This window comes from Podarcis cretensis, assembly GCF_951804945.1.
Source record: "Podarcis cretensis genome assembly, chromosome: 15".
In the NCBI taxonomy this organism is placed as follows: Eukaryota; Metazoa; Chordata; class Lepidosauria; order Squamata; family Lacertidae; genus Podarcis; species Podarcis cretensis.
In genome coordinates, this window is record NC_137185.1 from 23,082,471 (window position 1) to 24,235,903 (window position 1,153,433).

The 1,153,433-nt window shown below is 44.7% G+C and overlaps 7 protein-coding genes and 5 long non-coding RNA genes across 24 annotated transcripts; 4 read left to right on the forward strand and 8 right to left on the reverse strand.

The window, feature by feature from the left end:
• Window positions 1-15,336: 15,336 nt before the first annotated feature.
• On the reverse strand, window positions 15,337-488,319 carry GRIK4 (glutamate ionotropic receptor kainate type subunit 4). 4 transcript variants are annotated; one of them, XM_079954665.1, is made up of 20 exons: window positions 488,165-488,319; window positions 318,324-318,455; window positions 204,358-204,522; window positions 190,016-190,113; window positions 181,284-181,449; window positions 163,782-163,960; window positions 145,528-145,581; window positions 126,307-126,468; window positions 111,318-111,470; window positions 108,163-108,267; window positions 89,043-89,150; window positions 87,655-87,858; window positions 61,095-61,208; window positions 48,593-48,702; window positions 41,364-41,537; window positions 39,332-39,497; window positions 35,665-35,890; window positions 31,408-31,536; window positions 25,450-25,568; window positions 15,337-15,862 (listed from the first exon to the last, which is right to left on the reverse strand). In XM_079954665.1, exons 2-20 carry the CDS (start codon window positions 318,403-318,405, stop codon window positions 15,497-15,499), a joined length of 2,880 nt encoding a protein of 959 aa, XP_079810791.1. In that variant the 5' UTR covers window positions 318,406-318,455; window positions 488,165-488,319; the 3' UTR covers window positions 15,337-15,496. The 4 variants fall into 4 exon arrangements, with proteins under 4 accessions (XP_079810791.1, XP_079810792.1, XP_079810793.1 ...); XM_079954666.1 differs by lacking the exon at window positions 488,165-488,319 and adding an exon at window positions 487,038-487,119; XM_079954667.1 differs by lacking the exon at window positions 87,655-87,858.
• On the reverse strand, window positions 61,224-62,834 carry LOC307203806. The gene is made up of 3 exons (XR_013833370.1): window positions 62,512-62,834; window positions 61,675-62,135; window positions 61,224-61,629 (listed from the first exon to the last, which is right to left on the reverse strand). It is a non-coding gene; the product is annotated as an uncharacterized lncRNA (long non-coding RNA).
• Window positions 433,857-880,456, forward strand: LOC307203804. The gene is made up of 3 exons (XR_013833368.1): window positions 433,857-433,871; window positions 876,110-879,932; window positions 880,442-880,456. It is a non-coding gene; the product is annotated as an uncharacterized lncRNA (long non-coding RNA).
• ARHGEF12 (Rho guanine nucleotide exchange factor 12) lies at window positions 506,249-594,992 on the reverse strand. Of its 4 annotated transcripts, XM_079954643.1 has the most exons (42): window positions 567,831-567,845; window positions 561,472-561,495; window positions 560,038-560,126; window positions 558,811-558,936; window positions 557,705-557,761; window positions 551,468-551,566; window positions 549,974-550,023; window positions 549,043-549,100; window positions 547,632-547,810; window positions 546,380-546,457; window positions 545,196-545,315; window positions 544,575-544,709; window positions 541,690-541,761; window positions 539,146-539,238; window positions 537,816-537,926; window positions 537,465-537,563; window positions 536,696-536,738; window positions 536,305-536,410; window positions 535,308-535,445; window positions 535,011-535,043; window positions 533,477-533,588; window positions 532,966-533,068; window positions 532,619-532,828; window positions 532,218-532,350; window positions 531,901-531,936; window positions 531,139-531,293; window positions 530,356-530,502; window positions 529,792-529,877; window positions 528,711-528,836; window positions 527,578-527,692; window positions 526,562-526,662; window positions 526,269-526,346; window positions 524,385-524,460; window positions 523,863-524,030; window positions 522,702-522,789; window positions 517,130-517,219; window positions 516,849-516,925; window positions 516,226-516,456; window positions 514,735-515,196; window positions 513,777-514,087; window positions 512,006-512,078; window positions 506,249-511,242 (listed from the first exon to the last, which is right to left on the reverse strand). In XM_079954643.1, the coding sequence occupies exons 7-42, from the start codon at window positions 550,010-550,012 to the stop codon at window positions 511,232-511,234; spliced, it is 4,293 nt and encodes a 1,430-aa protein (XP_079810769.1). In that variant the 5' UTR covers window positions 550,013-550,023; window positions 551,468-551,566; window positions 557,705-557,761; window positions 558,811-558,936; window positions 560,038-560,126; window positions 561,472-561,495; window positions 567,831-567,845; the 3' UTR covers window positions 506,249-511,231. The 4 variants fall into 4 exon arrangements, with proteins under 4 accessions (XP_079810769.1, XP_079810767.1, XP_079810766.1 ...); XM_079954641.1 differs by lacking the exons at window positions 558,811-558,936; window positions 567,831-567,845 and adding an exon at window positions 593,023-594,992 and having other exon boundaries at window positions 532,619-532,825; XM_079954640.1 differs by lacking the exons at window positions 558,811-558,936; window positions 567,831-567,845 and adding an exon at window positions 593,023-594,990.
• Window positions 539,264-546,453, forward strand: LOC307203802. Its single transcript, XR_013833366.1, has 3 exons — window positions 539,264-540,018; window positions 543,993-544,182; window positions 546,365-546,453. It is a non-coding gene; the product is annotated as an uncharacterized lncRNA (long non-coding RNA).
• TLCD5 (TLC domain containing 5) lies at window positions 610,168-616,939 on the reverse strand. 3 transcript variants are annotated; one of them, XM_079954862.1, is made up of 3 exons: window positions 616,498-616,939; window positions 613,765-613,964; window positions 610,168-612,068 (listed from the first exon to the last, which is right to left on the reverse strand). In XM_079954862.1, exons 2-3 carry the CDS (start codon window positions 613,961-613,963, stop codon window positions 611,530-611,532), a joined length of 738 nt encoding a protein of 245 aa, XP_079810988.1. In that variant the 5' UTR covers window position 613,964; window positions 616,498-616,939; the 3' UTR covers window positions 610,168-611,529. The 3 variants fall into 3 exon arrangements, with proteins under 3 accessions (XP_079810988.1, XP_079810989.1, XP_079810990.1); XM_079954863.1 differs by lacking the exon at window positions 616,498-616,939 and adding an exon at window positions 616,157-616,248; XM_079954864.1 differs by lacking the exon at window positions 616,498-616,939 and adding an exon at window positions 615,683-616,004.
• LOC307203761 (TLC domain-containing protein 5-like) lies at window positions 622,565-636,716 on the reverse strand. The gene is made up of 3 exons (XM_079954865.1): window positions 635,990-636,716; window positions 631,977-632,175; window positions 622,565-626,950 (listed from the first exon to the last, which is right to left on the reverse strand). Exons 2-3 carry the CDS (start codon window positions 632,170-632,172, stop codon window positions 626,412-626,414), a joined length of 735 nt encoding a protein of 244 aa, XP_079810991.1. The 5' UTR covers window positions 632,173-632,175; window positions 635,990-636,716; the 3' UTR covers window positions 622,565-626,411.
• Window positions 643,460-738,149, reverse strand: POU2F3 (POU class 2 homeobox 3). Of its 3 annotated transcripts, XM_079954812.1 has the most exons (13): window positions 737,992-738,149; window positions 726,203-726,271; window positions 697,736-697,770; window positions 672,300-672,404; window positions 671,168-671,270; window positions 663,618-663,700; window positions 659,975-660,157; window positions 658,656-658,797; window positions 656,703-656,839; window positions 655,565-655,726; window positions 651,817-651,883; window positions 649,099-649,231; window positions 643,460-646,755 (listed from the first exon to the last, which is right to left on the reverse strand). In XM_079954812.1, exons 1-13 carry the CDS (start codon window positions 738,017-738,019, stop codon window positions 646,716-646,718), a joined length of 1,287 nt encoding a protein of 428 aa, XP_079810938.1. In that variant the 5' UTR covers window positions 738,020-738,149; the 3' UTR covers window positions 643,460-646,715. The 3 variants fall into 3 exon arrangements, with proteins under 3 accessions (XP_079810938.1, XP_079810939.1, XP_079810940.1); XM_079954813.1 differs by lacking the exon at window positions 726,203-726,271; XM_079954814.1 differs by lacking the exons at window positions 697,736-697,770; window positions 726,203-726,271; window positions 737,992-738,149 and adding an exon at window positions 681,384-681,650.
• On the reverse strand, window positions 744,720-773,124 carry OAF (out at first homolog). The gene is made up of 5 exons (XM_079954847.1): window positions 772,273-773,124; window positions 752,389-752,523; window positions 750,727-750,907; window positions 745,799-748,569; window positions 744,720-745,428 (listed from the first exon to the last, which is right to left on the reverse strand). The coding sequence occupies exons 1-4, from the start codon at window positions 772,522-772,524 to the stop codon at window positions 748,295-748,297; spliced, it is 843 nt and encodes a 280-aa protein (XP_079810973.1). The 5' UTR covers window positions 772,525-773,124; the 3' UTR covers window positions 744,720-745,428; window positions 745,799-748,294.
• LOC307204400 lies at window positions 786,148-797,202 on the forward strand. Its single transcript, XR_013833678.1, has 2 exons — window positions 786,148-786,370; window positions 796,877-797,202. It is a non-coding gene; the product is annotated as an uncharacterized lncRNA (long non-coding RNA).
• Window positions 830,063-878,023, forward strand: TRIM29 (tripartite motif containing 29). Of its 3 annotated transcripts, XM_079954747.1 has the most exons (9): window positions 830,064-831,129; window positions 850,278-850,373; window positions 853,719-853,952; window positions 855,340-855,538; window positions 862,853-862,939; window positions 864,438-864,530; window positions 868,334-868,435; window positions 868,672-868,748; window positions 873,228-878,023. In XM_079954747.1, exons 1-9 carry the CDS (start codon window positions 830,287-830,289, stop codon window positions 873,288-873,290), a joined length of 1,794 nt encoding a protein of 597 aa, XP_079810873.1. In that variant the 5' UTR covers window positions 830,064-830,286; the 3' UTR covers window positions 873,291-878,023. The 3 variants fall into 3 exon arrangements, with proteins under 3 accessions (XP_079810874.1, XP_079810875.1, XP_079810873.1); XM_079954748.1 differs by lacking the exon at window positions 868,334-868,435 and having other exon boundaries at window positions 830,063-831,129; XM_079954749.1 differs by lacking the exons at window positions 868,334-868,435; window positions 868,672-868,748 and having other exon boundaries at window positions 830,063-831,129.
• A 181,423-nt stretch (window positions 880,457-1,061,879) lies between the features above and the next one.
• LOC307204427 lies at window positions 1,061,880-1,066,886 on the reverse strand. Its single transcript, XR_013833689.1, has 3 exons — window positions 1,066,764-1,066,886; window positions 1,065,087-1,065,265; window positions 1,061,880-1,061,977 (listed from the first exon to the last, which is right to left on the reverse strand). It is a non-coding gene; the product is annotated as an uncharacterized lncRNA (long non-coding RNA).
• Between the last annotated feature and the right edge of the window lie 86,547 nt (window positions 1,066,887-1,153,433).

Sequence of the window (1,153,433 nt, forward strand, 5' to 3'; positions counted from 1 at the left end):
GGATTCCTACCACCTTCCGACATGACCAAGCCAGCATAGGTGTTGCTGAGACAGGAGTGTGGGTTTGAGAGAGCTCATTTTTGTTTGAGACTCTGTATGGTCCAGTGACACCCAAAATCTTCCTGACACAGTGTATGTGGAAGGCGTTGAGGCATTGCTCCTGCTGGTTGTAAGTTGCCCACGACTCACTTCATAAAGCAGCATGCTCAACATGCAAGCCTGCTAGACCTTCATCTTGGTATTGGATGCTAGCATCAAGTTCTCTCCCTTTTGAAGAGGCTGTTGTTTCTATTATTACTATTATTACCATTGATTTATTAATTGCAAAACCAACATAAATATAAAATACTAAACTCATTCAAAGAAAAACTCCTTTATACTCTTTTATTTGTAGTTACTTATTTTAGTGATGTATTCCTCCTCCTCCTGCCTCTCATCATAAATCATCATTCCAAGGCAGCTCACAACAACAGAACACGAACAGGAATAACTATACAGTCAAAACATCCTATACTCAAAGGTCCTATTGAGGACTGTGACCTAAAACGCTCTAGTCAGGATGTAACATATAAAAGCACCCCAATTATCTATAAAAGGCCTTGTGATTGTGATTCATGTGTAGTCTTGAATAAACACCCAGTGATTATTCTTGCTGTGAGATCAAGATGATGATTTATTAGCTTTTAAAGCTGGGGTAGCTTTTAAACTGGTACACAATTATATGTCATATGTAATTAATGCATTGTTCAACTGCTTTACTAACAGAACATTCCAGAATACACATAATTTCCTCTCTCACCATGGGGCCCTGTCTACAGAACACTCACCAGACACATTTGCCCTTGTGCCTATTTTATAATGCTGCCTCGTCTTCAGCTTAAGTTTATTCTGATGTACAACCATTTTATCTAGTCTTGCTTACTGAAGGAAGAAGAGCTGCCATGCCTCTCCTCATTCTTCTCCCAGCTAAACATATCATGATTCAGTCTTTCCTTGTAAGACTTGCTTTCCATATCCCTGACCAACTTTGTTACCCTCGACTGAATCTGTTCCAGTTTTTCTAATTCTTTTTTCAAGTGTGGCAGCCAGAACTTGCCATGGTTGGTTGTATCCAGTATTAGCCATGCTCAGAGTTAAAACTAACCGAGGCCCATTTATTTAAAGGGTCTACTCTGAATAAAAGTAAATTGGTTACAAACTAGTACCCTGTAATATGCAAAAATTAGTATAAAGTGGAATCATTTCTTATTGTGACTTGTAAACTGTTGTTCTGTTCATCCAGCTTAAAATTGCAGTAGCCTTTTCCCCAGGTGTGTTGCACTCAGGTACAGTACAACTTGTGATACACAATCCCTAGATCCTTCTCTCCTGTACTGCTGCCAAGCCAGGAATTATCCTAACTAAACCTGTGCTTTTGATTCCCTCCTCCCCTCCAGAATTTTGTGTTTGTCTCTGTTGACTTTCATTTTGTCCTTATCCATACTCACAGTACTTTTGCTCCACGCTTTCTAAGCACAGTTCTGGGTTTCATGCCCTCCAACATTCCTCCGACGAAAATAGGGATGCCCTAAGGAAAAGCGGGGTGTTCCTGGATCAAATCAGAAACTGGGACGGCTTCTGTAAATCTGGGACTGTCCTTGGAAAATAGGGACATTTTGAGGGTCTGGGGTTTTCCAGGTCTATGTCTGAATGTTCATTTTGTTGTTGTTCCTGCATTTTCTCCAGGAAAACCCATGTTTTACTGCTGAATTGGAACCAGCAGCAATCTGCAAAAAACCGATTGCCATTTGCTCCAATTCAGTGGTAAAACACAGGTTTTTCTGGGGAAAGCGCTGGGCCAAAAAATAAATAAAACCGCTCACCCCTGCACAGTGCCTAGAAATGGGGAACAAAGAAATTTGGATGAGCCCTTTGTTTCACCCTAGTTTTCTATTCTCCCAGGGTCATTTTGAATTTTATTCCTGTCTTCTGAGGTGTCAGATCTGCTTGCCAGTTTTATGGCATACACACATTTGAAAAGGATTCCCTTCCCAGTTCACCTGAGTCATTGATCTATGACAAGTCATTTCATGCTTCATATGTTAGGGGGTTTAGAGGAAGCTTCACAGGGTCAGTTGCCTGGCAGGCAGAAACTGCCCAATACTTCACGTGTCTCCTGGTCTATGTGTTTATGCACAGGTGTACAGACAGAGCAGAGGAAAGTAAACAGTGTTTAATCACAAGGCAGCATCAATCCCCCAACAGCAGCACACTCTGAAAGTTTGCCACAGCTGCTGCTTTCTAGTCCCAAACTAAATAGTTTCTTTTTCACTCACTGGCCATATTCAAAACTGCACCTTTCCCCTCCTCGTTTGATCCAAACTGACTTTGAAGAATTTTTCCAAGGTATATGTGCATGACATTTGAAAGTTTCATTTTAGGCAAAAGGCAGGTTTGCAGCCTGAGCCTAAGCATGCTTTCTCAGGAATGAGGTTCACTTTGTTCAGTCAGGCTTTCTCTTAAGTAAATATGAATAGGACTGCATTATTAGTGACCCACTTTTGCCCAGCCTGTGGGCTAAGATGGGCTCGTTGACATGATGAGAAAGTAGTTCTGTAACACGGTCTTGTGTTTTAGATGAAGCTAGGAAGATACACCTTTTAATGAGTCCCTCCTACAATTCATAATTATTTTATGTGACAGCTTATAACTTGATTATTTGTCCACAAAATAAGATGACCCACTTCACACGTAACGCTAAGCCAAACCATGTCTTAATGGGAACAAACAAACCTTGGGTTCCCAGAGTGTAGATTGTAACTGCTGCCACCCCTCTCCCAGTTCTGCTGTTGTCATGCTACCCAGGGCTAAGCCTTGGTTTGGCTTAGCATTATGAACAAATCAGTTCTCATGGTTTGTCATGCTCCAGGAAAACTACAAGTGATAACTAAGGTTTGTTCTTGGTTTATTATTTGTGCTTTGGGGCGACAAAGCCAGAGCAAGGGATCAGATGTAATAATAAGGCAAACAATGGCTTAGCCCTGGGTAGCATGGCAGCAGCAGGACCTGAGAAGGAGCGCAGTGGCCATGATCTTCATGCTGGAAACTCATTTGTTTGCCCATTCTTGATAAGCCATGCTTTGGCTTAGCGTTACATGTGAACCAAGTCAATTTAGAAATGCTCCTGAAATGTAGACATGATTGCCTTGAGTCATAGCTGCCAACTTACAGATTTGAAAATAAGGGACCAGCAGCCTCGAAAATAAGGGATCAGCAGCCCAAATAAGGGATTTTGCTATTGTAAAGAGTTACATACATTGGTAGGATTGACATATGCTGTAAATCCAGCATGAGGTGGTTGCGGTGCTGGGGCTGCCGCTGAAACGCCACCCTTCTGAGTCCCTCCCCATCCCCTTCTCTTCCTCCTCCCTCAGGCCGCCTCCTCAGCTGCCACCACCGCTGCTGCCTCCGGGCTCGCGGGCAGCGTGGGCAAGAGTCTCGCGGGCGGGGAAGGGCCGATGGAACTCCTCGCGCCAGGACGACGGCGCCAGCTCTCTCTCTCTCGCAGTGGAGGACCCCGAGCCGCTGCTTCCCTCCCAAGCCGGGTGAGCATGAAACCCGGGAAATTTAAGGGACATCATCAGTAAGGGACAGCAGCGGGACACGGCGCTGGGATAAGGGAGTTTCCCGCCAAATAAGGGGCGGTTGACAGCTATGCCTTGAGTCCACAGCTGTTCCTGTTGAAATCTTTTCTTGTTTTTCCTCTGTGTCCTTCCAGGTTCTTTGTTTCTTTTTCTCCCATACCTGACCCACCCCTTGCATATAGATTGCTGTGGAATTTGCATGTTCCCTGTGTGCAATTTATCCCTAGCAAATATGGCTTTAGAAAAGCACAACACTCAATCTATGCTCCGTCTCAATCCTTTTTGCAGTTATTGTGATTCATAATCCATGTAATTCTATGGCTTCAGGGCTGATAACAAATTCGAAATTCCCTATTATCAAAAGCTCATATCTGAAATGTAAAATGAAAAAAACAAGAAACATTTGAAATGGTAGGCAGGGGAATGATTGCAGAAAAATAAATATAAGCAACTATGCAAATTGCATCTCCCCCCCCCCAGGGGACGATTCCTCAATTCTTTAAAGAAATCTGGATCTTTTCACAAATCTCTTTTTCAGTTAATTTAAACATTTTTGTCCAATTTCATGATTTAATAATGAAAAATAAAATTGGAGCCTTAATAAGCATCAAGAGAAGAACTCTTTCACTTTGTCTGATAATTAACAGGCAGTAAAAGGTGCAAAATTTCCCCATTAACCATAGTGCCCTGACACAGCTACCCTACTGAATGTTTAGCATCCCAAGGGATGCTCCTGAGAGAATGGTAAAAAATCAGTACTGTACTTGATACACATTTGAAACACCCCACCCCTTGAATTAGGTTTATTCACACTTTTTGCTGCCTGCACATGCCCCAGGTGAATGAACAAGGAAGTGGTATTGCAGTCTTGATATATGCCCACCCACAGCATCACTGGGCAGATGTGGGCACCCTGGCCTCCCCATTGCTGTGATGAACCCACTGTGAGTAGGGGTAATGCAGAATCAATGTGCACTAGTTTGTGAAAAAGCACTTTTCAGGGACATAAAATATGAAGTACCTCCTGAATGTTTGTGGACTAGGCGCTTGGGGGGGGGGGGACCAAGCTCTAAGCTTGCATTGAATGTAGAATATGATGTGTGTATGCAGCCTAAATTTGCCTCATGGGTTTTCAGTTGTAGAAGTTTTCAGAGTGATGGATGGGCTTCTAATCTGTCACCATAGGCACCAACACTGCCCTTCCTCTGTAGAGACCTGCTCCCCAAATCCTTCTCTGCCTGAATGCAACCAAAACTAAACAAGCAGCCGAGGAAAGGGTTTGGTTCTCTGCAAGCTTTCCCCACAGCCTGATGTGTGATAGGCAAGTTCACAAGAGCAGGGGGAAGTCTTGGCTTTTGAATTCTGATCCAAATGATGTGTGGGAGCTGAAAGTACCAAAGTGTGGTACCATAATTTGGGAACATACCATACCACGAGTAACTGACACAATGGTAGAGTGTGAATACTTTTACCTATGTTTCTGGAAGCCACAAATACAGTGGTGTTACATATGCTTCATTCGGGTTACATATGCTTCAGGTTACATACTGTTATGTACTGAAGTTCTCACCCCGGGCCAGCAGGGGGATACTATAGATAGTTATGCAAATAAGGGATCGAAAGTGACGTTCAGTGATTGGATAGTTTCAGAAAATTGTTACAGTTACGTTGTACTGGAGCTCTATATAAGCAGGCTTACTGAACCCTTCAGTTCAGTTCTGTTCTGGCCTGTGAATAAACAAGAGCTGTTTGAAGAATCGCTGTGTCATCTGATATGTTCACCCACAACTTAACACACACGCTTCAGGTTACAGACTCCGCTAACCCAGAAACAGTACCTCAGGTTAAGAAATTTGCTTCAGGATGAGAACAGAAATTGTGCTCTGGCGGTGTGGCAGCAGCATGAGGCCCCATTAGCTAAAGTGGTGCTTCAGGTTAAGAACAGTTTCAGGTTAAGAATGGACCTCTGGAATGAATTAAGTACTTAACCCGAGGTACCACTGTATATGGTTGTGGTAGGGCATACAACCAGTATTACACTGATATTTTGCATCAATTTAAAATACTGTAGTTTGCATCACAGGAGCTTTACTGAACTGGACAACCTATGTTGCCTTCCACAGCTGCTAAACAGAAATGGAATCAAGTTGAGGGCTGCGTGTTTATGTGTGTGGATCACACATGTATATGTGTGTAATTATATACTTTAGTCCTGCAAATTAGAGCAAGAGTTTCTCTTCTGAGCATGCTCATAAATGCAGTGGAATCTAGAACAACAATAGAATTTGAACAGACAAATCAGCCATCTTAAAATTCACCTGGGGATCAGAGAGATCTTTCTCTCTGCATTCATTTGCATTCCCTTTTGGCCTTGAAATAAATTACATCCAACCTTGGCTTGCTCAGAGCTAAGCCTGAAGTGCTAAACTCATCAATGTTACCTTAGAGCACAGATAACTCTTGACAAGAAATGTACTCTTTCCCAAACAAAGCAAAATATAGTCTGAAGTACCCAATAAGATGTTAGTAAAATAAGGCCATATCCCTCCCTAGGTACATTTTTTTTTGTTTAAAAATATATATCTTATTTACATCAGCTAGGCATCTTGTCTACATTGATTTACTGCCATGTATTATGCATCTTTGCAGTTTGAATATTGGGTTGGATTTCTTTGTATAAAAATAGGGAATTAACTTCACTTCAGGGACTGGCAGCTATAGGAAAGATAAGCAGCTAGCAATAAACTTTGCACAATAAATTAAGCACAGCATAGTAATACCTAGAATTTGCATGGGGTTCTTTTGGGTGGGGGAGTATTTAAACTGCATCACATTATGTCTTGAATCCTTACAGGTCCAAGGTCACCTAGTAGGTAGACTGAGTATTTTCATATCCAGGTAGACTGAGTATTTTCATATCCATACTGCAAAGGAGGGGATTTCTACAAGTGCAGCTTCGTCATGCAATGATGGGGAATCTGTGCCTGCAGAAATTCCCTCCTCTAATTATTAAAGTTATAGGCATCCCACAGTCTTTTTCATCTGGCCACCTAGTGCCTTATATTGAACCAGGTTAATGAGTGTTAAGTTGTGGGTAAACATATGACACAGCGATTCTTCAAACAGCTCTTGTTTATTCACAGGCCAGAACTGAACTGAAGGGTTCAGCCAGCCTGCTTATATAGAGCTCCAGTACAATGCAACTGTAACAACTTTCTGTAACTATCCAATCACTGAACGTCACTTTCAATCCCTTATTTGCATATGTGGACCTGAGTGAAAACTACCTACAGTATCCCCTTGCTGGCCCAGGGTGAGAACTTCAGTACATAACACCATCTACCTCAGTATTGTTTACTTGGATTCCAAGACTCAGAGTATCCTTCACTAGGATAGTGCAGGCAGTGAAACTGGTCCCCGAGGAGTCGAAATAATTGCTCAAGTACTGCAAAGGGCTCAAGCCCAGAATAAAAATTGTGGCTTCTTAAAATGTGGTGTTGGCACCTAAAAACTTTAAATACATGTTTTATCTCCAACAGAGCCTATGGCTCTGCTGACACTGAAAAGGCTTGACGGAGGCTTAAGAACTGCATCTATATATAGTTGGTGCTTTCAAATGACTATAATGGTTTGCCCCGGTGAGAACTACACTCCAGAGATACTTCATCCTGTTTCTATGTATAGCATAAATTAAAACCTGCAATTGAAGGCGGCGGCAAAAAACATGAACAGAGAATGAGAAGGAGGGGTAGATGTTGGCTTTAGCAGAGCAGAGGAGCATATTGATTTATTACAGTGATTTATATCCTGCATTTCAGAGAGCCAATGTGGTGCCGTGTTAGATTAGGACCTGGGAAGTCAGGGTTCAATCCGCACTCAGCCATGATGCTTTAGCTGAGATCCCTGCATTTCAGGGGGTTGGACTAGATGGCCATTGGGTCCCTTCCAACTCTTAAGATTCTATGTTTCAATGAAGCTCACTAGGTGACCTTGGGCCAGTCACTGCCTCTCAGCCTAACCTACCTCACAGGATTGTCGTGGAGATTAATTGAGGAAGGGGAGAACCTTCTATTCCGCCTCAAGCTCCTTGGAGAAAAAGGCCAGATATAAGTGCAATAAAATAAACAAAATAAAATATAAATCCTTTCAAGGTAGTTTACACATAGCATTAAATTACATATATTTAAAAACACAGTAAGAAACATAATTGGGATCCTTCCCACGGGGTGATTTGATGGTAGATGACTCTGTGAAGTAAAGGGAGAATTCAGCTGGAGAGCAGGCCCTATACGGTGGTTCAGTGTCGCACAGAATGGGTTGCCTGTGAAATCTGTTCCTCTCCAGGGATTTATCACTGCAGGTCACGTCTCGAAAGGAGTTCCATTCTGTATATTCAATCACTGCGTCTCTCTATCACATTCTAATTGATGGCCTTTTAGGTGCTCTGTAATTGGTTTGCATTTATGCACAGCGATCTGTTACTATAAAAACTCCACTCTACAAATGCTTCAGTTCGTCCTGTCTTGCAAAAGATTTCTCTGTTAAGTTTTTGTAATAGGGAATTTGCATGAGGCCTTTTTGCCACTGCCCCCTCCCCCCTTTATGCCACTGTACTTTTATGCTTTTCTTGGGGGGGAAGGGGGAAGCGACAGTTATTTTTCTCCATGTTTGCCTTGTAATATGCATTCCTCACTGTTAACTTGCAAAGTGTTTTCCAATCAATCTGTCATCATAATCGCCTTTGTGAAGTCACTATTGTCATTTCAATAGGCTTACAGCACCATTTGCTTAAAAATAAATCCTCTTTACAATTATGATCATATCTCTAGCACTCCAGCACTTGTTCAGAGAGGTAGGAAACCAGTCATAGTGATAGCAGCAAGTTCTTTATCATACTTACACTCCTCCTTTTCCTCCGCAGTTCCCCACTGGAGCACTAATCAAGTCCACACCAATTTGCTTCAACCATCACCCGACACTACCTGCTGATCAGCATAAAGGAATGTGCAATACACTGATATAAAGACTACACTCTTTGGTATTGTTGAATATAGTGTTCCAGTGAAGTAAGTATCGTTCATTTCTGCTTTACAGTGTAATGCCAAACCATGGTGTTGTGTTACATGACTGACCAAAACCGCACATTACACTAAGCCAAACCGTAACTTAGAATGAATGTTGTCTCCAAAAGGAGATTTTGGGTGCTTTTATCTCTCTACAGATTAATCACAAGTTGTAAGCAAGGTTTGTTCTTGTATTATAGCTCACGGTTTGTCTGGAGAGACAAACCACAACTTTGGGTTCAGGTGACATGATAAGCTAAACTATGGTTTAATGAACAGCAACCGAAGGGCTAGAGGAGCTAAGCAGCCACAATCTCCTCTCCAGGAGGACCTCACGCTTACACATTTGTGCTAAACCATAGTTTGGCTTAGTGTTACAGGCAAACTGAATCAGGGACTCAGGCTCCTGTAGTCTCCACTCCTCCTCTTGTTATCTTTTGAGTTCTCTGCTTCATTAGTTACAACAAACATTACTTGGTTTGTGGCAGCAAATCGTATTAGAGCTGAACAATTAGAGCTATTAGAGCTGAACCAGCAAACTATGGTTTGCGATTTCCTCTCCATAGCAGGATTTCTAGCCAGTTTCAAACTGTGCTCTACAATTTTGATTGAGAAGGCAACTGCAGGTCCGTGCTTGGTTTATTGGATGTGGCAGCATACTAATGGTTTCATGCAACCCAGGAAGTTAGTAGGTTGCAGAAGTACCTTGCTGGGTGGGGTGGGGTGGGGTGGGGCTGCAACACTAGTTTCCGGGTAGATGGGTTGCTATTGCTTTCTGGGAGGGGGAGGGGTGAAGCAGTGTGAAGTCAGCAGAGTGCAAATGCTCACATAGTGGCTCTGCCTCACCCAGAGAGCCAATTCTGCTAAACGGAGTACTTGAAGACAGGGATACATCTGTAGTGCTGGGACGGAGAACATCTGGACCTCAGATGTTGTCCAATTCCAAATCACATCAGCCCCAGTCAACACAGCCAACAGTCAAGGATGATGGGAGTTGTTGTCCAACAATCTCTGGCAATCCATATCTTCCCCATCTCTGCTGTAGCCCCCAAATATGGTTTTGTATAACCTTCACCTAGCAATTTGCACATGGCTACCCAGTAAGTTGGCGTAAGAAAGGATTTGAACATAGGAGAGTTAATTTCCTGTCTAGCCAATCACCTTGTTGTTAAGGTACTGCTGCAAATCCAATAACGTTTCTTTATGTTCTTTCCAAATTATATCGGTCTGGGTTTAGAATCCAATCCTAATTACATAGAATAAGATCTTTAACTGGCTCTTTATTCAGATCTATTCAGATAAATGAAATGCCTGTCAGTTCTATCAACAGAGAACCTGGCCTGTATTTGCTCTTGAGATCTTAGAAGTGAGTTGGTAGAAAAAGCAAATGAATGTACTGTCAAAAGGTAACCAAACAAGGTAGAGAAGGATGAAAAGAGCCTCTCTGTTCTTTCACTGTGTGAAAAAGGCCATTGTGCTGCTCTTTCTAAAACACCATCAAAGAAAGGGTTAAGTAGTCATTCTTACTAAATGTGCTGACCTAAATAGGAGGATCCGTCCCACCTCCCTTGTTATCATTGTGAGCTTTATCTCTTCATGGAGACTTTGGAACTGCAAAATGATTCTGCGATTGTTAAACAGAACCAGAATTCTCAGTAATTGCATCTGTGGAGTTCTGAGACAGCCCGCGACCCTCAGCAATACATTAATGCATCTAGAAGTCAAGTCCCAGACCGGACCTTTAAGGAAAAATAATATCCCTTTAGAGCTGAGTGCAAATTAACTGGCCTGGAAATCAAAAACTCATAAAACATTCATTATAAAAAGGGTTTCCCCAGTATCTTAGTTATCATATGGGAGTCTCACCTAACCTGCATAAGAGCTAAACTTGGCAAAGCCCCAGGATGAATATTCTAATAAGGAACGCAGGAGAGACTTAAACAGAGAGGAATTAAAAATCCTCACTTTATGTGCCTCTTGGTAATGGACAGCAGGTGTGGTGAAACAATTAAAAGAGATAAAGCAATTATATTTGAATTGATCTAATCGTCTGCTCCCAGTGGGATCTGGAAGAGATCACTTACTAGAATTACCACTTTTCATCAATAGGTAGATATTCTGGGAAAGTGCATTTCAAATGACAAAACCATGAACTTTATTTGCATGTGAGTGGGGTTGGTCAAAGCAAAGAGGCCATGGAAGGACTGCTTCCACTGAACTAAAAATCTGGAGGGGAAAAGAGCAATGTGTGCCTTGTTGTTGTGTGCTCACCTGAAGCAACTTTAATCCATCCACTAATTTATCAGAATCTGTGTGCGTTTTATTGCAAAACTCTGACCCCAAAGCACACAAAACAAAACACACACACACACACACACACACACACTGAACTAAAAGTGTATAACAGAAAAGGAAACCTTACTGATTTGTAAGGAAAGAAGGAAAAACCAGATCTGACTTTTAAATATTGTTTGAATCACCTTTGTACATATTCCTCCAATTCAGTATTTACTACTACAGGTGCTCCAGTCTCGGTAGTTGATTGGAAATGTAAACTTCAATTTACACAATTCTTAGGCACATCACTGGCTGCTAGAGTTCTCTGCCTTTTCCCCGGCCCTTTCCCTGTGCCTTTAACAGCATTCTGACATGCAGAAAATCATCAAGTTAAGTTTTCTTGGCATGGAAATAAAAGGGATGGGAAAAGTTTGACCTGATTATTGTGGGTGTGGGTGTGGGTGGGAGAGGGAAGGGAAGCTGCTGTTAAAGTGGGGGGGGGGGGAAATGGCAATCTTACTGGCTGCTTATTGTCTGACCGTGCTGACGTTATCCCAGAATTCTGATTTGTTTATAATGGAATCAGTTTTCTGAGTGCTCTACCAAGGGCATAAACAGCCCACATGGAAATGGAGTAGACATTCACATACCCATCAATTTCATCAATCAGTTGTTAGATTTAATAAGCACCATGCTCTCTCCAATTTTTAAATCAGTGAGAACATAAGAGGTGGCGGAACTCAACATGAATGTCTCTGTTGTTCTCTTATAATGGCACCTGAGAGGTGCTTGGACTGAGTTTTGGCTGAAAAAAGGCCCTGAACCTGCTGAATTAGACCAAAGGCATATTCAGTCTAGTCCCCTGCTTCTCACAACCAGAGCCTTTGGAAGGCCATAGGCAGGACACACTGTTCCTCAGCAACTTGGGTTCAGAGGCATGGTTCTTCTGAACTTGGAGGCTCCATATAACAGTCGTTACTAGCTCATGATAGCCTTATCCTGCCAAATGGTTATGTGAACTCTTCCATGCCAGGCAGTAACAAACTTAAATTGCTGTCCAGAGAATGGCACGGTCAGTGCCTGTACCCTCAGATCCACCAATATATCCTTTAACTATTTGGCAAGAGAATGGCAGGTGGCCAAGCATATTCTCAGGGTGAAGAATGTCCTACAGGATCAAAGGATGAAGAACCAAAGTAGTATAATTGCCATGGAAAGGAAGGTACAGGTGCTACAGCTAACAAGTGTTAATCCAGTTTTTTAAATAAGCAAACTGGGAGTACAAAAATCAACATCAAGAATGCAATTCAAGTTGGCATGTGCCAACGTGGCCATGTACGTAGGCTTCCTCAATGTGTGATAGGGCTTTGGAGCGGCAGAAGAAATGGTGTGTCTATCGTTGTCTGGCTTGTCTTTGTTCACCCCTGTGAAAGAAAGCTCAGATTCAATTATTCACGAGAACTCTATTTTTCCCTTTGGGTAATCTGTAAATAAATGTTAAAAGACCCATGCTCTTTTGATGAATATTCCCTGTTGCTTGTGCAAACGTGTCAGCCTTTAAATGAAACACAGCCATGCTCAGTAGAATTTCCCTTGTTGCTGTCATGAAGGTGGATGTGACAGCAGTTGGCATTCGTATGGCTGAGCAATGAGCAATGGTGGTGTTTCCCGAACATTTTAGGAGCGCAGTTAGTAGGACCAAAGTGTCCACCTGTCATTCAGCTCTGCCACATAACCCACACACCTCTGAGTTATACCATATTTGCATGGCCTGCCCCATCAAGGCTAAGGCGACTTGACTTATAAGGTTTCATCAACCATTTACAATCACTTAGATGCGGAGATGCTAGCAAGTGGGTTCAACATCAGGGGGCTTGAGTAACTGGTGGACTCTATAGAGCAGGCACCCCCCAAACTCAGCCCTCCAGATGTTTTGGGACTACAGTTCCCATCATCCCTGACCACTGGTCCTGTTAGCTAGGGATGATGGGAGTTGTAGTCCCAAAACATCTGGAGGACCGAATTTGGGGATGCCTGCTATAGAGGAAGCAGCTACTGGGAGCTGTTGCATTCATGCCCTGTTTCCCTGGGGCATCTGATTGTCTACAGCAGAAAGCAGGATGCTTAATTAGGTAGGCCTTTGGTTGTTCTTTTCATCTTCTTAAGAAGAAATTTTAGTTCAGCTTTATGCAGAATGTTTTTTTTAAAAAGTTCAGCTGGTAAGTCACCCTCACACGAAAAGGCTCGATCCATATTTGCACCAAGGGTGTGCTATGGTTCTTAGTATGGTTCTATGATATCCTTCCTCAGCTAGGCATGTGGAGTTCTAGATTGAAATCTTCACTCAGCCATGAAGTTCACTGTGTGTGCTTGGGCAAGCTGCTGTCTCTTTCAGGCTGCTTGACTTCCCACACAGTGTAGATGTGGGGATAGCCTAGAGGTGAAAGAAGCATGTTGTACACTGCCCTGAGTTTCTTGGGAGGAGAGGCATGAAATAAAAGTAATATCAGAATATCAGAACTGGGAAGGTAAAGTGCTTTCAGTTACTAAAGCATAAGTAAAAATAAAAGTTCAGCGCAGATCTCTCTTTTCCCCCATTCTGAGTGTGATGCCAACTGCCTGGGGTTAGAAACGAGCTTTCTCTGTGAGTAGGATAATCATAAGTGTTTGTTTCCTTTCTCTCCCCAAAGGCTTCTCTCAGTGCCCACAGCACTCACTGCTGTCAGGGACTTTAAATTTTACTTGCCATATTAAGGATTAAAAACAGAAAGCTAAGTTTCTCTGTGTTTCACACTTACAATGCCATCAGAGATTATTTCTTTTCTTTTCTTTTTGCTGTATTCAATATACCCCATTCACAGAGTTGATGGCTGTTATTACCTGTTAAAATAAATCCCAAACCAGTTAGAAGAACAACATCAATCCTTTCCTCTACCACTTCTAGAGTCCTTAACACGAGTATCATCCCTGCCCGATCAGTGGCCACAATCCAATACAGAGTTAGGAACGCTTAAACCGACTGAAAGAACTTAAGAACACTTAGTGTTTTATTGTGGCCAATGACAATATAATACTAACTTAACCAGTTGGCAAACTGCTCCAATGTGGATAGAAAGAATGGAATAAAGTGCATTAGCCATAGGCAGCTACATATCCTTCCCCCTTATGAACTGGGACTCCAGCTACCTCTGAATATCAAAGGTATAGAGGAAAAAAAATCCTATATTTATATAGAAGGACATATTTTATTTCAGTACATTCAAAAACAAACTGGGGGAAAAAAAAACCAAGAACAGGTTATTTGACCTGTGTTCATTTGTCATGACTTTGTTTTTCTTCCTTGTATTTTTACAATCAGGAATTGCATAGAATTGTCAATCAGGAAATCGAACTCCTCCCACAGAAAACCTGCAACTGCTCCAAACCGTTGCTAAGGATTTCCTGGCTGTTGGTCCATTCTTCTCATAGGTCTTCAAAAGACACCATGGACATTGCTGGTGTACCTTCACTCAGTGATATTTCATAGCAAAGAAACCCTCTTATAGAGGATGATATCTAGGTCATAAGTGAGTCTATTGAACTTGGGGTGGTGATTTTTCATCTTAAGAAAAGAGCTGATCACGGGCACATGTAATAAATCGTGAGGACCTCTCTCTTAACACAGTGTTAAAACTTGACTTTCAAAAGCTGACAACCTGGGTTAGTTAAATTCTACCACCCCCTGCTGGGGGGAGAATACAGAATTCCACGTCCCCAACCTGCTCTCCTACTGGTTAGCTTTCTCAAAATGTGTACAAAGAAAGACCATTGTGAGGGGTGGGGGGGGGGGGAGTTGTTTAAGCAAGCAAGACAGACACAGGTACCCTGAAATTCTACCTGTTATCAAGGCCTCCAAGTTCAGTGTGTTAGTTGGTTTTTGGTATTTGTAACTCTTTGAATGGACTTTCCTTGTTGGTGGCTGCTCTTATATGGGACTTAACCCTTCCCCTCTTCCGCAACCTCACCTGACCCAGGGAAAGTGGCGTGAGCTCAGTACCTGAACTCAGGAGTGCTGGACCCCTCTAGGTCCTGAAGTTCCAACAATAAAATAAAAAAAATTATCCTCCCCACCACAAATTCCAAAAGAAAAGAGCTGCCACCCCCCCATAAAGAAGTCCTTGTGGCAATAATGTTTTTTTCACCTGGTTTAGGATATTTGTGACTCTCGTTGCCACCAGCTCTGTGTGACCCCCCCCCCTATACCCCATACCTCAAGTTTCTGAGGAGCAGGCTGTTGAGGAAGGGTCCTCTTAGCCTAGCTAGAGGGGCGTTTTCTTAACGTTTCAGAAAGTAGGTAGGTTAGATACTTTCTCATATAAGACAGGTAACAAAAGTTCCCATTGGGCTCAGCCCCCAGCCCAAAGCTTTGATTTGCTCTTGGCAAACTGGGGTGCCTCTTTATTAATTTAAAAATAGTTCAACACTGTGTACAAGTCTCATGTTCTGTAAAATGGAACATTTAGCTTCTTTTGCTGCTGCCGTCTCCCCACTGTTTTACTCAGGCTCACTGCTGTTTGTTGCTTTCTCCCATTCCAAGCTCTCGTCGCTTTGCACGGGGGAATCTGGCCCTGGCCGGACCCGAAGGCCTTGGAACCTCCGGCATTCTGGACACACCCGGATGTGTGTGCAACCCCGAGCGACCAGGACGGCTTCTTGTGCAAGTCTCTGTGCCAGCTGCTCGGGGTCACCGCCACCACAGAGCTTTCCATTGCTTAGCATGGTCGTGGTGCGGGCCCTCCGTTCTTCTTGTATAACAGGGCGAGTCCGTATGATCCCCCCTCGCCTCCGACGGGGGTGGAAACTGTCCTTGCAGAGAATGATGCTACGCAGCTCTGTCACCATTTCCTGGCAGACGGATACCTATCAGAGGCCCAAGAAAAAGAAGAGCAGTTTCAGAAAGATATTGTCCCAAGGTCACTGCCCCCTCTATCTTTCTGGTTTCCTGGGGGCTCTCTCAAATGCTCAGTAACCCTTTCTCAACAGCCTGCCTGTTTATTATGTCAGTAGACAAATGTTTTTCTTTGTTTCCTGGGCAAAACTGCTGGTCCATCTTTGGATCCTAAGATCCTTGCGACCACATCAGAACTGGAGTTAAACCGCTCCACTTCCCAGTGGGGAGGAGTTGCGGTGGACCGCATGGCCACCCACTCCCCACCGGGGGCGGGGGACCTTGTCCCCTGTTGCCTGGGGGATCCCAGTCACGTCAGAGCCCGGCCAGCCAACCAGCTGGGCGGGGGGGCGGGGGGCGGGCATGGCCGTGGCCATTTAAATGGAGGAGCGAGCCAGAGGACTTCCTCTTTGGCTCGCTTCCTCAATCTCCCACCCTCCCTCCCTATTTTGCAGGTTAAGCAATGGCCTTGCTATGGACTTCGGTTGGTCGCCTTGGTTGTCCGAGGGGCCTGGTAGGAATTTTTACACTTGGCAAATTGGCACTGGCCACTTGGTTTTCGCCTACCTCGTAGCAATCGTCACAACTTTGTTAGGGTTGCAGTTAGGCATTGTTTGACCTTGTGTGGGGGAGGGGAGGTGTGGACATCACCTGCCCCTCCATGCTTAAGGGTATTCCGTTAAAGGAACCCAGGGGTGTTGATCTAGTCTGAAGCCTGGCTGGGGGGCTAAGGCCTTGACACGACCCCGACGGGAACACCAGGGGGAGCTTGAGTTGGTTCGCATCGACAGGGCTCCCCCTACCGGTGGCTTACTGTTACTGGGGCTTCCTGCACAAGGGGCAGGAGTCCGATATAGTCAGGTCCAATCAATGCCTAAGCCAATACCGCTCACATTCTGTAATTTCAATAAAGTTGTGGCCAAAATTTGCCCAATAACATAAACCTAATATCTGTGTCCTTGTGTGAGTTATTTCCAATGAAGGGGTGGCTGCGGGGTCTCAACACGCAAATCATCCGCAGTTGAACATCCCTGTTTGGTTTAAGCCTCAATCGGTTTAGTTCTTACTGGGATGATGAATCTGTGTCTGCGCTGCACAACTTTACTCACAGAATGCTCTCCCATGCAAAAAAAGAATAGAAGTCCCTGCATGTAGAAAACTAGATGGAGACAGATTCAAGTCTAGCTTTTGTACTAGCTTTCTCTGTATGGTTTTTTGTTTGTTTGTTTGTTTTAAATGAAGGAACATTCAGTCAAGAGGTGCAGCCCAGATACAGGTTTACTCACATCAGTGAGATGTGAGGACTAGGTCTTGGTTTCTTCATGGGTTCTAGAATTGGAGGTCTTAAACATATCAGCACTTGCCCTGGAACCTTTTGCTGTTCTAAGCTCCCTCCCCTTCATTTAGTAATACATGAGTTTTATGTCTCGTTCACATATTTTCAGCTTAATTTTATTTATTTTCTGTGAGCAGATACCGTATTTTTCGCTCTATAAGACACACCAGACCACAAGACGCACCTAGTTTTTGGAGGAGGAAAACAAGAAAAAAAATATTCTGAATCTCAGAAGCCAGAACAGCAAGAGGGATTGCTGCGCAGTGAAAGCAGCAATTCTTCTTGCTGTTCTGGCTTCTGGGATAGTTCTGCAGTATGTTCTAGTTTCAATTTGTTTTTATCTGAATAGTTTTAAAGTCATTTGGCTCAGCAGTTATTGTTAATTGTTACATACAACCAAGGAGCTTATCTGTTTTACTTTTAGGTGGGCTTAAAAGCCATACATTTTAATTGGAGGGCAGGCACTGAGAGAGCAGCTGTTTTGGCTCAGTATTTTTAACTGATAAGAAATACTTAGAACAGGCATCCCCAACCTGCGGCCCTCCAGATGTTTTGGCCTACAACTCCCATGATCCCTAGCTAACAGGACCAGTGGTCAGGGATGATGGGAATTGTAGTCCAAAACATCTGGAGGGCTGAAGGTTGGGGATGCCTGACTTAGAAGATCATCTTGACTGAAGGATACACTGCAGTTTTAACAGTTTTATCATGATTATTACACAAGCGCAGACCCACAGTGCTTCAGATAAAGCATCTAGAACTCCATTGCCAAACTTAGTCCAGAAATCTATGCTGGACTACTGTATCTCAGCAAGTGAGACAGAAGTCTCTGTGAAATAATTGTGCCAACATGTAATTAATATGTCTTACGTAGACAGCCCTGTCCTCTTCAGTATTTCTCAACCTTGGGTCCCCAGATGGCCCCCAACCAATTCCCATCATTCCTACCTACTGGTCTTGCTAGCTATGGATGATGGGAGTGGTAGTCCCAAAACAGCTGGAGGGACAAGTCTGGGGATGCCTGCCCTACACGCATTATGTTTATCCTGCAGAATGGCAAAATGTCCAGGAAAACTATGTGATCTTCCCTTCAAGCACCTGTAGTCCAAAAACAGTTGGAGACCCAAAGTTGGGAAACACTTCAGGGGGCTGGAAATGCCTTCTCCCAAGTAAGAGCTTTTGCTACATATTCCTCTAATGAAATCTTAGCTAACTGGTCAATTGATCCAGACTTGCTAGGAGCTGATATATATGCTGTAAGGCAACCTCAGCTTCTTCCGTACAACAACATGTCAACTGTGTAATAACAGTCTTGGCATAATAGACTCGGCCACAACAGAGACTGAAACTCCCTCACTGTGGGAACTTTTATGCAACCAATGTCTTCTGTCTAAACAAACAGCAGAAGGAATCTTTAGTAGAATCAGTTCACTGGAAAAGAAAGTTCTGGGTTTGAATGCCAGAATGGGTACCCTGGTTGGGTTAGTGGAGACAAGAATTCTGACAGTAGCCCTGCAAGATACCTACCAGCAAAGAAACTAAAATTAGAGATGGTTTGAAGGTACATCAAGACGGGGATAGGTCTGAGTTTGCTAAGTTCCTATCAGATTCAATAACAAAAAGGTTAAATGACATCTGTCAAGATTAGAACTTGAGCTCAGAAACCTGCTTTTACACTAATATGAATCCTCAAGAGATGGACTTGGGGTAGTTGTTTTCCATTCTTAACTTAACCCCTTCTGACCCCAGGCTACTGATAGTGGATGAGTATGGTGATAACCCACTTGCTACCTTCCAAGGAAATGATCTCGGGCTGTCACCTAATCCAATTTGTTTAAACCCCAATCTGGCATATTTTGATGGATCTGAAGACTTCAGGTCAGCACTCTGCATTTCCTGCAGTAAATCGTTCTACCTGGACACTGAGGTCCAGCGTCGAGGGCATTCTGGCGGTTCCCTCACTGCGAGAAGCCAAGCTACAGGGAACCAGGCAGAGGGCCTTCTTGGTAGTGGCACCCGCCCTGTGGAATGCCCTCCCACCAGATGTCAAAGAGAACAACAACTACCAGACTTAGAAGACATCTGAAGGCAGCCCTGTTTAGGGAAGCTTTTAATGTTTTATGCATTACTGTATTTTAATATTTTGTTGGAAGCCGCCCAGAGTGGCTGGGGAAGCCCAGCCAGATGGGCAGGGTATAAATAACATTGTTGTTGTTGTTGTTGTTGTTTTGTTATTTTAATAAAATACTGGGGAAATGTAGTGAATGAGAGAGTAAGTCCAAATTCCAATGATAATACTTCGAGAAAGAGTTCCTCAGATGTTCTACAGGTAATCATTCATAACTGGCCAGTGAAGAAATCCAGCGGTATAATGAGAACAATCTGAATTGCAAGCAGGAATTCAAGCAAAATGCACGTATTGGAAGAAATACGCCCAGGTTAGAGACCCAACACTCCTACCCTGCTAGCAATCTATTTCCCGGAAATCAAAGGGATTATCCATCAACAAATGCTCAAGATAAGCCTAGGCCTAGGGGTAATTATAGAAAAAGAAATTATTATACCTTCAGCTCTCCTTTAAGATACCATAACTGACTAGAAAACATCCAGAAAGGTCTTAACATTCATTCCTGGAACCTGGTGGGTTGGGATAATAAAAAGGCGGATAAAGATTGAGCAGCGATATTCAAGAGGACGATATAGTAATCATCTGACAAACTTGTGTCAACTTTTTATGAACAAATCTCCAAATCTTGTTGATGTCTTCCAGCAAATTGTCGCAGAACTCAGGCCCTATTTGATAACTTCTACAATTACTAACTACACACAATCAACACACCATGGCTGGTTTGATGGTCAACACAAGGTAGCTAAGAAAGTTCTGGCCAGGCAATTAGAGATTTGCATAAGAAGCCATGAGAGGAACCCATGGAAAATTCTATCTAACGTAGATTGGAATGCAAAAGTCTGCTCAAAAACAAAAAGTTGTATATATGAAAACCCAGTGGCAGGAATTGGGACTAGCAGTAATGGAACAGAGGGAAGATGATTTCTATGAACTAGTGGCCCGGGGTGTAAACAAAGTGATCATCATAGGAAGCCTCAATTCCTAACTCTGATTGGGTTAAATATTTCTCCAATACATTTGGTGGTTATTCTGGGCAATCACTTGTAGCAGCAGTGTATGGATTTCTCAAACCTACCAAAGCATTGTAACGAGATAAAAGCCCTTATTTCCTACCTGAAATCAAATAAAGCTCAAGGAGAAGATACACTTTCATCCAAGCTCTATAAGGAATATATAGAATGGTGGGTGCTTATCCTGGCTGGCTTGTTTACCACAATAAAAAACACGGGACAAATGCCCTCTGAATGAAAAAAATGAGAATTGTTTCCCTGATTTAGAAGAATGGGGTTAGAAATGATCTACAAAACTATTGGCCAATTAGCTTGTTAGACATCTCCTCAAAGCTCTATGCGTGGGATCCTCTTCAAAAATTATCAGATTGGTTGCAAAATAACATTATTCATGAAGAACAAGCAGAATTCAGAGGACACAGTACCATTGATGCTTTACTCTGAACCATATTATAAGGAAATATACTAAGAATATTAAGAACAACCTTATTGATTTTTCTGCTGCATTCGATTCTATTATTTGAAAAAGACTGGGAGAAATTTCAGATTGCCAACATCGACTGCAGACGTCTGCTATTGATTCGAGAACTAAGCAGCAATACAGAAATGAGGGTCATAGTAGGTTTAAATGGTGGTATGACTGATGATTTTTAAAAATCACGAGGAGTGAAGTAAGGTTGCATACTGGCTCCCATACTTTTATATTAATGAGTTGGTGCCATATTTAGCCAACACATAGAATACTTGGTAGTGCAGATAAAAATAAATCACTTCATACTTATTTAGCACCTTTGAAAATTGCATGCTGTTTTCTGCAAAGCTTATACAATAATGGCCGTGTTAACATAATATCTCCTGGCTTTTCCCCAGCTGCTGCCAACTCTCATTTGAAAAGGGAGCTTTTCTGTTATCATAAGCGTTCATTCTTTGTCCACACAGTATATATTGGGCACAGCAGCTCCCTTCCAAAATCCAGCAATATCAATTTTTGCTGCTGAAAGCAAAAAAATAAAATAAAAAAATGCCAAAATGTTTTTATAACAAGTTGGTTTTTTATAATTCCCCAGTGAGCTGAACAACACCATGGGATTTTTACGGTACCTTATTGCTTAAGACATCCTCTGGCTCACCACCACAGAAAAGCCGTTATTTATCACATGTGCAATAGTGTGCCTCTGGCTTTAAACTCTTCCAAAGAAGCACTATAATGGTTTTTTTGTTTTTTTAAAAAGCTCATTTTAAGATGTATGAGATTCTACAGAATACTTTCTGTTCCCTTTGCACACCATAAAGGGAATGTATCTCATCCTCTACAAAACTTAGAACTTGTTTCACTTTTATTGAGTGTCCAAAGTGCCCTGTTCTCACCATCCTCTCATCAAAGAAGGAGTCTCCTTCCTTGGAGGTCTTTAAGCAGAGGCTTGACAACCATATGTCAGGAGTGCTCTGATGGTGTTTCCTGCTTGGCAGGGGGTTGGACTCGATGGCCCTTGTGGTCTCTTCCAACTCTATGATTCTATGATTCTATGATTCTAATGCAACAACTCTGGTAAAGAAATGAGTAGTTTTGTCCCCATATTGCAGATCGTAAGATTCAGGTGATGGAGTGACTAGTTTAATTTGTTCGAAATTTCCTTGAGAGCATTACTTCATTTTCTCCAATCATCCATTCATATACTGGTTGCTTGTATGCTACTGAACCCAAATCAAGGAGTTAACGTTAATCTTCAAAGCCCTAAATAACTTAGAAATGGAATACTTGAAAATAGTGCCTCTTCCCATATCACCCTATCTGGACCCTACCTAAGACCTTCAGGAAAGACCCTTCTGGAGGGACCATCACTCGGTGTGGTGTGTTGTGCATTGGCTCAGGAAATGGCTTCTCTGTTGTGGCCCTTGGGTAATGGAATCCTCTTTCCTCAGTCCGGTGCTATTGCATATGGCTTTTCGTTCATTTGTGTTTTTCCCCCAAAATATAGTTTGGCCCCCTACAAGGTCTGAGGGACAGTGGACCGGCCCCCTGCTGAAAACGTTTGCTGACCCCTGTATGCAGCTATGTTTGTAAACTATCCTGGGATCACATGTGATAAAGGGGGGGGGGGGCTATAGTGAATTATAACCAAAAAAAGGCAACATCACACTGTAACTTCCTTTCTAAATATATTGACTTACGTTTGTTAGCACTATAGAGCTCAGTCAGATAATTTTAGGCAAACGTTTTGGTGCCAAGATGAGTTGCATACGTATTTCCTGAAAGCCCTCCCCCTCCCCAAAACCCCATCATTCCAGGTTGGTTCACTACAATTTACAGCCCCAATTATCTACAGCTTCAACATTCTGTGTTTGTTTGAAAAATTGCCCTTGTGATTAGTAACAATGACATCACCATACAACCAATCATATTTCGCTACGTGCTGATATAAGTATGGGCAGACAAAGCTGTTTTAGGGTAAGGGCATGACTTTTGCAATAGACATTACCCTTGCTCTGAACTAGATTCATTTGCTTGTGTCATCGGCACGTAGCCAAGTATGACTGGCTGTTTGATAAACAAAATAAATGTATTTCACACAAAAACCATTCCCATTCACTCATTCCATTACACAAAATAATCATTGAAAGGGTCCATAAAGGATGTCCAAAAATGGCAGATATAGGTGAGGGGGTAGGGGAGAAAAATGTTTGCCCTAGTTATGGTTCTGCCCTAGTTAACAGGGAAATATCTAGAGCTAAGGGACGCAGGTGGTGCTGTGGGTTAAACCACAGAGCCTAGGAATTGCCGATCAGAAGGTCGGTGGTTCGAATCCCCGCGATGGGGTGAGCTCCCGTTGCTCAGTCCTTGCTCCTGCCAACCTAGCAGTTCGAAAGCAAGTTAAACTGCAAGTAGATAAATAGGTACTGCTCCAGCGGGAAGGTAAACGGCGTTTCCGTACGCTGCTCTGGTTCGCCAGAAGCAGCTTAGTCATGCTGGCCACATGACCCGGAAGCTGTACGCCGGCTCCCTCGGCCAATAAAGCAAGATGAGCTCCACAATTGCAGAGTCGGTCACGACTGGACCTAATGGTCAGGGGTCCCTTTACCTTTACCTATCTAGAGCTAACTTGGCTTGTCAGCTATCCAAAGAAACATATTGTTACCAGTATGTGGACTTAGAAAAAAGTCGTTGCCTGTTAAAGGTAAAGGTAAAGGTAAAGGTACCCCTGCCCGTACAGGCCAGTCGTGTCCGACTCTAGGGTTGTGCGCCCATCTCACTTAAGAGGCTGGGGGCCAGCGCTGTCCGGAGACACTTCCGGGTCATGTGGCCAGCGTGACAAAGCTGCTCTGGCGAGCCAGCGCAGCACACGGAACGCCGTTTACCTTCCCGCTATAAAGCGGTACCTATTTATCTACTTGCAGCTAAGGATGCTTTCGAACTGCTAGGTGGGCAGGAGCTGGGACCGAACGACGGGAGCTCACCCTGCCACGGGGATTCGAACCGCCGACCATGCGATCGGCAAGCCCTAGGCACTGAGGTTTTACCCACAGCACCACCCGCACCCTGTTAGGATGCCACTAATGAGAATGTACACCTCAGTATGTACCTAGGGATTTTTTTTTTTAAAGAAGTGGATTTCTTTGAAGTCCAGTGCTACTCTTAGTCGTGCCAAAATGTAACACAAAACATATGCACGGAACAATATGTACATTTTAGTCAGATCTGGTTTTATATTAAATGGACATGTAGTAAGCAACGTGAGAAGAAACATTAACATAATTCATCATAGTAAAATGAGAAAAAAGTCTCTTGGTGCTGACACAGAGAAGGCACTTAGTCATCTGAATTGGCAGTGTTTAAAAGCAATGTTAATTGTAATGGAATTCAGCTCCAAATTTATTGGAATGATTAATTCTCTATATATTCTGAGGCAATTGTGAATCACGTATTGTCAGTAATTTCTTTTGAAAAGAGGGAGAAAGCAGAGCTGCATTCCTTCCCTGTTTTTGTTTAGTAGTTCTGTTTGTACCCTTTGCCCCCGAGAATCGTAAAATAGTTGGTTATAGCAGTAGCTTCAAAAACATGAAAGAACAACCAGCTTGCAGATGATACCACTTTAATTTAGAGTAGCTATATTTCATGAAATCAAGACAGAACTGAAGGAACATCAGCATATTTGCAGCAAAGTTAAAGTCAGTAAATCAGAATCATTAGAGAGATATTTGATAAGTAACTTAAAATAATATGTCAAGTATTTATCATATAAATAGTTAGTTACTATATGCTAGGGATAAATATATCTTTTGATGGGACAAAAATATTTAGTTTAGTTTAGTTTCTATTGTTCCATGCTCCCAAACCCATGTGTGGGAAACTACAACTCACCACTCCCATGTACTAGGAAATTCACCGTCAATTCTACAACTTCGCTTAAATTTAAAATCTAAAGAACTAAATGGGCCATCATTGGACGATGAGCCACTGGTCTGATCCAGCAGGTTCATCTTAGGTTCTTATGTTTGTAACTTCTTATTCATTGGCAAAAGATTGGGAAATGTGAATACATCAAAATGAATGTGGAATGAGGAGATCAGGAAATAGGTAGCCATCTTGGTTTCTGGCAGTCGTATTCTGTGAACTTCTATTTTCAATTCTATTCCATCAACTATGAGGGCCGCTTCACATGTTACACAGTTTTCTGAACAAAAACTATATTCTCTTGCAGAGTGAAGCCACAGTTAATAATGGAGCTTAGCATATTGGACTGAGAAGGGGGAAGGGGGAAGAGACTGGCGTACAAAATGACCTACACGCAGATTACACGGCTGTTCCTACACAGAAGGGCTTTCCATATTAGAAATGTACCACGATGTCTACCATTCACACTGAAATACCAAAGCCATATTTCTTTATGCCCATATCCAGATTATTCACAGTCTTATTCCAAGCTCCACCACTGCATTCTCATAGGAGACATCACTCACTGAAACAATCAGTCTTATTTAGGATTTTCCTTACATTTGAGAACCCGTCAGATTGTTCGCTTGGTACCCAACACTTGTGAATCACGCTTGATAAAATGTTAGAATGTACACCTGGCGAAGGCTTACCTCAGAGTGTTCAGAGTGTCGGAGGTTCCATAAGAACTCAAGCATTGCCATAAAAATCGCTACGATTAAACCACATATCAGAACCACAAAGATTCCACCTATATTCTCCATTCCTAGTCCTAAAAAACAAAACAAAGAAAAAATAGGAAGAACAACAATATTAATATGCAGGGATTTTTTTCAGCTTGAAATCAGTTCCGGCACCTCTCAGGTGGCCGCCATTGCCATTCTAAGAGAATGAGGGAGATGTTCATGGTGAATACTGGCATCTCTTTTTCTAGAAAAATAGCACTGTTAATATGTTAGGCAAACTTTTAAGGAACTATTTTTATTATTCATTGGGGTGAATGGGCTGATCTAGCCCTTGGCTGATTGGGGGCAAGGCGTTAAGCTCACCGCTCCAACAGAACCTTACTATTCTGGTTTTACTGTCCAAAAACAGTGACTCAGGTGTTGCCGGAGAGCAAGAATCTGTCTTTGCTCAAACCATTACCCTTTTTGTCTGAACGTGAGCTAGAAGAGACCTAGCTGCACAGGGCAAACTGAGCTGTAAGTGTCCTGATGAAGCCTCTCTCTATTGACAGGCTGATTTACAGCAGTGCGAGTGGTGTGGTCCCACCGAGCACTCAACAGAGGCTGCTTTCTCAAAGCCCAGTAAGTGCTTGCCTGGCTTTGGGAAGGAGGCGTGAAGGCTCTGACAGGGTCCTAGAGTCCTACTTCCTCCTAATCCAGAATGCGGCAGCTAGACTGGTGACTGGGAGCGGCCGCTGAGACCACATAACACTGGTCTTGAAAGACCTACATTGGCTCCCAGTACGTTTCCGAGCACAATTCAAAGTGTTGGTGTTGACCTTTAAAGCCCTAAATGGCCTCAGCCCAGTATACCTGAAGGAGCATCTCCACTCCCATCGTTCTGCCCGGACGCTGAGGTCCAGTGCCGAGGACCTTCTGGTGGTTCCCTCAATGCGAGAAGCAAAGCTACAGGGAACCAGGTAGAGGGCCTTCTGGGTAGTGGCACCCGCCCTGTGGAACGCCCTCCTATCAGATGTCAAAGAGATAAACAACTACCTGACATTTAGAAGACTTCTGTTTTTAATGTGTGGCATTTTAATTTTAATTTTTAAATTTAATTTAATTTTAATTTTTAAAGTTTTTAATGTGTGACATTTTAATGTATTTTTAATCTTTATTGGAAGCCACCCAGAGTAGCTGAGGAAGCCCAGCCAGATGGGCGGGGTACAAATAAATTATTATTATTATTATTATTATTATTATTATTATTATTATTATTATACTTCCTCCTCAAAGCCGGGCAAATGCTTACTGGCCTCTTGGAAGGAGGTAGGAGGGCCCTAGGACCCTGCCAGAGCCTCACACCTCCTTCTCAAAGCCTGGCTGGGGGCTCCTGGGAGGGCATCAGATGGCCTTACACGGGGTGGCTTATTATCAAATTCCACCCCTGCTATCGATGTGAACAAGGGAACAATCCTGCCCTCCATTCAGACATGATTAGAGACACCTGTGCCAAGTGAGCATGGTAATACAGTGATGCCTTGGACCTAACCTGAAGCCTCAAACATGTGAAACACACAGTGCGAATACAAGAACGCCTTAGTTGTGAGTATCAAATGGTGCAGTAAGACTGACGAAGAGTTGGAATGCCTCCTGCACCATCACTGTGATTTAATGGTTGTGGAAAGAGAATGTTAGTTATACTCCCTTGCATATAAAGGGTATATCCATTGTGCCCTTGTGCTAGCAGATGGGCGAGTTTGAATATTGTGCAACCGAAGACTCCAATGCAGCAACTGCACTAGTGGAAACTCATTGCAGAAGAGATTTAGTTATTTCTTACTTATTTCATGAAATGTTTACAAAAACCCCTCAAAGCACCTGTTGTGCAACAAAAGTTGCCAGGAACCTGCTTATGCATTCTGCTGGCACAGAACATTTTGCCGGGGGGGGGGGGGGAAGTATACCACTAAATGACTTTAACTTAGTTCTAGATTGGAATCAACCAAGGTTTGTACAAAAACCTTGAAACTACTAAGCCAACACATGAAATCAGGAAATAGAAAGATAGCCATAGAGTGTTGGGGGCCCAGCTTCAGCAAGCTACAGTAGGATGAATTTCTCTTGTGATCCACCCTAAGATCTTTTGATGAAGGGCAGTATATAAATCATAATCATAATAATTATGGATGGACAGGTGGTTAAAAGTAAGTGTTCCTTTAACTCATCTGACAAATAATTTTTCACTACAGGTATACTTGAGTAGTTGATGGAATAGAGATAATATAAGCTATAAGAACAGTCAGATAAATTGTTCTCTACATATACCTTGCGTGGGTCAATGCTTTAGACATTTAACAAAGAGAAGCATGTAAATTAAAGAGTACGAAGATGACAATGGAATTATAACATTTGGTAGAAGTAACATCAGAGCATAGCATGTATTTTGATCTGTGACCATAGTGTACAACTATGGTTATTTTTTAAAAGTAGGATAAAGGTAAAGGTAAAGGTAACCCTGCCCGTACGGGCCAGTCTTGACAGACTCTAGGGTTGCGCGCTCATCTCACTCTAGAGGCCGGGAGCCAGCGCTGTCCGCAGACACTTCCGGGTCACGTGGCCAGCGTGACGAAGCTGCTCTGGCGAACCGGCACCAGAGCAGCACACGGAAACGCTGTTTACCTTCCTGCTATAAAGCGGTACCTATTTATCTACTTGCACTTAAGGGTGCTTTCAAACTGCTAGGTGGACCATGCGATCGGCAAGTCCTTAGGCGCTGAGGTTTTACCCACAGCGCCACCCGTGTCCCCAAAAAGTAGGATAGAGGAGATCTAATTTGAGATTTCCACTTTGTTCTTAGCTGTAAATAATGATGGAGGAGTCCTTTCCAGGGCTGCTTTTATTTGAAACAAGAACACAGAACATTTGAAGGGAAATGAATGTAGAGGAAAAATCAACTTGACATATGCTACAGATTGGATCCGAGACATGGCCCCCAAGTGATCAGGTTTCCTCTGTTTCTTTCTAGTGCTCTGCCTTCTATCTTTTATTGTTACCTTCAACCTTCATGCAGCTCCTTCAAATGCCATCCTTCCCCATATCTGTTGTTCCTCAAGGGAGTGAAAAGAAGGAATTTGAGAGTTTTAAGGCCTACTGTTACTCACTGCAGTCCTTTCAAATTCTACAGGGCCAACCCAATAGATACCATTCTAAGGTAAATTTTGGTATCACTCGGTTTCTTATTTCCCCCCTCTTAAGTTTACTTCTTCATTTTTCCGCATTAGTTTACAGATTATTATTTTTTAAAGAAGAGTCCTCATGAAAATTTAGTGCAAAATTCTCCTAAACTGCCCATTTTTATATGCAGTTCTGCCTAACTGGCACATTTTTGCAATAATGTATTTTGTATGTTATTTTCCCCAGGGCTTTTTCTAGAAAAAGAGGTGCTGGAACTTGCTGAGCTTTTTCAGGGGGAGCACCCAGCTAAAGTTGTTGAGGTTTTTTAAGAGGGAAAACCCCACCACCACACAGCAATGATTGCCATGCATTTTAATAATCTGAAGAAGTCCATTGCAAAATTCAGAGACATATAAGTGACAAAGGATGGCTGTGATTCAGCACACACACTATTTCAGAAAGTGCAGATTAGGTAGGTTCCTCTTTAAATGTGAACAGAATCAAACGTCTCCCCAATCCCTGGATCTAAGCAACACCTCTCTCTCCACCGCTGCTGCTTGTTACTTGGGTCTCAGATGGACTTATCTGTTGATTGAATTGATGACCACGAACCATTTGTTGGCTTGTGCCAAGATTATTGTGTACAACTATTAATCACCTAGGACACTTGTAAAATCTTCCTCTCCCCTCTGGAACAGTAAATCAAAGCTTGAGAATCGATGATTTATTGACTTAATCTCCGCACAGCTTTTAGACATAAAGCCTCACCACCACCCCTTATAAATCATTGACATACTTTGTTTTATTTTTTAAAGTATAGGGTCATTCCTCTCCATTGTTCTCCACCATCCTTTCAGAGGCACCTCTGGGATGTTCCTGCTGCTCAGTAAATCACACCTGTGTAAGCAGATGTGTTTCCAATAGGGCGGTGTAAGAAAGTAAGACGAGTGTTGTTGGACCAGATCAATCTAGCCCAACATTCTGTTCCAACAATGGCTGACCCACAAACAGGGCATGAGCACAACAGAACTCTCATACACAAATGTGCGCATACATGCACACACATTGGTAGAGCATGAGGCTCTTAATCTCAGGGTAGTGGGTCTGAGCCCCATGTTGGACAAAAGATTCCTACATTGCAGAGGGTTGAATTCGATAACTTTCACAATCCCTTCTAATTTTGTGATTCCAAGTGGTAAGAATTTTTGTTCCTGGAAGCAAAAGACTTGACTTCCTGTTCCTCCCACTGTGTACTGTAACAACTGCAAGCATTCGGATTGTACCAGAACAACTTTGATCCATGCCAAAGATCCATGATCTGCAGTACAATCACAGCTAGGCCTGCTCCTAGTCTCCCTTGCTTGCACTACAATCAGCCCACCTGCTGCTTTTTTTTCTGGCTGGGATTTGTCAAAGCCCGCTTTCTTCCTCTGCACTCCTGACTGAGTGACAGGTCTCTCTATCCCGCTTTTCCGCTTCCCTCCATGACAGCAGCAACCATTTCATAATTTATCAGTTTATTTTTGTCCCTTTGAAGCTCAGTTATATGTTTGAGATGTCAAGATAACACAATTAGCGTTCCATCTCCAGATGTCTGACGCTGGCCAGTCAGGCTCTGGGAAGTGCTTCCATAATGCAATCCTGTCTCTGCAAAAATGGTTAGAATGGCTAGAAATGGTTTAGAGTGAGACATGAAAAGCAAAATCATGTCAGCGTTTCAATACGAAATAATATATTCTAATACTTTGACAAAAGAATCAAGGAGATTCTTGTAGATCCCCCTCCTTACATCTTTAAAGATTTCAAACCTTTTCTGGGGGGAGCCGGTGGGGGGGGGGAAATTAGGGAGAAAATACAACCTATTTTAAAACTGTTTCTCAACCCCCCCCCCCATTTTCTCACCTCTGTGTTCAAGATCAGATTGTTCAGGTCATATAGCTTTCAGATGTCTGCTTTTTTCCCTTGCCCTGCATGGATTTGTACCCACAAGAAAATGATTTGGCAGATGATGGGCGTGTATTGCAACAACTGATTGTGTTTCTCCGTCATGCTTGATTTTCCTGCTTTCCCTTTCCTCCCCAGTCTTGCAAGGGTCAAAAAGACCCTTCCTATAGCCAGGAAACCTTTTATTATCCAATGAAAAGAAAACCCGTTCTGCTTGCTGCTGAACAACAACAACAACTAGCAATTGCTTTGGGCTGGCAACAGCTCCCAGTTGGGCGACACTGGCCTAAAGTCATGTATTTTACGGTGATTTGCATAACATTTCCGGAAGGTCTTGCCCTTGAGCTCCAGAGTTTTATTATTACTCTGTCACTTGCCCTCCCACTTCTAACCATTTTTAGCTTTGGACCATTAGCCAACAACCTCTTCTGATGAAGTCCCATTGTTGTTTTTAAAGGACTCAGGATCTGGACAGCATCCCCAGAGTGATCTATTTTCTGATGCCAATGCAGTGGCCATTCATTAGAAACCCGTTTGCCCTCTGCTTGCTTCCAATATTTGTCATTTGGCTCTTTTCCGCTCTCTTTGCCCCGGGCAAAAATACACAGCGTGAGAGGCACAGCAGCAGCCAGTGTTTCGGCTTTCTCCTCTCATTATTAAAGAAAGAGATCTCAAACCAGGAGGACTCTAAAATCCTTGAGCTGGAAAGGTGACACAGCCCTGGAGTCTGCAGTCGCTCTCATCGGTAATAACGACCCCATCCCTGTACATCTTCATTAAGGAACACAGACTGGAGGGAGGAAGAGAGACAGCTGTAAGTTTTACCTTTCGCTCGATGGTCCTCCTCTTTGGGGCACTGGCCTCCCGCCCACCACTTCCGTTTCAAGATTTCCAAGCGGTTGTTCTCCTGCAGCTGGAGAATGGCCAAGTCAAACTCATCGCGGAAAAGAGAACCTGCAAAGCCAAGAAGGCCCTTTTCAAAGGGGAGCAGAGAACGTGCCTGTTTCTTTCGAGTTTCTTTTTCAAATGCATAATTTACTTGCAGAGTTGAAATTTGCAAGGCTATCCCTAAACTTTGCATTGCTTTCAGCCTTAAAAAACACACACCAAGCAAACACTTCAGAAAACCTGGACTGCGGAGAGCCCGTTGCAACTCCACTCGTAGCTTGCAACAGAAGATTGCGTAGCATTAAGAAATACCCATATGGAAGCAGGTCCCAAACTCTGAATGCAATCTCTGAAAACATCATGAACTGAAGAGCAGTGCTTCTGCTCCTGTACGCTCCTGTCTCCTTGAGAATCCTACTTATGTTTGATGATGAAAACTATCAACCACTCATATTCTAGAGAGGGACAGGCATTTACTCATTACATACTGCTGTGTGCTTTGTGTTTCCATTCCCGCTTCCTCCTTAGGAAAGCAGGGAATAGGTAGACATGTACTGTTTTTCCATAATAACCACAAGAAACATGATTTCTTATCTCTTAGAGGCCCAAAGAGAATTCTGCAGTGAGCAAGGACATCACGTCCCCCGACTTAGCACTGTGGATTACTGTATCCAATTCAATTGAAAACTCTCTTTAGGGCTGTTAATTCCCATGTAGGAGTGGGCTCCTGTACATTCACCGACTTGTCAAGGACTAACAACAGGATTTACTAGACATGATTGCAGCAAGACATGTTTTCAGTTTGTTAAAATATAGGTTGCTGCTGAGCAAATATAAAAATGGGAAGATGGGGAGAGATGAAGGGGAATTTAGTGTGGGGAAGAGTGGGCCAAAGGGGGATCGCTGAACCGCACCTCAATTCAAGTTGTACCCCCTCCCTCTGGCAACTTTCCCAGCTGTTTCCCTCCTGGCCTAAGAAGGTGCCTTTTACCAAGTCAGACACATTGTTCCGTTTAGCTTGCTATTTTCTACACTACTGGCAGCAGCTTTCCAGAGCTTCAGAAAAGCCACTTCCGCCCTACAGAGGAGGTGGGGTTGTGGGCTTCACGGCCCCAGCCCCACGTGATTGGGGGGATTCCCGGCTGTGTCACACCCTGGTCAGCCAATCGACTGGCTCTGGGGGCGTGGCCTGCCCTATTTAAGGCAGGAGGTGGCCGGGGATCTCCCTCTTTCCCCGCCTCCCAGCTGTTCCTACTTTTCTCACCCTCCCGCCCTATAAGGTTTCCGTTCCTTGACCTTGCTATGGACCCTGGTTGGTCGCTGTTGAGGGGCCTGGTAGGAATTTTTCCACTTGGCAAATTGGCACCAGCAACTTAGTTTTTGCCTGTCTTGTAGCAAATCGTCACAACTTTCTTGGTATTGGCGGTTAGGCATTGGTATTGCTCTGTAGTTGGAAGAGGGGAGGAAGCGCCATCACCTGCCCCGCATATTGAAGGGTAGTCCAATAAGGGATTCCGGGGGGCATGGCCCTCTCCGAAGCCTAGGGAGGTGAGAGCCTAAGGCATGCCCACAATCGGTGGCCCAGGGGGAGTTCCTAGTTGATGTGCATCAGCAGGACTCCCCCTACTGGTGGTTAACCCTTCCCGGACTTCAAGCGGACAGCTGAAGCCGGATATAGTCGGTTAGGACCCATGCCTAGGTCAATACCGCTCATCACCTGTAACTAATAAAGCTGCGGCCTTAATTAGCCCATTAACCGTAATAATTGTGTCATGTATCTTTATTTCCATGGGGGGGGGGGACTCGCCATGCAATGGGTCATCTTCCCCATCCCTCGTGGGGCATGCTAGAGATTGAATCTGGGACCTTCAGCATGCAAAACTAGCACTTTCCCCAAGGAAGAAAGTCCCACATGGAGAAAAATGGCTGGAGGAAAGGGTTTTTTTTTTGGGGGGGTGGGGGTGGAAGAATCAGGTAAATGGGCCAGTATCCCTTCCTGCCCACTCCTTTCCCCCATGGAATTGCCCTCCTTTAACCCTCCTGCTTTATTTGTTCAGCAGCAATCCACATTCCAACACCTGGATTGTGCAGTTGTCATATCTAGTTAGGTGCTCAGCAGGCCCAGCTTCCTTCACCGCAGAGCTGTGACAGTGCTGAAGTCGTGCGATGCAGCTGTCAGAAAAAAGGATGCTTGGGCTCTTTCGGTGCCGCAGCAAGGTGAAGACAGATCTGCTAACTTCCTTCTTGACACAAAGCTCTTGAAGGAACAAGACTCCCTCCAGAGCAGGAAGTGGAAGTTTGCTCATCTCATGGCAAAAGCATCTCCATACTCCATACTCATTTCAAAGCAGCCATAGTCACCTCTTGGGTTCATCCTCATGCTTTTATCACACAGAGCTTTTCAGTTTTCAATTGCAATTCTGACAAAGCCCTTAAATGAGCCCATATGCGGACATGGGTCACATCCACGCCATTCATTTACAACGCATCCCCACCCACCCTGCAAAGAATCCTGGGAATGGTCATTTGTTAAGGGTGGTAGCTCTGTGAAGGGGCAAGCTACAGTTCCCAGCATTCTTTGGGTTGTTTTTTTTTGGGGGGGGGGGGTAGCAATGTGCTTTCAATGTATGTTGTGAATGTGCCCAATGGCAAGAGAACCTGCTCGTCGTCAGGTGCAGCAAACAATTGATGCAACCCCCACTTCTGTTACTACGCCCCTACCAATTCCATTCAGTTTTTTTCCTCTGCTAAATCAGATTGCTACCACCTCCATTACTGTCCACGGATCAGATAAAAAGAAATCCCAGGATAAAACTGATCTGCTCTGCAGCATGGGAAAATTCTGAATGGGATCAATTTCTGAATACCTGGGAGTGTCAGCTGATCTTCAGCATACCACACACACATGATGCGTAACAGAATACAGTTAGGGTAATTTAACACAGAAGGAGAGGTTAAGTTTAAGGTTCACCAAACTGTTGAATTAACTTTGCTTTGGGGACATGAGTCTTAATGTGCAACGCTGGCAACCAGGGCTGGAGGAGAGATCTGCTATAAAAAGATTTAAAGAGGAGATTTGGCAATTCTGCCCTGTTCAATATTTGACCGCACTGAACTGCCTCTTGCATCAAACATCTACTTATATTTAAGGGTGTTTTTTTTTAAGCCTAACTATATGCAATATTTTTTGCCATATATATGCGCATAATACCTATAAAAGAGCATATTTTATAAGTAGCAATATATACCTATTTTATACAGTTATATGCATATTTTTAGGTACTGGTTACTTTAGGAAACCTGGAGTATGTATTCACGTAATATGCATATTATGTCTTTAATAATTCACATAATAGATACAAGAATTAACCCATCATTTTAGCAGAACTGGTGGTGGTGGGAAACCCCACTCTCTGACTTCTCATAAAGATCAAGGTGTGAGACAGGAATTAGAGACAGTAAAATCTAAAGATAAGCTCGACAAAGATTTTCAGACGATTCCATTCCTACTGGCAACCAATAGGATCCCTCCGGTGTGATTTCTTTGTTCTACTCTGTGCCGTTGCACAAGTTCCATACATTTCATTGAATATGAACTGGGAAATGTTTGGGTAGATTGTGACCCATTAAACTTAAATTGTCGAAGCTCAGTCAGAAAATTAGGAATGGGAAAAGAATCAAGAGCAGCTCTAGCTGTCTTTGAAGCTGTAGGTGGCCTTTGGATGTTGTATTTTTAACTTCTTTAAAGCATGAGTTCCCTCTTTTCATCCCTGCCCTTGCCGCTTGCTATTTGCAATCGTGTTTCTTACTAATCAACTTGGGAAAACATAGAACTGCTGCTTAAAAGGATAACCAAGCAGGTAGCATTATGGAGAGCCCAAAAGGACCTAATGTATCATCTGCAGGTTCCCCAAATGACCTCTAGTGAAGATTTTCCTTCTCCCTCCAGCCTGAATCTAGTCTGAACAAAGTGTAAATAATGTAAGCGGAGTCAATGGAATATTTCTAAACCTTTCATCTAGGTTGCCACCCAGATGAATGCATTCATCAGGCAATGGTCTATTTGAAGCCCAGTGACACACAGGAGGGCTGCAGAAATTATCTGGCTTCCTGTTCTGAAGCTCTTCCAGCCTATTCATACCCTAATCCTCCACAGACAGCCCAAAACAGCTAGAATTTTGCTTCACTGCCTACCGACTGGCATGCCAATCCCGTAGCCCTTGGTGTCCAGAAGGCCCCCGACCTGCGTGAGGTTGCAATTGCGCTGGCGATAATACTCGTTCATGGTGGACTCCAGGAGGAAGGCATAGTTGGAGTTGAGCACGCGTGCGATCCCTTCCTCTGTGCTCTTGACAAAGACACTCGGCTGCTTGGAGTACATGTAATTCCACATCCGCTGGTATGTCTGGTACCGAGAATTCTGAAAAACAAAGAAAGAGAAGCCACGATTCAATGGGAATCCTGCTCCGGGATCAACATATTGGCCTGCAATGTTCAGAACGTCCCATTCATCAAAGGGGGAAGGTGGGTTCCCTCTCCTAAAACTCACTCTCAGCTCCAGCTTGGCCTCAGTTATGTATTTCATGTACATATTCAAAGCAGTGATTGCAAACCAGAAGTTATTAAAACAAGCTAATTGAAAGAGCAACAACACTGCAATTCCTGAGACTGATACTAAAAGGCAGCAACAGAACAATGAAGGCAAGGCTGGTTAAAATTCAAAAATAGAATAAAATAAGGAAAAAATATTGACAGCACACATAAAAGCAGGAAGAAATGAGGCCCCTCTGAATCTTCCTAGTGTAGGAATTCCACAGCTATGAAGCCACTACAAAAAAGGCCCTGCACCTGATATCTACCAAGCATAAGGCCAGTGGAGGTGAGTCTGAGGGCATGGCCTCTGTAGCTGACTGACGTCTCAGGCAGGTTCATATGGGTAAAGGTAGCAAGTTTTCATGTAACCTGGTTCCATATTAAAGGGTAAAGGGACCCCTGATCATTAGGTCCAGATGTGACCAACTCTGGGGTTGCGGCACTCATCTCGCTTTATTGGCCGGTGTACAGCTTCTGGGTCATGTGGCCAGCATGACTAAGCTGCTTCTGGCGAACCAGAGCAGCGCACGGAAATGCCGTTTACCTTCCTGCCGGAGCGGTACCTATTTATTTACTTGCACTTTGACGTGCTTTCCAACTGCTAGGTTGGCAGGAGCAGGGACCGAGCAACGGGAGCTCACCCCATCGCGGGGATTCGAACTGCCGACCTTCTGATCGGCAAGTCCTAGGCTCTGTGGTTTAACTCACAGCGCCACCCTCGTCCTTGGTTCCATATTAGTTAGGGCCTTAATGGCTAATACAGGAACTGCAAAGTTTGGAAATCTAACCTTGGAAATCTAACCTAAATCTTGGAAATCTAACCTTTAAATATGGCCATCAATCAGTTAGAACCTGGGCATGAGGGCAAACAAACATTGCTCAGTTGTTTTCTCAGATGCAAGTGATCAAGCCTTAAGCCTACCTAGAGGCCATAACATCTGATCTGGAGGACCTATTAGTTAACTGCAGGTGTTTGGAGGCTGCTTAGAGTAGCTCATTAGCAAGTGGAGAGCATTCTCCACATGGCTCAGAGCTAATTTGTGGCACTCGAAAAAGGTTTGGAGCCAAACGTCAGCGCCAGATTCCAATCCTGGAACAGATTGCCTCTCTGCAATATCTCAGCCATCGAGCATCTCAGAGAGAGTATCCAACATGGATGCCATATCTTTATTAGGACCCAGCAGAATGTCATGAAATAATGAGAGTTCTTCTTCATGACATTTAGGTTGGTCCTAATTACGTTACTGTGACTTTTGGATATTTTTCTATCAGACCAACAACACTTCCGTGAATGTTGTTGGTTTCCAACCTCTCTACCTGGTTCTCAGTTTCTAAATAATGGAGAACTTGGGATTGAGCACCACACTTGCAGTTTTGTCAAAACAACCCTTTCTGAACCCAAGTTGCAAACATTGTACGGCTTTGGTTCAGCTAAAAACAAAGTGAGAAAAGCTCTCTCTCCACTCTGGCACTTCGACGTTTAATAAATAATTCCTGCTCAGAACTGTGCACCATGGAAGTTCTGCACAGGTATTAACTCATTCATGCCTACCTGCTTCTCCATCGGCAAGGCAGCCTCATCTTTGGAAGGTGGTTCATAACATAGCTGAAAAGAGCTTTGAGCACCCCGTTGCCTTGAGCTTGTCCATGAGAAACCCAGCCTCAGAGGGATCCCCATTCTCTGAGGGATTATCCATACTTCCTCTTGTCCCACTGCTTCTCCCCAGGGAAAACTGCTCTTTAGCGCCCAGTCAGAGCAAAAGACAAGTTGGGTTTTTCTTGGGATTGATGTTTGCTCCGATTTAGCACTTAAGAGTGGGTTTTCCCTGGAACAAACAGAAGTGCGGGCGAGCCCTGAGTCTCTCCAACCAGCTTTTCCATCCCTTTCCACTCATTCTTACTGCATGGCTCTCTGTGGCTCCCGCTGGCTGTCTACACTCTAACAACGCTTTCTTTTTTAATAGCACTTCATATATGCACAGTGTGGTCTACTGTTTGGAATGTTGGGTGAAGAATTGAAGCCAACGTTCAGATCCTTGCTCAGCTGTAGAGGTGACTGTGTGACTTCCATAGAGGAAGAACAGTATAAACATGCCATAAATAATCCCCTCGCTAATTTTATTAAATCTGAGTCATTGGGGAAGATGATTGATACTTGTTCTTTAATATAACAGAACTTACTGACATTTCTATGGGCCCATTGGAAGGTCTTAGACTCACCTGGTAGAAGGACCTACAACTGAAAATAGATGTTTGTAAGTGGAATGCAATATGGATGGGCGCCTAATCCCTTTAAATCAGCCTCAGTTTATATAAGGAAATGTTCCATAAAAATTCTGCACATGGGGCATCATACTCCTGTGCAGCTTTCTCATTTGACATCAAGCACTCTAAAGGGTTGTTGGTGTGGGTGAGGTAGCAGGGGGACATTTTCCCACTTATGGTGAGAAAGCTCTCTGGCAACCAAATTTGGGTCTGATGTTTTTGAAGAAATGTAAGAAATAAACAAATACTCAATTCAAGCCTTCTCATACGTTGCTCTTTTGAACTTGTGAGATGACCAAACAGCAATTTTTCAGTCTAAGGAACTTCTTATATGGACGCTGGCTGCAGCGAAAACTTGTTTGGCTCAGAAATGGACGACGCCACAGGACTTAAACCTCTCCTTGTGGTATAAGAATATGTGGGCTCCTGCTACTGCAGAGAAAACAACTCACAAACGGTGTGTTTCTATGGGTAAGGAAGACCTGGAACATTTGTAGGGTTTTTTTGTGGGATTTAATTACATACATGTCAAATCCAGACATACAAAACTCTCTTCCTCCACCCAATCACAAAATCTGGCTTTCAAGATGTGTTTTGCTGCTTTTATTTTTCTGCATCATTTGCTCTCTATTTAGTTGGGAAATGCAAACTCTTGACTGTTCCTTCGTTTTGTAACTTTGATTATGTCTTTTTGTTTGTCTGTATTTCTATTTTACATTAATAATAAAACTACTATGCAATCTCCTGTAACTCTGCCTTCCCCTGGGAGGACTGTACTTAATGTTTTATTTTCTGAGTGCTTGAGTCAGCTTTTAGTAAGACAGCGCAGGGGTTATAAAGAGCACTGAAGGCTTGTTAAACTGAAGTACCTGTGCATGTGATGCAGATTAGGGTAAAAGATTCTGTAGCAACAACTAGATGGGGATCTGCGGTACCATAGGCATTTAGCTCTGATGGATAAAAGGCTCATGCCTTCCTCACTATCAACACAGCAAAAGCTTACCTGGAAAAAAGTCATGCTGGAACCTCCGTGGATTGTGCCGTACTCTATCGCCGTCTGGTCTGCAAGGTCGTCTACTGATTCTATGGGCACATCCATGCGCTGCACGGTGAGGAAGGCTGCCAGGTTGGCTGTGTAGGAAGAGATGATGATCAAAGTGAAGGCCCACCTGCAGGGACAAGAAAAAGGAGGCAAAAGACAAATGGACATCTCCACACTTTGTCTATATCTGAGAGCTACTTCCCCTTTCTCCTGAGGGGGGAAAAACCCCCTGGGACTCAGCTACATTAGTCAAGAAACAGCATTTTAATGCGTTATAAACATGTATCACCAGTTGGTGCCAGAGAACAAATTTTTTTTTAAAAAAAAATCTAAGCAATTTTCCATAGCGTGTTTCCCCCCCTTTTATTATAATGATTGAATTTCTGACTTATTGAATTTCTGACTTGTTTTTTCCTTGTGTGTAACTTCATCCTTGGTTTTGAAAGATGCTGAACATTCACAGTTCCTACAGAAGGATTCTGTGGAAAGCTCCACAGTGCCATGCTCAAGTAAATCAAAAGAATGTTGGTTTGAAGCAGAAGAAGTCAGATTCTACTCAGTTGTGGAATAATGAGAGATGCACACAACCTGGAATTGATGGAGGCCTCCAAGAGGAAGCAACAAAGCGTCTTGCAGCACCTTCAAGACTGACAACTATTCCACAATAATTTTTTCAGGGCTGGAGCCAACACTTCACAAGCTCCACAAACTTTGGAGTAGAGTTTGAGGATGTACTGGGGGCTGCAGGGGAAAGGAGAGAAGGATGAATTTGCATTGCACAAGTGAAACTAGTTGTCTGGGTAGAAGGGCAGCGCTGGATGCAACCCTCAGTCTTTAAGGTCCCACAAGACTCTCTGCCATTTTCGCTGCAGGAGATTAACATAAACCCTCTATAAATGGTTGCTTCCAAATTTAGTTCTTGGAGGAACCACTCCCTCCTACCCATCTCTCTATCAGTTCTCTTTCTATGGGACAGATGATGTAACAACAAATCAAGGTGGGATTTGCCCTTTTGTGCTTATAATCAGGACTGCAAATATTCTGTATCTAAAAACACAAATGTTACAATAAGGAAATTCATATTCTGAAATCACAATCATGCAGAAAAAAGTTTATTTTTTTATCTAAATATTCTGCAGAGTGAGCTTGCACAGGTGGAGCTGGTGGTTTTGCTCCCTATCTTGCTACCCCCATGTCCATGAAAATTGGATTTGGGGGGCAGAAGTGCATGATTTGTGCTTGCACAGTTGGCTTTTGAGGACCAAACCATTTTTCTGTTTCCAATAATTATGTTTTGGTTTGGTTTTTAATCAAGGAGGCAGATCTTGAATGAAGGCATTTGGAAAATATGGAGACAATGTAGTTGAAAGGAATGGAACGGAAGATGAAAGGGCATGGAGGCAGAGGGTACTATGGTCAGCAGAGTCGAGAGATTGGACATCCTAGCCAAAAAACCAAGCACTGTTCAGAACTGAAAATATCCATCTCTTTCTCAAAACAACTCCCATGTTTCTGAGTCATCGTGCCTAATGCATTTTGAAGATTCAGAGTGCAATCCAGACGACTAGATGGAAAAAACATGTTTCCTACTAGCATAATCAACTTCTGGATCGGTGTAATACACATAGTCTTGTTTATAGTTTTGGAAATGGATGGTGCTACTTGAAAGGCAAAAAGCTTGAAGGATTCTGGAAGAAGGATTGACTTATCCACAGGGAAACCTAATATGCAAGACATCTCCAAATGTACCTGTCACAGAAGATAAGGATTGGTCACTGTAAGAACAGGATACTGGACCGCATGGGCCCTTGGCCTGACCCAACTGCGCTCATCTTATGTTCTTATTCAGAGTCCCATCAGTGCATCATGGCCTGTACATTACCCATCTTCTATTCTACCACAAGTTACAAAAATAGTTTGTGGGAAACCATCCAAGTTGGTGAAGCTACAGCAAACGATTACAGAGCAAAAGATTACCTCTGTGATTTCTTACCAGACTCCACTGACGCAGCGCGTGGACAGAGCCCGAGGAGCGATGGTCGATCCTTGCTGCATGAACCCACCGACAGGGAACCACAGGCTGTTGCCAAGAGAGTACTGATTAACGAGCAGGTTGCATCTCCCTTGGGAGCAGGGGTGGGGGCTGTACCACTCGTAGGGCGTCAATCTACGGCATCGAAACATAAGACATCCAATTACACTGGAGTGCAAACACTGGGAAGGAAGCAATCATCAAAGTCCTAACTTTCCTGGAGGCAGGATTTCTCCGTTATTTTACTGGCAATTGGTACCAGGGGGGTCTTGCAATGCAAGGCAGCTGATGGGGCTTAAGTGCGCTTTATAAGATTACAATCAGCTTGAAACCAAGAAAGGGCACACAACAGACAGCTTATGCATTGCTTGTGCCTTCATCGTAGCTTCATTCACTTCCTCCAGGTTTAGTTGTTCCATGCTCAAAACGGGAATTTACCTACTCCCGATTCCAGTCCCGGTTCCAGGTTTTGGATGACTCTCAGATATGATGCTATCGGTGGGGTCCCTTCTCTGAACACACCCACATCATCTTTCTCACCAGTGTTGCTAGTGCCCATTGGCTTTCATCTGTCTCCAGGCCAAAACATCACCGCCTAACAGAAGTGGAGGATGTGATGTGCAGAGGCTACCATTTGCTAACTCAGAGAGGGCAGGTGAACAGGCACCAACAGCAAGGAGGAGCAGTAGGCTCCAGAGATTGGCAGAAGCACCTCTTCTGAGATGTGCTCAATGCTACAGACCTCTGATGCCAGCCCTGCTCTCCCTAATTCAGTTCTTTGGGATTAGAAGCTGCAACTGGGAGCATCTTCCCTGGACTGGCCTTGCCCACCCAAGCTGGCCACTGGATGCTCCCGGAAAGGGATCTCCTTTCTTAGCAGCAAGGCTTTCCTGGCTCTGGTGCATTCCTGTTTCCTTTGGCTTTGCTTTTTGGTCTGCTTTGGTCTTGGCTCCAACTACTGACCTACTCCATCTTCTGAATCCTGCTTATTCCCACAGCTCTGATTCCCTCTCTCCTCTCTGAGCTTCTGGCTCATGATTCCTCTCAGATGGCTGCCTACAACCCAGCACTGACAGCACCAGACATTAAATTTGGGGAAAGTCCCTTGAAACAGCACACATGTGAACACCTGCTACAATAAGTATCCACTTCTGTTGGTGTGTGTGTGTATGCAGGGTGGCACCCTGCTCACAGGCTGTTTCCCTAACCATGCACATTTTGTGTGTGTGTGTGTGTGTGTGTGTGTGTGTGTGTGTGTGGTGTTGGAGGAGACTCTTGAGAGTCCCATGGACTGCAAGAAGATCAAACCTCTCCATTCTTAAGGAAATCAGCCCTGAGTGCTCACTGGAAGGACAGATTGTGAAGCTGAGGCTCCAATACTTTGGCCACCTCATGAGAAGAGAAGACTCCCTGGAAAAGACCCTGATGTTGGGAAAGATTGAGGGCACAAGAAGAAGGGGACGACAGAGGACGAGGTGGTTGGACAGTGTTCTCGAAGCTACAAACATGAGTCTGACCAAACTGTGTGAGGCAGTGGAAGACAGGAGTGCCTGGCGTGCTCTGGTTCATGGGGTCACGAAGATTGGACACGACTAAACAACTAAACAACAACAAGGTCTGAGAAGACCTCTGTGCATGCAACTGATGGGGCACAGGAATCTACATGTTTGGTGAGCTGAGAAAAGCAGGACAGCTCTAGGTCAGGTGTGTGACCATGCATGCATGTGGCAGAGTGAGGTGTGGGAAAATCTATTGATTTCAGTTTCTCTCAGTCCCCCCCCCCCAGTCTTAAGACGAGTTATTCATATTTCCACAACTTTTTACACTTTACTTAAAAAAAAAATCTCATGAAAATTCATCAGAATTTTTGCAAAGCAATTTCACCTAACAAAATTCCTTTATATGTCATTTTCACTCATGTATGCAATTTTATGCACCCTTTGCCTCAGTTATTTCCTTTTTTTTTAGCATGCACTGCTTGACTGGAGAACTGCATTGCAAAATTCAAAGAACTGCATTGCAAAAATTCAGAGGAGTGTGACTTCTGAAGGCCAGCTGACATAATGCCAGTGATCTGATTCATGCTCATGTTACGTGTTTCATAAGTCTATGTAAATATGTGTGGAGTCAAGCAGGGGTGGGGAGGGGGCTGGATGAGAAATAGGAGCATGATATCTCTTGTGGGAACTGTGCAAAGGGCTCAGTCTGGGGTTTTGTGTTTTTTTTAGTTACCTGGGTCAGAGAGAAAAGGGGCACTTTTACTTAGCTTTTTAAAAGGAAAACTCCTGGCATTTGATTTTTTTAAAAAATGTTTTAATCCAATAGTTGCTTGCAGGGTATAGCAGCTGCAAGACAGAAATGCTCCTCCCTAGCAAACACTTGCAAGATCCCCTCACACTTGCAAAGGAATGTGTGTTCATGGAGGCATCATCTCCATTTAGGTGGATGTGGAAGGCTTTATAAATCAGTTTAGGCCAGCAACATTACAGTGGTGCCTCGGGTTACAGACACTTCAGGTTACAGATGCTTCAGGTTAAAGACTCCGCTAACCCAGAAATAGTGCCTCAGGTTAAGAACTTTGCTTCAGGATGAGAAAAGAAATTGCACAGCAGCGGCGGTAGGCCCCATTAGCTAAAGTGGTACCTCAGATTAAGAACAGTTTCAGGTTAAGAACGGACATCCGGAATGAATTAAATTCTTAACCTGAGGTACCACTGTATTCTGTAATGTCCTTGCTGTTAATAGAAGCAGCTTCTCAAGAAACAAGTGTCAAATTTGCTACTCTTAGGGTGTTTCAAGACTCTTTTTGAGGGGGATTCAATCATGTAACGGTAAATTCTGTTTGCGCACTTGAAGCTGATCTGGAGCTCTTGCACAACAAACCTGCTTCCCTGTCCCCCCCCCCAAAAAAAAAGGTCTGAACTTTTTGGGAAGTGATGGGAAAATGCAATGCAAAGTATGGGATAACATATGTGTTGACACCCTGTACAGTGGTGCCCCGCAAGACGAATGCCTCGCAAGACGAAAAACTCGCTAGATGAAAGAGTTTTCCGTCTTTTGAGGTGCTTCGCAAGACGAATTTCCCTATGGGCTTGCTTCGCAAGACGAAACGTCTTGCGAGTTCTTGCGAGTTTTTCCCTTTCCCCCCCTTTTTCTAAGCCGCTAAGCCGCTAATAGCCGCTAAGCCGCTAAACCGCTAATAGCACTAATCCGCTAAGCTGCTAATAGCCGTGCTTCGCAAGACGAAAAAACCACAAGACGAAGAGACTCGCGGAACGGATTAATTTCATCTTGCGAGGCACCACTGTAATCTAATCTCCCTGCAAACAGATCAGGATGCAAGCTCAGTAAGCCAGTTGTCTGGAAGTGCCCCTTGAGACTTGAGCTTGAAAATAGCTCCAGGACTGGCTAAGATTGTTTAAAAGCATGGGATTTTATGTGGCTTCTTTCCCTCTGCCTGCCCCTCTGCGACTCAAAGAAAATGGCTCTTTATTGCTAGAGGATATTTCATTTGGTGTTGAAAGAGAGGTCCTCTCTTTTATGTGTATGGAGAGAGAGAGAGAGAAAACAACAACAACAGCAACCCATCACCCTGTTTGTGACAAACACACTGACCCAGGTGTCACAGCTTTCAGCTGGAAACACCTGATCTACCTGACATTAGCTGGGTGTTATCTGAAGCCCCTGTCTCCTCTCCAACACAAATCAGTACTGACACCTTTGGAAAAAGCATCAAGAGAAGCCGTATCTCAGTGTAGACAGGGTCTGGCTGTGTTATCAAACAGTTTTAAACGCTGCACGATGCTGAAAACCATTACAAGCTCATGAATTCGACAAGTTCAGCTGCACCAAGGGACCCTCAAGGGACGGCACGCTTCCATTTTCATAACAGTATCGCAGCTTTTGTAGTGTTATTACGGCACCTGCAAACGGCGTTGGAATCTCTGGTGCCTGTTTCAGACACTGAAGGGATGTGGTTAGAATGTTTGAGAACTCTGCTTACTAGACTAGAAAGAGCCACAACAACGCTCAGGCAACAGAAAGTTTTGTTTTATCATCTGCGGCAGATGATAATAGGAGTTGGGGGACGGGGGACGGGGGTCCTCCCCAGGCTTTGCAAATTCAACACCTTATCAGCATGAGCAATGGGCAAGGATGGTGAGAGGCGCTGGGGAGCGTGTGTGTGTCACAGTTTCTGAAACCCTTTTGGGTGTACATCAACATTGAAAGAAAATGGCTGAATGAATTTTTTGGTGCGAAGAGCCTTGAAGGAACTTGTAGCTGTGATCTGCAGATCAGAAGCTTTGAGTTTAATCCACTTAGCATCTTGGTATTAAACAAGTAAGTGTGTGTGTGTGTGTGTGTTTATTTAAATAAGTCCCACTGATTTCAAGTGTGGATGTTATTTCCAGAAGACTGAAATTCTGAGCACACTTATCAAGGAAGTAAGTCCCACTGAACTCATTTTAACTTCACTGCCAAGTAAACATGGATAGGATGAGGCTCTAAGTATGCTTAGCACTGGTATGGTAATCCAGTTTAAATTCTAAAACAAGTGGATTCCCCCCTCAGCCACCAGTCTTAGTTAGTTTGAGGTTAAGGTTGTATTTGCTGTTTTCAGAAGTAAATCCGGAAATCAATATTTAAATGAACAGATGTTTCCTTAAATAGGCAATCATATACCAAGAGCCTGGCTGGCTGGTTCAGGCAAAAGGACCACCTAGTCCAGAATCTCCTTCTCACAGTGGCCAACCAGAGCCTTTTGAGCACAACCACCCTCTTCCCACTTGTGATTCACAGAATTCTGCAAGCCTGGTGCAGAGCACGTCCTATGCATATTTACTTGGGAGTGATTCCCACTGAATCGAGTGAGATTTATGCAATCCCTAATTGATTGAGTTGCTCAGCTGGTTAGAGCGCGGCGCTGATAACGCCAAGGTCACAAGTTCATTCCCCGTATGGGACAGCTGCAAATCCCTGCACAGCAGGGGGGTGGACTAGAATGATCCTCAGGTCATCTACAATTCTATGGTTCTGTGATTCTATGAAATGTTCTTAGTATAGTAGTTCTAATCCAATGGTCACCAATGGGTCTATTGCAGTGTGAACTGGTTGGCTATGAAGGCCTGATCCTGCAATGTGATACATATAGAGGGGTATGACTCATCCTGCCCCTCTTGCAGCTGGGCGCCCCATTGTTTTAGCTGGTGAAATTCTCTTATGCTCCAGGACTGGGCTGTTAAAACCCCTCCACACTCAATTAGTTATATTTACTGTAAAGCTTTCAAATGATTTGCTGAAATTCATGTTTTGCATCTTTTTTCCCACATGTCCCACATGTGACCACCTCTCCCCCCCCCGCCCCCTCCAGGTAAACACAGAGGTTCTTAATCTTTGTTTTGTTGATTCAAGCAAACTCTAGGTAAATAGAGCAATCAGGAGGGAGGCTTGTTTTGTTTGCACAGTATTTTTTTACAGCAGATGTGTAATTTATTTCACTGTGTTGTTGCTGCAAACCAAAATCCAGCCCCCTGTTTCAAAAGGCACATTCTGAAATTTTGGAAATTCCGTAAGTTTACTTACTCTACAACCCCTCCCTCTAAACCCACACCCCAATAAATGTGTGTTCTCCCTTCCATTTCTGCCGGTTTTCACAGCGAGCACTTAAAACATCTAGTTTTAAAAAAACACCTGCCATGGATTTCATATCCAAACAGTGCAATGTGCTATCTGTTTGCACTTTATGGATGTTAATCTCTGAATTTCCCCTCTTGAGGTTTCAAGGCTCCTTCCGTATGGGCAGCACCAAACCAGCCCAAATGCAAACCAATCCTCTGGATCTGTCTTCCGCTGCTGCCTGTCCTATTGCTAGTTCTTCCAGTGTGTGCAACAAGGCACACACAGGACAATGCATTAGACCTGGAAAATGCCCCCAATGTATATTTTGGTATTTCACCCATTGTAAGAGGGGCCCACTAGAACCCCTGTGGTCCACAGATGTCCTTTAATTTACAAAGCAGGAGTGTATATCCAGGGGCTCAACAGTTAAGGCATAACTGTGCTACGGGTGGCACTGTGGGTTAAAACACAGAGCCTAGGACTTGCCGATCAGAAGTTCAATGGTTCAAATCCCTGCGACGGGGTGAGCTCCCATTGCTTGGTCCCTGCTCCTGCCAACCTAGCAGTTTGAAAGCACATCAAAGTGCAAGTAGATAAATAGGTACCGCTCCGGCAGGAAGGTAAACGGTGTTTCCATGCACTGCTCTGGTTCGCCAGAAGCAGCTTAGTCATGCTGGCCACATGACCCAGAAGCTGTACACCGGCCAATAAAGCGAGATGAGCGCCACAACCCCAGAGTCAGCCACGACTGGCCTAATGGTCAGGGGTCCCTTTAGCTTTTTACCTTGGGTTACAGACACTTCAGGTTACAGACTCCGCTAACCCAGAAATATTACCTCTGGTTAAGAAGTGGAAAGGTAAACGGCATCTCCGTGCGCTGCTCTGGTTTGCCAGAAGCAGCTTAGTCATGCTGGCCACATGACCCGGAAGCTGTACGCCGGCTCCCTCGGCCAATAAAGCAAGATGAGTGCCGCAACCCCAGAGTCGGTCACGACTGGACCTAATGGTCAGGGGTCCCTTTACCTTTGCCTTAAGAGGGGCCCAGTAGAACCCCTGTGGTCCACAGATGTCCTTTAATTTACAAAGCAGGAGTGTATATGCAGGGGCTCAACAGTTAAGGCGTAACTGTGCTCAATATGTGTTTGTTTAATAAACATAAGAAGTGCCTTTGCTGGATTCAGATAAAGCCCAGCTGGCTCAGCATTCTTTGCAAAAATCCAGGCAAGCAGGTGATGCTATATCATCCGCCCCAAACCAGCCAGCGAGGCACCAAGTTGAATCACAGCCTCCACTGTTGACAACAGCAACTACCATAGCCCAGGGCAGGATGCTGACTGGCAAGGTGCTGAACCCCTCATTGGCTCTCTCCTCTTCCACCTGTATAATTTTATGAACTTGTGCAGTGCCCTTGCAGCCAATTCCTTTACTAACTACTGCAGAGTTGTCTCTCCCTCCAGCGATTGATAATCAATCGCAAGTTACGAGTTATCCATGCCATTCCCAGAAGCTGACAGTAGGTGGCACTGTGAGGACGGGGAAAAAAGGGAGATATTAAGAAAAGTTAACAGTACCGGGCCACTAAGAAGAGGACGCAGCTCACGGCGAGGTAGGCGAGTAACATGAAGAGCCAGACACCGGGAGAAAATGGATCCAGGAAAGAGAAATAGCCAGGTTTGCGCCCCTAAGGTAGAGGAGAAAGAAGAAAAGGGTTAACAGAGAGGCATATTTCCAAACAAACTTCGGTTCTACAAAGTAATAGAGTAAATGCAGCATGGAGAAGACTTGCAAGTGGTGGTGGGGATAGAGATGGCAGCAGGCAAAGGACATTTTAGGGTCCTTGAAGAAGATGGGGGGGGGAAGGGAAGCAGGGCAGCGGCAGCTCCCTTGCTAACTGCCCAAAAGAAAAGGTATGGGGGCTTTTTCGTCTGGTGAACAAGAGGTGACATCGTAGAGGTGTGTATGATTATGCATGGCTTGGAGAAAGTGGACATAGAGAAGATTTTCTCCCTCGTAACACTAGAACTCATGGGCATCCAATGAAGCTGCCTGTTGGAAGATTCAGGGCAGATGGGAAAAAAGTACAGTGGTACCTCAGGTTAGGGACGCAGGTGGCGCTGTGGGTTAAACCACAGAGCCTAGGACTTGGCGATCAGAAGGTCGGCGGTTCGAATCCCTGTGACGGGGTGAGCTCCCGTTGCTCGGTCCCTGCTCCTGCCAACTTAGCAGTTCAACAGCACGTCAAAGAGCAAGTAGATAAATAGGTACCGCTCTGGCGGGAAGGTAAATGGCATTTCCATGTGCTGCTCTGGTTTCGCCAGAAGCTGCTTAGTCTTGCTGGCCACATGACCTGGAAGCTGTACGCCGGCTCCCTCGGCCAATAAAGTGAGATGAGCACCACAACCCCAGAGTCAGCCACGACTGGACCTAATGGTCAGGGGTCCCTTTACCTTTTTACCTTGGGTTACAGACACTTCAGGTTACAGACTCTGCTAACCCAGAAATATTACCTCGGGTTAAGAACTTTGCTTCAGGATGAGAACAGAAATCGTGTGGCGGCGGTGCGGCGGCAGCGGGAGGCCCCATTAGCTAAAGTGGTGCTTCAGGTTAAGAACAGTTTCAGGTTAAGAACAGACCTCTGGAACGAATTAAGTTCTTAACCTGAGGTACCACTGTATTTCTTCATGCAATGCGTAGCTAAACTATGGAACTCATTTCTGCCGGAGGCAGCGATGGCCACCAACTTAGGAGGCTTCAAAAGAGGACTAGACAAATTCATGGAGGAAAAGGCTATCGATGGCCACTAGCTTTGATGGCTCTGCTCTGCCTCCACAGCTGGGGGCAGCGATCCTTCTGGATACCAGTTGCAGGAAAGCACAGGAGGGGTGAGGGCTCTTGTGCTCGAGTTTCTCACAGGCATCTGGCTGGCCACTGTAAGAACAGGATGCTGGACAAAATGGGCCATTGGCGTGATCCAGCAGGCTCTTCTCGCATCTCTCTCTTTCTCTCTTATACACATTCCAGAGCTTTCTAATAAAGCTGTGGGGAAATCCAGGCTTCATCTGCTCCCTGTTTTGCATCCACTCGTGAACGCAGTCCTCTCCTGTCTTCACTCAGCCTCTTGGTTCTGCATCCCTCCCTATTTGCTTTTCTGCCTTCCTGGTATTCTTCTTTATTGAAGCTGAGCTTCAGATTCTGCTGGCAAACATTGCCAGTTCTTGAAAGAGCAGAGAAAGAGGCAGTTGCCAAGGACAAGGGCTTCCTAGCCTGGGCACCGGCTCTCTCTTCTGCAACCAATAAAATGGCCAGATGGAAGCAAGTGCCAGAGAGGGACAAGGTGTAAAAGCTGGCATCCCTACTGCTCCCAAAATCCCATTCTGCACCTATGCTGCTGTGATGGATAGAGGGAGAAAGATGTTAGAATTCCTGCTCCGTGCTTGCAGTCATGGGATTGTTGTCTATCACATGAAGGTATATGTTTTGACTCCACAGAGTGGGAAGTGACGGAAACAGGATGTTTGTGTTACTGTGTTCCATGAAGTGGGACTACTGTCCTTTGTTTTTTCTCTTTGCTGTTTGATGCTAGGGAGAGAGGGAGCCATGTTGCAGAAGCCCACAAACAGTCACACTGTTTGCTGCAAGCTCAACCATTTTGCATGAGCATCGTATTTGTACAGTGGAAATGCTGGATCTGCAGACAGATGAATGACTCGGGGAGGCAATCCTTCTCTGTCTACGAGTGGAAGAAACCCATCTGTTTCAAGATGAAGGTGCTTGAAAGTTCAGTGCAGGAGTAGTTGGTGTCTGTTCCATGTTTTCCCCTGACCTAAGTTAGCTGGAGGGTGGCTTTTGCCCCAAAGCATAGAGAGCTAATGTCTCCATAGAGCATACTTCCTCTGCTGTGGCCCCAAAGAACTATGGATTTTACATCACCTTAGCCATGCAGATTAGTTGTTATGTCATTCATCGTCTCACAGTATAATGACATCAAGAAGCCTTGAAGCTGACACTAAAGGTATAGAGCCAGTCTTTATTCCTATGACTAATTATTATGTAAATACAGTGGTGCCCCGCAAGACGAATGCCTCGCAAGACGAAAAACCCGCTAGACGAAAGGGTTTTCCGTTTTTCGAGGCGCTTCGCAAGACGAATTTCTCTATGGGCTTGCTTCGCAAGACGAAAAGGTCTTGCGAGTCTTGCAATTTTTTTCGCTCCCCCCCCCTTTTTCTAAGTTGCTAAGTCGCTAATAGCCGCTTAGCCGCTTTGCCGCTAATAGCCGCTAAGCCGCTAATAGCGCTAATCCACTAAGCCGCTAATAGGGTTGCTTCGCAAGACGAAAAAACCGCAAGACGAAGAGACTCGCGGAACGGATTCTTTTCGTCTTGCGAGGCACCACTGTAATTTGAATGTGCCCTGGGGAGGTCACTTTGGTGCTTCTCATTCAGTGACTTGACTTCATCCCCAGAGGTGCACTCTATTGTCTCTTGCAAGAGACAGATGCCAATAAGTTTGAATGCTGCAAAGAGTCACTTTAGGACACAAATAAAGAACTCAGAGTGAGCCAAGGGGAGGGGGAGAGAAACATTTTGACCAAGCATCATACGCCCTTCCCTTCCCCTGTCTCACAATCTTCTCATTGTCGGTGCACCTTTGAACAAACAAATTGCAAAGCAGCTATACCTATCCTGGAATGCCTGCTCCCAGGTCTTGACACTGAAAATCAATCTGAACAGCTTACATTCCTGGTTGTGATGACATGATCTGTGCAGACATCACTTTGTATGTGAAGAAATGTATATAGGGGCAGAAAGACACAGTCATTTGCAAAGATGGAGAAGGGATGAAGGACGTTGCATTAATGGAACCAGGATGCCCTGCCTATGTAACAGCAGATTATTCTCATCCTTCTATTACTTGTACATCAAACAAATTCCCTTCATATAATATATACTATATATGTATAAAACTCGGGGGGGAGCAGATTTTATCTAGCTCACTCCTCTCCTTGCTGTTTCTCACAATAAACTGCTAAAAAGGAAGGAAGGAAGGAAGGAAGGAAGGAAGGAAGGAAGGAAGGAAGGCAGGCCTCTTTTGCATAGAAGCAACCCATCAGGACGGGTGAATCTGTTCAGTTCCTCTGTTTCTCCTTTCCCCAGTCTCAAGTTCAGTTATTCCCATTTCTACATCAGTTTGTGATATAATGCATTTTCACTAATATATGCATTTTTAATGCCCATCTTACTGTATGCATCTCAGTACAAATTATTTAGCTGGAGTACTTCAGAGAAGTACAAATTTCAAAGGATGGCTGTGTTTTGGTTTTTGGACTATTTTTTAAAGTGTGATGTGAATTAGGCAGTTTCACCTTTAAATGTGAATTTCTCTTCCCCTGCTCCCCATCCCTATGGTCCAGCAGCAGTCTAAAACAGTACAGTCCATGCTTGCGATTTGGAACTCATTAGCAGCTCATTCCCAATTTTATCTATTACACCTGCAGATCCCTAGGCTGCAGCGAGGAGTAAAAAAAGGTTTGCCGAACTGAAGAAAGTGTCCATATAAACATGAGCAAAAGGCCTTGGAGAATACACTGTATGGAGGCGCAATGTAATGCGAAGTCTGAGGAGGCTTGCATTTTGCAATTCAGACCGCAATGCTATCTTGCCTTCCATCGCCTCCCAGTTGACAATGCAGCTATATAGGCCAAGTGCCTCAGCCCAAAGTTCAGATGCAACCACTCAACTCCACAATATCCCATTAGCATGAATGAGAAGAGGAGGGAGGCATAGACTGGGTCGGATGCCCCATTAGAGTCCTTGTGTCAGGAATCCATATTTGATTAAATCACAACAAGTGCAATTGAGAAAAATGACAGGCCCATTTAAACTTGCCATACATAGTTACTTGCGAGAAAACAGATGTGTGTGGAATGGGGAACGGGTTCGGAGGCTGGGTTCGGGAGGGTGGCAGGAAAAGAAATGATGGGGAACAGAAAATAAACATGCCATTAGAGTTGGGGGGGGGATGGAGACAGGGAGACTGGGCAGGAAATTTATTTGTGGTTATTTGTTAGGAAATGTCTGATGGCAGCCGCAGATTAACATGACGTTAGCTGCAGTTTTCCTCACTGAAATGCGAAGGGAAGAGGCAAGGAGGAGAGCAGATGGGTCTTTGGCGCTTCCCTCCTTGTGCTGTGCAAGCCAGATCTTTAAAGGACGACTGCTGTGATTAGTTATCATGCCTGCCATTGTTAAATAAATATTTATCGGTTTAATTAGCTAATTGCCACACTGCTCTTATGTGTTGTATTAATGCTAAGCTACAAGATTGTTCTCCAAAACCAGCAGAGGGATTGTGAGGTGGGGGAGCTGGATTTTTGCTGGGGAGGGGGGGGGTTGCTGTTGAAGAAAGGAGAAAAGGGAAAGTATGTACAGTCCCCAGATTTATTTTCTATAGTGCCCCCAGGAGGGACTGGATCACATAGCTCATGGCCCCTTTCAGTAAAGTGGTGGGAAACATTCAGGGTCGTCACCAATCACATCCTACTCAGAGCAGACCCACCAAAATCAACAAACCTAAGTGAATTATCGTAACGATAATCAACACCACGCTTTATTATCCGCAGGGCAGGCTAGAACAATGAAAATACAATGGCATCACAGTTTTAAAAATTTGCAATCACAGATAAAGGTGGGTCCTAAAAATATACATCTCGAATCTTAAAAGCTAGGGTGAATAAGTGTGTCTGCAGCATTTGCAGGAAACTGTATACAGGGAACTCTCCATTTACATGGGAAACTGCTTCAGTGAAATCGCATGTACTGGGAACACCATTGAAAAAGACGGCAAACACTCTCCCAACCATCTTGCTCAAACTCCAACTCTCCATAGGCCTCAAAGGTTAGTGCAAGGGCTCCTAGGACTATACTTGCAAAAGCTCATGGGATTGCTAGATGCTGCTTTCGCATGCTTTTAGGGCTGTTTTTGCCTCTTTCCGTGCCACTTCCAGGTTTGCGGCAATGCGCGAATACATGGTTGTGCCTGCCTTGAATGCAATTAAATAGGGAGTTGCCTGTTTTGAAGGTGCCAGGTACAACTCTGTGAGAAGGGAGTTCCATAACTTAGGGGCTGCCACAGGTACATCATTATCCTGAGTCTCTGAGGGAAGGGCCTCCTCCGCTAATCTTAGCACCCAAGATGGTCTGTAGGGAAGCTGGTGGCTTTTCATTGACATCAGTGGGTCTACTCTTGAGTAGAATTTAGCTGACGACAACCCTCAGAAACACTTCCCAGCACATTTAAAATTTACAGATTGTTCTTCGTTGAAAGAAAATTATATGAAGATGATGTATAGATGGTATATGACACCAATGCAGTTAGGAAAAATGTATAAAACCAGTTCAAATATGTGTTGGAAGTGTAAGGAAAAGGAGGGGACATTTTACCATATGTGGTGGGATTGTAATGAAAGTTTTGGGAAATGATATACAATGAACTGAAGAAAATGTTCCATCTAACATTTGTTAAGAAACCTGAAGCATTTCTGTTAGGGATTGTAGGAAAAGACCTGCCAAGGAAGTTGAAAAATATCTTCATGTATGCAACAATGGCAGCGAGAGTCTTAATAGCACAAGGATGTATGAATGAGGAAACCCCGACTAAAGAACAATGGCAAGAGAAACTGATGGACTATGCAGAACTGGCAAAATTGACACATAAACTACGGGACAAGGATAACTGTGATTTTAAAGATGAATGGGAACCTTTTACAAAGTATTTAAAGCTGCAACAAAGTGAACTGGACTCCTTAGTAGGCTTTGAATAAACACTCACAAACTTTTTATTGATAATAACCAGCCAGATAAATTAAGGATTTATACAATCTTGTAACATGCAGAGAATAGCATTTATAGAGAAACCAGAGATTGGAACTGAGGGAAGTCTGGGGGGAGGGGAGGGTGGGTTGTTTTTTTGGGGGAATGGGGGGATTAAGGATATGTTTTAAGATAATATGTTTTGTTTAAATTCTTAATAAAATATATATATATATATATTTTAAAAAAGAAACACTTCCCAGCACAAGGAAACCTCAAAGCACACAGGCTGTTTTTGGGTTTTGGTTTTAAAAAATCTCACACAGCCCGAAGGGTGCAAGTCATGTCTCTCTGTCTCATGATACAAACCCCCTCCTGGGAAGAAGGAAAATGATACTTTTCTATGCTCTGTATTTCCCCAAAACGGCTAGCACTCTGAACAGAATGTTAGACTTGCCCTGGGGGAGGGACAAGGTTCAAATCCCCGATCAGCCGCAACACCCACTAGATGGCATCGGGCAACTCACCACCTCTCAGGGTTGTTGTGAATTTGGAACAACTTTCCTTTACTTGAGCTCTTTGGACGAAGTGTAAAGATACGAATATGGTGAATCAGAAAGCGTGGGGGAAATGCTGGAACCATTCTGATGCGCTCATGCATTGATCCTTGATTCATAGCAGAGGCAACAGAATTCTAAGTGGGTTTTAATTACTTGTTTGTTCTTGGCAGTCAGAAGGACTCCACTGAGAAAGAGATGCGCAAGCTCTGTTTGTATTGGTGAGGACGGGTGCATCTTTACCAGCCGCAGATATTTCAAGGGCAGAAGCTGTGAATCTGCTATAATTGTTTTAGTGCTTTGTTTATGTTGTTGCTCAGCTGATGGGAAATCAAGTGTGTGTTCTTATTGCCCACGGAACATATGGAGAATGTATTGAAATGCAGAGCAGGTATAAGCAAGTGTTGCATTCAAAACTTTTTCAGTGCAAATATTTTGGACCGGTGGCTCTTGGGAAACACTAATGACTTTGAGTCAGTTTTTGTATAGGTGCAACGAGTACAGCACACAGTCCCTGTGGAGGCAGGCAAACAGAAAACAGCACTGGCTAAGGATAAGTTCTGAAAAGAAACAGAACAAAACTCAGAGAGCGCAATTTTTTTCTTCTGTGCGCTGAAAAGAAAATGGAATGAGAACCCAGAAGGATGGAGAAGGATGCCTGCAAGCAGAAGCTCCAAGGATCTGAAGGATCTGAAGAAGCTGAAACGGATCCTGGGCAGCAGGACCAAGGAAGCCATTTCCCCACAAGACAGCAAATAGCCTGGTGCTCTTACCCAGTGCAAAGCTTCAAGTATCCACATGGATAAACTTGTTCAGTTAAGGGCCAAGCTATAGCATCAGCAGAAGCATGCAGTGTGTGATCTCCTGTTCTGCCCCATGCTGGAACCCTTCTCCCTATTAGGCTGGCGGTGTCTGGGGGTGTGCGCATGCACACACGCGCGCGCACACACACACACACATATAGATCACATGAGCTCATGGATCATATAGCTCAGCTACAACAGCCAAATCCTGCAGATCCATTGAACTATGGCAGGCATCCCCAAACTCGGCCCTCCAGATGTTTTGGGACTACAACTCCCATCATCCCTAGCTAACAGGGCCAGTGGTCAGGGATGATGAGAATTATAGTCCCAAAACAGCTGGAGGGCTGAGTTTGGGGAAGCCTGAACTATGGTTTCCATCCTCGTAAGATCTTACAACAGGTCCCAGATAATTAAACAGTCATATGTGAGCACATAAGAAAAGGACGCTGTGATTACAAAGATCCAGTACGGGTTTCTCTAAAACAAATCATGCCAGTCCAATCATTTCTTTTCTTTCTTTTTTGTTTTTTAATGGAGTTTCAAGCTTGGTTGATCAAGGGAATGCTGCGGATGTAATGTATCTTGATTTCAGTAAGGCTTTTGACAAATTCTTGCAGAGAAGCTGGTAAAATGTGGGCTAGGTGATTTGTAGCTGGTTGACTGACTGAACTCAAAGTGTACTCGCCAATGGTACTTCATCATCCTGGAACAAAGTGACAAGTGGAGTTTGCAGGGTTCTGTCCTGCGTTGTTCAACACCTTTGTAAATAAACTTGGATGAAGAAATAGAGGTGGTGCACTTCAAATCTGCAGGTGACACCAAATGGGGAGGGGTAACTAATACCTCAGAAGATAGAATCAGAATTCAGTATGATATCAACAGATTGGAAATGGAGCCAAAGGAAATGAATTTCAATAAGGACAAATGTAAGGTTCTGCATTTAGGCAGGAAGAACCATCTGCACAAATATAGGATGGGAGACACCTGTCTTACCAGCAGTAGATGTGAAAAGGATCTAGTGGTCTTAGTAGACCACAAGTTTAGCACGAGTCCACAGTGTGATGCAGCAAGAAAACCCAAATCTGTTCTAGGCTGCACCAACAGAAGTATAGTGTCACGATCAAGGGAAGTCATAGTCCCATTCTATTCTGCCTTGGTAAGCTCCCACCTAGAGTACCGTGCCTAGTTTTGGGCACCACAGTTTAAGAAGAATATTGGCAAACCAGAACATGTGCAGAGGAGGGTGATCCTTTCACGGAGGGTGGGGATTGATGAAGCCCCTTCAGCCTCTACAATTCTATGAAGGTAAATGGTACCCATGGTTTGCTGCACAGCTCTGCAGACACTTTCCTGTCGTTCACTTGCTCTCTGATGGTGGTATATTATGGGATAGGGTCCCCCACCTTTTCCCGACGGGGACCATTTCCCATTAGTTGCTGTGCATCAGGAAGACAATGTTGTATGTGTAGTTTCTCCTGCCAAGGGGATGCCAGGAAGTAAGTGAGGCAAAGTAGTGCAGGAATAAGATAGCCTGCCAACCTGATGGCAATTGCTTGGAACTGATAGGTTTGGGAGTCGGTGTAAGGAGCAGGGTTGATTTTGATAGGCGGCCCTGTTTAGGGAAGCTTTTAATGTTTGATGTATTACAGTATTTGAATATTTTTTTTTGGAAGCCGCCCAGAGTGGTTGGGGAAGCCCAGCCAGATGGGCGGGGTATAAATAATAAATTATTATTATTATTATTATTATTATTATTATTATTATTATTGACATCAGCAGAAACCTTTACAACAGGGGGGCTTCCCTAGACAGCAAGTCGCAGGAGACTCCATTTTCACGAGCCTACAAGTCTCAGTCCAACCAGCAGGGTGGAATAACAGGAATAAACCAGAAAGAAACAAAAACTTTAAAAGACCAGCAGAGAATGAGAACCTGCCCTTAAGACCCTGCTTCTGCCTTTCCTTATCTGCCTTTTTAAAGTTCAAAGTAATCTTGCTTTTTTTAAATTGATTTTCCCTTCCCTGAGCCAGGAAATTTCTGGCATCTTTTCTCACCTAGGTGCAGCTAGGGGCAAAGGTAGGATTAGTATCAAAACATTTTGTGTCTGACAAAGGATATTTTGTATGTCTGATATTGTGGAGGGATTTAGGGAGAGGGTTTGGGCGGCTGGCCAGGCCAGGCTAAGGTAGAGCCCTCATCCACAGGGTGCAAGGGCTGCCAACTTATCTGTGGCCTCACTGCTCCACGCTGGCTTCCCTCACCTCTCTCACTCACTTCCCGAACACACAGCATCCCTCACACTTTAGATCCTCAGCTGATGGCTTCTGTCTCCTCTTCACTGCTGATGTATGTGAGGGTAGCTGGCATTACTCAACTCAGGTTCTTCAGCTGGGGAGGGGTCTGCCATGTAGCTGCAGACCACATACACTCCAGGTTGTTTTATTCATATATGAATTTTTGCTCCAATTTTCTAGGCAGATGATTATGATGAGGATTTTAAACACATGAGCCTGCTCACATTAAGGCCTCTAGGTGATTTACAATAAAATGTATTCACTGCTTAATTTTTGCTCCACCTTTCAAGGCAAACAATGATGATGATATAAAATATATGAATCTGTTCACACTAAGGCCTTCAGGCGCCTTGCGATAAAATTGATTAAAACCATCCAGTAGGGACAATATAAACCCTGCACTACACATAACAAAAGCAAACATTTAGAAAACAAACTTAACAGTGAAATACTCTCCTCAAGCCTAACTGTACTCTCCAGAAGACTGAACAATTATGACGTGAAAAGCACTGAGTCATACAGGATGTTGAAGTTGTAAAGAAGTCTGGGAGAAAAGGAAGGTGTTTGAAGATATGTCAATGTGGGTGCCAAGGTGACCTCTTAGGAGTGATGGCAGGCCTTGCAGCATTTTGGGGAAACCCAGCAGCTTGTAATATTCCTCCCACTGCTACCTGCTAGAACTACAGACATGCAAGCTATCATCAGTGACAAAGGCTCTTGCAAAGTGCACAGGTGGGGAACCTGCAGCCTGCCAGATGTGACTGGGTGTCATGGAATGGTTGGATGCAGAGGAAGGGGAATGGTGGGAGGAACCAGCTGGGGAACCACTCAGGGAAGAGGGCTCAGAGCCTGGGGATTGGTGGTGGGATGACAATACGTTGTCAGAGGGAGAAGCCTGAGAGGAGGAGGTGATGGAAGCTGAAGAGGTAACAGGGTTTAGTGAGCTGGGAGAGTCTGTGGCAGACTGAAGTCCAGAAACAGAAGCAGAGGAGGAGGGAGGCCAAGAGGCCAAGATGAGTCAGGTTGGTGAAGAATCCAGAGTGTCTCTCCCTCCTGCTGTAACAAGCTCCCCTACCCCCTGGTCTCCCAGAACCAGAAGAGGCATGAAAAAGGCAGAGAGGAGGTTGGCTTCATGCAGGCACTATCTCTGGTTGCTTGGGAAAATCCACAGAGATCTAAGGGTATTTAGATCAGAGGGCAGAGGGAAGGTGGGGACTTGCAGCCTTGGCAACTGATCCATGGGGGCAAGACCTACCGGAGATAAGCTGTTGTGCTCATTAGGCATGACACTCACTCCACCAAGTCTATGCAGATCATGTTCTTGCTAATAAAGAGAATTAACTTCAACTTAAATGGTGTGATTTACTGCTGGCTCTCTCCTGACCCTGGGCTACCACTCTTGTCATTCTTGACCAGTGGCCATGCTGGCTGGGGCTGATGGGATTTGGAGTCCAGCAACATTTGGAGGGCCACAGTTTCTCCATTTCCCACCTAGTGTTGGACCCAGGGAGACCAAGGTTCAAATCTTCACTTGGCTAATCAGCTGATGTTGGACTGGTCACTCCTTCTCAGCCTAACCTACCACATAGGACTGTTATGAAGATAAAGGAGGGGATGATTATGTAAGCTGTCCTGAGCTCCCTAGGGGATGTGCAGAATCAATATATAACAAAATAAACAATTGGTTAACATTTTATAAAAGCGATTGTTTCACAATTACAGCTATCTACTTTTTGTATTAGTACAAGTATCAAAACCGGTCTATGATTCTATTGTTCACTGTTCTCGTAATGCTAACACTTTGGGATTCCATCCTTACAAAAGTCCACAAAATTACTGTCCAGAACCTACAAAAGACAAGTGAGTTAGCCCTGCTGAACATTTTTCAGGCAAAAACTTAAACGTTCATTTTAAACCAATAATTGGATAGTTTCTGGTAGTGGCCAGGTTGTTGACTGCCAGATTTTGGAAGGGATTGGGAGAGGCAACTCTGATGAAATGGTACCAAAAGCTGTGGCAGATTCCTCTAAATGAAAAAATTGCAAATAAGCTAAAAATGGCAAGGGGGGGGGAAGTCACAGATAACTTTATGGCAAAATGTCAATGTTTAGTTATACATATGGACAAGACAGACAACGGGTGACTTCCTACAGCATATAGAACATTTTGCTTGGTTTGATTTCTGATACTGGGCTATTTTTAATCTATTGCATTGGATAAAATGGCTTGTCTCTGCTTTTTGATGTGTTGCATAACATGGTTATATTCTGTGCTTCACCATAGTTACTAAGTGGGGAGAGGTTTTTGTTGCATATTTTCTGTTGTTGCGTATGTTTAACCTTAAGAAGAAAAGCAATAAAAATAAATTCATAAAAAATTGTTGATGCTTTTAAAATACTGGACCATATTTGACAAAATTTGATGAGTGAGTTGACCAAATTTTGTCCTCCTGGTGAAATGTCCAACTCTAGCTGACTCTGCCATGTTTTGAATTGAAATGACTAAATAGTGAAAAGTTTCCACAAGTCTTTGTTCCCTTCCTTAGCCAGAAAGTGTTTGCATGCAGGTATCTCTCACAGCAGAAACATTTCTAAGAGACGTCTCTTACCATATGAACTCGGTAAAGAATGCTAATCCCCAGAGTCATAAACGGCTTGGAGAAATCAATCACCTTCTCTCGTTCGGCTGTAATCGTCAGGCCAGCCACTGCCAAATCAGCTTTCTAAAAAGAAGAGAACATAGTGAAGATCAATATCTCTTCCCCAAGAGATATGAGGGCAGAAGGCAGCAAAGGAGTATGGAGTTACTGGTCCCCAAAAGACTTCTCATGCAGAGGTCAGACTTAGCAAGAGGCCAATTCCAAATGCCATAGGTGTAGATAGCCTCACAACAACACTGTGAGGTAGGTTCAACTGAGAAACAGTGACTCACTCCAGGTTACCCAAGAGTCCTGAGCTGTGAAGATGCAGACAGTTGAGTCCTGAAGCCCTCCAGGAAGCAGACTCCAAAGATCTCAATAGAAGCTTCACTGGAGAGTGAGAACTCTATCCCTGATTCCAGAGGAGATAGTTTAGCCCCTCTTTGGACTCAGGAAACTCTTCCTCCAAACCATCAGTAGCCACAGAGCAACCTCCTCCTCCAACCTTCCAGGCCCAAAGGCTGCAAGAGGTATCCCAATTCTGGAATACTCACATGCTGTATAATAGAATGGGGCCCCTTTAACTTCCAGGGAGGCTTCCTCCAGAGAGATGGCTCTTGACACACACATTTCTCTGCAGAACTATGTAAATTGCTAGCCAGCTCCAGATGCACATGGGAGCAATGGCTCCCAGCTCCTCTGGCCTGGGTGACACATGTTGCAGAATGAGGTGGCCACGAGATGGAATAGCACTGAGATGGAATAATGGATGGCGTCTTTCATGTCGGTAGGAGAAATCACAAATGTGTAATACTCTGTGTTATAAGGGGAGGAAAAACCCAATGCTCTCTGCAACCTGACAAGTAGCTCAGGAAGGGCTGGAACCTTTCTTCCTGATGTACTGGGTTGTTGTGGTTTGGGCTGGTATTTTGATACTGTCAGGAAGATTGGTACTAGGGCTGTGCACCCGGTGTGGACAAATCCCAGGTCCCATCTCCTTTCCCTCTCAACCTGCTTAAAGGTAAAGGTAAAGGTACCCCTGCCCGTACGGGCCAGTCTTGACAGACTCTGGGGTTGTGCGCCCATCTCACTTAAGAGGCCAGGGGCCAGCGCTGTCCGGAGACACTTCCGGGTCACGTGGCCAGCGTGACATCGCTGCTCTGGCGAGCCAGAGCCGCACACGGAAACGCCGTTTACCTTCCCGCTGATAAGCGGTCCCTATTTATCTACTTGCACCCGGAGGTGCTTTCGAACTGCTAGGTTGGCAGGCGCTGGGACCGAGCAGCGGGAGCGCACCCCGCTGCAGGGATTCGAACTGCCGACCTTTCGATCGGCAAGTCCTAGGCACTGAGGCGTTAACCCACAGCGCCACCTGCGTCCCCTCAACCTGCTTGCTGCCAACTGAATGTTTAATTAGGATTTAAAACATGGATTAAACATGCAGTTGTGGGCAGGGGAAAGGGAGTGCAGGAGATGGTCCAGGCACGAGTCTCTACTATCACCATCTTCTCCCCCACCCTTCTCACTGCCACCCCATGTACTAATTAGGGCTCTCCAAGCCCTAATTTGGGTTTGGGGCCTGGGTCAGGTCTGGCCCAGATTGGGGCCTGAACTGTGTCAGAGGTGCCTTGCACAGCCCTAATTAGTACGTGGGAAAACAATAACAAGGCAACCCTACCTACAGTCTGAAGTGAGTCTCCATCATCTCAGGATTCTGCCAACTCATTCTGCTACATGTGAAGGCCAGATTTAGGTGAGGGCTCATCCAGATTTCCTTTTGCGCTGCACTTTCCAGGCATAGGTCTGTGCTTTTAAGGTCTGTGTCCAAGTGGCTTGTTGTTGTTGTTGTTGTTGTTGTTGTTGTTGTTGTTGTTGTTCCACTGCTTTCCCTAGGAAAGCCCACTGTTTACCACTGAATTGGTTTTCCCAGGAAAAGTGGCAGGGTCAAAAAGAAAAACACTCAAATACGGACCTGGAAAGTGTGGGTCTTTATCTGAAAGCATGGTGCAGAAGAAAGTCTGGACGAACCCTGAGGGCTTATCCACACTTATATTTTGCCCTGCACTTTCTAGGCAGAGGCCCACACTTCACCAGCTTGTATCCATGTGCTTTTGCCGTCCCACCCTGCTATAACACTTTCCCCAAGGAAACATGATCTTTACCAATGGACCAGAGCAAACAACAATTTGGGTTTTCCACATATTGCTCAGACCTGGACCTGGAAGGCTCAGACATGTGCCTAGATATGCAGAGCAAAGGTAAGCTTGAGTGAGCCCAGTGTGTCCTACCTGGTTCTACAAGGAGCTCTCCATGGTCCTGAATCTCTGCTCCTCTGACTACCATTTTGCCAGACTCAGCCAGAATATCCCTAGATGGCTCCAGCCTTTGTAGCTCTGTACTGCGTTCTCCTTGCACTAATGAAGCCCATGACACTGATTGGCTGATGGAGCCGCTGTGAGCTGCTTATCCCCTGAGATTTGTTTCTGACAGTTCTCCCTCACATTTCTATATCAGAATATAATCAAGGCAGTTGTAAAAATATAATCAAAGCTTGGGAGGAGAGTGGGATGACTCCTTTGCATCTGAAGGTCTATGATCCAACAAGAACCGTGGGTTAGTTTTAGTTATCTTTCCCTCCCTGGACTTGACTATGGGCTGTGCAATGCCCTCTGCATCCCAGGATGGATGCTGTCCAGTTACATTGCTGCCCAGGTACAAGAGGCAGGATGTGAAAAAACTACCTAGTGCTGGACATGCAAATACCTTCCCCCAAGGAAACAGATGCCACATGTTCCCAGGACCCTTCAGGAAAGGGCTGTGACTCAGTGGTGGATCAGTGGTGGATTGATCCCAGGTTCAATCCCCAATGGCCTCTCTGGGTAGGGCTGGGGGAACCTCCCGTTGCCTGAAACCCTAGAGAGTGAGATGCTGTCAGTCAGTGCAGGCAGTTCTGAGCTAGACGCACCAATGGTCTGAATTATTCATTTATTTATTGCATTTATTTGTATTCACCCTTCTTCTCCAAGGAGCTCAAGGTGGTGTACATGACTCCCCTCCTCCTCTTTTAATCTGCAAAACCACCTTGTGAGGTAGTTTAGGCTGGGAGACAGCGACTAGCCCAAGGTCATCCAGTGAGCTTCATGGCTGAGTAGGGGTTTGAACCCTGGGCTCCCAGGTCCTAGTCTGATACTCTAACCAATACACCACACTGGGTCCCAGTACATGGCAGCTTTCCATGTTCGTAAACCATGACATACCATTGCTGGGGGCAGTGGTGGTTGGGGATCATCAGAATTGGTATAGACACAAGGCTGGAAGACCAGCAGTAGGGGGGTCCAGAGTCAATGACAGACAGACACAATTAAATCTATTTCTGTCTCCATCCTCCTCCTCACTCTTCTCCTCCTTCTACCCCTTGCTGAGTTCTAGGAGGGAAAACACTGAGAAAGCTGACAGGCAGGGCCAACACCCTGGATTGGATTGAAGTAGGGAGGGAGGGAGGGAGGCAGGGTGGGGCTGACTGAGGGCAGACAGAGGTTGGTAGGGCCATGCCCCATTCACCTTGTTGGGCCTGCCTCCACTGGCTGGAGGGTAATGTGATCATTTCCCATGGGGCCAACACCCTGGATTGGATTGAAGTAGGGAGGGAGGGAGGGAGGCAGGGTGGGGCTGACTGAGGGCAGACAGAGGTTGGTAGGGCCATGCCCCATTCACCTTGTTGGGCCTGCCTCCACTGGCTGGAGGGTAATGTGATCATTTCCCATGGGGCAATAAATAATTTTCAATGGGAAGTTGCTGCAGCTGCTGCCGCCACCATTACCTCCCTCAGCTAAGAAAGACCTTGCAGAAAATGAAGACGTGAGATGCATCTACCCTCAGCTCACCCACAAACGGAGGAGGAGATGTTGCACTCTTTGATGAAAAATAAGAGCTGTCAATGGTGCAATGCAAATTAATATTTTAAAAACTCTTTCCAATTTAATCATCATGTAACCGAGATAAGGATTTTAATTTTAAATATGATTTTTATTACTATCGCTTTCTTGTAATGGGTTGGAATTGCTTAAAAAAGAGAGAGAAAGAATTAAAAATGGGGAGTACCACACTGCCTCCCTCACTTATTGTCAGTATTACTTGCAAGGTATGAGGCAGCTGTGCTGCTTCTGAAAATGGATTGCTGAATACACTACCTTGCACTTCATGCCCCTGGGCTTCATGGGCTCCTTGCTGTAGAGAGACTTGTGAGACATTAAATGGGGAATTTATCACCCAGGATTCATAACCCAAGTTGTAAACATGACATGACAGGTGTGTTGTATGTGCACCTCGCAGTGTTGGGTGCCTGATCCTTTCGCTGCTGCCAGATATCTTTATCTATATATCTATGTACCTATGTATCTATATATATCTATATATCTATATATTTATGCACTATCTATACACCGAGTCAATCTCCTTTCTGATCAGGGCCTGCAAAACCTTTCAAGCCATCACCCGCTTACAAAAGACGACTCTCTGTGAGACGGCTATAAAAAGCAGGTGAAGAGAAAACAAAAGTCTTGGCTTGTGTGAACATCTCCTTTATTGCCCTTCTAGGAGAATAACATAAAATAAAAACCAGATAAAAAGAAGAAGCTGGCGGTACATGAGCATAGCACACGGGTCAAGACAGCAGCAATATTTCAGTCTGGTCATCCAAAGATGACTTGAGCTATTTCTAAAGGTGCAGCTAAAGCGGGGCCAAGTACAGAAGCCCTCCTTTACACACCCTGAGCTTTAAATCTGTAAATGGCTTGGGTCCTAGATACCTGGAGGCCTGGTCTCGTCCCCTAGGAGCCCATTTGTGCACTTTGGGCATCAGGAGAGGCCCTCGTTGTGTTCCCATAGTTGCCTTGCATAGGGACATAAGAAGGGTCCATCTATTCCTGCATCCTGTCCTGGCAATCTGGCCAACCAGATCCCTGTGGGAAGAATGCAAGTGCAGGAGGTAACAGCAATCTCCCCAGTCTTTGGCGTGGTGGGTGGGCACATCAAGAAGGACCTTCTCATTGATGGTGCCAAGCTTGTGCAATTATTTTCCTTGCAGGATCCCATTGCTCAACTACCACCACCTTTACCTGTCTTCAGCTTTTGCAGAGAGACATTCTGCCTATAATTGTTTCTGAAGCACTACCATCATATATATATCATCTATCATCATATATATATATATATATATATATATATATATATATATATATATAGTGTCATGACCATCGTGTGTCCTTTAACACATGCCAATAATCAAATCTCCTGGGCCCCCTTGAAGATGTAGCCAGAGCTATAGAGTCCAGATTCTAGCCAATGCTCACCCTACACTGAGTTGACCCACTGAAATTAATGACTGTAACTTAGGTCCATTAGTTTCCACTGGTCTACTCTGGGTGAAACTGCCCCTTTTGCCAACCAGCTCCTAAACAGGGATCAAAAACTGGTGCAATGCCGTATCTTTGATTCTGCAATAACCAGTGGAAAACTGGAGAAATAGCACCCCCATGGAAGTCCCCCCTTCTCTGCCCCCATTACAAAATCTTGGTTTCGCATTCAGTCTTATGTAGAACTCTGTGTATACTGAAGCAGATTATAATAATTCCAAAAGGCAGCCCTGCCTGTGGCGGCGCAGATTTTAAAAAAGCCCTATTATTTTTAAGCATCAGTTTTGACAACAAAGAAACATGAACATCCACACACGGAGACCTCACACAAAGAAATAACAAGCACCCTTCCATCCTCCATCAAGACCCAGAGCACATAAGCCAAAGCGCCAGGTTTTATTTCTCCTGGTGAGCTATGATTGTTTGACGGGGTCAAAATGTCTGCATAAGTTTTACAATATGTGCAGCTCAGTAAAGTCCCGAAAAATGAGAGGATTTGCAGCATCTGGGCATCTGGCTCAGTGTTCCTTTTAGAAAGTGTGAAATTCATTAAGAAAGCAGCAGAGAGGTCGCATCCAGGACATAAAGGGAGACAGGACAGTTTGCTCCAAATGGTGAAACTTGCTGTTAACAAAACAAAAGTCCTGTCATCAGTATCCTTTAAGTTCAGTGTGGGTGAGATTTCAAGCCCAAGAGAGCTCTGTTTGGTGGGATGCAGGAATGGAGCAGCAGGTTCATCTTGATCAAAGGTGGGTGCCATCTTCGGTTTCCTGGTAAGCTCATAGCAACCCTCACCCTAACCTCACATTGTGTCTATTTATTGGATTTTGTGTGACAGATGGGGCAAAGGAATTCTTTTCAGCAAAACTCCGCACCCAGTGCTTTGATTTAACACCTCAGCCGTATCTGCAGAGCAGGATGTTGTCAAGTGCAGTCTGCACAGCATATTGCATAAAGGTGTTGGAATGAATTAAAAGGCAAAAGGCCCTTGATAGTAACACAAAGCCTTTGAGCCAAAAGACAGCTAGTGTTGGTTTTGCAGGCATACCTGGAGCATCTAGGCAGGGGCGGAGGAAGGGGGGCTGCGGTGGGGGCAATCTGCCTCGGGTGTCACAACTGAGGGGGGGTGACAAAATGCCGGGTGGCACTCACTGCACGGCCTGCAGTGCGCCCGAGCCACGTGTCTCTCCTGGGAGTGACGAGGTGGCTTGGATGCCCGCAGGCTCCATGCCTCCTCCTCAGCTGTAGGGTGGCTGAGTGGGAGGAGGCAAGCAGACTCCTTGGAGGCCCCACAGTGTCTTGCCCCAGCTGGCCCCACCCCCACAGGTGGTTGGCTCATCCCAGGGCACAGGGCACGCACCCCGCCCCAGGTGCCCGATCGGCTTGCTCCACCGCTGCATCTAGGAATCTACATTACTCATCACATATCCTGAGAAAAGGAAACTAAGGCTATGTTCACACCATCTATTTAAAGTAACACGATCCCACTTTAAATGGTCATGGCTTCCCCAAAGAATTCTGGGAACTGTGCTTTGTTAAGGGTGCTGAGAGTCGTTACCCAAGGTAAAGGTAAAGGGAGCCCTATTTATCTACTTGCACTTTGACATGCTTTCGAACTGCTAGGTTGGCAGGAGCAGGGACCGAGCAACAGGAGCTCATCCCATCATGGGGATTCAAACCGCCAACCTTCTGATAGGCAAGTCCTAGGCTCTGTGGTTTAACCCACAGCACCACCCGCGTCCCTTCCAAGAGTCGTTAGGAGACCCCTATTCCTCCTCACAGAGCTACAATTCCCATTTAGCAATCTCTCTTCATGGGAAAACTCTGGGAGTTGTAGCTCTGGGAAAGGAATGAGGGTCTCCTAACAGCTCTTAGCACCCTCAATAAACCACAGTTCCCAGGAATCTTGGGGGGGGGGGGGAGCTGTGACTGTTTAAAATTGTATCATACTGATTTAAATGTATGGTGTGAATGTGGTGGCCCAAGTGTAAGGTGCCCGTGGGGGACTCAAACCAAAGCCCCTAGTAGGCAGGCACCATTGCCTAACTTCAGGCATCACTTGTGCTCTGCTTCTATTGCAAGGCTGGCAGACTGAGCTCTGGGCTTCAAGGGACTATCTAGGCTGGGAGGCCTGTTAGCTGGCACATCAAGTCAGAAGACCCTTGTGCATAAATTCCTGTTTGCCAGGAATCTGCAAAGCCCTGTGTGAGCCTGGTGTGAGGTCTCAGCCTAATATGCTGCCTCCTTGCATTGGTTTCTGCTTTTGATCTTGATTCCAGCTTGGCATTTTCATTATATATTTAGTTGTTTGGGAGATTATGCCCAGTTTTTTAACTGAAAAAAGGCATCTGGGGAAAGATGGTAGCTCAGCTGTAGAGCATCTGCTTTGCATGAAGCTAAATCGCAGGTTGAATCCTTGGCATCTCCAGGTAAGGCTGGGAAAGACCCCTTGCCTAAAACCCTGGAGAGCTGCTGCCAGCCAGTGTAGGCTCTACTGAGCTAGATGGACCAACAGTCTGACTCATTCTAAGGCAGCTTCCTAGGTTCCTTGTGACGGCTTGTAATAACGCACACAGAGAAAGCCAAAATTTACATCAGCTATGACCACATGCCTGCCCTTTGAGTCACCCGTTTGCAGCTCTGGAATGTCACCTCTGCCTGTTCTGGACCCCCAACCCCACCCCCTTCCTCCAATAGGCAGCTGCCCTGGGCGCAATCCTTGCAGAGGTCTCCTGACACATCAGCACAAAGCTTCGGTTATGCCTCCGCATCGTCAGCTCCGAAAGGTCACAAGGGAAGGTAGTTAGAGTTGAAATAGAATTTTTGTGCTTTCTGTGTCCCAACAGATGTGCAACTTCTTACGCGCATACTTCACTAGATCTGTAGTTTCTTGCTACACAAGCAAAGCAGGAGATTTCCATAGCATATTAGAGTAGCATCAGTATCTCTGGATGCTTCCTAGGCAGAAGATTGCTTAAATTTGAACAAAATGCTCCCTGCATCAGAGGGTCCCTTGACAGACCACTGTTTGAAATTAAAAGGATGACCCGACTCGGCTGTCATTAAATGTTGATGCTGTCTCTGCATGCTCAGAAGATGCCGACGTTTCACAGGGCTGTTATTAACTGAGTTCCATGAACTTGGCAATTAAACACACTGGAAGTTTAAATGCGGGGATGGAATCCCTCCCAATGGATGATCCTGCTATGGTGGCTGATGGAGCTCATTCTGACCCTAATGGTGACGTATGGTGTTCCACTCTGCTTTACAGTGGCAGCTGGCAACTTGTTGAGAGGTGACCTGCTAAGCAAGACTCCTGCAACACTTAGCACTGTCCCAGGGCTGGTGTTTTGCTCCTGCCTCTCCAGCTGTTTAGGTATCTCCTGCCAAACAAGGCAAAGAAAGCTAACCTGAAACACCTGCTGGGGTGCGAAAGGTGATTCCACCTGGGTCTAGCACCAGTAACGATAAAGAGAGCTTGCTCTCTTGCACTTTCCTTCCAGAGACTTGGGCAGATTGTCTGTAATATGAGAGAGGAACCTGAGAATTACATTTTGCTAATCTATCTCTTAGAGACGATTGCTGTATGGTTCTGTAATTCGTGACCTGTATCTCAGAAACACAGTTTTAATTTTTCGCACATATCTTACACTCCAGGGAACCTGCATCTTCAAAATAGAAGTATGAACTTGATCCTTCGCTACAGGCAGATAAAAGAAAGGACCTTTTTGTTCTTTTTTTTTTTTACAGAGTGCATTATTCATTATGAAATTCATTGCCACAGGATGTGGTGATGGCTCCTAGCTTAGACGTCTTTAAAGGAAGATTAGGAAAATTCATAGAGCATAGGTCAATCAATGGCTTTGAGCAATATGCAACCTCTATATTCTGAGGTTGAATACCTTGAAGACCAGATTAGTCCTGCATTCAAGGCCTACTTTGGGGCTTTCCCAGAGGTTGGCCACTGTGGGAAGCAGCCTACTGAACCAGCTGTAGCTTTGGCCTAATTCAGGAAAACTCTTCTGATGCTCCTAGTCTTCCAAAAAGAGAGTAGGTTGTAATTCTTAATGCTTCACTTCCTCTTCAGAAACAAAACCCAGTAATTAAGAACTCCAAAATATAAGGAAAAACTTGGATGAGGGTTGTTGTTTTTAGGAGCAGCCTTAATTTAGAAGCCATGGTGAAAGCGTGGCAGAGTCAAAATGGATAACTTATTGTAGGTCTAGGCTTGGCCTGCCCATGAAATGGGGTGAAGCTGCCACCTTGAGCAGTGGAACCCCAAGGTGGCACCACTGCAGGCACCTCACTCACTCTGCTGTCTCCACCACTGGTGGAGATATGGTTCTGGCATCAATGCCAATTTCCGGTAAGATCTCACCAAAGTCTTGTGAGAACTCACATTATCTCATCGGAAGCCAATAACCAGTGCTAATTCTGCTCCAGTGGCAGAGGCAGCATGGTGCAGGGCATGGTGGCTCTTCCTGCTTCAACTCAAGTAGTGAAACAGGATGCATTCCCCCTGTGTAGGACGCCTAGTCTCACTGTCATATGTATTCAGCAGGAATGGTGGGGAGGCTCATCTGCAATGGAACCATGGGGAGGCCCACCTCTTTGACAAACAGGCGAGTAAATGTTGGAATCTACAACTGGTTCCAAAGAGGCGCACCACATTACAGCAGGCTGTAGATCAGTGGTAGAACACATGCTTTTGCATGCTGAAAGTCCCAGGATCAGTCCCTGGCATCTCTTAAGAACTCAAGAAGAGCCCTGTGGACCAGGACACTGGCCCATCTTGTCTAGCATCCTGTTCTCACAGTGGTTAGGCACATGCCTTCAAGAAGCCCAAGAGCTGGGCCTGGAGGGTGACAGCATTTCCCCCACTTGTGATTCCCAGCAAGCAGCGAACATAGTCATCATGGCTGAGAAGTTTCCTGGGTTTGACCTGGTATATTGCACCTTCCTGTGTCCAGCAAACTTAAGAAAGTATTCCATAACTTCTTTAGTTCTCATGTTCACAGCCTGCATCTTCAAGGCACAATTAACAAGAGAGGTGAAGGGCAAACCTGAGAAGATGCTCTGAAAATTTCAGGGTCAAGGCTCTTGACTGCCTGCAGATAAAATACTACGGAAGTGTCAGCCCACACTTAAGAAATAACTTATGCAAATGCTTTCTCGCAATCTCCCCTCTGGATTCCATTTTGGTTCAAAATATGCACACAGAACTGTAAAAACAGAAGCCACTTCATGGGTATCCTAGCTTGCTGAGTTCTGCAGAAAACATTGTAAGTAATTAAAGGCAGCTCTGTTGGAAAAAAAGCAACCCTTTTCGGGTTACCCTGGCAAAGTTTGTTAAACAAGATAAATTGATTATCCTGCTGATTCTCAAGGTCTTTGTTTAATAAACAGCATTTTTCCATAGTCCTTTGCACTTCGCTAGCTTAACAACTGTGTTGCTTTCTCAGCCAAATGCAACTCTTGTTTGCTGCATGCTATAAAGACCTAAACCCAAATCTACAACATAACCATTGATACTAGGTAGGTTCTGTGCTTAGAAGCAGCGTCTGCATCTCCTTAACTCTCAGGTGAGCCTTAATTCTTGTCATTCTGGTCAAAGACATGTTGGGTCATGCTGGAACTTTCAGTTTTGCTGAGGCATTGTTTTTCCACAATCAGCTAAAAATGTATTTAAAAAGGTGTTTCCATAAAACACTTATTATCCAGCAATGCCCTTCACCATGACCAAGATCTTTCTATAATATCTACTAACAAGCTGCATTCCAAAAGGACCCCTGCAATGTTAATTAACGCCTTTCTCCTTCCAGATTTGACCTATTTCATTGCTTTCTCTCTACAATTGCTAGGGATTTAATGATGAATCCCTCAATTAATCAACTTCTGCTCCTCCCAAAATGATGAGAGTTTTCTTTTCTTCTTCCTTTCATAATAAAATTGAAGACTAATCCGATGTTTGTGCTCAACAGGAAGCAATAACATTGACAGAACCTGAAAACATGATTTTTATTTATTTATTTAAGGCACAGTAGCCCTTAAAAGCATCAATAATGCTTTGCTTATCCAACATTCCACACAGATTATTTATTATTAAAAATTGCTGAAAAATAACTCCAAAACAACAGCAGCAACAACAACATGGGGGTAATGTATACACTGGAATGCAAAGTAATTGGAAACAATGTTGTTTTGAGGCTCCATTAAACGTGGCTAACAAAAAATGGCATTTCAAGAGAAACAGCTACTATGGATGAAACAAGTGACCAGTTGATTGGTCTCCATTCCTACTGAAGTTCAGTAACCTGCCAGACCAGCAAAGGTGAATTTCATAGCAGAACAACTCCAGACTTGAATTTCTATTGGAATAAAACTGCATAATAATCCAGCTCCAGTTTCAAAGCAAGCTGCAAGCAATACATCTTATTTTGGTTTTTGATATTTTATATTATTATTCTATTTTTTTTTTAGTTGCTTTAGTCAGTAAAGGTTAATTCAAAGAGATTCTCAGAAGCAAACATTAAAAACAAGAGTATAAATCACCCAAAATGCTCACTGATAATATATATAAAAGAGCAGATCAAACTCAACCTTAACCCCACTGAAAGATAAGCAGAAAATTGAGGTCCAATGGCCTGGGTGGGGGGGAAATAGTTTTTTGTCTGGTATCTAAAAGAGATAGTGATGATGCCAGGCATGTCTCCCTGGGAAGTCACCCCTGAGAAGGCACACAGAGAAGGGCCTCAGATGAATGCAGGGCTCAGGCTGATGAAATGCAATCCCTAAGGTATTGGGGTCCTGAGCCATGAAAGGCTTTTTGGGTAAAAACTCTCCATTTGAATTGGGCTCTAAAACTAATGGGTATCCAGTGCAATCCTAGCCACATTTGGCATTGTATGTTCAGACCGTCTTGCCTGGCTACCAGTCTGGCTACTGTATTGTGCAGCAACTGCAATTTCCGAACTGTCGTCAAAGTTGGCACCACGTGTAATGCATTACAGCAATCTAATATACAGAGGTTACCAGAGCACAGACAACAGAAGTCAGGCTATCCTTGTCCGGATTGCATTCTAGATGCCTTTTACGCACATGATATTATAATTCCCCAAGAGGCCGTGCATCTGCAATGCAATGATTTATCTCATTTTATCATATTGTTGTGAGCCTAGCTGGCTTGATCGCTGCTGAATGAGTGGCCAGGACCCCGACAAAAGAACGCAAATGCCTGCAAATGACAGTGGCTTGCCCCCATGAATAGGCGTCTTTGCCTGAGGTGTTGGGGTCTGAGAGGATACTTGACAGATGCCTGTGAGGGAAACAGAAGGATAAAAGGAGACAGGAAGAGAAGCAGATCTAAAGAGCTGAGAGGAGCTCACTTGAGCTGGAATCTTCTTCATTGGCGATCACTCATAGCCGAGGAAGATTGTCTTCCATAAACACGGTGTCAGGGAACTGCCATCAGCTCAGAGGCGAGAGGTGGAAGGGCAGTTGTGTTACAGGGAGCCTCCGAAGATCTTGCGAAGTAGTTCTTCCTCTGGCGAGGAGGGATGCCACACCTCCACTGGGGAGGGGGTGCAAGGATCAGAAGATGCTAGGGAGAGCCCCAACACTGAGCCTGAGCAAAGCGGAGGAGAGGCGTCCCCCTTTGCCAGTGCCCGTTCTGTGCAGTAGTCTTCGGCGCAGAGAGGGGAGGAGAAAGTTGGGGGTCACACGGCTGTTATGCTGGGTAAGGTATAAGGACCGTCCACTCCCAGATTCTGCTAGCGACTGAGCAGACATGGACTTGCGACGCTCTGCACTGTAAATAGTTTGTACAGATAATAAAGCCTGGAAAAGACAGGTTGGCATCTTGCCTGTTTGCTCCTGAGCAACCACATCAGCACCTGACGCACGGTTTTAACAATGAGTCCGTAAGTGACTGTGGAGGCCAATTCTGGATCCACATGTCCTTCCACAGTGGGGATATAGGTTTCTGGACGGGAGTTGATCATGGTGAGGGTTTGCCAAATGTGTGTTCCTCTTAGCATGTTTCTCCCTTGCGTCCTGAGTTCGAGTGTCTTCAAAGCCCATGACACCTTTGGCAAAGGCTGTTCTCTAATTGGAGTGCTCACAGGCAAGTGTTTCCCAATTGTTGGTGTTTATACTACATATTTTTTAAAAATTGCCTTGAGACAGTCTTTAAACCTCTTTTGTTGACCACTAGCATTACACTTTCCATTTTTAAGTTTGGAATAGAGTAGTTGCTCTGGAAGACGATAAGCAGGCATCCACACAACATGACCAGTCCAACAAAGTTGATGTTGAAGAATCATTGCTTCAACACTGGTGATCTTTGCTTCTTCCAGCACACTGGTATTAGTTCACCTGTCTTCCCAAGTGATGTGTAAAAATTTTCAGAGACACCGTTGATGGAATCTTTCAAGGAGTTGGAGATGGCATTTATAAGTGGTCCATGTTTCACAAGCGTACAGTAAAGTTGGTAGTACAATAGCTTTGTAAACAAGCATTTTGGTTTCCCTGCAAATGTCCTGGTCCTCAAACACTCTGCACTTCAATTGGGAGAAAGCTGCACCCGCAGAGCTCAGTAGTGGTAGAAACATTATCTCCTCTTTCTGTCAGTACCACCCTGGAACTGGATGAAAACCAGGGGAAGAGGAGGGCCCTATTGCCAGAGGTAATACCCATGGTCCAGCTCTCACCATAAAGACCATAAAGAAGGTTGATCGCCAAAGAATTGATGATTTTGAATTATGGTGCTGGAGGAGGTTCTTGAGAGTCCCATGGACCACAAGAAGATCAAACCTATCCATTCTGAAGGAAATCAGCCCTAAGTGCTCACTGGAAGGGCAGATTCTGAAGCTGAGGCTCCAATACTTTGGCCACATCATGAGAAGAGAAGGCCCTGATGCTGGGAAAGTTTGAGGGCACTAAGAGAAGGGGACGATAGAGGACGAGATGGTTGGACAGTGTTCTCGAAGCTATGAACATGAGTTTGACCAAACTGCGGGAGGCAGTGGAAGACAGGAGTGCCTGGCATAATCTGGTCCATGGGGTCACGAAGAGTCGGACACGACAAAATGACTAAACAACAACAACAATACCCATGGGGATTAAGAGCAGTCAACAATCACCCTTGCCAGGAAGATACCTCTTTGAAGACACAGATTCAGTAGACCAATGCAACCTCATCAGACCTACACACCAGCCCTAGGGGAGCATCAATATGGCCCAGCTGCCATAGGGTACCAGGAGGAGATGTGGCCTGGTTGCCATGGTGATGAGGATACAACACTCCTCCTAGTGAAGACTGCCCGCCATGTGAGGGACAGAGATGATGGAGCCAATATGAGGAAAGGTTACAGCATTTGGGTCTTTTCAGTTTAGAGGAAAGAGACAACATGATAGAAGGTGATAAAATGATGCAGGGGGTGGAGGAAGTGGCTAGAGAAATGTTTTCCTCTCTCTCTCATAACACTAGAACTTGGGGACAGCCAACGAAACCAAATTTTGTAAGATTCAGGATGGACAAAATGAACTACTTCTTAATACAGTACGTACTTAAACTATAAAACTTGCCAGCAGAGTGGGAAGAACTTTCCAAAGGTAAGAGCTGTTTGATTTATGATTCTGTGGACAAATCTGTTGATTACAGTTTTCTTCAGTTTTCCCATTTTAAATTCAGTTCTCCGTGTTTCTGAAACAGTTTGTGATCCTTTTAAAAGTCCTTATGGAAACACACCAACCTTTTAGTGTACATTTCTTCTAATGTGCACATTTCTGTATGCAATTTTCCTTAATGCAATGCATTTTTTGCATGTTATTTTCACTCATAGGCACATTTTTATATCCACTATTTGGTCAGAGAACTGTCCTACAAGTTTTCACCAAATATTGGCTTCATTTCAGCTTGTTTGAAGGGGTGCAGATTAGGGAGGTTGACACTGAAATGTGAAAAGGAACCAAATTCCTTCTCCTGTCCCTGTGAAGAAGTTCCTTTCTGGTTATTCTGGGGGTAGACTTTGACAGACATACCCTAGGGATCTGCTGAGGTCACAAGGTGCAGATCAGCTGATGACAAGGCTGCACAACATTCCATTTGCTATACTTTTATCAGCGGGGATGCTCCCCCTTGCAATTTTTCACAGAAGACATTTTTCCACTACAGACACAAACGACAGACCTTTTGAAATCAATATCATTTGCAAAAAGATGTCAATTTTGATGAAAAATGTTTATTATTTTCCAGCAAGGAACATTCCAAAAGGGACATTTTTGCTGCATACAGGGCTTTTTTATTTTGTTTTGTTTTTTTTGGCTAACTGAAATGACATTTTAGGGCAAAAGGTCAATTATTTATAACTTCTGGGTTACTTAATTTGCGAGAGGTAATTTTTCTTTTTAAAAGTTACCTTGTTCCTCCAATTTATCTATGCTAAGCTCCAATAAACAGATCACTTTAGGTTTTAAGCTCCTTGGCGTAGTGACCTTTATTATTATTATTATTATTATTATTATTATTATTATTATGTGAGGGCACTGTATAAAATAAGAACAATAATAAGAAAGAAGCAGTATTTTCTGTGAGTTGCATCCAGCTAGTTCTACTCCAAGTACATCCAGTGAAATTAATGGACCTAATTTAGTCATTCCCATTAACTTCAATGGGTCTACTCTGGGTAGAACGACCACTGGATACAACCCTGTGGAACTAAAGTTTTTCCCAGAGTGTTGGCCTTCCTATTATTGTTTCCTCGAATAGCTGATCCTCATTGGTCCTCTTCATCCAGCCAGTCCCTGGCAACTGGGTGACATGAGTCCAGTCACTCATTCCCTCTCTCACAGTGAGATTAAAGGAGGTACTACTGGTCCTGTTAGCTAGGGATCATGGGAGTTGGAGGCCAAAACATCTGGAGGGCTGCAGGTTGGGGATGCCTGGATTAAAGTGCCACGCCCTCCATGCTTACTGCCCCCAGCTCCTTGGTTGAAGGGTGGGCAAGAATGCAACCGTGATAAATCAACAACTGCACAGATCCATGCACATTTGGTTTCAATGGTGCCAGTTGCCGGCTGGGTGCAGGGGGGAGAAGCTGGATTCAGCTTCATACAGAAGCGCCGAGGGCCCTCTGGCGGTTCCCTCACTGTGAGAAGCCAAGTTACAGGGAACCAGGCAGAGGGCCATTTTGGTAGTGGCACCCGCCGTGTGGAACGCCCTCCCACCAGATGTCAAAGAGAACAACAACTACCAGACTTCTAGAAGACATCTGAAGACAGCCCTGTTTAGGGAAGCTTTTAATGTTTGATGGATTACTGTATTTTAATATTTTATTGGAAGCCGCCCAGAGTGGCTGGGGAAACCCAGCCAGATGGGTAGGGTATAAATAATAAATTATTATCATCATCATCATACTTCCAACAAGTGGTCAGCATTCCTTGAGTTTGACAATGCCTAGTGTCTCTTAGGCGATGCACACAGATTCAGTCCAATGAGAGCCAGGCTAAACTCTCTATCTCTATCTCAAAGGGACCAAAGTGCTATTGCACTCAGGTCCTGCTTGTGGGTTTCCCACAGACATCTAGTTGACCACTGTGAGCACAGGATGCTGGACTAGATGGGCCATTGGCCTGATCCCGCAGGGCTTTTCTGATCAGTCCAAGAGGATTGGGAATACCCCACAGCCTGATCACAATGAAAGCTCAGTAGGTTAGAGCATGCTGCTGATAACACCAAGATTGCAGCTTCGAACCCTATATGGGGCAGCTGCATTGCAGGGGTTGGCCTAGATGACCCTCAGGGTCCCTTCCAACTCTACAATTCTATGATTCTATGAAATCCCCCTCCTCCAAAAACTGCTATCCACTCCAGGAGACCTGTCAGGTACTGGATACAGTCCTGCTCTCCCCTCCACATTGCTCTATCACCAGCTTTACACACATATAGGAAAGGTCCAGCACATGGGGAATTCTGCATATGCCCTTTTCTTTATTAGGACAAGTGTTTCTAAGCTTCTTCTTCATTCCATTAGCTGTGATTCTTGTTTATCTGAATGTCTTTTTAAAAAATGTGTTGACACCTATTTATTGATATCACTTATGGGGTAATTTAATTCCAGTTTATTTTTAGAATTTTAATTTGTCAATTTCACTTGTTTCCAAAAACCTGCTGCAACTAGCATCCGCCGCCAGCTCTATTTTCTGCTCCCTATCAACCAACAGCCATCGCCCTCATCCAGAATTGTCTTTGCAAATGCTTCAAGGCATGACACAGAGGTCACATTTTTTCCTCGGCATCTGAAATATTTGCTGTCCATCAAAGATTAGGGTTTACACTTATAAGGGTGTTGCATTTTATTTTTAATCTTAATTTGACAAAAACTTAATGCCGAAAACAGTAGCACAGCTCTAAACTGATTCTGGGCTGTGTGTCTCACAAACGTGTTTTTCGAAAGCAAAACCACTATCCCTGCCAGTCTCAGACTTACAGTCAGGGGCTGACTATGGAGGCTATTTGAAGATGGCAGTCCTTTTACTGCTGCTTCACATGCATGTCTAGCGAGGTAGGGGTGGGGAAAAGATTTGACTCAGTTTGCATTTAAATGCAAACCTACCTGATTCACACTTCCTGAAGCAATAGGAGAACTGAAACACAGCCATCCTTTGAAATCCACACTCCTCCGAATTTTGCAATGCAGCTCAGCAGCCAAGGTATGTGCATAAAACTTCATACGCTGAGGTGAAGTGTGCACATGAAAATACATATATTAGTGTCAGGGGCTCAGGAGCAGAGGCACAGGGAAGAGAGGAGATGGAGAGCGAAGGGGAAGAATCCGAGGGGAGCGTAGGAGAAGAGGACAGTGGACCGAGGGATTCCATGAGCCTCTCCAGCGAATCGGAAGATTCACAGAAGGGGGCGCCAGTGGCCAGGGGTAGGGGGTTCCCAAGGGGAACGCCCCAGGAGCAAGGGGCCAGCAGGGACTCCCAGAGCAGTAGCTGGAAATCAGGACCAGCTTCCCCACCAGAGCAGAGTGGGGGGGAAGAGTCCCAAGGATCGGGGCCAGTGCATTCCCCACCAGGGAGAGAAGATAAGGCAGGGCTGACCACGCCGCCATCAGAAAGTCGGACAACGGAGGAGAGGTCAGATCCGGCCAGTGTCCCGGAAGAGGGAAGCAGTGACCGAAGTAGTGTAACGGTTAGGAGAAAGGTCACTGGGTTGGCGCGAGAGGCAAGTTCAAATGTACAGGAGCGCGGGACAGCAGAGAATGAGGATTGGGAACCGGGTCCTAAAGCCCGCCGGAGGGAGGGGGAGGAGCTAAGCGACTCAGCGTCGGAAGAGTCCAGAAAGGGCAATGCCCCAGCGGGCAGGAGGACCCAGAGGAGGAGAGAGCAGCGTAAAAGGTGGAGCAGGGCTAGGATCTTAAACTGGTGTCATAGGGGAGGAGACTCAGACGGGACTTCGCCGATCTAGGGTTTAAGACGTAGGGCTGCACGCTGTGACTTTGAAATGGAAACTGAACTTCAATAAAGACTTTTGTACATTACTACAGCCTAGCGTTGGTCCTCTGTGAGCTGGGACCTAGAGGCAGCTCTGACAATTAGTGAAAATAACATGCAAAGCTGCATTACTGCAAGGGAAACTGATTCGCTAAAATGTGTACATTGGGCAAAATTGCATACCAACAAGTATATTAGGAGAAAATTGCGTTAGTACGCAGACAAACTTTTACAAGGACTTCTTTAAAAATTGCAAACTGGTGTGGAAATGTGGAGGATTTAAGACTGGGAAAACGAGAAGCTGAAATGGCAGGTTCACCCATCCCTAGTTGTAGAAAGGACAAAGGAAAACCCTCGTGTTGGAGAGAGAGAAAAGGGAGCCATCCAGAATGAAGTCAAAGCAGGTGAGAATTTTTTTGCTCCCTCTCTCATAACATTAGAAACCCCCCAGGGGTTTATTGCCTTTATATCCCCCCTTCTTTCTCCACAGAGCTCAAGGTGGCGTACACGATTCTCCCCCTCATTTAATCCCTACAACAACCTTGTGAGGTAGTTTAGGCTGAGAGGTAGTGGGAAACAGGAGAGCTTCACTGTGGGAAACAGGACCCTGAACTACCTAGGCCTTTGGTTTGATCCTGCAGGGCGCTGACGTCCAAGAGGCAAGGAGTTTGTTGAGTTAGGAGCCAGGTATTAAAGCAGACATGGGAGCTGCTACAGCTACCACTAAGCATGCCTGCCAAAGGAAGCAGCAATGCAGCAAAGTTGGCCTGATGCAACATTGGCATTGGCATTGACATTGTCTGGGGTGGGTGGGGACAATGAGCTAAGGAAAACCTCTGTAGACCGCAACAAATACCCCAAGCAGAGACAGAGTTTGGAGGCACTTAATGTTTAGCCCGGGGCACTGAAGTGCCTACAGCGATCCCAGATCCCTGCCCTCAACTGCTTAGTTTATAAAAATTCATATGGTTTCTATTTTCTGCTTGATGATGAATTTTAATCACATCAGGACTGCACAGGGGCACGCCGTGCCATACCTGGTTGATTATAATTAGACAAGTGAGCGAGACAGAGAACACATGTCTGGCTTACACAGAAACACACTTGTATCGCTGTCACCTTGTTCTCATTCCCCACGCCCCACCCCTTTCCTTGGCTCCTCTGATCCCCCCCCCCCCGTGCTCCACCATTAACCTAAATGAGGATTTCTCTTTGCAGTGACCCTCCCGGTACGGTTTCCCTGCCCTGCCAATCACAGCAGGGCCCTCTCCTCCAAAAGGACGCATCTCCAGTCTGGTGGCATTTGCCACAACAAGCAATAAATAACAACCAGGCTGCGTCCAAGGGTTGTTTGTAGCAAAGGCAGCAGCTTGCGCTCCAGCTAATTAAGTGACATGGCACTTGACAAAGCTGGTTTCTCGGCCCAGCTCTCTCTTTTCCCCCAAGATGAGTAATGGGCAGCAGGTAAATTGTAGCCGCTTTTTTGAGTCTCCTCCAAAGTGTCCTCCTCCCGGCTCCTCTGGGTGGGAATGGCCAGGGGGCCCAGCCGCTGATGTCTCCTCCCGAGATGACGTGCAAAAGAGACATCTCTGAGCACGGCTGGGAGCTCACTGGCAAAGGCGATAATACAAATGTATCAGAATAAAAGGGTGCGCTGTCACAATGCCCTGGACATGCACTGGCTGGTGAGAGGATGTGTTTCACTTTTGGGGAAAAGACTGAGAGGAGGCGAGCGTAAGGTTAATGGAAATAAAAGTAAAAATAAGCAAGCTCCCATTAAACTGAAACACATTTTTCTCAAGTTAGCCTCATCATCCCTGAAAGCTGAAACCCACAGAGGATTAAGGTTTGGCTAGCCTTTCCTAAAAATATAAGAGGAGCTCTGCTGAATAGCTCCACTTAGGCCACATTTACATGATAAGTTGAAGCACTATGACACCACTTTAAAGTGTCATGGATTCCCTCAAAGGATTCTGGGAGTTTTCATTCCGTTTGGAGATCCCATACTCCCTTCCCAAAATTGCAGTTCTCAGGGTGATTTAATAACCAAACCCTCTTCACAGAGAACTGTAGCATTGTGAGGGGAATATGGGTCTCCTAGCAACTCTCAGCACCCTTATATATCCATCTAAGCCATCATCAAATCATGGAAAAACATAGAAAAATACATACATTAATTATGGGCTGTAGGAAGAATAGTTTCCTCTGGTCTCCCAGAATTCTTTTTTTTTGGGGGGGGGGCATGACTGTTTAAAGCTGCGCCAGAGTTCTTTAAGTTATGCTGTGAATGTGGCCTAAGCCACTCATTCTGACAAAGGTCAACCAGGTCTCTCTGGGAACCGCACAAGCAGGTCATGAAAGTGATAGCCTCACCTGTCACTCCTGGACCCTGGGGTCTCACCCAATCCAAAGTGGATCTATTCTGGCCACAGTGTGATATCATGGTGTTTGCTGCAACACCTTCTTACTTACCCCTTCCTCCATCATGCTACATATCAAGGCAAGATGGGGCAGATGGAAGGACCATAGCACAGCGGTTGCGTGTTGGTTTGTCTGCAGAAGGTCCCAGGTTCAATCCCTGACATCTCTGGGCACAGCCAGGGAAGCCCCCCCCCAAAAAAACCCTGGACAGCTGCTGCCAGTCAGGGTTGAAAATACTGAGCCAGATGGAGCAAGAATCTGGGCTCACTGTGAGGCAACTTCTGGTATTCCTAAGGTGCTCTGGTGAATGCAGGGATCAAAGCTGTGGACAATGCCATAGATACCAGAGGAAGCATCTATTATTTACAGTACACTGCTTTTTTCTGGAGCAGTGCTGGGCAAGTCCACCCATCACTATCCTCTCTGCTCAAATGTGTGCTTATTTGGCTTTGTGCACATTTTAAATACTGCTACAAATGTTGACTGATGGTACAACTTAAGCCAAGGGGAAAGGGCAAGGAACGTATGCCTGAAGTGACAAGAGATTAAGCTATCCCCCAAATAAAACACCTGCAAATTTGATATTGGCAGCTCAGAAGCATTTACACCTCTCTGGAATGTGGGGTTTCCTCTAGGCAACCTTGTGTCTGAGCGGCACCTTGCCTTCATCCCAAGCTAATACTGGGACTCTTGGCTGCGGGGAACAATATTGAGCCTTGCCCTGCTTTGCACCTCGTCATCTCCCTTCTCAGGGTCCTCTGTGCCATTTTTCTAGCCTGGAGGTCCTCAGACTGTGGTCCACAAATGAGCTTGAGTCAGGTGGCCTGCAGCATGTCTGTCGATTTGTGATTGAAGATGGGAGATGGCACATCCGTTGCCCTAGATACTCGCATTGATTTTTAGTTACATCTTTTTTGCTGCAATTATTTTTATTGGCATTAATTTGAGGAATGTTCCCTCCTCCCAAAATGAGGAAAAAACCTGAACCGATGTTTTCTAAGCAAGGATCTCTTTTGCCACATAAGTTTCTTTTGCAGCCCAACCAGAACAAAAGAGAGGAATATTCCCTCCCCCCACTGGACTTTCAAGACTAGCTCAGTGTTCGCCACTTGAAGTCTTTTATTCCATTCTAATTAGCAAGCCATATGATTCACTGCCTCTCTTTTTCATGTCCTTACCCTCATAAAAACCTTATGAAGTGTGTATGTAATTAACCCTGCACTTTGGCAGCCCCACATCAAATTGTTTTTGCCTCAATTTTTGTTCACTTGGAATTTCTCTTTCAGGGAAGAAGAAGAAAATAAGATCACGACATCCATATTTGGGGTTTCATCTCAATGTTGTGACAGTTCGCCAGAAACAGAATTGGATGAGCCAAGCATGAGTTGCTCAACAGAAGGTTCTGTATCACATTCAGTCATTTATCATGTGGCCAAGTGTGAGTGGCACCAGAGATGGGGGAGAAGTGCCCCCCCAAACAAGGAGCAACCCACCCCCACTTGCCCTCCTCCATTGCTGGACTCCTGTCTTTAGCATATACTGCCATTTTTCTTTCAGAGAGTTTAATATGTGGGACACAACTCCCACAGCTAGAAATATACTTTACCCCTTCTGTGAGTCCCCAGAGTTCCCCCCCTCCATCATGGTTCATCAAGACGTTCAGACGAGACCAGAGGAAACTATTCTTCCTACAGCCCATAATTAATGTATGTATTTTTCTATGTTTTTCTATGATCTGATGATGGCTTAGATGTATGTGTGTGTGTGTATATATATATATATATATATATATATATATATATGGTGTGAGAGCCATTGGGAATTCAAATAATTCAGTGGTATATAAATGCCCTAAGTAAATGCATCCTTGGAGGATAAGCATTGGCTATTAACCAGGATAAGTAAATGGAACTTCCTTATACAGAGTCATTATACTTGTGAATATGAGATGCTGAGAGACAGGTAAGAAAACTGCTACCACCAGGTCTGCATGTGAGCTTTGAGAGGCTTCTGACTGGCTGCTTGGCTGACCCTTTAAATCCCCCCCCCCCCGAATAACAAAGTCAACAATTAAACACATGGTGGACCAACGAAGCCACAAGTGGAAGACTATACCCCACAAGTTGTAGGGGGGAATAAATCCAAAAAGGTCCATATCAGAGATTTGAACTTAAAAAGGTAAAGGTAAAGGTACCCCTGCCCGTACGGGCCAGTCTTGACAGACTCTGGGGTTGTGCGCCCATCTCACTTAAGAGGCCAGGGGCCAGCGCTGTCCGGAGACACTTCCGGGTCACGTGGCCAGCGTGACATCGCTGCTCTGGCGAGCCAGAGCCGCACACGGAAACGCCGTTTACCTTCCCGCTGGTAAGCGGTCCCTATTTATCTACTTGCACCCGGAGGTGCTTTCGAACTGCTAGGTTGGCAGGCGCTGGGACCGAGCAGCGGGAGCGCACCCCGCCGCAGGGATTCGAACCGCCGACCTTTCGATCGGCAAGCCCTAGGCGCTGAGGCTTTAACCCACAGTGCCACCTGCTTAGGAATCCCCAAAACACTAAACTCTTGGGCATGGCTTTCTGGTTCCCAGGTGTGAGGTGTCTGATGAATGTTCCTGACATATTCAGCATGGAGAGATACAGTTGTCTATATTTACAATGGATATACAGCATTGGAGTCTAGTGCTATTGCCTGAATGCCAGTCTCTCAGCCTTGGCTATATGCCCCAGCCATCATGTCCAATTCTTAAGAACAATGATAGTCCTCTGAATTGGGACATGAGTGCATTTCATTGACAGTTGAACAGTGTGTATGTAGTATAATGGAACCAAGATTGAGGACTATTCCATAGAGGGCCACATTTTTGAATTCAGAAACTTTGCAACAGGAAGAAAAAACCCCCAATTACATAACAATTTACACTGCATTGAAATGAATCTACAATCCTACCTTGTAATGTTTTCTTTTTGTGGATAATTTCTTCCTCAGTCCTTTGACTGAACTATTTGCAGATCTTCTCTCTAATGCATGAATCTGAGAACTAAAGTCAAACAGGATTGCTTCTATTGTTTGACTTACTTTGAATCAGGCACTGGAATGTACAAGCTATTTTTCAGCGTTTTGCAATTTCCATCCTAGCAGGAGTCAACAGGAGTCCAACAACATCCCCCTGATCTCCCCCTTCCCAAATATTTAACAGTGCCAGTGCCGGAAACAATGTCAGATCCAGCTTAGTAACCTTATTTTCACTTACTGGAAAATTAACTCCCTGTATTTAGATATCTTGTCTCAGTGCCAACACAGATCAATGCTAATCACAGCCCCTCCAACACTGTTTGTTCCCCTGCAACTGTTAGAACCTCTGAGGTGTCATTTGGCCAGGGGTCAATGGTCAGGTGCCATTTAAGCACTAAATGGTCCCTTGATCATCTCTAGCAGTTCTTGTGTTCTTGCCCATTGAACACCAGATCCCCATAGCTGACAAAAACAAATCCAATTCTTGGAGTGATTTTGAGGGTTGCAGGAACGTATCCAAAACAATCACAATGGATCGTTTGACTTTTATCCACTCCTCATTTTTTTAGCTCATACTTCACCTTTTTACATGCCTTCTCCTGATCCTCACAATAACAAACAATGGCTAAATAATTTGTTTCCAGGAAAAGGCAAGGTGAAAGCACTTATCGCTACAAAAAATCCATGGCTACCACTTGTTCAGAGCATTGCCATTTCTTTCTTCCCCCCTTTTGTTTGAAGACATCACACTTTCCTTTATGACAGTTCCCTCTCGCTTCCTTGAAGAATAGCTGCAAACCTGTTTATCTGTATAAAAATCTACACTGACAGCCCAAGGCATCAGCAAACACTCCAGCGTCGCTTGGCAGCAATAGAAAGCTGGCGGGCCAGCTGGTTTCTTTATAGCTTTTCATGAGAAAGGGCTTCTACTGGGTGAGGTTCCCTTTAAGATGTTACACCAACTCAGTACCATCAGAAGATAAAAAGAGCCTGTTTGGATCAGACCAAAAGTCTATCTCAGGAGCAGAGAATCCAAGAGCTGAATGCGGCCCTCCAGGGCTCTCTTTTTTGGCCCCTGGAACACTCCCAGATTATGTCTCTAGCTCTGCAGCATACCCTGAGTGTGTTTGCCTGGTTGGCATGCATTCTTGAACTTTGATCATGCCTCTTGCTTGTATGGACAGAGGATACAAAGGGTGGTGTGAGCATGTTACCTCAATTGACTTAGACTTTCTGATGTTTAATAAAGAAAGGCAGGAGGCAGTACTAGAATAACAAGCACTTCTGTACATTAGGGAGGAAACCAACTTGGTTTCGAATGCTTTTCAACCTACTCTTTCTTACTCAGCTTGGCTGGACCTATTTTGTTCAGAGACCTCACAGAATGTGTATAATTCATTTTGTTCAGCCAAGTATTGGCCTCTCACATCTAAGAGCTGGAGTGTGATGTACACATTAAGGCCACCTTCACACCATATATATTTAAAGCACTCTGATATCATTTAACAGGAACAGCTTCCCCCCAGGAATTCTGAGAGTTGAAGTTTATGAAGGATGCCATTCTGAGATTCCCAGCAACTCGTATTCAGAAGCATGATGCTTCTGTCAATGGATATAGAGCATTGTCCTCCATGAATTGTCCTCCATGAATTTGTCCAATCTTCTTCTAAAGCTATCCAAGTTGGTGGCCATCACTGCCAGTTGAGTTACTCTCTCAGAACTGAAACAATGTCAGTTGCCTCATGCCATGTCTTATGATAATTATTTTTGTTGTTATTATGATACACATCTGTCCTGACTTCCTGTCAGGGAAAATGCCCAAAGCACAAAACAAAACAAAACAAAACAAAACAAAACACACCAATAAAACATATAAAGGATACCATAAAATTAGTAATAAACAGCAAGCATAAACGCAAGTACCCGTTTTTATGTTGCAGATGGGATATTTCACATCTGACTGATTTCCCACCAAAAATATCTCAGTACACAAAGGTAACTAGAATGCCTGGCAAGAGAGGCTCATCTAGAGTCCTTGTTCCTGACACTTTTCAATCTGCAAGGAAGATTTCTTTTGGGGAAAAGCTTTCAACATGAACAATCTCCGCATTCGCAGCCCTGAAGGTCATTCCATGCAATTCTGCTACACATGCAAATAAGCTCTCATTCATTAGTGTTAACCAACTCACCCGAGCAATCAACTCCCCCACCATGCCAGTCCAGCTTCCATTAGCTTCGGGGACGCCGTACACTCCGTCACCAACCAGCTGGATCTTGTAGTTGAAGTGCAGGATCGCGGCCAGTTCTGCCAGCATGTCCATGCAGAAGCCTTCGTATTGGTCGTTCCCTTCCAGCTCTTGGTGGTTTCCCTTGAGCATTAAGTAAGGGTTTTCCTGCATCGAAACTGGGCAGCTGTCATTCCCATCTTAGTCATGGAGTCGCAACAGCACTAGATTTAGCACAAATCGGAAAGCAGGGGCAGGTGATGTGATGGACTCCCCTGGGAATCACCAGGAAGGAAACAGTCTCTGGGAAAAGATTATCCAGACTCTCTCCTCTTCCTTTCAAGCTCATCTGGGATGCAGCAATGGCAAACTAGATCCAAACTGGGAGATTCTGCACCCCCCCCTCCAGTCCCTCATGATTGGTGGACTGAAAACTATTTCATTCTGTTTAAGTGGCATCCATATCAGAAAATGGATTAGTAAGGGAAGCTTTGTCCCACTCCATCCACCAGTTGATTAACTTGGCAAGTATAGGGTGGAAGCCAGATGTGGTCCGTGGGCTGCCAGTTCCCTGAGTACAGTCTACTGGGAAGACAGTAGTCTTCTTCAACCAGGTGCCCTCCAGATGTTTTAGATGAGAACTCTCCTTATCCCTGTCCATCAACCATCCTGGTTGGAACTGATGGGAGCTGGAGCCCAAAACATCTGGAGGGAATCAAGTTGGCATAGCCATCCCTGGAGTCTTTCAACTGGAAAATATTTAGTTAGAGCACAAAGTCTCTCTGAGTCTGGGGCTGAGAAGAATATGGACAAAATATAGACCACAAATGGAGACTTCAAGTAATCCAGGAGATGAAGAATAGCTTAGGAAAACCAGAAAGCATTTGGCCATGGTGGAAGATGAGCAATGCAAGGAGTTATGAAAATGAGCACCTGAAAATATAAGCCTAGGTGACTCAAACTGTACCCATCTTAACCACCACAAGAAGTTTTACATAGGCAGAAGAGGTGACCTACCCTCTCCATAGCCCAACTAGGGCCATAAGCAAACTGCATGTGGAGAGAGGAATTTAAAACTGTGATGCATGCTCTCATTCTAACCCTCTCCCCAGTCAGTTCTGAACTCATCAAATATAGTTTCCATGTGATGTGTACCAATGTGAGTTTAATTGAGATGTCATAAATGATTTCTGGTGCTGCAGTTGGTGGTTTGACCATCTGTTTCTTCAGGGACTCAGCGTGCGACTCTTTTCATGGAATGGATGGGCATGTGGAATGGAAGGTTTGTATCTGGAGGTTGCCCCTGAGATGCCAGAGCAGAAAAGGAGGTCACCAAGACCCTCCACGCTTACCAGGATGGTGGTGACAATGAGTGTGGTGTTGAAGAGGCTCTCTGACACATTGGAAGAGAAGATCTGGTTATCCATGGTAAGGCCTTTGGTAACATGCCAGTGACCGATCTGTAGGAAAGAACAGCAGAGTCATTGACATTGACGGTGGGAAATGCTGCCATGTGGCTGCACTGACTGACAACAACGGGGCCACACCAAAATCATGTCAGAGAGAGAAAAAGAAAGAGAAAGAGAAAGAGAGAGAGAGAGAGAGAGAGAGAGAGAGAGAGAGAGAGAGAAATGAAGTGCCCTTTGGCTTTGGCAACCCAATGAGGATCTGGGGAGGGGGTGAGCTAGTCTTGTCATGGGCCTGCTTCCAAGGGGTCCACAGTAGAGGAAGTGATGCTTAAAAACTCTTTATGAGCAGGATGCTGCATAGTGTCTGGGAGGCAGGCGATTTCAGGGCAAAAGTCCCCACAGACTAGAGGTTGACACTGTTAGTTCCTCCGTTGAGAGCCACTGTAGCAGATTATCTCAACATGAAAACAAATATATATTTATTCCCTCCACTGCTCTGTTGCACCCTAGCGAAATGCTTTGGAGCAAAAGCACATTCTCTATGGTGCTCTTAGCCACTAATGACCCTGATGTCTCATCCTCTATTGTTGCTGCCTCAAGATTAATTAACCCTTTCCAAATGACACCGTTCAAGCTAATCAACCCAACTATCCAACAAGGAGTATAATCTGCCCCATCTAAGCTTCCATGCTATTCTTATTAAAACTAATTTACACTCTCCAGCGGCAATGGAATGGGGCCATAAATCCTCCTTGACACACTGGAAGTCTAGCTCTCCCCTTTGTGCAGCAGAAATATCACAAGATCAAGGAGATATTTGGGGTCCTGAGCTCCCAGCTTTTCCAGTCTGGATGGGAGTCACTCACTTTCAAGATGGATTTTTCTCCTACTGTGAATGCTGATCTTGTCTTCCTGCTGACCCAACTTTTTGGCAGGTCCCTAAGTAAGTACTATAGTCAATCCAGGTAAACTGCTGAAGGGCTGAATTTGCTAGAGCAAGGCAAAATGCAGCTCAGCTCTTCTGCAAGTTTTGGTTGGGAGGTATGATAACTTTATTAAATCTTTGCCCCTGTATATCTCATATCTAAAGTCTTCCAAGAAACTGGAAGCACGTGAAGTGGAGGTTAGAACTTCCATTGCCCACAGGTCTTTTTTTTTTTTTTTTTGACACTTCTTGTGTCTTGGAAACTGACCTCCAATTATCTTGATGCATTTATGCTTCTGACACAATACACACAGATACTGGTAAAATGAGTTGTTTATGTCCCGTCCATGTTTTAGTGGTGCTCAAAAATCCAGGCCTTAATGCTCAGACGTTGGGTAAGTTTGGAGTTTCCAAACCACTGCACAGGTTTTTTGTAAGAGTTGATGGAGAGGACTCTGGAACCTTATTCTACCACCCACCCAGAGAAATGCTGTTAGCACGTCATCTTACAAAGACTGCCAGTTGTGTGTGTGTGTGTGTGTAAGCTTGCTAAGGCCTTCAACCTCAAGACCTGAAGCGGCGTTTTATTTGTCCTTTGGCTACCAGCATCTGACAGTTCCCAAACCAGGTCAAAACAGAGACACCATTACAGTATTTTGGGGGGATATTATCATGTCCTCTTATTATCAGTATCTATGATGTGGGAAAAGCTGAGCCCTTGGCTCAGTTCCAGTGTCATCGCCTAAGAACCTAAGATCCTGCTGAATCAGGCTAATGACCCATCTAGTCCAGTCACACAGTGGCCTACCAGATGTTGGTAGAACATGAGACTCTTAATATCAGCGTCATGGGTTTGAGCCCCATGTTGGCCAGAAGATTCCTGCAGTGCAGGTGGTTGGTCTATGTCAGATGCGGATGGTGGTTGCTCGTGAGTAACCAACCAGGACTCCGACCTGTCTTTTACAGGTTTTATTTGGTGCAAACTATTTACAGTGCATAACCACAAAGTTCATCTCCTTCTTAGTCACTTGCAGAATCTGGGAGTGGCCCCTTCCGCCTTCTCCCCCAAAACAAGAACTTCAGCACCCCAAGCCTCCACCTTCCCTCCTTGCGTTTCACCCCTCTGCGCAAGGTGGGCGACGGAAGTGGTGTGTGTGCCTCCTGGCCAGCCGGGCAAGGTGAGGCACTTGGGCTCTCAGCAGCATTTTCAAGCCCTCTCCTCACTGTCAGAATTCAGTGCCGATCAGAGGTATGTGCCTATCTCTCCAGGCACCGGCTGAATTCTTTTGACCTCCCTCCGGCGACTCCCGGCAGGAAAAACACACGAGGTCCGTTCTGGCGATTTTCCTCAGGCTGTGAGAAAAACACACCAACTGCTCTCCTCCTCCCTGTTCTCCAGCATATCCCCAGGGAGGGGAATCAGACACAGACAGAAATGAATCTACATTGCTTTTATTCCTGTCTTTCACTTCAGTACAGAGAAAACATGTCTGCTCTCTTCAACAAACAGAGAGAAACTTCTAACTCCACCCATGTACATCCTGTACAGGTCATATAACACACACTGAGCTCACATCCTGTGCTCAATAAGGAGAATGGACTGCCCCTTTGTTTCCATGGCAACAGTCACATACATCCTGTCTGGCTTTGCAGCCACAAGCAGCTGGCTGAGCTGCTGGAGCCTTTGCTTGCTGCAGCATTGCTGCTTTAGAATAACATACTCCCCCTAAAGTATCAATGCGTGCTGCGAGCAAAGCGTCATCCAGAGAAGAAAACAAACAGTTGTTATACTTATAACACTCCCCTGTTGTTTCAGTTCCACCCTTGGAACTACCCACCACTGGTTTTACCAATGTACCTCTCTGGTTGTGTGACTTCCAAGGAATGAGTGCTTCTGCATTACCTTGGTTAGCAACTCTCTGTTGTGCCTTTGTCTCTGACTCAGACACAGCTTCAATTTGACCTTGGTCGTTTACAACAGCAACACATGCAATAGCTTGGTTGGCAAACTCTTTTGAATACCTCTTGGGTGGTACACCCTTCGTTGCTCTCTCAGACCTACGTAAGAGGTGCTGCTCTCCCTTGCTTTCTGGTTCAGCCTCTGAACTCTCTGAAGAACCAGTACTAAGCTTAATCAGTGGTTCATCCTCCTCTTCTGAGGGTCTAGTCATTGTGTGAGATTTCTTCTCAATGACTGTGACAACTGAGCTGTCTGAGCTATCGCTGTCATCATCAGTACTACTGAACTCAATAAAATCAACATCATCATCATCAGAATCATCATCATCACCTGTGAGAAATGTGTGAACAATCACTCGCTCCTGTTCAGGAGCACTCTCTAGAAATTTTGTGAGAATCACCTTACCAGATTCAGACAAAATTACTCTGTAGAGACCCTTTTCATAACCCACAAAAATGCCTCTGGCATTCTTTACTCCACCCGGAGCTTCTGTTCTCACATGAGACCCAAAAACCTTGAAATGGGCAACAGAAGGTTTTCTGTGGAACAGTTTCTCAAAAGGAGAACTTCCCAATTCTTTTGAAAACTTTCTCAACCACGTATAACAAAATGACATTAGCGACTCAGCCCAGTACTCATGTGGCAGATGTGAATTAAGCAATTGCGCTTCCATTCCCTTTTGCAATTCTTTGTTCACCCTAACACAGATACATCTGTTCCAAGCTTCTTCGGAAGCTGCAATTTTATGTCTTATCCCTTTCTTCTTCAGGAACCTCTGGAAATCCTGTAAGAGAAAAATTGGCTTCTCATCTGTGCAAAGACAATTTATGTCAGCATCATGCATATTTTTAACCTTGTCACAAAACTCTTTAAACCTTTCTAAGGCTTCTTTCGGTCTCTCCAAAAGATAAATCCAGACAAAACCTGTAAAAGAATCAACACATATTAGATAATACTTTGCATTGCCTCTAGATGGTGCTAAAGGACCAATCACATCAGCATACACCCGCTGAAATGCCTTGTCAACCCTCGAGGTGACCTGCTTGGCGTTCTTCTTGGCTACACCTGCAAAAGAAATCATGTTAGAATCACAAGAATTACATTCCATGTAATCACTTTGATCAAAAGTCAACAAATACAGTCCATCTTTCTCTTCGGCAGAAAGATACAACTCTCCATCTTTGTAGAACTCGCAGTGTTGATCATCATAGGACAGTTTTAGTCCCTTCTTGGCAATCTGCGAAACGCTGAGCAGATTGTACTTCAACTCTGGAACCAAATAAACATTGTTTATAGTCAAGTTCAGACTTTTAAGATACACAGTCCCAATTCCGGTGGCTTCCAGCTCTTGACCGTTGGCTTGTTGTACAACGAAGCTTTGCTTCTTAAACGACGAAAACAAATCCCTGCGATGGGTCATGTGAACCGTCGCTCCCGTGTCTAAAACGAAGGAATTCCCCACTTGTGGTGTGGCTTTTAGGGACATCAAAGCCTTTGCAGGCTTCGCCTGTGACTTGGCATGACTTCTGCCTGACGCCTCAGACTTCGTGGAGCTTCCCTTGGCTCCTCTGTTCTGACGTGGCTTCTTGCAGTACCGCTGAAGATGCCCAGTCTGTCCACAATTGTGGCATCGGACAACGTTCAAAGCTACAGCGTCTCCTCCAGTAGCTACAGCAGTGGGGGTGTCTGAACACCGTTCTTGTCTCCCCCTGTCCTTCACTTCCAGGGCGGCAAGTCTGTCATGTTCGTTCAGAACCACGGCAAAGACCCTGTCCGAAGTCAAATCTTGCGCTGGGAGAGACCCCAGCTGACTGGCAACCGTTTTGTAAGTCCGATTCAGGCTGTTGATCACCATGAAGCAAAACACTTCCTCATCCAGACGGAAATTGCGTTCCACCATCTGCTGACGCAGAAATTTCATTTCCGTCAGGTGCGCTTGAACATCCCCATCAGGCGCAAGCCTCAGGTTTGTCAGCTTTTCAAAATACAACAACGCTGAAGAACCTGCATCTCTCTGATGTGTTCTTCTCAGCGTGTCCCAAACATCTTTCGCGTGCTGTAAATCTTGTACATGAATAAGCTGAGAGTCTGACACGCACAGAATTATAGCAGTTCTGGCCTTCACATCCTGTGACTCCCAAGCACGCGTTGGTGCTGCAGGGATGGGGTTCTCAATCACCCCAAACAGTCTCTGATTCTGCAGCAAGGCCTTCATCTTAATAGACCAAGATGCATAATTGTCACTGGTCAAGAGGGGTGGAGAAGGCAGGCTTCCCTTCTTGACATCCATTTTGAGTCCTAGCATTGACTCTCAAACACAAGCCTCTAAAATCCAATAGCTGGCTTGTTTACACTCTGTGCACCTGGCAGCTATAACACTGGCCGCTTGGAAAGTCCCCTTCCAACAGTTCCTTTGTAAGGGCCTAGTCAAAACACGAGCTGTTTGTGCCTCTTTGGGCATAGCCTGACTTCCAGCCCTTATCTTGAAACTGGCCTGCGTTGCTAAGCAACCACATTCCTTTCCTTGGACGGAAAAACCACAGGAATGTTTGGAATGCAGACTCTTCTCTCTCGGAGCTGTTTTTCCCAAACGTTGCTCCCATGAAGCAGAGAATTAATCCATCTGCATTCACACTCTTAAGCCCGAAAATCTCATACCTGGGCTCCGTAGCTTGGCTTTCAGCTTCTTCTGGTCAGCTTCTAGCTGCAGAGAATCAGCCTCCATCTCAGGCTTCCATGGAGAGGGATGAATACAGTCTCCTTGATGCAGACTCCCATGGATCGTAGCAACCATCCTCTGCTACCAATGTCAGAATTCAGTGCCGATCAGAGGTATGTGCCTATCTCTCCAGGCACCGGCTGAATTCTTTTGACCTCCCTCCGGCGACTCCCGGCAGGAAAAACACACGAGGTCCGTTCCGGCAATTTTCCTCAGGCTGTGAGAAAAACACACCAACTGCTCTCCTCCTCCCTGTTCTCCAGCATATCCCCAGGGAGGGGAATCAGACACAGACAGAAATGAATCTACATTGCTTTTATTCCTGTCTTTCACTTCAGTACAGAGAAAACATGTCTGCTCTCTTCAACAAACAGAGAGAAACTTCTAACTCCACCCATGTACATCCTGTACAGGTCATATAACACACACTGAGCTCACATCCTGTGCTCAATAAGGAGAATGGACTGCCCCTTTGTTTCCATGGCAACAGTCACATACATCCTGTCTGGCTTTGCAGCCACAAGCAGCTGGCTGAGCTGCTGGAGCCTTTGCTTGCTGCAGCATTGCTGCTTTAGAATAACACTCACTTGGCTGGCCCCTTCCCTCTCTGCTCCACTGGAGGTGTGGCTTTCCCCACCGCTGGACAAGGAGCTGCTCCTCAGAATCCTCGGAGGCTCTCTGTATTCCCCTGCCTCCCTCCCCTGTTCCGATGGCAGTCCCCTGACAGTCCAGATGGCCCTTGTGGTTCCTTCCAGTTCTATGATTCTATGTCTGTAGGAAACCCTCAAGCAGGATTTGAGCATAAGAACACCCTCCCCTCCTGTGATTTCCACTAACTGGCTTTTGGAAGGTTTACTGCCTCTGAGTGTAGAGGGAGAGGATAGCCATTATGACTAGTAGCCATCCCTAGCCTTCTCCTCCATGAATTGGCCTTACTCTCTTTTAAAGCCACCCAAATTGGTGGCCACCCCTGCCTGCTGTGGCAGCAAGTTCCACAGTTTAACTCTATGCACCGTGTGAAGAAGGACTTTCTTTTATCACTTTCTCCATGCAAGACATAATTTTATAAATGTCTATCATGTCACCCCGACTTGCTTTTTCTCTAAACTAAAAAGTCCCAAATACCGCAAGCTTTCTTCAGAGCAGAGCTGCTCCGTCCTCTTGATAACTTGTCATTTAGCACTCCTTTGAAAGTATGCTAACTCATCAAAGCCTCATCACCCCCTTGTGGGATGGCGAGGGCTTGCATTCCATGGCAGATGGAAAGGACTTGCCCCTGGGACGCAACTGTTGGAGCAATAAAAGAATAGACCGCAAGTGGTCCTGGCGTCTCTTCAAAACTAGAAACTTGTCCTGCACCAACTGAATACCGGCTTGGATTGGCTGGTGCAAATCTCCTGACACAAATGCTCTTTAGCTGCTTGAAATCCCACTTCAGTTTAATGCAATAATCACTTTAAGTGGAATTTAAACTGGTTTAAGTGAGCATGTAATAGAAGTGTGGTCTGATATAACTAGATTGGTATTGGCTACATGGGAGCAACATTTTCAGATAAAGTCTTAACACCCTCCCCTTTTAATAATAATAATAATAATAATAATAATAATAATAATAATAATACTTGCCTAGGTGTTTAATGAACAGACATGGTGAATGGCTGTAGGTCAGTGGTAGAACATCTACTTTGCATCTCCAGGTAGGGCTGGGAATTTTCCCTGCCTGAAACCCTGGTGAGCTGCTGCCAGACAGTGCTGCCAGTACTGAACTAGATGGACCAATGGTCTGAACTCAGTAGAAGGCAGTGCCCTGTGTTCCTATGTGAGTCTTTAGATGGCTTCTTGTTTTGGGCCTCAAGGGCTTCTTTCTCTGCTGTTTTATCCAGATGTTTTATTGACTGTTCTTTTTAAGCAATTCTTCTAATTGCTGTTATTAATGTGGTTCATTGCAAGACTTCTTGGGCATTTTTAAATATAATGAGGGGCTAATAATGAGCAGCCTGGCCACCCAGCTAAGTGAACATTTGCCCAGGGGGCATCCCAGCTCAGAGCCCATGCTCCTAACCACTATGCTCCACCAACTCTTCTCCTTGATAGTGATCGCCAACGCTCTCCATAGCACATCCTCCATTCCTCCCAGAGCAGCTATTTAGTATCAGATAAACTTTAATTCTGACAACTCTCTAGGTCGGTAATTTCTTCCTTCCCTGCTGGCATGCGGAAACTAATTGGCCACTTTCAGCGCTGCCTCTGACGCAGGAGTGGATGTGACCCTTGCCTGTGTGATGGTGCCAAGGCTAAGTACATCAATGTGTCAAGGTTATTCTGCCCCACACTGTGCTTACACAGACTTGGAGATGACTCTCTTGATGGCATGGTAATGGCACTAATTGGCTCCCACAGTCCTCTGTGCCTGAAGTGGGATACAACAGAGAACAAGAACACACCACATTGGCTCTCTCAGATGGTTGGGATATGGAGCTGGCTGCATATTACGGTCACTACATGAAAAGCTCTCTTCCGCCCCCTACTGAAAAGTTTGGGGCTGCTCCATCAATAGGTAGAGAGAGCTGCAGGGGATAAAAAGCTTACACGCTGTAAAAGAGGAGACATCACTTGACGTTCCAGACTGTTTTCCAACAAATGTTTATCTTGCCTGGCTAATTTTCTGTATACCTAAGGAGAGTTAGCTGTTAAAGGAGCAATGAGGCCCGACAGGTTTTAACAGTAATCAGAATGTGCACCGTGGACGACAAAGGTGTGTTGTTCAGCAGCAATTAACACAATGAGACAAATGTAGGTTAAACCTGGCCACAATTTTGTTGGTTACAGCAGATCAGAGTTTGGTGCTGCATAGGGCAAGGATCCTGCTCTAGGGAAGCTCACTTGCTGGTTGGTATCTCTCCCAGCCTGGCTGCCGGGCAGTCTGGAGGGAGTTGCCAGGCAGTTAGAACCACCATGGCACAGGTTGTTCCTGTGGGTCCTGCCAGAGGCCTGGTTGTGTGGCAGCTGGCTCCCTTCTCTCAAGCTGGAGCTGAGGCCTTAGAACACAGCACTGGAGAAGGAGAGGGGATGTTAATAATTCCCCCCATGCAGTTGTAATTGCTCCCCCTCCCTTAAAGCTACTGCTTACTCCATAAAGCAAAATGAGTACCTGAATGTTTTGCCCTAAAGGGCAAATAGCAGTTTCACAGGATTTGCATCAGGAAAAGTGTGTGTTGTGCATGTAAGGGTTAAACCGTCCTTTCTCCATGTTGCAGAGCTGGCTGGATTTGGACCTGACCTGTAGCTGCCACTAAACTTTTGCAAAGACAGCAGGAGATCCTATCACGGATTTCTAGCTGTCATCTCTATCTTGGCCCTGAGAAGACAGATAAGGAGGCAGGTTTCCAGCTACACCACAAGTCAATGGTGGTAGCTCCTTGCTGCCCTCTATGGGCAGTGAGGAGGTTCAGGCAGGGGAAAGACAGGATTTATGAGGCAAAATCCTGGCAATGTTCCCCAGTGGGGTCTGGGGGAGCTCACTGCATCCCTCTGTGCCATGGAAGCCCGTGTCTGCCAAATTGAAAGGCAGAGAACAGGATCCTGGACTAGATTAGTCTGATCCAGCAGAACTGTTATCTTCTTAGATGCTGACCTTAAGATTGCAATTCATTCATTTCATGAATTTGGAAAATGTGCACGCCCTTTCCATCAAATGTTCTCCTATGTTACTGATGTTGCTCAAGAATTTTAAGAACCAAAAAAATCAGTGCAGTTTCGAAATCAGGGGTTAAAATCCCTGAAGTTTTGACAGGTTCAGCCTGCCATCTTGATTCAAAATGGTGTCCCTTTATATCCAAACACAGATGAAAACATGCTCTTGGGAACCACAATGCCAAATCTGGTTACAATATCTTCAGAAATGTCCAAATGCAGAGTGAGCACAACTTTCCAAAATACATACTAGATTATTATAGTAACAGAATGATGCAATCAATGCCTATCTAATAATGGTACAGTGGTGCCTCGCAAGACGAAATTAATCCGTTCTGCGAGTCTCTTCGTCTTGCGGTTTTTTCGTCTTGCGAAGCACGGCTATTAGCGGCTTAGCGGCTTAGCGCTATTAGCGGTTTAGCGGCTTAGCGGCTATTAGCAGCTTAGAAAAAGGGGGGGGGAAGGGGAAAAACTCACAAGAACTCGCAAGACATTTCGTCTTGCGAAGCAAGCCCATAGGGAAATTCGTCTTGCGAAGCACCTCAAAAGACGGAAAACTCTTTCGTCTAGCGAGTTTTTCGTCTTGCGGGGCACCACTGTAGTTATTATGCACCCTCCACATTCAGAGGTGGTGTGTCACTGCATAGCAGCAGCTGGGGAGCCACAACAGAAGAGGGCTGTTGGCTTCATGCACTGTTCATTGCCTTCCCAGTGGCATCTGGTTAGCCACCATGGGAAGCAAGATTAGGAACCAGATAGACAGTTGGTCTGACCCAGAAGGACTCTCATTGTGTTCTGAAAAGACACCCCAACAGCCCTTGTTCCTATGGCTGCTGGCAGAGCAAAATGCCGCTCCTCTCACTTCTGTAGTCTCAAGGCAACTAGAATTTTGAGCAGAGTTTTTGTCAGGCAGGTAGCTGGGGAAGAAAGCACATAAGCCATCCATAGCCTTTGGTAAGTAGAGCCCTGTAAGGTTCTGATGACAGCTCTTTTCCCCCATCAAAGCTCCCAGCTGCCTCACAGCACAGCCCTCCACACACCATCCTGTCTGATGATTTGATAGCAAGAAGGGCTCCATGTGCCCGCTTCTCCCAGCTAGGGTTGATACCAAGGAGAGATGACATGCTAAGTCCTCCATGCCCTCTAGACACCAAAGCACCATCTTCGATCTTCCGAGCCTGGGAGCAGCGCTGTGAACTGGCAGCCTTGAATATGCATGGATGGGGTGACTCAAAACAGGGCGGCTATTTTGCCTGAAATGAAGGTAAATTTGCTTTGTGCTCATGACACATTTATCATGATGGCTCCTTCTCCTTCCCCAAAGGGGAAAAAAGCAATTGTCATTCACGTCTGGATATCTTTGTCATTGCTAATGGGGCTGGGGGAAGAAAGAAGATGTTTTAGCACAAGAGACAGCAAGGCAACCAGGCAAGTGCCTTATTGTCGGTCCAAAGAGAAGGGATTAGAGTCATGTGCAAAAATACTAATATTTATGTGGCTGCAGAAAGATGGCAGCAAGCCTCAATCCACCTACATATACATTTCCAGCACCAGGGTTCAGAAAAGGAACTTACAAACTTGGCCCTGTTCAATTCCCAGATGCACCTTGCTGCAAACAGAGGGCCTGTCTCATGTGGCTGGACAATTTACTCCTAAATATGCTCAACTAGGTAAAGGTAAAGGTAAAGGTACCCCTGCCCGTACGGGCCAGTCTTGCCAGACTCTGGGGTTGTGCGCCCATCTCACTTAAGAGGCCAGGGGCCAGCGCTGTCCGGAGACACTTCCGGGTCACGTGGCCAGCGTGACATCGCTGCTCTGGCAAGCCAGAGCCGCACACGGAAACGCCGTTTACCTTCCCGCTGGTAAGCGGTCCCTATTTATCTACTTGCACCCGGGGGTGCTTTCGAACTGCTAGGTTGGCAGGCGCTGGGACCGAGCAGCGGGAGCGCACCCCGCCGCAGGGATTCGAACCGCCGACCTTTCGATCGGCAAGCCCTAGGCGCTGAGGCTTTAACCCACAGCGCCACCTGCGTCCCGCAAATATGCTCAACTAGTTTGGACTAAATAAAAATTGTGTTGGGACTTACTATGTTAATATATTAAATATTAAATCACTTAATGGTGTGGGCTCCTTTGGCCAATAGCACAGTGGAGGATGATGAAAAGCCTTAAGCACTGCTAATTTGCTTGCTGGCTGAAATCTGCATCAGCTTCAAGGTTCACTGAATTTTCTATCAAAGCTGATGAGCAGGAAACCCAGGCAACTTAGGGAGAGCCAGAGAGATAACCCGTTGGGGGCAGAACGGGGTCTGCCCACCTCTGGAGAAGGCAGAAGTGGTGTTTTGAACCACAGCAGCCAGCTAATTCGGCTCCTGGGAAGCAGACACCAGTTTCTCTTGTGGCAGGCTGGAATGGGTTTAGCCAAATAGTTCCTAATTACATCTACTTTAAAATAATAACAACATTGAAATGTTTCCCAGGGCTCACTCCAAAGGAGAAAAAGGAGAGATAATCAGCAGTGCTGTGGTCCATAAATTAAGATTGCTGTGAAGTTTTGACTCAAGGGTGGGGAAGAGAGGCTCTTTAACTCCTACAGAATTTACAGGTGCTTTTCTGCATAGTACTGAAGCATCGCAAACACAATTGAAGCCTCCACTGGACATAATTTTTATAGTGGGTTGTCACATCCTCCAGTCCGGCTTTGCCAAAACCCTTCAGCTCACTGTTCCTTACTTTTTAAAACACATTTTAAGTACTGTTTACATCTGAACTTGCTGGTTTGTATTATATGGCTTTTTGACATCCAGTGCACTTTTAAAATGTGTTTGGGGGCATTATTGGGTTGTTTTTGTTTTTATTTTGATTATGTATTTTGTGTTTTCATATTGTGATTTTATATTGTGAACCGCCCTGAGACCTGTGAGTATAGGGTGGTATACAAATAATAAAATAAAATAAAAATAATTAACAGACTGCATGTTTCAGTGCTAGTCTGTTTTGTGTGTGTTGTCTCCAAATACAGAAGAAACAGTAACTTAATTAAAAGTGTAGGTTGGAGCCTTGTCCCTGATATGCAGGTTTTCAATGAGTAGTAGGAGGTTCTTGGTTGGAAACCATTAAACCATTTGACACTCACACCCCCAGCAAATTTTTGGAAAGGTGTTCTGAACCAGATCATAGGGTGTTGGTTTGGACATGGTTCCAATTCTCTAGCTCTGCCACAGGTTCATTTGCTAGTCCATTATGTCTCCCTGAATTGTTTTAATCCTGCGGGAAAAAGGATGTTGGACTAAACTGGTGGTGTTGCCTGGTTGGCACTGATCCGTGACAAGGCCTTTTCAGTGATGACTCCCCAGTTGCAGAATGGCTGTCCCCATCATTATTAACTTTCAGGAGGAATTTTCAAACATCCCTGTTTACCCCGGTGTTTGGTGGCTGAAGATCCATGGATGGTAGTATATTTTAGATTGTAATTGCTTTTACAATGTTTTCATCTGCAACTGCTTTGAAACGTTTTCAATTGTAAATTGTTTTTAGATTTTTAAAAAATCTGTCCTGGAATGTTTTTCTTTCTTTTGTTTTTAAATTTTATTTCAATTTGCTGCCCTGGGCTCCTTGAGGAGGAAGGGTGGAATATAAATTCATTCATTCAATCAATCAATCAATCAATCAATCATTAATACTATTTATAGCTTTGTTCAGTGGGGCCCTTCCTGTGTCCTTAATGTGCACTTAAAGCCAAACCCAACACATGACACAGCAGATGCACACAATTGGCTAGTCATGGCCTGGAGGGAGCACACTATGTGCAGACTTGTCTGCAGCCACCCATATGTTTGTGCAAATAAGCAACTAGGTGACGTTTGCCAAATCCCTCTCAACCCAATAGCACATGCAGCAAAGCTGTCAAGAGACAGCTTCAAGTCACCAGGCAGCAGCTTTCAGCACCATGGATAGCTCTCCCATCTACTCCACATTTACCGTATTTTTCGCTCTATAACACGCACCCGACCATAACACGCACGTATCAATCAATCAATTTTAATTACGGCTATTAGCCCATAAAATATATACAACATAAAAGCACAGAAGCATAAAAAAACCAGTACATCTAACAACAGAAGGGGAACACCACGATGCAAGGGTGGGTCATTGAGAAGTGACAAATAACAGCTTGGGGCCCGGAAAGATCCAAGGGACGGTTCACAGAAAGGACGGTTCACAGAAGGAAAACTGGAGGCGAGATCCGTCATGCACTCTCATCATAACTGTCCGATTAGTTTTTGTTGATGTTGTTGTTTTTTGATGGTTTTTGTGTGTGAATTAACCGCATTCAGGAATGCACGTAGGTTTTAGAGGAGGAAAACAAGAAAAAAAAAATTCTAAACGAAACAGTGGATGTATGATTTTTGTGGTTCATGCTGTGGCCACAGACATGTGATCTGACAGTGAGTTTGGAGCAGCCCAATGCAAAAATCCTGAGGATCCATGCTTTGTAACCACGTTTTTGCACTACTGCGACCCCAGGCAACAGTGGGTGCGTGCTTTTTTGGTGCAAGATGTAGCCATGGACATGCTATGTGATCTGATGGTGAATTTGGGGTGACCCAGTGCAAAAATCCTGAGGATCCATGTGGATCTGTGCTTTGTAACCACGTTTTAAGTGGGGAGGGAAGGAAAAGCACTCAAGGGACAAGGAGCACGCGTGGGGTGTGTGGAGAAGGATGCTGCTAATAATGAAGAAGAGGGGTTTAAGGGGAGAAGCAGCACGTGTGGGGTGGGTGGAGAAGGATGCTGCTAATAATGAAGAAGAGGGGTATAAGGGGAGAAGGCTCCCCTCCTCTCCCACTTTGCTCCTTTAAAGCAAGCAGGCTCTGCTTTTCTCCCTCCTCCCCACTCATCCCCGGCTTTACAAGCTGAAAAACTTTGCTGCTATGTAGCGAGCTGAGTGGGGAGGAGAGAGGGACAGAGAGCCTGCTTGCTTTAAAGGAACCAACTGGACAGGAGCCGCTTACACTCGTGTAAGCGGCTCCTCTCCTCTTCCGCTTTGCTCCTTTAAAGAAGCAGGCTCTCTGTCCCTCTCTCCTCCCCACTCAGCGGCTCTTCTCCTGCTTTGCTGTTTCAAAGCGAGCCACGGAGGAGGGAAGGAAGGGGAACCATGGATCTTCTGCTCACGACTGCAGATCCTCCCCGCCACCCGTAGGCATTCGCTCCATAACACGCACAGATATTTCCCCTTACTTTCTAGGAGGGAAAAAGTGAGTGTTATGGTGCAAAAAATACGGTAGGTTGATGTGCTGAGGATAGCGCTGCCATGTATATTTGTTCACTTTATGTTCTGCTTCATAGTAAAGGTAAAGGTAAAGGGACCCCTGACCATTAGGTCCAGTCGTGGCCGACTCTGGGGTTGCGGCGCTCATCTCGCTTTATTGGCCGAGGGAGCCGGCGTACAGCTTCCGGGTCATGTGGCCAGCATGACTAAGCCGCTTCTGGCGAACCAGAGCAGCACACGGAAAAGCCGTTTACCTTCCCGCCGCAGTGGTACCTATTTATCTACTTGCACTTTGACGTGCTTTTGAACTGCTAGGTTGGCAGGAGAAGGGACCAAGCAATGGGAGCTCACCCCGTCGCGGGGATTCGAACTGCCGACCTTCTGATCGGCAAGTCCTAGGCTCTGTGGTTTAACCCACAGCACCACCCGCGTCCCTCTGCTCCATAGTAAGACTGTCTTAATAGTCATTTACAGATTTACAGACCTTCATGATGTAGATGGGTTTCAAAGAAAGAGTTATTAGTTGAGTCTTTATCATTTCTTTCTTGGACCCATTTATTCTGTTAAGGAAGAAATGATAAAGACTCCAACTAATAACCCTTTCTTTAAAATCCATCTACACCATGAAGGTCAGCAGGGAACATATCATACACACCTTCTTGGGCAAGGAGGTCCACAACTGGAGTACCATCACCATGAAGGCTCTGGGTTTTTAGAGCCACCTGCCATGGTTTGGGGGTGTGGCACATGCAAAATAGATTCCCTTGGATGATCCTAGCATGGCAGAAGGAGACTAAAGTAAGATGAAGGCACTGGGTTTGTGCTGTGTGACTTCTCCGTGTTATTTTAGAAAACCTCAGCCGCAAATGTTGTTCCCTGCCTCAGTACCTCCTTCCTTCTTGCCTCACTATTCTCGCTCCTCTATTATTTATCAGCTAACTGCATTATTTAACTCACAGTAACACATAACTGCATGGCAGAGAGCTCGTGTTTGCTCAGCACTTTGAATATGTAAAGCATTATAAGGTTGTTATTAATAATTTGATAGGCTCTAAAGGCATCCGGGCTACCATTTGAACAGAGAATGACAGGCTGCACTGAGATGCTGCCAAGGAAGGAAAGCCAAACAGATGGGAAGGCAGCCAACAGAAAGTGGCTGAAAGGCATTCTTATGAACCATGCTGCCCCCTTGTTGAAAACCTCCCTTTAGCATTGGTGTGGCTTGGCTACTAAAAAGGATGCTAGTTAATAGACTGTCAAGGCAAAAGGCAACTTTTTCCACTTGGAACACCAACTCACAGCTATAGCAGGAGGAGGCTGTGAATCAGGTTTGTCCAAGATGGGCAGCAAGGAACTATGAAAACAACAGATTTTGACTCTTGAGTTGTCTGACAAAGTTGCAAAGAGATTTCTGAAAGAAAGCACTTTTAAGGCTTCACGGAATTATAGAACTATAGAGTTGGAAGGGGCCACAAGGGTCATCTAGTCCAACCCCCTGCAAAGCAGGAGTCATAGCTAAAGACTCTCTGACATGTGGTCATCCAACCTCTGTTTGAAAAGTGAAGGAGACTCTACCACCTTCCAAGGTAGCCCATTCCACTGTCAAACAGCTCTTAGCATCAGAAAGTTCTTCCTAATGATGTGATATGGAATGTTATCCGTTAACTCTGTTCTATCCTGTTCCTACCCTTCACCTAGAATGCGGGTTCAGTTTTCCAAAACCGACTTGTATGGTATAGAGGTGGTGCTGTGTTTGCAAGCCTCTCCTCATTCTGGGCTTGCCTGGTGATTGACATTAGGAAGTTTCTGGCCTGTAGGTCCACAGGCCCTGTGTCAGGAGCTCATCCTACACTTGAGTAGGACCCTGGCAGAGACACATGCCCGACTGGCATGTTTGCTCCCTCCTGGTAGATCGTTTGGGAGCTTCATAAGCTTTCTTCAGCCTGAACATCACAGTGACCGATGCCAACAGACACTGACACACTTAGGGATCCGCAGAGTCTGCGTAGTTCGCGTGACAGACCTCAGCAACTCAGCATTTTGGCTAATCTACTTTATTTACATATAAACACACACAGAGCACTGCAACATGGCACCCTCTCTCTCTAGCATCAGACAGCAAAGAGAAAAAGAACAAAAGACAATAGTCCCACTTCACAGAACACAGTAACACAAACATCCTGTCTCCATAACTTCCCACTCTATGGAGTCAAAACATATACCGTCATGTGACAGACAACAATCCCATGACTGCAGTCATGGAGCAGGAATTCTAACACCCTGGCCCTCACTTCATGCATGCCAAAAGAGCCTGCTTATCAAGGTGGCAGTTCACAGCAGTTCTGAGAAAGGTCCTCTGTGCCTGTGGCCATGACCCGTGGATGCCGCCCACTCTTTCCACATTGGAGCAGCCACCATGGCTTCTGGGTGGTGTCTTCCTCCAGCCCAGATAAAGACCATGGGCTATTGGTGCTCCTCTGCCTACAAGAGTTGTGCCCACCCTGGAATGGCCCCAGTACTTATTGCCCCCTGTCATGGCCTGTTTAAATCCCAGTTGGCTGTCCTGTGTTTATTGCAACTTTATCATGCCTTGGCCCCACCACCTGAGGCTGCACTGAGTCTGGACCCGAGAACACAGAAGTGAATAAGTTGCAATTTATGGCAAGCTGACAGGTATGGAGATTTCTTAGAGGGGGAATCTTAAGCTGCACAATCCTAGGTTGGGGTGGAAGCGAGTAAAGAGAGTTTTCCCTAGAAGAAGCCACTTTGCCTACATTCTGCTTAAAAGATCACGGAAGCTGCCGACAACTTTGCGCAATGGAGCAAATTCTGTAATTCCCTCCCAAAAGCCACTCTCTGAAAAGCAGCGCTTGTTAAGCTGGAAGGATAAAGAACTTCTTGAAGAAAAGGAAACAAAGATGGATCAGCACTGCAGGCAGTCATATGCTGCTAATTCCACACACACACACATGCACGCACACACACACACTGCTTAAGTTACCACCACCGGGAGCTTTTCCTAGGCTATCAGATTTTACTCCAAGCAAAAGACAAGAGACAGACAGGCAGACGAACTGAGAAAATCTTGCCTTTGCTTTCTGACTCTGAGTTTCCTAAAAATGGCCAAACTTAACCCCGCTGACGAAGGAGACGCCCCTGCTCTAGGAATGTTCCTATGTGCCCATCTGGACAGCACTGCTGTGCTCCCAAAGATTAAGCATTGGAACTGCTACAATTCCAAAAATTACTCTGTGATAGTGGCAAAATCTATCACAGCTCTAAGATAGGATCTTGCTGAGGATTCATGTGATCTGATCTTTATAAAGACTCATCTCATGTTCAGATAAGCAGTAAAGTCTATTGTTCCTCTAGACAATATACGTCTGCATTCGCAGGGCTATTTCTATCATTTTCATGACGTTCCTCTGTTAATTTCCACATTATATTTGAGATGGCACATGATGTTAAAGCCACTATGGTGGAATATAGCACAAGTTTAGGGCTCATCACACTGCTAATTGCAAACATGTTTTTGTTTTTTTCCTGGAAGCATATAACATGGAAATGAGCACTAAGCTTTCATTATATTCCACTACGATCCCAGAAGTTGCTTTTATGTCATGTGAAAGCTCAGATATAATGCAGAACTTAACAGCTAGGGAAGCATCATGAAAGTGGAATAAACTGCCATATGAATGCAGTCATAGTGGCCAAGAGTGTGTGTTGAGAAGTACATAATTCAAAAGTGATGAACTCATTCCATAGCCACTTTTAATAGTCTTTTTACTTTTTAATTTGGTTGTGCATATATCTGCCTAGTCTCCACTCCCCACCAAGACACCCTTTTCCCCCCATGTTTTGTTTTTTTTAACCTCGCACAAAACTTAACAACTTCCACAAACATATCAAGTCCTTTGTTTATCTGTTTATTGCAAATGCATTTTACATTGCAATCCTAAACAAGTTATCTTGGAAATAAACCCCATTAGAATCAATGGGATTTGCTCCTGCATATATTAGTATAGGACTGTGGCCTTAATCTCCCAGTTTTCTCATTGTTTCAAATTGGTCCATAAGTTGCAGTGAAGTAATAATAAAAGGCAACATTGTAAAACAGCACAAACAACCCTATCAAGAGCATTGGGGCAAATTATCATCTGCTCAGGTGCAAATAATTCTTGTTGGAGTAAGTGAGTCTTAAACAGCTCTGCAAAAAGCCAGGTGGATAGTTCCTGGGAGGACATTCCATAGTTGGATGATGCTACAGAAAAGGCCCTCATATCCCCTCCCATCCTTAGAACACCTTGCCAGCAATGGGTTCACAACCATCTCTGTACATATTTAGCTTTCTTTAAGGGACAGGTGCGACTAACCTAAAACAAAAGAGCAGAGAATAATCCCATATTCATGCGCGACATGACAGAAGGAACATTAGGACTTTGAAGGACAAACCAACCTGAAGCAAAGTGCTAATTGGAGTAGACATTTCCTTACCTGTCTGAAGCCATTCCTGGTATACTGCAGGATCTTCAGGGCATAGTTTGATCGTTGACCTTTGCTGTTGAATTCTATGTGGCCGGTGAGACCTTCCAATTCTACCTGTCCAAGAGAGGGTGAGTTGCAGCGCCAAATATGGAAGATTTCTTTTTAGCCCCAAGCACACTGCTCTGGAACATCCACCCTCTCATTTAAAGCCAGAAGGAAAACAAATATGTTTCATCTAACATCTTGGAACTGCAGCCATTCATAAGGCAAGTTTGGGGTTGCATGGTAGAATGCTCTCTCACATTCCTGCACAGGAAAAGCCATTGTGTTAGGGAGAAAGGCTGGGAGCTTTTGGCGAGGACAAGCATCTGATCCCAAGAGGTCTTTCACTCCATCTGAACTGCTAAATTCTCTTTTCTCACCACACCCTTCCTCCTGTGATTAGAGCTGGAAGTTGCACTGCTGAAGGCGGGGAGCTTAATTGTGTCTCATTCCACCGTATTGCTTGGGATTTAGGGCAAAGAAACCCTTACCATGCATTGTTAACACAAATACACAAAGTACTGTCATGTTAAGGGATGGTAAACACAGTAAACCACATGCTGCTAATTGCTGCCTGTGCACTATGACACTGACAACAACCCTTTTCAGTTTTCCCACCTTGGAAAATTAGGTGGCATTTCTGCAGCTTCCACATTCAGGGCCTGTTTCCCCACAGTAGAATGCAAAACTCCAGGGTGAACTTGTGATGGCACAGGGCAAGTGACTTGTCTGTTATCACTGACCGCCCTTAGGTATGTAGACAGATGAAACCATTACTGCCAGTGTAGTGTAGTGGTTAGAGTGTAAGATTGGGACCCAAGAGATCAGGGTTCAAATCCCTACTCACCTATGAAGCTCACAGGGTGTGACCTTCGGCCAGTTACTGCCTCTCAGCCTAGCCTACCTCACAGGGCTGTTGTGGGGATTAAATGAGGAGGAGGAGGAGAACCATGGATGCCACCTTGAACTCTTTGGAGTAAAGGGTGGCATGAAAATGCAACAAACAAACAAATAATAAAATAAAATAAAACTCATCCGAGACCCAGGAAGCTGGCACAGGACCTGCTTTGCCAACAGAAATTGATTTAATAAAAGGTTATCATCACAGAATAAGGCCTATGTAACTGGTACTCTATCAAGCTGAACATATCCTGGTTTTCTTGCTCCCTTTGGGACCTCAGAAAGGAGCCTTTTAAGTGGTGGCTCCCTACTTGTGGAATGCTCTCCTCAGGGAGGCACACTTGACACCATCATTGCTTATCTTTAGGCACCAGGATAAAACATTTCTTTTCCTCCAGCTCTTTGGCTTTTAATCTATGGCCTCCTTCAGTGAGTGGGACGTTAGAGCAATTCAGGATAAAATACATAGTTTGGGTATTGCTCTGGAGAGACTTGAAGTATGTGATGAAAGCTACATACTCCAAACTATCAAGCAGTGGCTTTATGAACACGAAAAACAGCATTAGTCTCCTCACACTGCGAGCTCCTGTTCTCCAGAGGCCCTAGGCATAACTACTTCAGACAGATGTTACACCAATTACTTAAAAGACCTACTACTTCCTTCCCAACAAAGAGCTTTTATGCTCGCAAGACTAAATGCCTTCCCCATCGGCAGTGACCACTGGTAAAGGTAAAGGGAGGGAGCCAGCGTACAGCTTCTGGGTCATGTGGCCAGCATGACTAAGCCGCTTCTGGCAAACCAGAGCAGTGCACGGAAACACTGTTTACCTTCCTGCCAGAGTGGTACCTATTTATCTACTTGCACTTTGAGGTGCTTTTGAACTGCTAGGTTGGCAGGAGCAGAGACCGAGCAAGGGGAGCTCACCCCGTCACGGGGATTCGAACCGCCGACCTTCTGATCGGCAAGTCCTAGGCGCTGTGGTTTAACCCACAGTGCCACCCGCGTCCCGTGACCACAGGTAGATACTCGCACATTCCTTATCAAGCCCGCCTGTGTGCCTGCAATCAGGGAGTACCAGACTCACTGGACCATATTCTCTTGGACTGCCCTTTGCACAGCAGACTCCACAAACAGATGCTGATCAAAATGCCGGACCTGCGACCCACGGCTCCGAGAGAAAGCCAAATGAGGTTCCTCCTAGTGGACAGGGACAAGGGCATTACTGCCTCAATGGCTTCCTGTTTAATCTCCATCCTATCTGAAAGGGTTCTTAATGACTCATCCCTCTAGGGGAATAAACAGGGTGAAGCAGAACAATGGAATGCCTTGTGACCCTCAACAGCCTCACTCCTGTCCCTTTTAAATCTATCTGTTTCACTGACTTGAAATGTCTTAACTTGAAATGCCAATACAGGTATTTGTATTGTATTGTAACTCTGCTTTCAAACATGTGAATAAGTTTCACATGTTTGGAAGTGAGAGCTGGACCATAAAGAAGGCTCATCACTGAAGAATTGATGCTTTTGAATTATGGTGCTGGAGGAGACTCTTGAGAGTCCCATGGGCTGCAAGAAGAACAAACCTATCCATTCTTAAGGAAATCAGCCCCAAGTGCTCACTGGAAGGACAGATCATGAAGCTGAGGCTCCAGTACTTTTGGCCACCTCATGAGAAGACTCCCTGAAAAAGATCCTGATGTTGGGAAAGATGGAGGGCACAAGGAGAAGGGGACGACAGAGGACGAGATGGTTGGACAGTGTTCTCGAAGCTACCAGCATGAGTTTGACCAAACTGCGGGAGGCAGTGGAAGACAGGAGTGCCTGGCGTGCTCTGGTCCATGGGGCCACGAAGAGTCGGACATGACTAAACAACAACAACAACAACAACATTTCACTGACTTGAAATGTCTTAACTTGAAATGCCAATACAGGTATTTGTATTGTATTGTAACTCTGCTTTCAAACATGTGAATAAGTTTCAGAGCTTTCTGTGTTGTTTTTTGCTGGTTTTCGTGCATGTGTTATTTGTTGTACATTGCCTTGAGGTGCTTTTGTAAAAATACTAAACTTTTTTTTAAAAAAACAAACAAAAACAAAAACAACCCCAAACCATCAAATATTTTTAAATCAATATCCCCACCACCATCTTGCTCAGCATTAAACCCCTGGCAACACTTCTCTCCCTCTTCCATCCAAACCATTTATGTTCAATCCTTCCTCACCATTCTCAGATAGTTCATCAAGCTGGTGCCATGTTGCCAGATTTGGGCAGATCCACAGGACAGGGGCTTGACGCCGATCTCCTGGCTCCGGTTCAGCTCCTGAACGGCGCTCACGACAGCGTAGACGGCATCAAACAACAAGGCAGAAGACAGCTGAAGATACCGGGAAGAGAATTGGAATAGGCAAAGGAAGTGTAACCCAGGCCGGAAAATTGCAGAGTGCACAAGGCATCCCATTTATCATGTTTTTAATATATGTCCAGCTCAAATTACTTTATTATTATTTTTTAAATTAAAAACGCCCCTTATTCTAAAAAGCCAAGCAAAAAATAAATATATAAGATTCAAAATCTCATTACTAGCAAAATTGCCCTGGTCACCCAATGTAATGTGTTATTCATAAAGTAGGGTGGAATAGAAAAATAACTAGATCTATCAACCAACCAAAGAGCATTTTAAACTGAGCCAACTGTCTGGGTTTTAGGAAATGTAAATTGATGCAGCAGCACCACACAGGTGCCTTTTTTAACAATTCAGAAGGAGGGAAACAGGGGTGTATTTATTTGGCTATTTTTATTATTTTGCATTATTTATTCTGACTCTGCTACTTTTGGGGAAGGGCAGAGTGCTGAGGTGGGCATCGAATTCCTCCCTCTGGCAGCCGTGAATCCTGTTTCTTTTCTTTTCTTTTCTTTTAAATTAAAAATAAAAAGCCAGAAGCAACAGCAAGAAAATCGACACCATTCCAACCCAATGAAGAAAAAAATGCAGATAATCTGACAGCTAGTTTCCTCTATAGACATACCTAAGTCATTTCTTCAGTGCATTTTATTTGTCTGCTTAGCCACATCAGAGATATCCTGAACTTTAACAAACCATTCGTATTTGCTGGGGCTTTTCTTCCCCCAGCATATTCTTCATTATCCGAGGCCTTGGCCTTGGATTCCTTCCCTGAGTAACGTCCAGCAGGTGCCCTTGAGAAGCAGGGTCTTTTAAGTTGTGGCGCCAATCTTGTGGAATGCCATGGGGAAAGCCACCTGGTTCAAACATGCCAAGTTCTCTAGGGGGATAGTGGGAGGCCATTGTCATGGGATGAGTTGCAGTTTGATACCCATACTGCTGCTGTATTGTTTTTAACTGGGTGATTCTTTATTCCTGCTGCCAAATGCCATTCCTTTGTTGCTGTTATTATCTGTAATTTGATTTTACTGTTCTAAATTGATTTTTCTCTTCCCCTCCAGGCTTTTTAAATTCCATGCTTTTAATTCTTAGAACTATTTTGTCTTCCCTGTGCTGATTTTTTTAGTGCCGTTTACTGATTTGATACTGTCGAATGGGTTTATGCTGCTCTTTGTTAATTTTTGCACTGGCGTTGCTTTTATATATTTGATGGGGTTTTTTTTAGTACTGCTGATGTATTTTAGTGATTTCAATCCATAAACTGCCCAGAGGACACAGCTGATTGGGCAACATAAAAATGCTTAAATAAAACAAAATAGATCTGTTTTGTGAATGAATTTAGCTGTTATTTGGAAAAAAGAAAGAAAACAAGGTAGAACATTTATACAATAAACAATTTACAGTAATAACCGGAGGTTCATTGCCTGCAAGCAAAAGAAAGCAACAACCACATTTTAAGAGCCCCTTAAAAGCTTTCTTTCAAATAATTCAAATGTAAAAGATTTGCATTGGATTTTAGTGCTACACGATCTATTGGGGGGGGGGGGAGAGATGGCTGGTGGAAAAAATGATGGCTTTGCATGCAAAATGTCATATATTCAATTCCTGACATCACCCTTGTCTGAAACCCTGAAGAGATGCTACCAGCCAGTGTAGACGGTACTTGATTAGATGAATAAATCGTCTGGCTCAGGACAAAGCTTTTTTCTGTGTCCCTATGAAGTATGTAACTTCTGGTCAATAATGCTGAACACAAGGATAACTCCACTGTACATCATAAATAAATCTGTCCACTCGTTATGACATTTTCAAAGTCTAAAAATGTACTCAAGATCTTATTTAACCCCGTAGGGGGTAATGTTTTGCAAAGTACACTGATCTGCACTGAGTCACTCTTAAAGAGAAAATAGCCTAATTGACATATGAATCTCTGCCCAAATCTTGTCCCATGAGCCATTTTCCGAGTCTTGGAGAAACTTATAAGAATGCATCTTTATCTGTAAACCAGAGATTATATTATATAGTTGTGACAATTGCCCTTTTCTCTTTGGCTCTTTTTGTCAATAACTCTTCACACTATGTTGATTTCTCAGCCGGCTTATCAAGTCTTAATTCAGAATACTGGACTTGAAATTCTTCAACCCAAGCAGGCATCAAGTGTGATGAATTAACATTCATCTCTTCATGAGTAATATATCTGTTATGCACCACTAAATCCTTAAATCGCAAAACATTATGTAAGACTCCCAAGGGAAAGTCTCCTAAAACATCTTGTAAATTAAATTTAGAGTCCTACAGAAATGCACCCAGGCTCAGTTTATTTCTGAATTTGAGGTGAGCACTACGCACACCAGAGAGCTGTTATTTTCCAAGCCCGGAAATATGAGTTCCAGCCACATCGCCAGTTGGAACAGGCATTCCTATCAATCCCTCGAAAGCCCTTATCTTAGATGGCTAAATATAAGTGCTAAAGGTTGCATGGGCAGAAGTTAATACCACTGTAAGTGTTGAAATCCTGGGAGGACACTATGAGAAGAGGGTGCTGGACTGGAAGGGACACCAGCCTGATTCAGGCTATGAAGCCCTGGGGATTGTCTGCTACCAGTCAGTGTAGACAATATTGAGCTAGATGGACAACTGTTGTATAAAGCAGTCTCTCTATATTCAACAAACTTTTACCCAGAGTAGACCCACTGAAATCAATGAGCACCTTAGGACCATTAATTTCCATGGGCCTACTCCAGGGGTCGGCAAGATTTACCTCGTCTGGGCCAGTTCACTCCAGCGGAAATCACTCTGTGGGCCGGATCGAGTGCCCGTGATTTCCGGTGTCTGTGTCTGTGCATACACGATTTCCGGTGCTGCGGAAGTGAGTCCCTGCACCACACCGGTTTAGTGCAGCGTGTGGGGACTTGCCAAGCAGGCGGCTCGTGGGCCGGTTAAACGACACCCATGTGCCGCTTGTGGCACATGGGCCTTAGGTTGCTGACCCCTGGCCTACTCTGAGTAAAGGTTAGTTGACCAGAGCTCCTCTATTCCTAATCCTGGTCTCGCTAAACTCTCTAGGTCCCTTCCTGCACGCAGGACTTTCATATCTGGCAATACTGCTTTGGCAAAGGAGTACCCAATCGGTGTTGACAGCCCAACTTAGACTCATTTGCTTCTAATCACTTCTATTTATTCCTCTAGACTCAGGTGGTACTTATTTTTTTTCCCCCAACCCCATTCCCATTGGTTTCGTTTCATTTTTCATCAAGTTATTAACTGGTCATTTTCTCTCTCCTCCTCACTGCTATGACTAAGATTTCACCTTTAATTATCATCACTTCCTGCATTTTCTCATTGTTGTCGGTTCCTTATTATTATCAAAGCTCGGTTTCTCCTAACTAACCTCTCTCCTCAGAGCGTCTCTCCTCAATTACCATTGTGGGGGTTCGGTGAGGTGTCTTCACTTCAGAAATCCCTTGCGTCACCTCACCTTCTCTGGCATGTGAGCAAAATTATATCTGAGACTACCTACTGCTTGTGTCATTTCTCTCCTCTAGCTATTCTGCACAAACAACTCTGGATGTAATTAATTCCCAAAATGGAGAGTGCCTTCCTTTGAGCTTCTGCAGGAGGCATGCACCTTCCAGATCCCTCCTGAAGCTCTTAATCTTTGCTATGGGGAAGACTTCTATTGCTTAAGGAATGTTCTTTGGTGCCTTCATATAAGTAAGAAGTACTATGGGTAAGAAGAAATGTACTTTGCACATGCTTAGAGGCACTCTGCACTACAGGTTGCAGGAAGAGGGGAAATATGTAATGGGGAAACTTATTCCAAGGCACAACACTAATTCAGGGTTGTAAATAATGGAGGGCAGGCCCTGCAGGAGCCCTCCCACCCAATCCCAGGAAAACTATCCCTTTCCTCCACTATCAGGTTTCATTTTTTAAAAAGCTTCTCTGCTTTCTACTTACAGAGCTATAAGAAAAACTGTGAAGGCAATATTTTACCCGGCTACTTGGCAAGAAAAAACATGCCCCATCTTCCAGGATGTAGTGTTAATATAGGAAGACACCTTCCAATCCTTTCGCTCCCTATTTTTAAACATAAACACATGAAACCACCTATATTTAGGACTTTTTTTTATTATCTCCCCTCTATCCTTGTATCTCTAGTTTCTCCACTACCCAAATGTCTTGTTAATGGCCTGCACTAACGATGCTCCTTTCTCAAAAGGAGGCCCATAGGCTCATAAGAGATCAGCTTGAAGGTGGACACAATCTCCTCTTGCATCCCAACAGCTGAGTCTTTATACTAATGGGGACCCCTCCAGATGTTACTGAGCTACAACTTTTCTAGCAAGTATGGCCAAAGGCCAAGGATGGTGGGAGTTGTAGTGTAACAACATCTGGAGGGCCAAGGACTCACCACAACTGATTTATACTATTTTCTTTCTCCTAAAAATTAGTGCCAATTCCCCGTGCCCCTAATAATCTATCAGTACAAAAATTGGGGCATACTTTTGGTCCTGGTTTGTCATCACCTTCCTATTCCACTTCTGTGATGTTCCCACCCCAAGGCTCGATTTCTGGAAGCTTTCGAAGCAACACTTGTTGTCAAACATTTTGTAAACTTAGCCTCAGGTGAGCTCCATTGCCATGCTCACAATTATGTCTTGAGGGGAAACGACATACATTTGCTGGTTTGCATGGCATGGTGGGAAGATTTGTGCTTTTGCAAAGTTTGGGGTTTTTCTGAAGGTTGCTAAGGGAAAGGGGTCTCAGAAAACACAAATGTTGTTAAGCCCTTGATCCTTGATCAATGGATGCACACCATTCTTTAGTTTTCTGTTCTCTTGATTTTGAGATTTTTCTGCAAACCCTCCTGGATTTTTAACCTCACGCGAGATCCTCAAGGTTTGGCGGAATAACAGCATTAATGTGAAAGAGTTCAAGATCCAGCTTGCCAGTAATAGGTCAAAAACATCCAATATATTTGGATGTGCTTTCCATTTGTTACCTCCATGTCAGAAATCCAGCTTGTCATCTTTAATTGTCTTTGGTCTGTTTTTCATCTCCTTTTCCCTTCCTCTGCGCAGTTAACGATCTCTTATTAGCTACCACAAATGATGCTTGTAGATCTTAATGAAGCATATGACACTATTGATTGGGATATTCGACTTTGTAAGCCTACAAACATTTGCTTCAATTCCAGGAGTGGTTTCTATGTTTGCCAATGTCTCTTTTTGTTTAATTTTATCAGACAGGATGATCAAGGACAGTTTTCTATGAAGCTGTATAATGGCTGTACACATGCAATCTGGAGAGGGTGGCGCTGAACATTTTTCAATGTGGCTGCATGCCACCGTCTATGGCAGGGTTGGGGAACCTCAAGCCTGGAGGCCAAATGTGGCCCTCTGGGCATCTCTGCCTGGCCCTTAGGACTCTACCCAGCCCATACCCTTCACTGGTACTGCTCTGCACCCTCCTAGAGTGATTTCCCCTGCCTAGATTATGATCTTGAACTGTGGTAATGCCTCTAGCTTGCATGGATGGAGAGGGGGTGGGTCTGGCCACACCCACTTAGGCCACACCCACTAGTATCCTGCTCCTGGAACATTGCCCATGTGAGGATGCAGCACTTGGGCCAACAAATTTCACCCATTCCTGCTCAAACTAATTTCCAAAATTTGGGGGTTCTGCTAGGCAGATGTGCTCTTTCAGATATCAGAAAGGGGAGAGAGGAACAAAAATATCATTGTTCACAGAAGAAAATCTCAAGAAAATTGAAAGGCCCACTCTTGGTGGTCCACTCATACATATTCATAGCGAGCTCAATTCTCCAAGTGAGGAGATTTAACATAGCCCAAATGGAAATTTTGGGGGAAATCCTAAGGTTTACAGGAGCGCAAAGAATGGTCAAAAACCCTAAAGAGAGGAGGGAAGAGAAAGCCCCAAATCATTTAATTTGGACTGGGCATGCTCAGGGTTGGATTGGGGGCCTGGGACAGAAAACCTGGGAACATATGGAATGGGGTATCATGGGAAAGGGCATGGCTGGCTGACTAGAAACATGAACACAATATTCCACACTGCACCAGTTTGTTTCAAGTAGAGATGTGGGAGAAAAGCGATGTTGGTTCTGTTTTCAGGTTGCATTTGTATTTGCACTTGTCAAATCAACATGCGATCTGAAACACAGCTATCCTTCAAAAATTGCACTTCTGCAACGCTTGTGATGCAGTTTTCTCACCAAAACTGTGTGTGCTGAAATCCAAACATTTAGGGAAAGTGTGCATGCAAATGCTTAAGTTGGTGAAAATAATATGCAAAAATACATATTAGGAATATGTGCTTAAAAATCTACATATTACTCAAAACTGCACTAAAATGTGTGTGTGTCTGTGTGTGTGTGTGTGTGTGTGGTATTGTATATTCACAAATGTGGAGAACTGAATTTAAGAATGGAAAAGTAAGAAACTGAGAGAAAATGGATGGATTTGTCCGTCCTTAGTTTCAAATCCCACTTCTTATGAAGATTCAATAGCAAAAATAGCAGTGCCTTTTAAGTGCATTTTTGACAGTCACTTTTTAATCAACTTTATTCCATTGGTATCATTTTTATTCTGCCCTTCCTCCAATAGCTTTATGGGATTCTCACGCAAGGTTCCTCCTCTGCCCATTTGGGGCTTCTGAACTGCTGCCTCAGGGTTTATTCCCATTGCAAACATGGATTTGCTATTTTCTCTGCCACTTCTGTTTTATTGTTGTTTGATCAGAAAAGCAATGAGGGTTGAGGAGCTGAAGGACTGAGTGGTGTCTCCACTGCCAACATGAAACACTGCTGCTGTGTGTTAGCTAGTGCAAAAGGCAGAGTCGGGGCAAGTGGTTCTCTCTCTCTCTCTCTCTCTCTCTCTCTCTCTCTCTCTCTCCATTTTATTCCAGTTCCAAGCTAATGTACATTAGGGAGCCAGGGAATCAGGCCCCTTGGGAGAGACAAAACTGCCCTAGCACCACCATCCCGCCTCACCCCACTTGTGAGAGCCAGTGTGGTGTAGTGGTTAAGAGCAATAGACTTGTAATCTGGTGAACCGGGTTCGCTTCCCCGCTCCTCCACATGCAGCTGCTGGGTGACCTTGGGCTAGTCACACTTCTCTGAAGTCTTTCAGCCTCACTCACCTCACAGAGTGTTTGTTGTGGGGGAGGAAGGGAAAGGAGAATGTTAGCTGCTTTGAGACTCCTTCGGGTAGTGATAAAGCAGGATATCAAATCCAGACTCTTCTCCTCTTCTTCTTGTGGGCCTTTCCACTTTCATGCGGATCTGCACCACAGCACAGTGTCTGCTGTGGTGGAATCCCTGCAAATGGTAGACTACCTCTCTGTTGATGGAGAGGTGACTGCATGCCATCCAACCTTACTCTTAGTCCCTAGCCCTCAATGAGTCGGTGGTGATCGTTTTGCTTCTATTTATCTTGCTGCTTTTCTGGAAAATATTGCTTTTGTTATTCCACTGCAGGTTACTGCAAGGTGCTCCATTATGAGATGACAGGGTATGAAATTTATTTTAATGAATAAACAAACGGATTATTGGTCTTGCATAAATTAAGGTATTCCTGTGAGCCTTGGAGGTTCTCGTTCCTCTTTCTTTCCCTCCTTTTTAATTTTTTTTTTTTTTTAAAAAAAAATCTTCTCCTTCGACTTGATCCCATGGACCCCTTTCCTGAAGTGTATTCTGCCTTAGACCTGATCCAGTCACAGCCTAGTTCAGCACCCGCAATTCATGACTCCCACTCACTCCCATCACCCATTCTACTGCCTTTCTTTAATAATAATAATAATAATAATAATTTTTATTTATACCCCGCCCTCCCCAGCCAAGGCTGGGCTCAGAGTGGCTTACAAGCAATAATAAAAACAAGTTAAATGATTACAACTTAAAAACAAAATTAAAAAATACAACATTAAAATATTGAAACATTAAAATATTAAAATGTAGCCTAATCGCAGAAGGAGAAGGAAAGGAAAAAAGAAAGAGAGGGAGGGAGAGAATCAAATGGGCTCCAAGCCAAAGGCCAGGCAGAACAACTCTGTCTTACAGGCCTTTCGGAAAGAAATCAGATCCTGCAGGGCCCTGGTCTTGTGAGGCAGAGTGTTCCACCAGACCGGAGCCAGAGTTGAAAAGGCCCTGGCTCTGGCTGAAGCCAATCTAACTTCCTTAGGGCCTGGGACCACAAGGCATGTTTCTCTCTGCCTTGATGCTGACCAAAGGTGGACCAGTGGTTTCAGTTTCACGTTCTTCCAAGTTTAAATTTAGTTCTCCAGACTGCCATATAATATGCAATTATTTTTTTAAAAAAGTCCTCATGAAAACTCACCGGCATTTTAGTGCAATTTTCTTCCAATATAGACATGCTTAAATGCCCTTTTGCCTAATATGCATATTATTGCAAAGCAATTTCCCCTAACATAATGCATTTTTTAAATGTTCATTCCAATCATATGTGCATTTTTATGCACTCTACCCTAGTAAAGACGCGGGTGGCGCTATGGGTTAAACCACAGAGCGTAGGGCTTGCCAATCAGAAGGTCGGCAGTTCGAATCCCAGCAACAGGGTGAGCTCCCGTTGCTCGGTCCCTGCTCCTGCCAACCTAGCAGTTCAAAAGCACCTAAAAGTGCAAGTAGATAAATTGGTACCACTCCAGCAGTACCACTCCGTCCCATTGCTCCAGAAGCAGTTTAGTCATGCTGGCCACATGACCCGGAAAGCTGTCTGTGGACAAACGCCGGCTTCCTCGGCCAGTACAGCGAGATGAGCGCCGCGACCCCAGAGTCATCTGCAATTGGACCTAATGGTCAGGGGTCCCTTTACCTTTACCCTAGTAAAGGTAAGGTAAAAGACCCCTGGACAGTTCAGTTGAATTCAGCTATGGGATGCAGCGCTCATCTCCACTTTCAGGTCAAGAGAGCTGGTGTTTGTCCACAGACAGCTTTTCTGGATCATGTGGCCAGCATAACTAAACTGCTTCTGGTGCACAGAAGACCATGGCGAGTGCCAGAGAGCATGGAAACATTGTTTACCTTCCTGCCACAGCAGTACCTATTTATCTACTCACGCTGGTGTGCTTTCAAACTGCTAGGTTGGCAGAAGCTGGGACAGAGCAATGGGAGCTCACCCCGTTGTGCAGATTCGAACCACCCAAGCCCAAGAGGCTCAGTGGGTTAGACCACAGCGCCACCTGTATCCCTCACCTGCCTTATTACATGCCTTTTGTACACATTATTGGGCTGGAGAACTGCACTGTAAAATTCAAGAAGTATGAATTCTAAAGGATGGTTGTGTTTCGTTTCACCTATTATTTCAAGAAGTGAGAGTCAGGCAGGTTAGCCTTTAAATGCAAACTAAATTGACGCTCTCCGCCTTCTCCACCATATACTTTCTTCTCAATCTCAACATGGGGAACGCCCAACAAAATCTTCTTGGTGAAACCTGCCATCTGCAGAAGCCTCCCAGGTTCCTTTCTGGCTCATCGGTTCCCAGCTTGTTCCAACCCTCGCCTGAAAACCATATTTCCTACTTCCGTCTGGGTCTCTTAATTGCCAACTCCCTCTGCCACTATTTATCTGTAGTCTTATTTAATGCAATAAAGCAATTTGTGATTCTGTTCATATGGCAGATGCTGCAGACAATTAAGTAGTATTTCTCCATAAGAAGGCTATTGTGTGGATCCTCAGGGCTTTCCTGCCACCCACTTGGTATGAAATACATTCCCCTCATTTCTTCCCACTCAAAACCTTAGATCAAATCTCCAACCCTTTAGAAAAACCTCATCTTTTTTTCTTTTTGACATTAATAGCCCTTTTGCAAACCTCCGCTCGTTTGCTTATTATCGTATATTGTATCATGGGTGGTGTGTTTTAATTTTTGTCCCTTGTCTGTTGTAAATAGTGCTAATGAATTATAGCAAAATGCAATCTGGGGATTGGGGTGGAGGTAGCTAGTCAGCGGCTTCCTCCTTTGTTCCAGGGCTTAGCCAAAATCATTAGATGAGACCAAGGAACCTCCTTCTGGAAACTGCATAAAAAGTAAAGAAACTGAATAGTGGGGAATATTTCTTCCTCCCCTCTAAGAGCATTGAGCTGCTTTACTCCTGCACACTGGTCACTCATTGACTATGGCAAAGGGTGTGGAACTGCATATACAAACAAGGCATGAGCTATCATGAGACATCACACCAGTCAGAATTTCCATTTCACTTGAGAGCAGAGGCTTTCAATAGTGATGGATTCAGCTGCCATTCCTAGACTAAAGGGAATGTCTGCCCTTTATTAAATGTAAGCTTGTAAGTGTGTAGGGGCAGAGACCCAGCCTCATTTAAAATGCCATGCACAAGAATGGGCCTACACATCTGAATTATTGAATGGGTGAAACAATCTAAAGCCCATTAATCACAATTTGCACATCTCTACAATTAGCACTCTCAAACCATGGATGTGTTGTTTGAAACTTTAAGTAAAATTTCCATCAGAATAAAGCCCAAAGGTGAATGAGGTTGTTCTAACAAACTCTGTGAGCATAAACCCTGCATTTCCTAGGAAACCACACTTGGAGATCTCTCAAACGGAGGTGTATATATAGACACAGATATAGAAACAACAACAACTATATCTTTGCCCCCAAATTTAACACAGTAAAAAGAAGTGCCACAATCCATTGGTACAATCAGGGTTTCTGTCAATGAAATAAACAGTTAATTACAAACATCTGCTTTAGCCTACATTCTAATTACCTAATCTAGCCATCTGCAATTTTAATGATTTCCCCTGATTTCCTTTCTTTGCAGTGTGATTAATTGGAAGTTTTTTTCTTTTTCTTTTTTTCCAGCAAATACCTCCCTGCTCCTTTTGCAAACATGCTCCACTGTCTCCTAGCAAGAAAGCCTTGGGATTTCCGTGGCTTATGTGGAACCTCCTGGCAGGCCCAGCTGTCAGGGATTCGGTGCTCAGAGCTTCCTGGGGAGGTTCAGCTCCCCTGAGGTTGATGGGTAAACATGTAAATCCCTAGGCAGTTGGGACCTTTCCTTGAATTGCGCTTTGCTAAAGTTTATTAACACCAAATGTCATAAGGAAAACAATGAACAATTCCCTGTGTGGATTTAAAAGTCCTTCCACCATGGATAATAAGTGGTTCCCACAAACCAAGACAAATGTTGCTTTTGTGTTGCTAGGAAAATACTGTTCCGGTGCATAAGACACCCTGCGAATCAGCCACTTTATGTTGTGATGTCTCTGGATGACTGCAGCAACAGCTGTCTGAATGCTACCTACAAACACTCATGGAAGGTCTCACACAATGTCAGGAACTGGGCAGAGGAAGAATGGTGAAGACCGTCTCCCCAGCCTGACCCTTCCAGAGAAGAGAGTTCAGAATTACAACGGGGTTTGAGGGAGGTCACAGCTTAGAGGCAGATGAGGGGGAAAGCTGGGAAATAATGGGAGAGGAGGAGGAAGAGGAAGCACCAGTGAGGCATAGTGTCTTTAGAAAGCATTCCAGACACACACACCCTTTCTCAGAACCTGGCGAGCCTTGAAAGTAGGAGAGCAAAGAGCTCAAAGGCAAAGGGCACTTGTCAGCACCTGTAGGGCTGACACATGAGGAAGTGGGAGAGACGGAGGGAGTGGAGATTCACTCAGGACAATGCCATTATCCAAGAGGCTGGGTTCCAAAGCCTCTCTCTGTAATTACTGAATAAAAAGCAGACGGTAAGAGACATTCCTTGTCTTTTTGCTTTCCTGGGCAACCGGCCATGGGAGTTGCTTGAATCCGCCTGACACACCCATTTCCTGGCAGTGCCATGTCTGGCCTCATCTCACAGCAAAGAAGACTTAGTGCAGGGGTCAGCAAACGTTTTCAGCAGGGGGCCGGCCCACTGTCCCTCAGACCTTGTGGGGGGGCTGGACTATATTTGAAGGGAAAAAATGAACGAATTCCTACGCCCCACAAATAATCCAGAGATGCATTTTAAATAAAAGCACACATTCTACTCATGTAAAAACACGCTGATTCTCGGACCGTCCATGGGCCGGATTTAGAAGGCGATTGGGCTGGATCCAGCCCCCAGGCTCTAGTTTGCCTACCCATGACTTAGTGACTCCTGCAACTTTTCTTCAATGCAACTCTGCTGTCAGAAGAGACCAGATACTGCTGGAGGCTGAGGATGCTAATAAGCAGTATTACTGAGAGTGCAGGCAGGGGGCTTTCTTCACATGCCTTAGCTATCGGTTCTGACAGCTGTTGCTACAGTCACCCAGGCTTCAGAACATGGGTTGACAGCTTCCCGGGCTGCTGTGCAAGAAGGACCACTGAGCAGTGGTGCAACGCTTCCTTTAGCAAAGAGAGGGAAAGAAGCGGGAGCAATTTACTGGAGAGAAGTGGCCACCACTCCATGCCATACAGAATATCTCTTCCCGAGAAATCTAAACTAGTTTGAACGTCGTGGTTTATCAGAGGATTGATTTGCAGTGGAACGAGATCTCCCAACAGCACCAAAACAAGAGTTTCTTCAGGATAAATCAAAAGCTGGTTTCGACATGTCACACCAGCCTTTCTCAGCTTCATGCCCTCCAGATGTTTTGGCCAATGGTCAGGGATAATAAATGGGGGCTGTAGCCCAGAAGATCTGGAGGGTGCCAGGTTGCAGAATCCTGTGTTACATTGGCCAAGGCCAGCAACTTGCAACAGGAGAGCGAGTGCGAGACCATGGGAGATGGCATTTAATCCTTTTCCCAACAGGTATTCTTCCCCTGCCCCAAGCTGTCCCCACCCACCACCCCGGGTTTCAGATGTGTATCTGAGGACACTTATGCATCTGGGGGAGAGAAGCAGCTCAGAGGCAATCTGAAGATGGGAACTAGCTTGTGGGAAAGGTTCTTGCACCCCTTTCCCTCCCAACACTTCTTCACTGCGCTAAATGCCTCCCCAAAGCTACTTTGCTCCTAAAAATGGTGTCGGTACCCTGTAATGCACACGTTGCCATGCAACATGGGGTCTCGAGTCTCTTTGAGGGAAAGCTACCAAATGGGAGAGAAGGTCTGAGCATTATTTTCAACGACTTTCACGCAGGTGAATAATGCACAGTAGAATAAGAACTCAAAACAAAAGCAAAATATGAAAGCACCGTAAATGCGGGCCAAGGGAAAGGGAGAAGGGTGAATTCAGTTTTTATTTCTGCCCGCCATTAACATTTTCCTGCTTTATTAGGAAGCATTATCCCTAATGCATCTCAGCTATCACCTGGGGCAGTTAGCAATGGAGGGATCACATCAGGTATAAAGTAAGACTGGGCAATGAATTAGCTGCACAGCATCTCCCTGGGCTGGAGGAAGGGTAGACAGCGAGGGAGGCTGTGTGTGTGTGTGTGTGTGTGTGTGTGAGAGAGAGAGAGAGAGAGAGAGAGAGAGAGCATGTAAGCCTGTAAGCTCACAGCTGAATAAACAGCAGGTTCAAATATAAGCAAGCAGCAATTTGTAGCAAGCTTCAGCATCTGCTAGATGTCAACCACCCCCGGTATTGTAGGGCAGAGGATGGATGATGCAATCGAAACAGAGATCCTAGTTTGCTTCTTTAAGGTCACTTTGACCTTTTACATGAAGAAGGAAGATAGCTGCTACAAGACACCCAATGCTCTGTCTATTTGCATGTGAACATTTGCAGTTCTGCTGCATAGGAGGAAGGACCCTAGTAGTTTCTGTACCCTTTGTGAACATCTCCTAAAAGGAAGAGGATCATTTCTAGACAAATGATGCTGGATTAGATGGGCCACTAGCCTGATCCAGCAGGCTCTTACTGTGTTTGTGGAAATATTGGGAATGGTATTCTAGCAAACATTCTCTCTAGGATGCATTGAAAGGTTTGAATGGATTTAGGAGATCATACTCTGATTATAATTAATACCCATAAGCAGGGAGTTTGAGAGGAGGAGAATGCAACCTTAAATGGTGCACATATTCCTAGTTACAATGACTCATTTGTGAAGAAAATGAATTTTGCACATGCAGAGACATCTTGAGCTGGTTATCACATGTTGCTATAAATAGGGGATAACATATAAACTGGTCTTTACTGAGAACAAGACAGGGTAAAGCAGGCATAGGCAAACTCGACCCTCCAGATGTTTTGGGACCACAACTCCCATCATCCCTGACCACTGGTCCTGTTAGCTAGGGATGATGTTGTAGTCCCAAAACATCTGGAGGGCTGAGTTTGCCTATGCCTGGGGTAAAGGTTTGTTTAAATTTAGATGCCACCTTTCCATTCATCAAAGCCCTTCCTGAGACTCACGTAAACAAAGCAAATGAGTTTTAAACGCCATAGCCCTGTTGGATCAGACCAAATGTCCATCTGGTCCCCCATCTTGTTTGCTAGAGTGGCTGATCTGATGTCCTCATGATGCCTACAACATAGCATGAAGGCATTGAGAAGCCATGAAAGAAGCAGGCAGGTAACACAAAAGAATTCTCCAAAGCTCTCCACAACTGAGAACTCTTAATCACACCAATGGATTGCTATCACAGAAAAGACCTTGCTCCTCATAACCCTTCAACCTGTTTTGAGAATGCCATGGTCTTGTGATACCTTTTTTTATGTTCATCTAGTTTGTTGGAACGCGATCAACAAGGAGCAATGAGCGAGAGATGCATAAGGTTCTAGACCATCAACAAATCACCATTGTGGCCCCCTCTTCATGCTATCTTCATCTTCTCTTCCAACAAGCCCTAATTACACTGTGGGTTGAGGACCAATTGATGTAAATCTGTTTTACTTACTGCTGGCCCAGTAAAAGGAATGTGATCACAGTTTTCCAGCCATGACTGGTTGAGGCTCTCTGCAAACTCTTGGAAGAAAGCATGGGACTGGTTGAAAATGGAAAAGGCCATGATGTTCACTCGATCATCAAGATGGCTCTCTAGCCGCTGGAGCGAAAACTCCTAAAGGAAATCAAAGAACCAAAACAGAGAGAGAGAGCAGAATTAGGAAGTGTGAAAAGAGCAGTATGTTCTTCAGTAGTCCATAAGGGGAAATGAAATGAGGGAATCTAAGGAACTGCAAAGGTTCCAAGGAGTTTGTGCCAAAATGTGACTTAATCAGTTTTTTAAAAAACATAGAATAATAGACTTGCAGAGTTGGAGGGGACAAGGGTCATCTTAGTCCAACCCCCTGTATTTGCAAGAATCCCTGACAGATATTCATCCAACCTCTGTTTAAAAATGCCCAGTGAAAGAGATTCCATCAGTCCATTCCATGGTTAAATAGCTCTTACAGTCAGAAAGTTCTTCCTAAGGTTTTGTCAAAATTTCCTTTCTTGCCATTTGTATCTGTTGGTTCGGGTGCTACCCTCTGGAGCAGCAGAAAAAATACTTGCTTCATGACAACCCTTCAGATATCTGAAGGTGACTATTATATCACATCTCAGTCTTCTCTTCTCCAGACTAAACATATCCAGCTCAATTAATTCGAGACTCTTTAGTGGTATGTTCTCCTGCCATCCCTTTCAGCAGCCCACTTGTGTGCTGGTCTGCCTGTGAAGCAGAGGGAGTCAAAAGTATGGGATGAAGGATTCTAGGCAGAGTGCAAAGGTTACGGCTGCCACTTTCAGTAGGTGTTCCCTGGGTAAAGTTATTGGCTCCCCCACTGCAGGCAAACTCAGGCCATGGCAGTGGAATTGTGGTGGTGACAGTGTGGACAAAACTCCAGCAGGGGTAGCAGAGGCACAACAGCAGGGGCGGGAGGCAGATCTGTCACTCGAGGCAAATTGCTTCATCTTGCCTCACTGATGGGAGGAAATGATGGGCATACATCTCTTATGTGGAAGAGAACTCCAAAACTGTACAGGAAAACTGGGAAGGTCCCTTCCCTTGAGCGCATTCAACTTATACCGTCCAATATTTCTCTGATGCAAATAGGGATGTCCTATTCAATAATTAATAATAATAATAATAATAATAATAATAATAATAATACCCTTCCATCTGACTAGGCTGCCTGAGCCAATTTGGGTGGCTTCCAACATATATACTGAAGTATACCTCAAGGAGAGTCCCCACCCCCATCGTTCTGCCCGGACACTAAGGTCCAGCACCGAGGGCCTTCTGGTGGTTCCCTCACTGCAGGAAGCAAAGTTACAGGGAACCAGGCAGAGGGCCTTCTCAGTAGTGGCACCCGCCCTGTGGAACGCCCTCCCATCAGATGTCAAAGAAATAAACAACTTTCTGACGTTTAGAAGACATCTGAAGGCAGCCCTGTTTAGGGAAGCTTTTAATGACTGATGTTTCAATGTATTTTTAATCTCCTGTTGGAAGCCACCCAGAGTGGCTGGGGAGACCCAGCCAGATGGGTGGGGTATAGGTAATAAATTATATTATTATTATTAATAATAATAATACTATTATATAAAAACATAATAAAACATTAATCATTAAAAAACTTTCCTATACAGGGCTGCCTTCAGATGTCTTCTAAAGGTTGTATAGTTACATATCTCATTGGCTTGGGGATCGCATAACTCCATACCCTCCAACATTTCTTCTATGAAAATAGGGATGTCCTAAGGAAAAGCGGCGGGAAGGTAAACAGCGTTTCCGTGTGCGGCTCTGGCTCGCCAGATGCAGCTTGTCACGCTGGCCACGTGACCCGGAAGTGTCTGCGGACAGTGCTGGCTCCTGGCCTATAGAGTGAGATGAGCGCACAACCCTAGAGTCTGTCAAGACTGGCCCTTACGGGCAGGGGTACCTTTACCTTTAAGGAAAAGCGGGACATTCCAGGATCAAACCAGAAACTGGAACAACTTCTGTAGATTCGGGACTGTCCCTGGAAAATAGGGTCTGTTATCTTGGGGAAGCCGGCCCCTGCTCCCCACAAGTGAGAAGGCACCTGGGGGGACGCAGGTGGCGCTGTGGGTTAAAGCCTCAGCGCCTAGGGCTTGCCGATCGAAAGGTCGGTGGTTCGAATCCCTGCGGCGGGGTGCGCTCCCGCTGCTCGGTCCCAGCGCCTGCCAACCTAGCAGTTCGAAAGCACCTCCGGGTGCAAGTAGATAAATAGGGACCGCTTACCAGCGGGAAGGTAAACGGCGTTTCCGTGTGCGGCTCTGGCTCGCCAGAGCAGCGATGTCACGCTGGCCACGTGACCCGGAAGTGTCTCCGGACAGCGCTGGCCCCTGGCCTCTTAAGTGAGATGGGCGCACAACCCCAGAGTCTGTCAAGACTGGCCCGTACGGGCAGGGGTACCTTTACCTTTACCTTTATCTTGGGGAAGCCGGCCCCTGCTCCCCACAAGTGAGAAGGCATCAGGCCCTTCGTTTAGCTGAGCAATTGCAGCCATAAAGGAAATTCGTACCCTGAGTTCTGGATATGAATTTTGCCCACATAATCAGAAATACAATGCATTATTATTATTATAATATTCTCTCTCTCTCCCCCCCCCCCCCCCCCCCCCCGCTATTCCTGTAACCGTTTTAGCTGATTCCACAGATCTTTGTGGCCTCGGGAAAAGTAGAGTAAAAGTCTGATTTCTCTGGCGCAGGAAGCTCCAGGGAGAACAAGATGAGACATGGGATTAAACCGTGTTTTGGACACAATCACATTATCATTAGGCGACACAAAAATTGCCTGTGCACTATTGATTCATTTGAATGATATTATCCTCCTGTCTCTGTGACAGGTTATCCATTTCCACGGAGTACATTGTCAACCTGTGAAACAAAGGGCAGATGGCTAATGAGAGTTGGAGCCAGAGGAGATTTCGTATGCAAAAGAGTGTGTGGCAACAGTTTTGCTGAAGGAGAAGGAGGCCAGACCAGCCCTTCCAAAGCCTTAGGCCTCGTCTGGCCTGCTGAATTTTCCTTAATGGCCCACCCATCTCCAGCACAGGCTTGCTTACATAAGTAATGAAATGGATGTAAAATGTGGAAAATTCCATCTCCCTGGTTCTTCAGAAATAAAAAAAGTATTCAGAGCGCTGTCTCACTCTCCCCTCCTCCTGGCCTTGCTGCCTATCTGACTATTCTTCATATGCTCTCGATCTGTTGAAGGCCATAGGATCCTGGCTTTGGTAAATATGATTTTTTTTTCAAACTGCTAGGTCACTTGGCTGAAAAAAGGTAGTTGGTGACATGCATTATGTATAAAAGCAATCACAACAAATGTTTGAATATATAAAGAAAAACCCTGTAAAGAAAATTTAAAGGAGAGAGAGTTAAGATCATCAGTATACAGTGGTACCTCGAGTTACATACGCTTCAGGTTACATATGCTTCAGGTTACAGACTCCACTAACCCAGAAATAGTGCTTCAGGTTAAGAACTTTGCTTCAGGGTGAGAACAGAAATCGTGCCCTGGCGGCGCAGCAGCAGCGGGAGGCCCCATTAGCTAAAGTGGTGCTTCAGGTTAAGAACAGATTCAGGTTAAGAACGGACCTCTGGAACGAATTAAGTACTTCACCCAAGGTACCACTGTATATAGTTATGGAGCTGTCTTGAGCCTGTTATATTAATACTCACCATTTGCTTCTATTTTTAATGCTTTGTTTTTAATTTATATTTTCAAGAAAGCGTAATAAACAAACAACAATGTTACAATAGACACTGTTGATTTTAAAATGCAACCTTCAAAATATCCAGCTTTTCTGGAAAAATGGAGTTCAATTCAATATCAGGGATAACTCAAACCCTCAAACACTATCAAGCCTCAGGTGTCTATAACTGAAAGAAAATGCCATCCTTGCAATGCGGAGCCAGAAGGATGAATCTTAACTTTCCCAACCCAAGCTTCAAGCAAGCAGTAAGGATGTGCATTAAATAAAAACCACATTTTGTGTGTGTGTGTGTGTGTGTGTGTGTGTGTGTGTTTTGATATGGCAGTGGCTATTTCCAAAGTGCTAGCCTGGCATTATTAAATAATAGAACAGAACCGCGTTCCCTGGGAGACAGCGTGCCGGCAATATTACAGGCCAAAAGTCTCTCTTCAGTGACTGCTGTTATCTGTCGGGTGCCTGACCTAACACACTCAAATTTTACAGCATCAGGAAAACTCCTCCGAGTGACCTGAACCTTTGACTCGAAGAGAGAGTCTTCCCTAATTAAGGCAGCATGGAGCAACTTGGCAAGACGTGGCTTCGGCAGTTGTGTTTGGAGTGCAGTGCCATCGCCCACAGCATGTTATGACTCAGCAATCGGCGAGAGATGTGTCTGACACTCTTTTAACATATACAAGTGAAGAATTGCAGCTTATTGCTCAGAGCTAAGATGTGGAACATGTACAGCGGCGAAGGGCCTGTTCCTGAACCATGCTGAGTTTTCACTGGTTCCAGCCAGATGTGGTTCACATCTGGGAATTGACTGCGGAACCCTTGGATGAAAAGAGCTAGGCAAATCGAGGCTTATGCAGATTGCCATGTCCCAAACCATGAGCAAATGCACTTTAGTGGAATCTACCTGTATTCCCTCCTGCCAACCTAGCAGTTCGAAAGCACATCAAAGTGCAAGTAGATAAATAAGTACCGCTCCGGCGGGAAGGTAAACGGCGTTTCCGTGCGCTGCTCTGGTTCGCCAGAAGAGGCTTAGCCATGCTGGCCAAATGACCTGGAAGCTGTACGCCAGCTCCCTTGGCCAATAAAGTGAGATTAGCGCTGCAACCCCAGAGTTGGCCACGACTGGACCTAATGGTCGGGGTCCCTTTAGCTTTACCTTTACCTGTATTATCAAATTGGAGGTAGGTGGGTGGGTGGGTGGGCTTTCATTAGCAATTGGCTTCAGAATGCCAGGAAAGGCCAACTTTCCTTTGTTAGCATATGTGCATTAGCAAGAAAGCCCCTTTTTCATTCCTATCAATTCCACTGGCAAAATGACCCACATCACCTCCTGGTTGCAAACTCTCTTCTCCTTTGTGAGATTCTTATCATGGTTTTAATAGCCCAGATCACCTACAAAGCCAAGAGGCACTGAGAGCGAGTGTGCCAAGATTTTACTCATTTTGGGTTTTTTTGTGAGGTCAACTTCCAACTTCTTTCTCTCTCATCTTTACACACACACACACACACACACACACACACACAATTTCTTCTATTAATTATTTCAACAGCCTTATTGGTTTTCTAGATCTGCTGCTGATTAAGAACATTCCAACTGTTCTCTAAATGCAGCTGGTGCTAATATAGGAGAGTCTTATAATCTGATTTGGGGACTGATCAGGAAGTGGAGAAAGAAGATGCAAACAGATGCTGCTTTACACCACCAAGTTAATCTAGTACTCCAAAAGTTTATTTTTTAAAAGAATTGATTCCCATTTATCCTTTTACGAAACAACTACAGTGGTACCTCGGGTTACAGACGCTTCAGGTTACAGACACTTCAGGTTACAGGCTCCACTAACCCAGAAATAGTACCTCAGGTTAAGAACTTTGCTTCAGGATGAGAGCAGAAATCGCGCAGCAGCAGTGGGAGGCCGCATTAGCTAAAGTGGTAGCTCAGGTTAAGAGCAGTTTCAGGTTAAGAATGGACCTCCAGAACGAATTAAGTTCTTAACCCGAGGTACCACTGTAGTTCAGTTCTCCCAAATTATTGCTTAGCCACAGTGATTAAACTGCAGCAGTGCTTCCATATCTGCTAAATCAAGCTTTAGAACACTGCCTCCACAATTTGTTTTCTAACTCTTTCATAGATGTTCATTTGACTTACTTTTTTTTTTTTAATGAAAGCTAAGAGTCCAGGCCTCTTGCTGAGGGAGGGAATGACTATGAAGATGAACTATAAATTATTTGAAGTTCTACCCGCAAATGAACTTCACCTTCCATTCTCCTGGAAATTATGGCAACTACTTTCATTTAACTGAACTAGTTAATTCCAAGCATTGAGTTACTCTGCAATTATAAAGCATCATTTCTTCATCATCTGTTTCAGTATCTTAAAGGAGGAGAGAGTTGAGACATGGAACCCTCCTCTCATATACTTGCAGAGGAAGCCATCCCATTGGGAGTTAAAAGCCTCTATCTGCAAATCCAGTGGCCTTCAGGGTCTGTAAATGTTAAGCTGCTAAGTCAATTTATCATTCTTAAGCTGCCTGGAAAACACTTTCATTTATTCACTAAACTGTACAAGATTACCCTAAGTGTTTTATGGTGTTAAAGAGAAAGAGTGTGTGTGGTATAGTCATAATATATTGACTGTGTCAATAATTGCATAATAAACCACATACAGAAATCAATTTCCCCTTCAAAAAGGATGTCATCTGGCCAATGGGTTACAGTTCAATTTTGAGCTGCTGAAAGATTACTCACTCACAATTAGGTTTCATAAACAGAACAAGTATTTCAAATCCAGTTATTCTCATGATTTGGATAGCTCAGTTTTTGCCAGATGTCACCCCAAACCCTAAAGTTTCAGAAACTACAAGCTCCCAAATTCAAATTTTTATTCCAAACTTATCCCAAGTCAGTAATCCTTGGAAAATCACTGTTATCCTCTCAATGCTGATCTTCTGAACTTAAAGGAATTATGGAAGAACTCTCCTAATCGATTAATAGATTTTAAGGCCACAAAGGATTACTCTAAACAAATATTGACAAACTCCAGCTCAACATGACCCACCTTAAATTTCACAGAATCTCCCCCCCCCCCCCGTTTAAGAAATATGTGGTTGATTTCAAGATAATTACACTCCCATTCCAGCTCCAGATAAAGCCTATTGCTTGGTTCACACAAGCAGGTATACTGCTTGATCTCACATCACTCAGTAGCCTAAGGCTAAACATGAGAACTTGCTCCATTGAATAGCATCATGTTTGACTTCACCTTCGATGATGAGGAAGTTCTCCGTGTTGTGATTAATATGGGTGGCACATTCACAAACAAAAGTCAACCCTTCATTACTCTAACCTTTTACATTCCTTACAAGATCATTTTCTGGCCTCCAAAGAGACGAGTGATATTTTTCCTTCCCCCATGGGAATCCAGACATATTGAGCATCTTTGTCTATAGATTCTAATACTATTAAGATAAAGGGACCCCTGACCATTAGGACCAGTCGTGGCTGACTCTTGGGTTGCGGCGCTCATCTCGCTTTATTGGCTGAGGGAGCCGGCGTACAGCTTCCGGGTCATGTGGCCAGCATGACTAAGCCGCTTCTGGTGAACCAGAGCAGCACATGGAAATGCTGTTTACCTTCCTGCCAGAGTGGTACCTACGTGTATTTATCTACTTGCACTTTGACGTGCTTTCAAACTGCTAGGTGGGCAGGAGCAGGGACTGAGCAATGGGAGCTCACCCCGTTGCAGGGATTCGAACCGCAGACCTTCTGATGGGCAAGTCCTAGGCTCTGTGGTTTAACCCACAGCGCCACCCACGTCCCCTTCTAATACCATTACCTTCACACAATACCATCACCAGTTGATACCTGTGAAGCAGCTAAACAAATCGCCTGGTTCTAAGTGTTACTTACACCCCTTAAAAACAAAGGCACATATTCCTTCCAAAAAGAAAAGAAAAATGTAATCGCTTATTTGCCACACTTCCTGAGACATATTTTGAAATGTCTAAGCCAAGTCTTGGAACAATTTTTTAAAAAGAGAGGAACAAACGTCACAAAAATTCAAGGAGATAATGCACTACAATAGAATGTGTTCATTGCATGCATCTAACATTTTTCTGTTCTCATGGTTTCAGACATCTCAAGGCTTGGTGTGGAAAAATAGATATTCATTTCCTTGAAACCCACAGCAGACTGCCTGTAATTCTCTATCTGCAAATTGTCTCCTTAGTATTATATTATTATCATTATAAATCAAGCAACAACGTGGTTACAATTTATTTTATTCTAATGGATTTCCAGTCAGGGTTTCCCCCCCCAGCTGAACAAATTGTTTTAATTAAAACTTTTAGTTAGATGTATTAACTAACAGCTATAGTGCACTGCCTGCTATTAATGGCCTTAAGGCAACAGTGCTACATGCATTTCCTTGGGGAGAATGTCCCACGGAACTTAAGCTGTTGGAGAGACCATGGGTCAACGGCAGAGCACATGGTTTGCATGACGAAGATCCTGGGTTCAATCCCCAGCATCTCCAGTTGGAAATATGCAGGTGATGAGCAGAATTTTTCTGTGGCCACATTCCCATCATATGTTAAAAGTACTATCATATCACTTTAAACCAGGCACAGGCAAACTTGGCCCTCCAGTTGTTTTGGGACTACAATTCCCATCACCCCTGACCACTGGTACTGTTAGCTAGGGATCATGGGAGTTGTAGTCCCAAAACATCTGGAGGGCCAAGGTTGCTTTAAACAGTCATGGCTTCTGCACAAATAATTCCTGGAGCTGTAGTCTGTTAAGTATGCTGAGAACTGCTAGGAGACCCATATTCCCCTCATGGAGCTACAGTTCCCAGAATTTAACAATTGGTCCCTCATCCCTGGGAATTGTTGATCCAGCCTCACTGCCTCCTGTGGAAGTGAGTTCCACAGTTTCACTCTGCACTGCAAGGAGACATGTTTTATCTGTCTTGAATTTTCCAACATTCATCATCACTGGATATCCTGATATACGAGCTTGAAATAAATGTTTTTTTAAAAAGCACTACTGTTGCATTCCCAAGCCCCAAATTCAAGTGTAGCAACTTGAGACCAGCTGGTAACAGCACATTTAAATCCCAGGCTGTTAGAAAAGACCTTGACACCTGAATCTCAGGACCAAACACAAGAGACTTGGCAACCTTCCACTGTCCCCTTAAACACAACCACCTCCAGATTTCAAACATCTTAAAATCAGCCTTCCCCGATTTGGGACACTCCACTTGTTTCAGATTCCAAATCCATCAACCCCAACCAGCATGGCCAATTGTCAAGGATGATGGGAACTGTAGTCCAAAATTTCCAGAAGGCCTCAGGCTGGGAAAAGTTGATCTAGTGCAAAGCTTGCTGCAGGCTGGTGTTGACAGCCCTGTTATAAAGTCTTGCTAATATACCAATTTAAGTTATCAGTGCCCTTATGGAGGCAGAATCCTGTAGTCAAGTTCCAGCAGGCAACGCAACAAATATTGTGGTGGGACTCAGCCCTACAGCTGCGATCTGCAGTAAGCTTCAAGAACCTGGTCCAAAGACTATGAGAAAATAGACTGGGAGTTCAGGCTACAACACAGGGTTCGTTAGTGAAGCACCTTCTAAGAGAAAAGATCTATAATTGAAAGGAATGGCTATCCAGAGTAACAAGCGGAAATATACTTAAAGGAAACTGTCTGAAGATGGATAGATGATATGTATATTTAAAAGGGAGGATATTAAACTAATAAGAACCGGAGAAAGCAAATGACAGGTGACAAAGAGGTCTAGGAGGCTGAACCACCTGCATGGACAAGATAGTGAAGAGTAGAACTTTTGGAGAGCTAAGTCAGGCAAACTTGGCCCTCCAGATGTTTTCGGACTACACTTCTCACCATTCCTAGCTAACAGGACCAGTGGTCAGAGATGGGAATTGTAGTCCCAAAACATCTGGAGGGCCACGTCTGGCCATGCCTGAGCTAAGTGAACATTGATGCTCATGACAGCCCAAGAAAACCCTATGCAGCTATGCTCATTTCTTCTCAAACCCTTTCTCTCTTAACCCCAACATTTGAGAAACTCATGAGAATTAGGTTGCTGGTGGAGAGAATGTGGCACAGGTTTATCTGTTCGCCCGCGAAGAAGGGAGAAAGCGGTTGGAGTTTATGCATCTCTCCAGGGTCAGTCACACTGTGATGCCACTTTAAAGAGCCACTACTTCCTCCAAAGAATACTGAGATATGTAGTTTGTTAAGGATCAAGGAGGAGCCTATTCTCCCCACAGAGCTACAGTCTACAGAGTGGTTTAGCAATTAATCCCTCTCCCCAGGGAACGTTGATAATTGTAGCTCTGGGAAAGGAATAGGGGTCCCCTAACAACTCTCAGTGTCCTTAATAAACTACAGCTCCCAGAATTCTTTGTGGGAAATCCATGACTGTTTGAAGTGCAAATGCAGGGTGTGAATGTGGCTTAGGACTTTCCAACCATGGGCGTAGCCACCATTTTTGTTGGGGGGCAGGCCTTTTGTTAAGGAGGGGCAGAACCTCAATTTGTTATGTGTTTCTATTTATTTATTATTGAACGAGGGGAGGCAGCTGCCCCCCTGCCCTCCTTGGTTACACCCATGTTTCCAACTCTGCTATGCTGGGGTCTCATCTGGACAATATTTCTCACTTGAACACCATACAACCAGGAAGGAGAAAACAAGAAGGAATAAGAAGGAAGGGCTTTCTGGTTGCCAAGCAGTGCCAAGCAGCACTCAGCAGCATTTTCAGGTTATAAAGATGTCAACTGTGTTTTGTAGTTGCTGGGAAACTCCAAAGTGCCTCCTCCTACTCTCAAGAAGCACCAAGTACCGTATTTTTTGCTCTATAAGACTCACTTTTCCCCTCCTAAAAAGTAAGGGGAAATGTGTGTGCGTCTTATGGAGTGAATGCAGGCTGCGCAGCTATCCCAGAAGCCAGAACAGCAAGAGGGATTGCTGCTTTCACTGCGCAGCGAGTCCTCTTGCTGTTCTGGCTTCTGAGATTCAGAATATTTTTTTTCTTGTTTTCCTCCTCCAAAAACTAGGTGCGTCTTGACCCTGTAAGAGCCCTCACGCCTCCTTCCCAAAGCTGAGCAAGTTTTTGCTGGACTTTAAGAAGGTGCCCTCCTTGGCTGCACACCCGGTGTGACCACACTGCTTGCACTGCCCCAAATCCTCCCCTGATACTGTTCTCACGCTGGCCTACCAGATGCCTGTGGGAAACTTGCAAGTAGGACCCAAGCACAACACCACCATCCCCTCCTGCCTCTGACTGTGGGGACACAGCATAACCATCAAGCTAGCAGCCCTTGCAGGGCAAATCTGATCGTGTCCCCTGCATCAGTGCGCCAATGGACTGCAAAGCCATTGCTCAGCTGTGTCCCAACACTCCGCCAAAGTTTCCTATCTGTTTTCACATGCTGTGTTTCCTCTCTCTGCTGAACTGTCTAATTAGTAGGATTTAAAGCCAGGATGAGTCACTGATCTTGATGGAAGCCAGTCAGCCTCACATCTCTCCAGCCTGACATTCCCCAAATCCACACTGGTGGAGGGAAGAAAACTAATTTCCATCAAGTGCATACAGGAGAAGCGGTGGGAGGCAGGGAAGGGCTTGACAAGGAAAGTTCAGCGCTGACCCTTCATTTTAAATGCAGTTAGCTCACTTACCTCTCCAAAGAGCTGACCTTCAGAAAACTCCCCAGTGCAGGAGGGAATTGACTTCATGCCCTTTTTATGCCTGATGACTTTCTCTATCTCCTATTAGTTTCAGATCCTTGCTTTTAAGCATATATATTTAAAATATACACAGGGTCTCGCTTTCCAACAGTCATCCACTCTATGACACATACACACACTTGATTTAGCTGCTCCTTTTGCTTGCCATCCCATAATGCGAGCCATGCTGCTTTTTATCACCCTTCCCGCCCCCCATCAGGATGTGATTGCAAAAACTCAGAGGGTTCATTAGTGGCTTGATAATCCCTCTAGATTTATTAGTTTAAATGGCCCCTTTCCCATCTTGCTTCCTCATTTAAATATTACTAATTTCCTTAAATTTCTCTTCCATCTGCCTAGGTTTTTAGCCAGCTCCTCTTTCCTTCTTAATTAACTCTGTCAGACACTCCGTCAGGGGTAGGGCGAAATCCCCCCCCCCCGCCAATAAATTAATCAATAAATTAGAGTAAATACCTCAGCAGTCTGCAGGTGGGGCTGTCTGGAACAACCCTCAAAAGGACACCGGAAATTTAATCAGGTTAGAAAGTTTTGTCCAACTAATCTGGAGGCAGACATCAGGAAGGGAGCTCTGCACCCATATGGTATTACCTTGCCTCATGCCAGGAACTCCTGTTGGCACTGTAGAAGCATCATGCACATGCCCTCTCCTGCAACAGAATTAGCTTGCTTTGAGCCACAAACAGCTGCTTGCTTTGCAGAAGGCACTGTACACATAACCACTCCTTGTACTACCAGCCAGGAATGACTGTCTCATCCGTATAAGCATTGTGCATGCATATGATGCTTCTCTTGCCCAGTGATTTGGAAGGACACATTGCCTAGCCAGCAAGAGCTTCCCCAGACCCAGTCTGCTACTAATCAGGTGCCTCTTCCTGAGCATAGCAATAAAGAATGAACTTCAAATGACAGAGTTTCTGAAACCTCCCCATTCAACCCATACTTGTCTCTGCTAACGTTTTTTGTTATCAAGGCAAGAAGGATCCCAGATCCTTTGTATTTAGATACATGCCATGCAAGGAACATTTGGGGCAGAAGTGTGACATCAAAACTAGGACTTGACAGTTGCCCAACCAGAAACCTAGTCTCACCTGGACACATTTATTGCCAGGAGAAACCAATGTCTATGAGAATTCATGGACGTGCAGTGAAGCTGGAGGATGGAAGATTCAGGACAGATAAAAAAAGAGAGGACTTCTTCATGCAGTGCAGAGTCGAACTAAGGAACCTGCTCCCACAAGAGACAGTGATGGTCACCAACTTTAAATGGCTTTAAAATAAAAGAGAACCAGACAAATTCACAGAGGAGAAGACTATCAATGGCTACCAGCCGTGATGGCTATGCCCTACCTCCAAAGTTGGAGACAGCAATGCTTCTGAATGTGTGCTGGGCCTTGGGGTAACCCGGGTAATGTGGTCCAGGTCCGGTCCAGTCCCGAATCCAAGGATTCTGCGAGGAGTCAGTCCGACAGGGCCAAGGCAGGACACGAGGCAGCAATGTCAGGCACAGGATCTCAGGCAGGTTCTGGCAAACAGTAATGTTGCTCCCACAACCTGGGGCGGGGTCCAGCAGCCTTTTATCTCTGACGGGGTAACGGCCAGTCCTGATCCCCCGGTGACTCGCCTCCCTGTCTCGCCTGGAGGCGAGCACTCCTCCTGTGAGTACTCAGGTCTCTACTTGTTTCAGACCTGAGTCTTTGCAGCTCGGGAGATGTCAGTGGGTTACTAGACCCAGAAGCCACCTCGGCCTCTCCTGACCCAACCGGTAGTGGAGTAGCTATAACTGATTGCCCGGCTGAAGGCAACGACGTAATCCCCACATCTAGAGTCAGGGCAGGCTCAGGCCCCTGACTCAGACCCGCCCAGCGGGTGTTTGTTGCAGGGGAACCTGTGCAGACTGGGGCTCTTCAGAATCAGGCCCCAGACTTGGTTCAGATACCGCCTGAGGCAAAGGATCCAGTGTGGACTGAGACTCCTCTGGTTCAGAGTCTGAGCCCGAGTCCCAGGCCGTCACAGAATGCTAGTTGCTGGAAACCACAAGAAGGGAGAGTGCTCTTGTCTCAGGTCTTGTCTGAGGGTTTCCCACAGGAATGCTGGACTAGATGGCCCACTGGCCTGCCTGATCTAGCAGGCTGTTCTTATGTATGTGTGCATTTAGCCCTGTTGGGATTTGGGAGAGTCAATAGGACCACTTTCCCCTAATCTGCAGCTTCAAGCATCTCACCAGAAGGCACCAGATTATAGTGGAACAGGTCTGAATCCAGCTGGTCGTGCCATGCCCAGGAATGCCTAGATGACAAATGTCCCATCTAACCAATGGCTTGGCCCAACTCATTCAAGTCTAGGAGACAGGAAGTGGTTCTGAAAAGCAAGGCATGAATGCAGAGAGATGGGCTCCACTGGAGTGCCCTGGTACCCAAGAGAAGTGGAATCCTCTAAATTGTGAGTGGTTCTTAACCCACCCCTCCTCTCTCTTGGCAGCCTCTCCCCTGTTGGCTTCCAGCATTCCTGCCCATCCCTCCCATTTCACTAAGTTTAGATTACTCTTCCTCGCTGCTTTCTCCCATCTGCTTCTCCCACCCAAATACACAGCATGCTCACTACTCCTCTTGGCGCACATGCACAGTGACATAAATATTCACTGGAATTATAGAAACAGAGCCCCTGCAGTTAATCACCTCATCCATCCCCTTGCCTCCGAGGGAATGGAGATTTCATTATCCCTAAACCAGTCTTTGTAAAAAGGGTGTCTGATTTCATCTGTGTGATCTCAGGAAATAGCCCTTCTCCTCTGTCTGCCCTCACCTTCTTGGTGAGCCTAGGTGGGAAAGGGAAACATGCACAATGTTGACCCAGGGGCTTTTCTCTCTGCCTGCTGCTGCTTTAGGCTCACCATATCACATTTTTAACACAAAGCTGCACTGGGAGGGGGAGGTTTTAGCTACTTGGCTCCTGATTAAGTCTTGCAGAGTTGTCAGCTCAATTGTCTCACCTCCCAAAAGCTTGACTGAAAACAAAAATGCACCCAGAATTGTCTGTGATTTCCACATTGGGAAGTAGACAGTGTGGTGTAGTGGTTAGGGACTAGGATCTGGGAGGCCAAGGTTCAAATCCCCACTCAGCCATGAAGCTCACTGGGTGACTTTGGGCCAGTCACTCACTCTCAGTCTGACCTGCCTCACAGGGTTCCTGTGAGGATATTATGGGGAAGAGGGGAACCAAGTATGCCACCTTGGAGCTCCTTGGAGAAAAGATGGAATATGAATGAAATAAAAGAAAATAAACAAAGTCCCTGCAGGGACACACCTGATCCTCCTCTCTGATTTTAATACAACTGGTTGGTTCAACCCTGCACTGGTAAGCACAGATGAAGTGCAAAGTTTCTCCAAACAAGGTGGTGGCTGCAATGGAGCAAATAGCTGGCGTGATGTGGGGCTGCGGTGGAGAATCCGCCCATATGCAGCTCTACCTCTCTTTTAAATCAGAACCAGTGAAGGCGGTGAAGGTCCTGTGTGAGTGCCTGGAGGCGGTTGGAGGATGGATGGTGGCTAACAGATTGAGGTTGAATCCTGACAAGACAGAAGTACTGTTTTGGGGGGACAGGGGGCGGGCGGGTGTGGGGGACTCCCTGGTCCTGAATGGGGTAACTGTGCCCCTGAAGGACCAGGTGCGCAGCCTGGGAGTCATTTTGGACTCACAGATGTCCATGGAGGCACAGGTTAATTCTGTGTCCAGGGTGGCTGTCTACCAGCTCCACCTGGTACGCAGGCTGAGACCCTACCTGTCTGCAGACTGTCTCGCCAGAGTGGTGCATGCTCTAGTTATCTCCCACTTGGACTACTGCAATGTGCTCTGTACGTGGGGCTACCTTTGAAGGTGACCCAGAAACTACAACTAATCCAGAATGTGGCAGCTAGACTGGTGACTGGGAGTGGCTGCTGGGACCACATAACACCAGTCCTGAGAAATCTGCATTGGCTCCCAGTATGTTTCCAAGCACAATTCAAAGTGTTGGTGCTGACCTTTAAAGCCCTAAACTGCCTCAGTCCTGTATACCTGAAAGAGCGTCTCCACCCCCTTCGTTCAGCCCGGACACTGAGATCCAGTGCCGAGGGTCTTCTGGTGGTTCCCTCATTGCGAGAAGTGAGGTTACAGAGAACCAGACAGAGGGCCTTCTCGGTAGTGGCGCCCACCCTGTGGAACACCCTCCCATCAGATGTGAAGGAAATAAGCAGCTATCTTATCTTTAAAAGATATCTGAAGGCAGCCCTGTTTAGGGAAGTTTTAAATATTTAATGCTGTATTGTTTTTAACACTCGGTTGGAAGCTGCCCAGAGTGGCTGGGGAAAGTCAGCCAGATGGGCGGGGTATAAATAATAATAATAATAATAATAATAATAATAATAATAATAATAAAATGTCACATTGCAATAGGTGGAATGCAATCAGCTTGTCTTTTTCTGGCTCACCCTACTTGCTTGACAAGGCCCCAGGCCCCGTAGTTCCCTTATATAATAAACACACATGGGCACGGCTAATTAAGGCCAATGGGCTAAAATAAGCCACAACTTGATTGATTACAGATGTTTGTGGTTTGGCTTAGGAATTGGGTGGAACAAGACTATATCCCGACTCCTGCCCATCTGCAGGGAGTCGCATTAAGGGCAAACCACCAGTGGGGGAGCCCTATGACATACATCAAATCAAGACACACACACCCGGGGTCCCTGCTGGGTCGTGGCATGGCCCTTGCCCACACCCGGGCTTTGGACAGGATATCCTTATCGAGGAGGGGCGGGCAGAGGCAACAAACTCCCCTCCCATCACAAAGGCTTACCCAGTGCCTAACCGCCACTCAAGCCAAATGGCTCACTGTCAACAACCTCACACCTGCAACCAATCTCTAATGCCCTGCATGATGTCAACCAGCTGAAATGTCATTTCCCCAATTGGAAAGGTGACCGCCATCATTGCGAAACAAGACCTCCTGGTCCAAAGTAATGGCGGGGTGCCGTATCACCCAACCAAATGAGCTCTCGCAGGTTGCAAGCAGGGATCTCACTACCTGGCTGGGGGAGGGGGGGGAGAGAGGAACTTGATTCAGTAATTCACACTTCCCCATACAATAAAGCACGGTGATGTGTGGGAAGACCTGAATACAAATGCCCTATTACTGCATCAATGACATCCACCCCACCTCCCAAAAGCCCATCAGTCTGGGGGGCTCCTGAGTTATAGCCCTCCCTCATGTACATGACTGGTCCCACACTTGATGGCATGGACCTCAACCAGTGCGAGGCAACCCTCCATTTACTCAGGGGGAAAGACAAATGATCTGAGCCCACTGTTAACGAAAGCCACCCCTGATGGATAGGAATGCTTGTTTTATGGCTTTGAAGTATGACAGATAAAACTGCCAAGGAAGGGGTTTTTAAAAAATCATTTATACGGCATAATAGAGCTATTGAGAAACGATCACAAGAAATCCACACAACGGCGTGCAAATGAGAAAGATTTGCCAATGGCAGGAGAAATCTCTCACACAAAAGTTAATTTCAAGAGGAGAAGAAATTTTATTCAGCCTCTTCCCAAGCCCATCCTTGAATTATAGCATTAGAAAGCTGGTATCCATTTTAAAGAACGCCAGAAAGGAAACTGTAGCTACTTCTCCTCATTAACCACCGCCTCCCCTCACAAGATAGATCTGCCCCTTCTTCAGAAAAAAAGAGCCCCCCCCCCAATTTCTAAGCACGCTGAAGCTGTGCCAAAGGAAATTAAAGCTGAAAAAGCAATTTTTAATTGTTATGAGGGAAGGTTCAATGCTGAGGGCTGTATTTTCTGGTATGTTTGCAAGGACACCAGCTTAGGTCCTTTCATCATCACTTTGCAGTAATAGTCCTGGTATTAAAGACCCAGTATGGGCTGGATCCTGTCAATACTTCCTGATAAAGCTGATCTATACATGAACAGCTATACCCACTATTATGTACTGAGTTGAATAGGATCCAAAATGCAGCAGTCTGATTGGTCCTAGAACAATAGGATCCAAAATGCAGCAGTCTGATTGGTCCTAGAACAATGCAGCAGTATGATTGGTCTGCAGGAGCCACCCAATCCAGCTCCAGATGGAAGTGAATCCACAACCTGATTGGCCTACAGGAGAATTCCGGAATTAGCCAATCATGTGCAGCCCATTGTGTAAATAATGTATATAAAGCAGATACTTTGAGGGGACTTTCATTCCTCCTCACCACTATGAGCTGAATAAAGAGCATGAAATCCACTCTCGACTCTGAGTATATTTGACCCACTTTATGACAAATAGCTGCACGGGCCTTACCAGAACAAAACAAACAACCCCACCTGCACACTAGAACCAGAAAACATGGCAGGCTGCTAACAGTGTGGTGTAGTGGTTAGAGTGACACAATAGACTACAGCATGGGAGACCAGGGTTCAAATACCCACTCAGCCACAATGCTCACTGGGTGACTTGGGCCAGTCACTGCCTCTCAGCCTGATGTATTTCACAGGGTTGTTGTGAGATATAAAGGAGGAGGGGGGAGAACCATGTACACTACATTGAGCTCCTTAGAGAAACAGGAAGAATATAAATAAATGGAATAAATAAATAAACTGGGAACACAGTTACCATCAGTACATAGATCTTATATGAAGCATTTAAGTTAATGTAAGACCTCAAGATGTCTAAATAGGCATCTATACAAAACTGAGTCCTATATGTACAAATCTAGCCAGGACAGTGAGATCCTCAGACCAATGCAATAAATATAAGATTAAAATAATAATAATCGGTAGTGGTGCCTGCCCTGTGGAACGCCCTCTGACCAGATGTCAAAGAAATAAACAAACAACTATCTGACTTTTAGAAGACATCTGAAGGCAGCCCTGTTTAGGGGAGCTTTTAATATTTGATGAATTATTGTATTTTAGTATTTTGCTGGAAGCCGCCCAGAGTGGCTGATGGGCGGGGTATAAATAATAAATTATTATTATTATTATTATTATTATTATTATTATTATTATTATTATTATTATTCCGTACCACCTCTTAAAAACAAACATGCCATGAATTGACCTGTTTACTTTCCCAGTCGTTTTGGTTGCAATGTTAAACAATTGCTTGTCCATTTTCCTACACCAGCCAGCCAGGTGTCCCTGGGAAACTCACAAGCAGGCCATCCCTTTTGCTTATCCCCTGTATCTGATATTGAAAGATATACTGTCTCTGAACATGGATGCTCCATTTAGTTGCCAAATTTATTAGCCATCAGGAGACATCTTTCACAAATTTGCCCAAATCCTTTAAAAAAACCAAACTAAAAATGGCCTTGCAGAGTCTCCATAATGCAATGTAAACAAGCTGGAAAAGCGGAGACACATGGGTTTCTTTGGCTTGGCAGAAAAGGCTTATGAAAAACTTGGATAAGTGCGTTGCTTAGGAGATGATGTTGCTCCTAGTCTACATATTTCACAACTTTTCAAGTCCTTCAATACTAATACTAATAAAATGCAAATACAGAAGCACCCTACATCTCCCCTAGATTTCTCTCTCCTCTTCCTCTCATTCATGGCATCTGCGGAAGTGCCAGACACATTGCAGCTTGAACAGGTCAGGTTTTGTCAATAAGACTCTTATGGCGGTGGGGGGAGAAGGGGGGGCAGAGCTGAAGAAATGTCTTACCAGATTAGTGAAGATATACGTGTAATAGGCTGACACCATTCCCAGTTCAGCTGCCTGCAAAGGAGAAGAGATGAGAAATTATGACAGCAGAAAGCCACCCATTTTTTTGCTGCAGGGAGAGAGAATGTTTGCACATCATAGATGCATCCTGATCTGAAGCTTATGAACTCTATTTTGCAATGGGCGTATTCCTTAGTTCAGAGACAACCATGTACAGCTGCAATTGTCATCTTCTATCTCCCATTTTCTTGCTGTAGACTCCATCCTATGTATGTTAACTCCTCAGTCACTCACTCGGTTGTTCAGTGAGATTTGCTCTTTGGGTGTGTGCCTAGGATCTTCGGAAGGTAGCTCAGTGGTACTGCTCATGCTTGGAATGTAGAAGATTTCAGATACAGCCCCCCATAATCTACAGGGAAAAGGTAGCATTGTGAGTTGAGGACCCTCAAACCCGCATAGGATTATAATAATACACACAGACACATTATTTTAGGTTAATGGGCAAAATTAGGCCACAACTTTTATTGGTTACAGCATGTGAGCAGTATTGGCTTAGGCATTGGATGAAACAGCAATACCAGACTCCACCCTACGCAGCTGGGAGTCATATTAGGGTTAACAACCAATGGGAGGAGCTTGTTGATGCAAATACAACTGGAAGCTCCCCCATGATGTCACTGGGGGTTGTGCCTGTTGGAAATATCAAGCCTTTTATCAGAGGAACTGGCAACAATCGTAGGCACCCGGCTTGATTCCCTGATGACCTCCCTGGCTGCATTCCCCAGCAGACGCAGGCAAGGTCTCGATCGGCGATTCTTCTCAAACGTGAGAAGAACACACCCCTCTTTCCTGCCCCCCCCGGGCGGGGGAAAGAGATAGACAGAAACATATTTACATGCCTTTATTTCTGTCTTTGCAGCATTACAAAAACGTGACTGCTCTTGTCAAACTTCAGCAGCCAAGAGGGAAACACTTCCTGGATAGGAATGAACGGAAGAGCTCATATTACACTCTGAGCTAATTCCGGTGCTTCGCACTGTGAATTGACTGCCCCTTTGGTTCCCACGGCAGTCCCAACATTCCCATCATGTTTACCTCTCAAGCTAGCAGTTTGCAGCTGCATTGCATCCATATCGTAACAGTGCCATGGCCCTAGCCACCAGCAGAGCATCGGACAGGATCCATGACCGCCGGATTCCTTTAATGGAATACCCAAAAGAGGAGGGGTAGATGATGGTGCATACCCAATCCTCCAACACAGCACACATATTCCAATGCCTAACCGCCAATACCAGAAAGTTGTGACGGATTGCTACGAGGTAGGCGAAAAAAACAAGAGGCTGGTGCCAATTTGCCAAATGGATAAAAAAAGTCCTACCAGGCCCCTTGGACAACCAAGGCAACCAACCAAAGTCCATAGCAAGGTCAATACACAAAAAGAAGCTGACCTAAGAGGGAGGGAGGGAAGGAGATCCGAAGAAAGCAGGAACAGACTGGGAGCAGAGCGCTGCTGCAGCTGTTTAAACACATTTAGCCCTGCCCACTAGCTGGCCCTATTGGTTGGCTGGGAGGCTTGGTCGCAGCAGCAGAAGCAATCAGGAGCAGGGAGCCGAATACGCCTCCCTGCCCCCACGGGAGGCTGCTCCCGCTCACAACCCCTCCCCTCTGGGAAGAGGAGAGGCCTTATCAGGTCCTTGGAAATTCTGCTTGGAATTTCGGGTAGCTGCAGCCAGCCAGGTGAGAAGGAGTTGGCTACTGGATAGGAGTAATGGCCAGGCAATCAACATTCAGAGGTGAGAGAGAGGCATGTCAATGCTGATTCAAGGTCCAGCCAATTAGGATTCTTCACTTTCAGCTTCTCCTGCAAATAGGAGAAGCACAGTTGCTCCTATGCTTAATTGTGTTTTGAAGTATATGCATTTGTCCCCAAAGGGTGACTGCATGCATAATAAGCTCATCTCCTTATACGCCTTATTACAGGTGAATTTTTCAAACATAGCAAGCAGGAGTATCCCTTATCTTGGTGGTGTGGGGCAGAGTGATGAGATAGAAATGGGCAACCAAAATGAGTAAAGGGTGCTGCCTCTGGGACCTTTTAATTTTGAGAAAATGTGAGTAAGAGGTGACATGATGGAAGTGTTTAAAATTGTGCCTGGCATGCAGAGAGTGCAGGGAGAAAAGCTTTTCTTCCTCTCTCATAAGACTAGAACTCGCGGACATCCAGTGAGGCTGAATGCTGTAAGCAGTGCTTTCCCCTCTAAAATAATGTTTAGGGGTACTCTCATTTTGACTCAAGAAAATCACCGTTTTATAGTTCAAATCAGGAAAAATAAATACAGTAAATGGACAAAAGTACAAAGATTCACAAAGAGTTTAGGGGTATGCGTAACCCTGTGTACCCCTAGGGAGGAAAAGCACTGGCTGTAAGATTCAGGGCTGATACAAGAAAGTATGTCTTCATGCAGCACATAGTTAAAACTATGGAACTCTCTCCCACTAGATGCAGTGATGGCCACCAACTTGGATGCCTTTAAAAGAGAATGGGATTAAAACGGACCCCTCTATCCATCCAGGCAAGCTAGGGGTATTATCAGAATTCGAGGACATATTCCAGCCAGGCAAAAACACTCAAGGAGGGTGTGAAGCAGAGGGAGTGAGGGGTGTGGACTGGGGAGAATTCCAATGGCCAGATGGCCCAGAGGGTCTGGGTTTCTCTGCTCCTGGACAAAATGGACCCACTTTGGTCTGATCATAATCTTAGGCTTTTACTGGAAGCATGAAGAAACAGGAAGTGTGATTTGTTTGTGTTTCCTTCCCATTCCACCTCTTAGTAATATGCAAAGCTGCTGAAGTGAAATCGAAGCACAAATAAATTAGAGTTGCCACCCTGCCCAAATTGAGTGGGGGGGGAGGGGGAGGGAGGCAGTGCTCATTCACATATGCAAATGCATTTAAGTGTAGAACATTTAAAATCGTTGCCTGGGGTAGTGGGAGAACTAAAAAAAGCCATCCAGGTGACAAACAGCTCAAGAGAGACACAGACGCTCCTCAATTACAATCAGTCATTTGCTTCAGAGCAGGTTTCAGTGGCATCTCAGTCTTTGTAGCTGGCAACCCTCCCATTATCCCCGAGGGAAGTGAGCTGCAGAAATATCTGAGGCTGGTATTTGAAAACTCCTATCCAGAAGTTCCAGAAGCCCCTCCTAGTTTTAAAGTCATTTGCCCCCTGTCATTTAGGGATGGGAGGGTTGGGGGAACCTTCCTTATGAAAGAAATAATAACTGATCAAATGCTAACCTGTAAGAAAGAACATAAGAAGAGTCTGCTCGTTGCCGGATTTATGTATAGGCTAAGTAGGCTGAAGCCTAAAGGTAAAAGGTAAAGGTACCCCTGCCCGTACGGGCCAGTCTTGACAGACTCTGGGGTTGTGCGCCCATCTCACTTAAGAGGCCAGGGGCCAGCGCTGTCCGGAGACACTTCCGGGTCACGTGGCCAGCGTGACATCGCGGCTCTGGCGAGCCAGAGCCGCACACAGAAACGCCGTTTACCTTCCCGCTGGTAAGCGGTCCCTATTTATCTACTTGCACCCGGAGGTGCTTTCGAACTGCTAGGTTGGCAGGCGCTGGGACCGAGCAGCGGGAGCACACCCCGCCGCAGGGATTCGAACCGCCGACCTTTCGATTGGCAAGTCCTAGGCGCTGAGGCTTTAACCCACAGCGCCACCTGCGTCCCTAGGGCCTCTAAATCTAGGGGGTCTTGCCAGCCCTCCTGCTCCCCAGTGGGCAGTGTCCCCTCTCCCAAAATTGAAAACCCAAGACTTCATGCAAGGGCAGGGCAACTCAGGCCCGGCAACTATTATACTTAGGACTAGCCAGTGGGGCCCAATTTGAAGCAGTGGGGCGTAACTTGATTTTTTTTTGGCAGGCCCCAGTTCACAGCCAAAGTCTGCAAAATCTTATAGATATAAATAAAATCCATCTAGATTGCCCTGGTGTGGGGGTCCCCTTAGGAGTGGCACGCGGAGCCCAGTTTGGCCCAATTGCTCCAATTGCCTTAAGGTCAGCCCCGATGAGACTGTGCAGGGGTTGGACTGACAAGCCCTGCACCTTCTAGGTCCCTGGTGTCACCATTCAGAGTACAGACTCAAGGACTTGTTATGGAAATAAGGGTGGGGCACTTATTGGAAATCAGTTTTGCCACCTCTTCCCCCCAAACCCCAAGACAATGAGCCTAGCCACCTTTTATTCACAGTCACATACGCACTACACTACAGCATGGTCATAAACCTGTATGTTCAAAAGCTGAAATATACAATATGTAGCAATGGAGATTTACCGTATTTTTCGCTCTATAGGACGCACCTTTTCCCCTCCAAAAATGAAGGGGAAAAATGTGTGCGTCCTATGGAGCGAATGCAGGCTTTCGCTGAAGCCTGGAGAGTGAGAGGGGTCAATGCGCACTGACCCCTCTCGCTCTCCAGGCTTCAGGCAGCTATCCGCAAGCCTTCAGAGCACGGTGGGAGTTCCTGCCGGGCTCTGAAGGCTTGCAGAAAGCAGCCTGAAGCCTGAAGCCTGGGGAGCACAGCGCCAACTCGTGCTGCACTCCCTGGGCTATCCACAAACCTTCGGAGCGCGCCTCCAGCCCCGCAAGCTCCGGGAGTGGCGGCAAGGCTGTGCGCAACCTTGCCCCGCTCCCGGACCTGTTCTGGGGACTGGGGTCGGGGGAAGCTCGGGCTTCCCCCGCCCCAGCCCCATGGCTAAAAATGAAGCCAAGACAGAGCTGTCTTGGCTTCTGCCAAAGCCGCATGCAGAAGCTGGAGAGCTTGCGCAGAGGAAGCCAAGACAGCCAGCGGGATGGATCCCACTAGCTGTCTTGGCTTCTTTGCTCTTTGGAGCTGGGGGGGAATATTTTTTTTCTTTATTCCCCCCCCCTAAAAACTAGGTGCGCCCTATGGTCCGGTGCGCCCTATGGAGCGAAAAATACAGGTATGTTACTGCTTTATGATTGAACACTGTGTTTTATCAACGGACTCTTTATTTTGTGAATAGGGAGCTCTAGAATCTGACAGCTAACCAATTGGGTACTACTGAACAGCGACCCCTACTGCTGAAAGCAGGTAACAAGCAGGGAATGCTTCAGCTCAGCCTTTGCACTCTTGACTGAACACCCCCTGCTGTGCAGATAATGGAGAAAGCTCGTAAATTGTATCCCTTCTGGCATCCTGGCCAATTCTATTACGCTGGTGTAAACCTTGGTGCACCAGAAGCCTAGAATAGCAGCAAATAAAATCCTCTCATATGTCAGCAACTGATAAGACTTGTCAACCAGTTCTTTCAAAGCCTTCCTAAATTATAAAGCTCACAATACAGGCCAAAAGAGAGCAGGTCTGGGAAGGCATACAATGGGCACCACCAGTGAAATGGCCCTGCTCCGTGTAGCTCCTGCCCTGTCATTTGATAGTGTGCCCACTTGCCCTCCTTCTTGACATGGAATGCTCTCTATTGGAGTCTCCAGGTCCAGTACAAAGACCACAAGAAGGGATAGCAGGGACCTTGAAGTTCCCAACAGCTGTTAAGCAAGCAAGCAAGCAAGCACACAGGTCACATTTGTCACAGTCAGGACGCCTATGTCCTGGCCAGGCCTGCACCCAGTCTTGTTTTTGTACAATCTTGTTTGTCCTCAGTAACCAAAATTATATTATCAACCTATACACAGGGGCAGAGGAGGGGGTCAGAGGGGGCAGGCCACCCCGGGTGCCACTCTGGGAGGGACGACAAGATGGCCCCTGCCTCTCCCCAGCTGTAGAGCGGCCAGGCGTCTGTAAAGGATACTGCTTGCGTGGCAGTCTGTATGGTCGCTGTGCAAGCGTATTACTTTTATTCCCAGGCCGTCAGCTTGGGAGCCAACCAGGAACTGCACAACACTAGAAGGATTAGCAAACACTAGGGATGCTTTAGCTATTTGTCTTCCATTTCTGAACCCAAAGAATCTGGTTGTGGTCCAGTAAGTACCTGCACCTAACCCTAGGCTATTACAAGGAAGCTGCATACTTTCACTGGTGACTTGTAACACTGATTGATGACTAGCATGTGTAAATGGCCCTGTGCAGATATAACACCAAAGACAACACTCGCATTTCACATCACCTATCTTTCAAACACACTGTTTTCCTTGGAATTTCTGCAACTGATGAATGACTACATTGAGTTATTATGAGTCCTGTGTGGGAATGAACCATCCCCAGTCTATCAGGGCTTTCATATCACTCTTTGAAACTTCAAACATGATGTTCTTCAGTCAGACTGTCATACAGATAAAGAACCTCTGCTTGATTAATGATACGTTAGTTGATTAATCAATCAATTAAAACTGCATAAATCTGCATTTGAATAAAAGTAATACTTGTAAAGAAAAAATAATTCTTGTTTTTAGACAATACACACACAGTGCTTGATGAACCTCATCAATAGGGCCCAATGAGATGGAGATCTGCTTCCTCAGTTTTATTGAGTCTATTGAAACTTGACTGAATTGTTTTAAAGCTGTCCTTATAGTTTCATATTTTATTGCTCTGTTTCTTATTAATAACATTTTCATTACATTAGAATTTTCTTGTTTTAGAACATTCTATATAATGAATTTGCATATTCTCTCTCTCTGTCTGTCTCTTTCTCCAGCCATCTTGAACTTTTAGGAATGGAACACAGCAAATGTTTAAACAAATACATGTAAAGACTGCAATCCTAAAAAAGTGGTACCTTGGATTGAGTACTTAATTTGTTCCGGAGGTCCGTTCTTAACCTGAAACTGTTCTTAACCTGAAGCACCACTTTAGCTAATGGGGCCTCCTGCTGCCACCGCGCCGCCGGGGCCAGATTCTTATCCTGAAGCAAAGTTCTTAACCTGAAGCACTATTTCTGGGTTAGCGGAGTGTGTAACCTGAAGCGTATGTAACCTGAAGCGTATGTAACCCGAGGTACCACTGTATACTTGTCCGTGATCTATTGAACACAGGAGGACTTCCTTCCATGAAAACATGGACAGGATTCTCATGTAAATATTGTGCCTGCCTTAAAATGGTGTCTGGATGCAGTCCTTGGCTGAATGAGTTTCGACTGACTCCTGAAAAGATGGAGATATTATGAATGGATTTTTTCCCAGGTCTGCAAACTGGGCTGTATATGTGTAAATGTACAGTGGTACCCATTCGACTTCTAAAATGTTCAAAAACCAAGGCATGGCTTCCGATTGGTGCAGGCGCCCCGGAAACAATAGCCAGCAATCACATCGGACGTTTGGCTTCTGAAAAACATAAAAAAACTGGAACACTTACTTCCGGGTTTTCAGCATTTGGGAACTGATATGTTTGTCAACTGGGGACGCAGGTGGCGCTGTGGGTTAAAGCCTCAGCGCCTAGGGCTTGCCGATCGAAAGGTCGGCGGTTCGAATCCCTGCGGCGGGGTGCGCTCCCGCTGCTCGGTCCCAGCGCCTGCCAACCTAGCAGTTCGAAAGCACCTCCGGGTGCAAGTAGATAAATAGGGACCGCTTACCAGTGGGAAGGTAAACGGCGTTTCCGTGTGAGGCTCTGGCTCGCCAGATGCAGCTTGTCACGCTGGCCACGTGACCCGGAAGTGTCTCCGGACAGCGCTGGCCCCTGGCCTCTTGAGTGAGATGGGCGCACAACCCCAGAGTCTGTCAAGACTGGCCCGTACAGGCAGGGGTACCTTTACCTTTTACCTTTATGTTTGTCAACTAAGCCATTTGAGAACCAAGGTTCCACTGTATATGTATATGGGTTCTAGGTGGGGATGAAGGAGCAGGTGCATAGTCTTTTATTCACCTCTGAGGTAGATTAGAATGAGAGATAGCAACTGGTCCAACGGAACCTAATGAAATGTATGGCTGAGCAAGAGTTGAACCTAGATCTCCCAGGCCTGACATTCTCCCAAGCCTGACAATGCTACCTTGAGTGGCAGAGAAAAAAACAAAAAAGTTCTTTCCTAGCATCTCGTTCTGCTCTTCTGCTCCAAACACTGCCTCCTCTCATATTCACTGTGCAAATCTGAGCCTGCTTTTTAGCTTGGGGCAGGCAGGGACATCAGTTCTCTGTGCAACCAGCTTTGAAGTCAGAAGCTTTCCATTCCAAGGGCAGATAATCAAAGAAAGCCGCAAATTATTTTTCCTGGCCTTCTTCACACAAACATACACATACTGGCAGGTGGGAAGCCAGGATGGGGATGTCAGCAGAGAAGCGACCGTGCAACTCTGGACCATATGGGGGGAGGATGTGAACTGAGAATCAGTGGCAGATTCATCATTCAAGGTTGGTAGGGCTGAAAGCAGAATCTAGTCAGAGCTCCGTAAATCAAAGATAGTATTTCAACTGTGCTAGCAAAGAAGCACGGGGAGGCGACCAGGTGGGAACATGGAATGACATCCTGTTGGGAATGGAGATGCATTGCCAACTGAGATAAAAGGCAGGCAGTTTGATTGGCAGAGCTCATTCTTCATGAAAATATGGGACAAGCTAGACTGATGGGAGAGAGAGGGGGAAATGGAGCAGTCCATGGCATGGAAATAAGAAAGCTATGCATGGCCCACTTCCAATATCTCTACACTTTCATTCAGGACCAAAACATCTGAATAGGAAGCATATACCGTATTTTTCGCTCTATTAGATGCGCCAGACCATAGGACGCACATAGTTTTTAGGGAAGGAAAACAAGAAATAAGAAAACAAGAAATATGAAAACAATGCAAAGCATCCTGAGCTAAGAGGGAGAGCTCCTCCATCTTCGCTCAGGAGACTTTGCGGGGCTATCCCTGAAGCCAGGAGAGCAAGTGGGATCGGTGCGGGAAGCCCTCCTGGCTTCAGTGAAAGCAAGCCTACTGGCTTTCCCCCCACATCCCGCAAGAGCCGCACACTCTTTAAAGCTCTTGGGCGATTTTCTGGGAGGTGGGGGAAGGGACAGAGCCGCGCGCTCTGCCGCAAAAGCCAGGGATAGCTGCGCGAAGCCTCCGCAGGGGAGCGGGATGAAGGCACTGCTAAACAAGAAGCCAGGACAGCCAGCAGGATCCCAGTGGCAGCCCTTCTCCCGCCTCAGGGAAAAGCCCCGAAGAGCCGCGCACACACTCCACATGACTCTTTAAAGGGAGCGCTGACCAGAGCCTCCCGCCTGCATTCGCTCCATAAGACACTCACACATTTCCCCTTACTTTTTAGGAGGGGAAAAGTGTGTCTTATAGAGCAAAAAATACAGTACATAAGAACAAAAGAAAAGCTTGCTGCATCAGGACAATAGCCCTTCTAGACCAGCACCCGTTTTCACAGTGGCCAACCAGATGCCTGCAGGAAACCCCCAAGGAGGACTCAAGCACAAGAACCCTCTCCCCTCCTGTGGTCTTCAGCAACTGGAATTCAGAAACATTGATGCCTCCAAACATGCAGGGACAGCCTAGCCATTGTGGCTACTAGCCATTGCTAGCCTTAACCTCCATGAATTTGTCTAATTCTCTTTTAAAGCCATTCAAGTTGGTGGCAGTCACGGCCTCCTGCAGGAGCGAGTTCCACAGATCAACTATGTGCTGTGTGCAGAAGTACTTACTTTTATCACACATGGAGACTTCCGGGTTGGCGCCTCCGGTAATGGCGGAATTCCTCTGATCGGGAGGAATTTGCCCCGTGGGAATCTGGGTCTGGCCACCACGGCGAAGGCGGAGACTCACAAAAAATCACAGGTGGGAGAGGCCTGTGAACATGGGATTCTGCGGGCACCTTTTGCGCCTCCCCTACTCATGGGGAAACCTGGTTTTGGGGGTCTGGAGCGACGTGGGGTGAGCGGCACGGTGCTTCGAATCATCTGCTTCTTCCACGGAGTGAAGCCGCATAGCTGTTGCTGGAGAGCGCTGACTTTTTCCTGTGGACAATTTGAATCTAAAGTAACTACCCGTGAGTAGAGCTGAAGCGGGAGAATTGGATTTCTGAACGTTTAATTTGGTATCGTAACGGGGAGGTTCAATACAGGAAGTCCGCCTTCCCCTTTTGTAAATAGACTGAAGCAATGAGGCTGCAAGCTGAAGTCTTGGAAAGCCTATTGTAAAGGACTAAATTTCCATCGGTAAAGAATATTAAACCCCCCCTTGGAGGCAGGAGAAGAGGGGGGGAGTTGTGAACTGAATAAGCCTGCGGGAGAGAGCGAAGAGAGTTAAAATACCGCCGCTCAGACCCTGGAAACGGGCTGCTAGCAGGACTGACGTTTTTTGGAATGTTCACTGACAGTGATCGTTCGTTGACAGCTAGCTAATAAGAGAAATACATTGTTTCTACTGTCTCCGTCTGCTTTTAAAAAAGGAGTAAAAGTAACTGAAAATTGAAACTAACTTCATTGCTTGAGCTGTGTTTAAAAAAAGGACATTACTGACTAACTTAAATAGAAACTGTTTCCTTCTAGAGGAAGCCATTGAAACTGTTGCAAGAGCTGGGCTGGGGGAATTTCCAGCTGCAAGATAAAAAACTGTGAGACTTTGGGACTGACCTTGAATCGGTTAAGTGTTATGGTTAATGGAAAGGAAAAAACTGAGCAGTCAATTCTTGAAAAAACATTAAGGTTTTGGAGGATTTGGCAGCAATCTAGGAGAGCCTCAACATCAGGCCCCCCTGCTTCTTCTACTACTGTTTTTGTACCAGCATATTCAAAATCAAGAGGAATGTCGATAGAAGAGGTCTTAGTGGTTTCATTAAATAAGATAAGTGATTCACTGGAACAACTTAACAAGAAAGTAAACGTGACAAATGCGAAAGTGGAAGCTGCAACTACTAAAATAGATTTAAATACAGAAAGTATAAATAATTTGGGACAAAAGGTGAATATCAATACAGAAACCATCCAGAAATTGATACAGGAATCTACTTTGACATGGCAGACTGCGGAGGAAGCTAGGGAGAAAGCCGTTGCTGCTGAATGTAATGTAACACAACTGGAGAGAGAGAGAGCCCCAGCCTTGCAGAGGCAACTGGATGACCATAGGTCGACGCTTGCTATGATTGAGCTTAAAGAAAAACAAACGAATTTGAGGATCAGAGCCCTACCTGAGTTGGAGAAGGAAAGTATGATAGATTTCCTCACACAGGAATTTGCTGATTTTTGGGACTTGGACTTGGGTCAAGAAGAGATTAAAACTGTGAGGGCCTTCAGACTTGGAAGAGGAGGGAAAAGGGAGAGGAACAGAGTGGGAGACTGTTGGCACTACCGGAGGAGCCTGGAGGTACAACAGCCAAGAGTGGAAATTTTTAAAGATGCCCCGAAATACCTTTTGGATCTTAGGTCTAACTAAGGAGATTTGGCTGCCTTGCTGAGAAGGAATAAAATCATCTTCAGGTGGGAGTTTCCCCAAGGTCTACTCTTCAGCTTCAAAGGAAGGAAAATAAAAATAAGATCAGTAGAAGACAAAGTAAAGTTTTTGTATAAATATGAAGAAGATCTGCAGAAGGGACTTGGAAAAGAGCTAAGAGCATCAGACAGAAGATCACCAGGTTGATGGACTATATGAAACTGGCGGAAATGACTGGCAGAATCCGAGACCAGGGAGAAGAGTCGGTGGAAGAAGACTGGAAAAAGTTTAAAGACTATTTATAAAAATATTGTAAAATTAATGAATGTTAGAAAAATGTTGGAATGAAGTTATACGGCTTTAGTAGAAATGTTATAAGGAATTAAGTATAAATAGATTATTAGAGTATTAGGGAAAAATAAGGTTAGAATATGTTAAGATAATTATAGGATAGAAAACAGAGGAAGATGGAAAGGAATTGCTGAAACAATCAACAGAAGTGGAATACAAAAAGGGAGGTGTGAGGAGGTCGTTGAAACAAGTAAATGAAATATATGACATTGAAATTGTATGATGTGTGTTAAAGTGTTTTTGTTTTGTTTTGTTTTGTTTAAGGTGTTAGTGCTGTGTAATGTTTTTATATTGTATTGTATTGTTTTTTTTGTTTGTCTTTTTTTCTTTTTTCTTTCTTTTTTTGTAGTGTTTAAAAGTAGTACTTACTTTTATCTGTTCGTTGGATGCCCTTGAATTCTACTAATTTTCAGAGAGGGGGGAAAACTTTTCTCTATCCGCTTCCTCCAAGCCATGAATAATTTTATGAACTTCTATCATGTCGCCTCTTACTCTTCTCTAAACTAAAAAGCCCCAAGCACTGAAACCTTCCCTGAGAGGAGAGTTGCATAAAATATATACTTGAATTCCAGCGTACGTAAGTCAGATACGTGCAGTCAATTACCAGATTTCTTTAAAAGGAAATGGACCGTGTGGTTTTGATCTGCACACTTCGGACCGTACACACACGGGAATTATTTGGAAACGTCAACCCTGTGTGCAAATGCAGAGCCATTGGGTGTTACGGTAGATGTACTGCTTGGTAACTGAAGGGAAGTACAGTCTCACTTCCCATAATGCAATGGGCCAGACTGAGAGAGAAGACCATCTGATCTGGCCAAACATTTGTCAGGGAGAGGAAGCGTGCATGCTTTTGGCCTCAGGTTCAATCCCTGATATCTCCAGTTAAAAGGCCGAGGAAGGAGATGATGAGAGAAAGGCTTTGCCTTATTTTTTATTATTATTAATAATAATAATAATAATAATAATAATAATAATAATAATAATAATAATAATAATAATAATTTATTATTTATACCCTGCCCATCTGGGCGGCTTCCAACAAAACACTAAAATACAATAACCTATTAAACATTAAAAGCTTCTCTAAACAGGGCTGCCTTTAGATGTCTTCTAAAAGTTTGGTAGTTATTTTTCTCTTCGACATCTGGTGGGAGGACGTTTCACAGGGTGGGTGCCACTACCGAGAAGGCCCTCTGCCTGGTTCCCTGTAACTTGGCTTCTCGCAATGAGGGAACTGCCAGAAGGCCCTTGGCACTGGACCTCAGCGTCTGGGCAGAACGATGGAGGTGGAGACCCTCCTTCAGGTATACTGGACCGAGGCCGTTTAGGGATTTAAAGGTCAGCACCAACACTTTGAATTGTGCTTGGAAACGTACTGGGAGCCAGTGTAGGTCTTTCAAGACCGGTGTTATATGATCTCGGCGGCCGCTCCCAGTCACCAGTCACCAGTCTAGCTGCCGCATTCTGGATTAGTTGATACCCTGGAGAGCGGCTGCCAGTCCGAGCAGGCAACACTGGGCAGGTGGGCAAACAGTCTGACCTGATGGAAGCCAGAGCTTCCTACATTCCCAAAGCAATTCCCGCATCCCGGTCTCAATGCGGCAAAGCAATGACGAGTGGAAGCAGGCAGGCAAAGACGCCTGAGAGACACTGGAGAGGAGCCAAGCAGCTTCACCAGGAGACCCGTAGCTCAGGTTGAAAAGCAAGAATACCTTCTGGGCTTCCTAGGCTTTACATAGGAGGAAGCATTCAGTTCCTCCTGGTTGCTTGAGTGTCTCTTTAGCAGGGCTTCCCAGAAGTATCTGCCCGGTGGTTTGAAGGGAGCCACAGTGGGTAAGCAGCTTGCTCAGTTTCCCATTGTGCCTAGTTTGAGACTGGAAGTGCCAGAGACAGAGAACAGGCACATGTGCACAGTTCCACACATGCCCTGTGGCATGTTTAAAAGTGCCCTCAGGGAAAGAAAATACCCCTGTAAAAAATAAGAGGTTGCTTATCTTCTGCTTTCAGGGCATGCCTACCAGCAGCAGCAGCAACCAAGTAAAACTTTTGCTACCATCTTCTTGATTTTCTTTGCTACTGCTCTTGTCTGAAGGGAGAAGGGAGATTTGGGAGCATTCCTAGAGGAGGACCTTGGGCTCACCCAGTGCTGATTTGCAACAGCTGGCCTGATTCCAGACATTTGGGTGGGGAGGTTAAAAATGGAAAAATAGTCGTTTATTTGCTAATTGGTAGGCGGGCATATTTTTGTTTATTTGCCATTTGTTAATGAAATTTGTTATTACTTATGTGGTGGGTGTGTAGTTTTTTGTTTCTTCATAAATGTAATGTTAGATGATATATTGATGTATTGTATGATCCTCCTTTTTTCCCTTTTCTTATGGTATTGTGTATGTGTGTGTAAGAATATATACATAGCTGTAAGTCATTTGAAGACCTTCAGGTGACAAGTGACTAATAAGTTAGTTAGTTAGTTAGTTAGTTAGCTAGCTAGCTAGCTAGTTAGTTAGTTAGTTAGTTAGTTAGATAACACCCCATCTAGCAGGGTTCATCTGGAGCTCTGGTTAAGTGCTGTGCCGGCTCAGTCTAGCCAATGCTTGCTTTTCAATCTGCAAACCCTGGACCTCACAAGTAGCTGTTTTGGGATCATCACCATCTGTCTTTGCCAAGTTTGCCCTCCCTCTGCAAGTGCCGCAAAAATTCTGTGCTTCCTGAGTTGTACTTTTATGCAGGAGATGAAACACAACCCCATATCTCTATCTGTTTATGTTTCTCCTAAGCCATCTCCCTTAAGAATCTCTTGCTTAAGTGAACCACATTAAACTGTACTGAGGATGTATCAGGGTTTCTCCCCCCTTTTCTTATTTTTAAGAAAAGCAACCCTTTCAATCTTTGACATCTTTATGTCGGTCACGGCAGGAGAATACCCCAGAGAAAGGAGGAGGGGAGTCAAAAGAGCCTCCAGTTCTGTAGCTGTGCAACATTACTATGGCAACAGGCTGAAGGGGTAGCCCTCAATACAGAGCGAATTCATTCAAATCCTTTATTGACTCCGCAGAGAAAGAGGGAGGGAGAAAAGAGAAGCCACATCTTGGCTCTAATTTCCCACACAAAATGCAACAGGTTGAGGTTTTTAGCAAAATACGAAAGGTCAAAACCAAAGGGTGTCCTTTGATTCTGATTCACACATGTACACACCAGCTACTTGGCTGATGAGCAATTAAAATAATGCAGTGGTGCACTGATGAGACCCATTAGCTTGCAGAAGATCTCTCTGATCTCTCTCCGAGAACTGGGCAGACTCCGTTAGCAACTTATTTTTGACCTTTGTCTGCGGACAGAAGACAAGCTGATCTGTACCTGCAATGACTAATAATGGGGACAACTTTGCATGAACACAAAATCTGCCACTTTTGATCTGAAAGCCCAGGCAGGCAGCGGGGAGTTTCTAAATACAGATACATTCACAGAGCTGCACTCTTCATCTCTGCTCCCTATGGGGAAAACAACCATTAATCGGCATCAGAGATGCAGTCACACAGGCATGCAGCTTTTCTGGGAGAACTTTCCCCTCAGCAATAAGTAATGATTGCTTATGTTTTTGTACAATTTCTGTGCAATGAGGGCTCCATGAACAGGGGGATAAGTGATAATTTCTTAACAATTAATGCGACAATGACTTAGTGCAGAGTAATTCCAGCAGCCTAGCCAGTTAACCGTGTGCAAAGTTATATTCAAGAGTCTTCACGAGTCTTCTAGACCAGAGATGAGGAACCTGTGGCCCTCCAGTGGACCACAATTGCTATTATCCCTCACTATTGACCATTGTGGCTATGACAGTTTGGAGATGGAGTCCTAAACATTAGGAGGACCACAGGTTTCTCTAACCCTGCTCTAGTCTGATCCAGTACTAGATAATGCACAATGAAATTCACTTCAAAATGGGAAGGAGAGAAACTTAAGGTTTGAATAAAGTGAGACCAGTATTGCATTCCAATAAAGTGAGACCAGTATTGCATTCCAATAAAGTGAGACCAGTATTCTCCAACCGCATTGGCATTGTGCTTTCATCGCACTGAAATGAATGGAACGGAATAACCTAATGACAATGTACTTACAGTGGTACCTCGGGTTACATATGCTCCAGGTTACATACACTTCAGGTTACAGACTCCGCTAACCCAGAAATAGTACCTCGGGTTAAGAACTTTGCTTCAGGATGAGAACAGAAATCGTGCTCTGGCAGCGCGGCAGCAGCAGGAGGCCCCATTAGCTAAAGTGGTGCTTCAGGTTAAGAACAGTTTCAGGTTAAGTACGGACCTCTGGAACTAATTAAGTACTTAATCTGAGGTACCACTGTATTTAATTTGTATAAGTAATTACACATTACGAAATCTTGCCACAGCAGACAGTGAGATGAATAATGTAGTTTGGGGTAGAAGACAAATTGCAGCAGGACAGAAACAGGGCCAAGAGGGCAGATCACAAAGCAATGTCTTCTTGCACAGAAATCGGCACTGAGGCCTAAGTAAAAATGACTCGGGCCTCAAATACCTGAAAGGCTGCCTGCTTCCGTACAGATCATCTTGGGTGCTAAGATCAACGGGGGGTGGGGGGGTGGGGGGTGGGAGGCCTCTTGGTAGTGCCTCTGCCCTCAAATGCTCAGGGTGGTGGCAGTGGCAGACTGGGAGAGGGCCTTCTCTGTGGCAGCCCCTAAGTTGTGGAAATCCCTTCTGACACCTACATTATACAGCTTTCAGTGAATACTGAAGATGCACCTGTTCACCCTGGCTTTTGACACTTGAGATTTATGATTTTAGGACCCACCTTATTTTTGTAATTTTAAGTTCTTCTAAACTGGGGTTTTTAAATACTGTGTTTTAAGATCGCTCATCCGGGCACCTGTAGTGACCCGGCTCGGGGGTGAGGGATTGATACCTCCTCCGTGCCAACCCCGGCCGCATCCCCCCTGCCCAGCCAATCTATGGGCTTCCCTTTTTCACCAGGGGCTTCCCTCTCTCGCCTCCTCTTGGTTTTTGCCTACCTTGTAGCAATCGTCACAACATTGTAAGGCAGGCATTGGGTAAGCCTTTGTATAAGGAAGGGGAGGTTGTAGCCTCTGCCTGCCCCTCCTTGATAAGGGTATGCTGTGAAAGGAATCCAAGGGTGTGGATTCTGTCTGAAGCCTGGGTGTGGGTTAGGGCCATGTCACGACCCCAATGGGCACCCCTCAGTGTGCCCCTTTTTGATGTAAGTCATAGGGCGCCCCCTTCTTGTGGTTTGCCCTTAGTTTGACTCCCTGCAGATGGGTGGGAGTCAAGATATAGCCCAGTTTCGTCCAATGCCTAAGCCAAATCGCTCCCTTCTTTAACCAACAAAGTTGTGGTCTGTTTTAGCCCATAACCCTAAATACTCATGTCGGTGTGTTTATTAATCAATGGGGAACTGCAGGGCACGGGGCCTTGGCACGCAATATTAATATTGTGTCTTAATAGTTGTAACCCACCCTGGGACTTTAAGGTGAAGGGCAGGAAATAAACTGTAATAATAGTAATAATAGTAGTAATAATAATAATAATAATAATAATAATAATAATAATAATGATATACACTCCTGGGCAGAGTGCTCCACTAGGTCCCAACCAACCACATATTATGAAGTTTCTGACTCAAGTCCCAAATTCCCTGGCAGTTCTTTCGAAATATCACGGGACTCTGTACACTGGCAAGTTCCACAGGGGGAAAATTGCTCCCTCTCTTCCGCTCCGGGATACGTGAAATGAATACCACCACGAAGCAATCTCACGCTTTCCTAAACCATACGTTTGTGCTCACCAGCGTGTGTTGATGAGGCTGCAGATCCAAACTGTTGTTTATAAATTGTTAATATTGTTTCCCTTTCTAATGGACTGGCTGGGAGCTCAGCCAAAGATTTAAAGCCAAAGGCTTTCGCAGAGAGAAAGAAAAGAAAAAAATCTTGTGGAAAAGAGAGAAAATGATCAATTTTTAAAGAAAGCTGTTAAAACACATGGGGAAAACAAAACAAAACTATATATATATATATATATATATATATATATATATATATAGGCCACAGACTTAAAACAACAAATCCTGTGCACTGTTTTATACAGACTGCTCTCGAATAACAGGTCCCAGAGACTGAAGTGCATTGGTGTTCGGATGTGGATAGACATCCATGGAAATGTATGTGGGTGTCACAAGCACCATGTAATGTAGAAGTCCTCCGGTTGTTTTAGACTACAACTCCCATTAGCTCTCTGCCAACACAACATCTGGAGGGCTTCATGTTGAGGGAGGCTGATAGAGTGACAGGCCTGTCCTCCATTAATTTGTCTAAACCTTTTTTTTTTTTTTTTTTTGATTATCAAAGCTGGTAGTCATCACCCCACCTCGTGGAAGTGATTTCTGTAATATAATTGCATGTTTTGTCAACCCTGAACCTACTTGCCAGTCCGTTTCATTGAGTAAGCCTGGGATCAACGTGTTAACCTGGTGCTCCCATCCCAACCTCGGCAAGCTCAGCTGACGAATAGTCGCCTGCCTCTTACCTTCTGAAGGATGATGTGGGACATGGAAGCATTGGCGTGTACAATGATGGTGGCCGTCTTGTCGTCCCTGATCTCCTTTAGCAATGGTGTGGGGTCCCGGCTGTCGTCCAGCATCCGGATCGAGAGAGTTTCCTTAGAGATCAGGAACTGACGGAGCAGCTTCTCCAGGTTTAGAAGGCCTGCAGGTGAGAGAAATGGAAAATACCATTTTCTACTGGGCCAAGTTTAAGGTGTTACCAATAATACATAAAGCCCTTAACATCTCAGGACCAGTTTACCTGCGAGATCACCTTTCCCTATATACACCCACTTGCTCAATTTGATTTATGGAACTGGCACTGCTCCTAGTGCCACATAACACTCATTCCGCTGTTATAAGAAACTGATATTTTAGGGTCGCAACACCCAAACATTGGATCTCCATGCCTATTGACATCAGTCTTGAACTTTCACTGCACATTTTTTGTTTTTAGGCAAGCCTACCTAGACATGTAGAATGCTAAGCCGGTTTTTAGCAATGATCTTGATTATTTTTTGAATGCTTTAAATAGTTGTTCTTAACTGATAATTTTTCTGTTGCATTCTTTTTGTAAACTACTGTAAGGCTTTCTATTTTTTATAATCAAATGGTATATACATTTAGCTAAATGAATAAATAAAATGTTCTAATCCTCTCCTGCCACATTTCCAACTTCTAAAACCCCCTCATTTCCCTGCAGATGTTGAAGCATCACTGCACAACTTCATCTGGGCTCATCATTGTCTCACTTGCCATTCTTCCCTGCCTGCAACCTTCCCATCTCTGAGACATTCTTCCATGTCTCAGATGCACTTTGAAGGTGATCTGGAAACTACAACTAATCCAGAATGCAGCAGCTAGACAGGTGACTGGGAGCGGCCACCGAGACTACATAACACCGGTCTGGAAAGACATTGGCTCCCAGTACGTGTCCAAGTAAAATTCAAAGTGTTGGTGCCTGACCTTTTTTTTATTATTTTTTAAAGATTTTTTATTAAGAGTTTTGTTAATACAGTAAAGAAAAAACCAAAAAAAAGACTGAATAAACAGAGAACAAACAAAGCAAAAACAAAAAACAAAAAACCAGACATAAAATTTAACATCTTATAATAACCATCTTCTCTTCATTTTTTGGACTTCTTCACATCTCTCTTTTTTTTTTTTAATAATATTTATTAAATTTTAGTTTAACAATAAAATACATAGATTATAACACAATCTTTTCCAATATCCACATTTCATATTCATCTTTGGACTTCCTCACAACCCTTGTTCCTGCTTTCTAAACTCATATATTTTACCAGCAAATTATTAACTTGGTTTAATTCATATAATATAATTTTCCAATATTAATATCTCAAATTTTGGGATTTAACATACTCTTATTGAAACTAAATCATAAAATGTTACTTATCCAAAATTTATCTTTTCGTCTTCCAATTAAATTTAAATTTCTATTCTTTATACCTAGTTTGTTGAAGCCATGGAAGAATGGCAGATGCAACTGATAGACTATATGGAACTGGCGGAGATGACTGGCAGAATCCGAGACCTGGGAGAAGAACTGGTGGAGGAAGACTGGAAGAAATTTAAGGACTATCTACAAAAATATTGTAAATTGTATGAATGTTAAGAAAGATGTAAGATTAGCAAAAACATGGACTTCTTCACATCTCTCGCTCCTACGTTCCAAATTTATAAAACTTTAGCCAGCAACTTATCACCTTATTTCCATTCTTATTATACACATTTCCAATATTTTGTCCCTAACTTTGAATATTTTTATCTTAAGTCTTAAATACCTAATTTTGACATGATATTTATTCAAAGTTTATTTTTCTCATAAAATTCACTCATTCTCATAATCTTTTCAACTAACTTTATGGTGCCCTGTTATTTTCAAATCTCTCATCCTTCTTAGCACTCATATAGTTTACAGTGTTTTTGTAGATAGTCCTTAAATTTCTTCCAATCCTCTTCCACTGCTTCCTCTCCCAGGTCTCGGATTCTGCCGGTCATTTCTGCTAGCTCCATGTAGTCCATCAGTTGCATCTGCCATTCTTCCAGTGTGGGCAAATCTTGAGTTTTCCAATATTTGGCGGCAAGTATCCTTGCTGCTGTTGTTGCATACATAAATAATGTTCGGTCATTCTTCAACACCCTCTGGCCAACAATGCCCAAAAGGAAGGCCTCTGGTTTTTTAGGGAAGGTATACTTAAATACCTTTTTCAGCTCATTATATATCATTTCCCAGAAGGCCTTAACCCTGGGGCAAGTCCACCAGAGGTGAAAGAACGTTCCTTCAGTTTCCTTACATTTCCAACACTTATTATCTGATAGGTGATATATTTTTGCCAGCTTGACTGGGGTCATGTACCACCTATATATCATTTTCATAATGTTTTCTTTCAAGGCATTACATGCCGTAAACTTCATACCGGTGGTCCATAACTTTTCCCAGTCAGCAAACATGATATTATACCCAATATCCTGTGCCCACTTTATCATAGCTGATTTAACCGTTTCATCCTGTGTATTCCACCTCAGCAGCAAGTTATACATTCTTGAAAGTAATTTAGTCTTAGGTTCTAGCAGTTCTGTTTCCAATTTCGATTTTTCCACCTGGAATCCTAACTTTTTATCCAATTTAAAAGCCTCTTTAATCTGAGCATAATGTAACCAATCTCGCACTTTATCTTTTAGTTTCTCCAAACTCTGCAATCTCCAATTGTCTCCATCTCTTTCTAATATTTCCCAATATTTCGGCCATTCGACTTCCATATTGGGTCTTTTCACAGCCTTAGCTTCCATAGGTGATAACCACCTTGGGGTCTTGTTTTCTAATAAGTCTTTATATTTTGTCCAGACATTAAACACTGCTTTCCTTACAATATGGTTCTTGAAATTCTTGTGAATCTTAACCTTGTCATACCACAAATATGCATGCCATCCAAAAGCATTGTTAAATCCTTCCAAATCTAAAACGTCAGTGTTTTCAAGAAGCAGCCAATCTTTCAGCCAGCAAAAAGCTGCTGATTCATAATACAACCTTAAGTGTTGGTGCCTGACCTTTAAAGCCCTAAATGGCCTCGGTCCAGTATACCTGAATGAGCGTCTCCACCCCCATCGTTCTGCCCGGACACTGAGGTCCAGTGCCGAGGGTCTTCTGGCGGTTCCCTCACTGCGAGAAGTGAGGTTACAGGGAACCAGGCAGAGGGCCTTCTCGGTAGTGGCCTCCGCCCTGTGGAACGCCCTCCTACCAGATGTCAAAGAGAACAACAACTACCAGACTTTTGGAAGACATCTGAAGGCAGCCCTGTTTAGGGAAGCTTTTAATGACTGATGTTTTAATGTATTTTTAATCTCCTGTTGGAAGCCGCCCAGAGTGGCTGGGGAAACCCAGCCAGATGGGCGGGGTATAAATATATTATTATTATTATTATTATTATTATTATTATTAGTAGTAGTAGTAGTAGTAGTAGTAGCTAGTCTCCAATTGGCATTTTCCCTTTACTTTCCTTGTTGGTTGCCCCTGAGTACTTTATGAGTGTATTTTTGGGTTGTTTTTCAGGGGAAGTGGTGTGTCATGCCACTAGGTAGCCATTGTCTGGATAGCTCAGTGGTTAGAACATGGTGCTGATAACGCCAAGGCTACAAGTTCAATTCCCTGTGTGGGACAGCTGCCTATTCCTGCATTGCAGGGGCTGGACTAGAGAAGAAGGAGATTTCAGCAAATTTGGAAACCAACACTTTTCTTTGACTTTTCTGGAAGTTCTGTCAGCTTCTAGCACTTAGCAGCTAGGTTTTCTGTTCTGAAATTAATCCAGTTATGACAAATCATTTCATTTTTATAATGAATAGAGCATTTGACTGTTATAATGCTAGTCTGAGCCACCTGCCTCAACTGTACTAGCACTGCTCTGCTTGTGTAATTTAAGGTACCTTGCCTGACAGAAATATTGCACGTGTATGTGAGGGACTATTATCTACCTGTGTGAATTTGTGTAGTAAAAATAAATACAATAAAACACACTGATTAAAGCAACATTTACGCCCCCAACTCTCAAAATCCATGTAAAACTGTGTGTGCAGTCTTTACGTCCATAACAATCAAAGACTGGCATCTATAATACTGTTCCCCTTGAATCAATTGCTTCTGAAAGCAATGTTTTTCGTTGATTAACTGCCTCACTTTTAAACTATTAAAGTAACAATTGCAATAACTTGCTGCAGGTGACATTTTGAGGATATTTAATGAAGATAATAGTTACTCTCAAATGAATAACCCAGACAAACGAGCTCATGTTTGGACAATCTTCTTGCTGAACCTCCTCCTTCTTCCACCTCCCTCCTACTGTGGTACTTTTCACCAGGCAGAACCGGAATTAAAATCAGATGGAACCTGATTAAGAAATCCAGAATTTTATTCAGTAATAAATGGATTCATGATTCATGCTGTTAATCAATAGATGTAAAGCTTTCAGGCATGAAATAATGTCCTGGAGCTTTGGGAAGGCCCTGCCTTCCCTCAGTTCCTCTCTAACAATAAAAATAACTGGCTCAATTTAATAAAATTTAAAGAGCACACCTGCATCAACCCAGCTGCACGCCTTCATCTGCCCAGCTGCAACAAAACATGTCTCCCCTGTATCGGTCTCTACAACCACAGCAGGTGCTGTAACTCCAACAGTTTGACTTCACCTCTTCCATTATATCCTATTGAGATGGATGGATGCCAACCTCAGAGAACTAAATAGGTGTGTTGGCATAAAAAGGTGTTCAAGGTGTTCTGAAAGTTAGTCCTGAGGCTGCCTGCCTAACCTCTGCTAGAAGGATGTTCCATAGCATGGGACCAGTGACACTAATTGCCCGACTTCTAGTTTGAAGCCAGTGGAGCTTCTGAAATATGGGGGACAACTAGCGCTCCTCTGGATGACTGTGGATGTTTGCAAGTGATAGTATTGATGGCCCAGGACATCTCTCAATTCCAAGGAGCAGGGAAGGAAGCACCATTTTGTGGTTCATCTCAGTTGCCAAAGTGTCTTGGGCCAGCCCTGCCAAGGAGAGGCCAGAGCCTTGGCACCAACACCAGCTTATCTGTGCATTAAACCCCTGCTTATCTGTGCCTTAAACTGGATACATAAGTCTCAAAGGGTATGAAACTTGCATTCTCCATCTCTGCAGAAGTCCAAGAAAGCATGTGCCACATTTTTCTGTGTATAACATGACCCCATGTATAAGTCGACCCCTATTTTTGGGAGCCCTCAACAGTTGTTGAGCTTCTTTTGTAAGTTCACTGAGCTGTTGAGCAGCTTTTCGACAATCCCCCGCTCTGGCTGACGGAACTGGTGCTGTAATACACCGCATACTGGCACTCACCAAATACTCTTCCTAAGCCGGACCATAAAGAAGGCTGATCACCGAAGAATTGATGCTTTTGAATTATGGTGCTGGATGAGACTCTTGAGAGTCCCATGGACTGCAAGAAGATCAAACCTATCCATTCTGAAGGAAATCAGCCCTGAGTGCTCACTGGAAGGACAGATCCTGAAGCTGAGGCTCCAATACTTTGGCCACCTCATGAGAAGAGAAGACTCCCTGGAAAAGACCCTGGTGTTGGGAAAAATTGAGGGCACAAGGAGAAAGGGACGACAGAGGACGAGATGGTTGGACAGTGTTCTTGAAGCTACCAGCATGAGTTTGACCAAACTGCGGGAGGTAGTGGAAGACAGAAGTGCCTGGTGTACTCTGGTCCATGGGGTCACAAAGAGTCGGACATGACTAAACGACTAAGCAAAAGCAAAGCCTGGAAGAGCAGATAAGCAGCCTCCTCTCTGACATTTCACTGCTACCGCTGCAGTACCAGCCCTTGCTTACTTAGCATATTAACCTGTGTATAAGACGACTCTCAATGTATCAGAAAAAATGTTGTCTAATACATGGGGAAATAGGGTAATTCAAACCTAACCAGACAGCAGTCTGTCCATGACCAAAGAGCCTATTCCTCCATTCATAGTTAAGAATGTAAGAACAGCCCATCCAATCTAGCATCATAAGAACCTAGGAAGAGCCTGCAGGATCAGGCCAGCATCCTGCTATCTCAGTGGCCACCCAGATGCCTGTGGGAAACCATCAAGCAGGACCCAAGCTCAAGAGCTCTCTCCACTCCTGTGGCTTTTCACAACTGGTCTTCAGAAGCATTGCTGCCTCTGAGCATGGAGGAAGAGCATTGCTACATTACTGTAAAGCTATAAAAAGCTTGAGGACTGATAAAATTCGTGGTAAATCTATGCTTCTGTTGTAAACCACAGTGGTACCTCAGAAGTCGAACGGAATCCATTCCGGAAGTCCGTTAGACTTCCAAAATGTTAGGAAACCAAGGTTCAGCTTCTGATTGGCTGCAGGAAGCTTCTATCTTCCTAGCTAACATCATCATCCCTAGCTAACAGGACCAGTGGTCAGGGGTGATGGGAGTTGTAGTACCAAAACGTCTGGAGGGCTGAGTTTGCCTATGCCTGCATTAAAGCAATGAGGAACCACTACTAGATGGAAGAAGGTTTTTCCTTCTTCCTTGGGCAACCTATTTGCCTATGCAAATCCCTTCACATTGCCTCTGCCCTCGTTTCTTCTTTTCACCCTTTACTGAGATAGGAATTCATTTGAAGATTAATCCTACAGCAATAGCGAAGGAGCAGAATTTCTTTTACTAAAGGTGGGATTTAGTACTATGCAGGAGGCCTCCTTGTCACTTAGGCATCACTTAAGCTGTCAAAACAGTGCTTATCCCTGTTTCACAATTGTGTAGGTTTAAAGCCACCCACGGCTCACATTTCTCCCCTCTGGCCTTTGCTGGGAAATGATGTTTATTTTAGGGAGGAATCATGCAACCAGTAATCTTTTGTGATTCCTTCTGCTAGAGACATTAAGTATTTGAAGCATTTTACTAACTTGAGCTTAGTGCATGTGTGCACACACACAAGCTCTAAATGACTCCTTTTTGCTCATATTAAAAAAGCACCGCTTGATTTTTAAAAAAAGAAAACATGACTTCCATTGTAAACAGAATGAAATTTACATTCACAAGCAATTGAGGAGTCTTTCTTCTCCATTCTGAAAGGGAGGGAAGTCAATGTTAAAGCTCATTCCCTACCTTCTTTTGGCTATATATATATATATATATAGAGAGAGAGAGAGAGAGAGAGTTTTCCAAGAGATGAGCTTGCTAGATCAATGTAAGCCTTTTTGCAAGTCAGCAGGTGAACACCTCTTTTGCATTAGTGTGTTTAGATAGTAGTGATCTAAGCAGTAAGAAGGAGACCGCACAAAACCTTAGATCCATATGTTCAACGATCAATTCTACATTTGAATTTCTGATTCTAGGGTCTTATTAGAATTCTGCCAACAGCCAAAAAAAGCATGTTTCATTGAAAAACTTTGCTAAACCTGAACTGCTAGATAGCTCGACCATGGATCTCAGAGAATTCCAATGGAAAAGGAACTTGCTGGTGTTTCTTTATTCATCTCCTGCCCAGAATGGAAATCAATCCAGAAAATGGAATTGGTATTTGCTATTGTGTTCAGTCCACAAATAATGCATAATGGTACGCAGTTGTTGGCATCTGTCTGTCTCAGGAGACCATGGGGGGTGTGTGCCTTTGCAGGTGAAGTCCAACCATTGCAGAATTACAGCGACATTATAACATCACAGATCCTTTATATACAAAACCAAGGACAGCTGCCTTAGCCACTAATATTCAATGACTGTGTGGGCAAATGAGGCAAGCATAACATTGCACTGTTATTTTATAGCTGCACTTGGATAGAGTAGGAATAAAATAAGTGTGTGTGTGTGTGTGTGTGTGTGTGTGTGTGTGCACGCATGCGCGTCTGTCTGTCTATCTGTCTGTCTGTCTCTGTGTGTGCATGCAGGGACACAACTAATCAAGAGAGGAGCAATGAAAGCTCAACATAAATTGCAGTTCCATTCAGCCATTGAATTAGGCAGGCAGTGTTTTCCAACCAGTCTCATAAATGCAGGGCTGTAAAATTAAGGAGCAGGATCTAATTTTATTGGAGGGGAATTGAAATTAGACATAAAACTGGAAAACACCAGAGGGAATCGCTGCCTCTTAGGAGGAGAGACCTCCCACCTGCCCCAATAAACATAAATCTTTGCCTCTTTCTCCATTTATTTTACTGTCTTGACCAGCAGAATATGGCCTGGCCTGGTAGCTGCTAATTGCTGTGGGACAGGGGCCAACTTCCAGGGATCTGCCAGCGGAAGAGTAAGGGGGCAAAGCCAAAGAATAGGGGCTGGAGGAAAGCATGCTCCAGGATCTGAAGCCTGGGAAGGATCAGGATACTTGGAAGGAGATCTAGAAGGGGAGGGGGCTGCACCAGGCAGCTGCCTTGTGGGAAACGAAGTGTTAAGCCCTGGATGACTGAAGCACATGCCATTCCTGCCCTTTCACCAAGGACTATTCAAACACCATGTGCCTCATCCCAAGTGCTTTTTATTTCCCAAGTGCTTTTTATTTAAGGTCCCTGTCGCCTAACTCGCTGCATCACCAGAGCTGCCACCAGGCCAAGAGAGAGTGCTTGACCTGATGTCTCCTGTACTGTAGCTCCATCCAGGTGATGACCAAGAAAGGTACTGTGACTCATCAGCACAGCCAATCAAAGCTCCTTCTTCTTTGGTGATCACTCGTAGCCAAGTAAGATTGTCTTCCATAAACACGGTTTTAAAATTGAGTCCGTAAGTGACTGTGGAGGCCAATTCTGGATCCACACGTCCTTCCACAGTGGGGACATAGGTTTCCGGGTGGGAGTTGATCATGGTGAGGGTTTGCCAAACATGACTTCCTCTTGGCATGTTTCTCTTTTTCGGTTTGAGCGTCTTCAAAACCCATGACACCTTTGGTAAAGGCTGTTCTCCAATTGGAGCACTTGCAGGCCAGTGTTTCCCAGTTGTCAGTGTTCATACTACATTTTTAAAAAAGATTTGCCTTGAGAGAGTCTTTGAACCTCTTTTCTTGACCACCAGCATTACACTTCCCATTTTTTAAGTTTGGAATAGAGTAGTTGCTTTGGAAGGTGATCATCAAGCATCCATACAACATGACCAATCCAAGCAGCAGAGGTGTGGTTGGTGATATATAACTATGACTCCAGGCTTTGCTCCTTAGTCTGAGCATCTCATACTTCTTGGAGAGCTGCTGAACAGATTCTCCTCTCCTCTCCCCTTCTCTTCTCTCCCCTTCCCTTCTCTTCTCTTCTCCCTCCCTCCTTCCTCATCTGCCTGCTCTGATCACCAGTCTATCTTGGACCACATTCATCTGGCTCTGCCCCTTTGAATCTCTGCCTTTCTGCTAAAGGACCTGCCCACTTGCCCTTCCTTGCTTCCTTCTAAATCACACCTGGGTGAAGTAACTAGAGCAGAGCTTTCCAAACGTTTCATGTTGGCGACACCTTTTTAAGACATGCATCATTTCACAACACAGTAATTCAGTTTTACTAGCAAACTGGAGGTTAAACTAATCCTCACCTCCTCTCCACCCCACAATAATCCTGGGAACTGTAGTCTATCCTTCACAGGACCCTTTAAAAACCACAGTTCCCACGGTTCTCCTTTTCTTGGGGGAAGGGGGAGAATTCTGCTTTCAGTGTATGGTGTATGTGCAGCCTCAGTTGGTTAGAGCATGGTGCTGGTAACAGCAAGGTTGCAGGTTTGATCCCCATATGGGACAGCTGCATATTCCTGCATTGCAAGGGGTGGGACTAGATGATCCTAATGGTTCCACCCAACTCTACCATTCTATGACTCTTCTACTTCAGCCTAACATACCTCACAATGCTGTTGTACAGATAAAATGGGGTGGAAAGTCATGTATACTGACTTAAAAGCTCCTAGGAGGAAAGGTGGGTTACAAATGCAAGAAAATGAAATGCAAGAAATAAGGACAGAGCATGCTTAGTTAGAGTGGTATCTAGTTCCTAAATCTCTTTATGTTGGGGTGCATCCAGAAAACCCCAGATTATTAATATTTATATGCCTCCCTTCTCACTGGGTAAAACAGCACACATTAAAAACTTCCCTATACAGGGCTGTCTTCAGATGTCTTCTAAAAGCCAGACAGTGGTTTATTTCCTTGACATCTAACGGGAGGGTATTCCACAGGGCGGGTGCTACTATGGAGAAGGCCCTCTGCCTGGTTCCCTGTAACCTCACTTCTCATAGTGAGGGAACTGCCAAATCATGCATGATTTTATAATATTATATTCTGGGCCCTCCTCTCCTAACTCCAACTCCTTCACCCCAGACTACTGTCTTCTCTGACAGCTGTATCCTTCAGGGCTCCTAGTCTGTACAAGGAAAGAGAGGGGCCTGTTCCTATCCAAAGAGATTTCCTTCTGTTCCGCTAACACGAGGCTCTGAAGCACTTGTCGCCAACAGAAGGATGCTCTTTCAAGGGCCTGTTTTACAGGCTGAACATGAGCCGGGTCTTGTAGGAACCTCCCTGAAACTTTGAAGTACATAAACGAGGACCACCAAGGAAGGGAGAGGCAGAATCAGACGTGGGCTGCATTAGAGTCATTCCTCTGCTGCGAACGGCAGTCTGTTTAGTTATCTGATGGGAAAGAAGGCCTCTTGGGCAAAGAATTGGGCTAGGTATCACCCTCTGCTTCCACTCAAACCCCCAAATTACGCACTCAGAAAAAGCTAAATTCTACAACCAGTATACATTATGCAGATTTTCTCATGGGGAAGCGTTATGTAGGGCACTCAAGCTCAGGCCCCAGCCGCTGGTAAATTTATTCATTCATCCCTCTGGTTTCTGAGATTTGAACAGATGCATGGCCCACTTGTTTGTAAGCCTACCTTCACAATCAATATGGGGCAGTGACGTGATGTTTTTTAAAAATGCAAATCAAAGCTTGGATGCTCAGGCAAAATTATCTGTGCTCCCACAACACAGAGGCAGACCTGGGCATAAGGCTTGGAGCAGGGGTGCTAACTTGAATATTGGTGGGGGCCAGGTAAGCCCCACCCCACATAATCAATCACAAATTGTGGCACTTGAATGGCAATGCAAATTAGCTTTTTGGGGGGCAACCCCTTCAAATTTTTATTGGGGGCAGCTGAAGGGACATCGGCCCCTAGGAGTCTGCTCCTATGGCTTGGAGAATGTGCAGTGGTAACACTTTTGGCTATCCCAAGAACCTACAATTGCACAGTGCTGACTTGGAAACTGGCATCCCGAGATTCTTGACTTTCTTTAACAAACCAAGTCATGTTCCTAGCCCATAGGGTTTCCAGAAATGTGCTGGGGGGAAAGCAGGCATCATCCAAATGTCATAGACCAAATGGAGCAAACAGCACGCAGACCTAGTGGTGGGAGGAAAAAATCCTCAAATAAGAGACACGGGGGAATGATTAATGGACTTCAATGTCCATTAATGATTAATGATTAATGATTAATGGAGCAAACAGCACGCAGACCTAGTGGTGGGAGGAAAAAATCCTCAAATAAGAGACACGGGGGAATGATTAATGGACTTCAATGTCTGTACACTAATGCGCAAAGCATGGGTAATAAACAAGATGAGCTTGAGCTCTTGGTACAGCAAACTAAATATGACATAACAGGCATCACTGAAACCTGGTGGGATAAGTCCCACGACTGGAATGTAATAATGGAGGGTTACAATCTATTTCAGAGAAACAGACCAGACAAGAAAGGAGGAGGAGTGGCGTTATATGTCAGAGATGTGTATACCTGTGAAGAGATCCAAGATTTAGAACCTCAAAGCCAAAGTGAGAGCATTTGGGTCAAAATTAAGGGAGAGAAGAATAACAGGGACCTCATTGTGGGAGTTTACTATAGATCCCCAAGCCAAACTGAGGACATAGATGATGCCTTCCTGGAACAGATGGCCAAGCATGCAAAAGGAAGGGAGATAGTAGTAATGGGGGACTTCAATTACCCGGATATTTGCTGGATGTCAAACTCAGCCAAGAGCATAAGGTCAAACAGATTCCTCACTGGCCTTGCAGACAACTTCATTGTCCAGAAAGTGGGAGAAGCAACAAGAGGAACAGCCATTTTAGATCTGGTCCTAACCAATGTTGATGACCTGGTTAGTGGGGTAGAAGTGGAAGGATCATTAGGCGCGAGTGATCATGCTCCTCTGAAGTTTACTATACAGCGGAAAGGAGCAGCCAAGCATACTAGGACTCAATTTCTTGACTTTAAGAAAGCCGACTTCATAAAACTTAGGGAAGTGCTGGGTGAGATCCCATGGACAGTAATACTAAAAGGAAAGGGAGTTCATGATGGCTGGGAGTTTGTTAAGAGGGAGATAGTAAAAGCACAACTTCAGGCAATACCAATGAGACGGAAACACGGAAGGTGCCTAAAGAAGCCAGGGTGGCTATCTAAAGAACTTTTTAACTGAGTTAAGATTAAAAAAGGATGTGTACAAAAAATGGAAAAGGGGGGAAACCACCAAAGAGGAATTCAAACAAATAGCCAGCACGTGTAGACACAAAGTCAGAAAAGCTAAAGCACAGAATGAACTCAGGCTTGCTAGAGAGGTTAAAAGCAACAAAAAAGGCTTTTATGGGTATGTTCGTAGCAAAAGGAAGAACAAAGAAACTGTGGGGTCACTCAGAGGAGAAGATGGTGAAATGCAAACAGGGGACACAGAAAGGGCTGAACTCCTCAATGCCTTCTTTGCCTCAGTCTTCTCCGATAAAGAAAACAATGCCCGACCTGAAGAATTTGGAGCAAATGATTCAGCAGAGGAAACACAGCCCAGAATAACTAAGGAGATAGTACAAGAATACTTGGCTAGTTTAGATGTACTCAAGTCTCCAGGGCCAGATGAACTGCATCCAAGAGTATTAAAAGAACTGGCAGATGTGATCTCAGAACCACTGGCAGTCATCTTTGAGAATTCCTGGAGAACAGGCGAAGTCCCGGCAGACTGGAGGAGGGCAAATGTTGTCCCTATTTTCAAAAAGGGGGAAAGAGAGGACCCAAATAATTACCGCCCAGTCAGTCTGACATCAATACCAGGGAAGATTCTGGAGCAGATCATTAAGCAAACAGTTTGTGAGCACCTAGAAAGGAATACTGTGATCACCAATAGTCAGCATGGATTTCTGAAAAATAAGTCGTGTCAGACTAACCTGATCTCATTTTTTGACAGAATTACAAGCCTGGTAGATGAAGGGAACGCAGTGGATGTAGCCTACCTTGATCTCAGCAAGGCATTTGACAAGGTGCCCCATGATATTCTTGTAAAGAAGCTGGTAAAATGCGGTCTTGACTATGCTACCACTCAGTGGATTTGTAACTGGCTGACTGACCGAACCCAAAGGGTGCTCATCAATGGTTCCTCTTCATCTTGGAGAAGAGTGACTAGTGGGGTGCCACAGGGTTCTGTCTTGGGCCCGGTCTTATTCAACATCTTTATCAACGACTTGGATGATGGACTCAAGGGCATCCTGATCAAATTTGCAGATGACACCAAACTGGGAGGGGTGGCTAACACCCCAGAGGACAGGATCACACTTCAAAATGACCTTGACAGATTAGAGAACTGGGCCAAAACAAACAAGATGAATTTTAATAGGGAGAAATGTAAAGTATTGCACTTGGGGGAAAAAAATGAGAGGCACAAATACAAGATGGGTGACACCTGGCTTGAGAGCAGTACATGTGAAAAGGATCTAGGAGTCTTGGTTGACCACAAACTTGACATGAGCCAACAGTGTGACGCGGCAGCTAAAAAAGCCAATGCAATTCTGGGCTGCATCAATAGGAGTATTGCATCTAGATCAAGGGAAGTAATAGTGCCACTGTATTCTGCTCTGGTCAGACCTCACCTGGAGTACTGTGTCCAGTTCTGGGCACCACAGTTCAAGAAGGACACTGACAAACTGGAACGTGTCCAGAGGAGGGCAACCAAAATGGTCAAAGGCCTGGAAATGATGCCTTATGAAGAACGGCTAAGGGAGCTGGGCATGTTTAGCCTGGAGAAGAGGAGGTTAAGGGGTGATATGATAGCCATGTTCAAATATATAAAAGGATGTCACATAGAGGAGGGAGAAAGGTTGTTTTCTGCTGCTCCAGAGAAGCGGACACGGAGCAATGGTTCCAAACTACAAGAAAAAAGATTCCACCTAAACATTAGGAAGAACTTCCTGACAGTAAGAGCTGTTTGACAGTGGAATTTGCTGCCAAGGAGTGTGGTGGAGTCTCCTTCTTTGGAGGTCTTTAAGCAGAGGCTTGACAACCATATGTCAGGAGTGCTCTGATGGTGTTTCCTGCTTGGCAGGAGGTTGGACTCGATGGCCCTTGTGGTCTCTTCCAACTCTATGATTCTATGATTCTATGATTCTATCTGAATATCTGAAGCTGCATTGTATTATATCAGACCATTCTCCCATCAAGACCATAGCTGTTAACTTTTCCCTTTTCTTGCGAGGAATCCTATTTAGAATAAGGGAATTTCCCTTTTAAAAAAGGGAAACGTTGACAGCTATGATCAAGACCAGCATGATCTACTCTGACTGGCAGTAGCTCCCCTTAATCTCAGGAAGACTCTCCCACCCAGCCCTGTTGGAGATTGAACCCTGCTGGACTGTCTTGTGTGCACAGCATATTTTATGTCGTTGAGCATATCTTCTGTCAATTGACTCCTGGGATTCTCATGGGTCTCATGAGAGATTGCAAAGAAGTTTTAGGACTCTGCACTCCCCTGCACCACCATGGGAAAAAGCGAAGACGGGAAACTTTAAAGCAGGCTTTATATCCCCTAGGATCAGCGAGAAACCATTTTTAAACAGACGTGGGAAATCACGGCTCATTTCTCCCTGTGAGGAGGGAAACAGTGAAGGCAACATCTGAGTCGGAGGCCTGCTCGTGACCCTCCCCTGCCCCATCTCCTCCTGGAATCCCACAGAATCTCAGCCTTGAAGGATTGCCCTTGTTTCCCTGGCTTCAGAGCTAGCCCAACACAGCTTAATTTTTCCACTCTGCCATTAACCCACAAAACTCCCTCCTATTTTTTCCCCTTAAGGTTGACAAGCAGCCATAAATCATCAACTCCATCTTGCCCACATTAGAGAAGGGGGGGGGGAATGGAGTCCGTCCCTGTCTCAGCTGAGTTCTCATTGTATACAGAGGCATCTTCATTCAGTGCTGAATTTCCACTCCTCCTTCAGAGAAAGAAAGATTTGGAAAGAAAAAAAGGAAGCTGATCTGCAGCTCTTTCTCCCTTGTGCCTTAGAAGATGGGGGATCCCCAAGGCTGCCCATGATCCAGGCTTGCAGGGCAACACCACAGTTTTATCCTTAGGGTCATTTCCCTCTTCCACACCACTGCACCCCAGTCAGTTCATCCAATTGCACCTGATTAAAGCAATCGAACCTGACTCAATGGACGGCTGGGTGCCGTGCTATTGTAAAAGCGATTTGGTTCCTGAGCTTTTTTGATCCTGTTAAATGAAGGATCAAATTAACCAGGGACAGAACAGTGGCAGGCATCTGTGTACACCGCTTGCATTCTACACCCTTCCAGTGTGCAGCACCTGTGGGTTAGCACATAAGTGCATGTACACAGAGAATAGATTTATTCACACAGCGATCAACCTGCAGAGTGTGCATAAATTCATTCCATTTTCAATGCCATCTGTGCCTGCAAAAGTTTTGGGGCAATGGCACTACTTCATCTCCTCTCAGTGAATATCCTGCAGCTTCCTGCTGAAATCCTGTATTTTTTTATATACCACACATGTCCTGGTTTATTTTGTCGCACCGTAGCCCCTCCAGACAGCAATAGTGTGGTAGCATTGGGGAAGAATCCCAGAAGCAACTTAAGAACAATAAATTTGCCAGTAATGCACTATTGTTGGGTCAAGAATATGGCCACATTCACACCATACATTTAAAGTTCTATAAGCAGACATGACTTACCCCCCAAGAAATGGGAAGCGTAGTTTGTTAAGGCTGCTGAGAATTGTTAGGAGACCCCTATTTCTCTCCCATAGCTACAATTCCCAGAGCAGTTTAACTAGCAATCCCTCTCTACAGGAAACTATGGGAATTTTAGCCCTGGGAGGAGTATGAGGGAGGCTGTCAACAACCTGTAGCCCCCTAAACGAACTACAGGTCCCATAATGATTTGGGAGGAAGTCATGACTGCTTAAAGTGGTATGATAGGGCTTTAGATATAGTGTGTGAATGTGGCCATATTTTCAGAATGCACTCACTATAATACACTAGTCTAGAGGGGCCCTGAATGTATCAGGCAAACACATGGAGGAAGACATGCACGTACACTATTATTCATTTTCAGAAGGTTGCAGACATTGGGTGGTAAGTGGAAGGGAGTGGGAAGTGAAGCTCTGTTGTTTCACATTTGTTATGGCGTGAAGAGCCCTGTATACTTTGCATAAGAGACAAAATGAAAGGCATGAAATCTGAATTCTGCATCAAAATGTGTGTGCTCTGAAATTACGAGAATCAATTCAGTGAAGGTTTGTTCACAATAAGAATTCCCTCGACTAAAAGCCAGCTTCCATGATATTTAACCAAACAAACCCCTGTGTTGCAAAGAGAAAGTCAGCAATATCCAGGTAACACGATGACCATGTACATACGCAATAGACAATCATTTTATAGAATTCCTTCAAACCATAACAAGTACAATATGAAATCTTTAAAGTCTCTGAAAATCTTTAAATGAAGCGAGGTATCAGACTTTGCACGATGAAAGACAAGCTGTGAGGCTTTGTGTATTCAGCAAATATTATGTCCAACACTGAACAGTGATTCCGGATATTGACTACTGCTTTGTAGAATTCTTCGTCAGCATGGTGGGAAGATATAGAATTGCTTCATAAACTGAAAATAATTTTTTTTCATAAACTGAAAATAAAAATTTTAGACGATGACCTTCATTTTCAGTTTATGAAGCAATTCTATATCTTCCCACCACACTGACGAAGAATTCTACGAAACAGTAGTCAATATCCGGAATCACTGTTCAGTGTTGAGCATTGTATTTGCTGAATACACAAAGCTTCACAGCTTGTCTTTCATCATACAAAGTCTGGTACTTTGGTTCATTTAAAGATTTTCAGAGACTTTGAGACTAAAGATTTCATTTAGCATCCATGACATGGCTTTGCTTCCCTTTTCTCCCACAACCTGCCCTTGCCACAAAAGTGTGTGCCGGCCCTATCTTTAGGTAGAGTGAAGCGGCTTCCTCGGGTCACTGATTCTGGGAGTTACAAAAGAGGAGCAAACAATTAGTTGTTTAATCAATTGCGTTTTTTGCTGCCAGGCATGGGATGAGGGGTTTGTGAGATTTTCTGTCTCTGGTCTCAACCATCGTTGTCTTGACGATTTCTACAAATTGGAACGCCACAGGGTGGATGCTTGGCTCCGTGGGCAGCCTTTCAAAGCAACTTACATTCAGCTTTGGCACAGATGAGGCAGGCAGTGGTGCAGTTAAAGAAATTCAGGATCCCAGCAACAGCCACGCTGATATCAGTGTTGCTGGGATGGAGGTTCAAAGTCGTGAATCTCTGGAACTGGAGCTTGAGGAATTCCTCGGGGGCAACCTTGAAATGGGGAACCTGAAAGGAGGAGAGAAAGGAAAATGTGTATATAAATCATTCGGGAAATACGCACAATGGTGAAGGCTGGTGCATTGGGGTGAATGGGGCCTCATCCTGCCACCTCCCCAGCCGCCTTTTTCTTACACTTAACAGCTAGCTATAACAGCATCAGAAGAGGCTGTTACATTGGACAAAAGCATCCACTGGATTTGCTTTTAAGATACAGAGGTGGTGACAGTGGTGATAAAATGTAGATAAACTGCTCCTTTCTGAAAAACTCCCCTCCAAGTGGTGAATGCATTTTCCAAAAGAAAAATTAAATGGTAATAAAGTGCAAGGGTCCCAAATAATAAGAACATAAAAGATGCTGCCAATGGCTAGTAACCTATTCCCACAGTGGGCAGCCAAATGCCTGTGGGACACCCACAAACAGGACCCAAGAACACTCTCCCCTCCTGTGGCTTCCCGCAACTGGGGTTCAGAAGCATTACTGACCAGTAGCATAGCGTGGTTTGCTGGCACCTGGGGTGGAGGGTGAACGGAGCCTGCCACACCAGCCCAGCTCTCGCCACTGAGGCTCGCAAAGTGACTCGGGGCTGGCAGGGTGGCTTGAGAAGCAAGGGCGGGATCAAAGGGCACATGGTTGTTGCATCCTCCTCATGCTACCCTGCCAGTCCTGGTCTGCATGATTTTCCTGGAGAATCATTCAGATCAGATCCCAGGCTTGCAAAGCGGTGCAGGACTGGCAGGGCAGCGTGAGCAGTGTCCCCCAAAGGCACCTTGGGCCATCACCCCAGCAGTTCACCCTCCCTGCAATGCCCCCTGTTACTTCCTCTGAGCATGGAGGCAGTGTTGCCATCCTGGCTAGTATCCATTGATAGAATTCTCTTCCATGCATTTGTCCAATCCTCTTTTAAAGCAGTCTGAGCTGGTGACCATCAGAGCCTCCTATGAGAGCAAGTGCCATAGTTTAACAATGCACTGTGTGCCCTCAATCTTCCAAGCTTTGCTGTATAACAGGCATAGGCAAACTCGGCCCTCTAGATGTTTTGGGACTACAACTCCCATCATCCCTAGCTAACAGGACCAGTGGTCAGGGATGGTGGGGATTATAGTCTCAAAACATCTGGAGGGCCGAGTTTGCCTTTGCCTGCTGTATAACCATGATTTGGCCACCCAGCTGGCTACCCAGTCCAGGGGGTGGCACTGTCTGTCACGCTCCTCCTCCTCCTTTTTTTTTTTTAAAGTGATTTTTATTTGCGGGTTTGTTTGTTTTTTACATACAGTTCAAAATGAATAAGGAAAAATTAAAAGGGGAAAAAATGAAAACAAAACGACAACCAAACAAGGACACAACAAAAGATACCTAGGGACTTTCCTTCCTCTCCTTCTCTTGTGTCCTTTTTTTTCTCTCTCTTCTGCATATAAATAAGTTACCAAGTTTTATTAATTTTCTCTTACTTCCTCTTATACTGCTGAACTTATTCAGGTCCTGCTAATCTGTTCACTTGTTTATATGGATTTTTAAAATACTCCACAAACATTTTCCAATGCTTTTTATATTCTTGATCGTCTTGTTCTCTTATCTTACTAGTCAGACCTGCTAACTCCGCATATTACAACAACTTAAAGTGCCGTTCCTCTTTGGTTGGTACTACTTCTGTTTCCCATTTTTGTGCAAGAAGTCCATATATATATATATATATAGAGAGAGAGAGAGAGAGAGAGAGAGAGAGAGAGAGAGACTTCTGTTTTTACTATTGCCAGAAGGAAAGCTTCTGGTTTCTTGGGAGATGTTCTCTTAAGTTTTTTTTTGTGGTCCTCCTCCTCCTTCGTCCCAGTGTTTCCCCTTGCAGAACTTAGCCAGGAGAAGGATGGGGACACAACTAGAATTAGTTGGCTCTGCCTGCCATTGGCTCTGGCTCTGCCTACTGTTGTCCACCTTGCCTTCCCAACAGGCCCCAGCCAAAACTGATTTAAATCCCTTCACTTCCCCAGACATAAATTACATGAGTTTTCTCAACCGCCCACCTTTAGATAAGAGGTTGACAAGGCATAATATGTTGGAGTGGTTGATTGAAAAATTGCAGGAGTTCCTCATTGCAGGATTTTCTGTGATTGGTTGCAAAACTTTCAGAACTGCACCCCCGTTATTAGTCTCTAAGAAGGATGAAAGGCAATGCAGCCAGTCATTTGAGTCTGCACTCCTGTTGCATTTGCAGAAACAAATCTGCTACCACAAGACTCGTTCTCCAGAGGGACCAGAGCCATGAGTCCTAATAATAGCTCATTTGCCATTAATAAATCAAAGGAGAGAAAGGGGAGTTTGGCAGCCTCCCAGGGAACCTCACTGACACCAGGCTCTGAGCAAGGGGAACTGAGTGGTTTCTTCAAAGCATTATTTCCTATACTCATCTTGGGGACCTGGTGTCAGGGGACCACCTCAGGTACGGAAGATCCAAGAGGATGAAATGGTTCAGAGCGCTTGTGAGATGCAAGGGGAAAACAGAGAAATGTGCTCGCTTTTTTTTTTGCAAAGCAAATGATTTGGAAGAAGCATAAAACGAGGCAAAGGGAAACATCTGGTTATGCCACATTAGGGGAAATGTCAAGTCCTCTTTGCTTCCATTACCAGGGCTTCCGGAAGCTATTGCCCTGTGCCTGCAATCACACACCTCTTGGGGGAAGGCTGTTAACCAGCTGCGGTGGCTGTTTTATTGGAGGCATAAGCAGTTTGGTTGGTAATAGAAAAGTTAAAGAGCAATAAGCTGCTATCCGCCTCGATTTCACTCCACGGCCCTCAGCCCGGGGTTGATTAAGAGGGAGAAAGGCAGGCTGTGTGCCTCCAGGCAGCTTCTCTTAACTAAAGCAGACGGGGCGCCCACAGGATGAGGAAGGGCTTGTTGATCATTCAGCAGTGCCAGATGGAATCCGAGCCTCGCAGCCAAACACCGTCAACTGGATGAAGGGATCAGTATGGAGGGAAAGACTCGGGATCAAACTCTTGGCTCAGCTGGGAACCTTGGATGACCTTGGGCTGTTCTTTCTGCACATCTCTCTGCTTCAGCTTTGAACCTGTACAGCAACTCTCCTCTCTTCTGCTTTGTTGATATATGAGTGTAGCACATTGCTTTACACTTGGGCCATGCGTTCATCTGGTTCAGTACTGTCTACACAGACTATCAGCAGCTCTCCAGGGTTTCTGGCAGTACCCAGAAATGCCAAAGACTGAACCTGGAGTCTTCTGCATGCAGAACAGATGCTCTGCGGCCGAGCTATAGCCCTTACCCTATGGATACGGAACATTTATTAGGTACCGCTCTAGCTCCAGAAATATTTCTGCAAGGTGTGCAGTCCAGGATATGTGTGTGTTACACAGGCACAGAAAGGGAAAAGAAATTGTAAACAGTGAGGTCAACTGGTCATCAAATGTAAAATGTACAGTCTGCAAAAATTCTGCTGAAGCTTGGGTATAAAAAAAACCAAGCAGAGTGGTCGTTCATAACAACAGTTTTGGGTGAAATCCACACACAACCTAGATTTGCTCTGCTATTTAACACTTATACTTGGATGGGTAAAACCTTGTGGCTATTCAACCGAAACAGGTGCAACCCATCTTCTTGATAGGAAGTTTGTTTTTGTATTTTAAAGTGGGATGAAGCCCCCATGTGAAAATATGTCCATTTCTTGAGATTTTTTTTTTTTCAGAATACACAGCAGAAAAAATTCAGGGCAACAATGCTATTGGGTAGCAGTCAAACCAATAATTTTCAGCTGGGTGCCAGAGGTTTGCTGCCTTCCCACTCCAACTCTCTTCCACTCCTGACTCTTTGAGGCCATTCTGCCTCCATCTCAGGTAGGGGCCTGTCTCAGCTTCAGCACATTGTGACACACTGTCTCCTGCCAGGCACCTCTGGGTCCTAGAACCTGAACCATTCTGCTCATTCCTCTTTGATGCATCCCTGCCCTCTGCCCCGCACTGGGAGAGATTCCCTTGGCACTAGAAGCAGAGGTATTTCCCTGTGAAATACTGCCCTCCACTCATGGAAGAAAGTCTCCAGCCATGCAACCTTGCAGCCGGCACAGGTCAGTACGGCACCATTTTGTGTGGGATCACCAGCACAGAAACATGGTGCCCAAACTCCCCAATCTGAGCTGCACCTGGATATACCCATTTTACTATGACAGAAATACTGTGGGCATGTCCACACTTTTGCATGACCCGCATTTTGATTGTATTGTGTATCAATTAATTCCCATGGGTCAAAGAGCTTTTATTGTTGCTCCGCAGTTGCGCCTTGCAATACTCCAATCTTACCCGCTGAATCGGATCTTACAAGATGCGCGAAAATTTCGAGGAGGGATTTTGCTTCAAGTCAGGGTGTAAGGTCAGATTTTTGCAAGGCATGGTTGTGGAAGAAGGAGAAAAGCTCTCGGGCCTGGGAGAATTAATCGGTACACAAAACAATCAAAATATGTGGTGAGGGAAAGTGTGGATGAGCCCTGAGAATGCTTGAAGAAATGAAAAATGGCCAAGCTCAATGGACTGAGATGAAGGAAATGAGGATGAATATAAAGAGGAGTTCCTAATGGCAGCGCTTTGACACTGAAGAATGCTCTCAATCTGAACTGGGGCAAGCCAGCAAACACACAGTGTGCAACAGAAATAGATACAGGCAGAGAAAGAAGAGAGAAAGCAGTGGTGAGTGAGCAGCAGGGATGACCCCTTCTAGCATTTTGGCAACAACAGGTGGGAGGGCAGCCAAGTGACAATGGGGAATGCAGGTTGTCTGGGCTGAACAGGCTGCCCACAGTGGGTGTTCAGAGCAGCAGAATCATCACACAGGCCTTTGAATGAGAAGCATCTCCATAATTTATCTAAAGTCACCTGCAAAGGATTATTTGGGCTATTTTGCTATATGGTACTGCAGACGTTCTACGTGGAAAGGGGATGGCTTTGTTCTCAGCGAGCCCAATCAAGCCCTGTTGGATTAAAGAATATCTACAGTAATCTGGGGTGCAGTTGAGGGGAGGGAAAAGTTGTCCCAAGCCGCCAGAAGCTCAGCGTCCAGAGAAAGGGAAGTTGGAAGGGCATCATGACACTGTCACATTGTGTCACGTGTCTCCAGTGGCATAGCATGGGGATGGGGGGGAGCATTGCCCCAGGACTAGGAGCGCAATCTGGGGGGTGGGGGCATACCAGGTGCTCCCTACATCGTGCCTTACCTGGCTCCAGCAGTGAAGAGCACCCTCTGCACCCACCCCTGCCCAGTGTGTGAGCACCCACCCAGCAGTGTGGGCAATGAGAGCTGGGCAAACGCGCTCCACCCTGCCTTCCGCCCGGGTGTCAGCAAAACACGCTATGCCCCTGTGTGTCTCTGCTCAGAGACAACAGTGCACCCACTACAGTTGCCAACAAGGGAGTGTAGCTTGCCCTTCTAAGCTTTCATTTCATGGTGTTTCCTCAAAGCAAACTATCCAGAGATGCATATAATTTAACAGGGATTATAAAGTGCCAGGTATGTAGCAGAGCATAATCGTAAGAAATACGCATATAATGTAACAGAGAAGGAATAAAGCACTACAGTTTTTAAGACTTCAGAGATGCTATCACAGATTTCAGCAAAGACACAAAGAAAATCATTAAACATTTAAACCTTAATGTATTTCTAAATTCTTTTAAAGCTCCAAACTACAGGCTGATCTCATAAGTTCTGACCTTCTGAAAGTCCCTTTATTGAACCAAAGATATGGCGGATTCTGCAAATTAGCTGCTGTGCTGTTGGAAATGGATTAGGAAACATGGTTCTGGGTCATCAGACCATTGGAGCTCTTAGCCCAGAAGTGCCAACTAGGGCCAGAAAGTTTTTAGCTCTACTGCCTTAGACCCTTTTTTAACTGAAGGTGTCAGAGACTCAACCAGGAAAGTACACTCCCACTAACCAATGTTCCAGCTCAAAATTTGCTCTGTGGGAAATGATTGGTGCAAAGTTTCAAGAACAGAGGACTAAATAACCTCCAGATATGGTTGACATCTCTTCCCTTGTTTCTTTATAGGCCCATTATAATGACAGATATTTTGCTAGTCTCTAATAAGGGCATCGGAAGGTGATAGGTGCACCTGGGTAAGGATAACATGGAGAATAGGTAGAGGCATTGCCAGCCCACACATGAGGCAAGGTGAGGCGGCTGCCTCAGGTGGCAAGATGCATAGGGGCAGTAGATCCAAATGTATATATTTATCCCCGCCCCCCCTTTTCCTGATGTGGATCTTTCTTCCCTGATGTGTGTGGGTGCCATTTTGTGGTTCACCTCAGGTGCCAACATGTCTTGGGCCGGCCCTGGTGAAAGGAAACCGAGGATGTTTTTGAAAATAGACACTGAAGCAGATATGAATTTTAACAAAGTGACTTGAAAGAAAATACCCCCGTGAGCAGAGATGGGGAAGACTTCAAGCATGTTTTTTGGTCACCCTCATGAAGGTGTGATGCAAGGTTCATGTTACCCCCCCTCCCCCACCCCGCTGCCCACCTATTCCTTTCCAAATACAGCTCAAAGTGTTGTTTTTAATCTATAAAGCCCTGAACAGTTTGGGTCCAGGTCACCCAAAGGATGACTTTTGTTCACATACCCCTGCCTGAGAATCAAGATCTTCCACAAGGCACCCATCTTGCTGTCCTCTCAGGTATTTGTAGGGTTGCCAAACATGACAGCAACTTTTCTGTATTGACCCCTGGGCTTCTGGCACTGCCACCTGCAGGAAATTTGTATGGCTCCCTCGCTGGTTTTTTTTTATTAAAAAAAACAGGCTTTTGAGCTCTCCTAGGTATTTTGGATGCCATGCTGCATTTTATATGGGCTCTTTTTAATTTATTCAGTTCTGATCTTCTTAAGGAAGAAGGGTGAGACAAAAATGATTTTGTTTAATTATTTGTATTTATGGCACTGTACATACCATCCATTTATAAAACACATGGCTTCCCTCAAAGAATCCTGGGAACTGTAACTCTGTGGAGTTAAACTACATTCCCCAAGATTCTCTGTGGGAAATCATGTGCTTTAAATATATGGTCTGGGCACAACCACAATAAAGGACAGTAACTTGCTTTTTAGAAGCACAGAAGCCAGAAAGTGAATTCTGTGGCCATGTTTTGTATTTTTTACATGCCTCTCTGGCATCTACAGGGATGCCGGTGGCACTGTGGGTTAAACCACGGAGCCTAGGACTTGCCGATCAGAAGGTCAGCAGTTCGAATCCTCGCGGCGGGGTGAGCTCCCGTTGTTTGGTCCCTGCTCCTGCCAACCTAGCAGTTCGAAAGCACGTCAAAGTGCAAGTAGATAAATAGGTACCGCTCTGGCAGGAAGGTAAACGGCGTTTCCGTGCACTGCTCTGGTTCGCCAGAAGCGGCTTAGTCATGCTGGCCACATGACCCAGAAGCTGTACGCTAGCTCCCTCGGCCAATAAAGCGAGATGAGCGCTGCAACCCCAGAGTCGGTCACGACTGGACCTAATGGTCAGGGGTCCCTTTACCTTTACCTGGCATCTACACTGCCCTTGCTGGAGGCTAGGCAGAACTGCATCCATTACACAACTTAAAAACTTTGGAGAAAGGCTGGGCTACAGAAAGTTCTCACACCTCCTGACTCATGCAACTTGAAGGCAGCGAATTACTGCAATTTATTTGTGAACGCCTCCTATTGACTTGTTGACTTTCCATCACTCCCAAAGCCTTGTGGCAAGGGACACGTTTCAGAGTCCACTAAATGGCAGAGAGATGCGACTAGGAGTTAAGCGGGTGAATTATGAGAGCTCCGTTCTGTTCCCTGGGAATGGGGATTGGTCAGCACAGGGAGCGTGGGGCTTATCCAACATTAAATCAAGTGCACCGGTTGGAAACCTACCATGAGGATTTTGTATTAGATGTAAGACTCCAAAAAAGAGAGGAATGGAGTACTGAGGATGGAAGGAGGGGGAGGTGTAGTCGCATAAGCGCTAACAGAATTGCCAGGAGGTCAGACATGGATTTATTTCTGCCATGCACTAAAAACCAGCATCTGGGGACCAGCTTTTTGTGAACTTTTCCACCAGTGACAAAAATCCCCCTTCAAGGCCATCTTTGGATGATCACATCAAAAAGGGGGGTGAATATGTGTTAATCTGCAAAGCCAGCTTGGAGTGAAGAATCAGAATGGGTCAGTTCTGCCTGGTACTGTGCAAATTGTCTGGCAGTGGCTTTCCAAGTTCTCAGGCAGAGAGGTCCCCCTCCCTCCCTGGCTATCTGACCCTTCAGAGCAGCGTCCTTCTACCTTGGGTCCCCAGATGGCTTTGCCAAATGTCAGGGATCTTAGAATTCATAGCCTGACAGCACCTAGGGACCCAGGGTTAAAGAACGATGCTTGAGAGAGAGTGCTGTAGATTACTGTAGATAACAAATATTGATCCCGAGAACTCCTGCATGCGAAATAAGTGTGCTATCACTGAGCTGTGACCTGTCCCTTAATCTCCAGTTGCTTGGCTGCATGAAGGCTCTGCAAGCCTCTGTTCATAAGCTGCAATACTGAGAGCAAGATTGACACCACTCACCTCTTTCTCTCCGCAGATATTGCTGATGATGGAGCTGGAAGCAGGACTTGAAGATGGTCCCAGAACACCAACCACCCCTTTTGGAAGGATCTGGCACACTGGGGAAAGTCAGCCAGAGAGAGAGAGAAGAAAGAGTTACTGGTAACCTCAAGTGAACAGAGCAGATCAGGCTGCAGGCCATTGGCCTGAGGACATCTAGTGAGATTCATGGCTGAATAGCAATCTGAACCTGGCTCTCCCTGTTCCAACATCACTATGCCACATGGATGCTTGTTCTGTTGAGCTATTATGAGCACATTCAGGAAAGGTGTTTCTCTACAAGGGAGCATTCACAGATGCAAACGCCTTCCCCATCTGTAGCCCTGTGATAAGTGAAAAGAAAGATAAACTGTGATGGAAAGGACAATGTGAGCAGACTGTAGCAAAATGGGCATTCAGATGCACCTAACATACTTTTCAGCGGTGGCTCCCCACTTGTGGAATGCTGTCCCTAATGAGGCTCACTTGGCACCCTTGTTACATATCTTTAGGCCCCAGGCAAACCCCCTCTTCTTTCATAAGGCCTTTGGCTTTTAGCTATTTATGACTTTTTTGCATGGATGGATGTTCTCTCTCTCTCTCTCTCTCTCACACACACACATTGTCTGTTACACTTTTGTAATGCTGTTTTTAATGTATGTATTTGTTTTTTGCTTAAGCTATGGTGAATCACAAATTTAGTGCTATTCCCCCCCCCCTAACAAACATGTATTTATGTACAGTTTTGACCAATGTGCACAATTTTACAAGCAATTTCCCCCAACAAATGCAGTTTTGTAAACACTGCTTGGTTGGAGCACTGCATTGCAAAATTCAGATAAGTGCCATTTTTTTAAAAGGATAGCTGTGATTTGGTTCACATTTTGTTTTGGAAGGTGTGGATTTGATAGATTCAGCTTTTAAATGAAATTTCTCCTCCATCCCTAGTGGTCAACCTCTTTGCCTGCTGTAACAATTTAATTAAGTGAAACTACCGGGCATCATAGTACTTCTCTACCGATTGCTCATAATTGTCCACATCTCTTCAAGAGGGAACAAAGCCAAATTGAAAACAAAAGTAATGAAGTCAGAATAGTTTATACAGGGACATGGCAGCCTCTGTGTTATTTCAAATCTTTCTGGAAAAAAAAAGTTATTGCATTCTCAGCATACATTATTGAGAAATCCTTGAAGAAAAGACTACGGTTCTGCGTTGTCAAGAGACCTGGACATTATCATAATGGTTACTTTCAGCCTTTTTATTATATTTAAAAAACCATGAATGCATAATATAGTGGCTTGAGGATGGTACAGAGAGCCAAGACTCCAGAGAGTTACTCTCAATTTTCCCTATTAAGATATCCGGCCTTCTCTGCCCTTTCTCATAATAGGGATGATGACATCTCTCTAACAGAAAAATCGTAGATGCTGCTGAGGTTTCAGACCAAATCCCTCCTTTGCAAGGACACAGCTCCTGAGAGTGTGAGGTGGCGACTTCTTGAGAAGTCACCCAAGAGCTCCCACATCCTTTCCCTTCTCATTCCTTTCTCTCTGTGTATTATATCTCTAGAACAAAACTTTTCAAATGGTGACATGGGAAACCCTACGATTTCCAGGGTTTCTGCAGGTATCTTTGCACCCTCTGCAAAAATATCTTGACACAATGTCTGTGTTGTATGCAGGCCATGTTTAAAGATGGTGCCCCTTGTTGACTGCTGCACTTTTAATTCAGGTGCCTCACAGGTATTTGTATCTTAACTAGGAATGTCAGTGGAGTTCTCCAAGCTTTAGATTCAATACAAACTCAAGGGCTTATAAAAACTCGTAGGAAGACATGAGCTTTGCAAGCCCCTTTAGGCTTTCTAGGCACAGGTCGGAGCGTGTGTCATCCCCGCCCCCCCCCCCCAGAAACCCTATTATTCAATGCTAAACTGGAACAAATGGCAATTGATGGAAATGCCAGTTACTTGTGTGTTTGAATGAAGGTATTAAAATTATAATGCATTTCTGTTTTTAAACATGCTGTGACCTCTGTGGAACAAGTGACTAACAAGTCTAATAAATCATCATCACTCCCAAGATTCCTCCAACCAACCCAGCCCCCCAATCTCCCAACCTCTTTTCCAACACTGTACCCAACTTAAGTGGCAACGCATCAAATGCAATATGAAAGGGAACAAGGACAATATGTCCTTTTGTCATTTCTGCTGCCCCATAAGGGCACACTATATGGAAATTAAAAAGTGGGAGAGTCTTGGGGACTCTGGCCAGATGATTTATGAACCTCAGATTGGTTTTAAAAATGTACCAAGCTATTTCTTACGGTCAATCAGAAGTGAGTCAGCCCATCTCTAATCTTACCCAGCCTGAGAATAGGACTCTATACAAAACTCTGGGTAGGGCTCTTAATCCAGACTTGCAACAGGGACTTTTCATAGTCCAGTGGGAGAGGAGAGTATGCAGGCTAGGTTCTCCTTAAGGGGTGTGTGCGCAGCTGGGATTACTGCGCCTGAATATAACACTATGTTGAAACCGCATGTGTTTTGGTGATGCCATCTTTATTGATCAACGGTTAGGGTCTGTGTTTGTGCCTGTACATCTGTGATGGCACCAAAGGTGGCTGACTGCCAACCTCTGCAATCTGGAACAGAGGGTGCTGCCTCACGCTGAATCAGACAATTGGCAGATGGTCTCCAGGGTTTCAGGCAGGGGGTCTCATTCCACTCCTACCTGAAGATGCCGGGGATTAATAGAACAATACCCCATCTCTTCCCCACTCTTTTTCTTTCTTCCATCTCTTCCCCCAACCGTAAGATGTCCGTGACATTAGTGTATCATACTGAACATTAACGAACTGTGAAAAAGACTCTATGAATCAAAAGTAGAGATGAGATATGTACTTTCCTTTGTTTATTTTGTAGCACAAGAAAAACTTCAATAAAAACTAACTTAAAAAAAAGATGCTGAGGATTGAAACTGGGACCTTCTGCATGCAAAACAGATGTTCTACTACTCAACTATGCCTTTTTGTCCACTTCTTATTATTCTGAAGAACACCAGCAAAGTACTTGGTTCAGAGTCTACCTCACTATTATTGAAGAAATGTCAATTGCACTTGGTATAGATCTATGATCCTGTGATTTCTGCCACCAGGAAACAGGAGAAGAGCACCTTGAATTTCTCTCTCCATGGGTCTAACCTGACACGCAGAACCTTATCTTAAACCCATTTACCTCCCTGGCATGTCTATTATGCCCCCTTCCAAACTTATTTGGAAATCTTCCACACTTGCCTTCTTTCTTCTTTACAAAGCAGCTGCCTGGCAATTGTCCCCTGCCTTAACTCACTCTTTATAGATAAGAATATAAGCACTTTGCAGGAAGTACCTTCTATTCAAGAAGCCTTCATTGGTCCCTCACAAAAGCTGAGGCTTTCAATTATGCTTCAGAGTATCAAGCACTAAAAAGAAACCATCTTTGTGTGCATGTGAGGTATGTGTGTGTGAAGGAGTCAAAAGTCTTCAGTGGGTGGGGATGGTGTTGTGGGTTTGTTTGTTGGTTTTTGTCACACGTGTAAAGAGGGAAATTTAGCTGAATGCTTTGTCACCCTTTGTCTTGCAGGTAGCTGAGGAGAAAAGGCCAGGAGAAGGGGCTAAGTTTTTATAACAACAGAGCTCGAACAACCTCCACAGGAAAAAGAAAAGTGATGTGTGTGTGAGAGAGAGAGAACAAACTTAGTATTTCAAGGTGAAAACGTCCAGTGGAATTAGGAGCTGAAGTGAAGTGAAGATGGCAATGGATTGGTCCATGTAGAACAGAAGTTGGGAACCTCTGGCTCACAGGCTAGACTGAGCCCACCAAACCTCTCCATTAGGCCCATGAGACCATTTCCCCCAAAACATGGCCACCTGCCCAAGATTTGATGTGACAGGATTTGCTGCCCATGCAGCTGACCCCTGCAGTAAGCTGGACTGAACTCTTGGTTTGGGTGCATGAGAGGCTTCCCTGTGGAAAACTCTCTCATACACCTGAATCTTGCAGAAAGCTGGATTGAACCAAGTCACTATCTCCTCCACCCCTCTCACATGACACAACTTTGACAGGTTGGAAGGACCACTCACCTGTCGTTAGAATGCCAGGGTACTAATTTCTCTCAAAGGCAGTGAGCAGCAAGTACGCCTCAGAAGTTGTGCTTTTAAACCTCATTGGAGGTTCTTAAGCAGAGGTTGGGTGGTCATCTGTCATGGATGCTTTAGTTGAGATTCCTGCATTGTAGGGGGTTGGACTAGATGGCCCTTGGGATCCCTTCCAGCTCCACAATTCTATTATTTTATGACCAGCCTCCTCATCCTCATAGTCCTCCTAGCCTTGCATGATTACAAAAGATGTCTCCTCAGATACAACCTTTTTGGTCACTTGTGATCTCCTCGTTGGGGGTGTTTACTGAACCTCTTTGATATTAATATTTAAGTAACTGCCTCCTTTTCTACAGACCCTACTGAGTGCCAAGATCAGCAGAAGGGGTCTCTTGGTATTTCCTTCACCCTCAGAGGTTTCAGGTGGTGATGGCCCAGGAGAGGGCCTACTCTGCAACAGCCCCTAAATCATGAAAGTTCTTCCCAACAGAGGTATATCTGCCATCTTCACTAAACAGCTTTCAGCAAATGCTGCAGAGGCACCTCTTTATCTGGCCTTCGGCTCCTAAGATATGTGTCTTCAGAGCCCACCCTATTCCTGTGAAGGTAGCCTGTTTTAACTGTTTTAAATTCTGAATTTCACATTGTTGCAATTTGCCCTGGGATGCGCTGGTGAAGGGCTGGCAATAAATTTGATGATGGTGATGATATGACAAAGAACAGGCTAAGGGTTCTGGGTGCCTGGGCACACTGCTCAACATCGATGGCTCACGAACCATGAAGCAGTTAACAATTCATTTCTCAAATCCCATCCTGCTAAGATCCGAATTCTCTAAAGCAGACAACCAGTGTTTCAAATTAAGCAAAGCAAAACAAAACACAGCTGTCACATGCAGTTAGAAGCTCGTTCAGCCTTCCGCTTGCTAAAGAGAACATTAAATGCCTGTCCACACCAGTATTACAATATCCAGCTGAATTCCTAGATGGAATCAATAGCCCTAGAGAGATCAAACCTCAGAAAAGGATGCTGCAGAGTCAGAAAAGGTTCAGCAAAAGGCAACCCAAATGATCAAGGGGATGGAGTGACTGCAGTCTGAGGACAGGTTTAGAGAAAAGGTGAGTAAGGAGTGACATGATAGAAATCTATACAATTATGCATGGGAGGGAGAAAGTGGATAGAGAAAAGGACGATGTTTTTTCTTCTGGAAACTTCAGGAAGGGAGAGTTGCTGTATGAAGCTGGATTCAGTTTCATACAGAAGCGCTGAGGGCCTTCTGGTGGTTCCCTCACTCCGAGAATCCAAGTTACAGAGAACCAGGCAGAGGGCCTTCTCGGTAGTGGCACCCGCTCTGTGGAATGCCCTTCCAGCAGATGTCAAAGAAAACAACAACTCCCAGACTTTTAGAAGACATCTGAAGGCAGCCCTGTTTAGGGAAGCTTTTAATGTTTGATGCATTACTGTATTTTAATATTTTGTGGAAGCCACCCAGAGTGACTGGGGAAGCCCAGCCAGATGGGCGGGGTATAAATAATAAATTGTTGTTGTTGTTGTTATCATACTTCCAACAAGTGGTCACCATTCCTTGAGTTCGACAATGCCAACCGTCTCTTAGGCGATGCACACAGATTTCGTCCAATGAGAGCCAGGCTAAACTCTCTATCTCTATCTCAAAGTGAGGAGAGTGCTGTTGCACTCATGTCCTGCTTGTGGGTTTCCCACAGACATCTAGTTGACCACTGTGAGAACAGGATGCTAGACTACATGGGCCATTGGCCTCATCCAGCAGGCTCCTCTTATGCTCTTATCTTTTATGCTTGCAATGGAGTTCCAAGGTTTCTAGGATCTCTTTTACATTGCAGCCCCTTGTCCCCCTGGAAAAGTTGACTCTAGTGCAGTGGGAGAGGATCAAAAGAGCAGATGAAAGGGGAAATTCAGAGGTTTTCAATGTGGTTCCATAGACATAGACAGACATTCTGTGGCAAGGGAACAGAGTGAAAGCAGCTTAACTTTTTGGTACCCAGCTGGGTAGAATGATGCCTGCACACTTTATATCTGCACAAGAAAAAGTTAGAGATGAAAGTTAGAGATGTGATGCTGTGTTATCTTTTTTTTTAAAAAAAAAAGGGGGGGGGGAGAAAGAAAGCTGAAAAGTAAGAGGGAAGGTCTGGATACGCATCGGGAAGAAATTTGATTTTACTCCTCCTTTACAGAGAAACCCATGCAATTCATACTTTCTGAAACAATCCATGAACCAAAACAGAACCCTCCTTTGAGAGCCTCACTTTGCCAATTTTGCAACACAGTTTTCCAGTCAAGTAATGTACTCAAATATAACATACACTAGGGTAAACAGTGCATAAAAATGCATTAATTAGTTAAAAATAGCATACAAAGATTCAATACATTGGGGGAAATTGCTTTGAAAAAAATGTGTATATTATGCAAAATTGCACGCAGAAATGTGCCTATTGGGAAAATGATGCTCCCATTCTTGCATGGGGGTGAATCTGCCACATTCCAACACCCCTGAAAGAAGACTCAGAATTGCCCCCCCCCCCCCGGATGAGCTGGAATACGGTCAGGTGGGCCAAGGGGCCAATCAAGACAGGAATGAAGCTAGACTTTATAAGCAGACTCCTCCCCAAACTCATCACTCGTATCTTCAAAGCGACCTCTTAACTTGTTTTTGCTGTATGACCTTTACTAGTTGCTTGCTTGGGGGCTGAGTAGGAATTTTTGGGTGAGCTCCTGTTTGGCCTTGGGACTCTTCTTCTTTTGCCTAATCTGTACTGTTGGGAAGTGGAGTGGGTTTTGATCTGGACAGGAAGGAAAGGACAAGTTAAGAGCTGGCGGGAGGAATACCTCAAAGAGTTTTTGGGTACCAGGCACTCTTTGGTCAGGCTGTTTTGGCATCAGGGGTCTGTAGGGGTACCAGTTAAGGCATGTGCACCAGGGTGATAGCCAAACTGGTGGGGCTACGCTGCACTTGCCAGGTTCACACAACCAAGGTTTTTGTAGCAAGGAGGAAGAAATCCTTTTAACCCTTTGCTGTGGGGGCCACAGGAGCGGGAAGAGCCTTAGGAAACCTCTCCGCCCAGCCCACAGTAATCATGTTTAATTGGTTGCTTAAAGATCCTTTAGATTTCTCTACCACAGATTGTGTTTCCAGAGTCTTCTTAATGGTTGTTCTGGCAAATTCCCTAAGGAATTTTCATGACGGCTTAAAAAAAAATTAATAATCTCAAAATGATGTGGAAATGAACTTAAACCTGGAAAAATGAGAAACAGAGAGAAATGGAAATGGAATTGCTCATGACTAGGTGGGAGGTCTGCTCTGCTGCAGATCTGCCCCAGTATACTTAAACACACTATTCTCCAAACAACTGCATTTTTGCAGATAGCATACAGAACCCAAAGGATGTGATGAGCTCCTCTAGCTGTATCTTTATGGTCCAGGAGGACTGAATATGTTGGTATGAGATTATTCCTGTGGAATTCTACCCCGTTCCCATTTCCCCTGTTTTTTAAACAGGTTTTGCAGTAAGATGAGGAGCCCCTCCTCATTCCGCACCATGCTCAATTAGAGATGACAGCTTCTCTTGCTGACTCATATAATCTTCCCCTGCCCTCTGTTGCTCGTCACACACAGACTAAATGCCTTTTGAGGCCAGTCCAGAGATCACAATTCATCACACCATGGTAACATCTTTGAGCAGAAACTTGTTCTAACCTCCCTTCCTGCTCTAATACGTCCCGCTAAACCTAGACAGAAGACCAGCTTAACCCTCTGAAATATTGTCTTCCCTGTTTTAAATTAAAGCCCCAAATCCTCCCATTCATTTGGCCGGGTGCAAAGCCTCCATGTAGGTCCTTATAATGAATGGAGAGAAATTTACAGAAGTGTCACAATGGAAAAGACTGCAGGAGACGGACTGGTGAAGGGGAGGGAAGCAGGAAGAGCTCCTTTCTAGACCTTCTGAGTAAGCTGGCTTACAATTACATAGGCCACATTGCCTTCTATAAAGAGATTTAGGAAGTCAAAGAAACAAGGAAGGCAGGTTTTACCTGTAATTGCAAAGAGTGCCCCTCTCAATAGCCTTTTTCTTTTCATTTTTTGCACTGCTGGCTCATTCCAATACACAGTAATTTGCTGTGCTTTTTCTTACAAGAATCAGTCAACATTGTTGCCTTTTGTTTGGTACTGAGACACCATGTCAAGCCACACTTGAACCCGATTAAGAAGTCACTGCATTTGTTCTGGTTTAGAAAGAGATTAAAACCCTGAAAAACCCTCTTTAAATATAAAAAATATCTCCCCCACTCCCTCAAAACCAGCTTTTTGAGCAGGAAAATAAAAGATGAAGAACCAGTTCGGTATTGTATATTTATAGCCTAGTCAATTATAACTCAAAATTGGAAATTTGCAAGGTTCCAATCAGTTTTTAGATTTAATTGTGTGTTTTATATATATATAACATTGGCCAATTAGCTGGTCAAATAAGAATTCAGAATTGCAAGCAATAATTTATTAGAACTTTAATAAATGAAGAGAAAGATTTATTCCAATTACAAATACTTTGGGAGTCTTCTAGAAGATTCCAAATTCCTGTCTCTTGGAAAGGCATTATAGAACAGTCATAACATTTGACATTTCTCTGATGAAAATAGGGATCTCAATAATAATAATAATAATAATAATAATAATAATAATAATGTTCTTATTTCTACCCCACCCATCTAACTGGGTTGCCCCAGCCACTCTGGGCAGCTTCCAACATATCTAAAAACATAAAATATATTAAACATGAAAAAACTTCCCTATACAGGCTGCCTTCTGGTGTCTTCTAAAGGTTGCATGGTTACTTATCTCCTTGGCTTGGGAGTTATGTACGGCAACTCATTCTGTGATCAGATCGGAAACCAGGACAGCTTTTGTAAATCCAGGACTGTCCCTGGAAAATGTAGACACTTGGAGGGTCTGGAACAGTGTGCAAAACTATAGAAAGGTCTTTCTTTCTGCCCCCCTCCTGCCCTGGAGTCAATGGTAGTTCTGAACAGCAGGGCAATTGTGACCTGTTTGTGTTGACTTCATGTTTCTTCAGCAACGTCTAAAGCTATACAGCCTATTTAAAAGATGAGAAATCACGCCATCTGGCTTAATTGGCGAAGGAGGGCAGAGTGTTGCAGACACGGGTGCCTAGTCCTCCATGAGCAGTGTGCGGGTGCATCTGTGTCAATTGCAAGGCTAGAGCGCAATGGGCCTTCCTTCTTACTATTGATATCAGGAAACACCATGATCCAACAGAAAAACGTCGCTTGATCGTTCTTGACATCAGAGAACAGCTGGAAATATCTGACCCTATTGTAGGGTTGGGAAAGTTTCAGTCAAGGGCAGCCCAAATGACCAAGGGGGCGGAGTGACTTTCCTGTGAGGAAAGGTCACAGAATCTGCAACTTTTTAGTTTGGAGCATCTTAGATGTGCGTAATAAAAAATATGCATGGCATGGAGAGAGTAAAGAGAGAAAAGTTTTTCTGCGTCTCTCATAAGACCAGAACTCTAGGACTTTCAATGAAGCTGAATGTTAGGAGATTCAGGACTGACTGATACAAGAATTCACTTTTTCATGCAGCACATAGTTCAGCTATGAAACTCTCTCTCACTAGAGGCAGTAATAGCTACCAATTTGGGTGGGTTTAAAAGAGGGTTTGGGAAAATTCATGTGGGAGAAGGCTATCAATGGCTACTAGCCATGATGGCCTATGCGCTGCCTCCATGGTCAGGGACAGTAATGCTCTTGAGTGCAAGTTGCTGGAAACTGCAGGAAGGGAGGGTGCCCTTGTGCCTAGGTAATGTTTGCCGCTTTCCTGACCACTGTGAGGACAAGTGGGCCATTGGCTTGATCCAGCAAATTCTTCTTACGCTGTTAAGCCCACAATCGAATAACTGGCAGTAAATCAAAACAAGCCAAACCCTACGCCAAAGGATAAATGGACATAAATCTGACATCAGGAATCACAAGACAGAGAAGCCAGTAGGAGAACACTTCAATCTCCCAGGACATTCAATACAGGATCTCAAAGCAGCTGTCTTAGTATAAAAGAATTTCAGAAATAGACTTGAAAGAGAAGTTGCTGAATTACAAGTTATTACTAAACTGAAAACTATGGAGAGACCTGGTCTGAATAGAGATAGGGGATTCTTGTCTCATTACACATGCTAAAGCTGTTTTTGGTCATCTGCATACTATCCCTTGCTTTTTCCTGTACGACTAATTGCAGTTATTAACAGTCGTCAGCAGGTTTACCATACCCATTGAGTTAATCACCCATCTCCTGCTACCCTTTTGAGGAAAACCCCACCCCACCCTCCCACTATATATAAGGATCTGGTGACTTCTGTTTCAGTGTATCTGAAGAAGTGTGCATGCACATGAAAGCTCATACCTAGAACAAACTTAGTCTCTAAGGTGATACTGGACTTTTTATTTATTTATTTATTAATACTATTAATACTGTAGTAGTTAGCTGATCTGGAGCTCAACCCTCTACTCTAGCTTCTCATAGAACAGTTCAGAGGAGTTTGTGATATTATCATAATGGTGAGATAAATTTGCACAGTAGGGAAATCTGTGAGATGGAATGGGGCAAAGGGAGAGAGAGAGAGAGAGAGACAGATAGACAGAGAGAGAGAGAGAGGATTTTACTGGTTAAGAACTACATCACAATCATTTTATTGTAGAGCAGATGATGTAATGTTTCTTTTCTTCCTTGTCCCCCCTCCCTTTCTTTTTCGCTGATGGATGCCTTTCTATATTCATGTATTATCTTTGAAGATTTAATAAAGGGGGAAAGAGGAGAGGAGGAAAGAAATGGAATAAGCAAAAAAGACAGGAAGAGATGGAGAAAAGGATGAATGTGTATCTCATAGGACCCTCTTTAAAATGCTAATAGTATAGAATACATAATATCATCATTCTAGATGCATGTAATTGTGGGGATATGAGATTTAGCCAGCTAACAGTGGTACTTAGGAGTAATTCAAAATGCCCGAAACCTGACTATGGTATTAAAGAGATGTTTGAAAGCCTCGCAGCCATAGGTTAAAGTATCTAAATGGCTTCTATTAATATTGTATGCCATAACAAGCAATTGCACAGAGCCAAAGGTGAAAAGGCAGGCAAAACCTGAGCACTAGCAAATCCTTAAATTTATGGAGCCTATTTCTTAGATGACCTAAAAGCTGGAAGGGTGGGGGAGAGGCAAGCAGAGGGTGGTCTGGGAATTTTGCTTTTATCCAATTCCTCATCTTTTGAGTGCTCTTCCGCTTGGTGAGTGGAAATAGTAACACTGCCTCTCCAAAGTCTGGGATGTCACTAAAGGATGTCACTAAAGTACGAAAGGAGCTTTCAGGCACCAGGGACAGACAGGGCAGTCTACCGTAAAAAAAAAGCTTCTGTTTCCAAAGCACTGAATGCCAACTTTGCAGGACTTGAGGACTTCTTGCCTGAAGTTCCACACTCTGAATGTTGAAGTTTTGAATATGAGCTGATTTCAGCATGAATTGATTCCAAAACGTTGAGGGGAATTTGGGTCCCGTAAACCATGGCCTTCCACACTCTGTGCAATGAACTTTGATGGCTCCCTCAATATGTTCTAGTATCCATGAGCTTAAAGGTAAAGGTCCAGTTGCAGACGACTCTGGGGTTGCGGTGCTCATCTCGCTCTATAGGCCGAGGGCGCCAGCATTTGTCCGCAGACAGCTTCTGAGTCATGTGGCCAGCCTGACTAAGCCGCTTCTGGTGAACCAGGGCAGTGCACAGAAACGCTGTTTACCTTCCTGCCGGAGCGGTACCTATTTATCTACTTGCACTTGACATGCTTTTGAACTTCTAGGCTGGCAGGAGCAGGGACCGAACAACGGGAGCTCACCCTGCCACAGGGATTCGAACTACCGACCTTCTGATCAGCAAGCCCTAGGCTCTGTGGTTTAGACCACAGCGCCACCTGAGTCCTTAGAAAGGAACCTCTGAACATAAGGTTACTATTTATAGGGTGAGCTAAGAGACAGGTAGGGAACTTTTTGCAAATACCTTTATCAGCTGCGCAATCATCCACTTTGGGCATTTTTTGGGGTGGGGTGGGGGGGTGGGACAGGTTGCAAAAAAGGAGTAAGTGAAAGTGTTTGGCTAATCATAATATGGGCAGGAAGCATTGCCTTCCCTTTCCATTTCCCTTGGCCTAATGACAGTTCATTCTGCATTCAGATCCTGCTAGCTATGTGGCCCTGGAGCATCAACACAGTTAGGTGGTCCCTGACTGGCTGGGATCTCTTGGAGAAGGAGAAAGAAGGGCAGGAACCGGAGAGGGAAATGTCAAAACAGCAGATAAGAGGGGATGCGACAGCTGTCAATAGCAGTGCAAAAGATACTGTTTGAAGGGGGGGGGGGCAATTTGGTCTGCACAAAAGTTCCCCATGTGCCCTTCAAACAAAGTTGGTGGGCAAACATTCAGAGCAGCTGTATTCACCTAATTGCCATAGCTAATAGCTGATGCTAGAGCCCACTACTGTGGATTTCTGTCATCCTTGTTTTCTGGATTCACAGCAGGCAGTATTTTATATATATTTCACACCTGGCAATGCTAAAAGCTAACTTTAAACAACAACAGAAAGCTGAGATTCATGTGCTTTAAATGTGCTAAAACCAGAGAAATCCTGTAAATGTGATGAGTCTATGTGTGGGAATTCCAAGAAGAGAATCGCCAGGATTATAAGGCATGAGACCCAAGAGGTATTGCAAACATTCGCGCCTTTATAACGAGGCGCAAAGTGGTGTTTACAGCGTGTTAATTGATAAATGCTAGCTAATGTATTTTAATACCCTAACCAATGTTCCTGCTCTGGAAGTGCCCTGTGCAGCAAGCCAGGAGCATGATGGAAATTTTATGGTCTTTACTCACGTGTGCTTCATAAATTGAGAGAGGGGCTCAGCGTCAGGAGCACAGCCATCCTGCTAGGCCATTATCAAACCCCATTACACACTTTAGGTAATTATCACAGGCCAATGTCTTGAGGGCACTGTCACAGCTAAAGAGACATGCAGTGTTACTAATGTGAGTCCTGATCTTTTTGGAGCCTACAATCAAGCACAACGCTTACTATTTGTGAGTAATCCCGTTGGTTCCAATTAGATTGCTTATGGCAATAAGGATGCAGAGGAACGTCTCTTCCTGAATGCAATGCATAGGAGGGACATGAATCATAGAACTGTAGAGTTGGAAGGGACCCCAGGGGTCATCAAGTCCAACCCCAATGTCTCATGGGAACAAGACAAGAAAAGAATTGAGCTGCATTCACACCACACATTCAAAGCACTGTGATACCACTCTAAACAGTCATAGTTTCTGTTATGTACTGAGTTGAATAGGATCCAAAATGCAGCAGTCTGATTGGTCCTAGAACAATAGGATTCAGAATGCAGCAGTCTGACTGGTCCTAGAACAATAGGCTCCAGAATGCAGCAGTCTGATTGGTCCACAGGAGCCACCCAATCCAGCTCCAGGTGGAAGTGAATCCGCAACCTGATTGGCCTACAGGAGAATCCTGGAATCAGCTAATCACGTGGGGCCCATTGTGTAAATAATGTATATAAAGCAAACATTTTGGGGAAAATTCCATTCCTCCTCACCACTATGAGCTGAATAAAGAGCATGAAATCCACTCCCGGCTCCGAGTATATTTCAGTTTCCCTGCAAAGTATTCCAGGAGTTGTAGTTTAAAGGGCTGAAGGTTGTTAGGAGTCTCCTCACAGAGCTACAATTCACAGAGTGCTTAGCAATCTCTCTCCACATGAAACTCTTTTTCCTAGTTCTTTATCCAAGCAGGAACTGAGAACAAGGGTGGTGTGGTGTTCAAATCTGCCATGAAGCTCACTGGATGACCCTGGACCAGTCAATACCTTTTAGTCTAACCTACCTCGCAGGATTGTCATGAGAATAAATGGGAAAGGGGGCGGGGAGAGAACCATGAGTTTGCAACAGAAAACCACAGAAACAGCAGCAAGACATCTGCACAAAGGTAGGATCTCTAGTTCAGAAGCTGGCACTTCTAGTTATTACTATTATTATTGTTATTACTTCTTAAAAATTGAGCACTGCTCACAAAACCCAGGTCAAAGAGACATACATACTGGTCTCGGCTGTTTCATATTCGCTGTCTCTCAGCAGCTCGAAAATGTCCACCTCCACTTTGGCTTTCCCCGCCCGCTCAGGAGCTCGATTTATCCGATTCTTGGCCAGGGTGATAGAGAGCCGTTCGCCTCTGCTACACTCCATCGGGTCGTCCAAAATGGCGGCTGCAAAACAAACAAACAAAGAAACAAACAAACCCATAACAGATGGAAGGTGAGTGGGAAAGGGCATAAAAATGAAGGCTGCAAGCAAGTGGATCAGTAACCACACATTTCAAGATGGCAACATGAGAAGAGGGTTGTTTTTCTTCTTCTTCTTCTGTGGCCTGAATAAGAAGGCTGCTTTCAAGGCGGGTCCTATACAAATCCAATCTGTCCACTCAAATTGTTGCATTGCAGCAAGCTAGAAAGAAATGCTGCCTTTTGCTTGCTTGTAGAAAGGTTTTTGGTTTTGTTGTTTTTGGTTTTGCTTTTTTTAAAAAAAACCAGAAGGCGTTTAACATCAATCTCAATATTCAACGATGTGCCAGGAAGAAGTCTGCAGTACTGTTTGTCAATTCTTGTTAATAAAATATGTTGCTCTTAACTATTCAATTTTACCCAGTGAAGGGGGTCAAGAAGAGCCTTTTTGATTCATAAATTATTCTTTTCTGTGTACGCCCTCAAACCCTCACTTCCTCTGGCACTGATAAGGACTAAGTTGCCCTATGGTGGAATGGAACAAGCAAAGGGGTCTGTAGCTACACCATCTGAGGTTTCTGGGGGCACAACAGCTGAAAAGTGCCTAGGGAAAGGGGGGGTGAGGAAGAGGCAGGAATGGAGGGGGCAATAGCCTGAGAAGATAGCAAAGGGCTAGGAATGAAGCCTTGAACAAGAAGGTTCAGAGGAATGTGAGCAAACAAGAGACATGAAATATAGAATTGCAAGGGATCCTTAGGATCATCCAGTCCAAACCCCTACAATGCAGGAATCACAGCTAAAGAACCCCTGACACATAGCCATCCAACCTCTCTTTAAAAATCTCCAAGGAAGGAGAGTTCACCACCTTCTGAGGCAGTCTGTTCTACTGTCAAACAACTCTTACTCTCAGAAAGTTCTTCCTAATGTTTAGTTGGAATCACCTTTCTTGACAGGTCTTCAGATATGGATATCATATGACCTTTTCTTGCTTCTGTATCATGCTGTTGACTCGTGTTAAACTTGTGGCTTAAGAAGTGGAAGGAAGAATTATTTGGACAAGGGACTACAGTGGTACAGGAACACAGGGAACTGCCTTATTCTGAGTCATACCAGTGGTTCCATCTAGCTTCATCTGGCAGTGGGACTCGAAGATTTCAGAGAGGAGAGATGGCAGGAGATGCTGGGACCTTCTGCATGAAAAGCAAGTGTTCTACCATAGGGCTACAACCATTTCCCAAAGGTATGGAATGGAAGGATAAAGTTCACATCTTATAGGAAGCTGCCTGATACCAAGTAAGACCATCAGTCCATCTGAAGGAGTTTACAAGTGAGCCAGGTCAACCACAGGGCAGGTATGCACATGGGAGGCAGGGAATTAGCTTTTTATTAGCAGAAAATAACAACACAGGTGGCTCCCCTTAATCCAGTTGAGACATTGCTGAAACTGACCAGAAGAAGAATCTTTATTTGCATCAGCCACTAGCCATAGCAATAAAATAAAATATACTGGAGATAGAGGTAAAAGCTTAACTATACAAAATCCATTCTGGAGGTTTACATCAATAAATAATAGAACTTATTTGAATTGTCCCTGCTAAAAAAATTGCAGTTTTTGCTGTCAGCTGATTATCTTGATCTGCTAGAAGAAAGGACACAGTAGCAATGGTTGAATGACCTGGTATGGATAGTAATAGAGGGGTAATAACCTCACCCTTCAAATCTTTATAAAGAGTGCAAGCTAGAAGCACATGAACCACTGACTCAATATAGCCATCTCCACATGGACATTACTGTTTTTCCAGCAGAATTTTTTGAAATCGGCCCTCAACTACAGCTGAAGGCAGGATATTTAATCTTGCGCAAGTGAAAGCGCATCTGTATTTTGGAATTGTTAAATTTTGCAAAGTGGGTTAAATCATTCCATGGACAAAATTTCCTCATCATGGCCAAATTATGCTGACTCTCAATATCATATAGGCACTGTCTAATTAAATTATTTGCTTTACTGAAGCCCAGTGTTAATAACTGTTGTGATGATAAACCAGAAAAGTAAAACTTTTGGTTGACAATTTTAGTCCAAGTGCTCTCATGGCAATCTTGTGATACTAAGAGTAGTAGACCGGTGGGGTTTAAATTTAGCCAAAGCCAATAATTAAATGTCCTACACCAAATCTGTAATTTAACAGAGGGGAGATTAGCCTCCAAGCGCAATGAAGCATTTGGAACACTGGATGGAACAGAAAAAAATTGCCTTAGGAACTTAAGATTGAACAGCTTCTGTAGTTTCAAGGTGAGCGCCTGTCCAAATCTGAGCCCCATATAATAACTGTTCTAGGGGTTTAGCTTTACACACTTCAGGTGCTGATGAGATATGACTGCCACCTTTCATATGGAAAAAGCATGTCAGAATTTTGGCTGTGAGATGCTTTTTCCTTTGCATATTTCTGATGTGCTCCCCATGACCCTGTTGACAGAAAAATAAGGCCGGGTTATTGAAAGACTTTAACTTGTTCAGTCAACCCATTATCCATACACCATCTATGGTCCCTATAGTTCCTTGAAAACACCATGACTTTAGTCTGAAACTGACCACTTGCCCCTCTTGTGTCTACCTCTGGATCCCTCCAAAGGCTGCAAAGAGGGGTTGGGCTCCTCCTCTGGGCCTGTCTGACCCACTGCTCAGCAATGTGCAGGACTCTCCTTGATTGGGGGGGGGCAAGAAACACCAGGATTGGGGCTGTCCTGCTTCTGGGTAGCAAGGACAACCTCTGACTCCTCTCAGCCTGAGTCTCCGTTCACACTGTGACTCTCAGCCTCTAACCCTCTCCTGAAAGACCCTCTTTCCCCTGACCAACACCTTGATTGCTCAAACCCCTTGATTCTAGCACCTCCCAGCTCATCCCTTCTGTAGACTGCTCTTCAGTGTCCCACCACCAGGTTCCAGGATCTCAACCCATTGTCTTCTGTGTTCTCCCTGGGGAACTCTTGGGTGGGCAGCTCCCACCACTCTTCCTCATCCAGCTAGTTCCTGACAGTCCATCTAGTTCAATATCACCGGCACTGACTGGCAGCAGCTCTTGATGGCTTCAGAGAGGAATACACACACAGCCCTACCTGGATATACTAGGGATTGAACCTTGGGCTGTTTGCATGCAAAGCATGCACTCTGTCACTGAGCTATGGTCCTTCCTTGTAAATTTGAAACCATCAGTTAGATACAGGAGGCTTTTCGCACCCCTTCTTCTTCTTCTTCTTCTTCTTTATTACTTATACCCTACCCATCTGGCCAGGATACTCCCCAGCCACTCTGGGCAGCTTGCAACAGCATATTAAAAACACAATAAAGCATCAAACATTAAAAACTTCCTTAAACAGGGCTGCCTTCAGATGTACTGTATTCTAAAAGTCAGATAGGTAATTGTTTATTTCCTTGACATCTGGTGGCAGGGCGTTCCACAGGGCAGGAGCCACTACTGAGAGGGCCCTCTGCCTGGTTCCCTGTAACCTCACTTCTCTCAGTGTGGGAACTGCCAGAAGGCCCTCAGAGCTGGACCTCAGTGTCTGGGCAGAACAATGTCATCCCAATATTAAGCCCACACCAGCATTATACATTTAAAGCAGGATCATGCCATATTAGACAGTCATGGGTTTCCCCCAAAGTATCATGGGAATTGTAGTTTGTTAAGGGTGCAGAGCATTGTTAGGAGGCCCCATTCCCTTCCCAGAGCTACAACTCCCAGATTTTGCTGGGATGTGGGATTGATTGGGAAACCACTCTGAGAATTGTAGCTCTGTAAGGTGGCAGAGGGATTCCCTAACAACGCTCAGCACCCTTAGCCAACGACGCTTCCTGGGATTTTTGGGGAAAACCTGCTTTAAACGTATAGTTGAAGATGGAGCCCAAGTGAAGGAGAAGGTCTACTCTGGGAGAGAAGGGATAAATCAAGCAACCAGCGTGCCTGTCTTTATACCAGACTGTGGAGTTTTTCAATGCGATGCAAAAATAACCTCAGCATAGTTGTCATGAAGCTTCCACTAAGTGACTTTAACAAGAAAAAAATTTGACTGGTTTGAACTTTTCTGCAGAAATGAACAACCAGAGGAGCAGGGTTTTTTTTTTTTTTTTTTTTGGTCCCTTACAGATTTTGACTGAAAGTATCCTTATAGAACAGAGCAGGAAAGTGGGCAGAGTTAAGTGGTTCATGTAGGTGGGTGGGCTCAGTGGTGGTGCTTTGAATTCTTTTATCATTTTTGCAGGAAAGCCTCCGCTGGCCCCTGGTTACAGCACCAAGCTCTGCATAATCGATGTAGCTTAAAAGGTAAAAAAAAAGAACACCCAACCCTAAAGTGCCAGGACTCCACATGAAGGAATAAACACAACAGTGAAAGAGGAGCTGGGGGTATAAAATAGCATCTTTTCCCTTGCAAGTACACACATATCTCCCATTAAATTTAACAGGATTGGCATGGATGAATTGAGAGACGACGAGATAAATTAGACAGATAATGCACGCTCTGTTTCCTGAGCCGCTATTCATGCACATCCATTCTCTGAAACCCGGCACCAACATCACAGAACGCTAGCTCCTGGGCCACCGGCATGCTTGCAAAGCTTTTCAAGGCAGCACAAGAATGCACAGCTATCTACTAATGAGAAGAAGAAAAAAACCCTCAAACCCATTCTAATACATATGCACACAATTCCTGGGCATGCCATGTAATTTTTGAAAAATGCAGAGGAAATTTGCTGTCTCCGCCAGGACTTTTCAAGACTAAATTTCATGCTGCGTGACTTTGCAAAGTGCCCTGGGGAGGGGTTGTTTTGCAGAAGAGAAATTGGGGCGGGGGGAGGCGGGGACAGTGCTTAACCCATTTGTTGTAGCCTCTCCCTCCCCAATGGTATTTTTTAAGCCTGTGCTTGTTTGGGTTAAATTTAGCTCTTGTAACATTAAGGGGTGAATCAAAGGAGTACTGCACACTACCCAAATATTTCCCATTACGCTGTTCATTTCCCCTAAGTTTTCATCATTTGCATGTGTAATGTGTATCACCAAATCCTTGCTCCTCCAAGAATGGTTTTTGCCACCCTTTTGCTTCCCAAAGTAGCGTTTAGAGAGTTGCACCTGGTAACACTAATGGTGGTTAAAAGCAGCTGAGAAAAGGTGGAGGAGTCTCAGGAAAAGTTTGACCAGCGTTCTTTTTGTGGGTATTTTCTGCAACATGCCAATCATAGTACAGTGGTACCTTGGGTTAAGTATTTAATTCGTTCTGGAGGTCTGTTCTTAACCTGAAGCACCACTTTAGCTAATGAGGCCTCCTGCTGCCGCTGCACTGCCAGAGCACGATTTCTGTTCTCATCCTGAAGCAAAGTTCTTAACCCAAGGTACTATTTCTGGGTTAGTGGAGTCTGTAACCTGAAGCATATGTAACCCGAGGTACCACTGTAGTGGATTTATACTGGGTGCATCATTCTGTTTTATTAGTTGTTCTGCAATGCTTTCCTTGTGTTACCACATCTTTGCTGGTTGGAGGGGCAGCCTTGCGCAATACTGCAGCAAAAACAGGACATACATACACACCAGTGGAGTATTTGCGGTATGAAAAGCTGCAGGATTTTAGCAGGAAATGATGGGGCCTGCACCTATTTACCAAGGAAAACAATACAACTACCCCAGAACTTTGGCAGACAGAGAAATGCCATCATGATAAGCACCCTGATGATATTACAAGCACAAACGATCATGACTGCTCAATTAAAAGGATGTCTGGAGGCACCTGAAGTTTCTTAACTGTACTTTGGGAACCTGCAAAACTCCATTTGACCAGAGATGATATGCAGGAACACAGGAATCTGCCTTTTACTGAGTCAGACCATAGATCCATCTAGCTCAGTATTGTCTACACTGACTGGCAGCAGCACTTCAAGGTTTCAGGCAGGGAGCGTCTCCCAGCCCTACCTGGAGATGCTGGGGATTGAACTTGGGTTCTTCTGCATGCAAGGCAGATATTCTGTCACTGAGCTATAGCCCTTCTATAAGAGAGGCAAAAAATGAGTGTGTATACCAGGCTTCCTCAACCTCGGCCCTCCAGATGTTTTGAGACTACAGTTCCCATCATCCCTGAACACTGGTCCTGCTAGCTAGGGATCATGGGAGTTGTAGGCCAAAAACATCTGGAGGGCCGAGTTTGAGGAAGCCTGGTGTATCCCTAGGCAGTCATAAAAAGGTAAAGGTAAAGGACTCTGACAGATGACTGGGGTTGCGGCACTCATCTCACTTTAATGGCTGAGGGAGCCAGCGTTTGTCCACAGTTTTTTCCAGGTCATATGGCCAGCATGACTATGCCGCTTCTGGCGAAACCAGAGCAGCACACGGAAATGTCGTTTACCTTCCCGCTGGAGCGGTACCTATCTATCTACTTGCACTTTGATGTGCTTTCAAACTGCTAGGTTGGCAGGAGCTGGGACTGAGCAACAGGAGCTCACCCCGTTGCGGGGATTCGAGCCGCTGACCTTCTGATCGCCAAGCCCTAGGCTCAGTGGTTTAGACCACAGCGCCACCCGCGTCATAGACTCTACCATAATTGGGTTGTATCCAATGCTAGCTCTACTCGAAGTAGACCCATTGGAGTTAATGAAAACAGTAAATGTTGGTTCTTTAATTTGAACAAGTCTATTCTGAGCAGAACCTAGCTGGATACAAACCACATGATAGCACAGGCTTTGGATGACAGATGCATCTGGCTGAATCCTTGGCATCTCCATTAAAAGAATCTCAGGGTGGGGAGACCCACTTTGCCCAAGAAGAATCTGGAGATCCACTGTCTATAGTGTGGGCAACCCTGAGCCAGGGAGCCTCCTTCAGCATAAAGCAACTTCGTATGTTCATAAGGGCTGTCACAGCCATGTAGAAAAATGGCCAGAGGGCTCTTGATTGGACTAGAGAAGGCAGCCTTTTTGGACAGCTTCTGAAAAGCTGCCATCTGCTTTGGACAGAGTGCCCAGAATCAAAGCGATAGATTGAAGAGGAGAGGCAGGGCCTGCTAAGGTTTCCAGTCAGTCCTCTCCACCCCCCCCCCACCTTCTTAAGGTCTCAAAAAATAATAATTTCTGGCCTCGTTACAATTAATGCCCGGAATGAAGGTTAAGAAAGAAGGCCCTTTAGCTATTAAATCAATTGCTGCATTAACTTCTGGGCATGAAAAACATTTGTATTTCCATTGGCTAAAATAAAATAGGGGGAAAGGCTGTAGCTCAGCTGTAGAACATATGCTTTGCATGCAGAAGGTCTCAGGCAGGGCTGTCTTAAGTATATGTGGCGCTGGGATGCAAAGATCCGCCTGGCGCCCACCCCAGCACAGCCCAGCCCAGGGCAACAAACCAGCCCGAGGCATCGGCGTCTGCAGCTGAGTGAAGCCGGGCACCTCGTGGTGTACCTCATTCACAGTATTGAGGAAAAGAACCACCAGTAATGTTTCCCTGTTCACATAAAAACAATGCTTATACAGTGGTACCTCTGGATGCGAATGGGATCTGTTCCGGAGCCCTGTTCGCATCCTGAAGTGAACTCAACCCACGTCTGCATGTCTGCATATGCACAGGTTGCTATTCGCCGCTTCCGTGCATGCACGTGACATCATTTTGAGCGGCTGTGCATGCGCGAGCGGTGAAACCCAGAAGTAACGTGCTTCATTACTTCCGGGTCGCTGTAGAGCGCAACCCGAAAATGCTTAACCTGAAGCTACTTCAACCCGAGGTATGACTGTATGTCAAGAAGAATTATGGGATATCCTCACTCAGGAAGAGCTCTGCAGCATCAGATTAAGAGCCCATCTAGTCAAGAAGAAGAAGAAGAAGAGTTTGGATTTGATATCCCGCTTTATCACTACCCAAAGGAGTCCCAAAGCGGCTAACATTCTCCTTTCCCTTCCTCCCCCACAACAAACACTCTGTGAGGTGAGTGGGGCTGAGAGACTTCAGAGAAGTGTGACTAACCCAAGGTCACCCAGCAGCTGCATGTGGAGGAGCGGGGAAGCGAACCCAGTTCACCGGATTAGGAGTCTACCACTCTTAACCACTACACCACACTGGCTCTCTAGTCAAGAATTCAGTTCCTACAGTGACCATCCCAGATGTTTATGGAAAGCCCTTGCACAGGACATGAGCACCATAGCCCTCTCTCTGTCATTCCCCCAGTAAGTCATATTCTGGCTGCATACACACCAAACGTTTAAAGCACTTCTGAAGCACCCACCCACCAAAAAAGAACCCTGTTAACTGTAGTCTGCGCATCAGAGTGGCATTTTCAAGCATCCTTCAGTTCCCAGGATTCTTGTAGTGCGTGCGCACTTGAAATGTGCCTTGAAGTATGGTGTGCACACAGTCTCAGAGTCATGCTGCCTCTGGCACTCATGGAATTGTGGAGTTGGAAGGGACCTCAAGAATCATCTAGTTCAATCCTCTGCAATGCAGGAATCTCAACTAAAGCATCCATGACAGATGGCCATCCAACCCCTGCTTAAAAACCTCCAAAGGACCTTTGTTTTCCTCGAATTCCTGGGCAGCGCCTGGAACTTCCCACTTGGAAATACTTAAATCTAGTTCTGCATCACACACCAGATACTCTAGGAAACTCACAACCAGCCACCCCAGCAACTGGCATTCAGATATATACTGCCTACAAACACAGAGGTTTCTAGGTAGCTGTTATAGCTAATAGCCACAGCAGACCTTTCATGAATATGTCACACACATCCTGTTAACATCATCTAAGCCTGTAGCTATCATCACATCTTGTGGCAACAAATATCATAGTTTAACTATGTACCGCAGGGGCAGATATTGTGGTGCACCACATATTATGTTGTTGGAGTACAATTCCCATCATCTCCTACCAGCCCCCATATCCAATGGCTTGGGTTGGTGGGAGTTGTAGTTCAACAACATCTGGATTGTGCACTGTGAATAAATTTGTGCCTATGAATCTCCCAGCAACGTGCTTCATTGGATGAGTAGTGTTACGGAAAATGTGCAATGACAAGTCCTCAGTTACGCACATTAATGACAATGGTTCTACTCTGAGTAAAACATAGCTGAATGCCTCCTGATATACTTTTTGAGTGAGCCAGCAGCATCCATGCAACTAGCAAGTCATAAACTGTGCAGTAATTTAGAGGAATCTGGTGACTATTATCAAACTTCTCTACTCAAAAGTACACAAAACGCTGGACAATAAAGTCAAACAAACAAAACCAGTGATCCAAAAACAAAAGGAAACATATCACAGCAGCGGCAGCAGCAGCAGCAACAACAACAACTTAGTTTGACAACCCCAGGGAAAATTCTCTCTGTCAAACCAGCTGCTTTTAAATTAAGTGACGAAAAGATTGTTATGGTGGTGGTTATTTACTATTTTGACACAGTGCCACCATCAATGCACATTATGCTTTACAAAGAGGACAGCCTAAACTTTGGCATGGGAAAGATAACAGTAGAAATGGAAATGGAAAGGGAAAGGGAAAGGGAAAGGGAAACAGGAAGAAATCAGGAAGCATTAGTTTCAGTGGTGTGTGCTTATGGCTTGTTACTCTATGAAGTCTTGGCCAACTTGGTGTCCTCCTCAGGATGTTGTAGGCTATAATATCTCCCAGTTCCAGACATCTGGAGCGCAGCAGGTTGGCAAAGGCTGCTGTGGGATATGAGGCCTACAATAAGGGGGTCTGTCAAAGCCTTCATGGGATGAAGGATTATGTAATACAGGGTTTCCTGGGCAGGGGACTCCAGATTGCTGGTGCAACTGACAAGATGTCCCTGCTCTGAGCCTCACCTTCAAAAAGAAGCATGCGAGAGATGCGGGCTCTTCAAGTATCACAGGACCCAGGCCATTGTGAGTCAGTGGCTAGAGTGCTGGCCCTGGCCCTGGGAGACCAGGGTTCAAATCCCCACTCAGCCATGGAGCCCACTGGCTGTCACCTTGTGCCTGCCAGTCTCTCTCAGCCAAGCCTACCTCACAAGATTGCTGTGAGGAGAAAAGGGGGGGGAGTGCATATGCTACTTTGATCTCTTTGGAGAAAAGGTGGGATATAAATGTACATTTAGGGATTTAGAGTGATGCATGGACCAACTCACAGATACTTCTGTATTAGATACATTATTCACTACTAAACACAATGATTACAGTGGTACCTTGGTTCACAAATGCCTTGGTACTCAAACAACTTGGAACCCAAACACTGCAAACACGGAAGTAAGTGTTCTGGTTTGCCAACTTTTTTCGGAAGCTGAACTTGCTCCATTTTGGGGGTTACGCTTCCGATTTGAGCGCCATTCTTCCGTTTTGAGTGTTACGCTGAAGTCTGTCTGTTTTTGCTATTTATTTTGCCTTTTTTGTGGCTTTTTTGTTTTGTTTTTGTGACTGTGTGGAACCCAGTTCAGCTACTGATTGATTGATTGATTGATTGATTGTGTGACTGCAGTACATTGTTTATTGCTTTCATTTTATGGATCAATGGTCTCATTAGATAGTAAAATTCATGTTAAATTGCTGTTTTAGGGGTTGTTTTAAAAGGTCTGGAACGGATTAATCCATTTTGCATTACTTTCTAGGGGAAAGTGTGCCTTGGTTTTGGAACGTTTTGGTTTTAGAATGGACTTCTAGAACGGATTAAGTTTGAGAACCAAGGTACCACTGTACTTCAGGTACCTCTGAATGCCAGTGGCTGGGAATCACAAGTGCTCAGGTCCTGACTTGTGAGTTTCCCGTGGGCATTTGGTTGGCCACTGTGAAATCATGAAGCGGAAACAGATGGCCACTACTGGCCTGACCCAGCGGCCAGGCTCTTCTTTATGTTCTGACTATCTCAACTAGCAGACAGGACCACAGCAATGCAGAATTCCTTTGGAGAAACAAACCAGGTAAATTCCAAAGCTCCCCAGCCTGCTTTGACTTTCTCTTTTAATGAGTGTTTAAATCTGACCAGAAGCAGCTAAGGAAGCATATGGAAGGGCTTCACCATGCAGATGCCTTGGCAGGCATCCTCCATGCTGGAGGCAATGCCGTCTTTTTTCCACTCTGTTTGCACACAAGTGCTATCATTAAGTGCAAAGCACGTGCGGTTAATCTTTGGCTCGTTATGAAATTGAGAAAAGGTTGAGCTTTCCTCTAAGGCCATGAATGTAGATCTCTGGATTTTAAGAAGTTAACAAGCATGGAGACTACATTTAATAAGAAAACGAAGGAAGGTGTGTGGGGCAGGGAGGAAGGCCAGGTAGAGTTGGAACCATTTTATGGATGCAAGTTCTGTACAGTTAACAGAAGCAGAAAGCAAGCGGCGAAGCTTCTCCAGGCATAGAGATAAAGCAGTGATAAGAGGCTTGCCTGTTGCTGTTAAAGGCACAGAGTCTCTGTCTGTAAAACAATAAAGGTGGCAATGTAGTGACGATCCAGCACCAGGAATACAGTGGTACCTTGGGTTAAGAACTTAATTCCTTCTGGAGGTCCGTTCTTAAGCTGAAACTGTTCTTAATCTGAGGTACCACTTTAGCTAATGGTGGCCTCCCTCCACCGCCTTGCCGCCACCACGCGGTTTCTGTTCTCATCCTGAAGCAAAGTTCTTAACCCGAGGTACTATTTCTGGGTTAGTGGAGTCTGTAACCTGAAGCGTCTGTAACCTGAGGTACCACTGTATCACATATTTTCCCCAGGCCTGTTCTCATGACTTGAATTGCAGCCAAACACACTAAGTGACACCTCATTAGGGCCCACAAGCATTATGGGATATTAAAATGGCTGCTGTGCCCATCCGTCTAATGGGACTAGATGGGCCTGATCCAGTAGGCTCTTTCTCTGTTTGTTTGCGACTCCTCAGCAGAGAAATTGTTATGAAGGCAAGGTCAGGTAAGCTGAAGGTAAAAGTTTGGAAACTTGGCAAGGCACTCCCGGTCCCACCTAGTAGATAGCAACCACATCTGCATAAAATAACTCCCTCATTACCTATTTTTTAATTATGCAGAAACCCAATTCCCTGAAGATTTATTTTGTAATTTTGTGCCATTAATATTTCTTTTACATATCCACAGGATTATTGTGAGGGTAGTTAGTTTTTACCAAATATTAATCCAGCCAGTGAATCAGAGTGGGTAATGAGATTGAACTGAGCTGTATTTATCATTATCACTGGCAGACTAAAAGGGTAATTTAATGTTTTAAAAGGTTGATTTTGAAAACTTTACGTCTGGGGAATACTTTGCCAAAACTGGCATAATAACAGCATAATTAAGAAGCGAATAAAATCTTTATTTAAATTCACTTTCATCTATTCTTGTCAGTAAAGTATGGAGACAGGCATTAAATAAGTCTTTAATCCTTCCAAATTTGCAGGAAAAACCTTTGAACTGTGTTAGCCACAAAATGGCTCTGTGGGCTCAATTGTCCTATTTTCTTTAAATTCCTTAATTTTCTTGGCTTCCCTGTGATGGGACGTGAGTGGGGGAAATGGTTCCTTTGATTGGAGTTCCTTGCAAGATACATAGGCACCCATGCAATGACAGCACTATTACACTCTGCTGTTATGGGCCTGTGACACTGGTGTCAGGAGGCTGTGATGGGTGACTTTAAAAGAGAATTGAAAAATTCACAGAGGATAAGGTTCTAAGTGGCTGCTAGTCATGATGGCTATGCTTCTGAGGACCAGTTGCTAGAAACCACAGGAGAAGACAGTGCTCTTAAACTTGGGTGCTGCTTTCATGTCTCCCACAGACATCAGATTGGCCATTGTGGGAACAGGATGCTGGACTAGATAGGCCGTTGGCCTGATCCAGCAGGCTCTTCTTGTCTTCTTATTCAGCACATGCTGAATGCTTTGGGAATCCTATTCAAAATTTGAAATCCGACTACCCCCTCAATTACTATCCTGTCTTCTCCCTAAAATCTGATGAGAAGGCTCTTCTCTGTGTCCCAACTGCGACTGAGACTAGATTGGTCAGGACACACAAGAAGGCCATTTCTGTAGCATGGGCCAGCCCTATTAGGGTTGCCATATTTCAAAAAGGAAAAAAACGAGGACACCCCAAAAGATGTTTAGTTATTTTAAGGAAGACTCCAAAAGTCGTTGAGTTTTGTTTTAGACAAACCCCAAAGTTGCTGAGCCAAAAAGCGTGATTTTTCTACTGACTTGCCAAAGATCCAGGACAAAGCGCCACTTTTTGGAAATCCCATCTGGTTGGCAAGGAATTGGGCAGTGGAGGTTGCTCCAGTAGGGCACTGTCCTGGAAACCTCAGCCTGCCTTTAGATAACCCCAGCTGTCTGTCTTATTACTTACAAGTCCAGCGAGTGGCACTTCATAGCAGCTTCCTCCTCCTTACTCTCAGTGTTGCCTCAGGAGGAAGGAGTATGGGAACACAATGATAATTAGTTGCCTCTGCCTATCATTGGCTGTGGTTGTGACTCTCGTTGGCTGTGGCTCCACCTACTGTTAGCCTCCTGCCTTACACCTCACCAGCCTCAGTGGAGACAGGACACCAATGGAACTGGGTGGTAGTGGTGCCATATTGTTTGTTGCCTCTGGCAGCAAAACGTAGACCCATTAAAATTAAAAGGCATGGTTAATTTAGGTCCATTTGAATAGGTCCACTCTGTGTAGAAGATAGTTAGACACAACCCAATGTCTTGTTTAATTTGTTTTATAATTGATTATTATTGGTTCCTTTTGAAATGATGGAAGTTGTCCTGAGTGCTATATATATATATATATACATATACATATATATATATATATATATATATATATATATATATATGTATGTAAACAGCATTCAGGACAACTTCCATCATTGATGACTTTTTGATGACTTTCCATGCTTTTGTATTGAATATATATTCAATACAAGAGCATGGAAAGTCATCAAAGAGATGCATATACAATAGTGGTAAATACAATTCTACATATTAATATTCAACTAACACATAAATTAGGAGAGCCATATTACTTTTTAAAGTGCAAGTTTTGTGCCACTGTTCTTAAACCATGGAAGAGCTCAATATAATTTTCCTTATCCAGATAGCTAAATAAATATAAATTAAAAATGTCAAAGCTAATGGATACAATTTTAGCTGCAAAATGCAAGCTCAGAGTCCACATTATGCCCACCACACAAAGCCCCCACTACATCCATGATAATATTTCTGGATTTCCTTCATTCAGCAGGGAGTTGGACTTGATGGTCCACAAGACCCCTTCAACTTTATGATACTAAGATTAAGGGCGACAGCCTCCAGAGAACAGCCTCTGCTTGCAAGTAATCCCTGACTGGCTCATCAATTTTGCACAACTTCTCACCATGTGACTTGCCCTCATCTCATTGAGAATTTCTATACTCTTCCCAAGGCTGTAGACAGTGCCAATATTAATGGGGCAAGTCATAAGGCAAGATGTACCAGCTTGAAAAGAAAGGAAGCAACCTCCATGTGCAATAGAGTATGTTGACATTTCAAATACAAGCTTTCCTTTAGGGGCATTCTGAGTGTCATGATACATAAGGTGGGAGGGAGGCCCAGGATCATCTCATTTGGCATTGTGTTGGAGTGAAGTCAGAACCCTGGACAGAAACAAGTGTGATGGGTCAAAGAATTCAGCAGAAAGAAGTTCAGGATCACAAGTACCAACCTTGCAGTCCAGAGCAGGATAGACAAGTTGTCTCACTGACAGGAAGTTTCAATTGCAAGACTTTTATATTTTGGGCTGGAGCTGGAGCTTCACTTTCTATAGGCTGCAACACACCAAAGGACCATTGTCCTTTGGTGAAACTCCTTCTAGGTTTGGCAGCAGAAAGCTCTGCAAAACTTTCTTTATGGTCAGAGGAGTCCATAATCCATTCCTCCGTGGCATAGTCAAAGGTACAACTTTTGGGCTCAGGGGGGTCTGTAAAGGATCTGGTGCTGATAGGTCCACTTGGGATGGGCCAGGAAGTGGGTTTGTGTCCTGCTCAGAGCTATCACTACTCAGGGACTGGGAGTCCAAAGACTCAGTTTGGAAGCATAACACTTAGGCACAGCCAACATCTCCAAGCCTCCAGAAAACACCACCCAGCAGTTTCATGTAGATGTTAAACAACGTGGGAGATAGGATCCAGCCCTGCGGAACCCCACATTGAAGGCTCCACGGGGCTGAAAAGCATTCCCCAAGCAACACCCTCTAGAAATGACCATCCTAACTGCCTGTGCCGTGTGCCTCTTACCCGGTCTGATCCCCCTCCCATGCCATACCTCCCCCTACCCAGAACCATTGTAATTGGGCCTCCCCCTGCTCTCCCCCACTCCTCTCCTCCCAGGCACACCCTACAAAATGCCCTTACAACTCAGATAAAAACAGTTAAAACACTAAGAAAACAATTTAAAATGATATAAAAAAATCAATTTATTTTTTATTTTATTTTTTTTATAAAAAAGAAGCCCTCTCTGCTGAGCAGCAGCAGTCCTTTTAAAACCTGCCAGGCCCTGCCCTGGGCCAGGTGGAGAGAGGCAGGAGCAGGGCCCTCAGGCTCTCAGCAGGGTGGTCATTCCCAGTGGAAGGTGTCGCATTTTCATTAAATCCCTTAAGAAATGAACAAACAAACAAACAAAAGCAGTTCTTGTCCTTTATACATAGGCATCGATTTCATGGTCATCTGTTTCATCTGGGGACATTAGAATCAACTAATCTATTTGCAACAGACTATCTGATATCTCCACTGCCTACTATCAAAGGCTACATTGACTTCAAAAGGCAAAATAAACAAATAAACAGAAATCAGAGGGCTTTTCTTCTTCTGAATACCAAACTTGTAACGATTCGGTGTGTGTGTTGCTCTTTTGTATTTTTCTCGAAACTGCAGATAGACTTACTGAAACCAATTTGGAAAACTGTTCCTCATGGGCAAACGGGTGTGTGACAGGTTTATTTAATAGAAACCAAGTTTCCAAAACCATTTAGGAAATCCTACAGGTTTGACAACAGCAAACGAGACCTCTATATTCAATCTCTCAGACGTAATAAAATAGTCGTTTTTCTTATATTTATAACATGAACATGCTGGCAGCACCAATATGATTGCTAAGTTTGTATTGTACATCAATTCATAATTCATGTTCTAAGCACAGTCACACTTTAAGTAGTGAATGGCGATGACTGCATGGTCTCCGAACTGCCGAACTATCATTGGGTTTCTCTGACTTTGCTAGGTCAAACTTAATATAAATGTTTAAACTGCTGTCTACGGATACCTCTTATATATCACTGGGATACATTATTCTGAAGGATAATTTTGGAAGGCTCCCCATTTCTCTCTAAGGCAACACTGAGACCAAGGAGAAGGAGGAGACTGACGGCCAGTGTCACTCTCTTTGAGAGGTTGTAGACAGCAAAGTAAGCAGTTGGGAGGGAGTGCAAACAGAGCTTGGCTGGGCAGGGCCACATTTGTCCTACATGATTGGCCTCAACTGGCTGATAGGGATGAACCATACCTAGCCACAAACAGGGAGCTGACAGTACGGTCGAGTTGAGCAACATGTTGCGTTCACAACTGATGGTTCCAGACAACTCAAGCAAGGGAAGGAATCAAAGACTAAGCTGATGCAGCATTGGTATCAAATCTCTGCTCAAGAAAGAATCTCCTGACCCCCATATATACATCTCCAAAATTCTTCTCCCTTCCCCATTATTCAGTGATAGCTACAATTTGAACATTCAGCCATGAGCCTGTTGGGCTTCTCTTACTACCTCAAGTTGAGCTGCCCAACTGAAATCTAATCAGAATATTTAACACATTTGGAGATAGATAGATCTACAGTAGATAGATAGATAGATAGATAGATAGATAGATAGATGCATGCAATTTGTCTTTTCTTTGGTATTTTGGCTGGGTTAAAGATGTTTGCAAGGTTTGCGTCTTGTTGTTGGGTTTGTTTGTGTGTAAATTTCCCCTCTGCTGGAGACAGTCTCAACCCTTCAGGCTGTCAATTCAGTAAACTGTGAGGAATTTGCAAAGTCCCTCATTATGAGGCTGTCAAGTGGAGCTCCAGTGGAGAGGCAGGAGGGTTTCTGTTTCTGTTTCTGTGATGGACCCTGCTGCCAGTGGATTTAAAAATACCCACTATTACTCTAGAAAGGAAGGGGAGGAGGAAAGTTGCACTGAAGAGAGAGCATGAGAGAGAGAGAGAGAGAGAGAGAGAGAGAGAGAGAGCGCACGCACAGGATTACTTAAATTTTAACCTCTCTCCTGGACAGACAAAGGGGCTTGATAATGTTTAGCTGATCATGCCATTCTGACTCTTACTGCTTTTGGACAGGGCCTGAGAGCTGCATTTAAATTGACTCTCTCTCCTCCCCCCCCCCCCTTTTTAAGAAACCGAGCGAGAATGAATTCAGGTGAAGAAGGAGGGGTGAGGGTAGGAAGAGGAAAGGCAAAATAGCCTGGAGCTCTGCAATTCCACTCCTTAATAATAGGGTCTATTTTTCCTTCTCTTAATCATTGTTTTGTGTGTATCAAGCATATTTTTTAAAAAATATAATAACCAGCTTCTTCAAAATTGCCTCGGAGGGAAGACAATAAGGTATTGGCTCTATTTTAATGTCCAGGGACATTATTGAAGGATGCTGGGCTACAGAGGAGGTTTGTTAATACTCAGAATGTCATTTCCCTGCCAAAAGCTTATCTCTCGGTCCAGGTAAAAATGGTCCTATTTGGTACACCCAAGGAAGTGTGTTGCCAGGTTACTGTCTGCTGCTCCCTCCTTTTGTGATCTCAGGTATAACGGCTCTCTCCTTGCAAGAACTACAGGAGTGCAGCTATCTTTCTCCCAGAAGCTCAAAACACCTGCCATAACCGTGCGACATTCATGGGCCACCAGATCTTGAAGGAGGGGGTGGTTTGATTTTGCACAATAAAAAAAGGGTGAGTTTTTTTAGAGGCAGCCAAGAGGAGAGCAGGAGAGTGGGCTCAGTGAGTCATGCCTTGTCTGACTTGACTGAACAAACAAAGCAAGAGAAGGGAGGAAAGAGGACCTTCATGTTGCAAAGAGAGGAAGACAGTCCGGCTGTCATTCCGAAGCTGGGTGTCTGGAGGATGTTGTCTCTTTTGCCTTTGCTTCACAACTCCTCTTTCAGCTGAGTTCATCATTTGCCATCCGGACTGCAAACCTTGTCACCAGATGGCAGTTAATGCCTTTGTAATGAAAACCCCTGGCTGGGCGGGTGGGTGGCGGCGGAGGCTGACGGGGAGACAGGCAGAGCAGGGAGTGTGATCTCTTCAATCAAAAGTAAAGGCATAGCAGTAGCTGCAGCTAGAAGAGCTTCCAGCTTTTCACCTAGCAACAGCATCCAGAAAGATGCTGGAAAGGAACAAGAGCTGTCTGCATGCACATGCTGCCTTTGACTCCCCAAAGGTGCTAAAAACCACAGGGAAAGAAAAGCATCAGAGTGATCAAAGACTGCAGTGAGGACTTTAGAAGAAGAGGCAAGCAGGGAACATCTTGACCACTGATAATAATGTCACAGTGACCATAGCTCCAGGCTCAGAAATACAAGTCCAAGGGGCTCCTAACTGTTCTTTTCTGAATTCTTCTCTGAACTAGATTTCAACCTGAGTCAGAGAAGAATTCCCATCCCATCCCCTGCGTCGCTCCTTCAAAAGCTCTCACCTGCGCTCTCTCCTAGTCCAGTTGTGGAAAGGATGTGGAAAGTGGTGGCAAGCCATGGCAAGTAACTGGAAGACAGGGAGGTAGGTCTCATCTCCTCACCTGCAAATAGCCCATGGGAAATGTAGTTTCCCCAAGGGTTACTTCAATGTCAGTAGAGGTGGTGGTTATGCATGGGGTGGAAGCAAGAAGGATTGGAGGCTCACAAGGATGGTGGAGGGGAAAGAGAGTGTTCCAGTTCATATTGTCCTAGAAATAAGCTGGGTGATTTCTCTATTATTTGGACTCAGGATAAGCCTAAGGACATAAGAAGAGCCTGCTGGATCAGGCCCATGGACTATCTGGTCCAGTATCCTGTTCTCACAGTGGCCAACCAGATGGCTGTGAGAAACCAGCCAGCATGACCCAAGCACAAGAGATTAGTTCTGAGGAAAATCTGATCTGAACAGGCAAAAGTCACCAATTGCTAACTGGCCCTAGCAGACCACTCATGAACTGTGGGAACCTGGTGGGTTAAGAGTACAGTAAGCTGCCCTCCAAACTCCTCCTTTTGTCAGAGGGCCATGAGTGGCACCTAATGCGAACTCTAGCTACACCATTTAACACCCCATGTGTAATTTTAGAAAACGACTGCTAGCATGACCTTTCCCTGTAATTGTTGTGCGTTCCCTGTAATTGTTATGCATTTGCTTGTTTTGCACAGAAATATAACTTCACTTGATTAGATGAAAACAAACCACCAGAAGCACAGCATTTCTTGTGGCTCTGTTCTGATTTCAACATGTGGTCAGATATTTACAAGAAATCAGTTGTAGTCAAAAGGGCCAGTTCAAATATGGCACATATGTAGCTCAATGACTTGCACTTGAATGTCTGAACTGACTCTCTTAAAGACTGTGTTCTGAGATCGTGGGAGGATGGCATGAGCAGGCTTGTTATAGAGTTAGATATGCCTTTCACCTATTCACATTCATACATCATCCCTGGCTGTTGCAATAAACAGTTAATATACAACATGTCCATTCTGTAAATGACAGAAGTTCTATTCCAAAAATAGCACAAGACGACTGATATTAAAGTCACATTTTCCAGCTGGTGTCTTATCTTCAATGCTAATCAAAAGTTATCTAAACAAATAAAATATGTTTTAAAAAAGGAAAAAAAAAAAAAACCTAACCTGGAGCTTCCCACATGTCTTTTGTTTAGGCCTGCAAGCCCTGTGGCCCACTGAGCTGAAATGCAGGAGACCATTATTAGCCATGTGTGGTGCCCTATCAGGGTCTCAATAAATCACATATGCTTGCTTGGGAGATCCAAAAGCAAGCTTTTAGAGGGTCTCTAGGATCTGCCATACTCTGATTCATAGCTGGTAAGTTGCATATCACTCAGTGGAATCACAAACTGTGAAACTTCTTGTTTGATATGTGTCTGATTGGACTTAAGGTGCATGGTTTATTCTTTTCTTTGCAGTAGCAGCAGATCAGGGTGTTTAAACCCTCTCATTCCACCCTAGGCATGCCTCTTTACAAACCCCCTGTTCCAACCATTGCTGAGTCTGATTTTGGAAGTGAGTGAAAGGGGCAACAGAGAAGGACAGTGGCGCAGGACTGAGCTTTCCCTACCTACCCATTACTGGACCTTCTGCTCATTAAAGCCAAGGACTAGCTGCTTTCTGCCGGATGGTGGCAGATCAGGGTTTCAATGCACATCTATTCTGCTGTCAAATCTAACTTGGCCCCGAGAGAGAGAGGGGGGGGGGAGCCTTCCAGGGCGAAGTCACTTGGCATGTGCATCAGATGAACAAGAGATTTAATTAAACCCAGTAGAAATTTTTAGCACTGGGGGGGAAGGGGTGATAAGTAATAAAATGTACTTGGCCAACCAAAACCAGGAAGGAGGAAATGATATGTAGAAACACGAGGCACTGGGAATTTGGGTGAAAAGATACCTGTCAGGATTTATAGCGGCGATGATGGAGTGGAGAGATGCAAGGCGTTCTGGACTTTGGATTCTGAGATTTGATGGATAGTGAGTGGTGGCTGGGTTTTATGAAACTGTCACCACTGAATAAAGCAAGAGAAGGAAAGAGGCCAGCATTAGCAGAGCACCCTGCACGCATGACACTTAGCAGCTCACTCTGTCTGGATGAGACACAGTAAGCAAGGATGAAGAGGATGCCAAGGCTCTTGCAGGCAGGGGAGCTACAATGTTAGGGTTGGGGAGAAGAACCCTTGCAATTTTTCAAAGCACCCCAATAGAGAACAGTGGAGATAAAGAGGCAGTTTTGAGACAGGGGCCAAAATCAAGGTCCTTTGAGGCCAAACTCCCCCATTCACCTGGGGTTTTGCGGTCCTGGCGACAAGGCAAGGCCTCCCTTCTCACCTTCAGGGTGTGACCAAGGCAGGTTGCCCAATGGCTATAGTTATACAGCTAAGTCAGTTCCTGCCCCATAGTCACCCCCCTCTGCTTAAGTTAAAGTCTAAATAAAAGAGGCCCAGTTAAACCCCAGCTTATGTGCCTGCCTCTTTATTTGCCTATCAGGGCCCAAAACAAGTGCAGATCCATCTGTGGAGCAAAAGTAAGGACTAATCTCTTCACCAGCTAAATCTCTTCTGAGGTCTTAGTTGAGGGGTGGGCAGAAAGTATGGAGGCCAGAATTGTAGGAGAGACTATAAACAAGATTTTTACGTGCGCACACACCTTTGATTTGCAAACAAACGCTTTCATTATTTTCACTTATCAGTTTTGAATTTACTACCTTCTATCACTGGGTGCCTTCTTTCTTCTCTGAGGCGAGCCAAATAAGTCTTCTCAGTGTACTTTTAATAATGTACTCTTTCTCTCATCCACCTTCCTTCCAAAAGTAAACAATCCCAGTCTTGCTTCTTGCGAAGGACTTCACCCCTATCGTAATCATTTAATTAAATCACATAATTGCACTCTTGCTTCTCTATATGCCCTTGAATTTCGCAGCATCATATGATCTGCATCTCTTGTTTCCTTCCTGAAATGGAGAACCTCCTTGTACCAGCTCAATAACAGGCTTTTATTTTATTAAGAAATGAGCTTGCTGCAATTTACTGGTAGATACAGCAATACCTCTGTGGTCCGGATTAACTGGCATGCTAGCTAAACTAAAGTGTAAGGCAGGGGTGGGGAACTTCTAGCCAATGGGCGAAACCTGGCCTGTGAAGCATCTCCATTTGGCCTGCAAGGTCTTTGTCTTTAAACCATGCTCACCTGCATGATGTTAAATGTGGGGTGGGCACCAACGTGGCTATGAAAGAACAATCTGGAGCTTCAAGTGAGCTCCTGACTGTTCCTATGTTGGAGCAAGGTGCCCCCGCCTCTCATCCACTGATGGTGGGATATGTGTTGCTCCAATAGCACCAAGCACTGAAACTGCTGCTAAAATGGAGAGGGGAAAGCTCCAATTTTGCAGTGGTTTACATGCAAACCACTTAGTGACACTAGAGCAGCAAAGCCCCTTGCACTGTAATTCCCAAGCACCCAACAACCAGCTGGCTGCCAGGCACTTGAAAAGTGCTTCGGAAGAGACTTTGACAGATAGGCAGGGAAACCCACCTGTCCATCACTTGAAATAATGCTGTCAGGTGAATGACAGGTGGGTTGCACTGCCCACCTGGTGGAGCCAGGTAAGGATCTAGCCTGTGGGGCCAGAAATGTGCCTCCATTGCTGACACAGAGTAAGATTCCTGATGTAGCTTGAAGGACCTCCTCCTCCCATATGAACCTCGACCTAATTTTGTGATCTCTACTTCTGAGGGAGTTCTTGGGGGTCCTTTCCTTCTGCAAATTGATGGGTGATCACAGGGGAGAGAGGAGCACAGCCTTTAGAAGGCCTCCCTTGAGAGATCTGTGAAGTGCATATATATCCTCATATTCTATCTCATTGCAAGAAGCTCATAGATTGCAATGTCTCATAGAATCATAGAGTTAGAAATGACCCTGAGGATCATTCTAGTCCAATGCTCTGCAGGGCAGGAATATTCAGCTGTCCCTTATGGGGACTGAACCTGCAACCTTGTTGTTGTCAGCACCATGCTCTAACCATCTCTCTCTCTCTCTCTCCCTCTCTCATTTCCTGCTTTTCTCCTCCACTAAGGAATTGCTTAAAGCGGCTTACAAATAAAAAGTGGTATCTGAAGAAGAGTGCATGCACACGAAAGCTCCTACCAATAACAAACTTAGTTGGTCTCTAAGGTGCTACTGGAAGGAATTTTTTTATTTTGTTTCGACTATGGCAGACCAACACGGCTACCTACTTGTAAATAAAAAGCAGACACCCATCTATCAGATTGCCAAGCTTACAACACTGGAAAACGCAGAGAGCTGCACCATCAATCAATACATTAAGCAGCAACAGAAGCTTGTTTAAAAAGTAAAACATTATTATCCTTCAGGCGCCAGGTTTGCATTACTATCCTTCCTGTGCCAGGTTAAGGCTTCTTCATTCACCGAGGCTTTTAGCAGAATTGTTTCTGCTTTGTTTCATGGATTTTATGGACTGCTGTTTTATTAATTCTGTCTCCTGCTTCTTGTTCATTTTATCGATCTTTGTGGCTTTATTGTTTTAATTTTTTTGTAAAAAAAAATTATTGTCACACCACTTTGGAGGTTTTGTATCAAGAAACAATCCATTCATTCTTAATAACATAAAGTCAATAATTAACCAGGAGTTTCCAGGCATGGAAATTATGGCTGTGAGGAAACTTGTTTTGTCTTGGTATGTAGAAGATCCCAAGTCCAATCTCTGGTATCGCCACATAGGGTTCCAGTAGAAGGTTGTTGTTGTGTCCCAAGCATGATGGTGGTGGGCCACACTTTCTGGAAATTGCACCTGAAGGTGGAAAGTTAGTTCTTGCTTCCCTCTACTCACTCATTGGGAAGATCACCCCACCACTCTCCATTAGGTTTGCGAGGAAAACAAATTTTCAAACCTAACTGCTGATAAGAGAGGAAGTGAGAGAGAGTTGTGTTTGCTGTGTGTGTGAATGCATGGGTGTGTGGATGTGGGGGGTGGAGGGTGGAGGGTGTCCATGGAAAATGTGTCCCCAAAGGTTGCAAGCCCTGGTATGCACAAAAGAGAACATATGAAGAGGTGCTGAAATGAAATTTAAAACTGCAAACATCAGGTTTGGCATCTTTACCAAGCCCTGCAGAAAGCACATATTCCTGATCTGGCCTACAGAGAAGTAGGAGCTGTTTCTGTGCCAATTCTACTGGTTTGAAGGATGCTAATGTCTTCGCCTGGCCTCACTGCAGCATCCGTACTGAATTGTACTGGTTGGTAGCCCCTGCTCAAGAGTTCGCCACAGAGCATGTGATGTGTGGAGTGAGGGGCAAAGCATTCAGAGCTGCCAGGTTGAGATTCCAAGGCTGCCAGCACATTGCTAATTGGTTAATTCCATTTATATGGAGCAAAATTTTGGGCACGTTTGCAGGGACTCAGTGGAAAGGGGAAAAAACAACAACAATGGAATCAGGCACATTTTGAACAAGCTTGTTTTCATCGGACCAGATAACTTGTGAATATTCTCCCTTTACCAGGAGGATTAGAGCCGCATGCCTGATTTATTTGTTATGGGAGGCTTAGAGGACATACCAGCCAGGAAGCCAGACAAGGTTGCTGTCTTTCAGCAACAGAAAACTCCTGACTCCATCCAGGTTCAACTAAGTCCCGTGCCACCCTTTCTGGGATGTCAGTGGGTGCCAAGGACTGCATCCACATGAAAGTGGCAGGTAGATGGTGGAAGGGACCCTGGGAGGCAGGAAAGTGAAGATCTCCCAGGATGCAAGACTGGGAGAAGAAAGGGAAGCTCCCAGGTGAAAGCTCTGTCATTTTCTGTGGGTGGCCAGGATTAAGAGCTACACTTGAGAGAAGATTCTGTGTGAAGACTCTTTGTGCCTTTCTGTTTTTGTATTTTAGATACACTGCTGCTGATTTTCTCCCCATTCATTTGTATGCTATTACTGTTACAAGAATCTGTATTTTATTATGCAATTATTTTTAGACTTGTATGTATATAATTGTTTCAGTTTTTAGGATGCATATGTATTAGGTCATGCATTGACCTTTCGGTTGCATGTTAGAATCTGCCTAGTGGTCTTCTGACAACGGGAGGATATACATTTAGTAAATCAGCACCCTCTGATCTATAGCATGAGAATATCCAGACAGTGGTGGATGGAAATACTATATGTTAATTTTTCTATGCTCTGCTTCCCTTAGCTACCAAAACTTTGGAATTTAAGTCTTACAATGTTTTTTGGAGGGTGCATTTAGTGAGTCTTTGGAGGAAGAGAATTCCAGTGCTGATGCAAAATCAATGAGAACGTCACCTTCTGCATATACTTGCAATTCTGACTCAGTGAATTAATTTACAGGAGTGTCCCTGCTCAATCTTAATAACCATGGTTTAAAATGAAAAGTGTGTGTGTAGAACCACAGAGTTGAGATGGGGTCCTTCTAGTAGGAAATCCAGAGCTACCACGCACCCCAACAGATGCCTATCCAACTTCTGGTTGAAGACTCCAGAAGAGCCTACTACTCTTCTAGCTCACATACAAATAGTACATTTGAAGCATGTGACTTCCCCCAAAGCATCCTAGAAAGTCATTTGAGGGTGCTGGGAATTGTAGCTCTGTGAGGGGTACACCGCAGTTCCCAGAATTCTTTGTGGGAAGCCATGCGCGTTAGAGGAGTTTTAAATGCGCAGTGTGGATGTGACCCTAGTCAGCTGATTCCACTGTCAAGCTGCTCTTCCCATCCAGTGGTTTCTCCTAAGGACCAACCAAAGGCTACTCTCCTGAAAATTACGCATATAACTTAAGCATCTATTCCTGCCCTCAGGAACAAGAGTGAACAAGGGCTGTATCCAGCAACATCATACCATTAGCAGGATGTCCACCTGCACAATGGGATTTCTCTCCCTGTGCACCCCCCCCCCAATCTATTATCAGGCTTTCCCCAACTTTTCAGGACAGATCTGGGCATAGCTGTCAACTTTTCCCTTTTCTTGCGAGCAATCCTATTCGGAATAAGGGAATTTCCCTTAAAAAAAGGGACAGCTATGGATCTGTGGGTCTTGGAGTGTGAGAAGAAGGAGAGGAAGTCCAAAGCAGATGACTTTGTTGGCTACACAACCCCAAGTTTTTGCCCTCTTATGTGTGACAGCCCCTTATATTTTGGAAGAACACTTCAGGGTCCTTTCAGGTATAATAGGCGCAAGCCCCTTAGGGCTTACCCTCCCGTCTGCCACCCCCCAGTATCATAGAGCTACGCTTCAAGTTGCTGCCATACTGTCTTTGATTTCTGCAGGAAACAAGAACAAGTGTGTCACGTCGGCCCGCCTTGCTCTTTTAACAAACAAACTGAGGTACAAAGCAGAGAAGAACACAGCTAAAAAGCAAAAAAAAAAAGAGGGCGCTTTTTTTTTCAAGCCCTGAACTGAAATCCTAGTGACACCGAGGATATTAGGAACAGCACAACTCAAAGTGTTAGCAAACAAGATGAAAGGGAAGCTGGGGACACATGATGCTAGAAATGGAAGGATCCCAGAATTAAGTGCAGGCAAGCACAGAGCAGATAACAGCAATTGTAATGCAGAAGAGGGTGGCAGGATTAGATGGGAAGCCAACTCTCTCCCTCTCTTTCTCTCTCTGGGTTAGGTTTTTTTTTTTTTAAAAAAAAAAAAGCACAGCAGCCCCTCCCCTGCAGTCCTACTTGTCTCATAAAGTGGAGGTTGAGTGGAGGTTCTTGTGAGTGAATTACATCCCACGGCATTTATTGTGATGCTTCTTAAAAGAGGATATTGAATTAGTTACATTAATCCATTGGGGAACTGGATCAGGTTTGCGGCGATAAGCTTAATTAAACAAGATCCACAAGGCTGTTCTTTGCGTTGTAAATAATCCCACGTTTACGTTGATTAGCAGAATAAAGTCATGGTTCAGATCATTAAATCCCTCCCCGCCCCCGATAAGACTCCCACCTATCAGAGAGATGATCCCAAACATTCAGCTGCCAGGGCTGATTAAAGCAGAAGGGCAAGAAGTGGAATGATGGTTTCAGGCATTGGAGGGGGGGGCACTGCTACTTCTGAAAGTTCTGCCGGTAGAGAGAGAAGAACCCCCCCCCAAAAAAAAATACACTCAGGAACTCAGAGACGTCCAATGAATCTGAATGCTAGAAAATTCTGGATAAAAGAAACTACCTTTAATAATAATAATAATAATAATAATAATAATAATATTTTTTATTTATACCCCGCCCTCCCCAGCCAAGGCCGGGCTCAGGGCGGCTAACAAGCAATAATAAAAACAAGTTGAATGAATACAACTTAAAAAACAAGATTAAACAAAATACAACAATTAAAATATTGAAACATTAAAATATTAAAATGCAGCCTCATCACAGGAGGAGAAAGGAAAAAGAAACAAGAAAGAGGGGGAGGGAATCAAATTGGCTCCAAGCCAAAGGCCAGGCGGAACAACTTTGTCTTTTGAGGATCAGAGAATTGTAGAGTTGGAATGGATCCTCAGGTCCCTCTTTTCCAACTCCCAGCAATGCAGGAATCTCAGCGAAAGCATCCCCAACAGATGGCCACCCAACCTCTGCTTAAAAACCTCCAATTTTATGCACATTTCGCCAGGGGCCCACACTGCCCCTACAGAGTACTGTGTGTTCTGTGGCCTGGATCTCTGTGAGATGTTTCGTCACACTTGTCTTTCCACAAGCACGTTGGGAAGGGAAATGAAAGTCCCGCAGAAGAGGGAGTTGTGACTTTGGCAAGAAGAAGAAGAAGAAGAAGAAAAAGGAACAGGCCTGCCGATGCCCCTGAAAGGCATCAACACAGTTTCTCATCATCAATTGCTCCTATGATGATTATCGGTTTCACTCTCTCTGCTCAGCCAAGCCTTTTGTGTTCCTTTAACACAATCAGATTAGAAAATGAATAATAAGGTGGGAGGGGGAGAGAGAGAAATGAATTATATTTACTGCCCGCCTGCTGTTTTCTCACCGCATTTGGTATCCTAGAAATTGCCCTTTAACTGGGTAATGATGATTGTGTGGGTCCAGCTATTACCTTGAAACCTCACATTTTGCGATACCCAGTGCTGCTCTCTGATATAAATAACACCTATTACTGCAAAGTGGTCCCCCCTCCCATCTCCTGCTCTCTACTTCCAAAGTGCTCCTGCAGGAGAAGGCAACAAAAATAGGTGCCGTTAATATTGCATTTAAGTCTTGTTGCTGTGTGCTCAAACTTCCACAATTAATCTTCTAACGTGTCTTTAAACATATGTCATTTATTCCGGGCTTCTTGGCTTCCAGCTCCTCTGTAACACTTTCCCTTCCACTCCTGCCTCCTCCCACCCTGTCCTTCTCCCCAAGAATTTTGAATACCTGCATCAGTCCTGTGACAAATCAGTCAGGGTGTGGGGAGGAGGCAGCGAGTCAGAGACAGGATGATACTAATGTTATTTTCCAAGCTGTTTACAAAGTATTTAAAAGAAAGAATGGATGTATATGGAGCCAAATGCTGGAAGATTCAGGAGAGATAAAACAAAGCACATAAACTATGGAACTCACTCCTGCTGGAAACAGGAATAACCACCAACTTGGATAGTTTGAAAATAGGATTGGGCAAATTCCCAGAGGAGAAGGCTATCCATAGCTATTAGCCATAGTGGATAGACTCTGCATCTGTGGTCAGAAGCAGTAATGCTTTTGAATACCAGGTCCTGGAAGTGACAGAAGGGGAGAGGGCTCTTGGGCTTGGGCTCTGCTTGGGGGTTTCCCACAGGCATCTGGCCATAGTTGTCAACTTACAGATTTGAAAATAAGGGACCAGCAGCCTCGAAAATAAGGGATCAGCAGCCAAAATAAGGGATTTTAGTCAACCAGCTCCTGAGCCAAAGGCAGAAAGCCCAGCCAGCAGCCAAACAAAGCCTCAAGTGGTGGTTCCCACAGCACAGCAACCCAGCAAAGGGGATGCAGCATCACCTCTCCGCTGGGAAGCGCTGAGCAAAGGCGAGTCCCCAGGCAACACGCACAAGGCATGCAAGCTCCACCCCCCAGTCATTCTTAGACTCCTTATTGGGTGAGCAACGCAGCCAAGCAACACAGTTGGAGCCTCCCTCCTCCCTGGCCGGCTGGGAGGGAGGGAGAGGAGCTGCTTCCTTTGAAACCCTGGAAATTTAAGGGACATCATCAATAAGGGACAGCAGTGGGACACAGCACTGGGATGAGGGATTTTCCCACCAAATGAGGGACAGTTGACATCTATGCATCTGGCTGGCCATGGCGAGAACAGGATGCTGAACTAAATGGGCCCTTGATCCAGCAAGCACATCTTATGAACTTCTGAGATTCAGGACTCTGGTGTTTTATTGCCATTTGTCTTGTATTTCATTTGCTTTTAACATTTCTGCCTTGGGGGCAGTTTTATAGGAAAGAGCAGCGTTCACCTCCATTTTATCACCATCGCTGAATACTAAAAAGGAAATGTGGTGGTGTCAGGGACCGTGCTGAGGAGGGCTGCACTGAGGAAGAATGGTGGGAGCCACTCCCTCCCCCTGATCCTGAATCTTCCCAGGAGGACAGTATAGATTTGGAACAGTGGCTTGCAGAGGGGCATAGTTCAGAAGGCAGAAGCTGGGAAATACTGGATGGGGAACAGCTAGGAGAAGAAACACTAGAAGAGAGAGGGTTAACAGATTCACAGTCTCTGGACAGCATTAACCCCCTCTTCTCCAAAGACACAGAGAGCTCAAAAAGTGTTAGAACAGAAAGTGCAGATGGTACAAACTCAGATTACAAAACGTAGGAGTGACATAGATTAAGGGGGGGGGGGACTGAGCCTTAATTGGGAGCACCACCATTCTAGGGAGACGTGTTCTTTTTTCTCTCACTGTGATTATTAAAGACTTTTAATAATCCTTTCATTTGATCTTCTTATTTACTGCCACAGGGAAGGAAACTGATTCCCTAAAGCCTGACAGGTAGTCTGGTTCCTGTCAACCAGGTGGCGAAACAGTCCCACTCACAGACAAGAAGGGTGCATCTGAGTATGCAGAGAACCCCCCAGTTAGGCATGAAATGCTTGTTTGTAAATCTGGAACAAGAAAAGGCTCCCTAGCCCTCCCAGTTTGACCGGAACTGAATATATATTTTTGCCTTGAAAGAACCATGTCAATGGCAGCTGAAGCTCACTTTGGGGAGGATGAAATTTGTGGATGAAACTTGTGCTTGAACCCTTGAAGGGGAGGGGGGTTGGGAATCAGGGCAAGGATTCCCAGACTGAAAATCTTCCCCCATTCTAGGATACCATAAGCTTCCAAGAGCTGTAATTTATTTGAAGCTAAAACATTACTGGGGATGGCAGATTTATTTGGATCAAGGAGGAAAAAATACTGCTTTAGGATTTTTCACCTGGGAGAAAGCCCCTCCACATGTCACCCCCCCCCCCCCATGAGAATAGCAGTAAGTAAAAGGGTCTCTCTGGGCAGCCAATAGATGAATCATGTCCCTCCCAGTTCTACACTTTTCATGTCTGAATATTCCGTGTTCTAGCTATAGCAAGCTGGGTCACACAACAGAATTCAAATATTCCTGCTGCTTTAGCAGGTCTCTCACAGATTAAGAATAATTGTCCTAGTTCTAGTTTGCAAAAAGAGATAGAACATAGACAGGCTTTGTGTAAACAGAACATTCTAATATTCAAAGGGTTTCACTGTCATGCAGAGAAGACAAGATAAGATCTGAGCAAACTATGCCTTCAAGGAGAGCATTTCAGCCCCACAGGCATGTACAAATTAGTGTTTTGGGGGTGGAGGACTTGAAGTAGACCAGGACCAAAATGGCGCACAAATGGCACACAAATCTGAATTCCTTAAATTTCATTTTTCACTCGGATTCTGAGTGATGCTCTTACAATGTGTGAGTATATACGTATTTTAAAGCAATAAAGTATTCACTTAAGCACAATACTTCCCATTTCCCTTTTCCTCCTACAAACCCCAAAATTCCCTACAGTCACTCTTAGGCCTGCCCATCCAAATTGCTCCATTTGATGGTGCTGAGACTCAGATCCTGTTTTGCTTAGAGGAGCAGTGTAAATAAGCCCTGGTCCAAGCAGAGTCAAGGGCTGCTATAGCAAGAGCAGCCAATAGACCAATGACCCCATCTTACCCTGTGCCCATTCTGTAGGGGGACATAAAATTCTTGCCCTTTCCCACCACACTCTCTCCTTCTGTTAGGAGGAGACAAATGGGAAAGGAATAGGGATGCTATGAATCCAATATTCATGATCGTCCTATTCTGGAGTTGTAAGCCATGTATACAAAGAGATTTCCAAAACATGAAAACCAGTGGGATCATGCAAGGCACCATACCATTAACTCAGCTGCGCAGAGTGAGAAAGGATGGTTGACAGCCACAATTGGTTGACAGCCTTCAAACCACTATTCAGAACTATATACCATAGCAAACTGAAAGGGGGTCTGAAAGGAAACAGTTGAAGTTCATGCTAGGATGCAAAGCAACCATTTTGAAAACACAACCCCTATGAAAATGACACAGCCAGTTTTGCTGACAAGGGTTCCAAACAAGTATTTCAACAAGGTGAAACAAGAGAGCATATTCCTAGAGAGGAAGACTGAACCATTTGTACTCGGATGACTCAATCACTTCCTATATCTAGCATATTGTAGATTACAGATAGGCAGGTCTCTATGCCCCAAGTGCTGAGGGCTGGCCCAAACCCATGTGACACAGACCTCTCTAGGATGAAAGATTAATGGCTAACCTTCAAGAGCTGCTGATTGCTACAAAGTGTTTACAGAAGTGAATAATAATAATAATAAAAAACATTGCCAAGTGACTATGGTTCCTGCAACATCTGTCACAAAACCTCAGGAAGCAACTAAACATTTTGTCTGTGTCTCTTCCAATCTTGACTTAACTGTGAGCTGACAGAAAGGCAGACCTTTCAGACAAAAAGCTGATCAGACAATAGCCCTTCAGCATTCACCTTGTTGACATCCTGGCACGCTATTGAACATATTGGCTGAAAAGCCATCCTCAAAAACTCTAATTAATGGTTCTTTGGGGAATAGCCAATAATTACTAGGAAAACAATTAGTTACAAGAGGCCTGACATCGCTTTAATAAATCAAACAAATAAAGCAAGACTCTTCATAGACAGATCACATCTGAGCAACCATTTCTGTCAAAGCAGAGACCTTAAAAAAAGAAAAGAAAACCTGACGAAAATATTGAACTATTCATAGAAATGCCAAAACAATTATAATTCTAGATCAATTTGGTCCATTCAGAAGGAGCTGACCTGTTTGACTGAAAATAGCCATGGCTGAAATATCTGGGGACATTTAGATATTTGAGGCTGTAATTAAAAGGAGAGGCGGCAACCATGCTCCATGTTTTTCACAACTGTTTGCAAATAATTGTGAGAAGTGCCAAATAGATAGAGTTGCCAGACCTCCAGGGCTCACCTGAAGTCTCCAGGTTTGCCTGACCCGCTCCAGGTGACAGGTTGGGGGCTTAAAATTCCAGGTGGGCGAATGTGATTTTATTTTATTTTTAAAATTAAGTAGACTATGTGCACACCTTGCAAGTTTCAGCTGGGCAGGAGCTGACTGCAAATAATTGCATAGACTCTCCTCCTCTCCTTCTGCACCTCTCCCAATTAATCTCCATCCCCAGGGCTCAGTGGAGAGAGGGAGCACACAGGAAGAATCATGGGGGTCACCCCAAAACATCACCAGGGGCTTCTCCTGTCTCAGGTTTGGGCCCTGAAATCTCTGGGTCTGGGATGCTCCTGGCAACCCTACAGATTTCATACCCCCCAATGGATCCACTTCAGATCAACTGCTAAGTCATCTGTGGCTTGACCAAAATGGATCTGACCCATCCCTGATGCCTGCGTGGCTGGAGGCAGAGGAATGTGTGCTATTGATAACATACACCAGAAAGGAAGAGGACTGTATAGAGTGAATAATTATTTTGCCTGGAGTTTAGAAAAGAAGCAGCAGAGAGCCAATGCACTGCAGCTAACTAAATTAATGGAATGTCTGGAGCTGATTCATATGTGGATGAATATTCTTCAGTGATTTGCATCTGAATGTGTGAAATGCCAGCCCTGAAAAGCAATTGTGTTGGTGGAAATACAAAAACTCTCTCCAACACCCTTGCATGTCTTCACTTGAGGCCGCAGGCGCAAATTGGTAAACAAGTGTGTATGAGCGCTCCCTTGAATTTTCCGAGGATGGCCTCTTCTGGGTTCCAATTGTCCTTCCCCCATGCAGCACTTATAAAGTAGATGGTCTCGAGAAAGCTGGTGGCTCTTTGCCATCAGGTGTTATTAGATGGATGAATCGGTGATTTACAATCTTCTCCTTTTCTCCTGCTGCTTAGAGTGCTGAATCGATGGCAGCAGAGGCACTTTGGCAAGAAATCAGAACTACTTTGTTCCTCTCTCAGCTTCTGCTGAGCTCCCAACCTATGGATTCCAGATCCAGGAATATAATATTACACCCCCCTTTCTCATTCATTTTGCATCTGTATATATATATATATATATATATATATATATATATATATATATACACCCCAAACCCTGCCAGTTCCATTATTTGGTCTTTGGAACATGTTTCTGCTAAGCTGTTCCACTTTATCAAAATCCAACCTGAGTTTGCAAAATGTTTGGCCATAAGCTTGTTGTCCCTGATTAAATATCTAATGAGGGAACAGAATCACTGAAATCAGTGTGCCAGGTGTCTGTGCCCAACAAATTGATAGTCAGATGAGTCTTGCTCGCTTTCCCAGTCATAGAGCTACCCGGACCCGGACCCTGTGCCTTCAAAGGCCACCCACCCTACAGTTTTAAAATGGTTTTACAATTATTCCCTTTCCCCAGCGAATCCTGGGACATCCTACCCTGTGATAATTCTCAGCTCCTGCACCAAACAGCCATTGACAGAATTACTTTTGTGTGGGGGAGGATATCAAATTCAAACAATTATAAAACCAAAATAGGCTTGAATATATTGCATAGGGGGAGAGAATATTGCCAGGTACAATTTGTTCCATCGTGGTTGCATCAATGGCAGGAAAAGACACTGCTAGTTTTCTTTTCCCTCCTGTGCATCTCTGAAAGTCATGCAGGTGTGGAGAACCTTGGGCCCTCCATTGGTTGCTGAACTACAACTCCCATCATTCTAGGTCACTGGCCATGCTTGCCAGGTCTGATGGAAATTGTAGTTCAGCAACAGCCAAAGATCCAAAGGCATCCCACTCCTGTATTAGTGTCTGGACCTTCCCATCTTACCTAGTTACAACCCACCTAGTTTCTCTTCTCTTCTTCAGCCAGCTAAGGTTTAATCAATATTACCAGAGACTGACTGATTGATTGATTCATTCAGGGTTGTCTTTCTAATTAAAAGCCTTCAGAGTGACTCACAACAAAAGCAACAATCAATGTGGTTCTGCAGCATCCTCCCAAAAACTAATTCCCCATGGTCTGAGCCCATGCCACTTGATTAACATATGAAGTTCTGATGGGGAAAGTACCTGGAATTTGTAATTATTTTCTACTCCAGCTGACCAATTTAACCAGCATGGGAAGGAACACGACTCCACATGATCACAGAAGCAGTCATCTTGAGATGTGATAGGTCCAGCAAAGGAACCCATAGAGGATGTTGCAAAGAATAAAATAAAAAATATGAACAACCCATGAAAAAAGTCATTGACAACCCCTTGGGAAAGACAAGATGAAATGATTTTCCCCTTCAAAATTTTTTGATCTTCAAATATACTCAAGCATTCAGCAAATGTTTGCTATCTGTTTTTGAAATCTGAAGATATTTGATTTCAGTATGTGACACATTAGGAAGCATTTCATAGCAGACATGCAGCAGCGTTACTTATTTGACACTACCTGGTGGTTTGCCATGAAATAGCATTTATTTGTTTTTAATGGGCTTCTTGTCATTGTGATCTTGTAAATTGCTAAGAGAATCCACTGGGCCATTTGTTGGGATGTAAATCTATTAACCAAACAATCTGGTAATTGATATGCAATGGCATTTAGTAGTTGACAGAGTTCAGCAGTTCTTTTTTAGCTTCCATAATTTGATGTCAGCCAAAACAAGGCAGAAATGCCAACAAAGCCTGAAGTATTTAAAATTTGAGATTAAAAAATAACAATTCCTAGTCAAAATGCAAATTCAAACATTGAGGTAGAAACTGAATGTTTGAAATTGGACTGGCAAAACTCTTAAGTTTTGGCAAATTTACAGTATTTGTTGCATCTGAAAGGAAAAAGAGAAATTGAGAACCTGATATTCTCATGTTGCCCTCTTCCTAATGCAGTGCTAGGCTCTGAACCAATCAAGCCACATTCTGTAGTTCACCTAACCTGGCACGGGCTGGAAAAGCTTTAAATCAATTAGTATGGCTATTAAGCGCTAACACTGTAAGGCACCCACAGAGTGGCTCATTTTCTAAATGGAAAATTGCTCAGAAGGTCCAGATGTCCAATGGCAAAACAGCCATCCCTGAACTGCCACTGTCACTGCTCATTCTTTGGAGGTGACCAATATTTATGGGCTTTAGACGGCAGCCAAGACCAACTGGGAAAGGCTGTTTTGCCTCCTGGAAAGGGAAGAAGTACACTTCTGCCATTCACACAATCCCTATTCAGGGGTTTGCTTGTTTTTAAACTGACTCTTCTTGGACTGCATGAAGGGAAAGCAATGGCCAGAACCACAGATCACCTCTGGGGATATTCTTCAGGGGCAGAGCATGTGCTTTGCGTCATAAATGCTGAATCATTTGCATCTTCACATCAGTCCAGGAAAAGCCCCTCTATGGATTCCTGGAGAGCAACTGCCTACTGTGTGCAGACCTGGCTGTTTATCTTGTTTTTTATTTAACAAGATTTGTATATAGAAAAACTCTTTAAGCATTAATATAAAATATTAATAAGAAAATATCAATTAAAAACACACATAGTGAACATAGCAAAAGTATCAAAACGTAGATGAAATCAACAGTTTTTAAAACAAACATCCACTACATATTTCAGCAAGTTGTTTGTTCTCTATGCATTTGGGCACCTATAATGGTATCATAACCAAATTTAGCATAGCGGTTCCCAAGATCAAAGAGCAGGTTTTCGCCCACGTTTGGATATAATCAGATGCCATTGTGAATCAAGATGGCAGATTGAGCCTCTCAAAACTGTGCTGATTTTAATCAAAATTTGCATGATAGTTTTTGAGATCAAGGAGCAGGTTTTTGGCCCATGTTTGGATATGACTGGGCATCACTAATGGTGACCTGAACCTTTCAAAACTGTACTGATTTTAACCACTGATTTCAAAATTGAACTAGTGTTGTTGTTGTTGTTGTTGTTTTGTGTGTGTGTTTTGCTTCTCAGAATTCCTGAGCACTGCTGGAAACAAGATTGCTAGTACATAACAACATTCCATGGCTGGGTAGGCTTGCCTAAAAACAAATTTTTTATAAGTCATTGAAAACAATGCAAGAAAAGTGGCTGCCTGAGATCAAAAGGCAAGGAGTTTCAGACGATAGGTGCTACTACACAAAAAGATCAATTTCTCATAAGATAGACCCATGGTTTCACTTGGTGGCCTACAAAAACAGGCAAGCACAGTTCTTTTGTAAACTTTGACAAGGCCTGAGGGTCCAAACTACATCCAGCAAACCTGTCTTTATCTGTATCTCTCTGCAAAGTTTACCCCAAAACAGATGCCAACAAAAGGTTGCTGGTGCTGGCTGGCACAGATTGCAAGTGAATCTGGTGTTTTGGATGTGTAAGGCAGGCTCTGAGCAGGATTACAGCGCCATTCTTCCATCAAAGCCCAGTTGGCATATTACAGCCTTGCTTCAATGGCTCTGATCAGGAAAAAGGCCTGTAAATCCTCAAGGTTTGCTCATCAGCACATATTAGAGCATTTCTCTGGAGTCAAACTAAACTCCACTGCCTTATTCATTTCAATAATTCTTTGGTTTGGCCTGCAAGGAGAGGACTTATCACAGGCATGTTCAGATCTCCTGGGGTAGGGAGCAGGGAAATCAGATTTGTGTTCTGGAGATGCTGTTGCCCAACCTTTGATTTAAAAACTTGCTGGACTTGGAAGGCAAAACAAAGATGAGAACCCAGGGCAAGTTTGGTGGATTTTGGATAGGGCCTAGCAGAATGTCAAGCTTACTTACATATGCAGTCAAAGTGACATACCGTATTTTTTGCTCTATAAGACTCACTTTTCCCCTCCTAAAAAGTAAGGGGAAATGTGTGTGCATCTTATGGAGCGAATGTGCAGCTATCGAATGTGCAGCTATCGCAGAAGCCAGAACAGCAAGAGGGATTCAGAATATTTTTTTTCTTGTTTTCCTCCTCCAAAAACTAGGTGCGTCTTATAGAGCGAAAAATACGGTACATAAAACCCCATAGAAAATCACACAAATGCAAAATTCAAAAGGTGGCCTATAAATTATTTTATTCTGGGGGGAAATCATTGCATAAAAATAAACAAACCTAGCAACCCCAACCCCCTGTGCTTCAGCCATCACAAAAGGCTGGATGTCATTCTGCCCTGGACATCTCACAAGCTCACAAACGTGGAACCTGAAACGCCATCTTCCCAGTGGGTGCCAGCACTGATGCTCTGATAGATCTCTGCTCCTCCAGCAGTTTTCACGGAAATAGCTTGCTGCTGAGCAGGTGTAATGCTTGTAATTTTATTTCCTGCATGTATTTAATTACAGCCTTGAATATATATTGCTTATTTTAAAAAATGGTGACCTCTACGGTTCAGAATAGCGGCTAGGGCTCTGTCATGGGCACTGGAATGTATCAGTGTGATTTTTCTTTATTAAAAAGGCAGCCCTGCCAAGCAAAGGTGATACTCAACAGTATAAGGAAGTCACATTTGAATGTGTCTGTGGGGAGCACCGTTTTGCGGTTTCCTTTAGGTTCCATAAGGTCATGCCTGAAGCGGCATGCTTTATAATCTTAGAAGAAAAAGGAAGTAAAAAGAGAAGACCCATTGCCTATTTTCAAGGTGAGTCGTCTTCCCTGATTTCACCACCCTCATCTCATCTCAGTGCTACTAGCCACCCAAAGATTCCTTAGCAAAGGAATCAACATGGAAAGGTTGCCTCAAGGAAGGGTGTCTGAGAACTGCCATATGCCCAGATTCTTGGGCATTGTTGATTCCAAACACACAGACCCAAAATCAATGGCTCTGAACATTGTTACACTAGCAATCGACTAACTGAGGCTGCAACATGAATAACAGCCTTTTATTGCCTCATTTTTAAGAAAAGAAAACAAAACAGAAAACAAATAGCATCTGTTCATCATTGTTGGCTTCAACGGTTGTGTCTAGACAGATACGTAAAATATAAAACATATCACATCAGGTTTCATTCAGAATTTCATAGCATGCTATTTCAAGGGCAGATAATACAATTTCAGCCTAGGGTTGGTTTGATAAATGAGCTTTCCAGGAATAAGGTCCACACAAGTTTCTCTTTTTCATTGATCTTCCAATGGAGCACTTTGTCCTAAACAAACCCCTCTTTCTGAGTTACTGTATCCATTTTACATATGAGAAGGGCAGAGGAACACACGCATAGATTCTACAGGACCAGTGATTCAGATCCCAGCCATTGTTATATCCATGCATTCCAAAGTTTATCATTCTGCAACAGTAAATCTTGGGAGAATCAGATTTTTGGGATGAAAGTCATATTACTTAGGGCCTGATCAGCAGGGTGACTTCATGCCTGCTTTCTGAAAAGGTCAAATGCACAATCAAATTCCCCACAGTGAACATATGACATCAGGTGTGGGGCAGATGAGCATGGTGGGCACAATTCTGTATTCAGGATCTGCCAGCTGAGGGGCCATAGGATTTGGCAGAAACCTTGGTATGCCAGAGGCTACTAGCCACAATGGCTATTTTCTGCCTCCACTGTGAGAGGCAGTAACATTTCTGAACACCCTTTGCTGGAAATCACAGGAGGGCTCTTGTGCTTGGGTCCTGCTTGGGCATTTCCCACAGGCATCTGGGCAGCCACTGTGAGAATGAGCACTCACACTTTACATTGTGGGTGCCCTTTGCACATGGTGCTACAGTTCCCAGGGAGCTTACTGCCTCTCAGTGTTAATTTTTGGAGGGTCACGCCCAGCCTCACTAATCAAGTTTCTCACTGGGAAGTGGGGCCAGCCCCATTTGTAAATAGAGGGTGGAGCCAACTAAAGCCAGGCAGTCGGCTCTGGAGATTCACTCTCCCTAGCCTCCCTTTGTTTAATGTTTCTTGTTTGCGGGTTCACTTTTTCTTCCTGTTTATGATCCCTGGGGGCTGGAGCTGTCACCACCTGGTCACACAACAGGATGCTAGACTAGAAGGGTTATTGGTCTGATCCAGCAGATACTCTGGCAGAACGCCCCAGATATTCTGGCAAAGCTAGTTCATTGATGCAAAACTGCTGTCTAAAATGATGACTGGCTAAAGTGGGGTAGGATGTTGGCAACACAGAGGAAAGGAACATTTGTTTCATATCTTATATGTCTCAATTCCATGGCCACAGGACTGGTGTAAGACAGTTCAATTTATTCTATTGGGAAGGCTAAATAAAACAAAAACACCTTCACTCTGGATCATCCTAAACTTAGGGCTGCAAAGTTTAATCAATTCATTTAATTCATTTAAAAGACCCACTTTTGATTGGTAGACATGTACTAATTTATTCGGCAGTAGGTTTGGTTTCCAAAATGGTCAATTATGTTCAATGCAAATAGTTACAGAGTCCCTGGTTGGAGAGCCCCATCTTAGAAGAGGCAAGAGGGAATATCTCCTCTAAGCTGGAAGCTGCTGTGACATGAAGATGCATTTAAAAAGAAGAATTATTAAGAATGGGGGTGTTTTGTTTTTGCTTCAGAACGGCTCTTTTATTCATATACAGATTTAATCCACACAAAGTCCCACTCCAAATCTATATTTTGTAGCCCCCTTTGCCAATCCAGCAATTCTGCTTGCAAGAACTAAGAGATAATAGTATATGGCTGCCATCCATACTGCATACTGCAAACTCTGCTTCCTGGCTCCACTTGCTTCCGGACAGTTGTCGGCTGCTCCTCCATATGTTCGGCATTTCTGCAGATCGGTGGCAGTTTTTTGTTTGCACTGCCACCATTGGATTCCCCCCCGCCAGCCTCGCGGCTTGTATCATGCCCGTTGGAGGCAGTCTCCCTATCTTGCTAAAACTCCCATTGACAACCTGCTCTTCTTTCCCCTGCTCCAGGCAGGGCATCATCAATCCAAATCCACTTGATCAAGTGCTGGGATGAGGAACGGCAAAATCCAAAGTGCTGCATGGAACATCTGCCTCCTGACACAAAGATAATCACCATCATGCTTCAAGGCCCATCCAGAACTTCATCCATAATGAGAATTTTGAGGAGGTGGGTAAGAGAGGGATACTTTCCTTCACTGCAGAGTGAAGGGGTGGCAAGTTGAGGGGAAAAAGCATTGAATCCAATGTAGCGTTAAGTGAAAATTGCTCAGTGGTAGACCTGTTGTGCTGGTGAATTTTTTTTGCACCTGCGAAACATTGTTCCACAACAGAATGCATAAGCAGGTTACTGGAACTTTTTTGCACAATCTGTTGCCCATTGACTGAGTTTCCACTAGTGCAACTGTTGCATTGAATGTCTCTGTTGCACAATATTAAAACTCACCTGTCCGTTGCACATTAGCCCTTGAGCTAGCAGCTGGAGAAAGTTGGCTACAACCCCAAGGTCACAAGTCCACCTATATTTCTCTTTCAAGCTCTCCTTTCCTTCTGTAGCTGTTCAATCAATCATCAGAGTACCTCCCCCATTATTGCTGCAAACTCCACCCACTTATGGTTCTGGCCCTACCTACTGTCAGCATGCAGCCATCAACAGACTACAGTGGATGCTTGGGTAGTGAACGTGATCCATGCGGGATGCACATTCACAACCTGCAGCAGCACGTCTGCATATGTGCGGGTTGCGGGTTGCTGTTTCTGTGCATGCGCAAAGTGTGATTTAGCATGCATGTGCATGCATGACCCCCCAAACCCAGAAGTAACCCGAAAAAATGCCACCTGAAGCGTCTATAACCCAAGGTTACAGTACCTTCAAATGAATGTGACCTTAGACAAAACAAAAGGATTACATACTATCCCTATTATGGTGTGTGCATGGCACCATTTTGAATACAGAAGGGTAGACTCTTTTGTTAACTGATGTCCATTGGCTATGACCCTTAGTATTTATATTGCACCATCAATGCAGACAACAGTCCCTTGCTCCCCAGGAGCCTACAATAAGAAGTTGTCATCAGGATTCCAAGTTTCTGAAGACAGAGCGGATGTGACCTAACACAATGCTGGGTAGAAGACATCACACACAAAAAAACCCACCCAGGATTTCTGCCATGCTTTGAAAGCATCTCTTGATTGGTGCATCTTTTCCAAACCCTATGACAGCTCCTGCAAGCCTTTCAGACACAGCTCCATGCTAGGTTATATAATTTACAATAAGCAAGACAAACAATAATGTACCATTTCACACTCCAGGCACAGCCACCGCTAATGAGCTCCTGTTTACAATGAAACAGGGACATTCTGACAATAATTTTTAATGGGTTGCTTTATTGCCTGATGGGAGTCCTCCCATATGCTGACCCTTCAGAGGGTGAGTGCAGTGGGGGGGGGGAGAAAGAAAGACAGACGGAGAGATGTAAAGGATAGTGCTGCTGGTGTAGCTCCCCCTCCTTCTCTCTTGAACGCTCCATCAGATATATAGATTATTCTCAACAAAACAAAACCTAAACCATTTGAGTGTTTCGTCTCCGCGATCTAATTTCTCTGCCAATTTGCTCAGCTTAAAAATTCTCACCCTGGGTTATTTCCTTTGCTTCTGCTCTCTACGCGAGTCCCATTTCCATAGTCCCCGGGGCAGCACCAATATAGATTACGTGCTACTTTTATTTAACCATTTTTGCTTAGCTTTCCCCTTTTCTTGGCCAAAAAAGAGAGAGAGAAATGTAAATAGTGAGAGAACCCGTTTCTAGAATAAGAATTAGCTATACTGAAGAGGGGTGAGAGCTGTTGAACAGCAAGGATTTTTAGAGTGAACCGTGTATTGTCTGAAGTTTGAGCAGACTAGTCTTTCCCTGGGGTATAATTTAAAGGTGTATTAAAAGGGCCCACTGGGTCAAGCCACCTAGACCCATCTAGACTAGCATCCTGTTTTCACAGTGGCCAACCAGATACTGCTAGGAAGTCCCTAAACTGAATATCAGAACTACAGCCCTCTACCCACCTTCAGTTCCCAGAAAGTAGTATTCAGAGGCATGCTGCTCTCACACGGGAGTTGCTCCACCCCCCTGATCATTTTGCTTGCCCTTTTCTGAACCTTCTCCAGATCCACTGTATCCTTTTTGGGGTGAGGTGACCAGAACTGGACACAATATTCCAAGCACAGTTGCACCATAGATTTATATAACAGCATTATGATATTGCGGTTTTATTTTCAATGTCTTTCCTAATGATCTCTGTCATGGCATTTGCCCTTTCCATTATGACTCCTCCCTTCCCCAAACTGCCTCATGCAGCCACTGTAGTATCTGGATTTTGCCTATGTTCCTCTTCCTTCTTCGTTCATTTTCCCTTTTGTGCCACTTCCATTAGTGTAAACTAGAACTCTGAATCACCTTGCACACATTGGCAGAAAAGACCATCTAAATGAGCAAACAGACTGATCACATAAAAACGGTTGCCCCATCATGGAACTATTTAACGCAGTCCTGTGTTCTATGAATTAATGAAGGCAGAGCAAAACAGAACCTGCCTTTGGTATCTTATACAGCAGCCTAAAAACAGAAACAACCACAAATCCATAAATTAACAATAGGCTAAAACTTTGCCATAGATTGAGTTTTGTCTGAAGAACTAAAGCAAAGTCAGAGTTATCAAAGTCATGAACAAAATGAAGTTTCCTAACATTCTTAAAGAGCAGAGATCCCAGTCGTGCAAATTTGCAAAGGTGACTTAGTTTTTCCCCAACAGATCTATCAGCCTTGTAAATTTTCTGACTTCAGTTGCTAGAGCAAATGAAGCAATATATCATGCCGACTGCTATAGCGAGCAACCAAGAATACCTATATCTCATGGGAAGGAAGGAAAAAGTTATGAATGGCAACCTCTGATCACCTCTGCTGGCACCATAGGTGACAGAAAATGGGTCAGCTTGTCCTAGCCAAGTTCTAATTCTATCATTCTGCCTCATAACCCTCAAATCTCTCACTACAATTTCATATTTCTCCTGCAACTCTTTCAGTTACTTCCCTAAACTGTCATTGTCATAAATCCTACTAAGGGGGGGGGGACATAAAAAGTTGGCAATGTCTCTGTAAAAAAAAAAAAAAAGAATAAATGATAATCCCAGGAAATAACAAGATCCCCTCCCCTGACATTGGGATAAACCTAGATGTGGGTGAGCAGCATTAGGACATCCTAGCAAATGAGGCAATGCCCTAAAGAGTCCTAAAGGAAATGGTAGAGAGAGTTCTAGAGGATCAAGAGGGTGTCCTAGAGTGGCACTTGGATGTCAGACAAATGATGCCATGAGGGATGAGTTGCACTGCTGCTCCAGTAATTAGTACTTTATGCCACAGTTACTCTAGAAAAGGTTTCTATAGGTGGATGACATAAGGTGGTCCCTTTTTAGCTGCAAAAGACCCAGTGGTCACTAGAGTTGGGCAACCAACCATTCTTGAAGGGCAACCAATTAACTGGATACTCCAGAGGTGGACTGACCATACTATGTCCTAGAGTGGTTTGGATGATGTGCAACAGAGGCCAGAAGCAACAAGAGGATTCCTAGAGAGACTTCTATTTCCCCTTAAGCATGGCCATCAAAGTGATTTGACTTCCTATGGGGCCATGCATTAAAGCAGGAATGCGGAACGTGTGACCCTCCAGATCTCATTGGACTTGTACAGTCTCACCGGTCTCAGGAAGCAGTATGACCAATCGTCAGACTCAGTGATGATGGGAGCTGAGTAAACCCACAGCTGGAAGACCACAGGTTCTCCCCATTGCTGGATTAAGAAGACAGCCATGGGATGAAGAATGCAGGAAATCCTGATGAGTAGACTAAAACACAACATCTCAACCAAGGATGTCTTCTATCCCATTTTGGAAAGAGCCTGTCTAATTTCAGATGTAAAATGCTTGGCAGTCAGGAATCAGGTTCCGGTTACGAAGAAACATACAAATCTGCTTTATATTGAGTCAAGCTGTTTGAATTACATGCTCACAACATTCAGTTTGAATAATATGCTCACAATGTTTGGGCCCAGTTAAGAATCTTGCAGCCATATTCTGTCCCAACAGAAGTCTCAAAGGGAGCCTCCTGAAACTGGATGTTACCAAGGCATAGCTCACTGAAGGAGGGTAATCCCTGTCCAGGCATACCAGCCTCAGCTAGGAGAAGGAACTTGGAGCCATAGAAGCAATTTGTGCCTCTAATCACACACACACACACACACACACACACACACACACACACGTCAATGAGCATACCCCTCACCCCGCCCACAAACTATGGATGTGCAGAGCAGCTCCCTGTGATAAGGCTGAACACCACTCGCCTGGGCAGGCAAACCCCTCACTAGCAGTAGTTGTCTCTTGCCTAGAATGAACCTCAGCTTACTGGGTAAGGATTAGAGTCCCATACTACCACAGTGTATTTATTTACTATAATTTATTATCCCACTTTTTCCTCCAGTTAGGTCAAGGTGGCATACATGGTTCTCCCCATCATTTAATCTCCACAATAACCTTGTGAGGTAGGTTGGGCTGAGAGGTGGTGGCTAGCCCAAGGTCACACCCAGTGAACTTCATGGCAGAGTGGGGACTTGAACCCTGGTCTCCCAGGTCCTAGTCCAACACTCTAACCACTATACCATACAAGGCACATGCAGGACCTACAAGCAGGGCTGAAACAGACCGTTGTGATGGTATGGCTTTCACTGGTTGGGTCCAAGCCCCTTCCAAACTCCAGGAAACATTTCCCTCACATTGAGTGCAATGGAAATCTTTCTCATTGATTTGTTTTTATTATTGTTATTTTATTTATTACATTTATTGGATGCTTTTTCTTGCTGCAGGCAACTCAAAGCAGCTTTACAAAAACAAAGCACAAACATCCCCACAAACAAAAAACCTCATCCATTCCATTAAAAGCAAATGGGGGGGGGGCATTAAAAACATCTCCTCTAACAAATGGCAGAGGTGCTGATTAATTTGAATTAATCACCCTCCAGAGCTCAGAAGTCCCCACATGCTTATAACATCATTGGCTCAAATTTATAACTGTAACTTTATATTAAAGTATGTCTCCCCTCTTCGCCCACACACTGCCGCTTTAATCTAAGTTTAGTTTAACTTCCGTTGTACATATGAGGGAATTTCAGTGTTTGTTTAAGTAGTATTTCCCCCTCTATTATTACATTAAGTGGCTCGGCACTTCTTGCTGGAGAAAATTTTATTAAGAAGGGAATTTTAAAAGCCCTGCTGGTCAGCCTTGGTTTGCAGAACAATCGTCATTTGAAGGCTCGTTCCCAAGACCAGATGCTGGATTCCCCCCCCCCCCCCAACAAAACCACACTGCTCTATAATTATTGTGTTTTCATATTTCCTCTCTATTGCCGGGCAGCTGCTCTGCTTTGCTCTATTGAATTTGGAGTTTTTCTGAGTAACCCAGAATGACGTCAGCATGCCTCTTAACCAAGTTTTTCTCCTGTAGCTAATGGATCATTGTCCCTTCCGTTGACCTCTCCTGTCAGTGTCCACTCCAGAGCAAAATGCTGGAATAGAAGATGCTGCACATATTGCCTTTATCTCAAGGTATAGACATTCCAGTTTGAATGTACAAGCAGATTGAAGTTGAAACCCACTACCAGTATCCTGGGTGGGATGGAGGAGAGACTCTGAGTTTGTTCTCTATTGCATGAGAAGTCATCAGAATAACCTGGAGAACCATCTGGACCAGGATAATGCTTGCTGTCATGGTCAAGCAAGATTCTTCCAAGAGTTCAAAAGAAGCCTTTAAAGGCTTTCTCATGTTGCTAGCCCCCAGAGTCTTATATTTAGCAGATGTAGTTCCACAGATTGAAATGAAGGCTTGGGCAGACCTAACAAAGACTTTCAGAAGATTTGGGAGCAAGATATAGGCCACCACCCCCTACTCCAGATTTCATTTGCTCTGTGATGTGAAATGGCCTGGGCAGGGTTGGGGTTGGGGTGGGAATCCCTGTCTGTAGACTGGCACATCGACTGTCTTAAGAGCTATGGTGGAAGTGAACACAAACAAGCAGGGAGATTTTAAAAAACAAACAGCCAGAACAGCCCCCACCCCCATACAAAGAAACAAGGAGAAGGTTAGGCAGTTTGATGTTCTCAACACATTTCAATCATATATATTTTAAAAAACCAACAAGCGGAAATGCTTCATATGATTTACTCCTTCATGAAAACGTCTCAAAAAAGCTACGTGTTGCAGCTGCCTTAAGAAGATTATGGTTACCCAGAGCAAGTGTGATGTGGTAGTAGTTAAAGTGTCAGACTAGGACCTGGGAGACCCAGATTTCCAAGCCCCACTCAGTCATGAAGCTCACCAGATAACCTTGGGCCAGTCACTGCCTCTCAGCTTAACCTACCTCACGGAGGCATTCAGGATAAAAAGGCAACCATGTACTCTAACTTGAGCTCCTTAGAGAAAAGGGGAGATATAATTGTCACAACTAAACAATGGGGGAGGATGGAGGAAAAGGCTATCAATGTCTGACAGCCATGATGGCTATGCTCTGCATCCATGGCTGGAGGCAGTAATGCTTCTGAATACCAGTTGCTGGAAACCACATGATGGGAGAGTGTTGGGTCCAGCTTGGGGTTTTTCCACAGGCATCTGGGCAGTCACTGTGAGAACAGAATGCTGGACTAGGTGGGCCACTGGCTTAATCCAGACCCTCCAAGTGTCCCTATTTTCCAGGGACAGTCCCAGACTTACAGGAGCCATCCTGGTTTCTGATTGGATCTCGGAATGTCCTGCTTTTCCTTAGGACTTTCCTATTTTCATCGGAGAAATGTTGGAAGGTATGGAGTTATGCAACCCCCCGAGCCAAGGAGATAAGATACAACCTTTAGAAGACATCTGAAGGCAGCCCTGTATAAGGAAGTTTTTTATCTTTAATGATATATATATATATATATATATATATATATATATATATATATATGAAAGAGAGAGAGAGAGAGAGGAGGAAGCCCAGAGTGGCTGGGGCAACCCAGTCAGATGGGCAGGGAATAAATAATAGCATTATTATTATTATTATTATTATACACCCCTATTTTCAACAGAGAAATGTGGGAGGGTATGGACTCTTACTATGTTCTTAAACAAACTGCAGCTTACTTGTCATAAAGGACAGTCATTAAAGGATCAGAAACGAGGATTAATATATACTTGAAGCATATTAGGAATTTACCAATCCTCACAGCTGTTTGGCTGAGTTTCTTTGTCTCTATACAGAATGCCCAGTCACTACAGTCAGATGAATTTACCTCACATGTGAGAACTATGTATCTCACTTAGACATAAGGGAGGGTATAAATGTATTGAGTTTCAGCTTCCCTGATAATTTCCAATTTGGTCATCTTAGCAAAACATGGCCCTAAACAATTTCTCTGCTGTGATGGGCAGGTGGAAGAACGCTCCTCACTTGGGCTGGGATATCGGCTAGTTGTCAGCTTGCCGCAGGCACGTCATGCGCCACCCCAAATAATCACACACACACTGTGGCTCATAGCTCCGTAAGCAATTTATCCATTGCCACCTAATCTACTGAGGCTTGTACAGATTTGGTCAAGATCAAAGCGCAAAGTTGTCTGCTTAGATTTCGAAGGGATGGCTCCTGTCTGCTGCAAAGCAGAGCAGGCAGCCAGGCTGAGCGTTAAGCGCCTGAGCAAGTCATGTATATCCAGGAATGCAAGGCAAGGAGGATACTCTAGCCACCAATGTCAGCCGCGGGGAGAGAGAGTGTGTGCACACACCTGTCATTGCGATCTGGGTTGAGTTTCATTTCAGCACTTCAGTGCAGCAACAGATTATATATATATATATATATATATATATATATATATATTGCAGAAACAATTCAGATGGCTATGGATAGTTTCCCTACCAGAGGCAAAGGAAATCCACCATTCCTGTCTCTAACCCAGCTTAATGCAGCAGCTCAAGTTTCCCAGTGTTAACACCAGAATTATGGTACTGGAGGAGACTCTTGAGAGTCCCATGGACTGCAAGAAGATCAAACCTATCCATTCTGAAGGAAATCAGCCCTGAGTGCTCACTGGAAGGACAGATCGTGAAGCTGAGGCTCCAATACTTTGGCCACCTCATGAGAAGAGAAGACTCCCTGGAAAAGACCCTGATGTTGGGAAAGATGGAGGGCACAAGGAGAAGGGGACGACAGAGGACGAGATGGTTGGACAGTGTTCTCAAAGCTACCAGCATGAGTTTGACCAAACTGCGGGAGGCAGTGGAAGACAGGAGTGCCTGGCATGCTCTGGTCCATGGGGTCACGAAGAGTCGGACACGACTAAACGACTAAACAACAACAACAACCCCCAGAATGAACATTTCACCTCTCCCTCCCTCTCTTGTTTATCTGCATCTCAGTTGCAGCTATGAATATTTGATGCTTGAGGAGTCAAGGTTGCCTCTCCAATATGGAGGGCCTTGCTGCAGTATTTATCAGGACATTGGCATCCCTCACACTCAGCTTATGGCTCCAGGGGCCCCAGTAATCTGCCAAAGGCTGAGATCTCCTGACTAAGAAATGCTGGCCTTCCCCAAAGGGTCAAGAGAGTGGCAACCATAAGTGCTGAGGCGGCTGCTTTTGCCACCATAATAGTTTGTGGCCTGCTTTGTATGTGTGGATATCTAACAAAGTTGAACGTTGGAAGAGTCAAGGTGGATCAAACAAAGGACTTCTTCACACAGTGCATTGTTAAACTATGGAACTTGCTCCCACAAGAGGCGGGAATGGCCACCAATTTGGATGGCTTAGACAAATCCATGGGTGATAAAGCTATCAATGGCTACTAGTCACAATGGCTCTGCTCTGCCCCCATTGTCAGAGCCAGTAATGCTTCTGAAAGCCAGTTGCTGGAAACCACAAGAGGGGAGAGTGTTCTTGCGCTTGGGTCCTGGTTGCCGGCTTTGTATAGGGGCATCTGGTAGGCCACTGTGAGGATACTGGAATAGATGGGTCACTGACCTGATCCAGCAGGCTGTTCTTCTGCTCTTATATTATTATGCCAACAGTTGCAATCCACAAGAAGAGAAAGGCCACTGTGGTGTGATGAATGCTTCTACAGTGGTACCTCGGGTTACAGATGCTTCAGGTTACAGATGCTTCAGGTTACAGACTCTGCTAACCCAGAAATAGTACCTCTGATTAAGAACTTTGCTTCAGGATGAGAACAGAAATCACGCAGCGGCAGCAGGAGGCCCCATTAGCTAAAGTGGTACCTCAGGTTAAGAACAGTTTCAGGTTAAGAACGGACCTCCGGAACGAATTAAGTTCTGAACCCAAGGTACCACTGTACAGACCCATGGCAAGTCAACATGAAACCCATGTGGTATGGTGGTTGGCAGTGTAGGCCCAAGGAGGCTTGGGTTCAAATCTCCACTCAGTCATGATGAAGCTCACTGGGTTACCTTGGGCTGGTTTCTGCCTCTCAGACTAACTTATCTCACAGGGTTGTTGTGGCAACAAGGGGAGGAGTAAGAACCATGCATGTTCCTGAGCTCAAAGAACAACAAGGTAGCAATGTAGTTAATAAAGACACACATGAACTATCCAGCCTCTATACTTTTAGGTATTTATGTTGATTGTGAATTGGGCATGGATTGCCTTCTACTGTAGCCCTTAAAGCAGGCATAGCCAAACTTGGCCCTCCAGCTGTTTGGGGACTACAATTCCCATCATCCCTATTAGCCAGGAATGATGGGAGTTGTAGTCCCAAAACAGCTGGAGGGCCAAGTTTGACCATGCCTGCCTTAAAGCTATGTGCATATGCAATTAACCCACAGGAAAAACCAAACAGTGTCTTTATGTCATGAGTATGGGGAAAGTGAAGTATGGGGTACATGCTACAGAATTCAGGTTCATGAGAATTTCAGCCATCATTTTTTAGGAAAGTGAATTCCCAGGCCTCAGGATTGTGAACATATGCTTGATAACGTGGAGTTGCTTAATAATATTTCTTGCGGTCAACAGCAGTTTCTATGTCTTGCCTTGCTCATTGCCTCTACCCCAGGAGAATAAATTATGCAAAATATCAAAAGTTGAATAAATTATGCAAATGTGGCATCTTTATGCAAACCTCCCAGGGAAACTCACCTGAACTCTGAAGCTACCTTTTCTATCATTTCCTCCAAAAAACAACAACAACTTATATCAACCACTTCCTATCAAAATGCATACCATACCTGCTGGAGCACTCGATCTAATGTGTTCCTTATTGGTTCTGTCCTGCTCCTTATTCAGTCTCAGGTGGATTTATCATCAGCAGTTATCCAAAGTGTGGGATAACCAGCCTCATATAACCAACATGTTTAAGTCTAATTAATGCATGAAGGGGTTAATGCCATAGAGTAAGCTGTCTTGCCTGGCTTAGTTAAGTCACCTTCCCCAATCACCTTGGGAGGAAGGAAGTCTATTGTTTCTCTCAGTGAACTCTGGTGTATAAAGAGTTCTGAGCTGGTTGCTCCAAGCTCAGTCTGCATGATTTTTCAACAAAGCAGTTCTTGTGTCCCTGTACCAAATAATCTACTTTAACTACTTTGGAACTAACCTAAATTTTGTTGCCTATGTTTTCTGAATGCTGTATGGAAAAGCACATGAATCTGACCTTTGAAGAGTCAACCATTTTTAACATAGCAAACGTAAGATTTTTTTCTAGGCTAGGGAAGTAGGAAACTTTGGAAGGAGCATAGAAGGGCATATTTTAAAAGCTGAACAGCTTATATTTCCATATGTTACTTTGCTGCATGTATTGTGGTTTTAAATTTCTGCTGGGGTTCTCTCACCAAATACTACTTGTTCCAAACTTGGATCTTGGCAACCAGGAATTCTCTCTTTATACCTGCTTTTTTCTTTCCCAACCAACACAAAGCAACCAACTCTTCTTACCCCAAATTTATTTGCTTGCTTGCTTGCGGCATTTATATCCCACCTTTTCCTCCAAGGAGATAAAAATGGCTTACATGCTTCCCCACACTCCTCATTTAAGCCCCACAACAACCCCATAAGGTAAGTTGGGCTAAGAGGCAGTGGTTGGCCCAAGGACACGCCATAAGCTTCATGGCTGAGTGGGGATTTGAACCCTAGTTTCTCAGGTCCTCGTTTGACACTCTAACCACAACACTACACCGGCTTTCTGAAATTTAACCAGTTCTGGCTATCTGCATCCTTCCATGCTTGTGCATTCCAGCTGTGTCCCTTTTGGATTAATTTAGGTCATTCATGCAGGATAAGGCTAGTAAGGGACACGGGTGGTGCTGTGGGTTAAACCACAGAGCCTAGGACTTGCCGATCAGAAGGTCGGTGGTTCCAATCCCCTCAACGGGGTGAGCTCCTGTTGCTTGGTCCCTGCTCCTGCCAACCTAGCAGTTTGAAAGCACGTCAAAGTGCAAGTAGATAAATAAGTACCAGTCCGGCGGGAAGGTAAACGTCGTTTCCGTGTGCTGCTCTGGTTCGTCAGAAGCAGCTTAGTCATGCTGGCCACATGACCCGGAAGCTGGCTCCCTCGGCCAATAAAGTGAGATGAGCGACGCAACCCCAGAATCAGCCACGACTGGACCTAATGGTCAGGGGTCCCTTTACCTTTACCTAAGGCTAACAATGGCTATTAGCCACGATGCTCTTCCTCTATGGTTTGAGGCAGTGATGCTGCTGAATACCAGTTGTTGGAAACTGAAAGAAGGGAGAGTGCTCTTGTGCTCAGGTGCTACTTCCCACAGACATCTGGTTGGACACTGTGACAGCAGGATGTTTGACTAGGTGAGCCATTGGCCCAAACCAGCAGTGCCCTTCTTATGCTCTTATTTCCTGGTCAGATGGCACTGAGCACCTCATTCCTCAGCGTGCTCTATCACCCATGGTGATCAATCTCTGTTGTGCTCCAGTCGCTTTTGAAGGATTAATAGTGTGGAACTGAACTACACATGGCTACCTGCTGGATACAAGGTTCATCTGATGGGTTGTGTGCCTGGGGCTTACGTATGCTAACAAACGAATTGATTCCACCACTACCCCTTTGAAGTGACTCACTTTAAAGAACCAAGTCTTGGTTTATAGTGAGGTCAGACTCCTTGCCGGCTCTCTTCTATTCTTCTGCAGTGAGATAATTAAGAGCTTGAGTCGAATGGCTTGAGGCTGAGGTTGTCAAATTATATCACTGTGAGCTTCCCTAATTCAAGGGATAAAACAACAACAGCAACAAAAAACCCAACTCAGCTATTCACATTTCACTAAGCACACTCTGATCCACCAACAAAAGGTTAACTTTTAAATGGTTAACTGGAAAGAAAAGAAATTATGAAAAGAAGGCGCAGAAAAGACACAGAGAACATGGAGCATTGTTCTCTTGGGTCTAAAGCAACCATTAAGCAACATCAGAGGAAGCAGATAGACATGCAGGCACCATTAAGGCCACATCTACACCCTACATTCAAACCACTATGATAGCATTTTAAACAGTCATGGCTTCCCCCAAAGAATTCTGGGAGCTGCAGTTTGTTAAGGGTGCTGAGAGTTTTGAAGAAACCTCTATTCCCCTCACAGAGCTACGATCCACAGGTTGAATAATGGCTGGTCAAAACTTTCGAAACAGAAGAAATTGACCAACTACCATACTGTATATTGTTTGAGGGAGAAATTGACTTATTCATATTATAAATAAATAATAATTCATATTATAATTAATGGAACAAATATTGTAACTTCATTGTGTTGTACTGGATATTTGCTTTTTGCTTTAGAAATCTTATATAGTTCAGATTTAACCACTGTTGGGAAATTGAGGTTCAATATTTCCCCAGTACCACCACCAAACAACGAACACAATAATTCAGGAAAAGACCACATTATTTGTCCTGCTTGATTTTGATCCTCAGCTAGGTTCAGTATTTAAATTCCTTCTACTGCATTCAAATCCATGATAATGGCTCTATTTCAACTGAGGTTATTATAGCATTTGTCTTGCAATTTCCATTCTAGATGGTAGAATATTCGTTACTAATTCTAGATCGTCTACCCTCAGCCAGTCCCTTAAACAAAACACACACAAATTCCTATGGCCAATTGCACTGGTTGAAACTACTCCTTTAACACAAAATGTCTCTGTATTAATTGACAGGGCTGGCCCAGATCTTCATGGATGGAGCAGGGGTTGTCATACTGGACATTCTAGTCCACTGCATAACTGGTGGACCACACCACAGTCTTAGAGGGAAGAACCCAAAGATCGCTGTGGGTTGTGACATCTTTTGGGCCTGTGCTCTATAGTTTAACACAGGAGTGGGCAAGAGCTACACCACAGTTCACTATGGGGGCACCATTAGCCATTTTACAGGGCACCACCAACTACCTAGAGGTTGTTAGTGTTATGTATAATGGTTTAATTCGCACAGAAGTGAAAAATGTATATGTGTTAACGAAGATTTAAATCAGTAAATGGCTAAATGTATATTGCTAACACTAGGGCTTTTCCACAAGAGTTTTCTAAAGGACACTGAGCTCTTGCTGAGTTAATGATAAACTAACTGGTTGTTGTTTTCTGGTAGCTAACATGTGAGGGTTGTAACCTCGGATCATGTGAGATTTATTTGGTTGCAATCTGCTTTTTGATAGGAGTTGCCTTTGAGTTGCCTTTCCTCCCAAAACTCAATGGAGTGAAGATGCAAACTGAGTTGCCTCTCTGAACACCACAGGGAGAACAATGCATGTAAATGGCTCTCCTGAAGGAAGAGCAAAAACCTGGAGGCTGGAAAGCAGGAGAGAGAGAGAAAGAAAGAGAGACCTTTGATTATAGGTCTGTTTCAATTACCGTATTTTTCCTTGTATAAGACTAGGTTCCCCCCCCCCTAAAAATAATGTCCAAAATTGGAGGGCGTCTTATACACAGATAGATCTCTCCCCCCCCCCATTTTCTTAAATCGAAGTCCCCAAAATAGTCTCATACATGGGGGCGTCTTATAGATGGAAAAATGCGGTATTTCATATTTTGTAAGAAGCTGAGCCTGTGCTGGACGGCACAAAACATTGTATGGATATTTTTGATGTTTTAGTTCTGTTTTAAAGAAGTTCTGCCAGCAAAGTTTAAATAATTTTTTCCTGGGCAATGTTTCATTTCCAAAGGAGTCAATTCTTATGCTTCCAGTTGCTTCAAACTGTACAATATTTAATAATGGCAACAGTTAGGATTCTTGCAAGGAACGAAAGGTGATCTGGATTTTCGTCTGATCCAGCTAGCAAAGGCACTCCTTATGTCCTCAAGCAGGAATAATAGGATCAGTGAGCACACCTTAATTAAGAGAATCTGAACCTGCACTCTTGCTTTGTATGGTTGACATGCATATTCGTTTCTTAAAAAATAAACTATACAAGACTGAAATCAGCTCACCCCCTGCTTAGCACATATGTTCAGTAGACTGCAAGATGGTTGCATCCTTGCCATTTGTCTCAATCAAGTTTTCATAACCAAAAGACTACTCTCTGCAGACTTGACATATAGGGAAGTTCGGCCTTCACGTGTTCCAGAATGAATCTGCACCATGGTATTAGCAGTTCACAGCTGCAACCAATTCTATTCAGGAGGTCTACAAATATGCCCATGTACTGTGGGTTTTACAAGTCTAATGCTGGAATCCAGGTGGCAAAAGGGGGTTCTCATTTTCCCCAACTTTAGGCTGTGGGATTTGATTGCAAGAGAATTCCCCCCGTTCAAACTGCTAGCTTGCAGCAAACATCAACCAAATGCAATTAACCTTTGGAAGATCTCATTGCTTTCAGCAACCGCAAATGGATTCTGTCCTCCAGAACCTTTCAAAGATTTCCCCAGAGGAGACAGTGGGTATCTTGCAGGGGAAGACAGAGCTGGCCCCACTCCAAGCACCACCAATTTAGAAATAAGGAAAAGACAAGCTGCAAGAGGCAATTTATTTGCTGCCCAGGTGAAAGCCTCCATCAGACCTGTTTGAAGATTTGAGGTCATTTTCCTTAGATGATCTCTGAACGAGAGGATAGGTCACCTCACCAGGGTCTGCATTAGCAGCGTTTGTACACAAATTAGCAGAAATTCTGCAGGAATTGAATTAAACCCTTTCCTCCCCTGCTATGGTCCTGAAGAGAATCAATCCTCAGAAATTACCCCTCTGAAATTTCTTATTTCCACTGGGAGAAAACCTCCCTTTGCCAGTGGAGTTTTCTTCCCAATGCAAATTGCATCTCAAGTGAAGGGATTTTCCTTGGGACTACTGTACAGCATGTTAACCCAGTTACTGAGTCCTGCCCTTTGCGGGGGCCAACCTTGTTTACTTGTCATGCATGTTCACAACCCAGACAATGCATGCTGCCCTGGCAATTCAAGGCAGGTATGATGCCAAGTGCACAATGATGAACCTAATGCAACTGCCAGAAGTTTGGAGTGATTGTTGCAGTTATGGCATTGAACGCTCTGCACTCTGAGCCTCGCTCACTGTTGCTCAAGCCATCAGTTGGTGCATTGATTCAATCTGTCAGGTCAACCAGCAGCGGTTCCCGGTAGACTGAAAACATAAACTTACTTGTCTTTTTTTTCTGTCCCAGAGTACTGTCACGACCTACCTCCAAGCACTGTTTCTATATGCCCACAAAGTTCTTTTTTTTAAAAAAAAGTTAAGAAATGTGAGTGCTCCCATTTGCACACACACAAAAATTCCTGCACTTTTTCTTTTCTCATGTGAAGTACATACCCAAACCTGTAGAGGTGGACCAGAGGTAATATTTCATTAGCATTTGGTCAAGTATAGGCTACAGATGAGTGAGCTCCAGCCTGCATCTTGCTGGATCATCACAGAAATGAGCTGAGCATTTATTCACCCAGTGAGGAAACACCTTGTTTATTGTTGTACTAATCCACATTTTTCCTGATGGGAAGAGCAGTCCCCAAGAAAATCTGAATTAACCCTGGGACTAAAAGCCTGTGGGAATTGACATCTGCTTCCTACCTGCCTGTGGTTTTCAGGGGATTTTTTTTTTAAGGCTATTAAAAGCAACACCCAAACAACACAGGGACATTTTCTCCAGTGGTTTCTTAGAGATATCCTTGAAGAGCTGACTTTGGCCACATTTACACCATATATTTAAAGCACTATGACATCAATTTAAATGGTCACAGCTTCCCACCAAAGAATTTTGAGAGCTATAGTTTCTCGATCATGCTGGGAGTCCTTAGGATGCCCCCTCCTATTCACCTCACAAAGCTACAATTCCCAGTGTTCCCTTTGAAAAGAGATTGATTGCTAAACTGCTCTGGGATTGCAGCTCTGGGAGGGGACTAGGGGACTCTGATTCCGGACTTCTCTCTGCCACCAACTCTCCTACCTCACTAAGCTCCATTATCTTCAGCGTCCAACACTTCCTCTTCTCAGTCTACTCCCTCTTCTCCCTCTGACCACTCACCGTTGTCTCACCACCATTCCCCAGGCTCTGAGCCTTCTTCCCTCGGTGGTTCCCCAACTGGCTCCTCCCACATTCTTCTGTGTCCAACCAGTCCATGACAGGTGCAGGGGGTCCTGTGTCATTTCCACCAATAGCAGGTGGTAATTACTCATCTTACTTGCAAGGTTCGGGGATGCAGGTGGCGCTGTGGTCTAACCCACTGAGCCTCTTGGGCTTGCCGATTAGAAGGTTGGCAGTTCGAATCCCCATGACGGGGTGAGCTCCCTGTTGCTCTGTCCCAGCTCCTGCCAACCTAGTAGTTCAAAAGGATACCAGTGCAAGTAGATAAATAGGTATGGCTGTGGGGGGAAGGTAAACAGCATTTCCATGCTCTCAGGCTTCCATCACAGTGTTCCATTGTGCCAGAAGTGGTTTAGTCATGCTGGCCACATGACTCAGGAACCTGTCTGTGGACAAACGCCGGCTCCCTCGGCCTGAAAGTGAGATGAGTGCAGCACCCCATAGTCGCCTTTAACTAGACTTAACTGTCCAGGGGTCCTTTACTTTTACCTTTTTTTACCTTACTTGCAAGGTTAATAAGAGGTCCACTGGCTCGTAGGGGCAGTTCAGTGGCAGAGCTTATGCTTTGCATGCAGAAGGTCCAATGTTCACTCCCAGGTGGCAGGAGATAGAAAAGACCCTTTGCCTGGGACCCCAGAAAGAGTAATGATCAGTCAGAGTGTAAACATAACTGAGCTAGATGGCCCAGTGGCCCAGGTTGCAAATTATGAAAGGAAATATGAAAATTCATAATTCTAAAAGCTATTCATCATTCACGTTAAAGTTACAGATCTATCAAGGCTTGCCAACACATGTTAAGTCACTATTGGACGCCGAGATCATCAAGGCAAGAAAATGTCAGTCTGAATTGCCCCTGAGGGCTCATTCATGCCAGCTTCTTAGAACTGGGGTGGGGAGCACAGATTATATATAAATATAAATTTATTTTACAGAGCAATCTCTTCCTGGGCACTTTCTTATCTAAAGATGACTGTATTTCCTCGCAACAGTTTCAAATTTGCTATCTCTCTATTTCACCTCCTCTAGAAGGGGAGATTAGTGGGAAGCAAGTGACACCTCAGCTACAGATTAACCATGCCAATTTGGCCAGGCGAGGACAGCTGCATGAAGCTTAAATATATTTAAACACCTTAAAAGAACCGTTTTAATACCTATAGGAAAAAGAAAACACCCAGGTGAAAGATATTACCTCGGAAGCATGACAAGTTATTAAGTAGAGAGAGGGAGATCCAAAGGGGGGGGGGGACTCCCCTCGGTTTATTCCCTTCTCTCTGCACCGTGAAGGATGAGAGGATAAGTGCTGCCAAGAAGGTATTTATTTTATTACATTACTGTATTAGCCAGCTCTTCCTATAGAAGGCTCAAAGCAGCTTAGATGAGGCTTCGTGGCTGCCTGGCTGCCTTTCATATAGGTAGCAACTAGGCTGCATACTTTTAGCAGTGGGTTGGTTTTACTTACTTTTCTTATTTATAAAAAAAATACTTATATACTGCTGTTGCATAAGAAACATCAAAGTAGTTTACAGAAGTTATACAAATGTACAAGCGGCACATTTCTTAAAACCACACAGAAATTAAAATCACAAATCACCAGCTAACTATTGCAGAAATTGACCTTCTCAATTTTCTGAATAGGCATAAAATGTTCTAAAAGTTTAAAAAGATACCTCCTTAGTCTCAGCTGGGAAAGCATTCCACAAGACTTGGCTAGTGACACTGAAGATTTGGTTTCATATTTTTGTAAAAAACATTATTATTATTTTTGGAAATTCAAAAAGTACATAATTACATGTGCACTAAACATGGTGAGACGTAAATAAAAGAGAGAGAAAGGAGAATAGAAACAGGTTTGGTTTCATGTCGGAACACCTTGGGTATACAAACTTGACAAATGCACTGTAGACCTGTGGGCTTTGCATTCACCCCAGTGTGCATGGCAAACCTAAATAGCACCCCATTCCCCAAATGACCACAGACAAAGCAGCATCAGGTGATAAAAGTGTCCTTAACCCAGGACTGCCATATTTGATTTCCCCACAACTCTGAACTTGTGATTCCTGTCCAGACTGACAGCCAATTAAACCAACCAAAGCTACACTACTCCAAACACATGCTCCCATCAGTATGAAATAGGCTCCCTGCCCCAAATTCCCCCAAACAGGTGACTAGCAAAGCCCATATTACATAGCAAGGGACGGAGGGCACTGCAAGAAGCAGACTAAGCTGTCTAGGGAGGAGCTAGCTTATATAGCTTGCTCTCCTCCCTCTGATTGGTTCCAAGAAGGAGCACATGGCCAGACCAACTCCTCCCACGCAGAACAAGCCATCTGCATCTTCTTGGGAGGGGAGTTGGGGTATGGCAAATTTGCCTCCCCCACTGACAGGTGGGAGCAGCAATCTCCATGATGGCCCATTGCTAGCCATCCTCTGACAACGCAGTCCTGAGGTCATGGGAACATATGTTTGAACCAGGCAAATCCAAAGGCCCTGAGACCACTTTCTTAGCTTGTTAAGTTATATTGTTTTCCCATCACTGACACGCATCACCATTAAATCCCCTCACATTGAGGTTATTTCCCTCAATTCATGCATATTTTATGTTTTAATCATATTTAGTATTGCTTTCTCCGGTTCCACTGAAAGCCTCAAATGCAGCTACAACCAAAGATGGAGACAAAACAGAAGAGGCCTATGCTACATCTAAATGGCATCGTCTCCAGCATGTCAGTCAGGACAAAGTCTGGGCAGAAGTGGCTTCCAGAGAACAGGTGTTAATGGTGGCTGTTCTCTTTGGCACTGAAAGGCTGCCCTCTTTGAGCAGGTTATCTAGCCCCATGATCTCTGTGAGGAAGATGGGAAGGTGTAAAGAGGAGATGGGACAATGCTGGGAGTTTTTCTTTAAGCTCTGGAGCCTCAATAGTGGCTTGGGGAAGGAAGTATTGCACTCCCTGGTGCAATTACTTGGTTCTTGCTTTCTGTTTTTTTTCTGTGACAATGAGGAATGTTCTATCAGTTGCCTGACCAGCCAATTACTGTTTAATCAGTAGTGTCCCCAAGTGGCAGAATGACATCCAGTAAGGTGGATCTGCAGAAGACAAATCACTTCCCTTTAATGCTATAAGAAATGTGCTCCCCCTCTGTCTAGAGTCTGGGGGGACTCTATCTTCTGGCTTGCAACTGCACACACCAGTTGCCAGTGTTAATAAGAATTTGCCATCCAGTTAGGCTGCTGGACAAGGTTCACACCTAGCACCAGGCCATGGTTTAATAAACCATACTTTAATAAACCATGGTTTAGCATTATGTGCAAACCTGCCCACCTTATGAATTGAATAGCTGGGGAGAGGAGAACCTCTTTTAAGGTTGTGCTTTCCATCCACAGTTTTCCTAAGCAACTGTATTAATAGTATTTTTTTTAAAAAATCTGCTGCTTCAAAAAGGTGAGCCTTTTTGATCAGTTAAAACTTTCCTAAATTGATTAACTCACAAAATGCTGCAGCTGTAGCAATTATTCGTTCACACATGCCAGGCTACAGCAGATGTTACTTTCAAGGAGGGATGGACACATGTGCTTAATTGGCCCATGCTGTTTGGACAAGATGCCACCAACGCGCCCATTCTTACAGTGAAATAAAGCAGTAAACCTATTAAAGTCTTAATTATAATCCAAAAATGTATGCAGTTTTTGAAAAAGGAGAGAGAGAGAGAGCCCCAACAGGTAAGGCAAATTGGATCTTGGAATCTGCTGTGTTGGGATTTTCTCTGCCACAGAGCAGAATTAGAATGGGATGGCTCAGACCCAATTCTATTATTAATTACAGTGTTAATAATTCAGAAGCACTTGGCCTGGATAGACATAGCAGTTTGTGTGGTCCAGAGAGAGAAAGAGAGAAACAAAGGGGTTGCATCCAGACAACCCCTCGGTGCATCCCCCCCACCATCATTAGGGTTTAATCGTTGACTGTCCCTGTATTAATCTTTGTACACTTGCCATATGAATAAGGGCACCTGCTTCCTGCATTTGGGAGCTTTTAAATAAAAATATATCTTTCTAACTTTTGTTTTGAATGTGCAACATTTTACCCATACTTCCACATAGGAGACTGGAGACATTGCCTGATTCCAAGTCACAAGATTGGCCCATGTACCTTAGAATTGTCTGCACTGATGGACAGCAGGTCTCTAAGGTCATCGGGGGGGGGGAGAGGATGTTTCCTAGCCTTACCCGGAGATGATAGCAATTGCACATGGGAACTTCTGCCTGCAATGTTCGTGTTCTGCTACTGAGCTACGGCCCCTGCCTGAAAATACACAAATATATTGAAGAAAGGGGGGAGGCATCTTGAAATGGGAACATGAAGAAGGTCGGGGCTGAGATTTGGAAGAAGATGGGCATGCAGTAGAAATAAGAATGTAGCGAATTCAGGGGATAGTGGTGAAAGGCTGTGTGCTGAATCAAAGTATTTCCATTTGGGGTGTGTGAAAATGCCCCCCTCCAAAGATTGGATTAATTGGGTGGTTGGAAGGCTCTAAGGGTTTTTAGATGGGCTGGGCTTTCCTTTGAAGATAAGGTAGCCAATTGCTTGCTTCGGCAACACAAATACTAATTTAGGTAGCCAAGGGTTTTTATTTCTTTTAATGGGGAGGGGGTGGTTTCCTTGTAATTTGAGACACAAAGCCCTATGGAAACAACATGATGTAGCATCATTTCTATTGGCATTCATGGGGCGGGGGGGGGAGAGCTGTCCCCATTGCTGACTATACTGTCTAACTAGCAACTTAATATCTCCACACTGCATTTCAACTAGTCTGCCATCACACGGCCTCCAGTGGAGGATTTGTTTAACCTCACGACTCCATAATAGCCACATGTAAGCTGGTACTCAGAATGGCTTCATTTGCCAGGAGCAACAAACCTTACATTTCTTTATTCTTTCAACCAGCAGTCTTACCACACTCTTTATTTCTGCACTTTGCTGCAATACACACACATAACATACACCAAATTCCAACACTCTTAAGGAGTTCAAAGCTAATTGGGGTGACAAGTGGAATTGGATCATGACACTTACTCAAGGGCACAACAGGGTCTGAACAAGGCTGCATTATTTTCTAAGTTGGAAGATAGTCCATTTTAGCCAAATCTGTGTTGACAGCCCAGTTGACTAGAGTGTGGTGCTGATAACACCAAGATTGCAGGCTTGATCTGTCATGCAACAAAGGTCTTTGAGAGCAGAAGCAGTAAAGTGTAGAAATTGTTGAAAAATGCTGAAAAGTGCATACTCATTCAGCTAGCTGACTCATTCTGACTCATCCTCTAGATGACTCATTCCTTGTACAAATATTGTATCTTTTACAGGAAGACACACAGAGCCAGAAAGGATAAATACAAATGAGCTCAGTGCTTCATGCTCCAGCACTGGGTGGTGGAGAGCAGGTGGGAGCGGGGCTGGCGTGCATCCCAGGGGTGTGGCACACCACCCACAGGGGCATGACGCACGTCTTGGGGCCGTGGCACCCAGCATGGGCGGGGCAGCCACAATGGCACCCCACCAGGATTGCGCTGCTGTGGGCGGTGCACTCCCCCCGCACTCCTCTTCCTCTGCCAGTGGCTCAGTGTGCTTCTATAGCCTAGTCTAATCTTCTGTTTTACCTTGCTCTCCTACATTATGCGTATGTTTTGCCTCAGTAAAGTTTTATCCATTTACTGTGAAGACTCTGTTTTGACTTTGCTGCGTGACATGATCCCCATATGGAACACCTGCATGTTCTTGCATTGCAAGGGCTTGGACTAGGTGATCCTCAGGGTCTCTTCCAACTCTACAATTCTATTATTATATCATCTCTTGTGGGGCGGTGGCATCTTGAAGACCAGTTCTGAGCTCTCCTGGCGATGTTCTTCCCATCACTAGCCTTCTCCTGCTGTTCTTCCTGTCTGGATGCAGATACTGCTTTGCCCCATCGTATCCCTCCAAAGTATCCGTATATGTATTTGTTGTTGCCTTTTCCTCAAAAAGCATTCAAAGTGACTTATAATCAAAAGGATCAGAACATGGAGCAGTAAATCGCCATGTAAAAAATCAATATAAATATGCTGTAAAACTAGAAGATAAAAAATTCAGCGTTTACTGAGAAACAAACCAAAGACCCATCTAGAGGAGCAGCTTATTTCCAGCAGTGAGCAATGAAATACCTCTGGAAAGCCCACAAGCAGGGCATGGAAGCAAAAGCTATCTCTTGTTGTTGTCTCCTCCAGGAACTGGTATTCAGAAACATACAGCCTCCTGAACAGCAGAGGCAGAACATAGCCATCATGACTAGTATCCATTGATTCCATTCTCCACCATGAATCTAATCTCCTTTTAAAGCCATCTAAGCTGGTGGTCATTGTACGCTGTGGCAGTGAATCCCATAGTTTATCTATGGGAGTCCTCCTGACTCTTCCAACATTCAGCTTCACTGGGTGACCCTGGCTTCTACTTTTATAAGAGAGAGAGTCAAACCTCTTTGTCCATTTTCTCCACATAAAACATAAGTCTAACCTGCTCCTCCTTTACTTGCAGAGCTTCTTCTTTTGTTTTAATTTATGGTGGGGGGAGAAAACTCAGTCACTTTCCCACAACTGTAGAACTTGCTCGCACATCTTGGAGGGTTTTAACACAGGATATTAAGAAATTCACCTGGAATGTCAAGAGCTATTTCTTCCATACATGACATAGGACGCCATTTTAAACTTATTGGTTGCAAGTCGCTTGAGCAGGGGGCATAGAAGGCTCTTGAAAAGGGAGGAGCTTTTCATCTGTCCACAGATGCTGAATATGGAGGATACCCGAAGGAGGCTCCAAAACAAGAAAGACCCTACACTGCAGCCTCTTCCTTTCTGTGAATGAGGGAACCAGGAGAAAGGTATTTCTAGCCATCTGAGGAGGAGTCAAGACCAAGATAAGAGGTTTTCCATTGGCACCACATGAAAAATGAGTGGCGAGCAAACATGAAAAATGAGAGGGGAGGTAAAAAGGTTGCACTCCTGTAAAAAGCATGGTGATGCTAGGACTACACCTACCCACTGTAGACTTTGTTCCTCCAAAGGTCATTTACAAGGGGTGAGCGCATTCCTACTGCTGCCATACTGCAGCTTCTTACTCTCTTTGCTTCCCTTCCTTTCCATCTGTCTGCCTGTCTAAGCCGGATGTGAAGAGAGGAATGGAGGGGCTGGGTGCGGGAAGCAAGGATAAGGAAAGGGATTTGGGGATGGGGTGTATTTTGATTGCCTTGGAAAGTTCATTGGATAATGCTGGGCTAGTCACTTTCACTCAGCCCCACAGGGAAGTTGTGAGGATAACATGAAGACATCCACCTCACTTCTGCTGAGCAGCTAGAGAGAAAAGTAGGATAGAAATTAAAGGTTGCATCCAGCTATGTTCTATTCAGTGTAGATACCCTGGAATGAATGCGCCTATGGTAACCATGTTGATTAATTTCAATGTGTCTGCTCAATCAATGGGTGCAAAGCCAAATGAATGCATAAAGGTGAGTTGTGGGAAATGTGGCTCTCATTCTTGTCCTGTAATTGGCTCAGAAATGGGTGATGACCTGGGCTGGAAGAATGGCCAGTGGGCACCCTCACTGTACCACATGACTTGAAAAGACCATGCATTTTGTGCATCAGTCCCTTCATTCCAAGCCAATGCATTTAGGGCTGGAGGGAGAGGCTCTGAAAAGGCCCAGCTGTTGGAAAATTGAATTATGGGTTGCCGAGTGGACTTGAATGCAAAAGACAGTACACAGAGGTGGCAGGAACCTTGCAGCCCTCTGGGAGAGATTATTATTTTTTCTCCAGAAGTCAATGTCACTGAGCAAACACACATTCAAGCCCCTCCAATCCGGGGCTTTGTTTGAGTTTTGTTTGCATGGTGCCTGGCAGAGAGAGATTAAGAAATTAGCTTTCTTTGCAGCATTAAACAGTTCTCTCTTTGATAAGGTAAAAGACACCAGCACAAACAATGGAGAAACAACAAAAAACGTTCCCTCCTCTCCCCCGCTTGCTCAGGCTCAAAACAAGCCAAAGATAGAATAGCAGCTTTTCACATCCCCCATACACCTGGGACATCCACAGTTTACCTTCTTGGATGCTTGAAAGCCCTGGTCCACAGCGAGCGATGCCAGGCAGTCATTCTGAATGCCAGGCCGGAGTGTCAAGCAACAATCCCTTCCTCCCCTTTAAAAAAAAGTCTTGTTGCCATAGCTGCTGCTTGCACTGAGACACCCTCTTACCTCTGAGTTGGCAAGTATGGAAGGCAAGCTGTCCACCCCAGCCATGAGACCAGACTGGGCATAAGGACCATTACTAAGCTGGCCTCTTCTTTAGAGTCTGCTGTGCACACCTGCAGCCCCCCAGGTAGTGTTCAGAACAAGATCTTCACAAAAGCAGCTTTGCTATTTATTCAGGACCATTGCTAAAATTAAAGTCAGCTTGCACATATGGAGTGGGGGTAAAGTATTTATTGCACTGTTAGGACTATTTCTCTGTTGTTGTTGTTGTAGCTTTTATATATACACAAACATGCACAGACAATTTATGTCGCAAAGTAAGCCTACCGTTACCTGAGGCTAAACAATTTAGAATATAAGAGCAGCCCTGGTGGATCAGAAAATGGACCTGTTCTGCTGCCCACAGTGGCTCTGGAAGGGGCACAAGGGGTCATTGAAATCAATAGTCCTCCCCAATCACATCCCAGCAACTGGTAATCAGAGATATACTTCCTCTGAATGTGACTGCTGCATGTTGCCAGCATGGCTAATAGCCATTGGAAGACTTGTCCTCTAGGAATGTGTCCAATTGCTTTTCAAACTCAGCTAAGCCAGTGGCCATCATCACATTTTGTAGGGAAACTGGGAGCCTAGGAATTCTATATGGCCCCAGAAGCTTCTCAGCTGTCTATAAAATTTAGCCTCTAATCCTTACCCTCCTCTCATTAGCACTCCTCTGCTATTTTCACCAGCATAAATGAAGGCTGAAAAGGGTGAAGAGCATCAAAGGTGACCTACCAAAATAACATGAACCAAAGCCACTGGTCTCTTGTCCCATGGAGTTTGATGATCAATGCTGACAGCAAGTGATGGAGTTAATCCAAAGGTTGCACATAAAAAGTAGGCTTTGATCTGGGGGAGCTGGGATGCAAATAGCACCAGAGGGGTATCCTGGAAGAAACTTCAGGGAGGAAGGGACATAGCTCAGTGGTAGCACATCAGCCTTGCATACAGAAGGTCCCAGGTTCAATCCCTGGGAAGGACTCCTGCCTGAACCCCTGGAGCACTGCTGCCGGTTAGCATAGACAACACCAAGCTAGAGGACCAATGGCCTGAATCAGTATAAGGCAGTTTCCTATGTTCCTCTGGGTGTGTGAGGGGATGGCAATATTGTATAGTGATTTGAAGAAGGACATGGAGCCCACCCTTCTCTTGGAAATCAACCAAAGAAGTAAGTGTACTATAATTAGAAATTCATTAACTTTTTCCAGTTTTACCACTTAGATTTTGAATCTAAAATTCGAATCTGCATTCTGAACACAACATTTTAAACTCAAAGTCCAAGTTCATAAAAAAAAAAATATCTGGCATTTCTCGACTACTTTGGCAGGCGTGGAACGTGAAATCTCACAAGCAGTCAACACTAAATGCCATTAATGTATCATCTGTCTAATTCTGGCAAATGACAAATGCTGAAACCAAACACTGAAAAGCTGAATACCAAGTATTGACACTGGACATCATCAGAAGATGTCAAGTGCAGATACCAAATGTACGGTAAACATATGAGCAGCCAGCTAATATGTGGAGAATATTCAGCATCAGCATCTGCTGAGGACAATTCTGGGAAGCAAATTCTAACTTTCTGGGCATCCTCCTGCAATCGGAGAGAAGAGGATGTAGCTCAGTGGTTGAGCACATGCTTTGCATGAAAAAGTCCCCAATTCAATCCTTGGTATCTCTAAGTCCTGCCTTTGCTTGCAACCCTGGAGAATTGTTGCAAGTCAGAATAGACCACAGGTTGCCAACATGGCGCCTGCAGGTGCCAGTGAGCCTGCCAGTACTTTCTATGGCACTCATGAAAAGTCTCTGTAAATACCCCCTCCCCAAACCCACAATACACTCAGGACTGTTTGCTGTCCCAGTTCTTGTTTGAACTGAGTCAGCCTCATCACACTGAAAATATTATGCCATGCTGCCAGGTTCCCCTCACAGAACACAACAATAGCTACTCTTACTTGAAAGTAAGGCAGAGATCTTTCTTCAGGCTAATAGTGGCGAAGGCTCAGCAGCAAGCATAGGGCCAGATGTCAAGATTCCAAGGTCCGTGAGCAAGGCAAGAAATGCATAACTAAACAGAAGCCAAGAAGACGTTCCAATAGTTGACATCACCCCTCCTGCCAAGCTTTTAAAAACAAGATGCTGTGAGCTCACAAATGTGACTTTCCCCCCTATGATTCTGCCATGCACATGCATGTGCACTCCTTCTGGGTGAACGTGTCTGAGCCCACCTCCAAAGGTGGTGCCTGAAACTTAGGGACACTGTGCCCTGCCCCACTGCCTCCAGCTCCACTGCTGGTGCCTCCTGTTCAGCTCCATCTACTTGATGCTCAGAGTTCTTCCTCTCACTTGATTAAGCTCTGCACTCTGCCAGAGTGGTGGTGGCAAGAGCCGACAGATCCGCTTCTCCTTCTCTGGCATCTAGAGTCACAAAGGAAGGAGCTTCCTCCTCCATCTCCGAGTGGCCACCTTCTCACCTGCTTCTTCTCCTTTGTCCTGTTACTTCTCTCCCCTCCTGTCTCGGGCTGCCACACCATGCCACATCCCATGTGGGGCCCTGACACACATGCCCTAGCAGCAGCTATTTTGTGTTATGCTACGGTCCCTCAGGGCAGTGATTTTACATTGTGCTTCACACCCCATCGTATGACCAGTGCCAACAACACTTTGTCAAAATTCTAGGTGCGCCCAATAGCCCCCAAAGATTGGCAACCACTAGGATAGATAATACTGGTCTGGGTGAATGAAAGGTCTGACTATGTAAGCTTCTTCAGCCAAATTCCAGTTCCTGCTCTGCAATCTACAACCCCAAATAGGTACGATAAGTTGTTCCCACCCACACTGTCCTTTAACTCTTCATCTCAACGTATCAATGCATCCTGTGCCAACTCATAACCTTTTCATTGTGGCTCAGTACAATTCACCAGTGGCCTTGCTCAATTTGATCGGCCTGTGCCTATGATTGCCTAGGTTATTAATCTAGTCTGCATCCGGCAACAGGAACAAAAAAGAAAGAAAGAAATGTACCAGCAACTGCTTAGCTGGCTGTTCGCCCGAAATGCTCTACGGGCCCTCTCCGCTCCTTTCAACACCGACGCATGAAAACCCTCATGCACACCTCGCTGCACAGAGAGATGGTGTCAGACGACCTGCTCTTGAGGTTAATTGGCCCTCAGCATCTCCAGAGCCACTTTCTTCCTTTAATAGCCAATTTGATCTTGTTAGCTGCATTGTCATTTGCATCCAAAGTCCCAGCAGCAAACTTAAAAGGGGGAATGAATACAGAAAGAGGTCGGTGAAAGCTCCAGCTATGAGCACCTGCTGTTGTTCTTGACAGAGCACATTTCTCCTCAACAATGGTGAGGCAAGACCAAGACCATATCCCAGTGTAGATTAATGGTCAGTTCTTCTTCCTAGGGAACTCTGAGAATGGTAGCTCTGAGAGGGGAACAGGGGACTCCTAATAACTTTCAATACTCTACCAAACTACACTTCCAGGATTCTTTGGGGGAATATGAGAGTTTTAGAAGACCCCCATTCCCCACCCAGAACTACAATTCTCAGAGTTCCCTAGGAAGAGGGATTGATCGTTAAACCACTCTAGGAATATTAGCTCAGCAGGGGGAATAGAAGTCTCCTGACGTGGTTGGTGCTGTGGGTAAAAGCCTCAGTGCCAAGGACTTGCTGATCGAAAGGTCGGTGGTTCAAATCCCCGCGGCGGGGTGAGCTCCCGTTGCTCGGTCCCTGCGCCTGCCAACCTAGCAGTTCGCAAGCACCCCCGGGTGCAAGTAGATAAATAGGGACCGCTTACTGGCGGGAAGGTAAATGGCGTTTCCGTGTGCTGCACTGGCTCGCCAGATGCAGCTTTGTCACGCTGGCCACGTGACCCGGAAGTGTCTCTGGACAGTGCTGGCCCCCGGCCTTTTAAGTGAGATGGGTGCACAACCCTAGAGTCGGAATGACTGGCCCGCACGGGCAGGGGTACCTTTACCTTTTAACAACTCTGGGCACCCTTAACAAAATTCCATTCTGAGTGCTTCCTAATGCACACTTTCTATGCACATAGAATTCTAGGCTCCATCTGCACCACACATATAACACACTATTATGCCACTTAAACAGCTATGGGTTCCCTCAAAGATTTATGGGAACTGCAGTTTGGTAAGGGTGCTGAAAGTTGTTAGGAGACCCCTACCCCCCCCCCAGTGCTGCAATTCCCAAAGTGGTTTAACAGTCAATCCCTTCTCCCATGGACCTCATGGAAATAGGAGGCCTGTCAAGGAAATAGGGGTCCCCTAACAACTTGAAACACCTTTATCAAGCTACAGTTCCTGGGATTCTTTGGGGGAAGCCATGACTGTGTGTAATGTGCCAATTCTGTATAGTGCTGAGGAGGCCTGAGACTATCAGTGCGAGCAACCAAAGGCGATGGAGAGTGAGAACGAAGTAAGCATATAAACAAATGGATTTTCTAATTAAGTACTGAAGCAGTGACTGGAAAGGGATGATGGATTTAGGCAGTGTCAAAAAATATTAGCAAAAGGGGGGAGGGGCAACCCTGCAACTTGCAATCCTGGAGTCTCCATCTCCATGCTACAGCCTTATAGGCTGTTTGAACAAATTTGGTAACAAACCCAACCAACATCCTTGTTAGCCTTTCCCTGCCTTGTGTTATCTCCTCCTGGCATGTCTATGGCTGGAGCTTAGGGCATGCACTCTTGACCTGCAGAAAGGGGATGATGCATGAATCTCTGTCACAAGTGACCTCCGATCTGAGAAGCTGCCATCTTTGGCCTTGCTGTTGAAGCCTTCCTAATGAGAGTGCAGAGCGGATGTCCTGCCCTGGGGAGAGCCAAGTAAAAGTCCCACTTTCAAAGAAGCCTAATGCTGTAAAGAAAATGTTCACCTCCCGGGAACTGCTGTATGCAGAAAACCAACCAACCATCGAACGAAAAGCTAGGCAGAGATTCGCAGGGAGAGAAAGAAACTAGGATCAGGAAAATGGCAACTGTATTTGTTACTCAGAGCAGGAACACCAAAGTAGGCCACACCATGACAGGGGATGTGGGGGGTGACCTGGGGATGCAGACAGATACAGTGGTGTAGCGTGGGGGGTGCAGGGGGTGCCAGCCGCACCGGGTGCAACATTTGGGGGGGAGGGGCGCGCTCGCAGCTCTCTGCCCCTACCTGGCTCACTCACTCTCTCTCACAGTGCTGGCTGTGCGAATCCGATCCGAGCTGCCGGGTCGCAGCCCACTGTGGAGGGGGAGGGTGCCAGGCGTGCGTTGCGGTGCAGAGCGGAGCGGAGAGAGAGCGAGGGAGGGACTATCTGGGGGAGGGACAGTGCAGCTGCCGCCCAGCGCAGCGCTGAGCGCGGGAGAGAACCACATCCGACCAGCCCAGGCAGCAGCAAGAAGAAGCTGGCAGCAGCGGCAGGTTAGGGGTTGGGGGCGCAAATTACTTGCCTTGCCCTGGGTTAGGGGGCGCAAATTACTTGCCTTGCCCTGGGTTAGGGGGCGCAAATTACTTGCCTTGCCCCGGGTGCTGACAACCCATGCTACGCCGCTGGACAGATAGTGTGGAGGGCTTTCGGGATGTGGAAGGGAAAGAAAGAGAATCGGAATCAGCCTGTTGAGTCCTGGTGCTTAAAAAAAGAAAACCAGATGTCTGATAGCACTCTAAAGATACTTTGCCAGCTTCTAGTTTAATTTCCCCATTTTGGGAAAACACAGGTAGAAAAGCACCACACTGAAGGCTCTGATACCATGCCCACATTCACACTCTACATTTAAAGCTCTGTGATACCGCTTCAAACAGTCATGGGAATCCTGGGAGCTGTGGTTTGTTAAAGAAAGTTGTTAGGAGACCCCTAATCCCGCCCCCCAGAGCTACAGTTCTCAGAGTGGTTTAACAATCAATCCATCTCCATAGAGAAAGAAGCCAAGGCAAGTCAAGTTACAGTGGTACCTCAGGTTAAGTACTTAATTTGTTCCAGAGGTCCGTTCTTAACCTGAAACTGTTCTTAACCTGAAGCACCACTTTAGCTAATGGGGCCTCCCGCTGCTGCCGCACCGCCAGAGCACAATTTCTGTTCTTATCCTGAAGCAAAGTTCTTAGCCTGAGGTACTATTTCTGGGTTAGCAGAGTCTGTAACCTGAAGCGTATGTAACCTGAAGCATCTGTAACCCGAGGTACCACTGTATTACAAAATTCATATTTTCTTGCTGGAGAATTTGGGCTTGATATTTTGTTTTGGTTTAGAGGGGGTCTGTTTACTGCAATAGGTATCCTGGCCTATTGCTTATAAGAGTAAAAAAACAACAACTAGCCTCTATTTGTGACAGCTCTTGGTGTGAGAAATTGAGCAACAAAGCGTACTTCTTTTAGCTGAGATTCACATGGGGCACCAGAGGCAAAACCCTGAAGCCATCATCCCTTTAAGATCACAAAAGGCTGCCTTTCCCATGATGCACTCAGGACGCCGCTTTGAACAACACTTTTCTTGACAGGAATGCAGAGTTTCAGCTCAAATGCTGCCCAGCAAGCTGGAGTTTTCACCTTCTCCCGCAGATCCTTCAGAAGCTGAGACATCCTTTGCAGGTTCCTCTGACCTATCTTGACCTCTGGTGGCATTTGAAATCCACCAGTATCACAGTGCAAGGGAGGTTGCTTAAGGCAAAACTATGTCCCTGCCTCCAGAATAGGAGGATGTTGGTTTTACAAGCAGCCCTTACTTTATACAGTATATCCATGGCAAATGTTTGGGACCAAGCGAATATTTCATCAGTGACAGAATGCAGGGAATCTTAGTTTGCTAATGATTGAGGAGTGTTTATTATGGGGGCAAACATTTCTGAAGGGGCAATTTGTGAAGCACTCTGCTCACTCCCAGATTTCTTTAAGGACATTGAATACAGAGGTATGCTGATGGGTGAGATCCACGGGAGGGCAGTAAAAATGATGGAATGAATTAGATTATGCGATTTATCAGCAGAATTTAAGGGATGTGATGCATAGATGTGATGGGGGGCAGTAAACAAAAGCATAGAGGTAAACGATCATCCTCTGTAGGACAAGCAGGAGAGGAATGTCCCCATAAAAGAGGCAAGAGAATTATTTAAAGTGGTTAAGGGTAGTATTAAGACGAGAAATGAACTGAATCTTCGGAAAATGGGTTACCAGGTGAAGTTGGATGTTAGGGGAGCAAAGCGGGACTTTGCCAGAGCATCCTCGTTAGCGAGGGAACTCTTCTGTCTCTAAAAAAGAAAGGGAAAAACATTTGAATTTGAGTGGGAGAAGAGTTAGCTGGGCAGAGTTCTGAAATTCAAAGGGAAAGGGTTAACGGGGCTTGTTGGTATGCCAACAAAAGAAGAAAGTCTCTTCCATCTCCTAAGGAAAAGAACAGAGCCGATTTCATAGGAGCAAGTCTTCGGCTAATGCTACTTCTCCTTCGCTTAGGCTACTTCAGCCTTTCGCGGCCAGCTTTTTTGATTGGCGTGTCTGGAGAAAGCCGCAGGTGCTCACAAACAGATGAGAAGCAGGGGTGGAAAATGACGAGGGGGCCAGGAAAGTGATCGTTTATTAAGGCGGTGAATGGGGTAGCTTAGAGTTCAAGCTCCTGTTCAGTGGAAGAGGGCAAAAGACAGGCAAAATGAGCTCCATCTATGCGTGCTTGTTCTCCAAACTCCACAAGCATTAATGCACACGGAGCTCCTGAGCCTTGGGGGCCAAGGATGTGGCACCTACCCTGAGCTGATATGGTAGAAAATACAGTCTTTCATTTCTTTTCTTTTTAATCCTATGTGCTATGTACCATTCTATGCATTAAAACCAAGGCTTTGTGGACCGATTTAACATTTTTTCTTTGGAGTGTGTATGTGTGTGGGGGGGGAGTGAGATTCCGGACATAACAACTGGGGAGGCTTGAAGACTTTGCATGGCAGGTATCTCTCCCTCCCCCATGGCCCCCAAGTCCCTTGTGGGAACCTGGTTCCTGGCTCACTGGGAGGAACTTTGCAGCCTGGTGTTGCTGGTTGCAGAGTAGCCAGCTTCTGTTTTCTTCAGTGCAGTGCTGAGTGCTTCATGGGCTTTTTGTCCATACTGGGCAGGATGGGGTGGCAGGGGCTGGGAGCAAGGAGCTAATCCGCATCATTGCAGAGCTCCTAGGGGGCGGGGCTCCAGAGGCAGACCAGAGTGAAGACTTCCCAAGTCCAGTCCATCCCTGGCGCATACACTGGCTGTCAAATGACAACTCAGCAACCAGCAGGTGGGCTGCCTGATCACATGCATCCATGCCCACTGCCTATGCCAAACCTGTTTGCACTGTAACGGATAAAGTTGTGGCCTGATTTAATCCAACTCCAGCTTGTGTCTGTCATTACTTCCACACGTCCCCCCCACCCCGCTGGCCTCACTGTACCTGGGTCCACAACTCTGCCTTGTAATGGACACGGAGGGTGTGGTTTGCAAAAACTATGGCAGGGAACTCATGACAAAGAGGGGAATACATGGAGATCTTGGCTCACTAGTTCTGCTCCTTGTCGCCATACACCCAGCGCACAAAGTTCCTCGTCAGAGTCGAGGCATGCAATTCTTGACTGACATCTCTAGGTCCCACTTAGAAGCTGATGTATTGTTTTCCACTGTCATGCCTGACTCCATACTGGGCTGTTTCTTCGGCAACACAATTTGTTTGTCGGAGATCAGAATGCGGCAGTTCACTCCCCTCAGGGATTAATGCTCTGACAAAATCATTAGAAACCTGATGGAGTATTGGAGGCCTCTTGCATCTGATGCATTCCTCAGCTTAATGAATGTCTACCTTCCAGGCAGACTTTCACACCTCTGTCTGGTTTCCAAAGTCCCTTCTGACTGTCCATGCACAGATATATTACCTGTGGGATACCCTCACAGAACAGACACTTTCTTTCCTGAGGTTCAAAAATAAAAGTTATTTCCCTTGTCATTCATGCAACTTAGCATTTTTCACACTTCCTGTGCTGAGGGATCACTTACGCCAGGGCAACATTTGTGTCCTGCAGAAAATGTTGGAGAAAGTTATGAAATCAGTTCAACCTGAGCTTTGGTTGGGTTGGCATCTGTCTCGGTAGACAATGGAAGAGTGCGCCTTCAAGGGTGAAGTTACAGCGCCTGCTGTGGCTGTAAAGACCAATATGGGAGAGACATGTTTTGTTGCAGCTGGGGCAGATGGTTGTGCTGATATGGGTGTACCATGGCATTTCTTCTTTCTGTGCTCTTCCCAGCAGTCATTCTTCCTCTGGCCACTGGTGTGGATAAATGACCTGACTGATTGTCTCCAGGCACTGTGGTCATCTGCAAGGGATTCCCACACAGTGGGGTTGATGTTGCTAGCCTTCATGTTATGTCTGCAGACATCTTTTAATTCAGAGATGGTCTACCAATGGACTTGGTGCCTGAAGCACAGCTCCTTATAGAGCATGCTCTAGGGATCCTGCTATCTTCCATTCTATGGACATGACCAAACCAGCATAGACGTCACTGAGACAGGAATACGAACCCACTGAGAATGTCAGGTTGGGAAAGCAGATTCCTGCATTGCAGATGATTGGACTAGATGACCCTCTTGGTCCATTCCAACTCTACAATTTTATGATTCTATGTGATGTCCAAAATCTTCCTGATGCAGTACATGTGGAAGATGTTGAGGTGTCACTCCTGGCAGTTGTAACTTTGCCCACATTTCTCTACCATAAAACAACATACTCAACATGCATGTCTGGTGGACCTTCATCTTGGTATTGGTCATCAGGATCACATTCTCCCATGCCCTTTTGGAGAGGAGAGCCACTGTCATAGCTGCCTTGCTAATATGCTTGCCCATGAAGAGGTTGCTGGTTACCAGTGCTGATGCATAGAGTGCTGAACACCTGAACACAGAACTGTAAACACATCCTGCACTCACACACACACCCCAACCTGCAGCTGCATGTTGTTTGGGGGAGACTGGCCGTCAAATAGACCGGGTATCTTTTCAGGGGAAGTCATCCATCTCTATTGATCTTCCAAGCTTCCAAGGACCTCCAGGCTTACCCAGTGGAGCTTGTGCATTAGATGTAGTTCTTTTAAAACAATCAGGTACCTGTATATCACCCTTCATACAGTCTTTTCATATGGCAGTAATACTTCTGCATACCAGTTGCTAGAAACCACAGGAGAGGGGAGCGCTCTTGCACTCAGGTTCTGCTTGTGGGATTCCCAGAAGAGGCATCTGGATGACCAGAACAAGATGGGCTACTGGCCTGATCCTGCAGGCTCTTCTTATATATACCACGTCTCATACAATTTCCTGACTTGAACCTCCAGTTTTGATTGTTGTACTAACTGTCCTGCTGTTTTAATGGGCGTGTTTAATTTGCATTTTAATTATGGGTGCTCTAATGTTTGTGATGAATTGTTTTTTCCACCATTTACCATTGCAATTATGGGTAGCTATAGTTTTTTTTGTAATCGGCTTGATACTTGTTATCTTGATGCTGGCTTTTATTTGTTCATAATCCACCTTGGTATTTCTCCTCAGAATGAAAGGCAGTTTATTCTTTCTTTTAACAACAACAACAGTCATAATCATATTCATAATATACCTCCGGGCAGTTTTCAAGAAGAAATTACACTGAAGTACAACTGCGTAACTAGGACACAATGTAAAATGCACAGTTAACAACAAAACACACTTTCCAGATTCACAACTTTCAAAACCAATTCAGGCAGCAGATTGGAAGACTCAGTTACAACATTTAATACATATCTCCCTGTTCTTTCATATCTAAGGAATTAATTTCATCTAAAATGCCTGGAGAATAAAACCAGCGAGTGCCAAACGTTCCAACAGCAACATAGGCACTAGACAAACTTCCCTGTGGAACAAATTCTGTTACTGGGGTTCCACTGGTACAAAAGCCTGGTAGAAGGGGGTTTTTTTAGCTTTCCCTCTTGGTGTGCTTTTATACATATGTAGATATTTTCTTCCCCAGTGCCTGACAGAGACAAGTTATCCTTTCCAAAAAGCAACTTCACTGCCAAGCGATATTATCACCACGAAGGAAATCGCTCTTAATTTTTATAAATTATCTCATCAGCTGCAGCTAATTAGCAGCTGCCAAATGATGGGAAATCATTCAGTTCCCCCCGGTGGGTGGCACGTTGGCTCAGAGCTACGTTATATTCCCACCCAGCTTCCTGAGGTCAAGGATATGGCTGCAGGAATCTAAGGTGGGGTAATGTAGCTGCTGACTCTGCTGAATTTTCCAGTTAAGGGTGTGTGTGCATGTGTCTAATTCAAACCAGAGAGCCACACAAATATCTATGATGCTGAAGCTAATGTACGGGAAAGTATAAACAGGTTCCAGCATGGGTCCCACTTAAAAAGCATCTGAGCAAAAGCAAAGACTCTCAACCTCCTTGGGAAGAAAACCTAAATGACTCTGCAGATCACCAGGTTATTTTGGTATAGGCTGTACTATGAAATAGTTGGTTTTCTTCCCCTGAGCATATACTCATTGAACCCTCAACCCTATTTCCCAATGAATGCACACCTCACAACAAACTTGTGCAGTTTTCATGACAGACTAACATAACAATTGTGCATGCAGGATCAGGTCAGGGTCCATCAAGTTCAGCACTGATCATCCAGATGTTCCTCAAAAACTCATAAGTGAAGCAAGGAGAGCTAGACAACCCCTAATGTTTGTCCCTGGTATCTAGTAACAAGAAGCATTCTCTTTCTGAAGAGGGAAGATGCATTTAGCTGTCACACTTAATAGCTGTTGACAGACCTCTCTTGTCTCTGAATATGTCAGATCCTGTATATAAAAACCCCATCTAAAGCCAATGGTTCCCACATTCCCCTCACCCACAGGACCACTTGAAAATTCCTAAGGGTCTTGGTGGAGCACTTAATTGATTTTTCTGCCTCTTGTAGCAACTGTAATGTGCTGTGTTCTATGCGGCATGATTTTTAATTGTATTCGTGTTGCTTCTTTTATTTCTTCGATATTGTATTCTATTGCATTACAATTCCAATTCTGTAGAATCCCAAATTGCAATACAATAAAACACAAAAGAAGAAATAAAAGAAGCAATGAAAATACAACTTAAAGTCAATGTGACAATTTCATGCAATGGATGTGCCATTTCCCATCTTCAACTACAAACCCCCTGACATGCCACAGACCTCCTGAATAAAGCTTGCAGACCACAGCTTGGGGACCACCAATCTAAGCCAAAGGAACAGTCACCATTTCTTGTGACCTGTTAGCATGCATTTAAAGAAGCAAAACTTTCTTTTGATCTTGAACCTGTTGCCAGTCAGTTCTGTGAAAGGAGTTCTAGTATCATCAAATTACAGATTGATTGATGGATGGATGGATGGATGGACAGATAGACAGATAATTTATCAGCACCAGTCTTTATTTTATAAATCTCTTATCATATTCTATTCTTTTCTGCGTCATCGTTTTTTCTAAACTTCTTTAGCAGTGGAGGCTGGGCAAATGGGGCACTGTCCCACCAACCTCACTCTGCACTCAGCCAGCTCCTGTCTCCCTGCCCTCCTACTTAGAAGCAGTCTAGGTTTGTGGTGCTGCCTGTCAGCTTCCTCCTCCTTAGTTTCAGAGCTACCCTTGGAGAAGACAGCATGAAGGAGAGTGGGGACAAAACTAGGATGAGTTGGCTGGCTTATCATTGGCTCTGGTATCATCTACTGTTGGGCTCCCTGCCTTCTACCCTATCAATGGGCATCATCCTGAAAATTTATTACTTGACAGGGTAGAAGGCAGGGAGCCCAACAGGTCCCAGGGTAGGCTAAAGGTAAAGGTAAAGGTAAAGGTAAAGGTAAAGGGACCCCTGACCATTAGGTCCAGTTGTGGCCGACTCTGGGGCTGCGACACTCATCTCACTTTAGTGGCCGAGGGAGCCGGCGTATAGCTTCCGGGTCATGTGGCCAGCATAACTAAGCCACTTCTGGCAAACCAGAGCAGCGCACGGAAACGCTGTTTACCTTCCCTCCAGAGCCGTACCTATTTATCTACTTGCAGTTTGATGTGCTTTCGAACTGCTAGGTTGGCAGGAACAGGGACCGAGCAACGGGAGCTCACCCTGTCACGGGGATTCGAACCGTCGACCTTCTGATCGGCAAGTCCTAGGCTCTGTTATTTAACCCACAGTGCCACCCGCGTCCCTCTCCCAGGGTAGGCTACAACAATTTAAAACAAACACAAATGAAACTGGTTACAATCCCATGCATAGGGTGGCCATTGAAAACACACATCTCATGTTTCAAAGACCAGGGTAAATACATGCATCTTCAGCGTTCACCAAAAGCTGTATAGGGAAGAAGCCAGACATATCCCTGTCACAGGGAATGCCTTCTCCCAGGCAATCACCACCTCAAACTTCTGAGGGCAGTGGAAGTACCGAGAACTCCCCCACTGCTGATTTAACACCAGGAGAGCCTGTAGGGAAGGAGGCAGCTGCTCAGGTATTGGGGGCTCAAGTCAAAGAATCAAAGAGTTTTAGAGTTGTAAGGGACCCTGTGGATCATCTAGTCCAAGCCCCTGCAATGCAGGAATATGCAGTTGTCCCATATGGGGATCAAACTTGCAACCTTGGCATTATCAGTGCCATGCTCTAACCAATGGAGCTATCCAGGCTGAGGACTTTAAACACCAATGCAAGCACTCTGAGTTGAACCAACAGCCATTGCAGCTCTTTCAGAGAGGGCTTATATGCGTTCTAGGGATGTGAGTGGCGCTGTGGGTTAAACCACAGAGCCTAGGACTTGCCAAACAGAAGGTGGGTGGTTCGAATCCCCGCGACAGGGTGAGCTCCCGTTGTTCGGTCCCTGCTCCTACCAACCTAGCAGTTCAAAAGCATGTCAAAGTACAAGTAGATAAATAGGTACCGCTCCAGCGGGAAGGTAAATGGCATTTCCATGTGCTGCTCTGGTTCGCCAGAAGCGGCTTAGTCATGCTGGCCACATGACCCGGAAGCTGTACGCCGGCACCCTCGGCCAATAAAGCGAGATGAGTGCTGCAACCCCAGAGTCAGCCACGACCGGACCTAATGGTCAGGGGTCCCTTTACCTTTACGTATATGTGTTCTAAAGGCAATCACAGCCAGTAATTCTTTCCCCTACCAAATGGATCCTCTCACGTCTCATTTTCAACCATCTCCCCTTATATTGGTTTAAGGTATAAAAGTCTAACTGATACTTAATTAGACCATTGGTCCACTTAAGTCCAGTAGTGCCTGTGTCAGCTAGCATGGTCTTTCCAAGGTCTTGGGCAAAGGTCTTTCCCATCTCAGCAACCCGAAGATCCTTTGGCAAGAGAGGTCAAAACTTATGAGCTATGGCTTGCCAGTGTGACAGATGTCAAGTCCTCCCTTCACCTGACCTTTAGACCATCTTACATCAATTTCTTCTTCTTCTGGAATGAGCAGACACAATGCAGATTAAGGACCCAGTGCCCCATCACCATTAAACTGAATGGATATACCTTATCTGAAAACTTCATTAAAATCCATTCTAATCAGAAGGTCGCCGTTCCTCCTGCTCGTTCCACCCTCCTTCCATCACCCTCCCTCTTTCCGGCTCTCCTCTCTCAATCTGTTCCTGGGTAGAAGAGTCTATAAAAATCAAATGAGCAAGCAGACCAACAGCTAAATGACACTTAATCAGAAGAGAATGTATGCCCCCAGTGGGAAGTAAACAGCTATTAGGCTGTGGTGGTTGGGGGGGTGGAGAGGGGAGGGAGAGAAAAAGTTCACAGGGAGTGGGGAGAATCAGAAGCTGAAAATGGATGGCTAAATAAATTGATTGTCCCTTCGAGCCAAGCACATCTGCTCAGGTGCCACTTCCCTTGAGTTGCGAGCAAAACATTTATTTGTCACGAAGTGCTGCTGGCACCTGGCAGGAAAAAGTGGAGGTATCGGTGGTAGATGTATATAAATTTTGAGGGGGGGGGGGAATGACGACTCCGTGGAGCAGTGAAAGGGTTTCAGCTCTGAGCTATATTGCTGGCTCTACTTCTTTGTGCTGTGCCCTCTCGGAGGGAAAAGCAAAAGGTGAGTTTGGCCTTTCCACATGTAACAAAATCCAATCTGAAATGTCTGACCTTTAAAAGGCTTGCTTTTTACAGGCTCCGCACAATTACACACGGCGCAGAAGGGGTCTCCGTCACCATACGCTCGCGTCAGAGTGATATGGGATATCAGAGCCCTGAGACTGTAGAGACAGGCTGCACTGGAGCCAGTGTGCTCAGTGAACAACCAGGAAGCGCAATTCCTATAGTCCTGTGCAGCCAGGCATGCTGAGTTGCCACACACACACTGCTGGGACACTGGTGTCCCTTTGGGGATTGCCAGAGTGCTTTTCCTGAAGGCGGTCTGGTGATCGTGGTGGGCAAAAATTGCCCTCTGCGCCTCCTGCCTCCGATTGGTGCACTGGTACTCACCTGGCGGGGCAGGGGATGGCAGTCCCCTCAATATTGTGGGGTTCAGCCCCCTGCTTCAAAATACGGAGGGGGCTGAAGCACCTTCTGCCCCCTATAGCCAGCACCCTTGTGTGCAGCTAAGCAGGTGTGAATCTTGTTGCCTGGATGAAAGGCAGGACAAACTGCTTGGAGTTCTCTAAAGAAAGTAAAGGGTATCATTTCGCTACAACTATCATAATCATTTCCCCTACGTGGGCATGAACTGCTGCAGGCACCCATGATATGTGTGTGTGAGAGAGAGTACTCGCAAGCTTGCAGTCTGTTGCTGCTTCCCTGTGTATACCTGCTATTTACACACAGGTATAAGATCTTCATGTGTTCCAGTCTATACACAGGCTGCAGGTTCATTCCAATATGTAAATACTTTGTCTTAGGAAGGGGACTTGGAATTCCCCCCGCCCCCGTTTTTTGAAAAATTATGCCCATTTTCAATAGATAAATGAATGAATTTTTATTTGCATCAGCCATTGGTCGTAGCAATAAAACAACAGTACAATATACAAAGAATAGAAATAAAAAGTCAATTATATAAAATACATTTTAGGGTTTTGAATCAATAGTCAAGCAGTAGATCTTATTCTGATTGCCCCAGCTAAGAACCTTGCAACCTTTGCTGTTACCTGCTCATAACAGACAAATCCCAGTTATATCTGGGAAATTCAGCACTACCTAAGCTTCAAATTCTAATTCAGCATGCATCTTTGTTCGTATCAACCATGGTTAGCACCAGTGAAAATACAAGGAGAAGACATGAGGTGTTACTGGTGGCGATAAATGTCAAAAGGCTTTCAAAGAGGATTAGACAAAATTCATGGAGGAGAAGGCTATCAGTGGCTAATAGCTGTGCTGGCTACGCTCTGCCTTCATGGCTGGTGGCAATATGCTTCTGAATACCAGTTTGTTGGAAACCACAGAAAGGGAGACTGCTCTTGTTCTCAGGTCCTGCTTGGGGGTTTTCCACAGGCAACTGGTAGGTGTCTGCGAGGGCAGGATGCTGGATTAGTTAGAATCATAGAATTGCAGAGTTGGAAGGGACCCTGAGGATCATCCAGTCCAACTTCCTGCATATGCAGCTGTCCTATATGGGGATCGAACCTGCAACCTTGGTGTTACCAGCACCAGACTCTAACCAACTGAGCTATGCAGCTGATGGGCCATTGGTCAGATCCAGCAGGCTTTTCTTATGTCCCTATGTTAAGATACATGCCACCAACTCTACAGACTACAAAGGAGGGAAAGGCAATGTGAGTGGCCAAGGCATCACTGCTTGTCCCGCTGAGCAAATGAGAGGCGATATATTTATAATTTAATAACGGCTGTATTTATACAAGAGCTGGTAATGACTCCATCCATTCTGTCAGTTCTATGCACTTGGTCGGCCAGCATAGATCTAAGTAGCTTTATTCTCCTGCCTTCAGTTTTTATTGCCCTTTGTAAAGCAAATCACGGTGGCTAAGGAACAAACGTGCCTGCAATATATCTTTGTTCTCACTTTGACTACAGACTCAATATCACTTGACAATGGGGTGAAGAGGAGGTGACTTGTCACAAACCACTCTATAAATATCCCAAATATCAGGAGTGTACCGGTGTCTTTGCAAATGGTTCCAAGGGTTATTTGGACCCACTGGAGTGCATCCGATCTCTAGCAGATGCTGAGAGCATCGCCCATTTGCTTGCTGCTGATATCAGAGGAAGAAATAACTGGAAGGATAGGTCTGCCTGAGTTTGCTTTGCACCAACTGCCCTTTTGCTCAATGAATCTAAAATGTAGTCTCTCATTTTGTCTGCGATTTGAACATCTTGGCCAAAACTAAGCAGTTTTAGGCAGGGAGGTGCACCAATTTATACAGTTCAGCTTAGCCGGAACTAGGGAAATACAAAACCTTTTCATATTTCTTCCACCACAGTCTCCCCTTAATTCCCTTCAGCAATGGCTTTGTTTAAAACAACGAAGGAGAAAGTATGAGATCAGGGATAATTATCAGAAGCAAAAGGGCCCCAATGATCAGAGACCTGTTTTGGATAAATGGATTATTTGCATAGTTAACAGCCATCATTTTGGGTGACTGGGACACCTATCCTAGAGTTTCTTGCATTTTAAACATTTTTAAAGATGTTACTCCCACCATACCTTAGGATTTAACACCTAGAAGAAAGAGTGTGTGGTTAGTTATTAGTGTGTGCAACTAGGCATGGAGAAAGCCAAGATGAAAGCTATAGAAGTTTATATGTTGAACTTGAACCTGTCACTTTCTTTCAGCTTATGGGAGAGGGGGGGTAAGAAGACGACCAAATACACCACCCTAACTTAACTGGAGGAAGGATAGAATACATAAATCAAATAAATATCTAAACCAAGGGTAGAGGTGCTATGGCTCTCCAGATGTTGCTGAACTACAACTCCCATCAGTCCCAGTCAACAGGGCTAACCATCAGGGATGATGGGAGTGTAGTCCAGCAACAGCTGAAAGGTGACATGTTTCCCATTCCTGATACATAAACCATGTTGGATGAGATCAAAATCACCACCCAGATTCAACAACAGTTAAATCATATATGGTCAGGGATGATTCCAGAAGGATGAGGAGGAAGGAAGGGGAGCGGTACAGGACACTTGGGCCAGGGGGGTATGAACAGTTGTGTTGCTAGTTCTGTTGGGATCAGGGGAAACACAGAACTGCCCTGAGCGACACAGGCAGGCAATTTGCATATGTTCAGATGGAAGATATGCAAAGCCATGAACCTCTGCAAGCATTTGCTAAGCACACTTGCAAAGTCTTAGCTGCTTTTGCGGGGAGTGGAGAGAATCCTAGTTGCAAAGACTGGATTCCCCCCCCCCCTCTTGCTAATAACATCAGCTTGCTTTGGGGGGGCAGGGGCAGAGGAAGGGAGTGTGGTGGGGGCAGGCCGCCCTGGGTGTCATCACTAAGGGGGGGTGTGACAAAATGCTGGGCGGCACTCGAGCCACGCATCTTTCCTGGGAGTGACGCGGTGGCTTGGGCGCCTGCAGCCTCCACGCTGCCCCAAACGGTCTGCACACTGCCTCCCCCCCCCCCAGCTGTAGGGTGGTTGAGTGGGAGTAGGCAGGCAGACTCTTCGGAGGCCTCACAGACCATCCTGTCCCAGCTCGCCCGCCTCACAGGCGGCTGGCCCTGCCTGTGGGTGCAGGGCATGCATGCCGCCCCAGGCACCAGATCAGTTTGCTCCGCCGCTGGGGAGGCAATCTTGTTTTTGAGTTGTTTTGTGTTGATTCTGCAAGTCATTGTTGGTTCTGGGAAGACGTCCTACAAGAAACCTCTTGCTCACCAATGCATCAAGCAAAAATGGGTTGTAGAATTCCACTGCCTGTCGCTTTCAATTCACCACAGTGTGGGCTGCATCTGTTTAGCTAACCACAAATGACGGACTGCCAGGTGCCGTAATCGAAAGAAATGCTATAAAGTTGTTCCACACCTGGATTGCCTGTTACGTCTGGATTCAGCAAAGCATAGACAAGAATGTTAGGCGTTCCTGGCACTGTAATAAATTTCTACATTACTTATTACAGACTAACCCAAGCACGGGAAAGTAAATCAGCAACCTCAATGGCTCAGGGCTCAAAAATTCCCCAGGAGAAACAGTTGGGTTTGATATGCCAGCCAGAAGCAACTGAAATTCACAGAAGAAAGATTAGACTGGGGACACAGAAGGTGAGAGAAGGGTGAAGGGTGCCAAATGTCAAGAGCTGCTGGGAGGGCTGTGGAAGAAATTGGATTCAGTTTGCATTCAAAAGCAAACCTACCTAAGCCACAGCTTCCAAAACAATACGCAAACCAAAACACAGTCATTCTTCAAAATTCTCCAAATTTGCAATGCCAAGTAATGTGAAGGAAAATGCACAGACTAGGGTAAAGCAATCACACAAAAATCCATATATTAGTGAAAATATCAGACATGCATTGTATGAGGGAAAACTGCTTTGTGAAAATGTGCTTGTTAGGCAAAATTGAATACAGGGTACACTGGGAATTGTTGTTCCGTATAGGGAATCCTAACAGCTCTCAGTGCACCCTTAACAGTCTACAGTTCGTAGGATACTTTGGAAGAAACCATGGCTGTTACAAGTGCTGTGATGTTGCTTTGAATGCACAGTGCAGATGGGCCACATCTATGGTGCCAATGATTAAATGCTCTCATGGCAAAATTACATTGTTTTAAGACAAACAAACAGCAGTGCCTCTGCAGAGAATCTGCTCTATCCTGACATAAAGAAACCTAGATTTCTGACCATAATTTAACCAAAGGGAAATCAATGAATTGCTGGAATCACAAACTATCGCAGAGCAGAAATGTTCCATTTGGCCCACGCATGGTAATTAGTCAGCTGAAAGTTCTTTCATCAGAAGTGAGCCCTGGAAATTGCACTTGTATTATGTTCTGACATAATTTTCTCCCTTTTATTATCAACAATAAAATGTTGATGACCAAGAAAAGAAAAGGGAATTAGGAATTAAAGACTGGGAGATTTCTTGGGTTATCATTTTTGGTTTCTTATCAGGCAGGTTGACAAGACTCCCATATAATGAGCTTGTAATGCAAATTTTACCTACACATATTACTTGTTTTTCATTGTGAGGCAAGCACCCCCACTCTGATTCTTTTACTCTATTTTGTGATTAATAATGAAGCATTTTTTCAACTTGATGTCCCCTTTTTGCACCTGCATGGTTCACATTTATCAGGTGAGGATGGTGATTAAATTTTATCAGGTGAGGCTCCTGAATAAGACTTTCTTTTTAGATCCCCCCTCTGTCTCATTTTCTGTTGCTTTTAACATGTGTGTTATTTATTTATTGCTGTAAGTTGGCTTTGAATTACTTTTGTAAAGAAAACAACTAAATTAATAATAATAATAATAATAATAATAATAATAATAATAATAATAATTCCTAGCTACTAGAATAATCCTGAAGAGCTGGTAACCTTCACAGAAGTTCGCATGAGTTGAAATCCAGGGTTATACCAGATAAAACCACGCTGGTCCTCCTTCCCTAAGCCACCAACTTAGTCCTATTTCAATCTCTGCAGCAATCACAATTGCACAGCATCACATCTAGACATAAAAGACAAGATGCACGCACATGCAGGGTAGGAAGACAAAACCACACCATCATCTTTCATTGCCTCTTTTGGGGGAGAGAAGAGGAGGGGAAAGACAGCAGTGACAGGCTGCAGATGGTGGTTCACATAAACAAATTTGCGAGGAGATCACAGAGGTGGGAAAAAGCAAGGCGATCCTGTGGCTGCAAAAATTAAGTTTCTCCCAGGTAGCTCCCATCCAGACTTGATGCCAGAAGAAGCTTGCCAAGAAGCGGTAACATCTGCAGCCCACAGCATCCCCTGCCTCTGCAGGTAGCTTGCTGGTGATTATAAATCACTCTAAGCAGCAGGAACAGGAGAAACCAGTTTGCAGAGAAATCAGTCACTTCGTTGTGTGCGGAAAGAACACAGGATCTAGCCCTAGAAAGGGTTATGTGGGTGGTTGGAAGGGAGCAGCAAAAATAAAACGTGTTGCATTAATGGAAAACAAATATCATTATAATAGCTTCTTGGCAGCAGATGGGTTGTTTACAAGAGGGTCTATTTTCACATGTGAAACAGAAACATTTCTACATTTCTTGATTTGTTTTATTTCCAATTTGTGGAACAGATCACGCCAATCCATCAAGTACAGCACCTCATAAGACACAACTAAATATCTCAAACTAGATTTAAAACACAATGAAGCATAGCACAAGAATCAACTTTACACAGTTGGTCCATCAAGACAGAGACTGCATAAACTAACTAGCAATTCATGCTAGCCCATGCATTCAAACAGAAGACGTACCCAGCTCTGCTAGGATCCCAGAAACTGAGCCATTGCATGCAGAGCCTGTGCTTGCTCTATGACTGAGCTATGGGCTAGGGGTGAGAGAGAAATACGATCCAGTTTGCATTTCAAGGCAAACTTACCTAAATTCACACCTATGCAAACTGCAAGGGGGAGCGGAATAGTTCAAAATTCGCACTTCTCCGAATTGCAGTTCTCCAGCCAAGTTAAAAAGCAGCAGCAAACACTGCAGTAAAGTGTGCATAAAAATGCATGCATTGTTGAAAAATAAGGTTTACAAATTCATTACATTAGGAGAAATTGCTTTGCAAAAATGTGCTCATTTGGCAGAATTGTGTATGGGAATATTTATGAGAAATTCACAGTGGGACACTGATGAATTTTCACGAGGACTTTTAAAATAAAACAAAACAAAACTGGAAATGCAAAGAACTGAACTTCATGTTGGAAAAGTGAAAAACTGAGAGAAACAGAAATTGACAGGTCTGTCCATTCTTACCTACAGCCCTTCCCCAAAGTCAAGCATTGGAAGCTACCTTATTAAAGTCAGGCCCTTGGTTCATCTAGCTCAGTGTCATTTACATTAATTTGCAGTGGCTCACCAGAGCTTCAAAGAAGAGCTTTTCCCAGCCCTGTCTTGAGATTCCAAGGACTGAACCTTGGACCCTCTGCACACAGAGCAGGTGCTCTACCATTCTTCCCCAGTAACTTTCTGTACAGAGGAAAAAATCATCATCATCTGTGGGTGCCAGGTTCATTGCATTTTCAAATACGTGCTTTGTGATTGCTGGTTTGTAAAAGATGTTCTCTGAAGATCAGAAGGATCACATAGGAATTTCTGAAAGAATCAGCGAATTTAAGTGAGAAGTGACAAGTGATGAGCAATCAAATAAAATAAGAACGGGCTCTTCTCCAGTTTGTCAATGCTTTCTTTTTTCCCAAGTAACAACCACCAAATGTCACTGGGATGCTAATGAATAAAGGCTGTGGACCATTCCCTGATGTTCACCCCAAACATCTCATGAACAGACTCCTGAACATGGAAGCTCCATTTAACAGCGCCAGAGCTTTCATCTAACAACTACAGCTAAATCTATTCTCGATTCATTTGCAGAATTCATTTCAAAAGCTATGTATTTCAGTTAGCAGCTATCAGCACATCTTATAGAATATATCAGGAGTACGAGACTGTAAGTTTAGACAAATGGTAACTTTAGATGGAAAGCCAGGATCTAAACATACGAAGGTAAGATGAGCCTGCTGGATCAAGCCAATGGCCCACCTGGTTCAGCATCCTCTTTTAGTGGCCGACTAGGTGCCCTTAGGAAGCCGAGGAGAAGGACCTGAGCAAAATGGCACTCTTCCCATCTGCAATTCCCAGCAACTGGTATTGAGAGAAGCACACTGCCTCTGACAGTGGAGATGGAACATAGCTATAGCAGCCATGAATAGCCTTGACCACCATGCTTTTGTCTAATCCTCTTTTAGAGACATCAAAGATGGCGGCCATTACTGCTTCCTGTTGGAGTGAGTGAACCTCTTACTAACACTTGCACCAAGGAGCTCTTCACACATATTTTTAAGTACACACCTAACAATACACTTGTGAAAGCAACAACATGAGTCATATAGGCACCAAGTGATGTGGGTTTTCTAGAATAGTTTTGCTGGACTACAACAGTTTCATGGAGATTTGATATACCATGGTTATTATCTTCTGTTTAGTAAAAACAACCTTGAGAAATATGCCATGTTAAGTTTGCATATTGGGTAAAAAATCAGCATTCCACAACCCAAAGTAATTGAATTGAAACATTTCATTGGGGGTGGGGGTGTGTGGAAATCAATGAAGTGTACTTGGTGTGGTTTAAATATTTCATTCAAACAAATTCAAAGCTTTGCTTGGAAATTATTTTTATTGGAACAAATATTTTCAGATATGACAGCTCAATAGCATATACTTCCCATACATTACTTAAGAATTTAAGGGAGTAAAATGAAATCACTGAAAACTACTAACATATTAATCTTTTTAAACACATGCCCGAAGAGCTGTTTGCATAAGAAATAGCCACCTGAAAAAAAAGTTATTTGCAACTTTGATTTTAGTTCTGGGTAGCATTGTATTGATTCCAGTTCACCTATTTGACTTGTACCACATTCATTTGTTACCAATGAATCTTATGAAACAAATGTGTTTGTAAAAGAGGAAACCTTTCTATGGAGGTAAACGTAAGTAGGAAAAACTTCCTCCCATATCACTGCATTCATAAACAAACCAGTCAGGAAACGGAGTTTAGCTGAAGTTCTTTGTTCAGTTCAAGTGTTATGGGAAACCTGAATTTGCCTCTGTGTGATGTGTGAATGGCTAACACAGTTTTGCTGAAGTCATTAGTTGTTGGACTCCAACTTCTACCATCTCTGACCATGGACAATGCTGGCTGTGGCTGATGGAAGTTGGAGTCTAACAACATCTGGAGGACCATGGGTTCTCTGCCACTGCATTGGTATCAAGTCATATGACTTGCCTTAAAGGACAAAAAAGAGGAAGAGCTCAGGAGGGCAAAATCTGCTGTAGATGAACATCAAATGCACCAGCAAAGATGCTTCATGATACTACTTAGCCAAGTACAGAAATAAATATTTGGGAAGTATTGGGGAGGGCGATAAACCAATGATAGCTGACCCTCCAAGTGTCCCTATTTTGCAGGGACTGTCCTAGATTTGCAGAAGCTGTCTTGGTTTCTGATTTGATCCCAGAAGGCCCCACTTTTCCTTTGTTGTTGTTTAGTCATTTAGTCATGTCCGACTCTTCGTGACCCCATGGACTAGAGCACGCTAGGCACTCCTGTCTTCCACTGCCTCCCGCAGTTTGGTCAAACTCATGCTAGTAGCTTCGAGAACACTATCCAACCACCTCATCCTCTGTCGTCCCCTTCTCCTTGTGCCCTCCATTTCCCCCAACATTAGGCTCTTTTCCAGGGAGTCTTCTCTTCTCATGAGGTGACCAAAGTATTTGAGCCTCAGCTTCAGGATCTGTCCTTCCAGTGAGCACTCAGGGCTGATTTCCGTAAGAATGGATAGGTTTGATCTTCTTGCAGTCCATGGGACTTTCAAGAGTCTCCTCCAGCACCATAATTCAAAAGCATCAATTCTTTGACGATCAGCCTTCTTTATGGTCCAGCTCTCACTTCCATACATCACTACTGGGAAAACCATAGCTTTCACTTTTCCTTAGGACATCCCTATTTTCATCGAAGAAATGTTGGACGGTATGTGATAGAGCATCTGCTTTGAATGCAAAAGGTCCCAAATTCAATCCCTGGTAATTTCGGGGGGGGGGGGCTTGGGAGAGATCCCTGTCTGAAATCCCAGAGAGCTGCTGTGGGCAATACTGAGCTATGTGGACCAAGGGCACAACTCAGTTTAAGGCAGCTTTCTCCTTCACCACTTATTGTAACTGTCTGAAATCCCCAGATGGCAAGAACAGAGTCTGAGAATGCCAACTTGGTTTCAGCCAGACCCCATGCTCACTAAAGTGGCAGGCAATAAGCGAGGAGACCGCTAAATCAATTTGATAAAGCATTGCTCATTACACATTCTCTTTGCAGGATCCACTTCTGCACTCCATGCAATGTCAGCTGGTTTTAAATTTCTTCAGCATTGCATAATTCCACCTGGTGTGACTAAGCTACCAGAAAAGTAATTGGCTTTTTATTGTCTGTCGGTCTGGTTTTTGTGCCAAATATAGAGACATATATATATATACACACACACACACAAACAAACAAACAGAAGGGCTGGTATTTGCCTGCAGAGTCAAAAAGATCGGGTGCTTGTGTCTTGGAGTTGCTTGGCTAGAAAATGGACAGCCCATGTGGCAAGACTGAGAGAGGGGCATAAGAGCTACACTTTTAATCCCATAGAACTGAAAAGCTCAGGGCCAAGAGCTGTGCCCAGTTTTGCTGGGTCTCTGGGTAACGGAGAAACTTCAGCCCCTTAGAAAACCTGGCGCCAGTACCCAGTATATTTAGGCAAATGCTGGGGACCCAACAGGACCCACCACCCTGGCCACAGGCTGCTGTTGCCACCACTGCTCCCAAGTCAGGCTGGATAGCAAACAGCACAACTCTTGCTGCAAACTCCAAAGAAAAAATGTATATATTGGGAATAGGCTTCAGCTCACTGGTAGAGCATCTGCGTTTATTATGAAGGTCTCAGGTACAATTGCTGACATCTCCAGGTAGAGATGGATAGATGCCAGCCTGAAACCTTGGAAAGCTGCTGCCAGCCAGTGCAGACAATTGAGTTGAATGGGCCAATTGGAGGCAAAGGGGCCATGATGCAGTGGTAGGGCATCTGCTTTGCACAAAGAAAGTCCCAGGTTCAATTCCTGGTATCTCCAGCTAGGGCTAGGAAAGATTTCTTGGCTGAAACCCTGGAGCGAAGCTGCCAGTCAGTGCAGAGAGTACTGAACTGGATGGACCAATGATCTGAATCAGTATAAGACAGCTTCTTATGCCCTTAAAATCCAAGAGCTGCACCAGATATTCTCCATATTGATTTTTAGGTAGAAACCAGCGAGTTCGGTGTTGTAGATTATGACCTCTCCACCCACCCCACATAACCCCACTTGTGTGAATTGTGTCAATAAATAGAGTCAACCCAGTTTAATGTCTCTGGTTTCACTGGCTGCTGTTTTGCCACCATTTCCCCGCACTGGCTTCTGTGTCTTGTCAAACTAGCCCCACGGACAATCCCATCCAATCAGAGATGATGCAGTGAATGGGAAGACCTCAGAATGCTATGCAACCAATCAGATTTGGCCATGGTATGACATCACTGAGGACCAGTGAGAGCAATGTTAAGTCAACAAGCAACTATTTTCTCCCCCAAGTTGTGCTGGGGAGGAAAAATAACCAGTAATAATAAAAATAATAAGTAGTCCTTTTTTTGGCATTGCTGAATATGTTCAAAAAAATGGTGTGCCATTTCAGCTCTACTGCAGACAGCCTGGGATTTATGATATCCGAATTGTCCTTGCCTCTGTGGCACTCCATAGACCCAGCCTGGCCTTGCTGATTCCTCCCCAGCATGAGAGAGTTTCAGCTTGTTGTCAACATTCTTGTTTTCCAGCTGTTCTTGTTTCCTTGATGCAGGATTTACATTTTCCCCGGCACAGAACAGTTGTTTTTCTTCATTGCGGCGTACGCACATCCCAAAAGGCAAGCTTTTACAAGGAGAACGGGTCCCAGTTCTGTCACTTAACATGGCACGTTTGAGGCGTTCCATTTGAATCCCCAGAGAAGGGAGTCACCTTGTGCTCTGAACCCAAATAATCCCTTCAAAATTATGTTTTAAATAGGCAAGTTCAGCTAACTACACACACCTGCCTAGGGCTCAGTGAGCAGGTGTCAGGTCAGCAGGAAGTGAATAACCTGACACAAGGCTCCATGCAACTGTCAAAACAAGGGTCCCAGTTGAGCTTCACCGCTGGGCAAATGAGCTCCATGCTTCAAGGGTCTGCAGTTGCTGGTCCTACCATTGGATGGAGCAAGGGAGCAACCTCAGATGGCAGATTTGAAGTAACAGGGGCATATCTTTCTTGCCTGTTCAGGCCACAGGAATCCCAGGCTAATGGATGACTTCCCCAGCTTGAGTTGCCTGCAGTTCTCTTCTCTGATCAGAACCTGGCATGGGGAGCAGGGAAATGGAGCCTGATCCACAGGGCTAAGAGGGGGTTTTTTTTGCTCCGCAGCAGGGCTGGTGTGCAGGCATGATCTGAGTGAAGGATGCTACCAGAAAAGTGCAGTTATAAACTATAGGCAGCCCCAAGGCACTGGTAGCTAATCTACATGATTCCCTTTTAATCGGTTTCATCCTCCAATGAGAATGCACTGCAGCCTTCCAGAAAATAGCTCAGGCACAAATGGGGAAAACTGATGAAAATCGACGATTTAAATCAGGGCTCTCTCACTGGCTGATTGGAAATCATGATTTAAATGGCTGGTTTAAATCACCTTGATTTAAATCCAATCCATCTTGCCTTCTGTACTGTGAAATAGCACATGACTCGTGTATGTGTGTGTGTGATGTCTCTTTTAAAGGGCTTCCTTCAATGCAGCTGTTGCAACTGAAAGCCAGGAGATGTGGGATACAGCCTTGCCTCCCCTTCTGCCTTTCAGAGGACTTTCCACAGCACAGAGACGAACAGGAGCACCTGATCACATCTCCACACCTCGGTCCTCTTCAGAGCACAGTGCAGGGACTGGGTGAAAAACAAGTATCAAAACGGATGCTGTAGAGTTGGAAAAGGTTTGGCAAAAGGCAAACAAAATGATCAAGAATGCGGAGCGATTCGCCTAGAAGGAAAGGCTCAGTGTTTGGGATTCTTTAGCTTAGAGAAAAGGTAAGTAAGAGGCAACATGTAATTTTATATATATATAAAATGATGCATAGCATGGAAAAAGTGAATAGAGAAAAGTTTTTCCTCCCTCTCACAACAGTAGAACTCATGGCTATCCAATGAAGTTGAATGTAGAAAGATCCAGGGCTGGTAAACGAAAGTACCTTCTTCACACAGCGATATATAAAAACATAATAAATTTTTTTTTATTTATGTTGGAAGCTGTCCATAGTGGCTGGGGCAACCCCTTCTTTGGGGTTCTTCCTGCATGCTTTCTCCAGAGTGACCCTAGGAACACATCCTAACTCGCCTTCTCTCACTCTGATCAGCTTCAAACAGTGCAAAGGGCGAGAAGTCTTCTTCTCGGTGGCTAGGATGGCCCATGTAGGACCAGTCTGGATAGTTGGCCTTGGTGAAGATTTGACGTTTTCTCCTCCCAAACAGTTTTTGATCTGGGCTTCCACTGAAATGAGGCTGCAATTTAAGTTGTATTTTAATCCTGTTTTAAGTTGTATGTTAATCAACTGTTTTTATGCCTGATGTTAGCTGCCCTGAGCCCGGTCTTGGGCGGGGTATAAATAAATTATTATTATTAGTAGTATTATTATTAAAAAGCTCCCCTTTCATGCTGACTGGGCAGCTCTAGGCAGTGGCAGAGGAAGCCTCTCTGGCACCCAGGGCGGGGCACTGAGGGGTGGGGCGAACCGCCCGTCAGTGCATGTGAAGCACCCATACGGACTGTGCATGCATGCTGCCTGTACAGACTGCGCATGCACAGCACCTGTACGGACTGGGCTCGAGCAGCAGCCTGTACAGACGATGCACACCAGCCCATATGGACGCCGCGCTCGCACCCTCAGACACTCTACAGCTGGGGGGAGAGGCAGTGGGCCATCTTGGCAACCCCCCCTCCTTCGTACACCCCTGGCTCTAGGATTCTAGAGACAGGGACCTCGCTGCAGAAATAGTAACAGGTCTTCGACACACATACCCCAACCACAGACCACTGCACAACTGTGCATCACCTAAAGTCTTTGGAAGAAGTACCACCTGGGAACCCTACATCTGCTCAATATGTGGGAGTGGTGAGAGCTTGGACACTCCTGGTTTCTTTCAAAGTTGACTGTCTGCAGATTCAAAACGAACGTATCTGCATTTTGCATCATCTGCCTGGCTAACAGCTCAGTAACATAGAACATGTTTATATTATTTTGAAAACACTGCAATGCATGTCCTGTCTTTCATAGAAACATTAGCCAAAGGGAGGTGGTGTTGAATCCTGCCCTGGGGACCTTTCCCTTGATTTACGTATTCATTTAAAAATATTCCTGCACTGCCCCTCTAAAACTCAACGTAGCTTTCAGCAAATCTGAGAAATAAATACAGCAATAAAACAAAAGTAATCATTAATTAGTAAAGGGTCAACAGCTGCAGCCGCACAAGGCCATAAGGCCCACTCAGCAACCCTAGTATTATTTAAAACGTGCATTAAGTACAGGTCAACCTGGTTAAAATTATATTTTAATGCAAATCAGTGGGAGAGGGATGAATATGAACAAATTAGTTGTGCTTATTGAGGCTTCCTTTGAGTGAGCCGCAAGCGCTAAAGGTTCCCTGTATTTCACACTATAAACAGGAGAGAGTGGAAGTGACTATGAACAGGCCAGACTCTTTAAATACCTCATCAGTAAGGACCATGTTGGGTACTTGTTTTTCCTACATCTCAGCTGCCCATCAGATCTGAATTTTGTACATTTTAGAGGGTGGAGTAAAAATGTGACCATGAAGAAGAAGAAGAAGAAGAGTTTGGATTTGATATCCCACTTTACAGACCCGAAGGAGTCTCAAAGCAGCTAACATTCTCCTTTCCCTTCCTCCCCCACAACAAACACTCTATGAGGTGAGTGGGGCTGAGAGACTTCAAAGAAGTGTGACTAGCCCAAGGTCACCCAGCAGCTGCATGTGGAGGAGCGGAGACGTGAACCCGGTTCCCCAGATTACGAGACTACCGCTCTTAACCACTACAGTGGTGCCTCGCAAGATGAAATTAATCCATTCCATGAGGCTCTTCGTATAGCGGTTTTTTCGTCTTGCGAAGCAAGCCCATTGACAGCTTAGCGGATTAGCGCTATTAGCGGTTTAGCGGCTTTTAGCGGATCAGCTGATAAGCGGCTTATCAGCGGATCAGCTGATAAGCGGCTTAGGGCTTAGGAAAAGGGGGGGGGGAGGGAAAAAACCCCGCAGGAACTCGCAAGACATTTTCGTCTTGCGAAGCAAGCCCATAGGGAAATTCATTTTGCGAAGCACCTCCAAAACGGAAAACCCTTTCGTCTAGCGGGTTTTCCGTCTTGCGAGGCGTTCGGCTTGTGGGGCACCACTGTACACCATACTGGCTCTGACACTGACCAATGGGAGCAGGCATCTCCCCCCTCCCTGGGAAGAATGACCTTGGCAATTTATTATTGTTATTGTTTCTTTATTACATGACACCTTCATCTGCCCCAGCTGCAACAAAACTTGTCTCTCCCACATTGGTCTCTACGGCCACCGCAGGAGCTGCAACCATCAAGCAGCTTGGCCTCACTCCCAAAAGTGAACTCCTCCATTGTCTCCCGAAATAGACGGATGCCAACCAACATTTATATACCACCTTTTCCTCCAAGGAGCTCAAGTTGGTGCACACATGATAACGAGAAGCTTAGAGACAAAAGCTGAAGGTTCCCTTCCTCTCTGCTGTGGTAGAGGAAAAGGACTTGGCCTTCTGGAATTGCATATCAATTTTGTATGGTTGCAGAAGGGTGGAATCAAAGTCTACTTCATCCCTTATTCAACTATTGTTTTCTTCTCTTTTGTTAGTAAGAACGTGAAAATGTAACTAATGATTTCCCCACAAAATAGGCATTTGGCTGTGTTTTGGCTCATGTAGGCATGAGACATTGACCAGAGCCATGTTTGTTTGGACAAAAATGGCTACAATACATAACTGGGTGACGGGGTGTTCATAGGCTTGAAAGCTAAACAAGGGACTAGATCAGGAGCCACCATGAGCATTAATCATATCATGTCTATATCAGCATTAATCATGTGATAACCATGTTTCTAGCCCTGTAATTTTGACATGCGAAAGCTTCTGGGCTTCCCATTGGGGCATCTGGTAAAAAGGTAAAGGGACCCCTGACCATTAGGTCCAGTCGTGGATGACTCTGGGGTTATGGCGCTCATCTTGCTTTATTGGCCGAGGGAGCCGGCGTACAGCTTCTGGGTCACGTGGCCAGCATGACTAAGCCACTTCTGGCGAACCAGAACAGCGCACGGAGACGTCGTTTACCTTCCCGCCAGAGCGGTACCTATTTACCTATTTATCTACTTGCACTTTGACGTGCTTTCGAACTGCTAGATTGGCAGGAGCAGGGACTGAGCAACGGGAGCTCACCCCGTCGCAGGGATTTGAACTGCCAACCTACTGATCAGCAAGCCCTAGGCTCTGTGGTTTAGACCACAGTGCCACCCGCGTCCCTTGGGGCATCTGGTAAGCCATTGCAAACAGAAGTCTGGACTCGATGGGCCTATGTTGTGACCGAGTACTGCTTTTCTTATATTCTTGTAAAATTTAATCTGTTTATTTTGTGAATGTCAGGTGTGCTTTTTCAATGTGCCACCTCTCCACATGCCTTAGAAGCTGGGACTGGAATTATGGGTTACGGGGAAAAATATCTATGCAAATCAACAATTTCCATATTTTCTGACTGCAGGGCTTGAGTTTTCAGCTGCAGTTACCAGTGTGCTTCAGAATTGATTATAGTTACAAAGACGACAGCCTGGGGAGCCTGAGCTTTGACATTTGGCATAATCAGACACCCACCAGGGCTCATCTTGTGGTGGGAGCATTGCCTACCTGTTGACTACAGCTCTGTGCACTTCCATTTTATTTAGCTCCATATGTTATGCCGAGATGTGCAGAAGACTACCCAACCAGTCAGTCATTAGAACCATTCTTAGGACATCTCCACCCATTAATATTCCCCTTCCTTGGATAGAGTCCTACCTCTCTTGGGATTGGCCAATGCTTAGCTCAGAGGCAGGCCCAACTCCAGTTCCATTAGCTTACCCACCCATAGTTAACTATCTGGTTGCCTGCCAACCACCAGCGGGGCATTGAGCAAAACCTTATACTTATATTTGCTGGATCCACCATCTTAATTATGTCAGCCTCTTTCTCACACACGTACTGTGCACATTCAGGGATGAGGGGCCAGACCTTTACTCAGCCACATCACTAGGCCTCCTCTTTTAATTCATTAAGAGTTTGTACCTTCATCTTTTCTATTTTCTTTTTGGGGGCCTAACCTTCAGGTTGCTTTTTAATCAGGCTTACAATTGGTATACAGTGTAATTTAAATGTTAAGATTAAGTGATTAATCATAAAGCTATCCTTGCATGGGACACATAGGAAAGGTGGGCCATGGATTTAATCTTTTCGTGATATCTGGAGAGAAATAACTGTTTGTGTTAGTGATGCTCCTGCTAGAAAGGACTCAATGCAACAGTCACAATTTGAGAAAGCAGCCTCCAGTGTTTAGTCCTCCTGGAACTACTTTCCAGTGCCAGGGCACATCTGTCATATCTCTCTCTCTCTCTCTCTCTCTCTCTCTCTCTCTCTGTGTGTGTGTGTGTGTATATCTATCTATCTTTAAGCATGTGCAGAGTGCAAATAAGAACCTCAGTGCTCTAAGACCAATGCAAATTCATTGTGCTTTGATGCCAAACACAGCTGCATTGATCAACCCAAGAAGGTCCTCTTACAGGGCTGGATATTGGACAGTGCTGAAGAAACCATTTAAGAATCTACAGCTGTGCATGGCCCAAGAGTCACACCTCAACATCATCTGTGTAGTACTTCAAGGAGTCCTGACATAGGTGCCAGGGCCCTGGGTGCCTGAGCATCCACAAAAACCCTCTTGAAGGGGCCGGGCACCAACAAATTTTGGTGACAGGGGCATGCCCGCTGCATGGCCCCCATGGCCCTGGGCCCCCACAGTCGCAGGGCCAAGCTGGCACTCCTGGATCCTGATGTGTCATTTTTGGATTGCCCACTGCTCCTTCATAGCTCCTTCTGAAATATCTCCCAATCAAGGGATTGCTTGGGTTGCTTGCACAGTTGGGCCATCCCTGTTTGTGAACTAAATATGTATGCTTGTCCTTCAGGTCTTACTCTGGGCACCTTGTTCATCATAAAATCATAGAAGCCTTGCTTGTTGATCCAACAGTAGGAAGGCTGTAAAGTCTAGAGGTTCAAGAAACAAAGAAGCAAGCAAACAACCTCAGTTTAATATGCCTGAAAATGTTGCAAGATTCAAGGAATCATCTTGCAATTTTAAAGGACAGCTGTATTAGAATGGCCCCATTGAAACTGACCCAGATCCATCCTGTCCCAGAACTTTCAGTCAGGTTATAAGTAACAAGCTATTTCCTATTGTTAGGTCCCATCCATAGGTGAGATCAGAAGGGAGGTGATAAGAAACAGGGTCTTTTGTGGTGGCACCATGACAGTGAAACACTTTCCTGCTAGAGATTTGCCAGGCTCCTTTGCAACCTTTTAATGGATGAGAAAGAGCTTTTTTGAAGAAGAAGAAGAAGAAGAAGAAGAAGAAGAAGAAGAAGAAGAAGAATTTGCAACCTGATGTTTTAGAATGTTTCTGAAGGATCTTTTAGTATGGCTGCCTTTCAGTGTTTTAATTATTGTAGTATTATTGATATGTTATTTTTTTTAAAAAAGTATATGTTATATCAAGGCATTTGGGGCTGTATCCAACATTCCTTGTTCACTAGTGCAAGGGCTCTTGCAATAGCAGATGGATGAGTTTTCATCTTGTGCAACAAAGGACTCTAATGCAACAGCAGCAACTCATTTTGCAACAGATGCCTCAATCTCTTGTGCAGCGCATTTACCAGCAACCTGTTTGTGCATTTTCTTGTGCAGCAACAGGCTACTGGTATAAAACATGTCACTGTTTTTGAGCAAATGGAAGACAACTCTACAGTTCATGAAGAGCACGACTCACTTCCCTCAGCCCCTGCTGTGTGGCCCCCAGACTCATGCCAGCACCTGCCATCCTACCAGAGATACAACTCTGATTTTTCCTAGATTTCAACTTTTTAATACTTTAATACCATGCCATATGCTGCTGTTCAATTTGGCCAGTGAGGAAAGACTCATCCACCACCACCAAGGGCCTGATTTCCATAAATTATGCTGATCGTGTGCAAATGAATTATGTGAATTAATCCTGCCCCTCTGACTCCCAAAGTATGCTGGCCTTGGAGAGGCAGGAGAACCTCCTTGCTGCAGCATTATGGGATAGCTAGTAATTGGTCTATGCACTTGCAAAAACACATCCAGACCATTTCCTGCTGCTGATGCTACACTGCCCAGGAAGAGGCAGACTCTTTCCTCCAGGAATGCTTGCAGCAGATTAAGCCTCAAGTTTATTAAATAAAGCAGTGCTCTAACAAGGGTAATCCACAGATAATTTCACTCATTTAAACCTTATTTCATCTTCACCAAGTAGACTTTCTTTCCATTTAACTGTCTTAATTCTTTTAGCACTTTCTGCTTCCCAAATTGGCTTCGATAGAGGAATTGACATTCAGCCATCATTTCCAGATAAAGTTTCATTTAGCCTTTTGAAACACCCACAGATTCAGGAGGGGGGGGGGAGCACACTCAGAATTCATTAGCAGTGTCCTTGGGATCCCTGCAGCCACAAACGTATTGTCAATCCCTCTGGCTGGAGTGAGGCTGAGCAGCAACTGGCCCACAGGTAGCCTAAATTCACCCTCAAGCAGATCTTGCATGTAGAGACCAACACAAATCCCAATAGGAAATTCCACAACCCTCCTGCTCGAAGCTGGCAGTTGAATGACATCCTGACATCACAGCAGAGGCAAAGGATTACTAGATTTCTGGGGGGTATGACACAGATTTCATCTGCAAGTTACAGAGCTAGTGCACCTTAGGGATGGGGTTACGATTCGGGGAAGAGATGATTGGGGATGCTCCAATGTGCCAGTATTACAGGGATCCAAATTTTAGGCAGGCATTTGCTCCTATCCTTCTGCTTAGCACTTTAATGGGATGGCATGGGTTGCAATTAGCTGCATGTAGGTGAGCTGGCCCCTGGCCTCTTAAGTGAGATGGGCGCACAACCCCAGAGTCTGTCAAGACTGGCCCGTACGGGCAGGGGTACCTTTACCTTTACCTTTTTTAGGTGAGAGCGAACCAAAAGGGCAACAAGGTGGGATGAGCTAGGGGGTCGCTTTGGTGAGTGAGCTGGAAGCTGGGGTGGGGGAGATGCTGCAAGAACTGGGGAGCAGAGACATAGCATCATAGAATTGTAGAGTTGGAAAGGATCCAAATGTCCATCTGCTCCAACCCCTGGCAATGCAGGAACAACAGCTGAAGTATCCCTAAAATGTCTTGCTCTGTTCTGGATGCAAAGCTGTGACTAATGGAGATACAAGAACTTTTGGGGGTGTTCATGCTGTGAGCCCCTCCATCCTATGCTCAGGTTGCATAGATGTGTAAATAAAACCATCTATCCTAAATACTTTGGCCACCTCATGAGAAGAGAAGACTCCCTGGTAAAGACCCTGATGTTGGGAAAGATTGAGGGCACAAGGAAAAGTGGACGACAGAGGGCGAGATGGTTGGACAGTGTTTTCGAAGCTACCAGCATGAGTCTGACCAAACTGTGGGAGGCAGTGGAAGACAGGAGTGCCTGGCGTGCTCTGGTCCATGGGGTCACGAAGAGTCGGACACGACTAAACGACTAAATAACAACAACATCCTAAATACACCTTGTTCTCTGCTGACCTTCCTTTCAAGTAAAACCAAGCACCAGGTTAGTGGCAAACTTCAATCAAAATTCTGCCAGCCCAACATCCCAGCCCTGGAGCCTCTCATCACTTGGAGATGGGGGGCGGGGATGGGACATGACCCAGTATGTTTCTGGGCCTTTGGGCAAGGGCAGTAAAGCAGCCTCTCTAATCCAGGTGAGCCCACATTTGCCTTGCTCAAAGCTGGCTGTGAGCAGGTCGGGTCTTACATCAGTTCTGTTCAGGAGCATTTGAGCAAGAGCGCTCAGTCTTGCAAATGTTCCTCCTCTCAAATGCACGTGACACATTTAAACCAAATTCGATTTTGGGATGGTGGTGGTGTCTGTACATTCGTGATGAGCACACATATGTATCCAGGAGGATATTCATGGTTTTCTGTTTTTAGGAGAATTGGCTTATGGATTTATTATTTCACTTCCCAATGCAGCGGCAGCTCTAACTGGAAACGACAAAAGAGGCAGCAAAGAAAAATGAATGATCTGACATATTTCAAGGTAGGGTCTGCATGGAGTGCCAGCAACTTCCCCCAGCAAGGGAAAACATCTGCCAGAGGAAAAAGTCAATTAAAAGAGTGTCTTGTAATGTAAAGAAAGTGCTTGGCCAAATAGTTCTTAGGCACTGCTGGCAGCATTGCCTAAAGCTCCAACGCTGCTGCAAAACTCTCTTTGCCCCAACACATTAGTTGCCTCTGCATTATTTAAAGAGACTGTTGGCTGGGAAGCATCAGTGAATCCTTTGGGAGAGGAGATGTGACATGAAAATAAAAAGCTGACTTCCCTGTTCTCCTCTTGCCATTGGATTTGGTGGAGGGATCTGGCTGTAGGGCTTCAAGATACATCGAAATAAATCATTTCAGCATGAGGAGTGCTTTGGGGATTGGGAAAAGTCCCAAGAGGACTTTGTGGTCACGTAGAACTGGCTAAGCGAAGCGAGCATCAGAGCTGCACAGGATGAGAGCCAAGGCCCATTGGGTCTAGTATCCTGTTCCTAACAGTGGGCAGCCACGTGTCTACAGGAAAGCCACAAGCAGAGCATGGAAACCACAACTTCATTGCTTGTCCCCAAAATCTGATAACTGGGGATATACTGCAGCTGGTTACGGTGTTGCTATTTCTCCCCCAGGCAAGTTCATCTGTTTGTGCTCATTAACTGGATCTGTGGTTGCTTTCGGCAGTTCTCACAGCAAACGATCATTGATTGACTATTTTTAAAGAGTCCTAGCTGGAATTTAGAACAATAGAATTTAAGAACTGGAAGGTGCCTTTGAAGACATGTAGTCCAACCCCTGGCTCAACTACAGCATCCTTGACCATCCGTATACCACCATTCTGTCCCACTGTCATGTTTTCCCCAACATGAGTGTTGAAGGACATATACTGATGGAGACCATGGGTTAATCTAGCGCAGAACTGTCTACACTGACTGGTAGTGGCTCTCCAAGGTTTCAGGAAGAAAGTCTTTCCCAGTCCTACCTTGAGATGTCATTGGGTATTAAATCTGGGGCCTTCTGCATACAGAGCAGGTCCTCTATGACTGTGATGCAACTTTCCCCCAAAATTATCTCATTGATGGAACAGGAAATGCTCTGTACCAGTACAGAGTAGCCTCACAGTCCTGCTAAAGCAGCTTTTTCAGAACAGTTCCTGCTGCAAATCCCTCTGCCAGTCCACCTTATCTTCCAACCTGTCTAGGAGGTGTCACGGCACAGAGTTTCTGCAGGAGGTGACGCCATTGCCCATTTGTGGGTGGCTGCACTCCGCTTCCATTGCAGCAGGCAATTTCTTAAAGCTCCACAAAAGACAGGATTATCCCTATCGCCGCCTGCATGATTACAATAGTTATTAACCGTTGTAAAAATTATCCCAACACCTTTTAGAAAATCCGGTTTCATCAGCTGAATCAATGACCTTTCAGGGCAGCAAATCTCACAGCGTGACAATAGCAAGAGACAGTGTCGCTGTAATGAAAGCCAAACACAGAGGCAAAAGGCTTAATGGAGAAATCTGCCTTTCTGAAGGCCCATAGTCAACAGTCAATTGGCACAGCAGCTCTGTGCTGACAGAACTTTGCGTTAACTCAGACAGTCGTCCAGTTAAAAAGTTGATCAAATTAGTTTTAAATCAATCCATCACTTACACTGGCATATTAATACATTGAAGAAAGGAACGTGCTTGCAGCTCTCTCGTTGCATAAAGATTAGGAAGGGTTTGGATTGTGAAAGGTGAATCAGTGGGGAGGTGAAGCCTCTGAGGATCCTGGTGGCTTGCTCTTTAAAAAGAGCAGGTACATAGCTTGGGGGACTTCTGTTTCCATCACTGTCATTTGAGGCTCAGGTGGCCTCTATGGCAAGAAGTACTTTCTATCAGCTTTGGCTGGTGGCCCAGCTATGCTCCCTGTCTGGACAGGGACTGCCTAACACCTGCTATCTATACTTTGGCAACCTCTAGTTTAGCTCTTACATGGGGCTGCCTTTGAAGGTGATTGAAAAACTGGAGTTGGTGCAGAATTCAGCAGCCAGGTGCCTCACCCCAGCAAGACGGTCTGAGCACATAACACCAATTCTGACCCAACTACACTGACTACCAATTAGTTTCTGGGCCCAATTCAAAGGGCTGGTTTTGACCTAGAAAGCCTTCTGCAGCTCAGGACCCCAGGGTCAGGAGCTCATCCGACTCTCGAGTAGGACCCTCGCAGAGACACATGCCTGACTAGCATGTTCCCTCCCTTCTGGTTGATCGTTTGGGAGCTTCAAAAGCTTTCTTCTGCCTGAACATCACAGCGACCGATGCCAACAGACATCAGCACACTTAGGGATCCACAGAGTTTGTGCAGCTTGCGTAACAGACCTCAGCAACTCAGCAGTTTGTCTACTCTACATTATTTACATAGAAACACACACGGAGCACTGCAGCATGGCTCCCTCTCTCTCTAGCATCAGACAGCAAAGAGAAAGAACAAAGGACAATAGTCCCACTTCATGGAACACAGTAATACAGACATCCTAGCTCTGTCACTTTCCACTCTGTGGAGTCAAAACATATACCGTCATGTGCTAGACAACAATCCCATGACTGCAATCATGGAGCAGGAATTCTAACACCCAGGACCTCAAGGACCACGTCTCCCCATATGAACCAACCCAGACCTTGTGACCATCTTCTGTGGCCTCTGCATGCCCCCTCCTTGGGAGGTCCAGAGGGTGCCAACATGAGAACGGGCCTTTTCAGTGGTGTCTCCCCACTTGTGGAATGCTCTCCCTAGGGAGGCTCACCGGGCACCATTATTACATGACATTAGGCACCAGGCAAGAAACCTCTCATTTTGTTCAGGCTCTTGATTATCTGTGGCCTCCCTGCGTGGGTGGGATTTTTTAATCCTGCCTTTTAAAAATAGGGTTGTCTTTTAGGTTGTTCATGGAAGGTGCCTAAAGAAGCCAGGGTGGCTATCTAAAGAACTTTTAACTGAGTTAGGATTAAAAAAGGATGTGTACAAAAAATGGAAAAGGGGGGAAACCACCAAAGAGGAATTCAAACAAATAGCCAGCATGTGTAGACACAAAGTCAGAAAAGCTAAAGCACAGAATGAACTCAGGCTTGCTAGAGAGGTTAAAAGCAACAAAAAAGGCTTTTATGGGTATGTTCGTAGCAAAAGGAAGAACAAAGAAACAGTGGGGTCACTCAGAGGAGAAGATGGTGAAATGCAAACAGGGGACACAGAAAGGGCTGAACTCCTCAATGCCTTCTTTGCCTCAGTCTTTTCCGATAAAGAAAACAATGCCCAACCTGAAGAATTTGGAGCAAATGATTCAGCAGAGGAAACACAGCCCAAAATAACTAAGGAGATAGTACAAGAATACTTGGCTAGTTTAGATGTATTCACGTCTCCAGGGCCAGATGAACTGCATCCAAGAGTATTAAAAGAACTGGCAGATGACACCAAACTGGGAGGGGTGGCTAACACCCCAGAGGACAGGATCACACTTCAAAATGACCTTGACAGATTAGAGAACTGGGCCAAAACAAACAAGATGAATTTTAACAGGGAGAAATGTAAAGTATTGCACTTGGGCAAAAAAAATGAGAGGCACAAATACAAGATGGGTGACACTTGGCTTGAGAGCAGTACATGTGAAAAGGATCTAGGAGTTTTGGTTGACCACAAACTTGACATGAGCCAACAGTGTGTGACGCGGCAGCTTAAAAAGCCAATGCAATTCTGGGCTGCATCAATAGGAGTATTGCATCTAGATCAAGGGAAGTAATAGTGCCACTGTATTCTGCTCTGGTCAGACCTCACCTGGAGTACTGTGTCCAGTTCTGGGCACCACAGTTCAAGAAGGACACTGACAAACTGGAACATGTCCAGAGGAGGGCAACCAAAATGGTCAAAGGCCTGGAAACGATGCCTTATGAGGAACGGCTAAGGGAGCTGGGCATGTTTAGCCTGGAGAAGAGGAGGTTAAGGGGTGATATGATAGCCATGTTCAAATATATAAAAGGATGTCACATAGAGGAGGGAGAAAGGTTGTTTTCTGCTGCTCCAGAGAAGCGGACACAGAGCAATGGATCCAAACTACAAGAAAGAAGATCCCACCTAAACATTAGGAAGAACTTCCTGACAGTAAGAGCTGTTCGACAGTGGAATTTGCTGCCAAGGAGTGTGGTGGAGTCTCCTTCTTTGGAGGTCTTTAAGCAGAGGCTTGACAACCATATGTCAGGAGTGCTCTGATGGTGTTTCCTGCTTGGCAGGGGGTTGGACTCGATGGCCCTTGTGGTCTCTTCCAACTCTATGATTCTATGATTCTGAAATGCTGGTTTCAGAGTATGTGTTTGCTTGCTTATATTTTGCAAATCACTTTAAGTTACAGTGGTACCTCGGGTTAAGTAATTAATTCATTCCGGAGGTCCATTCTTAACCTGAAACTGTTCTTAACCTGAAGCACCACTTTAGCTAATGGGGCCTCCCGCTGCCACTGCCGCACAATTTCTGTTCTCATCCTGAAGCAAAGTTCTTAACCCGAGGTACTATTTCTGGGTTAGTAGAGTCTGTAACCTGAAGCGTCTGTAACCTGAAGCGTCTGTAACCTGAAGCGTATGTAACCCGAGGTACCACTGTACTTTGGTAAAAAGGTGTAATGGGAATTGGGTTTGCTTCTGCGTAAGCCTCAAACTGCTCCAGGCTGGGTTATCAGGCTAAAACCTTTCCCTGGCTGGACAGCCCTTACAACGTGGCTGTCTTAATCACTGGCAGAATCCGTCAGTGGGCGTTTTCTGAACTTCTTCCAACATAAAAGTTCTTTGACCCCAAGTCTCCACCTAGCCTCCCTGCGCGGAAGCTTTCTGCGCAGAGTGGGCGTCCCCAGCGGAGATCCGGTGCTCTCCCCGCTGGTCCCGGTGGAAGAGTCTCGGAGCCCTCCCTCCGAAGCCTTCTCTGACTCCTCTTCCTTCCTGGCGTAACACTGATCTCCTTCCCCAGAGGACGTGCTCTCTCTCCCCCTGCTGGTTCCCTCTCCTGCGTCATTGCGGAGCCTTACCTCCACTCTCGGCTCTGATGGCAGTTCCCTGACAAAAGGCAACCAATAAATTTAAGAAATAATGATGGTTATGATGCAGGGGGCTTGACACAGAACAAATCAAAGGCACTGCACTGGGCCAGACACTCTGCCCACCTAGACCAACAATGTCAACTTTGACTGGCAGCAGATCTCCAGGGTCTTAGGCAGAGAGAAAGCCCATCAATTACTACTTAAATCTTTTCAATGTATAATTGGTTAAAAGAAGCTGGGTTGAACCTGGCATTTTTGGGTTGCAAAGCCTATGCCTCATCTCTGAGCTACAGTCCCACTCCCTCCTTTAACCATCCCATAATTCCATAGATGAATGATATATTTGGATGCTCTTTGAACAGGACTAAAATCAGCACCTCTGCTCCATCATTTGCCATTCTCATCTCAGATAGTTGCTCACTGCATACAGAGCAACTTTGAGGATTGATCTGGTATACAGATCAAGATGAGGAAAAGTAGCAGGAGGGCATTTTGGGATGATGGGAAGCTTGAAGAAGGGCTGACATATATTTGTGGGTGCTGTTGCCGAGTTTATTCAGGTGTCACATGGAACATAAGATAAAATATAACTCCCTTGGCATTGCCTCAAAAGAAAATTAAGAGGGGCAAAGAGCTTACAAATGAATGTCACATTTGTGCCTCGCACCTTTCTTTCACACTCCGGTAACATAAATAAAAACAATGAATTTATTCCAGCATGATGGGTTTGACTTGGGTTTGTACGGGGGGAAATGGAAACATTTATAATGTCACAACTGGGCAAATTTGCCAAGACATGCATCAGCAAGGATTTTTATTTACATGAGGAAATGCCTCCCCTCAGCTGTCTCTTCTCATCAATTTGCTCCTTTCAGAATTCAAGCTGACTGCAGTAATATACTGAGGCTGGAGGAGAGCAGTAGCGCAAGTGAAGGCTGGTGTTGCGCAGGGATGGGAGCTGAAAGCTCAGTTCAGGTGTTTAGGGAAGCTAGAGAGCAGAGATGGGAACCAGATGCTGTCAGACTCCAACTCCCATCAGCCCCTGCCAGCAAGGACAAAGGTTGTCAATGATGGAAATTGAAGTCCAGCATCTGGACAGTAGCAGCCAGCCATTTTCTCAATGGTGTGCATTATTCCTGGTCATCAGGAAGGAAAGAGACTAGTTTAGTGGCAAATTCAGCCATAGGAGATTTCCTTTTGCACTCAGGAACCTGCTTGCGGGTTTCCCACAGTCATCTGCTTGGCCACTGTGAGAACAGGGGGCTGGACTAGGCAGGGCTGGGCTACTGGCTTGATCCAGTAGGTTTTTCTTGTGTTCTTATAGTGTGATATGAACAGCCCCTTAAAACCACAACACTGTCCTTGTGCATTCTTTTCTTCCTCAGCATGTTGCCTGCGGGGAGGCGGGTAAGCCAGGGATGGGTGCTCACAGTTGTAAATATCGAGAGTTTTGCAGACTTCTTTTTCCCTTTGTCAACACCCCCCACAACTTCCGCTCATTATATGCTAGGCTCCCTGAGAAAGAGACTGCCCTTTGCAAAGCATGTGTGGGTGAGTTCTCCAAAGCAATTAAGCAATTTATGAACACAAAATCCCACAGAGTTTCAAGGGGACGCTGCGTCGCATAAGTGATTGCTGAAGAATAGTTTACGTGCTGGCAATAATTAAGCCTGTCTCCGTAGTTTTGCTAACTGACAGGCAGAGCAGGCGCCAGACCTTGGATGGATGGAGGGAGGGAGGGAGACACAGGCCACATTCACACCATACATTTAGAGCACTATGGTACCACTTTAAACAGGCATGGCTTCCCCCAAAGAATGATGTGAGCTGCAGTTTGTTAAGGCTGCTGGCAGTTATTAGGTAAAGGGACCCCATACCATTTAGGTCCAGTCGTGGCCGACTCTGGGGTTGCGGTGCTCATCTCGCTTTATTGGCCGAGAGAGCCGGTGTACAGCTTCCGGGTCATGTGGCCAGCATGACTAAGCCACTTCTGGCGAAGCAGAGCAGCACACGGAAATGCTGTTTACCTTCCGGCCGGAGCGGTACCTATTTATCTACTTGCACTTTGATGTGCTTTCAAACTGCTAGGTTGGCAGGAGCAGGGACCGAGCAATGGGAGCTTGCTCCATCGCGGGGATTTGAACCACCAACCTTCTCATTGGCAAGTCCTAGGCTCTGTGGTTTAACCTACAGTGCCACCCGTGTCCCGGCAGTTATTAGGACACCCCTATTTTCCTACCAGAGCTACGGTCCTCAGAGTTCCCTACAGAGGACAGTGAATTGTTAAACCATACTCTGCCCTTCCCCCAGCTGGGACCCTCCCCAAAGTCAGAGACCTCCTGAGGGCCTTCATCATGACCTTGCAGCCCACTGGGCTCCTCCCCAGATTCAAAGTCCTCCAGCTTCCTGAGCTCCTACACTCCTCCTCCTCCCCATTCGACTAATCCTGCCACAACATCTCCACGGGGCTCAAGACACCAGGGTTCCAGGCAGAGTTAGGTCTTTCCCATCACCTACAACTTGAGATGTCAGTGAGTGTTTGAAGCTGGGACCTTCTCTACACAAGGAATTCGCTCAGAAGTAGTCGGAGGCAGCAATGCTTCTGAATACCAATTGTTGTAAAGCAGAGTGGAAGAGTATGCTCTTCTGCTCAGGTTCTGTTTGCAGGCTCCCACGGGCATCTGGTTGGCCACTGTGAGAACAGGATGCTGGACTAGATAGGCCATTGGCCTCATCCAGCTGGCTCTCCTTATTTGCACTATCATATTCCTCAGGGCTGTAAGCCAGTGAAATTAATGAACCTAAGGGAGTTATGCATATTAACTTCAGTAGGCCTACTCTGAGTAGGACTAGTATTCTCTGCAAAGCATGTTCTTCTGCAGATCCACACCTCTCAGGACTGTATGGTGACACTTTTTTTGGGGGGGTACACACCACACACACACACCTTTGCTTTCTGTATGTGAGGAAGAAGTATCCTGCATATGAGGTGTAAATATTCAGGATGATGGAAATATCCACCGAAATAAACAAAACCGTGTTGCCCATCATTAAAGCAGATGGCTTGCTCACTTGCCATAAATTCCACAAGAACATTTATCCACGGGTGGTGACTGGATCTGGTAGAGAAAGGAGGACATGGGAGAGGCCTTGAGGTGGACCAACAAGGAGAGCAATAGCTGGCCTTGCTGTCTAAGTAGCATTTCTAAGACAAAGAGGTAGTTCCCAGAGGGGTGTTCCATTTTGACGCACAAATATCCACAAAGGCATGAAATTGGGCCACAGCAGGGGCTCACAGCCTCAAAAGCCTCGGCCCACCTTTATATCATCTGCAGGGACCATTTTTGAGCCTTTAACCGTTCCTAGAGAGCTCTGCAGCCTTCTCTGTACAGTCAGCTAATCACACCCTAACGTGTCTTATTGACCTACTTCTCCCTCAGTTCCGTCTGTTCACCACTCTTCTCCATTTCCCCCTCTGGCTAGCAGTAATTAGCTCTCCTCCCTCTGGAGCAAGCAGACCCTTGATCCTGCCATACCCAAAATAGGTGTGATCAGTAGCCAAGAGGTGCTCTAATTACTGCTAGCCAGAGGAGGAGAGCTTGTTTGCATGGCCTCCAGGGAAAGGCTGTTTTCCTAAATGGTAGTCATGTTTCTAAATGGAAAGGTTTTCAGGGAAAGGGAGAGGGAGAGAGACAGTTTCATTTTCGTGCCAGAGACACCCCCCCAAAAAAAATGGCCTCAGCATTCTCTAAAGACAAAATAGGTTTTAGTATTGAAACAGCCAAAAGTTCAACAAATCAAGTCTATCTCTAAGCATAAGAAAAAGGCTGCTGTGTAAAGACATGGGAAATGAACTGGCAAAACACAAGGTGTGGCTTTAAACTAAAGTAATCTTATTAAACACAACTTGCAAACCCCTGACCATTAGGTCCAGTCGCAGACGACTCTGGGGTTGTGGTGCTCATCTCACTCTATAGGCCAAGGGAGCTGGCGTTTGTCCGCAGACAGCTTCCAGATAATGTGGCCAGCATGACTAAGCCGCTTCTGGCAAACCAGAGCAGCGAAACACCATTTACCTTCCTGCCAGAGCAGTACCTATTTATCTACTTGCACTTTTTGGTGTGCTTTTGAACTGCTAGGTGGGCAGGAGCTGGAACTGAGCAACAGGAGCTCAACCTGTTGTGGGGATTCAAACTGCCGACCTTCTGATTGGCAAGCCCTAGGCTCTGTGGTTTAGACCACAGTGGTTTTATTTGTCTTTTTTAAATAATATTTATTAGTTTCCATTTCAACACAAAAACAGCAACATATTCTTATCATTACATATATTCTGACCCTTTTGGGTCGACTACTTCCCCCCTTCCCCCTAGTTAGCTTTCAAATTTCCTTACCTATCTTAGCATTTCCCATTCCTCTTATTTACCTTATTTTACCGGTAATTAATTCAAAATACTATATAATTGTAAACAAGTAACTATCTCTATCTGCAAAGAACTTTAACTCAGTCCTGTTAGTGTTATCAAATTTTTACAATGTTCTTTCAAATATGATATAAATTTACTCCAGTCTCTTTCGAACAGTTGGTCTCGCTGGTTTTGGATCTTCCCAAACAGTCTTGCCAGTTCTGCATATTCCATCACCTTGGTCTGCCTTGGTTGGTATTTCTTGTTGTTTCCATTTCCACCACGAAAGTGGTTTATTTGTCAATACATTTCGTGAGAATGTTAAGAATCCCTTTATACACACCCAGCTGTTTCACAACCAAGCTACAGTTCTCAGGTTTTATCTTAGTTTTTTGCCTGGGAAACATGGTAATTACACTGATTTGAAACTGGTTTATAGTAATGCATTTTCACACGAAACACGTTTCATTTGCCAAGAAAGATGGACTCTGACTGACTATAGTAATGCAAATGAGGCCATTTTTGAAACAGAACATAAGGACTGCAGGTGTGAAAGCTCAGAGGGGTGGCGGAAAGAGGCAAGCCTCAAAGTGCTACTGGAAAATACTGGAACTTTAATAAAATAGTAAACTACCCAACTCATTCTAGCAGAAGCCTAGGAACCTTCCTTGGGCTAATTCAACAAATACAATTCTTATGTCCCTGAAGAAATTCTCCAGCAAAATGGTCAAGACTATTTATTAAAGTTCTCTACATTTTCCAGTTTCATTTTGTGGCTTGCCTCTTCCTCCTTTTGTATTGGTGTTGCCTTTTCTTCATCTTCCATGAAAACGTAAGACAGGAGTGATAGCTCAGTTGGTTAGAGCATGGTGCTGATAACACCAAGGTTGCAGGTTTGATCCCCGTATGGGACAGCTGCCTATTCCTGCACTGCAGGGGGTTGGACTAGATGATCCTCAGGGTCCCTTCCAACTCTATGTTCCTATGATCTATGAAACATCTAAAATTCCTATCTCATTGGATTTGATCTTGCAGTGGGTTCAGAATTCTGCTAGTCCTTATTAACAGGTACTATAAAAAATAGATGTTGCCTGCCTACATCAGGAGAGGGAAGATTGGCTTCTTATCAGCTGCAAAGAGTTAATATAGCAACTTGTAGCATCCAGTGACAGTTGATGGGGAGATTGTTTCTTTTCCTGCCCACGAAGTGAGGTGCCAATACAATGAAAGAGAGCTGCTGTCCTTCTTTCCTAATCCACCCAAGAAGAGAATAAATGTCATAAAAGTGGACAGTCCCCTTCCCCTGACCTCTCTGAATAAAAAGCACAAGTCTGACCTCCTCCTACACAAAGTACCAAGACATCATTAGCAGTTTGGTGGCACCACCAACCAGCATCAAAGGCAATTTTAAAGAACAGAGAAGAAATCTACATACATTTTTACCTGCAACATTAAGAATGAAGCACGCCACCTCAAAGTTACCAGAACTAACTGTGCCTTTCCTCAGCGCTGAACCCAAATAACCTCGACTGCAAATTTAGATACAAACCACTCCCCATAAGATGGTATCATCTTGAGGGGAACCAAGTCGTGATGCCCTCTTGCTTTTGATTTACGCTTTGGAGACAAGAAGTTCGTGGAGCAAGCAAGGGAACCTTACAGCTTCTCTACATAGGAAGTCAAGAGCGCATTTCACTAGAAACTTACATCGGATGCAAACTGGCATAGCTTGCACATAAAGAATCCTCAAAGCGGCAATTTGTTGAGGCCACTGAATATTCTGCTAAGAGATCCTTAGAACCTTGCAGAACAAAAAAGCCAGTCCAATGCACTTCGATGCTACAGAGACCTGATAAAGGGTTCTCTGGTGAGAAGGGGTGGGATCAGTCCAAGCCATTCATGGTCAGATAGGAAGAATATATCAGTATTGGGTCTGCAGGGGAAGCCAAGGGCAGAGCAGTGGTAGAGAGGCAGAAAGAAGGAAGGCATCATCTTTAAGTGTCCCCTGAGCCTCATTTCCCTGATGCCTCTGCTTGAAACTCAACTTCCTTTATCCCATCCTTAGTGCTTATTATACAATCAAAAGTCTATGGGAAAGTGCTCGTAATGGCATATATACATGCCATTTCCCCATTCATTTTCATTGTAACATATTGCATTCACTTAATTTAAATATTATTGGCATTGCATTAACTCATTAGTTCATTCATCATCCCACTGAATTCAATAGAAGGCCCAACTAGTCTTCCACTGCCTGTAATGTCTTTGTTTTTGATCCAAGTGGCAAGAAAATTGTAGACATTCTACACCCTTCCCCTTTCCCCTGGGAAATGATCTGCCACAGGTATGACAAAGGGTCCGTATCTATACGTAACTGAAAAGGGCGTTCAGCCACCCTCTGTCATCTAAAGTAAACACAGCTTTCCACTCTTATCAATTTCATTGCTCTATTTCCCTGCTCTGTTTCTCTTCCTCTCTCTTTCCACATATCTTGTAAACCGTAATGTACACCATGTCCTAGCTTGTTTCTGCAGTGCAAAACAATTCATCCAATGCAAAACAGTTAAAAACAAATGAACGCAGGAGCAAATAAATGCATCTTCATTCTTTCCTTGACATTCATTCGCATTCACATTTGCTGATTCCTCCAGCAAAGAACAAATGAATGGGCTCATTCATTCATTTTCTAGATTAATTTATAAAATAAGTGCGCACTAAGTCAAACTGATTTCTCCTTACACCAGACTTATGCCTCATTTATTTCATCTAGATTATATAAGCCTTCCAGAGGAAGTTGTGATTCCTTTGGGGGCCTTCGATTACTGATGCAGTGGTCCAGGGAGGGGGGGGGGAAACATGTTTCATCCTCCTAAACCAAAACCACCTCTTATAATAAAGCTGGCAGTCCAGGATCTGCACTGATGAAGGACTCTGCCTTGCATACTAATCCTTGCATACTAATCCCCAATGACCATGATAACACTGCAGTGTGGATTCTGTCAAATTTAGAGGGGTATCCAGGGGAGAGATAATACTGGGGTTGGACCCAGTTTTGCAGGTCACCCATTGGCCTTTCCTGTTATTGTGAACTGGGGCCTTGGTTTCTCCAGGGAATGGAGTGCAATAGCCAGGGGGTGTGGTTAAATCCATGGTAGCTGCTTAATTTTCTTTACTCACCAATCCTCAGAGAGTGGGGACTGGCAGCAATCTCCATTAGCCACACCAAAAGGAGCACCAGAGGCGCCAAGATCCCGGGCATCTTCTATAAATCCTCATGGAGCCCTGCGGTGGTCTGGGCATGACATAACTCTGCAAAAGAGAGAGAAAGAGGAAAAGGTTGCTATGAAAACTCCTCCTGTCAATCACAAGAATGCCTTCTAGGCTGCGGTTCTACGCTAAGGTTGCCATACGTCTGGAATTTCCAGGACATAGTCTGTATTCAGCCCTCACAAACCTCTGGGTGAAAAATCATATGGCAGCCCGTGTCGGTAGTGTAGATTTTGGCTGGAAAACTCCCCAGGAAGCTTGACAACTTTTGTGTCCCGATTTTCACTTTTTGAAATATGACAACCCTATTCTACCCTGAATGCAGCTGATCCCACAGGCCAATAGGGACACATGAAGCCTTATAAAACCCTCAAATCCAAGGCAATACCTCAGTCTGAGCAATTTATATCTCACTGAGAAGCCAAGCTGTCTGCCTTGTCTCCAATGGAAATGGATCACCAGAATGCCTTTGAAGATGTCTACCACTTATGGACCTGTGGATTGTTCCTTTTTTGTCACAATCCCCCCTCAAACAAATATATACACAAACACAAACTGCTGCACCTAGCCATAAAGTGTATCTGAAGCCTGACACAAATTTAGAAATGAGGCATACTCTCATGATTTCCTAAAATGATTTTTTTTTTCACCCAAGTATTTTCAGAGTAGTGATGTTTTGGCTAGTGCAAAGGTATAGGATTCTGTTTTGTGCCATTTTTACATTGTTCTATTATGTACTGCATGATTTTTATTCTTTTGTACAGCGCTCTGCGATTTTTATATGTCCTAGACATATGAAGTATCCTAGAGTGACCTTGTAAAGTAAGAGACGGAGACCCTCATAGACATCCAGATGTTGTTGGACTCCCAACTCCCAACATCCCTCTGGATGGGGCAACATCTGGAGGGCCACAGGCTTTCCAACCTCTGCTTTAAACCTTCCTGGCGCTGTGGGTTAAACCACAGAGCCTAGGACTTGCCAATCAGAAGGTCGGCGGTTCGAATCCCCGCGATGGGGTGAGCTCCCGTTGCTCAGTCCCTGCTCCTGCCAACCTAGCAGTTCAAAAGCACGTCAAAGTGCAAGTAGATAAATAGGTACCACTCTGGCAGGAAGGTAAACGGCGTTTCCGTGCATTGCTTTAGTTCGCCAGAAGCGGCTTAGTCATGCTGGCCACATGACCCGGAAGCTGTACGCCGGCTCCCTCGGCCAATAAAGCGAGATGAGCGCCGCAACACCAGAGTCGGCCACAACTGGACCTAATGGTCAGGGGTCCCTTTACCTTTACCTCTCCACTCACCCCAAAATCTGAAATGGCACCCTTGAATTCAAGCCACTGTTCAAGCTACTGGAATTTGCAAGGGACTGTAAACCGCCTTGTGAACTTCGGATGAAGTGTGGCATAAAAATTTAATAAATAATCTTCATCAGATATTAAGCCAGCACCAGAGGAGACAGCTTTTGACCAAAGCATAGGCCACTCCAGCCCAAGATTGATGGGCAGGTGGAAGGAGGTGCTAATTATATCTCACATTGTACTGGCAATTGTTGGGCTGGGCTGGAGCACAGGGTGGCACTTATGTAATTATTAAGAGCTATTTTCTTCCATTTCAGAGATGCAGCTGCAAAACTGAATAAAAGATCACAGAAAGAACTGTGGGAGGGAGAATTTGAAGAAGGGTGGTTCAGAGGAAGAGCCATGAAAAATAAAACTTGTCATATCCAGCAAATGGCAGCACAGTGAGGATGAATTATTTCCCCCATATTGGCCCTCTGGGGCATCGTATAGAATTTATTGTTCCTTCTCTACTCTTTTAAGTCATATAAACAAATTAAGAGTAATTCACACATTCTGCATATGCAAAAGTGTGGCAAAACAAAATAGACATCAAGCTCATGTTATTTTATTCGCATTTCTATCGCCTGGGTTTCTTTTTTAGAAAAAAATGGGGGGGGGGAGTGGAGATCGCTGTATGTTTTGAGTTTTTAAAAGCTCTAAGTTACTAGGGTTGAACAAACCTTCCCGAGTGTATTTTTAAAGGGTTTCATTCTTGCAAAATTTACTGGCTTCTTTTGAGATCCTGCTGATGTTTTGACTGAATGACACATCTACAAATTCAACCCCAAATCCAGTTAAGGCTAGGGGGTATCCAACCCCCCTTAACCCAAGATCTTTTAAGGTTGCAGTGCTTAAATTGTTGTCCAAAACACAACAACGCCTCTAAATTCACTCTTCTCTGAATTTTGCAATGTAGTTCTCCAACTGAAAAATACATACCAAAAAAAAGCACATAGTGGGGGTGAACGTGCACAGAAATGCTTATATGCATGAAAATAATGTACAACATGCATTCTGTTGTGGGAGAACGCTTGCAAAAATGTGTATACGAGGCAAAACTGCTTACAGACCTGTGTATATTAGATGTAGGAATGGGGAGAACTGAACTGAATGTTGGAAAAATGAGAAATGGAAAGAAACCAGAATAGACAGATCTGTTCTTTAGTGTGATGCTGAACTGGCAAACACTTAGAAATATGGGAATGGGAAGGAGCATAGTAGTCTGAGTTCAGAGGGAAAGGAAATGCAAAGGGAACAGACAGTGGCAATTACCTGAAAAAAACCGTTATAGTGGCCAATTTACAAGGCAGCATTAGTGAGGCCATGTTGCTGTAGAATATAACCAAGCAGAAAATCAGAACCTTGCTGAGAATTTAGCTTTAATAAGGTAAGTATGGAGACATGCTGCAAGTTCTGCCAGAAGACATGATAGGCAGGTTCTGTTCTATCATTAGTTGGTAGAAGATGGGATCTTTGACAATGTTGACTCTTCTCACCCTTACAATCCTGTGGAAAGGAGGATTCCAAATGCAGCAAATTAGGGTGCCGATTGCCACACATTCTGACTGCTCAGGGTGAAAGTGTCAGCAATAGGATGCTGACACACAGAATAACTTCTGTGAGGGAAGAGAAAAGTCCACGCGGCTGGGGTAAACATCACAGGAATGCAAGGAAGAAAAATGTTTGTGGGCTGGTAGTAGTCTGAAGAAGTAAAGAAACAGGGAAAAAGAGCCCAGGAGTGAACTGTGAGGTTGGTAGTACAGGGCTGTATAGCTTCAGGGAAGGGAATAAAGGAGAAGTAAGAATCGAGCCCTGAAATCAGCCCTGAGTGCTCACTGGAAGGACAGATCCCGAAGCTGAGGCTCCAATAATTTGGCCACCTCATGAGAAGAGAAGACTCCCTGGAAAAGACCCTGATGTTGGGAAAGATGGAGGGCACAAGGAGAAGGGGACGACAGAGGACGAGGTGGTTGGACAGTGTTCTCGAAGCTACCAGCATGAATTTGACCAAATTGTGGGAGGCAGTGGAAGACAGGCGTGCCTGGCGTGCTCTGGTCCATGGGGTCACAAAGAGTCGGACATGACTAAACGACTAAATAACAACAACAACAAAAGAATCGAGGGGAAAGTATAAGTGGAGATGTTGGGATAGCTCTCAGAGAAGGCCTAGGGTAGGATGTACTGTGTGCCTTTTGCCATGAGGCTAAAGAGGCTGTTACGCTGGAGTTGGAACTTGAATTTCATATAATGATTTGCACTAACCAAACGACTGTTTGATCGCAGGCCTCCAGCGGCAAAGAGATCCCGTAAATAAATACACCCTTTGGGCACGTTTCACAATGAGCTTGATAAATGGGAGGAGAAGTGCATGCTGGTCAGAAAATCAGGAGCAGGAGACTGAATTAAGGATGTAAAGGTACAAAATGGATGGTTTGGAAGAGGCGGACAGAAGAGAGTCTGTGCGAACAGCCACCAGGAGTTGCCTGACAGCCAGAAAACCCCCTCAGATGCCGACTTTAGCTGCGAGAGCCCAAGAACAGCTGTGCTGTCCTGGGGCAGCAGTGATGATAAATGAGGCAGAAGGAGGAGAGAGAAATCCAAGAGGACCCTGGAAAGTGTCGGTAATTGCAGCTGAGCAGCCAGTCAGTGTACAGCCGAGGAAATGCAGAAGAAGGAAAGATTTCCATTTGAGCAGTTGATTAGTGTCTTATCTACTCAGGGCTGAACCTGTACCTGCCAAATCACCTTTGGCTTAATGGCAGTCATTTAGCTTCACCAGCCAAAATAGAAAAATATGCAAAGGCTTAATTTTTTAAGTGTGGAAGTTGTGTTCTCAGATCAGGAAGTCATTTTCTCAGATCCAGGAAGTCTGACTTATCATTATCATTGTCCAATCTTCTCTCTCTCTCTCTCTCTCTCTCTCTCTCTCTCTCACACACACACACACACACACACACACAGAGTCTCTCACACTCACAACATCAAACACTACTGAAGCCCACCATCACAGACTTAAAAGCCTAGAGGGTATTTGTTGTTTGCCTAAGAATACAAATGAAAAACATCATAGCCCTACAATAAGCCCAATGGTTCAAAACATACCAGAGTATCTGCAGACTGAGAAATATCAGGGTGTGCACTGCAGGAGGCCTTAGTGTTTATGCACAACCTTGTGAAGTAGGTTAGTCGCAGAAAGAATGATTTGTTTGGGATATCTAGAGGAATAATGTGGGATTAGACACTCTAACCACTACCGCCCAGGTTGAAACATAGATTTGGAAGAAACATTTATGCCTCTTAGCTGCCCAGTTCGTGAAAGTAATTCTTTGATGGTCACTCAACAATTCAATTATCCTTCCCGCTCTTTCAAGGCAAGATATGCACTGCCTTTCAGTACACAAGGGACTGTACAGCTGCATTGTGCTCCAGCAGCAACTAAGTCCATATATGAACCATTGTAACAATGCATCTGATTCCCTAGATGAGAATCATGCAGACACATCTACCCCAAGAGATTCATGAAATACTCTCTCTTACCGGAGATGTGAGCTGTTCTGAAGCTCTGCATTTTTTTATTTTACCAAATCTTGTGAGATTTCTTTGGCAGACATGAAATCAAAGCATAAGAATTTATTCTCACTTTCCTGCTCTAAACATCCAGGCCTGAGGATTTATTGTAAAGTTGTAAAGCTCCTTACAGGAGTTGGTTCAATAAAAGAGACACAATTTCATCTGTTCGATGCAGCCAATCCCCAATGTTAGCTGAATTTCCTCTCCCACCCCCATGCCCCAGTATTACAGTGTAATTAAGGGGTGGGTAAATTGTTAAGCACAGAGAGTGGAATGTGTGTTGGGAGGGGCTACTCTGCTAATTTGCATGTTTTAATTACATGTAATTAACTTAATATGCATATAATTTTCAGGAGTGTGGTGGGTGCCAAGCCACAGCTGGTTATCACTTTATGCTTACTCTTAAACTGTGAAACCCAGTGATAAAAAAACCCTTTTTATTCTTTGTAGCGGAAAGCAAGGCTTTCAAAAATAATGAGCCTTCAAAAATGTAATCGTTGTGGATTTTGACTTATCTACTTATCTCTACCAAACTGTTGCTTCGTCATCTAAGTTGGATGGTGCCTGGGAAAAGGGCTTTCTTGGTTGAGGGTGATACGTACTTGTGGAATTCACTCTCTAGGGAGGCTTTCTAAATTGCTGTGTTTTGTTCCAGGCAAAGACATTTTTCTTTATTACTCTGTCAGGTTTTTAAAGATTAAAACTGTTTTAACTCCTCATAACTACGGGGACAGACTGTGCCTGTTTGGAAGCCCAAAACCTTTCACCCCAAGCATACAGCAACACAAGGAAGCTTCTAAACCAGGTATTCCATTTGCATTTTGGCAGGTGGAAGATTCTGAGATCTGTGAGGAGAAACCCAAAGTTCAGCCTGAAATACCATTTGGACAATACAGTGGTACCTCTTGTTGTGAACGGGATCCATTCCGGAGGCCCATTCACAACATGAAAAGCCCGCAACCTGAAGTGCTGTATCTGTGCATGTGTGAAGCACGATTTAGTGCTTCTGCGCATGCACGAGTGGCAAAACCCAGAAGTAACCCTTTCCAGTACTTCCGGGGCGCCACGGGACACAACCTGAAAAAACGTATCATGAAGCAAACGTAACTGTAGTCTTTTACTGGTCTGTTACACAGCTGCTGAAAAGGTTCTTGGTGAGGAATGGGAAGATGAGGCTTAATCTATCGCAGGCCCTGCTGACACTCACTCTAGGGTAGGTTTTCAACCTTTTTGAGTCCACAGCTCCCTTAACCAACTACATTCTTTCTGTGGGGCTCAGGAGCCCAGTTTTGTCACCCTTGCTTGCAGAGCTGGCAGCCTCTCACCCTTTTTCAAACACCCTCCCTTGTGGAGGCCTCCTCTCCTCACCCCTCTCCTTAGGAATCCCTGGTCTCTCAGCAGACCCCACCCCACCCCAAAGAGAGGTGCCGCCCAGAGGCAGCATTCACCTGTAGAGCTTATAGCCAGGGCTGCTGCAATAAACAGCTGTGTAAGCCTTTGGGAGGCAGAGACGCAAGACAGTATCAGAGGAGGGAGGGAAGGAAAGAGGGACAGGGGACAGTGTGGCCTGTGACACCCCTGACCATCATTCAAGGCACCCCAGGGTGCCACAGCACACTGATTGAAAACCACCATTCTTGGGAGATGGTGGAGCAGCAGGGGCTGTAGCAAAGCGGCTCAGTTGGGCCTCCCAACTGCTTGTGCAATATCTCATCCTGCCCTGTTCTCAGCAGATTCTTAGCTGGACAGCTCCTCTGTTGCCTCAACCACCTTAGTGTATGCGCTATACCTTTAAAGGACATTTGAAACACATTTGTTCCCTCAAATAATTCTGGGCACTGTAGTTGGTTACTGGCTGCTGGGAATTTTGAGGGCTTGGAAAGAATGCAATTCAAATGTGCTTTAAAGGTGCAGCATGTACACATCCTTAGATTCTCTCATATGGCCCCTGTATCCTCACCTTCCACATCTGTGCATCTTCTGCCGTGATGCCTCTTCCCTATGCTTAAAAAAATAAATAAAACCTCTGAAATTCTCCAGTGAGTTTTGTTTTTTGAAAGACAAGAAAACTACCGCTTTTTGATCAACCTGGCATAGTTTTATGATATAAGCAACATTAACAGAACATGGTTATAGGCCTCCGAGGACACATGACAACTTGTGGAGAGGTACCTTTGTTTAAAGCTGAAATGATTTAAAAGTTAAATGTAATTAAATAGACATTTTGTGCTGCTGCTGCTGCTGCTGGGTGTGGGTGGGATTTCTGAATGTTGATTGTTGCTCCTTGTATAAATAAGTGAAAGCAATGAAATATTTGGGGTGGGGGAGTACTGATGAAGCCACAAAAATGGAAGTGGGGTTGAGAATTACTTAGTTAATTGCATTCATATCCTGCATTTTCTCCAGGGAGGTAAAGGTGGTGTGTGAGGTTCTCCCCCCTCCTCATTAAATTGAATAATTAGCTGGTTCTAATTGCAAAACATTGGGTTCTTAGGTTACTGGATCTAGATTACAGGAGTGTGAACACGCAGACTCCTATGACAGGGCACAGTGGGCTCAGAAACTTTAAGTTCACAGAAAGTTGGTTACTGCCAAGTGCTTGCAAAGCTGAATCAAGTTATGGAACAACATATCATTTGATGGGTTTGAGCAGTTATTTCAGAACTTTCCGCGTTATTGACAAAACAGCAGGATCGAGTCAGAATTTACTGGCACTGGCAAGATGGCAAGAGACACACAGAGCTAGCTATTACAGTGCATGCACACACATACACACAAAATCGATTTCTAACACCCTCTCAGGAGAGCAATTTTACAAACCCTGATACCCACTGACAGTCATGCATTAACTCTCTCTAATGTCCTTAGGGGCCTCTGTGCACCTTCTCAGAGACATCCAGTCACTGAGTTGTATCCAATGCTCATCCTCCTCGGAGCAGACCTATTGACATTAATAGACAGGGCTAACTTAGGTCTATTAATTTCAATAGGGACCACTCTAAGTTATTTGGAGATAATCCACTGAAAACAGAGGCAAAGCTCCGCTATTCATGGATTTGCTGGTTGCATGAAATACCGGCAAGGGGGGGGGGAATAAAGGAGGCTTGATCCCCCTTTGCCTTTTGATGTGGTTCCTTCAGCTACTATTTAAAAATCAGGCTACGGGGAGGATCACAATTTAGCTAAAATGAGATTAAGTCACCAATCAGGGTGTGTGCATTTAATTACACATTAAATGGATGTTGCATCCTGCCTTTCCTTAAAAAAAATAAAAAATAAAAAAGACAATGAAATTCCGTTTAACACTGAGTGGAAGCTGAGACAAAACCCCATCCAAATAAAAGCTTTCCCCACAAAACAGTAGAAGGAAAAGCACTTTAGCCAATTGAAAATCAGGTGGGAGAATAGGGGCTCCCCTACCTCTTCCCCCCATAACTCAGAAATTGATCTGCTGTTCTGTGGTTTCCACTGTTGCACATTTTAAGTGGGCAAGCTGCTCTCCTGTCCTTATTTATCCTACATCTCTATGACGGACAAGCAGAATATAAAATCAATTTTTATCTGCATGTAAAAATCTCTTCCATACTTCACTTTGAATATTATTGTCATTATTAATCACATGTATTGCAGCTTTAAGGCACTATTTATTTATATATAAAGCTTCTTCTTAACTTCTGTGTACAATATCCAAAGTGGCGTACCATAAAACCAATAATTAAAATGACTTAGGGCAGCATGCAGCAGCAGCAGCAGTAAAACTCCCATTTAAAATCTTGCATGACTCACTCATGAAGATGTACTATCTTAAAAGCCTAATTCAGCTAGTTCAGTGTTGTCTACAGTGACTGACAGTGGCTCTCCGGGGTTTCCAATTGGTGGGGAGGTGTCTCTCATAGCCCTACCAGGATATGCCCAGGAATTGAATCTGGGACCTTCTGCTTGTAAGACAGATGCTCTACCACTGAGCAAACGGCCTTTTCTCCTTGGAGCAGTGGGCGTTTTTTAAGTGCCTGGATTCCAACTCCACCCAGTCCTCCTAAAATCCTTTCTTCACCTCCCGTCTGATTCACGTCACCAGTCTGTGACACCTTTTAAGTAATGCCAGCAGCTCCTTGTAGCAGGACCAAGTCCCCCAGAAAAGATGTCATGATTGCCACCATGCGCCAAATGTTTTTTGGGGGTGGGGTGGAATCAGAAGAGTTGATTGTCAGAAGAACAGTCCTGCCAAAGAAAGATAATGAATGCAGAGAGACAAGTGCCTCTGTCCCCAGCATGCCCAATAGAAGGAACTGGGAAAGAGGAATCCAATCCCATTGCATTGTCTGGAATCACCAGTGTCCACCTCTTTAACATCTTCCTTTGCTAATGTCCCAGCCAGCCTTAATGGCATAACCTACATTTCCATAATGACTTACAGACCCCTGCGCAGGAGGATATGAAGACAGCTTCTTCCAAGAAAATTGGTGCATGTGTCTTTTACCAGTTTAAGAAAAGCCTGAGTGGATGCAGTGGGAGAGCCTAGCTATTGGAGAGCTGGTTCCTCCCTTGAGTATGACAGCATTACCCCTTCTTCCTGCTCATCAGTCCAGAGCAGCATGGCCAGGGGATCCTGCATATACTCCTCCATGTTGGGACATAAAAAATAATAATCCCAAATGACTTTGGGGTCAACTATTTTGTATTTATTGAATTTATTAAATTTCTATCCTGCCTGTGATCCAAATACATCAAAGAGGGAATGGTGCTATAACAGAGCAGGGGTAGCTACCATAGTGGCCACAACACGTTGTGGAATGATGTGAATACTGTGCACGAGGATGCCTCTATCTTTACCATCCTAAAGCATACAAATACTCCTGCCTTTTAATTCTAAATCAGTCAAATTCACAAGGGACATGCCTATTAGACTCAACAGCTATTAGAAACAATAAATTGCATCCAATGTCATACTAAGTAGCTGCCCCATCAATGCAAGGATTTAGGCTTATGCAAGAAGATTCCTCCTACCCTCTTCTTCTCATGTCCATGCCCTGCAGCCTCCCCAACCCCAAAGCAAAATTGGGGGAATGGGGGGGGTGCAGAGAGTGCCATTGCACAAGCATAAATCCTTGCAGTAACAGGATGGCTATTTAGAGCTACATTGAATATAGGCCAGTAGGAACAGGAAGAAGCTGCCTTGGACTGAGTCAGACCCATTGGTCCATCTAGTTCTGTATTGTCTGGCTGGCAGTGATTGTCTGGGGTTTAATGCAATAGACATTTCAGTCCTACCTGGAGAAGCTGGGGACTGAACCTGGAACCTTTTGCATGCAAAGTAGGTGCCCTACCACTGAGCTATGGCCCTTCCCCAATGGAGTACCTAGATGGAACCGCCATGTTCTAGCAGTATAACACTGAATGCCAGAAGTTGGATACAGTTACAGAGGAGGTTCTCACCTTCATGCCCAGGGGGCATCTGGCTGACCACTGTTGGAGAAGAAATGCAGTAAAAGACGGACCTTTGGATTGATCCAGCAAGTCAGAACTTAACATTTCATAGAAAGGATTTCCAGCTCAGAGCATATGATTGCTATGAAGTCTTGACCCCCTAATGCCAAGAAACTAGCAACTGCTTTACTTGGCTCAATCACAAAGAAGTGCAACATGGGCAGAAGAAACTTTCCATTAGCAGATTCCACCTGACATCTTTAAAACAAATTTTTTAATAAGGAACTAATCCCACTCTGGGCGGGATTGTCATTCTACCCGCTGTGCCAGCTGGAGAAAAAAAAAAGCAATGGAGATATATGGGCAAAACCAGAGGCATTGACCCCAGAGAGAGAGGCCTCAATGCCTTCCAGTTAAGATACCATTCCAGTGGTAAAAAAATGCTGGGAAATTTAGAAGGGGGACGGGCAGGGAAGGAGATGATGCTTAAGTGCTGGCAGGCCAAAGTAACACAAAAATGATGGAACATCAGCCTCCTGGAGAGGAACAGCAGGTTTATGATTAACCAGAACATGGAGCACAGGAGGAAAGCTACATTCACCTAACATAGCTTCCTCCTCCATGACAAGAAAACAGCCCCCTTTGCCTTATGTATGAACCAAAAGGCGAAAAGAAAGAAAGAAATCCTGAAACATCAGAGAGAGAATGCATTCCACTTAAAGCACTGGCCTTCAGCTGGAGAATGCTCTCCTGTTTTATTTGATTATGATTATTAGAAGCAAGTCAGGGAAATACAAACAAAAGAATACAATTCTAAAGCATCCTCCAATGGTTTTATTCATGTTCTGTTTCATAATCACCGCCATCCCATGCATTAACATATTTTAAGTAGGTCATTATATCTGCCAGCCAGCCAGCTTTTACTGGCATATCTGACATTTTAAACATATAGTTTATGCTGGTGTTTTTGTTTAGGCTGCTTACTGCTTTGCGATGTTTTGCACGAAAGTGTGACTTATAAATGTTTAAATAAATATTGTTCCCATTTTGCGGGGCAGAGAAGGTGAGGCTGAGAACAGGAGTGGCTTGCTGAAAAAGTGAAATCATGGTAGAAGGAAATTTGAAGCGACTTCCTGATTTGTAGATGATTTTTTTCAGTCCACCAGGCTGTACACATCAGCTGTCATTTTAGATCTGGTGCAGATACCCACCTCACGCTTCCGAGCTGAGGCCCAGATTAAGATAGGCCCTATCACTGGGCAGAGCGAAGCAGCCACCTCAGGCACCTAACATCTGCTGTCATGAAAGGTCAGAAAATGGTTAATTATTTATTGTATTACTATTGTGCTTTTACTTTCAGTGTTTGTGTGTGGGGGGGGTGAGAAATAGCTGAGGGACTTTCAGACTCTGCTGCCAAAATAACATGATTGGCCTTAGGCACTACACACCTTGGCTTGTGGGGAGTGGAGAGGTGGGGCTTAATTTGCCGCTTTGCCTCGGGCAGGAAAAGAAACCCTCACAAGCCAGCTTTGCTCTGCATACTTTGAAGATCCTAGCACAAGAACACCAGTTTTGCCTAAATGAAAAAAGTTATTAATTCTTCTAGAACTTTTGTTTGATTGAAGCTGTCTCCTCAGTCTACTACCCCACCCTACCTACAAGGAACTCCAAGTAATAGACACACATGCACATACATGATAGGCACTCAGTGCTAACAAATGCCAGAAGGCTTAGGATGCTGGTCAGTGATCCAGTTTTGCTGGAGGAAGCCCTTGAGAAGGAAACTGTTGGCTATTTGCAGTATGGTAGCGCTGCAGAGAGCTTGCTGGGGAGACCATGCATTAAAAAGGGACTCAAAAATAACTTAAACAAGGTTTTAATAAGAAAAACAAAAACTCCATTTACACTAAATACATCAACAACAAACCAGACCCAACCACCAACCCAACCCCCAGGGTAATGGGAGAGCTAGATGCTGCTCCTTATATACTACACCCAATTGCAGACAGGGCTTAATCAATACAACTCAGCAGCACCTGCTATGTTTCACAGCTGTAAAGCTGGGTCTTGTTATCTAGCTCTGGCCCCTTAAAGACATACACATCGAGTGGAACAATGATGAACCTTTACATTTAAAGAAACCATTCAACAGAAACATGCAAGTCCTCATTCCCTCAGTACTCTTATTTTGGTTCAGGGTTGGCAATTTGGTGGCCAGGCATCCTGTCTCTAGAGCCTACACTGGCTCTAGCTGCTCATCCATAACTGAGAGTCCATGTTACAGGTAGGTAGCCGTGTTGGACTGCCGTAGTCGAAGCAAAATAAAAAAATTCCTTCCAGTAGCACCTTGGAGACCAGCTAAGTTTGTTATTGGCACGAGCTTTCGTATGCATGCACACTTCTTCAGATACACCCTTGCTTTTTCCTGTAAGACCAATTGCAGTCATTAACAGTCGTCAACAGTCCATGGTCTTCTCGGCTACAGTGATGCCATGCTACTCCTTTGACCTGCATCCCAATTAAGACAAAGATGGAGAAGAAGGTGCTTTCCCAGCCATCACCCATAACTTCTTAAGACAGCTTTGAGAACTACCACGTGGCTGCATGATCTGGCAGAGGCTTCTCTCATCATGGCAGCGTTAGCCGTTAAAAGGCTTTTTTCATGTGCTTAGCTATGGAAAATACAAAGGGACGGGAGAAGATATAAAATGAGGAGGCAACAGACTCTCCCTCACTTTGCACCATGAAATAATTTTGACGGCATGTTTAGACATTTTTAAAGTGAGATTTGCTTCCTTGGGGGGAGAGGCTGCTTTGAGGAAGAAGAAGGAAAATACTGCTGCATATTTAACGTGATCCGCTTTGTTGTGCTACAGAACATTCTTCCCAATTTATGCTGTAGCTACTTTGTGAGATCTTGAGATATTTGTGCCGTAGTTGTTATTCATTTCGGCAGAAGCTCACGACGGAAGATGCTGTTAAGGTGGGGAAATGGGGCATGCGCTAATGCTGATGCTTCAGTCTATGTTCCTGAAAGCATCCCTGAACACCAGATACATCATCTTATGCCTTGCTGGCTGCTCTTTGCAACAATAATATTCCTAGAAAATAGGCCTCCCGCTCTCTTTTGCAGAATTATTTGGACTGTGCGACTATGCAAGCACTTTCCAATAGCCTTATTGAGGGGCGGGGCAGGGGCAAATCAAAACATTACCTTCATTCTATAAAGCCCTTAATCGTCTGGGACCTGCTAGGAATATAAGAAAATGGCCATATATAGCAGAGACAAAGCACTGGCCCAACCAGCTCAGTATCACCTACAATGACTGGTAGTAGAGTTTCATACAGGGGTCCTTATCAACCTACTCAGATATACCAGAAATTGAATGTGGGGGTTTTGCATGCAGAACACGTGCTCTACCTCTTCTTCTGACTCATTTTCTTAGCAGGAACTCACAAGGGAAAGGAGGTGGGATAGCACCATGGACAGCACCGTTGAGCCGAAGTAAACTCTTGTAAGTTTCTTCCTGTGGTCCACTTTGCCAAAGTTCCACACACACACACTTGACCTAAAGACTGTGGCCCTGGCCTGCAGACAAGGTCTTCTTTGCCTTCTTGTGTCCTCCTGCCTGGCACACTCCCTGTCTCATTGGAGAGGTGTGATGGCACAAGAAGCACTTGATTCCTCTCATGAGGCAGGCTCAAGTGATGGTATCCAGTGGAGTCCTGACTCAGGCCATTGGCCTCAGGTTTCATGAGCTTTGGGCTCTGTTGGGACTGAAAGCAGCATCAGGAACGCAGTCTGGTTCCCCAGTCAGTGATACAGCTGATTGCTCCTCTTCTGAGTTTGAGGCCAGGACGCTACTGAGCTACATAGCAGGTCATTTCACGAATGTCCACATTGATCTGCCTCAGAATCTCACTCTGATGGGACATCTGTTGTGCCTCTCCCTTCCGCTCTGACATTACAACTTTTGGCCTCCAATGCCACAAATTTACCACCTGCCACAGTGTTGCTCTTTGGTGTGTTTGGATTTTTAGTGATGTTTTTATTACTGATGTTTTCAATGCTTTTATATCTTCGTCTGCTGCTCTGTTTGATTATTGTGGTTTAAAATTTTAATGTATTTTATACTTTTTGATTGTGAATTGCCTTGAACTTTTATAAAGAAAGGTGTAGTAGACATATTTTTAGCCTTCTGAGGCTTTCAGCTCTGCCTGCTGCACTGTTGGGACATTCAGCAGATAAGTATGAGAGGGAATATTGCAGTACTCAGATTGTGGAATGGCATTCTGAAGGGGAAATGCCATGGTCCTATTGGAGAAATGCACAGAAAATAATGTTGTTTCAGCTCCCATTCAGAGCAAAGGTCTCTGAATATGACTTTTGCTATGCTTTTACTATAGCTTCCCTTTTTGTTGCTTTGGTTACTGAGTACATGTTAATGTAGAAAAACGGAGCATATAAAATCATATAAATAAATGCATAAATATCCATCCTCCAGCATTTAGTCTAAAAGTTCCCCATGAGAACTTTTCTACAATAGCATTCGTATACCAAGTTTTGGAAAAAAAAGGGGAGATCTAGAGGCATTCTAAAATTCCATTTGAACATTCATTTTTTGAGATAGATTTCCAAGCCAGAGATTAGAATGAATCCCCGAGATAATGCATTCCAAGCACTCTGAACATTTGAAGTGTGCTATATAAAACTTAATTGTTGTTATTAAAAAATATATAGCATGCTCAGTCGTGCATACCTTCAATCTTTATTTTTTTCAGCTTCTTCTTGTTGCAATCTTATCCCCACTCCACATTATTTTCCATGTTGTAGACCAGGACCTGGAAACTTTTGCATTAGAATAAAAACATACTGTGATAGGATGCCATGGACTCCTGGCAAGGACAGGGGAGACCTTTGACCATCTCAGCAACTGAGGCAACCCTTCCACCTGGCTTCTTCAGAGGGAGAGGAAAGTCAAATAACTCCTTCCATCAGCTTGGCAGGGACCAGCTGCCATTCTGCTCCTCCCTTCCTAGCTTCATGTAGAGAGGCCAAGTCACCTAAATTTATTTTCCTCTACCCAGCCTGACACTTTTCAGTTGTGTCTACTAATTTGTAAAGCTATCATTTTAAACAGTGAACCATCTTGAGTACTTTGGCAGAAAGACAGCATGCAAATGCAACAAATGAGCACCCCAAGGGACAAAGAATGTTCCATTTATCAACATCTTCAAATATTGACGATTCCTCCCTAGAAACTCCCTCCACTCCTCTGACATACAGCCTTGGCCATCACACCAGTCCCAGAGGCAGCAGGAGACATTCCAGCCTCACTGAGAAAATGCCTCCGAAGCAAAACACTGGCCCTTTATCAGACGACTGCTCATCCCCATTTTTTGTTGAACATTTAGCTATTTTTCTTATTCTTGATGAAGAAGAGAAGAAGAGTTTGGATTTGATATCCCGCTTTATCACTACCCGAAGGAGTCTCCAAGCGGCTAACATTCTCCTTTCCCTTCCTCCCCCACAACAAACACTCTGTGAGGTGAGTGGGGCTGAGAGACTTCAGAGAAGTGTGACTGGCCCAAGGTCACCCAGCAGCTGCATGTGGAGGAGCAGAGACGTGAACCCGGTTCACCAGATTACGAGTCTATCGCTCTTAACCACTACACCACACTGGCTCTTCAGTGGACTATGCTATATAACACTGAACTTTTCGTTTTGGAATTATCTGCTCTTTGGCCTATGCCCTGCTGGGTAGTCCTAACCTTGCTTTCAGTTCCCACAGTGAGCTGTCCCTGGGACTGATTCTGGAAAAATACCCAAGGCCTGCTTGTTAGGCCTACTGTTGCTTTGGCTTCCAACAGTGAGCTCTCCATGGTGCTGAAGCTGAGCTAATGCTACATTTTCTTCTCTGCACCTTTGCCTACCTAGTTCTTGTACATATGAGCCCTCACCCCCCCTTGCTTCCTCCCAGCTTCTGATTTTGAGTGGCAGGCTGCTCCTGAACATGGATGTTTCAAACTTCCCACAATTTATTTAATTAAACTATTTACCATCTGGCCTTTCTGGACTATGGTGGCAAACAAGGAAACCACCATAAAACCACAACACAATTGTTGTTGATGCTGCTGCTTTTCCCATGTATGCATGGAAGACCTCTCACTTTTGTATGACTGAACTAAGTTAAGAGGCACATTGGCTGCCTCACCTACCACTACCACACAGCATCCAGAAGACTACCCATGAGTGAATGTGGCTCTTGGGCTGATAACATTTCCACCTCCCAGTTCTTGCCTCTGCCAGATGCATGGCTAGCAGCCAATGATGGAAGCATCTTCCATGAGTTTGTGGAATACCTCCACCGTCAGAGGCAGTAATACTCCTGAACACCAATTTGCTAGAAACCACAGGAGGGGAGAGAGCTTTTGTACTTGGGCGCTGCTTGTGGGCTTCCCATTGGCATCTGGTTGGTCACAGTGAGGGACATGGGTGGCGCTGTGGGTTAAACCACAGAGCCTAGGACTTGCCAATCAGAAGGTCGGCGGTTCGAATCCCCATGACGGGGTGAGCTCCCGTTGCTTGGTCCCAGCTCCTGCCAACCTAGCAGTTCGAAAACACGTCAGAGTGCAAGTAGATAAATAGGTACCGCTCTGGCGGGAAGGTAAATGGCGTTTCCGTGCACTGCTCTGGTTTGCCAGAAGCGGTTTCGTCATGCTGGCCACATGACTTGGAAGCTGTACGCCGGCTCCCTCGGCCAATAAAACGAGATGAGTGCACCAACCCCAGAGATGGTTATGACTGGACCTAATGGTCAGGGGTCCCTTTATTTTCACTGGCCACAGTGAAAATAAGATGCTGGGCTAGAAGGGCCACTGACCTGATTCAGCTCGGCTCTTCTTATGTTCTCATTTAAAACCATCTAGACTAATGGCCACCCCCACATTTCATGGCATCAAAGTTCCATGTTGATTGTGACTGTATGAAGAGTACTGCAAAATGCCTACACCCCACCCCTACAGGCTTTTCACTGGGTGCTTTGATGAGGCCTCAGACATTCCTATTGAGATTCAGGAGGGAAAATACCAGACACAGGCACTTGATTTTGATGGATTGCAAGAGGAAGTGTAAGCAAGAAAATGCAGTTCGAGCAAAGATGGTAACTCTCTCACCGCTGAAACAACAAATTTAACAACTGCAGTGTGGAAAGGATTCCAGCTAAACTGTCAGGAAAAATCAGTAAATACCTTTTAAAGAGCTTCTCCCCCCTCCTCCCCCTTAGCCTCCAGGTGGATGTAATGAATGATTTCTCATTGCAAAATCTTGTCTGGAGATAAGGTTGGATTTAAGTAAGACTGGGAAGAAGGGAAAGGAAACGAATGAACAAAAAACAAATACCGGATGGGTTGTTTCCAAACTATTTATTTCTGGAGATGGGTAGCAACATTAGTCAGGCAGAGTTAAAGAACATAAGAACAGCCTGCTGAATCAGGCCATCTCACCTTACATTCTTTTCTTGCAGTGGCCAACCAGATGCCTCAAAAAAAAAAGCAGAAAGCAGGACCTGGATGCAACAGTAATCTCCCCTTCTGTGGTATCCAGAAACTGGTATCCAGAAGCATTACTGCCTCCGACTGTGGAGGCAGAGAAAAGCCATTGTGGCTAGTAGCCATTGATGGCTTTCTCTTCGATTCTTAACTTTGAGAGGATACAGAAGATGCTAAAGTTGGCCTTCAGGAACTAATGACGGGCATAAAATGACTTGAAACTCCTCTCTACCTCCTTGTGCCCTAACATGACCAAGTCACAGAACCTAGAGTTGGATGGATGGCGTTATGCAGATAGGAGAAGGCATGGGTCTCAACGGCTCCCACAAAACTGTGTGGCATGCAATGAATGGGTTGCAAAGTGGCAAGAATATTGGCGGCAAAAAATCTATTTCACCCACCCAATAAATTCTGCCCCTTCTAGAAATTGTTTTGCTAAAAACCAAAATGCATGTAGGGGTCAATCAACTCTCTCTCTCTCTCTCTTTTCTCTCTCTCTCTCACACACACACACACACACACACACACACACACACACAACATCTGCTTCCCACTGCTCCACAGGAAGACAGTCCAATCTGCACCTGACTAGATTCATGGACAAATGTGTGGAGGATAAGGCTACAAACAGCTACTAACCAGGATGGTTATGTTCTACCTCCATTGCCAGAAGTAGCATGCCTCTAAATGCTGGTTGCTGGGAATCACACCTGTGGAGACTGCTGTGGCAGTCAGGTCCTGGTATCAGGTTTCTTTTCCACAGGAACCTGATTGGCTGCTGTGGGAACAGGATGCTGAACCAAATGAGCCACTGGCCTGACCCAACAGATTCTTTTTATGTTCATTCTGTACAATATGCAGGTCCTCTTACCACTCCTCTTATTCAATGGGAACATATTGTAGTATCCAAAAAAAGTCTACCCAGGAAGCTGGCACATGTGTCTACTGGGCACCTCTGACCAAGAAAGAACTTTTGAGAATAACACATCGAGGAAGAATCACACCTTCTCTTATAGCCACCTCTGGCATGGACCAAAGCAACATACACTCCTAAAACAACACCAAAAGCTCTTGACTAGGAAGCTCGAGGTGTAGGAGAAAGTTCCATAACAAATTAGGATTGGTTTTAATCCATGCCAGGAATGGGTTTAAAAATTAGGCTGTGGAACTCACTGCCCCAAAAGTGCAGAACAGAACACTGGCCTCCACTGGAATTAGGTGATGGCAGAATGTGTGCATCTCCAAACTAATGTACAACCTAGATGGCATCTATATTGGATTTGAATTGATTTTGTGTTGTTGGTGTTTTATTTATTTTTACAATGGTTTTCATATATGTAATTGTTTAAACTATTTTTAAAATATGTGCAGTCATTCTCTCTATGTGTGTGTGTGTACACACACACACACACACACACACACATCCTTTATATATACATACATATATCCTATATATGTTTATATAGAATATTGTAAATTGCTTTGAGATATGTAAATGAATCCCCATTTCTTTGGTTCATTTCAATGACCTTTTTTTTTTACTTAGGATGCTGGGTGAAATCTTCCTCAGGCAAAAAGTTCCAGTTAATTAGTCCCACTTACCACCTGCATGGAGAGTCTGCTGCAAGATTGCTCAAGGTCACAGTGACTGTGCAGAAATCCAATCATTAGTGGCATGATCTCCCAGTGTACACACCCTCTAGTCCTGGGGAAAATAAGCCTCATGCCTTTATTAGCTAAAGGGGTGGGGGAAATCTACCCTTCTGTACCCAGGCTTTTCTGAATAAAAACTGGCCTTTAGCCTGGGTCTAAGGGTTCCCATTTGGATGAAAGGCTGTGTTGCAGCAACCATGTATGCCTGGACACAGCTGGCTGATGGGTCTGGGATTCTAATGGTATGAGGCAATCTAGCTTTTTAAAAGAATTTTGGTCTGTGCCTGAATTCCCAAAGGTGTGTTTCCTTTGTTTCCAAACTTCAATTTTTAATGCAAAAGGGTTCTGTTTGGCTTTGTGATCGCTTACTAAAATATTTGCATTTATTTATTTGCAGGTGTGGCTTCTTAACAGTAAGCTTTTGGCTCCAAGTACCTGGTGCCTGGCCACTGGCAGGGGTGAAATAAATATAAGGGAAATCTCATCTGCACATTCCATTTCAATATATACAGGGTGCAACATGGGAAGTGATTTATAAATGAAAATCATCGTTGTTGTCCTTATTGTCTACTAGTATTATTTCATGAAATACCAGCCCAAAGTGAAACTTCATATTCACCAGAGACTGGAGAGAAAGAGAAAGAGAGAGAAATAAATAGATGCTTATATGCACACAAACACACACTATACTGTACATGCATTACTCATCCCTGGTACTATTTGTCACTTCCTCCTCCCCATTTGCCTTTTGGGGGTGCTGTGTAAAAAAATAATAAAATGCTAATCTGAATTTCTAGAACTGTCATTCTTCAGGGTTTAGTGCCCTCCCCTGGGATCTCTCAAAGTCACATCTCTAAGTAAATATATCTTACTTTATTTATTTATTTTCGCAAGACTGATTGCAGTAAAACCTCACAGCCGTTTACTAAAAAGAATGAAACAATAACATTATCATAAAAAGTTTAAAACTGCTATTTATAACATTTTTAAAAATCCAAATCATCAGTAAGCTTTAAAAAAAATCAGATTAAAACACATGTCGGCATTCTGCATGTCTGGATAAGGTTGTCTAAGCAAAAAAATGTTTTTTCAGCAGATGCCAAAAACAATACAACGAAAGCAGCTGCCTGATGTCAGAAAGTGGGCAGTTCGAAAGCGTGGGTGCTGCCATACTAGAAGATCAATTTCTTACAAAAGCAGAACGGATATTATATGGCACCTGAAACAGTACTGGTTCCATAGGTCAAATGGGTTGAGTGGGCATATATATGGGGTTGGGTGAACTCGCGAGTAAGCATCTAATGAATGCGCATGAACTCTAGAGCATCAGGCAATGCTCAACCTACCATTTCCCAAACTCCTGTTACTCAGAGTTTGTCAGGCATATTGCCAGACAATATGTTTTTCCATATATTGCCCTCATATCGTCAGACAATGATACACACAAACACACTGTATATATACCGCATTTTTCCATCTATAAGACTAGGGTTTTTTACCAAAAAGATTAGGTTTAAAATTGAGGCTCGTCCTATACACAGGTAGTGCTGAGGGGTGTTTTCTTAATTTGGAGTCCCAAAAAACAGGGGGCGTCTTATACATGGGGGCATTTTATACACGGAAGAATACAGTAAATTGAATATCCTCATGGCTTTGATTTAGCAGAGGAAATGAATGCCACATACTTCATGCTGGTGGCCGGTGTGTGCACATTTGATGAGTGTGTACATCTGACTCTGAAAGGCTGGTATACAGAATAAAGTTCATCATTTTTGTTGAATCAGAGTAAATGGTTTTAATCGGGTTTTGAATAAATGTGCAATTAGTTGTTGCTATTTTGAATTTGATTTGTGATAGCTTCCTTAGCGGGCCATGCAATGTCTGTTCTGAACAATGCTTTTTATAGGGTAGAGTGGAAGGCACTGGAGATGAATTTATAGAACTAAGGGGGGTGGCCCCCCAAAGTTTGTGGTCCCCAAACTTTGGGGGGCCACCCCCCTTAGTTCCATAAATTCATCTCCAGTGCCTTCCACTCTTCCCTAAAAACCATGCATGTTTATTTTCAAAGACTGATTCATTGTGTAGTTCTGTTAAACTTGGGGGTGGGGAAAGAAAAGCAGCCTTTCCCACATTGCCACATCAGCCTTGTTGTTAAATGTCCTGGTAATGTCCTTTGCCTGGAGTGAACTCATCTGAGGTGAGATACAAGCCGGCAATATCTCACTTCCCTAGGTGTCCCCGAGAATGAAAAGACTCTTTGTTTCCGCGTGGGGTGGCAAAGGCACAGCTGTAGGAAGGAGTCATTCAGTTAGCACCACTCAGCGTCAAAGCAACAGGAGGTGATAATAGAGATAAAGCTTGTTGGCATGAAACAGATTACTTCTTCCTACCCTCTGTGTTATTTTGACTGTCCCCACCACCAAATGCACGCGCACACACACACATACACACACATCCTTGGAATCTTCGAGAAAAACACAATTCTAGGGGAAGAGAGTAGTAGAATGGAGCAAAGTTGAAGGCACCAAGGCCAGCTCCAATGTTGAGACTTTTAGAAGGGCTTTTGCCAGCGGATGACCATTTGCAGCACAACCTCCATCCCCACCCAAAGGAAAGATTAGAAGTGCATTCCGTTATGCAAGGCATGGGGAAAATAGACAGAGAACAGTTTTTCTCCTTCTCTAACAACACTATAACCTGTGGGAACCCAATGAAGTGGAATGATGGAAGATTCAGGATAGATCAAAGAAGGGTCTTCTTCATGCAGTGTGTAGTTGAACTATGGAACTCTCTCCTCTAAAAAGGAGTGGACAAATTCCTGGAGGAGAAAGCCATTGAGGGCTAGCAGCCTCCATGATCAGAGGCAGTAATGCTTCTTTCTGAATACCAGTTGCTGGAAACCACAGAAGGGGTGAGTTCTCTTGTGTACTCTTGGGTAATGCTTGAGGTTTTCCCTATAGGCATCTGGGTGGCCACTGTGAGAACAGGATGCTGGACTAGTTGGACCACTGACCTGATCCAGCAGGACTCTTCTTAAGTTCTTAAATGAGTAATGGAACCATTTGTCTTCATACAATACATAATTTAGGAATGGAATCCAGAACCATGTGATGCACTGAAAACCCAAAACATGGATAGCTCCATATTAGGATGGAAAATAAGTCTAGCTTGGTTAGTGGCTATGATAGCTAAGTGGAATTTCCATGTTCAGCAACACTATATCCCAGGAAACAAAGGAAACCACCCTAAACTGGGTCAAATGCTTGATCTGTCTAGTTCAGTACTGTCTACACTGACTGTCAGCAGCTCTCCAGAGGCACACAAGGGAAAGGGGACAGGGAGGGAAGAGAAAAATAAAGACTCCAATGCAGTGACAAATTCTGAAACAGTTATTCTTATAACAGTTGGCACAAGGGATCGAAATTAGCAGGGTGCCAGGCGCATTTTACAGCTAAAGACGACCCATTTGCAGGCACCTCAAAAAGTCTGGGTACAATTTTTTGCACCTGACTGACACTCAAGGATTACTGAAATGTTTGTGCTTTGAAGCCTCAAAGTACATGTTAAGGACAGACAGTATGTTAAGGAGCAGAGTGTTTTGAAAACTAAAGTACAGCACCATTTTTTTTTTTATTGTAAACACCAAATTTAACGTATTAACAATTTCTGCTACAAATGTGATATTAACAATGTGTCACTGATGTGAATTGTGTATTAGTTTATGCTTATCAAAATAATAAAGAAAAAGTGTTGCTGACCCCCCCCCCACACACATGGAGACTAGACATTCTGTTTTGGCGCCCAAAACCCAGGTCCCAGAAGCTATTTGGCTCCTAGCTTTTCTATCCCAGTTTCTAACACTGGTTGGCACAGTCCGAGGGCAGGAGGTGCCTGGAGAAGCTGAGCTTTCAGCAGAGCTGATGAAGTGAACCTCCTGCTTCCTATGTCTCCCACTGAGGCACCCTGATGGGATGGCTGCCCCCAGGTGACAGCTGAGGGGAGACAAAGCCTGGTGGCGCTGGCCCGTCACACATATGCCTCAGAAGCAGCACACCTGGAGAGCTGCGAAGAAGGAGGCTGGGAAGGATGCTGACAACATGTCCAGAGGCAGGATGGGAAGGAGAAGCAGAATGCCAAAAGAGGCCACTTCTCTTAAGTGTGAAGGGCAACAATCTGCTACAGAGCAGGAGGCATTGATATCCGCTTCCTAAATGCTCCTCTTATTTAGAGAGCTATAAAAACTCAACACCGCTTTGAATATTTAACTGCTATAAATATGCCGGTAATGATAATTACCAGGCTGATGGCTGCACCACGGATAAATCCTGCCTGGTTCTATAAGAAATTTCCCCGAATCATACACACATGCCCTCTCTGTTAGTCCCTTAATCTTGTCTTTTGTTGCTGCCCATCCATTTACAGCCCCCTCCCCTCCGCCCAGCACAAGCTTTCGCCATCAGTCATTCTCCCAGCACAACAAGGCTCCTGCTGTCATTTTAATAAGACCTTTGGCATCCTCGGTTTAAAAAGAGCCCCACAATCCTTCACAGGTCACCACTTCAAGGTAACCACCTGTGGAGAGGAGGCGAGAAAGCCGTCCTGAGCCCGTGAGACCCCTCAAAAATCTGGCGTGCAGTCAGAGAAGAGGTGAGGATAACAAAGTCAATTCCTGTTTGAAGGTATCAGGGTGGTCTGAAGAATGTGGAATGCAATTATGAGAAAATGTTCACTCGTATTAAAGCAAGGCACGGGTGCTAGATTCTCTGCCCTTCTTCAGTAGCTCACTGTGGGATAGTTCACCCACACAGAATGAAAAACCCCCCAGAATGTACCAAAAGGATTCCATCCCAAATATCTCAGAGACCACCTGCTCCCTGACAAACCCTCCCAGGTGTTCAGGTCAGCAGAGGGAGCCACCATGGTCGTTCCACCTCCCTCCCAAATTCATGGTGGTAGTGCCCTGGGAGAGGTGATTTTCTGTGGAAGCCCCTAAATTGTGGAAATCTCTCCCCACAAAAGTGTGTGAATGCTGGAGATTATATAATTGTAGAGTTGGAAGGGATGATGGGGGTCATTTAGTCCAATTCCCTGTGATGCAAGAATCATTTTGCCCAACATGGGATCAGACCCTGAGATGAATAGTCTCATTGTCTACTGACTGAGAAATGCACTTCTTTTTCTTGGCCTTTGACGCAATGCCTTATTCATGTGACGGTAATGTGTTGTAACTGTTTTTAATTTTGAATTGCTGTAACCCACCTTGGGACCTACTGGTGTGGGCTAGGTAATAAATCATCGTCATCATCACCACCATCATCTAGAACACCAAAGCATTGATCAGCACCTTTCTTGGACAATGAACAACAGAGGGCATCACTCTTACAACCCAAACCTATTGCATAGGCCAGTTCTAATAATTAACCTACCAAATGCCCCTTTCCCATGGTGTAAGGTTGGCATATGCATCTATTCCCTAGGAAAGGTAGACTGTCTGCAGACATGGAGATTCCACACAGCCCTCATGGATAATATTCATTGATAAACCTCACCTTCTCCATAAATTTCTCAATTGCCATTTTAAAGCCATCTAAAGCCAGTGGCCACCATATCCCATGGCAATAAATACCATAGATTGTGTCAAGAATCTCCCTCCCTCCCTCCCTCCCTCCCTCTCTCTATCTCTCTCTCTCTCTCTCTCTCTGCCTGTTTTTAATCTAGTGTCTGATTTCTCTGCACACTAGTCATAATTTTTCCAGGAGGTTTGTGTGGCAGTCCATCCATGCATATCCAGCTTTTCTCCATCGGAGCAGCACTCAAATTGACTCACAACCACTAAACCAAATAAAACAATAAATGACAATATTGAAACCATCTTTATGATCCACTACTGCTACTTTAAAGGAAAACCCTGGAAAAAATACAAAATGCACAATATAATGTTTTTAAAAACACAGAAGCAGCAGATGAATGGTAACGGTGACACAGTCTAAGAACAGTCTAACAACAACAGCGGCAGTTGGCAGCAAGAGCCACCAAAATATAATGTCAAACATAATCCTTACTCACCTCCAAAAGTCATGGATAATTAAGACCTTTTAGTTGAACTTCTAAAAACCCAAAGGGGGGGGGGGGTTCAGCTTGGCAAGTCTGCTGTGCGGGGGAGTTTTGCAGAATGGGGGCAGTAGCAGGAAATATATTGCTGCTCTTAACTGCAAAATCCAGCCCAAAATCAACATGATAAAGAAAAGTGCTACTAGTCATGATTTTATTTATTTATTTATCTTTGAAAAGGCACATCCTCCTTTTCTTATGCATTAGTTAACCAACAAAATTATTAAAACAAATACAAATTAAAACAATGCAGTAAGAATCTATAAGCAAAAACAAAAGAACACATGACGGTGGCAGGGCAGACAGAATCGTTTCGGGAAGGCAAAAACCAGTACAGTCATACCTTGGTTCTCGAATGGAATTCGTTCTGGAAGTCTGTTCGACTTTGGAAAATGTTTGAAAACCAAGGCGCGGCTTCCGATTGGTTGCAGGAGCTTCCTGCACTCAATCGGAAGCCACGGGAGCTATGGAAGCCACGTCGGACGCTCGACTTCCAAAAAAAGTCCACAAACCGGAACACTCACTTCCAGGTTTGCAGTGTTCGGGAGCCAAAACAGACAAGTACCAAGGTGTTCGGGATCCAAGGTACAACTGTAATAATTAGGCAAATAATCCATAGCAAAACAAAGAAGCAAACAGCAGGATGAGTGGGCCTTGAAGGCCTTCCAATAGATCCAGGGTTTTGCCTATTATCAGATGGCACTGCTGAGACCAGGGAGACTTCCTTAGGAAGGACATTCTGCAGAGTGGGTACCAATGCTGAAAAGACCCTGCTTCTGGGAGCCCCTTGCCAAACTTCAATTGACAGGAGGACATGGAGCAGAACCTCAGATTTTGAACAGAGGAAATGAGGAGATTCATATGAGAGCAGGAGGTCCTGAAGGTATCTAGGGGTCCCAAGTTGTTTGGGGCTTTAGACAGGAAGAACTAGTCGCTGGAATTGTACGTGTTCCCACGAGACATGTTTCAAAACTGATTAAAAATCAAATGGCATTCAAGAAAGACGGGACAAAATATGACATTACGCAAACTGAGCTCCACAACACCTTCAATCACAAGAAAGGAAGATCTGGATCTTTCCGGTGGGTTTGCACAAGCATTTTCCATCAGAGCAATAGGCATTAGCAAAGGCTTCTGGGCAGCATGCAAGGCACCTAGCTGGGTAGGTAAACATTACGTTTGGGGAGCAATAATTCAACAAAACAAAACAAAACAAAACAAAAACCCTTTCTGCCATGTCTATCTCCTTAGGCTTCACACATCACAAAGCAGTTTCAAAACTTTCTCTTTTATTAAAAGACATAGAGATCCTCTTACTTTGGGGCTCACTTTGTGCAAAGCAATTTCTACCGGGGAGTGTGAACACACACAATTGCACTTGAAATGCATCACAATGTTCTCTGGGCAAAAGAAGGTGAACGGTGGGGGTGGGGGGAGAGATTAATCTATTTATTTCACTTACATCTCTGGCAGAGCTGGAGAAGAAGAAGAAGAAGAAGAAGAAGAAGAAGAAGAAGAAGAAGAAGAAGAAGAAGAAGAAGAAGAAGAAAGGCACGCAGTCCCTTCTGAGGCAGACCAGAAAGGCCATTTATGGCCAAAAGGCTGCTTTTGCTACTATTTCTTCGTCTTCTCTCTCCGCCCCAGCATGGCAAAGAGATGTAAGTGAAATAAATAGATTAATCTTCCACTTCTCATCCCGAGAGCATTTTGACTGATTTAAGAGCAGCTTTTTTGTTTGAGTTTCTCAAATCCTTTGGAATCCACTGAGGGTTGTTAGGTCCCCCTTGGCTTAGCTGATTTGAATGTTGTATTTGAGCAGAAACAAATGTGTTGGAGGTGGTGTTCGCAATGAATGCAGGTGAAAAGTATGTGAGATTTCTTGAGAGGTTCCTCTGCAACTACTTCCTTCCATGCTATTCAAACATTTTGTGGTTCTGCCTGCCATGCCTCCTACTCCCAATTTTCTCTTGAGCCAGTTCTTCTCTAACACAACTCCTCCTGCCCTCAACAACACCACCTTGCGAAGCCAAGGATGGGGAATCTCAAGCACAGCAATGGACTCAAGGCTCTAGACTCCCAAGGAAATGTCTATTCAACTGGATCCTTAGTTCTACCTGTCTATGAATCGCATTTGAGTTCATTCTTGCAAGAGTCACTAGTAAGTATCCCACAGATACTACTAACACATGGGGCACATCTACTAGAGTTGTACACTTTTTTTAAGAGTGAAAGAATGTTGGGTGGGCACCCAGGCAAATCCATGTAAAATGGTAAAGGGAAGCTTGACCATTAGGTCCAGTCGTGGCAGACTCTGGGGTTGCGGTGCACATCTCACTTTATTGGCTGAGGGAGCCGGCGTATAGCTTCCGGGTCATGTGGCCAGCATGACTAAGCCGCTTCTGGCAAACCAGAGCAGCGCCGTTTATCTTCCCACCGGAGCAGTACCTATTTATCTACTTGCACTTTGACGTGTTTTCGAACTTCTAGGTTGGCAGGAGCAGGGACCGAGCAACGGGAGCTCACCCCGTCACGGGGATTCGAACTGCCAACCTTCTGATCAGCAAGTCCTAGGCTCTGTGGTTTAACCCACAGCGCCACCCGCGTCCCAAATCCAGGTAGCGCACACATAATAAACAGGGCCACATCTGAACTTTTATGAGAACAGACATGAACACACTAGTAGTGGCCTGAGACAAAACAAAACAGAATTTGCCTTGGGGAGTGAGGTCAGGCAATCTTCTTAAACATGAGTTTCCCAGATGCTTCATTTGTGAGAGATTTATTTGCGTTGGAGGGGCTTTTAATGTGAGCTACAACAGACTTTTGGGCACTCACATATACACAGATTTCAAAGCCAGAACCCTGCGTTTGATTAACAGTTTAACACCAGGCGTCATCCAATTAGCAGGACTGGAGTGCAGCTAAGTTGCTAAGATGAAATGCCAAAATCTTAAGGGGGGAGGGGAGGGAGACAATGGACAGCAGTAACACACGTCCCCCTCTTGCTTACTGTAAAAGACTAGCTCCCAAGAGTCTCAAGCAGCAGCGGAGTGGGAAGGGAGCGCAGAGGCTGCCTGAGGCCAACAACAAATAGCAGCATGACAAATTGCAAAATGTAACTTTTCAGGAGGAGGGGGTGGGGAAAACACGGACATCCCTCTAGCTGCAAAATCTTAAGAAGCACATATTGTTTCTTCAAAACAGGACGTGACAAGTCAGGCCACTACCAGAAACAGAATTCTTATCTACGTGTACTCCATTCCTTCTATGCTCCTTTGACATAAGCTTTGGCATACGTTTCCTGATTGGATTGCTACAATTCACTCTACAGTGGTACCTCAGGTTACAAACACTTCAGGTTACAGACTCTGCTAACCCGGAAGTAGTACCTCGGGTTAAGAACTTTACCTCAGGATGAGAACAGAAATTCTGTGTCGGCGGCGTGGCGAGGCCCCTTTAGCTAAAGTGGTACCTCAGGTTAAGAACGGTTTCAGGTTAAGAACGGACCTCTGGAACGAATTAAGTTTGTAACCAGAGGTACCACTGTATATGGGGCTGCCCTTGAAGACAACACAGAAACTTCAATTGCTTCAAAGTGCAGAGGCCAGATATTATTCTGGCTGGGATTGCCTTCATAACTCATATAGTCAATGTTGCAAAACAGTCGCACTGGCTGCCAGTTAGTTCCTGGCACAATTCAAGAAGCTCCTTGGAGTAACTACCATATCAGAAGCCTGTGATGCAGTAACTCAGAGCAGGGCTTTCAATGTAGCTCCCCCAATTTTGGCAAACAGCATCCCTGTTGAGTGAGCAGCACCCACAATCTCTGCTTTCCGGTAACAATTGAGAAACGTTTTTCTTTTGACAAGCATTTCCGGCTGGATGGAAAGGTCTCTTCCTCTCATTTTGTATTGTTTTTAAACCTACCTTTGGTTGGCGTTTTTGCACTGTTTTTAAAGCTGTTCTTTGTTGCTTTTATTGTATTCTTTTATGTCGCCTTGAGACTCATGTGAAAGGTGAACCATAAAATAATTAATAATAATAATAATAATAATAATAATAATAATAATAATAGTAATAGTAAATATCCTGCTTCTCTCGGTGTTTTCTGCATCTCTTCCCAGTCTCTAATTGTAAGGCTGAGTTAGACCTAAGAAAAGGGGCTGCAAATGGCAAGGCATCCAGAGGGGGTGGCTTGTGCCCATTGGGACTGGCAGAGCAGAAAGCAGAGAGGCCAAAAGTAGGGGGAGCCAGACCCAAAAGCAGCCAGAGTCCATTCATTCTAGTTTTGTCCCCATGCTACTCCCTGCTGAGTACTTCAAGGGGAGCACCAAGTATAAGGAGGAGGAGGTTGATAGGCAGTACTAACCCTGGACTGGATGTAAGTAGGAATACAGGCAGGTGGGGCCAAGCTGATGCCAGAGTAGCATTGGCTGTGGGGCAGTGCCTCATTTGCCCGAATGCACCAGCCTCCCCTGAGAACATTGCAAGTGAAGACAGAAAGTAGTCAGGCCAGAGCATTGCCTAGCTGGCAATGGCTCAGGCAAGAGGTTTTTTGCACTACCTGGTTGTTGTTGTTATAACGGGAGATGCTGAGGATTGCAAAAACAAGTTTCAGTGTGTTTTCCATCATTGCACTGTGGCTCCTCCCCAAATGTAAGGATCAGGAGAGAACAGGCACCATGTGAAATTATCTGGTGGGCCAGATGCAAATCACAGTCTGCTTGTTTGCCATCACTGCAATATATAATCAAGATTTTAAAAGAAAAAATCACAAAAGAAGCACCCAAACAACAAGCATTTGGTTTGTCAGCAGAGGTGTGTGTGTGTGTGTGTGTGTGTGTGTGTGTGTGTGTGTTTTACAATAAGCTCTTAAATAATACACTGTTTTGTTTGTTTCTAAAGCAGGTTAAGGTGATTTTGTTTTGTGATGAGGCAATTTGGGACGTTCAGAGTTCTAAACTCATACATTTATCACTGTAGTGAATGATTTTTTCAAAATTTATTTTTGCTTAACTTGTTTGGGGGGAGGGAAATGGGAGGAGGGGAATCCCTGTTATATTTCCCAAAGTGTCTTTGAACACAAGTCTACTCCTTGAAGAAGCTCATGCATTGACTGCTCAGCTGTTTCCGCTTATCTTTCATTATTTCACTAAGAACTGCCTCGGGCTGAAAAGGCCCTTGTCTGAGGGAGCCTGTTTCACAGTGCACCTGGATCTCATATGAGTACCTAAGATTCTCTAAGGTGTTCAAAAGCAGATTATTAATTTGTGAAGTGGTGTGTACATACTGAGCAAGCATATCCCAGGAATGTGAGGGCTGCTCACTCACTGGAACGGGATACTTTAACCTTCTTCCTTCTGCATGTCATTTGTGGGAACGTTAGCTGTGCAAAGCCCTTCATGCACAATAAATTTCCCTCTACCTGACAGACCAAACTTTTGCAGCTTTCACTGTCATCAGTGCAGCTCTGTGCCTAGAGAGGTGGCTGGGATACAGATCTTTGCTAACAAATTAATGCAGTGGCAGGCTGCTATTAACAATAGATGTGAGCAGTGCTTTTCTTCTAGGAAAAAAAAGGTGTCAGTACTCACCATGAAGTTGTGACAGTAAGTGCCATACTTTTAACCAGTGCTTTTCTTCTAGAGAGGGGAAAAAAGGTGCTGGTACTACAGACCCTTGAGTACCCCCAGAAGAAAAAGCACTGGATTTTCTTTCCCCAACCATCCCCACATGGAGAGCCGATTGCTTGAAAAGTGCTATGATTTTATACCACTTGGATCAATTGGTTTGTCTCCTGCACCAGTTGGATTGTCTCTACCTGTTGGCTTTAGGCCTGCCTTCCAAAGCATTTGGTCATATGGTCTGTATAGTTAAAGCTATGGTTTTCCCAGTAGTGATGTATGGAAGTGAGAGCTGGACCATAAAGAAGCTTGATCACCGAAGAATTGATGCTTTTGAATTATGGTGCTGGAGGAGACTCTTGAGAGTCCCATGGACTGCAAGAAGATCAAACCTATCCATTCTTAAGGAAATCAGCCCTGAGTGCTCACTGGAAGGACAAATCCTGAAGCTGAGGCTCTAATACTTTGGCCACCTCATGAGAAGAGAAGACTCCCTGGAAAAGACCCTGATGTTGGGAAAGATTGAGGGCACAAGGAGAAGGGAACGACAAAGGACAAGATGGCTGGATAGTGTTCTCGAAGCTACCAGCATGAGTTTGACTAAACTGTGGGAGGCAGTGGAAGACAGGAGTGCCTGACATGCTCTGGTCCATGGGGTCACAAAGAGTGATGTCTCTGCTTTTTAAGATACTGTCTAGGTTTGCCATCACTTTTCTCCCAAGAAGCAGGTGTCTTTTAATTTCATGACTGCTGTCACCATCTGCAGTGATCATGGAGCCCAAGAAAGTAAAATCTCTCACCGCCTCCATTTCTTCCCCTTCTATTTGCCAGGAGGTGATGGGACCAGTGGCCATGGTCTTAGTAGGGGGTGAAAATTGTGGTGGTCCAAATTTATTCCTAGTTTTGTGGTAGAAGTGAAAGGAGGAAGGGCTGTAGCACAGTGGCAGAGTTTCTGAGAGTCACGGGTTCAGTCGCCAGCATCTCTAGGAATGGCATGCCTGAAAACTCAGTATAGCTGATGCTAAACTAGATGCACCAATAGCCTGACTCAGTATAAAGCATCTTCCTATACTCCAAGTTTTGTGTCGATTTCCTAGGGACTCAGAGGCAGGAGCTAGTTGTTGGATTGAATATTATTTGCATTGTTCCTACAGGACGGATATAATGCAACATATTGCTGAAGTTGGTGGGTTTGTAATTACTACTGCATTTGCAATCTACCGATGAGATGTTGCAGAGTTCGGAATTCTAGCAGGGGGGGGGGGTGTCAAATTACAGCTCTCCAGCACAATATTTTAGAAAAATATAGCTTGCAAGGATCATCCTTTGGGTGAAGTTATGTTAAGCGGATGGAAATTAAGAGTGTTTCAGGAAGAAAGAGAGGGAAGAAACTTCAGTATAATTTGATGGAATACTTTAATTAATTCAAAGTGCCCAAGAAAAAGGAGCAGTTAGGAGGATTTCATTTTGAGGGGAATCTCATCAAAGTGAAATTCTGTTTGCGTGAGCCTTTGGAGCTGTAATATACTCAGTACGTCAGTTCAGAAGCAAAAGTGAATGCATAAATTATTGCCCCCCAGACTCCCAAGAAGTCAAGTTCTGATTGAGTTCCTCCCTCCCCCAAGGCCACAACTATTAAAAAAGCAGGGCAGGGGGGGGAAAGAGAGATTTCAACTTTAAAACCATTTATGCTGTCAACAAGCTTAAAGGAGATGGGTATGAGATGGGTTGCTTCCTTAGCAGGTTCGGAACAGTTGTAGGGTGCAGCAACCTGACTTTGAAAAGATCCTCTTAGGGATGATTCATGTTTGCTTTTACTGTTCGTTGACTCACAATCTGGGCCTTAGGCTGCTGCATGAACCTGCTTAAGCATTAGGATCTAGACCCAAAGTCAGAGAAGATGGGAGTGAGGCAACATGACAGTCTAGGGTGATTGAACCTTGATCACTCCCTGTCACCATCAACTGAGAATTCAGGTATTCTCTATATGAGGTAGTACATAAAATAAATCTTTCAGCAACAACTCTTGATACTGAGCATTCCTGCGTCGATTTAGGCACTAGGTACCTAAAGCTGAAGCATGATGGAAACGAAAACTTTTTTGTTATTAACCAACACTCAGTGAGGGATAAACCTTTGCTGTTTCACTAGTCAAGGCACAGGACTTCTTTTCTGTCACAAACCTCAGGTTTAAACAATAACTATGTTTAGAATTCTCCACAACAGAACTGTTTCATATAAAACGATTTCTTCCTCAACCGGCTGTCTGTTTTTACTCTGCATGTAAAACACCTCTAGCCCCCTTCTAGGTCCTTTTCCTTCCCATAAAGAAATTGAACAGGTTTATCCTTTCTGACAAACCCCTGGCCACTCCTAACTACTTCTCTAGCCAAGCCATACCAATCAGTTAAACTGTTATATCTACATTTACCATCTTTACTCTCTCCTGATTGGCTGTTTCTTCTCCCTGCCATGATTGACCAAGGGTCCCCAGGCCAGGATGATATCCCAACATTGTCCATCACAGTCTCCATCTTTGGAGGAACAGCAAGTGACTGTCAGGGAGGCTTTTCAATGGCAGTGCCTTGTTTATAGTATGTCCTCTCCGGGGAGACTAATATGGTACTCTTATTAGTAAGCTTTAGGCGCCAAGCCATGGGTATAACCATAATTTATGTTAGGGGGGCAGGATTTCTGTTGGGGGGGGCAGAACCGAGCTATCTGTGATGCAATTGGCCAGTTAGTTACGGTAAGTATTCTTATTTATTTACTTGATTTAAGGGGGTAGCTGACCCCCTGCCCCCTTGGATATGCCCATGTGCCAGGTCAATAAATTTGTTTGCCCATACATTTTAGTAACTGGCTTCCATTGCACAGAAAGTGACCAGTTGACTTTTATACTGAATATTTATGATCTTCTCTTTAAACTCAAATATTGGCTTTATGCTGCCTGAGTCTTTTGTTTACTGCTCTTTTCCTGCTGTTTCTGTGCTCTTGTTATCCTCCCCTGCCCCCCACCCCCCGCTCTTCTTATTTAAAATGCTGCTTTGTTACATACTTCGGGAATTTATACAAACTGAGTTGCAGGCGATAAACACTCTCAATAAATTGTATAGGCAAGTGTTGCGTACAAAGTTCTATCTGGGGTATGCTTGATCTGCACTGGCCAGTTCCCACATGTAGGAAATCATTTGATGCTGCAGCCTCCAAGCAGCAAAACCGTGTGAAAGAAGAACCAGCTGTAATAGTGAAAAGCCTACATAAACCAATTTACAAAGCTGAACCCATGTATGGGATTTCTCTCTAGGTGGCAGGATTCTTGCGAAGGATGATTGCCTGCCTCTTTGGGTAACATGATGAAGGACACTGATGGAGCCTCCTATGAACTTGATGGAAAGGCGATGATTCAGACTCCCAAGGGTACATAATTGTAGAAAACTAGACAAAGTCCTTCTCTTGTTGTTCACCACAAGTTCATCTTTGTTGATGGGAACCTGGCAACTTGAACAAATTGTTTGGAGGCAAAAGAGACACAAGGATAAATGCCCACTTTTGCTACCCAGTAAAATTTTAACTCTCTTTACAGAAGGCTAAAGCACTTGCGGCATATTGCTATCTACTTGAGCAAAGATCAGAACTCACAGATTCAGCAGGGAGATGGATCTTGAATGTTAGGTGGATGTGACAACCTCATTTTTCCAGAATTTCAGAAACATAGGAAGCTGCTGTATACCAGGGTCAGCCTATGGTCCACTGAGCCTCATGTTATCTAATCTGACTGAGGCTCTCCAGGGTCTCAGGGGGAGAAAGCTCTTTCCTCTAACATGCTACCTGTACTTTAAGAGCATAAGAAGGGCCTGCTAGTCCTGTTTCCAGAGTGGCTACCCAGATCTCTTGTGGGAAACTAGCAAGCAGGACCCAAGCACAAGATCCCTCTCCTGTCCTGTGGTTCCTAACAGCTGGTATTCAGAAGCATGACTGCCTCTGACCATGGAAGCAGAGCAGAGCCATCATGGCTGTCTTGAATCTTCCAACATTCAGATTCATTAGATGTCTACAAGTCCTAGCGTTATGAGAGCAAGAGAAAAACCTTTCTTCATCCACTCTTTCCAGGTCATGTATAATTTTATAAACTTCTACCATGTCACCTCTTACTTGCCTTTTCTCTAAAATGTCCCAAAGGCTGCAACCTTTTCCACCACCCCCTTAATCATTTGGTGTATGGTGTAGTGGTTAAGAGCGGTAGACTCGTAATCTGGTGAACCAGGTTCGATTCCCCGCTCCTCCACATGCAGCTGCTGGGTGACCTTGGGCTAGTCACACTTCTTTGAAGTCTCTCAGCCCCACTCACCACACAGAGTGTTTGTTGTGGGGGAGGAAGGGAAAGGAGATTGTTAGCTGCTTTGAGACTCCTTAGGGTAGTGATAAAGCGGGTTATCAAATCCAAACTCCTCCTCTTCTTCTTCTTCTTACCGTCATGGCTGGGGGATGGGAGGGCGCTACCAACTTGAAATCAGTCATGGCTATTGCACAGCCCACACCTATACAAACACACTTTTCACAGGGAGAAATATCTAGGAAGTTTGAAGATTCTCTATACCCTTTCCTTGTTCACCTTAGCAAGGTCAATGACAGCATCGGCTGGTACGCCTTTCTAGATTACAGGATTTGTTTGTTTGTTTGTTTTATATACAGGGTCCAAAATGGTCAGAGTCTTCTGCAGCAACCTTATCAACAAATTCACCCTTTCTCTGCACCCAGTGCAACCTTTGCCTCAAGAGAAACAATCCAATCTGGCAGCAGTTGTTTTTTATTTTCATTTAAGATATCTGTTGCCCACTCCCAGGGGCAGATTACATTAACATCATATACATAATACATAAAAAAAAGCACAAGCAGAAGAAGGAAAAAAACTTCGATCAAATCCAAATTCTTCTTCTTCTTCTTCTTCTTCTTTTCTGAAACTTTTCCAACCCTACAATATCCTTTCCAATGTGAAATAACCAGAACTATACACAATATTCTGGATGAAGCTGCACCACAGCTTTGTATAACAGCATACTGATATTGACAGTTTATGATACTGGCATTTCAGGGGACTGAAGCTACAACCTTCTGCATGCCAAGCACTGTTCACCCCCAATATCCTACCTCTCCTACCACTCCTAGAACTGGCAAGCTTCTGAGTACAAGCCAGCTGGCCAACATTTAACAATGTAAAGAGATTAGCAAATGTCTTTTTATGTGTTGTGAAACTTCTAAACACATTTTGCTGAAGATAGGGCCACTTTGAGAGCTCCTTGTATTTTTAAAAAAGCTGGATTCAAATGTAGAAGTAAAGAAAGGCAGAATACCACGAGGAAATCTCTTTAGTAAAAAGCCTGGAAACTGTATGGAAATACTGTTCCCTAGGAGAGGATTTCTCCACACTTCTAGGGACAACAGAGATGTGAAGCTGGAGGGGGGGTTCAGCATGAAACAGAAAGGCCTGTGTGAGAAGCATCAACAGCAGTTCCCCAACACACACAAACACACAAGCAATGATACAAAGCTTTCGTTCGTATCCTTTAGGGTCTAAGGAATCTCCCCCACCGCTACCACCCGCCCTTTGCTAAGGCATCTGGAATTCTTTGTCATTATTGCAATTGCACTTTAGTCACTTAAAAGACAATTTCGCATCACACAAATGAAGAGAAAGTGTGCTCACCAGCCTGCTCGGGCCATCTGTGCCTGGCTGTGCACATTACCAAGCTTCCAAAGGGCAACTTTAATGATGCCAAAGGCAAAGGGAAGTGGATCTTAAAGAGAAGCAGCCCAGTGATTGCTCTATCCTGTGCATTAAGAGACTGCGAACTTCAACTCAAGCAAGAGAATAGGGATTGTGTCACAGACAAAAGGCTGTTTTTAAAAATCAGAAAGGCTTGAACTACAGGGTGGGTCTATAACTCAGGGAGGGTCTATAACTCAAGAGCACAGACTTTGGACAGAGAACTCTTGAATAGCTCAGTTGGTTAGAGCATGGTGCCAATGTACACCAAGGTTGCAGGTTCAATCCCCATACGGGATAGCTGCATATTCCTGCATTGCGGGGGGTTGGACTAGAGGATCATCAGGGTCCCTTGCAGCTCTGTAGTTCTATGATTCTACAAAGAGGCCAGGTTAAGCCCCTACCGCCACCATTTAAAGAAGTAGCGAGTAAAAATCCGCCTCATTCTGTTGGCTCCGTTCGTATGCTGTGAAAATAATAGAATAATTGCAGTCAGCTGGATGTTAGGATATAGTTCCATTCCGCCTTTAGAACAGATGAGTGGATTGTTGTATGTCACATGTCTGTTTACTTCCAGCACACACTGCTGGGAACTTCTGTTGTATATAGCTTCTGCTAAGCTGCTGTTTGCTTGGACACGAAGGGAAGCAGACATGTTTTTTCCTTTGTTCCTGATGCTGAATAAACACCTGTAAATATGCTTACACATGTCTCTGTCCACCACTTCTGTTGTGAAAAGTTATTCACTCTGCTGATAAGAGCGTGCTCAGCTTCTGAAGGCTTCTGAGGCTCGAGTTGCTGATTGATGCTGTTCCGAGAACTGGAGTTTGCCCGGCTGCCGGCCGGTGGCTGGAGCCAGCTGGGGGCCTGCCAAATGCCCCTGTCTCCCCGGACGGATCCCAACAACAGGGTTATGGGCCCAGATCCACAGCGCTTACAGGAGAGTAAGGCTGCTGATGGCTGCTACGAGACCCAGCAGAGACAGAGGTATGTGAAGCCGATCATCCCGGCTGAGGCTAAAGGGCTTTTGAAGTCCATGCCAAAAAGCAATTAGGCCGAAGAGAAGCAGGGGCTAAAACCACAGGGTGGGGTGCAGCACTTTCACCACTGGTTGGTGATTATCTTCCTCATAGTCACTATGACACTCTGGCTTTGTACACATTAGTGGCTTGAAACACAGTGAGGCCATTTCCACCCACACCCACACACCGCTGCATTTCAAGTCCTGTTCTTACAATGCTGTACAGACCAGAAATGTGACAAGGATGTCTTTACCTGATTTGTTTCCCTGCACCGAACTCCAATTTATTGAACTGCCATCTGCACATGTGCAATGGCTGCTTGAAATGTACACACATTTCAGCCTAATTGGAGCTTTCAGTTTCAAAACTCTAACTATTACACCACCCTGTAGTCTAAGACACGCCCATTTCCAGAGAAGACTTAAAGGAGGCCATCTTAACAAATAAACCAGGCTTCCTCAACCTCGGCCCTCCAGATGTTTTCAGACTACAATTCCTATCATCCCTGGCCACTGGTCCTGCTAGCTAGGGATCATGGGAGTTGTAGGCCCAAAAAACATCTGGAGGGCGGAGGTTGAGGAAGCCTGAACCAAACATATGAGACCAACACTCCAGGACAATAGAAGCAAAGCCACACAAGGAGTAGTTCCGTTGCCCTCAGATGTGGCTGATGCCACTTGGGACTGTTTGGGCAAAAGGCAAGGAGCCAAACAGTAGGTGGAGCCAGAGAGCCAATTAATGCTAGTTTGGTCCCCATCCTTCTCCCACTGAGTTTGACAAGGGCAACACAGAAACTAAGAAGGAGGGGGAAGTTGGCAGGCAGTGTCACCCCCTTGTCTGGTAGGAAGGGGTTAGGCAGGAAGATAGGAGTTGGCTGAAGGCAGACTGGGGTTGGTTTGGATACAGGTCCATTTATCCTAGTGGTACCAGTCTGCACTGGTTTCCCTTTCATACATTTGAACAGGACTTAGGGATTTCTAGCGGCAGACAGGAACATGCATCTCTACTTTCAGAAGGCTTCCTGAAATTGCTATTCTCTTTTCTGTCTCCTCCTCCACCCCTTATGCAATTTCCAATAGGTTTCGAAACTCCAAGTCACTTTGAAGTTTCCCACATTCCTGCCCCAGCTGTCGCAGTGGGAGATTGGATGGCAGCCCCTCCTCAGTGTCAATCACACAGGTAATTCATCTCAAATGTAAACTTAATGGATTATCTAGGACCATTTCTGCTTGAGCGCTTGTCTCTTGCACACACACCAAAACAAGAGCGCAATAAGCGATGATCAGCAGCATAAAATGATTCCAATATTTCTTCCCCTGACAGCTCTGGGATGAGGATCTTGGCACTCTCATCAGAAGAACAATACCCTATTTTGAAGCATCAGCTAGAAGAGAGGTTAGGAAGAATGTAATTAACTGGCCAATAACCAACCCACTTGACCATCCATTGCAACTCCTGTCCCATTGTTTTTCCAAGGGTAAAATAAGGTTTGGAACAGGTCAGCAATGAAGAAGAGCACTATCACAAACACAAATCCAGGGAGCTTTAACCATGAAAGTACCAAAAAAGTACTTGGCATAAAACAAAGCCAGTAGCATATGGTAGGTCTATGCAATAAATCACTATTGAATACCGGTATTGAAAAGACTTTGTGATAAGGGTTTCAACAAGGCAATATACCATTGAACAAAAGGGAGACACTTAACAGCTTCCCAGGGGATGGCTCAGCTGAACCCATACTTTACAGATAATTTGCGGATAATTTGCAGGCACGGTGCTTTGTTTGCTCTCTTCCTCCTCCCTCCTAACCGAGAAGAAATGATGAGAAGCCCTCACACAAACCAGCAAACTATTTCAGCTTCACCAGTATCTTTCCACTTAGAGCTCAGCTAATTATGCAGAAGCTACTAACAATCCAGAAGGAACCCCCCCCCCCAGCTAGACATTCAAAAATCCAGTGGCAAAGTAAACAAAGAACTGGAAAGCTCTTTTTTCTTTCCTCACACTGACCCCCACTGGTGGAAAAAAGAGGGGGAAGGGTTTTCTAGTGGTGTTTATGTTGTTGGTTCACCCTAAATATCTTCCCTCCATATCAAAAAGGAAGGCTTTTTATTATTTAAAGGAGACTATCTTCTTGCTGGCTTGCTTGCCCACCCTCCCTCCCTCTGATAAAAAGGGAGAGGGGGCTTCTGGCAGGGGTGGGTGGGGTGGAGGCGAGTAGCTGGCTGCCTTATGCTGAAATGGGAGGTTGTGTGCTATGTGAGAAGGATGGGGAGGGTGTTTTTCGGTAAGCAGTGCAGGCAAATGCATGTCTATTCACAAGCAAGCCCCTCTGAATTCAATGAGGCTTATTCCCAGGAAAGTAGAAGTAAGTTTAGTTGAACTCAGTGGGGCTTATGCATGCATAGATTCCACTTAGACCTCTGAGTGGGGAAGCAGATGCAACTTGACTAGTTAATCACTTAAACTACTCTTAAATTACTTGAAAATATATTAAATATATTATATGGAAGTTTGTTATATCTATCTATCTATGTATGTATGTATCTATCTACTGCTACCTTACATTTTTAGGTAGCCATTGTATGGAGCCTCGTCAAGACCCTTGTAGATATATGTTGTGATACATCAAAATATCATGATATTTAGCTGGTGACATATCATGATGTTGAAAATCAGATATCACCCAGCCCTAGTATACAGAAGACATGCGGTGAACACAGAAAGGATACGTGAGGATAAAATGAGGAGGAAGAGAACCATGAAGGCCACCTTGAACTCCTTGGAGTAAAGGTGGGATATAAATGTGATAGACAGATTGATAGATCCACCCCAATTTGAGCGCTGGTGTGACATGGAATCATGCTGAATAAAAGCAATTTTAAACACTCTTAAGGTATTCAAAAGTTGGATAAAGCGAGGAGTCACTCCTTGGCTATGGCACCGTTTGGTCTACGGTCATGGCCCTATGGAATCATCTGTAAGTTCAGGATTTGACTTTTGAAGGAGCAGAAAATATGGGGCTTCCTGGTTCATGCTGTAGGACTGAGAACATGGCACTAAATCAGGGGTAGGCAACCTAAGGCCTGTGGGCTGGATGCAGCCCAATCGCCTTCTCAATCCGGCCCACGAATGGTCCAGGAATCAGCGTGTTTTTACATGAGTAGAATGTGTCCTTTTATTTAAAATGCATCTCTGGGTTATTTGTGGGGCATAGGAATTTGTTCACCCCCCCAAAAAAAAAAAATATAGACTGGCCCATAGCTGAAAAAGTTTACTGACCCCTGCACTAAATGATTGGTGAATAAGGGTTGAGACAAAGCCACCATAACTCTGGGTAGCTGTGTCAATATACCTACAAAGGACTCACTACCTTGCCCTCCCCCATGACACTGTCAGAGGTATTTTGGTCCCAGGCTGCTTACACTACAAATTTTAAAATGGGCATACCAGATTAGCAAGGTGTCATCTTTGTTTTGGACAGTATAATGAAGATAAAATGCGGACTGGGAATTTACTAGTCTGTGCAAATCACATCCAGGCTCCCTCTGTCATCATTTTATGATGAGTATTTGTGGTTTAATTTCCTTTCCTTTACAGTGCTAATAAAAAAAGGAAGGTTTCAATAACAGTTCTGTGAAAATGTTTGGGTGCGGAAGAAGGGTGAGGCTGGAAAAGCCACAGTAAAGGCAGCTCTTGGTGAGTATGAGGCAGGGCAAAAGATAGGGCACTGGAGGACAAAGGATAAATATCTACAACACAGGTCAAGACCACAGCGATAAAGCAGTTGTCAAAAAACAAAAACAAAAGAAGCCTCATTCCCAGCCTCAAAAGCACAGAGCCCAATTATAAAACATTTAGCAATGAAGGAACATGCATGCATTTTGGTATGCTACCACTTGACAGGTACAGATAATATCAACTATCTCTAATACAGATGAACTCAAGGCTGATTCTCACACAGGTAGTTAACTAGCTAGTCACCTTCACACATGTATCATCATTTCTCTGGGGTGGGTACAGACTTTGGGCTTGTGGGATGTACTGATTCCCCCGCCCCCTGAAACTCCAGGTCCATCATCCAGAGCCAGATGCAAAACTGGGTCATTTAGAGCCAGTTATCATCTATTGCAGGCATCCCCAAATTCGGTCCTCCAGATGTTTTGGGACTACAACTCCCATCATCACTAGCTAACAGGACCAGTGGTCAAGGATGATGGGAATTGTAGTCCCAAAACATCTGGAGGGCCGAGTTTGGGGGTGCCTGATCTATTGCATCATATGATAAGGTAGCCTGCATATACCAAATCTACCTCTGAGTGAGTACAAATCAAGGATTCAAATAGAAATTTAAGCCGAGTTCCACAAAGACTTCAGAGAAGGCAACCAATTATTTTTTGTATTTTGCAGGTGAGGTATACTGAGGCCGAGAGATAAGCAATTAGCACCAGAGCTGCTCATCTGCCAATACCGATCTACTCGCTGAGAAACCCTGGGCCACGCTGAATGCAGCTTAGAAGCTAATACTGCAATGCTTCCATCAAACACGGATGCTCAGAATTGAGAGATTAAAGCCAAAAGGGACCATCAAGATCATGAAATGGATCACCGTCGACACTTTATATGCACATTAAAAAGCAGGATGTGAGACCGAAAATATGGGGCACGAGCAAGATGCAGGAACGCGTTTCTCCAAATGAGTCCCCTGGATTCACTGTTAGCCCATTACTAAGTGAGCCTGAATGACACCTTTGTTATAGGGCTATTAATCCCAGGGAACAAAAAAAGGAAGTTAAATGACAGCTTTGTGAGGGGCTCTGCTCAAAGAGTCAACACCAGGGGGACTGTGGTGCTTTGGTCTATCACATCAGAAGGGTAATGAAGAAGCATCCGCTCTCATAACGATGGAGAATTATGTCTCCTTCTTGGTTTCCATAAGCACATTTGGGTTGCTAAGGTGTTCTACATTTTTCTTTGCATCATAGCATCACAAAAAGTGTCACACCATGTAACCATACACTACAAAGTCATAAGGGAGGAAAAGGTTTCAACCTTTGCATTTCCACACTATGACAACTTCGTGGATCAGCTACAGAATAGTTCCACTTCCCCTGCTCTTGGTTTTGCCTGACCACACCTTAGCAATGGGGGAGAAATCTCTTTCCGTTGTCATTTAAAGGCAAACCTACTGGATTCACACTTCCTCAAAGAACAGCAAACCGAAGCACAGCAGACTATCTGGGCAGGAGAAGAGCTCTATAAAACATGTCTACAGTGTCCAACAGCTGCCTAGCATCCTCCAAACCAGCATCCAGGACAATTTTTCTGAACATCGAGACAACATCAGAGAAAACAAGTACCTTGTTTTTCCATGTATAAGACTAGGGTTTTTTTGCTTAAAATATTATGCAAAAAACTTGGGGTCGTCTTACACATGGATAGTGGAGAGGTGGGACAGGCGATTGGTGGCTGCCACAAGCAGGATATTGACTTGTGTTTTTGCAGGTCCACTGCAAGGTCCACTGGCTATTGGCAACCCACCCCCCCCCCCAAAAAAAAAAAAAGCTCAGCAAGTCTGGGCAATCTCCCCTAAAATAGCTCTCTTTGGAGTCCCAAAAAAAGAGGGGGTGTCTTATACATGGGGGCATCTTATACACGGAAAAGTATGGTATTATGTCTGCATAAATGTCAGAGCAGATTTGGGTGGGTCTGCTACTCCCAGTAATTGAATCCTGAATGCTGTGGGATTTCTAGAGGTGACTGACTCCTAGCACTTAGGAAATGCAGGTTGTACCAAGCTGGGAATCTCCAAGTAGTAGCTCTAGCAATAAAAGCTCCGGTTTCTAATGCAGTGCTAAACCTACTCAGAGTAGACCCATTGATGTCAATAGCCATGAATAACTTAGGGCTCATCTACCCTTCTGCTTGTCCCATGCTTCCTAGGCATGAATCCTAGCAGTTCTGCTTCCCCGCAGGCAAAACCTGCTCTTTAGCACTTAATAGGAATAAATGGCAATCCACGAAAAACCCAATTGTCATTTGTTCCGATTCAATGCTAAATCTCTGGTTTTCCCAGGGAGAAAATGGCAGGGCAAACAGAGATGAGTGGATAAGTCCTCAGGTTCATTAATTTTAATGGGCCTACTTCGAACAGAATTTAGTTGGATGGAACCCCCACTGCCTTTTTTTTTAAAAAAAAGAAACAAAAACAAAACACCCTGCTAACTAACAGTAAATATCTGGAAAGTTAATTTAAACCACCCTTATGTTTAACAACTTGCCACAGGTTAGCAGGAACCCTGTGTAAACAAGTACAAGAAATTCCACACCAGTGACTGACTACATTGATGAAGCCAGGATGATTTCTGTGCTGGCTGCAGAAGAAGGAAGGGCTTTTTCTCTACAACTAGCACAAAAACACAGGATGGAGAACAGGGCTAGCTGCATGCACTTCTTTGCTAACCACAAAAGAGGAGCTTTCTCTCCTCTCTAGCCAACATGGAAATAAAACTAGTACCAGCAACAACAACAACAAAAATCTGGCTAGTAATTTTGTGGGCTTATTTTTTTATTTATAGTAAATACACACTCATTTTTTTAATTTTTTTTTTTTTTTGTGCTGTGTTTCTGACCTGGTTCTACAAAGGCCTCTGGGGTGCTTTATTAACCATGCCATCCTATACACATCTACTCAGAAGTAAGCTCCACTGACTTTAGGGTGGCCAGTTGTGAATTGCCAAAAGAAGACAAAAGAAGATGCAGGTGCCAATTTGTATGTCTAGATGCAAATTTAGAAAATAATTACTATAATTTAAACAGAAACATAATACATCTCTCCATCATGGGGAAGGCTGTGGCTCAGTGACCTGTATGCCTGTCTGGTCTTTCTGCTGCCCAGGTGCTAACTGGTGATGGGCAGGTCCAAGGCCCTCCTGTTCTCCCTTCTTAGGGTTCTTCATTTCTAAAACCAGACTTGGGTTAGGCTGCCCTTCAGATGTGTGGCTCCTACAAATAGAGGGCTTCCCCCTGGAAAGTCTTCTTACATTCCTACAGATGACTCTCACAGTGACCAGTCTGAGATACCTGTGGAAAAGTCACAGGAAGGACCCAAGCACAAGTGCCCTCTCCCTTCCTGTGGTTTCCAGCAAGTGATATTCGGAAGCATTTTTGCCTCCAACCATGGAGGCAGAGCATAGCCAGCAATAGCCTTCCTCGTGAATTTGTCTAATCATCTATTAAAGCCATCCAAGTTGGTGGCCATCACTGCCTCCCGTGGGAACAAATCCCATAGTTTAACAATGCGCTGCATGAAGAAATACTTTCCTTTCTCTGTTCTGAATCTCCCAACATTCAGCTACATTGGATATCCCCAAGTTTTAGTGTTATAAGCAAGGGAGAAAAACCTTTCTCTATACACATCCATCATGCCACACATAATCCCATACTCCTCTACAGAGGCGCCAGAGGATTTTGGGGGATGGCAATGTGACATCACACAATGTCCTGATGTTGTGTGAGCGATGTCGCAAGGAGCCGGGGGGAAGAGCCAAATACCCTCTGAAAATTGAGGGGGCCTGTCCCCCTCAAAAAAATACATTCAGGGGCCCGAAACTTCCTCGCCCCCCCCCAGGGTCAGCACCTATGCCCCTCTATCATGTCACCACTTAGCACACCTTTTCTTTAACCTAAACTACAGTGTCAGTCAGTATCTTAAAAAGCAGAGACATCACCTTGCCAACAAAGGTCCGTATAGTTAAAGCTGTGGTTTTCCCAGTATTGATGTTTGGAAGTGAGAACTGGACCATAAAGAAGGCTGATCGCCAAAGAATTGATGCTTTTGAATTATGGTGCTAGAGGAGACTCTTGAGAGTCCCATGGACTGCAAGAAGATCAAACCGATCCATTCTTAAGGAAATCAGCCCTGAGTTCTCACTGGAAGGACAGATCGTGAAGCTGAGGCTCCAGTACTTTGGCCACCTCATGAGAAGAGAAGACTCCCTGGAAAAGACCCTGATGTTGGGAAAGATGGAGGGCACAAGGAGAAGGGGACGACAGAGGACAAGATGGTTGGACAGTGTTCTCAAAGCTACCAGCATGAGTTTGACCAAACTGCAGGAGGCAGTGGAAGACAGGAGTGCCTGGCGTGCTCTGGTCCATGGGGTCACGAAGAGTCAGACACAACTAAACAACTAAACAACAACAACAGTTTCAGTAAAAGGGACACAGAACTATCCTAAGCTGAGTTCAATGGCTCTTACTTCCAGATGAGAAACGATAGAGGAAAAGAATCCTGGAGGTAAACAGTCAAAGAAGGTGCAATTGTCTCAGTTACACACACTTTAGGCTTCCTTGCAGGCTGAGCTGCAGCAAGCATTACAGAAATGTATAACCCCTTTGCCCCCACATCGTTTCCAAAAGAAAGCTGGCACTGAGAGAGCCAACTGCACCAGCGGTTTCTCAGCAGCTGAATCACTCCAGGCCGAGCCAGCTTGAGCAGCCACGGGGTCTGCGAGCAACAATAAAATAAAATAACCAAGCACAGGCTCCAAGCACAAATCAGGTAGGGCATGCCGGATTCCAGAAGCCACTCTAGGGGCTTCATTTGAGGCTATTATCACCACAGACAAAAGGGGAATAGAAAGACTTTGGCAGGCCTGCGCTGCATGCAAAACCAGGGCCAAAGGGGAGGTGAAGGAGCGAGCTGCCAAAGTGGGATAAATCCGTCACAGTTTTCTAACCGGGAGAGATGCTGCAGGTATTTTATTAATAAAGAGCGCTGCTGTTCATCAACATGCAGACAGTCAATAAATGCTAAAATCATCGACTGGCAGTCATTAGCTATCTGATGTTTCTCCTGCCCACCCACCTGTAGATTTTTTTATTATTATTATTTGGTGTTTGATGAAAAACAGGCTACTTATACCAGCACGAGGTGTGTGGTCATATCAGTACCAGGTAGAATTTGTTAATGTGAGGTTGGTTGCAAACTGGATAATCAATTTTTTTTTTTTCTGAGAGTGTTAGCCACTGTTGTGTTGTTGTTTACTCAAGGACATACAATACTTAAAATGGTGGCATGTTTAGTTGGACCATCAGATACAGAGATATATCCTGGGAAGGGGTGGTTCTTGGCTTTTTTTTTCTGCCCTCCCCCTTTCCCCAGAAGGAATATGCTAAGGATAAATTTTTCACCTGTTGCAGAGTGTCACCAATATTCAGGTGTGTCTTTTGAGGCCATGCATGACAGATGAGTTTTAAAGTCACAGCCAGCCAGAGACTCTTCCGACTCCTCTAGCAAATCATGTGTTGTATCTTTGAGAGACCTGATTGTAATAGCTGATTCACACTTGACTTTTTCAGCCTTGGTACAAAACGTTCCCAAGCAATATCAATTGGGGACAGCACACACACACATACGCTGCAAAGCGGCCAGGTTTTCCCATAATAAAAAATGTACCAGGGTCCCAAATTTCAATGTTTATTGCAGCAAAATCTGGCACACTTTGATGGGTTATTGAAATGGCATGAAGGCCCTGCCAACCACACCATTAGTGTCAATATCAAGACGTAACTTGCAAGTGCATTTAACATTTATAGTGTTTGAGTTCCACTGTGAGTAATGTTTAGAATTCTGTTTTTAAAAGTGTAAAAAACCTGGTTCCTCTGCTTTTAGCACCAATGGCAGACAGCAACGCTTGTTTTCAGTGCATCTGTGTAATGAATGTATTACATCTTCCTCCAAGGAGACCATGATGTTTTACAATGCCCCCTCCCAAACTTTCTCCTTCACAACTTTCCTCTAGTCAGACTGAGAGACAGGGGCTAGCCCAGTGTCAACTTCATAGCAGAGTAATGATCTGAACACTGGTCATTATCTCACCAGCTAGCTTAGGTAGTGGTGAGGGAGAGCTGCACCTGTTGAATTTATGCCTGCCTTTCAGAAGTTAAAGGCACACAGCCTCTGTGGGAAAAGTCCTAATTCTGATATATGGAGATACAGAGGCCTCCTCTCCTCAGTCAGCACTCTGCTTAGTAACAAAAGCAAAATGGCAGCTACCCACACCTGGGCATCTGCTTACAAACAGAAAATTATACCTCACAAGTGGAAGAATAAGAAGAAGAAGAAGAAGAAGAAGAAGAAGAAGAAGAAGAAGAGGAGTTTGGATTTGATATCCCACTTTATCAGTACCCTAAGGAGTCTCAAAGCGGCTAACAATCTCCTTTCCCTTCCTCCCCTACAACAAACACTCTGTGAGGTGAGTGGGGCTGAGAGACTTCAGAGAAGTGTGACTAGCCCAAGGTCACCCAGCAGCTGCATGTGGAGGAGCGGAGACGCAAACCCGGTTCACCAGATTACAAGTCCATTGCTCCTAACCACTACACCACACTGGCGAGTAGCAAATTAATCAAGTGACCAGTAGCAAATTAATATCAGAAGGGGACTCTTTATAGTATTTTTGCTTGGCTGGGGGAGTTTCTTTTCTTTCCTCCCTGCTCACACAGTTAAACGCATTTGCCAAAAGAGCCTCCTCTGAACATAATTTTCGTCACAGAACAAAATGGTTGCCAACTACACCTTGGTCCAAGCCCCTGCTGGGCTGCAAGTACAGAACATGCCACCAAGTCTGTGGGGGGAACTATGAGGGGTTTCTTGATTCATAAGAGAGTTTTCTCTGTGTGTCTCATCTGTGAGGGGGATACAGAACAGGGTGTGCTTCTTTCTTACCACCTAGTTTTTTGTGTGAGTTTTACCTCATAAAAGCCACATGGACATCTTTTGCTTTGAAAGGAGACTGGCTCGTCTTTCTAGGAGCATTGGCAATTATTTTATTTTTAATTTTGAAGTGGCGGGGGGACATAATGTCCGCTTGGCAACTTCAGCAATCAAGGCAGAACTTAAGTGGAATCAAGTGGAACAAAGCTCTACATAATGAAGCACATTAGCAAAACTAGGAAGACTACAATGAGAATCTCACTGACATACACACACTTCTTTATTTTTCTCTCTCCAGCTGGAAACTCGTCTGCATTTTTTCTTTTTCCTCCCTCTAGCGGCTGGAACATACAACAGGTTCATTTATGCTAACTTCAATTTCATCTCATTTCCGTGATTCACAAACCAAACTTGCTGTTTGAGGGCTTGTGGATTGAGGCTAAACGTTGCAGATGGGTCATTCAAATACTATGGAGAATCCTTTTGCAGCCCTGTCTCCCATGGATCTTCTCCTGAGCCACAGCCCTTCCCCAATACAACCCCTCAAGGTGACTTACAAATAATAGATAAAAACAAAAACAAAACCACAGTCCTCTGTAAGAACAGAGCAGTATAACAGAAGAAGAAATACAACAGTCGATAAAATAGCATACTCTCGCAGAAGTAACCCTTGCAAAATCTGACATTTATTGGTTTTTCAGATCATAGTGCTGGTTACTTGGCAGAACATGATTTTATGAGCGAAAATACTGGCTGGTTAAAATCGCTGTTGAAACCCTCTGGGGTCTGTCTGTCTGCCAGCCAGGACCCGGGGTGGGGCAGGGAGGCATACAGAACACAAGGGCCCCGGATTATAGACTGGAAGAATAGCTGATAGCTAGCCAGCTGCCTCAAGAGCTAGGAGCAAAGACAGACCAAAGGAGAAGTGAAATTTTGCACAGATTTCCAAACTCAAATTTAACAATGCGAATTTCAAACTTTTCCAAATTCAGCTGTACAGAATATTTCCAATTACAGGCATCTTTTTAAAAGTAAAAATAAAGGAACCCTGGATGGTTAAGTCCAGTCAAAGGGGACTATGGAGTTGCGGTGCTCATTTTGCTTTCAAGCCAAGGTAGCCGGCGTTTGTCCACAGACAGCTTTCTGGGTCATGTGGCCAGAATGACTAAACAGCTACTGGCACAATGCAACACCATGACGGAAACCAGAGCACATGGAAACATTACCTTCCCGCCACAGCAGTACCTATTTATCTACTTGCACTGGTGTGCTTTCGAACTGCTAGGTTGGCAGAAGCTGGGACAGAGAAACGGGAGCTCACTCTGTTGTGGGGATTCAAATCGTTGACTTTCCAATCGGCAAGCCCAAGAGGCTCAGTGGTTTAGACCACAGTGCCACCTGCTCCTTGCATCTTTTTATACACTTGCATCTTTTTATACATAGGATTGTTGTGAGAATAAAATGGGAAGACCCATGTTTGCTACCTTGAACTCCTTGCACGAAAGACAGGATATAAATGTAAAAAGAAGGAGGGAGGGAGGGAGGGAGGGAGGGAGGGAGGAGCTTCCCATCTTCATTTATATTAGTGATGAATATTAAGGCAACAATATGAGTCATAGGAAGCGCCCTTAAGCTGAGTTAGACCCTTGAGTTCATCTAGCTACGTACTGTTCACACTGATTGTAACCAAAGCAGCCAACTCCAGGGGGCTGTGGGTGCTTGGGCACCCACAATAATATAATTGTGGGGGCCGGGCATCCACAAAGTCAATGTCACAGGCTGCCCGAATAGCCTTCCCGACTGGGCTGTAAATCAGAAACAGGCACGCGACTTGAATGCAAAGAACTTTATTGCTTCACAATCAGAGATACCCAACACCGACATTCTTAAGGTATGAAAGTTGCAGAAGCTGGAAACCCCTCCTTCCCTTTCTCTCTATACATTCTTCCAGGATGATTCTGCTCTTTCCCGTTTTTCAGCTTTCTTTTCTTGCATTGAGAAAGGGGGGGGGAGGGGAGTGTCCTGCAACATGGAAGGTGTAGCCTCTGCCCTCTCCTCTCCTCCATCAGGGTCTGTGCTCATGCTGTGCCTTTGTCTTTCACCCCCACTCTCTGGCTCCAATACTTCCCCGATGGCTCCCTCTGTGGATTGCTTCCACCAGTCTGAGTCAGGGTCAAAATCTTGCTCCTCAGTGTCACCCTCTGGTGCTTCCTACCACTCCTCCTAGTCTAGCCAGTCCATGACCGTCAATGAGCAAAGCCAGAGAGAGGCAGCCAGCCTTTGCGGCGCTGCCTCCAAGAGAGAAGCAGTTCAGCTCTACTCTCTGCAGCCAGCCAGTGAGTCACCCTTTTCCGGGGCAGGGGGCAGACGTGGGGGCAGAGTCTCTCTGCCTCTGAATCCAAGCCCTTCCACACAGAAAAGGGTGCCCAGCTGGTTGTGGAGAGGAGGAGGAAGAGGAGGTGCTGCCAGCACCTGCAACGCAGACGTGCGATGTCACATGCACATGCGTGCACAGAGCACCCCCCCAAAAAAAACACACGTGATGTGATGTTGCATGTGTGTGACATCTGAAATAAAAAATTTAAGGTGTTATATATAAATGTTCATAACTGCATATAAAAACCACATGTCTGAAACCCCACAGGAAATGTCCTGAAAACATTTTGGCCCTCCCAAATTGACCTCAAACATTTCTCTGCAAGGTCAAAGGAAAATGGAAAAGCCTTCCCCTTTGTCTTTTCATTCACAAATCCTGTCATGTCTGTGTATGAATAGGGTGAGCCTGTGACCTGGCTCAGGAACTAAGTATTTGTCATTACAAAAGACTGACCAGGCTCCCCAGGGTATCCAATCAAGTGACCATTAACAGGTCTGCCAGACAGGAGATAAACAACGCACTCAGATTTCTGTTGTAGACCGCCCTTTCTGTGATGTAGGTATGATATTTCTGGGGGTGGTCTTGGACTCCAGGACAGGCAATTTAAAATGTCTATTTAAGGGTGGGCACACCTTTGTTCGGGGTCCTCCTCCTTTCCTGTGTGTGAAGGGAGCACCCTGTTGCAACAGTTTCAATAAAGATCAGGCTTACGAGCTACTTTGTTTCTCAATATTCTCTGGTGGGCCTCTGTTATTTTCTCCGACTGATGGAGAACCTACAAAGGACTCTATAAGAGTTCTTGTGTCCCCCATAAGGGAATAAGGGCAGATTTTTGTTTATTACACATCACATACACTACTTGCAGGCACGTGTGTCGCACACCCATGTTACGGTGGTGGCACCCACATTCCTGAGGGCAAGATGGCGCCCCTGCTTGTAACAGCTCTCCAGAATTTCAGAAAGGGGCATCTCCTAGGCCAGCAAAGAGTCGCTGGAGCTTGACCCTACTGCATACAGAACCTGTTTTCAACCTGTTGGATCAGATCAATGGCCCATCTGTTTACACAGTGGCCCACCAGATGCCTTGTGGGAAACCAGCGAGCAGGATCTGAGAACACTCCACACCTGCTCTTTCCAGCAACTGGTATTCAGAAGCATACAGCTTCTGCCCACGGAGGCAACGCATAGTCATCATGGGTAGTAGCCATTGAAAGCCATCTCCTTCTCTGTTAATTTGTCTAATCCATTTTCAAAGGCATCCATGTTGGTGGTGGTGAAGAAGAAATCTCTTCCCTTTTTACAACAGCATTTTTGCTTGGGAGAACTTGCTTAATATCCCCACCATGCACACGCCTTTCTCAAAACTAATTCCAGGGCTAAGCAGACTAGGAGGCTGATTTGGGGCCATTTGGCAGTGGGCGGGGAAAGGAGTCTGCACCATGAGGCTAGCACCCACCATCATTTCCCAGCCGTTCCTTCTAGACTTGCAGATGAACAGACTTTCCCCTGTATTGGAAGACTCCATTGCTTGCTTGCTTGCTTCTCTCCCTCCCTACTCCCTCGTCAAGGAAGATGATTGCAAAAAGGCTGCCTGAACTCTGTGGGAGGAGTAAGATGGGATGAGAAAACAGTACAACAATAGCAGTGTGGGAGAATCTTTGAACCAACCTATGGTACTGTTGGGACGCAGGTGGCGCTGTGGGTTAAAGCCTCAGCGCCTAGGGCTTGCCGATCGAAAGGTCGGCGGTTCGAATCCCTGCGGCGGGGTGCGCTCCCGTCGTTCGGTCCCAGCGCCTGCCAACCTAGCAGTTCGAAAGCACCTCCGGGTGCAAGTAGATAAATAGGGACCGCTTACAAGCGGGAAGGTAAACGGCGTTTCCGTGTGCGGCTCTGGCTCGCCAGAGCAGCGATGTCATGCTGGCCACATGACCCGGAAGTGTCTCCGGACAGCGCTGGCCCCTGGCCTCTTAAGTGAGATGGGCGCACAACCCCAGAGTCTGTCAAGACTGGCCCGTACGGGCAGGGGTACCTTTACCTTTACCTTTTATGGTACTGTTAAAAAAAAATTGAGGAAAAGGTTCCGTGTTTCAGACTTAAAAGGTTAGGGCCCCAAGGCAAAAGCAAGCCACATCCTCAAAGCCTTTCAATCCATCAGGGAGCACTTGGAGGGTTAGATTGTCAGCCTCCCTCTCCCCTCGATGGATTTTTCTCCCACAGGCATTAAACAGTAGTTTCAAAGACACAAGTAGGCACTGGGCAATTAAATTAAATGATATTTTATTGGCCAGCTGTACAAGCGAAGCCAGGAAATTTGTGAAGAGGGTGGATCCCAGAGCGCATGGCAAATTTGTAACTTCAGAAGTCAAATCTACAGCTAAGTGCACTGTGCATTCTTTCCCACAAACATGTACACACGAGAGTGAGGGGGGGGGACACAGAGGCTGGGCTCTTCCATGTCACATAGACACAATATTTCTGACCACCTTAACGATTAATCAAAGCCTTCATCCCATAGTTGTGCCACAGACAGTCTAGCTGTGATTTATCACCGTTGGAAAAAAGTACAACTACAAGGGATATTGGATGCAGTTACTGGTTAGTGAGTGGAGAGGAGGAGGAAGAGGAGGAGGGGAAAAGCTCTCCCTAAAGGCTCTCTTGAATAAGCAGGAAAGAGAAGGAGGGTTTTGGCTCTGTGACAAAGCACATGTTGTGCATGAAGGTTCCATGTTCAGTTCTTGGCGTCACCAGGTAGGACTAGGAAAGGCTTTCTGAAACTATGGTGAGTATTGAACAAGATGGCTCAATGGTCTGACTCTGAATCAGGTAACTTCCTACGTTCTAATTTTGGGAAGGGCAAAAGCTCAGTGGTAGAGCACATTTTGCATGCAGACAGTCCCAGGTACAAATCCCTGGCATCTCAAGTTGGGGTGGAAAAGATGCTCCCTTGAAACTCTGGTTCTCACTATGAAATCTCACTGGATTACTTTGAGCAAATCGCTCTTTTCCCCATCTCTAAACTCAACTTTACCTTACAGAGCTGGTGTGAGGATCAAAATGTGAAACCCATACACTGGAAATATCTTTTCATTCGTTGCCTCTCAACTCTCAATTCATGCAAAACATTTTTTTTTTAAGCCTGAGAAATAATCTTTTATTGATTGACTTAAAAGTATACTTTAAATCAAAGCCTTGTGAGTCAGAAGCCTTGCAGTTTCAAGGTATAAAGGGGGCAAGGGAAGCAGAGCAAGGGGGGGGGGGAATAAACAACCTGATCGCAGCACAGCATATATTTTGTCTCCATTATGCCACTAAGAAGGTGTTAATATACAATGTACAATGTATTAATCACCTCTCTAACTTCTAAACACGGAATGCATCATTAACATTAATGTTATTTTCAATTAGCTTGCTGCATTGCAAGGAGGAGAGGGAGGCTAAATTTCTCGTTACTTTACACACACACACACACACACACACACTTATTTAAAAAGCAGAAAGAAAGAAAGAAAGAAAGAAAGAAAGAAAGAAAGAAAGAAAGAAAGAAAGAAAGAAAGAAAGAATACATGAGGCTATTGGAATGAGTTCCCCCCACCCTTCAATCACGTACAGGGACCTTCTGTTGCCATAACACAGGATAATGTTCAATCAGCCTGGGCAATAAGAAATACAGTCCTCAGAGCAAGGCCATAAAAGTGGCAGGAGTTACGGACTGCACTGTTAACTCCCATGTCTAGTTCACCTACCAGGCCATGTGGCAATCTGCAAGGAAAGACATGCGCCTCACTTTCTCCTGGCCCCTTAAACCCAACCAAATCACTCCCTCTAATATCAAGTTCAGGTGGTGCATGTCGATGTCTAAGCAAGTAGAACAGGGCCACAGAGAAAGAAAACCGGGGGAAATCGGCATGCTCAGATTTGAGAAAGTACATTTTTTTTAAAAAAAGTTGCCCCCCCCCAATGAAAACCCAATTAGGAATGATCATGCTCCATAGCCGCAGGAAACGGAATGTTAATTGGAAAAGAAAAATGGAGAATTGGACTGCCTTAGTTGGAAAGAGTGACTGGCTTGAGGCACTTCTGTTTGGAGGGAGGATGTGCTTCAATATTCTGTGCTCCCAACTGGCTGGAGGGCCGGCTGGCCTTGAACCGGCCATTTGGCTTCTGGGCCTATGTTGGCTGGCTGGCTGTAGCAACAGATGGCTGAAGTCACTGGCACCAGGTTCAGATTCCTCTATTTGCATCCAGCCACCAGACCGTCGCAAAACCAAAATTTAACAGGGCAACAGTGACGTAAGGTGTCAGCAACAGAAGTTAGTTCAGACCTAAACTATCACAGAATCGTCAAGTTGGAAGGGACCCTGAGAATCACCTGGCAATGCAGGAAAATGCAGCTGTCCCATATGGGAATCGAACCTGCAGCCTTGTCATTATCAGCACCATGCTATGACAGGAACAGACCCATAATGCCAAATTCCCCTGTCAAGTGACAACATGCCCCTCTAAAAGAATATATTAATATGCAATAAAAATAATTCATGCAAGTCTGAATAAAATCAAGGAAAACCTGATGGAAGAAAGCATAAAACAAACTTAAAATTCTGAAGCTCCTGACAAGGCATTGCATTCTTCTCTCTTGCAGGATATTCTCCTTTCATCAGTTACTGCAGACAGAAAATATGCTATTCATAGCTATATATTCATATATATATATTCCTAGCTAAAAAAGGTAAAGGACCCCATGCCAGTTAAGTCCAGTCAAAGGCGACTATGGGGTTGTGACACTCATCTCATTTTTAGGCCAAGAGAGCCAGTGTTTGTCCACAGACAGCTTTCCGGGTCACATGGCCAGCATAACTAAACTGCTTCTGGCGCAACCGTGACGGAAACTAGAGTGCACGGAAACACTGTGTACCTTTCCACCACAGCAGTACCTATTTATCTACTTGCACTGGCCTGCTTTTGAACTGCTAGGTTGGCAAGAGCTGGGACAGAGCAACGGGAGCTCACGCCATCGCGGGGATTCGAACCGCTGACCTTCCAAACAGCAAGTCCAAGATGCCCAGTGGTTTAGAACACAGCGCCACCCGCTCCCCATATATATCCCTAGCTATATATGCTAGAGGTCGTGCCCCTGCTCACAAACCAACCTATGCAGCCCAGCCCAGCCTGTACCCTCTTGCCAATCCCTCTTTACTTCTTGACCAACCCTCTCATTTCCTCTCAGCTCCTTACAATTGCAGTAGTGGCTGGTGAGCCACTGGGGGTGAGGTTAGGCTGTTCTCCGGACTTCTTGGATCACTGCCACTTACCAAGAGAGGGAACTCACAGAACACAGTCTGTGGCAGCCAAGTTCATTCAATGCCCCTGCGGTGTCACACCTCTCCAGTATCCCTGAACTTCTCTTGTCCCCATCTCAGTAAGTGGTGGAAACACTGGCCTGCGAGCACTCCAGTTGGAGAACAGCCTTTACCAAAGGTGTCATGGGCTTTGAAGACACTCAAACTCAGGACGCAAGGGAGAAACATGCTAAGAGGAAGGCACGCTTGGCAAATCCACACCGTGATCAGCTCCTGCCCAGAAACCAATGTCCCCACTGTGGAAGGATGTGTGGATCCAGAATTGGCCTCCACAGTCACTTACGGACTCACTGTTAAAACCGTGTTTATGGAAGACAACCTTACTTGGCTATGAGTGATCGCCAAAGAAGAAGAAGAAGTGGTGGTGGCAACCTTCAGCATTGGAACATGTCTTTTCCCCTTCGCCACCAACACAATTTCCTTGCTCCTCTTGCAGGCTTCTTCTCTCATTGGTTTTCTTTCTGCCCTTCCCTCCTTGCTGTCGCCTCAGAAGAAGAGAGCCCACCTTCTAAAATGTGGGCTGCCTTCTCTTAGTGGCAGGGTGGTGGACATATCCTTCATCCCCCTTGCCTTCACTCAAAGGGACTGCAAAGGCAGAGGGAGTGCATGGGCTACGTGCCTGGACTGCACCAGCCTGCTTGCTCAGAACTTCTTAGGTTTCCTTCACCATTTTAACTCTGCTGTGCATGCATGCATACATGGTCCCCAGTGTGATGATGGGCAAGTGAAAAAATAGTACAGTGGTACCTCTGGTTAAGAACTTAATTCCTTCCAGAGGTCCATTCTTAACCTGAAACTGTTCTTAACCTGAGGTACCACTTTAGCTAATGGGGCCTCCCGCTGCCGCGCCAGTGCACGGTTTCTGTTCTCATCCTGAAGCAAAGTTCTTAACCCGAGGTACTATTTCTGGGTTAGCGGAGTCTGTAACCTGAAGCATCTGTAACCTGAAGCATCTGTAACCTGAGGTACCACTGTATAGGGAGAAATAGCTATTTTATCCATCCACTATATAAATTGCAGGCTCATGGCCAGGCCTCACTCTCCATATTTCCTTAAAAAAATCCCAAGTATAATCCTCTCAATCTTCTTTTGCAAAAGGCACAATATAATAATTTGTACAAGGTCTTCAACTCAGTTTAAGTCACGAGGACAGGCAGGCTCAGAATATGGTATATTTCTGAATTTTCTTTCTAAAACAGCTGAAAGCATCAGATTTAGCCGGGCTTTCGCAAAGACTGTCTTATCTCTCAGTTTCTGCAAATCTATAAAAATGCCAAGGTAGTACGAGAGGAATGTATACGGTGGTGCTGTTTATTTAAAAAAATGGATAGGGCTGCTGTGTCCATCTGAAGGGATACATCAGTGAGTTTCTAATTTAAGAGCTTTTTTTGTGCCAAACTCTTTACACACAGTTCAGAAAAGCCTAATTTCACGACCAGGGATGAAACAAAGGCTACCTGAAGCAGATAGCAAGGCTCATATTTTTTAGCCAAAAGTTTAATATAATTTCACATGCCACTGTTTGTATTGTTGTTACTGCCAGTCCTACTCTGCATATATTAGGAGGGAACTGATGGAAAGAGCACCAACAACAGGCATATGTATTTGTTTTGGATTCTCTTCAAGGGACTCCCCCCCCCCCCCAAGACCCACACCTAGGCTATGTAATGAAGTTGTGGAAGGTGCTTCCTGTTCTTGCATGTCACCAAGGTCTCCATGCGGTGTTTGATTCTGGGGTTTCCAGGATCTTACCCAGGGTTCAGTTTCTTCAGAATGAGGGACAGGGAAGACTGTGGTGCCTTTATGATATATGCTTTATGTACACATGTATGCAACCTGAACCTATGATCATAGCAGCCAATTCCTAGGGGCTGAGGGATCTTTGGGGCCCCCAATAAAATATTCAAGCCCCCTCCTCCAAGTTGATGGGCATTGCCATTCAAACACTGTGTGTCCACTGTGTCTTGTGATCGATTATGTGGGGCAGGGGTTACCTCCCCCCTTAAAATATTATTCAAGTTGGCACTTCTGCCCATGATGGAGGGGCTCACAGCTTCTCCCATAGCTGCAGCCTTGGATCCCAGCAGAAATCAGGCATGGCTCTATCTCTCAGCTGCACAGCCTGCAATCTACTTCTAGTATCTAGCTCCTACAACTCAACTCTAAGTTGTCTTTCTAACAGACATTTGAGAGAGCATTTTCTCTCTGGCACAGAACCACTTCCTTTGTTACCTTAATGACCCATACTTAGGCCATTACCAAGAAACTTGCCTGGCTATTCCAGCAGTTGAATTAGAAGGGACTCAGGCATACAGCCTACCCCAATCTAAACTTACAATACTATTCTACAGCTTCTGTGCTACTGCTACCATATTTCCACCCCCTAAGTCGACAGAAACTTAGAACACCCAATGATGGTTTTGACACTTCCTCTGTTGAAAACTCTACCTAGTGCATCCAGCTTCTCATCTGAGAAAAAGTACCCCCAAATATCAGTTGGGGGGAGAATGTGCACACTCAGTTTCTGCTACATCTAACATTCAGAGATGTTTGCAATATAATTTCTGGGGAAAATACCACTTTGGGCAGGATTTTATAGTTAGGCTGCAAGCCTTCATTTTTATAGTAATTACTAAACTACTGAAGAAGGCATTGTATTTTTTTTAATAAGATATTTATTAAAGTTTTCAGAAATAATACATTATAAAACACAAAGAAAGAAAAAACAAAAATGCAAAAATGCAAAAATAAAAACAATTTAAAAACACATAAAGTTTCCACTTACTTATTTTCTTTTGACTTATTTTCCAGGCCTCCTCATACCTCCCTTTCTTATATTCCAATTCAAATTGTTTGTTCAGCAAATCCTCCACTAATTCTTTTAATTATTTCAAAACCTTATTTTCCATATCTCTTAAACATTACAGCTGAAAACCACTTAATTTCTCTCCAACATCATTCTAACATTCCTTAATTTTACAATATTTCTGCAGATAGTCTTTAAACTTTTTCCAGTCTTCTTCCGCCGCCTCTTTTCCCTGGTCTCGGATTCTGCCGGTCATTTCTGCCAGTCCCATATAGTCGATCATCTTCATCTGCCATTCTTCCAGAGTGGGTAGATCTTGTGTCTTCCAGTATTTTGCGATGAGTATTCTTGCTGCTGTTGTCGCATACATAAAAAAAGTTCTGTCCTTCTTTGACACCAATTGGCCGACCATGCCCAGAAGAAAGGCCTCTGGTTTCTTAAGGAAGGTATATTTAAATACCTTTTTCAATTCATTATAAATCATTTCCCAGAAAACCTTAATCCTTGGGCACGTCCACCAAAGGTGAAAGAATGTACCTTCAGTTTCTTTACATTTCCAACATTTATTATCGGGCAAATGATAAATTTTTGCAAGCTTGACTGGGGTCATGTACCACCTGTAAATCATTTTCATAATATTCTCTCTCAAGGCATTACATGCCATAAATTTCAAACCGGTGGTCCATAACTGTTCCCAGTCAGCAAACATAATGTTATGTCCAACATCCTGTGCCCATTTAATCATAACAGACTTCACCGTCTCATCCTGGGTATTCCATTTCAGCAGCAAGTTATACATCTTTGACAAAATCTTGGTTTTGGGTTCTAACAATTCTGTTTCTAATTTCGATTTTTCCACCTGGAATCCAATTTTCTTGTCCAATTTATAAGCCTCCATTATCTGATAATAATGAAGCCAGTCTTGCACTTTGTTTTTTAGTTTCTCAAAACTCTGCAATTTCAGTTTGTCTCCCTCTTGCTCCAAAATTTCCCAATATTTTGGCCATTTGGACTCTGAAGAAGACATTGTAACTCAATCTGAGTTAAAGATGTCAAGACTGTGTCATCTGTATATAGAAGAGTTGAAATGTTTTTAACTGGAGGAGGGAATATTGAGAGGTAGGCAACTGTATAACCACATCGTTTATATGCAAGTTGAAAACTAGAGGTGCCAAGATAAATCCTTAGCAGAGGCCCTTTGAGACTTCAGATGGCAGCATGGAGAGCCTGCACCCAAGGGTGGGGAATCGGTAGTCTTCCTGGTGTTGCTGAACTACAATTCCCATCAGCCCCAGCCAGCTGAGAGTTGTAGTCCACAATATCTGGAGGGCATCTGGTTGGCAAACACTGTCTTAAGTCTCTGCATTGCAGTGTCAGGGAGGGGGTGCAAACTCCCAGTCTGGTGGCCTCTGAGTGAAGGTCAGAAAGGAACAAGAAGAAGAAGAAGAAGAAGAAGAAGAAGAAGAAGAAGAAGAAGAAGGGGTGTTTGGATTTGATACCCCGCTTTATCACTACCCTAAGGAGTCTCAAAGCGGCTAACATTCTCTTTTCCCTTCCTCCCTCACAACACTCTGTGAGGTGAGTGGGGCTGAGAGACTTCAGAGAAGTGTGACTAGCCCAAGGTCACCCAGGAGCTGCATGTGGAGGAGCGGAGACGCGAACCCGGTTCCCCAGATTATGAGTGTATCACTCTTAACCACTACACCACACTGGCTCTCTACGCTTTCCTTTTTTTGCAACGAGGAAATAACCTGTCCCCACTCCCAAGCTGCCACACAGTTTGCAGCAGAGAGAAAAACACACAGAGAGCCTTTCTACCAACTAACAGGAAGTGCATGAATCTGCCCTTAAACTCTGAATGAAAATCCCAGCCTAATCCTCTCATTAGACCATGTGAGCTGTTTGACAGAACAGCCATTTGGAGTAAAGGCAAGGATGTTGGGAGCATCGCAGGGCGGTCTATCTCCTGTTCAGCGCCAGGCAACATGTGTGCCACTCTGCTAAGAGGGGAAGGCAGACAAGAGCGCACCTCTCTCTTTCTCTGCCTATACGTAGTCACTTCCTTGACAGTGATGGAGAGGGAGGGAGGCATGCCGTCCAAACTCAAGAATGTAAACCACATTTGTCTAAGTAGGTTGCCATAGTGACAAAGACTCAGATGTAAACAGAATCACAAGTAAAATGAAGACAGCGACATAAAACAATAGAGTTTTCTTTATATATATATATATATATATATATATATATATATATATAATTGTTCACATCTTCATCCCGTGTCAAGAGAAAATGTGCTGCTGTCCTTGACTCCGGTGCCCAATGAGGTGTGAAATTTATCAAAATGTGAGAGTCAATGTATGGATGCTTTTAATATTTTATGATATCGGAGACTGGTTACACACACACAAAAAGGTCTGGGCAATAAATCAAACTGCAAAAAGCTTGCTTTGAAGGGCGGGAGGTGGAGAGTGATGTCTGAGCCACAGGTGGTTCACAGCAAGGGGTAGCTGGCTGAGGAAGCCCCTTCCTCTCGTAAAGAAACCCAGAGGAGGGCATTTTGGATAGCAAACACAATTTTTCAGCAACAATAGTTCTGGAGAAATGTTGCTTTTCAGAACCGGCTCTTGTAAATTCCACCTCTGAGAATCCGGCACCATCCCCGTTTCGCTTCCACCAGCTGTGCTGATCCTGATGCTCCATCTATGCGGATTAGCATCAACTGGGAGGGGGGAGCCCAGAAGATGGGAAAGTGATTGTGAATGGAATTTCTCATTAAGAGGATTATGGGTAAAAGAGATTAGCTTTGTCTTGGCAATCTATAAATATTGTGCATGTTTTTGCATTCTTCGAAGAAATGTTAATCTGTTTGGTTCCTTTGAAAAGCTATAATTGCCTCTTGTGTCTTTCTTACCGAACTGTAATGCTGATTAGTCTCTAATGTTATTTTGTTATTGATTAATAAACCAAACTAAGCCTGCCTGTCTGAGGTTGTTCTCATCATTAATACCTTTAAAGGAAAACAAGCACACCAACACTCTCAGTTCCCAGAGTTCAAAACTGATGAGTCATTTCTTTCCGCCTTAATCGCATATTTTTGGCTGTAAAGGATACTGTTTTATTTTGCTCTGTTTCTGATCTTTGGATAGAGGTAAGGGGTATTCAGTTATGGCTCCACATTCAGGAACATGCCCAGAGGTAGGAAGTAAATGGACCCAACCTTGTTGCTTTTCTGGGTGGAAGACAAAAGATGCAATGCCCATTCAGTCCAGGAATTGGGGTGGTTTTTAGACAACTGTGGTCTACTGAAATGAATGAACCTAATTGAGTCATTTTCATTCACTTCAAAGGCTCTACTCTGAATAGAATGAGCATTGCACACAACCCCATAATTATAGTTTTGCTGCCTTTGGGATTATTATATCTCGTTGCATTAGTTTTGTTTTGTTTCAACAATTTATATGCCACTTGACTAGCTACAAGGGTCTCCAAGCAGTTTACAAAGATGCAATAGGAAAAACAAATAAACATCAGTTAAAAATCGAAAATCAAGCATTGTTTAAAATGCCAACAACGACAACAACTTCTTTAGTGGTGTGGGGGAGAGGGGGGTCTGCCTGACCTCAGCTGGAAGGGAGTTACACAAAATTGGGACAGCAATACTAAACACACAGCTTCTGGTACATACCGAGCAATGGGGGGGGGGACCCCTAACAGTGACTCCGCCCCATATCTCACTGTCTGAACTAGGATATAAGGGATTAGGCAGAACTTGAGGTATCCACATTGTTAAGGGCCTTGTAATTGAATACAAGAACACTGAACCCAGCCTGGTAGCATATGGGCAGCTAGTGCTAAGTCACAGTGACAGTCCATCCCCATAAACAGTACAGTGGTACCTCGAGTTAAGTACTTAATTTGCTCCGGAGGTCCGTTCTTAACCTGAAACTGTTCTTAACCTGAAGCACCACTTTAGTTCTTAACCCGAGGTACTATTTCTGGGTTAGTGGAGTCTGTAACCTGAAGCGTATGTAACCTGTAGCGTATGTAACCCGAGGTACCACAGTATAAGGGCTGAGCCTAAAAGCCTTCAGAAGCTTCCAAGTTGGAAGACTATTTTGGCAAGGTGGGACCACAAATGGGGTTGATGTGTTTGCCCCCACTTCCTGCTAGTGGCATCTTTGTTCCTGTTGCTGTCTGGCACCAGGTCCTCAATGCACAAGCCAATCATTTTGATCCAAAATGGTATCCAATTGTATCCAAAACCTAGATTAAAACCTGGTCCTGTATCCCAGGAATCGCCATGCAGAATTTGGCTACGATGCCTTAAGAGGTGTCCAAATAGCAAAAAAAAAAAAAAAAAAAAAAAAAAAAAACCACTTTCCAAAACATATAGTAATTTGCTGTCTGTAGCCACGATCTCTGTTTCTGTCATCTTCTTGCTGTTACACTGAAGGATTTTTGTAACCTCCAGACACAAAGAGAACATGAGACTGTCCAGCTGAAACTACAACCTCAAACAAATAACGGTTGAGGAGATCAAGGAAGTAATTAAGAGGATGAAACCAGGAAAGGCACCAGGTCCAGATGGGCTATCCCAAAAGTATTACAAAGTTCTAGAAGAATATCTGGCCCCGGTCCTTGGTAATGTAATGAATAATATTCTACAAGGAGGCTCGGTGCCCGACTCTTGGAAAGAGGCACACATCACGTTAATCCCCAAATCAGAACCTGATAAGCTGGACATAAGAAATTACAGACCGATATCACTATTCAATAATGACTATAAGATCTTCGCAGAAATAATGGCAAATAGGCTCAAAAAATATTTATCGAAATCTATCCATAAAGACCAAGCAGGTTTTCTACCTAATAGGTATCTAAAGGACAACGTGAGACATATAATAAATATTATTGAGTATTTGGAACTTAAGATTGATATCCCCGCAGCCTTGATCTTTATTGATGCCGAAAAGGCATTCGATAACGTATCATGGAGGTTTCTACTAAAAGGTCTGGAGAGGGTAGGTATAGAAGGGCCCTTCTTGGAAGGCATAAAAGCGATATATTTAGAACAAAGGGCTAAATTGATTATTAATAATAACTTAACTAACTCATTTCAGATCTCGAAGGGTACAAGACAGGGATGCCCTCTATCCCCCCTCTTATTTATTTTGGTATTAGAAGTGATTACAAATAAGATCAGGGAAACCTCAGAAATAAAGGGAATCAGATTAGGAACCAAAGAATACAAACTAAAAGCTTACGCTGACGATTTGGTAATATCGCTAGGAGATCCGGTAGTGGGTATTGCTAAAGTCTTAGAACTACTTGAGGAGTTTGGAAATCTGTCCGGCTTTAAATTAAATAAAGCGAAAACTAAAATGCTGACAAAGAACTTAACTGAAGAGTCAAGAAGCCTGTTAGAGTTAAAAACTGGAATTAAGGTGGTGAAAAAGGTGAAATATCTGGGCATTTGGGTCTCCGCGAAAAATATAAATTTAGTAGAAGATAATTATACAAGGACCTGGAAAGAGATTAAAAAAGACCTGGACACCTGGAGTAGGCTAAGACTTTCGTGGTCGGGTAGAATGGCCGCAATCAAAATGAATGTTCTCCCAAGGTTGCTGTTCTTATTTCAGAACATTCCGGTGATCAGGGGTACGACATCATTTAAAGACTGGCAGAGAACCCTGTCCAGATTTATTTGGCAGGGCAAGAGAGCAAGAATTAAATTTAAACTACTCACAGACCGCAGCGATAGGGGAGGATTTGCTGTTCCTAACCTAAGACTATATTATGAAGCCGCGTGTCTGTGTTGGATTAAGGATTGGATTACCCTGAAGAACGTAGATCTGCTGGACCTGGAGGGGTTTGACGCCAGATTTGGCTGGCACGCGTACCTATGGCAAGATAAGGAGAGGGCCCATAAAGGATTCTATAACCATATAATTAGAGGTGCGCTACTTGAGGTATGGAATAGAAATAAGAAACTTTTAGAAAAGGACACCCCCTGGTGGCTATCACCGGTTGATATTTTGACAATAAAAAAAGCTAACATGGAGGGTCAAAGATGGACTTATGAGGATCTACTGGTAAAATCAGATAAAGGGTGGAAACTCAGACCATATGAAGAACTTAAAGAAAAATTAACAACCTGGCTACAATTCTACCAAATCAATTCCCTATGGAATGAACATAAAAAAATAGGGATGAGTGAGAAAAAGTCCAGATTCCAGGTGGAAATAATAGAAGGAAACTCCAAACTCCTATCTAAAATGTATAACCAACTATTAGACTGGGACACGAAGGATGAGGAGGTAAAGGAGGTAATGATCAAATGGGCCATAGATCTTGGTTATAACTTAGATTATGACAGATGGGCGAAACTCTGGAATAAGGACATGAAATTTACGGCATGTGTTGACCTTCGAGAAAATCTACAAAAAATGATGTACAGGTGGTATCTTACCCCTGTGAAATTAGGTAAAATGTACAGGACGGGTGATAAAACATGCTGGAAATGCAAGGTGAAGGAAGGAGATTTCCATCATATGTGGTGGACCTGTGAAAAAATAAAAAGGTTTTGGGGACTCATCCATGATGAACTAAAAAAAATTTTGAGATACACCTTCCCTAAAAAATCTGAAGCCTTCCTTTTAGGGATGGTGGGGAAGGAGATCAGACAAGAGGACCAAACCATGTTTCAATATGCAACAGTAGCTGCCAGGATACTGCTAGCGCAAAACTGGAAAACCCCTAATATTCCAACCATTAGAGACTGGCAATCTAAGTTATTTGAGTATATAGAGCTAGCAAGGATGACACAGAAGATCAGGCATCAGAAAAATGTAAAATTTATTAACGATTGGAGTAAATTCCTTATATACATGGAAGCAAATCTAGGTAACGTTAAAATCACAGTTGGCGATATATAAAGTTTGAGAGGTGTAAACAAGGTAATAAAAATACCCCGCAGGAAAATAACATGGGAGTATAACTCAAGCCGTTTTGAAGGGAAGTCAATCACTGTTTTGGGATGGGTGGGTGTATATATATGTGTGTGTGTGTGTGTGTGTATGTGTATATATATATATATATTCTCTTTTCTGTATGGTTGTATGTGTTGGTGGTTTTGTAACTTTGCTATATGATACCTTTGTTTGTTATTTCTTGTCCTTTTTTTTTTTTCCTTGTATTCGTTTTTTTTTGTTTGTTTGTTTGTTTTTGGTCATATGAAAAAGAGCTCAATAAAAATATTTATAAAAAAAAAACAAATCAGTTCAACATTAATATCTGATCTAAAACACAACAAAAAATTAATTTCTCTTCTGGAAAAGAGCGGGGAAGAGATTGAAACTGACTCATCAGATTGCATCCTGCCTCTGCATCTAATCCACAAATGAAAGGTGCTTGGTTCTTTCAGATTCAAAGGAGTCAAGATGATGAGAAGGCAATCTCCTGGCAAGATAGATGTCAAATCCAGCCCTAGGACTCCAATCACAACTATTGATCTCTCTAAACCTTCCTTCAAAAGACTTAAAAAACTGCCCATCTCCATTTCCCAGATGATGAAAGCAAATTAAGCCTAAGTAAGCAGGGCAAGAAAACACAGACACCATCAACTTTTGGAGGGGTCATTTGGAGAAGAATTGCAGAATAGCTGTCTATGCAATTGCAGGAAATGCATCCTCCTTCTCCCCCAAAGCAGAGCGAGAAAGCAAATACATATATTCTAATTGCTTTTGGTGGTGTTCCAGCCTATTAAGGGACGCAGGTGGCGCTGTGGGTAAAAGCCTCAGCGCCTAGGGCTTACCGATCGAAAGGTCGGCGGTTCGAATCCCTGCGGCGGGGTGCGCTCCCGTCGTTCGGTCCCAGCGCCTGCCAACCTAGCAGTTCGAAAGCACCCTCGGGTGCAAGTATATAAATAGGGACCGCTTACTAGCGGGAAGGTAAACGGCGTTTCCGTGTGCGGCTCTGGCTCTGGCTCTGGCCAGAGCAGCGATGTCACGCTGGCCATGTGACCCGGAAGTGTCTCCGGACAGCGCTGGCCCCTGGCCTCTTAAGTGAGATGGGCGCACAACCCCAGAGTCTGTCAAGACTGGCCCGTACGGGCAGGGGTACCTTTACCTTTACCTTTAAGCAGGGCAAGAAAACACAGACACCATCAACTTTTGGAGGGGTCATTTGGAGAAGAATTGCAGAATAGCTGTCTATGCAATTGCAGGAAATGCATCCTCCTTCTCCCCCAAAGCAGAGCGAGAAAGCAAATACATATATTCTAATTGCTTTTGGTGGTGTTCCAGCCTATTATAGGGACTTAGTTAAAGCTAACTAGATTGCTGGCAATAGGAAGCTCTCTCTTAATATGCATCAGGACTCTCTCTGCTTTCAGAAAAATCAGCTAGAAGCAGCAGCATATTGGTGCAGAAGACGGCGTCCAGTTTCACGGTGCCCACGGGACTGTTTCTGTGACCTTAGGCAGATCAGTCTTTTTGTCATCTAATATTGATGTGATATGGAGTGAGCTAGAGTCAACAAATCAAAATAACCAGCCACAGCCTTTGACATTCCTCCCCGCTCACCTCTCTGTCTACCTTTCAGGCCACAGCTCAGTGGCAGAGCACATGAGTTCACGTAGCTTAGTGGTAGAGCATTCACCTCGCATGCAGAAGATCCCAGGTTCAAGCCCCAACACCTCCAGGTGTGGCTGGGAGAGACTCCCTGCATGAAATCCTGGAGAGTCATTGCCAGTCAGGGTAGACAATAGTGAGCTAGGTTGAGCGAAGATCTGACCCAGCATAAGGCAGCATTCTCCGTCCTTCCTAAGATAAGGTCACCAGACGTCCCTGTTTCCCGGGAACAGTCCCCGGATTTACAAATCAGTCCCCTTTCATTCCTACTGAAGTTGAAAAGTGTCCCTGGATTCATTGAAAAAAAGCTGGTAACCTTATCCTAAGAATGAGGATAAAGGAATCACTGTTTCTGCCTGTCTCAATGTCCCAGATCTATAACAAGTAACAGGTGCCAAGTCTAGGTCAGGGTCTGACATCTATTGCTAAATCTGTTCAGAGCCTCTCCGGACATCCTTTGTGTTGTATTATACATTCAGGATTATTTGCGCTTGTGATGGTACCATCAGGGCAGTGATATGTGATTCTACTTTCAATACTGTTTAGAGGTGGAAGAGGCTGCTTCATTTCCAGTCAGTATACATGTTCTATACTGCTGAAGTCCTGTAACGTTCTATATCACAAATGTTCCAGTTTATTTTTACTGCCCTGCTTTAGTTTGCAGCGTAGCACCTCCAGACACCAATAATGCATCACAGAACAACGAATACAATAAATTGGAATGATGCATGGACAGTGCAAAAGAAATACGTCATGACCCCACACAGGTATTGAATCAGTGTCATGTTGCAGAACATGCCTGCAAAAACTTCACACTCCCCAAACCCCAGACTCAGGAAGCAAGAACAAGCCCTTCTCCCATCCAACCCCTCTCCAAGCTGTTTCTGATCCACTTTTGGTTCTGAACCTCTTCGTAAAGAGGGTGGCAGTGGGGCTGCAGAGGGCCAGAAAGAATGCATCTCATCCAACATTCACTGCTTCAGCAACTTTGCAAATATAGATAGATAGATTACACACAAATGTTTTTATTCATTTCATCAAGAAGCAATTAGGTGCGTGAACGGGAAATCTGAGAGTGCAGACATTACCCTTCCTTAAAGGAAGTGAGATTTTTCTAATTATGAGAGGGAGCAGTTTCAGCGAGGTTCTCTCTTTGGAGGCAGCTGCTGTAGCAGGAGCTCCAGTTTGTGTAATTTCTCCTTTCACCCCTATCTCAATAAATGTGCATTAGAAAAGAGTGGGGAAGAAAGCAAAATAGAGGTTATATACCAAATTAAGGAGGAGGCAGCAAAGGAAGAAAAAGATGTGGGTGAGAGAGAGAAAATACCTTTGAGCATTCTGCAAAGTAGGTGTGTGCAAGAGAAAGGGAGGGGAATCGGTCTTTTAATCTACAAAGGCAGCCAAGTAAAACCGAGGGGCCATTTTATTTTATTTTACTTTCTTCTCTCTCTCTCTCTTTGTTGCTGATGAAAGAAATGCTGGAGAAATTGACTTTTGTTCCCTAGGTTCAGTTTCACCCCACCACCTGCAATATGATCACCTAGTAGGTTTTCAGACAGAGAACCATAACATATTTCAGCATACAGAGGGGGACTGGTGATAAGGAAAATTCTGGGTTGAGTGACTACTCAACAGCCCAGCTCGACAGGGTACAAGTCCCCCACGGGTCCATGCAGTCAGTAAAAGAAGGAAATTCCACCCAAGTAATTTGGAGCAAAACAGCAGTCAGTAGACTTAGATCCTTTATTGTTGCACAACAGGTTCAAACAGCAGCGAGTGAACCCTGAGCATGGGGCGACATTGACTTTTAAAACTTTCCCACCATATCCCAGAATACAGTTCATACAGCATCATTGATACATCATTACCACATCACTAAAATGTCAGAAAGGGGAGGGTTATACAAGATTAGCATAAGCAGGGGTAAACATTTCTTAAGTACCTAACATCCAAAGTACAATAGAACTTCCTTTGCATGTCTGGACCCCTAGGTAAGTCTGGTGATGGGATTTGGCTTCTCTTGGCCAACAACCAGATCAGCAATTGTCACCTCTGGGCACTTCCCTGGGTGGGGCGGGGTGTACATGTCATGGAGGGAGGTGGCAGGGAAGAGAGTCCTTTTTCCAAGGGCAAAATGGCATTGGAATGGAGGAAATTAGAAAAGGGGTTGATTTTTTATGGTTTATAAAGCTAGGTATCTTCCTAGCTTTAAAGTTATGGTTTTCCCAGTAGTGATGTATGGAAATGAGAGCTGGACCATAAAGAAGGCTGATCGCCGAAGAATTGATGCTTTTGAATTATGGTGCTGGAGGAGACTCTTGAGAGTCCCATGGTCTGCAAGAAGATTAAACCTCTCCATTCTTAAGGAAATCAGCCCTGAGTGCTCACTGGAAGGACAGATCCTGAAGCTGAGGCTCCAATACTTTGGCCACCTCATGAGAAGAGAAGACTCCCTGGAAAAGACCCTGATGTTAGGAAAGATTGAGGGCACAAGGAGAAGGGGACGACAGAGGAGGAGATGGTTGGACAGTGTTCTTGAAGCTACCAGCATGAGTTTGACCAAACTGCGGGAGGCAGTGGAAGACAGGAGTGCCTGGCATGCTCTGGTCCATGGGGTCACGAAGAGTCGGACACGACTAAACGACTAAACAACAAACAACAACAATCTTCCCTGAGCTGTCAAGTCAAAAGGATGCATCCAGGCATAATATTTGTAACATTTAACAACTTTAAAGATGTGCCTCCCCCTGTAATTTCCGTAACACTGGTGTCCCATGGGACTGGGAGGGTGGAAGGCAGGGAGTCCACCCTGACACAAGAAGCCAATTCTGTATTTGTTGCATCCTGCCTGCTGAGTTCTACAAGGGCCACACTGAGATGAAGGAAGAGGAAACTGATAGGCAATGCAACCCTCATGTTTAGGGGGGGGGGGAGCAGGGCAGGGCAGTGCTTCATTTGCTCTAACAAATTGCCCTAACAAATTTGCTCAGTAATTATTATTCTTTAAAGCCATTTTCCTACCCCCAAAATGGGAAATAATTCTTGCTATTTTTTAAACTTCTCTAAATTTGTACCAAAGGCTGCAGCCACACCTTCACGCCTATGAAACTCCAAATTTTCATAATGACCCTCTATTAAAATATGACCTGGAGAGTACTTTGAAGATTGTAATGCTGCTTCACATTTTGAGGCAAGCATTGTGGGCCCCTAAGGCTCTTTATTTCCGAGCTCAGAAATATCTCGGGGACATTTCTTTTCCTAACCAGAGTTATACCAGTGTAACATCCCCGCTGGTGGATTGGGTCCCATGAATGAAAAAGGGGGCTCTGTGATTAAGATAATGCTGATGATGATCACCAATTTATTAATCACCTTCTAAACAACAGTCTCAAGTCAACTGATGCTAAATATAGTTAAAAACAGTTAAAAAACACAAATACAACAAATACATTTAAAGCAAGCGCAAAACTGTAGACACTTGTGATAAAGAGTTATTTATTCCCTTGGGGAAGCCAGTTGGAACAAAAATATATTCCAATTGTTTCTGGAAAGTGCAGATAGCGGATGCCTGTCCTGTCTCAAAGTGATGTGATCAGAAAACACACATTCTACCTCCGTGGATGTACACACAGAGTATTAAGTTTCAATGTTCACCCTGCAATATATCCAGGGCTTCTAATTTCAGAGAACCCTTTTCCATAATGACTTGTCTAGCAAGGTACCCCTGGAGGAAAGTTTCTGGGACTCAGTTCCATGCAGGATTTTGTTGCGCCTGCACCAACTGTCTCTAATTATCAAGAAGATTCCAAAGCCCAACAACATCCTTGGTTTTTTATTTTCACCTTAGAGTTGCAGAAGTAGTAATTTTCCAGGGGTTAGCATCACACCAATGAAAGGTCCATGGTTTTTTTTAGAAGGATTTATCATTGACCCTGCCAATGCTTCCAACATCAGGACCACACTGTGGCTTCGGGCTGCCACCACTGGTCACTCATTTTTCACCTTCTCTTCTCCTCGTCTTGGGGGAATCTAAGGAATGTACAGTAATGGTCTCCTGCCATGGGATGGATCTGAGCACCAGCTCTTCTCCCATAAGTCTGCCAGTGGGGGGAGGGGGAGGTCTGAGGAAAGCAGGGTGAGGTGACCAAATTGTAGCAGCAGCAAGTAGCTCCTCCCCAGACCACATGGGGGAGAGGGTTCTGTTGGTAGCACAGATATTAGCAAGTTGGGTTTCGGGCTTGCATCTGGGAACAATGTGTGTGAGAGAGAGGGGGGAGGGGGGAGAGAGAGCACATGACCGCACATGTAAACACCTGTACATGAGTACTAAATCACAATGCAGTACACAGTCTCCCATTTCAAATACTGCAGCTGCTATGGACCACTTTGAGAACACATTATCAGACAATTACATTTTTCAAATGTGTATGTATTGTAATCTAAAGGACAAGAATCCCTCTTGGCTTTCACATCAGCTATCGCAAAGGAAATTAATGCCACACACAGAAAGCAGAGTAGGGCTTTTAGCAAATGTGTGAAGGGTGCATTTGCATGCAATGATCTCTGGTATGAGTGTCTTACAAATACGTCTGTTTTTAATTTGCGAAGGATATGCCGCTTCTTGCTTCCACTGTTGCCTCTTCCTGGATTCTGAGAATGCAGCCCAGGCCTCATCCAGCACTACAAAAAGTTGGTAGTGAGTGGGAAAGCTGTCCTTCAGGACAGGTTCTAAGAAACGGGGTTAATTTATCAGGACACCATTTGAAAATCGATCCCCTGACACATGGGAGGAATGGCCAACTTTGACAAAGCCAGTTTTGAGCGCAAGTGAAGTTCAGGGGCTTCTGCTTTCAAGCAGGTAGTTGTTTTCCATGTTTAGCATCTCTCACTGGGTGGCATTAGGAAAGCCATTCTTTCAACAGTGGAACAGACTCTCAGGAGGTTGTGGACTCTCCTTCATGGGAGATTTTAAAGCAGAGGTTGGATGGCTATCTCTCATGAATGCTTTAGCTGAGATTCCTGCATTGCAGGGGATTGGACTAGATGACCCTTTGGGTCCCTTCCAAGTCTATGATTCTTCTCTCAACCTCCCCTGCAGTTGGGAATAAACCTATTCTATACAGTGGTACCTCTGGTTGCAAACAGGATCCATTCCAGAGGCCCGTTCGCAATCTGAAAAGAAAGCAACCTGCGTCTGCGCATGCGCTGGTTGTAATTCACTGCTTCTGTGCATGCGCATTATGTCATTTTGCGCGTCTGCACATGCACGAGTGGCGAAACCCGGAAGTAACCGTTTCCTGTACTTCCGGGTCACCACGGGACGCAACCTGAAGCAAACGTAACATGAGGTATGACTGTATGCCAATTCTAAAGCTTACCAAAATCGTAAACTTGAATTGCTATTTAATATTAATAAATATAGTGATTGACACCTGTATAAGCAGGTTGTAAAGTTTATATGAATCCCATGCCATAACCATATGAGATATCACTAGCACTTTTTAATGCTCATATTCTAAGTCCCCCAACTCCTGCCTCTCTCTCGGCAGTTGGAATCAATATGAAAGTATTGCCTTCTGCTTAAAAAGTTAAAAAAATTAATGCAGATTGCTTGACAAGGATGTTTTTGAGGAGGAAAGAGGTCATGACACAGCTAGCCATCAACAATTTATTTCCCTCACTGGTTTGGAAAGAAGCATGCCAAGTCAGAAGGCTCTCTATCCCGATGCAGACAAGAAGATTGCGACTATTTAAAAATAACCAAAACGGAGAGAGGGAAAGTCTCTATCCACCTGCCAGATCAAAAGGCACAGAGTCCCAGAGACTTCAGCTCCAGGCTGAGCCATCAGACTAGCAAGACAGGTAGCCACTTTTCATCTTGCCTGAAGTATTTGACCGCTTTGTTGTTTGCAAAAGATGCTGCGGGGGTCATTTTAAAACATTCAGATGAAAAAAGGCTTTCCAAATCCAAAACACAGGGTGGTACCTTTCCTAGCTGACTTCAAAAGACCTCCATCATAAAAAAGAGAGAGAGGGAAGCAGGCGCTAGTGTGGAGGAGGCCCAGATGCCTCTCCTGTTCCTGCCCTTTTATTCTCGGTTTCTTACATGAATGCCAATTGTTAGAGAAGGAGGGGGGAACTCACTAAAGAGGTTATTCACAAGTCTTTCCCAGCAAGGAGGAGTTCTAAACTTGGAGGAGAGGCAGGGAGTGGGGAGAGAAGCAAGACAGAATGATAATTATCATTTTAAAAAAAGAAGACCATAAAGGTCTCTCTGGACATGACAAAGCAAGACCTCTGCTTTTAAATATTCCCCTGAATGAGCAAGGCAAAGCAAAAAAAAACAAAACCTGGAAAATTCCCAGAGTATACTATTGACGTCTTAGTGCTTTCATGCTGCCTCCCAGTCTTCTAAAATACATCCCCTCTGAAGGCTGAGCCTGATCCAAAAAGGGACGGACCTTGCCAGAATCTGATTTTGAGAGGAAGCCTAGGGAACATCACGACAGCTTTTCTAATGCGTGTCAGCCACCTTTGGAAATTGCTTCCTTGTTTAACCGGCACAGCCCTTGGCATCTGATGGAGGCATCGACAGTGGCTCGTTCCTAACCTTGATATCAAGTTTCTCATTGCCCAGGTAAAGGTTTGGAGGAGAGTTGTCTGAAGGGGCCACATTTGGTTCCATTAAAAAAAATGGTGATGGAATGAACAACAACAAGAAGAAATGGGTAATAATGGAGTTTCGTTCAGTCAGTGCTTTTTTTCTAGGGGGAAAAATGCTGGTAAAGGTAAAGGTAAAGGGACCCCTGACTATTAGATCCAGTCATGACCGACTCTGGGGTTGCGGCGCTCATCTTGCTTTACTGGCCAAGGGAGCTGGAGTACAGCTTCCGGGTCATGTGGCCAGCATGAGTAAGCCGCTTCTGGCGAACCAGAGCAGCGCATGGAAACGCCGTTTACCTTCCTGCCAGAGCGGTACCTATTTATCTACTTGCACTTTGACGTGCTTTCAAACTACTAGGTTGGCAGGAGCAGGGACCGAGCAACGGGAGCTCACCCCATCGCGGGGATTTGAACTGCCGACCTTCTGATTGGCAAGTCCTAGGCTCTGTGGTTTAACCCACAGCGCCACCCACTGGTACTCACCAGCAAATGGGGGAGACAGGGGGGAGGGGGAGGCCTTACACCATGGCTGGGTGGTGAGGGCGGGTTAGCTGCTTGACGCTCCCTTCCCACCCCCCACCTACTGGGGTGCTACCACCAGGGTAAGGAGGCCTTCCTCACCCAGCATAGGAAAGGAGGCAGCTGTCAGAGCATTGCTCCTCCTTCCCAATGCTGGGCCAATGCGTCCTGGGCTTGGGGAAGGAGGTGCAATGGTCTGATAGGATCCTGGAGTCCTGCTGCCTCCTTTCCCTCAAAAAGATGGCAGTACTGTACTGCATACCACTGCGTACCGTCAGAAAATAAGCGCTGCTTTGGGTTAACCCATTCACTCTAATTCAGGGAGACAGAGGCTTTTCTTCTCCAGGAGCCATTGTGGGTCCTTGTGACAGCCGCTTGGCATAAATTTTAATTTCCTGGACACAGTTACAGTGGTACCTTGGGTTACATACGCTTCAGGTTACAGACGCTTCAGGTTACAGACTCTGCTAACCCAGAAATAGTACCTCGGGTTAAGAACTTTGCTTCAGGATGAGAACAGAAATCGCACGGCGGTGGCAGTGGGAGGCCCCATTAGCTAAAGTGGTGCTTCAGGTTAAGGAAATTTTCAGGTTAAGAACAGACCTCTGGAACAAATTAAGTACGTAATCAGAGGTACCACTGTACTATTAAGTGGGAGTGAATTTGCCTCAAGGAAGCTTGCCAAGGCTGACATATTTTTGTGGTTTGTGAGTGCAGTGGAAATAACTCCGGTGGGACACAAGTGTTGGGTGAAATCAACAACTTTGGTGATTTATTAGTACCCCACCCACTGCCGGCATGTGGCCCTCAGAAGGTTGGCCAGAGGGGAATGTGGCCCCCAGGCTGAAAGAAGTTCCCTACCTCTGCAGTAAAAAATGGAGTCACTCACCTACCCTGATACAGCAGGTATAGATATGCACATGTGTGTTGCCTGAGTCTGCAACTGCACATGCTTGCATTCTTCTCTTTTTCCCCTTGCCTCACCATTCCATCACTTCCTCTATTGAAATTGAGGCTGTAAGCTCCCTGGAGCTTAATTCTGGCTCATTTTTCTAAGCAAACTGAGTGAATGGCAAGTGGTAACAATTGCCACCCTTGCTTAGGGGCTGAAGACAGACTAGGGATGCATCGTTTGTAGGAAAAATAAAGACTAGGGATGTGTGGTGTAGTGGTTAGAGCATGGGTAGGCAAACTAAGGCCCAGGGGCCGGATCCAGCCCAATCGCCTTCTAAAACCGGCCCGCGCATGGTCCAGGAATCAGTGTGTTTTTACATACGGTAAGTAGAATGTGAGTTTTTATTTAAAATGCAACTCTGGGTTATTTGTGGGGCATAGGAATTCAGTCATCCCTCCCCCCCAAAAAAATAGTGCAGCCCCCCCACAAGGCCTGAGGGACAGTGGACCCCTGGGTTAGAGTGTTGGGAGTCCAGGGCTTCAAATCCTCACTCAGCCACAAAACTCACTGGGTGACCTTGGGCCAATCACTCACTCTCAGCCTGGCTTACCTCACAGGGTTGTTGTGAGAATAAAATGGGGTGGGGGGGAGAACTACATATGCCACCTTAAGCTGCTGGGAGGAAAGGTGGGGTGTAATTACAATAAAGGAAGTGAAATCTTAAAAACTTTGAAATGGCATTTGAAAGGCAGGTCCTAAAAACTGCTCAGATAATTTGCTAGGGGGCCATGATCCAGACACTGACGGTAGTTTCCGCCCACTGTCTAATGCCAGCACCTGGCTGCCAATCTATTTCCACTCACTCCAGCACTCTGTTATTTTGTATATTTAAATGTCATTTTTCACAGCACTTCGGTTGTCTTCCCATCATCAAAATCCGATGTGATAAATCAGGCCATCATAAACACTGTTTTGATTATAAGGGCTGTTGCTTCTAATGAATGAAAAGCTGGAACGCAAACGTAGGAAGCGAAGAGACACCTCTATGTTTTGGGGTTTCAGGAAGACAAATGGCCTCAATTGTTTAATCAATATAAATGCCTCTCCAACTCCTCCTGTTATTACGAAGCCATTTCAGACAGAGTGAAAAAGAGAACCACCTTTGTATCTTTATCCCCGTCAAGTGAGACACCGTCTGATATTAACAATGAATGACTGACCTGGTCAGGTCACCCATTCCTGGCCTTGCATAACTTGCCAGTTTTAGCAGGAGTGGTGGGTACAGGGGGCAGAGGAGGGGCACCTCTGGCCCTCCAGGTGTTGTTGGGGAAGTGGACAGAGGGGGGGGAAGTCCCCCTTTCTCACAATTCTAGTTTGTGGACTTCCAAAGAAGCTGCATGTTGGAAGATTCAGATCAGCAAAAGAAAGCACTTGTTCACACAGTGCACGGTTGAACTATGGAACTCACTCCCACTAGAGGTCATAATGGCCACTGACTCGGATGGCTTTAAAAGACAAATTAATGGAGGAGAAGGCAATCAATGGCTACAAGCCAAGCTGCCAACCCTCTATCTTGACAGTCAAAGACAGGAGTGCTTCTGAATGCTGGCTGCTGAAAAGCAGACATGCCGACTTGCCCCTGCAATTGAGGGGGCTGGCGCCGCACAACATGTTCGTGTCACTTACGCATGCCATGCAACATACTCATGCCATGCAGGCATGCGGCATGACGTGCCGCACATGTGCCGCACAGCATGCACAAGTGATAAAAGCACATCGTGTGGCATGCGTGCAGGGCATGCACACGGTCACTGTTGGACACTGAGGGAGCCCAGTCTCTGCAGATGTGGTAGATGCTGGACTAGGTGGGCTAGACTCATCTTATGTACTTATGCTAATAACATGCACAGGTTCAGTCCCTAACATCTCCAGTTTTAAAAGAGGATTGGGCAGCAGGTGATTGAGGAGGAGCCTTCTTTTTATTATTATTAAAGATTTTCTTGATTTACAAAAGTGCTTGCAATGTCTTTCTCGTATTTTTTTCCCCCATGTAACATTTTTACAAATCACTTTCATTTGTTGAGACATTAGGTAGAAAAGGGGGAAAGAGGTGGAGGGGGGGGGAGAGAGATTCAGCAGCCAGAAGCATCATAGCCAGACACTGGAGAGACCTGTCAGGAGTAAGCATGGACCAATGGTACCAAATAGTAAGGGAAACAGCCCTAGTAGAAAAATTAACTAATAAACTGAAACTGACACGGGGACAAATAGAAGAAGACACCTTCACCCCAGCATGGCTCCCCTTTATCACATACATAGCCCAACAAGACAATTAACAAGAATCCAGCGAGAACATACGAATCAATGTGGCTAACCTGATCCAAAACACCCACCCACCCCACTCACACATGAAAACAAAGACCACCACAGCCAACCACAAATGAACAACCACACCCTAGGCCAACCCCAACCTCTCTCACCACCAAAGGAACACAAGCGAACAACAAAGGAGGAGCCTTCTGAGACACCCTGGGTTGCTGCTGGAGGTCAGAGCAAACAAGACGGGGCTCAATGGAAACATAGGGAAATAAATATGTAAAAGCACAAAAGGCAAGGGGGGAAGGGAGAGAGCATCCAGATGTACAGTTAGTTTATTGAGCCCCGCACATTTTCAGCTGTGAGTCCTTCTTCAGGGGCACTCTTCAGTGCAACCAAATGGAGACTTTGGTCTCCACTGCAAAAAAAAAAAAAAAAAGGAAGATGATTCTGAAAGATATATCACCAGTGTGATGCAGGCTACATGGACCTGGTGTAAGGCAGTTTCCTATGCTGATGTGTGCTCTGGAGCACTGAAGGATCTGCATCCAGCAGAGGGAGGGATGCTCAGATGCATCACTGATGCTGACGCTGTGACTGAGCAGCAACATGGAAGGAGGTGACACTCGAACAAACATTGCCAAAACAGATGTGCAAACAGCAGGCTGCCTGGGCGTCAAAGCAGTTAAGAAGCCCTGATGCCAAAAAGTATGCTAGCAACAGGAGGCAATGAATCTTTCATCTATTAATGAGATTCTCAAACCTCGTCATGAGCCTTGCAAAGTGAATAGGGATGAGCTCCCCCAAATTCAGAGGACATGCCCCAAGGGACAAGCTGCATGAGGACTAGGAAGTTGCAGTAGGTTTTAAAGATACCTGGCTATTATCAGGCTTAACTTCCCCTGCAAAAAAACATCCCAAAACAATCCAATAATTCAAAATGGCACTGTAGAATTGCATGCAGCCCAGGATGCATGTTATTGCACTGTTTGGGAGAGACAGGGTGCAGAGCCACACAATCCCTTGGACAGCAGAAAGGCTTTGTCTATCCTGCTGTTGTTTGTATGTTCCTGACGTGAAGTTGAAGAAGCAGAGGACCCATTTAAATGACTAATTTATTGGAAGTAACCTTCTTTTGAAACTACAGTTTAAAAAGACGCCTTTTCTTTCTTCCTGCAGACCATAAATTGACTGTCCGCTTCCTGCTCTTTCTCTCTGTTGTATTCTTGCTGGCATCAGGCCAAATCACTCAGGTGGTCATTGCTTTTGTGCTTTCTGCTCCTCTTTCTTTCCTTCCTTCTACCCCAGAATATATTTCCTCTCTCTGTTTCCTGGTTAAGGACCTGTCTCCAACCGCACCTCCCACAACGCAGACCAAACACCATCGGTTAATCCATCCAGGGCTGCACACTTACTCATCCATTCTTCCCCAAGTTCAATTGGATAACTGATCCCCCCCCCCACCACCAGTAATCATTTTCAGCCAGATTTCTTCAATCTTCCCAGTAGGAAGCAGTAAAAAGCCACAAGACTGGGCTTGGGTGCAGGAGAAAGTCAAGCTGACGACCCCTGGCTTTGCCATGAATCTCTCCTTGGGCTTCTTTGCTTCTTACAGGAAAAAGCACCCTGTAAGACCTATTGCAGTCGTTAAGAGTCGTCAACAGGCTCATCACAGCTATCTGCCAATCACCCATTCCCACCACCCTTCTGAGTAATACCCCTCCCCACCTTCTCACTATATAGAAGGGTCTGGTGACTTCTGTTTCAGTGTATCTGAAGAAGTGTGCATGCACACGAAAGCTCATACCTAGAACTAACTTAGTTGGTCTTTAAGGTGCTACTGGAAGGAATTTTTTTTCTTTTATTTTGTATTGAAGAGTTGTAAGTAAACCATTTTTAACTTATCCAGCATGTGGTCTCTTTCTATGCTGAGGGAAGTGGGGAACTTTGGAAGCAACTTGGAAAGGGGATTTTTAAAGGTCTAACAGCCTATATTTCATAGCTGTCAATGTTTCCCTTTTTTAAAGGGAAATCCCCTTATTCTGAATAGGATTCCTCGCAAGAAAAGGGGAAAGTTGACAGCTATGCTATATTTCCACACTTTACTTGGCTGCAACTTTTGTGATTTTAAATCTCTGATGGGGCTCTCTCACCCAAGAGTACTTGCCCAAACCTGGACCTAGGCGTCTGGAGAATTCTCCTTTTATTTTACCGTATCTAATATTTGTTCTTCAAACCAAATCAACCAGTTTGCGTGATCCACCCTCTAACAAAGTCCAACTTTTACAAAGTATAGGAAGCTGCCTTGTACTAAGCCAGACCATTGGGTCCAAATATCTCAGTATTGTTTTCATTGACTGGCAGTGGATCTCTACAGGAGAACAACCCCAGCCCTACCTGGAGATCCCAGGGATTGAAGCAGGGACCATCTGTATGCAGAGTAGATTCTCTATCACTGGGCTACAACCCATCCTGAAATAAATGCTTTAATTGTGACTTTAATCATTTGCTGTTTTGTTTCACTTCTATTGTCTTTTGAAATTGCGAGCCACTTTGAGTACAGTTTCTGGAGAAAGGTGGGACATAATTTATTGTCGCAGATTGCCCTTTCCTTCCTCCCCTGGCAGCTCCTGGAAGTCTTCCCCCTCCTTGCCTCCATTTCCCTTTCTTCAGATTGGGGAAGGGATTAATCTTTCCCTCCTCCCTGCCTTGTTTACGACAAAGAGCCTGTCCATAGCTAACACTCTGACAGTGATAATTGCTAGCAAGAGGAGCCAGCGGCGGGCAGATGCAAAATGTTACACCAGAACTGGTTCCAAACCTATTCTCTTTGCAGTAAATCATGTCAGGGGGAGAGAAAGGGAAGGGCAGCTCTGGTCCAGAGTTGAAGAGTAATAAATAAAAGGCTAGAAAGTCCCATCTCTGTTGCATCAATTCTCCCCTTCCTACTCATCAGTCTGCAGTTTAAATCCAATTTCGGTCAGGGAGAATTTGCATCTTATCAATCTGCCAAGTGAGTGACAGGCAGGGCATAAAGGTGGGGGAGACTCATTTCAAGTCTGCCTAGAAACTGATCCGTTTGTGTGCCACAGACTCTAAAGCACACAGGCTCCATCTACATCTAATAAAGCAGTTTCCTAGTGCTTCTTTGCGCCTCTCATTTCCCCCTCATCTCCTGCAGCTCAGTGCCTCCATTTTTCAGCAGTCTTCACCTTCAACAGACTCACCTTCCTTCTATTCCACTGCCTGTCATCCCTTCTTCACTTCCACATGCCAGTAGGACTGGCAGCCTCTCTTACTCCCATGCTGAAGTCTCCAAAGGATGACTCAGCTATCCTATGCCTCAGTTCTAAGGACAAGGATCAAACTTTGCTTAACAGCTTAAATCTAAAGTCCTACCCATTTTATATTCCGGCAAGCAAAGATGCCTAGAATCAAATTTACAAAGTAAACCAATCTAAAGATCAACCCGAATGCAAATATATGGGACAATGATTCCAAAGGCAAATATTAGAATATGTATCCTAATATTCTTGTCTTAACTTAAACCGTGGGTGAGGAAAAGAGGTGGAGGAATCAAGGTAAGTTGGGCAGAAGCCTAAACTAGTCTATGAGCAAGCATTTTAAAAAAAAAACACAGAGAGAAAACATATAGTTTAGCATTCTGTTTCTAGACAGCCAGAACTTATGACATCAACAACCACCTTCAAACTGATGAATTGGTTTCCAATTCATGAAAGCTTAAGATGCCACAAGACCTTGATGCATAATGCCAAGCTAAACCATTGCTTTGTGCAAATGCAAGAGCATGAGGGCTCTCAGAGATGAGATCCCTAGTCACTTTGCTCCTCAGCCTGTGCTAAATGAAAACATGGTTTGGCTTAGTGTGTCATCTAAACCCAGATTCATGGATTGGCTTGCTTCAGACAAATGAACTGTAACGGATGCTTGTTCTATGGCTTCTGCTCATGGTTTCCCTGGACTAAGCCAAACTATGATTTAGCCTGCAACAGTGCAGCAGCAGCAAAACTGCAGGAGGAGCAAAGGAGATGTGATGTCCTCTCTTGAGGATCTCTGTGCATTTGTGTTAAACCATGGTTTGACTTAGAGTTACACACAAACTAGCCCACAGCGTGGTTTTTGCTGCAGGAGACTATAAATTGGCCACCTCTCTGGGAATTATCACTCAGGCTGCAGCTCTATGGATTAAAATAGCAAAAGCCATCAGCATGGATTGGAGAAAATGATACAACAGAATAACTTTTAGCATACCAGTTCCAGGCTGTGGAACCTTTTCAGCAGAGATTCAGCTGGCATTCTCACTTTTGAATTTCAGGGGTCTCTTAGAAGACTTTTTCTATGACAGCAGACCTCTATATTTGTTTAAAAGTTTTCTGAGTCATTAGTCATTTGAATGATTGTACACCACTGGGATATATTTATATAAATACATCCAGGAATAAGTAAAAATGATATATATTCCATAAAGCTATGTAAAAACAGCCATAAATCATAACAATTGACTTAATATGAGCAGCTAAAAATAACAGAGCAGGCTACCACAGTTAATCCTATCTCAAACCCCTGGAAACATCTGGGGAAACAGATTTCAGTCTTTACTTGGTTGCCAATGTGACAAAACTGTTGGCACCAAGTGTGCTTCTAAGGGAAGAGCTTTTTTCAAACAGAGCACTGCTACTGAAAAGACCCTTTTGTGCCTCACCACATCAATACACATCCAACTGTGGTAACAAAGTAATGTCTCCTCCCAAGATCTTAGGACAGGCTTCCTCAAACTTGGCTCTCCAGATGCTTTGAGACTACAGTTCCCATCATCCCTGACCACTGGTCCTGCTAGCTAGGGATCATGGGAGTTGTAGGCCAAAAACATCTGGTGGGCCAAGTTTGAGTATGATACAGGGAGAGGTATTTATCTCCCAAACCATTTATGGCTTTGAAGGTCAACACCAGCACCTTGAATCTGGCCTGGAAGTGGATAGGCAACCAATGGAATCAGCATCAAGTGATTCCATCGGGATGTACCAGTTAACATTCAGATAGCAGCATTTGGTCAGAAGCTTCCAGATTATCTTCAAGGACAGCCTCCAGCCCAGTAATCCAAATGGGAGGTTACCAGTACACAAGACACCTTTCTTTTAAAAGGAAATACTCCTATTATTTCTTAGCTTTTAGTGTTCATATTTTTTTTCAGCTGCAAATTTTGTACTTTTCTCTTGCTTTTATGGAAAACATTGTGAACTGTCCTGGAATTTTTAATGAGGGTTTGAATATAAATGTTCTAAATACCAGCGAGTCAGAACCCCCAGAGGCTCAAAGGCCATCCCAGGTGGGTCGCGACCAAGCTAAGGCTGACCAAATCAAAAGAGCACTACAGAAGAGTCTCTGTTCTGATGAAACTCGTTTTATCAATCTCTATGAGTGCTGCAAAGTGGCAAGAGAAAAGCAAGAGACTTTTTTTCAATAAGAAAGGGACTTCTGGCCAACGGCATGCCCCACCTTCCTACAGAGATGACTTGTAATGAGTGAGCTCTCTATGGAGTACGGACACTCTGTGCACTTCTTAGTCTGTTTCTATGGCTTTCTAAACTTCTCCCACAATGGATATGTTCTGGAGACTAGGATGCAGAAGGGTCCACTGCAGTGAGCAAATTGGTTGCCCAATGGTTGCCACAGGAAGTGATGGCAGAAGTTTGGCAGGAGTTAGAAGCAGCTGGGTTGCCACATCCTCCTCACTCCACTCCCTGCAAGCTGAAAAAGGATTGGGCCAGAGGGTAAGTTCCTCGCTTGTTTTCATTTAGTAGCAACGCTGAGGCACCACTATTCCACTGCTTTGTGAACTGTCATTTTCAGATTAATCATTTGCCTTATTAATAGTGCTATTAAGTATAAATCAAAAGTGAATTATGACACAGAGGGTCCCACATTGCAGGTTGGGAGTCAGAGGTTGGCCTCTGGTCTGGACCAGCTGAAGATGGCTGTTCTAATAGATAAACAACAGGCAGCTGCATTTTAATTGCAGTCCAAGCACTTTGCAACGTCTGCCATGGAATCCTGATTTGGAAAGAAGACGAAAACAGAACCAGAAAACCTGAAGGAAGTTCAATTTGTGCAGAATCACCATTTTAGGAGGGGAGGGAGAAGACTTTGTCTGGAAAGATTAGCACATTACGCTTTGATATCCCTCTAATGACTACTGAGCAGATCTGTTTTGCGTTCCTTGCTGTTGATGTGCTGAGCTGCATTATCCTGGTAAATTCACAGTCAGCTCCTATAAAAGCCACATCACAATAAACCACCCCCAAAGGCTGTTAAAATGGGATGCATTTTCCGTGGAGGGGGGCGGGAACCAGAAAAGAATAAAAGACTTTTTTTTTCTCCTTCAAGAACTCATAGTCACCCTACCTTGCATTTTGCTGCCACTACTTCGCCTCTGACATGAAGGATATTCATTTACGCAAGATCAATAGACTTTTGAGGAAGTTGCCATGCTATTATGTTGTAGCCAAACATCAGGTTATTGATCCTCAATAGTAGCTCTATAGCATCAGCACCAGCCTGAGCTCAGAATTCCAGGACAAATCATGTGATTGCTCTCCCAAAAGGCTGGAATGAAGTGACAATGCCATTTTAGGTTTCCGATTTATTTCTAAGTTAAAATAGATATTTGAAACAGAATCTTAAATCACTCCTCTTCCAGGACCCAGGGACTTCTGAAGTGTGAAGCAGTATGAAAGACAGTGAGAGCTGGGAATCCTTCAAGGAGGATTCTTTAAGGATAGAGAAAGACTGCGATATCAAGTGCTGGAAGAGGGTGCATGTTAATTTATGGAACTCTCTGCCACAAGATGCACTCAGGGATACTAGCCGAGATATTTTTAAAAGGGGATTAGACAAACTCAAAGACTGGAGGCCTCTTTGAGACTGGCAGGTGAGGAGAACATACTGGCCTCTCCTACCCCACCACCAATGAACACATGTTGTTTGGGAAGATCTGAAACAGTAACCCTCCTCTGTGTTATTTATAGCTCTGATCAGCAGCCTACACACATAAGGCGCCTACATGCATAGCACAGGATTCCACTTCAGACCATCCCCACAATGTGCAGAATGTGGGAAAATGGGATCATGGCAGTGATCACAGTTCCATGTCCTACCTTTCTAAGTGAGTTGGAAAATCTAGATAGTATTTAGGTATGTTAGGTATGTTATATGGAGTCTCCGGGTTTAGACATGTCATCAAGACCTGGTGGGACTTGAACTGGTAGACTCTGCATCTCTGTCTGGGGTCACCCATGCAGTGAGCCACTGAACAGTTGAGTCAGTTTGGTATCCTCTGGCCTTAGACTTCTCCCACCAACTCAGGCATTCCATTGGATCCTCACCAATAGAAAACAGTGCAAGTGGGCTTCCTTTTCCAGGTAAGTCTTGCTCAAGTAACAAGGTCTTCCTGAGTACTGTTATGCTCTTGTTATGCCCTGTATAGGGAAGTTTTTAATGTATGATGTTTTATTATGTTTTATATCTGCTGGAAGCCACGCAGAGTGGCTGGGGCAATCCAGTCATGTAGGTGCAGTACGAAGAAGAAGAAGAAGAAGAAGAAGAAGAAGAAGAAGAAGAAGAAGAAGAAGAAGTTATCCATGCCTATTAATTTGAATGGGTCTACTTCAAGTGTGACTAGCATTGGATGCAACCCATTGCCTTTTGGCATGTTTTGCTCTTCTGCTTCCAATTCTCTCTTGCTCTTTGGTCTTGGCTTCTGTCTTGTTTCTTGATTCTACTTCCAAGTTTGTGATGGCCACCAACTTGGATAGCTTTAAAAGGCAAGTTCATGGAGGAGGCTATCAGTTCCTCCTATCCATGATGACTAAGTTCTGCTTCCACAGTTGAATGCAATAATGCTTCTGAATATCAGCTGCTAGAAACCATGAGAGAGGGGAGAAGGCTCTTGTGCTTGACTCCTGCTTGCTGGCTTACCACAGACATCTGGTTGGGCCCTGTCAGAACAGGATGCTGGTCTAGATGGGCCATGGACTTGATCCAATAGGCTCTTCTTACGTTCTTATGTCCTTTAGCCCTGACTACTGGCTTCACCCTAAGGATCCCAGCTCACCAAAGACTTCTTCCCAAGATCCAGTCATGACAGCCACTCAATACCAGTTACTGGTAAGCAACAAGAGGAGACAGCTATTGACTTTTGAGTTTCCTTGAGTCACCCAGTTGGCTACTGTACTGAGCAGAACTGAACCCTGGAGTATATAGACCTTTAATTTGATCCGGCAAGAATTTCTTCTTATGTTCAACACCTTCAGGACTGTGGACAGTTCCTTGAGAGTTCACTTGTTACTCCAACAATCAAAACCCAACCCTTTCTACTCAAAACTACATCCTGCTTAACACAGCAAGGCTTACTCCCAGGTAAGTGGATTTACACACAGTTAGGCCAAATCCACTCTCCTCAACTGTGGTGTAACCTTGTGCTCTAGGTGTGTTTCACGCCACCCTGGCAGGGGCTCAGTCTGCCTGGGAGTGCTGCTGGGAAAGATATCTAAAGCTCTTTGTCTAAGTGGCCTGAGCTGTTAGTTTCAGTGCAGTGCAAAGAATGAAGTCCTCTTCCTCAGAGAGTCTGGGGGAGTATTCCCCTCCTTACCTTGAGGGAAATGCAAGTTATGAAGCAAGTCCCATTTCCCCAAGGTTGCTACTGGAGGTCTCCAAGGTCATGACAAGGGTAGAATTCTCCCCACAAAATTTCTTTCTCCATCACTTTTAGATGCTGCCAAAGCTTCCTGTGGATGTTATTGGGGTGGGATATTGTGTGTATGCGCTTTATATGAAAAATCTTTCTGTTTGACATGAATTTTCTCCTTTTTTTAATGGCATGATGCATTAGGCTTATGTTATGTTAAGCTAAATAAATAAAGCCTAGGCCCTGCCTGGTCATCAACCTTGCAGTTTGAGAGCCAGTGTGGTATAGTGGTTAGAGCATTAGATTAGGCTCTGGAAGACCAGGGTTCAAATCCCGACTTGGCCATGAAAGCTCACTGGGTGACCTTGGACAGTCAACTGCCTCTCAGACTAACCTACTTCACAGGGTTGTTGTAGGGGTTAAATGAGGAGGTGGAGAACCACACGTGCCACTTTGAGCTTCCTGGAGAACGGGGTGGGGTATAAATGATATGATATGATATGATATGATATGATGTGGTTTTGGGGTTTGGGGGTTTTGTTTGTTTTTAAAAAATGTAAGTCACTTTGAAACCTTTTAGGTAACAAGCAGCTAGTAAGATAGATAAATAAATAATAAACAAACAAATACATGTATTGTTATAGCTGCCTTTTCCATTCTAAGGAAATGTAGCCATAAACGTGCAGGAAGACAGCACGATTCTCCTACCACCCACTGCGTTCCTCTAATGCTCTATCTAATAAGGCCAGGAACTTCAATCACAAATCCTACTGCTTTCCACAGAGATGGCTAAACCAGGAAGCACAATGCTTGGAGGTGGAAGGAAGGAAGGGGGGAGGATGAAAAGAAATCCATCGTGACTGCCTCATATTCCTCCTTTAATTTCAAAGTTATTGTTGCGGGCTCTTAAGACGTCAACAATGAGGAATCCTATTGTCCTCCTAATTAATTCTGCAATCTCCCTGAAATAATAGGCACTGTGATTGCCATTCTGAACTCGCCCCTCGACCACTGGAATCAACTAATTAAATAACAATCAGCAACTGCCGTCTGCATTTACAAGATGGATGATTCCTTTTAAAAAAAAAAATTATTGCCACAATTAAGGCGCGCACTCAACAATCAGGCTGAAATACACATTTCCCCCATGAGCCCAGTAAATTATTGCCATTCATACACTTTATTTTCTTCACAATCCAGCTTTGGTCATGGGGAGGGGTGGAGAGGCAGAGAAAGTACAAGGTGGAAAATGAAGAGAATGGCCATTTTGCTTCTCTGAGATCATGCAGATGGAAACACATTCCGAAGAAGGACTTGCTCCAGCCTTAGGGCTCACTGTGAAGGGACAGCGTCTGTTTCCATCTGGGTGCAGATAACCTTTATGCTTTTGATCAAGGTCTCCTGCAACATCTGCAGGCCTAATGCCTTAGTGGAGAAAACCGCATGAGCTGAGAAAACGCATCTAAACCAGAATTCCCACCGATACACAAAGCTGTGTGGTAAAAATGGGGACTATGCTGAACTAGGACTTTTCTCCTTCTTGGTTCCTCTGGCACTCAAGCAGGGATCTGACCCCCGTCCTCCCTGTTTTGGAAGGTCATGGGATGTCTGAGTTAAGAACATAAGAAGTTCCTGTTGGATAAGGATCTAGTCCTGCATCGTCACAGTGGCCGACCAGATGCCTGTGGCAAACCAGCAAGCAGAATTTGAGACCAAGAGCAATCTCATCTCCTGTGGTTTCCAGTGGTTTCAGAAGCATTGCTGCCTCCAGCGGTAGTGGCAGAGCATAGCAGCCTTCAATAGCAGCCTTATCCTTCATTAATTTGTGTGATCCTCTTTTAAAGCCATCCAAGCTGGTGGCCATCACAGCCTCCTGCGGGAGTGAGCTCTGTGGTGTATCTATTTGCTGTGCACCTTCTTTTTTCTGTCTTCTGTCTCCCCAACATTCAGCTTCATTGGATGTTCACAAGTTCTGGTGATCATGTCATGAGCCTGAGCAGTGGGACAGTTGCCCCAAGCTAGTCTTTGACTGGCAACCTGAGTTATGTCAGGGGAGGAGCCAGCATCTGCCTCTCCATCTAGCTCAGCGGTTCTCAACCCATGGGTCCCCAGATGTTGTTGGACTACAACTCCCATCATCCCTAGCTAGCAAGGCCAGAGCTCAGGGATGATGGGAGTTGTAGTCCGACAACATCTGGGGACCCACAGGTTGAGAACCGCTGATCTAGCTGAAACCAAAAAGGGAGGAGTTAAACCAACCAACCTTGCTCATGGCCATGACCTGAAAGCTGGAAGGGGCCAGAACACAGCAGCCTGCAGTGGCTTCCCTGGATCCAAAGGGGTATTCTATGCATCATAAAATGTGCATTTTTTAACACAGCTTAAGCAACTACAATATCATATACAGTCATACCTCGGGTTGAATGTGCTTCGAGATGAGCACGTTCAAGTTGCGCTCCGCGGCAACCCGGAAGTAATGGAGCACGTTACTTTCGGGTTTCGCCACTTGCGCATACGCAGATGCTCAAAATGACATCACGTGCATGTGCAGAAGTGCCGAAATGTGATCCGCGCATGTGCAGACGCACGGACACGGGTTACATTTGCTTCTAGATGCGAACGGGGCTCCGTAACAGATCCTGTTCGCATCTAGAGGTACCACTGTACCATTCATATTACTGTATTTTATATATTTAAAATACGGTTGCCCTGCCTTTCCAGTGCATATTCATTTCCCAAAGAGGCTTACCGTGGTTAAAATCATATCAGACAGTGATAACAAGCAACACACAATGAAAACAGGCATAACAGATAAAATGCATTCTGCAAATAAAATATTGTCTACTTGGCAGGCTAGACGTCATGCTGAAATCAATAAAAAGCACATTCACAAACTAGCAAGGGGACAACCAAAGAGGAAGCCTCATGAGCTTCATGGTGCAAGGTGATCCAAGTTTCCACCCTAGGTAGGACACGGAGAAGGACCTCTCTACTTAAGAACATAGGAAGCCTCCTTATACTGAGTCAAACCATTTGTCCACCTATTATCTACACTAACTGACAGAGGTTCTTCAGTTTTCCAGACAGGGAGTCTCTCCCAGCTCTATCTGGAGATGCTGGAGATTTAACTGAAGGTCTTCTACATGCAAAAAAGATGCTCTACCACTGAGCTACAGCCCTTCCCCACTTGATCTTAAGGAGCAGGCAAGATCCAAGCCATTTGCTTATTTATTGTGGTTGTTCTTTCAGGACCCCTGAGGAAACTCTCCCCTGAAATACAGTGGGCAATTTATTCAATTCTTTTTCAGCAGAATTTGTTTATGTTCCCTTGTGTTTAATGCTGCCCTCCCCCCCCCCCCACTCTCTCTCCTTGCCTTGGAACCAGTGCCCAGCTGGAGCCAGCACATCTCCCTCAGTGCTGCCACTGAGCATCCCATGGATCCCTTTAGTGAAGACCCCAGATGCAGTTACGTTGTTGAAGCTAAGCAGCTCTCGGCCTGGTCAGTACTTGGATAGGTGACCCCATGGGAGCCACATACTCACTGCCTTGGGGTTTGTGATAGAAGAAAGATGGGGTAAAAAGGCAGGGGAAGTGGTTAAAACCCAGCTACCTCCCACCTCTCTCTTAATCCTGGGAGGTAACTCTACAGGAACATAAGAAGTTCTCTTCTACTAGGTCAAACTATTTGCATATGTAACTTAGTATTGTCTTCCCTGGTTGGCAGCAGCTCTCCAGGGTCTCAGAGAGAAGTCCTTCGTATCATTTCTTCCTTGATCCTTTTAGCCAGAGAAGCTAGGGATTGAATCTGGGACTTTCTACATCAGCGGTTCTCAACCTGTGGGTTCCCAGATGTTGTTGGACTACAACTCCCATCATCCCTAGCTAGCAAGGCCAGAGCTCAGGGATGATGGGAGTTGTAGTCCAACAACATCTGGGGGCCCACAGGTTGAGAACCGCTGTTCTACATGAATGTGCTCCACTGCTAAGCTAATGTGTCTCTCACAAACACTGCTACTCTAGGGCTGCATACACCATACATTTAAAGCAAGGATCCTGGAGAACTGTAGTTTATTGAGGGTGCTGGGAACTGTAATTCTGTGAGGGATAGACTACAGTTCCCAGGATTACTGGGGAGGAGGGTTTGCATTTTAAATGTTCTTTAAATGCATGGTGTCTACAAAGCCTTGAATCCTCACTGAGCTTTGGGGTTGAACCCAGATCTCCCCTTTGATCACAAGATCCTTCTTCCTTTCAGAGGGGGCATCACATTCTATTTATGCGTTCTGGAAGCCCCTTTCATTCTAGGTTTTAAAAGGTGGAGAGGATATCACAAGCTGAGCATCGGTCAGGAGTAAAAGCTCAGGCATCTACTGAAAGGTTTGAAGAGGGGGAAATTTTTCAGACAAGGCACTGCCAGAAACAGCAGGACAAGGTGTGAAATTAAATCAGGTAAAAAGGCAGCTTTGTAGAAAGCTGGGAGGGAGGGAGAGAATGGAGCGAAAGGTAAAGCAAGCAGCTAAACGGGAAGGCAAAGGCATTTTGCTGCTGTCACCGATGCTTCCCGACATTTGTAAACCGCTCATGTCTCCTTCAACTAGAGGAAGGCGAGAGGAGCTTTAAGCTGCATAATCAAATCACCACCCACTGGTCTGAGGGAAAGCCGGCTGCTCCAGCAAAGGCAGTGAGGCCCACTCTATTTTTCAGGCTGAATAATGAGAAACCCCTGCCCTGGGAGGCTGAAGGTTAGACAAGCAGGACAATAACCAGGCCAGGTTCTGCATTCATTATGTTGGCTGCAGAACCAAGGACAGAACTTCACAGTGTCACAGCGAATCTTACAACTCTGCTTAAGGATCTCATGACGGTGGCTGGTTTGGAAGCAACAGTGGCCCAGCGAGCCATGAGCCTATACTTCAAGAAGCCTCCTAGGCAACAAAAATGGTGCATTTACTAAAAGGAACTATTTAAGAAAGCACCTCCAGAGGGGCTCCTTTCCAACTTCCAAACCATGTAGGAAGCCCACAGGAGACAACATTAGGAAGTGACCTAGAGATTCGTGCAAGGGCAGGACACATCCCAGAAGAGTCTTTAGGCTATGATTTGGCCAAGAATTAGTCTTGCTATAGTAAAGATAAAGGGAACCCTGACTGTTAGGTCCAGTCGCGGACGACTCTGGGGTTGTGGCGCGCATCTCGCTTTACTGGCTGAGGGAGCTGGCATTTGTCCGCAGACAGCTTCTGGGTCATGTGACCAGCATGACTAAGCTGGCGAACCAGAGCAGTGCACAGAAATGCCATTTACCTTCCCGCCGGAGCGGTACCTATTAATCTACTTTCACTTTGACGTGCTTTTGAACTGCTAGGTTGGCAGGAGCAGGGACCGAACAACGGGAGCTCACCCCATTACGGGGATTCAAACCACCAACCTTCTGATTGGCAAGCCCTAGGTTCAGTGGTTTAGACCACAGCGCCACCTGTGTCCCATGTCTTTGCATTACACTATATTTATTTGCTCTGCAATACCATGTCCTGCCCTGGCTTCTGAGGCAGGGAGTGCTGGTAAGCTGGCAGTAGCAGTTTTCTTTACTTTCCTTCTTTTTTTTTAAAGAGTGTTTAACCCCATGGTAGATCTGATTGCACATATTACAAGCTATAGTACATACAGGCAATGTCTACATTCCTTGGGAGCTCTCCAGGGTACTGAAGACAATGTACCCGTCTACATTCTGTGCTACAGCAGGCAGCCCATTATCTCGGTCTTAGCCAGCACCCTGAGGCAATTTCTTTTTGAAAATGAATAAAATAATAATAATAATAATAATAATAATAATAATAATAATAATAATAGATTTTCATTTTCACATTCCACATAAAACAACATAACTCACAACACACCAACCATGTCGCTTACAAATATCAAATCGCATTCTTACAGTTCACTCCAAAAAAATCTTTCCACATATTACCATGATATCTTGGGGGGTTATAAGCACAATCTCCTTGATGCATACAATCCAAAAACAGTTGCCACACGTTATAGAAAAGAATAGGTTTAGAATTCCCTTTGGTTGCATGAATCTAGCATGTCAGCTTTTCAGCCATACCATGGGCACACTGCCTTGTTCTTGAACATGGAAGCATGTTTCCTAGGGAATTTTTGTGGTCATAGGATGGCCAAATTCTACCTCAATTAATGTTTGGAAATAATTGATACTACCCTCCCCCTTTGATGTAGCAGGGACATTGACCACAAGATGTTCTAAAGCAGTCAACTCTTGTTCTCCTTGGTGGTTTTAACAGAAAGAAAAACAATTGAAGCTAAGTGCTTTATTTAAGATGCCCGAAAACATACATTGGTTCCAATAAAAAAAAATTATCCAGGAGATGGCTTGAGGAGCAGTCGCACCATCCCACACTTAGGGGGGCAGCAGAAATGGCATTGGGATGCAGCTTCCTTTGGCCATGAACTGTCATATCAACATGGCTGATTTTGCTCAGTCTGTAGCCATCCATAAATGTGGTTGGTATTCTAGCTTCCATCAACATGGTTGATATTCTGGTCCTCGAACATAATCTTGTACCCTGCCCGATTACACTATTTATATATTACAGATATAAATTTTTACTGCTTTGCAGTGCACTTAACAGCACGAAGGATCTTCTTTTAATGCTACATCCCCAGCCTTCTTATTCCTGACTAGCATACAGATAACAGAGTGCTTATACTTAAAACTCAGATCCCTTTGCTTCTAACTATGGAAAATTCAAAAGAAGAAGAAGAAGAAGAAGAAGAAGAAGAAGAAGAAGAAGAAGAAGAAGAAGAAGTGGGTAGTGTCAAGTTGGAGAGGTACCCATTGGTGCTACCCACAAAAAAAATACATCAAAGCCAGGAATGGGAACCCATGATGCTCCAGATATTTGGGCTCAAGCTTCCATCAGCACCAACCAACATGGTCCATTGTTGGGGGGATGGGAACTGGAGTCCAACAGCATCACTCCAATCCCTGGTGTAAAACCTTGCATCTTTGTACATTTATCCTGGGCCTTTTTCACACACTTTTTGTTTTCTTCCCACAAGCAATCGCAATCCCTCCTACTAAAGGGACTGTGGTCATGCAGACCTTGTAGGTCCATATCAGAACTTCTCTAGTTCCCAGAAAGCTCATTTTCCAGCCTGGAGATGACCCCCTCCCAACTCCTTCAGATAGAACTGGTGTTAGGGCCCATAGGGGGTGCTATGTCAAATGGCATATGAACATGTGTCTATCATATATATATATATATATATATATATATATATATATATATATCTAGCCCAGACGGCTACATCAGATGGCTGATCAGTGTGACTCAGAATGGTCTACACACCGACTGGCAGCTGCTCTCCAGGGTTCCAGACTCAATGTTTTGCAAGCCCTGCCTGGAGATATTGAAAGTGGGAATGTTCTGCATATGAAACATGCATTCCGCCACTTCCCCAAAAGGCTCATACTGGGTGAGCAGCTGCACTTTTGAAATGACTAGGAACCTTCCTTCCCACCAAAGGACTGGGTTGGCTTCTGTCTCTCTCTATTACAAACTCAATCCCTCTGCACACTTCTTCCTAATAGGCAGAACTCCCACTGAATTCAGCTGAAGATTAACAAGTTAGAGCTGCAATTATGCCCTTTGAATATATTAGCCATCCTTTTATACACTTTTCCTCTTCAACCAAACTGCCGCTTCCTGCGCTGCATCCACCTTGCAAGGCAGATATACTCAGTAGCAAATGCTTTATAGATAGGAGCGGGCTTCAGTCCCTGGCTAATCCCCAGTTAAAAGGATCTCTGGGAACTGGGAAGGGATTTTGTGTGATCTGAAGAATCTAATTGCTGAATCAGACCAAGTTCCATCTAGCGCTACGTTGCCACATTGGGGCAAAGCAATCCCTTGTTTGACAACAACCATGTTACCGCTATCATTATTTCTAGCATCAACATTTTTATTGCCTGATAGAATGGTAGATTGGATCCTGGCACTAAATTGCCACATTGTAGGGGCAGTGTAATCTGTTGTTTGCTGGGAGCCAAGTATTTCTGCTGTTTTTTTGCTTGAAAGAATACATTCTCCAGTGCCCTACCTGTCTAATAAGATCTGCTGGGGTTGTTCTGCTTGTTATTCCAACTTTAACTTTTGCAGGGAGCAGAGCAAAGAGAAGTCAGGACATATTTTGTGTCCCCCTCCTTGATTATGGAACTCCTTTCCAAATGGCATCCACCTGTCTGCCCCCAAAAAAGAATTTGGGTGCAAGGTGAAAACCTTTTCATTCACCCAACACTTTGGAACATAATCAACCTTCTTGCTAACATTCCTACTTTGACCATGTTGTTGCAACAGTGTTAATTTTAGCTTCCACCATCATGCCATATTTTTAGCTGCTCTTGAATTGGGAATGGGGAGGCTTTAGGAACAAATAAATAAAGGAATGCATTTCTTTCTCGTTGTTCCTCCAAGTAGCTCAGGGTGGTGCACAGCAGATCCTCTCTATTTCACCTTCACAAGCGATAGTGTGAGATACTGTAGGTTGGGCTAAGTGAGTGTGTGACCGGCCCCTGATCAGCCATAACAGAATTGGGAGCTGAACCTGGGCCTAGTTCAACACTCTAAACACAAGACCACATTGGCTCACAAGGTGCATCCTGGTGCTCTTTATATGGTCTTCATGTCTCTAATTACCAGCTGCTGGGAATCACAGGTGGGCAGAATGCTGTTGCGCAACTTGCACTCATGTTCTGCTTGCCATCTTCCCACTGGCATTTGGTCACCCCCTGGGAGAACAGGATACTTGACTAGGTGGCCCATTGATTTCTGTGGGGACCTCTATCCCCAAAGTTCTTGGGGAACCTTCAACTCCTCTCCGCCCTACGGATCACACTGGCCATACAAATGCCTTTAAGTGTGCCTGCTGTTTATCCAGCCACATCTCAGCTGCTATATGAAGTGCTTCAGTTTATTATGCTAAGGCTTGGGACTTTATTTTTTCTTCTTCTTCTTCCTTCGTTATGGATCATTGACCTTATTGACTGAAACATCTTGGTCTAAGCCATTATAATCCAGCAGGCTCACCATTGGGTCCCATTCAGGCAGAGTAAGTGAACCTGCCTACCTATTTAAGTGCTTTCGGAAAATTGCAAGAGTACCAATTTGTCCTCTCCTTCCCACGTCAAATGAAACCACTCTGCGATGGGTGGAGGATTTGTCTTCATCAACAGGAGGAGGAGGACATAATAGCTAAGTGCCACAGGAGTAAACTTCTCAAAAAGTTTTATTTTTTGTAACTCCACAAGACAAGGAGCTGTTCAGATGCATCCTTTCTTTCCTCCATGTGGTTCTGCAAAAAAAATAAAAAAGAAAAATCTCCCTGGTTCCTCCCTACCCTTACCCTGAAAGTCAAAACACATTCACTCTGCCTTCAGCACAGGGAGAAAATGCACATCAGACCAGGAGGCTAGATTGGACAATCCAAACTTCCTGTCTAAAAGGCAATGATACCCCCTCCAATTACTCCCACTCTGATCAATGGAAAGGCCACAGTAAGAATAGCTGCCTTGCATGCAGGAAGCCCTGAGTTCAATTCCTGACACCCCCAGGTAGGGCTGTGATAGATTCCAAATGAAGCCCTTGAGAGCCACTGCCTGTCAGTGTAGAAAATTCTGAGCTAAAAGGACCAATGGACAAAGAAGGACATAGCAACAAGGAAAGAAGGAAGCGGTTGGTTAGCTGCTCTGTGCTGGAATGTGCCTTTAGTGACAAATCCAATCACATAAAAGCTCTGTCCATTAATTAGAATGGCGACATCCAGCACTGACCCAAAGAGTTCTGTGGAACGGGCATTTCCCTGGGGTATCAAACTGGACAAGATGCCATTCCTACAATTAGCCATTTTTGGAATGGCTTTTGCAGCAAGGGTGGAGAAGATTTTCAGCCCAAAGGATGCATTCCCTTCTGGACAGTGTTTTGGAGGGCCACTTCCCAGTGCTGGGCAGGGCTGCCGCAGGCAAATGTGGGTGGAGCAATGAATGCAAATTTCAACTTCGTACAGTAGGCTAGTGTCTACACCCCCCTCTCTATCCTCCATCCAGGGAAGGAAGCAGCAGTATGCGAAGTCAAGGACACACCCCAGCCAAGCAAACACACTCAAGGAGATTAGGAATAATTACCAGTCATGGTTGTGGACTAGGAAAAGTCCCAAGGACCAGACAGGGTGGTTGGAGGACTGGGCAAATTTGGCCCCTGGTGTCTGAGATTCCCCATCCCTGTTTCAAACCTAGATTGCCAACAAGGGAATCTTGATAGGGGATTCTGATGGGTGGGGTTTTTTTAACCCTTTGTTCCCAACTATGGCCCTGATAGAGGTTTTGGACCATTTGGATGGGAAGAAAAACTCATCTTTGTTTACTGAGTTATTGTTTTACACATAAAGTCAGCTGTAGTCTGCTCATGGCCTGTTTTGAGTTGGACAATGCTTCCCTCCCCATGCCCACCCCCAACTCTGACATTCCTTGCTGCTCCTCTTACAATATTTGATCTGTTAAGGTGCCTCGCGTTCCGTTTACCAATGAGGCAATGGTGATTCAGGTGGATACAATCCTTATTATGCATTCAGAAGGCACAGTGCGCCAGCTGCCCGTCATCTTCCATCCAACTCAGTTTCTTTTTAATAATAATCTTTTTCATTTGTTTGTTTAAATGCCACACCAAAACAAAGTGGTAGCTGGGTGGGTCCTCTCCTTGTCTGCCCCTCTTGACTGATCCCCACCTGCTAACTAAAAGCATGAGGAATATCCTGTCTCTTAACGAGGGTGATATTTTCCTTGGGTGAAATTATTAATATTGTTGCAGCTGCTTCACACCTTTTATGAAATGATCTTGCCATAATTAGGACACTCCAAAATTGTGCTCCACACAGGTGGACATCTGCTGAAATCAAAAAAAAAAAAACACACACACACACAACCCTCAGCTACCCTGCATTTTTTTTTTTAAAAAGAAGCAGGTTTCTAGACCCTATGGATCCACAGAAAAACCAAGATGCGCCTAACGCAGGGGGTGGTGGAAATCAGAAGCCAAGTCTAGTCCACTTTTCCGTTCTCTGCAGAAGAAGAGTACTCTGCATAATTCATTGCCTCTCTCATGGTAATGCAGATGACAGCATGAAAAACAACCCAATGTATTAACATTTATTTAATGAGTATCATTTAGTCAGGACAAAAGACTCTGGAGTGTCTTGACATGGAACTATGAGTTCCTTCGACACAGAGCTAGGATAAAGTGTGAGCTGCTGGGGCTATCATTTAGATTCCTTCAACTCCAGTAAATTCAAGAAATTACCTAGTGCTCACATCAAGATCTCTCTGCCAAAGATGCTCCATAATCTCTGGTGTCAGCAGCATCCATAAGTGGTCCTTGCATTTGGATTGCCCAAATTTTGTACACCAGCCTGCTCATCCCATTTATAGAAATGGGATTAAGCAATCAGGAGACATCAGGATTTTATAACAGCAGCACTTGCACTTCTCCAGGTACACTCATCACTGCTCAGAAATGGGCTCTGCCCAGGATCAGCCTATAAGAACCTAAGAAGGCCCCTGGTAGATCAGGCCCATCCAGTCCAGCATCCTGTTCTCACAGTAGCCAATCTAGCTCAGCTTCCTTTTTCTGACAGTGGCCAGCTAGAAGCCTCTGGGGAGCCCACAAGCAAGGCATGAAAGCACTGGCGTTCCCGATGTTTGTCTCTGCCACATGATACTCAGAGATAAACTGCCTCTGAACAAATAGGTTCCATTTAGTTATCATGGACAAGAACAGTTTATTTTATTTTTATTGTATGTCAGGGCTAAGTGGCAGCAGTCTGAGGTGACCCAGAAATTAAGCCAAAAGCCAGAACCAAAGGACAAGCCAGGAGGCAGAACATAAGAACAAATCAGTACTCAGGACCAAATAAAGGATACAGGAAAATCCCAGGGCATGGGAGGACTGTGTAGTTAAAGTGAGGCACAGATGGCACAGGAAGTCTTTTTTTTTTTTTTTTTAAGTACTTTTTATTCAAGTTTTGAAAATACACATGTCTATACAAATATACGCTATACAGATCATCATATCACCCAACTTACAAGCATACATATAGATATACAAAAGCATACATGTAGATATACAAGCATACATGTAGATATACAAAAAAGAAAGAAAGAAAAAAAAGAAAAAAAAAGGAAAAAAAAAAACCTTTGGACTTTAGTTAGTCCTGGACTTCCCTCCACCCTATTGGTAAGTATCAAATAATCCTACATTCACGTATTTTCTCTTAAATTTAAATATTAGTTATTCTCTGTTAGAGTTAATCGAAGCCCACCAGTGTCATCTACAATTTATTTTCAGTATATTTCCAGTATTTACTCCAATTTTTATGAGATATTTGCTCATCTTGGTCTCGTATTCTAGCCGTTAGTCTAGCAAGTTCGGCGTATTCCACCATTTTAACTTGCCAGTCACTTATATTAGGTATAATTTCCGTTTTCCAGTTTTGTGCCAGCATGATTCTTGCGGCTGTGGTGGCGTAGAGGAATATATTCTTATCTTCTTTTTTAATCTCTTTACCCAGCATTCCTAGCAGAAAGGCTTCAGGTTTTTTGGGAAAAGTATATTTAAGAATTTTTTTAAGTTCATTATATATTAGTTCCCAAAATTTTTTCACTTTGTTACATAGCCACCACATGTGGTAGAAATCGCCTTCTGCTTCCCCACATTTCCAACATCGTTTGTTCTTTAACCTATAAATCTTAGCTAATTTCACCGGTGTATGATACCACCTATATATCATCTTCCACATATTTTCCCTCAATGCCATACACGCCGTAAACTTTATATTATTATTCCATAATTCTAACCACCTTTCAAAATCGATGTTATAGCCCACATCTATCGCCCACTTTGTCATTGCCTCCTTCACCTCCTCATCTTTAGTGTACCACTCCAGTAGTATGTCATATATCCTGGATAGTGCTTTACTCTTTCCCTGTATTACCTCCACATTAAACCTAGATTTTTTATCTTCAAATCCTAATTTCTTTTTATCTTCAGTTAGCAGACCATTCACCTGGTAATATTGTAACCAACTTGTAAAAAGAGATTTTATCTCCTCATAAGGTCTAAGTTTCAAGCCGTGTTCCGATTTAGTTATAAGTTCTTCATAAGTGGCATTCTTCTCTTCCATATTAGTTTTCTTAATAGTCAACACCTCTATTGGAGAGATCCACCAAGGGGTTTTCCTTTCCAAGAGATTTTTGGCACAGGAAGTCTTATTATACTCCTTCCTGCCTAGAAAGAGCCAATGGTCAGTCTGGGTGGGTGGGTGGGTGGAGTCAGTTTGGAATATTCTTCTCCCAGGTCCCCTCCTGCAGTTTGGTGGTTATACCACAACAAGCATTCACAAACAAATCCATCAGTTCCTACCCTAGATTTATATGCCACTTTTCAGCTTTAAAAGTTTCCAAAGCAAATTAAAACCATGACCAACAATTAAAGCCTCTTAGCTGGCAGACCTATCCCTGTTTATTCACCATAGCTGTTGACTGTTTAAAGAACTGTTAACTGATTAATACCCAGCCTTTTAGATTTTAATCCGTTTCCATTTTACCAACACCTCAAGATAGTTATCTTACTCTTTAAAAAGTCATCTAACCATTTGAAGAACAAAAAGCTAGTCATTATTATAAGGAGGAAAGGCCACATTTAATTGGCTCCCCCGCCCACCACAATTCCATGGACCGCTAGAATCAAAATCAATGGAAGGACAAAAAGAAATTCAAAACAAGCCTATCTTCAACTCTCAGCCCCGATATTGAAAGTTTACTGCCTTCCACTACAATTAATCTATGAAGCCAAGCGAACCCAGACAGTATGTGGAGATGTCCATTTGTGGTTTAAAATTGGCAGAAAGAAGGGCCAAGACTGGATTTTGATTATCCAGGGGTGGCATTTGGTGAGTTTTGACTATACCTGGAAGATCAATGGTTGGAGTGGGGGGAAGGAATAAACTCCATGCCCACCACAAAATTATTGAACAAAATACCCTCTACCAAACCAAGGCAAATGTGTGAAAGCACAAGTCAAGGGACTGATGGATGGCAACCTTACTACAGATCTAAAATAAGTATTGGGTAGTTTTTAATTGGTACGGACGTGAGAAGAGCCTGCTTGGTTCGGCCAATGGCCCATGCAGTCCGGCATTCTGCTCTCACAGTGGCCAACAGTATGGTTATTATTACACCATCCCAATATTTTATGATATGGCAGTATAGAAATAAATGAATAAAGATGAATGCATCCCCATGGAGACCTTTTTCTGGCCACTCTGAAAAGCAAATGACATATAAGTCACATCAGTTATTGCATCTATCCACATAAGCCACAATTATTTTAAAGATGACTCTTAATGGAGAAAGCAAAATGGCTCTTAGCTGGGGCAACCACACACAAACAGAGAGAGTTTTTACATTGTCATCAACATTTACAGATTCTGCTGCCTCCATCTGTCCAGTTAATTACTTTGTGCAATAGCCTGTTGGCTTCATTTTTTAAAAAGAACAAACTGAGGAGAGAGAGAGAGAGAGAGAGAGAGAGAGAGAGAGAGAGAGAGAGAGAGAGAGAGACCGACCCAATTATCATTCTGGACAGTTCCCCACAATCCCATAGCTGCTGCAGCACATCCCAAGTGCCACAAAGACCTTTGTTGCCAATTTCAGCTGACAAAACAAAGAGACAGGGAAGAGGTGCTTTGCAAGACTTATTTTATTTTTAATCCCACCAGGGCGAGGGGAGGCAGCATTGCATCTTCTGCAGACATTAGAGGGCTCGGGGTTTTTTGTGCCACTTGTGCTGCGATGAGACCCTTTCCCCAAGCTGCCTTTACATTTTGTGTTTCATGGTTTTGCATTTCATTCATCTGCTTTCACTTCCAGGGTTTCTTGAGGATGCTCAGAGAGGCTTACACAAGCAGCTTCCATCCAGGTCGCCACCTGCATTGACTGCAAGGATGTAGCTGCACCACACACCCTTAGGCTTACAGTGTTTCCTGAAGCTCTAATCTGAATGCCAAAATGCAACCTGAATTGGCCAGATTGGATAGGCCGTTGGATATCAGCTACCTTTCACCTGCAGGATGGCACCTGTGAGCAATGCTTCCTTAGAAACATAGGAAGCTGCCTTAAACGGAGGCTACAATATTGCTCCATGCAGCTCAGTATTGTCTCCACCAATTGGCAGCAGCTTTCCAGGGAACTTTTTCCAGTTGAACCTTGGACTTTCTGCATGCAAAGCAGACACCCTACCACTGAACTATGGCCCTCCCCCTTAGCTTTGCTTGGGAAAACAAATAAACCCAGCCAACACTTCACCTCACCTCCTTCAGCTTTCATCCCACTTTGACTTCTGCTCTCCATTGCTCAGTTTTCAGGAGATCTCCAGCATTTAAACTGGATGCATTAATCTATTAAACACATAACACACACAAACAAGGAGAACACTTCTGCTATGATGATGCCTTCTACCTTGCACATGTGCTTCACCTTGGGGGGAGATGCCTCTGCCGTCAACTGTTTACCACGGTCCTAAGTGCTGAGTCACACAGTTCCAGCTCCTCAGAGAAAAACCTATGAGGGTCCCAAATCCAGCTTGAGTTGGTGGGGCCAGTTCAGAGCCTGGGGATACATTTCTGCCCCCGGGAGTTGCCTCAAACCACAATCCGCTGTACATAGAGTTGATATCATAAGCCCTTTCTCCTCCTGAGAGCTTCTAGAACATTCTTTTCCAATAAGCTGCACTCCAGATGTTGCTGGGCTACAGTGCCCATCATCTTTAACCATTGACCATGATGGTTGGGGGTGATGGGAGGTGGCGTTCACCAATACCTGGAGAGCTAGAAGTTCCCGAATCCTGCTCTAGAGAAATCCAATAAGCATTCCAGTGGGAGAGCCTTCCCTTCAGTTTCCACCTAGGCCAGCCTTTCTCAACCTGTGGGTCCCCAGATGTTGTTGAACTACAACTCCCATCACCCCTAACTAGCAAGGCCAGAGCTCAGGGATGATGGGAGTTGGAGTCCAACAACATCTGGGGACTCACAGGTTGAGAACCGCTGATCTAGGCTAGTTTTTCCAAGGTTGGGTCTCCAGCTGTTTTTGGACTACAACTCCCATCATCCCTAGCTAGCAGAACCAGTGGTCAGGGATGGGGGGGATTGTAGTCCAAAAACAGCTGGGTTTGGGAAACACTGATCTAGGCCAACATGTCCTGGGGATACCAAAATGCCAAGAGGAAGATTGCCACCATTTCATTTCAAAATCATTGTCTATCTTGGGAAGGATGGAGGATCTGGAGAGAACAGAGCCAGGATAAATAGGATGAGTTAAGTGTCTGAGCCAAGGGAGCATCCTGGGGGATGGGGCTTGAGCAGAATGTGGTAGAGCTTGGCAAAGTCTAAGGTATTTGGGGCTTTTCAGTTTCCAGAACTGTTTGCCTGACGTAACAGCGTTTTACTGGTCAGCTACCTGCAGGTCGGCTCGGCTACCTTAAGCTGGAGGAGGAGAAGCCTCAGCAGCTATGCTAGCCCACTTGATTAGCATGCGCCAAGGCGTGTCACTGCCTTTCATCTGAAGCTCGACTCACCCCCCCCTGCCCCCCGCTCCTTTCCTGCGCTCCCCGCTAATAAATGTACAAATGGATGTTGGTGTCATTCAGCAGAATAAAGGCAGGAGGCTTCACTCAGTCTCCGCTTCAATGAGAGCATTTTCCTGGAAACAAGGAGCTGAATTCAGTGGCTTGGTGCTGTCTGATCACAGGCTGTTGCTAGAGTTACAAGGCTAACCAGTGCTTCCGGGGTCACCCTTGGGTGTTGGGGGGAGGGGGGCTGGACGGCTATGGAGGGGTCATCTGCTTCCAGGGAACTGTTTCAAGGGGAAAAGGGGGTAGCTACACTCTGCATGGAGATAAACAAAGTGAAACACACCTGCAGCACTTTTTGCAACATTCCTTGGTGCATTCTGTTAGAATTTGGAGACAGAGCTCGATTCAGATCAAAGCAGAGGTTCTAAGCAACCCTTCCCGTGCCATAATGGGAAACAGGAACTGAGCGAAAGCTGACCCAATAATGCACACTGTATGCCATGGGTAGGCAAACTAAAGCCTGGGGGCCAGATCTGGCCCAATTGCCTTCTAAATCTGGCCCGCGGACAGTCCAGAAATCAGCATGTTTTTACATTAGTAGAATGTGCTCTTTTATTTAAAATGCATCTCTGGGTTATTTGTGGGGCATAGGCATTTGTTAACTATTATTTTTCAAAATATAGTCCGCCCCACCCCGCCCCCTGCTGAAAATGTTTGCTGACCCCTGCTGTATGCTCTTAGAAATTCATCAGTGAAAGGCCACATGGGATTAGGAGGCAAAGTTTCCAGTAGGTACAAAGCCCACACCCTTCTCTTTGAAATGTGCAGCCAAGTTTGCTGCATATTCCATAGGTTTGTGGAAGTGCACTGCACACAGGAATTGAGTGTGGAATTCAGCTCCCCTGAGAGCAGCAACTTTTTAAAGGCAGGTTTGTGGTGGAGGTGAAACAGTTTGAAAATGCACAGAAAAGTTGGAACAGAGGATAGGTGAGTAGAGAGATCAAAGTGACAGAGATGGTTTAGGAATCCAGAAATCTCCTGCTGGATCTGTTTTAACCCCTTCTAAGCAAGCTGAGCTACACCTGAGCTTGCAGCATAGACCATGCATGCAGAAGTTTAGAGGTTTCCCAGCCAACAGCTAAAGGTGCATTCTGCTCATGCACAGAATAAGCATTCCTCTCTGGTTAGTCGTCCAAAGGAAGGCACCTTATGTCAGTGGGAGGACATCTGTTTTGCACACGGAAGGCTGCCAGGTTCAGTTCCCAGTACCTCCATTAAAAGTATGGAGAAAGATCCTGCTCCTCTTGAGATCTTGGAGCAGGTACAGTCAGCAAGGTGCCCTTCAAATGCTTTGGTACTACAACTCCCATCAATCATGGCCATTGGCCATGAAGGGCATGGGGCTGCTGGAGTCCAACAACATCATTGGAGGACATCATGGTGGCTGCCCATGCTGTACAGAAGTCTTTCTCAGCTCTCTGAAGATGCCAGGGATTCTGCCAGGGATCTTCTGCATGAAAACTGTGCGCTCCACCAGAGCTTTGTGGAGAGGCCACTTGACATCTTGCATTGCTTAATGCTGACTGGTTTATCAAGTCTGAACATCAGTCAGCATTATACCTCATCCCGCAGTTCTTGTCATCACGTAAGGAACTGCTCCAGAATGCAGTTTCCTCTCCTAACTCCCATCTGCTCCTTTTTGAACAATGAATTGGGGAGGGCGGGGAGTTTTTGCTTCATCTTCCGTTCATTTGCTAACGAGCCTGCAATGTGCCTTCCACCTCAGTCCACATCCTTGCTTCATTGGGGTTTAGCAGATTATGCACAGGCGCTCAGATGAGGGCAGGGGAGCCAATATCATAAGCACTCCAACACATCATGGAAATAACACTATAAATAGAAAAGAGCTGGCTTGAACTTCCACAAGGAGGGTCCTCTGGCACCCCCTTGATGCCTTAAACACACACATACCCCTTTACCCACAACTGCATCCAATTCCCTCTCTGAGCATTGCCCTGAAAGCTTGGAGAGACTCAGACAACCCGGCTGCACACATTGGCTGCCTCCCTCGCTGACTGTTTTGCAATTTTAATTTCGCACCTTCCTAAACAGCAAAGATTTATCGTGCACTCGACAGAAATATTTAATTTTCCAAATGTCTCTTATTCATAGACTGTAGGGAGAAAGGCGGGGGGTGGAATTGAGAGCTCCTACATCTTTGCATGAATAACCTTCTGAATACAGCCATCATCCCCCTTCTGGAAAAGAACCACCTTGGCATAAGCTTGCAGCCAGTGTTATCATAACCACCACTTCATGTCTTCCAGAGCTGGGCCCTTGTGTTGGAAGAGGGGCTGGGACAGTGCCCTGCAAAGCCCTGGTTCAGATTAAGAGGAGCTGTTTTATCTAGCTGCATCAGAAGTGTGCCAGCAAGGCCCCCTTCTATTGGCCTGACTGGAAGCAATTGCCCATTGTCTCCTTCCCTCCATAAGCAGCCATTCCACCAGGACACAGCAGGGGAAATTGGTAAGATAGTAAGTCCACCTTCCATCAGTCTGGCTGGGGCCAAACACTGGTTCACAATTGGCCCTCTGCTCCTAGCTCTGCCTGTTGGTAGATATTCTATCTATCACTGTCATAACCCATTGACTTGGATGCTGACTTAAAGAGAGGACCAATGAAGCCAAGGAGAACGGGCTGTATAAACCATCAATGAGTCAGAGGATTAACTTATAAATTACATTGGTCAGATGTTTAAATGAGCATGCTTAACCTAGCCTTCCAAGCTGAGGCCTCATGGCTGCTTTTTCTCCAAATGACTGGTTTAGCGCACTTGTTTAAACACTTGACTAAAGTCGCATACATTTTGGCCCTCATACAGCCATCATCAGAGCAAGTAGTCTTTACTTTCTAGGTGCTGTCCAAGGTGCTGAAGATTATGTCTTTGACCACTAGGAACATAGGATGCTGCCTTATACCAAGTCTGTCAGACTACTGGTCCATCTAGCTCAGAACTGCCTACACTTGGTGGAAGTGTCTCTCCAGTGTTTCAAACAGGAGTCTTTCCCAGCCCTACCTGGAGGTGCTGGAGATTGAACCTGGGAAACCCTGCTCTACCACTGAGCTGTGGCTCTTCCCCAGTCTGACTCCAGTTCCAGATTCTGATCTAAGTGACTACTACATAGGCTCTGCCCATCGATTTAGACCTCACCATGGGCTGGCTCACCCTGCTTGCCAGGAGGGTGCAAATTGAAGAGAAACAAACAACCCCACACCTGTTGAAAAAGCTTAAGGTAGGTGACTACTACATAGTGACTACTACATAGTCTCTGCCCATCAATCTAGATCTCACCATGGGTTGGCTCACCCTCCTTGCCAGGACAGGCCATGGTCATTGCAACAAGCATGCAATATCATGCAAGAATCACTACCTAAATTTGCTCATCCTCCTTTTCACCACCCATCCCTGTTTCTTACTTTTTACACCATGCCTTCTGGATTGTAAGCCATCTGTTTTACATTGCAAACACTTTTGAGTGCATTGGCAGAAAGGTGGCCTATTAATGTAGTCAGTCAGTCAGAAAAGAGAGCAAGAAGATGAGGCATTCGGGTCTTTGAGAAAAAATAAAAAGCAGGAAAGATGAAGAGAACAGGAAGCTTCTCTTCCCAGCAGCCTGGAAACTGGGTGCCAGGCAGTGGTGTACTGACAGATTCCAGGGTGCAGGAGTTTATCATTGCAGCCCCCACAGCCGCGTCTCGAAGGAAAATCTGTAGCCTTGCCTCCAAAGGGAATAAAAAAATGCAAACAGCTGTGTTAACCAAGTATCATTTCAACTGCTAGCATGATGCAGGAACCTAAACAAAAGAAAAGAAAAGAAGTACCTAGCCCCTTATTTATTATTCCCCTCATTCTTGGACTACCCCGTACTACGGCCAGAAACAGTAAAATGTGTAACTCTCAGTATCACCTCATTCACTCGCTTCAGCAAGGAAGATCCCACAGTTACCCTGGTGCTCCTAAATATCTTATCATTCCTGCACTGGTGGGGGGGGGAATCCTAGTTCTGCACTACTCTTTATCCACCCTCCACTACACCACTGTTAATTCACCAATGGCAACTGGGTCATTGCACCCCAACTTGTGCAAGGTGGGCCTATCAACAGCCACTGAAGCTAAACAGAACCCAAGTCATTCTTCTAAGAACACAATGTAATTTTGACAGCACTGCCCTGGTTAGCAGAGGTACAGAGTGCCCTTAGCTCCGATTACACCAAGGACTTTGAGTTTTCTATGCCTCCAACAGCCAAATCACATTGGCAGGTGCCTTGTGCTTTAGGAAGCAGAATTTGAATAACAATAATATAAAAAAAACATTGGCACCTGGCCTTAAAGAATGATCCAGAGAGAGGAGGAGGAGATTGTGCTGCCAGATATCTGGGACTTAGCAACAGCCAATACATCCCTCCGGCAATATGAGCTCTGCTGGGGAGGGGGGAAAATGAGAAGAGATAATATATGGAAAAACTGAGACATGCCAGGGAGAAAAAGAAAAAGATCATTACCATAAAAAGTTCCCCAAAAGTACAACTCTCAGAATAAAAGCCATGCAAATTGAAGAGAAACAAACAATCCCACACCTGTTGAAGCAGAAAAAGCTTAAGGTACAATCGGGACTGCTTTCCATGCATGCTTATTATAGCCCCAACAGCTAAATGGAACTTGCATATACAGGCAGGGGTGGAGGAAGGGGGTGGGGTGCCCCAGGTGTCACCACTGAGGGGGTGACAAAATGCTGGGCAGCACTCACTGCGGGACCTGCAGCGCACCCGAGCCACACATCTCTCCTGGGAGTGACATGGTGGCTTGGGCACCCACTGGCTCTGTGCTGCCCCATACGATCCACCCACCACCTCCCTCTCAGCTGTAGGGCAGCTGAGTGGGAGGAGGCAGGCAGACTCCTTTGAGACCCTCCGGAGCATCCTGCCCCAGTTCGCCCCACCCCGCAGGCAGCTGACCCCACCCCTGGGTGCAGGACATACACGCTGCCCCAGGTTTGCTTCGCTGCTGTATACAGGTGCATTATACTTGGAGCCACCATAAGCTGGGGACAAAAAAAACAGGGGAAAGGCCACCAACTTTGTGACCTACTTGTGAATGGTCCAAGGTGCCAGGCTGGTGGGAACATAAGGCAAACCCTGCTGGATCAGGCCAGCGGCCCAGCAAGCAGGACCTGATAACTCTCCCCTCCTGTGGTTTCCAGCAACTGGGTATTCAGAAGCATTACTGCCTCTGACTATGGAGCATAGCCATCGTAGCTAGCAGCCACTGATCACTTTCTCCTCCATGAATTTGTCCAGTCCTCTTTTAAAGGCATCCAAGTTGGTAGCTGCCAATGTTTTCACTACCCCTGATTCTGTGCTTTCCAAAGTAGTTTGATCTGCAGGGGATGCTGCTCGTCTCCCAAAGCTGATGTCTGAAACACAAGCTGCTAAGGAACGTGGAGCAGCAGAGCAGTTGGCAAGCCCTATTCTAGATTAACTGAGCCAGCAAGACAATTCTTAGGGCTTCTATGGCACATCCTTGAGATGGGAGAAAGAGGAAGTAGGATCTCATAGAGTCCTCCCACCACCAAGCACTCAAGTCTGCTGCTAACAGTAGAACTTCCTCTACCCTGGGGGATAGTCACCTAAATTTTGCAACTTAGCATAAAATGTCCTTTGGCAAAGGCCACATTCCCATCACATCTGATTTTGAGATATTCCATCTCTGCCAAGATTTGTAACCTGCGGCACAGAGGGCGAAGCCTGAAGATGAAGGACAGCACCAGGTGAGGTGGGATGCAGCGAAGTTGAATGGTGCCTGGTAAGGGAGAGATGGTACCTGACTAGTCAAGGGAAGAGCCCAGTTGTGTCACATGGTACACAGTAAAACTATGGAACTCACTCCCACAGGAAGCAGTAATGATAGCCAGCTTGGATGTTTTTAAAAGAGGATTGGACAAATCCACAGAGAATAAGGCAACTAACCACAATGACAATGCTCTGTTTCCACAGATGGAGAATACTTCTGAATACCAGTTGCTGGAAGAAGCTCGTGCTCAGATTCTGCTGGCTAGTTTCCCACAGATATCTGGTTGGCCTCTGTGAGAGAAGGATGCTGGACTAGATGGGCCTTTGGCCTCATCTAGCAGGGATTCCTTTTGTATAAAGTTTGACTGGATTTACAACTCCATGGTCCAGGGGCAGGGCTCCTTCTTACGCTTGATACTATTTTTTCTCTCCATCACCACTCCTCTGGAAGGGCAAAGGAATGGGGAAACCATGGGGAAATCTAGGGCTTCCAAGTGTCTCCCTCCCTCCCTCCCTCTCAAAAAAGTAAAAACCAACTGTAAGTGGGGGGGGGGGAATCTCAGTTTGCAAAGCAATTGTGTATTCAGACAGCATAAAGCGAAACCTCCATGTAAAACCAAGCAGCCAGGTCCTGCAAATAACTGTAGCCTAATGTATGGTTGCACATGGTGCTTCAGGGTGAAGTCTGTTGGACAGGGCAGGTTGCTGTGAGAGGAGGGGAAACTTCTCTAGAGCCTGATGACTCACCCTTTCTCTGAACACCCCAAGTAGGAACGTAAAACCCAAGGACCTGGCAGTCCTATCTTTTCAGCAAAAAACAAGATTACCAATGCACAATCTGTAGTGATTTCCACCCCCCAGGAGCCTGTGGCAAATCAGGGGGAAATGCAGGATTGGCACAGCTGGCACAACTGACAAAGAGGAAAGACGTATACAAACCATCTGGATTCAATTTTTCTTTTGTTTTTAACATTATAGACCAACTCTCTCTCTTTCTGAAGTCAGGCAAAATACGCAAATGATATTGCCTGGATCCGGAGGGAGGGAGGGAGGGAGGGAGGGATGGAGGGAGGGAGGAAGAAGTTAGTACATCTGGGTGACTGTTCTCACCCCACATTAACTTTGCTGCCAATCCTTTCTACTTCTTTCAAGAGCCTCCTTCCTCCATCACTTCCAGTCTATCCAGCTCACCTTCTGGTCAGACTGCCAAGTTCTAAGAATTATGGAACAGCTGCTGTATCTGGGAATCATTCTGCTTCCATCATTCTTTCCAGACATGCCACAGACCACTTGAATGAAGCTTATCTGGGAGCCCTTGAAATATGAGATGTTAAATATTTGAAGTCCATTCCCCTTCCAAAATACCCTCGAGTGTTAAGGCAGTGGTAGCCTAGGAAAAAGCACTCTCTGTGGCAGCTCCTAAGTGGTGGAACTCCCTCCTCACAGAGGGGCATCTGTTAGCTTTGTCATGTCAATTTTATTTTTATTTTTATTTTTATTTTTATGTGTATGGGATGTTGGGGAGAGGTAGTACCTCTGGTGGGGGATACATTGAACTCCTTCTGGGTCCCCACCCTGCTCTCAGCTCTCACCTGTGGTTTCTAGAAGCTGTCAGCATACAACAGTGGCCACACCCCAGTCAACAGCTTCAAATACACAGCTAAACCAGGTGAGGGTAGCCAATGGGTCTCAGAACCTCAGTGAGTTCAGGATTTCCCCGGCATGGGAAGACAGGCTCCGGTGGATTAAGCAGATGAGACCAAAAGTGGATCCCATGGTCGAGAAGGTGGTTTCTTAAGATGCTGTAGAGGGAAGTGAGGGGCAGATGGGGCACGTCCACCTGGGAAGGTAGCCCATCTAGGAGAATGAAAATTCTGATCCTAATTCTGATCCTAAACCTTCCCTGCCTTGTGGGATATCCTCAGGTGAAGAAAAGGCTAAAGAGTCAACACTACACAAATCTGCAATGGAGTCCCTAAGGTGGTTGGGTGGTGCAACTTTTGAAGCCGAGCTGGTGCCAGATGTGTTGCTCTGCTTTCATTCGGACCACATCAGTGAGGCTGAGAGAGGGGTCTTGTCATCTGGGCAGCCCAGGGTGACAAGCTTAGACTTATATCCTGGTTTAGGCTTGAGTCCCAAGGAGGTCACTATCTGTCCACTTGGTTTCCTTTGTGGAATGGGGAACACAGGATGCCATTTTTTCCTTCAGCCAAATGTCTTGGCCAGACTCAACTCTGGGGAAGGGTCATAGCTTAGTGGAAGAGCATCTGCCTTGCATGCTGGGGAGTCCCAAGTTCACTCCCCAGCATCTCCAGGTAGGGCTAGGGGAGATCCCCTGCCTGAAACCCTGGAGAGCAGCTGCCAGTCATTGTGGACAATGAATTTGTGGTCTGATTCAGGATGTATATTCCTATGCCCCTTCCTATGTTCCTCTTTGGTGGGATAGGGTTATGCATGTTTCTCAAGTGTTGCCTTGATTATGTGAATGGACCATCAGAGACATTACATCACCCATATGTTCTGTATCAAAACCAGGGATAGAAGAAAGCATTGTTTTCCATTCTGTCCTGTAGTCACTGCATGCAGCACTGTTTGCATTCTGCTGCTGTTCATCTTCTGCCAAAAAAATTGCATTCATCATCCTGCTGTCTGCTGTGCCAAAATTACACAGCTTACATAAATAATTACATAAATGACATTCCCATTACATTATTCCACTCCATTTTAATGCAAAGAAAACACAGTGCTAATGGGGAAAACATAATTATCGTTTGAGGACTGAAAGCAACAAATACTGACTGCATTTGCTAGATTAATTTCTGTTCCAGGAAGGGGACACATACACAAACTTTGGGGATTTCCACTCCCATATCCATTGGAGTTTTTCTCACATCCCTAATCGAAACACACAAAACTTTCTCAAAAGGAAATAGTTCACACATTCATCTGCCGCTCCCCAAGTGATTAAGGGATGTACATGCATGTGCGAACCAGACTTTCTGCCTGGGGGAAATGCCTAGGCCCTCAGCATACTGTTCTTCAAACTCACAAATTCAGTGCCTCCCCACTTCCAGACATGCTCTTTTAGCAGAGACCACTTTTCATCTTCCTACTCTCCTTCCCCGTTCTCCAAGCCCAGCCACAACTAAACATTGTGTGTCCCGGCTGATCTGCGATAAGAATTGCACATATATTTTAACCACCCGTCACATCTCGCTTGCCAAAGCTCATCCAACAAAGAGGAAGGGGACATGAGCCCCTGAATAGTACCCGGCAACAACAAGCCACCCATAAAATGGATTCGCTCCCCTAACCCCTGCTAGATTGCATTTTGTTATCTGACTGCACCCTCGCGCCGCCGCGCCAAATCTATTTGCAGCTTTCCCCTTTGCTGGCGGTTCTCATAAAGAACTTCCTTCTGTCACCGTTAAAGCCTTTTGTCCTTTCATATTCATTGACTAACTACTCCCCACGGTTCCATGTTCTTTCATTCCTTTCAATATGTTCCTTGTTAGCTCACATCCAAAATAAAAACAGCAGTATCGCAAACAGTGCATCCGTTTCTCTTAGTGCATTTTATAAACCCAATTTATACTTGCGGGGGGAGAGAGCCCTTTGCAAAAAGCACACGTCACTCCCTCTCTCTTAACCCTTGATCTGGTTCCCCAAAGCCTGCTTAAGTAGGCACTTGCAGTTAATACCAGTGCTTTAATTTGGGATTGGGGGTGTTTAAAATTTATTTATCACAAAGCATACAAGAGAAAAGTAACCACTTTCCAAAACATTACTGCAGCTTGTGGAGTTGAAATAGACTTGTAGAACAAAACTGTTCAATGTAAGTACATCGTAAACACATGGGGGGGGGGGGGGTTGAACATATTTTCTTTATACTTTTAATTTGTATCAAAATAGCCTCTCCACCCTGATATGTGGATGGAGGGGGCACACTTCCTTTGTTTTCTCTCTCTAAGGGATGGGTTGATGCCACGCCCAATTAAAATGGTCTTTTTTAGTGGATCCCAATGCACCCTAAAATGGAGCGTGATAAACTTTGAAAGTATATCCCACACCACTTATTTTCTTCCATCAAATTTGTGCACTTCTTGTTGTTGTTTTTTTGCAGGGGGGACTTTTAAAAGGCTTGCAAAAAGAATAAAACAATAAAATATTAGTAAAAACAGGTTAAAGCATCTATTTAAAGCATTGGGGGGGGGGAACACCTGTAATCAACTAAAAGCAAATGAAAACACACATCAGCATTCTATATATCTGGGCAGGCTTTCTAAGGAAAAATGTTTTAGCAGGTGCTGAAAAAGAGTACACTGAAGGCAGCTGCATGATGTCAATAGGCAGGGAGTCCCAAAGTGTAGGTGCTGCCACACAAAAAGATTGTTTCCTTGCAAACGCAGGACAGGTATTTTGTGACACCTGTAACAGTGGCAGTTCCACAGATGAAAGCAGTCAAGTGGGCATATATGGGGCAAGGAGATCTCACAGGTAAACTGCTCCCAAGTTGTTCAAACCCAATAATAAGGACTTGAAACGAGACTACCTGAGAAGAGGGAACGGAAGATTTGCAATGCTGAGCCAATATCGTTCTGGCAGCCGCCAAGCGTGAAGAGATACTAATGTTTTTTGTTTTCCATTGGGATTTAATGAGCTTTCCAGAGGCAACAGAGCAAAGGAGGGGTCTAAGACTGTGACATCAGATGATCTATCAAAGATCCAGGACCAGAAATCCCAAATCTCCGGACATTCCCACCACATATGAAGGGAAGTGCCTCTATGGCCACAACTCCACCATTGACATGAACTGACAGGACTACAGGGAGGAGGAGGAGGATGTAGCCAGGACTGGGACACACCAGGGCAAGCTGGGGATGGGGAAGGAAGTACTCACAGGGTGATGGAGGATGACAAAGGGATGGGGTCAGTGCACAGGAACCAGAGCAGCAGGATCCATTGCCAGAGCCAGAGTGGCCCCTGTCTCTACAAACATGGTGGGCTCTGAGGCATAGGGAGCAGCAGCAGGGACACTCCAGGAAGCTGAGACAAGCAAGGGCCCACAGCCCAGCTCACTAGCTGGCCAGGTGGGGCTCGCTAGCTGTGGGACGAGGCGTGTGCTTCCTCAGCTGTAGTAGACTTGGAGCAGGTGAGGGTCACATGCCTCATCAAGCCCAGATGGTACAATCAGCATGCAGAGTATAAAAGGGCAGTAATTGGGTCTGCTTCACTGCCCATGTTGATGGACTTCAGCTTAGATGCTCCAGAATCTCTGTGGGACTTTGGGTGCATGGATTGACCCTTTACTGGAGAGCTGACATAATGTAAGGTTACCAGATTTTTTTTCAATGAATCTGGGGACACTTTTCAACTTCAATGGATTTTGTATGGGGACTGATTTGTAAATCCGGGGACTGTCCCCAGGAAACGGGGACATCTGGTAACCTTACGTGCTGCCAGGTTCAGAACAACCAGCAAAGCTGGTCAGTTAACTTTAACAAAATTTACACACACATCCTTTTTATCCAATTCATTCCCACCATAGCCTTTGAAAATAGCATTTGCAGGGTACATCTCAGAGGGGAAGGGAGCTGGGTCTCCTATGTATCTTCCCCAATTTGAGCACTGTTTGCTAAAAGTTCCTTGCTATCTCTCTCCCCATTTCCAAAAGTCATTCAAGAAGAGGGCTAAGGGGAAACATGTGGCCCTCTCGATATTTGCTGAACTATGACTCCCACCATCCCTGATGATTGGCTATGCTGGCTGGTGCTGATGGGAATTGGAGTCCACTAACATCACTAACATCACAGGGACACAGGTGGCGCTGTGGGTTAAAGCCTCAGTGCCTAGGACTTGCCGATCGAAAGGTCGGCGGTTCGAATCCCTGCGGCGGGGTGCGCTCCCGCTGCTCGGTCCCAGCGCCTGCCAACCTAGCAGTTCGAAAGCACCTCCGGGTGCAAGTAGATAAATAGGGACCGCTTACCAGCGGGAAGGTAAACGGTGTTTCCGTGTGTGGCTCTGGCTCGCCAGATGCAGCTTTGTCACGCTGGCCACGTGACCCGGAAGTGTCTCCGGACAGCGCTGGCCCCTGGCCTCTTAAGTGAGATGGGCGCACAACCCCAGAGTCTGTCAAGACTGGCCCGTACGGGCAGGGGTACCTTTACCTTTACTAACATCACATTGACTACCCCCAACCCTGGCTGCAAGGTAATACATTGACCTATTGTCTGATGAGAGCTCTGAGAGCTTCCAGAGACATTCCCCAAACCATGGCCTATCTGTCACAGAAAAGAATGCAGACATTGTTAAACTGTGGAACTCGCTCCCACAGGAGGCAGTGATGCCTACCAACTCGGATAGCTTTCAAAGAGTGTTATGTAGTGAAGTTTCACCCTGGGCCAGCAGGGGGATACTGTATATAGTTTTCACTCAGGTCCACGTCAGTTATTTTAGGCGGGAAACTCTGGGCTGTTGTTGCTACAATGTTGACAGCCGGCTGCCTATAAAAGCAGGCCGGCTGAGCTGTTTGCAGTCAGTTCTATTCCAGCTTACAAAATAAAGAGCTACTTGGAGAAATCGCTGTGCCGTCTGCTATGTCAACCCACAACTTAACAAAGAGGATCAGAGAAATGAACAGAGGAACACTATTGCTAGAGGCATTATGCCTCTGAATACCAGTTTCTGGGAATTACGGGGGGGGGGGGCAGAGTGCTACTGCACTCATGTCCAGCTTGAAGGCTTCCCACAGGCATCTGATGGACCACTGTGAGAACAGGGTGCTGGAGAGCCAGTGTGGCGTAGTGGTTACAGTGCTAGAACTAGGACCTATGAGACCAAGATTCAAATCCCCACTCAGTCATGAAGCCCATATTGGGTGACCTGGGGCCAGGCACTCCCTTGCAGCCTAACCTACCTCACAGGAACGATGTTTAGAGAAAATGGAGAGGGAGAGAAGAGTGTATGTTACATTGAATTCCTTGGAGAGGGGGGATCTGGATGGATGGATGGATGGACACAGAGCTGCAGATGTTGCAGCTCAGGTTCCCGTTGCATTCTGTGAGCATCAAACAGTGTTACTTACTTAGTTTGTTTTATAACTATCCCAGGGGAGGGGGGAATATAATGTAACAGCATAGAGCTATACACACACACACACACACACACACACACACACCCCAACCTGTTCTCACCTTTCCCCTCCAGTTGTCTTCCATACACATGCTCACAGTCAGGAAAAATAACACGCCCATAAGAGACGGCTTGATTATTTCCTTCCACTTGAGTGAATTTCCCCAACTAATGAGAGGCTTCTGGCTGCTCTAACAAGACTAGCTCTGGTTCCACCCACTGAGCTAAGAGTGGTAAAGGAATTTATTTTTCTTAAACCATTTCAGCATGTTAAATTGTGATCCAGCTGACTTGCTGGGGACACTTGAATTTCCACGAGTTCTTCCAGCTATGGGAATATCTGCTGAAAAATAACAACTACTACTACTTGCAAATACTTGACGGTTTGGTTTCGGCTTCAAAAAGAGGAAAAGATTTCCTTCCTCAAGGTGGGGCCTCGAACTCGAACCTCTTGCTTTACCGAATGAGCTGTCCCAGAGTGCTAGATTCAAACATAACCCTGGGGACAAAGTCAGGCAGCAGCCCAAGTTCAACATCACAATGAGTTCAGGCAAGGTACAAGCAGGGGAACTAGAAGCCTGTGGTGTTTCCTCCAACTGGAAGGCTTCAGAAGAAGGCCTTATATCCTCTGGCCTCCTAAACCACACCCTCACCATGGACGCTGGCAGTGAAGGAATACAGCATGCGTAGGCAAACTAAGGCCCGGGGGCTAGATCCTGCCCAATCACCTTCTCAATCTGGCCCGCGGACAGTCTGGGAATCAGCGTGTTTTTACATGAGTAGAATGTGTCCTTTTATTTAAAATGCATCTCTGGGTTATTTGTGGGGCCTGCTTGGTGTTTTTACATGAGCAGAATGTGTGCTTTTATTTAAAATGCATCTCTGGGTTATTTGTGGGGCATAGGAATCCATTCATTTTTTTCCAAAGTAGTCCTGCCCCCCACAAGGTCTAAGGGACAGTGGACTTGCCCCCTGCTGAAAAAGTTTGCCTACCCCTGGAATACAGTATCAGGGATTCCTAGAATTGTGAAGCTGGAAGGGACCCTGATGTGCATCTAGTCTGACCACTGCAATTTACAAGGAGACTGATGACTCTGGGTCCATCTGTGGATACTCCTGAGCTTGGACCCAAAGGTTTTGGCACCAAAGCTTTGGGCACTAACACGATTTCAAGGACTGGGGCAGTGAGCCTCTACACATCTGGGATTGGCTGAGGAGTGCAGTGCAGAGGTGAGACAGGGATACAGAGGAAGAACTTTCTGTGCAGAAACGCATTCCATCACCACCTCCCTTTTCAGTTCTTAGAAGCAGCCTTGTATTAAGGCCGGCTTCTTTCATCCAGAGGTGAAGCACCATTTAAGAAAAACGCTTCTTAACCTAACATCCCCATTAAGTCAACGGGCGCTTTGCCACCGTCTCCAGGAAATGCAACAATGAGGTGCTTCTCTTTCTCTTAAGTGCTGCAATTAGACCTGGATGCAGCTGCTTTGATACCTATAAAGTCATTAGTGAAATAAGCAGAGAGAGGAGGGGGAGGGGGGGAAGCAGGGAATAAAATGTATCCAAGAAATGGCGCCACCTCGGGTTCTTTTCCTTGAGGGAAGTTTCCGGGGGTGGGGGTGGGGGAATGTCACTTCTCTAAGCAGAAATCCGAAGACTAAACATGACACTTGGCACCCTGTTTCGGGGGGGGGGGGGAGTTATCCAAAAGAAGAAGAAGCCACTTCATCCTATTACACCCAGGCAGGATTTTGCACAAATGCCAGAAGACGCCCAACTGCTAACCCCTGAACCCTGTCTTCGTTTTGGCCCCCGCTTGCCTGCAAATGCTTAGCGAACCATCATTCGGTTGGAGGAGCTTAGCTTGACAGAGCCCTTTAATTAAAAGAAAGTTTGAGCGAAGGAGAAGGCGGGGGACACAACCAACACAAATAAGGCAAAAACGGGAACAGCTGGGCCAAGGGCCGCCTGGGGCGAGCCGGTTACGGATACTGAGCGACAATCAGAACCCTCCCAGGCGAAGTTTATCGGCTGCTCTCATGGGGTGCCAAAGCACTTGTGTCCTGTTGACAGAGCACTCAAATGAAACTTGGATAAAGATCACAAATTAAGCCCGACCTGGAGCCTCTATCCTCACCCTCCCACCCCAGCCTTGTGCAAGGTTTTCCCCCTGGTGCTTTCTGCAAGCTCTTAAAACTTGCATCATTAGCGGTTTATTATTGCAGACTATTTTGCTGCTAGGGTTAGACAGGGCAAGTATAAAAACCAAGACACAAAAGAGATGTGTTGGAGACTTGCAACAGAAGGCTGGAAAATAAGCAGGTGGAGGGAGAGGCTTGGTTTTTATCTGTTGGGGGTTTTTTTTGGGGGGGGTGAATTTAATTTGACCTTGTACCTTTAATTTTAAGAGCTGAACAGCAGGCCCAATTAGTTGGGCATAGAATCTTGCTTTCTTCTTATTCAAAGGATGCCCAGATAACATGCTTTGTACCATACTTGTATACATGTCCAAGAAGGATGCCAGCATGGCTAATGAGCAATGTCAACTGAGTAAAAAGACAGTGGATGTCAAGAAGGGCTCCTTTAAAAAGACTGGAAATGGAACCAAATAAAGTGAAATGGTTTTTGATGGGTTTTTGATAGTTCTGAATGTTTTGAGTATTATTATTATTATTTTATTAAATTGCATTGTTTGAAAATTTTGATGTTTGCCACCCTGGGTTCCTTTGGAATGGCAGGATAAGAAGTGTGATTAAGAAATAAAAAGGATCACAACTTCAGCAAAGCAAACATGAGCTGGTGTTATGGCAAGGGAACAGGAAAAGAGCTGAAGAGCATGTTGCTGAATTTAAAGGACAAAATAATTTCAAAAAATATTTGAATGCACCTCTAACTGGAAACCAACCAGGGAGGAGAGTAGATTGTTAGGTAAGAAAGGATCTCTGAAGGAGAGAGATTACAGAGAAGCAGGATGGAAGGAGGAGGGGCATATAAAGATGTAAATCAAGCTGAAATGACAACAGCTGAACCTGTCTTAGAGCTAATCGACAATTTAAAAATGAATATGTCACCCGAGAGTCTTTAAGGAACTCAAATGTGAAATAGCTGCATGTCTAACCAAGGCATGAAATTTGCCCCCAAGATTATTCTCCATGCCACAGGACTTCAAGATAAGATGACATTACCACCACCTAGTCAAAAAAATATTATTAAAAGGATCCAGTATATTAAAACCTCATGGCCATAACTTCTGCCCTGGGAAAATTGGTGGGAAGCATCCTTAAAGCTAGCTAGAGAAGAACAAGCCTTGCCAAAACAGCATCAGCATGGACTCTGCAAACAGAAGCCCTACCTCACTAACCTTTAAGAATTCTTCAAGAGAGCCAAACAGAATAGATAAGGGAATTCTTGGATCCTGGTCGGACTTCCAAAAAGTTTTTAACAGAGTTGCTCCAAAGAGCTCCTGAGTAAATTTAGCATAGTGGTATCAGAAGCATCAACACCAGTTGACCCGCACAGATGACTGCTTTGAACAGACATTGCTGGAGTAGTGTAAGAAGCTTGGTGTGGGTTCCCATGCCACACAGCTGAAACCTGAATCAGCCTATGGTTGTTGTTTGTGGTGAGGGAAAGGCACTTTGCACATGCTCGAGTGTGCTCTGTTCTTCATATTCCAAAGTTTTGCTCTAGCAGTATGGGGCCTGGTTGCAAGGACAGACGGCATGGTATTGGTGGGTTTGAGCTGCATCACCTTTCCATTTGAAAAAAATAGTAGGGCACCCTAATAGAAGTGGAGAAGGGAGAAAAGCTTAAACCATTTCTCTTCCTCCCCTCTACTAATATAAACCAGTTGGAAACCAGCTTAATGACTGTGGCTTAATGCTGAATGTGTGATAAACAGATTTTCTGATCCACAATGTGACCCCATTTCAACACACCTTCCCTCCTTCCTCTTCGCAATGTATAGTACGGCATAGAGTCAGTGTGCTGAGTTCAGGTACAGCCACAAAAACAGCTGTGAGCTCAGGGCCGGTCGACCCATGAGGCAAAGTGAGGCAACCACCTCAGGCGGCAGAATCCACAGGGGCAGCAGATCCCAACGTAGACATTTATTCCCTGCTTGTTCCCGATGTAGGTCTTCACTCTCCGCTTCTTCACTGGTGGGGAGGGAGGTACCAGCTGCCAAAATTTATTGGGCTGGGGAGAAAGTTCTTTAAAAGCACCAGAAAGGGGGGGATGGGGGGGGAACCTCCAAACATTTAAAGAACTTTCTGTCTCCCAAGTTCTATTCAAGGTTGGCTGGAGCGAGATGACACCCGGTAGACAATGTTCTTTCAGCTGGTGAAAGCAGAGGGGGAGATGAGCACTTCGACCGAGAACACCAGCAGCAGATGGCCTTAAAACAGGAAGCTGTTCATTCTGTTTGGGCAACAAAGCATAGACAACAAAACTCTGTGGGAGAGAAAGGCAGAAAAATATAGGAGAGGAGGAGGCAGATGGGGAACAAGGAGAAGAGGCGAAATGACAACTATCTTCAAATAATTGAAGGGCTGCCAAGTAGATGGCGGAGAGATTTCTTTTCTGCTGCTCTGTCATCCCCTTCTCCTTGTGCCCTCAATCTTTCCCAGCATCAGGGTCTTTTCCAGGGAGTCTTCTCTTCTCATGAGGTGGCTAAAGTATTGGAGCCTCAGCTTCAGGATCTGTCCTTCCAGTGAGCACTCAGGGCTGATTTCCTTCAGAATGGAGAGGTTTGATCTTCTTGCAGTCCATGGGACTCTCAAGAGTCTCCTCCAGCACCATAATTCAAAAGCACCAATTCTTCGGTGATCAGCCTTCTTTATGGTCCAGCTCTCACTTCCATACATCACTACTGGGAAAACCAGCAGAAGAGCTAGGGGTGAACCAATGGAGGAAAAAACTGAATAATATTATAATTTTAGAATACCTAACTGTGAAGATACATAGAATGAAAGGGCTTAAGGTCAGTGAGAAAGAGGAGGATTGGTTTGAGAAGATATTGAATTATTTGGGTAGGTTTGAACAATTTGGGGTAATTAAAATGTTAAAAGTTAAATAAACCTTGTGGAGGGAGGAGTGTTAAGGTATATAGAAGTGTACATATGGTTGATTTGAATATGTATATTACTGAATATGTATATTATTGAATATGTATACCCAATGTATCAGCCACCTGGGGGGTTTCACTGTTTGTGTTCTGGTGGTTGGTAAAAAATAAAATATTAATAAAAAAAACCTTTACAAACCTCATTGAGATTCTTGCTAATAATAAGCGGTCTGGAATTATTATTAAATAAATCAATGACAATAACACCAAGCCAAACCACTGGTCCAACTAGCTCAGTATTGTCTACACTGACTGGCAGCAGCTCTCCAGGATTTCAGACAGGGATCCCTCCCAGCCTTACCTGGAGATGCTGGGGATTGAAACTGGGACTTTGGGCATGCAGTGAAAACTGCTGCAGTTAGATTGCCTATCTGTGGCTGGGAATGGAAATCGGTCAAGCAAATATTGTATAGATTCATTCGATTGCAGGGGTGTTAAGTATGCAATTGATATGCAATTAATGGTTTTGTTGAACATTGTTTTGATGTTTGCTTTACATGGAAGTGAATGCAAGTTACATAACTTACATACCTATTTGCATAACTTATATAACCTATGTTAAATAGCAGGCAGGAAGGTGAGTATTTGGCAGAAAGGGGACTGCAGCAGCGCAGAAACAATGCTGGTTGTGATGGAAATTGGTACCTTTTTACATCCCTGAGCCCTAAACACTGAGAGCAAGTTATGGTGTTCAAGTTCCCGCTCTGACCGAAGCCCCAATTGCAAGTTAGACATCACACAGTATCCGGCTTTTTATAATATATAAAGCCAAGTCAAGCTACAGCCTCACATTGCAAGAACATCCAGGAGACTAGAAGAACAATAGACTCTGTTGGAAAATTCAGATCCTTTTAAGGGTGGTCCATTTATTCTGGGTACCTAGACAGAATAATTTAAGTGCCAGGCTCCAGGCACATCAGTTTGAAAAGAAATATCATTCCCGGTCTCCGTGATACTAATGAAATCGGATCGTTATCCATTTAGATTCATAGCCTGCTTTGTCTCAAGGCCCAGGGTGGGTGAATTGTTTCTTTATCAGGTTCATCAGCACAACAATGCTGCGATGCAAAGGGGTGTGTTTTCACAAGAGCGGTCCTCAGATTACTGACACTGGGGTGGGCCAAAAGCAGTTTTGGGTGCTCTGATTGGTCCCTGGGGGACTAACAGTAGAACAGCATCAGTTTAATAATATGACAGGGCCAACTGAAGTTGCAAGCTTGATTGGGGTTGGGAGAAAATTAAATGCCACAGCTGGTGTATCTGAAGAAGTGTATCTGAAGAAGTGTGCATGCACACGAAAGCTCATACCAAGAACTAACTTAGCTGGTCTTTAAGGTGCTACTGGAAGGAATTTTTTTTGTTTTCACAGCTGGCCTGTTATCATTTATCATCCTCACTGTAGCCCACCTGTAAAATGGGCATATTTATCTACTGCTGTTAACTATGTCTTTCTGGAGCTCTGTTGGCCAGGTTTTGAGGTTTTCTGATCTGCCATGTGGTCGAATCATAGAAATGTAGAGTTGGAAGGGACCATGAGGACCATCAAGTCCAACCAGCTGAAATCCAGGAATCTTTTGCCCCACTCAAACCCACAACCTTGAGATTAAGAATCTCATGCTCTACCGTCTGAGCTATGGAGGCCAGTTTTTTTGTGGGTTGTGTTTACAATACTTGTCATTAACTCAGAGGTAGTTTTGTATGAAGGAGGAAGCGGCTGTCACCAACTAGGATGGCTTTAAAAGCAGATAGCACAAATTCATGCAGGAGGAGGCTATAGTAGCTCCTTGCCATGGTGACTAAGCTCTGCTTCCTCAGTTGGAGGCAGTAATGCTTCTGAATACCACTTCCCGGAAGCTGCAGGAGGGCATCCTTGAATCTTGCTTATGGGTTTCCCACACACTCCTGGGTAGCCACTGTGAAAACAGGATGCTGGAATAGATGGACCATTGACTTGATCCAATGGTCTTCTTGTTTCAGTGCATGATTCAGGAAACTGGCTCTGCACCCCACCCCTATTTTATAACTGGGTTTGATGGGCAGAACCCAGACTCCTAATTAAAAGAGAGCAAAAATACAGCAGACCCTCCAAACCTGAAATCGTGAGCTAGCCCATGCTTCCCCAACCTTGTGCCCTTCATCCCAGATAGTTGGCCATGTCCCCTGGGGCTGATGGAAACTGTATTTTAAAATATCAGGGTGGGTGGGGAGAATCAGGTTGGACAGTTTGTGCCAGCGGTTCTCAACCTGTGGGTCCCCAGATGTTGTTGGACTACAACTCCCATCATCCCTGAGCTCTGGCCTTGCTAGCTAGGGATGATGGGAGTTGTAGTCCAACAACATCTGGGGACCCACAGGTTGAGAAAGACTGTGCTAGACTATCAGAAGCAGAGTGCTACCAACTAAGAACATGAGAGCTTCCTGGATCAGGCTAATAGCTCACCTAGTCCAGCATCTGTCCTCACGGTAGCCAAGCAACTGTAATGTAAGTTAACATAAGCACATTTATCACCCCAGAATTGCAAGGGGCCCATTTCAAGGCGTCCTCAGTGGAGAAACATCTCCTTAATTCCCTTCCTTCCATGAGCTCTCGGGACGTTTTATATCAAACCTCAACAAATGGTGCATGGCAGATCATTTTTAGGCTGCCTTGTAAGCACTTCTCCAGTTTTAAACATTTTTGCAGTTTTAATCTGAATCGTTCGTTCTTCTATTTCCTCTCTCTCTCTCTCCCACCCTCCCCCACCCCTAATTACGATGTGTTTCATTACACAGTTGTGCAAAGAGGCCTCTAGGCATTGGGTGCATTTCTAAAATAAAAAATAAAATAAAAATAAAAATAAAGAAAGGGAGCCTGCTAGCAGAAATATTTCTATTCGTTATTCCTGGCAGCACTGAAAGGTGTAGCAAAACTAATGACTAACGCACTGTTAGATTTTTATAATGGAACAAATAATGGGGAAATAAAAAGTGAGTACGGATGAAAGCAGAGGCCTAACAGATGACGAGAGAGAGAGAGAGAGAGAGAGAGAGAGAGAGAGAGAGTATAAGATGGAGAATGAATACTAAAAACACCTATATAAAGAAATGGTTAGGAGCAGGAGAAGAGTAGCCGGATATAGAACGGATTACAAACAAGGAAAGTTTCTATACAAAATCTCAGGGCATCTCTACATCAGAAGGTTAAGCTGATTTAATAATCATACCTCACCCCCAGAAAGCCTGCTGGGTAGGGGGACACATGTCTCTAACATTACTTAACACCCTCACCAAGCTACTATTCCTCTAGAGTGAGACATGGCAGTATATCAATGCAAATTGGTAGTGTATGTATGTCTGACAAACCTGTAGATGATGATGTAATCCAACAGCACCCCCTAGAGTGTCTGAGATTTGGCACTCCCTGCAATGAATCCTGAACAGGCAGATACTTTGGGTTTTATTTCCAAGTCTGGCCTTTTCACAGTAGTCAAGTAGCCCAAACTGCTTAGTTATTTTGTAATGCAAATCAGGGCCATAAATCCAAAATTCCTTATTTCGGTAATATTTGCTGAGCAAGAGTGCAGTCCAGCAGCATCTGGAAGGCAAAAGGATTCCCTACACCTGCTCTGAGTGGACATCTAACAAGATAATCCACAACACACACTCAACGGGTTGGGGGTTAGGGATGGAGGGTAACTTCCAAAGACCCAGCACAGGGAGCTGAAAGCTGAGTAATTCAAGCAACGCTAACGTAAGGTTACCACATTTTTAATAAAAGAATCCAGGGACACTTTTTTTTGAAAAGAGAAAAAAAAAGTTATTTTAAAAAGTTATTTTTAAAAAAATAAAGAAGAAGTAATATCTTCTCTTCTGTAGTCTCCTCTGTCGTGCGGCCTTCCTCTCTTGGAGTGCTCACCGCCGTGGAGTAGGCTCGGGTCAGACCTGGTCTCGGCCACGTGTCCTTGCCCACCTGGTGCTCTCCTACCACTCTTCCTCAGCAGCAGTGGCAGCAGCAGCAAGGCAAGGTCGGGGCTCCTCTCTTTTTTCTCCTTCCTCTTTCTCTCTCTTCCTTCTCCTTCTCCCTGCATTGGCTCCAGGGTTTTCCTGGCCCCCAGAGCACTGCTGGGCAGTCAGCTGGGTGGCCAGGCACTCTCGCTCCCAACTCGATTTGGGTCGCGGGGGTCAGTGGTTTCCCCAGTTGATGCACCGAGCGTCCCCGATTCCCCCTCAGCAGTGGTGGCGGCGGTGGCAGTCTTAGCAGCCCAGAGTCAGCCTGGCAGTGCAGTTGGCTCTGGCTGGCTTCAGTAGCTGCTCGCTGCCATGGCACCCGCCATTTTGCCTCGCCGGAAGTCCCCATATGATGTGTCTCGTGCCGTTGAACCAATCACGCAACATTCATTCCCTACTAATAAATCTACAACACTTAAAATATAAATCCGGGGACATTAAATGAAATCCGGGGACATTCCAGGGACGAATTTTGTCTGGGGACATATTTATAAATCCGGGGACTGTCCCCAGGAAATGGAGACATCTGGTAACCATACACTAACAAGATTTTAAGCAAGCATTCCCCAAAGCCAAAACAAAAGGCCATGATTTATTAGTAGTAGTGGATTAATTTACTACTATTACTATCTCAATATGTTCTCAATGACCAGCAAATAAGGCGGTCCCTGGTAAATGAAGGCAGTTTGTTGACTTGCCTCAAAAAACATATTTTGCTGAGTTGGAAAAGGTTCAGAAAAGGACAAGCAAAATGGTCAAGTGGCTGAAGTAATCTCGCCTATGAGCAAAAGCGGCAGCATATGGGGCTCTTTACCAATGTTGATGACCTGGTTAGTGGGGTAGAAGTGGAAGGATCATTAGGCGCGAGTGATCATGCTCTTCTGAAGTTTACTATACAGCGGAAAGGAGCAGCCAAGCATACTAGGACTCAATTTCTTGACTTTAAGAAAGCCGACTTCATAAAACTTAGGGAAGTGCTGGGTGAGATCCCATGGACAGTAATACTAAAAGGAAAGGGAGTTCATGATGGCTGGGAGTTTGCTAAGAGGGAGATAGTAAAAGCACAACTTCAGGCAATACCAATGAGACGGAAACATGGAAGGTGCCTAAAGAAGCCAGGGTGGCTATCTAAAGAACTTTTAACTGAGTTAAGAGTAAAAAAGGATGTGTACAAAAAATGGAAAAGGGGGGAAAGCACCAAAGAGGAATTCAAACAAATAGCCAGCACGTGTAGACACAAAGTCAAAAAAGCTAAAGCACAGAATGAACTCAGGCTTGCTAGAGAGGTTAAAAGCAACAAAAAAGGCTTTTATGGGTATGTTCGTAGCAAGAGGAAGAACAAAGAAACCGTGGGGTCACTCAGAGGAGAAGATGGTGAAATGCAAACAGGGGACACAGAAAGGGCTGAACTCCTCAATGCCTTCTTTGCCTCAGTCTTCTCCGATAAAGAAAACAATGCCCGACCTGAAGAATTTGGAGCAAATGATTCAGCAGAGGAAACACAGCCCAGAATAACTAAGGAGATAGTACAAGAATACTTGGCTAGTTTAGATGTATTCAAGTCTCCAGGGCCAGATGAACTGCATCCAAGAGTATTAAAAGAACTGGCAGATGTGATCTCAGAACCACTGGCAGTCATCTTTGAGAATTCCTGGAGAACAGGCGAAGTCCCAGCAGACTGGAGGAGGGCAAATGTTGTCCCTATTTTCAAAAAGGGGGAAAGAGAGGACCCAAATAATTACCGCCCAGTCAGTCTGACATCAATACCAGGGAAGATTCTGGAGCAGATCATTAAGCAAACAGTCTGTGAGCACCTAGAAAGGAATACTGTGATCACCAATAGTCAGCATGGATTTCTGAAAAATAAGTCATGTCAGACTAACCTGATCTTTTTTTTTGACAGAATTACAAGCCTAGTAGATGAAGGGAACGCAGTGGATGTAGCCTACCTTGATTTCAGCAAGGCATTTGACAAGGTGCCCCATGATATTCTTGTAAAGAAGCTGGTAAAATGCAGACTTGACTATGCTACCACTCAGTGGATTTGTAACTGGCTGACTGACCGAACCCAAAGGGTGCTCATCAATGGTTCCTCTTCATCCTGGAGAAGAGTGACTAGTGGGGTGCCACAGGGTTCTGTCTTGGGCCCGGTCTTATTCAACATCTTTATCAACAACTTGGATGATGGACTCAAGGGCATCCTGATCAAATTTGCAGATGACACCAAACTGGGAGGGGTGGCTAACACCCCAGAGGACAGGATCACACTTCAAAATGACCTTGACAGATTAGAGAACTGGGCCAAAACAAACAAGATGAATTTTAACAGGGAGAAATGTAAAGTATTGCACTTGGGCAAAAAAAATGAGAGGCACAAATACAAGATGGGTGACACCTGGCTTGAGAGCAGTACATGTGAAAAGGATCTAGGAGTCTTGGTTGACCACAAACTTGACATGAGCCAACAGTGTGACGTGACAGCTTAAAAAGCCAATGCAATTCTGGGCTGCATCAATAGGAGTATAGCATCTAGATCAAGGGAAGTAATAGTGCCACTGTATTCTGCTCTGGTCAGACCTCACCTGGAGTACTGTGTCCAGTTCTGGGCACCACAGTTCAAGAAGGACACTGACAAACTGGAACGTGTCCAGAGGAGGGCAACCAAAATGGTCAAAGGCCTGGAAACGATGCCTTATGAGGAACGGCTAAGGGAGCTGGGCATGTTTAGCCTGGAGAAGAGGAGGTTAAGGGGTGATATGATAGCCATGTTCAAATATATAAAAGGATGTCACATAGAGGAGGGAGAAAGGTTGTTTTCTGCTGCTCCAGAGAAGCGGACACGGAGCAATGGTTCCAAACTACAAGAAAGAAGATTCCACCTAAACATTAGGAAGAACTTCCTGACAGTAAGAGCTGTTCGACAGTGGAATTTGCTGCCAAGGAGTGTGGTGGAGTCTCCTTCTTTGGAGGTCTTTAAGCAGAGGCTTGACAACCATATGTCAGGAGTGCTCTGATGGTGTTTCCTGCTTGGCAGGGGGTTGGACTCGATGGCCCTTGTGGTCTCTTCCAACTCTATGATTCTATGATTCTATGATTCTATACTTTTGAGAAAAGGCAAGTGAGGCACGATATAACTTTATACAATTAGGCATTGGGGAGAGCAGATAGAGAAAAGCTGTTCTCTATCTATCTGTCATGGACATCTAATGAAGCTGAATGTTAGAAGGTCCAGGAGAGATAAAAAGAAAGTCACTTCTTCACACAGTGCATAACTAAAGTATGGAACTCTCTCCCACAGGGGGCAGCAATGGCCACCAACTTGGGTGGTTTTCAAAGAGGATTGGACCAATTTCTGGAGGATAAGGCTATCAATGACTATTAGCCATGGCAGCTATGCTCTGCCTCCACAGCTGGAGATAGTGATACTTCTGAATACCAGTTTCTGGAAACCGCAGGAGAGGAAGAAGAAGAAGAAGAAGAAGAAGAAGAAGAAGAAGAAGAAGAAGAAGAAGAGTTTGGATTTGATATCCCGCTTTATCACTACTCTAAGGAGTCTCAAAGCGGCTAACATTCTCCTTTCCCTTCCTCCCCCACAACAAACACTCTGTGAGGTGAGTGGGGCTGAGAGACTTCAGAGAAGTGTGACTGGCCCAAGGTCACCCAGCAGCTGCATGTGGAGGAGCGGGGAAGCGAACCCGGTTCACCAGATTATGAGTCCACCGCTCTTAACCACTACACCACACTGGCTCCAAATGGAGACTTGTTCTTGTGCTCAGGTCTTGCTTACAGGCTTCCCACAAGCACCTGGTTGCCCACTGTGAGGACAGGATGCCGGACTAAACGGGCCACTGGCCTGATCCATGATGTGGGGATGATTATGGAGGCAGGAGAGTATATATTATTTAATGATATCCTTCCTAACTTGCGCTAGCAAGTTCCATATTCTAGCAGAGTTCCAAACATCCCCCTTTTTAAATTACGCAGCGATCAGCTTGTTGCTGACTCATCTGTCTTACTATGAAAGATTCCTTCCTGGTAAAATCCCTTCTAATCCCTCTTAAAAAGAATAAACACAAGAATCTGATTAACACTAATATAAAAGTAGTTTACTCACAGATTCATTCAGGTTCACAGACATATCCCTGAAGGCAGGCTTAGGTTACATAACAACTACAGTCATACCTCGTGTTGTGTCCGCTTCATGTTGCGTCTTTTCACGTTACATCCCGTGGCAACCCGGAAGTACTGGAATGGGTTACTTCCGGGTTTCGCCGCTCGTGCATGCACATGCGCAGAAGCACCAAATCGTGCCGCGCACCTGCGCAGACACAGCACTTCGAGTTATGGGCATTTCACGTTATGGGCGGGGCCTCCGGAACGGATCCCGTCCATAACATGAGGTACCACTGTAGAACTATTCCAGAAAGAAGTTAGTCCCAGTTGACTGCGACTAAGCAGTCACTTCTCCAAACACACAGCAACATACAAAATGGAGAACACACACTGATCAGAACATGGAGGCAGTGTGCTCCTCCATCAAAGTACAACAGACCACACCTTCTTCAACTCACATGAAGTCTGTCCCAGCTCAGCAGGAAACAGGAAGTCTTCTCCTGAGTGGTCCAAAACATCCCCTAACATGTCCACTGTAGGAATGTTGTGCTTGATTGCAGTTTTACATCCCACAATCCAGAAGGTTCTTCTTATGTTCTTAATGCCCACTAACAAGATTTTAAGCAGACATTCCCCAAAGGCAGAAACAGGCTGTGATTTATTAGTGGCATTGGGAGTAGTAAATTAATTTATAAATCACCTTTAACATATATCTCAAGGTTTTTCCTCAAGGACAACGGCCAGACAATAGGGCTGTCCCCAGCGAATAAAGGCAGTGTATATATATAGCCAGGGGACAGAAAGTTTTTGTCCTGCTACCACCCCATTTGTGGCATTTGTGAGCATCAGCCAAAGAGGGTCTCTCCTCCCCCACCCCAAAATACGCCGCGACAGACTCCTGCAAGTCTCCAAGCTACGAAGTGATTCTTTATACAGTAAGATAATTGTCTCAGCCTCCTAAGGATAAATATGTCAAGATAGGAAAACCATTTCTTTTCCCCCCCCTTCCCAGCAAGGCAAGGATGTGATTGAAAATGTCATGCTCCAGGCGTATGAGCAATATTCTCGTAAGTCGTCATCCCAAATAAATTGTTCCATCATTTGTACTATTTAAAAGCCATCCCCCAAAATCAGACAAGCTGGGGAGGGGGAGGAGAAGCAAAGCGAGTTTAAACACACCGAATGTTTGGTTGTTATCATGGACCTGATTTGAGCATACAAACACGCCTGTCGACCAATTTATCTGCTCTCCAGCAGCAGCTGAATGTTGGGCTGGCCTCAACACCGCACTGCCTTTCCCTTCTCCAATCAATGCGAAGGCCCAGGACTTTTTGGAGAGGAAGGAAGGGCTACTGTTATGTACTGAGTTGAATAGGATCCAAAATGCAGCAGTCTGATTGGTCCTAGAACAATAGGATCCAAAATGCAGCAGTCTGATTGGTCCTAGAACAATGCAGCAGTATGATTGGTCTGCAGGAGCCACCCAATCCAGCTCCAGGTGGAAGTGAATCCACAACCTGATTGGCCTACAGGAGAATCCCGGAATTAGCCAATCACGTGCAGCCCATTGTCTAAATAATGTACCGGTATATAAGGGACGCAGGTGGCACTGTGGGTTAAACCACAGAGCCTAGGACTTGCCAATCAGAAGGTCGGCTGTTCGAATCCCTGCGACGGGGTGAGCTCCAATTGCTCGGTCCCAGCTCCTGCCAACCTAGCAGTTTGAAAGCACGTCAAAGTGCAAGTAGATAAATAGGTACCACTCCGGCGGGAAGGTAAACGGCCTTTCCGTGCGCTGCTCTGGTTCGCCAGAAGCAGCTTAGTCATGCTGGCCACATGACCCGGAAGCTGTCTGCAGACTTCCTCGGCCAATAAAGCGAGATGAGCACCGCAACCCCAGAGTCGGTCACGACTGGACCTAATGGTCAGGGGTCCCTTTACCTTTACCTTATATAAAGCAGATATTGTGGGGGAACTTCCATTCCTCCTCACCACTATGAGCTGAATAAAGAGCATGAAATCCACTCTTGACTCCAATTATATTTCAGCTACAAATTCAATAAAGAAACAATACAACTTGGTAGCTTCATGTGTGAACTCAAACCACTGATCCATTCCTCAAATCCTCTCTGCTCACCCCACCCCAACCAAAGTTTTAAAATGAAAGGAATTATTCTGTGATTTATACCTTTACAAACGCACTCAGGGATCAAGGAACCACAGCAGGGGAGAGAGGAGGGGAACGGGCCTGGGCAAGACATTTTGTTTTCTCACAATTGCTGTAAAAAAAATTTAAATCCTTGGAATCTAAGATCAGAGAGAAATAATCAGATGGCCTAAGCATTTTGCATCTGTCACTGCTGTTCCCTAAAACATGTTCATAAAATTACCCAACTCATTGCCAAGAAACTTCAAAGTCAAATCAAAGAGAGCACACATGAGATGATGGCAATTCACTTTTCTTTAAATAAAAACACCCCCAAATTGGTGTTCTAACAAAAAACAAAAACAAAAAAAAGCTTGGAGCCAGAAGCAATATTCAGGAAAAAAACCAATTTAGATGATGATGATACTAATAAAAATATTGTGTGTAAACATGCATTCTACTTGGGATAAATATTTAGCTGTGTTAGGGCTCCTGTTGTTGGGAATGGCTGAGAGTGAGGTTTGTATGTGGAAGAGCCTTAAGAGTTGGTCTGGGAGACATCACTGCTGCGAACAGAGAATGTGGGTAAAACTTCTCTCTCAGTTATTCTGTCCAATTGCTAATGAAGCTTTATATGAAGCTTTATTTTTATTTTTGGTATATTTGTATTTGATTTTCGCTTGCAATGTGCTTTTTATGTTTAAGAGAATGTTTTGCTTTCCTGTTATTATCCTGCTTTTTAAATGCAGGTCTTTTATTGCGCTCTGTGCTAGATTTTCACTTGTATCGTTTGGTTGTGATATATTGTAATTTCTATTTGATATTTTGTTAAGACAGGTTGCAAACTGTTGAGGAGAGAGATAGAGAGAGATGAGAGCAGGGAAATGATTTAATTAAATAAGTGAGAGTGCGTTTTTAAGACAGGTGGCAAGCCATTTAGAGGTTTTTGAGGGAAGAGAAATGATTTAATGAATAAACTGGTGTGTGTGTGTGTGTGTGTGTGTGTGTGTGTATGTGTAAGAGAGAGAGAGAGCATGTGTCTATGAGCACACGCACGCACGCACGCACGCACGCACGCGCACACACACACACACACACAATATCTGTAATTAAATTATATCCTATGTTTCCTCCCAGGAGCTCAAGGTGGTTGACATGGTTCTCCCCCTCTCCATATTATCCTCAAAAAACAATGAGAGGCACAGACTATCTCGGGGGCCACTAGGGGGCGCATTGGAAGATGGCCGACAATACCATCTCTCCGACCCACACGGGGTAATTAAGAGGCTGTTATGGGAGTAGGCAGCCTCCCTTGTTGCCCCAAGGAAATGGGGAACACTGCCCTTGCCTGCTGTGCCCATAAATCACCCCCTAATTCGAAAGAAGGGGGTGAGGGCCCTAGGCAGAATGCCCCTGTGTGGACCTCGGCTCTCCTGGACGCTGTCTCTGATCGCGCACTAGCTGCAGCAATTTGGAATAATTAATTACAAAAGAGCAAATGCACATATTTCAAGTGAAGAAGGGGAGTGAAGTCTGCTAATTTAAGTGACCTCTGCGAAAGAAGACGACGGGTTGGAGAAACAGGAATATTTTACGATGAGGATACACCAAAGGCTGGGTATGTTGACAACGGGACTGAATGGGGGGGGGGGACCTTTTTTACTTTCCTTCTATGTGATTTACAAGAACCCTTCCTCATTAGAATCGTCGGTTGAACTGACCCAAGCAGGATGATTAAGGTCTGTGTGGAGATAAACTTTAACCAAAAGTATGCTTTATGGAGATCAAGAAGCAATAAGAGCTTTTGGATGGCGCAGCAATTAATTCAGAGTCGCCATCTTGCCAAAGGATTTATAGCCGGGAGGAAGAACGGACTTGTTTTCAGACTGCATTCCCGGTGAATCTCCTCAGAGGTTTTGAGAAAGGAGGCAGATTGGTGAAGATGAATGACGCTAAGACTGTTTTGATGTATGGAAGTGATGTTATATGGAAAACGTCTGGATATGGCTACTGGATAAAAAAAAAAATATCCACGCAGGATTACAAACTGTTCTAACCGGCTTGCAGAGATTATCAGAGGTCACAAAGAGAAAGGAAAAATATATGAAAACAACAACAAGAGATGTGGAAAAACAATAAGAAAGGACTGGATAGTACTCTGAACATCATAAGGTTAGATTTGTGGACATTAAAACAGCAGTAAGAAGCAAGAAGTTGATTGGATCCCCTTCGGAACTTGAAATATGGGTACCTCCAACAAAAATTTAAAATTCAGCTGTGTAATTTGGAATTTATGTAATTTGGTTTGATTTGATGTGATTGGTCGGTTAATAAAAAAATATTCTTAAAAAAAAAGAAGAGAGGCACCGACTATCTCAAGGTCACCCAGTGACCTTCATGGATGAGTGGGAAATCAAACCCCAGTCTCCCAAGAACTAGTCTAGTACTCTAAGCATTCCAACACACTGTATAGAGCACAATCACAAAGAAAATTAGTCTCTGGGGGGGGGGAACCCTCTTTCTCCTTAGCTTCCTCCCCCCCCACCCCCCAATGAAAAGGGTGTAGCTCAGATGCATCGCCTTACGTCCAAGGTTGAACAGCCTTGGAAGGTAGTGGTGGTGTATTCACCTTCATCTGAGCTTCTTCGGCAGAAGTTAGATGGCCCTCTGTCATGGATTCTTTAGCTGTGATTCCTGCATTGCTGGGAGTTGAACTAAATGACCTTTGGGGGTTCCTTCCACCTCTACAGCTCTGTAGGTCTATAATATCCCTCTCCTTTGTGAATCCTATTAGAAGGCTTTGGAAGCCTGTGGCCACAACCACGCCCTGCAGTGGTGCAAGCAGGCATTCCACCATCCCCTTTCAATCGACTGCCGTGAATCTCCTTTCAATCATGATCAATGTGTTCCAGTATTACAAAGCGGGAGGGAGAGAGAAATGTCACTATCCAGCATCAGGCATAATTTTAGAAACATATTCAAGATGAGAGTGACATTGGGAGGGGTGCAGTCATGCTGCCTCATCCACATCCACACAAAACGTGAGGCGTCATATAAATGGTACTATCAAAATGACCGTATGTGATTGTGTTGTTTTGAATCCGTAAAAGCCTCTTTGCCAGATTCACTAGCCTGAAGCAAAAAAAGAGAAAGAGGGAGAGAAGGGGAGAGAGGGGGGAGAGAGAAAGAAAGAAGGGCAAGGGGAGGTGGAAGAGAACTTCTAACAAACAGGGCCATTTCCCCGCAAAACAAGCCCCCTAAATCCACAAAGACAAAAGGCACTGGATCAAGTTCAAACATCCCCCCTGGTGAAATCCTTGTCTCCATCTACTTAAAACCTCTGAAGCATTAGCCATTTGAAAATGGTAGTCAGAGAGAGCAAAAAGGACGTAGCAAGGACTGGTTTCAATGGGGGAAGGGGGCTGTCTGCATGCATAAGGAAATTAATTCTTCAATTTATACAAACACCCTGGGAGAAAAATATTTCCTCCCCCCCCCAAAAAAATAAAATAAAATAAAATTACAGCTTTCTAGAACGGCGCACTTGCCATAACACTACTTAAGAAGTGAAATAAACATCCAGGCATGCAAGTGTGCAAGCTTGAATTAACGATGTGCCTTCTACGGAAGCACACAAGGCGTGTAGCACACAGGCAGTGCCCATACCCACAGATCGAAAGCTTCGAGCCAGAGCCACCCCAGTGTAAAAGAAGGCAATGTAGGGGGCAGCGGAAACTCAGGGACCCTGAGCTGATCTCTACAGGGAAAGCACAAATCCTCTTGCCACTGCCCCTGTAAACCTTTAAGATAAGACAAATTGCTGTCGCCCCCATCTCAGGTCCTCTTATCTCACTGAGTTTCCCTCAATTACACTACAGTGGTACCTCTGGTTGCAAACGGGATCCGTTCCAGAGCCCCATTCACAACCTAAACGGAATGCAACCTGCGCCTGCGCACCCGCGGGTCACTATTTGCCACTTCTGCGCATGTGCACGATGTCATTTTGCGTGCCTGTGCATGTGCGAGCGGTGAAACCCGGAAGTAACCCTTTCCGGTACTTCCAGGTTACCGCGAGACACAAGTTGAAAAGACATAACCCACAGTGTTTGCAACATGAGGTATGACTGTACAAACAAGTTTTAGGAGCAAGCAAAGTGTTCGATGTTGGGAGACTCCAGATGGATCAAGGAAAGTACTTCTTCAAGCAGTGCATATCTGAACCGTGGAACTCTCTCCCACAGCAGGCAGTGATGGCCATCAACTCGGAGGGCTTTCAAAGAGGATTGGGCAAATCTCTGGAAGAGAGGCCTATCAAAGGCTACTAGCCACTATGCCAGTGCTCTGCCTCCACAGCTGGAGATGCATCTGGAAACCACAGAAGAGGAGAGTGTACCTGTCCTCAGGTCATGCTGATGAGTTTCCCACAGGCATCTGGTTGGCCACTGTGAGAACAGGATGCTGGGAGTTAGATGGGCCACTGGCCTGATCCAGCAGGCCCTTCTTATGTACTTACGAAAAGGGGCTGCTATTTTAATTTGGAGGAAGGAATAACAGAATTCTTCCTTCCCCCCAGACCTCTGTCCCCTCTGTAGCTCAGTGGTAGAGCATCTGCTTTGCATGCAGAATGTCCCACGTTCAATCCCAGGGGTGTCCTGATGGGGCTGGAAGAGGCCCCCTGCCTGTCCGTGAAGACAGTACTGAGTTAGATGGACCAATGGTCTGACCCAATGAAGGGCAACTTTCTGTGTTTCTTTGCTGCAGAGAAAATGAGTGACACTTCCTCCAGATCAGAAGGATGCAGTGAGAGATTCTTGAGCTAGGCTTGCTTCTAGCCCGTGTTTTTCTTTCTTTTTCTCCTAGACAAGTTGGCTTTGCACACAGATTTTGGCAACAGTGGTGAACACCTGGTGTGTAGGAGAGGCAGCACGAGTGGCACCCAAACTCTCGGATTGGGTGACCAGGGACAGCAAATCCACTCCCGAGTTTGAGGCAAGAAGAGAATGAAATCAAAAGGGCACAGTGGTCAATCAATAAAGGGCCTAATTAACAGTTATAATATTATTAACTCGAGCAAAATGCTCCCCCCACCTCTTCGGCAAATGGTAATCTTGTCCTCTTTCATTAGTTGACAAAACAGAAGTCAAGTTATCGACCCAAGAAATGAGAAACACAGAGAGGAAGGTGGAGGAAGACAGGGAAGACCGGCAATTACTGAGCCATCAATGTCATTATAGGGTGAGAGGTCACAGAGCCTAGTGGAGAGATGATGCTGTGAAGTAGTTCTACCTGCATAGAGTCAAAGAACTGTGGTACAGTGGTACCTCAGTTTACCACTGTACCTCGGGTTAAGAACTTTGCTTCAGGATGAGAACAGAAATCATGCTCTGGCGGCGTGGCAGCAGCGGGAGGCCCCATTAGCTAAAGTGGTGTTTCAGGTTAAGAACAGTTTCAGGTTAAGTACAGACCTCCAGAACGAATTAAGTACGTAACCAGAGGTACCACTGTACTGGAAGGCACCCCCAGGGTCACCTAGTCCAACCCCCTACAATGCAGGAATCTCTACTAAAGCATCCATGGCATCCAACCTCTGCTTAAAAGCCTCTGACGAAGGAGAACCCACCACCTCTCGTGGGAGTCTGCTCCAATGCTGAACAGTTCTCGCTGTCAGAAAGCTCCTCCTGATGTTTAGTCAGAATCTCATTTCTTGTAACTTGAATCCACTGGTTCAGGTCCTACCCTCCAGGGCAGGAAAAAGCAAGCTTGCTCCATCTTCCATGTGACAGCCCTTCAGATATCCGAAGGTGCCTATCAAATCTCGTCTTCTCCAGGCTAAACATACTCAACTCCATCAACTCTCCCTCTTCTCCAGCTCTTGATCCTCTTTCACATGGACAAAATGATCTATTGGATTATAAGAAGAGCCTGCTGGATCAGGCCAATGGCCTATCCCATCCAGCATCCTGGTCCAACAGTGGCCAACCAGATGCCCAGCATGGGAAATCCACAAGCAGGACTTGAAGCACAAGAGCAGCAAGCAACTGGGATTCAAAAGCATTGCTGCCTCCAGCTGTGGGGGCAGAGCACAGCCATTAGAGCTAGTAGCCATCCACAGACAAATTCATGGAGGAAAGGGTTAAGCCTCTTTTAAAGCCATCCAAGTTGGCAGCCATCCCTGCCTCCTGTGGGAGTGAGATCCAGCCTAGATAGAGAGGAGGCAGCAGACTGTCAGAAGGCAAGAGACTGTCAGACATGGAAGAGGCACCCAAAAGAGTCTTGTAGCAGAATAGGATTCCAGAGAGGAGGTGCCAGGCTCTGGCAGGTTCCTAGAGCCCTCTCATCTCCTTCCCAAAGCTGTGAAAGTTCTAACTTTGGGGGGGAAAGGTAAAAAGGTAAAGGACCCCTGGACGGTTAAGTCCACTCAAAGACGACTATGGGGTTGCAGAGCTCATCTCACTTTCAGGCTGTCCACAGACAGCTTTCCGGGTCATGTGGCCATCATGACTAAACCACTTCTGGCGCAACAGAACACTGTGACGGAAGCCAGAGCACACGGAAACGCTGTTTACCTTCCCACCAGAGCAGTACCTATTTATCTACTTGCACTGGTGTGCTTTTGAACTGCTAGGTTGGCAGGAGCTGGGACTGAAGCTCACTCCGTCGTGGGATTCGAACCAGCGACCTTCTGATTGGCAAGCCCAAGAGGCTCAGTGATTTAGACCACAGAGCCACCAGCATCCCTAGCTTTGGGAAGGAGGAAGGAGGACTCTAGAACCCTCTCAGAGCCCTCAAGCCTCCTTCCCAAATCCCAGCATTTCTCTGGCTTTGGGCAGGCAGCACAAAGACGAGTGTGGATGTGTCAGATGTTGCTGAAGGCTGCCAAAGGGCCTCAGTGCTGCATGCGCCGCTGCCCCAGGCCACACATTGGACCACCCTTTCCTTGAGGATTTTCCACAGGCATCTGGTTGGCCACTATCAGAACAGGAAGCTGGACTAGGTGGGCCACTGGCTGGCTCTTAAGTTCTCAGAACTTTATTCTCATTTTTTAATGGGAGCATACGGAGTGCAGCGATTCACCCACACAGCTCTCTCTACACTGCCTTTTCATCTCTTTCTACTCCCCACTCCCCCTGCAGAGTTCAGGCCACCTTTCTACAATCAGCATCCTTCAGAACTCTGCAAAGAGAGAGCAAGCGATGGAGTCGTAGGATTATCAGGGGAAAATCTGCGCCTTTGCAAGTCTAGGAGGAATGGCTTGGAAGTGACAGAGGGTGCTAGCTTCACATGAATGCAACTCCCTTCTCCACCCAAATGGCTAAGAACCACATACCCACGTCCCAGCCTGATTTGTTGATCATTTATTTATTTATTGTTTGGAGCTTTTGGCGCCCCACTCATCAGCCAAAAAGATGCACAGAACAGCTTATAATCCATTAAAGCAAAACAGTTCCTGTCCACAGGCTTACAATCTAAAACGAAAACCATGACACACAAGAAAAAGGGGACAGAAAGGGAAGAGGAAAAGATTTTGAGAGGAAGCAACGTGCCTAGTTAAGTTCCCCTGACCCTGAATTTACTAGAAGAATTTGTTTTCTCCCAGTTCAATTATATATAGTGTTTTGAGCTTGGGGGGGGGGCTCTAATTCCTGGAACAGCCAAGCTAACCATTAAGCGGAACAAAGGAAGTGGTTCTGTGCGAAACAGCGAATGGGTGGGGCAGGACAAATGAGTTGGGAAGACAAAGCCAGAAGTGACGAAAGCAGAGAGTTTGGAGTGATTTGAGCTAGAAGCAGTGCCTTTTTTCTAGAAAAACAAATCTATTAAACTGTCTATTGCCTTTTAAACTGCAGGGTGTCTGTGTGGATATTGTTTTTGTTTGTTCTTGTGATCTTTGGATGAAAGGCAGTATAGAAATTGAATAGAAAATAAATAAATAAAATGTTACGTTTCAGAACATAACTCTCTCTCTCATCTTGATTATTTATCATGTTGCAAACGTAGTTCTGTCAAGGAGCTTCTCCACGTGACCAGATGAGCACTTGCTCTGATGTACTTACACAGAGTTCAGATTATGTCCGGTCATTATACCAAGCATTTGTTCAGATTTGTTTGTGGGGAGGTTATAAAACAAGGAGCCTTCATCCAGATTTGCTTGCACATTGGGGATATATACAGTGCTTTTTCTCTTTAAAAATGTTTAGGGGTACTCTCATTTTCCTACTCATATTGAAATACTGCCCCTCAGTGAGGCCAAACTTAGATTCACAAAATGTTTAGGGGTATGAGTACCCCAGAATCCCCCTAGAAAAAAGCACTGGATATGATAGATTAGATAGATGATAGTTAATAGATAGATAGATAGATAGATAGATAGATAGATAGATAGATGATAGATAGATGATAGATAGATAGATAGATGATAGATTTGTTGTGCCAAGAGACTTACATCCACTTTAATTGCACAAACCTAAATTTACAGCATGCATTTCAATCCTTCCCATAAAATACTGACAGTCTGGAGGCAAGCGAGGATTTAACTGCAACAATATCTCCGGAGTTTGAAAACACTGGGATCCATATCTTTACTCCCTTTGGATCATCCGCCCATTTCCAACCTTATCATTATTAGCTGAAAGCAAACGCCTCTGAATTTTTCACCCATTGTTGGGAATAATCCATCATAGAAAATGTGTGAGCTGTGACATGTTAAAAACAGAAGATATGCAGATTTGGGGACGATGTGCCATACACATTATGAAAATACATTCTCAAGGACAATTAAATACAGGGATTATTGACTGGTTAAGCACCAGCTCAATGGGTTTGCTGCAAGTGTGTCTTCAGGAAATTCTCAAAAATGTGGATTAATTATCTAACACACTAGAACAACTTCCCACCCACGCACCCCAATAGGTTTTTGTGTTGGTTTTTTGCATAAAACAAATAGCCTGGAGAATTTAGGGTGGGTTTCAATTGCCGCGTTTCTCTGGTTGACTAGACTGATAGAGAAAGAAATGTATTCTCGAATTAAATAAAAACAAAAATGGGTTTGTAGCACCTGGAAGACTAATAAGTCTATTATGTCATAATAATTTCATCAGATGCATGTACTGCTATCTCAAGATACACACACAGAGAGAGAGAGAGAGAGCTTTTGTGGGGATTGCAGACAGTGAAGTCAGAGAGAAATGAAAATGTAGAAAACTACACACAGCAATCAAGTCATCAACACTGGGGAGTACCAAACAAACAAACAAACCAAAAAGTTGTTGGTAAATCATAAAAGTTGGCATTGGTAGCCAATTAACACTTACAATTTTGCTCAAATTCCTTTGTTCAGTTCAAATGAGATAGCTCTGAACCTCTTGATATGTTGCAATTCAGCAATTTTAAATTGTAGTTTCCTTTTGAAGCTTATATTCTCTGGGATGGCCACAGGATGTCCTGAGAGGTTGTTCTATATTACTATTATTATTAGCCCAAAATGTACATAACTATATGTGCACCAAACATGGTGAGATGCAAACAAGAAAGAGAGAAAGAGAAACAAAACCCATGTAGAAGGGAAAACAAAGGGGAGGGGACCCAAAACTGTATATTTTCCAAGGTTGTTATTGCACCTCACCAAATCTTAACCTATTACAGTATTTGTAAGAAGGGATTCCAAATATGATTGAATTTGTCCATGGCAAGTCTCCGTTTATATGCAAGTTATTCATACGTTGCAAGTTTATAATCCAATCCAATCATAGAAGGGATTTTTATTTTTCCAATTCATCAGTATCAGTCTTTTTGCTGTGGTAAAGGCATGCAGAGTCCACTCATATTGTCCTTTTGTAAGGTTCCATGTGCTGAGTATATAATTCAAGAGGATATTGTGCTCTGTAAATGTAAGGTTGTTCCGTACAGTTCTGTTGATGGTTTCAGTTACCTTCTGCCAAAAATCTTTTGATACAGGACAACGAAAAAAACAAATGTTGTACAGAAGTTTTATCTCTATTGTATCTGCAACAGTTAGATACCTTAAATAGCCCCTTTTAAAACAAACCTAATGGGGGTCTGAGAGGGACATGGGTGGCACTGTGGGTTAAACCACACAGCCTAGGGCTTGCCGATCAGAAGGTCGGTGGTTCGAATCCCCACAACGGGGTGAGCTCCCGTTGCTCAGTCCCTGCTCCTGCCAACCTAGCAGTTCAAAAGCACATCAAAGTGCAAGTAGATAAATAGGTACTGTAATGGGGTATGGGGTTGCTTGTGCGTAAGGCGCAAACTGCTCCGAGCTGAGTAGTTTGATTAAAACTTTCCCCAGGCTGGACAGTCAGCACATCGTGACTGTCTCAATCACTGGCAGAATCCGTCAGTGGGCATTTCCTGAATTTCTTCCAACATAGAAGTTCTTTCACACCCAATCGATGCCTCCCTTCTCTGCGTGAAAGCTTTCTGCGCAGAGTGGGCGTCCCCAGAGTAGGTCCCCTACTCTCCCCGCTGGCTTCACTGGAAGAGTCCTGGAGCCTTCTCTCCGCAGCTCCCTCAGACTCCCCTTCCTCCCTGGCATCACGTCTATTTCCTTCCCCAGAGGAGGTTTCCTCTCTCTCTTTGCTGGTTCCCTCTCCAGCATCATTAGGGAGCCTCACCACCACCCTTGGCTCTGATGGCAGTTTCCTGACAGGTACCGCTCTGGCAGGAAGGTAAACGGTGTCGTATGCTGCTCTGGTTCGCCAGAAGCAGCTTAGTCATGCTGGCCAATTGACCCAGAAGCTGTATGCCGGCTCCCTCGGCCATTATAGCGAGATGAGCACCGCAACCCCGGAGTCAGTCACAACTGGACCTAATGGTCAGGGGCCCTTTACCTTTGCTACTTCCAGGTAAGCGGAGTCTGTAACCCAAAGTGTTTGTAACCCGAGGTGTTTGTAGCCTTTACCTTTACCTTTACCTTTTAATGGGGGTCCAGTATTTTTTGTTGTTGTTGTTGTATGAGCCTCAATTTAAGATCCAGAGACACCCTTGTTCTGTACTCTGATGCACGGCATCTCAGACACTGTTTAATAGACCACCACCAAACTATTTGCATAGATATACAGTACTTCTAACACAGAATAACACACTTGGTGCATCTGAAGATGTGGTCATCCGTGAAGACATGAGCCATAATAAGTTTGTCAGCCTTCAAGGGGCCACAAAACTCCTTGTTCTTTTCTGCTGCCAAATACCAGCAATGCAATCCTCTCTATGTCTACTCAGAAGTAAGTCCTGCTGAATTCAATGGAGTTTACAGTGGTACCTCTGGTTACGAACTTAATTCGTTCCAGAGGTCCATTCTTAACTTGAAACTGTTCTTAACCTGAAGCACCACTTTAGATAATGGGGCCTCCTGCTGCCGCCGCTGCCGCGTGATTTCTGTTCTCATCCTGAGGTAAAGTTCTTAACCTGAGGTACTACTTCCGGGTTAGCGGAGTCTGTAACCCAAAGTGTTTGTAACCCAAGGTACCACTGTACTCCCAAATAAGCAGGGTTAGGATTGAAGCTTATCTGTGCTACCACTCTGGATGATTCTGCAAGAATTCAAGACACTACATTTCAGCACCGGTTTTCTATATCCAGCTCTCCTCTGAACTTATTGAGACTCAAGGGATTATCATAATAAAGAAACATACTTTTAGCAAGCTGGGAAATGTCACCCTGTGAACACCCAGCATTAAAGGCCCATCTGTGAATTCTAATGCCATGAAATTGGAAAGTCCAGCGTGTTAATTAAACACTCTTTCAAAATAATAGGGAGGGAATACTTACGGACTAGGAACCACATTTTTTGGCAAATAACGGTTACACACTTCATTTAGTTTGTTGAAAAGCCTTTTACACACACACACACACACACACACCCCAGAGCAGAAATATTTATTTAACTGCAGCATAGCAAGCATGAAAACCCCACATGTATTTCATAAACAGCTGAGTGCTCAAAGCAATAAAGGCAATAAGTTTCTAAGCTCTCTCCAGGTCACCTGTTTGGATCTACTCTTGTTGCAGCAAGGGCTGTGAGACCCAGAAATATGAAAGACCAGAGAGCTGCACCCAAAAACCTGGCTGGGGATTTTGAGTTCATGTGTGAACAGACCACCTCCATCAGACTTTCTCTCCCTTGACTGCAACTTGGTGGTAGCAATTACATCACTGGCAAAAATGGGAAAGACCAGCTCCATCAGATATCTCCCACCCCTGTACTGTGCCAGCTTGTCATAAGAGCAACTGTTTAAGAATTGGTGTCTGAGCTGCATTCTTTTCCTCTTCCCTCCCTGTCCCCTTTTCCTTGTATGCCGTGGGGTTTTTTCCCCTGTTCTCTTTTAAAGAAGATTGTAAACCCACAGGCAGGGGCTGTCTTTTTTTGACTGACTGTATATAAGACACTGTGTGCTTTTTTGGCTGTACAGTGAGGTACAAATGCTCCAAAACACAAGTAAATGTGTGAAATTAAGCTCCCTAGAGAGCTTCACACTCGAACCCTCTTCACCATATTCCTTTCCTGGCATTAAGATGTTTGTGAAGTTCTTTGCTTCCTTCGGGCAAAGTTTCAGGCTGATTGCCTCTTAATGGGTATCAATCAGGCTTCCCCAATCTGGTGCCCTCTGTATGCTTTGGACTCCAGTTCTCATCAGCCCAGCCAGCCCAGCTGATGGGAACTGTAGTCAGAAACATCTGGAGGAGACCAGGTTGCAGAAGGCTGACCACTTCAGGTACAAAGGAGCTGGACTGTCAAAGCTGAGCAACGAATACATGGTGGTAAGAAAAACAAAGCAAAACATGGATGGCTCCTCACTGCAAAATGGGTGGTGAATGCCACATGCAGGACAGAAACACATAGCTGGGAGGAGGTTATCCCATCAATCTGTCATCCCTGCGCATCTCCAGTGCCTGGTCTTGCTTGCCTGTGGTGTGCAATCTACAATTTCAGCATCTCCAAGGTCTGTGAATCCACAGCACTCTTCCCATGTCCCTAAAGTGAAACTGATATTTGACTGTTCAGCAGCTTTCATTTGCAGCCCTCCCTTCTCAGCAATGAAGATGTTTGTGAACGTTCTGTGTCCTCTGTACGCCAGTGTGGTGTAGTGGTTAAGAGCGGTGGACTCGTAATCTGGTGAACCGGGTTTGCTTCCCCGCTCCTCCACATGCAGCTGCTGGGTGACCTTGGGCTAGTCACACTTCCCTGAAGTCTCTCAGCCTCACGCACCTCACAGAGTGTTTGTTGTGGAGAAGGAAGGGAAAGGAGAATGTTAGCCACTTTGAGACTCCTTAGGGTAGTGATAAAGCGGGATATCAAATCCAAACTCTTCTTCTTCTTACCTTCATGGCTGGGGGATGGGAGGGCGCTACCAACTTGAAAGCAGGCAATGGCTATTGCACAGCCCATGTCTATACAAACACACTCTTCACAGGGAGAAATATCTAGGAAGTTTGAAGATTCTCTATACCCTTTCCTTGTTCACCCTAGCAAGGTCAATGACAGCATTGGCTGGTACGCCTTTCTAGATTACAGGGTTTGTTTGTTTGTTTGTTTGTTTGTTTGTTTGTTTGTTTTATATACAGGGTCCAAAATGGTCAGAGTCTTCTGTAGCAATCTTAGCTACAAATTTGCCCTTTCTCTGCACCCAGTGCAACCTTTGCCACAAGAGAAACAATCTAATCTGGCAGCAGTTGTTTTTTTTATTTTTGTTGAAGATATCTGTTGCCCACTCCCAGGGGCAGATTACATTAACATCATATACATAATACATATTTTTTTAAAAAAAAAACAAGCACAAGCAGAAGGAGAAAAAAACTTCACAACTAAAAAAAAATAGAACAGCGGGGGGGGGGGGACCTGGAAGAATATATTTTAATATCTGACAGCACAGCTTAATACCCAATATTTGTGATATTAGTGGTTTTTAACCTCGAGCTACGTTAAAAGCATCACAGTTAAGGTTCGGTAGAAACAAGCACAGGGGTAAAGCAGCAAATCCTATTAACCAAAAGCTTGGGAGAAAAATATTGGCTTTAACTAGTGCCTAAAAGATGAATGGATAGCTGCCATCTGAGTGTCCCACAACCAGGGTGCCACTAACTAGAAAGTCCCATCTGTGATCACCACCCACCTTAGCTTGGATGGTAGCTTATATATCCAGACTCCTGATCAAAACCATCTTAGAAGGAGCCCAGTTTGTTCCCTGACTCCACAGCTTACAAACTTTCCTCACTGCCCCGCTCTTCACTTTATGGGAATTACTTTCATTATTTTCACCCCCAACTCAGCCTTTGCTCCAAAGTGGATTACAAAATATAGGGCACTAACCATAGTACAGGACCAGTTTTCAGGTATGGGGTGCTTTATATCTCAAGAGGTTCCAGCTGACTTGCCTCTTGCCACTTACTAATGTCCTCACAATTTGATTCCCTAGATCTAACCACGTGTTGTCCCACAGATACCATTTTCACCATCTCTCTTTGTGCGTGTGGTTGTCTAGTTGGGACAGACCTCCTGGCTTAGAGCTCCATCCCATACCAAACAAGCCCACCTGCTTGGCTCAAGTGCAAGCTTCTGGGATTTCGCTCGATTTCCTGCCACTGTGACCACATGCGCAGGTCCAGAGTCCACAAGTACTTATGGTACCCAGATCCTGCAAAGCCCTACTCCCTGAGTTGTACAACAGACACCCATCGTGGAAGCCTGGTATGTTTCAGGATTGTTCGCCCAACCCACAGGCTGATGTCTTGTAGCTTTCCCACCCTATGTCTGCCAAAACAACAACAACCCACCCACTCAACATTGAAGGAAATCTCTGGTGCAGATTCAGAGGTCTTTGTTAGTTCTCACTCTGCCAGTTCTTCCCCCCCCCCCCCCCCCCACACACACCAAAGCCGTAATGACATTTCAGCTAACAGGGATGCCAACTTGAATAAAATATGGGGGGGGGGGAGTAAGCCCTGCCCCACATAATTGATCACAAGATGCAGCACACACACACACCATTTGAATGGCAATGTCCATCAATGGGGGGGCGGCAGCCCCCTCAAATATTGTATTGGGGAGCTGAAGAGACCTTGGAGATAGCTCCTATTTCAGCTAAAATGTCTGTAAATTTCAACATTTTAAATCCAGAAAATTGGAAGGGCTGCTTTTAAATTTTAGTTTTCAGAAAGAAAGCCTGTTTTCTTTCTTTCTTTCTTTCTTTCTTTCTTTCTTTCTTTCTTTCTTTCTTTCTTTCTTTCTTTCTTTCATTGGTGCTTTCAGTTGTGGGCCTTCCTACCACAAGCTGGCTGTTCAGATCTGACTTGTCCACAATAAACTCCCATCTAGAAGCATCCTTAAACACGTTTAACAATGTTAAACATCACTTTGCTAAGTTCAAAACATGACCCTGGTGCGCATTCCACGCACACCTATAAATAAAAAAGCATATATAACTGGATTCTCCCCCCCCAAACCCCCCAAATATTTTGCAAGCAAAAATTCGACTCCCTCCCCTCCTTATGCACACACCACACACGTCCTAGCCTTTGCCATTATGCTAAATATTCCTTGTGTGTTCAGAGGCATAAATATGAAACGAAAACCTAGACAACGCAGCCATTCACTTTATTTCCCCGCAGCCGTGTTTGATGCTGAGCTAACCAAATGCACAATGGGGTGGAGGGAAAGGAAAATATGTATCTGGCTGATCGCCCACCTGCCCCCCTCCCCGCACCTCCTGAAAGATGTAAAAGAGACTTTGAAGAAGTGAGATACAGGTTGAATTGCAGATCGCCCTCTCAACCGCCCCCCCCAACACCCGTCCCACTCTGCCTGCAGCACTGGCTGGCTCTTGCTTGAGACACAAGCCAGGAATTACATTATGCAGTCCCCTGCTTGCAAGAGGAAGGTCAGAATAAATATTATAACTCTCTCACATCACCTGCCTGGGATCAGATAGGAGGATTTTTCAATCAGGCAGAAAAACAGACTCTGTTTCATCCCTCTGATCTCCCATTCATAGGAACACAGGAAGCTGCCTTACGGTGAGTTAAACCCATGGGCCCATTGAGCTCAGTATTATCGGCGCTGGCTGGGATCAGCAATCCAGAATTTCAAGCCAGAGTTGTACCTGGAGATACTGCGGATTGAACCTTGGGCATTCTGCATGAAAAGCATATGTTCCACCACTGAAGTGCAACCTTTCTCCAGTACAGTGTTGTTGTTGTTGTTGTTGTTGTTGTTGTTGTTGTTGTTGTTATCAACAACAATTTAAAATGCAGCATGACAACAAGTTGCAAAGCTGAGTTGTGGTTTAGGTTATCTGCGGGGCACCAGGTTGGCAAAGCATGCTATAGAGGGGAGGGACTTCTTTGTGGTGGTGCCTGCCTTATGGAATCTCCTCCTGGAAAGAAGGCAGGCATCAACTCCAAGGAGTTCCCAGCACCTGCTCAAGGGCTGGTCTCTTCACCCAAGGTGTTTGCCAGCTGTTTTCTTTAAGCTTAGGCTGCATTATAGTGGCCACAAAAATTTAGGGTGGTTTTAATATTCTCTGCATGTGAATTGTACTGAGTTGCATGCCTGAACCGCTCTGGTATCGATAGCCAAAGTCGTGTGCGAAAACCAAGCTGGGAAAAGGCTGGAAGCTGGATACACAGAGACATGCTTGATCTGTGCTGGAACCAAAGCCGCAACTAATGGAGAAGCAAGAACAGTTGGGGTGCTAATGTTGTGAGCCCCTCTATCTTTTGTTCAGGTTGTATATATGTGTAAATAAAACCATATATTCTTAACACATGGCAGTATCCGCTGACCTTCATCCCAAGGAAACCAAACCTGGATAAGTACCTGGTACCCCTGGATTCTCTCACCACTCAGAGATCAGGGTGTAAGAACACAGGTGTGGTGATCACACAGGGTCCCTGGACGTTTCACCGTCTATTGATCCCTGTGCCACCACTTTATTTCTCACTGCCACCACCCAGGCCCTACCTGGTACAATACTGAGTCCAGTCAGGGTTAAATTGGAACATACACGTCTGCTTATTTATTGCAGTTTAACAAGTGTGTGGTTTCATAAACGGTATCGGTCAATTACAATCATGGGCTTCCTATCCTGACCTATAACTTCCGCTACCTGCTCTCACTCACTAAACCACCTCTCAGATATTTACTTGTCTTCCTAGCTCCTAACTGTTCCTGACTCAGCTTATTTCGCTACACTAACTCACAGACTGTATCCCAATTCACTCCCACTCCAACCAACCACCCAGCTCCCAACGAACTTTTCCCTTCGCCCCTCCCAGAGCTGGTTTTATAGTCCCACTGACTCCACCCCCTGGGTTCTGATTGGGTAACCTGTTTAACTATTTCACCTCCAGCACTCTCATATGTTAACGTCACAATGGGTTTTTGCCCCTGGATCATTTTCAGGCTCGCTATGATCCACCCATCCTTAGACACAACTTAAAGGTAAAGGGACCCCTGACCATTAGGTCCAGTCGTGACCGACTCTGGGGTTGCAGCGCTCATCTCGCTTTATTGGCCAAGGGAGCCGGCGTACAGCTTCCGGGTCATGTGGCCAGCATGACTAAGCCGCTTCTGGCGAACCAGAGCAGCACACGGAAACGTCGTTTACCTTCCCGCCAGAGCAGTACCTATTTATCTACTTGCACCAGTGTGCTTTTGAACTGCTAGGCTGGCAGGAGCAGGGACCGAGCAACGGGAGCTCACCCCGTTGCGGGGATTCGAACTGCTGACCTTCTGATCGGCAAGTCCTAGGCTCTGTGGTTTAACCCACAGCGCCATCCGCGTCCCTAGACACAACTTACTTTTCAGCAAACACCGCTCATGTCTCCAGCTAGCCCTGCTATTGCCAAGTCAGAGCAGAGGCAGGCTTCCTTCTATTGTTTTAGGCATCTTTCCCCACTTGCCTTGCACTTTTCAAACAGAGGCCATGCACAGCCAGGCTTTCTCCCAATGACAGCGCTCAAAAGTCATTCCCGAGGGCCCCAGGGCCTCGCAGTCTGCCCTCAGTCACTTGAGGAAATTCACAACTAAATTTGCCAGTGTGCATTACTTTGCACATTTATAACACTTAAAGCTCCGTGCGCCTGGTTGCCACCAAATCTCCCAGTATGCTTGAATCCATCTGGTACATTACATCTCTTTCTCTCTTTGCTACAGCGCTTAAAGGAACAAAGGAAGAATGCATTTTTTATTAGGGAATTTGGACTGAGCCAACAAGCTTCAGTCTCCGGGCAAGATAGTTTCTCCTCGTTCCAAAAACACACACATCCATGTTATGTACCAAACACATTATTAAAAAAATAATTACCCATCATCTACATTTTTTCCAGTGGAACAGAAGGGTCTCTGTGGTATTACAATCAATCACAGTGTTTCTTCATTGCCGGGTGCCGGTGGAGAGTGCATTACAATACAGAGGTATAACTCACAACAAATCGGAGAATTGTAGGGTTGGATAGGACCCAGGGGGGCAGCGAGACCAACCCCTGCAATGCAGGAAGTGCAGCTAAAGAATTCCTGACAGATGGCTATCCAACCTCTGTTTAAAGACCTCCTCTGTCTTCTGAGGTTGTCCAAACCCACTAAATTCACACTTTCCCAAACCAGCTCAGTTGGTTAGAGTGTGGTGTTGATAACGCCAAGGTTGCAGCTGCATTGCAGAGGGTTGGACTAGATGATCCTCAGGGTCCCTTCCAATTCTATGATTCTACGTCTCTAATAGAGGGATGCAGGTGGCGCTGTGGGTTAAAGCCTCAGCGCCTAGGGCTTGCCGATCGAAAGGTCGGCGGTTCGAATCCCTGCGGCGGGGTGCGCTCCCGCTGCTCGGTCCCAGCGCCTGCCAACCTAGCAGTTCGAAAGCACCTCCGGGTGCAAGTAGATAAATAGGGACCGCTTACCAGCGGGAAGGTAAACGGCGTTTCCGTGTGCGGCTCTGGCTCGCCAGAGCAGCGATGTCACGCTGGCCACGTGACCCGGAAGTGTCTCCGGACAGCGCTGGCCTCTGGCCTCTTGAGTGAGATGGGCGCACAACCCCAGAGTCTGTCAAGACTGGCCCGTACGGGCAGGGGTACCTTTACCTTTACCTTATGTCTCTAATATGTGAAATTCTCACTTCTCTGAATTTTGCAATGCGGTTCTCCAGCTAAGTGAAGTGGTACCTCGGGTTAAGAACTTAATTCATTCCGGAGGTCTGTTCTTAACCTGAAGTACCACTTTAGCTAATGGGGCTCCCACTGCTGCTGCGCTGCCGCCACGTGATTTCTGTTCTCATTCTGGGGCAAAGTTTTTAACCCGATCAGAAGGTCGGCGGTTCAAATTCCCGCGATGGGGTGAGCTCCTGTTGCTCAGTCCCTGCTCCTGCCAACCTAGCAGTTCAAAAGCACGTCAAAGTGCAAGTAGATAAATAGGTACCGCTCTGGCTGGAAGGTAAACAGCGTTTCCGTGCGCTGCTCTGGTTCGCCAGAAGCGGCTTCGTCATGCTGGCCACATGACCTGGAAGCTGTACACCGGCTCCCTCGGCCAATAAAGCGAGATGAGTGCAGCAACCCCAGAGTCGGCCACAACTGGACCTAATGGTCAGGGGCCCTTTACCTTTGCTACTTCCAGGTAAACGGAGTCTGTAACCCGAAGTGTTTGTAACCCGAGGTGTTTGTAGCCTGAGGTACCACTGTAACATGTACATATATGAGGGTAAAATGTCAATAAAATGCATACATTTATTAAAATAGCTTGCAAAATGCATAGTAGGGGAAATGGCTTTGCAAAAAACAAACAAACCAAAAAACCAATGTGTATATTGGGGAAATTTCACCCTAAAATGCTGATAATTTTTCATGACTTAAAAAAAAGACACACAATCACGTGTGGACATATAGAGAACAAAAAATGAGAAACTGATTACCCATTACCATCTAAAGGGAGAGGACCCCATAAGACCATTAAGTCCAGAGTCTGAAATTACCTAACTGTACTACAGGATCTAAGCCAGCAATAATACACCGGAGTATTCCAACATTTCACAACTGAGAACAGGGACATGCTTGAAACACCCCAATTTTCATACCACGGATCATTGCCCGACACACACCCCATTACACATTGCTGAAGAGTCTTCTCCACCTCCTGTAAGCTGCATCCATTTACTCTCGCAATTGCCCGTCTTCCGCTGATTTAGAAGCTAGGATAGTGTTTGCTCGTCAGGGTAAAGATATACGAGGAAAACAGACTTGTCCTACAATCTGTTATCAACTGATCAAAATATACCCCGGCAGGCTACAGTTTGTGAAACAGCAAGCTGCGCACTGTTTGAATCTTGGTGTCTGTGCGCACATACGCTTACACGCACATGTGCCAGAATATATGGCATCCCAAAAAGGCAACATTAAGGACAATTCCAACTACGAAAATAACATCTTTCCTAATAAAACAGGAAGAGCTGGAGCTCACATCATGGCAAAGAGCTGTCTTTGCAGAATCACTGAATCAGAAGGGATCTTGGAGGTCATCCAATCCACCTCTTTGCTTGGTGCACAATCTGCAGTGGAGTATGCAGCCACACAGCATCCCTGACAGACAGCCATCCAGTGTTGTTTACTGCTTGCCAAGCAGAGCCCACCACTTCCCAAGGCAGTCTGTTCCCCTGTCAAACAGCTCTTACCCTCAGAATTTAATAATTTAATTGGAGTATTTAATTTTTAATCTTTTTTTTTTTAAAAAAAATCACATTTATTGTGTGTTTTTATTTGTATCTGTTTTAATTTATACTTTGAGCTGCCTTGGGCCCTGCAGTAGGAGAAAGGCGGGGTATACATATACATTAAACAAATAAGTATTAGAGTCCTACACAAAGCCACTCGCAGATCACCAGGAACCCCTCTTTCGGCACCTAATTAAAATTAACCTTTCCATTTGAGGCAACATGACTAATAAAGCTGCGAGCATTAACCATCTCCCTGGCACCATTGATCCACTGACGCATTAATCAGACTTCCAAAATGCAGATTTTTAATCAAACTTTAATTGGAGCCATCTCCCACCAAAGAGTGTTCAGCACCAGCCCGATGGTCATAAACCATCCACATAAGTCTCTCGATTTGGGTAATGCATTTTACAGAGACATTCCAGATAATACATGATTCATGCTGGTTGTTGAGGCGAGGGAAAGGGATGGGGAGCCCAGAGTCCTCCTCATTAAATGCCTTCAGCATAGCACCCCAGACTGAAATGGTGCATCAGTTAATCAATTGCTTATAAACAAGATCGTACATTGACTTTACTGCCTCGCCATGTGCATCGGATCTCTCAAGACGCTTTTTCGCAAATGGGTAGTGGCAGGCATGTGCTGCTCTAACCACGGTTGCAATCAGGGGCGCCGACTTATAAAAAATATTGGGGGGGGCGGGGGCCCATACCGACTTATAAAAAATATTGGGGGGGCCCAAGACCTCCAAACCGCTGCTGCTGGGGGAACGAAAGGGGCGAGCCCCGGGCTGCCCCGACCTTAAGTGAACCTGTGAGGGCCCGCCCTTTGCGGCAGCTGATTGGCTGCCGCCGTGGGCGGTGAATATTAATGAGCTAGGGGGAATCCCCGCTTCTCGCGGGGCTGACGCCAGCCCCGCGAGATTGTTGATGGGTCGAGAGCCCGCAACCCCACCCCCTCTCTAGATTGGGAGTGGCTTTGTTTTTCTTAAATTATTGGGGGGGCAGAGCCCCCCCAAACGAATTTTTGAGGGGGCTCGGGCCCCCTCAGGCCCCATGGAGTCGGCGCCTATGGTTGCAATGCCACTCATGGATCAACGTGGCTTTAGGAGCGTGTTTTCTGCACAGACTGGCTTGCCTGTGTCAACTGCAGAAGCTCTCATGCAGCTACAAGCCCAGCCAACCAAATACAGGATCCAGATCATGCTGCAATTCTTCCGGTTTTTGAAGCTCACTGTCAAAAGGAAGAAAGTGTTTAGCACTGATGGCTAAAGTTGGCATGGCGTCTGCCCACCCCATCCAGTGACACCCCAGCTGTTTTGGGACTACAATTCCCATCATCCCTGACCACTGATCCTGTTAGCTAGGGATGATGGGAGATGTAGTCCAAAATCAGCTGGAGGGCCAAGTTTGGCCATCACTGAGCTACGTCATGAGTGATGTTCCTGGGATACTCACAGGATGCTCATACAAGCCTCCTTGGAGTTGTGAGCAAAATACTTAGGTTGACACAAATCAAGTCCATGGGGAAAACATCCTGATGATGCATTCCTGAACTGGGGAAAAAAAGAGTGTATGATTTGAGGAGAAAGGAACAGAGAGGTTTTTGTCTCTCTTAGTCCAGGCCTTGTATGCAGCAGGGAGACATTCAACCTAACACACAGAAGAAAACTCCCTCCAGACTACACAACCAATCAGAGCACATGTTACCTCAGTTAAGATTATTCCACTCTGCCAGGTTGCTAAGCAACATCTCCACCCACTCACCCTCTTGCCTAGTTAACTTTAACCCTTCCAGAATTAACCCTTGTGTTACAAACCGAAGGATCCCCACTGCTGCACATCCAACAGGAGCATCATATAAGCTCGTAGTCCCTACGCTCTGCAACCGCCATGAGTTGCTTTGGGCTGACAGATTCAGCTGGCCTGTCCCCCAGCAGTTCTTGCAACTGTTTTAACCCAGCACTTGTGCTCTGCATGCAGCCTTCCTCACTTTTTTCCAGACCACTAAATCTAGAGCTACCAACTGCTCGGTAGGCACCAAAGAAAAGCCCTCCTAAAAAAGAGAGAAGCTCTTATTAATGCCATAAATTGCTCCTTCAATCCATGCCCAGCGTACCATAGAGCAAGTTAATATCAGGGCAGTTAAAAGAGGGTCATTATAAGCAAGCAGATTTTGCAACTCCTCTAATAATCTCGTAAGGCGCCAGCTTCCTTAGGCATGGTCCAGAGCCCCTTGCTGAACTCCCACAATTAGGATAATATTTTCATTAGGCAGGATTTATAACCAAATAAATTGGACTCCATGGTCTCGTCTGCCGCACGGGAACACCCTTGCAAGAGAACCTGTAAGTCTTCCTTTTGCATTAAGCATCACTTTGGTGAACTGGAAACCACAGTGTGAACAGTCCAGAGAATCAAACCGCAAGAAATGGCATAACTGGGTCAAAGAAAGCTGCAAGTGCAAGGCCAGGATCTAGCCCATAGTGACTCGACCAGTTTCAGCATCTTGTTCAATAGCCAGCCGTATTATTTAAACTCTCTTATTAACTGCTAGCCTGGTGGCGCTTTCCCCTAAATTTTAAACCGTCCGTCCTCCCTTATTGATTTCCACTCCCATTAAATTATCCTCTTTGCTTAAGCCTTTAGCACTAATTCCAAACATGTATTTACTCCTCTCTAGGAGTTGGGCGCCTCCATCCTTTTCACTGACTCTGCTTCCATGCTTTCAAGCTCTTTCTTCATCCCTTACGTTTCATCAACAAGAGGAAACATCCTTTCAGGTCACTTACATCACCATAGACAATAAGCTGTCTATTCCCCATTTCCTCCAGTGGTCTCACCAGTCCAAAACTCAAAGAACAGATAAGCTCTTTGTTTCAGAACAGGAGTGAGGAATCTGTGGTCCTCCAAATGTCGCGGTACTCCAACTCCCATCAGCCCCGGCCAGCACAGCTAAGAGTCATGGATGATGTGAATTGTAGCCCAAAACATCAGGCACATCCCTCAACTGTCCCAGGAAAACCAGGACATCCCAATTATTTTTTGCGCAACAGGATGTGGCTATTTGGGGCATTGCAATCTCACCCCCCCAAAAAATACTTTTTGGGGGGCCGCGATCTCATGCAGGTCACATGACTTGCCTGGGAGTGCAATCTGCAACTTAAGTGGAACATGTGCAGAGGAGGGTGACCAAGATGATCAAGGGTCTGGAAACCAAGCCTTATGAGGAACAGTTGAAGGAGCTGGATATGTTTAGCTTGGAAAAGAGGAGACTGAAAGGAGATATGATAGCCATCTTTAAATATCACAAGGGATGTCACATGGAAGATGGAGCAGGAGCAGGAGCAAGCTTGTTTTCTCCTGCTTTGGAGGGTAGGACCTGAACCAATGGCTTCAAGATAGTGATACCTCGGGTTAAGTACGTACAGTGGTGCCTCGCAAGACGAAATTAATCCGTTCCGTGAGGCTCTTCGTATAGCGGTTTTTTCATCTTGCGAAGCAAGCCCATTGACAGCTTAGCGGATTAGCGCTATTAGCGGTTTAGCGGCTTTTAGAGGATCAGCTGATAAGCGGCTTAGGGCTTAGGAAAAGGGGGGGAAGGGGAAAAAAACCCCGCAGGAACTCGCAAGACATTTTCGTCTTGCGAAGCAAGCCCACAGGGAAATTCGTTTTGCGAAGTGCCTCCAAAACGGAAAACCGTTCGTCTTGCGGGGCACCACTGTAATTCGTTCCAGAGGTCTGTTCTTAACCTGAAACTGTTCTTAACCTGAAGCACCACTTTAGCTAATGGGGCCTCCTGCTGCTGCCGTGCCGCCAAAGCATGATTTCTGTTCTCATCCTGAAGCAAATTCTTAACCCGAAGTACTATTTCTGGGTTAGTGGAGTTTGTAACCTAAAGCATCTGTAACCTGAGGTACCACTGTACAAGAAAGGAGATTCTAACTAAACATCAGGAAGAACTTTCTGACAGTAAGAACAGTTCAGTGGTGGAACGGCCTCCCTCTGGAGGTGGTGGACTCTTCTTCCTTGGAGGTCTTTAAGCAGAGGTTCATAGAATCATAGAATCATAGAGTTGGAACAGACCACAAGGGCCATAGAGTCCAACCCCCTGCCAAGCAGGAAACACCATCAGAGCACTCCTGACATATGGTTGTCAAGCCTCTGCTTAAAGACCTCCAAAGAAGGAGACTCCACCACACTCCTTGGCAGCAAATTCCACTGTCGAACAGCTCTTACTGTCAGGAAGTTCTTCCTAATGTTTAGGTTGGATGGTCATCTGTCAGGGGTACTTTAGCTGAGATTCCTGCATTGCATCTAGTCCTGCATTGGACTAGATGATCCATGGAAACTTTTCCAACTCTACAATTATATGATTCTATGATAACGCCTACAGGGTTTTGGCCTGGACATGATGGAGTTTCTTATCTAGAGGGCCACAGTTTTGCCACCTCTCTTTCAGAGCCTACCCCATTCTGCCCAGGCCCCCGTCACAGACCAGCTTGGACAGGTGGTGGGTGAGGGGACAAGGGGACACAGCACTATGAAAAGACTTTCCCATCTTCCCTGGAAAGCACGAGGCTGGCTCACAGCGCCCACCTAAAAGGCTTGCCACGTCACAAGCCAGCGGACCAACACTTTCAACCATGGCTTTCACACCATGCCTGCAAGCTGGGGCAATAGAATCTCCTCCCAGCCACAAAGACTGTTTATAGGTGATACAGAAGAGGGAGAACTTGAGGCATAAATCCCATTTGCTCATCCAGCAGCATCTCTCTCTTGTTCCTCCCTCCGCACAAGAAGCCTGTGAATCACGTCAATCAGATTCCAGCCTGTGGCTTGTTATTTTAGGAGGGGCTTTCAATCTTCTTTAAAACTTGCTTCTGATCTCTCCAAACAGGGAGTGGGGAGGGAAGGACTGGGAAGAGAGTTGTGGACCAGGGGTCAACATGGCATTTCAGAGGCAGGTTGGAGGGAAAAAAGAAATAGGATTTTAATAATGACGTATGGAGTTACTGAGATCTAATTCGTAGGGAAGGGCTGCAGTTCACTGGTAGAGCATCTGCCTTGCATGCAGAAGATCCTAGGCTTAAGCACATGCGCTGGAACCCAGCACCTCTGGTTAGGACTGTGAGAGACCCCTGCCTGAAAACTTGAAGAGAGTGCTGCCAATCAGTGTAGACAATACTGCGCTACATGGACCATTGTCCTGGTTCTGTATAAGACAGCTTCCTATGTGGGCCACGTTTTATTGTGGCAAGGCTTATCTGTGCCAGTTAGCAGCTGCATGAGAAAGGCACAAGTCCAACAGGCGATGCTTTGCTTTTCCAGCCCCAAAAGTCTGCACCAGTTGAATTGTCACTTGTGACATGGTTGCCGAAGGCCCAGTTTGGTGAGTTTTCTCCAGGTTTCTTTAAGAACAGACCAAATTTTGGTCTGCTGGATCAGACCAAGAAAGGCCATCCTGTTACCCACAGTACTGCCCTGTAAACTGCCCTGAGATTTTTCAATAGCCACTGACAGGCCGAGAAAAAGCAAGAGACCTCCTTTCTTTTATCCTTCAAGAGTTCAAGAAACTTATAGCAAGTGAGCATGCACAAAACTTTGGGAATTCCTCTCGGTAGCTGAGAGTTTGGTGCTGGGAGGGCAGAGAGATGGGTTGGAAAGAGAGCCATAGCTAGGCCAGTGTTTTTCAACCACTGTTCCGTGGCACACTAGTGTGCCGCGAGATGTTGCCTGGTGTGCCATGGGAAAAAATGAAAAATTCGAAAGATTTAAAAATAAAGTATTTTATAATTTTTCATATTTCTGTTTACTTACTATTTCATAATAAAGTAATTATAAAATACTTTCTTTGTGTTTATTTGATTCCTATTCAAGAGAATTACTTTATATATAGTCAATATAGGCACAGAGTTAATTTTTTTAACATTTTCTAATGGTGGTGTGCCTCGTGATTTTTTTCATGAAACAAGTGTGCCTTTGCCCAAAAAAGGCTGAAAAACACTGAGCTAGGCGATCTTGCGCCCCTGGCAGAACCGTCCAGATTGTGCCCCCTAGCCACGGGTAAATTAGCTCTTATTTCTGCCTATCCTCCAACCCCCACCCCCACCCATTCAATTCACCCTCTATTTAAAACTATTTCTTATGAGGCAATAATACTCGGCCCAGTATACCTGAAGGAGTGTCTCCACCCCCATCGTTCTGTCTGGACACTGAGAGCCAGTGCCAAGGGCCTTCTGGCGGTTCCCTCACTGCAAGAAGCCAAGTTACAGGGAACCAGGCAGAGGGCCTTCTTGGTAGTGGCGCCCGCCCTGTGGAACGCCCTCCCATCAGATGTCAAAGAGATAAACAACTACCTGACATTCAGAAGACATCTGAAGGCAGCCCTCTTTAGGGAAGTTTTTAATGACTGGTGTTTTAATGTACAGAGATACCTCGGGTTAAGTACTTAATTCATTCCAGAGGTCCATTCTTAACCTGAAACTGTTCTTAACCTGAAGCACCACTTTAGCTAATGGGGCTTCCTGCTGCCGCCGCGCCGCCGGAACACGATTTCTGTTCTCATCCTGAAGCAAAGTTCTTAACCTGAAGCACTATTTCTGGGTTAGTGAAGTCTGTAACCTGAAGTGTATGTAACCTGAAGCGTATGTAACCTGAGGTACCACTGTATTTTAATCTTTGTTGGAAGCCACCCAGAGTGGCTGGGGAAACCCAGCCAGATGGGCAGGATATACGTAAATAAATAATTATTATTAGACATTTTAAAGCCGATTTTTTTTTGGGGGGGGGCCTTCACCTGTGCCCCTGGCAGGGGCCCACCTCACCACCCCCTAGCTATGGCCCTGGTTGGAAATCCAAATTTAGCAGGATAAAATCGCTTCAACCAGACAGATTGAATTGGGAGGTGGGCAAATTGTGGTCCCACATATGTCCTTGAACAGCAGCTCCGATCATCCCTGACCACTCTGGAATCCAAAGTCAAACTATCCACTGCTTTGTTAACAGCAGAGGTAGCGTCAACCACAATATTTCACCTTTGTAAAGTTACAGCCCTCTCCCTTGCCTCCCCACCCCCAGCCTTACTAAGCCACGTCTATTAATTTCAAGTGGTCTACTCTTGTGTACAGCAAACACTGGATGCAACCCAGTTGACCCAGGGAGGGAAGTGACAAGGCTCCATTTTGTTTTTAAACACAGGTTTTAAAAATGCTCCATGTTAATTCACGCAGAAGAGGAACTTGTGGACACCTCCCTGCCCTTTTCTGTCATTCCGTTCCCTTGCCAAAAAATATTTTATCAGTTGCACAAGAGCCGTAGAATCATGGAAGCAGAAGGAAAGAGCTAATTAAATATATGCAAATATGCTTAATTCATTTCATTTTTCATTTCCACTTTTAGCCAAGTTTCTTACATTGCAAGAAATCGTGGGAGTCTTGTCTCCTGAGTGCTTTCCTGGCCAACTGAAAGCCCTTACTTTTCCACCAAGACACGGTGCTTTTCAGATGCTGTTGGACTCCAACTCCCATCAGCCCCAGCCAGCAGGGCCAATGCTGAGGGATGAAGGGAGCTGTGGTCCAACAGCATATAATGGAGGGCCCCATATTGTCTACCCTGCCGTCCTGGACTGATCTGCCAAGGATCTATTTGGGTCCAAGGGCTGTGCCCGCCCAGTGGAATGCTCTCCCATCAGATGTCAATGAAATAAACAACTGACTTTTAGAAGACATCTGAAGGCAGCCCTGTATTGGAAATATTTTAATGTTTGACGTCTTACTGTGCTTTAATTTGTTGGAAGCTGCCCAGAGTGGCTGGGGTAACCCAGTCATGTGGATGACATTATTATTATTATTATTATTATTATTATTATTATTATTATTATTATTCCAGCCAGGGTCCGGGCGACATTCGCAGCCTTAAAGACAGCACAATTGTTAACATTCAATCTAAATTCATTTGTTTTGAGAGCAAGGCTGAAACGCAAAGGGATGAGTAATAGGGAAAACAGGACCAGAACAGACATATTTATTCTAGATTATGTCATCTGGGGCGGACTGGAATTTTGATCTGGACGGGGGAAACTTTGGTGCCATTATACTCATATCACTAAGCAAATATAGACCTTTTCCAAGGATGAGTCATCCCCAAAAGGCTAATGCATTACTAGGCAGCATCAACAGAACTATAGAGGCCAGAACATAGAATTTTTGAATCACAGAATTATAGACTTGGAAGGGACCCTGAGGGAAGATGAGAACACGAAGAGCAAGGGTACCAGTTTATTCTGCTTTAGTCAGACCTCACCTGGAGTTCTGTGGAGGGGCCGTACCTCAAGATACCTGCTTTATAAGCAGAAAATCCTTGGTTCAATTCCTGACATCTTCAGGTAGGGCTAGGGCAGACCCTGCCTAAAACCCTTAAGAGCTGCTGCCAGCCAGTGCAGGAAATATTGAGCTGGATGGATCAACAGTTTGAGTCAGTATAAGGTAGTTCCGCATTCTGTTCTGGGTAAAGAGGTAAAGAGACCCCTGACCGTTAGGTCCAGTCGCAGACGACTCTGGGGTTGAGGCGGTCATCTCACTTTATTGGCCGAGGGAGCCGGTGTACAGCTTCTAGGTCATGTGGCCAGCATGACGAAGCCGCTTCTGGCGAACCAGAGCAGGGCACGGAAACATCGTTTACCTTCCCGCCAGAGCGGTACCTATTTATCTATTTGCACTTTGACGTGCTTTCGAACTGCTAGGTTGGCAGGAGCAGGGACCGAACAACAGGAGCTCACCCCATCGCGGGGATTCGAACCGCCGACCTTCTGATCGGCAAGCCCTAGGCTCTGTGCTTTAACCCACAGTGCCACCTGTGTCCCTGTTCTGGGCACTTGGGGACAAATTAGAATATATTCAGAGAAGAGCAACAAAGAAGAGTTTGGAGAAAAGTTTGGATTTGATATCCCGCTTTATCACTATCCGAAGGTGTTTCAAAGCGGCTAACAATCTCCTTTCCCTTCCTCCCCCACAACAAACACTCTGTGAGGTGAGTGGGGCTGAGAGACTTCAGAGAAGTGTGACTAGCCCAAGGTCACCCAGCAGCTGCATGTGGAGGAGTGGGGAATCGAACCTGATTCACCAGATTACAAGTCCACTGCTCTTAACCACTAACACCACACTGGCTCTCAAAGGTTGTGAGATGCCTAGAGATCTATAGGGAAAGGCTGAAAGAGCTGAGTATGTTTAGTCTGGACACTAGATGGTTAAGAGGCAATGTGAGAGCCATCTTCACCTTTCTGAAGGACTGTCACGCAGATGATGGAGCAAAAGTCTCCTCTGTTGCACCAGACCTGAAATAATGGGTTCAAATTACAGGAAAGGAGATTATGACTGAGGGTCAGGAAGCCAGTGTGGTGTAGTGGTTAGAGTATAGGACTAAGACACTCTAACAGGGACTGCCCATTCTGCCTGGACACTGAGATCCAGCGCCAAGGGCCTTCTGGTGGTTCCCTCACCACAAGAAGCCAAGTTACAGGGAACCAGGCAGAGAGCCTTCTCGGTAGTGGCGCCTGCACTGTGAAATGCCCTCCCATCAGATGTCAAGCAACCATCCTACTTTTAAAAGACATCTGAAGGCAGCCCTGTTTAGGGAGGTTTTTCATATTTAATGCTGTATTGTTTTAAATATTCAATTAGGAGCCGCCGAGAGTGGCTGGGGAAACTCAGCCAGATGGACAGGGTATTATTATTATTATTATTATTATTATTATTATTATTACTTGGGAGACCAGGATTCAAATTCCACCTTAGCCATGAAATGCACTGGGTGACCTTGGGCCAGTCACTGCCTGTCACCGCTGAACCTGCCTCCCAGAGTTGTTGTGGGGGTTAAATGGGGAGGGGTAAGTCTTGCACATCACCTTTAGCCCCTTGGAGGAAAAGGTGGGATATCTAAGCAGTGAATAAACAAAGAAGAAATGGAAGAGATTCCTAATGGCACAGGTGGAGCAGAGGCCATGCCAGACTCCCTAACAAGTTACCTATCGGGGATGGCAAAGGGTTGGAACAGATGTCCTTTGGTGTCCCTTTCACCTCTGTGATTCCACAACAGCTATCTATCTACCACAACCCTCCAAGACTGGCCAGTGCACTGCTGTTACTAGTGGTGTGAAAAGTGGGTGGCAACAGCGAGAGATTTTGGCACCCAATTGGTCCTCCTAGCAATAAAACAGGCTACCACATTTGCAGTGTCTTGTATGGTTTCAAAATGGATGGGGACCCGTGTGTTGACATTCCTGCATTGGAGGGGGTTGGTCTAGATGACCCTCAGGGTCCCTTCCAACTCTACAATTCTGTAAGTCTATGAATTAGCTCTGAACAGAGGGCACCCAGCTCAGCTACCTGAAACCCTGGAGAGCTGCTGCCAGTCAGTGTAGACAATACTGAGTTAGATGGGAGAATGGCCTGCCTCAGTATAAAGCAGTTTTCCATATCTTCTCCTTCTTTTGGCTTTTATGTTAATCATATGATCAATGCATACTGTGTTGCAGTCAAACACAAGGTAATAATAATAATAATAATAATAATAATAATAATAATAATACTTAAATACAACACATCATGTATATGAGTAATATTTGTAACATAATTTGTTCCCCTACTCTTAAATACCTTGACTTTAACTCCCCTTCCATTCTTTCCCTGGTTTCCCATCTGATTTCTTTTCAAACTGTGTTTTCTTACTCGACTAAATTGTTTTCATTACCATACATTATCCCACTTTGTCACTCTACTGCTGAGCATTTTTTCAGTCTGTTACACTTATTTTCTTCTTGGAATATTTTTTCCATATATGTAATCTATGCATAATGTCCAGTCTTCTTTTAAAATTTTATCATCTTTATTTCTTAATCTATTTGTCATGCTGTCAAGTTCTATATATTCTAATATTTTAAAGTGTCATTCATCTCTAGATGGTACTGCATCTGTTCTCCACTTTTGTGCTACTAGAGTTGGGGCTGCTGCAGTCACATACATCCATAATGTAGTGTGAATATGGGGGATTTCTGTTGTTATTATTTCCAGAAGGAAAGCCTCTGGGTTTTTAGGAAACGTCCTTTTAAACATTTTCTTAAGTCCATTATAAACCATCTCCCAGAATGCTTTTATTATTCTGCAAGGCCACCATGAATCTGCCAATTGCTTCTTTATATTACCAACATAGGGCACTTTTAGATCTAAACATTTTAGCTGGTTTATTTGGAGTCAAGTGGTAAACGGCGTTTCCGTGCGCTGCTCTGGTTCGCCAGAAGCAGCTTAGTCATGCTGGCCACATGACCTGGAAGCTGTACACCGGCTCCCTCAGCCAATAAAGTGAGATGAGCGCAACAACCCCAGAGTCGGTCATGACTGGACCTAATGGTCAGGGGTCCCTTTACCTTTACCACCTGTGGAACATTTTTTTAAAAGTTCTCTTTTAATGTGTAACTAGCAGTGAATTTTAAATTTGTTTTACACAAATGCTCCCACCGGTTTAAATCAATATTATGACCCACATCTTGTGCCCATTTGATCATAGATGATTTTACAAATTCTTTTTTCATTTCCTAATCCTATACATTTTAGATAAAATTTTGGCTCTGGATCATCCTATTTCTTTTTCAAATTGTGATGGTTTTTCTGCAAATCCCAATTTCTTATCTAGCTTCAATTTTTAATTGATTTGATGATATTTTAACCAATATGATACATATTCTTTAATCTCTTCAAATTTTCTCATTTTTGGCTCTCCTTCTGAAAAGTCTAACAATTCATTATAGGTACCCCCAGTTATCACTCATATTATTATTTTTTCCTTGCTTCAATTTCTATTGGGGATAACCACCTGGGTGTTTTGTTTTCTAATAAATGTTTGTATTTTTTCCATATCTTAATTAAGTTTTTTCTAATGACATGGTTGGCGAAGCTTTTACGTATTCCTGCATTGCCATACCAAATACAGGTGTTCCAGGTGTCTTTGACATCATGACCCTGCAAATCTAGCAACTGTATATTTTCTAGCAATATCCAGTCTTTTATCCAACGCAGGCACGCAGCTTCAAAATACAATTCCAAATCTGGGAGTGCAAAACATCCTCTGTCTTTCGTATCAATGAGAACCTTCTGTTTTATCCTAGATTTCTTCCCTCTCCAGATAACTTAGATAGATCTTTTCACCAGTCTTTTAGACATCATGTGTCATTAAGTATTAGAATTGTTTAGACAGTTTCCCATAGCTTAAGGGAAGGGTTGTAGTTTATAGGAAGAACATCAGCTTTGCATGCAGAAGGTCTCCAATTCAATCCCCAGCATCTTGAGGGAGGGCTGAGAGAGACTGCTGCCAGACAGTGTTAACCCTACAGAGTTAGATGGACCAACGGTCTGCCTTTGTCTTAGACAGCCTCCTGTGGTTCTCCACCCCACCCATTTCTCCTCTACACAATCTATTTTTACTACCATGCACATGGCAAAACAGAACACCTCTTCTGAGCATCTTTTGATCCTAGGCGCCACTCGCCAGGGCTTCACCCCGGAAAGTTGCATTCGGATGCCGGTCTCAGACCATCATTTCACAGCTGAGAGAGGCAGCGGGCAAACGCCTGCCATCTCCTGCCAACAGCTGGGAGGCAGCTCCAGGTTTCCGGCTGGCAACTGAACTACCTTCTCCGCAGGAACTGAACAAAAGAGTGGGAATCAAACAAAGGCTCAGCTGTGTAACGTGTGCATAGGAGATTAACTTTCCCAAGGGTTGCAACCTTGAAGGACAAATCCTGCTGCCCAGTTTGAGAAAACAATAAAGCCGATGGATGAGGAGGAAGTACAAAGTATTTGCAGCAAAGAATCAACTGGGGAACAGGTTTCTGTTTGCACAGAGGCTCTCAATTCAAGTCTCAGCCCTCTACTTGGCCTTAGGGACGCCTCCCAGGACCATTGTGGTGATTTATTTATAGGTGTGTGAAAGCACTTTGAACACCTGAAACTCTCTATACAAATTGTTCATGGGGGACTAGACCTTTACTGTTCACAGTGGCTAATGGTGCCTCTGCATTCAGGAGCTGTCTACCTGTGAGCTAGTTCCAGATGCTGTGCATACAAAGCAGAGGATGGAATGCTCCTCCCCTTCCTGGCCTGAATGTGGAGTTCTTCCCAGGGGCATGTGATTGGCCATGGGCAGGGACAGGTTGATGGGCAAGGCATACAGAGGTGGGTAGTCAATCCGGGCAGAGGACCAGCCTGTTGTCCCCTCCTTGTCACTCAGGCAAAGATTGACCATGCAGTGCCCAGTCAATGTGGTAAGGGATGCTCAAAAATTCCAGGCAGGAGACTGAAGCCCCTGAGCAAAGAAACTAGTGCTGAAATCAGACAGGGGCAGATTTAGGGGAATAGGACCAATTCAGCTGCACTGGGTGTGGAGTCTCAGGGGCGCTGCCTGGGGTGGCACAACTATGATTTAGAATGGAACATGAGAGGTGGATTGGGGCCACAGAAATTTGAGAACCCTAAGATCCAACGCTGGATCAACCCCCAAAGAGGGATAGAAGTCTTCTCAGAACCCACTGGGCACTTCAAGCCCCTTCTGAAACAAAAACAATTAAAAGGTCTTTTCTCTCTCTTGCATCCCGCCCCTCCAGGTGATCCTCACTAGCCTACCTCACAGGGTTGTTGTGAGGCTAAAATGGGAAGGGAGTAGAGAACCATACCTTGAGCTTTTTGGAGAAAAAACAATATATAGATAAAGGTAAAGGGACCCCTGACCATTAGGTCCAGTCGTGACTGACTCTGGGGTTGTGGCGCTCATCTCACTTTATTGGCCGAGGGAGCCGGCGTACTGCTTCTGGGTCATGTGGCCAGCATGGCGAAGCCGCTTCTGGCGAACCAGAGCAGCACATGGAAACCTTCGTTTACCTTCCCACCGGAGTGGTACCTATTGATCTACTTGCACTTTGATGTGCTTTTGAACTGCTAGGTTGGCAGGAGCAGGGACCAAGCAATGGGAGCTCACCCCATTGCGGGGATTCGAACCACTGACCTTCTGATCGGCCAGTCCTAGGCTGAGGGTTTAACCCACAGAGCCACCCGCGTCCCTAATATATAGATAGGTAACATTATTTGGGATTATCCCAGTGAAACTGGACCCCAGTTTTGGGCATTAGTTCTTCCAACATCAACTCAGCCCTGGAAAGCCACCAGGGATGTTTCTGTTCTGACTGTACAAACAGGCTCTGATAACATATCACATATACACAGAACAAGGCATTCACTGATGAAAAAAAACTATTTACACCCAGTAGACTCCCAGCTTAATTCTATTTCCTAGTCTATGCAAACTCATGTTCCCAGGTGATTTGCAAGTGTCTAGCATCACTAGTCATTTCTATGCACAAGTCAGGCAGGGATTTGGGTGGGGGAGAGATGCTCCAAAATTATTAGTTTGGGGAGCACTTACTCCTTTGAGCAGCAGCTAGTAACAAAAGGAGAGTCTTGTGATTCAGATTTTGTTCTCCTTCCTCCCCAACCATGTTCGGCATCTGATGTGCTTGACTGTGTTAGGCTGCAAGCCAATAAGAAGCTGTGTAATTCATGCATCCAGCCTGCTGCCCTTACTAAGCCTCCCAGCAATGCATTAACTTGGGTTTCATACTCATGCCTAATTCTTTCTGAATGAAAAGGACACGTTGCACCATCTGAGAGTACTAAAACAACTGCCCATGCACTCTTCTGAGTTTTGATTGCACCTTGCCACCACAACCGTCCCATCCAGACTGAATGTTGCCTTTCTGCCCATCCTAGTTACATATTGCAAGACAACTTTGTGAAAAGAAATGCATACTTTGAAGCAATAGCCTCACTATTTGAGCTACCCAGGGAGCCACTATTCTCTTCCCTTGAGTTTTGACCCTGGCAAACAAGGCCCTGGTTTCTTTCCAGTCAAGACAGAAGACCCAAGCGTAGCATCTTGAGGAACTAACAGATGCAGTGACAACGGCGGCATTTGCAAACGGTAAACAGAAAAATGCAACATGATTCAAATGATGAATGGGCTACGCATCTGCGCAGACAACACTATGGTTCGGTGAGAAAAGATGCCCCCGTCTCCCATTCATCCAGCCTCTCCTCCGAAGCCCGAATGAGGACAAGGTGACATTTCTCTCCCCCCCCCCCCACTAGAAGGCCTGCTCTTGAAAGGATCTTTGCAGGAGCAGGAAACGGCTCCCAGGGACCTGGAAGATCTCATCAACTCCCCCACCTCCGCCCCCAAGAACAAAATGCTTAGAAGTCATTTAAGGCATGTTTTGAGAAATTGAACATAACTTATCTAAGCAATCCATCCATCCCTCCTCCCTTAAGCTGCCCATCCATCTCCCAGGCTGTCATCTCCTTCTCCACCCACCTGCCACCACTGTGCTCCATCCTGTTCCTTCAAGGTATCCATCACTCGTTCCCCCCAAAAAAACACCTCCCCACTGCCCCCCTTCCACCAGCCATCGCTCCCAAACACCTACCCCTCCCAAGCATTGATACCCACTGCAAAGCATCCATCGTCTCAACACCCCCTTCCCTCCCTCCCTCCTTCCTTCCTTCCTTCCTTCCTTCCTTCCTTCCTTCTTCTCTCCCTCCCCACATTTTACTTTCCACGCCAGGCAACTACTTTCCCCTTTCAGCACTTTCTCCTCCTCTAGGAAGTAACAACAATCCACGGTGCCTATTCCATTTCCCCTTACAAACAGGTGTATTATCTCACTTTCTCTCTCACGCACACAAAGAACGATCTTAGTCATTTTATACACTCCAGAGACCCACCCTTGGCGTTCCTCAGCTGCCTCTTCGCCTCCCCAGCCTTTCAAAACAGAGGATCACAGCAACCTCCACGCATACGGTCTCTGGAGTTCTCTCTCCCCCCCCCCCCCCGCCGCCTCCGCCAGCCACCACGCTACACAACCATTTTGTGGATACACACACAAGTGTGATGTTGAGTTCCTCGCTCCCTGCCGATGAAGAGATATAATCACCAGCAGCACGGAAGCTCTTCTGGGGACCTGAGCCCCCAGAAGCATGGAGGCAGAGTTTGATGGGAATCAGAAAAGGGGTGTCACAATGCGGGGGCAGAGAGAGGAATGGGGGAAAATCATCTTCGCTCCCCAAAAAGGAGACTGGGACCCAATATAGCGAAGCGGGCATTCTGGCCAAGGAGGAAGGGCAAGGACCAATGAAAAGGGGGAGAGGGAATGAATTGGAGTCGCCCACTGAAACCGACCAGAGGCATAGAAGGAGAGCACGGCCCCTTATTCCTGGGGGGCACGGGAGCCCAAGACGGTGAAGGACACCCCGGGATGGGTCGAGAGGAACTAAGTTTAGGAAACTGAGGACCAACTGGCATCCTTATCTGGGCGCATGGGGCGGGGAGAAGGGGAGCGGCGGTAGAGTCCTGGATTGCAGAGGGCGCCCCGAAAAAGATGGAGCTACCCCCCCCAAAGCCCGGGTCCCTAGGAGTTCTGGAAGATGAGAGCTCGTCGGCGCCTTCCAGGCTTCCCCCAAGAAAGGACGTCACGGTTTAGACCTCTCAGAGGGAAAAGGGGTCCTGTGGCATCCTTCCTTAAAGGGGGAGGGGGGAAGCATCCCGGATTGGGGAGGGGGGAGTCTCTCTCTTGAATAGATAGGACCCAGGAGTCCGAGGGTAAGAGGGCTCCGGGAGCGAAAGGAGCCAAGCCACCCCCCACCCCAACCACCCTCTTGTTACCCCTGGAGGTGCAAGATGGAAGCGCAGGAGGCTCTGCCCGGTTGGCTTCGCTTGCGGCGGGTCCAGAGAGAAGCGATTGCCGCGGCTCTCTCTCTGGCCAGGGGGGAAGCCGAGCTCGGCGGGCGCCGGGCTGCAGCTGAACCGGAGGCGGGGCGCTTCTAGCAGCAGCAGCAGTGCAGGCTTCTCCTACCTGAGTGGCTCTCCCGGGCTGGGATCTGCAGGCTGGCCGGCTCAGGTTTTGCTTCCCCCGACACACGCACTCGCTGCAGCCGGGGAGATGAGGCGGCTTGTTGCAGCTGCTGGGGCTCGCAGAAGCGACGCGCTGCGATCCGGCGGCGGCGGCGAAACCGCGTCCAAGGAGCACCGGGAGAGAACGAGCCCAAGGGCGCCCCCGGGTGGCGAGCGGAGGAAGCGCAAGGTGCCAGAAAAATCCCGGGTGCGGGGTGTTCGAACGTGGCGGGGAGAGAGAGGTTAGGGTGCAAGTGTTTGTGTGTGTGGTTTGAAATATGGTGCCAGATTTCTAAAATAAAATTGGGCACCCAAAGCAAAACAGCACGTTCGAATTATGACATCGTGTGTTCGGTTGCCAGACGAAATGCGTAATGATGTCAAACTGAGATCAGTAAAAGGTGGGCGAATAATAACAGGATGGAAGCAGGGCAAACCAGTGGAGGTTTGCCTGGTAGGGCATATGGGGCACCGCCCCACCCCAGTCTGCTGTTAGCCGGCTCCCACCTGCCAGCCTTTTCACTTCCAGCCAGTCCTGAGGGTGGCCCGGGTTGCCAGTTCCTCCTCCTCCTCACTCCCTGGTTGTGTGCATGTCACCGGCTTAAAACTCAGCGAGGTTGTGTGTTTTTCTCAACTTGGATGGAGGGTGGCACAGGCAGGGGGGAAGTCCATCGAAATGCAGTAGTTTATCTTTTAAAAAACCGCTAGGACAGAGACAGGATACATACGGATTGTGGCAAACCATCATATGCACACACCGGATCCCAAACCAGCGGTGGGTGCAGAGGAAAGCAGAGTTTGCACACAGCTGCGGTGTTGCGCCTTGTAGAGCTCAGCAAGGAGGCTAGTGGCTGCAAAGCAAGAACTAGTTGCCTCTGCCTGTCATTGGCTCTGTCTCTTGCCTGTCACTAGATCTGGTTCCACCTACTGTTGGGCGCTCTGTTCTTCCGCCCCAGAGGCCTCAGTGGACACCAGCCACCACTGCTGCAAACATCTTTAGAAAGAAAGATCAGCACAGAAAGATTAACCACAGTAACTTCTGGAGCACGGGGCCCAGTAATATTATTGGGGTGTAATGCAGAGAGATAAAAGGATCTTTTTGCAGAGAGGTACCAATTGGGGTGAGATATATGGGGAACAAGAGGGTGTTCGCAGTGAGAGATAGGGGGCAAACCCTGAATATTGGGGTGATGGGCTGGGGTGGATAAAGAGATTTGCGGAATCCAAATAATGTGTGTGTGTTTTATTACGCATGACATGGGACTATTACCGGGGTGAAACAAGTCAGCTGCTAATAAGGTTGCTAGCAGAAGATGGGAAATATTTTGGGGGGAGGCGGAGGCACCCAATGCAGGATGAAGCCCACACCTTTGATCGGTGTCCCTGGCTTCCGGGATTTGTCCTGCAGCCTCACACAGAGAGAAGGAGGGAGATAAAATGAAAGAGGAGCATCGTCCTGCTAACCTTCTGGGTGTTGTGATAAGCAGAGGAGCCGGAGCGGCGAGGAAATGTGGCAGTCGTGATGGGAGGCAAGGGGGCAGTGTGGAAGCAGTAGTGGACAGAAAAGGAGCAAAGCGGGGGTGCTGAGATTCGAGAGTGTTGGTGTCTCTGCCTTGAAAAGCTACACGATAAAAGAGAGGGATTAATCCGAAGGCCTCTTCCCAGAAATGTTATAGGGATGCAGCACAGGGAGGGACGTGGGGAACGACATAGTAAGAGCACCTAACACAATATAACGCAGGTGCCTGCGTTCCTATAGGGCTGCCACGCTTTTTAAAGGACTTCTGTGTCTTTACCGGGGAACATGGAACGCGGAGCAAAAATGCAGCCAGTGTAGCTTTCATTCAGTGGTGGAGAAAATGTCCTGCCGAATTTCTGCCTGTTGTGCTGCTCTTAAAAGTGCTGTGGTTGGGGGTGGGAAGTAAGGTTCTGCCAAGGAAAGCGACAGGGAGAGGGAAGGAATTGAAATTTGAAGTGGTCAGTTGTGAAACGGGGGAAACGAGCTATTTCTTCTGTCATTCATTGTGAAGGAGAGGAGATTCCACCTAGTGACCCCCCCCCCACCCCCACCCCCCCCACCCCCGTTGTGGACATAGCAGCACCTTGGGAGGGCAACTAGCAAGAGAGGCATCCGAACCCCCAGCTGCATCCAGCGTTGTCACCCCTCCAGGAAATATGGGGAAGATGAGCAGCCTGCGGGTGCCCCCTGCTGGTCAGAAAGAAAGTTCTTCTAAGGATGCTGAAGGATGGAATGGGATGCAGGCAGGGCCGGCCCAAGACAATTTGGTACCCGAGGAGAATCGCAAAAGGGCACCTCTTCTCACCAGCAGGGAAGAATGGATGAAGATATACAAGGATGGGGAAAAAGATCTACTTGGGGATCTGCTGCTCCTGTGGATCCTGCCGCCTGAGGTGGTCACCTCATGAGTAGGCCAGCCCATGAGTAGGCCAGATGAAGATGGGGAAACAGCTTGGGGGGGAGGAGGGACATGTGGCCCCACAGATGTTGCTGGACTCCAACTTTTATCTGCTACATCCAGCATTGCCAAAAGTCAGGGGTGATGGGAGTTGATGTGCAGCAATATCTGGAGGGCCGCAGGTTGCTTAGCCCTGGCTTAGAAAGACCAGGTATTCTTTTTTTTATTTATAAAATTTATATGCGACTTGATTGTAAAAACAAAAACAAAAAAACAAAACAAAGCCTCAAAGCCATGTACAGAAAGAATAAAACAACAACATTGTTAATAAAAGCAGCTAAAAACTATTTCAAATGTATATTCAAAAAAATAAATGAAATCAACAATAAACTAAAAGCAGATCAAAACATATCTGGGTAGGCTTGAACAAACAAAAACAATTCTTGGCAGGGGTACAGTGAAGAGGGGTACTAGGTAAAGAATTCTAAAGTGTTGCACACTAAAAGACTGATTTCTTAGAGATGCAAAATAGGTACAGTGGTACCTCAGGTTAAGTACTTAATTCGTTCCGGAGGTCCGTACTTAACCTGAAACTGTTCTTAACTTGAAGCACCACATTAGCTAATGGGGCCTCCTGCTGCTGCTGCGCCACCAAAGCACGATTTCTGTGCTCATCCTGAAGCAAAGTTCTTAACCTGAAGCACTATTTCTGGGTTAGTGGAGTCTGTATGTAACCTGAGGTACCACTGTATTGTGTGGCACCTGCACAGTGCCCGTTCTGCAGACCAAAGTGGTTGAGTGGTACTAGGGTTTTGCACACTGATTTCCACTCTTTACAAAATCTCACAGGAGGACAGTGTTCCTGCTCATCCCTAGTTGTCTAGGAGAGGGAATTTCTCTGTCACCCTAATGACATACCAACATCACTCCATCTACCCAATTAGGAAATGTGTGCACATAGGCCATTACTTCTACTGCAAATCTGTACACTTTCTAGCTGATGATGTACAGCAGTTAGTTTTGTCAGGCTCTGTATAAAGCCAATTAAAGACTGCAATTCTGGCCAGTTTGTGTGCCATGGATATCTCTGCATCTAAACACCCCAAAGAGTATAATTTAGCATGCTTACCACCCCCATCCCCCTGTGACCTGCTAAAGCCTTGGAGACCTATATTCATTTAGAAAATGACTTCTATAAAAAAGAGCAGATGGTTAAGATAGCACAACTTGTTTTAAGCTCATTGGAAATGCAGGTGTTGTGCATGCAAAAACTATGCGCACGTGTAAAGAGATCACCTGTGTGCATGCATGAAGAAAATGTGTTTACTGGAACAGGGATTTTGTTTAGAGGCAATGTATGTGGAGTCATGTAGGGGGTTAAATGTGTAATACTAATATCCTCTAATGGTGGGGAACGGGGTTCTTTTAGATAATGAGAGAGGATTGTAAAATTACACTTCTGATTGGCTGACTAGGTAGAAATTCTTGGTCATACATTGAGTGGGGAAGGTGGTCTGCAGAGGGGGAGACTCCTATTCCACTCAAATCTGATTGGCTGAAGGGTAGTCTGCCTGAAACACGAATAGGCCTATTCTACAATTTGGAGGGGAAGACAAGGACGAAGAAGAGGAAGACAGAGGCTGGCAGAAGATGAGCAAGAGGCTATTTGAGGCTAGGGGGAACCTGGTTGTATAGTTTGCTCCAAAACACCCGAACCACAGGCTTAAGCCAAGGATTAGCAGTGAGGCCAAATAAAGGTATTGAGCAGCAAGGAGAATTCAGCAAGCGGCTTATGGAGCTAACCAGAGCAAAAACTGTCTGTAACCCTGGCTCAAAGGAAACCAGTTGAAAACTGCAGTACCTGGTGGTGAGATTTGTCCAGGGAAGAGGGACTAAAGGTTAATTGGCATATGAGTTAAATAGGGTTAGGAACTTGACTTTAGCCTTTTGTAAACCTTTGTCACTGTCACTTAAAGATGCAATAACCAACCAAAGTTGGTTCTCCACATATAAAATATAAAGACGACTGTGAACTTGCCACAGCATGCAAGATCTCCACAGAGGGATGTGAGACACCCAGGATTGATACCCTAGAGTAGGCACAGGCAAACTCAGCCCTCCAGATGTTTTAGGACTACAACTGCCATCATCCCTAGCTAACAGGACCAGTGGTCAGGGATGATGGGAGTTGTAGTCCCAAAACATCTGGAGAGCCAAGTTTGCCTATGCCTGCCCTAGAGAGTGTTGATCAGCTTTCCCCAACTTGGTGCCCAACTCTGCAGTTTTGGACTACAACTCCCATCACATCTGGTCATTAGCTGTACTGGCCTGAGCTGTTAGGAGTCCAGCATTCTGGCAACAGCTGGAGGGTCGCAGGTTAGGCACCTGTGTACTATAGCCAGGGAGCTTTTTCCTGCCCCAAATACACAGCAGTGAAAGGGGAAATAAAAGTGATGCTTGTGGGATTCATGATGGGCCCCCGTCCTCTTGCCACTTTCTGTACCAGCCATGCTCAGTACTCTGACCCCAAGAAATTTAGCTTCCAGGAAGATGCTTCTCCTGACATGGATGTAAGTGGCACAAAAGGCTTCGTGTGACCATAGATCTTGCTGCTATTAAGAGCACAGGTTTTAGTCACCAGGAAATGAGACACCCACTCCCAATGCTGCCACCAATTTTATACCATGGCAGGAAAATCCAATGTACGAAGGGCGGTATCCAAAGGATCCACAGTCTTAAAAGGACCGGCAGGTCACAATAATGCAGCCTTCACCAGCTTGGTTCACTCCAGATGTGGCTGGGCTCCCATCAGCTCTAGCTGGCTTGGCCAATGGTCAGGGATGTTGGGAGCTGTGGCTCAGCAACATCTGGAGGACAGCAGATTGGAAAAGGCTGCAAGAATGCGGTGGCTTTTTCAGAACACAGGAGATGTTTGGTACATTTATTATTTTGGAGCAGTAAGTGCCAGGGTGGGGTGAGATGAAATATAAAACATTTGTCAATGTTATAAGCACAGTATTTGAACACAGTTCAAAAGCGGTTCCTTGAGAGTTTTCAATCATGATGTTTATTCTTTCTTTCTAAATCTCTCTCGGTTTTGAATATTTGTATTTTTTCCCATTCATAAAAACAAAGCAGCAAAACACAGAAGGTCCAGATCTGGATAGATAGATGATAGATGATAGATAGATAGATAGATAGATAGATAGATAGATAGATGATAGATGATAGATAGATGATAGATAGATATATAGATAGATGATAGCTATGAGAAGGAGAATATATTCACCAACTTGGAGGCGGCAGGGAGGGGGAGAGTGTGTGCTCACACAAGTGTGGTCTACAAAATTCAACATGACATAGTAATAACACATTCCAGCTCAGTCAATAAAAGTGCAGCAGTTAAAGTAGGCCAAAATAATAGAAAATCAAAGGAGAAGACAATAAAAACTTATATTTTTAATTGTACTCATATACACGGATTGCAGCCTCAGTTTGATACCCACCTACCTGGGAGTAAGCTCCACTGAATATATAGAATTATGCTGTTATTCATTAAAATAATAATAGGTTACATAACGTGAGTAAAACCAATTTATGGAATCAGCAAGCCCTGTCGTTCGATTAAAGCTTCATATACAAATCTGCAAGCTCCCCAGCTGTACCCAGCCCATTTTGAAAACAGCCATTTGTAATCTAATAAAGAACCTCAATATTTCAAATCAGCATATGTTTGGTTATCAAAGAGTCCATGGAATAATTGCTGGTATGTATATTGCATTCTTGCTCCTCACATTGTAACCCCTTCCTCTTTGCTCACAAACCTGAAATAAACAAGCAAGCAAAAAAGGGGGGCACTGATCCGAATTCTGTTCCAGGGACTTCTTCCGTTTTTTCTTAAAGCCACTGCTGGGGGATGTTGTATGGGGCCCCTGCTCTAGATCTCAAAAAATGCAGCTGTCCCATACAGGGATCGAACCTGCAACCTTGGCAATATCAGCACCATGCTCTAACCAACTGAGCTATCCAGGCTGAGCTTGCTCACATTGATTTACAACTAGGTGGGCGGGTTCTAGTGCATCTTTCCCCTGACCTGAAGATGCAGAGATAGGCAGAGCTTCATCTGTTGAATTGATGCTAGCCAGGTTGTTGCTATTAAAGGCAATGGAGCTTTACAAGAAAAGGGGCAACTCATTAGAATTGACTAGCTAATTCATTGACTGTAGCTATTACTTGCCAGATCCCAGCAACCCATGATTTACTTGTCAGAAGATGTGGTGATGATGTGGGCCTTTCCAACGGAGGCATTCCCCTCCCTTTGGTTAAGTCCAGCTTTCTGTACGCCTCTGAAAGATATAGTGCTTTGGAGCACTGCCACAGGCTATTGTAGTCTCTCTCAATTTTAACAGCGAGAAAAGTAAAGCTTTTAAACCTTCAATTAACCGGACTCCTGCATTAACAGAAATGAGCTGTGTTACTACGTGAGCTCCCTCCTGCCAGGAAGACGTGGCAGCAGCCTCCAGAGACACAAGAGGAAAAAGGGAGGTGAGAGAAGGACTCTTGCCTCTGCTGCAGAAACACAAATGTTTCTCAGAAAATCCACGGGAAACAGGAGCAGCTTCAGAGCATCTGCCCTTTCCCCAGTTGTCCTTGTAGCAACAGCTCCAGTGAATGGCTTCTTTCAAAACACTCTTCTCATATTTGCACCCAACAATGTATTGCATGCAGCTATTAGCTTCCAGGCACACTAATCATCTCCTTACAGTTAAGGTGTTTTGGTCTGTATCTATAGATATGTGAAATTATCATCCTGTGCCCAGGCAATCTGGATGTGCTGTGATCCTCAGATGAAGGGCAATAAAATAAATTCTGCATTTCTTCAATGCTGGTGGTGATGATGATGATGATGATGATGATTTATTTATACCCCGCCACTCTGGGTGGCTTCCAACTGAATATGAAAAATAATACAGCATCAGACATTGAAAACTTCCCTAAACAGGGCCGCCTACAGTTGTCTTTTAAAAGTAAAATAATTGTTTATTGCCTTGACATCTGCTGGGAGGGCGTTCCACAGGGCAGGCGCCACTACCGAGAAGGCCCTCTGCCTGGTTCCCTGTAACCTCACTTCTCACAGCGAGGGAACCGCCAGAAGGCCCTCAATGCTGGACCTCAGTGTCCTGGCTGGATGATGGGGGTGGCGATGGGACAGTATCCTCCACGGTACCCTCAGGCAGCAAGCAAGCAAGGAGATGAGGGTCCTAGGAAGGTGTCTCATCATGTTTAGTCAGACCACTGCTCCATTAAGCTTGGTACTGTCTCCACTGGCTGGCAGCAGCTCTCCAGGATTTTGAACCAGGTACAAACCTAGCTCTGCTTGGAAATACCGGGGCTTGCATGTGGAACCTTAAGCATGCAACACAGATGGTCTACCAACATGCTATGGTCCTTCCCCTGCAAGCCACCATAGCATCTGCCATCCAAGGTAGCTGCCTAACTATGGCTAATGGCAGGGCTGGCTCTGCTTACCTGGCTTGGAGTAAGTCCCTCTTGGAATTGCTATGAACAGCGGGGTACACATCTTTTAAATTATTTTATTTTAATTTGGAAAACAAACAAATGCACTGTAGAACTCACAGCATGCTACTGAGATGAAAAAAAGGAGAAAACATTCAAATGGCCTCTCCTTTCCACAGTGCCAGCAAATTACCCTCTCTTACTTCAGTGAGGCTTTGGTAGAGAAGGCAAATGGAGAAACATGGGCCAGGATAATGCATGCATGTGAATTGATACCTAACTGTATACAAGCTGCAGCAATGGCCTTTTGGAATCTTTCTTCCCTGCCTGCCCACCAATGTTCATGGCGATTTCTTGCTAGCATATCCAAATGGCATGCTTTTATAGGCAGGAACAGATTTGATGGAACAATTGTGGTGCAGTGAAGTACATAATAGGCATTTGTAAACCATTCTCTCTCATTCCCCCACCCACCTCCTACTGCCTAATTATGTGTATTTCTTGGAGTGGTGCTAGCAAGTTTGGATGAATTAGAAGGACCAAACACACACACACACACACACACACACACCTTTTTAGGGAAATGCCTTTGTGGTTTCCACTGCAGGGCAGGGAGCAAAAAGGAAAGATCATTCAGGTTTTGCAGCAAGAAAAGCCAATGTGGTGGACTCCAGATTTTGTTAGACCAAGACTCTCTGTCCTTGGAGATTTTTAAGCAGAGGTTGGATGGCCGTCTGTCATGGATGCTTTAGCTGAGATTCTTGCATTGCAGGGGGTTTGGACTAGATGTCCCTTGGGGTCCCTTCCAACTCTTAAGATTCTATGATTCTGTGACTCCTATCAGCTTTGCTTACCCTAGCCAATGTCAGGGATGATGGAAATTGTAGCTCTGTGGGTTAAACCACAGAGCCTAGGGCTTGCCGATCAGAAGGTCGGCGGTTCGAATCCCCTTGATGGGGTGAGCTTCCGTTGCTTGGTCCCTGCTCCTGCCAACCTAGCAGTTTGAAAGCACCTCAAAGTGCAAGTAGATGAATAGGTACCGCTCTGGTGGGAAGGTAAATGGCATTTCTGTGTGCTGCTCTGGTTTGCCAGAAGCGGCTTAGTCATGCTGGCCACATGACCCAGAAGCTGCACGCCGGCTCCCTCAGCCAATAAAGCAAGATGAGCACCGCAACCCCAGAGTCGTCCGCGACTGGACCTAATGGCCCTTTATCTTTACCTTAATGCCTGATGAGCACTGTGTTGACTGTCCCTCTTTTACAGAAGACAGAGTCATAAACCATGGCAAAAATAGGCAAGTCTGGGATGGTACAAAGCACTGTGAGCTTGTACACGTTTCTTTTTCACGGTTATCAAAGGAGAGGTGTTGGGGGGGGGGCTTTTAATCTCCCAAACCAGCACTAGAACTCAGCTCTGTTTGGGGCCCTCGCTAGCTAATCTGGATGTTAACATAACTCACTATTTCTAGTGTTGTGATATTTAACAGATTAATCAATTGGACTTTTTTTAAAAGTTACTTTAAAAAGTACACCTAAAGAAATCAGACAGATTTTTATTTAAAAAAACTGTTCCCTCTATTTCTAAAGTTCAGAGGTGAGTGTCATTGCATATTTAGCCATGGTATCAGCATGCTCTGAAAAACCCTGAGGGTTGCAGAAATATAGCCAATCAAATATAATAACAAGAAAACAAATCCGAAAGGGTGTTGGGAAGTTGAGGGGCAACTCAGCTTGCTTGGAAGGGACTATGTTCGAGTTAAGACAGATAAAGTGGGACACCTCCAGCTTTCTGAACAGCCTCTTTCCCCTACTCTAACGTTGCTCCCTATTTCGTTGTACAAAGATATTAAAAGCTCATTTCACAATGAAAACAGCAGAATACAGTGTCCCATCCTTACATGCTAGCTTTCTGCCTGCAGGGCTATCACGGAGAAGAGAGCAAAGAGTTGTTGTTTGCTACTCCAGAAAGCAAGACTAGGTCTAACAGTCTTAAGTTATAGAAGGGTAAATTTCAGAAACGTAGCAATATAAATAATTGGGACAATGAAATTAACTAAGTAGAGGGATGTCAGATTCTCCCTTGCTGGAGGCCTCCTCCCTCCTCATCCTCTTTCCTTAAGTCTCTTCCAGCACCAGCATGGGCAAGAGCATGGGTAGGCAAACTAAGGCCCGGGGGCCGGATCCGACCCAATCGCCTTCTCATTCTGGCCCTCTGGGTTATTTGTGGAGCCTGCCTGGTGTTTTTACATAAGTAGAATGTGTGCTTTTATTTAAAATGCATCTCTGGGTTATTTATGGGGCATAGGAATTTGTTCACCCCCCCCAAAAAAAAAGATATAGTCTGGCCCCACACAAGGTCTGAGGGATAGTGGACCGGCCCCCTGCTGAAAAAGTTTGCTGACCCCTGGGCAAGAGGCTGGCGTTGTGGCTCAAGCTGCCCATGAGAACTGACCATCTATCCCTGGCCCCTCTTCCGTCAACTTGAGTTGAGGGGAAGAGTGGGACCAGGGTGGTGAGGGAGGCGGGAAGCCAAATGCAAGGAACCCCCCCACACACACACACACACAAAGTGGGAGAGGATTTGGTGTCATGAGAGTGTGTGTGCCCAATCCCCACCCACCCCGACCTGTCCCATATTTTGCCCAACCAAAGGTGACAACCCTATTTTCCTATCAGTGCAAGAGTCTCCTTTCCTATGTATGGGGAGTGCTTTTAGATTTGTGCGACTGTGGGACTCTCATGCCTACAACCTGAAGTTGTACAGTCTAGGAACAATTTACCACCTCTGCACAGGGGGGTGGGGAGGGAGAGAACAAGGTGATTAAACTTTAACATCTCCCACCTACAGCCAAGAAATTGATACGGAGCTATTAAGGGACTACCTAAAATCACAGAGGAAATCAGCAGTCTAGGCTCCAGGCTTTTAACACAGTTTGAAGATCCATAAGAGTCCAGGCAAAGTTTCTCTCTCTCTCCCTCCCTCCCTCTCTCTCCCTCTTTCTCTCTTTCTCTTTCTCTCTTTCTCTTTCTCTCTCTCTCTCTCTCTCTCTCTCTCACACACACACACACACACACAAAACTTACTTTGTTCAGATGGCTGGCTGCAATGTATCTCTCTCCCCCCCCCCTCCAGCTGACATCTGTACAAATCTTTCTGATTTTGGTGCTGGCGGCCTTGTAATTACTCTCATCAAAAGATGTTTACTTCTGTCTGCCTCGTTTATGTAATGAGAAGAAATAAAAACTGTCATTTTTAAAAGCCTCTTTGAAATGCACACAAGAAATTGGAAGTGCGTGTGTGTGCGAACAAATGTACAGAGAAACAAAGCAAAAACAGTTTACAAAAAGGCATTTTACAGCTCTGTGGAAGCACAAAATTTGGGTGGGATGCAGAGTTCGGCATCAGCTTTCAATGTATTAAGTGCGAAAAAGAGGTTTGAAGGGGGGGGGGTGAAACCTGAAGTAGCATATTAGAAGCTGGAGAATTTAACAGGCACAAAGAAAAACTTGCACATTTTTTGGGGGGAGGGCGGGTATTGTACTGCCCTAAACCAAAATCTGATTTAAAGTGAAACCTCCCCAAACAAATCCATGCATGTGATATCTTTTAAGTCTGCTTTCTTGTATCAGGTTTTTTTTTTTTGAAGGGGGGGGGAGAATGTGAGACCCCCCCCTTCTAAAAACATTTTCATTTGACTGGAACAAAAAAATCACCCAAAAATGGCAAAAATCAAGAGATTTCTCTTCTGATATTTTAAGTCCAGAGCTCTTATTCATTTTTAGAAAGAAAACTCTATTCAGGTCCTTCCATCTGCTTCCCTAGACAAGCCTCAGTTGGAATTTGTTTGTTTGTTTGTTTGTTTACCTTAAGATGCTACCTTAGTTGGGACAAAAAAGCAACCTAAAATGGCAGAACCAATAAATTTATTGGGATAGTGGATGTCCTGGGTGCTTTTTGTTTGTAGAAAGAAAGTTGTAAACAGTAGCTGGCTGAAACTGGGGTACATTGTGCAGTTGATGATGCTCTAGAATAGATGGACTATGCCAGGGGTCAGCAACCTAATGCCCATGGACCAGTAGTGGCCCCCGGGGTCGTTTGACCGGCCCACAAGCCGCCCCCAAACCAAGCCGCACGCTCGTTGAGTCCCCAAGCGATGCACTAAACCAGTGCAGCACCGGGACTCGCTTCCGTGGCACCGGAAATCGAGTCTGCGCATGTGCAGACGCCGGAATATGCACCTGCACAGATGCAGACACCAGAAATCGTGCACATGCAATCCGGCCCACAGAGGGATTTCTGCTGGAGTGAACCAGCCCAGACAAGGTAAACCTAGACAATGCTATCAGTTTAAAAGGTAAAGGTAAAGAGACCCCTGACCATTAGGTCCAGTCGTGACCGACTCTGGGGTTGCGGTGCTCATCTCGCTTTATTGGCTGAGGGAGCCGGCGTACAGCTTCCAGGTCATGTGGCCAGCATGACTAAGCCACTACTGGCGAACCAGAGCAGTGCACGGAAATGCCGTTTACCTTCCCGCCAGAACGGTACCTATTTATCTACTTGCACTTTGATGTGCTTTCGAACTGCTAGGTTGACAGGAGCAGGGACCGAGCAACGGGAGCTCACCCCGTCGCAGTAATTCGAACTGCCAACCTTCTGATCAGCAAGTCCTAGGCTCTGTAGTTTAACCCCCAGTGCCATCCGCATCTAATTGTGCCATGAAAAGTTCACTTGCAATAGGATTTTGTACAAGATGGTTTATGAATATTTCCCTTGTGCTGGAGACAAGCATTATTTGGTGCCTATAACTCTTTTGTCCATTTCTCATGTTCAGCAGGAGCTAAATTATGCAGTAGGCATGAATTAGTATAATTTATACTGCTTGCACAATGCAGCCTTTGGTTAGTTAGCCTGATACAGTTTTCACACACAAACCAATTTGTTGAAGTGCAGAGGAGGACCTTAACCTTTCCATCGAATTGTAGAGTTGGAAGGGACCCTAAGGATCATCTAGTCCAACCCCCTGCAAGGCAGGAATCTTTCACCCAACCTGGGGCTCAAACCCACAATCCTGAGATTATGGGTCTCATGCTCAACCAGCTGAGCTATTCAGCTGTTCTTGAAAACTGGAGCATTTTCATGTGCAACATACAATTTAGGATTACTGCAATTTTATTTAGATAGTGGCATCAGTGTGCTTAGCACTTTTCAAAGTACAAGAGCACAGGTCCCTGCCCAGAGGAGCCTCCAATCTAAAATTTGGCACAGGGGGGACAAGAGATGAAGGGGCAAACAGGGAAAGATAGTGCAGCTGTTTGGGCTGCATGTGCTTCATTTGAGTTATAGGCAGGGATGAATGAATCTGACAGTTCTGGTTCTCCCAGTTTCTCATTTTTCCAAACTTAAATTAAGTTGTTCACATTTCTGAAGCACTGTGCAATTAATAATAATAATAATAAATCCTCATGAAAATTCATCAACTTTTTTAGTGCTAATTACTCATAATGTAAAGACATTTTTGTATGCGTGTAGTTTTGACAAATAGACGCTTTTGGCAAGCAAAAAATATGTTAGTGAAAGGAAAGATACTGCCCATCTTTCTTAGCACTGATCTGAGAAACACCCTCAGATATGAATTATCTGATAGCCATCCCAGCAGCTGACAGAAATGTAGATTTGCACCCTGCTCCAGGGAGACCTGCTTAACTTCCTTGTTGATATTTGCTTAAAACATTGATGAGGTGGTGGAGAGGAGAAATACTTTATACTGAATAAACTGCAAGCATCTGGAAACAAACAAACTAGCAAAAAAAAAAAGAGAAACCATTGGAGAGGTTTTAGAAGTGTTTAATATATCCGAAAGCATGGCTGATGATTTGCAGCTGTAAAAATCCCAGCTGCTTGGGGCTGGAGGGGAGGAGAGCTAAACAGAAGCTCTTGGGCTGGAAGAGAGGGAGACAGACTGTTTATTGCTTCGTTTTAATGATGCAGTACAAGAGGCCAACGACAAAGCCTGGCTCCATTAGGTACAGGTCGGGAGTAGGACCAGGAGCAGGCGTGGTATTTCACAGGTCTCCAAAAAGGGACTCTCTGGGCATCATTTGGAAATGGAAGAGGTGAGAACTTCAAAACTGGCCTTGTGCCCATTTGCTGGCTTATTTTAACACTTGATTTCTCCATGGCCCAGAAATGCTACAATGGTAATTGTGTAGTAGTTCAGGTGTGGGGGCAGTGGGTGTAGGGATGTGTATAGATGCTAGGAGAGGATATATTAGATATTACCCTTCCTTTCCCACGTTTGTAAGTTCAGCAGAGTGCAGCTTAAAAGGCAAGCTAGTTTTAGCCTTTTAGTGTAAGTAATCCAAAGCATTAAGGCAGAGTGGCTTCTCCTGGCATTTCCCCCCTTTCCTCCACTCAATCTTGTAAAAGGTAAAAATAACATTTACTCACTCAGAATACTTGTTGAAAAGTAACAGATGCAGCAACTTTGTTCAGGCAGGCTTAAAACGGCAATCCAGTTACAAAGGCATACTCAAGTCTGGCTTAAAATGTAGCCTGAGTTTGGAGCTCAGACATGCAGGTGTTCTCACATTGCTGGAATGAGGTCAAATGTCAAAGAGGAAGTGCTCAGCCAGGTTTTGAGATTATATGTCTGGATACAGGACATAGTGGGAATGGCTCTCAAGAGTTCTCTCAAGCAAATTTAACAAGAAAACTCTTTGAGCTTCAGCTCCTATCATGTGCTTATCTAGCAAACATGCATTGTTGGTTTGACTGCATTTAAAATATCTCACAGTGGGTGGGTCAAAGGCCCATTACTATTTCTGCAGCAGGGTCCTTGTCTCCAGTATCTTAAGAGCTGCCCAGTCAGCACAAAAGAGAAGCTTTTGAGCCACTGGGAAGTCTTCTCACCTTTTGTGTGGATTGCAGCCAGTCAGAGTGAAAGGAAGTTAGTCAGCCACTGAGGATTGGCACTTAGGATCACTCTGCAGAAAGCGTACAAAAAGAACACTGAGATGGAGTTGTTCTGTGTGCTCCAAAACCAAGCATTTAGGAACACTGAAAACACAAGGACCTTCAGTTTCAAGAGAATGGTGTGCAAGTTTTGTTACGTACAATGGAACTTCACGGACAGCGCAACCGTGGTTGGAGGTTGCTGGTTCCAGAGCAAAAATGGGTCTGGACCAGTGAGTCTGAAGGACCAGATAAGCTTGCCAACAGGAAAACTCTTGGTAGGTCCACCACCCTCAGGAGTTTGGGGCGGTGGTGATCCAGGAGACTGCATTCCCTGTGGCAGTTCCTGCGATGTGGAATTCCCTTTTCACAGGTGTCCCTGACACCTTGATTATATCGGATAATCTCCTGGTCCTACTCAAAATAGGCCCACTGAAATCAGGCATGCCTAACCTAGGTCCACCAGTTTCAACAGCTCAACTTTGAGCAGATGTTAGATACAACCCATACTTTTCATTGTATTCTGAAGACACACCTCTGTACCCTGGCCATCTGTAATGGAAACACATGTTTTCAAGATCTACCATATCCCTGAAAAGGCAATTTGTTTACACTGCTTCTAATATTGAATTTTAAGTCTCTGTAAATCACCCTGGGATCTTACGGTGAAGGGCAGGGTAAGAAACCAAATAAATTAATAAATTAATAATAACTGAGTAACTCAATAAGTATTTACCAGTCTCCTCTGTTTTCCATCCACTGCTGAAGCCTCAAGTCTGCCAACATAAAAATGAAGAGTTGTGGATGCCTCCCCTCCCTCTATTCTTTATTCATTTGGACAGTTTGTATAACTATTTATTAGCATTTTAAAAATTTAGGACACTCAAAGCTGGATCTGTTTCTTCAATGAGGCATCCACTTACCTAAACAAATAAACAAATAACTGAAAAATGAAAACATATTAAAAGGGGGAGGGGAGAGAAAAATCAACTCAGAGCAGCTTGCTCTATCCCCTATCAAGCACCAGCCTGCATTTACTACTGAGTAACTATCATTAATATTTAAGGAAAGTCATTTGTCATTCTGGGAAACTGCAGACAGGCCCTCAACATTTTAAAAAATGCTGTCAATTTCTTTATAAAGTTGGAAGCACGTGGTTTCACCGGCAGCAAGACTGGCCCAGAAAACTCACTAGCCGCCATGAATGACAGCTATCTTGAAATTATCTGCTTCTAAGGCAATGTAACAAGTTACTGGACCTTCCCAGTGTCCCTTTATACTAAGGACAAAATCCAATAAAGCAATTCATTTTTCAGAACCTCAAGCATGAGAAGATACAGATATCTGTATCCTGCATAACACAAAATAATGCGGGGAACATGGGAAAACAGAGAAATATAGCTCCTCACCTGTGCTCTTTAACTGCATTGCAAATTACCAGTTTTGAAACTGATATAGCTGGGTTGGAGAATGCTACAAAGAATAGCTTTTGAATAGCTTTGAGAATACAAGTTGCCCTTTAAAAGGTACTGAGCATAAACTGTTTAGAATCCCAAGTATTATTCCAGCTGTCCAAATGCAATTTTCCCCTGCGGGTCTCACTTCTCAGTTCACTGCCTTTTGAGTCTGTCATCTTTCACTTCTTCTATCTCCCAGCTTTACCCATCCAGCTTCCTAACACGTGCATGATTTTCAGAACCAAGCTATCTTCCCCATTCCCTCCTACCCCTCTGCTCTTTAGTCCCTGTCCAAACTTCTCAAATGTTTGCTTCTTCTTATGGAAGCTGCACCACCCAAAGTGTATCTGCAGTGCACAGACTCTTCGCTAGCCAATGCCCCATGGTCTGAGCACCAGCCAAGTTGAGTCTTAATGGAGAAAAAATACAAATCTATTTGGAGTATTCGACACTAGGTAATCCATGGACTCCCCACCACATGACCTCTTTCCTGAGCATCCAGGGAGGGGCCCTGAATGAAGGGCCATAGGAAGCAAGGTCACCCTGTGACAAGATAACCTCCAAATTAACGAGTTAAGCTTTTCTTCAAAGCAATCCTGTCTTAGTTTAGGAAGCTCGGCTTCAGGAAGACCCAGATGGCAGCATCTGCATCAGTTTATCTTAAGTAAAATGTCATTACAAGTGTGTAGTCAGGAGAAAAATGCAGTGCACAATTTCCCAAGACAACAGAATCCAGAAAAACGCATCGCTAGAAAAGCATAACTGAGCTCCAATTAGCAATTACAATGCAAGTAAATAGCAGAGTTTTGTATGGATGTTGTGTGGCGGCTGGGAAATGCAGGAAGGTTTCAATTCCTTCAATGGTCCCAGAGATTTGGATCTAGAGGCAAGCAATCCACAAAACAGAAATATATAAATCCATAGTTGGAGTGAAGAGGATAAACTGGGCACAAGAACTTTAAACTACCCTTTGTCAGGGGGGACAGGCACAATGCCTGGCACAGATGCTGGCCATGAAACATGTGGCACTTTATTCAGTCACATTTGAACTCAAGTCATGGAAGGGGAAGATGGGAAAAAACAATATGCAACAATAGCCAGAAATGAAAAATTCAGAGCCAATAAAGACCCTATCCAGCTTTCTCCTCTGACATTTCAACTAGGGTTTTCATGCTCCCTTCTCAAAGCAAGAGATAATTGTGATTATTTTTCTGTGAATGTTTATTATTATTATTACTACTACTACTACTACTACTATTAGCAGTAGCAGTAGTAAACTATATTTTTAATGTTGTACACTGCCCCGGGATCTTTAGAAAAAGGATGATATACAAACTGAACGAATTTTACAGTTCACTTTTACAGTTCAGCATGAACAGTTTTGTGCTGAAACTCTCCTAGTTTGAAGGATTACACTGAATCTCATGAAACTGGCAGAAGAGTCCTCTGTTTGCAGGGGCGGAGTGTTCTGTGCCTGAGAAGCAAAAGACAAGTCAGAAATGTTGCATTCTTTTGTGACTGTTGCGTGCTCTCTATAAGCTGAGAATAGATCTGATAGCCTCAGATGTCAGAAAGGGAGGTTCTTTATCATGGAATTGCCAAATCAGTGCAGACAGACAGGATCACTGGTCCACTAGGCTATTAGTCTACTCCAGGAGTGTGAACTTGAATCTGCTGGATTCAACAAAATACCATAGTCAAATGTTTGGGTTCCTTTAAGCTTATTTACTGGCATTTGAATGCTTTAATTTTCTATTTCCCAGATTCCAAAAAAACAAACAAACCCAACAAAACCTCTTTTTTAAAATGAGCAATATTTTGTTCCAGAAACATACCACCTTATCAGCTAATTAATAAGAGCTATTTTACAAACATACAATACATCTGGATAATTAGAACAATAAATTCTTTTTTTCTTAAACATTCAAACATGATCAGTTAAAAATACAAGGTATTAAGAGGATTTCTTTCTTCTTCTTCTTTTTTGCATTTTGCTTTTCAAATTCCAGATTGTTCCTGTGTTCCTTAAAAGTAAAACCGGTTAAAAGGAGTATATGATTGTATAGTGAACAAATAAAATACATTTTTAGTAGGAAGGAAGTTTCAAAACAACTATTTTTTTTGTTTTTTTTAATTCTTAAAGAGCAGTGTAGTGTTCTGGCTGCAGTATCCCTTTTGGAGACCATTGGCTTATCAGCTGGCATCTGGGGACAGAGGGAGGAGGAGGAGGAGGAGGAGGAGGAGGAGGAGGAGGAGGAGGAGGAGGACTGAAGGATCTCTTTGAAATGGGGACAGCAAGGGGTCAAATCCATCCATCAGATGCAAGATGCACCAATATTCCAGATGAGAACAACACAAGGAGCAAACACCAACAACTTCCTCTACCTCAAAAGGAGCTTTCTATCAAGTTGGAACATTTATGCTTAGACAACCATGGAAGAGTCCAAGAAGCCAGGGCCACAGCTGTTCTTAAGCTTTGGTTGTCAAGAATCAAGGGTCCCTATTGCCCAGGAATTACCTCCGCCCACTCCCACTCCAGGAATTGGTCACACAAGTACTGTATGCCCGATGTCCGCAAGTGCCACCTAGCAACCCCATTCCTTGCATGTTTAAATGGTAGGTTAACAGCGTCAAACCAGGAGACTGGGCCCAGGACAGCTGTGCTAAAAACTCTGCACAGAAGACTCAGTACTGTTTCCTCCTCCCTTACTACAGCATTTACACAGTGAGGTTTGATCTACACACCAAGCAGAATGAGGGGAGGATGAGGAAGCAGAGCCCTGGGATGTGAGTAGCCCTCCTGCTCCTTCCCAGGATTATTTATCTATCCCACCGCTCACAAATCTTTCTCAACTCTGGCAGAAAGTGTTTTAAAAAAATGAGTATGTGATATATCTTCTTGCTGAAGTTTCAGTTTATATCTTTACAAATTATTAACTGCAAATTATTAAAAGCCTAATTATTAACTGCACTGTAATCAGAGTGGGTAAGAGCGGTAGACTCGTAATCTGGAGAACCAGGTTCATGTCTCCGCTCCTCCACATGCAGCTGCTGGGTGACCTTGGGGATAGTCACCCTTCTTTGAAGTATCTCAGCCCTGCTCACCTCACAGAGTGTTTGTTGTGGGGGAGGAAGGGAAAGGAGAATGTTAGCCACTTTGAGACTCCTTTGGGTAGTGATAAAGCAGGATATCAAATCCAAACTCCTCTTCATCATCATCATCATCTGTATTGCTGAAGACAAAGTGCCAAACTGGACTGGGGACCATATTTTACAATATTCCACCCACCTACAGTGCAAAGAAAGAATGGTCTGCAAGTTTTAAAAAATAAACTCAACAAGGTACAGGCATAGCTAGTGCCTCAGATAAAACATTAAAAATATCAACACACGGGGGTGGGGGAGAGAAACTGTCTACCAGGCCCTCAGATGTGGCTGTTAAGAGTTGATTTATCACAAGAATTGGAGTTAATGTTACTAAACGCAGATAAAAGCAAAAGCACTGCAAACAGACGACTGCTTTGGCCCTTCTGTTTTTACTGGAAAATTTGAGTGCTCTATAAAGAAATCCCAACTTTCATCTAAAGCTTTGCGCTGCTTGTGCTCTCGGACAGCCCAGAAGGAAGAAAATAAACCCAAAGAAACGAACAAACCAGTCTACCACTCTTGGCATTCTACCAACTCATTCTGCTTCATGTGTAGACCAGGTCCAAATGATGCAAAAGCAGGCTGTGCAGGAAGTTGACATCTGGATCGAGGCCTTTGCCTTTTGAATCCCCCACCCCCTGCAATAATCTTCTTCTATAAATCCAGGTTAAACACAAAAATGTACAGTGGAGCCAACATAATGTTATCTTGTCCATGAAATATTCCATTACTTCTTTTTTCAGCCTGTGGTTTTGTTTTGTTTTTCATTTTGCAAGGGAGGAGGAAAGGAGAGAGAAAAGGCTGTTCCATACTACTGTCCAGTCTAAAGAAGGGAATGTTCACAGCCAGACATGAAGGACAGGAAAGGATTCTTTGGTTGGAATTTTTCATGGCTATTCTAGTATATTTAAAAAGGGGGGGGACCACACACACCCAAAACCAATGGGAATCCCCGCAAAGTGCATTTTAGTGTTGACCCTCTTCACAAAAATGGATCTGTGCCTGGGGTCTGTTGTACAGTAGACACGCTAGGGAGTTAAGACATCCCCAGTGATTTTAGGATACTGTGTTGGGAGCAATGGACAATCCCCATTTCTCCCCACCTTCTCTTTCTTATAAGCTGAATAATGCCCTTAACAGGAGATTGCATAACATGGCATAAGAACAAGCCTGAAAAACACACAAAACCAAACACCACCAAAAGGACAGGAGCACAGTACTGTTTCACTTCCCGGGGGGGGGGGGGTGAGATGGTCACATCCTCTAAGGATGGCTAAGAACTCTTCAGGCTTTGCCACAAAACCTGCATTCGCCTTGCATGCCCTCCTTTCTCAGGTTGATCCTCAGGAGATTTTGGCAACCTGACCCAGAGGCATATTGTAAAGATGCTGAAGCAATATCTTGCCAGACACCTCTGCAGGTCAAATCTATAGTGGAAGTGCTACAGCAGACAATGATCTTGGGACTCCTGCCACAGAATGCAGCGAAGAGACCGGCAACAACAATCTGCAGTGGAAATCTGAACTCTCCACTGCTCAAATGTTACTCATGCTAGGGAGAGGTCCATGTTGTGAGCGTGATTTCTTGATCGTCCTAGACATGGGCTGTGGAAAGGGAATGTAAAAGTGTTGCTAGCATGATGGTAAGTGTTGCTAGCTAAGAGGTAAAAAAGAGGGGCTATTTAAAATCTGAAAAGGTCCATGTTTATCTTCCATACTCAGGCACACCTAGTTTTCCTAATGCCAAGAGGTGGCAAAATAGAAGTTTTACATGGAAAACAACGTGAAATTATAGAATCAAGCAGTTATGAAATGGGAACAAGCAGATCCACGAGGCACTCAGAACGGCACTGATAAAAGGAAGCTCGTGCAGATATGGAAGGAGACCCTTTGGTTTTGGGGCACTTTCTGCCACTGAAGAGGGATGGCAATCCGTACAACTTGCTTCTGGAAAATCTTATCCCCCCATCTTGACAGACATCAGTTCATGGTTTCAAAATGTTGGCGGTTGGAGGGAAGGGGAGGTTTTTAAAATTTGTCCTTGCACAGCCTGCCCATTCTTAGTACTACTATTCCGCCTGCTAAGGGAAGAAGAGGTTTGTGTTTCGCATGACTGGGAAACAACAAGCATTTTGATTCTCTGCCATTATAGCTACAGGGGAAATGTGTCTCTGTGTTAATGGAGCAGGCAGTATGACCTTCACGCTGGAAGGAGGGGGAGAAAACAAAAGAAAAAGAAAAATTCTCCACACTTCGCAGCACATTCAACATGAGGAACACAAGTTACGGGGATTTCTAGAGTTCGGCACATTTAGATCTGAGTTGTCCAAAAAAAAAAAAAAAAAAGGCCAGGATTTGGGAACCTGGTGCGGGGGGGGGGGGGGGGGGAACCAGCCACTTGCAATGAAAGGAAGAAGCTGCATCCTGAACGGTCTGTCTCATGGAGGTAGCACCCAGCCTTGTACCACTTCCGGTAACCAGTCTGGAATGTCCAGTGTTTTTACATATGTGCTGTGAGCCTTCAATTTCCATTCTTAGACAGGGTTCAGTTTCAAAACACAAGGATGTCAGAATTCCTATTAGGAAAAATACTGCAAAGCTGCTCCCATGGAGGCTTCTGAGCTAACCAGTGTGATTTCAGAGCACTTTGGCACGAACAGTGCAAAAAACAAAACAAAACCCCACCACCCCAAACCAATCCCATTCTCCCTGCACATGCAATGGCCAACAAAGCACACCTCTGGGTGTCGAACATACCTGGGATTTTACTCAGAAGTACCTGTGGCTAACTCCAGTGGTAGAAGATGCTCAAACCAGGAGTGACTTAGCAGGCACATTCTTTGCCCCACCTCACTGCTTTCAAAGAGAATTCAAAGCCAAGGTAAAAATCCCAAGCCTTTCATCTCCTTGTCAAAGCACCATGTGCCATTGCAAGGAGAGCCCAAAGGTTGCCAACCTTTCAAGTGCCTGGTTGTGTACAGCATGGCATACCGTCACTGCACAGGGGGCGGGGGACCATTGCAGGCGAAGCTCTTTTGAGCAGTGGACTGGTTGCTGGCAGAATCCAATCCAGTGAAAAGTCAAGACATGCTCTCACACACAAGCAGCCCTGAATGTGGGTCCAGGAGCATAGGGATGTTGGGGCCTAATAAAATACAAATTAAAGTGTGCTTTCAGTACATGGAATGAAGTCAAATAAATACATTGATTTTTTTTTTGTATATGTCTAAATACATTTTTATATATCCTACACCCAAAGCTTTATACATTTGGTTTCTTCTTTTTGTTCCTCTCTTTCCTCTTGTTTGGAATCAAAAAGAATTACTGGTAGCAAAGGAGGAGAAAAAAAATCACCACCTCTCCCTGACAAGCTAGTGCAGAGGCCTAAAAGGAAACCATTCTCCACCCCAACCCCCCCAGTTCCCACTCTGCTGCACTTGGATGGTCCACGGAAATAGCCCTCATGCTGCAAGAGTCCAGGCAGAAGCCGACAGGTGCCAATGCGAGGCTGATGCTTCCATCCAACATCCGAGAAGCTTGACTAACTTTTATCTAAAGAGAAAGAAAGAAAGAAAGAAAGAAAGAAAGAAAGAAAGAAAGAAAGAAAGAAAGAAAGAAGTAGAACACAATATTATAAAGTAGCAGCTGAGCACTATGGATCTTATGCACAGGTGTTTCTATTGCACGTGCACAATCCAATGCTCTGGTGCTTTACAGAGATGCATCTCTGCACTAAACAGTTATATATGAGCCAAAGACAAAACACAAACAATTATTTCCATTTGTCTGCTCCCTGAGGCTGCAAAAAGAACATGAGGTGTTGAGATGGAAGATACATCCACTGTATTAACTGACACTAATACAGGAGAGGGGTAAAAGTGCCTATAGAATTGTACACTTCTTAAGAGATTTCAAATCTACAAATAGGAGGCTACAAAAATGTCATAAGAATGAACATATTACACTGGGTGGGGCAGGTCAGTTTGTAAATTATGACCACTGGAACATGGAAAAATAACTATGAAATAAGCTATCAGCTGATCTTCTATTGGGCCCTTAGAACTATCACATTATCAGTAGACTGAGTGCTGAGCAGCAAGGAAGGGCGCACCTCCTATACCATACAATCCACTAAGAGAAAGGTGCACAATGTCAGCAAACCCAGGTATTGAATTAGAATGTTTTATAGCCAGCATCTTTTCCTGAAAATTCAGGAGCTGCAGTGAAAGCTCTAAAAACTTTTGCAAGAAAGATTAACAACTGTTTCCCCTTGTATTTCTGTTTAGAAGGTGCCCAGGGAATGGGTAAGGCATACCTGAGTGCTCATCTGTGGGGGCTGTTCCAGCCAGCCTTTGTTGAAGAAGAGTAGCATAGTTCTCCTCCACTTCCTGGAAGATACAACCCAACACACATTTGATCTGTGGCTCACTTGCAGACAGGCAATCAGATCAGACTCACTGAAACTGTGTCTGGCCAAGTTCTGGAACAGATTCAGTCCTCCACCACTGAGAACTCCAGTGATGAGAGAACCTCTCCTATTCTTTCAAGCTATTACTTGTTTTCTCTCCAGATATGGAAAAGGTCTTGCAGGTTTGGCAGCAGCTGAAAACAGCAGCCCATCAAGGACAGAAGGGCAATGCCTCAGAAGCGAGCAATGCCATTTTTACACGACAGGAACACCACTCATCCCAATTTAGCATCTCTTTGGCATTGGCCTGTCTGCCTTCTGTATATCTTCCTGAAGCAACTCTCACACTATCATTACTGGGCTAGCAAAACTCTGCACTTTCTAGCATCTTGAAGGTGAAAAGTCACTGAGCACATTTCCCAGATGGAGAAGAGACACAGGAAGACTCTCAAGTCAAATCCCATGTTGCATTTTCACATGTCAACCTCACGCTCCATGAAAATTCCTGTCTTATTCAGAAGGACCACATTCCTAGTAATCTGTGAGCAGAGTATCTCTGAGCCACAGTGCAAAGCTGACAAGGAAGGAAGTCTAACTTATAAATACATGTGTACATCCTATGCCTATGTCCATGGCATCACTCACAGGAGCAATCATGTGCCTGGAAAAATGAAACATATTAATTGCTCCACCTTATCCATCTGTGGTGCAGCAGGAAGCCAAGCCTAAGTCTGATGAAGCAAAGGCTGAATTCCCTCATCACTGGACTCTATCTTGCAATGTTTGTCTTTATTCAGGTTGGTGCCAGGATAAAAAACAGATTGTAGAGAATAAGCCCTTAAACCCTTATTTTATTTATTTCATAATATGTGTACACCGCTTGATTATTAAAAAAAATCAACACGATTTACAAAGAAAAATGTGCTTCATATTGGACTCGCACATGATGCACAATACTCTTTGGTTTCTTGGGACTGTTAAAAAGTTGCAAGAGCCATCCAGTTGGTTGTAAGGAACTGGCCTGCCTCTGACAGCATTGCCCTAGTCCTGGTTCCGTCATGTAACAACCAGCCCTTCTTCCCAAGGTGCTGCGTTGTCTTCACATCTTTCCCCCTACTTTGATTCCTGTACTTTCATTTCACTGTGGCCAAATCCCTAGCTTGCCAACTTTAGATCTAAAGTGTCCCTGTCTCTCTTTGAGCCTCTAAGATACAGAGAAGTTCTCACCTGAAACTGTGCCTTTTGACACACTCATTTCAGTAAATGGAAACTGATCTTAGCCTCTAGATTTTCTGCTCCAGCCTCCGCCTCCTTGCTGCCTGAGCTTTTGAATGACAGATACCTCACAATACTGGATCCTAAAATCACTCTTTCCCTTCATTCACATTCCCCACATGAAGCCTTCTCTTTCTCCAGGATTACCTTAAGGTTTTCATTTCTTTCCCTTTGAAAAACTCAACTGAACTGAACTCTCCTGGTCGTGGAACTTAGGGTACAAAACTCACCACCAATCTCAATTTGAAAAGCTACAGTGAAAATCAGTGAAGAAAATAAAAGACATACAAATCCTCAGCATGCCTTGTCCTCCAGGAAGCGTTTTTGTTCCCAATTTCCCACGTTCTACGCATGTTTTTAGAAAAAAGAAATGCAGCCAAATTTACACAAGAACACACTGTACCTTTAAGTGTTCAAGGTTGGCTTCTATCTTCTGGATGTAATGCATTATCAGGGCACAAGACTCCACAGAGAAGGGAGGCCTTAGTACACCTGAGCAGGATTCCTTAGCAGCTTCCCAGTGGGAGGCCATTAATTCCTCTGCAAATGCCAAGCTTCCTTCGTCTGTCCGGGTGTCTTGCAGAGATGGTGGTGGTTGGTGGGCAGAGTCCATTGTGCTGTTGCCTGCAGTGCACTGTAGAACCAGCGAAGTTACCTCCTCATCTGTGGAGCTCTCCTGTACTGTGCCATATCCGTCAAGGATCAAATAATTTCCTGTGAAGACAACATCTTAACACTAACGCTTCCAGATAAGAGCAGCTCATCTAAGATGGCAGCAACAATACTGTATGTGCCTGCCCCTAACACCTGTGCATGCCATGCAAGTATGAAATTGGTGTAACCTTAGCAAAAAATGTTAAGATGCATTCAGTACGTTACTGGACTCAAACCTCTCTGGAGGTTCTTCTCCCTAATCTCAGGTGCTTTGGGTTAAACTGTGGTGAAACAGGAATTCATGGTAAGAAAGCTACCCCATCTCTCCTGTGGCTCCTGACATGAACCTGGATTTGTGAATACGAACCCTCTGCAGAATTCTTCTGCCAAAGTCAGTATTTGCAGCCAAGAACACATCATTTTAAGTTTTGTGAAGGTAGGTAGAGGTACTCACACACTTGCCACCTTACAAATTTCTTCCATGGAACACTGCCCTTGAATGGTTGATGATGTGGGCCCCCTGCCCCCCCCAAAGAATTGATGTACTGGGAGGTGAAGGTTATATGCATTCTCACAACCAGTGAGATACAGCAGATGCACACATCTTCCTTCACAATGATATGTGCCATCAGAACTGACGTTTTAAGAGCTCTGTCCAAATTATATATATTTCATTTCAGCCTTACACATCTGTGGGATTTATTCACCTGAGATCCGCAACTGCACCTCTTCTTCCTCCTTCCTTTCCGCCACTTCACCCTCTGATTGGTTCTCATCGCTGTGGGCTTCACGAGCATCAAAAAAGTGCTCTCCACCATCCTCAGAACCTGTCACTTCAGGCTCGGTGGTTGGGGTATCTGGGTTTGTGCTCAAGGGGTCCATTAACTGACTGCTGTTTGACACAGTGTCCCCTGGTTGCATTAATTCACTTGAAGTCCGATGACTGCAACAAGGTCCAAAATTATTTGTTCCCATGCCAGAGGGTGTCCTACTGGCCCCGGAAAGGGATGTCTTGTCATTGTCCGAGTACTGTAGTCCTCTCTGGACACAACTTTCAACTTGAGTCCTCTGACAAATTGTCCTATGCCTGGCAATACGCTGCCAGCCTTCGGGAGACTCCTTTTCAGACATGCCCAGCTGCTCCATTAGCAATTTCTTCAATAAGCCCACTGAAAGAGAACATAAAAACATCACAGATCTTGCAGGTCATCTCCTGCGACTGAAATTAACTTGTGCACATAAATGTTATGTTAAAGACTGGTGCTCTTGAGAAGGCATGAACTCAGCAGCCAGCTCCTTTTCTCTTTTTAGAGAAGGTGAAAGATATAAGACATGTCAGGAGACAATAATCCAAAGACTGACATGTTATCTGAATGCAGCCATGTGCACCTCTATGTCATGGCAACAGCTGCCAGCTCCTCCACAAATCTCATCCCATTTCCCAGCCTAGGTAGAGTGGTACTTTTCTGAGACACCTGGAGCACAGCAGCCATATCCCTTGCCTTTCATTTGTTCTCATGCTCTAGGCCTGGTTTTATCAGAAAGCACATTTTGGTGGTTGAGCTGCACCTTCCTGACACCTCTCTAAGACATAAGGCATGGTTGAGTAGGCAAAAGATTTTATCAACCCATCATTTATCCCTATGTGTGTATATCTTGACCAACTGGCAATCTAGGAAGTGGAGAAAATTACCTGCTGCTTTTAAAGAATGCAAAGTTTTTTTAACAGGGAGCTCTCTCCCTGTGGAATGCCCTCCCTTCAGATGTCGAGGAGATAAAGAATTATACAACTTTTAGAAGAGATCTGAAGGTAGCCCAGTATCAGGTTTTTAATGCTTGATGTTTTCATTATGTTTTTAGACATGCTGTAAGACAAACTGTATTAAATATTATATTATATTATATTATATTATATTATATTATATTATATTATATTATATTATATTATATTATATTATTATACCACCAATTCACCAACCTAATGATGGTACCAAAGAACCATTTCATTTTAATAGGTATTTTACCAAAACACACAACCAGCCAGCACATAGCTCTTTTCTGTCATATTTGGCTCTCTCTCTCTCTACCAAAATGGGTAGGTGATGCTCATTTAGCTCAAGAGGCAATGGACAACAGTTGAGTACCATCAAATCCACCATTCACTTACTCTTGGGCCCCACACATCCTCAGCTACTTACAATTTCTTAGTGCATCCAATGCCCATTGCTCTTCTGAACTTTGGAACAAGTGCTCTGGACTTGTGTGGCTGTAGTGCTCAGAGGACTCTTTGATCAGCAACTCTGCTGCTGGTTTTTCTCCAAACTGCCTGTCTGCCTCCAGGAGCTCCTCCTCTTCCAGCTTCTCAGACATTGCTGCTGAAGGAGACTGAACCTTCGCCATCAGAGGAGACTCCAGTCCCATATCTTTATCTAACAAACAAACCACCAAAATCAATGCAAACTCAAACCTGCTTAAAATACCTTATTTAAATTTCTATCTCTCTTAGCCTATAGCTTTAGGAAGGCTTTAACAAAATATAAACATTGCTATTAAACATGCTAAATGCACGCATGCTTCTAGTCCTGGAGATGGGGACAGAAGACAGTAAAGTATAAATAGATACATTGGGCTATTAAGAGACACAAACCTGGAAGGAATAAATGGACCATGGCTCAAAAGTGACTTTTGTGCCATGTGCACATCTAACACTTGAAACACAATTCACAATAAAGAAAACCTTGGATTTGCCATAAACCATTAAAGGTATAAAGGTAACTCACGCCACAGTGGTGGGACCCAGTACCAAGCATGTAACTTTTACCTGGACTCTGCATGCTGCTATCAGGAGTAGCTTGTTCTTCCTTTAATTTCTGCTGGTCTTCCTCCTCATGATCTTCCCTGTAAACCAAAGAGAGAAAACAAATCAACCACATAAAAAGTGGTATCACCATCCACAACTTCTCTTTCTTTCTTTCTTTCTTTCTTTCTTTCTTTCTTTCTTTCTTTCACCTGCCCGGTTATAATGTATGGAGTTTGAAAAGCAATACTAAAACCAGAGTGTGTGTGCCTGTGTGTATGTACACAAGCAAACACACAACTTACTCGCATGGCCCAGACGGCGGAAATGGAATTACGCTTCTACCTCGTCCAACTTTTACTGTTCCTGCCATCCGTGCTATGAGGTCCTGCCACCTGTAAGTAAGTAAAAAAAGAACTAGTGTAAAACATGATGCCCAAGAAAAAAGAAGTGTGCCGACTTTTAGCAAAACTGCTAACTGATTCTTCCTGCACCTTTTCCTCACATCTTTCTAATACACAGGGACAAGAGGTTTCAGTGCTGCTCACAACTCTTTCAACCTATCATTTCAGTTTGCCCCCATCGGCTTAAATTTACCTTTGCCAGTTCCTTGCATACATTTCTTTCCTTCTCTTAGGGCTGCTGTGTGAGCAGAAGCAATAAATGACTGTTCAGTATGGAGAGAGGGAAAAACAGCTTAAAAACAAGAAGCCTTGTCTCTGCAATGGCCAAGTAGCTAAGATTGCACAGGGTCTCCGCCACAATCACACAAACCCACGAAAGGAAATTCTTTATTGCTGAAGCACATGCTGCTTTGCTGTACATGTACTCAGTTGCCAAAAAGAAAAAAGTGGCTACTGGATGAGGGCTAAAGGGACCCAGAGCGGGGAGGGCAGCTGATGTGAGAAATCCCAGCAGCAGAGCACTGAAAAGGGGGAAATTGGTGACAAAGCACAGCATGTAGCTATTCTGGTTTCCCTAAATCTTTAAGGTACGCGCAATGACAAAAAATGCATTAAAACTAACTGATCCTGCCACATCTATCAGTGGACACCCATAAACCAAACACCAACGCCCTAAGAAATGTACAAATGCAGCAATGGGAGAAAAAGAAAGAAAGAAAGAAAGAAAGAAAGAAAGAAAGAAAGAAAGAAAGAAAGAGAAGTCAGGAAATGCAACCCCTGGCAAAGGAGAAATAAGTTGTTCTGTCCCACCTTCAGCATCCCATTTACATTTTTTTAAAAAAATAATCTGCTAAGAAACTAACAACCACTGCTTCCATGCTGGCTAAAGAAAAGCTCCACAATGTGCAGTCTGCCTGGAAAATGCAAACTACTTCCAGCAATGTAACATTTTACTGAGAAAAACTAGTCAGATTATTTGGCAACTGATGAATAAAGAGTTTCTGCTGAACACCAGAAAACATTGCAACCTATTAAATATGCAGAGAATCACTGCAGAAACTATCCCCAAACATACACCTCTAACTCCTCCACTTAGAACTTAATAGCCCATTTGAGATTTCAAGTAGGTGAACAAAAACACACAGACAAAACTTGTCAGGCTGCTGAGATCTTTAGGTACACAGAAGAAGTCATTTTAATTGCACATTGCCTGTAGGAAAGACAGACTTGCAGATTTCTCTTTCTGCAGCAAACTTTTCAAATTTATAATTAATGCTCCTCATGCCTTTTCAAAGCATTTGCAGTGTGCACAGGAAGATGCTGCAGAAGATGCCTTTTAAACTCAAAATCCTGTTACAGTCACCAAATATGTCTAGTGTGCAGGAGCAAACCGCTAAATATGCCATTCAGGATTAACTATTGAGTGGGAAGAAACATTATCAATTAGGGAAAGAAATTCAAGGCACATCCCAAGACACGCAACACAAAAAGCCCATTTGGGCCTCTTGCATGAATAATTTTAATCTCTGGCATAACCTGTATGACCTCTATCAGGAGAGATGAGGGAGTGCAACCCTGCTGGTCTCCTTAGCAGCTCGACAGTTTTTGACGCCACTGCTCATTGTATTCGTCTGGAATGACTCAGGGAGGCAGGAGTTGGAGGTACTTAATTATAGTGGTTCTACCACTCCTTCATGCAGGGTCACTAAGAGAAAGTGGTACAGTGGTGCCTCGCAAGACGAAAAGAATCCGTTCCGCGATTCTCTTCATCTAGCGGTTTTTTCGTCTTGCGAAGCAAGCCCATTGACGGCTCAGCGGATTAGCGCTATTAGCGGGTTAGCGGCTTTTAGCGGCTTATCGGCTTAGCGGATAAGCGGCTTAGAAAAAGGGGGGGGGAGGAAAAAAAACCCGCAGGAACTCACAAGACATTTTCGTCTTGCGAAGCAAGCCCATAGGAAATTCGTTTTGCGAAGCACCTCCAAAACGGAAAACCCTTTCGTCTAGCGGGTTTTACGTCTTGCGAGGCATTCGTCTTGCGGGGCACCACTGTACTAGGAGATTGTTGCTTGGCTTCATGGCTTTTGGGCTATGGGAATCCACATGGGTCCATTCTGTGTCCTATGCTATTTAGCATCTATATAAAACCACTGAAAGTTGTCATCTGGGGATTTGGAGCACAATGCGATTGTTATGCAGATGACACAAAGCTCTATCTCTCCATCCCATCTGAATCAGGAAAGGGTGTTGGACCAAGGTCTGAAGGTAGTGAATGGCTGGATGGAAGCTTATAAACTGAGGCTGAATTCTGGTAAGATGGATATGATATAGGTGGGTGGTTCCTGTTTCCGGGAACTAGGTGTACAACCTGTCCTGAGAGAAGATGCACTCCCCCCCCCCCCCGAAGGAAGAGCTTCATAGCCTGGCAGTAGCCCTGGATTCCAACTTGTCGTTTGTCACTCAAGTGTCTTCTGTGGCTAGGAAAGCTTAGACGTATTTGCCAGCTGCAGCTTTCCCTAGATCTGGATAACTTGCCCTCTGTTGTCCATTCTCTGGTGCCTTCCCACTTGGACTACAGTAAACAGCTGTGTGTGGGGCTGCCCTTGAAGACAATCCAATGGGAGCAGCAAGTTTAGAATGCAGCTACTAGGCTGGTAAGTGGGTAGCCTGATGGATGAGTTCTGCACCGGCTGCAAGTGAGCTACTGGGCCAAATTCAATATGTTATTCCTAGCATATAAATCCCTAAATGGCTGGGGACCAAAGTACCAATGTTAGAAACTGAGATATGAAAGCTAGGAGCTAAATGGCACCTTAAACTTAGATTATGGCCACTGCAACAGAGTGTCTAGGCACACTTTTTTATAACAAGAATACAAAGCTGAAAATGAATGAGCTGCAGCTAAAATCTTATGTTCATTTTTCACATGGTCTAGTCCTCATCTGAAGACTGCAAAAAAAAAAAAAAGCCGTACTTCTCCTGCCCACCCCCCTAATATTCTTATGATGGTCCCTTCTCCAGTCTTCAGAGTGGCTGGAAGTCGGGAAACTGAAAAAGGTCCTCCTTTTCTTCCAGCAGTGGCAGTTTTAATCTGAAATCTTAGGTGCAGTACTGCACCCAGAGCACAGAAACTACTCACATTAATGAAATTCCCTGTCGCAAAATGTGCCTAGAACAAAGGGAGTTTTGAACACTGCAAAATACCTAAAACATTGGGGAAAGTACTAACCATCATCTTGGACCAAATGATCAGCATGCGAGGCTTTGTTGGTGGGTTACTCAGTTGGCAGTGACCCCTGAGAGGAACTTATTAGCAGCAGTTCCCCACTTGTAGAATGCCCTCCCTAGTGAGATGTGTTTGTTTCCTTCATTACTGACTTTCAGGAGAAAATTTAAAATATTCCTCTTTGCCCAAACATTTGGCAGCTGAAACACACTGTCCTTGGCACCCATGAGATCACTGGTTAAGAATGTTTTTACGAATGTTTTTAAATTGTGTTTAGTAGTAGGGTTTTGTTTTTTGTAATCTTTTGCCATTGCTGCTTCTGCTGCCCTGGGCTTGCCCAGGAGGAAGGGCAGGATAAAAATTAAAGAAATAATAATAAAACAAGTAACATGGGAAGGAAATTCTGAAAGCAAAGCTGTGGCCTGTTGACATAACTGTTCTGCAATGTTAGTTCCCCCTCCGCCTTTGGGATTTGCTTCAAAGGTGCTAATTAGTGGCTGAAAGAGCAGTCCTCTGTGAAAACAGGATTTGAGTCAAGAGAAAGGAGTCGTGTAAATAACAGCCGAGCTATCATCTCTCATGCTACATAGAGGTGAGTTCAGAAACAGAAAGTATGAGAAAGTATTCAATTAGAGAAACTGGCAGCAACCTCCCACTCACCCACCCCAACCACATTATAGGCTGCATTGTATGGTACTGTTAGGCGGATGGAACATAATTGACATAGCATTCAACACATGGTGGTGATTTCAGCTACTTAAATTTGCTTCAGGAAATATATTTGATAATAACAGAGTTAGGCTTTTTAAATGCATATAAATATGATCTTAGGGACGCAGGTGGCGCTGTGGGTTAAAGCCTCAGCGCCCAGGGCTTGCCGATCGAAAGGTCGCGGTTCGAATCCCTGCGGCGGGGTGCGCTCCCGCTGCTCAGTCCCAGCGCCTGCCAACCTAGCAGTTCGAAAGCACCTCCGGGTGCAAGTAGATAAATAGGGACCGCTTACCAGCGGGAAGGTAAACGGCGTTTCCGTGTGCGGCTCTGGCTCTGGCTCTGGCTCTGGCCAGAGCAGCGATGTCACGCTGGCCACGTGACCCGCAAGTGTCTCCGGACAGCGCTGGCCCCTGGCCTCTTAAGTGAGATGGGCGAACAACCCCAGAGTCTGTCAAGACTGGCCCGTACGGGCAGGGATACCTTTACCTTTACCTTAAATATGATCTTGTAAAATTGTACTGTAATATAATGGATTCTTCTGAGAAGATTACAGTAAAATAAGAAGAGAGTATATAATTCACACAAGGAGCAAAATTTATGAGATGCCCTCAATTTCCCCATGTCTTAAGATAGTATGTATGTATGTATTTAAATCAGTATGGCATAGTCACTTCTGGAATCCCTGACCTTCTAAACAAACTCTTAATTAAAACACCATGCAGAAAGAGGAAATGACAATTTTCTGCTATGCAAGACTTGAGGACTATTAAAACAAACAGCAAGAGGTTTGGATCACTGCCAATTCCCTGGAGCTGACAAATTTTCTAAGAGTCTCCCTTCTCTCTCTTAGCTGTAGCAGTTTTAAATAAAAGGTGGGGACATGCCAAGACTTCAAAATTTCTATAAGCAGCCTAGACCACTTTTGCCCAGAAAAAAGCTGTTCCTTTTAACCTTGCATAATTTACTGCAGGGCACAAAATGCAGCAGAAACAGCAAATTGGGCAGTTTCATCAAGACTTCTAGCTTGAAGAGTGTACCCTGCACCCTGCTTTTGAGTCAATTGAGACAGAAGTCCTAGAAGACCACAAAGCAAGAAGATGGCATTTATACTAGCTCATTTATTTTAGGAAAAAAGAAACAGGTTGTCCAACATTATATCTCACTGAAAGCAAGCATCATATCTCTCTATTTGAATCATTACTAAATGTAACCAGATACAAGGTATTCAACCATCTAAGTTTGGAGGTGTTGCTGACTTAAGCTTACAACCAAGGCCAGCTCTACAGATAGGTAAGCTATGTAGGCTCCAATGCTGTATACCAGTTGAATCCCTCTAAGTATATGCCCCATTCTTCCTAGCTGGAGAGGAGTTTAGAGCATTAACCCAGAGGCTGTAAAGAGGGGGAAATCAGGAATTCTAAAAACAACTATACTACTTTGAGTGGGAAGCTGCTTCACAGATCTGGAACACAAGATTTATCTCCCTCCTTAGAAAATGATAAGCACACTGCATTGGCGATGACTGCCAAGCTCACTTACACAGTCTTTTCAGAAACCGTCTGTGCCACCAATTCATATATCTGGGCTCCATTCTCTGACATGGAGATGACAAAGAAGGCTTTGTTATCTGGGGGGAAATACAGAACAAGTTAAATCTGATGGCGTCTTGTCTTGTTTTGTTTTACCTAGAAATCAGGAGGCCTGTACTGTAGCTAGGGCTGGGGAGGAGAACTCGCACAAAGAACTGCATGAATACAGGATGGGATTTCATTTCTAGTGCTCAACAATTGATGGCAGAGCAATGTTACTGCTCCCTATATTGACTTCTTGAATTCCCAAGAAGAAATATTACTGGAGTGTCTGCTCTGTTCAAATCTGCAGGGTGATTATACACTGAGTGCACACTGGTGTTTAATCCAGCTATGTTATTTCCAACAAAAACAATAAGACCATAGTGTTGTCTGGCCATACTGTCCGAAACAATACATTTGAACAGAGACTGTTCCTCCTGGTATGAACAAAGCAGACAACTGATGAACTCTAAACCAACTGATGAACAATAATAAGCACATATAAGTTGCAATCATGCACCCTAAATTAACGCAATTAACAAGCAAATCTAGGACCCAGGGGTGTCAAGTTTCTAGAAAGTATGGTAAACTAGACGGAAAGTTGGGCTTGCACCTGGAAGAATGAGCTTCAAGTCTGATATTTACCATGGATTCATTATGTGGCCTTGGAAAATAATAAACTGGGAATACCAGTGACCTACTCACATCATTACTGTGAGGACAGAAAACTAAAGGAGTGCTTTGGGAAGTAAATGTCGGAGCTACTTAAATGATACAACACAGTAGATGTAGCTAACAGCAAAGCTGTTCCAAGCTTAGGCAGGCATACTTCGGCAAAGTTTCAAAAGCAGAATAAGATAACATTAGGCTCATCCCAACAGACACAACCTTGCTTCAAGGCACTGATTGTGGGGAACACGGAGAGGGGGGAAACGTTCTCATACAATTTCCCTGCGCCGTTCAGGCTTGATCCAGTTACAAGGATGCATAAGCAGACTGTAATCAGATCTGCAGCTCTAGTTCAGTGTAGACTCATTTTTTCCACCTGAGCAATGGCTCTGTTAGACAAAACTATCTTCCTGAAACCATCTTTCTTCTGCCACCATCTGGCCCTCGGAGCTGCACTAACCTGTGGCCACCTGGCGAACCAGCACTGTATTCAGTTTGATGACAGGGCTGAATATATGCTTGCACTCTGCAGCAGAAGCCAGGATCTTGCTGTGACATCTCAGCACCAGTCTATCATCTTGCTTCTGTAAAAGCACCAGAATATCCTCCAACAGCAGCGTGTAGAGATCTGCAGTGGGTTATAAAGGCAGTCAGGAATGGGTTACTGATCACTCTCTGTGGCACATAGACGGCAAACCCACGCAGAGACAATAATCAGCAGTGTGCTCTCTCAGCAAGGCATGCAAATAATTCACCTTGGAACTACAGAGGGGACTGAATCATCTTGCATATCACTGCTGTGTCCTTGCATAATCTTAATGATCCTCCAACCCATTCCAAAATGCCCAGAAATAGCTTAATCAGCTTCAAGAAACCTACATACATTATTGTTAGTAGCTAACTTGTGCAGGTGCACCTCCTGATTTTCCCCTTCTACTTAAAAATCACACAAAAAGCCTGTCAACATAATATACATGATTACCAATTGTCTTGTCCCGATTCACCTTCCACGTCAGAGGCCCTTCATGGATCATCTTCTTCTTGGTTAAATCCAAATTCTGTCAACATAATACAGAGCAAAAAAAGCACCATTCACAGGAGGTTCACCAATACTGACTGGAGGACTCCATAGTGGAAATCTTTCAGACTATGACAGTTGAACATTAATAGTGTGAAAACGAAAACCAGTACCCAGTTAAAAGGCTGGAGGGGCCAATTTCACCTTAAGTATAGCCCCAAGCAACTCAAAACCCGGGGCACCTCAAAGACTATTCAGATAAATTGTAACAAGAGCCTTCATGAGCTAGCGTTCACTTTGCCAGATGCAGGACTTCTTGAATATTTTGATATCAGATAGTTAACATTTAGAATTCCTCTGCCTACCTATCAAATTCTAGTATAACGACTGGAGTGGAAAGGTTTCCTTAGTCTGTACAAAGGCTCCGTTCACCAAAAATGACAAACCATGACTTTCAGTTACAGAAGCAATTGCAACCACTGGGCTTCCACATTTCCTCCTTCCACTACATTACATGAAGGGAGCTTTTGCTTCTAGCTTATGGAAAACCGTAATTTGTTCTTTTGGCCACATGCAGCAAACTATGGTTTGCCATAAACTAGAAGTATAGGTTTCTAATCTTCTCCCTTTATGCTCAAACAGGGGAGGGAAGGACAATGAACCCAAGACTCTGCTCTAGTCATTTGCATAGCAAACAAAGGACCGTCAGTAGAACCATCTATTTGGGGCCCCTATCATCTTTCCTCATTTCACAAATCTGCAAATTAAACTGCTGATTCACCAAACTTCCATAGCCCACCCTTGGTCCTATGAATATGACAGACTATAAATCAAAAGCATGATAATGAACCAACAGGGGTTACAAATATATAGGTACTTGCAAGGTCATGTAAGTTCTCAAAGCCTGTCACGCACCTGAAAGTTTCCAATACTGAGGCGTTATGCATGTAAAATAGAATCTTTATGAGCCCTTCCTTTCTGACCTTTCAAGCACTGCCATCACAACATTTCATGATCACCTTGAATTCTTTATATCACAGTTTACAGTTTGTAGTACTTTTCTGGTAGAATTTTAAACTTCATGGTATTACAAGCTACTGAATGATAGACTCTGAATTTCATGACATGCATGAACCTAAGTAATTCTGAGATTCTTAGAAATTCACAATTAAAGAAACATATTCCAGGAGAGTACTTACAGGAATTTTTATAACATGCCTGCACATGTATATCCCACAGTGCAAGTCAACTGACTGGCTTAAAAGTTACTTAATTCATTAAAGTGCTGCTGGTCTTTTATGGGTTAGAAAAAGGCATTTGATCAGATGAAACTTCATGTCTTTATTTTTGTCAATACAATGCACAGCAAAACCTAACAGATCTCTGTGTTTTAACTGGTGGGCCTTGTAGCATTGACTGATATTAAATCAACCCCTTCCCTACTCTTCACTAAGAGATTCCATATTGGGCAGGTAATAAATGTCAAAAACCAACTATTGTCAGCTAACATGAAAACTCTATGCTCCTTTGGAAAGAAAGGTGGGTCAGAAATTTAATAAATAAATAAGAAATAATGAAATAAAATATGGAAGTCTAATAGAGCTTACAAAATGAGGAGCAGCAAGAAGCTGAAAGTCTAAAGACTTTACAGGAGAAAAACAATAGTAAGTAATAACTCCAGGGAATATGCAGCTTCATGCAAGATGCAAGTACCACCACCAGTACATTCCATAGGCTACAAATATTGTATGTGGTGACACTGGAGGTGGAGATGGTGGCAAAAGGATCTAAGAATACATTAAAAGCTGATGAAATTGACAGGGCTCATCTCACAATGTTTCCACTCACCCTGAATTCATCCAGCATAGGGCCCTCCAACTGCTTCAAGTAAGACAAATCAAGACGTCGCTGGTAGTCTTCCAAATGCTATACATGAAAGAGAAAATTAAGCCAATTACATTGGCGTGACTAAATGGCTGCATCCAGGCAACAGCACTTGATCTCAATTTGGGATCCCTTTAGGACGACAGTTGCACATATGTGGTCTCCATCCTCTTGCTATGGATGTTACACACCACGGCAGCACCCCTCCCTCTTAGCTTCTCCAGACCCAGACCCATGGACCTCCCCCTTCCTCTCACCTGCTTATTTTCTGCTTCTTTGACAGCTTGGTTCACATAATTGAGGATCTGCCGACAGTGATCTGCTGCTTTCTTCACTTTCTCTTTCTCCCCAGGTTGTTCTAGAAATGAAACAGTGATCAAGACAGTTGTCTCCAGAGAATAGCCCACAAACGTACTTGTAGAAGTTGTCACATTCTACTTGACTCAATTAGCAATACAAAAAAGAGAGCATTATGCTGAGTGTGTATATAATATTCTCTGATTACTATGCCTCCTTCTCATGTTACAACTTAAAAGATCTAGAAGTGTGACAAAAAGTCACTGCTGTATTTCCTAACATATCATTAGCACATGTCATGTACATTGTTGGCGTCAAATGAGAGCTGTATACTGTATAGCACACTCTCAAGAATCTCAACCCTGCTATTAGGACAAGCTGTGAACAACACACATCATCTGTTATTGACATGAGAAAAGGAGTGCGTCTCTGGGGGTGAAGTCAAATGTTAAGTTCTGAAGCCTCTCTCATGAATGAGTATAGCTGCAAGGTAGCAGAGGTTTTAGGATCAGTTTTCCTTTTCCTAAGATGAGCTACCTTTACAGGTTGATGAGCCCCCATAAAAGTATTACATAGTATTACACAGATGCACTTTTAACCAAAATTTAGCAAGGTTCTGTTGCATGCATGCTACAGCAATTAAGAATATAGAAAGGCAGCAACAGTAATGACAAAACAAAGCACTCATAGTTCTTCCATCCCGAGTAAACTCACAGGGATGCTTTACAATTATTTCAGCAGAATTTAATATTTTTTGCATTACATTTTTGTTGACCAAGGGAAAGTAGTTTACCTCACCAATTCAGAGAAAGACATTTGGCACTTGAGAGAGGAAACGTGGCAATACGTTAGGGGCAAAGACTGACGGTACTGAATAGAATGAGTCATGGATGTCAGGTTCCTTTTGAAACCCAAATTGTTCTTTTGCAACTGCTGAAGTCCCAACCACTCACTAATTGAAAGAGCTATATGGTACCTGTGTACTTTGCAATGTTATCCAGCAGAAGGGGATATTTGGTCAGCCTCTGCATCTCAGTGGGAATTATATCTTTCAGCTGCAGTCGGCGACAGAGTGGATTGCTCTCAGCATCCTAAATTTAAACAGCATAATAACAGCATTTGTCATTTTTATTAAGGCCATAATTACCTGAATGTGTACTGTCTATTCATCATATAAATGTCTTGCTAGCTCACATTTTTGGCAATTAAATACAAGTCAAGGAACGCTAAGATTTATCAGACAGACAACACAGCCCTGTTGTACTGGGCAATTATATAGAGGAAAGGCTCATCACAAAAACTGGTGGTGGCTTCCTTCCCTCATTACTTCATATGGACCTGATATCATCGGCAATCAATCTCAGTCACCGACTTAAAGAGGAGCCATCTTAAGTCTTTAGTGCCATGGAGAAAATGCACAACACGTTTTTCAGAACTCCCACTGCTTCCAAATTGCCAGACATTCCAACCAATGTGAAAAGGCTTTTCCTCAGTAATGGATGGCATAAACCCCACCACATCTCCCCTCATTGCTCAACAAGGAGTGCTGCGCTTACTCTAGTTTAAGATAACTAGCATTTCACACTTCTAAGAGCTTCTTGTGAAGTCCTACTTTGGGAACTGAGAACTTAACTGCCTGCAGACTAGACGTGTGGACAGTCTTCAAGTCCATCTAAAGGGGTCATGCCATCTCATGCACGTGACGTGGAGCAGTGCAAGCTGGGTAATAATAATAATAGTAATTTATTATTTATACCCCGCCCATCTGGCTGGGTCCCCCCAGCCACTCTGGGTGGCTTCCAACAAAACACTAAAATACAATAACCTATTAAACATTAAAAGCTTCCCTAAACACAGCCTCTGACTTGCTGAGCTCACCAAAGGAATGTCTTGGATATCTTCTAGTTCACTGTACTATATAGACCATCTCCCATTTGGTCTGAAATGGGAGATTGGTGTATTCCACGCAGCATTTAGGATTAAGATTCTTCTACCAAAGATGGTAGTAAAAAAAATTTTTTTTTTTAAATCCACATTGGTTTTTCCTAATCTACAACGTGTACCGGTCCTCTAGCAGGTATAAGCTAGATTTATACCAAACAAAATTACCTGGACAAAAGTCTGGAAGCGAGAGTCCTTTTTCTGTCGTGACTTGATCACCTCCAGAGCAAAGGGCTGGTTGCTACAGAAAGTGCCAGTGGCTTGTTTCATTTTCTCCTCCCCTGCTCCACTGAACTGAGACAAGAAACCAAGGGAACCAAATGTAGCAAAGCACAAAGCAAGAAAGGTCATATAATGACATAAAGACTAGCATGCCCTGTTATTCTGTTAACAAAGGAGATGTTGTCAAAAATGTATCCAAAATAGGGCTGTGTAGTACCTCAGAAGAACAGCCTCCTATGGCCCCTATTCCCAGTTCTCAACCATTGGCCCGTCTTTTCAAATAAAAAAATTGGAAGAAGGAATTCATGTTATGGTTTAAGTTTTGGATTCCTGTGAAGAATGGCCCATGTAAAACTCAATAAATAGTGATATAGAAAGTAAATTAATGCCAAGTAGATATGGGTGCCACTTATTTTTGGGTAGTTATCATGGTGGGGTTAGGGTAACTATAGCTTGCTGAATGCCATTACTAGTACATGTCTACCTAGGATTTCTATGATAAAAGTCTTGTCTCAGGAATGTAATCGGACAATAGTTTAAATAAGCCATATAAGATCTTGATTCTTCTTGGAATAAAAGGGGGGTTAATCCACAAAACTGATGAAGTAATTTATAACTTTACAGTGGTTCATTTCCAGTATCGCATCCAAGTTTTATGCTATCTGAACTTCACAGACAACTTTTAGAGAGATAAACAAGTCCTCCCCCGTTTTGTAGGTCACCTTTAAGCTAAATGACTCATTCATTTATTGTTAATTGAATAAAAGAAGTGCTCAGATAGATGGATACACTGTAAGAGAAATGAAACACGTACACCATACTGAACTCCCTTCATCTTGCACAACTTGACTCCCCCAGATCAATGCTATTCTTTTAGAAATGAAGAATTCCTGATAATGGGTTCTCAGACTAGACAAATTGCCCATGTTGACCTGTGGCTCTATTTGCTACTTCAATCTTTGGTTTCTCAAAACATTTCAGTTTTCAGAAGGAAAGGGGGGGGGGAAGCAAACAGAATTCAGTTTACCCAAGTTAACAAGTCCTCTCCAATTTGATCAATAACTGACGTTTCGTTCCTTTTCCTCACTGCTTTCATCTGCTCATTCAATCCAGCTAAATAACCAAGAAAAAGAAGAAAGAGGAAATTACCAACCAATTTCAAACTATTCATGCAATTGCTCCAATCCAATGACGCCTGATGTGCTTGAGAGCAATAAAGAGCTTCCATGTTTAGGCAAACATTGGCCAATCAGTTCAGAGTTAACCCTCACTGTGCTGCCCCTTCCATGTGAGGTGAGTCAAAAGTCCTTGCTTGTGTCAGAAAGCCAGGTGCACACCAGAAACTTATGGAGCTTCGTAACAAGAAAGAAAGGCTTCAGATATTATAGAAAATTGGAAACCCAAGAACAGTATTTTGTAAATATTGCATGTCCAATTACTCTTCTGTAAGGTCTCCCTGTTGGGTAAGTTGCACACAGTCGTCTGTTACCTCAGGGTTGCTCTTACTTCAACACAGCCACATTAGTAGCCTGTGCATATTGCCACTACTGTTTTAAAGCAGGGTTGAAAGCAGTTAGATGCCCTCACTCACCATGGAGCTGGAGGATATCTTCCACATTTGAAAATATTTTCCGCAAGTCAGAGTGAGGTAAGATCCCTTCACGGGACACACGCTGATAGAAGACCTGATCAAGAACCTTCAGTGTTCGGACATGAGCACGCTCAGTGTAAAATAACTCTAGAAATAAAGAGACAAGAGAGGTGAAATGGCCTTTGCATGGAAAAACCGAAAAGGATGGGAAGAAATTAAACAGTTTAAAATCTGGAGCTAGAGAATCAGATTTAGACAATTTCGGGAAACAGATCATCTTGCATAGTCAGCAGCTTAAATCTATGGGGAAACGCTGCTTGTTTTTGAGGGCTCCCAAGAGGTAAAACTGAATATGCAAAAAAGAAGATGTGTTAATGATTGCATTTGGTCCCAAGTAGTGTATTAGCTCCTTCTGGACAAAAAGACTATAAATTTGCATGCACTGAGATTAAGAAATATTCCAAAAAGCTCTGGATTTATGTTCAGATCATGCCTTTCAAAAATATTAGACTGCCTTTTGTAGAAATCTGAAAAGCCTTCAGGCTGCCCTTTGAGCTGTTCCACCACCTTTCAATCTATCTCGGCTAGATCCTGATCTTAGAAGCTGAACCAGGATAGCCTCCACCCGTCCTTCAACATCTGTGTACCTGGATTTCTAAAGCTGAAGTTTGTAAAAAAGATCAATTCCTACTCAGAGCAATCTGATGAAGACAGAGGTGGTACTGGCATGTGGAGGGTTGGACAATCTAAAGTAAATCTGATCAATGAAAAATAAAAACTTACCATTAATCACTTCCTGCCGTTTAATCTCAGAGGGTTTCAAGCCAAGCAGCACCTCACGGCTCACAAGCTGCTGCCAGTTGGGTGGGTCTGTCTCCATGTCAAAATCAAAGAGCTCATCTTCACTCTGATTATCCACAGCACCCACACTGTCCATCCTGTGAGAAGAGAAGTTCCAGTGAAATATTTTAATTTTAGGAAAGGACTTTGTGGGATGGGAAAAATAAGAAATGTGAGCTAATAATAAAACACCCCAGAGACTTGATCAAAAAGCCTGTGTTGTGGTTAGAGAAATGGAATGTGTAGATGACCTCTGCAGATAAAAGCTGCAGCCAGAAACTAAGTGATTTAACTAAAGTAACATTGTAGATCAATGCAAAGGGGTGGAAATCTCTCCTGAAAACATTCCGGTACTGTATTAAAATCTGCAAGTTTTCAAGCCGCATTTTTTTATTGACACCTTATCCTTATATCAAGCAGTCCTGCATTGTGCCTAGGTATCCAAACAGAACTTTATATTAATGTATTTGAATCTGAAAAATAATAATATATATATATATAAAATAAAATAAAATAAAATTATACCCCACCCATCTGGCTGGGTTTCCCCAGCCACTCTGGGCAGCTCCCAACAAAATATTAAAAACACCTCTAAAAACCTGAAGCCCTCCCTAACCTGAAGGCAGCACAAGCAGATACTTATTCTAGCGAACTCTGCCCAATTCAGGTGTCACTGACAAAATCTGCTTTCACATTTGTACTTACTTGCGGAAAGATTTTGGTGTTCCTGATTCTGCTAACCTAGAAGGGAAATAATTATTTATCAAACACTGATTGATGGAGCAAGGCAGCCAGTCACAAATCTTATAGCATGGTCTAAAACAAAAGTTCTAGGTTGTGCATAAAGGTTCCATACCATCTAGGAGTGTGTTATGCTACATGTCGAGTGAGAGAACAGGTTAGAAATTTAGAATACCATTGCCTTTCTAGGTTTCTACGTAGATTGGTGCCCCACTTTCCTCTCACCCACACCCAGAACAAAGGCTGGGCAATGATGACTTATCCTCAAAGCTAAGACTTGCCTGTCAAACTCTCCTTCCTCTTCCTGCAAATGGTCAAGTGGTGGAGATGGGAAATCAAAGACAGTATTAGGTGTACGAGGCGTACCATCCACAGAGTCACTAGACGATGGAGTTTCTCCAACTTGCTTCAACCCTAAAAAAATAAAATAAGGGTTTTCTCTCTCAAACTTTGATCAATCACATCCATTTCAAAAATTACTTCAGTGTCTCCACCTCATTTCTCTGCACCGCCATTACCAAGCAAGAAGTAACTGAGTCTTCAGCAGTTAGGGACCTACAGCAACCCCAAAAGGACTGCAGCCTACATGTTGGTGAAATTCTGGTGGCAGTTTAACATTTGTTTTCTTGAATCTGGGAAGAGCGCATAAAGCACATAGTTTTTAATCTTATTTTCTTTTCACCTGTTTCGCTATCCTTGCTCCCTTCCTGGGAAAGAAAATTTCCAGCAGCTTGTGGAGACATGAGGTTAGCAGGTGGGTAGGCTGCATCTGTGCCATCGCTGGACCCACTCTGGCGCATCTTGACTGAGTCTTGTGGCTCTGGACTGACGGAGGAAGGTGTGGATAAGTGCTTTGGATGGCGCTGCTTTTGCATTTCCATGGCTCTGCCTACTGGATAGACAAGAGGCAATCAGCTGCAGAGAAATTGTGTTTTCACTCAAATAATCCACCCCACACTAGCAATGCTCAGCTTTGGGACAATCCAGTCAGGATGCTAGAAAAATAATATATTTCTTCATCTTACATACTTGCATAGCTGTCATGGCGGCTTGGCCTCCTTGGGGGTCCCAGAATATTGGGGAAGACTCTCCTCTTCTTTTCATCTCCTTCCTTCTCTTTCTTTATACTCTGCTGTTGTTGAAAGGAAGTCAAAGAGAGCATTCATTGAGGCAGCCTTCTCACATGAACCCAGTTAAAAAGAAATTTTCATTAGATGTTCGGAACCATGGACACAGGTGAATTGTCTTGCAACATCCTTGTTAGTTCAGAATTATTTTCCACTGTGCAACTGATTTCCAGTGAGGCAAAATGCCTTTGCAGGCTAAAGAGGATTTCTGTGTTCTCAATTAGATCCTTTATTGCCAATCAAGAAGTGCAAGTAGCTTCTAATGAAGTATGCTCTAGTCTAGGAGATAGCGGAAGTATTTAGTAACAGTTAAGACCAAGGTTCTATTAAGGTCAACTACTGTTTTTCATTAGTCTGTTTGCCCACCAAACTTAGCTGGATAGAAATTCTAACCAAAGATGTGCCACTATTACCTTTATTTTTGGCAGGAACCCAATCCGTCGCTTCTGATCTAGCCCCCGGGGCTCTTTGACTCTCACACCAAGATGTTTCATGTAGGTGAGAACCACATACTGTATGCTTGAACTGTAGGTAAGGTCAAACAGAAATATAAAATATATTTAAGCCACATAAAAAGTAATATCAGGTTGCTTGAATTAAGCAATGGGGAAATGAGAGAGTAGCAAATTGTTTTCTCTTCACTTAAGGACTTGTCTGGCATCGGAGCATCAGTTTGTACTGCTTCTGCACCACACATTGATACCCTTATTAATGGTCAGCATATCTATTCTGCTTGTAAAGAAATAATAAGCCTGATGACTACTACCGTATTGGCCCAAATATAAGCCACACTTTTTTCCAATTTAAGACCCTGAAAAGTTAAGGTGTGGCTTATATTCGTGACTTTTTACCATATGCTGCTGAAAGCTGCTTGGCGGTGGGGGTGGGGGGAGCAGCACGCCTGCCTCCCAGCTGGTTGGTGGCGAGTGCTCCCTAACTACTTGGCGGTTGAGGGGAGTGTCGTGCCCACCTCCCAGCTGGTTGGTGGGGTGGGGGGGGAGCATGCACAGGTCAACCAGCTAGGCAACGTGCACACCACCAACTAGCTGGGAGACGGGCACACCGCTCTCCCCCATCACCAAGCACCATGGGAGTGTGCGCATCGCCAACCAGCTGGGAGGCAGTCACACCACTCCCCCCACACACACTGCCAAACAGCTAGGGAGTGCATGCAGCCTCCCAGTTGGTTGGCGGTGCGCACGCTCCCTAGCTGGTTGGCCTGTCATGCTCCCCCCCCCCCCCACCGCCAAGCAGCTACGGAGTACGCACACTGCCAACCAGCTGGGAGGCAGGCACCCAACTCCTCAAGCTGGTGGCAGCTTGAGGAGCGGGGCACCAAGCGTCAGCACCGGCTTGGTGGCCGCACGCACAAATAAGCCTTGAATTTTAAGGGTGCAGCTCATATGCAGGTGTGGCTTATATACAGAATTAAAAGCTGGAAACTGAAAGAACACAGGAAGCTGCCATACACTGAGTAAGACCATTGGTCCAGCTAAATCAGTATTGCCCATACTGACTGGTGGCAGCTCACTGGGGTTGCAGAGAGGGGACATTCCAAGCCCTACATGAAAATGCTGGCAACTGAACCTAGGACCTTTTGCATGCAAAGCATGTACTCTACTGCTGAGCTATGGAGAAGTTTGCATAATCATGTAGAAAGTGAACTAGAAGTTATTGAAAGCAAAATATACCTGATTTGCAAATTTACTGAATGCTGCCAGAAAGTAAAAAGAAACAAAGTGGTGGGGAGCTTTTCACGCTACAGAAAGATAGGAGTCATAGGACTTACAGTATTGAGTTTACTGTGTACTGCTTAGAACTTAGAAGTTAAATATGCCCACACAGCCACCAGAGGGCTCTCTCTACCTGGTCACGACACAGACAACACTGAGCAGGATTGTGACAAAGGCACTACTAAAAACAACAGCTACAAAACTGTTTGCTTACCTCTTCTCTTCTTCAATGGGTTGAGACGTCATCCTGCAAAGGAAAGTGGCAGAAGAAGCCAATTAGCAGTTGCATCGTAATCCTGTTCTAATTCTGCCTGACAAATTCTGAATTACCTATCAGACCAAACTTTTACAGAATGGTATTCTTTTTGAGGTTCTGTAGGTCCTTGAGTCCTGGTTAGGACTAGATATGAGCCTTATTTCAACGAAATGCAGCTGTGACAGACATCATCATCAAATTCCCTTCTCTGCTTATGGGAGCCAGAGATACCACATCCAACACACGCACACTTACAGCACTTCTTCAATTTTGGTAATGATCTGCTCTGCACATGCTCTCTCCTTCTCCAGTGTGCTCCGGTCACGAAAACGTTCTGCATCCAGCTTGGCTAGCTCTCCTTCTGCCATGGTCAGCCCCATGCTGCGTTTCTGTCTGAATACATAGGGGAACAGCAGCCTGAATAAAATTACTGGGAAGGAGAACTGAAGAAATGTACACCTATCACTCAGGGCAGCTAACATGTGCCCTCGGGGCATCGTAGCCAGTCATGCCACTATCAAGCTTGTACCCTTGAGCAATCTGCTTCCAACAGACGGTACTTCACACTGCAGAAGGTGAAGCTAACAAGTACTTCAAAGTTGTAAGCTTGCAGTGCAGCAACCTTAACATGAAGCACTGATTTTTACACACAGTGACCAGCAAGTACTGGTGTAAACAATCTATGCTGAGCACAGGAACTGCTGGGTCACTGTGAAGTCAGTTGCTATGCCTGTGCCAGCCAGCTGGTTTCCCTGTCAGGCATGCACAGAATATTAATACCAGGCTAGAAGACCTGCTCATGAAACAGCAACAATAACTGCCTATCTTTCTTTAATGTCGCAGAAATGAGTTTCTTGGATTCTGGAAGTTTCCCACCCAGAGAATTTATCTCGGCAAAAAGAAGTTCTGAATTTTGAAGAGGAATATTTTTAAAATAATAATAATAATTTTACAGTGATCAATTTCACTGAAAAGCAGAGATTTTCTCTTCCCAGGAAGGACTGGCTCTATGGAGGTCAGCTGCTTGGCAGGGCAGCTGAAAAGAGCTAAACAGGAAAGGCTGAGGCCGCAACCCCTTCCTACTGCTACTTCTGCTGCTGTGAAAGGGCTGAAGCCAAACCCTCTCTAAAAGGCTTCAATGCTTTGGCCTATGCTCTAGTCATCCCATACTGAGACCATGCCAGAAGGTCAGAAAGAAGATGCAGAATTACTCTTTGAAGCCAGCAGAAAGCCACACAGAATCAATATATACCTAAAATCTTCAAGGTGCCTCTGGACTTCAGGAAAAACTTTATCTTGCATAGTTTGAATATAGTGGCGGTGCAATTCTTCAGGAATCAAGTCTAGCCTTCTCTTTTCTGCAGGTAAAAGGAAGAAATGTCAATCTGTTTCACTCAGAATGAAAGACTTCTCTGTGATTTTTTTTTCCTTGGGTTCTGCAGCATGGATTATCTTCCTGCCCAGTTACCAAAGGATTTAGCAGCCCACAGCAGGTCTGCATTACATAAACACCAATGCAATTTTTTTCTGTCTCCCAAATTCAGCTCTGTGGTATCACAGGGAGTCTTGTGAGGACACAAAACCCCTTCAGTATAGGTGCTTATCAGAAAGCATTCTCAATGCACGATTTAAAATAATCTTACCTAGATCTGCAGAAATTTCTTCTGGGACTGGGACTTTCAGATTCTGCAACAATAAAAAGGTACAAGTAAAATCAATCAATCAGTCTAGGCACCTTCACATCCTCAGAGATGTCCTCCGACTGCACATCATCTCAGGGTGTGTACATGCATGCATGCACGCACACGCGCACACACACACACACACACACACAAAAAGCATGAGGCATACAACCTTTTACTGTGTTGGGTCCCTTGATCAAGACTGTTATAAACTGGTTCATGTGTCACATTAGTTTTAAATTCACATTAAACTATGGTTTAATGTGAATAAGCTGTTATTGTGATGTGCCTTCCCTTCTACTGCTGCTGGGCTGCAGACCAAACAAACCAAGGTCTGCATTTTCCAAATAAACAACAAGCCAGATTCCGACACATTTCATCTGTGGCATGGCAGCTGCAGGAGAAGAGGGGGAGCACCGTGGAAACTTGTTTACAGTAAACCATAGTGTGTTTTAAACTTTGGTTTAATGTGAAATGTAAGCTGAGCAAAGATCCACATCTAAAAATTAATTAGTTGGTCTAAGAACTATATCTAAAAATTAATCTGCCTTGGAAATGTAAGGGACTCTGCCTATTCTGCCTCAATGTGAACATTTGGTTACAGAGCAATTATGATGATTTAAAGTTAAAACTTGCTCCCTGAGACCATCAAATCAAAGATCAGTAAAACAAAATTAGTTGCAATTAGTAATACATATAGGAAGAATGGTATGCGTGCTTTGGAACTTACTGCAGCTCGATCCAAGAAGAACTGGTTAAACTCACTAAAGACACGCCGAGTCTCTTTGGAGTTTGTTTGTTTGTACAGGTCCGCAAAAAGATAGCAAAGCTATGAGGAAAGAAAATAATTTTTTAAAAGGATAGTCTAAATACAATTTCCTTCGAGAAACACAAGACCAACACCAGCAGCCAAGTTGCTTTGAGCATTAACTTCATTTCTGAACTAAATTTAAAATCTGAAAATAAATAAGGGTTTTTCTTCCTGAACCCAAAAGGCTATGACTGCATGGAAATAGGTTAAATAGAAATTCAAAATCCATTAGATTCACAACATGAAACAACATCTAGAATGGCATCTTACCAATGAAGCAGGGTCAAACTGGGACACGACATGATGCAGGAAGACAGACAGGTGAGCAGGGCGAGATTTCAAGAGCTCTATATTCTGGAAACAGCTGCACTGCCCATTGATCTGTACATACAGATGAGACAATATCAGAACCAGCATGTCCAAGATATCTGCCTCCTCCCTCCCTCATTTTGTTGATTCAGAAAAACTTGGCATAAGCTTGCTTCCTTTTCCTTCCACACCACCCTGCATTTTAACAGTTTCTAAACATACACATTTAATCTCCTTATAAATCTCCAGTCAGTCAAAATACGTTGGAAGAGATGGGCTTATTTATTTATTTTAATGTAAATGCTAATTTTCATTCATATGATTACAAATATTAATGTGGTTCACATTATACATAAAACAGTTGAAATCAATAAATATCAACAGTGGAAACATCCAAATATATAATTTTAGGAACTTAAGCAGCCAGGACAAAAAAAAAAGGGGGGGGGAATATCCTCCTCCGTCTAAGGCACTCTCCAACAGGGCAAAGGATTATTTTGCTTTACTGCCAGTTTCATTCTAAAGGTGTAGACCATTATAACTGGTAGGTTCTGCAAAGCAATTATTACATTTTTACAGTGGTGCCCCGCAAGACGAATGCCTTGCAAGACAAAAAACTCGCTAGACGGAAGAGTTTTCCATTTTTTGAGGTGCTTCGCAAGACGAATTTCCCTATGGGCTTGCTTCGCAAGACGAAACGTCTTGCGAGTTCTTGTGAGTGTTTCCTTTTTCTTAAAGCCGCTAAGCCGTTAATAGCCGCTAAGCCGCTAAGCCGTTAATAGCTGCTAAGCCGCTAATAGCCGCTAATAGCCGTGCTTCGCAAGACGAAAAAACCGCAAGACGAAGAGACTCGCGGAACGGATTAATTTTGTCTTGCGAGGCACCACTGTATTATTATTATTATCAAGGTCCTGATGACTGGGAAAATCAAAAGCCACTATCCTACAGAAGGGAAGCAGGGTTAGAAATGACGACCCCAAGTCCCACCCCTCTTCTGTACCAGGACTAGAAAATTCAGTAAAGCCACTAAGTTAAGCATATTTACAAATTAGGACAGAAAAAATGGCTCCCACCCTATATCTTTTAAAACAAAAAAATCCCAATCAATTACTGCTGGCTGAGGTCAGCCTTTCAATGAATCCTCTAACAAGTTTAATAGAATTTTCCCAAGAGGGGCTCCTACCACCACCAAAACAAAATCCTGCATGAACAAACCTGTCACTTAGCCATAGGGAAGCAATCACACCATAACCAGTCTTTTACAATAACAAGAGAACAGTTAAAAATTCACCTGCTCCTGTTCACCATCAAAGTCGTCATCTTCTGCTCCTATGATTGGAGGTGCAATACGACTGGAGGGACTTCCAATACTGGATTGAGAGCCCTAGCATTGACAAAGGAAGAAACAAATAATAATCCAAGGAACTGCTCTTTTGACGAATGTGAATAAAACAAGGGCGTTCTGTTTAGTATTTTTATTCAGCTGATTAGTTTAGGATAAAAACAAGAACCGGTGATGTTTGTTTGTTATAATAACACTACTTAATTTATCCACATCATGTATGCTGCAAGGGTCTTTCTAAAATTACACCGCACTGAAATTCAGCAGTCAGAATTATGTAGCACAGTTATGGAAAATGATGTTCTGTATAATTTATCCTCAAAAAAAGGTATTTGAGCCATTACCCATATTTATACGTGTAGCAAGCACTGTATATGTGGTACATGGAGAATTATAGACCATTGTAAAGAACTACAGTGGAATATATGGGAAATATGTGTGAGAGATCAAGACATCATCAGGATCCTGTTTCTGTTCCACCTGGACTGACTCCTCTCAAAATAATAGGGTGTCTTACATCAACTGCCCAACAGATCAGAGCAGAACATGCTAATTCTTGCTTCAGCAGAGCTGGTTGTTTGCAGGATTTGTTTTCATTTTAAGTGATCTGTTCTTGATGCAATGATATGCCTTACATCCTTACCCAATCACAAAAGTCTTTGGAGAAGTCACTGTTAGTGGCCTATGACTTCAATGCATGGTGCTACCAGCCAACATCTATCTACCAGCTCAGTAACTCCATCCTGGCTCAGATCAGACCCCCTCACTGCTGAACTTCTGGTGTTTGATGAAGAACTTTTGTTATTGTTTATTTTTATTTCAGTGAGTATTTCAAGTAATCCAAGTTTGTCTAATTTTAACTGGTTTCAGCTATATAGTATCTCTTTTGTAGCCTTATACCATTGCTTAGATACTATGTTGCTAAGCACTATATAAATGGTTGCGATATAAATGAATGAGTAGTATGTTTATAAAATGTTGTCAACCACTCTGCGGATTGCAGTAAAAAAAGTGGGGTATAAACATAGAGGGAAAACACAAATTATCTTCCTTAATGGCAAGGCAGAACTAACCCAAGCACTGCTAGAGTTTGCCCCTCAAGTTCAAGGGCACTCAAAGAAAAGGACAAAACACTTCAAACCCACATGCTGCAATCCTTGCTCATTAAGTTATATAATCCTTCTAACTAAGTACACAGAAGACATCCACAAGGGCCCATAGCTGCTGTTCAATGCACAAACCAATAGCTGAGTCAGACCATTAATCTATCTAACCCAGCACTATCAATGAACTGGCAACTGCTCTCATGAGGAAGCCCTACTTTCTCATATCCTTTTAACTGAAAATGCTGAGGACTGAACCTAGGAATGTCTGTCTGTGCTCTGGCACAGACCTATTAGCCCCTCCCTTAAGCCTTGCGTTGAGTGGCAATTCTCAATTGATTACAACAAGGGAGTTGCTCTCTGATAAATACAAAATCCTGGCTGGCACATTAGGAAGCATTCAACAAAAGACAATAAAATAAATGAATGAAATCTCTTGTTTCTTAACACAAATTTCTCAACAGCCTTGATTTCTATAAAGATGAATTTCTACAAAAAATGAATTCCAGCTTAAAGTGTCATCTGAAAAGACTGGAACCAATTCACATCTAAAGAATAAGGAAAATAGAAGAATAACAGGGACTCTTGACACTGAGGCTATACCAGAAGTTGCTATCTAAATCTTCATGGTTGCTGTGGTTGTTGTTGCCATTCCTGTCTTGAGAGACAATGCAGTGCACCTCCAAGGGTGAAGTCAAACCGCTGCATTAGCTACACCAAAGGGATCTCCTTGGGGCCAAGCTTCAGTAGTGTGTATGGAGGTCCTGGACTGCCCAGATGACAAGACCTCTCTCCTGTCATCACTAATGTGGTCCAAAGGAAAGCAGAGCAATACATCTGTTGCAGGAGCTGCCAGAAGGAGGCAACCAAGGTGCCATCCAACCGGCTTAGGGACTCTGCTCCGGATTTGCGTAGGGTTTACTCCTCAGCCTTTTCTTCTCTTGAATATATCCCACGAGGCAGCAGAGGTTTAGGATAAGACTTTTCCTTCTCCTAGATAGGCTACTTTCCCAAGTTGAAGAGCCCCACCTGCCCCTCACTTCCTTCTACAGCACATGCAAAAACCTTCTTGACTGTTGGACCCACAACTGGTCTCATCCACTCAATCCACCATTGCCTGTCTTTGCATGTAACAGAAGTTCCTAACTCACTGAGAGTTTGAGACCCATCAACTACCCTCACCTGATTTAGCCGGCCAGTCATAGCAGTTTCCCAGGGTGTGGCCACTGTCACATGCTGACAGTTTCTAGGAGCCACTGGTGAAAGCTGAGTGCAGGGTGGGAACCAAAGATGGACAAACAACCCCAGAAGGAGCCATACATGTCCCACACTAGAGATACTACCCCTCCCCTAACACCTCATACACCCAAAATCTTTATCATACACTCACAGTATCTTGTGTCTCACTCTTCTCTGGGCTCTCATCCAGATAGATTGGTTCCTTCAGGCCACCCCGGGGACTCTGGGAAGAACAAAGAGAGAAAGTTTTCTTCTCAGTGCTTGCAGAATCAAAAAATGAGAACAAACAAGAAAGGATGATCCCATGACTCCTGCAATCATACACTTGTAAAGTATACATCAGAGCTAAAACAACATTAATGGGCACCACCAGCATCATATAGTGTATATGAGTAACCAAGTTCTATATTCTTCTGCAATAAAGCAGAACTTGTTAAGGCAGCATACGGAGGATGTTAAAGAATAGTATAGTATCCTCCCCGAGATACTGTTATCTCAAAATCATTTGGCCTTAAAATCTCATTGGGACATGAAAGAGAAACAAACTTAATTTTAGACATAGAGCCTTCATGATTTCTGGCTTGCTCCTCTTTCTAAACACTGTTTTCAAAAAAACACAGCTGGCAACACAATCTTGCACAAGTCTACCAAGATGTAAGATCCACCTAGTTTTGCTGGACTTATTCCCAGCAAGTATAGGATTGTGGCCAAAAATGCACCTCAGTATTAAAAAGATAATCAAAGTGGCCAAATGATCCACTATTTAACTGTAATTGTTTATACAACGCTAATACTTCATCTTAACCATGAGAAGCCTACAAGAAATCTTATGCAAATCTCTCTAAGAATTTTGCCTCCTTTGGAGGCAAGCTATGCTGTGGTTTGGGGGGTTTTTATGCCTAGTATCCCAACCAACTTTTTATTAAATCCTCATTTTTCTCTCAAAATTATATTTACCAAAATGGTGTGCATGCACATGTACACACACTTACTTGAAAGTTTAGGTAAATAACTGTTCAACTACTTTCTTAGAGTAAAGAGAAGAGCCTCCATTTCTGGTAAATTCCAAATTGCATTCATTTTTAAAGCTGGATTATGGTCCTAAATTGAGAGTCTTCATTCATTCAACCTGAAAATGCCCAGTGATACCAAAGGCTACTAAAACGTCATTTAATAGCAATCATGTTTCAAAAGTAAATGGAAAGGGAACATCAGCCTCCTCCCCAAAAAGACCGGTACAGAATTATAAGCTTTAGACTCCCTCCCCCCATCAATTACTCACTGCTTATGAACTTTGTAGAAGTCATATAAATAACATTTCCTATTTGTAACATGTACAACTTGTTTTAATAAAGAAAATCATGGCAGAATAATGTACGTGTAGCCTAACATGAAAAGTGTATATGTGTGTATATCAAGTATTGTCCTATTTGTATAAATGTATAATAATGCATTTACAAAAATAATTTAAAAACCTCTGCATTTGTTAAAGTCTGGTGTATGTACTTTGATTGCTGCCTCAGAGACAATCCTCTACATTTACAGTATGGAGATCTTGAGGGAATAGCTCATTCAAAATGGGTTGCTGTGTGCCTTCACAGCATGCAGCAATCAATCGTAATAAGTGTATTTTGCTTGGCAGTGGGGTGTCAGGAAAAAAATCACTCTGTTCTGCTCAGGTGAGGAAAAAAATGAAAGAGAGGTGTGGTGGGTAAGAGACCACCCACTGAAATTCCACAAACATGGCAAGCCATCCACTGCCCCTGCAATGCACTAATGAACTTCCACAGCAGCAATGACTGCAGATGATTATGCTATTTTTGCTTATCAGATTCTCTGCAGAAAGGGGAAATCTGAATTGAAGCTGAAAGGGGGTTATACTGTGATGATGGCATTGTAAGAATGCTGGGGCTGGGACTGGGTGTACAAACAGCAGCAATTCAGCAGCAACTCCACAAAAAAACTCCTGTCTGAAAGCATTCCAAGTATACAGCTTCAAAGTACTTGCTTCTGCCAGGTTAGGAATCTAGTGTTCACATCTGTGTGGCACCATTCATAAACATATGCCAGTAATTAAAACTATCAAGTTTACAATAGTGTCACAGATTTTAAAAAGTCACTATTTAAAAAATTAGGTGATGGAGGGGAGGGGAGTGAGGTAACGTAAGACAGTCACTACCCAAAAAAGAAAGTATCATTAAGTTCTCTTGCTGGAGACCTCGAGATATATTAACCTAGGCTAGTATGCAATGGTTTAGGTTGCCCTGAGCCCTACCCAAATATTTCAATTCACAAAAAAAACAGTTGGAAAGGGACTGAGATGTCTGTGGTAGGAATCAAGCTCCTGCCCCTTCCCTTTAATGGCAAATTGCCCCTAAAAGTTTGAGTCATTCTAACCACAAAATGGCTTCTAACATGTTCTGAAAGGTACTGTTATTCCCCTTGGTTCTCTAGGAGAGGCCAGCACTGCTGTTCTCTGCACAGAAACTGGGTGCATGCCAGGAAACCCCGGGCTTGAAAAATATGGCACTCCTTCTCCAGGCTGCCAATGAAGACTCACACAGCAGGCTTCCATACAACATTGGATTCTGTCCTCACACCTTTCTTTCTAAGTATGCAGACTAACAGCTTAAACATCTGAAAGGTAGGAGAGGCAACAGGAAGAATACAGAAGCAGGAATTATTTGTGGGATCAAAACTGGGCTTGAAAAGGTAGGTTCAAATTCCTGCTAGGCCAGGAGGCTCACAGGGTCATCTTGGTCAAGTCACTCACTCATTTAAACCCACCTCTTAAGATTTTTTTTTTGCACATAAAGCCACCTGGCACTCTTTGGAGGAAGGCAGGAGAAACAGGATAGAAACAGCAATTTTTAAGGGGGATGTCAAGTGACATGGACACTAAAACCACCACAACTCTTTCAAACTGGGTCTCACTTGCTTCTATCAGAAGAGGATTGGTTGCCTTCCAAATACAAGATACTGGCCAAGACAAAACTCACTAATCAAATCACATGTTGCTTCAAGCAAAGTGCTCACCTCAGCTGCGTCACTATTTAACTGGGAGCCATCACCAAAACTGCAGTCTCCTTTGTTCAGCCCATCCCCACTCTCAGTCTCTACCTCGCTGATCTGCAATGACTCTGCCACAGACTTGGAAGATAAAACTCCATCCTGTAAATAAACAGACAGGGGTAAGAAACACCAAGCACCCCATATAGTGATGTTTTAACAAAAATTTTAAAAGAGTGAGCTATATCAGAAGAGGGACATGTAAAATTTTGCAGGTTCCTGATGAGAACTATGCAAAACACATCTTGGCCTCTAATTTAAGGGCTCCCCAAAACTTTACAAAAAGGCCAGGCATCTGCATACAGCTATATTTAACCCTACTAAACCATTTGAACAAAGTATGTGTGTAATTACTCATAAAAAGGCTTTAAATCCTCTGCATAATGATCTCCTCATCAATCATCAGTTTCTATGAGCTCAATCAGAAATGAGACCAAGCTTTAACTTGTGTGTACTTTAATTTACTGCACTCAGAGAACACTGCAAGCTTGTGCAAACCGGCACAGACAGAGCTGGGAACAGTTTCCGCCTCCCACACAACATTCCCTTCTAGGATAGTCTGATCAAGACTGCAAGAATTCCCATTACCTGAATAGAGCCTGTTGCCTTGGACAACTGTTCCTGCAGCTGAGGGATGTGCTTCTTGGCTTCCTGGATCTCCTTGAGCAGTTTTGGAGTGGGAGTGCGGCTGTAATCTTCTTGCAAGGACTAAAACAATTTAAAGATTTGGAGAATCATTCCATCATTATGATCCCCTGGTTTTATTTACAGGCAAAGTTTCAAATACTAATTAAGCCATGTTTTCAGCACCCACCTTATTCTTGTGACTGTAATTTGTTTTACACTGTTTTTTAATATTGAATGCTAAATTGTAAGAAATAAAAATAAATAAATACTATTCCTACTAATGCAGTCAGTTCAATGAGAGAATGTCGGAGACAAAAAGGGCTGAAGGTCACTGGGAAGCCACAGACAAGGACTCCTCAGCCTTGTAAAGATAAATTAGTTTGAATTGGTGAAGTACTCTGTAGTCTACAAAAATATGCCAGATATAAAATTACTAAAAACTTGTATATATACACACACATAATTCTGCAATTACACTGAAGACTAAAAACAATTCTATACAGGTTTCTATAGCCATTTGTCCCTTTCCCCTCCATATTAGCAACCAATGATTCAAGTTAATGTAATGGATGGGATAAGGAGGCAATGTGCCTCCCAAATCTGAAAATAAATTAACTTGAAACATTGCCTAAGAATAGTAAACTGCACTAATATTCACTTCACTTTCTGTGACTTTTTGTTTCTCTAAGGCAGGGGTCGGCAAGGTTTACCTTGCCTGGAGTGGTTCACTCCAGTGGACATCCCTCTGTGGGCCAGATCGTGTGCGCGCATGCCCCCGCGATTTCCGGCGTCTGTGTCGACATGATTTTCGGCACCGCGGAAGCGAGTCCCCAAGCCGCGGTGTGCCAGTTTAGCACAGCGTACAGGGACTCGCCAAGCAGGCAGCTCGGTTCGGAGGTGGCTCATGGGCCCATTAAATGACCCTGTGGGCCGCTTTTGGCCCATGGGCCTTAGGTTGCTGACCCCTGCTCTAAGGTAACATGAAGATGCCTGCCTGAGAAACATTCAGTGCAGACTTAATCTTAGAGCTTTCAAATGTACAATCATTCATGCATTGTGCTTGGGATTCAGGTGTTAAACCAGGTTAAATGGCCAATTTAGGAAGCAGCATTCTTTTTTCTCTCCAAAAGATTCCTCTTTGGTACCTGTAGCCTCTCCTGCTCCTTCTGAAGCATCTTCCTCAAAATCTCCACCTTCTGGCTATGAACAATATTATTTTCCTCCTGATAAGAAGAGAAGGCAAAACATAATTACAAGGCAAGTTCAACTGTTCTCAAATAGATCTTCTACAAAGTATTCTAAATTGCTCACAGTATGTTAAAACACATTATACCGTATTTTTCGCCCCATAGGACGCACTTTTCCCCCTCCAAAAATGAAGGGGAAATCTGGGTGCGTCCTATGGGGCGAATGCAGGCTTTCGCTGAAGCTTGGAGAGCGAGAGGGGTCGGTGCGCAGAGCGCCCCGCGCACCAGGCAGACATCCGCAGCGTGGGGAGCCCTGCAGGAGTTCTCCGCAGGGCTCCCCACGCTGCGGATAGCAGCCTGCCACCCGGCGGGTGGGGCGCCCTGAAGCAGAGCGCCCCGCGCGCCGGGCAGACATCCGCAGCGCGGGGAGCCCTGCAGGGTTCCCCACACTGCGGATAGCAGCCTGCCACCCAGTGGGTGGGGCGCCCTGAAGCAGAGCGCCCCGCGCGCCGGACAGACATCCGCAGCATGGGGAGCCCTGCAGGAGTTCCCCGCAGGGCTCCCCACGCTGCGGATAGCAGCCTGCCGCCTGAGGCAGACATCGGCCTGCCCCACAAGCTCGGAGGACAGCAGGGAGGCGCAGCACCGTTCCTTGACCTGGTTCGGCTTCCCCGACCTGCTTGGGGGGGGGGAATAAAGGAAAAAAAAATTTCCTTTATTTCCCCCCCAAAAAACTAGGTGCGTCCTATGGGACGGAGTGTCCTATGGGACGAAAAATACGGTTAGTTGTCCATACTTATTTTTGTATTTAAGACATCACAATCACTGGGCTAATTTTATTTCTTAGCAGGGACATGTTTGTTGCATTTTCATTATCATGTGATCCTCTCTCCTTGCCTTCAGCAGAGAATCAAATTTATGGATGACAGATGGGCTGGATAAAATACTATTTCAAGCAGCAGCATAACAGATCAACAGAAGTGCCACCCACTGCTATCCCAATTCTGCCTCTTTCCCATGCCTCCATATAAATACAACAATTTGAGTTCTGTGGCAATATGACTAGGCAGAGAAATATATATTGTACAGACTAATCAGATGCATCTCAGGACTTAAGTCTTTATTACCATTAGAGTGGTTGGGGCAGGACAAAGGACATTTTCATATCACATAGTCTAACCCACTTCTCCCCAAACCTGCTAGATCTTACCCCCATCAACACCGGGCTGGTAATTCTCTCTGTGTTTCCAGATGTTCCAGGTGAGTGTGGAGATGTCATGATGGGAGACATATGTCCAAATGCTACGGGATCCATCTCAGAATCAGCCAGGGGAATCTGGGGCGACCCAGGTGGGCGCCCTTGCACAGTGAGTGCTACATAGGAGCCCGCTGCAGAGAAAGGACAAAATGCCATTTATTTTTGGTCTTGTGACCATCTTGTATCCATCCAGAAAACAAACTTCTCACGCTAAGATATCTGCCAAGACTACCAACTGAGAGAACACATGCAAGCAAGCAAAACCCACTTTACCCATTAAGTATCGACCCAGGATTCCTAAAGTGTGATGCTTGTCAGGGTATTATGTAACATTAGAAAAGGTGCAACAAGAGGAAGCAGATTCCTTCTGTTTTCTCAAGCACCCACCACATATATACTTATGGCACTGGAGCACCAAACAATGTGTGCAGTACCACAGGAGCAGAGGAAAAAACAGGGTTGTCCTGGGCCAAATAATCCCTGTTTAAAGAAGTTGGTTATATGATCATTCCACCTGCTTCAGCTATAGTGCAGAGAATCAAGACAACTAAGCATGACAAGCACAGGTTTAATATCAACTGAATAATGTTGACAAGATGAAGAATTAAATGTGAAGGACTGTCAGATAAGCAACTTTTTCCCTAAGGTAAAGGTAAAGGTACCCCTGCCCGTACGGGCCAGTCTTGACAGACTCTGGGGTTGTGCGCCCATCTCACTTAAGAGGCCAGGGGCCAGCGCTGTCCGGAGACACTTCCGGGTCACGTGGCCAGCGTGACATCGCTGCTCTGGCGAGCCAGAGCCGCACACGGAAACGCCGTTTACCTTCCCGCTGGTAAGTAGTCCCTATTTATCTACTTGCACCCGGAGGTGCTTTCGAACTGCTAGGTTGGCAGGCGCTGGGACCGAGCAGCGGGAGTGCACCCCGCCGCAGGGATTCGAACCGCCGACCTTTCGATCGGCAAGCCCTAGGTGCTGAGGCTTTAACCCACAGCGCCACCTGCGTCCCATAACTTTTTCCCTAGCTTTTAACAAAACAAGCAGCGGAAGTCACCAGCTAGTCAAATAGGTTTAACTGTCTCATAGACTGTGAGAGTTTTAAAAAATTATTTATTATTATATATTAACATTTTTATACCGCCCTATACCGCAGGTCTCAAGGTACATACCCACAGGTTCATAGTTTTCCAAATTATGCCAGATTCCATTTAATACTATGATCCTGAAATGCACCCCAATGCCTTCAGACAGTAATAGAGCAGTATCATGGCTAGAATCCCATTACAAACTGTCCCCTGGCTCAACTCAGACAGTTCAACCTCCATGATTCAGCCCAGGGAGAACAATAGCAGTTTAATTTACTCACACTTTATCAGCTTCACCACCTCCAAATGGTTTGAGTGAGTTACCAGAGTCCCATTCACCTAGGAAGAGGTAATAGCAGTGTTAATTTGCGTTTTCAATTGTATATGACATGGGTCTTCCATGCTACAAAGCTAAACTGATTTCACTTCCTTCATGCCTTTTAACAAGAACTATGCTCCAACAGCATGATAGACAAGAATGCCCTGAAGTATCAAACTAAAACAGTAGAAGATTTTCATCACAGGCATCAGACATACAATTTAACAACAGATAAAACCTTTGAAGTCATACTCTTAGATTGTTTTAGAGCCAAATGTTCACTTAGCCAGTGTGGTGTAGTGGTTAAGAGCGGTAGACTCATAATCTGGGGAACCGGGTTCGCATCTCCGCTCCTCCACACGCAGCTGCTGAGTGACCTTGGGGTAGTAACACTTCTTTGAAGTCTCTCAGCCCCACTCACCTCACAGAGTGTTTGTTGTGGGGGAGGAAGGGAAAGGAGATTGTTAGGCGCTTTGAGACTCCTTTGGGTAGTGATAAAGCGGGATATCAAATCCAAATCCAAACTTGCTTGTGATTTTGATGGAGGACTGTATGAGAAACTGAAGTGAATTCTGGCTCTGCCCTCCTCTACACACACATACAAACACCAACTCTATGCTTAAAGACCTTTTTGTAGACATGAAATTGAAGCCTTGTGCAATGTACATCAGCTTATAAAGCAAGGTTATGAAACTAGAGTGCTGTACAAAAAAAAAGCATCTGGCAAAAAAATACCTCTTGCTCATTGCCAATTCTAAATATAGAAAAACACACAGTGTCTCAAATGTTCCTGGGAGGTAGATTTTGGCAAAACACTGTGATGACGACCACGGAAGCATTCTTGTCACTCTCCAGCAGCAATTTACTCTTCTAATGACACTAAATGTTCTCACCTTAATAATTCGGTCACCAGTTTGAACACCAGCCCGCATGGCTGCTCCATCTAAAGGGAAAAATCAGCCATTTAGAACTTAACACATTTTGTTCCCAGTGTTCTTCTACTCTAGTGTCCAAGCCAAACACACCTTTCCCTTTCTGTAAAGACTATGTATGCCAGTGGTGTCGAAACTTTTTTCAAAGAGGGCCAGATTTGATGAAGTGAAGGGCCATGAGGGCCAACCAAAGGGCCAACCAAAGCTGTTGAGTTTTTTTAAGGGTTGGAGTTGTTGAGCTTCTTTTATGATTGGAGTTGTTGAGGTTTTTTTAGGATTTTACCCCAGGAAATAAACTGCCGCAGGGGCTGGATTTAAACGACTGGAGGGCCGGATTAGGCCCCCAAATGGACTTTGGACATGCCTGATGTATGCTGTTCCAATGGCACATGTTGTTCCCTACTGCAGACCATGCCAGACCATCACCAGCAGGACCCTCAAAACCTGCTTTGCTAGATTTCATAAGGAAGAAATGGACAGTCCACTTTTCTACCTACCTGCTTCTGTTTTGGGGCAGAATATACAGTGTAGGAGGTTACCATGCAGCTGCATCCAAGTCTTCATTCTGCCTTACAGAAGGAAGAGCTTTGCAACCTACCATTCCAAGAGCCTATATATTCTAGGAAACTGATGTGATTGGTTGCAAGTAGAGCCATAACTAATTAGTTTCCTTCATAGCAAAGACAATAAAGCACTTCTTTCAATTCAGTCTCTAGAGTTGAACTAGTATCCCAATATGCAATAAAGCAAGGCTTTATCCTCATGTAGGCCTCTATCGACTACAGACTAACTACTGGACTGTTTTTTGTCTCTAGCATACTTATGATCACTTCATAAGAGATTTATATACTTGGCAGAATATCTAAATACAAATTCTATGTACTGCATGTCAAATGTAGAACATCCTCCTTTTTCTATGCTTGTCCATTTTATATATATATATATATACAGAATTCGCAACCGAAATACACAGAAAGCTATTTTATACATGGGTATTGTTCCTCAAACACATAAATTCATATGAAAACTTAGTGCCCTTTTGCATGTTAGAATTTTAGTGGATACACATTACAATATTTGACCTATTTGCACTTCTGTAATGTGAAACAAAACAATCATGTTCATTTTACCTGTACACTACAAAAATAAACTGCTAATAACAAGGGTCAATGGAAGCTCTCTTTGCCATGTTTCTGAATGCATTGTAATGTGAAACATGCATATTCATGTTTCACACTACCAGGTAAAAGCCAAGCATAGGCAAACTCGGCCCTCCAGATGTTTGAGACTACAATTCCCATCATCCCTAGCTAACAGGACCAGTGGTCAGGGATGATGGGAATTGTAGTCCCAAACATCTGGAGGGCCGGAGTTTGCCTAAGCCTGGTACAAGCAGACACACATGTATTAACTACAACTGTAATACATGGAATTGCCCTGAACAAGCATCATCACCTTCTTTGACGGACTGCACAAAGACAGGATTGTCTCCACTGACGGTCAGCCCAAATCCATTTTCATCCCGCTGGATAATAACACAACGCTGGACAAGACCTGAATAGGGAAAAAATGAAAGAGACACAATATAGGCATCAAGCCAGAACCTCATTTTGGTAAGCGATAATTGCAACCTACAGAATGTGTGCAAAGGGAAGCTGCAGGGTGGACATGGAAGGAGGAAAGAACCAACAATGGGAGAGCAGGTCATAAGCAAGGTAATTACTAAAGCAGGTTGGCCATGCTTACAACATTGATCGCACAACACAGAAGTATAGTAAAGAAAGGTAAAGTACACTGGCACGTCAGCCAGTGTAACAACTAACAACAACCTTTAGAGAACAGGGCTACTTAATGATTCTTTTTATGAAAATAGATAAATTGTACTTTTCATTTTACAACAAACACAAAACATAAATTTGAATTATTCCACATCATATTTTGACTCCCCTCCCGTTTCTGCGGTTTCTTACATTTATGCTGTTTTTTCCTGCATTTCCAAGTTAACGGGCTATTTAATGATTCTGCACACTTGTTCTCTTTCCAATGATTTCTATACAGCACCTACAGTTGCCATAAAAACTGCTTCCCTTGCTAAAGCTGTGCACAGGCTCACCATCCTCAAGTTTGTACATTTCAAGGAGAGCATCCCAATATCAGGGAAATGGCCACCAAAAAGCTACCAAATTTGATACGCAGTGGGAATGGTAGTCCAAAACATATGGAGGGTACGACTCTCAACAACCTTGACCGTTGGCCATGCTGGTTTAGGCTGATGGGATCTGCAATTCACAACATCTGGAGAAAAGCAGAATGGATAACCCCACTCCAGATATTCAGATGGGCTGAACAAACCACACACTAAAAGCGTACCTTTTTTAAACACAAATAGCCTGGTAAAGTATTAAAAGCTGTAATGTAAAATTAACGTTTTAAATAAAGCCACAGAACTCACTGACTTGCCTATCTGTAATTAGTCTCCATTTCTAGGCTGATTGCAGAGGGTGGGGAGAGGTTCCCCTCTTTTCTAGCCAATAGGAAACACAGGCTACTGGCCTCATAGCAAACCAGTTTTAAAAACTGCCTTCTGCCAAACAGTTTGACAAATGAAGGCCAGAATGAATGTCTGTCAAGTGGTGGCACTGAATATAGTATTGTATTCCACGATTCACCTGATCTCCATAGGTGACTAGGAATTCCATGCAAGTAAAGGAATGGGCTAGCAACACATTCTCTAGGCACACAGATTTTTATCTTTCTGGTTATACATCTGAAGTTCAGTGTAAAACATTAATCATACTGGATGCAATCCAGATTTATCAGAATCAGCTGAGAGTTTGCCATTGCTTTCCAATCAAAAGTAGATTGCACAAGCAAGTAGCAAGCAACTTTAAAGCTTTGCCTTGTAGAAAATCCTTTATTCATCTTCCCAACTTCTCTTAAATATTGTTTTTACAACCTGCAGTTTCAAAAATGTGTATGAGATATTTATGAGGACAGATGAATAAAAGAGTAAGTTAAGATATGCAGGAAATGATGAAAATAAATGCAAAGAATCACAAAAAGAGGGGGAAGGGAGTCAAAGTTTAAAATGTTAGAATGTTTCTTGAATAACTGTAATGTATATAAATGAAAATTATAAATATTTTTTTAAGTACTGTTTTTACAGATTGCTTTTTCCTTGGATATTTGTTGCTTGTCTTTTAAATGCTGCAGTACATGTAGGAAGCAGCCCTATAACCAAGACAGGCCATTAGTCCAGCTATTTCCTTGCAGCGGGGGTTGGGGGAATAAAAATCCTGAGGTAAAATTCTGTTTCAGGTAATTGGCCAACTGGCTTGACATAAGAATCATGTAACAATAAATCAAAATTCAAGCGTTCAGTAAAAGAATACCAGCATTTCTATCAGTACAACCGACTATTTGTACAATGACACATGGGATAGGTGAGAAGAAGCAAAACCAAAATCATAGCCCTGTACAGAAGCAACAACTCAACAGTATTACAGCATTCTGAACTAATTATTAAGTAGAAATGTGTCAAGCATTCTGAGATTATTACAGTAGCAATAGCTCACACACTACTTGTAGAACTCAATCAATTCCATTTTTCCAGTGCTCAACTTATTTATTTATTCATTCATACATACATACATACATACATTCATACATACAATAGGTATAGGACTTGCTTCAAACATCTATTAATCTATTGTCATTACTCTATGAAGCAAACAGTATAGGGACCTCACCGTACAGGTTAGCGAAGTGGCATCCATGAGGTTTGGTCCCATTTTGATAATGCAATAAAAGCCTCCCACAAAAATTCTGAGGATTATAAAAAAAGGTTCAAACTTATGCATTGTTTTACCTAAGAGGCAATTGCCTTGAGGCATGCTGATGTGGTTTGAGTTATTGGTCCAACCACACTGCCAAGGTAATATGTGAAGTTTCCCAGGACACAACTGGAGAGAGGTGGTATCCTGCATTTATGGCACAAGACACCACTTTCTTCTCCTCATCTCCAATTCTTTAATATGATTAGTATCTCTAAGTCTCATTTCAAAATACAATGCCAAAGGGAAGGAAAGAGCAGGATTTACAGGACATGCCACTTCATTCAAAAATTGCATGACAGATTTTTGGTTTTTACTTTCCTAGTAAAACTCTTCTCAATTACAAGTTTTAACATTCCATTGCAGAGGTCAGACAGATCCATACCCTGTGCGCATTCGCTTAAACTTCTGTTCCAATGATGACACAGTAATTTAAAAAAATAATAATCAACACAGCACTCCTTTACTTATGATATCTGGTACAAAATTCACCTATTCTGCCACTCCATCCCCCACTTTAGTCACAGCTATCATCAGTTTGTGGGCACTGAGCAGTCAGCCCTGCTGTTATTATGCTCAAGTTATTGTTATGGATGTAACACAGCTGGCAGCATCCATGATCATTTTTGCTCCTTGTTCTTGCTACAACTGCAAGGACGTAGAAGGCGTAAAATGGGGGAAAGGAGCAGTACAATATATAGAGACTCCTTTAGCATCCATTTAGGCCACAGAAAAAAATGGCATTATAAAATATAGACATGTAAGCTCCCCATCCCCCAAAAAAATATAGAAAAAGATTTTAGGACTAAGAATCTCAGATTTCGTTTTATGCAACAGAAATGTTTTGCAAAAATTCATAAAGCTGAATAAAGAAAATTGTTGAGGGGAGGGTCAACAAAGTCTAATTGAGTCATCCTCAACCCCCAAATTATCTGCCATGAACATGAGGTGGCCAAGCTTTCCTGGAACAAAAACTACAATTTATGCAAAGAACCTGATATCAATACTCATTCCTTGAACCTCTTAAATGTCTGAAATTACAGGTATTGAGAAACAGACCACAGCAATAGTCACTACAACACAGAGATTCAATGTGAAGGTACCAAACTCTGCTATGGAGCTATTTCTCCAAAACAGAAAAAAAAATGTTTAGTTTTCATCAGCTGAATATATGAGAAACTGGAGATATTTAAAAAGTAGAATGCAAAACACATCTTGTATTATCCAGGAGTTTAAAACCACAGTCCCTGTTTATGTTTTATGTTATATCTCATTTCATAACCAATCAAGGATTGTGAACTTCTCTCTCATTCAAAACAAGCATCTCAACAGCTCTCACCTTAAAAGGGTAACTGCAACACCTCTAATCAATTTTACCTGTTCAAGACATTTCCTTAGTAATATCCAAAGACAAGCAAAAGAGGCTGCAGTCATATAAAGCATAGCATTCTCCACTTACAGGCTCTTAAATAGCTTGACCCCATCCAAAACAAATATTGCAAACTTTTCCACACAAATTACACCACCAGTAGGAAGAGGGGGGAGGGGAGGAAGAGAGCCAGCACAGCAAAATAAAGGAAAGGAATGGGAGCTACACAGATAAATCCTAACCAAAGACAGAGTTTCTGCAGGAAGTATGAGAGGAAGCAGAAAGGCTTGGGTTAGGAAATCATGTTTCACTATACATTCATGAAAAGCCAAGGCACACAGTAAAGGCAGGGGAAACAAAATTTAAGATGGATCCCAAAAGGCACACAACACATTTCCTGTAATCAAGACAGATTAATTGGTTACTTCACAGAAAAACTGATGGCAGTGGAAAGTTTCCACTACTGAAGTTTTGAATGATACTTAGATCAGTATTCAATACAACTAGCACTGGGATTTCTTCTGACCTCTAAGGTAACAATATTGTTATTCCTCCTTTTTGTATATAGCAGAAGGACATGCAAATAGCTGCAGGGGAGGGGGAACCCCTCTCCCAAAGGGGATTACTTCAATATAGTCAGCTCTTCTATAGTATTTCAAAGAGAAGTACAAGCTATATGTTAGTGCCATGTTGGATAAGGCCAACACAAATTGCAGTCCAAAACTCTGGAGGGCACCAGGTTGGCCAAGGTTGCTTTAGAGCAGTAGTTTCCAAATGGGGGTCTGTGAACCCAGGGGGTCTCCACAATCTACCCAAGGGTCTGTGGCGTCATTCACATAACAAAAACTACCATAAAGATATCAGAATTTTCAAACATATGGGGTCCTTGGCTTGGATTTTGAAAAACAGGGGGTCCACAGTACATAGCAAACTGGGAACCACTGCTTTAGAGGGCTCAGCAGCTACCACTATGGCTGCTACTTAAATTCCTTTTTAAGGAACCACACAAGAATGAATTAGCTGTGGAGAGTTTGCATATGCATAGTTTGGAAAAAGATAGCAAAAACCATGCCTCACTGTTCATTCCATCCCACAGTGCAGTTCAGCATAGCAAAACTGATGAGGACAATTCTGCAGCAGGGAACAATTAGTTCAGCAAACCAGTACATAAATCATAACAAGACTGGACCCTTTAATTTGTTATTTTTCTAGAGAAAGCATGAGATTTCTTCCAAAGTGCATTAAAGCTAGAAACTGAAACAACTTATCTAGAAAGAAATGGTTTTGAAAAGAATTCAAGTGCTAAAACAACAACTACAGTGAAACAAGGTAACAAGTGATTATACTGCGTTCAAGTTGAGATCATTATCAGAAGGTTTTGTGCCAACATACATATAAGGAGGTGGTGGAATCTAGGCAAGGAAAGCGGTAGGAACACTGATATTAAAGAATCTTAACAGTTTTGGATTTACCCATTTTAAAAAGGTCTGATCATTCACAAGACAAGTAGCAGAACAGAAATTAGGGGGTAGAAATTATACCTGATGTGGAGCATGCCTATTATAAGGTTAACTGAAGTTTTAATATTTTCAGTTACAAAACTATCCATGCTGTTCTAATGGTTCTATGCAATTAGCTGTCAATCTTAGGTATGGTAAGGATATCCATTTCTCTAAGGAAAACTCAGCAAGAGATGCCCAAACAGTTGGAAAGTGAAATGACTGTAATTTCCTTCAAACAAAATGCAAATACATCCATATCAGTACCATATCCTGTATGGTCTGTAACTCAACCTATTCACAAACCTTTAAGCTGCTATTAGGTAAAGGTAAAGGGACCCCTGACTGTTAAGTCCAGTTGTGAATGACTTTGGGGTTGCAGTGCTCATCTCACTTTACAGGCCGAGGGAGCCGGTATTTTTCCGCTCCACAATTTTTCCGGGTCATGTGGCCAGCATGACTAAGCCGCTTCTGGCACAATGGAACACCAACACTAGAGCAACGCACAGAGATGCAGTTTACCTTCCTGCTGGAGCGGTAACTATTAATCTACTTGCATTTTTTGGGGTGGTTTCGAACTGCTAGGTTGGCAGGAGCTGGGGCCGAGCAACAGGAGCTCACCCCGTTGCAGGGATTCAAACCATCAACCTTTTGATCGGCAAGCCCAAGGCTCAGTGGTTTAGACCACAGCGCCACCCGTGTCCCTAAGCTGCTATTAGCTGACACTGATTCCTAAATATTCCAACCCCTAAAAAGGATTCCTATTAGGAAATGGAAGACAAAATAAAAGACATCTGGCTTTTACTACGCGAGTTAGTGTCCATCTGCCAAAAGCTTGCACACAGCAGCCACATTAAAAAGCTCAGTCCTTTTCCCTGCTGCAGAATAAGCCATGCATGGCAGGTAAAGGGCAGAGGCCCTGGGCACACAGAACAACAGCACAGAGCACACTGAACAAAGGCACAAGGCTGCAGTGGCTGCTTCAGCTTACCATACGTCTCGGATCTACTCTCCTCCGAGCTACACTTTGTCTTCCTGGAGGAGCTATCTGCACGAAAGCAGGAGAAAAAGATATAGGAAATATGGAGACCAACATGAAAAAAATTCATAAAAGTCAGAATGATTTGTATAATTGGGTTAATGCATGCAAAACACAAACAAGGTATGAGCAACACAGAGGTGATAACATTTTGAAATCAGAATGTGAATACCAGAGGTTTGAACAATACAGGTAACATCACACTGTAAGGTTCTTATAAGGAAGAAAATGTTAACACAATCCAGCTCTCTCTTTTCTATATCAACTACTGAATTGCATTTAATATGATCAACATCCAGGCCCTACTCTATAAAAACACCATATAATAAACGGGCTGCTCCCACCACTCTGGGGAATGGCATCAAGTTTTGAATCTAACTGTCTGTGAAATATTTTTGTTCCAGCCCTGCTACCCAAGTTCCCTATTTAAGCTAGAATCACATAATGTTTCATGGCAGTCGGAACAGATCATCACTACAACTTAGGATACAAAGGTGAAAGAATCCTGAACACCTACGATCAGAATGTTGTGGATGCAAATTTACATGTTATACTTTCACAAAAAAGAACTGGTACCAGCCCTCACTCTTAGAAATGGGATGAGCTTGTAACATAAAAATGGGTAGTACGTTCTTCCTGTGACAAATAAGTAGTTTTAAGCAGGGCAAATGAAGTAATGGATAGATATTTCTGTTTTCACTCACCCTCGTAAACAAACAGCGAAATAGGTTACAACTGTTTCAATTTTACAAAAGGGGAAATAAGTTATTATATAAATAGATAAATATATAATGATTATATTTACAATTATAGCAACCCAGCATAGACCACAGCTTAACTAGACAATGAATCCTGCTCTCCAAAATTCAAGCCCAACATGCTTGAACCCAGCCAGCATGAAGATGTAGTATAAATACCTGATTGACCTATCTTTGCATATCACATTCTGCAACCTTCAGAGTCACCTCTTACCTGCTGCATGATTTGGGGAAATAACAGGCTAAACAGTATGGTGCACAGACAAGAAGCAACACAACACATGGGGCCAAGAGGCTCACCCGCAAGCCAGTCATACAGTTAGGAGCACACAGCAGTCACTGGGTTAGTAGGTTGGGGTGGGTGGAACCTCCACATGCAGACTAATTTCCAAGACAGCAATAGACTCTGAATGCAACATAGATGGTCTACAAGTATAGGGAAAAAGAAAGAAAGTGAATAGCCATGTCCAGTTAAAGGTTTATAAAAATACAAAATGAGAAAGTACAACTTCACTCAGGAGACTGAAAAGAAGTTCTTCAGGTCACAAAGCCAAGTGATGTTTAAAATTCGCTCCACAGACAAAGAATAGCCTTAAGTGTAACCAATAATTTATCTAGACCAGTAATGTGCTACAGTCAGCTTTAGATTATTAAAAAAAAATAGCTATAAAACCTACCAAAGGGAGGTCCCCCAATACTGGTGGTTTAATAATGTTGTCCTAAAAATAGGTGAAGTGGGAAAAGAGATGCAAAGTTGTGCAGGATTTTGTACAACAAAACCCTCAGTAATACCCATTTTGGCGATGACTGCTAGTCATATGGTCTGCTCCTTTGCATTGCAGAAATATGCACGCAGATCAGCATAATCCCCATGTAGCTTGCAGTTGTGCCAAATCAGCAAGACTGGCACCTGCATAGTTACGGGCTGCAGCTGCTTTAAATAACTGTTTCCTAAAGCCTTAGGGATAAATGACATAGGATGTGCAACTGGATCTTCTAGTGTTTCCAAAACGCAACCACAATTTTGAGTATAGAAGGAGTGCTGGAGGAGACCACTGGTCCAATTAAAAAAAATGCAGCCACAGAAGACTTATTCAAAAACAGAAGTGTTTGGAGATCCAACACATAGTTCAAATAGCTTGGTTCCAAGGTTTCAAAACACCTCTTCCACCAAAATATGTGTGCTCCACCAATAGCCTTTCCTCTCCAAATAGGCTTAAAATAAAAGAAATCAAATGAAACAGAACAGGTAACAACAGAAATCCATCATATTTGCTTTGGCCAAAGATTCTGCCACCACCACTCACCCCACCTATCACTACTGGAGTCATTAAGAACACAACAGTTAATAACATTGGGGAATTCAACTTGTGAAAAGGGGATATCTAAAATTATGCAATCACTGTGAAAAAGAAAGGCAGCAATAGCTTCTTAATGTTACACTATGGAAAAAGTTAGGTCACTTTTCACTCTAAAAGCTCTTTGTTGTGAAGCAATGAGTTGTGTGGGAGATTATGAGGAATCTACCTGTAGGGTCGAAGTCCTGGGCACTGACGCAGCGTTCAACCTTCTGCTTCTTGTCTGCTGGAGACTCTCTGCTCAGAATGCTGCCATGTCTGAAGCAAAACAAAAAGAAGCAAAGATGGAGGATCAACCAAGACAACAGATACTATAAAATCATAAACACCAAACGACCCTGCAGAATTTAAGAAATCTGCACAGCTCCTCACATGTATCTAGTAAAGGAGTAAAATTTTGCTGCTACTTCTATTCTGCTGTCTAAATCTGCAGAGAATATTATTTTTAAAAATTTAAGGTTTTATATAAAGCTGAGCTGAAGCTATCCTAACTTTGCAGGCTGTGAAGTTGCAATACCCAACTGAGGGTATGAAGTTGACCACACACACCCTCTCTATTTACCTTCAAGTTTGTCTTCTGTAAATGGTCACAGCTATGGTAATCTCAGCCATTTTGTTCTACAGCACCTGAAGACAGGGAAGACGTGCCTAATTCCTGCCTTCCAGTTCAAGAAGTCACAGGAGACACAAACCCGAAGATAAACTAGGGTGGGGTGGGGGAGGGTGTCAATTCTGTGCCGAAGTTTTCTGCATGGAAAAACTCTGATTCCTAGCCCTACACAAACAAGTGCTGGGCTTTCCACATTATTGATACAACCAACTCTCCATTTATGCTGGGGGTACGTTCCGTGCTTCCACACAGATCGGTGAAATGTGCATAGATGAAGAACACCCTGGAGAATCCTAGTAGCTTGTGAGGAGACCCACCCCCACCCCCCGAGCCCAAAGAGGATGTCCTCTTTGGGCTCCAGGGAAGGTCTCCTGGCAAGCTGGAGGGGCGGTGGGGATCTGTTGAGGCTATTCAACATTTCCACCTAACAGCTCAACAAAGCCCTGCCCTCCAGCTCATACAGAGACACATACCCCTGCACAAACCAGAGGGGCAGCGGGGCTTTCTCAGCTAATGTGCAGGGAAACAGTAGTGGCCACTGTGCTACCCCACATACCAGCTGTTAGGTGGGAAGGCTTAGCAACCTCAATAAATCCCTGCTGTGCTTCCAGCTCACAAGGAGACCAAATAGAACATCCTCTTCGGGTTCTGGTGAGGGTCTTCTTGCAAGTCACTAGGACTCTCTAGGATGCTCCCCATTTCCAGATCCCCAACATCATGTGTGTGCACAGTCACATGCAAGTAGATTGCACAAAAATGGGGAGTTGCCTGTATGTAGGGAGGCAATGTGTGCCTAAGAAAAGCCAACTTTATGCAGTTGCAGATCCATCTCTGATAGGTAAATAACCCTTGGAACTCTTAAGCACACACAAGCACCGAGCTGGATCCAAGAGCTCACTTGTCTGTGCAAGTATGGTAGTCGGCCAATATAATCTTGATTATGAAGAGAATATTGTAGGTAGTATGTAGGTAGTCAAATTCTCAAACACTCACCTTGTAGGTTTTTTGAGGGGAAACCTATAATATAAAAAAACAAAATAAAAATTAGCATAGAATAGAATCACACGAATAAGAATTCTAGCATAGCTCTATCATTCCTTTGCTGCTTCTCTCCACACACAAACCTCAAAGTAACCTCACAGAATTTGGCATAATTACCTTTAGCAACTACATATTTTGACTGCTACTATTAAAAACACCAGTTAGAAAGGTGTGTGAGTACTTGTTGCACACCAAGTAAATCTGTAGGGCAACTCACTTCATTCTATATACATCTACCTTCATAAAGGTGGCTCAAGCTATACAACATTACTGCATAGCGAAGCAGCTGTTTTAAACCATTGACATTTCTCTATAATATCCCCACTCCCATGCTGCAGCAAAGCATCTGCCGTTAACCAGGGCAGATTTGTTCAGAAGCCTGAGGACGTAAACACTCCAAAATGCAGTTCTGGGAGAATAAACTCCAAGCTTATCTCCCATAGCCTCAGTCTTTCTTACATGAGAATGCCAGTCACCAAACAATGTTGCATATGTCAGGGGAGAACTGTTCCAAAGGGATTCTGTGATAGATTCCCGGAAGCTCCTGGGCTGCAGGCCAGCTTTCCCAGTCTCTCGTTCTACACACACACACACACACACACACACACACAACCAGAGAGAGAGAGAGAGAGAGAGAGAGAGAGAGAGAGAGAGAGAAGGGATATGGAGGCAGGGCAGCCAGCAAGTCATGATCACAGGGAAACCTCACACAATCCTTCACATATTCAGCTCATTCACTGAAAAGTAGAATCTAATAATGTCTCATTTATACCTTCCAGTATAAAATTCTTTTATTTAGTGCTCAGTTAACCAAAATAGTCAAGCTAGACTCTGACCACCTTCCTTAAAAAGGATAATTCAGTAATCTCTGAGATATTCCACAAAGCATAGAACAACGCATATTAAACCAAATATGATTTTAATATGTCCATTAAACAAAATAGAAAGATTTAGTTATGCAAATAGTTTCTTCTTCTCATTCCACTTATATAACACTCACAGCACATGCAAGTCTGATGAAGACAATCATTTTTACTAATATATCAACCCCATATGGATGATTCAGGCAGAACTGTGTATAGTACTGGTGCAAACTACAGCGATGAGATTCAATTTAGATTTGAGTTTTTTAAGATTTACATTCACATCCAGTGATTACACTTCTGCTGTTTCTCCAGATACTACATATAAACCAGCTAGTCAGTTTCATACTTCTTGCTCTCACTAAAGCATTGCTTTGGGTTTAGGTGAGAGAAACACAATTCTTAAAGAAACCGCTATACTACAGTTCCAATGATGACAACAGGATTTGTATGACACAGACTAGAGAAAACCTGTCAGCGTAGGACAGAGCTTTCCAAATTATGTCGCGACACATTAGTGTGTCAGCTGTAGTGTGTAGGTGTGTCAAGTGAACGCTCCCTGCTCTCCTCCTGGGGCTGGAAATGGGTTAGTTCAACCTCTGGTTTCCTAGTAAAACTGATTTAATGTGTCACAAAATGATGGATGTTAAAAAATTGTGTCACCAACATGAAAAGTTTGAAAAGCTCTGGCCTAGGAGAATGACCAGCTGATATACACTGCCAGAGTTGCTCCCAAATTTCATGTACATAAACCAACAAAAACATTTTTAGTAGAAGAATAGGACAGCAGACACAGCCAAAAAGTGACTCATGAGAAAATGATGCACGGTATTATTTGCTTTAGATTTCTGGCTGTTCTACAAACACTTCTAGTCTCCACCTTCAATGCAATAACATTAAAGCTTCATGATTTAAGGAACTCAGAACTTGAGGCAAGTTATAACATCCAATTTCAGATTTCACAGTGTTATCAAATTCAGTAGTAGGCATGTCTAAATATAAATACAGTAAATGTGTTAAGAATTTTTTTGTATGTACTATTAATTTTTAATTTGAATACCAAGAGACATGTGGCCAATGTGGCTTAGTTTTTAAAATAAACAACTAGATACTATGGCAACAGGCAGACAACCAACCAGTTCATAATATTTTTTCCAACTATATGCTACAGTGAAAATTTCTGCACAGGGCAGCCTGGCTAGTCACCATGCTCTGGTAAACTCCAGGTTGAACTGTTGCAATATGCAGTACATGGGGTTGCCCATGGAAACAATCCAGAAAATGCAAGGATGTCAATATGCGGAAGCTAGGATCATGATGGTGACAGCAGGTCAAACACACATAAACCACATTTTACAGCAGCTCTGTTGGTTGCCAATTGTGTTCTGGGTCCAATTCAAGGTGCTTACACTTGCATAAATCCCTTAAAAGCTTGGGCCCAAATATCTAAGAGAACACCTGTTTCCATATAACCTGCCTGTGCCTTTGGATCTGCAAAAGAGACTGGCCTAGTAGTTTCTGCACAGTACAAAATACATAGTACAGGCCCCTAGAAAAAGACATTTTTTTGTGGTGGTTCCACATATGTGCAACTTCCTCCCCACTGAGATGTACCCAGCCTCTTCATTATATATATTTTTCAGAAAACAGGTTAATAAAAATTGCTTTTTGCAGGCTTTCGGAGGAGGGGTAGGGTAAAGATTTGATAGCTGATCTCACACAGTTGGGATCCATACAGAAGTGAAAAATAATTTAATGCTGCCTTTTCCTAATGTGCCTTAGAGTTATGAAATTGTTTTCATGGTATTTTAAATTGTTGATCCAACTGCACTGTGGGCTTATTGGCGAAATGCAATATCCAAGATTGATAGAGAAAGTTAAGAGTAGCCATTGTTTTAAGAGGTTGCTGTGCCCACTAAATCTAAGTATGGGCTTTAAGCTCGATTGGGAAATCAATGCATTAGGCTACTGTTTCTGCCCTATATGTGCATCCCATGATGAGACTGTGCCACTTCAGGAAAAACTAAAAGCCAGAGCCACCATGGTGCAACCCTGGATGCTGTGTTCAAAGTCTGCTTCTCACATTCCCACCCAATTCCTATGCAACCCACTCAAGCACTTAAGAGATTCCAAAGCTTCTCAGCAGCCTCAAACAGCAAGGTGCATTTTTATTTTACATATATTGCCAGCAACAAAGTACAGTGCTGCTCTTGTTCCAAGCCAGGCTTCAAGCATATAGATTAATATCTGTCTCAGCAAGAGGGTTAGAGAAAGGCTGAAGATAGAGGGGGTGGAAGTGTAAAAGTCTTGCTACTTAAGTTTCAGCCACAGTCCAGCCATTCAGACCCTGCTCAAGCAAGTTCCTCAGCACTGTTCCATGACACAAGTCCTCTGAGTTTTTCCAATAGCTGATGTCAGGGCTTTTCACAGAGAAAGAGCTGCATTTACAGAGCCAGCAAGGAAGGAGGGCTTCCCCAGCTACTCTCAATGTGGTCATTGTGCTGCTCTGTAGCTGCAGCCAGAGCAGAGCCTTGCAGATTGGTTTTAGCTGCTGCAGAAATTATGCCTCTTTAGAAAGAAGGGTGTTTTACAATCAAACATTTCCAGCCCTGAATACTGTACTTCCCACGGGGCAGTTCATTCTACATCTAAGACACTATAAGTGTTTTAGGCCCATTGAACCTGTGGAACAAAACTAGTTTACATTTGGCAAGGTACTCACAAGACAGTATTGTTAAGTGCCATGACACCAAATTTTCCCATCTCAAAGGTTTCTAAAGACCATATTTTCACTGCACAGAAATACAGCCGTCGTCTGACACTACCAATGGGAATTAAAATGAATGAAGTCATCCCTTAATTTAAGCATATTGGGATTAGTTTGGAATCAGGATACTCCAAACCTGGTATAAATTCCACCCTACACAACTCATCATGCATATTCCATACTTACATAAAGCATTCTGTTTTGAGGTTTAAGTAGCAACTCTTTCCATATACATGCTCAGCGGTCCTAAGTGAAGTGCATTGATGCCACATCCTGCACACCTCTGGGATCTAGCATAGTGATGATTCCAACAGGCATGTTGGGAAAAGCTACCAGATCTCCAAAATGGGGGGGGGGGGATCTAAGGAGAAAGTGAAATCATTCTTCCCCAGTAAGTTACACAACGTAAGTGCCTAAACAGGAATGCTAGTTAGTAAACTAGAATGTTTCCACATCTTAGATTTCATGGACTGCCCATAACACAGCAGTTTTATTAAGATCTCATAAATCTGAGCATTCTGGTATTCTTCTCACCAGACAGAACCTATACATTACTGAGATTCCAAACTATGCTTCCCTAGAAATCATCCGGCCATTGTCCCAAAATACCTGTGAGCCAAAGGGTATATATATGTTGCTTGATGCTTAGCAGTGAGGTAATTTTAATCTATTTCAGTATTTTAACTGCTGTATGTTTTAAAGTATGGTTGTGAATTTTTATTTTTTTTTAGTTTCTTGTTTTATCTTTTTGTAAACCGCTTTGAGGATTTTTACAATCAAGTGATATATACATCTTATGAAATAAATAATTAAAATTATAAGTTATGCAAGTTCTTTTCTTCTACCTGGAGTATGTATGTATTTTTAGGTAAAGAAATTCTGTCTAGTCTATTATTTAGCTGCATCATCAAAAGTGACAATTTAAGGAAAAGTTGAATCCCATTTGATTAAAATGTTGCTTTGGCTACCCCAAACAATAACTTAAAAAAAAAAAAGATAGCCTTGCAAACTGCCTGGGAAATAAGTTGTATGTAAATCGATTTACCCTGTTCTCCTCTCAGTTTACTGTTATATTTTATCACATATACTGACTTGGCTATTGTGTACACAAATAATATTTAAAAGGAAGAATTTTTTTATAGAGAATAGATGAGGCACACCTGTTTCAAAAATAAAAGCAGAACGATACTGCAAGATATTTAATAGAAGTACAGTATGAACAGGAACACTATTCTACATTTGCATATTATCTAGGAACATGCAAAACATTAAATCACAGTGTTGTCTACACTAAGTGTCAATGGCTATTCAGATTTTCTGTCAAGAGTCGCACCCACTCCTACCTCAAGATGCCAAGGACTGAACTGCATGGAAAACATGTGCCCTACCACTAAGCTTCAACCCTTCTCCATCTGTCCTGGATCATCTTCACAAAACTTGCCCATTTAAAGAAGAGACTGAGACTGAGAGACAGAGAGATCACTAGGGTTAGACGAAAGACATGCAAATACTGTAATCCAAAGCCTTCCCTTCCATATATTTCTGCTGAACCGTTGCTGACAAAACCAGCTCTGAAAACTAAAATGTCCAATTCTATTCAGCACAAAGAGTTGTCAATTCTCACTAAGTTCAGAGAAAGGTGAAAGCTCACAATGCCTTGTCTAGTCAAGCACATCCCTTTTTACACAGCTGTGCCCTAGAACAGGAGTAACTGGAACACTGCCTCCTATGAAAAAATACTGCTTCCTTTGAAGCAGTTTCCCCTCAAGGAAATGGTTTCACAACATCCTCCGCCCATCACATCTAATCTAACATCCATGCATTAATAGGCATGATGGATACCATAACACTCTCCGTGCTGTCAGAAACCCACACAGCTGCTTCACCACACATGGTGTATTGCTGATAATACAACCGAATCTTCAGAATGTTTTCTGTTTGTTATTCAGCAATGTTCTGCAGAAAACAAACTACCAATTTAACTCCCTCATCCTATTTTTTAAAAAAGCAATAGTAATTCAGCACATAGATCCTGTCAGCAGTTGTGCTTTTGAGTGCCTTATGACAAAAATCTATTGGTCTGCTTTAGAAGCATATGTCAAATTTATTAAATGAACCATAGACCATAAAAATTACAGCTCCTTAGCATTTACTCCTATCAATTTACATCCCTTGGTTAAAAAGCAGTCCTTTTGCTTTTTTCTGGTAAGAATAAGAATGAGATATGCTATATTCAGGACTACTACAGAGATAAGAGATGATCTAGTATACACCTAACAGTAACTACTAAATGAATATGAAACAGATTAACCTACAGGTAAATCACAAAAGCAGGTTGAATGGTTCCAGCAAAGTAGCATAAGGATTCAGCTGAGGATTCTGCATAACGGAGGCAGTGTTGCTGTCTGCCTCTTCTGTGTGAGACATTTTTCCTGGCTGTCAAACCTTTGTTCTCAAACCGAGGCTGAGCTCAGATTTTTTGAAATATGCTTTTTTAAAAGTAGGAGCTAGACCACAAAACACAAAACAGTTGTGTACAACATTCTCTTCTCTGTTAAAACATTGTTTTCCATAAAGAAGAATGTTTCACCTTTTATTATTCTGCACCAAGAAAAGCTGTTTTCTATCCCTCTTCCCACATCACACATCAGAACAAGGAAACAAAGACTTACAGAGATTACCTGGATTGAAAGGGACCAGAGAAATTAGCCAGCAATACTATTTCTGATGAAGGTCAAATTGCTTAAGAAACCCAGCCACCCCATCTGATTTTGGTGGCTCCTTAAAAATGCTCATCTGATATTCTTGAAAATGCATTTGGTCAGTCCACTTGGGATAGGCAAAAAGAGGTGGAGTTTCTTCATACCTCCCTCCTAGCTATTATCTCAGTGAAGACTGCTAATGGAAAGGAAGAAAACAGCATCTACGTACATCTTCGGGAAAGGACTTCAGCCAGTAGGAGGAAGGACAGCTTAGGTCTGAGTATTTAGCTATCTTAGAGACCAAAAAAATATATTTAAAAATATAATTACAATAGCAGTGTGTGGGGAGTAAAAAAATCACTGATACTACAGCCACAAATTGGGTCAGAGTTCTTTTTTGTGATGTTCACATCTCAATATATAGGTTTATTCTAATCTCTTCGTAGAATAAATTGTATCTATATATTACAATTTAATATCTAACTGCTATCATTTCTTTACATCTGCCAGCAAATTACTTGGCTTCCCAATATAAACATAGGAACACACAGGCTGTCCTGTGCAGTCAGACCACTGGTCCATCTAGCTCAGGGATAATCAACCTTTTTATACCTACCGCCTACTAACGCATGTTTCTTGATGGTAAAATTTCCTTACTGCCCACCAGTGTTTGATGTAAGGAGGATTCAGCTTGTGCCATAGAACCCCCTACCGCCCACCTAGAATCCTGAAAAGCCCACTAGTGGGTGGTAGCAACCAGGTTGACAACCCCTGATCTAGCTCGTACTTCCTACCTACACTAACTGGCAGTGGCTCTCCACATTTACAGACAGAGCATTTTCATCCATAGCTGGATATGCTCAGATCGTATAAATCTTTCGCCTTTTACTGAATTTGAGATCTTATGTATACAGCAGCTGTTGCGCTACTGAGCTATGCCCTTGCTCAAAAAAGGGTGAATGTAGTTAAAAATGATGCCTGGTGAGCTTGTAACTGTGAAGGAGTAAGAACAGCAACTAGAAGACAAAGCCAAGTACTAGAGATCCCCCACCCAAGGCAATCTTGACTCTCACTGCTTTAAGCAGAGAAGTGCACCTTGGAGGAATGAGGGGCAAAGGAGAAAAAATGCATTGAATTTGCATCCTCGGTTCCAAGAAGTTGTACCTTCCCAAAAAAACCTAAATGTGCAGATTTCCCACCAATCAAGGGGTTTATTCTGTTTGCAAGAAGACCTCTGGCCCACTCTTTTTAGGACTCCCCCACGTAACTATGTCAATAAATCTCCTAGCTTGCCTACCAGTCCAGCTCACTGTCCAATCCCTGCCCTTTACTGCCTGGTCAATTTTGGCCACACTTCCAATTCTACTTTGTGTTCAACTAGATGGTTTTACTGGTTCTAAATCCTGTCTTTCTTTGGCACTTCTCTCTCATATAGACATGTTGGCACCTTTTATGTGGTGCGCTAGTCCAGAACACTTCTATATGCAGAATTCATTTGCTCATTAGAGTTCTAATCCTGCAAGGACTTCCAGAAGTTTACACCTGGCAACTATAAAAATAGCACCAACATTCAGGAATCCTATCCCTTCCTCCCACAAGGGAGAATGGAGGTCAGCAGGTCAGTGCAGAGAGCAGTCAGCTCACTGCTCTTCCGGAGACATAACCAATTCAGCCCAGGGGAAGGAGGGCAAGGATGGAAGGGCTGTTTTCTTTTTCTGCCCCAATAAACATAATTAGGATTGTGAGCAGTGCTGGCGGGAGAGAAATTTCTTCACGCTACACTGTCTGTTTGTGTTTGATTAATGTAAATCTTCCCAAGGCACTAACCATGCCTCAGGCAACATGATGGCTGAAGCTCTGTTAACAAGCATCCATGCAGCTGAATACAACAGATAGAAAACACAAAGGTGGTAGTAGTAGGGGGGAATCCTCAAGAATTCCCCCTAAAATAATCTACTGTCTGTGATATCACTTCATTCTCACATTACCAGGGTAGGAAACCAGAGAACTGCATGGAATAACAAATCTGAAAAGGAAACTATAGCATTTCTTTACACTTTTCCTGTAGCTTACAAGACAGGCATCATATCATCTGCAGTCTGGATCAATTTAAGATTCTTTTTTTAAAAAAAAAACTGCTGTGATGAAATACAGCAAAGTCAGTGATTTCCACATTACAGACAACACACGAGTCCCAACCAAGATAAAAGACTGAAGAGTTTAGCAAAAATTCCTCCAAAAAAAAAAACCCTCACATGCAAAATTAGAAACATTTACTATGCTACATAGGAGTTTGATGCAGACTCCTAGGATTTGGTCAAAAAAGTAGGTGCTAAGCCAAAGAGTCCAAATTTTGTCCAGTTACCATGGTGTCAAGACCTGACACTGCCCAGACCCCGGGGAGATTTTTTTCTGAGATTGTCTTGAGACCTCATAGAGAACCACAGTGCAACTGAGAACCCAGAGGAACCTGAAGTCAGAAGACAGCCTGAAGCTCCCCCACTTCATTGGTGGCTCTACTGCCCCCACTACACCAATGGCAACATCACAAGCCCTGCCTTGATCCCTGATTCTCCCCTTTTGCCCCATGGGCCTCAAATGCTCTGTCACCAGGGGACTCCTCAGGAAAAACGGTTTACTTCAGAGGAGAGAGAAGAACCAGCCTCAAACACCAAGCAGATGACCAGGAAGAGGAGAGGCTAACAGTCTTAATATGTCTCTGTCTCCTCTGGACCCTTACTGGATTAAAAGCTCTATACTCTTAAATGTCCAACTCACTTGCTCAGCTGCTGCTCCAACACTGCCCCGGATACACTGAAAATGCAGACATCTCTCTGTATAACCAATATGACTTTTTTATATAGTGCTGGAAATCTGATCTAGGAAACTTGGGTTTAAATGACAGTTCAGTTGGAAGCCAGATGCCCTGGGCCACAGCCTCTCTCACTAAGCCTCTATCAGCCTGCCTTTGAGGACTTCATTAAGTGGTATCCTCAGCACACGGCTGACAGGAGGTTGAAACTTCCTCATTCCTAGAACTTTCAACTGTCCATACTTTATGCATATTCCCATATATGACACAGATACTTTGATGAGGAACAAAAAATTAAACCAATTCTGTTCCTCATTCTTTTACTCTCATGTACTGAGTAACTAGATCGCTCCAGTTCCCTTAGCTGTAAACAGGTATAATGTTACTTACTTTTGTTCAATCTGAGGATTAAATGGAACTCTTGCCAGTATTAGTGTGTCTTGATTTTTGGTGATGTAAAAAAATCCATATTTATTATGTATTAAGATAAATGATATCTTGCCTTAATAATGTCCAAGGTAGCTAACATCCTCAAAAATGCACCACCAAGCAACTAAAACAATTTAAAGCCAGAGAAAGAGGCAGTATGGCAAGTAATTAAAACATCAAAGTCAGCATTAAAGGACAAATCAAATAAAAAGCCCACCTAGACACTCATATATCATCAAGCTCTCTGTTAAACCACTGGTATTAACTAATTTGTTGTTGTTGGGTTTTTTTTTACAATTATTGTTATTTTATGTTAATGTTCCAATTATCATGATTTGTTCAAGGTTATAATGCAGAAAGGTGTAAAGCAAGCAGTGCTTTTAAAAATATCCTTCAGCAAAGTGAAAAGCTCTCAAAACACCACTCCCATTTACTAACTGAACCATCAAATCATCATTAGCTGGGAATAAACAATCCCAGTGACAAGTTATTTTAAAAGATTTTACGGATTCATTACTGCAGTTTCAGATGCTATGAAATGCTGACCCTACTATATCTGCTATCAACATATATCAGAAGGGCTGTAATTCAGTGGTACAGTACATGTGCTGCATTCACAGGGCCCCATGCTCAATCCCTGGCACCTCCATACATTATGAATAATAAATACTTATGAGCATACATAATAGCCGCAGTGACTAAAAACTGAACAAACAGAAAAAGCTGCATGAATGAATACAGCCATTTCACCGAGGGGGTGGGGGTGGGATGGAGTACATGAAGGTTGCAACAGCTCTGTAAGGCATTGTGAGAATGTGATTTTCAGCACAAGTAAAAGAACAAAGACATTTACCACACTGTAAGGAGAAACACTGCAGATATATGATCATTCAAAAAAAAATTTGTTCACAGAGCTAAGAGAGAGGAAAGGTAGGCCTATTAAGAGGAAAATACTGACAGGGAAAACATACATGACAAAGATAGCATTGTTTTGTGTTTTATGATACTTTACTCAGACGGAAAAGGCTGTATTTTATTTGGTATACATTTGCAATTTAGCAAGTTAAAAATAGATTGCATATGGATTGTCAGATCAAAAGAAGTGTGTAAGTGGCTTAAATTCTTTAAATGCCTCTTCTTTCATGCAGCATAAGTTGCCTTAAAATAAGACTGCTTTCCTGGAATATTTATTCAGCAAATATTTATATATCACCAACATTAAGAAATAATTATCATGGCAAACAGGATAAAATAAACAATAAAATTACATTTATAAAACTACTACAAAATACATAACTAATCAGTAAAGGTAAAGGTAAAGGTACCCCATACCATTTGGTCCAGCCGCAGATGACTCTGGGGTTGCGGCGCTCATCTCACTTTATTGGCCAAGGGAGCCGGCATGACTAAGCCGCTTCTGGCGAACCAGAGCAGTGCACGGAAATGCCATTTACCTTTCCGCCGGAGCGGTACCTATTTATCTACTTGCACTTTTATGTGCTTTCGAACTGCTAGATTGGCAGGAGCTGGGACCAAGGAACGGGAGCTCACCCTGTCGCAAGGATTCAAACCGCCGACCTTCTGATTGGCAAGCCCTAGGCTCTGTGGTTTAACCTACAATGCCACCCGTGTCCCTGATCAGTAGATCAAGTTAAAACATAACTGAATCATGCCCTCAGGGAAAGCAAGGGTGAAAAGATTAGTTCTACACAGGTATTTAAGTGCTGTACTGTAGGTGTCTGTCTGACAAACACTGAATTGGGAATGCATTCCAAAGAAAAGGTTCCACTATACTAAAAGCACTGGTCTTAGGGGACATAAGTTAAATCAACTTCTCATCTTGGGAAATATCATTAAAAATCAGACTTATACCTTGCTTATCTTTCTGCTATTTCTGTTATAAGGTCTTTTCATTTTCAATTTGGCCTTTGCTTTTCTTCACACCCTGTTTGCTAATAAATGAACTCCTTCCTGTTTTAGATTACTAGAGGCATGATCCCGTGCAAGAACAAACCAAGCAAATTGGAGCTTCTTGGAAAAAAACAACACAAGAAGCTCTCCTGCTGCTCAGAACAAGATATGGTAAATATTTACGCAGAATTCACAGACCTTTACCCCAAATAAGGAGCCAGGCATGGGAAATGAGCAGCTTCCCAGAGCTCTACACAGCGGATATGGAGGAGTCCCGGAGGAACGGAAGTTTTATCACCAATGGAAGATGAAGTGCAGTGACTACAGTCCTGGGTCATACTAAAAAGTCTCTAGTTTCCCTTCTGCAAAGATTTGTATCAGTTCAACAGTATGCACAGCCACAGATTGTCAAGCAGTCTTGGATAAGTTCAGCGTCTCAACACATCAGACTAAGACAAGGTGTCAGCAGTAACACTTGAATAAAAGTTTAAGAATAAGAGTCTAAACATCAGCAATCAGTCCAACAGACTGAGGTGGAAAGGGCTAGCAAGAAGAGAAAATATATAGATGTTCATATCAGCCACTTCCTGCATCTTAAGAGTAAAGGCAAGAAGGCTGTGTGTGTGTGTGTGTGTGTGTGTGTGTGTGTGTGTGTGTGTTTGGGTGGGGGGGTGGGGGAATTTCTCTGCCTCTCAATTTTCTCCAGTTTTTTAAAATAAAATTGGAGGAGGGGAGAGAATCTGCAAAACTCAAGAGAGAACTGCTACTACATCAGTCTAGATTACTAAACTAGAAACTCTCACATTTCATTTGAGAAGAGTAATTTCAAACATTGTAGAATGCAGAGTATCTTAAGATATATTTTGGCCAAGCTAGGTGTCTACCAAGCAATGGCAAGGTATTTTATACAACACAGCTTCCAACTTCTCTTGCTTCTCACTAGCCTCAGATTCATCCTTCTTCTGCATTAAAAAAAGAAACATCTGTCACAGAATAAATCAACATGTGAAAAAGTTGAACAGTTTCTTTTAATTCATGCAAGCTTTCAAAACCCATAATGCTCAATGTAAAAAAAGTTCAGAATTTCAATCTATGGGTCTTTTGACATTGATGAGAGCAATAAACATGAATCACCTTAGTATTCATGTTTGGAGCAGATTATTTAGAACTGGGGTAGCCAACTGGATGGCTACCAAATATTTTGGACCATAATTTCCATCAACCCAAGCCAGTAGAATTGTAGTCCAAAAAATCTGGAAGGTACAACGTAAGCTACCTCTGATTTAGAACAATTCCAAACTTCCTTCTGGTTGTGTCTGGTAATGAAATGAATGTGACCCTCCTGAACACCATCAAGAGATGCTTGGGAAATCAATACCATTGACTATAGCATCTTCCTGAATCAGCAGGTTAGAACGGGGCTGGGAAGCATGGTGTTACAGTTGTTTCAGTCCTTCATGTCAAGTTGTTTCCACACAATGCCACAAGGCCAAATTATCAAACAGGCTGCTAAGGCTCTGGCTTAGAGCATTTGATTTTCATATTAAAATCTACTAATTTTACAATTAAAACACCAGTTGTGCTGGAAGAAGCCAGTGTTCAAAATTTTTTCTATTATTATATACATGATGTATATGCTTCGTTTAGTAAAAGTGAGGAAAAGTTTATTAAGCGGCCCACTTAGACTCTCAGCAATTTTCAAGTTTGAATATTGAACTAAGTGCTATTAATCCAGTCTAGACTGTTGCACATTATAAAACCATGCTGTGCTTGCTACTTGAAGCATTCTAACATTCACTTCAAGCTATCATACAGTGCTATGGTTTCCTTTTTCATTTATTAAACCACCTGAGAATGTACACATCATATGTTGTTCATGATCTCTGTATAGTATTAATAGAGAGAAACTGTAGATATAAGAAAGAAAGAAAAAAGGCAGCAACTCGAATAATGTGATGAATCTTAGAGGCAACTCCAGTATAGGCTTTTTGTGAGTACCACTTAAAAACTACAAAAAAGAGCTAACTATTAAGGCAACAACAAAAGAACAAGTTGCAAGATGATTATAATGGCAGGAATTAAATCATCTATTGCACCTACCTAGATCAAGGTACTTGTAAAGTATTTATTCATTCAGTACTTACCAATAGTTCTGGAACAATTGGCAGGGGATATCTGCACTGGCAAAAAACATTTTAGAAGTCCCACAGGCAATCCCATGCTATCTTCAGCACCAGCCCAGAACACTGCAGGTCACTACTATATGGGCTAACATGCCTAAATCTATTTGAAATCCATACACCTGGGTACTTATAAGTCTAGAACTGCACACACCCAATATCAGAAAGCAATAGGATGGATACAGAATAAAAAACAACAGTACCTATTTACATTCTCCCAGCCTCTGAAAACACAGAGATCCATTGCCTGAAACAGTTTCAGATGCTCAAATCTCAATGTTGGAGACCAATGAGAAAATTTAAGCCCAGAAAATGTATGAGGCTCACAACAGACCTTCTGATTCCCACTCGTCACACATTAATCATTTTTTTTTGTCACTGATAAAGCTATTGACTTTTTTCCACACTGATAATTTCACTCCCTTCCCCTCCAAGCCAATAAATGATCAATAGTCTTTTTTTCCAGGCCTTCTGGTGTCGCTTCCCAAATTTATGTTTAACAGTAACATGCACTGCTACTCAAAACAATGCTTTGAAAAGGGGGGGGGGGAGTTTGAACAATCATAGTGGTTAACTTTTTGTCATTACTCCATTTTTTCTTTTAAATCTGTTTTCACAGAGACTCTTGAATTTAGTCTGATTGCTTACCTAATAATGGAACTAAGAACCTGCATAGTCCAGAGGATAAACAATGAAAAATCAGCAATTCTCTGCCACTGAACTCTGATTGGCTGGTTATAATTTAAAAATTAATTCTTGGAATTCTTTTGATGTGAAGAGCTGAAAAGTGCTAACTACACACCGTAGATCACCATGTGAACATTCACCTTACTAAATGAGGCCATGTGTAGAAAAATTGCGAAACTTTTTTTTAAGCCACCATGCTGATCTTCAAATCAGCAACCAGTTTATGAATCTGTGAATATTTCCCCTCTCCTGGAGATTTCTAAAGCAGATTATACTGTTGCAGGCAAAGATGGGCTGTGCATCTGCACTACCCTACTTCACATTGTGCATAACACTCAATTAGAACAACAACCTCTAAGCAGTTTACAGAAAGGAAAATTGAAAATATTCTTTAAAATTCTATCTATGGACTATTCTAGTCCTTCTCTAGTCCAGCCTAGAGCCCCTCCCACCCCTTAAAAAAAAGGCATCTGGCAACAGTAGCAAGGACAAAAAGCTGTGAAAATAGGGAGAATCAATCCCTGTGCCCTTGTACCCTTTCTAGTGCAGCTGGAACACAACAGGAAGACAGGCCCTGGCACCCACCGCCAGGCACGGACATTGGTAATATGGTGTGCTGTGTGAGGCCAACATTTGCTCCCCACCCCCAGCCGACACACCCCCTTCCCAAAGCTGGCTAAGCAAGGCACCAGGCTTTGGGAAGGAGGCATAAGGCTCTGACAGGGTCCTAGAGCCCTCCCATCTCCTTCCAAAAGCTAGGCAGGCGCTAACTAAGCTTTACGAAGGAGTAAGGAAGGTTCTAGGACCTTGCAGAGTCCTCACATCTCCTTCCCAAAGCCCAGCACTTACTAGGCTTTGGGACGTAGGCAGGAAGGTACTCTCTCAGCTCGGCACCCTGTGCAGGGGAACCAGTCGCACTGCCCTAAATCCACCTCTGCAATAGGTTTTGCAAGGTCCACCAGGGTCTGCCTTCCTCCACTTACTGGAGAGGAAGAAAGAAAGAAAAGGGAGGAAGAGAAAAAGAACACATCTCCCTCTTCTTATTTTTCCCATAGCTGAAGCTCTCCTCCACAGCGTAACTCTTCCATAAAGAAAATGGAGTGAAACTCGCTTGGCTTAGTTTCCAAGTCACTCCCATGTGAGCCTGGGGAGAAAAGTCATGCATTTCTACCAATAACCAAATCAGCCTGACATACTGCTGATTTAGACCAAAGAGTACCTGAATAAATAGTCATTTACATAGTCGTCTCCTCACTATCCCCAATGTCTGCAGTGTTCTCATCTTGAACATGTACTGATCAATTATAAATTACCACTTTCCTATAACGTACCTGTATGTATGTTATAAATATATGAATATACTGATCTACAGGAGAGGGAGGACAAGACCACCTAAGAACCTGCTCTAGCAGGACTATCTCTCTGGGCCTCCCAACCACCACCTGTCCTGTGTAAGGATTCTCATTACTTTATACAGTGCTGTTAATACTGTTTATTGTGTTTTCTAAAAGTGTTATTTGAGGTTACCATTTCAGCGACCTTGGAAGGATTTGCATCTTGAAAAACAGGAGACATATATATCTCTATATAGATATAATTGTTTTTTTTAAAAAATACCCAGTATTAATGGGGGAAATCCAAAGCATTTTTTAATTGTGAGTGCCATCCACACTGTTAATCTTAAATGAACTGTGACCAAAATCCACACCAGTAAGTATTCAGAACCAGTTAATTCAGATCTGGAGAAATATTTTGTAGGTAAGATCTGTTCAGCACAGATTTGAATTTTTAATTAATTTTAATAAAAATACCAAACATTAAATTATTTCAAAAGGAGAGAAGAATGATTATTACCAATGTGCCAATTTAGTTCAACATAAATAATTGTTCACATACTGATGAAACCTTTGCTTCACCCATGAGATGGTAACCAAGGGGTCTTTTGGTCTTTTATGCTTTTTGCACACAATCAATGTTTGGCAAAGAAAAAAATGTAAGGAGACTACTAATGCAACACAATTCTCTTCAAAAGACCAAGTCAGTGCAACATCCCTGGGAGAGCTCAACAAGACAAAGAAACTGTACATTACCATTATCTCCAGCTTTCCCTGCCAATCTGCTTAACAGTTACAACAATACCACCACCAACCCAATGTGCACTCAGGCACACACAATCCAGTATATGGATTGATACAGACATACAACCAACTCTGGGAAATTCCAGCTGCCAATGGTATTACTATACATAGATTCTGTCACTATGCATCTCACAGCAAAATGAAAATAACTAACTATTGGTCCCATTAGTGGCCTTTACAACAAATTGGGAGCAGACTTCTACCTAGGAAAATCTCTGAAAAGAACAGTCCTCCTTTGACGACAAACACCAGAAACCCAGTCATCTCTGTGGTCATTTTACCTCACTAACAGCTAGCTTTGCTGTTTTTCTTGCTTGCTTATTTCTGATTAATCTGATCTAAGTGGTGATTTAAATAAGAAATCTACCTCGTTCAGTAATGGCATTCAGAATAAATCCTCAATACTAAGATGAAGCAAGAAGGGTTTCTACAAAAGCTGCCTGCTCTACACTGCCAGGACAGGCAGGCAAAAGGCATGTTTTTACATTGATGTAAGCTTCTACGAACTTCCAGTACAATTCAATCAGCAGCTGGCCTGGAGACTAAGCACTGTTCCAGTATCTCAGGAAACACAGTGCAGATCAGAAGGAACCATTTCCCTGCAATGCAAACAAATGATAGGGAGAGGGAAGATTTTAGAAGTATGTCTCAGTCATCCTGATGTTCTTGTCAAAGGAGTAAATAAACAAAGAACTTCCAGCAGCTATGGAACAACTGATGTAAAAAATGGGATTCTTGTCAACTGGCTGCATTCCAGAATACAGCAGAGAACATCAAACTGCTTGTGACTCACAGCAACTTGTTGCAAGGTTAGTTTTCATCCTCAAAGCTTAATCATCTACTATTTTATTAGTGAATAAGGAACACTTCTAGAAGGACATTTTCACATCATATCTATTTCTGCACCTTTGTTCAACACCTACCCACTAAGCACAACTGCTAAAGGATGTCAGCCTGCAGAAAGGCCAAAGAGCTCCAAAAAGCTTTCCACACTCAATGGGAGAGCTGAGTCACCACAGCTGGAAGCTCCTCTATAATATGCCAGCTTCCTATTCCCAAAAGTTGAGATATTATTTTCTGATTTTCCCAAAAAGCACATAGAATTTCAGGGGATGTGAAAGACCATACAGTGAAATCATCAAGTAGGTATGTTTCCTTATTAACTGATAACCCTCAAGTATGAGAGAAAGGAAAATACTTAGAACTTATTATCTATAGCTAAAACTTGGGAAATATTTTTCTTGATGTTTTCAGCAGGCTACTCAGTGAAACAAAGAGTATGGGCCACCTAATTAAAAAAAAATTAAAATGGGCTAATAACTTTTGTGAACTTATTTTCAAAGCCAGGCAAAAACTGTTATTACTACTCTACTGCACAAGATTTTCTGAGAGTTCCATGGGAATAAGATCTTGCTACAAGTACAGTGGTACCTCAGGTTACAGGTTGCAGACTCCGCTAACCCAGAAATAGTACCTCAGGTTAAGAACTTTGCTTCAGGATGAGAACAGAAATCGTGCTCCGGTGGCGTGGCAGCAGTGGGAGGCCCCATTAGCTAATGTGGTGCTTCAGGTTAAGAACAGTTTCATGTTAAGAACGGACCTCCAGAATGAATTAAGTTCTTAACCCGAGGTACCACTATAAAATGCTTGTTATCCCCAACAATAAAAGCAGGGAATGGAGTGCAGGAGAGTAACTTGCAAGGGATATGGTAGCCCCTGAAACAGGTAAACCAGGACAAAATTTTCTTATGGCAAATAAGGCTTACACCACGTAGGGGTGAGGGAGGGGACAGCTCTTATGTTGTTGTTTAGTCATTTAGTCGTGTACGACTCTTCGTGGCCCCATGGACTAGAGCATGCCAGGCACTCCTGTCTTCCACTGCCTCCTGCAGTTTGGTCAGGCTCATGTTTGTAGCTTCAAGAACAGCTCTTATAATATGTTCCTAAAAATCAGTGTTCACACTAAAATCAGTGCTTCCACACTAAAGTAATTTTATGTGTATATAGAGGCATTTTTACCTCCATGTTATATTGTAAAGATGTAAAGGTTGCAATCTCAATATTTTGTTAACTTACCCTTTGCTGCTGTTACAACAAGGCAACAATAAAACATTTTCCTTTTATGCCAGAACCCTACACAACTTTCTGTATCTCATCCAAACACTCTCATGTCTACTCAGGACTGTGACATTTAATTGTAGAGTGTATGACTTCAGCAACAAATTCAGCTTCACTGACAAAACTCTGGATACTTTAATGCCTCAATTCTACATGGACTGAAAAACATCTCAAGTCTATAAAAGCCACCCTGGGGTAATGGTTACTCAACCAGCCAATAGAAACAGAAATAAAACATGTGGTACAAAATGCGATAAGATCATTACCCACAAGAGCCACTTCCGCTTTTGAAACCACAAAAAACCACAGCAGAAGGCAAACCACAGCTTTTTTTCCCCAGAAGCTTACAGTGGGTCCCCAGTTTGAAATATGCAGCTATCTGTGATAAGATCCAAGGAGATTCCTTTGTCCTCTATCCCAGAATTCATGCTTATTTCCAGGAAGTAGGCAGATCAATTCCCTTTACACTTCATTTTATGGATCTATTATTGTTCATTTTATGCGACAAATCAAACTGACTCAAAATGTTATATAGCACTTTTCAATATGAAGATAACTCCATCTCTCTTCCACCCACTGTCCTGTAATACAAACTTGAGGTTTACTATTCTGTTCCTATTCAGCTGTTCTGTAGTGATCAATAACACTACCCAGACAGAAAAGCCATAAAAATTCTGCAGCTGAAGCCATTCTGCAGGTATAGGAAAGTATACAAATTTAATCAATAATAATAATAATCCTTATTTCTGACTATTTACAAGTTCTGTTGCCTTCTGTACCTTATTCATCACTTCTTGTATGCAGTTGGATTGTTAATGGCTAATATCACCCTTTCCACCCTTTCTGGTAGCATTAGTATCCTACCTTGCAAAAACAGAGCGTAAATGAGTTGATAAATATCTAAACAGCAGCAAATAAATACTTGGAATAAGCTTATGATACCCATCCTCAGTCTTCCTCTCCCTCTCATATACAAAGAGTCTTGAATAGAATAAAATGTGCATAATAGCTATAATAAATGGAGTGGCAATTTATAGAATCAGTAGCATCAAGTGGTAAAGTACCACTTCAGTTGCAGTGGGAGCGCTTGTATATTGTATACTCATGTACAGAAAATGAATATGTACCAGTGAAAAAGATATGTCAAATCCTTCTCTCTGGCATTATTTTTCTACATGCAGGGAGCATAAATTGGTCCCTAGCACCACAACCAGAGTATAAAGAAATCTGTATGCTCCCAAGACCTACTGCTTGTTTTAATTTTGACAGCCAAACATGAATGAATTTGCAATCCTGCAATTTCTTTCAATTCTTATATATAGTCTCTCCAAACTTGTATCCCCCCTCCTTTGCCTACATCTGGTGCCAAAAATCAAATGACCCTTCTTCATGCCTCCAGATTCCAATAACACTTCCTCCAGGCACCTTCGAATACTGGCTCATTCGAAATTCCACAAAAAACATGCCTAAACTGCTCACAGATTACCATCAGCTTTAATTTTTCAACATTGGAAGCTATCCAAACACTATGCCATGTGACATGATAAACCAAGACTATGAATAGAGAGGGTCTGAGATCAGTTTCCTACACAAACAGGAACTATTTGGCCAGACCAGGACACATCGCTACAATAAAAACTGCTTGAATAAGTCAAATTTATTTGCATCACATATTTAGTTCAGGAGTGCAACAAACTGTTCCAAGTGTGCTGCCCTTGTAAAGCCACACCTCATTCATGTGAGTACAGGCAAAAAGATAGGCAGTTCTCCCTTTGGCAGTTTACGCATGCCATTTCTTTATCCACACTGAGAGGCCCTTCTGGTTAATTCACACCTTGCACTTCATGCTACATCCCCCAATGAGATCATTAACAGAGAAGCCATAATTTCACTGAGCTGTTTAAACAAGTTTAGAAGCTTAAAGTGCATCTCCCGAGTCAGTAAGTATATCCTGTTGCAATCCTAAAGAGGACAATGTGTTTCTAACAGAGGCAGCAATACTTTGGCCATCAGTAGCTGAAGGGCACCTGACAAACATGATGATGATTTACGCAAATTAAATACACAGAAACAAGATATGAACTTGAATGAACTGCACAGATTGGGAATAGTTAACACAACTATTCCATCCATTGGGAAGCATTTCTATGCTTATTTACTGCTTTGAGTTAATTGTAGAAGTTCTTGTTGCTCTACAGAACACAAAGCTACAGATTGGGGGAGTGGAAAGCCCAATCAAGCACTGGGATAGAAAATATGCAAGTGTTTGCCAAGAAATGGTAGCTGCTTACCTTTCTAATTTCTAAACATATGCAATACATGTTTCTGCTGGCCAGAAATCAGGATTGTAAAGTGGCCCATTTTTTCTCCAGAACCTCTGAGATCAGGTAGGCTACAAATTAATTAAAACACACACACATCTCTAGAACTGAGTTCACTAACAATATATAAATGAAGTGTCTCTGAAAATGGCACCAAGTAAAGGGTAGATGCATGTGGCTCAAAAGTTAAAACGTTTTGGAACAAATTTCATTTATTTACATGGTGCCAGAAACTTACTAGATGTTACCTAAGGAAGCAAAATAAAATAAGCATGTCTTAAGATCAGACAGACTTCCATTTCCCATCTTCATTTGGATTCATAACATACACTAAGGAAATGTTGAATTCTAAAAAGGGTGCCGTCATATAAATTTCATTCATATTTTTAATTTTAATTTAATTTTAATAATTTTAATTAATAATAATTAATTTTTTAATTCATATTTTTAATTCCTATTTTAAATTTCATCCACTCATCAAGCAGGCCACACGCTGGATCTGATCTTTGGGGCTGGCATAGATGTGATCATGCTCCCTGCTGTGGAAGTGCCATGGTCTGATCACTACGCCCTGAAAGCCTAGATTGACTTCCCACTCTTCCCTGGCTCAGGTGGCGAACCTATTTGGGCTCGTCCACGAAAACTGATGGATCCTGATAGATTCCGACAAGCCTTGCGGAACCCTGCTCCTCCTGGCGACTCATTAGATGACCTTGTTGAGGACTAGAATAACCGGCTCTTGGCAGCCATTGATGAGATCGCACCTAAGCGCCCTCTGCGACCCCGTCGAAACCAGGCCCCTTGGTTTACTGAGGAGCTCCGGAAAATGAAGCGGGATCTCAGACGGCTAGAGCGAGTATGGCGACGGACTCGTGACGGAGCCTCAAGAACATCTTATAGGACGCTTATGAAAGCCTATGAGACGGCTATGAAAGCTGCTAAGAAATCTTACTTTGCAGCTTCCATTGCATCCGCTAGCTCTCGCCCGGCACAACTTTTTAGAATAATTAGGTCAATAACGTCCTTAGGAGGACAACCAAATTTAAGCACAAATTCGACCCACAGCTGTGAGGCATTCGCGAGTTTTTTTGCGGAGAAAGTCCTGTTGCTCCGCCGTGACCTCCCTGCCAATTTAGATACAGTGACTGAACTGGAGGCCCCTCGACTGACTTCAGGTCCAGTGTTGGACCATTTCGATCGGATACTCCCTACTGATGTGGATAGATTCCTCCAAGTTGGTAGGCCCACCACCTGCCTCCTCGATCCGTGCCCGTCTTGGCTGATTAGGGAGTGTCCAGATGTTGTGCGGACTCCCCTGGTTGAAATTATCAATTTGTCCCTTGACACGGGGACATTCCCAGGGGAACTGAAGGAAGCAGTGGTGTGTCCACTCTTAAAAAAAACTTCATTAGATCCCTTAGACCTTTCCAATTACCGCCCAGTTTCAAATCTTCCATACCTGGGTAAGGTAATTGAGAGAGCGGGTGCTGAACAGCTTGGTAGGTTTCTGGAGGAAACATCGGCATTAGATCCATTTCAGTCCGGTTTCCGTCCTGGTTTTGGGACGGAGACGGCTCTGGTTGCCCTAACAGATGATCTCCGTAGACACCTGGATCGAGGTGGGTCAGGACTGCTGATCCTTTTAGATTTGTCAGCAGCCTTTGACATGGTCGATCATGATCTTCTGGACCATCGCCTCGCAGACGTGGGGATACAGGGCATAGCCCGTAACTGGTTGTGCTCTTTTATCTCTGGTCAGGGACAGAGGGTGGCACTAGGGAGGGAAATGTCATCGCGCCACTCCTTGGTGTGTGGAGTGCCGCAGGGCGCAATTCTCTCCCCGATGCTTTTTAACATCCTTATGCGCCCCCTTGTCCAGATTATCCGGAGCTTTGGGCTGGGCTGTCACCAATATGCTGATGACACTCAGCTCTATCTGCTGATGGATGGCCACACCGACTCGACCCCGAACACACTGACCAGATGCTTGGAAGCTGTGGCTGGATGGTTTCGTGGGAGCCGATTGAAACTAAATCCTTCGAAGACAGAGGTCCTATGGCTAGGTCGGGATGGCATGGGGATGAGGGACCAACTCCCGTCTCTTGCGGGGGCCCAATTAGTGCCATTGCCTTCCGTTAAGAGTTTGGGTGTAATCCTTGACGCCTCCCTTTCCATGGAGGCGCAGGTTACAGCAACAGCCAAGGCGACATTTTTCCACCTTCGCCGCATCAAGCAGTTGGTCCCTTACCTTTCCCGCCCCGACTTGGCCACAGTGATCCATGCGACAGTCATCTCCAGGCTTGACTACTGTAATTCGCTCTATGCGGGGCTGCCCTTGAAGCTGTCCCAGAAACTCCAGCGGGTACAGAATGCTGCAGCGAGGCTCCTCACGGGGTCTCTGCCATGGGAGCATATTCACCCAGTGCTTTTCAAGCTGCACTGGCTCCCAGTGGAGTACAGGGTCAGATTTAAGGTGCTGCTTTTGACCTTTAAAGCCCTTCACGGCCTAGGACCCTCATACCTACGGGACCGCCTCTCCCGGTATGCCCCACGGAGAGCCTCAAGGTCCATAAATAGCAACACCTTAGTGGTCCCGGGCCCTAAGGAAGTTAGATTGGCTTCAACCAGAGCCAGGGCCTTTTCAACTCTGGCTCCAGCCTGGTGGAACGCTCTGCCTCATGAGACCAGGGCCCTGCAGGATCTGATTTCTTTCCACAGGGCCTGTAAGACAGAGTTGTTCCGCCTGGCCTTTGGCTTGGAGCCAATTTGATTCCCTCTCTCTCTCTCTCTCTCTCTCTCTCTCTTTCTTTTCCTTCTCCTCCTGCGATGAGGCTACATTTTAATATTTTAATGTTCCATTATTTTAATGTTGTATTTTATTTTTAAGTTGTAATCATTCTTCTTGTTTTTATTATTGTTTGTAAGCCGCTCTGAGCCCGGCCTTGGCTGGGGAGGGCGGGGTATAAATAAAAAATATTATTATTATTATTATTATTATTATTATTATTATTATTATTATTATTTATTCTTTTATAACATTAAGCAATATATTAAAGATTTTGTTGTGGGGCTTTGTTTTTAACTTTGCATCTCCACCTTCCTTAACCAGAGCTCATTATTCCAAAATAAGTGACAAATGCGTAATTGCTTGTCTGTTTACACACACATAATTCCTCACAAAGCAAGAGGGAATGTTTCCTTTGTGGGGTGCTCTGCAGATGCTGTAGATTCCAACTTCCATCAGTCTTAGTCTATGGCTATGCAGTTAGTGGCCAAGAATAAATGGAAGCTGGAGTCCACAATAGTGTATCTGGAAGGCACCAACTGGCTGCCCCACTGCACTGCTTTAAAGGTTAAAACCAGCACCTTGGTTGCATTAGAAAATGGTATCCCATTGAGTTCTTCTAGTACAGTGGTACCTCGGGTTACATACGCTTCAGGTTGTACTGTTAAAATATGGCGCATATAAAGCATCAATACTTTTTAGTGCAGCATTCACATATACCAGCTATAGGTTTTGATTATACAGAAAGTGTGTCTCGCAGTTTAAACAAAGGAATCACCACTGCCCATCTAGTTGGTTTCAACATCAGAACCACAGCAAATTTTGACAATCAAAATATAGAAAGGAGTTGAAGTCTGACTAAGTTTGACTGTCTATGCAAGGTTGTTAGTTGGTGTATATATCAATATGAATCAATAGTCACACTTGAGAGAATCCTGCATGGAACACCACAGGCTTTAACTGAATTCTGATGAAATGAAGCAGCTCTCACATACAAGAAATGGTAAAAATATTTGTCCCTCCACTGTATTGGCCGTCATTGTGAAGTTCTCATTTATCCCCATTCTGACTGTTATCCAATTTGAAATATAAGGTACTCCTAATTGGCTTCTTTCAGACTTTGGCAGGATTTAAATATGATGTACTGGATGGAATGAAAATAACTTGGTATCCATTACTGCCTTGAACCTTTCAGCATTACTAATTTATGTCATAGTAAGTTCAGTGAAACCAAAGGATTACATGCATTTGGCCAGCAGTATCCCGCCTCCACCCAAGCAATTACCTTGGCACCCACAGCTTTCTTCAAAACCAGAAAAGCAAGCTCCAATTTTTGCTAGAGATAGAATAAAAGCCTGAAGAAACTGTCTAGTTCTAACCAACAACAATGATCAAAATTTCGAACTTGAAGGGGGGAAATAATAACTAAAGGAAAGCTCAGACTAAGTATATGGTCATACCAGCTAGTGCAGTTTGTATCATTTGTATCATTTCATGGGTGGAACAACTGGTTGCTTCACTTCCAGCTTCCGCTGAGGGAAAGAGTATCTCATTAATGAAATACTCACATTCTGTACTGTTTGACACAAATGTTGGAACAGAACTGGCCAGACCCTCTATCTGGGAAGCGCGAGAGGTTGCCTCTTGAAATGTCAGTATTTAGACCCCTTTCTGACAATGGATCAAAATCCCAGCTTGCCGTTTGACACAGTGGGCTGTGGTGCTTAAAAAAGCAGCATAAGAATGTTCTAGGTGGGAGGACAAAAAGGCATAGCTTATCTCTTCTCAGAGAAAATCAGTGCCACTAACAGTCTGAATTATCACTGCACAGTGAAACAGAATATCTTTCTTTATATTCTGATGTATACACCATCATTTAATGTGTTTCCAGATAACCTGGGAATAGGTACTTTACAGTGATAGGCAACACAAGTTAAAAAAGAAAGATAACCTGATGACTGGAAATGTTTGGCTAAACAGACTGCAACAAATATAGTTTAAATGTCTGAGCACTACAAATTAGCAAAATGAGAAGTACGCACAACTTTTATATACCTACAACTTTTCAGTTAAGCAACTGCAACAAAGGATAAGAATTTCATAGAAAATGGTTGTGCTTAGCAGAACAATTCTTATTTTCCACCCATTTAGATGTCACTATTATTATGCAGGCATACGCTGAAATACGAGGCAATTTAGAAAGAGTCAATTTTAGCATCTAGTGATGAAGGAAAACAACAATTAAGAAATCTTGCTTAAGTAATTGTGTAAATTCTCCACAAACACTTATTTCACTCATTGTAGCAGGGATTTTAGATGCTATTATAAGAATTCACTTTAACAAAAACATGCTGGAAGAAAAGATATCAATTGCTAAAAAACATGGGACACACTACCTTCTAAGGACACACAAAAAATGCACACAATGTGTGAGGCAATGACTGGCAATGCTATATGAAAATTGTTGTTGTTTAGTCATTTAGTCGTGTCCGACTCTTCGTGACCCCATGGACCAGAGCACGCCAGGCACTCCTGTCTTCCACTGCCTCCCGCAGCTTGGTCAAACTCATGTTCGTAGCTTCAAACATTATTTATTATTTATGAAAATAAATGCAGTTAATTAGATTGACAAAAAAGGGAAGCAGGCACATCCAGACGTTTCTATGTTGTTGCAACACAATGCATTTGAGTCATCATGATCACCTTAAACGTTTTCAAATTGCTCAGCAATGAAGGAAAAACACACTTTATCCCACTCAGCCATGTATCGCCTGCCACAAATGGCAAAACATAGGATGTTCAAAGCCAACGCTTGCCTGCTTTCAGACAGCAGAGACCAAAAATATTGTTTTTTATCTTTGTTATGTAACTGCAAAGACAATGGCCATGAAAATCTGTATGTTGACTGTTAACTCAGTGGAAACCAAGAATGGCGCCAGAAGTCATTAAGACTTCACATTTATTTGGTATGACTTTTTTAAAAAGGTGAAAAAATTAAAAAGGAGCAAGTTTTGTGCATGAGTAAGAAAAGATTACAGTGATATTCACTGAGGGTAATAGGTGTGCTGATTTCACACTCTTGAGGAACAGGATAAACAAAATTTGTTAAATATAACTCATGATACAGTAAGATTAAATTACAATGAAAGATTTAAACTACAGAATAGTCTTCTGTAACATTTAAAGAGATAAGGAGAGATGTTAAGCTCCCTTTAAAGAAACATACTACAAAGATGGTAGGGACGCAGGTGGCGCTGTGGGTTAAAGCCTCAGCGCCTAGGGCTTGCCGATCAAAAGGTCGGCGGTTCGAATCCCTGCGGCGGGGTGCGCTCCCGCTGCTCGGTCCCAGCGCCTGCCAACCTAGCAGTTCGAAAGCACCTCCGGGTGCAAGTAGATAAATAGGGACCGCTTACCAGCGGGAAGGTAAACGGCGTTTCCGTGTGCGGCTCTGGCTCTGGCTCTGGCCAGAGCAGCGATGTCACACTGGCCACGTGACCCGGAAGTGTCTCCGGACAGCGCTGGCCCCTGGCCTCTTAAGTGAGATGGGCGCACAACCCCAGAGTCTGTCAAGACTGGCCCGTACGGGCAGGGGTACCTTTACCTTTACCTTTACTACAAAGATGAACAAAACAGAGGAATCAGTTACAGATAGGTAGCCGTGTTGGTCTGCCATAGTCAAAACAAAATAAAAAAATTCCTTCCAGTAGCACCTTAAAGACCAACTAAGTTAGTTCTTGGTATGAGCTTTCGTGTGCATGCACACTTCTTCAGATATCTGAAGAAGTGTGCGTGTAATTGTATCTGAAGAAGTGTGCATGCACACGAAAGCTCATACCAAGAACTAACTTAGTTGGTCTTTAAGGTGCTACTGGAAGGAATTTTTAAAAGAAATGAATAATATAGTTCAGTATATGAATGGAAGATGAACAAAACAGAGGAATAATATAGTTCAGTATATGGACGGAAGATACATTGTGATAAAAAATAATTACTAAGCTCTAAGCAGATACAGTATTTGAAAACTGAAAATGTGAAGCAGTCAGTTCTAAAACACATTCTAAACAGTTCAACCCCTACCCCCAAGTTTCTTTACTATATATAAAATAAAAGGGCAAAGAGAACAGATTTGCCATGAGTCTCCCTACTGTTAGGTGGAGATGGATATATATATAGAGATATAGATACACACACATATTTTTCAAACCCTGCCATATACTGCAGTTTTAAGAAGGCCCTTGAGGCAGCTAAATTATATAAATATTAACACAAAGATTTAACAACAATAATTCAGTTAATCAAAACAGAACCTGTAAAGGTATACATTTTTTAAAAAGAGCCATAAAGCTATATATTAAAAAAACAACCTGTGGGTAGTTTAATTTCCAACTTGACTAAATTGCATTGGTTTCAACTTCCAATATACTGCTGAAATAAAAATGTCTTACTCTTAACTACTTTCCAGAAGATAATGACAAAACTAGTCCTAGAGCCAGAATTCTGAAAAGTGTTACTTCAATGAAAGTCCTGATTACCCGGCTTCACATACACACACCCCAAAAAAATGACCTAAGCAAAGTCTCTTTGGATGATCTTAGCATATAGGAAGCATGATCATTATAAGGCAAAAATCACCACCATAAATGAGATTAACTAGAAAGGCTGCAAGTAGAAGAATGGGCAGGTTCAGTTCTGGACACAAGAGCATCAACACTGGTAATCAGATCTGAAGCCAATAGGAAATAAAAGTTACTGTTGGCATACAGATCTAGACCTTGATCTGCAACCTGTCCTGCAAGCATAACCTCTATTTAAAAAAAAAAAAAACAGAGAGAAAAGCTATATCCTGCTTATTCCAACACAGACTGAAGAAATTAGCACTATGTAAGAAATAAATTTCAAAGAGAATGAGTCCTCCTAGTTCAGGCCAAAAGTCCATCTATTCCAGGATCCTTTTTCCACAGTGGCCAACCAGGTTCTTATAGGAGGTCCACAAGCAAGACATGGGGGAATTAGCCCTTTCTCGCCAGTTCATCTCTAGGACTTCAAGAGTAATTGGTAAAAAATCAGCCTATGAGTGAAGACTGATGTCCATGACAAACCAAGGCCAGGTTGGATACATTGCAAGTAAACAACATTGCGAAGCACTATGCTTGAAGCTGACTTTAAGGAATAACAGAACTGTTCATTTCTTTTTCTTAAATAATAACAAAAAAGCTGGGGGGAGAGAATCATTTATGTGTCTCCTACCAAAATAAAGCATAGGACAGTCCCCAAGTCATTATTTATCTGGTGTTTTCTGAGCAGAGGAAACTACTGAGCAGACATATATTCATGAAGCATCATGTTCAGAGTCAAAGCTTAGGAAAGTGAATGTGGGAACGTGAAAACAATTACCTTATCACCATTAGAAAAGAAGTTGCTCAAGAACAGAGGTCAAGCAGGGTGGCATAAAAAGTCCAAGATTCCTGTCATACAGCACACCAGGCTGAAGACAGAAAGCTAGCTTTCACCACCATTAGCAAGTAGTTGCTAATACGATAAGTTGAATGTGTACATTAAAAAGACAAGGAATATAAAAAGAGAATGTGTCAATTTTTATAATGGTTATTTTAATACAGTAGTACCTCAGGTTAGGGATGCAGGTGGCACTGTGGGTTAAAGCCTCAGCGCCTAGGGCTTGCCGATCGAAAGATCGGCGGTTCGAATCCCTGCGGCGGGGTGCACTCCCGCTGCTCGGTCCCAGCGCCTGCCAACCTAGCAGTTCGAAAGCACCTCCGGGTGCAAGTAGATAAATAGGGACCGCTTACCAGCGGGAAGGTAAACGGCGTTTCCGTGTGCGGCTCTGGCTCGCCAGAGCAGCGAGGTCACGCTGGCCACGTGACCCGGAAGTGTCTCCGGACAGCGCTGGCCCCTGGCCTCTTAAGTGAGATGGGCGCACAACCCCAGAGTTTGTCAAGACTGGCCCGTACGGGCAGGGGTACCTTTACCTTTTTACCTCAGGTTAAGTACTTAATTCATTCCGGAGGTCTGTTCTTAAGCTGAAACTGTTCTTAACCTGAAGCACCACTTTAGCTAATGGGCCTCTGCCGCCACTGCCGCCAGAGCGCAATTTCTGTTCTCATCCTGAAGCAAAGTTCTTAACCCAAGGTACTATTTCTGGGTTAGCGGAGTCTGTAACCTGAAGTGTATGTACCCAAGGTACCACTGTACAATGATAAAAAGAATACCTTGTTTCAGCAACCAACCATCTCCACTATAACTGCTCACCTGCAGCCTATTTTTCTGCTATTCAGATCAGTTACTAGCTGACTAAAACCTGTTTGATAACATGAAATAAATGAATGGCCTAACAAAACCTCCAGTAAGCTACCGAAACAAAACACTTACACTTATTTTTTAAGCTCGAAAAAGATTTGTAGGAAGATAATTAGAGCTTGAAGCACATGCTCTGTACAAGAAAATCCAAAGCATTCTTCCCATTTTTCTGGAAGAATGATTCAAACAAGAAAATGCATTCAAAATCCAATTATGCATTTAAACTGAGTCTGCTGCTGCTTTTAAAGAAAAGGTTCAGCATTTTAGAAGCATAAATAAGCAGCATGTTTAGCAGTTCTGTAGCCAGCTCTGAAACCCAGAAAATTATCTCAGATAATCAACAGAGCTGGATTATGTGCCTGTTGACTCCATGACTCATCTACAAAATAAACTCTTCAGGACTGCTGCAGCAGTCACAAGGCCAAACATTTGGACCAAACTTCACTTCTTGTAATGCCTATGTTATTGGGTGATGAAGTACAAACTAACACTATTCCTATCCAGAAGAGTAACAGATACTTGCCAAAGAAAAAGCAGCTGTCAAGTTCATTCCCCGCATCCTTTTCTTTATGATTATGCATCCAAACTCCAAAATATGAAGGGATGGCTGTTTCCAAGGTTTTGTTTTTTAATTTAGTACTTAATGAGGAGGAAGCAGACTTTAATAATAAAAGCACAATATGAAACCTCTTATCTAAACTCAACATATTGCATGTCCCAGATAACCAGGACTTCCCTCCAGATGAAGAGGGCATATCCTAGGTTCCAGAACTGTCAGTATCATTAAGTACCAATTGCTGGGAGGAAATGGGGTGGGGTTGCAGTTTAATAGGATGCAAAGAGAAGCTAGGGAAAGTAACATGAGTCAGAGGGGAAGGAGGAGAGGAAGAGGGGAGAGCACAGGCGTCCATGTGCCAACTACAGCAGATCTACTGTAAAGACAGACACTTCAGCATCCCATTTTGAAGAACAAAATATAAGTCCAAACACAATACAATGCTCCAAATAAATACCGTGGGTGCCAGGAACTATGAGACTGAAGAATGCCACCGTGCCAACTGGGAAATAGATTAGGTTATTACGTAGTGTGTTCCAGCTCCACTCAGAGCGACCTGCCCACTAAACATCTGCACCCCCAAGATGAATCAATCTTCTATACAGCCCCTTCACTGAAGTTAGGATATACTTTCAAGAAGTAACCCTATTACGACAGTATACCAGAACGCACATCTGGACCAAGTGACTAGCAGCCTTGAAAACCCTATTATCTGAATCCATTTAGAACCTAACCCAGATGATTTGATCATCATCAGATCAAAGCTGGGCTTGCCAACTCAAAAAGTAAATTCCAACCTCATTTACTCAAGGCTGTCAACCTTTGCACCTTTCCCACTGTTGCAATATTAAAACTTAAAATCCGACCAAACTCCAAGCAGTCCATGCAGAAGGTGCACAGAAACACTATTCATACTGACCTGTCCGTGATTGCAGACTGTGTGCCACTCATTGGAGCCCTTGGCAAGGAGACGACTTTTTAGCCAATCTGCATTGTACTAGTTATAATTTAAGTACATTACTGTCAATTTCCCATACACACACCAACTTTGCTCCAGAGAAGTACTAGTGAAGTCAGTTAAAAACAACAGCAATGCAGTTCTTCACGATTGTCCAAAAGATCCATATCAGAGTACGCTCAGGAAAAGCCACAAAGCAACTTTTCTGCCCCAAATCCTCCAAGTAGTATGGGAGAAGGCGTTCAAAGTCATGATTCAATCCTCTGAAAATCCTGCCGTTGCCTCAAGATGGTAACTGTCAGACACAGACACATCTGCTTCAAGTTATTCCCAAGCCTCGTGTCCAGGCATCACAGTTCCAGAACTCTTCTCAAGTCATTAGGCCACAGCAAACCAGCAAGAAGTCAAATAGCGTAGCAATCCCTGTCCAAAGAAAGGGGTGAGGGAACCTTGTGGGGAAGCAACTAGCCTCCTCCCACCCTTACTACCCCATGGGAGAGCAGGAACACCTCATCTAATACACTTTGGGGTCAATTCCCCACTGCTGAAAGTTGCTTCTCTGGGCTCCACCACTTTCTAAACTGAAGAACCCTTTGATGACCTTCTATGGGACTGTGTGGGGTGGCACTTCTCTCCTGCACTTGATTTTCTTTTTCCCCTTCTGAGCGAGGTGGGGAAACCCCTTTTGCAGCACTAGCCCTTATGGCCCTGCTGACCTTTCTCTGTAGGATTGTCAAGAAAAGCTGGTAGGGGTGTCCCACTTTTGAGCTGTTTCCACCAAGGAGGGGTGGGGGGATGTTAGGAAGACAGGAAACCCCCTTAGCCCTTCTATGGAGAACTGGGCAGAACCTCCTCTTTCTCCCTTGGGTAAAGAGAAACTCTGCCTTTTAGGAGGGCAAAAAAACCCCAGCAGAGTAAACCAGCCCCCCTCCTCTAAGAAGGGGTGGGGAAATAAGATCTACACGCACCCCAGCCCCAAATTAGGCTTTGGGGCTGATTAAAGGGAGAAAGAAAATTAGTCTTGCATGAACTGAGGTCGCACCTCGGAGCCTCCCCTCAGGGAAGGGTGCATAATATTCCCTACTTTGGTGGGGATTGGGAGTATGAAAACACACACGAGCCAGGCCAGGGGTGGGGGGGGGTCCTCTCTCGACGCGCCCCCCGCCCTTTTCCTCTATCTCCGCCTCTCTCTCTCTCTCTCTTCTTCTTCTTCTTCTAGGCCTCGAAGAGCATCATCTTCTTCCTGACAGGACTAAGTTCGTCGATGGGTCCGGGATGGGGGTGGGGAGGTCGGACGCCCCGAAGTCGTCGTAGCAGCAGCCGCGGGGTGGGGGGTGTGAGAGGAGAGATGAGACGCCTTATTTTCGCCCCTCCGCGTCGAACCGGCTTGACTCCGGTTCGAGTCCGGTTTGGGGGCCCGCTTGGCCGCCGAGGCTTCGCCGGCGGAGGCAACCCACCCGAGCCTCTCCCGTCGACGGCTGGGACGAGGAGTGGAAAAAGAAGATTAAAACAACAGCGAAGGCAGCTGCCGTTCCCGGAGAGGCTCCTTCCCGCCGCCGAGTCCGGAATGTGAGGGGGAGAAAGCGGAGCGGGAGGGGAAGAAATGTGGGCTCCTTTCCACAGGCCGCGTCTCCTCCTCCTCCTCTCGCCGCCGCCGCCGCCGTCTGAGGGCCCGACTCGGCTTCGCCGCTCCCGCCGGCGCTCGCTCGCTCGCTCGGGGTAGATTCTCCTCAGGCCGACGTTCCCCGCCGGCTTCGCTGGGGCAGGCCCAGGTTCGACTCCACTCGGCTCCGTTCGGCCTCTTCCGGCGGTTCCGGGACTATTTTGTTCCCCCTCCTCTTCACCCCTCCCCTCGCCACTTCTTTAATGCATTCTTCCCTCCACCAACACACACACAGCGCTTCACTTCAGGGAGCCGCCTCTCCTCCTCCTCCTTCTCCCGGCGCTCCATTACTCGGATCCTTCCGCCGGGACGCGTCACACGTCGTTTTGGAATCTCCGTCGTCGCGGCTCTTCGGCCGAACACAGCGTGCCGCCTCCGCAGTCCGTGGTGGGCGGGTGGGGGTGAGGGAGGAGTGAGAGAGAAGGAAAGGAGTCCGTTCGAGGCCACACCTAGCAGGTCTTCCTTTGGCCCTTGCGCTGCCGTCGCTCACGTTCCTCTTGTCACGAGAAGGCGACTTATTGGGGCAGAGCAGCAGCAATATGTATCCATTTGAAGCACACGACTTCCCCCCCCCAAGGAATCCCGAGAACCATAGTTTCCCTTCTCAGAGCCCTAACAAAACTGCAATTCCCAGGATTCGTAGGGAGAAGCCATGTGCTTTAAATGTGTAGTTGAAGATGCTTGAAATGGGTGGTGTGAACTGTTCAAAGCGCAGTCTTGCGTCCTAGGAGACCCTTCACTCCCAAGTTCTTTTGTTTTGCCTGATGCTAAGTTTGGAAGTTTGGGTGCTGTTCTGTCACTCCTTGACATCCAATGAAGCTGCATATTGGAAGATTGAGGGCAGACAAAGTACAGTGGTACCTCGGGTTAAGAACTTAATTCGTTCTGGAGATCCATTCTTAACCTGAAACTGTTCTTAAGCTGAGGTACCACTGTAGCTAATGGGGCCTCCTGCTGCGCCGCCACCACACGATTTCTGTTCTCATCCTGAAGTAAAGTTCTTAACCCGAGGTACTATTTCTGGGTTAGCGGAGTCTGTAACCTGAATCGTATGTAACCTGAGGTACCACTGTACTTCTTCACGCAGTGCATGGTTAAACTATGGAACTCACTCCCACAGGAGACATTGATGGTCGCCAGCTTGGATGGCTTTCAGACAAGACTTGTTCTCCAGGTATTTGCCTGTCAGTGGCTACTATCTGCCATGACTGGAGGCAATAATATTTCTGAATACCAGTTGCTGGAAACCACAGGATGGGAGAGGGCTCTTGCACTCCAGTCCGGCTTGCAAGCTTGCCCCTGGGAGAACAGGATGCTGAATTAGGTGGGCTTTGGGGCACCTTTGAAGCTCATCTGAAGGACATTATTTCCCTCAAAGAATTCTGAGCACTTTAGTTTGCTTCTGGCAGAGTTAGAATTCCCAGCAACTCTTAGCAAACTACAGTTCCCAGAATTCTTTGAACAGGGTGGGAAATAATGTCTTTCAGGTGTGCTTCAAAGGTATAGTGTGTACACAGCCTTATTACAGTTTTCCTTGCCATAATTTTAAATGTATAGTGTGCACACAGCCTTACGGCTTTTATTACCATGACTTTAGTGGTTATAGTGTGTACACAGCCTTATGGCTTTGCTTACCATAACTTGCTTAGGAGTAAGCCCCACTGAACTCTAGAGTAGCACTGTGCTGTTACGTGCATTAAAATGTTGTTGCATGCATGCCAACCTCCAAGTGGCAGGGGACTGCATGGGCTGCAGTGCTTATTTCCCTTGGAATGAAGACCAGTGGAGACTGTGATGTCTCTAAGAGATTTGGTTTTATTACACATGTATACAACTTGACAGTGTTAGAAACTGATATATAAAAGCTATTTGCCATATGGCCTCTTCATCTAGGTTACAGGTGCACTAACAGAATGTTTAGGCACCTTCCCCCCCCCCCCTTTACAAGGTTACAAAGCTGAAGATGTATTGTGTATATTGTCAGCTCCAGTTAAAATCTGACTCTTGCCATAGCATGGCAGCAAAAATAATGATGCTGCTGTGCGCCTGCTAGCCAGATGGTGGAGATGTCAGGCACCATCCTGGTGCCCAGGCATCTTCACTTGGTTGCACGTGGCCAATAAAAGGTAAAGGGACCCCTGACCATTAGGTCCAGTCGGGACCGACTCTGGGGTTGCAGTGCCCATCTCACTTTATTGGCTGAGGGAGCCAGCGTACAGCTTCCAGGTCAGGTGGCCAGCATGACTAAGCCACTTCTGGTGAACCAGAGTAGTGCACGGGAACGCCGTTTACCTTCCTGCCAGAGCGGTACCTATTTATCTACTTGCACTCTGACGTGCTTTTGAACTGCTAGGTTGGCAGGAGCAGGGACCGAGCAATGGGAGCTCACCCCGTCGTGGGGATTCGAACCGCCGACCTTCTGATCGGCAAGTCCTAGGCTCTGTGGTTTAACCCACAGCGCCACCCGCATCACGTGGCCAATAGCCAGGTGCATAATGTCCCTGGCACCTGGCTAATTTCGAACAGATAGAGGGGTTCACAACACTAACACCCCAACAGATACTTCTTCCCCATTAGGTTTCCAGAGAAGCTCCAAGCTCATAGCCTTGGATCCAGGACAGAGCAAGGCAAGTTTCTGTGTCTCCAGCTTCCAGCACCAGCCCAAACTTAGTCACTGAAAACTAGCTCCCCTGGCCTATTGTAGTCCCATTTTTGTGTGGAACAACTGTGAGCTCAGTTTGCTACCGCAAACCCTCCAAGAGTCCCTATTTTCCAGGGACCACCCCAGATTTATAGAAGTTGTCCTAGTTTCTGATTTGATCCTAGAATGTCCCGCTTTTCCTTAGGATGTCCCTATTTTCATAAGAGAACTGTAGGAGGGTATGGAGTTATCTGACCCCTGAGCCATCTGAAGGCAGCCCTGTATAGAGAAGTTTTTAAAATGTTTTATTATGTTTTTATATATGTTGGAAACCACCCAGAGTGGATGGGACAACCCAGTCAGATGGGCAGGGTATAAATAGTAAAATTGTTAATTCTTATTATTATGGAATTGGACGTCCCTATTTTCATCAGAGAAATGTTGGAGGGTATGCTACCGATAAAAAAATATTCCTGGGCTAAGCACAGTGCTCAGGATTATCCCATCCATGGACTAAAGCCAGTTCATAGAATCAACTATACTTTTAAGTGTGTTGTAAAGTGCATGATACAAATGTGACACTAGATGGTGATGGTGAGCTATGGGAAATCCAATGTATTTTTTTAAAACATATTTTTCACAAAGTTTTTTATATGTGTCTAGATTCTGCAATGGAGTCATGGAACTGTAGAGTTGGAAAGGACCGTGGGGATCATCTAGTCCAACTCCCTGCAGTGCAGGAATCTTTCACCCATGACTCTGAGATTAAGAGCCTCATGCTCTACCAACTCAACTGGCCCCGTTAATATTAAGTGCATGTTGTCCCTTTCCCACCCTGCTAAGCCACTTGTGGCACCCTTGATTCAAGCAGGTAGCCGTTTTTTCCATTCAGGTCACAGTCACACCATTGCACTATGGTTTGCAAAGCACCACGACACCATTTTCAACAGTCCTGGCTTCCTCCAAAGAATTCTGGGAGCTGTAGTTTGTTAATAGTGCTGAGAGTAGTTAGGAGACCCTTATTCCCCTTACAGAACTACAATTCCCAGAGTTCCCTGGGAAGAGAAAGGTAAAGGTAAAGGGACCCCTGACCATTAGGTCCAGTCGTGACCGACTCTGGGGTTGTGGCGCTCATCTTGCTTTATTGGCCAAGGAAGCCGGCGTACAGCTTCCGGGTCATGTGGCCAGCATGACTAAGCCACTTCTGGTGGACCAGAGCAGCACATGGAAACACCTTTTACCTTCCCGCCAGAGCGGTACCTATTTATCTACTTGCACTTTGAGGTGCTTTCGAACTGCTAGGTTGGCAGGAGCTGGGACCGAGCAACGGGAGCTCACCCCGTCGTGGGGATTCGAACTGCCGACCTTCTGATTGGCAAGTCCTAGGCTCTGTGGTTTAACCCACAGCACCACCCGTGTCCCGCTGGGAAGAGAGCTGGATTGTTAAACCACTCTGGGAGGGCAACAGGGGGTCTCTTAGCAACTCTCAGCACCCTTAACAAATGGCAGTTCCCAGAATCCTTTGAGGGAAGCCATAACTATTGAAAGCAGTATCCTACTGCTTTGAATGTATGGTGTGAATGTGGCCTCGATCTTGCAGAAACCTGCCTGCTACCTGTGCAGGAGTGGGCAGTCTTCAGGCTTGTGGGATCTATACTAGTTATTTTGCATTTATCATTGGTATCATAGTATACAAGTGTCCTTATTTTCTGGTACCCAGCTTTGTTCAATCTCTGTCCCAGTTTTTGCTGTACTGTATTAAAATGCCGTTAAGGTAAGTTGCTCAAGTTTTCCTTCACCAGAGTTCAGCCCTGTGTACTGTTTCATTTCCCTCACAGTTAAATCTCTGAGTTGGGTGCAGGTTCAGTGGCAGATTAACACACAAACAAAGTAGGCTACAGCTTAGGACCTCTGATTATGAAGTGTTTCTAAATACTAAACAAAAAAAAACAAAAAACCACTTAATTTTGTGTTTTACATAATAAAGGGAAAACAGACTCTAAATCAGACCTTATTGTTTGATGCAATAAAAAGATACTAAATGTCTGGGCAATTATTTGTCATACTGTCAGTGCCAGATTTACGTATAAGCTAAACAAGCTATAGCTTAGGGTCCCACTCTCTTGGGGGCCCCCAAAAAAAATTAAAGAAAAAAACCCTGGATGTACATTTCCAAAATATAAGATAAAAAACAAATAAAATTAAAAATACATACAGCAACAGTGGCAAATGGGTTTAGATACCTATTAGGTCCATAAATAACTATATTTCCAAAATATAAGGTAAAAAACAAATAAAATTAAAAATACATACAGCAACAGTGGCAAATGGGTTTAGATACCTATTAGGTCCATAAATGACCATATAGCATATATTCAACACAAAAAACAGTGACAATTTGCTGTTGACAAAGGACAGCTGGACATCTAAAGGACCCCATTACCTTCAGTAGCTTAGGGCCTCATCAAACCTAAATCCGGCTCTGCATACTGTGTTTATAGACTTTCACTTCCCCATAATGCTGTGGAGCTTCTTAAACCTGACAGGCTGTGTACACACTACACCTGAAAAGCACATTCCAAGCTCATTCTTTCCCCCAAAGAATTCAAAGAGTGACAGTTCCCAACAACCTTTAACCAACGACAGTGCCCAGAGTTCTTTGAGAAAAGGATTGTACCTTGAATATCCTCCAAAGGTATAGTGTGAACGCTGTCATGGTTTAGGGCCTCAGCATGTTTTAATCCAACCCTGTACAGATACTCTGGTGGACACGATGCATTCCTTAGAGGTTGGGTCTGCTGCCCCTGTGGATCCTGCCACCTGAGGCAGTCGCCTCACCTTGCCTCATGAGTGTGCCAGCCCTGAAGTATAGTCCTCCAGCTCACCCAACAGAGGAAATGTTAATGATTCAAGTAGGAAATCCTGATAAGCAGAGAGTTCTGAAAGTTACCCTTTTAAAAAATCAATGATGTTGCTATGCCTGGGCTAGTATACCAGATGGTAGCCCAGGTGAACGATCTGGGCAAGTGGCCATCTTTGAGCATTGTTTTGGCTCATCTACCTTTGTTCCCTTGGAGTTAAACGGTGGAAACCATAACTGCAAAGCTTAAGGTCAAATTAGAAAGAAAGAAATCCTGTTTAACAGTGCACACAGCAAGCAGTTTTGCATACTGAACCGCCAGGAAGCATAAAAATAGAGTTTTGCAGAACGGTTGGGTGCAATTTGCCCACCTCTGAAGAGAGCCAGAAGTGACTGGGTGCATTCTACAACATGTTGCCATCTACTGGAAGATCTTAGTACTGCAAATTTCCATTATTGCTATCTGCATAGCAGACGAGAGACAGAGGCCAGTCCTCCTAAATAAACCCTGTTTGCCTCTGCTTTGAATAGCACAGAGTAGACTGTAGAGCAAGAGTGAGAAGCTTCAGGCCGAGGGGCAAACGCTGCACTTGGGGCCTCTGTATCTTACCCTCAACACTCTTCCCAACCCCCTTCCCAGGCCTTACCAGCTTTCCCCAGGGAGATACACTATGGGTAGGCAAATTAAGGCCCAGGGGCCAGATCCAGCACAATTGCCTTCTAAATCCAGCCGGTGGATGGTCTAGGAATCAGTGTGTTTTTACATGAGTAGAATGTGTCCTTTTATTTAAAATGCATCTCTGGGTTATTTGTGGGGCATAGGAATTCGTTCATCCCCCCCCCCAAAAAAATATAGTCTGGCCCCCACAAGGTCTGAGGGACAGTGGACTGGCCCCCTGCTGAAAAAGTTTTTCGACTATCTAGGGGGACAGTGGACATGCTTTCACTGCTCAACAGCTTCAAGAAAAATGTAGAGAGCAAAACCAATCTCTGTATATAGCGTTTATCGACCTGGATAAGGCCTTCAACACTGTAAATCATAATGCTCTGTGGACTGTCCTTCTGAAAATCAGCTGCCTAGATAAATTTGTGAACATCCTTCGGCTCCTCCATGATAATATGACAGCAACAATCACAGATAACAATGGCTTTCAAAGTGAACCAATCACAGTGCGAACAGGCGTTAAGCAAGGTTGTGTTATTGCCCCAACTCTATTTATTATTTTCTTTGCCATGATCCTACATATTGTCGAAGGGAAACTCCGCACCAGGGTAGAAATCGTATATTGAACAGATGGAAAGCTCTTTAACTTGAGTAGGCTGAAAGCAAAGAATAGGTTGCCATAACTTCCATCATAGAGCTTCAGTATGCTGATGACAACGTAGTATGTGCACACTCAGAGGATGACCTCCAAACCATCCTAAATATCTTCACAGAAGCCTACAGAAAGCTTGGCCTATCACTCAGCATCCAAAAAACAAAGTGCTGCACCAACAAGCACAAAACAACCCCTCTGCAGTGCCACAAATCCAACTCAATGATGTAGTGTTAGAAAGTGTCAATCATTTCTCCTACCTGGGCAGTTACCTTTCCACAAGGGCCAACACTGATGCCGAAATCCAGCATTGCTTGAGTTTGGCGAGTGCAGCTTTCTCCTGGTTGAAGTGCAGAGTGTTTGAGGACCGGGACATTTGCAGGAAAACCAACATGCTTGTTTACAAAGCTATTGTACTACCAACCTTACTGTATGCTTGTGAAACATGGACCACTTATAAACATCATCTCCAACTTCTCTAAAGATTCCAACAATGGTTTCTCTGGAAAAAAAAAATACTGTACATATCACTTGGGAAGACTGGCGAACTAATGCCAGTGTACTGGAAGAAGCAAAGATCATGAGTGTCGAAGTAATGATTCTTCAACATCAGCATTGTTGGACCGGTCATATTGTTTGGATGCCTGATTATTGCCTTCCAAAGCAACTACTCTATTCCAGACTTTAAAATGGAAAGCATAATGCTGGTGGTCAACAAAAGAAGTTAAACAACTCTCTCAAGGCATTTTTTTTAAAAAAATTGTAGTATAAACACAAACAATTGGGAAACACTGGCCTGCAAGTGCTCCAACTGGAGAACAGCCTTTACCAAAGGTGTTGTGGACTTTGAAGACACTCAAACTCAGGACGAAAGGGAGAAACAAGCTAAGAGGAAGGCACATTTGGCAAACCCTCACCATGATCAACTCCCACCTGGAAACTTGGAAACCTATGTCCCCACTGTGGAAGGACGTGTGGAATTGGCTTACACAGTCACTGTTAAGACCATGTTCATGGAAGACAATCCTACTTAGCTACAAGTGATCACCAAAAAATAAGAAGAATTGGGTTGTTGTTTTTATTTTGATTATGTACTTTGTGCTTTTATTTTCTGCCCTGAGACCTGCAGGTAGAGGGCGGTATATAAATTAAATAAATAAAATTAAAATAAAATAGATAAATCCTTGTGCCCCTCAAAAACCTCTGCACAGCAGTATAATATAGCCTAAGTGCTCTGCAAAGATAAGGATCACAAGCATTGCTCTACCCAATTTTAGGGCCGCCATACGTCCAGATTTTCCCGGACATGTCCTGGAATCGGGCAGCATAATGACTAATGATGTCTGGGTGGATTTTCACAAAATGTCTGGGGAAACCCAGGTGTATGGAAAGGGAAGTATTTAAAAATAAATAAATAAATGAAAAATAAAAAAAGTCCTATAACTTTTTTGGGGGGGGATATGGCAACCCTACCCACTGTTGTATCTGGTTCAACCCACCAATGACATGTGCTCCCCCAAAAGTTTCTCACTCCTGCAACTGGGTTACAAGGGTGATTATTACCAAGATCACAGCAGGTGTGGAGTGGAATACCCACCCCCAATTTCATGCCCTGTTGTGGTTGGAGGAAAATCTCTTCTCCAGGTGTGCTGTTTGCATTGGGAGGAAATCCCCCATTGCTGCCTTGTAAAGACAGATAGATATATGAGCAAACCAATAAATTATATTATTATGGTTATCTGGATTGTTATGTACTGAGCTGAATAGGATCCAAAATGCAGCAGTCTGATTGGTTCTAGAACAATAGGATTCAGAATGCAGCAGTCTGATTGGTCCTAGAGCAATAGGATCCAGAATGCAGCAGTCTGATTGGTCCTAGAGCAATAGGATCCAGAATGCAGCAGTCTGATTGGTCCACAGGACAGGAGCCACCCAATCCAGCTCCAGGTGGAAGTGAATCCGCAACCTGATTGGCCTACAGGAGAATCCCAGAATTAGCCAATCACGTGGGGCCCATTGTGTAAATAATGGATATAAAGCAGACATTCTGGGGGAACTTCCATTCCTCCTCAACACTATGAGCTGAATAAAGAGCATGAAATCCACTCTCGACTCCAAGTATATTTCATGGATAGAGGGCAGTGAATCAACGGGAGATGCATTTTAAAATGAAAGAGTGTGGCAAAACAATCAACTCTTAGAAACAGTTTGGACTTTAGTAGTTTTAGACACAAAGAGAGTGCATGACTGGGGTGTGGGTGTGGTGGAACTAATCCTTGTATGCTTAACAAAATGTGGGGGTGGGGTGGGGGTGGGACTCAATTTATTGACATAGGAGAGAAGAATAACTGAACTACAATGCAGTATTCAACACACACAGCCTGATAAATGGATTGGAACCTACTTAGGATAAAAGGAATCCAAAAGTTCTTTTTATTGAGTTTTTCAGCATCTCTCCGAATCTAGCACCTCCAGGGAAAAGCATCTTGATTGGCTGAAGCAGGAACTGTTTGGGAAGGGAGGTTCGTCCATTTATTTCAGCTTGCCAGAAAATCCATTGGCAGCCTCCCTTTTTTCATTCTATAATGCAGCAAATCTATCATGGTTAAGCAATGGCTGCCAAAAATGGAGTTCTCCTTAATTCACAGCACTAGGCTGAGCTGGCAACCTACATAACATATAAACACACAGAGGCTCTCCTAGCCTTCCATCCAAGTTTTCCAAAGTGCTGTGATACCATGGAATATTCACAAATACTCCAAATGCTGAGGAAAGTAGACCTTGGAGTCACCCACTGGGCAGTAGATTCTGGACAGACAAAAGAGGTACTTCTTCTCGTTTCACATAATTAACCAGTGGAACTCTATTATTATTAATAGATCCATAGATCTCAAAGCAGTTCACAACATCGCAATATCTGGTAATGGCATCAAGCTTAAGAGTGCAAAATCTTGCCAGTTCCTCCCCACCTCCCAAAACAAGGGAAGACCCACAAGCCAAATTATTCCTGTACCCATCAGTTTTTAGATTCTGGAATTAACGGTGCATCGGGCTGCCTCCTCCTTAAGATAGTAATGTGCACAACTTTGCTTTAAAATGTGGCAAGCAATCCTTGGTGCATTTGGGGTCCACCCTGCTAATTCTGAGTGGGTCCCTGGACATTTGCCCCAAAGTCCTACCCAGATGGCACCATGGGTCTCCACAAATGATCATTATCCAGCAGATTAATTCCAATGAGCAGTCTCTCCCAATCTCTCACATACACACACATACACACACAGAGACAGACAAAACATCCGTTTCAGTCTGGGCGGAAAAGATCAAAGTGGCATGGTTTAAAGAAATGAAAAACGTCTGCTGAAAACTGTTTTGGCGTTTGAAGGAGGAGCTCTTTGGAAATGAAAGCTTTCTTCAGCCTTTCACCCCAACCCCAAACCAAGCAATGCAGAAACTAGGAGCTGCCTAAGCATGTTTGGAGCTTTCATGAGATTTTTAAATGTTCTCCTCTCATCTCTGGATCCAAGGAACAGATTTGCTTACGGTGCTGGCTTTCCACGAGATGGTCCAGACCTGAAGCTCTGTTTCTTAACCGCTCAGATGAAAGCTCTGAACTTTACAGCCTGGAAGTATATGAACAAGATACAGCTATGCAAAGGACCCTGTCAAAAGGAGAGGGGCAAACAGGAAGATTGGTGGAAGTTAATTTATGGCGGAATGTGAGTTCTTAAAAGTACGTATAACCATCTACTGCATCCTACCAATTATACATCTGAGGCTCCAATACTTTGGCCACCTCATGAGAAGAGAAGACTCCCTGGAAAAGACCCTGATGTTGGGAAAGATGGAGGGCACAAGGAGAAGGGGACAACAGAGGAGGAGATGGTTGGACAGTGTTCTTGAAGCTACCAGCATGAGTTTGACCAAACTGCGGGAGGCAGTGGAAGACAGGAGTGCCTGGCATGCTCTGGTCCATGGGGTCACAAAGAGTCGGACACGACTAAACGACTAAACAACAACAACACCGATTATACAACACAGGGTGCTGGTTATGGGAGCAAGACTGGGGGATCTGTGTGTGTTCAGTCATCAACACCCAGTCTGCACATGGGGAGACTGATCCAGAGGGAGCCCTACCCCACCCCCGATTCCTCTTGGCAAACTGGGAGCAGTACCCCACTGGGGACCATGTTTCCCGAAGGAATGCTCCCTCCTGTATATGTTTAATTGAGCCTTAAGGTTCTCTAGCCACCCATGCTAAGTGAAATTATATAGGTGTCTTCCAAGGACAGAGCCTTTTTGGTAGTAGCACCTCATCTACGGAATAGCCTCCCCAGGAAGTTTGAGTAACTTGACTGAGTTTCCATTTCATCTGTGTCCCTGGGGAAAAAGGAGAGGCACACACATTTTATGACAAGCCTTGCATACATAAAATCTCTTTTATTTTTATAAAATATAATACAAAGTTGCTACACCCATCACTGGTGGAACATTAAATAATTATTACACAGTAATTCAAAACATGGTGCTTTTATGCTAGTATTTTTATGCTGTCCTTTGTACGCACTTGGGGTCAGGACACCTTGGGCTAACCCTTCTGAATAGTGAAATCACAAATTATTTTAAGCATTGCAAGGATGGGGAGACCCATCCTTGATTCTAGAGCCTTTCATGAGTCAGTAGGAGCCAAGATACAATATCAAGGCATGACACACCTGGTATTGAGCTTCAGAAGGCAGGTGCTGGAGGCAGTGGGAGATCAAATATTTGAACACTCTTCCATATCAAAGAAAAGTCTTTGCCTGTGGAAATCTAGCATGTCAAGGTAGTGTTTGAATCCAGCCTTCTCTCTGAAATGCTAGTCACAGACAGGTGAACCCAGTCACCTGCACTTACCTTGCAAAAATATTTAAAATGCAGAACAAGCGATAAGACCTATTTGTTAAATAGAATGTCACCTGCATGTCTAACAATGTAATCTAGGTTACTGAATGCAAGCACAAGAACAGACTTTGTAAATGGGTTTTGGAGGAACCACACATCAGCAATCTTGGCAAAGAAGCTCAATCAACCTCCTTCAAAACATTTTAATTCTGATGGTCACTCTGACTTGGAAATGTTACTTACAGAGCAGGAATGGGGAACCTGTGCCCCCCCAAATGCTGTTGGACTGCATCAGCCCCAGCCACCATGACCAATGGTCAGGGATGATGGGAGCTGTGGTCCCCAACACAGAGCAATAATCAAATCCAGAAACATTAAAGGGGAACTGCTGTATCTATCACCTGATCAACTCTTATCTGGGTGATCTTATATTCTTCTTATATAGTAATGGAAAACTCATTTTTCTGAGTGTAGGTCCCTATGATGGCACCATCCAGAGACAAGTTAGAGATATCTGAAGACATGGGAGAAGTACAAAAAGTGCTTAGGGGGGAAATGTGGGGTGAAACACAAGAACAGCCCAATGAAGACAGAGGATGTTAAAACCCACAGAATGCTGGTTACCTATTGTGATGGGGAGGGACAGAAAACTGCAAGGGCAGGTATGGAATGGAATATAATGAAAAAGGGCATGGCTGGCAACCTGAACAGGAACATTCTGCACTGTAACATTTTGTTGCTGATCCCACTTGCAACTCTTCATTTCTATGTGGGGCTTAAGTTTCCTTTAGAAACAAAACAAAACTATCTTTCATATGCCAAACTCCTTCCACCTTGAGTGCTCTTAAAACCATTGCCTTAGTTTGGTTCCCAGCATTCATTTGAAGCCTCAAGAATTGCTATCGAGGAAGGAAGAAACAGGAATGTTTAATTAAACAGTGCTAAGCCTGTATCTGGCCGTTCATTTATTTGCATATATAATCATTTAGTGTTTGATCATATTCTTCTAGGGTCCAGAGCCCTGGTTACTGGAGGAATTGCTGAGCCCCTTTTTTTATGATATGAGCCTGCTGATCGCATACGTTTCAGCTCCCATTAATCCTGGGTTTGGTTATTGTGACACGTGGCCACACTCTTGTGTTGTATTTGGAGCCTGCCTGCCTGCCTGCCCTTCAGAGAACAATGGCAGCGAACGCAGCTTCCCTGACTTTTGCAAGATCGGTTTCTTGCACCTGACCATACTTGGGCTACCTTATCAAGGAAGCGGTTGCTCCTGTACGTCACACATGCCGCTCCAAAGCATCAGGGTGGCTTGAGTGACCTTCCTTATCCAGTGGATAAGGCGATTATGTCAAGTTAAGCACTCAGCTCAGCTTTCTTTCTTGCACAAGTCAGTCTCCATCCTGCACGCCTCTAATGCACAGAGACCCCACTGACCATGCAAAAGGGGAAGAGTCTCATGTACATATATAAAATTATGCCCAGCAGCATCAGTGCCATTATAGAGATCCCTGCAGGGACATCATTAATGGGTAGTCCAGGGCTCCCAAGCCTAGGAACAAAGGACACTTCCTTAGTCCACCCAGTTCAGTATTTACTCTCCCAGTCCTACCTAAAGGTGCCAAGGATTGAAGCTGAGATGCTAAGTAGCCCCTGTTCCCCAGCTTTCCACCACAATGATAAACTAGTGAATGGACAAGTCTACAACAACCCAGACTAAGGAACTTGCTCCTTTCAATTATATATATATATATTTAGGAAGCAGAAGCTACCAGATTTATCCTCAGAGGATATATATTATGTGCTCTATTATATTATCAAAGCCATATAGATTCCAAGATCCAGCGAAGAATGGCAGGCATGCTGCCCAAGCACATCAAGGCTGGATTACTGCGATGTGCTTTTGGTGGGGCTGCCCATGGTTCAGAAGCTCCAGCTGGTGCAGAATAGAGCAGCCAGACTGCTGATGGATGGAGCATTGTTAAAACACCTGCACTGGCTGTCCATCTAGTACCAAGCCAGGTTCAAGTCCCTTTTATTAATTTACAAGGCCTTGAACAACTTAGGGACCCCTGGAATCCTTATACCCCAGATTGATCACAGGGATATCAGCAGGAGCATCACCAGTTGTTCCTCTAGTTGGTGGGGCTCCTTTGACAGCAACAAGGAACTTAGCTTTTAGTGCCGCCGGTTCGCTCTTGTGGAATACTCTATCAGTGGAGATTCAGCAATCACCTACTGTCATCTTCTAAACACCTGCTGAAAACTATTCTGCAAGGCTTATGCAGGAAATTAGGAACCCACATTTCCATAACAGTGAGCTGATTTCTGAGTTCAAAATTTTCTATATGGTTTTTATTGTATGGATTCATGTATTGAGTGTTGTACAGGCAGCAATCATTTTAGGTGTGTCTAATTGATGTGTGGCGCTGTGGGTTAAAGCCTCAGCGCCTAGGACTTGCCGATCGAAAGGTCGGCGGTTCGAATCCCTGCGGCGGGGTGCGCTCCCGCTGCTCGGTCCCAGCGCCTGCCAACCTAGCAGTTCGAAAGCACCTCCGGGTGCAAGTAGATAAATAGGGACCGCTTACCAGCGGGAAGGTAAACGGCGTTTCCGTGTGCGGCTCTGGCTCACCAGAGCAGCGATGTCACGCTGGCCACGTGACCCGGAAGTGTCTCCGGACAGCGCTGGCCCCTGGCCTCTTAAGTGAGATGGGCGCACAACCCCAGAGTCTGTCAAGACTGGCCCGTACGGGCAGGGGTACCTTTACCTTTACCTTTAATTGATGTGTGATTGCTGACACACAGGTCCTTTTGGACGTGGAAGAGGGCAGAACAGGGGTGGGGCATACTTATGCACACTCAGCCAATGGACATGGGGGCTGGGAATGGAAACCCCCCCATGCAAAATGGCTGCCTGTAAACCACTCTGATTTTATGAACAGTGGTATGTATTTTTTATAAAACACACACACAATGGAGAGGACCATTGCTCAGTAGTACATCAGCCTTGCATGCAGAAGGTTCCAGGTTCAATCTCTGGCTTTTGCAGGTCTGGGAGTGACCCGCGCCTGAACACTGGAGAGCCACTGCCAATCAGTGTAGACAGTATTGAGTTACAGGAACCCAAGTTCTGACCCATTACAAGGCAGTTTCCTATGTTCTTGAGGCATAAGAGCAAGAGACAACATCTTCTTCCTTCACAACCCCAAGGGGTAGGGAGGGAATCAGTTCATTCAAACTCCTAGGGCCAGCTTAACCAGTATTCCAGGTACGTATAAAAATAAATCCCAGCCACATTGTAGCTCATATTATGGAAGCTGTCAGGTGCCTCTATACTTCAACCCTGGCATATAATGCCTCCCTGGGACTTTTGACTCACTATACCAACATCCAGACCACACAGCCCAGGAAACAGCTAGAAACTATACATACAAACTTTCAGTCCACCCCCGTGAGCATGACAATGTTCAGATCGTCCCAAATATACCAATAGGACTTTTGTTGCAGCTCTGGCTGAACAAGAGAACCTCAGCACTGACTGCAGGGGAGCCAAACCCAAACATCTCTCACCCCAACAGTGCGACAACACTGATTTTAGTTCTTCTGCTTATTAGCACTCAAAATACAGAAGAGTGTGCCTAAGAGAAAACAGCAAGCTATCAGAAAACAAGAACTACTTTAAGGATTAGCCCCCTCTCCCCCCTGAATTCTAAAATGTGCTTTCAGGCATTATCTTCAAGCCAACAATAATCAATGGTTTCATTAACACTGGGCAATGTAACGTTGATTTACTGTTCAGGGAAGTCCCAGGCGTACTGGAGCAACGATTCCTGAAATACACGTTTGTGTGTGGTTTAAGAAGATGGGTTGATGGTTGGCATCCATATGTCTCGGGAGACAATGGAGGGGTGTGCCTTTGAGAGTGAAGTCAAACCACTGGAGAGGTACAGCACCTGCTGTGGCTGTAGAGAATGATACTGGAGAGACAGGATTTGTTGCAGCTGGGGCAGGAGGTGGTAGATGATTTTGTCTACCTGGTTTCTACCACAGGATGGGTTGATATATCCCAACCTTCCATTTTCAAGCCTGGTCTTCAGAGAAAGTGGAAGCATCCCTTTAAGTATGATTGGAAGTGAAACTGCCATGCCTAGAGGAGGAATACCTCCCAAATATTGGCTCATAGTGGTGGCAGAATGGAAGGGCTGCTGCCACCTTCATGCTTGACATCTGGCTTTCCTGTCAGAAACAAATGGGTGAATCTTTGTTCCAATTCAGCATCATATTACACATTCAAAAAGTGGCAGTAATGGGAATCTTTCTCTTCCTGTGCCACTTCTCTTAGTTTTTGGATGCTATAAACGACAAACTATCCTGATCCTTGAATGGCATGTTGGGGAAATGCACTGTAAAAATGAACTGGTGCTGCTTAGCAAGTCCCCTGGCATCTCTAGATAGGGTTGGGACTGGAACATTGCTTGCCTGAAAAAACTAGGGATCAGCTGCCAGTTAGTGTACAGTGTAGACATGGGCCAATGATCCCACTCAAGATAAAGGAGCATCCTCTGTTCTCATGTATAGTAGTGACGTTGCTAGAGGAGGTTATGGTTAATTGCATTCCAAGTGCTCACAGCCTTGGGAATGCAAACAGGTTTTGTGTTGTACACAAGTGTTTTCATCTCATTGAATGCACCTCGTCTGCAGCACGATACGCCAATGTTTCCATAGTGCAAATTTCCCTGGAGTTGACACCTATTCCAGCCTACTCCAACATGACGTAGGTCTATCAACTGGTCATTATTGTATCCCGCCCTTCCTCCAAAACACCCAGGGCAGGAGTTATCCTATTTTCCTCATAAAATCCCTGGGAGGTATGTTGGGTTTAGAGGAAAGTGGCTGGCAAAGGTCACCCAGTGAGCTTCGTGGCTAAGGAGGTCTTGGAACCGGGGTCTCCCCAGTCTTAATTCAGCACTCTACGTATCTACTAGGCGGCCCGGGGTATTCATTCCAATGTGACTTGTCTTGCACACATGGCCTTGTGCACCAGACCTTTGGAAACTTCCCCCTGCCCCATGCTAACCAGATCATGAACACAGACCCGGATTGGATGTCAATGGTCCTTCAGGTGCCCGTTGGTGTTCAAGTTCATCTCTTTGCTCCACCGGCTTCTCCAGGCATGGTACTTCTTCATGCTCTTCCTCCGGGCGAACTGGCAGATGCTGACCATGAAGACCCAAGACACGGTGTACATGATCACCCCGCCGACCTTGATGAACCACTTGGGCTTGGGCGACATCAACACGCAGTACATCAGCCACGCCCCGACCCCGATCCTCACCCCTGTGAAGAGCACCACAAAGAAGAAGTCCACCACGTCCCCCGTAAGAGTGTGGTAGAGCCCCTTCTCCCGGAGGAACCAACGGGCCTGCAGCAGCGGGTTGGTGATCTCGCTGCCAAAGATGACCCCGTTGACCTCCGCGGCCGACTCGCCCAGGGCGAGGGAGACAGTGATGCCCAGGATGCTGACGGTGTGATGGGCCAGCATGAGAGCCCCTTCTGCCTGGAAGTAGACGCACCAACCAAGATCGAAGAGGAAATAACCCAAGCTCATGCAGAGCGCATGCACCTGTAGGGTGGTGTTAGGTGACCCTGAAAGGAAAGGCAAAAGAAGGTCAGACTAAGGCTGGGCGATATATCAATATATCATCCAAAACCAGTTTGAAGTCCACATCAGTTTCATAATTTTTGACCTGGCAATGTATTGTAAAATATGATGTATGTGTGTATGTGTGCTATGCAAAAATTACAATGTGGGGAAAACCATGAAGCCAGCCAATGCCTCTACATAAAAAGGTAAAGGGACCCCTGACCATTAGGTCCAGTCATGACCGACTCTGGGGTTGCGGCGCTCATCTTGCTTTATTGGCCGAGGGAGCTGGCATACAGCTTCCGGGTCATGTGGCCAGCATGACTAAGCCGCTTCTGGCAAACCAGAGCAGCGCACGGAAATGCCGTTTACCTTCCCGCCAGAGCGGTACCTATTTATCTACTTGCACTTTGACGTACTTTTGAACTGCTAGGTTGGCAGGAGCAGGGACTGAGCAACAGGAGCTCAACCCGTCACAGGGATTCAAACCGCCGACCTTCTGATCGGCAAGTCCTAGGCTCTGTGGTTTAACTCACAGCGCCAGCCGCGTCCCCTGTGCCTCTAAATAGGGCCATCCTTATTTCAGACGCTGTGATATACAGTGGTACCTTGGTTCCCGAATGGCTTAGTTGACGAACAAATCGGTACCCGAATGTCGCAAACCCAGAGATGTTCCAGTTTGCAAACGTTTTTGGGAAGCCGAATGTCGGCATTGTTTCTGGGGCCAAGCAGCCAATCAGAAGCTACACCTTGCTTTGCAAACGTTTTAAAGTCAAACAGACTTCCAGAACGGATTGAGTTCGAGAACCAAGGTAGTTCTGTATTGGTATATCACGATGCTGAAAACCAGATAACCCACCCCTAGGTCAGACTGCATCCAGCTTGTAAGAAGCTGATTTATATTAAGCCGGACTATTGGTCCATCTAGCCAGTAGTGTAGTGGCAAATTCAGAAGTCTTCATGATACTCACAGCCTTCTAAGATTATACAGCTTTCTAAGATTATACAACACAGGCGTCCCCCCCCCCCCACTAATGCTAGGGTTATGTTCCGGCCCGCCATGCACACAAGTGAAATTGTGTAATGTGGGGAGCATCCTTTAAACACCCTCTGCCATTTTCTCTTCAATCTTTGCCAAAAAAAAAGCTGTATCCAAAAATATCCACAACTAGAACTGAAGCTCTGGGGCTGGCAGAAGACTGGAGGATGTACGGGAAACTGGCTGCTGCTGCGCTACCCTGCACATCAGCTGTTAGGCAGGGAGGCTGAGCAGCCTAAACAAAGACCTGCTGCATCTCCAGTCTCTGCAGGGCTTCCTCCACCCTCCGTGACATCCTCTTTGGGCTCCAGGGAGGGTCTCCACATGAGCCATAAATACTCTCCAACTCCTGCCATTTCTGAGTAGGAATTCATTTATTTATTTATTTCCCTGTGCTGCGTGTGTACATAGTTGCACACAAGTCGGTTGCATGTTAAGTGGGGGAGGATACCTGCTCAGGCAGTGACCGTTTTAGGCACGTGTGACATGTGCACGACTGTACACGTGCGCATCACGTTGAACCCTGAACCATCTGAACTATTTTCAATTCCATTTCCAATAGCCCCTTATATCTACTTTGCTGCTGTCGCTGTCCCCACATTGTTTTTCAGCCAGTGTGGAGCCAACTTCTGATCTAAGGTGAGGCGGTTGCAGCATACCTGGGTAAGACATAGGCCACGGGCCATCGATAAAGCTGATGTAGCCGGAGAAGCAAGTGGCAAGAACCCCGTGAGTCAGAGTAACCAGCCTGCAACTCCACTCGTAGGTGCGGCCTTTGAACCAATGGCAAGACCACGTGTAGAGGGAGAGCCAGCCAATCAGGCTGAAGGCCACCCGGAGGACCATGGTAGCCACCATCCTGTGGTGGGATAGAGGGGAGAAAGAAAAGGATGAAGTTAAATCCCTCAGTTCTTGCAACTAACCAGAAACCCCCCTGCCCCTCACAAGATGCGGGATCACTTGCCACCAATCACTCCTGCTAGTTAGAAATTAGCCAGGTGCCAGGTGCATTTTGCTACTGGTTTGGAGCCAACTGCAATTTCTGGGCGCCAGGTTGACAACCACTATTCAAAAACCTCTGCCTTAGGCCATGGTTAGTTCCATTTCCACTGTGTGTTTTTTTCCTTCTTCCATACTGGGGCAAGTGAATTGTTGTAAGAGGAAGCAGTCAAGCAATGTAGCTAAGATTCCAGAACCATAAAACTGTAGCATTGGAAGAGACCCCAGTGCTCATCTACAGTATAGTCCAACCACCTGGTGAATAGACATTCCATTGTGGCAACCATAACCCAGGTTCAAGGTGCCATTTGAACCCAGGTTCGAGGGGGGCATATATCTTAGTTTCTATAACACTGCTTCTAATAGCAATCTTGGGTGGTGGTTGTTGTCAAAAAGAGGTGACAGAAGCTTTTGCGAAATGGGAGGTGCTAGCATTCTCTGGGGAAAACCTAAAGGTTAGCAAAGCACAAAGAGCCTGAAATGCTGGTCAAGTGATTTCCAATTATTTATTTCCACAAATTATTTATTTCCAATAACTTTTCACTAAGTGCTAAGCAGTACTCTGTATCCTTTGTTTTTTTCTTTAACCCTCTCCATGCCTGTGTAAGGCAAGGTGTCGTCTATTCCGATCACACACTGTGCAGCTTCTGTGAGGACTGGAAACTTACTAGGTTTTTAAAAGGAGGGTTAACAGTTGCATCTGTTTCCACTAGCAGTGTTTCTTAGATAGTGGACTGAGACCTACCAGTGAGCTTGGGGGGGGGGCACTTTCACATGCCACAGCTTGCCCAGTGCCTCCTCACTTGCCTGCCCCAACCCCTAGCCTCCACCATAGCCTCTTGCAATGGACTAAGTTGTTGCATGGTGAATAAAGGTGGCCAGGAGTCAGAGAAATTCAGAAGGGAGAAAAGAATAAAGCTCTCTCTCCTCTGCAGGGCCAGAAGAAGTGTAGAAGGAAATTATAAAGTGAGATCAAAGGTTAGTATTTTTAAATATATATGCAGTGGTACCTCAATTTATGAACTTAATCCATTTCGGAAGTCCATTCTTAAACCAAAGCCGTTGGTTTAAGAATGAGGCGCACTTTCCCTAATGAGTCCTGCCACCGGTGCTTCCATTCATAGACCAAGGTAAATTTTGCTAACCTTAACACTACTTCTGGTTTTGCGAAGTTCTTATACCGAATAGCTCATAAACAAGGCTGTTCTTAAACCGAGGTACCACTGTATTATTATTGTTGGAATGACAACAGATAAATCCGAAATAGAAAGGAGGAGGGGAAGAAGGGGAAACTGTTATGGGAGGAAGAATAAAATGTAAAATGAGAGATGAAAGAAACTGGCAGTTTGGGGGGCGGCGGTTAAAGTACAAGTTAAGCGTGAAATGAAAATGGGAGAAGAAATTACAGGTGATGGGTAAAAACACTTAGAGAGGTATGTGAGGTTCGGAAGGGAAAACTCTAAAAGAAAAAGCCTTTCCCCCCCAACTACAGCCTTTGGATCAGCAAATGCTGCCTAAAATCTGGAAGGTGAGCCACAGTACTCAAGCACTGAGATTTTCCAGCACACCACCTCCTACCTGAGCCATTTCAGTGGAGGAGCAACAGGTGGGGGGGGGGGCTTTTCATTTCAGCAATTTCTTAAAGGGAAACCGAGCTCCTTGCAGCTGAGCTCTTAAGTCCCTTCCTTTCCCCCTTTCCTCCAGATCGGTGGGGAGGAGGCGGGAGACCCTTTGCACGTGCTTTGAGCTTCGCTTATTGGATGCCTCGTCCGTCTTCAGGGCCGAGGCATCCCTGGCGTTGGAAGGAAGATCCGGGGTTAAAACCCCGTTGGGAATCCCGTCTTCATGCCTGGGAAGCGCCGCGCGCGCTCTCCGCGCCCTCCCTTAAAGAGGCTTCCGCCGCCTTGATGGAGCGCAACAGGAGGTCCCCAGTCTGGGAATGCGGCCCCCGTCTCTTCCCTCCGGCCCCAAAGACCTTCTCCTGCCCTGCAGAGCCCAGCAGGGTCGTGCGCCCGCTTTGGGGAGCCCCCGCGCGCTCCTTGGAGAGGTTACCTGGCCCGGAGCGCCGACGGGGCCACCGCGCCGCTCCCCCTCCCGCGGCTCCTCCGCCCCCCGGGCAGGCGAGGCGTCTCCGCGTTACGATGATCGCCGAGCCGGAGGCGGCAACGACGGCGGCGGCGGCAGAAAGGCAGACAGGGAGGGAGGCGGAGAGGAGCCGGCTTAGGGTCACCTGCTGGTGGGGAGGAGAGATCGCAGCGCCGAGGACAGGGTGGGGGCAAGGGGCCGGGCCGGGAAGGAGGGGAGAGCCTGAAGCAGCCCACCCCCTCGGCGTATTCGGGGGAAGGAGGAGAGAGAAAGGGAAGAAAAAGGATGAAGGGTGGCGAGCGACAAACCCTCTCCGAAGGTCGCTTCCAGACGAGCTGAGCGTCAACCCCACAAGAGCGCCCAACCCATGGTTGACAGGGTTGTCAGATGTCAGTCAACCAATGTCAGTCCTGCTCAGAGTAGACCCTTGAAGTTAATGAACAAGAGCCACTTAGATTCATTCATTTCAAGCGGTTTACTCTCAGCAGATCTTAACTGGGAACACACCCACCCCACCCGTTTCCTGGCGTGATCGGAATTGGTCGGTGCGCGTGTGTTAAGAAAGGAAATGAGCGGGTGTCTGATTATCAATAATTTCAGTGGGCGGGAGGTGTAGAGAGACGCTTCCGTGCCTCTTGCCAGGTCTTCCAGGAACAGAGAGCCCCGGCGAGGAACAAGTAAAATCTGTTGCGCAGGAGATCACTCGGGTGAGCTGGACGTGACCCCTTCGAAATACTTATCCTGTCCTCCCTAAGCAAGGAGGGACTTTGCACATACGTTAAGGAAGGTTTCCAGCAGGTGGAGTGGGATAGGGGGCAGAAGCACAGTTCAGGCTGCGCCTTCCTCTCTTGTTGAAAACGTCATTTTGACAGCGGGTTGTTTCAGGCTCACTGAGAAATTCATGGATGAGAATGCGATCAATGACTACGGCTAGGTACAGACTACAAGTACCACACCTTTAAAGCACATTCTTCCCCTCAAAGAATTCTGAGCACTGTGCTTTACCGCTTACACACAGCCTTTCTCAACCTGCGGGTCCCCAGATGTTGAACTACAACTCCCATCACCTCTAGCTAGCAAGGCCAGAGCTCAGGGATGATGGGAGTTGTAGTCCAACAACATCTGGGGACCCACAGGTTGAGAACCGCTACTTGCATACTACAGTGCCCAGAATCCTTTGAGGGAAAGTGTGTTGAAGGTGCTTAAGTGGTTTCGTGGTTGGAGTATTGGCCTAAATGAGGCATAGATGAGGCATAGGTGTTTGGGACTACAATTCCTGTCATCCCTGACCACTGGCCCTGTTAGCTAGGGATGATGGGAATTGTAGTCCCAAATATCTGGAGGACCAGAGTTTGCCTATGCTTGGCCTAGATAGAACCTGGGAACAGAAGTGGGAAATCTGTGGACTTTCTGATGTTGCTGGACTGCAGCTCCCATGATCCCTGACAATTTGCCTTTTTGGCTGAGGCTGATGGGAATTGGAGTCCAAAACATCAGGAGGGTCCCAAGGTCTGACCTCAGGCATCCTTCTCCAACCTGGTGTCACCCAGAACTCTCGGACTACAACTCCCATCAGCACCAGCCACAGGGAGTGGACCAACAGATACGTCAGTGTGGTGTAGTGGTTAGCGTGCCAGACTAGGATCTGGGAGACCAGGGTTCAAATCCCCAGTCAGCTCTGAAGCTTACTAGGTGACCTTGGGCCTGTCATTGTCTCTTCACCTAACCTACCTCACAGGGTTGTTATGAGGATAAAGTGGGGAGACAGGAAAAGCCATGTATGCTTTCTGGGGGGAAGGTGGGATAGAAATAAAATAAATAAGTAAATAAATTTCAAGTTATAGTGTGTATGCAGCTTACAAGTGTCTCTCTCCCACACTGGCGTGCCACATTTTCCACCTACATAGCAGAAAATACTGGTAGAAAAGTGGGTAGGTAGGTAGAAAAATCTTCTGATGCTGTATGAAACAGCTTTGTTTCCATCCAGCCCACAGCAAGTCATTTAGGAACAAAGGTACAGGATAACTGAGGTGGGGAGGACCTTTCTGGGCTGATGGCCCCAGAAGGCTCTTCCATCAAACACAACATTTTGGTTCCATGGACCTCTGAATTCTATGCTTTCATTAAAAGGCCAGTGTTGATTATATGTTTGCTTATGGCTCTGCCTAGTCTAGTAATTATCACACCGTGAGTCAGGTCGGATGATGATCTCTCCAGTCCTGACGGCCCAGTCAGGCATAACTTTGACATGACCAATTGCCCTTCTGAACACAAATAAATTAAGCCATTTTGTGCATGATTGTTTTGTACATCCAACAAAGCAAACAAGCATCGCTTTCTTCCACTTGAGCCTTCCCTGTAAATGTTGGTTGATTGCGGGGAAAGTGGGATGTGTGTGTGTGTGTGTGTGTGTGTCTGGAATCCGGAATAGCAGCACTCCTCTAAGGAGATACATATTATATCCTACAACAAAAGTGAAGTCCCCTCATGTAGCTTAACTAGTGATAAACACCATATTTACTCACAGCCTTTGCAACAGTGGTAACCTTAGATTGTCGTTGCTGTTGCTAGCTTTGCCATTCCAGTTTTGTGAACCCCTAATTGCCTTCGATTTTAAGAGTACCTCTATTGTTTACTTTGCTGTCAATTAATGCCCTTAAGGCATATCATCAAGGACTTCCTGTTGTTTAAGCCACCCATGAATCGTGACAAATCACTAAAATTTGATCTGCCTCTGTATTCGCAGATTTACATACTTAAAGGTAAAGGTAAAGGGACCCCTGACCATTAGGTCCAGTTGTGACCAACTCTGGGGTTGCGGCGCTCATCTCGCTTTATTGGCTGAGGGAGCCGGCGTACAGCTCCCTTGTCATGTGGCCAGCATGACTAAGCCGCTTCTGGCGAACCAGAGCAGCACATGGAAACGCATTTTACCTTCCCGCCAGAGCGGTACCTATTTATCTACTTGCACTTTGACGTGCTTTCGAACTGCTAGGTTGGCAGGAGCAGGGACCGAGCAACGGGCGCTCACCCCGTTGCAGGGATTCGAACCGCCGACCTTCTGATCGGCAAGCCCTGGGCTCTGTGGTTTAACCTACAGTGCCACCCGTGTTCCTTTACATACCTAGTGAATGGCTAATTGCTTGCTGCAAGAAATATCACTCTTTGCCATTTGGAGCAGGGGAGTGATTTGGGCCTTTCTCCCTCTAATTTCCAGATATGGCATTTCCCCACAAAATATTTATTTCCTCCCCACCCCGTACGACAACTTTGACCCTAGGTTATGGGCGCAACAACAGAATGTCTAGGCGCTCTTTTTTATAACAAAAATACAAAGCTGAAAATGAATGAACTGCAGCTAAAACATTATGTTCGTTTTTCACATGGTCTTGTCCTTCTGCTGGCCACCCCCTAATACTCTTAAGAGGGCCTCTTCTCCAGTCTTCAGAGAGTAGCTGGAAGTGAGGAGGCAGAAAAAAGTCCTCCTTTCCTTCCACTCGTCAGAAACTGCTTGTGCTAATGAAATTCCGTGTCTCCAAATGCGCCTGGAACAATGGGAGTTTCGAACACTGCCACTTGCATGCCAATCATATGACACAATAATAAAGTCAGGTGATTGACAGCTGGGCAGCCCATCCACCTGTCAAAGCCAACCCACGGAGGCGAGAGGCAGTGAGCAATTCGGACTGAGCTTCCCATTCATCAGCAAGGAGTTCAGTCCTGTTTTCTGTCGGGTTCTGGTGGGCAACAGAGCTCCATGTGGAACTCAGCGCGAGGAAAGTAAGCAGGTAAAGGTGTTTTCCAGAAGCAGCAAGGAACATTCTTTTAAAAAGTGTGAAGCACCTCTCGAGGCTGCACATCTAAGCACATTCACTGCCCGTCAGTATAGACATGAAGGATCAACTGGATTCTGCTCATGACACCACACACTGTCAAATCTAATAGCTGTGTGACCTCAAAATGTGCACATACCTACGGGACCGCCTGGTATACCCCGCGGAGGACCTTAAGGTCCACAAATGACAACACCTTGGAGGTCCCAAGTCACAAGGTGGTTAGGTTGGTCTCAACTAGGGCCAGGGCCTTTTCAGTACTGGCCCCAACTTGGTGGAACGCTCTGTCACAAGAGACTAGGGCCCTGCAGGACTTGACATATTTCTGCAGGGCCTGCAAGACAGAGCTGTTCCACCTGGCCTTTGGTTTGGACTCAGTCTGACCCTTATGTTTCCCTCCCCTTATGGTTTTGATCTATGGGCTACTGTTAAAATGAAGCTGCATTTTAAATTATATTTTAACCTGTATTTTAAATTGGTTTATTATTATTATTATTATTATTATTATTATTATTATTATTATTATTATTTTACTGGTGTTAGCTGCCCTGAGCCCAGCTCTGGCTGGGGAGGGCAGGGTATAACTAAATTCTTCTTCTTCTTCTTCTTCTTCTTCTTCTTCTTCTTCTTCTTCTTCTTCTTCACTTGCCCCTGTACTGTGAGGCTGTACAGGTGAGGTTGCGACCATCAGTGGTTTCAGATGTCTTAAGAAGAACCCTGCTGGACCTAGTCCACCTAGTCTGGCATCATGTTCTCACAGTGGCCAACCAGATACCTATAGGAAACCCACAGGTAGGATTCGAACACAAGAGCACTCTTCCCTCCTGCGGTCTCCAGCAACTGGTCTTGTAAAGACTTCTCTTTTCGCCTAGGCTTTCCTTGACCCATAAGATCAAGGACCCTGTATGAGAGGCTGGGAAGAGAACATCTCCCAGGGTGGGAGGTTGGGAGAAGGAAGGGAAGCTTCCAGGTGAGACAAGGATTAAGATATACCTTTGAGAGTGGGCTTTGCATTTACTTCACTCTTTTTTGTTTTTATTTGGATTAGTTTGTGTTTTATTGTATTGTATGATGGAAAAGTTTCAGTAAAGAATTATTGGGGGTGGGGAGATCAAGGACCCCGTTTTATGTCTTAGAAATCCTATTTTACTTGTTTCCCTCTGCTTTTATACTACGGTTTTGCTGGTATTTTAATGATACTGTTTTGGTTTTTACATTGTGCAATGCTTATTAAATGCTCCCAAATGAAACAGATAAATAAAATGTTAACTGGGAGCAACTCCCACGGAATTCTGTGTGACTTACATCTGATTAGGCATGTATAGGAAGAGACTGCTTCAAGTGAGCAGCCATCATTTGTAAAATGGCTTTAAGCAGAAAAGATCAATGAATGCATTTTTTTAGCATTACTAAGGGCATTTGGGGGACTGGTATCCCCAAAGTATCCAAAACAATTGAAGGGACCATAGATATCTCACCCCAATTGTTTTCACTGTCCCTCTTCAAAGGCCTAAATGTTGATATGAGGACTAAGGATGTATTGACTATTCTTTTAGTAACTTCAGGGTTGTGGGTTCGAGTCCTACATTGGGCAAAAGATCCGTGCATTGCAGGGGGTTGGACGAGAAGACTCTCCTGGTCCCTTCCAACTCTACAATTGTATGAAGCACCTTTCATGGGTTATTGCTGAGAAAATAACTGATAACTCAAAAGGGATTGATTCATTGATTGAAAGTCGTTAGAGGTAAAGGTTAAGGGATCCCTGACCATTAGGTCCAGACGTGGCCGACTCTGGGGTTGCGGCGCTCATCTTGCTTTATTGGCCGAGGGAGCCGGCGTACAGCTTCCGGGTCATGTGGCCAGCATGACCAAGCCGCTTCTGGCAAACCAGAGCAGTGCACAGAAACACCATTTAGCTTCCCGTCGGAGCGGTACCTATTTATCTACCTGCACTTTGATGTGCTTTTGAACTGCTAGGTTGGCAGGAGCAGGGACCGAGCAATGGGAGCTCACCCCGTCGCGGGGATTTGAACTGCCGACCTTCTGATCAGCAAGTCCTAGTGCTTAATTGCCGACATCTCTATCAGCGGAGTACACAAAAATGACGAAAAGCATACAAAGGTTAAAATCAGTAAGAATTAATCATAAAAATGAGGGAAACAAATCCTTAAAATGTCTGCTGAAAAGGCAAGATCTGAAGCTCGAGAGAGAGAAGGCATCTCTAATTTCAGCTAGGAGGGAGTTCTATTGCCATGCTCCCGGTAATAAATACCGGACAAATTTTATACAGTAGCGTGGCCATTTATTCAATACACTGATGAAACTAGGTCTTAAAGGTGCACTCTCCAAAGCAGTATTTTTCCTGGGGAACAACAGCCTGTAACAGATAAAACAATGTTTGTCCTGTCCCTGAGACATTACGATACCGGCCAGTTGAATAATTGACATGAATCGATAAGAATTGCTCATGTCAATGTACAACTTGATCCCTGTTTTAGGGTTGTGGGGTGGAGGCGTTGCGCTGCTCATTTATTATTACATGTAAAAATCCAATAAATTTTATTTTTTTCAGAAAATAAATAAATAAATACAAAAAAGAACATTGATTTGTACATCGCGAGAGAGACATTGCTCTCAATGAAGAAGGTCACATTTCGGTCAGCTCCTTGGTTTGTTTTACCCCATGGAAGTGTGCTCAGAATCACAGCTCGAGAGCTATGAACTAGGAAAGCCCCATCCCCCATGGACATTTTTGGGTCTCTCTCAGTCTCCACATTGCCCTCTCAGTCTCCACCTGCAATTTGGGAATTATAATACTGGCCTACTTTACAGGATTGTCCAAGACAAAGTATATGACGTGTTCTGACCCCCCCCCCAAATAATTTTCTATTGTCGGCAAGTACTACTGCTATCCACGTGATGAAACTGAGCTGAAGACTCATTCGCTTGAATGGGATATTTGGGACAAGATGAAAAATTTGATTGTTGGATAAAAATGGAGATATTGTATCGGCCTTCTCCAACTTGGTGCTGTCCAGATTTCAAGACTACAATTCCTATCAGCCAACATGGCTGTATGAGGATCCTGGGGATGATGGGAATTGTAGTCCAGAACACCTAGAGGCCACCCCTCCCCGGCTGGGGAATGTTTCCTTATATAGTTGCTTGTAACTAACACACCAGCCAGGAATCAGATTCAGCCCTGCTGGAGCTAAGAGGTGGAAGACAGGACTCAAGAAAGCTGAGATTGTCCTCTGTTCCCATGACTGGGAGTTGTGGCATTCTATATAAGCTGCCATTTATTTTTTAGGTTAGCTACGAGGCAGCTAAGCAGCTTTCAGCATTACACCTAAATATATTTTCTTTGGGATGATTTGGTGATGGCATATGTGTTTGTTGGGTTTGACTAGTGGTATAGTTTCTCTTGATTTTTTTTTTTTTAAGAATTCAAGTGTTGATTCAAACTTATGGCCTGTCTGAATCAACAATTTGAAGACTTTTCAGTATATGAGATCTCATCACTATAGCCAAATGGTTTATTGATGGTGGTGTCAATCCAGAGATGTCAAATGGGGGGGGGGAGTAGGAGGTAATCAAATAAGCACATAAATATGATGATTAATGCAGTTTATGGCTGCAATCCTGTTCCAGCTCACTTAGGAGTAAGTCCCATTAAACTAGGTGGTGTTTACTTTGTGTAGACGTGCATATCCTTGTGCTGTAAATCTCCTATAGGGCAAGGTAGATATTTCCTTACGACGCAATTCTATAATGTCTATGCAGAAGGAAGTCCCATATTCAGTTCAGTAGAGCTTACTTATTAGTAGGGATGGGAAAATATGTCAGTTGCAGTTTCTCATTTTTCCATTCCTAAGTTCAGTCCTCCACATTTCCATATCAGCTTACATTTTTTTAAAAAAAGTAATCACGAAAATTCGGCAGCATTTTTAGTGCAGAGTTCTCCGAATATTCAAACTTTTGTATGCAATTTTGCCTAATTGACACATTTTTGCAATACCACTTCCCCTGACATAGTTCAATGCTGTACGCTATCTTCACCAATAGATGCATTTTGATGCACACTTTATCCCAGCATATGCATTTTTTGGGGGGTATAGCTGACTTAGCTAGGCTACATTGCAAAATTCAGACAAGTCCAAATTTCGAAGGATGGCTGCGATTTGGTTGACATATTGTTGCAAAGAGAATTGGATTTATCCCTCATCTCCACTTACAGCTAAGTAGTTATAAGACTGCAACTTTTTGCCTTCTCTCGATACACGCATGAATGCATATGTGTGCATACACACACTTGGACTGCCAGAGTCAAGGGGAAATGCCAGCAGCTTTTCGTGTGTGTGTGTGTGTCCATTTCACAAACCCAAAGCAGGCATTTGGCAACTTCTTGAGAAGTGAGTAGGCTTCATAGCCACACAGAAGTCTGAGCTGCAGGCAAGTCTCCTGTGTAGCCAGAGAGATGCCCCCGCCCCTGGGAGATCAAGGGCAGTTTTCTGGAGCACAGGAAGATTAGCACAAATTATCCCCCTGAGCACCAGAGAGAGTTCTGGATGGCAGATTCATGACACGGCATGGTATAAAAACCCTTCCTGTGAAAAGCACCATGTGGAAACCGACAGGGCAACCTGTAACCTCTTTATCTGTTCTTTCTGAAAATCATTGCTTGGAGATTCCCAAGCGACTTCCGTGATGAGAAGCACCAGCGTTTGCCTTGACATTGCAGGGAGGGAGCAGCAGCAGCTTTTAAGTGCGGTGCAAAAAATAACACTTGTGACAGCTGGAGCAGTCTTCCGACCCCATGCTGATGCCCGTTTAGGAACGGGAGCAAGGAGTCTGCACAATTGTCACAGCTCTTAGGTTTGTATTGCCAAGAGAAAACACCTGCCAAGGCCACTTTGAGTGCACTACAATAAGGGAATATCTGCTTCAAGGGGAAGGGAAGGGCTGCTTCTGGGTTTGGAAATAAGTTCAGCTGCAAATGGGCTTTTTTCATATGCAGGCAAATTTCAAATTATTCCTGCTTCAATGCTGGCCTCGTCCATACTAGCATAGATCACGGCTAAAGATTCCTGGTAAATCTCTGGTAATCAAGCTGGCAGGCTTTAAAAAACCCAGTCTGATTGCCAAGAGCAAGCACAATGGCAGCGGCATAGCATGGGAGGACCACGGGGCAGTTTCCCCGGGTGCAAAATTGTTCAGAGAGCAAAATTTTAACACCCGGTGCTGCCTCAATACAGCTGCATGCTTCCATTGCTGGGCTCTGTTGAACCAGGAAGTGACCTCTCCAGACAATGGGACAACTCTTCTTTTCTTAAGTCTGTGGCTGCAATCTCTCAGGTGATGTGGACATTGTTAAGTAGTTGAATACACATATGTACTCCATCCGTTCCCCTCCCTCCCACCCTTCCACACGGCCCCAGGTGCTGGCAACCCACGTTACACCACTGCATGGTGGACCCAGATTTGATGCCTGCCATTTCCTCTTGAGATATCTGAGGCAGCTGAGTCAAGAGACTGTCAGAGGCCTTCATGGCAGTCAGGATCCATAGGCTTGGAGCATGTATATGTATGGAGATCTTGTTGGTGGAGCCAGGGCGAACCCTCCAGTATCTCAATCTAAAGGAAGTTGTAGACTGTGAAATCCAGCTGGATGGGCTTTGGCAGTGTGGAACAGCTGGAAGAAGCCAGATCCTTGCTTCAGAGAGGATGCAACCATCCTTGGCCTGGAGGTCAATGATTGGCAAAGTTGAAGCCAGTAAGAGGCAAATTCAGGTTTTGTCTCCATCCTCTTCTCTGATAAGTTTTGCAAAGGCACCAGGAGGAAGAACCTGCAGCCAGTGCCAGCTCCTGCCTGGTTACAAGAAAAAAGGCAGGACACGTGGGGGCTGGCTGAGGTCAGATTGAGGAATGCCCTGTTTCCCCTACAGACCAGCCTCCACTTGCCTGCAGGCTTTGTGGTTTAGTCCTTCCTCCAGCACTGGCATTTTCTGCCAAGTTTCCTTTGAGGTGAATATCCACCCATTCAATTCAAACCATGATTTGTGTCTGGCCCTAAAGATCCCTCATCTTTGGAACGAGCTCTGGAGGTCAGCAGTTCCTTGGTTCCTCCCAATCCAGTTTTTCTTATGTGAAGCAACTTGACATTTTCCTGTCCATCAAAGATGCTTCCTACTTCATAAGAGCATAGAACTGTAGAGTTGGGTGGGACCCTGAGGGTCATTTAGTCCAACCCCCTGCAATGCAGCTGTCCCATACGGGGATCGAACCTGTAACCTTGGTGTTATGGGCACCACGCTCTAACCAACTGAGCTATCCAGGTTCCGTTTGCTTGTTGCTTGATTATTGCACAACAGCTCACTGGGAAGTCAAAGTCAGCATTTCGGCAGATGTCCGTTTTCCTTGGGAAGCTTTCCTTTCATTTTTTCGTTCTTCCAAGCAAAATATTTCTTCGTTGTTTTCCTCCTGGCAAAACTGAGGATATCCAGCATAAATGCCCAGGACACCACATACATGGCCAGGATGCCACCCCTCAGCATCCAGATGGTGTTGGGCGAAGTCATCACCGACTGTACAATCCATGCTCCGCCGGCAATGCGCAGCCCCAAGAAGAGAAATACGAAAAGGTAATCCACCACATCCCCGAGGAAGTTGTGATAGCGCCCCATCTCCCGTAGGAACCAGCGTAGCTGCAGCAGAGGGTTGGTGATCTCGCTCACGAAGACGATGGCGTTGATCTCGGTGGCAGACTTGCCAATCATCAGCACGAAAGCCAGGCCGCTGACGCTGAGCATGTGGTGGGAGAGCATCAGGTTGCCCTCGCTCTTGAAATAAATGCACCAGCTCAAGTCGAAGAGGAAGTATCCCAGCGACAAGCACATCAGGCAGACCTGGAGAGCCGTGTTGGGGTAGCCTGGAAAGACGAGAAAAATGGGTTGACTGAGTTTGCCATCCTAGAATCTCAGAATTGCAGAGTTGGAAGGGACCATAGGGTGCAAATCTAACGTTGCTTGAAATGATGACCCTTGCACCTTATAGGTTTCCAAACTGCTCTTTAAAATACAGTTGTACCTTGGTTGTCAAACATCTTGGTACTCAGACATTTTGGCTCCCAAACGCTGCAAACCCAGAAGTAAGTGTTCTGGTTTGCGAACGTTCTTTGGAAGCCAAACGGTCGACAGGCTTCCGTGGCTTCTGATTGGCTGCAGGAAATTCCTGCTGCCAATCAGAAGCCGAACTTTGGTTTCTGGGCATTTTGGAAGTCGAACGGACTTCTGGAATGGATTCCGTTTGACTTCTGAGGTACTACTGTAACAAAAAACACATTTTACACGCTGAAAATCCAATGCTTTTGCCATTTGATGTCCCAGACCTATTCCCCTGCTTTTTTGAACTCAATCCTCTCCATCACCAAAATTTGAGCAAGCTCTCAAAAGAGAAACTTACTCTGAAAAGAGTATTTGGGAATGATATCAAATATCATGTTTATGCATCCAAAGGTCAGATTCTAAAACAGGAAATCTGGTTTTGAAGTGTGTGTGTGTGTGTTGCATGCATGCAAAACTGAAGCCTTGGTTCTGCGAGATGCTCCATAAGTATTCCCAGAACAACTTCCAAGTTTTTAATAGCATCTCTCCCATATGCTCTGGGGGAAAAGTCATAATTCAGTGGCATCTCCAGGTCAGGCTGAGAGAGACCCCTGAGTCTGAATTCTTGGAGAGCTGATGCCAATCAGAATAGAGAATACAGGATGGACCAAAAGATATGTGGGATTCAGTTTCCTAACTTCCTGTGAAGTGGTATTTGGGACAAAGAAAAAATGGCTGTGGGTTTTCAAGGCCACTGAGAATTCTCATTACTCAGATAGACTGCTCCTGCCTGGAAGCTCTTCTGCAGGAAGTCTGCTGGTGGTGCAGCTCCTGATGCTGCACGCCCTTCATTTAATTCTCCACTACAGCCTTGGCAGCTTTCAGCATTGCACCGTAGGCAGGGAACTAATAAGAACCCACATTGTTGCCTTTCTGGCTTGGCCTGCTGCTCATACTAAGCCTTGGAATAAGCTGATGTCTGGTTTTTCATCAGCTACAAAAGCATGCCTGGTTATGCTACACTGAAAAATCAACACAGTTAACATTATTATACAATACAGTTGTACCTTGGATCCCAAATGCCTTGCGAGTCAAACGTTTTGGCTCCTGAACGCCGCAACCCTGGAAGTGAGTGTTCTGGTTTGCGAACATTCTTTGGAACTCGAACGTCCGACGGGGCTTCCACGGCTTCTGATTGGCTGCAGGAACTTCCTGCAGCCAATCAGAAGCCGCACCTTGGTTTCCAAATGTCTTGGAAGTTGAATGGACTTCTGGAACGGATTCCATTCGACTTCTGAGGTACCACTGCAGTATATTTGATGCCCATCTTGTGCCTTTGCCCAGATGGTGCCCTGGGCCCTCTGATCACCCCAGCAGTAATTACACAAGTGGAGAAAAAGGGATTTGCAGCTGGTGTCAGTTGCTCAGATGTCACCCGGCCAAATGGCTTAGAGTAAGAGCCTGCTCTGTGGAATTTTTAGATACTCCCACAAGGACGACAGGTGCCTCGTGAAACAGTTATAAAGACCTAATCCTGGTGATCAGGAGCTGAACTAGATGCAAGCGAGGGCTTGCGAGGACACAGCAAGGGGAGATGACATTCAGAGCGGCAGGCGTGAATTTGTTCCAAGTGAAACAGAGGAGCGAAAGGAAAGGGCAAAGAAGGAAAGTGGCAAAAGATGGTGGGTCATCTGACAGCAGGGTAGCAGAAGCACCACCATTTGCGGGTCACTGTTAAAGTTCTAGTCCTCATTGTTATGGGTGAAAGCTTGAAATCATGTTGGCAGTGTGCGCTAACATGCTCAGGACTAGTAAGCAATTGCAACCACCACCAAGGATATTATATCTAAATAATAATAAGAATAATAATAATATTAATAAGAATAATAATAATAATTTGTTATTTATATCCAGCCCATCTGGCTGAGTTTCTCCAGCCACTCTGGGTGGTGCCCAACATAATAATAATAATAATAATAATAATAATAATAATGATAATAATAAATCATCAAACTTTTAAAACTTCCCTAAACAGGGCTGCCTTCAGATGTCTTCTAAAAGTCAGATAGTTGTTTATTTCCTTGACATCTGACGGGAGGGCGTTCCACAGGGTGGGCGCCACTACCAAGAAGGCCCTCTGCCTGGTTCCCTGTAGCTTCACTTCTCTCAGTGAGGGAACCACCAGAAGGCCCTCAGAGCTGGACCTTAGTGTCTGGGCAGAATGATGGGGGTGGAGATGCTCCTTCAGGTATAATACTGCATAAGGTTCTTGGGCATTGTTGTCCTTGCTTATTATCTACCTGTCTGTCTGTCTTTCTGTCTGTCTGTCTTAATAATAACAATAATTTCTGAGGCTAGCAATTCGCCCTTTTTTTGCTACTGAACCTTCAGCAAAAATAAACTGGAGATCTCAGATAACAGTTGACCTTTCCTGAAGCATCTTAGGAACTGCCATCAGGACCCACGCTTCGGAAATTGCAGAGATTGTGATGTCATTACAGGGCAAGTCTGATTTGCTCCCAGACCATGCAGACATTATGGTAATCAATCTGCGTAACCAGTGGCCATGCAGGGTAGCAAGCAGTTTGCTGGATTTTGGCAGAGATCTGCATTCAGATCCCTGCTTAGCTTAATCTTGGGTCAGTCATTATCACTCAGTCTGACCTACCTCATAGGATTATTGTGAGCAGAAAACAGAGAGAATGGGAATGACATACAATTAATGTATAAAGTGCAATGAATGACTGAAAAAGTAAAAGTAGGGGCATAATAATGTTTTGTTTTTAAAGGAAGATGTTAGAAGGTTACAGTTTACCTGTATATCAAGGTTTCCAACCTGGAAACTCTGACCCCCTTTTCCCAGATATTTAGAGAAGTGGAGAGGCTCAGTTCTAAGATGGGACCCTCTGCACATGGCCAAAGGTACTTTCTCTTTTCATTCGCTTCCAATTCTAGCACTTGTGACAAGTTCTGAAGATTAGCACTAGCAAGTCATAGTTCAAAATAAATCCAGTGTACATTTTTAGCTGTGTAAGGGACTGTAAAGAATCATTGTGGGCACGGAGGATGAAATAATGGACCCTATCCAGCAACATGGACTCTCTGCTTGAAACAGAAAAGGGGAAAACATCTGCACTGATCAAACCCACATTCTATGGAGATGTTATTTATATAATTTCAAACATCATTTCAAAAGGACTAGAATCTTGCTGTTAAAAAGAAGAAGAGGTAGATAAAAACCCAGCAACAAAAGCTGAGAGTTGTAGGAAGCAGAAATTCTGCAGGGGTGGGGGCGGGGGGAATGCCACAATCTGCAACTATAAATTGGGTAATGCATTTGTTCATTTTGCAGAATTTACAGGCCAGTCTTTGGCACGTCTACTCAGAAGTAAGGCCCAAGAAGTTCAATGAAGTTTCCTCCCAGGCCATCAGCTTTCCACGACCAGGTGCCTTCCAGATGTTTTGGACTAAACTCTCACCAGTCCAAGTTGGCACAGTCGAGCTGGCTGGTCCTGATGGGAGTTATAGCCCAAAAGAGCTGGAGGAGGCTACCAGGTTGCAGAAATCTGGTGTCTAGGAATGTGGTCTCCTGTTCTCCTTCAATTGGCTGATCCAGGACAGAGGGGCGAACCTGGGAAGTTTATGTCTACCAGAGGAAAGAACAATTATGGCAGGGTAGAGGAGCGAGGCAAGAAGACTCAAGTGAGCTGGATGGAAGGCATGGCAGGAATGGAAGCGGCGAAGTGGATGGACCCAGACGATAAAGTGCAGGAGTAAGACATCAGGTGGAGATCAGAATGGTGGGAACCTGGGTTAGGAGAAGCAAGGACAAATGGGAGTCAAGGGTCTGAGCTACAAAACAGGAAGATGCTAGTTGGAATGTCATAGCCAAGCCACTGCTCTCAACGCAGAGAATGACTTATTCCGAGTCAGACTGTTCATCCATGTGGCTCAGTATTGTCTCCAGGGTCCTGGGCAGGGGCACATTCCCAGCCCTACCCAGTGATGCCACTGGGGATTAAATCTGGGGCCATTTCTGTGCATAGCAGATGCTCCAGCACTGAACTGCAGCTCACCTTCTCCCAGATATAAAATGAGGATGATGATACAGGCCTACCTTTTTGGGGGTCATTGTACAAGTTACAAGTGAAACTCTTTGAACATCCCAAAGCGCTTTATATAAGTGCTACATGGCATTATTTGTACTCAGTGAATAATAGAGATGTGAATGCCCAGAATCCGCCCCCCCCCCCCGCGCAGAAAATCCAAATTAAAAAAATGCCCCATATCCTAATTTTCCTCTAAGTTCATAATAAAAGAAGTTGGGGAAGAAACTGGAAAAATGGTGGGGAAATGGAATTCTCCACCCTATTTTTCCTGGGATATTTTTTTCCTGGGCCTTCAGATCTCTAGGAGCAATCAGGGTTGCAAATCACACTCTCAGCCAATGGTGTAGTGGTTAGAGGGTTGGACTAGGACCCAGGAGATCATTCATTCATTCATTCATTCATTCATTCATTCATTCCTGCTCATCCATGAAGCTCACAGGCCGTTCTTGGGCCAGTCACAGTCTCTCAGCCTAACATACCACTCAAAGGGCTGTTGTGAGGATAAAATGCAGAGATGGAGAACTGTGTTTGCCAGTTTGAGCTCCTTGGAGGAAAGATGAGATGTAAATGGAATGAATGGATGGGTGGATGGATGAATAATGTCACAGCGGAGCTGTGCTTTTGGGATGGGGATGGTATAGCAGACAGAGGTTTAGCCGTGGTGGGCGAGAAGCAACTGCACCCACATTTGACCCCCTGTTACCTCTGACAACCCCCTTGAGGATGAATCATCCCTGCGTACCTGCATGAGTCAAAGGCCAGGGCCCATCAATCAAAGCGATGTAGCCGGAGAAGAAGGTGACAATTAGCCCGTGCAAAAGGGTGACCAGCCGGCAGCTCCATTCAGGGCTGCGATGCTTGTTCTGGTACACGAAGCCGCCATAGAGTGACAGCCAGACCACAAGGCTGCAGATCACTTGCAGAATGATGACGATCATAATCTTGTAGCCAAAAAAGAGTGGGGAGAGAAAGGTATGGATTAAGTCAGTTACAACTGGGAACTTGAGCTGACGACTTCTGTCCCGTTGAGGTTTCATTGCAATCAGTGCTGTTTCCACTCTGCTACAGTTCGGCTTCTGCTAAAATCAACATTATGCATCTCACTATCTGCCATTGTTGAAACTTATGTACAGTGGTACCTTGGGTTAAGTACTTAATTCATTCCAGAGGTCTGTTCTTAACCTGATACTTTTCTTAACCTGAAGCACCACTTTAGCTAATGGGGCCTCCTGCTGCTGCCGCACCGCTGGATCACAATTTCTGTTCTCATCTTGAAGCAAAGTTCTTAACCCGAGGTACTATTTCTGAGTTAGCGGAGTCTGTAACCTGAAGCATATGTAACCCAAGGTACCACTGTAATTAATTTCAAGATTAATTTCAATTGATGTGGGAAATGTCAGAACCAGTACAGAAAATAATGTTTTGTGTAAAGTTCAGAGACCAAGAACAATTACAATGAATACCAAGCATATTGGCTTGCATGATTTCTGATTGTGACCTCAGACGAACTTGCAAATTTTGGGATTGACCAATAGTTTGACTCAGTATATAAGGCAGCTTCTTATGTTCCTATGTCTTAAGGGAAGGGCTGTAGCTCAGTGGTAGAGCATCTGCTTTGCCTGCAGAAGGTCTCAGATTCAATCCCTGGCATCTCCAGTGAGGGCTGGGAGAGACCCCTGCCTGGGGGGAAACCCTGGGAAGCAACTGCCAGTCAGTGCAGATAATATTGAGCTAGGTGGATTGATTTGGTACACAGTAGTTTCAGACATTCCTATGATTGCAACAATAATATTCTGAATGCTGAAACCTGCCATTGCCTGTTCAGGACACTGTATTTGCAATAGCAAATAAGCAGCTATGACGGTGGGCGTGGAAAGTCACAGATATTTGTGGCATCCCTAGCTGCAGGCTTTGACTTGGCTAAACTTTATTCTGCCTTTATTTTATTTTTAAAGCCTAGCTTTAAAATCTGGAAAGTCACTGGCCCTGTGAAACAAACCCTGGTCGTTTGTGCAAGCAAAAGAATGTAGAGCTCAGGCAGGAAAAACACAGAGTTCATCCCAGTCATATCAGTGCCTTGTGTGAGCAGATGGCCCACATTGCCCAAAAAATTCCACACCAAATAACCTGAATTCTGAGACCTGTGTGAATTATGCAAATTAACAGAAGTTATGTAAATACGCTTCCATTTCATGTTATCATGTAATTCATATTATTTTGCACAACTCTGATTTTGTTCGGGGATGGTAGTTCCTCAGGACACTGATCTCTGTCCCCTGATTGCTGGAAAAGTTGAGTCAACCTTGCCACGTCCAGGTTTCAGCCCAAGCTGACCATGCACTTTGACGCATTCTGACTCAGCCATAAGGGCTAGAAACTTGCCCTGATTTTTAAAAGCAGAGATTCTCAAGATGTTGATTACTGCCTCCAGGACCAAATGCTGCCTTTTTCTGGAGACACACAAACAGGGGCAGCCTGTCCTGCTTTGCTGCCTGAGGCAAAATGAGAAGGTGTTGCCCCTTCTCAGTGGAAGCTCGGCTTAGCAGAGTTGTGCAGCAGCAGTGCATTTCCGTAAGATCTCCAGTGGCAGGGAGGTGGGGTTTCAATGGGGGCACTGCCTCGTGGGATTCTGCCGCTAGAGGCAGCTGCTTCAGACTGTCTCTTGGGCTGGCTGACCCTGTTTCTACATAGCATTATTGCGCATTATTTGTTTCAAAAATGCAGTGGAAATCTTAAAGGTGGACTTCTTCCCTTAAGTAGGGTATGGGGCAGGGGGCACCTGCTGTGCTTTAAGAAATCCCAACTGCTCTCTTGCTTAAGGGAAACTTGCTATACAGGTTCCACAAAACAATGGCCTGTTTCAATATGTAAAGGGACGGCCATGCAAGTGGTTACTTAATTAGGTCAACCACTTAAAAACATCCCTTAATGAAGAATGACAAGAGGATGGACTCCTTGCATATTTCCCCAGGACTTGGCTTCCTGTGCACAATCACTGTTAAAATATGAGTAAAAGTTCGCTGGAGCTGTTTGGAGAAAGAGGGAGAAACTGGGCAAACTAAATCCAGCTTTTGCTTCCCCTCCCCAACAGCTGCTTGGTGCCATCACACTCATCACCTTTAACCAGGGTTACACAAACGCAAACTCAGAGCCTATACTGCGAACATTATCAAGGCGATCAGCCCTATCCGTTACTCTTTTATAGGGTACGTGGGTGGCACCATGGTGTAAACCACTGAGTTTCTTGGGCTTGCCAATTGTAAAGTTATCAGTTCGAATCCGCTCGGCGGAGTGAGCTCCCCGTCCCAGCTCTTGCCAACCTAGTAGTCAAAAGCATACCAGTGCAAGTAGATAAACAGGTACTGCTGTGGTGGGAAGGTAAACGTCGTTTCCATGCGCTCTGGCACTCATAATGGAGTCCTGTGAACTGGAAGTGATTTAGTCATGCTGGCCACATGACCTGGAAAAGCTGTCTGTGGACAAATGCTGGCTCTCTTGACATCTGAAAGCAGAGAGGAGTGCCACACCTCATAGTCTAATTTGACTGGAATTAACCATCCAGGGGTTCTTTACCTTTCTTTTTCTTTTTACTCTTTTACAGAAAGGCATTTTCCTTTATCTGAGTTTTCTACAGCAGTTGACAAAGCTGTGGGTGGAGCATGGGGAGGACCGCAACCTTGGTGCAAAACTGAATAAGCAAAGGAAACAAGACCCCAACCGGGGGATCAAGTGAGCCTTCTGCTCATTGACAATTTCAAAATGGATGGAGTTGCAAGAGACACCATCTAGTGGCTCACCCTCATAATCACAGTTGTTAAATTTGGGCTGGGAAAGGGGTTTCTATGAACTAGGAGTTGGGCATTTGGTCTGAGTACACACTCCAGTGCTGGTTTGGGATGCAGTGTAAACACGACTTTAGGCACAATCCATATCTACCCTGTATGCAGTGTTAGTTTTCTAGAGGAAGAGGTGCCAGAGCTCACCATGAACTTCTCCCTCGTTCTCTTAGAATGGCAATGGTGCCCACCTAAGTGGTGCCAGAACTGAGCTCCGATGAGCTCTGACTGAAAAAAAGCCCTTCCTCTATGTATCCTTTCATTTCTTAGGAAATGCTGCATTTTGATGCGTTTCCCCCTCAAGCCAGCTTTATTCCAAATAGAGAAAAAGAATGACCCAGCTGCATTTTAGGCCAGTAATGTGTACACAACCTTAATGGTTCTGGTCCCCTAAGTTTCTAGCAGCAGAGATACGACAGGCACCCTCACTTTTGACTTACAGGTCTCTCTTGAAGACTGTTTAATGCCAACAGGCCTACACACGTGTTTAAAATGATATTGAGTAGACAGTTGTCTTAAAAGCTTATCATCATCATCCTCACTAAAATTTGTATACCGGCCTATACCCGTAGGTCTCAGGGCAGTTCACAAGATAAAAACACATGATAAAAACACAAAATACATAACAAAAACAAAAACAAAAACAAAAACAAGAAGAACCCAGTAATTTTGCTGTGCGGTGCCCTGATGCTTTGTGAGAAGGTGGAATATAAAAACGTTTACACATAAATAAGACCAATCTCTGGGAGGACATTAAGATCAATAAGCTAGCAGACAGCTCTGTATAATCCGTGTATTTTCCAGATATTTTTTTCCTACTCTTTTCCTCACCTCCTTCTGCTACTTAGCCCCTGGTGAGTTCACCACCCCTACAAGCAAAATGAAAGTTACAGGGGCACAATTCACACCAGGTACTCACAAACAAGTTCCTTGAAACAGGAATGGCTGTGACTCCAACAGCAGTCCAGCAAACAGCCAGTGGCCTCCTCTGTAACTTCTTGCTGAATGAAGGACTGTATTTGTCTCAAAGGGCTCGCAGAGCTCGCACAGAAACTCAGGAAGCAGTTTTAACTTCCTGGTCCCAGTAGCATGGAGGCCAATTCCCCCATGTGCATTATGAGTCACTGGGCTCCCCAGTCTCTTATAACCTTCCAGTTGAGGGCAGGTTGGTTTATTATGACTGCTGGTCCTTCACATTTCCTTTTTATGACAGGCTTACTACGTCTGTTGCCTGGCAAGTAAAACCAGATTCTTTTGTGATTATACTTCAGAAGGACCTGAGTGAAAAAGTGCTGGTTGGTGAGGACAATTGGTTGTTAGGAAGAAAGGAGCCCTCCTCCTCCTCCTCCTCCTCTCTGGGCTCTCTGGAATGAGATTAGGGTCATTACACTTACCAAATTGTTTTGTGTATGCTTTGCAGGTGTGGCCCCAGATGGTGTCCCAATGGGAAGGTTGCTGTCAGTGGCGACAAGTCACAATGGCTACGTATCCAGTGCCAGAATGGGGCCCATAAGGACAGGAGATGAGCCTTCTGCATCAGCCAGTGGCCCATCTAGACCAGCATCCTGTTCTCAAAAGGAATGCCATGCCATGTGGCCTAAACTACTGAGCCCCTTACGCTTGTCGATCGGAAGGTCAGCGGTTCAAATCCCTGCAATGGATTGAGCTCCCATTGCCCTGTCCCAGCACATGCCAACCCAGCAGTTCGAAAGCACACCAGTGTAAGTAGATAAATAGGTATCACTGTGGCGGGAAGGTAAACAGCAACATGACCCGGAAAGCTGTCTGTGGACAAATGCCAGCTCTCTTGGCCTGAAAGTGAAATGAGCACCACAACCCCATAGTTGCCTTTGACTGGACATAATCATCCAGGGGTCCTTTACCTTTACCTTTTTTACCTGTTCTCACAGTGAGTGCCCAGGTGCTTGGGGAAAAACCCTTAGAACATGTGCAGTGGTTAACCTAAATTTTGGGGGCCCTAAAGCTTGAACAGTTTTGGGAACCCCTTCACAATTGTTAGGGGGCAGGCTTCCCTGTACAGTCATACCGTGGAAGCCGAATTTAATCTGTTCCGGAAGTCTGTTTGACTTCCAAAACATTCGACTTCCAAGGCATGGCTTCAGATTGGCTGCAGTAGCTTCCTGCAGCCAATTGGAAGCCCCAGAAGCACTGCCAGATGTTCGGCTTCCAAAAGAATGTTCACAAACTGGAACACTCATTTCAGGGTTTGTGATGTTCGGGAACCAAAACATTCGACTGTTAAGGCACGATTGTATAGGGAGTTTTTAATGTTTGATGATTTACTGTGTGTGATATTTTAATTTGTTTGAAGCTGCTCAGTGTGGCTAGGGCAACCCAGTCAGATGGGTGGCATATTATTATTATTATTATTATTATTATTATTATTATTAACCAACAATGAGGTCTGGGTAACCACTGTTATCTTCTTCAAGGCGGTTGTTTATGTTATAACATTTGTCAGACTTTTGACAAACAATCGATTTGAGTTGTGTGACTCAGATTGCTTCTACAGTACTAGACCCATTTTTTTAAAAAAGCAATGTGGATTAAAGTCACTTCTGGGGCCACTCTGGGATTAGGGTCCCTGAAGCTTAAGCTTCATTAGTTTCATATAAGGTCTGCCCCTGGACCTGAGAACAAGAACACTCTCCCCTCCTGTGGTTTTGAACAAGTGGTTTTCAGAACAGTCTCTGAAAGCGGAAACAGAGCATAGCCATCATAGCTAGGTAACCATTGATTGCCTCCATGAATGTGTCTAATCCTCTTTTAAAGCCAGCCAATTTGGTGACTAATGGTGCCTCCAGTGGGAGTGAGTTCCATAGGTTAACTGTGCTGCGTGAAGAAGTACTTTCTTTCTTTTGTTGTTGTTTAGTCGTTTAGTCGTATCCGACTCTTCGTGACCCCATGGACCAGAGCACGCCAGGCACTCCTGTCTTCCCTGCCTCCCGCAGTTTGGTCAAACTCATGCTGGTAGCTCCAATACTTTGACCACCTCATGAGAAGAGAAGACTCCCTGGAAAAGACCCTGATGTTGGGAAAGATTGAGGCCCAAGGAGAAGGGGATGACAGAGGATGAGATGGTTGGACAGTGTTCTCAAAGCTACCAGCATGAGTACTTTCTTTTACCTATCCCAAATCTGCCAACATTTAGCTTCATTGGATGCGAATACATTCTAGTGTTATGAGAGAGGGGAGCAAATGGGGGCCTAGGGAATTTTTTTTGGGGGGGGAGTTCTTGCTTCCCCTCAGAGCCACCCCCTGCTCTGAACTCTTCCCCCCCCCCAAAGAAAGAATCACAAGCCACACCACCTGCCTCTAGAGTTATGTAGGAGTCCTACATAAGAAGAGCCTAGTTGCTGCAACAGATCATAGTCCAGTATCTTGTTCTCACAGGGGTTGACCAGGTTCCCAAGTAGGAAGCCCACAAGCGAGACCTGAGTTCAAAACTTGTTCACATTTCTGATTTCTAGTCCAAACATGCCTTTATAGAGGGAAAGACAAACTTCCTCCATCCATCTGTGCTGAGTTGTTGTTGTTCTTAAAATTTCTATAGCCCTCCATGGATATACACAACATAGCAACAAACAAAAACACTGGGAAAAGAGGAATGCTTTTGCCCAAACCATCCTGAAAGATCTACACTGGCTCCCAGTACATTTCCCAGCACAATTCAAAGTGTTGGTGCTGACCTTCAAAACCCTAAACAGCCTCGGCCCAGTATACCACCCCCATTTTTCAGCCTGGACACTGAAATTCGGCTGAAATCCTTTCTGGAGGTTCCCTCCCTGTGAGAAGTGAGGTTGCAGGGAACCAGGCAGAGGGTCTTCTCGGTAGTGGCACCTGCCCTCTGGAACACCCTTCCTTCAGATGTCAAGGAAATAAACAACTACCTGACTTTTAGAAGACATCTGAAGGCAGCCCTGTATAGGGAAGTTTTTAAAGTTTGATTGATGATGATGATGTTGGGAGCCACCCAGAGTGGCTGGGGAAACCCAGCCAGATGGGTGGGGTATAAATAAATTATTATTATTATTATTATTATTATTATTATTATTATTATTTAGATAAAATATCCTTGGTGGTGGTTGCAATTGCTTACTAGTCCTGAGCATGTTAGTGCACACTGCCAACATGATTTCAAGCTTTCACCCATACCAATGAGGACTAGAATTTTAACAGTGACCCCCAAATGGCTGCTGAATTCTGCACCAGCTGAAGTTTCCAAACCTTCTTCGGAGGCCACCCCTGAACATAGACAGCAGAAGTTAGGCCATCCTGTCTTGGGTGATGAAATACAAACTAACTTTATTCCTATACAGAAAAGTAACAGATACTTGCTAGAAGAAAAAGTAGCTGTCAAGCTCACTCCCCCCATCTTCTCTTTATGATTATGCATTTAACCTCCTAAATATGGAGTGACAGCTGATTCAGAGGTTTCGTTTTGTTTAATTTACTACTGAATGGGGAGAAAGCAGAATACAGTGGTACCTCGGGATGTGAACGGGATCCGTTCTGGAGCCCCGTTCGCATCCTGAACAGAACATAAGACGCGACTGCGCGTGCATGGGTCGTGTTTCGCCGCTTCCTCGCATGCGCAAGCGGCGAAACCCAGAAGTAACGTGCTCCGTTACTTCTGGGTCGCCATAGAGTGCAACCCGAAAATACTTATCCTGAAGCGTATTTATCCCAAGGTATGAAGCTACAGTTAGAACTGGATATGGAACAACTGATTGGTTCAACATTGGGAAAGGAGTACGACAAGGCTGTATATTGTCTTCCTGCTTATTTAACTTATATGCAGAATTCATCATGCGAAAGGCTGGGCTGGATGAATCCCAAGCCGGAATTAAGATTGCTGGAAGAAATATCAACAATCTCAGATATGCAGATGACACAACCTTGATGGCAGAAAGTGAGGAGGAATTAAAGAACCATTTAATGAGGGTGAAAGAGGAGAGCACAAAATATGGTCTGAAGCTCAACATAAAAACCCCCGAAGATCATGGCCACTGGTCTCATCACCTCCTGGCAAATAGAAGGGGAAGAAATGGAGGCAGTGAGAGATTTTACTTTCTTGGGCTCCATGATCACTGCAGATGGTGACAGCAGCCACGAAATTAAAAGACATCTGCTTCTTGGGAGAAAAGCAATGACAAACCTAGACAGCATCTTAAAAAACAGAGACATCACCTTGCCAACAAAGGTCCGTATAGTAAAAGCTATGGTTTTCCCAGTAGTGATGTATGGAAGTGAGAGCTGGACCATAAAGAAGGCTGATTGCTGGAGAAATGATGCTTTTGAATTATGGTGCTGGAGGAGACTCTTGAGAGTCCCATGGACTGCAAGAAGATCAAATCTCTCCATTCTGAAGGAAATCAGCCCTGAGTGCTCACTGGAAGGACAGATCGTGAAGCTGAGGCTCCAATACTTTGGCCACCTCATGAGAAGAGAAGACTCCCTGGAAAAGACTTTTCTGTTGGGAAAGATGGAGGGCAGAAGGAGAAGGGGACAAAAAAGGACAAGATGGTTGGATAGTGTTCTCAAAGCTACCAGCATGAGTTTGACCAAGCTACGGGGGGCAGTGAAAGACAGGAGTGCCTAGCGTGGTCTGGTTTCATGGGGTCACACAAGTAAACGACTAAACAACAACAATGACTGTATAGCATCCCATGAAACCTGTTGCCTAAACCCAACATGCTACGTGCCCCAAATAACTAGCTGTAGAGGTCATTGCCCACGTTCTGGCACTGTCTGTATCATTAAGCACCAACTGCTGGCAGGAAGTTAGGGTGGAGTTGCCGTGTAACAGGATCCGACATAAGGGAGGAGAACAACAACAACTGAGGGCCATCTCCCTTGTGAGAGGAGCAGAAGATGAGCAAGCCACGTAGAAGGGATGCCTATTATATTGACTTGATAGGCTGACAGCATCTCAAGCCATTATGTACGGTGCTGACAGCTATGGAAAACATCCAGTGCCACCTTCTTGAACCTGTTGCCCTCCAGATGTTTTAGACTAGAACTCCCTTCACCTGGCTGGCATCCTATCCTAGTGCTGCAGTCCTTTGCTGGAATAAGAAGAGCCTCTGCCCTGATATTGCCGCTGTCACCAAATAAACGTAAGACCATACCAAAGGCCCATCTAGCTAAGCGTTCAGCTCAGAAGCAGCCAGCTAGATGATGCTCCTGAGAAGCTCACAGAAGTTTGGGGGTGAAGACAATATCCCCTGTATCTGGTATCCCAAGATAGATTGCCTTTGGATATGGAGGTTTTGCTGAGCTAATATGACTAACAGTGATTGACGGACCACAAATTAACCTAACCAAAGCCATATAAGCCCGTGGTGACTTCCATCTTTTGAGCCTAGTCTCCACATCTTATACGGTGTCCTTTGCTTAAGAAACTCCTGCCAACCTAGCAGTTCGAAAGCACTTCAAAGTGCAAGTAGACACTCCGGCGGGATGATAAACGGCGTTTCCGTGCGCTGCTCTGGTTCTCCAGAAGTGGCTTAGTCATGCTGGCCAAATGACCTGGAAGCTGTACGGCGGCTCCCTCGGCCAGTATAGCGAGATGAGTGCCGCAAGCCCAGAGTCGGCCACAACTGGACCTAATGGTCAGGGGTTGCTTTACCTTTTGCTTAAGAAAAGACTTTGCCTCCTAGGGCAGAGTTGCACAGGCATTCCTAAAGAGAAGCTGCTCCTGCCCTGCTTTTTGCCTGATAGCTCACCAGGCATTGGACATATGCTCACCCCCCCATAGCCTTAAGGATAAGACACTTTTAAAAACTTCAATTGAAAACTGAGTTTCTTGAGATGCTGAATGTTGCACTTGATATTCATGTGGGCGCCCGGTATTGACACACTTCTCAGGTTATTCACATTTGACACATTTAGGTGCCCGCAATTCCCAATGGAAATCAATATGGGTTTAATTGTTCATGTATGTCCCATAATTATGGATTGATGAGGGATTAATTATCCCTGGATTGCGTACAACCAGATGCAATCACCTGAGGAGCAATCACTTTTCGCCTCCATGACACCTACATATGAGAATGACAGCACAGGGAAACCATTCAGCATATGTCTAGGAAAGCAGCAGGTTGCCTGACGATCACCAGTCAGAACACTCTTTGTCACAAGATTGGTGGTTACATTGCATGTCATCACCCAAGACTGGGTAGTGGAGTTTAAAGTACTGGTTGCCTTCCAGAGCAGGGGTGGGGAGATTTTTTTCAGCCTATGGGAAGCATTTCCTTCAGGGTAATCTTTTGGGAAGGGACGTGGGTGGCGCTGTGGGTTAAACCACAGAGCCTAGGACTTGCTGATCAGAAGGTCGGCGGTTCGAATTCCTGTGACGGGGTGAGCTCCTGTTGCTCGGTCCCTGCTCCTGCCAACCTAGCAGTTTGAAAGCACGTCAAAGTGCAAGTAGATAAATAGGTACCGCTCCTGTGGGAAGGTAAATGGCGTTTCCGTGCGCTGCTCTGGTTCGCCAGTCATGCTGGCCACATGACCCAGAAGCCGTATGCCGGCTCCCTCGGCCAATAAAGCAAGATGAGCACCGCAACCCCAGAGTTGGTCACGACTGGACCTAATGGTCAGGGTTCCCTTTACCTTTAATCTTTTGGGAGCCACATTCTAGTGGTGGGCGGGGTCACAGGCAAAAGTGGGTGGAGCAATGACTGCACATTTTACATTAATCACATTATCATATGCATCATCCGTATGATCCAGGGAAAAATGATTTGCAGGTGTGCAGCCATACCACATAAGAAGATCCAGCATCCTGTTGTCACAGATGCCTGTGGGAAACCTAGAAGCAAGATTCGAACACAAGGTCACTCTCACCTCCTTTGGCCTCCAGCAACTGGCATTCAGAAGTGTTTCTGCCTCTGCTCGCCAAATGCCAGTTCCAGGAACTGTGCTGGAATTCCAGACAGCTGCAGAATCCTGATCTGCAACAGCTAGTCCTTTAAGAAGTGCTAGAGAGTCTGGGCAAGTTATGCCTACACATGTTCTCTGATTGCTCGACGTACGGGGTTGGAGGGAGGAATGGTCAGCCTGTAGTAAGATCACTGATTTATTCAGTCTTGCCCACCCACCCAGGACCAGTTTGGAAGCCACCTTCCTCCCTAAATAAAAGTCATGGAGGTGACATTGAAACAAGGTTGCCTGTAAAGCCTATTTATATCACTTTAGTAATCATGGCTTACCGCAAAGGATCTTGGGAACTGAAGTTTATTCCTCACAGAACTACCATTCTGAGCACTACAACTCCTAAGATTCTTTGGGGGGAAGTCATGGGCGTTAAGTAGATAACAGATAAACAGCCTTGTTCTGTAAAGAAATGCAACTTTCTGCATTGATCTGATAAGGAGGTTCCCAGCATTTAAGAGGAATTTTAATGAAATCAAAACAATGCACAAACACACACACACACACATAAAAAGAGACACAAAATCTTCAAAATTCACACCTGAGTTATACAAACTGTTCTCCCAAAGAGAGAAAAGTGGAAGACACAGAAGATGTAAGGTGGCGGAAGAGAAACTATTTACAATACAGAAAATATCTCCCCCCCCCCTTAAACAAACATCACAATTGCAATCACGGTGTTAGACAAAGTTTCTTTTGCCTGGGAGCTAATATAAAAACCCACTGGACAGACTATTAATAACAATAATTAAAAAACAAACAAAACCCAGAACATAAAAGAACAGAGGAGTACAGTTCTAATGGGCTTGGAGCCATCAAAGTGGTAATAGTTTTATATTCATTCCTTGCCATCAATGTGATGGCAAAAAAAGACCTACAGTGCAAGAGGGGCAATTGTCTAAGGCAGGAGTTGGGCAGCTTATTCAGCTTGAGGGCCACATTTCCCACTGGGTGGGGGCCACTTGCCAGAAGTGGGCGGAGCAGGAGACAAAAGTGGGCTGGAGAAACGAATGCAATTTTTACCTTTGTACAAGCAGGCACACGATCACACATTCCCCTGCCTTTCCAGGAAAGCAAAAAGGCATTGGGAGACTCCAAGGACACATTCCGGTCAGGTGAAAACATCTAAGGAGTGTGCAGAGCAGGCTTGGCGAGGGGTGGGAAGACACGTGACCTCGGGGGTGTGGTAGGGTGGGGGAGAGAATCCTGAGAGCCAGATAGGCCTGGTTAACCCCCTCTCCCCACCCCAGCCCCGAGGTTCCTGGTCACTGGTCTAAGCAGCAAATATGTTGTGAATAAACAGAACTTGCTCTAGAAGAGGTCAGCTGGTTTCAGAGGCTTTTTCCAAGCTACTCATTACATAGCAGATGTGCATCATGGATTCTGTGTGCACATTTCATGGAAAGCAGCTGGGGGAGGTGGTGAGTTTGCCTGGAGGGGGAAAGGCTGCTTCATCCTTTCCTCTCCAAACTTTTCCCAACCAAAGGCTGCCTCCACACAGTTGCTTTTCTAGCCTTCAGGCTCTGAGTATGGGACCCTAGGCGGCCTCTTTCCCCAGGAGCAGACTTTTGCTGACCTCCTCCCTCCCTCCCATATGCCACACAATTATTTAGTATCGGGGGTAAAAGAATCGACTCATCCTTTTTATTGCTACCAGCAGTAGCTCTGGCCCAGTCCTGGTAGCTTGGGAATTGTACAAACTGAGCGAAACAGGGGAACGAAGATTCGATTTGCATGGCTAGTGAGGAACGAGCAGGCCTGTCAGTTTCACTTTCTGTCACTGCCTTGTTTTTCCAACCCAAAGGTTAAGGTCTCCCCATGTTGACATCGGTTTGTGATTTTCTTTTTCTTTTTAAAAAAAGTCATTGTGAAAATTCACCACTTTTTTAGTGCAAAATTCTCCTAATCGGCACATTTTGGCAAAGCAATCTCTCCTAATAAAATGCATTTTTGTAGGTTGAAGGTCATGATTATATGAATTTTTAAGCATGCTTTGCCCTAGTCTGTACACATTGCTTGGCTAGAGAACTGCACTGCAAAATTTGGAAACTCAGAATTTTGAAGGATGGCTGTGCTTCAGTTTGTGCATCATTTTGGAAAGTTCAGTTAGGTAGGTTTTCCTTTGGCTGTAAACTGAATCAAATTTCTTCCCCGCCCCAACAACTTAGCATGCAAGTTTGTGTAGCCAAACTCCAGGGGTTAGAGGCTATTCAACCTATTTCCGTGTTCTCTATTTACTGTTGCCCCTCCTAGTCACATTCAGATCAAGGGAGTGGTAGAATTGACTTAGACCTGCTCACAAGCAGTTTTGTCCAGTCAATCTTCCCCACCAAAGTGTTTCACTTGAATGAAAAAAGGGAGATGTCTACATGACTAGATATGTGTGCTTCTTTTATTTTTCAAAAGAACTTGTAAAATGGTTTCAAAACTGCTTGAGATTTTTAAGTTTGTGAAGATGAAATGTATTAACTCATCAAGGCATTTGTCCAGTAGACACCTGGGCAAATCTGGACTTTTCAAGGTACAGCTTGAACCACCATGTGTGGGGGAAAATGCCTGACTTGTTTAATCAGAGATCCTCATGAGAGACCTTTAAAAAAAATTTTTTTTTTTAAAAAAAATTAACACATCTATCACAGGCATTGGCAATTCTAAAGCACAACCTCCCAAATATTGGAGAAGCAAGTGTCTATAGATAGGCAAGTTGGGTGAAAAAGTGCCCATTTGGTGAATATACCATCCAAGGTTGGCTCAAGATATTTTGCTACCCGAGATGCAGGCCCAGATGGTACCCTCCCCATGTCATTCACTGAAGCCAACCAGATTGGTAGCTGTGTTTTGTTTCAATGTCAGCAAAGGAGCAATCACCCTCCATTGCAGCTGGTTAGCTTAGGGGATACAAATGAGACTAACTACATGTGTACAACCTCACCCTGCCCAACGATAGGGTCAGCCTAGGCAGCCTCACTCTTGAACAATTAGATGCATGTCAATTCCATGTCTATCTTGCTCCCCAGAAGCTATGGGGTCCCCAGGTCCCCAGCACAAAGAGTCTGGGGATTAAAACCTGCATGCATCCAGATCACCTAAACGTTCCCACAATTTTGAGCACATGCATCGCTCACAGGCATTCCAAGCACAGCTACCTTGCTCCAGAGCACCACCTGCAGGAGACGGAAAGTGCCAATCCTGATTGAAACCTTCAGGAAATCTGGTAATTTGGCAGCCTTGGCTTAGTTTAGGGGGTGGGGATCTCCGCGGATGCATCTTTCGGTTTAGGTGGGAGAATGGATGCGTCTTCACAGTTGCCTCCCAACAAAAAGCATTTGCAAACTAGAGAGAGAAGACAGAACCACTTCCCCGTCGAAGATTGCCAGGCATCAGTTACAGAGCAAAAGGTTTAGGCAACCGGATGCAGAAGCGCCAGAGGATGACATGATGTGAAGGGCTTATGCCATGCGCACGCACCATTGCCACGTGTCACCGTTTTAGTCTCTTTGACAGTTCTGCTTGCAGAGTTGCTGCCATCAAGTGAGGTTGAAGGGAGACCGGTTGTGGCATGTGGGCCGTGCATTTGACTGAGCCACTGTTCCCTAAGAAGCAGGTCCATAGCACAAAAGTTCAGGATCCTTTTCTTTTTCTGCAGAGAAGAAGAAGGTGGAGTTGGCTGCTCTTTGAAGAATGGGGCTTCAGTGGAGGTAGGTGGGCTGGTTCCATCGGTACCAGGAGCTGCTCACAAGGATAAACAGAACAAAAAAGATACAAAGGCAAGACTTTAGAAACTGTTTTCTCTGCACAGAGAGAGAGAGAGAGAGAGAGAATGCTCGTCTATAAAAACTAGATGTGTGCTATGTTGGAGGGGATGCCAGGAAACAGGGAATTGTGTTCACACGTGAACACGTGGGGGGTATAAATATGTACAATTATTATTATTATTTTGCAAAGGGTGCTTAAGGAGATAACAAAAATCACAGGGTTAAAGCTGACCAAAAGTCCAGAGGTAGCATTATTATCAGTTTATGATGGGGTGGAAGGTTCACAGGCTATTTATTGACAGCTGCATGAATTATTATAGCTAGGAGTGGAAGGGGCAAACAGAATATAAAATGGAAGAATGGTACAAAGAGGTTTGGGATATAGTTATTAATGATAAATTAACATGTGCCATGAAGGTAAGATGGGGAATATGTAGGAGAAACGATTTTGAAGAGATATGGAGGGTGTTCATAGAATTTGTATTGTTGCAACAGAAAGGGGTCAAACCATCGCAAGAGGTGTCAAAATTTTGGGAGGTTGGAGAGATATAATGGAATGGTCTTGGTGGTGAGGTGCACATTTTTGTGCTTATTTATGTACGATTGATTTTTTTTTTTGCTCTTTTTTATTAAATTAACAAAGACTATAAAATCCTAAATGTATAACAAAGGGCCAAACTTTCAGGGCATGCACAATCAGATCTCTTGTCTGTTCCTATGGTGAGAATTCAGACAGGGGCGAGAGATGGTGTTGGCAAGGAAATAAGGCAGAGCTTTCCAGACTTTTCATGTTGGCGACACACTTTTTACAAATGTATCATTTTGCGACACAGTCATTCACTTTTACTAGCAAGCCAGAGGTTAAACGAACCCCTTTCCAGCCCCAGGAGGAGCGCAGGCAGCGTTCATGAGACACACGTACACACTGAAGCTGACACACTAACGTGTCGCGACACACAGTTTGGAAAGCTCTGAACTAAGCTAACAACCACACCATTCTTATAAAGAACATTTTAAAGCACACCCTCCCCCAGAGAAACCTGAGAAAACTGTTGCTTAACTGCTCACAGAGCTATAATTCCAAGTTCCCAGGATTCTTTAGAGGGGTGGTTATGTATTACATATTTTGCCATATCTTGAAGAGCAAAAAAAAGCACACATTTGTGCCGACTTCTACTTTTTAACTATGGATCTCTGTGACAACTCTGCCCATGAAAAAGAGAAAGTGTCCTGGAAAAAGAGGCCATATGGCAACCCTAAATATAAACACATGACAGAAAAGGAAAGGGGAGGGGAAGGGAAAAGGGAGAAGAAAGGCAAACTCAAGCACTAATGCTCAGGATTTTTTAGGGTAGCCATTTGCTTTAAATGTGTGTTATATGTGATTTAAACATACGGTGTGGATCTTTACCAGCTGTTTCACCATGTGCCATTTTTCCAATTCTAAATTTGCCCTCAAGGCAAGACCTTATTAATTTTTTTGTACAGATTTTTTTTGGTGTGTGTGTGTGTAATTCTTAAAGGCTGCAAAAGAGTTTTGTATTTCACTATAAAAGGAAGCAGCAGCAGCAGCAGCAGCAGCAAGGGAATGACAATTTAACCCCCTTCCACCAGGGATCAGCAACTGACTACCTAATAAGAAATTAAGGGGTAATTAATTACTATCCACCCAAAGCAATAAAACAAGCTGAACTAGCACACATGAAGTTTTCAATTAAGGGCGCAGTGCCCCCCCCCAAAGTCTGCACTTATCAGGTTTTTGCTGCTTTAGTATTTTTTTAAATCGCTAATCACATCTGAAAAGTTACAGGAGGTTAACACAGAAAACACTGGACTGCAGTGAGCTGACAAGGACACTTTCCAAATTCTCTGTAAAAAGTGGTTACTCAAAGCACAGCAATTCCAGAGCACAGAGGCTAGTATGAAAGCAACCTCTTACATCTCCAGTGGGCATCCTTGTCTGACTTCAGGTGCAGTTCTGCAACTGTGAACTTTTCCAAGTGGAGCTTACTCATTTTCCTGCAAGCCTTAAAGCAACCGTTTCCCAGGAGTGGAAATTCAGCACCCGGGGAAAACTCACAGTCGCACCTGGCCAGACTGGGACTTTCAGTGTCCTCAGGTGACTCTACATCATATCCTGCTCTCTCCTGCCTCCTGGCTTTCTTCATCGTCCTTTTATTCGCATGATCCCAGGGGAAACTTTATCTGAGATTCCTGCCTTGCAGGGGGTTGGACTAGATGACCCTGCTGGACCCTTCCGACTCTACAATTCAATTATTCTTTTAACTGCACCCCGCTCCCCCCGACATAGCCTTACCCAGAAGAGTTGAAGCTGGAGGAGTTGATGGCTGCTTTGGAGTTGCTCTGGGACATGCCGGGGCTGCTGGCGTGGAGTCCCGGGCCAGGAGACGAGGGCCGGCTGGAGTTCCCCGGAGAGCATGATGATGTCACTGTGCGAGAGAGAAAACTATCTTTAAAGAAAAACCCTTCAGTTCTTCTGGTGCATGCAAATAGTTGTGGTTTCTTTTGCATCTTAACAGTGCATTTGTTCCTGGTTCCTCTCCCCATTTCACTCATTCACTGTTCTGACCCTTCTTTCCTAGGTCCTCCATTCAGTGGTGGCTGATGCCCATCGGGACTAATAATAATAATAATAATAATAATAATAATAATAAATTAATTCTCGGTAGTGGCACCCACCCTGTGGAATGCCCTCCCATCAGATGTCTAAGAAATAAACAACTATCTGCTTTTAGAAGACATCTGAAGGCAGCCTTGTTTAGGGAAGTTTTTAATGTCTGGTGTTTTATTGCTTTTTTAGTATTATCGTCATTATTTCTGTTGGGAATCACCCAGAGTGATGGGCAGGATATTCTTCTTCTTCTTCTTCTTCTTCTTCTTCTTCTTCTTCTTCTTCTTCTTCTTCTTCTTCTTATTATTATTATTATTATTATATTTATATCCTGCCCTTGCTCCTCCTGGACCCCAGGGTGGCATATAGATACAAAACTAAAAACAACCACAAACAGTCCTAAAACAGATTAAAGCATTCTAAAAACAATAACAATTAAAGATGTCTAAACGCAATTACAGTTAAATACATCCTTCCCAAATGACCTCAGGGTTGCCAGGGACAGTATCCTACAGCCACCAGTTGCCTGGGTAAACAGGAATGTTTTCTAATTCCTCCAAGAAATGAATGATGATGGGGACAGGTGCACCTCACTAGGGAGGGCATTTCCACAACCAAGGAGCCATCACCAAAAAGGCCCTGGCAGGGCGGGATCCAGAGAGGCCAATGGTTGGTGGGAGCAGAGCCAAGGACTAATTCTAACTTTGTCCCTCCACCCTCCTGCTCCCATCTTCCTCTCAGCCGAGTTCCACTGTGGCAACACAGAGATTACGGAGGAGTAATCATGACAAGACAGAAGTGCTGTTTGGGGGGACAGGAGGCGGGCGGGTGTGGAGGACTCGCTGGTCCTGAATGGGGTAACTGTGCTCCTGAAGGACCATGTGCGCAGCCTGGGAGTCATTCTGGACTCACAGCTGTCCATGGAGGCACAGGTCAATTCTGTGTCCAGGGCAGCTGTCTATCAGCTCCATCTGGTATGCAGGCTGAGACCCTACCTGCCCGCAGACTGTCTCGCCAGAGGGTGCATGCTCTGGTTATCTCTCACTTGGATTACTGCAATGTGCTCTATGTGGGGCTACCTTTGAAGGTGACCCGGAAACTACAACTAATCCAGAATGCGGCACCTAGACTGGTGACTGGGAGCGGCCGCCAAGACCATATAACATCAGTCTTGAAAGACTTACACTGGCTCCCAGTACGTTTCCGAGCACAATTCAAAGTGTTGGTGCTGACCTTTAAAGCCCTAAACGGCCTCGGTCCAGTATACCTGAAGGAGCATCTCCACCCCCATCATTCTGCCCGGACACTGAGGTCCAGCACCGAGGGCCTTCTGGCAGTACCATCGCTATGAGAAGCCAAGTTACAGGGAACCAGGCAGAGGACCTTCTCGGTAGTGGCGCCCTCCCTGTGGAACACCCTCCCATCAGATGTCAAAGAGAAAAATAACTACCAAACTTTTAGAAGACATCTGAAGGCAGCCCTGTTTAGGGAAGCTTTAATGTTTAATAGGTTATTGTATTTTAGTGCTTTTTTGGAAGCCACCCAGAGTGGCAGGAGAAACCCAGCCAGATGGGCGGGGTATAAATAATAAATTATTATTATTATTATTATTATTATTATTATTATTATTATTATTATTATCGGGAGTCTACACTGACTGGCAGCCTCTCTCCAAGGTTTCAGACAAAGGGTCTTTCCCCTTTCCAACCTGGAGATGATAAGGATGGAACCTGGGACCTTCTGCATGCAAAGCAGTTGCTCTGGCACTGAGTTACGGTCCTCTCCTTGACAGTAAGAGTTGTTTGACAGTGGAACAGACTCTCTCTGCAGGTTGTCATTTCTCCTTCACTGGAGGTTTTTTAAGCAGAGGTTGAATGGCCACCTGCCATGGATGCTTTAGTTGAGATTCCTGCATTGCAGGGAGCTGGAGTAGATAACTCTATGATTCTATGATTCCCAGCTCCTCAGTCTGAGTAGCTTGTCCAGTGGAGTAATGATGCAGATTTCCTCATCTCACCTCCCTACCTCCTTGTCTGTCTGCTCCAGAACCTGCCCTCTGGCCTGTCTGTCATCACACCCTTCCATTTTACCCTGTTGGACTTTCACAGCCCAACTGCCCATTACAGTATCAATGGAAAGCCTGTGGCCAAAGATTTGGCAGGGTTGCTTCAAGCCGATATATATGCGTTCCTCGTCCTGTGCCCCTAGGCAAGGTCTGAGCTATGCAGAGGAATATCCCTGCAGGGCCTGAGGCGCCAAAGGCCTGAGGCAAAAGACTGGCTGGTTCCATGTTCCCTCCCCAGCACCATCCTACCTAGAGAAGCGGATCATAGTTGCTGAATCATGGAAGGAAAAAACAGAAACAGAGAAACGTTCTCCTGGGGGGGGGGAAACCCCACATACCTGCCCCATGCATGGTGCTGTGAACAGGAGTGACAGAGAGGGGACCCAAGGATCCTGAGGTAGAGACCTGGAAGAGAAAAGAAACCAAAAGAGGATCATTTGGGGTGACGGGTTAAAAGATTAGCCTTGGTTGGTTTGTCCACTTGGTTGGTTTGTATGGCTGGTGCTTAGAAACACACACACAAAAAGTTGTGGGTTAAACCACAGAGCCTAGGACTTGACGATCAGAAGGTTGGCGGTTCGAATCCCCGTGACGGGGTGAGCTCCCGTTGCTTGGTCCCTGCTCCTGCCAACCTAGCAGTTCGAAAGCACGTCAAAGTGCAAGTGGACAAATAGGTACCACTCCAGCGGGAAGGTAAACGGCCTTTCCATGCACTGCTCTGGTTCGCTAGAAGCGGCTTTGTCTTGCTGGCCACATGACCTGGAAGCTATACGCCGGCTCCCTCGGCCAATAAAGCGAGATGAGCGCTGCAACCCCAGAGTCGGTCACGACTGGACCTAATGGTCAGGGGTCCCTTTACCTTTACTAGTTAAAGGAGCCTCAAATCGTTCAATGAGAAGCTCATATTTGGCATCATCTGCAGCGTCACATTTAAACAGCATTGGAAATCCAGACACAAAATCTAAAAAAAATAATTTTTGAGTTGTTTTAAAGGAAATACGTCAAAATATAGACTGTGGCTCCCCTCACCAAAGAACCCTTGGAAGTATAGTTTCTTAGGGGTAAGAGTTGTTGGGAGACCCCTGTTCCCCTCAAAGTGCTGCAATTCCCAGAGTGGTTTAACAAGCAATCCCTCTTCACAGGGAACTCTGGGAGATGTAAGTCTGTGATAGAAGTGTGATGCTACTTTAAATGTATAATGCAGGTGGTACTTAGCCGTGCCTCCTTTTTATTTAGCAGGAAGAAACTCCAATGAAAATCCTCGTTATTACATATTTTACATGGCTGTTTATTTGTACATATTTTTAAATTTTATATATGGATATTTTATGATGGCTGATACTTGTAATGACTAATAAAAGTTTGGAGAAGGTCACTTCCAACTCTACATTTGCTGCTGGACTTAGATGACAGTTTACTCAGATAGTTCAGCAGCCGGAGATGATAGCTGCTTCCAGATGACCTTTTTTAAAAAAAATTTTTTTAAATAAAAAAGCATTGATTGTGATTGGTTTGCAGGGAGATGAGATGACACTGCCAATTTCAGGAGCCTTCTGATTTGTTGTAGGGGAGGTTAGAGGATGTTGTGTCCAGGCAAGCATTCTGTCCCACACTGTCTAGTGAATTTCTCCATCCCGTTCCTCAAAGCAAAAAGATTCAGGTTGGTAGTGTAGGTCTGACAAAGTGTATCTGAAGAAGTGTGCATGCACATGAAAGCTTATACCAAGAACAAACTTAGTTGGTCTCTAAGGTGCTACTGGACAATTTTTTAATTTTTTTTATATATCTCAAAGCAAAAAGTCTATTTTTTTTGGGGGGGGGGAGGCGGGGAGTGGTGTATTTGTTGCACAAGAGCTCCCGGTCGACAACGATTGCACAACGTGGATTTGCTGACACAGGAGAGGATCCCACCCGAAAACGGAGACAGCCTGAGAGCACCCTGTGCTGTGCTAGAAGCAGCTGCCTTGCAGGAAGCTGTGTGAATGAGTCATCCTCAGAGGGTGCTCTCCTCTCTGAGTCAGTCCTGGTGAATCAGGGAAAAGGTGCTCTTTCCATTTGCTGGGGGCCTTGTTAATTTTGAGCGATAGCATCTCAGGAAGCTGGCTGACATTCCGGCGACGGAGACTCCGTCACAGTTTCAGTTGGATCCCAGCCTTTTTTCCACGCAGCATTTCTACAGAGCTTTTGAGATGATACCTGTACCCCATCTCAGTAACACTTACAACAATCTTGCAAGGTAGGCCATGGCTGTTATTCCCATACTGCCTCTGTGTGTGTGTTTGGGGAGATGGCAGTTTACTGAGGGCTGCCAAGAAACCTTTGAAGCAAGGCCCTTGTGGCTGACAACTCATCATGAGCCATTATATTGTCCTGGCTCTCCTGCGTCGATCCCCTGCGGCAAGCCATTCCTTTAGAAGGAGCTGGCATGCTCTACCCCAGCAACAGCTGCATTCCACTTCAAAGTGTGTTTATACACTAACGCTTCGCCCAGCGTAAGGTGAGGACCACACAGAATCCAGCTCATGCCAACAACAACAACTCTTTGGCCATTCACACAACCCACTTCCACTCGTTCCTTCATGTAGGTGCATGTGCAATTCAAATTGCTTTCTAAGAAAGACAGAGAGGCAGGCAGCAGCTGCATGGAGCTATGCACCAGGCACCTGCAAAGCGGTTTTCAACAGGGAGAGGTGCTCTGTTGGCTCTGATACACCAGGAGCACATTGTTGGTGACATGGAACATGATGTTCAAAGCACAGTCTTTGTGTGATACTCCTGGGTATTATGTATAAACAATTGGCTTTTCACCATTCAGACCTCGAATCTATCCAGCTTAGCACTGCCGTTCTTGCAGGCTCTTCAAGCTGACATTTGCTGCCTGAGGTCTTTGTAACAGGACATGCCAGGGACAATGGGATGTGGGCAGTCCAGCTTCTGTGAGAGAAGGGACAGGTCAGTTTGGTTTATAACAGCTTTCCTCAATCCAGGTGTTTTGGAGCAGAGCTCCAAATAAGAAACAGCAAGCTTGGAGTTGGAGCCAACTACGTTCCCCTCAGACTAGACCCAAGTTAGTTAATGACATACCCCCCAACTGTCCTGTTTTAACTGGGACATCCCAGAAGCTGAGATTTGGATCCTGGAATGACAGGCAACAGAGCACCTTCTGAGATCGCTTTGACATTGGCAGGGGTGCACCCTTCTGGGAAGCTGTGCTGGCTGTCTAAAAGGGATGCACCAAAGTGCCTTGGTGGGTCTTGCAGAGGGGGAGAAGGCAGCCTCGGCCTTGCAGTGGCGGCAGCAGTGAGCTGGCAAAGGTAAGACGGTGGGTGGCTGAGTCATCCCGGGCATGCTTGTGGGTCAAGGCAGCCTAGGTGGGTGAGGGGTGGAGGCAGGGGCAGCATGATGGGGGTGTGTGTCCTGGATTTGGGAAAGAAAATATTGGAGCATATGTAATGAACCTAAGTTAGTCATGTCCATTAACTTCAGTGGGCCACTGCCAGTAGGAATAGCACTGGGCACAACAACAATTCCTGGGCACAAAGTGAGAGCTCTACCACTTAAATTTGCCCAGGGGTATCTGTGTAAAATTGGGACGCGGGTGGTCCTGTGGTCTAAACCACTGAGCCTCTTGGGCTTGCTGATCAGAAGATTGGCGGTTCAAATCCCTGTGACGAGGTGACCTCCTGCTGCTCGGTCCCTGCTCCTGCCAACCTAGCAGTTCAAAAGCATGCCAAAAGTGCAAGTAGATAAATAGATACCGCTCCGGCGGGAAGGTAAAGGACGTTTCTGTGCGCTGCTCTGGTTTTGGTGTTCCATTGAGCCAGAAGTGGTTTAGTCATGCTGGCCACATGACCTGGAAAAACTGTCTGTGGACAAATGCCGGCTCCCTTGGCCTTTAAAGCAAGATGAGCCAGAGTCATCTGCGACTAGACTTAACTGTCAGGGGTCCTTCACCTTTTTAAACTGTGTATAAATTAGCACAAGCCAATTTGCAAGAAATGTGCATTATGGGCTTCTGCCTCAAGTCATTTAACTATCTAGCAATGCCCACTGGTGGCCAGTCCCATTTGGCGAAGGAGCTCTTACCAGTCTGGAGTTGTAGAGGGGTGATTTGATAGGGGAGGGCATCGGGCAGCTGATGCGCTTCTCTTTCTGGCGCCGGTTGCAGAACCAAACCCGAACCACTTCCTTCTCCATGGACAACTGATCTGCAATCATGGAGATCTCCTCTGAGCTGGGCTTGGGGTTCTGAAGAGAAAAAGGCTGAGATAAGCAACACCATCCACTTTATTTCTTCCTATATATATATAGAAAGGTAAGGCTGTCATCATGCTGCAGCTCACAGGGCTGCCTGACAGCTGCAGATCACTGGGTGGCTCAATCTGCAGTGATCTGGGGCTGTCTGAATTCTCCACTCCCCCGAATCAGCTCAATTTAGTTCAGGACTTGGACCAGTCGAATCCTGCACACAGCCCTAGATCATACAGTGTTGCAAGCACTGAATCTCTGTGTTCTGAGAGACTCTGGGGGCTCCTGCACTTACTCAGGGTTCAGTTTCCCGGGAATGAAAGTCTATGGAGACTGTGGTATCTTTAGGACATATGGATTTATTTACACATGTGGACAACCTGAACATAGGATGAAGGGGCTCACAGCATTTACACTCCATCAGAACTTGTCTTCCTTTTAGGTTTCTAGGGAAGCCGAATGCCACATCTTTGGGTCCAGCCTCTGGGTCTCCAGCTTCCAGCATCAGCAAAAAACTGTCTCTCACACAGCACCCCTTGTCCCTTTGTTCTCCCTCCTAGGCTGACATGGCATCCAGCAAGGTGAGGTGGGAAAATGCCCACCCATTTGTCTCTATGGCAACAGAGCAACCTCTTTGGACATGCAAATGGAAGTACTTAACTGGCTAGCCAAGACCATTACCTTAACAAAAGGAACTGGTTTGGTGTGTTCAGCAGCCTCCCCTACTAGATTCTGAACCTCACTGTGTACAGGATCACGGGCCTGGAAGGAATCCATGGATGTCATCTAGACTGACACCCCTCCATCCTATAACACTATTTTAGGATGGAGGAAAACCTAGAAGGACCAGTGGGGTGAAGTGATGGAAGACATCCATTCTTGCTTCTCATCATTTGCCTTGTCAAACCTCCAGCCTTATATACCTCCCCATATTATGCTTGACGGCTAAAAGCAGCAAGTGGATTGTTTCTCTTACGTCTTGGAACCGTTTCTCCAGTGTGGAGCGAATGTTGGTCTCGATGCTGGTGCGTTTCTTTCTCTTGCGGCCAAACATCTCGCTCACAGATGGGTAGGAACTGGGTGTGCTCACGGAAGAGTCCAAAGGCGAAGCTTCTATGGAGCAAGGAGATAGGCAAACCATTTAATTCAAAGCCGATATAATAATAATAATAATAATAATAATAATAATAATAATAATAATTTATTATTTATACCCCGCCCATCTGGCTGGGCCTCCCCAGCCACTCTGGGCGGCTTCCATAAAAACCAAAAATACAGTAAAATATCACACGTTAAAAACTTCCCTGAACAGGGCTGCCTTAAGATGTCTTCTGAATGTCAGGTAGTTGTTTATCGCTTTGACATCTGCTGGAAGGGCGTTCCACAGTGCGGGGGCCACTACCGAAAAGGCCCTCTGCCTGGTTCCCTGTAGCTTTGCTTCTCGCAATGAGGGAACCGCCAGAAGGCCCTCGGCGCTGGACCTCAGCGTCCGGGCAGAATGATGAAGGTGGAGACGCTCCTTCAGGTATACTGGACCAAGGCCGTTTAGGGCTTTAAAGGTCAGCACCAACACTTTGAATTGTGCTCGGAAACATACTGGGAGCCAATGTAGGTCTTTCAAGACCGGTGTTATATGGTCTCGGCGGCCGCTCCCAGTCACCAGTCTAGCCGCCGCATTCTTGATCAGTTGTAGTTTCCGAGTCACCTTCAAAGGTAGCCCCACGTAGAGTGCATTGCAGTAATCCAAGCGGGAGATAACCAGAGCATGCACCACTCTGGCGAGACAGTCCGCAGGCAGATAGGGTCTCAGCCTACGTACCAGATGGAGCTGGTAAACAGCTGCCCTGGACACAGATTTGACCTGTGCTTCCATGGACAGCTGTGAGTCCAAAATGACTCCCAGGCTGCGCACCTGGTCCTTCAGGGGCACAGTTACCCCATTCAGGACCAGGGAATCCTCCACACCTGCCCGCCTCCTGTCCCCCAAAAACAGTACTTCTGTCTTGTCAGGATTCAACCTCAATCTGTTAGCCGCCATCCATCCTCCAACCGCCTATATTGATGTGTGCAAGGATTATGGCAGAAAACTGGCAATTTGCTTTACTGGCTGATGCTGCCAGGAATTGGAGTCCAAAGCATCCAGTCACAGGTTCCCAAGCTCTGACCTCAGGTCTATTCCCCCAATTGGGTGACCTCCAGATATCTTGGGCTGCAACTCCCATAAGCACCAGCCACAAGACTGTTACCAAAGTTTGGGCTGAGGTTCCCATCATGCCCCACAGAGACATGAGTGTGATGTAGTGGTTAGAGTAGACTAGGACCCAGGAAACCTGGGTTCAAATCTCCACTCAGCCAGGAAGCTCAGTGGGTGATCTTGGGCCAGTCACTGCCTCAGCCTAGCCTACCTCACAGGGCTGTTGTGAGGATAAAATAGAGAGGGGGAGAAGTATATACGCCACCTTGCGCTCTTTGGAGAAAAGGTGGGCTATATAAAAAATATTTTCAGACACCCCTCTTTCTGTTTTTTGTTCTGCTTAACATCCAAACTGAAGCAGAGTTCTGTTGAACTTGAAAGCTGGCGTCTTACTTTGCAATGTTCTGTTTGGATCCTATACTCACTTTGTTCTCTCTCTGCCTTGAGAGACTATCACACCCTCTATTGCCTCTTAGTGGGACAATGATGTATGATTCATGAGGGATCCTGTTTCCTTCAGGAAAACAAGCACAGCATCAATTTATACCCTACAATCCTGCCAGAGTTTGAAAATCTGAGAGGGGAGGAGGAACAGCTCTCCACCCCTCAACCCATGCTGAAACAGTAAAGCTAGCAAGACCAGGAAAGATCTTTTTTTTCTTTAAGCAAACCTGCGAGAAATGGGAGCTCATTCAAATGCCGGCTTGCAGAAGATGAACTGGAACACCAGCCTACCTGCATCACTCAGCCACTTCTCCAGCAATGGTTTCAACTTGCACATATTCTTGAAGCTCAGATTGAGGGCTTCAAAGCGGGAAATGGTGGTTTGGCTGAAGTCATTCCCATAGAGCTTCCCCATGGCCAGCCCCACATCGCCCTGCAGGAGGCAGAAGAGGTCAGGAAAGGGAAAAGGCACCAGAGGGGAATCATAGACTTGTACAGCTGCAAGGGGACCCAAAGCACCATCTAGTCCAACCCTGGGGCAGTTCCGCAGTTGGGGAGCTCCCTTCTGGCAGAGGCGGGTCTGGCAGCTTTGCTGAACAGCTTTCCGCAAATGCTGAAGATGACACCTGAGATGTGTGTTTTCAGGGCCCTATTCCTGCAGTTGTAAACTGTTTTTAATTCTGAACTTTAAGTTGTTGTAAGTTGTCCTGGAACCTGCTGCCAAAGGGCAGGTAATACATTTAACAGAATGACAACAACCATCTAATCCAGGAGTCAGCAAACTTTTTCAGCAGGGGGCCGGTCCACTGTCCCTCAGACCTGGTGGGGGGCCAGACTATATTTTGAAAAAAGAAGAAGAACAAATTTCTATACCCCACAAATAACCCAGAGATGCATTTTTAATAAAAGGGCACATTCTACTCGTGTAAAAACACGCTGATTCCCGGACTGTCCGAGGGCTGGATTTAGAAGGCGATAGGGCCGGATCCGGCCCCCAGGCCTTAATTTGACTACCCATGATCTAATCACACCCAACTTAAGAATGCTACTACTGATAACACAGTGATAAGAAAAAAACTGGATTGTCTTATTGAAACCCGCCCCCTCAACATTGAACAGGTTTTGGAGGAGTGGCAGAGAACCAGAAGTTTCTGGATTCTAGCTCCCTTTAGCCGCAGCCAGCATGCTCAATGGCTAGAGATGATAGAAGTTGCAGCCTCAAAACACCTGGAGGGCCACAAGTTCTGAGTTAAAACAAGGAGGCATAACCAGCATTCAAAAAGCCTTGGCAAAGGGTTTAACCAGACAGTAAGGATTAAAGTATCAGCACTCGTTCTTCTATGGCAGGGATGGGTGTTGTTGGACTCTAACTTCCATCAGATCTGGCCAGTGGTCAGGGATGATTGGAGCTCTGGTCCAACCATACCAAGAGGGCATTCCACAGTGGGCACTACCACAGAGGAGACCCTGCCCCTCTCTGCTGCATGAAACACCTTCCCCAGTCCTTCCCCAGTGAAGGTTCTCAGAGAAGAACATCAGCTGAAGGTCTCAAGGCACAGGCAAGGAGGCCTTGAAACAAGCCTTTACAGTTTGAAGGAGACCGTCCTCACCTGAGTGAACCCAAGTTTGATTCTCCTCTGTTTGAAAGTCTTGGCAAATTTTTCCAGCTCCTCTAGATCATTGGCTTCGTCTGTTGCCACTGAGGACGGCAAGTGTTTGCTCACTTGTAAGTGCTGAGGGACTTCCAGGTGGGGCTCCAACGACGATCCGGGGTGCCCAGGACGTCCCACTGCCTGTTAAAACAGATACATTGTGTGCCATCATTACTGGGAGAAAAACACCCTACAAAAGCATTCACCAGGAAAGATGTTTAGAAGGGTATAAGCTACAGGTTAGATGAGATATTCACAAAACATCAAAAACATCATGGGATGTGCTGCCGGTTTGACTGCACAACCCTGGTAATTCACCGGCCAGAGATAGTGGCCAGAAGGATAGTTGGATGGTTGGGGGGGCTACCATTTTGATTCCCTGCATTGTCCCATAGCATTGCTACACCAGGGGTATTGTGGGAAATTAAAATTGCTGCTCTCCTCAGAGCACTGGGCCAGAAAAAATGAAAACAATGGGGGCTCAGAGCAGATAGTAGTAGCGGTGGTGTCATTTGTCCAATGATGCTGGGGGCAAATGCTGACCCTGAGATTCCTATATTACAGGGGGTTGGACTACATGACTTTTGGGGTCCCTTCCAACTCTACAGTTCTATGATTCCACTTCCACCCTCACCAAATTGTGTTTTTTTGTGTGGGCTGTAGACATTTGCATCCTGCCTCTCAATTAAAGTGTCCAAATTGGCTGGTACAATACAAATTCTTTGCCAGAATAACCCCGTAGAAAACCATCAATATGAACAACACATTGATCAACACAATAAAATACCCACTGGAAACTAAGGCCTCACTATACATTTAAAGTAGAATCCTACCACTTTAAAAAGCCATGGCTTTCCCCAAAGAATTCTGGGAAATGTAGTTTGTTAAAGATGCTGGGAATTGTGGCTCTGTAAACTACAGTCCCCAGGATTCTTTGAGAGAATCCATGTGCTTTAAATGTGTGTCAAATGTGCTTTAAATGTATAGTATGGGTGTGACCTGAGAGCCAATCAAGACACATCCAGAATAATCATAGGGTATTACACTCCCTGTTGGGACTATACCAGTTCAGATTGCTGGTTAGGTGGTGGTGGGGGAATCCTACAAACGTGGGGAAAACATTTCTCATAGTTAGAAATCTAGCATGCAAGGACGATAAATGCCCTTGCCCTGATGTGCTAGTTTCCTCCACAAAGGAATAATAATAATAATAATAATAATAATAATAATAATAATAATAATAATAAATTTTATTTATATCCCTCCCTCCCCAGCCGAAGCCGGGCTCAGGGCGGCTAACAACAATAAAATAGTGCAACATTCTAAAAACATTATAAAAAATACTGTATTTTTTGCACCATAGCACTCACTTTTTTCCTCCTAGAAAGTAAGGGGAAATGTCTGTGCATGTTATGGAGGGAATGCCTACGGGTGGCATGCCTATGGATTTTCCTCCTCTAAAAACTACGTGCGTGTTATGGTCGGGTGCATGTTATAGAACGAAAAATACGGTAATTAAAATCAAATTGATGGCAACCATAAGCTAAAGTTCTGTAAAGATTGCCAAAGGAGGGAGCCAGGCTGCGCCTTGACCAAAGGCCTGGTGGAACAGCTCTGTCTTATACAAGGAAGGAAGTCTGATACAAGGGGGAAGACTCAAATATACGATCCTCCAACAGGCTGTAAGCAGGGATTTTCTTATTGCAACAATGACTAATCAAATTTAGTTGTTTTTATTCCTAATTACACTCGGTGTGGCCTAGAGGGCTGATTGGGCTGATCCAGCAAGATTGCTCATATAATTTAGGATGAGCAGAAACCCACACATCTGAAGATGACATAAGAGGCCTGGGTGTTATGGAGACAGTTTCCTCTCATCCATCATTCTAGGTGTCTCCTGGTGGTAGAGGGAGTGTCCCAGGATCAGACACTATGGGACTGGATGCTTTCTGTTGGCAGCGGTTGATAGGCCTTTCCAAATCCTGCTTCCTCTTCAGTTTTCAGGCACTTTGCTTGTGATTCTGCCTCCCTCTTTTCATTAGAAGTTTTAAAGGATAAGAACATAAGAAGAGTCCGCTGGATGAGGCCAGTGGCATCTAGTCTAGCATTCCTGTTCTCAGAGGGGCGGACCAGATGTCTGTGGAAAAACCGTAACCTTTCCTCATAGGCAGAGGCTGGTTGGCTACCTATCAGGGATCCTATCATAGTGGCTTTCCTGCTTTGGCCAGGAGGTTGGATGAGATGACTTGAGAGGCCTCTTCCGGCTCTAGGATTCTATGCATGCTGACTTTAGGCTGAGTAACCCAGCGTGACCAAACTATGTTCCACAACCTTAAGCTTTGTGGATCATTTCGGTGGACAGCCACAGGGAGCTCTCATCATCCTGAGGAATAGCGGAAAAGAGAACTTGCCCAGATTAAACCAAATTGGACTGTGGGTAGGAAAGAGTCCTTTCCACCCTCCTCCCCTCCTTTGTATGGGACTTGGCTCAATGTGAGCACAACTGCGGAGTCAAATTCCCACGGTGCTTCCCAATGGAATATTTCCATCTAGTTCCAAATTCAGTTCTCCAGAAAGTTTAGTGTTAAGACTGTGGCCACAAGACAAGGGGGATTTCTCATATATATATATATATATATATATATATATATGAGAAATCCCCCTTGTCTATGTTCAAATAAATGGCTGAATTTTCGATATATATATATATATATATATATATATATATATATCGAAAATTCAGCCATTTATTTGAACACTTTGGGATTGTCCAGAGATAATTCTGCACCAGATTTCAAGGAGTGCTCCTACTGAGCTTTGGGGTTCCTAGGCTAGATATTTAATTAGAGCTGAAATGAATTCGGCACATCAGTTTCTCTTTAGGCACTGAAAGTTCATCAAACATTCCCCAAATGCTCAAATATTTGCTGAATGCTTGAAATCTGCTATTCATTCAATCAATCAATCAATCAATCAATCAATCAATCAATCAATCAAAGTTTATTGTTCTAGCCAAAGGTCATTACAAACCCCACAGCAACAGTACCAATAGAACAATACAGATCATACAGATCTGTTATTTGATATCATATGTTTGATTTTCAATTCTTTAAACATGATTTGTCAGGATCTGATAGTTGATATGCAATGGGATATAGTATTTCACCATATCTTACAGTAGGCAGTGGAATTTAAAAGCTGACATCCACTGGGATCTAGTATGTGACAATATGTGTAGCTGTTGTGCAACAGTTTTCATATTTGGCAATGTGGCTAATGATGTTGACAGCCAGCAGCTGATGGGGTTGTACATTTTATGTCTGGCAAAGTGACCCGCAACCCCCAAAGCAGCTGAATTTTAAGATCAGATGGCACATTCCAAATTTCAGTTTCTATGTTGGATGTTTTGAATATCTGAGAATACTGGCTTCGGCTCAACAGTGAATTCAGCTCAATTAACTGAGCCAAATTAATCCAATCAAAATATATTCCTGCATTGCGGGGGGGGGGGGGGAGTTGGACTAGATGATCCTCATGGTCCCTTCCAACTCTACAACTCTATGATTTCTATGAGCTAAACACCCTGCCAAGCGGCCGTTACCTGAGAGGTCAAGCTGTGCCCATGTTGGGGAAGTAGGATCCCACTTTGCTGCTGAGGAAAGGAGAGGAGATTTGGTTGCAGAGCTGGAAGAGAAAGGGGGAAAAAAGTGTGAGAAACTTTGTCTCTGCCTAACGATTTTCAGGATGGAAGGAAGAAGCAGGCCCGGTCCACTGAGGAAGTAGGGTGAGGAGCAGGGCTGGATCATAGCTGTCAAGCGTCCCTTATTTGGCGGGACAGTCCCTTATTCCAGCGCCATGTCCCGCTGCTGTCCCTTATTGATGATGTCTCTTAAATAAGCTACTGAAGGTAATGGGGCCCTTTCTATGTCCAGCTTCCTTTGTCAACAACAAATTGTTGCTGTTTTTTGTGTGTTGAATATATGCTATATGGTAATTTATGGACCTAATAGGTATCTAAAGCCATTCGCACGCAACAAAATATGTATTTTATAAAAGTAATTGTTGATCCCTTATTTTGGCTGCTGATCCCTTATTTTCGAGGCTGCTGGCCCCTTATTTTCAAATCTGTAAGCTGACAGCTATGGGCTGGATTTAGGTCTGATGAGGCCCTAAGCTACTGAAGGTAATGGGGATCTTTATATGTCCAGCTGTCCTTTGTCAACAACAAATTGTCACTGTTTTTTGTGTTGAATATATGCTATATGGTAATTCATAATAGGTATCTAAAGCCATTTGCACATAACAAATAGGAGCCTACACAATACAAAACACTGTTGCCGTATGTAGGTTTTATTTTATTTGTTTTTTTATCTTATATTTTGGAAATGTACATCCAGGTTTTTTTTCCTTTAAATTTTTTTTGGGCCCCCAAGAGAGTGGGGCCCTAAGCTATAGCTTGTTTAGCTTATATGTAAGTCTGGCACTCGTGAGGAGCCTGCCTTGAGCAGTGGAAGCCCTAGAAGCGGTGCCTGCCTCACCTCCACTATTTGTCTGCGGCCTCCACTGCTGGCCCTGTTGAACGAGATCTCACAAGACTTCGGTGAGATCTTACAAGATCTCGCTGGAAGTTGGCGCGGCTGCTGGCGCTTTGTGGGCACCAGTGGGCAATGCAGGTAAGGATGGTGCGGTGCCAGTGGAGAGTGAAATGGGGAGTGCCACCCCTGAGAATAAGGATGGGGAAGAGCTTTGGCTCACTGCTAGAGCATCTGCTTTGCACGCAGATTCAATCCCAGCCATCTCCAGGTTGGACTGGGAATCTTGGAAACCTGGGGAGAAGTATGGATTTGAGTGTGGATTTCTCCTAAATATACCCACTTTTGTATGCAGTTTCCCCCAATACAAGGCATTTTCGAAGGCTATTGTTACCAATATACTGTATTTTTCGCTCTATAAGACGCACCAGACCACAAGACGCACCTAGTTTTTGGAGGAGGAAAACAAGAAAAAAAATATTCTGAATCTCAGAAGCCAGAACAGCAAGAGGGATCGCTGCGCAGTGAAAGCAGCAATCCCTCTTCCTGTTCTGACTTCTGGGATAGCTGTGCAGCCTGCATTCGCTCCATAAGACGCACACACATTTCTCCTTACTTTTTAGGAGGGAAAAAGTGAGTCTTATAGAGCAAAAAATACGGTACATTTCGATGAACACAGTACCCCAGTATATGCATTTTTGTTCATATTGTGCAGCTGGAGAAGTGCACTGCAAAGTCCAGAGGACAGCAAACTTCGAAGGATGCTTGTGTTTCCATTTGTGTATTGCTTCAGAAAGTGCACTTTGGTGCAGTCTGCTTATAAAGGTAAAGAGAATCAAACTTCTCCTCCATGTGTACCTTCAGATGTTGCTGAACTATAACTCCCAGCAGCCCTGACCATTTTAGGCCTTGCTGGCTCAGACTGATGTGAGCTGTAGTCTAGCAACACTTAGGAGGGCTCCACTTTGTCTATCCTTGCCTCTGAGTGCTCAGAGCACCTCGCAGACATCCTGTTGTAATCCTTACAACAACACAGGAAGGCAAGCCAGCTCAGCAGTATAATTCCTATTTTGCAGACGCGTGGCTGAGGCTGTGAAATAGGAGCTTGCCTAAGGCCACCTAGGGATAATATAACCTTTCCAAAATGAGAGCATCTTCCACAATATGGTGCAATGTCACCAGAAATGAGATGCGCATGAGATTAATGACGTGCCCTCAAACAGACAAATTGGCAGCTGCCCTTCTTTCTTAGCATGGATTTCCAAACTGGGCCTTAACGCCACTAGACAGGATGACATCTTAGCACCAGGGTGAAGACAGGCTGTGGGCGTTGGAGGGGGGGGGGAAAGGAAGACTGTTGTGGCAGATTTTCAACTGCGGCGTGAGCCTGGTTTCTCCCCACTCTTCAATTTACATGACAGACATACACACCAAGAAATTAAATCTTGCTTTCGGTAGTGGCTGGGGCCCATTGGAGCTGGTAGGGTGGAAGGCAGGGAGGCAACCAGTAGGTGGCGCCAGAGCCAGTGACTAATTCCAGTATCCTCCCTGCAGAGTTGTACATGGGCAACACGGAGACTAAGGAAGAGGGGGAGGAAGCTGGCAGGCAGAGCAAATGGTGGCTGGTTGGAGATGGGCAGAGGTTAGTGGGGCCCTGCCCCATTCCCCCTAAAGAAGCAGCCTCCGCTACTTCAACCATCACTTGTCCTTCCCCTTCCTCCAATATTTCAGCCCGGCTGTTGCCCTTTGAACAACAGGTGTAGTCAATATTTTTGCGTCCAAGGGTAGCTGCTGCATGCAGGCGCATGCATCAGAACATAAGAAGAGCCAGTGGCCCCCTGGGAGCAGTATCCTGTTCTTGCAGTGGCCAGCCAGATGCTTGTGTGAAACCCGCAAGCGAGATTCGAGCACAAGAGCCCTCTCCCCTCCCTCTGTGGTTTCCGGCAACTGGTATTTTGGAAGAATTGCTGCCTCTATATGTGGAGGAATTTCATAGTCGTCATGGCTGGTAGCCATTGATAACCCTCTCCTCTGTGAATTGGTCAAATCCTCATCGAAAACCATCCAGTTGGTGACCATCACTGCCTATGGTGGGGGAAATGTCCTCAAGCTGACTCTGTTAGGTGTAACTATCTGCATTCACAGGACTCCCACCTGAATAGCTGAAGGAGGTTATTGGCTCCCCTTCCACCCAAATATTCAATCTGATGACCGGTGAGGCATTCTCTTTGCCTCCTCAGAAGATTGTCTTTTTGTCACTGCTTGGTATGTTCTTGTGAGGCCAGCTCCAGATCTGTGGGTTAGCTGGAAGCATTGTAAAAGGTACAATAGGTTTCTTTTTTACCCATCATAGTGGATGCAATTCTTTTGGTTCCCCTGTGCATATGGAAAGGCAGATGAAAGAAAGCTCATCTCCACTCGCTGCACAATATTTGGTGCGGACATAGGCTGGTGGCAGCCTTTAGCAAAAGCTGAGGAATGAGCTCCTATCAGAGAGGAAGGTGGTGGACTCTCCTTCATTGGAGGTTTCTCAACAGAGGTTGGGTGGTCATCTGGCAAGATTTTTTTAGCAGCAAGTCCTACATTGCAACTGCAAAGTGTTGGTGCTAACCTTTAAAGCTCTAAACAGTCTCAGCCCTGTATATCTGAAGAAGTGGCTTCACCCCCACCATCCAGCCCAGACACTGAGGTCCAGCTCTGAGGGCCTTCTGGTGGTTCCCTCACTGAGGGACATGAAGTTACAAGGAACTAGGCAGAGGGCCTTTTCGATAGTGGCGCCCGCCCTGTGGAACAACCTCCCTTCAGATGTCAAACAGTTAAACAACTATTTGAAGGCTCCCCTGGTCAGGGAAGTTTTTAATGGTTGATGTTTTATTGTGTTTTTAGTATTTTGTTGGGAGCTGCCCAGAGTGGCTGGGGCAGCCCAGTCAGATGGGCAGCATATAAATAAAACAGAAATAATAATAATACAGTGGTACTTCGGGTTACACATGCTCCAGATGACAGACTCTGCTAACCCAGAAATAGTACCTCGGGTTAAGAACTTTACTTCAAGATGAGAACAGAAATCGTGCTCCGGCGGCATGACGGCAGTGGGAGGTCCCATTAGCTAAAGTGGTGCTTCAGGTTAAGAACAGTTTCAGGTTAAGAACGGACCTCCAGAACGAATTAAGTACGTAACCAGAGGTACCACAGTAGTAGTAGTAGTAGTAGTAGTAATAATAATAATAATAGTTGCAGTGGCTTGGGCTAGATGACTTTTGGTGTTCCATTCAACTCTACATTTCTGTGATTTTAGGAAGAAGTGCAACTGTGAGGAGAGCAAAGAAACTAAATCAGAGGTGTGTGAGATAGTCATGTCTTAAGGGGTGTGAGGAAATGGAGTCAGGTTGGTTTTGGGTGCAGGTTGCTGAGTTCACGCATTGCTGAAAGTAGCCACTGAGGCGAGGGAGTGCTCCACTTATGTTACTGAGAACTGAGTCACCACAGGAGTTCATCACTGTAACCCTCCTAATTTCCTGCTCCCAGTCACTGGCTTCGTAATCCCAGCTCTTTGCAGCTGTTTGACTACTTCAGCGGAATCATTGCTTCACCCTTTTACTCCCGTGTGTCTCCGGAGTAGCAGAAAGGAAAACAAAGACCTGTCAGATCCCACAGGGTAGGGGTTGGCCATTGTTTCATCTGCGACTAGGCACCTTGCAAATTAGAGACATGCATGCAAATGTAATTAAAAGACGCACGCCACTGCAAGTGGGTCTTGCAGAACCCTACCAGACGGCGCTGGCGGAGACGTTTTAATGCCTTTGCAACATCCAGGGAGATAGGATCTAAATGAGGCAGACAAAAATTAGCCAAATGGCTTTGCCTGCTCGCTGCAGGATGGCAGGTCATAGGCCTAAGGATGGGGAGCACCTCAGTTCATTCAACGGCAGTGGCGGCGGGGAGAGCTTGCGTACAAATAAAGATCTATCTCTTACTTACTTTCATTTACTCATTTCATACAATTTATGAAAGACAAAAATTAAACAAGAGTCTCTGTCTGCATGTGTTGGTTGTGAGGCAGGACAGATTCATGCAGAATGGTGCACATATAGTGGCTGAAATTTGTACATCCTCCATCCATTTTGCCTAATCCCCATCAGACTTTGGGGAATGTACATATCTTGACTGCATTTTGGACATTCTCTGGGCAGTATGCACATTTTCCGGTCAGCATCCATAGTCTCCTAGAAACACGAGCCCTTTTCCCCTCCTATTTGTTCAGAAGTGTGTAGTTTTCACCACTTGAGATGCTTCTGGCTCACTCCCTCCTCTTGCATGGCCCACAACATGCCTCCACTGATCAGCCAAGAAGCAAATTCTTTATTAAATAAATAATATTTATCTATCAATCTCTCCATCAAATTTATACCCCACTATTCCTCTTTTCTCTGCAGGCCAGCTCTGTTTAAATCCATGTTCAGGTGTTACCCAGTTAGCTGAGGAGCCCAAGAGGGAATGCAGGGACAGGGACATTCTACACCAGGCACCCCGAAACTCGGTCCTCCAGATGTTTTGGGACTACAATTCCCATCATCCCTGAACACCGGTCCTGTTAGCTAGGGATGATGGGAGTTGTAGTCCCAAAACATGTGGAGGGCCGAGTTTGGGGATGCTTGTTTTTGTTTTAAAGAAGGTTAAAATATTTGAGGGGGGGGGAAAGGGGGAAATTTATGTATTAAAAAATAGATGGAGATGAAAATAGTAATATAAAAATATTATTATTTTTTTTTCAAAAAAAAGAAAAAATTCTTTTTAAAAAACAATTAAAAATTAAAATTAAGAAAAAATGTTTTTCCCTTCTTCCTTCCCTTTTTTAAAAAAATCCCTTAAAAATACAAAAAAGTGCCTTTTTCTTTTCTTTTCCCTCAAAAATTGAAAATAGAAGGAAGCAAGGTCTTTTCCAGTGGGCTTCCCTTTGGGCTCTGGCTTGCTTTTAGTGTGCTAGCTGTCGGGGAGGTGGGCTCGGCCTGGGCTTGGGTTCAGCGCGTATTTACCTTTCCTCCTTTCCCTTGGTGGCGGCAGTGCAATGGGGGGGGGATGCTTGTTTTACACCTTCCCTCCCCCAATTCTGACTGAATTGCCTCTCCTGCCTCCATGGGGCCAATCACCAAGGGGATCAGAAGGGATAGGAGGTTTAACCAGCTGAGGAAGAGTTACTCAGCAGGAGAAAGAGGGTAGGGAGAGAAGGAGTTTGTCTAGTAAATCTGTAGACTTCACTCCGACAGGAGGCAGGGATGACCACCAACTTGGGCGACTTTAAAAGGAGATAGAGCAAATTCCTAGAGGAGAGGGCTTTTGGTGGCTACCAGTCATGATGGCTATGCTCTGCCTATGCAGTTGGAGGCAAAGATGATTCTGAATACCAGCTGATGGAAATTGCAGGAGAGGAAAGGAAACCTGATTGCGGGTTTCCCATTGGGGCTTCTGGTTGGCCACTGTGAGAACAGGATGCTGGACAAGATGGCCCATTGGCCTGATCCAGCAGGCTCTGCTTATGCTGTTATATAAATTTAGGGTGAAAAGCCTCCAAAACTATTCTGCTATCTTTCAAAAATTGAAAATCCAGACACATGGGTTGCCATATGTCCAGATTTTCCTGGCCATTTTTGCCAGTTTCCTCCTTGACACTGCTTCTGACTGCAGTATTCTGAGGAAAGTTTCAGGAAATTCTGGGTGTATGGCAACCCTGCTCCAAATATATCAGTATCTTTGAAACATCTGCACGGCATTCCTTTTGACACCTGCTAATGACTTTGTTAGGGACGCGGGTGGCGCTGTGGGTTAAACCACAGAGCCTAGGACTTGCCGATCAGAAGGTCAGTGGTTTGAATCCCCACGATGGGGTGAGCTCCCGTTGCTCACTCCCTGCTCCTGCCAACCTAGCAGTTCGAAAGCACGTCAAAGTGCAAGTAGATAAATAGATAAATACCTTCCTCTGGCGGGAAGGTAAACAGCATTTCTGTGCGCTGCTCTGGTTCGCCAGAAGCGGCTTAGTCATGCTGGCCACATGACCCGGAAGCTGTACGCTGGCTCCCTTGGCCAATAAAGCGAGATGAGTGCCGCAACCTCAGAGTTGGCCACGACTGGACCTAATGGTCAGGGGTCCCTTTAACTTTACATAATGACTTTGTTTGTTTGTTTAGAGAATCCTACCCAGGCTTGCAATTTTAACGTGTAATGATAACATGAGCTTCTATTAATTTCGTAAATTTCTAACGAGTGCTGATTTTACATGTATTTTGATTCATCTTAGGTTAGCTTGCTTTTAACATTTGTTTGTTATCAGCATTTCTTAATGACTATGATTAATGAGTAGCGAATCCTTAATGAATTTTCTAGTCCGAGTAAACCGCTTAGAGGTTACAGATGATTAAGCGGTATATAAATGCTGTTAAACAGTTCATATAAGGAAAGGAGTCAGCGTGATCAGTGGCTAGGGAATGCTGACTGATTATTGAAAGGGGGAGGAAAGGGGGAACAGGGGGGAGGCGGGAGAGAATGGAGAATAAAATGCACGTCACACTGCAACCTTTTGTTGCAGTTTCCACATATATACTTAGATGAATGTCCTCCTTACCTTGTTGTCCTGCTGGGCCCTGAGAAAGCAGGAAAAGGGGGACGGATTGCATGTGGCCTGGAACCTGCACAAGCTGTTGTAACGTGTGAAGAGAACTCATATCCTGGAGGAAAAGTAAGAGCCAAAGTTGCAGTCAGTGGGACCTTTTCACCTAGTTCTGCATATGCTCCATTGCCCACCCCTCTCCATGTGCATCGCTACCATGACTTGCCTCCTAACTTTCCCCAAAAATACACAACTGTCCAAGCATGCGCAAATATATCATCTGGTTTCTCATTGGTTGATGACTCGGCACTCGAGGGCCAAAGCCCACAATATGTGGCTAGACTGAGACCAAAGACGTCAGGTGTTTTGAATGCTTCCCCCTCCCACAAATGCAGAACAACCTCTTGGATATTTAAAATGAGCAGGAGAAGGGTAGTCTCATCAGAATGTTAAAAGACACAGGGTCCAGACAGGAGCTCTGCCTCTGGGAAGTTCACAAACAGGGCTTGAAAGCAATAGCTCTCTTCTTCCTCTGCTCTCTCCAGCAACTGCTATTAGAGATCCCTTCCCCCTGAACATGGAGGTTTCACCAAGGCACCATGATAACAGCCATTGATGGACCTCCCCTCCTCTATGACTTTGCTTAATTCCCTTTTGAAGCCATCTGAGCTGGTGGCCGTCACCGCATCTTGTGGCACGGAGTTCCTCAGATTAATTACACACATGGAGAAGAAGCACTTCCCTTTGTCTGTCCTCAATCTCCAGCCATTCAGTTTATCAGATGACCTTGGGTTCAGGAGTCAGAGAACCTTCTCTGCATCCACTTTCTCTACACCACGCCTCTACCATGACCCCCCCTCCGATTACCTTTCCTAACCCTAAACTAAAAGCCCTAAATGTTGTAGCCTTTCTTCTTAATAGGATCATGTGGCCAGTATTGTTTATAGTTGATTTATCTACAACCTGCAGCTCCACAAGGTCACAGATGGTCACCCTTCCAAGCACTGACCAGACCTCGACCTGCTTAGCTTCAGCACTGGTGGTGCATCAAATGCCTTAAGGCCACACCCCATACGGGAATTATTCGCTGGGTCTACAACTACTTTTGATCAACACTTGTCCGTATGAATCACCGAAAGTTTCTTACCCCAGCAATTTGCCCTCCAGGCATCATCGAGGGCCCTTGTACCAGGTGGCTCGATCTGGAGGGAATGGCAGTTTGCAAAGAGTCACCGAGGTCTTCCGTCTTAATCTGTGTGAAAGAGTAAAAGACAGCATTGTTGCAAAACCCTCGCCAAGATCACGAAGCTGGCAGGAGAAGAGGGAAGGCTGGGGAGGCAGGTTTGGGGTGCAGAATTCAGGGAGTCTGTACCCCTCGTGGCTTCAGTTGACTTGCCGTAGAATTTATTTATTTATTAGTTATAAAAAATATTTACATACCACTATCTTTTTTTTAAAAAAAAAGAAATCGGAATGGTTCACCACTAAGGATTATGGAAAGGTGTATGCATCCTTAACTGCCTGCACAAAACTACTGGAATAGAAAAGTTTTCAGCAGATGTTTAAGACTTGGCACAGAAGCCACCTGCCGAATTTCTAGTGGCAGAGCATTCCACAGGATTGGGCTGATGACACAAAAGGCTCAGTTTCTTGTAGTCAAAGGAGCCTCCCCAACACATCAGTTGTAACCCTGCTTGAGGTCCCCAGAATGTCAAGCACCAACTTCTGTACGCAAAGGATGGAAACATTTCTGGGAGACCAATGAAGGAATTTGTCTGCTCCAAAAACCACATTGACATTGAGATAATGTTTTGAAGATTATCTAAATTTGTATACTGTCCTGTACCCATAGATCTCAGGGCTGAAGGCCTGGTTAAACAGAAACATTTTCACCTGTTGCCTAAAGATATGTACTTCAAGTGTCAGGTAAGCCCCCCTGGGGAGTTGTTGTTTAGTCGTTTAGTCGTGTCCGACTCTTTGTGACCCCATGGACCAGAGCATGCCAGGCACTCCTGTCTTCCACTACCTCCCACAGTTTGGTTAGACTCATGTTTGTAGCTTCGAGAACACTATCCAACCATCTCGTCCTCTGACATCCCCTTTTCCTTGTGCCCTCCATCTTTCCCAACATCAGGGTCTTTTCCAGGGAGTCTTCTCTTCTCATGAGGTGGCCAAAGTATTGGAGCCTCAGCTTCACAATCTGTCCTTCCAGTGAGCACCCAGGGCTGATTTCCTTAAGAATGGATAGGTTTGATCTTCTTGCAGTCCATGGGACTCTCAAGAGTCTCCTCCAGCACCATAATTCAAAAGCATCAATTCTTCGGCGATCAGCCTTCTTTATGGTGCAGCTCTCACTTCCATACATCACTACTGGGAAAACCATAGTTTTAACTATACAGACCTTTGTTGGCAAGGTGATGTCTCTGCTTTTTAAGATGCTGTCTATGGAGAGCATTCCACAAACGGGGAGCCACCACAGAAAAGGCCTCTTCTCGTTTTGCCACCCTCTTGATGTCTGGTGGAGGAGGCACATGAAGAAGTGCCTCCGATGACGATCACAGGGTCTAGGTCAGTTCATACAGGAGGTCCTGAGTCATTTAAGGCCGTATAGGTCAAAACCAGCATTTTGAATTGGGTTTGTAAACTAATTAGCAGCCCGCGCAGTCGAGCCAGGGATGGTGTACTATGCCCTGGTGAGCAACCTGGTCACCGAATTCTGCACCAGCTGAAGTTTCTGAACAGTCTTCAGAGGCAGCCCTTTGTATAGCATGTTGCAGCAATCTAACCTAGAGGCTACCAGAGCATAGATGACATAAATTAGGCTATCCCTATCCAGATAGGGGCAGATGGGCCACCAGCCGAAGCTGATGGAAGACACTCCATATCACCAACGCCACCTAAGTCTCAAGAAACAGCAAATGGTCCAGAAAGCCCAAAGCTATGTACCCGCTCCTTCAGAGGTATTCTAACCCCATCAGGAACAGGGAACCACCCACTAGCAGTGCCTCAGCCTTCTTTGGATTGAGCTTCCATTTGTTGACTCTTACCCAGTCCATTACTAAGACAAGAACATGGCCCAGCACATCCACGCCCACATTTGTAAAGGAGAAGTAGAGCTGTGTGTCATCAGCATATTGCTGGCAACATACCCCAAAACTTCAGATAACCCCACTCAATGGTTTCATGTAGATGTTAAACGGCACAGAGGTTAAAACTGAACTCTGAGGAACCCCATGTTGAAGGCTCCGCAGGGCTGAAGAGCACTCCCCAAGCAGAAGGACAGTTTGAGGACCCTGTGTGAGAGGCAGGTAAGGGGAGAGCTCAGTGGGTGAGAAGAGAAGGGTGAGCCCAGGTGAGAGCTGGGAGGGAACACCTTCCTCTGTAGGGGATGAAAGTTAACATATAGTGGAGAGAGAAAATTTTGTGGTTTCTTCTTCTGTCTCTTCTTTCTTTAGTTTCTTTTCTTTATCTCTTGTGGATGAGTTTGTTGTTTTTATTGTATTGTGACTATATGTATATATATATATATATTCATATTGTATTGTAAAACCTTTATTGGCATCACATACAACATCCAAAACAAATCAATACAGAATTACCATTTCCCCAGTGGCACAAAACATTTGCTAAAAGAAAGGAGGCAGAGCAGTCTATCGTCACATCTCTTGGTCTCCAGGGAGATCAGACGTCTGCAGTGTATTTCGACGACAAAAAACCAAATAGAGATATTTAGCCACTAACTTGGTGAGCTCCTGATCATTCCCCAGTAATAGAAAATGTATGACCTCTGACTCTGGTTTCCATATGGAGAAAGAGGAGCGCTCCCCAGGCATCACCCTCTGGAAATAACCATCGAAGTAGGACCAGAACCATTGCAAAGACATGCCACCCACACCTAACTCAGACAGCCACTCCAGAAGGATACCATGGTCAAGGGCATCAAAAGACACTGAGAAAGTAGATAGTGAAAGAAAGAAAAAAGCAAGTTATGGCAAGGAAAGCTCACACCATAATAGGAACACAAGGACCTAAGAGGAGTCTTCTGGATCAGGCCAATGGCCCATCTTGTCCAGCATCCTTTTCTCACAGTGACCACCTTTTCCTTTTGCAGGAAACCCAAAAGCAGCACCTGTGCACAAGATCCCTCTCCCCTCCTGTGGCTTCCAGCAGCTGGTACTGAGAAGCATTTCCCCCTCCAAATGTGGAGGAAGAGCACAGCCACCCTGACTAGCAACCATAGATAGACCTTTCCTCCATGATTTTGTCCAGTCTGCTATTAAAATCATCCAAGTTCTTGGTCATATGAGCTGTGTGAAGAATTACCGTATTTTCCCGTGTATAACACCCCCCCCCGTGTATAAGATGCCCCCTATATTTGGGGACTCTAAATTAAGAAAATGGGGGGGGGATTGCCAGGAGTTAAGCTTCTTTGGGGGGAGCATTGCCCAGACAAACGCAGACAATATCACGCGTTGCCGATGACAATCTCTTGCTTGCAGCAGCAAACAATCGCCAGTTCCCACACTGCATTATCCGTGTATAAGACGACCCCCGATTTTAAACATAATTTTAAAATAAAAAATCCTCATCTTATACACAGGAAAATATGGTACATTCTTTTGGTTGGATGGCCATCTGTCATGGATGCTTCAGTTGAGATTCTTGCATTGCAAGGGGTTGGACTTTGATGTCCCTTCCAACTCTAAGATTCTATCATTTTATCCGTCTTGAATTTCCCAACATTCAGCTTCATTGGATGTAAGCAAATTCAAGTGTTATGAGACAATATCGGCCAACTCAAAATTAAAAAATTGGAAATCAAGCAATAATTTGGCAAAATTGGATGAAAGAAAGTATTTTGACATTGAATCAATTAATTGATTAAAATTACAAATTTGTGGAATATAAGACTTTGCAAGTAAAGTATGGATTAACCAGTGAAACACAATGGCAATACATCCAATTGAAACATATGTTGGAAAGGCAGTTTGGCCCTGATGCTATAGCAGCATCGGAAACACCCATGCTGCTACAAGATTTAATCTCTGCAACAAAAACAAAAAACTCTACATTTGCACTATATAAAACCCTACTCAACAGGAAGAAATATGATTTAGAATATGATAGACAAAAATGGAATGAAGAGTTAGGGGTACAGAAAACAAATGATATATGGGAGTCAAGTATAAAATCAACAGAAATAGCCTCTATGGAACTAAGACTAAGACTTATCCAACAGAAAATAATATTCAGAGCCCATTGGACTCCAGCAAAACTATACCAGAAGAAAATAACAAGTGCAGACAACTGCTGGAGATGTGGGAGTAAAAATGCGAACTTAGTACATATGATGATTAACTGCCCAATGATAAGATCATTTTGGTACGAGGTGAGGATATTTATAGCAAGAGTAATAAAAATAAATTGTTATTTAGGGGAATTGAATTTAATTATAAATTATATTCCGGAAACGTGGGAGATTACAAGGGGTAAAAAAAATATGGATGTACCGTGCTATATTAGAAGCAAAAAAACCTGTTTTGATGAATTGGAAGAGCCGCAAAAAGATTCAATTGAGCACATGAATTGATAATATGGATAGATTAGCTGCACACGAACGAATTGCATGTCGACACAAATTAAGAATGGATAAATATGAAGAAATCTGGAAGGAATATTTAAGCGATAAGGCGGATAGTGGTGGGAAGTAGGGGGAGGAGAAAGTGGTGGGAAAATATTGTTAAAAAGGTGTTGTCATGGGTATATCAGTGTATTCAAATCTGAATTGTCAAATTGTGTTATTAGTGTTATTATGGTTTTTGTTGTATGTGTCTTTTGCGGTTGTTTTTTGTATTGAAAAAATGATTAAATAATTTTTTTTTTTTAAAGTGTTATGAGACAGGGGATTCCACCCTTTCTACCCACTTTCTCAATGGCATGGGTAATTTTATAAACTTCTATCATGTCACATGTTAGTTGCCTTTTCTCTAATTTTTAAAGCCTCAAATGCTGATACTTTTCTTCTTGGGGGAATTGTTCCACCTGCTTGATGATTTCATTCTCTCCTTTCTGACACTTTCCCAATTCGGCAATATCCTTTTTTTTTTTTTTTAAGAAGAGGAGGCAACCAGATCTGTGCACGGTATTCCTAATGCCGTGAGAAATCTGTTAGTATTTCAGGTGCTGTGCAAGACTCTTCATCACTCCCAAGTCAGATGGCATGGAATTGCAGACTTAATATTTGCAAGCCTGCAACCAGTCTCTGGCAGTGATTTCCATAGTTAGTTCCGTGTCGATTCCCTCCACCCGCAACCTGCTCTAGCCTTAGGGCCCCCTTACCAGAAATGGCCTGGCAAGGGTACAAGGCTGACCCGCTGTGCCAACTGGCAGAGGGACCCTGCACGTGAATGGGCTGGCACACACCATGACGAGCTTTTCAATCAATGTAGCTGACACAGAGAGAGCTCTGCTCCCAGAAGTGCATTTTGGGTGAGGAAGGATCGGTAACTTAGTTGGCCCTTTTGATAATGCGCCAAAAAACACCCAAGGGTTTGACTGCCAAAGCTAAGGCAAACTGAACTTGGTTGGCAGTGTTGGGCATAAAACAACAGTTACTATAAGTTACTTGAACATGGGGGGCGGGGGAGGCATGATTGGCAGAAAGGAAGCCTAATCATCCCTCACTGATTCTTTCTCTTTTAGTAAGTATTTGTTGGTAAAACGTTTCACCACCTCTCAGGCTTTATTTTCTTCCTGCCTCTTCTCCGGTTTAGTTAGTTCAAGCCAGTGACAGCTGGAAGCTAGCATATACTCAGTCCCTCCAAATGCACTCATTTTCCAGGTTTACAGAAACTGTCCCGGTTTCTGATTTAATCCCGGAATGTCCCGCTTTCCCTTAAAGGTAAAGGGACCCCTGACCATTAGGTCCAGTCGTGACCAACTCTGGGGTTGCAGCGCTCATCTCGCTTTATTTGCCGAGGGAGCCAGTGTACAGCTTCTGGGTCATGTGGCCAGCATGACTAAGCCGCTTCTGGCGAACCAGAGCAGCGCACGGAAACACCGTTTACCTTCCCGCCGGAGCGGTACCTATTTATCTACTTGCACTTTGACGTGCTTTTGAACTGCTAGGTTGGCAGGAACAGGGACCAAGCAACGGGAGCTCACCCCGTTGTGGGGATTCAAACTGCGACCTTCTGATCAGCAAGTCCTAGGCTCTGTGGTTTAACCCACAGGACCACCCGCGTCCCCCCGCTTTCCCTTAGGACGTCCCTATTTTCATCAGAGAAATTTTGGAGGGTATCAAATTATGCAACCCTCAAGCCAAGGAGATAGGTAACTATACAACCTGAAGAAGGCATCCGAAGGCAGCCTTGTATAGGGAAGTTTTTAAATATTTAATGTTTTATTATGTTTTTCTGTATTTTGCAAGTTGCCCAGAGTGGCTGGGGCAACCCAGTTAGATGGGTGGGCTATAATTTTTCTTAAAAAATATTATTATTATTATGGAATAGGACGTCCCTATTTTCATTAGAGAAATGTTGGAGGGAATGTGTACCAGTGCCACACAAATGACACAGGGACATGTACCTGGAAGGGCCAAAAGCATCTGCTTTGCATGCAGAAGTTCCTGAGTTCGATACCCAGCGTCTCCAGGCAGGTCTGGCAAGGTCTCCTGCCTAAAACCCTGGAGAACTGCTGCCTGCCGGTGTGGACAACACTGAATGAGGCAAACTGGTATCAAGGCAGCATCAAGGTGATGAAGAAAAGGGAAAAGGCCAAAAGATAAACAGGACAGTTCCCTGTAGATTTTGAGCAGTAACTGGGATTTGTCAGGCTTTGGATGGAGGATTAGAGCAGGAGAGGAAAGAAACACCCCAAAAGGTATTTCTCAGAGGATTTGCACAACGAACATCAGAGCCCAGGCATTCTACCAGGTTGCCCTCAGTCTTTGATGATTATAGTGACTAATCATCGTTTACTCACCTGGCAAGAGAACAGAGTGAAACTGGAACCGCAAAAGGTTTGCCCAAAGCAAAAAAATTAAAAATTAAACACACACACACACACACACACACACACACACAACAGTACAGTTTCACTAGGCGCAGATCAGCTCCCCAACCCCCCTGTTTGTTTTTGTCCACTTGTGATTGCTACAACTTTTGGGGGGGGGGAATTTAAAAAATGTGCCCTGAGCCCATCATTCCTTCCCACATTCACCACCTTTGTTTTTCAAAAAGCTTGGATCCCCCCCCCATAGAACAGTTAAGGCAAGAATAGCATATTTTGAGTGAACTGAACAAAGGGAAGGCAACAAGACGAACGAATGGATCAACTTGAAAGGTCCATCATCTAGTCAAACATTTGTTGTCTTACTATTTCCTGAATTTTCACAGTCTCATGCAAGTCACGTTGTTAGTATCTTGGACATTTTATAGAAGGGAAACTTAAAACGTCCAAGAAATTAGCAATGTGGTGGTTTTAGAAAGAAGAACGAAGAAAAGGAAACGTTGGGTTTACCAAAGGTCCGTCATTTAATTCATCATATATTTTTTTACAGCCATCAGTGGAAAATGCATGCTTATTATTTCTAATTGCCCCTAGCAGCTGGTCTTCAGAGGTAGATTTCATACGAACATGGAGGTTCCATTTAGTTGTCAGCTATTAATAAAATTATGCTCCCGAAAGTTGTCTAACACCCTTTCAAAAAGCCACCCAGGTTGTAAAAGGATTTTATCTTAGTTTGCATACACTCCCAACAAATCTGAATGAAATAAATCATGAAGGGTTTGGATTGCTTGGTGAGTTAATATATTTACATTAGGCACACTGCAAACACTGTTGGCTACAATCGGATTAAAACGAGATGCGTTCAATCTCTTGAGAATATTTTGGGCTCCTCTAATGCATGATTTCTCCAGGTAAACTGTTCCGATCTAGAGCCAAATTTGAAAGTAGTTTAGTTTTCATCTGAAAGGGCAGATTATAGTTTGTTGAAACTTTCCCTGTGGTGTCAGGCAATATATTCAATTTAAGCTCTTGTTAAGTTATAAACGTTTGGCCAAAACGAATAGAAGGGAAAGAATAAAAGAGGCAGAAAGTAAGTAAGTAGGAATTAACAAATTGGAAGAGTGTAAGAGAGAGCAAGATAATGATTGCTGTTAAAACATGACTAAAATGATCCCTCTGGTTACATGAACAAAATATTTGGCTAGGAAATAAATTAACATTTTCCCACTTGTTGTCCTATTTCCTTTTACTTCTCTGTTTCTGTTTTATCAATGCTTTCTTTCCATGCTGCCATTAATCAAGGACAATCTACCACCATCCTGCAGCCTGTGCATCTGTCTTACTAAGCAAGGAGCCAGTTTGTCCAAGGTCATAGTAACTGTAAAACCAGAAACATCAAATGCATCTACAATTCTGTCCTTGAAACATTTGACGGGCTTCAGTTAATTGACACACAAAGAAAAGAAGTAACATTGCCCTATTCTCTGTAAAGTCAGTTCATAGCCACAAAGGAGCCTTGAGGATGAAAACCATGGAAGGTGCCTCTGAATATCACCTTTTACCTGAAAAACAATACATATGTAACTTTGCTTTCCCATCTTGTATTGTTTTAAATCTTTGATAGCCACCTTGGAACAGGTGGAAATGTCAGGCTTCATAGAAGCAGAAGAGACTTTTGCTTGTACAAGACAGGCATCTAGTTTTTGCTGATTCCCACCTAGGCATGAAAGGCTCTGTCAGTTTTGCTACTCTCACCTTCTCATTTTCAATTTAGTTCTCTGCATATTGCAGAAATTTGTGATTATCTTTTTAAAGGGAGAAATTCACCAGCTTATTAGTGCAATTTCCTCTTAATTAATACATTTTTTATTGGTAAAAGAAGATACATAAATTTATTTAAAAAGCATCTTAATGCCCAGGGGTAAAAGATTATAAAAGGGGAAAGTGCACCAAGTCACCTCTCTTTTTTTACAGTGGATGTGAGAGTCTTCAGAGAGAACTACACCACCAACCCACAAGACTGAGAATATTTCTCCCTGCAGTCAAAGCAAGGGTGCCATTGCAACCCCTTCTGCCCAGTGCTCTGTTGTTGTGCATTTCAAAGGATAGGTCATGATCCTTTGTCTACCACCCTCTTTCCCTAGTCACCAACAATCTGGACCATGTTTCAATTGACAGTTAGGATCCCCCACCAGTCTAGGGAAAAGCAAAAAGGTTATACCTTTCACCCCTTTGTCCCTTCTGAGCTCGAAACCAAACTCAGAAAAGCATGGCAGGCCCTCCTTCGTAGCTACCGCTCCTGAAGATCCGAAAGAACACCCAAGGCTTCATGTGTTCTTGTCTAAAGCCAACTCTCCAGGGCAAATCCAAACCAGTCACCAGGTGTAGGGAGAAGTATGTCAGCTACTGGAATGATACCCTGGGTTGCCCATGAGCAGGACGGTCCCAGTCGGCACCGAGTGCAGAAGAAATGCAAGTTATTTCCAAACTGAGATCAATTTTCTAGTGGCTGCCAAAACAGAAGTGTTTGGAAGCGGTCCAAGCCAAAAGGGGTGTGTCCCTTGCAACCTAGCTACGAACATCATGAGAACATGAGGTAGGGTTGGTATTGCAAGCTGGTTGCCAGTTTGGGCTGTTTCATTTCATTTCAGCTTAGCATCACCCTCCCTTGTTCTCAGAATTTTCATGATAAACTGGCAGGCTTAAAATAGCAAAACAGAGCCCGCCAACCTGAGAAACAGATCCTGTCAGTTTTGGCTTCTCATTTTCCCAACAACTGATTTCAGATCTCCGCATTCCTGCAGCATTCCGAAGTTATTCATTTTATCGCCATGAAAAGTTATCTGAATTTTAGTGCTAAAAACACCTTTCGACATGCAGTTTTGTAGTACAGTGGTACCTCGGGTTAAGTACTTAATCCGTTCCGGAGGTCCGTTCTTAACCTGAAACTGTTCATAACCTGAAGCACCACTTTAGCTAATGGGGCCTTCCACTGCTGCTGGCCACCGGAGCACGATTTCTGTTCTCATCCTGAAACAAAGTTCTTAACCCGAGGTACTATTTCTGGGTTAGCGGAGTCTGTAACCTGAAGCGTATGTAACCCGAGGTACCACTGTAATGTCATCATTTCTCCTACTAGAATGCATTTTCCATATGCGATTTCCACCAACATATGCAACACTTTTTATGCATCTTTTCCCCTAATGTGCATTTTTTTCATACACATTGGTTGGAGAACTGCATTGCAAAATTCGGACAAGTATGAATTTTGGAGGATAGCCATGTTTCAGTTTGCATACACATTTGAGAATTAGGTATGGTAATTTCTTTTTAAAATGCAAACATGATTGAAAACACCACACCAATTCCTAGTTGCTGCTGGTTTCTATAGGTTTTCTCCTGCCTTCCTTCCAAGTCTTGCTGATCGCTGCCAGTTATTATCAATGAGAAATGCAACCAAACCACAAAAGGCTGGATCCAGAGCTGATCTTCCCACTCCTTCTCAATATTCAAGTTGCCTATGCAGATCTAGAAGAAAATTCATATGCAGATTACGGAGACAAAGCTCCAGATCTTGTTAAGCTTCCTGGGGCTTTGTCTGACTTAACACCAAAGTCAAATAAACCAAGGTGAACAGGAACAGGAGAAGTTACTTTTTCCTACAATGCCAATCTCACGCGCCAGTATTTTCTGCAGGAGGATATGTCTATTTTCTTTAAGAGGATAAGTCTGTTGCTAACAGGGGCACTGCTTCCTGCCCTGGAAAAGGCTCTTTTGCCTTTAACATCTGAATGTATTCAATGCAGTGCTAAGTGTAAGAATTTACACTTGCAGGAGGGAACAAGCCCCCCATCACCTCTTCCTGCTCTGCACCCCCAACACTCATGGGGATATTTGGAAAGGGGCAGTGAGGTGCATGTACAGAGGAAAGATCCATTGTGCAAGTTACAGAATTGTGGTTTTAAGAATATCTGCTTGGTGTGTAGCAGAACTTTGGCTCATGTTTTTAAATTGACCCATCTCAGAGGGGTTGGTTTTAGGTGAACTAAGCCAGAAGCATTTACAGGAGTTTGTTACCTGCATAGGAAAGTAAAATTTGCACTTTGTAATCTCATCGCTCGAGTTGTGCTTATTAACCGCAGAAAATATTATGAAAATTTGGGTTGCTATTAAGCTAATTGCCTCTCTTTTCATTTCCCTTTCCATAAAAAACTTTTACAGTTGCTTGATGTCGGCTAATCTGTTTGGGAATCTTTGACTCGGGTGTTAATTGTTGTTAATTTTCTCCCTTTCTTGTTTCATTGCATTGGATAACCCCTCATCTTAGATTCTGTAAACCGATAGGATGTCTTCTGCCGGTTACCTTGGGCTAAGATGTTTCTTAAAAAGAAGCTCTCAGAAATGAGAAAGGATGAAGCAGTCAGATATTTTCAAATTTCAGAATCCACCCCCACCCACCCACTTACAATCTTGCCAGAGGCTGGCATTACTATATAATGAGGTGCATTCAAGTTTACCTCTGTTCATCTGCTAAGCTGCCTACTGCCTATACATTCTGGTAGGCCATAGGTTTTCAACATTTTTGAGTCCCTGGCTCCTTAACCAACTGCATTCTTTCTGTGGCACCCCTGTGTGGCTCAGGAGCCCAGTGATTTCACCCCTTGCCTGCAGAGCTGGCAGCCTCTCACCCTTTTTCGAACACCCTCCCTTGTGGAGTGTTCCCTCAGCCTCCTCTCCTTGGGAGTCCTCCAGGCATCCACCGCTGCTACCCCAGTCTCTGAGCTGTGCCCCCCCTGCCTCAGAGAGAGGTGCCTCCTCACACTGCCCCACAGGGGCCTGGGAAGAGGATGCCCCCAGCCTTAGTGGCCCAACAGAGACTGGCCAAAGGTGAACGTGAGGCCAGCACCTTACCTTGGGAAGCAACAGTGGCAAAAGTGGCAGTGCTGCCAGGCCTGCATAGTGGAAAGGCTCCCTTTCAGCACTGGCCTCTCTGCTCCCAGGCACACAACAAGCACAAGAAAAGCTAGTGCAGCACCTGTCTGCCTGCCTGGCCTCCTACTTGCCTGTCCATTCCCAACAGCAAGGGTTGGTGGACAGAGGCCAGTGTTGCCCACGGCGCCCCTCGCCACCATTCAAGGCACCCCAGGGTGCCATGGCACACTGGTTGAAAACCCCTGTGGGTTTACTTTACTGTGATTCCTTTTTCTGTCATTTTCGCTTTTTAAGTAGACACCTCCATTCATTCTGGAGAACATTGTCAGGACTGGAGTCCTTAGTGCTGATGGATGGTTGCAAATCAATATGCAAAGCAACTTTAAAATGATAACTTTGTAAAAAAGAATATTCCCAGCCTTTGTAGTCAATAGATTCACCCCCACTGACAAACTGGAGATCTATAAATCATTTAAAAGGAAGTAATATGTGCAGGTGCAGGAAGCAAACTTTTTCCAAAGCCAGATGGGTTTTAACAAGTTGGTCTTACTGAGTGGCAGATCAGAAACACAGAGTACAGCTGTGCGAGAGATTCCAGGGGTTACAGGATTCATGTTTTCCTTTGGAAATGAAGCAAAGCAGAGACTGTGGTGTCTTTATGATATATGGTTTATTTACACACAAATGCAGCCTTAACTCTGGAGGAGTTCCGAGCATTGTACTGAAAGCGGGTTCTGTTTCTCTCATGGCTGCAATGTTGGATGCAACACTGCCAGCCCCCATGGTGCTCTGGTCCTCCTTTTTCCATCCTGCAAACAATCTGCCAGATGCAACCAACTCTCCTTCAACTTGCATCACCACCCACTCCAGTTCTGCCCCTCCCTCCTGCAATTCTATATTTTGTCTCCCACTAGCTATCTCTCAGCTCAGGACAGGGCTCTGCATTCTTTGCCTTGTTGGTGGCTTCCATCCTGTCTTTGTTTGCTTAAAGGACACGGCCATTCAGGCTGGCTTGGACATGGGAAGACCAGTACCATAGTGTCTGGCATCCAGAAATTAGAAGGGGGAATCCAGGCACCCAACAAATTCATAACAATATTGTTTTAGACGTGCATTGTTTTATTTTTACTTGGAGGAAGATTTTTATATAAAGGAGCATCCAAAAATGTGCTCCTCCTTTCTAGCCCCCTCATCCTGTTTCTAAGTACAGAGCTAGTGTGGTACAGCAGTTAGACCAGTACTTGGAAGAACCAGGTTCAAATTCACTCCCCACAGCTGCGAAGCTAACTGGGTGAATCACTGTCTCTCAGCCTAACCTACCTCACAGCGTTGTTACAAAGGAAAAAAACTGAGGAGAGACAAGAGCTAGTTGCAGTCCTTTGAGGAATGGAGGAACACAAACCTAAGAAACAAATGCATCAAATTTGCAGAATGGGCTTGTAATGCTTCAGAGTGCATATTTTTGGATACCCAAAACTCATTGCCTATAGAAAATCAGCACAATGAGTATGCTGCTGGGATAAAACCTAGAATCACAGAAGCATAGAATTGTACAGTTGAAAGGGACCCAAAGGCTAATCTCGTCAAATGCAGGGATCACACCTTTCTTTTTGTTGTGCTGGATTTCTGCTTGCAGGGAGCTCTTTTTTGTGTAGATTCAAATCTGGAATCCACCATCTGCATCTGAAAGCAGTGCTGCCTGTTTGTCAGTTTCACCCCCAATATTATTCTCCTGCATGTATGCAGACCCAAAAGCACTTGTTAAAAGATCTGACTTTGGGATCTATAACCCAACAGGTGACATGGCCTTTGTGGGAAATGAACGGGCAACAGCAGATCACATGTTTGGTTGCTCTGCAGAAGCCTAATCCAGTTTCTGGGGTCACCTTGGCACATGATCGATGCGTATCTCGTTTCAAGGCTGATAAGAAAAAAAACCCAACTAAACAAAAACAAAACAAAACAAAACTTGAACAACAAATGGTGGGTGATGGAAAATGATCAAAGCTCACTTGCATAACCCGTTTGGAGGTGTTTCATAAACATTTCACAAGACAGGAGAGTGATGAAGAAGAAACATCTCCCAACCTGCCTGTAATTACTCGCTCCAGCTTTTCCCTTACCTATAAGGGCAAAGGAAAGGATAGGAGGACGATTACGTCTAATAATGATCACGAGAAGAAGAAAAAACAACCCTCTGTTTTGTAACTGATCTATAAACTTTTGGCACAAAGCTGCTTCATGAAGACATCCTGCAGACACAGCAGTGCTGAGGCTGAGCCCCACAGGAACGAGATGAATGAATAACAGCACATCAGCAGGGCTCTGGTGGGAGGGACAGAGATGCGGGCCGAGATAGTCAGGTGCCTCTGGCCCTGTCAAACCAACTCGAATGTCTCACTTACAAGTCTTTCTCATAAACAGGAGGCCACCTCCTCTTGCTTAATGTCTTGAGGACTGATGAAATTCTCCCAAAAAGTTCTTGGGAATGGCAACGGCTATTTTGCGGCCTCCCTCCACCCCACAGCCTTAGGCTGTTTGCTGGAGAGCTCCCACACTCCATTTGTGGGATCTGGGCCACATGGCACACTCAGCATCCCCTCCTTGCTACTTCAGAGGCTGCATGCCTCTGAATGTTGGTTGCTGGGCATCACAAGTGGGGAGAGGGCTGTTGGGTTCACCTCTTGCTTGTGGACTTCCCAGGAGAGGTCTTTTGTTAGTCACTTTGAGAGTAGGATGCTGGATTAGATTTCCCCTAATATACACATTTTTGGTCAGGTAAAGGTCCAGTCGTGACCGACTCTGGGGTTGCGGCGCTCATTTCGCTTTATTGGCCGAGGGAGCCCGCATACAGCTTCCGGGTCATGTGGCCAGTATCACTAAGCTGCTTCTGGCGAACCAGAGCAGTGCATGGAAACGCAGTTTACCTTCCCGCCAGAGCACTACCTATTTATCTACTTGCACTTTGATGTGCTTTCGAACTGCTAAGTCGGCAGGAGCAGGGACCGAGCAATGGGAGCTCACCCCGTCGCAGGGATTCGAACAGCCGATCTTCTGATCAGCAAGTCCTAGGCTCTGTGGTTTAACCCACAGCGCCACCCGCGTCCCTTTTGGTCAGGTATTTCCCCTTAGTAGCATTCGTTTTATATGTTCTTTTCATGATTTACAGTGGTACCTCTGGATACTAACGGGATCCGTTCTGGAGCCCCATTTGCATCCAGAAGCAAACGCAACCCGCATCTGCGCCTGCGCGGGTCGCAATTCGCTGCTTCCGTGCATGCATGTGACATCATTTTGACCCTCTGCTCATGCGCGAGCAGCGAAACCCGGAAGTAACGCGCTCCGTTACTTCCGGATCGCCATGGAGTGCAACCCAAAAGCACTCAACCTGAAGCAACTTCAAGCCAAGGTATGACTGTATATGCAATTTTGTGTACATTTTACCCTAGTATATGCATTTTGGTACACATTACTAGGGCTGATCCAGCAGCCAGGTGCTTCTTATTCCAATTCTCATTCAAAATGCCAAGATAAACCAGAGAAGAAGATGAGCTTCTGATCAGCTTGCACACTCCAGAAATTCATGCACCACAAGCAGAAAGCAAACACTCTTGGGGAAAGGGGTTTGTTGACAGAGGGGGGGGAAATATATATTGAGATGACTCATGCTAGCCAGCCAAATCACATGCCATAAAAAAATTATCCCACTTCTGGGTCAATGGGAAATTCAGTCTTACGCCCACATATGGGAACTGACCAGGCAGAGCAAGTGAGCAATAATATTAGCATCCAGCAAATATCTGATATGCTTGTTCAGCTGCAGATTAATAACAAAGAACTAGATAAGGCTGATTTGGCAACTGGTAGGCCCTCAAACTATCCTTTCCCAGGGCTAAGGATGTGTGACTCGGTAAATTTCGGTTTCTCTGAATTTTTCACTGTCATATGGTACACCTCTAGCAGCAAAACCAAGCTGACGTCATCTGTCCCACCAGAAATATAGAATATGTACTTTCTGTATCAGTCTCTATAGCCATAGCAGGTGCTGTAACTCTCCAACAGTTTGACTTATCCCTGAAGACACACTCTTCCATTGTCTCCCAAGACAGACGAATGCCAACATCAGTCTAAAGTTCAGTTATCCAAATTTCTACATCAGTTTTCTTTTTAACCCCCCCCCAAAAAAAACAAACTACAACCATTTGTCTTGAAAACCCACCAGTGTTTTAGTGCAAATTGCTCCAAATATACATATGCTTTTATGCAATTTTCCCTAATAGACACATTTTATTTTTTTTGGTAAGGCATTTCCCCCTAATATAATTCCGATGACTTATATGGATTTTTTCTGCACACTTTACCTTACTATATGCATTTTTGTACATATCGCTAGGCTGGAGAACAGCATTGCAAAACTCAGAGAAGTATAAGTTTTGAAGGATGGCTGTGTTTCGTTTTGCATACTGCTTTTGCAAAGTGTGGATGAGGGAAGTTCTCCTTTAAATTTGAATCAAACCCTCCTGATCTTTTCACTTGATTGATTTCTTACTATTTCCGTTAGTTTCATCTTTATAAATTATATGAAGAAGGTAAGTCCCCCAAATTACGATTGGCTTAGTCCAGATTAAAAACTCCACAGGTAAACAAATTGTCTCTCCACAAAGTTTAAAATGGTTACAGACAACCAAAGATATGAGATTATAGGAATTGTATAGTAGTTGAAGGAAGTCAATCTTTTTTCTTCTCTTTCGATATTTTTATTTTCTCTCTCCTCCCCTTTTTATTTTTTGTATTTTTGTATTTTTCTTTTTATTATTCATTTTTTGGTATATGTTAGTTAAGGTAATTTGTATAACTGAATTCCTTTTTGTATGTATGTAATATCAATGTTGCAAATAAAATTTCAAAAATTAAAAAATTAAAATAATAAAATTTGAATCAAATCATCTCCTCTGTCCCTAGCCTGTACAACAGGCTACCGTAAATAAATCTAGACCCTACATGGACACAGCACAGATTGGAATCTACAACACAATTCAAACATGCACACAACACTGCCTTTTTGGGATAAAATTTATCCTGCTTTTCTGGGGGGTGGGAAGAAACATGGAACCCACCCTGCTCCCATCAGTTATTCATGGGTTTCTGCAAACATCATTTCTATCTTGCCATGATGTCTACATTCTACCTCCACTCTCATGCCTCCTGCATCGTGCCTCTGATTGGCAGTCACCGGGAATGGCACGTGAGCAGAGTAATGTTGGGCTCATGTCCAATTTGCAGGTTCCCCCAGGCATCTATCTGGTCAGCTACTGTGAGAATGGAATACAGTGGTAGCTTGGGTTACAGATGCTTTAGGTTACAGATGCTTCAGGTTACAGACGCTTCAGGTTACAGATGCTTCAGGTTACAGACTCCGCTAACCCAGAAATAGTACCTCAGGTTTGCTTCAGGATGAGAACAGAAATCGCGCAGCAGTGGCAGCTGGAGGCCCCATTAGCTAAAGTGATGCTTCAGGTTAAGAACAGTTTCAGGTTAAGAACGGACCTCCCGAACGAATTAAGTTCTTAACCCAAGGTACCACTGTACTGGGCCACTGTCCTGATCTAGGAGGCTCATCTTATGTTCTTATGCAGCTGCTTAGAGAACGGAAGGGCAATTTGGCATGACTTAAGAGATGCTAAAAAGGGACGCGGGTGGCGCTGTGGGTTAAACCACAGAGCCTAAGACTTGCTGATCAGAAGGTCGGTGGCTCGAATCCCTGCAATGGGGTGAGCTGCCATTGCTCGGTCCCTGCTCCTGCCAACCTAGCAGTTCAAAAGCATGAAGTGCAAGTAGATAAAAAGGTACCGCTCCGGCGGGAAAGTAAACAGCATTTTCATGTGCTGCTCTGGTTCGCCAGAAGCGGCTTAGTCATGCTGGCAACATGACCTGAAAGCTGTACTCCGGCTCCCTCGGCCAATAAAGCGAGATGAGTGCTGCAGCCCCAGAGTCGTCCACGATTAGACCTAACGGTCAGGGGTCCCTTTACCTTTAAGAGATGCTATGTCCAAGCCACTTGATCAAAGTCACGCTGGGGAACTCTGGCAAGGTGGGGAGTGCAGATTCTTATGTGCACACATAACCTTCCCACCTTTTGTGCCCCTCTCCAACCCCAGTAAAGCCATTCTATGTAGAGATGTAATACAATGACCATTGCTTGTCAATAATAATAGCTTTTCAAGTACCATCCCTGCATGTATTGACATGCACAACCGACCAGATGGTAAAATAGAAACATAAACAAAAACCAAAAGATCAGGAGTAAGAAAGGCCAGCAGCGTAGCCACCCATGGGGGTGGGGGCAAGTCGCCCAAGGGGGCAGGGGCAAGTCACCCCACCTCCTGGCTGTGCCCATGCTGCTTTTTCTGGCAATGCTGGGCCCATTTAAGTGTGGCCCACTGATGATTGCACCCTGCAAGCCATACACCGACCTGTGGTTGGACAGCCCTCTGGAAGCTGCCGCCCAGTGCAGACCGCCCCCCCTAACTACGCTATTGAGAAAGGCAACTTGTTACTCCCGTAGCCAAACAACCGTTAAAAACTGAGGCTGAGGTGAAAGGACCCAGTTCACCTCACCCAGTTTTGGTGATAATTCAGAGGACCTGCAGAGCAGTCTGAAAATGATGTTCTACTCAAAATAAGCCCATGAAATGCTGCCCTCACTCTGAGTTGGCTTTGTGATGTTGTCACACAGCCAATATGAACTGGCTATGTAGTACAGTGGCACCATCAACCTGATTTAGATTAGTTAGATAATGTAGACAGCAGGACTTTGTGGCCCTTTTCTTTTTTAGCTGACACCTGCCAAGAAAGCATAGTCATCACTAGTTGCCTTTGATACCTCTCTCCTTGAATCTGCAGGTGGGCAAGAGCATCTACCGTACCCAGCTTCCCTAAGCAGGTAAGAAGTTATGATCCCCTCACTTCCCCTGGACCTGGGAACATCCCCTTTAGCTAAGGTTTCTAACTTAATTTGCAACCCATTATGCATTTGCTCATTTTTTAGATTTTGAGGTGTTTTTTATAATTTGAATAAACTGGGCACCACAGTTTAAGAAGGATATTGACAAGCTAGAATGTGCGCAGAGGGGGGCAACCAAGATTATTGAGGGTCTAGAAACCAAGCCTTATGAGGAATGGTTGGGGGAGTTGGCTCTGTTTACCCTGGAGAAGAGAAGACTGAGAGGTGATACGATGGCCATATTCAAATATCTCAAGGGTTGTCACATGGAAGGTGGAGCAAGTTTGTTTTCTATTGCTCCAGAGGATAGAACCTGAACCAATGGCTTCAAATGATAAGAAAGGAGATTCTGACTAAACACCTGGAAGAACTTTCTGACAATAAGAGCTGCCAGACAGTGGAATGGACTACCTTGTAAGATGGTGGAGTCTCCTTCATTGGAGGTTTTCAAACAGGGTTTGGATGGAGACCTGTCAGGGGTTCCTTAACTGTGATTCCTGCATTGCATGAGCCTTGGGGTACCTTCCAACTCTATGATTCCTTGACATGCTGGATGTGTCATGTTTAAGGACACCACTGGGACCTGCCTCTTGTGCCTTCACCAGGGGCCATCACTAGGTCTCAGGTGTGGGCTCTGAAATTTCAGGGTCTTGGATGTTCTTGAGCTGGCAACCCTATTGTGTGATACAGGTGGGATGCATGTCCTTTCCAAGGGCTTCCCATTGGAGCATCCAGTTGTCAGAACAGGACACTGGGGCAGATGGGCTTCTGGCCTGCTCCATCTGTGCTCTTATGAGCAAAGAGTAATGGAAGTCTGTTGCCTTCCTACCCTTTCTCTGAGCTTCTGGAAGCGATCAGATTGGCTACTGTGGGAAAGAGGATTCTGGAATAGGTAGGTCATTGGGCTGATGGATCAGGGCTCATCTGATGTTCTTATGAGATGAGGCCCTGGAAGGGCAGAGTGAAACTGGGACCAGGCAGAAAGAAACAAGAGGGAGATCTGATGCAGCAGCCAACGGAACACAACAGAAGATGACAAAAAGCAAACAAGCCTCAAAAAAAACCCTTGAGGGCAACAAGCCCAGAGCTCATCAAATTAAAAATCGGTTGGCTCACAGCTGGCTCGTATTGGAGAAGATTAATTAAATGCACACAAGCTTAGTACTTAGCATCTTCAAAGGGTTTCAAAGGAGTGAGAACGGCCTTGCGGTGGAGGCTGGGAAATGCATGTCAGGAGACAGGAATGGTATCACCTCTGCCTTACAAAGCCTGTTTTTTGGAAGGCCTCCACTTTTGGCTCAGCCAGAGAAAGAAGTCAGGGCACCCTGATCACCTAACTAAGTGCCCTGCTGTCTATTCAAATTCTGCGCCAAGGGATTGCGACAGGACGGGAGGAGAGGATTCTACAACCGGTGTAACTAATGGAAGTGTAACTTATTTGCATCATTTGAGAATGCAACTTTATAAAAGCCCTGCTGGATCTAAAGGAGAGTCAGTCTAGTCCAGCTTCCTGCTTTCCATGGTGACCCATCAGATGCCTTTGGAAGCACAGAAGAAGCTGTTAGTTGTTTTTTTCCTTTTCTTCCTTCCCCCCCTTTTTCTCTTTTCTTTTCGTTTTCTTTTCTTTTTTATTCCCAAGTACACTACCTCTGAGCATGTCAGCTCCATCCAGACCTCATCATGACTAACAGCTGCTGCAAGATGTCCATGATATGCCTAATCTCCCTTAAAGGACACAAATTTGCATGCATTTGTTCTGCATTTTTATCTATTTTGCATAACATATGCTGGTTTTGCTAGCCTTGGGGAAGGGCTAGGAGCTACTGGGGCACTGAAGCTTCCAGCCACTTATATTCTTATCCAGCCATCCCTTTGTTCCTTTGCTCTTGCCCTTTCACTCATACATTTTCTGTCCTGAGGGCTAGAAACTTGGTCTTAAAAAGGAGAGAGAAAGAAGCAGAGATTTCCAGGAAATGTAACTCAGTGCCAATGACCAGACTGTGGACATTTTCTCTTGCAGAACTGCAGCAAGCACATCATCATGCTCAAAGGAGGCACTGCGCTGTAATTTTTTCTGCTCAACATTGTCTGGTGTGGACAGCGCAAGCTCTACCAACCCTGCAGACATCACTGTTCTCACAGTGGCCAATGAGATGCAAGGAGGACCCAAATGCAAGAGCACTCTCCCCTTCTGAACTTATTCAGGAGCATTACTGCCTCTGACTGTAGAGGTAGAGCAGAGCCATTTTGTTTAGTTTCTCCTCCACAAAACTCTACTCTCCATCTCAAACTGCAGCTGTGCCAGCAACTGACTACAGGGGGGAACTCTGGCTGGGGAGCCAAGTTTGGACCAAAACACTTTGGTTCTCTGTGTAACTGTTTTATGTGTGATGAGCCACCAAACTGAAGGTTACAGCACCTGCCGAGACAGTGTAGTACACTCAGGGCTTGGAATAACCTGACTGACAACTGGATTCTAACAGACAGTAAAGACTGTAAGAAGGTTTCCTGAGCTCTGGGATGCTCTTGTATCCCTCGGTCCTGATTTCTGGCTTGCTGCTCAGTCCTGCCTTTTTTTCCAGCTCTGACACACACTTTTGCCCTGACTGCTAGCTCTTGGTTCACCTCAAACCCACAGTCCAGCCCGGATGCCTGGAGATGTCCTGCTCTCGATTTGGTCCCAGCTGAGGCCACCCATGGCCCCAGCCAAACTCTGGAATTGCAGGGAAGCAGCTGGCAAGCAGCATCAGAGAATGTATTTAGCACAATGCAGGATGACTCTCTGGCATAAGCAGCCTGGTTCTTAGCCCCAGCTCCACAAAATGAAAACAGCCTAAGGCAAATGGAGCAAACCCCCAGGGAGTTTCAGACTATATTAAAATAATAAAAATAAAAATAAAGCATTCACACAGCGAGACCTGTTTGCTGAGCACCTGGTTCCCTGCCCTGATGGGCTGCTCCCACACTCAAAAAACTCATCTCCCCATTTACATCTATACCACCTTCATCTGGAGAGAATGCACTGCTACTTGTTTACATCTGTTGCAGCAGATACCTGCAGTGGCCTGTCTCTCTCTCTCTCTCTCTCTCTCTCTCTCTCTCTCTCTCCATGGCCACACCTTTATTTTGGTTCTACAGCATGCAAATTCTTCACCATCTTCTTAGGACTGCTGGGAAGAACCTCCCAGAAAATTGGTGCTTCCTTTCAACCTTTGTGACAAATGACAGATCTGCCTCTCTTTCTATCTGCAAATCACTCCCAGGACTGACAATGCAGAAGAGCGAGGTGTCAGGCAACCACTTGCTAGATTTCCTCCTCTCTGCTTGCAGAACGAGGGTGATCTCAGCCCTTCCGCCACCCTTTACACTTCCTTCCCAGAACATGCCATGATGGAAAACAGGCTCACAAATGACATTGCAACACCTCTCAGCCTAACCTACCTTACAGGGTTGTTGTAGGGATTAAACCAGGAAGAGGAGAACCATATATGCCACCATGAGCTCCTCAGAGGAAAAGGTGGGGTGGAAATGGAATGAATAAATGAATGAATGAATGAATGAATGAATGAATGAATGAATAGAAAGGCTCATCAAATACAGTAGCCAGTCAAAGACCTCCAGGAAACCAGACACAAAGGCAGGGCCATCCTCTGTTGTTTCCCCGAAACAAGAGGTATTCATGGGTACGCTGCGTCTCTGCACAAGGACTCCATATAGCCATCACTGCCAATGGTAGCCATTGGCAGGCCAAACCTTTTGTGTGCGTGCTAATTTCTCTAATCTGCTTCAAAGGTTCTCTAAGGCCATGGCAATAGCCACAGTTTATGACGACAGATCCTGCAGATAAATAATACATCTTGGATGAACTAGTGTGTTTTTTTCAGTGTGTCCTGAATCCACTGACAATCTGCTTCATTGGATGATCCCTGGTTATAGCATTGTGGGGGGAGAGGAAGAACAAAAAAAGATCTTTCACTTTCTCCCCCAATGACCCTCCTGGATCAGGCATCTCAGTGCCCCCACCCCACCCCGCAGGATACCCCCTGCCAGATTTGAGGGGGCTGCCAGCAGCAGCAGTAAGTACGGTAGTTATGAGCTGCCATTTAAAATTTCTAACAACGCTCGCTAGAATTTCTAAAATTTCTAACAATGTCATATTTCGAAAAGTTTTGTCCAAAGCTGTTGAGCTTTTTTGGCAAAATCACAAAAAAAGAAGAAGAGAAGACTTCCTGAGCTAGTTTTAAAGAAAATCAGCAACAACCTCATAGGTTGCCGTACAGATGGATTTTCCTGGATATTTTGCTGATTTACTCCTGGACACTGATTCCCACAGCAGTATTCCAGGTATGTCCAGGAAATTCTGAACGTATGGTAACCCTAAACAATGTCCCTGATGTAGAATCACTCAGGTAAGGAAGGACTGAACTAAATGACCCTTGTGGTCCTTTTCAACGTTACAATTCTGTGATTCTATGAAATCTGTCCATTTCAGTTCCACATTATCCCCAATCTTTATTTTTCCAATTTCTACATTGCGGTTGGCATCTGTCTGTCTCGACAAACAATGGAAGAATGTGTCTTCAGGGGTAAAGTCAAACTATTGGAGAATTACAGTGCCTACTGTGGCTGTATAGACCAACACAGGAGAGACATGTTTGGTTGCAGCTGGGGCAGATGAAAGCGGCCAGTTGTGCTGATTCAGATGCACCATGGTGTTTCATCTCTCTGCGCTCCTCCCAGTGATCATTCCTCCTTTAGTCACTGCTGTGGATGTACAACCTGACTGCCTGTCTCCAGGCAGTACAGTCATCTGCAAGGGATTCCCATATTGAGGTTAATGCTGTCAGACATCGTAATGTAGAGTTGGTCTGCCAATGGGCCTGGTGCCCGAAGCCAGCTCCCTGCAGAGCATGTACTTGGGGATCCTGCCATCTTGGACATGTGTGCCATGTGGACATGACCAAGCCAGCATAGAAGTTGCTGAGACAGAAGTGTGAGCATGCTGGGAATGTGGACTTGGGAGAGCTTATCTTTGTTTGAGAGTGCGTCCTGCCATGTGATGCCCCAAATCTCCCTGCACATATGGAAGGCATTGAGGCATTGCTTCTGGCAGGTATAAGTTGCTCCCCTCTCAACACACAAGCCTGGTAGACCTTCATATTGGTCTTTACCACGTGCCTAGGAGTTGCTGGTGTTCTCATCAAGGGAAGGAGGGATATCCAGCTTTCCCAGACATGCAGAGTCTGGATGCTGCTAGCTGCTGTGTCAGTGACCACATTTTCCCACTAGTGCAGTTCTTGATAGTCCTTTGTTCATTGCTTCAACTGCTTGTTGTTGTCTGTGTTGATCTCTCCAGACAAGGTTTCTAGCAGTGCAGTTTTCCTGACTGTTCATCCAAAGGCTTTCCTCATGCCTTCATACATTTCGAAGGTCTTGCCGGTACCAGCAGCGAGTTGAATATTCTGAGATAGCTTTAGCAGGTATTGACTTAAGTTATGTTTTCTGTGAAGTATACGTAACAGAACTTGCACACCATTCTCTTGAAACTGATGTCTATTTAGTGTTCTTAAATACTTCGCTTTGGAGCATACAGAACAACTCCTCCCCAGTGTTTCTCCCACGTACCTTTTCCAGAGTGACCCTAGGAGTCAATCCTCAGTGGCTGACTCATCTCCTTTCACCTTGATTGGCTCCAATCAGTACAAAGAGTGAAAAGTGGCCCCAAAGCTCCCCCTTCATGCTGATTGGACAGCTCTAAGGTGCTAGAAAGAGGACCCTGCCACAGAAATAATAACTGGGCTTTGACGTAACCCTTGACACTGGAGCACTCTCCTAGAAAGAGCCCACTGGCATACTGGTTTTGTATCTATAAGGAAAATTGGGAGGGACTACTGAAACATTCAACCCCACCTGCAGTCTGAAATGGCACATCCCATCAACAGATAAATCATATGGGTCTTCTGCTGGTTTACTTTAGCCCTGGGCTTTATCAGGGGTATCTCTGCAGATGCTTTCCTGTTAACAACATCTGTCAAACGTGTCATGGCCATTTGCAGGTGTGTTTCCTAATAAACAGCCGCTTATCTCCGAGTTGTGCATGAGTCAACGCATTGATACATGCCGAGATGGCAACCTGAAGGAAAGTTAACAAAAGCTTCATTGATGATGAATCCCAGCCAGACTCCTGTCTGATGAACTTGCTCATGTCTTGAAAGATGCTCAGGTGGAAAAAATCTGAGATTGGGATCAATTTAGTTTACCCTCCAGACATGGTGAAGCGAAGCTTGGCCGGCGTTCGCTCTCTGTGGGTGGAAAGCTTGGAATTGTGGGATTGAAGAGCTGGAAGGGTCTTTGGATGCCATCAAGCCTAAGGCCACATTCACACTATACCTTGATCCATTTAATAGAATAACAGAATAACAGAGTTGCAAGTGATCCCCCAACGGCCATCGAGTCCAACACCTGCAATGCATTTTAAGCCTGTATTGTGAACATAGACATAGGTACTAATTCAGATGTAAAGCACACAATTAACATTTCGCCTCTCTTCCATGCTCCTTTGAGATTTGGGTCACATGAAAAAACAAAATATCAACAAAGCCTATGTGGCACTATGCATCTGCACAAAGGGCATTTACCTGTCTGCTGAAATCCAGTCCATTTCGTTCATTTCCTGTAAATGAAATGAAAAGGGAGGGAGGGAGAGATTGAGAGAGAGTGTAAGATTAGTCAAGACTGTTACTTTAACAAAAGAACAAGTGTGCAGGTTCTCAGCTAAAGGCTGCATTTATCTACTAAAACCTGCTACAGCTCAGGACTTGGGTATCTAAAGCACCTCATTTATTTATCTATTTGCTTGTTTGTTTGATTGCTATTATTATTATTATTATTATTATTATTATTATTATTAAAAACCCACCTCCAGAAAAAAGCTTTTAGGGCTGTGCAGGGCTGCCTGCCCCCCCCCCCAAGGCAGGGTGAAGCAGCCAGTTTGGGCAGCACAAGCCCCCAAGCTGACAACCATATGGGTGCTCTGCCCATCCTGTCACCTCCACTGAAGAAGCAGTAGCACTGACATGGGTGTCCATTTCCAGTGAGATGTCAGAGATATTTCTGGTGAGAGCTTGGTGGATCCAACATGGCTGGTGGCGTAGCCGTGGCAGGGTGACCCATCTCATTTTGCCTCCTGCCATTGAGGTGCAGTGGTGTCTGGTGCCCATCAGAACTGGTAGGGTAGAAGGCAGGGAGGCCAACAGTAGGTGGCGCCAGAGCTAACAACAGACAGAGCCAACTCTAATTCTCATTTCAGCCTTATCTTCCTCCCTGCTGAGCTGTAAAAGGGCAACAGTGAGATCGAGGAAGAGGAAGCTGACAGGCAGGACCTCCCCTTGGACTCGTTGCAAGTAAGAAGGCAGGCAGGTGGTGGTGGGTTTTATTAGGTAGTTGAGGGATGATATTAACTATATTTTATCCCTCTACATGCCCACATGTGTGGGTTAACATACAAAAAGGATCAACTTAACACTTGCACTTAAAAGCACAAGGCTGAGCAGAGCTTAAGTCCCATTTTAGGCAATTTAAATGAAAGCATAAGACTTTGCCATTGGGCTGATCTCTCCCTTTTGAATACTGAATACTGAAAAGTAAGTTTAAAACATATACTTTGCTCATAGTCAAGCATTCATCTTAACAGCAGCAGCATTAAGAGTAAATACAGGTCAAATACTTGTGTTTACAGCAAAAACAGCTTCAGGCATGTGCCTGATGCTGGAGTAAGAAGAGGCCTGGTTGGCTGAAGAGAGAGGAGGAGAGGAGGAAAAGGAAATATTTATTTGCTTCTTCCTCCCAGGAGAGGAGGGGAAATGACATCACACAGAGCCTTCTCTACCAATCACATTTATATGGTCTGAGTCTGCCTATCAGCAATACGACTCTATGGTTTTAACTCCTTCACATGCTAACTAGCAAGAATATGCCTTGTTACAGTTTTCTGTACATCTCCCACAAAAGGGGTGCTGAGGTTGGTGGGAACAGTACCCCATTGCTCCAATGCACCAGCCTCCAGCTCAAGATCTTCAGAGGCCCTTTACAAGGGTTGACCTTGTTAATATGCCACCCTGTGTGAGGCACCAGGCTTTGGGAATGAGCCATAAGGCTCTGGCAGAGTCCTAGAGCCCTCCCTTCTCCTTCCCAAAACCCGGTATGCACTTGCCCAGCTTTGAGAAGGAGGCATGAGTCCTCATGCCCTCTTCTGGAAACTGGGCAAGCACTTATCAGGCTTTGAGAAGGTGCCCACCTTGACTGCATGTCCAGTGCCCCTGTAGAGCTTGCACTGCCCTAAATCTGCCTCTGCCTTTTATCATCTTTGAAGAAATCTCATTCTCACACATGAAATGGGTCATCCTAACCGGGAGATGCCAAACTAATTACTATTTATCCCTTTGGCAGAACACTCTGGGGAACAAAATGCTCCATGACTCTTATCTCAAGGACTGATGCAACAAACCTGCTATGTAAGTTCCACTGAGGTGATAGCGGCTGTCGAAGGACTTGCCCAAATGGGTTTTAAGGAGAAGGAGGGGTGTGAATCTGGCTTGCCAAAGGACAGAACCCAACACCCTACTCACTGCTCCAGCCTCAGTGGGAAAACATGATCTAATTTATTGATATTCATAGTATGGTTTTGCATCCCAGAAACAGCACCCAGTGACACTTACGGCAATTAACCATTCAATGCACTCAAATGACATTAAAATTAAGAAATGGATAAAAATCTGAATAGCGCACTGAGAGAAGTATATGCAAACCTCCCCCACATCATCAGAGCAGTATAAAATGTTAGTCCACATCATTCTTGCAGCCCAGTCCAGTCCAGTTGTTGTTGGGCTCTACTTCCCAACAGCCTTAGACAACATGAGCAATGCTTTGAAAACCCCAGAATAAAAATAATAATAATAACATGACAGAGGGAAGGAGATTAGGTGAAAATCTGGGCTGCACCTGCCTCACACAGAACAAAGTTTCAAGTCTCATGTGTACTAGACCATGTTTTCATTAATGTATTTTCATTTATTCATATCCTGGTTTTCAGCCAAGTTTGGCTTCCAATATATGATCAGTACGATCTGAAGAGAAACCAGTCTCCTGGAGATGCCATTGGTTATGAAACTACGTCACCAGAGGTCCTAAGAGCCATTTAATACATCATGATGTCTGGACAGTTTTATCCTAAAGTACCTGCTACTATGGGACACGGGTGGCGCTGTGGGTTAAACCACAGAGCCTAGGACTTGCCAATCAGAAGGCTGGTGGTTTGAATCCCCATGACGGGATGAGCTCCTCGGGGTGAGCTCGGTCCCTGCTCCTGCCAACCTAGCAGTTCAAAAGCACGTCAAAGTGCAAGTAGATAAATAGGTACTGCTCCGGCGGGAAGGTAAACACCGTTTCCGTGTGCTGCTCTGGTTTGCCAGAAGCGGCTTAGTCATGCTGGCCACATGACCCGGAAGCTGTATGCCGGATCCCTCGGCCAATAAAGCGAAATGAGCGCTGCAACCCCAGAGTGGGCCAAGACTGGACCTAATGGTCAGGGGTTCCTTTACCTTTACCTTTTACCTGCTACTATGTTTCATTAACTGTGTTGTGTTCTGATCCATATATACGATGCACTTTTTCTATGCCAATAAAGGAGATTGATTAACTTAACTTGATCAATTCAAATCCACAAAAAGGTACACAATATTAAATAGGTGTGATGGTCTTTGTGGCAGTTTGCTCTGGTGCCTTGCTGTTGGTGACCCAACTCAAACTCCAGGCTCTAACCTTCAGAGCAGTCTTCTGCAAAATGTTGCCCTCTGGATGTTTTGGACTACATCTCCCATAAGACAGAGCTGATGCAAAATAGAGTTCCAAACATCTGGAGGGCACTGTTTTGGAAAAGGCTGCTTCAGTGGAAAGGAGCAGAAGCACCTGTCGATGGACTCAGGAGCTGATGGTGGCAAAGGTCTGAACCAAGTTGTCCCTTTGTTGATCTGCAGAATATTCTAGTCCCTGGGTGACTCAACAGCCCTTCCCCAATCCCTGCATACCAAAACTCTCTGCCACTGCCCCCATCAGATCGATCCAGGACAAGACTCAACAAGCAAAACCCAACAAGCAGGGCAAGGTAGTGGAGACAAGGTGAGGAGGGTGAAAAAAAGGTGGGAGGCTGCAAGATTACGATCAGGGTGCTTTTACAGCTGCCTTTTGCACAACTCACTGAATCCGGCAGATAGCATTTTGAAAACAACTGTGTAAACAAAACTCTGCATTGACAAACAACATCAATGGGAAGCTGCCATAGACTTCTTCAGACTACTTATGGCTCTAGTGCAGTATTGTCTGCTGTGACTAGTAACAGCTCTCCGGAATCTCTAGAGGAGATCTACCTTTCCTGTCTCCTGGATGGGCCATTGGTAGAACCTGAGTCCTTCCTGCATGCAGAAATGTGCATTCTCCTACTATGGTAGAAACATAACCACAGATTGCAAAAAGCATTGGTGCAATTGACTGGGAATGTGCCTCTGGGTAAGTAGTGTATTGAGATGAATGGGATCCGACTAGGGTGCACTCCCATTAACATCTTGCTGGATTATCAGGGCACGAGCCCTTGCAGAAAACAATGGGTAGAAAACCAGGTGAACAAGCTGTTAAAGAAACATGCCATTGACTACAGGAGCAATAGAGCTATGAATATGCTGCATATATGCTGCATATGCATGGAAGTACACAAATGTCTCCAGGGAGGATCACTGATCCCAAACAAACAGCGGCCAGTGCTGCACACGCAGAGCTGCGCCCAGAGGCCCAGCATGCCCCAAGAGGCATGGCACACCTGCTAGCATTTTGAAATGCCAAGGAAAACTGGTACCGTGCCTGAAGCTGCCTCAGCGGGATCTTAACTGATAAGGCGGAGTACGAATATAGGGAACAAATGCATGCACATGTACATACCATGAACTCTATCATGGACCATGATGGAAGCGAAGGGAGCAGACATATAGTTATGCACTCAGAAGAACTTTGCTTAACCCTACGTGGGTGATGGGTTCCGTCCTGCACTGGTAATGCAGGGGCAAAACATTGCACGGTGCTCCCTTTATGTCCCTGTGGTTCCCCCCCAGATGTGTTGCTGGAAATGAGTGTGTATCACTCCTGCTGCTGTTTGAATAGTGGTGGTGACGGGGAGCAGCACCCAGACAGAAACGAGAGAGCTTTGGAAGGGGGCAGACATCTCAAAGAAGCAGATGAGATCCTGCTGTAATTCAGATCGCAAACCCAAAAGGCACATTTGAGGGCAAAGGACACAAAGCTCAGCGTTCATTGAAATGGGCGGGCGGGGGGGGGGGGAGAGCTGCAGTTGTGGTTGTTGATCTGTTTTATTTATTGGGTAGATCAAATTTTCATTGTGATGTATAATTCTTTTTTGCTCGCGTATTTCTGTTTGGTTACAACCTGCATTTGGTTGTCTTATTAATTTAATAAAGAATTTGTCTCTGTGTGGGTTTGTTGTTTTCATTTGCTACTACATTCTTTGTTTTTTGCATTTTTATTTTGTAGACTGCCCTGCGATCCTTGGATGAAGGGTGCTATTGAAATTAAATTTTAAAATAGTTGTTATTGATAACCTTATTTCTGTAATTTTGGAGTTGCTTCTCAATATTATGTTGTAATGTTATAAACAGCTCCGGAACCATAAGGTGAAAGGTAGCTTAACAAACAACAACAACAACAACAATCACTATGACTACTACTGTTACTGTTACTTATTCTGCCTTTTCTCCCAAAGGAGCCCAGGGCAACAAACACACAAATGTTGAAACAACTGAAACATCCAAAAGCAACCCCACCACTTCAATTCTTTCCAGCTGAGTTTGTGTGGGAGAACTTAAGAATGCAAGAAGACTGATTAGACTAAAGGTCCATTTAGCTCAGCATCCTGCTTCTTCCAGTGACCAAATGGATGCGTGTGAGGAGCCCAGAAGCAGCAACCTCTGAACTTGGGTGATGCCATCATGACTAGTAGCCATTGAATGATCCATTTCCCATGAATTTTTGGTCTGACCCCCTTTCGAAAAGTCTTCTAAATTAGTGGACATTGCCAGATCTTATGACAGGTGCCAGAAACGGCTTGACTACACCTGCCCACTCCAGAAGAATGTTGCCTGGCCCCCGAATTGTCAGCCCAGGGTGCATCCAGGTGACCTGTTTACTGAGCATGCACCTTGATTTGTTTTCAGGGAGATTAGATGATGGGCCCTGTTTCAATTAGCATTCCTTCCGATTTGTTTGTCGAGAGGTTAGATGATGTTGCATCAAACACTGTCTATACTTCCCAAGGCATTTCCCCATCCCTTTCCTTGTCACAAACTGTCCAACCTGGCGTGCTTCTTGCGCAAGACCTCCCAAACAACTAAAACTGTGCAACCTGAATTTGCAGGTGTGATTAAATCCCAGCTGAAAACAGAGTAGGGGAGTGGGAAACACAATCTGAAGCAAAAGAACTTTATGGGAAGCTACTCTAAGTTGTAGGGCCTGAGGTGCTGTCCCCCATCATCCCTCAAGAAAACTGATTTGATCACTTGTCATTTGTCAACAACAATGACAAAATGGAAAGACATAGCTTGCAGAAGGGAAAGAGGTGAAACTAACTAATTCTAGTCTATATTTCCATCCTTTCTTCTCCATGTGTTGAGGTATCTGGGCTCTTGGAATTGACTGGCCCCTGCAGAAAGTTATTTTTGGACCACCACAGAGTTTATTTGTGGTCTTGGGCAGAACACCACTTTCCTTTTAAGCTAAAACAAATATTTCCCAAGGGAAACATGTGTACCTAGAATGCTTCTAAGCACTGCGTTCATTTTTGAACCAGCACCTACAGCTGAGGCAATCTCCCACCTCTGTTGTGAGATGCGAAAAGCAAGAAACTTCATGAAATGTCCAGTCTTGCCTGACTCCAGGCTACCAGATGGGTATAAATGCCAGGATAATATTTGCATTCGGTGAGAATCTCTCGTCATTTCTAGCTCAGCTCAATGCCCCCCGGGGTTCCGAGAAAGCCAGGCCAAATCTGGACCAAAATGCCAGATGCAGAAATGATTAATCCTCTTAAACAGCTGCATGATGTGTGTTTGTATGAGAGAGACCTAATTTGGCAGTTAATTAAAAAAAATCTGCTAAATTAATTGTACCAGCATGACAGCAGGGGAAGTAGTGCCAACACTCAAGTCTAAATTTGCAGAAAATTAAAGACATAAATAAATCTGTGTATTGGTCATTTGAGTGCTAATGTGCATTGAGTTCCTAAGGAGCTAAATGGATCTTCTGTGTTAGGAGGCATTATGCCTTTGAATACCAGGAGGGATCAATATACAGTGGAAGGCTGTTCCCTCCATGCCTGGAATATAAGTTTCAGTCTCAAATAACCTGCCTAAAAGCTATTTTTGGGAACTGAATACTGAGTCAAACAAACAGAGCATTTAGAAAAACATGAAGCTTCCTTATTCCAGAGTCAGGCCAATGGCCTATCTAGTTCAGTACTGTCTGCACTGACTGGTAGCAGCTCTTCAGAGTCCTGCTCAACCCTACTTGGAGAAGCCGGGGATCGAACCCAAGACCTTCTGCATGCAAAGCATGTGATCAATCACTGAGCCACGATCCTACCATGGCCAGTTTTTAATTTCTCCTTTGCACCTTGGCTCAAGACAATTTTTTCTGCCGTCCTAAGCATGTTGCCTCATAACCAAGTCCCACAGACCTCAATGGGATTTACTTAAAAGTAAACTCACTTGAGCTGGACCATAAAGAAGGCTGATCACCAAATAATGGATGCTTTTGAATTTTGGTGCTGGAGGAGACTCTTGAGAGTCCCATGGACTGCAAGAAGATCAAACCTCTCCATTCTTAAGGAAATCAGCCCTGAGTGCTCACTGGAAGGACAGATCCTGAAGCTGAGGCTCCAATACTCATGAGAAGAGAAGACTCCCTGGTAAAGACCCTGATGTTGGGAAAGATGAAGGGCACAAGGAGAAGGGGACAGAGGACGAGATGGTTGGACAGTGTTCTCGAAGCTACCAGCATGAGTTTGACCAAACTGCGGGAGGCAGTGGAAGACAGGAGTGCCTGGCATGCTCTGGTCCATGGGTCACTAAGAGTTGGACACGACTAAACGACTAAACAACAACAAGCATTTTGCGAAGTCCATGGGGACAATCCTTCTTCTGTACACTTCCTGAATGCAAGTCCCATCTAAACAGATCCATTTCAACAGAGTTTGTGCAAGAGACGTTCCTACTGGATTATGCCCAGGGAGTTTTGTCAGGAAGAGGGGTCAGCTAAGGATTTTTGGAGGGAGCGCTCCCAGTTTTCCTACCTAACTGGATCCACCCCACTCCCCTGCTTGGTGTGCACATGCCAAGGGTGGTGTGTGCAATGAGCAGGGCTGGATCCCAGCTGGGAGAGGAGCTTGCTTCCCTCCCTTGCTGGCCTGGCACCAGCCAGGCATGAGTCTGCTTTGCATAGCCTTGGCACCAGCTCTGCGACTTTGCCTGGGGAGGTTTCCCTGGAGAGGAGGAAGGAGAGAGAGAGAGAGAGAGTGGAGCAGCTCAACAGTTCCCGATGGAACTTCAGACTTTTTATTTTTATTAAAACGGTGAGATTTTGTGCGTGTGTGTTTATCACTCAATATCACTAGCAAATCAGACAATAAATCAATCAACTCTCTTTCAAACAGACAACATACACGCCACCTCCTACTTATGTCACAATCCCAACTCTGGGATATTGATGAGCCTTGCAAGATGGTGAGGGCAGCTATTTTCGATCAGCCTTCCCTCAACCTGATGCCCTCTGGGTGTTTCACAATATGGCTCCCATCAGCCCCAGGCAGCATGGCCAGTGGCCTGGGATTGTGGGTCAGCAACAACTGAAGGGTCACAGGTCCGTCCCCCCCATAACCCTTATTGAGTGTGATCTCTGTTTCCTTCCCTGTCTAGTGAATAAAATGAACCAACTGCAAGTGTCGGAAAGTGTTGATTCATAGCACAATCGTAACCATGCCTACTATCTTTTAAGTGCCTGATTGGTATAGAATGGGCTTCCTCTAAGATGGGTGGTGATTCATGGAAGTGAGCATATAAGGCATTGTCAAACTGGCCAATTCTAGCATTTAAGCGGCCTGCCACTATCACTGAGGCTACAGGGAACTGATTTAAGGGTAGGCCAAATTCTGTGTGTTTGCTATAAAACTTAGGGAACAAGCTGTGCTATCATAATGATTAAGGCCTTAAATGATAATTTTAGGTTATATGTTAGTGACTAAGTTTTAATTTATATATATATTTAACTGTAGTGTCCCTGTTATACCTAATTGCAAATTCAAATGTACCCCTATCGTGTTTTATGACTTCCTTGATATTGTATGTGGGCTGGAACTGGTCTGTGACCGAAATAATAGATTCAAATTCAAACCATGTCTACTATCATGGACTGGTTGGATGCAGAGGAATGGTGGGAGGAACCTAGCTGGGGAACCCCCAAGGAAATAGGGCTCAGAGCTCAGAGGGGATTGGTGGTGGGACAACGGTGAAGGAGAAGAGGGACCAGACTGAGAAGATGAGGTGTCGGAAGCTGAAATGGTAACAGGGCTTAGTGGGCTGGGAAGCACTGCAGTAGAGAGAAGTCCAGAATCAGTGGGAGAAGCTGAAGCTGAGGAGGGAGAGGAGGGAGATAAAGAAGCAGGAAAGGCAAGCTGAACCGGTCAGCAGAGCTTATCTGCACAGAGGAAAGTCAAGGGCCATTGCAGTGAAAAGGAAAGTTGTGATGTTGGAGATCTGTGATCCTGTCTCCCAAGTTCTTGCATTTTGTTTTTGGTTACTCCAACCTAAAAGATGGGGAAACTTTGTCAATGGACGCCCATCAGCCCCAGTCAGCATGACCAATGGTAGGACTGGGTGAATCTGTCCATTTCAGTGTTTCATTTTTCCAGTTACTATCATTTCCACATTTAGTTAGTTAGTTATAAGAAGTCTTCATGAAAATTCAAGGGCATTTTGGTGCAAATTCCTCCTAGTATACACATTTTCGTATGTATTTTTGGCTAACATACACATTTCATTTGTAAAGCAATTTCCAGCAAAACATATTGCATTTTTGTATGTTCACTAAGGCATGCATCCATATGCACATTTCACTGTATTTCTGTACAAGTTACTTGGCTGGAGAATGGCAATGCAAAATTCAGAAATGTGAATTTCAAAGCCTGGCTGCATTTTGGTCTGTGGGTTGTTTCAGAAAGTGCACACACACACAACTTTATATTCTGTGTTCAATGCACACTGAGGTCTTACTCTTTCTACTGAGTCCACACAGTTTGGACTGTCCCCGCTTTATATCCCCGATGAAGCGCTTTTTCGCAAACTAGTTTCATTTTGAAAATAAAAGCTCATTGCTGATTGAATCTACTTTACAGTGTGTTGCATATGAAGGCAGTGCCCACTGACCTGGGGAATGGGGAGAGGGCAGCATTTGTGGCACAGCACAGCTGCAGCTAGTCCCTGGGGGGGCCATCTTCCACATGGCCAGGGGATGAGATTGTCACTTGGCACCACCCTCCTTCAGCCATGCTGGGCCTATATCTGGGGCAGGGGGAAGAGGGGCAGGGCCCTGCTGCCCCTTCCATATTTAAGAGGGTGACCATGTGCAATCTGCCTTCTTTGCTGACCATCAAGAGATTGTTTTATCCACCCACCCAGTCTGCTAGGGGCCCACTCAGCGGGAGAACAGGCATGTTGGCATAAGGATCTTGCTAGGGTTTACTTGGCTGTCATATTCAGGGCCAGGAAGGAATTTTCTCCTGCAAGCAAATTGGCTGGCTTGCAGGTTTTCACCTACAGTGGTGCCCCGCAAGACGAACGCCTCGCAAGACGGAAAACCCGCTAGACGAAAGGGTTTTCCGTTTTGGAGGCGCTTCGCAAAACAAATTTCCCTATGGGCTTGCTTCGCAAGACAAAAATGTCTTGCGAGTTCCTGTGGGGTTTTTCCCCTTTCCCCCCCCTTTCCTAAGCTCTAAGCCGCTTATCAGCTGATCCGCTAAAAGCCGCTAAACCGCTAATAGCACTAATCCGCTAAGCTGTCAATGGGCTTGCTTTGCAAGACGAAAAACCGCTAGACGAAGAGCCTCACGGAATGGATTAATTTCGACTTGCGAGGCACCACTGTACTTCATAGCAACTATCACAACTTTGGAAGATAAGGCATTTGGCTGGATCCTTAGTCCCATGGGCTAAAGGCGACCAATAGGTCAAAACACCTCTCCCAATGGCAGGTTGTGCTGGGTTGTGGCACTCCAATCCCTGTAGGGGGCGAGTCTACAGCACAGAGTTGACCCCACAGAGTTCCTATCAGGCATCACGCGGGCTGCTTGGTGCTGGATACATGCCCAGTGCCTTAGCCAAGCCTACTCACATCTGTAATAATAAAACTGTGACCTAATTCAACCCAATACCAATCTCCTGTGCTCATTTCCTTGGTTTCTCCCCACACCAGCTATGAACATCTTGCACCTGTGGTGGCAAATGGAGGCAGTCCTAACCGGGGGGGGGGGGGGGGGTTGACGTTATATCCATACCAGCCCAACAGCATATGCTGTGGGTGGGTGCACAATCACCAGTTCCTTTTTCCTTGATCTGGGGCAGGTGTGGTAAGAGATAGGTGCAATAACCTAACCAAGGGGAGGGGTTTCAAGTGTGTGTCAAGTAACCCCACCCACCCTTCTGGACAGTAGGATCTAGAATAAGGCTACCAGATTTTTATCAACGAATCTGGGAACACGTTTCAACTTCAATGTATTTTGTCAGGGGACTGATTTGTGAATCCAGGGGCTGTCCCTGGGAAACGGGGACGTCTGGCAACCTTAATCTAGGATCAATCTAGATTGAAAGTAGCATGTTGAGACTGCTGAGTGGCTGGATGAGCCGTTTTGGAGCTTCACCAGATAGAGACATGTGTATAGTGCTCAGGTTGCCTGGCAAGTACTTTAAAAATAGCAGCAACAAGTCCTTCACCTCGATGTTCCTTTAAGGATTATTATTATTACTACAATTAATTTATTAAGCACCTTCCAAACCACTGCCATAAGGCAATTTTACACATAAGGTAATTGCAAACAATTAAAACAACAACGACAAGTGCCATTAAAGCAAGACCAAAACCCTAACCAGGGGACACTCGTGGGAGAGACCCACTTATTCAGGTGGGAAAGCCTGTGGGAACAAAAATGTCTTCAACCGTTTTCATAAAGTGTCAGCAGAGATCTTGTTCCACAGAACAGGGGCAGCCCCACTAAACACTAAAAACTCTGCAGAGAGGACTTCTACAATCTTTGGCACTTGTAGAAGAGACTCTCCTATAGATTACTGCAATCTACCAGGTGTATAATATGGTGGTCTCTCAAGCAACCTGGCCCTGAACCATCTGATATGTTGGTACCAACATCTAGAACTTGCCGTGGTAGCAGATTAGCAGCTAGTGCAAATCCCACAAGCAACAGTTTGCTCCCAGACTTACCCCAAGCTTCCAGACTTACCCCAAGGGTAGCCCCACAAACAGAACATTGAAGTATTCCAATTATCCCTTTAAAATCTGCACTGAAACAGGAGAGGGAAGGACTTGTTTCTTTTCCCATGAACAGATGGTGTGGATTGGACTTTAATGGGTCCATCCACCCTAGTCCCAGTCAGCATGGCCAATAGTCAGGAATGATGGCAGTCCAACAGGGCTAAAGGTTCTCCATCCTTTATAAAGAGGTGTTTATATTGCTCAATCCTTCCCCACCTGACCTAAGTGAAATCCCCTTCTCTAAGCCATTTGCAGCACCAGGGTTAGTGGAATACAGCAACCTTTTATAACATAGGAAGAGTAAACCACATGCCTCGCATAGCTGTCAACGTTTCCCTTTTTTAAAGGGAAATTCCCTTATTCCGAATAGGATTCCTCACAAGAAAAGGGAAAAGTTGACAGCTATGGGCCTGTAGGAAAGTCACAAGCAGGGCCCAAGCACAAGAGCCCTCTCCCTTCTTGTGGTTTCAAGTAACAGGTTTCCAGAAAGCACTGCTACTTCCATTGTGAATTCAGAGCCTAGACATCATGACTAGTAGCTGTTGCTAGCCTTCTCCATATATTTGCCTAATCTTCTTTTAAAACCATCCAGGTTGGTGGCCATCGTTGCCTCCTGTGGAAGTGAGTTCCACAGTTTAACTATTAACTGCATGAAGATGTCCTTTCTTTCCTCTGTCCTGAATTCTCCTATATTCAGCTACATTGAATGCCCACAAATTCAAGAGTTAATGAGGGAGAAACCTTTTTCTCTATCCATGTTGTGCACAATTTTATAAACTTCTAGTTCAGTTGGTTGAAGTGTGGTGTTGGTTATGCCAAGGTTGCAGGTTTGATCCCTGTATGGGAAAGCTGAACATTCCTGCATTGCAGGGGGCTGGACTAGATGATCCTCAGGGTCCCTTCCAACTCTACAATTCTATGATTCTATGACCACGGACTCACCTTTTCTCTAAACTGAAAGAGTCCCCATTGCAACAACCTTCCCTCCATCTGCTATATCATTTTGGTCGTCCTTTTCTGCACCTTTCCCAACTCTACAATATCATTTCCGAGAGTATCTCACAATGCAACAGCTTGGATTAAAGCATTTCCCAAGTGGAGATAATTGTACATGTGCAGCATGAAGTAGCCAGCAAAGCAGTTCGCAAGGCTGAAAGGTACCGAATAATGGCAAGAATATGGCATTGGGGAGCTGTTCTGTAGAACTGTAGGGACCTTGAGGAGGAGAAGACTGGGGTGGAGTGAGATCTCTAGTGTGAAGCTGAGTGAATGAACTGATTTATTATGGTCACAGACCAAAAATGCAGACATATACAGTGGTACCTCAGGTTACATACGCTTCAGGTACATACGCTTCAGGTTACAGACTCCGCTAACCCAGAAATAGTGCTTCAGGTTAAGAACTTTGCTTCAGGATGAGAACAGAAATCGTGCTCTGGCGGCGCAGCGGCAGCAGGAGGCCCCATTAGCTAAAGTGGTGCTTCAGGTTAAGAACAGTTTCAGGTTAAGTACGGACCTCCAGAATGAATAAAGTACTTAACCTGACCTGAGGTACCACTGTACAGAAACAGAGATCATGCAAATATAAATAGATTAAAATTAAACTCTATTAACTAAAGAATAAATAGTACAGGTGTAAAACAGTTGAAATATATAGGCTAAAACCTTAACTGCTAATTTAAAATATGTGTGGATAGTGTGAAGCTAAATCTTTGCGAATGGGTAGCAAGAAATGGTCCCAGGAAACTCATTCTGACGTATGGAGCATTTAACAATTATATCCCATGCAGCTGAAGAAGTAAAGAGGAATAATGTTGATGGGGGGACTTTTTTAAAGGCACCAATGATCTTGGAGTCAAAATATGGCACCATTGTGCCAGTAGAAGTGCCATAAAGAAGAGGAAATCCATAGCAGGGGGCTCATCTCACATATGGATGGGAGAAGCGAAGCTCAGAAAATTGGTTCTGCACACATTATGATTATTGGAATGAATATGGATGGCACTGCTGGAGGTTGAGGACTAGGAGTGGTGTTCCATGGAATTCCTTGAGGGATGGGCCCCCAGGCCCTAGCAAAATGCCACACACGCTCTCCGATAGCTGGGAAGCCACACCTGCCTGCCTGCTGCTGCAGGGCTGGGTTGGACAACCGATGATGGGGAAAATACATTAAAAAGCAGCTGGTTAAAATGAAAGCAGCAAAAACTGAAGCCCTCTCAGTAGCAGAACTAGATAACTGGTGTGCTTGTTAACCAAACGTCCATCTAGTAAAACATTTGTAGCTGCCTGAAGAAAATATCTGAAGGGCAGGCTAAAAATGCATCCATAAATAACAGTATAGTCCCACATGCTACATATGACAGTGACCAGTTAAATGCTGTGGAGGAGGGTGGCAGCTCAGTGAAGGGGGTTCCCAGGTTTGATCCTCAAAGGCATCTCCAGGTACCCCTGGGAGAGACCTCTGCCTGAAATCCTAAAGAGCTGCTGCCAGTCCGTGTAGGCAATACTGAGGTAGATGGAGCAATAGTGCGACTTGCTCTAAGGCAGCTTCCTATGTTGCTCTCTTCTTTCTATGGGAAGCCTATAGACAGGGCATGGAAGCAAAGAAAATGCATAGGAACACAGAAAGCCATATTGTATTTCCCCACTAATTGTAATAATGTAATTGCCTTTGCAGCTTCACGGGCTGAGAAGCACACTTAACCCGCCGTAGCAGCCGTTGAGGACTAGCAGAATCACGGTCGAAAACAGTGTTTGCGGGTTACATTCCAGCAATGCGCAGGGCAAATTAGCCCTGCAGCTGCACACCTGTTCTCACTTGCTTTGGCCCACAAGAACAAAGAGCGCTTACTGCATGTCACCTGATGCTCGGCGCTCGCACAAGCACCCTAAACAGCTGTAAAAGTGCACCAGAGTCAAAGCCACAACAAATGAGTAGTGCCTCTTAATTGCATTGGGAGGGAAGGCAGAGTGGAAGATAAAAGTGATTTAATGTTCTTTTCCTCGCTATAAAAGCACCGATCAAAAGATGTTTTGGGGAGGATACCGGTTCTGCAATATTTCGGCTGGCAGTGCTCAGCTTAGTGAGGAGTGCATGTGTCCGCACTCTTGGGACCTGAGCTACCACTGTATTTGGTGCCAATAAAGATTTCTCTTGCCTCACCACTGGCCTTACCCTGTGGCATGAGGCTTGGCTCATTGTTAAAGGCACCCGTATCAGTGCGCTGCAGGTATCTTTGGCATGCTGCATGCCTTTGCTTCAGCTTTCTGCTTCTGCCACAGAGTTGCCTAAATAACAAGGGTTAGCGGGCAAAGGCAAATGTGTCCCCATTGGGCAGTTTGGCACACGCTAAAGCTCTCACACAATCGTTTACCTGTGTGCACAGCTTCCAGCTTAACTGGGGTTGTCAGGTTGCAAACTGAGAGATTCTACCTGTGAACATGTAAATCTGCTGTTAAATCAGGAGAATAATCTACAGCTCCTTCCAAGTCCCCCCTCTGTCTTACACACACACACACACACACACACACACGGGATGGGAAAGGAACCCGTTTCAAAGAAATTCATACATGGAATTTGTTGGTTGTGATGTAATCAAAGTTTGCTCCCGTCTGAGTAACTTGTTGCTTTTATCTTTAATTAAAAAAATAATAATCAAATGATTATATGCAAAATTTACATATGTGCAATACATTTAAAAGAGTCAAGCTGCATATGCCTGCAGCTTAAGCTTATATTAATACCTACATTTTTATACAGTTATATGCATTGTTGTATATATCTGTTTATGCGCTGGTTGCTTCCAGAAACTTGGAGTGTATATGCATATGGCAGGCATATAATATTACATGTATAATAATGCAAACAACATCAGAGAATTGTTCATATTTTTAGTGGAACTTGGGGTAAAAAACCTCACTTCTCATCAAGACTGAGATATGAATTAGGGAAAAAAAAATAATCTATATAGATAAGCTCGATGTGAAAATTGTCACATACCCTCCAAGCGTCCCTATTTTAACGGGACATTCCCAGAATTACAGAAGCTTCTGAATTGATCCCAGAATGTCACACACACCATTTGAATGGCAATGTCCATTAACCTGGGGGCGGGGGGCAGCCCCTTCACATATTTTAGTTGCCTCCTATGCTCCAAGGCCTAACGTACCATATGGTTTCTGACTATATATTCTGGGCATTCTGTGTAGGGTTTTTTTGGTGGGGTTTTTTTTTTGAAGCATTTGTTACCTTAGCTTTCTACTCTTGTTCCCTCCACCCCGCCCCACCTTTGTCCTTTTTCCATCCCAGGATGTAGTCGTGTAATCACCCTCATTTGAAATTCAAATATTCCTTCTCTTCAATCCTGCATCCCAACTGCCTTCAAGGGGCACTGGGCATATGGAAATTTCCACCCCTGCTTTACCCAGAGCTCCATTATGGAAATCAGCAACCTTATGCAAATTTCTGCTGGCCCCACATCTCCATAGCAACCGACTGCTCCAAAACTTGTTCACTGTAAGCTTTCTCTCCCCGCTTTTCTTCCCCCAAGCTTTGCTTGTTTATTTTTAATGCAGAAGTTTGGAACCCACCCAGAAAGTTTTCTTGAAATAGTTTGTGTGGAGGGGGGTGGTTCTGGTGGTTCCTTATTGTTCAAAGCCTAAGGTTGTGTGTGTGTTTGGTGGTGGGGAGGCTTGTGTGAGCAAAAGCTAACATTCCCCATCATTTTGTGTGGGTAAGGGGAGAGAGAGAGAGAGAGAGAGAGAGAGAGAGAGATTAAAAAGAAATCAATAAAACTTTACTGGATAAAAGGATAGAACTCGAGAAGAAATAAAATAAAGGGGTTTGTATTTCTTGTATTTCTTGCACAGTGGAAAAGCCTCATCCAGAACAACTTTTCCCTGCGACTCCTCTAAACGTCACGTCCCAACTATCTTCCTCATGGCAACTAAGTCCCAACTGACCAAAACTTCCACACCAATCCAAGTCGGCCGTCAGCTTGACCAGTAACAAAATGGACGCCTTAAGTTATGGACAAGTGTAGACTTGTCCACACTTCCACTTTTGCCATGCCTAGAAAGCACGAGTCTGACATACCCTCCAACATTTCTCTGATAAAAATAGAAATATCCCCACCAATATTTCTCTGATGAAAATAAGGACGCCCCCTTGCCCTGGGAAAACCTGCTCTTTAATGATAGCTCGGAATAAATGGTATTCCGGGGGAAACCCAAATTGCCATTTTCTCTGATTGAGCACTAAAGAACAGTTTTCCCTGGGGAAAAGCTGTGGGACAAGAGAAACTTTGGATAAGCCATGTGTGCTCCCTGCTGTTGCATTTCCTCCAGCCTGGTGTGTTGTTACCGGCATATTCTGCTCTTTACACAATAACTGTGCATTGGTGGTGGATTCCTTCTGCTTTAGTTTGTTCCATGGTGCTTCCCCAATGCTCCTCCCAGGTTATTGCTGTCCAGAGGGACTGTAGCACAGCAAATTAATAATAATAATAATAATAATAATAATAATAATAATAAAATAATAATAATAATAATAATAATAATAATAATAATATAATAATAATAATAATAATAATAATAATAATAATAATAATATAATAATAATAATAATAATAATAATAATAATAATAATAATAATAATAATATATTATTTATACCCCGCCCATCTGGCTGGGTTTCTCCAGCCACTCTGGGCGGCTTCCAACAAAATATTAAAATACAGTAATGCATCAAACATCAAAAGCTTCCCTAAACAGGGCTGCTTTCAGATGTCTTCTAAAAGTCTAGTAGTTGTTGTTCTCTTTGACATCTAGTGGGAGGGCATTCCACAGGGCAGGTGCCACTACCGAGAAGGCCCTCTGCCTGGTTCCCTGTAACTTGGCTTCTCGCAGTGAGGGAACCACCAGAAGGCCCTCGGCGCTGGACCTCAGGGTCTGGGTAGAACTATGGGGGTGGAGACACTCCTTCAGATATTCTGGACTGAGGCTGTTTAGGGCTTTAAAGGTCAGCACCAACACTTTGAATTGTGCTCGGAAACATACTGGGAGCCAATGTAGGACTTTATGTACCACTAGGTACATAAGCTGGTGGAGGGGGAGTGGTCCCCTATTGCTGCAACTGCTCCATGGAGTGTTATCTTTGACAATAAACCCTTTACTATCTGCCGTGTGCATTCCTTTGGCTGCAAAGCACTCTTGACGTGATTGTGGATGTCAGGAAGAACTTATGTAGTGATCCTTGGGATGAGATGTTACAAGTGCATCTCCCCGGTGTTGTCTGTGAAATGCTAGAATCAACACATGCATTGCTGAAGGCTGTGCTTTCCGCTTTCCAGATGCTGTATTCAGCGATGCTGAAAAATGCCTGCATCCCACCAGTTGTAAAACCAGGAGGACATCTGTTCTTTTTTCATTTTAGGTATACAATAAAACAAGCAAAGATGGTCTTCCTATGGTGGCTTGTCAAACAGTCCAAATGAGACCCCAGCAGCTACAGGGTTTGAAAGGGCAATGAAAGATAGATAAGTTTTTGGCAGGCTGAGATTTGTTTATTGATTTTATAAATAGCCAGGAATCTAGTTTATATGTCCCAACTATATATATATAATGGTTTGGTCTTTGTAAAGGGAAGACCGGATTAACTGAAGAAAGGATAGGTGAATTAAGAATCATGTGAATGTGGATCTAATGAATGGAGTCATCTGTTTTGGTCATAGAAAACAATGGGCAATGCAAATGAAAAATTATTATTATTATGCATTGTAGCAGAGTGAATATTATGCTAAACATTTGTAACGCTACTTGATACATTGTGATTTATAGAAATGTAATCTGAAACACTGTTCATGGGGGGAGGCAGGTAATCTATGTTTATATTTACTTTTGTAATACTGTTTGGTATGGATTATATATATATATATATATATATAAGCTCTATAAAAAGTCCACTATATACTGATTTAGGGTTAATGTACACAAATGTACATGCACTTTTACCAAAGGCAACACAAGACACAACATCTATAGGACGTGACGACAATCAACTTGGATGCCTTTAAAATTGAAATTATCAATTTGTCCCTTGACACGGGGACATTCCCAGGGGAACTGAAGGAAGCAGTGGTGTGTCCACTCTTAAAAAAAACTTCATTAGATCCCTTAGACCTTTCCAATTACCGCCCAGTTTCAAATCTTCCATACCTGGGTAAGGTAACTGAGAGAGCGGTTGCTGAACAGCTTGGTAGGTTTCTGGAGGAAACATCGGCATTAGATCCATTTCAGTCCGGTTTCCGTCCTGGTTTTGGGACGGAGATGGCTCTGGTTGCCCTAACAGATGATCTCCGTAGACACCTGGATCGAGGCGGGTCAGGACTGCTGATCCTTTTAGATTTGTCAGCAGCCTTTGACATGGTCGATCATGATCTTCTGGACCACCGCCTCGCAGATGTGGGGATACAGGGCATAGCCAGTAACTGGTTGTGCTCTTTTATCTCTGGTCGGGGACAGAGGGTGGCACTAGGGAGGGAAATGTCATCGCGCCACTCCTTGGTGTGTGGAGTGCCGCAGGGCGCAATTCTCTCCCCGATGCTTTTTAACATCTTTATGCGCCCCCTTGCCCAGATTATCCGGAGCTTTGGGCTGGGCTGTCACCAATATGCTGATGACACTCAGCTCTATCTGCTGATGGATGGCCACACCGACTCGACCCCGAACACACTGACCAGATGCTTGGAAGCTGTGGCTGGATGGTTTCATGGGAGCCGATTGAAACTAAATCCTTCGAAGACAGAGGTCCTATGGCTAGGTCGGGATGGCATGGGGATGAGGGACCAACTCCCTTCTCTTGCGGGGGCCCAATTAGTGCCATTGCCTTCCGTTAAGAGTTTGGGTGTAATCCTTGACGCCTCCCTTTCCATGGAGGCGCAGGTTACAGCAACAGCCAAGGCGACATTTTTCCACCTTCGCCGCATCAAGCAGTTGGTCCCTTACCTTTCCCACCCCGACTTGGCCACAGTGATCCATGCGACGGTCATCTCCAGGCTTGACTACTGTAATTCGCTCTATGCAGGGCTGCCCTTGAAGCTGTCCCACAAACTCCAGCGGGTACAGAATGCTGCAGCGAGGCTCCTCACGGGGTCTCTGCCATGGGAGCATATTCACCCAGTGCTTTTCAAGCTGCACTGGCTCCCAGTGGAGTACAGGGTCAGATTTAAGGTGCTGCTTTTGACCTTTAAAGCCCTTCATGGCCTAGGACCCTCATACCTACGGGACCGCCTCTCCCGATATGCCCCACGGAGAGCCTCAAGGTCCATAAATAGCAACACCTTAGTGGTCCCGGGCCCTAAGGAAGTTAGATTGGCTTCAACCAGAGCCAGGGCCTTTTCAACTCTGGCTCCGGCCTGGTGGAACGCTCTGCCTCATGAGACCAGGGCCCTGCAGGATCTGATTTCTTTCCGCAGGGCCTGTAAGACAGAGTTGTTCCCCCTGGCCTTTGGCTTGGAGCCAATTTGATTCCCTCCCTCCCTCCCTCCCTCCCTCCCTCTCCCTCTCTCTCTTTTTTTTCTTTCTTTTCCTTCTCCTGCGATGAGGCTACATTTTAATATTTTAATGTTCCATTATTTTAATGTTGTATTTTATTTTTGTTTTTAAGTTGTAATCATTCTTCTTGTTTTTATTATTGTTTGTAAGCCGCTCTGAGCCCGGCCTTGGCTGGGGAGGGCGGGGTATAAATAAAAAATATTATTATTATTATTATTAAAAGAAGACCCAACAAAATCATGGAGGATATGCCTATGTTCCGTCTCCATGGTACTGACCTTTCCTTTGTACTTTCTAAGCATAGTCTGCAATTTAAAACTCTGTGTCTGAGTATCCTTTTTTATTTTTATTTTTTGCTCTGGAGCTTTCCCTGTGAAAACCCGCTCTTTAAAGTTCAATCGGAGCAAATGTCAATCTACAGAAAATCTGAATTGACATTTGCTCCAATTCATCTTTAAAGAAAGAGTTTTTGTGGGGAAAGTTTAGGGCAAACCCCCACCCCCACACTCGGATAAAGGTAAAGGTAAAGGTAAAGGGACCCCTGACCATTAGGTCCAGTCGTGACCGACTCTGGAGTTGCGGCGCTCATCTCGCTTTATTGGCCGAGGGAGCCGGTGTACAGCTTCCGGGACATGTGGCCAGCATGACTAAGCCGCTTCTGGCGAACCAGAGAAGCGCACGGAAACGCCGTTTGCCTTCCCGCTGGAGCGGTACCTATTTATCTACTTGCACTTTGACATGCTTTCAAACTGCTAGGTTGGCAGGAGCTTGGATCGAGCAACGGGAGCTCACCCCGTCATGGAGATTTGAACCGCCGACCTTCTGATCGGCAAATCCTAGGCTCTGTGGTTTAACCCAAAGCGCCACCCGCGTCCCACACTCAGATACGGAGCATTAAATCATGGACCACTGTCTGGAAAGAGCAGGAATAAGCCCTGACCAGAGGCTGTAATATTTCTGAATATCACTTGCTGGAAACCACAATGGAGGAGAATATTCTGTTTGTAGGTTTCCCATTGGGGCATCTGGTTGGCCACTGTGAGAATAAGTTGCTGGACTAGATGGGCCATTGGCCTGATTTAGCTGGACTCTTGCTGTTCCTGACACAACTATTCCCCATTTATTTTCCAGAGAAACTGAGGAGGGAGCTGAGCCCTGAGTAATGACAATGGTAGCAATTGGCTTTAAAATATTATCAAGACACCTCTGACAAAGAAGAATAAATAAGGACAGTGATTTTCCAGGATCATAAATGGGTTTGTACCTGGTAATAAATAACATACATTCCCACAAACCCTGCTTGGTTGGAACAATATTATATCTGAACATTGCTAGCAAACACCCACACATAGGTGCCCAGAGATGGACAGAGGAGGCATGAATTTGGCATACAGTGTGACCTGTGGTGAGTCCTGAGGGCCTGGCAGAAAGAATCAGAGGGCCACAAGATGTCCCTGACACCCTCACTGCTAAAATACTTATGACATTTTTTTAAAAAATGGGTGTAATTACACCCTGGTGTAAAATGATCAACCTGCACTACTTGACATCAGTGAGAACTAGGCCTCTGTTTCCAGGCAAAATATACTACGGACCACTGCCTGTCAAGAGCTGGGCAGTACCAGTGAGTTTCACTACCATCAGCTGCAGCACAAACATAAGTGCACTTTCCCAAAAAAGCCCAGCAGCTGAAATTTGCCCAAATCTGCTCTATGGGATATTGCAACAGCTCCCCACCTGCCCAGTGGCGGAGAGGGAAGAAGTTCTCAGTGCCCTGCAGTCATTCCGTTATTGTGGCAGGTGTGTTTGAAATGCTCCCTCCTTGCCTGGTTTATGGTTTAAACTAAAAAGAGAGAGGACTTTCTCCCCCCCTCCCCGCATCACATCCCATATCAAAGAGAAGACACTCCTCTTGGTGAGGAACTGTGTTGTTGCGATTGATCAGAGGGAGATAGCACCAAAGGTTGCCACAGAGACAGAATCCTCAGCCTACTAGCTTTTGGCATATCCGATAGGGAGGGGCTTGGCGATCAGGGTCTCCCCAAAGGGGACACTACCCAAAATGTGAGTTTTGGGGTGCCATATGAGATTGTTCACCTGAAAAAGCACTTTTGGGGAACACCATGCCAAAAAAAGGTGTGTTTTGGGGCTCTATCTGAGATTGCAGATCTGGAAAAAAACAATCTCAAACATGAGATTGTGGCCTGAAATTGCACGAGAGCAAGGTGCCCAAAATTGTTGCCATGCCCTTGTGGGGAAAAGCGGGATGTCCTGGCTTTTCTGGGGCAGTCGATGGGAGAGAGAGAGATGGGAGGGGGAGAGAAGAGGTTGTCAGGATACAGGGTAGCCCTTCTCAGTGGAAAGGGAATAAAATGCACAACAATCCCCCATCTTCCTTTCCAGTATCAATAAAAAACAATTGGTGAAATAGGTAAAGGTAAAGGTACCCCTGCCCGTACGGGCCAGTCTTGACAGACTCTGGGGTTGTGCGCCCATCTCACTTAAGAGGCCAGGGGCCAGCGCTGTCCGGAGACACTTCCGGGTCACGTGGCCAGCGTGACATCGCTGCTCTGGCGAGCCAGAGCCGCACACGGAAACGCCGTTTACCTTCCCGCTGGTAAGCGGTCCCTATTTATCTACTTGCACCCGGAGGTGCTTTCGAACTGCTAGGTTGGCAGGGGCTGGGACCGAGCAGCGGGAGCGCACCCCGCCGCAGGGATTCGAACCGCCGACCTTTCGATCGGCAAGCCCTAGGCGCTGAGGCTTTAACCCACAGCGCCACCTGCGTCCCTATTGGTGAAATAGCTAATTCCTGCTTTCCCAGGCCTGTGGAAACCAGGTTTTGGGTTGTACAAGGTTCACAGGGAAACAGGGCACAGCTGAAGACAAGCAACAACCTCAGGAGCTCCACTCCCTGATGTTGCCTTCCAGAGAAGGGTGGGAGTGGGGGGAGAAACAGCACGATACGCCCTATCCCACCACCGAGACCCATGCAGTAGAGGCTTTGGGTGCAAGCTTCAAGGGACTGGCTCATTTCCCAACCTTCTCTCATTATCGAAGGCAGTCTTCACCAACCTGCTGCCTTCCCAGGCAGCTGGGGCTGATGGGAGTTGTAGTCCAAAGGACTCAGAGGTAGCCAGGTGGTAAAAGGGGGCTCTCATGGGGCTGGATTTCAGTTACAAACAGGAAGGGTCCCTCCAGATAGCTGGGGGTTTATTGTGGGTGTATTCAGCAGCATGCCTTGAATTCAGCCTTAGTACATTAGGGGCAGATTTATGCAAGAAGAGCCCCACATAATTCTGCTTTATTAGATGCTCTACAATGCTTCCTGCATTATTGCCTTTTTGAGTGGGGGGTGGTATTCTTGCACTATAGCGCAACAAAAGTTGCAATACTGCTGCCGACGTCACTACTCAGAACATTTGTGGTATGAATGTGGATAGTGGTTTCTCTCTCTCTCTCCCTCTTTCACAACACTAAAACTCATGAACATGCAACCAGGCTCCTTGTGGGTTATTAGATTTATTAGATTTATATATTTCCCTTCATCAAAAGATTTCAGGGCGGGTCAGAAGATAAGAACACAAGATAAAAACCACAAAGAAGTAGCGAAAACAAAAACAACAAAAAAATTGCACCCCCCAAACACATTTGAAAGGCTGTAGAACATTAATCAGGAAAAGGCCTGGTGAAAGATGAACGTGTTTTTTTGCCTGGCACCTAAAGATGTATAATGAAGGTGCCAGACAAACTTCCCTGGGGAGAGCATGCCACAAACTGGGAGCCACTGCTGAAAAGAAAGTAATTCTTCACATTCGTAGTTAAATCATGGAATTCGCTCCTACAGGAGGCAGTGATGGCCATAAACTTGGATGGCTCTAAATGAGGACCTGCCAAATTCAAGGAGATACTAGCTATGATTACCATGATCCACCTCTGAATAACAGTTGTTGGGAATCACAGGTGGGCAGAGTGCTGTTGCGTTCAATTCTTGAGTGCAGGCTTCCCATAGGCATCTACTTGGCCACTTTGATGCTGGACCTGATCCACCACTGGCTTGATCCAGCAGGCTCTTCTTATGTTTCCAGGAAAATTATGAAACTTCAACTGGAAGTTGTGAGACATGCACTGGTTGGAAACAGAGGATGCCTGCCCTGAAATGCTTGCAGCTGCAAACAGTTTTGAAAGCAAGATCATGTAGAACCATGCATACCAGTGTTGATGAAGTCACAATAAAAACGATGTCTGGTCCTCAACTTAGCCCTTTGATCCTCTGGATAAGTTAATTTTGTTGAAAGAGAAACAGAGTAAGCTTCTTGGGAATGCTAAGCTTCAAACGTGAAGCTTAGCTCCATGAGTGGAGCCAGCAGGTGTGGTTATTTCACAAGGGAACTGCACTCTTCACATGGCCTGCAGAGCACTGTCCATCTTCACACCCCAGACCCTACACCTGGCTTGGTCGTTTAGTATGGGGATTCATGGAAGCTGCCTCTGAGTCTGTTTCAAAGGACTAAAACCAAGAATGTGTGGCATGCTCCCCTACCCAATAAATTGGCCTGCTTTTATCTTTCTGCTTTTTTTCAGAATTCATCTGATCTTTCCATTAAGTGGAGCTTTTGAAAAACACCTCTAGTGAAGAAAAGGAAAAGGTATTGCTAAAAAGAGGAGGAAAAGGGGCACAAATTTGCACAGACTAATTTATAGGCATAGGTGCAAATTTAGGAATGATTACTATATTGATTTCACAGCTCCCCCCTCCCAAAGTGGCTCTTTACACATAGTCCAAGCCCAGAAAATGAATCACCACAAAAAGAGGGGGCGGGGGGGGGGAAAGACACCAAGTTGCATAAATTTTGTACGGATGCAAATTTAGAAAGAACTACTATAATCTTCTCATCCCTCCCTTCCTACAAACACATACACACCACCAAAAATTACAAAAAGTATCACAAAACGGAAGAGAAGAGAGACCTGGATGAAAAGGTCTCTGCCTTGGGCAATCATTTTGCATTGCTTTTAAAGCTATCCCCAAGTTGTTTTTGTACTGTTTCAAAAACCATTTCGAGCTGTTTTTAATGGGATGCCTGCAGATAGCCTTGAGGCATAAGGAAAAGGTGATCTGTACATCAAAAAATAATAACAATGAAGATTTGCAAAAATATTTGCATGTGTTGATTTAGATATATAGATGCCAATTTAGAAAGATGAATCTCATTTCAATTGAAATGCAATATATCTCTCCCCCCACATTGCCTCCCCCTTGAAGACAGAATTCCTCCTGTATCGGACCTTCAAACAGAAGATGTTAAAGTAGATCAGGGCTGCATGGCTTATATTGCTTAACCGCTACAGAAGAACCAGTTTTTTTACCTTAGTGGAAGACACTTAATTTAACCCCTTTTCATATTTGCAATCTCCCTCCTCCGTTCTTCCTATTTTAAAAATAAAGTGTGATGCAGCAGTTTACTCCTAATTGAAGCTAACTCCAAAAAGCAAGTCACTGCGTGACTCCAAAAAGCAAATCCGCGACTCTAAAAAGCAAAGTGACTTTGGCTATGTACCAGCAAACTACAAGCTAAGGCTAATCTAAGCTGGGATTTTTTTTTATTTTTTTTTACCAATTTAACAGCCAGTTAGGTTGGTGCAACACCTCCACCACCTCCCAGACCCTGGAGGGCAAAGTCTGTCAAATTGGCATTTACAAACCTTGTTGGCTCTATTTCCTCTCGCTGAAATATCTCTGGAAGTGGCTAGCTCAAAGACACACTTGGCAGCGACTCAAGAAGTGTGTCCAGGGGCATGAGATTTAATTAAATTGGGGCTTTCAACCCATTTGATGATGTGTGCATAAACAGGGCGCTTGGAGTAACATCTGCCGCACCATTGGCCAACCTGCAGTGCCTTGAGTAGATTCGCGGCACACAGTTCAGGCCAGGACACAACCTTGACTGCAGTGTATTGTCAGGCTTCAGCTCTAGCCTGCCTTTCCTGCACAGCCCTGCTATTCCCTGCTACTCATCTTGGCCAGTTAAAACCTCAGGTTTTAACCTCAGAAGAGCCTGCTGCATTACCGTCTCAGCCAGCACCCTGTTCTCGCAACCAGATGCCTGTGGGAAACCCACAAGCAGGACCTGAGCCTGAGAGCCCTCTCCCCTCCTGTGGTTTCCAGCAAATAGCATTCAGAAGCATTACTGTGTCCAACCATGAAGGCAGAGTTGAGCCATTAAGGTTAGTAGCTATCAATTGCCCCAGTGGCAGACCCTGGTGTCTCAAATTTCAGCGATGCCAAAATCCAGCGCCCCCACCTCTCGCCTTCCATTCTGAAACATTGTGGTGCTGCCCCCTGTGGCACCCCGAGGCTCTGCACCCAGCAGTGGCATAGCAGGGTTTGCTGGTGCTTGGGGCACATGGGCATGCACATGTACCAGGAGGAGTGGGACACAGAGGGTGAGCAGAGCCCGCTGTGCCTCCCCAGCCCTCACCACGGATGTTGCCAGAAAATCCCCTGGCACCCATGGGTGGGATGAGGAGGACACTACAGCCATGTGGGTGGAAATTGTTCATATGTGCAAACCAAAACTGGCATTTTTTTGAACACACACACACACACACACACACACACACACACACACATTGTGTAACCCTTGAAACCCTCCCTTGTATCACCTTCTTTACTCCCGCACAGCACATTCCTTGCAGTCCTAAATAGCCGTGACAATTTCACTGAGGGCCAACAGTGCCAACTTGGAGTGAGGGGGAAAATGACTGAATACCCTCACTCTGTGCCAATTAGAGATCATGCACTGAATATGATGATGTGACCACGAAGTCTTGCCAATTCTGATGCAGGATAATGTGACTGACAGCAAAAATAAAAATAAAAATCTGTCCCCTGCCCTTCCTATCCACACAGAGCCCTCAAGGCAGATAGTAATATTCATTCATGAACACCTGGACAACAGCGGCAACTGTGTACACACTTAATCTGGGAGTAAGGACTTGCTGATGAGTAGACATCATCATGTGAAATAGAGACTTCCATTTCCTTCACAGAGCTATTTCTCAAAGTGGACTAGCAATCAATCCCTTTTCCTAGGGAGCTGTGGGAATTGTAGTACTGTGAGGTGAATAGGGGACTGGTGTGATACTTAGAGGTATAAACATTATCCAAATCTAGATCACCAAGAAACTGGACGACAACAGAAGCAGAATACTTCCTTGGAGATGAGGGAAAAATTCATGGCTGGTAGCCTGTTCTGCCAAACACTCTGTGTGAGTCAGCTGTGGGGCTGACACTGCTTGTGGGTTTTCAGTGTTAAAAGACAGAGGCCCCCTAAGCCTTTTGAAAACAGCACTTATTCATCCGGAAGGAAACAGCCCTGCATTACAAAAACTGCTTTGACCTTAATAACCCACAAAGGGGTTTCCCTGTTCTTGTTTGGGCTTTATTAACACACTTTTAGCATGACAGGATGACCTCACCTTGCCTGGGTTTCTGATGGTTAAGATGGTGATATTGCAACCAGCCAAATCTTCTGGACGGGTTTCTTTTGAGCTGGCCAACATGGAGACTTTGGCTCAAGCTGGAAGGTTTAGCGGGAAATGGGAGAGGTTTGTCTGGTTCATCTGTTTGGTTGGGGCCATATATCACTGAAATACCCAACGGGAATCTTTAAACTGGCATTGCAGGGATCAAAACCACCTCTAACGAACTGAGAAACATGTGCCCTGCTCTCTCATTTCATCATGCTTCTGTGTAATAAAGTGATAATGGCCCCGAATATTATGGGAGAAGGTTTATGAGGAAGCTGTCACAATTGACCCCTCCTTTTGAACTCCATCTGCCAATGCCCTGAGCTGGAACTAAAGCCCAGGGGATTGGGAAAAGAGAAACTGTCTTACCAGGTTCTATGTGACTGCCTTCATGCTGCGAATCTGTGGAATCTGCCACATCACCACTCATCTTGATATCTAAAAATGTGAAGCAAGCTGGTTTTAATAGCAGAGCACAACCCACCCCCCACACCTGTGCCTCTTCAATGAGTGCGTCATTATAATAATAGACCACCAAGCTTTTGAATCCCCAGTTCCTACACATCCAGCCTCAGGAATATTCATAAGCTTGGGCAATGCAGTGCCTTCCTCCCTTCTGTGTCTCTCCCCTCTCCATTCATCTTCTGTGCCTTCATTCATCTTTTAGACTTCTCCTTCATTCATTTTCCTGATCATAGGTCAGGCAAGATGGATGGCAAAAGGCTGGAGAACAGGAACAGGCCTTTCCAGATGGGCTTTCCTTCTTGAGACTGGGGAACCCCAGGAGGAAAAAAACTGCTCCATGATGGCGCCTTGAGCCTAACAGCCAGGAAGCATGATTCTCTCTAATGTAGGCATTCGGCTGATATCTAAGGTACTGCAAATCGTTCAGCAGACCAAAGCTCAGTGATTAGAGCATCTGCTTTGAATGCAGAAGGCCTTAGGTTCAATCACTGGCATTTCCAGGACAGGCTGGAGGAGACACTTGGCTGAAACTCTGGAGAGCTGCTACCAGTCAGTGTAGACAATACTGAGATGGACCAATAGATGGACCATTTTGCCCCCACTCAGTTTGGCATTGGTCTTTCTTTCATGGCTATGATTTTAAGCAATTTACCCTGGAAATTACTGTCCCTACCGCCAGGGTCCCAGATTCCAGATCTTCATTTACCAGAGTTCACCATGTATGAATTTGGAGGCTTGTGACCCATCACAGAATATGGACGCATTCATATGTGGGGAATGTGGCATTTGTTTTCATGATTATAATGCTGGTGTTTCTATCCCATTTTCTAACATTCCTTTCACTCTGCAGTACCTGTTGCATTGTGGAACGGTGGCTTTTTGACTGATATACTGGTGCACTGTACTAAATTTCATTCACACTGGTGGTGCAGCACAGTAACAGAAGTCACTGAACAACATCACTACTCCTCTGTCTTTTCTGCACATGCCTGCTTCTGCTTCCCCATGAAAACACCAGTGCACTTCAAGACCCTGCATATCACCCCAGATTTTGTCACTTTATTCCCTCAATTTTCCTGGTTAAGGGAGCTGCAAATGCAATTTAAAAACACAGGAATGAGTACTGAACATTCGCTATATTCCATTACTTTGCTGCAAGTGGCTTTTACATGACGTGAAAGCGCAATTATAACACGAAAATTAATGGTTAGGGAAACTTTGGGGACAGGGAATGAACTGCTGTGTGAATGCAGCCTATGTCCCACATATTGGGAGTGGGTGGTGCTGTGGTCTAAACCCCTGAGCCTCTTGGGCTTGCTGATTGGAAGGTCAGGAGTTCCAATCCCCATGACGGAGTGAGCTCCCATTGCTCTGTCCCAGCTCCTGCCAACCTAGCAGTTCGAAAACACACCAGTGCAAGTAGATAAATAGGTACTGGTGTGATGGGAAGGTAAACAGCATTTCTGTACGCTCCGGTTTTCCATCATGGTGTTCTGGTGTGCCAGAAGCAGTTTAGTCATGCTGGCCACATGACCCGGAAAGCTGTCTGTGGACAAACGCTGGCTCCATTGGCCTGAAAGCGAGATGAACGCCGCAACCCCATAGTTGCCTTTGACTGGACTTAACCATCCAGGAGTCCTTTATCTTTACCTACAGGTATGTCCCACATTTTCTTCTCAATGGGTATAGAACCAGGTGCAGAAAAGAAGAAGCCCACATTTAAATAAACCTGGATAGCTTTGGAAGGGCACTTTTAACTCTTTGTATCCTAACTGGAAGAGTACTGGGTTTTTGTTGTGTGTTTTTTGTAAGAAACAATTTGCATAAGCTTCCACTAGCCAATTCCCTGGAGGGTTTTTTGGGTTTTTTTGAGAACAGGAGAGTGATTTGCATCAGTTAATAACACTATTTATAACACCCGCTTGCTCTGTGCCTGTTCTCTGCGGTTTTGCCAGGTGAGCTCTCCATTAAAGAGACATCACTCGGAATCAGGCAAAACTCCATGATATGTAATTGTTCTCATCAAACATACCAAGAAGGAGATAATTGACATAGCTTTTTTCATATCCCCCGCATGTTACAAGACCGCAGAGAACCAATCCAAGGATAACAAAAGATAATCTGAAGGTTTAGGAAATGAGAAGGGTTGACAAAGGAGCTTGAAAGAAGTATCAAAGCTCCATCTCGGAAGAGTGTGACTTGTGGCAGCTTCAAATCTTGCTAAAAATGATGAACACAGGAAGCTGCCATTTACTGTCTTGGACCATTGGTCCATCTAGCCCAGTATTATCTACAGTGTCTGGTAGCAGCTCTCCCGGGTTTCAGACAGGACCTTTTTTCTCAACCCTAACTAGAGATGCTGGGGATTGAACCGAGTCCTTCTGCATGCAAAGCAGATGCTCTATCCCTGAGCTACAGTTCCTCCCTTTTAAAAATCGGTACTTGTGGGATGGGCGAGACAATGCTTTTTTCATGCCTTCTCACATGGAACAGTTTGGCTGGCCAAGAGGACTTCAAGGGCAGCCATATCTCCCCGCCCTCCAAGCATCCCTATTTTCCAGTTTCCGATTTGATCCCGGAATGTCCCGCTTTTCCCTAGGACATTCCTATTTTAATTGGAGAAATGTTGGAGGGTATGTATCATATCCGGGCCTGGAGTTATCCAGACCAGACTCCCTAGTCAAGGGTCTTGAACTGCATAGGTAGAAGGTCTTGCACTGTGGACAAACAATGGCCATGATGCTAGGCTCCAAGGAGGTATTTATCCCAGTTCTGGCCAATCCGAAGGCTTCATATTGCCTGCCAATCACAGGGGCTGATGTCACACACAGAGAGATACAACTCTTCCCGTTCTAAGGCTGAGGGGCCTCACCATACACACGCAGACCTAGGTAGCTCATTGCATGGAGTTCCTGTGCCAGTTCATGGATTCCTGGGGCAAGTCCTCAACAGCATGAATATCATTGAATAAACCCTGAATTTGGTATCTGGCTCATCAGCGCTCTGGGTACTTGTACACAAAGCATTCACCGGGAACACCAATATGGTGGCAGTCAGATCCAGATCCAAAGAACACTCATATACTCTTGAAATCTCCTGCTGAGGCAGGGGATGATTTAATCTAGGACATAAGAACACAAAAAGAGCCTGAAACACTGGACAGGGCAATAGCTCAGGGGTAGCATATCTGCCTTGTATCCAGAACGTCCCAGGTTCAATACCCCGTATTGCCAGATACAGCTGGGAGAGACTCCTGCCTGAAACACTGGAGAGCTTCTGCCAGTCAGTGTAGACACTATTGAGCTAGATGGACTGACGTTTCAACTCAGTACAAGGGAGCTTTCTATTTTCCTATACTGTACTTTCTCTGGACATGAAGGTTTCATTTATCCATTAATGGTGGTTGGCAGATCTAACCTTCGCCATGAAGCTTCCTCATCTAGTTGTAACGTAACCTCAAGACTGGACTACTGCAATGCACTCTGTGTGGGGCTGCCCTTGGGTCTGGCCTGGAAGCTTCAGCTGGTACTGAATGCTGCAGCTACACTGGTGATGGGAACTGTCTACCACCAGAACATAACACCGGGGTTGAAAGCACTGGTTTTCCATCAGGTACTGGGTCTGGTTCAAGACTCTTATACTGGTGTACAAAGCTATAGATAATGTAGGCGCAGTATGTCCCAAGTCAATCACTGAAACAAGAAGTTGTGCCTTCAGTTGTGGGTCTACCTCTGTAGAACTCCCTTCCACTAGAAGTCAGACAGTCACTGGCACTGCTGAGTTTCAGGCACCTGGTTAAATCCAGCTTATTTCAGGAGGCCTTTCCATCACAAGAGTTCCTCTGATGTTTTAATTTGTTTTTCTCAAGTTCTTTGTTTCAGCCACAAAACTTACTGCATGATCCTGGGCCATTCACTGCCTCTCAGCCTAAGCCTACCTCACAGGGTTGTTGTGGTGATAAAATGGGGAAGGGGAGAATCATGTAGGCTACCTCTTGCTCCTAGACCAAACCCCTGCAATGCAGGAATATGCAGCTGTCCCATGTGGGGATCGAACTTGTCACCTTGGCGTTATCAGCACCATGCTCCAATCAACTGAGCTACAGAGACTTGTGCTAAATACATCAGAGCTGTTGCCAACTTCAGGAACCCCAGCTGGAGCACATTCAGCCCAGGAACACCTGCTCTCAGTCCTGGTCTGGCCCTGGTACAGTGAACAGATCTCTGACTGGGATATGCCTGGAGCTCTTGCCAACCTGCCCGATGTAATTAAATTGGATCTAACATCAAACAGCCTCGTTACGGTAACTGGAGGATGGTGTCACGTGTAGCAAGACTAGCCAACCGCCCTGGAATTCCGACTGTGTAAACACCTTCAGACCTGAAGCTATAAGCCAACTGAACTGCTGGAAATGTAGGTTAGGAAGTGGGTCTGGCTCAAGAGGAGTTTGCTGGCTTGACACACCAGACCCAGCTTGCCAGAGGTGGGAAGGGTGACCTTTCCTTCTCCTGCCCATTCCTCCTGGCACCGTCACTGCATGAGAAATCCCAAGCAGAAAGTGAGATGCAAGTTCTTCCTAAGGCAACTCCAGTGCCTTTGAAAGGGAAGAGCTGGCCCTCAATGTCTTGCACAACCAAGCCAGACTAGTCAGTTTCATTACCACACAGAGCAAGTTTCGCCCATCAGCATTCCCACACAGCAACCTTGCTTCAGTTGGACTGCAAGACAAAGTGATTCTGCAAAGCCAAAGAGGAGCAGCGAGTAGGCTTTTTTAATAATAATAAAAAAAGCCTGCCGCTACCTGCACTGCAGAAGAGGCAAGCAACCTTTCAGTTTGACGTAAAAAAACTCGAAAGTGAGTGGCCCCTTCAAGCCAGAGGATTTGCTACAAGCCAAAGAGCAGAAGGCGGGGAAAGGTTTTGACATTTTTGCTGCTGCCTCCTGTCCTACCAAAGAGGACCGAAGCAGGATTTCAGTTTGAATTTTATAGAAAAATCTCTCAAAAGTGACTTGCCTCTTCAGCAAATGGAAATACCTCTGGCTGTTCAACACTCCCTCACACCCTGCAACGCTTTCCATCACAGTCTCCTGGGGTCCACCTGAAAGTGTATCAAAACTACTGAGGTCCCCAGAAGACATTAAATGCACAATCAACTTTGTCAACTGTTTATCTGGCTCAACTGGAATCGACCCCACGCATGTCTACTCACTCCCACTAAGTTCAATGGGATTTACTCCCAGGTAAATGAGTAGTGAGTTGAAAGACTAAAGTTCTGTAAGGTGAGATATTCATGTTGCCAATTAGCAGGTGGCTTTCTCCTGTCATTTCTGTGCGCTGTTGATGGTTTCTCTGGCTACCTACTGCATTGTTAGTCATTAGCCCAAAAGCATGGTGAAAGAACACTTTAACATGAGTTCCTTGTTTCTCATCAAGGCAGAGCAAAATGGTGGTTTGCCTCACATTATTCACATAGGAAGAGTCCTCAATCTCCAATTCCAGTTAATCTTCCTACAATTGTTTTAAATTATCCATAAGGCATGTTTCAGAATATAAGAAAAGCTCATATATCTGAGAGGTCAAACCCTTTGTATGGTTTCCGCTGGAAAGCTCCTCAAAAACCTCAAAATCGGATAATTTTCTGCTAACAATCTCTTTTACTTTGTTAAAAAACATTCCAATGTAGCTTTTCAGGCAACAACAGAAAGCCCATCATTCCCTTTATTTCCGATGTTCAGGTATGAGTGCCGATCCTAATATAGCTGAAATAGAAACATCCACATAGAACTGGGTTGCAGTAGTACAAACATCTTTTAGGGGAGGGAAACCTTCAGTGTGATGAGAAGGACCCCCCCAAAAACAAAATTCCAAGCATGCACATCGGCCACGGAATGCTGGTTAAATGTTGAGTGGGAGAGAGAATGGAATGGAATGACCTGGAGGAGGGCAGGGCTGGCTGGCTGGCTGGCACACTATACATTAGCACTCTGCTCTGCAAAATTTTGTTACGCGTCCCACTCGTTCACCACTCTGTGCCTTTGTGTCTTTCCACCATGGGAGACAGTGGCTTGACAAACAGCCCCAAAGATAAGTGGATTTCTTTGGAATTTGCCTCTGTCTGTGCTCTGCTTCTCCACAATCTAAGAGAATTTCTAAAATCAAATGCTGGATTTGAGCATGTACCTTTTAGCATCTTGAATGAAGAACACCAGAAGAACCTAGCTACTGAACCATGCCAATGGCCCATCCATTCAAGCAATCTCTGTTTTCCCCAGATGGCTCCAGAAAACTCATGGGCAGGGCATGAACACAGCAGCCCTCTCCCACTTGTATTTGTAAGACCCCTGCAGGATCAGGCCAAAGGGCCATCTAGTCCAGCATCCTATCCACACAGTGACTGACCAGATGCCCTAATGGGAAGCCCAAACGCAGAACCTGAGCACAACAGCATGTAGAACATAGCTTTATCCCCCATAAATGTGCCTAATCCTCTTAAAAAGTTATTTCCAGGTCCCCATCTCCCTCTGTATTGATCTAACGCTGCATGGGGGGAGACTGCTATCTTGATGCAATTGTGGTTGCACCTTTTCGTATGACGTTCCATTCACTATCATACAAGTTCCTGCACACTAGGGGACACCTGGCAAAAATGAATCTTTATGCAATTATGTGTACAAATTACATTAAAGCCAGCTTTTTTGCATTGTTTTTTTCAAAGCATGCTGCAAGAACACTGAAAGAATTAAGTAAAGGAATCGACTCATTAGTGTGGCAGCAATCAATTCCCTGGAACTCCTTGCCTATTGATATTAGGCAAGTGCCTTTGTTTTGCTTCCTAAAATCCTTTTTCTTTAGAAAAGCCTAACCAGGCATACCATTTTTATTACGTATGCTTGTTACTTAAATAGTTGAGATTAATCAACAATTTCATAGAATCATAGAATTGAAGAGTTGAAAGACACCCAAAGTGTTGCCTAGCCCAACCCCCTGAAATGCTAAAGAGCTCCTGACAAACAGCCACTCAAGCTCTGTTTAAAAACTTTCAGTGAGTGAGGGAGAGGCCATCACCTTCCCAGATAGTCCATTCCACTATCGGGTAGCTCTTACCACCAGAAAGTTTCCCCTGATGTTTAAATGGAATCTCCTTTCTTGTCATTTGAACCCATTAGTTTGGGTCCTCTCCTCCGGAGCACCAGAAAACAACCTTGCGCCATGTGACAATCCTTCAGATATTTGAAGATGGCTATCTTATCAGCACTCAGTCTTTTCCAAGCAAAACATACCCAACTCCCTCAACCATTCCTCATAATTTGATGTATATAATCATGCCTGATAGTTTTCAGTTTTGAATTTTATGAGCATTTTTCTTTTCCTTACATGCAGGCTCCCCCCCCCCCCGATTAAGCGGTATATAAATCTCATGGGACAGATAAAATAACTAAATAAGGGGAATGAAAGCTGTAGCAAACTAAACCGGCACACAGAATTCAGTGCCTAATTGGGATTCATTTACTTTTTAAAGAAATCCTCAGATGAATGGAGGTTTCCTAAGGCACTGGCTCCAGTTGAGAAACAGGACCAAGTTAAACCTTCCTCAAGAAGCCTTCCTCAAGAGCACATGGCAATGCTTGTGGCAGGAATAAACTCGGGACTTCACAGCTAATCAATACTAAACCACTTAAGCACTAAACGATACTAGTTGTCTAAGGATTATTCTATGGATATGTCTAAGCTATAAAACTAAAGCACCTCCCTTTTTGGTGATACTCTTGTGTGGTCAATGGGCTCGCTGCTATCTTGAAAATTACGTTGCTTGGCTAAATAAACAAGTGCCGAATATTCAAATTTCTGCCCCCCCCCCATTTCATAATTTCACGACAAACTGATGGAAGTCAAAAGCCACTGGAAGCATTTCACAGTGCCGTGGGAAGCTTAGTTGTGCAGGATTTTCAGAAACACAACACTGCAGTGTTTGCCAGCACGTAGGATTTTGATGTTCACATATCCAAGATCACATCTCCTCCTTTTCCACCTCCTCCACAAGGGCCAGCTGCCGTGTTTGTGATAAGGCTTAGAAGATTCATGAGAGAGATAGCAGTTCATCATACAGCACATGGTTAAAATAGGGCATTCACTCCCCCAAGATGGCCCCTAACTTGCATGGCTTTCAAAGAGGACGAGACAAATTCATGGAGGACAAAGCTATCAATGGCTACTAACCCTGGGGACTATGTTCTATCTCCACTGTCAGAGTTCTGGATTCTGGTTGCTGGGAACTGCAGGAGGGGAGAGTGATGTTGTGCTCAGGTCTGCTTGAGGGTTCCCCACAGGCATCTGATTGGCCACTGTGAGAACAGGATGCTGTACTAGGTGGGCCATTGGCCTGATCCAGCAGGCTCTTCTTCTGCTCTTATAGCTAATATCTTTCCTGCCAAACTCTATGGATGCTAGTCAGCTGGCACGCTCCCAGTTTCATGCCATACTCTTGAGCTCATGTTTCTAAATTAGTTGCCCTTCCTTCCTTTGAACATGGCAAGGCAAAACTCAGAGTGCTGCCCATGGCCAAGTGAAATCTCCACCGAGAGAAAGTTACCCGTGAGCGAAGGAAAAAAGGTTGTACTTCCTGAGTTACACAAACACACACATATATTCATGAACCACTAATGTGTTGACAGCTCAACTGATTCGGAGATAGTCCTAGAATTCCTTCTTTACTAACGAACTCGTTGCTATGGGTTCATCTTAAAGAAAGCCTAAACAAACTTTAGCAAAGATTATTCCGCATTATTTTTTATTATTGCAAACCAGCGGCTCCATAGGCATATAAGTGTGCAATAAAAACCACAGCCAAACATGAAACATTTCAATGGTGACCTTAAGTCAGGAATGGGGAACCTGTGACCTTCTTGATGTTCTTTGGACACTCAAAGGCGGAACATAGGAAGCTACATTATAGCAAGTCAGACCATCTAGGTCAGTACTGCACTGACTGTCAACGGCTCTCCAAGATTTCAGGCATGGATATTCCCAGCCCTACCTGGAGATGCCGGGGATTGAACCTGGGACCTTCTGCAGGCAAAGCAGACGCTCGACCCCTGAACAACGGTCTTTCACATGAGCTGAAGTCCAACAACCTCTAGAGGGCTGCAATTCCCTCTCCCTTGCTTTAAAACAAAACAGCTTTAGCAGACAGATATGGGGACAGAGCTCTAGAGATGTGACGACACCACAAATAAGACCCAGTCAGTGGTAGCTGTCCCACATCTCTTGGGAAGGTGGGGGAATCAGAAGATGAACTATAACAAAATCCTCGCCTAATGGGCAGGTTCATGCAGTCCTTCCCATGATCTGTTAAGAGGAGGAGTGGACAACCTCTGCCCCTCCAAATCCCATCAGCCACCATAGCTAATGGTCAGGGATGATGGGAACTGGAGTCGATCTAAAGGACTAGAAGTTGCCCAGCTGCAGGCCTTCCAAGTGTCCCTATTTTCCAGGGACAGTCCCAAATATACAGAAAGTGTCCCGGTTTCCAATTTGATTCCAGAATATCCCGCTTTTCCTTAGGATGTCCCTGTTTTCATCGGAGAAATGTCAGAGGGTATGCAGCTGCAGTTTAGGGCTTCTAGGCCCAAACCAGCCATTTAAAACTGGGAATGGAAATAAACAGAAAGCCTGGAAACAGGGCTGAAATGTGTTCCCAACAGCCTCACAGCTGTGTTCTGAACTGGTTGTAGTGCCTGGGAAGACCTGTGTGAAGCACATTGAGAAATCTGGTGCAGATGTTATTGTGGCCAACTCGCATGTTGCATCATGCTCAGCCTTTCGCTCAAAAATTTTGCTCAGGATGCTGCTGCTCAGTTCTGTGACCTTGTGCTGCCAGCAAAAAAGCAGCCTGTGGGAGGTCAGTGGCCTGAATGGACAAACAAGGTTGAGAATGTCCATTTTGGATTCAGTGTAAAAGAGAAACCACTGGCTGCCGACAAGCAGCTGTGCTATGAAGCCAACTGCAGATGCCTGATATCTCTTAAGCGACATGTGCACCAGATGTTTAAAGCACATGATGTTCCCACCCCGCAAAGAATCCTCTGTGAGAGGGAAACTACAGTTTCCAGGATCCTCTGGGGAGAAAGCCATGTGCTTCAAATGCACATTAAATGTATGGCATGCCTGCAACCGTATGGAGATGCCCGGATCTTTGAACAATGTGCAGTCAAGAGGATTTGGCATCACACGGCACTGAAGCTCTGAAATGAGATAGCTGATAACTGTGCCACATGTGCAGGGCTAAAGTGTGAGATTGGTAGAAATACCTCCTGGGCTGGGAATCCAGGAATCAGCTTGGCCCACTTCTAAAATTGTGTCACCTTTTATTATGCATTGTGACACCCCATCTCCATTCCCCAGAGTGGTCTGAAACATCTGGAAGCAGAAGGTCAGCAAAGGTTGGTCCCCCATCCTTCAGTTCAAAAGTGAGAAAGACAACATCTCCACCACCTCCAGGTGTGTGTGGTTTCCCTCTGTGAGGCTAGGAAGCTGGTATGGATTGCTTTGTCACAAGGGGGAAAGCACTTAGCACAGGCTCAGGGGCTCTGTTGATGCTTTGTATTCTCTCAGTTGTCAAACACAGGCTTCAAAGCATAGCTTGGGTTAGACTGGGGGGGGGGAATTGCCTAGTCCCCAGCTAGGTCTTCCTCCAGCTTTTAATTTATCTAGGTACACAGGGAAGCTACATAACACATACCAGACCATTGGCCCACCTAGATCAGTGCTGTTTGCACTGAATGGCAGCTGCTCTCCTGGATTTGAGATGAAGTGTTTCACAGGAGGCCAGGGAGGTTGGGATCAGCTTTAAAAAACTGTATCTTTAAAAAGATCAGCTCAAAAGGAAAGAAAAGAAAAGAAAAGAAAAGAAAAGAAAAGAAAAGAAAAGAAAAGAAAAGAAAAGAAGAAAAGACAAGTCTTCCTTTCCTTATCTATAGCCACACACAGCAAGAAGCTGCCAAAGACAACAACCCAGATGGGTGTGTGGACACAAGGAAAGCTGCCTCTGCCTCTGTTTAATCTACAAGTTTCTCTGTCTGCCTTCCTAGCCATCATCACACTGCATGCTGCTGCCTCTGAGCCAAGGTTTTGCTCCGGAACTACGGTATTTTTTTAAATCTGTGCCAGTTGAACACAGTCTTTGAAGGAGAGAGTATTCCTGGGCATGTGCAGACATCAACTTGCAGAGTCTACCACCTGCAGTGGCCCCTGCATTCCTCAGAGTAGAAAGGATGGGGAGAGAGCCTTCGGGTCAAAGGGCATGATGGCCACACTCAGCTCCAGGGCCTGTCAGATTCTGATGCTCCTGGGTCTCCCTGGCTTAGGCTAAGGTAGCATTCTGAGTCTGATCTTTCTCTCCTCCCTGTTCCACCAGAGCTGATTCCTAACAGCACAACCCACCAGCCTCACCCGATCCAGTTGCTGTTCTCATTCCCCCCCCCCCCTCTCTCACACACAAACAGGCATGTGCAGATCAAAACTGTGAGAGATCAGAGCAAACAGGAGCTTGTTTGGGGTGGAACTGATGGATCCAGGTGCCCCGGGGGATTTCTCAAGGGTAAAGCTTGGAAGCCAGCCTCCTTCCCCAGCCTTTCCAAGAGAACAAGTCGAGCCATCCTGCTCCCTCTCTGCCTCGCCTCCGGAGGGCCCTTACCTGCATGCCCCGGGTCCAGATTCACCATCCTGCCGGTTGAGAAGTACCTGCCGCAACCTGGCCAGCCCCCGCCCAAAGTGGTGGCCCGTGGGGTTGCCAGCTTCCCTCTGCCCCCTCCGCCAAGATTCCCCCCTTGCTGCTGCTGCTTCCTCCTCTCTTGCCAGCTGCTGCTGCTGCTGCTCCTAGCACCTCTGGCTCAGCAATGCTTCTTGCCACACTGAGGCAGGTGAGCACATTGCCTTGCTGGGACCGCACCCCCTTCACACTAGTCATCTTGGGCAACAGAGATCATGGTTTTTTTATATATATTATTATTAAAAAACAACACACACACACATCCTAGGAACCTGGCAGGAGGCCCATGCAAAGCAGGCAATTTGCATATTAGTAACCTCACTTGGGCAGAGTCCCTGCAGCACTGGCAGAAGGGAGGTGTGGCAGGAGAGAGCATGGAGGTGTGTGTGTGTTTATGTGTGGGTTGGATATGCAGGCAACTCCCCCCCTTCCGACCACACACACACACACACACACACACACACGCCCTCAAACTCTGTTTGGGATATGCTGCAAAGAAGGATCTCTCCTTGCAAGATCTGGGGAGGGGGAAGAAGTGTGCTGGAGCTCACCCATCTGCTTTTTGGAAACAGCGGTGGCCTCTTTCCCTCTTGGAAAAGGGAGCCTTGGCTCATGCCTGGACACGTTGGGAAGCAGGGAAAAGAAGGCTTCTCCTGACTGACTGCTCAGCCCCCCAAAGCAGGCTTTTGATCTTCTTCAAAGACCCCAAAGTGAACCAGGAGTGTGGTGGAGTCTCCTTCTTTGGAGGTCTTTAAGCAGAGGCTTGACAACCATATGTCAGGAGTGCTCTGATGGTGTTTCCTGCTTGGCAGGGGGTTGGACTCGATGGCCCTTGTGGTCTCTTCCAACTCTATGATTCTATGATTCTAGGATGATACTCCCAACTTCAGTCCTGGGAGAGCAGGCGGTTGTTAGTCTGAGTAGGCATGGGAGAAAGAAGAGGGGTGTGTAAATAAACACTCGTGATACCTGTATGAACACAGAGAAACTCAGGCCCAGAGGGGTGGGGCAGGCTGGGAGGTAGCATGACTTGCCCAAGGAGCCAGAGAGGGAGACTCAGTGGCAGAAGAAGGATCTGGGATTATTTGAGACTCTTTGCGCTCCGCTCTCCAGCACATGTGCCCATCCAACCAGGTCACATCCACACAGCACTTCAGTTTCCCAGGCTCTCTTTACAAAATGCAGTCATAACTAGTAGGGCTGCCGACACAGCTGTGCAATGGACTTCCCTACTAGGTGTTGGGCAAACCATTTGGGGCTTTCCTTATTCTGGAGAAGCATGTAATCAATACAAAGGGGATGCTGGTGCCACACCCAAGATCGGAACTTCAGGTCTGGAGCTGGATGGCTTTGGAAGCTACGAAATAAGAAATTATGTTCCTGGGGTTCAGAGGTGTTCTTCCTCTGTATATGCAGGTTCCATTTAGTTGTTGTGGCTATTTGTTGCTGTTGGGAACACAGGAAAATGCCTTCTACTGAGTCAAACAATTAGTCCATCTAGCTCAGTATTATCTACACTGGTTGTGGGTGGCGCTCTGATCTAAACCACTGAGCTTCTTGGGCTTGCGGATCGGAAGGTGGGTGGTTCGAATCCCCGCGATGGGTGAGCTCCCGTTGCTCTCTCCCAGCTCCTGCCAACTTAGCAGTTTGAAAGCATGCCAGTGCAATTAGATAAATAGGTACCGCTGCGGCGGGAAGGTAAACAGTGTTTCCGTGAGCTCTGGCACTCATCACAGTCCTCCGTGCGCCAGTAGCGGTTTAGTCATGCTGGCCATATGACCTGGAAAACTGTCTGTGGACAAACGCTCGCTCCCTTGGTCTATAAGTGAGATGAGTGCTGCAACCCCATAGTCGCCTTTGACTGGACTTAACTGTCCAGGGGTCCTTTACCTTTACCTTTTACATTGATGGGCAGTGTCTCCCCAAGATTTCAGAAGGTGTCCTCTTCCAGACCTGAAGATGTCTTCAGGTAGGACCTTCTGCATGCAGATCAGATGCTCTCCCACTGAGCTATGCCCACCTTAAGCCCTTTAAACCCTTTGGTGTGAAGAGTACTGGTAAATGCTTGAAAGGAAGAGGAGGAGAAGCTTTGGGGTTGCCAATCCATGGTTAGAACCAGACTGAATGTGTCCACAGGTCTCTTGGCCACAGACTTCCCAACAATGGCAAGACAGATTATATTTCTATTGAAATTATAGTAATGATGTCTAAGTATGCAACTCTATATACACATTAGCACATGCTAATTTTATGCAGCTCTGTGCCTTCTTTTGCCCTTTTTATCGGTGATGGATTTCCTTTTCCAGCAATGCATATTGCAACCATCTGGATGGTCTAGTGAAATCCTTGGATTGGCTCTGCTGACCCAGCACAACACCAAAAAGGCAGTTAAACTTAACTATCTGGACAAGGAGTACATTACCTGTGGCTAGGAATGGACATTTCCACATCATTTTGCTTCTTTAAAAGGGTCATTGAAAATATTCAGCAGCATTTAGCTATTTGTCTCTCCTAATACTTACTCAAATTTCTGCATGCAATTTTGCATTCTTGCAAGTAATAATAATAATTTATTATGTGTACCCCACCCATATGACTGGGTTGCCCCAGCCTTTCGTTTTTTATGTTATTTTCACTAATAAATGCATATTTATGCTTGCTTTCCCCTAGCACATATTTGCTGAAGAACACTCCAAAGTTCAAAGCAGTGCGATTTTGGAAGGAGAACTGTGCTTTGGTCCTCCTATTGTTTTGGGAAAGTGAAAAGTAGGAAATTTTCACAGTAAAACTAAACTGAATTTCTCCACCTGCATCCCACCTCAGATATTCAACTCCCACTAGCAGCCAGGAGGATTAAGGGAGACAGGTGAGCCTGGCAGGGTGGGGAAACTGGCCAGCCTGATTAGGAAAGAGTAAGGCAAGCTTTATGCAAATTATGCAAAGCTGTCAATCTGCATAAACTTTATGCAAATCAACAGCGAACCTTCCTTTCTGAAATCTGAGCTGCAACAACTCCCCCCATCCCTGTTTTAGAGTTTAGGTAAGGGAGAAGAACTCTCAGCCTGGCATCTACAATGCTGCCCCCCCCCCCAAAAAAAGAAATCTGCAGAGAAGAAGTGGGAAAGAAAACAAAATGCTGCTCTGCTCACATATGATGACATGCCTTCCAAAAGTCCATTATAGGAGTGTGGAAAATTCAGGAGAGAGAGAGAGAGAGAGAGAGAGAGAGAGAGAGAGAGAGAGGGAGGGAGGGAGGGAGAGAGATCAACATCCCTCCCTGCTTTTTGCAAAAGAACAAAGCAAGCAACACAAGAGCTCAGACTTCTCACCCTTCCCTCCCCCATTTTCTGCCCTAATATGCAAAGCAGAAATCTAGTGGGTAATATCACACATCATACACAGGGTTGCACCTGGTTCCCAGAGGTGCATCGCCACTGGTTTCTTGTTATCTCTGTACACGAGGTTCACACATGCACTGTTCACATGTGCATCTAGTGCCCAGAGCTACGTTGCAGCTGGCTCCTTCATTTCTCTCTACAGGAGCAAAACAAGAGTGAGCCACTTTTAAAAGCCTACAATGCCATTTTGGAAGGTGAAAAGATGACAACACTCCCCTACAATTTTGAGATAGATCAAATAGGCAATGGGATTCTGAAAGTCTTTGCCACCCTCCTTAAACTCTGAAGAGGAGTCAACCAAAACTCTCTAGGGAGGGTTTAATAATTGGGGTGCCACAACTAAAAAAGGCCCTGCACCAGATCCCAACCAAACACGCCCCGATGGTGCGGAGACAGATGGAGCAATGTCTCAGAAGAGGAGGGCAGGATGCTAGCAGCATTCATGTGGAGGGAATTTTTGCATTTTGAATTGGACCTGGAAATGAATCATAAGCTGGTAAAGGTGGTGGGAAGAGAGAGAGGACAGGCATAATACCAGAGACCACTCTGGCTGTTCAATCTGCAAGGGAGAACAAGGCGTCCCACTGAGCTGCTGTGGTCCCCAAGTGCACAACTCTGGAATGGTTTTCTGCATGGAGACACTGACAGCTTGAAGCTGAAAGGAGGAAGGGAGTCCACTGAGAAGCCTTGGTCCTGATCCAGGGGAAATTAGAGCTGGCTCGTCGATGGAAAGTCCTGGCATTCAATTTCTTTTCCCTTGATTCCGATACGTGATAAGCCCTCTTTAGAAATTACGCCCACGAGTTCAATCAGCAAGAGATCAGGGAGCGGCGTCTGGCACCAGCACCTTCTGTGCAAACATCTGCAACCATGGAAGCTTTCTTATGCAGAGCCTTACATGCAAAGGCTCCACGCTTCTGCTGTTCCCAGTCGCATGGAAGATTTCGCATGTACAAGACCACTTGTGAATGCTTCCCTGTTGCAGATCTCCACTCTTCATGCGTGTGAAGCAGGGGGCAGGATCGTCAGCAGGGGTGGGAGAATTCAGGGCTGAGGGCCAGATATTGGCCCTCAAGACTCTCCCCAAGCCACACCTCCTCTCTCCTGGCCAGAGAGAGCTGGTTGTGTGTGTGTAGCAACCAGCCTACCGATCTAAGTTAAAATGTATTATCTGCTGCTTTGGCCACTTTTGACTCATGTGCTGCCTGCCACTCTTATGTTGCCTAGAAGAAGAAGAAGAAGAAGAAGAGTTTGGATTTGATATCCCGCTTTATCACTACCCTAAGGAGTCTCAAAGCGGCTAACATTCTCTTTTCCCTTCCTTCCCCACAACAAACACTCTGTGAGGTGAGTGAGGCTGAGAGACTTCAGAGAAGTGTGACTAGCCCAAGGTCGCCCAGCAGCTGCATGTGGAGGAGCGGGGAAGCGAACCTGGTTCACCAGATTACGAGTCTACCACTCTTAACCACTACACCACACTGGCCCTCAGACTGGAAAACCACTCCACACCCGATTGAGCATAGTTTCTGGAGAAGGCTGTAGTCAGCAGTTTCACACAAACCAATGGATTCAAATGACAAGAAAGGAGATCCCTACTAAACGTTAGGAATAATTTTCTGCTGGTAAGAGCTGTTCTGCGGTGGAATGGACCACCTCAGAAGGTGGTGGACTCTCTTTCACTGGAGGTTTCTGAACAGAGGTTGGACAGTCTGCTGTCAGGGATGCTTTAGCTGTGCTTCCTCCATCGCAGGGGATTAGACTAGGTGAGCCTTGGGGTCACCTACTCTTCAATTGGCATAATTGTATGTGAACCCTTTAGAAAAGTGCCATGTTCAAAATGATAGCAGACACAGAATATTTTGGCTGGGCCACTGGCCTGTTCCCCCATGCAACACATCACTGGATGTTGCAGTGATGTTCAGTCAGTGAACATGTCGGTGCAATTATCATGTGAACCACCTCTACCAGGTAAAGATTGTGGCACCCATGTCTTTTAAAAACTCCTCTTCTCCTCTAGTCTGTGACTCCAGCCCCCAAGGAGATTAATGCTTTAAATCTGCCCAATTTCTACTGCCCAGCTCTCCAGGGCAGTACCAGTTCCTAACACCCAAAGGGAGAGGGTGTTAACAGTCTTAAGCTATGCCTCTATTCCCATTTACTCTGCATCTAGTATGCTCCATCCACTGTTTTGGGGAGCTGTGCACACACGACATTAACCACAATCCACACCTATCCTATATTTTCTTGTGAAAAACTGTGTTTGGGTGCTTTTCTCCCCCAAACCGGATTCAATCTGAATCGAGAAGTGCTTGAGTGAAGACATCCCAACTCTGCCCACTAGTGTGGATGTACAGCAGGCATCTTAAGACACTCCTCAAACCCTGCTGTGTACGACAATGTGAAAACACGGTTTGAAACGCAGTGAAAGAACTGTGCAATGTCAGTAGTCTAATGAAGGCTTATTATCTGCTTTCTCCTAAAGCTGTAGCTGTCTAGTACCCTTTCCCTTTCGCTGCTTGCTGGAATGAGGAAAGACAGGGACACAGCGCTCCCGTGTGGACCACTTTGGAACAACGCATGGCATTTACTGCTGTTTCTCCAGTGTTGTTTTCTTCTGTCTCCAGACACAGGAGCCAGCATCTAACATGGTATCTGCTTTTTTTCTTTTCTTCTTAAAATCATTTTAGCAATTTACTCTCTTTTTCACTAGAGCAGGACTACAATGCCCATCACCCTTTAACTATTAGCCTTGCAGGTTGGAGCTGATGGGAGTTGGAGTCCCACCATATCCCAGGAGTTGCGATAGCTCAGTTGGTACAGCGTGAAACTCTTAATCTGAAGGTTGTGCAGTGCCCCTTAGTGGAGTTACTGAATATGTCACCCAGAAGGCAACCAGCAGTGCTGAATCCATTAGCAAAACTCCAAATAGGGGCAATAATATAACACATTTATTTGGGGCAACTAAAAATCACACAAAACAGCGGAGCTAGCTTTTGAGTTTCGCAGAACAAACCTGATGTTAGCCACAAAGTGTGGGGATGGCGGGGCGGGGCGGGGTGGGGCGGGGGGAGAAACAGACAAAAAATGGTACAGACATACATGTAAAATTGTGACATTCTTTGCAGACTAATCAAGTTGTTCCCATGCAAAAATAAAATAAAATAAAATATGCACCAGCTAGATTTGTCTCTAGCACAAATTGTTACTGTATGTGAGTGGCACATAGAGAGACAGAGACTCCTTGGAGAAAGTGCATTAAACAACCAAAAGAAATCAGTTTATTCACATTACATATGATAAATACTTTGCTTTAAAATACTTTCCATTCAAGTTTTACATTTGTTTCACTTCATGTGGCTTTTTTTTAAAGCAACTCTGACCACCCCTTCCCCATCATCTCCCCCCTTCTCCTCGGGAGAGATGCATACAAAAATAATTCTGTGAGAAAGGCTCAAGAACACACAGAACAATGACTTTGAAATGAAACACTGAAGGTTTGAACTTCCATGGACTGAAATGTCCAGAGTTAAGAAGAGAAAAAGGCACATTGCGGTGGAAGGAGGCATGGGAGAGGCGATGGCAACGAAAAAGAGGGGAGGGAGGGTTGCAAAATGTGGTTTACCTCCCTTCCTCTTCCCTGCTGCCTGGATAGGACCCCTGTGCATTCAAGCAGCTGCATGGCAGGCAGAAGTCAAACTGGTAAAGCTGCCCCTCACTGCATCTCTGTGGTGGGGGGAAAAGAGGGTCTCTTGAATTGAATTTGGCATGTGAGCCCTGCCATAAAGAAAACAGGGCAATACATTGCAAATCAAATATGGGGTCCTCACCAATGGTTAAGTGGGGTTTCTCCTCCATTGCTCGCACAACAGAACACAAACTTGTGGAATTCCCCGCCACAAGGTGCCAGCGATGGCTTTAAAAGGGAAGAAGGCAAAGTAATGGAGGATGGTGCTGTTAGGCTGGCCTCAACTAGAGCTAGGGCTTTTTCGGCTGTGGCTCCGATCTGGTGGAACGCTTTGCCACAAGAGACTAGGGCTCTGCGGGACTTGACATCTTTCCGCAGGGCCTGCAAGACAGAGCTGTTCCACAAGGCCTTTGGCCAGGGCACAGCCTGACTCCCTCCTTTAGAAATCTTCATGGAGCTCTGGCCTAATGGTTGCCATTGGTTTGATTTGAATTAATTTTATAATGAATGATTTTAGAGTGTTGTATTGTACTGTTGTACTGTTTTATTTTTATTGTTGTTAGCCGCCCTGAGCCCGGCTTCGGCTGGGGAGGGCAGGATATAAATAAATTTTATTATTATTATTAATTATTATTATTATTAATGGGACGAAGGATGCTGGTGTGATGGGCCTCTGGCCTGACCAAACAGGTCTCCTCTTTACATCCTGCCATAGTTGGTTAGTACACCAATAGCCATTTTACTGCAAATCTCAATGGAATGTGCACAAATTTTCCTCAACTGATTGATAGGATGGCTCACCAAGGGGCTACCCAGACCTCATAAGCCAAGGTGTGCCAAGGTGGTCCCTCCACTGATGCTGTTGGACTCCAACTCCCATCAACCCCAACTGCATGACCTTAATGAAGAGCATTTTGTCCATAGGACTATAGAGTCAGAAGGGACCCAAGGGGCATATAATCCACACCCCCCCAATGCAGGGACACTGGTGGGCACCCCCTGCCCTGCACAGTAAGGTTCCAGTTGGTAATCTGCTCTTCTGTTACCCATCTCCTGGGAAAGGGGTGTGTAAAAATCCTAGGCAACAAATCACCTAAACCTTGTACATTGCTCCATGATTGCCACCACTCCCCCTTTCTCCACTACATTTTACACATAAGGGAAACTGAGGCGCAGTCACAGGGTACAGTTTCCCCGGAAGTGATGGGGATGGAACTTGCACCCATCACCACCAGCCTTTTTGTCAAGCTCTCCGCAAGTCTAATGTCCACATTCAAGTGCATTTCCTAGTACATAGTCAGAACCACCTCTGTCACGTAACCAGCACTTTAAAGCTTGGATTGCTCTGCCACTGAGATAGGAGCTGGAGAGACAGGCAGTAGCATAGAGGGACTGTTTCTATGCCTTAATCATATAGTTAGAAGGGATGCCAAGGGTCATCCAGTAGTCCAAACTCCCTACAATGCAGGAATCACAGCTAAATCAGACTCTCTCCTTCATGCCTGGACATGCCCACATACTCCTGTAGCTTGGGCCACTTCTGACACCACTGTTGCACAGTGGTCACCCCATATTACTTTGTTCCCCTTGGCTTGAGTCTCTTTCATAATTGGGGATTGTCATCAATTCTTCCTATCACATTTTGGGGATATTGCATCATGTAGAAATGCACAGGCACATTGATTTCTGTTAACAAGAAAGGAAGGAACAGGGGCTTTGGATCTCAAAACAGAACCATAGTGCTCAAGCCTGTGAAATGCTCATTGGCATCTGTTAGCTCAGGATGTGGGGGGATGATACCTAAGGTAGTCCAGCTGCTGCACTACAGCACCTATGATCCCTGACCTTTGGTGATGCTGGCAGGAGCTGATGGGAGTTAAGAGTCCAAACCATGCTGGCTACCCTGGAGTTGCAGGCATCTGGGACATCTTCAGGGTTACTTTCCTATACCGCAAGGATGGGGAGCCTGTTGTCCTGCAGATTTTGCTAGCCATTGCTGACTATTGCCCCTGCTAGACGACCATAGGTTTCTCATTCCTGCTTCGGTTCCTAGCTGCCCACTGATCCTCAGCCACTGGGAGACAGATGCTAGCAAGGTTGGAGTGTAAGTACGTCTAACTGGAACCTGGTTGGTGTTTCCTCCTCCTTGGAGGGAACAATCGGGAACAAGAGACAGGTCTCTTCAGTGAACCAGCCAACTGGGGTCAAGAGGCAGGTCTCAGTTATGCTCTTCCACCTCAGCCAGTCAGCTGATCAAGGGGCATCTGCTGGGTATAGCTTGGTATAGCCATGCTGCTGAGACCAATAATAAGCATTGGGCTCTGCTGTTTAGGGGATGTGATGAATTGTTTCTGAGGCTGGTGTCAATCCTGCTATTCTGTGATCTTCCTGCCATCATTATGCAAAAGGAGCAGGGGGCAGGAACACCACACTTAGACACCAGTTCTGATGCCTCGTCTCATGAGCGTTGAGTGTTCAATGTAGAACAGCCATCTTGTTGTGGCTACTTGTTTCCTTCTGCTGGTTGACCCTGGTAGCAAGTTTCAGGGCGCTCTTCAAGTTCAAGAGCTTCGATATGGAGGCCACAGGTTCAAGCTCCACATGACCACCACTGGGCAGATTAAACACCCATAAAAGTGTGGTGCTTGGAGGAGCCTCCTTACTCATCTGTTTTCATATTCCTTCTGGAAGATTGTCAAGAAAGAGCCTCTGTCCTTTCCCATCAATTGTCCTGACGATACAAAAAGAGTGCAGTGGGTCGCATTTCAGTCTGGGTTGTCAAGGACCTTAAGAATTCAATGGTCAAATGGTGCATGATGGTCCTGGTCCCAAGGCTTCAACAACCCCAGCTCTGCCCTAGAGCACGTCCTTGTGCCAACAGCTCACCATCTTCTTAGGCAAGGTCATAGTCAAATATGGCCTATATCCCCAAGTCCGAGGGAGTTCGCAGTCGGGTAGAAAAGGAGTTGGACAGACCCACATGAAGGCTTCATAAAATGGAGTCCTGACAGGTGCCCCACCTCCCCTCTAGGCCCCACACCTTCCTCCTTTCCTAGGCAGCCATCTTGGCAGAGCGACTCAGAATCACATGAAGGGAGGTGGAAGGGAAGCACCAATGGGACAAAATGGCTGCCTGAGCGCCCTGCTAGGTCTCCTCGTCCCAAAGGCACAGCTGCTTCTGCGGCACGTAGTAGTCAAAGCTGTAGCCCTTCTGGCAGCTGCGGATGCCACACTTGTAGGAGGAGACCTTCCCAGCAGCGTCGCGGCTCTTGCAGTACTTGAGCATGCAGGGGTACCACTCAATGCTCAGCGCATAGCTGCAGATGCAAGGCCTCCAGCGATCTGCACACAGGCGGCACCGCTGCAAGTTGGGAAGGTCAGCCGACTGGGGCAGGACTTCGAACATGGAGCCGTCCACGCCTGCAAGAGAGCCACAAAGACAGAAAGTCACTTCCCGTGTCAAGGCCGCATCCAAGCACTGCGATAGCTCTTTGAACAATCACGGCTTCCCCCAAAGAATCCCGGGAACCACAGTTTGTTAAGGGTGCTGAGAGTTATTAAGAGATCTCAGCCAATGCTGGGTCTCCACCGAGGACCTAAGCACTCAGGTGGGTTCATAAGGGAGGAGGTGGTCCTCAAGGTACCTGGGTCTCCACTCCTTTAGGGCTTTAACCAGAATGGTTGTGCTGGATTTGGAAATGATCTGGCATGGGGACCTAGGAAGCTGCCTTATGCTGTTTACAGCACTGCAATGCCCCTGGCTCAGTCATAGGTAAAGGTAAAGGGACCCCTGACCATTAGGTCCAGTCGTGACCGACTCTGGGGTTGCGGCGCTCATCTCACTTTATTGGCTGAGAGAGCCGGCGTACAGCTTCCAGGTCATGTGGCCAGCATGACTAAGCTACTTCTGGCGAACCAGAGCAGTGCACGGAAACACTGTTTACCTTCCCGTTGGAGCAGTACCTATTTATCTACTTGCACTTTGACGTGCTTTCGAACTGCTAGGTTGGTAGGAGCAGGGACCGAGCAACGGGAACTCACCCCGTCACGGGGATTCGAACCGCCGACCTTCTGATTGGCAAGTCTTAGGCTCTGTGGTTTAACCCACAGCGCCACCCGCATCCCTCTGGCTCAGTCATGGCTCCCCCCAAATAATTCTAGGAGCTGTAGTTTGTTAAGGAGGCTGAGAATTGTTAGGAGGCCCCAGGTGTCAAAAATGGCTATTTATGTATGCTACTAATGCGGCCCATGTTTTGTTAGCCCCAAACTGGAAAACGAGCGAGGTCCCAACTAAAGAAGAATGGCAACTTAAGTTGTCAGAATATGCACAACTCGCAGACTTAACATATAGAATACAACATGGGTAGGCAAACTAAAGCCCGGGGGGCAGACTTGGCCCAATCGCCTTCTAACTCTGGCCCATGGACGGTCTGGGAATCAGAGTGTTTTTACATGAGTAGAATGTGTGTTTTTATTTAAAATGCATCTCTGGGTTATTTGTGGGGCATAGGAATTCATTCATTTCCCCACCCCAAAAAAATTTAGTCCGGCCCCCACAAGTTCTAAGGGACAGTGACTGGCCCCCTGCTGAAAACGTTTGCTGACCCCTGGAATAAGAGAAGAAGAACATATATTTAAAGAAGATTGGCAAATGTTTGTTGAATATATGGGAAATAATTGCATGCAGCTGAAAATGCTGGCAGCATCAAGATAAATTCAACAGTGTAAACAAGTTTTGAGGGACCCAATAATGGAATACTGAATAGTACAGTTTTTGTAAAATATACAGGGATTTATGATATGTAAAATGAACCATGGAAAGAAAAGAAGGGAAGTCATTGATATCTTAAGGACGTAAAAGGGGTAGTTTAAATTATAAAACAGAAAATTTAATAAAAATTATATAAATAAAAACAGAGAATTGTTGAGGCCCCCTGTCCACCTCACAGAACTACCATTCCCAGAGTTCCCTAGGAAGAGGGATTGATTGTTCAACCACTCTGGGAAGTGTAGCTCTCTGAGTAGAATAAGGAGCCTCCTAACAACTTTTAGCGCTCTTAACAAACTACAGTTCCCAGAATCCTTTGGGGGAAGCCACAAATGTTTCAGGTGGCATCATAGCACTTTAAATGTATGGTGTGAATGCGGACCAAAGCTCCTCCAGTTTTTACCAGCCTCCAATATCCAAAGGTGTCCAATGCCCTAAACCAGGCATGGCCAAACTTGGCCCTCCAGCTGTTTTGGGACTACAACTCCCATCATCCCTAGCTAACAGGACCAGTGGTCAGAGATGATGGGAATTGTAGTCCCCAAACAGCTGGAAGGCCAAGTTTGGCCATGCCTGCCCTAAACCCACCCATTCTCCTCAGGTGCCTTTTCTTGCTTGCTGCCTTCTGCATCAGACTCCTTGAACCAGGTTCCCCATGCTTCTTCCATGATCAGCGGGCCACGCTGGCTGGGGCTGATGGGAGTTGGGGTCCAGCAACATCTGGAGAGGGCCAGCAGTTAGCTATTCTTGCCATTCTCCACTGTCACTGCTGCAGAAGGAAGATGTCAAATGGGAATGGCGCCACCTACCTTTCTCCAGCCAGAACTTCACATCCTCTTCCCGGGTGTAGATGGCCTCTTTGGCCTCCGCACAGACGTTGTGGATGTGGGAGCTGAGCTGAGCCCCTTTGCTGAAGTTGACAGCTACATCCATGCTGAGATGCTCAAGGGCACGCACCTCTTCGGCTTGCCGCACAGTCCGTGGATTTTTCTGGCCAGGGAGAAAGCAGTGGAAAAGTCTCATCAGCTTTGCTATCACCAATGTCATTTTAAAACCCAACAGCTGTTTTTCGCTGGGGGTCGGTCTGCGTATTTAACTACCATAAATGAATAGAAGCATGCAGGCATAAATAGTTCATTGTCTGCTCCCCTAAAACTCACAGCAGTTTACCATTAAAAAAAGCAGCACTGACATATGAGGCAACCATGCCTCATCAACTGGGATGGGGGGGGGGAGACATATTTTTAAATAAAAATCTAACTGCCTCTTCATTAACACAAATATACTAAATTGACCAAAATAGTAAGTGCTAAAATTAAGGAAATTACTCAAAAGCTTTCCTGTTTGCTAAAAACACTTGCAATGTTAATTCAAATTCAGTTGAATTAGTGGAAGGATGTAATCTTGCCTTGGTTCACACCACACAACAAGCCAAACTTATTGTTTACTGGGACCACACAACAGGGGACAGGGTGTGGGGAAGACAACTTTGCAAAGGTGGCGGGAGGGAAAGGATAAAACCCCCCTTTTCTGCCTGCAATTTCTTTGCTCCAAATCTCCCCCCCCCCCCAAGCTGGTTTTCCCTCCATGGGTCTCCAAGCAGGTGTTCAAGAGGGGCAACTGAGGTGTAGTGGTTAAGAGCGGTAGACTCATAATCTGGGGAACCAGGTTTGCGTCTCCGCTCCTCCACATGCAGCTGCTGGGTGACCTTGGGCTAGTCACACTTCTTGAAGTCTCTCAGCCCCACTCACCTCACAGAGTGTTTGTTGTGGGGGAGGAAGGGAAAGGAGATTGTTAGCAGCTTTGAGACTCCTTCGGGTAGTGATAAAGCGGGATATCAAATCCAAACTCTTCTTCTCCACTCCTAATCCCATTCCTTGCAAAGTTGCCTTCACTTAACAAAAGCAGCCGGTTGGGTTTCTACTGCATGCAACTTGTTTGTTAGGCTCTGAAGTGCAATTAATGGGGATCCACAGCAGAGCCTTTTTCTATAGAAACAGCAGCTTTGTGGCCTAGAAATCCACCAAGAAAATCCTCTCTCTTCCCCCTTTTGCAAGCAGGTGAATGCCTGCTGCGATGAACCATGAACTCCTGTGTTCAGGTTCCATCTAGGTGCTGATTTAAGTGGATTATTTAACAGTGTTATACACTGTGCCCAGCTAGGGCTCCTAATACTGGCCTGCAGCAGAATTTGTTCTAATCCAATGGAGGGAGAAATCTGAGGATGGGTTGTGCATAGTTAATTCACTGGACACAAATTCTCTCTCCAGGTAAATAGTTGCACCTTTTATGCAAACATTTGAAAATCTTGGTTAGTTGTTATAATTATTTTCTGAAAGCCACCTAGGACATCGATCCCTGCTCCACTGAAAGGGGACCAGTAAATTTAAAGAACAAAAAGATGAATCATGTGCCTTAGGGTCACCTTACCCTAAATGCAAGAACCAATGATCATCCCTCCATTTTCTCACCTGTCTTAGCTTGGCCATGGACTCACTGGGAATGATCTCATTGCGATGGAGCCTGGTTACAAAGCAGAGTGCCTGGAATTGACTCTGGCCCCTCTCCAGTTCTCCAAGGATTAGGGCTCGGAAAATCTTCACCTCCTAAAGAGAAAAGGGGGAAGAGTTAAAATACATTCTTTGTTTCAGTTTGACATGGTTGTGTAAACCATCTGTCCTAGCTTCCATTCACTGAGGGTGCCGATACCTTATTGCTGCTGGACACAGAGCCCAGGGTGTGTTGTCTGTTGAACTCTGCCTGCAGAATTCAGACTCCACACAGGCATTGCTTAAGCTAACAGGGGCATTAACTGGGGCTATACAGTTCACTGGGAGGGCTCCAAATACAGGCCTGCGGGAGGGTTTCTCCTAGCCAAGACAAGACAAGGGGGAGGGAATATGGGTTGTCATTATGGGAATTTACTGTGTCTGAGCTGCAACAAATTTGCAGACAGAAAGAGGAGAACACAGGAAGCAGACTTACAACAAGTCAGATCATTGGTCCATCTATCCCAATAGTGTCTACACAGACTAGCAGCAGCTCTCCATGATTTCAAACAGGATTCTCTCCTAGCCCTAACCAGAGATGCTGGGAATGTTGGTCTCTCCTGTACCAGTTTCCGTTCCATCCCTGGACTTTTCCCAGATCGAAGATAGGAAACACTATGGAATTTCTGCCTGACACTCAGCTGTTGAACCACAAAACTGGAAGCACACCACAGGAAGATGGTAGAGGGAGCAGGGAGGGATGAGATAGATGGGGAAATTTCCAGGTGATTGAAATGACATTGATGCCATCCCCAATAAATCACAGAACAAATCCTTCCACCTGGGGCTGCAATTCCAATCAAATGTGTGGTACTGAAACCTGCAGTAAAGAGGAACTTCACATGACAGTTTATTCCATTTCCACAGCTGTCCCCTAACAGCTAAGTCCCACATTGAGATTTCACATGAAGTGTAGGCCACTTCTGAAACTATGGTGGAATATACTGCAAGTTCAGTGCTTATTTCCATGTTAGGTAAAGGTAAAGGGACCCCTGATCATTAGGTCCAGTCGTGACCGACTCTGGGGTTGCAGCACTCATCTTGCTTTATTGGCTGAGGGAACTGGTGTACAGCATCCAGGTCATGTGGCCAGCATGACTAAGCCGCTTCTGGCGAACTAGAGCAGCGCACGGAAACGCCGTTTACCTTCCTGCCAGAGCCGTACCTATTTATCTACTTGCACTTTGATGTGCTTTCAAACTGCTAGGTTGGCAGGAGCAGGGACCGAGCAATGGGAGCTCACCCCGTGGCGGGGATTTGAACCACCAACCTTCTGATCGGCAAGTCCTAGGCTCTGTGGTTTAACCCACAGTGCCACCCGTTTTCTTTATTTCCATGTTACTTGCTTCCAATAAAATAAAATCTGTTTGTAACTTTGAGTGTTTTCACCTGGCTGCACTGTGTGTGTTTGTGTGTGTAGAAACCAGCCTGCTATAGGAAGGTCAACTTTACATCTGCTGCTCCGTCCACTTCTGCCTCTGGCCGTGCCCATCACTGAATGTGGCCCTTGGAAGGCTGCCCAGAAGGGAATGTGGCCCTCGGGATGAAAAAGTCCCTTATCTACAAGAAGTCTCATCCTGGAAGACTAAATTAGCACAGTGAGGCCTCCTTTCCTAGCTCCTCTCCCCCCTGGATCTGTGTGGCATTCCAGGCACCTGCCTTTATAAGACCAACAGATCAGGAACTGAGCTCCAATCTGGCTAAGCTTCTCTCCCTGGGATGACCTCTGGGTCTGCCTGCATGCATTCCAAGGCTGATTCACCGTCTTCCCCTCCCAGGAGTATGACAGGCCAGCCAGACAATGCAGGAAATGACCAGACAGCTGACAGCACAGCTGCATGCTGGACCCAGGATTGAGTTGGGTGTTGGCTGGATGCATTTAAAACACAGAAGATGATGAATGGGGAAGAGGAGATGATCCCAAGCACACACACACACAGAGCTTCTCTTGCAAGCTTGTACTTCTCTTTGCATCCTTCCCTGCTGCTCTCTTGGGGGGGAAGGATGCAACTAGCCCATTCCATGTTTCTGGTTCTCATGCATTCTAGGGCGAAGCCTAGAAAAGTGTGGGCAGTGTGTGCTGCACTCAAGCTGCAGAGAAGAGCCATAGCCCAGTGGCAAAGGATGGGATTTGCATGCAGAAAGTCCCAGGTTCAATCCTAGTAGGGTCGGGAGAGGCTCCAGCTTGAAACACTAGAGAGCTGCTGCCAGTCAGTGTAGGCAATGCTGAACTACAGGTAAGGTAGCTCCCTATGTTCAGTGTTTATGGGGGCCCTTCCTTTCTGGGAGGGTGCAGTGTCGAAGCTGGGTGGGCTGGAGCAGTCCAAATAATATTAAACTGCCCAGAAAGCTGCTCCAAACTGCAGCTCTGCTGGCTTGATAGATGTGGCAATCCTACATGCAAGGTTGCCAATTTTACTCCCAGGGGCTCCTCCCTACACCCGCCTTTTGAGAGAGCTTTTCAGACAACAACAGACACCCACTCATTCCCTTTATTTCCAATGTCCAAGCATGAGCGCCATTCCTAATGCAGCAAAAATAGGACCATCCACCTGAAAAGCTCACGGTTTTGCAGAAGTACAAATATCAGAGGGGGTGGGCAGAAATGGGAGTAGACAGCCCAATGAGTAGTGAGCATGCTCAGTGGCCACAGAATCCTGGCTGAATATTTGGAGTGGGGGGAGAAATGGAGTAACCTGGAGGGGGTCACGGGTGATGGTCCACAAGCCTTTCCCTGGTGGAGAGGGTGACCTCTGAAACTCCCTAATGTGAAACCCCCCTTGCGACAGAAAGAGAGGAGTCACTCAGACAACATTCCGGCTCTTTGGCTCCCAAACCTATTTGCTTTCAGTGGTGGTTCTCCCTCTAGGCCCCACTTCGGCCAGCTACTTCACTCTCTCGCAAGTCCCAATCATTCCCCAGCCCTTGCGAACTCTCGTTCCCGTCGCTCCAGCGAGCGGGTGACCCAGCAGCGCCACTGAGCCAGTCTAAATATTTATCTACTCTCTCTGTGTGCCGGGTGATTTATAGGCTGTGAGCGCTCTCTCTCCCCTGTGCCTGGTGTGGAAAGGAAGGGCAGTTGGGAGGCCTCTTGGAGAGGGTCGCAGACGGCATCTTCACTGAACTGGAGAGGAGGGCTTGGAGAAAGGAGATGGCTAACAAGGGTTAAAAGGGGAGAACCAGCGAAAAGATACCCGCAGAGGGAAGGAGAAGAAACTAAACCCCTCTCTACTACAGTGGTACCTCAGGTTACATACGCTTCAGGTTACATATGCTTCAGGTTACATACGCTTCAGGTTACAGACTCCGCTAACCCAGAAATAGTGCTTCAGGTTACAGACTCCGCTAACCCAGAAATAGTGCTTCAGGTTAAGAACTTGGATGAGAACCGAAATTGTGCTCCTGCGGCGCAGCGGCAGCAGGAGGCCCCATTAGCTAAAGTGGTGCTTCAGGTTAAGGACAGTTTCAGGTTAAGAATGGACCTCCAGAATGAATTAAGTACTTAACCCGAGGTACCACTGTACATTGGGTAGCATGTTGATGCATTCCCCATAACACATTAATGAATCCTGTTCCAGAAGGAGTATTTGCCTAGCCACTATTAGAGTGGGATGCTGGATTAGATGGGTTTATGGCCTAATCCAGAAGCCAGTCTCGCCAAGGTTCGATCCCCGTATGGAGCAGCTGCATATTCCTGCATTGCAGGGGGTTGGACGAGATGATCGTCAGGGTCCCTTCCAACTCTATGGTGCTATGATTCTTCCTGAGTCCCTGGAATCTCCAGGTGAGGCTGGAAAGCCAGTGTGGTATAGTGGTTAGAGTGATGGGACTAGGATCTGCGAGGCCAAGGTTCAAATCCCCACTCAGCCATGAAGCTGACTGGGTGACCTTGGTCCAAGCACTGTCTCTCTGTCTGACCTACCTCACAGCGTTGTTGTGAGGATTAAACAAGGAGTGGGAGAACCATGTTCTCCACCGTGAGCTGCTTGGAGGGGAAAAAGGGGAATATAAATGCAAATGCAAAAGACCTTTCTTTGCCTGAAATGCTGGAGAGACTCTGACAGCCTCTGTGGGCTGGTGATGACGAACCTGTAGCCCTCCTGACATCATTGGACTCCACCTCCCCATCACCCCGATGACTGGCTTTGCTGGCTGGGACTCATGAGTTGTGAGCCCAGCAGCCTCTGAAGGGCTGCAGGTTCCCTGTCTTCTGGTTGGAGAGCTGGGCTTGCATTCAGATCCCTGTTCAATTACAGGGGAGGCCAAAAGAGAGCAATGGCCCACCTCACAGGGCTGTTGTGCAGATAAAGGTGAACATGCAGACTGCCACCAGCTCTTTGGTGGAAGGGCTAGGCAGGAAAGCCTAAAACAAACAAACTGCCCCTGTGTCAGATTTGTCACCGCGCCTGATCTGTGGAAAGCTTTTTCCACCCCACCCCCCAGTGTCATTCAATCTTCCATGGAAGAAGCGATTGCATGGCAAACAGGAAGAGATGGGATTTCAGGTGCACAGAAGCAATTGGGCACACAAACCCTGCTCCCAGATGAGCTGATTTCAGGGTGTCAGTTGCAGAAATCAACTGCCCTTCCTGCTTTCATCTCCTGCATGCTCTTCCCCATGACTCCCTGGGGGCTCACTTCCGCTAGGAGGCCTCTGTGCAACTCAGGCACCCCTATTCTCGCCTCCCTCTCAAAACGCCCCATCAGCTAAATCAGAACAGCTTCCTTTTTATTATTCCAAGCTGGCGTGTTAAACCCCAAAGCCAGATCTTTATCTAAACAAACCATGCTCTGGTGGCTCAGTTGGCCCAGACTCAGGGGGGACAGGGCTGGTGTTGCTCTTTACGCCCAAACATTCCCATACTAGTATGAGGCCTCTTTTCTCCTTGCGGCACTGGGCTCCAGCCACAGACTTCTCTTCCCTTCTCTTCTGGCTACTTCTTCCCTCAACTTCTGCCGCAGCCAATTTGATTTTGATTGCATTTAAACAGGAGACTATGCAAATCAACTCCTGCCTACAAGTCCACAATAACACCCCCCCCCCCAGTTCCCAGGAGTCTTCTTTTTTTTTTTTAGAGGGGAGGGTCATTTAATATATGATGTGTTGACAACCCCAGACAAGTTACAAAGCTGCAATCCTAACCCCACTTTCCTGGGAGTAAGCCCCACTGAATACCACCTGACTTACTTCCGAGTAGACAGACAACAGCAAAGGTTGCTAGGTTTAGCGAGGGTGCAGTGAGACTAAGGGCCACTATCTGAACGATAATCTTGGTCATTTGATTGCCCTTTATACCCATTGCTGTCCTTTTATTTGTATATATTGCTTGTTTTATGCTGTCATGGCCGTTGGCTAATGGGAATAAAGTCTATCTATCTATCTATCTATCTATCTATCTATCTATCTATCTATCATCTCTATCTATCTATCATCTCTATCTATCTATCTATCTATCTATCTATCTATCATCTCTATCTATCTATCATCTCTATCTATCTATCATCTCTATCTATCTATCTATCTATCTATCTATCTATCTATCTATCTATCTATCTATCTATCATCTATCTATCATCATCTATATCTATCTATATCTATCTATCTATCTATCTATCTATCTATCTATCATCTATCTATCTATCTATCTATCTATCTATCTATCTATCATCTTCCGAGTAGACTTGGTTAGGATTGCACTGCAAGCTGCCGATTTGGGATGAAAGTCATGCAGCTGATGAAATGGACTCTAGTCCATAAAAGATTTGCTAAGGTGCCAGAAGACTCCTTTAAAAAATAAAAAGGTTTCTCCTCAAAATGAGGGAGGTCCCTTTCCCGACTCCCTTCCTGCAGAAAAAACACACGCCAGGTGATTCAGCGCTGAGTCAGTTCTTGGCCAAGCAAAAGGAGGACAGGGTTCGCGGCCAAGGATTTCCGTGAAGCTTTCCCAGCAAAGACAACAAGTTCCAGCGTGACATCAGCACCCCCACAGATGTTCCAGACTCAAGGACTCTTTGCACAGTATGACTCCCGAAGGGAGAATGTTGGGAAATCCTTCTTTGGAAAGCAATTCAGGGGCACTAGTGATAAAAGCAGCGGGGAGTGGGTTGGAGAAGCTAACCATCTAATGTTTCCGGATTTAGTGGCGAATTATGTTACACCGAAAGGGACGCAGGTGGCGCTGTGGGTTAAAGCCTCAGCGCCTAGGACTTGCCGATTGAAAGGTCGGCGGTTCGAATCCCTGCGGCGGGGTGCGCTCCCGCTGCTCGGTCCCAGCGCCTGCCAACCTAGCAGTTCGAAAGCACCTCCGGGTGCAAGTAGATAAATAGGGACCGCTTACCAGCGGGAAGGTAAACGGTGTTTCCGTGTGCGGCTCTGGCTCGCCAGAGCAGTGATGTCACGCTGGCCACGTGACCCGGAAGTGTCTCCGGACAGCGCTGGCCCCTGGCCTCTTGAGTGAGATGGGCGCACAACCCCAGAGTCTGTCAAGACTGGCCCGTACGGGCAGGGGTACCTTTACCTTTATGTTACACCGAAAGCAAAGGGAGGTCCATAGTTCTATCCGAAAGGAGCACCGTTTATGCATTTGTAGTTCCAATAGTTAATTAACACGAACACCTAAAAAAGCCCTCGCAGTTCAGCAGCCTAGTACTCCACTTTCTGCTATCCAGAACTGTGTGTGCAAATTAGGAATGTATGCTAATCAGGGCAGCATGCAATTTAGGATGTGCCTGCTTTTTCGGGCTGTAAAACTTAGCAGAAAGGTTTTTTTGGGGGGTGGGGTGGTGGCTAGGGAGGCTTTGGAGTGTATAAGTCAGGCTTGGTGTGTGTGGGGGGGGGGGAGAATTGAGGTGAAAAGAGCAAGATAGGAAATGGAGGAGAGCAGCCAGAATGCAGGAAGGTGTGTTATACTGAGGCAGATCATTGATTCACCTGGCTCAGTGCTGTCAACACTGCCTGGCAGCAGCTCTCCAGGGTTTCAGGGTTTCTTCCAACTCCACCTGGGATTGAACCTGGAGCCTTCTGCACGAAAAGCAGATGCTCTGCCTATAATTTACAGGTTCTGTGAATGCAGGCTAATGGTTTAGCTCTCCCAGGCAAACCACGAAATGTAGCCATAGCCAAACCTACTAAATGAGTGCCTGATCATTTACTGTAAGGTAAAGGGACCCCTGACCATTAGGTCCAGTCGTGACCTACTCTAGGGTTGCGCGCTCATCTTGCTCTATAGGCCGAGGGAGCCAGCATTTGTCCACACACAGCTTCCGGGTCATGTGGCCAGCATGACTAAACTGCTTCTGGCGAACCAGAGCAGCACATGGAAACGCCGTTTACCTTCCCGCCGGACAGTACCTATTTATCTACTTGCACTTTGACGTGCTTTTGAACTGCTAGGTTGGCAGGAGATCTGGGAGAGCTAAACCATGGAACAGGTTTTGGACAATACACACCAAAGCCACACCATGGCTTAGCACAGCATAAAAATGACCCAGAAGGGAAAAAATGGCTTGAGATCCTATCTCCAAAGTCTTGCATGTTTGCTCATTCATGGTCTGGGCTTAACATTAGATGTAAACAAGGTCCTATCTGATATAATTTCTCTCTCACACACGCCCAAACTGGAGATAAAAGGGTTCAGACACAAGGTCACCAAGAAATTCACAGCCATTGGAGGATCAGGATATGACCCCTGCCTTAGGGGACCACTTCTTGAAGCAACAACACCATTTTCAGGTTTCAAGTTTATTTGAACTCAAAATGTTCCATACGGAAAGCCCCCCCCCCCCAACTTTAAAAGATGTGCTTAATTAAAATGCAACCCTGTGTCGATTGCACGGTTGCTCCACAGGATAACAAAAGCAATATTCTGCCAAACTCTGCCCTTGCCTGCCCTCAAACACAGCCTGCAGGAAATATATACTTTAATAACCGTGTGATAAATTTGCTAATGTTTAACGTCATTGGGTTTATTCCTGCTGAGAACCTGCCTTGAAACTTCCGGACCGCCTCGCTGTGCACCCCAAATTGCCTCTTTTCCCTCTCAGAGAGCAATGGTGCAAAGAGGACTTCCGCAAATGAACAGGTTCACACAGAAGCAGGCAGGCTTTAAGGCAGAGATGGGGAACCTGTGGTCCAAGATGTTGTTGGGTTCCCATCTGCCCCAGTCACATAATGCCCATTCCACAGTTGTTAGAAACTTTGGAACTCCCTGCCTATTGACATCACACAGGAATCTTCACTGTACACTTTACGGCACATGCTAAAAACATTTTTTTTAGGCAAGCCTACAAAAAGGAACACGGGTGGTGCTGTGGGTTAAACCACAGAGCCTAGGACTTGCTGATCAGAAGGTCAGCGGTTCGAATCCCTGCGACGGGGTGAGCTCCCGTTGCTCGGTCCCTGCTCCTGCCAACCTAACAGTTCGAAAGCACATCAAGCGCAAGTAGATAAATAGGTACCGCTCTGGCGGGAAGGTAAACAGCATTTCCATGCGCTACTCTGGTTCGCCAGAAGTGGCTTAGTCATGCTGGCCACATGACCTGGAAGCTGTATGCCGGCTCCCTCGGCCAGTATAGCGAGATGAGCGCCGCAACCCCAGAGTCGGTCACGACTGGACCTAATGGTCAGGGGTCCCTTTACCTTTACCTTACAAAGATACATAGAATGTTGATGTATGTTTTAATCTGTGGTTTGTTTGTTTTTTACTTTAACGGCAATTTATTTTTATTTTTTTTAATGCTTTAAAATGGTTGGGTTTTGGTTTGTTTGTTTTTTTAGTGTTTTTACCAATAATTTAGTGTGTTTTTCATGATAAACCTCTAGGAGAGTTTTGGTTTTTTTTAACCACCAAGGAGAGTGCACACATTTAATGGAATAAAAATAATAAATACACAACCTTCCAGAGATTATGGGAGTTAGTTATAGTCCATCAACATCTAGAGGGCCACAGGATTTCCATCGCTACCTTAAAGTACCATGCAGGCCTTATGATGATTATTATTATGATTCATAACCCACCCTTCTTAAGTAGCCCGGTGTGTCATCAGCAAGCAACAAACAATAAAATACCTTTAAAACAATCCCCACGCAGATGCAGACTGGGAAAGACCTCTACTTAGAAGGCTTTTTGGAAGAGGATGACCTCCAGTAGGCACCAAAAAAACAACCAAGAGAGACAGTGGCTGCCTAACACTTAACACAGCCCCTCCAAGTGTCCCTATTTTCCAGGTACAGTTTCTGATTCAAGCCCGCTTTTCCTTAGGATGTCCCTATTTTCCTCAGAGAAATGTTGGAGGGTATAGAGTTATGTTTATATATGTTGGAAGTCACCCAGAGTGCCTGGGGCAACCCAGTCCATTGGGCAGGATAGAAACAATAAATTTTTAATTATTATTATTGAATAGGATGTCCCTATTCTCATCGGAGAAATGTTGGAGGGTATAACGGGAGGGAATTCAGTTCCTAAATTATGCAGATCAGGACCTCTTGATAAGATGCCCTCTGCTGGAAGCCCTCACTTGCAACATACAGAGACTGTCCCTAGACTGTGCTCCCTCCTAGGCTATATACCCTCTCTCTTTTCGGGCCACACACCCTCACCAGCCCTGCTTCACATTCTCCTTGAGTGGTTCTGTCTGCCTGGAATGTGCACTGGAACTCCAATAATGCCTCTTTTTTTGCCTGGGTAGAGGATCGAGAGGTGTGTGTGTGTATGTGTGCGCCCGTGCATGCACGTGTTTGGAAGGTCGCCCAGAAGGTTATGTGGCCCTCAAGCCGAAAAGGATTCAATTCACCTGTACTTTATAGTACTGTTGCAAGGATTACCAGTATGTGCAGCTTCCACACACCTGGTGAAGACCCTGGACTGCTATACAAACGGCAAGAATTGATCTCAAGCAAAGGCACAGCAATTTTACACCACAAAGGTTCCTTGGAATCTAACCCAGCACCTAGGAATTCTAAACACTGCTTGAGCTGCAGACCCTCCCCCACTTCCCAGCACTTAGATGGCATCTCTTTCCCTCCTCTGGGATGAATGAAGAGTTTCAAGCCAAGATAACACAAGCTGAGGTCAAGAGTAGCGGGAATCCACAAAGATTGCAGAAATTCTTTCACTTTCAATTCCTCAAATAGTACGCAGCCAGACTGAAGTGCTCTTCTCTGCTGCTATAAAAGGGGCAAAGTACAGTTTTGAAATCGGCATGAGCTTTACGCTGACTGGGCTAGGCTGCTACACAAAGCTGGAAAAAGCAGAGATACCACCTTTAGAATACACAGGAAGCTTTATCCAGGCTGCACCCCAAGAAAAAAACAGCAGGCAACAACTCCAAAGCCAACTGGAAACCTGCCATGGGCCGGATTCAGCGGCCAACCAGTAGAACTTTAGAAGAATGAGCAGCTCAACCATTAAGGTGGCATATACCAGGAGGTGGGGTATATCTGGCCCCTGAGGGTGCTCCATCTGGCCCTCAGAACTTTCCCTTTCCCTAGGTCACACCCCCCTTGCTGGTACTGCTTTCCTCCCTGAGTATTTCTGCCTGGCTAGCATATGTCTTTGAACTCCGATCACATCTTCTGCCTGCCTGGATGGAGGGCATGCGTCCCTCAAAGTTGCCCAGAAGAGGATGAAGGCCTCAGGAAGATAAAAGCGTTCTCCACCTGGGTCAGAATTAGTATTCCCCGAAGCTAGAACTTCTTCCTGCAGATGCCCACCCTCAGGTACCATGCAGAAAATCTCTCTAAGAATGTGAGAAGAGCCTGATGGATCAGAGCAATGGCCCATCTAGTCCAGCATCCTATTCCCAATGAGATGCACCAATGGGAATCCTGCAAGCAGGACCCAAGCACAAGAGACCTCTCCCCTCCTGTGGTTTCCAGGAACTGGCATTCAGAAGCATCACTGCCTTTCAACTAGGCAGGCACAGAATGACTGGTAGAGAGATAGCCTTCTCCTCCATGAATTTGTCTAATCCTAATCTAGGTTGGTGGGAACCTGTGGGAGCTACATCCTATATCCTTCAGCAGCTTCCTCCACCCATTTCCAGCATCTGTCAATGGCACTCATGTTCAGCTAACCAGTGATGGCCAAACTTGGCCCTCCAGCAGTTTTGGGACTACAACTCCCATCATCCCTAGCTAACAGGACCAGTGGTCAGGGATGATGGGAATTGTAGTCCCAAAACAGCTGGAGGGCCAAGTTTGGCCATCACTGAGCTAAGCAAATCCAAAGAGGATTCTGGAGCAACCACACCAGTGCTGTGGAATTCAATAGCATTTCTTTGTGTATGGAAGGGCGGGTAATTGAAAGAACGAACTTCTGGGAATGCTAGAACTCACATGGTTTTCTTCCAGAAGGACCCTCCCTTTCCTTGTCTCTGCCTAAGAACAGATCTTTGTGCAGGGCAGACACAAAGGCAAGGGCTGGATCTAATATAGGAGAATCCCTGAGGGAGTCAAAGCTAAAAGGCGAATAAGGTGACATGATCAAAGTGCCCCCCCCCCAAATGCATGGCATGGAGGAAGTGGATAGAGGGAAGTTTTTCTATGTATGCTACTACTGCGGCCTATGTTTTGTTAGCTTCAGAAAATTGAAAATGAGGTCCCAACTAAAGAAGAATGGCAACTTAAGTTGACAGAAGATGCACAACTCGCAGACTTAACATATAGAACAAGATAACAAAAAGAATATATGTTTAAAGAAGATTGGAAAACATTTATTGAATATATGGGAAATAATTGTGTACAGCTGAAAACGCTGGCAGCATTAAGATAAATTCAACAGTGTAAACACGTTTTGATGGGAGCAATAATGGAAAACTGAATGGTATAGTTTTTGTAAAAAATGCAGGAATTTATGATATGTAAAATGAACCATGGAAAGAAAAGAAGGGAAGTGATTGATATCTTAAGGATGTAAAAGGAGTGTTTTAAATTGTAAAACAGAAAACTTAATAAAAATATGAGAGAGAGAGAGAGAGAGAGAGAGAGAGAGAGAGAAGTTTTTCTCTTGTCTCCCGTAAGACTAGAAGTCATGGACATGCAATAAAGCTGAATGTTAGAAGATTTGGGGCAGATAAAAGGAAGAACTTATTCAAGCAACACATGGTTAAACTAGGGCATTTGCTCCCACAGGAAGCAGTGATGGTCCCCAACCTGGACTGGACAAATTCATGGAGGAGAAAAAGTCTACTAGCCATCATAACTTTGCTCTGTCTCCTTGGCTGGATGCAGTAATTCTTCTGAATATCAGTTGCTAAAAGCCACAGGAGGAGAGAGTGCTCTTGTCCTCTGGTCTTGTTTGAGGGTTTTCTACAAGCCTCTGGTTGGCTGCTGTGAGAATAGGATGCTGGACTAGACAGGTCATTGGTCTGATTCAGTAGGGCTGCTCTTAAATTCAGTGTCTAAAACAACAAGGTGGAGACCTAGATCCTGTCCTCCCTACAGGCCACTCAGTATACAAAGCAGCAACAGTGCTCCGGAGCATGTAAAGTCCTTTGCCACTGCATAGCCTCTAACAATTCTCTGATAGAAATAGGGACATTCCAAGGAAAAGTGGGACGCGGGTGGTGGGTGGTGGGTGGCGCTGTGGGTTAAACCACAGAGCCTAAGACTTGCCAATCAGAAGGTTGGCAGTTCGAATCCCCGCGACGGGGTGAGCTCCCGTTGCTTGGTCCCTGTTCCTGCCAACCTAGCAGTTTGAAAGCACGTCAAAGTGCAAGTAGATAAATAGGTACCACTCCGGCGGGAAGGTAAATGGTGTTTCTGTGCACTGCTCTGGTTTGCCAGAAGCAGCTTAGTCATGCTGGCCACATGTCCTTGAAGCTGTACGCCGGCTCCCTCGGCCAATAAAGTGAGATGAGCGCCGCAACCCCAGAGTTGGCCATGACTGGACCTAATGGTCAGGGGTCCCTTTACCTTTAAGGAAAAGTAGGAAATTCCAGGATCAAATCAGAAACCATGGTGGCTTCTGTAAATCTGGGACAGTCCCTGGAAAATAGGGACACTTGGGGTGTGTGTGTGTCTGCCCAGCCTGAGAGCCAAATGAAATGTGGTGCAAGAGATTTGCAATAAGAATCTCTGCTCACATAAAAAAGAGTAAAGAATAGAAGTCACTGGAAGGAAGAACGAACTAGGTCAGAGTGGTGTGAAAGCCATTTAATGCTTTCCACAATGCATTTTTTTTCCTCATTAAACTCCCCCCCTCCAAAAATATGTTTTTTTGTCATTTCCCCACAGAGGAAAGTTTAGAGGTATCTTAGGATTGTCAAACGCCAATATATTTTGATCTTAAATACAAGGGCCGCAGCTCAGTGGTTAGAGCACCTGCTTTGCATCCAGAAGGTCCCAGGCTCAATACCCAGCAGCTTCAAGCAGGGCTGGGAGAGAACCCTGCTCTGAAACCCTGCAGTGCTGCTGCCAGTCAGTGTAGACTGTACTGGGCTGAATGGACCATGAGTCTCTCTCAGTATAAGGAAGCCTCCTATGTTTCTACTGTATGCATAGGTGCCAGCTCTCTGCAGCCCTGCACTCCTGTGCACCCACAAAATTCCATGTGAAGGAGCCAGGCACCCACAAATTTTGGTGCCAGGGCCATGCATGCTGCATGGCACCCACAGCCTCGGGCACCCATGGTCACAGGGCCAAGCTGGCATTCCAAGCTGGCACTGTGACCTGTAGGTTGTCTCCCCATCAGGCATCTTTGAATGGGAGGAGAAGAAAGAATATAACACCCTCCTCCTTCTGTGCCGTAGTCCCAGTCCCTATGACTTCTATTAATTTTCAAAAAATGGCCCCTGTGGAACATCATCATGGGTTTCCTGCATTACATCTATTTTGGCCGGAATATTGGGATCTCATTCACATCTGGGAATGCAGGGAGATAAAGGAATAAAGGTCAGGGGTCCATGGCTCGTAGATTGTAACCCTTGATAAATGTGGGCGCCCAGAGAACCATATAATGAGCTCCATATGTGCAGTGAGGCTGGAGGTGTAAACAGCAAGATGCCAAGGTTTTCTAGCAAATCGCTCGTGAAACCAGAGGAAGCTTCAAAAGGCAGATTCCAATACAGTGCAAGGAAAGGATCTGCTTTCCCAAGATAAAAGACAAGAGCCTTTTTGGATGCATTGCCAGGGCTTGCAAGAACAACTAAATTACCTCCGTGAAGTCCCCATTGCGTATATTCCAATAGTGACCCTGTTCTCCAAATACTGAGTCTTAGATAGCCAAGAAACTGGAATCCCAAGGAACCGGAATCCCAAAGTTTGCAAAACAAGAAGCGAAATCTTAAAAGGAGGAGCTGCCCAATGAGGGCTGAGCATGCTCATTGGCCAGCGATAGCTAGCTGAATGCTGAAAAGTGGTGCTGCTAGGGAGAGAAATGATAACAGGATGGGGAAAAGCAGCACTCGACGCTGCAACATTTTGTGGTAGGCCTCATTTGTAACCACCACCACCAATAACAGTGTACTATTCATGTGCACAGTGCTTTAGAAAGAATAAATGGCCAGGTCTAAGACCCAAGGGCTTTACAATTTCCATATATATCTCCACCACCACCAAGGGGCTTGCATCTACAATACACACAAATGAGTTGCAATGAAGCAGAGGAGCCACGTCTCTCATTCATTTACAGTGGTACCTCAGGTTAAGAACTTAATTTGTTCTGGAGGTCCGTTCTTAGCCTGAAACTGTTCTTAACCTGAAGCACCACTTTAGCTAATGGGGCCTCCAGCTGCCCCTGTGCCGCCAAAGCACGATTTCTGTTCTCATCTTGAAGCAAAGTTCTTAACCCGAGGTAATATTTCTGCGTTAGCGGAGTCGCGTATGTAACCTGAAGCGTATGTAACCCGAGGTACCACTGTACTTGTTTTTAATAAGATCTGCATGGTCCACCCATGTATGTCAAAGTTATAGAGCAAGACAGCATGTTAAAGATCTTCTAATGGTCGAGGCATAATTGACCTGTGCTAATTAATTCTCAGCACACCCCTTTGCTTAAGGGCAGCTGAAGGGCCTTGCTGGGTAACAGCCATGTCTACTTGGTGCTGCATTCTTTGAAAGAATCCAAACAAAGAATGGGGGGGGTGGGGTGGGGGGGAGGAGGTCCCACCAGAAGTTGGCCAGAACACCCTGGTCATAGCAGAGATGGGAAAGAATTACAGCAGGAACATAGCAGGTAACCCTCTCTGTTTGAGGGTGCTTTGGGGCCTTCCATTATTACTTATCTTGTAGCAGACAATTTGAGGGACTTGCAGACAAGCTATAAGGGACCACAGTTTACTCAAACATCTTTCATCATGACATACGTACATTGCACATTGGTAATCTGAACTTTGTGACATCAAAAGCTAAATTCCCCAGCCAGTCTCATTCTATGCAAATTAAAGCTATGTGCCCAATTACTCTACTTTTCCATAAATAGACTTTTCTTTATTACCCCATTGTGTAATTCTTCTTTTGCTAGTCATAGGGAAGGGCAAGACCAGACCTAGGATAGCCAGACACTGCAGTAACAGTGTCAGACGAGGCTGCCCAGTGAGACCCATGTTCAAATCCTCAATCATTAAGCTGGCCAAGAAACCTTTGGTGAATCTCTCTCAGCTTAAACAATTTGCAGAGTTCTTGTGACGACAGAACAAGGAGAAACAACATGTGCATTATTCTAGGCAATTTTTGACAGCGCTAAAGGTTATTAATAAATCCCCAGAGGTGAATTAACCAACAGTGCTTGGTGAATTCTGGCTTCTAAATTCATCAAGCACTGCCAGCATATTTTCTAACATATTCACAGTCATAAGGGCTAGGAACTTCCTTTTTTGAAAACAAAATGAAAACTGAGATTTGGGAGAAGTTAAATTCAGCATCCAGTACCACTTCAGCTGACATCATGGCAACCAGTAAGGCAGGACCTACTGAACCTCAACAGGGAAGGACAAGAAAGTAGCAGAACACGATAATCAGGCACATTCTTCCATTCTTTCCCACTACCACCCCTGTGTTTATCAGACCTTCTTCTTGCAGAGAAGGGCTTTATTTTTGCGGCAGAGCATATGGTTTGCACAGAGGTCACAGGTTCACTTCCCAGCATCTCCAGACTGGAAACCCTGAAGATCCACTTTCAGTCAGTTTAGACAGTGCTAAGCTCAATGGACCGATGGCACCTAAAGAGGGTAATTTTGTGAAGGACCGCATCTTGGCAAGAGCTACAGCAGGAGATTCGGGGTGTTGAAAAGACATTGCTTTCACACAATGCACTGTTAACCAGTGGAACCCACAGCCCCAGGATGCTTTTAAAAGGAGGTTAAACACAATTAGAGAAGGGCACAGCTCAGCGGTAGAGCATGTGTGTTGCATGGGAAAGGTCACAGGTTCAGTCCTCAACAATTCTAGCTAGAAAAGCTGTAGAAAAGCTGAATGTGAGAGATAGAAACTTAGAAGGCTGCAACAACAACAACAACAACAACAACAACAACAACAACAACAACAGAGCTGGTCTGCCTTGCTCTTAGAGCAGGACTGTCTAAAACAGTCTTTGCCACCCAGTTACCCTCCATATTTTGAACTATAATTCCCACCAGCCTCAGTCTGCATGACCCATGGGCAGGGATCATAGAAATCATAAAATTGTAAGGGACCATGAGGATCATCTAGTCCAAGCCTTCAATGCAAGAATATGCAGCTGTCCCATTCGGGGATCAAACTTGCAACCTTGGCTTTATCAGCACCATGCTCTAACCAACTGAGCTATTCAGGCTGATGATGATGGGCTCTGAAGTCCAAAAGGCACCTGGGTGAGGATGCCCATTTTACAACATGGGGCAAGGGCCTTGAATGCATATTCCACCCAGGCAGAGACTCATTCCCTCACTGCACCTTCCCAGCTACCTCTTCACTTCCAGATTCCATATCTGGTTCCTAACTTGTTTTGTTTAAGGCAGGGATCGGGGACTCTGTGACACTCTGGATCTCCAGCTGCCATCTGCCCCAGCCAGCACAGCTATGGGTCAGGGATGATGTGAGTTGGAGTCGAACAACAGCCTGTGAATTCCTCATCCCTTGTGTTAAGCTGACACAGATCTAGTTAGGACCCGGACCTGGGATTACAGTGTGGTGGTGGAGGAGAGGGGAGCCCCCCACAGCTTGCTTTGGTTTACTTGCTGGTCCTAATTTGGGTTCCCCCCAACTCTCCCCTGCCAGGAAAACTTGGAGGCTGTTCTCTAGAGCCTACTGGACTTTGTAGGCAATAGAGTCGGCCTGCTCCAAAGCACAGAACCATCATAACAACAACAAACAACAACGTTTATTTCTTGTACCCTACCCATCTGAGATTTCTCCCTCCACAAACAAGGCAAAAAAGAGGCTTTTGCATGGTGCATCAGTTTGTGGAGGCCTGCATGGGATCACTCCCCTCTCTTTCTGCAAACCTAATGCCAGAAATCACAGTTAAAGATCCTCTATAAACACTCCCCCCCTCCCACTCATCCTGCAAGCTTCTCCCTCCATGAGAAGATATCAGTGACCAGAGTTCCCAGGCTGGAGTCTCTTTGATCTGCTCCATTCCACTGCGTAATGTAGGCCACTGCAAAATACACCAGGGACCATATTCCAGACAGTGGACCGTTCAGGGCTGGGGTGGGGGGAGGCAGGGATCTACAGACGCCTCTGCTTAATAAGGAAAGGACAATGGCTGGGGCACAGAGAGATGCTCCTCGCCTCCCACACCCAGAGCACAAGCGAGCCAGTTGTTTGGGGCTGTGTCACTGACCGCACAGCGATTACTCCATTGCGGGAGCCTTTCAATCAGGACTGATCTTCATTTTCAAGCAGCTGCTGTGGGTTGGAAAGCTCCTGTTGCACATGGAAGCCATAAGATGCAGTCTCTGTTCAAACATGTGCATGCTATCTCTTGATTCCTTACCACTGCAGTTCAGTGAGCATAAGGAGAACTTTGCTGGGTCAGACCAAGGGTCTTTCCAGTCTGAAGTTCTGTTTCTAACAGCCAACCAACTGCCTCGAGGAAATCCGCAATAAAGGCTTGCACCATTTGGGACTTGTTAGTTTAGAGAAACAGCTAGTAAGGGTGACAGTGTGCAAGTGTATACAGTTATGCATGAGTTGGAGAATGGAGAAAGAGAAAAGTTTTTCTGTCTTTCTCCTAACACTATTACTATTACTATTATTATTTTATTTGTACCCCACCCATCTGACTGGGTTGCCCCAGCCACTCTGGGTGGCTTCCAACAAATTGTAAAAAACTCAGTAAGACATCAAACTTCTCTGTACAGGGCTGCCCTCAGATGTCTTCTAAAAGTCATATAGCTGTTAATTTCTGTCTCATTGAAGTTCAATGAAGCTGAATGTTGGAAGATTCACGACGGGGGGCGGGGGAGGACCTTGCCATACATAGTTAAACTATGGAACTCACTTCTGCAGTGGGCAGTGATAGCCACCAACTTAGATGGCTTTAAAAGAGGATTGGACAGATTCATAGAAGGTAAGGCTTTCAGTGGTTACTAGCTGTGATGGCTCCGCTCTACCTTCACAGTCAGAGGCAGTAACGCTTCTGAATACCAGTTGCTGGAAACCACAGGAGGGGAGAATTCTCTTGTGTTTGGGTCCTGCATGATGCATCTGATTGGTCACTGTGGGAACCAGATGTTGGACTAGGTGGGCCACTGCCCTGATCCAGCTAGGCACTTATGTTTAATATTAGATATATCCTTAAGCTATTCAGGCCAATTCCTACAATCCTGGTCCCCACCCTCTTTATGCAGGGAGAGTGAGCTAAATCATGGGGGGTGGGGGGCGGAGAGGGATTTGGTGATGCGTGTGGCTTTTGCGTGTGGGTGCAATGAATGAACTAGCCTTTGATGTCTGGGAGCCAACTCCATAAAAAAACCCCAGAACACTGTAAGGATGTGAGCAGATGTGATCGTTGCACCTCTGGCATTGGTTGGGAAATCAAAGATGCAGATGCTGTCTTTGAAGCAATCTCCAAGCTGAAACCCTATACACTGTTTCTCAGAAATAAGACATAAGGTAAGAAGAGTCCTCCTGGATGAGGCCAAAGGCCCCTCTAGACACGTATAAAGTCAATCCCACTACCTTCCGACCAAATGGATTGGCTCCTTTCCCTTGTCTTGCACTTTACCCTGGAGGTTACAACCTACCACCCACCTCTGAAAGCTCTCTGTCCAACTCAGCCTAGTGGGTAGAAACTCAGGCTTAGAGTTCACTAAACCACCACTTCAAATCCTTGCAGAGCTTATGAATCTCCCACAGTCACTATAGGCAAGAAGACACTCAGAGATGTGAAGACCACCAGGATAAAATCTCCAGGACTAGAATTAGTTCCGTCCCCCTCAGGCCTTCAGATATCTAGTACTCTTTCAGTTTGACCTACCTCCAAGGGCTGCTGTGGAGATAAAATAGAGGGAGGGGCACACACCATAGATGCTCCCCTCAGCTCATAGGAGGGGGAGATTAAAAGTTTAAGCAATGTGCCAGGGAAGTTTTTTATGTGTGACATTTTAATGTATTTTTAATCTTTGTTGGAAGCTGCCCAGAGTGGCTGGGGAAGCCTAGCCAGATGGGCGGGTTACAAACAATAAATTATTATTATTATTATCATCAGAATATTGGTTGGGCGGGTGTGTATCTATTAACCCCATCCTTTCTAGCTGGTTCCCCCGTTCATCCTCTTACCTTAGAGGAAAGACCCTCACATTTTCCTGGCGGGGAGAAAAAAGCTCCCCTCCCCAAGCCAAAATTCCTGTGCCCCCCCTCGACCCCCGCGTGCGCCCCCGCACCTGTTTGAAGTCGGCCGTGAGGGTGATGAGGGTGCCGTCGCCCTTGCGGAGCTCCAGGGTGACGCAGTCCGCCCCGCTGTCCGCCTGCAGGCTCTCCTCCGTCACTTGCCCATCCGGTAGCCGAACGCGGACTCGCAGCTCCGACGGGGCCCCCGACGCCGCGGCGACCCAGGGCAGAGGCTGGGGCCAGAGCAGCGCCGTCAAGAAGAAACGGAGCCAGCCTCCTCCTCCTCCTCCTCCCTGGCAGAGCATCTCCAGCAGAAAGTGGGGGTATTGACGGCGAGGGAAGAGAGACTGACCCCCTTCCCGGCCGGAGTCCTGATCACGCTCTCCGCAGCTCCACCGCCCCGTCCGGGAAGAAGGAGAGGAACTTTCCCAAAGTTTGCAACTTTCCTTCTGGAGTTGGCGGAGGCTCCTGGCTTGACTGCCTGCCGTCTCCTTATCCCCTCGCTGGGGGAAAAACAACCCCTGCACTGGCGCCCCCTCGAGCCCCTGGATGTCCCTCCGCCGGACACCGCATGGGCTGCTGGCGAGGGAGGTCTACTCCTGGGAAAGTCCTCTTGCGGCTGCGCTCCGCCCCGCCCGGCTGCCAGGGGTGCTCGGATGCTGACTGCTGCTGCCCTCGCCTCGGCTCCCGTTGTTCCTGCTGCCGGCCCTCGCCTCTCCTTCCTCTGTCTCCCCTTTCACGCTCCCCCTTACTTCTCTCTCTCTTTCTCTCTCCCCTCCTTTTTTTTTTGCTCCTTTTCATTCAATCGCCCCGTCACTTCCTTCACTCTCCAGCATAACAACCCGTCGTGGGACCTGCCTTAAAGAGACATGCGCCCCCTGCCTGCCTCCCCCGCCTTGGAAAGGGCAGGAGCGCCTGTGCAGCTCCCCACCCCAGCAGGAGAGCGAATGCGAAAGCAATAAAACTGGAGTGGAAAGAAAGAAAAAGTTGAACGAACTTTATCACTTGCACGCACATGCCGCCACCGTTGGTTTCAGGCTTCCTGTGATCATCTTGATTTATAGGGAGCGGGGGCTCTTTCCCTTAATCAAGACCATCCCTGCAAAACTTCAGCCAAAAGTCCGCCTCCCTTTCATTCCCCCCCCCCTCTGTTTGAAAAAAGATACGGTGGGATTTCCCCGCTACAAAACAAAATTATAATGTTAAGTTTAAGGCATCATTCATAAGGTGAGTAGCAGGTGATATGATAGGAGTCTATAAAACTACACATGGCATGGAGAATAGTAAGAGCTTGTGGGCTTTCGATGAGGCTGAATGTTGGAAGATGTGGAACAGAGAAAAAATGTCTTTTTCATGCAATGCATAAACTGCGGAACTTACCCCCACAAGAGGCAGTGACTGCCACAAATTTGGATGGCCACTGAGCCAGTGTAGTGTAGTGTAGTGTAGTGGTTAAGAGTGGTAGAGTTGTAATCTGGTGAACTGGGTTCGCTTCCCCGCTCCTCCACATGCAGCTGCTGGGTGACCTTGGGCCAGTCACACTTCTCTGAAGTCTCTCAGCCTCACCCACCTCACAGAGTGTTTGTTGTGGGGAAGGAAGGGAAAGGAGATTGTTAGCTGCTTTGAGACTTCTTAGGGTAGTGATAAAGCGGGATATCAAATCCAAACTCCTCTTCTTCTTCTTCTTCTTCTTCTTCTTCTTCTTCTTCTTCTTCAGCATCCAGAAGCATCATAGCCAGACACTGGAGAGACCAATAGTATCAAATAGTATGGGAAACATCCTTTTTAGAAAAACCAACCAACAAACTGAAACTGACATGGGAACAAATAGAAGAAGATGCCTTCACCCCGATATGGTTACCCTTTATCGCATACACAGCTCAACAAGACGACGACAAGAACCCGCCAACAGCATTTGAATCAATCTGGCTAACCTGATCCAAACACAAACACAAACCCCACTCACACATGGAAACAGATTTCACTACAAGCAATCAGGTGGCGCTGTGGGTTAAAGCCTCAGCGCCTAGGACTTGCCAATCGAAAGGTCGGCGGTTCGAATCCCTGCGGCGGGGTGCGCTCCCGCTGCTCGGTCCCAGCGCCTGCCAACCTAGCAGTTCGAAAGCACCTCCGGGTGCAAGTAGATAAATAGGGACCGCTTACCAGCGGGAAGGTAAACGGCGTTTCCGTGTGCGGCTCTGGCTCGCCAGAGCAGCGATGTCACGCTGGCCACGTGACCCGGAAGTGTCTCCGGACAGCACTGGCCCCTGGCCTCTTAAGTGAGATGGGCGCACAACCCCAGAGTCTGTCAAGACTGACCCGTACGGGCAGGGGTACCTTTACCTTTTTAATCAAAGACAACCGACCACACCTAGGCCAACCCCAACCTCTCACCACCAAAGGAATACAAGTGAATAGTAAAGAGAACCCACACAAGTGACACTGACACAAAACATCACACATACACTAAATAGAATAGAAGCATTGCCCCCCCCCCATGCCACCCTCCTACTCACCATTCTGCCCTCCACCTCTTCCCCCCTTTTCTTCCTAATGTAACACTACAGTGGTACCTCGGGTTAAGAACTTAATTAGTTCCAGAGGTCTGTTCTTAACCTGAAACTGTTCTTAACCTGAGGTACCATTTTAGCTAATGGGGCCTCCCACTGACACCAAGCCGCTGGAGCACGGTTTCTGTTCTCATCCTGAAGCAAAGTTCTTAACCCGAGGTATTATTTCTGGGTTAGCAGAGTCTGTAACCTGAAGCGTCTGTAACCTGAAGCATCTGTAACTCGAGGGACCACTGTAATGTCTCAATGAATGAAACTGATCTGTAGAAAATGTAGCTTGAAAAAAAGAGACATTGCACATACTTTTGCAAACCAAGAAATCTTTAATAAAAATATATATTGAAAACAAAACAGAGGACTGGACAAATTCATGGGTGATAAGACTCTCAATGGCTAAGCTCTACCTTCATGGCTGGAGGCAATAATGTTTCTGAATACCAGTTGCTGAAAAGTACAGGAGAGGAGAATGCTCTTGTGCTGGGCTCCTTGCTTGTAGGCTTCTCATTGGGGCATCTGTTTGGGCACTGTGGAAACAGAATCCTGGATTTGATGCTTCAGGCAATTCTTAAGTTCTTGATCATTCTCTCCTGTTTTGGTTTGCCAGCAAATGGTATTCAGTGGCAGACCATCTGTGAACATGGAGGTTCCATACATTTGTCACTGCTAGGAGCAAAGGAAAACACTCTTGTGCTCAGGTCCCGCTTGCAGGTTTTCTGCTGGCATCTGGTGTTCCACCATAAAAACAGGACGCAGGACTAGATGAGCCATTGGCCTGATCCAGCAAGCTCTTCTTGTGTCTGTTTACACCACCACCCCTGCCAGAGGTAGCCAACAGGATGCCCTCCAGATGTTGGACCACAATTTTCATCCTCCCTGACCTCTGGATGTGCTGGCTGGGGTTGATGGGAGTCAGAGTCCCACCACATTGGGAGGGTCGCTAGATCTGGCCTGCACATGAGGCAGGATGAAGCACCTGCCTCAGGCAGTGGAATTGTGAGAGGTGGTGCTCCATCTACCTCACTGTTTCCCCTTCTGAGTTCAGTGAGAACCAGGGCATTCCTGTGCACCACGCTGCCACTCAGCTTCCCACCTGGAGTCCAATACTACACAGGAGGTTGTCTCATGTTAAACCAAACTATTGGTCCATCTACCTTAGTACAGTGGCACCTCGGATTACATACGCTTCAGGTTACATATGCTTCAGGTTACAGACTCCACTAACCCAGAAATAGTATCTCGGGTTAAGTTGAGATCAGAAATCGTGCAGCAGCAGCAGCAGGAAGCCCCATTAGCTAAAGTGGTGCTTCAGGTTAAGAACAGCTTCAGGTTAAAAACAGACCTCCAGAACGAATTAAGTTCTTATCCCGAGGTACCACTGTAGCATTTCCTGATGGAGCATTTCTCCAGGGTTTCAGGCAAGGGACAGCTCACACCTGACTAGGGAGTACTGGGTTCAGAACTTTTCTAGTCCTGGCGGATGTTAGGGGGGTTGTCCAGATCTAGCCTTTTGCATTGAGCTCCCAGATCTCCTGTCTCATTTCCATTCTCTTTAAAAACACACAGGGCAGTTTTCTCTCTGCAAACGGGCGTAAATTTGCATCTATGCACATGAAATGGCATACACAAATTTGTGCAACCGCCCCTATGATTTGAGTCTTTTAAGAATCTTGCAATGTTCTGATTTTAGCTCACAGAATACTTTCATTCAAATGTCTGTTTCTTAAAAAACTTTGGCTGACCCAAAACACCCATTGCAAATTCCTTTGCTCCTGTCTTGCAAAGGCCAAAGTATACATTTGGGAAAGGACTGTAGCTCAGCTGAAAGCATGTGCTCTTCGTGAAGGAGGTTCCAGATTCATTTCCTGGCATCTCCAGGTAGGGCTGGGAAAAACCCTGAAACCTGGAAAGCTACTTCCAGTCAGGGTTGATAATACGGAGTTAGATGGATTGATGCTCTTCTCCAGTTTAAGGCAGCTTCCTGTGTTCCTATGAAGCCACGTTGATCACTAACTGGGCGTGGAACAATCTCGTTCCTCTTGGCAAATTTTCCCACACAAAGTCAATGCAGGAACGACGTACAGTCTCCAGTTCTTGTTTTTTTCTGCTTGGGGATGTTCCATGGAAGCATTTTAAGAGATAGGAACATACAGTTAAAGCAGCGGGAAGCAATCAGAGCTGCAACAACCCTTTGTTACAAATTTATTTTTCATTAAAGGAAGGAAGTTGCATCTGGAAAACGGCAGGGGCCCACAGCTCAGTGACGGCAGACCAGATGCTTAGTACGCAGAACATTTGAGATTCAACTGAGGTGAAGTCAAGGCGGGGAACCTCCGGACTAGGGGGCCAAATCTGGACCTCTGGACCTTTCTATCTGGCCCTTGGGACTCTACCCAGGCTACACCCTCTCCACAGCCATGCAGTCTCTCCTCAGGGTACAGCCCTTGCCAGTGATGCTTGACACACTCCTTGAATGGTTTTTTTTTTTTTTTTTTTTTGCCTGGCTGGACTTTGTCCTTGCACTCAGAAAGAGCTTCCAGCTTGTCTGGCTGGAGGATGGAGAGGGACGCTTGATGGTGTGCAGGAACTATAAAGGTAAAGGTAAAGGTACCCCTGCCCGTACGGGCCAGTCTTGACAGACTCTGGGGTTGTGCGCCCATCTCACTTAAGAGGCCAGGGGCCAGCGCTGTCCGGAGACACTTCCGGGTCACGTGGCCAGCGTGACATCGCTGCTCTGGCGAGCCAGAGCCGCACACGGAAACGCCGTTTACCTTCCCGCTGGTAAGCGGTCCCTATTTATCTACTTGCACCCGGAGGTGCTTTCGAACTGCTAGGTTGGCAGGCGCTGGGACCGAGCAGCGGGAGCGCACCCCGCCGCAGGGATATAGCCTACCATAAAAAGGTAAAGGTACCCCTGCCCGTATGGGCCAGTCTTGACAGACTCTGGGGTTGTGCGCCCATCTCACTCAAGAGGCCGGGGGCCAGCGCTGTCCGGAGACACTTCCGGGTCACGTGGCCAGCGTGACATCGCTGCTCTGGCGAGCCACGGAAACGCCATTTACCTTCCCTATTTATCTACTTGCACCCGGGGGTGCTTTCGAACTGCTAGGTTGGCAGGCGCTGGGAGCACACCCCGCCACGGGGATTCGAACCGCCGACCTTTCGATCGGCAAGCCCTAGGCGCTGAGGCTTTTACCCATAGCGCCACCCGCGTCCTATCATACAAAAGTGAAATTGGCATCTATTGCTCCACCCACTTTTGTTTCTGGCCCTGCCCATCCCTGGCATTTGACCACCAGAGAGATAATCAGGATCTTGTTCTGAGTAGATACTGAGGGACCAGTCTGCATGAGAACCTTGACACACAGGGATGTTTCAGACATGAATAAGAAGCAAGCACACCAGAGAGATTGTCTTCAGCTCCTTGATTTGTGGAACACATGTATGGCCACAAATGATGCGGCAAAAGCAAGGAAGCAGAACGTAAATCAAGCCAAGCATTCTTATTTTCAGGCTTTGCCAGCCTTCTGTCCTCCAGATGTTATGGGCTACAACCCCCATCAGCCCTAGACACCCAGCTGATGCTATATATATAATGAGACACTGTGAACAGAGATTAGGCATCCCCAGGTAAGGCCTAGGAGCCCCTGAGAGGTCCTGCCAGTTGTGCAGACAATACTGAGCTAGATGTAACAATTGCCCAACAGATTCCCATATCCCAATAAATGAATACTGGGGTGGGATCTTTTGCAGGGCCCTATAAATTTGCCCACTCTAATCCTTCTAGGGGCTGAGACATCTGCATATATCACAAATCAGCCTGCAGAAACCTGAAGGGCCATAGCTCAGTGTTTAGTATGAAGGAGGCTCCTAGTTCAATCCCCAGCATCTCCAGGTACAGCTTGGAAAGAGTCTTGCTTTTGAAACCCTGAAGAGACACTGCCAGTGTGGACAATACTGAAGGATAATCACCACCCCTGTCATTCAGCCGGGACACTGAGGTCCAGATCCGAGGGCCTGCTGGCAGTTCCCTCACTGTGAGAAGTGAAGCTACAGGGAACCAGGCAGAGGGCCTTCTTGGTAGTGATGTCCGCCCTGTGGAACATCCTCCCATCAGATGTCAAGGAAATAAACAACTATCTCACTTTTAGGAGACACCTGAAGGCAGCCCTGTTTAGGGAAGTTTTTAATGTTTGATGTTTTATCGTGTTTTTAGTATTGGGAGCTGCCCAGAGTGGCTGGGGAAGCCCAGCCAGGTGGGTGGAGTATAAGTATATTACTACTACTACTATTACTACATGGAGCAATGGTCCAACTTACTGTAAGGCAGTTTCCTGTGTTCCTACTTTCCTAAACCTAAGGGCTGTTGCAGCAGAAAGAATGTGTTTCATGTCCCTCCCTTGCTCCTCCTGAGTCTGTATTGTATTTGGGAACACTCTCCACATCTGGATCTAACTACCAAACAACAGGCTTTCTGTTGCATTGCAACAGATTCTCTCTTCCCTCCTCTGCCCCCGCCTCCTGTGCTGTGTGGGTCAAAGAAACGGTATAAAGTTAAGGTTTCTTAACTTGACGAATTTTCCCACACAAAGTCAATGCAGGAACGACATACAGTCTCCAGTTGTTGTTTTTTTCTGCTTGGGGGCACTTGAAGAAATAAAATAAACAATTCTTATTCTTTCTTGTTTCCCTCCCCATAACCAAAGCCAGTGCCCGCTTATTTGATGGCACATACTACCCATATTCCAAAAAAGCATGCAGTTAACCCTCAAGGAAAAAAGAAAATAGAGAGTCCAAAGTCCTTTGAAGCTACAGATTGTGTACGTTATATAAATAGCTCCTTTAAAAAAAATCTTGTGTGTGATGTGGCCGAATTCCAAACACTGTCCTGAGATCCTGGGAAGGCAAAGCTTTGCACATTTATAACACATCTGTAGGTAGCAGTGGTGGACCCCCCCCCCTTCCAAACTTCCTGAACAGGATCCAGAAGCAAAGAGTTCTACCCCAGGACTGTCAATTTTTAGAATCGGTCTGGATCCTGTGCTTTAAGCTGCAGTTTGGCAAATACATACCAGGAAAGCTAGTCACTCCAGATTTGGATGGATGAATCGGCCTATTTCAGTTTCTCTCATTTTCCCTGTTATCAGTTCTTCACATTTCCACATCAATTAACAACAACAAAGATTCTCAAGAAAACCCCTCCTTATTTTAGTGCAAATGTCCCCTGATATATACATGTGTGTAAACGCAATTTAACTAATATGCAGATTTTGCAAGGCAATTTCCTCCAGTATCATGCTGTTTTGTATGCTATTTTCATGAACACATGCATTTTTATGTATACTTCATCCCAAGTATATGCATTTTTGTACACACTACTTGGCCTGCAAACTGCATTGCAAAATTCAAAGAAGTGTGAGTTTTGAGGACTGTATTTTGCTCTCCGTATTGTTTTGGAAAGCACCAATTCAGGTAGGCTCACCTTTAAATGCAGTCTGAATTGGATTTCTCCACTGCCCCTTGGCTCCATGCCAAGGTAAGCTTCGTCTGATGAAATCTTTTGTGCTGGAGACACAGGAGCTGTGAAAGAAGAAGTAAGGTGGCAACAATATCACTTACATTTTGGGAAATGACTGCCTTCAGTTTATTTCATTTTTTAAAAAAACTGCACTGTGGTTCTTTTGAATGCATCTGGGATAAATAGAATCTTTTAAACAGATTTCCTGTTTTATAATTTAATGAGTGCATTGAAACAGTGATGCATCCCTCCTTTTTCAATTCAAATTGAAGTGCCTATGACAATAGACACTAGAAATTAGAAGTAATCACATTTATTACTACTACTACCCTTTATTGGCATAAGTTTAAAAAGTACAAAGTCATCCAAATACAGGGTTATAGTGAACTAAGTTCAACTCAAAGTAGATCCACTGAAACAAATGATTATCTAAGTTAGTCATTCCCATTAACTTCAATGGGTCAACTCTGAGTAGGGGTAGGATGGGCTACAACTCACAGGCTGTGTTCACCCTGTGATTTATTCTGTTTCCTCAATGCTTCAGCAACTGTTTGCTTCCATATTATAATTGAACTTTCACATGACGCAAAAGTCACTCCTGGAAATCTAGCAGAATCAATTTTCATTATTATTACAGTCATTGTGACTACGATTATTACAGTTTACACTGTGAGTAACCACTCCTCAAGAGCAAACTTTTGTGAATCATTCTAGACCCACTCATAAGCCTCAGTAGAATAATAGAAGGGTTCTGGTGGGTCATCTAGTCCAATCCCTTGCAATGCAGAAAGACAGTTCAGATGTTGTCACAAGCAGCTGGTTTCTTGTTTGCAAAACCTAGATTCCAGAAAAAGTATCAGTTACGGTGCTGCATCCAATGTGAGATTTCCAAAGCGATTTCTCAGTATGGACTCACAGATTCTCAGTATGGACTCACAGATTTTTGTCTTTGCTTTTGCAGAGACTGAATCCATACACAGAGCCCATACCTGCCGAGCACTTGAAGAAATAAAATAAACAATTAAATATCCTTTCAAAGCTTGACAGAAACACTCTCTGTGCGCGCGCGCACACACACACACACACACACACACACACACACACTTTCTGAAGCTGTGGTGCAAGATTATATCTAGATGAAAAAGGAAACGCTACGAGATTACTCCCTGATACAACATTTCCCGTTCAGAACTGCATCTTGAAGTTTCAGATGTTGCAATTACATGAACAGAGGCCAAGAACATTTGACACTTCACTCAGTTGGAGTAAAAATAAGTTGTGACTGTACTGGAGGTGATATCTTCTGATGAACTGAAGTATGTGTGCCTCACCTTTTCTCTCACGGAAAGGTTCCAATTTAGTGACGGTTTAGCAATGGCAAAGGATTAAGCATTTCTCCTTGACTGCTTTCCCATAATTCTTAGCAAGGCCAGAGCGATTACAGTAGGTGCAGCAGAGGGAACTGCCACAGAGAATTGCTTCCTAGTGAGGAAGTGGTTATTCCATTTAAGGTGGGCAGGAAGCATTTTGGGAAGGAACAAAGAAGGCTTTAGAAATACATCTGTTTAATAGGCTGATATACGTAGACTCCTAGGCAGCACATGAATGCTGCCTTAGAATGCTCACAGGCATTCAAACTGATCCAGAATAAATGATGAGTAAGAGAACATTGAGATCCTGGGGAAGCAAATACTGTAAGGAGAGATTAATTTATCTGTTAAAATGAAGGTGATTTATCAAATTAAAAAATCTTGTTTGTTCCGTACAGTAAGTAACCAACATTGCAAGTGATTAGCTCTTTTCATATAAGGCTGCAATCCAAAGCACATTTATAATTGTGAGAAAGTCCCATTGAGTTTAGGAAAAATTATTTCTGAGGATAGGAGTGTGCATGTCAAAGCTGCAGTGCCCCCCTTAAAAAACAAAAAATCTGGCTTATTTGGCCTGCGTTGTACATTGCTGAAGTTATAACAAGGCATAGATAACCACACAATATGGTCTTAACTCAAACTACTCTTAAAAGGAATTCAAACCCAAATTTATATTGTATTCCCATTCCTCTATTGTGTGGACAGGAGGAGTCCCCCCCGCAACCCAAGGCGACCCCAGGGTGGAATAATGACTCAAGACACTATGTTATGAGATTAAAATTGGCCACAACTTTAAAACTTCAGATGTAGGGAGACCTTGGCTTAGGCATTGGGCATTTATCTTTCCCAGCCCCCGGCCGGGGAGCTGGGGAACATTAGGGTTATCCACAATGAGTGGGGATTGGGCTGGCTCTGGAGAACGTCTGTTCAAGCAGAGAGCCCACCCCCCATTTTGCCGCCATCACAGGGGAGAGCAATGAGAACCTATTGGTGTATGGCCTATGCCTCCCCTCAAACAACCCCTTTAACGGGGAACCCTGGGATCACCATCGTGGGGGGGGGGGCATGGGTCACTGCTTCACGCTCCCCTCCATTAGAGAAGATAGACTAAAGGATTTCGCCCAAGGCCGAAAACCACCAAAGTTGTGAAGTTTTGCTACAGGGAAGGCAAAACCTGCCAATGCAGGAAAATTCCTTTCCGGCCCTTCAACAGCGACCGTGACGTAGCAGCGCCCGCATACCTGTGAAGAAGAGGTTAACCTGCAAAAGAAAGCTTAACTGAGGGAGGGCAGGGTGGGAGAAGCTCTGGAGCCAACTGAGGATTCCCATGTAAGTTCCATCCTCTATTATGTGGGCAGAGCAGTCTCTCCTCTTACCTGGCCAAATCTCCTGGCAACACCTCCCCATAACTGGCAGAGGTAGGCAGAGACCTCCAGTTGCCTGGCTGGGGTGTGTGTGTGCGAAGCCAGGCTGTACTGCCGGGTGCTGCATAGGTCCAGGGGGGTGCGCATGACGATGCAAAAGGCGCCCCCCATTTGATGTGGGGAACGGTCATTCTCTACTCACAGATATCAGTTTAGAATAATGCTGAAATCAAGATGCTTACTTAATGCACATTAAACATCAAGTGATGGAAAACCAGAACCCAAGCTTTTCGTAACAGCTGGGTGGAAAGGTAACATTTAGAGTTGCCAAGTGCTACCTATATTGGAATAAGTGGTATTATTAGGCAACACACCTTTAGCAAAAATGGGTAGGTACAAATGTCTTCAATGCAAGACGAGTCTTGCAAAAATGGTCCTATTAATCCTAGCAAAGTCCTCGTTGTCTATAGGAATACGAATCTAATTAAAGAGATATGAATCTAAGGAAAGTAATATGCTGTGCGTCCAGCCAAAATTATATCCAGGCTAAGGGGAAAGCAATGGAAATACAAAACAGACCCCCATCGTTGTAATCTAAGGAATGGAGAGGCAAAATGGAAGCAGTCATGAACCATGTAAATAGAACAATAAGGTGATTTATAAAATGGGACATTTTGAAAAGGAAGCAGCATGGAGAAGGATACCAAGGAGGAGAATGCAAAGGCACAATGGGTTTATGGGCCATAAATCATCTCCAGCTCTAAAGGGTGGAAGGCATACAGATGATGTGGCTCACCCCCAATTTGGGCTGGGGGGCTGATTTGGGATCCAAGCCAACATTTCTGCCTCCACCCCTAAGCCATAAATTTTGGCAGCTGTTGCAAAATGTGGGAGGATTGAAGTATACACAGCTGTGGAATGGGTGGAGCTGAGCACCCAGATAAGGATACACAGCCTTGGTCATCAGATTGATCCTATCACATCCCTTCTTTTGCAAGCTATTTCTGCTTTGGGCCTGCCTCTTCATACACAGGCTCGTTTAATTGGTTGCAACAGATATACACCATATATTTCAACCAAGGGGGTGAAATCTAATTATAAATGATTCTGAAAGGTGGTCACATGATAAGGGTTTGTGGGATGACTTGCCCCTTCTTGACATCCACAATAGTACTCCTGCTTTTATTTTGTTTTAAACCATCAGCTAGGCTGCAAATAAATGTGGTCATACCCTTTTCAGTTCAGGAGGGTGCAGAACTTGGGCCTGGTTCCCTGCTGAGGGCAGCTCCGATTTACGAGTGAGCCGTTTGTTCTTCCAAAATAAAATGTGGTGTGGATTATTAGGCACCACGGCCAAAACAGCCATCAGGATATAATCAGCAAGCCGAAGTCTGGCAGCCAAGACTAGCACACACTGTATAACTCCAAGAAAACCTTTTCAGATGGCTAAAGGGGGATTGCAGCTTCTTAATGATGGTAAGTGATGGGATCTGCTTGCAGTTCTTGGTATCTGCTCAAGCTCCTTGCTGGTTACGGATGCTCTTTGGTTGTTATTCCTGGTGGTGGTGACACTCTTGGGGCTATTCAGCTAGTTCACAGATGCCCATTTATTAAGCTTGTGTGTAGCAACTGAAACATTTCTAAATAGTTTCCTTTTGGAAAAATTCTGGGTGGTCTTTTGACCGTCCAGGAGCCTGAAGAGAGCTCGTTTGTCTCTTCCAGGGAAGAGAAAAAGGGAATCACATAGCAGGATCACTCATAGGAACATAAGACACTGGCTTATGCTAAATCAGACCATTGCTCTGTTTGGCTCAGTATTGCTGACACTGACAGGCAGAGGCACTGCAGGGTTTCAGATTGGAGATGTTTCCGCTCCTATCTGGAGATGCTGGGAGCCAAACGCGGGGCCTTCTACATCCAAAACGGATACTCTGCCATGGAATCAGAGTTGATAAAGGCTGCTTATAATCTCCTTGGAGTTGGGGACAGAGGAATATGATCTACCACTGAAAGCAACTTCCAAATGTTTATAGATGGGGAGGAAGTTGGCTTTTGTGTGATCTTCAGCATAAAAGTGAACATGCATGTTTGGCCCTCCTAAGAGGCACTATTGCCAGGATGCTGTCCGTGGCCCCCAGTTGGTTGCCCAGGAAAGTATAAAAAGACAAGTTTCTTACAGTCCTTTTTTATTTCAATCTTTACAGAGAGAGGCTATAGAACACAGCCTCTTGGATAATGGTGTTGTCCCAAGTAAATCTCCACCTCCTGTCTCTCTCACCTCCTCATTCATCACTTCTACTGGTGCTGCTACATGTCCTCTGTCTTTGAGCTCTTCGCTCTCCTACTTTTAAGGCTCGCCGGATTTTGGGAGGTGTTTGTGTCTGGAATGCTTTCTAACAACAATGTGTCAGCCAGGTGTTGTTCTGGCTCTCCCATGATTTCCCAACTTCCCCCCTCATCTGCCTCTGAGCTGTGACTTCCCTCAAACCCCTGTTGTAAATCTATACTGTCTTCCTCTTCCTCCTCCCTGGAAGGGTCAGGATGGGAAGGTGGTCTCCACCATTCCTCCTCTGCTCAGTCACTGACAACTATTAAGAGTGGCCCACCTTAGGCAGTAGAAATCTCTCTCTGTGTGTAGGACCATTGGCTACTGGCCATGATGGCTATGTTCTACTTCCATGGTTGGAGGCAGTAATGCTTCTGAATTCTGGTTGCTGGAAATGGCAGGAGGGGAGAGCACTGTTGCACTTAGGTTCCCCTTGAGGATTTCCTACAGGTATCTGGCTGGCTACTGTAAGAACAGGGGAGCAGGGTGTGGGACTAGATGGGGCATTGACCTGATTCAGCACGTTCATCTTATGTTGATGTTCTATAGCAGTGCCAACCAGAATTCAGTTGATGGTTCTGCCACCAGATCACCATTCTTCAAGGATAAACCTAGGAGCTCAGAGTGGGAGAGGGAATTGTCCTCAGTGCCAGTCCTCAGACATACTGATAGAAACAAAAAGTACTTCTGCAAGAGGAGCCCATTGTGACAAAACGTCTCTGGCCATAGGAGTTCACACAGCCCTCCTCTGATGCCATGTACTCCAGCTCAGAAGACCTAGTACAACCATCGTCTCCTTTGTGCCATTGGGATCAACGCCTGCTGATGATGGAGCCCCTTTCAATGAAGATGCTTCTGAAGGCAGGGTTTCTGAAGGCAGGGCTAGTAACAGAGAGAGCTGCTGCTTCCATTTCTGCCTCTGTCTGAGGCTGACAGCTGCTCAAACAATACCTGTGCTCTCTTGATATGGGATCTCCAGGCAGAGCTCTCTACAGAGCTGTCCAAGGTGCTATGCCTCACCATAATAATAATAATAATAATAATAATAATAATAATAATAATAATATATTATTTATACCCTGCCCATCTGGCTGGGTTTCCCCAGGCCACTCTGGGCGGTTTCCAACAAAATATTAAAATACAATTCCTCAAATATTAAAAACTTCCCTAAACTGGGCTGCCTTCACATGTCTTCTAAAAGTCAGATAGTTGTTTATTTTTTTGACATCTGATGGGAGGGCATTCCACAGGGTGGGCGCCACTACCGAGAAGGCCCTCTGCCTGGTTCCCTGTAATTTCACTTCACGCAACGAGGGAACCGCCAGAAGGCTCTCAGCGCTGGACCTCAGTGTCTGGGCAGAACGATGAGGGTGAAGATGCTCCTTTAGGTATACTGGGCCGAGGCCATTTAGGGCTTTAAAGGTCAGCACTAACACTTTGAATTGTGCTTGGAATATAGTGCTTGGACATTTATTCGAGGCAGAACAGGTCAGCCACCAGCAAGGAAGTGCTGTTGGCAACCAACCTAGGAATCAGCTTGTAGGTTGTGTGGCATCAGCCAACTTGGAACCATTGAAGAAGACCTAGCCGCTGGTGGTTGCGTGTCTGGCTCTTTTGTAACCAAGGGGAAAGAACCACTCACCCATTAGTCTCCTAGGCAGCAGTCCACGTTTCTGCCTATGCTGAGTCAACATTCCCGGAGTTTTCCTATCAAGTGGACAGTGGCCAAGCAGAGGCTTCATTAAAACAGGCTTCTAAGTTCCAAAGGAACAGGGATCACCATCAGCACAAGAACATTTGAAGGTGTTCATGTATAGATCTCTATGTCTCAGAGGCCTTGCCTGAACCTCTTGCATTTGGAGACTGTCACGATGTAGGCAGCCCAGAGCTGGAATCCAGAAATATTGAACAGAAGTGAGCAAAGGGCTGTCCATGGCTGACACAAGAAAAGCAATTCCCAAAATGCACTTGTCTTACCTGCACCTTTTGACCTCATCTCCTCTATCAGTTGCCACTTTCCTCTTCCTTTCAAGACTATAAACCCTCTAAAGTCTAGTGAGGACTGGTATCACCATCTTTATTGTATTATCAACCCAAGAACATAGGGGAAACTTTGGTAGATCACAGCAATGGTCTTTCTAGTCAAGGGATGGGAAACCTCAGGCCCAGGGGCCTAATGTGCCCAGGCCTCACTATCTGGCCCTCAGAACGCGCCCCAGGCCACAAGCCTCACCAGCCCTCTGTCATATCCTTGAGTGTTTTTGCCATTTCACGATGCACTTCTCAGGCCAAGTAACGTGCATCTACTGGGGTGAAGTGTGCATTAACAACCTACAGTTTGCAGGATTCTTTCTGGGTTGTGGGTGCTTTAATGTTTTAAATATATGCTGTGTACTCAGCCAGAGTTCCCAGCCAAAAGTCCCTTAGTCTAGTTGTTGCATTGCTAACTCACTGCAAGGAGGTGGGACCCATTTAAGTCAGGTCCAGGCCTGAGCGTTTGCTTTACAGTTCCCATATTCTACTACCCCCCTCCTCATATCCCTGTTATAAGTTGTGTTGAGGGCTGCCAAGAATCCAGCAGGCCAGCGATTATATATAAAAAAGCAACCCTCTGCAGGCAAGTTTCTGTGCAATCGTTCATCCTCGCTGGCTTCTTCTGATATATTCCACTGCTCCTGCCCCCTCCCAACCCCAATTCTGCCTGAGGCCCAGTCTAACTTGATATCTGACTCTTCTCCCCCTCCCCAACTCATCCCCTAAATAACACCCAGTCCCCGCACTCCTCCATCTCTATCACAATCCCAAGGACTTTGCTTCACTGTGCCTGCGAGGGCTCTGGAATCCAGCCAGGAGACAATCTGTTCTTCATTACATTCACCACGCGGCTTGGAGGCTCGTGGCCCCCTTGCTCCTCCTGCTCCTGCTGATGTGGCGTTTTGGACCTGGAGGAGCGCAAAAGCTCTTCATCACTGTTCCGCCGGCCTTGGTGCCAACGCTCCTGTTGAGGGATTGATAAAACACAAGGCCAGGGCAGGAAAGCAGCTTCTGCCAGGTTAACCTCCTCCGCTCCCCATCCTCCCCTCGGCCAACAGCCAGGAATAGCAGCAAGATTTGCAATAATAATATTTTCCTCTTTCAGTCATTTCCCCCCTCCAAGGTCCTTTATGAAACAGAAAAGTGTATTCAACCCTCCGTGTGCATTGTCAGTTCTCTGCCTCAGTTTCTCAAGAGAGGGCTACCTCTGTTCTTCCTTCCTTCCACCTGTCCCATCCAGAGTCTTCTCATCTCCATCCTAGACTAAGAACATAAGGAGAGCCTGCTGGGTCAGGCCAATGGCCCGTCTAGTCCAGCATCCTTACAGTGGCCAACCAGTTGCCTGTGGGAAACTCACAAGCACTCTCTCTCACTGTGGTTTCCGGGAACTGGTATTCAGAAGCAGTGGAGGCAAAGCCTAGCCATCTTAGCTAGCAGCAGTTGATAGCCTTCTCCTCCATGAATTTGTCCAATCCTCTTTTAAAGCTATCCAAGGTTGGTGCCCCCCCTTGCCTCCTGTGGGAGACAGTTCCATAGTTTAACTATGTGTTGCATGAAGAAGCGTTTTCTTTCATCTGCCCTGAAACTTCCAGTATTCAGCTTCATGGGATGTCCACAAGCTTCTGGTGTTATGAGAGAGGGAGAAAAACTTTCCCCCTGTCAACGAAAACCCTAAACTATTATATCAGTTGGCTGTCAACTGAAACCCTAAACCATTCAACTTTTCCTGATGGGTTGAGCCCCAGATTGTGAGTCAGATGGGTCCTTGCAAGACAAGCTGGCCTTTTAACAGCCTCCTTTATGGGATGCAGCTGTGCATTTTAGGGTCAGTTTCACAAGTTCCCACAAAGGTTTTACAATGAGCTCTGGTGCCTCTTGCTTCATCTCTCCCCCACTCTCCACATCTTGCCTGGATGGGGGAGATGGGGGGCCTGCAAAGAGAAGGTCAGGAGGCGTTCTTCAAATGGCTGAATGAATTCAGCTCCTGGGTTTTAACCAATGAGCCAATTGCATTTAGATAACTGTACTCATGGAACAGCTCATAATGGCAGTGCTTGAATGTCTGTGCCTAAAGTGGGCTGGGATGTTCTCCTGCTACTTTTCAATATGACTTCTTTTCAGATAGATGTAACTGACGGTGGATCTACACACAGGAAAAACCCCACTATGAATAAGCCAGAAATTAAATCATTATAACAACAACAACAAAAATCTTGCTATGGAAAATTGCAAATAATTTTTTTTTGCTCTCCAGCACCATCTGATGTTGCATGTTTATAACGCATTCAAAACACAGTTTTTTTGACTAATGTAGCTGAGTCCTGAGTTTGCTCCAATCATCTCCCTGCACCCAGCTTTGAAGCAATCTCAAGTTTCTTCCAACCATCTCACTTCCTTGGTATTTCCCCATTTTGGCTTTGCTTTACAAGCACCCAAAATTAGTAGCAGCAGAATCTGCAGATGAGCTGGCTGGGAAAGCTTGTCTGCAGCAGTTCATGCATTGGTTATTTCAAAACTGGATCACTGCAGGCGCTTCCATGGAAGCTGCAGTTACTGCAGAATGATGGGAGCGAGGCCTTGTCAGCGTACAACACCTGCGCTCAGAGATCTGCACTGGTTGCCCTTTTGCAGGTGGGCCAAGTTCAATGGGCTGCTATTAGTGCACAAAGCCCTTGACAACTTGGGACCACTTTACCTGTCGGATTGCCTTACTTTCTCCACATATGGCCTCTCAACCACCTCTACTGGCAAAAGTGGCAGCATTACAGGTGCTGGGAAAAGTCAGGACAGAAGGAAAGGTCATAGCTCAGTGGCAGAACACCTGCTTTGCCTGCAGAAGGCTCCAGGTTCAATCCCCGGCATCTGCAGGTGGGGCTGGGAATCCTCCCTGTCTGAAAGCCCAGAGAGCCACTCCCACTCAGTGTAGACAACACTGGGCTAGAAGGACCAATGGTATGACACAGAGTAAGGCAGTTTCATAACTGGGTGGCATATACAGTAAACCTCAGCAGAGAAAGCAGGTTTCCAGATTAACCTCTGGGATCGAGCCCCTTGTGAATTCAGGCCTGCTTCACCCTCCCTCCTCCGTCTCTTCCTTTCGAAAGCTCCCAGCCCTGCCACACAGTCACATGCATGCTGGCTGGCGCTCCAGCTCATGGGACAAAGTACAGGAGTTTCTCATTAACCAGGAATGAGAAGGCTGTCTTAATCCAGCTGCAGAGGCTGGGGGGGGGGGGGAGAGAGAACAGGAAGGGGGTTTGGAGCAGCTGTTTGGGGAGGCACCTCAGAGGTAAAGCCTGGCTCATTTCTGAGTTTGGAGGCCTTGATTGTATTCCCAGAGCTGGGGGTGGGGGGCAGGGTTTGCAGAGTTTGCATCAATCTATGTGTTTTATCTAGGGATGGGTGGCTCCAACAATGTTCTCTCTCTCTCTCTTTTCCAATTGTAAATTCAGTTCTCCACATTTCCACATCAGTTTGCGCTTTTTTTTTTTTTTTAAAAAAAAAGGCCTCCTGAGTGCTTTAGTGTGAATTTCTCCCAATACCCACACTTTTGTACGCAATTGTGCTTAATCTAACCATCTTTGCAGAGCAAATTTTCCCCAATATAATACAATGTTACATTGCGGTGCACATTATTCTCACTAATGAATGTTGTTTTATACACACTCCAGTATTTTTGGACTTGCACTGCAAACTTGGGAGAAGGGCAGATTTTGAAGGATGACGGCTCTTTCCTTCTCAATATGGTTTCAGAAAGTGGAATTATGTAAATGCACCTTTAAATAGGAACTGAAATACAATTATTGTACCAGAGTGGCATAACAATAAATCTTTTCTGCTATAGAATGCTGGGAATTGTGAAGGGTCTCCTTATTAACTCTCATTACACATCTTTAGGCACCAGGCAAAAACATTCCTTTTTAACCAGGCCTTTGGTTAATCTGATTGACATCCTATGCCCTTTTAAAATGTGGCTCTTTTTTTTGGGGGGGGGTGTGTTATTGGGTTGTTGTTTTTATTTAGATTATATATATATTGTGTTTTTTATGTTGATCTTTTCTGTGAACCACCCTGAGACCTTTGGGTATATGAATTCAATTAATAATAATAATAATAATAATAATAATAATAATAATAATAACGGGATTTCCATGAGAGCTAATACTATGAGGGAAAAATATTTTGTTGGCAAGAACAATTTGACAATGAAACCCACTATTTATAGAAATGATGGGCTCTTTTTCCTCAATGGGGGCATTAGGCAGAGGCTACAGATGTTCCTGCATTGGATTCCCCACACCTTTGGCCTCAGAAGCCCTCTCCTCTAGCTCTGTGATCCAGCAGTCAGGTGCCAAGTTTCCATTTCCCCCTCCTCAAGCCAGTGGCAATTGTGCACCTAGCCCTTTCCTTCCAAGCAATGGATGCCCTGAATAACCAAGGTGGAATCTACACACATATAAAAAAAAAAGTTCTGAAAGCGTTTTTAAAAACACATTGAATTTTCCATAAGGCTCACCATCACCACATAGTGTCATATTGTATATTGCACTTGAAACCCACTTAAAACATTTTCGTTGCAGCTGTATAGCTGAGTCCCAAGTGAGGCCAGCTTTTTGACACCAAGAGAAATATGTCTTAGATGGGGGGAGGGGGAAGTCTGCCAGAACTGGAGGCTCAGAATCTCTCCCAAGGAGATAACAAGGGGAGCTGGATGTGCCAAGAAATTTCCCAGCAGGCAAAGCCGAAAGGCCTCCTCCCCACCCACCTTCAGGTCTGGCTACAAAGAGGTTCCTCTGCCATGGAAATAAATGAGTATTGTGGCTGACCATCAAGTCACGCAAGCCTGGGATGGGAGTGGGAGCAATGGATGGGATGGGATGAAGTAGCCCTTTATCCGAAGATTGCTTCCTCCGGAGGCGAGGGCAGGGCTGGCATTTTTGGAAAGGCTGCAGCAATCACAAATGCATGGGAGGCAGTGACTCTGGTTGGAGGGAGCTTTGTAAACTCCTTGTGAATGTTTTGCAGCCTGCTCTGAGGTACAAAAGAGGGGAAATGAGATTTAAGTCACGGAAGTACATGTGCTGGGTGTTGAGTTTTGCAAATCTGAGAGGCATTTTAGTGCAAATCTGAGAGGCATTAAGGAGAATGAAGTCTTGATGCTGCACTATAGACAAGATTAAGTACATGCAAGTGAACTAAGGCTCCATTCACACCATACATCTAAAGCACCATAAGGCCACTTTAAACAGTCATGACTTCCCCTAAAGGATTCTGGGAACTGTAGTTTGTTAAAGGTGATAGGAGTTGTTGGGAGAGAATTCCTGGAGTTCCCTGTGAATACAGATTGATTGTTAAACTGCTCTGGGAATTGTAGCTTTGTCAAGGGAAGCCTAATGCAGAGGGTTGCAGGTGTGATTGGAGTTGGAGGAGAATAGGTGGGGTTGTTCAAGCGCACAGCACACTTTCAGATGTTGGGGGCTGGAAAAACGTGAGGCGCTTTGGATCACATTCACACCAAACAGTTAAAGTGCTCTGATACCACTTTAAACTTTTGGTTCCCCCCAAAAAAAGAATTCAGGGAGCTGTAGTCTATTAGGTAAATAGGTAAATGACCTCTGGACTGTTAAGTACAGACAAAGGCAACTATGGGTTGGGGCGCTCATCTCGCTTTCAGGCTGAGGGAGCCGGCGTTTGTTCACAGACAGCTTTCTGGGCGATGTGGCCAACAGGACTAAATTACTTCTGATGCAACGCAACACTGTGATTGAACCAGAGCGCATGGAAATGCTGTTTACCTTCCCACTGCAGCCGTATCTATTTATCTACTCACACTGGCATGCTTTTGATCTGCTAGGTTGCCAGGAGCTGGGACAGAGCAATGGAAGCTCATCATCATTGCAAGGATTTGAACTGTCAACCTTCTGGTCAGCAAGCCCAAGAGGCTCAGGGTTTTAGACCGCAGCACCACCCGCATCCCTTGTAGTCTATGGAGGGTACTGAGAGTTGGTAACGGTAAAGGTCCATTAGGTCCAGTCGTGGCCGACTCTGGGGTTGTGGCACTCATCTCGCTTTATTGGCCGAGGGAGCCGGTGTACAGCTTCTGGGTCATGTGGCCAGCATGACTAAGCCACTTCTGGCAAACCAGAGCAGTGCACAGAAACGCCGTTTACCTTCCCACCGGAGTGGTACCTATTTATTTACTTGCACTTTGACGTGCTTTTGAACTGCTAGGTGGGCAGGAGCTGGGACCGAACAACAGGAGCTCACCCTGTTGCGAGGATTCGAACTGCCGACCTTCCAGTCAGCAAGCCCTAGGCTCTGTGGTTTAACCCACAGCGCCACCCCCTATTCTTCTCCCAAAGCTGCAGTTCCAAAATTCCCCTATGAAGAGGGATGGTCCTAACATTAAGCCACTGTACTTGCCAAATGGCAGCTTAGAGCATCCTGAGTGCAAGGAAAGCCAAGTATTCAGCAGACCCAAGGAAGAGCTGTCTTCCATTGCAGGTCGGACTTTGGGCAAACATCAGAAGCAGGGGAAACTTTCCTCTGCTGGGTGGTGAGCTTGGACAAAGTGGTGTTCTATCCTCCTCCCTCCCATTTTCCTTTCCTCCCCCCTACCCCAAATGTCTTGCTGAGGGGTGAAGGGCAGGTCAGGACAGACAAAGCCCCTGCCCCCATTGCCATGGTGACATTAATTCAAGCCGGGTTCAAAGGAAATTGTTCCAGTTAAAGCTAACAAGCCAGAGTTGGAGCCTGGCCTGGCAGGGGAGAAAAGCTCTGTCTTGAGAAAAATTGGGACTAGCATTTTGTGCATGGAGGCGGAGAAGGGAAGAGAGGGAAGCACTTGTGTTTTTTGGGTGGCGGGAGCCTACATTCTTGCTCAAGAAGTTCAAAACAACCTGACCTCCCCAGTTCTCCAGCATTGGGAGGGGGAGCCCCCTTTTGATAGGAAAAGCAAATAACTCCAGCTGATTGGCACCTCCAGTTTCTGTCTACCATTGAGCAGATTCTAACAGGCCACTGCTACATTCAAAGCTCAGGTGCAAGAAGAAAATGGAGATGTTCAGGGGTGGCTGCATCTAGGAATGAGTAAACCTGTCAACTTTGGTTTCTCTCAGTTTCTCACTTTTTCAATCTACTTATTTCCACATTTCCACATCAGTTTGACGATTATTATTGGTATTGTTATTATTTTGCAAAGTCTTCAGGAAAATCCATCTGGATTTTTGTGCAGTTTTCTCCTAATGTACACAATTTTTGTATGCAATTTTGGCTCACATAAACATTTTTATTTTTATTTTGCATAGCAATTTTCCCTAGTTTAATGCATTTAGTATGTTTTCACTAATATATCTGCACATATATGCATTTTTGTACACATTGCTTGGTTGGAGAACCACACTGCAAAATTTAGAGAACCACAATTTTCAAAGGATGGCTACGTTTTTTGATTCACACATTATTATTTTTTTGGAAGGTGGGATTTAGCTCAGTTTGCCTTTCCCCCATTCCTAATGATGACTGGCTGGAGCAGGGCAGTAGGATGAGCGCAGGAGAAGTTCCCAGATTCAGTCACCAGTAGCATCTCCAGGCAGGGCTAGGAGAAACCCCAGTCTGAAACCCCAGAGAGCCATTGCCAGTCATTGTAGACAATTCAGAGCCTGATGGGACATTGGTCTAACTCAGGGAAAGGCACCTTGCTGTGTTTTTGTCTTCCATGCTAACCCTCTGCTAGACTGGGCCTGCAGGGGCAAAAAAGAGGCTTTCAAAACTGACACCCACCAAGGGAAGCAACATCTCCTTTTTGATGGCAGTTGCAGAGAAGTGCGACCGTCCCAATAGGCACAGAACGCCTGCTGAATTTTGGTGAATTTCGCATCCTGGAGTAGATCATGACGGACTCTTTGAGAAGCAATAGGCCGCACGCCAGCAGGTGGCGCTCAAGAATACAAAGTGTGCTTGCCTCCTCTCTGTCGCAACCCTTTCTACTGACTTCTCGGGATTATAAGTGTCCCAAAGCTCTGCTCTGTGTTATCCCAGTAATCCTTACAAGAGCCCTGAAAGGTATTGTTATCCCTACACGGCTGGGGGCTCAAGCTAGGTGAAGCAAGATCTGGGAACTAGACATGTCCTTTCCTTGGGCTGGGGAAAGATTGGGCAATGCAAACTGAATCTGCTTTTCCTTATCTAGTGTTAATGTAGCAATTGAGCTCTTAAGCAGCTTGCTCTAGCAGGTGAGCCCTTGCAAAACTCATCTTAATTTCCGGTTGCTTAAGAAAGATTTGTGGAGAAATACTTTGCAGGGCTGTCTTTTCCCGGGGGTGCAAGGGGTGCGGGGCACCCGGGCACTGAATTTTGGGGGACGCCAGGTGCCCGCTGCTGAAGCCGCCTAAGTTCTTATGAAATAATATATTATGTTATGAAATAATAAATATTTTTGATCAAGCTAGGAAAACAAAATACATATACAGTGGTACCTTGGGTTACATGCGCTTCAGGTTACATACGCTGTAACTCATAGCTGTCAACTTTCAGATTTGAAAATAAGGGATCAGCAGCCTCACCTGTCCTGGGGACAGTCTACGGGATATCTTAACGATCCAGGATAGCAGCAGGAAGCAGCGGGAAACAGCACTGGAATAAGGGAATTTCCCGCAAAAAAAGGGAAGGTTGACAGCTATGTTCAGGTTACAGACTCCGCTAACCCAGAAATAGTACCTCAGGTTAAGAACTTTGCTTCAGGATGAGAACAGAAATCGCGCGGCAGCAGTGGGAGGCCCCATTAGCTAAAGTGGTGCTTCAGGTTAAGAACAGTTTCAGGTTAAGAACGGACCTCTGGAACAAAATAAGTACATAACCAGAGGTACCACTGTATACCTAGGTATTACTGAAATGTATACCTACTGTCTCACTAAAGGACTTTTGACTTTGTGCACTCATTTACCAAAGATGTGCCGCACCAGCGGTCGCACTTGTCATTCACAACGGCGGCGCTTGTCAGACTCAACGACAATGCTTGTCATTCACAACGGCGCCATGCACACGAAATTTCAGGGCACTGGGCGGATCTTTGCACCCCGGTGGTGCATATGCTAAAGACAGCGCTGATACTTTGCAATATTTTTAGTAGACTTTACAGGAAGCACAAGGTAGCATCAGAGTGGGGTGGGGAAAATATAGGTGGGTCTTTGGCCATCTTTCCTTTGGTTGCAGCTAGAACGGTATTCTGCTGAGCCGCTCTGCTCCTCTCCTCCAGCCAGAATGCTTCAGGTGGAATGCTGCTCTAGCCAAGCTTGGAAAGATCTTCTCCCATATAAGGAATCAAAGGGAATCTCAAAAGTGCTTCAAAGCCTAGAGGCTAATGAAGAACTCCTGGGAAAAGAGCTGGCAACAGTTTCTGTAGCTCTCCGCAAGCACGCTTACCCCCCCACACTTATTTCACAGCATTTTAGACACCATGTTTGTTTAATCCCTGCAGGACTGTCATCCATTTGATGAGTGCTGTTCGCTGTCTCTGCTCTCTGATGTGAACATCTGAAGAGATGGATTCTTCAACAGTTTTTAAACCACTCCGCTCCTGTTTCCAGACTTGTTCCCAAGGCACAAGAGCATGTATAGAGAGCAAGGAGCTGCAGGGAGGCATGCCACCACCCAACCTGTTCCTTCAAAATCTTTCATGGCCTCCCCACCCCACTCAACCAGGTGCCCTGTCAAAATAGTGGTACATGTCATAGGAGCCATTTTTTGGGGCTGAGGTCCCTTCGCCCCCCCAATAAAATATTTGAGGGGGCTGCCTCCTAAGTTCATGGGCATGTGTCACATCTTGAGCAGGGTGGGATTTACCTTTACCTCCCTCAGGGTTGGCAGCCCTGATACATGTGCAATTTCAGTTTTATGTAGTTGAAGACCAGCCAGCTGAAATCACATGAATTAAAGGTGGAGAGCTTAAAAACTCTTTTTGTGCAGGATTTTCCCGGTGCAGAAAGAACTTTTAAGTTCTCCATCTTGCTTATTGGGCTCTGGAATGCTTTTTCATGGGCTCTGGATGCTCTTGCGAGATTGCAGATGGCCCCGCAAGACCTTGCAAGAGCATCACAGAGCTTGGTAAAAGCTCTTTGCCTTGCTTGGGTGGAGGCAAAGCCCACTGAGTGCATGGCTCCAGAAAGGTCATGCGGGGGAGTTCCAAGGAAGTGGTTCAGGTATGCATGTTTTTACGGATATGCACCAACCTCAGGCTATAACCCCTGCACGAGATGTGATTGTACCGCACATAAATGCAATGCAGTGAGCGCAATCAGTACACCATCCCTCTGCTCTAACATTACAATGTATCCCTGGCCATGACCTTCACTCCTCCCAGCCTTACATGGGGATGCTGCTGGACTGAACCAAGGACCTTCTGCACACGAAGCAAAGGCTCTGCTGCTGAGCTAAATCCCTTCCCTTGAGACACAGAACCACAGGAAGCCGCCTTATGCTGAGCCAGAAGAACATTGGCCCATCTACCTTACTTTTGCCTACACTGACAGGCAGAGACTGTCCCGGGTTTCAAGCGGGGGTCTCTACCAGCCCTAACCTGGAGATGCCAGCGCTTGAACATGGGGCCTTCTGCATACAACAACAACAACAACAATTTATTATTTGTACCCTGCCCATCTGGCTGGGTTTCCCCAGCCACTCTGGGCGGCTTCCACAAACACCAAAAATACACTAAGATGTCACACATTAAAAACTTCCCTGAACAGGGCTGCCTTAAGATGTCTTCTGAATGTCAGATAGTTGTTTATCTCTTTGACGTGGTGGGAGGGCGTTCCACAGGGCGGGCGCCACTACCGAGAAGGCCCTCTGCCTGGTTCCCTGTAGCTTTGCTTCTTGCAATGAGGGAACCGCCAGAAGGCCCTCAGCACTGGACCTCAGCGTCCGGGCAGAATGATGGGGGTGGAGATGCTTCTTCAGGTATACTGGGCCATTCAGGCATACATAGCAAATGCTTTGCTACTGAGCTTTTGCCCTACGGTGTTTTGAGTAGCTGCTCAATGAATGAATCAATTTATTTCGGTCACTGACCAGAGTGCAAGCATATACAACAGCAGAGAGCAGACAGATATAAATAGATCAAAAATCATGCCCTATGAACTGATACACGATAAATAATTCAGATATAAAACAGCTAAAATATATAAGTCAAAACCTTAACCACTAATTTAAAACATATTAAGACATTGGCTGTTAGATTCATTCAAAGCCTTTCTCCTTAATTTTATGGCAGCCACTTTTAAGGTAATCTCTGGTTCCCTTTCGTCTATTAAGTATTTTAAGTAGATAGCTGCTTAGCAAACTAGTAAAGGTGTGTTGTTGTGAAAGGAAACAGGAAGCTCTGCCTGGTGCAAAAGTCTCACATGGCTCCAGAGCTCTAGGATTCCACCTTCAGTGCCCTCAACCTTCTGGCAACATCAGTCAAGACAATCCATTTTGCATGCCCGCCCCCCTTTCCCACTTCGTCCCACCCATGTTTTGGTGTTCATGCAGAAAACCCAGCAACCTTGCATGCCGTACCAAGACTTCATTCCCCACATGGGTGTGTGCCAAGATAAGGGAGGGTGTGCTCACAAAAGCACAGTAAGTAGCAGAGGTCAGGTGCGAGAGAGTTAGGTTCCCATGGGATGCAAGGATTAAGGGACTTGGCCAAGGACATCGGAGTGTGCAATAAAAGATTAAGCTCAAAAGACATCTCTCTTTCATCTCATCTTGGTCACGTTGTTCCAGTAAGCCTGAGGATAGATCTAATCATTTTTCATATAGGGATTCCAGGAAGCAAATGTTACCTGCAATGTAACCACGGCTAAACGTCTGTGTCAGAGGGAAATATCTACCTACCCTTTATAATGCACCCCCAAACAAATCATCCACCAACAAGCCCCTTTGTTCTGCACACCAAACAACATCACATCCACCTGATCCTGAGAACTCACCCAACTATGATGATGAGAGATTTCTGATCTGAAACAGTGAGATCTCAGGATTTGCACCATTCTGCAGAGTTCCAAGGTGGTGGGTGGTGATCCTGAACCCCCAAACAGAGCTTTGGAAGGTTGTTCAGTCACACTGTCACCTAGCCCTTGCAAGGGGGAACTACACATTACCTTGGGAACACATAGGTTGGGAGCTTGCCTTTGCTGTGGCAAAGCAAGTGTGGGGCAAAGAGAAAGTCCAACACCTTCCAAGGGCATCTGCTCCACTGTTGAATATCTCTTATCTTCAGGAGGTTCTTCCTGGTGGAATCTCCTTTCTTGTAACTTGAAGCCATTGGGTTGGGTTCTACACTATGGAGCAGAAGAAAACAAGCTTGCTCCATCTTCCATGTGACAACCCTTCAGATATTTGAAGATGGCTATCATACCTCCTCTCAGTCTCCACTTATCCTAGGCAAACATACTCAACTCCCTCAACCGTTCCTCATACGGCTTGGTTTCCAGACCCTTGATCATCTTAGTCACTTTCCTCTGCACACCTTCCAGCTTGTCACTATCCTTGTTAAACGGTGGTGTCCAGTACTGGACACAGTATTCCAGGTGTGCTCTGACCAAGGCAGAATAGAGTGGTTCTATTACTTCTCCTGATCTGGACACTATACTTCTGTTGATGCAGCCTAGAATAGCATTAGATGATGATGATGATTGTCACTGCATCACACTGTGGACTCAGCCCTGGCCATAAGAGCTCCTGTGTAGATAGGAAACACATCTGAGAAAGCCATCAAGAATGGTCTGCAGAATCCATCATATCCCTAGATGTGTGATGATTTTGAGCTCTGCTTGGGACAGGCCTCAGTGGGTGTAAATGAAAGATCAAAAGCTGGGGCAGATTTCTAGAATTACTGACTGACTGGTAGGGGGGAAAAACAGCTGAAGAGTTGTTATTAATTCAGTGCCTTTTCTGCGTATAAGAAGAGCAGACCAGCCAAGTTCCATAGAACATTCATCCCATCAAGTGGGTTCCCAGCAGCTGGAGTCTATTTATTTACTTCCTAGGTCACAAAGGGACTCTTGTGTAGGCTTACAAGTAATGCACAATAAAGGTTTTCAATGCACAGAACAAACCAGATTATGAGGGGGGGGGGAGCTAGCAGAACCCAAATACAGATTTGGGACAATATAAACATAACACCAGAAGCCCTCGGTCAGTTAAAAATGTTTTTGTAAAACAGGAAAGTTTGCCCCCCTCTGCCTTCTCCGAGGTAGGTGCTTCAGATCTGATCTGCACAGATCTTGCCACTCTACCCCTCACAACATGGTGGCTGGCTCTGAGCTTGGTGGCGCAGCCTAATGATGTCATTCATCAGGTCACTACTGGGAGAGAGAGAGAGAGAGAGAGAGAGAGAGAGATGGGCTTGCATACCTTCCAAAATTCTTCTGATGAAAATAGGGACGTCCTATTCCACAATAATAATATTTGTACCCCACCCATCTGACTGGGTTGCCCCAGCCACTCTGGGTGGCTTCTGACACATATAAAAACACAATAAAACATTAAGCATTTAAAATCTGCCCTATACAGGGCACCTTAAGATGTCTTCTGAATGTTGTATGGTTACTTATCTCCTTGGCTTGGAAGCTGCATAACTCCATACCCTCCGACATTTCTCTGATGAAAATAGGACATCTCAAGGGAAAGCAGGACATTCCGGGATCAAATCAATGGCGGGTCTGGGTTTAAAAGGGCCACAGTGCAGATTGGAGCCAGCAACAGCACTGGGTAAGTCTTGAGTGGCTGGCATGATGAGGGGGGGGGGAGGGAAGGAGGGCTGGTGTCCAGCACAGGGGTCCTGCCCCATGATGTGCGAAGTAATGAAGAGGTGGCAGTAGTGCCTCTGAGCATGTATAGAGTGTGTGTGCGTGTATTTCCACACCCCCACTTTCCCCCCAACCAAAAACAACTTGCATATCCTCCAACCTTCCTCAGATGCAAATGTCCCTATTTTCATTTGAGGAATGTTGGAGGGTATGGAAGCATTATTCAATGGCATGTTTCAACAAGGCAAAGACAGTCAAGGAGGAGTGCAGAGCAGCACTCTTGAGGAGTGTGGCCTGAGAAGAGGCCTGTGGGTCAAACTGAGAGGCCTGGAGGGCCGGATTTGGCCTGCAGGCCAGAGCTTCTTGACCGCTGCTGTAAATCCAAGGGTGGCTATTCTGGTTGAGCAAATGAGCTGATGTTTTCTTGAGCTGTTCTCTCTCTGCATTCCTGATTTCCTTATAGAGGCATGGAGACTAGTGCAGTCTTGTAACAGAAGAGACTCAGGGATGTTTCCCTTTCCCTGGTCTTTGTGGTATTTACATATTTGCAAATTTCTAAGAAAATATTTGCATATTTCAGGCCCCATCATAAAAAGGTAAAACATTACCCTGGTGACATATGGCAAACTGAACAACCAGGAGGGACCCTTTGTGCTGCACACTTGGCAAACATCTGGCAAACATATGTTGGCAAACATGTCATTCTCCACCCTGAAGGGTTCAGCGGACACACACTCCCTTTCATATGAGAGGAGCAGAAGCATTAAAAAGTTCCTTTTGATTCCCTCCCACCCCACCCCATGCTTAAACATATAGATGTCTCATTTATAAAGTGGACAGGGGGTGGGGGAAAGATCCCCATGGTTTGCACCACTGGGTGAAATTAAACTTGCACAGATTTCACCGGATATCTGAGCAGGCTCCGAAAAAAGCAAACCAAGACAGTTTTATGGGATGTTCTGGTACAGTGATCTTCACCTGGTCCAGGCACAAGACCCACCTCTGCCTCCCAAGCTGCACTTTTGATTTATAGTTCATAGTGCACACTATTAATCCTAAAAGGGCAATTAGCAGAGGGATCTGCACAGTGTTGCCATAGCATCACCGCTACGAAATGAAAAGCCGTCCTGCAATGTAGCAGAAGACACGAGTATATAATTGGACAGAGACATGTACAGTGGTACCTTGGGTTAAGTACTTAATTCCTTCTGGAGGTCCGTACTTAACCTGAAACTGTTCTTAACCTGAAACACCACTTTAGCTAATGGGGCCTCCTGCTGCTGCCACGCCGCCAGAGCACGATTTCTGTACTTATCCTGAAGCAAAGTTCTTAACCTGAAGTACTATTTATGGGTTAGCAGAGTGTGTAACCTGAAGCGTATGTAACCTGAAGCGTATGTATATTATATGTATATGTATATTATACAGGTACCACTGTATATTATTTTTTTAAAAGGGCTCTTGCCTTCCCCCTGCCACATTGGAGCACTTGTGGAAACAGATAAAATGAGCATCTCATCAGAAGAACACGTCCCAGTGCAGACACACATGTAGTGCTCCTTTGGCCTTGCCAGCCTGAGTTAAAATGCAACATGGTGGCAACAGCGGTGCTGCGACCCACCTATGAGTCCCAACCCACTGGTTGAAGACCTATGCACCAATGCTTTGGAAACAACAGCAAGTACCAACAGTAGAAGAATGGCAACAGAAGGTAATGGAATATGCAGAAATAGTTAGTTTAACAGGGAAAATTCGACAACAGGGTGATGAAACATTTCAAAAAGAATGGGAAAATTTTATGTCATACATAGGAAGGATAAGGTGAAATAGTGAAACCAGTAGAACAGGAAATAAACATACTGTGAAATACAAAGGAAATTTCTGGATAAAGAAAATAACAAAAAGTAAAATGGACAATGTGATCCATGTAACCAGTGGTAGTTGTAAATGAATATAGACAGACAATAAGAATAGTACATACAGGAGGATTTATTTGACTGTAGACACTCTATGGACAAATACGAAAGAAGAACAATAATATACAAAACGAATGAAGACAATGCAAAAAAGTTAGATGTGATATAAAAGGCCAGAAGAGGGAAGGAGGGAAGTCAGCTCTGGGGAACAGGTGTAAATGTGAAATGTAATACAATATGTGTATGTGGAGTGTGCAAATGAAAACCAATAAAGAATATTATGAAAAAAGAAGAAGAAGACCTATGCACCAATGCGCTCATGCCCTGTTTGCGGGCTTTCAGTAGCCATGTGTTCATCCACTGCAAGAACAAAATGCTGGACAAGATCCAGCAGTGCTCTGCTTATTCGAATGAGCATCCATGACCGGGCCAAGCGCACACTCAAGATTGCCATCTTTTCTTTTCGCAGTGGTGGCTGGTGCCCCTTGAGACTGGTAGGGTGGACCAACAACAGGTGGCGCCAGAGCCAATGGCAGGCACAGTCAACTAAGGGCACATTCACACCCTTCGTTTAAAGCACTATGATACCACTTTAAGCAGCCATGCTTCCCCCACAGAATTCTGGGAGATGTAGCATGTTAAGGGTGCGGAGAGTTTTTAGGAGACCTCCCCCCCCCCCATTCCAGAGCTATACAGTGGTACCTCTGGTTAAGAACTTAATTCGTTCTGAAGTTTCGTTCTTAACCTGAAACTGTTCTTAACGTGAGGTACCACTTTAACTAATGGGGCCTCCCGCTGCTGCCATGCCGCCGCCACGCAATTTCTGTTCTCATCCTGAAGCAAAGCTCTTATTTGTGGGTTAGCGGAGTCTGTAACCTGAAGTGTCTGTAACCTGAAGCATCTGTAACCTGAAGCATCTGTAACCCAAGGTACCACTGTAATTCCCAGAGTTTCCTGGGAAAATGACATGATTGTGATACAGCTCTGGGAGCTGTAGTTCTGAGAGGGGAACAGGGGCCTTCTAGCAACACCCAACACTCTTAACAAACTACAGCTCACATGATTCTTTGGAGGAAGCTTTGACTATGGCTGTTGAGCGTGGTAATAAAGGTAAAGGGACCCCTGAACGTTAGGTCCAGTTGCGGAGAACTCTGGGGTTGCGGCGCTCATCTCGCTTTATTGGCCAAGGGAGCCGGCGTACAGCTTCCAGGTCATGTGGCCAGCATGACTAAGCCGCTTCCAGGGAAACCAGAGCAGCACACGGAAACACCATTTACCTTCCTGCTGGAGTGGTACCTATTTATCTACTTGCACTTTGACGTGCTTTTGAACTGCTAGGTTGGCAGGAGCAGGGACCGAGCAACGGGAGCTTACCCCGTTGTGGGGATTCAAACCGCCGACCTTCTGATCGGCAAGCCCTAGGCTCTGTGGTTTAACCTACAGTGCTACCCACGTCCCTTTCACAGTGGTAGGAGACTGCTTTAAATGTATGGTGTGTTGCCGCCTTCCTCCTCCCTGCTGAGTTTTGCAAAGACAACAGAGCAACGGAGGAAGAGGAGGCAGCCAGCCAATTGCATATCTTGGACTGCTTGTAAGTCAGAAGACAGGCAGATGGGGGCTGGCTGAAGGCAGAGTGGTGGGGCAGTGCCTCATTTGCCCTAACGGGACAACTTCCTTACTCTCTCTTTTTGCTCCTGTAAGCTCCTTGAAGCCTGCAGAAAACTCAAAGTCTGCATGTCAAGCTACTACTAAATGCACAGGAGCGGAGGAGCAGGGGGAAAAAAAGGTGGATTCCCAACCCAGGGTGCCTTAACCCTTGCCTCTTGTCACAGCCCTTCAGATTTAGCTGACTGAAACCAATCCAATTGCAAATGCTTTCAAAAGGGTGTCCACGTTGCGGGTCCCTCTTGGTGAAGGCCCCTACTTTTGCAGGGAGCACAGGCTAGGCATGCAGAAGGCTCCTGATTCAACCCCAGCGATCTCATCCTATGCACATCTAGGTACTTTGCAGGCAGAACATCCCAGGTTTAACCCCCGACATCTCCAGGTAAGGCTGAGAGAGAATCTTGCCTAAAATCCTGAAGAGCCACTGCTAGTCAGTGTAGCCTGTATTGAGCTAGGTAGACCAATTGTCTGTTTCACCAATGCTTCTTTGTCTCTGAAGACATCTGTGCATTGCTTAAGCTGGCTTCTTCTCCTCCTCCTCCTCCTCCTCCTCCTCCTCCTCCTTCTTCTTCTTTTGTTTGCTGATGGACCTAAAGGACCCCTTCCCCATGCTCTGAGCCCAGGAGGTACCAGGACTTTGACATCCTTCAGTAAGGAGTCGAATTGCTATTGCTATGGGATTCCTAGCTCAGAGGTTATCCCCTCTCCTGGCGTTTATATGTGTACCTATGAGGACACCTAGTGGCTGATGTGGGAAAACTCAGCACATGCCCTGGCTCCTGTTGCAGCAATGTTGAGTGGTAATTATAATTATGTCTGGCTAAATTATGACACAAGACTGTGTTTCAGTTGATTTCAGCAAGATTCAGGACATCCCTCTAAGCTTCTACTAATTGAGGGTGTGGGTATCTTATTTTTTTTGGTGTTGTCTGTTGAACTCTGATTGCAGAGTTCAGACACCACACAGGTGCTCCTAGGGCAACTGGGTGATTAACTGGGTCTATACAATTCACTGGTAGGCTCCTAAATACAAGCCTGCAGCAGGGTTTCTCCCAGAACCTAGGCCAAGTGAAGACAAGGAAGAGGGAGTCTCGCTTGCCATTAAGGGAATTTACTGGGTCTGACTTGAAACACATCCCTAAATAGAAAGGGAGAAAGCTGCCTAATACTCAGCAGATCCACCTGCCCAGCTACCTCAGTATTGTCTACACTGACTGACAGCAGCTTCTCCAGGACTGCCTGCAGGATCCTCTCTCAGCCCTACCTGGAGATGACAGGGATTGAACCTGTGACCTTCTGTATGCGAGGCAGATGCTCTGCCACTGAACTACAGCCCTTTAATAGCTGGTGATGCTGCTCATTTCCTCTTCAGAATGCATTGTAGGCCTTCCATTCTTTGGACCACAAAGACTTCACGTATCTAGAAAAGCTTAGATCGCCTTCTGTCTGCAGCTGTACTGCCTAATGGACATTGTTTGTCCCCAAAGGTACTGAGAAGTGGGAGTAGCTATTGTAATCTTGCAGGGGGTCTTCAGGGGTTGTTCATTCCTGTCCCAAGGAGTAAAATCACATATTGTGGATTATTTACTTAGTTACTCAAGAGTCACATTTTCAAATACAGTCATACCTTGGAAATTGAATGGCTTAGTTCCTGCACATTTTGGCTCCTGGACATCGCAAACCCGGAAGTGACTGTTCCGGTTTGCGAACTATTTTTGGAAGCCAAATGTCTGACAGGGCTTCCGGGGTTTCTGATTGGCTGCAGGAGCTTCCTGTAGCCAATCAGAAGCCACACTTTGGTTTGTGAAGGTTTTGGAACAGATTGTGTCCAACTTCCAAGGTACGACTGTAATAGACTAGCTGCCCCCCGCTCATCAAGGCTAGCAACCTGCTGGTGATATGAGATTCTCCGTCACATCACGTTCCCACAGATGTCGATGTGGGACAGAAGCAGTCTTGAGGATGTCATTCCCAGCCAAGAGGGAGAAAGAGGTCTGGGGAAGAAGGTATAAAGTCCCCAAAGTTGGAGACAAGAAAGAGTGACCAGAGGGAATGGGAGCACATCTTGATCAATGACAAACATGTACCCAAAGCCCACAACAACATTTTTTTCCTATTCATTTACTATTTTTCCTTGACAGTGAGAGAGTTGAGGGGGCATGGTTAGTTGTCTTTATTTGACTGCTGTGAGAGCTGTTGGGGGGCGGGAGAGAGATTGTCCCCAAGATCATTTTTAAGGCAACCATGACAACCTAAGAGTGGGCTAGTTACCGCATTTTTCGCTCTATAAGACGCACCAGACCACGAGAAGCACCTAGTTTTTGGAGGAGGAATACAAGGAAAAAAATATTCTGAATCTCAGAAGCCAGGACAGTAAGAGGGATCGCTGTGCAGTGAAAGCAGCAATCCCTCTTGCTGTTCTGGCGTCTGGGATAGCTGCGCAGCCTGCATTCACTCCATAAGATGCACACACATTTCCCCTTACCTTTTAGGAGGGAAAAAGTGAGTCTTATAGAGCAAAAAATACGGTAAGAAATTTCTCAGTCAAAACTTCATCCTGGCCATTAACTGTGGGTCAAGATAGATTAATGTGTCAATGTGGAATTCTCTCCATTCATTCATTTATTTATTGCATTTTTTATCCCACTTTTTCCTCTACGGGGCTCAAGGTGGCACACATGGTTCTCACCCTCCTCACTGAATCAGTCACAACACCCCTGTGAGGTAGTTTAGGCTGAGAGGCAGTGACTGGCCCAAAGTCGCACCCATAAACTTCATGGCTGAGTGGGGATTTCAACCTTCTTCTCTCAGGTCCTAGTCTCACACTAACCATTAAGCATTTCTGCATCTGTTCATTATTATTTTTTTAAAAAAAGTGATGTAAACTTCCCAGCAATTTAGTGCGCCTTTCTCCTAATAGACATTTTTTGTAAGCCGTTCCCCCTGCGTTGCTCTGTTTCAGAAGCACATTTAGGCTAATATTTAAAATTTAATTGGAATTTTATCCAGAGGGTTTGCTGCTGCGCTCTTCTTAACGCAGCTTATCTATGTCTGTAAAATATTTTTGTCGAATTTCTGTGAGCTGCTCAGGCTAATTTGCCCAAGGTGCGAACATACACATCTATTCAATAAATGAATACAAAGCAAATGTTGCTCTTTCTGTCCTTTGATTTTAAATGGTTTGGGAAATGTTGAGGAAAAAGCTTCAATAATTATTATGATTTTTATCATTGATTGATTGATTGATTGATTGATTGATTGATTACCCTCCCTTCACCCTAAGGTCACAGAACAGGTTACAACAATTAAAACCAAATATTAAAAAACAATTTAAAGCAACTTGCAGTCACAAAAATAAGGTGGGCTCCCAATCTGTTTTCTCCCCCCGTGGCAAGGGGATGTGACTTCTGCTTTGGTATAACTTTATTTGCTTACCCTAATTTTTTTTTTTTAATAAAAATCCCAGCTCTTTATCTGAAAACAATTCCAGTGCAAGTTACACTGTATTGCTTCTTCTGGCCCCTTGGGTTTTCTGGATGACAGGGCCATTGCACAAGCCAGCCATCACCAGCTGAGGCACACATGGGTGCTGGCATTGGTGTTGATTCCAGGTGAGATATCACATGATTTCGGTGAGATCTTGCTGGAAATCACCCATAATTGGCACTGGTGCTGGTGCTGCTTCTCCACCAGTGATGGAGGTAGCAGGGCAGGCATTGCATCCATGGGGATGCTGTCTTGGGAGCTTCCGCCGCCTGAAGCGGAAGTCTCACCCCCACCTAATGGCTGCACCGGCCTTGGACAGTAGTGGCAGCAGCATTCACACCTTGGCATCATTTGGGCAGAGCTTGACACTTCCAGGGAGGAACCATTGCCAGTGCCTTGCAGGAAGGTGGAGCAGGAGGAACAGCTGAATTAGGCACCAACACCCAAGTCTCATTAAAATTCTCACCTGCGCGACCTGGATCTCCTATGCGTTCCACCCACCTCCTTTCAAAAGCTGCATCTTCATAATTGCTACGGCTACTATTATTATAATTGTCACTTACTTAATTTATAGACCACTTATATTTCCTCTCCTGCAAAGAAAGGTTGAGGGACGTGGGTGGCACTGTGGGTAAAACCTCAGTGCCTAGGACTTGCCGATCGTATGGTCAGCGGTTCAAATCCCCGCGGTGGGCTGAGCTCCCGTCTTTCGGTCCCAGCTCCTGCCCACCTAGCAGTTTGAAAGCACCCCTAAGTGCAAGTAGATAAATAGGTACCGCTTTATAGAGGGAAGGTAAATGGCGTTTCCGTGTGCTGCGTTGGTGCTGGCTCACCAGAGCAGCTTTGTCAACATGACCCGGAAGTGTCTCCGGACAGCGCTGGCCCCCAGCCTCTTAAGTGAGATGGGCGCACAACCCTAGAGTCAGACACGACTGGCCCGTACGGGCAGGGGTACCTTTACCTTTATCTTTAAAGAAAGGTTGCCACATCTAGGGCTTTTTTTTGCTTGTGAGAAAGTGGATAGATAAAAGTTTTCTTCCCTCTCTCATAAGGCTAGAAGTGGGGGGATGTCCGATAAAGTTGGAGGTTGGAAGATTTCGGACAAGTGCATTAAAGGACTTATTCAAGCAGCACACAGTCATGCCATGGAACTAAGTCTTGCAGAAGGCAGTGATAGTTCCCAGCTTGGATGGCTATGTCTGGTGAGAGGCAAGAAATGTTTCTGAGTACCAGTTACAGTCATACCTTGGTTCTGGAACGCCTTGTGACTTGAACGTTTTGGCTCCTGAATGCCACAAACCTGGAATAGAGAGCCAGTGTGGTGTAGTGGCTAAGAGCAGTGGACTCGTAATCTGGTGAACTGGGTTCGCTTCCCCGCTCCTCCACATGCAGCTGCTGGGTGACCTTGGGCTAGTCACACTTCTCTGAAGTCTCTCAGCCTCACTCACTTCACAGAGTGTTTGTTGTGGGGGAGGAAGGGCAAGGAGATTGTTAGGCTCCTTGAGACTCCTTCGGGTAGTGATAAAGCGGGATATCAAATCCAAACTTCTCCTCCTCTTCTTTTTTTTCTTCTTCTTCTTTTTCTGGTTTGCAAATGTTTTTTGGAAGCCGAATGGCTGACACAGCTTCTGCAGCGTCTGCAGCTTCCAACTGAGTGCAGGAAGCTCCGGCAGCTAATCGGAAGCCATGCCTTGGTTTTTGAATGGACTTCCAGAACGGATTCGAGAACCAAGGTGCCAGTGTACTGGAAACCACAGGGAGCGGGCTCTTGTGCTCAGGTCTTGCTTGTGGGTTTCCCACATGCAACTGGTTGGCTGCTGTGAGAACAGGATGATGGACTAGATGGGCTATTGGCCTGATCCAGCAGGCTCTTCTTATATTCTTATGTAAAATGGCTTCTGTTTTGTTTAATGAAGATATTCCTGTTCAAACCAGGAACAATGGAGAAGTTTGGAACTTTCACCACTATTGGTTATGACAAATTTTATTTTTAGTCTGTGCATGTTTGTTTGAGGGCAAAAATATTAACCGCCTTGAAAACATTCTCCATCTTCAGAGATGAAAGAAATAATGAATGCATTTAAGCTAGTTAATGGGATGTGGGTGGTGCTGTGGGTTAAACCACAGAGCCTAGGAGTTGCTGATCAGAAGGTTGGCGGTTCGAATCCCCGCGACGGGGTGAGCTCCCGTTGCTCGGTCCTTGCTCCTGCCAACCAAGCAGTTCGAAAGCACATCAAAGTACAAGTAGATAAATAGGTACTGCTCTGGCAGGAAGGTAAACGGTGTTTCCGTGCACTGCTCTGGTTCGCCAGAAGCGGCGTAGTCATACTGGCCACATGACCCGGAAGCTATACGCCGGCTCCCTTGGCCAATAAAGCAACATGAGCGCCGCAACCCCAGAGTCGGTCACGACTGGACCTAATGGTCAGGGGTCCCTTTACCTTTACCTTTTAAGCTAGTTGGAAAAATAAAGTAGCGTAATAAGAACGGCTGGAAGTCAAGTCACTTGGTGGGTGTCTGTGTGGGGTAGGTGTGTAGGTATGTTGATATGTATAGTATAGGTAGGTATTACATAGAGTAATGTAGGTATGTTTTATGTTATGAAAATAAGGTAATGTGCTGTGTACGTGTATTGTGTAAATGTATATGTATGTGTTTTATATGTAAAAAGAAAAAGAAAACATTCTCCTTCTGCAATGCTTTATCAACCTTCCATGGGAAATGTTGATGGATATGTTTCCATTGTCCTCACTTGCTCTCACCCTTAATCGACTTCATACGGCCTTTATTGACATCATCACCATGTAACCGCTGAGTCCTGTTGGGCCAGATTTGAAACAGAGTCCTGTTTAGCCCAGCATCCTGTTCCCCTCAACACAATGCCTACAGGGAGGCTACAAGCAAGGTTTGGAGGCAACTTGTCTCTCTCACTGATCACTGTTCCCCCCATATCAGTATTCAGAGAGTGACCTGCTGCTTCTGAAAGCGGTTCCATCTTGACAAATAGCCATGGATAGATGATGAGTTTGTCTAACCCCTCCAGCCATCTAAGCCAGTGGCCATGGCAGCTTGTGGTAATGAGTTCCACATATTAATTATGTGTTATATGGCGCGTCCTCTGTTCTGGATGTACTACTAAGCATCTACTCTATTCCCAACTTAAGAATGGAAAGTGAAAGTGGTGGACAACAAAAGAGGTTTAAAGATGCTTTTAAGGCAAATCTTTTAAAAAATGCAGTATAAGCACAGATAACTGGGAAACACTGGCCTGCGAGTGCTCCAGTTGGAGAATAGTTTCTACCAAAGGCATGGACTTTGAAGAAGCATGAACTCAGGACAAAAGGGAGAAATAAACTAAAAGAAAGGCACGTATTCATGGAAGACAATCTTTCTCGGCTACGAGTGATCACCAAATAAAAAGACTACTAGATCAGACAGGTAGCCAATGGTAGTTCTACTCAGAGTAGACCTACTGAATTTAATGTACACAACTAACTTAGGCTTGTTGAGTTCAGTGTGCAACTTAGATGGAGACAACCCTCGTTTTCAATTGCACAGCATGGTGGGGGGGGGGGAAGTATCTTGCACCAAACAGAGAATAGAATAGATAGCAGAGACTTCTTGAGATGCTATCCCTCCTTGATCTGAGCAGTGGTACTGAGAACACATTGTGGACCCTAGCCCTGCCACTGCTACAGACATTGATAGAATCTCCAAACTTGGACTTCCCCACTCCCTTCCTTCCCAATCCCTACCCGCAACCCTAGGGAGGAGGTAGGGGGTCTGGGTGGAGCTGCAAGTGCAGGATCACATGCCCCACCTTGCCTTCATGTAGGCCATCCACGCGCCTGGGGCTAGCCCAGTGTGTGCTCTCTGGGCGTCAGCCAGTCCCGTGACGCTTCGTCGGGTTGAGTCTGGACTTGACGGAGCTTTTAAGTTAATTGCAATTAACTGAATAAACTGCATCAGCTAACGTTCACACAGCAAGCCAGTGGACAGGGGCCAAGGCAATCGAGCAACTGGGTGGCAGAGGCAAAGAAAACACACCGCATGAAGCAGAACTGGAGGAAGCTTCAAAGGAACCTTTTCCAAACCTTTCTTGCCAACAAAAACCCATCCATCCAAGGGTGTTCCCTTGCAGATCTGCTTCTTTGCTCCTGGAACTTCAACAGGTGCAAAAATAAATGTTGGGCTTTAAGGGTCATGAAACAGGTGTGTTTTACAGCTGCAGCTCCAGGGTGTATCCTCCTGGCCAGTGTGGGAACTCATATGAAGACATTATTCTGCCATATACTGAGTCAGATCATTAGTCCATCCAGCCTAGAATTGTTCGATTTGATTGACAGCAGCTCTCTAATGTCAGGAAGCTTTCCTTATTTCCTTTCCCTCTACTTTCTCACTGTCCTGTTCCTTCTCCTTTCTGGGTGCATTACAGAGTCACGGAGACAATGCCTCTGCCCCAAGGAGCTTACAATCCATATGTCAGCAGATGAGAGGGAGGGTGACAGAGGCAAGAGGTGAATTGTCAATGTCAGTTTTTCTCCATTTTTCATTTTCCCACTCTTTAGTTCAGTCCTCCACATTCACACCTGAGTCCTCACAAAAACTCATCAGTATTTTAGTGTGAATATCTCCTCGTATATGCATGTTTGTGTGTAATTTTAGCTAATATACGCATTTTGGCAAAGCCATTTCCCCTTAAAATACGGTATTGTAATTTTTTTGGGTATGTTATCTTCACTAGTACATGGAGTTTAATAGACAGTTTATCCCGGTATGTTCGGTTTTTGGCTAGAGAACAATATTTGGCTAGAGAACTTGATTGCAAAATCCAGTGAATTGCAAAGTTTGAAAGATGGCTGTCTTTTAGATCCTAGATTGTTTCAGAAAATGTGAATTAGGTAGATTGTGAACTGGCCCAAATTTCACTTTCACCTCTTGCAAAGAGAGAAGGGAAGGTTGCGTTCAAATGTTTGAGGAGAGTTTGGAAGGGAACTGTGAGCATAAGGAGCATCAAGTCATTTATGAGGTCAGGAGATTGGAGGATGGGATAGTTGAAAGAGGCACCATGGACACCCAAACCTTGGGTCCCCAACAGTTGTTGGACAACAACTCCCATCTTCCTTGGCAATTGGCCATGCTGACTGCAGGAGATGATAAGTTTGGCACGAAGGTGAGCCTTATTTGAGATATGCCAAGATCATACACTGAACAGTTCCCTGCCCCTTCACAGATAGGAAACCTCTGTCTTTCCAGATGCTCTTGGACTTGAACTCCCATCAGTCCCAGGGCTCAAGGATGATGGGAACTGTAGTCCAGCAACAATTAGCTGTCCCTGTTCTGCTTCTTGCCAATCCTAAAGCCAGTCATCTCTGTGTTGGAGATCACAAACCACAATGAATCATCCTCCTTCATCCATAATCAACAGCTAACTAATCTGTTGCAGCCACTTCTGGGGAAGATCTTCCCACAGTCCGCTATGTGCTTCTGGAATGAGCTGGTGCAAGTGGCCTGTTTGCTAAGAGCAGGTTGTACCAGAAGATTTGGTTTTCCCAGGCTGGGACAGATTAAAGGGGAGTTTTTAATCACTTCGGTTCTTTAGTATCTAGTTGAATTTTGTGCCACAAGGCCTCTAGTCCTATCGGACTCTCGATTTTGGTTCGTTGGGGAGACCCATAGCTCACTGGTAGGGTCTATGCCCAGTGTAAAATAGGTCTCTGGTTCAGTTCCTGAAACCTCTGTTCATTAGGGCCGTGTACTGGTTTCAGCTGCAGCCTGAGTCCCGTACCAAATTAAGCTGATTCAGTGGGATCTGGGTGTCACCTGAGTCAGGCTGGGGCAGCCCTGACTTGCTGCAGGTTGGGTCAGGTGGACCCAAGCTATCCAGGGCTGTCATGCATTAGGACATCAGGCAAGAAGTAGAGGCAGCAAAGCAGGAAGAAGTATAATAGAATCATAGAATTGTAGAATTGGAAGGGCCCCTGAGGGTCATCCAGTCCATCCCCTGCAAAGCAAGAATCTCAGCTAGAGCATCCATGACAGGTGACCATCCAACCTCTGATTAAAAACCTCCACTAGCTCCCAAGGGAGTCCATTCCACTGCCAAACAGCTCTTACTGGCCGATAGTTCTTCCTGATGTTTAGATGGAATTCCCTTTCTTGTATCTTGAATCCATTGGTTCGGGTCATTGCTTCTAGAGCAGGAGAAAACAAGCATGTTCCATCTTCCATGTGACAGCCATGTAAAGATGCCTATCATGTCTCCTCTTTTCCAGGCTAAACATATCCAACTCCCTCAACCATTCTTCATAAGGAGAGTCAGAGGACTGACTAGGAAAAGAAAGAGGTGGTTGTGTGTGGATGCCTTTGGATATGATTTGCAGGGTGCTGTATGTCAAGTGACTTTTTGCCCAGTGTCGTCTCCTTCCCACCAGATACCTTGCTCCCTGAAACAGCACGTAGCAGGATCAAATCTTCTGTGACAACAGGATGCTGGACTGGTTGGGCCCTTTGCCTGATCAGACAGGCTCTTTTTAGGTTTTAGCCCCTGACTGTTGGCCATAGTTGACTGGGGCTGATGGCAGCTGGAGTCCACATACAACTGGAGGATACCAGATTGGCAACTCCTTGTGTTGGCAGTACATGATTGGATGCACCAAAGATCTGACACAGCTTCAAATAAATGTGTGTGTTTGTGTACGTGTGTGTGTGTGTGTGTGTGTGTGTGTGTGTGTGTGTTGTGGGTCAGGAAGCTTGTCTTCCTTCGCAGTCTCAAGATGCCAACAACTTTCCGAGAGAAGGAAGAAAGAAACACTGAAACAGGGATCTTATGGTATTCCTGTCTGCAATTTTCTTGGATTGTTTGATATCTGAGCTCGGTTGGAAGCAATTTTCTACAGAGCCATAATTTCTGGAGAGTGATTCATTAGAAAGCAGGTCTAATTAATACCAAGGGCCCTGTCCATTTGAATCACGAAGATGTTGGATTAATAACCCTGTTCAGAACAAAGTGTGAATTATTAGCATGGCTGATGTGTTCACACTGACTGTTTATAACACACACACAAGCAGCCATTGTTGACTTGACGAATAAAGGCTAATGCAACATTACAAGGAGCTCTGGGCTCCCATTAAAACTGACAGCATTGCTCTGGAATCTGTAGCACACTTGGGGAACCCAGCAGGGTTGGTTTTGAACCAGGGCTCTCAGCAGTCAGGCTGTGACACATTCCCTCTGATGGGTCACCAGAGCCACATTTCTCTCACACAACAAGCCTTGCGGACTGAATTGTTTTTCTCAAGGATGCCATTTAGGCTGCAGTACTTGAGTCACCACCTGACTGAACACTTAGTCACCTGAAGCCAAGGACCAATCCAATGCCACCAGGCCTTAAAGAGCCCCAGTCTCAGAGCTCTATCATCATTCTTCTGAGTGGTCTTTGATGTTGACATCCCATCTGAACTGGGCTCAATTTGTGCATTTAAAGCCGTATCATGCCACTTAAAAAACAAACAAACATGGCTTCCCCCAAAGAATCCTGGGAATTGTAGTTAGAGGTAGTGAGTGTAGTTACAAGGCCTCTATTCTCTCCACAGAGTTACAACTGTTGAGTGGTTGAATAAGCAGTCCCTCTTCCTGGGGAATTTAGCATGCAGGAGGTTCCATGTTGAACCCCTGATACGTCCAGGTAGGACTAGGAGATGCCCCTGTCTGAAACCCCAGAGAACTGCCACCCCAGTCACTGTAGACAATATTGAGCTACAAACAATGGTTTGTGTGCCTTGCCTGCAAAGCAAGCAAGAAAAAGTAGCTGAACCTTAACCTCTGGTTCAGAAAGAAACACGAGGTTTAGAAAGAGCTGCTCTTGCTTCACATTTTCTGCTTACTCAGGGATTTCACAGAGGCAAACTGTGTCCATAAAAACCTGCAGAGAAGCCATCTTACAGAGGAAAGCAGCGATAATCAAAGGGAAACCATGCAGCAAGCTGAGGCAAGTTTCACCTGCCAAAAAAAAAAGAGGAGCCACAAAAGCTGTAGCACACCCTCTGTGTTTCTTGCTAGCAAGGCAGGCGTCTCTGGGATGCTAAGCCGGTATCTCACCTAACTGATAGGGTTGACACCATCTGTTTTCCAGCGGGCTCCTGTGCCTTTCACAGCTGCATGGCAAGCAGAAATTTGGGTAGTGGAGCTTTCTTGTCAGAGGCAGGAAGCTCTTAAAGGCAGTTAAAATGTTATTAATAATATTATTCATAATGATGATGATTATTATCTACCCTTCAACGTAAGGTCCCAGCATGGGTTACAACATTGAAACACAGTTTTAAACAACTGACAATCACAAAAATAAGGGTCAAATGGCAGAGTAAAGAGGTGCTGATAATGCAAACTCCTGATATCACTCTGTGCTGTGCTAAGCTTACTTCTGGTTTGTGATGGGGTATCTTAGACCTGTAGTGCAGCCTTGAACCCATACACTGGCCAACCTGATGCTCTCCATATCAGACCCGGGCACCAGGTTGGGGAGGACTGCTATACCCACTTCCTCAGAAAAATCTCCAATGTGACCTGTACCCAAGAAGGTGAATACAGTGGTACCTGTACGTACGCTCCAGGTTACAGACTCCACTAACCCAGAAATAGTACCTTTGCTTCAGGATGAGAACAGAAATCGTGCTCCGGTGGCACGGCAGCAGCAGGAGGGCCCATTAGCTAAAGTGGTGCATGAGGTTAAGAACAGTTTCAGGTTAAGAACGGACCTCCTGAACAAATTAAGTACTTAACCCGAGGTACCACTGTATACAATTATGGCCCTGCCCATTCTGCAGCTCATTGGTTGAACCTGAAACCTTGGCATCATCTGCACCATGCTCTAGCCAACTGAGCTACCCAGGCTGCCCAGTGGGGTGCTCTACTTTTCATTTTATTCAGAATTAGTTTGAAATTACTCCCTCCCAGCTCAAACCAGCTACGTTGCTACAAAACCCTCTAGTTGCTTCTGGACTCCGATAACCATCAAACCTGACCATTGGCCATACTGGCTGGGGCTGATGGAGTCAGACGACACCTGCAGGGCAACACCTGGTGCTCCACCCCGATCATAGAATCGTAGAGTTAGAAGGGACCATGTGGGTCATCTAGTCCAACCCTCTGCAATGAAGGAATGTTTTGCCCTTGGTGGGACTCGAATCCATGACCTTGAGATTAAGAGCCTTATAAAAAGGTAAAGGTAAAGGTACCCCTGCCCGTACGGGCCAGTCTTGACAGACTCTGGGGTTGTGCGCCCATCTCACTTAAGAGGCCAGGGGCCAGCGCTGTCCGGAGACACTTCCGGGTCATGTGGCCAGCGTGACGAAGCTGCTCTGGCCAGAGCCAGAGCCGCACACGGAAACGCCGTTTACCTTCCCGCTGGTAAGCGGTCCCTATTTATCTACTTGCACCCGGGGGTGCTTTCGAACTGCTAGGTTGGCAGGCGCTGGGACCGAGCAGCGGGAGCGCACCCCGCCGCAGGGATTCGAACCGCCGACCTTTCGATCGGCAAGCCCTAGGCGCTGAGGCTTTAACCCACAGCGCCACCTGCGTCCCACAAGAGCCTTATATTATATTATAATTTTAGAATACCTAACTGTGAAGATACATAGAATGAAAGGGTTTAAGGTCAGTGAGAAAGAGGAGGATTGGTTTGAGAAGATATTGAATTATTTGTGTAGGTTTGAACAATTTGGGGCAATTAAAATGTTAAAAGTTAAATAAACTTTGTGGAAGGAGGAGTGTTAAGGTATAGAGAAGTGTACATATGGTTAATTTAAATATGTATATTATTGAATACATATATTATTGAATATTGTATACCCAATGTATCAGCTGCCTGGGGGGGATTCACTGTTTGTGTTTTGGTGGTTGGTAAAAAAACAAAACAAAAACAAAAGAGCCTTATGCTCTACAAACTGAGCTATACAAAGGTCATTGTTATATCAAGATTACACTAGGATTAGTCTGGTTCCCCCCCCCCACTTGACCCCAGTCTGAGGTCTCCATCTATCCTTATCTTCCATTGTTTCATGCCTCTTATCTCTTGCTGTTTACCATCTTACACATCTAGTTTCAGTTACTACTTTCTCCTAGTTTTCACCCTGCACTCTCCTTTGTGCCCCTGTCTCCTTGGTGTTTGCTCTTCCCCTTCCCGTCTACATTTCCCTTCCACCCCATCAAACTTCTCCTTCACTTCATTAAAAAAAGAAGAAGAAAGAAATGGAGAGAAAGCAAGAGGGGGAAAACATGAATTGGCAGTGTGACTCAGTTGCAGAGTGAATAAGCATTCACTTGTCTCGACATGTTTTCCCCAATAGCCTCCCAGGAGTTTCTCACAGCGAAAACACCTCCCAAACGATGGGCTCACAGCCTCTTGCTGCACATTGGGGCTGCATTTTCCCAGTGCTAAAGCATTTCCTTTGAAGGCTGCTGCTGCACATGACCTCATGTCAGAAGAAAGGCTCAAAGCAGGGTGGAATTGGCTTTGCATGTGATATTAGGGGGCAGCAAATCCGTTTCAGTTTCTCCTTTATTTCCTATCTTACCTGCAGTTCTTCACACAATTCCCCCTGCTAACATGCATTTCTGCATGTTGGTTTCACAAAAAGATGCATTTTAAGGCACATTTTACTTTGATATATACATTTTTATACAGATCACTTGACTGGAGGACTGTACTGCAAAATTCAGAGAAGTGTGGATTTCAAAGCTGTGTTTCGGTTTGTGCATTGGTTTGAGAAATACAAATTAGGCACTTCCTCATTACAGTGCAAGGAAAACCTAATTCTTCCTTATCTGTAGCTACATGCTGCATGGTAATTTTGTGTCCATTTACATGCATTTTTATATGGGTAAATTTTGTGTTCGTTAACATGCATTTTTATGTGGGTAAAGCAGAAACAAGGTGCATCTGTATCCAACTCAGCAATACAACTTCAAAAGACCCCCAAAGTGGGTGGGGGGATGGGAATTGTTGATGTCTACAAAATGACAACTTCTGCAATCCATTCTAACTGCACTTTAACAAGCCAAATATAAATCAGGGGCAATTGACAGTGTGTGATTGACCAGAGACATGTACCAGGAGATGTGGAATGTGGCTCTAAACAGGGATAGCTGGATCATATGGAGTCTTGAGTCCCATAAATGAAGGGGAGAAGATGCAGAAATAAAGATGCAGAAATATGCTCACTCTGCATCAAAGGAGGGAAGTGGCACATGGAGAATCCTTCAAACACATATCTCAGCAGGTTTTGCTCTCTGTTTCTTGGCCGTGTCCCTCCCTTGTTTGTTTACACAGGTCTAGTAACCTGCGCAATTGACCTATTTCACAGCTCTGTTGTGAAGCTTGCTTTATTGGGTTTTGCAAAGGACTCTGGATTCCACAATGACACTTAAAGATGCTTTATAGGGTTTCCCTCGCTCTGTGACTCAGACTTCCAGTCTGGGTGGCTCATATGAGAAAATTGGTCACCCCCTGCTCCAGATCTCCTGCATGATCTCTGTAGATGGAAATAAACAGGGCGTGGGTAGGAAATGCATGACTGGATCTCTTGACATCTTTTTCAGAGCGGCCACAGGGAAGTGGTGCTGAGAAGGTGGAAATTAACCTTCCCCCCTGTGTCTTTTCCCTGATCCAAATAGGTTCCATGCAGGAAGTTGCTGTTAGACACATAAAGAATGGGGCAAAGACAGGTGTCCACATTTCCCCCCTTCCCCCCCACCACTGAAGCTGTTAACACCTTCAGATTGGAAGTGAAGGGCAATTTTGATCAGTTAATGTCGGGTAGATATTTTCAGGGAAGAGCTGTAGCTCAGTTGTAGAGCACAAGTGTTACATACATACAGTCCTAGGTTCAATCCCTGACAATCCCAAAGGATCATGTAGCACAGGTGTGGGAACTTTGGCCCTCCAGACTTCACTGAACTACAACTCCCATCAGCCTCAGCAAGCATGGACAATGGCAAGGGATGATGGGAGTTGTGGTTCAGCAACATCTGGAGGGCCAAAGCCTCCCCATACCTGACAAAGCAGGTAATGGGAAAGATCTCAGCATGTGACCCTGGGGTGTTCCTGCCAGTCACAGTAGATAATCCTGGGTTATGTTCTCTGTGCATGGTTGGTCAGAAACCAGCCTGATGACAGTGCCAATGATCACCCAGTGTAGGGTTTCAATGGATCTCTTCCACCCTCTGTCCCAGCAAGAAAAAAAATAAAATGGTTCATTTGCAAACTCTGTGGATCTGCTAATCCTGTGCCAAGGAGGATTAAATTGGTTGCTGCAAGCGGCGTCAAGACTTGCTGCAGTCCAGAAAAATCCCGTGTGAAGCTCCAGTTACAGTCAGCTGTGAACAAGACTAATTTGCAGCCAGGGCCAAAGATAACACAAATTGAAAGTGGAACTGGCAGAACGTGTCTGTGGGGAGCTATCTGGCAAAGCCTGTAGCCCTGGTAGGTCAGAGAAGGAATTTTAGACTGTAATATTCCAAGCACCTTCTTTCTTCCAAGAGGGGTAGAGGAGCCACCATGCTTGACTCAATGGGTTTTTCCTTCGTACTCCTATTCATGCAAAAACATTTGGAGCAACGCGCAAAGTGGAAACAATATCAAGCAACAACACTTAAGGGCAAAACAATAAACAAGCAATAAAACGGCACAAGTTGTATTTGTTTCTTTGGAATATTCATGAATCACCTATAATCATAGCTCCTTAAGTGATTTCCAAGAAAATAAAATGTATGCAGAATACATAAATGGCGAGAGGCATGATCAGAGTTCAAGGACAAAGTCCAGCTGGGCAAGAACACTCAGGGAAAGGGCAAGGTAGGGCCTGTGAGACAGAGTCCTGAAGGCTAGGTGTGGAGACCCATGTTCAGTCCCTGACCCTGCGGTTCCCCACTTCTGCAGTAGAATATTAAAGTGACCAGATAAGATTATGGAAATGCTTGCTGAAATAAAAATGTTTTCATGGTGTGCCAAAACCCAGACTGCATTGGTAGAGAAATAGTAGATAGCAGATAGCAACAAGTTATTAAAAGCCTTCTGAGATAGGAAGGTTTTTACAAGGGACCTGTGAGGCTATTTATCTTTGCAAATTCTGACCCCAACATACCTGAGCCACACATCTGAGACCAATGTACAAGTGAGATCACAGCTATCCATTGGATGGTGGTCTTCCCTGAATGTTGCAGTGTAGTCTCCCCCACCCCAAAGAGAGAGATTTCAAATGTATTTTGACATAAAATGCTTACTTTTGACCACTGAGGAGGCCCTGTTCCCTGTGGAGTCTGGTATATCCTCCCACTATGGTGGAATAAGGAGCAGAACCTCCTCAGAAAATCTTAAGTGGTGGTGAACTCATCTGGGAAGCAAAGATTCATAAGAAAATCAAGGAATACAAGGCGCTTCCTACTTGACACTGAAAGCTATTGCACAGGCAAGAGGACTAGGTTAACAAAAAACAAATAAACCATTATTTGTTAATGCACTGGATTGTTTTTACTAGAATGAGCTGTGCAACACAATCTGTGTGGGGCCGTCCTTGGGCCTGGTCCAGAAACTGCAGCTGGTGAAGAATCCAGAGGCTAGAGTACTGGTGGCAGCTGGCAGTTGCCAGCATGTTCCGCCTCTGCTAAAAATATATGCCTTGGCTGCTGCCTGTGTTAATATACAAATCTGAAGATCTTGGGCCCTGAATACTTAAGGACCGCCTTATTTCCCAAACCCTATTACCAAGAAACCACAGAGGAGCCCTTCTAGTTGTCCCCCATGTTACAGAGACCCAACTAGCCTCAGCTAGAACACAGGCATTTATTTTTATTCTTTTAATTTTATTTTTGCATTTTCTATTTTACGTAAACAAGCAAATTAAAAATGCAAACATGTAATTCCCCTTTGACGCCCCCCCCCCATTGTGGATCTTAATATACAGTGGTACCTCGGGTTAAGTACTTAATTCGTTCCGGAGGTCCGTTCTTAACTTGAAGCACTACTTTAGCTAATGGGGCCTCCTGCTGCTGCCGCGCTGCTGGAGCACGATTTCTGTTCTCATCCTGAAGCAAAGTTCTTAACCCGAGGTACTATTTCTGGGTTAGTGGAGTCTGTAACCTGAAGCGTATGTAAACTGAAGCGTATGTAACCTGAGGTACCACTGTAATGATTTCCCCCTCTGCATCTCTTTCATAACTCTATTCTTATAAATCCTTTATCATTCCATAGTTCAAATTTTTGCTACAAGTTTTCTGTCAATCCTACCAGTGTGTGTAATTGTTTACAATAGTTTTTTCCCCCAAATAAATTATAAACTTTCCCCATTCTTTATTAAAGACCTCCTCCTCCTGGTTCCTCTTCTAATTCTTCCTGTAAGATTTGCCATCTTGGCATAGTTCATCAGTTTCATCTGCCACTCTTCTTTGGTCGGAGTTGTACCATCTTTCCATTTCTGGACTAAGAGAGTCCGTGCAGCTGTGGCGGAACATGCAGCCAGTCATGTCCATTATTATCTTGCATTGTTTTCATGGTGTTCTGTGTTTATTGAACTTGTATGCATATTGCTGTACACTGCCTCAATATTTTGCATGAGTTGGCAGCATGCAAATATTTCTTATACATACATTAACGTGAAATAGTATTCAAAAAGGCATTCAGATGTGACATGCTGCAGTCGCCACACTGCGATATGAATTTGGCTTGTTCCAAACAGGACTTGTCTCTGTGTTTTCCTGCATATGCAGATTGGTCTTTAGACATAACATTTGATGGGCAGGGAAGGAATGGCCAATAGGGCAGAAAATACAAATCTCAGAGGAAGAGTAGGAAGAGGTAGCATGGGAAGTGAAGTTTGGATGATGATGGAAGGAGTTGCCTTTGGAAACTAAGATGGCAAGACTGGTTCCATGGTTTGCTTCCAGCAGTGATAGCTATCCAGCAAAGACACGACTTGAATGATACCCACCCAACCTCAGATTTCCATCACCTAATTGAAAACTGGCATTTGCAGAGAGGGAACACAATATAGACAGGGCAAAATAGAAGGAAACTACTTTGCTCTATAGTTTCATAGTGCTCTGTCCTCGTCCCTTGCATTTGTTATCCTGTAAAGGTTAGGGACGCGGGTGGTGCTGTGGGTTAAACCACAGAGCCTAGGACTTGCCAATCAGAAGGTCGGCGGTTCAAATCCCCACAACGGGGTGAGCTCCTGTTTCTTGGTCCCTGCTCCTGCCAACCTAGCAGTTCGAAAGCACGTCAAAGTGCAAGTAGATAAATAGGTACTGCTCCAGCAGGAAGGTAAACGGTGTTTCTGTGTGCTGCTCTGGTTCACCAGAAGCAGCTTAGTCATGCTGGCCACATGACCTGTACGCTGGCTCCCTCGGCCAATAAAGCAAGATGAGTGCTGCAACCCCAGAGTTGGCCACGACTGGACCTAATGGTCAGGGGTCCCTTTACCTTTACCTTAAGGTTCATTAAATTACCATCCTACAATTCTGAAGGGACACTGAGCCTTATTAACAAGACGCTTCTTGAGGTGTAGGATTTAGAGCTGCCCTTGCTATTTTGCTTGAGGGCAGTGTCTTTTCCATTTTGTCTATCTGAAACCAGCAAGGATGGGTTCAAGAATAACTTTCTTTCACTTCCATATAGTGAGTAGATGGTGCTCCAATACAGGGAGAACATAAGTGATTCTATAGGATCGCCCATAGAATGCAACATAGGAGAGCTCCCAAAGTATTGTAGAGACAATTTCATGTAGTTCACGAAGCAGATTGCCACTATCTTCTGATAATTGGATTAAAATACAGTATGGTTGAACAAAACCCTCCTAATAAATTTGACTAGTCTTACTGAAGCCTGTTTGACTTCCCTTGGCTTTCCTCAGATAATCTGCCCAATCTGGCATCTACACACAATTCACTTGGGAGTTTTGCTTTAAGGAAAAATCTGGCTGGGACAGAATAGGGAGAAGTTCAGTGCCCTGCACTCTCATGCAGCCTGAAAGAGATTGACTCAGGTTAGATATACTAGAAAGAAGGTGCTGATATGTTGGGTGACCTTCATAGACCAAATTTCCTGCTGCTTCTGGTAGAGATGGGGGATAAATTGAATTCAGTTGGTATTTAAAGGTGAACCTACCTTACCTGTATTTTCCAAAGCAGCACACAGTCAAAAACACAGCCATCCATTGAAATTTATACTTTTCTGAATTATCCAGTGCAGTTCACCATCCAAGCAATGTTTACAAAAGTGCATATACTTTTTATTTTATTTCTTTCATAAAATGTATACACTGCTTGTTTATGAAAAGAAACAACCTCACAGCAGTTTACAAAGAGAACAAAACAATAAAATGATCAGTAAAAACAGTTAAAAGCAACTATTTAAAATACTCAAAAACATTTAAACCAGAAAAAACCTAATAATAGATTAAAGCACACATCAACATTTTACATATTTGGATAGGCTTGTCTAAACAAAAATGTTTTTAACAGGTAATGAAAGGAGTACATGGAAAGCGCCTATGTGATACCATTATATGGAGGGTAAAGTGTGAATAAAAATGGAAATATCAGTGAAAATAACATACAGAAATGCATTATATGAGGGGAAATCAAGTGGCCAAAAATGCATCTATTTGACAAAATTGCATACAGACCTGCACATATTAGGAAAAATTTGCACTGAAATGCACTGAGTTTTCACGAGAACTTGAAAAAAGAAGAAGCTACAGACTGAAGTGGAAATGTGGAGAAAGGAACTTAACCATTGGGAAAACGAGACCCTGAAGGAAGTAGAAATGGACAGAGTCATACACCCATAGCATCAGGTAGCTTTCATTTGGGTTAATAGCCATGGCGAATGGAAGATCTGCGGAAGTGCTTGTGGGGGAAACGAAGAGGATGTGATTGCTTCCACAGCCTAAGATGCGCTGATTCCAGCAGTCCGTCACCACCGCTCACTTTCCTCCACTCCACCCTACACTGTCTAGACACGCCTTGAGTAGAATGAGATGACAGAAGGATTATAATGACAGTGGATGGCTGACTCATGAGTCATGGGCCACTATTGACAAACTTTGGCTCTCTGCATGCATGTGCAAACAACTAAAAATTAAATAAATGCAAGAAGTGGGCCTGAGCAATTGTAGAAGGACACAGAAATTCCTTCGTGTCCCTACCCCTCACACTGACCTAGATAGTCTGCGTATCTTGATTGTGCTAGAGAAGGAAGAAGACATGCATAGGATTCTAACCCTGACCCAGAATGCTCATGATAATTGCAGAAGATAAAACCAGACAGATCAATGGGTGATATGTTGAATTTTTGTGAGGTTCAATGTGGAAAGTAATATTTCAGGTGGTTTAAGAAGTCCCTGTGGGACATGGGTTGTGCTGTGGGTTAAACCACAGAGCCTAGGACTTGCTGAGCAGAAGGTCGGTGGTTTGAATCCCCACGATGGGGTGAGCTCCCGTTCTTCGGTCCCTGCTCCTGCCAACCTAGCAGTTCGAAAGCACGTCAAGGTACAAGTAGATAAAAAGGCAGGAAGGTAAACAGCGTTTCCGTGTGCTGCTCTGGTTCACCAGAAGCGGCTTAGTCATGCTGGCCACTTGACCCAGAAGCTGTACACCGGCTCCCTCGGCCAATAAAGCGAGATGAGCACCACAACCCCAGGGTCAGCCACGCCTGGGCCTAATGGTCAGGGGTCCCTTTACCTTTAAGGAGTCCCTACAGTGACCACCCCCCAATTACTGGTCTCTCTCATTCACATTCCTCCCTCCCCTACATCCTTAATGTGCTGCTACTTCAGCACCAATTATAGAGCTTCTTCATGGTGTTATTCTAGCCAATCAGGGATCACGTTGTGAACATGATGATGTCAGGTGCCATGTAGCCAATCAGCTAGCCATTCTGATGTGGCTTTGTGATCTGGGCCAGTGTATCCCTCCATTTGCCTTGCTCCCAGGCAACATTCCTAATCTTTTCCATTGGCTAGCAAGACGAAGCCTTCAAGAGCTGGAGATTCTGCAAGATGTTTGCTTTGGAGGGACCAACTTCATATCAAAGTGTAGCACCATCTGGCCAGCTGCCAGCTTTCCTAACTCAAAAGGAGCAAAAGAGGACAACCAAAATGATTGAGGGGTTACCTCGATGAAATACATTTCTTTTTTTAAAAAAATGCCTAAGGAGAAATAGAACTGAGCTTTACATTTATAATGCATGGTGTGGAAGAAAGTGGAATAAGGGACATTTTTCTCATAATCCTTAACGCTGGGGATCATCCAATAAAATTATTTGGCTTCAGCGTCAGAGTGGGTGAAAGAAAGACCTTTCTCACACCACATATCCTTATTTATGGAATATGCTGCCTCCAAGTGTGGTGATGGATGATTGCTGGCTTAGATGGTAAAAAGAAGAATAAGACAAAAGCATTGGACTATCTATAGTAATTGAGGTCATGGAAGCTATATAGAATGTCCAGATTGTGAGGCAATATGCCTCTAAATGCCCATTACTGGGGAGCAACAATTGATGACAATGCTCCATTACAGTAGATGGGGCTCTGCCCCACCAATCTCAGTCTGCCTTCAGACAGCCCCCCATATGCCTGCTTTCTTTCCTAAAGCCAGTCCAGGAGGTGGCATTGCCTGCCAGCTTCTTCCTTCTTAGTCTCAGTGTTGCCCTTTAGATTTCTGCAAAGGGATTGATGGGGGACAGAACTAGAATGAGTTGCCTCTGGCTGCCATTTGTTCTGGCGCCACCTACTGTTGGGCTCCCTGCCTTCTGCCCTACCAGTGCCTATGGACATCAGTCACCGCTGGATATTGCCATCAAGCTTGCGATCTTTTCAGAGACATCTGATTGGCTAGTTTTGGAAGAGGATGCTGCCTTTGCTGGACCATAGGTATGATCCTGCAGAGCTTGTCTCAATGTTCTTTAAGCTGCATATTTTTGTATTAATGCCAACAATGCCTGGATAGTTCAGTTGGTTAGAGCCTGGTGCTGATAACACCAAGGTTGCAGGTTCGATCCCCGTGTGGGACAGCTGCATATTCCTGCCTTGCAGGGGGTTGGACTTGATGATCCTCAGGATCCCTTCCAACTCTACAATTCTATGATTCTGATAATAATAATAATAATAATAATAATAATAATAATCTTTATTGTCATTGCTCCCTCTCGGGGACAACGAAAATTACTTGGCTGCTCCATCCACCCAGGTAGGGCACACAAAATCAGAACAACTATAAAAACACTAATTAAAACAATACAGTATAATACAGCATGGAAGATTAGATGACTTTCAAAGTCCAGGTTTCCCATTCAGGGCCGAGATCGCTCTGGAGAAGAAGCTGTTCTTGAGACGGCTTGTTCTTGTCTTCATCGTCCTGTATCTCCGTCCCGACGGCAGGAGCTTGAAGAGACAGTGACCAGGACGCGATGTATCTTTTACTATGTCCAGTGCCTTCCTATGGCACCTTGTGGCATAAATCTGCTCTAAGGTGGAAAGTGGGCAGCCAACAATGCTCTCTGCTGCCTTCACAACTCTGCACAACCCCATCCTGTCCTGGGTAGTACAGCTTCCGTACCACACACATAAGCCATAAGTGAGCACGATCTCAATGGCACAGTGATAGAAGGCAAGCAGCAGTTTCTGCGGAAGATGGTTTTTCCTTAGGATTCTCAGAAAGTACAGTCTCTGCTGTGCCTTCTTCACAAGCCCTCTTGTGTTGACACTCCAGGACAGATCCTCTTGTAATTCAATACCCAAGAATCTGAACGTTGTTACCCTCTCCACACAGACCCCATCAATCAAAAGTGGCTGGACATTGCTCTTCTGTCTCCTGAACAAAACACTAGTGTTTTAAACAAAACACTAGTGTCAAAAGCTCCCCTGTGAGGGAACCAGTCTTGCAGTAGGCTGCTCACCAGAAACTGTTATCTGGGGAGGTTTGGACAACGAAGGTGGCATAACATTTCCCAGTCTGAGCACCAGGATTACCATTTCTTCACACACTTCTCCACACAGTGCACAGTTCATCTATGGAACTCACTCCCAAAGGAGGCAGTAATAGCCAACAACTTGGAGGGCTTTGAAATAGGATTGGACAAATTCACGGAGGAGAAGACTATCAGTTGCTACTACCCATGATGCCTGTGTTCTGCCTCTGTGATCAAAGGCAGTAATGCTTCTGAATACCAGTTGCTGGAAATCATCAGAGGAGAAAGTGTTGAGTCTTGCTAGTGGGTTTCCTGCAGGCATCTGGGTGGCCACTGTGAGAACAGAATTCTAGACCAGATGGGCTCCATTTGGCTTGACCCAGGAGGAGCTTTTTATGTTCTTACATCCTTACCAGACATGTTGAATGGAACATTTGTAGAAGTACTTCCTTTATTATTTTGCAGAGTTCAGTGGCTGGCTACCTGAAGTTCATTCTCTCCTACTTGAAGTGTTAAATCCAGAACAAAAGCAGGCAAGCAAGCAAGCAAGCCTTGCATACTTGCCTCAGTACATCTGAGAACACAGATCTCCACCCTAGAACATTCCTTAATCGACTCAAGTTCCCCAAAGGCTATTGTCTTAAGAGATCACCTCAACCCAAGAAGCAGAGAGTGAAGGAAGGCGGCGGCAGCAGGAGGGGAAGGAGGGATTAAGCCCAGCATATATAGTCATAAACAGCCCGTGTAATTTGTTTTGTTTTGTTTAAGGACCTGCATTTTTAAACAATTAAAGCACATGTCCTGTGCTTCTATAAAGGAGCAGGCAAGGCCTATTCTGAACCACTAATGAAATCCTAATGCAGAAAATTATAAACACAGACGCGTACAATGTCCACATTTATTGAAATGCTCTGGTAGCTATTAAAAGCTTTGAACTAACTGGGTGCACAGATAATTGGAGGGCCGTTGAGAGAGGAAAAGACCTGATGTGTGTTGGGGTGTGTGTGTGTCCATGGAGAATCAGAATAAATAACCAGGATGGCAGGAATATAGGAAACTGCCTTATAGGGAGTCTGACCATTGGTCTATCTAGCTTAGTATTGTGCACACTGACAGGTAGCAGCTCTCCAGGGTTTCTGGCAGGGGTCTCTCCCAGTCCTACTGGGACATGCCTGGGACCCCCTGCATGCAAAGCAGATGCTATAGCACTGAGCTATGGGCCTTCCCCATATGAATACTCATATGTGAATGAAGACATTTCTGCCAATTCTCTCACCATTTGTCAGGAGAGTAAGTGTGCAGAATGTTGTACTTTCAGCCTCCTTTAGATAAACTAGTCAAGTGTTGCGGTGCAGGCATTCAAACAACAATGTCAGAGGCTGAGATTCTCAGCTTCAGACATTTTCTGCTTCTAGTTCTCATGGAAACTCTAATATCCTTAGTTCATTGTCTGATTATGACTCTTTGCATCAATTCCAATGGCAAGCCTAGTTGCATGTACACACAAGCAGTCCACTTACCCCCCCCCACCTTTCTTGTACCTTACACTCTACGTATAATCCTGCTCATGCAGCAGAGAAGGTCACTCCACTCGTGCTGTCAACAGAAGCAACTATTTTCGAAGTAGGTAGCAGAACTGGTTGCTGCCTCTTAATGAAATTTATTTTTGAAAGAAAAAAGTGACACACAAACAACCCTTCATTCCCAAACCTGGTTAGACAAGAATGTTCTTGGGTGTGGGCTGGCTTGTATAATTAACTATGCAGCTGGCTCTCTTGATGCCTTTTGTAACATCTCTCTCTCTCTCTCTCTCTCTCTCTCTCTCTCTCTCTCTCTCTGGCTCTGCCCAGTGTAATTCAGGTATCTCACTTCTCCTCCCCATCTTTCAGGTGTGGCATTTAGGTAAAGCTTTTGACGTATTGTTCTTCCATTCCTTGCCGGGACAGCAGCCAGTGCCAGCTTTTGTGAAAGGGTAAGGCAGTCCAAAACTTCTGCCGTTTCCTGACAGTTGCAGGAGAGAGAGAAAAGAAAGAAAGTGTTGAGGCCAGGAGGAAAAGCTACGGGATGGAGGCAGCAAGAGCTAATGGGACCACAAGTAAGTCAGAAGACGTGAAGACCCCAGCCTCTCCACCAAGAGAGGCAGAAGAAGGGAAGAAACCGACTAGCCCAAGCAAAGGGGAGAAAGATGCCAACAAGAATAACAACAGCCCTGCGCTGGAGATAGAACAGCTCAAAAAATCGATATATTCTGGGGGCGACTGGAAGAGGCCAATCATCCAGTTTGTTGAATCTGATGAGAAGAGGTCAACCTATTTCAACATGGAGTCTGGGGAGGGCAAGAAGCCAGCGTTCCCCTCCATGCCTCTAGGGGAGCCTCGGAGGTCCCAGATGTCCTTCCCAGAAAGAGGGGACCTGAGGAAGTCTATATACAACATGGAAACAAAGAAAACCTTCACCAGCGAAGGGGATGTGAAGAAGCCACTGTATTCCAGTGGGCAGATTGCAGATCTGAGGAAACCCACTGTCTCCCTTGGGGAATCAGGAGACACCAAGAGATCCAACTTCAACCGGGTGAGCAGAGGGTCCACTTCAAGGCCCCGGGTCCTTGAAGAGGTCCTCTGCGACTCCTGCATTGACAACAAGCAGAAGGCCGTGAAGTCCTGCCTTGTGTGCCAAGCCAGCTTTTGTGAGCTCCATCTGAAGCCTCACTTTGAAGGGGCTGCCTTCCGGGATCACCAGCTCCTTGACCCCATCAAGGACTTTGAAGCCAGGAAATGCCCTGTGCATGGCAAGACGATGGAGCTTTTCTGCCAGACGGACCAGGTCTGCATCTGTTACCTCTGCATGTTCCAGGAGCACAAGAACCATACCACGGTGACGGTAGAGATTGAGAAATCCGGCAAAGAGGTATTGTTCCTTTCCTACATATTATACTGGACCTTTACTCTTTCCATATCAGGAAGGGAGACATCTTGATTCAGTCTCAAGTACCCCATTTCCAACCCAGCAAACCTTCTTATGTCTAATGACATAAATGTGATACAGTGGGCCTGTCCGGCTGGTTCACACATGCATGCCTATCACTTGATATCCCAACATGTGATGATTTGCACCCTGCTATGTGTGCACTGATATAGGATATAGGAAGAGCTGCCTGACACTGAGTCAGATCATTTGGTCCATCTGGCTCAATATTGTCTGCATTGATTGACAGAAGCTCTTTCAGCCAGGGGTTTTATCCAGACCTACTTGCAGATGCCAGGGATTGAACCTGGAACCTTCTGCATGCAAAGCAGATGCTCAAATACTGAGCTAAAACCTTTTGCCTTAGAAGTATTTTGAGGCAAAATGTTATGAAACTCTCTAGTGTTGGCAGATTCACGTATTCCAGTTGCTGCTTGATGCTGGAGTTTGCAAACAAGGAGCATGCATGTGCAGACTAATTATTGATTGTCAAGATGAAGGACAACCTGGGTCTTCATACCTTTAAGGGGAGGCCCCAAGTGCCATCCTCAAAGAAGTTAGGCTATATAAAAAAGTTAGGCTCTGGAGACTGTTCTGACATTTGGAAGTCAGAAGCTGGGTTGTTGGTATAATCTGGATGTGTGCTCATGGCAGCTGTCAGGACATATGTCTGTGGGACCTGGGGTGTGTGTCAGGCATGGATGGTAGAGAGAGAGAATGGAAGACAGGATATACTGTGCTCGTGAACTGAATTGAGGGTCATTGTTGTAAGGGTGTTTCTGGCGCTGTAAAGTAGCTGAGTGACAATTACAGTGAACAGTTTACAAGGCATGGGTGATTGATGGGTTAAAGCTTGATGGGTTTCGTGCAGGAGAGAGAGAGTAAGAAAAAGAGAGACTGCTGGAAACTTCTATGGCTTAGCCCTCATATTTCTGTAAAGAATAGTTTTAGCAGGTACAACTTTTCATGACAGAGCGCTGCAGGGTGAATAAGGATGTACTCACCTGAGAGGGACTTACATCACATAGGAGGATTTTAACACCTTTCTGTTTCTGTAGAAGGGGGATTTTACCTCAGAAAACACCTGGAAGGAAGGGGGTAATATAGATAAACCCAAATATTTTTGGACTTTTTATTCCCTGAATGATATAAGAGGATGAAGACCCTGGCTAGACATTTCCAGTGTCCACCCCTCAAGATTCTGCCCCCCAAATATTTAACATCAACCTGTCTTCTCTTTTTCTCTGTCTCCCTACTTTTCTTTGAGAGGTGTTTATTTTCTCAAAGGATTTTCTTTTCCTTTTCTTTCTGTTTTGGGTACAACACCCTCGACACTGAAGGTGCCCAGTGGCTTAAAAAGGTATAGTCATGTTTTATACAGGGAGCCTCACAAAATAGTTTTAAAGACATATGAATAATCATAACAAAAAAAATTCTCTCAGAAACAGCTGAGAAGACTTTTTTTTTTAAATGAAAGGATTTTCAATTTATTTATTTTTTACCTAAGAAGAGGTGGAGAATTAGGGGAAGCTAATGGCTGTGGCACCCATTGAAAACTCTATCTGATGTGTTTTCTCAACTAAGCAACAGTTCATGAGGTAATAATTTCCTACATGTAAATGCTAAAGAATAGGCCATTGGAAATAAATAGATGGCATTATAAAAACAGCCAGGCCAGTCAAAATATCGGTCAGAGGCACCCTCAACAGGAAGTGTATAATTTTAGGACTCACAGCAGCAACAAAAATCAATGTATTCTCACCTCTAAATCCTATCCAGCATTTCAGCCAGCAATGCACTCCTCTAGGCTTCTCCAATCTATCCACACCACTGTGTCTTCCATTTTTCCTTTTCCTACTGACACCCAACATTTCACGGCCAGCGAGTGTTGCTGAATTATCCTTGGAGTTTTTCCCAGAAGCAGGCTGACACCTCCATCTTGTTTCCCAGTGACCCCATTTTGAATACAATCCAGTTGTTGCTGATGATTCAATTTAAATCTTGCGCATCCTCCCGAAGGAGCCCACTGGCTCCCAGATTGGCACTTGTTCCCTGAGTTTGTTATTAGAGGGAATGATAATTCTAATGGAGGTCAAGCAAGCAAGTAGTCTATAAAGTTCACTATTGTCAACCCTGATAGGTAACAGCCCCATAAGAAAGCCTGGAAGGATACCTGGTTGCCCAGAGATTGGACACAGCAAAACAGATATGCACATAGGGATGGACTAATCTGTCAATATCACTTTCTCTTGGTTCCTCATTTGTTTTCCACTTTTAAGTTCAGTTGTTCACATTTCTGCAAAAGTTTGTGAAAATTCATCAGCATTTTAAGTGCTCACTTCTCTTAACACTCACTTTTGTATGCAATTTCCTCCAACATAATGCATTTGTATATGCTATTGTCACTAATGCATGCATTTTGCTGCATGCTTTTCCCCGATGTATGCATTTTTGTGCACATTATTAGAACGATGCACCGCAAAATTCGAGAAGTGTGAATTTCAATGGATGGCTGTGTTTCGGTTCTCGTTTAGTTTTGAAAAGGGAGGATTTGATAGATTCAGCCTTCAAGGTGAACTGAACTAAATTTCTCCCCCTCCCCAAGAGCAGAGCATCACGTCTCATGGGACAAACTACTGAGAGGGTTAAAGAGATGATGAACATGTGGGACTAACTAGGGATCTGGGTAACCCTTAAACATGTGCTGATGTATCAGGGAAGGCACATAGCTCACTGCTTTGGACGCAGAAGCTCCTGGGCTCAATCCTGCCCATCGCCAAAGGTTCAGGTGGCAAGTGATGTGGAAAATCTCTGCACAAGACCCTGGAGAGCTGCTGCCAGTCAGAGTTATGCCCTGGGCCTGTTGTTGTTCAACATCTATTAAAATGGCTTGGATGAAGGAGTTGAGGGACTGCTCATCAAATTTGCAGATAACACCAAACTGGGAGAGGTAGCTAATGCTGCAGAAGACAGAATAGGATTCAAGATGAACTGAACAGATTGACAAAGCAAACAAAATGAATTTCAACTGGGATAAATGTCAGGTTCCACACTTAGGCAGGAATAACCAGCTGCACAAATATAATATGGTAGACACCTAGCTTACCAGTATTATATGGGGAAAGGATCTAGAGGTCTTAGTAGACCACAAGCTTAACATGAGCCAACAGTGTGATGCAGCAGCAAAAAAGCTGTTCTACACTGCGTAAACAGAAGTATAGTGTCCCAGTCAAGGGAAGTAATAGTACCACACTATTCTGCCTTCTTCAGATCACACCTGGAGTGATCTGGAAGGTGTGCAGAGGAGGGTAACAAAGAGGATAAAGGGTCTGGAAACCAAGCCATATGAGGAACAGTTGAGGGAATTTGGTATGCTTAGCCTAGAAAAGAGGAGACTGAGAGAAGATGTGATAGCCATCTTCAAATACCTGAAGGGCTGTCACATGGAGGGTGGAGTAAGCTTGTTTTCTCCTGCTCTGGAGCATAAGACCCAACTCAATGGCTTCAAGTTACAAGAAAGGAGAGTCCAAGTTTCAAGAAGGAGATTCCATCAAGAAGAACTTTCTGACAATAAGAGCTGCTCGGCAGTGGAACAGACTCCCTTGGAATGTAGTGGATTCTCTTTCATGGGAGGTTTTTAGGCAGAGGTTTGATGGTCACTTGTCATGGATGCTTTAGCTGAGATTCCTGCACAGCAGAGGGGTTGGACTAGATGACCCTCAGGACCCCTCATATAATTTGACAGTTATATGAGTGTCAGTAAGACTGGGCTAAGTGGACAAATAATTTGACCTGGTGTAAGACAGCTTCCTATGTCCTTAGCTACAATTTTGTTTGCCTGTACACTGGGAAAAGTAACAAACCTTTTTTTTATTATACCCCTGGGATAGTAACTTTCAAAAATAAAATAAAATGGAGGTCATGAGCAAGAATTTCAGAAGATGACATTTCAATGAGTGTTCGTCATTTAGTATGGGATTAGAAACTTGTTGTTTCTTTTCCCCATCTGCTGGCCTCCCTAGCTTCATTCCAAAGCCTTGCCTGTAGGCTGTGATTCACAAGGCATGCCAGGACTTGAGGGGAGCTGAAATTAACTGGAAATCTCCTGACCTGATTCTTGCTGCTCATGTAGATAAAAAACTGGAACTTGGTTTTGAGCATTGCTCGCTCACTCTGGTCTGCATATGAGGCTGGGGTGAGAGAGGCTTGGTATGAAACCCTTTGGAAATGGGGACTTTGTCACCCTGCCAATGCCAAGGGAGTGTTAATGTCTTTTCAAGTCAAAGCCAAGAGCCCAAACACAGAAAAAATGGTTGACCCAATTTAAATCCAGCCAGGTGTAATGCTCTGAGAGTTACAAACTGGCTTTTTATAAAATAAAATAAAAAGAAGAGTTTGGATTTGATATCCCGCTTTATCACTACCCTAAGGAGTCTCAAAGCAGCTAACAATCTCCTTTCTCTTCCTCCCCCACAACAAACACTCTGTGAGGTGAGTGGGGCTGAGAGACTTCAGAGAAGTGTGACTAGCCCAAGGTCACCCAATTCACCAGATTACGAGTCCACTGCTCTTAACCACAACACCACATCGAGGGCAGCCTCTTTTTTACTGCTTTTTTTATTCCATCCCTCCTTTATCAGCAGCTCAGGATGGTGTGTATGCCTCTCCCTCCAATTTATACTCACAACATCCCTGTGAGGTAGAACAGGCTGAGAGAAAGTGACTGTCCCAAGATTGTTCCGTTAGTATCATGTGTGAGTGGGGATTTAACTTGGTTCCCAGTGGTTCTAAGTGAGGGGTGGCTAAGCTTGCACTATCCAGATATGGCTGGATTACGACTTCTATCAACCCTGTCCATTGGTCATGGTCACTGGGGCTGATGGGAACTGGAGTCCAACAACATCTGAAGGACCACAGGTTAGCCACACCTGCTGTAAGTCACCGCAATGGCTTATGTGGGATATATGCAAAGCTGAAGAGCCGTTTATGAGTCTCGCTTGCTTGCTAATCACTATGCATTTTTGCAGATTGCAAGTGCTGATGATGTAAAATCCAAAGGATACCTGGGTATTTTTTTTTAATTGCAACTTCTGCCCACCCATTGTACCTCTATTTGAGGAAACTATGTGGAAATGGTAGCCTCCCCTCCATTATGGAACTTGAAAAAGCAAAACAGCAAATGTCTCCTTGATGACTTGTCTTTATATCTAAGATCTGCGATAAACCCGCGAGAGTCAGAAATGTGGCAACACCCCTTCCTTTCTCTATTTTCAGCAGAGCATGCTCTAGCCTTTAGCAGTCAGAGGCAAAAGCCTCTCAGAATTTACTGCTTTCCAAAGTTAAGCCCAATATGTGAGATTCCAGCAGGATTATATGATTTTTTCCAGCTCTGTCTTTCTATTTGAATGTCAGAGCAGATGCTAAGACTGCGTGAGGTGTCATGTTACCAACTGTATTATCCTTAAAGCTCCTTGGATTCTGTTCCTTTTTCTTTCTCTTTCTTTCATTTTCTTGCCGAGGTCCCCCCCCCCCCGTTTTTTTTTACAAAAACTTTCTGTCAAAGCTGCCAAGCCTTCAGGCTCACAGAGTTGAAGAAAGAGTGAAGGAAAAGTTTACAAAAATACCCTAAGTACAAAACAGGGTGGAAAAAAAAAGATTACTGAATAAAATTCTCTTTCACACACAAAGCATTGGAGCAAACATTCTCTGTTAGCAAAAGAGAGTTTTACAAACAGAATCTGGAAGTGCTTCCAGGGAGCTAGATACATTTTTTATATTTATAAATATTTTTATTTCCAGTACTCTTTTTCTGAAGGTTATTTTTCTCCCTCCACCCACAAAAACCTGATAAAGCATAAGAAATATCTGACAATCACAGGTCTGGAAATAACAAAGAACTGTGGGCCCAGCCCTCATCTTGTGTCAAATCTCATCTGAGTGAGAAGGCTTTGATTTCCCCCCTGCCTTTTAAAATTTATTTTCTTCCTCCTTGTTTCCTTTTGTGGGCTTAATGAAGCTCTTTAGAAGCACTGTCAGTGACTGGAACTGGGTGTTTCAAATTTAAACAAAGTGGTGTGCAGATGAAAACCTGTTCAAAGTACTTAGCCAGCCTTTGATACCTCCGTGCTCACTGGAGAAGGGGGCTTGGAGACTTCCCGTAGCTTTGAGAGAGGTTTGTGTTTTGTAACAAGTTTCCTCTCAGAGAACAAACAAGCCTTCCGAAGTATATGCATTGAATCCAGTTCTTTGTTATCCCTTATTGATGAAAGGACTGTTGCTATTAGGAGAGGTGCAAAAACACGACACACAAATCTGGCTTCTCATAGGAAGATAAGAAGCTGCCAGTAGGGACAAGTGTAAAGAGAGACAGCCACCCTTCTGACACACTGAATTTCTGCTGCTTACCTGAGCTGGGGCAAGGAAGGGAGGTGGCGAGTTCAGGACTGGTGCTTCTGCAGTACAGTACTCAGAGTGGTTTTGCTGGTGCCTCCATACAGCCCTAGAGCCCCACCCTGCCCAACCACCATCCAGGTAAGTTGTAGTGATGCTGGTGTCAGGAGAGCGGCTCCATGGCTCTACCACACCACACATTGGCCCATCTGGCTCAGTATTGTCTACACTGACTGGCAGAAGCTCTGCAGGGGTTCAGGTAGGGTTATCTCCCAGCCCTACCTGGAGATGCCGGGGATTGAACTTGGGACCTTTTGCATGCAAAGCTCTGCCACTGATCTATAGGCCTTCTGTCTAGGTCCCTGAGTTGTCTCCCGATGCAGAGGCTGTGATTTATGGATGGGGCTGAGTCCTGGTAGTTCTGAATTAGGCTGAGTTAGAGGTGGGGTTTGTAAGACCAGATAACAGTGGAAAGAGAAGAATCTCTCTCACACGCTGCAATGGCTGGCTTCTTAGTTTTGCAAAATGTCTGCCGCTGCTCTTGTTACCACAACCAAAGAAGGCGGGACCCAGTGGCCTGGGTTCATAGATAAGGCTAAAACATGGTTTGTTTAGTCACAGTGTGACTTGTTTGAACACCAGAATGCAGCCCACCAGACAAACCATGGTCTGATTTCCGGAAAAGCAGAAAAAAACATGGTTTGTTGACTTACACTTGAAATGACAACATTCTCAAAATAAGCATAAAATCAGTAGTTTTAAAAGCATGACTGAATGTGAACATTCCTGTGGTATCTGGTTGACCAGATGGAATGTTGAGTTGGAAAGACCCATTGCTCAGATTTGCATGGAGGTTTAAGGGACTCTGTGTGTGCTTGGCAAATTTCATCTACTGTTACAACTGAGCTGGTGTGAAAGTCTAATGCTTGTGTCTATCATAAATGGGACTTCTGCACTAGTGATGGGAGAGGTCTCTTGATCTTGGGCTTTAGCTTTTATTCCGCTGCAAAATGTTAAACACGTAAGTTCTTCATTTGCCATAAAAGAAGCCAAGAACTTGACTTATTCTGAGTTTTAAGCTTGTGATTTTCAAGATTTTGGGGAGGGGGGAGGAGGGAATAAAAAATGTTGTTTTAGTCCACCCCATTGACCTAGTATTGTAAGTCCTTATTGGCACGTTGATCTTATCAGTGTTGTAACATTACATGAGATCATTGTTGGAGAGCAAGATTGAAAGTTAAGAAAATTAAGAAATCAGAAACTAAAGAGTCAACCACTGGAGTTAATCAGACAGACCACTAGGTTACTGGACATAGCTGGGTGTTGGGGAGTTTGTGATACAATAAAAGAAGTGACTTTCAGAATGACTGTGATGGGGTCAGCTGCATGGATTCCAAACAGAGGTCAAGGGCCATTTGGGAATTGACACTTCAAAACTGGAGAACAGCCTCACCTTGGGGGTGCAGGACACACAAAGCTTTGTTCCCTAACAGCTCACTGTCAATCCACAGGATCTGGTGCCTGAGGCAGTTGCCTCCCTCTGCCTAATGGTAGGGCCACCACCCCCAGGGTTGACTTGCCACATTGCACAATAGAAGCACATCATAATTCATTATACAAGAGTCACATTCAGCCATCCTTTGACGCTCATTCTCACCACTGTGGTTGGGTTTGGGCAGGGCTCTTGCAAATAAGTTGTGGAAGGAGATTTGGGTGAACACCCAGAACTTTCACTGAGGAATGGCAAGAGGTTGCTTGAGTTTCCTCTTTCATCACCATATTGATTTGCGATCATCATTGCCTCATGGTGCACACAGATCAGATAATATGTGTTTAGCATACTCAAACTCTGGCTTACTTTTCACCTTCCCATGCATGTCACATCCCAACTCACATGCGGGTAGCTAAGGTAAAGGTAAAGGTACCCCTGCCCGTACGGGCCAGTCTTGACAGACTCTAGGGTTGTGCGCTCATCTCACTCTATAGGCCGGGAGCCAGCGCTGTCCGCAGACACTTCCGGGTCACATGGCCAGCGTGACAAGCTGCATCTGGCGAGTCAGCGCAGCACACGGAATGCCGTTTACCTTCCCGCTGGTAAGCGGTCCCTATTTATCTACTTGCACCCGAGGGTGCTTTCGAACTGCTAGGTTGGCAGGCGCTGGGACCGACGACGGGAGCGCACCCCGCTGCGGGGATTCGAACCGCTGACCATGCGATCGGCAAGTCCTAGGTGCTGAGGTTTTACCCACAGCGCCACCCGCGTCCCATGTTGTGGGTAGCTAGCTTTATTCTTATTCTGTTATCCTACTAATGTCTACAACCAGTTCCTGAGGGTGGGGAGGTTGGCCATTTGCCGAAGTCTTAAGACTGAGAAAGAACCCATTGCCTGAACAGCGCTTCCGTTCTCATTTTGCATTTCAGAGGGAAGTCACATACAGCTGTCAGGTAGGAGCCAGGAGGGCAAGGTAGGAATCAAAGCCAGGAATTTGGAACCAGAGAACAAGCCAAGAGCCAGTTAGGACAATCATTGATCAAGCAATAGTCTGAATAGGAAGCCCTTTACAGCTCTTTCTGTTGAAGAGAATCAATGTTCAAAGTCCAGATGAGCAGAGACCATTCAGGACTTGGGAACCTTTTTCTGCTTAAGCCAGACTTCCCCAATGTGGGGTCCTTCATATATTGTTGAACTATAACTCAAATCAACTCTGGCTTTTGGCCATACTGGCTGGGGCTAATGGCAGCTGTAGCTCCAAACATCTAGTCAACATCTGATTGGGAAAGCTGGCTTAAGCAGTTACATCAACCTGCAGCTCAGGTGGTTTCTTGCAAGAGTCAGCCAGGCCAGATTTCCTTAGGACTTTGATGGATCCATGCAAACATGGCCCCTTGCACTATACTGCTGCCCTATCAGTCTCCCCTCCAATGTTAATCCTGTTGCGCCAGGAGATGCCACTACCAATCCCTCATCTGGACCTGGATTTGTCTCTCAGGCAGGCAGGCCCGCAGGCAGACAAGCTGCAGTGGTGCTTTGTAAAGCAAGCCAGGCTCCAATGCACAAATGCTGCTCACCACCTTACATTGCAATGCACAACATCAAAGTTGAACCCTGAATTTTGGGTAATCTAAGGTGATGGCTGTCTACCATGCATTGAAGCCAAATGCTGGTTTAGCATTCCTGAGTGCTGTAGCCCAAGCATAGGCAAACTCTGGCCCTCCAGATGTTTGGGACTACGCCTGCTGTAGTCAACTGGCAGTGCATCTGAATGAGGGGAGTGTTTTGTTCGGGCAGCAGTAGTGTGCAGTAGTACCAACTGAGGTCTCTCAATGCAAGGGCAGGGGCAGCAGCAATGCTGAATAGGAGTCCTGGTAGGTGGGTGTCAGGGGTGGATATGGACCCTTCTGAGTTCCAGGTCCACCACCAACCATTACAAGTCCCCATGTTGATCCTGAACCATGCTTAGAGTCATGGGGTTCCTGGTTCTAACCTGGCAGCTTCTGATATTGCACTCATGCAGCTCACAGCCAACACAGGAGATGCTTCTGCTTACATGTCTTGCACCTTGCAGGTTAAGAAAACCCATTGAAGGTGCCTTACCCAGGGTATTCCATCCCACCCTCATCTTCTAGGAGCCAGCAGGGGAAGTATCTATGCAAATGTTACAAAAAGGTGGAATGCACTCATTGAATGGTAATGGGATTATTGAAGCACATGTGCTGGTGATGTGGTTGGCCCTCACATTCCCAAGGTTTCTGCCAGACACACGCCTTTTGCGCATGCAATTCCCCCCCCCCAAAACTGAAGTGGTATGATCCCAAGAGCCACCTCATTCCCATGCTACCGTAGGTTTTGCACAAATGTCAAATAATGTAAACACGATAAGGAGTAACCTATACTCACTGGTCAGGATTGCCTCTTCTGGCTCAAACGGGCCGGACAAATCCTTTTCAAATGCTGCTTTTGCTCAACCCAAGAACATGTTCAGCACAGAAACAAACACTAGGTGATTCTGAAGAGGGTGATCTTCAAAAGGGTTCTCATTGTGCTCCGTATACTGCATGTGAAGTGTGGGTTGCCAAGAGCTGACCTGAAGGGGACTCTAACATCCTTAAGAGCTGCACTACCGAGAGAAGTTCTGAAAGCACAGCATCTCCCATTGTGTGGCATTCTGACAAACGGAAGCACACCTTTCTGGCTACATTGTTCCCACTCTCCCTGCCATGCAGCTGTTCAGAGCATAGAGTCTTCTTTGGTTCAGGAGATGGAAATTGATTCCCAATGCCACAGATTTTAGGTGGGGTGGGACAAAGCAGTGTCTGTGTGTTTGTGTGCAATGGTCACCAAATGAACCATCCTGACTATCTCATGCCTCAGCTGGGGCATTCATCTGATCAAGATGGATTGGTTTTGATTATCTAAATTAATTCAGCAGGATTTATTTTTTTTGGGTGGGTGTGTGCAGCTCAAAAGTTGAACTGTCTCCCTCCATTTTCTGCACAGAGGAAGGAAGCAGTGATGGTCACTCGCCGAAATGCCTTTAAAAGGATTAGAGAAATTCATAGAGGAGAAGGCTTTCAATGGCTACTAGCCATGATCTCTAAGCTCTGCCTCCATGTTCAGATGCAGTCATGCTTCTGAATGCCAGTTTCTGGAAACCTCAGAAAGGGAGAGTGGGTTCTTGTGCTCAAATCCTGCCTCCCGTTTTCCCACAGGCATCTGGCTGGTCACTGTGGGAACAGGGTGCTGGCCTTGATGGGCCACTGGCCTGATCCAGCAGGCTCTTCCCATGTTCTTAACAGCAATATCCTACACGGGGACATGTTGGATTTGGGTTACCTGGAGGAACCCCAAATTGAGGTGTGTGGGTTTTTTTAAAAAAAAATGTACCCCCCTACTTTAAGTGGGTCTGACTGGATGTACTACCTGTGCTCCTAAGTTGCGGAAATATAATAGGAAGAGAGGAAGCAAGTCAGAGGATTGTTTCATCTAGTTCAGTATTGTCTCCACACGGACTGGAAGCTGTACGGAGGAAGGCTCCAGGTGCAAAATTGTTAGGGGAGCAAAATTTCAACATTGGTGCTGCCTCAGTACAGCTATGTGCTTCCGTCACTGGGCTTTGTTGAAAGCGGCTTCTCCATGCGAACCAGGAAGTGACCTCTCCAGACAGTGGAACAACTCTTCTTTTCTTGTCTCTGTGGCTGTGATCTCCTGGGTGACGGGACACTGTTAGGCTGTTGAATGTGCATGCGTACTCTGCTTGTTTCCCTGCCTCCCCACCCCTCCATGCAGCCCTGGACACTGGGAACCCATGCTACGCCATTGGTGGGGAAACCTTAGCCCAGGGGCTGAAAGTGCCCCCAAGTCCATTTATTTGGCCCTTGAGCCCCTTCCATCTCTCACCAACCTTGTCCTGCACCCTCCCCAAGTGATTTTGCTCATCTGGATGTGTCCATGGATGGAATGTGTTGGATGGAATGAGAGGAGTTGAGTTCCTGTGGAGAAACCCCTGAGTTTTATGTGCCTGGAACATAGTGCCCTGTACAAAGCTAAGTCACACCCCTTCCTCTGCCCACTTTTGCATCTGGTCCTGCCCACCATGGATGTGCGACCCATGGATGCTTGCTTAGGAGTAAATGTGGCTTTCAGATTCCCTGTCCTGGTCTAGCCCAGTATTGCCTACTCTGGCTAGCAGCTGCTCTCCAGAGTCTCAAGCTGCTCTTCCCCCACCACTTACTCCAGGGGTCAGCAACCTAAGGCCCATGGGCCGGAAGCAGCCTGTCGAGGTCGTTTGACCAGCCCATGAGCCCCCCCCGAACCCCCCCCAAGTTGCCTGCTCGCTTGGGGACTTGCTTCTGCGGCACTGGAAATTGCGTCTGTGCAGATGCAGGCACTGGAAAATTGCATCTGCGCGCATGCGGATGCCGGAAATCGCATCTACCCACATGCAGACGCTGAAAATCATGGGGCAGGCGTGCTCACACACATGTGCAATTCAGCCCAAGGAGGGATCTTCACGGGACTAATCCGGCCCAGGCAAGATAAACCTTGCCAACCCCTGACTTACTCTATGCTCCTTTTTAGCAGGTCAGAGCACTGGTCCATCTAGCACAGTCCTGTCTACACACTGACCAGCATTGGTTTTCCAGGGCTTCAAACAGGGAGCTTTCCCCAGCCCTGCTAACCTATGACCTATCCATCATCTCTAGGACAGGAGTGAGAGGCCCGCTCTGAACACTTCAGCCTTTGCGGAGACATCAGAACATGCCCTTTGAGTCTAAGCCTCTTCTTGATTTACTCCTTTCTTCTCAATTTTTGTATTATGAAAAAATTGCTTCCTCCGGCCCTTTCATGAGCACCTTTAATATATGAGAAAGCACACTTCTCCCACCCCTTTAATAAATCAGACTCTCTTTGGTGTACTCCATTACCTGCCTGGCTGCTCACATTTCTTGCTCCACCCGCCCCCTTGCCATTATGGCTGTTTGGAATGCGCCAGGCGAGAGCATCCTCACGATCTCTCCTATAAATCTTTGGGGCAAAAGCGCAATCTTTGTGGATGGCAGTGGTTCCAAGGTCTGGGCTACCCTAAATTACCGGTGAAATTTTAATTTGCCATCACTCCAGCTGTGCCTCATTGTGCCGCAGAGATTGATGTTGACACAGCTCCCATCTCCCAGATCAGGAACGCGAGCAGATCAAAGGGATTATGGCTTATACAATGAGTTAGTAACTAAAGGCTTTTTGAAAAAACCTCTGGAATCCATCTTGACGACAAGCACCATAAAAGGTCAATTATCCATTCCCTTTCTCTCTCTTTGCCACTTTGAAATTGTCTTTCAAGCTCTGCCTAGCCCCTATATCAACAGGGCTGCCAATCATTCAGTATTATACTGCTCTGTTAGAACTCTGAACAGGTAACCAGCCAGGGAACTCCAATAAAGCCGGCCCTACCATTAGGTAGCATGAGATGGCTGCCTCAGGTGGCAGAAGATGGGAGGATGGAATGGGGATGGTGAGTTATTGGAGGGGAGAGAATTGTGTGTGCCACATAGTCTGTGCTGAGGTCATATCCACGTTATATTTAAAGCACATGGCTCCCACCAAGAATCTCAGGAAGTTAGTTTCTTAAGAGTGTTGGGAATTATAGCTCTGTGTGTGTGTGTGTGTGTGGGTAAACTACAGCTCCCTGGATTCTTTAGGAGATACGTCTGGTCCTCTTTGATAGCCAGCAGCATTAGTCTTCTCCATCCAGCTCTCACTTTGCCTCAACCCTGGTGCAAACCGGATTAGCGGTTGGGTGAGAGCTCTGAGTACAGATGGTCATAAGTGCCTGAATTCATAGAATCATAGAGTTGGAAGGGACCCTCAGGATCATCTAGTCCAACCCCCTGCAATGCAGGAATATGCAGTTGTCCCATACGGGGATCAAACCTACAGCCTTGGCATTATCAGGCACCGGCTTTGATCATGCTTGTTTGAGCCTCAGACTTCCACCGGATGCTACCTTGTCCCTCTCTTTCATGGACTCACCTTTGGGTCCACAACAGAGTAGCAGGCGATGGAGGGCTTCCTTGAAGATTCTCTGTGGTGCAATGGGTCGGTGTGTCTGGCTGTTAATCAGAAGTTTGGTGGTTTGAGCCCACCCTGGGATAGCTGTGGGTTGGACTACATGACCCTTGGGGTCCCTTCCAATTCTACAATTCTATATTCTAGAAAGACCCCAGTGAACTTCATTCCAAGGAAACAAAACTGCGGGAAAGCATCCATCCCTGGAGTCTCTGACTGCTTGGCGGTTGGGGTGGCATGCAACAATACATGCATATTAAAATGAAATAACACTCAAAAAGGAATATTTTGCTGACTGCATAATTCACTTAAAACAAAAAGCCCCAGAAACTGTACAAACATGAAGTGACAGGGATAGGAAAAACAGGCACGTAGCTTATCCTTCACAAAATGAGCTTCACTCTCCTTTTCCTGGGATGTTAGCTAGGATTTACCCCACTAATTTTTCTTTTTTAAAAAAATAGATATACCATCATATTTAGAATAATTGAAGTCTTCTTTTTTTTCTAAGTAACATGCAGGAGCATGTTATATTACTTAACATCCTAAAATACCCAACTTCAAAGCTTTATTAAGTTAGCTTCACATGTCTCCACCTTTTAGGAGATTGCACTATGTTCTGCCGTGGGCAACTTCCTAAAGTCCTATAACATACTGATCACTTTGGAGCACAGGTGGTACATACTCCCAAATGCCTGAAAGATCTGTTCCTTCCCTACAGACTCTCTTGGGTGTACCATCAGTCTCAGAAACTTGGGGTGGCCAGGAGAGGGCCTTCTCTGTGGCAGCCCCCATGCTGTGGAACTCCCTCCCCTGGCACTTTCAGTATACAGCTTCTGGAAAATACTGAAGACCCACCTCTTTACCCTTTACAGAAGACCCTTTACAGAGGTGTATTTTTTTAGGACCGACCTTATTTCTGTGATTGCCAGTTGTTTTAAACTGTTTCTAATACTGTGTTTTAATTGTTGTAATCTACCTTAGGACCTCGGGACGCAGGTGGCGCTGTGGGTTAAAGCCTCAGCGCCTAGGGCTTGCCGATCGAAAGGTCGGCGGTTTGAATCCCTGCGGCGGGGTGGGCTCCCGCTGCTCGGTCCCAGCGCCTGCCAACCTAGCAGTTCGAAAGCACCTCCGGGTGCAAGTAGATAAATAGGGACCGCTTACCAGCGGGAAGGTAAACGGCGTTTCCGTGTGCGGCTCTGGCTCTGGCTCTGGCTCTGGCCAGAGCAGCGATGTCACGCTGGCCACGTGACCCGGAAGTGTCTCCGGACAGCGCTGGCCCCTGGCCTCTTAAGTGAGATGGGCGCACAACCCCAGAGTCTGTCAAGACTGGCCCGTACGGGCAGGGGTACCTTTACCTTTACCTTACCTTAGGACCTTAGGATGAAGAGTGAGTATGATTCCACCCATCAGACACTATATTGCTGCCCCACGCAAAATATAGGAAGGTGCCCACCACCCCACCACAATTCTATGTGCAAATGTTAACTGGACAGGTAGCTAAACTGTATTCCACTTTGCTTGCCTCCACTGGACATGAGAGCATCAAAGGAGTGCAGGGCAGACTGGGCGGCATTCTAGCTTTCCCTGCCACAATTTCTACCCATCTGCTGCATTCTGCCTAATGGTAGAGCCGGCCCTATTCACTGCATTATACTCCATCTACCTGCCCTCAAGTTCTTTCACTACCTCCTTGGGGACAGAGTAACGGGTGGAACAAGAAACTGGGTCCCTCTGGGCATTCTTTTGAAAGCCTGAAACTCTCCTAGATGTAGTTTTAAGCATTTGAGTGCAGTACTTGAAGGCTTGAAGGGACTCAGTTTTTTTTCCAAGAAGAAAAGAGCCTCATGTTTGCTCATCCCTAGATGGGGCATGAAAGATGTTTATGGCACATCCCAGAGCTGGCCCATCCATGAGGCAGGCTGAGATAGCTTACCTCAGGTGGCGGAAGCCTACAAGGTGGCAGAGAAGCAGTGCCGGCAGCAGCACTTGAGATCTTATGAGATCTCACCAAAATCTCATGAGATCTCATGCACTTTGTGAGATCTAGCCTGAACCCACTGGAACCCGCCATCATTCAGCCCAGGCAAAGGAGACCGCTGCGGTAGCAGGGCAGCACCTTCCTGTTTTGCCTCAGGCGGCAAAATTGGATGTGCCACCCCATTACATACATTATAAACACATGTACTGGATTCCATACAAAATGGCTTGACCATCATGGCTTTCCACCCAAAGGCATAATGGGCATTGGTTTTCTCAAGCTACAGAAAGTGCTTTGTTAAGAGATCACTGGCATGTCTACGGTGCCATAGTTCATTGGGTTTGTTGGAGGGTGGCTGAGCTGGCTGTTAAACCAGTTCAGGTAGGCAATTGAGGCCTGCCCTTAGCGGAACAGTTCCTGGTTACTATGTGCTTGCAAAGTCCAACAGCAGTGTGAGACCACACATGATTTGAGGGGCATGTTCTCAGATCCACACTATCCCAATCTCATGACACAGATAGTGTGGCATAATGGAGGGAGTGTAGGACTTCGTCCTGTTTTCAAATTTCTTTTATTTCCTGCTTCTCATGGGCTGACCTTGGGCAAGTGATTGCCTCTCAGCCTAACTTACTTCTCAGGATTGCACCATAAGGCAAAAGTGAGATGGAAGATTTTCTTGCCTTATACCCTTAGGGCCTGGGTGTGAAACAAATTACAATATTTATCTTTTTTTAAAAAAGGGTCCACCCAAGAGATCTGATAAATTTGGCTGAGTTCTTCCCTTTCCATTAGATATTCAGCATGTGAAATGGTGTTATTTATCTGCATTGTAGATTTATTGCAGAGTGCACCAGGTTTTTATTAATGAAAGCCGTGTGTTGACATAGGATTGTAAGAGGTTTTTTCCTCGATTCACTTTCTCAGTTTGGCAGAGAGAAAATAATTCGCCTTTTGTCACCCATCTGTTTTCTGGTTAATCTGAAAAACACAATGTTTGAATGATGTCCAGGTTAACTAATCTGCATTAGTTGGATTGTGCAAATGTGTCCAAAGCCCCAGTGGGAATTTCCAAAGACTGCTAAGCAGTAAGATGAAGAGAAGAGCATGCATGTTTTGGATTAATTGATTTGGAAATTAAAGGTTGTTCAATTCCAGCAACACCCATAACTAGAGGTGTGTGTGTATGAAATTTGGAGTATCAGATGAATATAATAATGAATAAAGATGTGTCTAACACTTTCAGATATGTTTAGAGGTAGTGCTCCTTTTCCAGTACCTTGTCAAGTTAACCCTTCCCTTCCCAACTGTGGCCTCCTTCCAAAAAGGTGCCTTGTACTGCAATTAGGTTTGTACAAAAGGTTTTCTGTTGGGGTCAACAGGTGATTGCTATGTTTCTTTTGGGTGGGTGAGGTAAGAGGGAGATCGGGGCAAGGAAGGGATACCCCTGGCCAGATTGGGAAGCCCCAATGACTGTCTTGTGGGCCACTTGTTCCCTACCTGCTATCCAGGAAAGAAAGGAATTCTTAGGGAAGTTTTTAGTGTTTGATGTTTTATTGTGTTTTTAATATTTTGTTGGGAGCCACCCAGAGTGGCTGGGGTATAAATAAATCATCATCATCATCATCATCATCATCATCATCGTATTCCTGTCTCATTGATGTAAAATTGGGACCAACATAACAGTCACTTAGGTGCCTTGTAGTGTTCCTTTCTAGCGGTGCTGTGTTAGCACACACAGGATAAACAAAGGAAGGCTAGAAAAATTTGTTCATCTCTCAGGACCAAGTTATCTTTCTCTGGGTGGCTAAATTTCATAATGTGGAGACATGAATTAGCATGATAGTAATTCGATTTGGCACGATGACTAAATGGCGCCTCCACATTCAAGTGCAGTGTATCTCTGGATATAGTAGATGTCGGGGACAAATGTGCCTTACCTGCTTGTGATCTTGTGGCTGGTCACTGTTGGAAACCGGAGACTGGGCTAGGCAGACCTTTACTCCACAAAGCAGTTCTTGGATTCTTACAAAGAGCAGCTATGTGAGTGCAGGGCTCCAGGTGTGTTGTGGGATGAACTACTGATGTGAAACTGACCCCGTGCCTAGTACATGCCACACAGAAAGACTGCACGCCAAGTGTACAGCAACTCCAAGATTTGCACTAGGGCAAACACGCCTATTTGTGGGTCTCATGCATTGAAATCCAGGTGTCCGTCATAGAATTGTAGAGTTGGATCCCAAGGACCATGTAGTATAGCTTCCTGCAATGCAGGAATCACAGCTGAATCACTGGGCCACACTTTATGATGGAGAAATAGGGGAAGGCGCAGAGAAACATCTTCCTTCCAGATGCCCTCTGTCACATTTTCATCTACCTGGACAAACCTGATCTTTGGACAGGCAAATTGTTCCTAGAATCATGCACCAGTCAAGGGACAGCCAGCCATGCAAACACATCTCTGCACAACTCTTAACCTTTTCTGCCTCTGCTCTCAAGGCTTGGAAGGGACAAAGTGGCCTGTGATTCAACAGTGCCTGAGCGAGCTGGTGGATTTCAGTCCTTCTTTCTCCTCTCACTGTCTTCCTCACCCTGCCTTGATCATGGCATTGTCAAAGGGCTAGACGCAGAGCAAATGAATCTGTGGTCATGTCTAAACAAAATTTCTGCCGAGGGCGTCCTCCTCTCTGTTGCAACATGGGCCACGTCATCCTGTAATTACATGGAAAACTGTTATTGTTGCAGTGACACACCCTGGGCTGGGCCCTGGGCTTCAAACACATCTGGATTTTGAAATTTGGCTTCTTGACACCCTCCACTCCCCACAGCAATCCACATTAATGTGATGGGGGGGGAGCATAATCCTAACCCCCTTTAAAAAAAACCAATTCATGAGGGTAGATAGAAATCTGCCCAAAGCTTTAAGTCTAGCTTTGTGTGTGTGTGTTCGGCTTGGGGATTGGGTTTGTCTGACCCAACTAGTGAGATTATCTAGATGAGCTTGATTATCTCTGATAGCTACTCCTAATTGCCAGGAACCTGTAACTCATGGGAGTTGCAGTCCAGGGGCCAAGGGCAAAAGTGAGCAGCATCTGTGGGCTTTGAAGCTGCCTCCTAGCAGAGTATGATTTCACTGGTGGCTTTCTTTCCTCTCCACAGACTGAGCTCTCTCTGCAGAAAGAGCAGCTGCAGCTGAAGATCATTGAGCTGGAAGATGAAGTGGACAAGTGGCAGAAAGAGAGGGACCGTATCAAGGTGAGAGCCACACAAAATCCTCCCGCTTCCCTCTTCTTCCCAAAACTACTGCCCCCTCATTGCTCTGCTCATTTCCTTCCTCCAACTTTTTGCACTCCAACAGAAGCCACGTCCACACCATACATTTAAAGCACTTTGATGCCACTTTAAACAGTGATGGCTTCCCTCAAAGAATTCTGGGAGCTGTAGTTTTGTTAAGGGTGCTGAGAGTTGCTAGGAGACTCCCTCAGAAAACTCCAATTCCCAAAGTTCCCTGTAAAGAGGGAACTTAAGTGTCATTGGCCCGATCTTGTGGGATGCTCTCCCAATAGAGATTGAGCAGCGAGGTTCTGCTTCAGCTTTCAAATGCTTGCTAAAAACATTTCAAGTCCACCAGGCTTATGCAGGCAATGAAAACAGATGCTTTCCACAATAGCTAGATGATTTCTGATATTATTATTATTATTATTATCATTATTATTATTATTATTATTATTATTATTAAATATATACCATTGTAAACTATTCTCACACATTTTTATGAATAGTGGCATATCAATATTTTATAGCCAACTAAAAGATGCAGGTGGCAAGCCTAAGACTTGCCGATCAGAAGGTCGGCGGTTTGAATCCCCGCGACGGGGTGAGCTCCCGTTGCTCGGTCCCTGCTCCTGCTAACCTAGCAGTTCGAAAGACATCAAAGTGTAAGTAGATAAATAGGTACTGCTCCGGTGGGAAGGAAACGGAGTTTCCGTGCGCTGCTCTGGTTCACCAGAAGTGGCTTAGTCATGCTGGCCACATGACCTGGAAGCTGTACGCCGGCTCCCTCAGCCAGTAAAGCGAGATGAGCACCACAACCCCAGAGTCGGTCACGACTGGACCTAATGGTCAGGAGTCCCTTTACCCTGACTAAATAAATTTCCCACCCTCTGGACATCTTGAAGAGGAGGCACATGAAGAAGGGCCTCAGAAGTCGATCTCAGGGTCTGGGTAGGTTCATATGGGAAGAGGAGGTCCTTGAGGTATTGCAGTCCTGAAGCTGTCTTGGAAAATTCAGGACAGACCACAAAAAAGTACTTCTTCATGGAGCACAAAATTAAACTATAGACTAGATGGGCCATTGATTTGCTCCTGCAGGCTCTTCTTATGTTCCTATCTTCTTAATCTTGTAGCAGGATGGACAAGTGGTACTTGAAGAAAGACAAAGTGTTGATTAGGATTTCCTGTTAGTTAAATGCTATTTCCTCCCCACCCCACATTTTTGCAAGAATCAGAAAGTATCTCAAGGTGAACAGATTTAACACCTCTGATACAGAGTCACCTCTGCAGCAATGATGTATGGGCATCACCCGTTCTTTCTCTCCGTCTCAACTGTAAAACACAAATACCAGGGGATGTTTAGCTCCTTAGCCTGCCTTTGGCCTCTCCAGACTGCTTACGGATTCTGCCTGCCATCTCCTCTTGCAAATCCTGTAGGATTTAATATCCACTCTGTAATCTATTGGCACCAATAGGCATTATCTAAACCTTAAATTCAGTTTCAGTGAGTCTACTCTGAGTAGGACCAGCATTAGATACAGTTGGAGGCTTCCACCTTCTTCTGCCTTGCTCTTTTTTTCTCCTCACTTCCATTTCCTCCCCATATGGTTCTCCTAAGATGTCATTTTGCTTCCTCCGCTCATGTTCTCAACTCTTGCTCACTTTTCTTTTCAAGTATCTCTTCAGGGCCAGACCAACCGCATGGGCTAGAAGTGGGGTGGGTGGGTGGGTGGGAGAATAGGCCCATACATCTAACTTGGCAGAAGGCCTGGAACACACAAGCTCGTCTCACACTCCGGGGACTACCCAGTGCATTTAAATTCCGTGCCTTGGCTCCGCCAAAGTTGTCTGCTTATCTCGACTGCCAGAGCTCATCCCTGAATATCCGAGGGTGTTGCAAAAATAAAAAATCATGTCAAGCAATATATGCAAAGCCAGCTTTTTCTGTTTCCAAATCGCAGGAGAACGCCTGAGCATGGGAACTTCAATTATATGGATTCACTGTGCCCCATGTTAATGTAATCTTCATTCTTTTACTACTTATTACATTTTTTAAAAAATAAATAAACCCCTGACCTACCGCAAAGGAGCTCAGGGTGGCATGCCTGTTTATTTGTTCTGTATCTTCTACCCATTTTATCCTTTCAACAACCTTACAAGGCAGGACAGGCAGGGAAAGTTTGTCTGGACACTCAGTGAGCTTCATTGCTGAGTGGAGCTCTGAACCTAGTTCTGCATCAGTTCTAGTCCAGTCTTCCCCAACTTGGAACTTCAAGATGTTGCTACACCCACTAGTGGCCTAAACGATCTGGAGGACACCAGGTTGGCAAAAGTCTGTCTTAAAAGTCTCCCCAGAGTTTCACAGGACTCCTGATTCACAGGGAAAAAACCAGAATGTTTTGAGTGCAGGATTTAGCTGAGAATCTCTGTGTGGGTGGAAACATTCTCAGTAGAAACCGCTAACGTGGTTAGATCAGAGGAAACCTGGGAAGCTATCAACTAATGATGATGTCATCTTGAAGTGCTTTGTTATACCTCTGCCCTGCAGGTTGTACTGTGCACAGAAGCACCCTTTCAGACTTCTCCTTGTTCAGCTACTCTTAACAATCTAGACCAGGGTGGGGAATCTTCTTCCAGTCCAAAGGCCACATTTCCTTCTGAGTAGGCTTCTGAGGGCCACATGCCAATGGTGGGTGGAGCCCGAGGGAAAGTGGATGAAGCGATGAATATAAATTTGACTTTTTGTCAAGTTTCTAATCATGCTCACATACCTCTCTTTGTCCTCCATCTGGACAAGCAAAAGGCATCATCAGAGGGGAAGGATACATCCCGGACAGGGAAAAAACACTCAGGGTATGAAACAAAGCCAAAGAGGGCCAGTTGGAGAGACCTTGGGGGCCACATTTGCTCCTGCCCTGGCTTGAGGTTCCCCACCCCTGATAGGATGGTTTCTATATTGGATTCTGCACACAATATAAGTCACAGCTGCGAGGATACACTTTGCATGAAGGTGTCTAGAAATGTCAGTGACATAACACTGAAATGACCAGTCCCCACCCTGCCAAACGTTTCTAAAACACGCACTCAGGAAATTGAACTGGTGCAGCTTTTGCTGAGCACCCCACATCACACTCCCGGTGTGGGTCTGCAATGTTCAGAGCATCCTTGCACACAGAAAACTAGGGCATCAGGGAGAAGGGGTTTGGTTTTGCTCTCTACTGGTGATGGGCATTTCGTTTTGTGATGAATGTCAGCTCCAGCCGTGCAGAGAAAAAGCTTTGTGGTAGATGAGTCAATGCATTTCCATCGCCCTGTTTCTTCATCTAGAACTTCACCACCAATGAGAAAGCCACGGTGGATCAGCATTTCAAAGAGCTGATCCGTGACCTGGAGAAGCAGCGGGACGAAGTGAAGGCCGGTTTGGATCACAGGGAGAAGGTTGCTGTGGAGAACATCAAGGAGATTGTGGAGGAGCTGGAAGAAAGGGCCAAACTCTTGCAAGAAGACAAGGAGACCAGGGAGCAGATAGGCCAGATCAGTGACTCAGTGCTCTTCCTGCAGGTATGCAAGGCTATTTTTTCTCCCATGCTGACTGTGGTGGCTGGTGCTTATTGGGGCTGGTAGGGCAGAAGGCAGGGAGGCCAACACTAGGTGGAGCTAGAGCCAATGAGCTAATTTTGTCTCCATCCTCCTCCCCACTGCAGAGTTTCAAAAGGGCAACACTGAAACTTAGGAGGAGGAAACAGGGGCAAAGGAAGGCTTAGTGACACCTGGGACAGATATCACTACATAAGGCGCATGCGTGGCATTGCTATGTATGGCGCCATATGTAGCGACACTGCACATGCGCTGTATAGCAGTTTGCCGCCGGCGCAGCTCCAGCGCTGTATGGACGGTGCTGGGATCCCTCCGGTGCCGCTACAGCCGCAAACTGTCCGTACGGCTCTGAAGCGGCGCAGTGGCAATCCACTAAGTACAGTGCATGTGCAGTGTCGCACACATGCGCTGTACGTAGCAACGCTGCACATGCACTGTATAGCGGTTTGCTGCCAGCACTGCTCCAGTGCTGTACAGTGGGGAATTATTATTATTATTATTATTATTATTATTATTATTATTCCTTCAACTCCCATCAGACCCAGCTAGCATGGCAAATGAAGATCTAACTTGCAATCCAGTGACATTTGGAATGCATCATATTGGCTACCTTTGATATGTTCACTGTCTTTTTATTTTTAATAGAGTTATGTTCAGTAGTGTAGTGGCAAATTCAGAAATGCAGGGTCTGCTCCTGGTGATCACAGCCATACCCCTCAGAGGCACATGCCTTCCATAATGATTCAATAAGCTTATAATTATACAATAATAATTATAATATAATTATAATATAATATATAATATAATTATAATAATTGCCATAATCAATGCAGGTCTCCATGAGTTGCCATTCAGCTAGATCTACTGTTTTCTGTACATGTACGTGGGCAAATGTTTAGGAGCACTCCAGTATCTTATTCGGCAGTGACTTAAGTTGCACTTTCCATGAAGTTCCATTGTACATAACAGACCCTGTGCATCGTTTTCTTGAAATGGATTCACCTTGTATTTTCAGTGTTCCTAAATCCCTAGCTTTGGAGTAGACAGTGGCTAGAAAGCTCCTCTTTCATGGAGATTGAGTAGCTCTAGGGCGCTGGAGACAGGGACCCTGCTGCAGAAATAGTAATCAGTCTTTGACCCCCTGCAACCCTGGATCACTACATCACTGGTTATATTCTGTCTTTCTTCTATGAACTCGAGGTGGCATATCTAGGATTTCTGAGTGGTCCATCAATATTTAGACCAATGACCAGACCTAGGCCTGCTTAGCTTCAGCCCAGTGGCTTTGTCCAGACCAAACCCCACTCCTCTTCTGTACGCCACTTCTGTTTATTGCTATTATTCCTGGCAGGAATTTGGAGCAATGATGAGGAGCTACACCATTCCACCATCCCTGCCAACATACAGCATCCTGCTGGAGGGAGAGAACATGAGCCCGTCTATGGGGATACTGAGAGATGACCTCCTGAACGTGTGCATGAGACATGTTGAGAAGATCTGCAAGGCAGACCTCAGCAGGAACTTCATCGAGAGGAACCACATGGAGAACGGTAAGGGGAACTTATTCCACTTGGCCTTTTAATTCAGTTTAGAAGTGGTTCAAGGTGCTGCTCCCCCTTGAGGAAGGCCCCTATCCTGTCTGTTTCTGAGATTACAGTGCCATCTCCTATACCCATCTTTACTGAGAACATCTCTTTGTATTCACTGGGCTTACATCTGAGTAGACATGCACAAGATTGCACTGAGAAGTTATGCACTATCTTTGGTCTTTTATCACTTGAAGTATACTTGGAACTCAAACTTGCAGAAACAATTGTAGAACTTTTCCTCTTTATTTGCCCAGAGCAAAGGCATCCTTCCTGTACACTTTTTTATTTTTCAAAAAGTCTTTATTATTTCACCCTTCAATACAAAGATTCCTCAACCAGCTCAAAATACAATATTTTTTAAAAACCAGCAATAATATTATCCAAACCAAAACTAATGATAAATGTTCTGCAGATGAAATGTAGGTGAGGTTGCATAAAAGCAGAGCTTAAACCACAGTTCTAAGAGGCCTGGGATTTTATTTTATTTTTTAAGTTATCTCACCTAGTGACAAATGGAATTTATTTATTTATCTATCTATCCAGTCATTCTTTCATTCTTATATCTCACCCTTCTTCCAATCTGGAGCTCAGGGTGGCAAACAACCAATAGAGAAGCAATTATGCAAAATAAGACATCATGTAAACCACAAAGTTGCAGCAGCAGCAATTCAACAGCAAATAACATCAGTAAAAGCTTCACCAGAAAATAGTTTGCCTCATTATACAAATGCCTGGCCGGTGTAAAAATATTTACAGCCTCCCTGTAAAAACAGCATTGCTTACCTTTACCCCTCCATCTCAAGACACAGGATGCCTTAAGTGAACAGCTGAGACTTCAAAGTGCAATACTTAATAAATCATGCATCAATTTAGCTAATCAGTAACGGTGGAGCAATAAAAATGCAACAAATACAGCAGAATAATCACATCCAATAAATGGAATGTAGTGATTTCACTTGGCTATTATGGCTAATAGCCACCAATAAATTTCACCTTCATGAGTTTGTCTAAGCCAAGAGTGGGGTACCTGGGGCCTTCCAGGTGTTGATGGACCCCAACTCCCATCAGTCCCAGTCAGCACGGCCAATAATCAGGGATGATGGGAATTGAAGTCCAAAAACAGCTGGTTGGCTGCATGTAGGAATGAAAGAATCTACCAATTTCAGTTTCTCTTGTTTTCTTGTTTTCACCTGTCTTATGTTCGATTAGCCCCACTTCTATATCAGTTTGCATTTTTTTTTAATCTACATGAACATTTTTTATATATTTTGTGCACACACATCCCAACACACACAGTCCTGCACATTCCTTTTGCCTAGTGTATACATTTCTGCAAGTTATCCCTCTAACATAACACATTTCGGTGCATTACTTCCATTAATATATATACTGTTGTGCACACTTTCCACTAACACATGCAGCTCTGGGTTGACGAAGTATATTGCATAATTCAGAGAAGTGCAATTTTGAAGGACAGCTTTGCTTAGGTTTTCGTGTTGGTTCAGGATCATGCGGATCAGCATTAAAGTGTAAACTGATACAAATCTTTTTCCCAACCCAACACTCAGTTTCCCTGGCACCCCCCCCCCAACACTACACCCCTGATTGGTTAGAGTGTTGGACTAAAACCTGGGAGAACTGACTTCAAATCCCCACTCAACCATGAAGCTTACTGTGTGACCTTGGACCAGTCACTGCTTCTGAGCTTGACCTACCTCACATGGCTATGTAGGACATGTTGAATTTTTCAACTTTCAAATTCCAAAAATGAGGTGTGCTAAAAAGTTGTGACATGACTTGGGAATATGGAATATATTTTGCTTAAATTAATATTATTTAATTTTGCTTGCTAAGTAAAAAGTGTGGAGAATTGCATAGAAATCATTAAAAATGATTGCCAAGTACTTGTAGTTTTATTAATTATTTTTATTTAGCATTACCTGACAGAATTTTTAAAAAGGTAAAATTAATATTATTTGGTTTTCAAAAACTAATTTATGTGCTTCTTCATCAAAGGTAGACGTGCCAAGCTAAATGTTGTCCAGTCACAAAAACAATAGGATATTTGAATTCCTCAAAACATTGCCCCAAAACATATTGTTAAGACCCCTCACTGATTCCACCCCCCCCCCAAAAAAATTAAGTTTCACCTACTAAAATGGCACTTCTCACATGTGGCAGAAATTAAGCAAGAAGTGGGAGAACAGTGTACACCCCCTTGAGGTTCTTAGAGCAGAAGGTGGGATATAAATTAAATAAATAAATAAATAAATGGACAATGCAGTGACCATCAGTACATAGATCTTCAATTAAACATATAAATTAATATAAGCACCCAAGATTTCCAAATAGGTAACCACATGAAATTGACACCTGTATGAAATATGTTTGCAAGTAGGTCTGTGAGATCCTCAGACCATAGAGGGTGGGGATATATCCTCAAAGTATAATTCTCCTATCCAACATAAGGGCTGATAAGGGGCTCGTGAAGCACAAAGTTGTTTTGCTCTGTAAATGACTTGCTTCCCTTTGTCAAAACCGCACTGACTGCCAATTCATTTCATCCAGAATTATCCTTTACAGCACAAAAGGGAAATCGTCCATTCAGATGTCAGTGTTAAAACATCCATGGCATTTTGTTTTGGCTGCAGTTACATTCTTTCCCTGCTGATGCTGTGAAACTGTGCTGTGCAACACAGTAGTTCTTAATCATTGCTTATAATTCATGTAATTTCTGGCCCCATGAAAACTGCTGACAGTTGCGAGATGTATTACCCACTTTAAAAAAAACCAAAAAAAACCCCCAATAATGTAGGGAATATAAGGCCTTAATCTGTTTCATGTCTCAGATACTTATCTGTAAAATGGAGAGAATATTTCTCCACATCACGAGGAGTTGAGAAACCAAAAAATATGAATTAACTCTTAGCAGCTCCCATTCCTGAGAACCAGATAGATGCCTAGATAGATCATCACTGGGCCTCCAGACACAATCTACTTTGCCCAGGGCAGAGGGGCTGGCATTTATGTGCGAGTAATGACTCTCACCACCTTTCCGTTTGCGATGGGAAGATGAGGAATCAGAGAAAGGCTTCTATCGCAGGGAAAGGTCTTTGATGTGGCTCTTGATGAAGGTTGCCATGGAAACCCCAGATCTTTATCATTTCATTAAGATCTGTATCAAACATGCCTCTGTTTGTTCCTTGGCAAAGGGTCTTACAAATCTCTCTAGGCTTCAAACACATCTAACGTGCCAGAGACATGCTGGAACACTCTGGTGCAATAATAAGATACGAGGAAGCAGATCAAACATAGAACTGGGCTGAGTGCAGACATGGGTACAATCTCATCTAGCTTTCTGAGCCAGCATTTTAAAATACCCCCAATTTAAAACTGAAGATCAAGAAGGGTGCTAGAAAGGGAAGGAGGCATATTTGGGCAACATGTGTATCAGGAACAACAAACCCGTGGCTTTCTGGATACTGAGGGTCTCCAGTTTCCATCAAGGTCAATGATCAGAGATGATGGGAGCTGTAGTCCAACAAGCAACTGCTGCAGGGCCATGCATTAGTTTTCAGGACAGAGCCCACACAAATCAGCAAAAGGCCGAAGGGGATCTTGAACCGTAAGGAAGTATTAAGCCTCTGGAATCAGTAGCCCAAGAAACATGGTTAAATACATTTAGATTCTTCAAGGCATGTCCAAAGGCCTGCACTGAAGGGACCTTTTGCAGTTGTGTAGGAAGGGAATTTCATAACTGCGGGGCCACCACTGACAAGGTCCTGTGCTTGTGAACTTAGTACACTGTACTTGTGGGCCTCTGCAGCTGATTTTAAAATATGGGGTGCAGCTCATCTGAGTGAAGGTGGTCCTTGAGTTAAGCCAGCCCCCAAATGTTTAGGACTTTTAAGTAGGGGCTAGGAACCTGTGGCCCTACAGATGTTGAACTAGAACTCCATGATCCCTGACTGGGGCTGAAATCCAACAGCATATGGATGGCTATAGGTTCACCACCCTGGTGGACAACCCTAATGGGTTTATTTTATGCTCTGTCAAGAGGAAATAGCAGTCTATGACCCCAGGGAGCTTGCAGTTATACCACCCACAATAACCTCATCCCAAATCTACAGGAGCCAATATTCACACAGCCTCACCTTTCCTGTCTGTAAAATGGTGACAAGATTACTGGCCTGCCTTATAAGGCTGCTGCAGCAGTTGATGAGATAATGTGGTCAAAGCACTGGGAATTTTTTTAAACCCACCCCATAAGTATATTATTAGTACCAGGGACAAACTAATATATGAGACATAAGTTCCATTTATGAATTTTCCATTGCCACTGTGGATAAGTATATCTGTAGTGCTATCCATATGGATGGATCTTTGCAACACGTAGTAGTTGCACTTTTAGTTAACCCATTGAAATGGATGAACCTATGCTAATCATGTATTTTATTCTGTGAACCACCCTGAGATATTATGATGAAGGGCAATATATAAATCTAATAAATAAACAAACAAATAAAATCATTTCTATTAACTTCAGCAGGTCTACTCTGAGTAGGCCTACAACTGTCTATAACCCCATGGTTTGTTTTGGGTTGGTGTTTTTTTACTCAAAGCAGTATTGAGGTGTCCCAGTGTGTTCCCGCATCACAAACCATTTCCATTTCCACTGACTGTAGAAGAGGAAAGCATACTGATGATTCCCCCTCTGCAATTAATAGTAGCTTTGGAAAGTGAGAAATTTATGTCAGGAAAATGAACCCAGTTTGGATCAAGGCATGATGAGTGGCTTTTATAAAAAAGGAAAAGAATTTGGAAGCTGTATTCAGGGATCTCCCACATCACATTAAGCTTAGACTTTATTAGACCAAACATATCTCCCCATGTTGCTTCTTAGTGAAGGTTATGGAAATTGCTGTTCTTTTTGGATGGATGTAGAGCCTTCTGCATCAAGAGAATTTATACTTTCCAAATAAATTACCAGGATTATTTTTTCTTTCCCTGATGGCAAAGTATTCAGAGACTTGGGCCACATCCCTAAAACCACCACCACAACAAAAATAATCCCCTTTAAACTGTGCCTCAGGATGAGGGAGAAAAGGGATTCAGTTTGCATTTAAAGGTGAACACACTTTCTGAAGCAATGCATGAACCAAAACACACCCATCCTTTGAAATTCACACTTCTCTGAATTTTGCAACGTAATTCTCCACTCAAGTAATATGTACAAAAATACATACAGTAGTACCTCTGGTTACAGATTTAATTTGTTTCGGGGTGCCGTGTGCACCCCAAAAAATCTGTAGCTAGAGGCGCCACTTCTGCACACGTGCGCAGTGCGATAGAGCACTTCTATGCATGCACACGTCATGCAGAGCACTTCTGCGCATGTGCGAGTGGCAAAACCCGGAAGTATACACTTCCAGGTTTGCCGCGGCCATAACCTGAAGATTCTGTAACCTGGAGGTTATGCAACATGAGGTATCACTGTATACTGGAGTAAAATGTGCATAGGAATGCATATATTTGTGAAAATGTCATCCAATGCTCCCACCATCAAATTAAGGGAAATTGCTTTGCAAAATTGCCTATATTAAGGGGGAAAGGCATACAAAAATATGTATATTGAGATAAATTCACACTAAAATGCTGGTGAATGTTCATGAGGGCTTTTTTTTTCTAATGGCAAACTGTAGAGAATTTAACTTAGGGTTGGAAAAGAGAATCGAAAATTGACAGAATCACTAATTTACCCTTCACATAATAAAACCAAATTTGAAAGGTACTAAAGTAGTAGGGTTTCTTTTTAAGAAGTCATGTGTCCAGTTTAGGAGAGAAGGGTTGTGTCATCCACCTACACACACCCAAGACAAAACTCTGTTTGCTCCACCCACTTCTGTTCTGCAAAAGAAAGGGGATCTTTAGCACCTGGTCCTGTAAGTGGTGTCTCATTCAGAGATGCTGCAATGCAATTTTCACAGCTGGCCAAGTCTGTGGGGAGTTGCAAAGAGTGCAGATAAGTGGATGCCTCCTCCAGCAAGGGTTGGAATAGCAGAGAGAAGGCAGAAGGAAGGGAACTCTGCTGGAACTGATAATAGATGTTAGTAGGTGGTCGTAAAGTACAGGTTAGGTCACAAAATGCCAGCTTCCATGAAACACGGTTTCCTCCTGATCAGTGGGATTTCTGCATGGGGACACTCATTAGATCACACAGGGCACAATCAGAGGCACTTCTGAGTTTGAACCATTGACGCTTCCCAGTGACAGATGCCCCAGTGACAGCCTAGAAGAAAGACCTGAGTTTCCCTTCAGACTCAGCTTTGCACATCCTCCTTAGCCATTTCTGCATAGTTTTGGCTAAGTCAGGAGAATGGCTTTTCTTTTTTGAGTCTGAATGCCATATTCCTTGGTGGGCAACCTTCTCAAGGACTGCAGACCCTTACCCTTGTATGGCAGGTGATATTTGAGTTTGTTGGTGTTTTAACCTGAGCCTGCCTAATTTTCAGTTTCCAAATCAAACCGTTTGTCAAAATGCAGCTTTGAAATTTGGGGATTTTGCAGTGCAGTTCTCCAACCTCACAATGCACTGGATTAAGCAGTGGCATCAAAACAAACCTATTAGTGAAAATAACCAACAAAGATGCATTTGAGTAGGGGGAAATGTTTGGGAAAAATGGGCACATGAGTTAGATCAGCATATATAAATGCACTTCTTATAAAGTCATACTAAGAGGCTGGTGAATTTTCACGAGGATTTTGCTGCAGAATAATCACAAATTTCTGCAGGAATGTGGAGGACTGAATTTAAGGCTGGAAAAATAAGAAAGCGAAAGAACCAAAACTGACAGATCCTTCTACCCTGACACACACAAACTTACACCTCTTGATCCTCCGTCCAGCAAGAGGAATTATGATAATTCAAAAGCACATTTTAGCCAGGCAAAATAACTCAAGGCAGTTGTGTAACAAGGCCAATGAGGGTCGCAGCTCCTGACCTAAGGATCCCCAGCTCTCTCAAGTGCCAATAACCAATCACAACCTTTGCTCCATGTGCCGGCTATATGCAACTCAGCCCGTGATCCTGCTGTCATCAAGCAGCAAACATCTAAATGTGTATCACAATTGCAAAAAGAACTTTGTGTACCTGATAAGTCTTCTGGGGTTCAGCTTCTCAGTCTAGACCCAGGGAGCTACTCCTTGTTTCTTTGCTTTTCCCCTCTCATCTTATGGTTGTTATCCCCCCCCCCCATTTCTGCTGTGAACTTTCAGGCGATCACCGTTTCATGATGAACAACTACTCTGACTGGAACCAGCCAGACAGCATGAAGAGGTTCTCCATGTTCCTGAATCCAAAAGGTATGAAGCAGAGGCTAGCCAAAACTACCTGCCTAGTTACTAGTTTTGTTGGTGGGAGTGTTGCTAACTGCTACAGCTTTATATATCAGCCGTCCCAAATCTCCAGATCTTGATGGACCACAACCCTCATCAACCCCAACCAGCATAGTCAATGGTCAGGGGAATGATGGAAGTTGGAGTCCTCCCCAGGAAATACAAGCTTGGAGAAGGCTGTTTTATACTCATGGAAGGTTTTGTGTTGTCTCAACTTTCAGCACCCTTTTGTCCCCCTTGCCATGTACTTTTCCTCAAGGCCATTTTCTTTCTTCTCCTGTGCCCCCTGGCTTCATTTGCCCTTAGTGCCATTTCATCTGATTTGTTGACTGGCATCTAATGATTTTTCATGGAATACTAGAGTCTGTGGGGTCCTTGGGAGGCCATCTAGTCTAATTCCACTGTGCGGTGCAGGAAACCCAGAGATCAGGACTATCCTCAGCAACAGGTAGCTGGCCATCCTCCGCTCAAAGAACCTCCAATGAGGGAGTGCCAGGTCATTGCCTCCATTGTTAAATTGCTCTTAACAGCAGGAGGGTTCTTGTATTGTTCAATCAAAACCTACCCTCCTGTAACTTAAGCCCGTTACATTTAATCCTGCTCTATGAAGCAGTGGAGAATAAGCCACTGGAATTAGAGAATAATTCTGTGCAGGTAGTATAAATTCATTCTTTTGATTTCACAGTAGTAGAGAACCAAGCGAGACTTAAATGTCCTCTTCCTAACCCGTTTGGAGGCCTAGATGGCATATAGAGATGATAAATAAAGAAAACCATTTCTTTTGAGGCTATTTTGAACTTCTGATGGCTCTCAAGCAAAGAGCAGCTTAACCTGCTCCATCTCTCTCTTCCAAAGCCAGAGTCCCGACATCCCCAAGACAATCAGTCTGAGAGATGGAGCATGAGTGAGTAAATGAATGTAACTAATGGCTACTCAGGGAGAGCTTTGGGTCATTTGGCTCAAAAGCTCCTTTGGTGCACTAAGGAGAAGGATGGACAGTTTCATTCACAGGCTGAACTCTTTCCCCTGCTAAGACTGGGTACATTATTTCTGATTCTAAATCTGCTGATTGGATTGTTTTAAAGATGGCAACACAGGGCAGATCCTACTGGTGGGAAGGAAATGTTGTGAACCTGCTGCATTCCCTCTTCTCCAACCAATAACCAAACCAATAAGCAAAAGTTTAAAAATGTTAGAGGTAGGTTTGCATAAAGTGCCTATATTAGTGAAAATAGCATACAAAAAATGTAGGTGCGCGTTAGGGGAGATTGTGTGTGAACTAAAATGCTGGTGAAAATTTAGGACTCCCCCCAAAAAAAGAAATAAGTGCAATGATGCAGAAATTGTGCCAAACTGAACTGAAGACTGAAACTGAAATAGACAGATAAGTCCACCCCTAGCAAATCCTCAGTCACCTAATTTGTTTTCACACCAACTAATTCCTTAACTCAATTCTCTCATCTAGGAGGAAACTACAACACCAGAGCCTGGGAATTTTCTGCCTTGCAGACTGCAGAGGAATCCATTACAGCAGGGAACTCTGCTTACTCCCTGAAAGGTACTACTCTTCACACCTTCAATGCTGCCGCTGGTGGTGTACCACTCCACCTTACCCTGTCAATTCCCTTTTACAGAGTTGCTATCTTTTCATTCGCCCCTGGGGCCATAGCTTAGCAGGAGAGCATCTGCTTTGCAAGCTGATGGTCCCGGGTCCAACCCCTCAGTGCCTTCATTTGAAAAGAAAAAGCATGAGCTAGCAGGACCTCCCAAAAGCCACTGCTGCCCAATGGTGGTGATTTAGAGCCCCAGAGAGGGCTGAGAAGGTCTGGCAGGCAGTGTGGAATAGAAAGTCAGGATGGGTTCTTTAATTAGAATCCTGAAAATTAGGACAGTCAGGGGTAGTAGACCTTTGAGGACCTCAGGCAGAACCCAACGAGCAGAGGAGTTGTTCCAACAAGAGCACTGACTCAACTGAGCCCTTTGATGCTCCCTAGGCATGACAGCTCATCTCAGGCTCCACCCTCCTGCTGAAGAATGCAAATCCTTAAAGGGCCTGGAGCACAACACACCCTCACCTGCCCATGACCTTGAGCTAGACACTCTGCATGTGTTAGCAAGCAGACCCATCGGAATGCAAGGACTTTAGGGATGAAAATGCACATCCCCAGAATGAATCAGGCTTGGGGCTGATATTCTCTACAGGTCTAGATTTAGAGGTCTTGGGTCCAGCAGTCTTGGGCTTGTGGGAAGGATCTCTGGTTGCTGAGCTAAGGCTCAATGTCTCCGTGGTCAATGCCATTAGGTTTTCACCATTTGTACCTATGTCTAGGTCAGAGCTGGATTTTGGATCATTAGAGTAGACCAGCCTTCCCCAGCCTAGTGACCCAAAGTTCTTTTAGACTCCAACTCCCATCAGCTGCAGGCAGCATTGCCAATGGTCAGGTATGATGGGAGTTGTAGTTCAGTTATCTGAAGGTCCCATAGTTGGGGGAGGCTGGAGAAAACAGTCTTGGTCATGCTCTTTCTCCAGCTATCCACTGGAAAAGAATGGATACATTCTCTTATAATACCAGAACTTGGGGTCATAGAATCATAGAATTGTAGAGTTGGAAGGGACCATGAGTGTCATCTAGTCCAATCCCCTGCAATGCAGGAATCTTCTGCCCAACGTCAGGCTCAAACCGTGACCCTGAGGTTAAGAATCTCATGCTCTACTGACTGTACTATCTCCATCATCCTACAAAGATGTCTATTGGAAGATTCACGACAAAAAAAGGAAGTACTAAGTATTTCTTCACACAGCACATAGTTAAACTATGAGGTTCACTCCCACATGGTGTAGTAATGATGGCTGTAATGGCAGTTTAGACAAATTCATGGAAGAGTAGGCTATCAATGGCTACTAGCTACACCAACTATGTTCTACACCCGCTATCAGATGCAATATGCCTCTGAATACCAGTTCCTGATACTCACAAGTGGGGAGAGTGCTGCTGTACTAAGGTCTTTCTTGAAGGCTTCTCATGGGCATCGGGTTGGGCACTGTGATAAGGAGATGCTGGACTAGTTGGGCCTTTTGGACTGATCCAGCAAGATTCTACTTATGTTCTAAGATGAAGCAATGATCTGACACAGTATAAAGCTGCATCATTAACCCTCAGAATATGAGCTATGGAAAAGTTTCTTGCAAGGATCCATTCACTTCTCTGTGTTGGTCTCCCATTGGCACCCCTACCTCTCCTACCATCCCAAAGTTGCGACTTAATTTGGGGACCAACTCTTATTTCTTTTACACAACCAATCTCTGTCCGTTACATGTTCTGGTATATATACTGTATATTCATTATTTGTTGGGAACAAGGCAGTTTATGAAGACAACATGCGTACTCTCCCCATTTCTCTTGTTTCCCCATGTCAGTGTAGCATGGTTCAGAAATTGAACATGCATGGAGAAGGGAGCAGAATTCTGCTCATTTACTCCATACATACCTCCAGGGCCATATTTAAGTGCATATTAGCATATATGTTCTGTCTGCACAACTGGGGATCTATTCAAATGTCCCGCAGTCTTGTAGATGGAGCCTGCCCATGTACAATTTGTACACGTTGTACTCTATCAGCTATCAGAGGGCCTTCTCGGTAGTGGCCCCCTCCCTGTGGAACACCCTCCGATCAGATGTCAAGGAGACAAAGAGCTACAGAACTTTGAGAAGACATCTGAAGGCAGCCCTGTATCAGGAAGCTTTTAATGTTTGACATTTTATTATGTTTTTATATGTGCTGGAAGCCTCCCAGAGTGGCTGGGGCAACGCAGCCAGATGAACAGGGTTTAAATAATAAAATCATTGTTATTTATCATGTCAGTTATATGTTGGAGTGGCCCCCAGTGGGAAGCAGCTGACCTGACCTCCCTGCGGTTGAGTTGCCACTGCATACTGGAATGGAAATAGAGAAGGGCGAGGTGGCAGTAAGGTTGGTGGGCTGGAAACAAGCCAGTCAAGCTAATCTGGTGCTCTTGCTAGTGAATTTGTATCATGCTGACCGCTTCTCTCCCTCCCTCCCAGTATGCAGCAGTGACTCAGTGGGAGGACGGTCAGGCAAGCAATGCCATGCCCCTGTGCCATTCACTACAGCAAACTTGCTCCTTGCTTCAGGCCCATTCAGATGAACCTGTAAATACTGGTGGGAGCATCTCTTGGTGAGTGCACACTGCAGTTTGTTACGGCTCTGTGCAAGCAGCTACACTGAATCCCTGCATCACCATTTAGCAAACATTACACGAAACAACACCAGGAGGTGGCAAAGACAAATTACCACAAAGGATCCTTCCAGGGCATTGTAAACCAGACCTTACTGTGTGAACGCATCCATAAATACAAGTCATTGTGGCCCAGAGCAGGATACGCAGAGAGTGCAAGATGGAGAGGCCCTGTTCCAGCAAAGCCTTATGCACAGCTCTGCACAGGGTAAAAATTCAAATTGAGAAGGATTTTTTACAGGAATGTGCAAGCTAATTATGGTAATGCCAGAAATTAAAGCTAGCACTCAATTAAAGAAGTCTTAGCCAAGTACACACGTGTTTTACTCAATTAATTGATAAATAATTGACAACAAGTGGATATATTTGCATATGGATAAAAAGAATAGTTCTGAGGAAGAAGCATCCTTATCCACTTCCACTTTTTAAACGAATCACGGATATGTCAGTATGTCAGTACAGGGATCATCTCTGAAGTTTTCTTTCCTTTGAAAGAGAGAAGATGGGAGGTGCTTCTTTTAAAACAGTGCTTGTCTTCAGTTTTTAAAACAACTGTTATCACCACCATCATCTGTTGGACAATTTATCAGAGACACCTCTTTAGTTGTTAAAAGTGTTTTTGAAAAGCAATTAACCTAACTGATTAATCAATTAAATATTGCACTTTTAGTGGCAGAAATCTTTGCAGGATGAAGTCCAGGACCCATTTATTCTGCATCACTGGAAAATTTGAGGAGAACTTGGCATCAAGGTTCATGCCAGTGAAAGCCACAGAAATTTGTTTCTTATCCATTGTTTCTTGATTCCAGTGGAGTTCTTCTTGCTCTCAATCCTGCTTTTACTGAAGAAGCGACACCCAAATTGTGGGCTCTTTGCTCCCCCACCACTTCTTAACTCAAAGAAGTGTGTGCCTCCTACTTAGTTACTCCTGCATTGGAGCAGATTCATCCTGTCTTTGTGCCTATGGTAGGGAAGATTGCTGATTCCGCGATCTGCAGTCCTGGCGCAGAGGCTCACAGGATCTGGCCAAAATGTGCAGAGATTTGTGGAGAGAAGCATTTTCTACTCCACCTCAATGTAATGTTGCTTCTTCTATTTTCCAGTGGGCAATGGGACCAAGATGCCTTATCAGTTCCCCCCAATTGGCCAGAGTTCACCGGGAGATTTCAGCAAGCAGTCCGACGGGAGCCTCTATACCAAGAATGGTACTTTCAGGGCTTCTATGAGTTCTTCCCCCTCTACCTCCATCCTCTCTTTCTGTCTTTTCTCTGGGGAGATATTCATTCCAAATGCCCCAGTCTGAACTGGCTGCATTGGAATTGCTGTGCTTTTCAGTCTTATGTTTAAACAAGGTGTCCCTCTAACTCTGGAATGCACCCAGCGGCATGCAAGGGAGGTTCTTCCGGGAATAATAACCACAGATGCCTTGTGTCTCCTCCAGCTTACCCTTCCATTGTGAGGCACCAAGCCACTAAGGTGCAACCTCAGACATGGAAGTCCTCCAAGCAGAGCATGCTGGTAAGTCATTAGACCTGTGCTTTTCACACCTTCCACCCCAAAGTCCTTCTGGGCTGCAACCCTAACCCTACTTACCTGAAAGTAAGCTCTGTTTAACTGAGTGGGATTAAGAGCATAAGAACATCTGTTAGGGAGTCTTTAATCATAATTCCTGAACTGCAGTGGGTTGGACTACATGACCTCTGCGGTCCCTTCCAACTCTACAATGCATGTTTCCATAAGAAGAGTCCTGCTGGATGAAGCCAAAGGCTTTTCTGCAGTTGGGCATCCCGTTCATACAGTGGCCAACCAAATGCTCTAATGGGAAGCCCATGAGCACAACCACACTCTTCTCACTTGTGATTCCCACCAACTGGTATTCAAAGTCACACTGCCTTCAACAATGGAGACAAAATACATGCATACGTTGCACTGTAAATCGAGGACAGGGGAAGAACTCCCCCCGTCCATTTACTATTATTTACAGAATTTCCATGCCACCTTTTTCCAACACGAAATCTCCTAAGAAACACACAGTATGACAACCACCATCATCAACCATCAGAAAGTGTTGTTGCTATAGCTCTAAAAAATGCAACTGTTCCCAAAACAATACACAGATAAATGGTCAAGAACAGAGACAAATGTGCTAGTTGTCCTAGCTTTTGAAAGGAGCAAGCAATTATTCACCTATGTCTGAGAGGATGACAGGGATGGAGTCATGCAGGTCTCTGGTGGGAGGGCATCCCAAAATTCTGGAGCTAACTGTAGCCTTACATTGGTTGACAGCATGAAATATGGGACGCTCCACCTCTTTGGAGGAGCTGGCTGGCTGGTTAAATGGCCCTCATTCTATTTTGTAGATGTTGGCTTCCACAAGAGAGTGACAAGTCTGTGTCCTCTGGTCAGGAGAGCTCTGAATAAGCTACTGGTGCTTACCCACCAAGAAGGTAGCCTGACCTTCATCTGAGTCCTCAGCTGTGAGCTGCAAAGCCCTCAAGTCATGGATTTCCCAAAGCGGTTCCACAAGAATACTAGTTATCAAATAGGGCTATAAAGTGATAAAACACCAGCTCTGGTACAATATCCTACCTCCCCCCTGTTCTTCCTCACGTGCTTCACATCTACAGAGGAGAAAAGGACAGCACAATTCCATAGACAACTCAGGATTTAGAGAAAGTGATTAAGGAGGATCAAAGAAAGAGATAGTGGCTAAGCTCTGTTGATGAAGAGAATCTTGATTGTCGGCTGTTGTTTTTAATAAAAATAATTAACTGCATGGCATCGAGAGAGAAGGCAGGAGGCTTGCAAATTTCACCATTCTTGGAACATGACAGTTTGGCCTATGCCTTTCAAAATTATGAAGAAAAAATATATATTCTTAAGCTACTTGAGAACACTGACATCCGCAGCCTGTATGACGTGGAACCTTTGGCCCTCTTGCATGCCTGATTGTTCATATGGATAGAATGGATGGAAGGGACATTGCTCAGTGGTGGAGCATCTCATTTTCATGCAGAAAGTCCCAGGTTCAGCCCCTGGCATCTCCAAACAGGGCCAGACAAGACCTTGCCTGAAGCCATGGAGAGCCACTGCCAGCTACTGAAGACAGTATTGAGCTAGCTCGCTGTTTCCCAAACTTGGGTCTCCAGCCGTTTTCAAACTACAGTTCCCATCATCCCTGACCACTGGTCTTGCCAGCTCGGGTTGATGGGGGTTGTAGTCCAAAAACAGCTGGAGACCCAAGTTTGGGAAACACCGAGCTAGGTGGATCATTGATCTTACTTAGTATAAGGCAGCTTCTTGTGATGGCTCCCAGGGGATGGAGGTGTTTTCCCCTGGTTCAGATGCCTGATCCAATCACCCAAGTAACTTTTTCTGACCCACCACAAGACCCCACTGATTTTGGGTGGAGTGTGTTGGGGAATAAATTAGACACAGAACTGTATAGTGGGGCAGAAGCACCCTGTTGGGGATGGCAACCAGCCCATCCTTGCTTAGCAGAGCAATCATTTTATGACTGGAGTGGGGGGGGGCATTAATCTCCTCCTCCACAAATCTGCATGGGTATGTCCTGTGTGTGTGCAAGAGAGTATGTGAAAAAAGAATGTGGAGTAATCACATATACTTTGGGCAATGCCTGGGGATTCCTGGCTTCCTGGGGATTGGCCAGGGTTGAATGCAATCCTTAGTGTAATTTGCTAGATTATCTGGGCCATTTTCGTCTCACTTGGCCACCCAAACTGGGAATATGCTCTAGAGTCTCCTGCACCTCCAGAGGGAACTACAGCTTGTTCTCAATTGGGCCTGGAGTCCAGGAAGGACCGCAGCTCAGTGGCAGAGATTCTGCCTAGTATGCAGAAGGTTGTGGACTCAATTCCCAGTGGCTGAAAGTTGAAAGGCCCTGGAAGTGTGTTATACTGAATCAGACCTTTGGTTCCTTTAGCTCACTCTTTTCTGACTGAAAGTGGCTCTCCTGGGCTTCAGATGGGGAGCACTTTCAGCTCTGCCTGGTGATGTTGGGAATCATATCGGCTTGCAAAGGATGTGTTTCTCACCTGAGATGGATCCTGCTTGATCTTGGAGCTGCCCCTGCTGCTAGAGTAGCTGGCATCTTCAACTGACGGGCTTCCAAGTTTTAAGAATAAACAAAGCTGTTGTATGCTGAATCAGGACCTTTGTACAGCTAGCACAGTCTTACCTACGCTGAATGGCAGAAGCTCACCTGGGGATGTTCCCAGTCCCATCTGGAGATGCTGAAACAGGTTACAGCCCTAGCAACTGCCCAGCTCTACCATCTTCCTGCACTAACGATGCTAAGTTGGCCTTCTATGTATATTCAGCAGCTAGAGCCATTTGGTCCTTGAATTGCAGTTATACCCCAAAGCAAACAATCAGGCTGATAAATAAAGAGCATTAAATGTCCCAGAATAGATGTACTTCCACTGGACTGCCGAGACTCGGCAGGAGCTTTTATGGTCTACTGGGCCAATAATCCTGCTTTTAAAGCTGCTTTAAATATGTATTTGAGTAATCCAGTCCTTAGAAAAAGGCCTGTAAACATGAGTCCTAGCAGCCAGCGGCACGGCTTGAGGAGGCCTGTCCCACCAGCCCATTGAGGGTTATTTAAAGGGTAGCTGATTCCCCTCTTTAATTAGGTACAAAATTGGCACCATAAAGCAAATGGCTTTAATACTCCAGGCAGTGCTGAACAGCAGGAACTTGGAGGGAGAGTGATGCCGAGTGAAAGGGCAGGTGGTTCCTGTCCACCACCCATTGCAAACACTTCACAATCAGCATAAATCTTTTTTTAACCAGCTGGGTTATTAGGAATGCTGCTAATACAGTGGGGTTTGCATCTAACCACCTCTCTTTAAGATAGGAAATTCACTGGATCAAAAAATTCCAAAAATGAAAGACTGCTGTTACGAGCAGGAATGGGTTTATCCGTCATTTTCAGTTTCTCTTGATTTCTCATTCTTCCAGTTCTAAGTTTAGTTCTCCACATTGCCACAACAGTTTGTGAATATGTATATCTTTATTCGCAAAAAGTTCTCATGACTCATACACATAATCTCCCAATAGACACACATTTGTATGCAATGTCTCTTAATCTATGCACTTTTGCAAAGCATTTTCTCCCCATATACTGCATTTTTCCATGTCATTTTCAAGAAATGTAAATTTATATGCATTTTTGTACACATTACTTGGCTGGAGAACTGCACTGCAATTTTTAGAGAAACGCAATTTTCAAAAGATGTATGTGTTTCGCTTCCCATATTGTTTTGGAAAGTATTCACTTTTAAACCTGGACTGAATCAAATTTCACGAGCCATTCCTTGTTACCATTTTGATCCAGTTATTTCACATTACGCAATCTGGCTCAAGACTGACTGTGACAGATCTTTGTCAACAACTGTCACAGTTACAACAATGCATCTCGGAACCAAGCCTTGTGAGGAATGGCTGAAGGAGCTGGGTCTGTTTAGCTTGGAGAAGAGAAGATTGAGAGGTGCTCTGATAGTCTTCCTCAAATATCTGAAGGGACAGATGGACAATGGAGCAAGCTTGTTTTCTGCTGCTCCAGAGGGTAGAACCTGAACCATTGGATTCAAATGACAAGGAAAGAGATCCTGACTGAATGTTATAAAAGTTTCTGCTTTGACCATGAAATGGACTCCTTCAGAAGGTGGTGGACTCTCCTTCACTGGAGGGTTTTAAAGAAAGGTTGGGTGGGGAAGCTTTAACTGTGATTTCTGCACTGGAGGGGTTGAACTAGATGACTCTTGGGGTACCTTTCAACTCTACAAATCTATGAGTCTATGATAATAATTTGCATACACAGGACCTTATAGAGTTTGATGAGCTGCCTCTCCTTGCAGTTCCATTTGGCAAGGAGGAGGGCAATGGGTATCAGATATGCAGAAGGCAACAAGTCTATCCATCTGCTTCTTAATCTAAAATCACCCTGTGCTTTTTCTTTTTCTCCATTTGCAGTCCCACTACCGCCCCTTCTATGTCAACAAGGGCAATGGAGTCACTTCTAATGAAGCACCTTGATCCTAGACGATTACAAGAGGAGTCTGTTGTGCTAGGAGAGGAAGAACATATGAAAATTTTCACAGATGTCTCTACTGCTGCTGCTGTATTAACCATGCTGTTTTAATCTTTTTTCTTTCTTTTTTTTGTAATTGATGGGAGGTGGAGAATGGTGCTCTAGGAAGAAGATGCAGTAGTGCATGCCCCATTCTAGGAGGGAATGAAGACCGTCTCCCTAGCTGTATTAGGGCACCATCATGTTATTCTTGGTAACAGCTTTTCAGCCCCTGAGAAAATAACCCCAAATGCAAACCTAGTTCTATAATGCATCCCTTTCCCCCTACCCATCTGCTTAGCTCATGCTAGGTGTCTAGTAGGGAAGATGAAATCTGAGCTGGGCATCACTTTTCTTCCCACCAGAAGGTCTGTGCCACGCTGCTGGAATTCTCAACATAACCACTATTGCTTTCATCCAGCTTTCTGTTTGTTATAACTGCACCCACTCCCATCGGATACGCCCTGTTGACTTTTAATGGAGGCTCTTGCTGTTTAGACGCAACCCCAACAACCTGTTTGCTAATAACAACAGCAATAAAAGAAAAAACCCACAAACTTCTAACAATTCCTTGTTGCTACTTAACCGGGCATGGGCTGTGAATTGATAGGCAAAAGGATGCGTGGTGGCCCATTGATAGATACTCCCTCCCTCCAGCCATCCAGCTTCTCAGATTATAGAAGAAAGTGGGTGAAATCTATCCTGCTAATGGAAGATTGATTAGATGTCTCAGCTATTCCCTTCCCCTCAACCCTCTGATGATATTGGCTGATATGCTCTGGTTCACTTGTTTTGTTTTATTATCTAGAAGAAGAATTATTACTGGAAGTTCTGAGATTTATTCTTACAATGCTACAACGGGACTCTCTCTCTCTCTCTCTCTCTCTGTATGTGTGTGTGTGTGTGTGTGTGCATGTGCACCTACTGTTGCAAACTGAATCAGTGTGAGGTGACAACCAGGGCAAGGGTGTTGCTGTGGCTTGTACCGTCCTAACCAAAGAGCTACAGTCATCATGGGAACCATTTCACCCAGTCCCTAGAATTGGTACCCAAGCTTGAAGGTCACTGGCCATCTCCTACGAAGTCCTAAGATCCTCAATCTTCAGTGGAAACTGGACACATTTTAAAGCACTTGGGCTCTTCCTTTATGGGTTCAAATAGGCCACAACTTTATTGGTTACAGATGTGAGCAGTTTGGCTTAGGCATTGGGTGAAGCCAGGCTATATCTCAACTCTCACCTGTCTGCAGGAAGTCCATCTAAGGGTAAACGACCAATAAGGGGAGCCCTATGACTTACATCAAGTAGGGATACCCTGACAGGTCCCCACTGGGGTCATGGCATGGCCCTAGCCCATGTCCAGGCATTGGACAGGATCCACACCCCCAGATCCCTTTAACAGGATACCCTTATCGAGGAGGGGCAGGTGGAGGCTACAACCTCCCTTCCATCCAAACAAAGGCTTACTCAATGCCTAACCTCACAAAGTTGTGACAATTGCTACAAGGCAGGCAAAAACCCAATGGCTGGTGCCAGTTTGCCGAGTGGAAAAATTTGCTACCCGGCCCCAACAATATGGCGGTTGACATTTGTCCATAGCAAGGTCATGTCAGAGCAAAGCATGAAAAGAGGGTGGGTGGCTTGGGAGATCCGGCAAAAGGTTGAGAGAGGAGAGGTCCCCAACCACTCCGTGGTTAAATTTCCTGTGGCCATGCCCCCACTGGTGCTGATTGGCCAGCTGGGCCACACTGGGCATGACCCTACCCAGTGCCAGTGACATGGCTGGGACAGCACCAGGGCGGCATCAACTTCCCGTCCCCATGCTGGATCACTGCAGGGGCCTGGATGGCTGGACACAACACCACCCACCAAAAAAGGTGAGTGGACTTATTGTTCACACCTGTTCTTTATACCAGCTTGCTTTCCCCCACCTGATACCTGGAAATATACACGCTCACTCACACAAACAAACAAACAAACAAACAAACACACAGAGCATCTGACTAACAGAGGTCACACATTTTGCATGCTGGAAATTACCTTGTAGCTAAGCCCTCTGCAGAAAGAAGCAAGACCCTCCCCACTTAAACTACACTCTGCTCTTAAACCAGTGCTTTAGACTTTTAAAAGTTTATGGTGTGAAAGATCTTGACACTAGGACCCCTTATATTCTGGGGAGTTCTTATTTTTTGAAGAAGAAATGTTCCAAAATGCAGAAAATAGGGCAGGTTTTAAGAAGTCTGAGAAATGTGGGGGAATGTATAGATAGAGATGTATTTCACTGAAAGGGAATTTAAAGTATATAGTTCAACAAAGCCCCTAAGGACTTTGTTTCACTTCTAAACAGTTCCTTAGAGAGGGAAGCACCTCTCATCCAAGGTCCTATTGATACCATCTGTAGAAAAAGATTTCGTAACCTGCTGAAGCAATTTTCTCTGTAGCCCAACCTGTTCTTCCCTGACAACCACCCTGAATTTTGTTTGTCACTGTTTTGGACTGTTCTTGCTTTGTTGTTGTTGCTTTCATTTCAGGGTGAAAGTTCTTTAAGGTAATAAAAATTATGCAGTAGTGTTTTAAAAAAATAAACAAACAAGGCAGAGAAAGAGAGAGCTCAGAGCAGGTTGCTAGATCTCATGATGGTGACTGATTTGCCTTGTTCTATTAGTGCACTAATATTAATTGTTCTATTAGTGCACTAATATTAGGGATGCGGGTGGCGCTGTGGGTAAAACCTCAGCGTCTAGGACTTGCCGATCGTCAGGTCGGCGGTTCGAATCCCCGCGGAGGGGTGCGCTCCCGTTGCTCGGTCCCAGCGCCTGCCAACCTAGCAGTTCGAAAGCACCCCCGGGTGCAAGTAGATAAATAGGGACCGCTTACTAGCGGGAAGGTAAACGGCGTTTCCGTGTGCTGCGCTGGCTCGCCAGATGCAGCTTATCATGCTGGCCACGTGACCCGGAAGTGTCTGCGGACAGCACTGGCCCCCGGCCTCTTAAGCGAGATGGGCGTGCAACCCCAGAGTCGGACACGACTGGCCCGTACGGGCAGGGGTACCTTTACCTTTACCTTTATTAGTGCACTATGAAGCCTCCCCACCCCACTCAATTTAACATAATCATTTTTTATGTTGGAAAGAATGCCTGTAAGTTATCCATGAAGACAGCTGGAGAGAGGCCAGTTGAGAACAGGCTGATGAGAGCATCACGTCCAGGTTTCCAGTGAGCAAGAGGGACATGCCTTATATCCCCCTTCCCATTCCATAGAGACAATGCAGAATTTTATCATTTGCATTGCTATCCACATTTCCGTGTCCCAAAGAAGTCAATTGAGGCTGCCCCTCCTTAGCTATCGCCACTGAAATAAAGCCACGTAATTGGGGATATGGATCTATTGCTAACCTGTGGGATGAGGCATAATGCAAGCAAAACACATTTGCATCAGCACAGTTTAAGATGGCAAAATAGACTACCTGAAGCCTTGTTCCCCTTGTAATTGGTGCCTGAAAGTCCTCATGCATTTGCAATTTGTTCCTCGTGGTGTTGATGATCTCGATTAAGCATGGTGGATTAGCTTGCAGGAAAGAGGGAGCTTTTGCAAGACCAGTGTTGCTTCAGCTGGCAAAGCTTATTTTGCTTATTCCCAAATGCTTTTTTTTTAAAGGTGTCACTGAGAGAAAAAAATGCAACACTCCAGGTGAAGCTAGAGCAAATAAGCAAAGCATAAGTGGCAGACATGACCTGAATGGATAGCTCAATTGGTTAGAGTATGGTGCTGATAATGGCAAGGTTGCAGGTTTGATTCCCATAAGGGACAGCTGCATATTCCTGCATTGCAAGGGGTTGACGTTCCCCAGGATCCCTTACAATTATTTGATTCTATGAATGTGGTGTGAAAGGAAATCAAAACCAGCGGATCACCAAAAGAGAGTGTGCTTTGCAGATCCTCCTTTTAAACTCCCTCTTAGTCATCTGTGTATTGGAAGAATCCAAAGCAACAACTAACCCAACAACCCACTGCTGCCAAAATGGTCCTCTTCCATAAAGAGCTCTTAATTTGTGCTTGTTCCCCTCCAGAAAATGATTCTGGGGCTGAACCTCAGACTGGACGTAGTAGTGATGAAGTCAACAATGCCTTGTATGAAGTATGTCTTGCTAACCAGACAGGCAACTCCACACATCCAGGGCCCCCCAAAAGGGTACATAAATGACTTAAGGAATTCATAACAATAAAAGCAACAAATTATGAATTAGTAATAATAAAGTCCTGGCTGAAGAGGGCTGGCTGTAAGGCAGGCCTGATCCACAACAAGCAGGACCTCTTTAGGGATCCATCCCTGGTTGCAGAATGAGATGCAAATTATCAGAGGGAGGCGAGCATCTCAAGGGAGCTAGCTTGGAAGGGCTTGTAATTTTTTATTTTTACAGATTTCTGTCCTTTGAATTTGAGGTGTGTGTGTGTGTGTGTGTGTGTGTGTGTTGTCACACTGTTCTGCCTTTTGTTTTACAACATTCCCTGTTCTGGATGATATGGCAATTTAGAGGCTTTTTGAGGCAGAGGTGCTGGTTTAAAACACTAATAGTGACAAGTTAATGTTAATTGACTTCAAAAAGGAGGTTTATGCAGACGACCTTGCTTTGTAAATGTCCCTGAAAATGGAACAGTAGAACTTAAAAAAAATAATAAAAAAATATTGTTTTTCTCCATTTGGAATGATTTATTTTCCTTTGCCAGATGTTTCATTTGTACAAAAATTCACTTCTGCTTCCGCATAAACCTGTGCTTGGATGTTGCACATGGCATCCCATGTGCATATAATTTAGTTTTCCTTCGTATGCAGTGAGGACTTGGCAGGAATTCTCTTACAGGTGACGTTGTGTTATAATGTTTTAATATATCTTTTTTTCTTTCTTGGCGAAAGTGGCAGAGGTGCTTTCTTTGTGGGGAGGGGGCAGTGAGGCCGTACCCTGTTGGTGAACAAAGGGGGAGAGCAGAAGTGTGGCGATCACACAGGGTCCCCGGACATTTCACCGTCTATTGATCCCTGTGCCACCATTTTATTTCTTGCTGCCACCACCTAGGCCCTACCTGGTACAATACTGAGTCCAGTCAGGGTTAAATTGGAACATAAACTTCTGTTTATTTATTGCAGTTTAACAAGCGTGTGGTTTCATAAACGGTATCGGTCAATTACAATCATGGGTTGCCTATCCAGTCCTATAACTTCCACTAGCTGCTCTCACTCACTAAACCACCTCTCAGATATTTACTTGTCTTCCTAGCCCCTAACTCAGCTTATTTCGCTACACTAACTCAACCTACCCACAACTCTATCCCAATTCACTCCCACTCCAACCAACCACCCAACTCCTAACAAACTCCTCTCCCAGAGTTGGTTTTATAGTCCCACTGACTCCACCCCCCTGGGTCCTGATTGGGTAACCTGTTTAACTATTTCTCCTCCAACACTCTCATATGTTAACATCACAAGAAGTAAAAGCAGAAAATTCATGGGCTGTAGAGTCCCATTCTGTAGCTTCCCTCTCCAGTGCAATCTTGTTGCTAATCTTCTCTGCATCTAAATGTTAGACCCAGTCAAGAAAATAATAATGGGTATAATTTGACACTAGGCCTACTCAGATTAGAACAACTGAAATGAATGAGCATGAGAAGTTAGAATAGCTCAGTTGGTTAGAGCATGGTGCTGAGAACACCAAGGTCGCAGGTTTGATCCCTGTATGGGACAGCTGCATTGCAGGGGTTTGAACTAGATGATCCTCAGGATTACTTCCAACTGTATAAATGCACCCACCCACACCCCTGTTGATTTCAATCCATCTACTCTGAGTTCATGCTAGTTGCATGCCACCAATTGTCATTACTTTGGAACAAAAGTTGCCAACTTCCACCAGTTCCTGGAGTTGACCCTTTTGACAGCATCTTCAGCTGCAAGTGCATTACACACAGGAACACAGGAAGCTGTCATAGTGAGTCAGACCAGTACTCTATCTGGCTCAATGTTCCTGCCACTGACTGCCAGCAGCTCTGAAGGGTTTCAGACTGCAGTCTCTTCTCCTAGCCCTGCATGGAGATGCCAGCAATTGGCCCTGGAACCTTTTGCAGGCAAAGCAGCTGGTCTACTACCAAACTCTTCCCTGAATATAATATAATATTACATTACGAGCAGGAGGCCACATCTATTCCCATGCTGTGTAGAAAGTGGTGTTTTGCTTTGTTGATTTCTTCAGATCAAGCTGCCTGAAGGACACAGGAGCAGATAGATAATTTAACAAATTCTTGGAAGATATATAACTGTAAATGGCGACTGGTCACAATGGCTGCATCACCTCCAGGATCAATTCTGGTTACTAGTCACTGGATCACGAGCAGGAGAGGGCTATTGTGCTCATTTCCTGCTTATGGGCATCCCAGAAAAAGCATATGCTTAATCACCATGAGAACTGAATGCTGGGCTTCATAGATGTTTGCCCTGATCTCCTTATGTACTTAATGGTGCCAAACATTAAAAATAAGAACCACCTGTAGCCCTTGGAAATGATTTGCTTGTTTTGTAAAGTTCAAGGCTCATCCTAAAAATAAAAGGTTTCAAATATTGTATTTTATTGTGGTTCGAGGACCCGATCCCCACTTTGTGGAATAAAGACACACGGACACAGTGTATAAGGTTAATGGGCAAGAAAAGGCCACAACTTTATTGATTACAGCAAGTGAGAAGGTATTGGCTTAGGCATTGGACCACGACAGATTGACTCCACCCACTCGGGGAGGGGTGAGCCTAAAGGGGGTTTATTCACCAGTAGGTGGAGCCTGTTGATGCTAATACAACTATAAGCTCTCCCCTGATGTCACCGAGGGTCGTGCCATGGCCCCCCGCCACACAGGCATCGGACAGGATCCATGACCACCGGAGAAGGTGAAAAGTGAGGCGGAATGGCTGGCGCAGCGGTATCTTAAACCGCAAACCACACCCCCTACAAGCCGCCCGGTTGGGAGCTTACCTGTGGGTGTGGTGCGCCAGCCAGGTGAGCGGGGCAGGGGGCATAACGCCCCCTGCATGATGCAGAAATCGCATCCCGCCCACAAAACCTCCCCTCCGTGAGGAGGAGAGGCTTTATCAAAGGCAAGGAAACACTAGAAAGGGGGGGGGGGAGAGTTTGTGAAGTGAATGATCAATATTACAACCTCCTTGAATATCATCTCATAAGAGGAAGATAGGGGTTGATTCCTGTCTGCTTCTTTATGTGTTCCTTGTTTTTTTTATTAAAAAAATATATTGTTTTGAAACTTTGCCTATAATGAACTGACGGGTCAGAGCTGTTTCACGGAGAGGGGCTTGAGAGAAGATGGCTATAAATTCTCCTCATTTATCCTACACATGTCGGCTTATTTGCTCTTCTCCATCCATTCCGCTTGCTGCATCCATTACCGTTATTACTGTGATTAAAAGGCAATCAAAGGAAATCTTCTCCTATTCCTAAAATGGCTGCCAATGCTTTCCTTCCAGCTCACAGAGATGCAAGCAAAGGGTGTTTCAGGCAGCAGCTGATGTGTTTCAGTTTCCAGGGAGGAAGTAACAAAGGAAATGCAGAGTTTCTCCTGGTCTGGCACACAAGCCCTACTCCTGAGGAGAAGGCTGTCAATGGCTGCTGGCCATGATGGATATAGCCTGCTTGCACAGTCAGAGGCAGTTATGCTCTGAATGCCAGTTGCTGGAAGCCACAAGAGGCGAAGGTGCTCTTGTGCTCAGGTTCTGCTTGCTGGTTTTCCGCAGGCATCTGGCTGGCCACTGTGAGAACAGGATGCTGGACTCGATGGGTCATTGGCCTGATCCAGCAGCCAGGTGCTTCTTATGTTCAGGGCACCACTGAAATTTGAAAGCCCAAAGTCTGCCATTGGCCATGATGGCTGCCTTAGAACAATCTTGTCCCTATTGGGCTCTTAGCTCACTTCAGCTCCTGGCAAGACAGTTGTGTGTGTCTGTTGCCATGTTCAGAATTCAGCATTCTGAGCCTGGAGGGGTGGGGTGAACTGGGAAACGTATTTCCTTCAAAAGGGTTTGCTTTTTTAAAAAATTGTCCCGTGAGACTTCTAATGCCAGATAACCCCAAGATATTCTCTGAAGGCTCAAAAGATTGCTGAACATATATTTGTCACAGTTTTGCCAAAGTTTAGATTGATTGGGGTTGGAACGGGGATGTTTCTGCCTGGAAATTCTCAGCTGCATGAAAAACCAAGCACCATTACTCTGGAAATCGTTTCTGAAACTCAGAATATGAAATTAAACACACGAGTGCATGCAGGTCAGGAAGAGGCCCTGGGAATCAACATTTTCTAGGTCACCAGAGAGTTCTGTAGGGATAACAGCCACCCTGGGAATTGCATATCTCAATGCCTCGTACACCTGGGACGCCATCAGCAAGTTCAGCACAGTCACAAGGAGCCCTGGGACATTTATTTCCCAGGGTAAGTGACATCCCTGCTGAGTACTTGGTTGTCCTGGAAAACTATTCTCAGGTCTCTAGTCCCTGGCACCCTGTCATTTCAGTATTACATATACCTAGGAGGACTGGGCGTCTCGTAGAGATGTCTCCTGATCACTCTAGCTGTTGCCCCAGCACAACCAAGTAAATTTTGGGTCAAGAGCAGAGGGCAAGGCTCAAGGGTTTATGAATGGGAGGATGGGGGTGGGGTGGGGTGGGGTGGGGACGTAATTGGGTCATTGAGAATAAGACAACAGTTCCTAATTCCAAAATTCCATTGAACTTGGTTGAGAAAGGAAAGTATTTTCCAAAGGAAGGAATGGAAGGAGGATGGAACTCACATTATCCAAGCTCAGTTCCTAATTGTGTCAAGTCAGTCGCTGAATACAGTCGTACCTTGGCTCCCAAATGCCGCAAACCTAGAAGTGAGTGTTCCAGTTTGAGAATGTTCTTCGGAACCCGAAAATCTGACAGGGCTTCTGTGGCTTCTGATTGTACTTGACATCCCATGGTAGTCAGTTCGTGCAACCATTGCTGGTGTCAGGTTTCAGTGGGTCTTGGGTGTGGTGCCCTGGGGGCCCCCTCAATGAAGTCCCCACGTACCCCTTCCCTACGTCCAAGTGAGCAGAGGACACATGCAAAGGATGCTGCCACCTCTCCTCATAACTTGTTATTGCTTGAGAGCTCAGGAAGGGCAGGCGAATAGGCAGTGGCAGCACAGCAAGGTGCAGCAGCAGCAGAGCCCTGAAGAAATGTGGGTCTTGGCAGGTGCCCAGCAATGCCAACCTCCAACACCGGCCTTCATGAGTTACCCAGCCTAATCCATAAAAGCAGCAGGAACTAGGGTGCACACACAGATGTGCCCAGCAGGGGTCAGTGTTCCACTGCAATTCATCTGTGCCATTCGATCTGTGCTGCTGTTCGTCTGTCTTTGCTATTGGGGGGGGGAGGTGTTTCAGCAGCCCCACCTGCCAACACATCTGCTTGGATAGTCAAGGAAGTGTGGTGAGAATTTAGTTGCCCTGGCTTATGGGAAGCTGGACGTGGAAGAGGATGCACCGATTCAGAATCAGGTCTTTGCTTATGGCAAGGTGGAATTCAGGTTTCGGGAGTATAGGAATTCGATGCATTACAACTCCAGGCATTTACCTCTAGCTCACGGGATGGATTGGATTGATTGATTATATTTCCCTTCTGCTTTTCATTCAAATGGATCCCAAAGTGGCTGACAAACAATAAAGAACAATAACACAATAGAAAGTAATAGAACATCACAAATGCAGCATAAATCATATAGAATGATTAACAAATCATCTTGGAAACAATCTATAAAGCTCTGTTAAAAAAGCAACAACTAAAAAAATAAGCTAAACACCCTTTGGAAATACAGTGGTACCTCGGGTTACAGACACTTCAGGTTACAGACACTTCAGGTTACAGACGCTTCAGGTTACAGACTCCGCTAACCCAGAAATAATACCTCAGGTTAAGAACTTTGCTTCAGGATGAGAACAGAAATCGTGTGGCGGCAGCAGGAGGCCCCATTAGCTAAAGTGGTACCTCAGGTTAAGAACAGTTTCAGGTTAAGAATGGACCTCCAGAACGAATTAAGTTCTTAACCCGAGGTACCACTGTAGCTCCCTTATGAAGGCTCCTAGAGCTGGAGGGTGGAACAAGGCAGCTGGGAAAAGCTATTACCTGCTGGCCATCACAGACTGTCTCCCCCATCACCTTTCCTACTCTTCTGTCACATAATTTTTTGAGGAGAAGTCACAACTGTTTAACGCACTATCATAGCACTTTAAATGTATGGTTTAAATGTGGCCCAAGTATTTTATTCTGGCTCCCCGTTATGAATTTTCCTAGCATCCTGAAAATAAAACCAAACACGTTCCATTGAACTTAGAGCTCTTAATTGGTGAGGGATTCAACATTCAGCTCAAACGTAAGATCCATCCCCAAAATTTCAGGCATCGCCACCCCTGAGTGCAAAATATTGAGAAACATGAAGCATTTCTGAGAACAAATTCATTTACGTTCCATCTCCATCTGCTAGCAGGATTCATTCTAAAGAGCTCTCCATTAACCTTAATATCTATAAACAGAAGGAACAGTTCTAGCACAGGGTGCAGGAGGTTAATATTTATTCTAACCTTTCAGAAAAGAGGTTGAAAAATATAATACATGCCCAGGTACTGGCGGTAATTAATTTATATGGGATTTCCCCCCCCCCCCCCACTTATAAATTAAACCTAGTAATCTTGCAGCTCCTCATCCGTCATCTGTGCGGCCCCCCAGATGGTCCTTAGGCATAGACAAACAGGCCAGCCCATTATTCAACATACGTTTTTGGACAATAATTGATATTCTTCTGCCCCTCGCCAAACAGATGCTAGCAGAGTGTCTCAAAATGATTCGCAAATATTAATTTGCAAGCGCTGACACCCCAGGGAGGCAAGCAAACATCGTTTCTGCAGGAGAGAGGGGGAGATGGCTGTCTTTCCCCATTAATTCCCAAAAAACAGACTGAGAGATATCAGAACGTTCTTGTTTGGAGGGGGAGGGGAATGGACAGGGTGTCTACGAAAGGGATGAAGCACTAGCAAACAGAAAACTGATACAGCAAGCATTTCTCACCCGCTTTTTTAAAAAATGGCTTGTGGTTCAGGAATTTGGTGTAGCATCAGATTCGCATTAAAGTAGATGTGCCTCTCCCTGGTTATCTGTTTGTTTTGTAAAACAAAAATTTATAGAATAGAATAGAATAGAATAGAATAGAATAGAATAGAATAGAATAGAATAGAATAGAATAGAATAGAATGACTTGTTGAACTCTCCTTATTCGAAAAGAACCCATATTTTATTTTTGTACCCTTTTAAAAAACCAAAAACCCCTTTTTTTCATTGCCAGTAAGAGGGGTAAGCGAAATTCAGTTTATTTCAGATGTTGGTGTGAATCCACTGAATTCTCCCTTTCCAAATCAATAAGTGACCCAAAGCAAGGCTATGCTTCAAAATTCACACTTATCTGAATTTTGTTTCCCAACAAATAATGTCTGCAAATAGGTGATTAGGGGAGGTGTGTAGAAAAATGTATATAATGGTGGGAAAATGGCATATAAAAATGCATTAGATCTGGCAAAACTAGCTTACAAAACTGTGTTTATGGTGAGAAATTCGCATGAAATCATTGATGAATTTTCAAGGGTGTTTGTGTGTGTTTTTTTTAAAAAATCACAAACTGAGATATGTGGAGAACTGAAGACTGGAAAAATAAGAAACTGAGCCAACTGAGAATGGAGAGATTTGCTCATCCCTACTTGCTAAGCACCCAGGATAGCCCTCCCCCACATGGGGTCCTACTAGGAAGCAAAATTCAAAGCTGCTATTCCCCTCCCCACCCCAGAGCAAGCACGCACCCTACACAATCCCTCCTCATTTACTAGCAGGGGTTTCCCTTCTTTTCTAGGTTGGTGCAGCTGTCCCCAGTGTCCTCCTGCCTCCTAGCATCATAGGCTTAATGATGTTCAGAGAGCAAATCAGTCCCTGGGGAAATACACCTCTCCCACCACACCAATAATTTCAGCTGTGTGGGTTTTGCCTCTAGTTACTTAGTAATGTGGTGGGGAAACCACACACAGATTCCAGCCAACATGTTATAGATAAAAATAGGGACATTGCTCCTTCCTGATTGCTGTACAATAGCCGGTCCATTGCATTGGCTTCTGAAGCATAATATATTAGCAAATCTGCCATAACATAAGACTCACAAGAGTCCCCCGGCTTTGCTCTAGTGCAGCTCTCCCAGGCCACATTGCATGGATGTGTGAGATGAAGAAGCCTATCATGTATACTTTATATAGTGGGCATTCCTAGATCCAGGAACCCTGAATGATCAGTTCGAGGGTAGACAAATGCCCATGTCACTCACATGTCTCCCCATCATGCAGATCATGTGCAAAGGAGTCTCCTCTTTCATTAAGAAAAAGAAAAGAAAACAACACCTTCAGCATGTTCTGCAGAACATTTTATGTGTCCAAGGGAGCTGTTTGTGCATATTTATTGATTTATTTTAAAAAATATTTACATACCACAATGTCATAAAAATGTATCAAATCAGTTTACAGCAATAAAGCATACAAGTGTACAACAAAGACCGTATAAAAAATTAAAAAGTTAAAAACAGACATCAATTGACCATTGTATTCTTAATGGCCTGCATAGGCCTGGCAGAATAGAAAGTTTGTCAGCAGGCATTTAAAAGTTGGCAAAGAAAGTGTCTGCTGAATCTCTAGTGGCAGGGTGTTCCACAGGGCTGGGTTGATGACACTAAGGTCTTGGATTCTTGTTGTTGTCAAAGAATCAGCAATGCTTCTCATTGATGACAATAATTCAGCTAGGATATAAGGATTCTGAATGTACCTGAAGTTCCTTTGGTCCAAGTTGTTCAGGGCACTGCAAATCAATACAAGGAGCTTGAACCTGGTTTGGGAGTAGATGGGCAGCCACTGCACCTGCTTTAACAATGGTGTCACCTGTTGTTGGCCAGATGCCCCCATCAACAGTCAGCCCCACACATCCTGCACCAGCTGGATTTCTATACCAAATTAAAGGACAGCCCCCCATAGAGCCTTATTTGGCTACATGAAGATCTTGGAAAAGGCTTTGCTATTAATATGTAGGAGGAAGTGAACAGTGAAACGTTTTTCTCCTTTTCTCATAAAATCATTGTTATTTATTATTATTTATTCAACTTATGGGACATGGGTTAAACCACAGAGCCTAGGACTTGCCGATCAGAAGGTTGGCAGTTCGAATCCCCGCGATGGGATGAGCTCCCATTGCTCAGTCCCTGCTCCTGCTAACCTAGCAGTTTGAAAGCACCGTCAAAGAGTCGGACACGACTAAATCACTAAACAACAATACCCAAAGGTCTCAGGGCAGTTCACAACAAGACCACAACATATAAAATCAAACCAAAAACAGTAACCCAATACCCCCCCAAAAGCCACATTCTAAAAGGGTATTGGATGTCTATAAGATCAACCAAAGGCCTAAAGGTGTATAATGAAGGTGCCAGGTGAACTTTCCTGGAGAGAGCATTCCATAGATGGGGATCCACTGCAGAGAAGGCTCGTTCTCGTGTTCCCACCCTCTGGACATCTTGAGGAGGAGGCAAATGAAGGAGGGCCTCAGAAGTTGATCTCAGGGTCTGGGTAGGTTCATATGGGAAGAGGAGGTCCTTGAGGTATTGCAGTCCTGAAGCTGTCTTGGAAAATTCAGGACAGACCACAAAAAAGTACTTCTTCATGGAGCACAAAATTAAACTATAGACTAGATGGGCCATTGATTTGCTCCTGCAGGCTCTTCTTATGTTCCTATCTTCTTAATCTTGTAGCAGGATGGACAAGTGGTACTTGAAGAAAGACAAAGTGTTGATTAGGATTTCCTGTTAGTTAAATGCTATTTCCTCCCCACCCCACATTTTTGCAAGAATCAGAAAGTATCTCAAGGTGAACAGATTTAACACCTCTGATACAGATTCACCTCTGCAGCAATGATGTATGGGCATCACCCGTTCTTTCTCTCCGTCTCAACTGTAAAACACAAATACCAGGGGATGTTTAGCTCCTTAGCCTGCCTTTGGCCTCTCCAGACTGCTTACGGATTCTGCCTGCCATCTCCTCTTGCAAATCCTGTAGGATTTAATATCCACTCTGTAATCTGTTGGCACCAATAGGCATTATCTAACTAAACCTTAAATTGAAAATGCGAGTCTCTCCATTTTCCCAGGCTGTCGAGAAAGAAGTTGGGGGCTCTTGGAGCCCAGTGTAATTTACTCTCCTGCTAATTAAACTATGTCCATCAGCTGCCCCTGCTGAAGCACTCGGTCGGCTGATATTACGGGGGCTTGAAGGCATCGCTGTGCATGAGTGGAACTGGCTGTCAGCCTGACCATGGCAAACTGTGACAATAGACTTAGTTGTGTGGGGTGCATACGTGTGTTGGAAGATGCACATAAGAAAGTGGGTCATAAGAACTTCAGAAGATCCATGTGGATCAGACCAAAGGCCCATCTAGTTGAGCATCATATTCTCACAGTGTCTAACCAGATGCAATAACACTCTCTCCAATATGATGATGATGATGATGAATAATTATTATTATACTGCCCTATACCCGGAGGTCTCAGGGTACACAGAATAAAATCAAAACAGAAAATCACGAAAGACATTTTAAAAAACCAATACCCCCTCCAAAAAACTTCCACATTTTAAAAGGGCATAGGATGTCCATCAAATCAACTAAAGGTCTGGTTAAAGAGGAACATTTTGCCTGGCGCCTAAAGGTCTATAACCAACAGAGGCAGAACATAGTGGTCATGTCTAGTAGCCTTAATCTCCATGAATTTGTCTACTCCTTTTTTAAAGCCACCTAAGCTAATGGCCATTACTATGTCTTCTGGGAGCAAATTCCATCATTTAACAATGGCCTGTGTTAGGAAGCATTTAAAAACTTCTGGAATAGAGTATTCTCTATTATATATACAATTACAGGCCAACTCCACTCTCCAAATCCTGCCTTTAACCTGCAATCTTTGGACATGGACTTAGGCTCCACCCTGCACCACAGCGAACTAGTAGGCTTGTTACGGACCTCCACTTGATTAGCGATAGCTCAGCAATCGAAGAACCAGACTGAAACACCCTTGAATATATAGGAGAATAATATCTGGCATACAACAATGCCTGAGCATCTCACCAGACACAGGAGGGCAATTAAAGGCATAATGAATAGAAACACCTTCCAAAGCACATGGACCTCTTTCTTTAACTATGTTAATGACCCAAATCAAGACCTTCCTATAGCGACCACTCAGAATTCTCAGGGGTGGGATTACAATAAGTAATATGTTTGAAGGTTGAATGTGTGTGTGTCCAGAGACAATGGATAAAACAAACAGCATTAGATGTTGTTGTTATTTAGTCATGTCCGACTCTTCATGACCCCATGGACCAGAGCACGCCAGGCACTCCTGTCTTCCCCTGTCTCCCGTAGTTTGGTCAAACTCATGCTGGTAGCTTTGAGAACACTATCCAACCATCTCGTCCTCTGACATCCCCTTCTCCTTATGCCCTCAAGCTTTCCCAACATCAGGATCTTTCCCAGGGAGTCTTCTCTTCTCATGAGGTGGCCAAAGTACTGGAGCCTCAGCTTCACAATCTGTCCTTCCAGTGAGCACTCAGGGCTGATTTCCTTCAGAATGGAGAGGTTTGATCTTCTTGCAGTCCACGGGACTCTCAAGAGTCTCCTCCAGCACCATAATTCAAAAGCATCAATTCTTCGGCGAAGAAAAGCATAAATTCTTCAGCTCTCACTACATACTGTTGGGAAAGTGTTTAATGGTTATTGTATTTGTTTAAAAACCAATAAAATTGCTTTTTAAAAAAGGAAGCTCCTTTGTTTTTCTGTCATCTGTCCTAAATCATCCAACATTCAGCTTCATTGTCCTAGTACTTTACAATCTCTATTTTGGGGTGGAACGACCAGAACTGCACACAATATTTCAAATGCAATCGCACCATAGATTTGTATAATGACATTATGTTATCAGCAGTTTCATTTTCAATTCCTTTCCAAATGATCCCTAGCATCGAATTTGGCCTTTTTCACAGCTGGTGCATGCTGGGTCGACATCTGGACGGAGCTATCCACCATGACCCTAAGGTCTTGTGCAATGGGCCAGAGCAGCTGATCCTCCAGCTCTATAGATTATTTCTTCAATATGTTGCTTTCCTGTGAAAAACACACAAAGCAGTTTCCAGTTAATTGATTCCTGATTGGGAGTGCCTGGTGCTGCCCTTGAATTTCTAGAAATCAAACAATATTGTGAATTCTAAATGGAAGGTGTACATTGTGAGTTTGGACCCTTCACTCCCGAAATTGGGTGGAGTCATGGCAAAGTCACAATTTAGTCTGCCACCTTGATTCAAAATGGTTCCTGGCATCCTAGATGACCCATGGGTCCCTTCCAGCTCTATGATTCTATGACTTCCATCTTCTCCTTGGAAATCCTCATGCTGAGTTTTGGGGAGATATCTCAAGAGGCAGCCAAACCTCTGACAAAAAAAGAGAGAGAGTCAAAGACATGCTAAAGTCATGCCTGGTATCGAAATATTGATGAAGACTGCCACCCTCACCTCTGGAACCCTCATGCCAAGTATGGCAACAATATCTCCACAGATGGTCGAACCTATGCTAAAAAATGAATGCAGTCACATCCAAGTCATGTTTGGGTCCACCATCTTGCTTCAAAATGGCACCCAAACACCAACATAGGCCCTCACCTCAGGAACCCTTGTTCAGAGTTTGGTGACAATATCTTGAGAGCTGGCTGAATCTATAGAAAATGAATGGACAAATGGACAAGCCACTTTTCAAAATATGCAGCTGATCACGTTTCTATCCCACCTTTCCTCCAAGGAGCTCAAGGATAAGGTAGATGTTACTCCCTCTCCCCATTTAAGCCTATGAAGTGGGTTAAGCAGAGAGCCAGTGGCAGACCCAAGGTCACCCAGTGAGCTTCAGGGCTGAGTAAAGTTTTGAACTCTGGACTCCCAAGTCCTAGTCAGACACTCTATCACCATACCACTACTGGTTCTTAGCAAATGAATGAAACATTTTGTTTGATGAAATATGAAAAATTTAAATTTAAAATATATGTACAATAAGACTACAGTCCTATACTCCAGAGGTAGCCTTCTAGATGTTGTGGACTATGAGTCTCACCACCCCTGACTGTTGGCCATGCTTGCTTGGGCTGATGGAAATTGTAATCCAAACTATCTGGAGGGCACTATGTTGACTACGCATGCTCCAAAGCAAGAGTGGGGAACCTTTGCCCCCCCCCAAAGTGTTGCTGAGCTACACCTGCCATCAGCCCCAGCAAGCATGCCCAATGGCCGGGGATGATGAGAGTTGAAGCTAGGTAACATCTGGAGGACCAAAGTTTTTTGACGCCTTCTCTAAAAAATCTGCCTCAGCACAATGTCCAGTACAGGCCCAGTCCATAAGGACATGAGACGAGTCTGGTGGACCAGACCAAATGCACATCTGGTCCAACATCCTGTTCTCACAGTGGATGACCAGAAGCTTGTGGGAAGCCTGCAAGGTGGAAATGAGCACAACAGTGCCTTGCCCACCTGCAATGGCCAACAACTGGAACACAGCAGCGACAATCTCGTGCTCTGCAGATGCACTCTCAGAACCAGATAGAGGCCATCCCAGTCCGCCAACCCCTATGGCCAATACTTTGTTCATAACATCTGTTGGCCCACCAGCAGGCTCGGTAAACAGGTTTAACTGGAACGAGAGGAAGTGAGAGAGAATCCCAGACACCAGTGTTCTTTCATTTAGTCCACCCATATATGAATGATCAAGCTGATGATTAACCTTCCTCAGTGCTGTGCTTCCAAGAGAAGGAAGCATATTTCCTGAAACTCTTCCTGCGCTTGCCCTTTGGACGTCATCACAGGCAAACCGTTGAGCCCTGAATATCACTGAGCAATGTTCATTTTCTTTGATGATTTCCCATTTTTATTAGGAAAAGGGGGGGGGGGAGAATCCCACACAAATCAGTAAGCAAAGAAAGAAAAAATCTAGACAATCCTTTCCAGCATCACTTGACTAGATTTGGTTTCATAATAATAATCCAAAAATATGAACAGTTGTTCCGATGAATGGATAGTGCAAAATTCAAGCAAGGCTTTGTTTAATAATCATCGGGTTTGGTGGCTGGGCAATTCACAGGACCGGTGCTGTTACTCTGACTCTTGTTGTAAAAAAAGAGAGAAAGCATTAGAAAAAGGTTAACTGCTTGCCTAGGAGGTTTATGGTCCTTAAAGCTGCCTGCATTAGAGTAGTTATCACAGGCAAACCTTTGACTTGACCACTTTTGTTAAGGGTGCTGAGAATTGTTAGGAGACACCTGTTCCCCTTCAAGAGTGACAATTTCAATAGTGACCAGAGAAAAGGGATTGATTATTAAATCACTCTCGGAATTGTAGGTCTGGAAGGAGAATAACAACTTAACAACTTTCAGCATCCTTAACAAACTAAACTTCCCAGGGTGTGTGTGTGTGTGTGTGTGTGTGTGTGTGTGTAAAGGCTGTTTAAGGTGGTATTATACTGCTCTAAATTTCCAGTACAAATGGGGCCTGGCTAACTCTAGGAAGCTCGCAAGCATGACATAAAAGAAATTGCTATTGCTTTCCAGCAACTGGTAGCAAGTGGTGTGCTGTCTCTGAACATGGAAGGTCCATACAGTCATCATAACTAGTAGGAATATGGAAACTCTTTATTTCCTAGGCCAGGAATGGGGAACCCATGAACCTCTAGATGTTGATAGTCTATATCATCCCTGACCATTGGTGATGCTGATTGGAGTTGAGGGGAGTTGGAGTCCAAAAACATCTGGAGGGTCACAGAGTCCACTCCAATGACCTAGGTGGTGCTTCAAAGCAGAGGTAGTTGGCATAGAATCCCTCATATCAGTCCCAGTCAGCATGATGAATGGCCAGGGATGATGGAAATTGTATTCCAGCCACGTTAGGAGGGAATGACAATTGCTATCCCTTCTCCAAAGGGTCCTTCTGGTGACTTGCCATGTAGATTAGCCTCATGCAGGGCTATGGGATCCCAGTTCTGGCCCCAGGTGGCTCTTGCCTATGGCTGTGATAGTCTGATTCCAGGTTAAAACACCATTTCTGAGGTTGGTCATACTGGTGGTGGACAGAATGTCCAGATTTCACTGTATAGAGACAAGGAGCTGTTGAGTTCTCTGTTGTAGCTACATCTCAAGTAAAAATTTCTCTCTCTCTCTCTCTCTCTCTCTCTCTCACACACACACACACACACACTCACACACAAACACACACACACACGATAAGCACCATTCATTCCACCCCCTCATTCCATCCTACCAGCCACTCCACCATTCATGCAAGCTAATGGGATTAACCTAAATGCACACAGACACTACTGGAAGGGGGGGGGGAACATGAATCAAAACATCCCGCTTAAATTACACCAAATTGTGCCCTTGTGCCTTTTCATAACTCTGTGTTCATCCCTGTCTCTTGCACAGCTGTGGTAAACATCTCGGCAGGTGTGTTTGGAGGGGGTCAAATGTGGGGCTGGAGGAGATCTCAGTACTCGGTGCTGACTGGAGAATGTTGAGATTGGTGGGGATGGAAGGCAAGGAGCCCAACAGTAGGTGGCAACACAACCCATGACAGGCTGAGTCAAGTAATTCTAGTTTTGTCCCTCTCCTCCTCCTTGCTGAATTCCGCAAAGTGAATAGAGGAGGAAGCAGCTGGTGGTCAGTGCCACCCCTGAGCTGGTTATTAGAGAAAAAGGCAGGCAGGTGGAGGGAGGTGGCTGAGGACAGCCTGCCCTTGCTGGGGCAGAACCCCATTTGTCCTGATGGTCCAACCTACACTGCCTGGCAGAGGGTGGGGAACCGATCTCAGCCCTTTCTTTCATTGATAGGAAAGGGTTCAACCCTTTACCCTCCTCCCTCCCTGATTTGGGTCCCATGCTGGATTGGGGAACCATACCTGCTATTTTTACTATTTTTTAAAAAATCACACATTTGCTCATTGTGCACGTGAGGCCACACTTCAACTCCTATCCCAAGGTTTCTAAAACTTGGGACTCGAGCTGTTTTTGGACTACAACTCCCACCATCCCTGAACACTGGTCCTGCTAGCTCAGGATGATGGGAGTTGTAGTCCAAAAAACAGCTTGACACTCAAGTTTATTCAAGGAGCAAGATAGAAGCTGAGGCAGCTGGCAGGGCTCATGCATCAGCCCACATGTGTTTTCTGTAGACCAGGGATGGGGAACCTGTGGCCCGAGAGATGCTGCTGGACTACAACTCCCATCATCTTTGGCCATTGGCCACCCTAGCTGGGGCTGTTGGGTCCAGCAGCATCTGGAGAACCAGAGGCTCCCACTCCCTGCGGTTGACAGAGGAAGGTGCTGATAAACAGCATCATGTTCCCTCTTTCATGTTCCTTCCGCATGAATAAAATCTGAGCTAATCTCAGAAATGATTTTGAAGTGCTTATGATGACACTAATGCCACCTAAGTGCTTAAAGACAGCACTTGGTGTGTGTTTTAATGTGTTGGTGAAAAGATTAGCTAACTGCAGTCATCTCAGATTTGATGGCTTGGTTCAAAACCTTTTAAAGTCAATCAGAAAACACAGGCTGGGGGAGAGGGGGTCAGAGCAGGGAAGTGGGGCTTGGTTCAGACAATGACGGGACTCATCATATCACTCAAACTAGGGGACATCCAATGAAGCTGAACACTGGAAGATTTAAAAGAGACAAAAGAAAGTTTGTTCTCTGCCCACACACAGCACATTGTTAAACTATGGAACTCACTCTTATAGGAGGCAGTGATGGCCAACAGCTAGAATGGCTTTAAAAGAGGATTCAGCATATTCATGGAAGAGAAGGTTCTCAATGGCTACTAGCCCTGATGCTCTACCTGCACTGTCAAAGGCAGGGTACTCTCTGAACATCAGCTGCTAGGGAGAAAAGGAGGGGAGACTTCTTTTGCACCGCAGTCCTGCTTATAGGTTTCCCACAGGCATCTGGGTGGCCACTGTGGGAAGAGGATGCTGGACAAGTTGGGCTCTGGACCAGATTCAGCAGGCTCTTTTTACATTCTTAGGACACAACTTTTTAGGGACACGGAAAGCTGCCTTATTATAAGGATGGATACTTTGTCCATTCAGCCAAGTATAGTCTATTCTGGCTGGGAGTTCCTCTCTAGGCCAGTGGTAGGGCATCTGTGGCCCTCTAGATGCTGCTGAACTGCAATTCCCATCATTCTTGATGATGCTGGCCATGCTGGAAGGGGACTGATAGGAGCTGGAGTCCACCATGGTTGGATGATCACTGGCTCTTCAACCCGGCCATGGACCACTTTGCTGCTACAGATGGATGCTGTGGATATTGGTTGCTTTTACGAAAGAGCAAATCAGCCCATTTCTGGACTGTGTCCCTTTCATGCGACTTCATCCAGTTTAATTTGAAGACAACCCTACCTAACTTGCACTTTTCAAAACAACACGAGAACTGAACCACACATATTCATCAAAATTCACACTTCTCTGAATTTTGTAGTTCAGTTCTCCGGCCAGGTAATATGGACGCGCATGGGTAAAGGCACATTTTGTGTGTGAAAATAACACAAAATTCATTATATTAGGCAAAATTGCATCATCTTCTGGAATTCCTCCCACTTCCCATTGCATCTTATTAATTACAGCTTTAGCAAGATGCATTGAAATAAACCAGCATGAAAGAAGCAGGCCAGGGCAAAATCTAAGATAGAATGTTGATCAGCACAATAAAAAACTGTGATTTAAAGAGTGGGGAGAATGCAGGAAACCAGCAATTAACTCCCAGATCATTGTTTGCCAAATAGATTAAGACAATGCCATATACAGACAGAAAGAGAGGCATGGAAAAAGCTGTAATTAGGCCAATAACAATAAAAACTACGATAAAATTGCCAGTGATCAATAAGCACAACAAGAAATGATATTCAGGTGGCTTTGCAGCTCCATGGCCTTTTTACTGTCTGGAATAGCTGATTATATGTTGTGCAGTTCTGCAGAAGTGTAAGAGCTGTAAACTGTAGAAGTGCGAATTGGGGATGGGCAGAATGTAGATCTCGGTCTATTGGTAGATCTCTGAATGATCAGCAATAGATTGTCAAATATTTTTGACTCTCAATTATTTAACAATAGTGTGTGGGGGATGACTCCCACCCTCAATTATACTACTGAAATGAAGGAAGTGTTGGGTAAGCAGGAAAGGATTTCTATGTAGAAAGACAGTGAGATCTATTCAGTTCTGTTTTTCCAAGTCCTGGAATCCTTTAATTATAAATGTAGTTTAGTGATGAAGGAAAAAAATTGATTCAGTATGTATGTATCTAAAGCCAAATTTATCAAATTTGCACTTTCCAAAACAATATTCAAACTGAAGCACAGCTACCCTTCAAATTTGCACATTCAGGCTGGCCCAAGACATTTTGGCACCCAAGGTGGACCCCAAAATGGTGCCCCCTCCCCACCAGGGAAGAAGGGCTCAAGGAAGATCTACATCAGGAAGAAAACAGGGGAAGAAAGATTGACATTGGGATCTGCTACCCTGGTGAACCCTGAGGCGGTTGCTTCACTTTGCCTCATGGGTGGGCCGGCCCTGGCACTTATCCACATTTTGTTCTGCAGGTCACCAGCCAGTGTTTTAAAAAAGGCTTATATTAGGGGGAAGTGTGCTTACAGATGGATACACTAGTGAAAGTACCATGACATGTGTTCACTTAGGGGGAATTGCTTGCAAAAATGTGTAAATTAGTCAAAACTGCACCCAAATGTGTTTATTAGGAGAAATTCACACTAAAATGCTGGTGGATTTTCATGAGGATTTTTTTTAAAAAAATCATGAACTATAGCAAAATGGGGAGAACGGAATTAAAAATTGCAAAAATTAGAAATGAAATTGGCAGATCCTTTCATCCTTATTGTAGTCTTATGTGCCAAATTCCAGTTGGTGGACCTCAGAATTCTGGTTAAAAATATGGTAAATATTGCAAGTGGACACCTAACCCATGGTCTTTCACTCCAACCTTTGCTCCTACTATTACCCCATCATTGACCAACCTACTTATTCCAGACCCACAGCTTACAACAAACTAAGGCCACTATGATTTCAATTTAGATCCTTCTCCCTCCACACCTTGAATTTGCATCAGGAAAGGTCCATAGCTCAATGGTAGAGCATCTGAGATGCATGCAGAAGGTTGCAGGTTCAATCTTCAGAATCTCCATGTAAATCCAGGAGCTACTTCTGTCTGAAACCCCGGAGTCATTGTAAACAATACTGAGTTACATGGGTCAATGGTCTGACTGAGAATAAAGTAGTTGGCTGTGTTCCTAAAACAAACTTCCGGATGGATTGTGGGAGTTATTTCCCCCCAATGCATATTGCAAGGGCATAAGCTGGGTCTGGGTCTGCATCAGGAACCCGGGGAGGGCAATATTTCAGGGTCATAGCATGGGGATGACCAGGGGGTTGTAGCCCCGGTCACAAGATTTTGAGAGGAGGTGAGCCAGGCACCTCCATGTCCCTGCCTGACTGCCTCCAGTTGGTCTCTGGGGCATGGAACCCTGGCCCCCTCACTGAATGGTTGCCCAGCTAGCGTTGGTGGGATGTACCCACCAAGGGTTGCATTGGCTAGCCAGGCTCCCCCCTGCATGGGCAGGTGGGCAGGCGGGCAGGCTGTACAACATGGCCCCATGAACCCTCCATGCCCCATGCCTGTCCAGCAGCAGTGCTGGCCAGAGTTGGTCTGGCCCCGCCTGTTTTGTTCATCTTCCACGCCTAGCTCCTGGTCCCATGTGATGTGTGTGCATGCCTGCGCTCCAAGTGCCAATAAAGGATTCAGTGCCACTGTGAGATTTAAAGCCCTCCTACAGAGTACCAATCCAGATCAAACCCACAAGGTGCTGACAACTTCTGTAAAAAAACAACAACCCCAAAAACCCTATACTTAAGGTCACAGGTACATAACTGATGTATTTTGTTGTTTGACCCTTCCCCTCTTCATCAAATGAGAGCCTCATTCGCTGTAGATTTATTCCACAAACATTGTTTTGCTGGAGGGCTTTTTAGCCACGCCAAGGCCATCACTCTCAAAACCATAAACAAACTTGATTCAGTTATTTATTCACACTCCCTGCCCCCCCCCCAAGTAGCCATGCCTTCTTCCTAGGAAAAAATATATATTCATGTACGTATATACATCCTGGGATGGAGTGTGGGCATAAGCTATAATTTTCCATAATTGCTTCCGAACAGCAGAAAACCCTATTATATTTTCATTCGGCGCAGGGATATGCATGGTCTCCTAGGGTACTTCTCAGTTTTTCTCTCTCTTCCAAATTACACAATGGCTGTTGTAATAACATCCTTCCTCCCAGCAGAGATGCTTTTCAGAGGGAGTATTTGACCTTTGGCGAAAAGGGCCTTGGAAGTTTTAAATGCAGCTACTTCCACCGCAAAGTGGGATGGGCTCCTTTCAGCTTTTCTGCACCCCCTGGTGTGACACCCACCCGGGCCACATTCTGCATGTTTCGGTTGACATTTTCAGAATTGTGGAAGTGGCACCTCCACCTTTTTAGTCATGGGAGAGAAACTAGACCCACCAGGAGGGACCGTGATGCACTTTGCATGCATAATTCCCCCCCCCCCGTGCAGGTTACATTTCTATGTAAAAAAGCAGATGTCGTGTGATGGGAAAGACCCTCTCTCTGCTTGAGAAAGCCAATGCCAGTCGGCACACATAATTCTGGGCAAGGCAGACAATAGTCAAATTTGGTAATGTTGCTTTCTATGCTTGAAGCTAGGAAGATGAAACTCAGCCACCCTCCCAACCTCACCCATTAACAGCTACTGACTTTTTATATCATCTACAAAAGTTCCACTTTATTTAGCAAGCTTGGCTTTTGGACCTGGATGGGTTTTCTGCAGAACCTGAGCTGCTGGATCTAAGAAGTTCTCTTTGTAACATCTCAGCTAGTTTTCTGAATGCTTTACTCATTTCAGTCCCACATTCGTTCAGATGGGCTCAGATCTTAGCATGCAATTGCCTCTTTTTCTGCTTCCTGATTTACCTGTGGCTCCTTCCTAGGTGTTCCACTGTTTCTCAAAGAGTGGGCCAGGGTGCCCAGTTGGCCTCAGACCTTTTCCAAGTGAGCCTTAATACCACAGCTTGCCCAGTGCCTCCTCACTTGCCTGCATTGCTCTGCCCCTCAGCTGTGCCATAGCCTTTGGGCTAGACCAATGCTAGCACTGCAACTGTCTGCAAGTTGACTCAAGACTGCTGGGAGACAGAGAAGCTCACCAAGAGAGGGGAGGAAAGTCTCTTCTGAGGGAGAAGGGCCTGAAAGAAATGCGGAAGAGAGCTAAAGAGGTGAAGAGTTTAAGGGATTGGAGAAGGAAGCTGTAAAGGAAGGGAGAAATGAATGTAAAAGGAGAAGTTAGGAGGGACAAAAGCAACTGGTGGTTGGGGGGAATAAGGTGAATGTTGAGTTTAAAAGGAAAATAGTAGAAGAAATAACAGGAGATTGGAAGGCATGTTGGGACAGGAAGGCAAACATAGTAAGTCAAAAATCTCTCTCCATTTAGAGATCGGAACTAGCAGATTATGTCTAAAGGGGGGGGGCGAGTCTCAACACCTCCAGAAGCCAATGTTTGCACTTGAGGAAAGCTGAGCTATGGAATTTCTAAAGGTAAAGGTAAAGGGACCCCTGACCATTAGGTCCAGTCATGACCGACTCTGGGGTTGTGGCACTCATCTCTCTTTATTGGCCAAGGGAGCCGGCGTACAGCTTCCAGGTCATGTGGCCAGCATGGCTAAGCTGCTTCTGGCAAACCAGAGCAGTGCACGGAAATGCCGTTTACCTTCCTGCCGGAGCGGTACCTATTTATCTACTTGCATTTTGACGTGGCAGGAGCAGGGACCAAGCAACGGGAGCTCACCCTGCCGCGGGGATTCGAACCGCCCACCTTCTGATTGGCAAGTCCTAGGCTCTGTGGTTTAACCCACAGTGCCACCCGCATCCCATGGAATCTCTAGCTACAAAAAAAAACACACATTGTGGCAAAGAGAGGTTCCATTTTAATAGGAGATTATCAGTAACTGCTAGCTGATTAGGCCAAATTCCAGCTCCACTGGCTGCCATTTTGTGAAGAGTTCTGCCCCAGCACCTCAATATTTTTCAGCCCTCTCCAGACAGCCCTGAGGGTACAAAGTTTGAGAACCCCATCCCTATTTAGCCCCAGTCCTTCTGGGACATGGAGTTAAGCTGTCTAGATGCTCAGATGTGACCCCAGCCCCCACACTATCCTATTTTCAAACATATTCCCTTTTCTTCTCTTCCTACATGGCAACCTTTGTCCTAAGCTTTCAAAGCCTTCATAAAAATGAATAAGAGAAACTTCATAAATAAAGAATATGGTCTTTAGGTCAAGGATGTATCACAAAAATAATTGCCTAGTGAGGGGAATATTCTTTAAAATATTTCACATTGCTGTATTTTTCTTTTATCCCAGCATCTATATCTAATCAAGGAGTTGATTTCTCTCAATGCTCCCTTCAATTTAGCTTCCTTTTGATTGCTATGATATCCAGTGACTTCCCGGGAAAAGAAATTGTACAGTGTAGGTAGAGAATAGGATATATACATCTATACACACGTGCACTCCAGGTGTAAAAATCTCAAGTCGTTAGACGGCAAATAGAAAACTCATTGAATTCCTTTTATTGATTTTAATTGGCTCTTGGATCCAGGCCGAGCTGGAGAGTGAAGGGTGATTAAATCCATAAATAGGACAGCCTAATAGATCAATTAGGCTAATGCAGTTATTGCTTCTATAAATACAGAAGAAAGTAAGACAATTTCTTAGCTAGGCAGAGAAAAAGGAAACGCTATTTTAACAGAGTGGGGGAAATCTGCATGAAGTGTGGAGAATGGAGGACATTTGACCACACAATGAAAAGTACCAACTAATAGAGGCTTCTAGTCCAATAAGCAAAGGATTGGGGAGGGGGTCCTTTTGGCTGGAAAAAAGGAGTCAAGACAGGGGTGGGTCAACATCAGACCTGCTACCAAAGAGAGATAGGAGAAAGCTAGTCATAGCTCTCCCCTCTTGGTTCCCCCAGGTTTATATTCATACATTCACAACCCATCTCCCCCATGGCCCCTGATTCCAGCTCTGCTCCAGGAAGAAAAGCGAGGTAGAGTGTGGGGAAGTGAAGGTGGGAGGCAAGGTGAAGATGGCCTCTTATGTATTTCTCCGAAAGAGGAAATGTGCCACCCAAGAAGAAGACAGCATGGATCTGCACATGATGTGCTTGTCCTAATTTATATGTGGAGAAGCACATTTAGAAACCATTGCTGTAACTTGACTAGAAAGACAATACATCTCAGGGCAGGTGGAAAGACTATGAGCAGAGTGCCCTCTTGGCCTGCTGTGGATGTTGATGGGCACCTTCCAGGTGCCTGAAGGTCTTCTTTCTTAAACATAGGGCTCCTTCAAACTCCACCAATAGCTGCTGGGAATACCAGCTTCTGGAAATCACAAGCTGGGAGAGTGTTGTGTGAGCTTCCCATAAACATGTCATTGGCCACTATGAGGAAAGTTTCTAGACAAGATGAACCACTGGCCTGATCCAGCAGCCAGGCTTTCCCCATGTTCTTAATAATTCTGGGCAGGCCTTCACAGTTTAAATGGCCAGAGACCTTTGCAGCAGCACACAAAACAGCTTATGGTTCTGATGTATTTTGCAATGGGCGTGGGATGCAGGGAAGGAATGCAAGCTCTCCACCCCACACTCTTTTTTTAAAAAATAATATTTATTACTTTTAAACACTACAAAAAAGAAAAGAAAAAAGAAAAAAAGAAAAAAAGACAATACAATACAATATAAAAACATTACACAACACTAACACAATAAGCTAAACAAAACAAAACAAAAACAATTTAACACACATCATACAATTTCAATGTCATATCTTTCCTTTACTTGTTTCAACGACCTCCTCACACCTCCCTTTTTGTATTCCACTTCTGTTAATTGTTTCAGCGATTCCTTTCCATCTTTCTCTGTTTTCTGTCCTATATTTATCTTAACATATTCTAACCTTATTTTTCCCTAATACTCTAATAATCTATATCTATAATAATCTATCTATACTTAATTCCTTATAACATTTCTACTTAAAGCCATATAACTTCATTCCAACATTTTTCCAACATTTGTCAATTTTACAATATTTCTATAAATAGTCTTTAAACTTTTTCCAATCTTCTTCCACCGTCTCTTCTCCCTGGTCTCGGATTCTGCCAGTCATTTTCGCCAATTCCATATAGTTCATCAACCTGGTAATCTTCTGTCCGATGCTCTTAACTCTTTTCCAAGTCCCTTCTGCAAGTCTTCTTCGTATTTATACATGCACTTTACTTTGTCTTCTACTGATCTTATTTTTATTTTCCTTCCTTTGAGGCTGAAGAGTAGATCTCGGGGAAACTCCCACCTAGAGATGATTTTGTTCCTTCTCAACAGGGTAACCAAATCTCCGTAGTTAAACCCAAAATCCAAAAGATATTTCGGGACATCTTTCAAAATTTCCACTATTGACTGTTGTTCTTCTAGGTTCTTCTGGTAGTTCCAACAGTCTCTTATTTTTCTTCTTCTCTTTTCCCCCTCCTCTTCCAAGTCTGAAGACCCTCACAATTTTAATCTCTTCTTGACCCAAGTCCAGGTCCTCAAAATCAGCAAATTCCTGCGTGATGATATCCATCAAACTCTCCTTCTCCAGTTCAAGTAGGGCTCTAATCCTCAAAATCTGATTTTCTTTAAATTCAGTCATAGAAGGCATCGACTTATGGTCATCAAATTGCATCTGTAAGGCTGGGACTCTCTCTCCAACTGTGTTACTTTAGGTTCAACGGCAACTACTTTCTCCCTAGCCTTCTCCGCAGTTTGCCATGTCAAAGTAGATTCCTGTATCAATTTCTGAATAGTTTCTGTATTGATGTTCACTTTTTGTCCCAAATTATCAATTTTGGTAGTTACCACATCCACCTTCTTGTTAAGCTGTTCCAGTGAATTACTTATCTTACTTAATGCGACCGCTAAGGCCTCTTCTATCGACATTCTTAACCGATTCAAGGTCAGTCCCAGAGTTTCACAGCTTTTTATGTTGCAGCTGGAAATTCCCCCAGATCAGCTCTTGTAACAGTTTCAAAAACTTCCTCTAGAGGGAAACATTTTCTATTTGTATTAGTCCTTTTAGACACAGTTCAAACAATAAAGTTAGTTTCAATTTTCAGTTACTTTTACTCCTTTTTAAATGCAGACGGAGACATTGGGAACAATGTATTTCTCTTATTTAACTAAGTGTCAGTGAACGTTCTAGTCATGGTCAATGAGCATTCCAAAAGACGTCAGTCTTACTAGCAGCCCGTTTCCAGGTTCGGAGCAGTGGTATTTTAACTTCCTTCACTCTCTCCTGCAGGCATATACAATCCAAAACTTCCCCCCTCTTCTCCTGCTTCCAAGGGGGATTTAATATTTTTTACTGATGGAAATTTAGTCCTTTACAGTAGGCTTTCCAAGACTTTAGCTTGCAGCCTCTTTGCTTCAATCTATTTACAAAAGGGGAAGGCGGACTTCCTGTTTTGAACCTCCCCATTTCGGTGCCAAATTAAGATGTTTAAAAATCCAATTCTTCACTCTACTCACGGGTAGTTGCTTTAAGATCAAATTGTCCACAGGAAAAAGTCAGCGCTCTCCGGCAACAGCTATGTGGCTTCGCTCCGTGGAAAAAGCAATCAATTCGAAGCACTGCACCGGTCACCCCACGTCACTCCGGATCCCCGAAACCGGGTTTCCCCACGAGTAGGGGAGGCACAAAAGGTGCCAGCTGAATCCCACATTCTCAGGCTTCACCCGCCTGTGATTTTTAGTGGGTCTCCGCCTTCGCCGTGGTGGCCAGACCCGGATTTCCACGAAGCAAATTCCTCCCGATCAGAGGAATTCCGCCATTACCGGAGGCGCCAACCCGGAAGTCTTCACCCCACACTCATCTGTGTATGGGCCAGTGTATGGGCCAGGGATGGAAGGATCCATTGGTTTCAATTATCTCAGTCCCTCCTAATTCCAATCTTAAATTCCATTCTTCCCATGTCTGCAGCAATCTGTGATTTGGGGAGAGCTGTAACTCAAAGTTTCACATTTCCCTCACCCCCCCTATGAAAATTCATCAGCATTTTAGTTTGAATTTCTCGCATAAAGCATTTTTGTACAGAGTTTTGACTAATGTACACTTTTCTCGTAAGTAATCTGTTCCAATAAACTGAATTTCTGCACGTTATTTTCACTACTATATTCCTTTTAATGCGAATCTTCCCTAATATTTGCATTTTTGTAAATGTTCTTTGGCTGGCGAATATACATTGCAAAGTTCAGATACATGCAAATTTCAGAGGATGGCTGTGTTTGGGTTTTCATATTGTTTTGAAAAGTGCAAATTTGATAGATTCAGCTTCATACGAGAACTGGATGGAATTTCTTCCCATCCATATGGGCAGTGGCTATGCACAGGCTCCTGCCACATTTGGTGGGTGCTAGGATGGTATCTAGAGGGACGTGGGTGGCGCTGTGGGTTAAACCACAGAACCTAGGGCTTGCCGATCAGAAGGTTGGCGGTTTGAATCTCCGCGACGGGGTGAGCTCCCGTTGCTCGGTCCCTGCTCCTGCCAACCTAGCAGTTCGAAAGCACCTCAAAGTGCAAGTAGATAAATAGGTACCGCTCCGGTGGGAAGGTAAAGGGCGTTTCCGTGTGCTGCTCTGGTTCTCCAGAAGCAGCTTAGTCATGTTGGCCACATGCCTGGAAGCTGTCTGCAGACAAACGGCAGCTCCCTCAGCCTATAGAGTGAGATGAGCGCACAACCCCAGAGTCGGTCACGACTGGACCTAATGGTCAGGGGTACCTTTACCTTTACCTTTACCTTTACTAGGATGGTGTCTTGCACCCTGTCTGCCATGCATATAAGGTGCTTCCCTGTATCTCCCTACCAGTCACAAGACAAAAGGCCTGTTGTGCAAAACCCACTTCTCCTTTTCCTCTTTATTGTTCTCCATTCCTTCACATCCCTCCTGCTGGTGCCCTGGCTCAAATTAACCCCCGAGGAGTGACTGATGAGATGACAACGTTAAGCACTATCTGAAAACAAGGGGCTCGCATTTTCCTTGCCTGCATTTATGTTGCCATGAAGAAGGCGACGTTCTTCTGCCAGGAAATCTGTACATTTGGATTTACACGCTGCGCTTTGGCCACTGGGGCAGCATCCGTCATGCTAATAGACAGGCGCAGCCGACAAGCGGCACTCGGTGAGTGAGGACGAGATCTGCAGCCTTCATGCTTGGCAGAACCTGCCCCTTTCCCAAGGGGGGCTCTTAGGATTTGCTTGCACGGCCCAACAAAGGAGGGGGGAAGGAGGCATCCCAGAATCCTCTGCTGCCCCTTCCAAGTCCTCCTCTCCCTGTTGTACCTCATACCTGGTGCTCCTAAGAGGGGCAGATTCCCACCGTCCAACAAAACCAGCTCTGCCTGGATACAAATGGGCAACCTGTCAGTTTTGGTTTCTCCTCATCCCCCCCCCATCTTAAATTCAGCTCTCTGCAGTTCCACATCAGTTTGTGAATGTGTGTTTTTTTCAGGTCCTCAGAAAAACTCATCACAGCTTTATGATAGGGTGCCCCCCCCCAATCTTAACACCTATTTGTGTGTTATTTTCACTGATCACTGCATTTACATGCACAATTGACCTTTATATATATTGTTTTAATTTTTTTTTAATTTTGTAACCCACTTTGGGACTTTAGAATGAAGGGTTCAATAATTAAATCATCATAATAATCAATGCATTTGTGTACACTTGGCTGGAGAACTGCATTGCAGAATTGGGAGAATTTTGAGTGTGGATTTTGAAGGAAGGCTCTCCTTTGGTTCATGTATTCATTTGAGAAGTGCAGATCAGATAAGTCTGCCTTTCAATGCAAATGGAATCGTTTTCCTCCCCGCACTCCCTAGAAATGGAACAAGTGTCTAGGGGGCACAGCCCTTCCCTAACCAACAGTTTTATCCTCACAACAACAACCCTTTGTGGTGGGTAGGGTGGTAGTGTTAGGTTGAGAGATAGTGGCTGGCCTGAGGCCACTAAGCCAGCTTCTTGGCTGCTGAAACCAGGCCTGTCCCAGGCAGCCTCCTATCTGGAATTGGGCTCAGACTTGCTTAGCTTCTTTGGTACAGTTGCTGCGTTGCACTTTTAGGCCGTGCCCAGAGATGTCCTGCGTGTTTGCTAATCCACGCAGGGTTAAAAATGGACTGAGCTGGGAGTCCTCTCAGCTACTGCAAAACTCCTCTTGGGCAAGCCAGCTATGAAATATTACTTTGTTGTCTTCATGCTTTCTTCCTTGCTAGATAGAGGGAGGGAGGGAAAGTTGTAAAAAGATGCAGCTGCATAAATTATTGATCCCGGGCAGAATTAAAATTAATATAGAATGAATATTTACTGCGGCAGATCAAGCACTCGGCTACAGAACTTTGCTGAGAGATCAGCAATATAATTCGGGATGTGGAAGACAAGCCGTTTTGTCTTCGGAAAAGTGCTGCATGTAATCCTCTGCCCCTTAAAAAAAAAAAAAATCAATCCATATTTAGCACCTGTGGAGTCCAGGTTTTCAAACGAAGGGGAGCGGACTTGTATAACCAATGCAAACGGTGAAAATTAAGGAAATTAGCAGGCATTGCTTTGATTGTCATTACCCATGCATCCACACACCCATTAGCAGACATGCACACAAATGGCTTCGTTACACTGAACTTGTGTACAAGTGTTTGTGTGAACAGGTGTGCACTTCTTGCTTTGCACAGCTTGAGTGGACACAGAGAGTATGCTCACTGTACATTATGTGTGAATACTATATAAACATAGACCCAACTATTTGTGTGCGCAGGCACACAAAAGTTGTACATTGCTTGGATATAACGTGTGAACACCCTGCAAATGCACACACTGTACATACGCTGATTCAGAAACACCTAACAATTGTCAGTGAGAAAGACTTGTAAGTCTGCCTTGCTACAAGTCAGCTTTCTGAGCTTTCTGCACATGTCCAAAGAATGTTGTGTGGCATAGGGTCCCCTGCTATTTCTCAAATGGTAACTCTTTCTGTCTATGGAATCCATAGCATGTGACATGATTTCAGACTTCAGAATTCTCAGCCATGGCTTTTGATATCGAAGACTGGCAGTATTGTTTGGCATGAGCAGGCATTTGCCAGGGCTCCACATCTTAGCAAGTGGCCCACTGGCCAGAACAGGGGCCCCAATGCTTTGAAAAGGTAGACTCACTGAGGGAGGGAACCATAATATCTTGCCTCCAAATCTGGAGCCAGCACTGTTACTACCAATAATATCATCAGAAGAGGAACTATCTCCCTTTGGAGATACTGCATGTACCTACAGCATTTGTGTTTCACTGCATCTGCTTGACCAGGCATATTCTGACTGCCAAGTTTTAGGACTCAGCTATACAGTTGCAAATAAAACATTTTAAGTATGTTTTAATGTGCAATATGTAAATGTGACACTAGATGGTGACAGTGAGCTATGCCAAATTAAATGTATTTTTCAAAACTTTTTTTAAAAAAGCATTTTCACAGCTTATTTTTATATGTGTGTAGATTCCACCTTAGTATTAACTTCTAATGCACCTTTGTATATCATTTTGCTTATTCTGGTTTATTGTAGATGTGTGATTTTACAAAGTAAGTTGCCTTGACAGCATCTTAAAAAGCAGAGACATCACCTTGCCGACTAAGGTCCGTATAATTAAAGCTATGGTTTTCCCAGTAGTGATGTGTGGAAGTGAGAGCTGGACCATAAAGAAGGCTGATCGCCGAAGAATTGATGCTTTTAAATTATGGTGCTGGAGGAGACTCTTGAGAGTCCCATGGACTGCAAGAAGATCAAACCTCTCCATTCTGAAGGAAATCAGCCCTGAGTGCTCACTGGAAGGACAGATCCTGAAGCTGAGGCTCCAATACTTTGGCTACCTCATGAGAAGAGAAGACTCCCTGGAAAAGACCCTGATGTTGGGAAAGATGGAGGGCACAAGGAGAAGGGGACGACAGAGGACGAGATGGTTGGATAGTGTTCTCGAAGCTACCAGCATGAGTTTGCCCAAACTGCGGGAGGAAGTGGAAGACAGGAGCGCCTGGCATGCTCTGGTCCATGGGGTCACAAAGAGTCGGACACAACTAAATGACTAAATAACAACAAAAGTTGCCTTGTATGGAATCTTTGGTACTTCTACCTCTGTACTGCCTGTACTGACTGGCAGCAACTCACCAGGGTGAGGCAAGAGCTTTTTTCAGTCCTACCTGGAGATGCTAAGGATTGAATGTGTGAGAGGTATCTGCTCCACCTCTGAGCTATGGCCATTCCCCATTGCATTGCTCCTTTGTAAACCAGATTGGAAATATTAAGGTGAAAGAGATGACATATAAGCAATTTTCAATAACAACAAATATAACATGTTCACATGGCCTGATCTATCAGGAACATTGGGCATCTACTTTCCTGGCAAAGGGCTTGGCTAGATGAGCATCATGGACCTCATAGACTCCCCCTCCTCTGATTCTTTTGAATGTCTGCATTCAAGCCGGTCTAGTCCAGTTTTGGCAGAAAACACTCGTTGGAGTCTGTGATCAATCCTGTAGCTAACTGAGCTAACTTAACTCCTTCCTTCCTTTGGCATGTTGTGCCCCCTGGGGGAGAAAGGAAGCAGCATCTGTTCTCTCAGCAAGAAGCAGAAGATGATCCTTGGAGGCTGGTTACTAAACAGCAGAGGGAGGATTTGAAGATGTAGAACACGGCCAAGCATAAAGAGCCTATCAGCCCACTGGGCACCTGCTGGGGGAGAAGGAATTGCAGACAGCTCCCATGCTGAGTAAGTGCCCGGCTTAACAGATACACATAGCACAGATGGGGAAGAGCAGGCCTCGTGCACAGTGGAGCAAATCCACCAGCATTTGGCACCAGGAAAAAATAAATTAGGAGCAGGAGTTACAGCGAGAGAGCAAGTGGATTATTGCTGAGAAAGGAGTGAAATTTTCTAAGGCTGCCACTGCTGTGGAGAGATGAAATGTTCACTTCCAAATGGGTCACTTGTTGCACTTAGGATAAGACATGGTTTCTTCTTATTATTTTCATTAAAAAAGTAAAATCACAGATCATATTTATTTGTTTATAAGAATACAACACAATTCTGCTGCATCAGACTAAATGGCCCTCCTGGTCTAGCATCCTGTCCTCTCAGTGGTCAGCAAGACCCGAGTGCAAGTCTCCTGCAGTTTCCAGCAACAGAATCTATGTTGAACAGACATAGTCTGAACAGTCACATGCACACCTTTCCCACCAAGAAAAGAGGTCTCCATGTTCTGCCAGTGGGACCCTTGGGATCTGATCCAGGAGCCATGGCTTTTGGGATGCTCTTAAAGCAGTGTTTCCTAAGCCACTACAGGGCACCTGAGGACCATACAGCCCTGATGGGAGGGGAGAAAGAGAAAAGGAGAGAAAGGAGAAGGTGTCTAGAGAAATGTCCTATAATTCTGTATCCAGTGAAGTTTAGAATCCAGCAGAATAACTTTTGTGGGCTGGATGAAGATGTGGAAAGCAGTGGGAGTGGCATGCAACAGAAAGGAACTGGCAGCTGCAAGCATATGCCTCAAACACTCCTCTGGCCTTCTTTGCCATTTGAGAAGATTTTGTCCTGCAATGCTCACAAAGAACTACTTGCCCACTGTACAACTGGGACTTTTGGATCATGGATGAGTCCCTGAGAAGTTTGTAAAAGAGTGCTCCTCACCCCTCTGTGGTTCCTCCTCCAACCTCTGCTGAAAGGCAACTGTGAGGCTTCGCTGTTTCACAGGGTCCAGCAAGGATGCTAAAGATGCAGTGGTTGCTAGACAACAACAAAAAGTGCTCCCTTAATCAGCTGTGAGGCGGCAGCTGCGGAAAATAGGAGGTAGTAAAATGGAGAGGGAAGAAAATCAGGAATGGAAGAGGGCAAGGGAGGGCATCTAGCCTGGCACCATTTATTGTGGGAATTAGCACTTGCTATTAGAGCTTATGCCCACAGCTTTCCTAATGATGCGAGTTATTCAGACTGGAGAAGATTTCATAATGTTAGGGGAAAGCTGCTTATCTCCTTCCCAATACAAAACTGGCAGAGCACAATTAAATCTTATATTGAGGATGCCTATAGGTCAGGGATGGGGAACCTGTGGTGCACCAGCTGCTGTTGGACTCCAACTCCAGTCAGCCCCAGCCAGCACGGCCAATGCTCAGGCATGATGGGACTTGTAGTGCAGAAACACCTGCAGGGACACAAGTTCCCTAGACCTCATATAGGTACACAGAAGAATTACAGGCAGCCAGGGAAATCTGTGTAGGATTCAGGGGTGTGAATCAAGAGTCAGTTCAGTGCTCATTTCCATATAATTTGCAAACAGATTCCCCCCCCCCCCCCGGAAGTCAAGAACATGGATGTGAGCACTAAATCTGTGCTATATTCCTTAATATTTCTGGAAGTGGCTTTTGCATCATGTGAAAGCTCAAATATAATGCAGGTACGGAAATGTTAGAGAAATGGAACAAAATGCCATGAGAAAGCAACTTGAGACTAAGGAGGAATGCTACCCCCTGGACTGGTTGCATGCAAGAAGGCAGGCAAGTGGGGCCAAGTGGAGGGCAGACTGAGGTTGGCGAGGCCATGCCCCATTTCCCCTAATAGACCAGTCTTCGCTGCACATGACATTGAGACCTGTCACATACAGCATCTATCCCTTGCAATTCCAGATTATATTAGGTCACTCTAGATAATGCCTGAAACTTAAAGCTGCATCTCTGATATTCAGAGTTCTGGTGATTGTATTTGTCTCACTTAACCTGGCTCGAGAAGATCTCCTCACTGGGGCAAAATCCCCTGGAGATTGAAGCATCTGTTTATTCTCGGACACTCCCGAAAACAGGTAATTTTTCTTCCACCATCCTCTCTTTGCACGCAGCACCCACATAAATATTGGCATGGTGCATGCATCTCCATAAATTAAAGAAACTCACCCTGTCGGTTTAGCATTCAACAGCAGACAGAGCAAGCAGGGAAGACAAGAACGATGCAGATTCTCATTAGCAGGTGTAAATTAGCATAGCTTGCTTGGCTGAAAAGGAGGTGGAACATTGTTGATTGTCACCAATGGAGAAATTGGACCCAGTATATTTTTCTTACCCCCTTTCATGTTTTATGATGTAGTCTAATTTCTTTCCTGTTTTTTTTATACCCTCCCCACTTCTGCATTATAAATTATGGCAGGGATAGGGAAAAAAGGTCCTGTGTTTCTGTTGTTGTGGAGAAAGCCTTTCATTAATCAAAGTTAATTGTAATCAGCTGTTGGGCCCTATAAATAATCAACTGTGTCATGGAGATACGGAACGAATCCACCCAAATTATGCTAATGAAGATGATTAGGCTTTATAAAATTTCAGTACAGCAAAGCAATCAAGCAGGAAAATTTCCATTTCTGTATGTCTCTTGTGCGTAGGTGTCCAGGGGGCAGGAGGTGCACCTATTAAATGGAGGTGGGGGGGTTCAAAGGAAAAATGAAAAGGAGCCCAATCTTCTGCCTGGGAGACTCCAACTGATGTTGTAGCCAATGTGCTTTAGAGACTGCAAAAATGGTTAGTGACAAGCATGTCCTGTGATAGGATGTAAAGAAACACCGAACATGTGAGTAAATGCATGTACATTCCTTGAAACAAAATAAAAAAATTCCTTCCAGTAGCACCTTAAAGACCAACTAGGTTAGTACTTGGTATGAGCTTTCGTGTGCATGCACACGAAAGCTCATACCAAGTACTAACCTAGTTGGTCTTTAAGGTGCTACTGGAAGGAATTTTTTTATTTTGTTTTGACTATGGCAGACCAACACGGCTACCTATCTGTAACTGTACATTCCTTGATTATTGTAGGTGCAGGTGTCCACACATTTCAAAGTGCCAAGGTGTATTTGTTTGAACTGCAGCAGCCAGGCTTAAGCACCCTGACATCCTGTGCTTTCAGGATTTTGGTTTCACAGCAATCGTGACAGGCTTAGCTCTGTGTGCAAGAATGCCACCTCGGCTGCAGGATCACCCTGATTGAGTATGTATTGGTTTAAAGTACTGTTTCTATCATCCTCCTCTGTCAAAGAAAAGAAAAGAAAGGCTTTTGGAGGTGTTGAGGGTCCCATGCATCAAGGAGCTATGTGCGAATGGGCCGTCACACATCTAGCATCACCAATAGACCTTTAATTATTTCCATGCCTCAAAACACAAAGCTTTTCAATGTTGTCAGATTCAGATTTGTGCATGTGTAGCTAGTCATTTGACCATCACAAAACCAGAGTTTTAAGAAACGGAAGGATGTATCCATATGAAGGTTTTCATATGGGATCTTAGGGCGACGGGCAGGCAATTAACCACAACACAAAGTCAACATCAATAAGAATAAAACTTTATACAACCCATAAAATCCTTAAAATTCTGAATTTTCCCTGAGTCCACAGCCTTCCCCTCCTTTTAAAGGTAAAGGGACCCCTGACCATTAGGTCCAGTTGTGGCCGACTCTGGGGTTGCGGCGCTCATCTCGCTTTATTGGCTGAGGGAGCCGGCGTACAGCTTCCTGGTCATGTGACCAGCATGACTAAGCCGCTTCTGGCAAACCAGAGCAGTGCATGGAAACGCCGTTTACCTTCCCACCGGAGTGGTACCTATTTATCTACTTGCACTTTGATGGGCTTTCAAACTGCTAGGTTGGCAGGAGCTGGGACCGAGCAACGGGAGCTCACCCCATCGCAGGGATTTGAACCGCCGACCTTCTGATCGGCAAGTCCTAGGCTCTGTGGTTTAACCCACATCGTCACCTGCGTCCCTGTATCCCCCCCTTTTAACAGATATTAAAAAGACAAACCTGAATAAAACCATATAAAACCTGAATGAATAAAAGGAATAAGCTTCTGAATCTTCCTCACAAGATACAGACTCTTCTGCCAATATCCACTACTACAGAGTAGGGATGCTGGATAATTTTGCTGGAAAGAGAAACAGGAGTGGAAATTGTCACAATTCACATGTTTGTCTGACGTCAGGAATGGAAATCACAGAAGCGAATATGAACGGTATTGGCTATAGTTTTTTTTACTCCACAAATATTGCATGAATACCTTAATTTCTGCATTGTTTGATGCTTTAAATTTCCCTTCCATTGAAATTAAGCATGTGATCAATCATATATTTAATTGGTTTGTTTATTTGGGTCATAGTGGACAGCTTGACAAATAACATATGCTTTTAGCAGAAGTGAACTGCATCAGAACGGAAGTAGCACTGCTTGGGATGAACTGACGACTGGGTAGAGATAATTGTCTCTTTCAACTGCTACTGCAGAGTGAAAATATGCAGTCATTACAGTTATATATTTATTTATCTTGTCACCTCAAAATTACAGCCTTGTGCAAGGTCCTCTCCTTATCTCTTCCTAAAATTGTTCCCTCAGCAGCCCCACCAGCCCCACACATTTGAATTGGTCTTACATCACTTGAAACCATCATGGTTTCCCTCCAAAGAATCCTTCGAGCTGTAGCTTGTTAAGGGTGCTGAGAGTTTCCAGGAGACCCCTTTCCCCCTCATAGAGCTACAATTTCCAGAGAGGTTTAACAATCAATCCCTCTTCCCAGGGAACTCCAGATAGGGACCTTGTTTAATACACCCTGTTTAAAGCACCCTCCATATGGGTAGAAGGAAAATCTCTGCCGCCACCACCATTAGTGGTCATTTTTGTACTTATCCTTTAAGTAAGGTGGGCAGAATATATTTCTTGGTATATATTTTCTGAAGCGTATTTTAATTTATTGCTGTTGCATGCGATTGCTATTTTTATTCTTCTTGTTTAAGTCGCTTTGAAACACCTTAGTTCAAAAAAGCAGCAATTAATTATAATTAATAGTCATGATGACAACAAAAAAGCATGAGTTACCAGTTCTCTCATTGCAAAAAAAACTGATCGGGTAAAGCTGGAACCTCCTTGCTTTCAGGAATGAGGGAGCATGGAAAGCTCTGTTTGACATCAGTCTCTACAGAAACACCCCAGAGTTGCTATGATCTTGGCTACAGAGTGAAAAAATTATAATTTTTTAAAGCTTTGCATTGCCAGATAAGTTGTTCTTCTTTCCTCCTTCCACAGCCTATCAACCACCACTGCATAAAACTAATTTAAAATAAAAATCTGGGCAGTGCTGTGCATGTGTGTGTGTGTGTGTGTGTGTGAGAGAGAGAGAGAGAGAGAGAGAGAGAGAGAGAGAGAGAAAACAAAACAAAAAACCCAGCCCTGTGATTGAAATAAACCCGCATATGAGGAAAAGAAGAAGAAAGCAATCTGATTTTTAAAAAAATGTACCGATTAGAATGTGTGTGCACTGTATATATATGTGAAATGCAACAGAGGAGGAGGGCAGGGGGGCAAGAAAAAATCGAGCCAACCCCAGACTCAGAGAAACCAACCTTTTAAGCTCAGAGCCAGCTTGAGTTCCAGTTCTGATTGAATAGACTTGTTAATAAAACTACATTTGGGTGGGTGGGGGTTTGGAGGGAGAAATGAAAGAGAAAGCAAATCCTTTCAAATAAGATTTGAGTCCTGCTTTAAATCCACGGCTTTATTTATGAGTTTCTGTGGCCTGAAAAGAGATAGAACGAAATAATTTTGGTGATTCAACATAACTGCAGGGGGCCGGAAGGAGGTGGTATAGGCCTAGCAGATTGTTTGCTGTACAGGTAGGATGCATCACTCCATGAGGAGATCCACAGTGTGCAAGGGTCTACTTCTCTGTGTGGGTGAAACCCTCCCCATAGGCTCGCAGCTGCCTATGTTGGGGAAATGCATACTGTGATGGTGTGGGGACCCAGTTTGCAATGGTGATGTGATGAGACCATCCTTTGCATGCAGATGGCCCCAGGTTCAATCTATGGGTGTCTCCACTAGGGCAGGGAAAGACTCGCTGCTTAAGCCTGGAGAACCAGTGCCAGGTGGTGTAGGCCAGGGCATCTCAGAATGTGGTCACAGGTGGTGGTAGTGGCCAAAGAAAAGTGTGTGTGTGTGTGTGTGTGTGTGTGTGTGTGTGTGAGAGAGAGAGAGAGAGAGAGAGAGAAACCTTTAATCTCCCACTGGAAAATTCAGGGAGACTTTCCATTCAACTCTGCTAAATGAGGATGGGCATATGTTCTCCTTTACAGAGAACAGTCCTCTATTTGAAGGGAAGTCCAGTTCTAGTCCAATTTAAAGGTAAAGAATGGAAGGAAAGGAGACCTAAAGGAGCCTTGAAGCTGTCCATCAGCAGCTAAATAGCACCTGGGCAGCAGCAGCAGTCTTCTTCACTTTGGTGAAGTATATTCTATTTCTACTTAAATGATAGTAATTATGTCTAAATTTACATCTATGCATGTAAATTAGCATATGCATATCTTTTCTAAATCTGGGTCCTTTTTTCCTTTTGCATCAGCTCTCGACCCGCCTAGTGATTCCCAGCGTCTGGCATACAGAGGCCAACAGGGGAGGTAGAACCCATCTGTCATGGCAAGGGCTATGTAATAATAATAATAATAATTTATTATTTATAACCCGCCCATCTGGCTGGGCTTCCCCAGCCACTATGGGTGGCTTCCAAAAAATATATTAAAATACTGTAATACATCAAACATTAAAAGCTTCCCTAAACAGGGCTGCCTTCAGATGTCTTCTAAAAGTCTGGTAATTGTTCTCTTTGACATCTGGTGGGAGGGCGTTCCACAGGGAGGGCACCACTACCACTATGTGGTTTTCTTCCTCCTCCACTGTTGGAAGCAGAATGCCTCTGCATGAAAGTTGTTGGGAGTCATAAGTGGGGAAAGCACTGTGGCAATTGCAGTCTGCTTTGGGACTTCCTATAGGCATCAAGTTAGCCATTGTTGAGAACAGGATGATAGATAAGATGGACCTTTGGCCTTGGCCAGCAGCCAGGCTCTTCTTATATTAGGAAGGTGCCTTATCCTGAACCAGGCTATTGGGTCCCTCTAGCTGAGATCCAGTGTAGTGGTTAGAGCAGAGCTTTCCAAACATTTCATGCTAGTGACACACTTTTTAGACATGCATCCTTTCGTGACACAGTAATTCAGTTTTACTAGAAAACTGGAGGTTAGACTAACCCCTTACCAGCCCTCGGAGGAGTGAGAGGAGCATTCGCACGACACAGCTACACACTGCAGCCAATAGACTAATGTGTCGCGACACACAGTTTGGAAAGATCTGGGTTAGAGTATTTTTTTTTTAAAAAAAATAGTATTTATTCGAATTTTAAAGATTACAAAGAGAAAAAAGAGAAAAAATAAAAATAAAAAAGACAGGAAAAATACAAACAATTAAAGAAGAACAGATCAAACCTTTACATAGCTTTCTTTCCTTTGCTTATTTCCTTGACCTCCTCACACCTCCCATTTTTGTATTCTAATTCAATTTGTTATTTCAGCAAATCCTTCCAACCTTGTTTTTATCTTAATAATTTGTCTTAATATACTATAATTTTACATTCTCTCTTTCACCAATTCATTTTTACTTAATCCTTTATGTCATTTCTGCTAAAACCACATAATTTTCTTTCCCCAACATCTTTCTAACAATCCTTAATTTTGCAATATTTTTGAAGATATACTTTAAATTTTTTCCAATCTTCTTCCACCGACTCTTCTCCTTGGTCCCGGATTCTGCCAGTTATCTCAGCCAGTTCCATGTATTCCATCACCTTCATCTGCCATTCTTCCCGGGTGGGTAGATCTTGTGTTTTCCAATACTTTGCAATGAGTATTCTTGCTGCTGTTGTGGCGTACATAAAAAAAATTCTATCCTCCTTTCGCACCAATTGGCCGACCATGCCCAAGAGAAAGGCCTCTGGTTTCTTCTGGAAGGTATATTTAAATACCTTTTTTCATTTCATTATAGATCATCTCCCAGAAGGTCTTAATCTTTGGGCATGTCCACCAAAGGTGAAAGAATGTACCTTCAATCTCTTTACATTTCCAACATTTATTATCGGGCAAATGATAAATTTTTGCAAGCTTGACTGGTGTCAAGTATCACCTGTAAATCATTTTCATTATATTCTCTCTTAAGGAGATCTGGGTTAGAGTATTGGACCTGGGAGATGAGGGTTCAAATCCTCACTCAACCATGCAGCTCACTGGGCAAAGGAGCCAGCTCCTAGGATCCAAGGTCCCTTCAGCCCCCCAATAAAATATTTGAGGGGTTCTGTCCCCCAAGTTGATGGGCACTGACATTAAAATGGTGTGTGTGCGTGTCACATCTTTGTGATTGATTATAGTGGGTGGGGCTTACCTGGACTATTTTATTTAAGTTGTCACCATGCCACTGGGTGACCTTGGGCAGGCGACTGTCTGCCTGTTAGCCTTACTTCACAGGGTTGTTCTGCAGATTAAATGAGGAGGGGGAGAACCATGCACAGCACTTTGAGCTCCTTGGAGGAAAAAGAAAGGTAGGATATAAATCCACTAAACAAATAAAATTGCTTACACAGACTGGCAGCATTCACCAGGTTGGGGAATGATGAACTAGATACTCTGCTGACCCCACTATTCTACCTCTCTGACATGCCACGACCCCTTTCCATGACCCCTTCTAAATCAGTTCCCCACAGCTACAAGGACTGCTAACCATGAGCCCTGTCTTTCCTCCTCCACGCCCTTCCGAGCTGAAGCTGTGGATGGTAGCGGTGGGGGAGAGAGAAGCTTTGCTTTTTTGCAGAGTGACAGACTCCTACTGTTTGGCATCAGCTTGTCATCTGCAGGCCCACTTCTGCATTATTTGCAGAAGGAGGTTAATGGAGTTGGAGACTGTATCTCTGGGAGTAAGCAAAAAAAAAAAAAAAAAAAACCACACACACCAAAAAATGCCTGAGGGGACTTCAGCATTTGGAGGAAAACACTCCCTTTTGGGCTGACAGGTGACACACACGCATACACAATGATTACTCCAGAGTGCTAGGTACCTGTATGGAGCTAGGCATCACACACCCCCACACACGTCAGAGGTGGGAGGACATCCATGAAAATTCTGCAGCAAGATCTAATCCATTGCATACAATTTTGCTTCACAGTGCCCGGCAGAGTCATGAAACTTCATACTTCCCAGGCTTTGCTAGCATACACCAAGCATTCTCAGGAACCTCTAAATCATTGATAGGAAAGCTGCAGCCTTGCAGACAGGTCAGGGGTTCTTGTTGGTGGAGTCAAACACCCATTTACTATTCTTGCAGCAAAGTCCTGGCAGGGTCCCCGCTTACAGTGTCCTAGTAAAAGGTAAATTTGACCAGGAGTTTACAGTGGTACCTTGGGTTAAGTACTTAATTCGTTCCAGAGGTCCATTCTTAACCTGAAACTGTTCTTAACAGTTTCTTAACTTAAAGCACCACTTTAGCTAATGGGGCCTCCTGCTGCCACCGCACCACCAGAGCATGATTTCTGTTCTCATCCTGAAGCAAAGTTCTTAACTCGAGGTACTATTTCTGGGTTAGTGGAGTCTGTAAACTGAAGTGTATATAACCTGAAGCGTATGTAACCTGAGGTACCACTGTAGTTTGAAAAACACAGGGAGGGGGAGGAATATTGCAGAAGAAACTGCCAAGCTGCGAGGGTAGATTTCCCAGCTTTTGGATTCTAGAAAAGTGGCCTAGCCTGACTTCTTGTTAATGAAGTGTTTTACAGTGGTGATGAGAAACTGTCCCGGTGGAACAGGAGCACTGGGCTGGGGATGTCGGGACACACCTGAGCAGAGATGAAGCAAGATGGAATGGAAATGGGGAGATGGAGGCTGCGGTATGCGGTATGCGGTAGAGAAATAAAAAGCTCCATTTTGCACAACCTTGAGGTTTTGTGTTGCTCGTAAATAAAAAAAAAAGTTTTGAAAAACTCTCGCTGCAGACGGAGCTGATTCTCCATTCTTTTGGGTTCTTTGCCCAGCTGCTTGTGTTTTAGGACTGAGATGAAACTGCTTGCATTTGGGGAGAACACTATATATACACAAATAATAATGCTTATATATCACAATTGCATTTTAAAAAAAAGTGGCATAGAGCAAACATATATGCAATAAAAGCCAAAATCACAGACAACCAGTAAAAACAACAACATTAAAACATATTGGTTTTCATAAGCACAGAAAAGTTTTCAGCAAACATTTTAAAATTCCTGCCAAGGTTTCAGCACTACTTACAAAATTGTTCATCCAATCATTTTCATCGCACCCTGTTTAGGAGCCAGAAAGGGAGGTAGCAATGATTACCAGAGCCTCTTCCATTCTAAAGCATAGAGGCTAAGGCAAATCAGGACCCTGGTTAGCTCCCAATGGGCCCTGTTGACTGAGTAAAGAAAGGTATCTTGAAAAGGGCCAGAGTCATCTCATGGCTTAAGAGGCTGGCAGAACCTTCTCTTCCAGTGGCTCCACCCTCTTGGGAGAGCTGCAAACAGTCTTTAAAAGGGCCTGTAGACCATTCTGTTAAGAGTAGTGGGCCTACTCTCAGAACTTATGGAAAGTGATGTGTTCCTGAATGCTGTGGCAGATTTTCTAGCAGAGAAGGCTGGGGATCCTGTTGAAGCTATGGAATGACACAAGGGGGATTGGTGTCAAACAGCATTTATAGGGTAGCAGCAAGCGATCCATTTTCTTTGCCTTGTGTTCCTGATTGGCTAAGATCACCCACGAGACTAAGCCAGTAAGAGCTCCTCTCAACGGACTGCATTTTAATTTATTTATCTAACTACACAGGGAAATCCATTTTGCTATTTTGCATTGCATTATTTTCAATGATCTCTGGTATGTTGACATTGTAGTAACTGGGGTGAGGGGTGGGGGTGGGGAGAGGCTCTAAAGGACGAGCTCAATGACACCAAGCAAGATTTTAACAAATGAATATTCTCATGAAGTGTTGTCTTGGAAAGTTTTCTCTCCCCTTCAAAACATCATTTTTGGCATCAAGAGTGAAGTTGGAGAGTATTTGGGTGAAGTCACAATGCTCATGCCCTTCACACATCTTCTGGGGCATCCAAATTCCCCCTCATGCCTGCCCTGAATCATAGCCAACTCTGTGGATCATCTGCCTTTCTGAAATCCCCACCACTTTAAGAGGCAGGAAGTCGTAGTCTTGAGAAAGGCTTCTTTTGGTGTACAACAGCTTTCTCTCGAATAAAAGCTTTGTGATGCTCCCTGGGGACTCTACAGGAAACCAAAAAGTGAACGAAGGTTAAAATGCTGATCTTGAGTTGCTAATATCCCTCAGGAGCTTTGCAAAACATCCTCTTGGAATGAGTCCCATCCGGATAACAAGGAGAAATGCTTGAGGCGCAGGGAATCGAGAATAGAACCTTGAAAGGTTAGTTAATGTTATTTCTTTTCCTCAGACCAAGAAGGTTCTACTCTATATTTTTTCTCCCAGACATCACAGAAAGATCTAGAGCCTCCTGTCTTCAGGGAACACTTTTCATATGGGTTAGGTGGCTGAGGAACCCCTGTGGGTCTGCCCAGGACAGTTTGCTGTCTGATGCAGAGCAGCAAATAGCACCCTCAACCTCTGCCAGCATCAAGGTGCATAATCCCAGGGGCAGGCAAAGTTAGACTGGCCAGTAACATGAAGCAAAAACGAAATGGCTCCAATTCTCTGTAGTAAAAAAATTCAAAGCACTACATTAGCAAATGATTTGCTGCCCTTTCATGACACCTGAACTCATTCTACCTAATGGTAGGGCTGGCCCCATCCATGCAGTTAACATGGGGCACTATCCAAGCTTGTTGGTACCCCCTGGCATGAGCTGACAGCATATGATACATCACATCCAACTTTCCTCTGAAGTTGTATATTGAGAGATCTCATTTGCAATGAGGGTGCTCTGTTTCTGGGAAGTTTGCTCACTAGTCTTTTGTGATCCTTCTTGTTAAAGAACTCTTGATTAGGGAGCTGCCTTGTACTGTGTCACACCTGGTCCATCTAGTTCTGTGTTGTCTACACTGACTGTCAGCAGCTATCCAGGGTTTCAGATAGGAATACTTCCAGCCCTATCTGGAGATTCTGAAGAATGAACCTGGGACCTTCTGCATTCAGAGCACATGCTGTACTACAGAGCTATAAACACAATGGCTGTAGAATAGCATGTGGTGTGTGTGTGATCTGGAGATCTTCAGATGTTGTTGGACTACAACATTCTCCATCCCTAACCATTGAACTTGCTCTCTGGGTCTAGTGGGTGTTGGAGTCTGGAGGGACACAGCTTCCTCATATAGAAACAGTGCTGGATTTACATATAAGCTAAACAAGCTATAGCTTAGGGCCTCACTCTCTTGGGGGGACCCAAAAAAATTTAAACAAAAAAACCCTGGATGTACATTTCCAAAATATAAGATAAAAACAAATAAAATAAAACCTACATACAGCAACAGTGCTTTGTGTTGTGTAGGCTCCTATTTGTTATGTGCAAATGGCTTTAGATACCTATGAGGTCCATGAATTACCATATAGCATATATTCAACACAAAAAACAGTAACAATTTGTTGTTGACAAAGGACAGCTGGACATCTAAAGGGCCCCATTACCTTCAGTAGCTTAGGGCCTCATGTTTTATTGTGCTTTACTGAGATGTTTTAAGCAGTTATATATATATATATATATACATATAAAGGTAAAGGTAAAGGTACCCCTGCCCGTACGGGCCAGTCTTGACAGACTCTGGGGTTGTGCGCCCATCTCACTCAAGAGGCCAGGGGCCAGCGCTGTCCGGAGACACTTCCGGGTCACGTGGCCAGCGTGACATCGCTGCTCTGGCGAGCCAGAGCCGCACACGGAAACGCCGTTTACCTTCCCGCTGGTAAGCGGTCCCTATTTATCTACTTGCACCCGGAGGTGCTTTCGAACTGCTAGGTTGGCAGGCGCTGGGACCGAGCAGCGGGAGCGCACCCCGCCACAGGGATTCGAACCGCCGACCTTTCGATCGGCAAGTCCTAGGCGCTGAGGCTTTAACCCACAGCGCCACCTGCGTCCCTTATATATAATTGCTACATTATCATATAGCAGGGTCCTTTCCAACTCTATAATTCTGTGATTATATGTTTGAAAGGGAGAGGTGGACTTCAGCTGAATCTCCACCTCTCTCCCAAATCATTCACAGATTTTCAAAGTCAAAGGAGGAGCAAAAAGGATCACGCAGCAGCCCCAAATTAATTCCCTTCCCCTTGTTTTTTTATCTGGGTCGCACCAGCTAGCAATGTATTCTTTAGGAGAGAATCTCGTCTTCGTTTGGGAGCTGCAAATGTCAGAGAAGCTGTCACCTCCTCGATTCGCCTGTTCCAGTAATGAATTACCCTCACCGCGAACAATTAAATGCCTTATCTCTAATTTGAGTTTGTTCAGGCATTAATTTCTTTTTATGCCTTCACCTGCAAGATTAAAGAGTGTTCTCTGTAATATCCGCTACATGCCGTCACTCACCAGACGTGTTTGTCGTCAGCTGGGAAGACATCGGTTGGCTTCAGAGAAGCGGGAGACCAGCAATGGCTGGTGCTCAATGGGACTGGTAGGGCAGAAGGAAAGGAGCCCAGCAGCAGGTGGCGCCAAAGCCAATGGCAGACAGAGCCAATTCATTCTAGCTGTGTCCCCAGGCTCCTCCTCCATGAATTCTCCAAAGGCAGCACTGAGACTAAGGAGGAGGAATCTAACCGGCAGTGTCACCCCCTGGCCTGGTTGCAAGTAAGAAGACAGGCAGGTGGGGGCCGGCTGAGGTTGGTGGGGGCAGTCATCCATTTGCCCTAATGGACCAGCATCCTCTGCCTGGTGAGACCCATCAATGCATTTTCCTTCCAAGCTCCAGAGTCCCCCAAAGGAGGTGTGAACAGTGGATAACCAGATGCCTATGGGAAGCCCACAAGCAGGACCTGAATGCAACAGTAGCACTCTCCCTAATTGACCCACACTGATCTTCGGTCCTCCTAATTCAGACTGGACTGATGGTTGAAACTTACATCCATGCTGGCCACGGGATGGCATCCTCGATGGTCAGAAGCAGTATGCCTTGGAAGTCACAAGTAGGGAGAGTGCTACTGCACTCAGAAGATGCTTGTGGGCTTCTCATAGACATGTGGATGGCCACTGTGAGAATGGGATGCTCAACTAGGAGGATCTTTGGCCAAATCCAGCAACTAGGCTCTTCTGGATGAGAATCCAGTTAGGAGCAGAGGTGGCCCAGCCATTAGGGGAGCAGAAGCCCCATAGGGGGCACTCCTGCTGGCGCCCTGCCGGCCCTGCTGCCTCCACCACCAACAGCAGCAGCAGCACCCCATCATTAGTGCTGATTTCTGGCAAGGTCATATCCATTTTGGGTGAGATCTTGCCCCAAATTAGTGTAATCTTGTCTGAAATTGGCACCACTCCCCTGCTATTGGCCAATACAGCAGGGCGAAAGGTGGCGGCAGGAGCAGGTAGGTGGTGGCAGGAATGGCGGCAGTGACTGGGCAGGGCAGCATTTCCTGAAGTGGCGAAATAGGATGTGCCTCCTCTGGTTAGGAGAGTGTAGCTTTGGGCTATTTTATCTCCAGAGTGCACTGCCAGAGTTACCCCATACCTAAGAGATAGATCGGTTCTCCTCTAGTGCTGATCAGCATTCTCTACCAGCTCTGTTGATACTATCTGTAGGCCATTAGTTGCTTATTTCATCCAATTCATTATATTCTCTTTGAACTTCCTCTGTTTCCTGACTGGAATTTGTTTGAATGTTAAGCCAGGAACAAAACAAAAAAACAACAAAAAACAAAAAAAAAGGAAAAAAGAGAGAAGTAAAATAAGAAGGGAGATCCATTTATTTATTCTGTGTTGGGACTCATACTTTGCCCTGCAGCTGACATTATATTAATTGTTTCTGTTTCATTTGTGTTACTTATGAGGGAGGCAGTGTGGGAGGAGAGGAGACGGATGGGGGAAGGCAGAGAGCAGGGTGGAATCGTTGACAAATACAGCTTTCAGCATTGAAAATATGTTTGTGGATCTTGCCTTCATTTCCTCACCCTTTGCCTTTTGCGTGTTAGAACAGCACCTTAGTTCCTCACCTGGGCCCTTGCATTTGCCATCGCCAGACCTTGCCAGGGCAAAGGAGGGAATTTGACAATTTGTGGAAGGGCTGCAGCTCTATGGTAGAGTATCTGCCTTACATGCAGAAGGTCCCAGGTTCAATCCCTGGAATGTCCAGCTGTCTGAAACCCTGCAGAAGCTGCTGCCAGTCAGTGTAGACAATATGGCTTTTATTATTATTTATTATTTACTAAATTTGTGTACCACCCTATACCTGCAGGTCTCAGGGCAGTTAGCCAATGGTGTGACTCAGTCTAAGTTAGCTTCCTATGTTCCTAACCCCTTTACCATCTGTCTGTCTGTCTTCTATCTATCTGATTATCTGTCTACCCATCTTTCTGTCTGTCTGTCTGTCTATCTATCTATCATCTATATCTATCTATCTATCTATCTATATCTATCTATCTATCTATCTATCTATCTATCTCTATCTATCTATCTATCTATCTATCTATCTCTATCTATCATCTATCTATCTATCTATCATCTCTATCTATCTATCATCTACCTCTATCTATCATCTATCTATCTATCATCTATCTCTATCTATCTATCTATCTATCTATCTATCTATCTATCTATCTATCATCTATCCATCTATCTATCATCTATCTATCTATCTATCTATCTATCTATCTATCTATCTATCATCTATCTATCTATCTATCTATCATCTATCTATCAGCTATCTATCTAGCTATCATCTATGTATCTATATCTATCTATCTACCATCTATCTATCTATCATCTATATCTATCTATCTATCTATCTATCTATCTATCTATCTATCTATCTATCTATCATCTATCTATCTATCATCTATCTATCTATCTATCTATCTATCTATCTATCATCTATCTATCTATCATCTATCTATCTCTATCATCATCTATCTATCAATCATCTATCTATCATCTATCTATTATCCTTTCTTTTCTAATGTCATTTACTACCATCCAGGCTGGTACCACATCAAGACTCACTTGCCTTCAGGCAACTGCGTGGGGATTAATGACAGGACAACAAAAATGGATTTTGCAACCCTTTATGGTTGCTAAGAGACTTCTACTTTGAGCCTGTAAGGATAAATGCCCACCATCTATTACACAATGGTCTGAAGACCTTAACAACCTTGCTAAATTTGAAGGTGCCTTTTTTATAAATGCCAACTTCACTTGGATACCTATTCGGGCATTTGGATGGCATTTAGCTTGCTACATGCATAAACTAAGATGGCTATATTGATGGGTGTTACATTGTTAATGTGAGCTGACGGAGCTCCTGCTTGCTTTGGTTTCCTGTAGGTGGGTTGTTTCCTTTCTGATTTTCCCCTTCGTTTCCCCTTCCCTTTTCTCCCTAGCTTTGTTATTTATTTATTTAGTTGATAAATTTGCAATAAAAAAAACAATTAAAAGAAAGGCTTGCTCAGCTTCCAAAAGTTACAGTGTCATCTTCCCTTTTCAGACCGGCCCTCCCACAACCTTTGTTCCCTTCAGACATGTTGGACTCCAACTTCCATCAACCCCAGGAAGGTGGAAGGGGCTGATGGGAGTTGAAGTCCAAAACATCTGCTTGTGGAAGCTTGCTTTTGCCAAATCAGTGTTTCCCAAACTTGGGACTCCAGCTGTTTTTGGACTACAATTCACATCATCCCTGACCACTGGTCATGCTAGCTAAGGATGATGGGAGTTGTAGTCCAAAAACAGGTGGAGACCCAAGTTTGGGAAACACTGAGTCAAGTGGACAGGAGTTATGAAAGGGGTTCATATTTCAGTGGAGCTTCAGGAGAACTATTCTGAGGGGTGTCTTTGCTTCCCTCACCTCCATTCCTCATACCCTATCCATAAAATTTAGCCTTAAATTTGCTTGCAGATATCTAATGTTTATTGCATTAATATTTCATTGATGATGGATGCTGCTTTGACTGTGTCAGTTTAAAATGCAGGTGGGCATCCTATTTAAATGCTTCATATGCACACACCCCACCCCTAACCTGACAGCTGACATGCAGTAGCAACCAATCAGAAGAGCAACGGGTTATAGCCAACGAAGTTTAGCTCAAAATGGACTTGATGAAATTCATGAACATGACAAAGTTAGGTCCATTACTTTCAATGGGTTTACTCTGAGCAAAACTTAGTTGAATCCCACCCAATCTCCTTGGATAGGTTGAAAAACAAAGCAGATCTTGGAATTTTGACATTACAGTTTGGTTCAGAAACTCTAAGACCCAATTTGGGGGTCAAATATAAACATTCCAGTCCTCAACTTCAAATTTGACAAATGGATGACTTTAATTTCTTTCCCATTTTGATTCCCCAATGCTCCCTCTCCACGAGGGACCCTGGGCTGCCAGAGAGTTGGCTGAATCATAAATGAACGGAGCAAAAATGCCTTCACTTGCCTTTAGAACATTTTAGCCCACTTTCTTTTTGACAGCTTCTACAGGCTGTTTAACAGGCTGCTCTGCAAATTATTGAACTATTTATTTTTGGTTCCATACATGCCAAGAGAGTTTCACCCCGGCCATGTTGCCAATGGGGATTGTGGTGTTCTAATAGGTTCCATTAGTGCTTTTACATGAGCACCCCACCATCTCAACTTTCTGTTGCCATAGTAATGACACATAAACAACCCACATTCAATAAGGAGAATCAAGACCACCAAGTTTTCCACTCAGCTGCCAGCAATGTTCCACCTACGCACACACCCTGCCAATCTCTTTAATCTAGGCTCTGCTCCTGCTAGGGCTGTACTGAATATTCACCCATTCCACTGTCAGCCCCAAAGCAGGCATATTTCCTCAAAGTCAAAGAACCTGTAACTGTTCACATTCTTTTCAATCTGTTCGCTGCTATTGTCTTCTCCCACTTCAGCCATTTTGGTGCTCCTCATTTATTTATTTATTTGGCTATAGTTCCCTCCTAGAGTGAGCTCAGCCAATAAGGGACCAGATAGTGACACAAACGGCATCATAACACTATTTAGTGAAGCGGACTTGGTGACAAGCTGATATCACCTATTCAGAGTGCAGACAATACTGCCCAAATAGCGTTAGGAATACGAAGCCTATTCAAAGTGCAGACAATGTTTCCCAAACAGCATTAGGAAGACATTTGGCTTCAACTACAGTGTTCGCCAAAAGAGGAGAGGGACACCAGTACAGTGATGCCTCGGTTTTCAAACAGCTTAGTTCACGAACAACTTGGAACCTGCTGCAAAACCGGAAGTAGGTGTTCCAGTTTTCGAACTTTTTTTCAGAAGCCGAACGTGCTCCATTTTGAGTCCCCTTGTGTTTCCTGTTGTGCTGCTAATTCCCGCCCCCCCCATTGTAATTCAAGCCTTTTGTTTCCGATTGCAGTGTTCTAAGGTGATATTTGGAGCTTATATTTGGTGCTTTTGTTTTTGCTATTTATTTTGCATTTTTTGTTTTGAGGCTTTTTCAGTTAATTTGTTTTTGTGACTGTGTGGGTCCCAGTTCAGCTACTGATTGATTGATTGATTGTGTGATTGTGGAAATGGATAAAAGCCCCCCATCCAAACAATGACTATCATCAGTGCAGGTAAGAAAAAAATATAATTTTAATTTTTATCATCTACAATATTGTTATATTTATTTTATAGTGCAGTACATTGATTATTGCTTTCATTTTATGGGTCAATGGTCTCGTTAGATAGTAAAATTCATGTTAAATTGCTGTTTTAGGGGTTGTTTTTAAAAGTCTGGAATGGATTAATCCATTTTTGCATTACTTTCTATGGTTTTGGAACACTTGGGTTTTGGAACAAACTTCTGGAACGGATTAAGTTTGAGAACCAAGGTAACACTGTACTGACAAAAAAGCAAAAACCAAAAAAGCACCTCCAGTTTTGGCTCAGTGCAAGTTCCTCAGACTTTTGGTAGCATCATCAGTGCTATGGGAGCACCAGAAGCTGAATCCCAGCTTCAGTATCATGTAAAAGAAAAAGACCAATTAAAAAAGGCTCCTGGCATCTACCAGTATTAAAGTCAAACTTCACAGTTCTCTGTGGACTTTGAAGCCACCCAAGGCATGGATTAGTTAAGGCTGTTATACCTCCAGATGTTCTTGGATTACAACTCCCATCAGCCCCAACCAGCACTGAAAATGGTCAGGGGTGATGGGAGTTGTCATTTAACATCTGGAAAGTGCACAGGTTCCCCATCAACACACAGAATCAGAGGGGTTCAAGAATGGCATACCCCCAACCTTCTGAGAGAGCCAGTGTGGTGTAGTGGTTAAGAGCGCTAGACTTGTAATCTGATGAACCGGGTTCGTGTCCCCGCTCCTCCACATGCAGCTGCTGGGTGACCTTGGGCTAGTCACACTTCTCTGAAGTTTCTCAGCCCCACTCACCTCACAGAGTGTTTGTTGTGGGGGAGGAAGGGAAAGGAGATTGTTAGCCGCTTTGAGACTCCTTAAAGGTAAAGGTAAAGGGACCCAGTCGTGACCGACTCTGGGGTTGCGGTGCTCATCTTGCTTTATTGGCCGAGGGAGCCGGCGTACAGCTTCTGGGTCATGTGGCCAGCATGACTAAGCTGCTTCTGGTGAACCAGAGCAGTGCACGGAAACGCCGTTTACCTTCCCGCCGGAGCGGTACCTATTTATCTACTTGCACTTTGACGTGTTTTCAAACTGCTAGGTTGGCAGGAGCAGGGACCGAGCAACAGGAGCTCACCCCGTCGCGGGGATTCGAACCGCCGGCCTTCTGATCGGCAAGTCCTAGGCTCTGTGGTTTAACCCACAGCACCACCCACATCCCTTTGAGACTCCTTAGGGTAGTGATAAAGAGGGATATCAAATCCAAACTCTTCTTCTTCTTCTGACGGTTCTTGCTATGAATGATGAATGTTCACACTTTATTCTTTTTGCAATATTTTAAGGTGTCAAAGGGGAAAAAACTGACCTATCCTCAGCCAGGATAGGCATCTTTCTGTCTCTCTGTCTCCCTCTCTTTCCCTCAGCAATACATTAAGAGTCCTGCCTCCTAACTTAAAATAGAGGAGAGGGAGTAATCATTTTTGGTTTAAAGATGATGAAGAACAAGAAATGTTGGTTTTATAAATGAGTGTGTGCATTTAGGGTGCATACATAATACATAACATGGATTACTTATTACGCCTTAAGCATCCTTTAAGCATCCTGTCATCCTCAAAATTAGACTGGTACCTTTCCTGACCCTTTCAAACAGGTGCTTTCAGATACTGTGATCCATTTTCAATTACGGTTCGGGATAAAGGATGGTGGTCTCAAGGGGTACCGCTTGATTAACCCACTGAATAAAGTAGAGCCTGAGGTCATGGTTCTAAAGAGTCTGTGAGGTGAGAATTCATGGTGAAACAGCGAGCCAACCCACCACTTTTTGGCCCAGTTTCTTTGCAGTAAGACTCCCATGCTTCGGCCATCTACCTGTATAATAAGACTTGCCACCAATTTCTAACCTGGAGAATGCTGCTCCCACTCTTGTGTGGAGGTGAATTTGCCACAGCCAAAGTTCCCTGGGAAGAAGATTCAGGATGGTTTTGCCCTGGGGAGTTGGGGAAGAGGGAGAAGCCAGGCTTTATAAGCCAGCTCCATCCCTAACACTCAGCTCTTCTCTCTGCAATATGGGCTTTGCTAGTTGCCTATTCAGGGGACAATAGTGTTTCTCCCGCCGGAGCCTGGGCCTCAGCTGGTGCCTGACAGTGCCAAATCCTGGAGCTACATCTTCCTTTAGCACCAGAAACAGGAAGAGAAAACCCAGCTGAAACTCTTCCATGAAAGGAAAAATTGCCAGAGACTTTTCAGTTAACGGGGAAAAGAGACAACTAAAAAAAGTAGGGGAGGGTTGTTCACAACTGAATAAAGGTGAATATGAATGGTGTGGAGCAAATGTGCAGCATCTCCTAGTCTTGTAACATTATTCCTCAGAATAACCCAATGAAGGTGATTGGCAGCAGGTTTAGAACAGTGGAGATAAACAGTTTCTTTGTGCAATGCATATCTGTGGAATTCCCTGCCATAAAATTTAGTGCTTGCCACAGGCCTGTATGGCTTTTTTTTTTTTTTAACAAAAGGATTAAGATGAAAACATGGAGGAGTGTTCCATCAATGGCTATTTAGCAATGCTGAATAAATAGAACTCTCAAATTCAGAGGTGACATACCTCTGAGCGACAGATGATTGAGAGAAACTGGGGGCAGCGGCTGCTGCTTTCAGGCCAAGCTTCTGAGTGCCTTGTGATAGCATCAGCATGCTTGAATAATGGACTCTTGTTCCGACTATGTAAGGTTCTTAAAAGTCCACAGGGAATCAAAGATCAAAACGTGAAAGCAAAAATTCCAGCATGTTTAGGTTGAAAATACAGTTCCCTTAGATGTGAGCTAAGAACTTAAGAAGAACTTTGCTAGATTGGAAAGAAGACCCTTCTAGTCTTGTTCTCTCAGAGGCTATCCAGAAACCCATGGAACCCTGTAAGCAGGACATGAGCACAACAGCCCACTCTGTTTGAGATTCCTAGCATACTGTCTCCAGCACCGGTTAGCAGCTCAGGGTGAAAAAGCAATGTGGCAATGACCATGTGGCTGTCGGCGGTGGAGGGGAGTCCTTTTTCTGCAGACTCTGGGTAGGAGGTGAGAGGTGATGAAATCAGCATGCAAATTTTAGACACACAGGCACACACACACACACACATTGTATTTATGGGGTCATGACCCTTGCTGGGGCTAATCAGTGGTGGGAGATGAATTTGCCATGACATGGATGCCCGTTGCACTGATCCATTTGCCTCCGCCTCCCTCCAGAGTAATAAATGAAGTAGTTACCAGGTGCCTCTCTCTGCTCTCAATGCTGGCAGGTTATTTATATGCAAATTTTTCCTGCCCGGCGTGGCTGTTCATAAACATGATAACGGAACCTTCTGTGGAGATGGGACGTGACTGAACCTCATGAGGCCCCTTCTGATCCAGCCGGGAGACTTAATATGGGATTATCCACAACCAATTAGATGCTATCACAAGCAAAAAGGATACAGCTTGCTTTTACTGACACACAGATTGTTAAAAACTGGGATTGTGGCGAGGAGAAGCAGGGGAGGAAGAAAGGCTGAAGTGATACCCCCACCCTGAAAATGTTTGCCACTGGGATTAAAACCCATAGGCACTTCAAACTTTTGCCCGCTTCAAGGACAGCAGGGAAACTTTCCTACCTTGCAAGGCCTGTGAGATTTTCAGTTGGCTTTTACTTAATGTGCCTTCTAGGGATGAACGGATCTGTTAATTTTGGTCCTCTGACTTTCTCATTTCCCCCATCTTAAATCCAGTTCTCCATGTTTCTGAACCAATTAGCTTAAAAAGAAAAGAAAAGAAAGAAATCCTCATGAAAATTCACCAGCATTTTAACGAGAATTTCTGCTTATAAACAGTTTAACACAGTTTCAACATAATGTACAATTCCCCCTAGATAATACATTTCTGCATGATCCACTCACTCATATATTCATTTTCAATGTGCATTTTCTTCAAATATGTTGATTTTTTTTTTTGGTAAGTGTTGTTTGTTTGTTCATTGCAAAATTCAGATAAGTGCGAATTCCAAAGGAGGCTGTTTTTCAGTTCATGTATTGTTTAGAAAAGTGTTAATCTGACAGGTTTGCCTTTTAAATGTGAGCTGAATCAAATTTATTCTCCCCATTCCTTGTCCCTACCTCATAGATATATTTAGTCATTAGTTTTGTATGAGAAATTATCTCAGTGATAAACATCCACAGCTCCCTTATACAGTGGTACCTCAGGTTAAGTACTTAATTTGTTCCTGAGGTCCATTCTTAACCTGAAACTGTTCTTAACCTGAAGCACCACTTTAGCTAATGGGGCCTCCTGCTGCCACCACACCACCGGAGCATGATTTCTGTTCTCATCCTGAAGCAAAGTTCTTAACCTAAGGTACTATTTCTGGGTTAGCAGAGTCTGTAACCTGAAGCGAATGTAACCTGAGGTACCACTGTATCACTATTAAGAGTGAGGGCATCCCATGATTCTCTTGGGTTCTGATGCAGGGAGTTCCAAAACTCTCCCAGGATCCAATGCTTACACAGAACTCCACATCAGCACCAGCTCTACCTTCCCTTCAATGGTGGGCAGTGCTCCCATGCTTCCTCTATGTGTCACTACAGAGTATACACCAACATGGAAGGCTATATATCACAGAGTTCTGTTGCACATTGGAACACCAAGGTATGCACTGGCTACTGGGCCAGGTTCAAGGTTTTTGTGTTAATTTACAAGGCCCTCAACAACTTAGGTCCAGGATACATAAGGACTGTCTGGTCCCTAATATCCTTCCCCGAATACTGAGGTCTTCAGGGTTGTTGTCACTAGCCCTGCATGGTTCATATCCGCCAATCTGCAGATTCAAGGTAATATATGAAAACAATGTTTTCGAGTGAGAGCATGATATAAAGTCCTTTATTATCTTAGGATAAGGTAAACCAGAGGACACCACTACAGATTTAATTAGACTACAGTGTTGCCAGGCATTAACATTTCAGCTGTCTGCCTCATAGCATGGAGTATTTGTAGCTATTTCTTGATCTGCCTAAACATGTGGACTTGTCATCCTCAGACAATTATCCTGCCTCACTCTCTCTTTCTCCCCCTCTTGCTCTCATTCCTTGTGGCTGATGCCAAGGAAAGTTGAGAAGGAAATTGATATGCCTGTTAGTCTGTGCAGCTGCTTAAAACCAGTGATTAGCTGAACTCCCAATCGTGGTGAAGAATCCAGACTTCACGTTATCGATGGAAGAGCCACAGTTGCCCCTTGATGGCCTGAATGTGACAAACTGCTAGCGGTTGCAAGAAGGACACCACGCTCTCCTTTATTTAAAAGTAATGAGGAGCAGTCAGTTTCAATGTGACAATCATCACATGTCATGGTGATGAGGGGAGATGCCCCACTGCGGCCTTGTCAAATCCTGCTTTAGGGTGACCTTTGTTTCCAAAGGCACCTGCTCACATGGTCCTGCGTCCTTGCATAGCCCTTCCAGGCCCTTCCGTCGCTTCCCCAGATAGGAGGGTGATAGGCCAAGCTAGGCCCTGCCACTCATTTCCACAGTTTTTTGACATGGGACTTTCAAGGCCCCACACCGCTTGTCATAGCAGGCCTAACTCTCCCTGACAGGCTTTGGCAGCTCCCACTTTCCCGATCTTGACAACGCAGCAGCAATTTTGAAGCCTCGTGGTGCTTCAGGCTCTTAGGCCTGTCTCCTCTTCATCTTCCCCCTTGTCCGTCCCCCCGTTCAGTTTTTTCCTCGCAAAAAACTGCCAGCGCTATCTACTCTAAGCAACAAGGGAGAGAGCGACAACTTTAAAGGTGCCGCAGAGTGAATGCACTAAATTTAGCAGTTACATCGCAAGCACCTGACAGGCTGAGGCCTAGCACTGAAACTCACCTTTCCCCACTCTAATGGGAGTGTTAAAAAATATTATAATAATAATAATAATAATAATAATAATAATAATAATAATAAAAAGCAACCTCTCCCCCTTGGTGCCTCAGAGATGTGAACTAACCCTCTTCATTAGTCAAAGAAGCTCCAGGCCCATTTCCTCCTTTTGCTGGGGCGCTGAGGGAGATTCAGGACTTTGACAGACATCAAACGCATATAATGAAAAGCATATATATAGATATATAGATATATAGATATATAGATATGATAGAGTGCTTTGCCTACTGTCAAGCTTTAGATGCCGGTACTGTTGACCTTTATTCATGCGTTTCCTCAGCCTGCAATTACTAGATCAAAATATTGAACATAAAGAGAAGCTGTGGCTGGCACAGCCCATCACATCTATACCACAGAGTTAACAGTATTCAGAAATAAGGATATTCACAGTACTTAATTTTTGAAAACAAACTGTGCTGAGACACATGGCAGCCTTGGGTCCCCCCCATTTTTTTTAAAGAATACCCTGTGATACGGTTGCAGCTGTGAGCAACCTATGGCCCTAGGAGCCTGTGGGGCACCTGAGGCATGGGGAACACCAGACCCTCCAAGTGTCCCTATTTTCCAGGGACAATTCTAGATTTATAGAAGTCATCCCTCTTTCTGATTTCATCCCAGAATCTTCCGCTTTTCCTTAGGACGTCCCTATTTTCACTGGAGAAATGTTGGAGGGTATAGAATAGGACATCCCAATTTTCATCGGAGAAATATTGGAGGGTATGGGACAAATTTGAACTCCCAAGGCTTTCTGTTTGGACCTCAGGACTCTCCATAGGCCACACTCCTTGCTACAGGCCACAGGCCACATGCGTCACCAACCCTGCTTTGCACCCTGCCTGTGTGCTTTTGCCTGGCTGAACTGTGCCCTTCATAATAACATAGGAAGAGCCCTGTTGGATCTGATCCATGGCCCATCCAGCCCAGCATCCTGTTCTGACAGTGGCCAACCAGATGCCTGTGAGAAACCAGCATGCAAGACCAAAGCACAAGAGCAAGACAGAGAGCAGAGAAGTCATTTCCTATGGTTTCATTTTAAAGCACCTCCTTTTGGGGGTTTTGCGAAAAGAATAAATAAAATAATATAAGGGCATAGGAAGCTGCCTGGCACCAAGTCAGATGATTGGTCCATCTAGCTCTCAATATTGTGTACGCTGATTGATGGCAGCTCACTATGGTTTCAGACTAAGCTCTTTTCTCCCTCTACCTGGAGATGTTGCAGATTGAACCTGGAAGCTTTTGCATGCCAAACATGTCCTCCATCACAGGGGAACCACAACCTGCTCCTGGCAATAAAAAAAATGAATTGATGAGTGATAGGGAAGCAGAGCAGCCCCTGGATTCTAACACGGCTTTCTAGGAATGCAGTATTAGAGATCAGAATGAAGCCATCAAGGAATTATTGGTGTAAGTCCTCTGCAGGAGGTAACAAGCGACTCTTTCTAGCACTGGAAATGCTTCTGGGGGCGTTGGATTTATTCTCTCATCCACAGCGTTGTGGAAGGGGACCAGCACAAGTCAAAATCAAAGGCAGCTGCAGCTGCAAGAGTGCCATGGAGGTGGGAGACAGGCAGCCCCCCTGGATCACTTTGTTGTACGGGCGGTGAGTGACTCTTGCCTGCAGAGACAGGGCCTGTGAGTTCTCAAGGAACCTGTCAGGAATGCTGCGCTCTGATTTACGCCGGCAAGGGGCGCCGTATTTCACTTCGATGACAGTTGCTTTCCTAATATTTTAATCACGCCGTTAACCTTCAGACTGGCGAGACAGATACCAATGCTCCCCTCTTCTGCTGTGATCCTTCTTTGAGGGTTGGAGAGGCAGGAGATGGGCTTTTGCAGGAAATGCCACAGTGCAAGAGGTCCTGGATAACATCTGGAGCTCAGGGTATTGGAGATTTGGATGGCACATGCTTTACAAATATAATAGGGCTGATTTAGAGAAAGAAGCACCTTTTATATGTGACTCATAGGTGGGGGACTGGGCAAGCCATCTGTGCCTGCTGCAGTGTCTGTCTGCTTTGTGAGAGGTAATTCTGCCCACCTGGGACTCCAGGCCCATGTTCAACCCAGCAGCCATTTCGCTTTCGGAAGTCTAAGGCTTAGGTATTTGTGAGGGTCTGAAATACTTTGAGTTTGTTTTAAAATTGATTTTTATATGCACTTCAAATTTTGATTCACAGATTAGGATTTTAAATTGGCTTTATATAATTTTAGCTTGTGGATAGTATGTGTTGTTTTAGAGTGGGGAAATCTAAACAGTTTAGCGGTCCTGGAGGCTGTAATCTTTTGCCCCCCATCTCTAGAGCATAAGATATCCCATAGTCTTACTCACTGTAGATCCATTGAAATTAAAGGACATTTCTAAAGCAGGGTCATTCATTTCATTGGGTCCAGTCTGCGTAGAAATTAGTTGGAGACAACCCTTAGGGTCTTTCCCCCCTCCACCACCACTGGAATGGGGGGGAGGAGGATACATGAAGTATCCCCACAAGCATTAGATGTTCAGTGTGCTGATACTCCAGTCCTACCTGTGTCAAATAGAGAGGGTAGTCCTAAGACTACACCCACATTCACCCTATGCATTCAAAGCACTGTGACAACACTTTAATGGACAATAGATTTTGCTACCATGGAGTGATCAGCCACACACACATGGGTGGGATGTGTACACACCATACATTAAAAGCCACCTCAAAGAATCCTGGGAACTGTGGTTTACCCCACAGAGATGCAATTCTCAGAACCCTTCACAGACTACAGCTTCCAAGATTCTTTGGGAGGTGCTTTAAAAGTACAGTGGTACCTTGGGTTAATTTGTTCTGGAGGTCTTAACCTGAAGCACCTTTTTAGCTAATGGGGCCTCCCGCTGCCACTGCGCTGCCGGAGCACAATTTCTGTTCTCATCCTGAAGCAAAGTTCTTAACCTGAGGTACTATTTCTGGGTTAGCGGAGTCTGTAACCTGAAGCGTATGTAACCTGAAGCGTGTGTAACCCGAGGTACCACTGTATGATGTGGACCCAGCCAGAAAATGTTAAAAAAATAGATCTTAGAAAATCTTACTAGAGATTTCCTGCCTAATGTTTTCTTTTTCATGTTAGCAGTTACACAACAGGCCTGGAATGATGGGAGTGTCGATCTTTTAAGTCATGTTGCAACTGGAAGGAAACTGTGTCCAACAAGAAACCTACACTTCCCTTGATCTAATGTCAGATGTGACTTGACATCTTGGAAGAAGACAAAGAACAGGACCTCGCCATGATGGACAGAGGGGCAGGTGCAGTGAAGTCTTGGGTCCCCCCTCCCGGTGAAATCAGCACAGAAATCACAATTTCAACTCCTCATTTCCTGACTTACACTGGTGCTCAAGAAACTGAAAGTTTTATTTAGCGTTCTCTTACTGCTGGAACATCTCAATAAAATAAGAGATGCTCTTTAAAAAGAGGGAGTGTTGAGTGCCATTAGAAGGCAAATCAATACGCAGGGTTCGTTAAACATAAAGGGTTGTTGGTTACACAGTCATGCCAGGCTTCCTCCAGTAGCATTGCCAGTTAAACTAACTGCAGTCATGAAGATCAGGACTGTGCCACAGGGAGTGAGGAGAGAGAGAGAGAAAGGTGAATCCCAGTTACAGGATTCAAATATGTGCTTGGTCATCCCATGTCGTTTGACTCTGACTAGGACTTTCTATCTGGATTCAGCTCAAAAATCATAGAATTGTAGAGTTGGAAGAGATGCTGAGGGTCATCTCATCCAACCTCCTGCAATGAAGGAATCTCAACTAAAGCATCCATGACAGATAACCATCCAACCTCTGCTCAGCCTCAAAGTGAGCCTCTTATGAGCCCACTGGATCAGGGCAAAAGCCCATCTAGTCCAGTATTCTGTTATCATAGTGGCACACCCTCAAGCAGGACCCGAGCATCAGAGCAATCTCCCCTCTTGTAGCTATCAGGAATTGATATTCAGAATCCTTACTGCCACCAGCTGTGGAGGCAGAGTATAGTCATTGTGGTGAGTAGCTATTGAGGCCAGATCGATTCTGCATTACCCCATGGTGTGTCCATTTGAAAACAGAAATAGGTAGTCCCAGCAATAAGGAGTATATCCACATATTCCCAATGATGTTGTGGGTGGGCATATGCCAAGATCACAATCAGCACTTCCTTATTAATTTACCTAGGGCATGTGCATGGGTGAAAAGGTATGGATAATCAAAGGCAGGATTTTCAAACTTGTACCAAGTAACCTCAGCCCCCCTTGTGGGTCATAGGATGGGAGGATAATGCTCCCTAAAATTAAGGCATAGGCAGCCTCCAATCTACTGTACATTAGACTCCCACATGGAGTCAGGCATCTTTTCCTGCCCTAACTGGGTCCTTCTGCATCCAAAGCTATGCTACGAGCCTTCTCTTAAACCAGCCACAGGGGACCACATTCCTCCTCAGGGTCTCACTTCCTTTTGGGCAAAGGTCCAAGGCCCACATACCAGTTCTGGGCTGGAGGCAAAAGTGGACAGAATAACTAAGGCTATTTCTACCTTTGTACAACAGGCCAGTTTCTGCACAAGCCCCTCTGTATCCTCCATCCAGGCACTGCCAGGGTTCAAAGCCACATTCAAACCAGGCAAAAACACCCTAGGAAGATGTAGAGCAAGGCCAGTAATGGGGGTGGGGAGAGTTCCAACAGCTGGATAGAGAGGTCCAGAGGGCTGCATTTGTCCTCTCAGCTTGAGGTCCCCCGACCCTGTCCTGCACAAACCTTTTCCCCACTGAAGTTTTTCTTTCGAGTTCCTTCTCAGCTGCCAATGTCCTTGGAAGTTTGGTGGGTGGCCACCCCAGTTCCTCCCCTTATATTTTGGAACTCCCATCCTAGATATGGTTGCCGGAGGATCTCTCTCTATTTCTCTCTTTCTCTCTTTCTCTCTCTCTTTCTCTCTTTCTCTCTTTCTCTCTTTCTCTCCTGACCTTTAAGCACAAACCACAGCACGTCCTCTTCTCTCAAGCCTTTTATGGCATCAAATGATATTTCACTCTTATAATTGCCAGGCCGTGGCATTATCTCGGACAATGTTCTTGTTTTATATGGGTGTTAGGAAGATAGGAAGCATAGGAAGCATAGGAACATAAGTAGGTGCCTTATACTGAATCAGACTCTTGTTTCACCTAGCCCTGTACTGACTGGCAACAGCTAACCAAGATTTCAGAGAGGGTTTTCTCCAATCCCTACCTGGAGCTGCTGGGGATTGAACTTGGGACCCCTAAACTATCCTTTTCCAATCATCATCATCATCATCATCATCATCATCATCATCATCGTATCAGTAGTATGGTAAGCCTGAGGCTGTTTTTGTTTTTTGCAAAAGGTGTGGATAGCAAACAAACTTTCCCCTCCAGCCAGGAGCTTGAAACAACTTGTCCAGCATAAAAAAAACACACAGATGATGTGAGCTGGAAAGCAAGCAAGCAATTTTGGCTGCTGAGTTGCCATCCACCCAACACTGAGCCTCTTATCAAGATAAGGACAAACAAATTCCATCTGCACGGCCCTGAGAAACTGCGATTAGAAGAGCGTCCTGGCACATCAATCCCTTTCTCAGCCTTGTGCTCTTAATAAACCTGTTCCAGAGATCGACAGCGACAAATACGATATTGCAACAGACATGGACCTCAGAAGCTCAGGCCCAGGGAGGTGAAACAGAGTGCAGCAAGTAGGGAATGGAGAGAGAAGGATTGGGAGGGAGAAACTTTTACTCTGTACTGAGGGAAAGAAAGAAAGAAAGAAAGAAAGAAAGAAAGAAAGAAAGAAAGAAAGAAAGAAAAGGGAGGGATGAGTCAAGGGAGGGTGAGGAGCACTGCAAAATGAAACTACATTTGCTTGATCCTCAGTTGCACTTAAAAGAAAAACAATATTATGGGACTAATGTAATATGCATATGATCAAAGTGATGGCCCATTATTCCTCCTCCATTCCACTTAAAACTATTCTGCAATTACACTGATTTTTCCTGTCTTTTAGTGTTTAGTGTTTTCCCAAGAGGAAGTAGGATGGGGCAAATGTTTGTTTTGTTTGCATTTCAGTGAGAAATGCCCAAATCCAGCATGAACCTCCATCCTACTGTTAACCTTCAGACAGCAGCCTTATATGGCTGCTGCTGTGGCTGCAATTAGTGATGGTGGCAATGGTGGTGGTGGCAGGAATGGTAATCTGCATTGTTCAGGGTCTCTGGTACCCGGATGCTGCTGTAGAAGCATTTCAGGCACCAGCGATGGAGTGAAAGGGGAGGGGGAAAGAGAGCTGCCTCTCTGCTGCAGTTTCAATCATCACTACAGCATCAGCAGGTGAGTATTTGGTTAGATGGAAGAGAGGAAGGTGAGGCTTTTTATCTGGCTTGGATTTCTTTTCTTCTGCAAGTCAGAGAAGAACTTTGAGCAAGGGGGAGGAAGAGAGACAATTGCCCAGTTCAGAAAACACAGGTGCTCTATTCAAGGATGCCAAATTCCTATTGCGAACCAGTCTCTGTGACTTTGTTACCATCTAGCCATTGAAGAAGCATTGTTAAAAATTAGCCATACAAAAAAGGTTGCAGATGGCTATCTTCTCCCTTGACTCCAACAGAGCAGTGTTTCTCATTACACTAAACCCACAGGGAAGGAGGTGGGATCCTTGACCCTGGATGTGTGATGATGGCTCAGAGACACCAACAACACTGTCTTCTAAAAAAAGAAGGAGGAAGGAATAGATTGTTCTTCTACTGACGTTTCAGCTTTTCTCACGCATCAAACAAAGGGCGTGGAGCTCAATAAAGAAAACAGTCCTTCTAGATGCCATTCAAAAAAGCATCTCACTGTGAAAAATCAGACATGCCAATGTTTACAGTGGAACCCAAAGACCTTGATTTCTAATTGTAGTTGATCAGGCACATGATTTACCGTACTTGAAGTCCTCAGTAGGGATGGACACATTTGTCAGTTTCAGTTCTCTCAATTTCTCAGTTCCCAAATCTTCTGAAGAAATGTGCATTGAAACCCCCCACAAATCCTTATGAAAATTAGTCAACACTTCAGTGTGAATTTTTGTGTGTAGTTTTTAATATACTCATGTTGCAAGCAGTTTAGCATAATGCATTTAACATATGTTATTTCACAAATATATGCATTTTAAAATGCCCCTTTCCCACCATAATGTATGCATTAATTTTCGTACAGATTGTTTGGTTGGAGAACTGGACTGCAGAATCTGGAGTAGAGTGGATTTTGAAGGGTAGCTGTTTTATTTGGCTAATTGCAGTCTCTGGGAGCTCATGAACAGGACTTGTAAACAGGGGTGACTGTGAGGGTATTTAGCAGGGGAGTTTGAGGGGGAGGTCCAGAGTCGGTCCATTTTAGGCTGCATCAACAGAAGCGCAGTGCCCCAATCAAGGGAAGTAAGAGTACTGCAATGGCTTCAAGTTACAAGAAAGGAAATGCCAACTAAATTTCAAGTCGTACTATCTGGCAGCAAGAGCTGTGGTGGACTCTCCTTCATTGGAGGTTTTTAAGCAGAGGTTGGATGACCATCTGTTAGGAATGCTTCAACCAGAGATTCCTGCATTACAAGGGATTGGGCTACATGATTCTCGTGTTCCCTTTCAACTTTACAAATCTATGATTCTCTGTTTAAGTTTATGTATTGGTTTCAAAACAACATATTAGGTAGTTTCTTATTAAAATTCAAAGCAATTGAATTTCTCCTCCATCCCTAGCCCACAACAAATTGTCAGCCAACAGTGTAATCTCTGGAAACCTGAATTCACTTCAGGTAAATGTGACTTGGAAGAAAAGAATTAATCAAGATTGGCATTTACAGGAGAGTATATAACTGGTTTTGAGGGAAACAGGCATACACATTAATTACTCACAAAAGAAGAAAGAACATTAAGGATAGGGTAGTTTATTGCATTATGTATTTCAAATTATGAGGTGTGTGAATTCTGCCAGGGAAGACAACTCCACTGGGATTATTCCCCTGTGGGAATTGTGCTTATTGCAAATAAACACTTAGGAAAATGGGTCTCCCTCCCATAATCCAGTAGACAACAGAAATGCTTCTTCACTTAGTAATATGAATATAATTTAAGCCATTAAGTGTTCCTATCCATAATAGTGGTACAAACACAAACTGGGAAGGAGAGCAGTAATATTTAGAAAAATGGAAATGAGGAACTATTGAGCAGATATTTCTTACACTACAGATGCATATTCACCTTTTTTAAAAAAAGTTTTTAGGTACCAGTGTTTGTAAGGGTTAAATGAGAGCTTAGAGTTTTTAATCTCTCGTGAAAGACATCAAAGAAGGCATTTAAGATGCCGAGTCTACCTCCCCTTTTATGGACTGTAGAAAGGTAGCTTTAGAGTATTCAATCTGACTTTATATCTTAGGAAGTATATTTAATAGCAAGCTTCCTTCAAGGCTTAGATAGTGCTTGGAAAGGTGAAATAATGGTTTGTGGTCAGAATGAGTTTTTTTGAAAGAGAAAGAAAGGGGGAGCACTCTGTAAATGTTGCCCCTTTTTCTGGAATAAGTCCTCAAAGCCCAGGCTTCTCCCTACTTAATCCAGAGGACAGAGGACCTGGGTTTTCCACACTCATTATAAAGAATCAGGAAGTACAATTCATCATTGACTCCTAGTTACCTTAATTTCCTAAAGCAGTGATGAGAGGATTCTTGATACAACAGAATGTAATTAAAAAGAAAAGCCAGAACAAAAAGAAAGAGAAAATCTTGGAAAAGATAAAAGAGGGAGAAAGGAAATTGAGATCAAAGCCAAAATCACAGGACATCTTGAAAGAAATCAAAGTATATCAGACACAATATATGGAACTGATGAATCAAGAAATAGAGTGGAAAATCAAGCAAATGAGACAGAAGACCTTTGAATCGGCTGATAAATGTGGTAAACTGCTGGCTTGGCAAATAAAACAGAGACAAAAACTGAATACGGTTACAAATTTAGAAGTGGATGGAAAGAACATCTATAAACCAACAGAAATTAGAGATTGCTTCCAGAGATATTTTAGACAATTGTATAAACAAGGGCCTCAGAAAGATATGGACATAGAACAGTTTTTGGAGAAAAATGGATTGAAAAAGATCTCTCAGGAAAGTAAAAGAATTCTGAATCAGAAAATAACAGAGCAAGAAATAGAAGGCGCCATCCAAAATATGGCATTGGGCAAATCTCCAGGACTGGATGGACTGACTTCTAAATACTATAAGGTTTTGAAAGAGTGGTTGATACAACCTTTGAAAGAAGTTTGCAACGAAATTTTGGAGGGAAAGAGGGCACCAGATACGTGGAAAGAGGCTTTCATCACACTTATACCGAAGACTGAGATAGAAAAGACTCAACTTAAAAACTACCGCCCAATTTCCTTACTAAATGTGGATTACAAAATTTTTGCTGACATTTTAGCAAAAAGGTTGAAAGTAGTCTTGATGGAGGAGATTCATAGGGACCAAGCAGGCTTTCTCCCGAGAAGACATCTATCAGACAATGTAAGGAACATAGTTGATATTTTAGAAAAGTTGGAAGTGAACATTAACACTAAAGCAGTTCTGATATTTGTGGACGCTGAGAAAGCCTTTGACAATATTTCTTGGAGTTTTATGATGAAGAATCTTCGGGGGATGGGGGTAGGCCAAGGGTTTGAAAATGGTATAAGTGCGATATATTCTGAACAAAAAGCAAAATTAATTGTAAATAATGTGGTTACGGAAGAATTTATTATAGAAAAAGGGACACGACAGGGATGCCCAATCTCTCCATTACTTTTTATATTGGTCCTGGAGGTTTTGCTGAACATGATTAGAAAGGACCAGTTGGTTAAAGGTATACAGGTCGGAGCTAAACAATACAAACTGAGAGCATTTGCAGATGACCTAGTACTTACATTGCAAGAGCCTGAATCTAGTACTAAAAGAGTGTTAGAATTAATTCAAGAGTTTGGTCAAGTAGCAGGATTTAAACTGAATAAGTCTAAAACGAAGGTTTTGGAGAAGAATTTAACAGTATTGGAGAAAGAAAAGTTTCAGAATGAGACAGGGTGAACTGTGGTTAAGAAAGTGAAATATTTGGGGATAAATATGACATCTAAAAACTTGAATTTATTTAAAGATAATTATGAGAAAACTTGGACGGAAGTAAAAAAAGATTTAGAAATTTGGTCAAATATGAAGCTTTCCTTGTTGGGTCGAATTGCAGTTATAAAAATGAATGTATTGCCTAGAATGTTGTTTTTGTTCCAAACATTACGAATATTGGATAAGATGGACTGTTTCAAGAAGTGGCAGAAAGATATCTCCAAATTTGTCTGGCAGGGCAAGAAGCCTAGAATAAAATTTAAGATATTAACTGATGTAAAAGAAAGGGGCGGATTTGCCCTGCCAGACCTTAAATTGTATTATGAATCAGCAGCTTTTTGCTGGTTGAAAGATTGGCTAAGTTAAAAGAAAATCAGTGTTATTAAAATTAAGTTGAAAGTAAGGGAGGGATTTGTTAATTAATTAACTAGACATGAGAATGCAGAAAGGGGAGGTATGAGGAAGTCGGGAAAGAAAGGTATATGAAATTAAGAGTTAGAATGATATGTGTTGTATGTCTTTTATTGTTATTTTTTTCTTTATGTTTTGTTTGTTCTGTTAAAAATTTGTGGAAACTTCAATAAAAATTATTTATATATATATAAAAAATAATAATTTCCTAAAGACCAAGTAGTATTGTTTCATATCAGGGTTGGGAGATCTCAGGCCAGAGGCCCAAATGGGACCCTCTGTACCTCCCTATCTGACCATTGAGATCTGACCATCATTCCCAAAATATAGTATTGATTTTTCTTGAATCTTCCCATCATACTTGCCGCCATCTCTTGCCACACCCATTGAGAAGCCAAGCCAAGCCAAGCCAAGCCTGGGTGTTTAATCACTGTAATACAATATTCAGAATTTTAGAAATCATAGAATCATAGAATCATAGAGTTGGAAGAGACCACAAGGGCCATCGAGTCCAACCCCCTGCCAAGCAGGAAACACCATCAGAGCACTCCTGACATATGGCTGTCAAGCCTCTGCTTAAAGACCTCCAAAGAAGGAGACTCCACCACACTCCTTGGCAGCAAATTCCACTGTCGAACAGCTCTTACTGTCAGGAAGTTCTTCCTAATGTTTAGGTGGAATCTTCTTTCTTGTAGTTTGGATCCATTGCTCTGTGTCCGCTTCTCTGGAGCAGCAGAAAACAACCTTTTTCCCTCCTCTATGTGACATCCTTTTATATATTTGAACATGGCTATCATATCACCCCTTAACCTCCTCTTCTCCAGGCTAAACATGCCCAGCTCCCTTAGCCGTTCCTCATAAGGCATCGTTTCCAGGCCTTTGACCATTTTGGTTGCCCTCCTCTGGACACGTTCCAGTTTGTCAGTGTCCTTCTTGAACTGTGGTGCCCAGAACTGGACACAGTACTCCAGGTGAGGTCTGACCAGAGCAGAATACAGTGGCACTATTACTTCCTTTGATCTAGATGCTATACTCCTATTGATGCAGCCCAGAATTGCATTGGCTTTTTTAGCTGCTGCGTCACACTGTTGGCTCATGTCAAGTTTGTGGTCAACCAAGACTCCTAGATCCTTTTCACATGTACTGCTCTCAAGCCAGGTGTCACCCATTTTGTATTTGTGCCTCTCATTTTTTTTGCCCAAGTGCAATGCTTTACATTTCTCCCTGTTGAAATTTATCTTGTTTGTTTTGGCCCAGTTCTCTAATCTGTCAAGGTCATTTTGAAGTGTGATCCTGTCCTCTGGGGTGTTAGCCACCCCTCCCAGTTTGGTGTCATCACATGGATCGCATCACCCCAAACTTGCTTATGGCCTGACACTCCCACCATAAGTGACTCCTTTGCATGATTTGCAATATGGCCATATGATCTGCATTCATTTCAAGCCGTTTAGCATTGGAAATGCATACCTAGATTCAAGTCCATTTAGATAGTTGCAAATAGGAACCAAGAACTTCTATTTACATCTGAACTTTTTTTTTAATCCAGCCATTGAGGAGATAAATCCTTCCAGCACCTTGACTGCACTGCACTCCTGCCCATCACTGGTACCTTTTGCGTGTGTGACGAAGTATAAGTACAATTTTGTTGCTTGCAGACAGAAGGTGAGGGATTATAAGGTTCATTGAGGACGCAGCAAAAGGGAGCTTTTCCATTTCCTTTAGAAATCACGGCGTGAAAATTCTTTCACCTGGGTTTCATACCGAGAAGCACAATCCACCGATCTTCAATGCCTCTCATTTGCCAATTGAAAAGCATCATAAGACATGCACACTTGAGTTGCCAAGGTAGTTTGTGTGAACTAGGAAGGCTTTACCTACCCGTATGTCATTAGATCTAAGAATCTAGTCCAGGGATGGGGAACCTCAGGCTGAGGAGTCAAATATGGCCATACAGGCCTCCTTAAATGGCCCTCAGAACCCTCCCACACCCCTCCCTAGTTATACTTCACACTCTGACTGCTTTTTGCCTGCCTTGAATGTTTCCTTGAACTCTGAGAATGCTTCTTGGATGCCTGGATGGCAGACAAAGAGTGGTGTGCGACTGGGTGTGTGTAGAAATCAGCCTACTGGCACAAAGGTCAAATTTACAATCGTTGCTCTGCCCACTTTTGCATCTGGTCCTGCCTACCAGCGGCATGTGGCCCCCAGAAGGTTGCCCAGGAAAGAAATGTGGCCCTTGGGCTGAACACAATTTGCCAACCTTGACCTATGGCCCTGCAGTTGCATGTAGACTGTGTGCCTGGAACAAAATCAAAAGTTTGAGCCTGTGTCGTCCACATTTTTAATCAGTGGTGGTGCAGAGGCAATTAACCATCTGAAGATGGGAGAATCATTAGGGATGCTGAGCTCGTGTATATAAACACTTTAACTTATGGGGTTGATGTTATGCCTTCATTTGTACTTTGCTCTGTATTTCAGATTATTGTGCCTTGCGTGGTTTCACAGTTGCTCTATATTCTGCTCCGTTGACGGCAATAAATTGATGATGGATTCCAGGAGCCAAAACTGATCACAGCTGTGCGTATTTCAGGATGGACAGAGCACTCTTCTTGCAGTCCATGCTAGTTTTGCAACAGCTCATCCATAAGTCAGTTCTGTCCCCTCTCTGTGTAAATCTGCATTAAAATTAAAATTAAAATCTGTGTGAAAATGTGTATTTGAAGTCTTATTTAAATATGTACTTTATCACATGTTTTCTCACAAGGTACATTTTGGAATGGTTATTTTATCTCAGTGTACACCTTTCTAAAGATATGTCGGATGCTAAATTATGCATTTAATAACAAATGTTTGAACCGATAGTGGTATCACCCATTTCAGAGCAGTGTGGATTCTGAAAAGGTATGTTCTCATCAGCACATCTGTCTGGAAGCTGGAGATTGGGTCAGTTTGCATTGGAATTCACTGAATTCCTCAAAAATCCTTAGTTTTGATAACTTCCCCTTTTTAATTCAGTGTTTTTTATCTAATCATTGGGTAATCATTAACAATAACCAGCAAAGCTGCTCCACAAAAAACCCCACAACTTTCAGATCATAAACTGTGAAAAATATGACCTAGCATAAAATTATAGTATTTCTTCCCCCAAAACACCCTCTCATAAACTACTTGAATTTGCTTTCACAGGAGATAATTATTTTCTTGACAATATTCTATAAGAGGCAACCAGTTTTTGAGGAATTTATTTCAATATCCTCTTGCAAATCTTGATTTTAGATAATATATTATTTATACCATTATAGCCAAATCCCAACTTTTATCAAGCCATTTCCCCACATGAAGGGAGTAATGTAACATTCCAGTTTTGAGCCATCAACATTCTAGCAGATGTGAATAGGTAGGATGTAAGTCTAGGGACGTGGGTGGTGCTATAGGTAAAACCTCAGCGCCTAGGACTTGCCGATCGCATGGTCGGCGGTTCGAATCCCCACGGCGGGGTGCGCTCCCGTTGTTCGGTCCCAGCGCCTGCCAACCTAGCAGTTTGAAAGCACCTCCGGGTGCAAGTAGATAAATAGGGACCGCTTACCAGCGGGAAGGTAAACAGCGTTCCGTGTGCTGTGCTGGCTCGCCAGATGCAGCTTGCCACGCTGGCCACATGACCCGGAAGTGTCTGCGGACAGCGCTGGCTCCCGGCCTATAGAATGAGATGAGCGCACAACCCTAGACTCTGGCAAGACTGGCCCGTACGGGCAGGGGTACCTTTACCTTTACCTTTAAGTTCCTTATGCTTTTTCTTTATGATAGGTGAATAACCGAGGAACCCCTTGCCTCAGGAATTTTGAATAGTTGTTACCAAAACTGACTTTATTTCCTCGCTTCCAGATTCTTTGGGTGAGCAGAAGTCTCCAGATTTGCGCCAACATTTCTATTTGGTAACATTCAGTAGCTTCTCTAATTTTAAGCATCATTCCACATTGGGCCTAGTAAGTAAGAACGTGTGGTATTCACAAAAAACAAGCAAATCAGGTCTTCACTGAAACCAGTTTTAAGGACCACTGAAGTAAGCCCCTCTACCATTTGTTAAACCCCTCTACCACTTGTTAACTGGAATTTCCCCCAAATATCATCCCCTCCCCTGGGGCGTATCTGCTTAGCCAATTTTGTCCCACCTTGCATAGATAGGTACCCAGCTTTTCAAAGAGACATATTGGATTTAAGTTAGTCAGAATAGACTCACTGGAATTAGTGGACATGACTAATGTAGGTCCATTAATTTTAGTGGTTCTGCTTAGAGTAGAACTTCCTTGGAGACAAACTTTTGCACTGTTCCTTGCTGAATTTCATTTTAAACAATGGGGCGTATTTAATACCCTCATTCTACTAGTGCAATATTTAAATGCCTGCACATCCCCATGCCCTCCCCCAAACTGCTCCAGAGGATTGGGGAAAACCTTGGAATAGATTTAGGGGGTGTGTATGGGGAGGAGAATGTTGAGAAGTTCCATTTTTCCGGCAGAAATACTTGTGCTAACAGACTGAGAGATTGAGGAGAGTCGCTGCTTTTGAGCCTGTTCCCTAAAGGGCTTTGTGATCCCTCCTAATGTGTTTATGCAAACCAGGGAAATTAGGGTTGTGAGAGAGAACGGGGGTGTTTGTCCTACACAGCTGCAAAATAAAGGGGGGAGGAACAATGCAAAGCAATCAATTTTCCTCCATGATAGATCCATAAATCTCAGCCTTCTGTCAATGCAGCTAATGATTTGTGACATTATGGATTAAAAAAAGAGAGGGAGGGGAGAGAATCCAAAGTCTTGTTACAATTTATGTCATTGAAAACAACGTCAACAAAGTCATAAAATCAAGGGCAAAAAGAGCAGGCAGATCAACGCAAAACGAGGCAGACTGACATCAGTGCAAGTTAACTGGCAGATTAGAGGAGGGGGCTGACAAACATTCAGTAGGGATACAATTCTTCATGTCTGGAGGAAACCTATCTCTAGATATCAGAGATACAAGATGAGCAGTTTCAGAAGGCAACTGTTAAGAGATCATCCTTTCCACACATGTCCACTCAGAGGTAATTCCTGCAGGAGGTGTGTGTCTGTTCCTGGGGCACAGAGCAAAACACCAAGACATGTGCCCCTGTGTTCCACATCCCCTAGCAGCATCCATGCACAAGGGGTTTCTCTGTGACTCAGCCAGCCATAGGGAACCTTCTGTCTCTCATTTGATATTCCCAGCCCAATGTCCGACTTTGTAGCAGCTATCTGAATAGTCTTCAGAAGTCAACATCATATTTTTTTAAAAAAGGAGTTACTGATTTAGGATGATGAGAACTTTGGATGGCATAAATCAGTTCCAAGCTAGCTCTAAAAGGAGGGATGTGTGGATGCGTTTGTGTGTACTCAGGTATTCTGCTTCAAAGCTGTGACTTTCTAGCCAAGCATCAGCAAGGAATGAATGTTTTATAGTCAAGTTGGCTTCGATAATGGCAATACTGAGCACCTTTTTAAGGAGCCTTGGGATGTCCTTTGATTCGCTGTCCTGAAAGCCTGCCTGCGTGTTGCACCCTTTCCCCCGGAGAGTCAAGAATGAGCTTGGTGCCTGTCATCCATCGCAAAAAAGATTGGCAGGGAGGAGAGGGAGAGTGGCTCCTCCATTATTGATAACTACCGGCTTCCTTACGCATCTGAAATCAGAGTGCTACTTAAATTAAGCCTTCCTTTGCCTTCTCCCCATCTTGTTTGTCAAAATGAAGACAAACGAAGTGGTGGAATGAATGCTGCAGTTAGCACTTTTCAATAGGGAATGCGCTGATGGCTCTGTTTTGATGGAGAGAGAATCCCTGAGCTCTTTGTGTCTACAGAGATGACTATATATATATATCACACATAAATCGAGAATGCATGCTGAGTGTGGATCCCTATGCATTACTATTATTGTAATTATTTACATTTTTATCCCACTGTTCCTCCAAGCAGCTCGAGGTGATTTACATAGTTCTCCTCTGCACCATTTTATCCTCACAACAACCCTGTGAGGTGAGTTAGACTGAGACTAAGTGCCTGGCCCAAAGTCACCCAGTAAGCTTCATCACTAAGTGGGGATTTGAACTCTGGCATCCCAGGTCCTAGTCCGACACTCTAACTGCTATGCCACATTGGCGTAGCCAAAACAGCACCATACACACAGGAAGTTCCCTTATACTGAGTCAGTCCCTTGGTCCAGCTAAGTCAGTATTGTCTACACTGACTGACAGCAGCTCTCCATGGTTTCAGGTGGACAGTCTTTCCCAGCCCTATGCTGGGGATTGGCCCTAAGATTGTCTGCATGGAAAACAGATGCTCTACCACTGAACTATGGTCCTTTCCCATAAGAGGGAGGTATCACAGGGAAAACCCCAAGTTATGCAGAACTGTAGAAACAACATGACTAGCAGACCACAGGTTGCATGCTAGCTTAATATTAGGGAATACAGGCAGGGATACAGGCAGGGATTAGCTACCTGGAGATGCTGGGGATTGAACCAGAGACCTTCTGTGTGCAAAACAGAAGCACTACCACTGAGCTATGGCCCTAGAAGGGGTTGGGACTTAGCACACTGCCCACTACATTGCTTTGCCTTCTGTTGCCTGCATTTTAGAGTGAACAGCAAGCCCAGGGCACATCACAAGAAAGTGGGGTGTGCTGCAGATCCAGATTAACCGGGAGATGGCCTTTTTACAGGACCATCTAGAGAGCATCCTGACAATGCTAAGTGCTTATGTACATGGAGGAGGTTACCCTTGTTCCCTCTGCCAGAAGACCTAATTGATCAAACAGTCTCAGGTGCCCTTTAATGAGCTGCATGGAAATCCATTTTTGCTCAGCATCTGGCCCCATCTCCTGAATTAAACAGCTGTGACCTGGAGACCCATTGCTCCTACTTGGAAATGCTTCCCCACCCCCACCTTGCTTTCTCTCCTTTCCACCCACCTTGATAATTACCTACCATTGAATATATTTGTGGGCATCCTGCCAGCCACTTAGGGTCCACGGAGGGTGACTTCAGGAAAGGTGTCTGAGACGAGCTGCTTGGCAAGTGATGGAGAGGCAAAACTCTGGTGCAGTAAATGCAAAGTGAAAAGAGCAAAGCTAAAATCAGCTTGGTGGGGATAGGGAAGCAGTGAAAGTTCAGAGCCTGCAGCCTGTCTTTGGGCTGAATGGCTAGGCTCTGGTGTTCTTAAGTTTGCAGCAGTGGGGTCACCTAACCCAGGAGTGGGCAACTTCAGGACCAGTGGCTGAGTGCAGCCCTTCAGATAGCTTTGTATGACTACATCCCACACTGGCTTTCCTTTGCACCCCAGGGTTTTTTGCCTGGTTGGAATGTGACCTTGAACTCTGACAGTGCCTCTTGCATCCCTGAATGGAGGATAGAGAAGGGTTTGTGCACAAACCAACCTGTTGTACAAAGGCAGAATTAGTCACTGCTGTTCTGATCACTTTTGCTTCCAGCCTCACCCAGAACATGCATGTGGGCCTTGGAAATTTGCCTAGAAGGAAGTGAGGACCTTGGGAGGAAAGTGGTCTCCCTTGGCTGGTTTAAGAGAAGGCTCATAGCTCAATGACAGAGCAGAACATTGCATGCAGGAGGGCAGGAAAAGTTGCCTGCCTCCATGTGGGAGTCTAATGTGGATTGTAGCCTTGGTTTTGTGGAGTACCACCCCCCTTCCTCCTGAGAAGACTATCAATGCCTTCTGAATGGCTGGAATGCAGCCTTCAACTCTCGCCATGCCTCTTGCTTGTAGGGACAGAGGATACAGAGGGATGTGGGACCATGTGTAGAAAATAGCCTACTACTGCCAAAAGGTAGAATTCACAGTCATTGCTCTGCCAACTTTTGCTCTGGCTCTGTCCACCACTGGACCCTGGGAAGTTCCCTGGAATGGAAGTGATCAGACTGTATCAGAGCTTTATACCTTATTCACCTTATCCTTTATCCATCTACCAGATCACTGAGTTTCTCCTGGAAGTTCCAAAGATCTCAGAAGCCCCCTCCGCAGTAACCCAGAGCAGGGCTTTTAGCATGACTGCCTCTGTTCTGTGGAATAACATTTTGGTTGAGATAATGACAGGCACCCACTATCTGTACTTTCCAGAAACAATGGAACACATTTTTGCTCTGGCAGAGTTTCCCAGTAGGAAGAATGGGTCTTTACCACTAGTGTCCCTTTGGTAGGTTTTTCGTCTTGTTTTAAACGCATTTGCTTCTGTGTATGCTACTAGTTCATGGTGGCTGTGCTCTGCATCCATAGTTGGAGGCAGTAATGCTATACCAATTGTTCAAAGCCACAGCAGAGGCTCCTGTGATCCAATCCTGCTTGCAGATTTAGTTGGCTACTGTGAGAACAGTGTGGTGGACAAGATGAGCTGTTGGCTTGATCCAAAAGACTCTTCTTATGTTAGTTATCTTATATGTAAACCACCTCGAGACGGTGGTTTAGAAGACAATTCATAAATCAACAATAGCAACAGCAGCAGCAGTAATGAGAAAATGAAGAAAGGACCTGTTGGTGTCTGCCTCTCTCCCATCCTCTTGTGCCCCTAAGAGTCAAGCACATGTGCAGAGCAAAATTGCAGCATGAGAAAGGATACCTGTTTCCATCAACCATTTCCTCGTGGGCAAAGGCCATTGGAGGCGAAAAGCGAAAGTATGAAATGCAGAGCTGCAAATAACTCCCCCACCCGTATACTAAACTGGTTCTAAGTGACAAAAGTCAGCCAATTCTCAATTTATTTCTGAAAGGCATCAAGAAAGGGGAGCGCATCTCTGTTGGTGCAAAATGCCGGGTTTTAGATATTAAATGTGATTTTGCCTCCAATAAGACCTTTTATCTTCTCCCCGTCTCTCTCCCTCATATGACAACTGAGGGTAAAGAAGAAAGCAGGAGGCTGTCAGAGCTCTGTTTATTTAAACACGGCGCAAAACCCTGCATGGTGCTTTCTTATCCTGCCACCAGCTGTGGCTGACTTGCAACTGACAGAGGGCATGGCAGCGAGACAGAGCGCTGCTGGCGACGGTGTCATTTCCGCTAAGAATCTTCAAGCTCGTTTCCTCTAATCTCTGCCTTTCTCTGAAAGTGTGACTGAGCCCATTTAATGAATTCTTTTATGGGATCATAATGTGGGAGACATGCACTCCCGTGACATGATGGTGATGCGTGTTGCTTCATTTCCGCACAAGGGTGGGAAAATTGTGGTCTTGGCTTCAGATTTTCAGTTTCCTCAAAGATGACAGTTTGGATATATCTACAGTACCTCGGGGTAGGGCAAACGTTCTGGTGCTTACCGGCACATTTGCAAATAGAAAAGATTGTAGTGAGTACCTTACCCAGAAGGGGCGGGGGGATTTGGTTCCATTCTCATTGAAAGACAAATCTACCTAATTTCCAATTCCTGGACCAATATGTGAACCAAAACACAGCTATCCTTTGAAAATTCCTTCTCGGTAGTGGCACCCACCCTGTGAATGCCCTCCCACCAGATGTCAAAGAGTAAAACAACTGCCAGACTTTTAGAAGACATCTGAAGGCAGCCCTGTTTAGGGAAGCTTCTAATGTTTAACAGACTATTGTATTTTAGTATTTTGTTGGAAGCCACCCAGAGTGGCTGGGGAAGCTCAGCCAGATGGGTGGGGTATAAATAAATAAATAAATAAATAAATAAATAATTATTATTATTATTTGCAGTCCAGTGAATTTCATGGCTGGAAATGGCTGCAAAAATGCATACATTCATTAGAATAACATACCAAAATACATTCTGTTAGACACAATTGTGTACAAAAATGTGTGTGCTAGGAGACATTGACACTGAAATGCTGAAGAATTTTCACGAGGACTTAAAAAAAATCATGAACTGATGTGGAAATATAAAAAACTGAACTTATGACAGGAAAAAATAATAAACCAAGAGAAATGGACAGATTTGCCAGTCCCCGTGGGCAGCACAAAGTCACCGTAATCAAGTATGCACACTGTAGTCCATATTATTTGCTACAGCGAGATGCATCTTTCAAGCCTAATTTTGGCAGCAGGAGGTGGGGAAATAGATCCCATGGGTATCAGAGAAGGCCTCTTCCAGTACAGATGCACCCATGGGTGTCAGTGGTACCCCCTGACCTATCATCACTTTATTCCAGGCAAGGAAGGAGGAAGAAGCAGAAGGACATAAGAGCAGCTCTGCTAGGACAGTCTCCTGTCCTGCAACTTGGCTGATAATTCCGTCAGGGATATGTTGCTGGGCAGGAAGAATATGTGACCCCAAACACAGCTGTCCTTTGAAATTCTCACTTCTCTGAATTTTGCAATACAGGTCTCTCCAACCAAAAAGAAAAAGGAAACTGCTAGCAAAAAAGTACTTCTTAAGGGAAAGTGCACACAAAATCACTTATATTCATGGAACTAATCAGTAAGATTACTACATATGAGGGGAAACTGTTGCATAACTTAATAAAAAACAAAAACGGACACATTAGGTGAAACAGACCAAAAAATATGCATGAATTTTTCATGAGTGTTCTAAAAATAAATAAATTGAAAAGCAATGTGGAAATTGGAAGAACTGAGCAGATGATTAGAAAGAATAAGAACAGCATTATTTGGAAAATAATGAAATTGGAGAGAAACTAGAATTGCCCATCACTGTCACCAAATTGTCTTCAATGGCAACAAGACAATCTTTTTTTTAAAAAAGGCACACAACTTCAGTCCTAATTTTCATGCCTGTTCTCCAAGAAGACAAAGGTTAACCCCTGGCCACTGAACCAAGGGAGGTGTCATGGCCTTTATAATCAGGCATTACCAAAGAACTCCCATGCCATCGAACCACAGAATGAGAGGACCTATCCAGTAGCGGGGATGGATTTGCTATCTATGAGCTGGGAACAGAGACATGAATGGAGCTCAAAGTCTGAGTGTCTTTTAAAAAAAGAAAGCATGGAAGGCTTAGCAACCTCTTCAAGGTCTGGTGGTGAGAGTCAGTGTCATGAACTCACATCTCTGTTTCCACTTCAAATAGTCAGTGCAAACTTAAGCGGCAATGAAGCAACACTGCTATGCTGACCTTGGCTGTCCCAGTGCTTGGCCCTGGCAGCTCATGTCTCTTCCCTTTAGCTACATGCTAACAAATACTTAACACCTGACAGCATGCTGCATACTTTCGCAAAGGACAGAATCCCAGCAGCCAGTGTTTGGGTTGCAGCATTTCAGACTTTCTAGTTTAGAGAAAAGGGATGCGGGTGACGCTGTGGGTTAAACCACAGAGCCTAGGACTTGCCGATCAGAAGGTCGGCAGTTCGAATCCCCGTGACGAGGTGAGCTCCCATTGCTCGGTCCCTGCTCCTGCCAACCTAGCAGTTTGAAAGCACGTCAAAGTGCAAGTAGATAAATAGGTACCGCTCCGGCAGGAAGGTAAACGGTGTTTCCATGCACTGCTCTGGTTTGCCAGAAGCAGCTTAGGCATGCTGGCCACATGACCCGGAAGCTGTCTGTGGACAAACACCGGCTCCCTCAGCCAGTAAAGTGAGATGAGCGCCGCAACCCCAGAGTCGGTCACAACTGGACCTAATGGTCAGGGGTCCCTTTACCTTTTCCTTAGTTTAGAGAAAAGACAAATAAGAGGTGACATGATAGAAAATTATGCATTGCATAGAGTAAGTGAACAGAGAAGCAGGCATTCCCAACACGGATAGCACTTCAATAAGTTGACTGGAGTGAGGTAGGGGTGCTTCAGGGATTGTTGGGTCCATGAAGAGGCTCAATAAAGACCACGGAGAACACCACCACCTCTGTTGCCTTATATGTTGCTATCAAATCTCACCACCTCACTGTTATTACCATGCCAGAACTAGAACAAGGCAAGGTCTTTCCACTGAAGGAGGACCACATCACTGGGCCCATCATGTACTGGACAAAAACACTGATATTTCTGACTTGAAATACTGTATTTCATACCCATGTCATCTGCAGAGTCAGATGACCTGATGAAACCTGAGAGGTCACTCCACCCTCAACTCCCAACCCTCCACAATCATCCCTGGCAAGCCAGGATTAGAGGCAGTGACAAGTCCAAGCTGAAGCCCAGTCCAGAGGGTGTAGTGAACATCTGGCAAGTGAGATCTTCCATCTTTGAAAAGGGAAAGCAAGGTTGAAAGCATATACTGAATCAGGGCCCAATTGATCCTAGTGGAAGGGGTGACCAAACAGGATCAATTCTGACGCTCTCTGCTTGCTGGAAGGTTGTTGCTGGAGCGGCACACAGCCCAGCCTCAGCTCCTAATTCCATGTGGCTCCTCAGCTGGACAATTCTCCTCCTGCTTCAAGCAGCTTGGTTGCTATGATCCTTCTCCACAGCCCTGCTGGACAGCTCCTCAACCTTTCTGATAGGACAAGAAATCCAAGCAACACAGCAGTGATGATGGGGGCAGGGGCTTAGACTTGGCTTTGTGGGGTTTCCAATCTTGGCAGTAGCAGAGAAGATGACTACTGCTTTTCCTTCCTGCTGCATTTCCATCTGGGAACTTCCTAACACAGCTTAATTAGACTGCACCCCAGCACCTGTCTGTGTCATAGGCAAAGCAGGCACAAATTAATGGAGTCAGCAGTTGCTTTAAAAGGAAAAAAAGCTCTCCAACAACTTCCACGCGACCAGCAAGAATCTCCAATTACATCTGCCATCAGCTCTTGTCAATGGGAGGATGGGGGAGGGAAAGCGCTTTAATTATTGACCCTGCTGTGCAGGAGGAAGCGTATTCATTTGCAGCACATGATCGGTGTGGAATGATGGCGGTAACCCCAGGAAGTTGCTATTATTATTAGTCTATTATTAGAGAGGGAGAGAGCATTGTTAGATGACAAAAACTGTTTGGAATGCTGACACAGACCAAAAAAGTGGCAGGCAATATGGGTGGGTGAGGAGGAAGATTTAAAAATCTTGCACTCCTTTTTTTTTTTTTTTAAAAAAAAAAGCTAGTTTCTATACAGCTATTTCAATAAAAACATAAACATTCACGAAGACCTGGGTTGGCCCAGGTGGCCCAGGGTGGCAGGCAATTTGGGAAATAGACAGAAGTGACCCAAAGGGCAAAATCCCTTGGGTGGCATCCCTTCCAAGTCCCATTGAAAGGGCTGTGGAGCCATTCTAGCTTATTGCTTTCAAATGTATCTGCTCTCCCTTTCAGAGCCAGTGACGCTCCCTGAGCAGTTTGCAAGAATAAAAATAAGAATTGCAAAATCAACAAAGCAACATGTCTGTTGTTGAAAAAGCATTTTCCAAGCAACTGCCAGGGCTTTCTATCAGCATGTTATTACAAAAATACTGTACAGTTTGCATACTGTAAATTTTAATTAACTGAGTCTAAAATATGACCCTCATTTCTCCTTCCTCATACGAAAACATGACCATGGCAAAGCTTTGTTCAGTTGGGAGGAAAGCGAATTTCAGAATACATGTGAGCGTGTTTAACAAATAGTAAAGGGTGCAGCCAACCTGTGAAGCAGGCCCTCTCTTCCAAAATGAACACACGGGGCAGCATGCAGCTAACTCATTCCATCAGTGCAAGGATTTACACTTGTGAGATGGCATTCCCCTCCCCTCCCCTAACACTTCCACAGCCTGTACCCTCTCCAAATCTGCTCTGGAAAGTTGGAGGGGGTAAACAAAAACAGCCTTGGGGGAGGACACAGGGAGGGGGGAAAACGTTCTTTTCTGTAGGCATAAATCCTTGTACTGGTGGCACGAGTTAGTGCATGCTAGAATGGATAGAATTCACCCCTTATGCAAAGTGCAACCATTTGCACATTTACTCTGAAGTAAGCCACACTATGCCCAATGAAGCTTCCTCTTGGACAATGATAAAGACCACAAAGAGAAGACTGACACTTCTTCAGACTGCAAGGTGTACCCATTAAAAGGTAAGAAGGAACAAAGAAGGAAAGGAAAGAGGTGTGTCCTGTGCTTCTGCATTTATGAACTTGCGGTATAGGCACTTTCAAGCTGATGGGAGCAGATGGCATGTTCATTTATTTATAACACCCATGTGTGTTTTCTATCAATATCATTAATTCATTGCCATTATTATTTATATACTGCTGTAAATGAACACAATGCTTTCAAACACAGAGGATTATATTGTTCCAGCCCTATAGGGCAAAGTTTTACTGCTCCGATCCTTGAAACAATTTATGCATATGGAGGACACCTGGGGCTCCCATGTGATTCAAACACAAGGAGGTGAATTGCCATCTGCCTGGCTTCATTTAAAAGGGAAAACAGTGACACCTTATTCTGACATCACATGGTACATACCCTGTGCAGTCCACCATCAAGGGAAGCTTGTGGAGATCAGTAGCCTTTGGGGTTACGGAGTAGACTGCAAGGCAAGTTCAGTACCTTGGACAAGAACCAGAGTGAAAGTTCAGGACCATGGTCAGTAGTCCTGAGAAAAAGCTTGTTTTCTCAGGAGCAACATGCAGAGTTCATCTTAAAGTCATGCACCTAACCAGTTGAAGGACTGTTGCCCCTTTCTGACGGTTTTTGTTTGAAGGATTTATTTGGGAAGTGTTCCTCAGGCCTCTCCTGTTTGCCATGGTCCAGTCATTGGAGTCCAGTGGCAAAAGTGCCTCATTGGGAACAAGAAGATGAGAGGTAGACATTACTTCCAGTGGATCCACATGGAAGGAATGGTTCCATCTTCTCCTTCTTGAAGCTACTGTTGTAGGTGGGCTCTGCATCTGAGGATACCTGGTCTGGGACCATGACAAAAAGTGAATGATGTGGGGCTGGTCACAAAATCTTTTTCTTGCAATCAGCACTTTGCTAGAAGACAGGAAATTCTTTGAGTAAGCACCATCCATTTTCAAGCTCCATCCATCCTCATCATGGCTACTAGCCAGGAAGGCTGTGCTCTGCCTCTATGATCAGTAGCAGTAATTCTTCTGAATGCCAGTTGCTGGAAGCCAGGCGGCAAGAGTGCTTCCATGCTCAGGTGCTGCTTGCCAGTTTCCTGCAGGGATCTGGCTGGCCACTGGGATAACAGAATGCTGGACTAATGGGATGTTAGCCTAATCCAGCAGGCTTTTCTTATGTTCTTCTGATTAAGTTATTTTTTCCTCATTTTTAGGGCCAAGTCTTTACAAGGCAGATTAGAAAATTAGATCTAAAAATGATAATACAATAAACAACAAAACAATCAAGTAGCATCCAATAAAAATACAAAGAGCCAGAAATAAAACACGTGAAAAACTTGACAGATTTTTTTAAAAGCACCTCTCACCCCACTAATTGGATCTTCCTTAATGACAAGCTAGAATGTAGAGCCTCAGAGGCTGACTGAAGCATCTGGGTGTAGACCAGACTTCCCCAAGAGTGCCTCTGGGTGTTGATGGATAACTCCCACTATCCTTGACCATTGACGATGCTGACTGGGAATTGTAGTCCCCAAACATCTGGATGTATCATGTTGGGGAAGGCTGGTGTGGGTATTCCTTCAAATAATCTGCTCCCATAATGTTAAGTACTTTAAAGTAGGCATATCACAACAAATTTCAATCCTCTAACCCAATTGGGATGTTTAGCTGCTGTACCCATCTCTGGCCATTACAAGGGGTGGCACTACAGCACAACTATGATCAAGACAACATCTCCCTGGTGGCTCAAGGAATAAGGCACCTGGGTCTTGATGCCAGAGTCCTCAGTGTAAATCTCCTGGCACATTTAATCTATGCCCTAGGGGCTGTCCTTAGTACACAAGGTCTTCTGCAGAACACCTGAAATGTCTGCTGATGTGTTAGAATAGTGCTCACAAATATTTGAAGACCCAAATCAGCCAATCTGAGTTTCAGATCTGAATCTGCAAAACCCGAACACGACGCCTCTAGATCACAACACTAATCTATGTTTCTTAAAAAAGAAAAAAGGAAAATGAAAAATATTGCCTACTTATCCTACTTAAGCTCTGCATGTTGTGATGTTATCGGATAAATCTAGCTTTCCAGGCTGGTTTGCCATAAATAATTCACTGTTTCCCATATAAAAGAGTGACGTGTTTATCACTTTTATTTTTACGCAGTGGCCAATGAAGTTTTACAGCAAGTATTTGGCATACGATGAATCAAACAGCAACAATATCCATTTGTCACAGGCCCGATAATTTGCAAGGTTTTCTTTTTTTCAAGAATCATTCTATACCAAATACACCTCTAGGAATCCAAAGGACTCTTTTTTAATTACAGGCTTCATTAGATATCTGGGGTGGGAGAGAGAAGCTTAGCTCTCAGCAAGACTACCAGGTAGAACAAGAAAAAATCTTAGTCTTGAGTAATTTCAGCTTTTTCAGACCCAGGACCCATTTGCAGATGTTGTTGGACTACAGATGTTGTTGGAATACAGCTCCCATCATTCCTGACCACTGGTCCTGCTAGCTAAGGGTGATGGCAGCTGTTGATCTGGGGCCCCAAAGTTGAGAAAGACTGAGCTGGATGGACTTGATATAAGGCAGATTTCTATGTTCCTAAGTTATTGTTGCTCCTCCTGGAAAGTTTGCACACATCATCTTTCTCTCATTATATGCATTATATATATTTTGGTACAGTTATACCCTGTCTGTCTTCTATCATGGAGCTCAAGGGGAAGGACCAAAGCTCAGTGGTAGTGCATCTGCTTTGCATGCAGAAGTTCCCAAGTTCTGTCCCTGGCATCTACAGGTAGGGCATGGAGAAACTAGCAACCTGAAACCCTGGTGAGCAGCTGGCTAGATGAGCTAGATGGATGCATTAAAGGTGACATTCAGCAGGATGTCTAAATTCACCGTGCTTTTGAGACAGTTCCGTCAATGCTTTGCAACAATCTCCCTAAAAGGTAGCTGAGTCTGCAGCTGAGAAACCCTCTTCTCCCGCCACAGAGGAAATAGTTTTGATATACTCCTGACCTTAAATGCTGACCCAAACATCTGTCGCTTTGCTTATATGACACTTGACAAGGCCATCACTCTCATCCTGATGACTGCTGTAGCTACTAATGCTGCAGCTGCTATTGATATCTGAGAATGATGGAGAGGCAAGGCTCCCTCGCAGGGCTTTTTCATCACTGCAGATTGGGGAAAAAAATTACTTTATTGAATGAAACTGATTTATTTATTTCCATTTTTAAAAAAGAAAAAAAACTGGCACGGTGCCTAAACACTCAGGGCTGTTAACAACATTTTAAACATAACACATAACCATCTCCTCCAATAATTTCCTTGATGTTCAGCCATTCAATCCACCATGGCACCCCTGCCATGCCCACAAAATTCTTGCCCCAAGGAAATTGTTTCCTCTTGTTTCCAGAAGCTGCATGCCAGTACTTGAGCTACATATAAGTAATTACCATGTTGGAGCATTGGGAGAACTCCAATGTGATTATTATTTTATTTTGCTGGAGTGGAGAGTACTTGTGAGTTCAGGTTCCTACTTGTGCGTTTCTTACAGGTGTCTGGTTGGAAGCTGGACTGGATGGGCCATCTTAGTTTATTTTCCACACTGGTACATAAATCTTGTAGCATCCTGGACTCACATCTGTGCTTTCCCGAGGACAATTTCAAGCTCAGGTTCATGCCAAGTGTACACCCAACATGAAAAAAATGTGTTTAGGTTTTAATCCTATGTGTACTTACCTGGGAGTAAACTCCAGTGAATGTTGTGGGGCTTCTTCTGAGAAGACAGGCATGGATTGCACTGTTGGGACTTGTTTCAACTAAAGGTATATGCTAGGGCCTTACATGCTTAAGTAACTTCCAGACTAATGTGCTCTACTTAGGGCTACCCTTCAGAAGTATTGAAAATCATCAGTTACTCCCAAGTGCCAATGCCAGGGTCAATGGACTTAGTTGGGTCAAGGAACACTTCCTCCCATACAAAGCTTCCATGCATTCAGAGGAATATCGGAGGCCCTGTTTTTTTTACCTCTGGTTCCTGAGGTGTTGTGATGAGCACAAGGTGCAGGACCTTTTTGTTCATGGCACCACTGCTATGGAATGGCCACCCCACAAAAGCCTGCCTTGACCCATTACTGCTCACTTGTCATTACCTGGAGGACCTGCCTTTTTCAGAAGGCTTTTGGAGACAGCACATTTCATTTACTATGATTATCTGCCTGAATTCATTCTTTAAAAAGGTAAGGGTGGTGCATGAAAGTTAAGGAGCCAGAAGTTTTGTGATGCTTTAAAATGGTATAGACCTAACAATCATTACTTTGTTTTTGTTAAAGAAAGATAGTAATTTATTGAGAAAGATAGGAAGACGATAATTGGGGCTAGAATCTGGAAATTCTGTGTATGAGCAAATAGGGGAAGATTGTGATCTGTGCATGTAGCCCTTTGCTAAGGTGAGAATGTTGGCAGTTCTGCTGGCTTTGAAAGCATAAGACGGTTTACTTTGTTAGATCCTTTTTTAATCAATACAGTTAGACTTTCAGATTGAATGTATCCTCTCCCCCTTCCCTTCTCCCAAGTGTACAGAGTTTATATTTTCTAATTATTCTTTTCAGACTAGTGCTTCTCATTCTCCTTGGAAAAACTTCCTTGGGGCATTGATACAGCCTCTATCAACAAGGGATGCCGCCAAGATTTGCACCAGTGCTAATCCTATAGGTGACTGTGTGTGACCTTATGTGTGTTGTGCGGCTGCTCCTTCCCTACAGATCTCCAGTAATGCAACTTTGTTTCTCTGCTTGTTACTTGGATGCTCAACTGAGCAGGAACCTCCAAACACACCAGCTAAACTGGGAAACAATCCTAGGGACATTCTCATTGTTTATATTTTGGAGTTGTCAGCATGAATCCACTTCAGTGTAATGGATCCCTCCTCTGCCTCAGTCTCTTTCTATATGATTGCAGGGTTGTTGTTGTTTTTTTAGTGTGTTTTTTTTGTTACTTTTATATTCCACCTTTCTTCCAGGGAGCTGAAGGTGGCACACATGATTCTCTCCCCTTGCCTTTCTATCATCACAACAACACAGTGAGGTAGGTTAGGTTGAGACACAGTAACCGGCCCAAGGTCACTCATCTGAGCTTCATGGCTGAGAGAGGACTTGAACCCTGGTCTCTTGAGTCCTAATCTGACACTCTAACCACTACACCACCACTGGGATACTGCAGGAATCTAAGGCTTATCTAGTCCAGCATCACTGTTCTCACAGTGGTCAGCCAGATGCCCGTGGGAAGTCCACAAACAGGAGTTGGGTTCAAAAGCATAACTCCCTACTTGTGCTCCTTGCAGCTGGTGTTCAGAGGCACACCAGCTCTAATAATGACGGCAGGTTGAGAGGAGTTCCCTACCAGCACAGACTTTGCTCGTGTGTTCAAGACATCGATTGTATAAAACATATTTTGCTGCACTGTGCGAAATATGAGCAAGCCAGGGTTGAACTGATATTACCCTTGCTGGTTCCTTTCCCAGGAAAATCAGATGCTCACTATGTCAGGTTCCTATTGGAAGACGGGACAAACGCTAGAACATTAGCAGTGACAAAGTTTTTATCGGTGGTTGCAAGAACCAATAATCCCTATCTTTAAGTCTGAACAAAATGCTTGTTTAACCTGGAGGTAGGCTGTCTGAATTGTGCATTGCTTTGTAATGATTTGTTGGGTCTCTGGATAATACAGATTATAATACAGATTATAAAATATAAAATAAATAAAGGTAGCACCCAGCCTAGCAGCCATTGACCAGTAGCTACTCATGGTCTTATCTTCCATGGATTTGTCTAATCCACTTTTAAAGCCTTCCAAGTTGGTGGTAGCAAATTTCATAGTTGATGCACAGTGTGAAGAAGTACCTTGCCTGTTCTGAATTTTGCAGCTTTCTGCTTCATTGGATGCCCTCTGGTTCTGATAAGATCAGAGGAGAAGAAGAAGAAAAACACCTTATTTTCTGGCATTATGCACCATTTTACAGCATGCACCTCTATCATATTCTCCTTTACTGACCTTTTTTTTTTCCCTAAGAGAAAAAGCCCTAAACACTGGAACATTTCCTCTCCCCATCTCTTTCTCTCCCCCTCGCTTTTCTCACGCACACCAAATGAAAGTGTTGTGCCGACGTGAACAGCAAAGCATATCTGAGGGCATGATGTTCCATCTTTCCACAGCATAAAGGACTCTCTCTTTAGGTAATTAGTGTTTGATATTTTTTAAACAGATGGGCTTTTGCTGTCTGTGGGCACTGCAGCCTAAAATCAATCTTGAACAAATATTATATTAATTTCCGAGCTTCTTGTCTCTGTGGACAAAACCCCCCATCATCTTCTCATGCACACAGTAATGACGAGAACATTAATATTAGATAATTATGACTTTGAAAGATTAAATGGGGGAAATAAGTGAAGGAAAGCATATTGTTAAATAACAGGCGGCAGATCAGGATGAGTTTCAGGCTGACAGATTCAAATTACAAATAATAATAGTAAACCATAATAATAGGAATCCAGGCAAGAGAAGTGACAGAGGGAAGGACGGAATGGAGCTGGTTTGTTTGACAAAAATTCATTGGGGCAAAAGTTTATTGGGTTGAAGATTTTTTGGCCAAAGCTGCTAGTACCAATGGAAAAAACTTCCTCCTCTTCCTCCTCCTCCTCCTCCATCTCCTCCTTCTCCTCCTGGTCTCAGGTACCTAGAAGTTTGACATAGTGCCCCAAACACCTGCCAGTTATTTGCTAGTGCAGATTTCCAGGTCAAAACTAGCCATTTCAGTAGGGATAAGAAACTCCCCCCTTGTGTGATATTCTCCCTCTTTATAAACATTTCTTCCCCTATTTGGAGACTGCTGTTTCATTGTTATCCCTCCCCTGCCCTTGGCCCCTGTCGCGTCCTCCTTTTTCCAATATTCACATGGGTGATTCCACCCAGTCAGGGATCATGCTGTGACTGAATGGCATCACAAAGTAATAAACACAGCCAATTGGTTTTGTCTGCATCATGACCTCACCGACAGCAAGTGAAGGTACTTGAGGGCGAATGAGAACATTATAAATCAATAACTGAATATTATCTTAAGGAGTGCTGGGGGAAATGCCAAACAGGTGAGGCACTTTCTGGAACTACTTTCTGGAGTTGTTTGAGTTGTTCTGGAACTATTTGAGTTGTTTGGGCTTGGCTCTGTGCTTACAGTTTTATTTCACCCAAAGGTTTTCAGGGTTCTTGTTTTTAACCAGTATGGTTCAAAAATATTTCACCAATATTATAAATTCCCTAAGTCTCTCTCAAGCTCCATCTGTATTAACATAGATCTTCAGACAGTCATTGTTTTCCCCAAATAATCCTGGGATCTGTAGTTTGTAAAGGTTGCTGTGAATTGCCAGGAGACCCCTATTCTCTTCCCAGAACTACAGTTGCTATAGTTCATTGGAAAGAGGGATTGATTGATAAACCACTTTGGGAAATGTAGCTTTGTGAGAGGAATTGAGATCTCCTAACAACTCTCGACTGCCTTAACAAACTACAGTTTCCAATATGCTTTGAGGGTAGCCGTGGCTGTTTAAAGTGACATGGTACTGCTTTAAATGTACAGTACAGATGGGACATACAATGAAAAGCCCATATTTCTACAGCTGTTAATGGCTCAAAGCCAAAGGCTCCATTCTCCTGTTCCAAGCTTTAGCATAGAGGGGCAAACTGGCAAGAAGAGTCCAGGGTAGTTAACAAGAAACCAGGACCATTGACAACTCACTGTGGGGCTCCATGTAATATGATGTTCACTTCCAGGCCAATGGACAAGTGGAGAGCTTGGAATCAATCCTGCTCTAGCCTTGGTCTGGAGACTACTGAAGGGTTAACTGGCTCTCTTCAAAGGAAAACTGTTCAGAATTAAAGGGAGTGGATTCTATGATACAAGGATTTGCTCTGGCAGGGTTGGGGAGCCACTGAGTTGGCATCATAGAGTGGTGCCCTCCCAAGCTGTAGGTGGGTCTGTAGAAGAGTAACCAAAGTCAGTGAACAAGTACAGATCTCCCTCCTTAGCATGCAGAAAATGGATATGTGCCTGTCCCCTGAGGTTCCCCAGTAATGGGATTCTCTCTAGTGGGTTTCTTGCTACAAAGGCTTCCTCTCCAAGTGGTTCCTTGCCATCATCTATGTCTAAGATAGGAAACCTGTGGCCCTTTGAATGCTGTGGACTACAACTGCCATCAACCCCAGTCAACATGACCAGGGATGATGGGAGTTGTAGTCCCACAATATCCAAAGGGCCACAGGTTCCCCATCATTAGATCCCCACCTCTGTAGGATGGGATCTTTGTCCCTGGGTATCAGGGACTGGCTGGACGAGGAGGAGTGGTGGAGTGGTGGCTGCCAGTTGCCCATAGAATCATAGAATCATAGAATCATAGAGTTGGAAGAGACCACAAGGGCCATCGAGTCCAACCCCCTGCCAAGCAGGAAACACCATCAAAGCAATCCTGACATATGGTTGTCAAGCCTCTGCTTAAAGACCTCCAAAGAAGGAGACTCCACCACACACCTTGGCAGCAAATTCCACTGTCGAACAGCTCTTACTGTCAGGAAGTTCTTCCTAATGTTTAGGTGGAATCTTTTTTCTTGTAGTTTGGAGCCATTGCTCCGTGTCCTCTTCTCTGGAGCAGCAGAAAACAACCTTTCTCCCTCCTCTATGTGACATCCTTTTATATATTTGAACATGGCTATTATATCACCCCTTAACCTCCTCTTCTCCAGGCTAAACATGCCCAGCTCCCTTAGCCGTTCTTCATAAGGCATCGTTTCCAGGCCTCTTGACCATTTTGGTTGCCCTCCTCTGGACGCGTTCCAGTTTGTCAGTGTCCTTCTTGAACTGTGGTGCCCAGAACTGGACACAGTACTCCAGGTGAGGTCTGACCAGAGCAGAATACAGTGGCACTATTACTTCCCTTGATCTAGATGCTATACTCCTATTGATGCAGCCCAGAATTGCATTGGCTTTTTTAGCTGCCGCGTCACACTGTTGGCTCATGTCAAGTTTGTCGTCAACCAAGACTCCTAGATCCTTTTCACATGTACTGCTCTCAAGCCAGGTGTCACCCATCTTGTATTTGTGCCTCTCATTTTTTTTGCCCAAGTGCAATACTTTACATTTCTCCCTATTAAAATTCATCTTGTTTGTTTTGGCCCAGTTCTCTAATCTGTCAAGGTCGTTTTGAAGTGTGATCTTGTCCTCTGGGGTGTTAGCCACCCCTCCCAGTTTGGTGTCATCTGCAAATTTGATCAGGATGCCCTTGAGTCTATCATCCAAGTCGTTGATAAAGATGTTGAATAAGACTGGGCCCAAGACAGAACCCTGTGGCACCCCACTAGTCACTCTTCTTCAGGATGAAGAGGAACCATTGATGAGCACCCTTTGGGTTCGGTCAGTCAGCCAGTTACAAATCCACTGAGTGGTAGCATAGTCAAGTCTGCATTTTACCAGCTTCTTTACAAGAATATCATGGGGCACCTTGTCAAATGCCTTGCTGAAATCAAGGTAGGCTACATCCACTGCGTTCCCTTCATCTACCAGGCTTGTAATTCTGTCAAAAAACGAGATCAGGTTAGTCTGACGCGACTTATTTTTCAGAAATCCATGCTGACTATTGGTGATCACAGTATTCCTTTCTAGGTGCTCACAAACTGTTTGCTTAATGATCTGCTCCAGAATCTTCCCTGGTATTGATGTCAGACTGACTGGGCGGTAATTATTTGGGTCCTCTCTTTCCCCCTTTTTGAAAATAGGGACAACATTTGCCCTCCTCCAGTCTGCCAGGACTTCGCCTGTTCTCCAGGAATTCTCAAAGATGACTGCCAGTGGTTCTGAGATCACATCTGCCAGTTCTTTTACTCTTGGATGCAGTTCATCTGGCCCTGGAGACTTGAATACTTGAATACATCTAAACTAGCCAAGTATTCTTGTACTATCTCCTTAGTTATTCTGGGCTGTGTTTCCTCTGCTGAATCATTTGCTCCAAATTCTTCAGGTCGGGCATTGTTTTCTTTATCGGAGAAGACTGAGGCAAAGAAGGCATCGAGGAGTTCAGCCCTTTCTGTGTCCCCTGTTTGCATTTCACCATCTTCTCCTCTGAGTGACCCCACTGTTTCTTTGTTCTTCACTGTTTCTTTGTTCACTCTCAGCAGAAACCTGAGAGTGACAATGGGGAGGATGTGGATTTTGAGCCTGGCTGGTGGGACAGGGAAGAGCGGTCCATAGAGGGAACCAGCGGGAAAGTGTTGGAGCCAGAGAGTGGGGATGAGGGAGAGAGGCATGGTGTGGGCACAGACATGGATGGAAAGAGAGAAGAGCCTCTTCTGCTTTGCAGGACAGTCCTCTTCTGGCCCCTTCTCCCTGAGAAAGGAGAGCTGAAAAAAAGGAAAGAGCAATTACAGTGGTACCTTGGGTTACATACGCTTCAGGTTACATACGCTTCAGGTTACAGACTCTGCTGACCCAGAAATATTACCTCGGGTTAAGAACTTTGCTTCAGGATGAGAACAGAAATTGTGCTCCTGCAGCCCAGCAGTAGCAGGAGGCCCCATTAGCTAAAGTGGTGCTTCAGGTTAAGAACAGTTTCAGGTTAAGAACGAACCTCCGGAACAAATTAAGTACATAACCTGAGGTACCACTGTACTGGGTCATAACCCCTTCCAGGCCGTGGACCTGACAAACTCCATTTTGTAGAATTGTGTTCTGAAATTCAGATGCAACCCCGTCTGTTACCATTCTGCTTCCTCTTCCTGCTCTGGCCATTCCTTCTGCATCTGCTCCCTTTCCTGCCATCCTATTGCAGAGAGCATGTCAATGTCTTCTCAGTGAATGCAGCCAAATGAAACACTGCTGGTCTGGCATGCACTGTTAATGGCAAATTTACTTGGGAGTTGGTTTGCAAGAGGAGAATCTGTGTTCATTTTCCTCCCCAAGGAATCCTGCAAATGCTGAAAACCCTCAGCGCTGTGTTGTTAAAAAAGCATGAAATTCAGCAGGCACCCAATGCATCTTTGACGCAGTGTTATTTGTGGCCTCCTCTTTGATTTGCAGCTGTGAAGTGGAGGAATGTGATTAGGGAAGCTAAGTTATCCCTGCTGACCCTCTCCTCCCTGCTCCTTCTGTTCGCTCTCCTATCAGTGCCATCTCTTCCCTTTTCAGAACCAGCTCTGATTTGGTCTGAATTGGATTTTTTGACCCTCTGGTGGGAAAGGGCATCAGATTGGAAAGATCTGTAAGGGAATGTAATGTGTGCACTGATTATATATATAAAATTTTTTAAAAGCCTTTCTCAAGCTGGGCTCGCTGGAAGCCTTTAAGCCATTTGCTCTCTTATCTATTTTTATATGGCATTTAGGGCTTTGTATGTAATGTGGTTTGTTCCTTTCCTTCCTCGTGATTCCTATTTGATTGAATTACATCAGAGGCGGGAGGAACACAAATCTTACTCAAAGGAGAACACACACACACACACATACACACTTTCATTGGTGTTTTTTTTGTAGCTGTTTTTGAGCTGAAGATTACAGGAACTGAATCATGCATCAGCAAATGCTTTCAGCAAGCCTGGCTCAGTTAGCAGCAAGTCTGCCTTCATCTTTTGGCCCCTGCCGAGAGATTGGGGAGTGGATTGTGTTTTGCAAATTGACCAGGTGGTTTATTTTCCCAGTTGCACTGTTTGCAGGCGGAAGAGACTAGCAGCGGTCTCTCTTTCAGGTTGTGTTCATGTGAACATAGTTGCTTCTATGGAACTGGCCTAGGAGTGTGTGACGTAATTCTGTACTGTTCACATTTGTTTTGAGAATAGGAATCCGCACACACACACAGCAAATGCATGAAGGATATGGCAGAATTCTTTGCTTCCTATCAGAGCAAATCTTATCTACGTTGAACTGAAGGACTCTGGGAGGTTAAAGACCAAACAAGCTCCTCTTCACTAATATTAATGATGCTTTGGGAATCTCTTGCAGAGAAGTCATAAGTGATCCAATAGAGGTACTGGGGAAAGCAAGTACTTATGTGTCAGTGTAAGCTGAACAAGATATGAAGATGATCTGCTCAATCTGTACCCCAAGCTCCCTCTATCTGTAAAAAAGAGAGAGATAGAAAAGACATAAATGGCATCCCATTCCCCTATGAATGCTGGGACTTGTCGTGGCATTTTGCAGAGTAAAAGAGGTCATGTCTCTGTCCTAAGGGGCCTTCACATTCATCTCAAGAAGAAGGGAAATGGAGGCAGGGAAAGAATAATATGGTTATTTCAGACCAGGGTACATTCAGACATGGGGAATATTGTGTTAATTTTCCTGATCATAATGCTAGTGCTTCTTTCCAATTTTCAAATGTTCCTTTCACACTGCAGTACTTGTTGCATTATGGAACTGTGGGTTTTTGACTGATATATCTGCATATCACACTAAATTTCACACACCAGTGGGCACAACAACAGATGCCATCGGAAAATGTCACCCCTTCCCTGCCCATGCCTGCTTCTGTTCCCTCATGATTCCCCCATGAAACAACAGGAAAGATCCATATACCAGTATACCAAGCCTAATTTTGTCACATTGTTTTTCAGAGTAAAGGGGGCACAAATGGATTTTTCCCCTGCCTGGAATCAAATAACAAGGAAAATGAATGCTAAACTTCCATCATATTTCATTAGTTTTCAGATGTGTCTTTTACATCATGTGAAAGCTCAAGTGTAACCTGGAGATTAACAGTTAAGGAAACATCAGGCAAATGGAATAAACTGTCTTGTGAATGAAACTCTATGCTTGGTAACTGTAAGGCAACCTTCTGCAACTTGCTCCCTGCCCTGAATGATGCTGGACTACAACTCCCATCATCCCTGACCAATGGCCACAAGAACTGGGGCTGGTGGGAGTTGGAGTCCAAGTTGGGGAAGGCTGTAGTAGGGTATGGACTAAGGGACTGAGTGAGATGCTCTATGGAAAGCATGAGTTTTGAGGAGGAATTTGACAAGGCATCAAACCGGTGTGCTGGGAGACAGTCCTGCGCGTACAGGACAGCAAAGGGAAAGGGTTGAACCTTCTGAGAGAGGATAAGATCTTCAGATGGTTGAGGCTGGTGGAACAAAGGCCATAGGCAGAGATCTATTGAGTTATGAAACCAAAGAGAGGAGGTGGGCTGAGGTCATGGAGGTGGGCTTTGAAGATAAGGATGAGGAGCTAGAAGTTAAGGAGTAACCGTTCACGATCAAAGCTCAGCAAAAGAGCGAAAAGAAATGGGAAATATCTGTGGATTTAAAAGAGGATTAGACAAATCCATGGGGGATAAGGCTATCAATGACTATTAGCCATGGTGGCTATGTTCTACCACCATTGTTGGAGGAAGCATGCCTCTGAAGACCAATTACTGGGAATCACACATTGGGTGTATGTTATTTCTCAAAGGCCCTGCTTGCAGCCTTTCTATAGACATCTGGTTGGGCACTTTGAGAAGATGCTGAACTAGATGGGTCTTTGGCCTGATTCAGCAGCAAGGCTCTTCTGACATTCTTATGCAGCATCTTTATAATGATATGATGCTGACTTGAATATGGGAAGCAGTAAGATTGCTATCCATTCCCCTCCCCATCCCCTGATTCCAGTGTTCCTGTGCCTTTAACACAGTGTTTCTTAAATTTGATACTTCAGCTGTTGTTGGACTACAACTCCCATCATCCCTAGCTAGCAGGACCAGTGATCAGGGATGATGGGAGTTATAGTCCAACAACAGCTGGGGACCCAAGTCTGAGAAGCACTGCTAAGGGCTTCATGTCAAACAGAAATTCAACAGAATAACAAAATTCCTTCCAGTAGCACCTTAGAGACCAACTAAGTTTGTTACTGGTATGAGTCTCTAAGGTGCTACTGGAAGGAATTTTTTTAATTTTGTTTTGACTATGGCAGACCAACATGGCTACCTACCTGTAACTAGAAATTCAACAGGTTAATCTTCCCCTTTAGATGGAGAGACATGTTCTCAGGCTGGCACCTAAGAGCCCTTGTTTTCCCTTTCAGCACAGATACTAATAGACTCGGGCCCATGTGCTGTTCTGAATTCAGCACCACTTGCTTCAGAGGAACATGATGTTTAAGTAAAACCGTTGTTTTATCTGGAAAATGTGTTCTGTGTCCACTGATTGGCTGCTTCTTGGATTGCACAGTTGGTTTTAAAGATGTGAAAAGAGTCGGAGTGTGTGTTGCCAGCAGCCCACCCCCCAGATTAAAGGCATCATTTTCTGCTCCTCAAAAAAGAAAGAAAAGGGAGCATTGCCAGTAGATGGCGATGAAGAATATATAACCGTATAGTGTGGCATTTATATGGAGTGGAATATATTCCAGGAGTGCAGGCTTTTTAAATGGATCTCATCAGCCAGCCCCTACTCAGTAGGGTTCCAGTTCTGCACAGCAGGTAAGGAAAGGGCAGTTAATCGCTTGGTGACTGCAAGACTGCAGGATAGGAGAGGCTGTGCCTGGAGAACTCTTGAGCTCTTGATTAAAACTGGAGACTGCATACTGGGCACAGGAGATGTATCAGGCCATTGTCAGTCCCAGCTGCTGTCCTTTTTTAAAAAACAAAACAAAACAGCAGCACTGTGAGATGTGCTTGGCAACCTGATGACCAAATGAAGAGTAAAATACATAGGCTGGGTTGAACTAGGACCACTTTGAGTTTATACTGATAAACACCTGCCAAGGGAAAACAATGATGGTTGCGGTAACTAAGTCTAACAACAAACAAACAAAACTGAAGGTCAAAAGGTGGCAAAACCTCCACCCACAGGAGGTGGAGGTGCAGCTGTACCACTTGCACAGGGGGGTTGACTAGATGAGCCTTAGGGTCCCTTCCAACTCTACAATTCTTTGATTCTAGGAAATCAGCCTCATGTAACCAACATGCTGAACTCTAATTAAGGCATGAAGGGGTTAAGACCATAGAGTAAGCTGTCCTGCCAGGCTTAGCTTGGTCACACACCCCACCTTGGAAGGAAGAGAACACTTTGTTCTCTCTCCTTCCTCCCTGTGTACCAACCAGTAAGGATGTCTAAGATGAATGCTCTAAGCTTAGTCCACATGGCTTTAGAAAAACATCTTTGAGTTTCTATACAATTAATTTAGAAACATTTACCAATTTAGAAACTAAGTTTAACTGCCTGCCTTATTTTGCTGCTGTGTAGCACATGAATCTGGCCTTTGAAGTGTTTGTAAGTAAACTATTTTTAACTTACCAAACGTGTGATCCCTTTCTATGCTAAGGGAAGTGGAAAACTAGGGAAACAACTTAGAAGGGGATATTTTAAAAGTCTAACAGCCTACATTTCCATTTACCCCTTTCCCAAAGCCACACCATGAACCTGAGCAGGTAGACTTTGCTGCATCACCACCCTTGGGTCCCATAGCTCCAGCACTCAGAGAATGAGCCTTGGGGCTAGCCCATCACCTTGAATGGTGTATAATGTGGGTGCTGTTCACCTGACAAGCATATCCAGACGTGAGGAGTATCAACATGTGCTTTAATCCCATTTTTAGCTTATTGTTGATTTTAATTATTTCTTGATTGCATTAAATAGTTGTTTTTAACTGTGTTTAAACTGATATTTTCGTTGTTGTTTTGTAAACTGCTTTGAGGTTTTATTACAACCGAGTGGTATATAAACCTTGCAAAACAAATAAATAAAATAAATATGAAAACTGCTGCCTTGCTCCAGTACCTCTTTGGCCCCTTCAATCCCCTGCCCTGCCCCACATGATAGAGTGAACATCTGTAATAGCACCATTTCAGAGGCTTGAGAGAATAGGGAATGAAGACAAGGCTTGATATTTACCCCAGCTCATGGTCATTTAGCCCTAGAACCTATTTCCAGGGAAGCATCCCAGATATGAAATACTGAGAGATTTGAAGTGATAAAAAGGACACCTCAAAGCGTAAGTTGATCACCTCTGAGCTGCTGTTTGACCTCCCCAGAGGCGTTACACCCCAGTTCCACATCAGACAGCTCAGCTGCTTAAGAAACAAAAGCCTTCTGCAATTCACGAACCACAAGGCAGTGGGAAGAAACTCACAGGGTTGCGAGGAGTATTTATTGGCCTCTTAATATCCTTTCCCTGAAAATGCAACAATCTGTTTTGCCAGCAAATACAAAGAGGAAGTGAGAGAGAGAGAGAGAGAGAAACACACTCTCTAAGGCAAAGACTGCAGATTTCCCCCATTAACGTTATTGATGATCTCAGCAGAGCCAACCGAGATCAAAATGGAAGGCTGCGGAGTAACATATGACTAATTAGGGAGATGCAGCTTCGCGGGGGCCAAGCCTGAGATGGGTGTATTGGCACGAGGAGTCTCTTCATTTGGTGCATCACATTCAAGAGAGAAAGTGGGGGGTAGAGGGCGGAGAGGGGGATTACAATTCTGCCTCCTGCATAATTGATGGGAACAAGAGAGGTGCTCATGGCTTAAAGACACAAGTAATGAAAAACGTTGTCAAAACAAGCCACTCAACGCTCATCTTACATTGTTGACCTTCAACTGGTGGGTTAGGAATAGGGATGCATTAATCTGCCCATTTCATTTTCTCTCCATGTCTCATTTTTCTCCCCAGTCTTAGTTTCAATTTGCCACATTCTTGCATCAATTTGCTATCATTATTAATATTAGCAGTAGCAGCAGTAGTAGTATTCGTATTGTTTTAAACCACCCTGTCCTCATGGAAATTTGATTGCATTTTTGTGTGAATTTCTTCTAATATAGATATTTTGTGTGCATTTCCCCCCTACTATACACATACAATCTGCAGAGAGATCTGCAGTGCATTGCAAAATTCAGAGAAGTGTGAATTTCAAAGGATAGCCATGTCTCTATTCATTCACTGTTTCAGGAAGTGTGAATTTGGAAGGTCTGCATTAAGATGTGAAAACCAAACTGACTTTCTTCCCCATCCCTCATGATGACTAGGGATTCTGGAGGCATTTGACATTTGCAAATCCCAATACGGAATGACTTTGATCTGCACCCCAAATTGCAAGGACAGCAAAATAGGATTTTAGGACTTGCTGGCTGTTCTAATATAGTTATTGGCTCAAAAAAGGTAGGAAAGTATCCATATATATTTTAAAATGCATCTTCTTCAGGACATCATTTATTTATGCATTTTAAAAGCAAAGTTTTGTGTATAGCCACCATATTGGTCTGAATACAGGCCACACTTTCCTGCCAAATCTGGATCATTTACTTCCAAGTCCAGCTTATAATCAAGCTCTTACAGGCAGAGGAGCCATGAATTAAGTCGAGACCTTAGGAACCACACAGAACTTTGAAATACTTTGGTAGCCTTTGTTAAAGGATCGCCCGCCCTTCTCAACAGGTGGTGCTGGCTGCCTAGTGTGTCATTCATTGGGAGATGTGTCTAGTGATTGCACATGGTATTTTTTAGATTGTAAAAGGCACTGGATGGTGCCAGAGATCTACAATATATTTTTCCCTTTTCAAAAGGATCTCGTTTTAGGGGCTGCAAGCTATATTTGGGGGGAGCTTATATTCAGGCCAATACAGTTGTTCTTCAGTGCAGATTCATGCAGAACTGAAGTTGGAATGGACATAGGGGTGAATTCATGCAAAAGTGTTATGGACTGGAAACAGTGAATCATTCACTCCCAGTTATGTCCCACTATGCGGGGGCAAACCCCCCCCCCACCTCGGGTTTCTTGATGTCTTGTTAAAAGAAGGCAAAAAAAGAACAGGAGGAAGATGGAGAGAGAGCACAGGAAGAAATGTGTGTGTGTGTGCGTGTGTGTGTGTAAGATAGAAGGAACTGAGAAAACATAGCAGAAAGGATGGAATCTGACATATCTGGTTAAAATTCTAAAAGATGTCACATATTGTAAGGTAAAGGTAAAGGGATCCCTGACCATTAGGTCCAGTTGTGGCCGACTCTGGGGTTGCGGCGCTCATCTCGCTTTATTGGCCGAGGGAGCCGGCGTACAGCTTCTGGGTCATGTGGCTAGCATGACTAAGCTGCTTCTGGCGAACCAGAGCAGTGCACGGAAAGTCCGTTTACCTTCCCACCGGAGTGGTACCTATTTATCTACTTGCACTTTGACATGCATTCAAACTGCTAGGTTGGCAGGAGCAGGGACCGAGCAACGGGAGCTCATCCCGTCACAGGGATTCGAACCACCGACCTTCTGATCGGCAAGTCCTATGCTCTGTGGTTTAACCCACAACACCACCCGTGTCCCTTGTCACATATTGTAGGTTTGGGTTAAAGGGAACCATGTCTTTTTTAAACAAAAGTGTAAAGCTATTGTCTTAGATCCACATACATTGATTTGTTCTGTGGTAAACTTGTCTAACCCTAAGTGAAAAATCTAATGAGTTAAGAGGTAGATTTATACCGAGGGTCAGTGAGGACTGGTGCCCACTGGGATTGGTAGGGCAGAAAGCAAGGATAACAACAGTAGGTGGCACCGAAGCCTGCAAAGTCAATTTATTCTAGTTTTGTATCCATATCCATCCTTCTTTTCTTCTCTACTGCATTTTAAAAAGGCACAACACTGAGAATGAGGAGGAGACAGCTGAAAAGTAGTGCCACCTTCTGGACAGGTTGTAAATAAGAAGGCAGGCAGCTGTGGGCTGGCTGATGGCTGGCTAAGCTTGGAGCAGCCTCCATTGCAGAGGAGGCAGAATTCCTCCTATTTAACATATTGTTGAATCAAAATGCCCATAGAATTGCCACAACACGCTCCAAAAACATTTCTGCGGCAAATAAAATAAGAATTCATAGGCAACACACATATTTGACTTGCTCCAAGGTGGCCTGGATTCCTTGTTGACAATAAGCCGGGTGCAGTTGCAGTGCATGGTGGGAAACGTACCATTCAGAATGCAAAAGCTTGGCGCTCAGGTAAGAGGCATGCATGGAATTTGACTCTCCCTTCTAAATTAAGCCCTGGAAACACAAGCTAAATGGCCTAACCTGGAACTTTCTCTGCCCTGCTCCTGTTGAAACTTCCCCCAAACAAGCATCTCTTACCGCAACTTTTTGCCTCATGGTTTAGGACTTCATTAATATTTTTTTTTGGGGGGGGACCAGGTGATGTGCCGGAGGGAAGGGAAGGAAAGTTTCCCATTCTCATGTTGCAGGCTGTGCTCTTGGCTGCAACCTTCCCCCACACCCCTTCTGTAGCACTTCACCTTAAGGGCACCCTTCTTGTCATCTGGGGCCCTGCCAAGATTCCTCCTTCATTCAGTGCCTACAGGAAAGCTACGTATTATTGTAGCTCAAGCTGGCTGCGGTGGAGGAGCAATAAGAGGTTATTAGGTGTCATAACGTGATAAACATATTATTGATGGTTAGGTGGAAGCAGTCATGTTGTTCCTTAGGGGGTGGAACGATGGTGAGATATGTTTGGGCAAGGATGGGGGGGGGGAGCAGGGAGAGGTGGAGATGGTAAAAGAGTCTGGTGGTGATGGGAAGAGTTTGCCTCCAAGACATCATAGTGGAGCACCACCAAGGAAGGTTCAAAGAAACACCTTTGTCATGTTTAGTGATTACTGCAGGGGGCATGGCTGGCTCACGAATCAAAATTATTGTGTTCATGGAAATCAGTTGGGGCAAAATGGTTTCCTTACGGAAGGGCTGGTTCACTCAGTACAAAAGGACCCCAGGAGATGTTCCTGGAGACATATACTTTACTTCTTTGTTTATAAGAATATTTTTAAGCCGGCAAGTCATTAAAAATATAATGATGGTGTACAATAAATTCATTAAAACATCGTAAAATTATGAAACCATAAAATGCAGAGCAAATGACCAACACAAAATCAAATTAATTCTCTAAAACTGCTTGGTGAACAGAAATGTTTTCAGCAGTGGACAGAATATCAAAATGACAGGGGCCTGCATGATTGGAACAGGATCAGTGCCCCAAAATCCTGGTAACAATATGCAAAAGGCTTAATTTGTATAGAAACTAAACAACAACAAAAAGTAATACAGTGGTACCTCGGGTTACAAACGCTTTGCGTTACAAACACTTTGGATTACAAACTCTGCTAACCTGGAAGAGTTACCTCGGGTTGAGAACTTTGCCTCAGGATGAGAACGGAAATCATGCTCAGGCAGCACGCCAGCAGCAGGAGGCTTCATTAGCGAAAGTGCGCCTCAGGCTAAGAATGGTTTCGTGTTAAGAATGGACCTCCAGAACGAATTAAGTTCATAACCCGAGGTACCACTGTAATTGGCAGATTCCAGGGCTGATTAGGGTTCTCTGTGTAATGAAGATGTGGAAAATCTGTTGTTGTCTCAATGCTATAGTAACATAAGAACAACATAGGGATATGGGATACTGCCTTACATCATTTGCTCATCTGAATCGTATTGTCTGCATTGACTGACAGCAGCTCTGTAGGGTTTAAGAAGGGGGGCATCCCAGCCTTTCTAGAGATTCTAGAGACTGAACCTGGACCTTCTGCTTACAAACAAGATGGTCTACCATGGAGCTATGGCCCTTCCCTAAATGGATCCATCCATGCCTATTTTTCTACGGGGGGAAATAGGGCCAGAACTCATCATCCTCTCCTCCTCCCTGCTGTGGGGCCCACAATGGCACCCACCTGAAAGGTGCTGGAACTGCATTCTGGTGAGTTCCTGCTGAAAAAAAGCTCTGTCTCTATCCATGTTGGGAGCTAGTTCTGTTTGTTCATGAATTTATAAATCGAAGCATTCCCCAGATCTCATTCTCTGCTGAAGCAGCACCCGAGGCAAGGCCAAAAACCAATACAATGACATGAAATCACAAAGCATCAATGAAAAGAACAAGGCACAACTGTTATCCATAATACCAGCCATAAAACCACAGCAGGAGTAGTGAGTTTCTTTTTGCAGAATTCTACCACTGAGTTAAGCAGCAGTGGCTAAAATATATTTCCAGTTATTCAGCTTCAAAGCCATTTTGAGTTTCATCCAATGTCAAAAGACCATCAATGTCTATATGCACCTGAGTAGTAAGAACACAGGGAAGCTTACTTCTACTGAATCAGACCACTGACCCACCAAGCTCAGTACTGTTTACACTGACTGGCAGTTGCTCTCCAGGGATTCAAACAGGGAGTTGTTCTCAGCCCTTCCATTGTCTCTTCATGCAAAGCAGCTGTTCTACCCCTGAGCTATGGCACTCCCTCAGGGAAGGGGTGGGTGTCTTGGGCTGGTACTACACATAATTGTGTGAAGAAGGACTGCAATATTCCAGCCCATGGGTCAGATGATCATGATATTGAGTGAGAAAAGACTCCCCCAAAGGTCTCACAGTCCTCAAAGCTGATTGGAAATGTCCAAGAAAGAGCCTCAAGGTTGCTTGATCCTGTATTTGAGGTAACAGAGAAAATTCAGTTTCCAAGATACCTAGCTGGTGTGCTTTCACTTTAAATCCCCATCCGTTGTTGAGGGGATGATGCTTAGGCAATGTCAGAAGTGAGTTTAAGGCAGCCATTGAGTTGAAGCCAGGGACCAGACACCAGGGAGTAGGGCCAAGTGGAGCAAGCCAGAAGTCAATTTGAGAACCAGAACTGGGGAACGTGTCAGTAAAGACTTCTGTTGCGAGACAAAGTCTCCATCTGAATAGGAAACCTGTTCCTACTGAAGAGAATCAATAGCCTAACCAGGTGGGTGGAGCCACTCCATTACCCGTTCACTGCTCATCATCTGGTATAGCTGTACACAGCACTTTTCCTTCCCTCTTCCAGTTTTAGCAGCTTCCAACAGACAATAATAAGATTTGCTCTAGGGTATCAAAGCTCTATGAAAAGCAGGATATATATGAAGGACGGACTTATTTATTGCTAGGACCCAGCGGAAGTGGAGGGGAAATGCAGTGTGTCTTTGGGTTGTAGCCACTCAGAGTTGACCCACTTAGATTAAGGAACATGGCTATCTTAGGTTCATTAATTTAAATGGGTCTACTCTGAGTCTACCCTTCATGGATCACTGCCTTGCCGTGGCGAAGGGGCTTGAAGAACTCAGAGAAGCTATGAACTATGCAGAGCAGGGCACCCAAGATGAACTATGCCGAGCAGGGCACCCAAGATGAACAGGTCATAGTGGAGAGTTTTGACCAAACGTGATCCACCTGGAGGAGGAACCGGCAAGCCACTCCAGTATCCCTGCCAAGAAAACTCCATGGACAAAGACAACAGGCATATAAAAGTTATGACGCTGGAAGATGAGCCCCTCAGGTCGGAAGGCGTCCAACATGCTACTGGGGAAGAGCGGAGGGCAAGTACAAGTAGATCCAGAGCTGATGAAGCGGCTGGGCCAAAGCCGAAAGGACGCTCAGTTGTGGATATGCCTGGGAGCGAAAGGAAAGTCCAATGCTGTAAAGAAAAATATTGCATAGGAACCTGGAATGTAAGAACCATGAACATGGGTAAGTTGGAGGTGGTCAAAAATGAGATGGCAAGAATAAATATTGACATCCTGGGCATCAGTGAACTAAAATGGACGGGAATGGGTGAATTCAGTTTGGATGACCATCATATCTACTACTGTGGGCAAGAAACCCGTAAAAGAAATGGAGTGGCCCTCATAGTCAACAAAAGAGTGGCAAAAGCTGTACTGAGATGCAATCTCAAAAATGATAGAATGATCTCGATACGAATCCAAGGCAGACCTTTTAACATCACAGTAATCCAAGTTTATGCACCAACTACTGGTGCTGAAGAAACTGAAATTGACCAATTCTATGAAGACTTACAACACCTTATAGAAGTGACACCAAAGAAGGATGTTCTTCTCATTATAGGGGATTGGAATGCTAAAGTAGGGAGTCAAGAGATAAAAGGAACAACTGGCAAGTTTGGCCTTGGAGATCAAAACGAAGCAGGGCAAAGGCTAATAGAGTTCTGTCAAGAGAACAAGCTGGTCATCACAAACACGCTTTTCCAACAACACAAGAGACGACTCTACACATGGACATCACCAGATGGGCAGCATCGAAATCAGATTGATTATATTCTCTGCAGCCAAAGATGGAGAAGCTCTATACAGTCAGCAAAAACAAGACCTGGAGCTGACTGTGGCTCAGATCATCAGCTTCTTGTAGCAAAATTCAAGCTTAAACTGAAGAAAGTAGGAAAAACCACTGGGCCGGTAAGATACAATCTAAGTCAAATCCCTTATGAATACACAGTGGAAGTGAGGAACAGGTTTAAGGATTTAGATTGGTGGACAGAGTGCCTGAAGAACTATGGATGGAGGCTCGTAACATTATACAGGAGGCAGCAACGAAAACCATCCCAATGAAAAGGAAATGCAAGAAAGCAAAGTGGCTGTCCAATGAAGCCTTACAAATAGCGGGGGAGAGAAGGCAAGCAAAATGCAAGGGAGATCGTGAAACATACAGGAAATTGAATGCAGATTTCCAAAGAATAGCAAGGAGAGACAAGAAGACCTTCTTAAACAAGCAATGCAAAGAAATAGAGGAAAGCAATAGAATGGGAAGAACCAGAGATCTGTTCAAGAAAATTGGAGATATGAAAGGAACATTTCGTACAAAGATTTCCATAATAAAGGACAAAAGTGGAAAGGACCTAACAGAAGCAGAAGACATCAAGAAGAGGTGGCAAGAATACACAGAGGAATTATACCAGAAAGAAACGGATGTCTCATATACCCCAGGTAGTGTGGTTGCTGACCTTGAGCCAGACATCCTGGAGAGTGAAGTCAAATGGGCCTTAGAAAGCACTGCAAATAACAAGGCCAGTGGAAGTGATGGTATTCCAGCTGAACTATTTAAAATTTTAAAAGATGATGCTGTTAAGGTGCTACACTCAATATGCCAGCAAGTTTGGAAAACTCAGCAGTGGCCAGAAGATTGGAGAAGATCAGTCTACATCCCAATCCCAAAGAAGGGCAGTGCCAAAGAATGCTCCAACTATCGCACAATTGCACTAATTTCTCACGCTAGCAAGGTTATGCTTAAAATTCTACAAGGAAGGCTCAAGCAGTATGTGGACCGAGAACTCCCAGAAGTGCAAGCTGGATTTCGAAGGGGCAGAGGAACCAGAGACCAAATTGCAAACATGCGCTGGATTATGGAGAAAGCTAGAGAGTTCCAGAAAGACATTTACTTCTGCTTCATTGACTATGCAAAAGCCTTTGACTGTGTCGACCATGGCAAACTATGGCAAGTTCTTAAAGAAATGGGAGTGCCTGATCACCTCATCTGTCTCCTGAGAAATCTCTATGTGGGACAAGAAGCTACAGTTAGAACTGGATATGGAACAACTGACTGGTTCAAAATTGGGAAAGGAGTACGACAAGGCTGCATTTTGTCTCCCTGCTTATTTAACTTATATGCAGAATTCATCATGCGAAAGGCTGGGCTGGATGAATCCCTAGCCGGAATTAAGATTGCCGGAAGAAATATCAACAACCTCAGATATGCAGATGACACAACCTTGATGGCAGAAAGTGAGGAGGAATTAAAGAACCTTTTATTGAGGGTGAAAGAGGAGAGTGCAAAATATGGTCTGAAGCTCAACATCAAAAAAACGAAGATCATGGCTACTGGTCCCATCACCTCCTGGCAAATAGAAGGGGAAGAAATGGAGGCAGTGAGAGATTTTACTTTCTTGGGCTCCATGATCACTGCAGATGGTGACAGCAGCCACGAAATTAAAAGACGCCTGCTTCTTGGGAGAAGGGCAATGACAGGCCTAGACAGCATCTTGAGAAGTAGAGACATCACCTTGCCAACAAAGGTCCGTATAGTTAAAGCTATGGTTTTCCCAGTAGTGATGTATGGAAGTGAGAGCTGGACCATAAAGAAGGCTGATCGCCGAAGAATTGATGCTTTTGAATTATGGTGCTGGAGGAGACTCTTGAGAGTCCCATGGACTGCAAGAAGATCAAACCTCTCCATTCTGAAGGAAATCAGCCCTGAGTGCTCACTGGAAGGACAGATTGTGAAGCTGAGGCTCCAGTACTTTGGCCACCTCATGAGAAGAGAAGACTCCCTGGAGAAGACCCTGATGTTGGGAAAGATGGAGGGCACAAGGAGAAGGGGGCGACAGAGGACGAGATGGTTGGATAGTGTTTTCGAGGTTACCAGCATGAGTCTGACCAAGCTGCGGGGGGCAGTGGAGGACAGGAGTGCCTGGCGTTCTCTGGTCCATGGGGTCACGAAGAGTCGGACACGACTAAACGACTAAACAACAACAACAAATCAAAGCTCAGCTAGGCTTCAGCTTTCGGCCTTTGTTGGAGCAATGTCAGTGTGGCTCATAGAGCTGTCCTAGGTCCTGCAGACCTTGCATCTGCCCTTGATTTGGGGGGCGGGGGGATGAGAAATTGAGATAAACATAAAGTGATGGATCCATCCATTGTTAGTTATGTGGCACCATATGAAGACTATCCATAACATGTGAACTTCCAGTAGTATCTATACAACTGTGATAAAATAGAAAGTGAAATTGAAATGAAAATTGGTTCACTTATGTTTTTATTATTATTATTATTATTATTATTATTATTATTATTATTATTAAAAAAGATCACGACCATCAGCACACACTGAAGTGAAAAAAGAGCAGCATGGGCATATGAATGAATGAATGCATGCAAACTGGATATAATCTGATCCACCCATCTCTAATGAGAACCCTCATGGAACCAGAACCTTGCTGAAGCCTGGAAGATCTACACAAATTCTGTCCCCTTGAAAGTGATTTGTCTACCACTTTGGGGAGATTTGGGAGCCTGTCCTGTCATTCTTTTAAAAATGTTATTGGCTTATTTAAAGTAGTCTGAAGCTGGAGACATCTGTGGGAGTTACTTCCTGAAGCAGAAAATGGAAGGATGAATTGTTGGAATTTTGTCAGGAGGTTTCTTCTGACTCAAACTGAGCATTTCTGGTTAATGTTTCAATACTGGGACAGGTAATGGAAAGAACCACTACTTATGTTAACTACAGGTTTTATGCGTGTGCCTGTGTAAAAACAAGCATAATAACATCAGGGGCCCCTTCAACAAAGGACTGCTAGCAAAGATGGTGCAATTAAATACTATTTTGGTCTGCCAAACTGTACCTGTTTCTGCTGCTTCCTGCCTCCCCCTCTTAAGATATGCTTTTACCTACCAAAGAATATTTTTAAAACACTGCAAGCAGAAAACAAAGCCACCCCCCTCAAGCATCATTCTACTCCAATCATACCCAGCAAGCAGCCTCCACAGGTGACTATTAAAATAAACTCCCTTTTCAGAGTCTGGAGCTTCATTTGCATAAAACAATCCATTCTGCAAATAAAAACTCAGTATTGATGACGTGGGGAAGGGGTAGCTTTCTCACCCCCCCCTTTCAGACTCATGGCTGAGCTTGTTGTGAGCATCTCATAGACACCAAATTCATGATAAGAAAGGGACTCTAGTCCCGCAGCCATTCCATGTGCACAATGACCTGTGTTCTGGATTGCATCAAAGCGGGGAAAGCTTAGAACTGGAATAATGGCAATGCCATTATTGTGTGATGATTGACTATTGTCATGAAGTCAAGCAGAGAGAGGCAGCACTTCTTGCCCTCACTCTATGGAACAGGAGGGCAACCCATGGTTCACAGGCCACATGCACCCCTTGGCTGCTCTAAGTGTGGCCCACCACACCCTGCCCACTTTCCCTCACTGATCAGTGGGCAAAGACTGACGTTCTCAGTGATTTGGGCTGCATCAGGAAGCTTTAAGCTTCCTTCCTCCACAACTTGAAGCCAAGATCACTGTCCATGCAATTTTTCTTTTGTCCACCCAGAGTGCTTTAGCATCTACCCCTCCCTAGTCAGGACGGGAGTGCTGAGGGAGGAGATTTGAGTGGGTGTGGGTGTTACTTTAGCCTCTGATGGAAGTGGGGGGGGGAGTTGATGTGTGAGAGAGACAGAGGGGGAAAGGTTGTGTATGTGTGTGCCCATGATGTGTGCAAGAGAGCAAGAGTGTGTGTGGGGGGGGTCTGTGTCCTTGTGCATGGGTGTGTGTGTGCGTGTACGCACGCACAGGTTTCTGAATCTTCAACCTACTGCCGATCCACTGCACAAAGTCCTTTTATGCAGCCAGAAAGGTTGTCCATCCACAGAACTGATTGGGTGGGGAAATGGTACCCAACAGTTGACTTGTCTCCTAGGAGCATCATCCATTGCTTGTATCATAAAGCATGTGAGCTAGGAAGAGGATAGTTTCTTGAAAAGCACCATTCCTCCTTCTCAAGAGCTGCACCCATTTTCATTGTTTGTGTGCAAGGCTGAATTAAGGGATGTGTTAACTGAGCTTCAGCCTTGGGCCAACTGTCTCAAGGGCAGTGAAGTTTTCTCAGGCTTTCAGGGACCAACCCTGATCATCCAGGCAGGCCATTAGGCCCTCACTTCCAGACAGGAAGGGCTATAAAGGACTTCCTATTAGGCTGAGGGTGCATTCAGATAAGGGGAATCTTGTGTCAGTTTTCCTGAGTCAAATGCTAGTGTTTCTGTCCCATTTCCTAACGTTCCTTTCGCACGGTGGTCCTGTTGCCTTATGGACCTGTGGCTTTTTCATCAATATACCAGCATGTCACACTAAATTTCATTCACACAAATGGTCAGGATGTGGAATAACAATGAACCTCAGTGGGCAACAGTGCCACTCCCCAACCTTTCCTCACATGCTTGCTTCTGTTCCCCATGATTCCCCCATGAAAATGGCAGGAAATAACTGTATGCTAGTATACCACCCCAAATGCCACCACTGTGCTTCTGCTATTTTCTGGGTTGATCAGGTTGCAAATGGATTTTTTTCCCTGGAAGCAATCAACATGGAAATGAGCACGAAAATGCCAGTATATTCTGCTAGATTTGACGCCGTGTGAAAGCTCAAATATAATGCAAAGACTCACAGTTAGGGAACTGTCAGGGAAAACGAATAAACTGTTGTGTGAATGCAGCCTACTGTAAGATGAGACCACAACAACCTTCCTGGCTCTGACGTGTTTCTTTATATCTGTTCCTGCCTCAATTCTCCTAATACAACTCATGACTCCCACTTCCCAGCTCCCGTCTGACAGCTGCCTGTTACAGCTCAGCCTTGATGAGCGATTGACATGCATGTATGTGCCAACCAAGCTATTCTTTAGTTGCTTATTAGTGAGTTTAATGTCCCATTTCCTATGAAACATCTCCCTCTGAGGCTGTTGACTTCCTGCTGGCTACCTTTTTTGCAGGTGTCACTACCACAAGCTGTAGTAAAGGACCCCTGACCATTAGGTCCAGTCGTGACCGGCTCTGGGGTTGCGGCACTCATCTCGCTTTATTGGCCGAGGGAGCCGGCATACAGCTTCCGGGTCATGTGGCCAGCATGACTAAGTCACTTCTGGCGAAACAGAGCAGCGCACAGAAATACCATTTACCTTCCCGCCGGAGCAGTACCTATTTATCTACTTGCACTTTAACGTGCTTTCAACTGCTAGGTGGGCAGGAGCTGGGACCGAGCAATGGGAGCTCACCCCGTTGCAGGGATTCTAACCGCCAACCTTCTGATCGGCAAGTCCTAGGCTCTGTGGTTTAACCCACAGCGCTACCCATGACCCAGTGCACAAGCTGTAGTGATGGCCACCAGTTTGCATGGTTTAAATAAGATACTGAGAAAAGGGCTATTAATAGTGATTAGCCATGCTTTCTATGGCTGTGGCTAATCTTGCCCCTTCCTAAAATTTATTTATTGGTGTGTGGGTTTTTTCATTTCTTTTTGTTAATCTACCAAAGAATAAAATAAAATAAAATCTGGATTAAGGGATTTTCTCAGGACCCCTTTTGGTGTAGTGCTGGTGGCACTCACCCTTCTTCTGATAGAAAATGCTCTGTAGCATGGGGAGGTTGTGAAAAATGCCCCTCTTTATTGCCTGAGGAATATTGGAGGGTATGCAAGGAAGGGCTGTTGTTCTCAGTTCCTGCTCATGAGCCTACTGGAGCCTCCTGATTTGCTCCTGTGAGAGCAGGAAGCTGGACTAGATGAGTCTTTGATACGATGCAGCAGGAGTCTCCTTAAGAGGATGCCCAGTGGTCATTGCCCAAAAGGCACAAAGTGTACAGCAGATGCCAATTTCCAGGAACTGGACTCGTCCAGTTCATATTAAGTTACCTGCATGATGCAAAAGGCAGATCCTACTTCCTCATTACTGTTTGTGACATACTTACCCCGAGCCTTCTGAGATCATAGGGTAGCATTGGCCATGGAATAGGCCAATAGAGGAGGGAGAAAGGTTGTTTTCTGCTGCTCCCGAGAAGCGGACATGGAGCAATGGCTCCAAACTACAAGAAAGAAGATTCCACCTAAACATTAGGAAGAACTTCCTGACAGTAAGAGCTGTTCGACAGTGGAATTTGCTGCCAGGGAGTGTGGTGGAGTCTCCTTCTTTGGAGGTCTTTAAGCAGAGGCTTGACAACCATATGTCAGGAGTGCTCGGATGGTGTTTCCTGCTTGGCAGGGGGTTGGACTCGATGGCCCTTGTGGTCTCTTCCAACTCTATGATTCTATGATTCTATGATTCTATGATTCTATGATTCTATGATTCTATGATTCTATGATTCTATGATTCTAGGTGCTGAAAGAAGCCTTCGCCTTTCAGAGGAGAACAAAGCAGCCACCAGCCTCACTTGGCTGTTAATACAAAAGAGGGCAGCAACTTAATGGTTGCTTACTGAGAACCCCTCCAGCCTCAAGGGAGAGCCCCCGGCTGAAGGAAGTTCAGCTAATCTTGCCTGCCAGTAATTACAACATCGGCTGGCTGGCTATAAAATGAAGCTGCAACAAAGTTCCAGTTTTAATTGAAATTTCCTGGGATCTGTTATTACATGGCAGCGATTGTTCCACCGTGCTAATGAGCCTTTGCTCAGATGATTATCCAAGTGTCTCTCCAGTCGCTATTTCATTATTGTATTATTAATGATCAGATAGGATCTGTCACAGCTGAGATGGCGCCTGAACTTATCAGGCACCAGAGACGACTGTGCACACCCCAGATACGCACGTGAATACAATTCCATGTGTGTGAACACACACACACACACACACACACACACACACAGAGGCTCCTGAACAACAGCGATGATGACTTTATCCATCTATTTCCCCCTCACTCCTCTTCACTCTGATCACAGTTGTCGCAGAACCTCCTTGGAGGATTCCACCACTGAGTTTGCAGAAGCGAGTTTGCAAAGATACCTTTCCCCGTCAGACATTACCATACACAACTTTTTTTCTCATATTTTGAAAGGACGCATCTATATATAAATGTGCTACATGCAGCCCAGGCCGCCTCACGGGCACAAAAATAATAATAATAAATTGTAGGCTGCTGAAAACCATCAAAAACACACTGCTAGCAATAGCAAAATCAAAGGCAAGCTGTTCCACAAATTATGCTACCATAAGGAATTCTCTTCAGTGCAGCAGGGAGCACATTCCAAATGGAAAATCTCTGATGTTTAGTGACGCAGAACAGAGATCTCCCATCACATGCATTCAAAAAGCCAGGCTGGTTGCTGGTCAGGGTACACCTAGTTTTTAACCTTTTCAAGCTGTTGGTGCTGGTGGGATTGTCAGGATGAAACCTGTAGGTTATTATAACAGAAGGGACTAAAAGTGGGGGTGGAATGAGTCCAGTATCAAAGCAATGTTACCTGAACAAAGAGAGAATGGAAAATCCCACAATGCTCACCTTTAACCCATGCATGTCATTGAGAAAGGTAATAGCTCAGTGGCAGAGCGTCTGTTTGGCAAACAGAAGCTTTCCAATTCAATCCTCAATGGCAGGGCTGGGAGAGAACGCTGCCTGAAACCCCAGAGAGCCACTGCCAGTTGGTGCAGACAATGCTAAGCTAGATAGGCTAATGATCTGATGCACCGTATAAGGCTGTTCCCTATGTTCCTATGCATGTTCCTATGATGAGTTCTGGTTGGGACACTAAAGAATTTCTGACACTGTGTCTTCCAGCATTGCTTTGTGGGAAGTGGGGCCCGATGTCCAATAACTGCAAGACTGATGCCTATGGGGTGTTGCTTGGGACTTTAGAATCCTGGCCCTGGTGTTTCAGCTGTGGCTGAGAAGGGTAATGTTTAGGGCTTCTAGATTCAAAGATGGAGAGGAGTAGGAGACATGGCCATCCCTCATCTCAATTTCTCCTGATTGCTGTGTGGGGGCAAACCGAGATTCCCGATCCATTACAACAGGTTGGGGAGAGGGAGTATGTCAAATCTGGGGCACAAATTAGGGTGCCCCAGCTGCCTTATCTCTTGATGCATCAGGATATTTCACGGTACATATTTCATGCTTCCTTATTGTTGAAGATGGTAACCCTAAAAATGATGCCTCATATCTGCTAGGTCTCGACAACCATTAATTTCCACAGACACACTCATGACACAATGCTCAGCACAATGATTGATGGCATGCAGCCTGGCAGAGCTCTGTTTCAAAATGATGGCACCCCCTACCCACCCATTCTGCCATCTTACCAAGCACATCATGTCTCAGAAAGAACAAGCATTTGAGGTTTCATGACACACCTGGATAGAACTCTGTTGTCAGCTAAGATAAGCCTTCCCTGAAACCACTGTGATTAGCAATCTGAGCCTTTGCAGATTTATTCAGAAATAAGCCTCATGGGTTTCCATGGGAGTTCTAAGCAAGCACGCATGGGATTTTAATTCCACACTAAATTCTCCCTCAAATGTTGACTACCCATGTAGAAATCCATATGTTGGTATAAGGAAAACTTAAATCTGACTTGGAAGCCTTCCTGCTTATGCCATTTCACATCTGCCCCCAAGGATAATGCGGTCTATCGCTGTCCACCTGCCAATTACTTGATGTCACAACAATTTCAGGTGATTGTTTGCCCACAGGGGTCTTCAAGGGCCCCTTTCATTTTTTGTGCATCAATTTGAAAGGGGCTTTTTCGGCACCCCCAAATCAACTGTCTGTAAACATCATTTTGCTTGAATCAGGTTTTTATCTGCCCCACTTCTAACCTGTAGGGCAGATAGGTATGACTTAGCTGAAATCACGTGGTACATCAAATGCAGATAATTGGGGTGGGACAGACCAGAGGTTCCCCAAACCTGCATTGGACAGTTGCTCCAGAACCAACTTTTATGTTGGTTATTCATGTTTTGCTATCAAGTAAGGATGGGGAGCTTGTGGCCTTCCAGATGTCCAATATCTGGATGGCCACAGATTGCTCATCCCTGTTCTAGGTAAATGAACATAAGATTGAAGTGTATGTCTACTTAGGTGGGAGTATCCGCTACACAGAAATGAACTGATTTGATTGGTATTAGCTCTTGGCACTGTGAAAGTCTAAAGCAAGGATCAGGAACCTGCCACCCTCCAGGTATTGTTGGACTCCAATTCCCATAGGAGTCAACTCCTAGGAGCCAAGGTCCCTTCGGCCTCCCTAAGAAAAAAATTGAAGAGGCTGCTCCCCACCCAAAGTTGATGGGCATTGTCATTCAAATGGTGTGTGGGCACCATATCATGTGATAGATTATGCAGGGTGGGGCTTACTTGCCCCCCAATATTTTATTCAAGTTGGCACCCCTGCCAGTTCCAGTAAGCCCCTGCCATGGCCAGTGGTGAGGGATGATGGAAGCTGTAGTCCAATAAGATCTGGAGGGCCATAGGCTCCCCACTTCCAATGTAGAACCAGTTCCACAGGAGAAAACCTCAGGAGGAAAACCATCAATCACAACTATCTAGTTTGCACACGATAATCATTATTGGATCTTAAAAAGTGATAATATTCATCCATGCCCTTTTCATTTACAGATCAGAAAACAAGAATAAGCATATCCTCAAATATCAAAAGCTTGAACTTTAACTGTCGTTAAAATGCACTCCTAAATGGCCAGTAAAGCACATTTGATAAAACTTCAGGGATTTTATCAATGCCAAATTTCCCCCTGTTGCACTTTCTTCCTTTAAGTCTGATTATTAAGGACCCTTGACTTACCAGAGTCCTGCTTTTTAAAAACAGAAATCTGAGTTACGCAATTATTTCAAAAAGACCATAAATCTCAAGGAAAATATACTTTAAAAAAACACAATTCTTGCCTTTTAATGTCAAAACAGACACTATTACTTCATTGGAAATTGGTCTTAAAACATATTACCTTGACAAGGAACCCTTGTCGCTATTTCTGAATCCATTAGGGTCTCCTGTGAAAACTACAAAATGTACCTATCAGGTGGTGAAGCTGAAAAATCACAGCAAACGTTCCAGTTTGACAGCTTAGGAAAGATGCAAAATTGGAATGCTAAACTTGGTTAAGTTTAGAAAGTTCTCTTCAGAGTTTCTTTGGTGGTGGTGGGGCCTGGATTCTGCTTGTTCCCTCCCTATTTGTGAATATGCTATTTCAGAAATAGGGAATGTGGGTCTCTTATTGGATTGGCTTAGCTGGACAGTCAAGTGTCTGTGATGGGAAGGGTCTATGAACTTGCTGTGCTGTTTGAAGCTTAGTCCATCAACAATCCATTTATCTGAGATATGTTCCAAACCTTGCTATATGAAATAAAATTGAGGTAGTTTACAAAGGAATGTAAAGCAGTTGCAACCAATCAGCAGCTAGAGTGGAATACACTAAAAAGAGCACAATCCTGGGAAAAGTCTGCTGAAACAGAGCCCTCTTAGCTACTGATCTGAAAGTGGGCATTGATGGCCCCTGAACATTCAGCTTCAGGTTCTAGTATAACAACTTAAGATTCTAGTAGAACATCATAAGATCTTAAGACTGAAACTGGGGAGAAGTGCATTTTGCAGAATATTATTGCAGATTGGGATGGGTGTGAAATTCTCCAACAGTCCCCCCCCCCCCGAAAATTATATTCCTGAATACTTTTGGCTCATAGTGAGTGTTGAACAATGCAGCCATGAGATACCTATCCTGTCCTCCTCCAGCTGTTGGTCTACAGCTTCTTGACCCTTGGCCATGTTGGATGGGGCTGATGAGAGCTGGACTCCAACAACACCTGGACGATGCAGGTGTCCCCATTCCTGCTTTATTGATAGTGCATACTGATGGATGGTTTAAAAGGGGAGGAATGGGAGACAACTTCCTCCAACAGTATTAAAATAGCATTCAAACTAGATGTGCAGTTGCACTAAAAACCCATGGAGAGGGAATTGGAAGAGTCCAAATGTTTTCTAGGAAGGATGGGAATTCTCTAACAGTGTAGGAGGACCTTAAAAAAATACCGGTAAGTTACCAGTAAATTATTCTGATATTTTTTTTGCTTAGCTTCTGCTTCTAGCCCTTACAGCAGCAAAGATACACTAGAAGAGGTGAAAAAAGTGCCTGCAGAAAGATTCAGGCTGCCTTAGTTAGACTTCCACTAGTTGTGGGTGAGTCTTCCAATTCTCGCATAGCTCCTTGTCCCTCATGACTAACCAGCAGAATAAATTCTGCAAAATATCAAGCAGTATGTGGGAGCATCTCAGGCACAAAACTTTGAATCTACCTAGCATGAAAAAAATCTCCAGTTGGTGAGGGGTCTGATTATTTTCCTAGCAAAGAAGAAAATGCACTTTTTACATGCTCAAAGCCTTCTCTTTGCAAAAAAATAAATAAATCCAATTTTTCCAACAAAAAGAGAATTTGGGGGCTAAACCCTTGCCCTGCCTTCCTCACCTTCCCTGTTTTGTTCCATTTCATGAAAGGCATCTGCCCTTTTTATATCACAGCTGCCCCCTCTGGCCTCCCTGCTAGGCTAAGGCTCTTACATTCCTCTAGATCCACCGTCAAGGCCTCCTGCCATCCATCTGCTGCTGCAGCTGGGCTCTCGTTTCCCCAGCAACAGAGAGGAAACTCAGCGTACTCAGCATCCTCCCTAAGAGGACTCCCTTTTGTTTCCCAGCTTGCATCAGCAGCTTGTGCCCCCACCCCCTGAAGCAATCCCTTCTCAGGCTTTCAGAGTTGTTCCTTCAGCATCACCAAATGGATATTTCAGAGGCAGGGATGCCTACTGCAACAGGGAAATAATCCTGGCAGAAGGGGACTATAAGAAGTCAAGGAAAGGTGGATGGCTGATAAATAGTAACAGATAATTTTCAAAACCAAACGTATATCCAACAATGAATAGGAATTACCATTTCCAACAGGAAAAAAAAAATCATGTACCCATTTACGAAAAAAGAGAGTAATCTTCCAATATAGACTGACTGATTCAGAATATTTCTTACCTGCCATAAGATCCAAAGGAGGGTTCCAACAATATAATATACAATTATAAATAACAAAGAAAACTGTTACTACAAATAAACCCCAAGTAAATAAATTCCAGTTGGTACTGAACAGTATAAATTCAGCAGAAGGTGTAGGTCCCACAAAACAAAATCCCTGAATTCTGCTAAGACAGGGTAAAGCCCTGCACCTTCAGAATATGGTGAAATTTGTACAACAAAGATGTTGGATGCTTAGGGTAACAAGGAATGAGAAATAAGATCTTAGGGAGGTGCCTTAAGTTGAGTCAGGCCATTGGTCCATCTAGGTCAGTACTGTCTACTCTGACTGGCAGTGACATTTTGTTTCGATGATCTACTGCCTGTTTCACAAGACTCAGGAAGGTTTTCAACAAGGCAAATAGAAAAAAAATAGATGTTACACAGTTGCAGCAGTCTCATCAGTGGCTCCTCCCAGTGGTCATTTGGCTCCTCCTCTTAAATATCTAGCTCCTCCCAGTCACCTCTTTAGCTCCTCCCACTTGCCAGTCTTCACAGATCCTTTCCCAAAGCTGCACAAATATCCACCTTCAAGCTATTTGAGTTTCACAGCTGAGCCCAGATGCGAGGTGCTGAAGGTGTTATTTTGCTGTGTTCTTTTCTCTCAATCGTTGTATGAGATGAAAGGGTATGACTATAGGCAGACTTGGCTGCCACCGGATCCATTCATTTTAATATAAGAGTCAAATCTCCTTGGTTATATTTCCGTCTACAAATCATCAATATTTCAGGCTGATCATGCAGCCAAGGGTGGAGAAGTGGTCTCCCTCCGTCTCTGAGACTCTTTTCCTTGTTAGAAGTTCGCCTTGCAAAATTTGATGCCTAATAAATTGGAGCCTGACCCGCTTTAAATCATTTTTACAGCAGTTGCTGGTGAAAATATAATTATTACAAACTGGTCATTTGTTACCAAGAAATCTCATTAAAATGATTCCATGCTACAAAGTGGAATGGGGTGGGGGGGACTTGATGGACACAGAGAAAGGGCAAAGGGAAAATTCTAATTGCAGGCTGATCGTTTATGTTGATTGGACACAAACACAAACTGGGCCATCATTTCCTGAGGGATTGGCGGCGGCGGGGGGGGGGGTACATAGAAATCCTGCCCAGCATCCTTCTTCATCATCTAAAGAGCTGCTAATGATATACAGATACAAGTTCACGGGAACAACAGCTGAAATCAACAATGTTTTCCAAATTGGGCTGATTGTTCCCTTTGACAAATAATTGGAATTCACATTACTTGCCAGAATCTGGCATTGTTTCATGCAATTTACAGCTTGGAAAATAAAAGAACCAAAACAGTTGGTGTCCGCAAGCCAAACTACAGCTTGCACAGAAGCTAGCACTGTGGAAGTTGGATTGCTGTGGTGGGTTTGCTGTTTGGTCATGCAGGATGACTCTTGGGGTTTGGGTTAACAGCACATCATGACCCAGAATGACTGGTTAATGTGATTTAATGGCCAGTGGCTAAGCCTTGTGGGGTACATCTTTCAATAGGGAAATTGCAGGTAAGTGGTTCAGGGTGACTTGCAAATTGTTGGAGAAGCCCCTGAAACTGAGGAGATGACTCATCCTTTCATTGTCTGCTCAGTTCAGCTGGGGTGTGAGTTGATGGAAAAGACTATCCCATGGAGCAGAAAGCTAATACATAGAGGAGAACCTATCAATTGCTACCAACCACAATGTCTATGTTCTGCCTCCACCGTCAGAGACAATATGAATGAATGAATGAATGAAACTTTATTTGCATCAGTCATCGGCCATAGCAACAAAAGAACATTGTGATATACACAGAAGAAAATAAAAAGTTGATTATATAAAACACCGTTTAGGGTCCTGAATCAGCAGTCAAACAGTGGACCTTATTCTGATTGCCCCAGCTAAAAACCTTGCAACCTTTGCTGTCATCTGCTCCTCTTGATCTGTCAGGAGAAAAGACACTGTGGCAGTGGTTGGGTGACCCGGAATGGACAATAAAAGAGGGTGGGAAGGGGTTGATAATCTCGTTCCTCAGGTCTTTGTAAAGAGTGCATGCCACTGATTCAGTGCTGCCATCTCTGCAGGGACATAAGCAGTTTTTGTGTGGAATCCGTTGGAATCGTCCCTCAAGTACTGCTGAGGGCAATACATTCAGCCTTGCGAGGGTAAAAGCGCGTCTGTATTTTGGAATCGCTAGGTTATGCAGATAGGGTGCCAAGAATCAAAGTGGCAGGATGGAAAAACAGTCATACCATGGGCAAAATTTCCTTATTGTGGCCAAGTTGTTCTGACACTCAATGTCATTTAGGCATTGACAAATTAGACTGTTTGCTTTACTATGACCCACGCTGTTGTGGGGGTCAGAGGCAGTATTCTTCTGAATGTCAGTTTTGGAAAACCACAGGAAGAGAGAGGGCTCTTGTGCTCAGGTTCTGCTTGTAGGTTTCCCACAGGCATCTGGTTGGCCACTATGAGAACAGGATGCTGAACTAGATGGGCTATTGGCCTGATCCAGGAGGGTTCCTCATGCAATGCCTCTTTGTGTAAAGAAACTATAATCTTAGACCAGGGATGGGAAACTGAATATGGCTGGTGAGCCAGATCCTCACCTGTCTCCAGAGGTGCCACCTTGAATAAAACATTAGTGGGGTGGGAGGCTAGGTAAACCCCAACCCCATAATTGATCACATGCACACCATTTGAATGGCGGTGCCCATAAACTTTGGGGGGGCCCTGGCATGCTAAAATGTTTTATTCGGGGAGACCAAAGGAACCTCAACCCCAAGAGTTGGCTCCTATGCTGGCTCCCCTCATACATACACACGGACCAAGTTTTACAGGCTGAGGGGAACTGATGTCCCAGTGACCAATTTCTGCATAGTGCTGCACAGAGAAGCCTTGGTGATTAGCTGATGGTTGGCCCTTGCAAAATGCCATGCAAGTTGCCCTGTAGGTCCCCTTTTGAGCCAGCTGCAAATTTGTCACAGTGGTAGTGCATCTCATGTTCCACAGGCATAATGGATCTTCCACTGATTCCTATAACCTAGGGCTGGCCAATGTGGGACCCTCTAAGTGTTGTTGGACCACCAACACCTTTCAGCTCCAGCCAGCATGGCCAATAGTCAGGGGTGATAAGAGTTGCATCTGCAGAGTCACAAGTTAGTCAACCTTGCTTTAATAGTCCCTCATTCAGAGAAATGTTAAAAGCAGGATTGCATTCTTTCCCATAAAACTACATACTGTATAATTTCATGTAAAAGCTTGTGTTGTCCATGGCAGATTTTCTATCTCTTGGAAACAATGGATGAAATTGGAACAAAATTGCCTCTGACATAAGAATTTTCTTGACCATGTGAGTCCTGTAATGGTAATCTGTAATTGTCTGTAATGAGATATGCTATGGAACCATCTCATTATTGTTTAGATTGTCTGCAGATCTTGTATGCAATAAATAAATGAAATAATGAAAGAGTAGAGAAGGTATTCTTATTATGGAAAAAAAAGCTTTTGAAATATGTCTGAGCCTTAGAAAATTATGCCTGAATAGTAATCACTCTGTATAAAGAAGCTATATATGTATGTATTGGTCATAGCTTTGGGAGATACCTCCAGCTGAGATAAGTACATACCATAAGAGTTTGACAATCACATGCTTCCATATTCAAATTACTGGAGTGGAGAAGGATGGGTAACGATCCAGCAAAGTGCATCAGTGAGTGACTGAGTCAGGCAGGAGAGAAAACACAAATACCAGAAAGACTAAAAACGAAGAGAGAAAAAGATGCTCTTTCCACATCAGTTGTTTTCAGACATTGCTGCTGGATAAGAAAGTTCAGGTAAAGTTCAGCTAAACCTCTAGAGTTTGAAGGTCTGGATCTTCCTTTGTTTGAAATTCAGGAAGAGTTTTGAGAAGGAATATGATGCTCTGAGGACTGAATAGTGGCAGCAGAGATAACCAAATCCCAGGACAGCCTAAAACTACAGGAAGTGGAAGATCACCACTCTGTGGCAATGTTCCTCAACATTATGCCCTCTGGATGTTTTGCTGAACTTCAACTTGGCCAGCACTCAGGGATGATGGGAATTGTAGTCCAAAAGATTTGGAGGGCACCAGATTGGGAAAGACTGTCCTACAGTGGTGAATAATCCTCAGTGAACTGCAGGTGGATGACCAAGACATTCCTATTCCAGGAGACATTTAAAGGTAGCATTCAGGTTTCTGGTGATGATTTTATTGTTTTATTCCACTTGGTTCATTTTATGTCCACCACTTAGAAATGATTAAATAATATATAAACGCCTTAAATATAAACAATTAAATAAAGCAGTGCTTTCCATAGAAGAGAGGCAGCATACACAGTTTACAGCTTGCATTAAAATCACCCTAAGCCACAACAACCCGAGGTTTATATTAAAACACCATCAAAAAACATAGGGTCTCATATGGATAAAACAGGCATTAATTGGTTAACTTGTTTTCTCTTGTCCTGCTGCTTTGTTTTGTTTTGTTTTGTTTTTGAGACAAAGAAATCAACTTTAACCTTTTATTGGACATGCACAGTGAAGGAGAAAGATTGAAGAGGACAGAGAGAGAAAGGAAGAGGGTGGGAGATGAACACTGACACATTCAAAGTCCGGTCCTCACTCACCCCACTGTAAATTGGGCCAAATCTCACAGGCACAGATGGCTGTGACTGATTTACACCTAAATTTTAAATTGGATATATTACAAGATGCCGGAGTGCCTGTGAGTCTCACTATTCTGAGGCATCCTCTTCCAGAGCAGACTTGCAACATCAATCTTTAGCACATCTGCAGAAGACTGTTAATTAAATTAATTATCCCAATAAATGGACCCAGAGGGCTCCTTCAGCAGGGGAGGGGAGGCGGGATTGAAACATCTCTCTGAGAAAGCAAAACAGGAGAAGAGATGGCAAATGGTGCAACAAAGCAAAATAGCTTTCCTGGAAAGGAGAGTTGTTGGTTGTTTTTTGTTTGTTTGTTTGCAAGAGGACTGAATGTAATAACATAAGAGTCTGCTGGATCAGGCCTGTAGCCCATTTGGTCCAGCATCTTGTTCTCACAGTGGACAACCAGATGCCCCTATGGGAAGCTGGCAAGCAGGACCCGAACACAAGAGTCCTCTCCCTTCCTGCAGTTTCCATCAAGTGGTATTCAGAAGCAGTACTGGCTCTGACCATGGGTGCAGAGCATAGCCATAATGGCTAGTAGACATTGATAGCCTCATCTTTCATGGGTTTGTCCTCATTTAAATCCACCCAAGTTGGTGGCCTGGTGCTGGAGGAGACTCTTGAGAGTCCCATGGACTGCAAGAAGATCAAACCTCTCCATTCTTAAGGAAATCAGCCCTGAGTGCTCACTGGAAGGACAGATCCTGAAGCTGAGGCTCCAATACTTTGGCCACCTCATGAGAAGAGAAGACTCTCTGGAAAAGACCCTGATGTTGGGAAAGATGGAGGGCACAAGGAGAAGGGGATGACAGAGGACGAGATGGTTGGACAGTGTTGTCAAAGCTACCAGCATGAGTTTGACCAAACTGCAGGAGACAGTGGAAGACAGGAGTGCCTGGCGTGCTCTGGTCCATGGGGTCATGAAGAGTCGGACACAACTAAACGACTAAACAACAACAACAAATTGGTGGCCATCACTGCCTCCTGTGAGAGCAAGTTTTATGCAGGGAGCTCCACTGGGGAGCTCTGTTGGGGGAAAGGAAGTCTGGTGTGGAAATGGACTGGTAAAATTGCCAGCCAGCCAGCTTCTTACTCATCCAACCAGTGCAAAATATGCTACACCAGATAAATATTAAGAAGGCCTCATGAACCAGATTCTACAATGTTCTATTTTGGTCAAATTCTACTCTGACTTCCCCCATAACCACCCTGCTCCCCATATCAATACAAGATCCATGTCATCTGGAGGAAACACCAAAGTTCTGCATTCATTCAATATATCTGGATTGGTGTGGTATGGTGGGTGAAGCATTAGACTTGACCCAGAACTAACTCTGGGTTTAAACCAGGGCTTTTTTCAGCTGGAACTCAACGGAACTCAGTTCTGACACCTCTCAGGGGAGTACCATTGCCATTACAGTGGTACATTGGGTTACAGATGCTTCAGGTTACAGACTCCGCTAACCCAGAAATAGTACCTTGGGTTAAGAACTTTGCTTCAGGATGAGAGCAGAAATCATGCGGTGGTGAGGGGGGTGGCAGGAGGCCCCATTAGCTAAAGTGGTGCTTCAGGTTAAGAACAGTTTCAGGTTAAGAACGGACCTCCGGAACAAATTAAGTTCTTAACCCAAGGCACCACTGTATAAGAGAACAAGGGAGGCGTTAATGGTGAGTTCCGGCACATCTTTTTCTAGAAAATTAGCACTGGCTTAAACCAAATCCTCCATAGACCTCTAGGAGAACGGCATATCCTTCAGAAAAGTCACTTTCTTACAATCTAATTCACCTTGCAAGGTTATTCTGGGGGGAGGATACAGTGGGGATTCCCCCTCCTCCAATCGAGACTGCTCTGGGGTCCTTGGAGGATAGGTGGCACACACACACACACACACACACACACACGGATAACAATTAATATATGGAAATGTGAAGACACAGACCATAACCTCTGCATCCCCTGCAAGGATCTTTTTCCCCACAATGAACTTTCATACTGACAAGAGGGACAGAGACGGCTAATATATTTTTATTCCTATAGCTTAGCGAGCAAGAGAGCAAACAATTAAAACTGAGCCAGGTTCATGAATCATGGGATATACTTTGTTCATTTAGTTGACAACTGCAGTTTAGCCGTAATTAATTGCGATGATGGTTCGAGACATATCCATGAGCGCTTGGGAGTATAATTTGTAAAACTCATTGTGGCAAGAGGCCTTTGTGACATCAGCCAGCTATTAAACCTTCTTTGTATCAAAGGGAGGGGTGCCTTCAGAGAGAGCAAGTTGCAGTACCAGCCTCAGGAAGGAGGGGCAGGGGTTCAGAGGTCTGATGGGAACTTTCTCTGAAGGGCAGGCTCAGCAGATAATTCTGCACATGATGTCCTCACTTTCAGGAATGAATATATTTATATATATGGAGCGGGAGGGAGCTATGCAAGTGTGTTGAGGAAATTTGCCTAATGCCTTCTCTTGCAGAGGACCGTGGATATGACAAATGTGCTACATTTAACTAATATAAACAAGAGCAGCACTGAATATTCTCCAGTTTTGATCTTTGCGTAGAAACTAGCAATTTTGTTGGGAAAGACATTTTTCACAGAACACTTGAACTGCAGATATAGTCATTTAAAAGAACAGATTCTGTTTCAACATCCATGGTTCCTTTGGCTGCTGCTGCTGCTTCATTGTCAACACACACACACACACACACACACACACACACACACAAACCTACCTACCTGCTGAGTGTTCCCCATTCCTAGATTTGTCACATGTGTGATCTCACCCAGTCAGACTAGAGAATGGAATGATGTCTCCTCCTTATGTAGCCAAATTTGGTGAATGTGATGACAATAACTAAGGGCAAGTAAGGGCAACTGGGAGCAAGGCAGGGCAATGTGAATGAGTAAGTGGATATGATTTTAAAGGCTGCTGAAAATTAGCCCCAAGGGAAGGTGTTTTTGGACTCCACCAAAAATGCTGGAGGAAAACAGTGGGTGGTTTTGGCTCAGCTCCCATGAAAAAATAGTTTCTTTTTCATTCACATGTCTGGGACTTTGGAGATACACTATCTCGAAAGGGAACATCTTCCAGATTATTGCGATAGAGTCCCCCTTCCTTATTAGCAACTGCCTCATACAGCCATAGGGAAATAGATCGGATCAGGCTAATGGGCTGAGGAGCACAATACTGTCTACCCTGACTAGCATCAGCTCTCCTGGTGGTGTTCCCAATCCTTCCTGGAAATGCCAAGGGCTGCATCTGGAAACTTTTGCACACAAAGCTGATGTTCTACCATATCATGTTGCAAAGGAGTGCAATTTTCATTATAGTCACTTTGCCTGATTGATGCAAGTTCTCATATCTACATCACTGACTGCCACCACAAGGCTAGGGAAACTGTGTCCCTCTAGAAGCTGTAGGATTCCAACTCCCAGCCAGGCTCACAGGTTAGAGCCCCACACTGGGGTCTCTTCCAAATCTACCATTCTATGAATCCCTGGCAGATAGCTACCCAACCTTGGTATAAAAGCCTATGACAAAGTAGGGTCTGCCACTTTCCAAGGCAGCTCTATGAACTTCTGGAGGGCCATCTCTTCCCCAGCCCTGAGCCTTGACATTGATTATAGGCACCAGACATAGGGCAGATTGAAGAAGGGGGCAAGGATCATGCAGAGAGGGTTCAGCAGGCTGCTTTAGATGGCAGAATTTCAGGGTCAAGGTAGGACTTTGTGTCTGAATGAGGCAGACAGGCTCCCCCCCAAAAAAGTTGGTTCTTGCATTAGAGGTGAGGTGCCACTTGCAGTGCCACTTCCGGCAGTAAAGTGTCTATTGAGCCAGGACTGCAAGTGGCTGTTCCATGACTGCCATACTTCCTTGTGACCACCACTCTAATTCTAGATGAAGAAAACCAAAATACCAAGTCAAGAGCATCTCCTTTCCTGGAAAGGGAAGAAAGACAGAAATAAATCTCTGTGTGTGTGTTTGACAGGTTTGCCTTCCTTTCAAAGCCAGCTTGGCTGAGAATGAAAGGCTCCTTTTAAGCTAGAGGGAGGGAAAGGAAATTGAGAAACTTTCCTCTAGCCAACTGGATCACAGTGTCATCACCCTGTCATAGCCCAGGGGCAGAGCCCCTGCTTTGTGAGGAGAAGATCCTGGGTTCAGTCCTCAGTAGCATCTCCTGGTAGGACTGGAAGAGAACCCTGCCTGAAATCCTGGAGAGCTGTTGATGGATGGTCAGACATTATGGAGCTAGATGAACCAACAATCTGACCTGGTATAAGCAAGCTTCCTATGTCCCTATAGCCACACTTTGGCAGGTTAACTTCATAACAACATGACTGGGTCAAGACTTTTTGCCACCTGAGGCAAAGGACAAGTAGGTCTTCTGCCTGTTACTTGTATAGAAGCTGGCTGGACTGTCAAGTTGAAACTTACTTCAGCACTTGTGATGGCTGGCCTAGTGATCTCCACCACCTCTGAGGCAGCAGCAGGCTAGTTTGGGGTGTATGTAACATATACAACAGAGGGGAATGGCCACGAGGGCTAAGGAGGAACAACCAGGGGCCATTTCCTGCCAGAGGTGGTTACCACATTTTGCCTAATGGATGGGCCAGTTCTGTAAGTGACTTTTTCAGTGGCTCTGCCAGTATTTCACTGTTTATTTCATTCCCACTGAGGGATGGAGAATCCTTCAGATTCTGTGGTTCTGTAATTTAAATCTCTCTGCAGCATCCCTTCCTACCACCCGCTCTCCCTCTGCTTCTGCCTTTTCCACAGGGAGGCTGGGAAGACTTAAAGCAAAATGCTTTAACCTACATGGGAGGCCAGGATTTTCAAAGGCACCGAAAGGATTTAGGTAGTTATCCTATCCCCTTTTCAAAACTCACAGAGAGGCTATTTCAAGAGGATTCAGCTTCTGCTGACACATTAATCTAAGGATAAGAATTTGAAGTATACTCACTGTGCCCATTCTTTCTCTTCTCTTCATTATATACTCAGCTCAGTTCATAAGCATATTGTTCTGGCCAAAGGTAATCACAAACTGAAATATGGCAATAGTATTGATATAATAATGCAGAACATATATCCATGATATAAAAAACCCATAATAAAAAAGACTTTGCCAAGTTCCTGAGCGTTAAAATACAGCTTCTCTTGTGCATCTCTGACACCTCCAATTCTGATATTTTTTTGCTGTTTAAAAGTCCAATTTGCCAACATCCATGATATAAGAAAGATAAGTTACCACAGACACCAGAAAACTCAAATCCAGCTTGGTTTGGTGGGGATTTGGTGTTATAGCTTAGAAATATGTGGCTGATTTATTAGGTTGAAATCACTTGCCTGACCTTCCACTTTCAGTCCTCTTGGGTGATAGAGGTGCAGCTAGAAGGGCCAGCATGATGGCAACAGGCCACAGACTATGGGGCAAGAGGTGCCACTGAATGTTCCAGCATTCCTCTTTTGAGACTTTGGCAAGTCACCACAAGGGAGGCAAAAGGAGCAGCCGCCTGCCACTTCAGGGGGAGTCAAAGCTGCTAACAGCTGCTCAGAAGCCTTCTGTGTGATTAGCAACATATTTAAATAACTTTTAATGAGCAACAAGCCTGGAATCATCCATAAGGGAGTCATTTAAAATCAAGGAACCTGGAGTGAAATTCCCTCCCCATCTAGTTAAGGGGAAACAGAACGACGAGAGAGGGAAAACCAAAGCAAAAACATCATGGTTCCCAAGCAAAATGAAGTGGAAGGGGTTGGGTCCAGGCCCATGGACTCATTCAGCTGGGATGGATATCCACCTGCACCTTGGCAGGACCCTTCACCCACCCCCATGAAAATGTGTGTGGCAGTGATGCTCTATGACTTTGGTGGGGTGGGTAGATTCTGAAAACTTTGGATTGAAGTGTTAGCTTTGAATATGAGGTGTCTTGTGGGTTTTTCTTTCTTTAACTAAGGAAAGGTCTTGCTGAACACAGCTAGTGTGCCCATGGGGATCTTGGTTATAAACTCTTTCTCAGCAGCATGGCGATGGACTTTTCATTGTGAATGTGGTAGTGGGCTCCTTCCCAGGGGCAAGGCCATTGACTTTCCTCGGGGACATAGCTATTAAGGCTGTCGTAATGAGCTCCGGAACTGCAAAATTTACCCCTGTGCCACTGGTAGCATCACTCCCATGGGGCATCCTGTTACAGGAACCCCCCTGGGATGTTGCAGGCAGCCCAGGGACTGCTTATAGTAGTAGCAATTCTTCTTCTTTGCCCTAAGAAGGAGGGAAAAATTCAGCTGCCTGTATTAAGCAGAAACTAAGGAAAACTTATGGGGACGCAGGTGGCGCTGTGGGTTAAAGCCTCAGCGCCTAGGACTTGCCGATCAAAAGGTCGGCGGTTCGAATCCCTGCAGCGGGGTGCGCTCCCGCTGCTCGGTCCCAGCGCCTGCCAACCTAGCAGTTCGAAAGCACCTCCGGGTGCAAGTAGATAAATAGGGACCGCTTACCAGCGGGAAGGTAAACGGCATTTCCGTGTGCGGCTCTGGCTCTGGCCAGAGCAGTGATGTCACGCTGGCCACGTGACCCGGAAGTGTCTTCGGACAGCGCTGGCCCCTGGCCTCTTAAGTGAGATGGGCGCACAACCCCAGAGTCTGTCAAGACTGGCCCGTATGGGCAGGGGTACCTTTACCTTTACCTTTAAGGAAAACTTAGACGGTCTTAGAACCACCACCAGACATCTCCCATTTGAGGTTGGGGGGCAAATGGTCCTGGGAAAGTTGGAAGGAGCAATGGCCCTGTGGCTGCAGCAGAATGTCACAATCACATGGAATTTACCGAATTTATCGAGCTCAGTGTTGAGAAGGAGCTCCTATCAGAAAAGGAGCTGGCAGCCCCCCAGGGAAAAGGGTATATATACACCCCCAATCCTCATTTGGCTGCTTTAGCCTTCAGCCTGCACAGAGATTGCCTGCTTAATCTCAGAATTACAAAGCTATGGCAGGCATCAGAGCGATCAGGCTCCCGCCTTATTAAAAAGTTATTAAGCCGTGACATTTCTGCAGCAGTCAGCTGAGCCCAAGAGCACCATATCTTTGGCTATCACTGCCTTATCGCAGGGATGGTGTGTGGAGCAGTTGGAAGCATTCCTGGGGCAGCAGAGTGGCTAAAAGCAGTGAAGCCCCCAACTTAAATCTTTCTTCTTCCGCCATGTCTTTGCTAGGTAGCTTTAGGTCCAGTTGACTGACTCCCAGCCCATCATTCAAGGCAGAAGGATAACAACACTGACATACACAAACCCTCTTGGTCCTTCATCTGGACAGAGCAAGAGGCATGATCAGAGTTCCAGGACACATTCTATTCAGGCAAAACCTCTCAGAGGTTGAAGCAGGGGAAGTGAGGGGGGTGACCCCGGGAGAGTTCTGAGGGCCAGACAGAGGAACTTGAAGGGCCATGTTCTGCCCCTAGACTTGAGGTTGTCCACCTCTACTTTGGGCAATCAGTCTACAAATTGCTGAGATATCATATGCGAAGTGTGTTGATCATCATAAAACACTACAGTGGAACCTCGGTTGTCAAACACAATCCATTCTGGAAGACTGTTCAACTTCCGAAACATTCGACAACTGGGGTGCAATGGACGGTCACCAATTTCAATGGAGAAAATTGAGAAACGCGCCTCAGAAGCCGTTTGACTTCCGAGGCATGTTTGAAAATGGAAGTAATTACTTCAGAGTTTTCAGCGTTCAAAAACCGAAACTTTTGGCTTCCGAGACACTCGAAAACTGAGGTTCCACTGTATATATTCTCATTATTATTATTGCTTTGAATTTTTTTCTGGTTTTGTGGCTCCTGAATTTTGTAGCTACTGAAAACAATTTTATCCCAGCGATCTGGAGTTGAAGGCAGTTTGAAAAAGCACATTGGTCATAGGTGACATCACAAGAGAGTGAGGAAGGCAAGCAGTGATGTGCAGTCAGTGGACTAGAGGGACTAGGCTAGTCTCCTAAATGTTCCCCTGGCACCTCCTTCCCAAAGCCTGGAAAGCTTCTGTTTGGCTTAGGGAGGGAGACACCGTGCTCCAACAGGTCCAGGAGCCCTCCTGCCACCTTCCCAAAGTTTCCCAGCTTTGGGAAGGAGGCAGGAGGGCTCCAATATCGTGTCAGAGTGCTTTTCCCAAAACCTGGGAAGCTTCTGCCCAACTTTGGGAAGGGTGTGTGATGCTCACATGTGTGATGCCAGGACGTTGTGACATCATGTGCACAGTGGTCCACTATCACCCTCCCCATTGCCATCGCAAGCTGGCACTTCTGGCCCTAACTGTTCCCCTATGAAAAATTTCACCATATGCCACTGAGGGAAAGCCTTCCACGCCAACAAGTTGTTTGCACACCTCATTGCTGGGCCCCTGTAGTTACTCGAAGGAAAGGTTCTTTTCATGTAAATAAATCCTAAAGCAGGAATTAAAATAAGGCTGTGTTCCGTAGCGTGCTTTCTTGAAAAGTTAAATTCATCAAAAAACAACACGGGGATTCCTCAAAAGAAAATACTTTCTTTTAAAAAAGTATGATGGTGTGGAACAATGGAGGCAGGGAATGGAGCTTAAAAGACTTCATTGCTGTGTAAGGATGGAGAGAAACTGAGAAAGGGCAAGACTGAAGCCAGTAAACCGCTCAGTTCCTGAAGGAAAGGGCAAACTCATCAATACATGGGGATCCTGAGAGTGCCGCAATTGTACAGAGAAAGGGCATTAAAAAGTAATAAAGCAAATTCCTTTTGCAGAGCCATGAACCTTTCCACGGTAACTTACAGCCTTTCCAACTTCAGCATCATCCCGCAGGAATATCCAGGCAAACTATACCAGAAAGGATTCTGGAGTGGGGCAGGGAGCAGTTGGTAATAATGCAGAAGGCATTGATTTATGTTGAAGTACTCACACTGCCCCAGCAGCCAGAGAGGGTGTAGACTGCAAGCAGCAGCATAACCAAGCTCAGTGGAGATGGAGGCAGTGGTCAGCCTCCATTTATGTCAGGGCATGAGCTTTAGGGTTTTGAACTCTGCTCCCAGAATATGACCTCCATCTAAAGAACAGACAAATCTGTGAATTTTCATTTCTCTTTGTCTCTGATTTTCCAGATCTTAAGTTCAATATGCCCTGCTTGTGGATACATTTGCAACCGACATAGTCCACAGCAAGGTCATACCATCCCAAAAACCCTAATCTGAGGGTGGGCGGGTAGGAGAACTGGCATGGCGAGAGAGGTCGAAAGGCAGAATTTATCCTAGCCCTGGGCATGGTGCCAAGCTCCACTACTGGCCAGATGGCACCAAGCCCAGGGGAACGCCCCCTAAATTCCTGCCACCATTGGCCAATTTGGCAGCAGAAGGATGATTGGGCCTGCAATGGGCCAGTTCACAAGGAAGGCCCAGGGCCCACCCACACAGCTTCCCTCCATCCAAAGTTCTTTGCTTTGCAAATCCCTCCCTAGAATTGACAGCAGACCAAACAAAAGCAAGCTCCAAGGCACACTGGGGACTAGAAGTTTCCAGTACACCTTCTTGTTGGCATTCAACAACTTCTCATTGCTGTTACAGGCTACATCCAATGTTTTCTCTGTCCACTAGTGCAAGGGCTAGGGGAATTTCAATGCTGTGCAACGGCAGAATCCAGTGCAACAGGTGAGCTAGCTGTGACCTGCTGCATGACATTTTGTGCAATCTATTGCACAGAAACTTCCCAGTGCTGCAAAATATTTCACAGAAACTTTTAATGTTTAATAAGTTATTGTATTTTAGTGTTTTGCTGGAAGCCACCCAGAGTGGCCGGGAAAACCTAGCCAGATGGGCAGGGTATAAATAATAATTTATTATTATTATTATTATTATTATTATTATTATTATTATTATTATTATTATTACAGAAGGAACAAGTCTACCACTAAGTGACTTGAACTTAGTGCTACATCAAAAGCAACCCCAAGTTATCAGTTATAAGAAACTGTTAAACATACACCCTTCTCCTCTGTTAATAAATCCCTGTTCTCAAACTTCAGCAAGATACAAAGAGAGAGAGAGAGAGAAACATTTCTTGTTGCAGGATGAGAGAAAGGCAGGCAATTTATCAAACGTTACTTAAAATAGTATTTCTCTCCCTCTCTCCGTTTTGAAAAGTATGTGTGTTCTATCTGCTCCTTGATTGTTTCTTCTCTTTGCTTTCTTGTTTCTCCCTTGTTCCATCTCGCATTCTACTGCTGACTGACAGCCCCCTGCTAGTAAAATGTTCTCTGCATCCAGGTGCGTTTTCCTGCATTCTTTCCTGCTTCACAGGGAACTGAGCGTACCCTCTGGGATCTTCTGGCTTTCCTTGCCCACACCAATTTGTCTTTCTCAGAGCTTTGCATCATTGCTGGCTTGTTGGTGGAGGGAGCTGAGTTTGCAAGTGGTTGGAAAGCTGCCCTTTCCTTGAGGACTGCAGAGCCCACCCCCACCCCCGACTGCTGGCTATGCTGGCTGGGGGAAATGGAAGTTGCGATCAGTGGTTGTTGGTACATACTGAGGGTTCGTCCAGACTTCCTTTTGTGTTTCTAGGCATAGCTACACACTTTAAAGCACCACGTCTGAGCACTTGCTGTTATTGCTTTTGCTCGAGTTTATAATTTATTCTAAGAAGGCTGCCGCCCCGGGCCTCAGATAAGCTCTGCACAGGTCTGGTGTTTGGTTGCCATTTGTATATTTTATAAATAAAAACAGTGTGGTTCATAGGCCCCCAACAACACATGTCTCCGTGTGGCAAGGTGACCTTACTGATAAGTGACTGTTCCCAAATGTCCCTCTATTATTATTATTATTATTATTATTATTATTATTATTATCTATTATTATTAAAATCTATTTTATTATGATGTCTGCAAAAGTGTACTGAACCTGTGGTTTATTTTATTCTTATTGTTCCTTGTTTCTTTTTAGTTTGTCTTGTTTTCATGTTGTTTTTGAAAACTGAATAAATACATATATTTTTTGGGGGGCGGGATAAAGCATATGTTGCAAAGGGCCACAATTCACCAGGGGTAGTCCCAGTTGACTGGCATATGACGCTAGTTAACACTGTCCTAACTTTGCCATTGGAAGAGATTTTAGGGATGCTTTTTAAAGAATGTGGCAAATGGCATGACTTCTCCCAAGACATGTAATCAAGGCGGGGGGGGGGTGAGTGGGATGGCTCCTTCTAGCTCATTATTGTTGATACTCTCCAGGGTTTCGGATGGGGAACTTTCCCAATCTACCTGGAGATCTACAAAGCAGGTGCTGTATCACTGAGCTGCATTTATGTTTGCTTGGTCTTCTCTGAGACCGAGATGCACGGAGTGCTGTCCCTTTTGCCCCGAAGAAGACAGTTGTATGAAGTGGCCTCTACAACCACACATCCCAAATGCAATCAGAAGCACGCCTCTGACAATCAGGCCCCCTTGGCTACCGGAGCTTCTAATCAGGGCAAATGTTTATCAAAGACTCTTGCTCAGGTCACAAGCTGTTTTCCACTTGGCTCACTCCAAAATGTCTGAAGCTGCTTCCAGATGAGAAATTATTCATGTGCCTCGTCCCTTAAGGAGCCATTGGCTGGTATCATCCTACGGTTTGGCCGCTGATTCTAATGATGAGAAGAACCACTTACATTTATTGTGTGTGTGTGTGTTTAGACACACACACACAAACATATACACACACATACAGGAAAATCCCCGCTTACATGAGGGTTCCATTCCCGGCTGCTGTGTGCGTCAGTGGGATGTGTGCAAGTCCTCCCTGCTCCGCCCTGTCCCCATTCTGCCCACTCCATCACAGGTGGAAATGCCAGTCTTTTAAGCAGCAAATGGATGGGTATGAGTGGTTGACAAATAACAGCAGGCAGCAGCTGGCAGCAGGCCACTGGGTATGCGGCTGCAGATAGTGAGCATTCTGAGGTCAGACAGAATCACATGGATCACAGGCCGCTCCAAAAAGCAGCAAACTACAGAGGCTCTTCTGATTCTCTCTCTTCGAACAGATACTCATGGCAATTCCATAGCTTTCAATGGGGGAATGAACTGGGTTTTAAAGGGCCGTGCTCTGGTCTGGAGCCTTGATCATAAGTGGTATTTCATAGCTTCAGGGTGGGTTTGATGGCTCCTCAGGCAAGGAAGGACCATAGCTCAATGGTTAATTGTCTGCTGTGCATGCAGAGGGTCCCATGGGATGGCTGGGATGGTCCCCTGTCCTGGTGAGCCTCTGAGAGTCAGTGTGGAAAGTACTGAGCAAAATGAACCAATGGTCTGAGTACAAGGCCACTCCTTTGTACCTATGATTTATGGAGGAGTTAGTTGATGGGTGAGTTGCTCAGAGGGCTGTAGATCATCAGTCTGATAGCCAGAATTGCTGAGTCCATGGCCAGTGTTTGATAACTTACTGTCCTCTTCCACACTGGGAACTTTTTGACACAAAGCACACTCAGTATTCTTCCCTATGAATTCTAGTCGTCAGTATTCTCTGGGTGTCTAGATATCCCTTGAATATTCAGCACTGGTGGAGCAGGAGTGAAGCTCTAGCAGCAGCTTCCATACTTCTTCCCCAGAATGCCCTGGGAATTAGGCTAGCATGAAAGGGGAGCTGCATGTTTTATATTCTGCATCTGCACTTGATATCTGAAGTATTTGATCATATCTGACAGTTAATGTACAGTAGATGTCAGTTATATTTGACAGAATCTGAAATCTAGCAGTTCACATTGGAAAATATTCTACAGTGAATATTTGATCAGATTTGACAGCTGACATGCAGCAGCAGCCAATATTTGACAGTATCTAACCTGCAACTGCACTCATCATTTCAAAGTATTGAAATGGCAACTTGCAATGCAATTTAGTGGTGTTCTTGTTTTACATTGCCTTCATAGGCTTTATTGTTCCAAATAGGCAAATGTCACATTTTGATGCCGGAATCTTGAATTCTAAAAACAACACGCAAATGTAAAATCTTGCTAATTTCAACGTTGTGCAGTTTCAGCCCTAATTTCTTCCTCTTTCGTGCTAGTATAATTCCTGGGTCATTGTGGGGAGGAATCATTGAGGTAGTAGATAGAGTTTCATTCCATCATCACCATCTATGAAACGATACTGAGGCTTTTAAACTGTTTGAAAGGTGGGGTGGAAGAAAGTGCCCAAGTATTTGTGGCGATGAGACACTTATCTCCATGCAGACTTGGGGCATAGGGTCCTGGTTTGAGTAGTCTCTGAAAGCTCCCCCAAAGATGAATTCAAATAAGGGGATTGCTCTTGAATCTGAAAAGTTTTGAGTCATGCCCAGATGGTTCCAGGAAGGCTTTTTTTCCCCAGTGGGGATTTTGAATAACCCCTAAGTCAGGGATGTGGAGCTTGTGGCCCTCCAGTTGTTGCTGAACCAGAACTCCCCTCTCCCATCACTATTAGGCATGCTGGCTGGGGCAAACAGAAGCTGGAGTTCAACAATGTCCAGAGGGCTGCCGGTTCTCCACCGCTGCCCTGAGTTTTATTAGGCATTTACCCAAAACAAAATTCAGTTTTGGAGGTTCCTCTTCAGGGAAACCATCTGACAGCAAGCAGAAGAGGTATCGCGAAGTCTAGCAAAACGAATCAAGAGGCTTTTGTTCATCTCTGGGATGCTTACCTTTTCTGCTGTATAATTTGACATTGTCCATCACAAGCTAGTAGCGTAGCTTTGTCGGACAGGACTCTGACAGTTCTTATGTTTCCTTAATGATTTCCAGAAAGAGAAAAGCACTCAAGAGATTTCTCGTTCATTCAGAAACAAATTGGTGGGAACTTCAGAGGAGGGGGGGAGAGAGATAACAGCACCCCAACCTTTTCCATTCGTAGCTGCCATCAGAACATCCATCCACGTTCTAGCATGCACCAAAGACCAACAGGCAATATTTTCCATGCCCAGTGAAGTCTCAGCTTGAAATAATTCATAATTTAAATGCTATATCAATACAAGAATGACAGCCTGCAGAAAGAAATCGAAGGGAATTTGATGAATTTCCAGAAGCTGCTGGAAGCATTCTTACTACTTCTAAGACCATCCCTGTAGCTGGTGCCATGGGCAGAATGGGAGTCTGGTTTGCAGAACTATTCATTCCCACGGCTTTATGTACCTTCCAGTGGCGTAGCGTGGGGGTGCGGGGGGCTGGCCGCACCGGGTGCAACATCTGGGGGGGTGCAACATCACAGGTTACTTGCCTTGCCCCAGGTGCTGACAACCCACGCTACGCCACTGGTACCTTCATTCCAACCTTGGGATTTGGACTTAATTTAGGGGGTGTGATTTGGGCCTCTTCTTTACAGGAAACACAGCAGAGATCTACTGCATCTTAGAACATTTATTTCTATCCTTTTCATCCACTTGCTAGCATCAGCTCCCACAGTCTGTGGGTACAAACTTCAGGAATTCCATAAAAACAGTTTATAAACATGCCTTAAAGCAGAAGCTCCCCAAGATTATAAATGTATTTCAGTGTGCTGATGGAGGAGAACCAAAGTTCTTATTAGGGCCTTTGATTGAAAATACATGTATTACTTTCCCTTTTCTTTCTCTGCTTTTCCATCAAATCTTCGCCTCTATTGAGTCAAATGTTTGTGAATCAGTTCTACTTGATTATGCAGAATGATTACTGGGCTGCAGGATTGAAGTTAGCATTTATTGTTTTGTTGTTACTATTTATTTTAGTTTTTATCTTTCTCCTGAAAATTCAATAAAGATTTTTTTTAAAGAATAACATTCTAAAATTATCATAAAATGACAGCTAAGGGTACCTCACTTTTTCTTTTCTCACTTGCTATTCTATCTACTGGAGAAAAGAAAGAGGATAAATCTCTCAGGGGCTTAGGATTGTCCCATTAGCACAAGGAATTCCATCTGAGTAACATCTATTTTTATACCCCCAAATAGTAAATTTTTACCTTTGGGGGAAGAATCACTGCATCCATCTTTCTGAAATTTGGCAGGACAGGTAGCCCCCCGCCCTCTTATTTATTTATTTATTTATTTATAACTGGATGAACATGCTTCAAATATTTTAGGCTTAACCCACTCTGCAGGGCTCATTTTCCTGAAGATTTCATCCACTTATGTAAAATGGAAAATGAGTTTTGATTCCCCATTATTATCAAAGTGGGCTAGCCAGAGCTTTGGACTTAACAGAGAAGATTCAGACCCAAATAATAAATCAATTCAGGATGGCACAGAGTGGATCTGAAACAGATCAGACTGGTTCCAAACATAACAAATACAAGACGAAATCTGTGATCACTCCACACCCAAGTAATTAATGCTTGTGCGGGGTGCGTTTGTGTTCAATTGGCATCAATGGGAATGTTTTTGCTAACAGTATTGGCAGTCCTGAACCCCCACCAGGGGAGGGGAAGGTTAAGCCTACCCTCCTCTAAAATGTATTAACTTAAACCCAGGTGTGACTGCTAAACACACACACACACACACACACCTTGAAGCTTGAGCCACAGACATAGGCAGGCTTACAAATGTTGACTGGGTCTAGTCAAGGTGACCACACTGAGAAGCTGAAACATGTCTGGAAAGTATAACAGAGATAGTGAAGGGCTGAGAGTTCTACATGAAATGGTTGGAGGACTTGTGTATGTTGAGCGTGATCAAGAGACAATTAAGAAAGAAAGGATGGCCATTGCCAGATATCTGTAAGGGTTGTCACGTGGATGATGGGTTCCTTTGGGAGGAAAGGCAGCAAATAAATAAATAGATAGATGATAGATAGATGATAGATAGATAGATAGATAGATAGATAGATGATAGATAGATAGATAGATAGATAGATAGATAGATAGATAGATAGATATAGATAGATAGATATAGATAATTGCTGATGATAACAATAATAATGGCTTGTTTTATGATAGCACTCATTGGCAACTTTTGAGGGGTGGTGGTGGAATCTGTTTTACTGTTTTAACAGGTGTGAGAAAATTCCAGCAATGAAGACAGTCAACTTGTCAATCCCCGGGTCCCAGCTCCTCCCCTCCCCACAGATGGATAAAATGCAAGCTGTGGAATAGTAAAAATAATTTAAGTCAAAACAAAACAAATTGAGGAATTCACAGCTAAACCAGGAAGTTCTTCCAAAGATGGACATGTGTACCAGGTGCTGGTACCCATGGCGAATTTTTCAGTATATGAATACTGTCACCTCTTTTTTAAAAAAAAACCAGAAAGAGCACTAATAATAATAATAATAATAATGCTGTTCCCACACTGAACCAGGGAGGTGGAGAAGATGACCTTCAGATTCCCTCCCAACACTATGTTTTCTTAAGGCTAAGTATCTTCATATTGTGCCCGTCTGAGCTCTGGGCTTCCAGCCCTGAAATTACATACAAATAAGTAGTAACAGACATATCAAGTGGCTGTGATGATAGCTGGCACGGTGCACGGTAGCAGAATTTTGCAGGCAAGTGCACAAGAGCTGGGGAATTTTAATATTGTCTTTCCCTACCAGTAATTTCCAATGTTTATGCTCTGCGGAGTTCCTTGTGAGTGTCAGAGCAGAACAAATGTCAGTTTTTATGGACTTGCTAAATCATAAAAAGCCTCTTGCAAAATTGCATCCGATTAAAAGTGTTCTATTATTCACACACAAATATTTAGAGAGGTCTCGCAACAGCGAGGGAAGCTTCGTGACCAAGAAGCTTCACCTGCAGGACTCTGTTTTTTGGTTGGAAAAAGTGGAATTGTTGGGCAGGCTAGCTGCAGCCATGCACCATCAACTTTCCCCAGGAGACAAAGCAGAGCCCGGCATTCCTCCTTCCATCATTAATTCATGGAGGCAACACAGAACAATATTCGCTACAAGTTACAACCTCCATTACTGCACTCGTTGGTGTAACAGGCGATGTCAACAGAAATATGCAAATGCTTAGAGGACAGGATTTGTTGCTTAGTCTGACGTCTTGCCAGCTCCATAAATGGGCTCCTTACTTCATTTGCATGGGGCTTGCTGCTAATTAGAGAGACTGTTCAATCCTGGCTTTGTCTGAAATAGCATGTGCTTCAAGCAAGCTCTTTCTTTATTATTACTTCAAAACAACAACCACCTTCATAAGAACATAAGAAGCACCTGCTGCATCAGGCCAATGGCCCTTCTAGACACCCAGATGCCTGTGGGAAGCCTGCAAGCACAAGAGCACACTCTCCTCCTGCCATTTCCAGGAACTGGTATTCAGAAGCATTTCTGCCTCCACATTGGGGACAGGGGAGTACCATCAGTTCCTCCTATCCTCCAACAAATCTGGCAATTGTGCTTATATACAGTAAATAAGTAGGCTAGCTACAAGGGATGGCTTTTTTAAAGGATGCTAACATGAAAACTGATGAAGGACCAGTCAGAAACATTGCAAAGGTTAGCAGTGATCACTTAGAGGTTTGGACAGTTTTCTTCAAATAGCTGCTGGCTGTGGCTGATCAGAGTTCTAGTCCAACACATCTGAAGGGAGGCCAACTGGGGGGAAAGGATGAATCATACAGTGCATGGCTAAACTATGGAATTTGCTCCAGCAAGCGAAGTGAAAACCAACTTGGATGGCTTTAAAAGAGGATTAGCCAATTTCATGGAGGCTTTCAGTGCCTGGGAGCTATGATGGCTATGCTTTACCTCCACTCCGTAAGACAGAATGCCTCTGAAAATGAGTAGGGAATGGTAGGTGGCAGGGGCGCTGACTTGGGCCCCAAGATATGGGTGCCCAGCGCATGTGACATGACGTCATGACATCACATTGTGATGTAATGTCATGACGTCACACGCCCTGCAGCCTCAGAACCTGACTTCAGCACTGGAAATCAGATTCTGAGGTATCGCAAGGCCTCGGACAGTATCTACGAGGTCCCATGAAGCCTTGGAGATGCTGCCTTGCAAGACCTTTGAACCTTACTTCTTGCGAGGCCTCGGAAGCTGCATTGGGGGCCCAGTGGTGTGGGTGCTGAGCAATTTTTTTGTGGGTGTTTGGGCCCCCAAGGCCCCCTATAGTTGGTCCCTCTGACAGGTGGGGAGAGTACTCTTGTATTCAGGCTTTGCTTGAAAGTGTCCCATAAGCGTCTGGTTGGCCACTGAGGACAGAATATTGGACCTGATGGGACCCTGGTATGGACCAGCAGGGCTGTTATGTCCTTAAAGCTTGCCTAAATTCTATGCATAAGGAATAGTAGGAAGATGACAAGGAGGAGGACTGTATGATTCTTGTCCTACCATGAACAGAAAATGGGGAAACTCCTTAGATGACAGCCTAAGGCTGGCAATCCTACATGGAAGTGAACAGTGTAGTCTTTAGCATATACGCCATCGGGGTGCAAAGATCCGCCCAGTGCCCCCAAATTTAGTTTAGCCCCCAAATTAACTTTTATGATGATGTAAGAGTTAATTTTGTGTGCACAGCGCCATTGAGAATGACAAGTGCCATCACTGAATCAAGTGCTGCCATTGTGAATGACAAGTGCTGCTGCTAGCACAGTGCGTCTTTGGTAAATGAGCGCACAAAGTCGAAAGTCCTTTAGTGAAACAGTAGGTATACATTTCGGTAATACCTAGGTATTTATGTATATATATTTTCTAGCTTGATCAAAATTATTTATTATTTCATTACAGGTAGATAGTTACAGTAAGAGCTTAGGCGGCTTCAGCGGTGGGTGCCTGGCACCCCCAGAATTTGGCACCCGAGTGCCCCACACCCCTTGTACCCCTGGGTAAAGACGGCCTTGGAAGTGAGTCCCAAAGAGTCAACTCAGTGGGATGAACTCCCAAGTATTCTGGATTAGGATCAGAATGCAAGGCTGGCATTGTAAACACACACTGTTAGAAGCAAACTTCTGAGTACACCTCAGACATACTTGGGTTGTAGGCAGCCTTTCCCAACTTGGTGCCCTCCTGGTGTTGTTGGAGGCCAATTCCCATCAGCCGCAGCCAGCATGGCCAATAGCCAGAGACAATGGGAGCTGGAAGTTCCACCATATCTGGAAGGCACCACGTGGAGGAAGGCTGAGAAAATATAAAAGGTCCTGCCCCCACTCTCCTCTCTGATGTAATTCAAGCTCTGGTCATGACTCCCATCAAGCTCTCCTTTCTCTCATTCTGCAAAATCTGGATTAGCTTTGGGAGAATGCTGAAGTTCACTTTGGGCAAATGCTGCTGCTGGGTGTATTTTTCCCCTTCTTCATGAAAAGGTTAATAGCTCTCAATGAGGGCTGCAAACTCAGCATTTCTCTGCTGCTCAATATGCTGCCCTTTCCACCACAGTCTCATTTTCATCATGCAGACCATCTCTTATTTCAGTGTTCACCCCCCACCCACCCATCTCTTTTTCCCCAATCAATTCCACAGACACAGCGGCGGCTGAAGAATCAGCCTGAAGAGCTTAAAAATAAGCAGCCTGCCTCTCTGGCTTAATCAAAGGAAGAACAGTCAACAAGACTCCCCCCGCACGCACTCTTAATGGTCTGGTCCAGTCCTGCTTTTCAATCTGGGAGATTTTCATCCTCAGACAAACCTAGGGATGGGCAAATCTGCCAGTTTCCATTTGTCTCAATTCCTCCTTTCTCTAGTTTTAAATTCAGTTCTCCCCATCAGTTTGTGTTTTATATACATTTTAAAATCCTCATGGAAATTCTTCAGCATTTTAGTGTAAATTTATCTTAAAATTACACATGTTTGTATCCAATTTTGGCTAAAATATTTTTTTTTTCCAAAAAAGCTATTCTCCCCCAAATGTAATGCACTTCTGCAAAGCACATTCCCCATATAAAATGCATTTCTGTATGTCAATTTCACTAACAAATGCTTTTATATTTACACTTTCCCCTGGTGCCATCATTGCATATATTTAGGCACTGGGCAAAAATACATTTTTTCCCCTCCAGGCCTTTGGCTTTTAATTATCTGTGGCCTCATTAGTGAGTGGGATGTTTTAATCCTGCCTTTTAAAAAATGTGAATGTATTTTATATTCCCCCCCCCATCTTGTTTTACGCTAATTTTAATCTATGTGTTATTTATATATTGTTATAAGTCACTTTGAGTTACTTTTGCGGGGAGGGGATGACTAATAAGTCTAGTAAATAAAAATAATTACCCTAGTATATGCATTCTTGTACACATTATATACCTGGAGAGGTGTGTTGCAAAATTCCAAGAAATGTGAAATTTGGAGGACGCCTGTGTTTTGGTTTGCATATAGTTTCAGGAAGTGTGAAAGTTCACACTTAAAGGTGAAATGAATCAAATTTCTCCCCCATCACTAGCCTAACACTTTTTTTTTTTTTTTTTTTGAGAAGACGAATCCCCTGTCTCCTTAGGATGATAGACTGAATATAATAATTTTTAAAGCACCTTTCTCACAGAATTTATTGTAAAGTAGTGCCTCTATTGCAATGTGTGTGCGCATGCGTACACACACACAACCACACACAACTACACACACCATAAGCTCTATGGATCTTATTTCTTTTCACAAATCCCCTTCAGTAAAAGAAGTTGGGAAGAAGTTTCCTTTAACAGATATCAGAGCAATTAAAAACAAACACCCCTGTGACTGGGGAGACAGAAAGAATTTCATTCCGCAGAAGGAGCATATAATAAGCTCTGGGGTGATGGGGAAAGAGAGGAAAATGTTTTGCTTGTTGGGGGAGCTGAGAACAATGGACAGCACATTTCTGACTCTCAAAAATTGACTCTCTAAATCCACTTCGCCCCCACTCTTGCTCCAATCAAGTAAAGACAGGAGATAGTCATAAATCTATTTGATTTTAGTTTGTCAATTGTAAAGCAAAAACAAATCCTTGCTAAGCAAGCTGACCTGGAACATTTCTGCAAGAGTGATCATCCATGCCAAGGTTCACCTCCCATTTTTAGTCTCCACACAACCAATATGACATTGGAAGGCACCTTCTACTGAATCAGACCACTGGTCTGTCTAGCTCAGTACTGACTACTCTGACCGGCAGTGGCTCTCCAATTTTTCAGACAGGTGTCTGTTATTGCCCAAAGGGAAGAATTTTGGACAACCTCCCAGTAGCATGTGTGTGTCACATGCCAGAGACTAGAGACAAAAGAGGGCAGAGGAATGAATGTAACCTTTACTATTGTACAGTAGGCTAGATTCCATAGCCTTCCGACATTTTGAGAGGGGAAATCAAGGCACCCTCTCACCATTTTGCTGGCCTTGTTTCTCACCCACTCACCCCCTCCCTGATGGAGGCTGTGTATCCTCTGCCTCCTCCTCTACTGGTGCTGCACTTTCAGAGGCTTCTGGAAGTGCCACAATGAAAGGAGGAAGAAGATTGATGAAGTGCAGGGCCAAGGTAAGTTTTCCTTCCATTTTTTTGGTTCTGCACTCTGGTGTGAGACAGCTGACTCATGCCACAGGGTGGGACGGAAAAAAACGCCCATCTTTTAGTCCCACACTCTGGTGCAGCCAAAGCACGGGAGCCAAAATGGGACATCTGGGGTTGAGATCAGAAGCTGGGGAGGCTTCTGTCAATCCGGGATGTCCCACTTGAAACTCTTAGAGGGTATTATATTCTACACAAATGCCCTGCTCTCTTTTCCACCCAGGCAAGCAAGCTTTATCAGAGTTGAAAAGATAGGAAAAAAAACAGTCAAGGAGGGTAAGAAGCGGAGCCAGTGATAGGTGTGACCTTGGGAGGGGTTAGCTTGGGGAGAGTCCCAAGGGACAGATGAAGAGGCCTGGCTGAGCCAAAAGCTTGAGATTCCCCATCACTGCTCTGCCCAGAGCAACTTTCACCCAAGCAACTTTCAGGAGTGAAAAATAAAAGTTATAAAAGAACCAGGGAACCCCTAAGGTGTTATTATGAAGTGGAAGCTTCTATAAGATTATCATGAATGGGAGTTAATCAGCTGCTCCTATGAATGGGAGCTAGTCAGCAGGACAGTTCCCTTTCCTGTTTGATTGCCTTGGCCCCTACCTGAAGAGCATGAATCTCCCCTCACCTTTTGCATGGGGGAATATCTGCCAGGTGATGACAAGTCAGTCCTTCCAGCCACCACCAGCTGTTGCTATATCAATCTGGAGAATTGGGGTCAGTGTCAAGGTTTGGCATGGCCAGGCATTTGCCAAGGGTCCACCTCAGTGGGGAGGCCTAGTGACAAGTGCCTCGCTGGGCCTGCTCCTCCACTTCAACATTGCAATGTGCTTCACTCTGGTCCAGATACCAGTGGTAGGGAGGAAGAAGAGCAGGTAGTGCTGCTGCCTGCTTGCCCACTCTCTCTCTACCTTGTAAGCAAGCAGATGGTAAGGTAGACCAACTCGGGGAAAGTGTTTCATAGAGGAGGCCTTGCTCAAGCATTTTTCAAAACCTGGAGCCAGCACTGTCCTGCATATTGTCTGTTCTCAGAAAACCATCATTTGTTCATGACTCCAGAGACACAGAAGATGGTTATTCTTCATCCCCATCCTCCATCTGAATTGGGGGAGAAGCTGCTGGGGTAGTCAAAGGGGTTGCATGATGGATGGGAAGTTTGGAAAACTAAGTTGGAGATCAATAGAAGAATATACAACCAATGCATCAGGCATGTTTTCCTTGTTTGTGAAGCACTAAATCAAAAATAATGAATGGTCCCCTCAGCTACCTCAGCACCTCCAGTCTTTCCCAGCAGAGCAACATTCCGACTTATATAGATTATGCCTTTCACTGGCATCTATCCTGGGTTCACCTAGTCATTCTGGCATTGAGTCATGATGTTTTTTCTTTTAATATCCTTTCCTCCCCTACCTCTCCTTTCTCTTTCAATTTCCATCCAGCCAGCATGCTGCTGGTAATCTTCAGGCATCACATTCACAATTCGTTCTTGCCGATCTATAGGATGATAAGTTTCTCCTGGAGTGCTGAGCTCCTCATTGAGCCAAGTCTCCCTAGGGCTGTGGTACAGCAATATCAACAGAACTACGAGCCATCAGGAGTTTGAACACCTCAGTGACTCTGAAATGATTAGCTCCAGAGCTCTTAAGAGCCCAGGGCTGCAAATGAAGTTGGAGGACCCAGGAAATTAAGTACGGGCAAGAGAAGTTGCATCCACCAGGGGGTCACTGAGAAGTTCCATCATGACCATCACCCAGTGCTGCTTCAGTTCATTCTCCCCAGATGTCCCGGTGGTTGTTGAGAACATGATCATATTTCATTATATGCCAACCTGATGCCCTCCAGATGGTTTGAACTACAACTCCCATCATCCCTTACAAGGGATGTCATAGAACTCCAAAATCAGGAGCAGAAATTGCCGGTGTTTGCTAATTTGTTTCATGACCTTGATACAGTTGTTTTCAGTCTATAAGCAATACATAACTGATGATGCTTTGCATTGAGTTTCTTTTACATTGAAATGAATGGTGTAGAATAACATAATAACATACTTAATTGCATCATTAATTATGAGATTTTTTTCCACAGTAATCAGGCAGATAAATAGTTTCATTTTTGACAGAAGTTGAACTGCAGCAGAATGGAAACAGCGGATGATATCAAACTATGTATGTATGCTTCATGAAACACAGTAGAAATATGCTTTTGAGCACAAATCAAGCTATGTTGCTTTTCTAACCATCATCCTTTCACCTTCCTCGAATATTCTTACAGCTATTTTGCTTAAGAGGGTGCCTCCAAATCCAGTGCAAATTCCAGTTTAGACTGAATCCAGTGGGAACATGTCTGGGCATTGCAATTCATAGCTGGGCCTTCTCTCCTTCCCAAATAAAACCAGAAACATATAAAACTGGTGCCTTTATCTCCATCCTGCCCCATATGTTCACACATTTGGGATGATTATCTACTTAGCTTTCACACTCCAGGCAGAAAAGCATGAATATTCACTGCATCCCTAAAAAGAGAGTTTTAACCCTACTTACTGGTTTGCAAAAGCACCTCTCTCGCTCTCTTTTCATTTTCAGAAAACTACCATTCTGGGTCAAGCAATGGAAAAGTTAGTGTTTTTGAAGATCTTTCTCACCATTTCTTCTTCTTCTTCTTCTTCTTCTTCTTCTTCTTCTTCTTCTTCTCCCATCATCCTTCCATTTCCTGTCAAGAGCCTTTATTTCACTGCTATCGGGACCTCTTTCTTGCCACCAGAATATAATCTAGTCACATTCCAGGCATATGTGTTTTCTTTTCCTTGCCTGCTCTCCTGCTGTAGATGAGAAGAAAGATGACAGCTTCTGGTTGCAGAAAGAACAAGCACAGAGGGCCTTGTTCTGTTGTGGGGCACCCGGCGCAGGAGATGGCATAGAACAATCATTTAGTGTTCAACAAGGCTAAGCACTACTTGTCAAAGAAAGAAAGAAATGGGAAAAGAGGAGCTAATGTATAGTTTAAGAATGTGGGAAAAATTCATACTTAAGAAGAACCTGCTGGATCAGACAAGTAGCCCATCCAGTCCAACATCTTGTTCTCATAGTGACTAATCAAATTATGGGATTTGCTACCACCAAGATGTAATGATGGCTTCCAGTTTGGATGACTTTAAAAGGTATTAGAAATAATCCTGGAGGATAATGCTATCCATGGCTACTAGTCCTGATGATGAGTGTGCACTACCTCCAGTGAACATGTGCTGGTCCCATGGGTTGTTGAAATTGCAGTAGCCCGTGCACAGCGAAATGATGAGGAGTACGTGCCACATACTCTATATTACTTTATTTACACTTCAAAGCTGGTTGATTACAGAAAAACATCTTGCCTCTGCCGGAGCAGAGAAAGCATCCTCTCTCCTCTGAAGCATGGAGAGAACTGTGAGAACAGTGAAAAACAGGAAACCAGTGTACGTCACATCCAGTCTCCTTTCCCGTGAGAAACTCCAACAGCAATTGACTGTGGAATGTAAACACCTGTCTCGTGACAAGCACTTTCGCTGCACAGTGAAGGAAGCAGAAACCAACATCCTCCCCCTTTCTGTGAACATCACTGGGCAGCGTGTTCGTACAATATCAGTACAAACCCAACTTCTGCACATAGGTACAGTGTTGATCCCTTGATACAATCTTGGACAATACATCAGCAGGAATTTCATTACCTGGCATATAGGACACCGTTACGAGTCCCTTCTGAATACGTTCCCTAGCATGTTGCAACTTCAATTGCAAGTGCTTCATGCTTTGCTTACAACCTTCAGAATTCAGCAAAGCCAAACATGCTTTGTTGTCCTGGTAAACCTGGATTGGACATTTGACAGGAATTTTCATGTCTTTGCACAATTGTAACAACCATTCACAATCTCTGAGTGAATAAGACAGTGCATTCAGTTCAGCTTCACAAGTACTTAAGCTAACTGTTGTTTGCTTCTTGCATGACCAATCAAATAGACCCTGATTGTACATATAGCAAACTCCAGACGTACTTTTCCTGTCTGTAGTGTCACTTCCAAAACTTGCATCTGCAAATATCTCAAGACCACCAGACTTCTGATTGTTAAATCTCAGTCTGTAATGCATAGTGCCTTTCAAATACCGCGCTATGCGTTTCAGAGCTTTCCAATCCTTAACAGTAGGATTGTTGACTTGTCTGCTTAGCAAATTACAGCTAACAGCAATGTCTGGTCTTGAACATCTGGCAACAAAGTTTAGCTTGCCTAGCACACTTCTGTACAGTGTAGTGTCAGAAAATGCTTCTTCAGTGTCATCTACCTGATAACCTGTTGTCATCGGTGTGTCTACAGGGTTAGCATCCATCAGGTTTAGTTTGCTTAACACATCAGCAATTTTCCGTGACTGGTGTACTAGAATGTTACCATCTTGATCTCTCTCTATTTCAAGAGATAGGTAGTTGTTTACCTCACCAAGATCTTTCATGTCAAAGTGTTCTTTCAGTTGAGCTAGGGCGTTATTGTACATTGTGACATCCTTCCAAAAGAATAAAAGATCATCAACATAAAACAAACAATACAGTTTCTTTTGCCCCTCCTCTTTGACAAATACACATGGATCAGCTTTCCCTTGCTTAAAACCTAGAGAAAACAATACTTCAGTGAGTTTTGTGTGCCAACACCGTGCACTTTGTTTGAGACCATAAAGGGACTTTTTCAGAGCACAAACAAATCCCTGTTTTACCTGTACGCCATCAGGTGGAAGCATATAAAGAGATTCACCTAGAGATCCGTACAGAAAAGCTGTATTCACATCGTGGTGACTAATGTGTAAATTCTCCTCTGCAGCTAGCTTGAGCATAAGCCTAATGCTCTCATACCTCACTGTGGGTGAGTAGGTCTCGTTATAGTCTTCACCTGGTACCTGTGCAAAACCTCTGGCTACCAATCTGGCTTTATGTCTGACTATCTTGCCATTTTGATCAGTCTTCGCTTTGAAGACCCATTTGCTTCCAAGCAGTTTCATTCCTGGAACTACTGGAACAAGTTCCCATGTTTTGTTCCTTTCTAAGGAATCAAGCTCAGCCTTCATGGCATTTAACCATGGCTCAGCTTCCTTTGAATCCAAATCCTGGATTTCTTGGAAACTTGAAGGTTCAAATACCTTCTTGGAGCTTTTAACAGCTGTTACTGCTATCTTAGCAAACTCATCAGCAAATCTCTTTGGAGGTTTGCCTTTTGTGGCTCTTTGTGACCTGCGAATTAGCCTTAGGTCTTCAACACTCTCCTCTTCCTTCTTAGGAGAAAAGTGACCTATTGTGAACAATGGTTCCTCCAATTCTTGATCAGAGCTTTCAGAGGGTCGCATAGAGGCTTTCGCACTCTTGAAATCCTCTGAATCACCCGATTCAGTTTCAGAATCAGAATCAGAACCTTCATCAGTGGGTGTGGGTTGCTGTGGCTGCTTTTGACTATCCTCAGTCTCATCACTGTCATCAGGATAACATTGGAAAATTCCCACATTCTCCCCCCACTTGGCATTGTACTCAACACTTCTTGTGAGCTTAATTGTCTTAGAGTCAGTCATCATTATTCTGTAAGAACCTTTCTGATAACCTAGAAAGATACCATGCAAACCACGCTTGTCTAACTTGGAGTTTTGTGGTGAGTGAACCCACATGTCAGAACCAAAAATTTTCACGTGTTTGATGTATGGCTTCTAGCCAAACATCTTCTCATAGGGGGTACAACCAATCGCTGAAGATAGCCTGCGATTATAACTGTAAACAAAACACGAGAGAGATTCGGCCCAATAACTCTCTGGAAGATTGGCATCATGCAGCAAGGTTTTTAACCCTTGAAGCAATGTTTGATTTGCCTTCTCACAAAGTCCATTCTGCCATGGCGAGCGAGGGCTAGACAAATCGTGTTGAATTCCTTTCTCAGTCAGAAAAGCTTCAAACTGCTGAGAAGTGAATTCCCCCCCCACGATCAGTGAAAAGAATTTTTATCTTCTTACCATGTACATTTTCCAACCAAGCACAGAATTCCTTGAACCTTGGAAAAGCCTCTGATTTCTGCTTGAGATTGTACACACAAATATACCTGGAAAATGCATCAATGAGAACCATGAAGTACCTATTTCCACCCAAAGAGGGCACTAGTGGTCCAACCAAATCAGCATGAACAATTTGGTATGGTTCTGTAGCTTGCCTACTAGACACCTTACCTTTCACAGCCATTTTCACCTTGTTTGCTGCGCATGCCTTGCACTTCATGTGGTACCTGCAGGGTTTAATAGTCATACCTTCAACCAAGGCAGGCATTTTAGATACTGCCTCAAAATTCAAATGACCAAATTTTCGATGAAAATCATGAATACATTCTGCATGCAAACTTTTGTTAGAACCTGCAATGCAACAAGTTTCATCCTGCACATCATCATCAAAATACAAAACATACAAACGATCAACATATTCAGCATGCAATACATAATCATTTTTCTTTGTGATGATGCACTTTTTGTTCTTAAAGGAAACGTCAATTTTCCGCTCATTCAGCTGTCCAACGCTGAGCAGATTATGTTTGGCATCTGGTACGTAAAGCACATCTTTTATCGATAAGTCCAAACTGTGAAGAACAACAGTTCCGTAGCCTTTACTGGGGATTGTGTGGTCATCCGCCTGGTGAATTGCACCTTCCTGCGGTGTAAAAGACCTAACAGTCGCTTATCGTTGCACATGTGGTGCGTTGCAGCCGAATCAACAACAAAGAAAGATCTAGATGTCTTCTGGACCTTTGCAACCTCTGGAGTGAAGCGTGAGACCATTGCCTTGTGCTGCGTTGTCCTGGACACCGGACCTTTGCCTTTGCTCTGGCCTTTTCCACGCGATGAGCTTTTGCTGCGCTGCTCTGTCTTGGCCCTGGGATATTTGCATTCCCTCTTCATATGGCCTAGACGTCCACACGAGTAGCATTTCACTGCCTTCAAAGCTTTGGCGCCATCTGGTGGTTCCACTGCACTCTGGGATGACGTCTGTGAAGACTCCCCCTTACCCATGCAGCTATCACCCTGGCGGTCTGCTTTATTCTGAATCATGGCAGTATCACAAGCTACTCTGAGCTGAGCATGTGGCTGATGGGCATCAGATTCCCCACTTGCATCAGCCAGCCTTCTGCAGCTAGCCATCATGACTCTGGCATTAACCTTCTGCGTCATCTCTGCTGCTTTAAATCATGCTGCGTCTCTGCTTTCTGCAGCTGCTTTATTCCAAAAGCACTTTTAAAAGTTACTTTCGGTTTCCCCCAGCATAGGAGCTTTGTTCCTTTGAGCCTTTGCATGTGCCCGGCAAAATGGCCATAAAAGTTCAGAGTCCAGCCATAAAGCCACTAATTAGGAGCTGGCAGGCTGCCCAGAGCATGAGCACATACCTCATCAATCATCTTGACGGCAGATACCGTCCGATCCATCCCTCTGCATTCCGATCCTTTTGCCGGCATTCAGATGACTGCGTCTTTCTTCTGGGCCCATAACCAGGAATGTTGAAATTGCAGTAGCCCGTGCACAGCGGAATGATGAGGAGTACGTGCCACATACTCTATGTTACTTTATTTACACTTCAAAGCTGGCAGATTACAGAAAAACATCTTGCCTCTGCCAGAGCAGAGAAAGCATCCTCTCTCCTCTGAAGCACGGAGAGAACTGTGAGAACAGTGAAAAACAGGAAACCAGTGTACGTCACATCCAGTCTCCTTTCCCGTGAGAAACTCCAACAGCAATTGACTGTGGAATGTAAACACCTGTCTCGTGACAAGCACTTTCGCTGCACAGTGAAGGAAGCAGAAACCAACATGGGTTACCCGAGAGGTGAGGTCCAAGTCCGGTCCGTGGTCAAAGGTGCAACGAGGAGGCAGTCCATAGTAGCTGAAGCTGGGTGCAGGGCAGGGAGCCGGGTGAAGTCAGGAACAGGCTTGCAAGCAGGGAGCCGGGCCAGGTCAGGAGCTAAGGCAGGTAAGCAGGACAGGGTTCTGGCAGGAACTAGCAACCAACAACGTTGCTACTGCAACTTGGGACTGGGGCTGGCCAGCTTTTATCTGCCCTGCGGCATAGGGCAGCCCCAATCCTCTGGTGACTCGCCTCTCCTCGCCTGGAGGCGAGCACTCCTCCTGCAGGAACTTAGTTCCCTCCGCCTCTCTGCCCTGAGCCTCTGCAGCTCAGGAGAGGCTGGAGGGTTACCGGACGCAGAGGCAACCTCAGCTTTCTCTGACGGGGCTGAGAGTGGAGCACCTGCAGGCAATGGGTCCTCCATCACCTCAGGAGCCAGAGCAGACTCAGCTGATGCCTGCACCTGAGGATCCAGCACAGGTGAGGACCCTTCAGGCTCATGCCCCAGCCCTGGCTCAGCTGGTTCTGGAGGCAGGGACTCCTGTGCAGGCTGGGATCCCTCAGGTTCAGCATCTGAGTCCGAATCCCAGGCCATCACAGAACACAACTGACAAGAAGGTGTTGTGTTTGTGTCCTGCCTGTGGGCTTCCCACATGTATCCCACTATTGTGGGAACAGGATGTTGGACTAGACAGGCCTCTAGCAGGGCTTTTCTTATGCTCTTATCTTTCTCTTCCCAGCTTAAGACACCACCCTAATATTTTATTTTATTGGGGGGGGGGCATCTTTGAAAGAACAGACTATTTTGAGAGTGTTATTGTTGGAATGGGCAGGCTCACAAAGGCAAGTGATGAGCTTGTCTTATGTGACAATATTTGTGTCATATTAAAAAAAAATACACAGCTCTTGAATGTATTAATTAAAACCTCTGCGTAATTGGATGCAGAATGACATTTTCCCCATTGCACCTGCCTGTTTCCTAGGAATGCTAGTGAAGAACCAGTGGAAGCCACTTTGGAGGAGGAGATGGAAGCACTTTAGTAGAAGATACTGAATGAGGTGCATCCTGAGACATAGCGTTGTTTGACAAAACCCAGCAAGACACCGGCTGCAGAGATTCTGATGAGGATGGCATTTGAGATGTAGCCAAGACCTATAATTACCTCTGTTGGAAGATGAATTTTGTGGACCCCTAATACAATAAGGAAGCTTATAATTACAATCTGTGTGCGAAAAGAATGAAGGGGAGGGGAGGTTGTTCCTGTCTTGTTTGATTTCAGGGCCTGATTTAGAGCAGGGAGAGGGAACTTGTGGCCCTCCAGATGTTTTTCAACTCCAGCTCTAACCAGCTCCAGCCCAGCATGGTCAATGGTCAGGATTAATGGGAGTTGTGGTCCAGAAACATCTGGAGGGGCACAGGTTAGCTGCCCCTGCTAAAGGACCAATGACAGGAAGGGGCAAATATTCCCTGTCCTTGTTTTACAGACTCAAGTTTATTTGAATGAAGTGAGAACACCAGGGTTGTGTTTCTACTCATATGTTTTCTCATAAGTGTATAAACAGAGCAGAAGGGACTGGGATGCAGCAGCCAGAATTGGGAGTGACCATATACAGTGGTACCTCAGGTTACATACACTTCAGGTTACATATGCTTCAGGTTACAGACTCCGCTAACCCAGAAATAGTACCTCGGGTTAAGAACTTTGCTTCGGGCTGAGAACAGAAATCGTGCAGCGGTGGCGCGGTGGCAGCAGGAGGCCCCATTAGCTAAAGTGGTGCTTCAGGTTAAGAACAGTTTCAGGTTAAGTACAGACCTCCGGAACAAATTAAGTACTTAACCTGAGGTACCACTGTAATTGTAGAGTTGGAAGGAAACCCAATAGCCATCTATTTCAACCCCTGCAATGGAGGAATCACAGCTAAATAGTTTAAAGATGTAGTGGTTTGAGTGTCAGACTAGGACCTGGGAAACCAGGGTTCAAATCCCCACTCAGCCATGAATCTCTCTGGCTCACCTTGAGAGAGCCACTGTCTCTCAGCCAAACCTACCTCACAGGGTTGTTCCAGGGATAAAACTGAGAAGGGGAGAACTATGTGCACTACCTTGAGTTCCTTGGAGGAAAGGCAGTATATAAATTAGACCATCATCTTCCAGGGAAGAATTAAATTCCGGTCCCTGCAAATGCAAAGCACCCTAGTTGTTTCAGCAAACCTCAGCTTTCAGTATTGGATGCAAATCTCTCCCCTAGGAATGGGCAAAGCTTTCCATTCCTTGTTGAGTTTATTCCCTTCTTGCTGAAACTTGCAGTGCACGCTCCAGATACTTAACTGCCACAACAGATGTTTGCTACGGTAATATCTTCTAGATGGCTATTATTTCACTTTGTATTGCATATGGCATAGACAATTAGCCGCAGCATCAATCCAAACCATTACTGTGCAGAATATCTTCAGTTGCTTAGCTGTGCAAGAGATTGAACAGCACATCGTTGTTCCAAACCCAGACCCAATCCTATTATTTGTAGGCCAACTGGCCTAGGCCAACTGATTGCAGCAGTTGGGCTTGACGAAGCATGTGACCCTCACCTCCTTCACAAGCTAGTGAACCCCACCTGGGCTGTAAGTCATTGCCTGCCTTAGCCTCCTAGAGTGTACCTCCCACGCCTCCCTATGCCTCTAGAGCCCACCTTCTTCTGGCCTGAAACCACTGGCTGTGAGTCCTGGCAGACCGCAGTTACAATGTCCTGAAAAGGAAAGGCTTGAGGGAGACCCTGTTCCTGTGCTTCCTTTTTTGTCAAAAAAATATCCCAATGGAAATAAACCCTTAATTCAGGCCCCCAAACAAATGCTACACTTACACAAACCATTTTAATCAGAAACATTTATTCACATAATAATAGATGGGATCCATGAGCACTGACAAAATTGTTTTGCCAAAGTCTCTTAAAACATTTTAAAATAAATTTCCAAAATACAGACATAAAAAAGAAAAGGAAATAAAAACATCTGAACCTATTATACCTAGAAGAAAAGCCTCTGGCTTCTTGGGACTAGTCTTTTTAAAAATCCTTTGTGGACTTTGACCTTGTCATATCCTAAGCAGGCGTGCAATGCGTATCAGTTGTCGAAACCTTAAATCTAACAGATCTGCTCTTTTTGGTTATTTAAGTGAAAACTAATAAAAAGAATTTAAAATAATAATAATAATAAATAAATCTAACAGATCTGTGTTTCTTAAAGGCAACCATTCCTGGATCCAGGAGAGACAGGCCACCTTGTGAAATAATTTCAAATCTGGCAGGGGAAAGCCCCCTATTTCTTTTATATCAATTAATAATTTATGCTTAATCCTTGGTTTTTTCCCCTGCCAGAGAATTTTCATAAGGATTTCATGCAGAAATATGGAGAACTGAATTTCAGATTGGGAAAAAGAGAGAAATGGAGAGAATTAAAATGGGCAGATCTTTTCATCCCTACCTGTAGACTTTCATTTTTGACTATGTGATGTCTAATACATAGTTTTCATTTTTACTAAGCAAAGTCCACCTCCACCCCCCGTTCACACTGAAGGAGAAAATCTAGGGTTTGTGAGCCCATTAAACTATCCTTCTTCAAGCCACAGTGAAATGAGTACAGAACTACTTGCCAGTGATGCACATGTCATGTCATCAGCTGATGGTTTGGTTCTCTGACTTCACTCCCCAAAAATGAAAATAGTGTCCTATTAATGGGTGTATCTTTGGAACCTAGCCCTGTGTTGGTTTATCAAATCTGTGTGGTAGACGATTGTTTGTTGGATAGAACATACAGATCTTTTCATCCACTTTGGCCAACTAGGCCAAAGAGGAAGGGCATGAAGGACCAGCTCTAGGAACACATCCACCAGATGAGCCATTGGTGTCTACTCCATTACAGAGGCCCCAGTGAGACCAGAGTTTCCCCTATTCTGTCAGTGTAAAGGACTGATGGAGCAGGTTGAGACCCATAAACTGAAAGGACACTATTCAGCAAGGGAGGAAGAAGCAATGGAGATGCAGCTGCTGCTGCAACTACTATAAAGGGCTCAATCTCTTCCTGAAGCAACATCAGACTTGTTCTTCTGTAGATTTCTTCAGGTTTGTCCCATGGCTTCTGCTTCCTGGTTCCTGGCTGACCTCAGACTCTTGTCCAAAGATTTGCCCTAATAATCCCTGGTCATCACATTGCTGAATCCCTTATATGTTTCAAGGGCTACCAGGAACCATAAAGCAATTTGTTCTGTGCTGTTTATTTGCAATATATTTAAGAAAAGCTACCATCCCCTCTCTGCCCCCCGTTACTAGTCTGACCTCTGTTGCTCCCACCCTCCCCTGTCAGCAGAATGATACTTCCCTGATGACACTTATCCATCTTAGGTTTCCTTATCCGCCGCCTGAAACTCTTCGAAGTCTCCTCTTGCTGTTTTAGAGCACCCACTGCTCATTTTCTAATGTGGAGTGATAGCTTTTTCTTCTAGATAATGATGATTGATTCTGTTTTCCATCCTTTGTCAAGACTTCTGGCTGTGCTCAGAATGTTAACCAGCCCTGCCTCTGATACCTCCCTGGGTCCATCTGTTCCCTGAGATTGCTCTGATCCTCCTGTTTTAATCATGAACTTTCCAGAAGCTCAGAACAATCTATTAATAAATAACAATCCCGGAGATTACACACCGTAATTAATAGTAAAATAGCATTCGACACCAAAGTGATGGATGCGCGAGTAAGGGTGGGGGGCGGCAGAGAGGGAGGAAGCAAATTTGGCATACTTGTATACACACAGGATTACTGAGAAAGGCTGCTATGGCTGAGGGCTAATTGTTCTTTCAGTAGCATAAACAAGCTCATCATAATTAAACGCACTCAGGAAAAAAAAGTAGGTTCAAGGAACATGAAAGATGTGACAAAACGGCATAAAAGAACAAGGGAGTTAAAGCTGAAATATGACCAGAGGCATAACACTGTGGCTATTTTTATCTCAGAAAAGTAGGGAGGAATGGCTACATGGATGGGATACTAAAGTGCGACTGCGAGTGGAGTGGATCCTGGATGGTCTGAATCAGCCAGTGGGATAAAGCCTTGTCTGATCAGCTAGTGAAGAGGAATCCAAACTGTACTTGTGTGACTGGCCCAGGATGGGACAGCAAACAGACCTTGCAAAATCTTTTTGCACACTTTTATTTTGGAGTATATATGTTCCACCTGCTAACAAATGTTCTAGAGGCAGCTTATGATTTATTTAAAATGCAATGACATCAACAGAAGTTACCAGGGTGAGATAAATATCCCACCCTGGACTGTGTGTGGGTGTACCAATCTAGTTCTCTGATATTTCAGCAAGTGTAACACTTGCAGTTGTAACTCCTGTCTTGGAACTGATTGCCAAAGCAACCAGATGTTAGTTCCTCACAGGCCAAGTCTTGCTCACTGGGCTGCTGCTGTTTATGGCACTCACAGGAGGTTATAGGAAAGCAAAGGTTTAGACCACCTCCCTGATCCCTCCCCTCCCCAAACCCTCAGATTTTCTAACTGCTACTCTGCTTCTGAATCTCTGGACCAAAACAAGTCCCTTTGGAAATAATCTGAATCCAGAAATGACATGAAGTCTCTCACTCCATGTGAGCTATCCCATTGTAAGAAGTAAACTTGGGGGTTCGGGGAGTATAAAGGGGGTACAAACTTGTTTTTGGAACTTCTGGCACTTCCTACAGTTGGAAGCCACTCTTCCCCCCCCCCCTCTCCCCAATGCTTCTCCTCTGGAGTGAGGTCAGCAAGCATTAACCTTGTTGTGATTGGAACATTTCCCAAAGCTATTTAGAGTGATGGCATTGTTTCCCACCCTCACTCTTAGGGAGATCATGATGGCTACCACTCACTTGGAAGACCATGGCTGCTGCTTCCAAGACCTTGAAATAGGGGGCAAAGAAAGAAGTGAGCTGGGGTGATTACAAGGAAACTCCCTCCCACCAGCAGTCAGGAAGAACTTAGCTTTGAGTGCAAAGCTCAGCCCAGCCTTTATTCTCACAAGCACGAGACAATCTCACAAAGCATGTAAGTCAGCCTTTCAGATTTATTCAGAAGAAATGCCTTGCTGAATCATATCAAAGGCCCACCTGGTCCATCATCTTGAGATCCCTGTGGGTTGGAAGCAGACAAATGTTCCCATCTTCAAAAAAAAAGAGGGGGAGGGGGAGACAACTAGGTAACTATTGTCTGGTCAGTTTGGCATTGATACTAGGAAAGGTCCTAGAACAGATAATTAAACAGTCAGTGAGTGAGCGCTTAGAAGAGGATGCTGTGATTACTAAGACCCAGTATGGGTTTCTCAAAAACAGGTAATGCAAGAAGAATCCCATTACTTGTTTTGATAGAGTTACAAGCTTGGTGCACCAGGAGAATACTGTGGGTGTAGTGTATCTTGATTTCAGTACAGCTTTTGACAACATCCCTTATGATAGTCTTGCAGAAAAACTGGTAAATATGGACTGGACACGGTAATTCTTAGGTGGATTTGTAGCTGGTTGACTGATCAAACCCAAATAGTGCTTACAAGTGGTTCCACATCATGATGGGGGGGGAGTGGTAAGTGGGGTGCCTCGTGGGTTATGTCCTCGGCCTGTTGTTGTTCAACATCCTTATAAACAACTTGGATGAAAGTACTGAGGGGGTGCTCATCAAATTTGCTGATGATATCAAACCGATGATATCAAACTGAGGCAGAGTCGGGATTCAAGATGACCTTAACAGATTGAAGAACTGGGCCAAAACTAAGAAAATGATTTTCAATAGGGACAAGTGTGAGGTTCTACACTTAGGCATGAATAATCAGCGCCACAAATTTAAGATGGGGGATATGTGGCTTGCCAGTAGTACTTGTGAAGAGAATCTGTCATTGATGCCTTAGTTGCGTAGTGAGTTCCCGCCTCCCCTTGGTGGAAATAACGACACATGACACAAGTATTTAGGTTAATAGGCCAAAAAATGGCCACAACTTTATTGGTTACAGGTGATGAGTCGATGATTTTCTGTTTCGATTTTTATAATTTAAAATTCTTGTGATGTGACCTGAGGTTTTTTGACAAAGCACAGAATATAAACAGCTTGAAGGAAGAATGCAAGAGAAAGCATCTATATAATAAATTCACCAGACTTAATGGGGGAGACCCATAACCATCTTGGATGTAGTGGAATCTGTTGGGATGACACCTTCCTTCCCATCCAGCCATGACATCATTTCTGTCATTAGAAGATGCAGAAGTGTTGATGTGCAGTTTGGAGGTCAGCTTGATTAAAGTGACCTTCGAGGGGAGAAAAGTCTATTATTTACTCTCATGTTTTTCACCCTCGTTACGGAATCCTCATTTCCCCATTTAGCCTTACCACCTCCCCCTCTCTCTTTGTGCATTTTTCCTCATTTCTCCTCGCTCCATCTGCCCTTCATAATGACTTAATCTGGCAGGCAAGGTGACAAGCAAGTGAATCGAACACAGAGGGCTTTCCCCCCTTCCTGCTCTCCAGATTCATTTGAAGATTTCTCCCAAATGCTAAGCTAAAGTCCCCAGATTCAATTTCCTCTTGGCATAATAACAGAATTAGTCTCATATTGTCTCATATTGTCATACATAAATTACTCAGCAATACGGGCAATCCAGAGAGAGAGAGAGAGAGAGAGATTTCAAAGGAAGTATGACCAGTGCACACACACGCGCAAATCAGAGATCAGAGCTTGATATCAATCAAATTTGAAAGGCAGAGAGACCTGTCTTAATACCAAAGCCAATAACGATTTACTCCTCTATCTCCTGAGCTGTTAAGGTTCTTACAATGAGGAATCTCAGTTACACCTTGTAAGAAGCAGAGGAACGCTGCAGTAGAGGGATTAATTTCCAAAAAGAAAAAATTATTCAGTAAAATTGTGGATAGAGAAAAGTTTTTCTTCCTTTCTCCTGACACTTGTGGACATCCACTGAAATGGAATGTTGGAATATTCAGGACAGAGGGAGGAAAGGAGTTCATCATGCAATTCATAGCTAAACTAGGAGGAAGTAATGGCCACCAACTTGGATGGCTTTAGAAGAAAACTGGATGAATTCATAAATTCATAAATAAGGCACAATGGCTGTGCTCTGCCTCCACGTTCAGAGGCAGTAATGCCTCTGAATACCAGTTGCTGGAAAGCACAGGCGGAGAGGGTGTTCTTGTGGGTTTCCTTCTGGCATCTGGTTGTCCACTGTGAAAACAGGTGGGCTGCTGTTCTGATCCAGAAGGCTCTTATGCTCTTATTGGCCTGTTTAAGTGGCAGACTGCTGCACTCCACTTGTGGAAGTAGCCTATTCAGTGAAACTTGTGCAGCTAATCTTGGTTGTGTCTTATACACAATGGCCCCAATCCAGTTCAAGCTGCACTCAGTGTAGTCATGTACAACTGCAGTGGACCTAGGATGGGAATGTACATTTCTGCACACCTCAAAAGGTGCACCCAGCATGGCTCTTTTGATCTTCTTAATGTCACAGCTCTAATGATGATGGGGTGGCAAGAGCACCAGGAGGAAGCCTCAAAGATGGCAGAGGTAGTGATGGGCCCTTCTGAGCTCCCGTTCCTTTGGCAGATGCCTAACCATGCTAACCTCTGATGCCAACCTTGAGAGGCAGTGCCTGAAGAAGTCAGTTGACACCAGGACCAGCTAAAGCATAGCTAACACCCCCAAACCACAGCAGAAGATGGATCAGCTAGGAACTGGAATGGGGAATCCTTTTGCAGGACCTCCAAGGCAGACCAGAACTCAAGCAGGACAACACCCCCGGTGGAAGATGTGCCAATTTCCCCAAAGGGGCAGATACTCCTTTGGGTGAGGCAAGACCAGTGCTGGATTTATGTATAAGCTAAACAAGCTATAACTTAGGGCCCTACTCTCTTTGGGGCCCCCAAAAAATTAAAGAAAAAAACCTGTATGTCCATTTCCAAAATATAAGATAAAAAACAAATAAAATAAAACCTGCATACAGCAATAGTGTTTTGTGTTGTGTATACTCCTATGATGTAAGCAATGGGCCCCGCCTGCTAGCCTGCTCCCTAAAATATCACTGGTTTGCTCATTTCTATATATTGGGTGCCTATATTCTACATGGGCAAATGGCTTTAGATACCTATTAGGTCCATAAATTATCATATAGCATATATTCAACACAAAAAAACATGACAATTTGTCGTTGACAAAGGACAGCTGGACATATAAAGGGCCCCATTACCTTCAGTAGTTTAGGGCCTCATCAAACCTAAATCCGGCCTTGGGTAAGACACTCTCTTTTGGGACTTAAGCTTAGAAGGTCTGTGAGCTAAAAACCTGCTCTATACCCCCAACCCTGAGGGGCCATAGCTCAGTGGTAGAGCATCTGTTTTGCATGCAGAAGGTCTCGGTTTCAAACTTTGGCATCTCCAGATACGGTTGTGAATTTCCCCTGCCTGAATCCCTGGAGAACCACTGCCAGTCAACGTGGACAATACTGAGTTTAGATGGACCAATCAATGCTCTGCTTCAGTGTAAGGCACCTTCCTATGCTTACCTCCACAATATAATTGCCACCTGTCTTTAACTTTCACAAAGTGATAAAAAAAAAGAGAGAAATAAATCCCACTACCGCAGCTCCTCACTTTTTGGAGCCCCCTTGGCTAAAGATTTCTGAATGAAGAAGTTGGCATTTATTTTCCATTGAATAATCTACCCCTTTCCCCCTCCCTCTTTGTCTCGACTTGAGTTCCACCACTAGCTTTTTTCACCCCCTAATGAGACTGCAGAGCACTCTTATCAAATGAAACTCCCCAGCTGCATCTCCCCAGCTGTGATGCCGACTGGAAGTCATCTCAAAAAATGAGGAGGAGGATAAAACATCACAACTGTTCCTTTAAAAAAATGATGTGTTCGGGGCAACCCAGCTATCTCAGGAGCTCAAAAACCTACGAGATCTTTTTCTGCTTGAGGGCACTGGATTAAATCTAGCTGAGACACCAAGTCACCTAATGGGCACTTGGTTGTCTCCTTTGCTCATTGCCTCAACCGAGTGTCTCTCAACTCAGTTCCCAACAGGCAACCAGGGTATCAGATAAACCAAGCTATCATCATGTCTTGTGACCTGAACAGAGAAGTCAAGATAATGGTTGGATAGAGGGAATTGGCTGTATATATTACATATCCAGTTGACAGAGCCATCATAACCTTCATGATCTGAGATGGCCTGCTGATAACTACAACCAACTTTGCTTTTGTCTGCTCTGTATCTACTGTCAATTCATTTTCTTGGGTGACCCCATCTGGGAAAGGGAGAAAAGCTTCATTTGATCCACTTTCTCCACCGTTTGGGTCATTTTTTGAACACAAGAACTTATGAGGAGCCTGCTGGATCAGGTTAATGGCCCATCTCAACCAGCATCCTGTCCTCACAGTGGTCAACCAGATGCCCTTGGGAAACCCTCAATCAGGACCTGAGCATAGGAGCACTCTCCCCTGCTGTGGTTTCCAGCAACTAGTACTGAGATGCATTACTGCCTTTGACCATGGAGGCAGAGCGTAACCATCATAGCTAGTAGCCTTTGATAGACTTCTCCTCCATGCATGGAGTAGAGGGCTATTGAACCCTCATCATGTTTGCCTTCATTCCAAACAAAAATGACACTCCTGCTATTTAATGGAGATGAATATGCCATAATATCCTTCTTGGGAGAAGCCATGAGTTGGTCTCACTCTTATGCTCTTACATTCCATACTCCCAGAGCATCATCACTTGGTGTCCTTTACAAACAAGGACACTTCGTCTAAAATCCCTCATTACACTTTTAAGTGATTATGCTGTAGTGGAGGTGGGAATGGATAGGAAGACACCCAAAATCAGTATAGCTCTACCATAGCAACCCAAAAGGGAGGCTAGCATTGGCATTTAAACATTATTATGCTGAAGAGCACGAGACCCTTAATTTGAGGGACATGGGTTCAAGCCCCATGTTGGACAAAAGATTCCTGCATTGCAGGAGGTTGGACTAGATGACCCTTGTGGTCCCTTCCAACTCTATGCTTCTATGCCATTTAACACAGCAAGCTAAATGCAGTGCAGCCCAGAATGATGAGAAGGAAAGGGCAGGCAGAGTCCACCATTATTCCTCGCTTTGGGATGACTCTAGAACATTTCTTGACTCAAGTTACCACCTGTCTGTTTCTAACACTTGCATCAAGGAGGATAAAGACATTAGAAGAGACCTGATCCATTTAGTCCAACATCTGGTTTTTCCCTGAAGTGAAATGACAGCAAAGTTTTGTTTTGGGCACTTGAGAAAGCTATTTCTCAGAAAATTTAGTTCTGAAAAAATGTAGATCCTCTCTAGAATATCTGGATCTTGTCACAAGCATGGTTTTCCTATGGTTCTAAGTATCTTTAGACAATGTTCCAAGCATACTTGTGGCAACTAGAGACACTGGAAGCCACATGAACTAAATTTCCCATGTCTCCTAATGTATCTGGATGCATATCAAGAATCTGAAGCAATATCTGGAATGCCACTGCAGTGTCTGATGTGAACCTTTGCCACAACCCCACCACCTCAATTTGTTAGTCCAAAAACTGATAAGTGATTGAAGACAGGAAAAGATTGCCCTGTGTTGAATCTACTGCCTCTTGCAATTGCTTCACACTATTTCATGTTAAGGCTGGTCCTGCTGATCCTATTGTGTGAAAAAGATAATTCTCTATATCTCACCACTGTATATTCAGCTGGTGAGGTTCATCTTCCTTCCGCTTGGCAGAGAGCCCTGGCACTCTGTCACCCATTCTGAAGAGCAACCCTTGACTCAGTGCCAGGGGAAGCAGGGACTGCATTGATTTTAATTCACTGAACTTTATTGCTGCATTTAACAATGAAGTGATTTTTTAAAAAATACAATCAACCCATGAATCAAGTTGGGAAGAGACTTATTTCTCCACAGCTTGCCTGCATCCTTCTGAAAGGTTTTCTCAAGGCAGGAGTCGGGAGCTGCTCAGCAATAATTCACAAGGTGTCAGTGAAGTCAGCTCTTCAAAGAAGCAAAACACTTCAGGCCTAGTGAGCACAGCAGCTCTTCTCAGTAGGCCTTGCTCCAATGAGGCAGTTGCAAGGACTGACGTTCCCCAGCTTCCCAAGGCTCTCTAAGTCTCCCCCTCCCCCAGTTCCTTCCTAAGTGACCTGAGACTCAGATGCCTTGTCTGTTTCTGCTCCACCCTCTTCATAGCTCTGCAGGTTCTGAAAGACCAGTGGGGAGGGGAGATGCTCACAGCAGGAGGGGGAAACCCCCTGGCTTCTTCAGCAGCCTGCCTCATCTCTGGCTATTGGCACCCCTCCTCTCCAGCCTCTGCTTCTGCCTCTGGTTCTGGACTGCTCTCCAGGACGGACTCTTCCCGCTCACTAAACCCTGTTACCTCTTTGACTTCTGACACCTCCTCCTCCCAGTCTTCTCCCTCTTCTCCCTCTGACCACCAATTCCCTGGCTCTGAGCCTCTTCCCTTGGGGGTTCCCTTAGGGGTTCCCCAGCTGGTGCCTCCCACCACTTCTCTGCACCCAGCCAGTCCATGACAGGTTTCTTTTATGGAAAGACTGAATCATGATAAAGTTGCCATGTTCCACTGAATGGTACCCATGCTTTCTTGGCACCCCAGCTTCCCTGGATCCTGTGCCATTGGGGGGGGGGAGTGAGTTCTGAGTCTAACAGAAAGTCCCCTTACATTTGCTCATCTCTCCCTATAGACCATCACTGCTTGCCACCAGGTGAAAGTATTTATTTCATCCCTTTCAATAAACAGCCTAAAATCCCCTTGTGTCTCCTCTTGAACATTTAAAAGTAACATAGAACTTTGATTAGGCATGGGGTGGTTTCACAAAAGTTTCATGAAACAAGATTAAAAGTTTACTAAAAAGCCCCCCTCCCAAAGGTGGCTCTTGGGGGAAATGTTTAATATAGGAATAGTTAAACTAAGGAAATCAGGTTCTATTCCAGCCACCACTTCCTATAGCACTATGGTAGCACTGGGAAAATAACATTTCCCAGGGCTCCTCAAGTCTGGCATGCAACTGTAACAGTACGAGAGGGGGAAAATCTCCCTCTCTTTCCCTGCTGCCAGAGCAGCAAGCAAGGTCAATAGTGGGCAAGAAACAGGGTGGGTCAAGTATTGCTGGGTTACTGCGGGTAGAAGGGAGAGGAGTCAGACCATGTTGCATTCCTGATATTATTGGGGTCACAGCAAGGTTTGATTTGGAATCAGAGTAAGCCAAACTATTTTCTGATGTTATGGAAAATACTTTCCATTTTTTCTGAACTGGGAGCATTCTCCCCATCATTCTGGTCCAAGGATTCCGAGTGCACATGGTCAGCTGATCCTGGCAGGATCGTACATCTCCCAGCCCAATCCTCATTCTCCAGGATCAATCCTTTACAGTCATGCATTCCAGATCTCTAGTTCTCTCACAGGTTTGGATCATCTCAGTCCTCCCATTCTGCTTTTCTCTGTTAGAGCCCTAAGGCTGCAGCAGAGCTGTTTCTGCAAGCCACATGCAAGGCAGCAAAGCTAAGCACCTCTCTGCTTTATGGGTGACAGACACACCAGAGACTTTGCAAGGGGAAGGGAATAAATAATCTCGGAGTGACAGGGGTTTTAACAGTAAAACCACATCAGGAATGGAGTATATAATGAGTGCCAGTCTGAGCAAATAATTTCCAAGCACCTGGAGCCACACCGCCTTCCAGGGATGCTTTTTTTATTTATAGATTTAACTCCTGGCTTGTGAATTGATTTTATCCATCACTTAACAACAAATCTGGCATGGCCAAAATACAAGAAGGTTTATGTCCCTGCCTGCCTGCCTGCCTTCTGGCTATGTAAGCGAATGGGTACAAGGGTCTAATTGAGCTTAGTAATTTGACCCTGTCTTGCAGTCCCCTCTCCCTCCCGCAACTCTGCCCCAGTTCCTCGCTAGGGCAACAAAAGTGTGTTTATGCTCAATACACCAGCACCGACTGAAGAAATTGATGTCATGTACCCTGGGGCAGAAATTCACATGCATTGGTACAGGTGATGATCCCTGTTTATTTCAGAAGCAGGTCAATGTGCACAAAGCAAAGGATTTTGTGTCTCCCCCACCCACTGCCACATCAAAGGGAAAGGGAAGCCATTGCTGGTGGGTGTCATGACCCCAGGGTTAGAATCCCCACTTTTTCTGGGGGGATGAGTTCAGAAATTCCAAGGAGGAAGATCCCAATCCCCCAGTATCCACAGAACCTCAGGAGCCAATGTCTCCCCATTCCTTCCCAACAGCCCATAGAGGTTGTGCTACCCTCATCCTCATAGTCTGAAGTCTCCATCCTGGAAGCCACAACAGAGCCACACTTATGTCACTGGAGTCAATCCTTGCACAACTGACAATCCTCTTCTAAGCTTTTCCCAGCAGGGGCGGAGCTAATAACCCAGATTGAGTTGCAACCTTGTTCAAGCCTCAAGGAACTCTAGACTGCTGTTGAAGCCACGCTTGAGCCTGCAGAGTTGTCCCAGAGTTTCACATGGAGCTGTCTAAAGTTCTGTCTGGACCTGAACTTGTGCTTAGAGCTGAACTCTGGTAGGAATCCCTCCTTGAGCTTGAAACATCATATGGAATATCACAATGCGAGGGTAGGAGATCCATGTGGTCTGGTTCTATAGTGTCTTAGGAAACAGGTCTTCCCATATGACTCCATGTGCATCTGAGCCTCAGATGTTTGGGAAAGAGTCATAGCTCACTGGTAGAGGATCTGCTTTGCATGCAGAAGGTCCCAGGTTCAATCCCTGCCTTCTCCATGTGGGGCTTTGAAAGACTCCCTGCCTCAAACGCTGGAGAGATTCTGCCAGTCAGTGTAATCAGTACTAAGCAAGATGGATCATTAGTCTGACACAGGATAAGGTAGCTTCCTATGCTTGTAAATTAATTTTGAAAGGTCTATCAGTATCATAAATGTGACCATCATAGTTTGTATTCGAATAAAAGGGCTAATGGGGAAGGAAAGGCTCTTGCAAATCTGAATGCCAGATTATATTCGAAGTTCTGCTCTTCAGCTACCAGGAAAGAAATGCACAGTCCAATAAGCAAATGAATGGTGAAATCTAAAGTCCCAGGATGATGATGCATTGAAACTCTAAGCTGGCAAAATAGTTGAGGCTTCTGTCTAGCTGAGCTAATGGGTTAAGTGGGAGACAACAAGAGATAAGGTTGGTTAATTGCTAATTACCTCCATTGTATGAGAAATCCATTTTTAAGAGGCATTTCATAACTTGCATAATGAAGGTGAAAAAATTCAATAGGGAGAATGAGGCAGAACATGGGTGATGAGAAGCATTTAACAGGAGATCACACTTTGATTAAGGAGTAGCTGACAATTACTTATGAGAATCTGAAGTCAGAGTGACTGAGTGAATGAACAAAATAAAGAATATGCAAAAACACTCATTGGGCCAAAACAGCAGTTCACCCCTCTCTTACTCCAGTATCAGATGCCAATGATGGAATGCCCAGACATTAAATGATGGATTGATGTACATCCATCACTCTTAAGTTTTAAAATTCTAACATCTAGGGATTCCCATGAATTTGTCCTTGTAGCCAATTTTATATGTGGTGGGGTTGGTTCAACAGATTTTTGGAGTTGCATGGCCCTGCCGCCATTCTTATATTTACAGCAGCTAAGCCCCACCCCACAGAAGATGTAATGCAGTAGAAGGGGAAAACCTCTGCCCTCTGGGTCTAAATAGCCCTATCAGCCTTCCAAGCTGGCCCATAAGGCTGTTTCAGACAAGCTATGATTACCTGCCCCAATACCTGGTAAAGACTTGGTTCACTGCGTAAAGTGAGATTTAGAGACACCAGTGATCAGTAAATCAGCTGGGCTTGCCAAAACACAGGGGAATTTCTGATTTCAAAATGCATAGGCAAAGGAAAACATGGCATCTGATGCCAGTGAGATCTTAGATGACTGGCAGGTGGATTATCCCACTGACCTGTCAAACTGGACCACAGGGATTGGGGAACATAAGCATTTGTGCCACCCTCTGGAAACTGTTGCTCACTCAAATGTACCGTATTTTTCACCCCATAGGACGCACTTTTCCCCTCCAAAAATGAAGGGGAAATGTGTGTGCGTCCTATGGGGCGAATGCAGGCTTTTGCTGAAGCCTGGAGAGCAAGGGGGGTCAGTGCGCACCGACCCCTCTCGCTCTCCAGGCTTCGCGCAGATCTCCGCAAGCTGTGGGAGCCGCGCCGGGCTCCTGCGGCTTGCGGAGAGTTGTCTGCATGCCGAAGGCTGGGCGCGCTGAGCTCAGTGCGCCCAGACTTCGCGCACCTTTCCGCAAGGCTCAGGAGCCTGGCGCTGGGCTCCCAAGGCTTGCGGAGAGTTGCCTGTTCTGGGGGCTGGGGAGGGGAATAATTTTTTTTCCCTTTATTTCCCCCCAAAAAAACTAGGTGCACCTTATGGGACGGTGCGTTCTATAGGGCAAAAAATATGGTAGTTCCAGGCAATTTAATTTTGATCACAAACTTAGACAATTTTAATATGGAATTATAGAAATTCACAGAGGATAAGGCAACCCATGGCTACTCTCGGAAATAGTATGCCTCTTGAATACCAGTTACTGGAAATCCCAAGTAGGGAGATGTTGTTGTGGGCTTCCCATTGGGGCCTCTGACTGGCCAGTGTGAGAACAGGATGATGGACTAGATGTGGCCTTGGTTTGATACAACAGACTAGTTCTTATTCTGTGCTTATTCACTTCCTTCACAACCATGGGTGGGTTTTGTAGTCATATGTGCGCACTGCCTTTGAGATTACATCTGATGTAAGGCTGATGTGGGTAAAGAAACCCAAGATTTCAGATCAGAACACTAACTTGAATATTGTCACATTAATATGTGTTTGCAGCCTGAGGGAGTGCAATGCAGCTGTGAAGAAAGTGCACCATTCTTAAAACATCCAGGATCTTAGCAATCTGAAAATCAGAACAGACACCAGTCAAATACAGATCCTGAGGCCCTTGTTTATTTTCTTACATATTCTAAGAGGTTACCCCAGTACTGGGTTGAAGCATCAGAATCTATTGGATGCCTCCTTACCAGCTGTATTAAGATCCAAGTTATTGGCTAATTAAACCGCAGACAGCTCCAACAACAGTTGGCTCCAATTGTTAGTGCTGTGGTAACAAACAGAAGGGCCAGACATGACATATGGTGCTTGCTCAGGATTAAAGAGCATCACCTATTTTATTTCCAACCTGTGATGATTCCTTCTTTACGGTTCAGAGGCACACTTGGTTAAATGACAAGAAAGAGGCCTAGCAAAGCTCACCGGTACCTATTTCGAAGGCAGCACTATTGCAAGTTCATGCCGATGAGTATAGGTCAGGTTGCTATGGCTTTTTCAGAAGGACAAACTAATATGAATGGAAATGTAGGGCAAGAAGGCAGGGCAGGGTTTGGGAAGCAGGGCAAAGGGATGATGAATCAGGAAATCAATAACAGGAAATGATGGGACATGGTCCCTTCTGTGAAAACCAAAGGGAAGCATCTCTGCATCCTACAAAACCTCTCAAATATACTTCAGAGATCTGGGTTCCAGCTAAGATGAATGATTCATGCAGTTAGAGTTACTACATTGCATCTGTTTCTTTTAGTTCTGGTACCTCCTCAGAAGCAGTTCCCACTTTACATTTTGTGGTGTGGAGAGAAACCCATCAAGCACATACTGTACAGTAGGCCATTCACAGATTATGGCACCACAAGAGAGGATCCAAATTGCACGAGTAAAATGTCAGGGTAGAAGGCGAAGGTGGCCAAATCTATCGCAGAGAATGTGGTGTGGAAGCAATACCAGAGTCATTCCCCTGTTCTTATAATATATTCACAGATATTGAATGAATCTGAATGAATTCAAAAGAGGGGACAAGATCTATGCATGTTCAGCTGAACATCTGCCTGGGGCCTACATATACAGAACAAGGGAAATCTGGAAAAGCAGAGGTCCCAGTCACTGGGAGAGTACTGTGCATAGGTACACTCCATTCAGACATACAACTGTACATGCATAGGTTCTCCCCATTACTATCATGCGTGTTCACTCATCCTGAATATGTCATTAGGATCAAGCTGGTAACTTCCCCATATACATAGCTCCACCCTTCTTCTCAGAGCTCTATCCAACCATTGGTCACACTACTACATGTCCTGGGGGAACTATACCCCTCCAGAGATGTTCCTGGACTGTAACTCTCATCATGCTTGACAATTGGCCATGGCTGCTGGGACTGATGAGAGTTGAAGTCAACAGGTTTCCCTAGGTTCCCCATCAATGTGCTACAGTGATAATAACAACACTACTTTCTCCAAACTTGTTATGAGCCCTGTAGATATTTCTTGGCACAACTGGTCAGATGTGGGGGAAGAATGAGACTAGAGTGTTGAGCTCAATGATGGAGATGAGCTGAGTAGCCTATCAGAAGGTACCTCTAGAGGTCACTGCTGGATGTTCTGGCAAAGGAGGGAGAGGCTGCCCCACATCCTGCTACCATGACCTGCTCAGCAAACGGGGAGGTGCCTGAGCCTGAACTGGAAACTGAAACAGCCAGGCAGACCCTGTGTCAGATGTGCCATCATCTGTATCCACATGACCAGACCTGGCCAATTCACAGCAGTGCTTGCTTGCTTGCTTGCTTACACAGTCTTATTGCTTGAGACCCAGAAAATGTGAATGCAGAGCAAAGGGGACATGAAACACCATCTTAGGTTGCACCAAGCCATGTACCTCAGAGCTTTGTGTTGAACACCTGAACTGTGTCATCTGTGACCTGATCTATGTTTCAGCTGTGTAGTGGTTTTTTGAATAAAGCCTTGGGGAATCACGAAACTGAGAGTCTAAGGATCATGTCCATGCTAGCGCAACACCCTTAAGTTGTCACAAGTTGCAAGCCTAAATATGTGGATTTGGAGGCTGAGGCATGGAATACGTGACCAAATAAAATGGTGGGTAAACAAAACGTCTTGCAAACTTTGAAGCGTAGTTCACAAATCCTTGGTTCGTTAGGGAAATAAGCTGTTATCTCTTCCTCCTTGTGTGCCTTCCAAGGTCACTCCATGGAGCTGTCAAGCATGCAGGCACTGGAGTGATTGGACTTGACGTGCCAATTTTCTCCTTCCAGGCCAGAGGCCAAGTGCTGCAGTCAAACATCTGCCCCTGGTGGTATCAGGAGGCTAGACAAGGAAAGGATTCTCGGACCACAGTGCTGGCCACAATACCTCAGGCTCAATGAATGCCAAGATAATGAATTGAAAATGCTGAAAAGCCAGGAGCTTGGTACCAGCAAAGGCCCTTGTCTCCTAGGAAGCTTAGTACAAGGTGGGGAGGGGGATCAAAACAACATTGAAGCATTTTATTTAAAACCAGACTGTCAGGCTAACAGAGACCACCAATGACAAGGAAACTCAGCTTTTTCTCTCTCTATCACCCGACCTCTTTAAGCTCCAGGAACTGCTGCAAGCAAAGCTAAATTTATTGTTAAACTATTTACATCCACTGCCGATTAATTTGCACAGAGCTTTTGTCATGAGGGACCTCATGCAAATGAGCAAATCACTAACAGCAATGCATTCATTAAGGATGGCACACTGCAAAGTTATTATTTTTCACCGTGGATATTTCAGAGTTGCATGGCTTCCAAGTCACACTTTTTAAAAAACCCTTCAGAAACTGGAAAGCTGGACACATCCAAATATCCAACATCATCTGATAATCCAGGGAATTCTTATTTTCTTTTTAAAGTGACTTTCAACCACATCACATCAAGAACATGATGTCTACAAGGTTGGGGAAGTCCTCCCCCTCCATTTTCCAGTTTTAAAGTTCTCTTTCACTAGTTCAAAATGAACTTCTTCTTTTTTACTATTCTTTACACAGCACCACCCATGTGCAGATATACCAGGCATAGGCAGAAGGAAGCTGGGAGAGAGTGTGTGTCAGCAATACGGCAAGAAATTTGATTCAGCTGGTGTGTGTAGTGGTTAGAGTGTCAGACTAGGACCTGAGAGACCAGGGTTCAAATACCCATTCATCCATGAAACTCACTGTGGGACTTTGGGCCAGTCACTTTCTGCCAGCCTCAACTACCTCACAGGCTTGTGGTGGGGTTTAAATCAGGAGGAGCTGTTCTGCCACTTACAATCAAAGGATTTTATGATAAATCTTCATCCCTCTGACCCCACCTGCACCATATATTTAAAGCAGGATTGTGCCACTTTAAACAGCCATGGCTTTCCCCAAAGAATTCTGGGAAGGGCAGCTTGTTAAGGGTGCTGAGAGTTGTGTTTTTTTTTTTTTTTTTAAAAAAAAACAACCCTATATCCCCTTCCCAGAGCTACAATTTCCAGAGTTCCATGGGAAGAGGGGTTGACTGTGAAACCACTTTGGGAATTGTAGCCCTGGAAGAGGAATAGGGATCTCCTAACAATTCTCAGCACTAGTGACATAGTGTGGGTTGCCAGTGGCCAGGGCCATGCAGGGAGGGAAGCAGATGGAGTATGCATGCGCATTCACCTGCCTGATGGTGTCTGCGTCACCCAGGAGATCACAGCCACAGAGATAAGAAAAGAAGAGTCGTTCCATTGCCTGGAGAGGTCACTTCCTGGTTTGGATGGAGAAGCCATTTTCGATGGAACCTAGCAAGAAAAGCACACAGCTGTGTTGAGGCAGCACTGGGTGTTGAAATGTTGTGCTCCTAATAATTTTGCACCTGGGGCAACCACCCCTGTTGCCTCACCCTGCTACGCCACTGCTCAGCACCTTTAATAATATGCAGTTCCCAGGATTTCGGGGGCGGGGGGAGGCAGGGACCACGACTCATTAAAGTGGTATGGTACTGCTTTAAATGTATAGTGTAGATGGCAAATGGAGCCATTATTTCCTATTCCAATCCCGATGATAACCTGGCCTTGAAATGCTACCAAATAAAGGTCGTGTGCTCCCATAGTCTCTTTTCTAAAAATCCTGATTTCCATACTAAGCTCCACATTTCTATGCCTTAGCCTGCAGGCTCCTGATTGTCTCGCTGCTGCAGCTGAGGTCCTTTTTTATGAATGACTCCAGTTTGGAGGCTGACCAATGAGTCACTCAAAGCAGCTAACATCAGAGAGGCAAAATCCCTGCAGTATTTGTCTGAATCTCAGGCAACCGTCCCTCCGGGGCTTATTGTGTCACTAACAATGCAGCACTAATCCTAAAGGGATCGGACAAGCATCTTGATGCCTTGACCTGTTTTGGCTTCTCATCTTCAGCACAACTTGGAAAGACACAACAACAGAAATCACCTTTGATAAGCCCTGATCTGCAAGCTGCCAGGGTTATCTCCCTCCTCATTCTGCTTGCCTCCCTAGAGATAGTTTATTTTGCTAAAGGCACTTTGTGCCAAGATGGAAAAGCAAAACTATTCAGAGCTTGAGGACCTGCTTATAGGTATCTCGCCTCCCATCAGCAATCTCTGCTATCTATAGGACAGGTGTCAGCAACCTAATAGCACACACAGCTGGCCAGGACTGCACTGCAACTATATAAATAAATAGCCACTTCACTTACAGGCAAGGTGATGATGGCATATCTAAATTCTAAACCATTCTAGGGAGGCAATACAGCTCAACACATCGGTGCAGTTCCACCTTCTGGCCAGCTGCAGTGGTGGTGCCCAAGGGCAACAGAGAGCAGGCTAGGAGTATTCTCATCTTCTGAGCCAGCAGATTAGCTCCTGCGTTTGGTTCCCAGTAGCTTAACTGTATGGATAGGGCAAGTGTGGAGAGAGGAGAAAATAGAGCAATGGGTCTAAGAAGGGCCAGCTATACCATGGGGAAGATTGAGGCAGCTACTTCAGGTGGCAGATTTGGAGCAGGGTGACAGGCAGCAGTCATGAGAAAAGAGAGCTGCATGTGTTACCCAGCATGCCTTGCACACCCCTTAAGCAAGACTTCTGCTCTCAGACATGTAACATCTTGACCTTCTCCAGGCTTTAAAATTTTCTTGGGCCAGCTCTGCAGCCAAGCAGCTAGAGAAAGGCCTGGGGCATCAGGAGGAGAAGCAGAAACAGATGGAGACAGGGCAAGGCTCAGTGTCTGTAGTTATTTTTCTATTATTTATTAAAAACAGTTATATCTCTTTGCTTCAATGTAGAGACGCCCAAGGGACTTAATCAAACATTTAATAGAACAAAAACAAAACAGCCATTAGCATTTATTTATTTATTTATTTATTTTTCTTTAAAAATAGCAAAAGCTGAAGGCAGGAGATAACAACAACACAGAGAATCAAGTCAAACAGGAAGATCTTCCATTTGCTCTGACATGTCATAAGGAAGGGAACCAAGCAAATCTGCCAGAGCAGGGAGACCTAAAGCCCAGGTGAGGCAACAGAGAAAACCCTGTCACTAGGGATGGGGAAGACGTTTGGTTCAGTATTAAAGGCAAACCTACACATTTGTGCAAATTAATTGAAACAAAGCATGTTTTCTATCTTACTTGTAATTCTGTACTCGAAACAAACATGAAAAGTCAGTTTGATCATTTTTTTATGTTGGCTAATGCAATCATGACATCAGCAGCTACTGTATTGCATCAGATTTTAGAATCCTGTCCGACCACAGTAGTGTATGATGCAGTCATTATGTCAGCAGCTACAGTATTTCAGCTTTTAGACACCTGACCAGATGTGATTTGACCACCATTCGAGATGGATGTGACACCTAGGAAACGTACGAAGATTGTAACTCTGTACGAACACACAGCTAAGACGTATCGAGAGATTGCTTCAGTGGTTGGTGTGAGTTTAGCAACTGTCAGCTGTGTCATCAAGTTGAAGCAGGAAACTGGATCGGTTTCTCCTATATGAAAATGAAAGTGTGGTTGTAAGAAGAAAACAACTCCTAGATATGATGCTTACTTGCTTCGACAAAGCACCTTGCAAGACGAGTGACGCACTGAATATGTATTTGAAGGAAAAAGGATCCAAATCAGTTTCTCTACAGTTTGCATTTTTGTACAATAAACTACTAAGTTTATTTTTTTGTTTCAATTAATCTGCACAAGGGTGTACCTAATTCACATTTTCCAAATGGATACATGAACCAAAACACAGACCTCCTTCAAGATTCACATTTCTCCAGATTCTGCAAAGCAGTTCTTCAGCCAGGTAATATGAACAAAAACACATATATTAGGGGAAAGTGTGCATTAAATGCATATATTGGTGAAGATATATGGATGTAATCTGTGCATGAATTTATTAGTGAAAACAACATGCAAAAGTGCATTGTATTAGGGTAAATTGCTGTGCAAAAATGTGCATATTAGGAAAAATTGAATACAAAATCTGTAGAGTTTGGAGAAATCTGCTTGAAAATGCAGATGAATTTCCACAAGGACTTTCAAAAATAATAATTGCAAACTGATGAGAAAAGTGAGCTTAAGATTTTTTTTTTGGGGGGGGGGCAGAAGCCGAAATTGACAAACTGGCCCACACCTATCTAAATCATAGGAGGAGCCCCCAGCCCCACAAGTAGTACAGGCTAACTGATGCAAATCTTTGCCCTTCAGTGTATGGAAACTGGTGAGGTCAGGTGTGGAAATGCAACTGTGGGGTGCAGCTCACAGAAGTACTTTTAAAAAAATTAATGAATCACAAATTGATCTAGAAATGCGAGGGAAATGAGAAACTGTGCAACAGAAATTGCCAGATCTGCCTACCACATATTTCTTGCAGCAAACCTCCTGCTAATAGGAAGGGGGCATTCTGTAGGGGCAGGAAATGGCTAAGATCCATCCTAGCAGAAAGAGACAGAGCAAGGCAAAGAGGTAATGATTGGGCAACAGAGACATTGTGGCTTAAGAAACTTTGGGGAGATCAACTTCAGCAGTAGTTCATGAGTGGTTCAATTTGTGCTGCCTTTGCTATGTGTCTATTTTATTTAGAATAAGGGTGGGGAGGCTCAGTCTTGGTAGCAGCCCAGCAGCCCTCCCTATCTGGCCCCTGATACTCTCCCTAGGCCACATCTTCTCCAGAATAGGTCCTTGGACTCCAGTCGTGCTCTTTGCTCACCAGGAGAGTGGCTAGAGAAAGGAGAGAAGCATGTATAGAAACCAGCCTACTGTTCAGAGATATAATTCATATTCCTTGCTCTGCCCACATTTTGCCTCTGGCCCCACCTGCCCCTGGCATGCAGCCCCCAGAAGGTTGTCAAAAAGTGAATGTGGCCCTCAAAATGACAATGGTCCCCTGCATCAAATGTCTAAATATTAGGATATTTACATTTTGTCTCCTTCCTGAGAGTCAGGATGGAGACTCTTGATGTTCTCACCCTCCCAAACTGCTAACAGGGATCTCATATAAATAACTCAACTGAGCGGATGTGGTTGGAAGAAAATAGCCTGAACTTTAGATTTATCGATTATGCTTCTTCCAGCTCTTTATTATGCCACAACGTTTTATTCCCCTTCTATTTCCCCCACCCCTTCTTTCCTGACTATGGAGTCAGGAATCATTTTTCTCAGCTCAGAGAAATATTTTCATTTAGGCAAGAAGTAACTTTTGCTATGATGGGATTGCTTTGCTCTCCTTTCTTCCAAGGACAGGAGCAAAGGTCAGACTCCCCAAAGATATGGGGCTGCTGCAATAATAAAGACAATACTATCTTCATTTACAGTATGACCACACTACATTTTTGACAGTTTGGGAGCAGAAAAGGAGGTTTTCAGAGGGCAAAAATGTTCCCACTCCAAACATGGCATTTCCTTATTTCCATAGCAGCTCATAAACTCTGTGTTCTACCTCTTTGCATATCTTGAGGCGGATAATTCTGATTGGCTTGGGCTTAGGTCATCATTGCTGTGAGATGAGGAAGAAGAGGAAGAGGGTGTGAAGGATGCCATCAGTGGGGAGCAGTCCAAGATGGAAAGTGGACCCTCTCTGGTCCTGTGTCTCTAGAGACCAGGTTGGAGACAATCCTGCTACCTCCCTGTCCTCTCCCATCCACTGAATGGAGAGATTCCCTAGCAATGAGGGAGAGGGGCTACCAGCAAAGAGGAAAGGTGGGGTAGCTGGAGGAGCAGCAGCTGGGGGGCTTGCTCCCATCCCAGTAACAGGAACCTATGCCTTACAGAGAAGGGTGGGACTCCAAGACCAGCAGACTTGTAGGGAGAGTCTTGCAAGTGAGTGTGCAAAGTCTCACCTTTAAATGCTGGGGGTGGGAAGGGTGTAATGGTTTATGGAGAGATCTTTACAGGTTTTGTCCAGCCTCAGATCCCTGATGCTGTTGCCTCTGCTGCCATGCCTTTGACTTTTTGTACCAGTAACATGATTTGCACCATTGCAAGCCTTGAATAAAGTTTTCTTTCTTACGCTCATGTAAGAGCCTATTATCATAGTGTTTGTGATGGGAGGGGAGGACACTGTGAATCCTTTAGCACTGTTTTCCCTCACATAGCTATACCAGAAAATCATACAGCATGCAGGTGCAATTGGGCATCTCAAGCACTGCCTTCCTTCTGAACTGGTTTCACCATGATACTCATCGGATTTGACTATCACACAGCCAATTCAGAGTGAAGACTATGCTTCTCACAATCAGTGAGTAACAAATACCTGCTTTTTCTCCCACCCCAAAAATATATTAGAAAAGTAGTGCTTTTCAGAGGGCATGTAAAGGCTTCCATGCAAAGAGATCCCTTTGACATCATTCTGAATTAACGGCAGTCTCAATTAGCCTTTCACATTAGACCAGGTTTGGAGAAGATTTGGCCGCCCAGATGTTGCTGAACTACAACTCCCATGAGCCCCAGCAAGCATGGCCAATAGCCAGAGGTGATGGGACATGTAGTTCAGCTGTGATGACAAAGGATTAGGTTGAAAACAATTCTTACCAATTGACACAAACAAATATGATGTGTGAAATAATTTAATATAAAATAAAATATAAACACAGTACAGTAGTCCAATGACATCTGGAGGGCCGAAGGATTCCTATTCCTGAATCGGGCAATTGTGTTTGCATAGCCATTTTTCATTTTGCTTACTGCTAAATCCAGCCACTGGGGTGCATGGGGTTTGTGTCCATGCCTTCAATAAATAAATAAATGTCATTGTTGGGGCTTAAACACCACCTGCCTGTCCCCATAATGGGACTTGGTAGATACATAGATATTTCCCCCTTCCTCTTTCATAAATATGGCACTAGGAGTTAGTCAGAGGCAGCAATGCTTCTGAATATCAGTTGCTGGAAACTACAGGAAGGGAAAGTGCTCTTGTGCTTGAATCCTGCTTGAGAATTTGCAGCCATCTGGTTGGCCACTGTGAGAACAGGATAGTGGACTGGATAGAGAGATTCAGGTCAGTTTCACACAACACATAATTAATTTAAGGAATTCACCACCACAAGATACAATGAAAAGCAACAGCATTTGAAGGAGGATGAGAATGTTCTGTGGATTATCAAGTACGTGAGATCACAAAGATTTAATATAAAATTTTCATTACAAGTGGATTTGAGAGCTGCATTAATAATAGAATCCCTTAAAGCATGAGCAGACTGCCATCCATTTTTATTTATTGCCCCTTAATGTGGACATAGTTCTCATGAAGGTAGTTCAACCTGACTCTGTGTCTGGCACCTCGAGCTCTGTGGTGCAAGGCCTCCATTTAGGCTGCTGGACCAGCCAGCCCAAACAGTTTCAGTCAGCTGGTCCCCCAAAACCTCCACCAGGCCTTTCAGAGTTTAGCATCACACCTTACTGGTTAGCCTGAGCAACATGCACCATACCCAACTAATATTCATTCAGAGTAGACCCATTGAAATTAATGGACCTTAGTTGACCATGTTTATTAATTTTAATGTGTTTACTCTGAGTATGCCTGGCATTGGTTACAACTCCATGCTCCTGATGTGGAGACAAGGCCTAGGCAGCTGCTCTATTTTCCTGATCACACTCTTGGATCTCAACCCCTGATTAGCAGGGCTGGCTCACCCAAGACATTCCATCACCTGAGCAGCAAAATCCACCACCATTCTGCCAACCTAGGTTTCTAAACTGTGCAGGTTTCTAAACTGTGCAGGGAGCCTACATCAAAGCAGACTCCCTTCTGTAGTGGTTTGCCTTCCAGTGGATGGAGACTGGCTAGGATATACAGTGGTACCTCAGGTTACACACGCTTCAGGTTACATACGCTTCAGGTTACAGACTCCACTAACCCAGAAATAGTGCTTCTGGTTAAGAACTTTGCTTCAGGATGAGAACAGAAATCATGCTCCGGCGGTACGACGGCAGCGGGAGGCCCCATTAGCTAAAGTGGTGCTTCAGGTTAAGAACAGTTTCAGGTTAAGTACGGACCTCCGGAACGAATTAAGTACTTAACCTGAGGTACCACTGTACATGCCTCTTCTCCCTGTCCTAAACTGGTGTACTGGTCTGGTTCTGGAGCCATGGGGCAAGAGTTACAGAAGCACAGAAAATTTCATGTGAGAAACTTGCCTCGGTGAAGGTTGAAAGCAAACTGAGCCATTTTAAGCCTCTATCCCCAGACTCCCCCTCTCAAGTTCTGCCATGTTGCTTTCTAGTCTGATACTGTGGTCAGGACCCTGGACAGCTCATTGTGAGCAGCTTGCTCCATCAAAGGGTGGAAGTAGACTGAAGCCTTTTATGTCCCTGCCTCCAGACTACCTCCTCCTCCAGACTCCACCTTCTTGTGGAGTCTTAAAAGGCCAACCCTCTGGTCTGAAGGCGAGCACTCCTTTGTTTCATAGCTTCCCTCCTAGTGCCGTCCTAGGAGTATGGTGGGAGGCATTTGGTTCTTCAGGCTTAGGAGAAGGTCCCATGGGGGTCCAGGTTGTGGTGCTACAGGAGGTTGTTCTGAGAGCTCCTGCCTAACAGCCTCAGAGCTGTGAACCTGTTCTGTCTCCTTAACTGGAGACCTTGCAATATTGTTCACTGCTGGTCATGACACACAAGGGGATAATGCCCCTCAATCCTTGGCCTGCTAGCTTTGTAAGTGGAAAGGATTTTGGTTTGGCATTTGGAGGATGTTCATTACCTTCCTACCCCACCATTCCTCTAAGGAGCTCCAGGAACCATGCACAGTTCTTCTCCCTCCCACCCCTGCATCACAACAATATTGTAAGGAAGGTGAGGCTGAAGGCACTGAGTGTCCTATGGTCACCTGGGGAGCTCCATGGCTGAGCAGAGCTTTGAATCTGTCTGGTCCTAGTCCAGCACTCTAGCCCTTACACCAGTCACATGAGTACTAACCTGCATTTAGTACAGCCCCAACCATGATGTTACCTCTTCTGTTAAGAACTAGGTGCTGCTGCAAATAGCTGGGTTTGAAGACCACTAGATAAGAGCTAAGAGACAGAGGCAGGTGTGGAAGACATCACTCATCACTGAGTTCTGCCCTCCTGCCACCTACGCAACAGAAGCATTCTGCTTTCATGCCCGTGAAATTCTATAGAGTTTCGGTATCTTCTGCTTATTTGCCTTTTGTTGCAAGTCAGAGACAAAATGCTCTTATTACTACATCTACAAAAGGCTGCAAATGAGGGTAAAATGGTTGTTTATTAGACTATGAGAAACACTGAAACCGTTTTACTGTCTTTCTTTCTTTTTTTAAAGCAACAAAAATAAAATAAAAATGTAATTTGCCCGGTAGCTCCTGTCACCACTTGAAAAGGAGTAGAAAAAAAGGGGAATGCTTTTATTATCCCCTTTTATTTATGGATGCATCACAATGACAGAGGCAAGTACATTAGCGGCGATTTTTGCTACCGTCGCAACGAAGACAAAGGAAGAGGCAAATGGCTGCGTGCTTGCTAAGTGCGGAATGCAGCAGCCGGACGGCAAAAGCTTTCAGCCGGCCGAGTGCAAGGAATTAGCATTGCCTTGCAATTAAGCAACAGGGTTTCAAAAGGATGGTGTGCAGGGAGAGGGTGAGCTACTGTCCGCACCAGTCCATTCAAGACTCTTCTCAAGAGTGACTGCATCCACTGGGGATCACATGACACCATCCCTGGCTCTCCCTAAAAACATTTTGCTGCTTTGATGCTTGGTTTGAAGGAGGATTGTCACAAAAGAATTCAGCTAAAACAGAACCGAATTTGGGGGTCCCTTCCTTCCTCAAACAAACATAAGTGTTGGAAGCCACCCAGAGTGTCTGGGGCACACCAGTCAGATGGTTGCAGTATTATTATTATTATTATTATTATTATTATTATTATTATTATTATTATTATTATTATTATTTTGCCGCGCGTGCATGTACAGACGAGCAAAATGACATCACGCACATGCGCAGAAGCAGTGAATCGTGACCTGCGCAGACGCAGGTTGCAATCTTTTCAGGTTGCGAATGGGCCCCCAAAACGGATCCCGTTCACAACCAGAGGTACCACTGTATTGCTATTATTATTATTATTATTATTATTATTATTATTATTTACACTGAGTCAGACCATTGGTCCATCCAACTCAGTGTTGTCCACACTGACTGGCAGTGGCTCTCCAGAGTTTCAGATGTGAGATATTCCCTGTCCTACTTGGGGATGCCACTGGGAATGGATACAAAGCCAATATTCAGTTAGTGAGCTACAGCCCTTTCCAAAGAGTTTGGATCACGCCAGCCAAATTTCTTAGGTGGGTGTGTATGTGGGTGCACATCTCTAGGTTGTGGCAAGCTTTTGCCTCAAGTAAAATGGGGAAGTCCTTCCCAGATCTGAGGAGTTTGAAGGGTAGAGAATAGAAGGAAGACTTCAAGGGGTTCCCATGGATTAAGGGTGGCTGTTGCTCATTAAGGCTCAGTAGTGCGGAAAGCAGAGAGTCCAACAATAGATGGTGTCAGAGCCAATGGCAGGTAAAGCCACTAATTCAAGTTTTGTCCCCATCCCCCTCCTTACTGAGTTCTACAAGGGCAACACTGAGATTAAGGAGGAGGAAGCCGACAGGAAGAGCACCTTCTATACAGCTTGTAAAAAAGAAGGCAAGCAGGTGGAGACTGGCTGAGGGCAGATTGAGGTTGGTGGGGCAGTGTCCTATTCATCCTAATGGAGCAACCTTTGGTGATTCCAGTCCAACAATAACTGGACAAAACCAGGCTAGGGAGGATGTCATAAAGCATTTTCTCCAATGGGCCCCAGTGCCTCCCCCTGGACTGGATGTACAGAAGAAGTCAGGGCTGATTGAGGTTGGTAGTGCCTGGGGGCTGATTAAGGTTGGTAGTGACACTTTTGCCCACTTGGATCAGCCTCCATTTCCACGAATCTCTTGCTGCCCTTAGTTTTTTTGTCTCAAGCAAAATCCGAAGCATATTTGTAGGTCAAGAATGTCCTATTGGTCATTTACATGAGCATGTATCGTAGATATATTGATATATATTCAAAAGATATTGATATATATTGAATATTGCTATATTCAAAATCAGACATCCCCTAGAATACAGATTCACACCCCAACATGGCAACAGAGTTGTTCACTGCTCTGTGGACAGGGTGGACAGAAGAGAGGGCAGCACTACCACTTTTTTCCCCAGACCAGCAATGAAGTCACCATGTCTAGGCAGGGGTAGGAGAGAAATTCAGTCTGGCTCACATTTTAAATGCAAACATATCCAGTTCACACTTTCCAGAAAAGATCACAAACTTTGACATTTGCACTTCTGAAAATTTTGCAATGCAGTATATTATATATTCATATATATAATATTTAAGAACATAAGAAAAGCCTGCTGGATCAGGCCAATAGCCCATCTAGTCCAGTGTTCTGTTCTTATAGGAGCCAACCAACTGCCCTGTAGGAAGCCTGCAAAAAGACTTCAGCACAAGAGGCCTCTCCCCTTATGAGATTTCCAGCAACTGATATTCAGAAGCATTCCTGCCTGTGATTGCAGTGGTAGGACATATCTATAATGGCTAATAGTCACTGGTAGACTACCTCCTTGATTGCTAGCTTTCTTCTCCCCATACATTCTCCTCTTGTTTTGCCTCTGCTCTTTTTGCCCTCTCTATCTTCCACGTCCCGTTTTATATTCCACTTCTTTGTTGAATTTTTAATATGTGGTATACTTTTGGCTATAAATTATGCTATTAGAAAACGTAAATCTGAAAAAGAAAGAACAGTCTGGAGACCTCAACTGGCAGCCATTGCACTTGAAAGACTTGGACTTCAGAGGCAATAATACTTCTGAATGCCAGTTGCCACAGGAAGGGAAGACTGCCTTTGTGCTCTGGTCCTGCTTCCTGGTTTCCCACAGGCATCTAGTGGCCACTGTGAGACTAGGTAGCCCATTGGCCTGATCCAGCAGGGCTCTTCTTATGCTCTTATGACTTCTGGTGCAAGGACTATTTTTCTACCTCCTCCCAGGCAGTGGTGTTGCAAGGTTAAGTGGTACCCGGTGCTGGTCACATACACCCACCCACCCACATTGAAATTATTAAAAGAAGGAAGTGCTAAACCAATCCCAATGCTGCTCCTGCTTGCACAGGAGTAGGAGCTAGATCAGGGCTGCTCAGCTGGGGAGGTGCAGGCTCCATCACACTTTCCATTGAGGGGTTCATGTCCTTTAAACTTCTCCCTCAAGGGAGAAGTTTAAAGGAGCCCCCACCTCAGCATCACAGCCCCTGCACCACCTGAAGCCAGCCAGGTAGAATAGTTGCTGGGGTCAGGGAAGGTGGAGCTACCTCAGAGATGGTTCAGGGGTGCCGAATGTCACCCCCCCCCAGTAATGACACCTGAGGTGGACTGCCCCCCCCCCTTTGTACGCCCCTGCTCCCAGGTTGTTTGCTAAGTACTCCCTGCTGCTGATCAGGATGTGACCGGTTGACAAATAGCAAGTATAACTGAGACAACCAGGGCAGGAAATTTCCAGGCAAGGGACTTGATTCTGACATCCAATATTCAGCCGTAGTGCAAAAGTGACAATATAGAACTTTGTTTTCAAGAGGATAGCTCATCACTTGGTCATCTGTGCATGCCGGCAAGTGGAGTGATGTTTATTGGTGGTCACGTGGGAACATCAGATCAATCCATGAGACCTGGACATACTCAAATAACCCTTGAGAGATTTCACACTCTCTGACAGTAGATTACACTGCATCACATTTAAGCACTGATTGATACGGCAGAATCCTCCTTAGCTACTGCTGGGCACAGACAGCTCTTAATTAAGTGTTATTACTGTGAAGTTACTCATGCTTTGCTCATTGATCCAGGTTCGTATCACTTGAATGCCGCTGGACTTGAGTAACAAGCCACTACAAAGGAGGCCTTTGTTGGATGTGGGGTGTGCGGTTCATCTATCTAGTCAAGGAGCAGGTTAACGTCAAAGGAGGAAGAAGGGAAACACAGTGATCAACAGCCCAATCAATAGGACTGAATTACCATCAACACTAATATTTCAACTTAACAGGACAGTGGATTGGGTTGCCCATCATCTGGTGATTCAGTCGGGCTGAACTTTAAGCAGTCATATTTCAGGGTTATCTGAATGCACTCTCCCTATTTTTTTTCGGGCCTTCTCATCCTAGTTATCAAAAAAAGGGTACACGTAGAGTTATGGATAGGGGAGGAATTTGATTCCACTTTCATTTAAAGGCAACACTAACTGCTGCACACTTTCCAACCCAATATGTGAACTAAAATGCAATAATCCTCTCAATTTGCACTTCCCTGAATTTTGCCCTCAAATTAATAGAGATGATAGATATGTATGGAAAAGTTATGTGAGCAGGCAAAGTGTGAATAAAAAAGGTATTGCTGAAAATAACATATCAAAAATGCACTGAATTAGAAAGCATTGCTTTACAAATTCCATTGCATACCATGGAATTTGCATACCATGAAGGAGACCAGTGCAAGCATTTACACTTTTGGAACTCCTTGCCTGTCAGGGAACTGCCATCGTCTCAGGGACGAGAGGGGAAAAGCCGGATGGATTGCAGAGAGCCCCCAAAGATCATAGAAAGCAGCTCCTCCTCGGCGGGGGAGAGTAACCACGCCTCCAGTGGAGAGGAGCTTCAGGGCTCGGAGGAGGTGAGGCGATGCCAGGACACCTTGCCTGAACAAAGCGGGGAGGAGAGAGGTCCTCCGTTACCCACGCCCTCCCTGCGCAGTAGGCTTCCACGCAGAGAGGGGAAGCCCAGACTGGGCATCAAGAAACTACTCTGCTGGGGAAGGTTTAAGGACTGCCCACTCACAGATTCTGCCAGTGAATGAGCGAGCCACGGAATAGTGGCGCTCTGCATGGTGAAGGTTTTTGGCACCAATAACAAGGCTTTACAGCCAACCAGGGAGGCATTTGCCTGATTGCTCTCAAGTAACCCCCTGATAACCTTACATTGCGTATTGACATCAGGCAGGTGCCTCTGCTGTACTCTTTTCAGCACCTGCTTCAAACATTTTTGTTTAGGCAAGCCTATCCAGACATGTAAAATGCTGGCACATGTTTTAATCACTTTTAGATTACTGTTAGGTTCAATGTTTCTAAATACCTGTTTTAACTGTCTTCCTTAATGCATTTAATGTTCCTGTTCCTGTTGTTTTGAAAACAGAGGTTTTATTATAATCAAGTGATATATAAATGTTATGAAATTATTATTATTATTAAAATTGTAAGCGCACTTACTGAAGAATACGAGCCAATGAGCACAGTGGGACTTACACCTGAGTAAACATGCTTAGGATAGTGCCTGTGAATCAGTGGGTCGGCTAGTCCAGGTTAGACTTGGACTTCTAACATCCTTAGCCCTGAACTTCATACTCCTGACACCCACACAGAATGTTCATTTTGTACCAAGGTGTCTGTGCTGAAGAGGAAATGGAAAGCATCTGTTAGCCCGGCTAAAATGAATGACAGTTTGTCACCACTGTGGTCACCTAGCTTAACATTTCACTCCCCTAAACAATCTGTTAGGTGCTTCATCAGTTGAGCACATTAAAATCCAAGCTGCTGATTTCACTTGTTCTCCATCTGGCCTGATGCCACTTTGACACTTCAGCAAGGAAGGGAAGGGAAAGGAAGACACTTTCTCTAAGAAGTTATCAGAAGCACAAACCTTGGGCTCTTTCTTCACACTGAAGGTATGACTGAGTCTAAGATAAGAACAAAGGGAAGAAAGGGACCACAGGTTACCTTGGAAGGAACCCAGGGAGACATCTCATCACCCTCATATAACCAAATGTGGTGGTGATGGCAGGGCTTATGGTTTCCCAAATTCCCAAAGCCTGAATCACAAATGTCAAATTAATCATTGGCTAATCTGCATGTCTATTTTTTCCAATCGCAATAAATTCTTGATGGTTTCTCATGAAGACGCATCCCCTTTTCAACCAACTTTCAACTTTCCTTTCAAAAAGGTTTGCCTGTGAATTTACCTTACCTGCTCTTGTGTTCACCTGCCATGGCTTTCATTTTCCTGCCTTGACACCATCACATGGTCAAATGAGGTCGAATTCTAATAGCATTGCAATATCATCCTGTGTTCCCTGGCTGGAGTCCCTGGGTGGGATGGCTTATCTGGAAGCTTTTATCTCCCCATCAGTTGTACAAATCTGATTGGTTACACAATTTCACAGCTTAAGCTCATTTATCACATGGTCCCTTACTAATTGATATGCCCCCCTTAACTAAGGAGAAGAAAACCACAGCAGCAATGAAGTGAGGAGGTGAGTGAATATACTTACGATTTATTTATTTTTTGAAGGAAATACGTCTATCCTCCTGACATTACTGCTCTTGATTTGAGAGTAGAGATGGGGGATAAATTCTTTTCAGCTCACATTTAATGGTGCACTTACTCTACCTGAATTTTCTGAAACAATACACAAACAGAAACATAGCCATCCATTTAAATCCACTCTTCTCTAAATTTTGCAATGCAGTACTCCATTGCTGCCTCCTGTGGGAGTGAGTTCCACAGTTGGACTATATGCTACAAGAACTGAATTTAAGATTGAAAAACTGAGAAACTAAGAGAAACTGAAATGGGCAGGTTTGCCCTCCCCCCCCCCAACAGCTGAGATTCAAAATGGTCAAATGTTCGGAGCAGACCTAATAGGTTTGCCTCCAGCACCTGAAGAGAAGAGAGCAGAAACACTGGCATTGAGGAACCTCTGCAGAGTGCTGCAGTCCCATCCGTCTCTGACAAAAGCAGGTATCTTAGGCACTAAACAGTTTGCTGCTAGGTGTTTTCCCTCTACTGATTGATAGCACTTTCCAGAGGGTTATTAAGCGCACCGGACTCTAGCACTTTGGGGTGATCTATGGGCCGGTAATGGTTTTAAAGTATTTGGAACTCAAACCGTGGATTATAAGAAAGAATAAAAATTGAAGCAGTCACTCAAAGCCGTGCCATCTGTCAAAACGTGTGTGCTCACGTACAGCGGCGGAGCAACAGAGGCAGGGGCAGCTGGCTGGCTCAATGCATCATTTCTCTTAAAAATGAAGATGCTTCTATTTGTTTCCACAAGCCACAGCTGTTCCCAGTAATTCAGGACAAGGTGACCAGGGTCTCATTCTTGAAAGGGTATAGAGAGGGAGAGAGAAGGTGGGTTGGGCGGGAGGTAATAGGGAAGATCAAAAGAGATAGAAACATCTGCCTGGGAGGCCTTTGGGGGATGCATTAAATTGGCACCGAGCGGTGGTTTTTGCCCACACTTTGGCATGGCATGTACTTTCCTGAAGAAGGCCTCTCATTTCTCATTCTGTCACAGTGCAATATGCTCCCCAGGAAGCAGTCAACGCCTTCCTCTCCTCCAGTAAATGAGCAATCCGCGATCTGTGTCCATCACCCACACTGACAGATCTCCTGTACTGCCCTCAATGGTGCATTCCTTAATGGAATGTTTCCCACCTACCCCATCACGATCAGCTCAGTCACTCTCCAAGCTGAAAGTAGCCTGTGCCTTTAGGAGGCTGATGCAGCTCCAGGCAATCATCTTGAGCAGCAGGCAAGCAGAATAAACCTTCCCAGAGCAGGACCCTGGAAATGGAGTGAATGCTTTTAAGAGAAGGGCATTTCCACTCCCTAGGAGAGAAGTGATGGGAGACATTGGGACCACCTCCTAGAAAACCTTCCCCACCTACTCCAGATCCTAAGATCACCAGAAGTGGTCCCTGCTTTGTGTCTCCATGTTTATAGAAGTGTGTGTCTGTGGGACAGAAGGTGAGAGCTTTTAGATCAGGCATGTCCAAAGTCCATTTCGGGGGTCTAATCCGGCCCGCTGGTCAATTTAATCCGGCCCCCGTGGCAGTATATGTCCTGGGGTAAAATCCTGAAAAAAGCTAAACAACTTTAGTTGGCCCTCACGCATGTTCACTTCATCAAATCTGGCCCTCTTTGAAAAAAGTTTGGGCACCCCTGTTTTAGTTATTGGGTCTCATCAGTGGTGCTGATGCAGCCACCCTAAGGAAGCACATCTGGAGGGCTACTCTATGATAAGTAAAGAACTACTTGCTTAGAAAATTCTGAGGGGGGGACCCTGAGGGTGAAGCTGACCCCTTGTTGTGTTTTTGTGGACTGTCTTGCTGTTTGAATGTTTTGGTAGCTCATTGGGGCTTATGTTGGTTCTTGGTTGCTGCATGATTTTGCATTTTGAGAGCTAGCAATGCTGGGTTTGACCTTTAGTGCTCTAAATCAGGAATGAGGGACATCTTTCTAGCCAAAAGAGCTGCATTACCCCAGTGGAAAGACTTTTGGGACTATTTCCCAGCAGTGGTTGAGGCCTGACATGCACCCAACCATGCCCCTTTAGCCCATAAACATAATTACACTCACACACAAAGGGATACACTTAAGACTCAGGGACATACACTTAACTGTAATTGGTTGCACACACAACAGCATACACACAGAGAGAGGGAGGGAGGGAGGGAGGGAGGGAGAGAGAGAGAGAGAGAGGTACACCCTTAACACAGAGAGATATGTACACAGTTGCACACAGAGAACATACTAGGCAAATACACACTTTTATAATATAAAAAAACCACACAAAAGAGGGTGCAATCACTTTAATGCTTCCCGGCTCATTATTAAGATCTGAAATCAAAAGGCTGGATGGCTGACTCCCTATGTGAGAGGGGGAAGCTTTTGATAATGGAAATGATGCAGCAAAACGATCAATTCATTTTAATCTGAATCAGGAACACAGTGGGTAGTGGGGGCAGGAGAAAGGTTAAAACCACTCTACACCTACTGATAGGGTTCAGGAGAAATGGGTGGAGCCTGTAATCGTGCACTGATTTTCCTCTAATTCAGGATTCTAGTCTCTCTTTTTTCCTACATGCTTTCAGAATTCTGTCCTATGGTGTTTGACCCTCAACCACTCTTTCCCACACAGAAATATCTTGCTGGAAGAACACAGTCGAGCAGCAGGGAGGAAAGTAGTTCAAGCCAGAGGAGAAGGTTTTACCTCCATACAACAGGCTACTTTTTACACACACTCACATACCTCTCCCTCTGTCCTGCATCCAGCCAAGCAAAAAAGGCATTGCAACAGGATGTCACAATCCCAACCACGAAAAAATGCTCAGGGCGCAATGCAGAGCCATCTGGAGGTCTAGCCTGGGGAGAGTTCTGGAGAGCTACAAAGACCCCCTGGGCCTCAGGTCCCCCACCCCATGTTTTCCCTTTTTTCTTTATAGATGTGATCCTCCCCCCCATTTTAAAAAAGAGTAAAATCCATTCCCCACCCTCTCCCACTTTTGTCACACCAAATCTGCACACTGCTAACCCCGGCTATCAATTCAAATGCCTGCCAGCTAATTTGAGCTGGAAGCATTTGCTGGAGACCAATTTTTCCTCCAATTTGTTTCAGCTGTAATACAAGGGCCTCTCAACCTCTCGTCTCTCTTTCAAACCTGTAAATAGCTAAATAAACAAGAAAACCCCAAGCTACTGCCTTGATGGAGAAAATAAATACCAAGCAGGTCTAAGACGTCTCCCGGAGGAAGCAAGCTCTTAAGGGATGAGAAGGAAGAATCCTAATCGACGGAGAAGTCGTCGAGGTCTCTCTCTCTTTCTCCAGAACGGCAGAGTGTTTTGATGAGAACTCGCGGCCTCGCATGATGAAAGCTGACAGTTACTGCTGTTGGACAGTGTCTGAAAATGTGAGTGATAATCAAGGTGTCATTTAAAGTCTCCTGTATTGTTCTGATTGGTGCCAGAAACCAACAAACAGCAGAATGCCCTGCGAAAGTGGGGGGCACATGCAAAGCTATCACAGCTCTGAATGCAAAAAAAGAATGCTGGGGCAATTGGCAGAAATATAGCTGAGCTGGAAGAACACGTCAGAAATTCCCTCTGTGATGCTTTCTCTTTGTACCCAGGGTTTTTAAAAATGGCTTATTACAATTTGCTAACCAGTGGGGATGTGGCAGAAATTCAATTTGGTTCTCATTTACAGGCAAGCCTACTTAAACTGCACATTCTAAAGCAATGTGAGATCAAAAATGCAGCAACACTTCCAAAAAAAAAAAAAAATCACACTTCTCTGAATTTTGCAATTAAGTTCTCCAGTCAAGTGATGTGTACAAAAATGCATGTACTGGGTAAAGTGTGCATAAAAATGCATATATTGGTGAGAATAACACACAAAATGCATCATTTCAACAGAAAATCCTTTTGGGGGGAATTATTAGACAATATTGCATACAAATATGGGTGTATTAGGAAAAATTCACACTAGAATACTGACTAATTTACAAATTCAAGCTGAATTTAAGATTAGAAAAAATAAGAAAAGAGAGATTGCGAGAAACCCAAATCGTCAGATTCACCTATGCACACTAACTGGCAAATGTTTCAAAATTTCAACCAGGAAGAGTTTTCCAGTTGCATCCTTTTATTATTATTTTTCATTTAGTTTAGCCTGCTTCTTTATCTCAACATTTGTCAGCTGCCTGACTTCCAGCATTTAGGGGGAAAAGCAACCAAGAGAATTCATCAAATCGTAACATAAAATCACAATCTAAATGCTAAAACATCACAGAGTATTATCCCAGCAGCATCTGAAAACAATACCAAAATGCTACATGTATTAAAATTCAGCAGCTAAATTTCAGGATTTAAAAACAGCAGCAGTTTAAATATAGAGTGCTAGCATATTAATTAAAATATCTGAAGCAGAAAAGCCTTTAAGGTCTGCTTAAAAACTGACAGAGGGTGGGTAAGGCATGCCTGCTCATAGAGGAAGTTCTGTCGACATGGGGTCAGCATGGTACCCTCTAGACATTACAGACTCTAATTCCTATCCTCCCCAGCCAGCATAGCCAATGGTCAGGGATGATGGGAGTTATAGTCCTCAAGATCCAGAGGTGACTATGTTGGCTACACTTGCACAATAGTGGACTCCAACTCCCATCATCCCTGATTATTGGCCATGCTGGGTATGATGGAAGTTACAGTTTTGATTACCTTTTTAATTACTATCCAGTGTTATATTGAAAATGTTGGTGATTACGCCAGCACTGCTTCCAGCATCCTGGTTGTTTCAAACAGCTGGAGAAGAAACCACCCAAGCACACTCACACTTTGCAGTATCTGCCTGATCCCTAGCAGATTGGTTTATGTCTAGGGAAAAAATAACAACAACACTCACCATCTTTCTCCTTGACCCCCTTGGCCATGCCTGTGGGACATTCTTCTGAGTCAGTTAAAAAAATGTCTTGGGAATATTCATCATGATGACATGCGCCTTTCCCAGGGACTCCAGGAGAACCAGCCAATCCATCTTCCATGCTCTGTCCTGCAGGCCAGGGGTCTGGGTGTATATCATAAAATGAGTGGAGGAGCAGCAACTCACCTTGATTTATCACCTTAACTCAAGGAAAGAGAGGGAGAGGGAATGCTAAGCAATCTCTATAAGGCTGGCGTTTGGAGAGCCACAGGGAGCCTTCCATCAGATTGATCGATCCGACTGTATCTTCTGCCCCAGATGGAACCAAATTGATGTCTCTTTTGACTCTGAGTTGCTCCCTTTGATTGTTACCTCCTTAGCCCTCTATCCAGGTTCCCCTTTCTTTCTCTCAATTGCCTCTCTACCTGATCCTCTCTTCCATAGAAAGCTCAAGCTCCTCCAGAGCAAAAATGAGCCATAAAATATTTAATGGCACTGCAAAGTGGTCTGATGTGAAACAGAAGTAGTCAGAGAGAGCATTCCTTGCCCTGATGAAGGGCTGCTTAGAGAATAGGGAAAGCAGGTGCTGGTGTGCTTGAGAGTGGTACTAAATTACCCAAAGGTGCCAGCCCAGGCAGTGTCAATAAGCACTAAATTGCAACCCCAAATGAGTTTTGCGCCTACCACTATCTATCTTAAACACTTATGTGGCCTTAGGACCATGCAGTCTCTAAACACGGTGCTGCCTGGAGAGAATTTATCCTTTCAACATCCCAAGGAGGTAGGGAAGGACAACCAGTCAATATCAGTGGACCGTACTAGAATATGGCAACATCAAGTCTGTGATGAGTGTTTCTTTGGCTGGGCCAAATTCTAAAGGGGTGTCAAAGTTTTTGAATTTTGCAGCGCTCTTCATTAAGAATAATGAAAATATAGCTTGTTAGGCTTTTTAAGAATCACCACACATATGCAAACCTTCTAAAATGATTTTTTCTTACTAACCCATAATTTAAGATCAGAAAAGGAGGTTTCTCTCCCCATTCCACTGCCAGGGAAGGTTCATTGGTTGGTGACATGGGATAGAGTCTTCTCTGTGGTGGCTCCTCATTTTGGAACACCTTCCCCTTACAATCACAACAGACTCCAACATGGAATCTTTTGAAAAGCCTTCTCCTCTGTGTTTTTAACAGTTTTTGGATGCCTTGCCCATTGGTGTGTCTACGAATATTGTTTACTCTTTAATTGATGTGGTCATTTATCATTTATTTTATGGGGTGCCTCACCATAATATTGGTATTGGATGAAAACAATGCTAGGAACACATGATGTTGTGGTCCTGTTGAAGCTAAGTTTGTGTAGTTGGTGCCTGGATAGGAAACCTCTGAGAATTGCAGCACAGCTATACTTCAAAATTTTCACACCTCTGAATTTTGCAATATAGTTCTCCAGCTGAACAATCTGTACAAAAATGCATATATTAGGGGAAAGTGTGTGTTTTAGGGTCTGAGAAGTCAAGAAGTACTCTGGACCTACAGAAGATTACTGAGTATCCAGTGTGGGTACTCAGAGAGCCAGTGTGGTGTCATGGTTAGAGTGTTGGACTAAGAACTGGGAGACCAAGGTTCAAATCTCCACTCAGCCATGAAGCTGAAGTCAATCATTGTCTGTCAGTCTAAGCTACCTCAATTAGCCAAAACTAATTGTGACAATTAGATGAGAAGGAGCATTACCATATATGTGTCATGGAACTCCTTGGAGAAAAAGGTGGGATATAAATGCAATAAATAATATAAAACAAACGAACAAACCCTTGTATATCTAGGAATAAAAGTCAAGGTCCTCAGGGCAGAAAACATGCTACTCTGGGATCCTTGAATGTTGGGAAACATTTTCTTTAGAAATTAGCACTAGTGGCTATCTTTCCATTGACTCCAGCCGAAACTACTTCAAGCCCTACACGAGCAGAATTCTTCCATCAGGGCTCTCCCCACTTCACTCAAGTGGCCTCTGGGGCTGGCAGTCTATAGAAGCTTTTAAAACTGTACAGAAAAGAAAAATAACCAGCCACTCTTAGCAGCCCCATTTACTCCTCTCTGTATTGTCGTTCCCTCCCCACCCTTCTTTATTTCTCCGATTGAATACCAATTCCCTTTCCGCCATTGTTCACAGTGAAGGCAGGCTACCACTGCCAAACAAAGTGAAGGCTTCTTGATTTCCTGAAGAAATCAGCCAAGATTACAGGCACTCATTCCTTCGATGGGGCTGTTTGCACGAGTCCGATACTCAGGAGATGTAAACAGAACACATCTCGAGGTTGTTATCTGAGCACCGGTGCCCTGGCAGTTGCAAGGAATTCTAAATTGGTTATTATCCGGGGTCATTTGCAGGTCACTGCTTTTCTCCAAGGCACTCCTGGCACTGTGGATAACACCCCTCCAGCTTACAGCAATGATGCACAGGCTTCATACCTTCTGGGAACCTGAGGAGGGACCCGGACATTGTAGAAGATGATAGGGGCAACCTTCAAAGGCAGCAGAGGGTAGAAGTTAGATCACAGTTAAAATAGGATCAGACAAATCCATAGGGAAAGTGGGGGTAGTAGGTTGTGGAGGACTTCCATCAGTGTAGGAGAGGCCATAATGGTGCTTGCATTTAAGAAGGCACCAGGTGGGGGTTGGCTGAGGGCAGACTGAGGTTGGTGGCTCCATGCTTCATTTGCCCTGATGGGGCAGGCTCCACAGGACAATTGAACAAGGCTATTCTTGGCTTTTGAATAAGTGCCAGAGAGTCTCTCACAGGGTGAATGGAAACAGCACAAAGCCTCCCAAACTGCGTCACTGGCAGGGCCTGCAAAGTGATCCTCATTTTGCACTTTTGCGTGTTACAAAGCATGTCCCTATTTTCAGCTGCAAAATGTATGAGTTAAGGATTCGAGGCACCTCAGTAGTCCTTCCCTCCCTTGTTTTGACACCCGTTCTGAATGCAAATGTGAAAATAAGCATATAATTACTTCATTTTCCAGGAAGCGAAATCCCCGGTCAGATTGTATTCCCGCATTTCTCACCTTGTGAGGGTGGATGAGTCACCTCTAGAAGCTGAAGTCATCTGTGTGTTTAAAAAAAGGCCCCACAGATATCTATTCCACACTGAATCTTAAAACATTAGCAAATACAGTAAATGCTCTGGAATGTCGGGCAGCTATTAAGGGGTTTAATATAATATGGGCACCCACATTTCTGCAAACTGCAAACTGCATCCTGGGATGCAGGACGATGTGTTTACTTGGAGTGATAAACTATAGTGTACTTTCTGGCCCAGCCACCTGGTCTAACTTGTTTAAACCAAAGAATGTAAGCAGCAACATTGCAGCATGCTGTTGAGGGTGTTCCTGATCAAAGGCCTTCGGCTTCCTACTGAATTATGGCAGTACCTGAACAGCCCCCTGTACCAAGATTTCCAGGATTCAGGGCCTCCTGTTACCATTAGCCCCATGGAAACCCTGAAAGATTTGAGGAGTGCAGCTAGTGTTTGGATTAAGGTAATTTAAAATGTTTTAATTCTGTGGTGGGGGACCTGTGGCCCTCCAGGTGTCTCTAGCTCCAATACAGTAGCCAACTCCTAGAGACCATGGGGGCTTCAACCCCCACAATAAAATATTTGAGGGGCCTGGTGGGGCGAGCCACCCATAGGGGCGGGACAAGGGTGGGGCGAGTCACCCATAGGGGTGGGGCAAGGGTGGGGCGAGCCACCCATAAGGGTGGGGCACACCATGGGGCCTCCAGAGTCTGATACTCTGGGGGGGGGAGGCAGTGGGTGGACCGTTTGGGCAGGGCAGAGCCTGCACGCGCTCAAGCCACTGCGTCTCTCCTGCCTGGCATTTGTCACCCCCCTCAGTGGTGACACCCAGGGCAGCCCACACCCACCACCCACCCCTTCCTCTGCCCCTGGCCCCAGCCAAGATGGTCAATGATCAGGGAAGATGGGTCTTGTAGTCCCAACAACATCCAGAGGGCCACCGGTTCCCCAACCCCGCCTTGTGGAACACTAACATTGAGGACACTTTGGTAAACACTAGTCATTTCCTCAATGGTGGGAAATAAATCTCAAGTTGATTCCAAAGTTGGATGTTGCCATTTAATTCTCTGCGCCATCACTGGTCTTTGGGAGGTGAGCAGGCTACACTGTATGCTGGCTGGATAATGTCTGTTTTGTCCCCTTCCATAATGAATCCCATCTCCCTCCTTCCTGGGTCGTGCAATCGCTATTGATTCCGCCTTGACACCTCCGTTTGTTTTCTGTCAGCTCAGGCATTCTCTGAGCATCTCGGCGGGCATTTCTCCCTCACTTATCTGTAATTTCCTCTCTTGTTACTGCGACAGTCATTCTTTGCCATTTGCCGCAATGCCTCCAGGATTTTTATACTGGCTTATTGGTGATCTCTCTCTTCAGTCTGCCCTTGCTGGGTTGTGGCTGGCAAATGCAGGGATGGGGAGAAGCTGGCAGAGAGCATGGAGTGCCCAGAGGATGGGTGGATCTCATTCATTGCCACTGTTTGCTTTTGACACCCCTCCTTTGTTTTTGGATTTTTTTAAAAGACGAAATATTGCCAGATGATATCAAAGGGCAACACTTACCTCCCCAGAACTAGGGATGTGTGTCAAATCCCTTTGAGAAATTGCACTTTACAGAAATTTTAAAAACTTCCCCTTAAATTCCTGCGGCAGGCCTACAAAGTCTCTTCCAAATTTGGCTTCAGACAAAATTCAGTAGCAACTTAAAAGATGTACGAATCCCCCACTCTGCAAAATGTCACCGACCTTGTTCCATACTCTGGTTATGTCTAGATTGGACTACTGGAGTGTGTTATGGTTCAGAACATGGCAGCTGGATTATTAACAGACCTACTTGCTCTAATCAGCCAGTTTCTCTGGTGCCGAAAGATCTACCTTCCAGAACAATTCCAGGTACGATTCAAAGTATTAGCTTTGAAATATAAAGCTCAAAGAACCAGCGGATCTGACGGCCTAATTTCATCATGCAGCGTGCAGAAATGGGTTTACACAGAGACAGAAAAAGAGGCATGGAATGGCAGAGAGATCATAGAATCATAAGAGTTGGAAGGCAACTCCAGGAATCATCCATAGTCCAATCCTTTGCAATGCTGGAATCACAACTAAAGTAACCCTGACAGATGGCCATTCAATTTCTGTTTAAAAATCTCCAATGAAGGAGAGTCTACCACCTTCCAAGGTAGTCTGTTCCACAGTTGAATAGCTCTTACCATCAGAAAGCTATTTTTATTGTTTAGTCAGAACCTCCTTTATTGTTATTTGAACCCATTGGTTTGGGTCCTACTGTCTAGGGCAGCCAAAAACAAGCTTGCCCCATCTTCCATGTGACAGCCCTTCAGATCTTTGAAGATGCCTGTCATATCACCTCTCAGTCTTCTCTTGTCCAGGATAAACAAATAAATGGAGAGAGAATACTATATCATTATGTAATGCTGCAAACTCCACCCACTTTTGACTTCGGCTCCGCCTACAATCGGCAGTGGCCCTTGATTGAGTTTTCCAGTGGGCCAACATCTCTTCATAGCAAAAATGTTACTCACATATAATTTTAAACAGGGAATAGGCTGAGATACCACCTATCTGTGGACTGTCTCGCCAGAGTGGTGCATGCTCTAGTTATCTCCACTTGGACTACTGCAATGCTACCTTTGGTGCTTTGAAGGTGACCCAGAAACTACAATTAATCCAGAATGCGGTAGCTAGACTGGTGACTGTGAGTGGCTGTCGAGACCACATAACGACGGTCCTGAAAGACCTACATTGGCTCCCAGTACGTTTCAGAGCACAATTCAAAGTGTTGGTGCTGAACTTTAAAGCCCTAAATTGCCTTGGCTCAGTATACCTGAAGGAGCGTATCCACCCCCATCGTTCAGCCTGAAGTTCAGCTCCGAGGTTCTTCCACTGGTTCCCTCACTGTGAGAAGCGAAGTTACAGGGAACAAGGCAGAGGGCCTTCTCAGTAGTGGCATCTGACCTGTAGAATGCCCTCCCATCAGATGTCAAGGAAATGAACAACTGTCTTTTAGAAGACATCTACAACCATATTGAACAATTTTCACATAAATCATAAAAAATCTAAAAATAAATACAAAAAATACTACCAATAGCAACAACAACTCCCCTTCCCAACCATGCCCCTTAATAAAACCCCAGTGCAAGAGTTTGTTCAAAAGCCTCAGCTTTTGTAGCTGGAGTCAGTCAGGGTCCCAGACAAGTTTGGGAAAGGCCTGCAAAGCTGGGAACAGGTCTTCCAAAACTCACAGCCAATATGCTGCCAGGAGGAATAACTAATGCAGATCTGTCAAGTTCGGTTTCTCCCATTTTCTCATTTTCCCACTCTTAAGTTCATTTTCTACATTTCTACATCAGTATGCAATTTTTTGAAAAAAGTCATCATAAAACTCATCAGTCTCATAGTGTGAATTTCTCCTAATGTACACAGTTTGTATGCAATTTTGCCTAACACAAAACATTTTGCAGAGAAAGTTTCCCTGACATAATACATTCTTGCATGTCATGTTTCACCTGTTATATGTATTTTAACGCATGCTTTACCCCAGTATATGCATTTCTTTTTGTACATGTTACATTGAGAACAACAGTGCAAGATCATGAAAAATGAAGATTTAGAAGGACGGCCTCATTTCATTTCTCGTACTTTCCCCCCAGAAAGGGTGAACTGGGTAGGTTTGCCTCTAAACGCAAACTGAGTCTAACATCTCCCCCGTCTCCAGGAACCACCCCCACATTTGCTCTGGATGCCATGTTTTCAAGAAAACTCTGTGACCACTCATTTGCTACAGAAAAATGATGCTGTCATGCATCTCCCAAAGACTGCACACTTTCCCCAGCTTCTTAATGAAGCCTCTCAACAGCATCCCTGCCTTACAAGATGAATGGCTGTTCTATAAAGATATCCACCCCCTTCTGGCCCAACAGAGGTTGTGGAGGTGGGGGGGGGAGTAGTTGGAATTGGGAGCTTCATCTTGGTGTGTATTAAATTAATTTGCAAGCAGGACCGAGTTGGGAGGAAGTAATTACAGCCTGGAATGTCAGGAGCCCGCAGCAGCTGGGACGTGAGGTGATTCCTTGCACCAACCCAGAGACACCGGGCCTTGCCGTCCTCGTACATTTCATCACAGGATTATTTCCTGTGTCACTCTGCATTAAGGTAGAGCTCTCTGCAGAGTAATAGCCATTGTGGAAGCTCTCCTGGGCTGCATTTTCCATGGAAAGTGTGATTGGAATGTGCTAAAAGGCAGAATGGATTGGGCAGCCAGCAGGAGGAAGACCCTGGGAGACAGGATGAAAGTTGAAAGACTCTCTGTGCATATATACTTGAAGTAGCAGAGATCCACACACATATTTGAGGTCTCTTCTATAGCCAGCCCCATAGGTCATATAAGGTAGACAAATCCTAGGGTGGGCAGAGGATCATTTGGGGCTCACTAAGCCAAATTTTTCTAGCTATGGATATTCCTGGACTGGGATGGCCAACTGCCTAAGTCACCCATTCTCTAGTAACGTTCCATATAGATTGCTGCAATGCACTCTACATGGGGCCGTCCTTGAAGATGGTCCAGAAGCTGCAGTTGGTGCAGAACACTGAAGCTTGGTTACTGGCTAGAGCACCAAGGAGACATCCCATTACCCTGATCCTAAAATGCGACACTGACTGCTGATAAGCCACCAAGCCCAGTTCAAGGTCTTAATGTTAACATACAAATCTATAAAGGATTTGGGACCCAAGTACCTGAGGAAGCATCATCCCCAGTACTGACTGACCCATGTATTACAATCAGCAGGAGAAGCTATGATCCTTGGTCTACCCTTAACAGAAGCTTTGAGATAAGACAGAGGCTCCTAGGTGGTGGTCCTTCACAGTTAGAGCTCCACCCCAAGTGATATTTGGTCTGCACCCCCAGGAAAAAAAGAAAAGGCTATTTGGCCATACATTTGGACCATAACACAATTATTTGGGGGAGAGAAGTCCTACAGATACTATTGCTGCTTGTTATTGCTGTTTTTTCCTTCCGAGTTTTAATGATGCTTCATTAACACTTTGGTTGTTTTTATAATTGTTGTTCATCACCCTGTGCTCCAGACCAGAGGAAATGTGGGTTATCAAAAATATCAAAGCAATAAAGATAAACCACACTTAACGTTGTTCTGGGATCCAAGGAATGGAGGGAATAGACAGAACCAGGGGTGCATGGTGGCAGAATGGGGACACCTTACAGCATCCTCTCCATATCTGGTGCCCTCTGGATCCCATCAGCCTCAGCCAGCATGGCAAATGGTCAAGGATGATAGAAGTGGTAAATCAGCTACCTAGAGAAGACAAGTCTGGAGAAGGCGGCTTACAAGCATTTCCAGTATTAGCAGAACCCCTCTTTTTAAGGGAGAACTTGTGGCCCTTCAGATGTTTCTGGGTTCCAGCTCCCATCATCTCCCTGACTGCTGTCCATGCTAGCTGATGGGGACTGGAGTCAAACAACATTTTAAACAATATTTTAGATGTTGCTGAACTACACCTCCCATCAACCCTAGAAAACATGGCCAAATACAAGGGCTGATGGGAGTTGTAGTTTAGCAGCATTTGGAAGACCAAGCATCCTCCTGACTGGGTTTAGATCAAATTAGGATGGAGTTGCAGGGAGACCCTTATAAAACTTGCAGATGTCAAAAGAATTAGCTCACATCTCAGGAGGCAGAAAGACCTTCAGAGAACGAAAATCTGGGGTGAAGGTAACAAAAATGAGATTCACCAGAGACAAATGCAAAAGTTCTGCATTTAGTGTGGGAAAGTGATAAGATTCTCCTCATAAATTGGCAGGGCAATGCAGATCCCTCGCTTAGCAAGCCATTTCATGCCCTCTACGGACTTTCAGTTTAGTTTCTATCACTGTGGTTACACTGAGAACAAATTATGAGTCTTTGGAGCCTAATAGGATTATGAATGGAATGGATCCGGCCATCAAGTCATTTCCTAACTTGAAAAGTTATGATGTTTTCTCTTCTCCATTGCTCAGAAAGGGCTTCAAACATGAGCCTCTAGGCGTTTCTTTCTGGGCAAAAGCTAAATGAATATTAATCCATTTAGTCTATCGTTGTCCTGAAAGCTGCAAAGTAATAAAGAAAAACCTAAGGCTATAATGCAACCACATGCCCCGCTCCAGTTCCATTATTATTATTATTTCAGTTTTCTGATGGTGATGATGCCAGTAATTTGTCAGAGACTTTTCATTTCTCTTGCAAACTTCACTTGCCTTTCCTACCATAAACCCTCTTCTCTTCCAGTTTTGTGGCAAATGGGATCTTGGGGTCACACACTCTCAGCCCTTTGACCTCACCTGCACTATAAAAATTTTAAAGGGCCACTTTAAACAATCATGACTTCCCCCAAAGAATCCTGGGAATTCTAGTTTGCAAAGAGTGCTGACAGAGCTACAGTTCCCAGAAGTCCTTGGGAACAGGGATTGATTGTTAAACCACAGTCGTGCCTGCTGAAAGTGGTTCAATAATGCTTTAAGTCAATCATACAGATGGGGCCTTGATCTACAGGCAATCCATCACCTAAACCTCTAGAATTAATTCTGGCTGAAGGAACACTCCTAAGCTGAAACTTCCCCCCTCCCAAAAAAAACCCTAGACTCTATACCAGGTCAGGTAGTTCACCTACCACCATCTTAAGTATTATTCAGCTTTTTCCGATGTTTTCTCTGCACAGTGGGCTTTTGGATTGATCAAGAAAAGAAAGTGCTCATTAAAAAACTGTTGATTAATTTTTTCCCCTTGGTGCTTCTTAAATCACTTTGAGATCCCTTTTTTTTGGGGGGGGGGGATATTGCAATATGAGGCTTAACAGTTCCACTTTGATTCTTCCAAGAATAAATTAGACTCATTATCTTTTAAAATGCCTGACTTTGAGAATTTATTTATTTTTTAAACCAAAACCAAAATTTGGCTGGTGAAAAAAAGCCCCTCACTAATAATGAGATCTAAGGAATATTAACAACCCTGGAACCGATGGAGGAGGATGGGTGTGGGAATGTTAATTAAAGATAATGCAGCCCTCTGTAAGAAAGTGAAGGCAATTGGATGTTGGTTTTGAGATAGGTGTCAAGTGCTGGATTTGGGTGGGGCTTGTGAAAATCAATGACTGCTGAAAAAGCACCCCATTGGTGGTGGGGATTGAGGGCAGGATCATTCCATCATGAGATTCTTCACACAGTCTGTGAGGCAATTGTTTCCATCCATAATTTAACTGTGCTTGAAAAGTGCCTCCTTCTCTGCTACATTAAGCCCAGTCTTCTTCCTGTTCCTCATCAGATAGAGGTAACCACACTGGTGTATAAAACAAACAAACCAAAGTATTGATCCTTTTGTGGCTAAGGGACTGCCCATGTAATTATGGAGGTGCTTAAGGCGATTGCTGCAAAAGGTTAATATCAGAGGGATGGTAGCTCATCTCACTAGGTTTTCCAGCCAGCACAAGGCCTGATGCTGAAGATGGACTGGTGTGGACCACTGGGATTCTGGGAAGCTGCAATGCTGTAAATCTCAACATAACTTTTTCCCACCATGGAAGCATATCTGTGTAGGCACTGGCACAAAACAGTCTGATGGTGGCTCTGTTGGTGGACTTTGCACAGAGCAGGGTCAGAGAAAGAACCCACAAAACCCCAGGTCTCTGGTCTCTTTGATGAGAACACAGAAAGCTATGTCATACTTTATCAGAGCATCTAGCTCACTTTAATGACTCTGACTGGCTGTGGCTCTCCAGAATTTCAGGCAAGGGTGATGTAGGGCACAGTCAAAGAGACCTTTGCAGCAGGCATTGACTATCTGCTGCCTACACCACCAGTCAGAGGGTTGTTGGTCAGATGAATTAAGGCCAGGGAATTCAATCTGAGTTGTTCAGCGACAGCCAAGGATGTTGGGTGACATTTTATGGCCAAACTAACCTGATCTGTAGCTTACAGTTCTGCTTCCCACCTAGGAACACAGGAAGATGGGATGTTGCTGTGTCTGTGACAGATAATCAAGCCTCTGTTTCAGGATTGATTCGGGATTTGCAAATGTTGCTATTTTTGTGGCTTGTTTGTTTTTTAAAGCCATCTATTAAGACCCTGCTTTCTCTGCGTTGCTGAGTTGCCCGTCAAAAGCTAATCAGATATGCAGACAACGTTCTGAATTCTCAGTTGTGCCTTTGAAATGAGGGCTATATTTGCAAACTTCTCAGCGTACCACAGAGGTGGCTCTTGTTCCCATCATTTTGGAAACGTCTGATTGCTCATTTGTTAGGGTTTTATTCAATATTCACTCATTAATAACTTAATGCAATAGAGCCCCATTAACTGATAGGCTTGCGGGACACCAGAATCTGTTGACTAATCCAATTTCTAAATCTCCAGCGTGGCTAATGCTAGTCAACCGTTTAGTGTTGTCAGCAGTAAACTTGGTTAAGACTAAAGAGCTGCTCAACATTATGTGGATAACACAGCTGATTAACTGGGAATGGGATCTAATTTCCCTCTGAATTGAGACACAAGTCAGTGTTGCAAAGCAGTTTCTGGTGCAACTGGGGCTTTAGGACAGCTTATAAGAGAACAGTCTGTATTGTTGAAGCAACAGCACTTTTCTGAGAGCTCACCAACCTCACTCCATCAGTTCTGGTGTGACAGGCCAGTTCCATCTGGCCTCTTCTCCCCTCAACTGTTACCTGGGGGAATCCATTCCATCAAAATGCCTGAGAGGGAGACATAGGAAGCAGGGCTCGTTCCATCAGCTTTGCTGGAGGCCCATCTCCACCAGGAACCTCCTGTGCCAGCTGGTCGTTACAGGGGCTACTGTTTAGAAACTGGTGCCTGGATTTGATTTTGATTTTCTTCTCTCCTTCCTGTCCCTTTCCCCTTCGGTGTTGTGTTTTCTTTGTTTCTTTAGATTGTAAGCCTGTGGGTAGGGGCTGTCTTGTTTTGATGGTATGCAAGCCATTCTGACAGCCTTTTTGGATGAAGAGCAGGGTACAAATGCTCCAAATAAATAAACAAATAATAATAAATGATTCCCAAACAGAGAATGACATGAGATTCAAAGTCCTGAGCCTAAGCAAGGGCTGAGGAACTTCAGATCCTGACACAATATGTGGCATTCCAAGCTGTTCTATCTGACCCTTGGGACTCTCTCCAGTACTTGCTGAGTCTGCCTGGCACTTTATTTGAATCTTTTTGCCTGGCTGGAATGCATCCTTGAGCTCTGATGATGCTTCTTGCAAGCCAGGATGGGAGACTTAGGGGGTGGGTGAGTGTGTATAGAAACCAGCCTACTGTACAAAAGTAATGTTTAAATCCATTCCTCTTCTCCACTCACCACTGGTGCCTAAAGATGTATAATGAAGGTGCCAGGTGAACCTCCCTTAGGAGAGCATTCTACAGGGTGCCACTGCAGAAAAGACCCGTTCCTGTGTTGCCACCCTCCAGACCTCTCTAGACCACACTAAGAAGGACCTCAGAGGATGATCACAGAGTGGCTGGGGCAACCCAGCCAGATGGGTGGGGTATAAATAATAAAATCATCATCATCATTATCGTTAGAGTCTGGGTTGGTTTATATGAGGAGAGGCGCAATCCCTCCAAGTGTCCCTATTTCCCTATTTCCCTATTTAGAGAAGCCATCCCAGTTTCTGATTTGATTCTGGAATGTCCCACTTTTCCTTAGGATGTCCCTAATTTTAATTGGAGAAATGATGGAGAGTATGGAGTTATCTGACGCCTGAGACAACTGAAAGCAATCGTGTATAGGGAAGTTTTTTAATGTTCAATGTTTTATGATGTTTTTATATATGTTGAAAGCTGCCCAGAGTGACTGGGACAACCCAGTAAGATGTTTGGGGTGTAGATATTAAAATTATCATTATGGAATGGGACGCCCCTATTTTCATCAGATAAATGTTGGAAGGTATGGAGGCTATCCTTGAGGTATTGTGGTCCTGGGCCATGTAAGGCTTTTGAATTTTGAAATTAGCATTTTAAATTTGGCCCAGAAGCAAATTGCTGGTCCCTGCCCCAAGGCAGGCAGGCTTTATACAGCTGCCCAGTCACTGGTGCATGCTGGGCTCTTACCTGTCATCCGCATGTTCCTCAGAGGTTATCAGGCCTCTGTCAATTGCTGGCTTTTCTAACCTCCAGTTAAGAACCATCCTTCCTATATAAGAGGCCACCTTTTGCAGTGTACACACCTTATAACTTGCCCACTGGCATCACTCAAACTACCCTTTTTCATTACCCTCCCCTCCTTCCATCTCCCCAAATGTCAGTATTGCCTCTGATTTTCATAAAAGCTCACAAGAAAGTCCAGAGAATTCAGCAGTTGAATATTATTAATTTCAGCAAGCAGGCACAGTAAGTCTTTGCAAATTTGCTTTTCCAACAGATGATATTGGGAATAGTTTGGGAGATGGCTGGGGAATAAAGAGGGATTCTCAGCTACTAGGTGAGTTTGGGGTTGTCAATGCTGGGGTGATAACAGTGCCAGTTAAAAGCTGATCTGAAAAGGGGAGCATATTTCATAGACATTTTTAGCAGTTCTGCATCTGGAAATTTTCTGGTAAAAGGTTGAAAGGAGTCACCTATTCAGTGTGAAGGTGGTGCTTCCTAAATCAGTTTTGTTTGTCTTGGTAATGACCCTGTAAGCATTGGTCTCTCTCACTTGGATTTATTTGCCCTCCATCATGATGCTGACACATAACTATGAGTGGTTGGCTATGTAACATTGTGATGTCGTTCTATTCATTACACTTATCACTGATTGTTTGGGTTCTCTCATGTGACTAATTCAGGGAGAAGAAGCAGTAACTAGAGGGGGAAATATGAATAATGGAGGGGAAGGGGAAAACTAGTTCTGAAGCAGCAGCAAAGGTGGGAGACAATGATGGGAAATACAGTCATATCTCAGGTTGCAAAAGTGATCCATGTGGGAGGCACATTAGCAACCTGCAGTGTTTGTAGCCTGAAGCGCCGTGTCTGTGCAACGCGTGTGATGCGATTTGGCACTTCTGTGCATGCACGTGATGTCATTTTGTGCTTCTGCGCATGTGTGAGTGCTGAAACCCGGAAGTAACCAGTTCCAGTACTTCCTGGTTCAGTGCGGTCTACGACCCGAAAATGCACAACCCACAGCATTCATAACCTGATGTATGACTGTAGAAGAGTAAAAAGATGAGCAAATTCAAAATTTAGGGTTTATTGAGAAATAATTCAACCCCTCACCATGAATGCTTTTGATAAAAGGGAAAGTAACATTTGGTGTTGCCTTAAAGCCAGATAGTTTGCTTGTCAGAAACTGGATCACCTTCCATCTAGATAATAGTCTTCCTCTCCGATCTGGGCCTAGAAAAAATATGCCAGTTGATGATCAAATACTTCTGTGCTTTGGAGTCTCCCAACTAAGCTTTCAGCACCTTCGATTTGAGAGTGACCATGAATATTGTTGCCAGTGGTGGCTTCTGTCCATTGGGACTGGTGGGGTGGAAAACAGGGAGCCCAATGATTGGTGGAGCCAGAGCCAAAGAACAGGCACAACCAACTAATTCTCATTTTGCCCCTAACCTGCACCCTGGTGAGTTGAATAAGGCAACCCTTAGACTAAGGAAGAGGAAGCTGTCAGGGCTATGTCAATGGAGTGCCTGCAAGTAAGCAGGCAGGGAGGTGGGGATTAGCTGAGGGCAGAATGAGAGCAGTGGGACAATCCCCAGTTTGCCCTATTGGGCCACCCTCCATGATTGCTGCTATGATTGATTACTAAGGGCTGCCATTCATGGTCACATTGCTCACCAATTCGGCCTAGCCCACCCACCCACTCACAGCTCCTTCAGCACCCTGCCAACATCCTCAAAACTTCTCTGTTTTCCTCCATCCCTGGTTTACTCAAACCTCTATTGCAGTTTAAAGCCATCATTTTAAAATCTGTCTTCTATTTTCCTGCCCTCTCCTTTCCTGACTTCATGCAAATCCAGGATGTGACGAGGCACTACAGATTCTGCAATGGGAACTGCATGATGACAGCCTTACATTTATATATATATAGGCATAAAATCATATCCCATCTTTCCTCCAAGGGGTTCCCTCTCTCCATTTGGTTTGGCTGAGAGACAGTTGATTGGTCCAAGATTATCCAGTGAGCTTCATGACCGAGTGGGGATTTGAACCCTGGTCTCCTGAGTCAGGCATTGAGTTGTGGCATGTTCAGATATGCATATGCCAGAATGGCTGGTAGCCAGAAACTCAACTTATACCTGAAGCACTATACCACCCACTCTGATCTAGGTGACCGATTGCCCAAATTCCTCATCTTTCAGAATCTCCAAAATGAACCACTTTCTACTCCTTCTCTTTAGCAACATTAGAAAGCGTGGTCAGAAAATGCCCCTTGCCAGCACCTGCTGTCTTCATCAGTTTCCCTTTTTGGTCCAGATGTCATCCTTTTTTGCTGCATATTCTGCTCTAGATAAGAGAGCTTCACCACCACCTCTCTTCCCTCCATTTCCCTGGCTGATGGAAGAGAGGAGACCAGGAAGAGAATGCCAATAAGATGTCAAATTTCAAGTAGGCTTTTCTGCAGAGGTAACAATATTTTGGAAAGGGGGGAGGGCAGAGAAAAGAAACTATGTCTCATATCTCCAGAAATCATTAAATGTCAGGCATTTCTTTTTTTCTCTCTCTTCTCCCCCAAAAGGTTGGAGGCCCACTCTGGCCCCTTTACAGAAAGAATGAGAGAGAAAGGGAGGCAAGAGATAGTGAAGCTGTTTGACTGTTGTATTTATCAAAGAGCCTTTCTCTGTGTGTCTTTTTGTGCAATAGGCAAAGGGGTTGAGAGGAACAGAAGCTTCTTTCAAGAGAAGGCAGTGTAATTCAGAATGCTCAGGGCCAGGAGATTTATTACTATAATAAGATCACACTTGTAAAAGGTGGGAAGCTGCAGGAATTCAAATGGCAGAGACAGAAAGAAAAAGGAGAGGGAATGGAGGAAAAGAAGTTAAAGATCCACAAGGCCAGGACAGTGAGACTACTGAGCCATATCTGATTCAGGCCCTGTGTCACTCAGGACTGCATTGGCCAGTAGGCAGCAAAAGTAGGTCTTCTACCTGCTCCAACTAATGAGCAAGTTTGACCTAGTTGGGGCTTAAATAGGACTGTGCATAGGAGCCCTGATGGTCAGCTGACATGTGGTGCACAAAATGTTGCCAGCCTCCATGATCATCTTGTCTTCAGGGCTTCCATGTCCACTGCAGGCTATGCAAAAAACAACAACCAGGTCACCTGATGTGATTGTGGTGAGACACCCACTTGTCAAAACTTGACCTGCAGGGTGGGGGATATAAGCCTTCTGGATGGATCTAGTTTCTTACCCCTGAACTAGAAGCTGTTAGACAATATCTCCTGACCCACTCTGGCCAGCTGCAGCAAGGAAGTTTTGCCTTGCCTTGTGTGGTTGACGTCGCTGCAGTTCTCTCCTTTGACCAGAGGTCAAATGCTATTCTAAGCTGCACCAACAGAAGTATAGTGTCCAGATCAAGGGACGTAAGAGTACCACTCTGTTCTGTTAGTCAGACCAAACCGGGAATACTATGACCAGTTCTGGGTGCCACTATTTAAGAAGGATAATGATAAACTGGAACATGAGCAGAGGAGGGTAACCAAGATGATCAAGAGTCTGGAAACCAAGCCTTATAAGGAATGGTTGAGGAAGCTGGGTATGTTTAGAAGAGGAGACTGAGAAGAGATAGGATAGCCATCTTCAATTATCTCAAGGGCTGTCACGTGCAAGAAGGAGCAAGCTTGTTTTCCCCTGTTCTGGAGGGTAGGACTCAAACCAATAGCTTCAAATTGCAAGAAATGAGATTCCAACTAAACATCAGGAGAAACTTTCTGACAGTAAGAGTTGTTCTCTGCTGTACTCTGCTACCTTGGAGGTTTTTAAGCAGAGGTTGGAGGGCCATCTGTCGTGGATGCTTTAGCTGAGATTCCTGCATTGTAGGGGGTTGGACTAGATGACCCCTGAGTCCCCTCCAACTCTACAATTCTATGATTGGCTACCCACTGCTATGCCTTTCCTTGCCACATAGATCCCAGCAGCTCTTGAAAGTCATGCCCCAAATCTCAAGAACAAGGTGCAGGGTAATCAATGTGGATTGCAGTGTGTGTGTGTGTTTTGCTGTGTGTGTGTGTCTGTGCATGCCTAGCTGATGTGCTTTCCCCAGCTACACCCGAACTCCCTGCCTCAGGTTCCTGCTGCAATTTTGACATACTGGGAGAATTCTGGATCCTTTCCAGCTAAAAAAAAGGTGGAGGGGGAGATTCAGAAGCACTCCCTGGAAGGCCTAAGGGAGCAAATACCTTCCCCAGTTCAGTATCACATAGCGGAGAGGCTCTTTTGCCTTCGCCCCCCCCCCCACCCTTGCAAAGTTTTGACAATTCTCCTTGCAGGTGCAGCCTCCCACGCCTCTTGGCCCGACCTTCACACAGGTGACAGGAGATATATATGCATATATACCCCCCCCCGCAAGGTACTTCCTATAGTAACACACACACACACACACACACCACAGACTTTGTTTCCTTCCATCAGGCTTCACTGGGGGAAATTCTGTGGCTGGAATCAGCCTGTAATTTATGGAGGCACCCCCTGCAGAGTAATTATAACCCTTGAGTGGATGGGGAGGAGGCTGAAGAAAGTGGCAGAGAACAGAAGAGAGGGGAGAGTGGGGGGAGGAGGGAGAGGGAGGGGGAGGGGGAGAACTTCATGCTCTCCTTTCTTTCCTCCTCCTCCTCCCATTGTTGTTAATATTCATAAGGGCTCCCAGCAGGAGAGCTAAAAAACGTTTGCCTCCTAAATCTTGCCACTTTTATAGAAGCCTAATTAATTTTTTTTTTTGGTGGTAAGGAAATGGTGACCTTCAGAATTGGGGGGGGGGAGGATCCTCTTGCAATGCTCTGTCCCAAAATATTCCCTCAGGTGATGAGGAATGGACAAATCTGTCAGGTTCCTCCCCCCCCATTCACCCATCCCCATTCCTAAATTCAGTTCTCCATATTTCTGCACCAGTTGGCTTTCAAAAAAAAAAAAAAAAAACCTCCCAAGAATTCGCCAGCATTTTAGAATCATAGAACCAGAAGGATCATCTAGTCCAACCCCCTGCAATATAGGAATATGCAGCTCTCTCATATGGGGATCGAACCTGCAACCTTGGCATTATCAGCACCATGCTCTAACCAACTGAGCTAAGCTGTTTTGCAAGTCATCTCCCCAATGCAATGCAGTTTTGTATGTGACTTTCTCTCTCTCTCTCTCTCTCTCTCTCTCTCTCTCTCTCTCTAATGCATTCTGTTTTCTAATAAATGCATTTTTGAAGATTTTTTTTTTGTTGTTGCTCTTGGAGGACTGCACTGCAACCTTTGGAGAAACACAAATTTCAAAGGAGAGCTGTGTTTCATTTTGCATAAGTGTTTTGAGAGGTGCAAATTAGGTAGGTTGGCCATAAAAATGTGAACCAAACTGAATTTCTACCACCATACAGCAATGTGGTGGTAGATGTTAGTGGAAATCAGCCTTGCTGCTCGCCACCTCACATGTGTATTTGAAGTGCATATTTGGTGTGCGTGGGTGTGAGAGAGAATTGTGGTGGTGTTTTAGGGTATGTACACATTAGTGGCTTAAAATTCATTGAGGACATTCCTCCCCTTGCTGCATTTCAAGTCACATTTGGACACTGCTGTTCACACCAGAGAGGGGATGGCGAGTCTTCCCTTGAAGCACATTACCTAATTTGTTTCCTTGCACCTGAAATCCCCCTGAAGGAAGCTGTCGTCTGTGCATGTGCTGTCATCTGAGCATGTTCAGTGGCGGTTTCAAACTCAGGTTAATCATGGCTTGTGTTTTTAAATGGAATGGGAACTGTATTGAGAGGAGATACATCAAACAGGAGTATTTTCTGACGAACTATCGGATACAAATGGGTTGTGGCTGATGTTACGTACGCTCTGCTTCAAACGCCAGTGGTGGAAGCTCACTAGAGCCAGAGGAAGTGGCAATGTGTACATATACTTAGAGCCCACCTTTCATCAAAGGAGCCCAAGGTGCTCTCTTCTTCTCCACCGTAGGCCTTCCACCTGCCTCCCCTGTTGATTTTCAGAATAACCCCTGAAGTTAGGCATGAGAGTTGTCATAAAGTATCTGAAGGGCTGTGGTGGGCACTTGTCCTCTGTTCCTCCAGAGCTCATGACTTGAACCAATGAGTAGAAATTGCAGAGTGTGCCATGGTTAGGTCACTTCATTTGTCCTCCATAGCTGATATTATGGGGCATACTGCCTTTGTACATAGAGATTCCATTGAGTATCATGGTTCAGCGCCAGTTTCTAGTGCATGCTTGCATGCATATGTCTAATCCTCTTTAAATCCATGGGCTCCTTTCCACATATTGCAGTGGTGAATTCTACAGGTTAATTCCTTTATTTTGCCAGCCAGCCACTGTCCTTGAAGGATCTTTAGTGCTGCAGGTGGGGAGGAAGCAAGAAACCCATTTTATTATCAGAATGGCACGGATGACGAGTTCGGGGGGGCGACTGGGGGAGACAGAAAGAATGAAAGAGTTATTAAATTAATGTAGAACTATTTTGACATAATGAAAGGTGACAAATCTATCATGGATTGCTGTTTCCCGCGAGGATCTGCTTTCACATGCTGCACTTGTCTTCGTAAAACTCACAAGTTGGCCATCTGAGATGTACTCTAAGTACTAGAAGCCAAGCCTTCTCCTGTTGCCATTCAGGGATGTGGTGTAGTGGTTAGAGCTTGGGCCAGAGCCACTGTCTCTTAGCCTAACCCCCCTCACAGGGTTGTAGTGAGGATAAAATGGGGAGGAGGAGAACTATGTATACAACCTCAGGCTCCTCAGAAGAAAGGTGGGGATACACATGTAAATATAAAAAAGATGCTCAGTGGAAGAGCATCTGATTTGCACCCAGAAGATCCCAGGTACAAACCTGTCATATCCAGGTAGGGCAAGGGAAGACACATGATGAACCACAGCCAGTTTGTGTTAGCAATACTGAGTTAGATAGAACAGTGATTTGACTACAAGGCAGCTCCCCATGTTTCTTTTTAAATCAGCTCTCGTATTCAGAACCATGAGGACTAGAATCTTCCACTCAGGGGAAGGACCATATCTTAACCAAAGAGCATCTGCTTTGCATGCAGAAGGTCCCAGATTCAATCCCTGGTATCTCCAGTTAGGAGCGGGAATGTTTCATCTGAAACCCAGGAGAGCTGCTGGCTGGCAGTGCTGGCAGTATTGAGCTAGATAGCCCTGTGGTCTGACTCAGTATAAGGCAGCGTCCTCTGTTTCTAGAATCCCTGTCTGCAGGGTGCAGTTGATCATGGCTGCATGAGTGACAGCAAGGATGGGATAGAGAAGAAGCACAACTCCTCTTACATTTTTTTTAATGACTGATGTGCAACCTGCTTCCACATCTGGATTCTGGGCACCTCACCCCTGCCAATGCTCTCTTCCTATATTACAGCAGAAGCATCAGAGAAAGAAGCAAACCACAATTGCACCTCCTCAGGTTCATTAGGATGGGGTGGGCAACCTTTTCTTTCCAGCAAAAGGCCACATTCCTTTGGGGTAATCAGGGCAACTGTGGATGGGGCCAACGGCAACAGTGGATGAGGCTAGAACAAAAGGTGGGTTCATGGAATCATAGAACTGTAGAGTTGGAAGGGACCACGGGGTCATCTGGTCCAACCTCCTGAAATACAGGAATCTTTTGCCCAACATGGGGCTCAAAGATGTTTAGTGTTTCCTCATTTGGTCAGTTCTGCCATTTCTACCCATTGACCAAAATGAAACAGAAATCACCACAAATGGAAAGTTCAGGTCAAAAGCAGCTGTGGAGATCAACCCCTAGTTCAACCATTATTGGGAGATACTTGTTGCTGTACAGAAAAGTCACTGAGGCCATAGTCACTGAGGGTTCATAGCATCCTCACTCTCCCCTTCTTTATCTCTCCTTCTCCCTTTTCCTCCCTGTCCGGCAGGCCGCCAGAAACTGATAATCCTCACCAAAGATCTGAACTACTTCCCTATCAAAAGCCACACAAAATCAGGCTGAGAGTTACAGTCAGTCCAGGGGCCAGAGGTTGTCCACCCTGACATTATGGGGTCACCTCTCTTCAGAAGACCTCTTGAGAAACCTCTCCCAGAGAATATCTAATTTTGATAATGCTGACAAAACATGCTTGGGACACTTAGTTTTTTTATGTGGAGAGTTTGATAAAATTCAGTGTTCCCTTCTTTCCAGTGCTAATTGAGACCCAAACTGGGAACACAGGAGGTGGGAAGGTTGTTCAAGAGAGTAATAACCCAGCCAGACAATAACTCTGGAGGAGCAAGGTCAATTAAGCACTCAGAAACAATTCAGAAGTTTAATTGGAGATCATATAATCGCAATTTTATTGACTCTGGCGATAGAGCTTCTCCTACTGGAGTGAGTTTAGTACCAGCAAAAGGTGCTGGAGGGGAAGTTCCATTAATGAATTGTACTTTTTTTTCATCCAAAGTATATCATGAATACTTCCCTGCTGAAGTAACTCAGGTTTGCTATGCATGAAGATACTGCCGTTAATACTTTGGGCTCCAGTCAGTCCACAGAGTCGTTCTTCCTTTCTAATCTACCAGGCCAAATAAACAAAGGAGAAAGAGCTGGTCAAGGGTATGCTCATTCTTTTCTGAAAAATAAATAAATCAGAATCTAGATTTGGCTTCACACATTTTGAATGTTTGCAAGTTTGAGCTCTAATATCCAAGCTTGAGAGGTTCTTGTGGAGGGAGTAAGAGACTCATTGCTTTTTTTATCAGTTTTAAAGGTCAAGCAAAGGTCAAGTTAAGCAGGACACCAGGGTTAAGTTCGGATGCACAGGAGATCCCCACCTTCATGAAGCTAGCAGATCTGTGTCTAGGTCAGTGCCTGGATGGCAGATCTCCACGTGTGCCACCACCCATGGTAGAAGAAGTGTGGGATATAAATACTGTAAAATAACCAGCCAGATTTAATACCTTGCTATTTTTTCTCCCCTGAAAACCTTAAATCCAACAGCCTCCAGAATTCAGAACACTGGTGGGGCAGACAATGCAGCTTTAACCAAGTTGGATGGTTTTAAAAGAGGACTGGACACATTCAAGGAGGGAACGAGGTTGTCCCTTCACTGTCAGAGACAGGATGCCTCTGAAGACCAGTGGATGGGAATCGCAGGTAAGACTGGAAAGGCACCAGATGGAAGTTCTGGAGAACCACTGCCAGTCAGTGCAGACAACACTGTACCCAGCTTTTGATTCACTATAAGGCACTTTTCTGTGTTCCTACATCCTAAGGGAAAGGCTGCAACGCAGTGATAGAGCATCTGCTTTGCATGCAGAAGTCACTAGGTTCAATCCCTGACATATCCAGGTAGGGCTGGGAATATCCTGTCTCAAACTCTGGGGAGCTGCTTCCAGTCACCGCAGGCAGTGCTGACCTAGATGGACCAAGGAACCTGACTTATCACAAGGCAGAATCTTGTATTTCCTACTGCTCAAGCCTCCAGCTCAAGACGCTGACTTCAGTGAGAAATCCTAGGTTTGGATTACACTACAGCCACTCATTTTCCTGGACACCCAAGGCACCTAATTTCCTGGCTGCTAAGACCTTACAGCCCATCTCCATTCTCCACATGTTGGTCAGCCCTGCTCTGCCCTCCAGCTGCCTGATCCACTCTGCAGGTCCTCATTCCGCTGCCAGGTTGATGCCCAGCTTTGCAGGAGTTTGAAGTAATCAATACCAGAGTTGCAGATTAAAGGGACCTGTTTGCAGCTATCAATCACTGCCATTTACATGGGGGGCTGTCAGGCCGCAAAATGGAAAAAAAGAGATGATGTGAAACCATCCTGTCGGGAGGTTTTTAACACTCTTTACAAATTGCCGCAGTGAATAACCTGTTGCCTGTATTTATCCCTTTCCAAATTGTCTCTTCGCTGAAGTCATCCATCTTCATTCGTCACCGCCGGCACAGGCTCTGTAAGCAGACACCTCATTATTTTGCATTTGTACACACAGCCGCAAGGATGAGACAGTGAGGGTGGGGGCCACGTCAATCCCTGGTATGACACCGCCAGGTTTTGGACAGACATGCTAGGTGGCATGTGCAGCGTTTAAGGTTTCTTCTGCTCTGACCTCGAAACTCTAGCACACACCTTTTCTGTTGTTGTTATTGGTCCAGGGCTCTTATCATTTTCAGACATTTATTTATTTAATTATTATTTGTTCTTGCCATACCAAACTTTTATTACATAAGTAGAATCATAAAATAGTATAGTTGGATCCCGAAGGTCAACTAATCCAACCCCTCTGCAATGCAAGTACCGTATTGGCCAGAATATAAGCCACACCCACAAATAAGCCACACCTTTAAAATTCAAGGGGCGGGGAGAAAGAAAAGATGATACCCGAATATAAGCTGCTCCCTTAAAATTCCACAGGCACTCATACCCATAAATAGCAAATGTAGAAGAAAACTCTATGGGTATCATTTCCCCACATTCCCAGGCTGCTTCCGGGGGGGGGGGGTAGCTTCACCGCTTTGCCGGCGGCCTTCCCCCTTTTATTCTGATGGCTTGGGAGAGGCTTGGGAGCAGCAATCGGGCCAGGTGCCATTGTCCAGCACCCCCGATGGCCCTTATGGTGGCATCCTGGGCCAGGGGCAGGGGTGCTCTCCATTCTGGCCTTGGAAGGCAAGACAGGGCCGCAGACCTAGGGCAGCCTTTTCAGCAGCGATATCATAAGGTTGCAAATATAAACCACACTTTAACTTTTCACTTTCGGAATTTGGAAAACAAATGTGTGGCTTATATTCAGGCCAATACGGTAATATTGATTGATATATAAATATTGATTAAGTTCCCCTCTATTCATGAACAGTATTTCAGGATTCAGATTATATTTTTAAAAACACAATGTATTCTTCAAATAGGATTAAGAATCTTCTATTTAACAGAAAATTTGATCTACCGTGTTATTTTTTTCTTCTACAGTGTTCTGCATTTTTATAACCAATTGTCAAAACAAACGGCTCCATCAATTAGATCCACATTTCATTTTTCTTGTTTCATCTAACACTTCTTCAATTGATCCTGTTTTTCCTTTAAAAGACCAAACCATTTTATTTGTTGTTGGAACTGTTCTACATCTGTTAATATAAATGAATAACATTTAGGACAAGTGCCTTGAAGTGACTAAGGGTGAGTCCATAGTTCAATTCATCCCACAGCCATGAATTCATTAAGTAGTCTTTGACATTAATCTCTCAGTCACTTTGCCCCTCCCCAGCAAGCCATATGAGAATAATAATATTGAGCTTCAAGTCAATATTATAAGGACTATAAGGGGGGAAATACAGAAAAACTTTGAGATTTCAATAGCACTGTGTAAAGGTAAAGGTAAAGGTACCCCTGCCCGTACGGGCCAGTCTTGACAGACTCTGGGGTTGTGCGCCCATCTCACTTAAGAGGCCAGGGGCCAGCGCTGTCCGGAGACACTTCCGGGTCACGTGGCCAGCATGACATCGCTGCTCTGGCCAGAGCCAGAGCCAGAGCCAGAGCCACACACGGAAACGCCGTTTACCTTCCCGCTGGTAAGCGGTCCCTATTTATCTACTTGCACCCGGAGGTGCTTTCGAACTGCTAGGTTGGCAGGCGCTGGGACCGAGCAGCGGGAGCGCACCCCGCCGCAGGGATTCGAACCGCCGACCTTTCGATCGGCAAGCCCTAGGCGCTGAGGCTTTAACCCACAGCGCCACCTGCGTTAAGTAGTCTTTGACATTAATCTCTCAGTCACTTTGCCCCTCCCCAGCAAGCCATATGAGAATAATAATATTGAGCTTCAAGTCAATATTATAAGGACTATAAGGGGGGAAATACAGAAAAACTTTGAGATTTCAATAGCACTGTGTACACGATTATAATTTTCAATAAAAACAAAAGAATCCAACAAGGCTCTGATTATGTAAACTCTAGTCTACAAATAGGGACGCGGGTGGCGCTGTGGGTAAAACCTCAGTGCCTAGGACTTGCGATCGTATGGTCAGCGGTTCGAATCCCCGCGGCGGGGTGAGCTCCTGCCCACCTAGCAGTTCGAAAGCACCCCTAAGTGCAAGTAGATAAATAGGTACCGCTTTATAGAGGGAAGGTAACGGCGTTTCTGTGCACTGCGCTGGTGCTGGCTCGCCAGAGCAGCTTCATCACGCTGGCCACGTGACCCGGAAGTGTCTTCGGACAGTGCTGGCTCCCAGCCTCTTAAGCGAGATGAGCACGCAACCCCAGAGTCGGACATGACTGGCCCGTACGGGCAGGGGTACCTTTACCTTTACCTTTACTTAGTCTACAAATGCTTATGCCCAAATATATTTGTTAATCTTTAAAGTTTTTTGCTGCATCACAGATTATAGAAAGCACTCAGATTGGATGTACATTTTGTGGTGCAATGTCTCCACTGGATTGGAGCTGTCCCTGGTCCTGAAGACCATGTTTCCAAGCTCAGACTCAGTTCTTGCTTCCTGCTCCTCTATATTCAGCTTCAGGAGTGACCCACTAGGTACGAAGCCAAATTTTCCTTGTCGTCAGCCACCTTCTTGCATTCATCCAACTTCCTCAGGATCTTACCAGCACTTTGTGGTTCCAACATCCTAATTCAGCAGGAGGTGACACATATCTGCTCCATGGAAGTTTCCTAGTTGGTGCTTTGAGTTGATGTAGTTTCTCACAGTATCACAGAAACCAAAACTTTTCCCAGTCATCAAGATGTGGAAGGATGCACAATCTGCTGTGGCCATAAAACGAGCAAATTAGGCAGTAAACATTTGACACATCTTGTGCATTTGATCCCCAAACTAAGCCATTTGCTTATAATTTTTTGTTTTTTCCTGAAGTATTTTGTGGTTTTGCATTCTTTTCTTTAATGTACTATGTATGCCAATGAGCACATTGTCTCATGTGTTCATGAATGGTTAGGAATATGTAATAAAACATAGAAAATAATTAAAATCCTAATTAGAATATAATTAAAAGTTCTAATTAAAATAGGGAGAGAACATGATTGCATCGATATCAAGGAACTGCAGGCTGTGGCTGAAAGGAGGCCCCATACTGCTCTCTTCCATGTTTAAATGAAAATATTTGAATTGATCATGGGTAAATGCAAGATTTCAGTGTTATAGTAAACAGAACATCACAGTTGGGGTTCATTTGCATGGCCACCTACCACCAATGATAATGGAACGGAACCAGCTGTATTTTGGTTTAATTTCATCAAACTGTTGGTCATTTCAGTGCTCTCACTGTAGTTATTTTCTGCTGCCACAGATGGAAATAACAGCGCTGAGATAAGTAAAGTTAATTACTGCTAGTGCTGCTCCACCCACTGCAATTAAGAAAGCAGGCTTTGGAGATTAGCTATTTGCTTCTTATGATGATGTCATTCCTTCACTACCAAGGAAACTGTTGTCCCAGCATACCGCATGGTTGCTGAAGGAGACAAGGAACATGCAAAGGACTCTGGTGCTCCCCAGGCTGAGGTTATTCAGCAGCCCCACATACAGAAACAGGCTGCTCACAGTTCAGAACAAAGCTCCACTGGGGATCCTAAAAAATTGCTTGGTGATTTGACCATCCCGGAAGTGGTTGCAATGCAACAAGGAATTGTTGACTTTACAGGGTAGAGCCTTGGCCTTCTGGGGCCTAGCTGGAATCTACCAGCTGCTTGTCACTCCCTCAATGGCTGGTGGAGTCATGGGGGGCATATTTGATATGCTGTCTGCATGTCAACATGGCTCACCCTCCAGAGCCTATGCTCCTGATGCTGTCCATTTTAAAGGGGATGAGTCATATTCATGAAGGAAAGGGCTACTGGCATCTATTAGCCATGATGGCTATGAGGAACAACACCCTTTGACACAGGCCGTCTACTCTTGAATACTAGTTGCCTGGGCAGCAACAGTGAGAGAGGGTATTTCCTTCAAGTACTGCATGTAGAACAAGGTGCTGTAGTAGATGGGCCCTCACTCTGAACCAGGCAGGATCTTTTTTGTCCATATCACCAGCCAATCTCAAGGCTGGAAGCCCATCTTGGGCCTGAGCAGGTATCTCAGACCTCACCCATCCTAGATAGCTCTCAGTCTCTGCCCCTACCATCAAGTTCTTCTCTGAACCTGGGATGTGCAAACCTGTCAAGTCTGACTCCGCCATTTCTCATTTGTCTGATTCCATTTGTGCAGCAGAGCTGCACATCAGGCTTCTGAATGGTAAGCCCAGCTGCCACTTACCGAGGGGGGAAGTGCTTGAGGAGCTCAGTGTGGTGCAAGCACTGCAGTAAAGCTAATCTGATTGCTCTGATGCACGTGCACTGCATTGAGCTCCCCCCACCTCATCCCTCTCCCTCTCAGTAAAATGGCAACAGTGCTTGCTGCTTGGAAGCCAGCTGCACAATGTCACTTTTGCTGCCCCACCAGCCACTGCTGCATTTTAGGGAACCCATTCCCCTAATATAGACATATTGGGATTGTAGAACATAGGAAGCTGTCGTATAACGAGTCAAACCATTGGGTCCACCTAGCTCAGTATTGCCAAAACTGCCTGGAAGCAGCTCTTCAGGGCTTCATAGAGGGAGCATTCCCAGCCCCACCTGGAGATGACAGGTATTGAACCTACCACCCCCATTGTTCTGCCCGGACACTGAGGTCCAGTGCCGAGGGCCTTCTAGCAGTTCCCTCGCAGCGAGAAGCCAAGTTACAGGGAACTAGGCAGAGGGCCTTCTCGGTACTGGCACCTGCCCTCCCACCAGATGTCAAAGAGAAAAACAACTACCAGACTTTTAGAAGACATCTGAAGGCAGCCCTGTTTAGAAAAGCTTTTAATGTTTAATAGATTGTTGTATTTTTAATATTCTGTTGGAAGCCACCCAGAGTGGCTGGGGAAACCCAGCCAGATGGGCGGGGTATAAATAAATTGTTGTTGTTGTTGTTGTTGTTGTTGTTGTTGTTGTTGTTGTTGTTATAGGACCTACAGCATGTATGCTAGATACTATTCCACTGAGCTATGGCCCTTCCCCATGAAGAACTGCATTGCAGAATTTACGGAAGTGTGAATTTCAAAGGACAGCTGCCTTCCAGTTTGTGCCTTGGGTTGGGAAGTGTAAATTAGGTAATTTTCCATCAGAATTACACCCCCATTCCTCAGCTGGACTTTCATCTGAGGTTGCCACCTTCCCCCCCACCCCACCCTCCAAGACCATCTTCCATTTCCCTTGGCCTCATCATCTCTCTCCCACTCACTTCACATCTCATTCTGAAAGTTAAATGTATCATTTCTGCCCGTGAATTTCTCTCTCCCTCATTTACCAGCCTTATGACTGAATGCTTCAATTTATTCACTGTCCAACATCTCGCAGCCACTACCCTTCCCATAATTTATGCCCTGTGCTGTCTGGTTTTATTTGGCTCGGCAACATATTCGGAGGGGATAGAGTCTCCCTGAAAGATGCTACACAAAATAAACTCACATTGCACTATAAATACTCAGCCAAGTTAAGGAATAAAATGGCAAGGCAAAAGTAGAAGGTGTTTGATGGGCTCGCTTAGCATTGTTTGGGGGGGGGGAATAATTCCTCCGGTTCAGGAATGACCAAACAAAACTCTCTCTCTTTTTTTGAATATTTTATTAGTTCAATATAAGAACAACATATAATCAAATACAAGCAATCAAATACAGTTTTCCACTACCCCCCCCAAAAAAAACAGCCCCAACTACGTCCAGGTAATTACATTAGTAATATAATCAAATAAAAAATTATTTCTACAGTTGCTGGTTTAAAAAATATCATTCCACATGCTCCCATGTGTCTTAGGTGGTTTAAATGCATGTTCTTTCTTTGATGCATACGTAATAAAGGAGGACCACGTTATGTAAAAGTTATGTAGTTTCTCACCTTGTTTTCTTTCACATACCCTTTGTGTTAACTTTTCCATCAAAAATAATTCCCATACCAAACATCATATAGCTTCACATTTAAACAAAACTCTTAACACTGAATTATGCAAGTGTTCAAGTCAGAGGTTCACCGTGGTCCCTTTCAACCCTGAAATCTATCAATCTGTAAGAAATATGGTCCCCATTATGCTCCAGAATGGAGTTCCCAGAGGAGATCAGAAACCATAGGCTGGGAAGAACTGAAAGAGTTTATAGCATAGGAGATTACCATCTGCATATTTACCGTGGAATTGACCCTGCTTAGCTCCCAATGTCTTGTCCCAAAGCAATTGGCCTCTGCATTGGTGCTGCAGCATATAGGGGCTATATTTAACAACAGCCATTCAGGAGAACTAGAATGAGAGGGAAGCATATCTCGGTAGGACGACGCCTGACAGCACTAAGCACTGATACTGCTACTGTGGCTATTGGACAAGCAACAGCTGTGCACTGGCTGGATTTGATTTTAAATAGGCTCAGCTAGACAGCAAATGTTTGATGATGGAGCTGGCTGTGGCAGTCTGTTATATGTTATTAAAAAGAATTTTTAAGGAAACTGATCCATTTTGGATGCTATTATGAGGCACTCAGACCCGAGGGTGAGCAAATACTGAACTGAGCAGACAGGCAGGAGATATAATGCAATAGCCTGACTGTCAGGCTAGGTTCAAGGCCGTTGTGTTAGTATACAAAGCCCTGATCATTTTGGGTTCAGGATACTTTACAGACCACCTGAGCCCTTATATCCCAGCTGGGTCACTGAGATCCTTCAAAGAAAGGTGACTACTTGCTCCCCACAACACAGAGGGCCATATTGTGGAACATTATTCCAGCAGAGATTCAGCAGGCATCTTCACTTTGTACTTGCAGAGATCTCTCAGTACCACTTTTTCCCTATGTAGGGAAGGGCTATTCATTTGTTTGTTGAACTTAATCCAACACCTTCCTCCGTGAAGAGACCTGAGCAGTAGACAGATACATGGTTTAAAAATGAGATCATCCAGTATTAGAATATGCAGCCGACCAAGGTTTACTTAGAATGCCATGGAGAGATGGACAGGGAAGTCCTAGGAAAAGGGATAAATGATGGATATTGTATGGTGTGTGTGTGTGTGTGTTGTAAAAATGCATTAAATAAATAAATACCACCCTAAAACAGATTAGAATATTTTAAAAACAATTACAATTAAAAACATCTAAAAACAGTTGCAGTTTAAAAAAATATTATTAAAACAGTTACAGTTAAAAACATTTTCCCCATACAATGATCTTGGAGTTGCCAGAAATAGGATTAAGAAGATAAGAGTGAGTGCTGGATCAGGCCAGTGGCCCCTCCAGTCCAGCATCCTGTTCTCACAGTGGCTAACCAGTAGGCTAGCCTGTAGGAAACACTCGAACAGGTCCTAAGCATAGGAGCACTTCCCCTCCTGTGGTTTGCAGGAATTGGTGTTCACTGCCACCAGCTGCCACTGCATAGCCACCATGGCTAGTAGCCATTGATAGCCCTCTCCTCCTCTGTCTATATGATGGTCTGGGACCCGGGCTTGGACTCTGAACCAGAGGAGACTCAGTCTGCACAGGTTCCCCTGCAACAAACACCAGCTGGGCCGAGTCAGGAGCCTGAGTCTGCCCTGGCTCCAGATGCGGGGATTACCTCGTTGCCTCCAGCTGGGCCATCACTTACAGCTGCTATACTACCGGTTTCGTCAGGGGAGGCCTCTGGGTCTAGTAACCCACCGATGTCTCCCGAGCTGCAGAGACTACGGTCTGAGAGAGGAGAGACCTGAGTATGCACAGGAGGAGTGCTCACCTTCGGGCGAGACAGGGAGGTGAGTCACCAGGGGATCAGGACCAGCTGCTACCCTGACAAAATAAAAGGCTGTCAGGTTGCAGAAGCAACATTTCTGTATGCTAGATCCTGCCTGAGATCCTGTACCTGTCATTGCCTGATTTCCTGCCTCGTGTCCTGCCTTGACCCTGTCGGACTGACTGCTAGAGGAACCTATGGATTCTGGACCAGACCTGGACTGTGATTCTTGGGTTACCCCCAAGCCCAGCACAGTCTAATCCTAGGTTGATGGCCATCATGGCTTCCTGCGAGAGTGCGTTCCATAGTTTTAGATGGGGAGCTTTCCATCACACACAAACACACACTCTTACACCTCTAGCTTAAAATGGTGCAGACTAGAAAAAGCTTTATCACAACAGGCTTTCAGTGCCCATGCACAGCACTAAACATGGCAGGATCCTGATGCTTGACTCATGATGAACCATGCCAGTGGTTTTAAATATCTTTAAGTGCTATTCTTCAAAAGACGAGAACAAGGTGTTTTACAGAACTGTGCAGATGCATCAGCTGTTAAGGTGTTTTGCAGCCATTATTGATGGGAACAGGAGAGGGGGGAGCAAGGGGAGGCAACACTGATCACTAAACAGGGACTTATGAAGGAGTCCATTCTCAAGGGTCCAATGTTAATTGACTAATTAATTGCTGCTTTGTTATCATAATATTGACACCAAAAGCCCCATTCATCCTCATTGTGACCCAGCTGGTCAATAGACTTTCGACAGGGCCTCTTGATCTGGAGCCTTTCCAAGGCTGTCAACCTCAAGCAGAGTTAACATCTATCTTGGAATGCTCTGCCTCAATTGTTTGCTAAACACAGCATGGATTCTAGGATTTCACTGGGTTCAGCTCTATAATCTGAACATCCCAAGATCACGACCTTATATTGAGCTGAAGGGAAGGTCTGTGCATTATACATTATTGTTACTTTGAGTGCCTGGGGTCCCTTGGTATGAGTTATTGTGACAGTGCTGTAACAGACAGAACACATACACCTTCACCTTAACACATGGGGAATGGCACAGGGTGGTGCATGCAAGCCCTTCCCCAACATCCCTGGACATGCAGACTCCTCTCTCATCATACTAGAACTCAGGCCATCCAGCTGAACGTTGGAAAACTCAGAATTCCTCTTGGGAGAATAGAAAGGCCAGGAGGCGCTCATTCAACTCTCCAGCCTGAGGTTCCTCATCGCTTCTGCAATAGTCTTAAGAAATAAATTCAGGGAGCTGGCCAAGGTGCTGAAGACAATTACCGTAAGCAAGTATGTTGTTGCTTAGTCGTTTAGTCGTGTCCGACTCTTCGTGACCCCATGAACCAGAGCACGCCAGGCACTCCTGTCTTCCACTGCCTCCCACAGTTTGGTCAAACTCATGCTGGTAGCTTCGAGAACACTGTCCAACCATCTCGTCCTCTGTCGTCCCCTTCTCATTGTGCCCTCCATCTTTCCCAACATCAGGGGCTTTTCCAGGGAGTCTTCTCTTCTCATGAAGTGGCCAAAGTATTGGAGCCTCAGCTTCAGAATCTGTCCTTCCAGTGAACACTCAGGGCTAATTTCCTTAAGAATGGAGAGGTTTGATCTTCTTGCAGTCCATGGGACTCTCAAGAGTCTCCTCCAGCACCATAATTCAAAAACATCAATTCTTCGGTGATCAGCTTTCTTTATGGTCCAGCTCTCACTTCCATACATCACTACTGGGAAAACATCCTGCTTCATGCTCTCCAGGGTTTTAGCCTGGCTGGGATGTCTCCTTGAAATCTGGAAATGCCTCTTGCTTGTCAGAATGGACAGGGGTGTGAGAGAGAGTGTATAGAAACAAGCATACTGTACAAAGGTAAAATTCACATTTGTGATTTTGCCCAATTTCCCCCCTGACCACAGTCATGACTGGTATGAGTCCTCCAGAAGGTTGCCCAGAAGTGAAGGTGTCTCTTGGGCTTTAAGAGGTTCTCTGTTGCTGGCTTAGACCACCCTAAACAGACCACACATATGACATTATCAGCATAAAGTCTTCCAAAAGGAGGCTGTAGAGTTACCTCTGATCGGCAGAGGGAGCAGAAGCATTACCTTCCGACATTGCTCCAGCAGTGTTGGTGGGCAGGTGGATGGGTGAATGAAAGGATGGGAGGATGCCTAGCCTGCATGGCAGATGTTCCACAAAGCCATCTGGATAACAGAAGGATTCTCCTTCCTTGATGGAGTGTCTGAGCTCTCAGCTTGTCAGGTCTCTCTGTGATGTAGAGCAATGTGAGGATTAGTTAAACCAGGCCCAAGGGATGCTTTCAACCAGCAGACCAGCACAAAGTAGCAGGAGCAGGGATGAAATGCTCAGACTCCAAATGAGGCTAGGAGAACGGTGTTGCCTACCTGCTTTTCTGTGCCATGATCATACTGCCATCAAGTCAGCTAAGTGTAACAGGAGCTGCCCCATTCTCCTGGCCAGGATGTTGTCACCAGCTCTCTTCAGGGGTGGGGGAAGGCTTCTGGGGAGGGCAAGACAGCAAGAACCACCCCTGACACCAGCATGGAGGAGTTCCTGCTCTCCTAGAAAGCTGGTATCTGCACAGGCCTTTTCTGAAGACAACTGAAGACACCTGTTAAGACTCTGTGAAACGGGAAAACCATGGGACAAAATTTGAGGAGGTATCCCAACAGTTCTTTCCCACTGTTTTCTTGGGTGAATCGGGGCAGAGAAGTACATGTACACAAAAAGGGAATGTATGACATGTCTGATGATATCTGCTGCTGTGTCATGCCACATTCACTGATAGGAATGAATTTAGTGTGACGCGACAGTAGGTTGATCAAAAAGCCACAGTCGCATAATGCAACAGGTAATGCAGTGTAAAACAAATGTTAGAAACTGGGACATAAGCACCAGCATCATAACCAGGAAAACTAATGCAACAGTTATCACATCTGAATGCACCCTAGGTGAACCCATGGCCTGATTCAGCTCAACCAGGGTCTGGAAACAAGCATAAGGAATATGGCTGGAATGGGAAAATTCAAAGCAATGAAGGAGTTTGGGGACTGTTTTAGGGAAAGCGTTTTCTTAAATAAAGATTTTGAGGAAGGGTTTAAATGGGTTCAGGAATGCAGTCAGACTAAGGGAGGGTGAAAGACTACTCTATGAGCTTTGGATGATGGATGGTATATAAATGTTGTTGTTGTTGTTAAAATCCCATCAGCTCAGCCTCCCCAGTTGGTGAAGAATTTTTAAAAGGGGGGACTAGAAGCTTGAAATGGCTGTGGCACCAAGATTTAAAGGACTTCTCAACTAATCCACCTTCCAAAAGAGGCATCAGACATGTAATTCTCAAGAGTGAGAGTGGAAATTCCGTTCTTTTATGCTACTCAGTGCTTCCTGTTGATACTCCCACCCCATAATCCACAAATTAACTCTTTTCTAAAACTCTGAAGCTTTGTCACAAGTGGACATGTTAATAACTCACACATGCTCCTTTGAATAACAGAGAGACCCCCAAAATATGTTGCAGTGTTTAACCTGAGTGAAGAATGTCAGGTTTTTTGTGGAGAATCCAGGAAGACTGTCTTAATTAATAAGAATATTAATTATTAAAAGTATAAATTATTATTCCTTCTAATCAATAGCATGCCATCTTGCTGAAGCCCTGAACCAGCAACTCCCAGTCACGGAAAGCATATTTACTTTCCATACTGAACCTGGCAGTTCAGTATTAGCATATCTAGGTTTCAGTTTAAATATGTGCAGGTTTGGCGATTGTAAGTCTGTTGGTTAAATATGTAGGTATTCAAACATTAGGGGTCAAAGGGTTTTAAAATTTAAAATAAATTATAAACTTGTGTTTACCTGCACTGAGAAAGGAAAGGAAAAGTGTGTATGTAGGGGGGCAGCACTCAGTATTCTGACATTCTAACCAAATCAATTCCTAAAGACAAACTTTGCATATTACATGAGGTCTCTTGTGTTTGCTTAGAATCTAGGAACCAAGGGATGGGAGGTGTGGGTGAGCTAGGGACACAGAGGCCTGCTGTACCTTCCCCCAGGAAATGTCTCTCCCTATTTCACCCTGTTCTACACTAACAATAGCGAGTCTTTGCTTTATGCAACACAGCTCTTCATCTTCACCCATTGCCCCCCCCCCCCCCAATTTTTTTTGCTGCGAAGCCATTTGCATGACGGATGAGTCCACTGACAGGGCATTTTTATTTCCATTATGCTTAATTCACTTTAGCCATCACTAATTTCTCTTCTGCCGCACACCCATAATGTAAGCGTGTCTCAGCATTTTGCAGCACTGGGCAAATTTAAGTGTATATCATCCTTTGTGAATCAAATGCAAATTACCAGGAATGCTGACAAGCTCTGTGGGGCGATGCAAATCCAGAGTGATCTGTCACTGTGGAAGTGGCTTTCCAGAGGGCCACATGAGGATATCTAGCAAGATAAGTGGCTTCTTCCTAAAATTCCAAAAACCACATCTCCCTCTGCCCTCCGTGCCGGCATACTATTCTCTGTAGCATTTTCATGCACTTAACAGCACAGACCACCAAGCACTGTGTGTACCACATGAAGGCTGCAGTGTTAAGCATGCTTATTAAGAAGCAAACCTCACCAAACTCATTTGATGCTATAGGCATCAAGTGATGAATATGCATATGTGAATGAGCTCCTAGTGTAGGCAGGGGTGAGTGGAGTTCTGGTAAAACAGGCAATGCCACTTAGGGATCCCTGGTCAGGAAAGGGATCTAGGGCTCTTAGTAGACCACAAGCTTACCATGAGTCAACAAGCTGATGCAGCAACAAAAGAGAAAAGGAAAAAAAACCTAATGCAATTTTAGGCTGCATCAACAGAAGTATAGTCTCCAGATCAAGGGAAGTAATAGTGCCACTCTTCTCCAGCTTGGCCAGGTCTGTTTCCAGTGGTGAGCACCACAGTTTAAGAAGGATGTTGGCAAGTTGGAACGTGTGCAGAGGAGGGTGACCAAGATGATAAAGAGTCTGGAAACCAGACCTTATTGATGGAGTTGGGGATGCTTATTTTATTTTATTTTATTTTGAGTCATAAAGTATTTTAATTCATTTTGTAGAATCCAAAGGAAACCCAGATTTAATTAGAGCTACCTCTATATACTGTTTCTTTTTATTTATTTATTTATTTTCTGTTACAAATTTATATAAACACATTCATATCCAATATAATACAAAATTCTTTTAGACTTCCCCCCGCTCCCTCCGCAATCCTCATAATTTTAAATTTAGTTCACATTTCCTTTATAATTGTATTGTCAGTTTATAAATCTTTACAACTCTTTTCTCTCTTACAATACCCTTTCTCCTCACAAAGCCTCTTTAAATCCAACTAGCGTTGTCTGTTCATCACAAATGTTTTCCAGATAAATCGTAAACTTTCTCCGGTCCTGAGTGAACTTGTGATCTTTTTGATATCTGATTTTTCCTGTCAATTTATCTAATTCAGCAAAGTCTATCAGTTTCCGTCTCCATTCTTCCAATGTTGGTAATTCTTCTTGTTTCCATTTTTGAGCCATTAAGATTCTTGCCGCAGTCACTGCATATTGAAAAAGTTTATGATCACTTCTATTAATTTCTCTTCCTGTGATTCCTAACAAAAAGGCTTCTGGTTTCTTCACAAACATATATTTAAACATCTTTTTCAATCCATTATATATCATTTCCCAGAAGCCTTTTACTTTCTTACACTCCCACCACATATGGTAAAATGACCCTTCCCTTTCCTTACATTTCCAACATTTATTACATGTCTTATACATCTTTGCTAGTTTAACGGGAGTGATGTACCATCTATATACCATTTTCATAATGTTTTCCTTTATCGTCATACATGCAGTGAATTTCATATTTTCCTTCCATACCTTCTCCCAATCTGCTAGCTGTATACTATAACCAAAGTCCCTGGCCCAATGTATCATAAACGATTTGACTTCTTCGTCTTTTGTTTGCCATTCCAATAGCATTTTATACATTTTTGACAATACCTTGTAATCATTGTTTATTATCTCTTTCTGAAATCTAGACTCTCCTTCAATATATCTCCTCTCTTTACAATCCTTTTTAAACATTTCATTTGTTTGGAAGTAGTGCAACCAATCATATACATATTTTTTTAACTTGTTCATATGGCTTCAATTTCCATTTCCCCCCTTCTTTAATTACAATATCTCCATAAGTCATCCAATCCTCTCCCATGTTTGTCTTTTTGACACTCATGACCTCCAGTGGGGATAACTGATGAGGTACATTTGGTTCCAAAATATTTTGGTACCTATCCCATATTTCTATTAGGGCACCTCTAAAAATATGATTGGCAAAACTTTTATGAGCTTTCTTCATCCCCAACCATAAATAGGCGTGCCAACCAAACCTGTTGTCAAACCCTTCCAAGTCCAATAACTTATTATTTTTTAGTGTTATCCAGTCCTTTATCCAACAGAGACAAGATGCTTCATAATAAAGTTTCAAATCTGGCAGGGCGAAGCCACCTCTTTCTTTCGCATCAGTTAGTAACTTAAATTGTATTCGTGGCTTTTTGCCCTGCCAGATATATTTTGAAATCGTTCTTTGCCATTCTCTGAAGATCTTTGTCCCCTTGATTATTGGAATCATTTCATTTCAAAGGAGTTGGGGATGCTTAGCCTGGAGGAGAGAAGACTGATAAGTGATATGATAGGTGTATTCAAATATCTAAAGGGCTGTCACATGAAAGATAGAGCAAACTTGTCTTCTGCTACTCTAGAAGGTAGGACCTGAATGCACTTCAGAACAACACCATACCATATCACATTGCTCCCCCAAGGAACTCCAGGAAATATAGCCTGCAGGGAGTGGTGGAGAGAACTTCACACTGTTTTATTTGGTATGGGGCTTTAAAAATATATATACAGGGGGTCAACTAGGCTGCAATACCTACCTACCTACCTGTCTGAATAGTCCATCAGCTAACCATCTAGTGCCAATCACAGCCTCATCAGACCCTATAAAACTTGCTTCTCATGTCTTGCTTCTCAAACTGGGCAATTTGCATCTTGTGTGAAGGTGTTGCTGCCTTGACTTTTGCCTGGCTTCAACCCTGTACTTGTTTTCTGGCCCCATTAATCCTTGGCACTCCGCCCTTGACCCTTGTTCTGAATCACACACCCATTTCTCTCCTATTTGGACTGACATGGCCAGTTTTCCGAGCACAGATGCTCTGGAACCACAAGCATCCACCGCAAAAACTTCCACCCTGCATTGCTTTTCCACAATAGCAGTAGGAAGAACAAAGCCGTATGAAACAAAACACCCAACACCCCAGTCTTTGTAAAACATGGGTCATTGTAAATTAAAACCAGCAGGGTTTTTTTGTTTTGTTTTTCTTTTGTAAATTTCACCTACAAACCAAACTGAACAAGCTTTTAATATTGGCATAATAGGTTCAGTGTGGCTGCTGTGTTCTGAACAAATTGAAGGTGTTGTAGCTGTCAAACCTAGTGCCATCTCCTATTGATTGGCAAGACATGGAATTAATTGGCAGCCCATTTGGAGCAAGACCATTAAAAATTGCAATTCTCCATGGATAAATTAACTTATGAAATGCATTGCCTTAAGATCTGATAATACTCCTTGGCTAAGACAGCTTTGTGAAGCGACTGGACAAATTCATGACAAGATAGGCCCATCAACAAGCTGCAGAAAAGGACCACAGCTCAGTGGCAGAGCATCAGCCTTTCGGTTTTGAACACCTCATGCTCAATCCCTGGTGACTCCAGATAGCGATGGAAGAACCCCCTGGCAGAAAACCAGGAAACTCAATGCCCATTGTTATACATCAGGGGTGGGGGTATCTATGGCCCTCCAGATGCTGTCCAACTCCAGCTCCCATCAGCCCCGGCCAGTATGACCAATGGTCAGGGATTTGGTGAGGTATAGCCAACAACATCTGCAAAGCCACACATCTGGTATATAGACAACATGGACCATTGGTATGACTTGCTGTAAGGCAGCTCCCCATGTTTCCAGCTATTAGCTATGACAGCTAAATGGAAACCCCAAATTCAGAGGCAATCTATCCCAAGATGGTGGGGACAATCAATGATGGAGGGCTGCCCTGCTTGTGGGCTTCCTAGAAGAACTTGACTGCTGACTTTGGGGAAAAGAATGCTGAAATAGATGGACAGTTTGTCCCAGCAGGAGCCAGTGTGGTGTAGTGGTTAAGCGCGGTAGTCTCGTAATCTGGGGAACCGGGTTCGCGTCTCCGCTCCTCCACATGCAGCTGCTGGGTGACCATGGGCTAGTCACACTTCTCTGAAGTCTTTCAGCCCCACTCACCTCAAAGAGTGTTTGTTGTGGGGGAGGAAGGGAAAGGAGATTGTTAGCTGCTTTGAGACTCCTTAGGGTAGTGATAAAGCGGGATATAAAATCCAAACTCTTCTTCTTCTTAGGATATTTTCCATCTTGACTAGGAGTAGCTGGTTTGAATGCTCCAGATTTCACACACACTAAAAAAAATGAAATGAAATGAAACTCTGGTGAGTTAAGCTGCTGCTAGCTGTGTATACACACTCTGTGAAGTTATTGAAATAACCCTCTGTTATTTCATTGTGAAGCCATCTCTTAGCTTCTGATTTCTGAATCCCGCCTGTGCAAAAGGTGCTAAGCTGCCTGCTTACCCTTTTCAAACTACAATCCTGCACCCAGTCACTTCTGCTTAAGTCCCCATTCAAGTCAGGGGGACTTAGCTATGCATAACCAATGGCAAGCTTATATGCAAAGATTGTCTTTGCAAATCCTAATACCACCTTTCTTGTTATGAAGCATGGCAAACTCAGCATTCCAAGAAAGAGCAGCAAAGTACGTAGAAATTTCCTGCGGGGCGAAAGTACAGCTCTTTTTGAGGATCTCATTAGGAAACCAATTATACTGTGACATCAACATCCCTGTACTTACAAAGGAGGGGGAGAAGGAGGGAGAAAGAGAGAGAGAGAGAGAAGGAGAGAAAGAGAAAGCACACAAGTAAAAATAAACCACTTCTTTGAAATGCATTTGCTTTCATAACCCCCAAAATAAAATGCTCAGAAGTGCTCCCGACAGAGTAAATGGTACAGAATGCCAAGGGGGAAATTACATTTCATTTTGTCATAAACATATGAAAGAGGTGATTATCAAATCAGTTTGTTACATATACCTGATCAGAACGAGTTAGTTTACAAAACTAACATAAAATTGAAAACAGTCCTGAAAGTTTAGCTTAGGAGACTTACCATCAGCAGGCTACTTATATCTTGATGTTATATTTATATTATTATTCTCATCATTATTTTTAAAGATTTATTAACTCATGCATGTTTGGAGTGTGTGTGTGTGTGTGTGTGTGTGTGTGTGATTTCGTTGATGTCATTAGTTTGTTTCTGGACCATCTTGGGCACTATGTAGCAGTAGCTGAAAAGCAAGATATAAATCCTCTTAAAATTTTAAATGTCAGTAATAGTTATTATCAGTCCTTTTTTCTGGGGGGGGGATGCAGGGGGATGCATACCCCTAAACATTTTGTGAATCTAAGTTTGGCCTCATTGAGAGACAGTATTTCAATATGAGTAGGAAAATGAGAGTACCCCTAAACATTTTTTTAAGGAAAAAAAGCTCTGATATAATTATAATCAGCCCTAAAATTGCATTTCAGTACACTCAAAACACAGTTGCTTAATTATCTTTGTGGCGTCCTTTTAAGGCAAACCACTATTATAGCCCCAATACTGCAGATGGGAATACTAAGGCCGAGAGAATGAATCAACAAATTAAGTGTTACAGGCACGGAGAAGAGCATTTCTTACTGGAAACAAGGCACGCGAGGAGACGTCTTTTTACTCATCCTGTCCTACCTACCCCATTGGTAAGGATCACTCCTCCATGCTCCTCTAATTAATTAATGAAAAATCAAAGATGCAGCTACATGATATACATTTGATGTAACCTATGTTCCAGTCCCTTGCCACTGCCCTGCATCAGGTCTCAGTAATAAATCATACGCTGTTAGAAGTAAACCTAGACCACTGCCTCCTGCAAGGCCTATTTCCACCTGGCCTAGGAGGCAGAGCCCACACTTACCCTGAAAAGCTAAATGAGGCTCCTGGGAGGCCATTGAGACATTGCTGGAACAACTCTTGGGTTGTGGCAACTGGCTAAAATGTTTCAAAATGTTTTAACTGGCTCCAATTTTGGTTCTTCTGGTTTACTTTTTGTTAGGCTGGGGTTGGTTAAATGTTTAGTTGGGGATGGCGGTTATTTTAATTTGAGTATAACTGTAAACTGTTTATTATTATTGGTATTACTGGCTTCTATTGATTTATTGGTTTGTTTGTTGCCTCTATAGGATATTCTGTTTTTCAATGTTTGATGTTTTGTTGTGTTTTTATATATGTTGTAAGCCACTGAGAATGTCTGGGGAAACCCAGCCAGATGGGTGGGATATAAATTAAATAATAATAATAATAATAATAATAATAATAATAATAGCCAGCTCAGCAAAACTACAAAAATGCTTGTGTTCTGGCTTTGGCAAATCTCCAGCAGAAAGAAGCATATACCTTTGCATATTTTTATTAATTAATTAATTAATTAATTAAAAATCAAATAGTTTTTTTGTATTTAAGTCTTAACTGATTAATGTGGATTGGGCAACTGGCCAAAATATATTAACCAAGGCATGCAGAGACACAGATTCTGACTGTTGGATGCACTCAAATTGTTATAGTTCTGAAAAAAGGACCTCGTCCCTGCGAGGCAAGTACATTTCTTCCTTGTTTTAGGAGGCTGATGATGAAGATGGAAAGGAGTCAAAGGCTCTGCCCGCTGCCCTTCGGTGACAGAACAGGAGACTTAACATGCTCTGGAATTCAGCCCTGGGAAGGGATGGGCCTTATTACCCTGGAATGCGGCTCCCATCCCATTAAATGTCTTCAAGCAGAGCAAACAAACAAATGTAGGAAATGAGTCAACGTTGCACAACCAAACCCTCTTTGGAGTTTCCATGGTCTCACAGTCTAGAAGGTCTTTGGTGCTAGGTCATACCAAAGGCCTATCTAGTCCATCAGTCTGTCCTCACAGTGGCCAGTAGTGGCGAGGTAGGACTGTATGGATGGGGCCATGACACTTTCCTGAATTTGCACTTCCCATCTCTGATATGGAGAGGGGAAGTGGCAGAGCAGTAGGAAGGTTGGCATAGTGTGGTGCTGCGGTGCTGACCATCTGATGCTCTCAGTGCAGTGCCCACACAGTGCTAAGCTCTGTGCTGCCTTGCCCTCTCTGCTCTCAGTGACAAGCCGCAACACGCAGTGTTGAGAAGTAAGGAGACCAGCACAGCCCTGCCAGCCACTCCTGACAGTGGCCAACCAGATCCTTTTTCACACCTCTGTGTCCCAATAACTAGTATTAACTGCCTCTGACAGTGGAGGTAGAACATAGGCATCATGGCTAGTAAGCCACTGATAGCCCTCTGCTCCATGAATTTGTCCAAAACTCTTTGAAAGCCACCCAAGATGCCCACCATCCCTCCTGTTGTCTCTGCAGAACCTTTGTTCCTGGATTTAGCTTCCAAACAGAGGTTGCCAGCTTACCTGGCTTATTAATAGGGCTTCTGTTCAGCTCCCTAAAAGGGTTCTGAGCACAGGCCTGCAGCAAAGTTTCTCCTAGATGGAGGAGTAAGGGAGTCAATAGACTGGAATGACCTTCAAGGGCAGAGCACAGTTAATTCAACATGCCTGGATAAGACCTAATTCTAAACCATTTTTTACCTGTTGAAAACAATCAGATACTAATTCATCATGGATGTATCCAATGTGAGTCCAACTCGGAATAGACCCATTGAAATCAATATAGATAGCTAACATAAGTCCATCAATTCCAGTGGGTCTACTCTCAGTAGAGGTTAGTTGGCTATTACCCCAACATCTGGGGTTTAAGATGTTACAGAGTGAATACAGAGTGAATACAGGTTGATTGTTAAACCACACTAAGAATTATAGCTTTGTGCAGGGAATAGGGGCCTCCTAACACCTTTCAGAGGCCTTTACAAAGTACAGCTCCGAGGATTATTTGGGGGAAGCCATGACTGTTTAAAAAGTTTGTATAGTTAAAGCTATGGTTTTCCAAGAAGTGATGTATGGAAGTGAGAGCTGAACCATAAAGAAGGTTGATTGCCAAAGAATTGATGCTTTTGAATTATGGTGCTGGAGGAGACTCTTGAGAGTCCCATGGACTGCAAGAAGATCAAACCCATCCATTCTGAAGAAAATTAGCCCTGAATGCTCACTGGAAGGACAGATCCTGAAGCTGAGGCTCCAATACTTTGGCCACCTTATGAGAAGAGAAGACTCCCTGGAAAAGGCCCTGATGTTGGGGAAGATTGAGGGCACAAGGAGAAGGGGACGACAAAGGACGAGATGGTTGGACAGTGTTCTCGAAGCTACCAGCATGAGTTTGACCAAGCTACGGGGGGCAGTGGAAGACAGGAGTGCCTGGCGTGCTCTGGTCCATGGGGTCACGAAGAATCAGACACAACTAAATGACTAAACAACAAGATGATTGTTTAAAATGCTATCACGGTGCTTTAAATGTATGCGGTGAGTGTAACCTCACTGAGTAAAGGGCCTCAAGAAGGAAGCTTGCCCAAGCAGCAGCTGATACTGCAAGTCTCCAACATGCCTTCCTCTGAAGCTGCCCCAGTGTCAGACCACTCTACTAGCTCAGTTGGTTACAGTAAGGTACTGATGAGACCAAGGTTGCAGGTTTGATCCTTGTATGGGAGGCAGAGTGAGCCACCCATAGGGATGGGCAAGGGTGAGGCAAACTGTCCATAGGGGAGGGGCACACCACGTTGCCTCTGGAGTCTGCCTGCCTCCTCCCACTCAGCTGCCCTACAGATGGGGGGGAGGCAGCGGGTGGACTGTTTGGGCAGCATGGAGCCTGCGCACACCCAAGTCACCACATCTCTCCCAGGAAACATGCGTAACTCAGGTGCACTGCCGGCCCCGCATTGAGTGCTGCCCGGCATTTTGTCACCCCTCTCAATGGTGACACCCAGGGTGGCCTGTACCCACCACACCCCCTTTCCTCCACCCCTGGGGGACTGGACTAGATGGTCCTCGGGGGTCCCTTCCAACTCTACAATTATTTGATTCTATGATTCCCTCTTCTCTTGGAACTTAAGCGCCAGGTGCTTTGACTCTGTATTCTTGCAGCCCAGCACCCAGCAACACAACTGGGCTTGTAGGGCTGTTTCTACCAAGCCCGGCACAGGTCATTCCTGCTTTATGGTGGTGCTTCCTCCATCTCACGGATAATTCACCTCTCCTCTATAGTCATAAACAGAAAGGCTTTGGCGCTCTTCCACCCAGGATATTTATTACCTAGCGTACCCTTTGATCCTGTTTATTCTAATTGAACCTGGCACAGCGCTCGAGGTTGCTAATGCATTTCCACCACAAACTGTATTTGCAAACAGATGGGAGTTACATGATTGCGTCCCTTTTCCTACTATTAGCAAAAGCGGTTGACTCTTTGCTTTTAACTTACAACTTAATTACCAGGCATATGGGAACGTCAAGGAACGCTGGAGCCAAGACCCTGTTTTCCCTGTTTCTTAATGGAGGCTGCCCCTCTCTCATCTCTCTGTCTCATCAAGGATTCAACAAGAACATCAGTCTGCAGGCTGCAGCAAATGGGTGCAATTTTATGTAGTTATATTCAAATTTATAGGCCACTTTTCTCTGACAATGGCTCTCCAGAGAGCAGGACCTGGGGCTCTGTCTGCATATTTCTTCCTGTCCATAGCTGGCTTGTGAGATTAAATGTGATGGCAGGAACATGTTCTTTCTCTCTCTCTCTCTGATATTATTAAGCACTAGAATATCCTCAACCAGCAAATCTGGTGGCAGAGGCCACTCTAGCAGTTTGCCACTAGAGAGGAACAAGTGGGAGCCTACAATAAAACTTTGTAGCATGGAGTGTTCCTGTTTAGGGTTGAAGACAGCTAGACATGCCCTGTTCCAGGACATTCCTTTCCATAGGAGCCAACTCTTGGGGATGATGGGGGCTTTGGCCCCCACAATAAATTATTTGAGAGGACTGGACCCCCACAAAGTTGATGGGCATTCTCATTCAAATGGTGTGTGTGCACTGTGTCATGTGATTGATCAGGTGGGATGGGGCTTACCTGAGCCCCCACAATATTTTATTCAAGTTGGCACCCCAGTTCCTTTCCATTATCCCACCTCGTTTTCCAGTTTCCCCCTCTCAACAGACACTCAGTGTATTGTGGTTACTGAGGAAGCTCAGTTCTCATTGGACTGTGTTGACTTTTTTTTGTGTGTAGATGGGGGTCATTTTATGTCCTCCCTCCATTTTACATCTGCAAACCTTAGGGTTTGACAGTCATCAGCTGAGTTTTGTATTAGAAGGAGGGGTATTGGTCTGATCTCTGTTGCAGTGCCACCACTGCAGGTGGCCAGAAGTTGGTATTGCAGGTCAGATGATACCAGGATAGTAAGAGTAGAGATAGATGATGCCATGCCATCCAAATGTTGATGGATTCCAACTTCCACCCAGGTTGCCAAATGGTCAGGAGCTAATGGGAGCTGCTTAGCTGGCATCTGTGTGTCTCGGGAGACAATGGAGGAGTGAGCCTTTGGTGGTGAAGTCAAATGGTTGGAGAATTGCAGCACCTGTTGTAGTTGCAGAGACTGATATGGGAAAGACATTTTTCATTGCAGCTGGGGCAGATGAAGGTGTCCAGTTGTTCTGATTCAGGTGTACCATGTTGTTTCTTCCTTCTGTGCTCCTCCCAGAGGTCCTTCCTCCTCTGGTCACTGCTGTGCATACATGACATGACTGATTTTCTCCAGGTGCCATGGTCATCTGCAAGGGATTCCCACATGATGGGGCTAATGTTGCCAACCTTCATGTCATGTTTGCAGGCATCTTTGCAACACAGAACTGGTCTGCCAATGGGCCTAGTTGTCATGGTCCAGTTTACGGGTGATCGAAGTCCCGGCTGAGGACATCGGGACCGGGGGCAAGATGGTGGGGTGGGAGCAGGGTCCAGAAGCCAGAAATCAGGAAGCCAAGAGTCCGAGGGTTAGAAAGCAAGGAATCACAAAGTCAAGGGTCCGAGGATCAAGAAGCAAGGAGTCACGAAGTCAAGGCTCAAGGGTCCAAGGATCAAGAAGGAAGGAGTCAAGGAACCAAACACAACAAGGCAGGAAATGTGTTGCTGTGGCAAAGAGCTGAAGGGAAATGCTGACCTTATATCCCTTCCTGGCTCTTGCCACCAGGTGCTGTAAGTTACCAATCAGCCTCACCTATGCAGCCGCGCCTTGCCTCTTCAGAACAAACTTAGGAAGGCCCCAGTTCTACAAAGTCCTACTGGTCACAGGGCCTGGCTCCTGCACGCACTCCTGACACTAGTGTCCTAAGCCAGCTCCCAATAGAGCACATCCTTGGGGATCCTGCGATCTTCCATTCTGTGGACATGACCAAGTCAGCATAGATGCCACTGAGACAGGAGAGTGAACATACTGGGAATGTTGGCTAGGGAGAGCTCATCTTTGTTTGAGACTCTGTTCTATCACATGATGCCAAAAATCTTCCTGATGCAGTGTATGTGGAAGATATTGAGGCATAGTTCCTGGTGGCTATAAGTTGCCCGTGGCTCACTTCCATCCAGCAACATCTGAATGCGATGACAGAGGCAGCACCCTGCAGTAGCACATGGCCAATTTGACTCCACAGAACCTCTCTTATCTGTGTCAAAAGCTCGAATACTTCCCTCTCCAATCAAAAGCAACCCTGCCCAGACTCAGCCAGAGCAGATACTCTCTTCCTTGGATGGCTGTCCCAGACAAAGATAATTGAATCCCTTGTCAGTGAAAGTGAAGAACAAGATAAAAGCTGCAATATGGCTGCAATAAAAATAACAACCCTCCATGAAGCAGGGTGGAGGTTCAGCAATTGTTACCTGAGCAAAAGCCCATTTAGAAGTTTGCAAGAGTGGCACATTCCCGATGATTTTGTGGGCTCCAGTGGAAGCCTTCTCCTCCCACTGGACTCACTTAGTGGGAACAAGTCATTACAGGAAATAGGCTATAAAACAAATGAGCAGCGCTGAAAGTACCTTTTCAATGACACGAGCGTTTAAGCAAGATTATGCTCCCACAGCGAGGGGGCAAGGACTCAGTGGATCAGCCCTGGAACAAACCCTCTCCGATCCTGTTCTGCAACCTCCTCAGAAGAATCTGTCCAGTTGGAATTAGTCCAACCAGCTTATTTATTTATTTTCAATATATATATATATATATCACTATTGGGGTGGGGGGGGGTGTCAGAGTGGTTTACAACAATTGCACATAAACCATACAATAAAAAAGTTAATAATAGATATCAGCTGTTGTGGAAAGATCTGTTCTTAATTTGCCTGCATGAACCTGACAGAATAGAAAAGTTTTCAGCAGGCATGTAAATGCTGAAACAGCAGGTGCCTGCTAAATCTCTGTTGGCAGAGCATTCCACAAGACAGGGATGGTGACACTAAAGGCTTGACTTGACAATGCTACTGGCTCATCTGCATGAAAGATGGGGAGGAAGGGTGTGGGTGCCTTTGGTTAGGGCCAGATTCCATTAACTCAGCCCACTGGTAGAAGCCATTGCAAGGACTCTCACTAGTGCAGAGGTGCTCCCTCTTCTCCTCCCCCCCCCCCCATGATCCATGCACCTCTCCCAAATCCACTCTGGGGGGTTGTAAGAGCCTCCAGAATTGCACACAGGGCAGGGGAGGGAATGATCATTCCATCTGGCAAGCGCCTGTGCAGGTGGAACAATCAGAAGAGCACAACCTTGGATTCCTCCCTGAATGTTTTGCTGTGTTTATTTTTTTTAATTCTTCAAAAAAATGTTTTAAATACCTTTTTGCTTTGTTTTTTTGATCGTATCATATCACTGATGTTTTTTTGCTGACCTTGGCTCCTTTGCGAGGAAAGGTGGGCCAGAAATCTAATGAATGAATTTGGTTTTCTCACAGCTGGAACGTAGCCTACTACATAGTCCAAGTCACATTGTGGCACCACTTCTTCCCTCCGACTTCCACCCATCGCCAGCATGCCACCACTTGGATGGCTGCATACAAAGAAATTGTTCCCAAACCCTGCTTTATAAACAAAGGTGTTGGAAACAGGTCTGTGCCATACATTTGAAGTGCAATCAGAGGCATTAGCTTCCAAAGGAGAATGGGGGGCATCGTTGTGCAACGCGTGATGTCAGGACATCAGAAGAGCCAGGTGTGGAGCCCAAATGTGGTGAAAATGTGGCTTCAATGGTTGTGGCTCCTCCTGATGCTGCTGATGCTGCTTTTGCCACTGGCTGGGGGCTGGTTCCCCACTCCCCTCTATGGCAGGAGAAGGAGAAAGAGGCAGCCACTGAAGCTGCACTGGGCTCAGCTTCATGTTGGCCTCCTCTGCCACTTTTAAACATGGGGGGTGGCTCCCTCCCCAAAAATATTGTTGGTGGGCAAATGGGCTCAGCCACTAGGAGATGGCACCCCAAGCACAATCAAGGCACATTTAAAGCACCTGTCTCCCCAGAAAGAATCGTGGGAACTGTAGTTTGGTAAGGTAGCTGCAGTTCTGTGGGGGTGAAACTACAGCTCCCAGGATACTTTGGGGGAAGCAATGTGCTTTAAATGTGATCTAAACATGGGGACACAGGTGATACTGTGGGTTAAACCACAGAGCCTAGGACTTGCAAATCAGAAGGTCGGCGGTTTGAATCCCCATGACGGGGTGAGTTCTCGTTGTTCGGTCCCTGCTCCTGCCAACCTAGCAGTTCGAAAGCACATCAAAGTGCAAGAAGATAAATAGGTACCACTCCGGTGGGAAGGTAAACGGCGTTTCTGTGCACTGCTCTGGTCATGCACTGCGGCTTAGTCATGCTGGCCACATGACCTGGAAGCTCTCTGCGGACAAACGCCGGCTCCCTCGGCCAATAAAGCGAGATGAGCGCCACAACCCCAGAGTAGGTCATGACTGGACCTAATGGTCAGGGGTCCATTTACCTTTACCTTTAAACACATTGAGAGAATCTCATTACAGGTGGACACATATACACACACACCCCACCCCAGACTGCGAGGTGAAAGGGAAAAGAAATTGTTCCTTCAGTTGTTCCCTGTGAGTGCCCTTCTAAGAACTTGGCCACAGATCACAAATCTCTCCATCTGTGAATCAATTTTGAAAAGACAATCTCTGCCAGGCACTGATGGAGGGGCGGAGAAGCCTGAGATATTTACACGGTAATTTTAGGAATAAATATTCTTCGGGCAGGGGGTGTTTTCTGGGGCGTTGCCCTTCCACAGGCCAGCCTGCTCATTTAGGATTGCATCTGAATCACCAAGCATCTCTGCTGAGCCAATCATGTGCGAGAAACACACTTCTGGGAAGTGTGCTTGAAACCACCAAAAGGATGCCTCACAGGGGCAGGTAGGGACTGCAGAGAACAAATATGAGTTCAAGTATGCTGGGATTCCAGCCATCTTCCAGTATTTCTTGCCTGACTCATGTGATATCCTGTTTCAGAGCCACTTACATTCTCCATTAAAGAAGTGTGGAGTAAACTCCCCTGCCCCTGGCTTCATTTGGATTGGATGCAGCAATTATGAATGGAAATGGGGAATGCTTGGGGTGGGGGGAGGTTATTATTTCCCCACAAATGGAAAATTATTTATAATTGCCGGGATTTTGCGTAGCTACAGTGCCTGGAAAATTACATTACTTTTCCCAGGGCTTTCTGGGTAAATAGGACACAACTACAGCAGAATCCCAGGCAGCAGAAGGCAGGGGGAGGGAGGGAGAGTAGGAGGAAAAACACCTCCTTCCCTCAGTTGTCTCTGCTACAACCACAGCAACTACCACTGCAGCAGTTGGTGAGTTCTTCTCTGGCTTGGCTCAAGACGCAACCAGAGAAGAATGAGGCCAGAAGGGCCTCAGTAATCAAATCTGTATGGATTAGTTATTAGTGGCATGATGCACAGGTCACCCACAGCACAGTTTGATTATCATTCTGCAACAATGCGCTTCCAGAATCCCCAACTAGGGCTATGCAGAGATTGCAACTACAGTCGTACCTTGGAAGTCAAATGGAATCCATTCTGGAAGTTCATTCGACTTTCAAAACATTTGGAAACCAAAGCACGGCTTCTGATTGGCCGCAGGGAGCTCCTGCAGCCAACAGGAAGCTGCAGAAGCCCCATTGGACGTTCGAGTTCTAAAGAACGTTCACAAACCGGAACACTCACTTTTGGGTTTGCGGTGTTTGGGAGCCAAAACGTCCAAGTACCAAGGCATTTGGGATCCAAGGTATGACTGTATCTGAAACCCACGCTGATTCCTCCAGAATTCCTTGGAATGCTCTGTCCAACTGGGAAACTCCAAATTTACTTCAAAATCTGGCCTCATGTTAGCATTCACCAGCATCTCCACAACCTCTGCAACATTTGTGGTCCCATCTCCCATCCTCTATCCAACAGGCTGGGATCATTCTATCGGAAAAATCAGCAGAAGGCTCTTTTGTTTTCTCCCTTTCCCCTTACAATTGCTGTCGGACTTTTGGTATATTTTTTTTCCTGGCAATGTTTGGATGCCGCAAGAATCCCAACATAGATAAAATAGCCTCCTTTCCCTTAGAAGAAATTAAGTTTTCTCCAAGGAAGTAATCAGTCAGAGCAGGTTCCGTTTATGGCAGAGATTAAGGGGCCCTGGTGAACAGCTCCTAGAAAAGAAGAAATCAGATCTCCCTGCAACAACCTCAACTCCTTCTGCAGTTCCCTGGAGGACTGGTATGAGGAGGAGTGGTCCATGGCAGAATGTGCAACACACACTTCTCAGGAAGTTAACTTTCAGGCCCCAGGAAATCCTCCACAACATGCCCGTCTTTCATCCTTTGGGGGGTGGCTGTCTTTTCATGGCACAGTGATAATCCATATGAAGAGGGATTACCGGGAATTAGAATAAGCAAGGGTGGTATCCAGAAGATGTTCTATATCACCCTTTAACTGGATTACAGCTGGGCTCTGTGATTTAATTAATGGGGAAGGGCGAGGGAGATTGAAGGCGACGAGAGCTGGGGCTTTGTAAATGGGATAAGAAGAACTCTCTCGTCTAAGCAGTGTTTGATTCTGAAAATGAGAGGAGCTGGCTTTCTTGTGTTCCCACCTGGAATCTGTTCACCCGCTGCCTAAGGCAGCCTACAAGAAAATTGATGTGGGTGGCTACTCACAAAGGGATTCTCACTAGCACTGGGCAATTTGCAGACGTCTGGGTTGTCGCAAGCAAACCACCTAAATGTGGTGAAGGAATCTGAACCTAGAAATCCCATTGAATTTCATTGAATATAGTCTGTCATGCTTCAAAAAGCCTGGCATTTCATGATTCTGGAGGTGTGATGCCTGCTATTCTTTTTTCTGCCTAAAATGCTTTTCGTCCTTTTTAAAAATGGACTTCTAGTTGGCACTCCCTTTCTGATAGCCTCTATCAGCAACAGGAGAGAGTGAGGTTTGCTTGTCTGGAACTGTACACATCCCAGAATAAAGCAAATGACTGGGAGGGAGCAGAATTCCAGTTAGGAAATACCGCTGTGTAGCAATTTCCAACAGCCAATCAATCTGGGACAAAGACCATTTAGTTTTGATCCTCCTGCAGTGGAGAAGGACTTAGTGGTACACTTAGGAGATCTTGAAACATAGCCATTTGAACCACTAGCTGACATATTTTAGGAGCCTGGGAAGCTGCCATTGATCCATCCAGCTCAGTATTGTCTACTACGCTAAGGGTGCACATAGGAAAGTGTTGCACAAGAGGGTCAAAAGTATACAAAGGGGTGTTTTGCTCATGAAGTTTAGCATCGGAAAGTCAAAGGGTTGAAAGAATCTAAGCCAGTGGTTCCCAAACTCCCTCTTCCAGCTCACACTTGAAGAACACTTGAAAATAGCTGATGGTCTTGGTGAAGCACTCACTGTTTTCTGCCTCTTGTAGCAAATGCAATACCCTGTGCTAGATGCCATGTGATTTTCAATTGTGCTTTTATGGCTTCTTTTGTTTCTCAATTTTTATTTTATTGCTATTTGCATGCCATCAAATTCAATTTGAAATACAATATAAGAAACAAAAGAAGCATATGAACTTTTAATGGGGACATTTCATTGACCAGGTGAATGAAACTCTCAGACTTGGAAACCTCTAGTCTATGCTGACTCAGGGTTTCAGACAGAAATCATTCTCAGTCCTGCCTTGATATGCCAGGGATGGAACCTGTGCCCTTCTTTCAAGCGGATGCTCTGCCACTAAGCTACATTCTTTTCCCAAATACCTGTGGGAATACTTTGTGACACCTCCAGTGTTCCAAGGTTGAACTCCTGCTGAATTTTGGCCAAAGTGGAAGTTCAAAGGTAACTTGCAGGTTCGAACTCAGAAGGTGTGTCTAACGGATTCCAAAGGAAGGAAAAAGTATAGAAGAAGAAGAAGAAGAAGAAGAAGAAGAAGAAGAAGAAGAAGAAGAAGAAGAAGAAGAAGAAACAGAAACTTCTCAGGGAGCTTCCGCAGCTCTCTAATATTTCAATTTGCATCATTCAAAGACTGAGCTAACTTTGTCCCTGTGCCTCTTGGTGGAGTTGGGCAGGGAGGAAGCACTGAAACATCACACACTTGAGCTTTTCCCAACCTGGTGTTCTCTGGATGTTGTTGAGAGCCAATGTGGTGTAGTGGTTAAGAGCGGTAGACTCGTAATCTGGTGAACCAGGTTTGCTTCTCTGCTCCTCCACATGCAGCTGCTGGGTGACCTTGGGCCAGTCACACTTCTCTGAAATCTCTCAGCCCCACTCACCTCACAGAGTGTTTGTTGTGGGAGAGGAAGGGTAAGGAGAACGTTAGCCGCTTTGAGACTCCTTAGGGTAGTGATAAAGTGGGATATCAAATCCAAACTCTTCTTTTCAGCTCTCATCAGCCCCAGACAACATAGCCAGTGGTCAAGGGATGATGGGAGTTGCTACCCAACAACATCCGGGGAGCAGCAGCTGGACAATGCACATATGTGTCAACAATTCCCCACAATAAATTAATGGGTGGTGCCAGAGAGAGGGCAGGGGAGCAAGCACCCCCCCAAAAAAACACACCCACCCAAGAAGCTTGCTTCCCCTACTTGCCTTCCTCAATTGCTGGATTCCTGTCATTAATATATGCTGTTTTTTCTTTTCTTTCAGAGATATTAGCATGTGGCACATAACTCACCCAACTAGAAATGTACTTCTGTGCGCACACACACACCAATTGTTGTTTTTTCCTGATGCTGCCACTGAATAAAATATATCTGTTTCTTCCTTTGCCTATTGATCATTAGCTGATATTTGCTCCTTGTCGCATTTATTATGACTCACCAGCCAAGGTGAGAGACATCGTTCTTTAATCCACTCCCGGGGTTTAAATTTACCTGCCATTTATTAGGAAGAGAAAAGAAAGCAGGCCGAAGTCACGGGTGGTGGTGACACAGATGATAAGCTCACAGAAGAGCCAATCAGCAGGAATTATATAGCGCAACTTGGCACCAGGAAAAAAATATATATATAATGTTGGAGGGGGGAAGGAGGGGGGGATCCCTCTTGCCACATCACCTGAATACTGCAGTTTAATCTTTACTGCAACAGATGAAAAGAAGATTGGAGACGCTGTTTCGCTCCTGGAATTGAAAAGATTATTGATAATATTTCAAGGCAATGTACATTAGGGAGAGAGACACACAAAATGTGATAAATGGTGATGGTGCTTAAATTGGAGATTAGAAGGCAGCAGCATCCTTATGGCTTCTGGGTTAAAGCTGTATTTAAGGAAATGCGCTTTTGAAATTAACTGCCTGTTTGATGCAGATTGTGTCAAGGAGAGAGACTTTTTCCAAGGCAACTAAACTTTCCCCCTCCCCACATTCGGAGGCCTGGAGAGGTGTGGGTTGAAGCTGGGCCTGAAGAGAATTTTGACGAGAATTTTTGGAAGAGAATTTAGCCAGTGTTGGCTACTAAACTGAAACTTTATACCCAGTTCTGTGTTTGGTTTTGTGAGTGTGTGCACACATGGCACACGTTGCAATGCTCCTCTTCATAGCTCCATTAACATAAAGACATAACAAGAGCCTGCTGGATGAGGCCAGTGGTCCAGCATTCCATGCCTTGCAAGTGCCCCAAGAAAAACCAGGACATCCTGTTTCTTTCTTGAGAGGGAACAACAGCCGTTTTGGGCATTGTGTTCTCATGTAATTTTGTGTAATTTCCCCCCAAAGAGCACTATTTCAGGGCTGCAATCTTGCATGGAACCCCAAAAGATGTGTTTTTGGGTGCTGTGCCCCCAAAAAAGCACTTGGGGGGATTGCAGCTCAAAATCATGCAAGATCACGGCTCCCTAAATGGCAACCATGCTCTCAAGAGAAAACAGGAAGATAGCATTTTGGAAGATGGCGTCCTGGATTTTGCTGTCCAGTTGTTATACTCTAGTTATATTATACTCCAGTTAGGATTTGTAGTCTCAAAGCTTCATAGTTCTCATTTTCAATCTGTCTTGAAGGCTTTGCTCCTCCTGATGAACCACCATCGCAGCTTTCATTGTTTTAAAGTCACACTAGAAACTCCAGCATGCTCATATTAGTTCACAACTTTAACTAAATTCTGGAGGCAGTTGAAAGTACAGAAGAGGGTGCAAAAAAGCAGTTTTTATAGTTTACTGTGTATTGGTTGTTCTAAGTTGTAATCTGTATACAATTTGCTGCATTTTAAAAATACTGTGTGTATGTATGTATCACTCACACACACACACACACACACACACACAGAGAGAGAGAGAGAGAGAGAGAGAGAGATGTATATAAATAAATCATTTTTGAGGCCCTTGAAGCCTGGATAATGGATTAGCATCCACAGCCAGTAAATCTTTCTCTTTGATGACCATTTAGCAAAGTAACTTCTCTTTATTTTTGGAGGGGGGAAGTGCTTAAGGACATAAAGTTGAGCTGATTTGTCATTAATTTATGCTCCACAAAGTCATCGTATCTGCATGAGATGTAACACGAGTCTCTGTGTTGGGGAAAGCGAAATGCTCCAGACAGTAATTACCTTTTCAGATACATAATAGGCTGATCAATATTAACAGGGGTAGTTATTTCACTTCTTCCAACTTGCGCGCCCTGAACAGAAGATAAAATGCTTGTAAAATAGAGCTCCGTTTGATCACCTAGCTGATTGCCTCCTGCCAGCGGGCCCCATTTCTCAGAGTGGCCATTGATTACCACCTTTTCCCCCTGGGAAAGTGCCAGCCATTTATTTCCACTGGCATGTCTTGGTGGGCATCCCCACAGGGCACCTTGCAACCCTTGTTCTGGATTTTCCATGGTTATGACTGCATGTGATTCCCATCCTGCTGCTCTTGAAACCACCCAAGCAGCCACTTTGAAATGATTCATTTTAAAAAGTGGGGTATAAGTTTAAATAATGTTGTTGTTGTTTAGTCGTGTCCGACTCTTCGTGACCCCATGGACCAGAGCATGCCAGGCACTCCTGTCTTCCACTACCTCCTGCAGTTTGGTCAAACTCATGCTGGTAGCGTCAAGAACACTGTCCAACCATCTTGTCCTCTGTCGTCCCCTTCTCCTTGTGCCCTCAATCTTTCCCAACATCAGGGTCTTTTCCAGGGAATCTTCTCTTCTCATGAGGCCAAAGTATTGGAGCCTCAGCTTCAGGATCTGTCATTCCAGTGAGCACACAGGGCTGATTTCCTTCAGAATGCATAGGTTTGATCTTCTTGCAGTCTCAAGAGTCTCCTCCAGCCCCTTCATGGATCACTGCCTTGCTGTGGCAAAGGGGCTTGAATAACTCAGAGAAGCTATGAGCTATGCCGTGCAGGGCCACCCAAGATGGACAGGTCATAGTGGAGAGTTTTGACCAAACATGATCCACCTGGAGCAGGAACCGGCAAGCCACTCCAGTATCCCTGCCAAGAAAACTCCATGGACAAAACAACAGGCATATAAAAGTTTAAATAATAATAATTTACAAAGTCATTATCTCCCTCTCCATAGCATAGTTAAAGGTTCTAGTATGTGCCATCCATGGTTCATGCTCCATTTCTGGATCAGAGTTCCTTCAAGACCCTTAACAACTTGGAACCAGTTTACCAGTGAGATCACCTTACCTTGAACATGTCCACTAAACCACTTTGATCTGAGGAACTGCTGGGCTGGTAGGCATCGTTCACAACCCCACTCCTCCCAGCCCTCTGCTCCTGTATAGCGTGGAGATGAGAGAACATGTAAGCTACCCTGAGCTCCTTGAAGGAAAGGAGGATAAAAATGTTATTTATAATAACAGAAACTTCAGGGGAATAGGGATATTTCTGACTGCAAGGAAAGGCATCAGCATGAGCCAGGCTATTCACAGATCCGGCTGACGTGGGGAAGTGTCAGCGTGAACCAGTCTAATAGCCAGCAGTGCTTTCGGTAACCACAGCAGCTAGAAAAGGACACTGCTGCTACTTGCTGCTGACTGTACATTCCTGTTCATACTGAGTTTTTCTGCAGAATTGGAAGTGTTGAAGAAAGCAAACATTTTGTGTGGATGCAACAGGTAACCTTGAGTGAAGCAGCCCCAAGAAACACAGACACTAACCAGAGACACTAACCAGAGGGGATGTGTCATGGACTGGCTGAACACAAAGGAATGGTGGGAGGAACCAGCTGGGGAACCCTCAAGGCAAGAAGGCTCAGAAGTTGGGGACTGGTTGGACCCATTCGAAACATGTAGGTGTTCCAGACATAAAAAGCCATTCTCAGAGGCCTATTGGAATCCTTCAGATGGTGGAAGTCATTTAAAAATGTTTTATGCATGTTGGGGCTCCTTGAATTCCCTTGCCACCTTAGCCCTGGTCCATCATAGTAGGTTAACGTCAGATGAACTAAACAACTAATAACAGGTTACAGTTGGTTTATCAACCTTGTGGGTGGAGGGTGGGAGCGCAAATGAAACTCAACAGCCTCTCTTCCTCTCTCCCCCTGATGTGCTTCCAAGAAACACGTGACAGATTCATATCATGATGTGCAAGCTCATATTCTGCTTTGTGCAAGCTTTCCTCACATCTTCTCATGAGCCAAGAACTTTCCTATCTATCTATCTATCTATCTATCTATCTATCTATCTATCATCTATCTATCTATCTATCTATCTATCTATCTATCTATCTATCATCTATCTGTCTGTCTGTCTGTCTGTCTATCTGTCATCTATCTATCTATCATCTATCATTCATCTATCTATCTATCTATCTATCTATCTATCTATCTATCTATCATCTATCATCTATCTATCTATCTATCTATCTATCTATCTAATCTATCTCTATCTATCATCTATCTATCTGTTTCCCCATTGCCTTTCCTCATAACACAGAACACCTGGTGTCAATTTGCTAATTAAAGACTGTGTCAACACCCAATTATCACCAGTTACAATATCACCAGCCCAAGTCATACAGATCCCTGGAACCTCCCAGATTTGCCCAATTAGCATTCCCAAGAGTCCATGATAAGTTCTTCCAAGAACTGTGAAACTTAACCCTTTGAGAGTCCAACTGTTCCTGCTTGCGTATCCATATTCTGAAGTTTGCCTCTTATGCCAGTGAGATTCATTTCAACCTGGGGGCTGCCAACTATTTTATCGGCTCTTGTTCCTGCGCCTTCGGCAGGATATTGGCATATATAGCATTAAAGGTAAAATCATTACCATTAGGTCCAGTCGTGACCATTAGGTCCAGTCGTGACCGACTCTGGGTTTGCACTTTGATGTGCTTTCAAACTGCGAGATTGGCAGGAGCTGGGACCGAACAGCAGGAGCTCACCCCGTCACGGGGATTTGAACCGCCGACCTTCTGATCGGCAAGTCCTAGGCTCTGTGGTTTAACCCACAGCGCCACCCGCATCCCATATATGGCATTAGTGGGAAGTAAATCCACTAAACATGAGTTTGCTTATTTTTTATTATTTTTTTGTAAAGATGTATACCGTACCTTGTCTTCTTTGCACCCTCTAGAAGAAGAAGAAGAAACTCAAGGTAGCTTAAAATAATAAAGATACAACTACATAGGATAAAACAAGGCAACGGTGAGGCACTAAACAACAATCCATAGTAAAGTGACATTTGACAACCTGAGCCAAAATATAATCAAGCCACGTGTCAGAAAAGACTTGACTTGCTGATTTCTGCTGATCTTGCTAATGTTAAAAACCCAGGAGCAGGACAGGGATGGATGATTTGGTCAATTTCACTCTCCGCATGTTTCTCACTTTTCCAATGTCAAATTACTTTGCCAGACTTCTAAATCAGTTAGCTTTTCTTTTCTTTTGCTTTGTACCTATGGCTGATACTCATTATTTGTTTTATTCCATGACATTCTTAATTATATATATATTATGGGGTGGGGGACCCAGTGTTTTAGTGTATACCTGAAGGAGCGTCTCCACCCCCATCATTCTGCCTGGACACTGAGGTCCAGCTCTGAGGGCCTTCTGGCGGTTCCCTCACTGGCGAGAAGTGAGGTTACAGGGAACCAGGCAGGGGCCTTCTTGGTAGTGGTGCTGACCCTGTGGAATGCTCTCCCATCAGATGTCAAGGAAATAAAAAACTATCTGACTTTTAGAAGACATCTGAAAGCAACCCTATTTAGGGAAGTTTTAAATGTTTGATTTTTATTGTGTTTTTAATATCCTGTTGGAAGCCTCCCAAAGTGGCTGGGGAGGCCTGGCCAGATGGACAGGGTATAAATAATAAAGTGGTGGTGGTGGTGATGGTTATCTCCTAATATGCATATTTTTAATGCAATCTGAACAACCCTCCATTAAATCTCACTGCTACTATGTTTAATGGATACAGGGTGTGACACTTCAGATAGTGGTTTGCCATACTGCTTTCTGAAGTGGCTCCCCCTTGACTAAACCTTGCTGTAGACTCATTTACAAAAGGATGCCTCCCACCCTCCTTTAAGCAGCTGTCCTGGGCCACCTGCCACCTACACTGCTTGCTCGCTCACCCACCTGCTTGTCTGACATTCTATTGTCATGCGGGAATTGACATGGCCACCTATTGGCAGCCACATGAACTGCAGCATGACAAAAGCCTTGCATTTTTATGTATATAGACTCCCCTGATTTTATTTTTGTGGGATATTTCTTTGTGAACCACCTTGGGAAGAGTTTTTCTTGAAAAGCATTCTATCAGCTTGTTAAATTTTTTAAAAAGTGCAGCGTGGACTACACTCTGAGTATCTCTTTTTCACCTACAAGTTTTCAGTTTTAAAATTCGGAGCTGCTGTGTTTTTGTTTATGCACAAAGCTGCCAAGTTGACATCCTGGGAATTTCTCTCTTTCCACCCCCCCTCCCATTTTCTCCACCTTAATGTGTTCTAATACAAAACATAACAGCCGTTACCGGGTTGGATGGGAAAGTTAATAATTCATTTTCTGCATGTTTTATGTTCCAATGGCTTCCTGCTACCATTCAAGGTAATTCTCACATATTTCATTGGGAAATGTAATGGTGTGGAAAGACGTTCAACAGCAAGGCAATCGCCACATGAACTGCAACACAGATGGGGAGGAAGAAAGGGGGGAAGAATTGCAAAAGAAAAAAGGGGTGGGGAAAGGTATTAAGAGAATATCATTTGTTCAGGCTCCCTCTGATTTAAATAAGTTGCTAATAGGTTTGTTGTTGTTGTTGAGACAATGACACTGTTTGGTGTTGGTTTCTTTGTTTGCAACATAAATATAGACAGAAAGGAGCGCTTTGGTTTACCAAGACACAATCTTTAAACCAGTGGTGTGGAAAATTGCATGGATGCCTCCTGAGCGAAATGATCAACTTTATTGAACAACAGCAAAAGCCCACACATTTGCATGAGACTTTTAAAAAGGAATCTCCACCTTCCCAGGGTGCAACACAGAGAAGAATCCAATTTAACCAGAAAGAAATCGCTTGCTCTGGATGAGCGCCAGAGAACTTAAACGGAGCCTGATTTATTTGATGGGATGAACATGTGTGTCTACAAGGGAGCTTGCCAAGGGAGGTTAATGGAGGAAGGAGTGAGAAAAGGAGTACCCTGAATGGTATGCAGCAGATGGAACTAGAAGGAAGACAGCCATGTTGCAGGTGGGACCCAATAGGATGAGGTACCAAGTAGGATGTAGAGTTGAGGTGAATAGGTTGACAAACTGAATAGTAGGGATTTTTCCTGATTAAAGTGTGATCATAAGCATGCCTATTTAGCCAGAAGCCCCGCTGAAGTCAAAGGGACTTATTCACAAAGGTGAGTGTAGGGTTCCAGCCTTATGGTCTAATGCTATAGATGTATAGGGTTCACTCTCAGGTAAATCGGTACAGATTCTGCTGCAGAAATAGTAGTGGGTCTTCAAACCCCCCCCCCCATGACCCTAGACTACCACACCACTGGGACCAACTACTTGCTGTCAACTCTAGTCAAAACTTCCTCACTGCTTTCATCTTTTCTTCAAAGCCTTGTTATTGGGCCTTTTATAAGGTGCCCCTCCTACCCTTTCATGTTTCCTCTTCCCCCTTCCTTCCTCTCTACCTTGGATCTCTTCTCCACCCAGTTCACATTTAAAGGCAAACATTCATGGTTTCTCAGACAATATCTGAATGGAAGAAACACAGCCATTCTTCAAAATCCAAACTTTCCTAAACTCTGCAGTGCAGTTCTCCAGCCCAGCAATGTGTGCACCAGCATATATTAGCACAAAGGGTTCATACAGTATATCAGTGAAAACAAAATAGAAAAATTGCATTATATTGGGAGGGAAATGATTGCAAAAAAGTGCATGTTTGCCGAAACTGCATGCAAAAGCAAACACTAAAATGCTAAAGAATTCTCATAAGGATTTCTTTGAAACAAAATAAAACCCCTAACTGCTGAAATGTGAAGAACTGAATGTACGATTGGGAAAAAAAACAAGAGCCTGAAAGGACTCCCAGTTGATAGGTTTGTCCATCTCCAACTCCTGAAGTTCCTTGGCTGGGATTCCTGCATTGCAGGACGTTAGACCAGATGACCTTTGAGGGTCCCTTCCAACTCTGCAATACTCTGATTCTATAAACTTTCAGCTCCCCAAGTGCTCCTGTGGATGAAATTACCTCCTCAGGTAGCAAACCCTTGACATATTTTCCTTTCCCCACTCTCTGCCCTGAACATCAGAGCGAGACCAAATATATTTTCTTCTCATGCATGTTCTCCCCGCACTGCACTTCAGAAAGGCCTTGGAACTTGGTTACTTGAAGTCGCGGCTGGATTGATTTCAGCAGCCCCTAGGGGCATATGAACCTTGCATTTCCCCTTTAGATCTCCTCAGTGACTGGAACATTGCGGACGAAGAGATAAGCCCCTTCCCTCTTCTCTCTCTCCCCCTCTCTCTCTGTATCATTTGCCAGTAGCACACATACATATATATGCGATTCAGAGGAGAACTTTCTTGACAGCTCTCATTGGCAGGAGCTGCACCCTTCAACAGTACTGAGCTGTAAGTTAAAAGGGGATGGGGCTAAAACAATGGATTTCAAGGGGCACAGCTTCCACACCAAGCCAACGGAGTCACGTTCCGGAGATCAGAGGCGGCTGCATTGCATTCTCCGACATAAAAGGCTCAGCACATCTTCTTGCTTAGCTTGAAAGACTCCCTTCCTTTCTTCTCTCCCTCTCCTCCTCTTTCTCTCCTGCTCTCCGGTTTCATTCTGAGCTCCTGTGTAGCTCATTGATTCAATTATTCATAAAGTGAAGTTCTAAGCACTTGAGTTAATCTCTGGCTCGCTGCTTCCCCTTCTCAGTTGTGGGGAGCGCCATGATCCGTGCGGCCTTGATTAGACGATCGATCAACTTGCACTCCTTGCCGCTTGAAATCAGAGCATCAATCAATGCCAGTCAGCCTCCCTTCCCACCCGCCCCATCTCTACCCTCAGGATCACTCAAGGATCAATGGCTCACTTGCTCCCAGGTTGGATATGAAATGGAGACTCCTTGTTTACCAGTGACCAAATATTATGTGTCTGCCTGCAGTGAAAGGCAATGAGATCCAGGCAGCATTTAATGTGAACCACTGAAGTTTAAATGTGTTGGGAATGGGGAAGGGATGTAGCTCAGGGGTAGAGCACCTGCTTTGCATGCAGAAGGTACCAGGTTCAACCTCCAACATCACCTGGTAGAGCTGGGCGAAGGAGAGGCCAGGTGGGAAACAACCAACCAGTTTCTCCTACCTCCTCCTGGGGAGATGCAGCCAGTCAGGAGGGTCCCTCTCAGACTTTTTGTGGTGTCCCACCCAATGACTCCCCCCCTTCTATACACTCCTGGCAGCCCTGGGTTACCCAGGCCCATCCAAACTGACCTGTAATCTGGGACTCCATCAACATAAGGCAAGCAGTGCCTGGATCTCCCACGCCAAATTGGCCTGATTTGGTCTGGGATCTAGGACCAATGAACTGCAGGTTGAGAAGAGAAGAGAAGAGAAGAGAAGAGAAGAGAAGAGAAGAGAAGAGAAGAGAAGAGAAGAGAAGAGAAAGATTTGCTGGAAATTCAGGAGGCTAGCTTATACAAAGTCAGATCATCAAACTCAGGCACTGCCTGCCAGCATAGATGATACTATCTAGTGACTGAGAAAGGAGTCTTTGCCCAGCCCCCACCTGGAGATTCCAGGGATTTGAACCCTGGACCTTTTACATGTAAAACAGGTGCTCCTCCACTGAGCTATGGCCCTTCCCTTAAGCGATAGGAGCACAGAAATTTGCCTTATACTGAGTCTGATGGTGGGTTCAGTGTCACCTATATGGACTGGCAGTGGTTCTCCAGGGCATAGGAAGGTGAGGGGTGTTTGTTTGTTTTGTTTGTTTGTTTGTTTGTTCATTTTAACTAACTCAGACCATTGGTCCATGTAGCTCAGGATTGCACACAGGAGGCCAATGGGATCCTCAGAGATTCACATGAGTCTTTGCCTAGACATACCTGAAGATGCTGGGAATTGATGCTCTGCCACTGAGTTGGGTCTCCTCTGCATTGCATCTCTCTGTGTGTAACATGTAGTTGTGCCATAATTCCACCCCCTTAAAGGTGCAATTCACCTCCACTCAAAAGAAGAGGAATTCTGCCATGGGTTTTGATGCAATGCAGTTGAGACTCTTGCAAGCATCTGCCCTGTTCTGCCAGCCTCTGTGTGTTCTCATTGTGCAGCTATTTTACATTAGCCATGCAGTTTTCAAAATGGTTTCACTTGAAAATGATTTCCTAAACACCCATTTCCTGATGATTATACGGCGCTTCTTTGTAATCTCTGTTTTTGGTGTGTTTTTTTTTTAAAAAAAGAAATCCTTTTAAATTTATTTTGTTCTTTTTAAAAAATTGCTAGTAATTACAGCTAGAGAGCAAACAGTTACTCTGAGAAGCATGTAGTGATGCACTTGCCTGGGAGCAATGCGGCTAAACTACCACAGCAGCAATACACACACACACACCCCACACACATAGTGGATAACAGAACATCTGGGAGGCTTGATCAAAGGGAGCAGAATACAGGAGGAGGTGGGGAGGACTTTGCCTACCTTGCAGACTCATTGTAAGAATAAAATGGGGAGGGGCAGAGGACCATGAATGCCACCTTGCACTCCTTGGAGGAAAAGTGGGATATAAATGTAGCAAACAAATCGGATTGGCAGAAGCTGAGAGAAACAGAAATTGAGATATTCATCCATCCCCCAACCCCTTTTCTCCAGCTCGTTCCCTGAGATCTTCTGTAAGAGTGTGGCTAGTTGTCCCCCGTGTCACAGAAGCCCAACTGGCCTCAGCAAGAAGTCAGGCATTTAGCATCACTGGTCCCATTCTCTGGAACCCCCTTCCAACAGAGATTTGGCAGGCACCCTTGCTTTTGACTTCCATGCCTCTCTTGAAGACATCTTTCTGTGGACTGACCTATATCACTGGGTGTTTTTTATATATAAGAAAGTAAGGTAAAGGTAAAGGTAAAGGTACCCCTGCCCGTACGGGCCAGTCTTGACAGACTCTGGGGTTGTGCGCCCATCTCACTTAAGAGGCCAGGGGCCAGCGCTGTCCGGAGACACTTCCGGGTCACGTGGCCAGCGTGACGAAGCGGCTCTGGCCAGAGCCAGAGCCAGAGCCAGAGCCGCACACGGAAACGCCGTTTACCTTCCCGCTGGTAAGCGGTCCCTATTTATCTACTTGCACCCGGAGGTGCTTTCGAACTGCTAGGTTGGCAGGTGCTGGGACCGAGCAGCGGGAGCGCACCCCGCCGCAGGGATTCGAACTGCCGACCTTTCGATCGGCAAGCCCTAGGCGCTGAGGCTTTAACCCACAGCGCCACCTGTGTCCCATATAAGAAAGTAGTTTTTGTTAAAGATGTTCTTGTGTAACAAATGAGGAAATAAATGAAGAAAACTGCATATAGTGTCTCCACTTTCAATTCATAGAGTCTTTTTCACAGTTCGTTTGCATTTGTGCGGCTCCCATTTATCACAAGACAATGACCTATCTCCCGCCCCCAAAGCATACAAATCAATATGGCTAATCTGACACAACAACCTATACCGCTGTTTGAAAAATTCTCGATCAGCCAGTCAATTTAATGATCATCTTGTGCTGTTTCTAATGGTGCCTTAAGTTTTATCATTATACACACTGGATGTTTTATGGTATGGTGACATAGAAATACCTTTAGGAATAAATAAATCCTGATATGTGTGGAAACCTGCTCCTTGATTTTGGTAGATATTTTTTGCCTTTCAGCGCTCTCCATAAGGACTCTGGAGCCACAAAAGAAAAAGACAAGGTTTTCACAACACAGGCCTCTGTCCCTCTTGTGAATGATCTGTTTAAGTGCTTTCCCATCCCAAAGTACAGATATCCTGGGTGGGTGGACAGCCTTGGTCCACTTTCATTGTTATTACATGAAAACATGTCTCACTCCTCTTGCGTAGCTTGGAAGGGTTCTTTCATAAAATGAAATGGTCGCATGTACAGACAGTTTGATACAATTCTCTGTAGACATCTCTGCCCCTCCTGATTCATGTTGTTGATGTGCATGAGTGCTTGTGTACATTGATAATAAAGCCACTTCCACCCTACGGAGGAGGTGGGGTTGTGGGCTTCACGGCCCCACCACACACGCGGCAGCTGATGCCCAGCCCCCACATGATTGGGAGGATTCCCGGCCGCATCACCCCTGGCCAGCCAATCGGCTGGCTCTGGGGGTGTGGCCTACCCTATTTAAGGCAGGACGCGGCTGGGGATCTCCCTCTTTGCAGCCTGCCAGCTGTTCCGGTTTTTCCCACCCTCACGCCCTATAAGGTTTTCGTTCCTTGACTTTGCTATGGACCTTGGTTGGTCACCATTGAGGGGCCTGGCAGGAATTTTTCCACTTGGCGAATTGGCACCAACCACTTGGTTTTTGCCTACCTCATAGCAAATCATCACAACTTTCTTGGTATTGGCGGTTAGGCATTGGTATTGTTCTATAGATGGAAGAGGGGAGGTAGCACCATCACCTGCCCTGCATATTGAAGGGTAGTCTGATAAAGGATTCTGGGGGGCGTGGCCCTGTCCAAAGCCTGGGGAGGTGAGGGCCTAAGGCACACCCCTGACCGGTGATCCCAGGGGAGTTCCTAGTTGATGTGTATCAGCAGGACTCCCCCTACTGGTGGTTAACCCTTCCCGGACTTCAAGCGGATGGGCTAAAGTCAGATACAGTCGGTTAGGACCAATGCCTAAGCCAATACTGCTCATCACCTGTAACCAATAAAGTTGTGGCCTTATTTAGCCCATTAAGCTTAATAATTGTGTCATGTGTCATTTTTTAAAAAAATAATATTTATTACTTTTAAAGCTTACAAAAAAGAAAAAAAAAAGAAAAAAGACAGGAGAAAGAAAACAAAAAAGAGAAAAAACAATACAGTACAATATATAAACAATACAAAACACAACCTTAACACATTAAACTAAACACAATAAACAAAACAAAACAAAACAAAAACAATTTAAAAACATACATCATACCTTTTCCATACTCTATCTTTCATTCCCATGTTTCATCGACCTCCTCTCACCTCCCTTTTTGTATTCCACTTCTATTAATTGTTTCAGCAATTCCTTTCCATCTTTCTCTATTTTCTGTCATATAAAGGTCTTAACATATTTTTAATCTTATTTCCATTAAAACTAATATATATATTTAAGCTTAACTCCTTATAACATTTCTATTAAGGCCAAAAAATTTCATCCCAACATTTTTCTATCACTCATTAATTTTACAGTATTTCTATATACAGACTTTAAATTTTCCAATTCTCTTCCACCATCTCCTCTCCCCGGTCTCGGACTCTGCCAGTCACTTTCGTCAACTCCATACAGTCCATCAACCTGGAGATCTTATGTCCGAGGTTCTTAACTCTTTTCCAAGTCCCTTCTGCAGGTCTTCTTCATATTCTTTGATGCTATAAAGCAGATCTCGGGAAAACTCCGACCCAACAATATTTTTATTCCTCCTCGACAGGTCAGCCAGATTTCCATAGCTAAAGCTAAGATCCATAAAGTATTTCAGGACATGTTTCAAGATTCCTCCAAATCCAAAGGCCCCCAGAACTCCAGTCTCCTCCTGACCCAAGTCCATGTCCCAAAATTCAGTTAATCCCTGCATGGAGGGATCTTTCCAGCTTTCCTTCTCTAGTCCAGGCCGAGCTCCGATCCTCAAAATCTGACTTTTTCTAGAATCAATCATAAAAGGCCTCAAATTATAGTCCTCAATTTGCCTCTGTAAGGCTGAGGCTCCCACTTGTATTACTTTAGGTTTGACAACAACAACTTTCTCCTTCTCCTTCTCCACAATTTGTTCTGCTGAAATAGATTCCTGTACCAAATCCTGAATAATTTCTGTAGTGGTGCTCACTTTTTGTCCCAAATTAATCGCTTTTTGTCCTAAGTTATCAATTTTTGTAGTCATAACATTGGTCTTCTTGTGAAGCTGTTCCAACAAATAGCTTATCTTACATAATGCAGTCACTAAGGCTTCTCCTGTCGACATTCTTAAATGGTCCAAGGTCAATCCCTGATTCTCACAGTTCTTATCCTGCAGCTGGAGATTCCCCAGCTCCACTCTTGTAACAGTTTCCAAAGCTCCCTCTAGAGGGAAACAGTCTCCACTTGTATCAATCCTTTCAAGCACAGTTCAAAAAGTAAAGTTAGTTTCAATTTTCAGTTACTTTTCCTCCTTTTTAAACGCAGAAGAGGACAATGGAAACAATATATTTCTCTTATTTAACTAACTGTCAACATGTTTTATTCACAGTCAATGAACTCTCCCAAAACGCCAATCTACTGGCAGCCCGTTTCCAGGTTCAGAGCAGTGGTAATTTAATTTTTATCACTCTCTCCTGCAGGCTTACACGATCCAAAACTTCCTCCCTCTTCTCCTGCTTCCAAGGGGGGTTTAATGATTTTAATCGATGGAAGTTTAATCCTTTACATAAGGCTTTCCAAGACCTTTACTTGCAGCTTCTTTGCTTCAATCTATTTACAAAAGGGGAAGGTGGACTTCCTGTTTGAAACCTTCCTGTTTCGGTACCAAATTAAGACTTTTGTAAATCCAATTTTCCGTTCTACTCACGGGTAGTTGTTTAAAGTCAAATTGTCCACAGGAAAAAGTCAGCACTCTCCGGCAACAGCAATGCGGCTTCACTCCGTGAAAAAAGCAGTCAATTCGAAGCACCGCGCCACTCACCGCACGTCACTCCGGATCTCCGAAACCGGGTCTCCCCGTGAGTAGGGGAGGCGCAAAAGGTGCCAGCCGAATCCCACGTTCACAGGCTTCTCCCGCCTGCGATTTTTAGTGGGTCTCCGCCTTCGCCGTGGCGGCCAGACCCTGATTTCCACGGAGCAAATTCCTCCCGATCAGAGGAACTCTGCCATTGCTGGAGGCGCCAACCCGGAAGTCTCCATGTGTCATTATTTCCACTGGGGGGGCAGGAACTCGCCCTGTAATAGTAATAATAATAATAATAATTTATTTATACCCCGCCCATCTGGGCAGCTTCCAACCAAATATTAAATCAACCGACCATGGGGGGCGGTATCGATATGATGATGGCACAATTGCATCAGGATTCCTTTTTGCTCCGTGATTTCTTCAAGGCACATATATGCACGCAGATAAAACCACAGGGCACATGCACAAAAAGAATCATGATGTGACTGGTACCATTGCCTAAAAATGTCTGTACTTGTGCGCACTGGTGACTTGAACAGGCATGAACTGAAAACTGACATAAGATTCTCCATGCCTGGCAGCAACGGAGCTCGACAGCAGAACACATGTTTTGCAAACTGGAAGTCCCAGATTCCATCCCCAATATCTCCAGTTGAAGAATCTGAGGTAACAAGTGCTGGAATAGACCTGTTTCCAAGGCTCTTGAGGGCTGTCGCCAGTCCAAGTGGACAATCCAGGGCTAAATGGTACAGCAGCCTGTTCGCTTTTCCATATGACTGGTTTATCAAGCATGCATCCTGAGTTGCTTGCATAAAGTTTTCAGGGAGGTTAGACTATACCCACACTTTAGTGAGCATCGATCCTAATTTCTTTGCTGGGATTTTTTGGCTAATTAAACAATTCATGACTTTTAGAACTGGGTGTGTGTGCTTATATATAGTGGACAGACAAAGCATTGGAAGTTTTTTAGCTTCTTAATTCTCTCTCACAGGGACGCAGGTGGCGCTGTGGGTTAAAGCCTCAGCGCCTAGGACTTGCTGATTGAAAGGTCGCGGTTCGAATCCCTGCGGCGGGGTGCGCTCCCGCTGCTCGGTCCCAGCGCCTGCCAACCAAGCAGTTCGAAAGCACCTCCGGGTGCAAGTAGATAAATAGGGACCGCTTACCAGTGGGAAGGTAAACGGCGTTTCCGTGTGCGGCTCTGGCTCGCCAGAGCAGCGATGTCACGCTGGCCACGTGACCCGGAAGTGTCTCCGGACAGCGCTGGCCCCTGGCCTCTTAAGTGAGATGGGCGCACAACCCCAGAGTCTGTCAAGACTGGCCCGTACGGGCAGGGGTACCTTTACCTTTACCTTTAATTCTCTCTCACACACAAATCTTTTTCTGTTCCTTTTTTCTATTTCTTTCTCTCTCTTTTCCTTTCTCCCCTATCCTTTCCTACCCTTCCTTTTTTTGCCTTTAGATTTTTTTTTTTTTTTGGTCCAAACTAAAACATTAAAGATATTTAATAATAATCTTTGTATTTTTCTTTATAAACACACACACACACACACACACACACACACACACACACACACACACTGTGGACCAATATTGTTTCATTTGTTATTACACTATGCATTTTTGTGTTTTTATATTGCAAGCTGCCCTGTGATCTTTGGGTGAAGGGCGGTATATAAATTTAATAAATAAATAAACAAGGAGCATTCGTTCCAATTTGCTTTTGTGGCATTTATGCACCTGCCCTATTAATCATTAATTCACCCCCCACTTCCCAGCACAATCCCCCACTTTCCTAACCACAAAAAGTTGGTGGCAGGAGTCAGCTGAGGAAGTCTCGGATTGCCCTGTGTTGGCTCAGGCCCACTCAGAATTACTCTTCAGTATTTATTAAAATTATTAGTTATCTGTCACCCAAAGGTCTCTAAGCGACTTACAGCAACGAAAAATATACGATGTATAATACCATAAGGGGAAAAGGAGGGGAATCATGTACTATAATACATTAATATTTCATATAACATAGCATCCTGGGGGGAGAGGGGAAAAAATACCAGCTGTATAAATAGTAGCGAACAACATTAACAATAATCAAATAATAAACAAAGCAATACTCTGACCCACTAATTAGCAAATAAACAAGACTTCAACCATCTGCTAGTCCAAGAATCATTCACATTGAACCAGCAAGTGTCCTCGTTTAACCTCCGCACCCTACCCAGAAGTTTGGTGTCAAGGCCAGCTATTACAAATCAGTGGTGGGTGGGTCCAATGTCCTCCAGTGAGGGTCTTCTGTAGCATCACACCTCTCCCTTCAGGGGAGAGCAGTAGCAAAGCAAAGCAGGAAGATGGTAACAGAAGTTTTACCTGCATTGCGGTTGACCCAGCAAGTGCAGAAACGGAGGCATGCCTGCCTAGGAATTTATCCTCTCACCAGGGCTGTTAAACTGGGGAGGGGGGGTTGTCAGATGGCAAGGAGGGGAGAAAGAGATGAAGGAAGGCAGGTACAGCCCCCTCCTGACCACATGTTGAATTTGCATTTTAGACCCTAATTCAATCCTGTGCAGGGCCCAGATCTGGGTTGGGTCCAGATTATCACAGATCAGGATCATCATCATTATATTTATAAACTATAATATATTGCTGGTGGTCAACAAAAGATGTTTAAAGACTGTCTCAAGGCAAATCTTAAAGAAATGTAGTATAAACACTGACAACTGGGCAACACTGGCCTGTGAGTGCTCCAGTTGGAGAACAGCCTTTACCAAAGGTGTCATGGGCTTTGAAGACACTCGAACTCAGGACGCAAGGGAGAAATGTGCTAAGAGGAAGGCATGCTTGGCAAATCCACACAGTGATCAACTCCCACCTGGAAACCAATGTCCCCACTGTGGAAGGATGTGTGGATCCAGAATTGGCCTCCACAGTCACCTATGGACTCATTGTTAAAACCGTGTTTATGGAAGACAATCTTACTTGGCTATGAGTGATCGCCAAAGAAGAAGAAGAAGATTATTTATATGAAGTGTCAGCTGAACCCTGAATCAGATCAGCGGTTGTGCACAGCCATAATACAAACCCATTAAAAAAAACTTATAAAAAGATAACGATACCTAATTAATTATATCCCCCTATTTGCATTGCATTGAAAACAAGTAAGATGAAATAATGTAAAGATGATGTAATGACATAATTTACACACGTTACTTGATTAGCACAATTATGTAATTATTGCATAAATTATATGTTATGTCATTTCGCCACATCAGACAGCAAGATGAATAAAGCAGTTTCTTACAGAATGTGAACCGAAGAAGAACGGAAACGGTGCTGAAGGGGACAAATACAGGGCAGCATAGAAAGTGAGGCCCCTCTTACATCCTGAATTCATAGCGGTGGGTCACCTGTCAAGCCTTCTGTGTTGGGTTTTATTCTCCCTGCCCCAGTTTTAAAAAAATTCTCTTTAAAACACCAGAAGGAAGGAGAACCCCCCTGAGCTTGCCAAGGGAAGAAAACATAGAGCTGAATTCTCAATATTTGGCTTTGCCACTAGCTTCACAGCACCCATGTTTTATTCCCTCAGAACCTGATTCTGAGCAGGGGGGTGAAACCGCTATACCTGTTGAATTCAAAAGAGAGAGCTGGTGGAACACTGGGAACGTCGCCCTTCATCCCAGGACACGAGCTGTTTCCCTCCCCCAAGAGAAACAGTCTAACTGAGAGGCTGCTTTCCTGGGCCAGAAGGGGCAGGTAAGGAAACTTCTGAAGGAGCCAGTAACAGGCTGCTGCTGCTGCTGCTGCTTTGAATTCTTTTCAGGTCTGTGGGGGGGTGTTTCATTATTCATTTAAGCTGCATATTCCCTCTGGAGTTGTTAATTTGGGGAAGGAACTGCTAGAGAGAGTCAAGAAAAGACCCATGGAGATACAGAGCGTGGCAAGCGCCTTCCCTCGCCAGAACGCCGCCGCATACTCGTCTTGGCAGAAAGGGACGATGGTACCCTGCCTGTGAAAAATGACTTATAAAGGAAGAGAGGGAGAATAGGAAATAAATCCCCCTCAAAGAAGAGAGAGGAAGAGGGAGAAATAAACCTAAGGGCACAGCAGATTCAAAACACCAACAATGTATAATATTTGAATGCTCTTATCTTGGAATCCGCTGCTTCTTAGCCTAGAGGGATCAAAGAACAGGTCTCTCGCTCTGTGTGTGTGTGTGTGTGTGTGCTCATGCGCACACACTTGAAAAACCTAATCGCCACGGTAGAGCCATTTTTCCAGTTCTCTGAAAAATCTAACCTTCTTCACCTCACTTTCAGCATTGCATGGCAGGATAGGAAGGGAAAACCTGGGTCCCTGCTGATAAAAAACTGTTCAGGAGCCATTTGCTGCTAGATACCAATTTGGGGGTGGGACAAACAACAAAGGAAGGTTGTTAGCTACCATGCCCTGCTTGTGGGCTTCCTGAAGGCATTTGATTGGCCACTGAGTGAAACAGGATGCTGAACTACAGAAGATGGCTTGTCCTTGGTCTGATGCAGCAGGGCAGCTCTTATTTGCTGTTAAGAGTCACCAGTTGCACCTCCTTCTCCAGAGGGCTGTAGTCTTCACACACTGCTTTATCAGCTTCTTGGAAGCTTTTGACTGCCAACCATGGGGACATTGAACCTCTGTATGTTCTTGAGCTCTTCAGTGTCCATCAGCTGCAGCCTACATGGCCAATTATCAGGGGTGATGGGAGTTGGAGTTTAAGAACACCTGGAGGACAACAGGGGGGATGGACAGGACCTGGGTTCACCTTCTGGTGACCCAGCAACCAATTAGAACACCAGCCAATTAAGAGGGACTAGAGAGTTGAAAATTCAGAACTTGATAGTTAAACTGTTGAATAGGGACCTGGGGAAAGAGGTACATTTTTGGAGATGGATAGGGGTTAGGTAGGCAGGACAACCCAGTTTGATTCCCTTAGAGGAATGTAAAAATCCTAAAAGGAGCTGTGACATTTTATGTGGAGACTAGGTTTAAATCAGAGTGCTGATTGAGGTTTTAAAATTCTCTGTATTGTGTGCTTGCCTGAAATTTAGTATTGTGCCTCATATGAGTAACCATCAAGTTAAAACCCTCATTGAGTGTAAATAAATAAAAAGTACAGTTTTGTTCAAGTATGGGGGAGAAATAGACACAGGGTAACCTTTACACAAGTAAAATCCTTGGCTGAAGTTTATTAAAGAAACACTCCCATAGACAGTTAAAACAAATCTTTCTAGTGTTAGTAACAGGGTAAGTTGATTCTTTTAAACACCCAGACAATCAGTCACATTACCGTCCTCCTCATCTTCTGCAGCCCTGCTCATAGACCCCTCAATATTGTGCTGGTCCCGTGGGTTAACTGAGAGGCGAGGTCCGAGTCCAGTCCGAGGTCGAAGATGCAATATGAAGGCAGTCTGTAAAAGCTGAAGCTGGGTGCAGGGCAAGAAGTCAGGAGAGGTCAGGAGCGCAGGCCAGAAAGCAGGACAGGGTTCTGGCAGGAACTAGCAACCAACAATGTTGCTCCCCCAACTTGGGACTGGGGCTGGCTGGCTTTTATCTGCCCCGATGCATAGGGCGGCCCCGATCCTCATATGACTCGCCTCTCCTGGCCTGGAGACGAACACTCCTCCTGTGGGAACTTAGTTCCCTCCGCCTCTCTGCCCTGAGCCTCTGCAGCTCAGGAGAGGCTGGAGGGTTACTGGACCCAGAGGCAACCTCAGCTTCCTCTGACAGGGCTGAGAGTGGAGCACCTGCAGGCAATGGTTCCTCCATCACCTCAGGAGCCAGAGCAGACTCAGCTGGAGCCTGCACCTGAGGATCCAGCACAGGTGAGGACCCTTCAGGCTCATGCCCCAGCCCCGGCTCAGCTGGTTCTGGAGGCAGGGAATCCTGTGCGGGCTAGGATTCCTCAGGTTTAGCATCCGAGTCCGAATCCCAGACCATCACAAGTATGATAACATGAGAGAATTCTGATGTGATGCACATCTGCTTGATATTAAAATACATGCCAAATAACTGCATCAACATCTATATAGCGTTTCTCTTAAGTATTAAAAGTTTTGGCATCCTTATAACAAAGTCTGTAAGATAGGTTGATAATACTAACCTATATTTTAGAATGGGACGGGAGCTGAGGCTGAGACAAAAGGGCTTGTCCAAGGCCACAATATGAATCATGGCTGTGCTAAGATTTTCACCAGTTGGTCAGATGAAGCATTCAATGGGGCCCTTAGTGAATGAATACCTAGCCAAGTTTATAAACATCTGCCAGTTGCTACAGGACACTGCTGAGACAACTTATATGTTCTGCCTCAGCAGCAAGATCACTCACTGTGGTCCTGAAATCCACACCATGTTCCTCTCCAAAGTGCTGATCCTGTCTTGCCTTGCCTTTCTGCCTGCTGGAACCCTCCTCCTGACCTCCCCCTTCCTTGGCCAAACTCCACTCTCCATGGATCAAGGCAATCTGACAGCTTCATGTAAATCAGGGTCTGAACTTCCCTTCATGTTAAGCCGCCTAGTGCCCCATAATGAGGGGATCACCTTCCTTCTGGTGTCTCCGTTTGCAAATTCAGTCTGGGTCTCCCGTTTGCAAATTCAGCTGGGATCTGTTACATGGATTGCCTCTCAGGCCAACACACATAATCTCTTCTTCCTGGGATGTCTCTGTAGTTTCCCCTCCCTCTCCCTCCCCCCCCCACGTCCCCCACCGACAAGGCAGTCGCTTGATGAATCTTGCATTGAGGCTTGAAGGCAAGAGGCATGCCTGGAATAAGCTACAGAATCAGCCTCCCACTTCAGTTCTCCCACTAATGTATGAGCTCATCCATTTCGTTTAATCATCTCCACAATCTCCGGGGGGACGCTGCCTCTCCATCTCGCCATGTTCTGAAGGGGTCCTTGGGCATACAAGAAGACTTTAAATAAAAAAGAAGAGCAGCGGAGGTAAAGTACATACACTCATGGGCATAAACACACAAATGCAGACCTGCAACCTCTCCTGCTGCACACACACACACACCACCAGGGATGTATCCAATGTGCCTGAAGAATGCTGCTAATATTACTGATCGCCCTTTTCTCCCTGCAAAATCCACTGGCTTCCGTCTGAGCAGGAAACTCCCCAGTTTTGCCGTGGATGCCTTTGCTTTAGGCCACGAATGGCAAATCTGTTTCCCTCCAGCTGTTTCTGGATTTACAATTAGAAACAGGGGAGAAATTCGGTGTTGTTTGCATTTTAATGAGAAGCTACTTAATTCTCACTTCTCGAACCAATATATAAACTGAAACAAAATGATCCTCAAAATTAGCACTTCTCTGAGTTTTGTGGTGCATTTCTCTAACCAATGAGTACAAGAAAAGCATTTTGGGTGTGTGGGGAGAGGAGGGATGCCTACATTGGTGCATTTTCAAAAACAACATATGAAAATGTATTGTATTAGGGGAACTAGATTGCAAAAATGTGGATATTAGGGAAAAATCATACTAAAAGGCGTTAGAGTAGATGATCCATTGGACCACTTCCAGATCTACTTTGATTCTAAGAAAATACTGGCATTTTAATGAGGTTTTTAATATGAAAAATACAAATTGATGCACAAATGGCTTTAAGGTTGGAAAAATTAGGAACAGAAATAAAGAGAAATTGGCAAATGCACCCATCCTTCTCTACTACTACTGCTACTGCTACTGCTACTGCTGCTGCTGCTACTACTGCTACTACTACTACTACTAATAATAATAATAATAATAATATGTTTATTGTACCCCACCCACCTGACAGGATTGCCCCAGCCACTGGTTGGTTTCCAAAATATATAAAAGCATAATAAAACATCAAACATGAAAAACCTCCCTATACAGGGTTGCCTTCAGATGTCTTCTAAAAGTTGTACAGTTATTTATCTCCTTGACATCTGATGGGAGGGTGTTCCACAGCCTGGGCACCACTACCAAGAGGGCCCTCTGCCTGGTTCCCCGTAACTTCACATCTCACAATCAGGGAACCACCAGAAGGCCCTTGGTGCTGGATTTCAGTGTCTGGGCTGAACGATGGGGGTGGAGACACTTTCTTCAGGTATACAGAGCTGAGGCCATTTGGGGTTTTAAAGGCAACAACACTTTGAATTGTGCTCAGAAATGTACTGGGAGCCAATGTAGATCTTTTAGGACCAGTGTTATATGGTCCCAGGAGTCACTCCTAGTCACCAGTCTAGTTATTGCAATTGCTTGTCCCTCAATAGGACCCCTATGTGAGCCAGTGTGGTGTAGTGGTTAAGAGCGGTAGACTTGTAATCTGGTGAACCGGCTTAGCATCTCCGCTCTTCCACATGCAGCTGCTGGGTGACCTTGGGCTGGTCACACTTCTCTGAAGTCTCTCAGCCTCACTCACCTCACAGAGTGTTTGTTGTGGGGGAGGAAGGGAAAGGAGAATGTTAGCTGCTTTGAGACTCCTTCGGGTAGTGATAAAGCGGGATATCAAATCCAAACTCCCCTGGCTCTTAAAAAAAAAACCCAGCAACAGAGCTTCTCACACACATTGTAGGTGCTGAATTTTGAGGGGCCTCAATCTTCTGCTTAAAATCCTATACCCCCATGAGCTGTCGCCACTGCCTTGACACATGTCTGATGCAAGAAGCATTGTAGAGTGGCCAGAACTTCTATTCTTCATTGACCCTGTGCTGCTAGAGGCCTGGGTCTCAAAGCTTTTCCTTCCTTCCTTGGCAAAACTGCACAAGAAAAGGGAAAAGAAAAACAGTTTTCTTTCCTTCCCTTGGTTTCATTTTTTTAAAAAAGGGAAGCTGAAAGAATGACCAAATAATTCTACCTTGGGTCAGTCAATTGTTACAAACAAGCAAATCTGAAATGACAAACCACCCAGAGAGGCTGATGCACATCAAAGTCTCCCCACAAACAAATGCACACACAAGCCTCCTCTGTGCAGGATTGTTTTCTAATGTTGGCACATCCAAATCTTCACTGCTTCTTTCCAAGCTGGGAACAAGGCCCAGAGTTGGAGGACTCTCTGCCAGCTCTTCCTAAGATGTGCCTCGGCCTGTTGCTTGCCATCCCTGGAAAGCAACTATGTTTGGGGCTCGGAAGCCAGAAACAGACTCAGCAGAACTTTGCCCTCCTTTTCTCATGCTGATTGACTGCATTCACATCTGCAGCTTGGCTTGTGTCTGGTTTACAAGAAAGTGGGCCAGGAATCCATTCTTGGCAAGCAAGAGGTGCTATTAGCTTGTTCTGCTCTGGATTCCTTGAGCCCAAGGGTCTCATCAAAGACGTGCATTGCCTGAAGTGAAGAAACATCAGCAAGCTGAGGCTGCTTTGCCTATTCCATGGGGGGCTGTCACATTCTGGATGGAAGAAGGCATTTGCGTGCAGGGCTTAAGGCTCAGGACCCATTAATCCAGACAAGGTCAGGCTCCAGAGGCACCATCAAGAGACTGTATGAAGCTCACTGAGGTCTTTTGAAGAATCTCTTGCCATAATTTGCTCCCTGAGCCTTTTAGCTGGTGGGTTGCTATCTGATGACAACACTGAAGTTTGCTTTTCCCCACAATGGCACTGACATAAGAACACAAAAAGAGCCTTGCTGGATCAAGCCAAAGGCCCATCTTTTTTTTCCTTTTCTTTTTTTAAAAATATTTTTTATTAAAGATTTTCATGAATTACAAAAGAACGTGCAATGTCTCTCCTTTTTTGTACAGATTATAAAGGTTATGTTCAGTGTAAGACAATATAGTATCCAGAGATAGGGGGAGAGAGTAGAGGGGAGAGGATGGGTGAAAAAGTTATGCACTATTTTTTTTTTTGTTTTCCAACTTTGTATATGTGTGAGGTTTTTACGTCGGTGTCATTTGGGTAGATTCTCTTTTTATAGATTTGTTGGTTTACATGGGCAATGAGAGAAGTCTCAAGGGGGGGCAGGGCATGGTTGTTTGCCTTTGATTGCCTGCAGTGAGATTTGTTTGCATGTTTTGAAGGGGGGGTTGGATCACTGGGTCAAGTTAGCCATGTAAGCTGTTGGTCGATCCCTGCTATCGTTATTGTCATGTGTAATAAAGGGGAGCCATACCGGGGTGAAGATGTCCTCTCTTTTTTTGTCCCTGTGTCAGTTTCATTCTGTCAATTAGCTTTTCTAGTAAAGCCATTTCCCATGCAATTTTGTACCAGCCAAAGGCCCATCTTGTCCAACATCCTATTTTCACAGTGGCCAACCAGACGGCTATTTTGGGAAGCCAGAAAGTGGAAAATGAGCATAGCAGCACTCTCCCTACCTGTGATTCTCAACAAGTGTTATTCAGAAGCATACTCCCTCCGACACTTGGAGGGAGAACCTAGACTTCATGGCTGCTACCCATTGATGGCCTTCTCCTCAATGAATTTGTCTAATCCTCATTTAAAACCACTCAAGCTTGTGGCCATCGCTAGTTCTGGACTACAAGAGGTATCAACTGTGACATGTTTAGATGCTTATCTAAAACATACCTGCTTGTTCAGGCACCTCCTGAATATTATTTTTTAAACTGCTGAAGAACTCAGGAAAGAAAACTACAGAATGTGGTACTGAGAACAGCTTCCTGAGAGCCTCAACTTTCATTCATTTATTTCACAAAAGATTCTAGTCCTTGTGACAGAGAAACACACTTGACAAAATATGTGAGCAGCACATGGGCAGTTAGGTAGTTGATTCCACTCCCCCATGGCAAGCAATACCTGGAAGAATTGTGGAAAAGAGTCAAAGTTTGCAGAATAAATTGTGCAAAGGAAGGGAAATTATGCCAGTGTCCTAATTTTGGATAAAGCTTTTAGCTTCCAGAATCATACTACAGTGGTACCTTGGGTTACATACGCTTCAGGTTACAGACTCCGCTAACCCAGAAATAGTGCTTCAGGTTAAGAACTTTGCTTCAGAATGAGAACAGAAATTGTGCTCCGGCAGCGAGGCAGCAGCGGGAGGCCCCATTAGCTAAAGTGGTGCTTCAGGTTAATAACAGTTTCAGGTTAAGTACAGACCTCCAGAACGAATTAAGTACTTAACCTGAGGTACCACTGTATGCAGAATTTGGATTGTTTCATGGCACAGAATTGTAATGTGTTAAGCAAGGAAAACAACGCATTGACCCAGGCCAAGCTCTTGAGCTAGAAAGACAAACCTGGGAGAGGAAGGGCAGTGTGACCAAGAGGGAGCAAAGGCAAGGATGGTGTGACCAAGGGGTAATCAAAGGGCAAATAGAAAGAAATGAGGCTGGGGAGTAGTCCTGGAAGGGAGATGCTGTTTTGCCAGATGTTTTGAGAAAGACATTGCTCAATCTTCTCAAGCTTTCTGCTGTCAACTTTAGAACACCAGGGACAGCACAGAATGACTGGCAGAGAACTTAAGGTCTGGGTAGAACTGGGATGGACTGCAGGTGCAAAGGCAAGTCGCCATCACACTTGCTGGGACCAATACATCACCTTTATAATTAGAGCAATTTTCCATAGCATCAGGCATTGTCTTCTCCATTCCTGGGAGCTAGATGTTCCCCAGAAAAATAACTGGCTGGCTGCCTCTGTTTTAAGAGTTGCTTAAAACCACTATGTCCTACAGATATTTCTCTCCCTTTGTAAAATAAAAAGAGAAAAAGAATGTCACTGTGAAATGCTGCAAGATGCTGTTTTGCCTTGCAAAGCAGCCCAGATTTGCTGGAGCAGGAATTCCACACAAGTCAGGATGGAGTCATTAAATTGCCTGGAAATGGGGTTGCGTCTCGAAGGAGCCAAGGGTAATTGATGGGCTGGATTCTGTCAAAAGCAATGCAAGACTCCATGCTAGACATTGCCAGTTCCTAAAGGTAAAAAAAAGGTAAAGGACCCCTGGACTGTTAAGTCCAGTCAAAGGCGACTATGGGGTTGCGGCACAACAGCAAACAGAATGGGTGGATCATTCATTGTCAAGGGTGTGGGAGAAAAGGTTGAAGAATAACTTGAAATCATGACTGTAACCTGTATGACAGCAGACCTCTGGAAATCTACATAGCTAGGGAGAAAAGCATCTGCAGAAACAAGGTGAGTTCTGTTATGCTTCTGAAAATGTACAATCTGCCTGAGGTTGAGATTTGTCCAGCATTTGTGAACAGCACATAGTTTCATGGTGTCAATAGCAGCTGCTACCTTGGAGATACATTAGCTAAAACAGGGATGAGGAACCTGTGGTCCTCCAGATGTTGCTGGATGCCAACTCCACTCAGCCCCAGCCAACATTACCAATGAGTAATGGTATTTGCTGGGCAGTCACCACCAGCTCAGACCCCATGAACATACATGTGAAACCTAGGGGTGGTATTCAGTGCTAATCCTGTTCAAAGTAAACCCATTAGAGATAATGGACATGACTCACATAGGCTGATTAATGTCAATAGGTCTGTTCTGAACAGGGTTGAGTTACAACCCCAATGTGCATTACTTTATACTTGCTGACTTTAAACCACGTTTGCTCTTTTAATGTCCATTCACCCAATTTAAAGAGATCCTTTTTGGAGCTTCTTCGCAATCCCTTTTTGTTCTTGCCACAATTTGGTGTCATAGCTTCCTCACTGCTCACCCTTAACTCCAGATCATGAACAAGTTCAAAAACATAGGTCCCAATGCCAGGCCTTGTGGGACTCCACTTTCTGCATCCCTCCATTAGGAGAAGAATCCATTTATTCCTTAACCAGTTACTGATTCATAAAAAAAACCTGAGTGTTTGTATTGGATATTGTTTATTGCCAGGCTTGTGAATAGGTTTGAGAAGGGGATGGAGATTGGTGCAATGGCTGCTGATGTCACAAATGCATCACCTCTAAATTAGGGGGAAATGGTGGCAGTACATTAAGCTGTTCCTACAAGGAAGGGGAATTTGAGGCACTGTCTCCCAAGTGAAGTCTCAGATCCCCCAACCCCTGCTCCTGTCTATTAACTTCCTCACTCTCTCAGATTCCCACCATAGCAACTCAGGAGGTGAAAGCAGGCAGACAGAAAGCTGCACAAATGTGTTGTCATTATTATTGAAGAATACCCATGCATACTTTGCAAACAGCTGATTTATTCATTGTGAACAGTGAATGGAAACCCAAGCATGCCAACTGCAATCAATTAGATTCTATTCAAGTTCCCTAACAGATGTGCCTTCAAAAGTATTTGTCAACAGAACACAATCTTGACTTGCATTTGACAAAGCTGAGACGTATTATTGGATGGATCAGTTCCACAGGTTGAAATCATTGACACCAACAAAGCTTAGTCCCCTTCCCATAAGCTCTTCAGTATGGGGGTTCTCTGAGCCTACAAACCAACTTCCTATCCTTTGCCAGCTAATGCCGGCAATAGTGCTCAATGAACCAGCAGAAGGTCTGCAGAAATTGCTGCATCCGATGCACAGACCTATCTTTGGGAACTTTTAGAATGTTTGTTCTCTCCATTTGCATAGGGAAATGTGGATATTTGGAAATTGCTCAAGAAGGTTCAGAGATTTCTTTTTTTTAGGGGGAAAATAACTCACCCAAAGCAAAGAGTGGGAAGCAGTGAGTACAGCAAGCAAACCATATTTCAAGCCTGATTGTAGCTGACACTACTCAGTGCAATATGGACTGCAAACATATAATAGGAGGAGAAAGCTGTCTGTGCGACATGGAAAGCAGTCATGCTGTTGCAAGGCAGATGGAGGAGCTAATTTTTGCATGTTCCAAAAGCCGATCCTTGTTGTTGCCAATCCGTTGTTCAAAGGACACAGTGGCAGTCCCAGCTTGCCAGAATAGAACTGCTCTCTGACACAGTCTGCACAATTGCTTTATACACAGTGAGGGTGTCATGGATGTACTTGCAAGTTGGGCTGGCCCCACCATTAAGCAGAGTGATACAATTGCCTCAGGCGGCAAGTGCTATGAAGTGGCAGCTCCCCTCCATCCCAGATGTTCTCCCTGAGCCCCCCGGCTATGTATGCCACAAGAACCATCATGAATCATCTACAGCGACCTGCTACCCTCCTCAGCTATGGTGAAGGGTTCTGTCCCATGGCCCGGGTTGAGGGAAGACTCGGATGGCGGTTTACTTGGCTTATGCATTTTGAATGGGGGCGGGGAGGGGGGAGGCATCTTGTCCTTTGCAGTAGAAATCAGTCTTGGGCCAGCCCTACTGTGGATAATGCAAAGTACCACTGAACTGGTCTCATGAATGTTTCAAGACATGCCCAGAAAGGAATCTTTAAAAATGGGTTGGATCAAAGGGGCAAACAGATTTATACAGTGCTATTCTGGCAGTTCCCTCACTGTGAGAAGTAAAGCTACAAGGAACCAGGCAGAGGGCCTTCTCGGTAGTAGCACCAGCCCTGTGGAATGCCATCCCATCAGATGTCAAAGAGATAAACAACTACCTGACATTCAGAAGACATCTGAAGGCAGCCCTGTTCAAGGAGGTTTTTAATGTGTGACATTTTGATGTATTTTTAATCTTTGTTGGAAGCCGCCCAGAGTGGCTGGGGAAACCCAGACAGATGGGTGGGGTACAAATAATAAATTATTATTATTATTATTGAAAAAGAGGTGCCAGAGCTCACAGTGAACACCTCCTTTTTTCTCTTATAATGGCAATGGTGCCCACCTGAAAAGTGCCGGAACTGAGCTCAAGTGAGTTCCAGCTGAAAAAAAGCCCTGGATTTATAGAACAGCGGTCAATTTTTATTATGTTTTGGAAGAGCATGGATCTGGTTTATTGCCTCCTCTGTTACAATTGGTAGGCAACCAAGTTTTACTCTGCCTAGACCCACATCCGTCATCCATTAGTTTCAGTGGGTCTATTCCTAAGTAGGAATAGCATTGGCTGCAAGCCTCTATTATCAGGAGGAGATTCAGCTACTGGAGCTGGAATTCTGAATGCCTCAGTCCTTGAGTACCTACTGAAGTTTCACGTTAAAGCTAAATTTGTGGTGAATATTAACTTTGCCTCCTTGAGCAAAACTTCTGAAGCATTTGGAAATAAAACAGAAGGGTAGATAAGATTTTTTTAAATACTAAAAATCACATGAGGGTCCCACATAACTCTAGGTGAATGATTTCACCTAAGATTAAATTCAAAGGGTCCTCAGAGGTTCATGTTCTTGAAAACTTCTGGAAAATGCCAGAAAGGGAGTTTCATTAATACTTGAACAAATTCTGTACATCCCTCCTCAGTCCTGGTTCAAGAAAGGCAGCACTCACTCCACATCCTAGCATGCTTACATAAATGAGCACTTTGTATTTTCAACCTTTTGAAGGTTTAAGGGGGGTGGGGAACTGATGAGTTGTGACCTCTGAATCACTTGCATGTTTCAGCTTTTGATTTCTGCCAAATTAACTGCAGTCTCATGCTATCTAAGCCATTTTTGCTACCCAAAAATATGCCAAGCTGTCTTCGCTTTTTTCTGCCATTGTAACCCTTTCACAAGTGCAGGCACAGGTAGCTACTGGACTACGAATCCCATGATGCAGCACAACTGCAGAATTTAATGCATCCTTTAACTGAAGGTAAAAAGGTAAAGGTAAAGGGACCCCTGACTGTTAGGTCCAGTCACAGACGACTCTGGGGTTGCGGCGCTCATCTTGCTTTATTGGCCAAGGGACCCGGTGTACAGCTTCCAGTTCATGTAGCCAGCATGACTAAGCCACTTCTGGTGAACAAGAGCAGCGCACAGAAACACCATTTACCTTCCTGCCAGAGTGGTACCTATTTATCTACTTGCACTCTTACGTGCTTTCGACCTTCCGATCGGCAAGCTCTAGGCTCTGTGGTTTAGACCACAGTGCCACCTGCATCCCTCTTTAACTGAAGGTATGTAATTCCAAAAAGGCAACAGAGCACAGCTGAGGTGCCTCTCAGTAGGGGTCTTTCATAATTCAGTGGTAGTTTGAGGATAAGTTGTGTCCCTGTCATTGCCAGCTAAATTTATCTCGGACAGCAGTCTGTGCTGGGAAAGGCTGAAGTCTCTTGAGAACTGTTGCCAGTTCAAGTAGCCAACACTGGCCTAGATGGACCAATGGCCTGACTCATCATAAGGGAACTTCTTATGAAACATGTTCACTTTTCTCAGCCTTATCCTCAATCAATGTCATCACATCATTCAAGCACACCCTTGGTGCCTATAAAACCCTTACAGTTTTGTGGCAGCAGTTTTATTACAGGGCTCTGGATTGTTTCAAAGCCCAGATGAATATCAGGAGAACACGGTCATTCCAGAGAATACAGAGGTTGGCCATCCCTGGGCTACCCTTTCAAGATGGTGTGGATTCTTTACCTTCCTGGTGAGACCAGTGAACTCTCCAGCAGGGAAACAGAAGAGGACTTGTCCAGCTCCAGGACTTGGGATTTGGCAGAAGAGAGAGTTGCACCACTACTGCCAGGCAATAAGTGAAAAGCTTTACAGCTTCCCCCAATGCCCCACCCTTTCTCAATGAGCAGTAGGTTTCTGAGGCAGAGTATACTCAGTTTCACAATTCCTGAGTGAGTAGGACACAGAGAAGGGAAGCTTCATGCTACCAGATGTATGTGCTACACCTCCTGGCCTGACCCATCACCATATTTGCTCCTGGATTTAACGGTGGAAGTTCTGGAGTTGGAGATGCCACCACTGGGGGGGGGGGGGCTTTGGGTTTCCCAGCTGCGCAGACTCCCCAGTATGGTGCCCTGTGGGGAGAGGGCTGGCAGGGTAAACTTTCTCCATATGTGCTGGGCTGGAAGTGTGGTCCTCCTCCAGGAGCTTATCTGGTTTGGGGTCCAGAAAAATGCCAGGTAAAGGCTGTAGCTCAGAAGAAGACCATCAGTTTTGCATGCAGAAGGTCTCTGGTTCAATCCACAGAATCTCCAGGTAGAGCTGGGAATGTCCCTTGTCTGAAACCCCAGAAAGCTGACCCCCCCAGCATTATGTTTCATCTGGTTATTTTATTTCCCTCTAGGTGAGGGCGATGAGTGGTGTGCACACGTCCCACTGAAAGTCATGGGCTCTCCCTTTCAAGTAAATGTACATAGGATCTCAGCCTCGGAGGACTGGGAGAATGCTTGCCCTGGCAGCTGCTGTGATTCAGAAATACACACACTCACACCCCACTCACACACAAAAACAAATCTCACTACAGCCACCCCAAGACAACCAGTCACATCCGGGACCACCCCCAACCTCTCTCACCACCAAGGAAACACAACAAGCGAATAGTAAGAGAACCCATACAAGTAACGCTGATATAAAACCCCACACATACACTAAGTAGAAGAATAGAAGCATAACCACCCAACCCAACCCCACCTTTCCCCCTCTCTCCCCCTCTTTTCTTCCTAACCTACCATTGTATATAACAAGAAAACTTTAATTAAAAAAAATAATAGAAAAAGAAGGGATTCTCTCCCTCTGAGTGGAAACAAGGAGTCAGCAACTCTTAAGAGAAACCATTCCCCCCCCCCCCGTTTAAAAAGTGCATAACAAGCCAACACTGGGACTCCAAATCCATCCCCCCTGCCACCCCTCCCATCCTTGCAGACAATGACAGCTGCACCACCAGAGCTCCCCCTCCCCGGATTCTGCTGACTCAAAAATATGGCGCACTGGGGGTGTTGCATGATGTTCAGACAAGATGAGCAATACCACAGAGAGAGAAAGAGAGAGATTAGCAGCTGGGGGGAGAGGAGGGAGGAGGGGTGGCAAGAGAAAATCCACACTGTAGCTGAACACCTGCTTGGGATGCTTGTTGAGTGATGGGTTTATCTCTCCAGGACAGGGAAAGTATTGCCAGGATGATACGGTGACTGCCTAGTGTCTTCTGCCTCCTGGGGAAGAGAGGGGGGTGTTGATGGGTAGGAGGGGGAGACACTATATCAGGTGGATTGTCAGTCAATCTACAAACTCTGCCTTTCCAGTCTCTTGGCAGCATAAATGCCAAGCCGAGCGCATTCAGCGCAACAGATGGGAACATCTCACGCCGGCTGGGTGAAGATAAGGAAAAGAGAGCAACGCTGTATAGAAAACACCAGGAAATTTGCTGGAGGTGGAAACTATATATATATATATATATATATATATATATATATATATATATTGGTGAGGGGGGCGTGAAAGAATGCACAAAGCACACGTCGCAATACCCTGTTGTGCATTAATCCAGGGATCGTCTGCTAGAAGCCCTGTTCTCAACCTGACACATGCAATTTGGCAGAGCCAGTGTTGAGATAAAGAAAAGCAAGATAAAGAAAAGCAAAAGTCACCTAAGAGGGTGGGGTGAGGTGGGCTGGGCTGGGCTACCTCTCTCCTGATCTCCAAACCACACTACCTATGCCTGCATAAGGCCAGAGGATCCTTGTCAGGGTTTTCTCTGGGCAGCAGACTAGGAGTAGGTTAGGCAACCTAGGAATATAGGAAGCTGTCGAGTCAAGCCATTGGTCCTTCTAGCTTGATAAGGTCTGCACTGACTGGCAGCATCTCTCCAGAGCTTCAGGCAAGAGCTTTCCCAAGCCCTACCTGGAGGCACTGGAGATTGAACCTACAACCTTCTCAGGTGAGCCAAGAGGCAGAAACCAAAAGCTGTGGGGCAAGCCACTTGAAGAATAAGCCTGGCTGAAGGGCAAGTCAAGAATCAGGCCTGAAGAACAGCCAAGGATACAGGAGAATGCCATAGCACAACTACCAAGAAGGCCCTCTGCCTGGTTCCCTGTAACCTCATTTCTAGTAATGAG

What these genes read in the sequence shown, in the direction of transcription:
- ARHGEF12 (XM_079954640.1), bottom strand. Translation starts at nt 593,054, where the DNA reads ATGAGTGGCACACAGTCTGCAATCACGGACAG. An exon ending in ACGGCAGGAAGTGATTAATG is followed by an intron (nt 530,503 to 531,138) that starts GTAAGTTTTTAT and finishes CTTTATTTCTAG; the next exon opens with AGTTATTTTACACTGAGCGT. An exon ending in TAGCAGCATGCAGAGTCCAG is followed by an intron (nt 516,457 to 516,848) that starts GTAAAAGTTACA and finishes TTTGTTTGTTAG; the next exon opens with ATAAAGATATGGGACTGGAG.
- POU2F3 (XM_079954812.1), bottom strand. Translation starts at nt 738,019, where the DNA reads ATGGTGAATCTGGACCCGGGGCATGCAG. An exon ending in TGGAGAAACGGTTCCAAGAC is followed by an intron (nt 655,727 to 656,702) that starts GTAAGAGAAACA and finishes TTTTCTCTTCAG; the next exon opens with AACCCCAAGCCCAGCTCAGA. An exon ending in CAGCACCATGCATGGGGCAG is followed by an intron (nt 649,232 to 651,816) that starts GTATGTGGGGTT and finishes TCTCTCGCACAG; the next exon opens with TGACATCATCATGCTCTCCG.
- LOC307203761 (XM_079954865.1), bottom strand. Translation starts at nt 632,172, where the DNA reads ATGATCGTCATCATTCTGCAAGTGATCTGCAGCCTTGTGGTCTGGCTG. An exon ending in CTGGCCTTTGACTCATGCAG is followed by an intron (nt 626,951 to 631,976) that starts GTACGCAGGGAT and finishes TCGTCTTTCCAG; the next exon opens with GCTACCCCAACACGGCTCTC.
- TRIM29 (XM_079954747.1), top strand. Translation starts at nt 830,287, where the DNA reads ATGGAGGCAGCAAGAGCTAATGGGACCACAAGTAAGTCAGAAGACGTG. An exon ending in GAGGAACCACATGGAGAACG is followed by an intron (nt 855,539 to 862,852) that starts GTAAGGGGAACT and finishes GTGAACTTTCAG; the next exon opens with GCGATCACCGTTTCATGATG. An exon ending in CATGTTCCTGAATCCAAAAG is followed by an intron (nt 862,940 to 864,437) that starts GTATGAAGCAGA and finishes TCTCTCATCTAG; the next exon opens with GAGGAAACTACAACACCAGA.
- OAF (XM_079954847.1), bottom strand. Translation starts at nt 772,524, where the DNA reads ATGCTCTGCCAGGGAGGAGGAGGAGGAGGAGGCTGGCTCCGTTTCTTC. An exon ending in TCACGGCCGACTTCAAACAG is followed by an intron (nt 752,524 to 772,272) that starts GTGCGGGGGCGC and finishes TTTTCTCTTTAG; the next exon opens with GAGGTGAAGATTTTCCGAGC. An exon ending in CCATGGCCAAGCTAAGACAG is followed by an intron (nt 750,908 to 752,388) that starts GTGAGAAAATGG and finishes CTCCCTGGCCAG; the next exon opens with AAAAATCCACGGACTGTGCG.
- GRIK4 (XM_079954665.1), bottom strand. Translation starts at nt 318,405, where the DNA reads ATGCCCGGGATCTTGGCGCCTCTGGTGCTCCTTTTGGTGTGGCTAATG. An exon ending in CCAGGAATGGCTTCAGACAG is followed by an intron (nt 89,151 to 108,162) that starts GTAAGGAAATGT and finishes TCTTTCCTACAG; the next exon opens with ATCGGTCACTGGCATGTTAC. An exon ending in CGGGATTGGCATGCCAGTCG is followed by an intron (nt 31,537 to 35,664) that starts GTAGGCAGTGAA and finishes TTGGCTTTGCAG; the next exon opens with GTTCTCTTTTCCGCGATGAG.
- TLCD5 (XM_079954862.1), bottom strand. Translation starts at nt 613,963, where the DNA reads ATGGTGGCTACCATGGTCCTCCGGGTGGCCTTCAGCCTGATTGGCTGG. An exon ending in GTGGCCTATGTCTTACCCAG is followed by an intron (nt 612,069 to 613,764) that starts GTATGCTGCAAC and finishes CTTTCCTTTCAG; the next exon opens with GGTCACCTAACACCACCCTA.